This window comes from Ursus arctos, unplaced genomic scaffold (genome assembly GCF_023065955.2).
Source record: "Ursus arctos isolate Adak ecotype North America unplaced genomic scaffold, UrsArc2.0 scaffold_29, whole genome shotgun sequence".
Classification (NCBI taxonomy): Eukaryota; Metazoa; Chordata; class Mammalia; order Carnivora; family Ursidae; genus Ursus; species Ursus arctos.
The window spans coordinates 31,318,525-32,471,957 of record NW_026622974.1 but is presented as its reverse complement, the minus strand read 5'-3'; the positions used below and the strand labels follow the sequence as shown (position 1 = coordinate 32,471,957).

Here is a 1,153,433-nt window from a genome sequence, read left to right as displayed (position 1 = left end):
TCTCTAAATGGGTCAACGATAGGAAACAGGTTTCCTGTTGTCATTTGGAAGCAGCCCACAAGTCTGAATGCCATAGACATTTTACCTGCCAGATACCTAACTGCCAAAATTGTTTGCCCGGTCACCTCATGACGAGGATGGGAAACCTGTGTCAGGATTCAGTTTCTGATTTGTGATTGTGATGGTGTAATAATAAATACGTACTGGGCATGTCAAGTAGTACAGCGGGGGAAGCTGCAGCTGAAGGCATTCCCTCTGCCTGCCAATGTGGGGAGTAAAAATATCGTGTCGTCTCACTTCTGCTACCCAGACTAGTTGGTTAGGACGTGGCTAGGAGCAGATTGTTTAAGAGTGGTTTACCACTAAAGACAGGCAGGGAGAGAGGGGAGGGTGAGTCTGGTCTAGGATAACAGAGTCAATGCCAAATTACTGGTCTTTTTTGCCCCACTTATTGATCTCAGAGTCATCTTTGGAATCTGGCTTTGAATCCAGAGCCTAGAATCTGTATTTCAACCTACTGATGTTATTAGTACGTGGCATGACATGGATTGATATGAAGAAAAATACTATCCCAATTTAACAGTTTGCTAAATCAATAAGCTAAATCAAAGTAACATGAGAAATGTTCATCTATAATTGATCTCAGACAGATTCCATGGGGTTATTCCATCCATCCTGAAAGGTAGACCCTACATACGTGTGGTAGTTCATGAGAATGACACATAATGAGCCCCAAAGCAACAAGCAAAACAGCTACATGAAACACAGACAGTTGGCATCTGTTGACTTACAAGGGCTATAATACAACTGCTCTCATTTCAGGGAAGGGTCCCAAACAAAATAATTAAAAAAAAAACAAACAACAAAACCCCATTCTCCTACTGAACAACTACTGTCACCATCAATTATTTTAATGACAAAAGTAATACAGGTTTTCCCCCCAAAACTATTTTGCTGAGAGTAGCAACAAGAAAATGATTTAAAACCCTGGGCAAAAAAAGGCAGATATTTTTCCTTAATACTCACATTCTATTTTAATCTTTGGCAATGAGACCAGAAAGAAACTTTCAAAAAGGAGATTATCCATATATTCTTATGAGCTCAAATGAGTTTTACAGATACAATTAACATTTTAGGAAATCTAGGATAAAATCCTACTGATGTTCAGCACTGTTTCGCAGATTACAGATGCATCTGTACGGTTCATTAAATTCCCTCTTTAAAAAACAGAAAAAAACATAGAAAAACCCCCACCATGACTCTGTTCACAGATGTGGACCAATGCAACAGGAGACATCAACTTTGTAAGGCAATAAAGGAACAAGAGGGTGGCTACACAGAGAGATGCCCCATATTACAACACACACAGATTACTCTTTATCCCAGGGGAAAAAAAAAAGAACCTTCCTCTTCACTACAAAAGTGCTTCAAGCTAGAAGGACAAAAAAGCAAAACGAGAAAAACATTTCTTTTGGCAGCAGTATTAGAAAATTATATTCCAAAAGATGTTCACATTTTCTTTCATTTTACAAATGAAAGAAGGAGCATTTTGCCAAAACCCCAAAAACCTTTTAAAGGTTTTATAAATTCTATTGTAAATTCAGGTAAAGAGGCTGGTACAGAATAGTACCATCCAAGAGAACTACAACACGAGCCATAATGTAATTTAACGTTTTATAATGGCCACATTAAAAAAAATGTGAAATTCATTTTAATATTTAATTTGTCCCAATATATCCAAAATATTATCATTTAAAAATGCAATCAATATAAAAATTACTAATAAGATATTTTACATTCTTTCACCTTAAGTCTTCTAGTAGGCCAAGGTCCTTAGTCTATTAAAAATGCTGTCCCCTGGGCATCAGAAGCCTCAGGAGGTAAGACTGCACTGTAGTTTCTTGTTCTTATAACCACCAATCAGTTCACAGACATGAAAACATGCTTTGAGCACAACACACTGGGTTATATTCACAGGCTACAGATCTAGCTCATTCAGCTTAAGGATTATTTAATTACGAGTCTAGGCTCAAAACAATCTCCCTATGACTTAAATGAACTTTTTTGATGTCCTTTGAAGTGTAATGTCATTTTGGCCTAGTGTGAGTCTATTATATGTTGGTAAACTAAGGAAATGTGCATATGTAAACATGCAGTCTATCTAAAGATTTCCTTTCGATAACATTTTGTAGCAGAAGACCAAACATGACATTAATTCCCTACCAAATAACTAGAATTGATGAGCCTTAAAATAGCTTCAAAGAAAGAACCCTGCTAGAGCACAGAGGGGTTTCCAAAGTACATCTTCTCTGGGCTTCTCTGACAAGTTGAAAATTAGCACACAATAAGAACATACAATATATGCATTTAACTTTATTTTCTCCAAGTAGAAGAAAGTTTCACATGCTGTTCATACTTTTGGAAATTGCTTCAGAAGATTTTTCTACTCTAAATATAATTTCTCTTTAATAGTTAAATAAGTGTTAACCAATAAAAGGTTAAGTATAAAGAACTTTTAAAAATTAATTAAAAAACAAAACACAATAGGAAAAAAGGTAAGAGACATGAAGAAGAATTTCCAAATTCTTACTTAGGAATTACCATAAGAAAACATGTTCAACTTTTTAGTAATCAAACACGTGCAAAACGAAACCACAATGAGATACCATTTTACATTTTTCGGCTTGGCAAAAATTTGATTCTGAGGATCCCGAACATTGGACAGGATCTACAGTACTGCAAATTCTAGGATACCAGTAAAAGTGGAAGCTGGTACCATGACTTTGGAAAACAATTTGGCCTTATTTGATAATGTGCTTTATTGTAGGACGCAGCAATTCTACTCAAGGTATACAACCAGTCTTTGTTATGTGCACCAGAAGTCATATAAAAGAATGTTCATAGCAACACTGCCTTTTTCTATTTCAAAGAAAGTTGCAGTTCAATATCCAGGGACAAGAGAAGGGAAAGGCTGTGATACAGTCATACAACGAAGTAATACTTAGCAGTGAAAATAAACCAGGACACTTGTTACAAAATGATAGTGCCCAACTGCAATGAACATAAAGTGACAGAAGGATACAGTTTAATGCCATTTATTATTATTTAAAGTACATATAATAAAGGAGGTAAAATGATAAAGGAGAGAAAGGCTATGATCCACAGAGTTCAGAAAAGGGGCTCCCACTCTCAAACAGGGATGGGAGAGGGTCAGAGAAGAGCACACAGTGCCTCAAAGGAAAGGCAATGAGCTGGTGGCAGGCACACAGGGGTTTATTACTCTTTATATTTTAGTGTGTGTGTGTATATATATATGCGTATATATTCCATTGCATGAAATAATTTTAAAACCTGGAAGAAGATTACACATAACATTTCTTCGGATGATGAACGGAGCGCCACGAACTGACCTCAACTCTATCATTCATCACTCGGCAGTAACTGCTGCTCTTGAGTCTGTTTTTCTCCTCCTTTAGGGTGGAGACTATTGTCCTGCTCAGATAGTACCCATCGCATTCCAGGGGCTCAACACATGCTGACTGAAAGAATGACCAAACCAACCTGACCTGCATTTCTAGAAGAACTAGGAAAACTGAAAATCTGAGGTGTAAGTGGATGTGATTACCTGGCTCATTTGGTTTCACAATTTAGCACTTTTCCTTCAACTTACAGCCTGTTCTCTTTTATATCCTCCTTCGCCCTCCTTCTGTCTTGATTGTTTAAGGTCTGAAATAGTTCAATGATGAGATCAGCCTCAGACTCTGCTTTCAGAAATGTCTTCTCCTGCTTTCAGAGAGGGCTGCTTCAAAGGGGGGCCCTGCTATTTAAGGGTGGCAGCTACACTGTACTTGGTTTTTTGCACCCAATTAAGGGAACAAATCCACCAGCCCGTGGCTTCAGTGTACTCAGGAAACTACAGTCATCTATTGGAACCAACCAAGGGAATAAGAGATTTAATGTGTCCTTGGTCCTGGTCACTGCCTGAGAGGATTCTGTGATCACCTCCCAACACACATACACACAGGACCACATACATGTTTGTCTCCTCGAATGGTCAAATGATCCATCCGCATTTTTACAACTCATGTGCAGCACTGAGGTATGAGGTTCATCAACGGGAGTACAAGGATAACATCCCAACTAAACAGGAAGGTTTCAACCAAACACAGAACTAAAATTAGAAAAGGTATAAGAAATGGGAGGGAACAGACACTCCATTTTCAGAATATGTGTTTTCTGGAATTTATTTCTCTTTAATGCTGAATATAGAATCTGAGATTTCACTAGTGCCTTTAGAGACAAACGCACACACACTGAAATCTAAAAACAATAATTATGCAGATCAGAGTGGCCCTGACACCTAAGAAATGCTGTTAAAGTATTTCTAGAAAAAGCAAAACCCTATATAGCAAAATCAAATTAAAAAAAAAAAAAAAAAAGAAAGAGGCTTTGGTACCTTTCAAAAACAGAAGACAAAAACAAATTTAGTTCATTTTTAAATTCATGTAATACAAAAATAGCTAGGTGTTTGAAGGAATCTATAAAACAGAAACAAATCTAAAATATGTCAGAGTCAGAGAGAGAGAAAAAAATCTTCCTTTTCTCCTCTTTGATTTTAATAGAACACCAGAATTAGGAAAAATAAGTATTTCCCCAACTAAATTTTCTTTTGGTCTGCATATACCTAGCAGGATGGCACTATGTATTTTACCTAATTTTAAACTAGCATCGTTTTATTTTTAGCAGCAGATGTCCTTTGTCCCAATAAGCCTACTACAAGAATAAAAATTCTGAAACACCTTTGATATTACATCTACATCTGCAACTCCCACCTATTTCTTTCCTAGGTTTTTAAGACTCTGAATATTCAAATCTAAAGGCAGCTAGTTAAAGAAGGGAACAGGAAATCACTACACATTTGGAATTTAGCTGGTAAAACAGTACAAGGAAAGAGACGATATTCTCTGAACACGTGGTCCCAGAGAGCAATCCGTCAGTACTCTGCAGAGCCTGGCTACTGCAGCAAATGCTACACAGTGTGCTCCCACCTCCCTCCTAGCAAGTACAGGACCAGCCCGGGCTGGTCTCTCCTATTTCTACGCTGATTTAAAAATAATAATAATAATAATAATAACAATAATGAGGTGAGGGGAAGACGACGTGTGACCGGTAGCAATTCAGCAATACCATCCATCTAGTCTGTTTAAGAGAACCATTCTGGTCCTCCTATAACCACAGTACTGCAAAAGTTTTAGGACGAACAAAGCTGAGTAGCTGTCTTTGTTTAGCAAGTATCATGTTGATTCCACAACCCCAGAAATTAACTTGCAAGGCCTCAATCTTACCAAGTTGGTTCTTGGCGCTCATTGGCAAGAGCAGACTAAATGTAAGTTAGATCACTGTAGCATTAAGCTTTTAAAAACTGTTGTACCTGCAAAACTCTAAGTCTTATCAGAAGACACATTTACTCAAACACAATATCCAGTTCAAAAAAAAAAAAGTTTCCTGGATAGTCCCTGGGATTTATCAAATGGAATTTGACCTGGATCTTATTTAATGCCAACTAAGCAGTAATACCCATGATTTCACAACAGCTTTCCTTGGAGAGAAAATTGTGGCTCATGTATTTGTTCCAGTCAAGAACTCCGGCATGCTCTTCTTCTGGTTGTAGTCCTGGGCTGCAAATCTCAGGCTGGGATTTCAGCGGTAGCATTCGACAAGTCTGTTAGAGTGGTCCACATTTAGTTAGTTGGAGGGTGAGAGAACACACGGGACAGGGCTTTCATTCTTAGGTCCTTTCAAGTTTTTACATCCTGCTCAGAATCTGAATGACAGGTCTAGCATCAGGATGCTAAGAACAGCAGAATATTTTAGGCAACCCTCTAAAAATTTATCGTATTCAAGACTATTTATGTTTGGCAACTAAAAACCCTACAGACCGTGAGCAGGGACAAGGATGGAGAAAAGCAGCCTCTGCCCAAAGGAAGTCGACACGTTCAGCATCTGCTCCAAAGGGAGGAGAGAGTCTACATGCCAAGTACAATTCAGAGCTATTCTGACAGCCCCTTTCTCATCTACACTGCTCGGAAAGCTCACTGGTATCCATATATGGAATGAGAACATGCATCTACATTACTCTGAAGAATCTGGGACTGTACATTGGCCAGAAATAGGAGCAAGCACTTAAGAGGTCCCGTGAAAAGCAACCGAGGAAAAAAATGAAATTGTACCCCAATATTAGTATCTTTTAGTATGCCTGATCAAGGCTCACAAAATATATCTAACCAAGATCTTCCTTTCTCAAAAAAAAATATAATCCATTCACAAAATAGAATAAGCAGCTGTTAGGGAAGCTGCTTTTAAAAATATGTTACTTGTGCATAAATAAGTTGCTAGAGCTGAAAATCCCTTCAGATAGGAGTCAGATCATTTCCCTATAAATTTACTATCTAATTAGTACACCTCCTAAAATATACCTTTTAAGCTGTCTTTTACATTTAAATGAAACTTTTCCCTTGCAAGAGATGAGGAAGCCTGTATTTTCCAAAATACCCACTATTTTTATCCCTGTAACTTGGTTCTGATCACACATTGTTGCGACAGTGATTTTTGGAAACATCTGTAGGATTTTGGAGGATTTATGGAAATAAGAGTGTCCATTACCAAAGGAGGCTAGAACATCTTTTTCTATAGGTGCTATTACAAACCCCTGGAAGAGTGACAGTTGTGACTTTTGCAGCAAAGATCTTCAGCCCTTCATCAACCAGCATTGCTTTTTTTTCTTTCTGATCAAAAGATTCTAATAGCCTGGCAAACTAATTTCAGTAGACAATCCAGGCTGCTTAAAGAGAGACAGGTCTGAGCAAACTGGCATCAAACACAACCTAGGGCACATCCAACATTTTCTCTCCAGTGGTGCCACCCACTTTATCTTTCTGTCACGAAGGAAGCACACCTGTAACAGGTTAGAGTACCTCCAGGTGAATGAGGCAACGGCAGGCAATTCTGAAAATAAGAAAAAACCACCACAGTCCTGATTTGGTTTAAAGCAATCATGCAATCCCATTATACCCATGTCTTCCAAAAACACCTTTTCCATGGCAAGCAAAGTTACTGATGATGCACGTGGCTTTAGTCACAGTGATGCATTAGGTAAGCAGGTGTGTGCTGAGTACCAGGGGGCGCTCCAAAATGCATCTCCGTTATCTTCCACTTGTCTTCTCTAAGGTTCTGCCTATTTATTAAAAAAAGAAGAAAAGGTCAGTTGTTGCCTTGGGTTGTCAAGAAAATTCACCCCGGCAATGATATTTGAAATGTCAGGAATGGAAATGTTGGGAATCACAATAAATCACCCCCATGTGATTGATGACAGCAAATCCTAGATTTCAGGATCAGCACCGATTTCAATCATACCCACCCACCTGCCAAATATAAAAGGGGAAAGGAAGCCACGTGTTCCAATGACTGTTGAGTTCCTCTCAGAGGCACTGTTCCACTTGTACCTAGGTGAGTGGGATGTGTGTGGGTACTTCACTTGGGGCCTGTGGAGGGCAACCAGAGGTGAAGAACAGCACCAGTGTGGCCAAAACTCTTGGTAAATAAGCTGCTGCCCCAATTCCCCAAGGGCCACCTTTGGCCCTCCTCCTAGGACAGCTCCATGTTTCAGCCACTAAACAGACACCTGCCATAGCGGGGGCTTCTGAGACATGCTCAAGCTAGCTCTGGCTGGTCAGTGCCCAGGATTTACTGGCTGTTATGTATTTTGAATATCACCCCTGATGGGGAGGGATCCCAAAGCAGAAACCTCTACTCCAGGCCCAGCTTTGAGTCTAATTAAACAACAAACTTGATGGTTTTCTACCTGAAAATTATTATATCCTTTTCTCTTAGGTATGTACCATGGTGGGTTGGCTTCTACTGGCTCCAACCAGCCAAAGGAGGAAGTGGGCTCCCCTAGGGTTTCCATACTTTCAATTTCTTGAGAACAGTGAGAAATCTGTATTTTAAATATTAGCAACACATTTAAATTCTTTTCAAAGTTCTGTTCAGGACAGACGCATCCAGAGCCAATGTGGCCTATAGGCCACCATTTTGTGACCTCTTACCTTCCTCTGCCCTGTCCATTTTTGAGAACTGCCCGGAGTCTACCTTATACCTGGGCCTGTTGGGCTTGTGAATGTTCTGTTCCTACCATCCTTCTACTCTCTCCTCACTGTGTAAGAGCAATTACAGATGCTAATGGTGTTTCATATGTTCCTTGGCAGGCTTTCTAGCCCTATTGTTTATGTACGCATACTGCAAAGAGGGAGGGAAAGGAAGGAGAAAAGGGGGCTTCCAACTTTTAGTACATTGTGCCTGTGAATGCTCTGTCTAGACTGCTGAGTGTGGACTGAGTGTGTATTACTACCAAGGTAAAAAAATAAACAAGTAGGAAGGGGAGAGAAGCTGAATTGCTCTTAATCATATTTTCACTTCTCTCCTATGCAAACTGTGAGTTGCTATGAACCCTTAAGGCCCTGAATGATTCACAAGAGAGGGCTGCACAAACACTGCCCCGTGGACTTCCACTCTGGTTCCATGTGCTCCTGGTCACGTGACTGAGCTGGAATACGGTGGGGTTGCCCAGAGCCGTTAATGCCTTTGGAATGGTCCACTGAAATCAAGTAGTTGTCAATGGCATCAGAAGACCAACTTCAATATTGTGACCACAAGTCATGTAAAAATGCATATTTTATAGATTATAGGCTTCCTGGGAAATTTATGAGAGAATAAATATTTTTAAAGAGTAAAAAAATCAGCCTTCAGAGTCTCTAAGGAATCTACATCCTCAGGGAAAAATGAGAACAAAGACGGCAAGCACACAGTACTTTTTTTTTATAAGGTTTTTGCATAGATAATGATGTCCACTAGATTTATGCATCCTTTAGATTACTCCCACCCATGTTTTTTTTTCCAGGTCTTTGAAGATAAATCTGGATTGTTTAATATCTTTGGATGAAATATGTTACAAAAATACTACAATTTTCCTAACAAGTATTCCAATGTTCCATCTTTATAAAAATAGTTTTAAGAACCTTTAAATATTATATGTGTGGGTTTTGCACTGTTTAAAACATATGCATGGAAACCACCCACAACCATCTGTGGACTTAGTAATGTAAAAGCAAAGCAAGATTTCACATCAGCTCTGAACTGTGGGTGCTGGTGTGTAATTTATATTATTGATAGTCTCTGCTTTGCTCCCATAGGTGTTCCAGAAATGGTACAGATCCTGGGTAGCCGCAAAAGACCTATTGCTTACAGACATCAAAGTACCCAGTAATGTACTTTCATTTCAATGCAGTGTTAAAAATAGACACTTTAGAGTTCAGTCTCAATTTGAAATATAGTCAAAACCTCAACTGCTTTGTATATAAAGATTGCAAGAAAATACACCCAAAAGGTTAATACACTTATTATCTCTGGGTGGTGGAATAATAGGTGATTTTTATTTTCTACTCTACACTTTTGTATTTTCCTAAATGAACCTTTCCTAAATGAGGCTACTTTCCTAATCAGAATAAAATAGTATTTTTTAAAGGGAGAAATAATCAAAATATTACCTTATTTAATAAAGAAATGCTATTTTTTGTTTTGAAAGTGAATCTATATGCTTCACAAAGTTATAATTATATATATAACTTCTGGTCTAAATATTAGAAAAGCTTGAGCTTTTTACATTCCATCAAAGATCTATGACATAATAAAGTAGCTTCAAAAAACATTTTGATTTAATTTAGGAAGTGTAGTGTTTTTTTCAAGGTTGACCATTTATTATTACAGACCATCTCCCTTCCAATGTAAAGGAGTTAAATATGCTAAAAACCTTAAAGATATGGCTTTGATTCTGCTATTTCAAAAAATGTAAAGTAATATAAACTTGTACTTTAAAATAGAAAGCACTTACTATCTTAAATTCTTCTTGGAAGAAGGGGTATAGATTATCAATAAAATAAATGGTAGATAAAAATATACTCTAATATACAACAATTGAAAATTGGAGGACAAAAAATACCTGGGTTGCTTCGTGTGTTTTTATGCTCAGCAGTCCCTGACTGTGCATTTGAGCAAGAGAAAAAATTTAAAAATTTAGGAGACTACAGATGCATTCCTCTAACACCTTCAGTCTCAACCTGTAGAGACAATTCAAGAAAGATGAATTTTAAAACAAGAAAAGATTTACCTACCTTTGATGCCAACCGTGGTTTCAGGCCTAAGAATGAATAGACTGTGTTGCTTTCCTTTGCTTCAAAAAAACTGTCATAATCCTAGAAAAAAGAGGAAGAGAAAAGAAAAAAAAGCAAATAATTATCCGTATTTGGTGCTTTTGAAAAATTCTTTATGGAAACGAAAAAATCCACCATTACTCCATGCAGGCCAGGGAAGGGCTACATAAATCTACTGGATTTGCTCTGCTTGAGCATAAAAATTTCTCTGAGTATGACGATGGGTGTACCATGTTTTTAATGCAAGACCCGTGATAGGATTAAAATGTAAAACACTGACAACACAAGTGAAATCAAAACACGTTCCCTTTCCCTCTTGTGCCAAACTAACATTTATTTGTGTTAAATCACTCTGATCAAAGATTTTACTTCTTGTGCTTCAATATGAAAGGCTGACTGCCAATTCCATTCTTGATATTTTGTTATCTAGGGCTTTAAAAAAAATCACTGGGTAAACAGAGAGCCATAAAGGTCTCCATGTGTCAGTGCAAGTGCTTCTATTCTGCTTTTGAAGTTTTCCACATTCTTTCAGACTATGTCTTCAGAGAGAATAAAAAGATCAAATAAAACCTAGAGGAAACTATATCCTCTGTAACATTTATCTTTGCCTCAGACACAGAATCATTTTTCTCTTCCTACTTTCACAAGAGAAACCAACAAAGAATTCTGGTCAATGTGTTCATCAATTGTTCCTTTTCAAACGTTTGCATAGATATAATATATGGTTTCTAAGTTGATGTAAAGCAGTCTTAAAATTTGGTAGAAGTCATCCTTTGATAACTTTATCGAAGGATATATGTAAGCACACAATGATCAGAATCATCGTAGCCATTTGCTCTGCGCTAGGTGCCTTATAATCAGTACTTTGTTTAAACCCCACCATAGACCATCAGGTTGGAGACTGGCTCAGAGCAAAGAAATATTTTGTCCAAGTTTGACAGGCTATCCATGAAAGAGCTGAGATTTGGGGCCAATTCTCACTGACACTGAAATCAATGTGGTTTTGGACTCTGTGATTCTTCTTGGCCAAGAGGAAACAAGGGATGGGGTACCCTGTATATCAGAGTCACTGAGGCCTAATGAATCCACTGCTGAGCTGAGCCAATGGCATCACAAGTATTTTTGAAATCTGTCTAGGAATCTAAATGAGAGTCCATTACTTAGAGAATGGAGATTTGCTTCTTGCAAAGGATGCCTCAATGATGAAAAAATCTTTGAATTATTTCACTCTGTATAGAGACTCTCTTGTTCAAATGCTTTAGTAAGTTGAGTCTCATGTGGTTTTGAAGGTAGCTTGATTTTAATTCACAATCATCTCAGCCTCAGGCCTTCCACTTGGGCTCCTTCTGTAGATCTTCAGGTGGTCGCTCCCTCTGCAATTTAGGAGCAGGCCTACTACAGTGCACTGCCAAAGAGAGCCTTCCTTGACATGACAAGAAGGAGCAATCCATCTGAAAAGGGAGGCTCAGCAAAAAAACCTACTTCAAAAATGGCATTCTCAGCTGAAATCTGAAGGGGGAGAAGAGGTGACCAAGTGAAGGGGTGGGACAGGGGCATTCAGGACAGGGAACAGCACTGATGAAGAGTGAAGCTGGCAAATCTGACAGGGACAAGCACATGCTAGACTGTGTAAAACCAAGAAAAAGATTTTGAGTTTTATCTTAAGTACAAAAGGAAATCATGTATGGGTTCTGAGCAAGGGAGCAGAATGATTTACTTTCCTTTAAGAAAATAGCTAAGTTAGGGGCGCCTGGGTGGCTTGGTAGGTTAAGCATCTGACTCCTGATTTTGGCTCAGGTCATGATCTCAGGGTCCCGGGATTGAGCCCCACATTGCACTCCATGCTCAGCAGGGAGTCTGCTGGAGAGTCTCTCTCTTGCCCTCTGCCCCGCCCCCCACTCGCGTGCACACTCTCTAAATAAATGGATAAAATCTGTAAAGAAAAAAAAAAGAAAGACAATAGCTAAGTTAACTGTGTGGAGACTGGCTCAGAGACAGGCCAGCAAGAAGGAAAGCAGGGAGAAAAGTCAAAAGAGTATCGTGGTAATCCAGGTAAGATGGTGGCAGCCTGACTCCGACCAATGATAATGGAGACAGAGAAAAGTGGACAGACTGGAGATAGATTTTGGAGGAAGAATTGATCATATCAACTGTGGAACTGGGGGAGGGGGTTAGGGAGAATTAAGGCTTAAGGCAGCTCTGACCTTTGTGACTTGACAGGAAAGACCAGAGAAAAAGCAGATGTGAGAGAAAGGCTGAAGCTGTTTCAAAGTGTTCAGTCTGAGCAACGGTATGAGACATCCAAGTGAAGAAGATACCGACTGGGCAGCTGGAGGTTTCTAGGGACGCCAGGGTACCACAGACTGCAGAGAATTTTATGGAAAAGTTTACAATCTTTTATAAGAAAAACTATGTCACAAATAATACAGGTCTAACAGAACTTAGGCAAAATCCCATGAACTGAAAATGTTGTTACAAATGTTCTTTGTAACAAAGGTATTTTCAAATACTTGCGTACCATTTCACTGATCTGGGTTCAAGAAATAGTCCTGTTCAATGCGTACTTTCTCTGCCTTTAACATCACTACGGCTAGGAGGCTTCTTACCTGAATATTGAACTGGATTCTTCCACCAGTTTAAAAATTGTCACTTCAGGTAATTAACTCCTTTCAAAGCGACAAATATAAGATTTGGTAATTAACTTTAAAAGCAGAATAATTTAAAGCCAATAATTTTTAAAAGTGAATGTTAGAATAGTACCTGACAGGCACCAGGGTACCAGTATTTGTCAAGTGGATGAACGAGTTGTGTTTGCTAATTAATGACTGATGTGTCACGTTTTAGGAATCTCATGCTAGTAACATAATTTGAGTGAATCCCACTCTACTATGGATTCTTAAGAATTATGTAAAAAATTTACTTTCTGATATTTAAAAGTCTGATGAATCTCAAAGTGTAAAATGTTTTAAGTTATTTTTTTGTCATATTTAGGCAAAGAGTAGGTGGTTGATAAATTAAACTCTAGGATTTCTTATTAGTTAATACCTCCTTTTAGAGATAATAAATTAAATAGTATGATTGAAATAATTCAAGAGTAAAATAGTATTAGAAAATTTTAAATCACCTCCTATTAAGATGTAAGTTCTTAAGGCCTTAGGCATCCCCCGATAAAAGAGAAAGATCTGCTTTCTTATCAAATTCATTTCACTTCTCAGGCTTCTATTTTTAAAAATATATTAAGGTTTGTACTGCAAAAGTTAAAAGTATTGTATTTTTAAAACTCACTATAAAGCTTCAAAATAGGCTTGCTGAATTCCTTATAGTCAAAGACACTCTCTCCGAAGTGTCTGTAAATACCCATCTGCAAATTACACATTTCAGCACAACCGACCTCCTGTAACTATACAATATAATGATCAGTTAATATCACCTTTGGAGAAGGGTACAAATACACAAAGCATATTCAAGATAAAATTGCCCAGTTTCAGAAGCTGGTACATTTTTATTACACAAAAGACAAAAGATGAAAACTCACTTTGTTTCTAGTGCTATGAAAAGAGAAATTTCTGGACTATATATGTATCAACATAACTGAGCACTATTACTAATGAAACATCTAAATGCTTCAATATTAAGAAAAATAAAGCAAGCTAAACAGCTGTTAAAATGGGGGGAAAAAGCTTCTATCACCTATACTTCTGTTTGCGTTCAAGTGAAAACCAATGTCAGAAAATTTATAAGCTCATGATAAAATCTCCAACAGGTGACGTGCACAATAGCCTTATTCTTCCACAGAGCTCACTTAAGTACATTACCCATACACCACGATTAGACTATTATGGACTAGACAAGTGTTTGAGACAAAGACCTTAAAGTTCTTTGCCCTTTTAGTGCTCCCTAGGAGAACAGTGAGGAAAACCCACAGCAGCCACGCCGCTAAGCTGTACGGCTTCCCACGCTAAGTCAATGACAATTAAGTGACAGACCCATATTATTTCTACATGCCAAGGGCATATCCAAACAGAAGACGGTGGGGGATAAAAACAATACATGGCTTATAAGGAAATGGTGGCAGCAATCGGTTCTAATGGAGCCAAAGCAAATTTGGTTTACCCAAAAGAAGGAAAAAAAATTGTTTAAATTGTTTCAAAGACGACCAGCGTTACTGCTGCTGCAGCTGAAAATGGGCAGAGGCTCCTGCTTAAAATTTTTCAAGCCTGAGGGTAGCCTCTGAGCAGAATAACTTGATTTAGTGGTTAAGGACCATGAATGCTATGTTCTATTTCATAGAATCTTGATACAGAAGGAAAGAATAGTTGACAGTTCCAATCCTGGTAGGGTATGTAAGATGTATTTGTCTGAAACAGCTTCATTCAGCAATTTCTGTGCCAGACACCAAAAATATGGGTAAGCCCAAAGCCGAGGATTTTAAATTCCTAATGCATGCTTAACATTTCTGACCACGCTGGTAGAAGATGGCAGAGCAAGCAAATACATCTACCCAAGCACCAAATCACATTGAAGGGGAAAAAAATTTTGCATTAAACATAGGAAAAGGAACCAGCAATAACATTTTAAGAACTACCCAGAGGAGTTAAGTGAAGAGGCTAAAATTAATTAAGAGAATCTCTTGGATATTGACATTTATGTCATTCTCCTTTAAGCCACAGAGATTTAGTAGAATGGGATAATACACCCTCCTCTATGCACACACAACTTAACAGCGCTATAGAGATGAGCATTTATAGTTTATAACAAAATAAATATTAACTGTTTATTATATTTTGTAATAGTTATTACAGTCACAGAGGAGAATGTAACATGTAAGCTTTAGCAATGCTCTGTGTGTGTGTGAGAGAGAGAGAGACAGAGAGAATCAACACGGGGGAGAAATGAGAGAAGCTATTAAGAACGCAGATTCCTCTTCATCTTTCAAAGAAAAACATGCTGTCTAAAGTTTTAAATCAAGGAATATAGGCACAGAATGGTGATAACGAAGAAAACTACAGCGCAGACCCTCACAGGAGAGACTATCTCTTGGGAGCCCAGGGGAGGGCACATATAAAGCAGGGCAGAAGAAAAGCGACTTTTCACTTTTGACCCTCCTTTATTGTCTTAATATTGATGGTATTAACATGGCCTTAGTGTTTTAACAGGTTTGTTTTCCTTTCATTAACTCTAACTGCATAAGGCTCAGAAAGAGAAACATTTTAACTGAAAGAAAACCTCGAATGTGGACCCTATTTAAGATACACTGTTAAACATGCAACTGGGGCAGCCTGAACCTGTCTGGAGGAAGGTTTTCAATATTCACGGCACAAGCCATCATTTTCATGAAAGACACGTCCCAGGGATTCATCACTGTAGAATACTGCAGCAAACATCTCAGTGAGGCGAAAATGGGAGATTAAACATTTATAGACAGAAGAATAAAAACTACGGTTATATAAAAGAGATAAAACCGCAAAGAATATCTAATTAAATTGTTATGCTTCTGGGCGTACAGCTGATCAGCAAGCGATAAGGAGGAATTTCTATCACCCCTTCCCCATCACTTGACTTCTTCCTTTCCTAATATCTGTGAGGATGTCATATAAGATTATTTACAGTAAAACATCTGAAGAAGATTCTCCTTGATTAAGTTATCTTTTAGACAGGAGGCCTTGGAATACAGATCTTCAAATTCAAATGAAGTTTCTTAAGAAAATTCTACCTGTGGGATAGGTGAGCTTCTAATAGAGGTGGTTTTCCAAATAGATTTCATTGTAAAATTTAGTTCAGTGAGCTTCCCCTTGAGACATTTGACTTTGACTTTTATTAATAAAATGGGAATGCAAATGCTCAGAATTTTGACAAGGCGGGACCCAACAGAACAGGTTAGCTACCTGCTCAGCTGAAAACATCTGTGTAGCTATTCACCCATTCATACAACCAATTTTTGGTAAGTATGTTCTGGGTTCCTAGCATTATGCAGAAACGAAGATAAATGTGCCACAGAGCCTACTGAGGTGAACACAAGGAACCTCAAAAGGGAAAGACATGAAAAAAAAATTCTATGAGATAAAGGTCGTAATAGGAATGAGGCCCAGGTGTGCTGGGCCTAGGGGAGGGGCAGTGATAACCAGAGCCTTAGTTAGAGAAAGCTCAATAACAAGGCTCGTTTGAATTGAGTTCTGAGAGAGAAGTAGGGTGGAATTACAGAGGAGATAAGAATTACAGGATTTGGTAACCAAGGAAAATGAGTTTGGGGTAACTTTCAGGGCTTTGCCTTACTTATCATGTAGATGACATAGTCATTAAGCCTACGTAAATAACATCCGTATTTTAGAGACAGAGCACAATCTCCCGTGGATAACGAAAATTTTAAACTTTAGCTTTCCTTTTTTCTTTTCCTTATTGACTCCAACAATCAGAGTTCTGGTAACACAAAATTACTGCCAGTCAGTCTTCAACATCAGTCAAAATTCTATCACTACATTCTACCCCATCCTGCCAGAGGACATACTTCATTTTCACGGAGGAGACTTGGAAAACAGCTAATCCTGGGTTTCTCAAATGTGACCACTAAAGAACTCCAGGAGGTAGAGGAAACAATGGACCTTCTAGATGGCCCCTCCTCTGAGCTAAGCATGGTTTGATATTTGTAAATGGTTAGAAAATAAAACAAAGAAAACCAAACAAAAAAGAAGATGTAGCAGAGAATTGGTGGTCCGAAAAGACTATTTACTAGGTGGCCCAACCCCTGATCTAGAACACTGGAGGATATTTTGAGGCAGCCCCTATAAAAGTGAAATTTCTTTGAAGCCTTGTTTAATCTTAAAAATTCATATAAATCAGGCATCCCACCCCATAACATATCAGTGTTTCTTTTGCTATTATGAAATATATTTTGCAATTGTACTCAAAATCTTCAAGCCAAATGCTGCTGGCAGATAGGTGGTCTTTACTCTATGACTTTAGGCACCCCTGAGCCCTGAAAAATTCAACTTTGGTTTTACCAGCAACACATATAATAATCATCTTGTTTTAACTTTTACTAGTTTTCATTTCACCAAATGATTTCTTCTTCACCTTGAACCCAGATTCTGGGGCCACCAACAATAGCCCTTCATATCTTGGTAACAGTACATCCCCAAATACTTTTGTTATTTGATAGAAAACTGATAAGGAAAGAAAGAAAGGTGACTCTAAGGAAAAGAAAAAGAATGGAACAGCTTAAATGAGAATGTATTTTATAAAATAACATTCAATTTAATGCATTCTTCAAAACAGCTTGCCAGTTGCAAACTATTATTTCAAGTGACTGGAAACAAACTCATAGCGAGGGAATGATTAAGTTAATTATAATAATCCACCCAAGGGAATAAGATGCAACTTCTAAAAAATAAGCTTATAATGACATGGAAACTATTTTTGTTAGAGAACAAAGCAGGGTACAAAATGGTATATATAATATGATAAATTATGATCAAAATATAATATATAATTATATAACATATAATACATCATATTATATGAAACATATCATATTATATGATATATACAATATATCATATAATATCAAAAAATGTGATTTTAAAAATTTATAAATCAACTTGTAAGAAAAGAGAATGTGCATAGGCCAAATATTTGCAGTTGTATTTGAAAGGTAGTATTTACTGTTCCCTCTTTCTCATTCTCATTTTTCAAATATTCTCTACTTCCATATTCATTTTGGCGCTGGGGAAAAAAAGAAACAACAATAATAATGTTAGATAACCAATTCAGTATGAAAATCTCTTTAAATATCTCTAACAATTTCTTATGAGACTTCTGGCTGAAAATCATTTCTTGTATTTATGTGTGGATATATATACACATATATCTGGGTGCCCCCAGAATCTGGGTTCAAGATGAAGAACATATATATATATATATATATATATATATATATATATATATATATATGTTCAAATTCAATACATTCAAATTCAAATATATGGTTTTTTAAAAATAAAATCATATGTATGAATCAGGGATCTGAAAATTGATAATTAAGGGAGTTGGTTCTGCATGCTTCAAAAGATGCCCAAACACACTTAAAACGTATTATCCCAAGACAATCTTCTCAAAAGTCTTACATAAATACTGCACTTGGAAACAATACAACTACATACATTTAGGTGTTCTGTGGTGTGCTTCTGAGCCTCCACCAATGATTAGAAGACACTAATACATCTTGTCTCCTTTGATGGGAAAGAAAGAATAGGAGAGGAGAGGCCACAAGGAACCATTCCTCGTCATTCAGCCTTTCTGCACTTCCTTGAGATTAATCTAACCCATCTCTAGTCTATTTTCAGGCTCCAATTAACCAAGGTAATATGGGGAAAGGCAGTCAGAGTTGGTCCCCAAATCATTACTTAAACCAAACTAGCCAACAGCTTTAATATAAACTTATTTGATTAGCAGTAGACCCAATGCTTAGGTACAAATTTAACATTCTACAAGTATCACCTAAAAGGAATAACAGTAATTCAATGGTTTTAAAATATAAACAATCTTATAAGTTGCCCCATGGAAAATGATCAAAATGGTTATTTTTCTACAAAAATATTCTGTCATCTATCAGTGAGCTGTCCTCTCTTCTTTATATGACAGGACTTACGTGAGTAACTCCAGCCACACATTCTACCTCATCCCATCTCTTCTCACCGTTGTCCAATGAGCAATTCTGAGTATTGGCATCCTTAGCCAAACCTGCACCAACTTGTCTTGACTATCTAAATGGTCACTATCTCTTCCCTTTTGATGGTTAATCCACAAACTGGTTAATATGAACCCAGATAAATGAAATTTGGTTGCACTGCTATTTCTAACTACCATTTTTTTTTTAAATAAAAGAATTAATAAATTCAACAAAGTCAAAGGAACAAAAAAACAGCATATAAAGATCACTTGTTTCTCTGCAACCAAGAAAGGAATTTAAAAAGTAATTCTATTTATAACACCAAAAGAGTAAAACACTTAGGTATAAACCTAACTAAGGAGGTTAAAGACTGTACGTTAAAAACTACAAAACATTGCTGAAAGAAATGAACGGAGACACAAATCAATGGAAAGACATCCCATGTTCATGGATTGGAAGACCATCTAAAGCTATCTAAAGATTCAACATAATCCCTATCAAAATCCCAAGAACATTTTTTGCAAAAATAGGAAAAAAAAATACTAAATTTACATGGAATCTCAAGGCAACCTGAACAGCCCAAAATAAGTTTGAAAAAGAAGGATAAAGTTGGAGGACTCACATTTCCTTATTTCAAAACATGTTACAAAGCTACAGTAATCAAAACAGTGTGGTACTGGCATAAAGATAGATACATGGAGGGACGCCTGGGTGGCTCAGTTGGTTAAACGTCTGTCTTTGGCTCAGGTTATGATCCCAGGGTCATGGGATTGAGCTCCGCATTGGGCTCTCCCTCTTCCTGCCACTCTGCCTACTTGTGATCCTATTCTCTGTCAAATAAATAAATAAAATCTTAAAAAAAGAAAAATTTAGACACATGGACCCCATAACTGAATAGAGTCCAAAAAAAAAACCTCTCATATATATGATCAAATGATCTTCAACAAAGGTTCCCCAAGACCACTCAATGGTGAAAGGACAGTTTCTTCAACACATAGTACTAGGAAAACTAGATATCCACATGTAAATGAATGAAGTTGAACCCTTCTACCATATACAACAACTAACAAAAATGAATTAAAGGCTAAATAAAAAACCCAAAGCTATAAAACTGCTAGAAGAAAACATAGGGGGGGAAAGCTTCATGACACTGTATTTGGCAAGTAATGATTTTTTGGATATGACTCCAAAAGCACAGTCAAAAAGCAAAAACAGACAAATGGGACTATATCAAATTTTAAAAACTTAGTTCATCAAAGAATAAATCAACAGAGTGAAAGGCAACCTAAGAGTAGGAGAAAATATTTGCAAATTAGATATCTGATTAGGGGTTAATATCCAGAATATACAAAGAACTCTTAAAGCTCAACAACAAAAAATCAAATAACCTGATTTAAAAATGGGCAAAGGACTTGAACAGACATTTCTTTAAAAATGATATACAAATGGACAATAGGTGCATGAACTGCTCAACGTCACTAATCATCAGAGAAATGCACATCAAAATCACAATGAGATACCACCTCGCACCTATTAGGATGGCTGCTCTCAAGACAAGATAAAACCAAAAAAAAGAAAGAAAAAGAAAGAAGGAAGGAAAGAAAGAAAGAAAGAAAGAAAGAAAGAAAGAAAGAAAGAAAGAAAATAACAAGTATTGGTGGGGATATGGAAAAGTTGGAATCCTTGCATACTGTTGATGGGACTGTAAAATGGCACAACTGCTATGGAAAACAGTATGATGATGCTTCAAAAAATTAAAAATAGAACTACCATATAATGCAGCAATTCCACTTCTATGATATACCCAAAACAATTGAAAGTGGAATCTCAAAGAGATATTTGCAAACCCATGTTCAAAACAGTACCATTCACAACAGTCAAGAGGTGGAAGAACCCAATCCATCAATGAATGTACAATGGAACACAATGGAAGCCTTAAAAAGAAATGAAATCTTGTCACATGCTTCAATGCTATAAGCTAAATGTTAGTATCCCCCCAAAATTCATATGTTGAAATCCTGATGCCCAAATACCTTTAGGAGACGATCAGGCCATGAGGGTAGAGCCCTCAAGGATAGGATTAATGCCCTTATATAAGAGCTCCCTGTCCCCTTTCACCATATAAGGACACTTCCGGAAGTTGGCTGTCTGCAATCCAGAAGAGCGTCTTCATCAGAACTCAACCATGCTGTCATCCTGATCTTAGACTTCCAGCTTCCAGAACTGTGAGAAATAAATTTCTGTTGTTTGCAAAATACCCAGTCTGTGGCATTTTGTTACAGCAGCCTTGATGGACTAAGACACACAACAACATGGATGAACCTTGAGGATATTATGCTAAGTGAAATAAGCTAGTCACAAAAGGACATTGTACGATTTCACTTCCATGAGGTATCTAACATAGTCAAATTCATAGGTAGAAAGCAGAATGACTGTTATCAAGGTTGGGGGGAGGGGACAAATGGGAGTTGTTTAATGGGTATAGAGTTTCAGTTCTGCAAGATGAAAAAGTTCTGGATATCTGTTTTACAACAATGAATATACTTAACACTACTAAACTGTACACTTAAAAGTAAGATAGTAACTTTTACAACGTATGTTTTTATCAAACATTTTTTAAATAAAAAGTAAAATAAAATAAAAATATATTTTAAAAAATCCAAACTCCACCCCCCCCCCCCCGAATAGGGAGGGAGAAAAGAAATGAAAAGGGAGTAAATACTTTCGTTTAGTGCATATGTAAGTATTTTCATTTCTGGTGCACTCCACACATGCCAGTTCCACAGAGAGAGAACAAAATTTAAAACTTGAACATGGGGACCCTAAGCTTTCCAAAATCCAAATCAGACACTATAAAACCCATCAGGAAAGCCTAGGAATGGGGATGTTTACCTTTAGGTTACTCATTTCCAGAGAAGAATCTTGCTCATGGGAGGGATACTCCCAGAAAATAGCAAGAACAACAGGTCTGTGTAATTTGGGTTCTTGACTACAAACAACTGAAATGAACATTAGCAACTGAATAGGAAAGGAATTTGTGGCAGTAGAGTGGGAAGCTCTGAATCCACATTAAAGCTGGAGAACCAGTTTATAAGACAAATTTCTATGTCTGGGTAGCCAAGAATACTCCCAGGCCACACCCCAGGATCAGCCCCATTAGGACACCCGCCATGGCTATTCCTGACCCCAAGACCCCTGTCCAGCTGATCTGGTGTTGCTGCATTATCCCCTCAATGTTCAAATTCTGGGGTGAGAAGAACTGACTGGAGATGCCAAGGAGCTTAAATTCAGTGGGGAATTCTTTCCAACAGGCAGATTATTCAAATACTAAAGGGCAGAGAGAAGGAAATTGTCTACACTGATTACCAAGTAGCTTAGCAGCTGTTTATGTCTCCCATGGCTAGCTCACCCAGTTTAAAATAAAGGAGTAAGTTTCCAGCCAATTCCTGGAAACAGGAGAATCTTCATGCTTACTGGATCCTGTCACTTGCAGTGTGGCAGGTTTCCACAAGTTATCCAACCAGATAAGACCACTCGTAAACAATCACTAGGTAAAGCAAGGTGCACAGGAGCAGGTAGGATGAATGAGACCATGGTTAGTTGCCCTCTAATGCTTTTGCTTTTGTCAAAGTCGAATTTACTTGACCGTGATAAGAGCAGACACTGTCTTCAAAACTCCTGCTAGCACAGACTGTAAAGACAGTGTGTGTACCAGTGCTGCTGTCACCAACCCCACAGGACCAACACTGCTCAAGCAGAGAGGATGCCATTTATCCAGCACAGTTTAATCAGTGTGTAAGCCTCTAGCCAGCTCCCAGTCTATCAACAAATTTCCATACACTCTGTAGGGCAAAGACACACAGAGATTTAGCAAGTCATAAAGAAGTGAAAGCAAGGGTAAGGAATTAACTTTATTTCACATTACATCCTTTTATTCATTCAATACATTCATTCAAATGAATGTCTTTTCCTCCTTTATCCTGAAAAATCAACAAAACAAGAATTTTTTTTAAAAAACCAGAAACACCATTAAAAAACAAAACAAAACTAGGAGACATCTACAGCTCTGAACCACAACGTATGCAGGAAGTGAGGAGAGAAATGGTGAGGGAAATCAGAGAGCAGAGGACGGTCAAACCTCAGTGTCTGAACAAGCTGCGGGGCCCCCCAGGAAACGTCAGGAACTGGAGGCATCAGCTATTGTGAAGGTGGGGTGAGTGGGCAAAGGCAGAAAACAGGGAGACTGTCTGAAAATCTGCCTAAGCAGCAATTAGACCCCGGTGCCTCACTTTCCCCCAAGGAACTAGAAGGTACCCTGTTAATAAATATGGCTTCTGGGAAGCAACGAACTTAAAAACAGCAGCACGGAAGAGACAGTGAGCATGAAAACAGAGATATAAAGGGAAACTGCATGGCAGAGACTGAGACCCTCCAGGCCTCTCACCGTACAGGTCCAGAACTCTGGTAGCCAGGCTGATATCCCCAGAGCAAGAGACTGAAGGGCCATTCTCTGGAAAAATTAAATCATCATCTGAGGAAAGACCTGTAGATTTGATTATCAATATCTACAACAAGAATGTAACAGGCTACCCAGTCAAGCCACAGAGAAGTCTGGTGGGAAACAAGCCCACATGCATATATAAGCACAAACACAGCTTCTAATTAGCTTTCTAGTGCCTCACCTCTTAAACAAAAGGATCACCAGACATGTGAGGAAAGCCCACCACACTTGAGAGAAAAGACCAAAATAAGCAAAGTGACAAAAAAGGGAATTAGTAGAACAGGGACAATACTGGTAAGAGAAGAAAACCTCAAAGAAATCATATTTAATATCTCCACTGAGCTAAGATCTTGTACTCATCTCACAAAAGCACATTATTAAAAAGAAAAAATCTGAACATAAGAAAGAGGAAAAAAAAGATGACATAAAAATTCAATGAAAAAATTCAAAGGTAAGTTAAAGAAATCTCCCAGAAAGTAGAACACAAAGTAGGACAATATGAAAGAAAAAGAAAAAGATAAGAATATTAGAAAATCAGTGTAAGAAGTTCACTATCTAAATTAATATGTATTCCAGATAAAGAGAATGGGGGGGAAAGCAGGGACAAATTTTTCAAGGAAAATAATATAAAAACATATTTAATAATTATGTAATTCTTGGACAATAGGGACCTACTGAGCACTTAGCACAGTGAATGAAAAATAGATTACATTACGGTAATCCACCAAAAAATTTTAGGATACAAATATAAGTTAAGAGATATTAAAAACCTGCAAAGAAGAAACTGGCAAAAACATACAAAGATCAAGGAAAATGGCATTAGACTTCGCCACATCATTAGAAACCAGATGATAATGAAGCAAAACCAACAAAAGTACTTTCCAACCTAGAATTCTACACCCAGACGAATTACCACTCAACTACAAGACCAGAACAAAGGAATTCTCATACCTGGGAAGTCTGAGGGACAGAAAGCTGCTCGATTTGTGTTTTAAGTCTTCTAGCACTATTTGACTAATAGTTTTGCTTTGTTTTGAACTGTGGAGTTTATACACAGTTTCAACGATATCTCATTTTGGTTTGCAGACACAAGAGTACATTTTCTAGGCTCTGTAATCATGAATGGGATACACCTTCAGTTACCACATACTTCCCCTAATAAAATATGAGATCACAATGTAAAAAATTCCCCCAAAACAGTAAGCTTTATTCTTAAAAAGTACTTTACAGTCATCAATATCCTGTGAAGTCAGTCAGATAGTATCATCCTTTGCTTAAAGATGAGAAAATTGAGGCTTTAAGGGAAAGATGACTTTCCAAGGTGTCAAAGCCAACATGAGGTCGTAGGAGAACTCAAATCTACATCTAGTGCCCTGCGCAGGATTCTCCTCTGACGTGAATGCAAGAACTCCAGGCGCAATCTTTATGGCTTTACATTTCAACATTTCCCTCTCTCTTATGCACATGCAAACTGTTTCCTCCCAAGGTATCAAAAGAACTGTCATCCCTTTTCGCCACTCCAATCCAACACAGCTATTTATTTCTCCTGAAGCACCTCAGCACTATAGCCCCTTCCCCTTCTCCAGGCCGTAAAGAACTGTAGTACAGGTCCCAAAATAAACACTTACTTATACACTTAGACTATGACAAAGGGCAAATCCTAGCTACTCATTAGAAAGAAGTTTCTTGATTTTTTTTTCTTAACCCAGTGAGAAGGAAAATAGGTCATTAAAGAAAAGTGACTTCATCTTCTCATACGCTACATACAGGAGGAAGGCACCTAATCTATTTCGGAAGTTCATAATGATCCATCTGGCTCATTAGCATAAAAAACAAACTCTGGTTTATAAACAGCTATTAGTAATTTTTTATCCTATAGAGGGATAAAGATTCAAGAATAACTATCTTTTCCACTCTTCTCCCCAAAATGTATTAATCAAAAAATCTGCTTTAAAATTTAGAACACAATAAACACACACACACTGCCCTCCCCTTCCCACCACTTTCCTCAAACAGAGAGACAAGAAGACAGACGTGTACAGACTCACATTCACACATCGTCTGTGTCCTTGGACTCATACACCCTCTGTCAGACTGTGAACCTGAATGGCACCAGGTGAAGCGGTCACAGTCCTCACTGAAGAAACCCAACTTCACTCTAGGTAACTGTGCTTTGAATCACCCAAAGAAATAGTGTGGCAACAATCTGGCTACTTACTCCACAGTATCGGTCACCATTAAATATCTGAGGTGGCAGAGGGTTGCCCTGAGCAGGCTTCTTTTCTGGGGGGATGTTTTTGTACATCCATTGTCTCTGTTCTTCTGACATTGTGATATCCACCTCCTCAAACTCTATCTTGTTGGCTTCCAGAAATCTAACCACATCCTGCTGCTTCTTCTTTATCTAAAGATGGAAGACAAACAAATAAGGAGAAATGCTCATCTGAAACAATATGTAGATATTTCCAAATTGAATTAGATTTGATTTCTCATTGTCAGAGGTCACTGATGCAAAAAAAATAAAAAGGCAATTTTCGTAGGCACCATGCACCATCCACTCTCTGGATATCCCACAGAAATCTACACAAATCCTGACAACGATGATTTCTTCACCTTCCCACACTCCCCAAAACTCTGGGGCACAAGCTGGAAGGATCAGATTATGTATGAGGTGAGGGACTCAGGTCTCAGTAGGCCATAACCATTCTCCCTCCCACTTACAGAAGTTGACATTTACAGTCATGAAAGCTCCCTTTGCCAAAACCACTTTATAGCCCATCCGAGATGGCAACATTTCATTGATTCCCGGGAGCAGCAACATTTTTATCCCCCTCAGCAGTCTCTTTCAGATATTCCACAGCTGTAGCCACTGTCATGAAAGCATCCCTTCATCATTCACAAGAGAAAAATGTTCTCTGCTTCTAAGGTGAGAGTAAACAAGCATCATCTTACTTTGAACTCCATTTCTTAACCCTTTTTTGTTCCTCTCATCTTCATGTTTCCCTCTTCAGTCACTAGGGGTCAGATGTGCTCTTGAAGAGCGGCAAACACATCTGTAGGTTTTCAAAATCTTATCAATCTTCTTATTTAAGGGTACATATTAAGTAATTCAGACAGGGTGACAATATTCACTATCTTAAACACAGCATGTAAAACATGATTCAACAAGCTTGCTTTTTCTAAACGATTCTGGCAAATGTACATAGAGAACAAACTTAAGCGGTGAAGTAATTTTCTAATGGCCAAAGAAAAGAATCCCTTTTGAGAGGTCAAGACATCAGAAAGACCTCTCATCTAAAAAATAAAATGCTTGAGGAACAAACTTTCACATACTGATTGCCCCTACCAGTTTCCTCCAGTTTCCCCCCCAAAAGCCTCAGTGACGTGTTTCTGAGATGGGAATCTGTTGTATGTCATGAGCACAGAGATTCTGATCACTGGGTTGAAGTCTATGAATGACTAACAAGATGGCACAGTTAGTATGGACAGAAATACAAAGCTAGCCAAATAGGACATCTTTACACTCGGTAGTATCAGAAAACAAGAAAACTACCGTATGGTAGTTTGATGCATTATCTCAGTTTCTTGAATTAAGCTAGTTCTCATTTCTGAAAAAGTTAACATTTTCCCCTCACTGGTACACAATTTCAGAAATGTAGTTATATTATTCTGAAACTTTGGCTTGCAAAAAAAGGTATTATTCATCCTACTTAATTTCTCTTTGTAACTATATAAGGCAGAAAAACTAGGTTGATGCTGAGGTCAAAAGTGGTCACCTATTTTGATCAAGGTCTTCGTATGTGTTCTTGGTAAGACGATCATGTCATTCTCCTATTTATTTAGTGGGTCCCCATTGCCCTTGGAAGAACACACACACATTTCTTAGCATAGCACAATGTCCTTCATGATCCAGTTCCTTTGACTATGAAAGCAATGTATTTGCATTTTTAAAAGTCTAGAAATTGTAAAAACAAGCAAACAAGAAGTTACCTACAATCATCTCAAAATTTAATTGGAGGAAAGGGTTTGGATTTAACGTCCATATGCAGAGCTTTACATATCCAAGACATTTCAAATGTTCATGAGAGTGATCAAAAATGAAACTGACTCACAGTCAAACCTGAGTTTTCCATATAATGTATATACACATAATATCCACCCCACCTCTACATCTTCCCCAAATGTGAGTGCCTAGACACTCATATACTCTCAATACTAGGAAAGAGCAAAGACATGTACACAGTTTCTTTACTTCCCAGCCCCCTAACCCCCGCCCCCCCCCCCCCCAGCATTTATTGCTGGACTATAATCCCCTACAGCTCAACTGGTCATTCCTTTCATAGGATCACACTCAACCAAAACAGCTGCATCTTGCCCCTTTCACTCAAAAATATACCCTGTGTACTGTCCTGTCATTAAAAAATTTTCAAAAGCATGAATTTTAATATCTGCTTAGCAATTCATCATGCACGTGTTTTTAGCTAACCACTACTCAATTATTGGTATTTATAATACTTGGAAATTTCACCACCAGAAGTATCATGTAGTGAACATCTTTATTTAGAAATCTTTGACTGTAACTCTCTACACTATTTTAGGACAAAGCCCTATGAATGAAACTCAGATCAAAGGGTAGAGACGTTTTTCAGGCTCCTAACGGACCCACGCTAAGCTGCTTTTCAAAAAGTCCACATCAATTTAAGTTCCCGTTAGCGATGTATGAAAGTGTCCATGTCTCAACACGCCTCCCTCCTTACAGCCACTATTTGAAAGATGTATCACAGAATATTAAAATTCAAATGATGTGAATGATGGATGTGTTAACTAACTGTGGTAATCATTTCACAATACACACATATATCAAATCATTGTGTTGTGTACCTTACACTTATGCAATATTATATGTCAATGGTATCTCAGTAAAACTGAGGGAGATGGAAAGGAACAAATTAGTTGCTGTTTAAATAAAAATTCAAATGCATCATTACACATTAACAATGCTGAAGAAGCAAAGGATAGTTACTAACAAAGGTGATAACTGAGTAGTATAAGGAGTAAAATGTAAATAATTATATCTCTAGTTTAACAGAGGAAAGCAGAGAGGCAGGATCAGGTTTGTGTTTCAAAAAGATCACTTTAATACTGAACAACTTAAAAAAAGAGTAGTTCTGTATGTACTGTTAACACTGCTCTGAAAAGATCTCCAAGGTACATTAGTAAGTGGGGGGGGGGGGGGTGAACAGAACTGTGCATAGACTAGGAACATTTTTTAAAAATAGAGAAAATAAAGGAACGCATTTGTATTTGCTTGTATTTATGTTAAAAAAAAAAAAAAACGAACTCCTGAAAGTTACATAAAAAACTGACAGAAATAGCTGTCTAGGGGCTGGGGGAGTGGGTACCAGGCGACAGGGACAAAGTAAGAGCAAGAGTCTTCACTCTCCGCATGTGTGAACTTGAAAGGTTTTTCAACAGTGTGAATATGTCAATATTCAAAAGATTAAATAGAAGAAAGTTATGATGGGAAAGAGCGCTTCACACGGAAGGGAACAGTAGTATACGGCTCTAGAGAGGTGCTGTTTTCTATAAATCAGGTTTTCCAACAGGACCTGAAGCCCCAGGAGTTGTTACTCACTGGCCTCCATGTTTACTCAAACTTTTAAGAAAAGCCAGATGATTAAAAAGAAATTTTTCTTAAGAAAGAGCTAAGGCCACAGAAAATTAATACTACAGCAAATCATTCAAATACGCAAAGGGCAGAAATTTAACCCGGAGCAGGAAGTTTTCAAGTGGCTCTCTGTGGCATTAGCATCAGGAAGGAAGATGAGTCACGAGGGGCCACCACCGGCTATTTTTAAGATCTGCTGGGGTGCACGCAGCCTGCAACTGTGGGAGCCCTGGCTTACGTGGAAGGGGGACAGGCCAGCTCGGCGGCAGGGACTTGGGAGAAGAGACGGCTTGCAGGGTAACAGAAGGATTCCCATGCGGCGACAGGAAGCTGTCGAGGGCACTGCATGTGCCGGAGTTCAAATAACAACCTACACCGTCACTTCCTTGACACAAAGAGCTTTCTCCTCCCCACAGTTCAACTATCCCAAAACAAAATGTACCCTACAATCAATACCAAAAGAGATGTGAGGAACAAGTGGAAGAGAAGTACACTGTGGGGCAATAGTGGGACTGCAGTCAGGGTCTTCACCCATGTCAATTCAGCCATGATGGAGGACCTATAACTCAGGTGGTTTTTTTGTTTTTGTTTTTTTAACACACTCAGAAGCCATGGCAGATAATGCTGGTTTTTTACCCAGTAGCCAATCTCCCTCCCTTTCTTAATAACATAAGGCTGGTTCTGTTTGGAAAAGCCACATGCTCCGCTACAAAACCCTGTTTTACCCAGACTCCTCTGGAGCCAGGGGTCATCACATGACACGGTTCCGGCCAATGAGAGAGAAGGCAGACGTTCTCCGGAAGGCTCCACTTAATGACTAAAAACACGAAGCCCCTTATGTCCTTCTCCCTCCTCTCTTGAAGAAACGCAGAAGTGGTGCCTGGAGGTACAGAAACCATTTTGCAACTGTGAAAACAAACACCATATGCTAAGGATGGTCAAGCAGAAAGACAGGAGCTTGGGTACAGCTGCCACACCAGTCTTGTGCAGCCCGCTCTAAACCTTTCTGTATTAGACAAATTAACCCTTAATTGCTTAAGCCACTTGATCGAGTTTTTCTATAGCTTTACCTGAAGAAACTTCTTAACTGCTACTTAAAATGTCTTCAGAAATACTGTAGTATGATGGATTGAAAATAAAAGCTATTACTGCATAGCAGAGTCTAGAAATTAAAAGCTGTAAGACATAAATTCAAGTGAAATGAATATTTGTCACTGAATAAACAGATGAATTTTCATTCTTTTCTTCATAAAACGACCAAAAAAAAAAAAAAAAAAAAGTTGTTGGACCCAAAACAGGAAGATATCTACAAAAGCATGAGAGTTGGATTTTATTATTCAAACATACACCATTATCCAAACCAATTAAAAGGAACAGATACTCCAAAATCTCTTAGGCTAGATCATGGGAAGGCAAACTATGGCCCACAGACTAAATCGAGCTCATAAGTTTTTATATTGCCCATGGTCAAAAATGGGATATTTTTAAATGGGGTTGGAAAAAAAAATAGTATTTCATGACATGTAAAAAATCACATGAAATACAAATTTCAGCGTCTGTGAATAAAGTTGTATTGGAAGACAGCTCCACCCACTCATTTCCATACCGTCCAGGGCGGCGCTGAGAGCTGCAACAGAGGCACGGGATTCCCAAACCTGAAGAAAAAGTCTGTCCCTCACAAAGTTTGCCAGCCAGCCCTGAGCTAGACCAAAGATCTCCACTGGGGGCTCAAAGTTCAATTTCTTAATGAGGCCCTCCCTGACAAGCAGGTTTTGCATTTTTCCAGCACCCCACCCCCCAACTCCCTGCTTCCCTTCAAGGCTTCATCTGTCACCCAGCACTTAGCACCTGACATACTGTACGTTTTCCGTATTTATTTCTCTATCTCCCCCAATAGAATATAAATTCCACAGGGCCAGGGATTCTGTCTCCTGTTTTGTTCACTGCTGTGTCCCCAGGGCCTCGAAGCGTGTCTGGCATGTGGCACTCACTACACAGTTGTTAACGAATAGACAGGATCTTCACACACGGAAGGGCCAGCGTGACAGAAAGCCTTCGTCCTGACTCTCCGCGGTGTTGGTTGTCTCGTCATTTAGAATGATCTACCATGAAGAGTCCTCTCTAACCACCTTAGCTGAAGTTCTGCTGTCTAAATTTATTAAAATTTGATTTATTTATCTGTGTACTTGACTTCATGCTCATCTCTCTCCACAATGTCGGTTCTGTAAGCGCAGAGACTGGCAATGCACGAGGCCGTCAGTATATATTAACTGAATGGATGATTAAAGAATTATCACTCCAGCCCTGAACATCAAAGATTTCCAGGTGCTGTTCTAGAGATCAAACTGAGTTGGTAATTTAATTTAGGAACAAATGTAACTGAAGTTTAGCCAAAAAGGAACGTAGATCAAATGCCAGTATTTCTCCATGAATGCTAAAGCCGTATGATTTTAAAAAGCAGTGTGTGTAGGACGCTACATGTAACTGTAATTGTCTAAATAATTCAGAACAATCTGTAGACCCTGAATGTGAAAAAGGCTTTGCTTCTAACATTGCCAATGATACTGAAGAAGAAAGTTGTACGGGACTATATGTTTAACTAAATGCTATTGTCAGTTAATTTTTAAAACTCCAAGTGCATAATGTAGTATTTTGTTTGGCCCAAATGTTTTAATTAAATTGTTGATATATCTGCAAACTGATGGCCACTGAGAATGAAGCAAATATACCACTATTTCCCTGACTCTGCTTCCAACCGCTACCATGGGATTCTATCACCCCCATCCACTTCCCCCAATATTTCCAGAAGCTCTGAAACAAGCTTTTTAAGGGGCCCTGCATCAATAAATGGTCTCTGTTTCCCCTCAAAATTCATATGTTGAAACCTAACCCCCAAGGTGATGGTATTACAAGGTGGGGGGTCTATGGAAGGTCATTAGTTTAGGAGGACAGTACCCTCAAGACTGGGATTAGTGTCCTTATGAAATAGACCCAAGAATATCCCTGCCCTTTTCCACCACGTGAGGACACAGCCAGGAATCTGCAGTCTGCAACCAGCAGAGGGCTTCTGCCACAATTCAACCACGTTGGCACCCTAATCTTGAACGCCCAGCCTTCAGAACTGTAAGAAATAAATTTATACTGTTTATAAGCTACCCAGTCCATTTTGTTATGACAGCCCAAACAAAGGCAATGAACGTCTAGCCTTTCAACTCCAAATCCCTGCAGGACAGACCTGGCCCCGCTGAGGACCCCAAAGCCTGCACCCAGGCCCCGGTGAGCCCCCCCGCCCCCCCCCCAGGCACCCAGGCTATCAACTGTCTGGGCTGGTGCTGCGGAATTGGCTGACCTGGCATGGACACTCACTGACCCATGAAAATCCTAGTGAAGAAGTCTGTAGCTCTTTCACTGGCAACCTCCTGGCTCCAGGAGTCCCTCCGATTGGGTCAGAGGACAGGCTAAATAAATTACATTGTACTTGAGTCAGATTTACCCCTACTCTGTGGCACTTTTAAGTAAACTTGCACTCCTCCACTCTCTCTTCTCCTCAGAGTAGGTCTTTCCCAGAAGACTGACAGTTAATTCAGGTAACTAAGTAGCCCCTGCTAGAATCCTTCCATAGGCTTCTAGACATGTCTAGCCATGTTTGAATTCTAGGGTATACACAGCTGAAGCTGCACCTTGGGACCTTGGGAGTCACTAGCAAATAAAGAGAAATAATCAATTTGAAGAAGATAGTTGTTTTTTTTAATTGAGATTTAATGTGCATAATTGTGGGAAAGCAAGTTTAAAGACAAATGAAGTACAGATAGAAGAGTGAACAAGGAAAACTGGAGGGTGGAAGGGGAGTGTGTATTTTTGAGTTAGACTTTCCAGAGTTTAATACTGGCCCTGTCAGTTGGGTAGCCTTGGAGAAATTACAAAGCTTCTCTCTCAGCATTAGTTGCCAAATCTGTGAAATGGACCCAATTTTTTTTCATAGACTTATGAGAGGATTAAATACAAAAAGAGCTATGCAACACAAGGTACTTGCTCAGTTGTTTCCTTCATTCAAACACACGAGCATTCCCTTCTTTGCCCTAGATGGGGCCCTCTGCAAAAAAATATTAAGTGACTTCTGGGTACTTTCAAAGGCTTTAGGTATTCAATGTAACAGTTCTTTATTTCACTTACTTTCACACTTCAAATACACAGTTTTCTTTTTTCTGACTTGAGGTAGATATAGGACTGATCAGGACCTTTTATGTATCTCCCACAGAAAAAGTCAAAGGTAGAAGAAAGAAAACAGAAAGTAAAAATGTTCCTATAACTTGACAAAACTTACAATGGAGGGGATGGCCTGAACTAAGGACAGGGAAACGGCCCTAAGACAACTCCTGGCCACCACGAAGGGAGGAAAGGACTCGTGATCTTTCCCTTGTCAAAGACCCTAGGAACTTCCCAGCAACTGAGCAGAGCATCTCAAAAATTTCATGGCCAATTCTTTAACACCTCACTTTTGAACCACTAGGCATTATACTGTCATAAAGAGGATGCAGATGGCAGAAAGTATGGGGCAGACGCTAGACCAGTTGCCCCTCCTCTGCGACGGCTGAAAAACCAAAGTTCCAGTTTGCCCAGGCACCCTTGCAGTTGGGCGGCCCTGTGACCCAGCTCTGGTCCCGGAGGTGTGAGCCCACGTCTGCTGAGCGGAGCTTCTAGACGAGGCTTTGCTCTCCTGATCAAGCACATGGAAGCAAATACTAGGCCCTTTGTCCCTGCCCTTTGTCCTCCTGTCTGCCTGGAACCTCAGTGTGAGGGCTAGAGGTGGGAGGCAGCTTTTCCACCCTGAGCCTGTAAGCACCAGGAAAAGGCCAAGAGAGTCCTAGAAACACAGGCCCCGAACAAATCAGCCTGCAGACTTTCGGAGAGACCAAAACTTCTGTTCTTTTAAGCTCATGTTCGCCAGGTTCTCCCTTAGGGGCAGGTGAACACTCCCCAATATGGTTCCTTGTTGGGGAGTGGGGCAGGGGGGAGAAAAAACCCCAGCAAGCCATCTGCTAACTGTCAACGTACTAGCACTGCTTAACTAAACATGAGGTTACACGTAAAGTACTGTATGCCCGGTGTCTACTGCAGGTTATCTGACTAGAAAGCAAATACCAGGTTACCAAGTCAAAGATAACAATGAGAAAGGCTGTCTAGCAAGAGATTGAAACTTGAGTTTTAAGGAATCAGAGTGTCAGAAACAGATGGATTATGAAATACAGGACAATTTTTGAAACAGCCAATATTATATGGTATAAATTAAAGCAATAACATTTTAATGATGGAAAAAATTGTGCTTTTTCATCTGTGTATTATTAGCACAGTCCCTGCTACTTGACAGGCACTCAATATGTTTATAAACATTACTGAGTTTGAATAAATACTTCTAACATTTTCTTTTGAATCGGTCCACATTTTTGGTCCTGTTTTCTTCATCTGCATTGGGTTTTTTTTCCATTTTTGTAAGTCATCTGCAATTTAATAATTTTTTATTTTAAAAAACCCCTATGATCTCATCATCCTGAAGCAAGTATTTTTTATACTATCTTCCAAGGATACAAGATTTAGAAACATATTTATATAGTTGCCATAACATACACGTTTGGGGTAGGATATTTCAGTTGTATTACAAATATATTTTGTTTTTATAATCTTCAGAGTTATCTTATTGCATGCATAAATTCTGTTAAGTACTTAGTCTAATGTTTAGAACATTATCCTACCATTAGAAAGTTAAGTATGTTCCAAGGTTTTTTTGTAATTAAAAAAGAAAACTGCTCCAAATGTGCTGACTTTTTTTATGATGACAAGTGTATCAGTAGTAAGCTACTTAACATACTAACATACACCAGACTCTCTCTCACACATACAGACACACACCCTCTTCTTTTTTTTTTTTAAGATTTTATTTATTTATTTGACAGAGAGAGACACAGCGAGAGAGGGAACACAAGCAAGGGGAGCGGGAGAGGGAGAAGCAGGCTTCCTGCCGAGCAGGGAGCCCCATGTGGGGCTCGATCCCAGGACCCTGGGATCATGACCTGAGCCGAAGACAGACGCGAAACGACGGAGCCACCCAGGCGCCCCCACCCTCTTCTTTCTTGACTCATCCATTCAAGGTAAATATGATACTTCATCAAGTAACTATTTTACAGAATGGATTTTAGGAAATGTTTGATATTATTATTTTGTTATTGAAAACAGTGCTTGTCATCTATTAAAACAGTATGAAAACCTAGAAATAGAACTTCCTAATTAAAAGTCTTTCAAATAGAAAATTTCCCAGAGTTTGCAAAATTTTCAGGGTAAAAATGTAAAATCCTTCAATTGGTTTTCAGAAACAACTCACTGACATCAGGCAAGACAGTATAGTTTTAACTATCAAAATCCAACAGCTTTCGCATGACTAATGAACGGGACCCGAAAAGCGATCACCGCCGCGCTCTAATTCCAGCGTTGCTCACCCTCCAGCGGCAGCTCCGGCCTCGGGGAGGCACCTTTTCAACAACGGCACCTGTTAATGCCCACCTGATCACGGTGGTATTGACTGTGAGCTCACACGGTTCCTGCTGAGAAAAACTGTTTCTGATGAGAGAAACGTTTTTTTATCATTAAAAAATAAGATCAACAATACTGTGTGAACTGTACCCCATGACTTTTATTGCTATTCTGTGGACATTTTATGATGCATATCTTTTATTAGTATAGTAGTGTATACACAGCATTTATTTAAAACATATACATATTGCAGATAGGTGCTCAAGGAATTTTTAAAATTATTTTTAGGGTATGTGATCAAAAAAACTCCAGAGAGACGACTGCACTAAGAAAGCCGTGGGGACCAGAGGAAACACGCACGTGCATGCACACAAGATGATAACGTGTAAGTCTTTATGATGCTTGAGTCTAAATAACTTCCAAGCCAGAAGGCAAATCTCTGCTCCAAACATGAGAAACATTAAATTCTATTATTCTAATTTTTCAGTGCCTTTTTCTTATGCTACGTTTTAAAAGTAAGTTTGCAAATTCCTATCTTGCAAAACCAGCAAAAATGGAGGGAATAAAATCCCACCATATTTTCTAAAAGTATGGCTTAAATCTTGATACCCTTTGCCTAGAAGCATTCTAGCATGCCTGGGAGTGGAGCATTACCACCAGACTAATGAAGAAATCCTAAAAATCGAATCTGAGCTTCACAGTAAACATAGTAGCATATTATACTGCTAATATCTTTTCTGTGGGTTAACATAAATGACACATGGTACTAAATCTAGAGTCAGAAAAGACAGGAGTATTAGCATACACTTATAGCACTTGAATCTGGCAAAATAGAGACATCTTAACGTCTGGGCAATATCCTTTACAATCTGTTTTCTCTTCATATTAGTACTTTTGCCCTTGAAGACATCACATACTTCCACAACTTGAATTATCACCTCTATGAAAATGTATCTAAAATTTGCATTTCAAAATTGGTCCCTTTCAAAAGGGTCAATCCCACGTTCCAAAGCCTTTTAGGAAATGTATGCTTAACTGTCCCCACATCACCTCCAACTTGACGGCTAAAACAAAACAACAAAAGCAATGCTGTCACAAACTCAACCCACCAATCCACCTCCTTCCCCTAACTTGCCCTCCTTCCCTGTTTTTATTAACAAAACACAACTTTGTTGATGACTCAGTATGACAAGAGAACTGCCTACAAGTCCAAAACTGAACACTGCTACAAAAATAACCTACCTAAATGAAAACCACACGCTCTGTGATTAAACAAAACGAAGGGAGCCTCTCCACGCTCGGTTTGGTAGCACTAAAAACACGGACAGTGTGAAGAATAAGGAAGGTGGGGAGTTAAGTCTGGCGCCGGCAAGCTCGGCTCTGAGATCTGGGAGGGGCCCTGATTCATCTGCATTTTGTTCACGATGGTTAGGACGCTGTGACAATGACGCCAAGGGCAGTGGCCCGATCCTCATTTGGGCCACTTTGCTCTGAGTCATGTTCTAGTCCTGGGCAGGCAGAAAGGGAAGGATCGGTATCACCCCAGACGAGTTCCTTACTCTATCAAAGCCTCCGTTTCCCTGTCTGTGAAATGCAGATCATAATTCAGCTCAGAGGGCAGCAGTGAAAATTAAATGACGTAATGCTCGCAGAGTAGTACCTGGTCCACTGAAGAGACTCAATGCACGCTTTAGTTACTGTTACTGTAATTTTTATTTTATTTTATTTTTTTAAAGATTTTATTTATTCGACAGAGAGAAAGAGAGCACAAGCAGGGGGAGTGGCAGGCGAGGAAGAGGGAGAAACAGGCTCCCCACTGAGCAGGGAGCCCAATGTGGGGCTCGATCCCAAGACCCTGGGATCATGATCTGAGCCAGAGGCACATGCTTAAACGACTGAGCCACCCAAGTGCCCCTTAATAATTTTTATTCTAAGGCCATGAACCTCATCTTCTATTCTGTTCTTTAGCAAGCGTATTCTGCTGGTCACTGGGGATACCTGGACCCAGTACAACTCCACAGTCACCTGGCTTCTCTTTCTCTATTCATTCCTTGATTCACTCATTTGTTCATTCCGCCAGGACATTTTGAAGGTCTGGCAGGTGTCAGGCACTGAAGCAGGCATAGGGGTAAACACTTGCCTCTGCCTTACTACATACAGCTCATTTCCCAAGTGAGCTGTGAGTTACGGGGAGTCAATATTCAAGCCCTGATAGTGCCCAAACTTTAACATTTGACTTAAACGCAGGGTCCACTCTTTGGGATTGTACATTTCACTGAGAATGGGTTTCCTTTAAATACGAACATAACACTTTCTCACTAGTAGCACGTGCTCTCTGAGGGTTTATCTTCCACCCAGGCTCCTGCTCACACACGCTCCCATCCTTGCCCGGGCAGCAGGCTGAAGCAGCCTAGAGGGAGGAGCGGAGCAGACCTCCGTCCAGGGCCCTGGGGAGAGCAGAATGGAGCTCAAGAAACAGGTGCTAGTCATTGCCGTGTGTTCACAAGAATAACCTTTTGACTTTCCCGTCTCTGCTGCATACGGGAACTAAGAAAAGGAATGCGAAAGTTAAAACTAGAAAGTGGAATAGGGAGAACAAGAGATTTCAGTCAAGGAAAGAGGAATTAACCAACGTCCCCACGCTATGCCCTAGGACTTAAAGTCAGGAGTGGCGTATTTAACACTGAGAGCCAATGTCAACTAAAATACCTTTTTTATTCTGAGTCACAGTTGTTTCCCTTTTGGAATTACAGATTAAGATTAAGAAGGTTTATATGTAATTAAATCCAATCACTTCATCTAGTTCCCTAACTGAATCTTAGGTAGGTGTCAGAGTTTATGGTCTATTGTTCTTGAGTTTAAAGAAATAATTCAGAACAGATCAGAGAGACGTTGCTACTGCCCCGCCACTGGCAGAACAACTCCTCCCATGACCTCAGATCTAACCACCATTAATGAAAACATTACCTTTATGTATTTCCTGACTTGGGAACAAGTATTTTCAGAATCGCTGAGTCAACTCCTTTCACATTCCAGATCATAGGTTAGTGAGACATTATTTGCTTCTAATGCTTGGCATAATTTTAAAAGATAACTGAGATAATACCAGAACTGAAATAAAATTAAAAAGATAAAGGAGTCTCTAAAGTCTGCCACCTCAAGTTAGTAACTTTATTTTTCAAAACCACGCTTACATGTTTAATCCCACATAATTCCTTGTTCATGGTAAAAACTAAGCCAGTGTCTCTCCCAGCAGTCCCCTCTCTTCACAACTGCTCCATCAGGAGCTCCAACAGCCAGCTCTTTCTCCAGTTTCCTAGTAACCATGAGGTCATCTCCTTCTTTCTTTCCTTCAGCAGCCAAGTCCTGAAACTTCTACCCCTCCTACCTTGCCCATTTCTCCCCATTTCTAAAGTCCCTATTCTGCTGCTGGCCATACCTCCCAGAAATTTACTGTCCTACCCTCTCCCTTCTAAGGGCAGACAAGAATGTTCTTCTCAAGCACAGATCACTACCTTTTCAGAATTTTACTATTCCTCAATTTTACAATTGATTCTTAATAAACACTGTAGAAAGACAGCTACACGATCTCATGTTCTTAGTTTTCCGGCATCCTGGAATCCTGACGTACACTGGATCACACATACAGCCAATCCAGCCAGAGCGCCTCAGCTGTTGAGAATTGAATGTAGCCTAAAACCTCTTCTTTCCTCTCAACAAAACACGCCATCATCTCTTTCCTCTAAAGTGCGCAAATTTACCTTGCTTGGTAACACTTCTACACACAGCTGAGTCCAAACACCTTGGTTACAACTTTATTTTCTACCTTCTCAGACATTTTATACTTTTGTAGAGCTACACAATATTAGTACAAATTAATGTCATTTAGGGTTCTAGATGTGTGTGGCACATCTCCCGAGAGAATTTTCCAGACAGTATATTCAAATGTCATTCAACATGTCTCTGGGGCTTGACACAAAGAAGAGCTTCTAGGGGGAAGAATGGGTGCTTAAGATTTACTCACGTATGGGGCGCCTGGGTGGCTCAGTCGGTTAAGTGTCTGCCTTCAGCTCAGGTCATGATCTCAGGGTCCTGGGCTCGAGCCCCGCATCAGGTTCCCTGCTCAGCAGGGAGTCTGCTTCTCCCTCCCCCAGCTCCTCCCCACCTTGGGCTCTATCTCTCTCAAATAATACAATATTTTTTCAAAAAATTACTCATATATCAGAAAATTCAGAAGATCTTAGTAATGATACCAAGACCCACTTACCTGTCCAACCCAGAAATCTGAACTTCATCTTTGACTCTCCCTGATGATGCAATTAATCATCATTCTGCTTTTAAAATTTTTCTTGAACCTATCCGTGTTTCTCCATTTTCACTCCCATTAGCCCATGCCAAGCCACTGTCTCTCATCTACAGTTCCCTGTGTCTTCTTCTAACCAGATTTCCCCAAGCTGCTTTTCACAGAGAAGCTAAAATGATTTTTTTATTAAAGCATAAACCTAATGGCTTCATATCTTTGTTTAAAAACCTCTCAGTAACTTCTCATCATCCTTGAGATGAAAGAAAAAACTCCCACAAGGCCCAGCTCTCCAGCCTCATGCCCCTCCCCCACCTCCCTGCAGCAAGGGCTCTCCACCCACAGGTACACGTGGATCTCCTAGAAGGCTGATCAAAACAGACTTTGGAAAGGACGTCAACCCCACATTCTCACTCAGTAAGGCTTGGGTGGGGCTCAAGAATTGGCATTATATATCCATAGAATTGGGTATTACTTGGCCACAAAAATGAATGAAGTACTGATACATGCCACAACATGGACGAACCTTGAAAACATGCTCAGTGAAAGAAACTAGTCATAAAGGACCATATACTATATGATTCCCTTTATATAAAATGTCCAGAATAGGCCAACCTATAGACAACAGTGGGTGCCTAGTGCTGGAGTGAGGAGGACGGGGGCTGTGGAGGAATGGCTCAGGTGTGTGGGATTGGCATCTGAGGTCCCAACTTCTTCATGCCATCTCCCACCTCTCCTTTCCCTACGTTTACTTCCTCCCCACAGCGACCGAACCTTGCTTCCCTCACCAGGAATGCCCTCTGGCCTTCTCAACATTTAAGTCCTACTCTTCCTACAAGGCCCAACTTAGAGCCCACTGCTCACAGCCTCATCCCATGTCCAGAATGTCCTCCACTTCCTCCAAACTTGCAGAGAACATGCTACTCAAATTCGTTTTGTGTCTAAGAGCTAATGGGTTTTGTCTAGTCAAATAGACTAGGATTTTAGAGAGAATTTTAAATTCTGGAGGGCAGGGAACAAACGCTATACCTCTTTGACTTTAAAGGACCTTGCATACTACGTCAGCAAATGATGAAGTTGCAGAAACAATGGATGTGACATTGCCGATGCCTGGACCACGATACTGAAATCAGTCATTTGTCCTACAGTTATTCAATAGCCTGCCAATCTAGTCTTTTGACAAAATGGTAAAACTGAGACACAGAGAGGTCAGTTAAGTAACTTACCCTAAATAATTCACTATGTAAGCAGCACAAGTCAGGGCTGGAACCCAGATTTCCCAACGAGCAGCCCACCACCCACTTCTCCGTTCTGCTAAATGACTGACATTCAGGAGCTGGGAAACCAAGAACTCTTGTCCCATTATATCATTTCGAGTGAAGTGACAAAGCCTTAAGCTCCACATATTATTTCAAGCAATTAGTTTTAAAATATTAGCAAGGAAACAGCTAATATTCAAGAATTAAGCATGCCAAGAAACACAACACAATCAGGAGCCAGAGGTACAAAAACAGAAGGGAGAACAAACACCCATGAACACTTCAGATACTGAAATTATCAGGTACAAATTATAAAATAAGTAATTTAGTAAATCCAGTGAAAGACAAGGGGCAGATGGAATCTCAGCACACTGACGCTCTCCAAAGCTTCTAGAGAAGACACAAGCACAGGCCTGTGGCCACTGACTAAGCAGTCAGCCGCCATAACCTCACATCAATGCTATCCAGGGTCCAACAAGACTCCATGTTACAAGTAGAGGCTCTGATCTCGGGGTCATGAGTTCAAGCCCCATGCTGGGTATGCTTAAAAGAAAAGAGAGAGAGAGAGAGAAGCCTAAAGTTTTTATTATTATAGCATTAAAAAAAAAAAACCAAACTCATAAAATACTCTGTGAACTTGCTATAAAAGTTTCTAAATGTTTACCTTCAATTGCAGCGCTAATATCAGCAACACAGTTTGGTCCACAAGTCATACTCTGAGTAGCCCTACTCCAAGACTGACCTTTGTAGAACCTGACTGGGTTTTACTTAAATGTTTCCTCCCACCTAAAACCTTCCCCATACTATCCACACTTCCTATACAAGTTCTGTTTATTCTTCACGGCTTCGCCCCAAATCCACACTGCACTCAACTGTGTATGCCTACCCAGGGTTCTCAACTGGGAACAATTCTGTCTCCCCATCGAGGACATTTGTTCATGTCTGTAGACATTCTTGGTTCTCACAACCAGGTGGTACTACTGGCATTTAGGGGACAGTGGCCAGCTGGCATTTAGGGGGCAGTGGCCAGAGACGCTGCTAAACATCCCACGATGTCCACAACAAAGTCAACAGCACCAGGGTTGAGGAAGCCTGACTTCCCCAACCACTGCCTTCCCAGATCACCTCCTTCACCAAACTCCCATTATACTCCTAGTCACTGCCAACCCAGCACAGAATGACACACAGCCTGGCAGGGTGTCGTAACAGTTGCATGGATCCGCCCCGTTCCCCATCTCAACGATAAGTTCCTCTGAAGGATGAAGACCGTGAGAGGGCATCACATCTGCGTCCCCAACGGGACTCAGCAGGGTAGCTTCGGAGGAGCTGCTCACCACGTACCTGTCAGCTCATAGGTCTCCTTCCCCACCTGCTTGATGCAAAGTACACAGCTCTCACTAATCTCTCCATCAACACATGTATTAAACTACCTTTCGTTTGCATTTAAAAAAACTTGTTTACATTAAAAAAACAAAACAAAACAAAAAAACCAGGAGCACCTGATTGGTTCAGTCAATACAGCACGCGACTCTTGCTCTCAGGGTCATGAGTTCAAGCCCCACATTGCGCATAGAGCTTACTTAAAAAATTAACTAATTAATTAATGTAATTAGATTAAAAAACAACAACAACTTGTATTACTTGGCAATGTGAGGCCATAAAAAACATTAGCAAATGGAATGAAAGATGTAGTTGGTTTGATTTTACTGTTTTTACATTTTCTGTCAAGACTACATGTTTACTTCCTTAAAGAAAAAAGTCAAGTATAAAATGTGAATTTAGGATGCCACTATTTTACAAGACTATCTATGAGAGTTATACACAATTGCTCATACACGTGCCTCCTGCTAATTAGAGGATACTTTGCAGAAGAGCTGGTCTAGCAAAACTTGCTGTGATAGTCAAAATCCTCTGTAGTAAGGAGGAAATCCTGCTGAGGACAGTATTTTCCACAGGCAAGAATTACCGGCCTTCAGCCGAAGGCCATGCCCTTATCAAGGGCTGGAGATGCTACTCTGTGCACAGCATGTTTTTGAATATGTTGCTCCCATTTCTGCATCAGTTAACCCTCAGTTGTGTGGAAAGTGATCCTAAGAGATGATCTGGAAACTACTTCTACTTATATTTGGAAAGTAATTTGAGGGACACCAAATCATTTTCACAATGACATTTTATAAGGTATCACATAAACAGTTCACATTTCCTTTGTAGACACAAACTGACACCTCTAAGAGAAGGTCTGGATACTCCCTTTTTTTTTTTTTTTAGATTTTATTTATTCTTTTGTCAGAGAGAGAGAGAGAGAGCAAGAGCATAAGCAGGGGGAGCGGCAGGCAGAGGGAGAAGCAGGCTCCCCATGGGGCAAGGAGTCCAACGTGGGACTCGATCCCAGCACCCTGGGATCATGACCTGAGCCGAAGGCAGATGCTTAACTGACTGAGCCCCCCAGGCACCCCTGAAAGTTGGATGCTCTTACCTGCATTCTATGGACCCAGCCTGTCTTGGATTGGACATGTCATCGGCTTAATCTTCCCTCTTTGGGCCACTGAGCAAAGCCACGTGCCTTATCTGCTAAAAACCCCAATTATCTAGCTTCAGCTAGATACTAGATACTTGGTTCTGTTTGCATCTCACACAACTGCCACTGGGAGCTTTCACAGCTTTCTCAAAACTCCACAGGTACTCACCCTTTCTACAGATGACCCTAACTCCTGCATTTCAGATAAAACGAAGTCTTGAAGAGTACCTCCGAATTCTGGTGTTTCCACCTCAAATTTCTCTATTATCTTCAGCCATATAATTTTCCACTCCATTTCGACTCAAGAGAGTAAGTGGAGAAATTAACAAAGGAGAGAGAGAGAGAATGCACAGAGAGCCAGCACAAAGAAAATTAAAGTCTCTTTAAAAGGTCAAGGAGTCATTGTTTACTCCTAGGTTTTTATGAGACCATTGGAGACCTTGTGCTAGGCTCCTAGGAACTACAGGAACACAGGTGACAAAACAAGGCCTCTAATTTGATGCAGTGCCTGTCTAATGGGGGTGGGGAGAGATAGGGCTTGCCAAGCATGAACTGCCATATGAAACTGGCAGTCGCAGGGGGTGCCTCCGGAGCCGGGCAGCACTCTGTGGGGAAGGGGGGGGGGTGGCTATGAAGGTCGGTGACGTGTAAGCAAAGAACAAAAGCACAGACAGTATCAGAAATATAAAAGGAAGGAATATAAATCAAACAGCTCCTAGGTTGATGGGGGAAAGGAGCCTACAGGTAGGTATCACACCTGCAGGTAGAGAGAAAGGAAGATGGAGGGCAAAAGAGGAGTCGCAACACGGGGACAGAGGTAGGAGCAAATAAGTTATACTCTCCTGGAATTAGAGATTCTGGTTTTCTGTGTGACTGAAGCTCGTCCCTTTAAACACAAATTTATTTTGAATTTATTTTAAACTAATGTTAGTTTAGAAATTTTTCCAAAATGCACCCCACATCAAAGCAAAACAGCCAAACCTGATTTAATCTGTTCTGGACGAAGAATCATCAGTATAATGCATTTCTGAACTTTGATGTGGTGCACTGACATTCTCAGAGTCCACTTATGTGTAAAAGTCGGCTGTTTTACTCTACACCCACTAGAGCCGGAAACTCTGCTTCTGGAATTCTCTCGTTCTGCCCCCAGGAGGCAGCTGGCACATCTCAGAGCTTCCCTTTCTGGCTCCCTGTGGAGCTGAAGACTGCTGTGGCCCACGTCACTCAGCTGTCTGAGGTGAGGCTCTGAAGGGCAGCCCCCCAGCCCCCCAGCCCAGCCCCCAGCATGTGGAACAACCAACTGCCTCTCAGAGGCCCCTCTGCTTCCTTCCAGGTCTTTCCACATAGGGATTCTAGAATTCTGATATCTGCATAAGAGAAGTAATATTATAATAAAATTACTTCTAATAACATAGATTCTTCATGTCACTTATTTAAGAAGCAGTAAAATACAGGTATCCCCGCTTTTTGAAAGTTCACAGTAAGTCACTTCACTTTTATGAAAGGCCTACATTAGCGCCTATTTTCACTAACTGAAAAAAATCCAAAGAGGATTTTCACCTTTATGAAAAAGGCAAAAAACGAAAATACTATTCTGTGTTTGGCAGTGAGCACCCCAGCAGCGAGAGTGGCACCCCAAGCTCCTTCCCCAGAACTACACTCAGCAGCTCAGCACCAAGCTGCCATAGCTTTGAGCCGTGTCTATGAGCATCTGTGTTTTATCTCTATTTATTTTATGCATCTGTTAGCAAGATGTGTCTTAAGGTATCAAAAAAGCCTAAGAGGGGTTATATTCTTGGGTTTGGGAACACTCAAAACTGTTTTCATATAAATGAGTGGTAACTGATTCTTTGCTTGATGCCATTTCGGCTTACGAAAAGTTTCACAGGAATGCTCTACTTTTGGATAGAAGGGGAAACCTGTAAATCACGTCCCTCACAGCCCTTTATGTTTTCCAGAGCAGACTTCCCTGTCTGTGCTCCATGCCGGTCCCACTCCGGCATGGTCTTGAACTCTTGATAAGCTTGGTATTTTTGACAGGGAAGCCACAGAAACAATATTTCTTTTTCATTCATTCAGCAAACGCTACACGCCAAGTTCTTTAATAGGAAATGTGGAGGTATAGAAAGATGAATGCAACAGCCCTGACCTCAAAGAACTTACAACTTGTAGTTCAAACAACCTGGGCACAAAATAATTATAACCAAGGGTGGGATGTGTTGAGGCCCCAGGAAAGCAGTTCCATAGGCTGCACCATGTTGAGCTGGAGAAGCAGAGTCCTCCCAGTTTGGAGGGAGGAGGAGTAAGGGAGGGCCGTGGGGAAGACTTCCCTGGGAAACGGTACAGGCTTCAAAGAAGGGAGGGGAATCTGGTTACAATGCAGGGTGAGCACAGGCAGAGGGGATGTGAGGAGAAAAGGCACAGAAGGTAGAAGGTAAAAAAGCCTGGTGTATTTATATAGTAGTCAAAGGAACAGAAAGAGAAAATGCTGCAAAGGTAGGTCAGAATCAGGTCACAGAGGGCCCCAAATGCCAGGCCAGAAAGTTAGGCCTTGAAGCGGTAGCCGTTGGGAGCCAATAAGGTTTTTCTAAGCTCTCTGAACCTAACAGACTTAATCTTGTTAAAAGGATGAAGCCTTTTTCTCCCCTTTAATGGAAAAGGAATTCAAAAAGTGAATTATTAATCATCTCATCCCTGTTAATTATCTCTTAAAACCAAGCTTGCTGTTAAAACAGCACTGTGGAACTAACCAGAGAGCCTCCATGCGTCTTGCTCTCCGAGTACAGGAACTACAGATCGGTGGAAAAGGAGTCATCTAGTCTCACACAAAGGGCAGCACAGATTTACAAACCAAGTTCATTTTTTTGACAAAAAAGAACAGGGAGGGTGACATGTATTCCAGTTCACAAGCTCATACAAAATATTCTGGGGGAAAAAAGTAAACTCTTAAGTTTCCACTGGACATTTTTATTTAAATGAAATTTTTTAGAATCTTAAAAACAGCCACCTTCCCAACTCAAGAGGATGCTATTTTTCTCTCTAGCTCTGATATGACTTTCTTTGTCCTCATCCAAATAAACACGCCCGCCTGTGAGACTTACCTACAAGACAGGTCATTTTAGCATTACATTCCATAGGACTCTGTGTTACCCTCTGTTTTCCATGTTCACCTTTTCTCCTCAGATTAGGAGTTATGTGGGAGGGGAAAGGATCATGCCATGTACCCATTCTGCATCCTGAATATGGCTAAACACTGTGTAATAAAAGGTACTCGTAAATATACGAGAACAGATTAATAAAAGGTACTCGTAAATATAGGAGAACAGATTAACCCAATCAATTTCCAAAGTAGATATCCCTAAGGACTCAATTCTGTGTTATTCATATTGGTTCAGATGTAGAACAGAAGAAAAAACTTAAAAACCCAAAGCTAGAGGAGCTCTTCAAAAGAAGGATCTAAACTAGTTCTTAAAAAGCATCAACATTCTTAGTTGTTAGAGAGGTGCAAATCAGAACCACGCCGAGATACCACTACACACGCACTAAAATGGCTGTCATCGAAAAGACGGACAGTAACAAGTGCTGGTGGAGACGCAGAGAAGCTGGCACCCTCACACCTCGCCAACAGGAATAAAAAACAGAACAGCCGCTTTTGGAAAACAGCCTGGCAATTCCTCACAAAGTCAAACACAGAGATACCATACAAACCACCAATTCTTCTCCTAGGTCTATATCCCAGAGAACTGAAAACATACGATCACACCAATGTTCACAGCAGCGTTATTCAAAATAGACCCAAAGTGGGAACAGTCCAAATGTCCATCAACTGATGAATGAATAAACAAAACGTGGTATATTGATGCAATGGAATATTATTCAGCCATAAGAAGAAATGAAGTACTGATATATACTACGACATACGTGGACTCTGAAAGCATCATGCTAAGTAAGCCAGACACAAAAGGCAACATAACGTGGGATTCCATTTATGTGAAAAGTCCAGAATAAGCAAATCTAGAGACAGAAAGGAGATCAGTGGTTGCCAGGCATTGGGGGCAGGAGGGAATGGAGGGTCACTGTTAATGGACATAAGCTTTTGGGGTGAGGAAAGGTTCTGGAATTAGTGGTAATAACATAGGGAATATACGAAGACCCACTGAAAGGTACAATTGAAAAGGGTGATTTTTATGGTATGTGAATTATATCTCAATTAAAAACAACAATAACAGCCTGATGAGAAACCTGAAGTCCAGAGAAGCTAAGTTTCTTGTCTAAAAAGAGAAAGCTAATTTAAATGGCAGCAAAAGGGTGGGGGGAGGGCACCTGGCGGGCTCAGTTGGTAGACCATGTGACTCTTTATCTCGGGGTTGTGAGTTCAAACCCCATGATGGGCACAGAGTTAACAAAAAAGAAAAAAAAATGTCATCACCAGAACCAGACTCAGTCTCCCAGCTCCCAGTGCAATATTCTAGGTCCACCATGCACTGTTCTAGAAATACCAGGACAAGCAGTGTAGACTTAACTAGTAATTTAACAGCTCACACCTCAGCAGAAGAGAAAGATGAATCAAATGATCTCTTCAGTTCCTGCCAGTTTTAAAGCAATCTGAGTCTTCTCTCTGTGAGCGTCTCCTCTCTGCTACTACAGATGAGAGCAGGACTTCTCGACCAGGAGCGATTTTGCCCGCTAGGGGACATTCGGGAATATCCGGAGACATTTTTCATCGTCGCAACTGCACCCAGTGAGTAGAGACCAGGCACGGTGCTTGGTGTCTGCGATGCACAGAACAACCCCACAATGAAGAAGGACCCACACCAAAATGACAACGGTGACGCTGGTGATACAACCTGGCTGAGGGTATGATCAAGCTTATTTTTAAGCTTTTCCAGGAAGTTTTGTCCTAGAGTATAATGACTTCAAGTAGCAGTTCAGAGATTAGAGCGACCGAGAGGCCAGCACCAAGCACAGACAGGAAACAGACACTTTTTACTTCCCGTAATAATTAGGTTCCACAGAGTCATTCAAATGCCCACCGGAGTCAGGTAGTTAACATTAAGGAATGAAGCCAACAAGCACCAAATAACCATTTAGGACTACTATTTCCATCTTTCCACAAAAAAAAAAAACTTTCACTGGCTTCCATTCTTCATAACACATATAGAACTCTCTCAATATGATCTTGTGGTTTCCCACTTTTGATAAACATACATGCCAAGAAACACTTCGTACTATGGGGAAAAGAACAGCACACGCTCAGTAACAAACGGCTCCGAGTTGGGAGGACAGAGGGAATGGTAGGGGTGTGGAGACCCCCAAGGGCACATGCCCCTATGAAGGGGCCACCACTGATCAACTCTGACACAGCCACAGCATGACGGAGTAAGGCACGGGGGCCGAGATCTTCAGATGTCTCAAGAAGAGCAGGAATTTGAGATTGTACGTGTGTGAGAAAGACATCTCCCTCAAATGCAAATCTTTGCTCAAAAACATTTTAAAACACTGTGTTAACTCAGAAAAGAAGGGGTCCTAGCCTCTACAACTAGACTGTGACCTCTAGCCGACGCGGACCCTAATACACAATGTCAGGTTCGGGTCTTCCTACAGATGTGTTCCATCTCACTCAGGACCTACTGTCTGACTAGAACAATAATTTTTTTCCTTCATTAAATCTGAATAGCTTATTTAGAGTTGAAAATTCACAAAGTCCAGAGAATTATTATAGACTTAAATGTAAATGAAATTCATAATATTATTAACGGCTGCCCTGTCATTAAGTTCCAACAACTTTACAAACGGAGATACCGAGATCCAGAGGAGTTAAAAGACTTGCTACGCCACCTTGCCACTGAGGGCGCTGGAGCCATAATCTGAACCCAGGTCCTCTACTCCTAAAGCTCACCTTCTTTCCACTTATCATCTTGTTTGTATCACACAAATTTCTTCTACCAACCATACTGACGAGGCCCTCTCAGTAAATCACATGTAAAGAGTCTGATCATAGAGAGGAGATGGCCGACAGTAGGGAAGGCACAGAAATTACAATTACTAAACCAGGCAGATGAGGTGTATGAATGCCCTCCTGCTCCTGCGGCCCCTCCTGCCTTCCCGGGCATGTTGATGCCTCTTTCCCTCGACACACAGTGGAAGTCTGCGCTCCCACAGGCCTTCCCTCCCCTACAACCACTAACAGGCCTGCTCTGGCCTCCCACTTTCCATCCACCCTTGCACTGAACTCGCACAGTGGGCTGCAATATACTGATAAACTCTTTCCACCCAAAAGGACTCATTATTTACAGGGTAGAAAACAGGGAATGATGCGCCTGTGGAGAAAATGTCTCCCAAGAACAGAGGATCCCAGATGGAAAGAATGAGAGCACACACTTCCACCACCACCACCCCCACCACCATTTGTCCCAGTAGATCTCACGTGGCCCAAAAGGTCCCAAGAGATTAAATATCTCTGCCCTGGACCTTATCCTGGCCAACTTTCCTTCTCCCATATTACCCTATTACTTTCCTATCCCATCCTGCTGTCTCCAGAGAATTGCACTTGAGGTAAATCATACATCTGGTTTCAGGACATTCAGCAAAACATTCAACAGTGTCTTCAAAGACTATGTATTCCAATTTCTCTTTAACTTCTGACTCCTTCCTCTGGGACACGGCCATTAGGAAAATGGATGACACCGATCTAGCGTCTGTACCTTCTGGATTCTATGACAAGGCAAGTTAATTGAAATTTCTAAGCTTCAGTTTCCTACTCTGCTAGAGAGAGTAAAGGGAATGAACATAAATGGCCACCATGCCACGTTCCTTTGAGGAGGACGTACCCAAGAGTCCACCTATTCCAGTGTCTTTCTCCCCTTCTGTTTCTACCAACTTCTCCCACAAAGCCCCCAACCTCTTTTACCACCATCCGCCTGCCCTTCTGCCACCTAGGAAAGCTCCCCACAAATGTTTTGCAAGCATCAAAATTCACTATTCAGTTTCACAGTCACAAGAATCACTTTCTTCACTCACCTTCATTAAACAGAGAGTTCCTGGCCCTTCTCTACCACCCTCCCCTTGGATGTGGGGTGAGATGTTTGCAGAGGATACTGTCCATCCATCAATTCAACTTGATGTCTCATATTTCTTTTCCAATTTACTCACAGACTCAAAATACTCTACATTCAGTTATGCAAATCTGAGGGCTGGCAAATACGTGACATAAGCCCTGGTCCTCCCTCCTCTGGTGCCAGATCAGACATCAACGGTCAATCACACTGTTTGTTTCCCAGCTGATCCCAGAAAAAGCTCCAAAACCCCTCTTCCAGCTTCACCATCTATCAGTCAGACCTGTCATTTGGGATGAAATCTACTTGCTAAGTATAGGAAGCCTTAAATCAAACCAGGACTCTAAATTCATGTACTAGGTACAGCAAAGAACAGTGACCAATTACGTCAGAGTAAGCACTCTGTAGGTAATGAATAAATATGGTTTAGTGTCTCATGCATGGCATGCTGTGTACCTATAAAATGTTCAAAAATTACAGAACTCGAATTAAGTGATTTTTGGGGGGGAATAACCTCAAATTGTAATGTTCTTATTAATTATTCAATTCAAATTTCAAATTTCAGTAAAGAAAAAAACCTCTTTCTACTTAAATTTACTAAAAACTCTAAAATTACACCAGCATCCATCCTAGGCTTAGTAAGTACATAATTTGGCTTATATACAGTACATAATTTTTTTGACGATTAAAGATCTTACATGACCCAAGGTTATAATTTTTTAATTGTTTTATTAGCGCTGTTACCCCTATGCTGCTGTCGATGGAGATATAAGAGGGATAAGAGATAACATGCACTGAGTACTTACTATGCACCTGGCACCTGCTAAATACCTCCTACGGAGGACTTACTCATCCAGGGCTCGATGCAGTCATATCCAGAAAGTACTGTTCCAATCCCAGTTTTACAAATGAAGAGTCTGAGGTTCCTTGCCTGAAGCCATGTCCTTCATCAAGGGCAGAGCTAGGATTTGGACAGCCTCTGCCCTGACCATGAGACGACACTGCCTTCCAATGATCGATAATCCGTGGATGGGGCAGAAGTAGGTGCTTGGCTTGAATATAAGCTAACACCAGAATTAAATAAGTCAGCAAACGTTCAACCCAAACAATTACTTTGGCTAGTAAGTAGTTTATTTATCATAAAATGTCAGTGCGACCCAAAACTCCTGTCAATAGAGGACCCAGGCTTATGGAAGTGGCCAATTCCCATTCAAAGAACTATCCTAATGAACATAATTACTAAAGCAGAGAACTAGTAAGCTTCAAATCACATGGGAATGTCACGAATGAAGAAGATACTCCCACTCCTTGTGTAACACCAAAAGGAAAACAAACGAACTCAAGCTATGTTGGTTGTGCTGCCTTGGGTTTGCAATATAGGACTGGTATGCAGTACTAGCTACTGACCTTAACTAAACTTGCATTTACCAGATACCACTGACTGACCATCAAGCACGGCACTTAATTGGGTCTCTTCTTCTCAGCCCTCTACTCCCAAATCCACTAGGCCCAAGCTGACAAAAAGCCAGTTCCAGATCCGAGCCATCACCGGGAGGAAATGGAAAACACATCCTGAGGTACCTAAAACCCTTTGCCCTCAGTCATGGCCAGCATTCCATTTCCGGCTTCAGGAGTTCTGAAGCGATGCTGGCAGAGAGCCTACAAAGGTCCCACAACGAGGCAGACACACCCTTATGCGCACCACGCCCTGCCCTTTCACTTTCAGGGGTCAGTTCCAGGAAACCCCCTTTGGGGTTTTTCCAGGTACGGAGCCAGCCCAAGAGTTCAGTCCCTTCAGGACTGAACAAGCTGTCAATGGTAACAGAGGGAACCAGATCCAGGGGACCAACCACACTGCTCTAGCCTCCGGGGGCTGGCTAGCCTAAAAGCACCTGGGTTTGTTGGGAGGGGGCCCCCTAGCGGCCAACACCTAGTTCAGCTTTCAGTCCTACAGCCAACTGTCGCGAGCCCAGAAGGTGCTTTTCCTAGGTTGGTTTCTTTTTGAGAGTTCAGGGAAAAAAAAAAAAAAAATCAAACATAAAAGAAATATCAACACTTTTAGTTACCGTAGTTCAGTTCCTGAGGAATTAGGCAGATCACCTCAGGTAAGCCTATTTTCAAAAGAGGCCAGACAGAAGGGAAGCGGCACTGCCTCAAACTACATTGCTGGGTTGCGGCTGCTTGTAGGCTTCTGGTCTCCAAACCCTACCTCTCCCGCCCCGCAACCACCCCATACCGATCACTACTGGTCTCAAGGGTCACTCAACAGAAAGGCTCAACGACATGTTTTCTTTTTTTTTAAGATTTTATTTATTTGACAGAGAATGAGAGAATGTCAAGTAGACTCCCTGCTGAATGCAGAGCTCAAACTCAGGGCCCTGAGATCATGACCTGAGTGGAAGTCAAGAGTCCCCCACTTAACCAACTGAGCCACCCAAGCGCCCCTCAATGACATGTTTTTAAACTATGACTAGAAAAAGACCCCCAAAAAACAAGTGTACATAGTCAGAAGTGGAAAATCTTCCTCAAATATTAATAAGCATTTGCCATTTCATTGGGAAAAAAAAGTTGTTTTCACTAAATTTCTAATTTGGAAAGCTAAGGTCCTTTTTCACATAATGAATAGACAGTGTAACAAAGGCTAATCACAGAAAAATAATTAATATAAGAATGTAATTTGAATCAGAATAACTTCTGTTGCTAGCAAACTCAGCAGCTATGGGACATCCGCTAAAGCAGTTCTACTGAAAATTTGCTGAAACCTGAAAGGGGTCTCCTTTTGAGGTTAGAGTATGGAGGGTAACTTTTAAAAAAACTGACAGCAATTACAGTAATAATTTCTTGATCCCATTTTTTAAATTTGCATTTGAAAATAAAGTATTTTAAACTTTCACATATAATGATCAGTAAGTCACACTAATTTTTGTTTTTAAAAGTGAAACATTCATTAAGAATCTAGACTTTTTTCTATCCTGTCAACCACGTCTAACTTTACTGGAAAAATAAAACCACAATTCATTTCAGAATTTTTTTGTAAATTAAATACGAAGGAGCGCCTGGGTGGCTCAGTCAGTTAAGTGTTCAGGTCATGATCTTGGGATCCTGGGATCAAGCCCTGCATTGGGCTCCCTGTTCAGCAGGGAGTCTGCTTCTCTCTTCTCCTGCCCCTCCCCCTGCTTGTTCTCTCTCTCTCAAATAAATAAATAAAATCTTAAATAAATTAAATCATGAAAAAAAATCTAAAGAAATATTATTTAATTTGGTATCTCGCATTGCTTCTTACTAAACTTTTTTCACTACATTTGTTTTCCTTTTCTGTTTTGACCAAAAAATTGAAAAACACAGAAAAAACAAGACTCAGTCTTAAATTCCTGCAATATGGAAACTACATTATATTCCATGTGATAAATTCTTGTCAAAATTTCATTTTTTCAAATAGAAATGTTTATTAAAAGTATCCAAATACGAATGGGTAAAAAGCCCCTAATTTTGTAAGAGTCCATGTCCTTGATTCTAAGTTTAGAATATTATTGTAGAATGGGAAAGCATCAAATTTGGGAAATAGCAAAATGAACTAGAAAAACTGAGGTCAGGTCTTCAGTTGGGATATTGCTAAATCTCCCTTCCTAGCAAAAGACCTTACACTTTGACTACAATTCCATATCCAGCTGCTAATTTAAAGATTCAAGAAATGGGACTACAGTCTTTCCAGTTAAAGGGGGAAATTCTATTAATTAGTGTTTCTATTTCAACCCTCATAGTCCATGTTGTTAAGAGTTGAATTGTGCACCCCCCAAAACGCTGAAATCCTAACCCCTGGTACCTATGAATGTGACTTTATTCGGAAACAGGATCTCTGCAGATGATCAATTAAGATGAAGTCATTAGGGTGGGCTCTAGTCAATAGGCCTGGGTCCTTATAACACGGAGAAATCCGGACACCGTGGAGGACACACACAAGGAGAGCACCATGTGACATGAAGGCAGAGAGCAAAACGATGTATCTACTTGCCAAGGAACGTCAAAGGGTGTCAGCAAACCAGCGGAAGCTAGGAGAGAGGCCCGGAACACAGCCTCCCTCACAGCCCTAAGAAGGAGGCAGCCCTGCCAACAGCTTGATGTAGCTTCCAGAACCGTGCGACAAACTTCGGTTAAGCCCCCGATTTCGGTGCTTTGTTAACGGCAGCCCTTCAGAAATTAAGGCACTGGCCTTCCCTTGCAATCACATCCCTGCTCACACCCCCAGCTTCGGCCGCCTCTCCTGGTCACTCGTCACATGCTCTCACTCCCAGCCTCACTCCACACCCTCACCTGCCGATGCCCCTCGACACCATTCCTCATCAAGGGTACCTCTGGCACTTTGCAAGGGCAGTTCTTGTGGGGGCTGTCAGCATCGCTGGTCCTCGCATCCCCCCAGGGTGTCACGGGGCCCACAGAGGAGAACTGCTCTGGAAACTTTAGAGCTACCTGCCCGCTGGAGTTTGACTCAGGAGCCCATCCTCCACTGCGTCCGATCTCATCAGGGCACTTAACTTCAGCTTCCTCGTCTGTAAAATGGGACTACAGAACCCCCTTGCCCCCGCGCTCAGAAGATTCAGTGAGTTAAAGGGGCTAACGAGGGGCGCCTGGGTGGCTCAGTCAGTTAAGCGTCAGCTCAGGTCACGATCTCGGCGTCCTGGGGTGGAGCCCTGCATCGGGCTGCGCTCAACACCGCGTCTGCCGGTCCTGCTCCCTCGCCCTCTGCCCTCCCCCTGCTCGCGGGCTCTAGCGCAGCCTGTGCACTCTCTCTCTCAAATAAATAAATAAAATCTTTATAAATAAATACATAAATAGGCTCACGACGCAGGCTTACCCTCAGCAGCTTCCTCTGGCACTAGAATCATTAGGAATTACGGCCCAGTCTTAGTCTGTTCTACATGGTCATATCCTGACTTTTCTGCCTTGGACTCCTTGCCGGGGCCTCCTCACAAGTGAAGCTTCACTGAATACACCCTGTGGAGATGTAACCCCTTCCCGGGTTACTACATGTGCAAAGCAGGTATGTCATGCAAACCAGCAGGGTGTGCTTTCTACAGTCGCAGGGATCCCGGCAACTCTGAGCACAGTCTCCACGAGCTCCCCGGCTACTCTTACCTGCACTGGAAAATACAGCAGCAGCCCTGGGTAAAGCTGTTTTCCAACTTTGCTTCCCATGTCTTTGCATCGTTTCCTCCCAGGGATGGTCCCTCTCCAATATCCAAGGATATACTGTTCATTTCACCCTGCTCCACGGAAACACTGCCCAAGGTCACATCAGCCCTTCCTTCTCTTTGTGTAAACGGTTTGTAACCCAAGTCTTTGAGCTGTAGAGTTAGTGCTGATTTGTGCCCTAAGGCCAGCATTGAAATCTTTCTCCTGACTCTCACCAACACCTAGCACCTAGCAGCACCTAACAGAGCCTGGCACTTAGGTTTTCAATGACTGACGAATGCAACAGTCAATCGATGCATGAATGAATGCATTGCTGAATGAACACAGGAATGAATACATTCAGGAGTCCGGAGACCTGGTGTCCATTTAACCCTTCTTTAGCTCTGCAGTGACTGACATAAATGACCTCTGGGTAAGCCACTTAATCTCTGCGCCCAAATTTCCTTCTCTGCGATTTTCGGTGGTTGGACGTCACAAGAAAACTGCTTTAGGTTTTCTTCCAGCTCAACGGAGCCCAGAAACTTTAACAAAGAGTGAAAGACTGTATTTCTTTTTTTGAGATATTTTACTCAAGGCAAGCACAGGGGTAAAGATTTTTCTAAAATCTTGTACCAGGGGTCCCTCCCTGCCAGAGAGTCCCTTGTTACCTGGGGACAAAAGGCTCCAGGCAGCAGGCAAGCTGCAGATACAAGACATCTCTGAGATGCTGAGTTCTACAGTTTGTTATCACGGGCTTCTTGCAGGAACTGAAAGTCTACCCCATCCTCAAATGAGGTCCACAGGGTCAGCCGCCGCCTGCCCTCTTCTACCCAAAGCTCCTCCCTTTCCAGCCTGAACAAGGTGGGCTCTGCACTCTCTCCCAGGCTCCAAATCTAACTCAATTCCTCTCCCTGCCATCTGCCTAAGGCTCCCACATGCATATTTTATGATTTCTGGCACATTTCCTCCTTATCTGACATCCTGCAATGTATCCCTCTGCCCCTGTATTATTTCTATCTCCGATAATATGTTCTGAAAGAGGCAAGTGTCCTTGGGCTGTACTTTATTACTGGTGGCTTTAGCTCTCCTATCTTATCTCCCCACCTGGTCCCCACCTAAATTCCTTGAGGGCAGAGACCACATCCTCTACTCTCTTCCAGTTCCCCACATGAACAAGGACAGACCTGGGCAAGCAGCAGACCCTTAGAAAATACTTGCTGAATGATTAAATAATGAATGAATGAAATAATTAACAGATTTCAATGTTTTTAAATTGAAAAGTCATATTAATATATTTCCAGAATAAAGTTACCAAGACACCCGCTTTCGGGGATACAACCAGAATAAATTAAATTTTAAAATGGCCCTTTTGGAATACACTATTTTCTGAGGACTGAAATAAATGTCCTTCACTGCAATATGAATGAGAGCAACATTATCACCTGCATAAGAAATCTGCTTTTTAGGTATCCACAGCATAATAATGTGGCATGTCCTTTATTTCCTAGTAAAAGCAGATTTCACCTGGAGCTGGGATGGATAAAAGGGCAACCATCCATCCCTTGGTGTTAATTATTTCAAATATCACTGTTACATGTTGAAGCTGGAAAATTCAGGGAAGTCAGACAAAATACGAAGATTTTCTCTAAATAGATTGTTTAACTCTGCTGCTGCTTGGGGCAGAGCACCTTTTTTGGAAATACCAGGGACTGACTCAGCAAAGTCAATTTCCAGTTACATTCCTTCCTAGTGGTTTAATAAAGTTTAGCCAGAATCAAACTGACTTGGAAATCAAATTATTTGTTCTCCCATGCACTTGCTAGTCACAGCCGGTCACCAAATACAACAGCACCAATGGTCAACACAACACTGCTGGAGGGAGAACATTATGGCTGTGCCATCAAAGCTTAACAGAACTTAATGCTACAAGCCCCATTAACCCCCCCAGGCCAACAGTTAACCTAAACAACTTCATTATCTCTTAGAAATCATTATTCTTGCGTATAAGCGTATACTTATCACCACCAAAAGTATCAACATTACATTATTACAGAAAAACTGTGTGTTAATATAAGAGATAATATTGGAATCAGAGGGACTTACTGACTGAGGATTGTCGGAGACCTAAAAAAGTTAGGTCCATTAAAATAGATAATTACTATTTATGGGCTGTACATATGTGATAACAAATTACGTCTTCCAGCTCAAATCAAACCATGTCAGAACACAAACTACTACCAGGCAGGGCAGTGAGGGGACCTGAGACATCACAGTAAAACACCAAAGGACAAGAACAAACTCACTTTGAGGCTAATATGTATACATTTAAAGTAAAAAAAACGCTGTGACAAGGATTTATCCACATTTACCCAACTGATGAAATCAGAACAGGTTAAAGCTAGAATGTAATTCTGAGTTATACATCACAACCCTTCATTCTACAGAAGAGAAACTGAGGCAGAGATGGAGCTCCTTATCCAAGCTTACACCACTAGCCAGAGCCTGCATTAAAACTTAGGTCTCTTAAGTCTAGCTTCATGTGCAAAACACCTAACAGTAAATTTAAAAATTAAAAAAGGACATAGGCAGACAATAAATACTTGTTAATGGACTTGAGGAAACAGAGATGCACAATTCCAGAACTATCTTGATATATTACCTGCCGACAGGATAAGCCAGGTAATTACCTGAGGTTTTGACTTTGACTTGTCCAACATAACCCACGCTACTTAATGCTACCGATCAGCCCTTCCGTAAGCAATAAAATGCTACTGCAACAATCACCGAAGTATACAAGTTGGTGGTGAAACCAGCAGCTTTGTAGCATTCTTAGGAAGAAGTACATTTGAAAAAAATCTACCCACAAAACAATATGGGTTTCCTGACACATGAAGTGCAGTTCAAGAGAGAAATCGGTAAAAGACAGGTATGACTAAGCAACCACAAAGAACCAGAAATACCAAAACTATCAGGAGTATGGGGACCACCACATGCCTGCATAAAAAGATAAGGTGCAGTTTCCCATCTATTGTTCCTAATGAAAAAGGGGTCTTTTTGTACTAGGTGTTGATTACTTTTTGAAGAAAAAGTCTCCACGGTTTATAAGGATTTACAAACAATATTTTATTCCATTCTCCATCCCACCTGCTTCAGAAACAAATTTTGGGACAATCTGGTTGTTGATGGGCAGGCAACTGACCAGATCAAATTTACGCAATCAATGTAGCATTTTCGATGTATTTGATTATATACATCACCAAGGAACCTCTTAAATCTATAGCTTAACGCTTACTAAGGAATCTAAGTCTTAATAACCATGTAAAACATGACGTAAAACTCGGTGGGCTATCAAGTATACCACTGAATTTTTCCTTACAGTCTGACAACTAGCTATTTAACTTCTCTTCAAAAAAAAAAAAAAAAAAAAAAGAATATCGACCAAACAAAACAGCTTAAAATAATTAAAGAGACCACAATTTATACATCCTCAAGATGAAACTGACCACGGCACTACAAGGGTAAAGAAACCGAACACACCTTTACATAAAGATGGAAAAATATTCATAGCATCCTAGGCAGGGGGAAAAAAGACAAAACATAAAAGAAAATCCTGGCACGACAGGACAAACCTGGTTTACAGTTCTCTTTGCGCAGGTATAAAACTAAAGAAATGTACTGGGTGGTGAGGAAGGGAGGGTGGAGAGCAATTACTACTTAAACTTGCTTCATTCAGGAGCTAGGTAGCGAAGCAGCCTAGATGAAAGCTGGTTATACAAAATATAACCAGGCTGAATGTCCCAAATCGGGAAGAACTAACACCAAGGGAAGCGGGACCCCCGAAGCTCTCAGGCTACCCCTTCCCCAAATTCCCGAGCCACACTACTGGAGCTGGGGGCTTCCCGCAGACTCCATTTTCCCGCAGCGCTGTCTCGGTCTCAGACCGCGCAGAGTGGGCCTGTGGGTGAGCTGGGGTCTCCCACCCACCTTCGCTCCCCGCCCTTTTCATTGTTGTGCAAGTGTGATGGATCACCTGCCCGGCGCGGGCTCCCGCGTCCCGACGCGCCGCGCACCGGGGCGCGCAGGGACGAGCCGGGCGCGCCTACCGCAGGACCCGCGCCTGACGCCCGCGACCCCCGGAGACCCGACCCCGGCCCGCTGCCAGTCCCCGCAGTGCTCACCGCCACGAAACCCGAGGAGGAGGCAATGAACACGCGGATCACCATCCTCTCGCACGCCGGGACGGACCGTCTGCCCCCGCGGACTCGGGGCTGGCGGGGACGCGGAGGCAAAACTCGGGTAAGAGCCGCCGCCGCCGCCGCCGGGCAGAGCGATCGGGTCGGGGAAGATCGCGGGGACCTGACTCCCTCCCGCCGGTCCGCAGATAAAAGCCTAGAGCCTCCCGGCCGCTGGCCGAGGGAGGAGGGGGGAGGGGGGGAGGAGGCGGGAACAGGCTGCGGGGCGTGATGGGAGTTGTAGTTTCGTTCTCTCCCGGGAGTGCCTGGTGGACTGAGCTCTTTCCAGCCCCTCCTTACTGCGTGACAATCGCTTACACGCGCAGGTGGCTGGAGGGAGAGGCTGGGGAGACGCTGTGACAAGAGGTAGCGAGGATCCCGGCGAGACCGAGAAAAAGAAAGCTAGGCAAGAGGGTTTGGTTCAGAGTCCAAGCTTGGGTTCTGTGTTGTGGTTTCTGATTTGGAGCATCGCCACGCAGAAACAACGACAGACGGGATCGAGCCTCGGAGACCTGCGGTCTTGAGACCGCTAGCGCGCCGGGCAGGCCCTAACCTGCGGCCGGCGGGTGGGGCGGATGGGGCGGGTGGGGCGGGTGGGGCTCTCAGGAGGTGGCCGCGGTGCGGGCAGTGGAGCTGGGCGTTCTTCTGTTTTCCCAGTGGGTCTGGAGATTGCAGGAAGGTGATTCTTTGGTTAAATGAGACGTCTTCTTCTTCTGTAGACGCTGAAAATTAGGAGCCAGCTGAGAGCACAACCGATATTTTATTTTATTTTTTTTAGCAAAACTGTAATTGTAGTAGAAAAAATAAATACCAAGCGAAATTAGAATCCTTCTATCAACATTGGGCATCAGGACCCCACCCACCTCACCCCCTACTCAACACAATGGCTTCGCCTCTGTGCACCTAATATTTACAACTGAGCCAAATCTGTGCCTTTTTCAGACCCGATGCACATTCCAAGCTCAGTCTCCCAGGAGGATGCTGTTAAATAAAAAGCTTTTATGTAGTTTTTAATGGTTTAGGAATAGTTATTTAGCAAGTGGTTTCTGTTTCACAAAAGCCCAAGCCTCTCACGGTTTGGTGGAAATGAACCAGTTTTCTCTGCAGTTACTGTATTTACTTTCTGCCTTTCAGCAGGGGAGTTCAGCAGAGTTCTGGGAACAATGTTAATTAATAGTTCTAGAAAGAAAGAAATTAGATAATGAAGTCTCTAGCTCTTTGGTAAATTTCTTGCACAGATAGATACTAATCATTTTGAAGCATTTGCTTTTTAGAGCAATTTTTAATATTTCAAGTTTATAACCTTTTGTTATTATCTTACATCATTTTTGTAGTATTCCTTTCTAATTTAGTACATTAACAGAAGATCCGATCCTAATGGGACTTTATTTCTTCTTATAAACAATAACTAAATATAACTTTTGCTGGAATTAATATCTCTCTGCATATGCACTTTAATTTGGCTACCATACATGTGGAAATGAATATTTATAAAATTTAAAATAATTTCTTAAAAGTAGATACTACATTTCCTACATAACTGCCACGGTTAAAAGTCAACATTTTCTTAAGTTTGGAATTATTCAGCTGCGAGAATATGGTTAAACTCAACAAATAGAAACTCAGAGCCTATTCTCTGAAAGGTACGAAAGTGGATGAAAAGTTGTCATTTCCTCAGTCAGCAGAGCACCTATTGTCTGCAAAACAAAAAGGCAGGTACAGAAATAGCAACAGAACAAGACACACCGTACCAATAGATTGTTGTGTGGATATAAAGGAAAGGGTGGCTTTTTAGAAGAGACTTTGAAGGTGAGTAGAGTATCTGCTGGCAGATAGGGGGAATGCAGGGTGAGAATATGCAGAGTTTATGAGCTCAACAAGGAGCTGGTTGTGCTTCAGAAAGGGATATGAGGGGACTAATAGGACAATGGGGAAAATGTAGGTTTGGAATGAGCACAGCAGGAGACACTCACCAGTTGTCTGCCTAGCTCCTTGCTCTTTTGTGAAATCTGTTCCTCAGCTCTGATCTAAGAGGTTGTAGGGGTGGTGCCCCAAAGCCCTGTTCATAAAGCAAGACTCAGAGCTCAGTTAGCCACAGCTCGTTGGTCTAGGGGTGAACACCTGACCCAAGCGCAGCCAGGCAACATCCCTACCCTAAGGATTTGGACTTAGCACTGGGAAAGAGAGAGCTTAAACTTTAACTTGTGTCATGGAAGCTGGGAGCTTTCAGAATCTATGTTTCAACATGAGAACCAGAGAAGCTGAAGAAGCTAGTCAGTAGGAAGAGAACAACAAAGCAGACATATTTTGTCTCCTGTGGTGGAGATGAGTTTTAGGGAATCCTGATAATGTTTTTGTCCAGAGGTCCTAATACTATGACCTATGTAGCAAATTGTGTGTTTTATGAATAAAGTCTTATTGGAACACATTTCTTTTCATTATTGTCTATGACAGAGAGACAGAAGCCATATGGCCTGCAAAACCTATTACATTTACTATTTGGCCCTTTATAGAAAAAGTTTGCCAGTCCTTGTTTATGGCTCAACCTGTTACTACATCCCTACTTTTAAGGACTACATAATATCCCTGTATCCGTGTCATAAATTCCTCATCTTAAGCCACCTCAAATAGGTTTCTGTTTGTGCAATCACTGAGAAGTTTAAACTGAATTTGTAAGCATTCAGAGGAAGAAAAGGATATGATCAGAGCTATACTTTTAAGATCATTCTGGTAATAGTTCTTTTTATTCCATGCTGGTGAAAAAGTTTATCTCTAGAACTTGTATGCAGGAAAAAGTGCTAGCAGTCCAGGGAAACACAACAGCTAGTGTGGAGTTGAGACCCAGAATTAGCAAACAACACGCTAGAGTGAGTGAGAGTAGAAAGCAATCTGGGCTATAGACTAGAGGTCCAGGATCAACACCACAGGGTATCACACCACAGGGAGGATTAGGTGCCCATCTGACAAAGTCTGCAGAAAAAGCAGGCAGCCAAGACTTAAAGATAGGACTCAGAAAACTGAGTAGGTCAATAGGCTTTAGGAAAGTTGCTCCTCCATTACCTAAGACTTGAGCCCCTTTATAAATCATGATAGACCATCTGGCTAGCGTGTGTTTTTTCTTTGCTTTACTGAGATGTAACTGATGTATAATGTTGAGTAAATTACCTATTTCAGCCACTCTCCCCCAGCCACCTCCTTTCTGGTAACCATTAGTTTGTTCACAGTAGTTAAGGGTCTGTTTCTTGGCTTATCTCTCTCTCTCTTTTTTCTCCCCTTGCTCATTTGTTTTGTTTCTTAAATTCCACACAGGAGTGGAATCATATGGTATTTGTCTTTCTCTTATTTCACTCTCTAGTTCCATCTACGTTGTTACAAATGGCAGGATTTCACTCTTTTATGGCTGAATAATATTCCATTGTATGTATACACCACATCTTCTTTATCCATTCTTCTATTGATGGACACTTGGGCCGCTTCCATAGTTTGGCTACTGTAAATAATAGTGCTATAAACATAGGGGTGCACATGCCTTTGAATTAGTGTTTTTGTGTTTTGGGGGTAAAGATCCAGTAGCTCGATTACTGGATCATATGGTAGTTCTACTTTTAACATTTTGAGGTATCTCCAGACTATTTTCCACAGTGGCTGCACGAGTTTTCATTCCCACCAACAGTGCGAGACAGTTCCTTTTTCTCCACATCCTCGCCACCATGTGTTATTTCCTGTGTTTTGGATTTTCGCCATTCTGACAGGTGTGAGTGAGCCACTATGATTTTGAAATATAATGGGAAAAATAAAATGTTGAAATATTTGCAACAGTTGGAAAATATTAAAATACCTATGATTTCTGTTGGTAACAAAATCACAGATGTTTGCTGCTATTACAGTGGCTTGTTGCCTACATTCATAATTGAAGGAATTAGTAAATTTGTAAAAAGACGTATCTATTTATTTTAGAGAGAGAGAGGGCACTCAGGCACGGGGTGGGGGTGGAGGGGGCAGAGGGAGAGGGAGAAAGAATCTCAAGCAGACTCCCCACTGAGTGCAGAGCCCAACACTGACACTGAGGTCGGGACCTGAGCTGAAATCAAGAGTCAGATGCCTGATTGAGCCACCCCGGTGCCCCAGAATTAGTAAATTTCTGTTAGAGTTTAATGAAAATATAAATATGTTAATTTTTTTCTCAATCAAGTTCATGAACTCCCTAAATTCTATCCCTAAGTTTCTTGGGTAGGGTGGAAGGGTATGTATCCAAGAGCCCTAGCTTAAGAAACCGTAGTGTCTGACTGTATCCAAATACGTGAAAGCCTATGAATTTGCCTAAAAAGAAAGTATAGAAAGAAACAAGAAGAAGCCATGAAGAGTCCCTTGGAGAACGCTTCCTTTTAAAAATTGGAAAGAGAACGAAGAATTAAAAGGAATGGAGAAGCCATCAGAAAATACAAAGCCAAAGGAGTGGTGTGTCACCGAGCGCACAAGACAGGTTCTAAGCTTTAGGAAGCAGGGAACAGCAAGAACATTACTCGGCCTGGGAGTCAAGAAAGGTAATAAAAATGGAGGCTGGGAGTTTGTTCGTCGGGCAGGCTGTGTTCACGTTCCAGCTTTGCCACTTAATTTCTTGGACAAACTGTCACCTCTCTCAGCCTCCGTTTTCACGTCTATAAAGTGAATATCAATAATGACTCCATTCACGATTGTTATGAGTGTTAATTTTGCTTAGGATATTCTCCAAACTATGCCTGAGGGTATCTGTTTGAAGGGTGTCCCCGCCCCACCTGGCTGCAGATGCTTGGCCCCTAGCTGTGTCCTCCCCTCAGTGGGACCTATTGCAGCTTGAAAGCAGTTTATGACACGTATGACCAGGCTTGAAGACCCTCGTCGGTCCCCTCTCAGGAACGCACGGTTGGAAAATCGAAAGACTAAGGCAACTAGCAGTAGGAACGTAAAGGAGGATGCTGCGAGGGGGGTGGGCTGGGGTTGTGAAGCCAGTTAAGGAATGAGGGAACTGAAATGAAGAAGAGGAAGTCGGTCTGTGAGGGGACAGTGGAGCCGCTGTGGAGTGAAAAGGGGAAACGCCAAGAGCCTGGCCGCTTCCTGCTTCCAGTCTCAGTTGCCATGAGTCCAGGTGGGCCTCACTTCCTGCCTTGGGTTGCTGTTTAATCACCTCCATCTTTTATCTTGGGCTCGTTTAGCGGGGGGTCTTTTCCTGACACCTCTAAAATCCTGACCGGAATGTCCCTGTGAAGGGCGGGTCGTAAATCGTGTCTACGGGGGTCAAGCCGGTGACAGAACGAGAGTGGGGAGGAAGGTCCAGGGGCACAGGCTGCACCACGCGGACTGTAGCAAACGGGACAGCACGACTCAGAAACTTTGGGTTTTCATCTGAAATATTCTTGATATTTCAATGTCAACTTAATTTTTTAAAAACTGAGTCAACTAAGCCCAAACCTCTGCAAGTCCTGTGCGATCCTGTGGTTCTCCCAGTTTCTCCCTCCAGTGTGAATACAGCTCTGAGCCCGGGGTTTGGAGCCCAATAAATCCACAAGAAGCACTAGGCGTTATTATAATGATGGTTTGTTATCACTGCTGACCTTTGTGAGAGCATTTCCAGCAGAGGAGGAGGCATTAGCCTGGCGGCAGTGGCTTGAGGACAGAGGAGGCCCTAGAAGCAACTGGATGGTCTTTTCTAATTGGAAGCTGGGGAGGGATGAGAGGGGATGAGAGGGGATGAGAAGCAAGGCCGGAACTTGAAGGGGAGTCAGGGAGCATAAACATTCTTCAGGAAGGTTTATCTACCGATTAAATAAAGAGTTCTTTAAAAAAGTCAGGAGTTTCGACTGTCCAGATTTTATTTTTAGAATGGAATTGAATCTGATTGATAATTCTGTCCTGTCAGGGCTGCTCTGTTTTTAACAGCACTTAATCCAATACTCTCTGGCTCCCCACGGATTTCACTAAAGCACTTTAGTCACCACCCCATGCCCGTCACAAATCCCTGCCCTGCTCCAGGCCGAGGCTCTTCTGAAAGCTGAGCTGGCATATTTGGCTGTTAATGGGCGACAGATTTGTGGGACAGGAGGTTATAAGCCAGAGGGCAGGGGTAGGTCAGAGAGGTTAAGGAACCGACCTCGGAGCCAGACGTGAAGAATCAATGTCACAGCTGCATGAACCTTCCGTAGGCGAGTCACCTAACTTGGGATACCTCACCTTCCTCACTGTTGGGGGCGTGATGGAGGAGATGCATGTAAGGTGCTTTTTTACACAGTGCCTTGGGCATGGTTAGGACTCAGTAAGTATTAGCTATTACTGATCATGTAAAGTAAATCACAGAATGCCCTTCTTTTGCATAAAGAATATGAATTTCATAAATACTTCTTTTTTTAAAGATTTTATTTATTTACTTAAGAGAGAAAGTGTAAGTGGGGGAGGCGGGAGGAGCCAAGGGAGAGGGACAAGCAGACACTGTGCTGAGTACGAACCCGATGTGGGGCTTGATCTCATGACCCTGAGATGGTGACCTGAGCTGTATCAAGAGTCTGACACTCAACCAACTGAGCCACCCAGGTGCCCCTAAGTTTCACAAATATTTCCTTTTTATGTCTGTGAGTTTGACTTTCTAAATAACAAAGATCTGGTTTGTATGAGCCTCTTTGTACAGTGCCGCGTTCAGTTAAAGTTACTTAACAAAATCTTTTTGATGTTAGTGACGTTTAGAGGAGGCCATACTTAAGATAAAAGGAATGCTGGTGAAATGAAGCAGTAATGAAGTCAAGTAATGGGAGCTTGAATTCCAGAAGAGAATTCATCCACTGCTTTTATGTTGCTTCATCAGGCTCATTCTGTCTCTTTTTAATAAAATAAAATCTTAGTTAACAGGAACACACTAACTAGTCCCTGAATTGGATGGAACTTTGAGCATTCATGTTTAAGGAATGAAGGAAAATCATAAAGTAAGGAATACGCCTTGAAACCAATATTTAGGACATATTCTTGAATCTTTACATATTCCACCTACCCCATAGAGTTCCATATCCTGTGTGACAGGAGAAGACATGTTCATCTCGTCAATGACTTGATTCCCCTAGAACTGGATAAACGTATGGGAAGAAACGTGAATGGCATAAGCCACCATCTTGGAACCGTAACGAGGAGGCTTTGAGATGGGCCGGTCACCACAGCAGGAACTGAAAACCTTGTGTGCAGTTGATTTCTTTCGGCTGTATTCGCTCAGTATGTGCCGGATGCTGTGCTAGGTGCTGGGAGTTCAGCGGTAAATCCAACACAGTCCCTTCCCTCGCGGAGGTTATCGAGAATCCGGAGGCTGAAAGATGAACAAGAATATACTTGAAGGAAATGACAGCACGACATTTGTGTTGCTTTTTTTGTTTTCTTAATCTTGAAGGACTCTCCTAATCAACAATTTTTGGAGAGAGATATCTGTACAATTCTCCCCCCACTCCAAGATTACATTCCAGGTATGATATCACCATAACAAAATAAAGATTAAAAGTTGATATTACTTAGATAGTTGTAGGCAACACAAGGTAAGAGAACTTCTGGTACTCTACAATATTTTGGTTGTTAGTTCACTGCCTTTATAAATGATTACCATATCATAATAAACAAAAATTTACATTTAGGTTATTGTTGAATTCTGAAATTATTTTGATTCCTCATAAATATATTGCTAATGAGTTTTCAATTCACTATAATTTCTTATTATGCTAGGCATAAAGGCCATTTAGAATAATTGCAACAGAGGAAGTATAAGAAAATGTTTATATATAGCTACAATTAAAGAAAATGGAAAAGCGAGGTTAAACAAAGTGCTATTATGGTTGTAAAGCAATTATTTTTACTATTTGTTTCCTGTGCTTTTGAAGGGCTTGCTGAATGGAAATTATGAACATTTGCTCTTCGTACATTTTAATGCCTTGAGCCATAATGATTTCAAAAAGAACAATGCGGTCTTTACCTTTACATTTCTTGACTCTTTCCTTAAAAGTAAAACCAAAGGGTGAGAAAAAATATATAGAACACTTAACATTAGGTTGCCACTTCTTTTCCTCAGTTCTTTGCATCCATCCCTATCCAGTTCCTTCAGGAGCAAATTTAATTGTGGCTATCACTCTACTTCGGTCTCAACTGTAGTAAGAGCCTGCAGGTCTCAATACAATCTTTCCAGAGGGAAGGCATTTTTGCATTAAGCGGAATTCCATTTAACACTGATGTCAGGATGCGAGACTTCCTTACGAATTCAACTCACTGTACTCAGAAGCCATACTACGTTTATGACAAAATGAAGCACTTAATAATGCAATTCTACTCCTCCCTTGCTCCCTGGTTGTAAACCGCACATATTTGAAAAATTCATTAAATTTTTTTGCTCCAAGAACAATGTAATGGAAAGTCTTATTTTACTTTAACCACAGTTTACATTTGCCCCAAACATACAGCTTTTTAAAAGCCCAATCCATTTAGTTCAACTTATTTGTTGAACACCCGCTCTCTATGAGTAACTTATTAAACTTTGTCTCTTCGGCAATTTGCATTTTTTAAAAATTTAATAATTATTAAGAAATCACCTCTCAAAACCAGAAAAATATTCACATGTCCTCATAATTCCTGGGAAGATTATAACTGACAGCTGTTCAACAGGAGGCTTATTAAGCAATTTTAATTCCGTCGATACCATGCCATTTATCAAGGTCCTCCTAGGCACTAGGCACTCGACTGGATGCTGAGAACAGAAAGATTCCTAAAACAGAGAGCATGTGTTGGGGGTGGGGTGAAATGTTTTTGCACAAACTGAAGTCCTGGGTAGAAGCACAAAGGTCAGTGAGTGGTTGTGTGAGAACAATGCAGACACGTGGAATTGGCTTTTTGAAAGGAATCTTTGTAGTGTGATCTAAAGCTTACTTGCAATGTGTATCATTGTTGTTCCTGTTTTAGATAGTAGAGTAATATTTTAGGTAATTAAAATCTCATCAGTGTCTATTTTCCTGTGATTTGCTACATTTTACCCTTTTTCCTGGGTGAAGAGTAACAACTGGGTACTTGGAGTCAAGGTTGAAGGTGGAAGATGCTGGAGAAAACACCTCTGCCATCCTGAGTAGAAGCTTGGGAGCCTGAAACAGAGATGGGCCCCCTGTGTCTAAAATCTACTTCTGTCCCCATTTCAGGTGACATATATGCAGCTGAATGCTTGGCTAAACCTGACAAATTTTCCGGAGCCTTAGTGACATTTAATTATTTCACATAACAAGAAGAGTACGGGGAGGTGAACCTAGATTTATTGTAGCAGTCCAACAATGTCCTCAACTTTCCACCTTCCATTTCGCCATCCTTAGCATAATGACATTCTTCCTTGGGCTTGTGGCTTCGTGGTTGCCAAGGGGCTGCCGCAGCTGCAAGTATAGAATCTTCATTCCATCATCAAGTAGTAAGAAAGAAGGCAAGCAGAAAATATGCTTTCCTCTTATCACAGAGGAAAAGCTTTCCCAGAAGTCCCCGAGCGGACTTCTCCTTCGGCCTCATTGGTCAGAACTCGGTCCCATAGTCACCTGCAAAGGAAGCTAGGAAAATGTGTATCAGTAAGGAGAGTGTGAGAGCCAAGATGGGTTTCGGTCTGTTATCATTCATCCAGTGGGAGTAGGATGCAGGGCGGGCATATTACTAACCCAGATTACTCAGGTTCTGCTAGCAAGGAAGACAATGGGGGGGGGGGGTGAGTGCAACAAACAGTGACAACTATAGTCATGTGCTTAGTGGGACCTTGAGTAAATTATTTAGCATCCGTGCCTCAGTTTCCACATCAGTAAAATGGAGATAATAGTAAAACCTAATTCCTAGCCTTGGGGTGAGGATTAGATGACATAATCCACGCCAAGTGTTTAAAGAAGTGCCGGAACATGGTAAGCACCCATAAATATTGGTTACTAACAAAAAGAGGCACTGTATTTTCCCAAGTGCTTGATTTAGAACCAAATTCCTCAAATTCCCTGGATAGCACCGTGTGCAGAAGATATAGAACTGGAGAACATGGACATTTCAACCCTCCAAGGAGAGTTCTTCCCACAAGACCTCTATCCGTGGTATAGTTTGGGCCCTTTCTCTACTTTTCCCTCATTCTCTTCCTTTGTTCCCTTCCCTTCTCTCCCTTTCCCCCCTTTTCCTCACATCTCCTCTTCCATCCCTTCTTCCCACACATGTTCCTTTTCCGTCTCATGATCCCCCCACCCAGGAAATGATCACTGCCTCACCCTCAGCCTGACTTCAAGGCTAAAAAGAATGCTGACCCGCACAGAGGACTCTTCTGAGTCCTGCCGCAGTTCTCCTCCGAGGACTAATAGGTGATAACATTCGGAGGTTAATTTATCCTGCTGTGTAAAGCACAAGTAGCTCACGGGCCGGTGATAGTCGTGCACCCGGCCTGGGTGGGCTCGATGCAAACCACACTTCACTGCGTGTGTTTCTTTTTTCCATATCACACTCCTAAAGGCCAGAAGAAAATCGTCTTAGGAACAGGCAAAACCGTTTTAATGTAACCAAATTGGTCTACCCACCTTTTTCTAAAAGAGTAGGGCAGAAATAGGACAAATAACTTAAGAAGTGAACTTTGAAAGAATAGATTTGCAAAAGAATTACCCAGCAAGAAAAAAATACTTGTTTCTCATTTCAGAACCAAAAACAAAAACAAAAAAGAGAACCTGATTCCTATGAGATTGATGAGTATAATACAGGAGAAAAAAAGAAAACTAGATAAATGTGGGTGTTATGAGCTCAGGAGATGAGTAGAGGGGAAAGTCAGCATGAAGCTATTTAAAGCTATTCTGAGAAATCAGAAACATTCATTTTTGAAAATGGAAGTTCCAGCTTCAGTGTGCGATAGGGTCTTTCTTCAACTGAGTAAGAGGACTTCCGAATATAGGTAAAACCCTGTGTTTCTTTGTTTTTTTAATTGCCTTTAAATTAGCACAAGAGGGAGATGGTTCCATTTGTGCCTTCTAGAGAAGGGAGAGGGAACAGATGCAGAAGTTAAAACCAAAGTGTGTTCGAGCCACTCCCTTTCCTCGCGCCTCACTCCCTAGCTCTCCATCCAAACAGGAGGAAGCCCTGGTGCCTGCAGCTAGATCTGTGGGGAATCAGCAGCGCTCCTGTTTACCCTCTTCGGCACCAAAGGCAAGTGGACTGAGGGGATGCATCTTCTGGAAGTCTGCTGTATCTGGCATTCCCTGCCTCCACCCAGCTGGAAAGCCTTATTAGCAGAGGTCAAAACCTCAGATGCCAATGAGAACCAGAAAGATATAAACAAAGGCAAAAAGGGCCATAAGTAAGATCATATAAGTTCAACTGCTTGTTTTGGACTCCATGGCAACAACAGTAGCGTAGGACTGCTGAATAAGGTTCGCGGTAATATCAAAAGAATGAGGAAGATACGGACTGGACTTCTATGATTTCTCCAGGATGTGTGTTCATATTGTGAAGGAAGGGAAAAAACAAGGCGCAGAACAGTGAATATCATTTACTTTCTTTTAAGAAGTAGAGGAAATTACAGACACAGACATAAAATATCAAAGCAACAGAAATAAAATAATCGGTTATAGAAAGAGGCCAGGCGGTGGGGAGGAAAAGAGGCAGGGTGGAGGGGGTATGGATGAACATAGTTGATTTCGCTATGTTTTTATATAATTTTGAATTTGAGCCATATAAATGCTCGAACATGTTTTACCTGTTCAAAAATAAAATTAAATGACAAAGAAAAATAAAATTAAATCAAATAGAAACTAACTGTATATCGTATGGGTGACATACACAGAAAATTCATTCAAGTGACCTTGGAACACAGTACTCTTGCTGTCCATCTTTAACTGGATATATTCTAAGGACAAATAAAAAATTCCCCTCCAAAAAATATCTAAATTCACCACGTAATTTTCTAGTATTTCTACTTTAAATCCACTATATATATATATATATATATATATATATATATATATATATATAGTAGACTATGGCAAGTAGGTAAATATGTTAGGATATTAGGAACTGAGTTCCTAACTGAATATGTTAGGATATTACAAAAACCATGTAATATTCCATTTGAATTGGAAATACCAATGTGAACCCATGATTTAAATAAATATACTTCCCAGTTTTAGCTACTGAAACAGTTTAGAATCAATGACACTCCAATGGCAAAGAGCTCACCAAGTACAGAAATCTTGGTTTTTAAATACTATTCTCAATAAAAGTTTCCAGGACTCCTTGGAGAAATGGCTGATTCTGGATCTGAGGCATGGAAAATACAAGGTGAGTCCAGGACATTTTCTTGTGCCAAAAAAGCAGGGAAGTGCCCAAAGAATGATGGGGACATCTTAAAGGTCACAGGAGCCAGCCAGCTTGCAAGAGCTCCCTCTGTCCAAATTTGAGGCAATCTGAGCACCCAAAATGACTGCAGCTGATCATAAAAGTTGAACAAATATAAAGCCGCAAGTCTGTTGAACTGTTCAAAGAAGAGGAAAAAACTACTTTGCCACCACTGAAAGCAACTTGCAGCAATTCCTTATTCTGAAAGTTGGCAATAAGAGAGATACTTAACCCTGCCTTTTTAAAGGAATGATAATTCACCTCAAGAGGTAAAGAAAAGCTCTTGTTTACAAAGGTATGCCTGCAAATAAATGAAGAAGAAATGATAATTTAGAAAATCACCATTTTGCAACCACCAGTTAGATAATATATACAATGAAATAAGTATCAATGATGTAAGGGCGCCTGGGTGGCTCAGTCAGTTAAGCATCTGCCTTCAGCAAAGGTCATTGTCTCAGGGTCCTGGGATCAAACCCCATGTTGGACTCCCTGCTCAGCATAGAAGGATAAAATCTTAAAAAAAAAAAAAAAAAGAGTATCAGTGATCTTTATGGGTTAAGTACAAGGATGTTGTGGAACAGGTTATCCATACCTCGTAAAACAGATTTTCAAGGAATTCCCACACCTTTGCAATGATAGTGTTGTAGGAAAGATGTTAGGGTTTGAAGCCCACAGCCTAGAAAGAATTCTTCACACATCTTTGTTGCAGAGAGGTGGGTGGTTTTATTAAAGCCTGGGGACAGGAACCATGGACAGAAGGAGCTGCACTGGGGTCATGAGGAGTGGCCCATTATATACTGTCAAGTTGGGAGGGGCTTAGGGATAGCATAAGTCTCTAAGGAATTTTGGAAGCAAGGTTTCCAGGACCTTGAGGGGGCTAGATATTATTGGGAAAAGGTCGTTTATTACTGTCTAATATGTCATGAGACCTTTCAGATGTGTATCAGTGGGTCATATGCTTGGGGGATGATTGCAACACGTATCTTGGGGCGGGGGGGGGGGGGGAGATAAAGGAAATTTCCAAAGGAATTTTTAGATGTGTTAAAGTTGACTTACAGGATCCTGGGGGTCGGGCTAAGATTGCCTCTTACCCTTAGCAAAGTATTAGCACCAAGGCAGCTGGGTTCTTAGAGGAATGTCACTCTTCCTGTTTTAAGGACTTGTGAATGGACTGTAAGTAGTAAGGAAATTTAATGTTTCTTTTGCCTTTGTTTCCCACATCAGAAGGACCTGTGGACTGTTAGTTTAGCCAAGAGATAGTATTTGGTATCACTGTTGTTGGACCACCTGGCATTCTGTGTCTCCTGACTGAAGTGATAGGAAGTGCAAGTCACCTATGAAGTACTTGGGCCAATAATGTTTAACCCAATTCCAATCCAACCTTTAGACCCAACTTCTAGTTTACAGGAAAAATGGGGGAGGTGAGTTACATTAACACCGCGAGGAAAACAATCAGACAAATCCAGAGTATGGGTTATTCTACCAAACTTTGGTCTGGACTCCTCTTAAAGTCAATGTCATGAAACAAAACAAACATACCAAAGTTCAAGGGACTCTCTTTGTTTACCTTGCTTAACCAAATACAATAAGTAAAACTTGACTGGATCTTGGTTCCAAAGAAACAAAAACCCAAACAAACAAAACTATAAATGCTTTTGGAGGGAAGGAAATTTTAATCTGGACTGACTGTTAAACTAGGATATAAATAGGGAGCTAGTGTTAATTTTTTTAGGTACGGACATGATTTGTGGTTATGCAAGAAAATGTCTCTGTTCTTAGGAGATGCAGGACTAAATATTTACGGGTGAAATCTTGAGATGTCCACTACTTAATTTCAAAACTTCAAATAGGTGGCATAAAGATAGAGAAAGACACGGAAGAATCAAATATGGTAAAATTTTAATAACTGTTGAATCAAGGGTTTTGATATTTTTCATAATCACAAGTTGGCCGAGGGGTGCCCAGCTGGCTCATTCAGTGGAGCATGCGACTCTTGATCTCAGGGTTTTAAGTTTGTGCCCCAGTTGGGTGTAGAGATTACTTAAAAATAAAATCTTTTAAAAAAGAAGTTGGCTGAAAATTCAAATATGAATTAAATAGGGTAAGAGAAAATATCCGGCACTTAGTAAATAGGTACTCCGTGCATTTGCACTGAGCACAGCTCCCCAAAGTGACGGGAACAGCATGAGAGAGGTGGACAGGACCATGGAGGTCATCTGTGCGCCCCTCTTTTGTAATCATAGGAAGATGAGGTCTGGTCTCTGAACACAGTGGTTGGTGCAGAGTCAGGACTAGCCTCCTTGAGGCTACGTGCTTTTTCCCAGTAGGAGAATGTGCTCTGGAATCAGGAAGACAGGCATGCAAACACCCGTGTGGTCTCAGGTGAGGCACTGAACAGTGCTGCAGTGTATCTTCTCCCTCCACCCTCCTAGCAGGGTAATGAGCCATCTTTCACACAGTCACCGTGGGGATGTATGAGAAAAATATGCATGGAGAGCCTAGAGCAGAACTGCCTCATAGCCGAGAATCCCAGTAAATGCTGGTTCTTATTGCTCCTGCCCTCAGCTCCTCCCCACCCTCTAGTTTTCTGCTGCGCCCAGCTTTTCCTGCAGTTGCTCCCTTCAGCAGCCATCTCGTTTGGGCTCGCAGGAGAAAGGCTGGGTGCAGGATCATAGGCGAATGAGCTCCTGCTTCTCCCTGTGGGTGTTCCAGCCCCGCCATCCGATGTGAGCCGTGCTGTGTCACTGTGCTGAGGAAAGTCCTTCACAGCCGTTCAGGGCCTCCTGCCTCCCCAGCAGGACAAAAGAAGGTGGCTTCAGCCCACATTCTTACAAAATAAAACCTTGAAGACATCAGGGGTGGTTTAAAGCAGATTTTTTTTAAAGAAAAAATACAAAATATTAATAAAAATGTAAATCCAGACATCATTTGACATTTAGATCGGTACCGCGTATCGTGTGCTAGGACTCCTACCCAGGAGGGGCTGGCAGTGCCTGCAGGACAAGTAATCGTCACGGTGGAGTGTTCCAGAACATCAGGCGCTGCATAGGTGGTCTGTAGGAGCGAGCCCACTCATCCTCCGAGCAAGCCTTCGCGGGAGCTGTTCCTCCCCTCTTACGTACGATGCCCAGCCCCGAGAGACGAAGGCATTTGTCTCTTACGCGGCAGAGCGCAGTGGCATCTGGGTCCCATTCTAAAGTCTGCGCCTTTATTAGCCCCTAAGGTGCACCGGGCTGCGGCGTTACCCGCGCGATGTGGCCTCACGGAGGTCACTCGGTAAGAAGGCTCCGTTCAGCTGGACTCTGATGTTTTTCCAACCACATCGGCCAAGCAGTACAGTCAAGGTGTGAACTCATGATACAGTCGCTGACCGGCTGAAACCCAAGCTCTATCTGAGCCCCTGGCTTTTACCCAGCAGCGTGCGATCCCCGCCGTGGGGTTTCCAAACTTCAAGCAATCATGGGGTCTCGTGGGCTCCCAAGCAGAAGGATGGTCCCTAACCAGTGCCAGAGCGCCTGAGTGCTGTGCTTTAGGCCCCTGTCCTCGCAGATGTTGAGGACGAGTCCTCTGGGCTGCCTCCGCACTGCCCACATCCATAAAAGACTATTAAGGAGAGAGAACAATATTAATTAATGACTGCATGTAAGTGATGAATCACTGAATTCCACTCCAGAAACCAATATTGCGCTGTGTGTTAACTAGAATATAAATGTAAAAATTAATTAAAAAATAATAAGTAAAATTTTAAAAAGAAGGAGAATCTCTGGTTGTTAGGGATAAAGAAAGGTGTCAAGGGGGCCATGGCATTTTACAACATTTTTGAGCCCTAAATATTATGTGTCAGGGGAAAAAGAAATAAAATTCCTGTCTTGCCCACCTTATCTCTTGCCATCCCTACATAAGCATTCTAGATTCCAGCCAGGCTAAATCATTTGTTCTACCCATAATGTCCTCTACCATTTTTTACCTCCAACTTGGCTCTTTGTACTTGAATCACTTCCTTTTAAGCCACCATCTCCAATTGGCTAAATCTAAATGACCTCCCAAGACTCATGGCAGGGGTCACCTTCTCCAGAGTGCTTTGTATTTGGGAACCCTTAATGGACTTTCTTTTTTTTTTTTTTTTTTAAGATTTTATTTATTTACTTGACGGAGAGAGACAGGCAGCACGAGAGGGAACACAAGCAGGGGGAGTGGGAGAGGAAGAAGCAGGCTCCCAGCAGAGCAGGGAGCTCAATGAGTGGGGCTCGATCCCAGGACCCTGGGATCATGACCTGAGCAGAAGGCAGACGCTTAACGACTGAGCCACCCAGGTGTCCCTCTAATGGACTTTCATAGCAGCATGTGTCTCTCTTTGTCCTTGATGGTATGGGGTGGTTATTAGCAAGGCTTCTGGAGCCAGAACATCTGGCTGTGAATCCTGGCTCCCACATCTATCAGCTAAATTACCTTTACTTGTTAAGAGGACTGAATTCATCCCCACAAGGTACTTAGAATAGTGTCAGGTTATAGAAAGCACCAAGAAGATTCTATTACTATTAGTGCCACCAGCAGCATAGTATAGCATATGTCATTCTGGATTGTAATTCTTTGTCTGTTGGATACCATGACAAGATCTTCTTGAGCACAAGGACTCTGTGTCATACAGCTTGGTATCTTCTACTCTTCATACATGTCTTAGCTCATAGTAGCATTTAATACATACTTGCTGGCATTGGGGGTGGATGGGTAGAGAAGTGAAATGAATATGGACAGATCCACAGGATAAGACCAGAGAACAGCACTTGGCATGGTCTAAGGCATAGCCTTGTGTCAAGTGATGAAGGTCGTATGGAGGTCATCTAAGGCAAGGAAGCATAGACCTATGAATCCTGATGTTAGAGGGATTATTCAGATGGGTTTTTAGATCAGCAAGGCTGGAATCAGGAAGTACAGGGATATCCTGGGAAAACAGGAAATCCAGGGACGTGATGCTTGCGTCAGACGGGATATGATGCTTGGCAAGAGTTGGAAGATGTTGCTGCAAAGGAGGAGAGGAAGTATGGCACTGAGAAGAGGAGAGATTGCCTCTCTCCTGTTCTCCGTTCCCAGTTTATCCTTTATGTTGAAAACGTAAGCTTTGTTGGTTAGTTGCTTATTCAAAATCCTTCCCTGACTTCACCAGCTCGTAGTTCGTATGTGTGAACCTGAGTGTATGTTTTTGTTAGCACGCAGATAGCTTCATGTTTTGACCCTACTGATCTCTTCCATTCCCCCATCTCTGCCCTTCTCCACTCTATGCTATCTCAGTCCTCCTTGCCTTGGAATGGTGTTCTATATAAGTATTTGCTATGTGACCTTGGACAAGTCACTTCATTTTTCTGGACTTTTCATTTTCTGATATAACATGGAAAGGTAGAACTGTAATCTCTACAGTGGTATTTTTAAAGCTTCAAGTCAAAACTCATTAATGGATCAAGAAACTAATGAGCCAAACATTAAAATACGAAATAGGGGGCGCCTGGGTAGCGCAATCGTTAAGCGTTGCCTTCGGATCAGGGCGTGATCCCGGCGTTCTGGGATCGAGTCCCACATCGGGCTCCTCTGCTGGGAGCCTGCTTCTTCCTCTCCCACTCCCCCTGCTGTGTTCCCTCTCTCGCTGGCTGTCTCTCTGTCAAATAAATAAATAAAATCTTAAAAAAAATACGAAATAGAACAAAAAACAAACAGCAATATGAAATAAAATAGAATATATATTAGATAGAATGTGTGCATGTGTGTACGTATATACTGGGTCATGTGTATATATATTTCTTACTATGGATCGTGGTCAAGAAAGATTGAAAGCATTTCTCTTTAGATCTTTCTGGCTTTAAAATTTAAGATGTGTAGAAAGTTCCAACTTTTCTTTGCAACTTTGAGGGTGGAAATGAGCAGGAAAAAAAATTTGTTTTTAAGGAAAAATTACTCATGCTAACAGCCAGCAACTTCAGGTTGTGCTGAGAAGGCAGTTATCCCAATGTTTCTTCAATTCAAGAAATTATTCATGATAGTGCAATGTCAGGTACCGGCTTTCTGGAGTAACACAGTATCTAGCTCAGAATTTGTCCTTGAGGGGTGGGAGTGGGGGGAAGCCCTCTGGGGCCTTCGGAGTCAGGCTTTCCTTTGGCTGCAGTTCCACGTTGAACACAGCGTATGTGCCAAAGGATGAGAGGGAGAAGGAAGAGCCAAAAGGAGGAGGAAGAGGAAGAGGAGAAGAAGTTAGTACTTCCTTCTCCCAAATCATTGGGCAGTTACGCAGTGTTTCCCTCTCTGATGCATGAAAGGCCACCATTGCCAATCGAGCGCAGTGTGTTAAGCACGATTCCTTCTAAAGATTCGGAGCGGATTGCACCCTAATAAGGTAACATGAGAGTGAGCTCCACTGGAATTTTGTTAAGATCCTGAGTCTGAGTCACAGGAAACACGAGTTCAAATCCCAGCTCTGAAGTTCAAGGTCTAGGTCAGCTTCCAATGAGAGTTTTTTGAGCACCTACTAACTTAACCTCCTAAGTCCGTTTTTCCTTTTCTAACGCAAAGATGATTAATTAGAACTTCTCTGAGTTTCCTCTCATATACACAACTCAAGTGAGTGGATCTCACTGTGATGCCTTTATAAACTTTTTACTTTTTTCTCCCAATAACCTCAAGATAGAGTTATTTTTATTCCTAGTTTTGGGATGTGGTGTGGAGAGTTAAGTGACAGGTCCCAGGTCATGTGCCTAGAAACCACCTATGGTCTCTGCCTCCGAAGCCTTTTATATACTAGTGGTTTTTAAACCTTGGTCCCTCTTAGGCCCGCTTGAGGGCAGTGGCCTTGGCCTCACCCAGGCTTACGGACTCATAAGAAGGTGGATAGCTTCCCAGGTGATTCTGGGAAGCACAGCATGAAACGAAGATGTAAAAGAGCTTAGGACCGCCCCCCGCCCCCAAAAAAGTATGCCACACTTGAGCCAGGATGAGCTGATGAGATGACTTTCCTGAGTGACCCCAGCAGCACCTAACATTCACAGCTCGCTTTCTAGAAAGCAGCCGGGCACTGGGCCAGGTTCCTTCTGTGAACTCGGGTTGAATTGCAGTCACATTATGAAGAGAGTACGATCCACACTTAAAAGGGAGAAGTCTGGCTTGAGGAACGTGATGTGGTCACATAGTTAGTAAGTGGCAGAGCCATAGACCAGGCGACGTGGCTCCACCGTGCCCACCGGGGACAACCGCACCGGCCTGTATGTCAGGGCAGTAAAAGAGGGTGAAGCAGCTCGGGAGAAGCAGGAAGTGTGAAGACCGGACAAAGAGCAGGAAACGAACTGAGGAGGAAGCTGAAGATACCGACTACAAATATTCTGTGTTGTAGTGTTTTCCGTCATTAGCCTTAGGGAGAGAGAGGAACCAGACACATTATATGGTGTCTATTATAAAGCAAAATGAGGACAATGACACCTACGTTTTCCATTTCTGGTTAAAAAATGTGGCTTTGTCATCAAGGAAAGAGTCAGGACTTAGAGCATGAAGATAGGGGCGAGAATCTGCTCTGTGTCCACCTGGGAACAGCCCAGACTTTGATGGAGCTTCTGCCGTTCAGTAGGTAGTGAGCTGGACACCTTCACCTTGACCTCTCACGTTGGCTCTCTGGGTTTCTTTATCTGCAAAAGGGGTATAACAATACCTACTTGATAGAGTTGCTGAAAGTAGCAAATCATAGTAAATATTTGGCCCTCCCTTGTGAACCATAAAACAGGTGACGTATGTCCACGGACATTATTATCCGCATGCAGTTTTTCATGATCATGTGCTTGCCAGGTACCCACTGTTCACCCCGCATTGCCTAGACATGGGTAAAAAACCCTAAGTCATGGGTAGCACGACCATGGAGACCAAAAGCGGACCAGCCAGAGACCGTCGACGCTTGTTTTGTGCATAGCTCTCGTCAGTCGAGTAGGTGCCTTCTTGATATTGCAGATGAAAACTGCAGGCTAAGGAGGTCAAATAAACTCCCCGACCTCTATGTCTTTCAAAAGGCAGAACGAAAAGCAGGAAAGCAGTCCTTTTGGTGCCACCAGTGCTGGCTCCAGATGAATGGGACTTTTTTTTTTTTTTTTTTTTTATAAAATACAGAAGGTAGAGGAGAGTCCCATCTATTATTACTGCTGATGAGTGATTATCTGACAGGCAGGCGTTCCAAAGTTCATCCCCTGTTTGTCGCATTTACATGGAGCCATGTCTCTAAGTACAAATGCTCTCAGGCATTGAGGAAGAATAGAACTCCTTCTCTACATTATTTTTCCTCCAACTCCCCCAGAAACTATAGGTTATAATACAGTATACTATAAACTGAAATAAAATGTTCAAAAATTAGTCTGTTTCACTCAAGTGAAGTCGCTCTTTTCTTCCCTAGGTTACAGATTGTTTTCATTTCTGATTCTGAAAAGGACAGGCTGGTTGATTTTTTATTAGCCATGGTCTAAACAGACTGCTGTTTGCCTTTGGGGTTAACAGGGCCCCCCACATATCTCCATACCTGCCCCTTGGGTAATGAAAGTCCCAGTAAGACTCAGGTAATAATAATTCCAGCAAGACTGGCCTTCCTCGGGAGGACACTGAGGTCCCCTTGGACAAAGCCACTGACAGCAGGGTCAGCAGTGGGATGTCCTCGTCGGCCGCCCCCAGGCCCTGAGATGGCCAGGAAGGACGCAGACGCACGTGAGTGGGAGTGGCCTGTGCCGGCTGAAGTCATAGAATCGATTCGCAGTTCCAGCTTGATGAGTGCACAGTTTTGGTTCCGTGGATTTTGTGGACTGCTAGAGGATTTCTGTAGCAAATATTTAACATTGAGCAAGTTGGGCTTCTCTGAAACCAAGTAGGTTTTTGAGCTGTCTCTTCCTGCTTTCAGTTGATGTGAGCTCAGGAAATGGGAATTGATTTTATCCTAGGTAGAACTTAATTAGAGAGGACGTTTTGTTTCTGCAACATCCCAAGCTTCATTTCAAAGTCAAATCGAAATTATTTTTGAATTACGCCGTGGTTTGGATTACTTAGACATTCCAAGCATGTGTTTTAGCAGCACTGTATCAGAGAGTAGGTTGCAGTTTGAAATCGGTTAAATTTTTTTCACTCACTTAATATCAATCCTTGATAATAATGTGGAAGTCCCAGACAAGGTGGGGTTAGGGGAACAAAACGAACATGGGGAATGCTGGCAGAAATCATTATAGGCCACAACTGGGAGAATGGGGTTTGTACACATACCTGTTCTCTTCTGTGGATGGTGAAGTTATGAAAAACCCAGCACCCAACCTTGCTTAACATCATGCACTTGCTTATAGCTGATATTTGGGGAACAATTCTCATGCCAGATCCCCCCCCTTTTTTTTTTTAAGATTTTATTTATTTGTGTGTGTGAGAGAGAGAGAGAGAGAGAGCATGAGTGGGGGGAGGGGCAGAGAGAGCAATGTATGTGAAATGAAAAACATGCCTGACTGAGGAAAGTGAGCTCAACGAGTTAAGTGACAATCCAGGGTTAGATAACTAATTAACAGCAATCTGGGACTTGTAGCCTCCGTCTAATTTGTAGTTCACTTTCCCACTTTGCTTCTTTGGAATCTTTCAATACTATTTTTAAAAAAAGAAAGAAAGAAAGAAAGGTAATATCGTGCCTTCCTTTGCTCCTGAATAAGAATGTCAGCAAAATGTCTCGCCGTCTTTGAACAAGGAAGTGTAAAGTCAATGTATGGAAAGGCAGACATCATCTCAGGAGACATATCTCCAAAACCTGTAACAGGTTGCATAATGACATTTCTAAAATTCTCTAATTTGACACTGGAAGTGTGCCTTCCATGTGCATAGATGTAATAATAATTCCATTTGCTAGGTTACACGAGAAACGAGACTTGAATAGCTTGCCTTCTTTGGTCAGATAAATGGACGAGAAGATTCTAGCCAGGCTCTTTTAACTATGTGTCCACAGGCATATCTGCTGCATTAGTGGATAATAAGACTGTCCTTATAATAAAGGCAGCCAGGCTGAAACATGGCTGATTGCGTGTTTTGGAATCCTGAAACTAACGGAAATATACTTATGTGACTGCTTGGATCAATGTGGCCATTAGATCAACTGCGTGAGAATGAACCCTTAATAATTGCCATAGAAAAAAGGGTTGTGCCAACTCATTTGGTTCCTGTTGACTTAACCGTGCGGTAGGCCCGGGAATGGATGAAAACGTGTATGGAAACGTGAGGAATGAAAGAAGGAGACTCCTGTACTTGGGAAAGCTGTCTGTCAGTGGGGGGAGGGCAAGGGGTGCTACAGGTGGAACCCAGAACCTGGAAAGGCAGGGCACATTCTTGAATCAAAGCCAGTATCGGTATGGCCATTCCTTCTCAACTAGTCAAACTGGTCTGGATGTGTCTAAGCAATGTCCTTGGTAGGCAAACAGATTTTGCAAATAGTACGTGGTTTCTGCCCTTTATATACATTTTCCCCCTATAAAACCTCCTTACTGTCGGCACGCCAGCCTCAAATACGCGTCACAATGTCCAATGTCATGAATGGAAAAGGAACTCAGCACACAAGGGGAAATCCTATTGCTTGCCAGTAAGAAGGCACCTCTCCTACCACCCATGAATGTATATTTTAGTGTAAATGATCAACTTGACTCTGCACCCTCCCTGTTCCCAGCCTGATAAGAAGCAGATTGTTAGGTCCGTGGAGTGCCACACCCTCAGTCTCCCCAGCAATTTTGCAGGCGTAGATCGGTCTCCGAGCACAGGACCCTGCACTGCAGCATTCCCTGGGGGCAGTGTACCCAGACCTTGCTAGACATCAGATGGTCACCTAGGCAACTTAAAATAAATGGGTATTTTTCAAGAGTATCCCATATCTAATTTGGGATATTGAAGAGAAGGCGAGTGGGGCTGGGGGGAGAACATCTGGAGTTTCAACAAGCACTCCAGGGAGCTCTGATCTACAGATCTCTGATCTGAGATAGGAAGCCAGGTTCCTAGGTTGAATTTGGGGCTGGGGGAGAGATTTTGTAGGTCGTGGACAGAATTTTCCCACTGAATATGCTCGGTTATGCTGAGACAGTCTTGGAATCTTTACAAAGCCATTGTCATAGTGCCCCGCGTTACTATGTTAGTGGCCTTGGTTTGAATTGTAATCTTTTCGGAGGAGGTTCCGGATCCTATTAAGTCAGAGCTTCTTGATCAGTTACCATGGGCCAAGACCTTTGGGCAACAAAATGGGTTAAACATGTTTCTATCTATACGAACCTAACACTGAAACTAGACTGGGGAGAATAAGCCTGTCGTCCATGAAAAATCAGATGATAATCTGGGGACTACAAGAGTAAGAGGTACGGAAGGGATGAGTCTGGTACACCTTCGTCCAGGTGATGTTGGTAACCGTCCTCCAAGGAGGCCATGGGAAGCCCTTCCCAGTCTCCTCTTACTTCTCTTGTGATGGTGAAACACCCAAGGTTGCGGTGCGTCTGTGCTGAGTACGGCTGTCCCGGGAGGGTTAGGGTCAGGCGGCAGAGAAGCACCTCCCAGTCTCCGAGGGAAGAACTGAGAAAGGCTGGAATAAGGCGGTCGATCTGTGCGGTAAGTTCTCCAGAGGACTGTGGATTTAAAGAAGGGAGGGAAATGATGATAATGAAGATAAGAGGAGATAAGAAGAGCCAGGAATTCTGCCTCCTGCCAGGTACATGGGGAGCCCAGCATGTGCTTTTCGTCCAGCTGGACCTTCTGAGCCTAATATTCCAGTGCTCTGCGCTCCATCTCTGGATGTGTCCACCAGACTGCAGGCTTTCTCCTCTAAGCACGCTCTCTTGCAAGGCTAGAGTTCCCCTGTTGTGGTTCGGGAGCTACAGGGAATCAGCTGGGGGTAGGGAGCTCCACACTGCAGAAAATTTTAAGACCAGCTGAACCAAAGAGCATCAACGGAGATCACATTGACTGTGGGTGCAATCAAGGCCTTCGCGTGTCAGGGTGTGTCGTGAACCAAGGTTGTTTACGTTCTTATGAAAGAGTGCTGGGGGAAAAGATGGTTGGGGTTCTGGCAGTAAAGTCAGCCGTGAAGTCCCTTTTAAACGTCCGAAGAATTCTAAAAATGTACTGTAGGTGGGTGTCTCCTTTATCCTGATAGAGAAGCCAAGTGTGTTTTCCTTTGAAACAACTAGAAAAAAAAATATGGTTATCTAAAAACTGGAGGCCAAAGTGGAGTTCTGAAAATAATGAACATCCAAAGCCAAAATAGTTTTCTTTAAAAAAAAAAAAAAAAGATGCAGTAGCGGGTAACAATGGCATTACTCATACGATGTGTACTACTGGCAGAACTTTCCATCCAGATTTAATTGTGTAAATAAACGACAAAAATCGTTAATTTATATAAACTCATCAAGGAAATTGTCCTGAGTTTAAATGACAAAAAGTATGGTATTTAGTAAAAAGGAGGAAGGTGGGTTTCTGATCTCTAAAAAGCCAAATACCCAATTTCCTTGACACTGTAACCTGTGACATTTTAACCAAAAAGCAAATGGTTTCTAAAGGGTCTGCCAGCCAGCCAGGCGCTAAGGGTCAGACGGTTTTTCTGTGACGCGCCCGCTTGCGCTCCAGTTATAACTGTGCAGTAGAACTCCGCGTGGTGGGAAAGATGCAGTGTAACCAGAACTGTGAGAGCAGAAACTTCTGAACTCTTCCAGCAGGAGTAGCTAATGCCTGACACGAAACAAAGTTTTCAGAGGCCTGTGAATACGAATGTAGCCGCAGAGGTGTATATGATGAGGAAGAGTTGGGGAAAACAAAATAGATGTCCCGCCCCTAACACGTAAACATTCTGTGTAAGGATCCTCCTGAGACTTCAGGCCGACCCAGAGACGTAAGCAGGCAGACTCGTCTTTCCTTCAGCAGAAAGGACGCTTTGCAATCCCCACCTGGGATCAGTAGGACGCCAGGTGGGGGGTTAGTGAGCTTCCTGCAGCCAGCTGCTCTCCCTGACCATCTCTCACCTCTGGAAAGGCCCTTTCTAGCTCCCAGCCTCAGTTTCCCAATTTGCAATGTTAGGTATGGAAGACTAATAGCACTCTAAAATTTCATTACATTGGTATTTCTTTTAAATGAGTAGCCTCTGGCTTCTTCCACTGGGGGTTAATATGATTAAGTCGGTAATCTAATGTCCAGGAGAACTAACCAAAGTAAACATTTTCCACCATGATTCTGTATTTCCAGATGAAATTTGCTTCCTAGTGACCAACTCTACCGTAATGCTTTCAGACACTGTTTTCATTTCCTGATTCGCTCAGCAGGAATGATTCTCTTTTGAATGTGTTTAAACAAACGGACTGTAATAACTACACATGTTCCAAGTTTTCTTCACAAAACTTGCATTTTTGGCTCTCATGTGCGGAATACTGCACCGACAGTCAGTAGATAGTAACAATGCTCGTTCAGCTGCTTGAAATCCTGTGCCATGCATTTCATATTGGCACTCAACATCTGAATTGGGGTACTCATTGAACTAATTTCCCACATCTTAAGATTGACTGAATATTATAGCTTTACCACAACATTGAAAATTCAAGGTGGTTTGTGAAGAAAGTTATGATTTTAATACTTCTCTGAAGAATTCCTCATGCTACTTCAAGGACAGAGAGTAGGAAATTAAACTGTAAAAGGAGATTGGAACAAGATTATGAAGGTATTCATTCATAGGATTAGTTCAACAATTTGTGTTTTCTCACAATTCTGCGGGTTGCCTGCCTGACTGTGCTGCTGACGTCTCCTGGCATCATTCAAGGCGCTGCACCTGTGGCAGATTGGCTGGGGGGGTCAGTGGGGGGGGGTGCTGTCCGCCATGGCACGTTGATCTTACCTCACGTAGGCTCTCCATAGAGCCACCTTGAGCTTTCTTACAGTGTGGGGGTCTCAAGGCAGAGTTCTCAGAGAGACCCTCCCCAGAGCGTGAGGAGAGAGCTAGGAAACCTTTTATTTTATTTTTTTTTTTAATAATACATTTTATTTTATTTTATTTATTTTTTTTAAATGATTTTTTATTATATTATGTTAGTCACCATACAGTACATCCCCGGTTTCCGATGTAAGGCTCGATGATTCATTAGTTGTGTATAACACCCAGTGCACCATGCAATACGTGCCCTCCTTACTACCCATCACCGGTCTATCCCATTCCCCCACCCCCCTCCCCTCTGAAGTCCTCAGTTTGTTTCTCATAGTCCATAGTCTCTCATGTTTCATTCCCCCTTCTGATTACCCCCCCTTTCTTTATCCCTTTCTTCCCCTACCGATCATCCTAGTTCTTATGTTCCATAGATGAGAGAAATCATATGATAGTTGTCTTTCTCTGCTTGACTTATTTCACTTAGCATTATCTCCTCCAGTGCTGTCCATGTTGTAGCAAATGTTGAGAACTCATTCTTTCTGATAGCTGAGTAATATTCCATTGTATATATGGACCACAACTTCTTAATCCAGTCATCTGTTGAAGGGCATCTCGGCTCCTTCCACGATTTAACTATTGTGGACATTGCTGCTATGAACATTGGGGTGCATATGGCCCTTCTCTTCACTACGTCTGTATCTTTGGGGTAAATACCCAGTAGTGCAATGGCTGGATCATAGGGTAGCTCAATTTTTAACTTTTTAAGGGACCTCCACACTGTTTTCCAGAGTGGCTGTACCAACTTGCATTCCCACCAACAATGTAGGAGGGATCCCCTTTCTCCACATCCTCTCCAACAATTGTTGTTTCTTGCCTTGTCTATTTTTGCCATTCTAACTGGCGTAAGGTGGTATCTCAGTGTGGTTTTGATTTGAATTTCCTTGATGGCTAATGATTTTGAACATTTTTTCATGTGTCTGTTAGCCATTTGTATGTCTTCATTGGAAAAGTGTCTGTTCATATCTTCTGCCCATTTTTTGATTTGTTTATTTGTTTCTCGTGTATTGAGTTTGAGAAGTTCTTTGTAGATCTTGGATACCAGTCCTTTATCTGTAGTGTCATTTGCAAATATATTCTCCCATTCCGTGGGCTGCCTCTTAGTTTTTCTGACTGTTTCCTTGGCTGTGCAGAAACTTTTAATCTTGATGAAGTCCCATAAATTCATTTTATCTTTTGTTTCTCTTGCCTTTGGGGATGTGTCATGAAAAAGGTTGCTTTGGCCGATGTCGTAGAGGTTGTTGCCTATGTTCTCCTCTAGAATTTTGATGGATTCCTGTCTCACATCGAGGTCTTTCATCCATTTGGAGTTTATTTTTGTGTATGGTGTGAGATAGTGGTCAAGTTTCATTCTCTTGCATGTAGCTGTCCAATTTTCCCAGCACCATTTATTGAAGAGACTGTCTTTTTCCCACCGGATGTTTTTTCCTGCTTTATCAAATATTAGTTGCCCAAAGAGCCGAGGGTCCATTTCTGGGCTCTCTATTCTGTTCCATTGGTCTATGTGTCTGTTTTTGTGCCAGTACCATGCTGTCTTTGTGATCACAGCTTTGTAGTACAGCTCGAAATCTGGCATTGTGATGCCCCCAGCTTTGTTTTTCCTTTTCAACAGTTCCTTGGAGATTCGGGGCCTTTTCTGTTTCCATACAAATTTAAGGACTGTTTGTTCCAGTTCTTTGAAAAATGTCCTTGGTATTTTGATCGGGATAGCATTGAAAGTGTAGATTGCTCTGGGTAGCATGGACATTTTAACTATGTTAATTCTTCCGATCCATGAGCATGGAATATCTTTCCATCTTTTTATGTCTTCCTCAATGTCTTTTAAGAGTGATTTATAGTTTCTAGAATATAGGTCCTTTACGTCTCTGGTTAAGTTAATTCCAAGGTAACGTATGGTTTTTGGTGCTATTGTAAATGGGATGGATTCCCTAATTTCTCTTTCTTCGGTCTCGTTATTCGTGTATAGAAATGCAACTGATTTCTGAGCATTTATTTTGTATCCTGCCACGTTACTGAATTGCTCTATAACTTCTAATAGTTTGGGAGTGGCTTCTTTTGGGTTTTCCATATAGAGTATCATGTCATCTGCAAAGAGAGACATTTTGACTTCTTCTTTGCCAATTTGAATACCTTTGATCCCTTTTTGTCGTCTGATTGCTGTTGCAAGGACTTCTAGGGAAACCTTTTAAACAGAAGCTATAGGACCTGTCACTTGGGCACATTTTATTGGTCAAAACAAGTCACAAAGCCAGCCCGGATTCAAGAGAACAGAAAACAGATTCCACCTCTTGAGAGAAGTGGCAAAGCCACGTTGCAAAAAGCTTGTGAGATGGGACATATTGGTGCAAGCCGGTTTTGCAAACCCTTTACTACCCCCCCCCCAACTAAATCAATGCGCATCCCTTCCACGTGCAAAGTGTAGACCACACCCCCGCGGCTCCTCCCGTGGTCTGGGATTTAGTCCTCTCCCCCAGGTGCAGATGCGGAGGGGTGGGTTCCCTGTGCCCTCGTGTGCAGCTGCTCAGACGTGCTTCTCTCCGACTGGAAACTTGTGAACAGAAAGGCAAGTTTCTGCTCCCCACACACCCAACACACAATGACGACACGAGGACAGGAAAACTGCGACAGACAAATGATGGTCTGTGGAGCACCTGGGATCGTAAAGGGAGCGGAGGGTGAGCGCGGGCCGAGTGGGGAGTTCCTGACTGCCGTCGGAAGACGGGTAGGAGCCCGCGCAGCCACCTGGTGAGGGAGAACCATGGAACCACCCCCATTTCCTGAGCATTTTCTATGCCAGGCGCTGTTCGGAGCATTCTCCACACACGTTCTCATCGAACCTTCATCACTAACTGGAGAAGAAAGGAATCCATTTGGCGATTGAGAAAAACCCAGGCTCAGACGCGGTAAGTGAACTAACTCTCTAAGCCCCGTGGCTAACGTGGCTGGAGGTGGGAGGATTGAAGGTCACTTTGAACTTTCTAGCTTGGATATTAATGGGGACAGGGAATGCAGAACAAGTGATAGGAAGTGGGAAAGTTGAATTAATCTTTGGACGTGTGGATTTTGAGGAGCCTGCACGATATCTCCGGGGAAGAGCTAAGGGCTGGAAATACACACTCAGGAGCGATTGGCCCCCTTTAGAGATTTTTCCACCTCTGAATTAGCAAACCTTCAACACGAGCCTGAATTACAATGTTTCCATCATAAAACTGCATTTCTTACTTGTTTCTCCTTCACTTAAATAAGAGGTGTGGAAGAGAAGGCAACTTGGGGATGCAGTTTGGGGATGAAACTGGCAAAATCCAACACGTACCCCATTCGAGCTCGTCAGGTTAGAAGTGGCTTCGCCGCCGGCGGCATTTCTCGCACACCATGCCGTGGGGCATGGGTAGGTGGGATGGCTCAGGGCTGCTTTTCTGCCAGTTGTGATACAATTCTCATCACAGTTCCCTTGCACTTGCACAAGAAAGCTCTATTTCTAGTGAGAGATGGATTTAGAATATTCATTTCTCTCTGCTGGGGAGCATATATTCTTTGTATACTCCACATTTGAGGAAAATTCGAGTTTTGGTCAATGTAGAGTCTCATTTCCTTGTAGAGGATAGTTCTTGTGTTTTAGTCTACGCCTGGTTTATTTGTAAATCAATTGCAGTTGAAAACATGAATGTATCAATTGCTGAGACATTGCCTAATTATAAATTTAATAAGGGGCGCCTGGGTGGCTCTGTTGGTTAAGCGCCTGACTTTTTTTTTTTTTTTTAAGATTTTATTTATGTATTTGACAGAGATAGAGACAGCCAGCGAGAGAGGGAACACAAGCAGGGGGAGTGGGAGAGGAAGAAGCAGGCTCATAGCAGAGGAGCCTGATGTGGGGCTCGATCCCAGAACGCCGGGATCACGCCCTGAGCCGAAGGCAGACGCTTAATGACTGCGCCACCCAGGCGCCCCAAGCGCCTGACTCTTGATCTCACCTCAGGGCTTGATCTCAGGGTTGTGAGTTCAACCCCCACGCTGGGCTCCACGTGGAGCCTACTTAAAAAAAAAAATTAATAGGAACAATGATCTGTGAAGTATTAAAAATCAGGGCCATTGCAGTACTTCAGATATTTCTTGGTGCCCTCAAGGGGAATTGTACTAGCATTCTAGAGCACTTCACATGGACGTAGACATAAAGAACAGTTGCGTAATATTGCAACTTGATTTAGAATCATCCTTTTAAAAAATGACAAAAATAACTCATGTCACTGTTAGGTCCATTTTAATATTTAGCTGGCTACCAGGTTATATAACCCTTTGGTGTATACTAGGCAAGAACACAGATGGTCCAGTAACCATAGCAACAACACTTTGGCTTGTTTTCTGCCTGTCAGCCTTTTTCAACATCATATTCCTTTTAAAGCAGAAGCTGTCTCTTACTATCACGCTCACTTCCTCTGACTCTCTCTCCTTCTCTCTCCCTCTCCCATTTCTTCCTCCTTTACCCCTCTCTTTTTGCACTCTCTTCTGACCACTCACTCTTGCCAAACTGAAAAAGAACAAAAAAGTTTGATATAACTACTTCCTGTTCATTCAATCTCTAAATTATTCAACCTTAAATACGAGTCTGAATTACAATGTTTCTATCATAAACTGCATTTCTTGTCTCTCTTTTACTTAAATAGGAGGTATGGAAGGGAATGCAATGATACAGCTATGAGTTAGCCAAATAAGGCCGTTTTTAATTCTTTGAGTTTAGGCAAGATCACGGAGGCCCGAGTAGGTAAGCATGCACCCTTAAGGACCGTTGGAAGCAGATTCTGATACCTCTTTAGGTAAATGTAACTTCCAGTCACCCTCACATTAAAAATCTTGCTTGATTCTATCCCAAGGGCCTCATTCTTAGGCACGTTAATTAAAAACCCGGTGCCTGTATTCCAATTTTCCCTCTGTAACATTGCTAAGCAGGATATCTGACAAATACACTTTGAGTTTCTGCACCTCAAAAATCAGATCTTCTGTAGGATTATTTCAGGGTTCTGAACTTCCCTGAAACAGCTCTGGGCAGAAATTACATTTCATGTCTCTCTCTCTTTTTTTTTAATGTTACCCCCTCAGGGAGGTCTTCCTGAACTTCAGCTATTTTCCTAGTCCTTGTACACTTCTTCATTTGTGATTTATATTTATTTGCTTGATTGGTGGTTTATTGTCCATCTCTCACAATAGATCCTAAACTCTATGAGAGCAGAGACCATTTTTGAAATGTTTAACATTGTATTCCCAGTATTTTATACAGGATTTGGTTCCTTGTAGGTATTAAATAAATCATTTTCAAATGAATTAATGTTTCCTTTGGATAAACTCCCTTAGATTTGGTTGCAGAACAAAACCAAACCTGTTTTTCCAATTTGAAGAGTTGGTATTGGTCTGTTTCCCCTTTTACTTTGGCTGCTAGGAAGCTCAGGTTAATGTTCAATCATGATAGCTTTGTTTGCTAATGAGCTAAGCATATTTGCTTTCTTTTGAATGGCTTATATTTTCTATTATAGTTTTATTATTTTTAGGTTTTTATTATGAGCACCTCAAATACTTTTTTTTAAAGATTTTATTTATTTGAGAGAGTGAGCACGAGAGAGAGCAAGAGAGAGAGAGCACGTGCGTGCACAAGCCACGGGGGAGAAGTGGAGGGAGAAGCAGACTCCCTGCTGAGCAAGGACCCCCCCCCACCTCCACTTGGGGCTCAAACCCAAGACCCTGGGGCCATGACCCCAGCCAAAGGCAGACACTTAGCCACCCAGGCACCCTGTCAAATACTTCTTGAAAGCAAGAACCATATAGTAATAACAGATAAAGTAAATATACTTCATAATAAAATGATTTTTCAAGAATCTCCTAGAGAGAATGATGTGTACTATGAATGGTTAGCTCTATTAAATAATGACATGAACAATAACCAAAGAAACTTTATTTTAAAGATTTATTTATTTTAAAGTGGGGGAGAGACAGAAGGAGAGGTTGAGAGAGAATCTCAAGCAGACTCTCTACTGAACATGGAGCCCAACGCAGGGCTCGATCTCATGACCCGGAGCCAAAATCAAGAGTCCGAGGCTTAACTGAGTGAGCCACCCAGGTGCCCCTAACCAAAGAAACTTTAAATAGTAGAAGATCGAAAAGGACTTTTTACTGTTTAGTCCTGTTACAAGCTATCAGGTGAAAATATGCAAACATTATATGTAAATCTTGTTATATTTATTGGCAAAATAGCTGAACTTTTAAAAGGTAAAATCTACTTGAAATGCTGAAACATTATTACATTATTGATATATTTATATATATTTTATATGTATACTTTCAAAAATGTATGGATATGTGTATGTCCTTGCAGACCCACTTAAAACTCTTTCCCTCTGTGGCCTATAAGATTCCCTGCTGCCTTTTTATAGAGAAACAAAACCTGTCTTTTAAAAAAAAAAAAAATCCTAATTCACAGGTTTTACCACCTTAGGTAACTGGTGTTGACAGGTGATGCTGGTTTACAGATTCGGGGCATGAAATCCTTCAGCTGACACTGAGATTTGTTTACCGCTGGGCGAGGGGGAGGAGTGGGAGCTTTAGGAGGGACTCCTGAGATGCTTTTACGAATCTGTGGCCGGAAGAGGAAGCTGGGGTGAGGGAGCAAATCAACGACATCAGTGTCACCTGGGAAGATGGTACGATGAGAGAGGGTTTATTAATAGAAAGGACAATGTGGGAAATTGTCACGCTTAGAAAATAAATGATTAGCGAGGATTTATACACAGAAAGGACAAGTATGAAAATGTCACACTCAGAAAATAAATGATTAGTGGCAAGAGAAACTGGGAACCCACTTCATATGAAAGAAGGAAGTACTTTTCCCAGCAGTAAAGACAGTATCTACTTCTGTGCCTGACGGGGCAGGAAGGAAAACAAGGACGATCGGGTTGGTTTCTCCCTGACCCCCCGCAAGTGGTTAGAGAGTAGAGGGACGGTTAATTGGGGTAATGCAGGTTTTGAACCAGCGCAGGAATGGAGGGTCCACTGGCTTCCTCTGTCCCTGTTCCTGATAGGGGACAAACGGAGACCGATTTGCCTCCTGCCCACTGTTACTTTTCCTCTATTCATAGCTAGAGACAGTGTCTGTCACCCCAGCATCCATCTTGCACCTCGGAAAACACTTAGTTGCCAAGCCCCCATTTTCTCGACCCTCATATCATTTCTTTCTATGATTCCATGCTCAGTGCTGGGCTACCAATAAGGTGCATTGCTTTTCAGGAGTTTGAGGGAGTTAGGTAATCACACCCATATTCCCTGTGGGTTCTGGACCAATTGTAAAAGGAAAACAAACAAGCCCTGTGTATGGTGGTGGGTTTTTTTGCTATTCCCCCTTCCTAATAGCACCCAACCTCCATTGACAGAGTGTCCTCTCCTCCACTGTGGGAGGTTTCCATGGGACAACTGATAAAGTGCCTGCCGGGCCCTGGCCAACTGAATCCATCCCAGAGTTGCCTATCTGGGTTGCACTAGTCTTTTGATCTCACAACAGAAGCTGCTATAAACATTATCGCTCAGGTCTCCTGATGTTTGCGTGAAGAGAACGGATCTGCTGGGTCATAGGGTGGGTACAAGTTATTGCCAAAGCGTTTTCCAAAGTGGTGCTTCTCATCTGCACTCCCACAAGCAGCAGCTGACAGTTCTCACTGCACTCTGGTGATACTAACACTTGACACTTTCCAAACTTTAAAGTCTCCCCACTTGTTTTGACCAGAACAATGTATCACTGTGGTTTTAATTTGCAACTATCTGATATTGAATGAGGTCGAACACTTTCTAATTTTTTATAACAACTTCATTGACCTGGAATTCACATACCTTACAATTCACTCACTTAAAGGGTACAATTCAAAACTTTTTAGTTCATTGACAGAGTTGTACAACCATCACCACAAGCTATTTTATTTTTTTAAAGATTTTATTCATTTGACCGAGAGAGACAGCGAGAGAGGGAACACAAGCGGGGGGAGTGGGAGAGGGAGAAGCAGGCTTCCCGCTGAGCAGGGAATCTCGCCCTGGGATCTCACCCTGGGCCGAAGGCAGATGCTTAACGACCGAGCTACCCAGGTGTCCACTAACAGTCCTTTCCCATTTCCCTCCCAATCCATCAGCCCTGGTAAAGTTTCGTCCCTGTTGATTCACCTACTCTGCACGTTTCCCAGTAAGTGAAATCCTGTACCATCTGGTTCTTCGTGAGCGGCTTCCTCCACTTTAGCATAATGCTTTTAAGGTTCGTGCACAGTGTAGGGCGTACCATTATCAGTCCTTCGTTCCTTTTGATTGCCAAGTAATAGTCCCTTGTATCGATAGACACATTTTATTTATCCATTCATCCGTTGAACATTGTATAGAAATACAACATACAAGTTGTTTCCACTTTGAACCTTGTGTACACAGTTTTATGTGGATATATATTTTCATTCCTCTTGCATATACACCTGGGAGTGGAATTGCTGGGTCATATGGTTTACGTTTAACCTCTTGAGGAACTGCCAGTGGTTGCGGTTCCATAGCGGCCGCAAAATTTGCGTTCCCGCCAGTAGCGTATGAGGGTTCCAGTTTCCCCATATCTTCACCAGTCATCCCAGCGGATGCCAAGTGGTATCTCAGTTTAGTTTTGATTTCCATTTCCCTGATAGCTAGTGATGTTGAACGTCTTTTCATGTGCTTTCAGACCATTTGTGTATGCCTCTTCTTTGGAGAAATGTCTATTCAGATCACTTGCCTAAAATTGGTTTAACTGTCTTTTTATTATTGAGTAGTAAGAGTTTGTTACGTGTTCTATAAGTAAGTCCCTTATCAGATATAGAATTAGCAAAAATCTTCTACCATTTGTTAGGTTGTCTTTTCACTTCCTTCATGGTGTCTTTTGAAACACAAAACTTTTCAAGTTTGATGATGTCCATTTTATCATTTTTTTCCTTTAGTTGCTTGTGCTTTTGGTATCATGTCTGAGAAACCATTGATTGGCTAGTTCAAGGTCATGAAGATTTCTGTCTGTACTTTCTTCTCGAGTTTTATAATTTTAGCTCTCACACTTAGATTGATCCATTTTGTGTTAAATTTTGTAAATAGTGTAAGGTATGGGTCCAACTTCATTGTTTTGCATGTGGATATCCAGTTGTCCCAACACCATTTCTTAAAAAGACTATTCATTCCCCATTTAATTGTTTTGGCATCCTTGTTGAAAATCAGTTGACCCTAAATGTGAGGGTTAGAAGTAAACTCGATTCTAATGATCTCTGTCTTCTCTTATGCCAGTACCACGTTTTCTTGATTTCTGCAGCACCATAGTAAATGCTGTAATTGAGAAATATGAGCCTTCCAAATCTGTTCTTTTTCAAGATTGTTTTGGCTATTCTGGGTTCCTGGGATTTCCATGAGAATTTTAGGTTCATCTTGTTGATTTCTGCAAAGAAGCTAGCTTTGATTTTAATAGGATTGCATTATTTGTGTAGATCAGTTTGGGGAGTATTGCAGTCTTTACAGTACTAAGTCATCCAATCTGTGAACGCTAAATGTCTTTGCATTTATTTTAGGTCTTCTTTAATTTCTTTCAACAATATGTTATACTTTTCAGAGTATAAGTTTTGTACTTCTGTTAAATTTATTAAGTATTTTATGCTTTTTGATGCTATTGTAAATGAAATTGTTTTCTTAATTTCACTTATGGTTTGTTCATTGCTACTGTATAGAAACACGATTGGTGGATATAGGTATTGTGTCCTGCAACTAGCTGAACTCATTTATTAGTTTGAACAGTTTTTTAATAGAATCCTTAGGATTTTCTATGTACAAGAAAGATGATGTCATCTGCAAGTAGAGATAATTTTACTTCTTCTTTTCCAACCTTGATGCCTTTATTTATTTTTCTTGCCCAGATACCCTGGCCAAAACAACCAGTGCAACATTGAATAGAAATGGCAAGAGTGACATCTTTATCTCATTCCTGATCTTAAGGGGAACGCATCTAGTGTTTCGTCACTAAGTGTGATGGAAGTTGTGAGTTTTCATAGACACCCTTAATCAGATTGAGGACTTCCCTTCCAGTTCTAGTTTATTGAGTGTTTTTATCATGAAGGATGTTGAATTTTGTTAAATGCTTTTTTCTGAGTCTATTTTGATGATCATATGGTTTTTGTCCCTTATCCTACTGTATGGTACGTTACATTAATTGATTTTGGATGTTAAGCTTGATCATTTTAAAATATGCTCACAGGCCATTTGTGTTCTTGTGTTAAACACTGTTCATATTGTTTGGCCTTTTCTACTGGATTGCTCATCTTTTTCTCACTGATTTATAATAATTTTTATATAGCCTAAATATCTTTATCAGTTATATGCATAGCAAATATGTTCTCCATATTTGTGGTTTGTCTCATAAAAGCCTCTCATTATGAGGTCTTTTGATGAACTCTAGTTCCCTAACATCAATGTTATAAAAATTTTAAATCTTTATGGTTAGTACTTTCGGGGACCTAAGAAGTCTTTCTCTGTGGTAAGCGTGTTCTCCTTAATTGTCTTGCCATTCACGGTTGGATCTCTATTCCACATGGAGTTGACTATTTTTAAGGTGTGAGGTAGGATCTGATGTCTTATTTTCCCATATGAATATCCAGTTGTTTTGGACACAATTAATGCATCACATTCACCTTGCCCAGAGTCCTCCGCTGATTGCTCTCGGTGAGCTCCTGATGGCTCTCTGGCTGCCGGAGCTGTTGCCTCGTCTGCCAGTTGTCTCTGTCTTCCCCATAGAGAGTGCCAGTGGCAGTGCTGCCCCCATCGTGTCTGTTGCTGTGGGAGTACCAGTGGATCCGGCACCCTGGCCCAACCCGAATGGGCTCATAGAGTCTCTGGCTCCTCCTGCCCCTGCCCCCCTCTAGATAAAATCCAATGCTCCAAGGCATGAGATCTTGGCATGAGTGTCCCAGAAGTGGCCCAAAGGGACCAAGTGATACAGCCTGGAATTGTGGTGGGGTTAATGCTTTCTGAGACAGACTTCGACCAGCGAGGAATAGAAGATAAGTGAAAACGAGCAGATTAATTCTCCTCTCATCCTTCTTCTGAGAGACTGTTGTGAAGTGTGATGCTTCTGAACAGCCTGTCTTAAAATGTCCGGCACGACTGAGCATTGAGCAACCAGCTGTGTCTCTTTGTTTTTTGTTTTCGTTTTTTAAGATTTTATTTATTTATCTGACAGAGAGAGACAGCCAGCGAGAGAGGGAACACAAGCAGGGGGAGTGGGAGAGGAAGAAGCAGGCTCCCAGCGGAGGAGCCTGATGTGGGGCTCGATCCCAGCACCCTGGGATCACGCCCTGAGCCGAAGGCAGAGGCTTAACGATGTGCCCCCCAGGCGCCCCCCAGCTGTGTCTCTTTGTGAAGCTCAGAAATGTATTTGTTTGGCGCTCCTTCCCAGCCTCACTGTCCTTCACTTTTTCTGCCCTGGGATGAACTCTGCCGGTAAAGAAATAGCCCTTAAGCTTTGCTGCAGACTCTAGTTTCTAAAAAACCAGACGAAGATAATTACCTTTGTTTTTCCTTTACTCACTTTTGTGCGATGCTTATTAGAGCATAAACGAAGTTTCCCTACCTGTCGGTCTCACAAGTATGTGTTCTGTTCCACTGATCGATTTGTGTCGCTTTGCCATCGCCACCCAGTTTTTAAAAGCTATGATTATAGTTTATCGTATATCATCAAAGCTTATTCATCTTCGGGTGATTTGGGCTCATGATACAAATTTAATACTTACCTGCATTCAGGTCATGATGAGCGGAAGAGTTTGTATAAAGTTAGAATAACATTTTCTTTAGGTGTTTGGTAGAATTTGCCTGAAAACTTTATGGGGCTTAGAATTTTTTTCTGGGAAAAATTTCGAATGACTGTTTCAATTTCTTTAATGGTTAGAGATTATTTCTTACGTGCTTGTACTTGAGGCAGTTTTGGTTAAGTTACATTTTTCAGGTTCAATAAGCTATATTTTTCAAGTGTATTGATTAAAAGTTCACAGTTTCGTTTAATCTTCTTTTCAGTATCTGCAGAATTTGGTATTGTTTCCTTTTTCATTCTTAGTTGTGTTTACTTTGAATCCTCTCCTTTTTCCTTGATTAAACTTGAGAGAAGTTTGTTAATTTCATTTGCATTTTCAAAGAACCAACTTTTGACATTCTCACTCCTGTCGATTGTATATTTTTCTGTTTTAGTAATATCTTATAATTATTTTCTTGATTCCTTTTTTAGTTGATTTTTGGAGTTTATTCTGCAATTTATATTTTAAACCTCTAAAGTTTGATTCTTAGCTCATTAATTAGAGCTTTTATTCTTTCTCATTTGCAATCATGTAATGCTATAGATTTACCTCTAAGAAATGCCTTTGCTGCATCTCACAATTTTGATTATATTTTCCTTATTATTTAAATCCAAATGTTTCCTAATTTCCACTAAAATATTCAGTTAAGCAGTACTTCTTTATATGTATGTTTATATTTTTTTATTAAAGTCTAATTCAATTGCATCAGAGATTGTTGTTGTATGACACCAAGCCTTTGAACCTGATTAAGGCTAGTTTTATGGCTTAAAACATAGTCTGTTTTCATAAATATTTCTCAAGTGTTTAAAAAGACTGTACAACCTTGGGCCAATGAACATATGGAGAACATTGCAACGAGCAGTAACTGTCCACGTTTATTAGCTCAGGCTTGCAAATTTTGTTCAGATTTCCCATGGTCTCATTAATTTTTGCTTGCTTTCTGTGTTACAAGCTTAGAATGTCATATCATCCTGGTAAAGTAGGACTTTTATCTTCGTGTAATGAATCTTATTACCTCTAACAGTGGGTTTTGCTTGAAAGCATATGTTGTGTGCTATTGCTACAGCTAGACCGACTTTGTTTGGTTAGTGTTTTCCTGGTATAGCCTTTTTCAGTTTGACTTTCAACCTTTCTATGTCCTTATGTTTCAAATGTGCATTTTATAAACAATAAATAGCTGAATTAAAAAAAAATCCAGTCTGGGGCGCCTGGGTGGCACAGCGGTTAAGCGTCTGCCTTCGGCTCAGGGCGTGATCCCGGCGTTCTGGGATCGAGCCCCACATCAGGCTCCTCCGCTATGAGCCTGCTTCGTCCTCTCCCACTCCCCCTGCTTGTGTTCCCTCTCTCACTGGCTGTCTCTATCTCTGTCAAATAAATAAATAAAATCTTTAAAAAAAAAAAATCCAGTCTGACAATCTTTGTTTTCTAACAGGAGATGTGAGAACTTTAAAAATACTTTTGCTTGACTATTCATATACTTGGGTTTGTTTTTTTTTTTTACTATTTTATTTCATGCTTGTTATTTTTCTGTTTTTATCTTTTGTTTCCTCCTTCTCTTCTTTTTTCTTCCTTTTTCTTATTCTATTTCCTTCCCGCTTCTTTTTTGGAAATGTTATACATTCAATATCTATTTTTAAAATTATTACTCTTGCCATTTAACATGCATATTTAAAGTCTAAAATAACCTGTATATTTATTATTCCTCCTGGAATGATTTAGCTGCCCTCACCCACTTATCATATGCTACATGTTTAGTATTTTGGCTTTGTTCTGCTTATCTTTCACGAATTAGACATTATTGTTATTAACCTACATTTACACTAATGCCTTTGCTCACCATTCCTTCTTACCTCTTACACAATCCATTTAAGATCACTTTCTGTCTGGATTATATCTTCTAGTATTTCTTAAAATGAGAAACTGTTGGTGCTAACTCTCAGGTTCATTATTACATAAATAATGCCTTTATTTCACTCTCATTCTTGAAAGAAAATTATAAATCTATATTGATATACTTTAAAAGAGACATAGTAATACACCACGTATGTGAATACAAAGATTTAGAACATAAAGATATTAATTTTACTCCATATTCAACACAATTCCCAATTCTACCAAGTTTTGTGTTGTTTTGTTGTATTTTATGGACTTTAATAAACTGATCCTAAAATGAAGGATTAATTAGAATCCTTCCAATGAAATGGAAGAGTAAAAGGCAAAGAATAGCCAAGTCATTCTTGAAGAAAAACTATGAAATGGAGCCTCTTCTACATACTAAGGCTTATGAAGATATAATTAAGATGGTATGGCATTAACAAAACAGAAAAAAGAGAACAATGGAAAGAACAGAGTCCAGGGGTGCCTGGGTGGCTCAGTCGTTAAGCATCTGCCTTCGGCCCAGGGCCTGATCCCCTCCCTGCTCCGCTGGGAGCCTGCTTCTTCCTCTCCCACTCCCCCTGTTTGTGTTCCCTCTCTCTCTAGCTGTCTCTCTCTCTGTCAAATAAATACATAAAATCTTAAAAAAAAAAAAAAAAAAAGAGTCCAGAAACAGAGCCAAGGACATATAGTAACTTGATATTCAACTTTGCAGATCAGTGGGGGAAGAGAAGCCATTCAGTAATTCAGTAAATGCTGCTTTGATAATGGATATCTATCTGTGGAAAATGAAACTGGATTCCTACCTCACACCATACCCCAAAATCTGCAGAAAATGGAGGAAAGACCAAATGTACAAAGCAAAACTGTCAAACTTTTAGAATAAAATTGAGAATATTTTTGTGCTTTCAGGGCTGGGAAAGATTGTGTTATCAAGAAAAATTCAGGGGCACCTGGGTCAGTTAAGCCTCTGCCTTCAGCTCAGGGCATGATCTCAGGGTCCTGGGATGGAGCCCCCCCACCCCACCCCGCAACGGGCTCTCTGCTCAGCGGGGAGCCTGCTTCTCCTCCCTCTGCCTGTCTCTCTACTTGTGCTGTCTCTGTCAAATAAATAAATAAAATCTTTAAAAAAAATTTGCTTAAGAAAAAGAAATTCAAACCTTTAGGGAAAAGGCTACGAATCAATTAGACCACATTAACGTTTAAAATGTCCACGCACCTGAAGACATTGTTTTAAAAAGTGAGGGAAGACAAGCCACTATCTAGAGAGATAGGTACTACATAACCAACTGTATAAATTTAGAAGCATTCAAAATAATATTGTTTTATTTAATGATACCAATATATGTAGTATCATTTTAAACATACATATATGAACGATAAACAACAATTCTGAATATTAATTACTTCTTGGAGGTGAAGGACTGGCAAATGATCAGGAAGGTTAATGACAGAGTTTAAATTTTATTTGCAGTGTTTGATTTCTTAGGTTGGGTGATGTGTACATATGCAGATTTCGTTATAAAATTCTCCCTGTAAGTTATCTGAAATATTTGATTAAAAAAAAAAAGCCAGTTTCTCTAAAAGGAAGAAAAGAAGGTAGGAAGAAGGGAAGGCAGGAAGAAAAAAGAAGAAAGAGGAAGGCAGTATTAAATATAAGGAGGTTTTAAAAATACTGCTTTCTGAATGATTTGAAAGTCTTACTGAGAGCAGGTTTTAACAACCTCTTGTAGTAATCTTTAAGGATTGGAGTTTGAAGCACATTTGACAATAGCCATCTGAATCAGAATCTTAAGGAACCTGGCTTAAAAGTTTAATTCATAGGCCCAAGATCTCAAGAGATTTGAGTTCAAGTAGGACTCAGGAACTTGAACGTTCGTCAAACTCCCTAAGTGTTTTCATACCATTTAAAGTATGTCTGTATGGGTAAATTTATTTGGTTTATTTCAGCCACACATCAGTTCAAAAAATGTCTTATTTGCCTATGTACTTTATGTGAGTACGAATATATGTATATATGAGTTATAGGTTGCCTAAATTAATGAATGGTCTCAGCTCAGAGATAATTTGACCAAGAGATTAGCTAGCTTGGTGGATATCCCATAAAAGCTTTTAACCATTTTTGCACTATGAACCCTTTGACAGTCTGGTAAAGTTGTGGGTCCCTTTTCAGAAGAGTGCATTTCAATGAATAAAATAAATTGTGTAAGATTATAAAAGAAACCCATTACATTGAAATAAAGTTACAAATTATTAACGTGAATGAATTTGTGGCACGATAGAGCCTGCTGCTTTATTAGGCATTGAATAGTAAGATATATGTACCACAGACATAATAACTCGTAACTTGAAAGTAGTGGCATCAAAGTCACAAATGATGCTCATACTATTATGGTTTGTTGCCTAGTGCTCACAGTTAAAGGAAATGCTAAGTTCCAGTTAGAAGTTTGTGAAAATATGGGGCGCCTGGGTGGCTCAGTTGGTTAAGTGCCTGCCTTTGGCTCAGGTCATGATCCCAGGGTCCTGGGATCGAGTCCAGCTTGGGAATCCTTGCTTCTCCCTCTGCTTGCTCTGCCTGCCGCTCCCCCTGATTGTGCTCTCTCTCTCTCTCTCTCTCTGACAAGTAAATAAATAGAATATTAAAAAAAGAAAAAGTTTGTGAAAATGGTAACAGTCTATAGGTCGGGGTCAGGACTACGATGAGGTGAGCGAAGCAATCACACTTGGCTGCAGAACTTAAGGAGCACCAAAGCCCTCAGCTGTCAAGATACATTAAAGCAATATTTTAAAAATTCAAAATAAAGGCCAAAAAATCATGATGAACAAAATACCAAGATTGTTGAATAGAGAGGCCAGTATAGATGCTCTGAATTCTACCCACAGATCCAAAGGATTCTACCCAAGAACTGCCTCCCCAGGTTAAGAATTCCTGCATTTTAGGCAGTATTCTCACTTTTTCTACTTTTCTACCACTTTTCAATATTGTTTGGAGAATCCATCAAAATCTTCCAAATCTCACTTTTGCATCAATAATCTTTACATGTGACAATGAATACCAATCAGTTTTTCTGTTTATATGCTACCTAAATTCCTTGTAATAAAATTATGTTTCAAAATCTAAAAAGTCTGTCTTGATTCTTTGGCAGTGGTGACAAGGACAAAAAACAAACAAACAAAACAAAAAAACAAAAAAGAAACAAAAGTAATTTTGACATGGTTTCTATTTTTAATCTGATAAAGGCAAATCATTTAAAAAATAATTCTGATTATTTCTCTTACAGTGTGAGATTTTCTACTATAAAAATAAATAAGCCGGTGGTGGTGTCTGTCTAAGGCGCAAGGAGAAATGTCCAGGAGAGTGTGCTAACAGGTTAGGGACACTTCTCCCCATCACTGCCTTGTAGAAACCCCAACAGAGAGAGAACACTGGCGCTGATGTGCTTTCGTTCTTTATTAGGAAACACGCTCTTTTGAGAGTTATTCTTAAACAGAACACACGTTTCCATGAATAGAACATGTTTCTTCTATGCTAGAAGAACAACAACAGCAACATACACTATAAAATGCTATAATTCTTGTATTTCTGGAGGACTTTGATTTATTTTATTTTCAATTTGTTCTTCCATTTGTCGCCACCAGTACTGAGGCTCCACCTAGGGCCCTTTTCTATAATTACATTCCTGTTCATTAAAACTAATCTCTCTTATGACGGTAATATGGAAAAGAGTTATGCAAATAAGGAAGAGGGGTTGAGTCTTTGTTTTATTCCAGAATGTGTCTAACGCATACAGATTATATTTGGTCACTCCTAGGAACGGATCGCTAAGGCAGTGAATCACCACGGGCTGCTGGCCGGGCGGGACGTGGTGAACACCCCCTCTCTGGCCTTGGAACGTTGCCCTCCAGGAATGCAGCGGGCTAACCTTTGTAACAGGTGACCAGCCCAAGCGGGGGCGGTCAAGTGGGGAAACAATAACCTCGGGCATCATAGGGCCAGCCAGCTAGGAGAGGTGGGAGAGGCTTAAGTCAGATGAAGGCAGAGAAAGATCAACGAATTTGGTTTTGAAGTTACAAAAAACACCTAAAACCATCTCCTCCACCTTTTATATTTCCATTAGTTGGGTTTTCAGCATTTTCCTGCTAGTCCAATGGGCGATTTGTTTTTTGATTCGCTCTCCCTCCAGCAGTGAGTAATCCAGAGTGGTTCGAGCTAGCACCCCAGAGTGTTTTGACTCACACCTGCCATCTGTCTGCTTAGTCACTGTGCAACCAGCCCTCCCCTAAGTGATGATTTCTATTTGATATAAGAACTGGCAGGCGACAGTGGTTGTGTTAGGAGATTGCTGGATTCCCAGTTTTCTTTATTCTTGTGATGATAGCAGCATAGCGCATTAATGTTTCAGATATTCATTTGGCTTTTTCTGGGAACTACCATATGTTCCTAAAGATACTTAGTGTGGGGAGAGTGGTAAAAATGGAGGGGGAAAGGGGATTATTTTTGAAAATGTTATTTTAAAATTGCAGACATATAGACCATTACCACTCAGCACAGGGCAAAGCAGAAATCTCCCAATTTATTCATATGCAGAGCTAATATAAATACAGCCCTCGATTTCAGCCAAATTACCCCGATTTTCTGCATGTTCCCACTGATAGTCTCACTCTGGAGAGTTTGGTGTAAATTCTCTATGAAGGAAGATAGAACTATAAAGAGTGAGTTCTGTCTTTATACTAAAGTCATTGGAACCAGGCATACAGAGCAGAAATTATCTTTAAAGTGACCATTGTAGGCATACAGCCAGGCTATTTAGGCAAACAAGTCCACGTTAGAATCATAACACAACCAGAAGCACAGTTACTTAGCTGAACACCTGTTAGACGGTAACCAAAAATTCATCTTGAGCTATTTCCGTATATGCAAAGAATATGTGATTTACGTATGTACCGTATCAATAAGAGAGAAAGCAAGCATGCCCACCGCTCAGCGTCAGAATGAAAACTGTAACCCTGAGTAACATCACCATCCTTCTCAACTTAATCCACCCCTTGCTTCCTAGGTAACCATTATGTTGAATTATGGGTTATCATTTCTTTATTTTTCTTTGTAGTTTAAAAACTATCCCTAAATAGCATATTTGTTCAGTTTTGCATGTGCTTTTGAATTTTATGTTAACGGAACTGCAACCTATGTATTCTTGTCACTTTCTTTTTCATCAGCATTATGTTTCTTTCATGTAGGTGCATAGAAACTATAGCCCGTTTGTCTTCACTGCTATGTATCAAGTATTCCATTATATGTGTCTACCATGACTCACTTACCCAGCCCCTTGTTGCTGATCCTTTAGGTTGGTTCCAATTTTTTACTGGTAAAACAGTGCTGTGATGAACATTTCAGTACCTGCACCCTCTTGCACAGGCATGAGAGTTTCTTTAGACTAGGGTAGGCATCTGTGGTTGAATTGCTGGGTATGAGGCAGATGCAACTTCAACTTTACTAGATAATGTCAAATTGTTCTCAAAGGGAGTTTAACAAATTCACTCTCTTATTAGCAGTGTGTAAGGGTCCCTGTTGTCCCTCATCTTCACAAACACGTTGATTGCTCAGGCTTTAAAATTTTTGCCAATATTTTGGGCGTAAAAAAGCGTTTCAGCCTTTTTGTGATTATGAGCGAAATTGGACATTTTATATGTTTACTAGTCGTTGGTTTTCTGTAAAATGGGCATCTGCTTTTTCTGCCCATTTTTCTATTAGTTTGTGGGTTTTTTGGGAGTGTTTTTATATATAAAGAAAGAGAATACTAATACTTCATTCTGATAATCTGTGTTGGAAAAATATTCGCCTAAATTGTGTATTGTCTTTTCACATTTTTAAAATAGCATCTTTCAATAAATGGTAGTTCTCCTTTTAATAGACTTATTTAAGGTCAAGACTAATAATAGACTTATATTTAGCTTTTATCTTACAGATTCTGCTTTTTTGGTCTCGAATCCTTTTTGTAACACAAGTTTGCAAAGATAATCTATATTTTCTTCAGAAAGTTAAAAATGTTATGTATATTTAATCCATCAGGAATTTATTCTTCAGTTGTGATGTGGGTCCAAAAAGAAAAAGATTGTCCCGGCATTATTAAGGTGTCCATTCTTCCCACACTACTCTAAAATTACAGCTCTGCCTTCCTTCCTGTATGTGAGGATCCGCCTCTGAGGTTCCAATTTTTGTTTTATTGCTCTATTTGTCTATTTCTGCACCAGTAACACACTAGTGAAGCTTTAAATAATCCTGGAAATCTGGTGGGCCAATTCTCTCCATCCCCATGTGCACATCTTTTCTCCAGTAGTGTATTGACTATTCTTCTTCCTCCTTGGCTATTCTTGCTCTCTTGCTCTTCTGTATAACTTTTGCCATTAGCTTGTCAGATTCCCCAAAAACAATTCAATAAACTTTTTGCAGATTTACTTTCTTTCCTCATCATTTTTCTATAGCATAGGCTGAGTCTGCACAAATTACTGTTAAGCCATCTCGAGGGAATGCTGAGAGATTAAGGAACGCGTCAACTCAGTAGCATCCGTCCTAAAACATTGAATTAGTGAGATTTCATTTTGTTGAGAAAACATGGAACGTCATAACATATAGGAAGCCAGCCAAGATCAATGAATGGAGATATGTACTCTATTTCAGCTAGGTCGTTTTTGAATCAGGCCTATCTTGGGAGAATCTAAGCTTTCAATAAAATCGGTGAACAAGTATTTATTCATAAGCAATTATAACGTACCCAGCCTAGTTCTAGATACTATAGAAAACATATAAATGGAGTAAAATGTGATTTAGGTCTTCTAAGGGTTTATAACTTATTGTGGAAACAACTGATAAAAAATAAAATTCCAAACTTTAGTTCTGACTATGAGGTATAACAGAGTAAGTTCAGAGAAAGGAGAGACCAGTGCGGATTGAAGTAATTAGGATAAATTTTGTGCTAAGTAAGTAGGATTTTTTAAAAATAAGGAAAGGAAGAACAACTTTGGGCACATAGTAGACATGCAATAAATATTTGTAAAATGAGTGACATCAAGGATTATTTGGCCAAATTGGCACAGAAGGTGTAAACGGGAAAGTCCGTTTGATAGGTTAGATAGAGGGCAGAGTGAATGGAGGAGACACTGAACCACAAGGTAGTGGATTAATCCAGTTTTAAGGCAATAAAGTTCTGAAAAACACATCTGGGCAAAGTGAAGAGAACATAACTTGGCAAATTAAGAAATATTTATCAAATAATCAATGAAATTAGTGACCTATTAGGTCACTAAAAAGGAATTATTAAGATAATTACTATCTAGTAAGAAAGGGAAGAGTCAAAGATTACCTCAAATTTTCTCACCTAAGATCCATAAGTGTGATTAAACTGCTGATTTCCTCGCCCCTCCTCCACACATTAAGAAGTTAGAAATATATTTTTTAAAGATTTTATTTATTTATTTGACAGAGAGAACACAAGCAGGGGGAGAGGCAGAGGGAGAAACAGACTCCCCACTGATCAGGGAGCCTGGTGCAGGGCTCGATCCCAGGACTCTGGGATCATGACCCAAGCCCAAGGCAGACACTTAACCGAATAAGCCACCCAGATGCCCCTAGAAAGACTTTCTAGAGGGTTTGAGGGGACTGATGATACTTTTGTTCTGGACATACTGAGTTTGGAACCATAAGAAATTATAAGCAATTTGAAGCATGAGATGAGAACATAGTTGAGATGTCATCTAAGTTTTTAAAAACTGAAATTATAGTGGGATCTCTCAGCCTGAGAATTTAAATAGGGCTCTGTTTGGATGGGGCACTTCGAAATGTACCCCGAGATTGGTAGAGGCTGCTGCTCAATTCCAGAGTTTTATTGGATGAATTCAGTATGATTCCAAGCCTCGAATATGTGAGCACCAGCAATCAGCCAGATACTGTTCCTCAGAAGTTCCTGCTGTTGTGGAATCCAGAATCCGGTGGGCGCTGAGATGCTCTCGGGAAGGGACTCGTTCAGAGAGAGGGGTGTTGAACACAAGGTCTGGAGCCCTCAGCCCCACTGTTCTTCCACCTTCTCACCCCAAAACTCACCATGGCATACCGTTCGTCTCGCTTAATACTAACAAGAGGAATTTAGTCCTGAGGAAACGTGCAAGTTCTGAGAAGCAGTTATACCAGGATCTATCCAGAAAGAGCTAGAGCAGAAAAAAATCACTAGCAATGATGAACTGGATGTCACTGCAGAAAGTTAAAGCAGGGGGCGCCTGGGTGGCACAGCGGTTAAGCGTCTGCCTTCGGCTCAGGGCGTGATCCCGGCGTTATGGGATCGAGCCCCACATCGGGCTCCTCCACTGGGAGCCTGCTTCTTCCTCTCCCACTCCCCCTGCTTGTGTTCCCTCTCTCGCTGGCTGTCTCTATCTCTGTCGGATAAATAAATAAAATCTTTAAAAAAAAAAAAAAAAGAAAGTTAAAGCAGGAAGAAGGGAATAGAGTGGAGGGGACTATTTCATGAGCACAAGATGTCCCCTAGAGGTTCCATAATCAGTTGGGAGAAATTTAGAGGGGGAAAGGAGAGAGTTTTGGCTTTCTCAAATTTGTCTGTACCAATGAATCTCACACAATTAGAGACAGTACCATACCCCCAGAGTATTTGTAAATGTGTGTAGGCATTTTTGCTTATCACAATGACTCTGGGGCCCCACAGGCAGTTAGTGTGTTGGGACCAGGGGTGGCAAGCTCATGCAACGCTCAGAACAATCTCACACAAGGAATTCTTTTTCTGCCCCAACTGCGAATAAATAGTGCCTTTACTGAGAAATCATACATTGTAACGATACCAAATATGATAAACTGTGAGATTATATTCGAACTCCCTTTGTTCCACAATATTTAAGATATTTGGTAAATGATGAAACATCAACTACATTTAATGAGCATTCATTTTTTAATGAAACAACATGACACAAGTAGTAAAAGACGTAATTTGTGAACTCAAGGAAAATACAAACTAATGTTGAATTCAAAAAATGTAATATGGAGTAAAATACAGTGCCGTTTTATATTCTTAAAGTTTCTTCTGCCACAAGTAATGGTCATTGTAGGAGGCCTAATTATTATCGTATTCATGTTTTAAATAGAGAATTTTCTCTTTTCCAAATCCCAAGAGAATGAAGATTATGAGAAAATTCAGTGAATGAGGGTTTAAAGAAATTTATCATCTGTGTTCTCTAATTCCAGGGAAAATAACATATAAATTGTTCCAAGAATAGAGTTTTCTTTCCTTTGTGGAAGGGAAAAAGAAAGAGCAATTATCTGAACTGAATGTATTCCTCCCTTCCTAAGTAGGTTTAATATTATATCCTCCTGTTGTTGAAAATCCATTTCTTCCTTGTTCTCCTGCCAAGGAAAACTCCATTTCATTAATCTAAATGGGAATTTTCCAAATAAAAAGGGAGAAAAAGCTTATCCAGAAAAAGAGGAAGACGCTAAGCCAGAAGCGGCAGGACATACTCCAGGAGAGCATTACGGGTCACATATCAAAGAGAGTCTACCTCCACCCGCACGAACTGCTGGGACACCACAATTTCCTCTCTATTATAATTATGAAAGTGGAAAGCATATTCTAGCCCTTCATACATAATGTATCATTCTATCACCCATCTTGAATATTAAAAGGATTCACTTCTGTGAAACTTGTGTATTTTTTGAGAATCCTTAGAAGTGAAAATAGAGTATACATTTAATTTTAAGTTAAATAACATACATTGGAATGTTCTCCTTTTTGAAAAAATTTGGAAAACAGGGCAGAAGAAAAGGTGTTCTGAAAAGAACACTAATTTGGGATCCAGAAAGCTCGGGATCAAATCCCAGCCTTACAGCTTGCCGTGCAATTGGGCAGGTTTCTCAGTTGGGAATACCTCATCGGCAGGTCCCAACACACCTCATCGGCAGCCTCAGAGTTTCACCTTTTCTAATAAAGCGTCATGGCAGAATTCGTAAAAAACAGAATTTGCAAACACAAAAGTGAAAATTAATATTGGATTTAAAAATCTAAAAAGCTGAGGGGCGCCTGGCTGGTTCAGTCAGAGGGGCGTGTGACTCGACCTCGGGGTCTGAGTTCGAGCCCGACATTGGGTGTAGAGATTACTTAAAAACACAATCTTTAAAAAAAATCTAAAAATTGAATAAAATACAGTACAGTTTTATACTCTCAAGGTTTCTCCTTCAGGTCATTGTCTTTCTCAATTCTATTTATACACTGAACAGTCCCTGCTTGAGCTCATCTCTCTCTGATATGCAGCGACCAGAAACCAGTGGGCACAGCCTAGAAATCTCTTTAGTCAGATCCGTAGGTGTGTCAGATGTACTTTCTAGTGTCCCAGGTACCACAGGGGAGGGTAGTAAAAATTGTTTCACTAATACCTCACATGGGTCACCCTGTTTTTCAGCGTGCCATAGCAGTTTACTTACTGTTGTTCCAGGCTTTACTCATCAGCTGCTCCACATTTTTCCAGCCTCCGCTAACACTTTTCTTGCTACTATTCCTGTCTTTGCTAACAGCCTTGGTCCACAGCTTTCCCAGCCTCCACTTGCTGCTGCTGTCACACATTTCAGATACTTGCTCTGGCAACACCCCGCTAACAGATACAAATTTTTATATCGGTTAATTTTTGCTTATAACAAGCCACCCTACAACATAGTCCTTTAATAGCATATTAGTTATTAGCTCACAAGTCTAGATTAGTAATTTTGGCTGGATATATCCAGATGTTCATGTCTGGATGGTCTCTCCCAGCTTCACTCATGAGTCTACATTCACCTGGCATGTCCTTGGGAGCTGGTTGTCTACGAATGGCCTCACTCACATATATGGTGGGTGAACGGTAGGTCTCCAACACAGAACGAGCTAGCCTGGGCTTTTTCACATGGTTTCTGAGTTCCAACAGCAGCAAGAGAAAGTTAGTTTCAATGTGTAATCACTTTTCAAGTCTCTGTGTCACATTTGCTATTTTCTCATTGGACAAGTAAGTCACTTTGGCCACGGCAAAAGTCAGTGGTCAACGTGGGACTTCTTTTCCGGTGTAAGGGAGGAAATTTTAAAAACAATCTATAACAGGTAGTTATAACCTGAGCTTGGTTTTAAAGGTTATCTAGTATATTACAGATAGTCAAGTGGGAAGGAAATTCACTGCAAGAAGAGGGAAAATTACATTGAAAGCCAGGGAAGAATAAATATCATAACGTTACTCTTCTGAAAATACGTGTTTCTACCCTTCCTTCATTTGGCCACCATTCACCCTTGCATATTTCAAGCTTCAAAAAGAGAACCTAGACAATTTTTTAATTTAAAATTTGAATTCCCATCCCAAATTTGCTCACCCCAATAGAAGCAACCTTAAAACTCACGAAGAAAGCAGTAAAAGAATGCAATTCATGTTGTTGAACCAACTTGCCTATCAAACTTCAATTTGTCACCATTTTCTAAATATGATAACATGTCAGCTCACTAACAACAAGTAATGAGTCATTAATATTTCTTCCATTCAAAGTCAAGTCAAATTAGGAGTGGCGGTGGGCAGGGTATGAAAACAATAAGCACACTAGCGGAATTCTTTGAGAAAATAGACTGTTGGCTATGATGGATTTTATAGCTTTAACCAGGTGGGAGGGATGACTGAATAAAGTTTATGACTAAGTAAAGTTTACTAGCGATGGTCAGTTTTATGCAGAAAATGATTTAGCCAGCTATGATCATTGACCTATTGTTTCACACACCCTACTGTGTGCTCAAGGGACATTCTACAACTCTCCATGTCCTTATGTTCTGAATTGAAAGAAACATCTGCACTGAGATACATTTCACCTGTAGCGGCAGGAGTCAGAATATTTTGCTACCACATCTCTTTTATGCCACTGCCAAAGCGTCTGTTTTTTAACATTTTACCTCTGTGATCTAGATGTTGGAAATTGTTGCTCAGAGCACTTGTAACCCAAATTTATGTCTTGACTCCCTCGTGACCTATGGGATATAGTGAGAGTTTTCAGATGAATGTCATACATTTGGAAATCAGTGAATTACTAAGCTTTTACATCTGGAGTCTTGCAAAATTACTAATTTTTTTGGCAAAGGTGTGGGGAGATTAATCTTAGAGTATTAGAGTTGAACTGGAGATTGGAAATGTGGTTCAGCCTTTCATTTTGGCACTGCCCAGAGGACTAAGGACATTATCCAAAACTATACAGCCAGTTAATTGCAGAATTGAGAGCTTAACCCAGACTATCCGTCTTGGTCTAGTGCTGTTTCTACCACATCATGCTGCCTCTGATCAAAATTAAATTTGTGGTACACGTAAATCACATTTCATAAATATTTCAAGAAAAATTACTTAGCCATTGATATGAGACCAAGTGATGGGTGCTTAAGATAGAAGTGAATAGAACATAGTACCTGCCATTATCTAGCTTACAGCCTGGTTAAAATAGTCACAGAGCTGATGATTATGACATCGTGTAACTGTTTGCTCCTGCCTTCATTCATTCGGCAAATATTTCATAAGCTCCTAATGTTATCTCATTACTTTTCTAGGCACTGGGAAAGTGTCAGTGGATCGGAAAAAAAATTCCTGTTTCCGTGGAACTTATAAGCATTCATTTAAAAATGTATTTCTTTTTAAAAAATAAATATAAATATAAAATGTTCTAAATCTAAAACACTAAAATAGATATAAAATGGAATATTAAATAAATATTGTATAACTAAACATGCATATAAATAATACAGCATAGAGCAAAGGAAATTTTCTAGTTTATATATATATACATATACATATAAACATATATTTTTAATCTAAATGGCTATATATATATGCACGTGTGTGTGTGTGTGTGTGTGTGTATATATATATATATATATATATATATATTTTTTTTTTTTTTTTTTTAAAGAGAGAGCATGAGCAGGTTGGGTGGGGTAGGGGCAGAGGAGGAAGGAGAGAAAATCCCAAGCTAAGTGTGGAGTCCGATACAGTGCTCCATCTCACGACCCGAGATTCTGACCTGAGCTGAAATCAAGAGTCTTGACATTTAACCAACTGAGCCACCCAGACTCCCCCAGGAGATGTGAATTTTAATTTTGATTTTTAAAACTGACTTTAGCAAAGTTGCATAACTTTCCTAGGTCCCAGGAAACAAGGGGACTAGACTAATTCCATACTATCTAATATGGTAGCCACATGCCAGACCCTGGAATCCGCCAATCCTTTGGGAAACCCTGGTTCCTTTCAGCGGGGCATGACATTAGCGACCAAGGTCTGGGCACTAGGTGTACTTGCGGTTACTGGAAAGTTCTGTTTCCAGGCTTCTTCACAGGACAGAGCTCCTCCTGTTTCTTTTCCTCCAGCGTACCTGTCTTCTGTTTACCTCAGTTATCCCTAGCTGCTTCTGCAGCTTTCAGCTTAGTTGCCTTCCTTTGACATCTGTGATACACTGTTACACTCTGCCAATCAACCCGCATCCCTGATTTGCCCTTCTTTTACAGATCCAAATAGATTCATGTTCACTTATTTCTTTTCTTGTTTCATTCTGTGCTCTGGAAATGGACTCAATCTACCTTTTTGTATGTGTGTGAGTGTATGGTGGATTGTGATTTTTATTTTACACTTTTTTTAAAAAAAGATTTTATTTATTTATTTGAGAGAAAGAGCATGAGCTGGGAGGCGGCTCGATCCCAGGACCCTGAGATCATGACCTGAGCCGAAGGCACACGCTTAACCCACTGAGCCACCCAGGAGCCCCTTATTTTACACTTTCATTTTAATAGTTCTTCATCAAATTGGTCTACCACTTAGAGTACAGTATTCTTCCAGCAGCTTCCTTAGTCCTTTTCTCCTGGTACAACTTTCTGCACTAATTCTTTTATTTTCTTTTAATTTGAACTTTGTTCATTATATCATTCATTTGTATGTGTGTCCTGACTATGCTTGGTATTCCGGATAATAAGATGAAGGAGGCAGGCATCCCTTGCAGTGGTAATTCTAATTAAAGTCTATGCCACCAAAATATTGTTTTTACGTGGTGATAGGTACACGGTCATTCGTTATAGTAATATCTCTATTTTTGCATATGTTTGAACAGTTTTACAATAATGAGTTAAATTGAAATACACCCGAAGTGCCTAGAGTGCATCTTATATGTTCACCTCGGTTTGTTATCAGACTCGTTCGCTGAGCAACAGCTGTCTCACCACTAGTCAGAAGGTCAATTAGGGACATTGCTTCTGTCATGAAAAACTTATGTAGAGTTTTCATTTTTTAAAGTAAACGTATCACTATATTTAGTTAAAAGATTCTGTGGTTTAAATACCTTCAAATAAATTGCTTCCTCTGTTCCAAAGGGATTCTATAAATCACTTTTATACTATGTATTTATGCAACTGTGGAAGACCGGTCCTGCCAGCAGGATGTAGTACTGTTCTTATGTGTGCAAAACCCTAACCCATTGCCTATTTCACCCGGTCGACCCTTCCGTGTATAGATGACCTGGGCCCAAACTGCCAACGCAGTCTGTCCATCTCTGGAGCTGAGCTGTCTGCAGGAGCTAGCAGTGGGCTCTACACACACCCTCTCACCTGTCATTCGCTTCCCAGGACGATGTCACCTCCTCCCTTGCATATATCACTCATTCAAGTGAAACTTGTTCGATGCACATAGCAAAACAATGTGTCGATGTGTTTAAATTAGTTTCCTCTCTTAGGAGATTCTCATTTAGGTTACTAATTTGCAACATAAATGTTTTCTTTCTTGATGATTCCAAGAAAAACAAGACCCCAGTCAGATCTGAAAGATCACAAGTCCTAAAACACGGAGGTTCAAAACAATCAACTGTAATATACATAATAGTTTTTCCATTCCAGCCTGATTAATTCCAAATTCCCCGCAATCAGGGTAACTTTTCTCCTGGACACATTCTGGGAAAAGTTTTGCATGCCAAATGAGACATATAACTGAATAATTGTCTCCTGAAATTTTTAAATTTACTTAGAAAAAAGGCATTCTCTGGACATCTAATGTTTGAGGGCTGAAGCAAGGTTGTGTCCTAGCAAGCTTATCTGCTACTGATTACAATGCTCTTTCCTCCAGCGCGCATTTAGTCCAAATGTAAATATTCCCGACATAATTACTCTTGGAAGACTATTGCATGGTAATGGTTTTGACAATCTGGGAACATTCCCAGTGGAACAGCTCCAGTTTTCTCATTTATCTATTAATAGTTCCACACGTTTTTTTCATGTACAGATGTTCTTTGAAAACCTATGCTAGATGCTTTTTGTTGCTCAAGAGAATTTAAATCTTCAGTATTTTGATAATCTGGATAATTCAATATCTTCTCCGTAATCACAAATTTTAATTTTTCTTGTGAATCACTAAAATAATCATGACTTTAACAGTCAAAAAAATTACAGGTAGGAATTAATTTTAATAAAAATTAAAACATGACCCACAGTTATAATTCTCTATTTCTTCTTTCACCAATCATCTTCTTTATCATCAGTTAGTTTTGAAATGATCTGTAAGGTATTATAAAAATATTAATTGCAGATACTCTTTATAGCTGTCATTTTTTATATCAAAGTTTGTTGAAATGTATATATCCTTCTTCTTGAACACCCAGGAGTCTATAATCATGCATGTGGTTAGGGAAGAAATAAAAATTGACAATTGTTATTTTGTATATTTTCCACATAAGCAGAAATACATGAATTATTATAAAGTAAATATGTTACTTTCAGTTTTCAAAAGTACTTTATCTTTTTCTAATCATAAAAGTTAAACATGTTCATGACAGATAAATCAGAACATACGTTCAAAAAATAGGTTAAAAAATTATTGTAGTTGCACTATCCAAAGACAAAGGTAATATTTTTGCACATTTATCATACTTTTGTATGGAAGTTTATTTCTTTAGAAAAAATTATATTTCCTCTCATCATTATAAATCTTATGAACAGTTTAAATGCTTTCCAAAGTTTAATCATATACTGTAATATATTTAATCACATTACTATTTATGGTATGTTCAATTTTCTTTTATAAATGAATTTGTGATAATTGTGTACACATTACAATTTATATATTTAGGAATTTTTCAAGGAGAGTAATTTTAAAAGTGAAATTACTACGTTAAGAAATAGTCATTTTGAGACTTTTTATCTATTGCTAACAGAAAGGTTTAAATCAGTTTATACTCCTGCCCTGTATGAGTATGCCTTTTAAAATTATTATTATTCAAGTATAATCAGCATACAGAGTTCTATTAGTTTCAGGTGTACAGTGTAATGATTCGACCAGTCTATACATTTCTCGGTGCTCATCAAGATACGTGGACTCTTAATTCCTTTTGTCTATTTCTCCCATCCCCTACCCTCTCCCCCCTAGCAACCACCAGCTTGGTCCCTCTATTTATGAGTCCGGTTTTTTTGTTTGTCTCTTTTTTTTATTTGTTCATTTGTCTTGTTTACTTTATTTGTTCATTTGTTTTGTTTCTTAAATTCCACATATGAGTGAAATCATATGGCATTTGTCTTTCTCTGACTTATTTTACTTAGTATTATATCCTCTAGGTCCATCTATGTTGTTGCAAACAGCAAGAGTTCATTCTTTTTTTTATAGATTCCATTATGTGAAAAGCAACATCTTCTTTATCCATTCATCTATGGATGGACACAGTTGCTTCCATATCTTGGCTATTGTAAGTAATGCCGCAATAAACATAGAGACGCATTTGTCTTTTTGAATTACTATTTTCATTTTCTTTGGGTAAAAACCCAGTAATGGAATTACTGAAACATATGGTAATTATATTTTTAATTTTTTGAGAAACCTCTGTAGTGTTTTCCATGGTGGCTGCAACAATTTGCATTCCCACCAACAGGGCACAAGGGCTCCTTTTTCTCCACATCCTTGCCAGCACTTGTTATTTCCTGTGTTTTTGATTTTAGCCATTATGACAGGTATGAGGCAGGTATCTCATTGTGTTTTTAATTTGCATTTCCCTGATGATGAGTGATGTTGAGCATCTTTTTATGTATCTTTTGGCCATCTGTATGTCTTCTTTGGAAGAATGTCTACTTAGGTCCTTTGCCATTTTTTAATTGGATTATTTGGGGGATTTTGGCATTGACTTGTATAAATTCTTTATATATCTTGGATCTTAACCCTTTATCAGAAACATCATTTGCTAATTTTTTCTCCCATTCGGTAGGTTGCCTTGGTTTATTTGTGGTCTCCTTCACTGTGCAAAAGCTTTTTATTCTGGTGCAGCCCCAGTAGTTTAACTTTGCTTTTGTTTCCCTTGCCACAGGAGGTATATTTAGAAAAATGTTTCTATGGACAGTGTCAAAAAAATTACTGCCTATGTTTTCTTTTAGGAATTTCATGGTTTCAGGTTTAATTATTTAGGTTTCTAATCCATGTGAGTTTATTTTTATGGACGGTGTAAGATAGTGATTTAGTTTTATTCATATGCATGCCGCTGTCCAATTTCCCCAACACCATTTGTTGAAAAGACTGTCTTTTTCCCATTGTATATTTTTGCCTCCTTTGTCATGGGTTAATTGATCATAAAAGCATGGGTTTATTTCTGGCCTCTCTATTCTGTTCCATCGATCTATGTATTGATTTTTGTGCCACTACCATGCTGTTTTAGTTACCGTGGATTTGTAGTGTATCTTGAAATCTGGGATTGTGATACCTCCAACTTCGTTCTGAGCATGGCTTTTTTGTTATCTCCTTACAGGCATTCAATATTTTTATTTTTGAAATACGAAATAAGTGGAAAAATGAAAATGGAAGTTACCTGGATCTAATTATTTTAAAGGCTTCTAATGATGTTAGACTTTTCACATTTGTTAACATATATTAATTTCTCTTTAGGCAATTATCTATTCATATCCTTTGTTTTTTGTGCTTAGTAGAGACCTTTTCCCCCTATTTTTAATCTTAGGAAGTTTCCTCTTTAAAGAAGTTTGAACATTTACTTTAATTTTATGCTTGCTTTTTGTATTTTGAATTTTTAATTTAATTCTTAAATTCATTTGGTATGTATTTAATGAAATGGTATAAAGTCCCAATTACAAATAAAGATCTCCAAGCCCACGACTTTTCCCAGAAACATTTAATGAGTAATTCTTTTTTTTTTTCTCTTTGACTTGGCACATTCACTTTATCATATATTTTAATTTTGTGTTTGTACCATTTTAATGTCTGGACATTTTATATCTCTCCTCATAATTATTATTTTTCATTTTTAAAAACTCACTTTGTGTGTTTATTCATCTAAAAAATTTAAGATCATTTTGAATAACTTAAAGAAATGGTTTTTGAAATGTCAGTGAGCCTAAAATTCAATTTGGGGTGATTCAACACCTTTAAATTATTCAGCTTTCTTTTCCAGGGACATGGTATATTTTTAGTTTTCTCCTTATAGGTCACAGAATGTGACTACTGTGAATGAAATATCTTGTCTTTTACATTATCTAGCCAGATATTGGCAGATATATAATGAAAATATCTGTAATAGTCATACTTGTCTATATAATAATATCTATCTTATTGTCTACCTTGATATTACCAGTAATATAATAATAATATAATAATACCTACATTCATTAGCCTTGGGGTTTACTAAGCAATTATCTTATTTAACTTTCAAAACAATCTGAGGAAGTGGGCATTATGGTTTCCATTTTACAGACAAGGAAAGTAAAACAGAGAGTTGAGTAACTTGCCTCAAATTGCAACTTCTCAACAACAAAGCCAAGTCTCTCTGACCTCTGACTTGATAGTCTGTGCTCTTAACCACACGACTTTATAATATGAAAGCTATTAAATTTTATATTTTTCCCTTATATTCCAACTGACTGAATTTCAGGATTTAGAGAAAAGTACATTTGAATTACAAATTTCAAGTCAGCGTTCTTTATTCCCTGTTGCAGACTCCTCAATAAATCCTCTATTGAATTTCAAAGAATACTCCAGAAACAAGAACTCTCAAATGACTGTCAGTAGAATGTCAAAAGAAGATTAGAAAGGCTCTATTAATATTTTTGCATATATTATGTCCTAAGCACAAACTTTGCAATTTAAAAATTATGTCTCCCTCCCACCCTGGAATTTCTTATGTAAAAAGGCTTCTGGACACTTCTAGAAACTCCTATTTATTTTTTTTATACATTAGAAAACCATTATAATGATATAGTATTAATACAACTACTGTAGTTACAACAGGAAAAATAAGAGGGAGAGAGAGGTCATTTCCTCTCCAAAGTCCATTGAGAATTGTATTCATGAGCTGGAGTCTCTCAGCACAGTTCAACTGACTACCTAACTAAAATGACCATTAAGAAATGGATGATAACATACCAAATAATAGCTTGTGAACAACTATAGTATTTCTTCAGGATGGAAGAAGACTAAAAATGGGACCAGACCATATAATTTTCTCAGAAAGCTGGGTATTATCAAAGATACTTAGTAGAAGAAGAAAGAAAATGGCTCAGTCTTACGAGATTAAGTCACCCAGGTTCTTTGGTATTCTGATGGCTTTGGTTTCTGTCCATCATGGCTGCAAGCATCACCCTTCTCGTTTTGTCTGAATTAACCACACCATATGTGACAAGTTCTTCTTGCAGTAGAACTCAACAGCCTGCATGGCCCTGACTCCTTGACCAAGTAAGAACAGCATAAGATCATGTCTGATTTGTTGGGACACGATCAGCAAGTGTGCAATCAGGAAGCAACAGCTTCAGGTAGAGTATGTCCTAATGGGAAAGGTCTCATTTGTGATCTCTGCGGTGGTCAGATTTATACCTGCTTGCAATAAATACAAGAGGGAAAATGGATATGCATGCTCCTCCTCATACGGAAAAATCTAGATAAACAGGATCACAGTGGGGCAAAATCCAGGAGTGGCTCTGTAAACTCCATGGCTGGTCAAACTTTCCATTCTAGTGTATATTCAGAATTTATTCCTTTCTGAAAGTGGTGCCAGCTTCCTCTCTTTAATCCCAAATTTTGCTTCTTCCAATTACCAGTGACTTTAAAGTCCAGCCTTCCTTCTTGGCCTCTTTGATTCTCTCTTCTTCAGCTAAATATTGTTTTAAATTTTTTATTTGTATGTTTAATGTTTTCCAGCAAATCCACGGTTGTGACATTTTCTTAACAATTTTTTTCTACTATAGAAATAATGAAGATAGGAAACTTGGAAAATGTAGGATTGTAGAATCCAACCCCCACCGTTGTCCATAATTCTTAACATTCAAAAACAACCACTATTAACATTTTAATGTAACATTTTACATTTTCCAATTACTTCCATTTAAAAATTTGTTTTTATTAAAGCAATATCAAAACTTAGAAGTCCTTTAAATTATACAGATTTGTCTGTGTGAGACTCCTAGGCCTTCCTCCCACTTCCTATGCCACGTCTCACTCCCCAGACATAATCGTTTTCATCGGATAATCACGCCCATTGAATATTTTTAAGGGACCTTTGTTTGTTCATTTGTTTGTGGTGGTTATTCTTTAAAGGATACATTTTGCTTGTATTTCTTGACTTACTGATTTTAGACAGTATTCATCAACTCGTGAAAGATGAGGAAAGTAGGACACTTCCACCTCTGTTCTTCCCAATTTTTGTTATACTTCTTAAATTGTTGACGTTTATGTTCATATTGTCTCATTGTTTTCATTTTAAAAAGTAGCTCTTCTATTCTGTCTTTATACATTGAGTTTGGAAATGTAAACCCAGGGGAGAGACAGAGAAAGAGAGGGAAAGGGGAGCGGGGAGGAACCAATGGTGTCAGCTGATGATATCCCTATGCTTAACAGACTTTTGCAAATGTTGCCTCTGAACTTGGAATTTTTCTGGACCTCCTCTATAAAGGAGTTTTGGGGCTATAGTGTTTCACTCCTGTATGTGTTCCTTCAGTCTGATCCTGTTTAGGGTTTTGTTTGATTGTTTGTTTGTTGGGCGTTTTTCCATTTTTTTAAAATTTAAATTAAGTTAATTAACATATAATGTATTATTGGTTTCAGAGCTGGAAGTCAGTGATTCATCGGTCTTATATACCACCTAGTGCTCATTACATCACCTGCCCTCCTTAATGTCCATCACCCAGTAACTCCATCCCCCTACCTTTCTTCCTTCCAGCAACCCTCAGTTTGTTTCCTATGATTAAGAGTCTTTTATGGTTTGTCTTCCTCTCTGGTTTCATCTTGTTTTATTTTTTTCCTCTCTTCCCCAATGATTCTCTATTTTGTTTCTTAAATTCCATATATAAGTGAGATCATATGATAATTGTCTTTCTCTGATTGACTTATTTTGCTTAGCATAATACCCTCTAGTTCCATCCACATTGTTGCAAATGGCAAGATTTCATTTTTTGATGGCTGAGTAATATTCCATTGTATATATATATACCACATCTTCTTTATCTAGTCATCTGTTGATGGGCATCTGGTCTCTTTCCATAGTTTGGCTATTGCAGACATTGTTGCTATAAACATTGGGGTGCAGGGGCCCCTTTGGATCACTACATTTGTATCTTTGAGGTAAATACCCAGTAGGACAATTGCTGGGTCATAGGGTAGCTCTATTTTCAACTATTTGAGGAAACTCCATACTGTTTTCCAGAGTAGCTGTACCAGCTTGCATTCCCACCAACAGTGTAAGAGGGTTCCCCGTGCTCCGCACCCTTGCCAACACATGTTGTTTCCTGACTTGTTAATTTTAGCCATTCTGACTGGTGTAAGGTGGTATCTCATTGTGGTTTTGATTTGCATTTCCCTGATGATGCGTGATGTGGAACATTTCTTCATGTGTCTGTTGGCCATTTGTATGTCTTCTTTGGAGAAATGTCTGTTCATGTCTTCTGCCCATTTCTTGATTGGATTATTTGTTCTTTGGGTGTTGAGTTTGATAAGTTCTTTATAGATTTTGGATACTAGCCCTTTATCTGATATGTCATTTGCAAATATCTTCTCCCATTCCCTCGGTTGTCTTTTGGTTTTGTTGACTGTTTCCTTTGTTGTGCAAAAGCTTTTTATCTTGATGAAGTTCCAGTAGTTCATTTTTGCCTTTGTTTCCCTTGCCTTTGGAAATGTGTCTAGCAATAGGTTGCTGTGGCCAAGGTCACAGAGGTTGCTGCCTCTGTTCTCCTCTAGGATTTTGATGGATTTCTGTCTCACCTTTAGGTCTTTCATCCATTTTGAGTCTATTTTTCTGTAATGTATAAAGAAATGATCCAGTTTCATTCTTCTGCATGTGGCTGTCCAATTTTCCCAACACCATTTGTTGAAGAGACTGTCTTTTTTACATTGGATATTCTTTTCTGCTTTGTCGAAGATTGGTTGACCACAGTGTTGAGGGTCCATTTCTGGGTTCTCTCTTCTGTTCCATTGATCTATGTGTCTGTTTTTGTGCTAGTACCATACTGTCTTGATGATTACAGCTTTGTAATACAGCTTGAAGTCTGGCATTGTGATGCCACCAGTTTTGGTTTTCTTTTTCAACATTCCTTTGGCTATTTGGGGTCTCTCTTGTTCCATACAAATTTTAGGATTATTTGTTTCAGCTCTGTGGAAAAAGTTGGTGGTATTTTGTTAGGGATTGCATTGAATATGTAGATTGCTCTAGATAGCATAGACATTTTCACAATATTCGTTCTTCCAATCCATGAGGATGGAACATTTTTCCATTTCTTTGTGTTTTCCTCAATTTCTTTTATGAGTGTTCTATGGTTTTCTAAGTACATATCCTTTGCCTCTTTGGTTAGTTATCTCATGGTTTTGTTCCAATTGTAAATGGGTATGACTCCTTAATTTCTCTTTCTTTTGTATCATTGTTTGTGTATAGAAATGCAACTGATTTCTGTGCATTGATTTTATATCCTGCCACATTGCTGAATTCCTGTATGAGTTCTAGCAATTTTGGGTTGGAGTCTTTTGTGTTTTCCACATAGAGTATCATATCATCTCCAAAGAGTGAGAGTTTGACTTCTTCCTTGCTGATTCGGATGACTTTTATTTCTTTTTGTTGTCTGATTGCTGAGGCGAGGACTTCTAGTAGTATGTCGAACAGCAGTGGTGATAGTGGACATCCCTGCAGTGTTCCTGACCTTAGGAACAAAGTTCTCAGCTTTCCCCATTGAGAGTGATATTTGCTGTGGGCTTTTCATAGATGGCTATTATGATATTGAGGTATGTTCCCTCTATCCTTACACTGTGAAGAGTTTTAATCAAGAAAGTATGCTGTACTTTGTCAGATGCTTTTTCTGCATTTGTTGAGAGGATCAGATGGTTCTTGTCCTTTCTTTTGATTGATTGATTTGTGGATGTTGAACCACACTTGCAGCCCAGGAATAAATCCCACTTGGTTGTGGTGAATAATCTTTTTAATGTATTGTTGGATCCTATTGGCTACTATTTTGGTGAGAATTTTTGCATGCATGTTCATCAGGGATTTTGGTCTGTAATTCTCCTTTTTGGCGGGGGTCTTTGATTTTGAGATCAAGGTAATGCTGGCCACATAGAGTTTGGAAGTGTTCCTTCCGTTTCTATTTTTTGAAACATCTTCAGAAGAAGAGCTATTAATTCTTCTTTAAATGTTGATAGAATTCTCCTGGGAAGCCATCTGGCCCTGGACTCTAGTTTATTGGGAGATTTTTGATTATTGCTTCAATTTCCTTGCTGGTTATGGGTCTGTTCAGGTCTTCTATTTCTTCCTGGTTCAGTTTTGGTAGTTTATATGTCTCTAGGAATGCATCCATTTCTTCTAGGTTGCCTGATTTGTTGGCATATTTGCTCATAATATGTTCTTATAAGTGTTTGTATTTCTTTGGTGTTGGTTGTGATCTCTCCTCTTTCATTCATGATTTTATTTATTTGGGTCCTTTCTCTTTGCTTTTGGGTAAGTCTGGCCAGGGGTTTATCAATCTTATTAATTCTTTCAGAGAACAATCTCCTAATTTCTTTGATCTGTTCTACTGTTCTTTTGGTTTCTATTTCATTGATTTCTGCTCTAATCTTTATTATTTCTCTTCTCCTGCTGGGTTAGGCTTTATTTGCTGTTTTTTCTCCAGCTCTTTTAGGTGTATGGTTATGTTGTGTGTTTGAAACTTTTCTTGTTTCTTGAGAAAGACATGTATTGCTGTATACTTTCTTCTTTGTCCTGTAAGCTTTTTATCACTTCTACTATTTTGAATGACATCCTGGCTGGATAAAGTATTCTTGGCTGCATATTTTTCTCATTTAGCACCCTGAATATATCATGCCAGTCCTTTCTGGCTTGCCAGGTCTCTGTGGATACGTCTGCTGACAATCTAATGTTTCTTCCCTTCTAGGTTACAGACATCTTGTCCCAAGCTGCTTTCAGGGTTTTCTCTATATCTCTGAGATTTGCAAATTTCACTATTATATTTTGGGGTGTTTACCTATTTTTAGTGAGTTGAGGGGGGTTCTCTGTGCCTCCTGGACTTGGATGCCTATTTCCTTCCCCAGATTAGGGAAGTTCTCTGCTATAATTTGCTCCAATATACCTTCTGCCCCTTTCTCTCTCTCCTCTTCTTCTGGGATCCCAATTATTCTAATACTGTTTCACTTTATCGTATTACTTACCTCTCGAATTCTCCCTTCATGATCCAGTAGTTGTTTCTCTCTTTTTTTCTCAGCTTCTTTATTCTCTATCATTTTGTCTTCTATATCACTAATTCTCTCTTCTGCTTCATTTATCCTAGCAGTTAGAACCTCCATTTTTTATTGCATCTCATTAATAGCCTTTTTGATTTTGGCTTGGTTAGATTTTACTTCTTTTATTTCTCCAGGAAGGGATTCTCTAGAATCTAAGAATTCTCATAGATTCTCTTCTATGCTTTTTTCAAGCCTAGGTAGTATCTTTATAATCATTATTCTGAACTCTTATTCTGACATCTTACTTAGTCCATACTGATTAGGTCCCTGGCAGTCAGTACTCCTCTTGTTCTCTTTTTGAGGTAACTTTTTCCATCTTGTCATTCTGTCCAGAGAAGAATAGATGAACGAGAGAACAAACTACTAAAATGGCAACAATGATCCCAGAGAAATGTGCAGTAAACAAATCAGAGAGACTGGAAACTGAAAAAAAAAATAAAAAAATAAAAGAAAGAAATAGAATATAATCAGACAGGTGAACAGAATAGAGCAATACACTGGATCCTGTGTGTATTTGGGTCTGTTTATTAGGAAACTAGATCCCAAAATTGTAAAGAAAGAAAAACTTATATATGTACAAAAATAAAATTAAATACAATGAAAGGATAGAATGTAACTATAAAAATGAAAATTAAAAGTTGAGAAAAAACAAAAGAGAAACAACAACAACAAAGAAAGAGATATAAACAGACAGGTGAACAGAACAGAGCAATAAACCATATTCTGTGTGTATTTTGGCCAGTTTATTAGAAGAAACCACACCTCAAAATTGTAAAGAAAGGAAAACTTATATATACAAAAAAAAAAATTAAATACATTGAAAAGATAGAATGTAACTGTAAAGATGAAAATTAAAAAACCCTTTAATGAAACAAAACAAAAACTAAAACAAAAAGGAAGAAAAAAGAAAAAAAATATGATCAGACAGGTGAATAGAACAGAGCCCTACACTAGATTTTGGGTGTATTTTGGTTTGTTAGAAGAAACTGCATCCCAAAATTGTAAAGAAAGAATAACTTATATATATACAAAACCAAAATTAAATAAAATGAAGAGATAGAATGTAACTGCAAAAATGAAAATTAAAAAACATTTTTAAAAAGAGTTGATAAAATGGTTGAAAAAGGAAAGAGAAAAAAATAAGAACAAATTAAAGTTGAGAGACTAAAGAATCATGGGGGAAAAGCCATGAATTCTATGTGCTGTATTCCCCTAGCACTGGAGTTTTGCAGTTCTCATTGGTCGGTAAACTTGGTCTTGGCTGGGGGCTCTGCTGATCTCCTGCTTTGATTCTTAAGTGTGTTTGCCCCTGGCGGAGTTGTACCACCCTTGTGACGGGGCCAGGCTAAGTAATCTGCTCCGGTTTGTTCTCTGTGGTTTTTGTTCACTGTAGGCTTTCTGCGCAGCTTTTAGAGGATAACAGCGAAAATGGCGGCCTCCCAATCTCTGGCCCCAGAGCCAAAAGCTAAGTGCGCCCTCAGAGAAAAGCAGTCAGTCACTTCTGTCTCCCTGGTCTGTGTCTGCACTCTGTACTCACCTGGCCTCCAACCCAGGATTTCCATCCCTGGCACATGACCCCATTTCCAGTCTCCGAACCCTGCAGACTCCTGAGGTGTGCTCCTCTGCCACTCCTCCCAGGGGAGGAAGGGGGGTCTCCCCAGTTCTGCTTGTTGGGCCCCTGGTCCTAGAGCAATCGCCCAACCATGCTGCGGTTCATAGTTTACGGCAACCCCGAGCTGAGGGCCCACACCTGGGCTCCATGATTGCAGCCGGCTTCCCCACTCTGATGCCTGGAAATTCTGCCACACTTAGGCATCCCCAGTCTTCCTGTGACCCTGAGGATCCTGAGACCACACTGTCCCAGCTAGGGTTCTGCCCCTGCTTAGCCACCTGAGTGATGTCCCTCACTGGAGCAGACTTCTAGAAGTTCCAATTTTGTGTTCTATCACTTGCTGGTAGCCGGTTGATGGAGGCTCCCTTCCCCTGCAGTTTATCTTCCTATATATCGCCTTGGATTCACTTCTCCACACCTCCTACCTTGCAGAAAGTGTTTGTTTTTCTATTTGTAAAGTTGCAGCTATTCTTTTCTTAGATCTTCAGTTGAGTTCACAGGTGTTCAGAATGATTTGATAGCTATCTAGCTGAATTCTGGGACCAGATGAAACTAAGGTCTCCTATTCCTCCACCATCTTGGATTTCTTCTCCTGTTTAGGTTTTGTCTTCCAGGATTTCTTCAAACTTGTGGTCAGTTGCTCTCTCCATTCTATAACCCCCTCCTTTAATGGTACGTTCTTAATCTTTAAAAAAATTTTTTTTAAATTTATTTAATGGCCCTTCTATTATTTTACTGAGACTTTGAGAGGCTGGGGTTAGATGGGTATGTGCAATCCACCACTTAGCAACACTAGGCGTAATTTCTCCCATAGACCCATCGCTTGGTTTCAGCCATCTTATTATGAACCTGTTGTCTTACTGATAGGATTAATCAATTTAGATCTTAATGAAAATTAAGCCATGGGATTGCATCAGTATTTATTCAGATGCCAGGGGCCCAGAGCTCCCTCTTCCTCTTTGTCTCTATCTTCTGCTCTATGCCCTGCATCTTCTCATCATTTCTTCTGTTAGATCCATTCTTGCCCTAACCACCTAATTATGTGATTCCCATAAACCCACTCTGCAAAAACCAAAGGGAAATTGAGGAGTAATTATGTCCCACTCCTACTCAAAATTGCTTTCACTTTTTTTAAAATTATTTTTTTAGTTACTTCTCTGTGCTGGGCCCTATTCTAGGTGCTAGGCATACAGCAGAGAATGAAACAAAGATGAACTCCCACCCTTGTGGTGATTATATTCTAGAAGGCTGGGATATGTTATATCCTGTAGAATTATAGTCATGGGCTCCACACAAACTGGCAAACATTAGAAGGATAAAGTGTGTAATGCTGCCAACTTAAACATATCATCAAAACTCCTGGCTGTCTTTCTAACAAATTACTAGCTAGTTAGAATCACTTTGGTCTACAGATAAGTGGATTTTTAGTAATGATAATAATCACATAAAGGAACAAATAAATATTATAATTCAATTCTTAACATTTGAAAACAACATCAGCATCCTATAATAGGGGAATGGTTAAATAAATTACAACATACCTGTAAAGTGGAAATATGAGACTATCAAAATGGTATTAATGAAGACTTTTTAAGATAGATGACAAAATTGTTACTATTAAGCAAAAAATCATAATATAAAATTATATATATAATTTGATTCTATATCTTAATTGGGCCGCCTCAGCTCAGTGGGTTATTAATAAAAATAGTATCACTTTTTTTCCCCCATCACTGCTTTCATCTATGCTCTATTGAATTCCTGATTAACATCTTGGACAGATTCCATAAGATTCTGGTTACTTTCAGGTTTTGAAGTGTAGTCCAGTTTGAAAACTTCAGTCTCATTTCTGATTCAATCTCTTTCTTTCCTCCATGTAGTAGAAGCCAGGACTCTGAACACAACAGAAATAGGGGAGGTGGTGCAACTGGCTATGGTGGAGGGATAGAGATGGCATCCACCTTCTTACATGAATGGTCCCCAGGTCAAGGTGAGGAGGCATCACTGGCCTCACTCTGGTTCAGCATGAGGCCAATGCCCCAGAGGATGAGATGGTTTCCAAGCTCATGAAGTGTACCACCCTTAGGAAAATGCTCAGCTTTATCCAGCTCCCTTTAGTTATGGGGAAGAGAGGGGCAAATTAGACTTCCCTCAGTCTGACCAGGAGTTCCCCCTTGCAGCTTCCCCTCTGGGTTGTACATCGACCACCCAGCAACCTCCTAGGCAGCCCTGTGCTCTGTTGCCTCTCCTGTGACTCGTCACTGCTTTATATGGAATCATGAAACCTGGACATTCTTGCCATGGCCTTTAAGGTCACAAAGAACCAGACTGGGGCCAGGAGCCCTCATCTTCTTCTCAGCTCTATTGTATTCTTAAATGTTATTTGCAGTGGTTTTTTGACTCCTATTTTTAGGCATTTCTAGAGTAGGAATGGACGTAATGTCTTACGGATGCCCCCATGAACAATGGAAAACTTTCCTAAGTACCATCTCAAATGCTTTACTCCAATGACAGCACAAAGTTACAAAGGAGCTGCAACAAAGGAGCAGACACAAGTCAGGAATCTAGATGCTAGTCTCCTTCTTTATGGCACCTTATGGATCTCTATGAATTCTTCTCTTGGAGTTCCTCCCATCACCCTCACTCACTAGGCCATTCCTTTAGTAAGATGAAGAGAAGAGTTATCTAGGGGTGTGGTTGATGGTAGTAGGTTGGTTCTACACTTTTTAATAAGCCTAGGTAGATTTCAAGTTATAATTATTTATGGCTTTTAAGAGAATGACCTCAGCTTTAGACAGTAGCCACAATTCTAGGGCGACAGGAAAAATTCCATGCAAGATTCAATTTGGCAGGAAGTAGGGAGGGAGAGACTAGACACACTTTCAAATTTAGGAATTTTTCACTTCATTATTTGTATTGTTGAATTTGTATTATCTGAAGAATCTTAATTCATTCAACTGTTATGATTTTCCCAAATATCTTGGATTGTGTCATATTGTTAGAGTCTACCTGGCTTCTGTTCCCATTTATTAATTTTGGTGTTATAAACTAGATCAAAACACATGAAATTGATACCCTGTTCTCCCTACCTTGCCACCTGATCCAGATACCATGACCTTGACCCCACTTCTTTCCTGTCACTAAGAGCAGGCAATTGGTCACTGTGCCCCTGATGAGAAGAAGTAGAGTTCAGTGATGTCAAACAGGCCAAGTGGGATCATGCTTCCTGCTGTCTGATTTCTTACCTGAGTCTACACAGCCAGGTCCCTTGCTCTTGTCTTGGGATCCAATATAGTGAATCACTAGACCACAGCCTAGACTTGCCAAAGGTCCCTTGTTGCCTCTGAGTGATCAGAAAGGACATCCGGTGCATCAGCTTCTCTAAACTCTACTGGCAGGATGTGACCCATCACTAGTTCCTGCCTATGTCAGTTCACTAAGATTTCTTTCACCAACAATAACGACAGCCATAAATAGAAATATTTTAAAACTTATGGTAAAACACACATAAATATGCCAATATTAACTGTTTTAACCATTTTTAAGCATACATTTCAGTGGTATTAAGTATATTCCAAGTGTTGTATAACCATCACTACTCTCCATTTCCAGAATGTTTTCATCATCCCAAATAAAATTTCCGTATCCATTAGACAATAACTTCCATTCCCTCCTCTCTCCAGTTCCTGGTTACCTCTACTTTCTGTGTCTAGGAGTCTGCTTATCCTAGATATTTTATATAATATTAATGTTTTTCCCAAGGCTTACTCACCTCTGGATACACTGACCGTTGTGTGTCCAGACTTCTGAAGCAGGAAAATAAGAGAGGTTATAGCCAACTTAAGAAAAATGTACAAATGCATGTTTCCCTTCCTCCCCCAGAAAGAGAGGCAGGATCTTGGCTGTGACTGCTGAGACAACTGTAGACACAATTGTAGACGACTGAGTGTCCTAGGAGTACTAACTTCATGATTTTTGCTATTTGTTTGTGTTGACTGATCATTTTTTAATAGAAAGGAACTTCACATCACTAGAAAGTCAGTGTTATTTACAAATGGATGAAACTATGAAAATCGATAGAATTTAAACATTTTACATTTTAGTTAGAAACTATTGCATGCAACTTACATGCAAAAAGCCAGTTCTCATTGTAAAAAAAAATGATTAACAAGTATTAGCAAGGTGCTAAAGACTACCAAGAGACTGAGATGTTTTCTGAATTCAAAAAAATTGAAGCCAGTTACTTAATACTATGTCGATAGACCACTGAAGTGATTTCCCATACCGCTAGTGTTAAGTGATCAACATTTTGGGCAGCAGCACTCTGTAAATGTTTTACAGTTTTTATCATGTTTCCCTGGTGCTATGTAAGCCCTCCACACTTTATTCAGCCTAATAAAAATGCTTTATAAGCAGGTAGGGAAAAGGAACTTCAAATAATATCTTTTATAATTTCTTTTCCTTGGGAATCGTTTCTAAAATTATTTTCCTATTGACTTAATCACCAAGAAAAAATTTTCAGGTGCTGAGATCAAAGAAGATTATTTGAACTTACCAAGGCATAAAAGGTTAAAAAAAAAAAGAAAGAAAGAAAAGGCATGTTAATTCCTCTTTAATAATTCAAGATTTCAGTGATCTGAAAGTATTGGGGGGGAAAAATCACCTGAGTAATAAAGCATGCATCATTTGAATGGATTAAAGTTCAAATCACTGCAAAGCAGCTTATTTTTCGTCCATCACCATGGATACGAAAGGACAGCTGAAGTGCAGGCATCTGACATCACAAGCATGCCCAAACAGGCCCAGGAGGAGAGCTGCTGCAATGCCAGCACCACAAAGGACAGAAGAAAAGCAGTGAAGGGAGGGGAGAGAGAGGCAGAGGGAGAGGGTCATTGTTAAGGCGAGGAATCCAAAGTTCAGTTGGGAGGATTAAATGCGGGGAGGCGCAAGGCCATCTGAGAAGCTTGGAGACCAGCCCTTGTTTACACCGACCTTTTAATACCTTCTTAGCCAGAAATAGAACCAGAGGGGATAGAGAGAAGGTAGAACCGATAATTCGCTACTGTAACGGCAGTTTCGATAATTTATTTTATGTTCTTATGTTTAGGCATTCATTTAACTAATGTTCTGAAGCTTTGAGCGCCTGGCTCACTTAACATTCAAAACCGATCCCCCGAGTGACCGAAGACTCCAAATAACAGCTTGAAAGACACTGGAACCCGTACCCACAGGACAATAGAAAGTGGTAAATATGGAAAAAAATGGCTATTTTTGGTATGAAGTCCTTTTTCATAAACAGACACTTTTTTTTTACTTTATTTTAAATTTTTCATTAACTTAAAATTGTGTTTCCTATCAAAAGGTGGTGCATCTAGTCCAGGTTGTTGTGTAGCATTCAAAGACCCGGACTCAGGAGCGCTGGGTACCAGTGTGCTGGGAAAAGGTTTTCACAACCAGTTCTCCGGGGAAAGCCCTGATCTGTAGCATTTGCTGATGTCCGTGGTGTAAAATTTTCACCATGGCTGATTTCCAGCCACCAACATGATGTCAACTGGCTTGCAAACTTTCTGAAGATGTAATAATCGGCCCTTGTGAGCCAGGGCCAGCTGGCTCTAGCGTATCAGTGACTGGGTTCTGGGCCAGCTCTGCCACCAGCTTGTGGGGAGATTTTGAGCACCTCCCTGGGCCTCAGTTTCTCAATCAGTTGAAAGGGTTGGAGCTGGGCTTAAACTTGAGTTGTTAAAAGTCTGCAAGAGTTTGCCCTGGTGATTGAGAGAGGATTCTCGGGGGCTGCTTTTAGAAAAGGGTGTTTGAGAGACGCCATGCTGTTAGGATTCTAGCTCCTCACATGCACTTCAACTCTGCAGGCCCATCCTGACTCTAGCACACGCGATTTTAGACTTCTATGTCCGGTACTGTTCGAAGAGAAGCTTTGAATACTAAGGAAGAAAAAAACCAGAAAGCTACTTGAATAATTGATCTCAAAGACCTCCTTCCATTTTTGAAAATTAATGGTTCTATGAAACTTAAAATGGTAGTCAAACACCAACATACGATGTCTGTGGATTGTACTGGACTTTCTTTCTTGGTTAAATCTTAAACTAAATAGTGGTTGAAAGAGTCAACCATGCCTGAGTGGAATTATGTACATGAAATCATAGACTTTTTAAAATATGAAGGATCTTAGAGATGACTTCCTCCAAGCGTTTTCAAACATGCCCAAAGTGTTCATCAGAACCCCCTCAGAAAATGCCTCTGTGTGTGTGTACACAAACAGGTTGTGTAAACACACTGTAATCCACTCGTGGCCCCTTCACTCCCCACTGCCATGCCCCTTTTGATGGTGAAGCAGCCCATCCTATGCTTCCTATGAAACCATATTCCTGTTTTTAAAATATTGGGTTTCCACACAAGATTTCTTTAGAAGAAAGGGTTCTGCTGGCGGAGGTGGTGGAAGGGGGAGTAAAGACAACTGAGTAATGCCATTCACTTTGTTTAACAAACCAGAAACCAAGCTTTAAAGAAAACAAAGACCTTGTCACTATCCCACAACCAGTAACAGGCAGAGTCAGGTCTGGAATTCAGGTTTCTGAATTCAGGTTTCCAGATCAGTATTTCCCTTTTCAGAAGCTGGCTACCTGGCAACACTACTTCCCATTATATGTCTCTGGGTAAATAACCTAATCCTATGTTGTCCCAATAGGGTAGTCACAATCCAAATGTGACTATTGAAGTACACGAAATGTGGCTAGTCTGAATTGAGATGTGTTGTAACCGCAAAATACATACTGAGCGTCAAATTCTTAGCACAAAACAACAGTGTGAAATAGCTCATTAATAATTTAAAAATATTGATTATATGCTAAAATAATACTTTGGATATATTATGTTAAATAAAATATATGGTAAGTATAATTTCATTTTTTAAAACTTAATGGGACTACTAGACAATTTAAAATTAAATATGTGGCTCACGCTGTGTTTCTATTAGGCAAATCTAATCTAACCTAAGGGTCCGTTTCCATCCCCGTTAAAAGTGGAAAATATCTGCCTTTCCTATTTTTCAGGGTTGTTTTATTTTTTTGTTTTTATTAAAAAAATGTTATTTTAGTAATCTCTACACCCAACATAGGGCTCGAACTCACTACCCCAAGGTCAAGAGTCACACACTCTTCTGACTGAGCCAGCCAGGCACCCCTTTCAGGGTTGTTTTAAAATCGAATGAAGTAATCTTTGTGAGAGTGCTATGCAAAATGCTACTCAAACGTAAGATCATATTCTGAAGCATTTTAATGCTTGCTTGGTCACCTATTGTGTTAATTGCTCCCTGGAAAGCAGTAAACGTGTTGTGGAGCTTTTTCTTTGTTGTTGTTTCTATGTTTTGGGGGAAAGGAGGTGTTGGAGGAGGTCGATAATAGTGGAGGCTGCAAACATTTTCATGAACACATTCGTTCAGTCTTATTTATATTCTGTATGTGTGCTGAGCCCATCTACTCATTAGCCTCAGTGCAGAGCCATATAGATTGGAGATGTTACTTACATGCAGTGAGAATCTCAGTTTGAGCGATTGACCTCAGAATCCTCCCGAAAAGGAGCTTTTCCAAGGGGAAGAGTCAAGCCAGGGACAGTTTAAGTATGTAGACCTAGGAACAGCAAAAGACGTATTAGAATAGAGCCAACCGCCTGTGCTGTATTAACACTGATAGAAGCAGGGATATCAACAAGGAACTTCTTCCTCGCCAACTCCCACCTTCCACCTTTTCCTAATGCCTTCGACTGGCAGAACCTAACAATGAACCAACTAGCAAAAGGTCTGGGAAATGGAGTTTGTTGAGTCCTAGCCCCAGCACTATGTAACAGAATATAGAAAGGCAGGTTCAGATCTGAGAAACAATAGGTGTACTTCCGGCATTATTCCAGTTCAACTTTGGCACTGACATAGTGGTGGTACTCAGTGAATCAGTGACGGCCACCAGCGGAAACTGTTGGGTTCTGGAAAGAAATGGGATAGACTGTTGCATGATTGAGCAGTGGTCTTGCTGTCTTTCCTAGCAAGGACTACCAGTGAAGGTCTGTGTGTTTGTAAGTATGAGACACTCTCTGGGAGGTCCCAGAAATTACTGTGCGAAAGTCTTTTGACAGTGTAAGTACTATAAATCAGAAGGGGTCAAAAGATAACAATATATGGTTGATATTATCTATATTTACAGCCTGGGGAACTTATAATTACATATGTTTTTCTTAAATGAATTTTAAATTAAGCATGCCAGACTGGTTTACAAACCCGTTTGAATAAAATTGTCATCATCATGTATGGGGACTTTTTTTTGGTTTTGTCTGACATTCCTTTTTCTAGTAACAACATTCTGGTTTTCATTTGGAGAAACATTTCTCTCAGCTCTTCTGGAAGAACATGAAAATTCAGGAGATTTGATCATACCCTTCTACTTCCCCTACCCCAAGCAACCCCTTGGCCACAGTAATGAGGTCATGTTCGGGTATGAGCAATCAGAATGAATACCAGGATTTCTGTTGGACCAATCAGAAAAGAGGTGTTCTTTTCTCCATGGGGTTGTTAGGTGAATAGTGTGTAAGTTTGGAGCTTAGATGTTAATACCTGGCTTTTCCTACAGCCTGCCTGATATAAAACCAACAAGTATAAAGATAAAGAGATAAAGAGAATATAATAAAGAGAAAGAGAGAAAATAATTTTTTTTCAAAGAGAAAACAATTTTAATGACATTGAATGTGTGGATCTAACTGTATTTGGAGATAGGTCTAATTCTAGATTTTTCTATTGTATAGGTGAATGCTCTATTTTAAAATGAAGTCATTGAAAAAGCTGAGATAACACTCAGTGTTAATACAGTGAAAAACACCTTTCTTAAGCTGATTATTGGTGGCAATATACAGAATATATTCTTTTGTGGTTGACTTCTTTTGCTCAACGTATCTTTGAAATTCATCATGTTGATCAGTAGTTAATTTTATTGATGCCCAGCATTACGTTGTAAGAATATACATTTTTGTTTTTTGTCTTTTAAAGTTTTTATTTAAATTCCAGTTAGTTAACATACAGTGTAATACTAGTTTCAGGAGTACAATGTAGCGATTCAACACTTCCATACAACACCCAGTGCTCATCACAAGTGCATTCCTTTATCCTCATCGCCTATTTCACCCATTCCCCCACCCACTTCCCTCCTGGTAATCATCATTTTGTCCTCCATAGTTGAGTCTGTTTCTTGGGTTTGTCTCTCTCTCTTTTCCCCTATGATCATTTGTTTTGTTTCTTAAATTCCACATATGAGTGAAAAAACAAACACATTTAACAGGACCTAAAGACATAATCACTTGTATATATATAAAAAAAGGAAAAACCCAAAACTTAAAATCATGTCTAGTAATCACTGTTCAATATTCAGTCTTAGAAATGTTTTAGGTATCAAAAGATTAATCATTAAATTGATGTACTATCAATCCAAGTTTTTAAGTTTCCTAAGGATTTTGGAAATTATGTTTAAACTGAACTACTATAAAAACATAATTACTGTTACAAAACAGTAGTTGAAATTATGATTCAATTTAGTTGATCACAAAGGGATATACATTTTAAAAATCTATGCTCATGTTGGTGGATATTTGGGTTGTTTCCTATTTTGTCTAATGTGAATAAAGCTGCTATAAACACTGTTGATTAAGTATTTTTGGATATATGCTTTTGTTTCTCCTTTTTTACCTTGGAGTAAAATTACTAGGACATGTTAGAGATGTGTGCTTAACTACATAAGAAACACCATCTTCATTTTCACCTGGACGTCCCATAGATATCTCAAACACAGTCCCCAAATTACTCATTACTGTCCTTTATCTCACACTTGCATTCTGTACTCAACTGTCTTGGTGAAGGGTGCCAGGTGTCTCTTCACTACTATTGTATACTTATTGTAAATGAAAAATATAGTCACTGATTTTAATAGAATTTCCTATGGATTATTTTCAGTTAAGAACAGGCAATTGTCTACTAAAAAAATTGTATTGACATTCTCCCTTTCAAATCTAACAATGTGAATACAGATAGAATTATGGTTTCATTCAATGCTATTTCTACTGCTTTGGAAATAGCATTTAGTCTGTAGGTCAATTTATTTAAAGATGTAGTTGTGGAGTAATGAAATCTGAAAACATGTATTAAAAACTAGCTTAAACCAACTTTTGGCTTAATGCTTTTTATGCAAAACAAAAGTAAAAGATCCCCATGTTCAAATAAATTCCATGAAGTTGAGAAACTATCAATGATTTACTCACCAATTATGAAAGCAGAAAAATACTAGTAAACATCTCAATGGTTTTCTTTCTCCACTAACAAAATAATTAACTTGTAAATTTCATAGAGCGATCAAAAAAGATTTATCCTTTAACTAAACAAAGCAATAATCAAAGGGTATCAGCTTTCTGTACTGCAAAGGCAAATAATAACAATCAAATAGACTAAATTTGTTTCTGGAAGATCAAATCACTGTGTCTCCAATTTTACTGTTATTTACATCTGGCTCAAGTTTCCTAAGCCATTCAATTTCTTTAAACACCTAGCATATTAGATGCTGTTTAAAAGTTAGTATTACATGCTGACAATCTATTTACCTGTAATTTCTTTTTTTTTAAGATTTTATTTATTTGAGAGAGGGCGCACACACATGCATGCCCAAGCAAAGGTGGGGGGAGGGGCAGAGGGAGAGGGAGAAGCAGACTCCCTGCTAAGCATGGGGGTTGGATCCCAGGACCCTGAAATGGTGGCCTGAGCTGAAGGTAGACAGACGCTTAAACTGATTGAGCCACCTAGGTGCCCCTACTTGTAATTTCTTAAGTTTAAAGTTTTCTAGCAATATGGACACTTGAAGCTGGATTTAAAAATTTTAAATTTTTTAATTTTTATTTTTCAAGAGTGTCTTATTTTTTTATAAAGATTTTATTTATTTGAGAGTGAGACAGAGTGAGAGAGGGTGCAAGCGAGAGGGAGGAGCAGGCTCCCTGCTAAGCAGGGCTCGATCCCAGGACCCCAGGATCGTGACCTGAGCCGAAGCCAGATGCTTAACCGACTGAGCCACTCAGGCGCCCCTAAATTTTTTATTATCACCTATCTAGGTAAAATACATAAAATTGCGACAGTGCTTTTTTTCTTTGGGAATGGTATTAAATGGACAACTAAACTTTAGCTAAGGATAATTATACTGGTGTGCTTTCCAAGACATGATTATTTATAGTACGCTCCTTTTAAAATGTAGTCAGTGTAATTCCTGGATTGTCTGCAGTTGGAAAGTCTACCTATTAATTTTATGAAACTTCTGACATATTGTTCAAACTTCTTAGTTTCTTCACATGGAAAATGGGAGTAATTCTATTGGTAAGCACTTCTAGGAAGATTTTGATTAATATCTGTATCATCACATGGCATTTATCAAAGCAATCAAAATCTTGCAAAAAAGGAGCAGTTAGCAATATAATTAATCTGGAGATACTGCAATACTGTGTAAGGCCCAAATATTAAAAATAAAACTCCAAAGTGCTTAATGATCATTAATATAATTCCTTTCATAAATACAATCTGTAAAAACAATAAAAAGCCTGAGTTCTGTTAAATATAATTTCAAGTGACATATGTAAAAATATACTTTTGTTGGCTTTTTTTCTGAAAGCAGAAAAAAATTAAGAATTATCTCATCTTTTGGGATAACTTTTTAAAAAATTAGTTCAGTAAGCTGGTTTTTACTCTGGAGATTTATAAATCCTTTGGGTCTTTATTCAAGGTCAAATAAATTGAGTCACTGTCACTCCAAATATGATAGAGTGAATAAAACTGCACATTGTAAACATCTTGAAAATGTGTTACATACAATTAGACAATTTTTTGGAGACTCCTAACCTTTTAAATACTTTCTTGCTTTCTAGCAACTCAATTAACCTGTAGGTGAAACACATTAAAGGCATTCAATTTGAAGACTTGAATTTAGCTGACCTAGGCTTGATTCTTGCCCCTGCCACTTACTACTTTAGTATCTCCTGGTAGATTCTTTTCTGTCTCTGAATCTGTTTCCTCAGGTGTAACAATGAATAACAATACCTGTCTAGAATCAGGAATGAAGATGGAATGAGATTCTATTACCTAGCACATTGCTAGCAGAATGAATGTTAGTTTCATTCTCAGCTGTCCTTGAGTGCTAGCAACCTTCATTTGACTCCTTGGGGGAGAGACGTGTTTTTTAACCTAGATATAGCATGTTTCTTCACCCTTTATAGTTATTTCCTTTAAAAGTACTCCACTAATGCGTTTATTAAACTACATAATATTAACTCTAACGGAGTCAGTAATAACCAGTGAGCTATTTTAACGAAGAGTATTAGCGGATTTAAACTGACGAAATGTTATTTAAGTGCACTTTAGGTATTACTCATCTTTATTTTTCACTACCAGACGATTCGTATCTTCTACTTTGTATACAGAAAATTGCATTTAATTACAGTATTGTTGAGGTGGGTTAGTCTGTAACTTCAAGTAAAATATATTGACAGGATAAAATGAAAGCTTTGAAATAGTGCAAAGTTGGGAAAACGAGGTCAGGCAAGAAACAGAATTACCATAATTCATGGTGAGAAGATTGATTACAATGCATTTGCCTTCAAGATTTAGATTCTCTGCAGAATGGAGGTAAAGCCCAGTTTTCAAGAAATTGTCAATGGCGGAAAAAGCGGGGTGCGGTATTAAGCCATCTTGATAATCAGAAGGTTCAGGATGGCTTAAAATAGCCTTCACCAAAGGAAGGATTTTCTTTTTACTTTCCCTGCCTCCCGCAATTAATGCCGTTTAATGCACTGTCAATTTTTTAAAGGGGAAATGCCATACTGCAGTTCTCAATAGGTTACTGACATACGCCACAGACGTTTACTCTTTTTTTTTTTCAAGCTGTGCAAATGTCTCAACCGTCATTCCACCTCTAACCCTTTCCAAAACCTAAAAAATCACTTTCAAGCAAACTACAAAGGCCAGGACCTCGAGGAAGGAGACAGTACACTAACTCCACCTCCTCCTGAAAATAACCAATTTCGGCGCTAAGACCGAGAAGTAACTAGCTATTTGTTTATAGTTACCTTCCAATTTAAAATCAATCGATTTCCAAAAAGGATTCAAAACAATTTTCAATGTTTTCAATCACGCACTTGCCAGTTTCTATAATTCATTACACCAACCCCCTTCCCCTCCGCCCACACCCTAACCGCACCCCCCAGGGCCCTCAACGCTCTGCGGGCGCGCTTCTCTCAGCACTGCCTAAAAGGCGCTCGCGCGCGGGGCTGAGCTTGGGCGCGAACCACTTGCCTACTCTCGGTCGCCGCTACAGCTGAAGCGGTCAACCAATGGCTGCCTTCTCCCGTACTCATTGTCCCGCCTTCCAGTTCCACAGAACCCAATAGGAATGGTCGTCTGGTGCCAGAGACCAATGGCAGATTGGGGGGGCGGGCATCATTGGCTGCAGTCGTGCCGCAGTGCAGTATGGTCCTCCATCTCCGTTACCCTGGTGCCGAAGTAGCCGCGTCGCCACCGCCAGGGAGCTGCGGTCCCCGCCCCTACCCTGGCCGTGTGTTCAAATTTCCCGCACCCCGGCAACCTCGGCGCCCGCCCCGCAATCTTCGCAGCAACCAGGCACCCACTCTTCGGCGGCTAGACGCCGAGGCCTCGGTGGGAAGTTTGGTCCGCGGAGAGAAGGCAAGGAGGCGGGACGCCGCGTCGGATCTGAGGAGGGGCCGGGGCGGGTTGGGGGTGGGCTTTGGTGTGGGGGTGGAGACTGGAGTGCTGGGGTTGCGAAGTGAGGCTGGGACCGGAGCGTGGGGGGCTGGCTCTTCGTGGATGGAGGCATGCGAGTGGAGTTGTTAAAGCGGGGGAGGATGAGAGGATTAGGGGTAGGGAGGGTTTGGGGACGCGGGGAGAACAAAGTCGTGGGAAAATAAGTGAAGAGCTCGGCAGCGGGGAAAGTACTGGGAGGAGGGGAGGTAGAGCTACAGGTGGGGGATTGGGAAGTTAGGAGGAGACGGAGTTGTAGAAGGTTGCTTATTGGAATCTGGAAGAGGAGGAAGGGAGCTCATTGCAGGAGGATCTAGAGAAGGGGTTAGGAATGATTAGGAAACCCTAAAGGCCTGTGGAGACTGAAGATGGGAGAGGAGGGACAGAGCCAAGAAGGGGAAGGAGACTGTGAAGCTTTCGGTATCTCTGGGAGAATAAATAATTGGAGATTAAAGACATTGTGGTTAGAGTGGAAAGGCCCATTTGTCCTGGCTGTGAAATTTTTGCATGTTCTTCAAGGATGGGATGAGAGGAAAGATGTTTGGCAAAAGATGCGCCTTCTTGGCATAGATGAGTCGGAGTGCTCTGGTCGATGTTCTTCGTTGGCAGGACCAAAGGATATAGTGTTTCACAGTGGTGAAGATCATGGGCCAGGTTCATCTGAGTTTAAACCCCTCTCATTCACTTTGTGACCTTGGACAAATTACTGACATCATTAGTAACAAATTATTGGCTAGTAACAAATTAGTAGGGGCATATATATCTTTTCCATTTGGAAATGGGAATAGTAGATACTGTTGTGAGGATTAATTTATTGAGATGTTCGTACCTATACTTAGGTAAATGAAAAAAATTGGGTGGTTCTGTTAAAGTGGATTTGTTCTTGGAATTTGGTTTGTGTCAGCAATTCGATGGGCTGCAATTACTGGGGATTTTCTTAATCTTCTGCTTCTTGGATCCTACTCTTAAAGTCTGAGGAATGTTTTGGCCCCTCTCCCTAGGAAAGTACACTTGGGCACAGACATGTTTATGCTGGTCCTTTACCTTCAGTTTAAGAACTTGGATTAAATGTATCTTTGGGATCAAAAGTCATAATTTAAATGATTTTTATGTATTTATCCTTTTTGGCAGGAGGAGGGTTCTACATGCAATTTTGAAAAAGGGTATAGTTCTGGAGATCTTTATTATTTTAATTCGTATTTTTTCAAGTTATGTTTCCACATTTGAATTTTATATTATTATTCTGTTTCACTTTGGGCTCTTGTTCCTTGTTGACTTGTATGTTTATCCAAATGCACAAAAAGAAATAACAGTTTTTGATTTTCTGAATTGACAAAGCATCATTTTAAATATCAAAAAGTAGTTGGTGATTTTGGAAAAGAGATCTTTCTTTTTTTGTCAGCGTCACATCTTTTCTGTCGTGCAGTCATGGAATAACATAAGACACAGAAGAAGTCCATTCGAAGATGCTCCTCTTGGGGCACCTGGGTGACTCAGTCTGTTAAGCTTCTGATTGATTTCGGCTCAGCTCATGATCTCCAGGTGGGGAGATTGAGGCCTGCATTGGGCTCCAGGCTGGGCATGGAGCCTGCTTGATTCTCTCTCTCCCTCTGCCTCCCTCTCCTTTCTCCTTCCCGCCAAAAAAGAAGATTGCGCTCTCTCACCTGGTTCTTCTCCTGCCTGTTATCATTGATCTTCTTTGCGGGATGCTCCTCCGCCTCTGCTCACCATCTCATTATTGCATTTCCTCATAATTTAGTCTTCGGCCTCTCTTTACTCTGTGCTCTTTTCTCGGCTGAGTTCATCCTCAGGCTTCTGGTTGTCTTGGCTTCCACCATCTATATTTTATTAATGCACAATCACTTTTTATCTCTGTCCTGGAACTCTTGAATTAGCTCTAAATTCATATAGCTAATTTTTGGTTTTTCCACATAGATTTCCCACAGGCATCCTAAACTCAGTGTGTCTGATACGAAACCATCACATTTCCCCACCAAACCTGTCCTATTGAATGGTACCATATTTACCCAATTCTGTAAGCCTGAAACTTTGGAATTCAGTCTCTGAATTTGGAAGAATTTGGAATTCTTCTCTGTTCTTATAGTCCACATATAATCTGTCATCAAGTCCAGTTTGTTTTACTTGATAAACATTTCTTAATTCTGTACTCTACATCTCTAGGTGCCCTCTGTTAGTTCAAAGCACTATCATTTAGCACCTGATTTCAGGACCAGCTGGTCTTCTGCATTTAGCCTTATTGGCCCTCCAATTTTTGGGCTGGAGATTGATCTTAGTAAATGTCAGATCTTATCATTTTAATCCTACTGAAGATCCTTTTTTTCTAACCACCTTCTTTGTATGATATAAAGATCCTTCTTGTAATAGTCTCTTCCGCTTGATCCAGTCTCATTTACCATTTTGTCACTACCCCCCCAGCCAATGCAGTCATTCTAAGCATTGTCTAAAAGAAATATAATGTGAACCATACATATAATTTAAAACATTTTTCCAATAGTCACAGGAAAATACAAACAGGAGAAATTAATTTTAATAGTATATCTTATTTAACCCAGTACATCCAAAATAATATTTTAACATGATGAATATTTAAAAATATTGAGATAGTTTATGTTCGTTTTTTATGTACTAAGTTGTCAAAATCCCATGTGTATTTTACACTTACCACGTATCTCAATTCTGACTAACTACATTTCACGTGCTCAGTAGCCACTGTGTTTGGATAGCACAATTGTATACTATTTGCAGTTTGACGACATGCCTCACTTATCTCATGCCTTTTACTTTTGCACATGCTGCTTCCTCTTACTGAAATAGGGTCTTCTGTCACGAACTGCGTTCTTTTACTAACCTCATCTACCATTACTCCCCCCCCCCCACCAAAAAAATCAACCCCAAAACACACATACTTGTGTTTAACCTCTGGTAATACCTAAAGACTTAATTTACGCATTATATCCTCTGGAAGTCTTCCCAAATTCCCTCTGTCCTCTAAATCTTAGCTTTAAGTTTACCTAGCCTACTTTACTTTTTTTGTCATTAGTACTTATACTCTTGCATTATATTTTTCTTCTTGCGTTGGAGTTTCTTAATTGTAAGGTGTCAGTTGTACCTTTCTTATGTTTTGTATCTCCATTCATAGTTTGGTGGCTGACATAGGTGTTCAGTAAATGCCTTATGCATGCATGTATGAATGAATATTCTGTGATGTTTTCATTTGACTAGACTTTGGGAATGCATATTGTAGTTAAGATGCTTTAATTTGACCCACTGTTTCAAAATGCTGTTTAAATGAAGCTGATTATGCCTTAAATTTTAAGTCTAGCGTATATTGTGATCTGACCTAAAGTCCAGGAAACCATACTTAAAATCTAAACATAGTTTGATTTTAAAGCAAGAGTAGGTGTTGTGTAAATAAAGATAGGATAAAGAAATGCTTAGGAATATCCTGGAACTTATGGGTAGAAGAGTGGAAAAATGACTTGGTTTTATCTGTTTCTAATAATTTTTTCTCCTTTATAGGAGAGAAGCAGTTGCAGTTTTAAATGCAACAAAATTGTTTTTACCTTTGTCTCATCTTCAGTTATTTATATTCCTTTTTGAGGAGAGAGATCTCCTTATTTATACCTTTCTGTCTTAGTTTATTTTTATTTTACTCATCTAGTTGTTGTGTGAGCTCTTGCTGGGAGTAGAGGTAGCCATGCAACAATGTTTTATACGAAGAAGCTGAACATAGGGAAATGACAGGATATGAACAATTCTTCGATTTTATATAGTTTTTTCCCTTAAAACTAAGAACCTTTCTTAAAGTCATATAAATCAGGTAATCATTATGCTATTCCATATATGGTAAGCTTTCTAGCTTAGACCTACTTTTGATTCATTTGAAACTGAATATAAAGGAGGCATTCTGGTGCTGAAGGGGGTTATGGTCATCTTTTTTCTGACTTGTTATGTGTGACCTATACTATTTGGGATTTTTTTAGAAAGCAGTTTATTTTTGGATGAAAATTGAGTGTTAGATTTGCTAGTTTTCTTGCATTGCCACAGTAGCACTTCTGGCCATTTTTAGAAAATAAACTATTCTTAGGAACTGAAATTGGGCAAGACTTGTAGGTTTTGTGGGGTTTTTTTGTTTGTTTTTGTTTTTTGTTTTTTGTTTTTTTTGCTTTTATCCAGCTACCCTTGTACAGATAGGGGAGACAGATGAACAACTGTTAGTAGGTTTATTCTCCATCACAAAGAATTAAATTAGCTGGAGAACTGTACATGAAGTATAAATCTTCAGTATTCTATTTATCTAGTAACTTTTTTCTTTTAAGAGAAAAATAATATTTATTCGTTTAGTAATATTGTGACTAGCTTATACTAGTCAAATGGAAAGTATTGTTGTAAGTACAGGTGAATTTTATTTTGTCTGAAGCCCTATTAGGTCATCTCAGTTATTTAAAATCAACTGAGTTAGAATATTCCAACTTCACTGTGGTAATGGCTCTGAGCAGACTTTTTTGATTAGCTAACTTTCTTCCCTTCTTAGGAATTTTAGAGATTTAAGTCTTAGTTATTTAAAAGAGGGAAAATTTAACATTTCCTTTAAAACAAAAAGACAAATTTTATAGAATGAAATTATTAACGTTCCATTTGGAATAGCTTGATAGAATAATTATTCATTCCATAACAAATTAGTGAATGGTGTTGTCCACGGTGAACTAGATGGACAAGATTTCTGTTCTTATGGGTCTTCTATTTAGTAGGAAGAGAAAGATAAATGTAAGATTATTTCTAATAGTAACAAGGTCTATGAAGAAAATAGTGATTAAGATAGAGTGACTGGGCTTATTTTAATAGAAATGTCAGCAGAGCCATCTTTGAGAAGGTGACATTTATGTTGAGGACAGGATGAAGAGAAGGAGCCACCTTTTAAAGTTCTAAGAAGGGTCTTTTAGGTAAAGGATGCAGCAAGTACAAAGTCTGTGAGTTGGCGACAAGCTTGGCATGTTGGAGGCATGAACATGCCTCCGCTTTGGCTGAAAAAGTATGTGAGTGGCATGAGATAAGGATGGAGAAGTAGGCAGAGGGGCCAGATCTTGTATAAGTTTCCAGGTCTGGTTGAGGAATATGATGGCTGTAAGAAGCCATTGAAAAATATTAAGCAGGAGAGCAATGCTGTCTGATTTGAGTCAAGTATACTGCTTCCTCTGTGGAAGCAAGGATGAAAGCAGGATATCATTTAGGAGACTACTGCAGAAGTTCAAGTGAAAAAAGATGGTGGCTAGGACTAGGGCAGTAGCAGTGGGAATGATAAAAAAGAAAATTAATGTGGAATGTATTTTGGGAGATAAAACCATCTGGTTTCACAGATGGTTAGGGTGTGGGATGTGAGGTTAAGAAGGAATCCAGGATGATCCTTAGATTTGTGACATGAGTAATTTAGTAGATGGAAGTGCCATTTAATGAAATTAGAAAAATAGGAAAGAGTAGGGGTAGAAAGAGGACAAATTATGATTTTGGTTTTGGACATATAAGTTTGAAATGATTTTTAGATACCCAGGTGGAGTTGTCACATTTGAAGGTGGATATGTGAATTTGGAAGTCAGAGTAAATTAAGTCTAGATGAGATCACCTGTGGAGTGGGTATAAATGAAGAAAAGAGAGCCAATATGTGGTGTCTTGGGTATTCCAACATTTAGAGATAAGGAAGAGGAGGCAGATTCAACAAAGTAGAGATAACATTCTAGATTACTCTTCAAAAGAGATTTATTGGAAAATTAGAATAGAGCAACTGGGTCATAGATGTATTAGGACATGGAGTCAAGCAACAGCTTTATTAGAGCGTCTTTGTTGGTAGGAATGATCCTGTACAGAGTACAGTAGCAGGGGCGCAGTCCTGAGATGGAGAGAAGATATGGGAAAGGAGACAGAGAGATACGGAGATATGGTGAAGGGCTAAGCTCTGAAAAGGAGCAGAAATGCTTCTTCATTTTAGTGTCAGGAAGGCAATAATATGGGATAGAAGCAAATGGAGATGACTTCAAAGATGAGGTAGTTCTCATCTGATTGTTGACACTGAAATATCTAATGGGTTACAAGAGAAAACTTGTACAGGCTTACCTTGTTTAATTGCACTTTGATTTATTGTGCTTTGCAGAAACTGCTTTTTTTTTTTTTTAATTTGAAGATTGGTGGCAACGCTGCATTGAGCAAGTCTATCGATGCCATTTTTTCTAGTAGCATTTGTTCACTTTTTGTCTGTGTCATTTTCTAAATTCTCATTTCAGACTTTTTCGTTATAGTATTTGTTATGGTGATCTCTGATTAGTTATCTTTGATGTTACTATTGTAATTGTTTTGGGGTGGCATGAACTGCACCCATATAAGACAGTGGAGTTAATTGATAAATGTGTTCATTCTGACTGTTCCACCAACAAGCTATTCCCCCATCTCTCTCCTTGTCCTTGGGCCTTTCTATTCCCTGAGATATGACAAGATTGAAATTAGACCAATTAATAACCCTATGATGGCTCGTAAGTGTTCAAGTGAAAGTCAGACATCTCTCACTTTACATCAAAAGCTAGAAATGATTTAAGCTTAATGAGGAAGGCATGTTGAAAGCCAAGATAGGCCAAAAGGTAGTCCTGTGCATCAAACAGCCAAGTTGCAAGTGCAAAGGAAAAGTTCTTTAAGGAAATTAAAAGTGCTACTGAAATGAACACATACAGTAAGATAACAAAGTGAAACAGCCTTATTGCTGATATGGAGAACGTTTTGGTGGTCTGGGTAGAAGATCAAACCAGCCACAGTAGTCTCGTAAGCCAAAGCCTATTCCAGAGTAAAGCCCAAACTTTCAATTCAATGAAGGCTGAGAGAGGTGAGGAAGCTGCAAAAGAAAACTTGGAAGCTGCAAGAAGTTGTTTCATGAGGCTTAAGGACAGAAACCTTCTGTGTAACATCAGAGTACAAAATGAAGCAGTAAGTGCTGATATAGAAGCTACAGCAAGTTATCCAGAAGATCAAACTCAGATAATAAAGATGGTTGCTTCTCCAAACAACAGATGTTCAGTGTAGACACAACAGCCTTCTATTGGAAGAAGATGCCATCTAGGGCTTTCGTAGCTACAAAGGAGAAGTCAGTGCTTGTCGCCAAAGCTTCAAAGGTCAGGCTGACTATCTTGTGAGGGGCTAATGCAGCTGGTGACTTTAAGTTGAACCAGTGTTCATTTACCATTCCAAAAATTCTAGAGCCCTTAAGCATTATGCTAAATCTACTCTGCCTGTGCTCTATAAATGCAACAACAAAGCCTGGATGACAGCACATCTGTTTACAACATGGTTTACTGAATATTTTAAGCCCTCTGTTGAGAACTGCGCAGGGGAAAAAACATTCCTTTCAAAATATTACTGCTCGTTGACCACACACCAGGTCACCCAAAAGCTGATGGAGATTCATGTTATCATGCCTGCCAACACAGCATCCATTCTGCAGCTCATAGATCGAGGAGTAATTTTGACTTTCAGGTTTTCTTATTTAAGAAATACATTTTGTAAGACTGTAGCTGCCATAGGTAATGGTTCCTCTGATGGATCTGTACAAAGTAAATTGAAAACCTTCTGGGAAAGATTCACCATTCTAGATGCCATTAAGAACATTTGTGATTTGTGGAAATAGGTCAACATATTAATATTAATGACAGTTTGGAAGAAGTTGATTCCAACCCTCGCAGGATGACTTTGAGGGGTTAAAGACTTCAGTGGGGGAAGTAACCACAAATGTGGTGGAAATAGCAAGAGAACTAGAAGTACAGCCTGAAGATGTGACTGCATTACTGCAGTCTCGTGATCAAACTTGAACAGAAGAGGAGTTGTTTCTTATGGATGCCCAAAGAAAGTGGTTTCTTGAGATGGAATCTCCTCCTGGTAAAGATGCTGTGAAGATTGTTGAAGTGACAGAAAGGATTTAGAATATTATAGAAACTTAGTTGATAAAGCAGTGGCAAGGTTTTAGAGGATTGACCCCAATTCTGAGAGTTGTTCTGTGAGTAAAATGCTTTCAAGCAGCTTTGCATGCTACAGGAAATCATTCATGAAAGGAAGAGTCAATGAATGAGACAAACTTTATTGTCGTATTTTAAGAAATAGCCACAGCCACCCAGCTTTCAGCAACCATCACCCTGATCGGTCAGCAGCCATCAACACTGTGGCAAGGCTCCACCAGCAAAAAGATTACGACTCACTGAAAGCTCAGATGGTGATTAACATTTCTTAAGCAATGAAGCATTTTGAAATTAAGGTATGTACATTTTTTAAAGACAGTACTCTTGCACAGTTAGTAGACTACAGTATAAACATTCATATGCATTGGGAAGCCAGAAAATTCATTTGACTATTTTTATTGTAGTCTTTGCTTTATTGCAGTATTAACTTTATCATGGTGGTCTGGAACTAAACCTGCAATATCTCTGAGGTGTGCCTGTGGTCCATTTCAAGGCTTAGTACCTTAACTCTGTCACCTTAAGTAAATTGTAATCTTGAGGAAGTCAGTTTGTTTTCCTGGGTGTTAGTTTCCTTACTCTATTCAAAGAAAAAAGTGATTCCCCGGGGGGTTCCTTCCAGTGCAGAGTTGGTATGTAATCTTATTAAGCTATACTACTTATTTTTATTTGTTTATACTTTTTTAAATGAAGTCCAATTGACACACGTTACCTTAGTTTTAAGCATACAGCATAGGGATTTAACAGCTCTATAGGTTATGCTGTGCTTACTGTAAGTGAGGTTACTGTCTGTCGCTGCCAGTTCACCAATTTACATTTCTGCCACAAGTGTGTGAAGGTTCCCTTTTCTCCATATCCTCTCCAGTATTAGTAATTTATTCTTTTTTTGGTACTAGCCGTTCTGAATGGTGTGAGGTGATACCTATTGTGGTTTTGATTTGTGATCTGATGATTAGTGAGGTTAGGCATCTTTTCTTTTGTCTGTTGGCCATCTGTATGTCTTCTTTGGAAAAATGTCTATTCAGGTTCTCTGCCTACTTTTTAATTGGATTGTTTGTTTTTTGGTGTTGAGTTGGATAAGTTCTTTATATATTTTGGATGTTAACCACTTAACAGATGTGCTGGGTTGCCTTTTTTGTTTATGGTTTCCTTTGCTGTGCAAAAGTTTGAATTTTGGTGGAGTCCCAATAGTTTAGTTTTGCCAAAATCAAGAGTCCCAGATGCTTAACCAACCGAGCCATCCAGGTGCCTCAGGTGGTTCTATTTTTAACTTTTCGAGGAACTTCCATACTGTTTTCCACAGTGGCTGTACCAGTTTGCATTCCCATCAGCAGTGCAAGAGGGTTCTCCTTTCTCCACAACCTCACCAACACCTGTTGTTTCTTGGGTTTTTGATTTTTGCCATTCTGACAGGTGTGAGGTGATATCTCTTTGTAGTTTTGATTTACATTTCCCTATCAGTGATATCGAGAATCTTTTCATGTGTCTGCCGGCCATCTATATGTCTTTGGGAAAATGCCAAGAATATGTTTTCTTTAAATGTTTGGTAGAGTTCACCTGTGAATTAATCTGATCCTAGATTTTTGTTTGTTGGGAGTTTTTTGATTACCAATTCAATTTTTTACTAGTAATCCTTTGTTTAGATTTGTTATTTCTTCATGATTCAATTTTAGAAGGATTGTATTTTTTTTGGAAATTATCCATTTCTTCTAAGCTATCCAATTTGTTGGCATATAATTTTTCATAATACTTTATTATAATTCTTTGTATATCATTTGTTCTTTTTCTGATTTTGTTTGTGTGTTCTCTCTTTTTTTCTTGGTGAGTCTAGCTAAAGGTTTATCGATTTTCTTTGTTTATCTTGTCAAAGAACCAGCTCTTGGTTTCATTGATATTTTTTCTTTTCTTTTTTTTAGTCTTTATTTCACTTATTTTCACTCTGATCTTTATTATTTCTTTCCTTCTTGTTTATTTGAAATTTTGCTTGTTGCTTGTGTCCCAAGGATTTTAGACTGCTGTGTTTTCATTTTCATTTGTCTCCAGGTATTGTTTTATTTCCTCTTTGATTTCTTTATTGACTCATTGGTTGTTTAGCATTTATTTATACTTTCTTTTTAAGATTTATTTATGCTAGAGAGAGAGAGAGTAGGGGGAAACGCAAGGGGAGAGAATCTTCAGGCAGACTCCCCAATGAGTGGGGAGCCCAGATGCAGGGCTCGTGAGATCATGACCCGAGCCAAAATCAAGAGTTAGACGCATACTGACTGAACCACGCAGGCGCCCCAGTACTTTATAAAAAAATTAATATTTGTTGTTTTAGTAGTTGTCTTATTTCGTCCTTATTTCTTCCTGTTTCTTTTAATCTAGTATTTCTTGTCTTTTGTTTCTAACTTGTTACTTTTTGTTTGTTTGCTTATGTGAACTGTTTTTCTGGCAGTACTATTAGCCAGGCTACAGTGTTTCCACAAGGTCTAAGTACTAATTTTTTAAAAGTGAATTTTCACGTTTTTAAGTGTCTATTCTTTGGGAAAGCTTAGATCATTGAGTGCTATATTTTCTAAGGAATATTTGTTTTCATGAAGAATTCTAACATACTGCGGGATGTTACAAGTTTATGTAGGTTAGAAATACCCACCTTAGTTCAGAATAGATCCTAAATCAGAAACTGAACAAAGATACGAAATTGTCTAGTATTTTAGGGGTTACTCTTGTATTTTTTGTCACTATTAAAGTTTTTTTTTCATATAATTAACAGGTAATATTTTTAGGGAATATATAAATGATATGTACATAATATATTATTTCTTTTTCTTAATTGTCTCTGTTTGATGGAAGAGCCAGACCCTGCCCTAAAACAACTCACAGTGTATTCTTGCTCAGATTGCTTTCCTCATTGTCTATAATGGCATCTGTACTGTCAGTAATTTTTGTTGACTGAATTGGTGCATGAATTGAATAGTAGTTTCTATTCCCAAAGTAGGACTTTGGGAAAGTGATTGCTTATATCAAGTTGTCTTAAAAGGGTGAGAATAACTGTTTGAAATACTGGTTTTAAAATATATTTGTTATTAAAGATGTAGATTTGTGTTTTTCTCCTCTCTTCTTGAAGACCACATTAAAAGTATATTAAAGCAACAGAATGAACCTATGACTTTGAAGGGATATTAGGGTACTCTCAGTAGATAAGACATCACAGCACATTTCTGAAAGAGGAAAAGAGTAATGATAGATGAAACACATTGAAACAGAGAAAACTGTGTCTGAAAATATTCAAGAGAGAACTACAGCAAAGAAAGATTTAGGTGTATCCAAAAGAATCTTGGAGGATCTTAGAATTTGAAAAGTCAGAGAGAAAGGATAATTGAAAATGGGAAGGAAGAATAGTTGAAAAACTTTGTAACAGTTATGCCTCCTTTCCTACCCAGTCCCATACACAGTGACTCAGTGTAATAGTCCCTGCCCTTCACCACTCCCTTTCTTTCCCATCAAAAGATACAGAAGTAATTTCTTCAGGAAATCAAAATAAGGACAACCTTAAAAGAGAAATAGAGTTGCCATGGTGGATATTTGTATCTGGAGATTATCCCTCCTAATTCTAGCTTTTAGGGAGTCCCCTGGAAAATGGCTGATTCTCTGCTATTCCTAAAGCGAAGTGTACCTGTCAGGAAGCCCTATTCATAAGTACCTGTTTTCCATTTATTCTTTTCTTTTTCTCTTTTATATATCAATGGAGAACTGAAAATTACCTTCAAAGAAATAAAACCATATATAGATGAAAAGCCAGTGGTAAAGAGAAAAACTCTCACCAGGTGAGAGTTCCTGGATCAGTAGAGACTTTAAAGCAAATAAAATGTCTATTTAATATTCTCAGAGAAATGAATATATATTGCCTGAGTAAAGCAAGAACAGGAGAATTTTTTTTAAAAAAGTCAGAACAAGAAAGAATTCTTGGAAATTAAGGTGTTTGCACAGAGTAAACAAAAGCACAACAACCCTGGATAGTTATAAGATAAATTGGGTGAAAATAGAAAGAGCAGTCTGTTACTTAGATGGTAGAGGTCTCAAAAAGAATAAACAGGAAAGTCAGTTATCAGAAAAGTAACATAAAAACATTTCTAGTGCTTAAAGATACTTGTTTCAATATTAAAAGAAAGAGGAAAATAACGGGGCAACACAATCAGTGAAAAAAGACACCTACACATGTCGTGGGATTGCAGTATAAGAGGAGGGAAAATCCTAAAAATTCCTAGGGACGAAAAGCAAAAGATAACCTGTAAGGGAATGCGAATCAGATGAGCGTAACTAGATGAGCATCAGACGTAAACTCCGTAATGGCAGGGATTTGTGTGGTGGTTGTTTTCATTATGGTTACATGGTGAGAGCTCAAAAGAAATACATGTTGGTTAAAAGAAAGAGTGTAACATCTTTCAAGAACCTCTGAGGGTTTAGAAGACAGTGGAATAGTGTCTTTAAAGTTCTGAGAAAAATAACTTAGAATGCAGAACTTATGAAAACTACCAAATTGGAGGGCAAAATAAAGACATTCTGGGGCATACAAGGACACAGAACATTTATCTCAACCTATTTACCCTTTCTGTAGACGTTATTTGAGGATATGGGCTAGTAAAATGATGACCAAAACTAATAAATATGATGACATGAGCTATTAGAAATGGTGGATTAACTCAGAACTACTATAAAAATGATTCAGAATGACAGTGGTACCACAGGTCTACAGAATAATTGGTTTAAATTAGAATCAGAAATGATTGTTCTCCAAGAAAAATGTTTTTAAGAGAAGGAATGGAATGCATTTCAGGCTGTAGATAGAATGACTGGCAAGCTAGGTAAATATTAGTGATATAAGAAGGTTCTTTTTTCTTTTCAATAAGAAAAAAGGACAAGAAAAGAAAAAAGGACAATTAGGAATTCAAAGAAAAAATGTTCCATAACTAACAAGTCGTTGTATGTTGCAACCATTTAAAATGAGTCACAAGTTAAATCCTCAATTTCATAGTCTTTTTTTATAATAATTTTTTGTTATGTTATGTTAGTCATCATACAGTATATCCTTAGTTTCTGATGTAGTGTTCCATGATTCATTAGTTGCGTATAACACCCAGTGCACCATGCAATATGTGCCCTCCTTAATACCCATCACCGGTCTATCCCAATCCCCCACCCCCCTCCCCTCTGAAGCCCTCAGTTTGTTTCCCAGAGTCCACAGTCTCTCATGGTTCATTCCCCCTTCTGCTTACTCCCCCTTCATTCTTCCCTTCCTTCTCCTACCAATCTTCCTATTTCTTATGTTCCATAAATGAGTGAAACCATATGATAGTTGTCTTTCTCTGCTTGACTTATTTCACTTAGCATAATCTCCTCCAGTCCCATCCATGTTGCTGCAAATGTTGTGTAATTGTTCTTTCTGATAGCTGAGTAATATTCCATTGTATAAATGGACCATATCTTCTTAATCCAGTCATCTGTTGAAGGGCATCTCGGCTCCTTCCACACTTTAGCTATTGTGGACAATGCTGCTATGAACATTGGGGTGCATGTGGCCCTTCTCTTCACTACGTCTGTATCTTTGGGGTAAATATCCAGTAGTGCAATGGCTGGATCGTAGAGTAGCTCAATTTTTAAGTTTTTAAGGGACCTCCACACTGTTTTCCAGAGTGGCTGTACCAACTTGCATTCCCACCAACAATGTAGGAGGGATCCCCTTTCTCCACATCCTCTCCAACAATTGTTGTTTCCTGCCTTGTTTTGCCATTCTAACTGGCGTAAGGTGGTATCTCAATGTGGTTTTGATTTGAATTTCCCTGATGGCTAATGATTTTGAACATTTTTTCATGTGTCTGTTAGCCATTTGTATGTCTTCATTGGAAAAGTGTCTGTTCATATCTTCTGCCCTTTTTTTGATTTGATTATTTGTTTCTCATGTATTGAGTTTGAGAAGTTCCTTGTAGATCTTGGATACCAGTCTTTTATCTGTAGTGTCATTTGCAAATATCTTCTCCCATTCCGTGGACTGCCTCTTAGTTTTTTTTGACTGTTTCCTTGGCTGTGCAGAAGCTTTTTATCTTGATGAAGTCCCACAAGTTCATTTTATCTTTTGTTTCTCTTGCCTTTGGAGATGTGTCATGAAAAAAGTTGCTGTGGCCGATGTCAAAGACGTTGCAGCCTATGTTCTCTATGATTTTGATGGATTCCTGTCTCACATCGAGATCTTTCATCCATTTGGAGTTTATCTTTGTGTATGGTGTGAGAGAGTGGTCAAGTTTCATTCTTTTACATATAGCTGTCCAATTTTTCCGAGCACCGTTTATTGAAGAGACTGTCTTTTTTCCACTGGATGTTTTTTCCGGCTTTGTCAAAGATTAGTTGCCCAAAGAGCCGAGGGTCCATTTCTGGGTTCTCTATTCTGTTCCATTGGTCTATGTCTGTTTTTGTGCCAGTACCGTGCTGTCTTTGTGATCACAGCTTTGTAGTACAGCTCAAAATCCGGCATTGTGATGCCCCCAGCTTTGTTTTTCCTTTTCAACAATTCCTTGATGATTCGGGGCTTTTCTGGTTCCACACAAATTTAAGGGCTGTTTGTTCCAGTTCTTCGAAAAATGTCATTGGTATTTTGATCGGGATGGCATTGAAAGTGTAGATTTCTCTGGGCAGCATAGACATTTTAACTATGTTTATCTTCCAATCCATGAGCATGGAATATTTTTCCCTCTTTTTGTGTCTTCTTCAATGTCTTTCAAGAGTGATTTGTAGTTTCTAGCATATAGATCCTTTACCTCTCTGGTTAAGTTAATTCCGAGATAACATATGATTTTTGGTGCTATTGTAAATGGAATAGATTCCCTAATTTCTTTTTCTTCAGTCTCATTGTTCGTGTATAGAAATGCAACTGATTTCTGAGCATTGATTTTGTATCCCGCCACGTTACGGAATTGCTCTATAAGTTCTAGTAGTTTGGGGGTGGAATCTTTTGGGTTTTCCATATAGAGTATCATGTCATCTGTGAAGAGAGACAGTTTGACTTCTTTGCTGATTTGGATACCTTTTATCCCTTTTTGTTGTCTGATTGCTGTTGCAAGGACTTCTAGTACTATGTTGAATAATAGTGGCGAGAGTGGACATCCTTGTCGTGTTCCTGATCTTAAGGAAAAGGCATTCAGCTTTTCCCCATTGAGAATGATATTCGCTATAGGCTTTTCATAGATGGCTTTTATGAAATTGAGGAATGTACCCTCTATCCCTACACTCTGAAGAAAGGATGCTGTATTTTGTCAGATGCTTTTTCTGCATCAATTGAGAGGATTTTCCTTTTTGATGGGGCCTTTGCCTGGTTTGGGGATCAAGGTAATACTGGCCTCATAGAATGAGTTTGGTAGTTTTCCTTCTGTTTCTATTTTTGGAAACAGCTTCAGGAGAATAGGTATTACTTCTTCTTTGAATGTTTGGTAGAATTCCCCGGGGAATCCGTCAGGCCCTGGATTCTTGTTCTTGGGGAGGTTTTTGATCACTGCTTCAATCTCTTCATAATTAATCGGTCTGTTTAGATAATCAGTTTCTTCCTGTTTCAGTCTTGGTAGTTTATAGGTTTCCAGGAAGGCATCCATTTCTTCTAGGTTGTTTAATTTATTGGCATAAAGCTGTTGATAAAAGTTTCTAATGATCCTTCCTATTTCATTGGTGTTGGTTGTGATCTCTCCCCTTTCATTCATAATTTTATTTATTTGGGTCCTTTCTCTATTCTTTTAAATAAGTCTGGCCAGTGGCTTATCAATCTTATTTATTCTTTCAAAGAACCAGCTTCTAGTTCTGTTGATCTGCTCTACTGTGTTCCTGGTTTCTAATTCATTGATCTCTGCTCTAATCTTGATCAGCTGCTTTCTCGTGCATGGGTTAGGCCTGTTCTTCTGTTCCAGCTCCAGCTTCTTGAGGTGAGAATATAAAAACTGCATTTTAGATTTTTCTATTCTTTTGAGTGAGGCTTGGATGGCTATGTTTTTTCCCCCTTAGGACTGCCTTTGCAGCTTTGGAGTGATGTGGTTTCCTTCTCATTGGTTTCCAAAAATTGCTTAATCTCCATTTTAATTCCCTGGTTTACCCAATCATTCTTGAGCAGGATGGTTCTTAGTTCCAAGTGTTTGAGTTTCTTCCAAATTTTTCCTTGGGATTGAGTTCCAGTTTCAAAGCATTGTGGTCTGAGAATATGCAGGGAGTAATCTCAGTCTTTTGGTATCGGTTGAGACCTGTTTTGTCACCCAGTATGTGGTCTATTCGGGAGAAAGTTCCATGTGCATTCAAAAAGAATGAGTATTCTGTTGTTCTGGGGTGTAGTGTTCTGTATATATCTATAGGTCCATTGGTCCAGTATGTCATTCAAAGCTCTTGTTTCTTTGTTGATTTTCTACTTAGGTGATCTGTTTATTGCTGATAGTGGAGTGTTGAGGTCCCCTACTATTAACGTCTTTTTATCTATGTGTCTCTTTATTGTGGTTAAGAGTTGGTTTGTGTATCTAGGTGCTCCCCTGTTGGGGGCATAGATATTTCTAATTGTCATATCCACTTGTTGGATACATCCTTTAAGAATAATATAGTATCCTTCTGTATCTCTAACAACAGTCTTTAGTTTAAAATCTAATCTGTCTGATATGAGAATTGCTACCTCAGCTTTCTTTTGAGGTCCATTGGCATGGAAAATGGTTCTCCATCCCTTCACTTTCAGTCTGGATGTATCTTTAGGTTCAAGACGAGTCTCTTGTAGACAGCAAATGGATGGGTCATGTCTTTTTATCCAATCTGCAACCCTGTGGCGTTTTATGGGAGCATTTAGGCCATTCACATCGAGAGTGATTATTGAGAGAGATGATTTTAATGATGTCATGTTGCTTGTGAAGTCTTTGTTTCTATAGAATGTAAATTTCTGTTCTGTATCACTCTTGGGCCTTTTTACTTTTATAGAACCCCCCCCTTAATATCTCATGTAGGGCTGGTTTGGTGGTTACAAATTCGGTCAGTTTCTGCTGATCCTGGAAGGTCCTTGTCTCTCCATCAATTCTGAATGACAGCCTTGCTGGATAAAGGATCCTTGACTGCATTTTCTTCTCAGATAGAGCTTTGAAAATACCATGCCAACCCTTCCTATCCTGCCAGGTCTCTGTAGACAGGTCTGACGTTATTCTGATGTTTTTACCTCTGTAGGTAAAGATTTTCGTCCCCTTTGCCGCTCTCAATATTGTATCCTTGGATCTAATATTAGCGAATGCACTATGACGTGACTTGGTGTAGGTTTGCCGTGATTGACCTTGGGAGGGGTTCTCTCTGCCTCTTGGACACGAATGCTTGTTTCCTTTGCCAGATTAGGGAAGTTCTCAGCTACAATTTGTTCAAATATCTCTTCTAGACCTCTCTTTCTCCACCCCCTCAGGGATGCCGATGATTCTGACATTGGAACGTTTCACTGAGTCAGTAATCTCCCTTATTCTACATTCTTGAGATTCGATTTTTTTTTTTTTTGAGCCAAGTTTCTGTTTTAACTTTCTCTTCTTCCATCCCATCCTCTAATTCACTAATTAGTTTTTCTGCCTCATTTACCCTGGCCGTCAGAGCATCTAGTTTAGACTGCAGTTGATTCATAGTATTTTTAATTTCTGCCAGATTCGCTCTCATTTCTGCCCTTAGAGATTCTATATTCTTGTTAATATTTTCATTAATATTTTTTTCAAGCCTACAACATCTTGACCATTGTTACTCTGAACTCCATTTCTGAGAATTTGGTTATATCCATATCCATCATTTCTGTGGCAGAGGCCACAGTCTCTGTCTCCTTTCTTTGCTGAGGGTTTCTCCTCCTCCTCATTCCGATGAGGAGAGGTTGCGGGGTTGCCCAGAGCCCAAATTATTGACCACGACCCAGGCAGTGTGCACTTGTTTTATAGGGACCTTAGGGATGTGGGCTTCTTGATTTTTCAGCCTGCCGTCTGGAGGAGGGGCCTGCTGCTCCCATACTCAGGCAACTCTGTTTGGGTAGAGGTTCCGTGTCCCCTGCGTGGGGGGATGGGGATGGGCACACTGTGAGCCGGTATTTCCAGGCTTTTGTTCTCTGGCAGCTTTCCCTGGCGGTTTGCTGTGACTCTTCTGAGAGTCAGAGCAGCAGTGGCCGAATCCTAGCCTCTGTGTCAGAACGGATAGATCGCAGTCCGCTCTCTACTGAGCTCTCTTGGCCACTTTAACTGTTTCTGTCGGTGCTGCCAAAAACCCCGCAGGGTCCGGGGTTGTGTGCACCACAGTCGCTCTCCCAGCCCTCGCTTCCAGGGCCCGCACGTCTCTGTCCTTTGTGCTTCTAACACCACCAGCTGCCCCGGTTCCACGCGCGCTCCCGAGCTCCCTGTTTCAGTGTGGTGCGCACTCCAGAGCGCCGGTTTTCAGTCTGGTTGCGCACCCGCTCCCAAGCTCTTGGTTTCAGTCTAGTTTGAGTGCTCAATTGGGAGCTCCGGTTTTCAGTCCGGTCGAACGCGCGTTCCTGGGCTCACTATCTCAGTCTGCTTTCTTGAGGGTGCCGGTCTGCGAGTCCGGCCTGCTCCCCAGTACAGGTGGCTACTGCTTCCAGGTGCCTGATTGCGGTGGTTCCCTCCCCCTTGCATTCATCCTTGATATCTGTGCACGGATTCACGGCTCCCCGCTTTGTACCTCAATACTCAGCGCTGGAGATGTTCATTTGTAGGGATCCGGATGTATCTTCTTGCGTCTCAGGCTGATTTTGTGGGTGTTCAGGATGGTCTGGTAGATATCCAGCTCGAGTCAGGGGACCAGCTGAAAAAGGGGTCCCCTACTCCTCCGCCATCTTTTCCTCTCTCTCATCTTTCATAGTCTTAAATTGCTAATTCAAGAAATACCATAAGAGTGAAAGTATAAGCCACTAAACTAGCTATCCCAGGGAGAAGTACTTGAATAAGGGAGCAGTGGATGTTTCCTCTTTTTTTTTTTCTTTTTTTAAATAAACTATATGCATATATTTGTGGCAGGGGTGGGGAAGAATGAGTGCTAGTGCATACGAGATGAATGGCAGGTAATGTTTTGTGGGGTCTATCTTTTGCAGTGAAAAGTTAGGTGGCAACTCCGATTAAGATGGAACTGGTCATAGGGAGCTATTTCTGCTATATGCATATAAACAAATAATCCTTATTTATACCATATGATCAGCTTTTAATTATATTGTAATTAAAACTAAGTCTTTGACAAGGACTATCAGTCAATTTACTGAGCATCTTGTATGTTTGAATTGTAAATGTTGATTTTTACTGAGTGCTTATTGTGTCATAGTTATTGAATTATCCTATTTAACTGTCACAACAATTCTCTAAGGAAGTTACTATTATTATTCTCTTTAAAAATGAGATCATTGAGATTCAGTGAGCCAAACATCATTATGTATCATTTTTAAAAATTAAAATTCGATAGTATTAAAAATTATACTTCAGTCACATTTGCCACATTTCAGGGGCTCAGTAGCTGTATGTGGCCAGCTACCATACCAGATAGCACAGATTATAAAACATTTCCATTCTTGCTGAAAGTTTTTTTGGACATTAAGTGTTTTTTCATTAAGTGTTTAGTTTGTCCTTTTACTTTTTAAAAATATGAAACATTATATATACAAATTTGTAATCTTTTTTGATAGATGGTAATATACATGCTTTGTCCATATTCCTTTTCTTAATATATTGTGGAGATCACTCCAGACTGCAGAAAATACACAGAGGTAGTGCTCATTCCTTTAGTAGCTTTATAGTATGTTGCCAGTTCCTTTTTGATGGTCCTTCTGATTGTTTTAGTCCTCCAGCACTGTAATACTGCTGCAGTGAACAGTAGTAGTGTTGCCTGGTATGTACGTCTTTTGCTGTATAGTACTAGAACGACTATACTTGAATTACTAATTTTGTCAATGGGATTTTGTTTTTTTCTGAATATTAAAAATAATTATTCCAATTAAAAAGGTAATCCAATTTTATTTTATTAGAAAATAAAAATACATAGAGAAGAAAATCATCTAAAATTCATGTTGCACAGACACTATTTTGTTGTATATGTATCTCATGGTTTATAAAATTTTTTCAGTTTCTGAGGGAAGAATATTCAGTATTTTCAGTATTTTTTTCAATGAATATGTATAGCTGAGATCATATTGTATTCACTAGCTTGAAGTTCCTCTTTACTGTAGTTCTATAAACATTTCCTCTGGTAACACAAACCTTTTATAAGTGTTTCTAACAACAGCATGATGTTATGCTGTATTGATTTTTACAATATTCTTAATTATTCTGCAATTGTTAGACATTTACATTGCCTCTGTTTTTAAAAAAAATTGTACTGTAGGGGCACCTGGGTGGCACAGTTGGTTACCTGCACTCTCTCTCTCTTTCTCAAATAAATCTTTTAAAAAAAAATGTACTGTATAAACATTGGTACATAACTTTCCCCCCATTTTTAGGATTATTTTCTTATTATTTAGGAATGGAATTATTGGATCAAAGGTTAAAGTGCAATTAAAGTTTTAATACATCTTGCCAACATTTTTTCCGAAAATCCTGTGGATCTTTTCTTGATAGGCATTCTAGCAGCATTGAGTGTTGTTTTGAAAAAATCTTTGATAATTGGTAAGTTTAAAAATTGTGTCTGAAGGGGCACCTGTGTGGCTCAGTCAGTTAAGCGTCTGTCTGCCTTTGGCTCGGGTCATAATCCCAGGGTTCTGGGATCAAGCCCCACGTCGGGCTCCCTGCTCAGCAGGAAGCCTGCTTCTCCTTCTCCCTCTCCCTCTGCCTGCTGCTCCCCCTGCTTGTGCTCTCTCTCTCTTTCTGCCAAATTAAAAAAAAAGTGGTATCTGAAGTTGAATATTTTTATGTGCCTATCATTTGTATTGTCAGCTGTGGGTCTTAACATGTATTTGCCCATTTAACTTTTGATCTCATATTTTTCTTATGAGGTGGTATGAGTTATATATGTTAAGGATGGTAACCATTTTTGTGTCATATTGCAGATGTTTTTCATCAGGTGTTTTAATTTGATTAATTTTTTACATACTTTAGTTTTACACTTTGATGTAGTTAGGTTTCTGTTGTTGTTCCTATTAGCAGGCTGGCCTTAACCACCCCCTGCCTCCCCAGAAAAGAAAAAAATGGTGATTTGATCATTATACATCTGTCAAAAATCAGCATTTGTCTTTATTATAAATCTTAAGATTCAGGGGAGTCAAAGTCAGTTAATTTTTATTGAAAAACAGTTATATGTCAGGCATTTTACATGTTCTCTGTCCAAGCTACAACATTCTTTTCCCCACATACGATAAACAACAGTGTGTGAAAATATAGGTAAATTGAATTACAGCTTCTTTTAAAAATTATAAGCAGTGTATTATTTGCTTTTAGTATCTTTCATTGTAATTAACCGTAAAACCTATTTAACAAAATATAATGAGTTTCCTTTCCCCTTCCTTAATTGTAGGGGCAAAAAGTGTATCTTCTCATTGCTAATGTGCTAATCTCTACTACAGATACCTAGAGAAAACAAAGTGCAGACGTGAATATTATCACCAGGATCTGAAGATTCTAAACATTGCTCTTCAGGCTTGTCATGGAGTTTTCTGGAGAAAGGAATCTGTGAAATTATGTGAATAGAGACTATTTTCAAAACCATGGGGGAAAGAGAAAGAAGTCCAGATAATGATCAAGAAAGTAAGGCAGGCAAACACCATTACTCTTATCGCTCATCTGATTTGGGAAGTACGCCACAGTCTTCTGGCCGGTCATCGCTGGTCAATTCTTCTTCGCCTACGAGTATTAAGGGAAACAATCCTAAAAGACAAATTTCAGATAGCCAAGTGCATCATCAAGGTAAGCATTCTCTAAGAGTCCAGGGGACCTAGAAGACTCATTTTGAGTGTTTAGGAAAGTTGTACGAATGAAACTTCTATTACTGTGTATATATTGATATGTGCATGGAAATGGGCTGATCGACGTTTTGAATAAGATGTATTTTTGTATATGTAGTTATATATATTTAGTTGTTGTATATATAGTGTTATATATAGTTGTTGCCTATGGTGCTGTGTATTATCCTTTGTTATAATCAAAATCATACTATATACAGAAGAAGGAACCATTAATAAGCCTTCTCATTTTGTTCTCTTCTTCCTAAATAAGTGTTTGTCTTGGTGTTTCTGAGGTACTGTAAAGGCAAAAAAAAAAAAAAAAAAATCACAAAATCTTTATACCTTTTTAAATCTTAACCTCTAAAAAGCAGCAAAAGACATTGCTATAAATTAGTTAAGGGGCATTTTTATGGAGAGAGTAAAATTACTTCCTCTAGGTTACACCGTGCTTACTGCAAAAGTTCAAATTAAATCTAGAAATGGAATTTGGGACTTGGGACTTCCACTGTTTTCTATAAAACTGTGTTATAGTGGAAACAAGATTAATCATTAGAAATAATTTATCTTATTAAAATGTTCCTAGTTTGAAACTACATATTAATATATATTTGACAAGGCAGTGTTCTAGAAATCTCTTCATCTTAATAAATTTCTGGTCAAAAGACGCCAGATGTACTTTAGTAACAAAATATCTAAGGACAACCATAGAAAAATACACCATAGAAAATTAGGCTAAGGTAAATGAGGTAGTTATAGTATACATTAATGAATGCAGCACAATTATAACAGCACTAGCTTAGAATGATTATAGAGTTTGGATTGCAAGGCAGAGAGGGGTCAAATTGGAAGCCGAAAAGGAAAACAGGGGTCAGGTCATGAGACACCTTGAAACCTATAATAATATATTGGCTCTCCTTTTCCGTGGGGAAATAGTTAGCTACTGAACAGATCTAAGCCAGGGTATAATTAAATTTGCCTTTATAAATTTTTACTTTGAAAAGTAATATTTGCTTTTAAAAATTGTGGAAACCCTCTCGTGGACCTCTGATCTAACTTCCCAGGAATGTCCATTCTTATAACAATTGGGTGCTTTTTCTTTTTCTTTTGCTTGTACAGTGCTGTAGGTTTTTGGTCTTTTCCTCTAAATCTGTCTCAGTGTGAGCCTCTTGTTTTGATTTTGTGGTATTAAACTTTTGCTGTCTAATTAAGAACAAACGGACTGTAGGGTTGAACCTTAGAAAATGCCTATTTATTCCTAAGAAATAACTTACATATTTGGGGAATTATTGGTGCTATTGGTAGGAATACTTTAATTTTTCACCACTTCCCCAGAAGCAATTTAGGAGGCCACCTAATTAAGGAGTCAGAAATTCTTAAACCTTACCTTATTTAAGAAGATAATTGAGAAAAAGCTTTGAAAAACCGTTCCAACATCACCCAGAAAATTTCAGTTATTATCTTCAGTCTGACTTGTACTATTTTCTGCTTTGTATTGTCTTCTGAATTAAAATCTGTGGTAATTTGTCTACCTTAGATCAATCAACAGGACCACACCTATTACAGTTAAACACCTTAGTGTTAAACACTGAATTAGTTTCTTTTTAAGCTGGCAACCACGAGTGTACGGTAAACTAAGGACAGAGCAAATGTGATTAAAACAGTATCTTAAACACTTGAATTTGTGGATTTGCATGTTTGATAGCATATTCTTCCTTTCTCTTTTTAATTTTCAGCATATCTAATTATTTTTAAAAATAAAATTGTTGCTTTATCAAAAGTTATGTGCATAATGATAAAATGTGATAGTTTAAGTTAAACATGTTTATATATTACCTGTTATATATTTATTATATTTCATGTTTTATCGATAGTATAAACATCTTAAGTCTTTTATAGATGCATAATACATCTTTACATGTTTTTTAAAGGGGTCATATTTTAAAAAAAGCATTTTCTCACCCTCTTTTCATAGTGACTTAACAGGGGTAGAAGAAGAGTGATAACACATGACAGTCATCTTTTCTCTTATTAGCACCGTATTTCATCTTGATGGTTTTAAAAATGAAAATAAAGTAAGCTAGGAAATATTTTTGAGTTCAGGTTAAATGTACTTCGTATGATCAGTTTTTAGTCATGCTAACAGAACATGCTAAAACTAAATGTTAAGATTATTAGGATGTGAAAAAGTTGGTTTTGGAAGCCCTTCCTGTCTGACTGAACATTTGAAGTAAGGTATTAGTGGAAAATTCTATCCTGATTCTTATATAGGTCTTAACTTTTCAAATAAAATAAGTTTCTATTTGTATGAAATCTTGTTTGCTGAGAAATATAATTTTATAATCATTTTTATGTATAAAGTTTTTGTCATTCCAAGAATTGAGTCCATATTCCATAAAAGTATATGGATACCAAAACTGTTAACTCAGTATGTGGGGAAGGAAAGAAAATCGAAATGATGGATGCCCCAATTTAAAATTGGAGCAGTGCTGTCCGGGGGAAATACAATGCAAGTCACAAGCACAGGCCACACATGTAATTTCATATTGTCTGATAACCACATTAAAAAAGAGAAACAGGTATAATTAATTTTAATAGTATATTTTATTTAATCCAAAATGTCCAAAATATTTTTATTTTAAAATGTAGTTAATATAAAACACTGTGTTTGAAACATTATGCATTTTTTTTAACTGTTTGAAATTCAGTATGTATTTCAGTTATGGCATACATATCTCACTTCGGACTATCCACATTTCAAATCTCTCAAGCCACATGTGGCTAGTGACTACTACGATATTTGAGGGTGTAGTTCAAAGTTGTAGGCTTTTCCCCATTTCTTATTATTACCACTTCCTTTTGTGTGTTCAAACAGTTATAGAACTGAAATCCAAAACATTGGAGTCTTCCATTTTTTTTAGATGAAATTTTGTAATGTAAATTGTAAATATTACTTGTTACTCTTTACTTGTTTACATAATGGAATCAAGGTATCCATGGCTGGAGAGAGGGTAGGGAAAGGTTGAATTTTCTGGTTTTTCTTTTTTTTTTTCCCTTCTGGAATGCATTTCCTCCATGGAAAAAATGCAGTCACCTTGGAGATTAAAGTTCATTATTCTCAACTGTGGCAGACTTCCAGATGTCTCTTTTTAAAGGGCAGGGGCTTTGTATATTGGGGCCTAAGTTTAATGAACTTTTAGTAAAACTAATGACATTCCAAATTTTTGTGAAATGTTATTTAATATGTACAGTTTAAAGATTTCATATGCCTGTATTTTTTAGGGTGTAGGTTTTTTTTTCATCTTGTTCTCAAATTATGTCAAATGTTTTTGATTTGAACCTCACACAAAAGAAAGCCCCCAAGCAAGCATTTAAAATCACGTCTGTACTGCTAAAAGTGTTTTTCATTTTCAATCACTGATAAGTGGGATTAAGTTCTTATTACTGACAGAGAATATTTGTGGAGAACTTCCTGTTTTACATTCATTCTTTGTTTAATCCTCACAACAACCTAATTATGTTTGGTGGTGTTATCCTCATTCTATGGGTGGGGAAAATAGACCTGGAAAGGTTTAGCTAAATTGCCCAAGGAGTTAGTAAGTGGTCAAAGTCCCAAACCCAAGTCTTCTTGCTGTACAGTGTGGTGTTGTCTTGTTTCACCAAATAAAGAAAAAGAGTTCTAATTAATTTAGAGAAAACATGTATTTCCACGTTCTAAATTATAATCCCAAATATCTTGGCATAAATTACTTGACTATCACAGTATTTTGTCCAGTGTTTATTAAGCCCCATGCTAATGCTGATGATGCTTGTGTTCGAATTCTGGCTGGCCATCTTATCTATAAAGTTAAAGATGGTAAAGCCTGATGCTGCCATTTTTTAAAGCAATGTAAAATAATTTCCTGTAAACCATTGGGATATCATTTGGTACCAGTCAGAATATTCTTGACCTTCCTTAAAAGAGATTCTGAACCTTTCTTAATAAAAACATATTAAGACCTCTAAGTAAAACCTGGTACTTTAATATGGTAAGATCATTTTTTAAGGAACAAAATAACTAAAGAATGTTATAGATCCACTTGTGTTAGAATGAAAAGATAATATTACATTGGTATAGCTTTTCCTTTACATTATTACTGTTTCTTTTTTAGCCCCTAGGAAGCCAAGCCCTAAGGGTCCACCAAACAGAAAGGGAGTCCGAGTGGGATTTCGCTCCCAGAGCCTCAATAGGGAGCCACTTCGGAAAGATACTGATCTTGTTACAAAACGGGTTCTTTCTGCAAGACTGCTAAAAATCAATGAATTGCAGAATGAAGTAACTGAACTCCAGGTCAAGTTAGCTGAGCTGCTAAAAGAAAATAAGGCTTTGAAAAGGCTTCAATACAGACAGGAGAAAGCCCTGCATAAGTTTGAAGATACAGAAAATGAAATCTCGCAACTTATTGCTCGTCATAACAATGAGATTACAGCACTCAAAGAACGCTTAAGAAAATCTCAAGAGAAAGAACGGGCAACTGAGAAAAGGGTGAAAGATACAGAAGGTGAACTATTTAGGACAAAATTTTCCTTACAGAAACTGAAAAAGATCTCTGAAGCTAGACACCTACCTGAGCGAGATGATTTGGCAAAGAAACTAGTTTCAGCAGAGTTAAAATTGGATGACACCGAGAGAAGAATTAAGGTAAAACTTACACAGCTTCTAATTGTGCTTTGTGTTGTTTTTCATTGGGTGTTTAATGTGCTCTGTTAAGACTGCTTATTGCAGTTCAGCATATGCTTGAAAATGAAAACTATTTTTTTTAATATTTAAAACTATCTGAGTACGAGATTAAGAAAAAATTAAGATTGTATATTTAAGAGCAAGATAGAAAAAAATTACACATTAATGGGCCACCTGTTGATGAATGAGTGTTTAATTCCATGAATCTTAGTCATTTTGGGGAAATACATTATTTGATTATCTGTTTCTCTAAAATTGAAAATGATACACTAATAGCTGTAGTGTATAAAACTGACATTTGGGGCCATTGTGTGAGAAATGCCACATGAAAAATACTTTATTTTTATTTCTTTGAACATTTGTAAAAGACATTTTTGGGGGCAGGGCTTACCCTTATTCCCCCAGATAGAAACTAATATGAGAGGTAGGTGGAAGAATATTGAGTTGCTAGTCTGAGAATACAGCAGAGCTTTTAAAAAGATATTTTTCTTGGAATGAGTTGAAAAAAGAGTACTACCCCATGACTGTTACACAAAGAATTTGTATTAGATGCTACCTCGTACGTGTGTGTGTGTCTATGTGTGTATGTATATATGTATGTATATATACATACATATATACATACACATAATAAAATTGCATAGAACTAAATACATATGCAACATATATATATATATGAATATATGTGTGTGTATATATGTATATCAAACAGAAGCCCTGAGTCAGGGCTTATGAAAATCGATGAGTAGTTAGGAAGGCAAAGCTAGAGAAAAAGTATGGGAATAATGCCCGCTGTGAGAGCTCTCTGAACAAGTGCAACTCAGAACTACAAATAAATTAACTTTCTGCAATGTATTAATTAGGTGTTTTTAATACATGGTATGTTACAGTGCATCTTTGTATAGGATACCATGTTTAGTATACCACTGCTAAGCCCAGGGGCAGTGGCTTACTAATACTGTGTAAATCAGTGGTTAGAAAAAGTACCTAACTTATTCTATACAATTAGCAATCATTATCTTCTGTTTCAGTGCACAGAAGATACCCTATTGTGTAGGCTTCATCAGTGATCAACCCAAACTGCCTAGCAAACATATGGAAACTTTTTTTTTTAATGCTGCTTTTTTTTTTTTAAGATTTTATTTGTTTATTCAGCTGAGATAGTGAGAGAGGGAACACAAGCATGGGGAGTTGGAGAGGGAAAAGCAGGCTCCCCGCTGAGCAGGGAGCCCGATGTGGGGCTCCATCCCAGGACCCTGAGATCATGACCTGAGCGGAAGGCAGATGCTTAATGACTGAGCCACCCATATGCCCCAGAAACTTTTTTTTTTAAAGGGCCACTTACCTTGAGGTAGGGTGGGGGTAGGGTCTGAAAGCAATTAACTGTCACAAGAAACGACAAACATTTTAATTATTTTTAAAGGGGAGTATAAAATGTGCCATATCTTGGATTTTAAAATTGGGAACCAAGAGCACAGAATGCTAATAATGATTAAAAAAACAAAAAACAAAACCTCTGTGTATGTATAAAACTAGAGAGAACATGGTGTCGCAATGAAGACACACACACATAAATACTGTGGTTCTCTCTTATAGCCAGTTATGAAGGAGGTTTATGGAGTGTGGGGGGACGAAGAGAAAGAAGGAAGAGAGGAAAAACAGAAGTCTTTGGATTCTGAGTAGTAGATGGAGGTTAATTATGTAGCTGTCCACTTGGGAGCATGAAAATCAGTCATCTGTAGTGATGACTTTGAAATAGTTGTTAACTGTATAGTGTCCTCAATTCTTTTTTATTCTTACTGGATGTAAAAAAATGTTTTTAACTTTTTATTTTAATTATACGTTGATATACAGTTGTATAAAAAGTATATGTGAAGATCCCATATATGCTTCATCCAGTTTCTGCAGTGGTAATATACTGCATAACTACAATGTAATATTACAACCAGGAAATTGATTTTGATACAGTGATACAATCCTTCAACCGTACTCAGGTTTCACTAGTTTTACATGCATTCATTTGTGTTTGCATGTATGTATATGTTTAGTTCTATGCAGTTTTATCACATGTGTAGATTTATGTGACCACCACCAGAGTCAAGATGCAGAACAGTTCTATCACAAGGATCCTGTGTTACCAGCTTTATGGGCACAGCTGCCATCTTGCCTTCTCTCTCTAGTGGCATCCACTAATCTGTTCACTATTTCTATAATTTTGTCATTTTAAGAATGTTATATAAGTGGAGTCACGTAGTGTTTAACCTTGAGATGAATAGATTTCATTTTTTTCCCTTGAGCTCCATCCAAGTTGTATATATCAATAGGCGTGTTCCTTTTTTATCCCCGAGTAGTATTGCATGGTATGGATGTATCACAGAGTGTTATGATACATCCCACTGGAGGACATCAGGGTTGTTTCCAGTTTTTAGCTATTAACTAATAATGCTGCTCTGATCATTCATATACAGTTTTTTGTGTGAACACAAATTTTCATTTTTCTGGGATATATGCCTGAAAGTACACTTGATGGGTTGTATGATAAATGCATTTTGGGTTTTGTAAGAAACACCGTTCTCTTTTTAGAGTGCCAGTGCTCTTTTACATTTCTGTCGGCAATGTATAATTGATCCAATTTCTCCACATCCTTGCCAGCTTTTGGTGTTACCACTCTTTTATATTATAGCCATTCTGATAGGTGTTTAGTGCTATCTCGTGGTTTTAGCTCGTATCATTCCTGTGGTTAATGATGTGCATCTTTTGTGGGCTTATTTGCCATCTGTAGGTTCTATTCATATTGTTCATGTTTTTTGCCTATTTTCTAATTGGCTTGTTTGTGCAGTTACTGATTTTTTTTAAGTTCTTTATATATTCTAGTTACAAGTCCTTTGTCAGATATGTGGTTTGCAAATATTTTCTCCCAGTCTGTAGCTTGTCTTTTCATCTTCTTCACAGGGTCAGAGTTAAAGTTTTAAATGTTGATGTAATCTAGTTTATCAGATTTTTCTTTTATGGATTGTGCTTTGGTATAAAGTCTAAGAATTCTTTGCCTATTTCTATCACCCTTTGCCTGTAGCCCCCGAGATTTTCTACTGTGTTTTTATCCAAAGGTCTTATGGTTTTCTGTTTTACTTTCAAGTCCATTTTGAGTTAATTTTTGTATAAGATGTGAGGTTTAGGTTAAGGTGTTTTTTTTTGTTTTTTGGTTTTTTTGCCTGTGGTACCCAGTTACTCTAGTAACCATTTGTTGAAAAGGTACCCTTCTTCTGTTGAATTCAGCACCTTTTTCAAAAATTAGTTGGGCATATTTTTATTGGTCTATTTCTGGATTCTTTAGTCTGTTCTATGAGTCTGTCCCTCTGCCAATACCCCACATTCTTCATTATAGGCAACATAGTAATCCTTAACATCAGGTAGAGTGATTTCTTTCATGTTATGCTTAATTTTTAAAAGTTTGGCTATTTTAACTATTCTGGTCCTCTGCTTTTCCATATAAACTTTAGGATACGCTTGTCTTTGTCTACAAACACCTTCCTGGGGTTTTAATGGGAAATGCATTAAACATGGATCAATTTGTGGAGAGTTGTGTTGAACCTTCCTACTCTCGAGCACAGTATATTCTTCCATTTATTTGGGTCATCTTTGATTTCTTCCATCATCATTTTGTCATTCTCAGAATATAGATCCATATAGGTTTTGTTAGATTATACCTAAATATTTTATTTTCTTTAGAGCAGTTGTGAATAGTCTCAGTTCTTTCTGGATGAGAAAAGTATGTTTGAACTTTTATTTTCAAATTTCAAAGCTAATTTTGTTGTAATAATTATTTTCACAAGGGGTTATGAATGTTTTATGCACATGAAGGAATAGCTTGGTTTTGAAAGTTTACTCTCGAATCTTAGGAGTGTTGAGTTAATTAGCTATAAGCCTCAGAGTTTGGTTGGGAGATCTAAACTACTTCATTTCTGTTGTGTTTGAAGTTATATTGGAATTGACATTTAATATGTTATTATGAACCTCCTCTCAAATCAATCTCATTTCAGCTGTCACGCCATATACTAGCTCTCTTCTGAATGCAGGAGCCTCAGCAACCCACCCGAGGGTAATTCTGTACTTTCTAGCTTACTTTTTCATACTTCCTAAAGCCTTTGGCCCATTATGTCTAATTATATCTTTCATAATCTCAGTAATTAACCCAGAATTTGAAATATTTACTATTGAGTTTCTTAATTCAGTGTGAAATTTAGCTTTTGTTTTTGTGCCTCATTAATTTACTCAGTTTTATTACTTTATCCAACACTAAGTTAATCTTTTTTCTTCAAACTCAGTAGGTTATAGTCACTACCATTAATTAGGTAAAGAAGAAATCTAGAAGCTCAATTGTGGTGTTTCATTTTGCACATTAACTAACCCCGGGAAAGTCCTGAGTATCCCTTGAAATTGCAGTGAAATATTAGTAGTGCTGTCTTTAAGTTCTGTGCTACTCTTTGCCAAGAATGGTGTTTTTTGTTTCACTTGGTGTAGCTTTTTCTTTTAAGAGCCTGTCCTTAAGCTGAAACTTGTGGCAGGCAGCTTTGTTTGTTTATAGATTGTCTCATTCCAGGAAGGATTTCAGGCCACAATCTCACTCCCTTTCAGAGTTATATTTTCTTCTTAGGGGAGGGGACAAAAAGCAGTTTTCAAGGTTACCTGTAAATAATTTAGCTGTGGAAAAACTTCTGTCTGAATATCATCCTTGGTGTTGGGTGCAGGCTTATTTTGCTAGTTGATGGAACCGAGAGAATGCACAGAGTCTCAGTGATTTAAGAGCACCGTAGTTAAGAAGTCGATACATGATTCGAGAGAAAAACAGCCAAAGGTATGCATGGAGGAAACCACCCATGACTGCTGTTTTTCCCTTGTGTATGTGGTCTGCCCCATCCTGGACCAGACACCAGGGATAAAAAACTGCTTGATGTGGTTAAACTTGTTGAATTCTGTACAAAGGGGTAGGCAGCTAAATCAGACTACATATTTCTTTACTTAAGGTTGGCTTTATGGGCACCTGGGTGGCTCAGTCGTTAAGCATCTGCCTTCGGCTCAGGGAGGGATCCCGGCGTTCTGGGATCGAGCCCCACATCAGGCTTCTCTGCTGAGAGCCGGCTTCTTCCTCTCCCACTCCCCCTGCTTGTGTTCCCTCTCTCGCTGGCTGTCTCTATCTCTATCAAATAAATAAATAAAATCTTTAGAAAAAAAAAGTTGGCTTTATACCATTATTTTGACTTTTACTTCAATAAATTTATTGAATAGAGTTTTGTCATAGTAGCAGCCCCATTTTAATATATTTATTTACTTTAATATTAATAGTTATATAAAGAAGCTGCAAAAAATGTAGAGGTGTGCCAACTTTTATAGCAAAAAAAACTTTTATAGTTATATAATGCAGTGATTCCCAAAGTTTGTGGTCTTAAGACCTGTTTATATGTTTAAAAATTATTGCAGACCCCCCGCCCTTCCCCAGAAGCTTTTGTTTATGTGGGATATCTATTGATATTTACCATATCAGAAATTAAAACTGAGAACATTTAAAAATATTTCTTAATTTTCCTAAAAATAATAACTCACTATATGTTATAAAATTTTTTCATGAAAAATATTCTATTTTCTAAACTAAAAATAAATTGGGAGAAGAGTGACATTGTTTTATATATTTGCAAATTTCTTCAGTATCAGGCTTAGTAGAGGACAGCTGGGTACTTATAGCTGCTTCTGCATTCAATCTGTTGCAATATGTTGTTACGGTTGATAAATATTTTAAAAATACAGCCTCACACAGATGTCTATAGGAATTAGAAAATGGAAGAATATTTTAATAGCCTTTTCAGATAACTAGATATGCCTCTTTGATACTGCATCAAAACTTAGTAAGTGGTGCTTCTTTCTTAAAGGTTTGTTGCAATGCGGAATCTGAAGCTATAAATCATTGAACTTTTTGTACTCTGTCAGATCACTTTTATACTTCTTCATTGTATTAGGCAGATCTTCTGGATGTTGACACTTTTCTTTATATAATATCATGTATAGCCTTTGGAAAATTCCACTATATATTCATGACAATGAGTGAAAATAGCAAATAATACTACATTATAAAAGTGTTCTGAACTTTCAGACTCCTGAAAGTGTCTAAGGGACCTTTAGGTGACCCCTGCACACCACCCTTTGAGAATCATTGATTTAACATAAGCAGTTCTGGGGCACCTGGGTAGCTCAGTTGGTTAAGCATCCAACTCTTGCTTTTGGCTTAGGTCATGATCTCAGGGTTGTGAGATAGAGCCCCACACCGTGTGCTTAAGCAGGGAGTCTGCTTGAGATTCTCTCTCTCCGTCTGCACACCCCACACTCGCTCACACTCTCTCTCTAATATATAAATAAATCTTCAAAAAAAAAAAAGACAGTTCTTTATTAGCAACTTCATTAGTGACTCCCCCCAAATGCAGTTTCTTTCTTTTCTTCTTCTTTTTTCTTAAAAGATTTTATTTATTTATTTGAGAGAGAGAGTGAGAGAGCAGGGGGAACAGCAAAGGGAGAGGGAGATTCCAGAACCCTGGAGGCAGAAGCTTAACTGACTGAGCTACCCAGACGCCCCTTAAAATGCAGTTTCTTTTAATGACTGCCAAACTGCACCATTGCTACTAGGTCTGTGACTGGCCTCCAATAGGGGCTGAAGGTAAAGGCACCAATTCTGTCCAACCCCTCATAAGAAAGACTTAGAGTTGGGGGTTGCATTCCTGATGTAAGGATGCAGTATCATATTAGTCATAGATAAGACCAATAAAATAGCATGAATTATAACTATCTTAAGAATCCTTAATCATTAAATGAGAAATTGTCTACTAAGTTTTGGAAAAGATCATACATATAATACAATATACATATCATTAAAAGGACTGTAGGGTACACATTTAATACATTAAAAAATCCAACTCTATTTTAACATTGAATTGGCATAGAGTAAATTACCTTATTAGAAAACATAAACTATATTAACAAGGCTTTCTCTCCCTTCTTAAAAATTTGTGAAGGTTTTGGGGAATGTTTGAGTAGGCTGAGTACCATACAGTTGTGGAAGAAAGTTTCACAGCTTTTTCTTTTGATAGGTTTTCCTGTAAGAGACTGGCGTTCAAATTCCCTTGACTCTAGAGCTGCCCTCAAGTAGTATTTGTTTCTTGGTGATAAAAACAATATTGTCCTCCACTGTAAACCATTTTCAGAAGTAAGAATTGATTCATTATTATCTTCTCTTACCCGTCCTAATTTACTTAGGACCAAAATTGAACTATCTAATATTAGGCCCTTTCCTGCACCTCCCCCTGCCATACCGTACTCTAGTGGCTAGGTATCTGCTCTAAGCATTTTTCTGCCCTTTCACTCTTCAGAAACTCAAATCCAGAAGGCCTGCCTTTGCCTCACTTACCTGTTCTGTATTACTTCTAAAAAATGAAGCTAATTAGGAGAGATGGAAGGCAAACCAAGAGGTCAGTTTTGTTCTTGTCCTACTCTGGCTTTGTGCAGCTCTCTTAACCAAGAGGTTTCAGTTGCTTCATTGAGGAATGAAATGGAATGATTCTGAGGCGCCTTTGGTTTCTGAAACCTGAGGAATATAAATCTATTTTTAAATCTTTTATGTGCCAGAAGTGTTTTTAGCATGGTAAACCATATTCACTCCCCCCAAAATTAAGTCCTTATTATATCTATTACTGAATATTGGTGGAATGAAAGATTTCTAATATTGAAAAAAAAAGGAACTATTTATAAAAAAATAGCATTTATTGAGAGCCTACTAAGTTTTCATTGTATAATAATTCAAGGGATTGGCTAGATATCATTGTAGATTTTTTTTACCGATTTTGGTGGGAGAAGATTTACAATGAAATTATGAGATCTATGATTGAAGGGTAAAGTTTAAAAACATTCCAGAGAATAAATTTTACAGAGTCCTTTGAAACTACCCATTTAAAACAATTGTTAATATTTAAAATAATTTTTCTGTTGAAAAGTAATACAAGCATTACAAAAGGTCTAAAAATTCAAATAATACAAAGTATACAATGAAACATCAGTATCCCTTCTATGCTATCCTTGTAGACCCCTTCCCATGAAATAATCACTATTAAAAAATCATCTCAACATGTGCAAATTCATATATGTATATCCTCTTTTAGTTCTCTAACTGCAAATGGGAGTGTGCCGTGTACACTGCTTAAGTATGTTTTTTTTTTTTACTGAAACATTTTGGTACTCTTTACATATTATTATGCATGTACACGTAATATATGTGTGTATAAACACAGTGTATATAAAATCTGCCTCATTCTGTTTTTAATTTTCCAGATACATTGAGATATAACTGACATACAAAACTGTATAGGTGTACAATCTAATGGTTTGCATTTGCTGTGAAGTAATTACCACAATAAGTTTCGTAAGCATCCATCAGCTTTTATAGATTAAGTAAAAAGAGAAAACAGAAAAGAAAAAACCTATTTTTTACCCGTGATTCTCTTAGGATTCACTCTTTTAACAACTTTCATGTATATCATACAGTGTGTTAACTGTAGTCACCAAGTTATATATTACGTATCTAGTATTTATTTATCATATAACTGGAAGTTTTTACCTTTTGACTGTCTTTCGCCAATTCTCCCTCCCCCTCATTTCCCTCCTAGTAACCACAAATGTGATCTCCTTTTCTAGGATTTTTTAAAAATTAAATATTCCCTATGTAATTGAGAATATACAGTGTATCTTTGTGACTTATTTTACTAAGCATAATGCCTTCAAGGTCCATTCATACTGTTCCAAATGGAAGAATTTTCTCATTTTTTATAGCTGATAACATTCCATTGTATACATATTTATACATCACAACAGCTTTATCCATTCATCCATTGATGTTTTCATGTTTTGGCTATTACAGATAATACTGCTATGAACATGGGGGTGCACATATTTTTTAGAGCTAGTGTTTTTCTTTCTTTTGGATGTATTCTCAAAAGTGGAATTGTTAGATCATAGAGTCATTGTAATTTCAGTTGTTTGAGGATCCTCCATACTGTTTTCCAAAGTGGCTGTACCAGCATACAGTCTCACCAACCATGTGTAAGGGCCCTTTTATTCACATATCCTTACTAGCATTTGTTATCTCTTGTCTTGTTGATGATGGCTATTCTATGAGATAATATCTCATTGTGGTTTTGATTTGTATTTCCCTAATGACCGGTCATGTTGAGCATCTTTCTTGTTGGCCTTATCTTCTTTGGAAAATGTCTATTCAGGTTTTTGACCCTTTTTTTTTTTTTTGCTGTTGAGTTGTAGGATTTCTATGTATTTTGTTTTTTTTTTTTATAATGATTTTTTATTATATTATGTTAGTCACCATACAGTACATCCCCGGTTTTCGATGTAAGGCTCGATGATTCATTAGTTGTGTATAACACCCAGTGCACCATGCAATATGTGCCCTCCTTACTACCCATCACCGGTCTATCCCATTCCCCCACCCCCCTCCCCTCTGTAGCCCTCAGTTTGTTTCTCATAGTCCATAGTCTCTCATGTTTCATTCCCCCTTCTGATTACCCCCCCCTTCTTTATCCCTTTCTTCCCCTACTGATCATTCTAGTTCTTATGTTCCATAGATGAGAGAAATCATATGATAGTTGTCTTTCTCTGCTTGACTTATTTCACTAAGCATTATCTCCTCCAGTGCCGTCCATGTTGTAGCAAATGTTGAGAACTCATTCTTTCTGATTGCTGAGTAATGAAAACATATGGTATTTGTCCTTTTCTGATTTATTTCGCTTAGCATAATATCCTCTAGTTCCATCCACATTGTTGCAAATGGCAAGATTTCATTCCTTTTGATGGCTGAGTAATATTCCACTGTGCGCATGTCTGTGTGTGTGTGTATACCACATCCTCTTTATCCATTCATCTGTCAGTGGACATCTGGATTCTTTTCATATTTTGGCTGTTGTGGATATTGCTGCTATAAACAATGGGGTGCATGTGCCCTTTTGAATCACTATTTTTGTATCTTTTGGATAAATATCTAGTAGTGCAGTTGCTGTGTTGTAGGGTACTTCTATTTTTAACTTTTTGAGGAACCTCCATACTGTTTTCCAGAGTGGCTGCACCAGTTTGCATTCCCAGCAGTGTAAGAGGGTTCTCTTTTGTCAAGAGGATTATTCTGAATTGTCACAGTTCATAGATCTCCATTTCTTTATGATTAATTATTAGAGCTTTATTGGCTTCCTTTAGTGGTATCCTATTTGATTTCTTGTGATCTTTGATACTTACATTGGTATTGCACATTTGAGTAAGTAGTCTCTTCTAGACTTTGCAGGTTCACTTTGGCAGAGATGGTTCTTCATCAGTTATCTTGGCTTGGGTTTCTGCTGGTAATGTCCTTGGACAGGTGGGGTCTGCTGTTACAGTCTGTTTTGGGGGGAGGCAACTGGTTGCACTCTGAGGTCAGGGGTGGTGGGACATGCCACTGAGAACAGCTGGCAGGACTGCTGGCTTGATTCCCTGCCCAAGTGAGGTTGTAGGATGGTCTCTGCTATTGCCTAGACCCTTTAATCAGGCTTATTAGACAGGGCCTGAGTATTATTCTCAGCAGTAGGTGGGGCAGCAGGACAGGACCCAGCACCTGCACAGCTCATTGTTTGGGGACCCAAGTAAAGCAAGAGTGTGCATCAAATATCCGGTTCTGGTGAAGCCACTGGTTTTGCTGTCCAGATAAGAAAAGTCACAGGCTGTGCTTTCTATTCAAGTGTTACTGTAAGCACGGCTGTTGGATGGGTTACACAGTTTCCCATGTGGTGCCCTGGTCAGGCAGCTGAAGGCTGTTATTCAGCAATAGGTGAGGCAATGAATTATTTCCCTGTCAAGGCACAGCAGGAGAAGGAGAAGCAGCTCCAAGGCCACTAATGCTCTTTGTTTATGGTCTTGACTCAACCTGACCTGTGCCCCAAGTTCCCTGGATGAACAGGGCCACTAGCTTTGTCTACAGGTCATCAGCTCTGCTTGCCCACCTCTCAGCTTGAGAGTTACTCAGTTATTATGCAGTCTCCAGCTGTTCTTGCCAGCTCTTTCTGTCAGATGGGACTGTGAGCCATGTTCTGCAGTGAGGGGGCTATGACTCAGTCTCCTACTTAGGCAGGATTAGGGGGGCCCTTTCTAGACAACTCCTAAATTTTCTACAACGGGCTTTCTGGTCTCAAGAGGCTGGGAGCCACAGTCTGCAACAGATTAGGGCTGTGACTCAGCCCTGCTGGTCTTGGAAGACCAAACCCGAGGGCTGGGGATCCCCTCATTTGGGGATCCAGTGTAGGCAGACCTGCACCACTGAGTTTCCTAGTCAGACTCCACCCCAGACTTGATCTGCAGATGAGCAGGGCCGCGGCTTGGGTATTACTGCTTGGGCTCTGCAGATAGGAATTTGGTCTGCCAAGATCTGAGTGCTGGTTGTTAGAAGCCTCTCTCCACTTCTGTCACAGTCAGATTCCCAGTGCTTGAGTCCTGCAGTTTCCTGTGATCCTCGTAAAATGAAACCAGAGTAAGGGCTCCCACAAAGTAACCGACAGTTCTGCAGGAGCTGGATGTTCCTCTGGGCTCTCTCTTCCCACCGAAGGAACTAGAGGTGTGGTGTTGTGGCAGCCTGGGGGAAGGGCAGTGGGATCAGAGTGTAGCTGTTCCTTCTGATGCAGTCTGTCTTGGTCTCTGGTGCAGGGGGTTGCTTCAGCTTCACTCCTGTGTTCTAGGGTTGTCTCAGTGGTGTCTTGTCCATGAGTAGTTAATTGTTCTTAGAAGGGGGAATGATGTCAGGAATGATGTATGTCATCATTTTGGTGACATCACTTTCTCCTGCCTCATTCTTTTTGAAGGTGATATACTATTCTATTGTATATATATCATAATATATTGAACCTCTTCCCTTACTAACATTTATATTAGGAACTTGCTTCGTTGTAGTATAAATATACATAATGGCAGTGAACTTAAGTCTTCGCATGCATATGTAAGTATACTAATGGAAAATTCCTGGAAATGGAAATCAGTAAAGCATTTTCAGATCAGTTTTGGTTATTTGTTGATATAAGGAATCTAAAGAATGCTACTGAATAATAGTTTTTCTTGTAGTAATAAAGTTAAATTCTTTTAAAGATTTTATTCTTTATTATAAAAGTTAAATATTATAATAAATATAAAATATTCTTAAAGTTAAATTCTTTTATTTTAAGGAATAAAATCTTTAAAATAAAAGAATTTAACTTTATTACTACAAGAAAAACTATGATTAAATTGGCTTTCCTGTGATTAATATCACTCAAAAAGATTTTAGAATACATGCATTTTTATGAAGGCATCTTTAATATGGAAACAGTGATGACTTTTGCTAACTTGTCAAAAATTATTGGCTCAGAATTTAAGACCAAATTAAAAAATTATTTAGTTTATATTTAGTTATGCTGTTACCTAATAACTACTTCCGAAGATCCTGAGTTCCTCATGAAACAGAATTTTATACATGCACACAGATACTCAACCTAGGTTCAAATTCTGGTTCTCTACTGGTCTAGTTTTATGATATCCAATACCACTTAGATTATCCGAACTCCCGTTTTCAGTCTATAAAATCTTGCAGGTGGTGATAAACAGTGTTAGAGATAAAGTTAATGATGATTCTATCTCAGTGCCTGGTACTTATTAGGCACCTAATGTATAACTGAAAAACAAAGTGCTCTCAAAGTACATTATTTAAAAGTAAATACATCACAGCATAGTAGTATTCCAGACTTTGGAAGGACCATAGAAATTGTTTTTGCATTGGTTTTCAAGTGAGCTCAGTGTACCTCAATGATTCTGTTGTTTTCCAAAAATATTTAAAAACTACCGATTTCATCCATTGGCTTTTCAAATTTTAGCATTTCTTTACAGGCAGCCAGATAAAGGTTGAATTACTCTGTGTGGTGACTGGTGAGTTAGGCTGCAGAAACTCAGTAGCCCAGCAATCTGATGCAGCCCTGAAACACCTTGTCAGGGAACTCTCTAGTCCAACTCAAGCATTTAACAATTGAGGAAGCTGGGATAGAGAGATGTTATTTTTCTTCTTCCAGGTCGCACAGAATCACACAGGTCACTAGAACCACATGTCTGTAACTAGAACTGCAGTCTGCTGTCTCCCATTCTGTTGCTCTTTTTATTCTATTACCATTTTAGTAAAATCCTTGTAATTTTATCACATTTTTAAAAGCTGAGTAATATCTTATTGTAATAGTACATTTGAGTTTTCATAATTTTATGGTAGCATGAATTAAAATATTAAAATTAAATTTGGCTGTTTATCAGTATCTTCTGATAAGATGATGCACACACTGGAAAAGAAACAAATTGTTTTTTCAAAATCAGTCATATCATGCTGATTCTTTATATGCAGTTTGTTGAGCAGGAACCACTTCTGAAATCTGTTTTATTTTTGGTACTAGCCATGCTAAATACTATGGAGTAAAATCTAGTTATATGTTTGAAGACAAACTCAAGAGTGAGCAAAGGTTTGTGAACACTTTAAAAGAAAACAGCAGAGTTTTCATTAGGAGTAATAAGAGCAAAGCCCCACTGGTTGTAATACTCAGAGAAAGTATAACTATTAGATTCCAAGTCCGCTTCTATCTTGTCCTGCTCAAAGCAGAAGAAATAATAAGAGATAGATAACTTATTTAAATGAGCTCAGTCTCCACATTCAAATGAATTATCCCCAGAGGACTGAAGAACCTTATGAATGTGATTTCAGAGCCTTTGTTAGTATACACTGGGGAGTTAGGAAGACTAGGGACAGGTAAGAAAAGTGAGAAAAAGGAAGTACCAGTATTTTCAAAGGTAGGCAGAGGTAAATGTTAGACATTATTAATCAGTAAACTTAATGCCAGTCTCTACCAAATTTTCAAATGATTTGGAACGTATCTCTCACTTAGAACTACCCTTACTCTTTTCCTTATAAGACTGCAAGATTGGTACATCAAAGTATACTATACCTATTAATTTTTCTCTATACAAAGAATAGATACAGTATATGCTAGTAGATATAGTATCTTCACATATAGTAGATACAGTATAGTAGATATGGGAAATCTTTCTTGTTTGTGTTTTAATGGAGAAATGTGGACTGGTTGAAAATCTCAGAAAGCTTTACAGTTGGATCGGTAACTGAACCCAGAGGGTGCAAATAAATAAACAGCTATCAGTTTGGAGAGAACGTTTATAGGTAGGTGCTTTGGGGTGCCATCTTAGGCCCTGGCCCTTTGTCAGCATATTTATCAGTGAATTTGACTGGGCTCCTAAAGGGCAAGAACAAGTCTTATTTCATTTTGTATTTGTAACATTTGACATTCTATCTGGCTAGAATTAATGTTTTTTAAAGGAATGAGTGGGTAGATGCATCAGTGAAAGAAAGTGGCATTCATGACAGGGTCAGAAATAGGGACAGCTAAGTTGATGGATGACAAGATTAAGATCTCTCTGGGCTCCAAATCTGGCCCCAAACAAGCAAGATAAAATGTAATCTGGTTAACTGTTGAGTCCTCAGTTTTTTATGGGTACCATCTGGGTAGACCTGATTTATTTCAAGTTTTAAAAAAAGCACAGTGTTTTAGTTGTTGAACCTATGGTCATATAGCTGCTTAGAAAGTTAACAGAAGGAAAAAAAAAAAACAGTTAACCAATTATCCTGGTGCCCAGGCCCTAGGAATTAATAACAACTAATTTTACCAGCCAGATCATATCTGAAAACAGGTACCAAATTTTAAGTAATAAACTGACATGCAGAGAGCAAGCAGAGAACCAGGGGGTGAAGAAATAGGAATATAAGAAACAGTGGAAGAACCGTGGAACCATGAATAAGATTCAAATTAAGGGGAAACATAATTATTTCAGTATTTAAAGAGCTGTTTTGTTGGAAAAGGAGAAATAGATAGGCTCTTGGATGTTCCTGAAGGCAGTGCAAACCTAACGGATATTTCTTGGAGCAGATTTCTGCTTATTCATAAGGAAGATCTTCGAAATAATTGGAATCGTCCAATGACAGTGAAATCAGACCCTTTGAATTACTGAACTTTCTGCCACCAGTACTATTTGTACAGAGGCTGAATGATCACCTACTAGCACTGTTGTAAAAAAAAACAAAAAAACCCAAAAAACTATTCCTGTAAATTGGGCTATAGTTCTTGTTTACTCAAGGGTCTAAATCTGAAGGACTGAGTTACAATAACTCAGCAGAGATAAAAACAACAGACATTTATAGACCTCTGTAAACAAAGGCATTGTTATGTAAGTGTATATTGCTTTACTAAAAAGCAGTAAGTGGAGGTAAGATTAGATTTGGGTTTGCTTAGTTGGTACAGCCACTCTGGAAAACCGTGTGGAGGTCCCTTAAAAAGTTAAAAATTGAGCTACCCTATGATCCAGCCATTGCACTACTGGGTGTTTACCCCAAAGATACAGACGTAGTGAAGAGAAGGGCCATATGCACCCCAATGTTCATAGCAGCAATGTCCACAATAGCTAAATCGTGGAAGGAGCCGAGATGCCCTGCAACAGATGACTGGATTAAGAAGTTGTGGTCCATATATACAATGGAATATTACTCAGCAATCAGAAAGAATGAGTTCTCAACATTTGCTACAACATGGACGGCACTGGAGGAGATAATGCTTAGTGAAATAAGTCAAGCAGAGAAAGACAACTATCATATGATTTCTCTCATCTATGGAACATAAGAACTAGAATGATCAGTAGGGGAAGAAAGGGATAAAGAAAGGGGGGGTAATCAGAAGGGGGAATGAAACATGAGAGACTATGGACTATGAGAAACAAACTGAGGGCTACAGAGGGGAGGGGGGTGGGGGAATGGGATAGGCTGGTGATGGGTAGTAAGGAGGGCACATATTGCATGGTGCACTGGGTGTTATACACAACTAATGAATCATCAAGCCTTACATCGAAAACCGGGGATGTACTGTATGGTGACTAACATAATATAATAAAAAATCATTATTAAAAAAAAAAAAAAAGATTTGGGTTTGCTTGCAAAAGTTGCTAAATTATATAAACCTTTATTTCTTTTAAAGAGTTACAATTCTGTGATGTTTCCTTTTGGTGAAATATCAGTTAAGTATTTAAATTTTTGTTCAAAGACATTTTGAAATTGACAGTAAAGTAGGTGGAAAATACCTGTAGTCCTTCCAGCAAAAGATAATCACTATTTACATTTTTCAATTCCATATCTTTAATTTCTAAAAGCACTTTTTTTTCTTATGAAATATTTTGAACATACAGAAAAGGGACTATTTAAAACAGTCATCTAAAGAATCATATACTTAAAAGATGTTACTTTAAGCCTTCCCTGTACACTTCTCTCCAAAACATCCCTTTTTCTGCTTTCTCTCCTCAGAAGTAATTATTTTTCTGAAGGTGATAGATATATCTCCTTCCTATTTTATTTTCATTGAGGCATATTTTTAGAAATTGTCCTTTTATTTTTGTATAAGTAGCACATATGCATTATAAAAAAACGAGAAAAATAACTAAAAAACATTCTTACACTCAGATATCACCAATTTTAGCATTTTAGTGTATACCCTGGATCTTTTCTGTGTGTACATATTATGCATATTATATGTGAAGAAATTTACTTCTATTACTAGCTTGCTAGGAATTTTTTAAAAATCATGGATAATAGAATTTTATTAAATGTTCAAATGCTTTTCTTCTATTGAAATGATTATTTTTTCTCATTTAATTAACAGAAAATTACATTTATATGTTGTTATTAAACTACTCTTATCCTTTGTTTTCTTGGTATAAATGGTATTTAGTTGTGATATATTTTTTGTACAGTGCTCTATTCCTTTGGCTAATATATGTTTGGGATTTTTACAGCAGTATTCACAGACAAGAATGGCTTATGGTTTATTTTTCAGGCTGTCCTTATCCAGTTTTGGTATCAAGATTATAAAAATTCTCAAAGAATGACTAATTCAAATTAGTGTTTTCATTTTCTTTGGATAAGTAGTAGAATTACTGAATCAAATGATATTTCTATTTTTAATTTTTTGAGGAAACTACATACTGTTTTCTACAGTGATTGCACCAATTTACATTCCCACCAACAGTGCACGAGGGTTTCTTTTCTTCTACATCCATGCCAGCATTTGTTATTTCTTGATTTTTTGATTCTAGCCATTCTGACAGGTGTAAGATGATATTTCATTGTGGTTTTGGTTTGTATTTCCCTTATGATGAAGAATGTTGAGGATCTTTTCATGGGTCTGTTGGCCATCTTTATATCTTCTGGGAAAAATGTTTGGGTTCTCTGCCCATTTTAATCAGATTATTTGTTTTTGTGCTGTTGAATTTTTATGTATTTTGGATATTAACCCCTCATCAGATATATTACTTGCAAATATCTTCTCCCTTTACTAGGTAACCCTTTCATTTTGTTGGTTTCCTTCTCTGTGTAAAAGCTTTTTATTTTAGTGTAGTCACAATAGTCTATTTTTGCTTTTGTTTCCTTTGCCTGAGAGACATCTAGAAGACGTTGCAACAGCCTCTGTCAAAGAGATAATACTACCTATGTTATCTTCTGGGAGTTTTATGGTTTCAAGTCTCACATTTAAGTCTTTAATCCATTATGAGTTTATTTTTATGTATGGTATAAGAAAACGGTCCAGTTTTCCCAACACTATTTATTGACAGACTGTCTTTTCCCCATTCTACGCTCTTCCCTCCTTTATTGTAGGTTAATTGGCCATGTTTTAAGTGTGGGTTTATTTCTAGGCTCTATCCTGTTCCATTGATCCATGTGTCTGCTTTTGTGGTAGTACCATACTGTTTTGATTACTACATTTTGTAGCATTTCTTAAAACAGATTGTGATATCCAAATTATTTTGGATAGAATGGCCATTTTAACAGTATTAATTTTTTCAATCCATGAGCATAGAATACCTTTCCATTTGTTTGTGTCATCTTCATTTTATAGGTGTTTCATAGTTTTCAAAGTACTGGTCTTTCACTTCCCTGGCTAAATTTATGCTCAAGTATTTTTTTATTTTTTTGGTGTACAATTGTAAAGGAAATTGTTTTCTTAATTTCTCTTACTGCTACTTTATTAGTGTATAGAAACATGACCAATTTCTGTGAATTTTGCAATCTGCAACTTTACTGAATGAATTTATAAATTATAATGGTTTCTTAAAATGATTTCTTTAGTGGTTTTCTGTGTATAGTATTATGTCGTCATTATAGTTTAACTTTTTTCTTACCAATCCAGATGCCTTTTATTTCTTTATATTTGATTCCTGTGGCTAGAACCTCTAGTACTATGTCGAATAAAAGTGGTGAGAGTGGACATCCTTGTTTTGTTCCTGTTCTTAGAAGAAAAGCTCTCATTTTTTCACCATGGAGTATGATGTTAGCTGTGGGTTTATATGGTCTTTATTAAGTTGAGGTGTGTTCCCTCTAAACTCATTTTGTAGAGAGTTTTTATCATAAATAGATGTTGACTTTTGTCAAATGTTTTTTCTACATATTGAGATGATCATATGATTTTTATGCTTGGTTTTGTTGATGTGTATCACATTGATTGATTTGCAAATATTGAACGATCCTTGCATTCCTGGAATAAACTTCACTTGTTTGTGGTGAATGATTCTTTTAATGTATTATTAAGTTAGGTTTGCTAATATTTTATTGAGGATTATTGAGGATTCATTGATGTATTTGGAAGCTTTCTCTCCTCTTAGTTTTTGGATTAGTTTGAGGAGAATAGGTATTAACTCTTCTTTAAACGTTTGGTAGAATTCACCTGTGACTCCATCTGGTCCTGGACTTTTGTTTGTTGGGAGTTTTTTGATTACTGGTTCAGTTTTATTACTGGTAATCAGTGTATTCAGATTTTCTTCCTGATTCAGTTTTGGAAGATTGTATGTTTCTAGGAATTTATCCATTTCTTTTAGGTTGGCCAGTTTGTTGGCATTTTCACACTATTATAATCCCTTGTATTTCTGTGGTGTTGGTTTTACTTCTCTTTCACTTCTGCCTTATTTGGGTCTTCTGTCTTTTTTTTTTTTTTTTTTTTTTTTTACTTATTAAGTCTGGTGAAAGGTTTATCAATTTTTTAATCTTTTCAAAGAACCAGTTCTTGGTTTCACAGATCTTTTCTGTTTTGTTTTGTTTTAGTTAGTCTCTGTTTCATTTATTTCTACTCAAATCTTTATTTTTCCTTCCCTCCTCTACCTTTGGGTTTTATGCGTTTTCTGGTTCCTTTAGGTGTAAGGCTAGATTGTTTCCTTGAGATTTTTCTTGTTTCTTGAGGTAGGTCTTTATTGCTATAAATTTCCCTCTTACATCTGGTTTTGCTGCATGCCAGAGATTTTGGAACATTATATTTTCACTTTTGTTCGTCTGCATGTATTTTTTTTTAATTTTCTCTTTGACTTTTTGATTGACCCATTGGATGTTTAGTAACATATTATTTATACTCCATGTGTTTGTGCGTTTTCCATTTTTTTTCCCTTAATGTCTAGTTTCATACTGTTGTGGTCAGAAAAGTATGCATGGTATGATTTCAGTCTTGTTAAATTTATTTAGGCATTGTTTTGTGGCCTAACATGTGGTCTGTCCTTAGGTATGTTTCATTTGAACTCGAAAATAATGTGTACTCTGTTGTTTTGTATGGAATGTTTTTTGTTATATATGTTACATCCATCTGGTCTGATGTGTCATTCAGAGAGATTATTTACTTCTTGACTTTTTGCCTGGATGATCCCTTCATTGATGTAAGTGGGGTAATAAAATCACCTACTTTTATTGTATTATTACCAACTTCTCCCATAATGTCTTAATATTTCCTTCATATATTTATAATTTTTTATATCCTCTTGTTGGATTGACCCCTTTATTATTATGTAATGCCATTCTTTGTGTCTTATTACAGTCTAAGTCCTATTTTGTCTGATAGAAGTATTGCTACCCCAGCTTTTCTTTTGCTTCTATTTGTATGAGGTATCTTTTTCAATGCTTTCACTTTCAGTCTGTATGTGTCTTTAGGTGTGAAACAAGTCTCTTGTAGACAGCATATAGATGGGTTTTGGTTTTTTATCACCACCCTCCTGCCTCCATAACTTTTGAGTGGAGCATTTAGACTATTTACATTTAAAGTCGTCATTGATAGTTATGTGCATTTTGCCATTTTATTAAATCTTTTCTGGTTGTTTTATTTTTTTAGTTCTTCTCTGTTCTTTTCTTGTTTTGTTCCTTTTTGTTGTGATTGATGGCTTTCTGTAGGGTTATGCTTGGCTTTATTTTTTTTTAATGTATCTATTATAGGTTTTAGATTTGTGATTGCTATGAGGTTCATTTATAAGATCCTAAGTATGCAGAAGTCTCTATTAAGTTGATAGCCCCTTAAGTTTGGACACATTCTAAAAGAAATCTTTTTTTTTACATTTCATCCATTTGTCATATTTTATATCTTTTAATTTATAACTTTTTATTTTACTTGTGATGTGGATTTTTCTTTTCCACTTAAAGAAGTCCCTTTAACATTTCCTGTAAGGCCAATTTAGTGGTGATAAACTCCTTTCTTTAACTTTTGTTTGTCAGAAAAACTCTCTCTCTCCTTCCATTCTGAATGATAACCTTGCTTGGTTGTAGGTATTTCCCTTTTAGCACTCTGAATATATCATGCCACTCCCTTCTGGCCTTCAGTGTTTCTGTTGAAAAATCAGCTGATAGCCTTATGGGCTTTCCCTTCTATGTAACTTGTTTCTCTCTTGCTGCTTTTAAAATTCTCTCTTTAATCTTTAACATTTAATTTTTATGTCTCTTGGTATGAACCTCCTTAGGGTTATCTCGTTTGGAACTCTCTTTTCTCCTGAACATGGAAGTCTGTTTCCTTCATCAAGTTAGGGAAGTTTTGAGCTAGTATTTCTTCAAGTAAATTTTCTGCCTTTTTCACTGTTCTCTTTCTGGGACCCCTGTAATGCGAATGTTTGTTTGCTTGATGTTGTCCATGAGATCATTTAAGCTATCCTCATTTTTTAATGCATTTGTCTTTTTGCTCTTCAGCTTTGGTGCTTTCTGTTACCCTGTCTTTAAGACTGCTGTTCCTTTCTTCTGCATCAGCTAATCTGTTGATTCCATCTAGTGTATTTTTCATTTTTGTTATGTATTCTTCAACTCTGATTGGTTCTCTTTTTTTCATTTTATTTATTTTTAAATTTTAAAAATTCAATTAATTATAGTGTATTAGCTTCAGAGGTAGAGTTCAGTGATTCATCAGTCTTATATAATACCCAGTGCTCATTACACCACATACCCTCTTCAGTGTTCTTCATCCATATCAGCCCCTGCCCTCCAGCAACCCTCAGTTTGCTTCCTATGATTAAGAGTCTTATGGTTTCTCTCCATCTCTGATTTCCCTTCCCCTATGATCCTCTGGATTTTTCTTTCTTAAATTCCACATATGACTGAGATCTATATGATGATTGTCTTTCTCTGATTACCTTATTTCGCTTAGCATAATACCCTCTAGTTCCATGCACATTGTTGTAAACGGTAAGATTTTTTTGATGGCTGAGTAGTATTCCATTGTATATATATACACCACATCTTCTTTATCCATACATCTTTCAGTATCTTCAATATCTTTCAAATATCTTCTCCCATTCTGTCGGTTGTCTTTTGGTTTTGTCAGTTGTTTCCTTTGTTGTGCAAAAGCTTTTTATCTTAATGAAATCCCAATAGTTCATTTTTGCTTTCATTTCCCTTGCCTTTGGAGACATGTCTAGCAAGAAATTGCTGTGGCCGAGGTCAAGATTGCCACCTGTGTTCTCCTCTAGGACTTTGATAGATTCCTGTCTCACATTTAGGTCTTTCATCCATTTTGAGTTTATCTTTGTGTATGGTGTAAGGAAATGGTCCAGTTTCATTCTTCTGCATGTGGCTGTCCAATTTTCCCAACACCATTTGTTGAAGAGACTCTCTTTTTTCCATTGGATATTCTTTTCTGCTTTGGTGAAGATTAGTTGACCACAGAGTTGAGGGTCCATTTCTGGGTTCTCTGTTCTGTTCCATTGATCTATGTGTCTGTTTTTGTGCCAGTACCATGCTGTCTTGGTGATTATGTAATATAGTTTGAAGTCTGGAATTGTGATGCCACCAGCTTTGGTTTTCTTTTTCAATATTCCTTTGGCTATTTGGGGTCTTTTCTGGTTCCATACAAATTTTAGGATTATTTGTTCCAGCTCTGTGGAGAAAGTTGGTGGTATTTTGATAGGGATTGCATCGAATGTGTAGATTGCTCTAGGTAACATAGATATTTTAACAATATTTGTTCTTCCGGTCCATGAGCATGGAACATTTTTCCATTTCTTTGTGTATTCCTCAATTTCTTTTTTGAGTGTTCTATGGTTTTCTGAGTACAGATCCTTTGCCTCTTTGGTTAGGTTTATTTCTAGGAATCTCATGGTTTTTGGTGCAATTGTAAATGAGATTGTCTCCTTAATTTCTCTTTCTTCTGTCTCATTGTTAGTGTATACAAACGCAACTGACTTCTGTACATTGATTTTATATCCTGCCACATTGCTGAATTCCTGTATGACTTCTAGCAATTTTGGGTGGAGATTTTTGGGTTTTCCACATAGAGTATCATATCATCTGCAAAGAGTGAGAGTTTGACTTCTTCCTTGCTGATTCAGATGCCTTTTCTTTCTTTCTTTCTTTCTTTCTTTCTTTCTTTCTTTCTTTCTTTCTTTCTTTTCTCTTTCTTTCTCTCTCTCTCTTTCTTTCTTACTTACTTACTTACTTACTTACTGTTGAAGCAAGGACTTCTAGGACTATTTTGAACAACAGTTGTGATCGTGGACATCCCTGCCATGTTCCTGACCTTAGGGGAAAAGTTCTCAGTTTTCCCTCGAGAATGACATTTGCTGTGGGCTTTTTGTATATGGCTTTTATAATAGGGATATGGTTTTATCCCTACACTCTGAAGAGTTTTTATCAAGAAAGGATGCTGCACTTTGTCAAATGCTTTTTCTGCATCTGTTGAGAGGATCAGATGGTTCTTGTCCTTTCTTTGATTTATGTAGTGTATCACATTGATTGATTTGCGGGTGTTGAACCACCCTTGCAGCCCAGGAATAAATTGCACTTGGTCGTGGTGAATAATCCTTTTAATGTATGGTTGGATCCTATTGGTTAGTATTTTAGTGAGAATTTTTGCATGCATGTTCATCAGGGATATTGGTCTGTAATTCTCCTTTTTGGCGGGGTCTTTGCTTTTGGAATCAAGGTAATGCTGGCCTCATAGAAAGAGTTTGGAATTGTTCCTTCCATTTCTGTTTTTTGAAACAGCTTCAGAAAAAGAGTTATTCTTCTTAAATATTTGGTAGAAGTCTCCTGGGAAGTCATCTAGCCCTGGACTCTTGTTTGTTGGGAGATTTTGATTATTGCTTCAATTTCCTTGCTGATTATGGGTCTGTTCGGGTTGTCTGTTTCTTCCTGTTTCAGTTTTGGTAACTTATATGTCTCTAGAAATGCATCCGTTTCTTCCAGGTTGCCTAATTTGTTGGCATATTTCTTATAATTGTTTGTATTTCTTTGGTGTTGGTTGTGATCTCTCCTCTTTCATTCATGATTTTATGAATTTGGGTTCTTTCTCTTTGCTTTTGGATAAGTCTGGCCAGGGGTTTATCAATCTTACTAATTTTTTCAAAGAACCGGTTCCTGATGTCATAGCTCTGTTTTGTTCTTTTGGTTTCTATTTCATTGATTTCTGCTCTGATTTTTATTAATTCTCTTCTCCTAAACGTAAAGGTTTAGGCTTTATTTGCTGTTCTTTCTCCAGCTCCTTTAAGTGTAAGGTTAGCTTGTGTATTTGAGACCTTTCTTCTTTCTTGAGAAAGGCTTGTATTGCTATATACATCCCTCTTAGGACCTCCTTTGCTACATCCCAAAGGTTTTGGACAGTTGTGTTTTCATTTTCATTTGTTTCCAGGAATTTTTTAAATTCTTCTTTAATTTCCTGGTTGACCCATTCATTCTTTAGTAGGATGCTCTTTAGCCTCCATATATTTGAGCTTTTCCCAAATTTCCTCTTGTGATTGAGTTCAAGTTTTGAAGCATCGTGGTCTGAAAGTATGCAGGGAATGATACCAATGTTTTGGTACTGGTTGAGACCCGATTTGTGATTTAGTATGTTATCTGTTCTGGAGAATGTTCCATATGCACTCAAGAAGAATGTGAATTCTGTTGCTTTAGGATGGAATGCTCTGAATTTATCTGTGAAGTCCATCTGGTCCAGCGTGTCTTTCAAAGCCCTTGTTTCCTTGTTGGTCTTCTGCTTAGATGATCTGCAGTAAGTGGGGTGTTAAAGTCCCCTACTGTTATTGTATTATTATCAGTGTTTTTGTTTAATTTTGTTATTAATTGGTTCATATAATTGACTGCTCCCATGTTAAGGGCATAAATATTTACAATCGTTAGATCTTCTTGGTGGATAGACCCTTTAATTATGATATAGTAGCCTTCCTCATATTTTATTACAGCTTTTGGTTTAAAATCTAATTTGTCTGATATAAGGGTGACCACCTCTACCTTTCTTTTGAGGTCCATTAGCATGATAAATGGTTTTCCACCCCCTCACTTTGTGTCTGGAGGTGTCTTTGGGTCTAAATGAGTCTCTTGCAGACAGCATATCGATGGGTCCTGCTGCTTTATCCAGTCTGATACCCTGTGTCTTTTGATTGGAGCATTTAGCCCATTTACATTCAGAGTAACTACTGAAAGATATGAATTTAGTGCCATTGTATTACCTGTAAAGTCACTGTTTCTGTATATTGTCTCTATTCCTTTCTGGTCTATGTTACTATTTGGGCTCATTCTTTGCTTACAGGATCCCTTTTAATATTTCTTGCAGGGCTGGTTTAGTGATCACAAATTCTTTTAGTTTCTGTTTGTCCTGGAAGCTTTTTATCTCTTCTTCTATTTTGAATGCCACCTTTGTTGGATAAAGTATTCTTGGCTATGTATTTTTCTCATTTAGCACCCTGAATATATCATGCCAGTCCTTTCTGCCTACCAGGTTTGTGTGAGTAGGTGTGCTGCCAGGTCTAATATTTCTACCCTTGTAGGTTATGGACCTCTTGTCCTGATCTGCTTTCAGGATTTTCTCTTTATCTCTGAGATTTGCAAGTTTCACTATTACATGTCAAGGTGTTGACCTATTTTTATTGATTTTGAGGGGGTTTCTCTGTGCCTCCTGGACTTGAACGCCTGCTTCTTTCCCCAGATTAGTGAAGTTCTCCACTATAAATTGCTCCAGTATACTTTCTGCATCCCCTTCCTCTGGGGTCCCAATTAGTCTAATATTGTTTTGCTTTATGGTATCAGTCATCTCTCAAATTCTCCCCTTGTGATCCAGTAGTTGTTTCTGTCTTTTTCTCAGCTTCTTTATTCTCCATCATTTTGTCTTCTTTATCACTTATCCTAGCAGTTAGTGTCACCATTTTTTATTGTATTTCATTTATATTCCTTTTATATATATATATTAATTTGATTAGATTTTAGTTCTTTTATTTCTCCAGAAAGGGATTGTCTAGTGTCTCCTGTGCTTTTTTCAAGCCCAGGTAGTGTCTTTGTAATCATTATTCTGAACTCTAATTCTGACATCTTATTTATATCCATACCGATTAGGTCCCTGGCAGTCAATACTGCCTCTTGTTTGCTTTTCTGAGGTGAGTTTTTTCATCTTGTCACTCTCTCCAGATAATAGATGAATGAGAGTACTAAAATGGCAACAATGGCCCCAGAGAAATATACACTAAGCATATCAGAAGAGATCTGAAACTGAAAAAAAAAAATTAAGAAAAAAGAGAATATAATCAGACAGGTGAACAGAATAGAGCAATACACTGGATTTTTTGGTCTGTTTGTTAGAAAACTAGAGCCCAAAATTGTAAAGAAAGAAATGTACAAAACTAAAATTAAATACAATGAAAGGATAGAATGTAGCTGTAAAAATGAAAATTAAAAGACAAAAAAAAACAGAAAAAGAAAAAATATAGGGGCACCTGGGTGGCTCAGTTGGTTAAGTGTCTGCCTTTGGTTCAGGGTTCTGGCATCTAGCCCCGCATCCAGCTCTGTGCTCAGCCGGGAGTCTGCTTCTCACTCTGTGTGGTCCCTCTTTCTCTTTCTCAAATAAACAAAATCTTTTAAATAAATAAATAATAGAAAGAATATAAAACAGATGGGTGTACAGAACAAAGCAATACATTATATCATGGGTATATGTATTACAGTTTTTGTGTTAGAAGAAACTTCATCCCATAATCATAAAAAAAAGAATCTTATACAAAAATGAAATTAAATACAATGAAAGGATAGAATGTAACTGTAAAGATGAAAATTAAAATAGACTTTTAAAAAAATATAATCAGGTGAAGAGAAGAGAGCAATAAGCTAGATTCTGGGTGTATTTTGGTCTGTTTGTTAGAAGAAACTGCATCCCAGAATTATAAAGTAAAACATACATATATACAAAAATAAAATTAAATACAAGGAAGGGATAGAATGTAACTGTAGAAATAAAAATTAAGAAAGACTTTAAAAACGTTGATAAAATAAGCAATTGTTTGAAAAGGAAAAAGAAAAAAATTAAAATGGAAAGACTAAAGAATCATGAGAATAAAAGCATGAATTCTATATACTTTTTTCCCCTAGCACTGGAGTTTTGCAGTTCCGTGCGATAGGTGAACTTGGTCTTAGCCGGATGTTCTTGCTGATCTTCTGTGGGGAGGGGCCTGTTGCACTGATTCTCGGGTGTCTTTGCCCAGGCCGAATTGCACCACCCTTTCCAGGGACCAGGCTAAATAAGTGGTTTCGGTTTGCTCTATGTGACTTTTGTTCCCTGAAGGCTTTCCATGCTGCTTATGAGGATGAAGATGGCGGCCTCCCAGTCTCCAGCCCTGGAGCTGAAGGGTCACTCCCCAACTCCTCAGCTTCTTTATTCTCCATCCTCTGTGCACCCTCGGAAAAGCAGTCAGTCACTCCTGTCTCCTGGTCTCCATCCACACTCTGTGCTCACCCAGCCTGTGACCAAGCATTTCTCTCTCAGGCATGTGACCCCACTGAGTCTCCAAACCCTGCAGAGTATTGCAGCATGCACCCGCCCGGCCAGGGAGGCAGGGGCTCTGCCAAGTTCTGCTGCTTGCTGGGTCCTTGCTCAGGGAGCGGCCACCTGACCTGCCGTTCATGGTTTACGGCAACACTGAGCTGAAAGCGCACTCCTGGGCTTGCTGATTGTAGCCAGCTTCCCCACTCCAGTTCCTGGGTCTCTGCCACACTCAGACACCCCATTCTTTCTGTGACCCCAGGGGTCCAGAGACCACACTGTCCCACCTAGGATTCTGCCCCACTTCACCACCGAGGCACCTTTCAGGCAGAGAGGTCCCTCACCAGAGCAGACTTCTGGAAGTTCTGATTTTGTGCTCCGCGGCTGTATCGCTCTCTGCTGGCTGGCGGAGGCTCCCTCCCCGGCAGTTCATCTTGCACTACGTCGCCTCAGATTCGTTTCCCCGCACATCCTGTGGTGCAACAAGTGGCCACTTTTCTATTTGTAAAGTTTCGGCTTTGCTTTTCTTAGATCTCTGGTTGAATTCGTAGGTGTTCAGAATGATTTGGTAGCTACCTGGCTGAACTCCCGGGACCAGACGAAACTAAGGTCTCCTACTCCTCTGCCGTCTTAGACCAGAACCAACTCTGACTGGTTCTTATTTATATTTTTTATCTTTTTATTGAAGTTCTCACTGAGCCTTCCACTCTTCGGTGTGAGCATCTTTATGATTATTACTTTGAATTATTGATTAGCTAAATTTATCTGTTTCAGTTAGTCTTTTGAGGTTTTTGTCTTGTTCTTTTCTAGAATTTGTTGCATATTTCTCTGTCTCTTCATTTCCTTGACTTTCTGTGAATTAGGCAGAACAGCTACTTCTCCTAAACTTGAAGGAGTGGTCTTGTATATGGTCCTCTCCTGTGTAGACTGTGTGTTCCTGGGGTTTAGGTTAGCTGACTGAAGCTGTGTCTGGCATGGGCTGTGGTTCCCAGGGCACTCCATGCTGGGCCTGCCGTGTTGGGACGGTTAGAGCTGACGTGGGTCGGGGCCGGGTCAGTCCTGGGTCTCTTCATGTAGAGGACACCCTGGCAGAACAGCTGAAGCTTAGTGGGTGCCAATTAAAACTTTAAAAATACCACCTTATAGAAAATATTTTTTCATATATACTCTCCTCCACCTCTCTGTATTATTTGAAAGTAGATCTTGAATATCTTGTTTTACTCATAAATATTTCATCTTGTATCTAAAATATAGACTTTAAAAACACAATGCCATTAACTGATACCAAGAATAACATCTAAAAAATTAACAACTTTTTAGTGTTTTCAAATATCTAGTTAGTGGTACCAATTGTTCTTTGAGCTACTGAAAGCCCTTAAGCCATCCCTAGGGACCGGAAGGGTCTACATATGTAACAGTACTGAGAAAATCAGGGGCCTTCAAATAAAATGCATATGAGAAAAAAATTATACAATTAAAAAAAAAAGCTGATGGACTGGAAAGAAAAGATGTGGTGGCAGAGTGGAGGGAGGTGTGTGCTTAGCACTTAATGCTTTGGCTGTGCCCATTTTCCACTAGGGGATCCTTGAGTTGGGGGATGTTTCCTAGAGCTTCATGGATGATCTCTTGTCAGAATCCTGGGCAGGATTTCCTGCTCTAGCAGGAAATGGTATTCCCTCAGTTCTCTTTGCTTCCTTCCCTTTCCTTTCCCTCCCCTTAGTCACTGTGGTCTCTCCTCAGAGAGAGAGAGTCCCTCCAACTGCCGCACATGTGGCCGGACAGATCCCCACTTAACACCTTTACCCTCCACCTCCTCTGCCACCTGTACCGTCACCCCTGGCTCCACAGCCTTCTCTGATGTCCAGTCCACCCACTTTCAGGTGCAGAGATGGGTGGTTCTCTCAGGTGTCCTGGTGTGCGTGCAGAAGTGCTTTTGTTTAATTATGGATGTTTGCTTTATGGATCTGATTAGTTGTAAACTGAAAGGTGGGGAAAAAAGGAATGACTCATGCCACCATGATGTTGATGTCACCTAAAAGAAAATATTTTAAACTTTTTCGCAGGCTTTATGGAAAACGTTTGAAGACCATGGAAATGACTATTATTTTTATCTAGAAATGTTTTACAGGGTAATCTCTGCACCTTGAATAGTGCTGTATAATTTTATGCAGCTGTCTTGTTATATATTTGCCCGAACTGTGATTCCCAAAGCCAGTGTTTCTCATCACATCCTTTGGCTGAATTCGCAACCAACCTAAATGACTATTCATGTATGCTTCAGGCAAATGCTTAAGAATTTATTTACAAAACATTGTGAAAAGCAAAATAAGGAATAATAGGCTAAGTACCTTACTAAATTGTTGGTAGATTTGTTTTCCAGTTTATTTTATGTTCATGAACACTAAGCCCAGCCTGATTTGTAGGTCTCGTATGATACTACTAAAAATTTTCAATGCTAAGTGCAATGTTTTACTCTTCAGTTATTTTCAAGTACTATTTTTTATATGTTTATATACACATCATAGGAACTATCCAAAAACCTTGAGCTGAGTACTAACAGTTTCCAACGGCAGTTGCTTGCTGAAAGGAAAAGGGCATATGAGGCTCATGATGAAAATAAAGTCCTTCAAAAGGAGCTACAACAACTGTATCACAAATTAAAAGTATGTATTTATTTAATGGATAATATATATAAAATATATTGAACACTTAGCATTTTAAAGCACTCACATTAGTAAGTTGGGACAATACAAGTTACAAAGTTCTATTCTCTTTGGTACTTTTAAAGAAATTTTTTAAAATATAATCACGATGACAAATGCCCAAAGTGAAACACTGAATCCTAATAGAATTGATATAACTGAAATAAGTTACGAAACCCTGAAAGGAATTATGGGACCTAGAGTTTTTCTCTGTTGCGTGGTTGAGGGTTATCTTAGGATTATTTTAAAAGTTGTTTCAAATAATGCCCTTCATTTTCACAGTGTTGAGAGGGAGCATTCACATTATTTAATTTTGTTAAAGGTGTTCTTAATTCCATCCAGAGGTCGTTGCTGGGTGGAAATTTTGTGCAAAATTGAATGTTCATGCATTGTCTGACAAATTCTCAGAAAGAACCATAGCCTCAAAATGCCAAAGAACACTGTGTTTTTAAAAAGTCCGATTTTTAACTTGTCAATAACTCAAAAGCCATGTTTAAAAGATGCTAACGAAATTTTTTTGGTCTCTGTTGCCAAGCTTGAAAGACAGTTTAAGACACTACTAGCTCTATTTGGTAAGAGTGGGTAGAAAATGAATTTTGTCTTATTTACTCTAATTTTTTTGTTTGCCAGTACATATTGCATATTTTAGGGAGAATCATTGCCCAAACCTAGATGTTCTGGAGACATTCCTTTCTATAGTTCAGTAGTTAGGAAGGGAAACTGAACTAAGTATAGTATATTCCAGTTTGGTAAGGAAAATACCAGTTGACAAGGTGAGAATTTTTGTTTTATTTTAAACTGATACTCTACATCCTTAATTGTATTGGGTTTCTTTTCAGGAAAAGGAGAGAGAACTGGATATAAAAAACATATATTCTAATCGTCTGCCAAAGTCTTCTCCAAAGAAAGAAAAAGAACTTAGATCAAGAAAAAATGGTATAGTAGCTATTATTATTGAAAAACATTGTAGCTGTCACTTATTAATAATAAAATCAAATAACTCTAAAGTAGAGGAAGGGGAAAGAACTTCATTGAAGTAAATTTAAATCTCCTTATAGTTAATTTTCAGAAATCCTGCCAACTTTCTTAGTTTTTCCTAAGGTTTAATTTTTTTCTTATAATTTATTTATTTTTGAAACTTTTATGAAAATAAGTAAGAAGACTCCAAACTGGTGCTTGGTTATATTTTAATGAACCTTTATTTATGTATCATTTAGCTTTAACAGTTACATATTTTACTAATCTTATTTCATCTATGTTTTTTTTAGTGTATTTTAAGTAAATCCCAGCTGTCATTTCATTTCACTCATAAATACTTTGGTGGTATTATGCATATTTTTACCTTTTTTTTTTTAAACAAAAGTATAAATTTTCCTCTTCTGAATTTCAGAAAGTTAAAAACAAACTTTGTAAAAGCTTAGTAGGGTTTACCTGTCTAAATTGTCCTCAAATGACATAATTGCCAATAAATCCTAGAAACAAAAATACTGAGTTGTCACAGAGCTGAGCAAACCCTGCGTTAGCTCATGTACATGGTGAGCACATACCAGTTCAGTTCCATAGATCTGAGCACTGTTCAACATGGTGGGAAAAATTCTTGTGTAATTCTCACGGTAGCTGCATGCCAGAGTGATTTTACAGACCAGTGTACAAAGGGAGTACAAACCTGTGATGACTTCGAGCTAGAAGAATTTCCTGTAACACCACAAACGGTTATGTGTTTTGAAAACAGATGGGAAGAACCTGAACGTCTTACTTTGGTGAGTCAAGCAACATGATGAGGTACTAAATTCTAGGTTTGAAGTTATTCCTAAAAACACAATATCAAACATTTTAAAAGCAATGAAACTAGTACTGTATCTGTAAATATGCAAGTAGCCTTCTAAAGGGAATGTTTATTAAATTCCTTTAGATTGACTCTGGAAGATCATTGGATCTTCCAGATCCTTCAGGAAGGTTAGTTGTACCTTCTGGGTTGGAAAGAGAGGTTTTTCTCCCCCCCCCCCCTTTTTTTTTTTTTGAGAGAGAGAGAGAGAATCTTAAGCAGGCTCCACACTCAGTGCAGAGCCCAAAGCAGGGCTCGATCTCTCGATCCTGAATTCATGACCTGTGCTGAAATCAAGAATCAGACGTTTAACCGACTGAAGCCACCCAGGTGCCCCAGAGATAGGTTTCTTACCTTTTATGTACCCAGATAATCTCTAAAACCCTCCTTGCTTTTACACATAATAGCAAATTTTACTAGTTTTTGAATAATTTTTTAGGATTTGTCTACATATTTTTTTGGCCTCCTATTATGTGAGAATTTTACAGATTAGCTGAATGCTGAGCAAAGTATTGCAGTGAAATCTGACTTTAGACCATTCAAATCAGAGTGAAATTCAGGGGAGTTGGTATTGGGCCTTCATTTAAAAGGACTTATAAATAGAATACCAGAATGTTCTTTTCTCTAAGAGGGTTGTATATTTTGTATTTATAGTTTAAATTCCAAAGAAAACAATACACCAGGGATCCAGCACATTTCATATATTCCTGCATTTTTGTGCCTTATTGGTTTCCCAGTGACCCTGAGATTTTTTCTTGTGGTATAAAACAGAAAGGATGGTCTGATTTGGTTCCTGGGTAGCCATATTTGCTAAGTGTCTTTCTTCCTACATTTTCACTATCATTGAAACTAAATCATGTTGTCTTTTTGAAAAGGGTAAAGTGTGGAATAGCAAAGTCATGCTTAACTTTAAAAGGACTAAAAAAAAATGGTCTTTGTACAATTCAGCATGAGGAGCAGCAACCTGGTGCAGTGACACGAGTATAGCCTTGGAGTTAGCACTGCCTTTTTAATGACTTTAGTGACTTCCTGGAGCCTGGATTTCCTAATCTATAAAACGAGGATGGGCTACCCGTCAGGTTGTGGTAATAACTAATCACAAAGTTTATAAAGCTCTTAAGCCTGATCCTGCCGCTTTAATGGGTCTCAGGAAAAGGGAGCATTGTTAAAGTGCAAGCTCATTTGCTGTTAAAAAGAGACCCAGAACACAGTGGCTCAAGTAGGATGCAAGTTTTCTTTCTTTTCTAATAGATTGAAGGTCGGTGGGTAGTCCATTATAGGTAGACAGCTTTGTTCCTTGGTCCTCATCCTCTGTCTCACTGTTCTTGCGTCTTAAAGAGTGTTGGCTTCCTCTGTGTGGTTGAACTGGCTCACCACTTTTGTGAGGAGGAGGAACAAGGAAGTGGAGGCTAGGCACCTTTTATTTTTATAAATGTGATCAGAAGCTGCATACATCCCTTCACTCAAATCCCTTTGGTCCTGTTTAAGTGCAAGGGAGACTAGCAAAGCAGCCTTATGCCCTGCTAAAACCCAAGGGATTCTGTAAAAAAAGGAAGAAGAGGAAAATTAATACTAGGGGACAATCCTCTGCTGTAATAATAGGTATTTTACTTTTATTCAGAAAAATTACACATGTGAAAGGGACCATAAAAAAAAAAACCAAGTAATTTTAAGTTTACATTTTTATTTGATTTAAATATTATAAAATTTACTGGAGGCTTTGGACATAGTAAGTATAAACTCGAAAGATTCAGTGTGGCTGTTACTCCCTGTATGCTAGTTCAGCAGCACCTTCTCACAGGCCTCCATAGCTGGCTAACTAACCTTCCCGGTTAACTGAATTACCGCATTTTGTTGTGAAACGTACAAAGCAAGGGTACTTCTGAAACATGTCTCTTCAGAATTTTATGTAGGGTATTGGCTTTAATTCCATGATATTGGTTCTGATATATATTATACTTTCTAAAAAAAATTTTAACTAAAGTAAATAATCTTGTGCGCTTTTAAAGCATCTTTTAAAGGGTGCTAACTTGTGACTTCCTGCTTTATTAAATTAAAATTTGCTTTAATTTCTAACTTAGTTGGTGTCATACTTAATGAGAGATGACTCTATGATATTTAAATAGGTTTTTCCCCGTTTGACATGTGAACTTGCATTTTTAAAAAAAATACGTAATAGGACCTGGAATTGCAAGAGAGAGGTAAACATGAAGAAGCAGAGATTCTACACCCAATCGTGAAAAGAGAAGAAAAATTTGTTAAGGATCAAGGACTCCATGTTGTAAATCAGGAGGTTGAGAAGCTGGAGGATGGTAAGAAAGAATTTGTTTAATCAAGTGATGAATTAGCATCCTTTGGGAAAGAAAGGGTTAACATCCCCTGATATTTTCCAGCTGAACAGTGAATAGGTTATACAGAATAAGAAAAGGCTGATACAGTGGTAGGGAATGGTCTATTAGGAAATCACAAACATTTGAATAAATTTACTAAGGAAAGAAGCATAACTGTTAAGTTGCTGTTTGGGGTTAGGAAATAAGGACAAGTTACCTTCAGAAAAGTCAGAGGAAGTAGAATTCAGATAAAAGAGGAAATTTTTCAGTTAACTCTTCATCAAACTTTGGTTAACATACACGTAAAGACAATGCACTCTATTGGCTTGACCTTGCGACTCTAGTCTGTAGACTAGCCCAAACACTAAAATCAAGGAATTGTGAGATCCTGAATATATTCCTGTAAGTTTTCTTTCATTTTAGTATGAAAGTAAATCTTTAACATTTCAACCAATAGTGTGGAAGTTTAGTGAACCAACTCACGTCGTTTCAGTATCTGAAACTGAAGTTCAGGGATAAATTCATTTCCAGCTGGATAAAATGTCTGAAAAGTATGGGCAAGAGGGATCCCTGACTCTAGTCCTCTGCATATATTTCATTAGTTTTATAGAAGTTTCTTGCAGAGAAATCCTTTTTTCTGTTTAAAGTTAATGGAATATAAAATTATGACCTAATTGTTGCTTAAATTAGTGAGTGAATATTTGTGTGTGTGTACTTAAAACGATGTAACAGTTGAAATAGAAGATATATTACTATTGGCTAAGGCACAAAGGGAGGTGCTTTCACATTATTAAAACATAGAATAGAAAGGTATTATGTATTGTATCTAGGTACCAGGAAAAGGAATAAAATAACAGAAGACTGGCCCCTTCTTTTCCATTCCATCTTTATGGATTTTTCCCCCCTGGAGTTTATATGGAATAATGATCTCAAATATCAGTGAGAATGTATGCCATTTACTAAAGTTACTGAGAGTAAGTTGTGTATCTCATGCCCATACCTGAAGATATTTTTCCAAAATAATTTTCTTACACCATTCAGGTATAGTTTTCAACTTCAGAAAATTTAACTTTGATACAACACATTTCTCTAATCTGCTGTCCATATTACAGTTTTATTAGTTGGCATAGTATTGTCATATTATAGCATTTTCTTCTCTCCAGGATATGACGAATTGCATTTAGTTCTATCTCTTTAAATATTTTAATATTTTGTGAGGTTAACATTTTTGATGAATGAAGACCCATTTTTTAAAAATAGAATGTTCCTCATTTGAGGTTTATCTGAAGTGTTCTCTTAATTAGAGTCAACTTAATGTATCTTTAGTCAGAATACCAAATAAGTATGTTGTGTCCTTCTCAGGGTATGACATCCAGAGGTTCAATTTAAGTTTATTTTAAACTTCATCCATCCATCACCCTCCATTCAGTGTACAGCACTATATTAGGTATAAAAAATAGAGAACCTTCTTCCTTACCTCTACACTGAAGAACAAAATTTTTTCTCTAAATGTGAATTTTAAGTGTAACACACAGTATATTCTTTCTGAATTCCAGAATATCAAGTGTAGCAGTGAAATTTATGGTGTTCATTCTCCCTGTACGGATAACTAAATTAGATAGACTGTTTTGTAAAAGATGAGAATTGAGTTTTCCTACTTAAAAATATTGACTGCTGTAAAATCCCATTTTTAAAATTTGGTTTCATACAGAGTGGGAAAGAGAAGAACTTGCCAAAAAGCAAAAAGACAAGATATCTTTGCTGGAGAGAGAAGAAAAGCCTGCATTGGAAACTGGAAGATACCAAATGGAAATGTACCAAATTCAAAATATTGACAGATTGGAAGAAGAGGAGGAAGAAAGGCTGAAGAGAGAAATGCTACTTGCTAAACTGAATGAAATCAACAGAGAACTCCAAGATTCTCGGAATATAAAATGCCCTCCTCTGCCTTTGCTACCTGATTTGGAATCAAAACTACATTCCCCAGAGAGAAGCCCCAAAACATACATGTTCTCTGAATCCTCAGAGGGAGTATTTAATGGGCATCATCTGCAAGACATCAGCCTTTTCACTACAAAAGGAGATGGTCCGAATCCAGGACATATTAGAAGCCCAGCCTCCCCCAATGAGCTTGCATTTGGCAGCTATGTGCCTTCATTTGCGAAAACATCAGGGAAGTCAAATCCATTTAGCCAAAAGAGTGGCCTTTTGGACGTGCAAAGAAACAGTATAGAGAAGCTTGGTAAAGACAGTGTAGATTTAATTACAAGACGAGAGAAAAAAGCTAATCTGATGGAACAGCTATTTGGTGCCAGTGGCAGCAGCACCATTTCCTCTAAAAGCAGTGACCCAAATTCTCTGGCTGCCAGCAAAGGGGACTTTGACCCTCTAAATTTTCTCCCTGGGGAGAAGAGCAGCAGGGATAGAGAGCATGATGAAGAGGATGACTTTTTCCTCAGCGAAGGAAGAAGTTTTAATCCAAATAGACACCGATTAAAACATGCAAACAGTAAACCAGCAGTGAAAGCAGTGGAATCTGTAGAAGATGAAATTGAAGAAGTAGCCCTGAGATGACTGACTCCACTATACATTTTTCCAATTGTAAATATTAAAATATTTTAATACAATATTTATTATAAACCTTTAGAATTTTTAATATTAAAAAGTCCTTATTAAGGAATGATTTTTAGTTGACAAATACAGTGTAAATGAAAGTAGATCATATCACACCACGTAGCTAGTTTGCCAGGAATGAAGGAGACTCTTTTGAATGAAACCCAAAGTAGATATGTATCTTACTTGCTTTGGCTTTTTATTTACAAATAGGTTTTACCTCTTAATCAGCTCTAAAGGAAGTTTTACTCCATTGGAGTTCATGTTTATTTCCTATTTTTATCCGTTTATTTATTTACTTATTTTTGGTCCTGTCCTCACTGAGCTAAATATAGTCTTGTTGAGTGGAGATTAAAGGTGGGAAGCTCTGGGCTGGGAAGCGTAGCTCCCAGATGGCGGAGCACTGGTGCTACTTAGGAGCCTTGTCCTCTGTGGACAGGACAGGGGCTCCTTTCTTACATAGCATAGTTGAGCTACTCTGAAGTGGAAGCAGTGACGACATAGGGATTTCCCACTTCAGAGGTACATGAAATCGCTTACCGACAACTGTGCTAACATATTAGGTTGAATTCAGAAGACATTTGTCTGTTTGCATGGATAATTCCCCTGTCGTGGGTCCTGGAGGCTTGGGTACACTGTAATAATCAGTAATTTTTTTCTTCCTTCTCCTATACTCTGTATTTCAATGACTGGGTATGAGATTTCATATGCAAATACATGAAATTTCTTTAATTTCATCCTGATATAGAAAGATTTTTCAACTCAATTATGTTTCCAGAGTAATCTAACTTGGAAATTTTAATATATACTTTTAAGGTTTGAGCTTACTGTCAAAACCAATGATAATGATAGTGTAATACTGTTGGGCTTATAGGACTAATTTTAAAGCAACCTTTGGTTAAAAATGTTTTAGAGATGGGGCTTCTGCCTGGTGTTGGTCTCCTGTTTGTAGCTTACTTCAGCTACAAAGGAGTTGATGACCTTGGGTTGTGTGGAGTACGACTGGTCTTTAAGAAGTGGTAATATGCCACCAACCAAGGAGAAAACACTGTTAAAATGAAGAGTGGTGGGAACTGTGTGTCAGGGAAAGCATTAAAAAATGTAGATTGACATTTATTCTAAAGTGAGTCTCTCCCCCCGCCCCCGAATTTAGCATATATACTGATGAGGGGACCCGAGTTACTGTTTTATCTTGAGTTCTTATGAATGCTTATTATTGAATGTAAGTTCATAACTATTTGGCAAGACTTACCTGGGTAGGTCTCTAATGAAAAGATATGCTCATATCTATCATCTTTTAAATTGTGTTACTGTCATTTATTGGGAACTGAATCTCCCAAAAGTGCTAAACTACATTAAAAAGTTGTTTTAGCAAAGAGATTTTTATGTCTGATATAAATAAGCTTTTAGTATGTTGCAAATCATTCTAATATATGTAAACCACAATACTGTAATGCAGTTCTTGATAAAAATATTATGTAATGTTAATTTTGTTCATAGCTGCTAATTTTTCTGCCAAAAGTATTCTACTTTTTAGGTTGTTTTAAGAGGCTTTTTAAAAGCCTTTCAGTAAAGTTTTATATTCAGGTCATTTAATTACTCTCTTGCTTTTTTTCTACATAATGTTTTCTAGTCTCTTTCACTAGATATAATACAATTATTAAAATTAAACCTAAAATTAAGTTATAGACTTAGAAGCATTATGGTGTTAGGCATTAAAATTGAGATTAAAATGTACAGAACAGGTTTTTCTCTATGAATAAACCTCACAGAGTAAATCATTTTTTTCCCTAAATGTCAAGTTAAAATTGTTATTTGTACTCAGAACTCTTAACTAATAAAAACTAAAAACACACTATGGCTCTTTGTTTGAATGATAATTTAGGTTATTTAGGAAATTCATGGTAGAAACAGGACCTACATAGTTAATTTTTATTTCATTATTCTTTTTTTTTTTTCCTGTCCAGTACTTTTAATTGAAGTAGATGACTTTGCCTTAAATCAGGTTAGACAGTATGCTAGTCTTATCAGATAATTATAGTTTTAATTAATCCTTTCACCCTTAATAGCTATCCTAATGGCATATATTGCTCATAATATAAAAGAGGTGGGGGTAAGGAGAATTAAATTGAATCATAAAATAAACTTATTTAGTGGCCGATTCACTGTTTTTCTGATCCTCCTCTCCTTCTCCTGTCAGACATACTCACCTTCTGGGATCCCTGGGTGGGTGTTAGTTGGATACAGCATGCAGATCTGCCTGATGAAAAAGGGAAGGGAAATGTGTGTTACAGTGACAATGTGGGGTTTTAGGATTAAAAAAGGAACTGTAAATTGTCAAGAAAAGATCTGCCTTTAAAGCTTTTTCCTTTCTACACAACAAATGCCCCTTTCACATTAAAGTTGCCTTTTATATCATTTGAAAGCGCTTTTTAGTAAAGAGCATATAGTCACTCATTAACTGGGTGCCCGCCCTGCATGTAGTCGGTGCCAGGAGAGTCGGATAGACCCTGCCCCTTGCCCTCACAGTGAATGCAGAGCACAGTAAGCCAGACTGCACACATTTCCATCCCTGCCCTCCCACCCACTCTCTCAATGTCCTTGAGTTTGCCAAGCTGTTACTGCTCTTGTTTCATACTTTTTAAGGCAGTTATGAGGGCTGAATGAAATACGTAAGTTAATGCTTGGCAGGGTGCCTGGCACATTATAAGTGGTCCGTAAACATTAGCTGTTCTCATAGCTGATTGAGATTCTTTTAGGGTATAATTGAAAAATAGACCATAGGTATGTACATATATGGATGCTACACGTTGCACAAGATAACAAGCAAAAAACCCTCCAAATTATCATAAAACATCTACACTAAATATATTGTGTCCCTTAGGTCTGCACTTAGAACTTTCTCTGCTTTACTCAGCATTAACTGTAGTAAGCCTCGCAGCAAAAATGAAATATAAAACACAGGACTTTATGATTGCATAGTGTGATAATTTGTACCCCAGCTCTCTTACAATGTGTGTATCTTTGGATAAGCTACAAAATCTCTCTGCACCTCCTTCTCCCCGTCTATTAGATGGGGCTACTGATGGTACCTAGCTCATGGTGACTGCATATATTAAATGCGTTGATACGTGAAAAACAATTGTAAAGGCTCAGATATTTGCTGTTGATGTTTTGGAAAGGTAATGGAGAAACAGGGAAGAGGAGTGATATTTGTTGAATGCCGGGCATGGCAGTTGGTGTTTTTATGCACGTGCTTTAGCTCCTCATAAAATTTTTTCTGAAGTAGATGCTGTTACCCCCATTTTACAGTTGGGGCTAGTAGACTGTAATATGAAAGTGATGGATACAGGTAATACAGACTACATTCAGTAGTCTCAATTTAAGAAGTCCAAAGAAATAAAATGTTTTAGAAAAGAATTTTGCATTAGTACTCTTTAAGGGCTAAGTGACAGAAACCCAAGTCAAACCATCTTAAACAAAATGAGGAAATTATCTTTGGCTTGAATATGGAAAGCTCAGGAAAGTGTGGTTTGATCTGGAGGTTCAAGTAATAGTGCTTACTCTGTCTCCCTTTTAGCTTGGCTCCCTTCCGCTGGCACCCACTTCCAGAAGAAAAGCTTTCCTATAGCTCTGGCAAAAGTCTAGTTGGCTAGTTTATCTTATATGCCCACCTACAGGGCGGGTGGCATTGTATAGAGGGATGAAACTCTACTATCCCTTTTCATGGAATAATCACAATTTCTATGGCTAGTGGAGGCGTTTTTCCCTGGTGAAGAAATTTTAGACCTAAAAAATCCATTTACTTCAGAGTTACTGTGGGTTTGGTTCTAAAACACAATGAGGTGAGTCAAAAAAAAAATTTTTTTTTTTTGTTTTTCAGTGCATATAAAAGTTAGGTTTACACTATAGTCTGTTGTGTGCGATGGCATTATGCGTAAAAGCAACATGCGTACCTTAATTTAAAAATATTGCTAAGGGGCACCTGGGTGGCTCAGTCAGTTAAGTGGCTGCCTTCTGCTCAGGTCCTGATCCTGGGATTGAATCCCACATCAGGCTCGCTGCTCAGCAGGGAGCATGCTTCTCCCTCTCCCTCTGCCTGCTGGCTCTCTCTGTCAAATAAATAAATAAATAAAATCTTTTAAATAAAATAAAATATTGCTTAAAAAATGCTCACCATCATCTGAGCTTCCAGCAAGTTGTAATTTTTTTGCTGGCGGAGGTCTTGCCTCAATGTTAATGGCTGCTGACTGATCAGGGTGATGGCTGCTGAAGGTGGGGGTGGCTGTAAGATAAGACAATGAAGTTTGCCAAATCGCTTGACCCTTCCTTTCACGAATGGCTTCTCTGTAGCATGTGATGCTGTTTGACAGCATTTTACACACGGAACTTCTTTCCAAATTAGAGGCAATCTTTTCAAACTCTGCCACTGCTTTATCAAGTATATGTGATCTTCTAAATGCTTTGTTGTCATTTCAACAATCTTCACAGCATCTTCAGGAGTAGATTTCCATCCCAAGAAAACCCTCCTTTGCTTACCCATAAGCAGCAGCTCTTCATCCATTCAAGTTTGAATCACAGGATTGCAGTAATGCAGTCACATCTTCAGGCGCCGCTCCTAGTTCTCTTGCTATTTCCACCACATCTTCACACTTCCTCCACTGAAGTCTTGAACCCCTCAAAGTCATCTCTGAGGGTTGGAATCAACTTCTTCCAAACTCCTGTTCATGTTGATATTTTGAACTCTTCCCATGAGTCCCAAATGTTCTTAATGGCGTCTAGAATGGTGAATCCTTTCCAGAAGGTTTTCGATTTACTTTGCCCAGATTCGTTAGAGGAATCATTACCTGTGGCAGCTACAGTCTTACAAAATGTATTTCCTAAATAAGATTTGAGTGTCAAAATGACTCCTTGATCCATGGCTACAGAATGGATGCTGTGTTAGCAGGCGTGAGAGCAACACGAAGCTCACTGTTCCTCATCGGAGTTCCTGGGTGACTTAATGTGTCGTCAGAAGTAATAATTTGAAAGGAATCTTTTCTGAGCACTAGCTCTCAACAGTGGGCTTAAAATATTCAGTAAACCCTGTTGTAAACAGATGTGCTGTCGTCCAGGCTTTGTTGCTCCATTTACAGAGCACAGGCAGAGGAGATTTAGCATAAAGCTTAAGGACCCTAGGATTTTCAGAATGGTAAATGAGCATTGGCTTCAACTTCAAGTCACCAGTTTCACTGGCCTCTAACAAAAGAGTCGGCCTGTTCTTTGAAGCTTTGAAGACAGACGCTGACTTCTTTCTAGCTATGAATGTTCTGGATGGCATCTTCCAATATAAGGCTGTTTCATTTACATTGAAAATCTGTTTAGCGTAGCCTCCATTAATGATCTTAGCTAGATCTCCTGGAAAACTTGCTGTAACTTCTGCGTCAGCACTTGCTGCTTCACCTTGCAGTTTTATGTTATGGAGATGGCTTCTGTCCTTAAACTTCACGAACCAATATCTGCTAGCTTCAGACTTTTCTTCTGCAGCTTTATCACCGCTCTCAGCCTTCACAGAACTGAAGAGAGTTAGGGCCCTGCTTTGGATTAGGCTCTGGCTGAAGGGAATGTTACGGCTGGTTTGATTTTCTATCCAGACCCCTAAAACCTTCCCAATATCAGCAATAAGGCTGTTTCACTTTCTTATTATTCATGTGTTCAGTGCAGTCGAATTTTTAATTTCCTTCAAGAACTTTTCCTTCGCATTCACAGCTTGGCTGTTTGGCACAAGAAGCCTGGCTTTTGGTCTATGTCAGCTTTCAACATGCCTTCCTCACTAAGCATAATTATTTCTAGCTTTTGATTTAATGTGAGAGACATGTTTCCTTTCACTTGAACACTTAGAGACTATTGTAGGACTATTAATTGGCCTAATTTCAGTATTTTTGTGTCTTAAGGAATAAGGACGCCCAAGGGGAGGGACAAAGGCAGGGAATGACCAGTCAGTGGAGCAGTCAGAACACACAACAGTTATCGATTAAATTTGCCATCTTGTATGGGAGCAGTTGGTGTCCCAAAACAATTACAATAGTAACATCAAAGATCACGTAGATATTTTTGTATGGTGGCAGATGGTAGCTACACTTGCTGGGAGCACAGCGTAACATACAGACTTTTTCAATCACTATGTTGTACACTTGAAATTTATGTAACATCATGTGCCAGCTATACTTCGATAAAAAAAAATCACTGATTAAAGATGACCATACAAATAAAATGAAAAAGGTCAAAATATTAACAAGAATCATTAAAATGTGACACAGAAGTGAAGTGAGCCAATACTGTTGGAAAAAATGACACCAACTTGTTCAATGCAGGGTTTCAACAAACCTTCAAATGATAAAAAATGCAATTATTTTTTTTAAAAATGTAATATTTGTGAAGTGCAATAAAGTAAAGCACAATAAAATGAGGTATGCCTGTATTTTCCAATGAAAAATGTTTAAATTAATGGCTCTTAGGAAAAAACATTGAAAGGCTCTTAATGGAACAAGCATTAGTTACTCAAAACACCTTATTCCTAGGAGCGAGCTATTTTTGTGATGTCATTATAACCATGGGGTTGCACTATGACGTTCATTTTGTTACTGAAGGGTGGGCTGTTCCGTCAGCATGTCAGATAAGTATGCAAGACATTTAAACTACACTTTGGAATTCACAGAAAAGTTCCAGATAAATGTTTTTTCATACTAAATGCTATATCTGTGAAATATATTCATATATAAATGAACATATTGTCTCTCAATCTAGAATAAAACAAAACTTAGAAATGAGTAGCCAGGATAGGGTAGAAAGAATACTGGCTTTTCAGGCAGGAGTTGGATTGGAGTTTACCACTTACTAATTACAACTTTGGTCAAATAATTTAATTTTTCGTAAGGTTCCTCGGATGTGAAATGGGACTGATCATATTTTACAGTTATTGTGAGGATTAAATGAGATGATGTTTTCTTGAGAGAAGAGAATAGGTAAATAGGCATGTCAGTAGAGGGAGAGTATTACCTAGTCAGCTTTTTCTTTTGTTTCTGTATCAGCACCCCAAACTTTTTTTTTTTTTAAACAACAGAAGCTTGTCAGTGTGGTATTTTAAAAACTAAATGTGTTATTTTTCCTATAATCTGCCACCTTTGAAGTCATCTTGTCTTTATGGACCCTTGCAGAAGTAGCAGTCTCCCACAAAAGGCACTTTGCTGCTTCCATGAGCAGGCAGCCTGTGGGAGAAGCAGTCTTACACACATAGTTTTGCTTCTCCAGCTGTTTCCATGGAGGAGTAACAGAAATCCGGAGCCCATACGCTGGTCTGAAGGCAGAGCATTAGAATTCAGGAAGAAGCCGCCCTGCTACTGTAGCGGGGGGAGGCCGTGAAGAGCATGGCCAAAGGCACTGCCTTTCTTCTCTCTTTAACTAACTTGAATATCAAATTTCAGAATTTTTGTCCCAGTTAATATGGATCCTGGTAAGGCCTACTTTTCACACTATCTGTAATAGGATCACAGACTTTAGTTTTTTCACCCTGTTAAAAACCTGAGAGTTACCATACATAGGCAATCATGGGTACTGAAAACTTCTGGGTACACCTAGAAACAAGGGTTTATTGCAGCTTTTTCCCTTCTACATGAACTTCCCTCCAAATCTTAAATTTAGCTTTAATGTTTGTTTCTAATGTCCGTGACATCCATAAAGTTTACGCTCCTAAGCACTTACAGAAAAGCTCAGTCAAGTAATCACAAATCTCTATGTTCTGTGTCCAGAATATTTTTCAGTAGAGAAACAGAATCAGTAGAACCAAAGAACATATGCTAGGAAAATCTGTTAATGTTATCACCTCAAACATTATCACTGGGGTCCAGAATCAAGGGGGCCCATAACTCTGAAGTCTAGTTTTAAATAAACAAATTTGCTTTATACGTTAGGCAGTAATTCTCAAAGTATTCCTCTCCCCAACCCCCAAGCCTCACCAGTGTCCCCTGGGAACTTGTTAGAAATGCCAGTTCTCAGCATCCATCCCAGACCTCCTAAATCAGAAATCCTGGAGGTGAGGCAGTCTGTATCTGTACAAGTCTTCTAGGAATTCTGTTGCAACTCAAGTTTGAAAGCCAGTGCTCCAAGCTAACACTAGTAGGTGGTGGTTGGAGGCATTTCTATTTAGACTGGCTACCTGCAGGGTCTTGCAAATTGAAATTTAGCACAGCTTGGGATCACGGTGTGCACGTACAGTATACAAACTCACCTTTGCCCCCTCACACTGTACTTTCTGGACTAGAAACAAACCACTGTCTTTTTTATGGCTACGACAGTTATGGTCTGTAACTGTCAGTTCTCTGTGGTTAATACACCAGAAGAATTAAACTACTGAGGAAAGAAGAAAGCCACTGGAACAACCAGGACCAAAACGATTGGGTGGTTCATATGTCATTTCTCTATCATAGTCTCTAATCCCCAAGCTTCCAGAAAAGCCTTCACAATGTCCTACAGTACTGCCTGAAGAACTAATCAATGTGGTTTAAATTTGACATTCTTTGTAGAGCATGCATTTTGGCACAGCAAGAAGTTTATTAAATTTAAAAGTTTAGCTTTTTTAAAATTTGAGAAAAATTGTGCGTGTGTGTGTGTGTGTGTGTACTTAATGGTCCAGGCAAATAGTTTCTGTGCTTGAGGTTTAATAAATACTGAAATTATCTAAATGAAATTAGCCTATATAGACAAGGAATATGTTAAATAAAAGAAAAATTAGAAGTATTCGAATTTCTCGTGTGTCCACTTTTTGCATCGGTGAAGACAGATGTATATAAAAAAGAATTTTGATATACATCCTAGAGGTAGTGCTTGACTTATAGATGAAGTAGGTCATGTTTTCATGAGTTTGGATTTTATATGCTATGTAAAATCTCCATCTGTCTTTCTCTGGCTTCCTTGATTTAGATGGCTCTTACCAAAAAACCCCACCTCATCAAGGACAGACCTGATGCTGTATAATCTGTTATAAACAGATAAATATATAAACAGATAAAGATGGTGTAAAGTATTGGACCATGTAAAATTGTGGTGGTGGTGGTGGTGGTGGTGGTGAGGTAGGAGGAGTGGTGGTTAAAGGAAGTGTGGGGGTAATGAAATTAGCTATATTCCCAAAAGTGTACTCAGGAGAAATGTATTTTTCCAGGGCTTAGGTCCCATAAAATGCATTGCCACTAGAAAATGTAGTGGGGTTGCAAGTTTTAAATATATTCTTAAAGCTGTGATTATCCCAATGTAATTTTGGTCCTGGACTAGCAGTCTCTTAGAGAAATCAATATGTTGGTTCTGACACCCCCACAGCAATCATGATTTTACCAATTTATTTGTGAAATCATAATTTTACCAATTTCACTTCTACTCTATTGATAAACATGTTCCAAGTAAAAAGTTCTCCTTTAGTTATGAAATTCCTCCCTTACGCTCCTTTGCCAGTTCTCATTTTCAGCTGTGACTTAATTTCTGTTTCTGTATTTAAGTATTTTTTTGATTAACTGCAAAGTTTGATAGAGCCAGCAGCATAATTAAATCGGTGTATATTGTCAGTTGGGTCTTTCCTGAGCTGCTGAAAGGTTGCTAGGATACTCTCTTAAAGATACAATTCTCCTGATTAATTGCAAAACCTGGATTGCCCAAGTAACATTTTTATTAATTCATAAAAATACAGGTCAGGATTGCATCTAAATTTATAGCAAGATGAGCGCTATATATCTCTGGATGCTTTTAGCTTTACAGAAATGTGTTTAGGTACAGTTACAAAGAATGTGCTTTGAATAACAATGTAGTGGATGAGAATTAGTCACTTTTATTTAAGGGAGAGTCTTCCTTTGTGTTGCACAATATATGTTTGGAGCTGAAAGAATTCTGAATTTTAAATTGCCACTAGGAAATACATCTCCATGGTGTCTATAATACTGCAGAAATTCTATTGTAGTTATTATGATTATTATTATTGATGTATTCAGTTCCAAAATTTCATATAAAGTATGATCATTGTTTCCAGCTGACTTAATAAAATCAAGAAACTTACAAAGAAAAACAACTTCATTTACAATAGTTTGATGTGATATGGCTAGTTGTCTCAAAGGTTAAGGATGAGCAAATGTCTTTAAATGGTTGGCATTCTTCCAACAATTGTTTTATAGCTAATAAGTCTGAAAATAACTGAAACTACTCAACTGTCAATCACCTAGTTTATTTATTCATTCATCTAAAAAGAATTCATGGACTTTCTATTATATACAATGCACTTTACTAGAACTCAAAGTGGATTTTTAGATGACATGAGGTTTTCATTTTGGAAGAGCAACTTCTATACTAATATGGAAGATAGATTACACCATTCAAGAATTGCAGATAAGAAATAAGAGAGAATGTAAATAACCAGAAAACAATGAACAAAATGGCAATAAGTACATACCTATTAGTAATTACTTTAAATGGTCTAAATGTTCCACACTAAAGATAGAATGGAGGAAGGGATAAGAAACAACACCCAACTATGCTGTGTATAAGAGACTCACTTTAGACTTAAAGACACATACAGACTAAAAGTGAAAGGGTGGAAAAAGATATTCCACACAAATGGAAGCAAAAACAAAAACCAGGATAGCAATACTTAGACAAAATAGAATTTAAAACAAAGACTATAATAAGAGATGAAGAAGGGCATTACATAGTGATAAAGAAATCAATCCAACAAGAGGATACAACAACTGTAAATATCTAGGTACCCAACACTGGAGTACCTAAATACATAAAGCAAGTATTAACAGACATAAAGAGAGAGAATGACAGCAATACAATAATAGGAGGGGACTTTAACATCCCACTTACATCAATAGATAAATTGTCCAGGCAGGAAATAAACAAACAATGTCTTTGAAAGACACATTAAACCAGATGGACACAAAAGAGGTAGAACATTCCATCAAAAACAGCAAAATACACATTCTTTCAAGTGCATGTGGAACATTCTCCAGGATAGATTACATGTTAGGCCACAAAACAAGACTCCATAACTGAGAAGATTGAAATCATATCATACATTCTTTCCAATCACAATATGAAACTAGAAGTCAGTTACAAGAGCAAAAAAAACCCCACAAACAAGTGGCGGCTACACAACATGCTAGTGAACAGCCAATGAAGGAATCAGAGAGGAAATTAAAAAAATACATGGAAACAAATGAAAATGAAAACACAATGTTCCAAAATCTTTGGGATGCAGTAAAAGCAGTTCTAAGATGGAAATATATAGCAATAAAGGTCTACCTCAAGAAACAAGAAAAATCTCAAACAATCTAACCTTACACCTAAAGGAACTAGAAAAAGAAGAACAAACAAAGCCTAAAGCTAATAGAGGAAAAGATATTCATAAAGATCAGAGCAGAAATAAATGAAATGAGACTAAAAAAAAAAAAGAAAAAAATCAAGGAAAGGAAGAGCCTTTTTTTCTTTAAAGATAAAATTGATAAACCTTTAGCCAGACTCATCAAGAAAAATAAGAGAGGACCCAAATAAAATCAGAAATGAAAGAGGAGAAGTAACAAAACTGACACCACCGAAATACAAAGGATTCTGAGACTACTACAAAAAATTATATGCCAGCAAACTGGACAACCTAAAAGAAATGGATAAATCCCTAGAAATACAATCTTCCAAAACTGAATCAGGAAGAAATAGAAAATCGGAGCAGACCAATTACAAATAACAAAATTGAATCAGTAATCAAAAAACTCCCAAGAAACAAAAGCCCAGGACCAGATGGATTCACAGGTAAATTAGACCAAATATTCTCCTCAAACTAATCCAAAAAATAAAAGGAAAGAAAGCTTCCAAATACATCAATGAATCCTCAATAAAATATTAGCAAACATAATTTAATAATACATTAAAAGGATCATTCATCACAAACAAGTGGAATTTATTCCAGGAATACAAAGATGGTTTAATATTCCAATCAATGTGATACATTGCATCAATAAAACAAAGGATAAAAATCATATGATCATCTCAATAGACATGGAAAAAGCATTTGACAAAATTCAACATCTGTTCATGATAAAAACTTTCAACAAAGTTAGTTTAGTGGAAACATATGTCAACATTATAAGATCACATATGAAAAACCCAAGCTAACATCATACTCAATGGGGAAAAACTAAGAGCCTTTCCTCTAATATCAGAAACAAGTCTAGGATGTCCACTCACTACTATCATTCAACGTAACACTGGAAATCCTTGCCACAGCAATTGGACAAAAAGAAATAATAGGCATCAATGTTGCTAAGGAAGAAGTTAAACTGTCACTATTTGCAGAAGACATGATACCATACATGGAAAACTCTAAAGACTCTACCAAAAAACTATTAAAAGTTATAAATGAATTCAGTAAAGTTGCAGGATACAAAATTAATACCCAGAAATCAATAGTGAAAGATTTGCACTCTGAAAACTATAGAACATTGATGAAAGAAATTGAAGATGACCCAAACAAATGGAAAGACAGTCCATCCTTATGTACTGAAACAACTACTATTGTTAAAATGTCCATACTGCCTAAAGCAATCTAAAGATTCAATGCAATCCCTATCAAAATACCAACAGTACTTTGCACAGAACTAGAATAATCCTAAAATTTGTGTGGAACCCCAAAAGACTCCAGCAGCCAAAGCAATCTTGAGAAAGAACAACAAAACTGGAGGTATCTCAATTCTAGATTTTAAGATTTATTATAAAGCTGTAGTAATCAAAATAGTATGGTACTGGCACAAAAATAGACACATAGACCAACAGAATAGAAAGCTCAGAAATAAGCCCACATGTATACAGTTGATTAATCTATGACAAAGGGGGGAAGAATATAAAATGAGGAAAAGACAGTCTCTTTACTAAATGATGCTAAGAAAATTGGAAAGTTACATGCAAGAGAATGAAACTGGACCACTTTTTTGCACCACACACAAAAGGATTGGAGACCTGAAACCATAAAACTCCTAAAAGAGAACATAGGCAGTAATTTCTTTGACATTGGACATAGCAATATTTTTTTAGATATATCTCCTTAGGCAAGGGAAACAAGCAAAAATAAACTATTGGAACTGCACCAAAATGAAAAGTTTTTGCACAGTGAAGCAAACTATCAACAAAACTAAAAGACAACCTACTGAATGGGAGAAGATATTTGCAAATGATGTATTTGATAAGGAATTAATACTCCAAATATATAAATAACTTACACAACTGAACACCAAAAAAAGCAAATAATCTGGTTAAGATTGTTTTTCCAAAAGAAGGCATACAATCAATGGACACATGAAAAGATGCTCATCATTAATCACTGGAGAAAAACAAATCAAAACCACAATGAGGTATCATCTTAAACCTGTTAGAATGGTAAAATAAAAAAAGACAAGAAATCACAAGTGTTGGCAAAAATCTTGAGAAAAAGACTCCACATACATGGGAATGTAAATTGGTGCAGCCACTGTGAAAAACAGTATGGAGGTTTCTCAAAATTTTTAAATAGAAATACCATATGATCCAGGAATTCCACCATTGAGTAAACAAAAACAATCAGTAAGATATATGCAACCCTGTGTTCACTGCGGTATCATTTCCAATAGCCAAGATGTGGAAGCAACCCAAGTGTCTATCAATAGATAAATGCATAAAGAAGATGTGATATATATATAAACAAATAAATAATGGACTATTAACTATAAAAAAGAATGAAATCCTGCCATTTGTGACAACGGGAATATGCTAAGTGAAATGTCATAGAAAGACAGATACTAAAGGATTTCATTTATATGTGGAACCTAAAAAGCAAGTAAACAAACCAAAAGCAGAAACAGACACATAAAAACAGACAACGAACTAGTGGTTGCCAGAGGAAGGGGGGTGGGGAATCTGCAAAATGGGTGAAGGGAAGTGGGAGTACAGGCTTCCAGTTATGGAATGAGTAAGTCACAGGGATGGAAGGTAGAGCATAGGGAATAGAGTCAATAGTATTTTAACAGTCTTGTGTGGTGACGGTGAGTATAGCATAGCATAGCCTACAAGCTTGTTGAATCATGATGTACACCTGAAACTAACCTAACAGTGTCAACTACACTTCAATTAAAAAAAAAAAATGAAAAAGTGATGTTACCAAATGGTAAGGTAGGTTCCTCCTGACTTTGCTCCTTCTCATAAGACCAAGTAACAACTACTCATGGACCAGACACCATTGAGACCATCCTAGAAGACAAGAGTGAGGCTGAAGCACCGCCCCCCCAACCCCAAAGAAACGAAGACAGACTGCATTAGAAAGGTAAGAGGAACGGCTGCTCTTCCCCCAGGCTGCACAGCACCATGACTACAGATCCTCCAGTGGGAAGAGAGAGCCCAGTAAGTACATCCAGGACCCCCAGCATTATGGATCATTTTGTGGGAGCCCCTACACTGGTTTTGCCCCACGGAGATTGCAGGGTCATCTGCGGGGCTCAACCACTGAAAATCAATTGTTGTGAAGAAGTGTTGAGGGGCTTCTTTTTTTTTTTTTTTTTTTTTTTTTTTTGAGGGGCTTCTAGTTACCACCACTCAAGATCTTGATAGAGTTCCTACCAGCACAGCCCAACTAGTAATCCCAACTAGCAGTTCTGCTTATCTGCTGACCAAGTCAGGGGAGGGGGCAGTCTGGCCAGGGAACACAGTGGGGTGCAAGTCTGCCTAATTTGGGTGCCCACCAACAAGGATTTGTGCCAGTCCTGTAGCCTGGTCTTCCCACAAGCAGCAGAGGTACTGAGTCATAACCATACCTGCTGTGGATTTGGCTCTGAGTGCTCCCTACCAGAAAGCCTCTTCAGGAAAATTTAGGAGTTGCTGGAGTGGGCCTTCCTAGTCCTCCCAGGTAAGGAGGCATTATGTAACCCTACTTGCTGCACCTGGACAGGGAAATAATTCATAGCCCCACCGATTGGCAATATGTGGATACGGCCTTCAGCTCACCTGACCAGGGAAACTTACCAGACTACATGGGAAGCTCTGTAACCCATCCAAAAGCCGTGCTTACAGTAACACTTGAATAGAAAGCACAGCCTGTGACTTTCCTTGTCTGCAGAGTAAGACCAATGGCTTCACCAGAACAGGATATTTGATGCACACTCTTGCTTTATTTGGGTCCCCAGACAATGAGCTGTATAGGCCCTGGGTCCTGTCCTGCTGCCCCGCCTACTGCTGAGTATAATACTCAGGCCTGACTGTCTAGTGAGCCTGATCAGAGAGTTAGGCAATAGCAGAGACCACCCTACAACCTCACTTGGGTGGGGAATCAAGCCAGCAGTCCTGGCAGCTGTTCTCAGCCAGTGGCATGTCCCACCATCCCTGACCTCAGAGAGCAAACAGCTGCCTTGCCCCAAATTAGACGCTAATAGCAGACCCCACCTGTCCAAGGACATTACCAGCAGACATGTCCAGAAACCCAAACCAAGCTGACTATAGAAGAACTGTCTCTACCAACATGAACCTATAAGTCTGGAAGAGGAGTCCACTTACCCAAATGCAGAGATACGCACAGCATAGAAATCAAGGATCATGAAATATCAGGAAATATAACACCACAAAAGGAAACATAAAGTTCTAATAACTGATCCTAATGAAGTGAAGATCTACGGACTGTGACAAAGAATTCAGAATAATCCTCTTAAAGAAGTTAAGTGAACTACAAGAGCACACAGAAAACTGAACATAAATTAAGAAAACAATGTATAAATAATATGAGAAGTTCGACAAAGAAATAAAAAACATTAAAAAAAAACCCAGAATTCCTAGAGTTGTAAAATACAATAACTGACCTGAAGAATTCAATACAGAGCTTCAAAGGCAGACTTGACCATACAGAAGAAAGAATCAGGGACCTAGAAGATAGGACTTTTAAAATTACCCAGTCAGAGGAGTAAAAAGAAAAAAAGAATGAAAAAAAAAATGAAGAATGCCGATGGGAATTGTAGGACACAATAAAACTCAAAGAATTAAAAGTAGAACTATCATATGATTCAGTAATTCCACTTCTGGGAATATATTAGGAGGAAACAACACTAACTTGAAGTGCTATCTGCACCCCCATGTTTACAGCAGCATTATTTACAATAACCAAGATATGGAAATAACCTAAGTGTTCATTGTCAGATAAGGAAACTGTGGTACATATATACACAATGGAATATTATTCTGCCATAAAAATGAGGAAATCTTGCCATTTGTGAAAATGGACCTTAAAGTCATTATGTTAAGTGAAATAAGTCAAAGAAAGGCAAACCCTGTACGGTTTTCCTCATTTATGTCTGGAATCTAAAAAAGTAAGTTATAGAAACTTATAGAAGAAGTGGTGGGATGGGTGGAAGAGATAAGAAAGTTGGTGAAAAGGTACAAACTTCCAGTTATAAGTAAGAACTTGGGTGTAATAGACATAATAGACATAACACTGCTATATGATATGTAGGAAAATTAAAAGAGTAAATCCCAAGAGTTCTTATTATGAGAAAAACCAATTTTTCTTCTTCTTAAGGTATCTTTATGAGATAATGAATGCTCACTAAACTTACGGCAGTAATTAATTTACAATATGTGTGAGTTAAACTGTTACGCCGTATACCTTAATTTATACAGTGATGTATGTCAATTATATCTCAATAAAACTAGAAAAAATGAAAGAGTCAATGAGAATACATTATAGATGAATTGTATAGTTATTCAGGAGAGGGAATTAGTAAGTGCTTGGTTATCAACTAGATATGGGAGAGCAGGGAACAGGAGGAGGCTGAGGAGGTGCCAGTGGTACAGACTTCTCTATGATTAGAGCAGATTTGGGAGGTAGGAGATGAGATGAATAGCTCCTTTGTTAGCCTGTTGAGTTTGTTGTGGGACGTCCATTAGGACATGTCGAGCCAACACAAGGAGGATCTACACCAGAGATACTGACTCAGGGCTCAGTCACACATGTATGGAATTTGTAGCCATGGGTCTGCACAGGGTTACTCAGTGTGTTAAAAAAAAAAAAGTGTGATTGGAAATAAATCAATAATAGCAGAAGATGATCATGTCAGTGTCCCTGAAGGTCATGCCTCACTTATAATTCTGAGTTTCATATATACCTGAAATATACCTGAAATACACACCTGAGCTACCTGAAATATAAATACCTGAAATTCTTTCTCCGTTCTTTCTTCCCTTCAAATCCTTCAAAGTAAGAAATACGTCTTTTAAAAAAAAAATGAGAGGCTCTCAGTTTTTAAACATTTTAAAGAAGAAGAAATAAGTTCATCGAGGAAACAGACAATACAGATAAGCAAAAGAACACAAAATTAACCTCTAGTTCTACCACTCATTTGAAAAACCAATTTGTGTGTGTGTGTGTGTGTGTGTGTGTGTGTGTGTGTGTGTGTCTATTTTGGGACTTTCTCTTGTTCTAATAACCTGCCTTTTCCCACGCCAGAACCCACTGTTACATCTTTTAAAAAAAAAATTACACATTTTGCCTAGATAGTACATTTCATGGTTCAAAGATCAAATGACAATAAATGGTACTTAATAAATTCTTATTCCTTTCCTTGTCCCGAACCAGTTACACATGCACACATGAGAATCCTTCCAGAATTTATGTCTATTTATGACAATGCAAGCAATATGAATTTTTACTCTTCCTCTTTTGTAAATGAAAGGTATACACTATTTTGTACCCTGATTTATTTTCCATTAGTATATATCTTGGCAATTATGATGGTTTTACATGTGAACTTGGCTACCTATAATACCCAGTTACTTAATCAAACACCATTCAAGAGGAGAACACCACATGAAGATGCAGATATATACTGAAATGAAAGCTGCAAGTTAAGGAATGGGAAGGATTCCTGGAAAACACTAGAAGCTAAGAGAAGAGCATGGAACAGATCATTTCTAGGGTCTTCAGAGGGAATGTGGTGCTGCCAACAGCTTGGTTTCGGACTTTCTCCTGCAGAACAGTGGAAGAATCAATCTCTGTTGTTTTAAAGCCACCTGGTATTTGTTATAGCAGCCCTGAAAAACTAATACGATGATCTTTCCATATCATTACATAGGAATTACTTTAAAAAATAGCCTCATGTTATCCAAAATTAATTTACCAGTCCTCTATTGATGGACATTTGGATTGCTTCCAATCTTTGCTATTACAATGCTTTGTTGAATGGCTTTGTACATCGATTTCACATATATCTAAGTATATCTATAGAACAAATTCCCAGCAGTGGAATTGATGGGGCAGAAGGTATACCATTTGTTATTTTGACAGATACTACAATATTATCCTCTATGGTTTTAACCAATTTATACACGCATAAGCAATACAAGTGCCTGTTTTGCCCTTCTGATAGATATCTCAATACAGTTTTCATTTGTGATTTCCCTTACTAAGTGTGGGACTGTGTTTAAGAGCCATTTACATTTCTGAACTGCCTGTTCACATTCTTTTCCCATTTTTCTGTTAGGTTATTAATCTTTATTTCTAGGATTTATTTCTACATTGGAGAGATTAGCCTTTTATCTGTCATATGACTTGGAAACACTTCCCCCCAATTTGTCACTGTCTCTTGATTTTGCTTATTGTATGTGTGTGTGTAGTTTTTTTTTTTTTTGCTTATTGTTTTTCTTTTCACCATGCATAACTTATTTTTATGCAAAATTTATCATTTATTTTTAATCACTATAGGGTTATAAAAAGAATTCTCCTTTATTTTAATCTAAAAATTCTTTTAGTTCCATTTCTGTAGAATTTATACTTCTATATACTGTGAGATAGTTTCAACTTAATTTTTTCCAAATGGTATCCAATTGTCCTTACACTATTTGTTAAAAGTCCATCTTTAAACTTTGGTTTGAAATTCCATCTTTATCCCACATGAAATTATGTATTACATGTATACTAATTATATACATTTGGACCTATTTCTGAAATTTCTATTATGTTCCTTTGGTTGACCATTTATGGGCTAATATTACAGTTTTAATCTTTGAAACTATAAAATAAACATATCTAGTGGCACTAGACCTTTTAATTCATCACTCATCTCAGATTTTCTGGAGTTTTTCTTGATATTGTTTTTTGCCTTATAAACTTTAGAATCATTTTGTCTAGTTTTTTAAAAAAAGTTTTTGTTTCTTTTTAAAGATTTTATTTGACAGAGAGAGAGTGAGCGCACAAGTGAGCATAAGCAGGGGGAGTGGGAGAACCAAGCTCCACGCTGAGCAAGGGGCCCGATTGGGAGCTCAATCCCAGCACCTGCGATCATGACCTGAGCCGAAGGCAGACACTTAACCCACTGAGCCACCCAGGTGCCCCAAGTTTTGGTGTTTTAGAATAAATTGATACATTTATAGTATTTGGCTGACATCTAAGAATGTGTTTCCCTTTGTTCAGTTCTTTTGTATCCTTCAGTAATGTTCTAAAGTGTTATTGTTTCTGTACAGTCTTACACATTTTTTGTTAAATTCATCCCTAGGTTTTTAAGCTTTGTGTTGCGATTGTAAATACCAAGTTTACTTTCATATTTTTTTTCTGATTACTGTTTGTATATGTGAAGCTATTTTTTCAGTTTTCCATTGGATAGCTTTAGCTGTTCATTTATATTTCTCCTGTCTCTACTTTCTTTTCTTGGTTGATTGCACTGACTCTTTCCTCCAGTACAGTATAATATATAATAGTAGTGACAGTGGTCATGATTGTTTTATATATAATTTTTGGTGGGGATGCTTCTATTGTTTTCCCTTTTAAGCATGATGCTGACTTTGGGCTGAGATAGACTTGTCATATTAAGTAAATAATCATCTTTTCCAATTTTACTTAGGTATTTATAATCAAAAGTAGTTATTCAATTGTTTTCCAAATGTTTTGGTGTCAATAAAATTAAATAATTGTCTTCTTAGGTCTAAGAATGTGGTTGAATTATATCAGTAGAATACGTTTCTATTTCTCCTTGCAGGTTCTGTAATTTTTGCTTTATAAAATTTGCAGAAGTATTATTTGGTATGTGAAAGATTCATCATTATTTACCTACTGAATTGTGGTCATTAGGTTTAAGAAAGTCCTTATTTTTATGCACAATCTATTGCTTTTTGGTTTGACTCCCCCCCCCTTTTTTTTCCTTTATTTAGATCCTGACCCTATTTTTATTTTGGCAGGTGTTTGCCTGGTATTTATTTTAAAACCTTCTGAGTCTTCTGTTTTAGATATGTCTCTTGTATAAAGCATAAAATTGGGTTTTATTTTGTGATCCAGTCTGGAAATCTTTCTTTCAATACATACATTTATTTTATTGACATTCAGATAAGCTTGATCTTTATTCCATTGTATTATTTTATGTACCCTGTTCTAGCAATTTTTAAAATGTCTTTGACTGAGTGGTTAGTTTTCTTTGCACATGCATATTGCCTATGTGTATTTTTTTCTGATATTAAGAAAGGTTTAAGATTTTGTTTTTTCTAGTACCTAATACCCTTAGTTGTCTACTACTTTAGACAGTATTTTTTTTAAAAGATTTTATTTATTTATTCGACAGAGATAGAGACAGCCAGTGAGAGAGGGAACACAAGCAGGGGGAGTGGGAGAGGAAGAAGCAGGCTCATAGTGGAGGAGCCTGATGTGGGGCTCGATCCCAGAACGCTGGGATCACGCCCTGAGCCGAAGGCAGACACTTAACCACTGTGCCACCCAGGTGCCCCTAGACAGTATGTATTAATTCCCTATCCTGCAGCATTAAAAATTAGCACATTTCTATCCTCTGACCCTTCTTCTCTAACAACAGGTTTTAGTTGATAATATTACTTCTTACTCTTTATATTGTTAAATATCATTATATTTCTCCTTCTTGGATTGTCAGCTTTAAATGATATCTTTTAACTCTAAATTATTATAGATGAAGCAATTAATATACTTACTATAGCTCCTATTTTTTTCTCCTTTTTCTTCCCAAGTTTTATTGGTTTTTATGATCCTCATAATATCAGGACATAAAACATTTTTACTCTGTTCTGATAGCCTATTATGCATTTACTTTATTCTTAATTCTGTAGTTAAATGTATTCAGCACTCATAGGCATCTTTTTGTGGTGATGTTTCTAAGCATCACTCAGTTACCCGAAGTTCATTCCACCACAGTGGGGTTCTCACTGTCATCTGATTGGTGACTTGGGTTCCAGATACCATCCCAACATGAGCTTTCCAGACCATGCTTGACTTACCTTGAGTTCCTGCAAGAGGGAAAGGTGAGCTAAGAGCTTACGTACAAGGAGTTTATTTGAGAAGTAATACTAGGACTTAGGAGTGAGAGACCAGGGAGACTGAAACAGGGAAAGGAGGGAAATCCAATTCGTAGGTACATTATTGGGTTGATGATCGTTAATGGGAGAGTGGTCTTTGATCCCATAAGGATATTTGGAGGACTATACTAAATGTGTTATAGCATTGTCTCCTTAAGGGACAAAGGAAGAACTATTTCTCCATTGATTCCCATCGCCATTGGTTGAGGGCCTTAACTTCCTCTACTTCCTGGTTTAGAATCCATGAATGCTGAGTATGCCTCACCCTTGAGATACACTGCTATATGCACAAAATAGTTTGAAACCTAAGTGGAAACATAATTTAACTTTCTGAAACTGACTTTATCTCTTTGACTAGAAAGTTAGGATTATTTAATTTTTTAATCTATTTTAAATTTTATTTTATTGTTGATTTGTATTGTTAATTTCCCGTTTTATTTTTACAGTCAGAGAATATGGCAGGTAGAATTGTCACTTTTGTGAGCAAGGGCAAGTGGGGGAGGGGCAGAGGGAGAGAGAAAGAATTCCAAGCAGGCTCCACACTCAGTGTGGAGCCCGATATGGGGCTCAACTTCATAACACTGAGATCATGACCTGCCCTGAAATCAAGAGTCAGATACTTAACCAACTGAGCCACCTAGGCACCCCAGAACTGTCACTATTTTATTTTATTGAGATTCTATTTGAGACTTAATATATGATCAAATCTTGTGGATTTTTTCCATGAATATGTGAAAAGAAGGGCGATTCTCTCTGTACAGGACAAATTTCAGTGTATCTTTTCATTAAAGCTCTTATTATTTGTTCAAATTCTCTATATCTTATTCTAGTCTTTGTCCCTTTGTTAAGAATTGAAAGAGAGTGTTTAAGTGTCCCTTTTGGAATGTGGTTTTGTCAATTTCTTCTTATGTATTGCTTTAATGTATTCTCATTAAAGTTAATGGCCTCCATTTTGGAGGCTTGGAGGGTGTCATTACCCACAGCTCTCTCCTTTCCAGTTTATAAACGACTGAAAAAGATACTCAGAAATCAGATTGGGATGAAATATTAGCTCCATTGCGTGCTAAACTGCATTGGAGGATTAAGCTTGGATTTCTAGCGAAATTGACTTTCTACAATTCACTCACTGTATTTAGTTATACATGGGTAGCTAGGATGGGAAAAGGCAGTGGCCCCAGACTTTCTAAGTAGTGGCGGTAGAGACAATAATGAGGTTGGAAGAGCATCCTAGGAAGTGTATCATGAAGTCGTGTCTGAATAGCAAGTACACTGTTTTACTGTCCATTCTAGTGACTTGAGTGGGGAGGACTAAATTTCTCTGAAGTCACACATTAATGGTACCATTCTATGTTCCAGGGAGGTTTCCACATGGAACTCACTTCAAGTAGGTGACTCTAAGAGAGCATGCCAAAGAGAGGAGCCCATGAATGCACAATGATCCTTTCCTGATTTCACTGATCCCATAAATGGTCATGCCTGTGGAAGGAACATAAGAGAGCTAAAGGGGATGTACTTCTGGAGGCTTGGGACTTAATTCTGAGAGTTGGGAGAGTTTTTATTTCAAGGGAGGCAGGCACTCAGAGGAGGAGAAAATGGTTTCTCTCCCCTTTGACATTAGCGTGCAATTTTTTGCATCATTAAATGAAAATCTCCTTTATCTCTAGCTAACTTCTTTTAACTTAAATTTTATTTTGGTATTGATATCTAGACCTCCTACTTTGCTTTGGTTTGAATTTCTCATTATATCTTTGTCTGTTGCTTGGTTTATTTTTTGCTTTCCATATAATGTTGTTTTTCATAGGTTGCTTATAAAGAGCATAGAGTTTAGGATTTTTTTTAAAAAAAGCCAATATAGTGTTTTAGCTTTTTACACTTATAGTTGTCACTACTGGGTTTTGTTTTACATTTGTCATTTAATAATAGGATTTCTTGATTTTTTTCTTTATTAGGTTTTTGTCTTTCTGTTAATTTGAAAGCTACTAATCTTAATACTTTTATGTTCCCTTAAAAGTAAATATGTATGTATTCACTCTTTCATTTATTTCCTAAATTTTTCTATCAGTGTCAAGAATAAATCTAAATCTGTTGACTCCCTTCAGTGTAGAATATAAAAATTAGTATATTTTTTCATTCTTCCTTTTCCACCCCTTAGTATTTTGTTGAAACATTATAAGCTTTTAAATTAATTGCCATTTTACTTTATCTTCCCTTTCAAGACTTTTGCCTAATATGAATATTAAGTTTAATAACCATATTAACAATTACTTAGACATTAACAATTTTATTGGTTTTACTGCTTGCTGACTTTTCTTTTATATCCTGCCTTTGCTTTTCAAATTTTGATTTTTTTTTTTTTTTGGTGTCTCAAATATTTCTTTAGTAGGTTACTATAAAGTACTATGTCACTTCAAGCATAGATACAAAAACTGTATTTTTCCCCTCAAACTGAAGTAAACTACCATTCCCCAAATAATGACCATCTTTCTGAATTTGGGAAATACAAGCATAAACAAAATGAAGCATGCTTCCTCATTGCAAGCATCCCAGAATCTACCCTGTATAATTACATATTATGAGTCTTTAAGAGGCGCATGCAGCATTTCGTAGACTTGATACCACTCTAATTCTCTGGGTGAATATATTACAGAGAAGAACTATTATTCTAATTCAAATGTCCTCCCCTCAGTAATGTCTTTGCCCCGATTTTACTTCATTACTGAAATGACACATCAACAGGACATGTTTACTGTAGGTCTTTTTTGCCCTTTAATCTTTTGTGGTACTCTGTATCAGACAAGAGCTCACTGCATAAAACAGAAACTACTCTAGATACTTTGAACAGAAAGGATTTAATATCAGGAACAAGGTGCTTATGAAATCAGAACTGGAGGAGCAGGCTCTAGATGGGGCTTCTGCAACTGACTCCCAGAACGTTCCGGACTGGCCCACCCAGGGCTCCGCTTCCTCTGCGGTCATCGGGAGACACCCTGACTTCAAGGATGCCTAAACGCAGCTCCAATTCAGAGAATTAGAAGCCAGGATCAGAAAGCTACCATCGCCACAATGGCTGGGACTGGAGCCCAGGGTCTGCTTCCTGCTGCCCCTGCAGCCGCTAGAGACTGTGTACTCCACAGTCTTGGTTGCCAGCAGAAAAAATGCCCCAACTTGAAGAAAGAAAGCCTTCGCCCCACTGCATCCAGAGCCCTGAGTGTGAACAGGTATGGGGGTGGTCATTTGTAACTTTCTAGTTCTGGAACCCAGAAAAATCATGGTTTCCTGATCGGTGGAATCTTGGACTGCTGGCTGGACTAGTCTGATGGAGATCAAATGTCTCCAGTGATTGACACTGTGACAGGTAAGACTGCAGAAACAGTCCTCGGGATTTATCTTCTTTCTCTTTATCGGAAGACCAGTAAGCAATTCTGTTGGCCATGAATATTCAGGACCAATGCTCACTTTGGTAAACAATCCCATTGACTCCTGCCAGTCTTCTTTCCTTGTCCTATCTCATAGCACTTTAAACCTGTTCCCCAAACTGTTCCTGTTGTTCCGGTCGCCTAAACAATGCTCAAATCCAGGGAAAACCGAAATGAAATTTGCAAGAATAATTGCCCCGTTGTTTAAAACAAACATTCGAATGACTGTACAATCCAATGACCGTTATGTTCCTGCAGAGTGTTTTCATACATAGGGGTCAAGTTCCTTTACCTAAGGGGTATAGTACCCAAGCCCTGTCTCCCTGACCTAGCACAAAGCAGAATCCTATTATCTTGACCAGTTTTTTTTTTTTCAACCAAAAGACCCATCGGCATACTCCTGAACATCCTATATGAGCTAAATATTTCATCACCCCTAAAATCCATGAGAAAATTCTGTTTTCTAGCCAAAAATTCTTACCAATGGGGCGCCTGGGTGGCACAGTGGTTAAGCGTCTGCCTTCAGCTCAGGGCGTGATCCCGGAGTTCTGGGATCGAGCCCCACATCGGGCTCCTCCGCTATGAGCCTGCTTCTTCCTCTCCCACTCCCCTTGCTTGTGTTCCCTCTCTCGCTGGCTCTCTCTATCTCTGTCGAATAAATAAATAAAATCTTAAAAAAAAAAAAAAATTCTTACCAAGACAGTGAACATTTTAAGATACCATCTCCAGAAAGATCTTAGAGGAGAGAGACCAAGAGGAAATACTTCTGATCTCCTACTGGTGTTGGTTATTTTATCAGCTTGCCTTGTTGACATATGCCACGGGACCAAAGGGAGAGTGGATAAATGACATAAAGCATAGAGAATTGGCTCACAGGGAGGGAGTCAAGGGTTGTTAGCTAGCAGAATACAGTCAAGCCCTATCATTTAATTTCTCCCTAGCAGCAAGATGGGGATAATAATAACTTGTCCTGCCTACCTTGTGGGGTTGCTGTCCATGCTAAACGTGTCTATGTCCAAGTACTAACAAGCATACAGAGCAACATGATAATAATTAACAGGACAAATGGAGCTGGTTTGTGAAAGTGAGAACACTCAGTGGTTATGGGGTCATTAGGAACTCAACAGCGTCCTCCCCAGGGCCACAGGCTTTGGCCTCAGGCAGAGTTTAGTGCATAATACAGTTTAGTCCATAAACCCACCATTTCTGTTCAGCTGTCAAGGCACTGAAAGTAAATGCTCTGACCTTCCTTTGTACCCAGGCTGTGTCTGTGTTGCCCAGGCTGAAAACTTTCTCACTTGACCATCCAGAAGCTCCTGTGAGCAGCAGGCTCTTCAAGAGCCATTTGCCCTGAAGAGGGGCCTTGGTTCCAGAAGAGAATTCTGAAACACAGAACGAGTCCCACTGCATGCTGAGACAGGGCCGTCACACCCGAGAGCGCTGCGATTCATGCCCAGCCAGTTACGAGGCCATGCTGCGGTGCGGAAAAACGCTGAGAAGTACGTCTCCGGCGCCTTCTTTGAAATAGCTTCTTGGCTAATCAGAGTAAATCAGAGGAGGAGGGATTTTTTTGTGTGTTAACCTTCTGCCCTGGAGATTTAGAAGAATCTCTACTTTCCTGGATCTGTCTTTTCCCAAGAACCTTTCAGAAGAGAAATCTAAATGAACATTTAAACCCTTTTAACTCTAGCCTGTGAAGCTCAAAATGCATGGTGGGAGGCCTGTGTGCGAGTCGATGCTGTGGTGTAACGAGCCGACTGCTTCCAGCAGCTCTTGCGCACCTGCTGCACCTTTAGCTCTGGTGGTAGTTCGAGGAACCCGCTAAGAATGACTCTGTGCCATAGTTCTCAGCTTTCTTCAGACTATGTGTCACATCGAATTCAGATGGTGCAGTGTTATCCCCTTGCTGTACTAACCGCAGCTGTCTCGGCGGAAACGTGCCAGTTCACCCCCGGATTGTCCCAAAAGGTGGGGAACAGCTTTGCTATGGCTGATGTACCATCTTAGCAGATTTTTATTTCCATTAATAACCTAATATCTTCTCAAGTGTCTTAATATTCCAATTGATCGGTAGAAAAAAAGGATATTTGAAAATTAATTTTCCTACTAATCCTACCCATGTTCCATGAAGTTTTTTTCTTGCTCTGTTATAATAATCACCCTGCTGACCTCACAAGGTTGATGTGAGGCTCAGATGAAGTATTATATTTGCATACGCAGCGTCAGCTGGCATGCATGCCACAGGCATGTGTGCTAAGGGCCAACCTAACCTGTGATCTTTCTTGCCCGACGAAGCTGGCCCTGACTCTGAAAGAAGAGCCTTAAAAACATTCACGGTGCTCTATATGCATAGTTTTGGGAACAAAACAAAATATTTTAAACTTCATTCTCAACTATCTCATTATGACAATGACTCTGCTGCACTACCTTATATCTGGGATTAACATTCAACTGTGCTTATTGACTTTTTGTGTCTCTAAGGCAGGTATTAGTCTTTAAGACTCACCCCACTCCTAATAGTAATAAGAATACAATAATAATAATACCCAGGATTTCTTGTAACATTATCAAGCAATTTGTGAATAATTCTCTATATATCATGCAAAATGGAGAGAGAAAAGAAATGTGAGAGTAAACCACAAATCGGATTGACAAATAAAAATCCACAAGTGTTCCATATCTTTTTCTTTTAACTTTCATGTGTTTCAGCCAAACTATACTGCCTTCCTCTTCTAAATCAGCTGATGCTGCTGTTTTGCCAATATACAGGTTTTCGTAGTTGGCCCTGGGCAAAGTGCTGACAAAGCCTCTTCAGCACTCAATTCTACACATTCTTCCCTCAGTGTAGCACATTTTTCCCAAGACAGCTACCTGGATCCCTTTCTGAATTTCCCATCTCAGAATCCAGGATGTCCAACCCTCAATTCAGAAGCCATTGCCTTTCAAGAAACTCTCCATAAGGATGGTGACAATAGTTCACAACGAGCAGAAACAACTGGGGTTCAAGGAAGATCTGTTTGCTCTACCAGTCGAAAACTTATGTGGGAAGCTACCCATGATACTTATGAGGAGGGCCAGCCTGCACTCTTTTTATAATCTTGAATCCATTTTGTGAATTACAATTAAGTAACACTTTGGCAAAATGTAAGCTGAATTAAACCTTGATATTGAATGTACCTCCCATGGACTTCCTTTAGAGGGCACTATTGATTCTCTGAAACCATGGAAACCTTTCTTCATGTTTCCTTGGTAAAGTTGGCCAATTTTGAAATCATATTGGGTTTCAATATGATTTTCATCTAGAATATTAGGACCATACTCATTACCAAATCTATTTTGTAAATATATTGTCGATGTATAGAATATTTCAGAAACTAAACCAGAATGCTGGTTGTTAGGACAAGTCATCAGTACAACACATGTAGCTCTATATTTGGAAACTTCAACTGGTTTATTTGCTTTTGAAAATTCTTTAAGTGGGAATTTCCATTTAGAAAGACAAATTAGCACCTCTTTGGAAATTAATGTCCCATTATAGAAATAGATAATTATTTACATATTTTTGGAAGAAACCATGTACTTTCATTCAGACATCCATTAAGGTCTGGAGATACTCCACTAAAATTTCTTCTTCATGTTTCTTATGTTTCATAGACTCTGCCAATTCAAAGAATTTTGATAAAGTCCCTAGGAGAGAACTCCTTTCTTTGTTCTCTGAAGTTAACAGAAATAGTAATTTATAAGCTGGCTCACTGCAGTTTTTATCTAATTTCAAAATAATGGAAAACCTAAAATATTTCAAAGCTCAGGAACATAATTTTTTAGATATAAATACATTCTTGCCACCATCTACCAGGGTTTGCTTAGCTTTCATATCATAAGATACCATTTCAGCACATGTGCCTTGTATAATAACGTCTTACTAAACTACAATATTCTAGGATAGTAGCGGATAGTAGTCTCACAGGTATTTTATAAACTAACAAATGAAGAAGCCATGTATGTACAAAGATAAGAGGAAAAGCTGATGGATTTTCATCATTTAATGAATTAAGTATAAATGATCAGACCAGCCTGTAAGACTCTTCACAGAACAGTCCCAGTTTATCTTCCTACCTCAGCTTCGTTTACCAGTAACCTAAGCTCCCAGCAAATGGCAGCACCCACTATTATCTGGATGTTTGTGCTTCCCCATCTTCTTCCCTTTACTCATCCAGAGTCTTCCGCTTGGAATGCATTTTCCTTCCTAACTGTCCTCTCCAAACCTAATAAACATCCAATCCAAACTTTAAGTGGCATTTTGAATACCACTAACTCAACTGAGTCCTCTTCAGAAGGGATCTACCATCTTGTGAATTTCCATGGCTAGTTAGGTGTAATATGTTTGCGGAATTTATCAATTTTGTTTTGTATTTAAGTGGCTTAGGTGTTTATCTCATCACTCCTTCTGAACTGCAAATTTTTTAGTTTGTTTTGGGATCTGTATCAAGTGTAGTGCCCAGCACGCGGTAACAGCTCTCTACGTATTCTTTCAATTGGGTTAAACAGAGACATTAATGCCATTTGCTTAATGAGGGGGCATGGAAGGCAGAATTTGGTCAGTGTGGGATCAGAGAGGTAAGGATAAATGCCAGAGATATTAAAGGTGAAGTAAAAGGCCTTAACAACGGATTGAATGTAGAATGCACTCTGTCACTCTGACAAACTCCTTACTCTTTCCTAAAAACAGTTCAAGACTTATCTCTTTCTGAAGCTCTACAAACTCCTAGATTTAGATGCTTACTCCTCTACTCCTCTCACATGCCTCCACTATGGCTTTCAGCTGTTGATTCACGGACTGTCTTCCCACTAGCCTTTATTAGCCTCCTTGAGGGGAAGGACTGAATTCTTTTAACGTTTGTATTCTCGGCATTTATCCCAGTGTGTGGCATGTGGCAGGTGCATGATAAATTTTGATCAAATAAATTGATGAAAAGGAGGAGAAAATTTCAGGGAGGAAGGACGTGATGAACAGGGAAGTTGTGGCCCATCAATGACATCTGGATTCATTTATAGAAAAGTGACTCAGACGGTAGATTCGGTAGTGTGGTTAAGGCAGAAGCAAGTTGACCAAGTTGAGGCAATGAAGATAGACTGTATTTTCAGTAACTGTGGTAGGGAAGCTAAGGTGGCTTGGCAGAGTAGCAGGTTTGGGGAAGCTCCGATTTTTAAATTTAAATTTAATTTAAATTTAATTTTTTATTATTTTGGATAACGAAAAATGAGCATAAGTGACCCAATAAAAAGGGAGCTGTTACTAATTAAAAAAAAAAGGATAAAGTAACAGGGAAAACCTCCATAGGAAGGAGGAAGAGATAGACTCGAAGGCACATGGTGAAGGAGGCTTTGTGATGATCTAACCAATATCTAGTACCCTTTCTTACAGTAACTACCCTTAATTTCAACTATGTCTTTCCAAGTCCAAGCCCACCAGATGACTAACTCCAGGAAGCTCTATTCCTATCGTATTTTATGTGAAAGGCACAGAACACAGTTCCAGAATAGAAATCCGTATGAATCGTGCAATTGGACAATGCTGCTTGGATACTCCAAATTCTATGTGCATTGGAGAAACATTCAACTCCACCCTATTTCTAGAAACAGAGTTATGGGGTTCAAGCTTAAAATAACACGAACTTATCACCCTACCTTAGTTATGGGTTTAGGGAAGGCATTTCATCCAATTTAGACCAATGAGATATGAGAGGGATTTCCCCCCCACCCCAGACTTTTGAAAATGAAGCTTCTCTGCTCTTCTGAGTGAAGTTCTAGAACTAATTCTTGTTCTCTGCTTGAATGTGCAAAATGAAGCATGTGGCCCTGGAACTGCTGCAGCCACTTGTGAACCCAAGGAGCCCTAACCTTAAAGTGAATTTGATATCAGCAAGGGCAGAGAACAGAGCACAGAACTCGGTTCCTCATGGCACTGCTGAGCTGCTGAAGTCTGCCCTCCCTCTGGACTTTGCTACAAGAACGTGTAATTCCTCTTTATTGTTTTAAGCCAGTAGAGATACAAAAGAAGCTATGATAGCCTAAGAAAAAGAATACAGACTCCTCTTCCTCTGAGACCAGGGGGTGGAGATATAGAGAAATGATAGAGAAATGTGAAGTTTTTTTGGTGAACATCTGTTTGTGTGTTTTCTATGAGCTAGACAATACATTTAAGACTCTATGCTCTTGATGCCACATATCCTCACAAGAGTTTCATGAGAACCATCAACATCATTTTATTTTTATTTTATTTTGTTGTCATCAATAAGAAATTTACTTGTTTAAAAAAAATCCAAATGCTGGCATTGTCCAGAAAAATTTAACAGGTTTATTTATAATTGCTATAAAAATATGGAAGTCTCCATGAATTGGCATGTTATCCTTGCACAGGGGCCATGCTAATCTTCTCTGTATTGTTCCAGCTTCAGCATACGTGCTGCCAAAACAAGCACCACCATCATTTTATATGAACAAACCGAGGCTGTAAGAAATTAAGTGATTGAATGGGTCACTTGGCAGTACGTAGCAGAAGTCACAGTTGAGTAGCATGTGAGTCTAGGTAAAGAGGCTTCCAGATCCCCTAGCCCTAAGGCTGGGTTGCAGCAATTTTCCGAGGAAACCAGGGAACATGCACAGGCAGAGAGCATGTTGAGTGGGGTATAGCAGTGCCCGAGGGGTGCAGAAAAAAGCAAGAAGTCAGTTTGAGATAAATGAAAAAATTACCGAGGAAGAAAGCAGCTCTGGCAATATCAAATCTGTGTTTCACAGATTATCTTGAACAGCATTGCAAGGAAAACTTGTAAACTGCCCCTTGATGGTGGCTCAATCTATCTTCGTATCAAAAATATTGAACGGAGGAAGACTTGAGCGTCATCAAATTGAGTTAAACTTCCTCACCTTGTAGGTATGGAGGGAAGACAGAATGTTATAATAATAATGACGAGAGTCTCTGAAATTCACAGATGACCAATTCTCCCAGGAGCTTGGCTCCCCTATCCGTGATTTTTCTGGAAGCCACATTCAGAATAAATGAGCCAGACATCGATGGCATTTACAGGGATAAACAGAAGAGATCCAACCCATTACTCCATTTATAGACTCTAAGCTTGTCAGTGATACGTAAACACTAATTGATACTAGCTACGTCATTCTTTTACTACATTTTCTTCCTTTCAGGAAAACCCCCTCTTAGTTTTTGCTTCCACTTTTTGCCTTTGTATTCTTTTTACTGAGCCTGATGGTGGGAAATGCACTAAAACTCCAGTGTAGAAAATGCAGGGTTGAATCCTCCTCAGCCACTGACTATGCCTGTAGGAGGGTGCTTGTCCTGCTTATCTGAGCTGGGGTAAATGAGTGGGAGGGGGTGACCAATGAAATGCCATACCATAAAGTCCTCCGTGAAAAAGCAGATATGGGACACCTGAGACGGTAAGACGATTTCTAGTCCTTGCTCTCAGAGATGGTTTTCAGAGATGGGTAAAGATAGAGAAGGCTTGCTTATCAATAGGGGAAGGAAAAAAAATGGAATATAAACCCTAAGTATAGGTAATATATTGCTGGACAGATTTAAGATTTGAAATGAGTTTGATAAACTTGGATATAGAGTAAAACAAATGAGATATGGCTTATTAAGGATGAATAGAAAGGCTGGAAGCTGAATCAGAGATTGTTATAGTTGCAGAGATCTTGCTTTGGATTCAAAGCATTAATAGAATGAATTCAAATTGGAGAAGATGGGCTTTAATAGTTGCTGATGTAGAAATTCTCTGAAACAGTTCACGTTGGTACAAACTAGGGCTTTGCTGGAGAGACACTGAAGGAGCAAACAAGTCCATTGGATGCCGGCTGCCCGATCACACTTGGAACATGGCCGTACTCTGGATGACCCATCCTAAAAGGGATGCCAACAACTCAGGACCGGGAGGAGTCAGGAAATCACAAAGAAAGGTTGAAAAAACTAGGGAGGTTATACTGAAGAAAAGAGAATTGACGAAAAAGGGGGAGCAGTCTTTAAATAGCCAAGGAATGAATTATCTAGTGAGTTAACGTGTGGCTGAATTAAATGATCTCGGAGGCACTTCAGCTCCACGATTTAATGAGTTATGATCTTTCAAACTACATCTAGTTCATGCAGAGAAAACCACTACTAATCTGGTCTAAATAGCCTTTCGGTGTTTTCTGTGCATATTTACATATATTATTTATTCATATTCTACATATCTTTTCTTAATCAAATAAGGACTATTCTGTGTATGCTGATTATAATTGATTTTTTTCACTTAACATATAGGAAACACTTTTCTCTGTCATTTTGTGATCTGACTTTTAGAGATTATGCGGTGTTTATGTCCCTCAATCATGCAACCATGCCCCTATTTTTAGACCCTTGCATTATATTCAATTATTTAATAGTATAAGTGACCATGTAATAAACCTTCATACCTTCTCTTCAGCAAAACCAGACTCATCTTTAAGGAGAAATGGTTTCATGACTACATCAAACAAACCAAAAATCAAGCCAAATAAGAGAAAATAACTTACTCTTGACATTCTAAGAGCATCTAATTTTCCTTATAATTTTACTTTGCCTGGAAACATTTTGAAGCAGGAATTCTGGCTTTTAAATGTTCTATGCAGCAGGGAACACACTATTCATTTGATATGTTTTTTTCCCATTTATAAAATTGTCCCCTTCATGTTAAAATTGCCTCAGGATATAAGTACAAAATATAAAACATTTAATTAAAATATATAAAGCAGAACACTAGTATGGTAGCATAATCAATGTTAATGACAATATGAAAATATAATAGTCACTTTTGAAGACGGAGAAAACTCTAGGTTAGTTTTTAAAATATAGGATATGAAGTATTTCAAATTACAGTTCAACATAATAAGTTAGAGTACCACACATGACCACATTAGATACAAATTGCATTATTTTAAAATAATGCTGTTTACTTTCCCTATTTATTTCATTTCACAATTCTGAGATAAGTGCACTGGAAGCAAAACACTTGATTCAAGAGAGTTTTTGGCCTCGAGATCAAAAAGCAGATGTGGATAGGTATGGGCACATTTGAAAAGGTTTCCCTTTGCAAATAATGATTGTTTTTGTGAATTCAAGCCCTTTTATTTTTGTGCTATATGATTTAGTTAGAGAAGTGCTTGTGGAAAATATTTTATTTTCAAATAAAGCCCTTTACCACAGAACTCACTTTGTAGACATAAGCCCAAAGTTGGGTCCAATCTGTTTTTTCCAAAGATTTTTTTTTAAATTTTAAGATAGGCAACCCTTATAAAAATCTCTAAAGATGATTATGTGAGCTATGACTCAAGATCGCAAAAATCTCCAGGAATAAAACCTCTTCTCATTATCTGAGAAGGCTTCTTTGGCTAAGTTTTCACTGAAGGAAACAGGCTGGCAAGGAAAGGGATCTCAAGTAAAACAAAAAGCCACCTGAGAGAGCTTGAAAGGGAACCGTTCTAAGGCTTTGAAGCGGCTTCACCTAAATCACATCGTCACTTTCTGTGGGGTCATTTAATCTTTGTTAGAACCTGCATTGTTTGAAACTATGTGGCCCAGAATAAGTCTTCAACATGCTCTGCCTCTGGTGGAGAGGGGCAGTCACTATGTCACCATGGAAATCAGACTTTTAGTCCTTGTCCTCTGAGATGGCCTGTATTTGTTGTAATTTTCCAAGTGAGAAGCTATCCTTGCCAATAACATTCTCCAGGGACCTGGCATCATGAGATTGGCCCAGAGACTTCTGTGGAGTTTGTTAAGCTGAGGATGAAGACATGACACTGACCCTGTTCTCATTTTTTAGAGCCTAGTCACTAGGTTAGCCTGAATTGACGGTGGCTAAGAAGAGGGTGTTGGGGACATAGATTGCTTTGTAGCTTATAAGATTTTGGCAAAGAAAGAAGACACAGAAACGAGAGGGGGAATTTTTTAAAAAGGCAAAACTGTGTCACCTCAGTGTGTAGTAAAGACTTAACCTTACCCAAAGGGAGGTCAGGCTTTTACTCTTAGTCCCTCTGGGAGGTGATCTCTAAACCCTTGAAATGTCATCTCTGACATGAGTGTCTGAGAATTTTGGGCCACACCGACAGCCTATCAGTGTCATGTAGGGTGGGGACTTTGGGTCATGTGTCATCAAGGAGACCTCCAGAGGGGCTAGATATGGAGGTCAGCAATGTGGATGACCAATCAGATCTATGTAACTGAGCCCCAATAGAAATGCTGCACATCAAGCCTTAGGCGAGTTATCCTGATTGGCAATACTTTGTGCATATTGCTTCACATTTTTACTGGAAGAGTTAATGCTGTCCACACTCCACCGAGAGAGAACAATAAGAAGCTCTAAGTTTAGAACTCTCCTGGACTCTGCCTGGTGCATGTCTTCCCTTGGTTTAATCTGTCCTGGTGCATTGTAATAAACCTTAACAATGAGTATAATGACTATGATTTGGTGAGTTCTATGAGTCCTTTTAGCAAATTATTGAAATGGAGGGTGGTCAGTTATACACCCCAAACTTGCACTTTATATCAGAAGTGAGGGGTGCCTGGGTAGCGCAGTCGTTAAGCATCTGCCTTCGGCTCAGGGCGTGATCCCGGCATTCCGGGATCAAGCCCCACATCGGGCTCCTCTGCTGGGAGCCTGCTTCTTCCTCTCCCACTCCCCTGCTGTGTTCCCTCTCGCTGGCTGTCGCTCTGTCACATAAATAAATAAAATCTTAAAAAAAAAAAAAAAGAAGTGAGGGTGGTTTTGTGGACTGCTTTCTAACGTTGCCCTCAGCAGCAACCCAGCTTCCTCCATTCTTCCTCATAACGACCCATCTATGAGCTATGTCACCTCTTCCTCCTTATCTCCTCTTGGGCCCTCACCCCACGACTCTATAACCCAGCATGTCCAACACTATATAAGATTACCCCACCAAAAATTCCTCCTTAACCTTCCACTATCCCCTCCCTAGGAGAAGTCATCCATTCCAGCCTTGCTGCTCCCACACTGGCTTCTCCCATACATGAATATACTGTCCTTATTCAGGCTGTTTCACTTGCCTTGTTTCCTTCCCCTTATCTCATCCAAATCCTACCTGTGTAAACATTAAAGAGAGAGTAAGATCATTTCAATAGATGCAGAAAAAGCATTTGACAAAGTACAACATCCATTCATGATTAAAAAAAACAACCCTCCACAAAGTGGGTTTAGAGGAACATGCCTCAACATAATAAAGGCCATATATGAAAGACCCACAGTTAACATCATACTCAATGGGGAAAAAACTGAGAGCTTTTCCTCTAAGGTCAGGAACAAGGCAAGGATGTCCACTCTCACCACTTTCACTTAACATAGTACTGGAAGTCCTAGCCACCGCAATCAGACAACAACAACAACAAAAATAAAAGGCGCCCAAGTTGGTAAGGAAGAAATAATTTGCAGATCACATAATACTGTATATAGAAAACCCTAAAGACTCCACCAAAAAACTACTAGGACTGATAAATGAATTCAGTAAATTTGCAGAATACAAAATCAACATAAGGAATCTGTTGCATTTCTATATACTAATAATGAAGCAACAGAAAGAATTTTAATTTTAGTTTTTAGTTTTTTAGCAGAAAGAACTTTAAAAGAAATTCCATTTATAATTATGCCAGAAATAATAAAAAACCTAGGAATAAACTTAGCCAAAGAGGTGAAAGACGTGTACTATGAAAACTATAAAACACTGATGGAAGAAATTTAAGATGACACAAAGAAACGGAAAGACATTCCCTGCTCATGAATTTGAAGAAAAAATATTGTTCAAATGTCTGTACTATCTAAAGCAATCTACAGATTTACTACAATCCCTATTAAAATACTGACAGCATTTTTCACAGAACTCGAACAAACAATCCTAACATTTGTATGGAACCACAAAAGACCCCAAATAGCCAAAGCAATCTTCAAAAAAAAATTGGAAGTATTAAATTCCAGACTTCAAGTTATATTACAAAGTAGCAGAAATCAAAATAGTATGGTACTGGCGCAAAAATAGATGCATAGATTAATGCAACAGAATAGAAAACCCAGAAGTAAACCCACAATTGTATGGTCAATTAATCTTTGAAAAGGAGGCAAGACTATGCAATGGGAAAAAGACAGTTTCTTCAACAAATGGTGTTGGGAACACTGGACAGCTACATGTGAAAGAATGAAACTGGACCACATTCTTACACCACACAAAAACAAACTCAAAATGGATTAAGGCCTTAAATGTGAGACCTGAAACCATAAAACCCTAGAAAAGAACACAGGCAGTATTTCTTTGACATCACCTGTAACAGCATTTTTCTAGATATGTCTCCTGAGGCAAGGAGAGCAAAAGCAAAAATAAACTATTGGGACTACATCAAAATAAAAAAGCTTCTTCATAGTGAAGGAAATAATCAACAAAACTAAAAGACAACCTATGGAATGGGAGAAGATATTTGCAAATGACATCTCTGATAGGGGGCTCATATCCAAAATATATAAAGAACTTATACAACTCAATACCAAAGAACCAAATAATTCAATTGAAGAATGGGCAGAAGACATGAACAGACATTTCTCCAAAAACAAAACAAAACAAAACAAAAAAAAAAAACACCCAGATGGCCAACAGACACATGAAAACATGGTCAACATCATTCATCATCAGGGGAATACAAATCAAAATCATCATGAGATATCACTTCACACTTGTCAGGATGGCTAAAATAAAAAACACTAGAAACAACAAGTGTTGGTGAGGATGTGGAGGAAAAGGAACCTTCATGTACTGTTAGTGGGAATGCAAAGTGGTGCAGCCACTGAAGGAAACAGTAGGGAGGTGCCTCAAAAAGTTAAAAAGAAGTACCTGCCATCTAGTAATTGCATTACTGGGTATTTACCCAAAGAATACAAAAACACTAATTCAAAGGGATACGTGCACCCCAATAAACAAAGAGATACATGCACCCCAATGTTTATTGCAGCACTGTTTACAGCTGCCAAATTATGGAAGCAGCCCAAGTGTCCATTGATAGATGAATGGATAAAGATGTGGGGTGTGTGTATGAAATGTAATATTATTCAGCCATAAAAATACTTTTCATAAAAATACTATTCAGCCATAAAAAAGACTGACATCTTGCCAGTTGCAAGGACATGGATAGAGCTGGAGAGTATAATGCTAAGCCAAATAAGTCAGTCAGAGAAAGACAAATGCCTTATGTTGTCACTCATATGTGGAATTTAAGAAACAAAACAAATGAGCAAAGGTTAAAAGAAAAAGAGAGAGAGAGAGAGACAAACCAAGAAACAGATTCTTCACTATAGAGAACAAACTGATATTAGCAGAAGGGAGGTGGGGGGAGATGGGTGAAACAGGTGATGGGGATTAAAGAGTGCGCTTATCATGATGAGCACTGCGTGATGTACAGAATTGTTGATTCGCTACATTATACAACTGAAACTAATGTAACACTGCGTTAAACATACTGAAATTAAAAACTTAAAAATAATTTAAAAGAGAGAGGGAAAAACTTCAATGTCTTAGAAATTTTACTTGAAATAAATTCAAGATCAGTTATAAACTGGTAGGATCCAGGGAGAGATAATAGTCTATAGTGGAAGGTAATAGAATAGAAACACCACCAGGTATCACCAGAATCCAAGCCACAAAAGTGTTTTGTCTATTTTTCAGAATGGGCAAAATTTGCTGATTTTTTATACCATTAGGGATTCTCATTATCCAAATGACAAATGTTATGATTAATCTTATTCTCATGAACAGTGTTTTCCTCATACCTAGAGAGCTGGAGAGCAGTTATGGAGCGTTGGTAACTTCATCTGTTCTAGGTTAGTGGTATTTCTGGACTTGAGGTCTCTTTGATTACAGAAGTACAAATTGATTGAAACATAATTTGTATCCCTCTCGATTTCCTAAAAGTATTTTTTTCTTTTTATGAAGTTTTAAATAAAGTAAAAATACACTTATGATTCAATAATAGCCAAACATAAAAATATACAAACTGTCTAGAACCATCACGGGTTTTGAGTTGCTGATGGGACCACCATATTTCTTTGGCTACTTGCCATAATATGCACAGCCCTATGCCTAGCTCTCAGGTGGGGCTGGTGACATCAGATTGGTCATTTGTAGTCGAGAGGATACACCATCACTCTGAGCTATACACTATTGCAAACCATCCTATAATGGTTTTATGATTTATATATAAATACATAATATAATTTATATAATAATTATAATGATAGAGTTACAAAATGGATAGTCACTTAGAGGCCTCTTTGAAGCAATTTCATGTCAGGCTTGCTTCCAGGGTTCTAATTCCTTAATACATCATCTTGTACCATAATCGTACTTCCTTGTTCATAAACAAAGGATCTTTATACTATTTTTTAAAGATCTTATTTTCACCTCTGTAGTGAAAGTTTTTAAAATGTCATTTCTTGACCTTAGTCAGATGTTTACACATTTTCTTTGCTGCCCTTTCATCTCAGTATAGACAAGAGATACCTTAAAAAAATGTATTTTACTTCTCATTGGTAGCCCACCCCCATATTTAGGAAAACCCCAGTTCTTTATCACTGGGGAAGATGATTTAACACAGCATACAGCTTTTCTATCTCTTTTCACTGCAGAGCTGCTCCAAAGTTCACATGTCCTTAGGCAACTGTCAGGTTTATCAGATAATGTATGAACAGCTGTCAGGTTTTTGCTAAGCTTACCACTGCCTCAAATACAGTTCAACTCCTACTCTCTCTCAAGGGGCTCTTTCTATCATATTTCTTTTTTCCTCCATCAGCATCAGCTTCCCTCTTCATTTCTCTGCACCTGCTCAGCCTCTTCCATACCTTTGACATGTTTTTCCCACCCAGAATGATACCTTTTTCCTGCCCCATCTCCAAAATCTAGCAGGTCTTCGAAGCAAGCCCCAGTAATTTCCTCCATTAGGAAGGACCCTCTGCTAAAACTCCTAAAATTTTAATTTCTCACCTCTCTGGCCTCCAAATGAACTTATATTTATATACTCATAAAATGTTTGGTCAGAAGGGACTTTGGAGGCCTTTCAATTCAACCTTCTCCAAATACAGTAATGTGTCCCAGCCCGCGACTGAATTGGGAAGGGAAGCAGGCTGCTCCCCCAGACTGCAGGTGTGACTTTGGACAGATGTCTGGTTAGGATTTCTCTCTCACAGTGAGCTGTTCCGTAACCTCGACTTGTCCTCTCTAGCAAAATCAAATACAATGAAGCCACAATTTATTCAGGGGTTTGTTTTTCAAGTAAGCAAACAAGGTGAGTTCAGTATATTACCCTTGGAAATCCCAGTCATCAACTAGAAATTATAGTAAATATGGTTTCATGTATATAGTCCCTTCTTTTAGAACATCCATCATGGCCATTTTCTCCATTTTTGGAACAGACTTCTATTTCTTTTGCTGATCTGCAGATGTAGTTGCTGACTTGCAGTTAAAGGCCATTTATATATAAAACACATGTTTGTTTGTTTTTTTAACTCTACAATCATATTAACATAGAGGGATGCTCACAAGATAAGAGGCATCAGGGAACAGAGACCAGTTGAGATAACATAGGTATATATTCTCTCCAGGATACATTTACTCTCCCTCGTAAAAGATCGGGCTCACAGATTTAATAGTAATTCACAGCTCGCCCCAATTACTTGTGTTACTTTTGTTATTTTGATGGATGATTTCCACTGCCTCCCACTGTTCCCCAGTGGTTTGCTCTTTTACCAGTCAACTCTGATGTTGATGTTGCAAACGTTCTAGATTTTCTAAGGAAGAGCATAGTCTCAGACTGAGGTATGTCGAGTTGAGGTGAGAGTGGGACAACCAAGCAGATACTGTCCAGGAGTCAGGCAACTAAAGGGTTAGTGCTGAAGTTTCAACAAGAAATCAGAACAGAAAAATTTGGGGTCACTCTCAGGAACGTGACAGTCTTGGCCTACAATTAGATTATATTCATTCTAGGGGCAGGGGCTTCTCCATATATATCTCTGAAGCCTCATATCATGAAAGCAGCTTAGCAAGAACTAAACAAATACTTGTTGAATTACAATTGAATCCAGGTTCTAGTGAGCACAGAATAAAAAAGCAATTAACTTAGGAAAAGAAGGGAGAGAGGGGTTTGAGCATGTTACATTTTTTTTTTAAAGATTTTATTTATTTATGTGACAGAGAGACAGCCAGCGAGAGAGGGAACACAGCAGGGGGAGTGGGAGAGGAAGAAGCAGGCTCATAGCGGAAGAGCCTGATGTGGAGCTCGATCCCATAACGCCGGGATCACGCCCTGAGCCGAAGGCAGACGCCCATCGACTGCGCCACCCAGGCGCCCCAAGCATGTTACATTTTTATGAACAACAGAATCACCTTCCAGTTCATCCCACCTCTAAATAGGCATGCATGACCACACACGCACGCACTGCTCACACAACCCTTGAAAAACTAGGCTATGCAGAATTCCTTTGGTGCAGGGGGAGAATTGGTAAGTGAGGGACAAATAAAGAGGGCTTCTAGCTCCCCACTTCACCTCCAGCAGAGCAACTCTGTTTCAAATATATTATTTATATTGAGCCTCCTAAAGACTTTCTCTGACAAAAGGATTTGGAAGATGATGGAGAACAAGAAGAACAAAGAGGAGGAGGGGAAGAGGTCACAACCACTGCTTTAGCCCACAGTAGAAGACCAATAGGAAAAAGATATCTGGGTACACGAGGTCACAAGTCTGGGACTACCCAAACCATCATTCTCAGTGTTAACTTTATCTGCCTCTTGCTCCCACTATGCTCAGTGACAATCTTTTTTTTTTTAATTTTTATTTATTTTATTTATTTTATTATTTATTGTTGAACTGATAGTATGCACCGGGGGCACCATTACAAAAGAGAAAGAAACAGGATAGCTCTGTCAAGCCTAGTTTTTGTACTTGTGAATAACAAAATGTGGTTTTTCTATTTCCATGGTCTGTTAATGGCGAAGTCTTGATGGTCTTCAGAATGCACCTAATCTATGGCTCCTGTTCAGTGAAAATTTCACTCTCCTTTGCAGAGGAGAATATATACATGGCAGTTGGGGTGGGTGGTTAGAAGCAAAAATAGAAGTTTGAGCTCAGATGAGTGGAGCCAGGACCTGGGTCATGGCTGAAGGATGGCCAGGGGACCCATCCAGCAGGAGTAGAGAGTAGCAGATAAAGTTGAAAGGTGGGTGGGCAACAGATGGGGAGCTCCTGAATGCCCAATAAAACAATTTGGACTTTATTCTCTGGGCAATGAGAATTGTGTGGTTTTTTTTTTTTTTCTTTTTAAAGGAGTAATCAGAACAGAGCATTTAGAAGATTAATCTTGATGGAGGTGGGTGGATGAATAGACTTATGCGGTGTTTCTGGTTTTCCTATCTCTACAATAGGGATAATACCGACATAGGCACGCAGCAAGAGCTGATGTGGAGCTATTGTTGCCTTTACTACTCCAGAGGCTGCATGGCTGAAAGGCATATGTATAGTCTCTGGCCTTAGATGGTCTGGGTTCAAATCCAGCTCTACTTGTAAATTCTGTGACCTCAGACAATTTAATGTAAAACAGGGATGATAAGAAGAGTACCTAGCTCATAGGGCTATTTTGAGGATTAAAGTTAATAAACATGAAGGGCTTCCTAAGTACAATGCTATTGCCCAAGTGAGAGGTATAATTTGGATATTGCCAGAGGGAATGGAAAGGAACAATTAAATGTGAGCAAGATTACTTAGCTAGAATGTGATGACAACTCTTTGTATGTGACAGACAAGGGAGAGTAAAGATAGCAGTGACATTCTTTCTTAATGACCTTAATGCCATTAACAGGAATAGAGACAGTGGGACAATCAGCAGACCTAGAGGACAGTTCAGGGATTTGTTCCGGGGTATACTGAGGGTGCTGACAAGATATCCACATGAAGCTATCTAGCAGGTAGTCCGCGTTCTAAGACGGGAGCTGAAGTTCAAGGCAAGAGCTGGATACACAGGATGGAGGTATTTATGTGAATTATGACACTTACTGAGATTACTAAGAAGAGAGTGAAGAAAAAAAGATGACAGAAGATAGAAATTTGGGAAGCCTAGAAAAATCCCTTTTATGGCTAGTTCTTAACGTATAAAATGTTGTCTTCCCAATATATTACAAGAATGGGGAGGAAGCTATGTCTTATGGTATTTAGGAACTCTTCAAGTTACAAAATACTGGTTCATTTTAAATAATTCACGAATATAGGAAAGTGCGAGAGTTGGAATAGTAATCATCCCAAACCCCACTATTAACATTTAGGTATATTTCCTTCCTTCCAAATAACTGTATATTCTATCTCAATGGGAATTATGCTATTTAAAAAGTTTTGTATTCTATTTTTTTCTTATAGAAATTATATGATCCTTCCATGAGAATTTTCTAATGCCATTAAATTTTCTTAAAAGTATTATAATGACTAGCTGCACAGTACTTATATACACATTCCTTAAAACTGAATAATCAAACTTGTGGTCAAAGGGCCATAATCATTTCTATTTGAATTTCAGAGGGAAGAATAATAGCTAGAACTTCTTATAACTCCTCCCATCTCTCAAGGCTAGGCTACAGCTCCCTCATTCTAAGAAAATGTAACTACTGTAGGAAACAGTAAAACTGGAATTAACAAGAACAGCTGTCAACAAAACCAAGTGTGTTTATCATTCACACTGAGTAATTGCCAGTTGGAATTTTCTTTCTAGAAACAAGTATAATCCCAGTAGTGTTTGAAAGTCACATCAAAAACTCTGAGAAATGTGCAGTCTTGCTCTTTGGCCAGAAGGACTCTACCATAGTCCACATTTGTAGTAAAGACTTAATCTCAGTAGGTGTTGTCAGCCTGGTCAGGCACATAAGATAACTTCACACACAATTTTTAGCAGTAGTGGATGGAAAAACATGTGAACTTTGCAAGCTAAACAGACTATTTGAGAGGAAGAAATTGGTAAAGTGTTCCCCTAAGCTCATAAATTTTAGTTATCTGCAAAGGTATAATATATCAAGTTTTCCCATTAAGTCTCTCTATCAAAACGATTTTCATTTGTTTATTCACCAGAAAGCAGAAGGCGAAATTAAAATTTTGTTGGCTTCTGATAATAAAACATAAAGGCCAAACTATAGAAGGATATGTAAATTCCCTTTGACTCTTGCCTCACCTGTTCAGCGGCAATGTAAATCTCTTAGCCAGCACGTGGAATGTGTATTCTATTATTTGTCTTCAGTAGATGCTATGAAATTACTCAGGTAGTACACAAGGCAGGCTTGTCTAAAGAAGGAAAGAGAAAATTCAAAACATATTCGAATGCAAGGAAAACACCTCTTTTTTTTTTTTTTCCTTTATCCATGTTGTCCAGGATGCATGTAGCTTGTTTGGTGCAGAAGAAAGGCAGACTGTTTCAAAGAATGGGTATACTAATGGTTGTGGTGGAAGCATGAATTTGGTTCACAATCAAGGATTTTTTTTTTTTTAGAGTAATGTATTCTCTGTTGAAACTCCTATAAAATTACAAGATTTTAGAAAGACATATGAGTAAAAAAAACCTTAAGACAAAACTTTACTTCAAAGGAGACTAACATCTTCTCGTGTTCTTCCTTTTTGCCATGGAAGAACATGCTTAGGTTAGCTGTTGGTTCGAGGAGTATGAGAAACTTTGGAGCACATCTGGGCCTAACCCTATGTCAATCTGTGTAGTGCACAGTGAGAAATTAGTGCTTATTGTTTTATGCAATTGAAATTTTGTGCTTGTTTGTTACGCAATGTTACTGTGATAATAGCTGACTGATAAACACATATTTATATACTATTATTTTAAGCTCTTTAAATTCATTCAGTTACTTAATCCTCAAAACAACCTTATAAGTACTAGTATCATCACCATTTTATAGTTCAGGAAATTGAGAAAGACGCTTGGTCCCAGAGTCTGAGCTCTTACACACTACTTCTTGTTGCAAACTGCTTATGCTTTCATTCACCCACTTTTGAAAATTCTCACTCACCTAAAGTTAACTTTCCCCCTAACTTAGCAGGTGCTAAACTTACCTATTTCTCAGATCCTTTGCATCAGTGTTTTCCAAACTTACTGTACGTGTACTTTCTAAAAGAATTTTTAAACTATTAAATTGAATCATATGAAACTTATTTTTTAGGTGAAAAATGGTAAAATATTGGCAATCTCATCTGGTTTAACCTATACCTTCACACATTTTTAAACATCTAAATTTTTTCATTCTAAATTGTTACAGACAGTAATTTTAACAAGACTGAAAATGTTGAATTTTATTTTATTTTTTATTTTTAAAAGATTTATTTATTTATTTAAGAGAGAGAAAGAGAGAGAGTGTGTGAATGGGGGGAGGGGCAGAGGGAAAGAAGACAAACAGACTCCCCTCTGAGTGGGGAGCCTGATGTGGGGCTTAATCCTAGTACCCTAAAATCATGACCTGAGCTAATATCAACAGTTGCTCAACCAACTGAGCCACCAGGCACCCCTGAAATATTGACTTTTAAAATAAAAATGTATCACAGTGTTAATATATCAAATGGAATTTAAATAGCATAATAAATTTTTTTTATTGACATAAAATTCATATAACTTTTAAATCATTTTAAATTGTACAGGTCTGGGGCACCTGGATGGCTCAGTAGGTTAAGCATCTGCCTTCGGCTCAGGTCATGATCCCAGGGTCCTGGGATTGAGCCTCACACAGGGTTCCCTGCTGGGAGCCTGCTTCTCCTTCTCCCTGCTTGTGCTCTCACTCTCTCTCTGTCAAATAGATAAATAAAATCTTTAAAAAAAATAAGCTGTACAGTTCTACAAACAACTATACACCAACAAACTGGACGACCTAGAAGAAATGGAAAAATTCTTAGAAACATACAACCTATCAAGATTGAATTAGGAAGAAATAGAACATCTGAATAGATTGATTACCAGTAAGAAGATTGAACCAGTAATAAAAAATCTGCCAACAAAGGAAAGCCCAGGGACACATGACTTCACATGTGATTTTTACCAACATTTAAAGAAGAATTAACACCAATCCTTCTCAAACTCTTCCAAAAAATTGAAGAGGAGGAAATAGCCCCAAACTCATTTTATGAGTCCAGCATTATCCTGATACCAAAGCCAGATAAGGACATTACCAAAAAAGAAAATTACAGGCCAATATTCTTGATTAATATAGATGCATAAATATTCAACATAACACTAGCAAACTGAATTCAGCAGCATATGAAAAGGATCATTCACCATGATCAAATAGGATTTATCCTTGGGCTGCAGGGATGGTTCAACATACACAAATCAATCAATGTGACTGTAATAGAATGAAAGAAAAAGAATCATATGATCATCTCAATGATGCAGAAAAAGCATTTGATCAACAATTATTTATGATAAAAATACTAGGCATTGGGGAAACATATCTCAACATAATAAAGGTCATATATGATAAGACCACAGCTAATATCAAGCTCAATGGTAAAGGGTTGAAAGTTTTTCTTCTAAGATCAGGAACAATTAAGGGTGCCCACTCTCACCACTCTTATTCAACATAGTATTAGAAGTCCTAGCTAGAACAGTCAGATAAGAAAAAGAAATAAAAGCATCAAAATTAGAAAGGAAAAAGTAAAAGTATCTTTATTTGCGGATGACATGATTTTATATGCAGAAAATCCTAAAAACTCCACCAAAGAACTGTTAGAATGAATAAGCAAATTCACTAATGCTGCAAGATACAAAGTTAACATACAAAAACTAGCAGCATACACTCAATTTCCTGAAAAAAAAAATTGATCTCATTTATAATAGCATCAAAAATACTAAAATAATTAGGAATAAATTTAGCCAAGGAGGTGAAAAATCTCTACTTTGAAAACTACAGGACATTGATGAAAGAAATTAAAAAAGGCACAAGTAAATGGAAAGATATCCCATGTTCATGCATTGGAAGAATATTGTTAAAATGTCCATACTGCTCAAATCCATCTATCAATTTAATATAATCCTTATCAATATTCCAACAGCATTTTTTTTTACAAAAATAGGAAAAACAACCTTAAAATTTATATGGAACTGCAAAAGACCTTAAATAGCAAAAACACTCCTTAGAAAAAAAGAACAGGGGCACCTGGGTGGCACAGTGGTTAAGCGTCTGCCTTTGGCTCAGGGCGTGATCCTGGTGTTATGGGATCGAGCCCCACATCAGGCTCTTCCTCTATGAGCCTGCTTCTTCCTCTCCCACTCCCCCTGCTTGTGTTCCCTCTCTCGCTGGCTGTCTCTCTCTCTGTCGAATAAATAAATAAAATCTTTAAAAAAAAAAAAAAGAAAAAAAGAACAAATCACAAGGCATCATATTTCCTGATTTCCAACTACCCTATAAAGCTACAGTAACAAAACAGTATGGAACATAAATACAAATAGATCAATGGAGCAGAATTGAGAGCCCAAAAATAAGCCCACACATAAACAGTCAGTATTTGACAAGGGAGCCACGAATATTCAATGGAGAAAAGGTAGTCCCTTCAATAAATAGAGCTGGGAAAATTAGATATTGATATGTGAAATAATGAAACTTGATCCCTATCTTATCACTCAGAAAAATGAACTCAAAATTGTTTCAAGACTTAAATGCAAGACCTGAAACCATGAAACTCCTAAAAGAAAACCTAGAGAAAAAGCTTCTTGATATGGGTCTTGGTAATGATTTTTTGGAAATCACACCTAAAACATGAGTTACAAAATAAAAAAGAAACAAGTGGGACTACATCATACTAATAAGAAACCATTAATGAATTGAAAAGACAGTCCACAGAATGGGAAAAAAATATTTGCAAACTATATATCTGATAAAGAATTAATATCTAAAATATATAAAGAACAACCTGATAGCAAAAAAGCAAATAATCCTATTAAAAATGGGCAAAGGACCAGAATAGACATTTTTCCAAGAAGATATATGAACAGCCAACAGGTAGATGAAAAGATGCTCAACATCACTAGTCATTGGGAAATGCAAATAACTACCAACTAACAATGAGATAGTACCTTATGCCTATTAGAACAACCATTATCAAAAAGACAAAGGATAATAAATGTTGGCATGTAAGTGAAGAAAAGAGAATACTTGTGCACTGTTGATGGGACTGTAAATTAGTACAGCCACAATGGAAAACAGTATGTAGATTCCTCAAAAAATGTAAACCACGATATGGCCCAGCAATTCTGCCTCTGGCAACATATCAAAGGAAAGAAAGACAACACTAACTCAAAATAAATCTGTACCCCCATATCCACAGCAGCATTATTTACAATAATCAAGACATGTAAACAACCTAAGGATAGATAAAGAAGTTGAGACAGACAGACAGACAGACAGATGTACACTGGAATATTATTCAGCCGTAAAAAACGATTCTACCATTTGTGACAATATGGATGGACTTCACAGGCATTATGTGAGGTTAAATAAGTCAGAGAAATACTGTATGATCTCACTTATGTGTGGAATCCTAAAACAATAACAACAACAACAACCACCTAATAGAGAAAGAGACAAGATTTCTGGTTACCAGAGGCAGGGGTACGGGTAGGGAGAATTGGTGAAAGGTGGTCAAAAGGTACAAACTTTCAGTTATACAATAAGTAAGTACTAGGGATGGAATGTACAACATGACAACTATAGCTAACACTATGTATGATATAAAGGAAAGGTGTTAAGAGAGTAAATCCCAACAGTTCTCATCACAAGGAGAATTGTTTTTCTTTTCTTTTTTATTGTGTCTCTATGAGATAATGGATGTTAACTAAAGCTATTGTGGTAATAATTTCACAATACATGTAAACCAAACCATCATGCTATACACCTTAAAGTTATATAGTGATGTATGTAAATTATTTCTTTAAAAAACTGGAAAAAAGTATACAGTTCACCAGCTTTTAGCTCCTTCGTGATGTTAGCATCCATCACCTCCATCTAATTCCAGAACATTTTCATAGCACCCAAAAGAAACCTGCTAGCCAGTTATGAGTTGCTATTCTCTGGCTGCTTTCAAAAGTTACTCTGCTATGAAGTTTTATCAATTTGATTGTAATGTTTCTTGGTGAAGTCTACTTTATGTTCACTCTACTTGTACCTTTTTGGGCTTCATTGATCTTGATATTCATTTCCCTTTCCAGTTTAGGAAGATTTCTGTATTTTTCCTTAAAAATCTTTTATTGATTAATCGGAATACTCTCTCTCTCTGAATATATATACAATCGACCCTTGAACAACACAGGTTTGAACTGTGTGGATCCACTTATATGTGGAGTTTTTATTTTTTTAATATAGTGCAGTTCTATAAATGTATTTTGTCTTATGATTTTAACATTTTTTTGTCTAGCTTACTTTATTGTAAGAATACAATATATATAATACATATAACATACAAAATATTTGTTAATCAACTGTTTATGTTATTAGTAAGACTTCCAGTCAGTAGTAGACTATTTTGTTTTGGAGGTGGTGGTAAAAGGCTATAGATTTTTGACTGCACAAGTGGTATGTGCCCCTAACCTCCACATTGTTCAAGGGTCAACTGTACATTAAGTTAAATAATTCACTATATACTCTTGCTATTGAAAAATTTCTTCTGGATTAAATTATAATTATTATAATTCATCATTGATTTATCTAAATAGAGAGGGGGTTCAAGATGGCAGCATAGGAAGATCCTGAATTTATTTCATACCAGGGACACAACAAATTTTCAATTACATCTGGAAAAATTTCCTCTAAAAAAGACCTGGAAATTAGATGAACATAGCCTCCATAACAAAGGATAAAAAAGTAACATCAAAACAGGCAGGAAAGGCACAAAGAAAACAAAACAAAACCCAAACCTGCTCCAGGTGCAGCGGATCCACAACTGGGAGGGATCTAAAAAATACAGCAATTTTCCCTGAGAAGTGAGGAGTCTGTGCTCCATATCAGCCACCCGAGCCCCTAAATCCTGCAGAGGAGAGATGAGACCCCAAATGCCTGGCTTTGAAAACCAATGAGATTATTTCCAGGAAAATCACAGAACTGTAAGGAATGGAGAATCTGTTTTTAAAGGGCTTGCACGTAGATTCATTTGCCCTGGAACCCAGCACAAAAACACCGGTTACAAAAGCACTTAGACCACAGGGGAAGGATATCCGCTTACTAATCTTAAAGCATCTGCTGAAGAGGCAGGAACTTGTTGGGACTCTTTTCTGGGACAGAGACTGGTGGTTACCAGTTTTCTGATCTCATTCTAACTTGCTACTGCTGGTGGGTTTCATTTCAGAACTCTCTAACTTGTTAGCACCAGAGGGTGCACCTCACTGAGGACCCTGCCTATCCCAGTGCTGCAGCTGCATACCACAGTTATGGCATCACCATAGCAGGTGGGCATGTGCAGCTCACAGAGAGGATGCCCCTTGCATGCTTGCTCTGAGGGCCAGCAGGGAAAGCACTTATGAACTCCATGAGACATCTTCTATAAAAGGCCACTTCTTCAACACTGGGACAAATAGCTGATTTGCCTAACACAGAGAAACAAACACAGAGAGCCAGGCAAAATGAGAACAGAGGAATATGCTTCAAATGAAAGAACAAGATAAAGACCTTGATGAAACAGATATAAGCAATCTACCTAATAAAGAGTTCAGAGTGAGGTCATAAAGATGCTCACTGAACTCAGGAGAATAAATGAACATAGCAAGGATTTTAATAAAGAGGTGGAAAATACAAAAAAGTACCAAATAGAAGTTATAGAGTTGAAGAATACAGTAACTGAACTGGAAAATAAAACAAAACAAAACACTACAGGGATTCAACAGTGGACTGGATGAATCAGAAGAATGGATCAGGGAGCTGGAAGACAAAACAATGGAATTCACCCAGAGCAGCAAAAGGAAAAAAAAAAAGAAGTTAAAAACTAAAGATATTTAAAGGACCTTTCAAACAACATCAAGTGGAATAACATTCACATTGTAGAGGTCTCAAGAGGAGAAGAGAGGGGAAAAAAGGGCCTCAAAACTTATTTGAAGTAACAATGACTGAAAAATTTCACAATGTGGTGAAGGAAACAGGTGTCAGGTCTATACCAAGATCCATACCAAGACACATTATAATTAACATGGTAAAAGTTAAAAAGAATCTTAAAAGCAGCAAGAGAAAAACAACTTGTTATATACACAGGAAACCTATAAGTCTATCAGCTGATTTTTCATCAGAAACGTTGCAGGCCAGAAGAAAGTGGCACAACATATTCAATGATCTGAAAAGAAAATGCCAACCAAGAATTCTCTACCTGGCAAGATTATCACTGAGAATTGAAAAGAGTAATAGCTTTCCAGATAAGCAAAAACTAAAGGATTTCATCACCACTAAACCAGACTTACAAGAAATATTAAAGGAACTTTTTAAAGCTGCAAATAAATGTAATTAATTAATAATAAAACTACATTTGAGGAGAGGTGGAAGGTGATGTAACAGGAGGATCCTGAGCTCACCTCATCCTACAAACACACTGAGGCAACAACAACATCTATTAAAATAACTCTAAAAACAACTTGAAGACTGGCAGAACAGGTTTTCCACAGCTAGTCATAGAGAGAAAGCCACATTGAAAAGACCACAAATAGAAAGGACATCACAAGCACAGAGGAGTGAGGGTATCACACTCTACACTGGGCACCCCTGGCCTTGGGGACTCACACTGGGAAGATGACTCCCCATAATGTCTGGCTTTGAACATCAATCAATTCTGGGAGAGCCACGAAGTAATGGAAAACTCAGTCCTGACCCGTAAAGAACCAGTATGCTAAACAACTTTGCCCAAAACATAGCACAGAAGTAACAGTTTAAGAAGTGCTTGGGGGTAAATGTGAAGGATATTTATTGATTAATCTTAGAACATGTGCTGGAGGGGCAGGGATCTGCAGATTTCTCCAGGAACAAAAGTGCTGCTAAGTATCATTTTTCCTGCCCTCCCACAGTCTAGATTGTTGGATGCTTGCCAAAACCAGTTCTAACACACTCCACTTACTTTGCTACCACTGTGTGCCCCACACTGGCATTGCCTTGCAGAACCACCCCCACCCAACTTGCCTATGTCCACAGGAATCACTTCCAAGCAAGTCCTGCCCCACCACAACTGACAGGCAGTCCCAGACAGGACTGGTACCACTCCAAAGTGACTCCTGCCTTGCAGAATGGAGGAGATAATGCCACGAAATAGACACACCCACGTGTCCTGCAGCCAGGCCTCTTATCTGGCTATGTTGGGAGCAAGCCCTGCCCTTTACTGCACCTGCACCTGTGGCACAGGCTAATTGAAGACAGGAAGGTTGAGTTCTAATCCTACTCACCAGTGAGCCCACAATAGATGCAACTGGGCCTTGCCATACCATGGGAAGCACCACATGCCCAGTGCACCCAAGGCAGGCAAAGCAGGTCATTGAAGCCAGCTGCGCTGAAAGCTAACCTCATCCACCAGTGTGCCCATAGCAAATATGACAGCCATAACAGAGGGATGCACACAGCTCACATTGGGGACACCTCTGGAGCACCTGGTTCTGGTGATGGGGTGGGAGGGGGGGTGAATTATGCTATAGGGCACCACAGGACCTCTTCTACACAATGCCACTACTTTCAAGACCAGGAGATGTAGACGACATACCCAATACATAGAAACAAGCACAAATAATTAGACAAAATGAGGAGACAGAGGAATATGTCCCAAATGAAAGAATAAGACAAAATCACAGAAAAAGAGCTAAGTGAAATGCAGATAAACAATATGCCTGATAAGTAGTTCAAAGTAATGATCATAAAGATACTCACTAGACTTAAGAGTGGATAAACTCAGTGAGAATGTCAACAAAGAGACAGAAAATATAAAAAAGAACCAGTCAAAGCTGAAGACCACAATAATTGAAATGAAAACTACACTGGAGGAAATCAACAGCAGATTAGATTGCAGAATGAATCAGTGATCTATAAGACAGAGTGATAGAAAGCAACCAGGATGAAGAGCAAAAAAGAAAAAAGAATAATAAATGAGAATAGGTTAAGGGAACTCTGTGACATTATCAAGTGCAATAACATTTGCATTGTAGGGATCACAGAAGGAAAAGAGAGAGAAAAGGGGACAGAAAACTTATTTGAAGAACGAATAGCTAAAAACTTCCTTATTCTGGGGAAGAAAACAGATATCCATGTCTAGGACACACAGAGATTTCCAAACAAGATCAACCTAAAGAGATCCACACCACGATACATAATAATTAAAATGACAAAATTAATGATAGAATCTTAAAAACATCAGGAGCAAAAGAAAATAGTTACATACAAGGAAAACCCCATAAAGCTGTCAGTTGATTTTTCAGCAGACACTTTAAAGGCCAGAGGGAGAGGCAAAATATAGTCAAACTGCAAAAGGGAAAAAAAAATCTACAACCAAGAATATTCTACCCAGCAAGTTTATCATTAAGGATTGAAGGAAAGATAAAGAATTTCCCAGACAAGTAAAAGTTAATGGAGTTCATCACTAAACCAGCATTACCAGAAATGTTGAAGAAAAGGCTGTAAGTGCAAAGACCATAACTAGAAGAACATTATAAAAGGAAAAAAATTCACAGGTAAAAGCAAATATATAATAAAGGTAGATTAGTCGCTTATAAAGCCAGCATGGAATTTAAACACAAAAGTAGTAAAATCAATTATATCTACAAAAATTAGTCAAGAAATACACAAAATAAAAAGATGTAAAATATATAAAATGTGGACAGTAAAAATTTAGTTATTTTAGAATGTATTTGAAATTAAGCAACCATCAACTTAATAAAGACTGCTTTAAACATAGGATATTATATATGAATACAATGGTAACCACAAATCAAAAACCTATAATAGATACACAAAAAATAAAGAGAAAGAAATCCAAACATAAGAATAGAGAAAGCCATTAAAGTACAAGGGAAGAGAGCAAGACAAGAAAAAAGGAACAGAGAAGAAATACAAAAACAACCCAAAAACAATTTTAAAAATGTCAACAAGTACGTACCTATCAATAATTACTTTAAATGTAAATGATCTAAATACTCCAATCAAAAGACATAGGGTGACTGAATGGATAAAAAAACAAGACCCATCTATATGCTCCCAACAAGAGACTCACATTAGACCTAAAAGACATCTATACACTGAAAGTGAAAAGATGGAAAATATTCCACACAAAGGGAAGAAAGCAAAACAAACAAACAAAAAAAGCTGGGATAGCAATACTTAAACAAAATAGACATTACAACAAAGACTGTAATAAGAGGCAAAGAAGGGCACTGCATAATGATAAAGGGATTAATCCAACAAGAGGATATAATAACTGTAAATATCTATGCACCCAACATAGGAACACCTAAATATATAAAAAAATATTTACAGATGTTACGGGAGAAACTGACAGTAATAAAATAAAGTGGTGGACTTTAACACCCCACTTACATCAATGGATAGATCATGAAGACAGAAATTCAGCAAGGAAACAGTTTTTTTTTAATGTTTTTTAAATTATATTATGTTAGTCACCATACAGTACATCCCTGCTTTCTGATGCAAAGTTCGATGATTCATTAGTTGCGTATAACACCCAGTGCACCATGCAATACGTGCCCTCCTTACTACCCATTTCTTTGAATAACACATTAGACCAGATGGACCTAAAAGTTATATATAGAATATCCCATCCCAAAATAGCAGAATATACATTCAAGTGCATATGAACATTCTTCAGGATAGAACACACATTAAGTCACAAAACAAGTCTCAATAAATTTAAGATAACTGAAATTATATCAATCTTCTTTTCCAATCACAATGGTATGAAACTATAAATCAATTACAAGAAAAAAACTGGGAAAAGTACAAATACATGGAGATAAAAAACGTGTCACTAAACAGCTATTGAGTCATAAGAGAAATCACAGGAGAAATCAAAATACTCCTAGAGACAAAGGAAAACAGAAATTAAAAATATCAAAATCTATGAGAGGCAACAAAAGTGATTCTAAGAGGAAAGTTCATAGCAATACAAACTTACCTCAAGAAACAAGAAAAATCTCAAAGAAACCATTTAACTTTACATCTAAAGGAATTAGAAAAAGAAGAAATGAAGCCTATAATTAGTAGAAAGAATAAAAATTGGACTGGAAATAAATAAAATGGAAACTAAAAAGATAATAGAAAAGATCAATAAAACTAAGAGCTGGTTTTTCAAAAAGATAAAATTGACAAACTTTTAGCTAGTCTCACCAAGAAAAAAAGAGAGATGGCTCAAATAAATAGAGAAATGAAAGAGGAGACATTACAACTGATACAGAAATACAACAGATCATAAAATAATACTATGAAAAATTATATAACAACAAACTGGAAACCAAGAATAAATGGATAAATTCCTAGAGACTTACAAACTCCCAAAGCTGAGTCAGGAAGAAATAGAAAATCTGAATAGATCAATTATGGGTACATTACTCCTAGATTAGTAGGAGATTGAATCAGTAATCAAAAGTCTCCCAACAAGAAAAATTCTACAACCAGACAGCTTCACAGTGAATTGTACCAAACATTCAAAGAAGATTCAATACCCATCCTTTTCAAACTCTTCCAAATAATTGAGGAGCAGGGAACACTTCCATACTCACTTTATGAGGCCAGCATTACTTTGATACCAAAATCAGATGGGACAGGATGGGATGGGATGGGATGGGGAGGAGACAGGAGAGGAGGGAAATTACAAGCCAATATCCTTGATGAAAATAAATGCAAAAATATTCAACAAAATGTTAGAAAACTGAATTAAACAGTACATTAAAAGGATCATACACCATAATCAAATGGAATTGATTCCAGGAATGAAAGGATGATTCAATATCTTCTGCAAATTACTCAATGTGATACATGACATTAATAAAATAAAGAATAAAAATTATGTGATTATCTCAATAGATGCAGAAAAAGAATTTGACAAATTCAACATCTATTTAGTATAAAAAAATGTCAACACAATGGACATAGAGGAAACGTACCACAAAATTATAAAGGCCATATATAATAAACCCACAGTTAACATCATACTCAATGTGAAAACAATGAAAACTTTTCCTCTAAGATCAGGAATGAGACAAGGATGCTCACTCTCACTACTTTTATTGAACATAGTATTGGAAATCCTAGCCATAGCAATAAGGTAAGAAAAAGAAATAAGCAGCATCCAAATCAGAAAGGAGAAAATAAAACTGTCACATTTGCAAATGACATATTATATACAGAAAACCTAAAGTCTCGACCAAAAACCTGTTAGAATAAATTAATTCAGTGAAGTTGCAGGATACAAAATCAATATACAGAATTTTGTGGTGTTTGTATACAATAATAACAAACTATCTTAAAGAGAAATTAAGAAAACAATTCCATTTACAACTGCATTAGACAGAATAAATTACCTATCCAAATATTTAACCAAGGAGTTAAAAGACCTTTACTCTAAAAATTATAAGACACTGACAAAAGAAATTGAAGACACAAAGGAATGGAAAGATATTTCATGCTCATGAATTAGAAAAATTAATACTGTTAAAATGACCATACTACCCAAAGCAATCTACAGATTAATCACAATCCTATCAAAATTCCAATGGTATTTTTCACAGAACTAGAACAAATAATTCTAAAATTTGTGAAGAACCACAGAAGACCCCAAATATCCAAAACAATTCTAAGAAGAAAGCTGGAGATATCATGCCCCCAGGTTTCACACTACACTACAAATCTATAGCAAACAAAATAGTTTGGTATTGGCATAAAACAGACACACAGACCAAAGGAACAGAATTGAGAGCCCAGAAATAAACCCACATATGTACAATTTATAACAAAGGAGCCAATAATAGACAATGGAGAAAGAAGAGTCTTTTCAATAAGTGGTGGTGGGAAAACTGGACAGCCACATGCAAAAGAATAAAAGTAGACCACTATCTTACAGCGTACACAAAAATTAATGCAAAATAAAGACTTGAATGTAAGACTTGAAGCCATAAAATTCCTAGAAGAAAACACAGGTGGTAAGCTCTTTGACATTGACCTTAGCAATGTATTTGTGTGTCTGACCCCAAAGCCAGGCAAAACAAAAGAAAAAATTTAAAAATTGGACTACATCAAACTTAAAGACTTCTGCATAGTGAAGGAAGCTATCATCACAACAAAAATACTGTATGCTGAATAGGACAAAATATTTGCAAATCCTATATCTGGTAAGTGATTAATATCCAAAATATGTAAAGAACTCCTACAACTCAACAATAAAATAACAAACCATATGATTAAAGACTGGGCAGAGGATCTGAATAGACACTTTTCCAAAGACAGAGAGGTGACCAATAGACACATAAAAAGATGTGCAACATCACTATTAGGGAAATGCAAATCAAAACCACAAAAATATATCACCTCACAACTGTTAGAATGGTTATTATAAAAAGAAAAAACAAGAAATAAAGGGCACCTGGCTGGCTCAGTTGGGAGAGCATGTGACTATTGATCTTAGGGTTGTAAGTTTGAGCTCCATGTTGGGTGTAGAGATTACTTAAAAATAAAATCTTAAAAAAAAAAAAGAAATAAGAAGTGCTGGAGATAATGTGGAGAAAAGGGAACCCTCATACCATTGATGGCAATATAAATTGGTGCTGCCACTATGGAAAAACAGTATGGAGATTCCTTAAAAAATTAAGAATAGATCTCCCATATAATGCAGCCACTCCACTATTGGGTATTTATCTGAAGAATACAAAAACACTATTTTGAAAAGATATATTGCAGCATTATTTACAACAACCAAGATATGGATACAACCTAAGTGTTCATTGATGGATGAATCAACAAAGAGGATGTGGTGTGTGCGCGCACACACACACACACACACACACAAAGGAATACTACTCAGCCATAGAGAAGAATGAAATCTTGCCATTTGTGACAACATGGATGGATCTTAAGGGTATAGTGCAAGGTAAAATAAGTCATATGGAGAAAGAAAAATACTGTATGATTTCATTCATATGTGGCATCTAAAAAAAGAGAGAAATGAACAAACAAAACAGTGCAAAAACAAACTCACAGATACAGAAAATAGATTATTGGTACCAGACAGGAAGGGGCTGGGTTCTGTGAAATAGGTGAAGCAATCAATTGTACAGTAATGAATGGTAACTAGACTTTTGGTGATGATCAATTTGTAGTATACATAGATATTGAATTATAATGGTGTATACCTGAAACTTTAAAAATGTTACATACCTATTTTATCCCCATAAAATTTAATACCTAAATATATTAAGTATTTGATAATTATAATCATATTTCTGCAAACACATCTGAGATACATGGCATTTTCCTTTCTACTCAGTAGAAAGTTATCCAAATCTATTTTTGGATAACTCACTTATTGCTCAGATGAGACAGTACTCAGATTGATAAAATCTTGGTCACATAAATAAGTAAACAGAATATAAAGAATCTAATTATAGCAATGTCACTCAATTTTTAAAATTCCATCTGAATTCGATGCCAAAAATGCATAGTAATATAATATCATTTTACTTAAAATTGTAATAACTGGGTATCTTCTACTTATTGGTATGCTACCTCTTCCACTCTACTTTCTGTCAGTAGGCTAACCTGTATAGATTACATCAACATGCTTTCTTGCTTCCAGTTGAATTTGACCAATGAAGGTCCCTTCACAGAAGATGATAGGAAGAAAAGGATATTTATTCTCCTAGTGCCTTCCCTACAAAATCATATCTCCTTTCAAGGTGACCTTTTCTGCATTAACTATCTCCTTCTGGGTTATGGCAAACTCTCCCTCTTTTTATCCCTTCAGAACCAAAGACGGTAACAACCTTCCTGTTACTATCCCTAGGGTATTGCACTACCTCTGGGGTTTCCCTGAATCCTGATCACATGTATCAATAGTCCATTTATTTAACCTTCCTTGAACTATTTCCCTAATACACATGTTTCTTGCCATGTGATTATGGGTGGTTGCCATGATGCATTCAGTCCATAAGCGAGCAATACAATTACGTTCTCCTTAGGTTTATTGAGAGATAAGAATTACATACTACCTAGGTTTTTTTCCAAAGCTTTATTTTAAAGAAAGAGAGACAGCATGCCTCTGTGTGAGCAGGGGGAGGGGCAGAGGGAGAGACTCTCAAGCAGACTCTGCACTGAGTGCAGAGCCAGACTTGGGGCTCAATCCTGCTACCCTGAGATCATGACATGAACAAAAACCGAGTTGGCTGCTCAACTGACTGAGCCACCCAGGCACCCATATGCCACCTAACTTTTAAAAGGACTTGTTAGACCTGTACTGTCCCATATAGTAACCACTAGTCACATTTGGCTAAATTTAAATTAATTGAAATTAAAAAAAAACTTAAAATGCAATTCCTCAGTCACATAAACCATATTTCAAGTGCTCAATATTCAAATATTGTTAATTGGTTCAGCATTGAACAGTGTAGATATAGAACATTTCCATCATTGCAGAAAGTGATGTATTAGACAATTGTTGAATGGGGACTATGAAATTAAAAATCTATACCGGGATGGCATTTACAGTTTTTAAAAATATTCCCTTATTAACTGAATTATTTTTCTTGTATTTACTGATCTATAAAATCATTCAATTCAAAAACTATTTTCTTTTCTTTTTCTTTTCTTTTTTTTTTTTTTAGAGAGAGCAAGCGGGGGGCAGGGAGAGGCAGAGAGAGCGAGAGAATCTTAAGCAGGGTCTGGGGTGCCCACACAGAGCCCATTGCAGGGCTCAGTCTCATGACCCTGAGATCATGACCTGAGCCAAAATCAAGAGTTGGATGCTCAACTGACTGAGCTACCCAGGCACCTCCAACAAATATTTTTAAAAATAAAACTTTTCCAAAAAGTAATATACATCAATGTAGACCAAGAAATACTGGGCATGGAACCTGATGTCAGAATTGGATGAGACTTTGGGAGTCTTTTGAAGGAGTGTGCCTGTAGAAGTGATATAAACTTTTGTAGCCTGAATAGACTGGTCGATTTGTCTGCAGCTAGGGCCTGTAACAGTTGCTCTCATCCCTGTTCTCCAACTAAGAAAGCAGGGACTATCTTCCCATACCTTGAATCTACAATGAACTTGTGATTTGTTTTTGACAAATTGAATACAACAGAAGTGATAGTCTGGGATTTCTATGCCCAGGACTTCAAAAGTTGTGTAGCTTCTGTTTTCAATCACGGGGAAGACCAGAGGCCATCTAAAGAGAGTTCATGTGGAGAAAAAAAGGCCCTGGAGTATAAGAGTCTATGAAGGGAGGGAGAGAGGGTAAGAGAGAGAGAGAGGCCCAGCTAGCCCCCAGCCATTTCAGTCAAGCAGCTTAGAAATCAGCCGTGTGAGTGAAGCTATTATGGATTCTCCAGCCAATAAGACACGTTGCAGAACTGAGTTTCCCCTTCTGAGTACTATTTGAATTTCTGAACAACAGAATTAAATGAGTGCTTTAAGTCAGTAAGTATTGGAGTGGTTTCTTACCCAGGACTGTTGAGTCTCTATTTTTTGCATGTATTTGACAAGTATTTAATTGTCATTTCCTGTGTTTTATGGATGGAATGTTTGTGTCCCCCAAAGTTCATATGTTGAAGCCCTAATCCCTCAGCGTGGCTGTATTTGGATACAGGGCCTCTAAGGATGTAACTAAGGTTAAATGGGGTGATATAAGTAGGTCCTAATTCAACAGGATTAGTGTCACCATAAGAGAAACACCTAAGAACTCTCTTTCCACGTGAACACAAAAGAAATGCCATGTGAGGATGAAGCAAGAAGGTGGTCATGTGCAAGCCTGGAAGAGACTCCTCCCTAGGACCCAAATCAACCAGAGCCTTGACCTTGAACTTCCTAGGCTACAGACTGTGAGAAATAAATTTTAAGCTACCCAGTCTATGGCATTTTTAATGGCAGCCCAAGCAGACTAAGACACCACATTTGCCACTGACTTCGCTGACTGGTACACTAGACTTCATGCATTCTCCAGGCCATGGCACAGATTACAGAACAATTTACTGGAAAACTGAGTGGTTAGCTAGGGGTAGTAGCATCAACTACTTCTCCTAACTATCACCTGAGAAAACAAGGAGTCAGTTGGCCCTAAACCTCTTGATCCTAGGACACTTTGCTTTATCAGGAGTCATACTCTGTATGCTGTCTTTGACAGGCAAGTGTTAGTTGTGTTGAGCCTGAAAAAGGTAAGGGAGAGAATGGATTATTGCCCGCCATCTTTCAGACTTAACCCATTGTCAGAATGACAGCTCTCTTCACTGCACGTGAATTTCACAAGTGGGAACTATAAAGTGGAGGTTTACCAAAACCATTCAAGGTGACTTTAATACAACTACTGATAATAATATTTGGGTAAAATATGAAAATACCCAGGACAAATGCTAGACTGGATAGTATGCTGAGACTATAATCCAGTATTTTGCCAGGTAAACTGGGACTTTCAATTTCTCAGTTTCTGGTAAATATACCTTGAAGCTGTATCGAGACTTGAACAATTGACAGTTAACACCGGTTAGGCTTTTTTATAGAGTCATCTTGTTTATGGAGCTGGATTTGGAAAAAACCTGGCAAAAACAACATCATAAAACCGGAGATTCCCAAATTTTTTTCCTTCCTCCGTGAACAAAGACCTATTTTAGACCAATTTCAATATTCTAGGTTGACTTAAAGGGCCTTAAAAAGGTGTGACAGATGGCTCTAAAGACAGACACTTGGAAATTATTACATATGGATTGCTTAGTAATTTCATTTCATGGTTGAAAATTATGAACTTTATGATTACACATTTGACAGTATTAAAATATCAACATCTGAGTGGAAGAAATTAACAACACAGATTTCTGCTATAGGGTCATCTTTTGAAGAGAGTTGATGATGCAAGTAAACATGCACATTTTAATTTTTTTTTTCTTGACACCATGCAAAATATGCAACTGGAGACACAGGCCAAGATGCAGGTTAATAGCACAAATCACCGAGCTCATTCTCACTATTGAGAATCATAAGCATGCAGAGAGAACGTACTCCTTAGCTGATTGGAATTTCCCAGCATGCTTTTCACAGTTAAATATTCCAATTCCATGATAAATGGATTAAAACGAAAAGATCATTTCATAAGTTTGTCCCTGGGATGAAATAAGGCATCTAGGCCTTTAATATTTCTTACTGATTATCTTTTTCTTTCTCTCTGGCAATGTTTTATATGTTAAATGGTCTTTTTGGTTTGATGAGAGGTTTTTCTACACTGAGAGGATGCAGCATGATTGGATTCGAGAAGAGGAGAGGCTAATTCTTTGACAAAGTAGGGGAAAGATAGTGTGAGAGTAGGAGAGGAGCACCTGCAAGGGGGGAGCTCATAGGCAGATGGAGTTTAGGAAAGAGTTGGTATGGACGGAGAAGATCTGGATCCTTGAAAGCTCTCACTCCTGGTCTCACAGCACCAGTTTGCATGAACTCTGATGTACACCTATCACAGTTTGAAGAGTGCTGCTTTTGTCTTATATTTGATATCAAACCTTTTAATCGGTTATCCATAATGGGTTAATATGCGCTAGACTGGCAATAGCCTGTTAAGTTGATGTACTCCTTTACCCAGGAAGCCAAGAGTATTCCGTGTGGTTCCTGTTTTTGTCACTTTAAACTGGGTAAGAACTCAAATCTACACATTTTACTCCATCTCTCTGTGCTTTACTACATGCTTAAATGGTTTAAGATTTATTAAATCCAGGTGTTTTATTCCTCAGTAATTACCAGAACTTACCTGATTCAATTATGCTGATTTTTATTTTTCAAGAATTACTTTTTAAAAATTCCCTTTCCCAATTAATGCAGTGAATCTGTGGCTTTCTTGATCTAAAAATATTTTAAGAAATTTTATGATCTTATGAAAGATCATTTGAAAGGGTTTCCTGAGGGTTTTTTTTCTTCTTTCTTTCTTTTACTGAAACAAAGCTTAATAACAAAGAATGGTATTTATAGATTAATATTTGGGTCAAATTCTAAAACGCATTTCTAGCAATGAGTTCCACACTTTCTTGTGAATACAAAACAATCTGCTTTTGTTTTTCTGGGACTCAAAGTGGATAACACAGTGATGTAACTCCTTATTAAAAACATTATTGCCACTCCATATTAAAAACATTTTTGCTTAAATAATTAGCATTTTTGCTGATCCATAAAAAAACCACATGAGACAGAAAAAAAATGTTTTTCCCAGATGGTCCTTTTTGCATTAATATTACTAACCCGGACATCAAAAACAAACAATAAGGTGTTGAAATATGTAATTTTGGCCAAAATATCAGAGCCTTGAACTTTCACAGGCTTCTCAATTTTAAGAGGACAGCTGAGCGCTCACATGAAGTCAGCCTGGCTATGACTCTTAATTCTCTTGTGTTTCCCTGTTGTATATAGTCATTGTGTAAATAACTTCCTTCTTTTAGAAATGGAAGAATGATTATAACCATTCCTGAACTTGGGAAAGACATTTATTTACCTGCCGTAAAAGGATGGAAAAAAACCAACCTGTTTTAATATTTATAGTGAAATTGGTTATTTTTGTTTGCTTGATGTCAATTTATCTTTTGTGTAGTAAAATACCCATATTTTTCTTGGGAAACTACTCCCTTTCTATTCTATCCACATGAGACTGAAAGCTCCAGGCCTAGGCCTCTGATCCAGGTTGGCCCATCTGTGAATCAAATTCTTCTAGCTACTGTGATTGGTTCAGGGAAGGCATGTGCTTCAAAATCGTTCAGTGAAATTAAATCTGGGTGGGGATTTTTATAGAACTATGTATGGGTAAAAGAAAAAAAAAACAACAACATTATCTTGACTAGGAACTGCTGGAGTTACCGTTTGGAGATAACACCTAAAAGGAAAGTAGAGCTGAAATATGGCAGGGGGCAGGGGAAAGAGGGTACTGCAGGGAGAAAGAGCAGACTTGGTCTTGGGTATTTTAGTTAAACAAGCCAAAATTTTACTCTTTGCTTAAGTCAGTATAAGTTGAGTTTTTCTGTCACTTGCCCCTGAATGAGTTATAAGACAAAACCTATCTGGATGTGATCATGTTCAGAATGGAACAGTTTATCATGCGTGAGGCCCTCCTATGTGCCTGACGCTCCGCTGGTCCCTGGGACCTGCGTGGATCACTAAGACAGGGTTTCTCTATAAAAGGATGTTGCTCCAAACGCTTGACCTTATTTCTACCCTCCCAGTGACAGTTATGGAATCTACTGTTTTCTAAGCAAAATATCCTTTTATAAAGATTTTTGCACATAAGAGGAAAAGATAGGAGGAGAGAAATCCTGATTGGTAATGTTACGAAAAGGCAAATATATTCCTTAACTCCTTGAAAAATAGCTAGCACTTCACTAAAATTTTCTCTTTGGACACAAAGAAAAAGAGGGGCCATTATTATTTAAATCACAGCCTCAGGCAACAGTCCTTGAAGGGAGAGGAGCATCTAGGGTCAAAGACTGTTAACAGAACAACCCAGCTGAGGTTGTAGTTACACATTCATTCTGATGGAATATCAGATAATCAAAAAAACTAGATTACACTGCTAGGCACTTGACTACACATAGAGTTTAGTGTGCACACACACACACACACACACACACACGAAGGGATAAGTGTTTTAGATTATTGCTGGCTTGTACGTGAAGAGGTTCAGCTGTTTAAGATTTCTCTTGCCTGTTTCAGTAAGATCCCTTTACCTACCAAACATACATATACATACGCACACCCCATACCAATGAAAAAGAATGGTTATCCTCATGCTCTATTTAAAATAAATTTTATATTTTAAAGTCCCCCCAAACCACTGTAAAGCATGACTCAAACATTTTTAATAAAACAGGCCATTTTTTCCTTTTCTGGAAGAAAGGGAACAGCAGAGATTGCCAGTAATGAATAGTACTCAATGGGTTCATGCACACAGAAGTATGTGTAGTGTAGTGGGGTGAGAATAATATCATTTAGAGAATTATGCTGAGTAGAGTTCTCATTGCTCCAAGTCAGACGGCATCAAGATCTGTGTCCATCTATGAGAAGTGGTCTTGTGACTGACTTTCTTTGTTCTCCCTACCACTCAACCCTTCCAGTGGGTATCCTGCACTCCCTCACTCCCTGACAGAAAGTCAAGTGGACAGGGAAGTCCATTGTATTTACTATTATTGCCTCTGTTCTATGCAAAGCTCCTGGGGGAAGAAACGAGAGATACCCCTTCTTCTGCAGACTCTGCCATGGGTGTCCCACCACAGACATGACCTGAACTTCAAGTCCTTTAGAAATCAGCTATTTCTAATCACGCCCTCAGCCATCTCTACTCAGGACACACTCACAGTGCCGGGGCAGAGGGAGGGGAGGGTACTGGTACAGAGGTTCTTATATCCGTCATGCACTGAGTTCAGAATTAGTGTTCCACTCAGCTGATTATGGCCATGGCATTGAACCACGGTCACCATGCAAACTCTCCTCCCTCATAGCCAGCTGTATCTTGAGATTTGGTTATCCTTGCTGGCCATCAGACCTCCCTCGGGGCTTTTGAGGCCCATCAGGCCATTTGACAACTTTGAACCTGAGAGCAAAGGAGTCCGAGCAGAACACTGACAGACTTAGGGTGTGCTGGGACCCCATCTACCCACAGAACCAGAGCTTGACCCCACAAAGACCCAGTTATCTCTTCCTCTTAGTACTTGGGAGGCTACTTCCTTTACATTTATATCATACAGAGGCTATTCTGAGATTTTTTGCACCCCAAAAGGAAGCATTTTCATCACTAGAGACAGAAAACTTCCAACAATTTATAAAGTAACCTGTTTCCAGTTTAAGAGAAAATAGTACAATATAGGTATTGTACATTTTTAAAAGAATCAGAATCAAATACATTTAATATTGAAACTATGATGAATGCAGGTTTTAGACAATTAAGAAACAACCTCAACGGTTCCTGAGATCCATCATAATGTAAGCATGAGAGGCCCAATTAACAGAGCATTACAATTAATAGAAACCTGAATCCAAGATCATTTGTTCTATTTATCATCTATTCACATGCACTTCTCAGGATCTTAAGAATTTTAGAATAGCCATAACCTTTGCCTCTGGGAACCTCTAATATTAAATTGAAAGAATGCCGTTGTCATGAGCACCACAGTGTAAACCTGACACTGCTCACCATTAACATTTTCCCTGATAATGTTTGAATTCCCTGCCTCTTTCATTGTGGATACTGGGACGGGGGGGGGGGGGGGAGGGCGCATTAGAGCAGAAAAGAACAAGTTGGGGAATGCACAAGCATGGAACTGAAATTTACGACCCAGATTCAGGTAACAATGACTTTGGCTAGAGCAGTGGTTTTCACAGGGTTGTGATTAGGTGTCTCAGACTCTTAGACTTCCCACTGGCACAGAAGAAATGGGCATCAAGTGGATGGGCTGTGATCTTCTAAGACAGTATTATTCGTGTTTTAAATTTCTTGCTGGACATCCTCATGATCTGGCACCTTCTTCTTTAGTTAGAGCTGTATTAGCATTATCTACCAGGAAGCTATCAACTTAGGATCAGTTTTTTAGGTGACCTTGAATATGTTTCCTTTTATCTATAAGGATTTCTATAATGAGTTAAGCCATGGGGACTTTGTAACCAGACTGGTGGATTCAAATCCCTCCCCTGCTGTTTACTTGCTCTATGACCTTGGGTAAGGTAAATAACCTCTTTGTGCCTTAGCTTTCGCATCAGTAATGAAGTTAATAGAATTTCCCTCATAAGCTTACTTTGAGGATTAAACACACTAATATAGGTATTGCCAAGTTTCTTCTATAAAGAGCCAGATAATCGAGAGCTTAGGGTTTGCAGGACATATAATTTCTGTCGCGATTACTCAAGTATGCCATTGTAGAGTGAAAACAGTCCGAGAGAGTACACGAAGGATTTGGTGTGGTTACTGTCTAATAAAACTTGATTTATGGAAACGGGCAGTGGGATTATTGGCTTGTGGGACATAGTTTGCCATCCTCTGGAATACTTGTTTACCAATACTTGGCTTGGTGCATGATAAGAACTCAGTAAATATTAGCTTCTTAAAACTGTTATCCTCTTCCCCCTCATCATTATATGAATACCCTCATTCCACAAAGGATTAAGAATCTTATTATGGCTAATTTTAGAGTGTAGCTCTAAGAGTGTTGTGTGGGGTCTGCTCTCATGTATATGCATTTCCTAACTCAGGGTCTCTACCCTTCCACTAACGTCCTTCTAATGATAGAGGACAGTCCACTCCCATCCCATTGTTCTTAAGCTGGCAATAACTCTAAAAGTAGAACATGTCTTTCAAGTGTCAGATTTCACCTTAAAAATTCATATGATTTTTGCATTTTACTCCATAGTATATTTGTGTTTCCTTTAAAACAAAAAATGGTGATTTAAATCATTTATCATTGAGTAAAATTGACCATGTTTACCAAGTGACTTCTGGTTTTTTATGACATGTACATTTATACCAGTTTGAGAAACATGGTCTACGATGACAGGAATTTAGAATGTGAGGTAGTTAATCCTCCTATGGGATTAATAGCCTTGGCATTCTATGAGGCTGTTAGATCTTACTGAACACAAAGAAAAAGATTAAAGTTAGGGAACACGGACACCAAAGAATTCACAGAAAATTTTAGAGAACTCCATTTATTGCCTCCTAGCTGGTAGGTGACAAGGTACATGTCTTGGCTCCCACAGCTCTGGCTTCACTTATGACACACAGAGACCCACACATGCCCACCAGGCCATGACTGATAGAAATTGCCTGGGGTTGATCTGAGAAATAAAGTCATGAAAAGCAAAATAAACAGAGTAATTTGTGTGTAAGAAATCATTAATTTGAAGCATATCTAATTTTTAATATTTGACCATTTTTGGAGTGTAGAAATAACAATTTCTAGGGCGACCTAATATTTCCCCCAAAACTTATTAACCAACAATGTGCATAGTACTGTTTAAGTGAAATAGTGCCACCATAAATCATAAGAATAACACTTTCAGACTCTTTAAAAAGTACACTCAGAATGAAGAATGTAGAAATAGAAAGTAAAAGTTAGTGGATAATACCAAAAACAATCGGAACATTTATTCTTAGTAGCCTAAGGGGTTGCATTGTGATCATGGCTCATAGTCAGAATCCTTTCAGACAATTCTGAGAAGCAATCCTGTGGGTGCTTGTTGATCCAGCAGGTGTTAAGAATAAAACATCAGGACCAGAAGAATAAGCCTTGAGCATTGTATGAAAACACTTGGAAAGATGAAGTCCCCTGTGCTCTTTATGGCCATAAGCAAAGTGCACTTATTTAACCATTTTATCAGTGCGAGATGGAAAGAAAGCAGATGTTGTTTTACTCCTCCTCTGTTTTCATCAACTGCCAGACAATACTCTGCAGTCATATGATGAATTTCTCTTAGTATCACCATTTCCCTTGGTAGGCAGCTTAGTGCCCATGGCAGATTTTTCAGACTCCTATTTTTAAACCAAGATGTATTCTTTACTAACACTCATTTAAACCCCAGTGTTTAGCTCAAATCTAAAGTCTTATGCAGGGGTGGAACCACCCAGAGACAGAGAGTAACCAAGCTCAACAACATCAATGATCTATGAAGAGCACAAGCATGATACACGCTTTGAACTTTGCAAGTTATGTTTCGAGTCAAGACTTTTGTCATGAGTCAGCCCTACCTACTTTTTTAGATTTTAAATTCCTAGATCTGGGTCTGGATTGTGAGGGAAAGAGAAACGGAAGGTCAGATGTATGTATTTGGGTAATTGAGGAAAACAGAATTTTTCTAAGCACACACGAGCATTTCTGTACTCAGTTGGGCACAGCCTTGAATTTCAGATTTGCTGCCTTCATTCTTTTAAATTATATGACTTGAAGCTTCAACTGAGTAGGCAGAGAAAAACAAAACAAAACAACCAAACCAACTTCAGAAGAATATATGAGCAATAAACAAAGGTTTTTCTAATGGAAACTTAACTGTCAAGGTAACAAATAGCTTGGCTTCCCCTGACATCAGAAATTTGATCCAAATGGAAAACACTTTCTAACTTAAAATTTTAAACATACACAGAAATTGAGAATAGTAAACAAACTATCCAGATTCAACAATTTTCAAAAATTTTCCGACCCTGCTTTATCTTTCTTATTGAAGTATTTTAAAGAAAATCACAGTCCCATGTCGTTCTACTCCCATGTATACTTTAGTATGCATCTCTTAAAAATTAAAGATAGTTGTTTCATAACTAAAATGCCACTTCAAAATTTTAAATGACAACTTAGCTATTAAAAAACAAGACTTGTATTTACTGTTCATTTATACTTTGCTACATTGCAAAAATCAATATAAGAAAAAATGATAAAACCATAAAGAAAATAAAAGTAAGATAACAAAGTGAAGCCAGGAATAAAAGTATTGTACATCTAGGTATATGGAAAGTCTTATCCTAACCCTAAATTCAACCCCTGCTTCACAGGGGCCAGCAGGAAGAAAATCGTGGCAATCACCATTCTTCTGGAGAATATAGCTTTTCCTGTCTCTAAGGTTTGTGAGGAATGTTTCCTCGATATCTTCATGAAGAAGGCAATATGAGATTTATTAGACAATATACTTTACAAAATCCCCACAATAAATACAAAAGAAGTTCTGTGCTGCTCCTTATTAGAATGATCTCATTGCAAGCTAATGCATAAGGCTGAAGTCCAGGTGAGTAGAAGTCATCCAACGAGCGACCAGAGCAATGCGTCATGTCCATCTGGTGGCCACCATCCCGAGATGCAGCATAAAACTCATTTATTTCAAATAAGCTTTTAATCTCCTTCGGATTCCCATCATCCCAGTTCCCCCATTAATAATATAGCCCTAATTTTAAAAACTCAAATCCAGCTGTTACTACTTTTAAGTGCTGTTTTCCATAGCAAGTCAATGTGACACCAAATGTGTCTTCCACATTCATTCATTAAGTGTGATTTGACCCAGCCACTGGATATTTTTTCCTCCTGTTACTTAGGGGGTTTGCAAATGCCAAAAGCCATCAATCTATGAAGCAAATCAATGTGAACAGCTTTCAGGGGGAAGAGCTAACCCTGTAGCGATCTGCAATTTTTTTGAAATAGCAGCTGAGCTCATCCATGGATCTAATGACTAATATATCCATGCACTAAAGGATCTGTCTCCCTTCAGTTAAAAAAAAAAATTCTCTTACTTGAGGCTAGGTTCAGGGTTTCCAAGGTGTAGGAACAACTTGAGGCTGGGGGCGGTGGTCCTGTTCGGTCAGCCATAGGGACCAGGCAGCTCCCAGAGTCCTCGGCAGCTCTCTCTCACCTGCATGCTGCTGCATTGATCCCCCATAAGCGCTCTGGCTTCTCAACATCCTACTATCTAGCATCAATAGCTCCTTGGAGGGTGCAAAATGCAATTTCTTTGTGTCCTTAGTGTATGTGACATAGTTCATCATGCTTTTCAAGATTTCCTCCTGGCTTCTGCTAACAGCCTTTGCTTGCTTCCTACAGTTCTGTTCACCTGCAGCTAAATAAACCTGTTGGATGTTGCCATCTCTCAGGAATCCAACCAGAAAACAGGCGGAGATCATATATGTAGGTGAGCCAACATCAGGGAACAAAGAGAAAAACCATCTCTATAAATAGGAAGGAAATTTGAGTGCACAAAATATTTTCTTATCAAACTAAAAAAAAAAAACAACAAAAATATTTTGGGATATTTAAACATAACCACAATGGTAAAATATGTCCTGCTCCCACATTGCTTATTTTCCTGGGCATAACATTCCTATTTTAAAATTGTAGGAACAGATCCAAGAAACAAACGTCTTTGAAAATTCCATTTTTATGGAAGCATCACTGTATACATTTAAGCTTTTTTTTCCTGCTGAAAATTATTGCAAACAGCATGAAAAATGTCAACGCGGGAAACAGAATAAAAGTAATAGATGGTCTTTAAAAAACAGAGGGATAAAAATGTTCCTGAAATACTATGCTCAAGTGACTAATGTTAATATTTAAGTAAAATTATTCACTATAGGCAGGAAAATAAATAAGATGCCTATGGAGTAATATATAAAATAACAGTAGCAGGGAAAATGAAGTTAGAAAAGTCAGTAATATTTCTAGATGATTTTAGGAAGTTGGCAGAGAGAATATCTAACAGTAGAATAAATTTTGTTAATATTGTCCAGGAACTGAAATTTTGTTTCTTTTTCCCAACCAAAAATAATCATTAAGTGTTTTGTTGTTGTTGGCCTGAAATATCCAGGTTATTATCTCTTTCCTGTGTCACTTTGCAGAAATCTTAATTCCTATTCTCTTACTCTCTCTCCCACATATATCCATCCAAACTTATATTTAGATTGCTATTTGTGATTACCGGTATTTTAAGTTTCCTAAATGCAGTCCTTTATTTGGAGTCTTTATCATGAAAAAGTCTCAATGCGGAATCCTACTTTCCTATTTTCCCTTAGACATTTGCTTCCCTAAATTCCGAAACAGTAAGTACTTCACACACGCCTCACCGTTACTCCCTTTTAATTGAAGGCTCCTCGTTAATATGTGTTCAGAACCCAGGGAGTTATAGTACCATACAATCAAGGAATTCACAATTAAATTACAACAAAATTTGAGGCCGGCGTGCAGATACTTGCCCAGAGGCGGTGACATTCAAGCTCCCTGTTAAAGAACAGGAGGAATCCAGGTATAGAGAACAGAGGAGCTATTCCAAATAGAAAGGATGATACGTAAACCACTCAGTTGCAGAGGGGAATTTGGACACTAGAGAGACGCCTGGCAGAGAGGGGTCGAAGAAAATTTTCTTTGCTTATAATCGATGGTTGTAAATGCCATACTGCTGATAAAGTCCAGTGCAAGCTCTGGAAGGTGTTGTATTTGACACACCCTCTTTAGATCCGCTTGGGGAAAACAGGGTCACTCACCCACCTAATGCACCCAAAACCACACGGAAGAAATAGGCCCCAGAGATCAGGGCATGAGAAGCCACTCCAGGGAAGCTCTAGGCATGATTAAAATGTTTGGTAATGAAACGTTGCACACTACTGTAGCTGCTGCATGGCACTGACTGCCTAACTCGCCCAGTGCAGAGCGCGCTTCTGGAAGTCATCAGCATTTCCATCCACCATGGCGGAGTCTTATTCATCCTAATTAAGGGCTTCCAATTCTTAATTGCCTAAATCTCTCTAGGGAAGTCTCAATATACAAATCACAGATTGATTTGTTTATGGTGGGACAAAATGACTGTGCTTTCCCTTTAGTTTTAGATTTTCTTTTAAATACCTATAAGAATCTATGATCGGGGTCAGACATTATATCAAATAGTAGCATATTACAGGGGGAGAAATTCTTAATAACCCACTCCATGCTTGTAGGTGCATGGTACCAAGTTTTGCAATCAGACTCCAAGATTGGAATGAAGGGAGGAATAAGGATTAGAGAAAAGCCTTTAAGGGTTTAAAAATTCTACTTTGGAGTAATAAATGAGTGTGAATATTCACTCTATCTTAAAAATTAGGCCCCAAATCCTACATATATTTTTGGGGCTTTCTCAAGGTATAATTGACAACATCATGTAAATTTGAAGTGTATAATGTAAGGATTTGATACATGCATATATTGTAAAATGTTCACCACAATAAGATTAGTCACATAAATTGCCTCATGTAATTACCGTTTTCTTGTCATTGCTATGGTGAGAATATTAAAGCTCTATTCTCATAGCAACTTTCAAATATACAATACAGTATATATTGTTAGCTATAGTCGGCATGCTGTACATTAGATCTCTAGACTTACTTATCTTACAACTGAAAGTCTGTACCCTTCGGCCAACATCTCTCTGTTCCCTCCTGCCCTTCAGCCTCTGGCAACCACCATCTACTCTGTTTCTGTGAGTTCGATGTTTTTAGATTCCACATATAAGTGAGATCATATAGTATTTCTTCTCTGATTTATTTCACTTAGCATAATGCCCTCAAGGTACATCTGTGTTACCACCAAGGGCATTTTCATCTTCTCTATAAATATTCCATTTTATTCATATGTACATGAATTTTAAATATAACTCACATTCCATACATACATATCTCACATTTTCTTTATCCATTCATCTACTGATGGATACTTAGGTTGTTTCCATGTCTTAGCGATTGTGAATAATGCTGCTATGAACATGAAGGTATAGGTATCTCTTCCAGCTGGGGATTTCATTTCCTTCTGGTACATACCCAGTAGTGTGATTATTGGATCATATTATAGTTCTATTTTTAATTTTTTGAGGGGCCTCTATATTGTTTTCCACAGTGGCTGCACCAGTTTGCATTCCCACCAACAGTGCACAAGGGTTCCCTTTTCTCCACGCCCTCCCCAGCATTTGTTATCTTTTATTTTTTAAAGACTTATTGGAGAGAGACAGAAAGAGACAGAGAGAAAGACACACACACACACACACACACACACACACACACACACACACACACACAAAGACTCCCCACTGAGCACGGAGTCCTATGCTGGGCTTAATCCCAGGACCCTGAGATCATGATGTGAGCAGAAACCAAGGGTTGGCCACTCAACCGACTGAGTCACCCAGGTGCCCCTCTTATCTTTTTGATAATTGTTTTTACAACAGGTGTTAGTGATATCTCATTATGCTTTTGATTTATTTCCCCCGATGATTAGTAATGTCAAGTACCTTTTTCTATACTTTTTGGCCATTCGTATGTCTTCTTTGGAAAAATGTCTTTTCAAGTCCTCTGCCAATTTTTGAATTGGATTGTCTGAGGTTTATTTGCTATTGGGTGTTAGAAGTTGCTCGCATAGGGCACGTATTGCAATGAGCACTTGGTGTTATATGCAAACAATGAAGCATACAACACTACATCAAAAACTAATGAAGTACTGTATGGTAACTAACATAATAAAAAAAAAAGTTCCTCATATACTGTTATTAACCCCATCAGGTATATGGTTTTGCCAGTATTTTCTCCCATTCCACAGATTGCCTTTTTGTTTTGTTGACTCTTTTGTTGTGCAGAAACCTGTGTGTGTTAGTTTGCTGCAGTCTTACTTTTTGATTGTTGCTTTTGTTGTCTGTGCTTTTGGTGTCATATTCAAAAAAATCATTGCCAACACTGATGTTAAAGAGCATTTTCCCTAGGTTTTCTTCTAGGAGTTTTATGGGTTCGGATCTTACATTTAAGTCCTTAATCCATTTTGAATTAATTTTTAATAGTTGTGTAAGATAGGGGTCCAGTTTTATTCTTTGCATGTGGATATTCAGTTTTCCCAGTACCATTTATTTAAGAGACTGTCTTTTCCCTATTGAGTATTTTCAGCTTATCAAATATTATTTAACCATATATACACGGATTTATTTCTGGGCTCTCTATTCCGTTCCACTAGCATATGTGTCTGAATGCCATTACCATACCGTTTTGATTACTATAGCTTTGTAATATAGTTTGAAATCAAGACGTGTGATGCCTCCAGCTTTGTTCTTTCTCGAGATTTCTTTGGCTATTCAGGATCATTTGTGATTCCATACAAATTTTAGGATTTTTCCCTCTATTTCTGTGAAAAATGCCATTGGAATTTTTATAGGAATTTCACTGGATCTATAGATCACTTTGGGTAAATGGACATTTTAATATTAACTCTTCTAATCCATGATGATGGGTATCTTTTTTTTTTTTTTTTTGCATTTTTGTCAATCTAATGTCTTACAGTTTGGGTGTATAGATCTTTCATTTCCTTGGTTAAATTTATTCCTAAGTATTTTATTCTTTTACATTTTCCTACAAATGGGCTCTTTTGCTCATTTTTTCCAGATAGTTGTTAGTATAGAAATGCAACTGATTTTTATATGTTGATTTTGTAGTTGTCGGTATAGAAATGCAACTGATTTTTATATGTTGATTTTGTGTCCTAAAACTTTACTGAATTCATCTATTAGGTCTAATGGTTTTTTTGTGGACTCTTTAGGATTTTCTACGTACAAAACCACGTCATCAGCAGAGACAATTTTAATTTTTCCTTTCTGATTTGGTTGCCTTTTATTTCTTTTTCTTGCCTAACTGTGCTGGTTAGGACTTACAGTATTATGTTGAATAGGCATGATGGGCACATTTATCTTATTCCTGACCTTAGAGGGAAACATTTAACCTTTCACCTTTGAGTATGTTAGTTGTAAGCTCATCATAATGGCCTTTATTATGTTGAGATTTGTTCCTTCTATACCCAGTTTGTTGAGTGTTTTCATCATGAAAGGATGTTGAATTTTATAAAATGCTTTTTCTGCATCTGTTGAGATGATTATACGATTTTTGTCCTTAATTTTGTTAATCTGCTATATCACACTTACTGATTTGCATATGTTGAATCATCCTTGCATCTCAAGGATAAATCTCACTCGATCATGATGTATGATCTTTTAATGTGCTGCTCAATTTGGTTTCCTAATATTTTGTTGAAAATTTTGCATTGATATTCATCAGGGATATTGACCTATGGTTTTCTTTTCTCTTAGTATCCTTATCTGGCTTTGGTATCAGGGTAACACTGTCCTCATAAAATAAATTTGGGAGTGTTTCCTGCTCTTCGATTTTTGGAAGTTTGAGAATAACTGGCATTAATTCTTTAAAGGTTTGATAAGATTCAGCTATGAAGGCATCTGTCCTTAACTTTCCTTTGTTGGGAGGTTTTTGATTACTGAGTCAATCTCCTTACCTATTATTGGTCTATTCAAATTTTCTATTTCTTCATGATTCGGACTTGGCAGGTTTATGTTTCTAGAAATTTATTTCTTCTAGTTTGTCTGATTTGCAGGCATATAATTTTTCAGGGTAGTCTCTTTTTACCCTCTGTATTTCTGTGGTTATCAGTTGCAATGTCTCCTTCCTTTATAATTTCATTTGAATCTTGTTCTCTTAAGTCTAATTAAAGATTTATCAATTTTGTTTCTTTTAAAAAATCAACTCTTAGGTTATTGATCTTTATTGTTTTTCTATTCTCTATTTCTTCTCTGATCTTTGTTATCTTCTTCCTTCTGCTACCTTAGATTTTTCTTGTTTTTCTAATTCCTTGAGGTGTAAAGTTAGGTTGTATATTTGAGATACTCAGTTTTTTCTTAATGTAGGCTTTTATCACTATAAACTTCCCTCCACATTGCACTTGCTACACCCTATAAGTTTTGGCATGTTGTGTTTCCATTTTTGTTTTAATATGTGTTGATTTCCCTTTTTATTTAATCTTTGACCAAATGGTTGTTCAGGAGTGAGTTTAATTTCCACAAAGTTGTCAAATTTTCCCCCGTTTTTGATTTCTAGCTTCACACCATCATGGCTGACATTATACCAAGTATCTTTTCCAATTTTTAAAAATTTGCTGAGACTTGTTTTGTGACCAAATATATGATCTATCCTAGAGAATGTTCTGTGTGCTTAAGAAGAATATATATTCTGCTGCTATTTGATGGAATGTTCTATATATGTCTTTTAGGTCCATTTGTTTTATAGCGTTGTTCAAGTTTGTTGTTTTCTTATTGATTTTCTGTCTGAATGATCTATTCACTGTTGAAAGTGAAGTATTAAAGTCCCTACTATGACTGTATTGTTGTCTATTATTCCTTTCAAATCATTCGTATTTACTCAATATATTTATGAGCTCTGATGTTTGGTATATATATACATATATATGTATATATATTTACATATATATACATGTATGTAAATATATATGTATATATATTTACAATTGTTATATCTTTTTGATGATTAATACCTTTATCATTATATAATAACCTTCTTTGTCTCTTGTTACAGGTTTTAACTGAAAGTCTTTTGTTATCTGACTTAAGTATGGCTACCCTGCTCCTTTTTGGTTTCCATTTGCATGGAATAGATTTTTCTATCCATTTACTTTGAGCCTGTGTGTGTCCTTTAGGCTGAAGTGAGTCTGTTGTAGGCAGCATATAGTTGGGTCTTTTTATTTATTTTTTAATCCATTCATCAACCCCACACCATTTGATTGAAGAATTTTACCCATATAAATTAATTATTGATAGATAAGGACTTACTACTGCCATCTTGTTAATTGTTTTCTGGCTATTTCATAGTTCTATTCCTTTCTTCCATGCTTGTTGTATTCCTTCATGAAATGATGCTTTTTCTATAGTAGTATACTTTGACTCCCTTCTTTTTATTTTGTGTGTATTTACTATAGATTTTTGTTTTGTGATTACCCTTCAGCTCACTTAAGACATCTTAAACTGATAACAATTTAACTTCGATCACACACAAAAACTCTTCTATTCCCCACATTTTATGTTCTTGATGTCACACTTTACATCTTTTTGTATTATGTATCCATTAACAAATAATTGTAGCTCTATCTGTTCTTAATACTTTTGCGCTTAAACCTCCATACTAAAGTGGTTAACACACCGCTATGTAACATTAGAGTAATCTGAATCTATATACTTGTCTTTGCCAGTGTTTTTGAAATTTATATATTTTTTTACATTACTAGTTAGTGTCCTTTTGTTTCAACTTGAAGAACTTTCAGCATTTCTTAGGCAGGTTTAGAGGTGATGAATTCCCTTAGCCCTTGTTTGTTTGCAAAGTCTTTATCTCACCTTTTTTTCTGAAGGACAACTTTGCTGGGTAGAGTATTCTTGGTTACCAAGTTCTTTCTTTCAACACTTTGAATATATCATCCTACTCTCTCCTGGCCTACAAAGGCTCAGCTGAGAAATCTGATGATAGACTTATGGGGGGGGGGTCCCCTTATATGGGGTAATTTTGTTTTCTCTTGCTGCTTCTTAAATTCTCTTAATTTTAAACAGTTTTATTATAATGTGTCTTAGAGAAGATCATTTTGGTTTGAAACTTTGGGATGACTTAACAACTTCATGAACTTGGATGTCCAAATCTCTCCTCAGGTTTATGAAGTTCTTAGCCATTTCTTTACAGAAGCTCTCTTTCTCCCACTCTTCTTCTGGACTCCAGTGAGATGTAGATTGTTTTTTTTTTTAGTGGTGCTCTATAAGACCTGTAGGCTTTCTTCATTCCTTTTCATTCTTTTTTCTTCTTTGACTAGATAATTTCAAATGACTTATCCTTGAGTTCAGTGGTTCTTTCTTCTGCTTAATCTAGTAGTCTGCTGCTGAGGCTTTCTTCCGAATACTTGGGTTTAGTTGCTGTATTCTTCAGCTCCAAAATTTATTTGGTTCTGTTCTCTTTGTTGAATTTCCCATTTTGTTCTCGTATTATTTTCCTAATATCGTTAAGTTGTTTGTGTTTCTCTTGTAGCTCTCTGAGCACCTTTAGAACAATTATTTTGAATTCTTTGTTGGGAAATCCCTGTATCTCCATTTCTTTGAGGTTTACTGTATTCCTTTGGTGGCGTCATTTTTACCTGGTTCTTCATGATCCTAGTAGCCTTGTATAGGTGTCTGTGTATTTGAAAAAGCAGTCACCTCTCTTAGACTTTCTGGACTACCTTTGGTAAGAAATGACTTTTATCCATGGGTAGTGGCATGTTAGAGCATTCTGTGACCCTGGGTCTAGTGATGCAGACCACCAAGTGCTGGGGTATATTGTGGCACCAGATCAGTGGGGGATGGAGGGTATGGAGATGAGGCTTTTGAGGTCCACAACAACTACATGGTCCTTGATGAGCATTTTAGTGGTGGGGGCTGTCCACAGAGCATGAAAGGGCTGTTGGGATACTCAGCAGTGCCTCCAGGTCCAATGGCTAGGGATGAAGGCAAGCAGAAGTAGTACCTTGAGCTGGTGGTATGCGCATCCTTGGCAGGGAGGCCAGGTACATGTGCCTGTGTAGTGGTAGGGGCTAATAGAAAACACATGTAGTGGTGGAGGCCAGGGCAGGTAGCAAGGGTCAGAGTCAACTATAAGCACACTAGTAGCTGTGGTGATACTGGTTGTTGGCATATACAACTGTGACTCCACAGTCTTCCTTAGGTCTGCACATTGCAGGAGGCCAGTGACAGTTGTTAGGACGGTGGCCTGCAAATGCATAGCTGGTGGGGCTAGACATGAGTGCGCACACAGTAGCGGAGGTCAGCTGCAGAGGAGTAGGGTAATGTCTTGCATTCACAAAGGCACAGAGGCCTGGGCTTCTGTGTGGTTCCCAGGATCTGGTGAGAGCAGGGATAAGGAGGGAGCAGGGTGGACTCACGTAGCTGGTGTCAGCAAACGCAAATACTTGTGCAGTAAAAGCTGGTAAAATCTGCAGGGGCCAATGGCAGCTTTGCTGACTGTTGGTTTCTTCAGTGGCAAAAGTTGCTGAGGTCATTTGCAGAGCAGGTCACTGGGAAACTCAGTCACTCCCACTGTGTGGTTAATACTGGTAGCCTTTGCTTTTATTTGTTCCTAGCTGTCTCTGTAAGTCCAGCTTTGATGATCTCTGGTTGGAATGAAACTGAAGTGGAACCTTCAGGTAGTATCCTGAAAAGCTGGGGAAACTGGTTGTTCACCATGTTCTTCCTTTCCATGCAAGGGGAACTCTTTCTAGCTAGGGAGTTTTTCTTGGTGCTCAGCAATGCTGGCTTGGTGGATGGGATGTTGCAGGCAAAATAAAGCTAATCTTCCCTTTGTGTGCTGTAATTTTCAAGTTTTTTTTTCCTACTGTGTTGCTGAAGTTTCTTTCTTTTTACTTTTTCATTTTTTTTAGATTTTTTTATTTATTTGAGAGTGAGCAAGCAAGTGAGAGAGCACGAGTTGGAGGAGGGGAGGGAAGAGGGAAAAGGAGACTCCCACTGAGCAGGGAGCCTGACCTGGGGCTCCATCCTGGAATCATGACCTGAGCCAAGGGCAGACACTTAACCAACTGAGCCACACAGGCACCCCAGCCAAAGTTTCTTAAGTGGACTCCAGAGCTCCAGAGCTCTCCCAAAGCTGGTTTTACTCAGGAATAGCTTTTTAATTGTTGATCTTTCTTGGAGGGATGGAGCCTGGGATCTCCTATCCTGCCATCTTGGGTGACATCACTCTGAACTTGGTCATTTCTTCCTCTCAGGAAGAACAGAGTTCTTCCATGTAGAATCTGACACCTGGAAGCCTATGTATTCTTTTCAGTGGCTTCAGAGTATTGTGAGTATCCTGAAAGATCTCTTTTTCTAAGGGATACTTCCTAGGTTCTCATGGGCACAACAGTATCTTCCTTAAGACCAGAACTACAATTCCCAACTGCTTTACCAACAATAATTATCTCCATTCTGGCATAGCTTGAAGTCTATAAGATTATTTGTCTTACAGGAAAACTTTATCAGTTTTCTGCCATTTTTTTTTTTTTTTTTTTAGGTAGCCAATATCAAGGACATTTGCCTTCAGAGTTAAAATTAGTAGCAAGACATAGGCTATTTTCAATTCTGGACACAATTCCAAAAAACATAGGAATTGGGAATGATTCTCTTGAGAAGGAATTTCTAAGTATTGCAGGGGTCACTGGACATCAGCTACATAGCCTGGTACTTATTTCTGGTTGAAGTAGTAAGAAATTATATACCAGCTCTTCTTAAACTTGGCCTAGCAAGGGCCTCACATCTATAAATTATTATTTTGGGTAGCAGTTCTTTTAAAAAAAGATTGGCTCTAAGGCATTCAGTAATGATAACTAATGTCATCAGAGATGGGTAAAGAGGATCAATACACAACACTGAACTGTTATGTAGGAAACTGCAGGCTAACTTCAGTCATAGTATGCCATATTTTAGTACTAGATGTGTTTGAGCTGCATGCAATTATTATATGATTCAGTCATCCTTTATTCATTTTTTTTGCTCTCTTTTAATGGTCATTGATGAAAACATAATGAACACAGAGCTCCTAGCAATAAATGTATCTTGGGGAACTCAGCTTCTTGGCTTCTGCCTTGGCTTACCATCTAAAATTCCTGTGACTCAGATGGTCTCCCACTAACACTGGTTTTCAGCTGCCTGATTCTATTGTATGATCAAGACACTGGATGTGTCCAGATCCCAGGGGACTTTCTCTGTCCTAGACATTCTGATCTAATCACTATGAAAAACATCCAATGTAGTAAATGCCACTTTAATTATAAGCTTGCTCCAACAGGATTAGAATCAAAATAAGCATGCTTAAGACAAAAAGTAGATCTGAAAGGCAAAATTAGTAATTGAGCTTCTGAGACCAAAGTCCATTTTTATTTCATGATGATTTTCTTTTCTAATTATTGTTTTAATATTCTCATTTCCACCATAAACCTATACCACTATCCAATCCCATACATTATGTATCAAGTAATTCAATTCTCTTCTTACTTGCCTTTTATTTACCTTTCTGGGATCACTTTAGGTTTACTGACTCTATCTCCACTTCAGGGCACCCCAGGTTTTAAAGAAATTTTATTTTATTTTGTTTTGAGAGAGAGAGCGAGAACAAGCCAAGGGGGAGGGAAGGAGCAGAGGGAGAAGGAGAGAGAGAATCTTAAGCAGGCTCCATGCCCAGCATGGAGCCCTACATGGGGCTCAATCTCACACCCCTAAGATCATGACCTGAGCTGAAATCAAGAGTTGGCCACTTACCCAACTGAGCCAGCCACGTGCCCCAAGGGCACCCTAGGTTTTAGACACAGGTGCTAAGCATTGCAGAGAAGCCCTAACAGTAGAGGTTAGTAAGTAGTTATAAACAGTGGCTTTAGAGTTACACTTAGTTTCAAATTCTGACTCCAGTACTTAGTAGTAGTGTAACTTGTATATAGTATTTGACTCTTTAAGCTTCTATTTCCTAAAATTCCATTTCCTAAGTCACAAAATAGGAAGAAATCATACTTATTTCACAAGGTGATTTTAAGAATAAATAAGCTAATACAGGTTATGCTCTTGGCAAAGGGCAAATGTTGTGATGTCACCTGACAAATGCTATTTATGGATATGTGTAGAGGCATGCTCATCAGATCCACGTGCAAATCTGGAATCAGCAGGACTTGAATTCAAATCCAGATCTGACTCCTGGGAATTGCAAGACCCTGGTCAAGTTGTTTAATTTCTCTTTGCCTCTTTGCAAGGTGGATAAAAACACCCATCTCATAGGCATCATTTCTTGGTTCTATGTTGATTTGTCTAAAATATCAGTGTCAGGCTGTATTTGTACATCTAGAAGATTACCACCATACATCTTTCTTTGAAATACCTGGATAATGAGAAAGAAACATGACCATCATCTTGTAAAGGTTTCCAGGGGCCATTACTCTTGTATCCCCATGGCTGTACTATCACCTTCTTTTCAAATCATTCAGTAACAGACCTTTTACTTCAGGTAAGGTGTAGGGTTCTCTGTGATTAGAATAGGTAGAGTTATGAGCAAGTTTTCTCTGCTTTGTATTCATTCTACAGATGCAGATTACAGTAGGAAGGCAACCAGTGTCGCCTGGTCTAGGTTGAGTCTGATAACAGATTCGAGAAACTACAGCGGCCTATTGTTGATAATGTTGAAGAACCAGATAATTCAGATATTCTAAAAGTAGGATTCCTTTTTCTAGGAAGAGATAAAAATACTACTTAGGAACCAGCTACATTCTAACAGGCTATAGAGAAGAAGGCAAGTAAGCTATTTATTTTACCATTAGCAAAGGGCCTTGTATTACTGTCTCTGACTATTTGCTGTTCCTCTCTGGGAGGTGACAATACTTTGCTACTTCCATTAACATCAGGTTTCATTTAGCTCAATTTGGCCAATGAAACATGAGCACTATGATGCTTCCCAACAGAAGCTTTAAGACCCACTGGTAATTCCTTGCTCTTAAGAATTCCTTCAAAGAATCCTAATGATTCCCTTATGTGGGCCAGAAGTCTGTGATGGTTACTGGACTTAACCGGCCTCTTCTAGTCAATACTGCGAAGATGAGCACAGTATGTCTAGCATTTCACTTTAGAATGTAGAAACACACGATTTTCAAGTTTGGTTTTCAGTCAACACCAACATATACACACGTGTACATGTACACACACATACGCCTCATATACATTTATTTTTTCTAGACTGTTGAGTAAATTCCCCTGCCTTTTGTTATCTTCTGTGAGATAATTTAACTTCTTAATGCAGTTGGAAAATGTGGTGCAAATGATACAGTAGTAAATGAAAGAACTTCATCAACTTCTAATTAGAAATTGAATCACTATGTGGATAGCATAATAAAATAGCCCGCTTTTGGTAATCTACGACAAAAATTGGTTCGTGGAAGATTTTACTGAAAGGATAAGATTTAAAAACTCTAATTAAATTTATTTTAAGATATATCTCCCCAGCTGCCGGACAAGCATTGCCCAATAGAACTTTCTATAATGACAGAAGAATGCTATATTTGTGCTGTCCAGCATGGCATCCACTAGCCACATGTGGCTGCAGAGCACTTGAAATGTGTTAGTGCAACTGAGGAGCTGAACTTTATTTAATTTATACTTAAATTTAAATAACCACAAATGGTTAATAGCTACTGAATCAGATGACGCACTTTAGATCTTACATTGGAAGAGTATCTTTTCCTAATAATTGAAGCCCTCTTTCATGTTACTATATTTTGCACCAAGAAAGTTTATGTGTGTATGTGTATGTATATGTACACATCTGTATCTTTCTAGTTATCTCCCTATGCAAGTAAAAGACGCCCTCAGCCTTTTATATTCAGGCAGTCATATCATTGCAGATTCAAGAAAATATTGCCTGTTCTGTTTCAGACTTATATGGGTACTCTCAAATAAAGATCTAATCAGCTTTATGGAGCCAATCCTACAATAAAGATTTTCCCCAGAGTCCCAATATGAAAGCAGATAGTCCCACATCTTAGAATCATAGGTCAAAGACATTCTTATTTGGGCCATCCATTGATCTAGAAAGAAACACTCCCAAATTATCCTGACAACTTCCAATACTATACTTCCCAATCTCTATACTTTAGCTTTTCATTTTCATACTGAAAATTAGATTCCCAATTTCCTCAAAAAACAAAATTTTAGTTGCCCCAGTCACTGAATTGAAACTGTAGTTTCATCTCATTATACAATTAAATAAGAGGTCTGTGCCCCAATTTTCAAAGGAGTCACCTCACTGCAAAGGTATAATATTCTGGGGTCTACTGTAATTGTTAAGACCATGGGATTTAGAAAATAGTAATTCTTGGTTGTGAGGATATAATTATTTGTGAAGGCTGGAGGCTCATGTATTATTAGGGACACTTGCACACTGACTCTTTTTACTTTCTGTGGCTTTGCCTTCCTGGTGGACTCTCCTAGGGGTTAGAGGCAGAGAAATCCTTGCCAAGACAGGCCATGTTGGTCACTGCTCTGGAGAGGTTCTTTATCCTTGGCTAATTAACTAAGACATTTAATCTATTCTTAATGAGGGTGTGGTGTGTGTTCTTTTCCTCTCAATTATAAAGCACCAGAAAGACCTGGCTCTACTTCTTAGTGACACTATGAGAATTAATTCATCTATAGGACTTAGCATAGAAACTAATATCATGCTCTCAATAATTGACTATTGATGTTGTTTTGTTTTTACTGAGTTCTAAAATTGAATGTAACTTCATTCAAAAAAAAAACAACAAAAAAGTCTAAGAAGCATAAGATCTTTTAGAATAAAACAAAAAGTATGCAATAGAAAGAGAAAAAGCTACCCCAAGCATATTGACACCAACAGTATCCCCAAATATGAGGTTTTATAGTTTTCTGTCAAAAAACAAAATATGATTAAATTACCAAGTTAAATCAGGGTCCCTTCTGCAGACAAGCTAGGCATGACCAGGCTTGACTTTTATCCATCTGAGAAAAGGAAATTAATGAGAGAATATAAAGAAGGAAAGTTGAGGCACTGAGGTTTTCATATGTTGTTTGTAGTTGCTCATGTGGCAGACCCTGGAATTTCTCTCAGATTTTGTCTTGAGTTTCTTGCAGCCCAGCTAGGGTGTACTCATAAACCTCTAAGGTACTTGCCCCACGAGCAATGGGTCCGATGGGAAGCTCCCAGTTTGGTCTCAGGAATTCTCTCTGAAGACCAGAGGTAGAGGAAAGTGCTAGTCATCAAGTCTTCTCAAATACAGAAGTCATGCCACCAGCAGGATTAGCCTCAAATACATAGGGTTACATATTTGAGTCAGATTTTCTTAACTTGGAAACTAAGCTGGACAGTATTGAAATTGTATTAACTTTTTCAAACACTAACCTGGAAAAGATATCCAAAGTGGCTGACCAGCATTAGGACCTGGTTTAAGCAATGAAGAATTCAAATTTATTACAATAATATTGAAATATGGGAACAGATATTTTATAATGTTTAATGTAAACTATCAATCTTATATTGCATATATCTAATGTAAAGTACAAATCAAGATTATTTATTTCTCGGGGTAGCTGGTTCAGTCGGTGGAGTATGCAACTCTTGACCCCAGAGTCATGAGTTTGAACACCATGTTGGGCATAGACTTGACTTTAAAAAAAGATTATTTTGGGGGTGCTGTATGGCTCAGTCAGTTATGTGTCTGCCTCTCAATTTCAGCCCAGATCATGAGCTCAGGGTCATGAGATCCAGCCCCACCTTTGGCTCCCTACTCAGCAGGGAGTCTTTTTGAGATTCTCTCCCTCTCCCCCTCCCCTCTCTCTCAAATAAATAAAAGAATCTTTTAAAAATTTAAAAAATAAGAGAAAATAAAAAAGACTATTTCTCAAAATATAAATGGAGCAGAAATCAGAACATGGATTTATCAGAAATAGGTTACATATTTGTTGTATCTTTATTTCCCAGGGGAAAAAAAATGTAAAACCATGCAGCTAAAACATCAACTTGATTGCTTAATGATGGTTAATATTTAAGAATTTGCTCTGGGGGAAATAAAGTGGAAATTTAAATAGTGTTGCAACTTGTCATTACTGCGGGATTTCACTGTCTATTTCCAAATGAGAACACAAGTGAAAGATGGGAAACCTGCTCGGACTATATTATATTCAGTCAACCCTTTCCTTCATTGATTCCATAGACACATGCTGCTTTAACTGCATAGATAGCTTTACTGTTAAGCTGTTAGTCTTTACATTTTTCCTATTTAGCAAATATTCCTATAGCTCTTGGATGCAAAATGTCTACATGTGCATAGGGACACAAAGACATATTTACCAAGAACAGCAGCAATTTATTCCAAGATGCAGAGTCACCCCCTCTAAGAAAACATTGACTTTCCTCATTGCTGATAATGTACACCCTTCTCCCCTTGCCAGATGATATACTGGTCCAGCCCTCTATTTCTGAACCCCAGCAAAGGGTCTACAATCTTGTGAGATGAGTCTAATTATGTTTTAGGTCATATTCAAGTGCTAGAAATAAACAAAAATAAGAGCTCACCCATAGTAACAATAGTAATCATCAGAGCAGCCATTTAAATTAACGCTTTTAATCAAGCAACCAAAACATCATAATGCAAAAGTAGAATAGAATTTAAATTTAAATCAGCATTCTACCCCATACAAAACAGGAGGGTGGGAGTGAAATTGACAAAGATACTTTTACTTTACCCATGTAAACATCAGACTGTTTTTCTCCCTAGGCTTGCTTTTCTTTCTTTGGCATGACAGTTCTGATTCTTCAGCCTCCCCATGAAGAAGAGAAAAATTCCCTTGAAGCTGAACTAAATTCATCAGCAAATGAAATTACATTCATTTGATAAAATGCTAAATGGAAAAAGGCAGGTTTATTTTAAGCCGTCAACAGGCTGCTGTAGTTAATCAGGCACGGTGCAGAAGACAGGAGTTTGGTTGCTAAGAAAATGGTTGGCGTGTTTCCACGAGATCCATGTGATGTGAAATGCATCTGCTCGTTTTAACAGTGAAATAGAAAAAAATAAACACTTCAGGGTATATTTGGTGAGTCACTGTGGAACACAAAATAACGTATGTGTTGTCAGTTTATTTTATACAACCTTATTATGATGTTAGCCTTTTCTTATAATTCAAAAAATTTCAATTTAATAGTGATATTTTATTAGGAAGTTAATATTTATTGTAGAGAAATTGGAAAATAAAACATCTGCTATATCACACACAAATACAAACACCAATATCTAATGCCTCGTACATGCATAATAGGGGCTTGATATTTATTTGCTAAATGGATATATATTTTATTTTCAAATATGGGATCCTACTGTATATACCTTTACAACCTGCTTTTTGCTCATTAAAATATTTAACACAAATATTTTTTATGTTATTAAATATTCTTTTTTTTTAGTGAGTGAGAGAGAGAAAGGGCACTAGTGGGGGGGGCGGTAGGAGGGAGAGAGAGAGAGAGAATCTTAAGCAGGCTTCCCACTGAGCGTGGAGCACAACATGGAGCTTGATCTCATGACCATGAGATCATGACCTGAGCCAATATCAACAGTCAGATGCTTAACCAACTGAAACACCCAGGTGCCCCTATGTTATTAAGACCTTTGCTACTTAGACACTACTTGCTGTCAGCACGCAGGCGTAATGTGAGAGAGAAGAGCCAAAGACGGCAAAGACATTCTTGGCATCCCCCCGCACATAATAATGGTCCTCAGAGTGAAGTAACTAACCATGGACATCAACGTCCATATCATCTTCAAGATGGCTACTTGAAGGCCGAAGAGGACAGGCCAAAAGAACAGTATTCAACTAAAATGCGGAAAAATCTATTGGTTAAGAAAGCTACTGATTAGTTGGTCCAGAAGGCTGAGAAGTTCAAAGGAGAAAAATGAGAAGCAGAGAAACATAATTGATATCTTCGGAGAACCCACTTAAATCCATTGACTTCAATAAGGACAAAATGGAAAATGGGAACATTCAAGGCAAAAACAATAATAGAGGGAAAACAGAAGATTCTTGAAGATTCAGTAAAATCATCAGCTGGCTGACCAAGAACTAGCCTGCTGTGAAAAAAGAACTTGACTATCAGCAGGAATATTGGAGAATTCCAGTATTGTGCTAGCTCACCATCACAGGCTGTACCAGGGAGCGGAGGACAAATTCTCCCAGACACAGAGCTCTTCTGTCAAAATGTGCCTCCTCTGAGCCCACTATCAAAGAGAGTGACTGTGCTGACCAGAGAGAAAGCATGTTCTACAGATTTGTTGCAAAATTTAAACATGTGGCCAAGTCAGTTCAGTGGCAGTTTAAAACACTGTAGTTAAATATGATACAGAACTACAACAAAAAATCCTAAAATTTTAACGGAACCACAGAAGACCTTGAATAGCCCAAGCAATCTTGAGAAAGCACAAAGCTGGAACTATCATACTCCCTGATTTCAAACTATAATACAAAGCTATAGTAATTGAAACAGTATGGTACTGGCACAAAAACAGACACATAAATCAAGAGAACAGGATAGAGAGCCCAGAAATAAAATCATGCTTATATGATCAATCTACAACAAAGGAGGCAAAAATACACAGTGGGGAAGAGAGTCTCTTCAACAAATGGTGTTGGGAAAACTTGACAGTTACATGCAAAAGAATGAAACCGGACTGCTTTCTTATACCACATACAAAAATAAACCCAAAATGATTAAAGACTTAATATAAGTCCTGAAAACATAAAACTACTAGAAGAAAACATAGGCAATAAGTATTTTAACACTGGTCTTAGCAATATTTTTTTTTATATGTCTCCTCAGGCAAGGACAACAAAAGTAAAAATAAACAAATGAGACTACGTTAAACTAAAAAGCTTTTGCAAAACAAAGGAAATCATCACAAAATGAAAAGGCAATCTACTAAATGGGAGAAGATATCCACAAATGATAGATCTGATAAAGGTCGACATCCAAAATATATAAGTAACTCATCCAATCCAACACCAAATAAACAAGCCAATTAAAAAGTGGGCAGAGGACCTGAATAGACATTTTTCCAAAGAAAACATGCAGATGGGCAACAAGCACATGGAAAGATGCCCCACGTTACTAACCGTCAGGGAAATACAAGTCAAAACCATAATGAGATATCACCTCACACCAGTCAGAAAGGCTATCATCAAAAAAAAAGAAGAAATAGCAAGTGTTGGTGAAGATGTGAAGAAAAAGGAACCCTCTGCACTGTTGGTGGAAGTGTATATTGGTGCAGCCACTATGGAAAACAGTGTGGAGGTTCTTCCAAAAATTAAAAATCAAACTACAATCAGTAATTCCACTGCTGGGTACTTATCTGAAGAAAATGAAAACACTAATTAAAAAAGATATGTGCACACCTATGTTCACTGCAGCATTATTTACAGTAAACAAGATATGGAAACAACCTAAATGACCCTTGATAAATAAATGGATAAAGAAGATGTATATATACGTATGATGGAATATTACAAAGCTCTAAAAAATTAAAATCTTTTGTGACAACATGGATAGCCCTAGAGAGTATTACGCTAGGTGACTAAGAGAAAGATAAATACTACATGAGTTCACTTATACGTGGAATTTAAAAGCAAAACAAAACAGAAACAGACTCATAAATACAGAGAAAAATGGATGGTTGCCGGAAAGTAGGTGGGTGGGGGCAAGATGAAATAGGTGAAGGGGATGAAGCAGCAGTCTTCCAGTTATAAATAAATAAACAAGATAAAGAGATGTAATGCACAGCATAGGGACTATAGTCCGTAATATTGAAACAACTTGCAAAGTTTTTAAAATCTACTTTTAATGAACCCTATTTTTTCATTTGAGTATATTTGACACACAGTTACGTTAGTCTCAGGTGTACAACTTAGCGATTTGGCAAGTTTATACATCATGCTGTGTCTACCACAAGCATAGTTTTGTTCTGTCCCATGTAACAACTTCATATGACAGATGGTGACGAGACTTACTGTGGTGTCCACTTTGTAATGCATATAAATATCAAATCACTATGTATGCACCTGAAACTAAATCAATATTGTATGTCAATTATTCTTCAATGAAAGTGTTTTTAAATCTTAAAATATAAAGTATTGTATTTGAACGGTGAATTAAGCGGTAGAGATAAATAGATCTAGATATATAACATAGCTCAAACAAAATAGAAGTTCATTCCTTATTCAGCTAACTGTCTGAGGTGGGGTTCCTTGTTGGTGGATGGTTCTCCACACTCCACAGTCAGGGACCTAAGTTCATTTTGTCTCTTTTCCACCAATGCTTCACCTGCCTCCAATCAATGGGGGGAAAAATGAGAGCATAGAGGGAGCACACCTGCTTCTTTAAAGCCTCCTCTCAAAAGGGTATTCATCACTAGACATCAGTCATGTGATGTAACTGCAGGGAGGCTGTCATACGTGGTCCAACTGTGTGTCCAAGATAAGGAACTGTGTTGGTGGGGAGAAGAGGGAAGAGCTAGCATAGTTCGCACTTGTTTAAATTGAGTCTTATTTTGACTACTTGAGTTCTCATTGCACTCTAGTAGTGTTGTAAATGAGCGAAAAATAAAATTCATGTCTAAATGAATAAAGGTTGACTTTAAAATGGTGACATAAAAACAAGTAGAGTTTCTGGGTCAAATGACATACAAAATTCTAACGTTTTTCATTAAATATCATCAAATTGACCTTGAGAAGTTGTTCAATTTATGGTCTCACCTCCACCCCATCCCCTACAGCATTGATAACACTGCACACAGTACTAACATATTGAACCTTTTTAAAATGGAAGGATTCAAACAAAAGAGAAAAGTTGAGTGAGTGATGTAAAAAAAAGAAAAATCACCAGAGGTAATCACCACTCATCTTTTGTAGACTGTCTTTTCATACAACTCTCTATACAGACATATTCCACAGACGATACTACACTTGCTTTTTTTAAAAATTGCGAACATCACTCTTCTCTTATGTTCTCTCTTCTCTCTTTTTTTTTTCTATTTCTTTAGCTCTTCCCTGCCTTACCCCTCCTCCTTTTCTTGCTCCTTCCCTCCATTCCAGGCTCTCATCCCTTCCTATTGATAGCTACCACTGAATTACTTTACTCAGCCCTGACCTGAGGAAGTACGATAACATGGTAATTGAAAACATGGACCCTACAGCCACACTGCCTGGATCTGAATTCCACCTTGTCCATGTACTTGCTGGTATGACCTCTCTGGGTCTCAGTTTTCTTATCTCTAAAATGAGGTAATTATAGTACCTACCTCATTAAGTACTATTAATTCCTGTGCAGATTAAATAAGTTAGCACATAGAATGTGTCTTGGAACAGCACCTGGTACAGAGTAAGTGCTATATGTGTTTGCTCTTATTAATCTATATGTTATGAATATTTTCTCCTACCTATTGTTTGTCTTTTGGCTTTATTTATGGTACTGTTTTCCATACAGACTTTGAAATGTTTTTATGCAGTAAAATACATCTAGCCTTTCCTTTATGTCTTTTGTATTTCCAAACGTGTCCTATGAGGTCTAAATCCTTATTTTCTTTTATGTCGCCCATGTCACATATATGTTTGTCTAATTTATGCTTTTTTTCAGTTGAGAGTGGAGTTTTTGGTAATTGTTTTGCTGATGCAGTTATCAGTCTTTTTCCTTAATTTTTCTAATTTTCTGCATTGTTTTTGCTTAGAAAAGCCTTTGCCATCCATTTACAGTTCATTTATGGAGAACTGATACAGGTAGAGAGATCTTTTTTTTTTCTAAACTGTTTGCTAGCTATCCCAACACCATATATTTTTCTCTGTTCTGATTAAAGAGATCCACTGAGGATTGGTACCTCCTACATTGGAGCTCACCTTGACTGAAGCCCTTCTTTTGTTATAGAGCCAGGTAAGAGAAAGAGGTCTGTGTGTAGTCAACTCTTAAGTACCATCCTCTCTATATGCAACTTAGGAGACCAATGAAATAAAAAACCAGGCTGAAAAAAAAAAAAAAAAAAGAAAAAAGAAACAAAGCCGGGGCTCCTCACACTACTTTTCACTGGGCTCTGCTCGGAAATGCCAGCTAACATTAACTTTATATAAGTCAGCTTGGAAGAACTTTTTTTTAAAAAAGGTATATAGGGGTGCCTGGGTGGCACAGCGGTTAAGCGTCTGCCTTCAGCTCAGAGCGTGATCCCGGCGTTATGGGATAGAGCCCCACATCAGGCTCCTCTGCTATGAGCCTGCTTCTTCCTCTCCCACTCCCCCTGCTTGTGTTCCCTCTCTCGCTGGCTGTCTCTATCTCTGTCAAATAAATAAATAAAATCTTTTTTAAAAAAAGGTATATAAATATTTTACAAAGCTAACTATAAGTGACTCTTGAAATTTCCACATTAGGCTCTTTAATGATTATAAGTGATGGAAAGCTGAAGAGTGTATTTGAAAAAAAATGAAGTCCACATGTTATTTCTCTGAACAAGGATCTCCGATCTGATTTCATAGAATAAGAATCAGAAGACAAAAGGAATTAAAGGAAGTTTGGCAGAGGTAAGTTACCCAGAGTAGACAAAGATTTTTGAGTCAGGAATTTAGATTTAGCGAATTAACTGTTCACAAAACATTTTTCTTTTTTTCCACAAATGGTTTTCTTATCCTGGAGGGCTTAAGCCTAAGCATTCTATGAATGAGGAACTCAAAGAATCTCCGATGCCATCATGTCTTTTTTTTAATCCAAAAAACCTTGTTAACAAAGCTACAGACCTTGCGGTTTCATACCTAATTCTTAAAAAAGAATTATGGCACAGCGATGGTCTATGCCAATGTTCCTCAGATTATCTGGTAAAGAACCCAACTTTTTCCCCCCAATCTGTAAAGGAACATTTTTGAAAATATGATAAAAATCAATTACTAGAAAAATTAAGCGAAAATGAAAAAAATACATACAAACATAGAAGCTGAATTTTTTATTAGGTTTAACAGATTAAACTTACTATGTCAAATTGTTATGAAAGCGTCTAAAATAGCAGGAAGATTGGTAGGAGAAGAAACTAAAGCTAACTTTAATTTCTGTCCTTATTTCATTGCAGACTAGTAACAAGTTAGATTTGTATAGGTCCATGTATCACTGGCCTGTTCCCATTTCTGGCCCCTAAACTAATTCATTTTTCAAAACCAAAGGCTCCTACATCCGAGATGGGTAAAGAGGATCAACACACAACACTGAACTGTTATGTAGGAAACTGCAGCAAATGCTAGGAACCCTTCATCTCTCTGATCTGGTTAAAGTTCTCAAAACATGTCCTTTGGCCTACTACTTAGTTTTAAACTGGTAAGTCATGACACATTTGGAATCTCATTCTGTAAGTAATGTTCAAATCCTAAAAATGCTGGTTGTTAGCATATTTGCTTCCCAAATGTAATTTATTCAGTGTTTGTTTTCCATACTTAAGGATTTTTATTTTAAATCAATGCCTATGAATTTAGTGCCATGTGGAAGGATGCTCCCAAGAGCACAGAGCTTCATATTCTGGTTTTACTCCAAATAAGGATTCTCCAGAAACCAGGGTTCCCTACATTGGAACTGTTGGCATCTCTTTCAGGCAGTGTCTCTGCCTCTGACATTGAGAGGTCCCTTTGCATCCAAATAGGAACATTCATAAGTTTTATGGATGTCCTTTCCTGTACTTCTACAAATCCTCTTAACCCTCCGAGCATCCCGTATTTTGCTTGTGATATATAACATTCAGTGTGGTTAGACTGGGAGTGGGTACTAGTAATCTCAAGTGTGGTGTCGAACTATAGGGAAATCCATTTCATGACTGTCCTTGCTTTCTGAAAAATGTGAATTTAATTTCCCAGAGTAAAAAACAAAAACACACATTAGTTTTTATGCAGTTTACTTAGTGGCATGATAGCTCCATTTTACTGTTTATATCAGGTAGTAATTTTCTTTAGCAGTACTGCTTCATGCAACAAAATATTGGTCTTTAGAATACCTTTATACCTTTCTAGATATGAGAAAAACATTAAACCATTTATTCACCTTCCAGAGTATAGTTCTTTTAGTCACCTTTGATCAGAACGTGTTTAGAAAAAGTCAATTTATGGTGAATAGAGTGGGCACAAGAAATAAGCAAAATTTTAGTGTCAATTTCCCTGTGAAATGTCATTGCATGCTGTTAATTTTACCACAATCTATCTTAGCTCATTGACCTTACTGACAACTCTATCTTAGCATTAACACAGTGGCTGACCTCTTTTTGTTGTTGTTGTTAATTGCCATCTTCTTTCACTCCTTAAATTTGTTATATTATCATTTTAAGAAAGAAAAATCTGCTAATGTAAAGATTCACATTTACCAGACACTACTTTGAAAGTATTTATACACCAATCAAACTATATATTATTCATGGTTATACATATTAATTAACTATAAATGAGGATAATTTATAAACAGAGATAATTTCTAGCTCTATTCTAGGTAAATTTTAATCATCCCCCAGAAAGATGAAGTCCATTAATAGTCTTAAGAGTCTGTCTGAATCTTCTTCAGATACAGAAAAGGCTTTCCCAGTTTGAAACAAGGGATTGAATATCCAGAAACCAGGCACTTCCCCCCAAGGATGGGGAGAGAGGGTGAGAAGACCATGGTGATGGCAATTACAGATCCCAGAGCTAACAGTTACTAAAATTTGGAAAGGTTTAAAACATACCAGACTTCATGTCCAATCATTGGATATCCTCCTCTTTTCCAGGACTCAAACTATCACTTCTATTCTGGATCCTATCTCTTCTTCCTCTTGGACCTTATTCCATTTATCCTGGACATGTGGATACATAAAGATCAAGCCTAGGGAGCTTCATTCACCACATTCTTATATCTTATTCATTCAAAGGTAAGGATGCTTCTAAATCATATCTAACTAATCCACACATCTTTAATATGTGGAATTTCAAATGAAAACCAACTTCTAACATTCATTATTCTAATTATCAAAACCTCTGGTGTTAGAAGTAAAAGAGAGCTAAGGCACCTGTAGCTGCCTCTAAAGTTTGGCATTTTGATTAAATGCTACCAATAACCACTGTGGGAGTCTGTATTTCCAGTTGCCATAACTGTCTGCCTCAGATGAAAACAACCTAAAACACATATTTGCACACATAATGTCTACTGAAGGATTTTAAAGTAAATTACAGACCACCTAAAAATGTCTTTTTAAAAAGTCAAACTGCTTGAAACAGAAAACTATATTTAGAATGCCCTCTTTATCTCCTATTCATTTTTTTAAGATTTTTAAAAATTTCTTAATTTATTTATTTATTCGACAGAGCTAGAAACAGTCAGCAAGAGAGGGAACACAAGCAGGGGGAGTGGGAGAGGAAGAAGCAGACTCATAGTGGAGGAGCCTGATGTGGGGCTCGATCCCACAGCGCCGGGATCACACCCTGAGCTGAAGGCAGACCCTTAACCTCTGTGCCACCCAGGCGCCCCTATCTCCTCTTCATTCTTAACCCAGAGCTATCCAGCTCCCCATCCTCACCCATTATACTAAAACTCTTCCTTCCAAGGTTGTTTATGACCTAGAGCTAAATCCAATGTGCTAGGTCCTAGCACAGTTCCTGAAATACAGTTTTAAAGCATCAATAGTCAGTTCTATAATTTTAGGAGTTAAACATGTCTCAATCCTATTTTTTCCCTTGCCATATACTCTGAATTCTTTAATTACACTTCTGAAAAAACCGTGATTCAAGCATGAGACAGGAGAGTCAGGAGAAGTAATTAAGTGGAATAGGACATATTTGTTATTCAGTAAATGAATTCTCACCTCCAATGAAATGGTAAAATAAAATTTAAAGAGTCAGTTTATTTCATTAAGTACCTAAGCTCCCCTGAAAATGCTCGGCCTGGCAACTGAAATATGTAATATCTGAATGATATTTTTGATAATCATAATGATATAATGATAACTAAATGCCTTTGAAAAAGCATAGCTAGTAAAGATTCTCTCATGGACAAGTTAGGTCCCACATTTTCCTAACACAATTAGTAGTCTACTAGTTGCTGATAACAAGACTCTTTTTTGTACTAAATATACATTTCCCTGTATATATCACTTTTAACCTTTCTTCAAAGACTCCAGACTAAGTAAAAGAATTAGAAGTAGATGAAATGTTCACAAGGGCATTTTTAGGCATGCAATTGTTATATTATAATATATCCTGTTCTGAAGCTGCCTGAATCTTAATTCAATACAAACAGGAAATGCATGTTTTCCACTCAGTGTATTTGAGTGCTTTCCCTCTCACAGAATGGAATGTTGGGTGTGCCTTTATTTTCACTGAAGTGGGTAATATACATGTGCATAATATGTGGGAGATGCCACTAGTAATAACTGAAAATTTAGCTTGAGAAAAGATTCAATTGCAGAAAAATAAGAACAGATTAAAAGTGGGTTTGGAGAAGGGCCAAATCATGAGTAGAAACATGTTAAAAAAAAATCCTTCTCCTATTTTTTTCTGACACTAAGAATTTTGAGAGTTCCTGATTACCTCTGAAACAGCCCCATCATTCCCAAAGAAAGCTGCAAGAAGCTGAAAGGATAGCCATATGAGTAAAAGTCATCCTTTAGAAGGAAGAAACATTCAAGTTCTATTTCAACTGATGCTTAGGGTGGACCTGATAAGTTCCAGATATAATGCTTGGTGTTTTCTCAAAGAGTAACATGCTACTGGGTACTGTTATGTAGTTTACTTGTATTCAAAATATAACCTCATTTTCTCAAGAGAGAAAATGTGTAAATGTGGATATATTTGTCTTTTTCTTTTAATTATATATATGTATTTTATAATTATGTATATTTATGTAACATATATGTATGCCTATAAATATACATGTATATATTCATTTAACAATTCCAATGATTCATCCATCATTTTAATGAACAAGTAAATGCTCCTGCAGAGATTATACCTGAGATAGACTTAGTATAGATGAGACCCTCTCCCTTGGCTACTTAGTTGCCAAATACCTCTCATAGTTGATCGTCTCATTCTGAACAAGGTAATTCTGTTGTTTAAGGAAAAGCCTTTTGTTGTGTAACATGACCTCCAAACAGCAGCCAAATTTCCCTCATATTCTTTACCAAAGAATTAATAATTGAGTTTTGGGAAGATGGCGGAGTGGAAGGATCCTGAGCTCAGCTTTTCCCACAGACACATGGAGATAATAGCTACATCTACACAAAGAACTCTAAAAAGGACGTGAAGACTGGCAGAATAGACCTTCCACAGCTAATCACAGAGAGAAGGCTATATTGAAAAGAGTAGGAGGGGCAGAGATATGATTGGGAACCAAATCCCCAGTAGACTAGCCACATATGGGAAAAATATTATAAACACAGAGAAGTAAGAGGATCAGAGCCCACACCAGGTGTCCCTGGCACTGGGAAGATGAGTCCTCATAACATTTGGCTTTGAAAACCAGGACTTAACTCCTAGAGCTTTAAAAATCAGCAGGCTTAATTCTGGGAGAGCTGGAGAATTATAGGAAACTGAGTCCCTGTCCTTAAAGAACTTGCATACTAAATAACTCACTGGAGACACATCACAAAGCAATAGTTTGAAAAGCACTTGGGGTATACATGGAAGATTTACTGACTAATCTTCAAATTAGCTGGAGCACAGGGATTGGCAGGAGATTTCTACAGGAACAAAAGTGCTAGCAGATGTCATTTCTCTTCCCCTTCTCCAGCCTAGATAGATGGTGGCTTGTGAGAGTCAGTGCTAACATTCTCCATCTATTTTGCTCTAATATATTAGCCCAACCACAGCATTCCCTAGACCTGCCCCATCCAACCTGGCTGCCTCAGCAGGCATACTCCCAAAGCAGGTCCTATACCACCACACCTGGTAGGCAGCCCTAACTGGGACCAGTATCACTCCAAAATGACTCTTGCCCTGAGAAAGGGGGAGATAAGGCCACACACTATTGCACCCATAGTTCCTGCAGCTAAGCTCCTTAGCTGGCTGCACAGGGAGCATGCCCAGCCTGCCCTTTGGTGTACCTGCAGCTATGGCAGAGAGACTAATTGCAGACAGCTAGGTTGACAGCCAGCCCCACCCACAACCTGAGCCTGTGGCCACTTTAGACAGACCTCTCAACAGTACAGGGAGCAAACCCTGCTTGTGTACCCACAGCAGGCCAAGTGGGTCATTGCAACCAGTTGGGCTGAAGGCAATCATGGCTCAGTCACAATAGGAGTGCAAGCAATCCACATAGGGAAAACCCCTAGAGTACCTGGTTCTGGTGGTGGTGGTGGGGGGGGGTTATGCCATAAGGCACCACAGCACCTCTTCTACACAATGCCATGAGTTTCAAGATCAGAAGATGTACCTGACATACTTAATATATAGAAACACAGAGCATTAGACAAAATGAGGATACAGGAGAATATGTCCCAAATGAATAAACAAGACAAAAATCACAGAAAAAGAGTCAAATGAAACATAGATAAACAATATGCCTGATAAAGAGTTCAAAGTGAAGGTCATAAAGGTCACTTAACTTGAGCAAAGAGTGGATAATTTCTATGAGAACTTAAACAAAGAGATAGAAAATATAAAAAAGAAGCAGTTAGAGTGGAAGAATTCAATAATTGAAATAAAAAACAATACTGTAGAGGAAATCAGCAACAGATAAAAGAATAGAGAAGAATGGGTCAGCAAACTAGAAGACAGAGTGATAGCAACAAAGCTGAACAGCAAAAAGAAAAAAGAATTAAAAAAACATGAGAATAGATTAAGGGAACTCTGTGACATCACTAAATGCAGTGACATTCATATTATAGGAATCCCAGAAGAAAAGAAGAGGGCAGAAAACATTTTTGAAGAAATAATAGTTGAAAACTTCCCTAATCTGAGGAAGGACATAGACATTCAGGTCCAGGAATCACAAAGAACTCCTAATAAGATGAATCTAAGGAGGTCCATATCAAGGCACATAATAATTAAAATGGCAAAAAGTAATGACAAAGAGAATTTTAAAAGCCCCAGGGGAAAAGAAAACAGTTACATATAAGGGAAACCCACAGCTATCAGCTGATTTTTTCATCACAAACTTTGCAGGTTGGAAGGGAGTGGCATGATACAGCCAAAGTGATGAAAGGAAAAGACCTAAACCAAAAATACTTTACTCTGCAAGGCCCGCATTCAGCGAGGTTTTTATTCAGAAGGAGATATAAAGAGCTTCCTAGACAAACAAAAGTTAAAGGAGTTCATCATCACTAAAAATGGACTTCTTTAAATGGAAAGAAAAGCCATTCAATCACCTTATGTCTTTTGATTAGACCATTTAGTCTATTTACATTTAGAGTAATTATTGATAGAGATGTACTTATTGCCATTTTGAGGTTTTCTGGTTGCTTTTATAATTCTTCCATGTTTCTTTCTTCTTAAGGGACCATCAACTTAATATAGACTACTAGGATGCTGTACATGAACCGTATAGTAACCACAAACCAAACCCTATAATAAATACACAAAAAATAATGAGAAAGAAAGCGAAGCACAGCAGCAAAGGAAGTCATCATTTACAAGGAAAGAGCATGAGAAGAAGAATGAGAATTGAATGAACCAAAAACAAGACCCATCTATATGCTGCCTACTAGAGACTTGCTTCAGACCTAAAGACACAGACTGAAAGTGATGTGATGCCAAAACATATACCATGCCAACTGGAAGTAACCAAAACAAGCAAACAAACAAGCCAGGATAGCAATACTTGTACCAGACAAAATAGACTTTAAAACAGACTATAGCAAGAGGCAAAGAAGGGTACTATATAATGATAAAGGAGTCAATCCAACAAGTGAATATAACAATTGTAAATATCTATGCGCCCAACATAGGAACAGTTGAAGGGAGAAAGTGACAGTAATATGTTAATAATATGGGACATTAACACCCACTTACATCACTGGATAGATCATCCAGACAATAAATCAACAGGGAAACAGTTATTTGAACCACACATTAGACCAGATGGACATAACAGATATATACAGAACATTCCATCCCCAAACAGCAGAAAACACTTTTCTTTTAAGTGCACACAGAACATTTTTCAGGATAAATCACATGTTAGGCCACAAAATAAATCTCAATATATATATTTAAGAAGACTAAAATCTTATCAAGCATCTTTTTTTGACAACAGTATAAACCTAGAAATCAATTCAAGAAAAAAAAAAAAGAAAAAACACAAATGTGTGAGGGCCAAATAACATGCTACTGAACAACTAATGAGTCAATAAAGAAATCCAAGAGAAACTTTTTAAAAATACATGGAAATAAATGAAAATGAAAACATAATGGTCTAAAAATTTTGGGATGCAGCCAAACCAGCTTTATGAGGGAAGTTTATAGCAATACAGGTCTTCCTCAAGAAAAATATCAAATAATCTAAGCTTACACCTAAAGGAGCTAGAAAACTAAGAATAAAAACCAAAGCTAGTAGAAGGAAATATGATTAGAACAGAAATAAATAAAATAGAGACTAAAAAAAAAAAAAACCAACAGAAAAGATCAATGAAATCAACCAGTTCTTTGAAAAGATAAGCAAAATCAAAAAATCTTGAGCCAAAGTCATCAAGAACTCAAAATCAGAAGTGAAGGAGGAGAAATAACAACACCACAGAAATATAAAGAATTATAAGAAAATATTATGAGAAATTATATGTTAACAAATTGGACAACTAGAAGAAATAGATAAATTCCTGAGAACAATCTTCCAAAGCTGAATCAGAAGAAATAGAAAATGGGAACAGACCAATAACTACTAATGAAACTGAATTAGTAATAAAAAAAACCCAACAAACAAAAGTTCCAGAATCAGATGGAATCACAGGTGAATCCTACCAAACTTTTAAAGAAGAGTTAATGCCGATTCTTTTCAAACTATTCTAAAAAATCAAAGAAGGAAAACTTTCAAATTCACTACAGGCCAGCATTACCCTGATAACAAAATCAGACAAAGACACTACCAAAAAAGAAAACTATAGGGCAATATCCCTGATGAATATAGATGCAAAGATACTCCACAAAATATTAGCAAACCAAATTCAACAATACATTTAAAGAACCACTCACCACAATCAAGTGGGATTTATTACAGGGATACAAGGGTGGTTCAATATTTGCAAATCAATCAAGGCAATACATCACATTAACAAGAGGAAGGATAAAAACCATATGATCACCCCAACAAATGCAGAAAAAGCATCTGACAAAATGCAACATCTGTTCATGATAAAAATTCTCAATAAAGTGGTTTAGAGGGAACATACTTCAACAAAATAAAGGTCATGTATGACAAACCCACAGCTGATATCATGCTCAATGGTGAAAACCAGGAAGCTTTTCCTTTAAGATCAGAAAAAAGACAAAGATGTCCACTCTCTTCACTTTCATTTAACATAGTACTGACGTCCTCCCTGCAGCAATCAGAGAAGAAAAAGAAATAAAAGGCATTCAAATTGGTAAGGAAGAAGTAAAACTGTCACTATTTGCAGATTTCTGTGTTTAGAAAACCCTAAAGACTCAATCAAAAACTATTAGAATAAATGAATTCAGTCAAGTTACAGAATAAAAAATTAATACACACCAACATTTGCATTTCTATACACCAATAATGAAGTAGTAGAAAGATAAATTCAGGAAACAATCCCATTTACAATTATAGAATAAATAAGAATAAAATACCTAGGAATAAATGTAACCAAAGAGGTAAAAGACCTGTACTCTAAAAATTATGGACAGTGATGAAAGAATTGAAGATTAACACAAATGGAAAGATATTCAGGGTTCACAGATTGGAAGACTATTCTTAAAATGTCCATGCTACTCAAAGGTATCTACAGATTAGTGCAATACCTATCAAAATACCAACATTTTTCACAGAACTAGAACAAATGGTCCTAAAATTTGTATGGAACCATGGAAGACCTCAAATTGTCAAAGCAGTCTCAAAAAAGAACAAAGCTGGAGGTATCACAGTCCCAGATTTCAAACTATACTACAAAACTGTAGTAATCAAAACAGTATGGTATTGGCACAAAAATAGCACATAGATCAATAGAACAGAATAGAGAGCCCAGAAATAAATCCAAGCTTATATGGTCAATTAATCTATAACCGAGGAGGAAAGAATACACAATGAAGATAAGACCATCTTTTTAATAAATGGCACTGGGAAAACTGGACAGCTACGTACAAAAGAATGAAACTGGACTACTTTCTTATACCATACACAAAGCAAATTCAAAATGCATTAAAGACCTAAATGTGAGACCTGAAACCATAAAACTCCTCAAATATAGGCAGTAACCTCTTGAACTTAGAAGTTAGCAACATATTTATGGCTATATCTCCTCAGACAAGGGAAACAAAAGCCAAAGTAAACTATGGGAACTACACCAAAACAAAACAAAACAAAACAAAAACCAACTTTTGGACAGCAAAGGACACCATAACAAAAAGGCAACCTAGTGAATGGGAGAAGATATTTGCAAATGATCTATCTGATTAGGGGTTAATATTCAAAATATATAAAGAATTCTACAACACGACACTAATAATAATAACAACGATAATAATAATGTGGTTAAAATTGGGCGGAGGACCTAAATAGATCTTTTGTTCAAAGACTGCATACTGATGGCCAACAGACACATGAGAAGATGTTCAGCATCACTTAACCATCAGGAAATTGCAAATCAAAATCACGATGAGGTATCACCTAACACTAGTTAGAATGGCTGGAATCAAAAAGACAAGAAATGAGTGTCAGTGAGCATGTGGAGAAAAGGGAACCCTTGTGCACTGTTGGTGAGAATGCAAACTGGTACAGCCACTGTGGAAAACAGTATGGAGATTCCTCAAAAAATAGTATAGAAATACTACATGATCCAGTCATACCACTACTGGGTATGTCCCCAAAGAAAATGAAAATACGAAATTGAAAAAGCATTTGCACCATTGTTTATCGCAGCATTATTTACAATAGCCAAAATATGGAAACAAACCAAGTGTCCATTGATAGATAAATGCACAAAGAAGATGTGGTACATATACAATGGTAAGAATGATCTTGCCATTTGGGACAAGGATGGGTCTAGAGGGTATAATGCTAAGTGAGACAAGTTAGACAGAAGGACAAATATCGTATGATTTCACTTATATGAGGAATCTAAAGAACAAAACAAAGGAAGAAACAAACAAACAAAAACCAGACTCTTAAAAACAGAGAACTGGTGGTTGCCAGAGGTGAGGTGGATGGAGGAATGGGCAAATAAATTAATTAATTAAATTAAATAAAGGAGATTATGAAGTACAACCTTCCAATTATAAAATAAATAAGTCAGGTAGATGAAGAGTACAGCATGGGGAATACAGTCAGTAATATTGTAATAACATTGTATGGTGACAGATGGTGACTACACTTATAGTGAATGTTGAGGGGAAAAGAAAGAGTAATTCATTCTAGTTCTGGAATAGAACTGCCTGTGTTCAAGTAGGTTGGGTTCTAAGTGCGAGAACATTTTGAAGTCAGAACCTGATATCGATACAAAATGTTTCTCCGCTGAACTTTTTTCAGTTGAATTCTCCCAAAAAACATGTATTAACAAGTGTTTATTAAGTGTTTCCTCCACCGCCCCCCTGTCCCCAGCCAAAGTAACAGCCTTCCGTTTTCTTTGGAGAACTGTGCCACCCTGACTCCAACCTCACAGGTCCAGTGAGGGCTTAACAGGTCAGGGTCTCCTTCGTCCCTGATCATGAGGGAAATCATGTGACTCAGGATGACACATTAACCTGGTCATAGTGATATAGGCATGAGACCCAAACAAGGCCCCTCAGTGTCCTTCCCCAGAAGTTTTCTGCTGGAATTAAGAGGAAAGAGCCTTTTGTACCTCTGTGATTAAGTTCCACAAAAATGCTACTTCAAGTATTAGCAGGCCATGTCCCCTCCCAGGTAAAGCCGTCTGAAAACATAAAACTAATCCCTAGGGACAGAGGTAGGACGATAGAGTCCTGCCAGCATCCTTGCCCCTGCACCCTGTCATCTCAGAGGCCCAATCCTGCCTGAGGCTTGTTTTGTTTTTCATTCTTTGATTCTTTCAGAATCTAATTATTCTCTCTTTTGCCCCTCAATAACTTCGTTTCTTCCGCTGATGATGCAGTATTTTCTGAGTCACAGTTGAGGACAGCATCATTTGTAGGTTAAATAACTCGCTACATTCCCCAAACTAGAAAATGAAAGAACTAACCGGCTATGAGAACCAGGCATGTCTGAGGTACATCAAAGTTCAGAAGGTTGAGAATTCGTGGTCTGCAATTTCAAGGGGTGGGATGGATCCTATTATTTTCTCAAGTAAGAGAAACTCCTCTCCTATACGCAGGGGCAGAAAGTCATTTGGGATTTTTTTTTTTGAAAAGTCAGTAAAATGGTACCGACTCCATGATGTAAATGAATACCAATGAAAGCTTTTCCTGGGAGGGCGAGGGTAAGACCAACTTTGAAGTCCATGAAGGCCCAGCTTTGTAGAACCCTGGGAACCTATAAAAGGAGCCAAATGCTTCCTGGAAAGAAAGAAATTGAGACCCAGTACTTCCTCTTCGAGATTGAAATTTCGGACAGCTTATTGGACTAGACTGGAATGGCTCTAACCAAGACCCTGGTGAGTGAAGAACAGCAGGGCCCTTCTGTTGCTTAATAGGGAGCAATTTCAACCCCTCCGAATGTGACTATTCAGATGTATTCACTCAGCATTCCCTCACTGAGACTGGAGGAAAACTCAGGTCCATCCATAAGCAGCACAGATCAGTACCTGAAGGAAGGGCCATTTATACTGCCTTACGTGCCTCCCTTAGGATCTGAAATGCCACCCACTGAAATCATTTCTCCTGGACCTCTCACTTTTGGGGAGCTGCCCAAGTGCTCAGGTCAGTATAAGGAGCCTAATGACAACAATGGACAACAGCACTTGAGTCGTTCTGTGTGTCAGGTCCTATGTTGAGAGTTTGACATTCACGTATATTATAACCTTAACTAAAACAGCAGCCCTATCGCTCCATCACCCTCACTCCCTTAACCATGCTTTAGGTTTCTTCACGGCATGCCCTGCTGCTGAATTACATATTTGTTTTGTTTTTTATTTCCTGACTCCCTGTATTGGAAAAACCAATCTTTCCTTCCTATGTCTCCTTTAGTTTTACACAGAACACCTCACTTCTGACAATTCTGATCACCACATGTGTGGGGGTTTTTCCCCACCAAGCAATTTTCCATGGCAGCAGCTGGGCTCCTGCAATGTAACTCAATGCTGATACTATCTGCCTGGAGATAGCATCAGGTCCCTCAAGTTCAGGGCTCAGTCCCACGAGGCTGTCTCCACCTCAGATGCCAGTGGCAACAAGTAGGTCCCCTAGTTGCCCACAACTTCTGACTTGGCTACAAATTACAGGTCCCTATCTCCTCCCTTGGATTCGATTATTTTCTAGAGCAGCTCACAGAGCCCAGGGAGCACTTACATTTACAAGTCTATTTATAAGGCTATGATAAAGGATGCAGAGGAACATCCAGATGGAAGAGCTGCGTAGGGCAAGGTATGTGGGAAGAAGCACACCGCTCTTCCAGCACATCCACGTGTTCACCTCTCTGGAAGTTCTACAGACATCCTTTTGGGGTTTCATGGAGGCTTCATTATATTGGCATGATTGATGAAATAATTTGCCGTTGGAGATTGAATGCAATCTGCAGCCCCCCTCTCCTTCCCAGAGGTGGGGTGGAGGAAGAGGGAGGGAAGAGTAAAAGTACTAATCTCCTAATCACATGGTTGGCTCTACTGGCAACCCACCCCCATCCTTGGGTGCTTTCTAAAAGTTACCTTGTTAAAATATCAAAAGGTACCTTTATCATGCTTAGGACATTCCGAGGGTTTTAGGGGCTCCGTACCAGAAACAGGTGAAGACCAAATATATGTTTATTATTAATCATAACATCATACTGCCAAACTAAACTGTGAGCTATATGAGGACAGAACTCTGTGTCATTAACCTGTACCTGGATTGCTGGCAGACCATCGGTTTTCAGCTAAAGTCTGAATGAATGATAGTACTGTGTGATTTCATCCTAAGCACCTTATGGGACAAAGGTTGAATTGAGAGATTTGAAAGAGAACTTCCTTCAGCTGCCTCCATTTTGACCTCGAACTTTCTGGTTGGGTTCTTTCCAGCTTGTCTCTCGGTTCAAGGGAAAGAACCTGAGAACAAAGCATCCCCTGATGGGAACTGAAACGATCCCCTCAAGCAATAAGGACTGCCCTGAGCCAGCAAGACTCTGCCCGCCCATGACTGACTCTAAGACAATGATCGATTTGACCTTCACTGCCCACCTGCTTGTGCCCACCCACTTCTGCCCCATGTTCTCGTTTTATAAACCTGGAAGTATTTTCGGTACTTTGGAGACAGTCTTTGAGACGCTAGTCTGCTGTCTTCCCGGTGTTGCCCACACTGAAATAAATTCCTTTCTTGTTTCATCACCACTCATCTCTCTGCCTTTAGATTTTGTCAGCAGGGAATGGCCATTCCTGGTCTGTTAGGGACCCCTGGAGCCAGCCGCTCTTGCACCCCTGTGCCCTGGCTACAGGTTAAGTAAGTTGCACAAGACGACCATGCTAGCAAGTAATAGGATGGAGACCTGAATTCAGCTGTGTGTGACTCCACAGCCCTCGCTTTGAGGCGCCAAATTATACTGGTTCCCAATACACACAAGTAGCGGCTGCAGTGCCCTAAAACATTTATCAAGTAAATAGCAGGAAACAAGAGGGAGGACTTGGCCCAATTTGCATCTCTGGCCGGGGTTTGGCTTGTCACCAGTATCAGCTAAACCAAAAACGGTTTGAAGTTAAATCTGGGTTCCACACCTGAGTCTCCCACTCCCCACCCAGTGACCTCAAGTCCACCCAACTTCTCACCACCTCAGTTTCTTCATTTGCTATGTCCTGTTGTTGCAAGATTTAAATGAAATAATGGCAAAGAATTTAGAACAATTGCTGACTCCTGATAAATTCAAAATAAACAGTAACAGTGATCCCGAGGAGAGAGATTAGTTATAACACAAGGACACAACGAGGCTTTCCTCTGCCTCCAGCCTGCTCTAGGCTGGCTTCTAGCCAGGATTGTTGGTCAGCCATTTGTTGATACTGTTAGCTAGGATGCAACAGGATATCACTCAAATCAGAGGGCTGAAAGCTATCAGAGGAGGGAGGAGCGGAAGGGACAAAAGCCAGAAAAGAATGTGTTTTGTTTTGCAGAACCAGCAGTTCCCCCCACCCAGCCCCGTGTTCCCCCATCCCCCACCCCACAGAAGAAGTCCAGCTAGGTGTTTCACCTGACACCCCTTAGGTGAGCCAGCCTGAGCTGGTTTGGAGCTGAGATCTGGTGCAGAAGCCCCATCCTCCCACAGTTGTCCTGAAGTTACCTCTCACCTTTTTTAATACCCAGATCTTCTGGGGTGGGGTTTTCTTCCATTTTTTGAACATGCAGTGTATGCACTAGCATGTTGACATACTAGGCATACACAACTGAACAGAAGTGCTTGGAATATGTATAAGTTCCTTAATATATGTGCAAGCTCGCTGCCCCCACCCTCTAATACACTGAATAACAGCTTCCTGGGCTAACCCCACAGGGAGATGGTGCTTTAAGAGCTCTCTCCCTGTCTCCTTATTTGTAACCATAAAAGTTCTTTGCTTTCAACACTTCCTTGGCTTGTGCTCAATTGAATGCACCCCAAGCGGTGAACCCCTCAAGTTCAGTTAGCAACCACAGTGCGCTTCTATTTCCAAACACTTCTTGCTCCCTGCCAATGTTCCTACGTGTGCAGTGGGATCCCAAATGCGAATGCCTGAAAGGGCGTTGCTTGTGTTGAAGAATTCAATCACAACTACCGAGAGGAAGGATGCTCACCTGGCAATGGATTGCTGGGCCTGTGCACCTTCCTTTTAGAAGGAGCACAAGCCCTCTGCTCTGCAAATGTGAAGGGGATTAAAACATATTTTCCACATTATCTGGCAATACATTCAAGGCTTGAGATATGTTGAAATAACTTACTAGACCCAAGATGAAGTCACTCTTGCCCAGGGTGCTACATCAACAAACTGAAACCTATGTGCCCTTAAAAGTGCTCCTCTTGACCAGAAACGCAGTGTATCCAGTCAGCCAATCCCCAACCACCTAGCCATCTCTGGGCTTTCTCACCCAAACAAAGTTGACTGTGTGGCCTTGGCCAATCTGATATCTTCTACTTTTCTCTTCCTTGTTGTTATCCTATAAAAGCTCCCCAGCCTCTCCCCCATTTCACAGTTCTCTGAAAAGTCACTGTTTACTTTAGGAAGCGTTAAATAAAGTTCGTATCACCTAAATTATGCTATTTTTGTTGTTGTCATTAACATACTTAGGGTTATTTGCTCAGGGCTATCACTATGAGCTGAGAGAAGCACTGATCTCTGACAATTGGTTGGGTAGGTGTTTATTGCTGTCTTTGTATATTTTTGCCAAGACAGATGACCATTGGCATGGCTATTTTCTCTAGTTATGTATCTGCTCTAGTTTTAAATCAAAGACTTTTTAATTTTACGAAATATTACATAATACTATCCTTTTCCCAAAGCAACTGCCCACTGACAGAGGAGATATATTATGAGAAACAGTTATAGTGACTTAACTAAGACTTAAAAATGAATGGGAGTTGAAGGACTCCCATTGACATTTAGCACATACAAATGGAAGATGGTAGCACCATTGTGTGTGTGACATCTTAACTGTTCAGTGAACAGCCATCTAGAAAGCTGAGAATCCCTTGCAGTATCATCCTAGCCTCAGAGACCTACATCTTATAGCTCGGGAACCAATGCCTAAAGAAATTTAGCTGAGAATTTGAAAAAGAAAATACCACAAAGTTAATTTGAACTTTATTTCTTTGAGTGGTCTATAATTCTACTGATGACTTGCTGAATTAAAAAAAAAAAGATAGGTTTACTGTAAATCGGCTTTTGTTTTGAAACAGGAAAAACATGTATTTCTAGTTGCTTTGGAATCTGATTTTTAACTACGGTACACTGATCTAAGTCTTGGCAGGATGCTAGACATAATTTGAAACCATGAAGGTATAAACCCAAGGGAACAATGTGTGTAATGCTTGAATTATGTTCAAACTGATCGGGGGGATGGCTAGGGGTATTTCTTTATTAAAATTATTGAACAGGAAAGTGCCTTCAACCATAATAAAAAAGGCAATTCACAATTACTGTTCTACTTTTCCTCCACTTTCCAATCTTATTTTAGTGCGCAAGCAGTTTGTAGCAAAACCTGCTTTCGCATCTCCTGAGTTTTATATATTTTTATAGAAAAGAAATGCCACCATGAAACAAGTTGCTCTAAATTTAAATGAATTAGTCTCATTTCTGGCCTCCCTACTTCCATTAATATTAAAGGGAGTTTCAGATTTGCATAGAATGAAGAGTGAATTCTCTTTTATCGTCAAATAATCAAGCAGGTGACATTGTTACTATTTTAAACATTCTGGGGATGAAATGTATATGTTACATTATAAAAGTAAAGCCTTTTTTTAAGGCAAATCAGTATTTTAAAAGTGGAATCAAATAAAATGTATGTATTTTAACCATTTTAGATTAATTTACCTGTTGGACTATCTAAAGTTGAATTTCTTAATATAAGAAATATAGCTACTTAAAAACCCCCACAATTTTGGAACTTATATACCTAAGAATCCTGGAATATAGGCACACACAAAAAAATGACAATTTTTCATGGATTTGGGTGAAAATGTTACTACTTTTTTCTCTTAGTATTTTGCTTTTCAATTCCAGATTTTTGTTTTGAGAATTAAAATAAAAAGTTAAGGTCCACAGGAAAAAATGTCACAAATGAACAAGTAAAATGATGTGTGAAAACACTTCATAAATTAAGTGTACTGGACCCACACCCATCAATAATTTAATTGAAAACCTATTTCACAAATAGCTGCTATCAATAGCTTATTTCTTCATTTACTCATCCAACAATTATTTATTGAGTAATAGGGACTCTGATATGTGCTAAGGATTCAACTCTGCACAAGGCAATAGGGAAGACATACATTTCAGGTTCTGGAGTCTGGGTTTGAATCCTAGCTTTGTCCTTTGAGTATGGTGTACCCTTGGACAAATAATATGACCTTTCCATGCTTTGCTTTCTCATTCAGTGAAATGGGGATATTAATGGTACTTAACTTATTGAGATGTTTTGAGGACTAAAATATGTAATTATTCTAAAACTCTTAATATAGAAAGTGCTTGAAATGGTGGCTTGTAACCTTGGCTGTGTATTAAAATCACCCAGAGAGCTTTTTAAAAATATCAATGTGCTATATTCAGCATTACAGCTCTGCGAAGTTAGAACAGTGATTTGAGCTCTGACAGCTGACTGGGAGTGTCATAATGAAGACATTCAAGTCTGGCTTCTCCCAACCTCCTCAAGAAGAGCCCCATATAGGCTGGAACCTTGCAGAAGGATTTTGAGTAGTCATAACTTTCCCCATATCAATACAATATGCACAAATATCCTAAAAGAATAGAAAAGAACCATTTTTGTTAGATTGAGTCACAATTTCTAATGAAGAGTCAAAGAAACCGAGTTGTTCTTTATCTTGCCATCAATGATAGCTTGATCCAAGTGGACACTATTTCATTGCATATTCCAACTGAGGAGAAATTTACCAAGGATTCAGTGAACATTTGTGTGGATGATGTGGTCTGTAACCAAGTTCAGCATGCTACCATGGCAAACATCACTAATGCTGATGCAAACCCCCTATTTTGGCACCAAGAAACTTTCTCAGGTCCTCCCTGAAAGAGGAGATTTTGCACGCAACATGCCATGTGCTCTGGATGATGCCACTGATGCCTGGGGGACAGAAATAGAATGTGAGGGAATTAGGAATGCAAACTGTGCAACACTGAAAAGCCACAGGTTCAGAAGCACAAGTGTCCCCAGAATCCAAGGCAAGGCTGGTGAGCTTAGAAGGAAATGGCTGCATCTTGAGCTCTGAATAAAGCCTCGGTGGTTGGTATTTAATTTCCTAGCGCCCTTGGATCAGGGACCACCAGGCATCAACCACCAGAGGTGTGGAAAAGAATGGTATGATTGTCTTTCTCTATTTCCAGATATGTGGTGAGGCATCGAATTAGTTTTCTATGGCTGCTGCATCAAATTACCACAAGCTTGGTGGCTTAAAACAACACTATTTTCTTAAAGTTCTAGAAGCCAGAAGTCAGAAAATGGGTCTAATGGGCTAAAATCATGGTATTGGCATGGCCACATTCTATCTAGAAGCTCTAGAAGAGAATCCACTGCCTTGCCTTTCCGGCTCCTAGAAACTGCTTACTCTCCTGGGCTTGTGACCCTCTTCCATCTTCCAAGCCAGGAATTGCATCACGCTGACCCTTACCTCCACTGTCATGTCTATTTCTCTGACTCTTCTGCCTCCCTCTATCTCTTTTAAGGGCCTTCGTGTTTACACTGGGCCTACCCAGACAATCCAGGATAATTCTCCATCAAAAAATCCTTAACTTTATCACATCTGCCAAGTCCCTTCTGCTATGTAAGGTAAGATACTCACAGGTTCTGGGATTCAGATCTGGACATTTTTGGGGAGCCATTATTCTGTCTACCACAGACATCATGGGACAAAACACTGAACTGTAAAGGTCAAAGAAGTTAACTTTCAACAATGCAGGGAGTATAGGGGTGACTGGAACCTTCCCCTTCCTCTTCTTTGCTACATGTTGACTATGGCATGTCTAGAAAGCACAGCAGTTGAAAAAACTGTTATCCTGGAAATACCAAGAGACATATAGCTTGGTGATTTATAGAAGAAAATCTCTTAGCTTAAAATATTTGTTTTTTTAAATCATTCAGAATTTAAATTCTGTAAAAGTGTCACTCTGCACCGTGCAAGCAAGAACAAAGTCCAACGTGTAGGTTAGAACCTTCTTTTATCCTTTTGCTTAGTCTTGCAGAAACTCTAATTGAAAAAAGTTCCCTGACACCTGTTAGGTTTCTGAACCTAAACTGTATTTCAAAATAATCCTCACCTGAGAGTAGACATTTCCTTGCCTGTGTCTGCCAGCACACGGGAAGTGACCTAGACAGATGACAAAGATTCCCAACCCTTCTACCACTTTTAAATCTGTTTTAGAAATCCTTAATAAGACAGTGCTGGCTTACTTTAACAGTTGTGAGCCTTCTTTATGAATGAATGATTCCTTTGTGGATTGTCCTTTGAACCAGGTAAATACTACCCTTCAAGAGCCTATTTTCAAACATCAGGTTTGAAATACTTCTGTTTTGCTTTTTAAATGAATTTTTCTCTACTGAGCCATGGCAGTCATGGCAGAATAGCAATCTGAACTAGCTATTCTGAATAACTATTTGAATAGCTTCAGGACTAATGTGCTTTTTCTAATGTCTTCAGGAGAGCAGTGAATTTTACTCCCTGCATGTGGTATGCTATTGTGTGTTGCGAAGGCCCGGATTAAGATGCCTGGTTCTCACACTATACAGTGATAGCTACCTGCACACTGGAATACATTGGGTGTAGGGCAGAAAATGGCTAATGAAACTGGGAGATGTTGTCAAACTTGTGAAACAAAGAGAAAACTAAATTAAAAAAAAAAATCTCCACCTACTTCTTGTTCATTTGCCTCCCACTGCCCCCACCCCCACATCATGTAACTGAGCCTGATAGAAGTAGCTGTCCTCCCTGGATCTCCAGGTCTTCCTCCGCACCATCAGGAAGCATCCTCCAACCGTCTAAGGCCTGTGAATCTGGGTGCATGACCCTCCTCCTTCTGGTCTAGGAAGCCATTTATTTTTATCATTTCTTTGAGGCTCTGAGTTTACCTTGAAAAGTCCAGAACTTGGGCCATCCTTTCCCAGAGCCACCATTGGCATCTGTCCTTGGAGAAACAAGTCTTGTCAAGTCCTTGCCTCAAGAGTCAGCCCTTCCCCCCATCTCTGAGCTTGTTCTACACTCTGACTTCCCACACCCAGGCTCCTAGCCAAGCTTACTCAACAGGAACACAAAACTTACGTTTTCCAACTTAGAATTCAAGTTGCGTTTCTTTACTGAAATTTAAAGTTTGATTTTGTCTGCTTTCTTGGAAATACAACCCTGTCCTGGTTGGAAAAAATGTCTTCTCTGATTTAGAAGAACATTTAAAAAATTAATAGAAACCAATGAGACAGATGATGTGCTGTGCTGTCAAACATTTGTTGTTAGAAGCCTTGGAACCTGGAGCTTGCTGCTACTTCTTTTTCTGCTTTCTCTTCTCAAACACCCAGCCCAGAGAAGTTAAGCATGTGCACACGCACCCGCCCGTGTGTCTGGTGCAACAAAATGGAGGTGGTGTTTAATGGAGCAGTATTCCAATGAATGACTGAAATCTTGATGTCTTGTTCCCTGGGGTACAATTCCCACACAGACAATGTGTCTGACTGGAAGGAATAAGTCAGGATTCAGGCCTCTGTGTGATGCTCAGTGTCATATTATCCTGCTGCTGCTAAGGAGGAAAGCACCCGCTCAGGACATGTGGCCTTCTGGGCTACCAGATCTGTAGGGTCTTTGCCCAACCATAGCTGCAGAAAGGCACAGTGCTTGGAAAGCTGATTGCATTCTTTGATTTTAATAGAGGGCTTTATCTGACACCAGGAATCAAATAGGACAGAAATGTCATCCAATCTATTTGACAGCCTCTGTTTTTCAAAAGGCTTGTAAACTATCTTTTTAGTAATAAATCTTTTAGAAGGCATTGACAATAACCATGCCCGCATGGTTAAAAATCCCAGGGCAAAAGTGAGCTGCTGACCAGCTGTTAACAGACGAGAAAAGATCAGAGAGTAAATAGATGCTATAATAAAACTTAACGGATCGCTGTTAAAACTACTCAACCTCAGCTTGAACCTGTCTTTAATTCCTAATGTAACTATATCAAATATTTATAATCATATTCTTGCTCTAATTATTTCTTTTCCCCTTACTCCCTCTTTCCCTAATAGGAATCAGTTCAGTTCTGTGACCAAAATTTAAAATCTGAGGTACTGTGTGTGATTAGTGAATAAAAAGAATACATTTAAGGTCCAGGAAAATGTAATGACATGCCACTTTTGAAATCACTGCATAGGATTTCAAAACAAAATTCAGGCCCTCCAGGAAAATGGGTACCATTATAAAGCTATATTATTATAACAAATAAAATGCCATATATTTTTTTTAAGGACAATCATTTCTATTAATATGATTTTTATCCAATTTAAAGGTCAAAGTCAATATTAGGGTAGAAAACTGGAAGAGAAGACAAACATTTCTGGAACATTTACATTCTGACCACCAGGAAGAAAACTAGATCTAAAACAATGATTTCTAGAAAAATAAAATTAATTCAAGGTTCTTGGGGAAAAAATTATTTAATGGTGGTTCTGTGTGGAAGTCATTATTGCATCTTTGAATAAAAATATGGGTTTTCTTTAAGGCCTGTTAGAAGAAGGTGAGTTATTAGAGGAAAAAAGTAAAAATATTGCTAAGATAGTAATACAGAATTATCCTATGTCAGGTGATGGGATTCATTTCCCAGTTAGGAGTGGTGCTTTACATTCATTAGCCTCTATGTTCAACAGTTGTTTTGTGTCACTCTGTTCCTCATTTGCTTATTTTTATGCTGCTAGAATGAGTGAATCTCCCTGATTATTTAGCACCAACCAGGGCTATTCATTTGTAGAGGAATAGTTTTCTAAGTGCAGACCCACTAAAAGACACTTTTGTGCATACATGCACTGAGGGTATGCATTTGGGTAATTAAAAAAAAATTATTTATCTCAATTGGAAGTTGGGTGAGGAAAGAGTAAGAATAATATAAGCACTTGAATAATTCTCAAGGATTTAAGTAGTTCAGAAGAGAGACCATGAGGTCCCTTAACTGTGGTGATAGAATTCAGTGTGCTGGAAAAAGTCAGTAAAATACTGTGTGGCTTGGGACACAGCACCAACAGTGCTATAATAGTCCATAAAGTTATTTAAAAAATAATAATGTTTTACGCTCCTTACTTTAAAAAGATTTTTTTCTCAATTATGTTATCATTGCAGTATAAAAAAATTCACATGTCCATTTTACAAGGTTCAAGATCATCTGCCTTCTGTCAAACGTATTTCTCTGGCCTTAGTAACTTGCAAAATGCCAGCAATGGTTTTTACATGGCTTCAGCCATAGGTGATCAGAATCACAGCTTATGAGGTCAGAACTTGGACCTCAGAATGCACAGTACTGTGTGGTTGTAATAGTTCTTCAACCCAAATTGTGTTCTCCTGTCCATTCTACAACTCCTTTCCAAATTCTTCTGTCATTCTTCTAACTTTTCACAAGATCAGGGATTCCATTGTAAATACATGCTCTGAACAAACCACACAAAGGCAAACTCATCAGTAGTTCTAAAAGTAGTGTCAGGAAAAACAGCTGGGACTCTAAGGGAATAAAAAGCCCTGCTTCTCAGCCTGGTACTGGAGCCTCTTCTTCAAGCTAGATCAACATGGTAGGAGAGCTCGCTGCCTATCTAGGTCATGTCGCCTTGAATTAAGATGTCATTACCATTCTGGCAGTCTACCCCTTACCAAGGATAAACAGGTGGGTGCAGTTGGCAGTAACTCATCCCTTTTTCTGACTCAGAAAGAACCTGGCACACTCCCCACAATGGCTGGCAATTCCCAGAAGCCCCAGTCATCAGATAATTGCTTGATTGTGACTGGATTAGTCCTGGGGGCTAAAAGTGCCTGATAAGAAAAGGGATATAGAAATTAGAACAAATTAGTCTCCTGTTTATATTTGGCATTTTGGTAGAAATAAAACTGGGATCACATTAGAATTTTAATGAAGAGTTTTTTCACCTGAGTCTTAATTAGAATATCGAGTTCTACTCTCCCATCACCTCTTTCTTTTGCCATACAGCTCTTACCTAGAAATTGGTGCTTATTCACTGTGTGGCGAGGACAATACATGCTCACAAAAGCGGGCCTTCGAGTTAAACCTGCTGGACCGGGAAAACAAGCAATTATCTGAAAAATTCTGACCCCTAATCTTTTGTGTCTTGCACTGCTCAGATAACTCAGGTGAAGACGGGGTCTTCTCCTAAATTGTCTCAGAATTGCTTCAAATTCCTTCTTTGCCAGTGGAAATTTTGTTGTATTGTGCTTTTTCAGCTAAAAGGTGTTTCCAACAAGAATGAGGCTAGACAGACATCATCCTTGTGTCAATACAGTGGGCATGGGTTTTCTGAGAGATCAGTGTAATTGCACATGTCTCTCTTCACTGATCATTGTTGTCAACACCCCAGAATGCTGATCTGGGGGCTAAAGGCTAGTACAGCCTGAGCCCCATGCAACATCGTTATGGAGGAAAAGAGCCTGGAGAGAAGAGCACAGAACCTGGGGTCAGCTAGACCTGGGCTCCCATCCTGGCCCTTCCACTTGCTTCCTGTGTAATCCCCCCAGCTTTCGTTCCTGGTTGGAGAGAGGACAAGCTTGATACGATTGTTGTGACAACCAGACAAGATGGCCTATATTAAGCAGCTACCAGTACCTGGGAAATACAAGCAGTTAATATCTCATTTCCCTTCTTAACCACATAGGAAAGATGGCTATACATTCTCGGTTTCCTGTTTTGTCAGTGTAATTATTAACAGCGCCCCCAAGTGTCCCAGTTAGGATGATAAATTACATAGTAACTCTACACCAAAGTAAATGGGTTTTGATCACATCCCTCTGTCTTTGTCAGGGAACTTTAGTGACAAAGAACGAAACCCACTTTAGTCAGCTTAAGCAAGGAGGGGAATTCATGGGTAAGGTACAGAGGTAGTTCACCAAACAGCTAGACTTCACAGGGGACCTCAACTCAGAAACTGAAGTCCCAGCTTTTCTCTCTCCAGAGCTGCCTGTTCTCTCGATTGCTTCTTCTTACACATCTGGTTTTGTCTTTTCTCTTTGGCACACTGGCTTTCCCTGCTTTAGCATGCACGTGGCTACCATCATCTCTAGCTTTATATCATCTTCAACTCACAATGACTAAAGTCAGATCTTGAACTTTGACTTTCATATTCCTGAATACAAGGATTCCTGGCTTTTTTCATATACACAAACACATTCTGAATGCATTGCTTTGGGTCTAGTATCTGCGTATGGCTAAGTCAGCTGTGACTGCGGAGGAAAGAGTGTGTCACATGGTTGGCTCCCCTATTTAACAGGTCTCTGCGAGCATTCTCTCTGCGAAGGGAGCCTGGGAAGTTTCTCTAACAAGGGGTGAGGGATAGAGAATTAATGGTTGATAGAGGAAAAGTTGACCTCTTTAGTAACTCCATCCCTTACATATATTATTCTGACATCCCACTGAGGCACCTCCCTGCTGTTGCTCAACGGAAATTATTTCTATGCTCTCAGAATTCAATCAAACTTATGCTTCTGGGGTCTCATTACTTTAAGCATTTTCTCTGGGCTGGTGAATCTAAGCTAATAAATTCATCTGTCCTCAAGTCCTCATATTTGGCAGGGAATATAAATGTTCCCTCACCACTACTAGTCAACAGGTTTTCATTTTCCCAGAGGCTTCCTAGGGACGAGGTACCCTCAACTAGGGCAACTCAAACTTTTCCAACAAAGGAGCCCATGAGGATTCACTGAAAGAATTCATATGCTTAGATTCATATGCTCGGATTGTGGCATAAAGCAAACATGAAATTTCTCACATTTTAGCTTTTAAACTCAGTTCAAATTTGCATTTTATAAAATATCAGTGTTTGTTTTGCTAAAACTTTTTCCTTCATAATTTGGTATGAAATCACTGTTCTTAAACAACATACCGTGATTCCCCTGTAACTATCTCCAAGCACACTGCCACATACCTGCCAAGCTATGCACAACCTGGTTAGACAAATGTGGATTCAGTTCAGTGAAAGGGAAATATAATAGTGGAAATCTAGGCCTCAGGATAAGTGAGTGCAAGATCCATTTTGGACTAGAGGACCTTTTTTCCTCTCTCAAATAATGCAACATTTGAACATCTATGTGTAGAACTGAGTCTGAATGGTATTCATCCTTTGTCCCACTTTCTAGAGATAGAACTGGGTTCTAATCCTAGCTCTACCTGGGTTCTTTTCCCAACTCTCCAATTAGCTGTGGGATCTTGAGCAAATTACTAGACTGCTCTTTATCCCAGTTTCCCTACTTCTATGTAAGAAAGGTTAAGAAAGGACTACTGTGAGTATTGAGTGAAAAACCAAATGTCAACTATCTGGTATGGTGTCTGGCACATATTCTTTCTGTTTTTTTTTTTTTCCTATCATCCTTATGCACGTAGATTGCTTGCTCTCTCTCCCCTTTCCCATTAACTCACAACCCTTTGTTACTCATGTGAGTATACTTGTCTCTTTTGTTAAAGTATCATATTCTGGAGACTTAGGAGAAAAAAAAAAACAGGCAGAGCTAAAAATCAGGCTGGGATTCCTGCAGATCTGAGGTTTGCCACTTGTTCCCTCTGTCCAAATGTAAAGGAAATGTTTCTTGTACTGTCACTCACATCCACCCTTTCTTTCCTCTTCTACTTTCACATACCATATGGAACCCAGAAATGAAAGGTTACCAAAGAAAGCTGGCACAAGAAATTTTAGAATTTAAGGCTTTAAAGGAGAAGTATCTGAAAGGGCCATCTACTCCTGGGGATGCCACAGATGACTTAGAGAAAGCACCAGATCCCCTTTGGGGATCTCTCTGGGCTCCTCTCTCCCATTTTATGCCTAGTTTCTACCTTTCTACCCAGCTCGTGGTCCAGTATCTCTCCCATCAATCCTCGCATGCCCAGCTTTGACTCTTGGAAGCTCAGGCTGGTTTTTGCTTGTCCAGAAGGCAGGATGAGGGCCGAAGTGGATTTTGCCTTCCTGTTAAATTCTTTCTGAATGAGTTCTCAGAGAACAATATCACGTGGACTCAAAACTTGGGGCCCAGAAAAGGAAGAAGGCTTTTCCATAATCTGATAGATTTCCCCAGTACTTGGCTAAAGACCTCAAGCCTATCCTTGTAAACAGGGACAGCGTGTCAACTCTCTGCTACTCACTCACCTTCCTTCTCTGCCCCTACACAACTGTACGAGGTGGAATCACAAGGTAAGAGAGTTGCAAGGAGAACCACAACCAGTAAAGGGCCTGATATGAGTAAATGCTGGGATTGTCTCAGTTTAAGGAGAACCAGGTATTTGTAAGTCAGCTTTTGTCATAAAAATCCTGAATGAACTACTTTGCGGCTCAGTGGCTTACAATAAGAAGCGTTTATTCTCACACTCATGCATCTGGGAATCAGCTGCAGTTTGCGGATCTTGGCTGCAGGCTGTGGACTGGGCTCAAGGCTGATCTACACGTGTTGATTCTGAAGCTGAGGCTGAAGAGGCAGTTGCTATTGGAAGCATCTCATAGTTGATCACAGGGGCTCAAGAGCTGAGCTGAACTGAGCAAGCACATTTAAAGACTCTACTTGAGCCACAGCCTCCAACATTTCATTGACCAAAGCAAGTCATACAGCCAAGCCTCAAATCAGTGGGGCTAAGGAATTACACTCTACCCCAAGGAGAGGGAATCTAACCGATAATCCATTCTGTGACATCAGGTTCAGCCAGGTGAGGTTCCCACCACCAATTCATTGAACCCCAGCAGCTTAGAGCTGGAGAAGTTAATTGTCATCTAGCACAAACTCCCTTCCCCAATACAGGGATATCCTCCATAGCATTTCTGAGAGGTGGCAGCGGAGACCCAGTTTAATATGTCACTCAGTCTAAAACTTTATCTTTGAGAAAGCATTTATAAAGTTCTCATGTTGGAAAACTCTTAAACTACACATAAATCTGCTTCCTTTCATTCATATATCTTGGTTCTAGATCCTGGAGTCTACACAAAGTATGCAGTCCCTTGTCTAAATGTTACGCCTTTAATAAGCATATGCTTAACTGGGCTGTGGCTCCCATAGGTGGCCTAAGGCTCAAATGATCAAATCCTGGCTCTAGCATTTATGGCTGTCTATAATGTGTCTCAATTTCATTCATCTATAAAATGGGTAATAAGATCTATACAATACTATTAGGCTTGAGCAAGGTAATGCCTATGGTAAGTACTGGATAAATACTGGCTATTAGAGGCCTGAAGAAAATAATGGTTGCCTCACATTGTCTTCAGATTAAACATCCTGTATTCTTTCTACTGTGTTGTATGCATGTTTCCTTCTCCTCATCCTCTTGTTTAACACTATCTGTCAGCTGTGATCTCAACAGGGACAAGGGACAGCATCCACATTCCCCCTCACTAGCAGGATGGCCGGCTTCTTAGTGTAGCCCAAGGTGGTATCAGGCATTTTGCAGTCCCAGCATGTTGTTAATTCACCTCAGGATGCATCCTCCCACTCTCACTTAGCTGTGTCCAAATGTACTTTTTTTCTTTTTCTTTTTTTAAGATTTATTTGACAGAGAGAGAGAGTGCACAAGCAGGGGGAGGAACAGGCAGAGGGAGAGGGAGAAGCAGGCTCCCCGCTGAGCAGAGAGCCTGGCGCAGGGCTCAATCCCAGGACCCTGGGATCATGACCTGAGCCAAAGTCAGATGCTTAACTGACTGAGCCACCCAGGCGCCCCTACACTCTTATCTAGTAGTCTTCTTGATACTCTATTTCTGCAGGAAGGTTTTCTTAAAATTTAATGCATGGCTTTATACATATCCTGATTAAATTTTTCTTCTATGATTATTTCATGTTTTTAAGATATTTTTGAATCTTGAATTTGTTATACTTGTCCCAGTTTTTTTCCCTTAACCTCTATAATTTTTTTTACACCAAATTGTTAACTACAGGTACTATATCCTACAGGAGATCTGCAGAATGTATTCATGTCGTATAACTTTATACCCACTGAATAACAACTCACCACGTCCTCCCTTCCCCCTATCTCTTGGCAAACACCACTGTTTTCTGTTTCTTTCTTTTTTTTTTTTTATTTATTCGACAGAGAGAGACAGCCAGCGAGAGAGGGAACACAAGCAAGGGGAGTGGGAGAGGAACAAGCAGGCTCATAGCCGAAGAGCCTGATGTGGGACTCGATCCCGTAACACCAGGATCACGCCCTGAGCCGCAGGCAGACGATTAACCGCTGTGCCACCCAGGCGCCCCCTGTTTTCTGTTTCTATTAGTTTGACTATTTTAGATACTTCATATAAGTGGAATCATGCAGTATTTGAGCTTCTGTGACCAACTTATTTCACTTAACAATGTCTTTCAGGTGCATCCATGTTGTTGCAAATGATAGGATTTCCTTCTTTTTAAAGGCTGAATAATATATTTCATTGTACGTATCTACCACGTTTTCTTTATCCATTTGTCTGTCAGTGGACCCTTGTGTTGTTTTCATGTTTTGTGCATAATGAACACGGAGTACAGATACATCTTCTAGATCCTGATTTCGATTCTTTTGAATATATATCCAGTGGGATTACTGGATTATATGGTAGTTCTATTTTTAATTTTTTGAAGTTTTACCTCTGTAATTTTGATCAATGTACTTCTATGATTTTAAATCACTAATAAATATGTTGAACGGGGGTCTGGGTTCTTTAATTCAATTGTCAACAACATATTAAGCATATACTAAATTCCAGGCTACTTGCAAGGTAGTAGGGCTATGGCGGGGTGAGAAAAACAGCCATGGTCCCCACTCTCATGGGGCTTACAGTTTAGTGGAGAAAACAGACATAGACTATACAGGTGTGTGTGTGTGTGTGTGTGTGTGTGTGTATGTATGTTGTGTATGTATAAATTCACACATATATTTATATATAATATAATATATATTTATATATTATATATTTATTATATATTATTTATATATTTATGTATAATATATAAAATATATATTATATATATATATAATATATATTATAAGAGGGAAAATAGAGGGTGTGAAGCCCCACATTTGACCTGGTGTGAGGATTCAAGACTGTTCCCTGAGCAGGTGCTGTTTGAGCTGGGAATCATCAAGGTGAAGAGAGGAGGGCACTGTAGGCAAAGGGCTAGTGATGGATCCTGCATGGTCAAGAGATGAGAGAAAGCAGTAGTGCTAGAGCACAGACCCAAGGGAATGGCATGAGGCAAGGGCCAACCTAGAAGCTGGGTCTTTACTGAGGGAGCATTACAAAGCTTTGAATGTTTCAAAGCAGGGAAAGAGCACAGTAAGATCTTTATTCTTAAAAGATCACTCGATGGAGAAAGGTTTAGAGAAGGCAAGAGTGTTTGTGGGGAGATCATTCAGGAGGCTATTGTAGTAACTCAGGCAAGAGATGAAAACTGTTTGGACTAGGAACCCAGCAGTGGAGATGGAGAGAAACGATGGATTCAAGAGGTACTTAGGAATAAAATAGACAGTCCTTATCGATAGCTTGGATATGAGGAGTAAGGAGAAGAAGTATAAAATATGGCCCTTAGCTTTTCATTTTTATAACTACATGAGTAGTGGTGCCCTTGATTACGACAGGGAGTGCTGGAGGTACAGAAGTTTTGGGAAGTGAATATGATTGATTTCAGACATGTAGTGTTTGGGTACCACTGAAACAATCAAATAGAGATGTTGAAACTAGAAACAGCAAACATGTCATGTATTTCATGTCAGGTGCTCTTCAAAACACTTTATATACATATGAATTAATTTATTCTTTATAATAATCCTATTTGGTGGGTACTGATATTAATCTCATTTTATAGTAGAGGTAGCAGAGGCACAGAGAGGTTAAGTAATCTTCCCAGAGTCATTCAGTGAGGAGAGAGTTTAATAAATAAGTTTGGATCTAAGATGGTCTGAACTGAAATTATAAATTTGAGAATCATTAGAAAGCCATAGATATGGAGGAAATTGCTCCAGAAAAATCACATGGAATAAAAAGTGCTAAATGTTAAGATAGCAAAACTATCCATGATCTTTAAATAAGGCCAAGAGGATGGCTGCACATTCTTTCAATGCATCCTGAGTCACTGTTTATGGACTACTCATGGATTATTTAATTTTCTAGGAAAGCATACCATTGCTTAACTCTGGTTCTTTTTACTATTAATTAAGGGCTTACTCTGTGAAGTTCCATTTACTTGTGTATTTGTGGCCGTAGATAAAATGTGACTCTGTTACAACTTTGCTTAACTTCTGAGAATCACCCTATGAAAGAAGTGGGTCTTGAACATCTTCAACAGTTTTTGGGACAATCATTTTACTAGCTACAAATCCACCCACTATACCTGAGCCCGTGTTTCTTCTTCTCGTCATTTATTCATTCTTTAAGAAGTATTACTAGAGAAGTACTTAGTACAAGGCATTGTGTAAAGCTCAGACCTTGGGAAAGAGAATTGAAATATGAAAGTGATAGCTTTGAGGTGTTTATGGTCTACGGGAGGAAAACAGACAAATCAACAGGAAACCATAATATGAAAAACGCTACACAAGAACAACGCTACAAGGAAGGATGCTATGAAGTGAATGAGAAGTCTTACAATGACCCTTAAACGTAGGGGACTTTGCCAGGTAGAAGCGAGAAGCATGAAAGCAATAACAAACCAAAGTGGCCCAGAGCAAAAGAACATGTCGTATTATATTTTGGTGGCATTCACACACCCTTTGCTTTGGCAGTCTGCACTGTGCCAGTTTAGATTTTTTTTTGAGAATAACTTAACCTAGAAACCCAAGCTGGCTCTCAGGCTTACTGCCTTCCTTCCCAAAGGCTCACAAATGGTTCATGGCCACAGAATCTGCTGATATGTGACTCCTCATCTAGAATTTGGAGGGACGTTATATTCATCGCGATTGCTACAACTGCCCTTTTTATTGCTTTGGGCATAACATCCATATGGGATTTTTGAGTCAAGAACTAAAGTTTGCCTTTATTGAAAAGACTCTAACAACTGTAAAAACAGAGAAGTAAAAAATAGTTACATGGATTCATTTTTTTGAGGAGGTGGCTTTGAAACTCATGCATAAAATTGACAAAACAGCTATCCAAAAGTAGGTCTTCAAAAACAACGTTCCTTAGTGGTCCCATGTGTCCAGTGGAGCAGTCCTTTTCCATGCCCTGGAAATAGCACTAGAAGGCTGTTACTACACAGTGGGTGCTGTGCTAGTTCCCTTCACTTGATCATTCTTAATCCTTACAAAAACCTGGAGGACTGTGCTTTCCATTTACAGAAGAGCAAAGGGGCTTTCAAAAAGAGCAGAGGTCATGGAACTGGGGTTTAACCCAGACCTCCAAACTTAAAGTGCACAAATGTAAAAGCAATTAGACATCAGGTACTATTTCCTGCTCAGGCTTCCTGGCTCCACTGGCAGATTACTATGAACCCATGTCCTTCTTGTACACTTGGGATTGCCCGCCACATTCCGAGAGTGTCCTAGACCTCCAGGCCTTTTCATTATTTTCTGGTCCTGGTCCAGGGGCTTTACTCTTGGAATTTCCTGTTAACTCCTCAGAAAATCTTATCTAATTTCTTCATTATAAGAAGACATCTAGGTAGACTATGTCAATTAGTTAAAAACCAAGCACATATTTAGGGGCTAGAAATAGGAGTTCAACCTACAGAAGCCAGATCAGAGAGCTTCCAAAAAGATTAAGTAGCACCTTCCTTGCCTCCGGGAAAAACCCGGTGTTTTACATATATGCAGTTCATTTTGTGTCCACAAATATTTGTGAAATTTATATCATGTGCCAAGCATTGCTCTGTGCCAGAAGTCACCTGGAATGCTAAAATATAAAAGGTATAGTCCCTATCCAAAGGAAATAATGTTTTCATTGACTAAGGGAGATCAAATATGTACAAGATACCATTGAATGAGGGTCTGAGGACTCTTTGTGGGAGTTTAAACTGGGATAGCCTATTTGGAGGACAATTATGCAGTATCTTCTGACATTTTATAAATGTACACTCTTTGACACAGGAATTTCACATCTATAAGTTCATCCACAGAAGTGCTCACATACATATGCAAAGGCATATTTGAATGTACATGGCAGGTTTGTTTTTAACAATAAATGTTAGAAAATAAATGGCCATCTAAGTATTGCATTGAAAAAGGACAAATGATATTTTTATGTACTGACATGTGCTGTCCAAATATCATCTTCACATGTAATTCCCAAAACAATGCAGGGTATGATTTCATTTATGAAAAACATTACCTCCTATTATGTGTGAGTGCCTGTACACACATGCGCATGTGTATAGAAATGCCAAGAGAAAGCTCTGGGTGGATACACAACAAATTATTGATAGGACTTCCTTCTGGAGACAGGAAGGGGATAGAGAATTGGGGTAAAGATGCTCTTCCACTTTTTGCTATACATAGTTCTATGTAATTTAAATTGCTTTTTATTACCTTCGATATTCATTTAAAATGGCTTGAAAGTTGCGCCATGAGGAAAGCAGAGCACGCTGCGGGAATTCAGAAAGGTAATGGATTCCTTCTGGCCTAGGGAAATCATAGAGGATGAAGACATACAGTTAGAGTTAGGCCCCAACGGATCAGATAGGTTTTAAAGCCTAAGTATTTCAGATGAGGAAATGAGAATGAAAAGAAAGCAGGCTGTGCCTTCTACAAGGAGCATTTTGACAGCAACTAGGAGATGGCCTGGGTGCCCAGGGGTTCTGAAGGACTGAACTGAAGCTTTAGCAACTCTGAGAAAATTCCATAACCTTTAATTTAGCTCTTTTATGTGTTTGTCCATTGTTCGTATTGTCCTAGGTGTTTGATGAGTATTTGTGGACCAAGTCAATTAAATTATCATTAATTATTTAATGCATACTGTCACGTGCAGACCTCCACTTATTAAACTCCACTATGACTGCCTCCCTTAGGTGCTCAGTCTTTTGGGAATAAGTAAAACGTCTTTTCTTTTTGCTAGAGCTAGTGCTCAAAACAAAACAGACAATTCAAAAATTTTGTTGAATAGATGAATATGCCAATAGATAATCAAGTGCAAGATAAAATAATATTACGTAAAGAAATGACAAGGCGGTTGGTGCTCAACTACAGACAACTGTGAACGGCAGACCAAGGAACTTGAGCTTATTCTGAGGACAGGGGGAAACCACTAAAATTTTTGTCCAAGTAATGGTATAATCAGAGCTGGCTGAAGGATGGAAGGGAAGAACAACAGTTAAACTCTTCAAATAGCCAAGATAGGAGAGGGTGAACGTATGAAACTCCCCAAATCAGATCAGACCTGATTCAGTTGGCAGAAAAAGCATCACAGTGAGAACAGATAGAGGACACACAATTAACATTTTTATTACCATCTGTATACCATGGAGAACAGTTCAGCATTTTCTTTAGGGGAAAGTGAGAGGGAATAGGAGAGTACCATCAAATGGGAAGCAGCGAAATTAAATATAGGACTACGCAGCAAAAGGCAAAGATCACCCTATTCCCTATTTTCCAGGATGTCCATGCACAAAAGACAACTGATCTGTAGGACTGCCTGCTCACACTTACTACTTAGCAAGGACAGTGGTTCAAGAAAACTATGAAATGGTGAAAGACCTTTGTCATTTTAAGAAATATAAGAAAGCAAGAAATAGGAGCAGCCTTTGTTATTCTAACAAGCAATGTTATAGGTATAAAGAGAAATAGAGAATTTAGAAAGCTAAGTAGAAGTCTGAGTTACTGAAGCATAAAGGTCCTAGGGGCCTGTTGCAGCTTTCTTGACTACATGTTGCAGAAAGAAAATAAATAAAATTGATGTCAGAGGAAATATTTACTGTTTTGACTGCAGAGAACATGAAGAATTGGAAGCTCTTTATACTAATAAACTCCAGGGACCACTTTCTGCTGTCAGATTCCAGTGGCAGCATTTGGCAAAGTGATGCATGAAGCTCTGGTGGCAAACTCTCCAGTCACCCGAAGAGAAATCGTGGGGTATCCAGGGAGGAAGGAGAAGGTCCATTGGTGGACCTTTGACAGAACAACAATTTTCTCCTCAAAACAAGAAAATAAACTTAAAAAAAATTTTTTTTAATGCAAGTGACTTTAGAAGTAGCTGAATTCATGTCTGATTTCCTCAGAGTCCAGGTACAAAACAGGAAAGTTTTTTCCTTTTATCTCTGAAAAGACACATTACTTACATTCTGTTTAGCTTGAAGTGGAAAACTGGGTAAGTATAAATATAAAATAATGAGATAGATTTTTCAAGCAAAGGCTAAAATCTGCACAACTGGTATTTAGTTGAGCAGCTAGATGAGCTCCTCCTTTGGAACGCTCAGTCTACCTCCCCACAGTCATTCCGACGAGGGGGCCACTACCCAGACCAGGAAGGGAATTTCTCTCGGGGAGCTGACTCTAGAGTCAGCTTACCAAAAATGCCCGAAAAGCAGCCCTGTAGCTTTACAGTCCCACTCTATATTAACCCCTGTAAGTTTCAATACGGTTTTCCTGGTGAAGCTCTGATCCTGTTTTTGTAGGGCAAAAAGGGCAAGGAAGGGAAGAAGTGCTCATTATTCAAGAAAATAAGTGCTAAAGTGTGAAACCTTGGGACAAAAGTGAAAAGCAAAACGACATGTTTAAAAGGAACCCACTGGGGCCTTTACGTGATTCCTCATAGCACGACAAATTTAGAGGAGAAACAGCAGCCAGCCAGCCAGTCTCCATAGAGCAGGCTTCTACTTTTGTAACTGTGCAGAAAACAACAGTTAACATAGCAGATCTGAAACTTCTATCCTTAGAAAGGCACGCTTGCAAGGCTGGCCCTCGGCTGGCATCTGACAATTTGAATTTGGGATGTGTTTCCTTAACTGGTAAGGGTGGTTTAGTGTAGCTAAATTGACTGTACTAACAATGGCATTTATCCTGAACATTGACTTACTTTCTGGGAGTCTGGAATTTCGGTATGAGCTAGGCAAAGAGTGCCTACCTGACCAGGGTACGATAAAAACATTGAGCATTAAATCTCTAATGAACTTCTCTAGTAGGCATTTCATGTGTTTTTACATCTTGTTGCTGGATTAATTATGTCCTGTGTGTCTCTACTGGGAGAGAACTCTTGAAATCACAACCACAACCTGGCTTCCTCCAGACTTTGCCCATGTGCTTTCTTCCTTTTGCTGATTTTGTTTTGTATCCTTGTGCTAGAATAAATCATAGCTATGAGACAACCATATGCTGAGTCCATTCTGTTATTTAGCCAATCACCAAACCTACGAGTGGTCTGTGGGGGCCCCCTGCTCCATCTTTACCGTACTCTATACTTATGATCAGGTTGCCCATTTAAGTTTTTATTTAGTGCCATTTTCAGGAGCCGATTTAATGGGGCTTTCTGGAAATTGAGCATCAGGGTGATTTCTAAATAGAAAAAATAAGATAACGAAGGAGATAATACAGTTTGTCCAGATCCCATTGACTTTTGGAGTTTCATATATGAGGTTTTCATTGTCTTTGTGTTGTATTTAGTATTAGTTAATATTACTACAGTTGCTGTTTAGTGTGTGTTTTTTATAATGTCATACTAAACTCATATGAGGAATCCATACAGGGATGCCTGGGTGACTCAGCAAGTTAAGCATGTGACTCTTGATTTCGGCTCAGGTCATGGTCTCAGGGTCATGGGACTGAGGTCCTTGTCTGGCTCCACACTGGGCATGGAGCCTGCTTGGGATTCTCTCTCTCCCTCTTCCTCCGCTCCTCCCCCACACCACACACGTGCACAAGTGCTCTTTCTCTCTACCAAAAAAAACAAACAAAAAACAACAAAAAAACCCAATCTGATTAAAAAATGGGCAGAGGATCTGAATAGACATTTTTCCAAAGAAGACATACAGGTGGCCAATAAACACATGAAAAGATGCTCCCATCAAAAATCATTAGAAAAATGCAAATCAAAACCACAATAAGATATTACCTCACACCAATCATAATGGCTATTATCAAAAAGACAAGAAATAACAAGTGCTGGTAAGCACCTCCGTGCTCATTGCAGCCTTATTTACAATAGCCAACACATGGAAAAAATTTAAGTTTCCATCAATGGATGAGGAATAAAGAAAATGTGTGTGTGTGTGTGTGTGTGTGTGTGTGTGTGTGTGTGTATACATACATATATATATATTTATGTGTGTGTGTGTGTATATATATTTATGTATATACACACCCATATATTTTTAGCACACAGTTGAAACCTACTACTCAGAAAAAAAGACTTCTTTCAAATTACTACTGCTCATTGACAACCCATCAGGTCACCCAGGAACCCTGATAATGTACAGTGAGATTCATGTTGTTTTCATGCCTGCTAACACAGCATCCATTCTGTAGCCATGGATCAAGGAGTAATTTTGACACTCAAATCCTATTTAGGAAATACATTTTGTAAGATTGTAGCTGCCACAGGTAATGATTCCTCTGATGGATCTGGGCAAAGCAAGTTGAAAACTTTCTGGAAAGGATTCACCATTCTAGATGCTTAAGAGCATTTGTGATTCATGGGAAGAAGTCAAAATATCAACATTAACAGGAGTTTGGAAGATGCTGATTCCAACCCTCATGGATGACTTTGAGGGTCTCAAGACTTTAGTGGAGGAAGTAACTGCAGATGTGATGGAAATAGCAAAATACAAAAAACTAGAATTAGAAGTGGAACTTGAAGATGTGACTGAATTCCTACAATCTCATGATCAAACTTGAAGGGATGAGAAGCTGTTGCTCATGGACAAGCAAGAAAGTGGCTTCTTGAAATGGAATCTCCTCCTGGTAAAGATGCTGTGGAGATTGTTGAAATGATAAAGGGTTTTAATAATACATAAACTTAATAAATCAGTGGTAGTGCTTGAGAGAACTGACTCTAATTTTGAAAGAAGTCATACTGGGGGTAAAATGCTATCAAACAGCATCACATCCTACAGAGAAATTGTTCATGAAAGGAAGAATCAATTGATGCAGCAAATTTCATTGTCTTATTTTAAGACATTGCCACAGCCACCCCCACCTTCAGCAACCACCCCCTGATCAGTCAGCAGCCACCAATATTGAGGCGAGATCCTCCACCAGCAAAAATTTATGACTTGCTGAAAACTCAGATGATGTTTAGCATTTTTTAGCAATAAATGATTTTTTAAATTAAGGTATATACGTTTTTCAGACATAATGCCACTGCAACCTTAATAGACTATAGCATAGTATAAACATAACTTTTATCTGCAATGAGAAACCAATTTATATGACTTGTTTTACTGTGATAGTCACTTTATTGCAGTGGTCTGGAACCAAACCCACACTATCTCTAAAGTATGCCTCTAATGATTGAGATTAAATGAGATCCTCGGGGTGGGTAGGTCCTAATCCAATATTCTGGTATCCTCATAAGAAAAGATTAGGACATAGCCACAGAGAGAGGGACACGCACATGAGGACAAAGCAAGAAGGCAAACATCTGCCAGACAGGAGAGGCCCCAGAAACCAAACCTGTTAATATCTTGATCATGAATTCTACCCTCCAGAATTGTGCGAAAATAAATTTCTTTTGTTCAAGTAACACAATCTGTTGTATTTTGTTACGGCAGCCCTAGCAAACTAATAAAGAGTAAAAAAGAGAATATCATGGTGGTACCTAGAACAGGATATATGAGTCAAAAAATTTCTTCTTCTTCTTCTTTTTTCCTAAAGAAAGGCAGACTGCCACATGCAGTGCCTCATTTGGATGTGTCTGGAATCTTGGAAGCTCGCCTACCCTACCTTCTTCTACAAATGGGCCTTGAGAGCTTGCTTAGAGGTTCTAGCAGGCAAGTGCAGTTACTCGTATACTCTTGACCAAAGAATGGTCTTCCTTTATTGGGGAAGGTTGTCCTCTTTGACCAAGTGCACGGCTTTGGGAGGGATGCACATGGAGACGTGAGAGAGGAAGGGGATACTTGCCTAGCTAGCCAGATGAGCTCAATCCACCCTGGCAATCAACGGGGTGACAGATGTTGCGGCCAGATCACCCTTACATCCCATTTGTTATTACATTTATGGAAGAGCTTTAAGCACACTTCTATGCTGAGAGAAAATGTGTTCAAATTTAAGCGACCACCTGCTTAAGATTCTCTCTCTCTCTGCCCCTCCTTCCCCTAAGGGAGGGAGGGAGGGAGGGAGGGAGGGAGGGAGGAAGGAAGGAAGGAAGGAAGGAAGGAAGGAAGGAAAAAGGAGGAAAGAAAAAAAAACAGATCAAAGAAACCAAGAACTGATTCTTAGGTAAGGTAAACAAAATTAATAAACATTTAGCCAGACTCATCAAGAAAAAGAGAGAAGACCAAAATAAAATTAGAAATAAAGAGAAGTAACAATCAACACCACACACAAAGGACTATACAAGACTACTACAAAAAATTATATGTGAAAAAGTTGGACAACTTAGAAGAAATTGATAAATTCCTAGAAACATACAATCTTCCAAAACTGAATCAGGAAGAAATAGAAAATCTGAAGAGACCATTTACTAGTAACAAAATTGAATTGGCAATCAAAACACCCCATCAGACAAAGCTCAAGAATAGTTAGATTCACAGATGAATTCTACCAAACATTTAAAGAAGAGTTAACATGAAGGAAGGAAGGAAGGAAGGAAGCAAGGAAGGAAAGAGAGAAAGAAAGAAAGAAAGAAAGAAAGAAAGAAAGAAAGAAAGAAAGAAAGAAAATACCTATTTTCCAAACTATTCCAAACAATAGAGAAAGGAAAGCTTTCAAAGACATTTTACAAAATCTGCATTACCTTATACAAAACCAGATAGACATGACAAAAAAAAAAAAAAGAAAAAAGAAAAAAAGAAAAACTATGGGCCAATACCCCTGATGAACACAAATGCAAAAATTCTCAGTGAAATATTACCCAACTGTGTTCAACAATATATTGAAAGAATTATCCAGCACAATCAACTGGGATTTATTCCAGTAATGCAAGGATGGTTTCATACTCACAAAACAATCAACATGATACACCACATTAACAAAATGAAGGATAAAAATCATATGATCATCTCAATAGATACAAATAAAAAGCATCTGACAAAATTCAACATCTGTTCAGTATAAAAAACTATCAACTGAGTGGTTTTAGAGGGAACATAATTCAACATATTAAAGGCCATATATGACAAACGTACAGCTAAGATCATACTCAATGGTGAAAAACTGAAAGCTTTTCCTCTAAGATCAGAAAGGAAAAAAAAAAAAAGACAAGAATGTCCTCTCTTACTTTCTTTTGGCCTAGCCACAGCAATTAGGCGAGAAATAAAAGGCATTCAGATTGGTAAGAAAGAAGTTAAACTGTCACTATTTGCAGAGGACATGATATTATACATAGAAAACTCTAAAGACTCTACAAACAATTAGAATAAATGATTTCAGTAAAGTTACAGGATACAAAATATACAGAAATCCACAATAGCAAGTAGTTTCTGCCCACTAATAGCAAACTACCAGAAAGAGAAATTAAGAAAAAATTCCATTTATAATTGCGCCAAGAATAAAATACCTAGGAATAAATTTAACCAAGGAGGTGAAAGACCTGTACACTGAAAACTATAAAACACTGATGAAGGAAATTGAAGACAACACAAACAAATGGATAGTCCATGCACGTGGATTGAAAGAATTAATATTGTTAAAATGTCCATACTACTCAAAGCAATCTACAGATTCAGTGCAATCCCTATCAAAATACCAACAGTATTTTTCACAGAACTAGAACAAAATAATCCTAAAATTTCTCCGGAATCACAGAAGATCTTGAATAGCCAAACCAATCTTGAGAAATAAAAAACAAAGTTGGAGGTATCACAACCCCACATTTCAAGATATGCTACAAAACTATAGTAATCAAAATAGTATGGTATGGACAGAAAAATAGACACACAGATCAACAGAATGGGAGAGAAAGTACAGAAATAAACCCAGAATTATATGGTCAATTAATCTATTACAAAAGAGGCAAGAATATACAATGAGGAAAAGACCGTCTCCATCAATAAGTGGTGTTGGGAAATCTAGGCAGCTACATGCAAATGAATGAAACTGGACTACTTTCTTATACCACATACTAAGATAAGCTCAAAATATATTAAAAACCTGACACCATTATACTCCTAGAAAACATAGGCAGTGATCTCTCTGATATTGGCCTCAGCAACATTTTCTAGATAGGTCTCCTCAGGCAAGGGAAACAAGTAAAAATAAATTATAGGGACTACATCAAAATAAAAGCTTTTGCACAGTAAAGGAAACAATCAACAAAACAAAAAGGCAACCTACTGAATGGGAAAAGGTATTTGCAAATGACATATCTGATAAGGGGTTAGTATCCAAAATATATAAAGAACTGATACAACTCAACACCAAAAATCCCAAGCAATTGATTAATAAATGGTCAAAAGACCTGAATGGACATTTTTCAAAGACATACAGATGGCCAACAGATAAATGAAAAGATGCTTAACATCACTAATCATCAAGGAAATATAAATCGAAACTAACATGAGATATCATCTTACACCTGTCAAAATGGCTAGCATGAAAAAGATAAGAAATAACAAGTGTCAGGAAGGACATGGAGAAAAAGAAACTCTCACACACTGTTAGTGGGAATGCAAATTTGTAAAGCCACTGTAGAAATCAGTGTGGAGGTTCCTCAAAAAGTTAAAAATAGAAATACTATGTGATCCAGTAATTCCACTACTGGGTATTTACCCAAAGAAAATGAAAACACTAATTTGAAGATTACATGTAGCCCTATGTTTATTACATTATCTATATTATTATTTACAATAGCCAAAATATGGAAGCAACCTAAGTGTCCATTGATGAATGAAGATGTTGTGTATATACGCAATGGAATATTACTCAGCCATAAAGAAGAATGAAATCTTGCCATTTGTGACAACATAGATGGACCTAGAGGGTATTATGCTAAGTGAAATAAGTCCAACAAAGACAAACACCATGTGATTTCACTTATATGTGGAATCTGAAAAAGCAAAACAAATGAGCAAAGAAAAAAAGCAGAAACAGACCCATCAATACAGAGAACAAAATGGTTGTTGCGAGAGGGGAGGGTGATGATGGGATGGACATAAAGGGGAGGGGGGAGGTATAAGCTTCCAATCACAGAATGAATCAGTCATGGGGAGAAAGGGTACAGCAGAGGGAATTGGTCAATGGTATTGTAATAGTGTTCTCTAGTGACAGATGGTAACTACACTTGTGGTGAGCATATCATAACATACAGTTGTTGAGTCACCATATTGTAAGACCTGAAACTAATGTAACATTGTGTCAAGTATATTTCATTAAAATATTAATTAAAAATTTAAAAATAAATGGGCCACAAGAGAATCCAACCACAGTAAACTTAGTTCAGATCCACTGACCGAAATCATCACTTTCAAAGTAAGAATCCAAATACGTGTAGAACATTAGGACATTGCAAAAGTCAATTATTTTTGCTGTGGCTTCTATGAAATGTAAGCTTCAAATTATGTAACTGTTTTAAATTGGCTTTATTTTGTTTGTTTTGCTTTTAAATATGCAAAGCATGACACAAACAGTTTGCATACCTTCAGCATAAGAACCCATACTTCCAAACTCCTATGTATATTCTATTCACATGAAGAATTTTATTATTTTTCCTTTATGTTAATATATATGTAATAGTCTTATAGTACACACGAAAATAATTTATATTAATTTAATGCAAAATAAAATACTTATATATTAAGAGTTAAGAGCTACAGTAATTTATAGAATCAAAGCATAACCAAATTTACTCAGCATAAACTTAGTTATACAACAAAGTCAATTCAATTAGGTAAACTCTCCACAACATGCCTAAGAAATAATATAAAACAGAAAATCTCAAGCTGTTGTATTTATTAGATTCTTCATTGTGGCAGGGGGAAGGGCTGGGAGAGAGATGGAAAACTAAATTGAAAGATGCTAAATATTTTTATTAATATCTATTGCTCATATGTACTTTATGTCACAAAGTAGTTTAAATTTTATTAAACAAGCTGTAGAAATGGAGGATAAATGCTTTCTGCTCTACAAGGAAGTTTTTCTGATATAGGAATCCCCAAATGGGGATTCTACTGGGCAGCTGAACATACTCAAGATCAGTTTTTACAATATCTGTCAGGAGTCTCATTCAGATCTTCAATAGTTTCTTTTTTCACATATTGTTCTTTGAATTGGTTTTAACTGGAGGTCAGGAAGTAGGAGGAATATCTTACAGAAAGGTCTCTCTGCACAAACGTAAATACAGTCCAAGGGAAATGTGGAGATAATTTGCTATTGCTACAGTTTATAACTTTATCCTCCCCTCCATTTCTTTGTCATGTACATACAAGAGTCATTTTCACTAGTGTTCAGGAGCCTGTGTGTCAGCCTCCAGACCACCCTCAACATCTTCCCCTAATATTTTCCTCCATGCTCCACTATGATCAAGAAAACCACACCCTCCCTTAATTTTTTGCTTTATCCTTCCAAGTTTCACTTTTTGTTATGCTTTTCATCATCAGTATTAACTCTGAACAGACCATGAACATTTTGTGTTTCAAAGCTCTCTCAGATCTGAGCTCACCTCCAATTTGAAGTTGGTTGAAGCAAAAAGAGCCTCCACACCTGATCAGCTTGGGGGAAAGGAGTAAACACTGTCCTACAAGAGAAAAGTCCCACGTTCTAGTCTCAGCCATCTCTATTTTATTTACAAGACCTCAGGCAAGTCACTCCACGACTGGAGACCTGGGTCTTGCCAACAGTAATTTCTGTCAATCTAACAGAGTGGTTTAAGGACTAAACATTTACTTACAATAACTGCTATTTCTAATATTTGTTAATGGCTAACAAATTTTTGACACTTTTCTAAAAAATTCTAACTTCCCTTGGCTATGATATTTTTTCCAATACTTGGTATTCTTTCATTGTAAAAGCTAGGAGTTATTTTCTTTGGATGGTCGATACCTACTATTTGGCAATTCCTACATTTTCCAATAATATTAATGAATGAGAAAATAAACTAAATGAAAATAATGTGTGTGACAACAATGTTCCAATATTAAATAAGCTATATAAATACAAGGTGTTTTTTTTTTCCATTCATTCATTAAATAAAGAATTCTGGAGTGTTTGTTCTATGCCAGGCACTAGACTAGCACTTGTTCTAGCACTTGTTCCATGCTAGACAAAGACAGTGGGAAAAGCCTCTTGTAGAAAGTACAACTCTTAACACCAGAGAGCTTTTACTGAGTACCTACCAAAGAGTTACTATAACCGGATAGTAAAGCATGAAGGGAGAGTAAAACATCAGAGAAGTTCGAAACAATTTTACTTTTTGTTGTATTTCTGATTAGACCTCTCAGAAAGTCATCCTAAATTTAGTAAAGAATATTTAATATATTTTAATTATAATTTAATATTTAATGAATCGTATCAAGTATGTTCTTTGACCATATTAGTATGAAATTAGAAATAAATTACAATAAGAAAACTGAAAAAACCATAAAAACAAAGATAAACAACATGACACTGAACAACCAATGGATCAAAGAAATCAAAGGAGAAATAAAAAATACCTAAGGACAAAATCTATAGGATGCAGAAAAAGTGGTTCTAAGAGGGAAGTTCATAGCAATACATGCCTACCTCAAGAAAACAGAAAATCCTAAATGATGTAACTTTTGATCTAAAGGAACTAGAAAAAAAAAAGAATAAAACCCAAAGTTAACACAAAAAGGGAAATAATAAGATCAGGGAAGAAATAAGTGAAATGGAGTCTAAAAAAACAATAGAAAAGATCAATGAAACTAAAAGCTGGTTCTTTAAATAGATAAAATCTAACCAAGAAAAAAGAAGGCTCAAATAAAGAAAATCAGAAATGAAAGAAGAAATTAGAACTGATCCCACAGAAATGCAAAGGATGATAAGAGACTACTACGAACAATTTTACATCAAGATATTGAACAACCTACAAGAAATGGATAAATCCCTAGAAACATACAATCTTCCAAGACTGAATCAGGTAGCAGTATAAGCCTGAATAGACTGATTACTTGTAAAGAGGATTCAAACAATAATAAAAAAACTTCCCAAAAAACAAAAGTCTAGGACCAGATATCTTCACTGGTGAATGCTTCCAAATATTCAAAGAAAATTAAATGCTTCTCAACTCTTCCAAAAAACTGAAGAGGAGGTAATGGTTCCAAATATATGTTAAGAGGTCAACATTACCCTGATTCTGAAACCAAACAAGAACACCACACCACACACACACATACACACAGACACACACACACACACACCAGGCCAATATCCTTGATTAACATAGATGCAAAAATCCTCAACAAAATATTAGCAAAGAAAATTCAAAAATATATTAAAAGGATTATGATCAAGTAGATTTATTCTAGGGATATAAGTATGATTCAACGTTCTCAAATCAATCAACATGATACACCACATATCTCCTCTGGGAGAAAGGACACTGAGGCCCCACCTTAAAGATACAGCACAACAAACAGCCCATGGAGACACAGCTTAGAAGCAGTAGTTTGAAAAACGCCTGGAGCATATGGGAAGGAGAGTTATTTACTAATCTCAGAGGTTGCCGAGAGACTTCTCCAGAAACAAAAGAGCTGGCAGTCACCTTTCCCTCCCCTGCACCCTATAATAAACACATGGCCACCTGCAGGAACCAGCACAGCCCCAGCATTCATTACCTAACTTGCTTACACCATATCCCCCACCCCACATCTGTCTCAGTCCCAGTGTTGCAGGTGCCCTCCTTCAGAAGACCTGCACAAACCTTGCCAACACATCTCCCACCCGCAGTTTTACAGAGCCTTGGTCTGGCAGTGGTGGTTGGTCACCTCCCACAGAGGACCTATGCACATTGTTAAAACTGTGTGCCCCCCCCCATGTTTGCTTTGCAGAGAAGCCTGGCCACCCTAGTCTTGGCAGCAGCTGCATGTCCCCTGTGCATGTCTCAGAAGCAACTGCATGTCCCCCCTTCCTGTGGAAGAAGACTCACACCACCTTGTTAAAAGTGCATATCCTGTCCACTACTTTCAAGAGCAAGCAAGGTAGCTGACTTTCCTAACACAGAGAAACAGGCACAGAGAGTTAGACAAAATAAGGAAACAGGAATATGTCCCAAATGAAAGGACAGGACAAAATCACAGCAACAGACCTAAGTGAAACAGATAAAAGTAATATGCCTGGTAGAGAATTTAAAGTAATGACTGGGGTGCCTGGGTGTCTCAGTTGGTTAAGCCTCTGCCTTTAGCTCAGGTCATGATCCCAGGGTTCTGGGATCAAGCTCTACATCGGGCTCCCTGCTCAGCAGAGAGTCTGCTTCTCTGTCTCCCACTGCCCCTCCCCCTGCTTACGCATGCTCTCTCTCCAATAAATAAAATCTTTTAAAAAATAAAGTAATGATCATACTCATTGGACTTGAGAAATGAGTGGAGGACATCCCTTAACAAAGAGATAAAGAACCAATCAGAGATGAAGAACCCAATAACTGGAATTAAAGATACACTAGATGGAATAAATAGCAGGATAAAAGAAGCAGAAGAATAAATCAGTGACCCAAAGGACAGAGTAATGGAAAGTAATCATGTTGAGCAGGTGAGAGGGGGAAAAAAAGAGATTATGCAAAATGAGAGCAGACTCAGGGAACTAGGTGACTCCATCAAATGTAATAATATTTGCATTACAGGGATCTCAGAAGAGACAAAAGGGGGAAGAAGTTTTATTTAAAGAAATAATAGCTGAAAACTTCCTGAAGTTGAGTAAGGAAACAGAAATTCAGATCTAGGAAGCACAGAAATCCCCCATCGCAATTAAGTGAAGGAGGTCCTTACCAAGACACATAACAATCAAAATGGCAAAAAGTAGCAATAAAGAAAAAATTTTTTGAAGCAGCAAGAGAAAAGAACAGTTACATACAGGGTAACCTCATATGGCTATCAGTGGATTTTCAGCAGAAGTTTTGCAGGCCAGAAGGAAATGGCATGATATAAAGAAATGAAAGGCAAAAATCTGCAGCCAAGAATGCTCTATCCAGCAAGGCTATCATCCAGAACAAAAGGAGAGAGAGTTTCTCAACAAACAGAAGTTAAAGGAGTTTGTGACCACTAAACCAGCCTTACAAGAAATGTTAAAGAGGACTCTTTGAGTGGGAAGGAAAGACCATAAGTGAGAGTAAGGTAAGCAGGAAGCAAAAGGTGGCAAAAATAAGTATATCTGTAAAATTCAGTCAAAGGATTAACAAAATAAAAGGACGTAAAGTATGATACCATATACCCAAAACGTGGGGGCTCGGGGAGGGGAGTAAAGAATGGGTTCAAACTTAAGCAACCATCAACTTAGTACAGACTGCTATATGCAGAAGATGTTCTATACAAATCTAATAGTAACCATAAATCAGAAATCACTTATAGATATGCAAAAAATAAGAGGGAATCCAAGTATATCACTAAAGAAATCCAACTTATGGTGAGAGAAGAGAACAAGGGTAGAAAGGAACACAAGATGCACAAAAATAAACACAAATAACAAAATGGCAATAAATACCTACCTATCAATAATTACTTTGAATGTAAATGGACTAAATGCTCCAATCAAGACATAGGGTGATGGAATGGATTTTAAAAAACAGAACTTATCTATACGCTGCTTACAAGAGACTCACTTGAGACCTAAAGACAACATGCAGATTGAAAGTGAGGGGATGGGAAAAAAAAAAAAAGAGAGAAAGAAAGTGAGGGGATAGAGCAACACTTATTATGCAAACGGATGTGTAAAAGAGCTGGGGTAGCAATACTTCCATCAGACAAAATCAACTTGAAAACAAAGACTGTAAGAAGAGACAAAGAAGAACACTATAATCATTAAGAGGACAATCCAAAAAGAAGACATAACAATTGTAAATATTTATGTATCTAACATGGGAGAGCCCAAATATATAAAGCATTAATAAAAAATACAAAGGAACTAATTGATAGTAATACAATAACAGTAGGGGACTTTAACACCCCACTTACATCAATGGACAGATCATCTAAACAGAAAATCAGCAAAGAAACAGTGGCTTTGCATGACACGCTGGACCAGATGGATTTAATACATATATTCAGAACATTCCACCCTAAAACAGCAAATTACACATTCTTTTTGAGTGCACTTAGAACATTCTCCAGAAAAGATCATATTAGGTTACAAGTTTCAATAATTAAAAAAAAAATCAAAGTTATACCGTGGATCTTTTCTGACTGCAACACAGTGAAACTAGAAACCAACCACAAGAAAAAATCTGGAAAAAGCACAAATACATGGAGGTTAAATAACATGCTACTCAATAAGGAATGGGTCATCTAAGAAATCAAAGAAGAAATAAAAAAAATACGTGAAGACAAATGAAAATACGATGATCCAAAATCTTTGGGAAGCAGCAAAAGTGATTGTAAGAGGCAAGTTTATAGCAATACAAGCCTACCTCATGAAGAAAAATCTCAAATAAAGAACCTAATTTTATACCTAAAGGAGGTAGAAAGAAAAGAACAAAACCCCAAATCCAGCAGAAGAAAGGAAATAAGACTAGACTAAAAAAAAAAGAAATAGAGATTTAAAAAATAATAGATCAATGAAACCAGGAGTTGGTTCTTTGAAAAGATCAACAAAATTGATAAAAACTGAAGCCAGATTCATCTCTAAAAAAAAAAACAAACACACCTCAAAATCAGAAATGAAAGACAAGATATAACAACCAATGCCACAGAAACAAAAAATTTTAAGAGAATATTATGAAAAATTATGCCAATAAATGGGACAACCTAGAAGAAATGGATAATTCCTAGAAACATATACCCTACAAAACTGTAGCAGGAAAAAATAGAAAATTTGAACAGATCAATTACCAGCAATGAAAATTGAAATGAAATCAGTAATAAAAAAAACTCCCAACAAACCAAAGTCCAGACCCGATGGCTTCATAGGTGAATTCTACCAAACGTTTAAAGAAGAGTTAATACCTGTTATTCTCAAACTTTTGCAAAAAATAGATGAGGAAGGAAAACTTCCAAATTCATTCTATGAGGCCAGCATTACCCTGATTCCAAAACCAGATAAAGACACAACAAAAAAAGTGAACTACAGTCCAATACCTCTAATGAACAGAGATGCAAATTCCTCAACAAAATATTAGCAAACTGAATCCAACAATATATTAAAAAAAAATCATTCACCACACTCGAATGGGATTTATTCCTGGGATGCAAGAGTGGCTCCATATTCACAAATCAATCAACATGATATATCACATTAATAACGGGAAAGATAAAAACCATATGATCATTTCAATAGATGCAGAAAAAGCTTTGACAAAGTACAACATCCATTCATGATAAAAACCCTCAACAAAATAAGTTTAGAGGGAACATATCATGACATAACAAAGGCCTTATCATATTCAATGAGGGCATCATATTCAGTGGGGGAAAACTGAGCTTTTCCCCTAAGGTCAGGAACAAGACAAAGATATCCATTCTTCCCACTTTTATTCAACATAGTACTAAAGTCCTAGCCACAGCAATCAGATCACAAAAAGAAATAAAAGCCATCCAAATTGGTAAGGAAGAAGTAAAACTTACACTATTTGCAGATGACATAATACTATACACAGAAAACCCTAAAGACTGTACCAAGACTAATAGAACTGATAAATGAATTCAGTAAAGTCACATACAAAAATCAATGTATAGGAATCCATTGCATAGCTATACACTAATAATGAAGCAGCAGAAAGAAAACAATCCCATTTACAATTGTACTCAAAATAATAAAGTACCTAGGAATAAATTTAACAAAAGAGGTGAAAGACCTGTACTCAAAGCTATAAAACACTGATGAAAGAAATTGAAGGTGACACAAACACATGGGAAGACATTTCATGCCCATGGCTTGGAAGAATTAATATTGTTAAAATATCTATAGAACTCAAAGCAATCTACACATTTAATGCAATCTCTATCAAAATACCAACAGCATTTTTTTACAGAACTGGAACAACAATCCTAAAATTTGTATGGAACCACAAAAGATGACAAATAGCCAAAGCAATCTTGAAAAAGAGAAATAAAATTGGAGGTATCACAATTCCAGACTCCAAGTTATATTGCAAGCCCATAGCAGTCCAAACAATATGGTACTGTACAAAAATAGACACATGGATCACTAGAACAGAATAGAAAGCCAAGAATTAAACCCGTAATTATAAGGGCAATTAATCTTCAAGAAAGGAATTAAGAATCAAGAATATACAATGGGAAAAAGTCTCTTCAACAAATGGTGTTGGGCACACTGGACAGCTACATGAGAAAGAATGAAACTGCACCACTTTCTTACACCATACACAAAAATAAACCCCCAATGGATTAAGGACCTAAATGTGAGACCTGAAACCACGGATCCTAGAAGAGAACACAAGCAGTAATTTCTCTGATATCAGTTGTAGCAACGTCTAGAAAGAAGCAAGAGAAACAAAACCAAAAATAAACTATTGGGACTACATCAGAATAAAAAGCTTCTGCACAACAAAGGAAACAACCAACAAAACTAAAAGGCAACGTATAGAATGGGAAAAGATATTTGCAAATGACATATCAGATAGTTAGTGTAGACAGGTTAGTATCCTAAATAGGTAAAGAACTTATGGAACTCAACACCAAAACCCCAAATAATCTAATTTTAAAAATGGTCAGAAGACAAGAACATTTTTCTGAAGAAGACACCCAGATTGCCAACAGACACATGTAAAGATGGTTAACCTCAGCCATCATCAGGAAAATGCAAATCAAAACCACAATGGGGTATAACTTCACACCTGTCAGAATGGCAAAAATATAAAACTCCAGAAACAAGTGTTAGTGAGGATGTGGAAAAAAAGGAACTCTCATAAATTATTGGTTAGAATGCACACTGATGCAGCACTGTGGAAGACAGTATGGAGGTTTCTCAAAAAATTAAAAATAAAATTATGCTATGATCAGTAATCACACTACTGAGTATTTACCCAAAGCAAATGGAAACACTGACTGAAAGGGATACATGCACCCCTATCTTTATTGTAGCTTTATTTACAATAACCAAGTTATGGTAGCAGCCTGTGTCTACCAACAGACGAACTGATAAAGAAGATGTGAGATATATATATATATATATATATATGTAATGGAATATTATTCAGTCATAAAAAGAATAAAATCTTGCCATTGGCAACAACACGGATGGATCTAGAGAGTATAATTCCAAGTGAAATAAACCATTCAGAGAAAGACAAATACCATATGATTTTACTCCTATATAGAATTTGAGAAACCAAATGAATAAAGAAAAAAAAGAGAGAGAGAGAGACAAACCCAAAACAGACTCAACTATAAAGAACAAATAGATGGTTAGTAGAAGGGGGGAGTCAGGGGTGGGATGGGTGAATTAGATGAAGAAGTTTAAGAGAACACCTATCTTGATGAGCACTGAGAAATATTTCGAATTGTTGAGTCACTATATTGTATACCAAAACTAATATCAATACTGTATGTTAACTACATTGGAATTAAAATTAAAAAAAAAAAAGGAAGACCAAAGCTGAAAGTATCACACTCTGATTTCAGATTATACTAAAACTATAGTAAACAAAACAGTATGGTACTGGGACATAAACAGACAAATAGATCAATGACACAGAATGGAGAGTCCAGAAATAAGCCCACACGTATAGTCAATTAATTACCGACAAAGTAGCCAAGAATATACCATGGAGCAAGGACAGTCTCTTGGATGAATAGTGTTGGGAAAACTGGTCAGCCTCTTGCAAAAGAATGAAATCGGACCACTATCTTATACACAAAAATTAATTCAAAAATGGATTAAAGACTTGAATGTGAGACCCAAAAATATTAAATCTCTAGAAGAAAACATAGGCAGTAAGCTCCTCGACATTGATCTTAAAAGTGATTTTTAAAAATCTGATTCTAAAGGCAAGCTAAATGAAAACAAAAATAAACATTAGGGACCGTATCAAACTAAAAAGCTTCTGCACAACAAAGGAAACCATCATCAAAATAAATAGGCTATCTCCCGAATGGGAGAAGATATTCACAAATCATATATCCAAGGGGTTAATATCCAAGACATAAAGAACTTATACAACAACAACAAAAAAACCCAAACAACCCAATTAAAAAATGGATGAAGGATCTGATAGCCTTTTTCCCCCCAAAGAAGACATTTAGATGGTCAAAAGGCATATGAAAAAATGTTCAACATGACTGATTAGGGAAATGCAAATCAGAACTACAATAAGGTCACTTCACACCTATTAGAAGGGCTATTATCAAAAAGTAAGAAATCATAAAGTGTTAGAGAGGATGTGAAGAAAAGGGAACCCTTGTACACTGTTGATGAGATTGTAAATTGGTACAGCCACTATGGAAAATAGTATGGAATTTTCTCAAAAAAAGAATAGAACTACCATATGATATAGCTCTTCCACCATTGGGTATTTATCTGAAGAATATGAAAACACTAACTCAAAATGACATATGAACACCTATGTTCATTACAGCATTATTTACAATAGCCAATATATCAAGAAAACCTAAATATCCACCAAGGAATGAATGGATAAAGATCTGGTATATATACACAACGGAGTACTTCCTCAGCCATAAGAATGAAATCTTGCCATTTACAACAGGGATAGACCCTGAGAGCATTGTGCTAAGTGGAATAAATCAGAAGGAGAAAGATAAATCCTGTATGATTTCACTCATATGCAGAATCTAAAAACAAAATAAATGAACAAACAAAACAGTACAAAAACAAACTTACAGATACAGAGAACAGATTGGTAGTTACCAGAGGGAACCGGCTTGGGTGGGTGAAAGGCGTCAACTGTAGGGAGATGAATGGTAACTAGACTTCTGGGAGTGATCACTTTGTAATGAATACAGATGTTGAATTAAAATGCTCTACATCTGAAACATAAAAAATTGTACTTAATACTGGGTCTTGTTCTGAAAGGCATATCAAATTGATTTAAATATCGCTACTGCCCTCAAGGAGCTTAAATTTAGTTAAAGCAGTAAGACATGAGTACAAATATTCAATCATAATTGCGGAAGACATATAGGGAAGGAGTTAATTTATGCACTGCCAAATATTTAGAGAGAAATCGTTGTTATTGTAAATGGAACATAATGACAGCCCCACAAGGTGTTAAATTGCCTATAGAGCCTTGAAATAATTAACAAAATATCTCCAGTGGAAAATCAGTCATTTCCTAGTTATTACTCAAGCCTTCCCCACTTAGATTCTATGCATAATTTCAGAAGCTTTTGTGTAGTAACAATGATTCATCTTGTATTTTATGTAGTCTTTTCTGGAATTATTGTTTGTATCTCTAAATATAGTCCACACAGGCTCAGATTTTCAATGCAATATTAATGTTGTATGTGCATAGAAATGTTCTCATTTACCTGCCTTTGCTGTTCTGATTCTAGTGCTTTAAAAGCATTTGAAGCTGAGTCGTTTGTTTCTCTCATAGTGTGAGATGGGCTTATAGCTCATATATAGTGGAGGTGTAATAGCTAAACAGTTTTTATTTTAGCCTGGAGGATCATAGATCTGCCCCCTGGGATTTATGCCATCATTTCAAACCCCAAGCTAAGAAAAATGTATTGTCAGACTTGCTTTACCATTCTTTCAAATGAAAGTTTAATCAACTTGACATTTACAGTAAGGAGTGTCTTGGTGACAGCATTTATGGAGCTACAGAAATCTCTACCTAAAAGTAAATATGAAAATATGGTATAAAGGAGGATGGTTGAGTGTCAAATCAAGACTCCAAGTCGAAAAACACTCTTTCAGTGATGAGATACAGCTTGAGAGGACGTGGTCTCATGTTTTAGAGGCTATGCTTTTCCCTTCCGCATTTACAGGTTTTAAGGGAAAAAGAGTTCCTTAGCCAAATAAGTTTGGGAAACACCACAGTCCAACAAAGGAAAAAAAATGTTCAGAATTTCTCAGAACTTTTAGTATGTGAATATACTTAATTGTAGACTTAAAATGGTTAGAATGGGTAAACTTTATGTGGTTTTTTTTTTTACAGTTAAAAAACCATGTGATTTTTCAATATAGTACTTTATTAAACCAGCTAAATGTAAAGATTAAATATTCAAGCAATTTCATTTTTTAACTTATTTCTCTCTACAAAAAAAATTACTGGTAAAGAAATCTGTTCACTAGAATGGAAATTTAAAGGTTTCAAGATAGTCTCCTTAATTAAGGTAGCAACAGTATAAATATTTGGGGTTATGGTGAAACTTTCTTAAATTGTATGGCTTTTATAAATAAAAGGCATTTTTAAAATTTCAAATTAGGAAATTTCCCTAAATATACATATCCAATCACTATAGAATCAAAATACAATCACTAAGAAGTTGTGTATGTCTAAATTAACCTTTATTACCATGAGCTGAGAAATTTATTCCTAAATTTTAACCTTTGGGACTCTAAGGTCTACCATTACTATTATAATTTCCTATAAACTTCAGGCTAGTCTTACGGAAACATTTATCATTTTTAAAGAAGACAATGTGCCTTGGGTTGGGGGAAATATGCCTCTATACTTCTTTCTTTCCTAGCTCTGTCCTAGAGCACTGTCTGACTTTTCTGTTCTGTATGTGTAGTATTTTATTAAAAGCACAATTCCTTTGGAAATTTGAAGGAATGTGTGAAGGAAATACAGACCCCACACAGTACTTAATAATCATGCTTAGCTGAATTAGAAAAACAAGATACATATAGCAACACAAAACCCCTTCTCACATCTAGAGCACTTGCTGCCCACTCCCCTTTTATGCAACACTGGGCAGGTGTTCCCAGGATATAGATATGGGGCTTACAATGAATAAATGACAACAAACACATTAATATTCCTGCCACATAACCAAATCCACCTTGTGTGAAATAAGACTATTCTCTGCGTACAAATGGAGTGGTAAATGTCCTCAGTGAGGTGGTAATTGAAGAGGCAGCTATAAGAAATTCCAGGTGAGAATTACAGGCATACTTGCCTTTTGTCTTCCTTACAGCCCCAGAACAGAGTTTTAGGAATTAAAGAAGGATTAAAGAAGGAAGCCTGGGGAACTGTTACAGGGTCAGTATTTCAGGAAAAAGGGGGTATTCTAAGGCAAAATGACCCAAGATGAGCCCAGGACAAAAGAATGGCCCAATTTAAAGGAATTGAAATCATTCCTGGAGAGAACAAAAATGGCTTTCTTCATGAAAGTGTCTCTCATGAGCTTCAAGGTAATTAGAACTCTCCACAGCACTGAAAAGGTTAGATGATCACGGTCTAGGTCTCACCCAATTCATACTTTCCCATGTAAACCTGGAGGACATGGAGACTGAAGGCTGGTGGGGAGGCTGCCTGGAGATATGCAAGTCCCTTATGGGGGGAATGTGAAGGAGAGAGGGAGCACTGATGTCAGCCTCATGCCCCACCCCAGTGTTTTTCAAATGTGGAAGATGCCATACAGAGACTTGATCAGCATAATGCAGAGAAGGAGTCCATGCACAAGGCAGGAAAAGGAGACTAGCCCCAACTGCAGGCTAGGATAGAACAAGAGTAATTACTGTGAGAACTTTTGGAGAATTCTGAAAACTTCCAACGCTCCAACGTTCATTGTTTTTGTGCCCCCCTCTGTTTCAGACAGTGTTAGGAGCAAAACCCTAAAAAAAAGAATATGTGATCTTTTAACTCTGGGTCAAAAAAGAAAGCAAAGGAGACTGTATCTTAATTACATATACAGTCTCGAGAGTGAGAGCAGCTAGAGAGAAGGGAGAGAATCAACCACATCCCTGAGATCTGGGATTCATGAGAGGCCATGGGAAGGCCTGCTTGGGATGGAGCAGTGGACCCAGGAGTTTTATCCAAAAGAGATTCCATATTGGCTCTCTCCAGATGACTGATTCAAATTAACATCCTTAGTTTTTCAATTGAATGCTATAAGGAGACTACAATTGAACCATTTCTACTAGACATCCAGGTGTTACAGTATAAATTGGTATGAACTATAAGACAAAAAGGAAAATCATCTTTCCAAGTGCCAGTGTAAGGCAAAAACAATAGGAAATCCTAAGTCTAGTTACTAAATTTTATTTGTACATTTTTTCTCTAATAGTGAATCATCTGAATGAAGAGTTGTACCTTTAGAGAAATTTTAAGATACCCATTTGATTCTAGTAAACACCATTAAATGTGTCATCTTGATTCACAATTTTAGAGAATCCACCCTGCTTTCTTTTCTCCCATGTACCTCTATTTCCATACCAGTACTGACACAATGTTAAATGTCATCATCGTTCTCTTCTATTTATACAAGTTAAACATTATTCTGCTTCATGGGTTCCTACGGAGGCATCTTTTTATATTAGTTTCCACTTTGTATTATTGAGCAGTCTGACTCCATGGACAGTTCCAGAGCACATCATGCTTCTTCTTGCTGCAGGTTCAGGCCATTTCTACACCAACTGCCAAATACCTGGAAGTGGTTCTTAAACCTTTCCATGCACAAAAATCACCTGGGATTTTGTTGAAATGCTTGTTGAAATGCTTGTTGAAATGCTGACTCCTGCTTTTGCATTTTAAAACTAGTTTGCCCAGTGATTCAATCACAGATGATCCTCAGATCCAATTTTAACAGGCGCTGCTTTACTTTTCCCTTTTCTGCCTCCCTAACAGAGCCTATCTACATGGATTTTTTCCCTCTGACTCTAGAATGGTATGTTGACCTCTGATTTAGCCCTGAATAGTTTATCCTTTTGCACTATTTCATGTGGTTCTCCTATCTCAGTTCTAAACTCTACTGAACACTCCTGGGAGGAACCCCATGGTATAGTAATGTACACCGATAATATTGCCTGGGAAGTTTATGCAACAAAGAGCCCTTGATGGCAGAAGGATGGAGTTATTTATAGCCTTGAAGAGGACTGGAGAAAGAGGCCAGGGGAGAAAGCAAAAACTTTCAACAAAGGAAGCCCAGCTTGGGTGCAGGGGTGCAGCCTCCTCCCTCAGTGCCACTACAGGTGTGGGACCATAGAAGCAATGTATAAGCGGTGTGGGGCCCCACAGAGCCCGGGCTCCTGACTAACTCTATCCTCTTTACTTGCTATGTTACCTGTAGACTTTAGAGTACCCAACTAGAAAAGGACATTTTACTATGTGATCTCTAAAATCCCTTCTAATACTATAGAGTCTGAGAATTTACTCCTATCTAGGAAAAGTACCAGAAAGATTGGTATTACACTAAGGAAGTACTTTCTGGCTGCGAAAGTTGTCAATTCCTTTGTTCTCAGCTCTCTTTTCCTAATTTCAATTTATTTGTGCATTAATTATTTTTCTACATATTTTCTCCACTGGTTTTAGTTTCTTGAGAGGCAATGCCAATTGATGTTATACGTAATTATTCCGAGACTCTGTAGCACACGGATATTCTTTCCTGCCACTTCTTGTGAGAAGTGTCTTCTTTGAAGATTTTTGCATCTGATAATCTTCCTGAGACATTGTTTTATTATCCTTTTTTGCCAATATCGGTAAAACCATTTTCCACTTCATCTCACAATTTCTTTTCCATTGCTCTGTAAAATGTGCATTTCATAATATAGCCACGTTACATAAGTCTCCAGGCTCCTTCCAACCCTAAGAGAATGTGTATAGTTTTATAAATAAGGTTTTTATAAAGTAGATTCCTATTATTAGTCTAGTTGATAGGTATCATTTAAGTATCTTTAATTTTATAATACAAATGATTATGGGAAAGAATTACTTTTCAAATTTTCCTTGTGATTTCTGCTATAAGTATTTAAGAATTGTTTCTCTTTTCTCTTTTTTGTAACAATATATTTTAAATGTTTAATTTTGCTTGATGCTAAATAGTATCACTTTTTATTAAGGCAAAACAAAAGTTAAAGTCAAATTTAAAAGGAAATATATTAATTACAATTCCCTCAATTTACCACAGAAGTTTTCACTCCTGCATGTTGTTGACGCGAATATTTTAACAAAATTATATTCATAACATATGCCATCTTGTAATCTTGTTAATATATCAAATACTATCTCAATCATAATTTTTAATGATTACATAATGTTTCATTGAGTTAGTGTGACATAGTTCCCTTTTTGCACATTTAGGTTTGTTAACCTATTATTTTTTGAAACTGCTATCATTTATCTTCATGCAAATAGCTTTTCACTACTTTAAGACAGTATCTTCAGGAATAGGATAGCTAAGTCAAAAGATAGGAACACTGGAGTTTCCTGATAAAAATTATCATATTACTTTCCAAAATGGGTTGTATAAATTTGCATTCCCACCCTCAGTATAAGTGTACTAGTTAAACACATTATTCTTTTTTTTTTAATTTTTTTTAAAAGATTTTATTTATTTGACAGAGATGGAGACAGCCAGCGAGAGAGGGAACACAAGCAGGGGGAGTGGGAGAGGAAGAAGCAGGCTCCCAGCGGAGGAGCCTGATGTGGGGCTCGATCCCATAACACCAGGATCACGCCCTGAGCTGAAGGCAGCTGCTTAATGACTGTGCCACCCAGGCGCCCCTAAACACAACATTATTCTAAGCAGCTATTCATTTTTTAAAAGACTGTGGTCAAATACGTGTAATATAAAAAAAAATGGTTGAAAGGGTAAATTTTAAGTGTACAACTAAAGTACTAAGTGGTATTAAGTACATTCATAATACTGTACAACCATCACCACTATCCATTTCCAGAACTTTTAAAAAAATCATCCTACATAGCAACTCTGTACCTGTTAAACAATTTCTCATTCTTCCCTCCTCCCAGTCCCTGGTAACTTGTATTCTACTTTCTGTGTCTATGAGACCTAATCTAGGTACCTCATTTAAGTGGAATCATGCCATATTTGTTCTTTCATGTTTGGCTTATTTCACTCAGCAAAATGTTTAAGGTTCATCCCTATTGTAGCTTGTATCAGAATTTCATACCTTTTCAAGGCTACATAATATTCCATTGTAGTTACATACCACATTGTGTTTATTCCTCCATCTGTCAAGCATTTGGGTTGCTTCCACCTTTTGGCTATTGGGAATAATGCTGCTTTGAACACTGGTGTACAGTGCTAAGTTCTTAACTTTCAATTCTTTTGAATATATATAGAGAAGTAGAATTGAGGGATTATACAGTAATTTTATGCTTCACTTTTGAGGGCTGCTCTTCTCTTAATGTTTAAAAAAAGTAATGTTTTACTTGGTATTTTATTTTTTTATAAGATTGAGTGTTTTCTTCACCTATATTGCTTTACATTGCATCTTCTAGGAATTATAATTCATAGCCTCTGTCCATTTATTGATTATTTACCCCTCTGTTTTTCTGAAACTGAGTGAGCTCTATGGTGGGCATCTGCTCCTTTGGCCTGCAGAGTCCTTTCTCTTTCATACCTGGATTTTCCTCTGGGAACTACCCTTCTTCTGCAGGCTATACTGGTGGGGCATCCCAGATGTCCCTCATTCTCTGGCCAATTATATGGCCCCTGCAATTTGAATTTTAAGAATGAAACAAAAATAGAAAATGATGAAAGCTATGTTAGGAGTCTCACGGCTTCTGAGAAGATTGCTCAGCCTTTAGAGTTTCTGTTACCCATATTTACACACTTCCCCTGTTTTCCAGCTTAGTTTTACAAGCTGCATCATAAAACTTAATTCCAATTTTTAAAAATAAAGTTGTTAACCAGAATTGGTTTCTATTGTTTATAACTTGACTGTATAGTCCTTAGTCAAATTTTATGAAAATTTTTGCCAGTTCATTTATTCCTTCTAAATTTTAGTTTTGCTAATTATTTTATACTTAGTTTTATTATTTTTACTGTTCAGAAGATTTCAATTTTGTGGAATTTTGTAGTATTAAGTTTTTAGATCTTTTTATATGACCTTTTCCCAATGCCTTCAAATCTAAAATACTAGCTGCCCTCTGTCAGTCAATAATATAATCAAAATAGAAAGTGAAGAGATTAATCTGAATCGTTCTAATGTATGCCCACTTTCTATTATTTCTAGAGGTTACTTTTTGCACATTTCCTAATAGCAAGTGACTTTAGTTGTTTGTTGTTGTTGTTGTTGTTTTGTTTTGTTTTATAGTTCCAACTATCCAGGCTCTCAATGTGTTTGACTTTAGGGTGAAATAGCTATTTTCCTCTTTTGGAGGAATCCATTCCAAAGCTCTTAAGATAGTGATATTCACGTGTGTGTGTGTGTGTATTCTATTTTGGGAAGGCATGAAGTAGTGGAAGCATGTTCATAGCTGTTCTTTCTCTTCCTAGTCTTATTGCCTTTTTTTTCCCCCCCTAGTACAGCAAAGATGAGAATCATGTAGGAGGCAAGAGAGTGGCTCTGGATTATAATCTGGGAGATGGAAGCAACAGTGAGTGCTGGAAGAGTGTCCTAATCAAGAGCAAGAGCCACATGGGAGAAGGTAGAATAAGATAGCATCAACTAAGGGTAAATGACAAAAATAATGGAGGCTCATTCCTGGCTCATGCTAAGGATTTAACCTCAGAGTCTAAAACAGATGTCATAATAGTAATATAAAATTTTCTTATCACATGAAATCTACACAGAAGCTAAATATCTCTAGCAGGTAAGCAGAGTGGCTGTTGAAGTCAAGCCTATCTGATCTCCTTATCCTGCAACGATCCCTACGATACCCTTGGGACTCCAGGTTTCTACAGGACGTGATTTGAAAATGACTGGTTTAAAGGAAAAGAGGTATCATACATCATGACAATTTGTGCCCAGGAGAAAATGGCTGACAGTAGCTTTAATAATACCTCTCTCTCTCAAGGAGTTTTCATTGGAATAGGGATCAAAGGCACTGAGCCTCGATAGAGGAATTTCATAAATCAGAGTGAGTGGAAGAACTGGCAGGGGAGAGAGGTGGTGGCAGGCATGGAACCAATTCAACTGTTTTAAAATCATGAATGTGTCCTGTCACCTACTCCCTAAAGTGCTGGCCACAGACAATTTATTGTGAGTCATCATCATCAGAAGCCCTCAGTGTACTCTTCACACAAATTGATACCAGTTCTACCAAACAGGCTACCTCACATATATACCTAATAATAAATAGACATTTGAATCGATGCCCAAGAAAGACTGGGAGAGGAGAATAAACTTTGAATACAATCATGGCAAATTAGAAGAGTTGAAGATTTTCTCCAAGTCAATCAAACTAGGCTAACATATTTAAAGGGAAAATGGCAAGTGGTGATTATTTAGCGTCTGAGAGCCTGACAGAGGGTTTTGTTTGTACTCTCAGCCAAAGAACTGAATGTTCTATAATGTCACTGAAGAATGAAATGTCATCTGGTGGAATTAATGGCTGATAAATTTAGAGCAAGTCGAAGAAACTATTGCTTTGTACCACATTTAGCCAACCTGTGATACCCACTGCCATAGGAGGTTATAGAGTTGGGTGCCGTCATTGGATTTAAAGCAGAATGAATAACTTCATGATTAATAAATGCCAGTTCCAGCTCTTCATGCCAAGATAAAAGGGGTGATCAAAATATATATTTGAGAGCTCAGGCCAATTGCTGCAGGGGTCAGAGGCAGGGATCTTTCCCTTGTAAACACAGATATGCAACTAGCTGTACTGAAACCAGGAAGCATTTTACCTCTCTGCTCTAAGTAGGTTTTGCCCCAGCCCCCCAAAAGCAGAGTTCTAGGTGCTTGCCCAGGAGAAGGGCTGCTATAGACTTAAGTATTTAAGATGGTCAGTGCAATGCCCGTACTGAGTTTCTGCAGCCCATGAGATACAACCAACAAGCAAACACAAGTCAAGACTTTTTCTCTTGCCACCCTTATTTACCTACTTCACCAGCCTCAAACTGGAGTTCCACCCTACAGACCAAAATAAATTTGTGGGTCTCCCCTTCTCCATGAGCTGAGTACCTGTTTCCTGCTAGTCCATTCTGTGCTCTTATCTTCAACAAATGAAGAGTCTCTATTTTTGAGCATCTGCTCATGGTTTCTATGCATCCTCCCACCCTGATAATCTGGGTTGGATCAGGAAGAAAGCTGAAGAATCCCTGAACACTTTCTTTTACACAGGTGTTCAAAAACAAAAGTCAAAAAATCCAAGTAGGTAATGTGTGTGCAGCACCCTAAGGACAAGAATATTAACTTCCTGAAATAGAATCAACATTTAACTTTTATTATATTAGAAGTACACTACAAAATCTAAACAGATAATGGTATTTTGGGTTATAGATGAAATTCAAAACAAAAAAATTTAAAAATTTCTAATTCTAATTCTTTAGAATTTTAGAATTCTAAAACTAACTTTTTTTCTAAGTAAGATGTATTAAGTCTTGCATTTCTCTTTGAAATGGACAGTCCAGAATTTGGCCTTAAATCCCTTAATTGGGAACAATATTTAGTTTTATTCCATTGCATAATGGAGAACAGATGTACCCAAATGTAGTTACTTCCAAACATAGTTTGGTTTTATATTTAGAGTGACTACTCTCCAGACATTTAAAGAAATCTAATTTTCCAACACCATCATATTTAGCATTCAGTATATGATCCTGCTATATGATTTTATTTGATAACTCTTCATTCATTCTATCAGTATTAATTGTGAGAGACAAAGTGAACAACTTTAATCTTCAAAACGCTTGAAGGAGAGAATCCTGTTTGGAATTGGATCTTCAACTCTATAACTGGGTAATTCTTATAATGTCCAATTCTGAAAACCAATTTTAAAGTATACTTATTGCTTGCCAAAGAAACAGTTTTCCTAAAATTAAGATAATCAAAACATGTATTTTAAAATTTATAAGTTCTTTTACATTTGTATTGATAGATAACCTTTCATGGTAGCATTACTTATTTGATTCAAAATAGGACTCCACTGAAATTTCTATTGTTTTTCTCAGTTCATTAAAATTTGCATTATACATTGTCTTTGTATGGTTTGTTCATAATTTTTTAAATTGCATTCTTTTGACAAAGACATACTTTGCATATTGTAAACATGTAAGAGAAGCCTTTTAAGTTTTTATTTGAATTTCAGTTAGTTAACATACAGTGTACTATTAGTTTCAGGTATACAACATAGTGATTCAGCACTTCCATTCAATACCCAGTGCTCATCACAAGTACACTCCTTAATCCCCATTACCTATTTAACCCATTCCCCCATCTTCATTCTGGTAATCATCAGTTTGTTCTCTATATTTAAGAGTCTGTTTCTTGGTTTGCCTCTTTTTTTCCCTTCGCCCCTTTATTTTGTTTCTTAAATTCCACGTGAGTGAAATCATATGGTATTTGTCTTTCTGACGTATTTCACTTAGCATAATACTCTCTAACAGGAAAGATTTCATTCTTTTTTATGGCTGAGTAATATTCCTCTGCGTGTGTGTGTGTGTGTGTGTGTGTGTGTGTGTGTGTGTGTGTACACCTCATCTTTATCCATTCATCAGTCTATGGACACTTGGACTGTTTCACTGATTTGGCTATTGTAGATAATACTGCTATAAAACATTGGGAAGCATGGATCCCTTTGAATTGGTATTTTTATATTCTTTGGGTAAATACCTAGTAGTGCAAATACCTAGTAGTGCAATTGCTGGGTCATAGGGTAGTTCTATTTTTAACTTTTTGAGGAATCTCCATACTATTTTCCACAAGGACTACACCAGTTTGCGTTCCCACCAACAGTGCAGGAGGGTTCCCCTTTCTCCACATCCTCACCAATTTCTCGTGTTGTTGATTTTAGCCATTCTAACCCATGTGAGGTGATAGCTCATTGTAGTTTTGATTTGCATTTCCCTGATGATCAGTGATGTTGAGCATCTCTTCATGTGTCTGTTGGCCATCTGTATGTCTTCTTTGGAAAAATGTCTATTCAGGTCTTCAGCCCATTTTTAACTGGATTATTTGTTTTTTGGGCATTGAGTTTGATAAGTTATTTTTAGATTTTGGATATTAACCCTTCATCAGTTATGTCATTTGCAAATATCTTCTCACATTCTGAAAGTTGCCTTTTAGTTTTTTTGATTGTTTCCTTCACTGTGCAGAAGATTTTTTTTTTATAAAGTCCCGATAGTTTATTTTTGCTTTTGTTTCTCTTGCTTCAGGAGACATATCTAGAAAGAGGCTGTTATGGTTGATATCAAAGAGGTTACTGCCTGTGTTCTCCTCTAGGATTTTTATGATTTCAAGTCTCACATTTAGATCTTTAATCCATTTTGATTTTTTATAAACAAGAGTTGTCTTTAATTCAACAAAGAACTCTGCTCTCTCCTACTTTAATTATATTGCCTTCCAAGTCTCTATCTCATTTTCTGCTTTTGCTAGTGACACAGGACATAAAACATTTCTTACCTCCAGAAAAACAGTAGCACAATTACAAGAAAAATGAGAATGGACACTTACCCTCAGTGTCAGCCTCATAAAATAAAAAGTAACTGCAAAAAAACTGGAAAGTGCTCCAGAATAAAGAGAATGCCAATTACACAGCTTCAGCCAAACACTGCCTTACAGTGCTGAGACCTAGTGTTGCTAGAACATCTGAATATTTCCAAAAAGAGCAGATGCCTAGATTTTCCCCTAAGTTTTAAATATAGCTGACTAATTACATTTTTTTTAAAGATTTTATTTATTTGACAGAGATAGAGATAGCCAGCGAGAGAGGGAACACAAGCAGGGGGAGTGGGAGAGGAAGAAGCAGGCTCATAGCAGAGGAGCCTGACGTGGGGCTCGATCCCATAATGCCGGGATCATGCCCTGAGCCAAAGGCAGACGCTTAACCGCTGTGCCACCCAGGCGCCCCTAATTACATTTTTAAAAATATAATTCATATCACTACACACTTAAAAGAAGGGCTATCACTCAAAAGATAGACAGTAACAAGTGTTGGTAAGGATGTGGAGAAACTGGAACCCTCATAACATTGATGGTCAGAATATAAAATAGTACAATTCCTTGGAAAACTGTATAGCTGTTTCTTTAAAAATTAAAGTTAACATATGACTTAGTAATCCTACTCCTAGGAATTTAGCCAACAAATAAAATCATAGTCCACACAAAGGCAGTTTGCAAGAGTTTATATCAGCATTATTCATAATAGCCCCAAACTGAGAACTCAAACGTCCATCAACTAGTGAATTAATAATGTAATGGAATATTACTCAACCATAAAAAGGAATTATCTACTAATATATACTATAGCATGAATGAAATGCAAATCAGTATGCTAAGTGGAAGAAGCCAGATGCAAAAGACCACATTTTTTTATGTCTTCATTTATATGAAATGTCCAGAATAGGAAAATCTCTGCATACAGAAGATAGATCAGTAATTGTCTAGGGCTTCAGGGATTAGGGGAGCTGGAGAAAAATGGGGAATGACTGATAATGGGTAGGTGATTTCTTTGGGGGATGATAAAGACATTCTAAAATTGATTGTGCTGATTACTCAACAACTGTGTATATAATGAAAACCATTGAATTCTAAGCTTTGAATGGGTGAATAGTGTGGTAAGTGAATCATAGCAATGAAATTATTTTCTTAGAAAGCAAGAAAATGGGAAGCAGAGTTTTAGAACAGGAAAGAAGACAAAGCAGAAAAAAGTGGGAAACAGCAGAAGTGAGACACCAAAGCTGGGCATTATATATTGTGCCCTGGTGAGCAGAAGGCAAAGTCTAGCACTGGTGGAATAAATGGCTGATGGGCTCACCCCTGAGTCCACCCAGAGATGAATGCTTGATTAATGTTGAAAGTTAATGCTTGATGGCATCAATAAGGAGAAGGAGCAGCATCAACACTGGCGACCACCATGACTAACCAGCACCTCGCCCGGCTTTCTGAATCATAGAGAGGGTGGAAACCCCAATGATTATGAAAATTAAATGTCCCATCATTTATGTGAGTGGGATCTCAGTGTAGATTAAATATGATTTAGAGGAACGCTGCAATAAAGCTGGCTGAAAAGGCATTGTGATTATCTCATTGATATTCATTCTCTTCCTCACCCTTTGTGTATAGCATGGAGCTTGGCAGAGACTGATTCCCAAGGACAAGCCCTGATCAGTCTGAGTCAGCATAAACCCATCTCCTTCGCCACAGTACAGACCTACCTTATATAAAATGTTCTGCTTTGTGCTAGAATAGTATATATAGTTTTTAAAAAGTCAAACCATTTTCAGACAATTCCTTTTACCTACATGAGGCTTTTCCTTTTTATCCTAAAACACACTAAAAATAAAATAATATACATAATATTTTCAAGATTATGGTTCAGGAGAAGACATGCTCATCAATGTACTCAACACATTTTTCTAGTCAGACAATATCATATGGATCTAATTTGAATTGCGTGCAATGTTTAGATAAACCCCAAACAATTGACTTTGCTTATGTATGCCAAATGAAGGGGATAAAGGGTTTGCAGCTTCAACATCTCTTAGTCTGTTGTGAACATGCACTATTTCCATGTGTTTCAAAGCATTCTTTTGCTTAGTTTTAACTTTATCCTAAAAGTGTTTTTCTAGGATATAACTTTTAAGTGCTTTTGGAGTGCAAGATCAACTGAGTCCCAAAAGATTGGACAATTGGAGAAAATGGTAAAGGATAAACACTTATTACACCCTATTTTATGTATAAATTTAGTATTTACTTTCAAATTACTGGATTTTTAAAAATTATGTGAAGTTACGTGCCTTGTTCAGTTGTTATTGGGAATTGGGATAAAATGCATCACAACTTTTCTTTTAAAATTAATGGAAATTGGTTTTCCACTTAATGACTTTTCACTTAATGTCAGGGGTTTCAGGAAGGAATCAGTCATAAACGAGGGACAGGTGTAAGTGTTTCCAGTAACGAAGACGGTCTGAGCATGACATTTCTTTGGCTATAAAATGTGGTTCAGTGTTTTCACTGAGTTTCACTGGGAATAGTTCAGGAAACTCATCTGATGGTTAGAGAAGGGACTGGCTCTTCCTATCTGAATGTGGATAGTGAAATGTGTAGCTCTGAAAGTAGCTGGCAGCCATTTTGTGACTGTGTCAGGGAGACAGCTTTGGATTGAAGCGGACATCATGAAAGGCAGAGTGAAGAGACAAATAATCTACGGCTTTAAGGATATAATTTATATGCTGACTCAAACGAAACAAAGTCACCATATTTCTGGAGTTTTTATCTATGTCTCTTTAAGGCAAACTGATCTGAGTTTTCTATAAATTACAACAGAAAGTGTCACAAATTTGGTCTTCCCTTTCCAGAAGTATGGCAGACTACATATGCAGAGAAATCCCTTCAGAAACAAGAAAAATAATACAAAGTAATATATTTTTAAAAATCTGTCTCAGAGCACAGCTGAGCTGAGCTGGAAGTTAAGAAATAGAAACAGAGGAGACAAACAATGAGCAAATGTGAGGCCATGAGGATTAGGTGAGCGCTGGAGCTGGCCTCATCCCTGAGGGTATCTGCTCATTCTAATAGCCTCATCGAACTTTTTAATTGGCCATGTGTTTGGTGGAACAGAAGCCAAAACGAGGATCCAGAGCAGAGTGGAAGGTGGGATCAGAGATACTAGCATCAAATCAAAACCACTTGGAGAGCAACAAAAGCAAAATCAGAAAACAAATGCAACCTACAGAAGGAAAGATGTTTGTCTCAACCTTTTCTCTGGATAGAGGAGAAATAAAGAAAAAAAGTCCCCTTTGAGATTTCTTAGCCACAAGTCATATTTACATGGGTTTGCCCTGAAACTTATACTGTCTGGAAACAAACCGAAAATTTAGTTTAAAGGGATCAAGGTTGTAACTTCAGATGCTACATTTATGGAGAAATGCACTTTAAATGCAGGCCTCAAAGAATTCCCCCAGATAGAAATCCATAACAGGAAATAGCATAAAAAATTGACACATGAGGTTAAGAGATTAACACATCAGGAAATAAGCAACCAAAGTCAGCAACATAACAACAGAAGCAGCTGTACATTAATAAAAATACTAAGCTTCAAGACTTTTTTTTTTTTAAGATTTTATTTATTTATTCGACAGAGATAGAGACAGCCAGTGAGAGAGGGAACACAAGCAGGGGGAGTGGGAGAGGAAGAAGCAGGCTCATAGCGGAAGAGCCTGATGTGGGGCTCGATCCCATAACGCCGGGATCACGCCCTGAGCGTGAAGGCAGCTGCTTAACGACTGTGCCACCCAGGCACCCCTAAGCTTCAAGACTTCTGAAATGTAGCCAGAAGTTTGTTTTTTGTTTTTTTTTTTATTTGTCAGAGAGAGAGAGAGCACAAGTAGGGGGAGCAGCAGACAGAGGGAGAAGCAGGTTCCCCACTGAGCAGGGAGCCAGATGCAGGACTCAGATGCAGGCTTCTGGGATCCGGACCTGAGCTGAAGGCAGATGCTTAACTGGCTGAGCCACTAAGGTGTCCTTGTAGCTACAAGTTTTTAGAGGGAAATTTAAAGCCTAAAATGCTTAAATTATTAGGAGGGAAAAAAAAGCAAAACTCAAAGTCAATTGCGTACGCATTCAAGACATTAGAAAATGAGCAAAATAAACCCAGAAAACATAGAAGGACTAAATTAAGAATGGAAAAGTAGGAAGTAAAAAAAGATAGGAGAGGATTGACAAAACCAAGTGTTTTTTTGAGGAAAAAAAGAAAGGCAAAAAAACTAATGAAGCCGACAAACCTCAAGTAAGATTGGTTAGGGAAACAAAAGGGCACAAAATATTAGCAATTGAAAAGGGCATAACTAAAAAGGTAGCAGAGATGGAAATAAAATATAAATAACTCTAATACAATAGAAAAATCAGGTGAAATTAATAAAATACTTTTAAAAGTCACCAAAACTGACTCAAGATTGTTCTGGAAATAAAAATCAGAATGATTACTAGTTCAGAATTTTCTCTCAAAGAAAATAACAAGACTGGGTGATTTTATAGGAGAGTTCAACAAAATATTCAAAACAGAGATAACTCCAAACCTAAACTTCAAATTAATAAAAGGAAGACTTGCCAATTTCTAATTTATTTTGTTATCAAAAAATAAAATAAAAGAAGAGGGGGAAAAAGGCCAATCTTTTATTAATGCAGGAGCAAAAAAAGTTTCTAAAAAAAAAGTGCAAATTTAGCAATGCATAAAAAGATAATCTGTCATCACTGAGTTGGCTATATTCTAGGAAAACAAGTTGATTTAATGTTAGAATATCTGTTAAGTAATGTATTACATTAACATATAAAAGAAAATTTATGTAATTTCAATAAATGAAGAATAAGCAGTTAATAACCTTTAATAATCATTTTTGATACAAATTTTTAGTGGGTAAGGCATGAAAAGGAATTTCTTTAACCTGAACACAGTGTATATAGAAAAGTTATAGCAAACATTATTATCACTGGTGAACCATTATAGTTATTCCCAATATAATTATTTTTATTCAACTTTGGACTAAATTTCATAGTTCAGGCACTAGGGGGAAAAAAAAAGAAAAAATCGCTAAAGATTGGAAAAAAAGTCAGTTTTCATTACTCAGAGATAAAATTGTTAGTATGGAAAACCCAAAGGAATCTACCCAAAGTATTATAATTAATCATAGATTTTAGCCAAGTTACCAGTTATAAGATCAATAACCAAAAGCCAGTGGCATTTTTGTATACCAGCAACAAACTGCTAGAACACTGAAAACTTGAGAACACACTATTCATAATAGCAAAACATGTTTACACTACCCAGGTAAAGATTCTAAGTATGCAAACAAAACACACACACACACACACACACACACACACACACACACAACCCAAACAAACGAAAATCCATGTTTTTTCCATTTCTTGAATCAAGCAAAACCTAAACTATGATTTTATTGGGGTTATAGAAGGGAGTGGAGGTGAAGCCTTAGACTGTCAACCCATCTTTTTTTTTTTTTTTTTTTTTAGCTCCACCTTCCGTCAGACACCAGAATTACTAGGGTCTTTGCAGATTCTGCGATGCGAATTAGCGTGCTTTTCAACTTCTCCACTGATGGTCTAGCTTTCTTGGATCTGCTGCAGCAGTTACCACACACCCAACAACCACCCAGGTTTCACTGCCTTCTCCTTTTTCTACCACTGTTAGTGTTGTTTGAGAGAGCTTCTGCAGGAACACGGAGGTGAGTGTGTGTGTTGAGTTCATGGTGGCTTGTCTGTTTGATGGGGGTTTTTTGGGTTTTTGTGTTGTTTTTAGTTTTTTTTTTTTTTTTTTTTTTTTTTTTTTAACCAAAGGGCCACTCTAACTTTCTATAAGCACATCCCTGTGGGAAATAGGAATTCAGCTGGAAATCAGACCAATCAGGTATTTACCTGGCAAGGCAGGAAAGAACATGCTGTTTTTGCAGAAAGGCAGGCTGTTACCAGAAACCCTAACCGTGAACAGCAATTACCTTAACTGGTTTGGCCAACACGCCAAATGCATTGAAACCTAGATTGAGAGTATTACTTGTGACGGAGTTGGGGTCAAATCTAACAAATGGGCAATAGGGGGTCCAAGGTGTTGCTCTTTGGGGCCTGGTTAAATGTGGCCTTCCCCTCAGGGGCGGGGTGAGAGAATCCAAGGCTGTACCAACTCCCTTAAAAGCACAAGATTGACTGGTACTTTTGTACTTTTGCGATGCTTTTGTGAGGTGTGCAAATAAGGCATGACAGTGCTTTCTTTGCCCCTTTCCTTTCTCCCCTACCTGGAGAAAAGGTACGATGCAATGACATATCTTTTAGATGCCCCCCCCCTTTGCAAATTATGTTGAATATGCACTGTTTGCTACGGCTTTTCTTTCTTAGGTTTTCATATTACACATGTACCTCGAGGGTGATTGCTCACAATTGACACAGTTTCAGAAATACTTTTTAATGATGATTTTAAAAGATAAGTTATAAGAACTTTACTAATTTAGGCTGTGGATCCTTATCTATAGCTGAACAAAATTACACTGTAATTTCCTTCAAAACTTGTAATGCAGCACAGAATCAAACCTTTCCTTTCATCTTCAGATCGTCTGCCTAGTTTCCAAATCCCTTGAGATCAATCTAATCCTCCAAGATTTTCTTCCCTTTAACTCCTTCCTTGTCGGGATCTCAAATCATGAACCTTTCTCTCAGACTCTGTCAGTGAGAGTCCTGCAACAAACCTTGGACAATATTTTAAATGTTAATTGATCCAACAACCATTATCTAGGTCTAGGAGGTTAGGATTTTGTTTCTAAATTTATCACAAGGTAAAATATAAAAATATTAATATATATCATTGTTCCCAGTTCTTGATAACCTGAGTACTGAAATATTATTTAAAAAAAGAATAAAATAAATAGGAAAGGGAGAGAGAAGAATGAATTATATAAAAGAATATAAAGCGATTCTTCTAGAGGAAAATGTAGACAGACTTTTTCAAGAAGCTCCTGTCCAAATAAGTGATGTAAAAAAAAAAAAATCGTGAACCATATAAACCAGACTAAATGAAAAGACTTAATAGTAAAAAAAAAATAAAAATAAAAGGCAGGCATTATTATCTCAGTCGGAGAGATGGGACGTGGAAAGTTTATTCCATAGAAATCATTACTTTAATTATGCTTAATAAAAGAGCCTTTTTAATGTTCATTAAAAAAATATCATGCTGCTGTATTTATACCTTTAAAAAACATCTGCTTGGCATTTTTTTATTGAGCTTGCACTTGTTTCAAACATTATACTCTCCCTGAAGCCTTTTCCAACTTCCAAAACAAAATTAATTACTCCCCCCCTTAAGGTCTCATAGGACTTTGAACTGAATTTTCTTGTAGGACTTACAGTTAACATTTTGGGTATTGTTCTTCCCCTCCTAGGCTGCCGTGAGTTTCTCTAGGGAAAATACTGTGACTGTTAACCTCACTGCAAAGGTATGTAATATGAATAGAAGACGGTTTTCTTTATCCTTTACTATTGGCTTTTTAATGTGAATATTTAACTGGACATTTAACTTCTGTAGTTTATGTCTACTCACCCTCATTTAAAAGTACATTTATCATCTCTTTCATTTAATTAAGATACAATCTCTTACTCAAGTTCCAATTATATTGCACCAAGAGCCATAAAAATAAAATGGCAATGGTAGTTATTTTCATTTGGTGATCTTCCTCATAAAGAGAAGTCTTTATTGTATATTACTGTAACAAAGCTCAATGTTCCAGTAGGATAACGAAACAAGGCACCTGTACCTTACTGTAAGTTCCTTCCCCATGGGGCTTAGCCAAGGACAACGGCCTGTTTCATTGACCAGTTTTCTAAATGTGAAGTATATCTGGTCGGAAAGCATAGGAGAAAAATCTATGCCAAACTTTCAAGACACGGTTGACTTTCTTGCACCTCAAAAATTGTCTAAATGGGAGGAATAAGAATAATGTTTTTTAATTGCATTTCATGAGACAGAGAGAGAGAGAAGTAAATGACAATGACATTTAAGTCTATTAATAAAGTGTTACGCTATGGATCTTAAGGTTTCTTGTCTGGTTCTGGTTTCAATACCTCTGTTATTAACTATATGCTTTATCCGTGACGGTCTACTCTTTTTTAGACAAAAAAATATAAAGGTGTAGGACTAGATGACAGCCAACATTCTTTCCAATACTTCTGCAGCACTACTACCTTGTAACAAAGCCTTTTCTATTTGTGTAATCAAAGCACTTTGGATGGGGTTCAATCCCTACCCACCCCATATAAAATTCCAGACTACACCAAAGTAGTGTTATAGGGAAGCTCTAGCGTGTGTGTGTGTGTGTGTGTGTGTGTGTATAATCACGCTCTATGCCCACAGGGTTGGAAACACAGCTATGTCTCATGATATAAAGCAGCTTTGAGCTGGTGATAGGTTAACGTTAAAAGGATTAAGGCTTGCTTTGACATGGGCTGACATTCAAAAATTAGATTTAATGTTAACAGCTGGAATGCTCAAGAAAATAAAGAGTAAGTAAGGGAGAGACAAATGGAGTTAAATTAGAGCAAGTGGGTGTTAAAGGCATGATGGAATTATTTTCAACTCAGTTTAGAAAGGTTTCATTGAATAGCTAAAAAAGGTAGAGTTGGCATAAATTCTCAACTATGATTACAAAATATAGAAAAAAAATGCCTTAGGTGGAAATTTTCATCTTTCAAGGTAAGTATTGTGCCACTGGAAACTTTTTTTTTTAAGAGAAATGACTAATCTTGGAGCTTTTTTAGCACTTTTCAGCTTCACAGCACTTGAAAAACATGCTAATACTTAAAAAAAATCAAGAAGACCTGTTAAGTCTCAGGAGGCAGATTTATTTTCCTCTCATCATACTTGCCAGAAAATTAACTTACCAGGTCTGAGCAGCAGAGGTTAAGGTTGATTAAAAAGTTTTTGATGGCTGACGGGGTGCACCTTGAGGTATATTCGGTGAGCTGTAAGTAGTTGATAAGAACCAGGATGTAAGTATCTCCAAAGTGTCCACTAATTCTTTTCCACCTGCATCTCTGCACTCTGTGGACCCCCTACATTAGAGTCACAATGGGGTTTTGGAGTTGGGGATAGGGCTTATTGAAAATGCAAATTTCTGGCCCCCACTCCACACCTACTGAAATAGCAACTGGGGTGATGCATAGGAACAATGACCCTAAGTGGTTCTCATGTTTAACAAAGTGAGAAGCACTAACCTGTTTCTTGACCATTCTCAATGTTCTCTAGAGTAGATCACTCATTTTTATGGAAAAAAAAAAAAACACTTGTCCTACACTTGGTTGGATGATAGGTATTGCCAGAGTTTGAGGTCTTCACTCTAGAAGGTCTACTAAGTGACAAACATAAAAGCAAAGAGGCTCCCATGTTCATTCTGCTTGAAATGTCTCCAATACCCCCTCACTGTGTAGCCCTGCTAAATTCCTTTCTTTTTATTCTCAAGACTCGACTGCCGTATCTTCACCTCCTAACCCCCTAAATTGGGGTTATATTCTCCTTTGGGCCAGTAGTTGTACTATTAAATTTACAAGCTGTAGAAGTGCTATTACGTCATTACTGAAACTGTCTCCCCTGTAAGCCTGCTTACATGATAGCAAAGAGAATTTCTTTTTTTATCTCCACTTCCTCGCAGAGTACCTGGCACAGAGTAAATGCTCAATAATTCTTCTGTGCTCATAGGGTTCACATAGTTTGGGGAGGCAATTGAACTAAGAATATGAATTATGGAGAAATATGAAATTAAAGCACAATAGAATAGTCACTGAAAGTTACAGAGACCTACATTGCCTATAGCAGACACTTCCCTGCGTGCATTGGCAAATTCTTCCTTCTGTGGTAAAGGGTGAACCTGGACAGCTCAAGAACTATAGCAGATAGAAGCTTGATTTCCTTTTCTTTAGTAGTTGATTTCTTGGTCCAGGCAGTTAAATATCTGCTAGTTAACTCCATGATTTTAATGATGTTTAAACTTTCAGAAATTACTGTCTTAAAGTCTCTGATAAGTACAAAGATTGTGAGTTTCCATAATAATCCTTTGATGCACATGAGCTGTGTGCAAACATAAGCATATGTTTTCTAGAATGGGAAGACTCTAATATTTTTAATTCCAGACTCTAAGCCCCCTAGTTTTACATAGTCCTCTACCTATAGGATTTATAATCTATAGTTTATATTTTATACTAGTATTTGTCATTAAAAATTCTGCTAAATCATATTTCAGTGACTTTAAGATGCACATTTCTCCCCACATTTCACATGGCAGATATCAGGATTTCAAAACTGATGGTGTCTTATTTTTAATAAAATACAGTAGCTTTATTCTTATCATTAGTAACCCTAAGCAACAAAGGATCTCGAACACTACATCTAAAGCTTGCCAAATATATAGCAAAATATATCTCTTACAAAGCATTTGCTTGTAAGAGAAATGAAGGAAAAAAATCAACAAATTTTGTATCTTTTAAGAATGTAGGAAACATAACAATTTCGTAAGTGATTCTATGAAACAGAGCACAAAGTTTAATGTATGTTTTTCTTTTCCCTTATTACCTGAGGCTATGACTTTGTGAATTCAAAAATTAAAGAATACTGGAAATTTTTTCCAAATTAAATACATGGACAACTTTTCTTTGGGCCCATGTTAGAAGTACTTGAAAGAGACAGGTATCCCTAGAACTAGGAAGTGAGGTGAACTTCAGTAGTTAAACTAGTTAAAATTAACACATAGTGGATGCAAGAAGTCATGTGTAGAAGTCACAAATCCTAAGAAACAGTTTAACTCATCCTGTCTGGAAAACTATGGCAATAGAGAAGTTCAATCAAAGTGACCAGAGAGTAATCACAGAGAGGAAGGACCAGAGCAAAGATGGCCAAAACCAAAGGTTTCCGTAACTAGATACCATCTAAGGAGGGGAGATTGCAAGGATTCTAGAAAAGGAAAGGCCCAAAGGCAAAAATTTGGTGAGTTTCTTGCTCATGGAATAGATACTGTGACTCTGGCAGACCCAAATATTTTATTTTTATTTTTTAAAGATTTTACTTATTTATTTGACAGAGAGAAAGACAGCCAGAGAGAGAGGGAACACAAGCAGGGGGAGTGGGAGAGGAAGAAGCAGGCTCCCAGTGGAGGAGCACGCTGTGGGGCTCGATCCCATAATGCCGGCATCACGTCCTGAGCCAAAGGCAGATGCCCAACGATTGAGCCACCCACGTGCCCCAACCCAAATATTTTAATCCTGAAAATGTTATCCCTTTTGTGGGACTGGGGTAATTCACAAGGCTTTACCATAGCCTACAGACTTCACTGTGCTCTGATTTTATTCTTACCAAGAATATTCATATCATTACCACATTAAAAAAAATCAATAAACATTCTATCAATTTAATAATGGGTTTTCAGGCAAAAATAATGTACATATCAATGTTAGTTCAATGCATCTGATTTAAGGAACATCAAAATGTGAAATAGACAACTAGAATGAGACAGATGTGGTGGGCAGAGATTGCCACCTGCTTTGTTCAACATCCAATTTTCCCTTTCTGCTTCGTAGCAAAAATAGTAACTCAGGACAGCAGTGCATGCCTGCATTTAAAGATTAAAATTTTGAGACTCTCTTGCACCAGTTACAATCATAAATTCTAGCAAATGTGATGTAAGTGAAATCCAGTGAAGATTTGTTTCCCTTCCTCCTTTGCTTTCCTTCCTCTGTCTTGTGTTCCCCTGGAATATGGAAGTAATAGCTGGAGTTTTAGCATCTTGGGCTTTCACTTTTGAAGATGGGAACTACATAACTGAAAATGATGGAACAGAGAGATAAGAGAGTAGGTCCGTAATGAAACTTATAGGCCATACCGGCACTGGACTGGGTATCTGCAGATTTCTTTACTATGAGAGAAACATAAATTTCTATCTTGTTAAAACTACTGTATTTGGTAGTTATCTGCTCTATGCAGCCAAACCTATCCTAGTTGGTGTATGTGATGACTCTACTTTCCTGGTACCTAATATTAAGAAGGGGTATCTAGGAAAGTGGACATATGTATTACAGTTACTAGAAAGAAATATCTCTAATAGAAGAAGCAATTGTTCTGTGGTTTGTGCATTAGTTTCTTTTACTGTTTCTGTTATTGTGTATCAGTTCCTGAGAGGCTCATTAGTTCTCGAGTGCACTGAAAAAATGGTTTAGGGAGCTCTGTCAAACTGAGGGTAACCTACAAGGTCTTGCCTAATTGGTTAACTGTCCTCTCTTTCCCTTTCATCTTTGTATTATCAAATTCTCTAAACCTGTATAGCTGCTCCTATTATATTCATACGTAGAATTACATATACTGTGTTCACTATGTAAAATTCTGTACTTCAAGAATAAAACAGGTAACTTATTTTTCATTATATGAAGGCAAAAACTTACAGAACTCTACGATAAGCCATCTACTGCTTAAAACAGTACCTGGCACACAATTGCACATCAGTTTATGCTGTATAACAAACCATATTAAAACTCAGTGGTTTTCAGAAACAAGTATTTATTTCTCCTTTCTGCACTGTTGGGTTGGCTGGGTTTCAGCTGATTTGGGCTGGGCTTATGTTCTGAGCTGCAGGTTTGTTCTAGGCCTGGTCCATGTGTCTCTTCTTGGCTCAAACACACTTCTGAACTATTTTTACTAACAACACTTCTGACACCACACGTCTGGGTTTTTCCCACACCAACAACCATTTCTCCAACTCCCTAACTGGGTGTCCTACAATTCAATTCAATTCTGATTCTAATTACCTGGAATTCGCACAGACCCCCTAGGTTAAGCGTTCAGTCCCACAAAAGACTGTCCCTTACCAGACACCAGTGAAAAGCTTCCAGTTGCCACCTGTACAGAACAAAGACCAAACACGTATTTATTACACTTAACTAAAGAACATCTTTCTCATCACAAAGTCAGAAGTAAAGGCCCCTGTCAAACCTTCGTCTACATCACATCTACTAGTGTCACATTCACTGAAGCAAGTCATCTGGCTCACCCCAAAGTCAACAGGCAGGAAGTACAGTACTCCGCCTACCTGAGCCCATGCCAAGAGTATAGATGTGCGATACTACTCCGGGGGTGTGTGTGTGTGTGTGTGTGTGTGTGTGTGTGTGAAGAATTGAGCACAATTATTCAACCCACCACACTTCTCAATAAAAACCTGGTAGAAATAAGAGAATATGGTGGAAATTATAGTTGAAATGTATGGTAGCAGTCCAACTGAATCAGAGATTGCAAATGTCAGATAAATACCAGGAAAGGAGTACAAAAATTCTGAGAACTGTTAAATGTAGAGGTAATCGGGGGCAGTGCCATGTTTGGATATTTATGGTTTATTAACCAGGACCCAGCAGGAATGGTGAGGTGAGCAAATGAAGGCAAAGGAGACATTTGAAAGTAAACAGGATACTACAATGGAAAGTATACTGCCATTTCAAGACAGTAATTAAGAACTGATCTGTTGGTTCCAAATGGATCTGGGCTAGCTACCATCTTAATCCTCTCCTATCAAAACTTTGTCACTTCTTACTGAGAAATATTTTTCTCTATAGAAACACACCTCTGATTTTATGATACTCAAAAACTTGATTCACTTTATGGAAATTCATTTTGACAGAATGTATTACTTTGCTTTGAAATAGTATAGTAATGAACCAGATAGAAAACTGAGTCTCCCCAAGTGGTTAAGTAACATCTAAAGAATGATTTAGGCACTAGGAGATCTAAGAATAATCACCACTTGCAGAGAGGAAATATAGCAATGTAATGGAGAACACAGACACTGGAGACATTTATCTTGGATTCACATCCCAGCCCAATCATCTTTATAAAAAGGGAGTGAATACCTAGTTCATAAGCTGTTAATGAGAATTTGATATATTACATAGAAAGTGATTAGAAATGATAAGCACTTAATACATATTAGCTATTATTATAGGCCGATGTTTCCATCTTCTCAGCCTTTGGTAGACCAGAAGGAGAAGGTAACTCAAAAATTAATGTTGCATATAGGTTGGAATGCTTCTCTAGTGGAGAGATGAGCTTTGACAAAGACATATATATAAGCTTTGACATACATATATATACACACACACACACACACACACACCATATATAACTATACACACATGTATCTGTACATGTATATCTAGAAATATTTTCAAAATATAAATACACACTTCTTAAATTCTTCTGGCTTTCTCTTTTGGGGAGAAACATTCCAAAGATAAATAACCTGGCAAGATTTATAAAAAGTAACTTAGAAAATAATTCTTTGTGTCTCTTGATCAGGCACATTTAAAAATGGATATTGATGAAATGATATGAAAACAAGTAAATAAAACAGTGAGAGCATCAGCATAACTTTTTTTTAACTGTTATTTTTTTATAAGATAGTTTATAGGTTACTTCTTCTAAGAAGCCTTTCCAGACTTCCTAAATAAACTTCATTCTCCCTCATAATTCCTATAAAATTTGGTTGTGTACTCATTCAAGCCCTGTTAGTATTAATATTTTAGAAATATATATATCCCATTAGATTATGAGTTCTGGGACACAGGTCATCTATATAATAATTGTTATAAGTGATATTTACATTTTCTTATATAACTTAAAAACAGCCCCTACATGCATTTGTCATTTTTTTCTTTCTCACAAAAGCCCTGTAATAGCTTTGCATTCTTGTCAGTACCACATATTCATACTCAGCATATAAAAGATTTTCAATATTATTTGGGGTTTAATTAAAATTAAAACTGGATTGTGGAAGTTAAATTAAAATGTTGACAATTCCCTGAATTTTTATTTCCTCTAAAGCAATTAAGAGAGGAAAGAAGATTTTGAATGCTTTCACTTTATTTGTTTGCAACCAAAATATCCCTTGGATAAAAAATTAAGTATTCATTTGATAATTAAAACTGCATAGAATGGCAAAATCTGAACAAAGCGGTGAATAGTGTGTGTGTGTATGTATGTGGTCAGAATATCTCTTCTTTTTCCTGCTCTTTTCTGATTGCTTCAGTCTTGGTCTGCACTGTATAAACTCCACATCCAGTGCATACATTATGCGAGAAAGAGTTAAACCAGCCTTCAAGCAAATGAGTCTGTTGGTAATCCAGGACCAAGTCAGTTTTCCCCATTCAGTAATTTTTCCTTTAGAAGACACAGCTTCCTATAACCCTTTGGGGTTCATTTAAATTCTGACATTTCTCTATTGGAAAATGAACTGAAGCCATCAACTCACATTTCACTTCACAGATACCCTTCAATCACTATTAACTATGGCTGAATTATAATCTCATAAGATAACTATCCCACATGACAAAAGCTTTCTCACCCATATCCACTCAAAGTCATCTGGTTTTTCTGCCAAGACTTTGCTATTTTCATGAGCAATTTAAAAGTCACTTACAGCTCAGAAAATAGTTCACCTCTTACTTAATTCTTTTTTTTTTTTTAAAGATTTTATTTATTTATTCGATAGAGATAGAGACAGCCAGCGAGAGAGGGAACACAAGCAGGGGGAGTGGGAGAGGAAGAAGGGGGCTCACAGCGGAAGTGGGGCTCGATCCCAGAACGCCGGGATCACGCCCTGAGCCGAAGGCAGATGCTTAATCGCTGTTCCACCCAGGCGCCCTTACCTCTTACTTAATTCTTGAAGTCAGCTGTGAGTAGATTCTATGCTATGTCAAAAATCATTTCTTATTTTCACTGGACTCAAATTGCCAAAGCTTTCCTGGAACATAAAGACCATTCAAAATGAAATGGAATAGGAGGGAGGCAGATATTCAGAACTAAATTTTCCCTCCTTACTAAAAACAAAATTTGAGAAGAGTCCTAGAAGCGAAATATTATTAGAATAAGAGGTATGACCTCTGGAAAAAGAATAAAAGCAGAATAGAGTTGAGTACCAGAAAGGGAAGCAATGAATTAAGAAATGATTAATGGAATTTGCATATAGAGTACATGCAAGAAAAAGAAAAATGAAATTCCATTTGTAATTCAGACTTTTTTTCCTTTGGATATTGAGGATATATTAAATAAAAGTAAAACTCTGCCAACAATAGTGACTACATTCCCATAGGCCCGTGATGGGCCAAATCCCAGGTTAGGGCATGAGGATAATAACGAACAGGACACAGTCTTGCTCACAGCCTGTTGGTGGAGACAAATGTGCATGCTACATAATACTATATAAATTAGAATGACAAAAATGCTCAAATTGAGGAAATAGAAATATTTTTTAAAGTGCTACGGGAGCATAAAAGTGGGAATATTTAATTCAAATTAGGGAAGATTAGAAAAATCATCATGTAGGAGTTAAAGTTTCAGTTGGCCTTTGAAATGAGTAGAAATTCATTTGGTAGGAAAAGGGGGGAAAGCATGTGCACATTTAGGAAGTAGCAAGTGGTCCCACATGACTGAATGTGAAACCAAGAGAAGAGATGGGAGAGGATACCAAAACGTAGACTGAGACTCTATTGAACCAGCAAAAGTTTTCATACAGTCATATCTGTGCTCTAGAAAGGCCACGTCTAGTAGCATTATGAAGAAATTATTAGAAGAGAAAGACACTAATAAAGAGATTGAAGCCACTGTAATATTCTAGAATCTAATAGTGACATTGGGATAAAGGAGGCAACGACTTCAAAAGACATGAGAACATATTTCAATGGGGTTTAATAATTCCTGAGCTATAGAAGGTAAAGAGGAAAAAGAAAGTGAAGCTAGGAATCTATTTTATACTTTTATAGAGCTTTAATGGACAATGAAGTAGCTGTTGGATACATTAACTGGGAATTTAAAAATAGGAAGAAAAGAACGCCTTGAAAAGAGGGGCACAGCATACTAGCCGAAGCAATCTACAGATTTAATGCAATCTCCATCAAGATACCAATGTCATTTTTCACAAAACTAAAACAAATACTAAAATTTGCATGGAACCACAAAAGACCCCAAACAGTCAAGAGCAATCTTAAGAAGAATAAAACTAGAGGTATCACAATTTCAGATTTCAAACTATACTACAAAGCTATAGTAATTCATATAACATGGTACTGGCACAAACATAGACATATAGATCAATAGAATAGAGTGCCCAGGAATAAACTTATATTTTAGGGTCAATTAAATCTATGACAATGGAGGTAAGAATATACAATGGGGGAAAGACATTCTCTTCAACAAATGGTGTTGGGAAAAATTAGACAGCTACATGCAAAAGAATGAAACTAAACCACTTTCTTACACCATCCACAAAATTAACTGAAAATGGACTAAACACCCAAATAAGATCTGAAACTATAAAACTCTTAAAAGAAAATATAGGCAGTAATCTCATAAACATGGGCTTTAGCAATATTTTTCTGGATCGGTCTCCTAAGGCAAAGGAAATGGGAGCAAAAATAAACTATTGGGACTACATCAATTAAGAAGATTTGCACAGCAAAGGAAACCATCAGCAAAACAAAATGGTAAACAATGGGTGGCGGGGGGGGGGGGGGAGAAGATATTTGCAAATGATATATCTAATAAGGGGTTAATATCCAAAATATAGAAAGAACTCCTACAACTCAACACCAAAAAAACCCCCTAAAAATCTGATTAAGAAATGTGAAGATCTGAATAGGCATTGTTCCAAAGATGACATACAGATGGCCAACAGTCACATGAAAGATGCTCAACATTATTAATCATCAGGGAAATGCAAATTAAAACCACAAGGAGATACTAGTTATTCTGACTGGTGTGAGGTGGTATCAAAAAGACAAAAAATAACACATGTTGGCAAAGACATAGAGAAAAGGGAACCCTTCTACACTGTTGGTGGGAATGTAAATTTGTGCAGCCATTATAGAAAACAGTATGGAGGTCCCTCAAAAAGTTAAAAATTATTAGATGATCAGTAATTCCACTGCTGGGTATTTACTAAAGAAAACAAAAACACTAATTTGAAAAGATAAGCACCTGTATGTTTATTGCAGCATTATTTATAATAGCCAAGATATGGAAACAACCTAAGTGTCCACCGATAGATGAATGGATAAGGAAGATGTGGTATACATCAACTTAATATAGATTGCCATAAACCTAAGATGTTATATATGAAACTCATGGTAACCACAAACCCAAACCTTTAATACACAAAAAATAAAGCCAAACATAACACTACAGAAATTCAGTCACAAAGAGCAAGAAACAGAAAAACCACAAGAACAAGTAGAAAACAGTGAAAATGGCAAAAAGTACATACCTATCAATACTTACTTTAAATGTAAATGGTCTCAGTGCTTCAATCAAAAGACATGGGGGAGCAGGAAGAATGGGTTAAAAAAAAGAAAAAGACCCACTTATAGTCTGTTTGCAAAAGACTCACTTCAGACCTAAAGACGCGTACAGACTTAAAGTGAAGGGATGGAAATATATTTACCATGCAAATGGAAGCAAAAAAAAAAAAAAAAAAAAAAAGCCAAGTAGCAATAGTTAATCAGACAAAATAGACTTTAAAACAAAGACCAACAAGAAAAAAAAAGGGCATTACATAATGATAAAGGGATTACTCAACAAGAGGATATAACAATTGTAAATATCTACACACCCAACATTGGAGCACCTAAATACATAAAGCAAATATTAACGGACATAAAGAGAAAAATTTATGTTAATACAATAGCAGTAGGGGACTTTAACATCCCACTTACACCACTGAATAGACCACCCAGGCAGAAAAATCAATAAGGAAAGAGTGTTTTTGAATTATACATTAGACCAGATGGACATAATAAATATATCCAACAAAAACAACAGAATACACATTCTTTTCAATTACACATGGAACACTCCAGAATACATCACATGTTAAGCTGCTAAAGAAGTCTCAATACATTTATGGAGACTGGAATTATACTATGCATCTTTTCTTACCACAACAGTATGAAACTAGAAATTGATTACGAGAAAACTCACAAACATGTGGAGGCTAAACAATACTTAACACCCAGTAGATCAATGAGAAATAAAAAAAAAAATACATGGAAACAAATGAAAATGAAAACACAATAGTTCAAAATCTTTGCGATGCAGCCAAAGCAGTTCTAAAGAAGAAAATATATAGTGATACAGGTCTACTTCAAAACAAGAAAAAGCTGAAATAAACAATCTAACCTTACACCTAAAGAAGTAGTGAAGAAAGCCCAAGGTGACTAAAGGAATTAATAAAGATTAGAGCAGAAATAAATGACAGAGACTAAAAAGAGAGAGAGAAAGAGACAGAGTGAAACCAAAATCTGGTTCTTTGAGAAGAAAAAAAAAAATTGACAAACCTTTAGCCAGACTCATCAAGAAAAAGAGAGAAGACCCAAATAAATAAAATCAGAAACAAAAAAGGAGTAACAACTGATACCACAGAAATACAAAAGATGAGAATACTAAGAAAAATTGTATGGCAACAAATTGGACAAACTAGAAGAAGTAGATAAATTCCCAGAAACCTATAATCTTCCAAAACTGAATCAGAAAGAAATACAAAATCTGAGCAGACCAACTACTAGTAATAAAATTGAAACTGTAATAAAAAACTACCAAAAAATAAAAGTCTAGAACCAGATGGATTCACAGCTGAATTCTACCAAATATTTAAAGAGTTAATATCTGTTCTCCTCAAACTGTTCTGGGGTGATGAGGAAAGCCTCCAAATACATCCTCTGAGGCCAGAATTACCTGGGTACCAAAAATAGATAAAGGCACCATGAAAAAAAAAAAACAAACTACAGGCCAATATCCCTGATGAACATAGATGCAAAGATACTCAACAAAATATTAACAAACCACATTCAGTGATATATTAGAAGGATCACTAACCACAATTAAGTGGAATTTATTCTGAGGATGCAAAGAGAATTCAGTATTCACAAATCGATGTGATACACATCAACAAAACAAAGGATCAAAATTATATGATCATCTCAATAGATGCAGAAAAAGCATTTGGCAAAATTCAATATCAGTTCTTGATAAAAACTCCCAAAGTAGTTTTAGAAGAAATATACCTCGACATAAAAAAGGCTGTGTATAAAAAAAAAAACCCACCGCTAAGATCATGCTCAATGGCAGAAAACCGAGAGCTTTTCCTCTAAGATCAGAAACAAGACAAAGATGTCTACTCTCACCATTTTTACTCAACATAGTACTGGAAGTCCTAGCCACAATAATCAGACAAGAAGAAATAAAAAGCATCCATATTGATAAAGAAATTAAACTGTCACTATTTGCAGATGACCTATTATACATAGAAAACACCAAAGACTCTACCAGAAAACCATTAGATGTGATAAATGAATTCAGTAAAGTTGCAGGATATAAAATACCCAGAAATCAGTAGTGTTTCTGTACAATAAGGAAGTAGCAGAAAGAAAAATTAGGGGAAAAAATTCAGTTTACAGTTGCACCAAGAAGAATAAAATAATCAGAATAAATTTAACCAAGGAGGTGAAAGACCTGTAACATGAAAGAAATTGAAGATGACACAAACAAATGGAAAGATATTCCACGCTCATGGGTTGGAAGAATTAATATTGTTAAGATGCCCATACTTCCCAAAACAATCTAAAGATTCAATGTAATCCCTATCAAAATACCAAAGCAATTTTCACAGAACTAGAACAAATAAATCCTAAAATTTGTATGGAACCACAAAAGACCTCAAATAGTCAAAGCAATCTTATAAAGAACAAGCTAGAAGTAACACAGTTCCAGATTTCAAGATATCCTAAAAAGCTATATAATCAAAACAGTATGTAACTGGCACAAAAACAGACACATGGATCATCAGAACAGAATAGAGAGCCCAGGAATAAGCCCATGCTTATATAGTCAATTAATCTACAACAAAGGAGGCAAGAATATACAGTAGGGAAAAGATGGTCTCTTCAACAAATGGTGTTGGGAAAATTGGACAGCTACATGCAAAAGAACGAAACTGAACCACTTTATAATACCATCCACAAAAATAAATTCAAACTGGATTGAAGACGTAAATGTGAGACCTGAGTCCACAAAAATCCTAGAAAAGAACATAGACAGCAATTTCTCCAACATCAGCCATTGCAACATTTTTCTAGATAGGTCTCCTAAGGCAAGTGAAACAGAGGTAAAATTAAATTACTGGAACTACATCAAAATAAAAAGCTTCTGCACAGTAAATAAAATGAAAAGTCAACCTACTGAGGGGGAGAAGATATTTGCAAATGATACATACAATAAGGGATTAATATTCAAAATGTATAAAGAACTCATACAATTCAACATGACAAAAGCAAACAATCCAATTTTAAAATGGGAAGACCTGACATTTTCTGAAGAAGATATACAGATGGCCAATAGTCACATGAAAAGATGCTCAACATCACTAATCATCAGGGAAATGCAAACCAAAACTACAATAAGATATCACCTTGCACCTGTCAGAATGGCTAAAATAAAAAAAGACCAGAAATAGAAAGTGTTGGTGAGGATGTGGAGAAAAGGAACTTCATGCACTCTTGGTGGGAAGGTAAACTGGTGCTACCACTGTGGAAAACCATATGGAGTTTCCTCAAAAAATTAAAAATAGTAATACCACACGATCCAGTAATTCCACTACTGGGCATTTACTCAAAACAAAAACACTCGTTCAAAAACATTTATGCACCCCTATGTTTCTTGCAGCATTATTTACAATAGCCAAGGTATAGAAGTGACCTATCAATAGACAAATGGATAAGATGTGAGATGTGAGATATATATATCTATATCTAACATATAGATATATATATAATAGAATATTACAGAGCCTCACACACACAAAAAAAGAATGAGATCATGTCATTCAAGACAACATGGTTGTCTTAGGGTGTTACGCTAAGAGAAATAAGTCAGATAAAGACAAATACCACATGATTTCCCTTGTTTTTGGAACCTAAAAAAATGAATGAATAAAGAAAATGTAGAATCAGGCCCATAAAAACAAAGAACAAACTGATGGTGGCCAGAGGGGAGGGACGTGGGGAGATGGGCAAACTGGGTAAAAGGGAGTGGGGAAATACAGGTTTCCGTTACGGAGTAAGTCACAGATAAAAAGGCACAGCATAGGGAATATGGTCAATGATATGGTGAAAGATGGTAGGTACACTTCTGGTGAACACAACATAACATACAGAGAAGCTGAATCACTATATTGTACACCAGTAACTAATATAACATTGTATGTCAACTATGCTCCAAAAAAAGCAAAATAAACGTGGCATATCTATATATACAATGGAAAATTACTCAGCCATTAAAAAGAAAAGAACTGGTATTTGTGATAACATGGATGAACCCAGAGGATATTACCTTAAGTGAAGTGAGACAGAAAAAGACAAATACCATACGGCTTCACTTATATGTGCAATCTAATAAGCAAATGAACAAAAAAACAGAAGTTGATTCATAAATACAGAGAACTGGTGGTTGGCAGAGGGAAAGGGGATGGGAAGATGGACAAAATAGGTGAAGGAGATTAAGAAGTACAAATTCCAGTTATAAAATAAGTCTGAAACAGGGATGGAAATTGTACCATAGGGAATATGGTTAATAATATTGTAACAACGTTATATGGTACTTGCCATAGTGACATTTTGTAATGTTTATGTTCTCTGAAAGGGAGTTATATACCCAGCCTCCTCCAAAAGCACTGTAAGACCTAAGAAAAAGGCTGACAAGTCCAGCTGGACAAGAAATCGTTTATTAAGGGGACTTACAAACTGAAGTGGGTGTTGGGCAGAGAGGAGATGGAATATGTGCTGGTTGACCACCTAGGAGGAAATGCTTGAGAATCATAGTCCTGTCTCCAGAGGGGAGCAAAACATTATGCCCTACGGGTATGGTTAAAGAGAGGAGAGGGGGTGATGGTACTGAAGAAAGTTTCGGGTCACAGAGTGGTCATCACAGCGGATTTGTCCAAGATGGAATTATTTTGTTTCACACAGCGCATAATCATTGGATATCTATGTTGTACACCTAAAATAGTGTATGTCAACTATATCTCAATTTTAGAAAAGAGGGGCACAGTAGATGGGGCTGACTTGTACTTATATGGCATCACTGACATGAAGTTGAAAATGTGGCATCATTGACATGAAGGCAACAGTTGAAATTATAGGAATGGTCCTGACATGTTAGAAACATCTTTAAAAATTTCATGGAAACCCTTTATATTAATTAACAGATTGCTGCAATAGACTTAATTTAACTGATTTAAATTACTTATTATCATTAACTTCAGAGTCACTGGGATGTAAGATGTAATGGGTAGGTGTGTTCTGCTTTACCAGCATAGAGTACAGGAAACTTATAGTGTTCAAAATAGGGACCTAGCTCCTCCCCATCCTCCTTATGACCTGAATGCCTATTTTCCCTCCTTATGGAGTTCTAGGAAATCTGTCCTTCATGGAAAAAAAAATTAAAACATCTCATTTAATCTACCAGAGGCCACCTTCTCTGCCACATTGAGTCCTTCTAGAAGGTAGTACTTCTCACCCAGGGCACGCCTCCACCACGTGAGGGAAGCTCCCTCAGGGGCCTACCAACCTAAATAACCAAGCTGAAGCCTCAGGGCCTCTCACCTACCCAGGCCCTTTCTATGGTCCTGGGAGGCGGCCCTGGAGATTCTGTATTTGGAATTTTGTATTCTTTTATCTTAAAGAAGGAACCTAACATTGTATAAATTCAAGTCCAACAACACCCTGTATCGGCCTTCACCCACACCCCCACTGCTGCTCTGAGGGCAGCTTCGTCATGTTGGGGAAGAAAGAAGCAGCCTCCCGCCACTCAGTCTGGTTTTTGGTTGTGCCACACCATGGCAGCCCCGGGCTTCTCAGCTGCATCTCTAATGACACCGGTGGAATTTAATGGTGAACGAATGCAGGACACACACACTGGCCTCATCTAAGACGGTTAGGTCGTTCCATACAATCCACAATACGATGCTGTGTCTGCTCTGTATAGAGCCCGGCACCAGCTCCCGTTTTCTCTTCCCAGCGGGTTCCTCTCAGAGGCCTCTGCTGTTCTTACTGCCAAATGGTCTTCGTCTAGACCACCTCAGGAATCAGACACGTTGTAGTGACTTTGAAACTCAAAGTGTCAGGGTCTCTTTCCTATTCCTCCCAAAAGGCTCCTTGGCCTCTATGCAGATTTGACCAACTCTTTTCCCCTCAGAAACCTTCAAGCATAATTGTTTTGAAGGGCAGACAGCCAGAAGCCATCTGCCTTCAGAGCTAAGGTTCCAAGTCTTAGCAGCCTAAGGGGGAAAATTGTCTCCATCTACCTTTCCCTCACAAAAATCGATGCCCATTTATGCCAGTAGAATGAAATGGGCCATTAAAAGGTCTTTTTCTCCCCAGAACAAAGAAAGGCAGCTTCCCTAACATCTTTCTAGCTGTAAGTACATATGTGTTACAACCTTTAAGTACACTGGTCTCATTCTCTCTTTCTCTCTCTCTCACACACATACACACACACACACACACACACACACACACACACACACTCCCTTCCTCCCTCCCTCCCTGCACTTTAAAATTCTGCCTCACTGAATTCTTTTCAAAATGACTACCTGGATATAAGTAAATTTAATCAGAAGCTTCGCCCAGTACAAACTAGGGCTACCCACTACCAAGGGCGAGCCTATACAATCCTGGGACTTGTAAGATTCCTTTGAGCTCACAAGATACTGCCTTGATTTCATCAAACACACATTAGAAATCTCTGGCTTTAAGTACCCTGGACACAATCCTTTTGTTGCTGCTATAGATGGAAACGAATTTTAATGAGAACCTGAACTGAACATGACCACCTGCATTTAACCCTTAGGAGAAACGCAAGGCATTTTCAGGATTTACCCTTATAGCAGAAAGGATAAAGGCCTCGCATTAACTTGTCTTCTAATACAATTAACTTAAAGGATGTAAGAGGTCATATTTCATTGAAAACTGATTTTTTCACTCTTGATTTTTCTGGAAAAAGTCCAGAATCTTACTATATTTAAAAAAAAAATGTTTCCAGGGGCAATTTTATCTTCTCTTTCTAAACCTTTAAAAAGTCATATGGGAATGGACTTCATGAGCTATTTTTAAAAGTTCGGGATAAGCAAACTCTTAAATAAGATATTGAAAAGAAACAGTAAAAATATCAAGAAATTTAAAAAATGAGTTGTTAGGGGGAGACTAACTCTAGAAATTATTTAACATGTTTAAAGTTAAAATAAAGCAGTGTGGCACTAACAAAAGAGTATCATTAATACATATGAGCTATTGTTTCCAATGATAATATTATAGGGACTCCCCATAGCACCCCCGCCAAACATAGCATTAATAACTTGGGGCCTCTGAACCTCTCTGGTCAGAATTCTGTTTAGAGGGTTGCATGTGTGTTTTTATACGAGAGTATATGTTGAATGACCAGTCCTCACCCAGTTCTTCAGCCTACTGTCTATAGGCTATTCTTTCTGCTAGTCCATACATCCCCTAGTGTGAGATTATTTTGCAATTCTCCTGGGGAATTTTTTTTTTTTTAAAGACCCTCTTTTGCTTCTATACCAGTTCCTCAGCTCTGTTATCTCATGACTGATCTGTTTGCTTCTGCTTTATAGAACACAAACCTCTTGCTCCTCTAGCCTACAGGTCAGGTCCTCCTGGATTCCCAGGGTTTCTGTGTATTTTAAAATACATACTGTCATTTCAATGGGATTTGGGGTGAAGGTGAGGCTTTTACCACTGAAATGTGAATTCATTCAGTCTACTTTCTTGAAGAACTCTTATGTTAGTCAAATTACCCGCCCCGCTGCCACCCCGCCCGCCCCCCACACAATGAGTTTTTCTTTGCTATTCTGTTTTTCTCTGGATAACTTTTGACATTTTATATCTAATTCTTTAATTAGCTTTCTTGGTCCCAAATGCCTATCGTCCCAGTATTATTTATAAGATTATTTGCATTTCTTTTTTTTGAAGGAAACTCATATGCATTTTTATCTTAAACACATGTCTAAAATACAGTAATTGAAAAGGAATTTGCAGATACATGTGTTTGTTTGAAAAAGGAATTTTATGTATAGATCGCTATGTATTATATGTTATATATACTTGTATGTGGATAGAAATTTATGGAAGGCTATAAATCAAACTGTTAATTGGAGCGTGGAAATGGGAGGAAATCAGAGATAAGGAAGGAATTTCCCCAGGGAAAAGCTCCAGATCGGAGACCATGGGAAATAATAGGCTGTTTTTTCTCTAGGTAGTTGGCAGAAGGAAAGGCTAGGACCAGCCGACTCCAGCATTTGCTCAAAAATAAGAACCACAACTACAAGTGCACATCTTCACAAAATGAATATTACTACAAAACAATGGCTAACATGCATTAAACTCTTACTATACGTCAGGCACTCTTCTAAGAGCTTCATATGTACTGATTCATTTAATCCCCGTAACTCTAGGAGATTAATGCTATTCTTATCACAATTTTAGAGAGACAGAAACCGAGGCACAGAGCGGTTAGGTCAATCTTCCAAAGTCACACAGCTGTACATGGTAGAGCCAAGATTTGACCCCGATTGATCTGGTATGAGAGCCTACCCTTAACCTGTGCTCCATTGTATAGCCTAAAAGATCATCTCCCCAGTCTACAGCCTGTCTCCTACCCTTCTCATAACTGCCATCACTCCAGAAAGCAGAATCTGTATTCCAGTCATGGAAATGGGAAGCCTCACTTTGCAGGGGAAAAAGAAAATCACCCTGAACATAAATATTATCTAAACATTCATCTAAAAGTATAATCTAGAAATGCAGTTACCAAATATTTGAGAAAAACCTACAACAGAGAAAGCATGAACTCCAACAAGAAGAATTAACTCCCAAGGATTAACATAGTGAATACTAAAATATGTATAATTCGTATTTTCAGAGAGATACAGGAGATTGTGTTCACAAGATCTACATATAAGTCAGTTCTTGGAAATTAAAAACATGGTTACCAAAATTAAAACCTGATTAACTATATAGCAGAATGAACAAAACAAAAGATCCAATTAGTGAATAGAAAGACTAAGGCATGCTCTCAAAACGCTATGTAAATGCAAGGGCATAAAAACATAAGGAAAAACATTGAGATAGAGTCAGAAGTTCTGTGATAGGCAGAACAGTGATCGCACAAAGATGTCCACATCCCCGGAACCTGTGAATACGTACTTTACATAGCAAAAGGGACTTTGCAAATGTGATTTAATTAAATGAAAGGTTTTGAGATGAGATTATCCTGGATTATCCCCGTGGGCCCAGTGTCATCGCAAGGATCCTTAGAAGTAAAAGAACAAGAAAGGAGAGTCAGAGGCTTAAAACAACACAAATTATTTTACAGTTCTGTAGTTCATGACACTAAAATGGGGCTCACAGAGCTTAAAAAAAAAAATCAAGGAATCAGGAGAACTACATTCCTTTCTGGAAGATTCTCTAGAGGAAAATCCATTTCTCTGCCCTTTCCAGCTTCCAGAGGCCCCCCACATTCCTTGGCTCTTGGCCTCTTTTCATCTTTAAAGCCAACAACAGTGGGTGGAGTTCTCAGATCCTAGTACACTGACTTCCTCTTCAGCTCCCTCTTCCCCATTTAGAAAGCTTGGGCCCACCCCAATAATCCAAAATAATCTCATTATAAGGTCAGCTGATTAGTAAGCTTAAATCCATCTGATAACAATTCTTTTTTGCCACATAACATATTCATAGGTTCTGGAGATTAGAACATGGACCTCCTTGGGGGGCCACTTTTCTGCATACTCAAGCCCCACTCCCAACTTCAAGCGCCTCTTACCTTTACAATGTAGGTCATTTCAGCCATGCCAAACATCTACCTTTAAGCGTTCACATTCTAATAGACCCTTGGAAGGCAGGAGTAGGGAGGGGGTGGTGTAGATTAGTGTTAAGGAGACATACTTACATGTCCTGTCTAGTGCATCATTCAAGGTTATTTCAGTCTTTTATGGTCTTCGAGCTAGCTATTCAATTCTTTAAGTTGTAGAAAACTATCAGAAAAACTGATAGTGATGCAAAAGAGTCTTATTTCTAGAAATGCAAATTCCGTCTAGAGGAATGCAATTGATTGTTGCCTTAGGGATACTGACCAATTTTGCCAGTTTGCACCCATTTGTCAATTCTTAGCATAACTATGTATTTGCTTTCTCTTTGGATTTTCCTTTGAATCAGATATAGTATTTTATGAATTCTCTTATTACATAAAATTCGACATTTTCAGTTGACTCCAGAGTTCTAAAACAGCTACATCAGACAGATTCTACCAGTGCAATTGTTGTCTAGGTAGGGAAATATTCTTTGTGCTTCCCAGTCTGCCATCTTCCCAGAATCCTCTGCATTGTTTTTAGTGATTACATTTTGCTGGTACATTTTTGTCTATTTCACCATTTTCTGTGTTTCCATGGCACATTGTTCCAAGCGAACTCCTTTTAAACAGGGTCATATTTTCCCCTCCAATCTAAGCATAGAGGAATTTAACCCCAAATATATTATTATGTTTGGGCTTATTCCTGTAATCTTTTTTTATATTTTCTATGTAATATTCTCTCTTCCTTTTTTGTTGTTTGTTTGTTTCTTCTCCCCTATGTTTTGTTAAGCAGTTGGAATTTTTTCATTTCATTCATTCTTTAATGGAGGAGCACATTTTCTGTAAAGAGCCAGGTAATAGATAGATACTTTTGTGAACCATATGGCGTCACAACTAAACTCTGTTGTAATGTGAAAACAGCCATAGACAATACATAAATGAACATAGCTATATACCAGAACTATTTTTTAAAAATCAGGAAGTGGGCCACATTTGGCCTATGGGCTTCGGTTTTGAACCCTTGATCTAGTGTTTTCTGAGTTATAGAAACTATTTGAGAGCCATCTAGTGAGTAGACGTCCTCCGATTTTCCTCTGTCACCTCCTAATACACTATTAGATCTGTATTGGTCTGTCTCAATCTTTTTCTCATCTTTTAGATCTGTTACCTCTCCAGGGAATTTTGTTAATGATAGTAATGCACGGACACAGTAACAACTCAAATAGTACAGGAACACCCTCAATCTCCAATCAGATCAGTTCCCATCTACAGATCCTCTCTCCTATATGAACTTTTAAAAAATTTTCCTAGTCACTAACTCAATGCTAAATATGTTTGTACCTCTATTTCTTGTCTTGCTAATATGAGACAGAGGCTTAGTCCATTTTTATCCTTGTTTTTATTACAATTCTTTCATCTCTTTCCCAAATTTCATGTCTGTGACATTCTCTTTGGTCTGCTAATGGTCATCATAATCCAATCAACTTTGATAATATTTCTTCATTCCACACTTTGTAACATAGAATATGAACACCTATCCCTTCTTTCCACTTCCCTCACTCTCATCTCTAAACTTCAAAAGTTAGGTATACTATAGGTTTGTTTTTCTTTTACCTGGTTAAGACAGTTAAATTTATATTTCATCCTGAAACTCAACCAAGCCTTCCAATGCTTCAATTCATAGGTTGACTCTAAGGGGTGAAAATCCACAAAGATGTACACATGTGTGTGTGTGTGTGTGTGTGTGTGTGTGTGTGTATTATGTAATGCCAAGCCAAGCATGGTGATGGTATTATCTTTCAATATTATGACTCCGAAACCAATTGTAATAGTGATCTTAAAATCAAATAAATCGATTTTTTATATTAATTGATTAAAATGAAGGCTTATTTTTCTTTTTTTTTTTTTAATATTCAGACTATGGCTTTCTTATTCACCTTTTCCATTATATCTCTTTATCACATCATGCTTTTTTCCTACTTTCCATTACACCATATATTCTCATGAGTCCCTCGTCCTTTTCCTGAGGACATCCCTCCTGAGGATCTAGCCACGCGTCTTCCTGCTCCACTTCGTACTGCTTGCTCTTTCGGCCTGATGTGTACCTGTTTTCCTCACTGCTCTTTGGGATGGAGGTTTCTGTTCTCTGAGCACCATGTTGTTTTCCTCTCGTTTACTTTGCCCTTACTATTAGCGGAGCACATCATCCAGGCAATTACATTTTAACTACTACAGTTCTCTCGTGTTCTCTGGTAGCTCTTTTTCCTAACAACCTTTTATATATTTTTCATTGCACTATACCCCATGAGAGTATCAATTACAATTTTTCTTTCAAGTTCTGTGTCCTTCAATTTTTTTTCTGCTTCTTCTAGGGTCAGTTGGCACGTTGACTTGTTTATTCATAGGAGTCCTCCCTTTACTTCGTTTCTCCTCCTCAATTATCTCATGATCTTTTGTTGTTCCTTCGCATCTCTGAATGAGAAATGGATTATTTTTAGCTCGTGTGGGTTCTCCGTCCCCGGATGGCACAGGTGATTGCAGGGCTTATATAACTGGGTGCAGCCTATCCAGTGGGAGGCTTCACTTTAGGGCACCTGGGTGAGGAGCCGGCAGGCGAGCCGGAGTTCCCCGTTACTAAAATAAGAAAAGCTTTTCTCTCGTAGCAGCAGTCTTTAGTGTTTCTGCTTCCCGAACAGGGCTGCCTTTTTCCTTTAGTTTGGCTACATTTCTTGCTCATCTATACCTTCCCCAGGAACATGCTCCCAGCAAGTACATTACTTTCTTTGGACTGTATCTTGGACATTCTAGGCTCAGGTTAGTGCTGCTTTTCTAATTGCTAGGGCTACTGTTCTAATTATTGGCCTCCTTGTTGCACTAGCACTCAGTTTAGTTCTTGGTATTTGCTCACTCTATTTTTGGAGTATCAGTGGATCTGGTCTTTGTGTTTTTTTCATGCACATGTTTTGTGTTTCCTCGATTCTTGTCCATTCAAACCCACTGATCTCCTTCTTTGGGGTGTACCCTCCAATTTCTAGTCTGCGGATGGTGACTTTTCTTGCTTACCAGTGTTGATAGCACTATGCCTACACAGATCCTGCGAATTGAAGGCATTGGTGTATATTTAGGTACAGCTTAGTCCCCCAATTTGTTCATTCTACTTGAGGTCATTTAGGCTAGTTATTTGCTGGGATAGTTTTAATCTCTTGCTTCAAGCCACAATATCGTTAGCCTGCCCTAAAAATGTTACGCTGACTTTTTAAGTATATACCTTAAATTATATTTTAATCAATTAACACAGGAATTTCTTGCTGTAAAAATTCAACTAATACTGGTAATACAAAGTCCTCCTTGACCTCCCATTCCCATCCTAGAGATAATTACTTACCAACTTTCGGTGTTTGCTTGCAAAACTTTTTCTATATATTTATAAAGCTAATAAGAGCATCTAGAAATAGTTCTAAAATGTTAATTTTGTTTTGCAATTGTTTTATTTAATGATATATCTTAGAGCTTTACCTATGATCAATAAATAGGTATCTACCTCATTCCTTTTAATTCTACATAGTTTGGACTACAGTTTAACCTTAAGTAATTAGTTTTGCTATTACAGTGCTGCAACAGACAGCCCTATACACTCCTACTTAAACATATGGGTATTTAACTGGTCAAGAACGGACATTGCTGGTTTTAAGGGTATGCATACCGGGGGAAATTTTATTTTAATTAAATAATCCATTTAAAAAATAAACTACTAATAGAGAATATTAAAAAATAGATGAAGTAGAGATTACAAGTGGTTAAACTAAGAAGTGGGGCTGCATTTATAAAGAGTAAATTTATTCTGAGAATCCAAGCATTTCATTATTTTCCTCTATATTTAGAAAAAATGATTTGACATACTAAAAAGAAAGAAAATCTCCACAAAGGATTTTTATATCTACAGGAAAAGTATCTTTGAGGGAGAAAAGATTATATTATCATAGATGTAAAAGTCTTTCAGGAGGATACATGAATGTGCTATCTTTTTATGTAGTTTAAAAATATATAAAATACCATACGTGTTTTGGGGAACTATACATAATACTGTATAAAGAGACCAGAACAATGGTTATCTCCCAGGAGGAAAGAGGAGAATAAAGGAAGAATATAGAGGAGCTGCAATGTATAATGTTTAATTTCTCAAGGTGGTAAGTTTATGGGTTTTCCTTTACACTTTTTGTGGTCAAACTAAATACAGGTAGGTCAAGAATTAGATTTATTCTACTTAATTCCAACTTGGGAAGATGGACAATCCTATTCACAGAGAAAAGAGAACATGGTTACCAAAATACAGAAGTCTGTAACTCTGGTGCCAAGAAACACGCATCCAGCTAGAAAATAACCAATGAAAGAGGAGCACTCAGGTGTAGAGAAAAAGCTTGACAAGAAACCATTATAGGCAATCTTCATGAAGCCCATTATAAGTCAGTAGATGGTCCCTATTGAGCAGGCTATCATACTTTCCAGAAACTTTAGTGTCTGAACCTTTATATTTATACATGGCTATTGTTATATGTGAAACTAATAAGCCAACATCAAAGCCCATGATGCCCAACTGTTATATTCTAAGAACAAAGATATCCTTAAAATGAGGCTGAATATCTTAGTTTTCCTTTGCAGCACTTTGGGTCCTCTTAGACTCCCATTCAGCAATTGCTGTTTCTTCAACATTACAGCCTTCAACCTACTGAACTCCTGATATCCGTAGGGCCCCCCTCTTTTTATTAACCTTTAGCAAAGACCCACAGTGGTAGAAGAGGGTCTTTTTCTTAACAGAAAAAAAAAATTCCACTTCCTGCCCAATGAGCTTAATCTATCAGGCAGTTCTTGAAAGAGGAAGTGACTAGAACAGTATTAACACAAATTCCCAAGAGCTCAAGGCCTCCCCAGAGAAGAGGCTGACACAACTTCTGGACGGCTCTCCGACATAAATTTCTCAGCCATAGAATATTTTAGAGAATTTTACATGACACACAAGAGAACCACATCTCCCTCACATTTGACCTCAAGATTCATGTTGTGACATATTATATATACTTTCCTATTATGTGTACTAGAAATGAAAAATCTCAAAATGGAAATTTGGGCACTTGCCGGTCTTACAAAAACAGAAAACAAAACTGTGGCTGGGTTCTGGTATTGAACTGAGTGATAAAGACGTCGCCTCTTAGGAGCTTCAGAGGAGAGATGGTATTTTTAGGTGAGGGACTTTTAAGACCCAGCAAATCCTAAGAAGACTGGGCACCCAAATTCCCAATCTTAATATTTTAGGAGTGTAATTTTAAGATTAAAATATAAGTCCACAAACATGTAGCTAAGAACATGAACTCCTAAGATGAGCCAAGAAAAAAAAAATTACTGATGTTTGACTTAGTTAGCTCTTCTTTCTGACAGGAGATTGAAGCCGCCTGTGAGATTTCTTTGACTCTGACTCATTAATTCATTTAGACATTGCCAACAGAGCAAGCTACAACAAAGCAGATCTATTCTAACAAGCTCACTCCTGGCTGTTCTAATAAAGAAAAATAATTGAATTGCTGATTTTGATTTTTTTTAAAGGTACTCAGCATTTGAGTATTTGGCTTCACACACCAAATAACAGAAATATTTATTACATCATTTCCCCACAGAATTAAGTGTAGGTACCCACCCTTTAGTCCAGTGTTGTACTGAAAGATCTTCCTCGCGTTCAGTTTATGCTAACTGCACTTTCCAGTTAAAACCTCAGGCCCTTACGTGGAGCCAGCGCCGGTTCTGCGCGCGCGGATCTGCAGGACTAAGCGACTACACTGACGTTAAGCGCATCTAGTCAGCGCGTTTCTCAGGAGGCTTCCTGGGCGGCGACCGCAGTCCTGGTTTCATTCCACCCGAGCACGGTTTACACGCACGCGCGCGAGCGCACACACACACACACACCTGAACCAACGCTTAAAAAAACAGGAGATTCCACATAAAAAGTCAGACTGGCAATTCCCTTGAAAATGTGTAAGAACTAGCAACAGGGAGTCCCGTCCCAAGGCGGCCGGGCTGAGTAGCCGCAGCCCCCCCTCCCGCAGTCTGCGCACATGGCCTTCACCAAGCCCGCCTCGTTTGTGGTCCCGGCCTGACCTCGAACACCTGAGCACGGGACCATGAAGGCAGACAGTACTGCAGAAAACAGAATTAAAGGACTTACTCATGCCACCGTTGGCACGAAGATGGTCTTCATCTTTGTACAAGCTCGCGCGCACCCTCTCCATGGAGACGGCGGGCTGTGTACCCGCACTGAACAGCAGCTCCGCGCAGCCGCTTTCCTGTAGCGTGGAGGTGTCTCCCAGCTCGTCAAGGGTGCAGGGGAGGAGGTGCTCATGACAATTGTACCAACGACCTACAACTTTGGCTATGATCTCATTTGAGCCTCACAATAAGGTCAGAAGGTATTTTACAGATTCAGAAGTCAAATTAGGCAGTAAGGCAACATACTCGATGTTAAACAATTACTGAGTGGTAGGACCACCATTCAAAGCCAGATCTTGTGACCTCCCCCCAAAATCTGTTTTATCAGTTTTACCATAGTTTCTTAGACCTATTCCCCTGTGTATACAAAATAAAAAAGTATTAATCATTCGACTCTCAGAGGTATGCACTAAATTAATGATATTTGTATAATGTTTGTGATTCTATGGGGGAATATTGGCTAATACAAATATTTCAAGCTTAAAAATGTAGAACTTTAAACACAACCTTTTTACCAACCTCCCATGAGCAGTTATCCTTCCGCATATTAGTGGCAGCAGCTGAAACAAATCCAATTAACAGTGGCTCAAACACATTAGAAATGTACTTTACATGTAGTCTAGGAAGAAGTCTACTGCTGGTATTACCGTTGCGAGTAATCAGGTCCTAAGCTTTTTACTTGTTCCACCGCCCTAGAGTGATGCTCTCATCCCCCGCCCTGGTAAAAGATGGCTTGCCACCAGTTTTCCAACCCAGGCACAGGATGGAGAGGGCGGAAGAAAAGTGTACCCTTCCCTTGAAAAGTAGGTTCCAGAGGTTGCACACATTATTTGCACTCAAACCTCATTAATAAGAACTTAAGCCGTATAGCCACACCTAGATGTAAGGGAGTCTAGGAAACATAGTCATTCGCTAGGGGGCCACGTATCTGGCTAAAATAGGTATATGGTAGGAGGAGGAAACCAATACTGTGAGACAGCCACCTATCTTGGGGACATCCTTAAAAACTTAAGGTACTACAGCAAACCATACTTCTCCCTGAAGTGAGCACACCTATTTCTTACAACCTGACTTGGCCTGTCCTTCCAGTTTTGTTTCACTGTTAAAAAGTCCTGAGCCTATTGAAAAGTCCTCCCTAGGTTAGATCTTATATTCACATTTAACTGCAAATTTCATCCCAACTCCGGGAATTTTCCTGCACTCTTCTCACCTGGGAATTACTATTCCCCTATGTTTCAACAAGTGTCAGTCTTCCTCCAGATTAATTCAAAATGCCAATTTCTGATTACCTGCTGTGTGGAGGTAGGATAATAATCTTACATGGTATGTGTGTAAATGTATATTCAATGGTATACTATTTTGACTAGAAAAAGGAAAGACTGTTCATGTTTACATTTCTTAGTTAGCATCAGGTGTATGGAGACATTTAACAAGTAGCAATCAGTGATAGCAATGCTCCCCACATTTTAACAGAATCTTTGGGCATCCTTTAGACAAGCAAAATTGCAACAATTATCAACAATACTCATTTTGCAAATTTATCTGTAGAATCAACGCAGTCCTAATCAAAATCTCAGCAGGCTTTTTGTAGTTACTGACAAGCTGATTCTAAAATTCATATGGAAATGCAAAGGGCCCATAACAGCCAGGACAACCTGAAAAAGAGCAAAGTTGGAGGACAACCACTACCTTATTTCAAGTGTCATCATCAAGCTACAGTAATCAAGGCACTGTGGTGTCAAAAACAGACAAATAAGTTACTGGAACTGAATAGAGAATCCAGAAATAGGCCCGTACATACATGGACAACTGCTTTCGATAAGAGTGTAAAGGCAATTGCGTGTGGGAAAAAAATGGTCTTTTCAATACATGATGATAAAATAATTGAATATAAACTTCCATCAATAGTTCACATCATATACAAAAATTAACTCAAAATGGATCATGGACCTGGATGACCAAAATGATAAATCAAAGAATGGATTGATAGACTTTGTCAAAATTGAAAACTTCAAAAGACATTGTTAAGAGAATGAAGAGACAAGCCACACAGAAGATATTTGGAAATTATTTATCTGGTAAACACTTGTATCTGGAATATAAAAAGAATTCTCAATTCGTTAAAAAAATAACCCAATTTAAGATGGGGGTGAGTATGCAAACGATTTAAACAGACAAATCACCAAAACAGTGAATAAGCATGTGAAAAAATGCTCACCACCATCAGTCATTAGAGAAGTGCAAACTAAGACCACAATGTGATACCATTACAAATTGATCCGAATGGTTAGAATCTAGAAGACTGACCATGCCGAGGGTTAGCAAGGACGTGGAGCAATTGCCGGTAAAAACGTAAGTGGTACAACGATTTCGGAAATCGTTGGGCGATTTCTTACCAAGTTAAGCATACACCTACCACATGATCCAGCCAGTTGACTCCTGACTATTTTTTCCCAAAAGAAATAAAAGCAGATGTTCATACAAAACTTGTACATGAATGTGCGTAGCCGATTTGTAAAACCCCAAAGCACAAACAACTCAAATGTCCATGGACGGATGAGCAGCTAAACAAATTGTAGCATATCCATAAAATGGAAAACTATTCAGCAATAAAAAATAAGCTATTGAGAGATGCAAAAACTTTAATCGATTTCAAAATAATTATGCACAGTAAAAGAAGCCAGACAAGAAGAATACATACTATGAATCCATTTATATAAAACTCTAGAAAATGCAAAATAAATCATAGTGACTGAAATTAGGTCAGTGGTTGCCTCGAGTGAAGTTGCAGGGGGCCTACCACAAAGGGACAGAAGGAAGTAGGGGTTTTTTTGGTTTTTGGGTTTTTTTTTGTACTTTTGGTGTACACTCAGTACTTCCATACATCGCCCTGTGCTCATCACAAGTTCACTCATTAATCCCCATCACCCATCCCTCCCACCCTCTCCCCTGCGGTAACCATCAGTATGTTCTCTATAGTTAAGAGTCTGTTTCTTGGTTTGCCTTTTTTTTTTTTTTTCCCCATCTGCTCATCTGTTTTGTTTCTTAAATTCCAGGGGAAGGTTTTGAGTGGTGGGAATGTTCTGTATCTGAGAGTATCATACCATGTGTCAAAACTCACAGAACTGGATAAAATAATAAATGAATTGCTAGGCCTTTTGTGTGTACATTAAAACAAAACCAATTTTTATTTGAAAATAATCTAAAATACTCATGAATTTTCCACACTTTCCTTGATGCTGGCCTGTAACACAATACCAAAGTATAATGCAGGAAAGGCAAAATTCAAGAGTTCAAATAAGAGAAAGAGAGAGAGCCAAATGCAAAGATAATCTTACTTGTTTCGAAGAAAATTTCTAACACTTAGAAGAATGAGTGCACTGCTTAACCCAGGCAATTCCTCAATATGATTTCTTCCAACAATACTTGTGATAAGCATTAAACATCCGAGAATTAAATGCAAGAACCGGGGTACGAATGTACATATTCCCCATGCAAGATGAGAAGCCTCACCTGGACACACCCAATCTGTTTCCTCAGAAATAATGGTCCATGCCAGAAGACAAATGGATGAGCAAGTTCTAGCTTAATAGAATAGTTTTGAAACCTTTGCAAGTTCTCCTTATGATGAAATACCAATAAAATGCAAGTTCTCCTTATGATGAAATACCAATAAAATAGATAAAAGTGATGGATAGGTACATATCTGGTTAAGTTTAAATTTTCACATTTTAGTAGAAAATGTATATTATTGCTTACATTTGAGTTACCATCTGGGCTCTAGATTTCAGAAAGAACTGGTTCATTTCAGTTATTTACAAAACATTCCCTGAAAACAGCTTATGTCAAGCACTATGATAGATGATAGAGATACATCAGTGAGCAAGAGAGATTCACACCTTCATGCAGTTTACTTCTGGCATAGTTTAGAATCCCTTCCAGAAAACACAGCCACAGTGATATCAGCCTTGAAAAATGTCAAAACAAAAATAACCAATTACTAATCTTCATCCCTATCCCTCCCTCCCTCCTCTCTACACATACACACACACCTATGGGTTATATCCCAATAAACCCATTGTAAGTTGAAAATTCACTTAATACACCTAAACTATCCAACATCATTGTGTAGCCTAGCCTACCTAAACACACTCAGAACACTTATGCTGGCCTAGAGTTGGGCCAAGTCATGTAACACAAAGCCTATTTTATAATTGTTGAATATCTCATGTAATTTATTGAATACGATACTGAAAGTGAAAAACAGAGTGGTTCTAAGTCTATTGGTCGTTTACCCTCCTGACCACAGGGCTGACTGTGAGCTGTGGCTCGCTGCCCCTACCCAGCAACAGGAGGAATTACGAACTGCATATTGCTAGGCCAGGGAAAAAAAAAAAAGAAAGAAAAGAAATCAAAATTCCAAGTATGGTTTCTAATGAATGCGCATCACTTTCACACCATTGTAAAATCAAAAACTTGTAAGTTGAACCACTGTAAGTCGTGGACCATCTGTATATTTATACATATTTTAGTGTTGCCAGATAAAATATAGAACTTCTAATTTGAATTTCAGCTAAATTATGCATAAAATTTTAATATAAGTATGTCTCAAATATTGCATGGGACATACTTACAAAAAGAACTTACAAACTAAAATAAAATTTTAATTTATTATTTAGCTGCAATGCAAATTTAACTGAACTTCCTGGTCGTTGTTTTGGACTAATTCTGGCACTCCTGATTTATATATAGATATATCTATCTAATCTATATCTATATATATATGGGTTACCAGATATCTTTATCTATAGAAAGATATAAATATACATATCTATATGATGTATGTCATGTCTATTTTTAAGCAGCTTAACTTCTTGCAAAAACTTCCAAGATGATTATGTGAAAATTATTATCCTAGGTAATTAAACATAATGATCAGTGATTTTAAATTATTTGGTATAAACCAATTAAGTACTGTAGGCCAATTACCAAAAATGATTATTTTATTTAAATTAAACCATTACGATTGGAAATAGTGGGCTATCAGACCAGTTTTGTCTGAGGCCACTGATAGTTCAATTATAAAACATTAGCATGTATCACAGAGGGGTTCATGCAAAAACGGGATAAAAAAAAATCACTAAGCTACTGGGGAAACAGAGGAAAGAAAAACATTAGTTTTACCCCACTAAAATTAACATCTTTCATGCTAAGAGGGGATTCTAGGAAATGACTGCAGAGGGGATTCTAGGAAATGATTGTGGCTACCCACCTGTCTACTCCCAGCTCCAGGCATCAGGCCAATTTCTGACCTGTTACTCTGACCAATGCAGAGCTGGGTGTTAGCATGGCTTTGGGCTCTGAGGACATCCAGGGAGAGACCCAAAGTGAAGCTTTCCTCTGGAGCTGGGCAAGAATGAGAGACCTGCATCAGACTGCCCAGGACAAGGATTAGAAAGAAGTTTTGGAAAAAGCTTGTCCCCCAGGGATCTTCTTACCATGGGGAAAGATCATTCTATGCCCCCACATTAAGGGGTCAGATTCCCCCCACTAAATAAGCCAACCAGATTCCCCCCACTAAATAAGCTGAATGGCTGTGCCAGGTCCTACCATTCCAGAGGATGGAGGTGAGAAGAGATTGGGATCCTGGTGGCTTCTTTTGGTAGCTGACCTGGACACTGGCAACCTGCCAACCTTTGCACTGCCAGCCTGTGCAGGCCTACCAGCACCCATCACTCCCCATACTGCCACAAGTTGGGGTAACCAGCCCAGAACAAGTCAGTGATGTAAAAACCCAGCTAAAAGGCCCAGCAGCCAGAGAGAGGAAGCTCAGTCTGGACAAATGCAACTTTCATGGTGAAAAAGAACTGCTATAGGAGAAAGATGAAGAAAAAGGTGTTCAGGAAGATTCAGATGAAGCATACTGCATACATATGAACACACATTTTTCTGGATCTAAAACAAGCTATAATTTCCCTATGAAACAATTCAGCACATGAATTAAAGATGATTGAAATAGTTCAAAGCAGAGCATGTGAAATTAGGAAAGGGCAGGTAAGACAATCTGAGGATAGATTTATAACATCTAGTAGGAATTCCTGGAAGATAAGTTATTGGATTAATAGAAAAAAAAATCTTGAGCTGAAGAAAAATAGGAATCTGCAAACTGAAAGACATTGCTGAGTATTAGGCAGGAGTGGTGAGAAAAGGACATGTATCTGGGTATAGTCAGGTGAATTCCTGATACCCTCCCCCCAAAAACTGTAAGAATTTCCAAGCATAAAAAGTTACCCACATGAAAAATGATAGTACAGAAAACAGGTAACAGATTGTTACTGTTAGAATAGAACAGACATAATGGAAAAGTAGAATATTCACATTAACAAGGGAGGAAATAGCATAAGTAGTGAGTTGATCAAACCAGCAAAAGGAAAAAAAGAAAACATTGTTTAAAGAAAAACGTAGACATAAAGGATAAAATGAAATATATTATTACATTAAATATCAATGGACTGCTTTCTTCCATTAGAAGTCAGAGCTTGTCATATTGGTTAAAATACAAAACCCAACCGCAAACAACTTAAAGCAATACAGAAAGGTTAAAGATAAAGGGATACACAAAAATATCAAACTAATGCAAATGAAAGTTAAGAGTAAGGATATTAACATCAGATAAGGTTGATTTGCCATATGGTAAAATTTGCATTTTTGAAATGAATTTTAACAATAAATTGGGAAAAAATTGAAGGAAGGAGCAAGACTAGGTAGAGGAAAAGATACTAAGGAACCATAACTTCGGGTTAATTTTGGCCCGTATGAAATTAAAATGGAGAACATTTGTTTTAAAATTTTGTGCTTCAAGGAAATAAGCAAAATCAAATAGTATTTAATGTGGTGTGGTCCTCAGCAGCTTTAACATCACCCGAGAAATTGTTGAAATTAGATTTTAGGGCCCCACTCTGGACTCATAAAAACTCTGGCCTCCAGGGGATTCTGATGACATTGAAGTTAAATACTCATCAAGATCATTAAGCTGCTTTTCTTTTCTTTCTTTTTTTTTTTTTTTGAAGATTTTTTGGTTTATTTGAGTGAGAGAGCACAAGCAGGGGGAGGCAGACAGAGGGAGAGGGAGAAGCAGACACCCCACTGAGCAGGGAGACCTATTCGGGGCTCAACCCCAAGACCCAGGGATCATGACCCGAGCCAAAGGCAGACGCTGAACAACTGAGTCACCCAGGCGCCCCTTAAGTTGCTTTCTAGGACAATTAACTTTTAAGACCAAAAATGTTTAATATTTAATTATGTAACACCCTGTAACATCAGTTCAAAACTTCAGTGAAAGTCAGGCTCACATAATTTGTCAGCTAAAAAATACAAGCAAAAATTATTGGAAATGTAAGGAGAATTGATAAGACTACCATTAGATACACTTAAATAGAGGTCTTCCAGAATTGAATACACCTACTAGACAAGTCAGTAATTTTATCTGATATATGTAGAACCTTAAATCCCTTTTAGTAGAGACTATATATTTTCTCCCATAGGTTCATGAAACATTTACAAAATCAATCATGTATTTGGCCAAAGAGAAAAGCTTCACAATGAAGTTTCAAAACACATAGAAAAAAATATTTTCAAGCTATCTTCCTTGACCACACCCCAATAAAGTTAAATTATAAAAGCTTCAAACCAAAATAAAGCAGATAAAGGATAAATAAATCCAAAAGTCAAAAAAAATTAAGACCAATAAAGTAGATAAACTCTATGAACTTGATTAAAGGAGAGAGTGCACATGGTAAGCACACACAAGAGGGTTCTTGGAAAAATACGCAGGATTAAAAATGAGAAGGAGACAAACCACAGATACAGTCATGATTAAAAGAATTATAAGAGATTACTGCTTACAAGTCGATGGCTACAAATTTGAAAACACAGAGGAAGTGAATGATTTCCTAACAAAATATAAGTTACTTAAATTGCCAATCACTGCAGAAGATGTCAGGCTGGTGATTAAGAATTTATCGTGGAAAAAGGCCCAAAGACCATATGGGTTTAATCTTTAAATAAAAGAGGATTCCGATGTTTAAACATTTCCAGGCCATGGAAAGGGGTGGTGGGGGGGGGGGGATCCTAATTAATTTTATGAAGTCAGATTAATTTTAATTCCAAAGCCTGATGATTTTTTAAGAAATGCTAGACTTATCTCACTTAAAATTGCAGCTACAAACATTTTGACTAAAATATTAGCAAATAAAATGCAACTTGCTTCTGTCTTAGGTCCAGGCTCCCTGGATAGATTCTGACGTAGAAATATGCCTGCCAAAGGTGTTTTGGCAGGTGCTCTCAAAAACAACACCTTTAAGGAAGTGAGAGGCGCAGCCCAGGTAAGGAGAGAAGTTGAACGGCAATTTGGTTACAACAGTGGCTCCAGCCTCACCCACAGAGAGCTCTGCACCAGTCGTGAAGACAGACTGCTCCCAGGGAGACTCAGCTGCGAGCCATCAGCAACCCCAACACTCCTGACAGCTGGGGGGGAAGTGCCTTCCGTTGACAGTGGAACCTGAGCAGCAACCACAGCGTCCATTCAACTCAGGGAACTGGAGTTTCAAAGGCTACTGTATGAACAAGTAGAGTGTATTCCTGATTCCAAGTGTGGTTGGATATCAGAAAAGCTGTCATCATTATTCTTCGCATCAACAAACTTTTAAAAAATGTATTAAGATCACATAATTATTAGATGCCGAAAAGGCATTTGGTAATTTTGTTAATTCATCAGCCATTTAGGACACGTCTAGTTTTACATATCGCAAATAAGTGAACATATCATCTTCAGATTTATGTGCGTGGAATCTTTTTCTTTCTTGGCTCTCCCTCTACATCTCCACCCACATCAACCCCAGTACAGTAAGCAGAAAATAACTATAATATACAGGCTCTGAGTAGATACAGATTTAAATTTGTCCCAGATTTGTTTCAGGAACAAGCATCCTTGCACTATCAGGTTCGCTTTTTACATAAGCATGTGTTGGAGAATTTTTAATTTAATTAAAAATGTCTATCTCCAGAGCCACTCTCTAGCTGAGCATTGAGCACGCCACCGGTATTCCCTGGAGATAATCAACTCTGCCAGGATATAAATAAAAATAAGTAAAAGCTAGAGAAATCTTCAACGTGTGACCATATGTCCAAACAGAAAGCACACATCTTAGTGGAACTATAGGTGTAAAAGTAAATTATCACCTAGTTGTCAGAGAAGTAATCAGATCCATTTAGAAATTCCGGGCCAATCCACCTTTATTAATGACGAATATTCCCCCAGCAAACACCCCTTCCTCTGCTCATAGAGATTAAAAAGTGCAGAGTCTTAAATATGAAAAAAAGTTACAGAATCTAGGTCTCTTGCAGATATACAATACACATCAAAAATTCATCTGGATGCTTACCTTTGCAGATTTCATCTGGTGGCTTTACAAATGGAAAATCTCATTCACTGGAAGGGCTTCCAAGACTGAAAAGCACATCTGGCTCCAAAGATTGCTAGACCCATAGCTTGTCACCTATAGAATTCACTAACTCTGGAGACTTACCCACTCTAGGCACAGCTCAGACGCACATTCTCTGAAGAGGAAACGGGGCTCTGGCTTTGTATTTGGCTCCCTCATATCTGTTTGCACACGCTCCAGCCCAGGTGTGGATTCTTAGCACCACCAGTTGCAAATTAGGGAGCAGAACTCCTTTCACCTGTTTCCCAGGCACAAACCAAAGAATTTCTAGAGGCTGCTTGCTCCCAGAATAAGTTTTCTAGCTTGGACTCCAACTAAACATTCTTTTTTTTTTTTTTTAAGATTTTATTTATTTATTTGACAGAGATAGAGGCAGCCAGCGAGAGAGGGAACACAAGCAGGGGGAGTGGGAGAGGAAGAAGCAGGCTCATAGCAGAGGAGCCTGATGTGGGGCTCGATCCCATAACGCCGGGATCACGCCCTGAGCGGAAGGCAGACGCTTAACCGCTGTGCCACCCAGGCGCCCCTCCAACTAAACATTCTATGGTCTGTCCAGGGTGAAGTTTATTTTCTCTTTATGGACAGAGCTTCACGGAAATCCTAATGACAATAGAAGTTTTCTTGATAAATATTGAATCAGGGCCCAATTGAATTTCAAGTTTAATGTCTGCAAGCTAAGTCATCCTAATAGATTGATCTGAAAATAGATGTGAGATGCCCAGTGTGATCTTAGTACTTCAAGTCTGGTGACTAACACTCCTGGATAGTGGCTGAAGGAGCGCCACTAAGGTTTTCTTCTACCGTTTTCCTTTTTTTCAATGTTGTTAATTCTAACTAATCCCCCTTCAAATCAGCACATTCTATTTTATATATGTAAAGCTAAAGTCATATGTGTTGGGAAATTTTTAGCACATTGCTGATAACTCGATCCTTTTCCTAGTATTGATACTACATGAAATAGAAAAAAAGAAAAGACCTAACAGAGTCTAAAATATTTAATATTGGGATAAATTTTTCTTTAAAGAAATTCTAAAAATCAAGAAGAAAAACAGGTCTTCCTTTTTTTATTTGGTTGTTTGCTTGTTTTTACATAAAAGAAAGAAAGTAGATGGGAACCACTTATTTCAAGCAGTTGAGGTCATCATCCTATTGGACACAGAGGACTGGATGGGATGAGTCCTTTGGACCCTTTCCCAGCTCTTTATTACATGGCTCATGTGACAAAAGATACTTCTTCACATATTATTCTTCCACTGACAGTGAGAACATTTGTGAAAAAATGTAAATAATTCTAAAGTGCAACAGATCTCCAATTCTTTATAAGAAACAGATTTTTTTTTGGACTTGAAATAATTAATTTCATATTTTCCATCCATGTTGGTGCTACTTTCCCAAGCCTTTATTTCCTTTGATTTTAATTCCCCACAAATTCTTTGCTGGAAAACTGCAATTACATTTAGCTACAGAGAGGTAGTTAGATGGTGCACGCATAAATTTTAGGTTTTAATGATTCTTTCAGCCCTTTGTTAAATCAGAGTAATACGTCTCTATTCAACTGGTATAAAACCAAGGTCAATTTAGTTAAGTTGTAATGTTAAAACAACCCAAAGCACATTATATTGAATACTTTTTGCTAACAACATGATTACCTTGTCTTTATTTTACTCCTTAAAACAAACAAACACAAACCAACAAAACAAAACAAAACCACCCCACCGAACGTTGCCAATCAGAATAACGTTGTGGCCATTGAATTAAGGTAGAAGAATCTGGATGGAAGTTTAGCAATAGTGATTGGCAAGCTTCTCAGAGGCAATTTGGTACAAAGAGAATAATTGCCACGTGGTCTGGCTTCCATCTGCAGTCCTGCCCCAGGAGGGATTCTGTGGCCATACCTGCACAACCATGGTGAACCAGGGAGTGAGATCATATCACCAGTCCTGATCACTCAAAACTTAACCAATGGTTGTGTTTCATTTCTTGGCTCAAACTGACTACTTTTCTTCACCTGTGCAGATGTTTGCCCATGTTCTTTTCATTCAACACTCAACCTTTCACCTACCCTACACACACAGAGGATTTCTTCTCCTCGGCAGCACTGGAATTTGTATACAGGAGGAACTTAGGCACAGTACTCTGCGTGAACCGGGAATGGAGAGAAGCAAACGCTCTGTTTTACTTAGTTGTATATTAACTAAAGGGGGGTTTGTGGGAATGCTTAAGATGACGGTGGAGGGTGCTGAAATAAGAGAGACCTTACCCAGGGGCGCCTGGGTGGCACAGCGGTTGGGCGTCTGCCTTCGGCTCAGGGCGTGATCCCAGCGTTATGGGATCGAGCCCCACATTGGGCTCCTCCGCTATGAGCCTGCTTCTTCCTCTCCCACTCCCCCTGCTTGTGTTCCCTCTCTCGCTGGCTGTCTCTATCTCTATCGAATAAATAAATAAAATCTTTAAAAAAAAAAAAAAGACCTTACCCAGACAATAGCTGAGTGAGAAATCAAGATTCCCGGGGCGCCTGGGTGGCACAGCGGTTAAGCGTCTGCCTTCGGCTCAGGGCGTGATCCCGGCGTTATGGGATCGAGCCCCACATCAGGCTCCTCCGCTATGAGCCTGCTTCTTCCTCTCCCACTCCCCCTGCTTGTGTTCCCTCTCTCGCTGGCTGTCTCTATCTCTATCGAATAAATAAATAAAATCTTAAAAAAAAAAAAAAGAAATCAAGATTCCAGGAGAGAATCATGTCACACTTTGAAGTGAGACCACTAGGGTAGAACATAACTAAAGTCTTGGGCAAAGGAAAAAGGAATGTATGGAGTATGGTTGATGGGAACCACAGGGTTCCATTAAATACCTTTGAATAAGGCACATCTTTTTGCCAAATATTGATCGCCCATTAATGCTACAGCTGGGTACCGCCAGGGATGATCCATAATTAAGGAGTCCTAAGCCTCAGTTGTGAGAAATACAGATACCTGAGTTTCTCTGTAACATTTTCCTGAGGATCTGCCATGAAACGAATGTGCTACAGGGCCCTCCCGCCACTCCTAGTTATGACGTACAAACCTTTGTAGGGCTTCCAAGGTGCCTACCTCAAGTCGTGTTGCTTAATTGGCAACACAATAGAAAGCTTCCAAGGGAAGAGAGGCATGAAGAGAAAATATGCCCTTTTTGTGTCCCTTTTTGTATGGTTTTCCTTTAGGGTGACAACTCCACTATAAAGATGCTGAGATTTTGCTGCTTTCCTTTCACTTTGGAAGATTTCTCTTGCAATGTGTTCACACAGTCGCGGCCTGGAAAGTGTGTCATGTATTCTTACCTGCTTTTCCCTATCTTCTAAGAGGCACGGATATAGGGGACCATGTCTTTGGACTGAAAATCAGAAGAACTAATGACGAGTCCTAGTTCTATTAATTTTTAAATTTGTAACTTCAAACAAGTCGCTTTACAATGCTAAGCTCCATTTATAAAATGGGAGAGTTACTAATTCTCTAGTTTTTCAACTTTTTTTTAAGTACAAGAATCCTTATTTGCAAGTAGAATTTTATTCAAAAACCCTAACAAACAAAACAGATCGAAGTAGAATCGCTGAATTTGACGTGGGGAGACAGTGGGTGGTATGTGGAACCCTATCCACTTCTGCTGTTGGCCCCTCTGAGTCACTTAGCTCAGGAGACTGAAAACCCGTTTCAAAAGCACAAATCTCGATGAGCCTTTCCAGATCCCTCCACTCGGATGCAGAGCATCTGGCTCAACTTCAATTAGTGTGTACAATGTCAGAGAAAGGAAAGTCAGGAAGTAAAAACCTTGAAAAATATGAAAAAGAAAAACAGTTTTTCCTAACAGCAGAAAACAGACTTCAGATCTCTGTAGGAGTGTTTGTTAAATAGGCTTAATTTCCACTGTTACATCTCCTGATCGCTGTCTAGGTTCGGATCCGTGCAGCTACCTTTAGAGCGGAGAGTCTGCCTCAATGCTGAATGCAAGGATACCCTCTCCCTGAAGACTTGGGCTTGCCCCGATGCCCAAGCTCTCCGCAGTGGAGGAGAGACCCATACAAATGAACTTAGCCTCACCCCCACCTGGCATTCCATCTCGCAACACCAGAAACTGTTATCCAGAATCGAGTGACCTAACTCTGGGATGTCCCTGTGTTTCCACAGGTCCTCTCTATGGCCAGCCAAATAAAGGGCCAGGAACAATATAAGAGAGCTCTGGTACAAAGAAAATAACTTAAAAGATAATAATTACTCTCATTTCTTGAGTATTAACTGTATGCCAGGTATTATGCCAAGAGCTTTATTACTATGCACGTAATAGCAACAATCCTGCAAGGCAGGTTTTATTATCCCCTCCTCACAGGTGAAAAAACTGAGACTCAAGAGTTTTTAAAGACACAAGTGCAATATCCAGCACACCACAATGAGCCCGAGCACCTGCAGTCTCCTTTCCCTGCCCCTGGACACCAACCTGCTTAGCTAAGACCCGGATCCTGACAGTCCCTTACAGCTCTGGATGACTGGTCTCCTGGTCTCTTTCTTGGTGCAGCTAACAAGTTGGTCACAGGGAGACCATCAACCAAATACAGGCCGTTTATTCATAAAATGATCCAACATTTAAAATATCACTAGCTGTTTAGAAAATACTTTAGATCACTGACTATGACGGAAGGTAATTTACATTATGGAAGCAATCATTTCATCACTGCAATTAGCCAAATGATTACCTATTCTGCTAATTATCTTTTAATTATGTAATTAAAAAATTAAACATTATATTATTCCAGCCAATGCTAAATTCTTTTTTATAATTTCCCAATGAAAAGTATAATTTACTGTATGGTACAATATAATTTCCTACAGGAATTAAGTTTCATTTTATTTTAATTACAGGGTAACTCTTCTCCTAACTACCATGACCTGTACATAACCAATGAGAGCACTTGGCCTTTCAGGAAAACGTAGTTCGAAAAGGCTATAACAAAGGCAGTCAGTTAGGTTTTTTCAGATGTATTAAGAAAGTGCTGACTTTCCATACAAAAAGATGATACCATCGACCGAACCGTGTTTCTCAATTAGCCGCACACTGGAGCTCTCTGTGGAGCTAAAACAACGATAACAACAACAAAAACCACCTCATGCCCAGAGGTCACACCCAGGGACTCTGATTTAATTGGCCTGAGTTGGCACGCACCATGTTTTTATAATCTCTCCAGGTGATGCCGATGTGCAGCGAGGGCTGGGAACCACGAGAAAGTAACGTGAGCCCGTGCTCCCTGCAGCGGTATTTTTGTTTGTTGGGAGTGGGAGCAGGAGGCGCTCACTGGTAAACAGTCAAGAACCGTTATGTTGGGCATGTGGAAGCAGTAGGGCAGGGTTTCAAGGATGAATGCAAAAGAGCTGGACAACCGATCTGACTGACGGTTTATAACCTGGAGAGCTAGAGGTTTGCGGCGATAGAAAGGCGAGACACAGGCTACAGGCCAAGATTCTAAATAGTCACACTCAGCTGCCAAATACTCCAGCATCATTTTCCAGTCTTGCAAAATGGCCAGATAATTTGTCTGCTGTGGGACTACGCACCTTGGATCCAAAAGTAAAAGCTACCTGAGTTAATGGACTCCTTATAAAATTCTTGGCCAAAGGAAACCGATGAGTAGATTCAGCAGCCGTAGTTCAGAAAACTGTGATTCCACTCAATTCATTTCAGTATGCAAATACATACTTCACACCTGCCAGGCCCTGGCTATGATGATTCCATGATGACAAAGTTGAATGACAGGTAGTTTCTGCCCCAGGGGGCTCACAATCTGGTGGTATCCTATACTTTCCGACATTGCCTGGAAAAAGGATGGAGGAGACTTGACTACCTTGGGTTCAATCCTGAGACAGACAAGCATGGTTAGGAGGCTATCTTCAGTCACCAAAGATGTTTCTTTTCTTTCTTTTCTTTTCTTTCTGGGTTTTTTTTTTTTTTTTTTTTTGAGAGAGAACATATGTGGTGCATGAGTGGTGGGGGCATAGGGATAGGGAGAGAGAGAATCTCAAGCAGACTCTGTGCTCAGCACGGTACTCCATGTGGGGCTTTAGCTCATGATCCTGAGATCATGACCTGGGCCAAAATCAAGAGTTGGGTGCTTAACCGACTGAGCCACCCAGGCGCCCCCAAAGATGTTTCTATGAGGGAAGCTCAATGATCACAGTATTCCATATGCTGAACAGTTAAGGTAACCAACCAAAGCAGCCCCAAAAGCATGTGTGTAGGAAACCTGAGCACAGAGCTCAAAAGGAGGCACACATGAGTTTGTTCTTTTTTAAAACAGCTTTTTGAGGCATAGTCGACACGCAATCAACCGCACATACTTGAAATGTACAATTTGGTTAGTGTGATACTCCTGAGAAACCATCACCACATTTAAGATAATAAACATATCCATCGGGACACCTGAGTGGCTCAGTCGGTTAAGCGCCTGCCTTCAGCTCAGGTCATGATCTCAGAGTCCCGGGATGGGTTCCCACATCAGGCTCCTTGCTAAGCAGGGGAGCCTGCTTCTCCCTTTGCCTGCCACTCCCCCTGCTTCTGTGTGCTCTCTCTTTCTGGCAAATAAATAAATAAAATCTTCCAAAAAAAAAAAATCAAAAACAAACAACCATATCCATCATCCCCCAAAGCTTCCTCTTACACCTTTGTAATCCCTTCCTTTACCCCCTCTCTATTCTGAAGCAACCACTTATTTGATTTCTATCACTATAGATGAGTTTGTATTTTTTAGAACTTCATGTAAATTGACTGATTCAGTATGTACTCTTTTTTGTCTAGGTTATCAATCAGCATAATTATTTTGAGTTTCACTAATGTTGATGGGTTGAAGAGTTCATTTCTTTTTATTGCAGAATAGCACTTCCTTGTCTGTGTAGATCACGATTTATTTATTTATTCACCTGTCGATGGGTACTTGGGATACTACAAACAAAGCCACGATGAACATTCATGTTCGCATCTTTGTATGGACATATGCTTTCTTTGGCCTTGGATAAATAAGAGGAAAAATGACCAGGTCTGTGGTAGATGGAGATTTAACTTTTTAAAAGACTGACACACTATTTTCTAAAAATGGTTATATACTTTTTTATGCTCCCAACTGTTCAGGAGAGTTCCAGTTTTTCTACACACTTGCCAACACTGGGGATGGTCAACCTTTTTAATTTTAGCCATCTTCACAGGTGTGCAGTGGCATCTCTCTGTGGTTTTAATGTGTGTTTCCCTAAGAACCAACGATGTTGAATGTCTTTTCGTTTGCTTAGTAGCTATCACCAATCTTCTTTGGTGAAACATCTATTCAAATCTTTCACCATTCTTCATTAGTTGTTTTCTTATTATTGAGTTTTAAGAGTTCCACATATATATTCTGGACACACATCCTTTATCAGGAATATGATTTACAAATATTTTCTCCCAGCTTGTGGATTATCTCTTTATTTATTTTTTTAAAAGATTTTATGTATTTATTTGACAGAGAGACAGAGAGCCAGCGAGAGAGGGAACACAAGCAGGGGGAGTGGGAGAGGAAGAAGCAGGCTCCTAGGGGAGGAACCCAATGCGGGGCTTGATCCCAGGACTCCAGGATCACGCCCTGAGCCGAAAGCAGACGCTTAACAACTGAGCCACCCAGGAGCCCCTATCTCTTTATTTTCTTAGTGGTGTCTTTTGAAAAGCAAACATTTTTAATTTTGATGAAGTCTAATTTACCAACATTTTATTTTATGGATCATAATTTTGGTGTCATACCACAGTTTTGATTACTGCAGCATTAAAATAAGTCTTGTCATCAGGTAGTATTGGCCCTCTACCTTTGTTCTTTTTAAATTGTTTTGGCAATTTCTAGATCCTTTACTTTGATATGAAATCCTATTCTTTTTTACATAGATGTTTAGTGTTATAAATTTTCCCTTTACATATTGCTTTAAAGATACTCCACAAATTTTGATATGTTGTGTTTTCATTTTCATTCAGTTCAAAACTGTCATGTTCTTTTTGATTTCTTCAACCTATGGGTTGTTGATACCAGAAAAATAGCTGCAGATTTTTCACACATCTTTCTGTTATTGATTTCTAATTTAATTCCATTGTAATCAGAAAACATATTTTATGTGACCTGCATACTTTTCAACTTATTGAGACATTTTTATTACTCAGAATATGGTCCACTTTGGTAAATGTTCGGTGTAAAACTTGAAAAGACTATATATTCCGCTTTTGTTGGATGCAGTGATCTATAAATTTCCCTGTATATATTTTATTGTCCATTTATTATTAGGTTTTGAGGCCAGTTAAAAAACTAATCAAGATTTTTTTGCCATCTTTTTTAGAAAAATGTGATACAATGATTTACAAGAAATATATATTTGGTCATTCAGATGATATTTGGTCAGTCCCAAGGGCAGGGGCTAGTTGCCAGGAGACCATGTGATTATCAGATTGGAACTTTTCATCCCACTCCCTAATTTCTGGAGAGGAGAGATGTATTGGAGGGTGAATCAGCCAATGGTCAGTGACTTAGTCAATCACGACTATGTAATGAGGCCTCCATAAAAACCAAAGAGGATGGTTTTTTTAATCTTTTTTTTTTTTTTTCCTTTTTAGGCAGCTTCCATGCATGGGGAACCAGAACACTTCAACGTGCCATCAGGCCGGGCCTCAAGCTCCTCGAGGACAGAGGCCCCTTTTACTAGGGGTTCTCACCTCATGTATCTTTATCTGGCTGTTGATTCATATCTTTCAGTCTGTCCTTTAATAAACTGATAAATGTAAGTATTTCCCTGAGTTCTGTGAGCCACTCGCACAAACTACTCGAACCTAAGGAGGAGGTCATCGAGGTAACAGCCTGGGGTTTGCGACTGGCATGCACAGCATAATGGGTGCAGTCTTATAGGACTGAATTCTTAACCTGTGGAATCTGATGCCATCTCCAGGTAGACAGTGTCAGAATTTAGCTGAATTCTTGGACACTCTGCTGGTGTCTGAGAATTGCTTGGTGTTGAGGGGAAAACTCCACTACCGCATTAGAATCGGGTCTAGGAACCTAAAAAAAAAAAAAAAAGAATTTCTACGTTGTGGACTCAAGACCCACAGCAGTGTACGTGCAGAATAATGCATATTCTTATCCACCATTCTATGCATCTCCCATATTTAAGTATGAAAAAAGGTTAGACATATCTTCAGTGAAAAAAGTTAGGTAACAGTTTTTAAAAATTTTATTTCATATTTAATTTTTTTTTTAATTTCCTTGGGGCACCTGGGTGGCTCAGTCGGTTAAGCAGACTCTTGATTTTGGCTCAGGTCATGATCTCAGCATCATGGGATCGAGCCCCTCGTTGCACTCTTAGCTCAGTGTGGACGTTTGCTTATCCCTCTCCCGCCCCCTCTGCTCCTCGCCCTGCTGTAGCAGGCTCTCTCTCTCTCTCTCAAATAAATAAATAAAATCTTAAAAAAATTTTTTCCTCTTGCACAAAAAAGAGTGGAAGAATACATTCCAAACTATGTTGCATTTATCTCTAGGTGATACAATTGTGGGTGATTCTAATTTTCTTCTTTGTGATTTTTTCTCTTTCTTTTTTTAACAAAGAGCATATATCTTACAATCAGAGAAAAATTTCAAAGTATTTTAAAGAAAAAGTCCGATGTCACATGAATATGGGTTCATTAATTTTGAAGTTATTTTGAAATCATTCCTAACCTTATTCCTCATACAATTCAAAAAAGATTACAAATGTTGGAAGACGGTCAACTTCATCCCAAAACACAAATTCGTAATCAGAAAAGGCAGGATTTATGCAAACTCTTCTTGGCTCTCAGGTGTGGTGATTTTCAAAGCTGGAATCAGAAACTACCACAAGGAGGAAGCACGTTAAAAGACACGTCTCCTGTAATGCTAGAGTATCCCCCACACATTCCACCTCAGGACTGACAGTCCCTTTAGCGCTCCGGCCCAACTGTGCCTAAGATAGAAAGACTGGAGTTAGTCTTGCCAATATCACCCTACTCTTTTCCTTTCCTTTCCCTAAACTCAGGAACTGCTCCAGATCACCCTGTCACCACTACTGGCTCCAAACTGCTCTCCCTAATTCGCACCCCATTTAACTCTGCTTAGCTCTCTTTGGATTGCCAATATGAACTCAAACCCTTTTGTTTGTGATCCAACACTTCATTAAGAAGTAGTTTTCAGTAACTGCCCCTTGGTTCCAGAAACTAATCCCTGGTCAAATGGTATCGGGTCCCACATCCAACTCCAAGCCCCACTGCAGTTTCTACGCCAAAGCCCATCCTAAGCCTGCCTCATCGCCCAGATGTGTCAGAAATCTAGCCCAACACATCTCCATGACTGAGAACTCACTATCTCCAAAGGCATCCCTTCCTCTTTAGACAGAGATGCTTATTAGAAAATTAGTTGGGATGTGGAGTTCAGATCTGTCTCCAAGTGGCTTCTACCCAGTCGTCCCACTTCTTCATTTTGGGCCCAAGAAAATCTAGTTCCTCTTCCACATGACAATGATCCAAGAATGTGAAGAACCCTACTGGGTTTTCTCTTCTAATACTGTAGATATTTTAAAGCACTCTTTATAAGATGTAATTTTAAGATTTTTCCACCTTCCTGCTCCCTTCCCTAGCACCTGATCCATTGGTCTATAGTAGGGGTAGTCAACTCAAGCATTTTTGGGAGCTTGTCTGAAAATGTAAATAAGTGAACTTAGGGCTAGAGAGTACAGCCCTGCTCTAAAGTGGGCAGCCATGACTTGGCTCTACGAGATTATTGTAAGGAGATAGGTGGGCTCCGATTTGCCAGATCTCACCAGTTTTTAAGGGAACCTGAAAATCAAGATCATATGAAATTTCTTAATTTTTAAAATATTAACAATGCTTCACTTTTTTTAGCTACCACCCTCCCAATCCCTACTGTTCCCTGTCTCCCAGGACCAAACAAAGATCTGGCCTGTGGCCACCAGTTTGAGACTTCTAATCTACTGGCCTTTGTCAAGGGAGGTAGCCAGAACAAACTCAAGACCTTAGGGATGGTCTGAGCAATACAGAGTAGAGCTATTCTAGACCAGTGGTTCTCAACCCAGGTGGAGAAGGGTGGTGCCTTAGAATCCCAACTAAAAGGCTTATTGGAACCTCGGGAAGAAGGGGTTCTGCCATGTGTATTTTGAACAATACCCCCGGGTGATTTTATGTCTCCTGCTTCTAGTTAAAAACATTATCCTACTTTTTGTTTTCAATCCTATTCACTTTTTCTCAAATATGGCTGCGCACTGGAATCACCTCGGGATTTCTACTGATGCCTAGGCCCCACCACCCACCCCCCAAACCCAAGATTTTGACTTAATTGGTATGGAGCCGAAGGAGTGATAAAAATTCCCCAACGGATTATCATGTGCAGGAAAGTTTGAGAACCACTGTTGTAGACACTATTCTCCAATTAAATCAGTCTAAATCAGCTTACTTCTTTTTTGCAGCTACTTCATGCTGTTGACTTATTTTAACTGAATTATCAACTAGTTCCTTTAAGTTTTTTCTTTCTATGATAAATTGCTAAGTCACATTTTCCCATCATACACTTTACTACTGAAATTCTAATCCTTTTAAAATTTTGTTTTATTAGATAGAACCTATGGCTGTAGTCATTCAAGATTTTCTCACCTCCTAATTTTTTTATGTAATATGTTTTTTATTCCTCTCAGCTTCTCGTAGTTCAAACATTTAAGGAGGTGTTTTTTATCTAAGACATTAATTGAAATGCTAAATACAGTGGAGAGTCTTGCTTCTCTCTTCTAGGGTCCTCTCTCCAGGCTGACATTGGGCATTAATCAGTGCATTTGGATGTACTCATTCAAACAGTTTCAGTTTGCCTAATTTTACTTTTATCCAGACCACATTTATCCATTTTTCATAAGGGATTTGTGGAAAATGAGCCCTCTTCCTGACTTTTGTTTTCTTCTTTTAAAATTTAAATTCAATTAACATATAATGTATTATTTGTTTCAGAGGTACAGGTCTGCGATTCATCAGTCTTATATAATAACCAGTGTTCATTACAACACATACCCTCCCCAATGTCCATCATCCAGTTACCCCATCCCTCCACTCCTCTCCCCTCCAGCAACCCTCAGTTTGTTTTCTATGATTAAGAGTCTCTTATGGTTTGTCTCCTTTCCTGGTTTCATTTTGTTTCATTCTTCCCCTCTCTTTTCCTACAATCCTCTGCCTTGTTTCTTAAATTCCACATATCAGTGAGATCATATGATAATTGTCTTTCTCTGATTGACTTATTTCGCTTAGCATAATACCCTCTAGTTCCATCCATCTTCCTGACTTTTTAATAGTTCCTTGTTGGTCTTGTTTACAGGTTACTTCTCCTCTGCTCATCGCTCAACAATGTTGGACTTCTTGATGGTTCCACTGGGATCCCTGCTTTTCTAATGTACATGCTTTTCCAGTATATTTTCAACCACTAGTTCTACACATGGCTGGCTGGTCCCATCTTCCTCCTAAGCTTCAGACATAACTGTTGCTAGAAATCTCCAAATAGATAACCTACAAGTTCCTCACATCAACATGTTCAGAACTGGTTCATCATCTCTCCAATGCCCAAACGTGATTCTCTTCTTAATTTTCCCATATCAGCTATTGATAACATGATTTATCTAGGTACCATACCAGAAATCTATGAATTATTCTTGACTTATCATACTTTTGCATCATTAAATCAAACATCCCTAAAGTGTGTCTGTCTCACATCCTATATTTCTCACATCTGTTCCTCTTTTTAACCCATACCATCACTACCCTAGTTCAGGCACTAACCTCTTCTTGATTGGATTCTACCAATGTCACCTAAGCCAGGCTCCTGGGTTCTTATTTTTACTTACATCATTGCCAAAGAGGCTCATCTAATTTGCAAATGTGACGATTTTACTCCAGCAAATAAAACACTTCAGTATTTCTCTTTTGCTTCTATAATAAAGTTCGAGTTCATCAACTCGGCAAAAATTCCTTCTCTGAACATGGCCTCAACCTCCATCACCTGCCATTTCTCACTTTGCACTTTATAACAATATCACATTGAGTTCTATTCTCCCACTAAACATACTACCTTGTGCTCTGTACCACTGCTGAAACAGATCTGTTTGGAATATCTTACTTCACCAAGGACCTAATTCCCACTCATTCTTTAGTATTCAACTTGCACTTTGTCTTCTTTAAGGTTAGTAAACTCCCCACTCAGAGATCTCTCATCATTCTAAACACACCCCTCTCATAACAAGTACAACTTTATTTGGAATTATTCCTTTATAGATGTGTCTCCTCTACCCAACAATTATTCATAGTCACATTCCCAGTGCCTGGCATATAATAAATACTCTAGAAATGATGGTTGAATTTTCAGGAACACCGGGTGTTCAACGTGAACAGCATTTCTCTGATCTATATATCCAGTAAACCTGACCCCTCCCCCACCCCAACTGTTTCATTAGACAGTTCTCAGCAAACTCAAGTCCTAGTTCCCATGCTTCCTTACCAAGAGCAGGGATTAGCAAATTTTTTCTATAAAGGGACACATAGTAAATATAGCAAATTTTACACTTAGTAAAAATAGGCTTTTGCAAGTCCTATGGTCTCTGTTGCAAATTCTCAAAAAAAAATGCTCTTAGAGCACAAAAGTAGTCATAAACAAAGGGGCATAGCTTTGTTGCAATAAAACTTCATTGACAAAAATAAGCAATGGGCTGGATTTGGACTGTGGGTCATCGTATGCCCACTCCTGACCTAAGCTTCCAAACCAACTCTTTAAAATCCAACATCTCCTTCCACAGGAGGCCTGCCTACCACCACACTACTAGGGAACTCAGAAATTCCTGCACATTTTCTGAGTACTCACCACCACCATTTGTTGGACTGCTGAAAATAGCTTTTGCCATCATTGCCAATAAGGTTGTGGGACAAAGACATTCTTGTGTGGGGTTGAGGAACATACACTTTGATTCATAAATAGAGGTCACTGAGGATGAAGTGATCACCTTCATGCAGAATCCAAGCCAATACAAGATCACAGACTGCTTCTAGAACAGACAGAATGACATGAAGGATGAAAATTACATGCAGGTCCTGGCTAATGGTCTGGAAAACAAGCTCTGTAAAGACCTGGAGCAACTGAAGAAGATTCAGGTGCCACTCCTGGGGCCTTCATGCCCAAGGCCAACACACGAAGACCACTCTGGCAGTGGCCACATCACAGGTGTGATCCATAAGTCCACACACACACACAAAAAAGGTCTATGGGCCTTGTCTATTAGTCAATAGTTTATACACCTTTTAAAAATCCAACATCAAGTCACTGGCATTGATTATGAAAAATTTCCCTTCTACTTTTTAAAAATAGAGACAGTACTTATGCATCTCCAGTAAAGTGGCATTTCTACCATTCTTCAGAGTTCTACTTTTCAGATCGGATCAACAATGTAATTTGCACATTTTTCACAAAACGTTGGCATGCAGTTTATTAGAACTAAGAGACTAAAGTAACTAAGTTCTTCCACCTTGGGCTTCCCTTTCTTTTGCTAATGTGTCTCTCCTTTCTCCAGTAAGGAGACAGAAGTAAAACTGAGCTTTAATAGCATGGTTTTTTTCTATTTCAACAATAGATCACTGCTGCCTTGATGCCACCCAATGGGCCTACTGCCTCTTAGTTCCTTTTTTTAAAGCAAACTTTAAAAGTTATACTTATTGCTTCCCACAGTTTTGCAAACCTTAACTCATTTTGATCTCCAGGTTTTTGCTAGCTCTATGTACTTGCTCTTGGTTGTGTACCCTTTTTTCATGTAACACTCTTATTTTATAGAAAGATGGAATCTCTTTACTGCAGTGGGACAGCAGACTATAGAGAATTACAACCTAGAAATAGGGTTTTCAGGTACAGGGAAAAGTATTTAGTGGTGGCAAATGAAGAAGGAACCCAGTTCGCCAGAATTTGGTATCTATAGAATATTCCATGAAGGCGGGGTTTATTGTTTTGTTCTATTTTTGTTCACTATTATATTCCCAGGTCCTAGAACAGTGCCTGACACTCAATAAATATTTGTCAAATTAATGAAAATAATTATCCATGGAAAGAGCAACATTCAGGTGAAAGATAAGCCATGGTATTTCAAACCATCTAATAGGGATCCTAACAGGTAGGAAGGATTTTGCAGGATTTGGGACAGGTGACTTGAGCAGACAGTACCAAGCAAGTCTGCTGGCCAGTAGCAGGGCTTCCACACTGTCAAAGCATTCAGGATAGAAACACAGACTGTGGGAAAGAGGAGTCCTAAAAAGCAAGGAAGGGTTCTCACAAGCATGCTGTACCTGGCAGTTTACTCACAATGGGCTTCAAGCCCAGAGGTAGTAGCAAACCCAGTTTTTACATGTGGGCCATGTCACTGGGATAGCAAATCTGTCTTGAGGCAGATTTCTAGATAATCAAAAGCTCCTTAAATTCTTTCTGTCTGGCCTGGCTCCTGATTCTAACTTAAAAATTTGAAATAGAATTTCCTAAAAATCTATTACTCAGGATTTCTCTTTAGAATCAAAAGCAGAAGGGGCGCCTGGGTGGCACAGCGGTTGAGCGTCTGCCTTCGGCTCAGGGCGTGATCCCGGCGTTCTGGGATCGAACCCCACATCAGGCTCCTCCGCTATGAGCCTGCTTCTTCCTCTCCCATTCCCCCTGCTTGTGTTCCCTCTCTCGCTGGCTGTCTCTATCTCTGTCGAATAAATGAATAGAATCTTTAAAAAAAAAAAAAAAAGAATCAAAAGCAGAAGTAAAAGCTCTTTGAGAACTTTTCCTGGAATCCCCATCTGCACCTGAACAGAGCACACATATAGTATGTGCCAAACTGGATTCAAAGATGTAGCTAGCAGCTAGCATATCTAACACCCCTGTAGAGTAACCCACAGCCAGTGAAATTTTGGAAGCCTGGGGAGCAGGCAAAGTGGGACCTGATGATTCTTTGAAGTGAAATTCTAACATCTGTATTTCTTAAGTTTTCCATTTGCTAAGTGATTTCTTTTCAGTGAGAGTAGATAGAATATAAATACAAAAAATAAGGAAAGAGTTTTAACAGGCAAAATAACTAGTCAGGTATCATATTGTCTTGCAATTGCCCAAGACCATTTCTTGAGTTCGTTTCTAACTCAATGACTGCTAGGAGCCAATAAAAATTTGTTAGAAGGCTGAATAAACAAATGAATAAAATAGCTAGTCAATTAAAATCATTTCTCCTTATTTTATTTCAATTTATTTGTGTCAGAGTTGGTGATTAATGTAACTCAAGGTCTTTACTGAAAGGTGTCTTGGTGCTCATTTCAGTCAAGGGCATAATCAGTGGTGGGGTCCCTTCCCAAGGTACAGCAGAATGCTGCTAAAAGAGATTAGGGTTAGTGTGATGTTCCATCAACTTACAAAGTTATTTTTCTCTATTATATTTTTAAAAGGCTTTGAGCAAGACTCTTAAGAAAGCTCTTAAAAAATAATATACCATGTATCAAGCATTAATAGTTGAGGAATTTTCAGTGTAGAAAAATAATGAAAAGACAAAATAACAAACATCTACTATAAATTGTATAATGCTTTTAAATCTATAACTTTTTAATCAAAATGTATACAGATATTTGTAAAAAAGTAATTGCACATATGTAAGAGATATACCATGGTTAAGACTATAGACTCTGAAATTCGAGGGCCTGGGTTTGACTACTGTCCATCTGCTAGCTTTGTGATCTTAAGCAATTTATTTAACATCTCTGAGGCCGAGTTTCCTCATCTACAAAATAGAAGTAGCCACTCTATCAACTTCATAGCACTTTTGTGAAGATTTTTTCTATCTATCTATCTATCTATCTATCATCTATCTATCTATCTATCTATCTATCTATCTATCTACTTATTGATAAGTAGGCTCCAAATCCAGCATGGAGCCCAATGCAGGGCTCAAACTCACAACCCTGAAATAAAGACCTGAGCTGAGATCAAGAGTTGGATGCTTAACCAGGTCAGCCACCCAGGTGCCCCGCATTTTTGTGAAGATTAAATGAGAAAATGTATACAATGGGCTTGGCACAGTGCAGGATATTAAGCACAATAACCATTAATTAATGTTATTTTTTCAGTTACAGACATACTTGATGTAAATACTGATTCACATTTTCTTGGGGTAATTCAATGGCTTCTCAGGCATCTGAAGCCCAAGTTCAGAAAATACTGCAATAAAACAGGAGCTGCAACATGAGAAGCCTTTAGAAAAAATAATAGAGCTGTCTTGTTCCTGAAGGAGCTCGAGCTTGGCACTTGGAAGACTCTAGAAGAGCATTCTCTCCTCAGGAGATGTGGCTGACAAGTGGAGCAGCCCCTGGAAGGGCCTGTCACCAGGAGCAAAGAGCAAACACCATGAACTGGATTCATTCTTGGGAGCTGGACACTTCTGCTGACGAGAGCTCTGTCAAGACATTTGGTAGTGCTCTGTCCCACCAATGAGGGTGGCTTACAGAAGGATGATGATGAAGGATGATGAGTCCAAAGATTTGGCGTTTTCTGACCTATCTTCCCACCATGGCCTCTCACTTGCAAAGAAGAGCATCAGCTCTGATTCTCCATGCAACATCCAATGGAGGCGTTAAAACCTGTGCTTTGTCAATATACCCTCTTTGAGGAGGGTCGATAATCATTTCCCACCAAGAATGTTGAAGGCCAGAAATTGGACAAACAAAGCAGTTTAGAGGTTTGATCTAGAATCTGGTCTTTAGGCTTCTAGGGGATTATTCAAATATTTGATCTAGGATGGATGTGAGAGTTTCATTTTCAAAAGCTCAGTGAAAATAGTAATGATGATACCACTGCTCATTCCCATTTACATGCACCCACTGCATCACTTTTATTATAATAACACATTAGCAATAACTAATGAGAACAGCTTAGATGATATTAAATAATATAATTTTTTCATCAAGAATGGGAACAAGATTACTCAGTTCAAATCCCTGTCTACCATCATATAGCTTTTCTCGGAGGCTCAATTTTGTCATCTGAAAATGAAGCAGTAGAAGCTGAGGTTCTCAAGGTCATTTCCAGCTCTAACGTTCTCTGACTACACCACACTAGGATAAGGTCACAGGTATGAAAGGCCAAGACTTGCCATCCCTGTTTCTCCTTTTATGCCTCTGGAATCTGTTCTACTTCACCTTGTTGTGTTTCTTCTATGCCTCAACTAACAGCGCCCAACACCAAGGCTTCTCCCGCTCTCCATATTGGTAATTTACTAAGGATTTTAGACAAAACTCCATTCCTAAACCATTACACACTTTGATAGCTTGGAACCCCTCAGACTTCACTTAGCACAGTTACTTTAAAACTGGCTATGCACACTTTCATAGTCCTGCCCTTGCAATGCTTGAGAGTTTTCCTACAACAATATTAGCCCATAGGCAACCATTTCCTTTCTTCTTCCCAAAAAGGTTTGTCTTATTTTTAACAAATGACCGCTTTCAGGGCTAATTATACCTTATCTATTTCCAACTTTATTTTTTTTTTCTCTGAATTCCTTAATAAGAAAACATTTCTTAAACACTTCTTTAGATTTGGGGACCACTTGCCTAGTCCTTTCACTTCTTTTCTTCTAGATTCAGTACTATTTTTCCCAAATAAAGATACTAGTAAGTATAGGAATCAATTATATGAATTATTTTATATATTATTGTTTATATTAAATATATGTCTATTTTCAAACATCACAAACTGAACTTGGGGCTTTTTTGGGCACACAAATATCACTATCACATGGCAAGGTAGAAATTATGACTGGAAACATAAGAATGGAAGTATATTGTGTGTTCCCTTCCCCCCCAAACAACACTACATATCAAAATCACACAATAATTCTGACCTTAGAAGGGGTATCATAGTTTTCCTAAAAGATCAGAATGATCGTCACTTACAAGTGGATTAGATATGTTTATGTTGGAACCAGAGATTATAGTTAGGACAAATGGATTGAAGTTAAAGTCATATTTATTTAAAGTATAAGTAATATCTTCATTAACTCTTATATGGAAGCTGTTTTATAGGCTCTTCAAACATAAGGGATTGGGATTGGATTTGATGACTTTCCACTTTGAGGTTCTTTCATTCTACTCCAGAATGATTTGAAGGAGGTGATGAATTCTGCTTGTGTTCAGTGAATTGTTTAATAGCTTGATTTTAAAGTGTAACATAAATAGGCTTTCTGATCTAAGAGTCTAAGCCTCAAGGAAATAAGAATGTATTTAAATGAATTCTTAAACCAAATAACAAGTAGGTATTTAGTCTATGTGATTTCATCTTAATATTTTTTGTCAACATAAACACACAGCTTGATACTTAAAGTAAATATGGTTTTGTTCACACGTTGTTTGAGAAATTGAAAATGGGGTAAGGTTTAGCTTCAGATCTGAATTTGTCTAAGGTACATTACTCAGCAACACAAAGACCTGATTTAAGTGCCTAGAGCTGTTCACAGGTGGGCTGGAAAGACCAGTTCTTGATAGTTTCTTATTTCAAAAACTGTGCTATAAAAACTCAGCTTCTTGGATATACATTCTCTAAACAACAGAGAGCTTTAAACAGAATTCCTCAGTTAACCTATTCCATTTTGAGGTCCTGTTCTATGAAAGTGACTGTACCCCCTAGGCACTAAAATAATAGACCGAACTTACTAATTATGTAAACAACACAAATCTTAAAATAGAAGCTAAATACACAAAAATTGCATAAAAATTAAGATACCAAGAATCAATATTCCCATCACTTCCTCCACGAAGCTCAAGTGATCACCAAAAGCCTACGGGGAATTTCTGGCATTTAATTTTTTTGACCTCCCAAAACAGCAGTTTCACACAGCTTAACCTGATATGAAATCGGAATACAAGTAGCAGGTGAATAATTTAAACTAGATCCTCAGAGTACATTTTTCCAGGAGAAGAAAATCATCATAGGATTGGACACAGCTTCTAGACACAACACAATCTTTTCAGATCAAGACCAAAAGGGGGAAAAATAGAGGTTGAAAGAAACAGTAGTTTGAGGATCACCTGGGAAGAAGATGAATCAGCCAAGTGAGCAGACCTGAGCCCCAACAGCAAGTTGCTCTGATGTAGGCAATGATCCCATGATGCAGCTTGCTAAGAGGAGGTGGGACAAACCCTAAATGCAATATTCCGACAACTGATGGCCAAAGGCTTTTCAAAATCTGAAAGAACCATGAGCAAGAGAAATAAAAGGTCTTTCTGAGGCTATTAAATCAAAGCAAAGTGATGATCATTGAGGTTAGTAGGAACGCTATTTAACTTACATGTCACTTTTATTATTACTTTGACTCTTAAGCTAACATAACTTTATTGTAAGGTTTTTGTAAGAATTAAATGAAATCATGTACTTATAGGACCTTGCACTCAATCACTGTTGTAAAGTGTCAGTTCACTTTGCACTCTCTCCTGGCTTCTCAGGGTTTGATCACAGATCTTAAGTGAGGGAGGAGTCTTTATACAGCCTAGAGTGATAACTTTAATAGCCACTAGCAGGTCTGTGTCAAAGGGTGCCATTCAAATGTAAACACTGTAACACTCTTCTTTACAATACCATGGAAATATTTACGTTTGCTCCCCTCCTTCCTCAACCAGCATAAATTCTCAACAACAGTAACTTGGCTTCCACCCAGCACTGATCTAAACTGGTCTGATGAATGTCACCAATGACCTCCTCGGTTTCAAATTCAATGTAAACTTTGGAGTGTTGTGCAACATTGACTTCTTCTTGGTGCCCTCTCTTCCCTCCGTCTCCTGCTGCTTCTTTTTCCGGCTGATTTCTATTTACCTCCTTCCATCTTCCTTTCTTCTGGCTTCCCTTTTAAACGCCAGTGCTCCCCAAAGCTCTTAGTTCATTTTCATGAGTTTCTCCGTGGTTTTCTCCAAACTCACAACTTCCACTACTATCTATACACATTCCTATCACCAGCATCACCATTCAGGTTGTCTGCTCCAACCTCTGACCTGTAAATACAACTGCCAAATGAGTAGATCCACTTGAGTGTCCTAAAGACACCTCAAATTAAACATGGCTCTTAACTCCCCAACCCTGTGTTCCCATGGCACTCTGCTGATGACCTACCTTTGCATTTACCACACTGTGTTGTTGGGGTTTAAAGAATACATTATTATTATTATTTTATTGAAGACAGGGACTGTTTCTTGTTCAAATCAGAATTCCTGCATCAAAGCACTGGCACGTAGTAGGCATACAGTAAATATGAGTAAGCAAGTACAAGTCTTGTTACTCTGCTGCCTTTAACCTGACACAGAGCATCTCCACGCTGCATTGAGTGTTGTTTTTTTTTTTTCCTTGACTCCTTGGCAGGTCTGGGTTATGTTTTGGTTACCGGATTGCTTTGTTTTCAAGTTCCTGATTGTTGCTGGGTGATTTCCTTGGAACTTTCTCCTGGTTGCTATGTTTCACATACTCTGAGACTTCCATTTGTAGCTATATGGTCACATTTTTCATCAGCCTCTTGAATGGAACAGGGTCTCAGAGAAGTTCAATTTCAAAGACACACATTTTTGTGGGCTCTAACAGGTAGAGAAGGAGTTCAGAAGGAGGCTCCTTATCTCTGCCCAGAGTCACACTTCATGTCATATTTCACCATCTGCTTCCTCAAAAAGGATTTTGCTTTCTCACTGTTCGACACCAGTGTGAATGTATATTCCAGTGGTAAAGAATCTATAAACTTAAAAAATAAAGAGGTTTGTTAACTTCAAAATAAAAGTTCTTCTAGCTTTTGTGGGATAAAGTCTTTTTGTTTTTTTCTTCTGAACTTTAAAACAGATATTCTGTAACTGACCTTTTGTTTGTTTGCCTGTTTTTAATGGAAGCCTTCTACTGAAATCAGAATTGGGGACAGACATCTAGATTATTTGCCTTTTACAAACATGTTATAGTAAACCTCCTTTATTTGGAAAGGTTGGGAACTATGATATTCTGATTAATTGAATACTCCAGTTAATCAACCCAAAAATATTTCTAAATGCTTTCTCAACCCTGTTCTAGGCATCAAGAGAAAATCAGAAGAGTTTTAAAATACAATTTGGGGTGAAAAGTCTAAGACACATAAAATAATTTGTGAACAACTTAAGACAACAGTAGCAAACTACTACAGATAAATCCTTAAATAGGCTCTTGAAAAGGGCAAAAATACTACTATATCCCACTGGTCAATTTATTCTCCCATTCTCCAAAATGAGTATTCAAGATTTCTTCACTCTCCTCAAAAAATTTGGATTCAATGCTGTGGCTGCCGTTCCTGTTACCCCTAACTTCACTACACTCCTTCACCTTCACTCCTTCCACCTTCCCTGCTCTCATGGTCCCTTCTCACTTTTCAAGGCTAGCAACATTGCATCTCTTTCTTCGATGCTCTTCTGCCTCCTTCCTCATGTTTGTTTAAATTTAGATGTAATTCACATACCATAAAATTCACTATTTTAAAGCATAAAATTCAATCGTTGTTAGTATATTTACAAAGTCGTATAAGCATCACTGCTAATTCCAGAACTTTTCCATCACCCCAAAAAGACATCTTATTCCCCTCAGCAATCATTCTTCATTCCTCTTTCCTTCAGCTCCTGGCAACCACTAATTTACTCTATGTCTCTAGGATTTGCCTATTATGGAAATATAAATGGAAACATGCAATATATAGCCTTCTGTGTCTGGTTTCTTTCACTTAGTTCATCCCTGTGGTAGCATGTATCAATACTTCAGTGTTCTTCCCTGTGGTGCCATGTATCAGTACTTCATGATCTTTATGGCTGAAAAATATTCCATTGTATGGATATACCACACATTGTTTATCCATTGATAACAGTTTATGGATATTTGGGATGTTTTCAACTTTTGGCTACGATGAATAATACTGTTATGAACATTCAGGTACAAGTTTTTGTATGAACGTGTGTTTTTAGAGCCAGGGGTAAAATCATATTGTAATACTATATTTAACCTTTTCGGGAACTGCAAACAGTTTCCAAAGTGGCTGGGCCATTTTACTTTCCCACCAGCAGAGTAAGAGGATTCCAATTTCTCCAAATCCTCACTAATGCTTGTTCTTTTCTTTTTTTATTTCTATAGCCATCCTAATGGCTGTGAAGTAGTATCCCACTGTGGTTTTGATTTGCATTTTCCTAGGGACTAATGATGTTGAGTATCTTTTCATATGCCTTTTGGCCATTCATATATCTACTTTGGAGAAATGTCCACTCAAATCTTTTGCCCCTTTCTAATTATTGTTGAATTAAAAATTTTTTATATATTCTGGATACTAGATCCTTGTCAGATTTGTGATAAAATATTTTCTCCCATAATGTGGGTTGGGTTTTCACTTTTCTGGATGTGTATGTGCTTTGATGCAAAGAAGTTTCTAATTTTTTTTTAAAGATCTTATTTTTTTTAAAAAGATTTTATTTATTTATTTGACAGAGAGATAGCCAGCGAGAGAGGGAACACAAGCAGGGGGAGTGGGAGAGGAAGAAGCAGGCTCCCAGTAGAGCAGCCCAATGTGGGACTCGATCCCAGAACGCCGGGATCACGCCCTGAGCCGAAGGCAGACGCTTAACGACTGCACTACCCAGGCGCCCCTAAAGATCTTATTTTTAAGTAATCTCTCCACCCAGGGTGGCGCTTGAACTTAACAACCCTGAGTTCAAGAGCTGCATGCTCTACCGACTGAGCCATCCAGGCACCCCAAAGTTTTTAATTTTGATGAAGTCCAATGTAGCTATTTTATCTTTGGTTGTTTGTGGTTTTGGTGTTGTCTAAGAAGCCATTGCCTAGTCAAAGGTCATAAAGATTTACACATATGTTCTCCTCTAAGAGTTTTATAGTTTCAGATATTACATTTAGGTCTTTGATTCCTTTTGAATTAATTTTTGCATATTGTATGAGAAAGGGGTCCAGATTCATTCATTTGCATGTGGATATCAAACTGTCCCAGCATTATTTGTTGAAAAGACTATTTCTTCCCCCATTTGAATGGTTTTGGCGCCCTTGTCCAAAATCAATTGACAACAGATGTATGAGTTAATTTCTGGACTCTGATTCTATGCCATGACCTATAGATTTATGCTTATGCCAGTACCACATTGCTTTGATTTTTCTGAAGTAAGGTTTGAAATCAGGAAGTGTGAGTCCTCTAACTTTGTTCTTCTTATTTAAGATTATTTTGACTACTTGAGGTTCCTTGCAATTCCATATGAATTTTAGGATTAGCTTCTCCATTTCTGTTTAAAAAAAAGACAGTTGAAATTTTTATTGGGATTGCATTGTATCTGTGGGTTAATTTGAGTGGTATTGCCATCTTAACAATAGTAAGTCTTCTAATCCAAGAGCACTGGGTGTCTTTCCATTTATTTAGGCATTCTTTAATTTCTTTCAGCAATGTCAATTTTTAGTGTACAAATCTTGTGCCTCTTTGGCTAAATTTATTCCAAAGTATTTTATTCTTGTTCATACTTTGATAAGTGAAATAATTTTCTTAATTTCATTTTTGGATTACTTAATCTAATGTATAGAGCACAACTCACTTTTGTATATTGATCTTGTATCCTGCAAACTTGTTGAACTTAACTATAATATAGAGGTATTTTTATTTCTTTCACTCCACTTGGATTCTCCCCTTCCCCTCCCATTGAACAGAAGTCATAAAAGCAGACATTCTTTGCTTGTTCCTGATTTTAGGGGGAAAGCTTTCAGCCTTTTTCAATTAAGTATGATATCAGCTATGGGTTTTTCATAGATATTTATTACTTTGAGGATATTCCCTTCTGCCCCTACTTTATTGAATATTTTTATCAGAAATGCTTTTTCTGCTTCTATTGAAATGATCATGTTGAGGGGTTTTTTTTCCCCTTTATTCTATAATATGGTATATTTCATTGATTCATTTTTTTTATGTTGAAACAACTTTGGATTCCTGGAACAAATCCCACTTGATCATTTTATGTAATTCTTTCAATACATTGCTGGATTTGGTTTACTAGTATTTTGTTGAAGATTCACAAGGGATATTGGTCTGTAGTTTTCTTTTCATGTGTTGTCCTTATCTGGCTTTTGTATCAGGGTAATAGTGGCTTCACAGAATGAGTTAGGAAGTGTTCCTTTTCTCCTATTTTTTGGAAGAGTTTTTGAAGGATTTGTGCTAATTTTTCTATAAATACTTTGTAGAATTCACCAATGGAGCCAAATGGTCCCAGGCTTTTCTTCGATACAAGGTTTTTGATTACTTATTCAACCTTCTTGCTTATTATAGATCAATGTATATTTTCTATTTCTTCTTGGGTCAGTGTAGGCAATTTGTATCTTCATAAGAATTTGTCCATTTTATCTAGGCAATCAAATTTGTTTACATATAATTATTTATAGTATTTCAAGCTTTTTTATTTCTGTAAGGTTGCTAACAATGTCCTCTATTTCATTCCTAATTTTAGTAATTAAATCTTCTCTCTTTATCTTGGTCAGTCTAGTTAAATATGTCAGTTTTATTGATCTCTTCAAAGAACTAACTTTTAGTTTCCCTGATTTCCTGTATCATGTTTCTCTTCTCTATTTTGTTTATTTCAATTCTAGTCTTTATCACTTCCACCCTTCTTCTTTCTTTGAGTTTGATTTGCTCTTCTTTTTCTTACATCTTAAGATAGAAGTTTAGATTGTTGATCTAAAATATTCCTTCTTATTCTCAGAGCTTACAGCTATAAATTTTCCTCTGATTACTTTTTTTTTTCTGTTTCCCATAAGTTTTGGTATGTTATGCTTTTACTTTCATTCATCTCCAAATATGTTCTAAATTCCCTTGTGACTTCTTGGAATCATTGGTTCTTCGGATGTGTATTATTTAATTCCCACATTTGGGTAAATTTTCAAAATTTCCTTTTGTTTTTTTATTTCCAAATTCCCTCAATTGTAGTTGAAAGAACATATTTTGTATGATTTCAATTCTTTTAAATTTTTTGAAATGTGTTTAACATAATGGCGTAACATAATGGTCTATCCTGGTAAACATTCCATGCACACTTGAGAAGAATATATATTCTGCTGTTGTTGGGTTGTTTTCTATAGATGTTAGGTCTAGTTGGTTTATAATGCTGTTCAAATTTATTTCTTTGTTGATCTTCTATTTCCCTATTCATATGGCAGGTGAGATATCAAAGTCTTCAAGTATTATTGTTGCATTGACTATTTCTCTGTTCAATTTTGTCAGTTTTTGCTTCATACATATTAAGCCTCTGCTAGGTACATAGATGTTTATATTTGTTGTATCTTCCTAGCATATTAACCTTATATCACTATAAAATGTTCACCTTTCTAGTATTATAAATTATAAAACTAATTTTTATTTTTAAGTCTATTTTGGCTAGTATTAGTATAGCCACTACAACTCTCTTTTGGTTACAAGTATCTCATTTCTATCCTTTAACTTTTAACATGCTTTTGTCTTTAGATCCTAAGTGACTCTCAGGCACATACTGCTGGGTCATTGGGGTCTTTTTAATTTGTTTTTTTGTTCTTAAATCTATCTGCCAATCTGTCTTTTAGCTCAAGAATTTAATCCATTTATGTTTAATGTAATTATTGATAAGCTAGGATTTTCTATCTATAGACATCCATTAGGTCTACAGATAAATTTTATTCTATTCTTTTATTTTGCTGTTTGTTTTATATGTGTTTTGTGTCTTTTGCATTCTTCAATTTCTCAATTACTGCCTTACTTTGTGTTAAATACTTTCTAGTGTTCTATTTTAATTCCCTTATAGAATTTATCTTTTACCATATATCTCAGTTATTTTCTTATTGGTTTCCTTGGGGATTACCATTAATATCTTAAGGCCAGCTAATCAACAACCTTAATTCCATCCATAACCTTAATTCCTCTTTACCATGTAACAATTTATTCACAGTTTCCAGAGATTAGGATGTGGAAATTTTGAGGAAACCATTATTCTGCCTACTATAGGCACCTAAAAGTCAGTATTTGCAAACCTTTTCATTAAATGTTGCCCACAAATACACACATACACACTAATAGATTCCACAAAATAAACAAGGAAATGAAAAACTCCTGGTACTCTCCCAGTGCTTCCATATCTCAGTGCCTGGCTGAATCATTTGTTATTGTGTAAACTAGACTTAGGCATTATCTTTCACAACTTCCTTTCTCTCACTCTTCAAATCCCATTCATTATCAAATCTTAGTTGACTTACCTCCCCCCAGATTTTCTGTGTTTCTGCATTTCTACTTCCATCATCCTAATCTAAATAATTTTTACTAATCTTTTCCTCATTATTATGTCCTAAGAAGCCTTTTTAGACATTTTTTCTTAATTGCCCTATCCACAAAATATAAACACCACAAATACACTGTATAGTTGCGATTTATATACAAAAAGAGTAAGTATATTGAATAAAGAAGTTTTTTTATTCACTATAGGATTAAGAATAGCTAAATGAAATTTTGAAGTTAAAAGGTAAATTAGAAAGCTAACAACATTTAACTTAACCTTAAAACTGTATTTGCTGTGTAACTCTTTTCTAATGGATAAAAAAAATTATTAGCTATTTATTACAAACCAGGTAGTCTGACTGATGATTTTGAATAAAGTATGTCATTTAACCTTTTTTCTACAAGTTTTAATTTTTATCAAAGTTGTACATGTACATTGTTTTAAATGTTAAATGAAGCTTACTGTGGAAAATAGCAATCCTCTACTTTTATCCCTTCCCTTCCCAATTTACACTAGGTAAATTTTAATATAATTTATATGCTTATGTAAGTTGCAATGTACCAAATATATGCATAAATGCAAATGAGAAATTTATATAAATACATACTAATAATAGACATGTAGTCAAGTTTTTCTTAAAACAATCAACAAATTGTATTTTTCAGGGGCACCTGGGTGTCTCAATTGGTTAAGTGTCTGCTTTTGGCTCAGGTCATGATCCTACAGTCCTGGGATCCAGCCTGCTGTCCCACTTTCTGCTCAGTGGGGAGCCTGCTTCTCCCTCTCCCTCTGCCCCTACCCCTGCTCGTTCTCTCCCTCTCTCTCAAATAAATAAATAAAATTGTATTTTCCAGCAATAGTTATTAAAAACTGAATTAATTTTTTTAAATTAATTTCTTAAAGTTATTTTAGTTTTGACTTTGACTTTTGCCTGATATTAGAATATAAAATTCAATTAGCTGCTAGATACCAATTCAGATATTGTTGACATGTTTCTTTTCAACATTTGATAAGATGAATGATGAGTTGATTAACTTCTGTCAAATTAAATAACAAAATTTAAACTGCTTTCATTTAATTCTCAAAGCCCAACTCATACACAAAAGCATTAAGATCAAACATAAACAACATCTAAGGTAGTCAAAAGTAGCCCATCCCCATACTCAGACCATCTCTTGTAATATGAATTCAAGATCAAATAATCCTGCAAGAGAAAGTCCTAATTATAGCCATCTATTCCGTTGTTATGTAGCACTGATTTTGCATACATTTTGTGTATCATCCAAAAATCCAATGCCAATGTTGCTCATGTGATACCTCAAAACAACACTAAAACCCAATGAGAGATATTAAATACAGAGGAATAAGATTTTATCAACCAGAGTTGAGTTTGAGGGTCACAAACTATAATAATAATGATAGCTAAGATTTTTTTGACCCCAATGAACCAATTTTTCCCTGTTGGGGGTGATATCACCCCTATTAAGAGCTCATGGTTAGGGAACCTGGGTGGCTTGATTGGTTGAGCATCCAGCTCTTGGTTTTGGCTCAGGTCATGATCTCAGGGTTGTGGTATCGAGCCCTGTGTCAGGTTCCCATGCTCAGTGGGGAGTCTGCTTGGGATTCTCTCTCTTCCTCTGTCCCTACTCCCACTCACAGGCATACACCTTTCTCTCTCTAAAATAAATAAATAAGTCTTTAAAAAAAAAAAAAAAGAGTCCATGGTCTAAACAATCAGGATTTATCACTTGTATTCTTAAAATAATCTCCTAATAGCCCTCAATACCTCCTTCTTACCTCTCTGATCTATTCTTTACAAAGCTGTAAGAATGATTTTCCAAAACAAACTTTAATCACCCCACCTCCTCCAATGCTTTCAGCAGCTCTCCAAATAAAGCAAAAAGACCTAACAATGCATACAAATTATGCATGATCTGGTCCTAGTTCACATCATCTCATATAATAACCTCCAACCCTCTCTCCACACCAGCAACACTGCCCTTTATTTCACTGAACCACCCTCTTGCCACAGAGACTTTGTACATGCTGTTCTGCCTGAAGACTCTTCTCTGCCTTCTTTGCTTATTTAAAGGCTATTTCTTGAGACTTTTGCTTAATCATTCCTTCCTCAAGGGATCATTTTCTGTTATTCCCAATTTTATCAAATCTGCCTTTAATAAACTGTAACACTACCACTCCTTCCCTTCAGTGACACTCATCACAATTATAATTTCATTTGTTCCTTAAAAATCACTGTCCCTAAGTTTTAGGTCTATTTTCACCAGTATCTCCCCAGTACCTAGCATAAATCTGGCACATACTAAGTGCTCAATAGTTTATTGAACAAATGCATAATTGATGAGTTAATTGTGTTTTAAAGAACTCAAAAGGTTAAGTAGTTTGAACAAGTAAAAAAAAAAAATCATTGAGACCCATACCATAATTGTCAGCAAAGACTTGATGAGGCAAAAGTAAAACTATAATAGCAAGTATAAACTATAAAAATAAGCAATATGACTCTAGACCTTGAGTTTTCTATTAAATTGTATTCCAGAAATCTTATTTTAAGGTCCAATTAAACAAATTGTGTTTGACTAAGAGTTGCCATATTGTGACCTTAGAATACTATCAAATATGGTAAATGCTAAAACTGTTCCAAATATAATAACTCTTTGATACTTCATATCACATCCTGGGAACCTGCAGTGCCTTAGGGACATTGTTGCAAACCACAATTATCACAGAGCAACTCAGCAGTCACAGACAACACGAGCTTGCTTTCAGCAATCTGTCAAAAATGCTGCACCAGTATTCTGCCTCCCAGCCTTCTGCTGTGTCTGGGCTGACGACAATACCCTGGCATACAAGCAGGCAGGGAGAAGTAGATCTTATAAGCCTTAGGGTGTGAAGGCAGCTACTAACCTCTATCCACAGAAAATGGCCTTCATGCCACTTATGGCACAAGTGTTTAATACTGTTGATGCTGATGACAGCATTAATATAGTCAATAGTATAACAGGTTTTAGTCAGAAATTTGGGACTTGGTCCTATCCCCAACATTAACCAGTTGCATGACCTTGGAAAATGCTTTTGACCTCATTAGACCTTTGTAGAACATTAAACCAGATGAGAGGTTGAAACATTTTCACTACTAAACTCTCCTGCTAATAATTCTTAACCATGGACCTTGTGTTTCAAAATATTATGTCTAGCAAAAGTCACTTGGTGAGCAACAATTGTTTCATTTTTTTGTTTTGTTAAAAATTCTGACAAATCTCTAAGGGGGATTAGGAATGGTGGCCACACAGATGGAGGAAGCTGTGGGAGGCAGAGGGCAGTGTAGGTGATTGGGCCAGAAGGAGATGTCAGTTTCATCAGGTAATTAAGCACCAATTTGATGTCCTGTTTTTATAGAACAAAGACCTATAAATCTGAGCACATTATGGCGGGGGAGGGGGGAAGCCCAGCAAAAGTAGGATTTTGTCAAGGCATTTTGAAATATTGAAAATAGCTCACAACATCTCATTATTACCTTTGTAATTATTCAAAGATCTTAGACTGGACACACCATACAAGATGATCCCTGAAGTCTCTAGAAAAAGTGCACTCCAAAATGAATTTCTATTTAAACCAACTTTGGCATCACTGACTTCTGTATTCAAGTTAGGGAATTTTTTTGGAGGGGGGCAGTAACCCTTGTACATATAAAATTACATGTAAGAAGACAAAAAAATTAAAGTATATAATTCAAGGGAAAATATATTTTTCTTGCAAGTACGCACTTCATAAATATTTTCTATCGATGTTTTAAATTCATGTATATTATGCATTCTCAGTGGGGCACTGTTGCACCAAACAGAACAAAAATTGTTCCTTGGAGAGTGTTAGGAAAAAACTTAGTATTACAATGGAATGCAGCTCTCTAAAGTGCAACTCTACCTAATAAAATATTATTCCTTAGTATTTCATTCCTTTTGTTGAGTTTTGGGTTTTTAGGGGTATCACATGAGCAGCATTGACTTTGGATTCATGGAAGGTACCAAATGTATGCCAGGTCAGTTCTACAAAACTATGGCTAATAGAAGGCTGTAAATCGAGGACTTTCTCTTGCTCAATTGTTTGATCTCAAAGTCACATTTCCAGAGGTGGCCTGCATACAGGTATGGGCTGCTGTTGGCCTGGTGATGTTTCTCCTCACTCTTTCAGGTGTATGGTGGAGTTTGAAAATTAAATAAAAATAGTTCATATTTTACTGCTTAACTTGATAAAAATTATTTGATATGTTATCAGTCATGTCAAGTGCTAAAAAGAAAACGATAACTGCATAATTTAACAACTAAATTAAAAGTTACATTTTCACATCAAATGAAAGCCTAAAGTTTAGATTACTAAAAATAATGAATCATTTTAAATTTTTCAATAGTTTTACTTTCGCTGGAAAATAACACTTCTGAGTGATTTCTGAAAAAAATTCAGCTACATTGCTATCATTATTATATATTTATATGTATTGCTAGGAATTGACCCTTCTCTGGAATTTAGTTTCTTTGGCTTTTTTTTTTTTTTTTTTACATTTAATAGCTCTCTCTTTTAAAATATGAGTCTCTAAGGGGCGCCTGGGTGGCACAGCGGTTAAGCGTCTGCCTTCGGCTCAGGGCGTGATCCCAGCGTTCTGGGATCGAGCCCCACATCAGGCTCCTCTGCTATGAGCCTGCTTCTTCCTCTCCCACTCCCCCTGCTTGTTTCCCTCTCTCGCTGGCTGTCTCTATCTCTGTCAAATAAATAAAATCAAATCTTAAAAAAAAAAATATGAGTCTCTAAATTTACGTAATTTTTTTTTTCCATTTAAGGATGGAAGTGATTGTCACACTTCCTATATCCTAACTGGAACAGAATGCCATTTGTTTTAATTTTGCCATTTTGATAAAGGGAAAAATCAAGAGTATACAGGGATTTTTATATGTTTGATTTAAACCTTTAAGGAAGGAGGGGCATGTCAGCATCTGAAATGAAGATTACTTCTCCAGTCTAAAGACATTGACACACTAGGTTATATATTCTGAAAGGGGTCTCAGTACAGGGAAGTAGCCAAAATGAAATTCTTAGAAATGGGCTGCGATGCTGGGGGCAATGCTAATTCTTACATTGGGACATGAGCTCTTCAAATCCTTCCTAAGTCAAGTCAATTGATCCTCACCTTGTAACAAAATTTTCTCATGGTTTCCTTATAGGGTGAAAAGCAAACATGAAGCCTCATTAGAGTCTTTTCTCTTTGGTCCAGCAAGAGATGTTAGTCAAAATAGTGTAAAACACTAAACTAGATTCAAGATCTAGACGTGGGTTCTAGTAAATGAAAGAGATGGGCAGGACTTAAGGTGTTTTTCCCTCAGCCAGAAAGTGAGTCTATTCTGTGTGTGAAGAAACAAGTGTGCACGTATATTTGGGAGGCTAAAGAGAGGCACTGTGGCTGAGATGCTAGTGTACTAGTTTTCTATGCCTGCTCTAACAAATGATCATAAACAGTGCCTTAAGACAACAAACATTTATTGTCTTACAGTTCCATAGGCCAGAAGTCCAACGTGTCTCCCTGGGTTAAGATTAAGGTGTTGGCTGGGCTGTATTCTTTTCTGGAGGCTCAAGGGGAGAATCTGTTCTCCTGCCTTTTCCAGCATCTAAAGGCCATCTGCATTCCTTAGCTTATGGTCCCCTTTCTTCTCCAAACTCGGAAGTGGTGGGTTGAGTCCTCTTCACATGGAACTTCTCTGACACTCCTTCTGTGGTCACGCTTGCCTTCTGACCATAGCCAGGAAACGTTCTCTCCTTTTAAGAATCCATGTGATTATACTGGGCCCACCTGGATAGTTGAGGATAATCTCCCCATCTCAAGGTCCTCACTGCAAAGTCATTTTTCCATCTTTACATATTCACAGGAATATCCTGGGAATTAGGATGCGGATATCTTTGTGGGACAGTTTATTCTGCCTGCCATAGCTAGTTAAACCTCCATATCTATTTTCCTCTTCTTCAAAAGTAGAACCTCCATGTTATTTACTGAAAGCAGGGAACATCACTGCTCAGAAGGAAGACCATGTTTCCCAGCTTCCTTTAATATGCTTGATGTGACTAAATTCTACCATGGGATATAAGTGGAAGTGCTATATGCAGCTTCTGGAAGTTGCCTTAAAGAAAGAGAACATTTCTTTCTCTTTCTCTTTTATCCTTCCTGCCGGCCAAATCATACACATGAGGAATAAAGCTGGATCAGTCATCTTGGAAGATGACACAGAAGCTGCATAATGAGGATGACAGAATAATGAGATTGGAGACTGCATCCCAGTTGGTCATGGAGCTGCCATATAAACCCTGTGATTTTATTATTTTTTCTTTTTTTAAAGATTTATTTATTTGAGAGAGAGAGAGAGAGAGCGAGCACGGGTAGGGGGAGAGGGAGAGGGAGAGAGAGAATCCCAAGCAGACTCCAGGCCAGAGCTGGAGCCTGATGTGGGACTTGATCCCACAACCCTGAGATCATGACCTGAGCCAAAACCAAGAGTCCGGCACTCAACTGACTGAGCCACCCAGGTGCTGCTCAACCCTGTGATTTTAATGTGAAGGAGAAAATTAACATCTATCTTCCTAACGTCTGTTACTAGGGGATTTTGATGCTCAAATGCATTCCTATCAAATATATAGGGTGCAATGATGTTGACCATCCAAATTATAGAAAACAGGACAAATAGATAAGGAATGAGAAATGGGGACTTGGGATTTCTCCAGGGTTTGGCCAGCTAAAGAAAGAGAAGTCATGGATATGGCCATAGAAAACAAGACAAGAACAAAAAAAACAAAACAAAACAAAACAAACAAACAAAAACCCTCAAGAAGAAGGTATAACCAATGTGATGCAATGGAGCTATAAGGTTCAAACATAACAGCCTTTCCCACTGGGAGAGCCTCTGTTCATAGTTTTCCCCTGTAAACTTTGAAAGAGTCAAATTTTAATTTTAAAAGTTAAAACCTTATCAGTTTTCCCTAGGGGGAGAAAAAGGACCCCAAAATCTCAGTGGCTTAAAATAACAAAGGCTTATTTCTCATTTACCTACATGCTCAATGCAGGCCAGCAGGGAGCACTGCTCATTTCAATAATTCAGGGATCCAGGCTGAGAGAAGCTCATCTTAATGTCTGCTCCTTTGTTCATGACAGCAGGAAAAAGAGAGAGTATGGTGAATCATACACTGACTTTAAAAAATGGTGCTCAGCATAGCACACTATTCACAGTTGCCAGGAGGTAAAAGCAACCCAAATGTCCAAAGGCGGATGAATGAACAGACAAAATGTAGGATACTCACACAATGGAATATTATTCAGCCTTAACAAGGAAGAAAATCCTGTCACATGCTATAACATGGATGAACCTGAGGATATTATGCTAAGTAAAAGAGGCAGTCCAGAACGACAAATACTGTGATTGATTCCATTTATACGAGGTACCTACAGTAGTGAAATTTATACAGAAAGTACAATGGTGGTCACGGGGTGGGGGGGAGGGGAGGTAAAAAGACAAATTGTTTAATGGGTACAGAGTTTCAGTTTTGCAAAATGAAAACGTTCTGGGTTTTGTAAGTACATTCATATGAATATGCTGAACGCTATAGAATAGTACACTTAAAAGTGGTTACGACGGTAAATTTTATGTTATGTGGTTTTTACTACAGTAAAAAAAAATGGTGCTCGGGAAAGACAAACATCACTTATGTTCACATTTAATCAGCCAGAGTAAGTTACGTAGCTAGACTTAACATTAAAAGGTGGGAGGAGGAGGATAATCCCATTAGACGTAAAGCCGACACATTCGATGAACAGTGCTATTACCCTAGTCTTCTCTTCCGGGCATGAAATATTTCTTTCACCCTCCTTCCTGCAAACAAAATGCATTTACTCAATTCCTTTTGAGCGAAGAGAACTTGAAAGTCCCAGTGATGACATCAAGATCAAAGCCCAGGATCCTTGGGTGATGCATGGCCGTCTTCATATCAGAGACTACACCAGATCCACGTGCATCTCCTCTTGATCCAGAACCTGCCCCTCCCTGTGCTGCAGCAGCATCAGCATGACTTTAATAAATGCTTTAATAAACTAATCCTTTAATAAAAATAGGAAGAATGGGAAACACGTGGCAGTCACCGGCCAATTACATTCTGATATTAGACTGAGCAGAAGTTTTATGCCTCCTACCCCAAAGGTGAGGAATTTCCCTGAATAGGCTTCATGTAGGTTTCCTAGGAAGGGCGCCCCTCTGTATTTATCTCCATGGTCATTGATTTTCCCTTTGGGAGGCTCCTCCTTTTCCATTTTTCTTCTTGACCTTGTCTGAAGTAGGCAGTGAAGAATATATTTGCCTTAGAGACTGAACAGTTTTCTCAGCATACTTCTTATTCAAGGGCCCAAGGGTCATTTTAGGTCTCAAACAGCCACAGTGGCATTTAATCCAGGTTGGTGACTCTTTTAGCAGTGAAACCATCTTCCAAACTTAAACTTGTTTGACATCTTACCTACTCCCATGTTTCCTTCCTAGACATATGACTTTGTCATATTTCTGTGCTCTCTTGTCCCAACACCTGTCTCCCTCCTCCTCTCCCTCTCTGTCTCTCTGTCTCCACCTCTGTCTCTACCCCTTTCTTTCTCTCTTTCTCTCCTTCCCTTCCTCCTTCCTTCCCTTCCTAATTGTAGGTTCCTTGAGCCTAGCAGTGAGAACACCTTTCCCCCGAACAATTTTATGTTATTTTGAGCCATTTGGTCCAATTGAAAAGAATTTCAGGCCATGCTCAGTGATACGATTCTTGTTACAAAGCTGAGTTTTAATAGTCCCTTGTGGCTCAAAGTATCAATTTTATCCTTTACTGTTTGGGTTGAGAAGCAGTTGCATTTGAATCCCTGAATTTGTAGCCTCTCTAGTCTCTTCTATTTACCATTGCAAACTGACTGATTCTTCTCCAAACGTATCTCTTTCTTGTAATATTGTGATAGCAGCCAATTAAATGATAATATTAATGTTTTCAATCTCTTCCCTAAAGTTAGGTATGCCTTTTACCTTCCAATTTACTGCAGGCAACACTTTTTCCAAATGTTTCAGAAAATCCACCAGAAAATCCATTCCTCCAGTCTTCAGCAATAGTTTATTATGATTCTCTCTGACCAGCTGTTAAGCCAATGCCACATATTTTAGGGTTTATTTTATTATTAAAACAGCATCCCAAGCTCTTAGGTTCTAAATTCTATGTCATTTCGGAATAAGACAGATAATCCTGTGATGACAAATTTCCCCCAAATATCAATAGATTAAATAAAAGGTTTATTTTCACTTGTGTACCATATCCATTGGAGGGGACTTCAAAGGGTTCTGTTCACAGTGGTCACTCAGGGACACACACAGTCTGCATCTCAACATCTGCTTCCATAATCACAGATTCAAAAGGAAGAAGGGGTGCCCCTTAAAGCTGGAAATATTTTGTAAACAACACTAGTAGAAGCTCTATAGCTCTGAGTTCAGATGCAGGGAACAGAACTTATTGTATCTAATTTAAGGAGGAAGAGATACATTCAAGGAGTCAATGGCTTAAGGACAGCTTTGAAGACTAAAGAAACACACTCCACCCTTCACTTTCAGAAAACTCACAAAGTCACACCCCAGAACCAGGTCATCAAAGGAGCTCTGTTTCTTCTGAAGTCAGGACTCCACTGGTGTCAAGACTGCATGAGAATAAAAGTACTTTCTCAATCAGGAAGCCACCATTGCTCCCAGTTCCAGACCATACCACACCTTCTACAGTCTATGTCTACAGAGTGGATGCAGGGAGTCCTGCCTAGCAAAACCCACAGAGCCGGTGCTTGGGATCTCTGCTGATATTGTTGCAGGAAAACAGAAAGCAGCAGACACAGCAGACCTAGCCTAGTGTGGCCTCCTCCTAATCTCCGCTTTCCAAATCTCATGCTAGTGCATCTACTTGGCCAAATCCAAATCACACCCAGAACCCGAGCTGCAGTGGGCTCTGAGATGTGGTTTTCAGATTCTAGCATCTACAGCACAGGGAGGCATACTACAACAAAGATGGAGCTGAGCAACAAGCCAGCATAGCCACCCCTTAACCCATGGCAGCAGGCCACAGGGGAGGGTGGCACATTCTACAGCAACAATAAAACTTGTTTATAATGCTTATCCCTGCCTATGTTAAAGTCATTTTAAGAGGTTTACACTAAACATTCATAAGCAGGCCCTTGGGCATTCAGGAAAAGTTAAAATTTTTCTGTGTTCTATTTTATAATCTATGTGGGAATATAATATACTTTCTTTATTTTCTGTATTAATAAACATTTATTTATTTTTATTTAGTTTATTTTTTTAATTTAAATTCAATTAATTAACATATAATGTATTATTTGTTTCAGGGGTACAGGTCTGTGATTCCTCAGTTTTACATAATACCCAGTGCTCATTACAACACTAATATACTTTCCTCAAACGAAATATGTTAAGTATTATGCTGCAGGCACATGTGCATTCCTATAGTTTATTGTCTCCACTTTTCACACCAATTCTATGAGGTAGTGTATTAGTTAAGGATTATATTCAGCTGCACGTCACAGGCACCCACCTACCATGGTTTGATCAAGCAGGTGCTTATTTTCCATGCATAAAAAGTAGTGGAGTGGTACAATCCAGGGCCAGCACAGAGACCCACATCCCTGTCTTTCTCTTTCATCCTTGATTTGTGCCTCTCATCCTCTTGGACGTAAGATAAATGTTCTACTTCTAGCCATTATTATCAACTTCTGGGATGGAAGAAGGGGAAGAGCAAAGGGGTAGAAGGCAGCTGTGGGACTGGGTCCGCCCCTGCCTTGTTATAGGTGGTGTTGACACAATGACCTTGTGACATCTGCACACATCTCATTCACCAAAACAGTGTCAGGTAGCAACCTATCTCTGCTGGGGAAGTGGAGAACTGAAGTTTTTGTTTTGCTTTGGCCAGGCCTATCGCCAAGAATCAGAAGTCTGTCAGTGAGAGCGAAGACTAGTGTGAGTATTGGGTTGGTGACTAGCAGTGTCTGCCTTGGATCAACATCATCATTGTCATTTTACAGCAACAAAAAAAGCAGATTTCATGGGGCGCCTGGGTGGCTCAGTCGTTAAGCGTCTGCCTTCGGCTCAGAGCGTGATCCCGGCGTTGTGGGATCGAGCCCCACATCAGGCTCCTCTGCTGGGAGCCTGCTTCTTCCTCTCCCACTCCCCCTGCCTGTGTTCCCTCTCTCGCTGGCTATCTCTCTCTCTGCCAAATAAATAAATAAAATCTTTAAAAAAAAAAAAAAAAGCAGATTTCAAAGAGGTTAAGTCATGGGATTGCAGTTCAATGACTTGGGATTTGAGTTCAAGCCTCATGGCTCCAAAGTCAGGGCTTTTTGATGAGCATTTACTTAAAAAATAGTTAAAACTTCAGAAAAGTTTTGACATATCCTATATATAAAGAGGTAAACTGGATTATTTGGAAGGAAAAATTTTTTAAAAATTTGTTAAAGGTTCCAACAACCAGAAGTGGGAGTAGGAATAAGAAAGGGGGAAAGGATGAGATTTTCTGTGGGAATAACACAATTCCACGCTTCAAAAAAAGCAACAATAACAACTCGGTGTATAAACAGCCTTAAAGAGCATGGCACTTTTCAGGCTACTTTTCCACTGCTGGGTAAAAATGTATTGCCTTGAGAGCGATGACCATTATTAACCAAGTTAACCTGAAAAATCTTCACCAATTGCCATACAGTGTTTTCCAGAATGATTCATTTGACTTTCATCTCCCTAAGCCTGGATTTTGGTTGTTTTCACTGAGGAAAGTAAATGGTTCGATCTGCCCTGAAAGGCAGGACCCCCGTGCATAGTGACAGGAATGGGGCTATTGGATGTTTCTTGCAAGATCCCAAGGATCCTGAGGTTTGAAGAAATGAAGAAGACATGAGAAATAGGTAGCCAAGCTCCCAGCTTAGAAGGCAGGGTGCGGTCCTGTCTGAGATGCACTGCCAATGGCAGGATCTAGAAGAATGCATAACTCCGTCTGGGAGACCTGCAACAGCCCCTAACTAGCTTCTAGCACTTTGCAGCTTGTGGCTTTTCCCCTAAGGGGATGAGTGGTGTCCCTACTTTGCTGCATCCTCACCATAAAGCTTCAGGAGTCCCTTCCCTTAACTTTCACCTCCTTGAACACGGCTGGCTCTTAGCACCAGACATGCTACCAAACCAGCAGAAACGGATGGCTGAACAAATGTAGCCCGATCCCTGGTTCTAGCTACTGAGCATGGCTAATTCATCCCCAAATAGTCCTTTGGGAGCTACAAAGAGCAAATTAATTATACTCCAATGAGTGTAAGCAGCAGCAGCAAGAAGAAGGAGAGGTAAATAACGCAGAGATTGAACCTGAAAAAGACTGGGGGTGGGAAAACTGTGGAGAACATACATAGGGTAAAGAATCAGCACACAGATTAAATCTGATTCAAAGCTGGGAAAAACGACAAGTTGGTTCCTGTTAGAAGATCACAGAATGTCTTGGCCCCCCTGCTGTTAATGCAATTACAAGGTATGCTTGTACAATCACTGCAATAATAAAACACTGAAAGTGTGTGGTTTGTGGAGCTTTGGGCAGGTTAGGTTCCCTTTGAGGATGTGGGGCCAGGGAATTTAATCTTGTCAGGGACTCAAGGAGCTGCCTAGAGCACTGCCAGGCAAGATGGGAGGCGGTACTATTCTAGGGATCTCCAAGTGCACAGTTTTTAATGACCCTTCAGGCCTTGCAAGTAGAGAAGAGGAGGAAGAAGAATGCAAAGGAAGCATGTAATGCCAAGCAAAGCTGGAACTGAGGGGAGATGGAGCACGAGCACAAGGTGAGGTCCATGGAAGGAAAGCTTCACCCACAGAATTATGCTCCTTCTCTGGAAGTGTGTTGAGTAGGCAGGCAGCAAGCTTTTACATCATTCCAATCTAAGTACTGGCATTCGGCAAATGGTTGTGGAGAACTAAGGCCTAGCCTAAAATTCTCAAATTCTAGTATAAGAATTGTAGGAGAGAGGCGCCTGGGTGGCACAGTCAGTTACCTGTCCGGCTCTTGTTTTGGCTCAGGTCATGATCTCAGGGTCGGGAGATCAGCCCCATGTCGGGCTCCGCACTCAATGCAGAGTTGGCTTGAGATTCTCTCTCCCTCTCCCCCTGCCCCTCCGAGTTGTGCACGCCACTCTCACTCTCTCGTAAATACATACATACATAAAAGAATCATAGGAGATACTTGTTTGAAGTGCAGACTCGCAGGTCCAGTCATTAAAAATTTGGCTTCAGTAAGTAGGTCCAGTCATTAAAAATTTGGCTTCAGTAAGTTGGGCCTAGGGCCTGGGAACCTGCATCAGGCAGCTGCTGTGATTTGGGGCTGGTGGCTCTCAGACCCGGTTACTTTGTAAAAACTAAACACGGTCTCTTCAAAAGTTAGCATCCAGCAAACTAGAGATTTGACTAATAAAAATACGAACAAAATACAGGATTCCTTTGCCACCTCTTGTCAGTTGTTTTTGATGTTCTGTTACACTCCCGAATTCACTCACCCCTGGAATTCTTTGGCCAATTTGCTGAAGAACAATTTATTCCAGAATTAGAGTTATTGGAAGCAACAGTATACAGATTCTAGATACTAATTCTCCAGCAAATTGCCATTAAATAAAGCAAAACTCTGCCTGTGCCTGCCTGAAAGAGGGAAGAAGGAACAGATCGAGAGGGAGATGATCATTTCCCTTCAAAACTTCCTTTCAAGATTTGAAGATTAAGCACCCTTCTTCAGAGGAAGAAATTGCTGGAACCCCCCAGATTCATTAGGACTGTGAAGTAGCTTTAAAGTCTTTTCACCAATACGTACAGTAAAAATACATTTCAAGTCACAACCTAGAACACTCACACATGGCTGCACACACGCGCGCAAGCACAGGCAACCATGGAAGTACGTGTGTGGTGTGTGTCTGTGTGGGAATGTACGAAAAATGGAAACATTTTAGAAAACACTACTTACCTTTGCCATGTGAAATGCACCTTGACATTTTCCATGCTCTGCCCTTTCTTTTCTTCTCCCTTCTCTCTCTTTCTCTTCCTTAATGATAGTCACGATACCACCAATGGATTTGCCCTGCTGTTTTGAAAAATGCTGAGGTAGGTAATAAGAGTCCAAGAGTCCAGCTGTTTTGAGTAGGAAAGAAGGGAAGAGGAATTGGAACTGGAATTGGAAAAGAGGTCTGTTTGCTAATCTTTCTTTCTTTCACAGGCAGTAACTCCCTTCATTTGTCCATTGTCTATCTTGGCTAAGACAGTCTCCACATCTTGTAGACAAGACTTTACTGGCTCACAGGTTGATGTTTCGAAGCAAGTGAAACACTCAGCAGAACATATTGATATACAAATGAGTCTTTTCTACTTACCAGGTTGACCTTGCCTCCTCACTGTCTTGTATGAGGCGTGCTCATTTCTGCTCAGTCAGGTGTCTTTATCTCCTAACCTGGCATTCTAGCTACCCACTAAACCATTCTCTTTGCCTACTCCTCTTTCCTCCACAGGTCCGTGCTTATTTTCTCAGGCCTTAAAGCTACTGAAGTTACAGGGAGAACCCTCATTCTGGAGTGTTCTGCTCAGGCAGGTGCAATCCACTTCAAAGGAAAGAGAATTGATGTTGTTACTCATTTCAAAACTAATCTGTTATTTTCGTCACTTGAAAATGAACTAAGAGGCTCAAATGACTCAAGGTTCCCACAATCAATTTTCTTTATCCAACTAGCAAGTTTCATTTTCTTTTTTTTTTTTTTTTTTTTTTTTTTTAAGATTTTATTTATTATTTATGTGACAGAGAGACAGCCAGCGAGAGAGGGAACACAGCAGGGGGAGTGGGAGAGGAAGAAGCAGGCTCCCAGCGGAGGAGCCCGATGTGGGACTCGATCCCGGATCGCCAGGATCACGCCCTGAGCCGAAGGCAGACGCTTTAACGACTGCGCTACCCAGGCGCCCCAGCAAGTTTCATTTTCATTGCAACTATTTTATTATGTGCAGTAAAAACATTCACAATTTTGTTTGCTGTTGACTGTTTAGCCTTGAAAAATATAAACTGAAGAAGCCAAATTGTGAGCTGCTTACCATCACAGGGGGAAGAAAAAAATTTTCAACCCAGATTACAAGTGCTACCCAGCATCCTTCGCACACATATCTTATTAAAAATGTCTTCACTGGCGTTTTTTTTTTTTTTAACCACCAAAAATTTTGCAAATGAATTCTTTTCCGGGACAACTCCATTATAAATATTATTTTTATGGTAAAATTATTAACCTCAAAGTTTTTATCCAATTCTCAAGCAAAGAACTGGTTTTATCCAAGTTATTTTGAGTATATTGTGATCCACTGAATGCCTGAAAGCAATAAATCTATCAAAGACAAATCTGTCAAAAACATCAGCTTGAAAAAGATCTCATACTAGGGCAATATGAGCATAAAAAAAATAGTAATAATGGCAATAGGGTTGAAGCACATCAAATATATAAAAATCCATGAGTTCCTAAAGATATTACAAAAAGGAAGTCATTGACCACTTCAGGAGTTTGCTAGGATGTCAATTCATTACTTTGAAAATTAATAATGAAAAAAGCCAAGCATTAAAATTAACTACTTGATGACATTATTTAATGCATATTTGCAGCCTCTGCATGACCAAAATGGATTTAACCATGTTTGTGGTGTAAGACTTCAATATATTTTCCTATGATGTGAACTTTTGCCTTCTAATATGATTATGAAACTAAGCTTGCCTAATTTTGCTTTTCCTATAATTTCTTAAGAATGAAATTATTCAATATGGTCTTTTGTACTTGACTTCTTTCATGTGGCATCTTGTTTTTGGCATTCGTTCATGTAGGGATATTTTGTTCCTTTTTATTGCTCAGTATTGTTCTATTGTAAATGGTTACCACAGTTTGCTTACGCATTCACTAGTGCTTTTCCTGTTATCAGCTGATATGATCATATTGGTTTTTTACTTTATTCTATTAATATAATGAATTACATTGGTTAGTTTTCAGATGTTAAACCAACTTTGAATTCCTAGGATAAACCTCACTGGTCATGATGTGTTACCCTTTTAAATGTTGTTGGGTTTGATTTACTAAAATTTTGCTCAAGATTTTTGTGTCTATGTTTATAAAGGATATTGGTCCATAGCTCTCTTTTCCTTTGAGATTTTACACTGGTTTTGTTATCAGGGTAAAACTGATCTTATAAAATAAATTCAGAAGTGTCTCTGCAATGTCAGCTTAATGCCTTGCAGAACTCTGAGAAACATTAAATTATGTATATGTTAAATGTATTTATTTAAATATATGTTTCAAATATAAAATAATCTGTTCTGACCTTGTTCATTCTTTTTCTAATTTCCATAACAAACATATCCTATTCATCTTCAAGCCTAGTTTGAAGTTGGCTGAATTAGTGAGTGATTTGTAATCACAGATTTTAGGAAACTAAAGCTAAGTAACTTTAGAGATTATTGTCACTAGATATCTAGAAGGGGAAACTGAGACCCTTAGAAATTGCCACACTCTCCCAGAACAGGATATCTTCTCACTCTTAAAGGTCTCCATGACCTAATATTCATTACAAGCCTTTACATGGTAGGAAACGTATCAGGTGCCTGCTGTGCATATACTTACACTATAAAGTTGGTATGTCCAATCTTACTCTTTTTCCTGACTATAAAGGCCCACACTGTTCCTACTGACAGGATCCAAACAGGGAGCAGCAAAACAATGAAACTCCAGGACCGTGTGGCTTGGCGGTTACTAGTTGAACTGGGCATGCTCAGTCACCAGGCAGATTTTTTTCGGTGAAGTGGAAACTACAACAGCGCTTACCGTGTGCGCTGAGGTGGGCGTGCCCTCGTGGAATTTAGAATGTTGCCGCAGCCAATGGGGCCTCGCGGCCGGCTGCCGGGGCTCCTCATTGGAGGAGCGGGGAGGCGAGCGAGTAGAGGGCCCCTGGAGGGAGCCGCGGAGGTGCAGGTCGGAGAGGCCGGGCTACGCCGTGCCCTGCGCGTGAGCAGCTGCAGCGGCGGCATCCAGCGGCGGCGTCTGCAGTTCCAGCCCGTTGCTTTACTTTTTAGCTGCACGAACGTAGTCATTATGCCGAAGAGAAAGGTAAGTCTTACCAAAAAAGATTTCAAAGGCCTTCAAATTGTGCTTATAGCAGATCTTGTCATTGCGGTGGATTGCGCGGAATGCGCTTGGTAGTAACTAGGGGTTTGCGGCGAATCTCTTGGCTTCTCCACGCTTGTTTTCAGATGCCTGTTGCGGACATTCCTCCTTCCCTCTCTCCCTCCCTCTGTCCTCATCGATTTCTGACTGTTACTTTCTCTCCAGCGGCGCGGCTTCCCTTCTTTTTGAACTCATGCTAGCTGGAATGGTTTCCACCTCGAACAACAAGAAGCAAAAGAGCTTTCCATTCCCCCTTCCAGGAGGGGAGTTTCCTCTTTGAAACTGCCGGGTTGTGATTAGTGTGGAGGGAAAGCAGTGACTGGGGGAAAAACAAGTCCATGCCGAGGAGATAAAAAAAATAAATAAGTCGGGCAGATGTTGGGGTTATTCCCAGGTGGGCCTAGTCCACGGCTGGGCGCGCCGCGTTGGCTCTGAGGCCAAGGGAAGGGAAAGCCATGTTTAAAATAGCACTCACCCCCTGCTCGCCTCCGCTGCAGACCCGTATGTACCAACTCCCGTGTCAATCAGGGCTGGGGACGGCGCAGGCGGGGCCCGGCGGCCGAGACCTGCTGGCAGTTCGCGGCGGGAGCGGCGGAGTTCGCCACGCGCAGGACGGGACAGCGCCGGTGGCGCCCACTGTGGCGGCCAAGGGCAGGGGCCACCGGGTCCACACCGGCGACCCAAGCCCACACTCAGTCGGGAAAGGCGGGGTGCGCGTGCTCCCGCGTCCGTCGGTACTCACAGGGAACTGGGCACATTTTCGTCTCAGCTTCAGCTCCTTGAGGACTATTACGTCCCCTTCCGCGCGGGCCCGGGACACGAAGTATCTCGCTCCGCGGTGCATGTTTCCCCCCGGAGTCCGACCGCGACTGGTAGTTGTCCCGGGGAGGGAGAGTGGGGAAGGTTTTTCTCCACACTGAGAAAACCGGTGTGTGGCGGCTGTAACTAAGAAAATGCTTTGCACCCTCCCACTGCCTGCCAGGAATGTAAACCAGTGAGTGTCTTAAATTTGAGTCAAAATTACAAATAATATCCTGCTTTGTCAGTTAAAGACTACGGCCTGATTTGTGTCCCTGAATGCATTATTTTAAAATATTGAAGTTTTAAAAATACGGAAGCTTTTGCCTTATCTGCCATTACTAAGAATTTGATGGTAACTTGTCTCCTCCACTTTTTAAAAAATACAACAAAAGTTTGTTGTTGTTTTTTTTAATCTTAGGGTTTATTGTGCACATACTGTGTGCTTCACACTGTGGGAAGAGTTTGACTTGTATTATTTCATTTACTCCTCAGCACACCTTCAGAGGCGTTAACGCCATTGAACTAGGGTTTAAAGACCTGAGTCACCCAGCGTTTCACCAACCAATAGCTAGTACCAAAGATGGAGTGGTGGGTGGGTCAAGACGAATGTAGGAAATGCAAAGAGATTAGGAACCTGAGAAGATGGATGGCATATTAAAAGTAGTAATAGTTGAGATTCATTATTTAAATTTGTTTATGATATTGCTTTCCAGGCCTGTTTTACTAGAACGAAGGTATTTAAAATGATGGCACCATTTTCACCATTTATCTGAGGTTTAATGACTAGGTTGGGAATTCTAGTAGAGTCAAAAGAATCAATCATCAAGAGATGAGTTATAGAGTGAATTCGTGCCATCCCTTTTCCTGAGAATTATTAACAAATTTAAATGAACAGTAAGTTAGGTGTGCACAAACCCATTATTACAATAGACCCTGATCTGCGGGAGTCCTTGTTGTTGTTGAAGGGCCAGAGTTGGTGAAACCATTACTCTTACTTGCTCTCATTGTCCACCTCTCTTAAGGAAACAGAAGGGAAGAAAAGAACAGTACTGGCTTTTGGTTATTGTTGTATTTCTCCGGAAGGCAGGGAGTTCCTGTGAAGAAGCTAGCCAGGCATCCTGGGACTAGGGGCAGGCCTGCGTCCAAGCACCTGAATGTCATCCCTCAGGACATCAGCGTGTTCCTCAGAGATGGAAAACCTGTCCTTGATTAATAGGAAAGCTCTTCATTTATACCTGGAGCCTAAAGTTGATACCTGGACAGAAGCAGCCACAAATTTAACGTAGTTACCACGGCCATCCCATCTATCAATCACACCTTAGAGCTGCCTCATGGAATCCTGGAGGTCACTGGAGCTTACATTGGAAACCCCTGTCATTAGGTAAAGCCTGCCTAGATGCAAAGAAAAGAACTGAAGGCGAACTGTGCCTAGCACTCGAGAGCTATAAAGCTAGGGTACCTGCTAAGGCATTTACATTCTCTGCGTTATTTTTCTTGACTAAAGGACTGCCTGTTCTACGTTAAAATAATTTTTTTTAAGTGCCATCTTGGCCCGTTTTTTTCAACTTTTTCCAGAAATCAAGAGAAGTTATTTAATGAACCCCTGTTTGCCTAAACAGGTTCTGCAGAGTAAGAGCTGGAATCCTAGCACTGCTTTAGTGTCATGGGGATGCATAGTTTGCTCTCATGGAGCTTATGTTTAATTCGCTGAAGGTGTTAAGAGTAGCAGGCACAAAGCACTTGAATCAACATTAAGACTGTATGTGTGTGTTCCAGAATATACAGTTTAGGTATAGATTCTAAACGCAATAGGACTGATAGGGAAAGAAAGTTGAATTTGGGCTGATCTTGCAAGTGTAGCTAGGACTCGAATATATACAGAGAAAAACAGTCATTTTCTTTTGTCAGGCATTTGAATGCCTCTTCTGATTCTATCTTAATATAAGCAGGCCTCAGTTATACAACTTAAAGGCCATAATATCCACATTAATATAAAATGTTCTTTTATTTCTTAATCATATCTTTGTTTTATCTATATCTTTGCATATGATAGTTATATTAAACCAATTTTTTTTTTATAACTGTGGTAGAATTTTTTGAAGCAATATGCACTCAACAGTAAGGAGTTCCTTAGTTAGCATTAGATCTCTGAGTTTGCTAAGTGGTGGCTCACCCACCACTTTTTAGTAGTGAGTGGAATAGCAGGGAAAATGATAATATGCATGAATGGAGGTGGTGGTGAGATCATGAGTGACTGAGTTCTAGGCTGTTCTGGTCAGACATCCATGAATGCCTGCCGTGGTCACGTTATGATGTGATGATATGATATTCTACAAAGAGGAATCAGCCAGCGAGGCCTAGAGTCATGGTCCTGGCATGATTAGTAACAGCAAACATTTTCACGTCTTTTTCTTTTTTTTTCCCCGTACCTCATCACTGGAGCTATTGGAAATGTCTAGTGTATCACATCAGAAATTCTTCAGTGAGGCAATTTTCCATGAATTTGGGGTATAAACATTAGTATCTCTTTACACTCAAAGGCTTAAGGAAGAAAAGGCTGTCTGCCTCTAGCTTTGAAATTTGATATTAGGTTTTATCTCTTTTCTTAAAGTGAAGAGGCCCAATAATGTTGGGTTTGGCACAAGGGATGCTTAACAATATTCAAGGTTTCTGATTAATGTTTCAAAAGAATATCACATGTCATAACACCAGAGACAGACTCTGTAAATGAAAATACAGATGGATGTGACTGCATAAAAATGAATATTTCAGTATGACAAAAACCCATTGTTAACACAATCTAAAAATTTATGAAAAACTGGGAAAAGGTATTTGTATCACGTATCACTGAAAAAAGTTTGCTATTTTAAAAAGACAAAAGTTTCCCATGTCCTTATGGAAAAGATGTGTATCCTTATAAGGAAATAGCAGACTCAAATAGAGGAAATGTTCAGTTTTGCTAGAGATCAAAGAAATGTATACTATTAAGAATAGGGAGATGTGATTTTTTTAAAGCCAATCTGGTAAAAAGGACTGTAAGTATCCTGCCAAGTGCTGGATGACACTGACAGTCTAGCAATTATCAAGCAGTGCGGATGGGAGTCTAATTTCCCTTAAAAAAAAAAAAAAAAAAAGGCCATATTTGAGGTATGATCTACTTACTATAATGTCCATTCATCTATTCAAAGTATGCAAATCAGTAATTTTAAATAAATTTATAGAGTTGTATAGCATTACTATAATCCAGTTTGAACCATTTCCATCACAATGAAAAGGTTTCTCAAGTTGTTTGCGTCGAGTCTCTGCTCCCACCCCAGTTCCAGGCAACCACTAATCTACTGACTCTATAGACTTGCCTTTTCTGGAAATTTTATATAAAAGAAATCAAACAATACGCAGCCTTTTGTGTTTGGTTTCTTTCAGCATAATGTTTTTGAGGTTCATACGTGTTGTATCATGAATCAGTACTTCCTTCTTTGCTGTTCCCAAAGATACTCCATTGATTATCATTTCACAAATGGATGGACATTTGGATTGTTCTGGTTTTCAGTTATTATGAATAACGATACCGTGAATATTGATATGTAAGTCTCTGATGGGCATATTTTCATTTCTCTTGGGAAGTTCCCTAACCACAGAACTGGTGGGTGGTATGAAAGTCTGTTTCTAACATTTTAAGAAACCTTCAAATTGTTTTCCAAAGTGATTGTACATACCATCAATGGATGAGGGTTCCAGGGTTCTACATCCTGGTATTGTCACTTTTTATGCTTACAGCTATTCTAATAAATTTAATTTACATTTCCATAATAACTAATGATGATGAGCATCTTTTCATGGACTTACCAGCATAATCTATCTCTTAGGTGAAATGTCTATTCAGATATTTTGCCCATTCTTTAATTGGGTTGTTTGTCTTATTGAGTTGTTAGTGTTCTTTAAGTGTTCTAAATACAAGTCCTTTATTAGCTGTATGGTTTATAGATCCTTTCTCCCAGTCTGTGACTTTTTAAAATAATTTGTCTTAATGATGCCTTTTGAAAAACAGAAGTTTTTTTTACTTTTCATAAAAATCCACTTGGTGTCATGTCTAATAAATCTTTGCCTAATCCAGAATCACAAATATTTTCTCCTAGAAGTTTTATAGTTTTCACTCTTATATTTAGGTCTGTGATCCACTTTGAGTTAATATTGTATCTAGTGTGAGATAAGGGTTTAAAGTCACTGTCCCGTTGGTTTTGTTTTTTGTTTTTGCATGTTGATAGCCAGTTTTCCCAACACCAATTGTTGAAAAGACCCTCCTTTTCTCACTAAATTGCTTAGGTACCTTTGTGAAAAACCAGTTCATCATAAATGTAAAGGTTTCTTTGTGGGTTCTTAGTTATATTCCATTGTCTATAAGTCTGCCCTTATGTCAGTACCACATTATCATGATTATTATGGTTTTATAGTAAGATCTGAATTCTGGTTGTATCACTCTTCTCCTTTGTTCTTTTTCAAAACTGCTTTGTCTACTACATTCTTTGCACTTCCATATAAATTTTGGAATCAGCTTATAAACTTCTGCAAAAATACCTCCCATGATTTTAATAGGGATTGAATTGAAGCTGTCAATCAATTTAGGATGAATAGCCTTCTTATCCATATTGAGTTTTCCAGTATGACTATGAAAGGACCTAAGTACATGTAGTATGCCATCCATAAATGCTTGCTGAGTTTAATTGAGTTAATATTGATATGGTACCTATGTTTGAGTAAAGGCTGCAAAATGACAGGCTTGTACATTTTATTCATTGATTCATTTATTTCATGTTAAATAAACATTTATTGAGCATCACCTTTATGCAGAGTACCATCCTGTTGGGAAAATAAGTGAATTGTGTTTTTTCCCAACCCTTTTTGAAGTGAATAAGTAGATGCCCTCATTTTTAAGGATCTTTTAATCTGATAGGGCAGGTAATATACATATGTAAGTACTTATAATTCATGGCAAGAAATGATAATGAGCCACAAGAAAGGCTATGAGAATTCGAAGGTTTGGCCAGACCACATGTCCAAAGAAAAAAACACTGACAAGAAGTTGTTTGGTTAAAAGGGTTGGAGGTTATAGCTTTTTTCTTTTTTTTTTTAAATCTCAGGAGATCAGTGCTAGTTTGTTATTAAAGGTGCTCTGTCACTGGATTTTCTGTGAAGTCTTGCTTTCTTTGAAGTATGAGGAAGTTAAAGTCAAGGCCTGTTTGCAGTTGAGATTACATTGTGTGCGATAATAGCCCTCCCTCATTAGTAAAGATTAAGTGACTTCGTGGCCTTTATGCCTTTCTTTTTAACCACTCTCTTGTATTTTTTTTTTTAAAGATTTTACTTATTTGACAGAGACAGCCAGCGAGAGAGGGAACACAAGCAGGGGGAGTGGGAGAGGAAGAAGCAGGCTCCTAGCAGAAGAGCCTGATGTGGGGCTTGATCCCATAACGCCGGGATCTCGCCCTGAGCCAAAGGCAGATGCTTAATGGCTGCACCACCCAGGCGCCCCAACCACCCTCTTGTATTTAAAGGTGGTTGTCTGACAAGCACCATGTTTCTAAATTAGCACACCTTATTTGATTACCTAATTTAGAATTAACTTTGTAATCTTCCTAATTTGACTTGAGCATGAGATATTTGATGGTTGTGGTGTTTCTAACATCCCACGCCCCTAGCACAGGTGGTAGAACTATTCGTTGAACACGCGCACGAGTGAATCATTTTCGAGGGAAGCAACTAGTAGCTTTAATTACTTCATAACTTGGTGAGGAGGTAGCCTGGTATGGTTCTGACGTGTACTGTTTACTAACTCTATGATTTAGGGAACATTGCTTAACTTCGGCCTAAACTTCCAAGTTCCTAATTCTCTAAGACTCCCATTTTCTTGTCTGTAAAACAGGGATACAGGTATGTTCTACCCCATTGGGTTGTCGGTGGAATTAAATGAGATGGTGAACGCAAAGTACTTAGCATAGCACCTGGCGTGTGTAAAACAGTCAGTGGGTGTTCATTATTGGAACGATGATATTTTCAGTTATTCAGAGAACTACAGTGCAATAGCAGGCTTATTTGATAAACACCATGCTTCCATTTCGTAGAAGGACAAACGGCACACGCAGTGGATAGGGAGTGGGTAGTTTTCACCCTGCATGTTTAATTAACTGCCGTTCTAGAAGTAGGTGTTCAACAACTGAATAACAAATGTAGTGTTTTTGAAGGAACATAAGCTTTAACACGGTGCATTTTTACAAGGTTGTTTTTTTCTCAAAGAAAAAATATGTTTAAAAATATCTCCATATAACATTAAAATTCCCTTGGCAAATCAGTTATCAAACGATCCTCTTTTCCTGTATTTTCTACCTAAAACACCGCTTTTGTTTACACCGAAGTTAAATATATTCCACTTTCCTGCAGGGTACAATTTGGAAATGGTGACTAAAATAAACACCATTTTAGCTGTCTGCTTTCACAGTACCTAGTATGTTGAAATATGATGTTAGTCTCCTGAGTAATTTAAAAATCAGTGTTGAAGATAACAAACCAAATCAAAATGTTGAATTCCTTTTTCACTGGCTGCTTATTTTTTGCCCATTTCACTGTCTTAGAAGAGTTCAGTCACATCAAGCATTGGTTCCTGGTCAAGATATTTATTGAGTCCATTATTATTTTATCTTGTGGACACATCCAGAAATAGGGCCATTTAGACGTGCCAAAGGCGAATGCATAGTTGATCACACATAAAGTAAATGATACACATATTCAGAAGCAGGGAAAAAGGAAAAACCGTTTTGAATTTCAAAATTGGTTGCAAAATTTAATACTTTAAGGGAAACATATCGGTAACGACACATAAATATATTTATTACTATTAAAATTTAAATAGCTACTGTTTATCGAATGCCTGGATGTACCAAACCTTAGCTATTATATGCTTTATATTCATTAGGCATCTTATTTTAAACCAAAGTATGTGAAGCTATTAGAAACAAGCACATATGGGAAGTATTATGGTGTAATTTCGTATTATTTCATGTTGTTCTCACAACAGTTATATGGAGCTATTCTCATCTCGCACATATGATAATGACGGCCATGATAAGCAACATTTAGATGGCTTCCTGTAATTCAGGCCCTGTTCTGAGCACTTTGCATTAATGAATGGAATGCTCCTGACCACCCAGTAAGGTATATGCACTCTTCCAACTGCCGTCTTACAGAAGGCCCCAGTGATAAGAAATGGCGCAGCTGGGACTGCAGTCCTGGCAGTCTGGCCCCAGAGCCTGTGCTGTTAACTGCCAAGCCCCACGGCCTTTCTCATACACATGAGAGAATATTAGGATTTAGTAAGATGGAGGAATTCCCCCCAGGTCACACAGCAAGAAGGTAATAGAACCAGGAATTCTAAGCCAGCCTCTTCAACCCAAGAATTTTGCTCTTAACTATTATACCACAATACTTCCCATAAATGTTTATTTCTGAGAACCTCGTGTATTTTTACTTAAACTAAGGTGCCCAGTGAATGAAACAAGGGGGAATCAAGAGTTCTATAAATACGCGAGCAACCATTTGGTTAAATGTTGTCTTTATTAAGACCTAGGCTGATGCCATTTTTTCCAAGTTACCCAACAAGTCATCATTATCTGTGATCATGCCCTAAGGTGGGTCTCAGGGTCCAGGCCTCTGGTTCTGGGAGAGGCACATTGCCATGAAGCCTTCTGGGTATTTCAGTTAACTAATGGACCATAGGGTCATATACAAGATGTGCATATGCCCAATGTCCTCACCCAAGTATTGGTATCTTTGAGTATCGAGAGTCTAAGAATCAATATTTTCTCCAGTTACCATAAACTGCTGGATTTACTATTTCCAAGATATATTGTCTTCATTAATTTGTTCTATATAGAATAATAGGGATACTCCCTTGTGATCAGAAACACATAAGTATGTGGCATAGTACACAATATATTGAGACACTGTAATGTAAGTATTATGTTACTATTACTAAGGCATTGGATTTCAAAAATGAGCAGGTGCTTTTGTTTTTGGAACTCTTTGAATAAGAATAAAAGCTTTATAATTTGGAAAATCTTTTGGACCTAGGACTGAATGGATTTTTATTTCAGGTTCTGGATTACCAAGATTAATGTTTAATTACGAAAGTTATTTTTAAGACGTTTACTGTAAGGTGATATTATTTTAAAATTATATTTTGATTATTGTGACCCCATGCAAAGGTAAATACGAAGTCTACCCTGAGAGGTGTTGGGTTTCTTATTTCTTTTTCTTTTCTCTCTTCCTCTTTTTTTTCTTTTCGGGTATAAGCTGTGTTTTTTTTACAATACTGCACAGAATTAGTTAAATTCTACTTTGTGGGAAGTCATGAGTATTAAGCATAGTGTATGTAGGAGATAAACACCAAAGATTTGAGGTGATCAAAATGTGAAGCTTTGAAGACTCGTTCTGAAGTTCTGTATGTGTTCCGTAGAATACAGTTTTTAAAACTATATTCTTTCTACTTCTCGTTGCTTTCTTTTACCTTTTCTCTTAATTACAATTTTTAATTTTATTATCCCCCTTTTTGTGGTCACATGTCAATCACATCAGACCTAACTGATTATCAGTTTTACAAAAATACAAGGAACATCATAACTGTGTTTACCATTTGCTAGTAATTAATTCATATCTGGGCAAATAGGGAAACAAAGTAGCCATCAGGAAAGATCCCTGGAATAAAAGTTGGAAAACGTGGATCTAGTGGACTCTACCACTCTTTACCAGGGGAAAATCACCTGACCTCTTTGAACTTTTATTCTTTGTAAAATGGGAATGTTAAGGTTGCCCACGTATACTCCCGTGCTATTGAGAGGATCGAATACAACAACAATGTAAATGTCATTGGAAACTGTCAAGGGCTATAAAAACTGATAGAAGTGATTTGGTGTTTTGTCTTTAGTTTTAATAGTGAGATGAAAATACTTTTATCTGTGTATGTGACCATTCGGAAACCCAGACTGGCACATTTTGTGCATCTCAACATACAGCATTTTTAATGGGAAATTGTCTATTTTCATTCCAAGAGGCTCACCAATGAAGGGGGATAGGAAACATTCCACTACATTTTATGTGCTCTTTGGCTCGATCTACAGATTAAAATATTTCCCAATCTGGAAACCTTTTGCTCTTCTACAATCCTAGATCTGCACCCAATTTTGAAATTCAGAAAACTAACACATACCACTCTGAGAGGTGTAATGCTCAAGGGAGTGAAATCTGAGCCAGCCTACCTGAGTCTGAATCCCAGGTCTCCACTTACCAGCAAGATTACCAACTGGGTAATCTTGAGCAAGTTACCTAACTAACCTCTCTGGTCTCAATTTCTCATTTATAAAATGGACATGATGCTACCTTACCAACTTCACAGGATTGTCGTGAGGATTAAAACATTTAGTTCATTGCCTTGCATGGAAGTGCAATGGATATCGTTTATTATTTATTATTATTATTATTATTATTATTATTATTATTATTCAGGGTCCCTTGTTTTGTCCTTTTCCAAAACCCCAGTACCTATAGGCATCCCTATAATATACATAGTGACACTTCCGTAGTGTGGTTAATACGTACAGGAGCAGCTAAGTCAGTCAGGAAAATGCGATCTTAGGCCCATCATCTTTCAGTTGTACTCATGAAGAAACGCAGGCAGAGGGAAGGGAGATGGGAGCCAGACTGGAATTCAGGCTTCTGACTTCAGTCAGGTGCTTTTCCATCTGTACAAAACCACTCACATGAAAAACGTAACTCAGGTGGAAGAGGCGATTCAGACCAAAGAGATGTGTGAAATGTTTAAGGTTGTTTATTTCATATTAAAGATATGCTTCCATTATTGCATTATATATATTTATGCTAATAAAATTTCACTGAACATCCTAGAACACGGCTTTTTCTTTATTTTCTGTTATCTTTTATACCTGAATACCCTGAAAGTATCTCTCAGAAAAAAGGTAGTTGCTATTTATTTCCGTTCATCCAGTCTTCTACAGCCAGGTTTTTAACTCAATTACTTTTATCTCTAACAACAAAATAACATTTTGGGAAGACATGCTAGCCTGGCATGACCTCAGTAAATGAATTTAGGTTTATAGAAGTTGATGAAATTAATAGACATAAGGAAGGAGGTGGCAGAGAAATTTAACATTAGTTTATTATCCCTCTTAATGTGATTCATTTCTAAGTATTGGGTTTTTAAAGATTATTTTAAAAAGTAATGCAGTATTGGCAGATCCCAAACATAGAGCTACAGAATGAATGAAAAACAACCATGCTAATGTTAAGTAATGATCCTTGTGGCTTAAATAAAAATTTTAGTGTCTATTTCATGTGTCATAGGAATATTTGTATTTAAGAGAACTACCTCTTCTTTGAAAAACCTCAAGAACTTTATGGGCAGTGCCCCCATTTGGGGGGGAAATTAACATTGTGTTAAATAGTTGAGTTACATATTCATTTTAGCAGAACAACAAGAGAGTTAGTTATATGAACATTTCTCTGGGTGGGTTATTTGGATCTTTTCTCCCAGAATTTTCTCTGCTAACCAGCTCACTCTTAGACTGCTTCTTTTCTCCAGCCTTGGTTTGTAACAGAAAATGTAAATTAATTTTTAAAGAAATTTTAAGTAATAAGAAGTTTAAAAAAATATTGGCCAGCAAGTTAGAGAAGAATCACCTCAAAGTAATACATTACCCAGGTTAAAAGAAGTAATTATTGGTTTATTTGCATTGTTACATCCGTTCCCAGCTTTCCCACATTGGCATGGACAACCCAGGAGTTGAGACTGGATTTGTTCTGGAAAACGGTTGCTTGAATTTCATACACACTTTAGGCTTTCAAGTAATTCACTTAACTTATAAAGCAATATCCCTTGTCACTTACAATCTTAGAAGAAAATCACTAAGAGCTGACACTTACCAATAAAAACTTTTTGGAAGTTTAATATAAGGCCCCGCCCTTGTTGCTGAGAATCCTGAGCCCTCCCCTTTCTCATCTTGTGTGGCTTAGAACGATGGCACAAGCCAGGTGCTAGCCTTGCACGTCCCAGCTGTGGGCAGCACCGTCAGTATCTCTCTGCACTTATAAATCCACAGGCTCATGCCATTTGAACTGTTCCCAAGCAACTGTTGAAGGGTATAAGGATTTTCCCATCTTCTCTGATATCTTCCTGAATTTGGAGGGAGAGAATCTGGCCTATCACCACCGCCACCCTAGTGCCCCTCAATCCAGTGATAACTGCTATTTATTGGAAGAGAAAGCAGCTCAGTAATTGGGTAGTTTTTCCTGATGGTTCCTTATGGATCATCTGTGGAATAAAAATTCCAAGTTTCTTTTCTTGGTTTCCTGATAAGGACGGCTGGTTCTGCAATTGTGTCCCCTTAGTGCATTTTTGCATCCTCGTTGCAGGGCTCAGGCATGTCTTCGTAGGCAAAGAATGGGGATGGTACAGTTGGTCAGCTGCTGAAGGAACCCGTCCTCCGCCTGTCAGCTCTCCTCCTGCGCTAGCCCAAGGAGCGTTCTGCATCCATGGGGTTGTGCTCTTGGCTTCCCACCTTGCCCACTCCAGGGCCTTCCTATGAACCCAGTTGAAGCAATTATGAATGTATGTCTTGAAGAGAAAAGAAAGAGGCAGTATATAAACCAGATTTATAAGTCATTTAAGAAGTGCAGAAAGTGCTATGGATAAATCTAGTCCTGGAATTTGTGTTAGGGCACTGTTCCATTAACTAGACTTAATGGAACAAGTTTGCTTCTAGTCTTTTTTTCCCTCAATATTGCTAACATTTTTATTTGGAAAAAATTTAAATACAGAAAAATCCAGAAAATAGTATAATAATATAATATTCATTTACCCAGCTCTCAAAATTCACAAATTATAAGCAAAATAAAATGTTACATTAAAGTTGAAATTTCCTTAGAAACATCCTCTTCGTTCCCTTCCCTTATCAACCTCCCTAGAGGTAACCATTATCAAGAATTTGTTGTGTATCCTTCCAGTCCATGATTTTATACTTTTATGATGTATGTGTCATATGTAAATCCTTAATACGGATTTGTGCATGTTTTAAAATTTGTAAAAGTGGAATCATACACATATATTATTCTATTTTTCTCCGTCACTTGACATTATAATGGATGAGTATAATTTGTTTAGGTATATTGTGATTACTAATGTATTTGGACTTTTTCTAAGGACTTATCTTGTAGTTTTTATTTATTATTTGTTCTTTTCTTTCCTTACTTTTTTTGTTAGAATTTGCTTTATTCTACCCCTCCTGATTTGGGAAGTTTATAGATCCTGTTCCTTATGGTAAAAATTTTAAGGGCTATCTTTTAAATTTTATTTTAACAAAGTCTAAAATGATTCAGTGTCTGTATCATCCTCCAGACCCTAGCATGCTTTAACTTCTCATCTATCCATCCTGCTTCCATTTTTTGTGGTTATTATGGTCTAGAATTATGCTGTCCAGTATGGTAGCCCCTAGCTACATGAGGCAATTAAGCACTCTTTAAAAAAAGAATGAGCTGAATTTTTAAAATTTCTACTTAAATCAATTTAAATTCAAAAACTTGTATTAGATTAAGTTACTGAAAAAATTTAAACATGTTTGGAACGACCTGGATGTGTGAGACTACTATAAATTTTATGAACTCTAAATATAGATCAGGTACTCTGGTGAAAACCTAGCATTTGAGTGGAAATGTGCTTATATTAAGTATAAAGTACATGCTGCATTTTGAAGATTTAGTATTAGAAAGCTTTGTAAAATACCTCATTAATAATTTGTAAATTGATAACACATTGAAATGATACAATTTTAGATAGATTCAGTTAAATAAAATATTAAAATTAATTTCATCTATTTTTTCTTTTTTAATGTGGCTATTAGAAAATATGGAATTACATGTTATATTTCTATAGGACAGCACTGGTCTAGGATTTCTATTGATACTTTTTTAAACACAGAAAAAATAGGTATTATTATCTACAAGTAATAATAGTTAATTAGATTTACCAGACATTACTTCATATATACTTTGCTTCCATCTGAATTCATTTTTTTTTAAAGATTTTATTTATTTATTTGACAGAGAGACAGCCAGTGAGAGAGGGAACACAGCAGGGGAGTGGGAGAGGAAGAAGCAGGCTCCTAGCGGAGGAGCCTGATGTGGGGCTCGATCCCGGAACGCCGGGATCACGCCCTGAGCCGAAGGCAGACGCTCAATGACTGCGCCACCCAGGCGCCCCTGAATTCATTTTTCTAATTGCTAAATTTGATCTACTAATAACAGGTCCTTATTGAAAGGGAGGCTCTGTTGATGGTAAACTCTCTTAAGTCTTTGTATTCTGAGATATCTTTATTTTTCCTTCATTCTTAAGTGATAGCTGGGTATAAGGTTCTAGGTTGACAGTTATCCTCAACTATTTGAACATTACTCCATATGTCTTACATTTTTAGTTGCTGGTGAGAATTCTTCGTAGATAATCTATCTTTTAATTCTAATAATTTCTAAGATTTTTTCTCACTTTACTGTAGTTTTACTACAGCATGTTTCATTGTATTTATTTGTTTTGTTTCCAGTTTGTTCCTTGGTGTAAGTTTTCAATCTGGAGACTCATGACTTTAATTTGGGAAAATTCTCAGCCACCATGTCTTTGCCTTCCTACCAGTCCCCAGAATGTCTGTTAGGTATATGTGCAACTTCTCAGTTAACCACCGCGTCTGCTAACCTCTCTTGCATAGTGTTCATTCCTTTGTTGCTCTTTTTTGCACTCTGTGCTAATTCCTCAACAGTCTGTGGCAATTTATTATATTTTCTGTCCCTGGTCTAGAGCTTTATGTTTCGAGGGTCTTTTCTTTTTTATTTCAATGAGCCTACTTTCATTTTCAGAATTTGTAATTCAAAAAAGTTCAACTACCTGTTGATTTTTGCCAAAGTTCAGGCCTTCTTGGCTGATTCTCTGTCTCCATCGGTCACCAGGTGTTCAGTGGTCCACCTTCCTGCTGACTTGCCCTCAGATCAGCTCTCAGTGGTACCCCAAACTTCTAGAATCCCTGCTGTGCCTTCCATCCGGCTAGCATGTATGTCTCCCACCCCCGTGCTGGCTCTCAGTTCACTACCCTTGCCACTCGGATGCTAAAGTAGCCTCCAATATGTGAATGAGACCTTTTTGTTTGACTATGGTTCTCTACCCTCTTGACCATTCTGGATTCAAACTTGATTAGCACAAGCCTCCCCTGTCCTAGGAAGTGAGACGAGAACCTTTCTGCCTTGGAATTCCTCAAATCCCATCTAACTCACCTCTTCCTTCCCATCAGCCCACTAGAAGGTTGAAGTACGTCTGAGATCATCAGTGTACACCCCCAATTCCCATTTCCCCCTTTGTCTTTTTTCCTCGCAATCCCTTGGGACAAAAACTTTGGGCTTCTGTTTCAGTCCCTTCATACCGTACCCTCCTTCCTGTTTCCAGCCTCATGGCTAAGAGTTAAAGGTGTATAGGGTGTGTGATAAGACAGTCTGAAATGGTAATTCCTTCTGAAATTACTCCATGTTACTCTGTTCAACAAAAACAGATGACAAGGTTACTGGGAATCTGGATGTGCTCACCTTTAAGGTTCTGTTGAATGTAATTTGACATTTGATAATTTAAAGACTCAATAAGATACATATTTCGTTGCATAACATCTGTATAAAAACTTACCATCTATGAAATGCTCTAACATCTCACTTGGCCTTAAGCGTGATGCTTGAGAGTCCAATGTCATTATCATCTGTCATTCAAGGATGAAGAGACTGAACCACTGATAATTCACTGGCGCAGACCACAGCAGCTCCTAGGTCGAGAGCCAGCATTCAAGCCCGTGTCCTGACTTGCACTCATGCTACAGTACCATACAGATCCCAGGGTAAAGATTATTTGGCTTGTTTCTGACTAAATTTGTTACATGCTTGTTAATAGGAAGCACTTGAGGAGAGATTACCAAAGAAACCATCTTTGCCTTGAGTTGAAGCTCTTCACATTTCCAGGCTTCTATTCATTCAGCTGAAGTCATTAACAGCTTCAGTTATACCTGTTTTGTGTGTGTGTGGCATCTTTCCAGGTTTCTTTTTTTCTTTTTTCTTTTTTTTTTTTTTTTTCAGTAATTTGCATCTGACACGTCAGTGTTTAGAAAGTGATCTCCCAGTTGTATTGCTATCATTAATGCACTGCAGCCTGGAAAGAGCCCAGCACTTCTTGACAACAGAGGGTCTCGTTTGTGGCCAGAAGGGTCAAGTTTGTAGCATGGAATTGAGCAAAGCCAAATGGTTCACGTATGGACTGCCTTCATATGCTAACACTTTGTAAGATTTTGCTGTCTCCAACTTGGCCGGCTGATACAGCAAAATCTGTGAATTAGAAATTCCTGTGCAAGAGAGTGGGGAACAGAAAAGAGCACCTCTGTTTCCCTTCATGATAGAGAGGGTTTCAGGAAAGAGGGGAAAATGGTTGGTTCATTTGGGAAACAAGAATTCCATGAGAAGCGCCTGGATGGCTCAGTGGGTTAAGCATCTGACTCTTGGTTTCTGCTCAGATCATAATCTTGGGGTCGTGAGATCAAGTCCTGCGCCGGGCTCCCGCCGGGCTCTCTCCTCAGTGGGGAGTCTGCTTGTCTCCGTCTCCCTCTGCCCCTCCGCCCACTCGTGCTCTCCCTCTCTCTCCAATAAATAAATCTTTAAAAAGAAAGAAAGAAGGAGGGAGTGAGGGAGGAAGCAAGATAGATGCATGTGCAAGGTTCTGGAGAGAGGTGAACTGACAGACTGTGGGTAACAGGCAGCCCTCAGGGAGAACTGGAGGTTTACTAGGTCGTCTGCCTTGAAGAAAAGCTTTTGACTTTCTAAAAGACTTCATCTACTTCTGATCTGTGTTTTACATGTTATTTTATAATCTCAGTTTTTTTAACTTAGCATTATTTTATGTGGACTTTCTATGTATTCACATAGCCTATTTTTAATCCCATTACATTAAGAATTACATAGTTTACTTAAATGTTTCTCTCTTATTTACTGATCACATGAGTTGTTTCCACTTACTCCATATTAAAAACAGTACCACTAAAACGGTATTTTTACAGTCTTTCTTTGAGTCCTGGTTCCAAAACTGGAGTTAGTGCATCATCATATGATTAGTCCTGTTATGTCTTTGTCAGAGTGCCAGTTTGCTCTGATATTTCTGATATTTCTTTGAAAATATCATATTAATTTACAGTGTCACCAGGCCCATCAAACAGTGGGTTTTATGATCTTTTAAAAATTTTTTCCCCATTTTATCAGAATAGGCATTACCGCGTAGGTGTTTCATTTTGCTCAAGCCAAACACTACAGCAAATGTCAGTTTGCTATTTGTATTTTTTCTCTTGGAAACTCTATTCATATCTTCTGCCCACCTGTCATAGAGATTGGGTAATCACCTTCCACCTTTATATGGTTTTAAAATGTGTGAAATAGTTTAATTTTCTAATTAGTTTCATCATTTCCATCTTATTTACTGCCTGTAGCCAATAAAAATATATTGGGATCTGCACCGTGTCACCCGAATCTAAGGATATTTTTCCCACAGTTGTGTGCACTGTTGTGCTCCCATAAAGGAGTCAGGTTTGGGCTGTCACCATAGTGGGCAGGTGCAGCCCCGGGGGTGGATCAAAATCAGGAAACAAGTCAGCTGGGGTGGCAGGGCGTTGGGCTGTCCGGCCCCGGCTGGGAGTTCGCTAGAGATGCCGCAGTTGATAATGGAAGGGTAATAATCCATGACACATTTGTCAGGTCTTATCAAGATGTGGGCTAGAAATCAAAGCGAGGCGAGTGTGGGACAAAACGACGCTCCTGTGCTCAGGCTGAGCTTTCTTACCATCGTGCCCTCATCTCAGAGAAACAAAGTGACTGGAACGTGGGCTGGAGTCCTGGCCCTGCCGCCTCTGGCTCCCGGGTCCCTGTTCATTAACTAGTGGTGGAATCATCAAAAATGAATGCAAATGGCTCAGGGTGAGTGCACAATAAAAACAGGGGTTCCTATCAGTTCTTGCACCACTCCTGTTTTAAAATTAGAGCAGGTATGCAGACAAATGCTGTGTGTGTGTGTGTGTGTGTGTGTGTGTGGGTGTGTGTGTGTGTGTGTGTGTGTGTGTAAAGCGTATCCTCTTAGAAACGTACCTTTTCTCCACAAAATACCTGTTGACATATGTGGTCCTGTAAATTGAAATAGCTATTTTTTTTTTCAAATCTGCCTCGAATGTGTGCTTTCTCTCTTAAATACAATTCACTGAAATATTTTCTTTCTAGTCTCCGGAGAATACAGATGGCAAGGATGGATCCAAAGGAACTAAACAGGAGGTAAGTGTATCTTCCACATCCTGTATTTAGTTATTTTAACTGGAATTTTTTAATAGTGTTAGGATTGTCTACGTCTGAGTGAATGCAGTGTTGAATAAGATTGTTGAGACTACATAACCCAGAGATCCAGGTGTCACTGTGGAGTGTATCTGGGCCTCGGTAAATTTCAGTCGGGTACACTGATGCGGCATTTCCACTTACTCTGTTGTTTGTGTTTCTACCTGTCGGTCCTGCTGTCTGTTAAAGTGGATACTGAGAATTCCTTCTGGGCAAAGAGTGAGATAATAGGTAAATTCATCAAGGAGAACAAAGGCTGCCTTTCACAGCAAGGACATGAAAGACTGTTGACTTAATAAATTCTCTGCTCCACTGAGTGAATTATAAATTTCTTTTTTTAGTTCTGAATATTTGCCTAAAAGGAGTCGTCTCTAAAGTAAAAAACTGTGAAAAGACACAAAATGTCAAAATATTAAAGTTTTTTTTTTAATCAGGAGAATTCTTAGGGCTGAGGATAATTAATTAGGTAACAATTCAAAGAAGCTCTATATTAAAGTACAGAAACCTCCAAAAAGCTAAGAAATCGAGAGAGATGGTTGCCTTTACCCACCGTGGTCATATCATGAACTTCAAAAAGGAGTTGGATGAAAAAGTAGCAGATTAGATGCTAACTCTGATGACAGCCATTCACTTTGGCACAGAGCTTTACAGTGTGTAGAAAAACTGCAGCTCTTCCCCTTGAACTTATGAACTAAAAGGGGTCATGTGAGAGACAGCAACAGTATCTGGTTACAGATTCTCTGATTGGGTGATTCCATAGTGTGGTTTAAAAATTCAGAGGAGTTTGTCATGATAGCAGAACCCCTCCACAAAATTTGTACAAGGAAATTTGTTCTGCCAAATGGAAAATCTTTAACAGAATCTATAACTAAATTAATTTAAAAGCAAAACACACAAAACTGCCTGTAACCTAGGCCCCACCATCCATTTACCCAGCATTCAGTGTCTAACAAAGTTTGGGAGCTGAAGTTTACAGTCCCATGTCAAGTTACTAAACAAACACTAGAATCAACCAAAAAATGATAAATGCATGAATTTTCTTGAAAATGGCAAAATGTAATTTGTAGGACAGTTGGCTAAGTGTAACAAATCTTAATGTAATTTTTAGATTTGGACACAAAATGCGTTTGGATTTTTCTTTAGGAACTGCTATTTAAATTGATCTGTCAGTCAGAAAACCTAGAAACCATTACACACAATAGATCTTGGATAGTGTAAACAGTCTTTCCGATCCGTCTGCACAGAGCAGTCAAGCTGGTTAGAATATATGTAAGAAATTCTTATACATATTATTTTAGCCTCAGAATTGTAATTATTTGTGTTATTTATATATTTTATGTTATTATTTTTAGTATTTTACTTTATGTTATTATATGTATTCTATTATTGCTAAACAAAAATCATTCCTAGAAAAAAACTCTTTCCCTGTCATTTAAGCCAAGACCAGATTAAAACTTATGATTTGCCTTCAGGACATCAACACAATTGTGTGAAAAGTGAAAAGGTCAGTCAGTTAGCTGGTGGGTTAAGGTAAGAACTGTCAGACAGTATATTGATTGATTTTTTTCCCCACTGAATTGACTGAATTTTCTAGTTATGTCATTGCATATGCATAGGCTTGACCATAGGGAATAGATATCAGTTACAAAGAGGGATCCTCTTTTGAAAATCCTCTTCCACGGCCATGATATTTGAAGGGCATGGTGCAAAGTATAGTTTTTGGACAATAAGAGACCACAACAATATGTTAATATTGTTATATATTGTTATATATGTTATATATATAATATATATATTATATATATATAATAATATGCAACTTACAAAGCCTTTCGCATTCATTATTTTATCTGATCATTGCAACAGCCCCGAAGTGAGGGCAGAGCACATTCATTCCTCAGCAGAAATGTTTTGTGCACCTGTAATGTGCCAGGCACTGTCGTAGGCTCTGCAGATTCCACAGTGAGCAAAAGAAGCCAAAATCCCTTCCTTCATGGAACTTCCATTTTAGTGGAAAGAGAAGGAGAGTAAAATAAAAGTCACTGGATATTTGCTATGAAGAAAAATAAAGCCAGGAAAGGTAATAATGAACATCAGAGAAATGCTATTCATTTTATTATTTTTTAAGATTTTATTTATTTATTTGAGAGAGAGAGAGCACAAGTGGGGGGAGAGGCAGAGGGAGAAGCAGACTCCCCGCTGAGCTGGGAGCCCAACATGAGGCTTGATCCCAGGACCTGGAGATCATGACCTGAGCTGAAGGTAGACAAAGGCAGACACTTAACCATCTGAGCCACCCAGGCGCCCCAGAAATGCTATTTTTGATAACAGGCAGATATTATTATTTCCAGCTTTACTAGAGGAAACAAGGTCCTGAGAAAAATACATTATTTTTCACAGATGTTACAACTTGTGTATTGCAGAACCAGGAAAGATATCTGAGTCTCCTGATTCAAAATCCTCTATCCTCATGCCACTTTTGTGGTAATCATAAATCTGGTTATCCTGTGCCTTTTCTCTGTCCTCTCCATTCCCCAGCCAAGGCACTGATATCCATCTTTCCCCACTTCCCAGTTTTGCAAAGAGGTAATTTCTATTTGGCTCCTCATTTGTCTTTGGAAATTAAAAGCAACTTGACTTCTGGCTTTTGTTTGCGAGTACACATGGTTCCTGACTTGTGATGGTTTGACTTATAATTTTTTGGCTTCACTGTGGTGCAAAAGCGATACTCATTCAGTAGAAGCCATGCTTTCGGTTTGCTGTTTTCCCAGGCTAGCTCTGTCTGTGGAATGATACTCCGCTGTGGCGCTGGGCAGTGGCTGTGAGCCGCAGCTCCCGGCCAGCCCAGTGATCACGAGGGTAAACAGCCGATACGTGTACAACCCTTCTGTACCTAGACAACCATTTCTGTTTTTCACTTTCAGTATAGTATTCAATAAATTACATGGATATTCAACACTTTATTATAAAACAGGCTTTGTGTTAGATGACCTTGGCCAACTGTAGGCTAATACACGTGTTCTGGGCACACTGACGGGAGGCTAGGCTCAGCCATGATGTTTGGGAGGTTGGGCATATTAAATGCATTCTCAGCTTGGGATATTTTCAACTTACGATGGGATTATGAGGATGGAGCTCCATTGGAAGTTGAGGAAGATCTGTACATGGTCAGGCTTAGGAGCATTAAGAAATCTTATAAAACTAAACATACTTCCAGATCCCATTGGAATGGCCCATATATTTCAAGTAGTATTCAGCGAAGTCCAGTGATTCTACTTGAACCCAGCTACCCGGTGAACTTTGTCATAGTGAAATTAGACTTCCATGTTCTTTTGCACCAGGATGCTAAAGTAAAAGACTCTGTCTTTCAGAGTAGCCTTCACCAGAATTTACTCCAACCCAGGGAATGATCAGTTAATCAAATGCTCATTGAAAAATTTCATTGTGCCCAGCCCCTACACAACACAGTGACAAACCCTCCCATTTCTTGTCTCTGTTAATTCTTGGTGACGTGTCATTCTGAAAGCCTTCCTCCTCTGAGAACCACTCTTTTGGCCACTTGTCCCAAGGATTCACAGTCAACAAATTGAGAAAAATTCTTATTGTCTTTTTTTTTTTTTTCATACTGGTCCTGCCCAACGGTCCGAGTCTCAAATGAATACTTAAAATTCTAGTGCTTTAAGGAGGAAAAAATGGCAGTCTCGTCCATTTTATATCTAATAAAACAGCCCGATCATTTATAGATTTTAAGACTGTGCAAGCTGATGGAGCTTTCCAGGAAGGTGAACACACTCGCATGCATAACTGTGCTTCTGCCTGTGAGTGAAAGGTTCGTCTCAGCCTCCACTGTTAGCAGGGAAAAAGAAAATCTCTTATGATGGTTACTGGAAAGGAAAATTTAAGAGAAGTCCTTTTTTTATAGTAAAAGAAAGAAGAGCTGGTAAATTTTAGACAGAAAGTCATAAAATGATTTTACAGTAAAAGATGTGCTTTTTAGAGACGGTTGGTTTAGACAGCCTGGAGAGGCAGACCTTGTTTTTGCATTAATTTCCTAGGCTTTTTATTTTGAAACTCTTGTCCTGGGCCTTTGAATTATAAAAAGATAGGGAGTCCTTTGGATCAGAACAGCTTTTGGGCCCTGAAGAATAGTGCTTGCTTGGGGTTGGAGTACATCTGGAAATCCCAGAGGGCTCTCTGACGTCTGCCTCTTCGGTGTGCTCAGGGGTTCACATAGAGAGGAAAGGAGCGACAGCACCAGAGCTGGGAAATTCTTCGTGTGCTTTGGCCTCGCTTCAATGAGATTTTACTCCCGACCACTACTTGGGGGATAGGAAGGCAGTTATAAGCAGTAGTTAATATATTTGGCCTCTTTTCAGATCCCAGCCTGGACAGTAACTGAGCAGTGGCCTCAGCACGGCTCCCCTCAAGTTCACACTACGACACATGTCTGGTGCTTACCTGTTCCCTTCACCTCGGTGTTTATTGGGGACCCCTGCTAGGCACTGGAGCTACAGAACTGCAGCAGAAGAGGGTCTCGTGCAGTAGGGGTACAGACATGAGACGGAGGAGGTGAACAGTGAGGGAAGGCCGATGTGGTACACATACGTTGACACCAACTGAGGAGGATTTCAGATAAGATCCATGCACCCCTCTTGAGCATAGAGGCTGCCATTTTATCTCCCAGAGTGTCTCTTTCTGAACACTCTCCTGCCAGCTCTGCTTCACCTGGGAGATGGTGGGCTGGTTCTTGAGGCCAGACAGAAGTCACAGCTGAGCTCTCTTTGGTAATTAGTGGATGCTCCGAGAGCGTTTTGAAGAAGCATGAGTTACTTCTGCCTGGTTTAATTGCTGATGTTGTCTTTTCTTTGGTGATACTCAGTTCGTTGCAACTAACCATCCTAAGAAAGGCATCGCGGGATTTGGGTTCTGGTTCCCTGTGACTCCTGGGTGCACTGTCATGAATGTGCCCGTGCTGATCCTAGCAGTCACCGTGGTGTTTTTACTGTGGCGAATCTGATACAGGCGTTCCTCCCATACTGAGCATCGAGCTGGCCATCCTCTTCCTCGGTGCAGTGAATACATCACGGCCACGGCTTCACCGGCACCGTCTCCTGGTCTCTGCACATTCTGCTAGCTGGCCTTAAGTCCAGCTCTGATTTCTTTCCTTGAGACCCCAGGGTTAAAATTATTCATGGAGGCTCTGGCCCTTCATTTCCTTCTGTAGTTTAAAGAAAGATGAGTTTAGCTTCCTCCGGCTATTTTCAGGAAGAAAGTTCTTAGATGTGAAGATGGCAAGAAATATTTCTTCCAGTTTGGCCTGACCAGCTGACCTATGCTGACCTAAGCACAGCTTCAAGAATTCCATAATTCCTTGCAGTTGTGGCACGGGTTCCTACTGACCATTTTTGCTGACCCCCTTGAGACAATTATTTGAAACATTTAAGCTCTCGTAATGAGGCAGCGTCTGCATAAGGCAGCAAGAATTAGGGGAAAAATCGGGTTCATTTTTTCAGCACATTCCTTTTGAGAATCTACTATATGTTAGGTGTTCTGCCAGAGACAGAGCAGTGAGTACAACAGACAAAAGGATGGAGTATTTATTTCTGGAACACTTTTAGGGAAAGGCGGTTGTACTTTCAGAATGGGAGATCCCTTGGGGAGCCATCTTTTACTGATGGTAAGTAGAATATCAGTTCTGCATGCTTCTTTCTGAAATGCCTACAACAGTTTGGCTATTTTAAATTTTCTTTGCAGTCTCATTTGCTTAATTTGCACCGTCCTTGAAGAGAAAAAGATTTCCTGAAAAATACCAATCTCAACCCAGTTTTTCTAAATTTTCTAAACTTCCAAATTAAAAGAAGAGATGAGTGAATTTTGGGGGCACCTGGGTGACTCATTTGGTTAAGCATCTGCCTTCCACTCAGGTCATGATCCCAGGGTCTTGGGATGGAGCCCCACTTCTGCTCAGCCAGGAGTCTGCTGCTCCCTCTGCCCCTGACCCTCCCCCCTGCTCGTGCTCTCGCTCACTCTCTGTCTCTCTCTCAAATGAATAAATTTTAAAAAAATCTTTATTAAAAAAAGACTAATGGGCTTTTTACTCTAAATATTTAATTTAGCATACACGTTTAGCAGATAAATAAATATAAATACCTGTTACAAGTAAAAGGAAGCCTTTCTTGTTAACTGCTTAAGATTTGTCATCATTCTCCTTTCTAACATAGTGACACATCAGGGAACTCCTTCTTCTTTTTGTTTCTACACAATTACATACATCTTTTTTTGTATTAATGTACAAGTTTTTGTTCTATTTGTAAGGAACAAGAGTCAGACTGAAACCAGTTCTTAAATAGCTCCTCAATGCTCCTGTTGTTCGTTTTATCACAAAAGTACATTATGGGTCAGAACCTAAATTCATCTTCCTTTCTTTTTCTTACACCCTTAATTAGGAGAGGCCATTCCTTTGAACAGTGCGTATACATGTCTTTAGAAAGCTTCCTCTTGAGTGTTATGGTACCCAGGGCACTTGAAATATGCCTTCCTGTGCTCACCTGGAGACGGTGATGGGGGCCATACCATTATACTCTTTCAGCAAAGTCAGATACCAGGAGTGAATTTTTAAAAACCAACTTGGTCGGGTATAATAAGAATACATAATTTTTTTCATTTCCTTTGTAGCCCACCAGACGGTCTGCCAGATTGTCAGCGGTAAGTACTTTAGAACCCCCTTGTCGCTAGTTCTTGTGAGTCCATGTCCCCCCCCCATTCAGGACAAAGCAGCAGAAGGAAGATTAAGGTGTTGTTTCCCTTGAGTTTTTTTATTTCCTTTTTGGAAATTACCTGGGTCAGAATTTTTAGCAAATGTGATCAGTGTTGCCAAGCAATTCACTTGATCAGATAGGTCAGTGAAAAGTCACACAGCCAACCCCATTACCAAGAATGTAAAGCCCAGAAGTTGTCGGATATGGGTAGATGTCTGCAGCAAAAGAAGCACAGTAAGCCAAGTCCTACCTTCAGATTCCACATATGATGTGCTAAAGTGGACAAGAATTCGGAGTCTCCGCGGTGCAAGCTTCCATCAGAATGTGCTGAAAGCTATCGGAATCCATGTGCTGTAGCCTCATTTCAGAACCAGAGAATCTTTGGGAAAGGAATGATTCCACTTTGCCACTCAGAGTCTCCCTCTGTGGTTGAGGCCTGGGGAAAAGACAGGGGTTAAGATCATTAGGTCCAAGCCTTGCCATGAATGCGTTCCAGCCCTTGTCACCGTGCTGTGCTCCTTGCTGCCCTGCCGATGCCCAGCCCTCATTCTGCCAAGACAGGTGGTCGCCTGGCGCTCTGGTGGAGGAATTTGGTTAAAATAGCTGCAGCCCATGCTGGGCACTGAGATGTAGGGAGAAAGGCATTGGAGTCTTGGCCACCAAGAGCTGCTCGCTACTTTGGCCCTCCGGGAAGCGCGGGTTTCATCCTCGGCCAGCACCTGTGGCTGGCACAGAGCAGGGACTCAATGCAGAAATGGCTCTTAGGGCACTGACGAGTTCAGAAGTATAGGCGTGTGTGGGCTGGGTGAGGCAGTGTTTCACGAGAACCCCAACCTAAGGAAGCGCCATCCGAGCCACCGGAAGGATTAAGAGCCGGGACATGTATGTGTACACAGTTAAACTAAGCCCCCTCAAGGTGGTGTGATCTGTCCAATATTAACTTCCACCATGGTTCAGTAGTTATATTTTAACTTCTGTAGGCTTAACTCTAGATAATACTACAAGCCGCTGTAGTCCGTGGGTCTCTAGCCCATTATGGGAATAGACCTCATAAATCAAATAAAAGCCAAAATTTAAAACCAGGCTTTTCCTGAGCACCATGAACCAGCAGTATAAGCACCTTCCACTGAGCTCATTGCCCGTCTGCTGACACAGAGCGTCCTCAGTGGCCAGTGGGACCACGGGCTACAGAACCTCATCCTCTCCTGCCCATTCAACACACTTGAATGCTGAATCGGGGAGAGGTCTCTCACAGAAAATATAAAAGAAAATGATTTGCTGTAAATTGTGAAAACAAATATATGTTAATACCACATATCAAAGCCTGAAAAAAAATTTTTTTAAATCCTGAGAATTTAGGAGCTCTGCAAGCTGCTGTATTTGGGAAACAGACTACAGATTTAGGGTGCTCAGATTAATAAAAACATCCCTTACTTCTCAAGCCCAGTTTGTTTGTTTTTTAATTCGGAAAGTCATGTCTAACAGCCAGTCTTCTGGAATTGCACTATCTACGATTTTCCTTTATGTCGTGACGAACAGGGCTATATTCAATGTGAACCTGAACCACCCAGAGGCATTGGGGAGGAACGCGTATTTTTCTCCAGAGGGGGAGACCCTGGACAGTGTTTTCTGCTTAAAAACCATACTCCCCGGGGCGCCTGGGTGGCTCAGTCGTTAAGCGTCTGCCTTCGGCTCAGGGCGTGATCCCGGCGTTCTGGGATCGAGCCCCACATCAGGCTCCTCCGCTGGGAGCCTGCTTCGTCCTCTCCCACTCCCCCTGCTTGTGTTCCCTCTCTCGCTGGCTGTCTCTATCTCTGTCAAATAAATAAATAAAATCTTTAAAAAACAAAAACAAAAAACATACTCCCTAGTGCTCCGAGAGAAGTACACTTATTTTTTTCTAGCCTGATGAGAGAAATATTTGCCCTGAAATAGCTATAGAAAATCAGAGGCTTAACCCCGGTATCTTCCCCAGTGTCCCCATGCCCCTCCCCCCAGTCTAGAAGCCCTGGAAAGCAGGAGAGGGCTGAAGCCTGGTGTGGAGGGAACCTTGGCCACAGGGCAGGCACCACTCATGGCAATGGGGAAGAGAGCCACAGGAATCAAGAGAATAGTCTCTTCGTGGACTCTTTGGCTAAGTTTAAGAAAAATCTTAAACTTTGGAAACTAACAGTGGACATTTTATTATTATAATCATGATCTTAATAAAGAGCTCTAGGGGCAAGTGAGCCCAGTCAGTGTCTGGGTGGGTGAGAGATTCTTCTCTCACCTTGAGCTGGCATTGGAGAGGATGAAAGTAGGAAGAAGCCTGGCTACAGAACTGGAAATCGACATCAGAGGTGGAAGGATGTGGAAATGATTTTGAAATACTTCACAGGCAGCAGTCTTCATTACCGGATGGGCTTTGCCTGCGATTGTGCTGTGATTTCTAGACTGTTGGGAAGGCTAGTATGACCGAATTCATTGAGTCATTTGGCCGAGGGCCTGAGTCATTCCTCTTGCTGCTGTGCTGTGATCAAAGGAAGTACAGAGACATCAGAGACGGACGCTTAAGCCTGTTCCTGGAGAGCTACTCTGGACTGGGGAATAATGAGTCGGCTTTTAAATCTCACCTGCTGTTCACTTGAGAACTCAGGATGAAAATAGTTATGAAATGCACAGATCTTTATGCTGTTACCTGATGCTGAAAATAGAACGAAATATTTTTAAATGAACAGAATCATAGTCAAAAAATGGACTGTTGGTTTTTGCAGTCTTGCTGCGTTCCTTTTGGTCCTGAGGGTTGTCTTTTTCAGTATTTGTATAATTTAATTTATCTTTGCAGAAACCTGCTCCACCCAAACCTGAACCTAAACCAAGAAAAACATCTGCTAAGGTAAGAGGTGCTCCCTCCCCCACGTTGGCTTTTTGAACAATGAATAAATTAGGATTCCATATCTAAAACTCATCCAAGGAAAGATCACATTTATGGATTCAGGCTAAACGTATGACTAGAAAATTGTCGCCATTGTTAACAGTCTTTCTCAAAAGACATAAAGCACGGTTTTATGCTTTACCTGGAGTGTGTTTCCCATTCGGTCAATAAAGGCGAAGGAAGTCAGAGCGTGTTGCTCCGAGAAGCCTCACGTCCAAGAGGGCTTTGGTAGCAGCATGCAGCTCACATGGTGGCTGGGAAGGCATGAGGCTGGGCCCTGGCAGCACAGCGGCCAGCAGCTCCAGGGGTTGGGGGAGGGGATCTGACTTCCTGTAACTGGTCTTGGGCTAGGCTGATGACTCGTCATACAATAATTAATACTGGCAAACAATTAACATCAGCAAACATTTATGTGGCTCTTCTATGCTAGACCCTGTTCTAATTGCTTTTCTTATGAAGCCCTCACATCAGTCCTACTGAGGTAGGTACACACATCCGGTTTTGAAAAAGAGGAGACAAGCACAGAATTATTAAGAAACGTATCCCAAATAGTTTTTCTGTGCTCTGCCCTTCAGAGCGTTGTTGTGAATTGTTTGAAAATGGGGGGCACCTGGGTGGCTCAGTCGGTTAAGCGTCTGCCTCTGTCTCAGGTTATGACCGAGCCCCACCTGGGCTTCCCTGCTCAGCGAGGAGCCTGCTTCTCCTTCTGCCCCTCCCCCTGTTCGTGCGCGCGTGCGCTCTCTCTCTGGCTCGGTTTCCCTCGCGCGCGTGCGCACTCTCAAATAAATAAATAAAATCTTCATTAAAAAAAACTACGTGTATTTGTGGCATGAGTAGATGATTCTGGCGCAGAACTCACTTCTGTGGCTTCGTCTTAAAAACAAGAACTTCTCTTCACACGGGGCTTCATTTTCAAGCATTTTCTCAGCCTTCTGGTCCCTCGAGCCCCACGGCCCGACGTGAGGAGTTTCTCTTGCTGGTTTCTGCCCTGGCTTCCGCCTCGTCCTTCAGTCCCCACTGCTGCTGCTCTCCGCGGCAGAACCACTTCTCTGTAGCGAGAGAGGAGGCCCACGGAGCAAATACACGAGGAGAACCCCCCTCTTTTCCCCAGAAGAGAACGTCAGTGGACAGTCTGAGCAGCCCGTTAGCATTTTCATAGAGCCCCGGTGTAACTCACTTGAAGCCCCGCGGAATCGGTTCCCTCCCCCCCCTCCGTGGGCCGTGGCTCCGCTTCACCCTGGGTTTGCACGAGGCCGACGGGTTTTCACTGACCGCACACCCTGGCTAACATGCTTTGTTTCCCTGTGCTTTGACCCTCTGTTAGAAAGAACCGGGAACAAAGGTTAACAAAGGTGCTAAAGGGAAGAAGGAGGAAAAGCAAGAAGCTGGAAAGGAAGGTACTGCACCATCTGAAAATGGTGAAACTAAAGCTGAAGAGGTACTTTCCATGAATACCTCCCACTGATTGACTCAGTGTCTTAAAGGAAACTGCTCAACGCTTCAGCCGGTGATAGCACGTTCATAATGTCTCTCTTTATTGCCCGTAATGTTATTGCAGATCCTCATCTCTCGCTCAACTGTTAATGTCTCAGCCTCCAGAGGTGCCCCACCCAGCACACTGTCAGTAAAGGGGCAGATCGAAACAGTGAGAGTTAAGGGTACAGTAGAAAATTCTGCATGTTTGCAGTGACTAGAAGCACATAGTAGTGTGGTGTTTTGTATAAGAGCAGTGGGAGCTTGCAGGTAAAGCTTCTGCGGCCGTTTGAAAAGCAGAAAGCAATCAATGCCGCAGAGCGTTTGCGTACTGTATTCCCGCCTTGTCTGTTCTACACCCAGAGCTGAAATAGGTTTTGCACTAGAGCTGCTAAAAAACAGATGTTCAAAGCGTGTGTGTGTTGGTTGGGTAGACTTTTCCTTGGCTTCTAGTAGCTTTAATAGTAACTGTGTCTCTTTTTTTCCCTTTCTTTTTCACAGGCACAGAAAACTGAATCTGTAGATAACAAGGGAGAATGAATTGTCGTGAAAAATTGGGGTTGATTTTATGTACCTCTCGGGGCAACTTTTAAAAGCTATTTTTACCAAGTATTTTGTAAATGCTAATTTTTTAGGATTCTACTAGTTGGCATACAAAAATATATAAGGATGGACGTTTTATCTTCTCATAGTCGTGCTTTTTGGAAATTTCCATCATCCTCAAGTGAAATAAATACCAGTTTGATATTGGAAGCTGTGTGTAAGATTGATTCAGCATTCCATGCGCTTGCTTTAAAAATCGAGTCCTGTGCATACTGTGGTGTTTTTTCTGTGCGTATTTAAATTTTTCACGCAGTTTTTCTAGAGCAATAATCAGTGGTGCTTTTGTACCTAGGTTTTATGTGATTTTAATGAAACGTGGATAGTTGTGGCCACCTGCTGACTATTTGTGGTTTAAAATAAAAGGTTTTCTTGCCTGCAAAATACCTGCCTCTTTAGTGTCTTTACTAAACTTGGGCAGTGTTTCACTTTGTTGTTGCAGAAGATGTGAAGAATAGTTACAGTTTGTGCCATAACGGTATCTCTAATAAGTCAAACAGGATTATTTCTTAATTGTTGGGCCTTTAAAAATGTTATTATTTTAATAAAGCCATCTATGAGTGCTAGCGTGGAAGAATTACATCTAAAACACTTGCCAGAAGTGGTCAGCAATGGTCACCATATAATAAACTTAACAAAACACTACTTTTTAAAAGGTCTTAACAAACAGAATAGAGTTCTGTTAAACCAGAGCTGGTGAAAAACCATCAACGAGGGCTGAACCTTGAAAATCTGTCACTTTTGGGACGCCTGGGTGGCTCAGTCATTAAGCGCCTGCATTCGGCACAGGTCATGATCTCAGGATCCTAGGATCAAGCCCCACAGTGGGCTCCCTGCTAGGCGGGGAGCCTGCTTCTCCCTCTTCCTCTGCTGCTCCCCCTGCTTGTGCATGCGCACGTGCTCTCTCTCTCTGTCAAATAAAATTTAAAAAAAAAGAAAAAAATCTGTCACTTTCAAAATACACTAAATCACATTTTACTAAAATACTTTCGCATTTGTTGAGGACTTCATCACTTTGAAACTCTTTACCCAGCATGACCACATTTTAGCCTTGCATCAACCGAAGAAAGGAGGGGGCACAGGTAATGGTAGAGCTCCTTTCTAGGCTAAGAAATAGGGACTTGGATATATATGCCTTCAGGAATGAGCAAAACCAGGATTCGAACCTGGTCTTTTGAATTTTAAACATAGCCTGTCTTGGTCTGTTTGGCTGCTGTAACAAAATACTACATGTTGTCTTATAAACAAGAGAAACTTATTTCTCACTGTTGTGGACACTGGAAGTCTAAGCTCAAGGTGTCAGCATGGTTAGGTGAGGGCTGGCTTCCAGGTTGCAGACTTCTCATTATGTCCTCCCTTAGCAGAAGGGGCTAGGGAGCTCTCTGGAATCTCTTTCCTAAGAGTAGTAATCCCATTCATGAGGGCTCCACCCTCTTGGAAGCACCTCCCAAAGGCCCCACTTCCTAATACCATCGTCTCTGGGGGTAGGATTTCAACATAGGAACTTGGGGGGATCACAGGCGTTCAGACCATACCGGGGTCCTCTTTCTGGAAGGACATAGGAGTGCCAGGGACAGAGGAATTACTTTGTCAATGTAATTTTTTTATTTCTTTGCGTTCCTGAGAAGTTTGGAGACTGCATGAGCACCCCAGGAAAGCTGAATTCTAGGGAGTCCTCTTAGATGAAGACTTGAATCTTTTAAGATGGAAAGTAGCACCTGCACTGTTTAGGACTCTCTTGCAGCAAGCCCTTTGTTCCTCGGGGCCTTAGCCTATAGTGGAGGGCTCAGAACTTGTGTAATTGTCCCAAGTCTGTTGTGAATCAACTGCCTTTACCAGCCATATTATGTACAGACTAGTCTTATTCATAGTTGTTTTTGGCTTCTCATTACAAAATGCACCTTAATTCGTGTTGGACATGCTGAACACCACTTTTACCCAAAGGAAAATAGCTGTACCCTGTGAATGCTGTATGAAAATATTTTCAGTGTGCAGTCAGTACACAGTTGAACTATATTGCTGGCTTGCTTCCAGTTCACAAATGCAGTATAAACTTCACAGGTCTACTTTTTAAACAATGACAAAAGTGCTACAAGTTATATTTTTAAAATAGACATAACAATAGTACATAAAGAGAGAGGTCAAAGTCCTCCTTTCTCCCACTCTTGTGTCCTAGAGGGAACACCGCACACCGTTTTCTCTCTCTCTCTCTCTCTCTCTCTGTATATATATATATACACACACACATATATATATGAACATACATGCACACACACATATGCACATGTAATTTTTAAAGGAGAGAGTATTATATACATTCTATTTTGAACTTATTCAACCAATAAATTATAGTTGGAGATAAAGATTATTTCTAATACTGCAGTGCTGCCAATGATACTGCAATAAACATTCTTAGGCACAAAGCTTTTGCCTACTTAGATATTTCTACTCAACTAAATAATTTCCTAGAAGTGGAATGTCTGGATCAAAAGAAGTGTACATTTGACATTTTGATTATTGCCAAAAAGTTGTACCCATCCACTTCCATCAACAGCATATAAATGCCATCTTCTTACCTTTGCCAGCAGTCTTATTTTGGTCAGCCTAGTAAATGAAAAATAATGTCTCACTGCTTTAATTTTAGATTTATTACCAGTAAAATTGAACTTTTCATATATTTAGTGGTCATTTGAATTTCTTCTGTGAGTTATGAGGTTTTACTACTTTTCTGTAGGGAATCAGTATGTTTTAATAATTCGTGAAAAAATATCATTATTCACAATGACCACTGAAGCTATTTTATTCCAATACACAAAGATCAGGGATTCTTAAGTCATTAGTATGTGTCTACTAAAGTTTATGGGTATTGGGGCACCTGGGTGGCTCAGTTGGTTAAGCATCCAGCTCTTAATCTCAGCTCAGGTCTTGATCTCGAGGTCATGAGTTCAAGCCCCGCATTTTTAAAAAATAAATAGTTTATGGGCATTATCATTACCATATTAACAAAGTGAGGGAATACTGTAGAGCAGACAACTACCAAAATAACATAAGAGCCCAAGTTTGGTTCCCCATAATTTGACCTGATGGATACACTGCCTGCAAACAGATGGAAATTTTGGTCATACCCATGACTGCCATGTTGCTTACCCCAGCAGTGAACTTATACATGTTATAAAGTGGCCTCCTTCTCCAAAACACCTGTCTGCTAATCTGATGGAAAAATCATAACCCTATGAATCTACGATGACTGAGTCATTGGCATCCCCTCTAGTTAAGCAATGCGCTGCTTGTATAATCATACATGCTAGTCCTAATATTCTCCCTGGAGTTGGCCCCATGGATTGTGGTGGGATAAGAGCGGGCTCGGAGACAAGTGGCCCTGAAATTCCCATTTTTAAGTCATGTGAAAAGATAATCTGAAAGTCAAGTCCAACACTAGATGAACTGTCCCATAAAATCTTGAATGTACATTTACATAATTAAGGAATTTCAAACAAAGGCTTTTTTTCCTGTCCCCAAATTTTAGGGGACTTCACTCTTGGCTCGAGGTACAAGCACTACCCTTTTGCCAACCCAGCAGGCATAGGGAAGTCATCTCCACTTTTAGCTGTCACATATGCTAACATGTCTTCGGAATGCTTTTCACTTAATCATGAGTTCCAAAATTTTATTATTATTTTCTATTTATTATTTTATTCAGAATGTTGATTTAAATCTCCCAGAAAAATTTTAATGATTAAGATAATAGTTATAACTTACTTAATGCCCTGTGATAAGTACTTTATGTAAATTAATTTGGGAGAAAACTTATGAATTCTGTATTTTAATGTTCTCATCCCCTAGTGAAATGAACCCAATTTTCCAGTGCCAAATAGAGCTCAGGCTAATTTAAAACTGCAAAGGAAACTTTGTGGTTATCTCTCCTACACGGGAGAAGAGAAAGTCTTTGAAATCCAAGTTTTAAAATGATATTTATATATAAACTTCATGACTTTGAATTAAGCAATGGTTTATTAGGTATGACACCAAAAGTACAAGCAACCAAGTAAAAAAATCAGCATCACAAAAATTTTAAGAAAGAAAAAAGCCAAAAACATCAGGAAACAATCCTGATGTCCATTAATTGATGAGTGCATAAACAAAATATAGTAAGTATATCCATACAATGGAAAATTAGTCAAGAAAAGGAATGAAGTACTGATATGCTACCACATGGATGAAACACCATGCTAAGAGAAAGAAGGCAGTCACCCAAAACCACTGATTATAGGATGTCATATATATGCAATGTCCCAAATGGGCAAATCCATAGTGGTAGAAAGTAGATGCGTGGTTATCAGGCACTGGAGGGAGGAGAAAGTGGGGAATGGCTGCCAATGGGTACAGAGTTTTCTGTTTTGGAGTGATGACAATGTTCTGGAATAGTAGTAATGGTTGCACAACCTTGAAAATATACTAAAACCCACAGACGTGTACACTTAAAAACTGACGTTTGCAAGGCTACTGTAAGCACAGGACTTAGAATCAGGAGGTCTGGTTTTAAATCTCAGCACTCTCTCTCACTAATTGTGTGAAACCCGACAGGTCATTTAACTTCTGCCTCTCAGTTTCTCATCCTCAAAATAGAATTAATATCTGTCTGACAAAGCTGTTAGGATCAAATGAGACGGTCACTGTGAAATCACTTAGCGCAGTGCCTAAAATACAGTAGGTTTTCCGTAGATGCCAACTGAACTGAAATTGGGTGAATACAAAGGAGCCGAGTAGGCATAGATGAGTGTATATCATGTATGTTCGTTGTAGGCAGTCAGCCTCCAGTCAGTCTCCTTTGAATAGTGCAAAAGGAAGAATCGTGTTCCACTTAGAAGGCAATATAGTGTAATGGTAAAACTTATGAACTCTGAAATCAGACTGCCTGGGTTCAGATCCTCGTTGTTACTTACTGGCCGTGTGACCACGGGCAGATTACTCAGTCTCTCTATACTCAGTAGATCTTAGAGTTCTCACCTGTAAACAGAAATAAAAATAGCACCTACTGTCTAGGGTGTTATATGTTAATGGTACAAAGTAAGTGTTCAGGAAGTATTATATTTGGTCGAAACATGAAGCAGATGAGATGTTAGGTCCTGGAAGAAGGGATCATTGTCTCATTCTCCTTTGCGACATATAGTAGAGGCCTAATGGATGTGGTCTTCCAGAGACAGGGAAGAACCAAGTTCAGGGTTGTTACCATTGCTATGTCCATCTCCAAATTAAGCTAATTGGATGGTCTAACTCAAATATACAAAACACAATTCGGGCCAGTCTTCCTTGAAATTAACATAAAAATTAAACCATCTTTATTTCACTTAGTTTGTATTTAAGCTAACGCCTTTTAAAACACCAATACCATAACTTAAAGAACATTTTTCTGTTGGTTGTGGTATTATTCTTATAACAATGCCTATTTAAGCTGTATACTCACATACTTTTAATTTAGACCCAACTTCACTTTTCTAGAAAAATACACTACAATAGGTAATGCCTTTATTTCCAGATCACAAAGCACTTAACAATTAAACAGGGAATACTCGCTTAGAGGTAAATACACCTGGACCTAGGTTAATGGGTCTTGTTGAGTTCCTTGAAGCCAAATCATCAACTCTGAAGATGGGAAGAATACCTGAGGTCATCTAGCTCCTCTCCGATGTGGCTTGATTCCCCTTTATAACAGAACCAACAAAGAGTTCCTCAGACTTACATCTGGTCATAAAAGAGTTATCCCTCAAACATCTCCAAGACTTAGTACTTTCTCATTGTTGAGCCAAGAATCATCTCCTTGTACATTTCACCAGGTCCAGGGACACACAGAACTAATTAATTCTTCACCCAGCAATCCCTCAAACATCTGAAAACACCCCTGCCTCAGAAACACCTCGGTCTCTCTCACACATCCTTAGGGATTATGGTCAGAGGACATAGACCTTTTTTAAAAATATAATGCATTTAAATTAGTCTCATAAATTCAGATAGTTGAGAAATGCAAGCAGAAAATTTTCAAAACAATGACATTAGGTTGAACTATATGAAATGCCTATCTTCTCCTGTCCTACAGACCTTCAAAAACAGTGATTCCATATGGTTCAACCTATACTTTTCCTCAGTTTTTCCCCCTTTTGGAAGCTTGATTAATGAGTTCATCCTGATGTCTAATAAGAATGTTTACAGGGCAAAGAGCACTTTGGGACTGCACCAAATAGTGTCTTCCAGATTTATCCATTCATCAAAAATACATTCAACATCTAAATGCTGGGCATTTTGCGAGGCACTAGGGATTCAGTGGTGAGAAGGTCAGTGTCCCTACTCTTAAGGAGCTTAGAATCTAGTGGAAACCAACATTAATTACTTAGTAACACATATAAATGTGTATTTACAAGAGCCATTACAAAGTTCTAATCTCCTCATGGTAAACCCTTCATGTAGTTCCTCTAATGGACTCCATTTTGAGAAAGATGTTAGCCGCAAACAATCCCGCAAGAAACTAGGCCAACTTATTGAATAGCATCTTTAAAGTATTAATTCACCTGGTTGCTATAAAGTGCCTGTGAAAAATAACAATTTGGGCTTGGCATAATGAATATTTAGTTGTTCTTCCAGGAAATAATTGGTCCTGAGTACTTCTCATGGCTCTTCCACTGATGTCTTTTTGACTCAAAGACCCCAGTCACACAAATCACTGGGGGAATTTGAATGCCTCTACAGGTGAGACAGATTTTTGAAGGAATAGAGGATGGGAGGAGAGTGGCCTCAGAGCGGGGAATCACAGAACTGGATTGGCCTTTGTGGGCATCTGATGTAGCTTTCCTCTTAGAGCCAAGTCTCCTTTGAATTCTAAAAATATTGCTTTTTTTTTTCTGCACAGTTTTTGAGGTCTTTTAATAGTAGGCTCTAAATCAGAGTAAGGGGATTTTAAAAATATATGTTTACTTTCTGTGATGGAATTCAATTTAAGAAATTGGTGATGAATGGGGCACCTGTTGGCTCAGTTAAGTGTCCAACTCTTGATTTCAGCTCAGGTCACGATCTTAGGGTCATGAGATCAAACCCCACATCGAGCTCTGCACTGAACATGGAGTCTGCTTAAGATTCTCTCCCACACCCCTCTCTTTCCCCCTCTAAAAAAAACTAAAGAAATTTTACAAAAGGAATTGGTAATTCATGATACGCTTAAAAACTGGTTTACTGAGCACATACAGAGTCCCAGGAGCTGCACTGACCTAGCAACCATCACGCAACTACCGTGTTCTGAGAACGTTGCTACAGAAGTACTAACAAACCCAAAAAGAGATGTGAATTTTGGCTTTGCTCTTAGAGATAAAACAGGCCTTGGCTATATGCATTTCTGCTGGTTTTTTTTTTTTTTCCTCTAAGAAGTTGAATACTGGTTCATCAAAACTGAGCTTCAGTAAAATCCTCCATTAATCAACAACTGTTGAATGTCTACAATGTGTCCCATGGTGGATCGCAACAAAAGGAAACTGTACTGACCTTTCCTGTCACAGTGCGCTGCTTTTCCCATGCATTCTCATAGCACCTTTCCTGATTTATATTCCATACTTATTTTATTTGTCTGCTACTGTAAAATGATGTTTCCTTGTCTATTTCCTCAAGTAGAACTTGAGCATCTGGAGGCAGGGAGTTTTTCATCCTTATTCTCCAAAGCACCTAACTGGTGCTCAGTACATAGTAGATACTTAATGAATGTTTATTGAAATGTTTAGGTGAACTAAATTAAACGTCCAAACTGCTCTCTGCACTTTCAAAGTACTACTGACCTCAAAGGAAGGCAAAACTATGGCACATAAAAGAGGAAAAGACTCTAGCATGCAATATTAAGGGTTAAACATGTTCAGTTCAGAACTATCTTGAGCAGCCGTGGGAAGGTTCAATGGTGGGAAAAGCAGAGGGCTCTTGACTTCTTAAGGAGTCCTGGATGAGCCAGAGAGGAGCAGAAGGACCTGTCAGACAAGGGAACAGCCTTGAAGAAGGCTAGAGTCAAATATATCTGGAGTAGGTTCATCTCCCAAAACTATGTTTCGGATACCTGAATAAATTGATTAGCCATTGCCTGCTCCCTTTCTTCTGTAAAATGATTGGGTTAGATTTGATTAATAGCTTATAAAGCCATTTTTAAAGCAGTAAGATACCAATAATTCTCTCTTGATAGTGGTGGGGGAAACTGCAGGGGGTGTATGACTCACCCTCTTGGCCATCACCTCATCCCTTGGGGCAGCTCCTAATGTTCATTGACTGAGCCCATGGAACACTATTTGAAGACTATCGAACCAGGGGATCTCCTAAGGCCTGGGTGACCAGATGACTCCTCCTCCCAACCGGCAACGTGCCCAGTTTGTGCAGAAAGACAGGGATACATGATGACTGGAGTAGAAGGTTGATGGTGGGAAGCAGAGAGAACTGAGACTAGGAACATAAATCACTCAGCACTGTGCCTAGCACACAGTAACAACTCAGGAAATGTGGTGTAAATGTATGGGGGAATGTGATATTGTAGGCTAGGAATGTGAGGTCTGCATGGTCACAGAAGCACTGAATGGCAGTCACCAGTGTTTGGACCTGATTCGGCAAGAAACACGGAGCCACCCTGGATTCTTCCACAGAGATGAGACGGGATGAGCACAGTGTCCAAGGAAGAGGAGTCTGGCAATTCACTGGGCTCCTCAATCACCCCAAATTTTCCCTTTAATTGGAATATAGTCTGGACAATGCATTTTACAGAATTATTGTTCATTTTTTAAGGTGTAAAATGGTATTATAGTTATTCTTAGGAAATAGATTCTGAAGTGTTTTAGGGATGAAGGGTTGTGATAACTGCAACGTTTTCAAATAATTCAGATGCATACACACATATGTATACATATATCCATCTACGTAGATACAACAAACATGGCAAAATATTAATTGTCAGATCTAGTGGTCGGTATACAGGAACTCCTTGTACTATTTTTTTCTGTATGCTTGCATATTTTCATAATAAAAAGTTGGAAAAGAAGTGGGGAAACAGTGTTTTTCTTTGATCTTCTTACAGAAGAAAGAGAACAATTAATAATGATAATCAATAACGATACTCATACCCATTAGGAGAGTACTTACTCTGTGATGGATTGTAAAGTAAAAAGACTGGCCTGACCCAAAGCTCCTGAGAAGTAACCTTTAAATTCTTGGAATTTCCCAAGTGATAGAAGTGTTTTTGTTTTTCCTGGTGGGCCCCGTGGGCCATGGGTATCAGTCCAAACTGGGGTGGGAAGGGTGAGGTAAAAAGACTAGAGACTGATGGGCAGTCAATCAATCAATCAACCATGCCTATGTAATAAAGCCCCAATAAACACTGGCCAGCAAAGCTCTGGTTAACACCCCAGCTTGGCAGTGCTCCCTGTGTATGACCACACATCTATACCAGAAGGGTAAGACATCCTGAGGAAAATGGAAGCTTTGCCTTTGTCTCCGCCCTATGTGTCTTTTCCTATGGCCTGTTCTAATTTGTATCCTTGCCCTTCATAAATCATAACCATGAGTGTAACACACTTTCAGTGAGTTCTGTGAATCCTTCCAATTTTATCACATTATCAGCCCCGGGAGTGGTTTTGAGAATTCCACAAACTTGCAGTTGGTCTCAGAAGAGAGGACAGTCTTGGGAATCGTACCCTTAGACTTTGCAGCGTGGCCAACACCAAGCTCCGACGTTCTCCTTAGTACTTTTGCATGCGTATTTAATACTCATAACCGAAACATTAATGAATTGCAGTAGGACCTACGATTTGGCCGATTTCACAGAAAAGGACACCTAGGGACAGATAACTAAATTGCCCGAGATTATACAGTGAGTACATGCTGGAACCGGGATTTAAACCCTGGCAGGCCGTGCCAGGGCTAGTGCATCTTGTGGATAAGGAAACAAGTCTCCATCAGGAATACGAGTGAAAGGAATTCCAGAGTACATAGGTCCAGGGAGCAATGTCGGTTGAGTCCTGTGTCCTCGTTCTCTAACTGCAGAAATGTAAAATAATAATAATGGACCTTCAGAATGAACACCCTGAGGCACAGCAAGACACTGCCCCGAAAGAAAGATTCAGTGATGTGTAATACTACACACTTTGTTTTCTAAGGCCATTAAGTGGACTAATTAATTTTATAAAGAAGTCCAAGAGTCCTAACAGAATGGGCTTTCTCATAAACTTTCCCCTTACCCAAGCAGCAAGACCTCCACATTCTCTGACCATTCTAGTTAATAGGAGGCCTGCTGTAAAATTTCAGTGGCATGGAAAAAATGCTTTAAAAGAGAGAGCAGTCCCACACCTCTCTCCACTAATTGATAGTTGACAATAATCCAAATCTAAATGACATGTGCTTCAGAATTCAAAAATAGGAATGGCAAAAATTTCAATACCCTAAAGAAATTATATGAGGAAAGATCTGTCTAACAAGTGAAGCTCCTATATTCTTCTTTTGCAAAATTCAAAATGTCCAATAGGAAAGGTCTAATTTTAACAAGCCACAAATTCCAAGAATTTGCAAGCACTTTGGTAATTTTGTAAATCGACTAGCTGAATATGCGTTAAATTTTAATCAAATTGTTACAAAAGCTTCCAAATGGTACTATATAGGTGCAAGCAAAAAGTGTGAATGACTCTCTGCAGTAGTCACCAAAGTCGGGCATTTGCTCTTTGAATATGTGCATTGATGTGTGAACAATGCCCTTACACAGGTTGCGAGGATGCTATTCTTCTCTTGCCACCCCCAAAAAGCCTGGAGGTAAGCAATTCACTAGTGGGGGGAAAAAATTAGGCAATGCCAAGAGTACATAAAAACAAGAGAGATCCAAGAGATTAAACCTCTGGAGCTGCTTTATTCTGCTAACTGAAGCCTAATGGCCAAACGAATCTCTTAAGAGGTTTTAGTTTGTGCCCCTCTATGGAATTCCTTAAGTGGCTTATATTTCATCTAAAACAGAAAACCCACAACTCCAAACAATGTATCTTGAGATTATGCTTTGCTCTGATCTCAACTATAATCATTTTCTGATTTTTTCTATCATTAAAAAAATTTGATTCTAAAATACAATTACGCACTGTCCTAAAACATTACGTAGGAAAGAAAAAAAAAGAAAGAAAGAAAGAAAGAAATCACACATCACCATAAGGAAACAGGAAATGGTGTTTACATGTAGTCTCACGTATAAAATAAAATAATCAAAGTGCCTATAGCATAGGGATGTTGTGAAGATTAAGTGAATTAATATTGTTAAAGGGCTTAGGACACTACCTGGCACATAGTAAGCTATATAAGTTTGTTTAATATGATTTTTTACCACAAGCAAAAGAAACTTTTCAGACACAAAGAGAATAAAGTGAGTGAACATCAGAAACCTGGCTTCGTCCTCCTTAAAAGTAATTAAGTACCATGAGGCTGTTCTGGAGGCAGAGAGAATTGAGGTACAGTGGGAGAAATGTGTTTCCAGCAAGTCTTAGCTAAGTGTGTTATTCCTTGGTTTATTTTCATTATATGAGTTTTTAGATTCTGCATACTTTGAAGTTTGCCTCAAGGGAAAAAGTTGAATTGGGACTCTTTGTGACTAGAATCTTTGGCCTGGAAGGTTGGCACCTTCAACTGTTTCTCATGCCAAGCCTTTGAGATTCTGTTCCCGTTCCAAAAGCTGACAGGAGCTTCCTTGCAAGTTTTTCTAAAAGAAATGAATGAGACTAAACTCCAACAGATTTCTGCCTTTATGGACCCTTAACTAGCCTAATTAGCTTGGTGAATTAACAGTACGAAGGCCAGAATGCAGAGTGCAGCAGGCCCCAGCGCTGGGGGTGGAGACATAGGAGGCCCCACAGATGACGAAGCGAGACCAGTCCTATGGCCAGTGGGGGCCACTCAAGAAAGGCCGCCGTGGGGAGACTGCAGAAAAGCTGCTGCCGTCTTTTGGCTGACTGCACAGGAACATGGATTTTGAACTATGAGCCATGCAAACTTCTATCCAGAAAAAGATTTTGTAATGCCAAACCTAGTGAGCCTAAGATCTTACATCATTTCTACTTTGGGCTTGAAAAAAAGAAGGACGATTTAAGGTGGTTCTGAGTAGCTCTGTTCCAGCCCCAAAGGGAGGGAGAAATGACGGACAATGGAAAGTATCATTAAGCAGTGACAGAAGGGACCCAGGTCAAATCCAAAGGAGAACTTCCAGGCCTTCTCAGCACAGCTGTACTAGACCCGGTCAGAGGCACCCACTTTGTATAACAAATATTTGTTAACATCCCCTTTATTATACTGAACTAATGTCTATAGATAATATACCTATCGGCATAATTTTTAAAACCCACCATTCTTCCACAATGTAGAAGAATTTAAAAGAAATCTATAATAGACTATTTCTATATGTAAATGTTTGACCATGACTTAACAAGAAGACATAATGAAGTAGATAGCTGCACAACAGAAGTTTAGGTATAAGAAAAATCACACGTATTTGGTGAATGAGCGACACAGTGCCCTTATCCTGGAAACTCTGAAACCGGGGTTAACTGCATTTCTAGTGCGCCTGCAATCGGTGGGCGCAGCGGCTGCACTTGCGCTCGAGGCTCGAATGCGCTGAGGACGCTGCAGCTGGTCGTAGGGGTTTCTGAAATGCTGCCCAACCCTTGTTCAAGTTCCAAACGAGGCACGACGGTCACAAGTGTGCAGAAGGTATTCAGAATATTCAGCGTGTAGAGGCGCGTGGGAGCCTCAGTCAGCTAAGCCTGGGACTCTGGATTTCCGCTCAGGTCATGATCTCAGGGTCATGAGATTGAGCCCCACGTGGGACTCTGTGCTGGGTGTGGAGCCTGCTTGGGATTCTCTCTCTCCCTCTGCCCCTACCCACCACCACCACCCTCTCTTAAAAAAGACAGAAACCAAAAACACAAAAAACTTATGACCAGGACTTTTTTTTTTTAAATCTACGTGAATGTCCAGTGAGGACATGAGAAAGTTGTGAGAGATGTAGGCCAATGCTATGCTGTGTGGCACCGTTCCCACGCTGCAGGATGTCCAGCATCCCTGGTCTCTGCCCAGGAAATGCCAGTGATTTCCTCCAGACCCATCTCAACACCTCCCGGCTTCTGGTCATTGTGACAACTAATGATGACTCCACGAAAAACCCGAATGCCCTCTGAGGGCATGGGATGGCCTCCGTTAAGAAAAACCGGTCTAGAACCTTAGTAACCTCTCGGTAAAGTCAGGATGGAAACGAACCTGGGTGTGAGGTCAGGTCCTAAGAGGTGGGGCCTCTGTTCCTGTTTGGGGGCCTGAGGGTATGGAGGGTACAAATAAGCTTCCTTCTCTATGTTTCTCCATTCCAACTTTTTAATTTTAGTGTACTTTATTTTTTTTAATCAAATGCTTTAGAAGTCAAGTAGTACCTAACAGTTGACCTGCTACACACTTCTCCAGCAGGCCCTTTCCCCAAAGGCATATGCTTTCAGGTATTTCCTCTGCTATTATGCATCCATAATTCTAAATAATGTGTTTTTCTCTCCCTAGGGATTGATGTTTTATATCATAATATTATTAAATTTATATATAATTATAACATTATAATTATATATAATTTTACATATATATAATTATACAATTAAATATAAGTATGTATCATATAATCTATATAATATAATAATATATTATTAAAATCATTTATAATCATAAATGTTATCTATTGGATTTCAAGTAGGGAATATAAACTTTCATGGCCTATGTACAGCATATATTAAAATTAAGCTACTTTCATATAGTGTTTTAAAATTTACAAGTGAGGGGCGCCTTTGTGGTACAGCGGTTAAGCGTCTGCCTTCGGCTCAGGGCGTGATCCCGGCATTATGGGATCGAGCCCCACATCAGGCTCCTCCCCTGGGAGCCTGCTTCTTCCTCTCCCACTCCCCCTGCTTGTGTTCCCTCTCTCTATCTCTGTCGAATAAATAAATAAAATCTTAAAAAAATAAAATAAAATAAAATAAAATTTACAAGTGAGTTTGCACACACATCATTTCATGTGCTCCTCACAGAAGTTGGTTTTTTTTTTTAAGGTTGTGTTTATTTATTTATTTCAGAGAAAGTGTGTGAGTAGGGGGTGGGGGGGTGTAGGGGAGGGAGAGAGGGTGAGGGAGAGAATCTCAAGCAGGCTTCAAGCTGAGGGCACAGCCCCATGTGGGGTTCAATCTCACGACCCTGAGATCATGACCTGAGCCAAAATCAAGAGCCGGGCATTTAACCCACTGAGCCACCCAGGTGCCCCCATCCTCACAGAAGTTTTGATTGGGATGCTGTTAGTGTCGCTCTCATTTACAAGATGGGAAATTGGAAGACAGATAAGTGACATATCCAAGATCTTGACTATAACCCAGAGCCCAGAATGTTTGCTCTTAATAGACTGCTGTGTTCCACCTTGCTTCAACAGCTTATCTGTCTATGGAATGATTCTGCTTAGATTCCCTTCTGACAGAAACTCCTTCAAGGCCCTGTTCCAATGGCACCTTCTTCCTGAAACTTGACTGACCCTCCCCAGGCAGATTTTTTGTCTGTGTGTCCTCCAGCACTTTGTCCATGCCTCCATTATAGCACTCATCACAGTGAATCATAAGTTGTCCTTCTCACACTGCCTGAAGTTGGATCCTGACCTCATCAAAGCCCTGGACGGCTCCTACTTCCCCTGTTTGTCCCCAGAGCTGGCAGGTTGTCAGGCACATGGAAGGCGCTGGCTATCCAGGAATGTGAAGAGGCGTCTTTGTGCTGGGACCTGTGCTAAGTGCTGAGGATACACAGGTGACCAGAACATAACACATTCCCTGGCTTCCAAGCCTCAGTTTAGTAAACAGTGAATACTTGGGTGCTGCTTTCTGGAATGATAGAGGAGAAATGATTTCAATAGGATAGCCACCCAGAGACTGAAGTCCTCTCAGATGTGGCTTGCTTCGCACCTTAAAATTTATAAAAGATTAGCCAAAACAGACTGCAAGAGATACGCAGGGAGGACGAACTAGATTCATGAGGTAATGAAGATCCTGAGAGAGGAACACAGTTAACAAAAGAGGAGGTCAGTAAGGGTATGTTCTTACAAGAACAAAGATGAAAAATGATTTTTAGTGAACAAAAGTGATTTATAAGTAAGGCCAACAGGAGAAGTTTTTATTAATTGAGATGGGAAATTATAAATGTGTGGATTGATATTTTATCTGGAAGAATTTTGAATAGCTTTAACAATAGAGAAAATATCTCCAGCTTTCTAGGTGGTCAAGGAGAAAGGAGGAGAGGAACAATTTAAAGAGATAAGACTTCAGTGCCAATATGATAAGAGAGAAGGAGTAAGATTTAGCAATAAATTAGTAATGGATATGAAATTGAAGGGAGTTTATAAAGTTATCAAATCAAATGGTATTGAGAAATTATGAAGGAAAGAGAGGAGGCTCTGCAGGGGGTAAGTTTTTCATCATCCAGGTGCCTAAAAAGTGATGGCAATGAACACCTAGTAGAAATTACAACAGGTTCTAACTTTCAATGCTATCCCGATCAAAATACCGAGGACATTTTTCAAAGAACTGGAACAAATAGTCCTTAAATTTGTATGGAACCAGAAAAGGCCCCGAATCTCCAAGGAACTGTTGAAAAGGAAAAACAAAGCTGGGGGCATCACAATGCCAGATTTCGAGCTGTACTACAAAGCTGTGATCATAAAGACAGCATGGTACTGGCACAAAAACAGACACATAGACCAATGGAACAGAATAGAGAGCCCAGAAATGGACCCTCGGCTCTTTGGGCAACTAATCTTTGATAAAGCAGGAAAAAACATCCGGTGGGAAAAAGACAGTCTCTTCAATAAATGGTGCTGGGAAAATTGGACAGCTGCATGCAAAAGAATGAAACTTGACCACTATCTCACACCATACACAAAAATAAACTCCAAATGGATGAGAGACCTCGATGTGAGACAGGAATCCATCAAAATTCTAGAGGAGAACATAGGCAGCAACCTCTACGACATTGGCCAAAGCGACCTTTTTCATGACACATCCCCAAAGGCAAGAGAAACAAAAGATAAAATGAATTATGGTACTTCGTCAAGATTAAAAGTTTCTGCACAGCCAAGGAAACAGTCAGAAAAACTAAGAGGCAGCCCACGGAATGGGAGAATATATTTGCAAATGACACTACAGATAAAGGACTGGTATCCAAGATCTACAAAGAATTTCTCAAACTCAATACACGAGAAACAAATAAACAAATCAAAAAATGGGCAGAAGATATGAACAGACACTTTTCCAATGAAGACATACAAATGGCTAACAGACACATGAAAAAATGTTCAAAATCATTAGCCATCAAGGAAATTCAAATCAAAACCACACTGAGATACCACCTTACGCCAGTTAGAATGGCAAAAATAGACAAGGCAAGAAACAACAATTGTTGGAGAGGATGTGGAGAAAGGGGATCCCTCCTACATTGTTGGTGGGAATGCAAGTTGGTACAGCCACTCTGGAAAACAGTGTGGAGGTCCCTTAAAAAGTTAAAAATTGAGCTACCCTATGATCCAGCCATTGCACTACTGGGTATTTGCCCCAAAGATACAGACGTAGTGAAGAGAAGGGTCATATGCACCCCAATGTTCATAGCAGCAATGTCCACAATAGCTAAATCGTGGAAGGAGCCGAGATGCCCTTCAACAGATGACTGGATTAAGAAGTTGTGGTCCATATATACAATGGAATATTACTCAGCTATCAGAAAGAACGAGTTCTCAACATTTGCTACAACATGGACAGCACTGGAGGAGATAATGCTAAGTGAAATAAGTCAAGTAGAGAAAGACAACTATCATATGATTTCTCTCATCTATGGAACATAAGAACTAGAATGATCAGTAGGGGAAGAAAGGGATAAAGAAAGGGGGGGTAATCAGAAGGGGGAATGAAGCATGACAGACTATGGACTATGAGAAACAAACTGAGGGCTACAGAGGGGAGGGGGGTGGGGGAATGGGATAGGCCGGTGATGGGTAGTAAGGAGGGCACGTATTGCATGGTGCACTGGGTGTTATACACAACTAATGAATCATCGAGCCTTACATCGGAAACCGGGGATGTACTGTGTGGTGACTAACATAATATAATAAAAAATCATTAAAAAAAAAAGGAGCATATAAGATATGTAGATATTTCTTATATATTATTACCTATAATGTGATATTATCTATATAAAATTGCTTTAAAATGGAAGATTATAATAAAATATAATTAATAGTGTGGATTACCTTTAGAGTGATAAGTAGGGAGAAGGGATAAAAATATAGAACCTATGCAAAGATCATTAAATCAGTAATACTACAGTTAAAAAAAAAAAAGAAAGAAATTACAACAGGTTCTATATATTACACAGGTTATATCCATAAATGCTATCAAAAGTTATTTGCGTTGACAATCATGCATTTCTTTTCTTTTTCAGCCTAAGAAGGAAAATACCCTCATCAACTTCGGTAAATAACCACAGTTGTAAAAAAGGTATGTGGGGAGTACTATGTTAGCCTAATACTCTTACTCAAAGAAAGAGTTGACTATTTGTAAAGAATAATAATAATAGGCAAAATGATAGATACATACATGTGGTAGGCCTTGACACAAACTTGTCTTAATACTCTGCAAAGAAGTGTTAGTGAGAAAACTAAAGCAACTTTCCTTTGGTCACATAGCTCATTGGGGGCGCCTGGATGGCTCAGCCAATTAAGCGGGTCTGCCTTCGCTCAGGTCAAGATCCCAGTGCCCTGGGATCGAGCCCCTGCTCTACCCCTGCTCAGCACGGAGGCTGCTTCTCCCTCTGCCTTTCCCTCTGCCGCTCCCCCTGCTTGTGCACTCTCTGTCAAGTAAATAAATAGACATTAGAAAAAAAAAAAAAAACCCAACTCAATAGATCTGCTGAGCCAGGCACTGTGTTAAGCATTTTATATATATTATGACCTCTGATCTTCATAATAAATCTAAGGAGAAACTATTACTCCTATTTCATGGATGAAGAAACAGGAACTTAGGAATAATTCTTGCCCAAAGTTGCTAATAAAAGTGTTAGGAAGACTCTCATTAAAGCCCACCTGGTCGCTCTCTTCTATGTGGCACCCAGCAATTCCTCTTCGACAGTATGAGGCGTATCAGTTCTGCAAGGGTATCAGTGTAAAAATGAATTCTAAGTTCCAGAAAGAGCTAGTTAAATAAACCCTCTTTGGTCAAAAAATTATAATCATCATCATCATCACTGATGACAAACACCTGCCATTCTCAAACAGCAGCCACTCAATTTTCATTAATGATACTGAGTTGTGTAAATTCCTCTCACACGGCAGGTTAATGGCTACTTCAGATTCAAAATAGGGGCTCAGTAGAAGGAACAGCAAAAGAAGCTAATTCTTGTGGCTTGATGCAAAGCATGTATTAAAAAGGTAATTTATAAGAAAGGCAGACTGAATGAATTTCAGGTTGAAATAATGAGTGTGAAATTAGGCTTTTAAATCTTAAAGGAAGCTTCAGAGTGACCAAGTGTAATTTCCCTTTGTTGCACATTTTCTTCTTTTATATTAGCCTTTGTTTTAGAATAGCCAGTTATTTATCTTTAGCTGGCTTCTGTAACTAAATAGATTGATTTAAAAGGAGAGAGTTTTAATAAAATACCCCTGCTCCTGATGCATTTGTCTCTCCCTCCACGACATCCTCACGGAGTCCAAGAGCTAGAGAGTAACTTGGGGTTATGCCCTTTCGGGACCAGGTGAAATGGCAATTATCAGTGTGATGGGGTCAGCAGAGGGCCAAATAGCTTTTCCTGAATTAGCATGTGAAAGGAATGTGGGCAAATTAACTGTGTCTGACTAAACTCCACTTTATTTGCTGCTGGTGACATGTTGCTAGAGCCAGATTCATCCCTAAACATGGAACACTTTGGGAATCCTGTAAGAGTTCATTTCACGTTCTTGGTCATTACTCTGCCTATTAATAAAACTCACAGGTATCTAGTACTGATGTATACAGGGCTTTAGTGCTTTACACCTATTATTTCATTCTTACGATAACCCTATGAGATATTGATTCCATCAGGATTCACTCCAAAAAAAAAAAAAAAAAAAAGAGGAACCACTCTAAGTATTTCAAGCAAGGTGGGGTTTAATACAGGGAGTTAGGTGTTTAGAAAATTGTTAGGTGGGCGGGAGGACTAGGCTCTAGACAGGACCGCCGGAAGTAATTTCCAGAGAAATACAGAACTGGCCTAACTAGGAGAGCACTTACCGTCACAGTCACCGAAGCCAGGACATTTACAAACCGTGTCCCAGAACAGGAATCCAAATTCAAAAAGCTGCTACCGCTGCCACAGCTTTTGACACCCAGGCAGCTGGAAGAAGAATATTGGAGCACTGCTGCCGAGGGAGCCTCACGCCTCCGGGATTTTTCATGCCAGCAGTAAAATGGCCAAGTGGGAGGAGAGGATGGCCTCCTCGTGTCTGCTTTCCAAATTTCGAATAAATCCATCTAAATGGATGGGACCTAAATCACAGCCAAACCCCTAGCTGCGAAGGAGTTTGAGAAATGCAGAATTTTAGCTTTTCAACCTCTGAAAGAGAGAAAGGACCCAAGGACAGAGGCAGAACATAAACAAGGTAATCCGCAGTATTAGTCCAGGTGGGGACTGTATCACCATCCTCGTGCCCCTTTGAATAAATAAGGAAACTGAGGAACGGAGAATTAAGCCGATGGCCTCAGGTGACACCAAGGCAGTCTGCTCCAGAGCCTGTGCTCCTAACCACGGGGCCTCTACCGTCTCCTTACAGTCACGTTGTGGTCCTTTGTGCACATAGGCTAAATGAAAGTTCCAGCAACACTGCTCACCAAAGTGAAACTTTTTCAGTGATAAAAAAAATTCCGACAAGGCTAATCAGGAAAAAACCAACGCTATAGTGAGTGGACTGTTGGCTTCTACCTTAATCATGCTAAACCAAATCCACTTAATCAGAGGATTCAGCAAAACTCTGGAACTGTGCTTTTTCAGAATGTCTGACTTTTGATCTAGGTACTATTAGATGCTATTGAAATGGTGTTTCAGCCCGTAGAACCAGACGAATCCCCATTCATCACTAAATTCAAACCAAAATCTCAGAAGTCACCACTACAACGTGACAAGGAACTCTTCCAGAGACAATGGAACCAGACCTCCAGAGAACAACAGAAAACAGCGTGTATCCCCCAGCCCAGAGCTGGTGCGGCTGACACATTGCAGGTGTTTACCAAGCCCATTTTAACCTCCTCTTGGGCCCCTTTATAGTTAGGCTGGGGCATGTAAGTTCTGGCCAATGGAAGTTGGGAAGTAATGATGTACATTATTGCGGGTCTGGCCACCCCTTCTGTGATGACTGGTCCATGTGTCGATGATGGTGGGGTCACAAGATAGAAGGAGCTTGAGCTCCTCCTGAATGACTGTATTTGTAGGGGAGAATCCAAAAGGGCATTACTCTCTGGATAGCCTCAATTTCATGGCATTTTACCTACCTTCTCATCAACTTCATACTCTCCTTTCGAAAGTTCATTCAAGTATTTCCATTCCCTTTGCCTTGCTTCTGCTTCTCAGACCAGAGCAGCAAAGCTGTACACAGTGTTGGAAAAGAAAAAAAAAAAAAGAAGAAGAAGAAGCTAAAATGGAATCAGAAGAAAAGGGCTCTACCTGAAATCGCTAGACCTTTGAAGTCCTTTGGGAGTGTCACCCCTGGAAAAAGTAGCCTCTTCCACGTGCTGAAATCAGATCCCTGGGATGAGATCTCCTCCTGGGATGGAAGCAAGCAGCATGGGAGGACAGTAAGGAGAGAGGACTTGTGCTCACTTTTCTGGGGACCATTGGTGATCACAGCTCAGGACGACCTGGTGAGGGTCCCTTTGTGTGCACCAAAAACATATGAATAGGCAAAACTAGATTCCACACCCCCTCAGAAGAAAACCCTAATGCTCCTTAAAAGCACCATTTATATACACTAGCAAATGCATTCATCGTAGATCACTTTTAGCTGTTCGTTAAACCAAATTCCCTGGGGATATTTTATGTCAATGCTTTGGAAATTAGTCCTTGTTACTTTATGTAATTGAAAACAATAAAGCTAAGTGCTCGTTATACTCTTCTGTAATTTGAAACAGCAACTCCTAACCTCAGGTCCTATCTCTAGGCCCCTCAATGGCCTCAGAGGTAATGATGGGGATCTGTGCATTATTTTCATTATATCAGAAAACCTTACAGGAATGGGACACTTAACTTAAAGCTGTGTGAACTAAATGTCAAGTTTCTATTTTTTCGACTGAGACTATATCAGCTTAGTGTAATAATTGATCATCTCAGAGGACAATTGATAGTTGAACATCTCATGCTATCTTGTCATGCTGAATAGCAGTCATTTAATGTCTTTGATTAATATAAACCCAATGAGACTTTCATAAAGAGCAACCTTAAAGAAATAGGCTCCATGTAGGAAAAATTATTAGCAGTTTAAGAATCTAGCCAAAATGTGGAAACAACCCAATGCCCACTAACGGATGAGTGGATTAGTAAAATATAGTATAGCCATACAATGGAATATTATTCAGCAATAAAAAAATGAAATACTGATACATGGATGAACCTCAAAAAAATGCTTAGTGAAAGAAACCAGTCACAAGAGACCATTTATTATATGATTCCATTTAAATGAAAAGTTCATCAATGCAAATCAGTAGAAACAGAAAGTGGATTCATGTCCTACTTTCCATGTTCTCTTATTTCTACATCTGCTCTTTTATTATATGTATCGCAAATAATGCTGAAAGCTTTCCAAAAGAAGTATTTTTCCATCATAATCATTCTGAAGTGTACAGTTCAGTAGTGTATTCACATTATATATTCACATTATAATCTTGCAAAACTTAAACTCTATACCCATTGAATAACAACTCCCATTTCTCCCTCCCTCTAGGCCCCGGTAATCACCATTCCACCTTCTGTTTCTGTGAACTTGACCGCTTTAGATACTTAGATACCTCATATAAGTGGAAGCATGCAATATTTTCTTTTTGTCACTGGTTTATTTCACTCAGTGTCATGACCTCAAAGTTCAGCCATATTGTAGCATATTGCAGAATGTACTTCCTTTGTAAAGCTGAATAATATTCCACTGTATGTATATGTTACATTTGTTTTGTCCATTCATCCATTAATAGGCACTGAGGTTGCTTCCGCTTCTTGGCTGTTGGGAATAAAGTTGCTGTAAACATGGATGTACAGATATCTCTTTGAGATGTCCCTTTCAGTTCTTTTGGATATAGAGTCAGAAGTAGAATTGCTGGATCATAGGGTAGTTCTATTTTTAATTTCGAGGAACCACCATGCTGTGTTCCACATGATCACCCCATTATACAATCTCACCAGCAGTGCACAAGAGAGTCCAGATTCCCACTGGCTCCCCAACACTTGTTATTTTGTCTTTTTGATGGTAGCCATCCTAATGGGCGTGAGGTGTGACCTCCTCGTGGTTTTGATTTGCATTTCTTTCATGATTAGTGATGTTGAACACCTTCTCATATGCTGCTGGTCATTTGTATATCATTTTTAGAAAAATGACTAGTCAAGTCCATTGCCCATTTTTTGATCAGGTTGTTTTTTTGTTGTTGAGGTGTAGTTCTTTGTATATTCTGGATATTAACCCTTTATCAGATATATGATTTGTAAATCATTTCTCCCATTGCATAGGTTGCCTTTTCACTCTGGTGATGTGCCCTTTGATGCACAGAAGTTTTTAAGTTTAATGCAGTCCCATTTGTCTATTTTTGCTTTTGTTGCCTCCGCTTTTCATGTCCTATCCAAGAAATCATTGCCAAATCCAATGTCACAAAGTTTCCCCTGTTTTTTTCTAGGAGTTGTATAGTTTGGGGCATTATGTGTAAGCCTTTTATCTATTTTGCATTAATTTTCGTATATGGAATAAGATAAAGGTTTAACTTCATACTTTTGAATGTGGATATCCGGTTTTCCCAGCAGCATTTGTTGAAGAGACTGTCATTTTCCCATTGAACGGTCTTGGGATCCTTGTCAAAGATCATTTATTTGACCATATACACATGGTTTTACTTCTGGGCTTTTTATTCTATTTTTCTTGTCTGTAAATGTCTGCCTTTATGACAGTACTACTCCATTTTGATTTCTATAGTTTTGTGATATGTTTTGAAATCACGAAGTATGAGGCCTCCACCTATGATTTTCTTTTTCAAGATTGTTTTGGCTATTTGGAGACCTTTGAAACTCCACATACATTTTAGAATGATTTTTTTCTATTTCTGAAAAAAATGCCATTGGGATTTTGATAGAAACTGCATTGAATCTATAAATTGCTTTGGACGGTATTGACATCTTAATAATATTAAGTCTTCCAATCCATGAACACAGGATATCTTTCCATTTTTTTTTCTCTTTTTAACATTTCTTTCAGCAGGATATTGTAGTTTTCAGTGTAAAAGTCTTTTTTTCACCTCCTTCAGTAGGCCTATTCCTAAGCAATTTATTCTTTTTGATGCTATTATGAATGGAATTGTTATTTAAATTCCCTTTCAGATTTTTCATTATTAGTGTATAGAAATGCAACTGATTTTTGTGTGTTGATTTTGTGTCCTGAAACTTTATTGAATTTGTTTATTTTTAGCAGTTTTTTGTAGAATCTTCAGGGTTTTCTACATCTAAGATTAAATCGTGTGCAGAGATAATCTTATTCTTTTCTGATTTGGATGCAATAAACAATTTTTTAAATAGAACAAATGTGTTTCCTGTGTTACTGAGATATAATTGACATGTAACAATGTATTCATTTTAGGTATACAACATAATGATTTGATATATGTATATTTTGCAAAATGATTCCCACAATGAGTTTAGTTGGCAGCCATCATCTCACATAGTTCCAATCGTTTTTCTTGTGAGAGAACTTTTAAGATTTACTCTCTTAGTGACTTTCAAATATGCAATATTGTATTAACTATAGTCATCACACTTATAAGTCATCACATCTTATAACTAGAGGTTTGTACCTTTTGACCCCCCTTTCCCATTTCCCCCACGGCCCCACCTCTAGCAAGCGCCAATCTATTCTCTGTATCTGAGTTTAGTTTTCTGAGATTTTACATACAAGTGAGATCATATAGTATTTGCCTTTATGTGTCTAACTTATTTCACTTAGCGTAATGCCCTCAAAGTCCACCCGTGTTGTTGCAAATGGCAGGATTCCCTTCTTTTTATGGCTGAATAATATTTAATTGTGGATTTACACCACATTTTCTTTATCCATTCAACCATCAGTGAACACTTAGGTTATTTCCATGCCTTGGCTATTGTAAATAATGCTGCCATGAACATGTGGATGCAGATAGCTTTTCAAGATAATGATTTCATTTCCTTCAGTCATATACCCAGAAGTTGAATTGTTGAATCATATGGTAGTTCTATTTATAACTTTTTGAGGAACCTTAATACTGTTTTCCATAGTAGCTACACCAATTTGCATTCTCACCAACTGTGCACAAAGTTCCCTTTTCTCTAGATCCTCACCTGAACTTATTATCTCTTGTCTTTTGATAATAGCCTTTCCAACAGGTGTGAGGTGACATCTCATTGTGGTTTTGATTTGCATTTTCCTGATGATTAGTGACGATCAGTACCTTTTCATATGCTTATTGGTCATTTGTATAGAAGTTGTCCTATTGGAAACATGTCCGATTTCTTTATTTGGAAAAGTATCTATTCAGTTCTTCTGACCAAAATAAATTTTATATACCACCTTTTACTATCAAAAGTGTTTTCCACATCATTAAAAAATATTTGTAAAAATGATTTTTAATTGTTCCATGAGTCTATCATCTAAGTATGCCATAATTTATATGACCACTCTTCATTGTTCTATTGTTGGACATTTAGGTTGTTTTAAATTTGTATTATAAGGAGCAATGTTCCAAAGTATATCTTTATGTATAGTTCTTTGGTCACACTTAACACTTTTTTTCTTTTATGATAGATTTCTAGAAGTGACACTACTGAGTTAAAGCTTGTGAATATTAAGACTTTTGACGCATTTTTCTAATTCGGGCAAGCATAACTTTAAAAAAATTAATTTAATATACAACATTTGTGATACATTATATCTATCTTTTGAAAATTTACATTATATCTTACATTTTTAGATGGCATGAAATGCATCATATATACACATAGCTTCAAATACACAAATATATGAATTATATTTTTTATCACATTGAGCTCTTTTGTTCCTTCCCAAGTCCTTCCCCTCCTTGTTGGGACGCTGCGCAGCCAGTACTGAAGAGTGAGTTCTGGGGGGCCGGGGTAGCATAGCCTGTTTGAGAATATCTGAAGTAGGAAGCAACTATGGGGCCAGTTTTAGACAAAGTTTCTGGGGACAGAGAGCAAGGCTGAGAGTCATTTTTCTGAGGAGATATAGAGCAAGTCTGAAAGGCCTAATCTACATTGCACAGTGCAGACCTAGTACAGACCTGTGGTCTAAATGAGGCTGGTATCACGGGGCGGGGGGCAATTGGAAAGGTGGGAAATTTAGGACTGTCACAGTGATTTAGTGGGCAGGGGAGGGAAATGTTAGAGACATTGGCTGGCTTGAGACTATTTCCTAAAGCAATTTTCCGGCCCCCAATGTCAGTACCTCTCCCACTGACCCTCTAGTCTACTTTTCTGTTGATACATCTTAGGCTCCAACGGTTACTCTATATTAAGGACCATAGAAACGTGGAAACTCACATTCAGTGAATTCAGCGAATGAATAACTTCAAAGTCCCTAAATATGGACCACTGAATGTTGGGTACCTTTTTAAAATGTACTCTCCAATGATGAAGACTTGAGAATAAAAGGACAAAATTTATATTTATTTAAAAGCTATTATACACCACAAACTTTATGTACTAGTTTCTTATGGCTACTGCAACAAATTACCACAAACTGAGTGGCTTAAAGCAGAAATTTATTCTCTCACACTTCTTGAGGCCAGACGTCTGAAATCAAGGTGCCAGCATTTAGAGGGGTTGCATTCCCTCAAAGGCTCTAGGGAATAATTCATTCCCTGCCTCTTCCAGCTTTTGATACCTGTAGATATTCCTTGACTTATGGTGACTTCCCACCAATCTCCACCTGCAACAACCTTCTCTTTTGTCTATCTTATGTCTTGCTATCTCACTCTTAAAAGGACATTTGACATTGGATTTAGGGCCCAGGTGACCAAGCTAAGATGATTTCTCATGTCAAGATCCTTAACTTTTTTTTTTTAAAGATTTTATTTATTTATTTGACAGAGATAGAGACAGCCAGCAAGAGAGGGAACACAAGCAGGGGCAGTGGGAGAGGAAGAAGCAGGCTTCCGACGGAGGAGTCTGATGTGGGGCTCGATCCCAGAACACTGGGATCACGCCCTGAGCCGAAGGCAGACGCTTAATGACTGAGCCACCCAGGCGCCCCAAGATCCTTAACTTAGTTAAATATCCAAGACCCTTTTTCAAATAAGTTAACATTCACACAAACCAGGGATTAGGACATGAATATCTTTATTGGGGGAACCACCATCCAGCCCACTGCACTTTCCTTCCAGAATCCTACGTTTTAAAGCAATTGTATGATGGGCATCCTATTTCTTGTTTACAAGTGAAGACATTGAAATTTAGAAAGAGTAAATGTTTGACCAAAGCATCCTGGCACTTCATGAGCTAAGATTCACCCCGAGGCTCCATGATGCCTGGATCCAGTGCTGATAGGCTCTGCCCCATGCTTGGTCAGTTACATGGCACTGTCCTCAGTAATGGAAAAGTCAACCTCAGACAACACTGTTCACAGATGGCCTTGTACACTCCACTAGTCTTGACCTAAAAGAAATAAAAGTTCTTTTTGCTAAAAGAACATTCAGTCTAATAGAAGAAAAAATACAGTCAAGCTATTACAGGTGTTCTTTTCACAATCAATTCCGAATAGGTATCAATGTAACCTAAATTTAGATATTCATGCAATGTTCCAAAAGTGCCTTTTTCCATTTTCTTAGCACCTGAAAAAAAAATACGTTTCTCTAACTCAGTCCAATCTATTCTCTCAACATTTGTTGCGTACCTACTATAATTTATGGTATAACCTCCCTTGAAATCCCTCTTGGACATTTTATTTTAGACTAAAAATACATGTGAACTCACACACACATACAAAAAGGCATAAAGATATTCTAGCATTCACTACATCCTGGGTTATTTTTTAACTTAATTTATTGAATATTAATTTTTTGTTACCTTTGCTTAAATTTAGGATATTTTAAATAGTTTTAAGATTTTACATAACTGCAAGTGGTTATTTCTTTAAAATTTTTTTTTAAATAAAGATTTTTTTTTTTTTTTACAATTCAGATTTAGGAGTGGTTTGAAACAGAGCCAAGGAGTGCACATTCAGTCAGGCCCATCAGAGCAATTGTAAAATAATGAGAATATCATGCTGCTTTTCAAAGACAGTTTATCCTTCTACCAAGAATGAGTTTTCAACAGGTATATATTAAGATATCTCAACTGTGATACATTTTACATAATCAAAAAAGTTGATAGTTTAGAATCATAGCACCTTGTAGGGAAGGGATAGATTTCCTGATAATTTTGTATGTTTAAGGAAATAATGTATTTAATGAACTCACACACAAATAACATCTGTTATTACTGATTGGGGAAATTTAATGGAAATGCAAAAGATTGAAATGACATTAATTTGGCTACACTGGAGAGCATCCACAGAAACTCCTTAGATGCTTTAAAATGTAAATGGTACCCATCAGGGGACATAGCCTCACTTCACATAATGGGTTTTCAGATAAACAAGTGGGGGAAATTTGCACGAATTCTGTAGGGGCATAATTAAAAATAATTAGAAAAACCCACATATTTTATGAATTAACTTCAAGAAAACAGAAAGGGATGGATTTTGCATTTTCAGAAAATGGTAAGCATGGAACACAGTTTTGGGATCTGAAGTCCCCAACGATACAAGCTTCCTTCCTTGTGTACCCGCCAATTCACTTAAAGAAAGAAGAAAGAAGAAGAAGAAGAAAAGGAATAATAATTAAAAAAAAAAAAGAAGAACACACAAAAAGGATTGTCTCTGGGGAGGAGAAGGCATGAGTTTAATGACTTAGTCCTTGGCAACCATCAATAAGTATGTTTGTTAAAGGCAACCAAAGAGTATAATATATATACTGCAAATCCCGGAAAATACTAGAGTGATTAGATAGATGTAGATAGATAGATGATAGCTAGCTAGCTAGCTAGATAGATACCTTACTGTGAAATAGAAAAGTAAATAGAATGATAATCACTTTTGCTACAATAACAAACAATGCTCAAATCTCAATGGAACTACAAATACTTATTTCTCACTCACATTACATGAAGGCTATAGGTCTACAGGGCTTATGCTGAGCTTGGCTGGGTTCTACATATCTTCTCATTCTGGGTTTCAGGTAATACTCATAGTAGAGAGCAGAAGCTGAGGGACAGAGCCAAATTACACAAGGATATTACAATTTTCTGCTGGGACACAGCATACTTCTCATCTGCTCACATCCATTGGCCAAGCAAGTCCAAAGTCAGTACAGTGAGGAAATATGTTGCATTAAAAGGAAATATGGCAAAAGTGGAGAGGAATAAAAAATTGTGAACAAATAAAATAGTTTGTCACACATAAGATGTAGAGAACAGCAAAATAACATGACCAAATATATTTATTGTAAAGAAATATTATGACTATTAAACATTTATGCAATTCAAACAGGAAACTCCTCCAGTCAGTGGTGGCCCCAAGTTTTATGGGGTCTTAAACCTATGCAATTTTTGTGACCTTCTTTAGAAAAATATGATCAAATACTACTACAAAATTAAGGGACTTGAAGTTTAAGCTTAATTATCTTCAAGGTAAGTTCAATATTTTTTTTTTTTTTTTTTTTTTTTTTTTAGAGAGAGAGAGAGTGCAAGCAGAGGCTAGGTGGCGGGAGGGGCAGAAAGAGAGGAGAGGGAGAGAATCTTAAGCAAGCTCCATGCACAGCATGGAACCCCACACAGGGCTCAGTCTCACGACCCTGAGATCATAACATGAGACAAAATCAAAAGTCCAACCCTTGGCCACTGAGCTACCCAGGCACCCCAAGGTAAATTCAATTTTGTCTTCAGTTTATATAATATTAAAAAAAACTTAATTTCATTCACCAATAAAATTGTAGCAAAGATAAATATCCTCCAAAACTTGTATTAGCACAGTTTTTTTTTAAGCTGGAATTCTTTTTTAACCTTTTTTTACATTTTTATTAATTTATTTTTTAGTAATCTCTACACCCAACATGGGTCTTGGGGATCAAGAGTCAGATGTTCGACTGAGTCAGCCAGGCTCCCCTAGCACAGTTCTTTAAAAATAAAATACCATAATTTTTAATAGACAAATAACGTTTATTCATTTGGACCTAAGAACACAATACAATAATCTTCTGTCCTCCTGAGGCTACCTAGGGCATAGACTAAAAGGAAGGTGGGAATTCTCTGAATGTCCTCCTCTGAAGAAACCCATCTATTCAGTTTTATTTATTCAAAGAATCCCAATTGGCTGCCATTGTTAAATATATTATGACCATCTCATTGTACTATTTTAATGAGTGTGTTAATTTTATTAAAAAATTTTGCCCCCCCCCAGGAGATAGCTGATGTGTAGAGGCAAGATTGTTACTGAGAATTAATTAACACATATTTTTTTTCAGTTAAACAACTTATTTCTTATAAATTTTTTATTTATTTCTTCTAATTTATTTCTTATAAATTTATTTATGAGCAATTTGTTTCTTATAAATCTTCCACATCCTAGGTATTGTTGCGAATAATGGGGGAAATTACAGATGGTATGGTTTTCAAACCTGGTGGGCTAAAACTAAGTGATAAGAAGAGTGTAGGGTTAGAATATGTTGGGTGTACAGTGGTAGGCCCAGATCCAGTCAGTAGGTTAAGGTAAGGAGAAGCTGAAAGGTGGACGCCGGAAAGTCTTTCGTCATTCTACTCTTCACCTGGTGTGGTAGGCACGATAATGGCCTCCCAAGAAATCTACTCCCTGTTCCCCAAAACCTGTGAGCAGGTTACATTATATGACAATAGTACTTTGCAGATATGATTAAGGTTACAGACCTCGAGATGGGGCAATTACCCTGGAATATCTAGATGAGACCCATCTAATCACACAGATCCTTAAAAGCGGGGACGCTTCTCCAGCGGTGGTCAGAGAAAGAGATGTGGTGCCAAAAGAGTCAGCGATCATTGTGAGAAAGACTCCACCTGCTACGCTAGCCTCCAAAAGCAGACACAGCCCTGCTGACCCATTGATGTTAATCTGGTAAGACCCTCACTGGACTTCCGACCTACAGAACTGTAAGATAATAAATCCGTGTTGCCTTAATCCGCTAAGTTTGTGGCAATTTGTTACTGCAACAATAAAAAACTAATACACCTGGCCAAGCAGGGAAGTGAGCCGCCTGATGACACAAGCAGATGGCATCCTAAGTCCCCGGTGTGAAAGCTCTAGGAAGACCAGTTTCCTGCCGCTCAGCACCAAGTCCCGGTCTTTGACCCTCACTGGAGTTCTAGGCTCTCCCACGTACATACACTGCCCCTCTGCGTGGCCCAAAGGAATTATCTCCAACCCAGAAATCCTAGTTCTTCTCTTCCAGTTTTTCGGTGTGTTTCTGAAGTAACATTTCGAAAACGTTCAGTTTGATTATTCTGCATGAGGTAAAGCAGGGAAATACATGTGGGCAGTTCCACGGGTCACGTTCTCCGGTGCGATCAAGCTGTTTGCGGTGGATCAGGGAAATGATTTTGGAAGTACATTCATCTTCTACTGGCTCAGTGTTTGACAGCTTGGTTTGTTCCTATTGCTGAAACAGAGAGCATATAACGTGAAGTTCTTCTGTGGTCCTTGAAATATGGACATATTCGAACCGTTAAACTGCATTCTGATTAAACCCACTTACACATTGTTGCAACAAATATGTGTCCGTATTTTTGTTCTCAGCTGGACCTTCTGCTCTGCAAAACAATATCTGTCTAGCTCCAAAGGGGATACTCAGGAAGAAACCATAAGAGGAACCTCTAATTAAAAACAAAGGCAAAAAGTGAGTCATTTGGGAAAGTTGGAAAAAGATATAGAATATACGCGAAAACAAGGGATGGACTGATTCCAAGACATTGTTTAAAACAGTTTGAATGGAAATGGTCATTGACTGGAGGTGAGAAACAGTCACACACAAGCTATTATGAATGGTTTTCTTTGCACATAAAATAGGCAGGAAAATGAAATCAAGCAGTAGTGAAGCCATGATAAATAGATGGACGAAATCTACTGAGGAGGAATAGAAGTCCTCCTAGAGGAAGATACTGTGAAAGAATAAAGCCATTTGCCAAATAATGGAGCAGAATGATGAGCTTTGTGTTAATTGCTATTATAAAGGTGTTGCATAATATTTTAATATGCTTTAATACATATTCTTTTCAACATCAAAGATTTAATATTGAGAAGAATGTTTACCATCCTCACAGAGCTCGATTTCTGGATTTCAGCTGTGCATCACTGAACGAACAGAATGTAATATTAATGGAGCATTACGTTGCCCAGAATACTGACTACTCATAATATACAGTCATTAAAAAGAAGCACCAGTTTACTGACACTATTTAAATACTAGAGATTGGCAAAAGAAAAGGATATTTGTGTTCCTAAACTAGAGAGATTTATTCGTGCCAACTTTCTTTCCAACATAATCCAAGTAGAAGCAACAAGAGTATATTATGTATTCCCCTTGAGAGACAGCTAAGTGTTACAAAGAGCACCGGACTTGGTGCCAGGACCCCTGGGTTCCAGTCCCCATTCCTCTGCTTCTGGCACTGACAATGCTAGGAGGCCTCCCAGAGCCTATCCTCTACCTGAAAAACAGGGATAATGTTACCTATTTTTGTCTGATTCACAAAATGAGGTAACACGATATACTACAATATGACTTACATAAATATGTATCGTATATAAATCATTGAAATGCCAATTTAGCAGCACAAATATCTATTGTAACAACTTTGGGTTGAATTTTGTCAACTTAATCTACCGATAGTTTGAAGAGCGGGTTCTTGTTCTTTTCATGAATTTAGGCCGTGTGTGTTTGCAATGATGTTCTTTGCATGTGAATATTTGGAAAACGGATGTTGCCTTCTCCACTGTTTTGCCCAGAGCTAGCCTTTTACCTTCGTTTTCTGAGTTCTCTTGCAATTGCTTTTCACAGCCTCATTGTGTCTTCACTGAAGTGTCAGAACAAATGTTTAATTCACTGATTTATTGACCAGCAAATATTAATCACTTATTATGTACATAGCACTATACAAGGCGTTATTCAATGAAACGAACAGTTTGATTTTTTCCCCCTCTTCTAAACTGACTAGCTCTTTGTCTGAATTAATCAAATCAACCAGTAGGTTTTTGGCTTCCTGTAGACACAGCTTAAATGTCACTTTCTATCTTGAAACTGCTATTTTGAGTATTGGTGATATGTAGGTGGAAAACACTTTACTATTTAGAAATAGAGTACTATACAGGAAGGCTTATTAGACAGTTATTTTCCCTTTGTAGTTTTTATTTCGTTTAACTTTTTATTATGGAAAATTTTAAACATGTGTATAAGCATAAAGGGTAAAATAAAAATTCCCATATACCTAACCTAGCTTCACAATTGCAAATTCGTGGTAAATATTGCTTCATCTGTACCCCCACCCACTTCTCCCGTATCCCATATTATTTTGGTCTTTTCTACAGCCTAGATTTTACTGAGTGCCTCCTGTCGTATAATTTAATATGCTTTTCAGTCTTATGTGTTTCCTGAATATTAGTATAGAACTGTGCTGTTCAATGTAATACCCACGTGTAGCTTTTTTTTTTTAAATAAACTTTTTTAAAGAATAGTTTGATTTACGGAAAAATGTGAAGATTGTACAGAGAGTTCACACCCGGTTTCCCCTATTATTAATATCTTTATTTATTTTTAAATTTAAATTTAAATTATTTTAAAATTCCAGTATAGTTAGCATACACTGTTATATTAGTTTCAGGTAAACAATATAGTGATTCAACAATTCTACACAGTACTCAGTTATCATCATGGTAAGTGCATTCTTTAATCCCCGTCACCTGTTTCACCTACCCCCCCATTATTAATATCTTACATGAAGATGATTCATTTATTATAATTAATAAACAAATATGGATATGCCATTATTAACTAATATCCATACTTTACTTAGGTGTTCTTAGTTCTTACCTGACGTTCGTTTCCTGTTCCACAATCTCCTCCAAGATACTATATTGCATTTAGTTGTCATATCTCCTTAGACTCCTCTTGGCTATGACAATTTCTCAGAGTTTCCTTGTTTTTGATGACCTTTACAGTTTCGAGGCGTATTGGTGCATTATTTTGTAGAATGTCCCCCACTTGGGATTTGTTTGATGTCTTTCTCAAGATTGATCTAGGATTAAGGACTTTGGAGGGGAAGACAACACAGGTAAAGTGTCATTTTCATCCGATCATATCAAAGGTACATACTATACCGATGATTTATCGCTACTGATGTTAACCTCGATCACCTGGCTGAGGTCGTATTTGTCAGGCTTCTTCAATATAGAGCAACTCTTTTTCTCCTCTTTCCACAGAACTCCCTTTGGAAGGACAGCTCTATCTGAAACCCATGTTCATGAAATAGGGAATTATGTTGCATCTCCTGTAGGTGGTATAGTACATAAATTATTTTGAATTCTTCTGCATGGGAGATTTTTCTCTACTCCTTTATTTATTATTTATTTATTCAATCATTTATATTGGTATGATTCATGCATATTTATTTTATATTTTGGATACAATCCTATAGTGCTTTATTTTGTTGCTCAAATTGTTCCAGGTTTGGCCATTAGGAGCTCTTTCCCTTGGCTCCTGTGTCCCTTTGTCATACCCCATCATTGCGAGTGTGTGTGTGTTGTTTTGTAAATACTCCCGTACTTTCTGGCATATAAGATACCCCAGGTTCATCATGCATGTTCCCTGCCCTCGTCCTAGAATCAGCCATTTCTCCAAGGAACCCTGGTTTCTTCCATTAGAGAATGGTATTAGAAAGCAAGATCTGGGCACTAAGTTTAAGAAAATATTTTTAAATCATTCTTTTACTGTCATTTTGTCTATCTCAAAAATTAAAAGAAATAAATAAATTTTAAAAATTTAAATTATTTTTGTTATAGTTTGTCGTAAAATTTTGATTTTTTATAGTTTTAATTTTCAAGTCATTTTCAGTCTAAGATTTCTGTCTATATTGAACAGTAAGTCCTCTATTTCAAGCAAGTAATTTATACATATATTTTGTTTTTTATATCTTCCTAATTAAATCTAGAGTCTGAAATTTTGAATTTTTCTCTATTTTGCCAATTCAGTCAGTTCAAGTAGCTATTTGGTTTTAAGAGATGTTAAGTGTCCGTGATTTTTTTTTTGAGTGAATTGACTAAATATTTTTATCTCTTATATGGTAGCTAGAGAAAGCGAATGAAATGCCAATGTCTTAAGGAAAGATTATGTTTAGTTCTGTGGAAATCATATATTAAAAATTCATTAAGATGAATCCCTTTAGTGAGGACTTTCTGAATGGTTAGGTAAACTAGTCACTAAAAATTTCATTGTAAAATTTACGAAGTGTTTTTTAAAAAAATAAACAATCAAAAAAATTTGATCTACTACTAGAAAAATAAAACATCCAAAAAAAATTCTTGATTTGAGTATAGTTGACACACGTCACATTCGTTTCAGGTGTACAACATAACGATTCGACTTCTCTATACATTATGCTGTGCTCACCACAAGTGCAGCTACCATGTGTCACCATAAAATATTAGAAGAATAAAACATTTTCAAGGATTGTCATTTCTATACAAAATATTTAATTACATTTTTTCATATATTGGTTGAAGTTATCTTCATAGAATTCGTTTTTTTTAAGATTTTATTTATTTATTTGAGAGAGAGAGGAGAAGCAAGGGGAGTGGGAGAGGGAGAAGCAGTCTCCCTGCTGAGCAGGAAGGATGATGTAGGACTCGATCCCAGAACCTGAGCCAAAGGTAGAGCTTAACCAACTGAGCTACTCAGGCGCCCCCCATTTTTTAAAAATAGGGTTATGAAAGTTATCCATTGGGATTCCAAAGCCAGGCAAACCTAGCAAAACAACTTACCAACTATCAGGCAAGTCGATCTTTCTGTGTTGCTTCCTTCTCTTAAAATCAGTTATTAAGATAAATTGGCTTGGAGCACCTGGGTGGCTCAGTTGTTTAAGTGACCGATTCTCAATTTCAGCTCAGGTCATGATCTCAGAGACATGAGATCGAGCCCCACATCCAGCTCTGTGCTGAGTGTGCAGCCTGCTTAAGATTCTCTCTCTGCCCCTCCCCCCACTTGTGCTCACTCTCTCTCACTCTGAAAAAGATAAATAAAAAATAATTCTAAAAAACTCTCTCTCTCCCTGTCCCTATGACCCCCCAACTCGCACAAGCTCACTCTCTCTCTCTCAAGAAAAGATAAATTGGCTCACATGTATATAGAACTTAATATGTACACCACGTGTATGTATAAAATATATGCATCTCTATATATTGACATGTATGTGTAATATATGTATACACACAAAAAATATCTAGAGCCCAGCCCTTCTAAATGTTTAATAATAGTTGTACCTTTCTTATCTTTAATAGTATTTTATTTTCTTTCTACATACTTTAATATTACATTTCTTTAGTAATAGTCAATAACTTAAACATTTTGTTAATTCAGACTGACCTCACCATCCAGTCCAAATTAGTGGAATTTTGCTATAGTTAATATGTTTTCTCTGAATCAATGCTGTAATGGGAATATTTTGATATATATTAATGAGTTTTTCTCCTTTGCATTTCTTAATGTGTGACCTTTGCTCATTCTGCCCAAGGCATTAGGATTATATTATAGCTGGAATGCAAAAATAAAGAAGGTTTTAATAATCAGCTTTTAATATCCAAAGCAGGGGTTTTGAGTTTGCAGCAAGAAAATAACCCTGAAATCTGGTCTTTATCAAAAGACTATGCATATTCTGATTTTACTAAAATAAAAAGTTGAACGCACACACACACACACCCCCCAAAAAAAGACTGTGCAATTTTCTAAAAATTTTTAGCTCCATATTGAGTTTATCTGTGGAAGTTACCAAGAACCCAGGATAGACAGAATTCAAGATAAGACCTGAGGGAGGACCCTGTAATTTGGGAAGATCATGGAGACGGGAAGGAGTGGTCTGGTTATCTCTTTTGGCTAAGGGAGATTTGCAGCAAACAGAACAGAAGAGAGACAGGGGTAGAAAGTAAGACCCAGGCAGAAGCCCTTCCAAAATGGGTAGTACCTTAAATATGCTGGAGAATCCTGAAGGCAGAGGGCCTTTGCTTCGCTCCCTCTGTAGAACCTTGGGAGAAGATGTGGCATGAATGCCCAGCAATCACATTTGGTAGAAAGAATTTGTCTGGTCCGAAGAGTCTGATCTCCTGGCTCTCCTGGTCTGTGTGCCATGAGCAGAAGATTCAGAAATGCCTGTGTGCCCTGGTGGGGACAGCAAAGATCTAGAATAACCCAGTAGACTAACAAGATCCAGGGGCAAGGCAAAGAGGGAAACAGTCCAGTGGTGGGTGCCCCTACAATGGTCCACAGGGCACATGGGATTGTGAGCAATCAGCAGTCACAACTTCAGGGACCAGATCGAGCACTCAACTATAGAGACCAGTGAGGGTCCACTGAGGTCACCATCTGAGTCCAAAGCTCCTTCTCGTCACTATTCTCCCCACCAGCACCCCCCTCACATGATGTCATAATAGTATCTTAGAGTTGAGTAAGGGGAAGTAGAGAAAATCTCATATAATAAGCATTTGCCCAAAAGGGACTGGCATGCCCAAAAAAGACTGATTAAACCAGCATAAATTCAGTTAAAGTGGCCTTAAATTTAAAACATACCATGTAGTAGGTGAGAAACAGTAAATCAGTTATGAGAAAAATAGTTATTAAATTTGCAGCCCCATTACACATAGAAAAGGCTTTGAAATGATGAATACCTTCCCTTCCCTGGCTGCTATGAGGATCAGACGGGTCAGCTGATCAGAAGCCCCTCTGGAAAGTGAGAGCACTCACTGAAGGCAATGATAATGGCGATTGTGCACGCGGCCCCAAGCATGCAAGAATTAGGACCAAAGAGTCGGTACATCTCAGCTCTGGGCCAGGAGGCAAGGACATTGACAGGAAGACGAGTTCAAGCCAATTACGTGGTAATTAGACCAGAAGTCCAGGGCTGCAGATTTAGCTGAGAAGTTGTGGAAGGGGAGCCAAGTGGCAGCAGAGGACCAGGTCTGAATACAACCTCCCTGCATGGGGAAGCAACATGGAGGCACATTCTTCAGGAATGACACAGGGCCTAGGGCTACCTGATGTATTCCGTACTTAAACTTATGATGAATAACACTGAATATCTAACAGCAGATTCACTAAAGATACACAACAGAGGGTGGCTCCTAGTCCCACGGGTAGAGCCTTGATTTAAAATTAAGAATCACTGGAGGGTGCCTGGGTGGCAAAGTTGGTTAAGCTTCTGACTATATTACAGCTGGTAATAGAATCTCAAAGGAAAAAAAGAAAGAATGCAGGACAGGGTAATAGATTCAGGGATTTCGATGGACTATATGTTAATTTGTTCATATTTACGGCACCTAGTTGGCGCCACTGTCTTTGACAGGTAATGAAGAGGTCCTTGCTAACAATCCCGTAGGAACAGATAAGTCAATAGACCTTTAAAACAATGCACAATGGGGGAGATAAGGGAGCATGGAGGAAGAACAGAGGGAAAATGACATTTTTTCGTTTAAACGATCCAGTGTGGTACCTAGCTGATCAGATAGCTCCGAGCATATTTATTGAGGGCCACCATGTGCCAGGTTGTACTAGCAGACATACAAGTGAGGGTGGGATGCCGATAGAGCTTCCTGAAAACACTCTATCTATGTTGAGACTTGAAGGAGTAGGCAGTAGCTAAGTGAGCAAGTGTGTGAAGGTGCTCCAGGCCAGGGAACAGCATTCTTCACGAGGTCAAAGAAACTCCGGAACAGAAGAACATGCTGGGAAAACTACGAATGATTCAGTGTGACCTGAGAACAGGTGGGAGGAGTGGAGGGGAATACGGCAGGAGAGGGGAGCTGAGGCCAGATGGTGACGCAGACCAAGGGAGCAGGGGGAGGAGGATGGATGCGTGAGCTACTCGTCGAGTACAAGTGACAGGGCTTGGGGACCGAGTGGACTTAGGGCAGATGAAGAGCAGGTCAGAACTAGTCCAGTTTTCTGGCTTGAGCAGCTAGTGATGCCGTTTCCCTGAGGAAGCTGTCCCAGAGACACAGTGAGCAGGTGTGCGGGGTGAAGGCACAAGGAGTTCGGCTGGGACGAGCCGAATTTGAGGCTCCCGTGAGAAATCCAGATGGAGCCCTGGAGAAGCAGTTGGCTGTTGGGCTCTGGGCTTCTAAAATGATATCTGGACTGGAAATGCAAAGCAGCATAATTCAAGATGCCGAACTCTCGAAACATGATGATCGTGCTCTTCTCCTTTCTTCAGTAGAGCTGTGTAAATGATTTTTCTTTTTCAAACTTCATGATAAAAACAAAGTCTTGAAATATATTTGAAGTATGAATCAAGAATATTATTTCTAATATTAAAAAAGTACTTGGTAGGGGCACCTGGGTGGCACAGCGGTTAAGCGCCTGCCTTTGGCTCAGGGCGTGATCCCGGCGTTCTGGGATCGAGCCCCGCATCAGGCTCCTCTGCTATGAGCCTGCTTCTTCCTCTCCCACTCCCCCTGCTTGTGTTCCCTCTCTCGCTGGCTGTCACTATCTCTGTCAAATAAATAAATAAAATCTTTAAAAAAAAAAAAAGTACTTAGTAATTTAGAAAGAAATCAGTTTGCTAATTTAAAATGTTGGGGGGGCTTTGTGTGAAATGTTTTCTAATGAAATTATAAAATGTATGCTTAACTTTACATATCATTCTTTTCATTTTAGTCTCACAATTGAAATACTTTAATTTTTATAATTTCTCATTATTGTTATTAGAGTCTGGATATAGTTTTTTAAAGCCACAGATCTATTTTTAATCATTTCTTACAGAATTCCATTCATTTGTGAGGTCATTTCTGTTTCAAATGGATTTTAAATTTTAATTTTTTCATTGAGGTGTAATTGACATATAAAACATTGTGTGAGTTTAAGGAGTATATGAAATCATTTCTGTACTGTGTACCTTTATCCAAACCCACATGAGCACTAAAATTTTTATAGTATTTCATTGTCAATAAATTTGGAAAATACTAGCATGGTGCCACGTTGATGGTGTGGCTGGGGCCTAATTTATAGCTTTGTAGTAACTTTGACTTAAACCCAGCAAACCGCCATACACTCAAAATGTCTTTGATTTGGAAATGCTAATCATTGTCCTTCTCTCAGCAGAACTAGTTGGGTTGAAGAGAGGGCTCCAAGCCTTGAGCCCCAACGAACCACAAGCCCGGTGTGATCGCTGCCTTTGTCCAAAGCTGGTGCTGCTTGACTGTGTGCCTAGCATCTGTTAGGTCAAACTCTTACTTCTTTAACATGCTCAGCCTTCACCGTGGATTTTTTGCTGTATGCAAATGGAATAGTTGGAACTACACAGAGAGCTGCCTTATGTAAAAAGACAATTGCCTTTCCATGTACGAGTTTCTGGTTTATAATGTTACAAAACTTCCAAGGGAATTGTGACATAAACTTTGCATTTGAAATCTGTTTACCACCCAAAGTCCACCCAAAGTTATTGTCTACCATATGTACTCATAGCTTGGCAAAGTCCCAGAGGATGAAAACTCTCTACCAAGGCCAGTGTGTTCATCACTTGGGAAAGGTGAGTTTGGGAAATATTAGTATAGAAGTGGTATGAAATAGGCATGAAAATACTATTGGGAGTTTCCATTTAATTCCAGATGCCAGCGAAAATTTGAAATTGTTAAACATTGTACAACTGGCAAAACTTAACTTGTAGATCCGCCAGGCATATTCATACAACTCTCTCTAAACCAGGAGAAGGTCCCGAAAGAAAGAGAAGTGGAGGTTAACGGCATATGGAAAGTGTGGCTTACTTATCAGAAAAGAGATATTATGTTTTGCTTCCTTACATTAGCTGGGGACAACTGATTTTTTTCTGACTTCAAATTATTTATTAAAAATAGAGAGTTGAGGGGCGCCTGGGTGGCACAGCGGTTGGGCGTCTGCCTTTGGCTCAGGGCGTGATCCCGGCGGCGTTATGGGATCGAGCCCCACATCAGGCTCCTCCGCTATGAGCCTGCTTCTTCCTCTCCCACTCCCCCTGCTTGTGTTCCCTCTCTCGCTGGCTGTCTCTATCTCTGTCGAATAAATAAATAAAATCCTTAAAAAAAAAAATAGAGAGAGTTGAGAAGAGATACAGAAATCTATCAAAATACATCTGTGGAAATAATAATAAAACATCTGCAAAACTGTAGTCATACAGAGATGGTACACGTTCAACATCACACAGCAATTATTGGGCTTTTCCTAGGAATGTACTAGATACTGAGAAAAAAATAAATAAATAAAATAGAAGACATGGCCCATATGTGTCCACATCAACATTGTTTTTGCAGTTAAGACAATTGTTTAAATCTGACTTCCCTGATGCATTTAATCAGATATATTTGCATGTAAACAGTTAATGTGAAACGGAACTTTGAAATCACCCATTTGAGTCAACGTTGACCAACAGACTGTTTAAATAATGTTCTCTAATGAAAGTTTTTAGCTTGAATTACCCAATGTGGTATCTAGCTGATCAAATATCTCCTTAAGGTCTATTTCCTGAAGGCCTACCACGTGGTAGGTTGTAGTAGAGGGTACAGAGGAATGTGAATCACCATCTCCACCTCGGAGACCGTACAGCCCAGCAAGATAATAACAATACACACATAAACAACAGTCCTTTATCCTTCAGGAAGGGCATGATGAGGACCAACGATACACTGAAGAGAGAGTGAGTGTCATGGAAGTTGAGAAGAAGGAAAGATGTTTATGGGTTTGAGAATCTGGAGAGAATTCTGAGAGAAAAGGTTCAGGCTCTAGACTTAAGATTCTCATTATTTAGTGAAAGATAATTCTACAGTGACCAAAATGTTATCTCTTACATGAGCCCTCAAACATGTTTGTGCTGTGAATCTCTTTTATGAGATTGGGTATGTCATGCTGTTTATTTTTTAATGATTTTCATCCCTAAATTCTTTCAGTTACCAATTAAAACCCAACAACCACAACAAAAACAAAATTATTTGCATGACTATGTATCTCCAGATAATGTATTTATATAAATTCATAGCTATAAAAATGAGTGGACTAAGAAAACAAAGAGCCCTGTAATTGAATATGAAATTTTATAACTCTTCACAATAATGCTACTACTTAAATCTGAGGGGGGAATTGTAACCAGATTGTTTTGCAAGAATACATCAATTTACTGTCAGGTTTTCTTCAAATTCACAAGACCTCATTTCTCACCTAGGAATTATTATGAGCCAGAATTACTATTCACACAAACAAAATAACCACACTTTTCAATTTTCAAAAGAAGTTTTCTTTTTCTAACCTAGGAAGACCCAATGGCTCAGATTTTCCCCTGTTCTAGTCAAGTATTAATTTCTGGTCAAAGATTCTGTCATAAAGGCTGAATCTGGGGGAGGATTAGCCCACGGTTAAAAAAAAAAGAAGCAGCTATATAAAGGAGATGATAGTGTAATTTTCAGAAGAATATTTATAGCTGTGGGTACTAATTTATTCTTTTAAACTGGCTCTGTATTTTGAATTGGTCTAAAATAGACCAACCCTACTAAATTTATACTGGATGATTGTTCAGCTGTTACATATGTGCAGAGACGTGGTATAGCGTAGTGGTTAAATGCCCAGACCCTGCAGCCTGACTCGTCTGAGTTCAAATCCCAAACCTGCCTCATTCTTGCTACATTACCCTGGGCAGTTCGCTTAAACTCTCTATCATTTTCTTAACTGTAAGACAGGAATAATAATAGGATCTGTCTCAAAGATAAATTGGTACATAGAAAACAATTAAAATTGCGCCTAGCAAAGAGCAAGCACGAAGCGTTAACCGTTAATATTATTCTGTTTTCACATTTTGATAACACTACAGGTGTGCTGCTTCTTTACTCTTCTGTCTAAAGCACATTTTCTGGGGCACCTGGGTGGTTCAGTCAGTTAAGCACCTGCCTTGGGCTCAGGTCATGGTCCTAGAATCCTGGCATCCCTCTCCCGCTCAGCAGGGAGTCTACTTCTCCCTCTCCCTTTCCCTCTGTGCACTTTCTCTCTCTCTCTCTCTCAGTCTCTCACTTTCAAATAAATAAATGAAATCTTTTTAAAAATTTCAGAAAAAATAAAACATCTTTTCTTTATTCTCCTCCTTCTTCTCCCCTTTCATCCTTAGACTATCTTTCACTTCACAGCCATTTTCCATTGCCCAATGCAATGTCTTCGCATGTTGCCTGTACTTACTTAAGTGCAAAGAAAATTTTCATTTAATGTTTGCATATTTCATTGAAAGCTTAGTAGTAACAAATGGATGGAGGAGGGAGATAGGATAAATAAGAAGTGTCCTTGTTTTTCTTATTCATTATTCTTTCTTTTAAAAGATTGGTTGATTGATTGATTGATTTTAAGGTTTATTTATTTGAGAGAGAGAGAGAGAGGATGTGAGCAGGGAGAGGGGCAGAGAGAGAGAGAGAGAGAGAGAGACAATCTCCAACAGAAGCCCCATTGAACACACAGCCTGATGTGGGGCTTGATCTCATGACCCTGAGTTCATGACCTGAGCTGAAATCAAGAGTCAGATGCTTAACTGGCTAAGCCACCTTATTTATTATTCTTAATTAAAGCCTTGCTGGCTACAATATCCTCCCATATGAATGTTTTAACCATTAATGATCAAAGCCATACATAGCAACTACAAATAAATGTTACAGTTGTTACAATATGCTATATTTTAGAACCTAAGAATATATACTACTCTCAACTCCCAGAATCTTTTCCTATTTTTGGAAACCACACCTCGATTTACATCTGGAGATCTATGTCTTCCCAACTCTCTGCCTTCTTCATGATAATTTCAGTGAAGATGTTCAGTCAAGGTGTGGCCTTGTAAACTCTAATTCTGCGAATCTGGGTCCTGAGCACAAGGATGAGTGCAGATTCAGTCCATTGAGCTTTCTGAGGACACTGTCCACTGGTCCTTTGTACCTAGATCTCTGCAACTGCTCTACGTCTGCCTTCCCCGGGCTGCTCGTCAGCTTTCCCTTTGATTCTGTGAGCTAACCGATATTCTTCCAACAAATTTCTTTTCTGTTTAATTAGGCGGGGTTTGTTTTCATTGCTCACAATCAAATTCTAGTACTGTTGGACTTGGACTTCCAAGTTCCACTTTAGCTATGGTTTGTGGGTACAAACCAAACTGGCAGAAAAAGAAATAACTAGTAAAAGGGGTGTGTGTGTGTGAGAGAGAGAGAGAGAGAGAAAGAGAGAGAACGAGAGAGAGAGAGACAGTGAGAAAGAAAGAGAGGGAGGGAGAGAAATCTCGTAAGCACATAACTGCACAAGAAAAAATAGACTTTGTGCTACAATATATTCAAAGGGAAAACAAGCCAACCATGATTTTACCATGGAAATTTGTGTGTGTCTTAAGATGGTCTGGAATTTTAATGACTCAAGTGAGAGCTTTCCTTTCATATTAAAAGTTGCCATAACTCTTTTATAAAAACATATGCAATGTTACAGGTTTCTCTCTATAGTATACATTTTTAAATTTAGGTTCTTTGTTAACTGACCTGACGTATATTTCCCTTACAATTTAATATTTGAACTGGTTTATTTATGTAGGTCATAGTAAAACAATAAAACAAATCAAATTCATAAGTTAGAGAAAATAATATGTAATTATAGCTTCATTTATTCACATTTCTTATCGTAAGCTACAAAATACATTTTATGACTACATAGACGCACGCAAAATTCTGTGTAAATCCTGTTAATGATTTTACTACGAACCGTAGCCGTTCTTTGATTTTAAACTGCACTTAATAGGTTAAACTGGAAAGAAACTTCATGAAAGGTGTTCATTTAAAAAAGTATTTATGAAAAGGCCTTAAGAATTAAACTATAAGAACAATCATCTATGTTCTCTCTGAAAAATAATTATTTTTGGAAGAGTATGACACAAAGGTCTTAAATAATATTCGGGGATTGTTTCCATCTCTCCCTTAGATTATGAGGTTTTTAAATGTGTAATCTATTTAACTCTTTCTTTGGTGAATGTGTTTTGCAAGCTGAATGTTATATCAAGCACTGGAAATAATTTCAAGGTAGTATTTATAATGGTAGCAAAAAAATACCTTAAAAAATTTACCAAGAAGTCTTTACAACGTTCATAGTACACATTTTTATAGTACCTGTACACGTATTCTAAGGAGTTTTGTTGTTAGAGAGCGCGGGGGGAGCAGGCAGAGGGGGAGAGAGAGAGAGAGAATCTTAAGCAGGCCACGTGCTCAGCACAGAGCCAATGCAGGGCTCGGTCTCACGACCCTGAGATCACGACCTGAGTGGAAATCAGGAGTTGGACGTTTAACCGACTGAGCCACCCAGGCGCCCCTCTATGGAATTTTCTAATAGCTAATATCTCTCTCTATGCTTGGCATACTCTTGAATTTTTAAAAAAATTCATACAGAAGCAACACTGATTTTTATTTCTTCCTCAATACAGGAACTTGGTACACAATATTTACAACGAAGAAGCAGAAAGATAAAAGAGACAGGAAGCTGGTACCATCTGCCTACCCTTACCCAAGGCTGCTCTCATTCCCTTTCACACCCCGACCTGCGTAGAACAAGGCCGAAGCACTGGTCTTCAGCAAGGGTTGACCCTGAGCTAATATGTGCGTTGTCTTCAGCAAACGTTCTCTCATAAGACTTAGTATAATGGTCTTTCATGAGTCAGCAAAATCTGTAAGAAGACAGTCCTGGTTTCCTCTAATTCTGGGTATTTTAATTTGAGGAAACTGCTAGGAATGTGCGTGTGCGTGTGTGTGTATGTGTGTATGTGTTCCCTTTAGTTACCTGTTCGGTATTGCTCTTCTGTGCTAGTTTTCAAGAGGGGGAACTTTAAAAAAAACAAAAACAAAAAATTACCTTTGTATTGCTTGTGAGATAGAATTTTTTATGTTCAAATACAAAGTACATTTTAAGATTTGGAAAATATACACCAAAGTCTTAATCCATGGTTACACTGAGAGGAGAATGTTTCTAGGGTGGGAGGAGCAATGGCCAGGGAGGGGAGAAAAAGAAAAGAGATTTTTATTTTTAACTCAAGATTTTTATGTAACTATATTGTTTCAATTTGTATAATAATCATACATTACCCTTAAAATTAAAAATTAATTTGAAAACTTTTAAAAAATATTATTATTATATACTATAACAAAGCCCTATAAAAACTGGAAAAATGTGTTTTTCATTCACTGTTATAGCTTTTAACGTTTGACTTTAACATTTAAAAAAATTTTTTTTTCACTTGCGTATAGTTAACACAATGTTATATTAGTTTTGGGGGTTGATTTTTAATTTTGATTAAGCCTTTTACAATCTTTCCTGTAGATAAATAATATAGTAGTAGTATTACCATTAATAATGGTAATAGCAATAGCTTCAAGGGCATGTGCTAAGAGCTTCACATGCATTGCTTATTTCATTCTTACAAAACTCTATCAGTAGAGGCAGAGCTAAGTTTGATAGGGCTGGAAGTTTACATGATTTGGGGAAGGATGGATCTTTAAGAAAATAATCCAAAATTACCATGGCCCTTTACTGGGCCTTAGAAAAGGATCTGGGCAGTTCCAGCTAAGTTTCATAGGCTTCCTAATAAATCCATCTCTACTCATCAGTCACATACTAGTTTCATTATACATACAAGAAACTGAAGCCTAGAGATAACTCACCTAAAATTATATACCTAGCAAATGGCCCAGTAAGCTAATAGCAATATTTTATTATTTTGGTAGAATGATCCATATCCCAATAGTCTCTGACCTATAAAGTATTTCCAATGGAGAGTTGGAAAGAGAACTCAACTCCTGCCCAGCTCTCGTTACTACAGATCTCTGCTTCCGTTAATGATTTACTCAGTAAGAAGAGTAGAGGAAAAGAGGGGGGAACTGGAGGAAAGGAGGGAAGATGGGGAATGGAACGAGAGGGACTAAAGGTTGTGCCATTGAGGAAAGACAAGGTTAGTGAAGAACAAGCAGTGTCCAAACCCATGAGTACGTGCTTTAAAGACTGTCTATAGGCTACGTCAGGCTTGCTGAAAAGGGCAAGAGGAGGCGTGAGTCAAGGGTTCTGAAGGTCTGAAGCAACAAGGGTGTTCTTGCTTGAGATACGTTCATGATGACGTACATGGGTAGGACAGAAAGGGAGATGGCCACGTTAGCTAATAGCATTACCATTATCAGCCTAAGGACAGAAAAGTAAAAAGGAGCCCCAAAAGAGTGTTGTTTGAGGACTTTAAGCAGACGAGAGTTGAAATAGCTGATACGGTGTTTATCTCCACGAGAAGCAGGAAGATTCACACTTGGAGAAGTTCCCAAATGGTGGAAGGAAGATATGTTGAACGAGTTCCAATCTAATTTGAGGAGTTGCATATTTTCAATCCAACACTAAGGTTGGGGTGATCCTTTAGGGCTAGTGAATCGGAGGCAGCCTTGAAAGAGCTGCCAGGGGAGGCTGTGCCCTCTAATTGCTATTCCTCCTTTGCTCTTTCACAAGGCCTTGCACGCACTGTGCCTGTAGCAGAAGAGGTACTCAAGAAAAGAGTCTGAACGAATCAATCAATAAGTGAAGCTCACCAGAAAGTGTAACTTTGAGCTGCCAAAAAAGTGAACTTCCTTAGGACCCCCAATCTTCCCTTCCGTCTGTCCTCCTATTTCCACTTCCTTTTAGCAAGTCCGTTCCCTCTAGGAAGTCACTGCACATGGGGGGAGTCCCTAAGTAAACTCAAAGTGGTAGTTTTTCTCTCCAGGTCTATAACTCCATAGGAGTGGGAAGCCCAAAGGCAAAGAAGTCTTCTGAAATAACCCGATTCATGGGTATGTATGAATGCATAGCTATGATATACACTATATTCCCAGAGAATCTGTGCTACTATAAAGTTCTTGGTCATCATCCTAAACAGGGTCCTCAGTATTTTCTGGCAATCCTACTAGATCTTTCATGTTTGCCACAAGCTCCTTCTCATTCCCACAGCAATCAATCACCAAGTCTTGGCAATGCTCCCTCCTAAATACCTCTCCAATCCATTTGCTTTCATACATTCCCAGGGTTCCTCCAGGGTTCTGACCACCATCCCTCCATTACTGATTACAGCACCAAAGTCCCAATGAGCTTGCCTACCTTTCCTGCTGTTCCTCTTCTTTCTGCATTCCAGTAATCATCTTGGACTTCTCTTGACTTCTAAAACATATCACATTCTCTTCCTCCACCACTTTCCACACGTCCTCCTATTCCCTGAAACACTTTTTCTCTCTATTCTCTATTTAGACAGTATCTCCTTATGCTGCAGGTTCCCAACTAAATACCTCTTTTCTAGCGAGTCATTCCCAGATGTGTAGGCCTGGTTAGGTTCCCTTCCTGTATGTTCTATCATAATAGTCAATTCGATTTATTGCATTTATTTGTGTAATGTATCTTTCCTACTACTCTGTAAATTCCTTGAGGGAAGGGAGAGTGTTGTCTTCATTCCTGTGCTCTCAGCTCCCGAGTTCCACCCCAGGAATCCACAATCCTCCAAGGTCTCTGTTTTCCTTCCTGCTTTTCTCTTTGCCAAAGCCCCCAGAACCTTTATCTAGTCTGGGAGAGGTTGAGAAACCTTCTCTTCTTACACCGCTTTCTTCCACATAGTTTGTCTTTGCCAAGGCCAAACCTTTTAAAACTCCAAAGCAAAGAATCAATGCTTGTGTTCTCTGTATTCTGCTGTTTCGTCCCTCTGCCAAGATAATAGCAGATGGAATGGCAGACAAGTACGGGCTACAGGAATATGTATGTGGGGGAAGGAAGAGCAACCAAATATTATCTCAACTGTCAGTCCACCTCACATTCATAGCCAGGGATGATGACATCTGTCCTCCGTGACTTCTGGATCCAGTCCCACACCGCTTAGATTCTCCCTCCGGGACTAAAGGTCTTATTCTCTCGGAAGCTAGGAGCTTTGCCGGCTGACAGCCATCAGCTCTCAGCTTTCTCTGGGAATTTCCCTCAGCCACAGAGAGCCTCCTTTCCTAGAGTAGGGCCCCTTCCCTTAGGCATCTCATATTCAGTGTAAAGGCAGGCCCCTTTCCCTAACTCAGTCCCAGGACCTGGCTAAAGTCTTATTGTGAGTACATTACAGCCCAACTTCTTGCGCCCCTCCTGCCTCCTTCTCTTCCCCTGGAAGTGTCAGTCCCAAGAACAGTCCAGTATATTTTGTGCACACAGATCTCTATCTCGGGATCTCCTTCCTGGGAGCCTTGTACTGCAACAGCCTACTTTAGACTCCTTCTGTCTGTGATTATATATATATTTTTATCTATCTCCCAGTTCCAGAACATAAAAATTGGGTGGGGGGGAGCTTCCAGGTCACTTAGAGTCTTCCCTCAAACAAATCACATGGAAAAAGAATTAAAGTTTATTTCTGTTAACTTTAAATTTTGGATACAGTCAATAGGGTATTGTTGCAAGGAGAGGGAAAAGATAAGGGAGAAAAAAATTTTGCACATTTATCTCTTTCTAGATTGCATTGGAAAGGATTTTATATATGTGTGTGTATGTGTGTATATATATATATATAGAGAGAGAGAGAGAGAGAGAGAACTTGTAGAATTAAAAATAAGAAAGAAATGTAAATGAAAGTTGCTGGTAATTTTTAAAACATGAATTATAAAATTTTATAAAATTCTCTGAAAGCCAAAATAACTTAAGTCATCCTGAAGAGTGGAGCTGATGTTTGTTATATAAACTATGAAATACCATTTGCCAAGCCTTTTAGTGTTAATTGCTTTTCACTGGAAAACTGAGGAAAATCAAGTGAAGAGAAGGTAAGATTAAAAGAGACAACATTCATTGTGTTTTTTTATGCAAAGAAACGATAATATTACTTTTTCCTGAGAGTTAGAAGACCTTAGAAGTCATACAGTCTCAAGTCCTGGCCAGTGCAAGAATATCTTCTGTGAGTTATTTTACTTTTGCTTAGAACACATAACTATATTTCTAATATTAATTTTATATTTTCTCATTTTGAAGTTCAATTAATAATCTTTCCTAAATATCAACTTGAGGTCCTGTGCACTACATTGCTTTTTATCACTCTTTGATTGTCTTAATATTAGTGCATTTATCTTTTATTTAATTTGGCCCCTGGAAACTATTACATTTAGTTAGCAACGAGTGTCTAAAGGAGATACACTGATTTACTGTGGTTTGCCCTCAAACTTAGGCTACACTTAACCCACGTTCATGATAGTTCAGAGGTTTTCCCTCTTTGCTGAACAACTACAAAACAGAGGTGGACAGTGTCCGAGTACGGTAGTATAATAACTCTCCTGAGCATTGCCTCATTATGGATGGATTATGCTGCCAAGAAGACATCTGTAATTTGTTTCCCTGTGTGTGAGTGTATGGGTATAAGGAACAAGAACTCAAATGGCCCCCTTGCCATGTAGTTTATTATTATTTTTTGCCTCTTTATGAACACTAGAACAATTCTATTCGGAGCATAGAAATTAAACCAAAGTACTAATAATAGCCACTCTTTATAAGTGCTTCCTATGTTCTAGGCACCATGCTGAGTGTTTTACATACATTTGGCCCATTTAAGCCTCATAACCTTATGAGGTAGGTATTTAAAACCCACATGTTATAAATAAAAACCTGAGGCTCAGAGAGGTTTAAGTAATTTGCCTAAATTAACATAGCTGGAAAGTTATCATAAGTCATATCTGATTTTTTTTAGCCAGTCTTCCAAAACTCTAAGGATTTTCACTTCAGGTCTTGACTGACTAACTTCACCAGAACAACCTCTTTGCCCTTAACTCTCCCTCTAAGTTTGAGTAACTCAATTCCATAGCTTCACCTCCTCTACACATAAGAATGTTCCACACTCCTTCTCGCTGGCAGCTATTTTCCCTTCACCCAGCATCTCTCACTACTCAGCATTTTATCTCTTCATTATCTCCTAGACCTTGCTAACTGGATGAATAAAATCACAGGAGGAAAAGATAAAGCATCTCGTCTTTCTCTCTTAAGCCTTCCTTCTCTTCAACTTCCTTGTTGGTGAGTGTTCAAGTTCTCCAGTTTCCCCAAGCAGACCCAGCGCTAAAAATAACCCACTCTGGGTGGTAGTACGGATGGCATTTCCTGGGGAATGAGGGCCCCAGTAAGAACAACTGGTGCAGCGAGTGTGGGGTCACCCTGTACCTCTCCCCTGCACCCGCTGCCACCATGCTCAGGCTTCCGCAGGAATTCGTTCACACTCACTCTTAGACAGATCAGATCAGATCAAAAGGAACTGGTGTGTTTCCTCTTCTCAGATGAGAGTGGCATAACTTATCATGGTTTCAAGGACATAAAATGAGTATAATTGTTGAGGTAGAAATATAATTCAAGCCTGTCAACCGTACCATTGTTCCAACTAAGCAAAGAGGCTTGATGAGAAGTAAGTGTTAATTGTGGTGCTAATGTTTCACAAAACATAATTAAACTCATTGCAAATTGTTGGAGGAAAATTGTTTCTTGTACAAACATAATATTTTGTGTTTGCAGAATACATGAGAACTTAATGTAGGATAAAGTTCTAAAGGAAGATTACATTAAAAAGAAAAAAAAAGACTCCCTGCCAGGACAAAAATAGAAATGATATTATAAAAAGAAAATATATATAAATCCATAGTCTCCTCAGTAATCTGTTATGAAATAATTTTAGCTTAATCATTTTTATTATAATAGTAATGCCTGTTAACTTCTAAAAATTCTACCTGATATTAAAGAAGAAAGTAAAAATTACACAAATCCCCCACACTGAGAAAAACAAATTTTGTGACAATCCTTTCTGCGTACACACCTAGGCCTGAGCCCATCAGCTCATTTCCCTAGCCACGGGGAATCAGAAATGCAGCCAGTTAGGATAAATGAGATGTGAGAAGAAACTTGCTGAAAGGTTTTTTTGCTCACTCTAAAGAATAGGTCATGAGAAGAAATTGGCTCTTTTTATCCTAGTCATTGTCAAGTGTAGATGTCACTTCTAGAAAAAACTGCTATGGCCCTCTTGATACCAGCTTCGGGAAGAAGCCAATTCAAAAAACTGGGCAAAGATGAGAGAATCACAGAGAAATGATTTGGATAAAGACACGGAGTTAAGTCATTCTCAAAGGCCACCCTGCCTCAGGACTTCTAGGCATGTGAGCCCATAAGTTCCCTTCTTGTTAAAGCCCGTATGATTTGGATCTCTTGGTACTTCAAGCCGAATGCATCCTCACTAACACGGGTATTTTTTGCCCAAAGAAAAAGTTTTTTATATAGGGTCAATCGTGCATTTTCTTAATATTCTGGTTACTGACTTGCTTTTCACGATATCCCCAACATATACGTTATATACATGCTCCCCTAAACTTCATCTTTTAAAAATTTTATAATTTTTTAGCTTTTAAGATTAATGCAATGTTTTTATATATCATGTGAGGTAATGGTCCAATGTTACTTTTTTTCAAATGAATAGCTAATTATGCAGTTTCTAATATGAAAATAAAATGTATTCATTTACTAAACCATTCTCTCCCTTTCAAAGTGAAATCCTACCATTATCCTACATTAAGTTCTCATGGATTCTGCAATTTTTGATTTGGTCTATGAAAATCTATTAGTCTAACCTTCTGCTAATACCCAACCATTTTGATCATGCTGACTTTATAACATTTTAATATCTGGCAAGGAATTTTATTATTATTTTTCATATTCATACATTTCTTAGCTTCTTTTGGACATTTATTCTTCCATATAAAAGGTAAGATAATTCAATTTTTTAAAAAGAAGAGATTTAAATTGGAATTTGATTAAGTGTATATAACAACATGGGCAGAATTGACAATTTATGAAATTAAGTCCTCTCTTGCAAGAATGGCACATATGTTTCCATATGTTCAGCTTTGGATGAGCTCTTCAATAAGACTTTGTGGTTCTCTTCCTATAGGCCTGTACTTTTCTGATTAAATTTATTTTCAAAATATTTTAAAGCTTTTGTATTATTGTCTGTGGATTATTTCTTACATTTCTAATGCTGATTATTTCTAGTATAGAACCATACTATTGCTTTTGAAATAAGTATCACATACATAGGGATGTGAGCAAATTCCCTCATAACAGTTTTAAACTGGAGCCTCTTAGGCTAATGTCTAAATGACATTTGCTCTTGGTTTTTGTATAAGTAGTATTTATTATGTTTAGGTAGTTTCCTTTTATTCCTATTTTGATTGCAGTTTTAGTAGAAATGGCTGGTGAATTTAACCAAATGACTTTTCAGCATCTATTAATATGGTTTTAAACTGAAATAATGATGTAATAAATTATGTTATTAAAAATGTTCCTGATGTGAAACTATCTTTGCATTTTGGCAATAAATTATTCTGGGTCACTACTGATACATACTGGACTTTATTTGCTAATATTTTTATTAATTTTGTATCTATATTCTTAAGTGAAATTGGGCCATTACTTTCTTTTTCTTTTATTATTGGCTAGCTTTAGTATGAACATAATGCCAACATCATAAAATATATTTATAAGCTTAACATCATTTTCTATGATTTGGAATAGTTTAAATAACATTGGAATTATTTATTCCTTAACAATTTTAAATGTGTAAATGCACTTATAGTTTATTTGCATAATAAAAGAGCCCCACAGTCAACTCTTGATTATGCTTAAGAATACATACCTCTTAAGAGTATCATACGTGGTTAAGGTAGAAAAGAAAACGGATATGTCAAATTGAGGTGAACAAAAATTTTATTTTCATATTAGAAAATATTTTCATATTAGAAATTGCATAATTAGCTATTCATTTGAAAAAAAATTAAGGTAACTTACCTCCCTATCTCTTACTCCATGATAATGGCTCAAAGTGAGTACTTTTACATTCTCCTTCAAGAAAGAAAATTTCTTACCTTTTATTTCTCTTATCCTGCCCTTACCTGTTCTCCTTAAAAAAAAAAAAAAAAAGTTTTGTCCAAAGTGACTCTGGGACTCTTCATTTATATATACCCACAGATTTTGCTTAATTAAACCCTTCTCTTTCTTCTGTTCCTTGCTGTATTGACTAAAACATGGCTTTTTCTTGACAAAAGTTTCTGAAAACTCTTGAAAGAAGAGGCTGTTCATGTTTTCATGCCCTCTGTGTCTCTGCGACAAGTTTTAGGGTAGACAACCTTCCCACACCACAGAATTGCCAATCTTGAACCCTGCTGTAGTTAACGCCACTCTCTTCATGGTCATTACCTTATGATATCACTGCATCAGCTGAGGTATGTCACATTAGCTCACAATCTTTTTTTTTTTTTAAGATTTTATTTATTTATTTGAGAGAGAGAGAGAGAGAGCACAAGCAGGAGGAGTGGCAGAGGGAGAGGAAGAAGTAGGCTCCCCACAGAGCAGGGAGCCCAACATGGGGCTCAGTCCCAGGACCCTGGTATCATGACCTGAGGTGAAGTCAGGCACTTAACCGACTAAGCCGCCCAGCCACCCCCACAATCTTATTTTATTTGTTTCTCCTCAGCATCTTGAGAATACACGGTGTTCACATTAGTGATTCACCAAATCCCCATCCTGCAATTCCTTAATCTTTTTTCCATCTACAGTGCTCATCTCCTTATTCCTCAACGCCCACTTCGTAGCTCCATAAACTCTGCCATTATAACAGCGTACACTTATAGAACACTTTATACCAAGCACAATTCTAAAAGCTTTATGTACATTAACTCATTCAGTCATCACAAAAATCCTTCAGCGTTGTTTAAAATGTCGTATGAGCGACTAAGGCACAGAAAAAAAAAATGTGACTAACTTGCCTAGTGCTCTGTAGCTAGTAAGGGGCAGAGCTGCTATTGAGCAGACAACATGCTCCTAACCACTGTATTATACTACTGTCTCTGCAAGCATAACCTCCTGCCTTTTACTATTTCTACACCAACAGTCCCGCTAAACTTTCCCTTTAACCCCATTAAAACATACAGTTTCTTTTTTTTTTTTTTAAGATTTTATTTATTTATTCGACAGAGATAGAGACAGCCAGCGAGAGAGCAAACACAAGCAGGGGGAGTGGGAGAGGAAGAAGCAGGCTCATAGCGGAGGAGCCTGATGTGGGGCTCGATCCCATAACGCTGGGATCACGCCCTGAGCCTAAGGCAGACGCTTAACCGCTGTGCCACCCAGGCGCCCCAAAACATACAGTTTCTTGTAGAGTCTTTGGCTCTATCAGACTCCCTGACTTCACTTTCTTCCTGTTTGGATTTAACACTACTGTCAATCCCTTCGGCTATACTTTCCCGGGCCTCTTTAATTATTTAGAGATATCCTCCTTGTACTATAACTTATTTTCCAAGCCCTACTATAGGCGTAGTTATTTGTTTTTTCTGTTCTTTCTCTCGGGCTGGCAATCAGAGCTATAACAAACGGCAAACTCGTGCTGACTGACTTTTCTGCAAATGCATCACCAAAGACCGAGCTGGGCACTTGCCTACCGCTGCTCTGCGTCCCTTCCCTTCTCTCTACCTGGCTGCATTTCCCATTCTCAATAGTAACAGTCCCCTCAACTGCTCAGTAATTTTATTTCCCTCAATCTTACCACTCACCTTCTCGGCAGATGACTTAATTTCTAATGTCACAAGAATGTAGTGTCCATCATAAACTCCTTTAAATTCCCCTTTTCAGCCTCCAAATTTTTCTGTATTTTTGTCCCTTCCTAAACTTTCCTACATGTGTCAGAGGAAGAAGTGGTCCCATTTCTCTCCAAACCTCTTAATTTATGATCTTGAATCCATCCTCTTCTGCCTCCTTTGAATTGTATGCCCATTAGCATTGACTTTCAGATTTGTGTTTTGGTCAGAATCGTCTATACTATACTGCAAAAACAAAAATCCCCAAATCAAATGGTGTAATTAAAAAAATGTTTTTGTTTATTCCTTCCACCAAAACTATTGCGGAGCTAAGCAACTCTCCAGGGCAATTCTTTGATGTGGTGACTCATGAATTTAGGCAGCTATGATCATGTGGTTCCCCACACCAACATGAGGCCCCATTGGTTCCCATGGCAGTGAGAGACACTGGAAAATAACACAGGGGCTTTTCACTGCCTCAGCTCACAAGTAACACATTGAATTTTGCTCAGAATTTATTCACCTAAACTACTCATATGACCTTGCCTAACAGCAAGGGAGCTGGAAATGGAGTTTTCCTTGAAAACTGCAAATACGAAACAGATTTGAGGGCCATGTAGAATTGTTTCTTCCATCTTTGCATCATTCATCCCTCATTTTGCTGAATCTTATAGAGAAAAAGAGCCTTTTGTGTCTGCAATTTATAAATAACTCTAACTTGTAGTGTATTATAATTATTTGTATGATTTCTTGACTTTTCATCTAGACAATGAGATCATTGAGGGAATCATCATATTTTATTGATCCATATACTCAGCACCTTACATTAGTAAGTATATGTACTTACACATATTAGTAATATGTGCCGGGCACACGGAAGACTTTCAGTAAATGTTTAGTGAATAAATGGCTAAATAAATCCATGAGTAGTAAAATTTCTGAAAATTGAGAATGGAGGGTGTATGTTGCAATTTTTGAGGTATTATTTATGTTAGGGTTCTGTTTTAATTTTTTAAAAAGAAAACAAATAATTATTTATTTAAAAATTGGTTGGTAGCACAAGTAGCATGAAATAAAGAATTACTAATAATAGCAGGATGCCTGGGTGGTTCAGTCGGTTAAGTGTCTGCCTTCGGCTCAGGTCATGATCCCAGGGTCCTGGGATCCAGTCCTGCCTAGGACTCCTCACTGAACAAGGAGCCCACTTCTCCCTTTCCTGCCACTTCCTCTGCTTGTGCTCTGTCTCTCTTGCTTACTCTTTAAGTAAAATATTTTTTTAAAAAAGAATTACTAATAGCATTATAATATATTATTTATGCAACATTAAATAAACATAACATGACACAAAATACATACTAAGCCAACTATCCATTTAAAGGAGTTTAAAGTGTATCTCAATATTTATGATACAATGCCTTGTGATAAAGGCTGGGGTACCCTGGCATGTTTCCCATGACTGGTGACAATGTTTATAACAGCAGTAATCTAGAAGTGAATTTTGCTTATATATGAGGTATAGATGTTATAAATGAACATGAAATGAAAATATTAGTGCTGGAACAGAATTGACTAATTGAAAATAATAATAACAAAGCTAACCAATGTTTAAGGAAAGGTCTTCTTAAATATGCTGGGGAAGCTGTAATTATTAGTCAGAGCTCTTTAAATTTAAATTTGAAATAGATGATAAGGCTTGGGCTACAAATAAAACTAAAATATTAGGATATAATTTCAACCATTAATTTTGAGTATTTCCATAATGCTTATTCAGTTGATTATCACATTCAAGCAGTCGGCTTGAAGTGTAGGACAAAAATTATCATCCTCTGAATCTTTTGTTGTTGTTGTACAATCGGAGCACATAAACAAGAGGGTCCGGGCCACATACGACTGTTCTATTCATTCGTTTATCGTAATCCATACACCACATAGAAGTCAGCCAGTGTGGGCCTTGCTTTTGTTAGAAAATGCTTTTTAAAAACTAGGATTCTTTCACATATTAAGTTCATCACCAGTCCCCAAAATGGAGACTATTGATATTGATTATTAAGCTTGACATAGATAGGTAGATAGATAGATAGATAGATGGATAGTTAGGTGTCTTGAGATATACGTATATATTGGTTGGTCCACACTCTAAGACTGGCTAGGTGTAGCTGAGGAGGACCCAGGCAGGAGGCAATCAGGAGGCATAACTATGCATGCAAACCTTCAGCAAAGGTTTTCCCTGAAATGGGAATCAGAAACCAAAAGGAGTCAAGGTGAGCTCGGTTGAACACAGGTACAGGGCAAATCCAGAAGCTGGAACCAAGGATCAAAGGCAGGTTGGGCCCCAACAGAGTTATTGAAAAGAGAGAGAGAGAGAAAAAAAGAGCAAGCAAGGGGAGTCTAGGTAACCAAGGTGGTGAGCAAAAGCATGTACCAAGAGAGAATCAAGGAGAGGCCAGAGTAGTTAGCTAGAAATGAATTAATGCCAGAAGGAATGGTCAAAGAGCAAGAGGGCCTGTTCAGAATTCTGCTGGACATCTGCTTCAGCTTTTGTTTGTTCTTAATCTGCCCATCCTGGGGTTTTTGATCCCAGGCCTGAAAGGCATGAAGAATGACTTCTGGCATTTCAACTCTTACAAACATTTTCTTTCTCTCCAAGAAAAAGAGCAAAGGTCTTAACATTTCAAAATCCAAAGGTAAAAGCATGCAACTGAGAATTTTTTCTAACACTGAGGACTTCTTTAAAATTCATAGAAGCCTATTTCCTCTATATGTTGTTTCAAATTTCATCCTGCAAGAGGAATATACGTATATATTCCTCTCTATATATTCCTTTTTAAAATTTATTTATTTATATACAAATTATATATATAATATATATGTGTATTCTATATATGTATCCCCTCAGGAAGATAGTAACCAAATTACTCATTAATCATCTGTATGCTCTATTCCATCTTAACTGATTTATTCATCTCCTACTAAATGGGAACAAATAGAAAGTACTCAAGTCAACTTTTTTTTTATTTTGTTTATCTTATGATAGATTATGAAGGAAAAAAAAGAATGACTTGTTGATCTCAGATGAGCTTCACTGACCTTAAGAATCAATCAGTCCTGTGGCCTTTTCCTTTTTTCTTGTTCTTTTCTTCTTTTCTTCCACCTTTCTTCCTTCCCTTCCTTCCATTATGTTAAAGAAATGAAGAAATAGGGAACGTCTAGACATCACAGCTTAAAGCCCATGAGAGGCCTAATGCAATGAGAGCCATTGAGAGTTTTTGAAAAAGGGTGAAGTTTCTTGTTTTGTTTTATTTTTGATGAACTCTAGCTGCATAGAATCAGGTTAAATAATAATCCTTGCTTCATGTGATAGTCTCATCATTGGTCTATGCATGCCCCCTTTTACTTTATTCATACTAATTTATTCATAACGATATTATTATATGTTATTAATGTCATTAATTCCTAAACAAACCCATTACCCTGCCAATGTAAAAATATATAATTATGGTGCATTAAGAAAAGAACATATAAATCTACACAACTAATGGTCATAGCTTGCAGCTACTGTCACCAAGGCAAGATTAAATTTCAGATTTGTTTCCAGGAGGAAACTGAGGTCAACAATTCTTCCATGGAACTTTCCCTCCTTAGACAGCAAGAAAAGCACGCCCCGGGTAAAGTCTGTGAATGCCTGGAGAGAAATGGGCACCATCTCTTCTCTTGTTTGAGGCTCACAAACGGAAGTCACAGTGATAATCTACCTTCATTGGGGAGCTACTCTGTGGCAGGCTCTCGGTTTATTTTTTTTAAGATTTGATTTATTCATTTGACACAGAGAGAGGCAGCCAGTGAGAGAGGGAACACAAGCAGGGGGAGTGGGAGAGGAAGAAGCAGGCTGGGAGCGGAGCAGGGAGCCCGATGCGGGGCTCAATCCGAACTCTGGGATCACGCCCTGAGCCGAAGGCAGACACTTAATGACTGAGCCACCCAGGCGCCCCCAGGCTCTTGTTTTAATATTCACAATAGGATCCTGACAATTAGGAACCTATTCTATAGGCATTCCTATCAGCATGGTTTAAGACAAACAGAGGCTAGGAGAGGTTTAAAAGTTTGGCAAATGTAGGAATGCTAGTGAATAGTAGAATCACAAGTTAAACCTGGCTCTTGCTGCAAAATTGTAATTCGCACTCTGGGCAAGTTATACATTTCCTCTGAGCTTCAATTTCTTTAACCGTTAAGAAAAATAGAGATACATTGTTACTAATCGAACACAGATCCTGGCACACAATTTCAAGTTGTCCAGAGACGAAAGCTTTGAAGTGAGCGTAAAGATAACAAAGTCATTGGACTGCCTCTTCAGGACTAGGGAGAACAGTATATTCTAACAAATTTCCTTTCTCAGAAAGAACTACTTTTGTAAGAAACGTTAAGAGAGAGTGGTTAAAAGCACGAAGCCTCCATTTCCTCACCCATAAAGGGGAGAGGGTAATATCTGGCTTATAGGGTTGTTGTGAAGAATAAATGAGATGATACAAAGGAAGTGTCAGAGCTTGCAAATAGTAATCATTCAAAACGTTATAAATTATTAATATTATTATTGTTATCATCATCATCATGAAAAAGCTATACATCAATCTTGGATTGTAATTACTAGAGGTAATAATGCTGCTCACAGATTGAAAAATATAAAACTCCTAACTAGTTGTAAGTTATTCTTAAAAACAATAGTTTTCATATCCCTAATTTCTTGAAGAATTTTGCATTATAGGATCCACCTTTCTAAGCAAAGGCCACACCAGACGGATACTGATTCTCAAAGACTTGTGCTCAAGATGCTTATTCTGAAAACATGTTGGCCACTCTGGGGGGCTTCAGCACGTGTTTGAAGGAGTAGGGATTTGTGGAGGCTGAGCATGGCACCCAAGGATACCATAGTTGGCTCCCCTTTCGCTCTTAGCCATCATCGAACTGGACAAAATCAGAGAGCCCAAGGGCCTACATCTTTGATCGGTGCATAATTTTGGCCATAGAGCCGTTTCATCTAATAAGGACTTTTTTTTTATTAAAGCAAATTAAATAGAAAAAATAAGCAAAAGATTTGGTTGTACATATCAAGAATCAATTTCGGCTCTGTTTTTATAATTTAGACTAGGTGAATATACCCAAAAGAGAAATGTGAAATACAACATGAGATATATTCCTGATCTTTCCAGTGTTGTGGACCTACACATGTAAATCAGATACTTGCTGAATCAAATGACGTATTATTCAGAATTATATGATCATGGAGTGAAAAATCTAGGTCCTATTGCACATGCAGAGCTAATAGCAGAATTTCATGGCTTTAATGAATAAGCAAAAGCGAGATATTTTACTATCTCCATCAAACATTCAAAAGATCATACTGCTACTGAGATTATTTATTATGATGATGATGCTTTTTATAAAGATCAAGTATGAGTAACCCCCCCAAAAAAACTTAAGCTGTTTCTAAGGGCATAACATTTAGAAACAACATATGGTTCCTGTAGTCAAGAATAGGTTCCTTAAATTAGCCAAAGACATTCACAGAGAAATGAGTTGGAGGAAATAGGATCATGGGCAAGAGGGAAAAAAATTGTCATCTCTCTTCCTTCAGCTCTTCATCTTCCTTGCCTGGCTGAATGTGGTTTTGTTTGATACCCAATTTTAGCTGCAAAAATTAAACAGGTGTTGTTGGTCTCATAAGGAAAGGTCTTTTAAAACACTCACCTTTTGTTTCATTACTATTATAAATGTTATTGTAACAAAGTACACCAGATCATAGAATGTAAATATTACATTCATCATTTAATAAGCATGCATCGGATGCCTTCTCTGTGCCCAGGGCTAGGCCCTGAAGGACAGCACCTGTTCTCCTCACTATTAACAACTAGTTGCAGGCAAGAAGACAGACCTCACCTGGCTCCTTCCACTCTTGAGTTCTCTAATCTTTTCAGGATACAGAGAATCATATTACGTACCTGCTGAAAAACCCTTCAGTATTTCCCGTGTCTGTAGAATAAAATTCAGACTGATTACTTTGTTTTATACAGTCCTGCACGATCATGCTTCTTCCTCTTAAATTTCAGCTCTTGCTGGTATCACTCACTGGCCTTCTTTCAGCCTCTCACATTTGCCTTGCTTCTTCCCATCTCAGAGTTTTACACATGTCTCTCCTCCATCTGGAACATTCACACACACACACACACACACACACACACACACACACACACCATAGCCAGCTCCCTCTCATTCTTCAGATTTCAACTTACATATCACCTCCTGGAGAGACTTACCCTGAAACCCACAGGTAAAATAAGTCACTTCACCTGCTTTCTTTTATTCCTTATTATTTCCTTCATTGTACTTACTGTGATTTGTAATCATATCATTTACTTGTTCATTTTTTATATATGTTTCTTCTATTATACATGTATTTTTTAAAAGCTTTATTTTTTAGAGCAGTTTTAAGTTCACAGAAAAATTGGGAGGCAGGTATAGAATTTCCCATATGCCGTCTGCCCCCACACATGCACAGCCTCTCCCATTACCAACATTCTCCACCACAGTGGTACATTTTTACAATTGATGAGCCTACATTGACACATCATCACTCAAAGTCCATAGTTTACACTGGGGTTCACTCTTGTTCATTTATCATGGTATGCTTCTCCCACCAGATCATATATCCCAGGAGGGCGATGACAATAAGCAGGGAAATATCTGGCCCTTAGTATGTGTTCAGTAAATTTTGTTGAAGAATGATTATTGAATAAATGACTAATTTATGAAGGAAATAATTGCAGTGTAACATTTTCACAAGCATATGACAGTTTAACATTAATTCTAGGTGTATATTTTAGGAGAGGCTTGACCAGAGTGGAATGGAATTTGCGGTAAGATCTCTCAGTAGAAGTGAAATAATCTATCTCAGTAGGTTGTATGCTTCCAGGAGAATTCTTTTCACTGAGTTCAATGAAATGAAAGGAAAAAGGAAGATCCTTTGTGACCACAATTCCACTCCTTCAGAATGTACAAAGTATACAGTTGGCCTTGGCTCTGGGCATGGAGCTTCCCGCAGGCAGGGCTTATTTTATGTGAGGAGGGAATTGAAATTTTCCTTAAGCGACTCAAGTAATATAGTTGACTGGGACCTAGAACTCAGATCTCCTTCTAGTTCTTTCCTGTCCCACTCCCACCAAGAATCCTGAGACTAGCAAATCATAGACAGTTCACACATTTATCTATGGTTTCTCTCATACTTATCATCTCAACCTAAAATGATTTTTAGGTATTTGTAACAGGGTGTCGTATATATAATCAGGAAGAAGGGGGTGAGGTTTTTGCTTCTAAATTGTACATGGCTGTTGTTGTTATTTTAAACAATCAGAACTGTATTCATTTCCATCAGTAAGATCACCTGCTTTAAAATCTTGGTGTCACTGGGGAGAATTGAATATGTTAACTTCAGACCCAATTCTGGACGACACATCCCTTTCTCTAGCATGTTGGTAAAAGTTATAGAAGTTGAGGCCTCTTCGTACTTATCTTAAAGTCCTTTCATTTCAACTAGACCATTATTTTACAGAACTAACACACTTAAAAACGACACACACTCACGCATTATTTGTCCTACGTGCCAACAAAGTTCTTTTGTTTGTCCTGGTCAGAAATTTCCCAGTAAGGACATTTTAATTCTAATTCCTGGAAGTAAGTAGGTAAAAAAAAAACAAAACAAAAACAAGCAAGCAAGCAAACAAACAAAAAACAGTTAACTAAGGCACTTGCCTTACACAACGTTGAATTAGGCCATATGAAAACTTCTTTTACATAAACCTCTTCATAACGTTGCATTTAGTTATTTCCAAGCCAATGCAGCTCCCCTTTGATTTTAAAGGCATTGTAGGCATGAATTTACGATTTTTCCCTTTGGAGAACTTGACAAAATTGGGTTGCTTTACTACTTATTTAAATGTCATTATAGCAGTGGTTAGAAATTCCAAAAACAGCTCTCTTGAAGTATTTGAAGTTTGACATCTGCTTTTGTAGAAGTTGATTCACTCTGCTTTTAACTAGTTTTCATGTGAGGAATTTAGGGCTCATTCTCTTCACAAACCTAATAATTGTCTAGGCATAATACTTCTCTGTATGTATCACATAACCGATGGGAGATAGCATTCGTTTAACAAATATGTATTAAGAGTCCACTATGTGACAACTATAATGGCAGGCAGCGAAGGGTCAGAACCAGCTAAGAAGGGAAAACAGACATGAACACATAATTTCAATACAGAGCTAGCTACAAGGCTATAAGGGAAGGTTGTACAAGGTTATGGGGTTGCACAAACCTCCAGTTAAGGGAAGTCAGGGAGGTTTTCCAGAGATGATGTTTAAGCTAGGTTTGGAAGTAAAAGTAAGAATTTTTCTGGTGGATTTGGCTTGGAGGGTGGTTAGGAAAAAAATTGGGAAGATTGGACAATGCATGAAGAAGAATCATTAAAATAAATGCACAGGGGCATGAAACAATACAGAGCACAAGCTCAGCTTGGATGAGCCAACGAGTCTGAGAGGTAGAGTAGTTAGTTAGGCAACAAACAGTTATTGGGTGATTACTAAGCGCCAGGTACCCTGCTTGCTTTTGGGGGGTGTAGAAGTGAGTAAAACAGACCCTCAGAGAGATTACAGGCTAGACCAGAAGACAGATACTAAACAAATTATTTCAAGTGTGTCATGTTCTTCAGAGAACAAACACAGGATGCTAAGAGAGGATACTACTCAGTCTGAAAGGATAATAATTTTGAAATACCAACAAACGTTCATCTCCCTCGTGTTTGCCCATTCTTGCCTTCTTCCATAAATGCCTCTTTTTCCTTTTTCTATTCCCAAACCCAATTTAGATAGCTAGTCTTATTTCCTAAGAACACTTGACAATAAGGAGGGAAGAAAGAATTTCTGTGGCTTTTCCCAGCTTGCCATCATTGGTATAATAATTGAAACATACAAGTGGATGATTGACCTAAAGAGGCAAAAGGTGTAAAGTGAATAAAGGGTAGTGTCAAGCATGGAACTATGAGAAGTGCACTAAGGAAAATGCAAACGAGTTGACAGAAAAGTAAGAGTGAATACAGAGAGTAAGAGAAAGAGAAGGTGAGTTAGATGGAGAATGTAGGCAAGTTCTCAGCTCAATATATGTAAATAATGTAAATTTTGGCTCTCTTTTAACTGTTCCATAGTCAAAATGGCTCTCCCTTAACAGTTCCTCAGTCACTCCTTCTCTATTGCCAAAAGTAGCTTATTCCTTTTGCCAGTTCTCTATGTACATTTCAGAAACTCCTTGTTTCCTCTTTGTTCCACATCCACGCCTTGAGGCAACCTTTCTCTTACCCCTATTCCTGTGGCTATTGTGATTTACTCAACAAACTTTACTATGAACAAAGGAGAGTCACTGAATGGTCTATTTTTCCCCACTCCTTTTTTTCCTACTAAAAATTTTTGTTAGTTTTATTGAAGTACAGTTTATATAAATAAGATTAACCAAGTTTAAATGTGTACTTCAACGAGTTTGGACAATTGGATACAGTAGTATAAACACAACACAATCATGATATGGTTTCCATGATTTCCATCACCATGAAAAGTCACTGCATGCTCTCTTTGCAGTTAATTCCTGATCCTCACCCTCTGGAAAATGTTGATCACTTTGAATTTCATGTGATGGAATAATATAATATGTAGGGTTTTTTTGTAACTTGTCTTACCGGCCATAATGCCTTTTAGAATCATCAACATTGTTGTGTGTATTAGAAATTTGTACCTCTTTACAGTTAGTAGTAGTCCATAATATGGATATACCACTATCTGCTTATTCATTCACAAGTTGATGATATTTTGATTATTTCCAACTTGAGGCTTTTATGAATAAAGTTTCTATAAATACTCCTGTACAAGTCTTTATGAAGATATGTGTTCATTTCTCTTGGGTAGATCTCTAGAAATGAAACTACCGAGTCATATGGATGTTTAATAAAAGTTGTAAAAGTGGATTCCCAAATGGGAACAAGGGGAAAAGCACGTAGTCTTCCACCATGAAGTATTATGTAGCCACAGGCTTGTTTTGTTTTGTTTTGTTTGTAGTCACTCATTATCAGATTGAGGAAATTTCCTGTAATTCCTAATTTTCTGGAAATTTTCATAATGACTGGCTATTTAATTTTGTCAAATGCTTTTGTCTTCATATATTAAGAAGGTCATATCATTTTTCTTTTTTGTTTCTTAATATGGTGAATTACATTGATTGATTTTCCATTGTTGAACCATCCTTGAATTCCCAAGAAAAACTATACTTGGTCCTTACGCATTGTCTTTCTTTTTTTTCCTGTATTTGATTTGCTAATATTATGATGAGGATTTTTGCACCTATGTTCTTGAGAGATATTGGTCTGTATTTTTCCCTCTTGTTATGTCTTTGTCACATTTTGTTCTAGGGTAATGCCAGCTTTATAATATGAGTTGGGAAGCATTCCCGCCTCTCTTTTTTTTTTTGGAAGAGTTTGTATTATCTCACTTTAAAATACTTGATATAATATGCCAGTGAAGTCACTGGGGCCTGGAGTCCTCTTTATGTACAGATATTTAACTATAAATTCATTTTCTTTGATAAACATGGCTATTCCAGTTATTTCTTCTTGAGTAAACTTTGATATTTTGTGTCTTTCAAGAAATTTGTCCATTTCATCTAAGTTAAAATTGTTCATAAATATTTAGTCTACTTTTAATATAGGTAGAATTTGTTATGATGTCGATTTTCATAGTTCTGATACTGTAAGTTGGTCTTTTCTCTTCTCTTCTTGATCAGCCTGGCTAGAGGTTAATCAATTTTATTCCTTTTTCAAAAATCAGTTTTTGGTTTGACTTTTAAAATTATTTTTCTGTTTTCTATTTTATTAATTTATGCTATTAACTTTATTGTTTAGTTTCTTCTATTTCCTTTGCTCTTTGTTTGCTAGTTTCTTAAGGTAAAAGCTTAGATCTTTGATTTAAGAACTTTCCTCATTTCTGATATTAACATGTAATGCTATAAATTTATCAGTTTTATAAATGCTACTTTTGTTGTGTCCCACAAATCTTGATATGCTGTGTGATCACTTTCATTCAGTTCAAAATATTTACTGATTTTGTTTATGACTTTCCCTTTGATATTTATAAATATGTTACATAACTTCCAGTATTTGAGAGTATTCCAGATATCTTTCTGTTATTAGTTTTAAGCTTAATTCCATTGTGGTTAGAGACCATATTTTGTATTATTTCAATTCTTTTAAATTTACTGAGGTTTTTCTGGTAACCTAAAAAATGCTCTATCTTGGTGGATGTTCTATGTGTGCTTGAAAAGAATACATGTTCTGCTCTTTTTAGGTGGACTACTCTGTAAATGTCAATTAAAACAAGTTGGTTACTAGTGTTATCCAGGTCTTCTATATACTCAATGATTCACTCTCTAATTTTTCTATTAATCACTGAGAAAAGAGTTTTGAAATATCTAAATATAGTTATACTTTTGTCTATTTCTTTTTTTTTTAAGATTTATTTATTTGAGAGAGAGAGAGAGAGTGCATGAGCAAGGGGAGTGGGAGAGGGTGTGGGAAAGAGAATCTCAAGCAGACTCCCACTAAGTGTGGAGCCCAATGTGGGGCTCAATCCCAGGACCCTGAGATCATGACCTGAGCGGAAATCAAGAGTCAGACACTCAACTGACTGAGCCACCCCTTACTTTTGTTTTATATCTCCTTCCAGTTCTACTACATTTTGCTTTATGCATTTTGAAGCTATTATTAGATGCATACACATTATGTTGTCTTTGTAGTTAACTGGCTCCTTATCATTATGTAATGTCTCTTTTTCTTATTATGAATTGTTTGTTATTAATATGGTGAATTCAGCTTTCTTTTGATTAATTTTTTCATAGTAAATGTTCTTCCGTTCTTTTGATTTTTTTTTTATCCTTCTACTTTTAATGTACCTAGGCCTTTATATTTAAAGTGGGTTTCCTGTAAATAGCATTTAGTCAGGTCTTGCTTTTTAATCTAATCAGACAATCTCTGTCTTTCAACTTGTGTGATTAGTTAGATCTGCATTTTCCAGTAAGATAGCTACTAGCCACATATGCCTTTGGAGAACTTGAAATATGGCTGGTCTGAATTAAGATGTATTATAAGTGTAAAATACCCATGGCATTTTACTAAACAGAATATAAAATATCTCATTAATAATTTTTATGTTGTCTATGTCAAAATACTAATATTTTGCATAGATTCTGTTATATATATTACTAAAATTAACTTCATCTGTTTCTTTTTATTTTTTTAAACTGGCTACCAGAAAACTTTAAATTACATACCTTGCTCCCATTATTTCTATTGGGAAAAACTGGCTTACACCATTTTCATTCAACGTAATTGCTAATATGATTTAATTAAATTCTACCATCCTACTGATTGTGTTCTGTTACTTTTCCCCCTTTTTCTTCTCTTTTTCTGCTTGCTTTTTTTTTTAAGATTTTATTTATTTATTCGACAGAGATAGAGACAGCCAGCGAGAGAGGGAACACAAGCAGGGGGAGTGGGAGAGGAAGAAGCAGGCTCATAGCAGAGGAGCCTGATGTGGGGCTCGATCCCATAACGCCGGGATCACGTCCTGAGCCAAAGGTAGACGCTTAACCGCTGTGCCACCCAGGCGCCCCTTCTGCTTGCTTTTGAATTAATTTACTGCTTCATTTTTCTCCATTGCTGGCTTGTTACTTATAATTTTTAAATATTTTAGTGTTTTACCTAGGGTTTACAATGTATGTTTTTGATTTACGACAGGCTACCTTTAAATCATATTTTACTTCTTTTCATATAAGAATCTTATACCAACATACTTCCAATAACTTCCTCCCTTCCTTTATGTTATTTTTGTCATACATTACACCTTTATATATACTATAAACTCACAATACATTGCTTCTATTTTTTGCTTTAAAAGTCTATTGTTTCTTAAAGCAATTTAAAATGGGTAATGCCTTTCATATTAACCTTCATTTTAACTATTGCTGGAACTCCTCATTTCTTTACATAGCTCTAGGTTTCTGCATGATATTTTCCTTCTGCATGAAGAATTTCCTTTAACATTTCTTTTATCACAAGTCCGTTGGTAATAATTTCATTCAACTTTCATTTTTATGAAAAAATTCTTTATTTTGCTTTTATATTTTTTAAAGATTTTATTTATTTATTTTGAGAGAGAGAGAGAGGAGCATAAGCAGGGGGAGTGGGAGAGGGAGAAGCAGGCTCCCCACTGAGCAGGGAGCCTGATGTGGGGCTCGATCCCAGGACCCTTTGCTTCTATATTTGAAAGATATGTTTTCTGGGTAAAATATCCCAGGTTGACAGTTCTTTTCTTCAATACTTTATAAATGTCACTTCATTGTTCTGGCTTGCATAGTTTCTGATGTAAAATCTGCTTTAATTATCAGCTCTATTCCTTCGTGTGTGTGGGGGGGGGGGGTTTCTCTTGATACCCTCAAAGTTGTTTCTTTGTTTTTAGTTTTACACACTTTGAACATGATATATGTAGGGGTTCAGTTTTTTGTATATGTTGGGGATTTTTTTGTATACGCTGAGGTTTTTTTGTATTGTTTTGTTTTGTTTTATCTTCTTTATGTTTGTCTTCTTTAACTAATTTTGGCCATTATTTTCTCCAAATCATATTTTGTCCCACTTTTTAAAAAGGTTTTATTTAGGGGCGCCTGGGTGGCACAGCGGTTAAGCGTCTGCCTTCGGCTCAGGGTGTGATCCCGGTGTTGTGGGATCAAGCCCCACATCAGGCTCCTCTGCTATGAGCCTGCTTCTTCCTCTCCCACTCCCCCTGCTGTGTTCCCTCTCTCACTGGCTGTCTCTATCTCTGTCGAATGAATAAATAAATAAAATCTTTAAAAAAAATAAATAAAAAGATTTTACTTATTTATTTGAGAGAGAGAGAAAGAGAGAGCTCCAGCAGAGGTAGTGACAGAGGGAGTGGGAGAAGTAGGCTTCCTTGCTGAGCAGGTAGCCAGAGGTGGGGCTAGACCCCAGGACCCTGGGATTATGACCAGAGCTGAAGGCGATGTTTAACTAGCTAAACCACCCTGGTGCCCCATATGTTGTCCCATCACCCCTCTCTCCTCCTACATGTATGTTAAACCATTTTTATATTGCCCCACAGTTCTTGGATGCTCTGTTATGCTTTTCCCACTCTGTTTTTTCTTTGTGTTTTAGTGTGCATAATTTTTAATCAGTTATTTTCAAGTTCACCAATTATTTTTTGTATCAAGTCAATTGAGGAGCACATTGAAGGCATCTATTTCTGTTGCTTCAGAGTTTTTTTTTATTTCTAGCATTTTATTAGACTCTTTCTTGTAGTTTTCACCTCTCTGCTAAAATTTCTTATGTGCTCATGTATTTGCCTACCCTTTCAAGTAGAACCTTTAACATTTTAATAATAGTTATTTTAAATTCACTACATGATTTCCAACCTCTGGTCATCTCTGGTTCTGATTCTGTTAATTGCTTTAACAATGGGTTGCCTTTTCTTAGGTTTTATGTGTCAGATAATTTTTACTGAATACTAGACATTATACGTTGAACAGTAGAAATTGAAGTAGATACCATTTATATTTGGAGATAGGCACACCTCTTCTACTAGACCATGAGTTTTGGGTGTTGATTCAACCTAGTCAGAAGTTGAACTGCTTTTAGTTTTGTTGTCTCTGTGATTACGGTTCTCTACCAGTGTCAGTGTCCTCTAGGCTTACTTTGTGGTTCGGGTTGGGGACTCTGAGCTGAATGTTTTCTTTTTCTTTTTTCAATGATCGTGATATGCCCTCAGCTTTCAGCCTTCCCTGTGCAATTATGACACATTGGACATCTTTCTCCACAATCTTGCCTCCTCCCCAGTGACAGCCTGTTATTAATTGTTATTCAATGCTTGCTATCTGGGGAGGGGGCAGGAAGTTTCTTTGTTGTTCTGGTCCAGTTAAGTCTTAGTTATACTCTGTATGCCCCCACCTTTGTGATGGGACTTTCTCATGATCCTATCCTTCCTCCCTATGACAGCCAAACTGTGCCTTGTATCCTTAGTGGGTCTTGTTTAGGACTTTCCAGATTTCCCCTCCCCCCCCCAGCAAAACACCCCCCCCCCCAGTAATAGGAGAACTTTAACGGTATTGATTGATAAAGGATCTGTGTCTAGGACTATTTCCTGCCTCTGTATCATAAGGAGAGGGTATTTTTCTTTTACCCATCCACTAGCCGCAGTGGTACTGCAAATGTGTCTCAGGAGTATCAAGGTTTACTGCTTCTACCTCCGAGACCTGAGGTTCTTATTTCACAGAGGTAAAGGATCCAGGAAAATTTCATGCCTTTCCCACTCAATCCCCTTCAGTGATTCTGCACCCCTGAAGGAAGCTTTTTCTGGTTTCTTGTCCTGCCCATTGCCTCTTTTTTTTTGTGAGCTCCCAATGGAAACCCATGGAAAAGGATTTGCAGTTTGGTGCAGACTCGTCTTGTGTTTGTGGCTCTCAAGTATCTATACTCTCATGCTAGCCCAAACTTAGCCTTTTTACCAATCTCTTTAATTTTTAGCTCAATTCTTCTTACATGTTTTTATGGTGTGTATCATCTCTTTTTCCCGTATTATATCACAGATGAGCCAATTCCCACATTCTCTCTCTCTCTCTCTCTCTCTCTCTGGAAAGGTCTGTCTGTTTTTTGTTTCAGAGCTCGTGGGTGCCTGGTAATCTTAGTTCTCTGATGGAGTCAAGAAAATTTATGAGTTTGTAACTCATCGTTACAAATTTGTTCTCATTGCTATGACAAAAAACAGTATTCTTTCTAGCTTTCTATGTCTGAAGAAAAAAGCAATTTTCTTCATTATTAGAAGATTTTTTTCTGGGTATTTTTTTTTTTATTTTGGTTTCATTTATTTAATGAAGTTCCTCCATTATCTTCTGGTCTCCATATTTTCTCATAAGAAATCTGCTTACACTTTTATCTGTATTCTTCTGAACATAATGTGTTCTTTATCTCTGGATGCTTTTCAGATTTCATTTTAATCACTGATTTTTAGTAATTTGATTATGTGTCTTGATGTGCTTTTCTTCATATTTATGCTCATTAAGGTTTCTGAATCTGTGGGGATATAATTGTCACCAGTTTTGGAGAAAGTGTGGCTATTATTTTCTAAAATATTTTTTTTCTGTTTTACCCTCCCCTTCTGGTATTCCAAAAAAACATACATTATTAGACTATTTGATATTGTCCCATAGCTCATTAATCTTATTTTTATTTTAAAAATGATTTCTCTTGGGGCACCTGGGTATCTCAGTCAATTTAAGCATCTGACTCTTGATTTCAGCACAGGTCATGATCTCAGGGTCATGAGATCAAGCCCCAAGTCAGACTCTGCACCAGGTGTGGGGCCTGCTTAAGAGGCTTTCTCTCCCTCTGCCCCCCCTCTAAAAAATAAATTAAATAAATAAAATAATTTCTCTTTATTTAATTCTGGATAGTTTCTATTGCTGCATCTTCAAGTTCACTAATCTTTTTTCTACAGTGTGTAATATGCTATTAATCTCATTCAGTTACTTTTCATTTCGGATCATGTCTGTTTCATCTAAAAACTTCACTTGTTTTTTAATACCTTCCATTTCTCTCATTCTCATGTTCATGTTTTCCTCTACGTTCTTGAACATGAAATATTTTTACAATACCTATTTTAACATCCTTGTCAGTCAATTCTATTATCTCATCTCCGGGTCCGTATCTATTGATTGATTTTTTCCTCCTGGGTATAAGTTGCATTTTTCTGCTTTTTTGCATGCTTGGAAACATTTGATTGAATACTAACATTATTAATTTTTACATTGTTATTAAACACTGGATGTCGTTGTATTCATTTAAGTATTGTTGGGTTTTGTGGCTTGGAATCAGTTTGATTCTTTTGTGGTTAGCTTTTAAACTTTTAAAGTCGGGTTAAGATGCTAATAGTCCAAGCAACATACAGCAAGAACATGGATTCTTGGTAGTAGATACTGGCATGATATGTTATATCCAAGAAGTGATAGATATAATAAATATTTAGAGTGCTAGGATCTAGTGACTGATTGAATCTGGGAAAGTCAAATGAGATAATGAACACAAACTCATTTCCAAACATCCATTTGAACAGTTATTAAATAACTATTGTGTACCCAGTACTATAGTAGGTTAACAGACTACATATATAAACAAGACATAGTACCTGGACTAAGAGAGTTAGCAGACTTATAATTTAAAACAATGCAGGGACTGACATGATAGAAGTACAAACAACATACTATTTTGCATACATAATGGAACAATAACAGTTGAGGGGAGTCAAAGAAGCCCTTAAAGAAGAGATCATATTTGAGATAGCTCTTGAAAGGTAAATGGGAGCTCTTCGAACAGATAAGGAGGAAAAGGACATTGCAGGCAAAGAATAATAAAGCATAGTGATTTCCAGTAACAAAGATAGTTTCACTGTGAATGAAGTCTAGAATATGTTGGATACTCAAGATATATAAATATCAAAATGTAATATTATAAAAGCAAGATATTATTATTGCATCTCTAAGGATTGTTTTTCTACATATGTACATACACGTGAAATGTGTGAATAAGTTTTGGTGATACCATGTGTCTGTTGTTCTCCTCTCAAGACTCTATTTAATCCCCCCAGAAAATAAACCTCCAGTCAGTCGCTGTGTAGTCGGGGGTTAGTCACCTGCAGTGCAGAGTGGTGGAGGTGTCTGGGGGTGTAGCTGCTTCTTAAACAGACTTTCAACCAAGCCTGTTATTGCCTGACATTTACCTTCTCTACCAGCGGTGCCAGACACCAATTCCTGAGCCTTGGGGTGGGGGTGGGGACAGGATTCTGCGTTGTAAATCAGGCTGCTTCTTGGCTTTTCCCCACTGCAGTTTCAGCTTTCCTGAGTCAAAGTCAGTTGCCATTCATCTTTCTTCCTTCCAGCTTCCTATATTCTGATGATATTGTTTTACTCTGGTTCTCTTTGTCCTTGTGGGTTTATACTTTATTTTTAAAAATCCATTTACTATCACTACAGTGGTCTTCAGAAGGGACCTGAAAAATGCATGTGTGTAATACTTCCTTTTTAACTGGAAGTCCTTTAGTTCATTCTTTTTAAATATATATGTCTTTGTATTTTATAATGTACATAATATATTTGTACAAGAGTACATATAATTTATAAATAAATAAATACCTTCTTTCACATTGCTCAACTTAAATCATTTTTTCTTCTTACAGATAATGCTATATGATCCTAAAGGTTTGGAGATCACCAGTTTCCTGGCCTCTAAATGATGGAGTCCTCCAGACTCAGAGCTTGGCATTTTTCTTTTTGTGTCTGTATTCCCCCAGGTGATCTCACCTAGCCCTAGTGTTGATGACTCTAAAATACATACATTTAGCCTGGATGTCTGCATTCTGCATTCTGTTCCAGATATCCAGATTCTCACTTGACATCTTCACCTTGATGTCTAATAGGTATCTCCGAATTAGCATCTAAATCAGAATTGTTGATTTCCAAACACCACACCTTCCATACTCTGCACCTTGTCCAGGCCACCCCAGTTACTCAGTCAAAAATTTTTATTGAATATCTATGTGATTTCAAAGCCTGAGAATTCAACAATGAACCAAAATGAAGACTGCTGTCATGCAGCTTACATTCTTGGGGCAGGGGAGCGGGAGACCACAAAAAATTTAAAAGTAAATAGATATCTTGTGTTTATTTGTATCTATATTTACCTAGGTTGAGTGCTATTGAGAAAAATAAGAGGAATGGATGGGGGTGGGGGTGGTGTGTTTTGTTATCTCTCCTTTCCAGCTTTCAAAATTTTGTCATTAGTATCTCCTCTTTCATTATGTTTGTCTTTGTGAGTCTATGGGTTTAAAATACATTCATTAACTGCCACTTAGTGGAGTTGGAGGAGAGTGCTGAATGAAATGCATGTGTTCAATCTTCCATCTTCACCTAGAAGTTGAAGGGTGTTAAGGGAATATCTTTATGAGAAGATGATATTCAAGCAAAAACCCGAAAGAAGTGAGGAAGTAAGCCATGTAGATATCTAAAAGAAGAGCAGTCCAGATGGAGGGAGCTGCAAGCGAGAAAGGTCCTAAAGTAGGAGTGTGCTTAATGTGTTCAAGGAACAGCAAGGAGTCGTGTTGCTGAAGTAGAGTTGAGAGGTGGGATAGAAAGGGAAGATGGTCAGGAAACAAGATTAGAGAGGTGGCAAGGGACCAGATCATTTATTGGAGGCCATGGTAAGGATTTTGATTTTTATGCACAATGAAATGAAAAGGCCTTGGAAGATTTTAAGAGACATTATTAAAATTACGTCTTAAATAAATCACTCTGGCTGCTGCATAATATCTTGTAGGCAGAGGGAAGCAGAAGCAGAAAACCAGTTAAGAGTCTTTAGGCAAGAGATGATGATGACCTGAGCTAGAGTGGTAGCAACAGAGGTGGTGAGAAGTGGTAGGATTCTGGATATGATTTGAAGTTAGAACCAGCAGAATGTTACTGATGGATTGTACAACGGAAGTGTCAGGCATATTCCAAGGTTTTTGACTTAAACAAAATTATGGTGTTACTGAAATGATGATGGTTGTAGGTGGAACAGATATGGGAGGGGTGCGGGGAGGCAGGAACTCAGTTAGACATTAAATTTGAGATAACTGCTAAACAACTAAATGGTGATGTCAAATGATCACTGGATATATGAGTCTGGGGTTTCAGGGAGCAATCAGGTGGAAGATACTAATTGGGGTTTATCAGAGTAACAACAATATTGAAAGCCCCCAGACTTGATTAGATCAACAAGGGAGTGAGTTTAGATAGAAGAGTTCCAATGAGTGAAATCTGGGAGGTTCCAACAGTTACCGATTGGGAAGATGATGAGGAACCTGCTGAGAAGACTGAGGAAAGAGTGACTAGTGAAAAAGCAGAACCAAAAGAGCATGGTGCTTGGAGGAAAAATAAGTGTCTCAAGGAGAAGGGAGTGGCTGACTCTCTTAAATGCAGCTGACAAAGTGAGTAAGATTAAAGTCTGAGAAACATCATTACGTTAACAAAGTGAAGGTCACCGATGACTTTGACAAGATTATTTCTGTGGAATGGAGGGAGTGAAAGCTTATTTAGAGTGCTGCAGATGCTGACTGATGACTCAGGAAAGATAGGAATTATCTATTGGAGCAATGCTCACAATTAGGTAAGAAAGACAGGATGCAGAGTTTGGATGGAGATGGTGATCTTAGGTAGGAGACCAGACATTTCATTCATTACAATGAGAAGTAAGGCAGAAGGCTCAGTTTGCTGTGGATTGGCAGATGTAACCAGAAGTATGGAAGTCCAATTTTTATTGAAATAGAAAGTAAGGTCATTATCAGCTGAGGAAACAGAGAACAGAGAGGTATTGGAGATCAAAAGAGAGAAAAGAATATGTACAATAATTATCTAGGAGAGTAAGAAGGTGAATTAGCTAGGAAATTATAGTAGGATTGCATAGTAGAGGAAAGGCCCACTTAAAATTTGAGGTCGTGAAGAGAGATCAGTTAGCTTCTCTATCCATGTTTCATTGCTCAGATGCGTAGGAAGAGTCAATGGAGATTTAGATTTGACCAGGTTTGGGGTTTGGCAAGGCAGATGTGATGGAGAGGTGCAAGGGAGCTGAAGGTGTGTCAATGTGGTGAGCCATCTCAGCAAATGCACTCTCAATCAGTTGGTTGCTCTACTTGAAGACCTAAGAATCCATTTTGATTCCTCCCTTTTTCATTCCCCACAACAATTCCATCAACAGACCCTACTGTTATTTCCAACATATGTTGGAATCTATCACCTTTTCGCAATCTCCATGGCCACTGCCTTGGCCTAGCCACTTGACTCCTCTTTTTGCCAGTGTCTTGCCTGTCTAACTAGTCTCCTTGCCTCAGCTCTTACTGCCAACTTATTACCAAGCAACCCATCCTCGGCACAACAGCCAGAGTCAGCTTCCTTCACTCCAGCCTTTAATGGCTTCCCACTGGACTTCTGTTTTAATTCGAATGATTGCCACGAAGGTCCTGGTTCCTCTGCCCACTTGCCCAACCTCCTCTAGCACTGCTTTCTCTGATGACTGTTCTACCCCAGCCACACTGGCCTCATTTTTGGTTCTCAAACATGCAAACTCTTTTTGTTTCAAACTGATGAAATTCTTTCTCCTCCCGGGAATGTTCTTCCTCTGACTTTCTAATTGGTCACTTTTACTTGTATTTCAAGTTTCAGATCAAATTGTAATGTCCTCAAAGAAAACTTCCCTGAGCTTAGTATTTAAAGTACTCTTACCCAGGGTGCCTGAGTGGTACCGTGGGTTAAGCATCCAACTTTTGGTTTAGGCTCAGGTCTTATCTCAGGGTTGTGAGATCCAGCACCACCCCGGGCTCCATGCTCAGCACAGAGTCTGCTTGAGATTCTCTCTCCTGCTGCCCCTCCCACCCATGATCACTTTCTCTCTCTCTCAAATAAATACTTTTTAAAAAAATAATAAAGTACTCTTACCCACGTACTCTGCATCATATCACTTCATTTGTTTTATTTTTTAAGATTTATTTATTTATTTGAGAGAGAGAGAGAGAGAGCGTGTGTGTGAGCAGGGAGAGGGTCAGAGGGAGAGGGAAAGAATCTCAAGCAGACTCCACGCTGAGCAGGCAGCCTATGCAGGGCTTGATCTCATGACCCCAAGACCATTACCTGAGCTGAAACCAAGAGTTGGCGCTTAACCCACTGAGCCACCCAGGCACCCCTCACTTCATTTGTTTTAAGCTTTACACAATCCAAAGTTATCTTTATATATCTGTTCACCTATATACCCCAACTAGAATGAGGGCAGGGACTTTTGTCTCTTTCATTCTCCTCTCTAGTTTTAGAGCAGTGGATCTCAAATTTATTTGTCTCAGGAAATTTGCACTCTTAGAAATCTTTCAGGAGCCAAAAGAACTTTTGTATATGTGAGTTATATCTATTGTTAATCTACTATTAGAAATTAAAACTGAGAAATTTTAAAAATACTTAAGTATTCTCTTTATTTTAAAACAGTAATAATAAATCTGTTATATGTTAACACAAATTACATTTTTATGAAAAGTAATTCTATTTTCTAAAACAAAAAAAGTAGTGACAAGAATGGTATTCTTCTTTATTTTTGCAAATATCTTTAATGTCTTGTCTAATAAAAGACTTCTGGATTCTTATATCTGTTCCTGCATTCCATCTGTTGTGATATGTTGTGTTGATTAAAATCTGTCCTCGTACTGACACGTAGTTGGAAAGGGAAGAATATTTTGTAGGCCTTTCAGACATTTGTGCACATTTTCTTTGATACTAAACTAAAACTCAACAAGTGGTAGTTCCTTAAAGGCTGATTGCAACATGGCATCTGAAACCATATAAATTAACTTTTTCAATGTGCATTAAAATTGATTGGCCTATTTTAAAATTTGAATGGATTGTCTACCTGTGCATGGTTTTGTAACTTTATGCATTGGTCATTTGATCATTTATTCAGATTCTTCAAATATTGACCATGTTATTATATAATATTAAAAAATCACACTTGTTCTGATCTCATCAGAAAAGTCTTTAAGTATTGGGAAGCCATCAAGCTCATGGTGGCGGATAATTCTCCAAAACTCTAATTTTCACTTGGAAGCTTTCATTTTTTTTTTTTATCAATATCAACTATTGCTTCTTTTGAAATGAAATACTCACTTTTTTCATTTTTGAGAAAATATTTGCCAAATATCCACGTCTGATAGTCACAGTTTGTCAGCCAGTTGTATACATCCTTTCCATGTATAATGATATTCTGTGAAAAAAATTGATACAGTTCTTTTGGCAAAAGTGCTTTTCTTCAAGATGACCATGGTACTTCAGTACACATACTTTCCATTTTATCACAAAATATTAAAAAGTCATATCCAAGGATTAGATTTAATAAAATTAATAATTTTATTGCCTCAGCAAGGAGATTCTTAATAAAAAAAACTGGTGTGTTTTTTTTGTTTTTTGTTGTTTCATAATGAATGCGTGTCAGTGAAGAACACAATGACTGTTGGTACAGATTGGTGCTACTGTCTGGATTTATCCTAAGAAACCAGAGGTTTCACCCTCTAGAATTGCTTTTGCACAATCAGTGCAAATGTCAACAGAGTTGAAAAGCAAAATAACATCTTAAAATTGTTATGAATATAATTCTTATCTTACAGACCTCCTGAAAGGGTCTCAGGATGATAGGGATCCACAGATCATCCTAGAATATATGATAGCCTGCCACGTGGTAGGCAGTCAGTAAAAATTTTGTAATATAAATATAAATACAAAAAAATTTTGTAATATAAATATAAAAAAATATGAATGTAATATAAATATAAATATAAACTGGATTACTCTACTCCTTAAGTCTACTGTTATTGATTCAACAATTCTTTATTCTAAAAATGAGTATTCTAAAAATAATAATAAATAATAAAGATTTACCATTTTGTTTGAGGCATTTTACAAAAGAAAAAATAAGGAATCATTTAATGAAAAGTACATATCAATATCCATCTTTAGAGCTGGTAGACGTTTAACTTTATACACAGATGAAGTTAAACAGATCTTGTCTTGAGGAGTTTATAAACACTACAGACATAAAGGACATAAGCTGATATGGAACATGCACATTAAACTAGTTAATAATGCCAAATTTGTAGAGGGATAATTACATTTTAGATGAGATATCATTAATGTGTTAATTCTTTAGGGAGAAAATTTTAAATTCTACTAAATGACATTAAAGAAGATCTAAGTAAATGGATATCTAGCCTGTGTATATATGTGGTGTGACTTAACAGTATAAAAATGTCAACTATCCTTGAATTATTCTGCAATTTCAAACTAAAGGTCAGTTGTAATAGACAGGTGAAGGGAATTGACATAAGTTATAGGTAAAGGATTGATAACTATGCTATAGAGGAAGCTCCTGGAAGCAATCAGATTGAAAAATCCTAGAAAGATGGGAAAATATGTGAATAAAAAACAAGTATATTATCTCAGTAAGCAAAGAAGAAAATCAACAATGAGATACTACATTATGATCATCAGATAGGGAAACATTGCCCAGTCCTATAATGCTGAGTGCTGCTGGGGAAACAGCAACTCCTCCATACTTGGTCACTGCCATTCTGGAGAACAACCTGGCAAAGTAATTGCATATGTACCAATTGTGTTTGATTATCCAATCATACTTCTAAAGAAAAAGGGAGAGAGAGAAACCTTATAATAAGAAGCATGTAAGAGAATACGTTTTCCACAACACTGTGGAGGCAGGCAATTGGAAACAACCTCGTTGACCACCACTAGAGGAAGAAGGCTGTGGAGGAACGCTACTGAATACGACACAGCAGTTAAAAACAACATCACCCTTAAAATCATACTACTTGGTGAAAATGTAAGAAAATGAATGAGATCTATTTGCATAAATTTTAAAATGCACACACACACACAAAACCACACTACTTATTTCCAAAGATACGTTTAAACTTAAGAATATCCATTACAGGGGCACCTGGGTGGCTCGGTCTGTAAGCGTCTGCCTTTGGCTCAGGATATGATCCCAGGGTCCTGGGATCAAGCCCCACATCAGTCTCCTCCACTGGGAGCCTGCTTCTTCCTCTCCCATTCCCCCTGCCTGTGTTCCCTCTCTCACTGGCTGTCTCTCTCTCTCCATCAAATAAATAAATAAAATCTTAAAAAAATATATCCATTACACACATTAGAGCAGTTACCTCTTGGGGAGAGGAGAATGGGAGTGGGGAATGTGATAATGGGAGGAAATCCATTTAAAATTGCTTTTTTGCAGGGGCGCCTGGGTGACTCCATTGGTTAAGCACCCGCCTTCAGCTCAGGTCATGATCCCAGGGGACCCAGCCCCATCAGGCTCTCTGCTCAGCTGGAAGCCTGCTTCTGCCTGCCACTCTGCCTGCCACTCTGCCCGCTTGTGCATGTGTGCTCGCTCTCTCTCTCTCTGTCAAATAAATAAAATCTATTTAAGAAATTGCTTTTTTGCCTTGCTCAGATTAACGATGATACTGCGCCATGAACAAAAGAGATTAACTCAACCTCTGCATCTATCACACCCTCCTCTAAAACAACCAACAATATGAACTACATATGTTAGGGTAGTAACAGATTCATGTAGTCTGCATATTTGGACAAGGATAATTAGAAAAATTTGCTATCTACCTATGTTTTGATTATTCAAGGGAATTAGCCAGAGAACTACAGAATTCTTGAGAGCCGAGAGAAGATCTCAATAGTTTAGCTTGTCTAGTTCCCTGATTGCAAGTATATCTGTTCCCTGACCATACCAGATTGATTTGTGTCTATTTTTCTTTGGAAAAACCACCGACAAAGAAGACTCCACATCTTCTTTCTATAGTTTGTTTTAATATTTAACAAACACCCTGTCAGTAAATTCTGTCTTATGTCTGTACTGTATTTTCACAGTTCCTTTCAAGTCAATGGATAAAAGTTGGTCTACATTTTTCTTATGATAATGCCTCATGTATTAGGAGGCAGTTATTGTCTCCAGACTAATTAATTCCAACTCCTTCTACCTGTTCTCTTGGGTCTTATTTATTCACCACTTTAATCATATTATTAAACTACTCTGAACTTCCCCACTTCACAGCATCCTCAAGGTGAAGAGACATAAACTGGATTCAATACTAACTCCACAATGGCCCAATGGGTGCCTAATTGAGAGAGAAATTATTTTCGACTATTGCTACTGTGAGTCCTTAAATATAATAACTAGTGCCTGGGAAATCTCATCAACCATTTTCTTTATGCATTTCAATTATAACAATCCCTTATATGTATAAATGTTATTGTTAAAAAGAACTGTCTTACTTGATCTTCCAACAACTCAATAATGACAGAAAGGATCTCATCCTTCTCATTGCATAGATGAGTCATGTAAAGTGCAAAGAGGTTAAGGTAACTTGCTTGAGGTCACTGAGCTAATAGGTGCTGGTGGGAGGACTTTTGATTCTCCATATGTAGAAAGCATGTTTCCTTTCAAACATGTAAAGAGCTTGAGTGGGAGACAGTATAGGGTAAGAGAAGGTACATTAATTTGTTGCCAGAGGACTTGGAGTCACATGCTAGCTCTGCCACTGGCAGCCATGTAACCAAACAGGGATAGTAGAGTTGACGTAAACATTATGGTGAAGGTGTAATGAGCTCTATAAACTTTGCTTTTCAGATGTTCTTTGTTCTGATGATTTGAATACATATGCCTTTAGAAAGTTATCCCAAAATAATTTTCCTTTGCATCTCTGCTCTCCCATCACCAGTGTATTCTTCTTGAAAATATGTTTCTCTTTGTTGTTATTAGTTGTTTGGTTTTCTTTCTCTTCCACCAGGAGCAACATTCCCTTGCTCCTCTTGTTCTTAAGATAGTTACTCACAACTTTAGGAAATGATGAAACACATTTGGTCTGACACTTTTGTTCTTCCTTAGATTTATAAATCAGTCTCCAAATATTTAACAGACTCTGAACAAAAACATAAGAAGTGCTAGATACTTGTGCTCCTGTACATGTGTGGCTTCTGAGGCAGAAGATGGAGTGAATGATCACAGGAATTGGGGAAGAAATGTTTTAATATCAGTCTAACTTTTGCAAGTCTAATGACTTTTTAAACCTTTAAAAGCTAGTATTGGTGAGCAAAATTTCAGAATGTGTCAGTGATTCACTATTGCAATACTTTATTTTATTGAACCTAATTATAATACTTGTACACAAAATTCTCCCACCTGAACTGTCACAAAGTTACAAATTATAAACAATGTGTAGACTTCATCTTTTGCTTTACATCTGTAAGTGTCCAATTAACAGTCCTCTTCTAGAAAATACCACCTTTTCATCCACGTAATTAAATTGGTCCAGGGCTTCTGCCCGTGTTTCTAGAGTTTCCTCAGACTCAATGATTCCTGGCTTATTGTTTGGTTGTTCAGTGCTTCCTTAGATTACATAAACCAATTTAATTCTCCTTTTGTCTTAATATGGTAAAATTGATATCTTCTTCGCAATCCAACCATAATCTGCTACAACTACAGTTTACATGGTTAAGATGGTGTCTGTCAGATGGGATGCTGAGCTGAGTAGGCCAAGTGGGAAAGTGTAGAGTAGGAGTAAGGGGCCTCCTGAAGGTGACATTAAGCTAGCAACAAAGAAAAAATCATGGGAAGCATGCAAGAACTTTACCTAGTGAGTATCAGAGAATCCATGGTCAAGATGTCAGCAACATAGTATTGAAAGAACAAACAAGTGAACTGTCTAGTAACTATATCTGCTTTTATACATACCGTGAGATGTTATTATACAGTTGCCTTTGATCATGTTGTAACTCTTTAAGTCTTTAGTTTTCCTTCAAGTCTTTAAACCTTTCAATGTGCTGCCATAGATGTAAAATCCAAAAGGAACATAGAAGATCTGAGAACTCAGACTGATATACAAAATACCAAAGAAAGATGTTGAAATATACCACATTTTCTCAATTCTAGTTTTCTCTCTTCACACTTTATGCACCTAGAATTGCGTTATATTTTACAGTGATATTTTTTTAGAACCCTGTCAGCCATCAGGGAAAAAGAAAAAAAGGACACTGTCATTGTCTACACATGTGCAAACCTGTATTTAGAAGGAATCTGTTCAATTTTGTTATTTGCTATTGATTTTTTTTTTTTTTTTTTGCTGTTGAATTTTAAGTTAAACGGGGATCTTGTTTATGTGAAGTGAAAACCTTTAACTAAATCATTGAACAACTATCTGTCAAAAGCTCCCAGCTGGCTTAAGAAAAGTAATTTTTAATTTACAAAAAAACCTAAGATTTTACCCAAACAGAAAGTGCAGGAAAAACACTGATATTCCTCGATGTGCCTAGAAATTCTATCAAGGGATGTCTGTGTGGCTCATTGTGTCAAGCGTCTGCCTTTGGCTCAGGTCATGATCCCAGCATCCTGGGATGGAGTCCTGCATTGATTTCCCCACTTAGCAGGGAGCCTGCTTCTCCCTCTCCCTGCCACTCCCCCTGCTTGTGCTCTCTCTCTCTCTCTCTCTGACAAATAAATAAAATCTTAAAAAAAAAAAAAAAGAAATTCTATCAAGCCTTAAGATGTTAAAGAGGTCAAGGTTTGAGCAGTGGGTCACCATGGTATTACCCATAATTGAAAATACCTACCATAATGCAGACTTCTTAGATGTCAGACATGCAGAAAATTTACTCTTAAATGCTGATTTGCTGCTGAAAGGAAAAAAAAATCTAATTATATGGATAAAAGATATTGGCAAGTTAAAAAATTATCTTTATTTAATATAGTTTTTTCCCCTTGAAAGCTACTGTAAAATGGATGAGGTGTCTCAAAATTGCTGGCAACTTATAATTGAGGGATTCATGTATTTTTTTCTGTGCTTCTAACAGATTGCTAGTTGTGACTTGAGTATCTGTTTTTCAAATACATGGTTCTAAAAAAAAATGTGGTTGAATTAAATATACCCAGGTCCAGTTGAATTGCTTAACAAATAATTTTATTCTCTTTATCCTCTAAAACTTCCAGGAGATGATTAGTTAATACACATTGTAGATTGGTAGTTCTGCAAGTTTCTGCTATCATATTTTAAAATTATCTTTTTTAGAAAAAGTTATAAGTTTTTATGAGAGGTTTCCACCAGGAAGTCTATTGAAAATAATTGGTGATCATTAAATGAATTCCATTGCCACTTTTTAAAAACTGTCATAGAAGGTTGCCTGGTTGGCTCAGTCAGTAGAACATGTGACTCTTGATCTTGGGGTTGTGCATTCAAGCCCCATGTTGGGCATAAAGATTACTTAAAAAAAAAACTGTCATAGAGATTGGAAATTAATTTTGATTTAAACAAGAAGAAATCTCCAACTTTAAAATATTTGAATATCCTGGCTCTGAAAAAATTGAAAATTGTATGCTTTGAAGCTAGTGACATTGAGATGACAAGATAATTAGTAAGGCAAACAGTAAACATAGCCAAGCATTAGTGGTCATTTTATACCCTTGTTTTTCTTCCTGTATCAATTAGCTCAAATTAGCAATATTTAGGTGATCTTTAGCTAGGAGTTGCAACAGTATTGGGATATTTTATTTTATAATCTCTTATTTAATAGAATTCCATAGCCTATCTAGAATATGTGTTCTATGTCAACAACACATAGCTTTCTTAGATCTTTCATATTGTTGTTTTACAAATAATTGTGTCATGTTAAAGTCAGTATGAACTTCTGTAAATCAAAATTTCATTACGTAAAGATGTTTAATTTTTAAAAAGTAACTGAATACCTTTGTTTACCAAGACCTTTAGTAAAAAGCAGTGTGGAGTATTGTAGCTTGATACTAACAGATCAGATTCAGTTCCTTTGATCTGCCTAAGTTTCCACAGGGATGGATCTTAAAATAGTCCCCATATCATGCTAAGATATTGCAACTTGTCACTTTTGCCACCTGTGCCACCAACTGCCCACCATGTTCAACGGAAGCCACATGCAAGCACAACCAGACTTCATCATCTTTATAGTTATTATGATCCATAAATACAGAGAATGCATTAAAAGCATTTCCTACAATCATATAGTACTTTTGAGATTACAGTTGCTGGTATTAAATTTAGCTTTTTTTTTGAACACTGACATTTTATATCAATATCGCATAGATAAATGATAGTTTCCTTTTACAGAGAAAAAATTCTTCACCCAACACAATCAATACAATAGACAAACTTAAATAATGATTTAAAGTAATAACTTCAGAAATAACATATATAAAGGATGAACTTTCATTTTTTAAAAAGATGGCAGTTTTAGAAATCATATTTATTAATTTATAAAATTACAAAATTTTATAAAATTTATAAAATTATAAAATATGTACTTCTTACCAAAACAAAAGAGAGAGAGAGAGAGAGAGACTGGTAGAAAAATTTGGAATCTCTAGCTCTTTTAATTGTATTGGATAATTGGCAAATAAGATATATTTTCAAGTATTAATAATGTAGTAAAATGCTTCAGAGATGAAGGAAAGCACCTCCCTCTTGAAACATATTTTATTTTGGTATATTATTTACTCTTATGAGTGAACTGCTTTTTTGATATATATTGCTTAATTCTGGAGTTGAAATCAACATAAGAAACTGCCAAAGGGAAAACTGAGTATAAGTTGAGTCTGAGACATGGCATGAAAAGCAAGGAATGTGAATGGATGGTGAAATGTTTTTTTGAAGGATGACTTCATTGCTATTATTATTTTTACCAAAGAAACACCCCTAGGCATCAAAAATGAAGCTAAAGGGAGCTTTAGATCAAAAGATGGTGCTTAATAAACCCACTCAAAAATAAGGAGGTGGAGTTCTCTTATGAACATAAGTTGTTTTGGGGTTCTAGTTTGTTAGGAATTACATAGAAATAATAACACTTCCCCTATATAAATTGATTGATTACAGAATGATTAAAATGACTGGCCTATATTCTGAGATCTAGTATTGCTTAACTGGACAGAGAAAAGTAGCAAAGACATGGTTTATTGTGAGAAAGAATAATGTGATTTTAAAAAATCATTCAAATCTTGATATATAATGCAATTAATATTATCAAACTTGCTTTATGATTTAGCATACACATTGGTAACTAATACCTTATTTCACTTGAAAAGTTAACCATGTGGATAAGCAACTTTTTCTTTCTTTTTCTCTTAATGAATGTTTCCTAGGAATATCTTTACAGCCTTAAACAAAAGTTTCACCTGAATATGTATTTATTTATATGGTTTTAACATGACAGAAAAAATAAAAACCAAATATAAAGCTTTTGCATTTTTAAGGCACCAGAAGAGCTGATTATCTTGGTGTTAAACTACCAGCTATAATTTGGGTTGTGGCAGGATATCATTGGGTCAAAAAGTCCACTCTGAGGCCTGAGTGATCTAGATTTTTAATTCATTCTCAGAGGATAATTTTATGGGGGTGTCATTCTATAGTACTTTGACAATGGGTCTGGTTGTTCTGTTGCTCCACTCTGCAATGGGACTAGATGAAGAACTCATCATTTAAAAACTCTCTTCAAGTATAAATAAAATTATGGAGTCTATGTATAGAAAATATAAACACATACACAAATATTTGCATACAATTTTAAAATGTTCATAGATTTCAAAGCTGCTGCTATCTATCAGGTCTCAGGTTAAGAAACTAGTTTGCAATGGCACAAATGCCATGAACTTGCCATGAACACAGCCTTTTCCCTGCCGATGAAGTCTATATAACTTCCATAATGTGATATTTTCACCTGCCAGTAGGTATAATGCTTTCTGGAAGATCGAACAGCAAAGGAGAGGAGTTTTGTCTGCCAGTAGTATCCCCAGAAGGGTACACACCAGCACACAAAAGGAAAGAACAAGCCCTAAATATTAGATAGCTGGTCATCACTAATAGCCCCAAAGAAGTCAAACCTAAATTTGTCTAATGTTCAAATTTTAGCTCTTGATTTTATGGTAGATTTGGTAGACAAATGTATGCTTTACATAAATAATTATAGAAGAATTTATGTTTTTCCTCTTTTAAATGGTTAAAAAAAATGTCTTTATGACTTTCCAGCCAATCATGGTGGAAAAACAAAATGGACACAAAAGAAAATAGGGCTGGTTTCCAACCTTTTTTGCAAAGAACAGTGCAGTGGCAAAGAAGAATTAGGCACAGTGGTTAAATCTTTTGCTTGGGTTTTTTGTGTTTTTTTTCCCACAATTAGGGAATGCATTCATCATACAAAGTCTTACTGTCAAATTGATCCCAATAGCTTACACTGAAGACCTTTTATGAAGCTGATGGGTAAAAATTATATGACTCAAGTACTGAGATGAATACAACAATGAAAAGCATTTTTCCCTCTTGGGGAAAAGTCACATTTTTTTTAGAGTGTCAAAGTTTTAAAATATTACTAAAAAAATAAGCATAACATACAGGAGATAAGTTAGGCAAATTTGGGTGAGATAAATATTTTATAAATGGAAGAATGTACTTCTGCTTCCAGCCAAGATGGAATAGCAGGGACTGGATTTGAAGAAAAAGAGCCAGCATCAGAACCAGACATGACAGGTATGTTGGAATTATCAGACCAGGAATTTTAAACAATGATGAGTAATATGCTAAGGGCTCCAACAGATAAACAGAATGCAAGAACAGATAGACAATGTGAGCAGAGAGATAGGAATTCCATTCTAAGAACCAAAAGGAAATGCTAGAGATCTTTTAAAAAATACTGTAGGGGCACCTGGGTAGTGGAGTCAGTTAAGCAGCCTAATCTTGGTTTCAGCTCAGGTCATGATCTCAGGGTCATGAGATCAAATCCCACAGAGGGGTCTGCACTCAGTACAGAGTCTGCATGACTCACTCTCCCTCTCTCCTCCCCCTCCCCCACTCTCTTTCAAAGAAATAAGTAAATTAAAAAAAAAAATACCTGTAACAAATAAAGAATGTCTTTGATGGACTTACCAATACACTGGATGTAGTTGAGAAAAGAATCTCTGAGCTTGATGATATATTCATAGAAATCTCAAAAACTGAAAAGCAAAGAGAATAAAGACTGAGGAAAAATGTAATAGAATATCCAAGCACTATAGGACAACCACAAAAGGTGTGACTATGTATAATGGGAATACCAAAAGAAGAAGAAAGACAGAATGAAATAGAAGAAATATTTGAAACAATAATGGTTGAGAATTTTTCCCAAATTAACGTCAGACACCAATCCACAAATCCAGGAATCTAGGAGAACACCAAGAAGGATAAAATCCAAAAACCTTACACCTAAGCGTATCGTCGTCAAACTACAGAAAATCAAAGATAAAGAAAAAATCCTGCAAGAAGCCAGAGATATAAGACACATTACCTACAGGAAAAAAGATAATAATTGTATACAACTTCTCCTCAGAAACTATGCAAGTAAGAAGAGAGTAGAGTGAAATACTTAAAGTACTAACAACAACAACAACAACAACAAAAATCGACCTGGAATTCTGTAACCCATGAAATTATCCTTCAAAAGTGAAGGAGAAATAAAGACTTCCTCAGACTAATTGATATTGAATGAATTTGTTGTCAGTAAACTTGAGTTGCAATAAATGTTTAAAAAGATGTTCTTTAGAGAGAAAGAAAATAATATAGGTTAGAAACAAATCTACATAAAGAAAAGAAGAGCACTGAGGAAGGAATAAATGAAGATAAAATAAAAACTCATTTTTCTTATTCCTAATTAATCTAATAGGTAATGGTTTGTTCAAAATAACAATATGCATAACATATATGCATATACATGCTTATGTATGCTTATATACAAGTGAAATATATGATAGCAATGATGCAAGGAACAGGAAGGAAGAATTAAGATTATTTTGTTATTATAAGGTACTCACGTTACCCATGAAGTGGAAAAGTCTTTTGAAAGTGGACTTGGATTACTTGTAAATGTACATTGCAAACTCCAGGGCAACCACTGAGGAAAGTAAAAAAAGATATATAATTGATATGCTATGAAAGGAGAGAAAATGGTACCATATAAAATGTTCAATTAAAACCATAAAAGGCAGAAAGAGTGGAAGAGAAAAATAGGAACAACAACAACAACAAGAAAAACAAGGACAACAAATAGAAGACAGTAACAAATATCATAGATATTAATCCAAATGTATCAATAATCATTTTAAATGTCAATGGTCTAAATGCATCAATTAAAAGGTAGAGATTGTTAGAGTGGATCAAGAAGCAAGAGAGAACTATAAGCAGTCCACTAAACACACTATAAATATAAAGACACATATAGATTAAAAGTTAATGGATGGAGAAATATATACAGTGTGAACACTAATCAAAAGAGAACAGGAATAGCTATATTAATTCCAAACAGAACAGACATCAAAGCAAAGAAAGTTATCAGAGATAAAGATGGGTCACTACATAATGACAAAGGGGTTAATTCCAAGAAGGCATAACAGTCTTTAATTTAAACCTAACAACAGAGTGTCAAACTGCATGAGGCAAAACTGATAGAACTGAGAAGAAAATAGATGAATCCACAATCATCGTTGGAGACTTCAATACCCCTCTATCAGAAATTAACATATCCAGCAGGCAGAAAATCAGAAAAATACAGGTGAACTCGACAACACCAAAAATCAACTGGATATAATTGAGAGCTATAGACTATTTCATCCAACAATAGAATATACTTTCTTCTCAAGCTCACATGGAATATTCACCAAGATAGACCACATTCTGGGCCATAAAACACATCTTAATTTAAAACAATGAAATCAAACAATGTCTGCTCTCAGACCACAATGAAATTAAACTAGAAATCAAGAATAGAAAGGTAACTGGGAAGTCCCAAAATATGTGAAGATTAAACAACACACTTCTAACCAACAGAGGGATCAAAGAAGAAATATCAAGAGAAATTTTTAAATATTTCTAATTAAATGAAAATGAAAGCACAATTTATCAAAACTTGTGAGATGCAGTGAAAACAGTGTTTAGGAGGAAATTCATAGCATTGAATGCATATATTTTTAAAAAGATAAAAAGTTAAAATCAATAATTTAAACTTACATGGAGGAAACTAGAAAAAGATAAGCAAATTAAAGTAAGCAGAAGAGAAGAAATAATAATCAGAGCAGGGTGCTCACTTTGGCAGCACATATACTTTAAAAATGGGAATGATACAGAGAAGATTAGCATGGTCCTTGTGCGAGGTTGGCATGGAAGATTCTGAAGTATTCCATATTTCACCATATTATACACCTGAAACTAATATAACACTGTATGTTAACGATACTGGAATTAAAATTTAAAAATTGTCAGAAATTACAAAAAAACCCACAAAAAAACACAACAACAACAACAACAAAAACCCACAAAGAATTAGAGCAGAAATCAAAACAGGAGAAAACAGGAAATCAATGGAGGAAAAGCAACAAGACCAAAGCTAGATCCTTGAAAAGATGAATGAAATAAATAAGCTTCTAGCCAGACTAAAAAAGAAAACCAGTGACAAGAAACAAATTATTAATATCACAAATGAAAGAAGGGACATCAGTACAGATCCTACCGACATTAAAAGGATAATAAAGGGGGGGCCTGGGTAGCTCAGTAGGTTAAGTGTTCAACTCTTGATTTCAGCTCAGATCATGATCTCAAGGTCGAGATCAAGCCCTGCAGCAGGCTCTGTGCTCAACAGGGAGTCTGCTTGAGATTCTTTCTCCTTCTCTCTCTGCCCCTCCCCCTGAAGGCTCTCTTTCTGTCTCTGTCTCTCTCAAATAAATAAACAAATAAATCTTTTAAAAAAGGATGATACAGAAATACTATGAAGAACTCTATGCCCACAAATTTGACAAATAAGATGAAATGGGCCAGTTCTTTGAAAGACACAATTTTCCTAAACACACACAAGAAGAAATAAAAAATCTGACTAGGTCTGTATCTATCTGGTAAAGAAATTGAATCCATAATTAATAACCTTCCAAAACAGAAAACACCAGGCCCACTGGGTTCACTGGTGAATCTATCAAACATTTAAGGAAGAAATTATAACAATTCTTTACAATCTCTTTCAGAGAATAGAAGCAGAGAGACTACCTTATCACTCATACCTGCATACCAAAACCAGACAAAGACATTAAAGAAAATAAAACTATAGACCAATATGTCTTATGAACATAGATGCAAAGATCTTCAACAAAATATTATTTCCTATATACCACCAATGAACAAGTGGAACTTGAGATTAAAAATAAGGGGCGCCTGGGTGGCTCAGTCGTTAAGCGTCTGCCTTCGGCTCAGGGCGTGATCCCGGCATTCTGGGATCAAGCCCCACATTGGCTCCTCCACTGGAAGCCTGCTTCTTCCTCTCCCACTCCCCCTGCTTGTGTTCCCTCTCTCGCTGGCTGTCTCTATCTCTGTCAAATAAACAAATAAAATCTTTAAAAAATAAATAAATAAATAGATAAAATACCATTTCCATGGTACATGAAATATGTAGGTATAAATCTAACAAAATATGTACAAAATCTGTATGAGGAAAACTACCAAACTGATGAAGAAAATCAAAGAATAACTAAAGAAATGGAGAGATATTCCATGTTCATGGATAGAAGGATTCAATATTGTCAAGATGTCTTTTCTTCCCAACTTGATCTATAAATGTGATGCAATTCCTATTGAAATCCCAGCAATTATCTTGTTCAAACTGATTCTAAAGATTATATACAGAGGCAAAATATCCAGAATAGCCAGCACAATATTGAGGAACAAGAACAAAGTTAGAGAATTGAAACTACTGACCTTCAATACTTATTAAGTCACAGTAATCAAGACAGTGTGGTATTGGTGAAAGAATAGACAATGAACCAAAATAGGAAGTCCAGATGAATCTAGACACAGACCTTACAACCTTCACAAAAATAAACTCAAAGTGGATCACAGACCTAAATACAAAATGCAAAACTATAAGACTCCTAGAAGATAACACACAAGAAATCTAGATGACCCAGTACGACAATGACTTTTTAGATTCAACACCAAAGTCACGATCCATAAAAGAAATAATTGATAAGATGGACTTCATTACAATTAAAAACTGCTCTGTGAAAAACAATGTCAAGAGAATGAAAAGACAAGCCTTGGGCTAGGAGAAAATATTTAATATACATCTGATAAAAGATTGTTACCCAAAATATACAAAGAACTCTTAAAACGTAATAAGAAAACAAATAATCCAACTTTAAAAATGGGCCAAAGACCTTAATAGACACCTCACCAAAGAAGATATACAGATAGCAAATAGCCATATGAAAAGATGCTCAACATCATACGTCATCAAGGAAATGTGAATTAAACCAACAATGAGATATACTACACATCTATTAGTACTTAAGGCGAAAATTCAAAACACTGACACAGCAAATGCTGGTGAGGATGTGGGAAAACAGAAAGTCTCATTCATTGCTGACAGAAATGCAAAATGGTACAGTTTGAAGGTTTCTTACAAACTATACATACTCTTACTGTATGACCTGAAGAAGTTGAAAACTTACATCCACACAAAAATCTGCACATAAATGTTTATAGCAGCTTTATCCATGATTGTCAAAACAACCAAGACGTCCTTTAGTAGGTGAATGGCTAAATAAACTGGTACATCCAGATAATGGAATATTATTCAGTGCTATAAAGAAATGAACTATTGGGGCGCCTGGGTGGCATAGTCGTTAAGTGTCAGACTCTTGATTTTGGCTCAGGTCATGATCTCAGGCTCATGAGATCAAGCCCCGAATCAGGCTCCCAGCTCAGCATGGAGTCGGCTTCAGACTCTCTTCCTGTCCCTCTGCCCCTCCCCGCTGCACTCCCTCGCTCTAAAGTAAATAAATACATCTTAAAAATTAAAAAAAAAAATTAACTATTAAGCCATGAAAAGATATACAGGAAATTTAAGTGAGTGTTACTAAGTGAAATAAGCCAGTCTGAAAAGGTTATGTACTGTATGATTTCAACTATGTGACATTCTAGAAAGGCAAAATTATGGAGAGAGTAAAAAGGTCAGTGGTTGATAAGAGTTGGGGGCGTTTGGGTTAGGGGTGCATGGGCAGAACACAGAGGATTTTTAGGATGGTGAAAATACTTCATATACCATAATGATGGATATATGTCATTATACATTTGTCTGAACCTATAGAATACATGACGCCAAGATTGGACCCTGATATAAACTATGGACTTTGGATGACTATGATGGGTCTATATGGGTTCATCAATTGTAAGAAATGTACTATTCCAAGAGGGGTGGATGTTGATAATGAGAAAGACTATGCATAATGAGGGTAGAGGCTATGAGTGAAATCTCTGTACCTTCCTCTTAATTTTGCTGTGAACCTAAAACTGCTCTTAAAAAGTCTTTAAAAGGGGCACCTGGGTGGCTCAGCTGATAACCGTCTGCCTTCGGCTCAGGTCATGATCCCAGGGTCCTGGGATAGAGCCCTGAGGCTGGCTCCCTGCTCAGTGGGAAGCCTACTTCTCCCCCTCCTACTCCCCCTGCTGGTGTTCCCTCTCTTGCTGTGTCTCTCTCTGTCCAATAAACAAATAAAATCTTTAAAAAAAAAAAAGAAAGAAAGAAAGAAAGAAAGAAATGTCTTAAAAAAAACAAAACTATATCAGACTATGTAAAATCCTAAGTGTATCCCAGCTTCTGGTATGATAAGTATAGTGAAAAAATGTAGATGATTGTTGAAGCAATTATTAGCATTCGTTGACCATTTTTGGTGTCACATTTAATCAGCTATTAATTAAAATGACTCATCTAACTGGCTATTAAGTGGTGGCATTATATTCCTTTTGCTTACAGGTGATGGAAATCAAATGTGATCTATAATAAGCAAGTGGGAAATTTATAATATGGTTATAGGATTTTCTCACCCAACCCAAGGATGGGAACTTGGTATCAAGTAGAACAAGGGATTTGGGCAACATCTGACCTAGCACCTTCCACATGGAGGAAAATTTAGTAAGTACAAGCATTATCAAGCAACTGCTTAGTTCATAAAAGAGAGGTGCTTTGATTGTTCAGATGGACCATTCTGGTTTTGGATCACATCAGAGATTTTTTTCCTGTCAGTAATTATAACAATAATTATATAAAAACTGGCACTTTATCATGTAGTATCACATTTAATTCTTACAACAACACTGAAAGGTGGGTGCTATGACTTCCATGTTACAGATGTAGAGGATACAACTTAAAAAAGTTAAATGATTTATATGTGGGTAAGAAGCTGGAGAGTAACAGCGTTAAGGTTTAAATTCTTTCTGGATCCAAAATCAATGTTGATTTTATTCCATAGTGTCATGAAACAATAATGTAGGTAAATTTCAGTTTGGAAATTCTGAAAGAAATAGTGATTCTCTGTATCTGTTGTCAATTATGTGCATCTTACACCTTGCTCAAGTTTGAGAGACCTGGGATTGTTAAATTAAAGAAATAAACACTCAAGTTGCCTGGCTGGCTCAATCAGGAGAGCATGCAACTCTTGATCTTGGGATCGCGAGTTCAAGCCTCACCTTGGGGGTAGAGATTACTTGAAAATAAAGAAAAAAACAAACTTTAAAAAAGGAAATATACACTTGTGGACACTGGATATAGGCAACTTGGAGTTAGCCAGTCTCGATGTATAAATCTTCTCACAAAGATTTTTAAATCTCTTTAAATACATCCTGAAAGGAGAATTTAGAATAAACTTTGCAAATGCCTAACAGACTGGGATTTGGTCTTGTGAAGAGGGAGATATTAGAAAATGCCATTCTTAGTCAAGCTAGTATAGCATAGCCAGCATTCTGCTCTTGAGAGTAATGTCAGGAGACATAAGCATACTAGGCCCTGTAATGTTACCTGCAAAAAATTAAGAGGTCTTCTGAAATATCCCTTAAATTCTTAATGGATTTGACTTTTATGTATTGAGAACTTTAATTTTAAATCTTTTGAACCAATAATATTACTTCGTCTTCTCTTGGAAATAGCAAATACAAGTATGGGGTACAGTAAGATTTTATGGGTCCTAAATCTCTCCTCTTTCAAGCTTTAAGAAGTGCTCACCGGATACAACATTACTTGTGTGGTATTCTTGCCAAAACTTTAATCTAATCATGAGGAAACAATCAGGGAAATTCAAATTGAGAAACATTCTGCAAAATAATTTGCCTGGACTCTTAAAAAACGATCAATGACAAGAAAAATGAAAAAGGCTGTCTGACTGTTCCATATTAAGGGAGAGTAGAGAGTTAAGCCAAATAAATGCAATGTGAGCTGATTGGACTTGGATCAAAACAAGAATAGAAGGAAGGAAGGAAGGAAGGAAGGAAGGAAGGAAGGAAGGAAGGAAGGAAGGGCAGGCAAGCTGTAAAGGACTTTATTGGGGCAACTGGAGAAATTTGGATCTAGATTATATATTAGATAATATTAATGTTAAATTTCCTAACTGTGATAATATATGGTGATGCTGTAGGAGTTAACCTTTCCCTTGGGAAATACATTATGAAGCATCCCTAATAACAACAATAAGAACAACTTGCTGGTCTCTGGAATTCTAGATTTTGATGAATCAGTTTGTGTTCATCCTACCCATTTTCATCCTGACTTTATCAGTTTTCAAAGTATTAATATTTTTTGTCCATTTTCTGGCAGACAACTTTCCACATCTTTATGTCTTTTTAATTACCTTTCTCTAAATGATTTCTTGCTTTATGGCCTTATGTTTTCCCTGAGGTATGGTGACTAGAACCAAAAAATATTTCTAATGTCGATATACAGTACCACACGATAATGCTTTATATTTCTGGCATGCTTGCTTGTGGCACTTTGCATTCGTTTTTGGTACAAAAACTTTTTAGGACAATGTTTTACAAGGAGTAATGTAAAATGACTATAGATCCTTTGTCTAGCAGTTCATCTTGGGATCCTGCCATTTGATATCATTGGCTTCGTCCTTTTTTTCCCAGAAAAGCTTACTGACAGCTGAAAATTAGTAAATTTTAATGTGTATTCGTGTGCCCCATTGTGTTGTAAAACCTGAAACTTGCCTGGCTCTGGTATTGACTCTGGGGACATCAGCCATCAGTTTCTGTTCTTCAGAAACTTACTAAATTTTTCCCTTGCTACTGTTCAAATCCTCTTTACTAAATATTGCCTACCTATAGGTCAAATAAAATACTGATATTATGTATACATATGTCTTTATGTGTTCTGTACATACCTACTCACACATCTAAGTGTGGTTTTGGTAGAAGAGGAGTAATAAATAAAAGCATGCATTCAAGTAAGAGTGTAGGCTGAAATGTAGTGAAAAGAACATGGGCTTTAGAACAAGACTATTGTCCCTTGATTCTTGGTTCTGATCTATACTGCCTTTTGACCACAGTTGAAACGTGGGAACCGTCTGGGTGTCTATGGCCTTCCAGGCTGTTTTTAAAGAGGATGCCTTATGAAAGTGGGTTTTCAGTCAATATTAGGCCTCCCTTTCTTCTACTTGAAAAAGTATAAAAGTAGTAATAACTAACGTTTTCCAAGGTCTTATGATGTACTTAGGCCATTCATGAAGAGGGTTGCACACATTAATAACACGAGGCAGGAGGTTAACTGGCTGAGAGTAGGGGCTCTAGAACTAGCCTTCCTTGGTTCAAATCCTGACTCTACCAGTAACTAGCTTTATGATTCAGGAGGAGTTACTTCACCATTCTATGCCTCAGTTCCCTCATCTTTAAAGTGGGGAGAAAATAACGGTATTTTCCTTACTGGGGCCTTGTAGGGATTAAATGAGATAATATTTGTTAAACACTTAGAGCAGTGTCTGACATATAATAAGTACTTAAGGTATGTTAGCTTTTATGATAAAGTGTTATTATCTCACTCAATCCTCTTAGTAGCCTGGTGAGTTAGATAAAATTACTATTCATATTATTTGTGGGAAACTGATCATAAGTGAGGTGAAATAACTTGACCTAGCACACTCAGTAAAAAACAGAATTAGGACTTGATTCATGTCTATTATTAACTACTCAAATTTCTCCTTAATTCTCTCCAAGCTAATCTCTTATGGGGATTGTTTAAATAGTCTGATATAGGAACTTGTCAAAAAGCTTTCTGAAAGTTTAAATATAGATTTTCTCTCTAAATCTCCTTAGTCATGCTTATTTAACCCCTCAAACAACTCTAGTGAAACCAACAAACATCATTTCTTGTGCAGAAGTCATGTTGACTCATCCATGCTAAATTATTCTCTTCTGGCTATTCAGCTATCCAACCCTTTCACCAATACCTTGGAAAAATTGCAAGGTGACTGAAATTTGAAAAGGAGGGTGTGAATTTGGACAAATCATTTCACCTCCTTGAAATGGGATTTGGACTAGATAAGCTGCAGGCTCCTTTCCAGCTCTAAAGTTCTATGATCCCACCTGTGGAATCATCATGATTATGGATGTAATGACTGAGACCCTCTTTTCCACTTGCTATAGGGGCCCTGCTGAGGCACCATTCCATTGATTTGATATTCTACTTACATGTATGTTTGTTTTTCTTCTGATTCTTTAGGGTACAAGATAAAAGAGACAAAAGATAAGTAAGGAAAATGTACAAAAAAGACATATTAAAGTTAAGTAACAAAGGGAATTTCAGAGGGGGAAAGAAGGATTTGATATCATTCGCTTTAAATTAGTCTTCCTTTTTTGGCCATTATTTTTATATTCTGTGCCCTTCCTTTATTGACCATATCATTCTGTCATTTCATATTCAAGTAATACTATAACAGAAGTTCCGAAAAGGCAGAGCTGATATCCAAACTTGCAGGACATTCTGGTGTTTCTTTTAAATACAACACATATTTTGTTTCCTTCCCTTCAATGGGAAAACTGTCAATGGTTCCATGTGCCCGTGCTAGTCCTGTAAAACTAGGCAACCCGGGGTCATTGTTAGGAACTCCCTACTATACCTCCAGAAATAACCATAGTTTGTTTATCTAATAAACACATTCCAAGAAAAAAAACCACTGAGTTTATTAAATGTCTGTTGTATATCCTGAATTGAGCATATACTGGGGATAAAGAAATCCAAAGTTCAGAGACTTTCCTAAAAAATCTTAGTGAGTCAAAAATGCTATAAAACTATAATATGCCTGAAAGCTGTGCTACGAGAGACAGACAGAAGACGTTCTGGAAGCACAGAGGATGAACACCTGCTGTTTGTTTGCTAGGAGAGGCACACAGAGTTTCACAAAGAAGCAGTAGATAATTGGGTGGTAACTTGAAAACTTCATGAGAATTGGTCTGTTTTTGAAATGAAGGCTCCAGAAAGAGGGACCAGCATGTGCAAAAAATGAAAGAAAGGCATATTTGGAAAACTAAATCCATATAAGAGGAGTTTGGAATGCTTGTGGTCCAGTGGGTAAAGTTGACCGTGGAGAGGTTGAGGCAGGCAGATTATGAGGAATTTCACACGTCATACTAAGGATTGTCTAGGAGTTCATAAAATATAATTGATGGGTTTTAAGCAGTTGAATGATATGATCTGATTTGTTAACAGTCTGCATCTCCCATCAAAAGAGAACATCTTAGAAAGGATCCCAATGGCTTGTTCAGCTAATCAATTTCCAGGGCTTAATACGGTGTCTAAAATATGGTAGATTCTCTATAAATGTCTATAAGGTACTAAGTAAATGAATAGATCAATTAATGAAACAACTAAGCTAGTTAGAATTTACTTCTGGACTACATATCAAACTATTTACAGGGGTAATGATGCGATTTACTTTAAAACATAAAACTTTAAAGAAAGAAAGGGGGTGGTTAGGTAGATAGATAAAATAAGGTTGTCTGGGGGTACCTGGGTGGCTCAGTCAGTTAAGTGTCTGACTTTAAATTTTGGCTCAGGTCATGATCTCGGGGTCATGAGATCCTGAGCATCAGGTCCTGAGCATCAGGCTCAGTGCTGGGCGTGGAGACTGCTTAAGATTCTTTTTCTTCCTCACCTTCTGCCCCTCCCTCTTATGCACTCTCTCTCTCTCTCTAAAAAAAAAAAAAAAAATTAAAAAATAGTGGCACCTGGGTGGCTCAGTCCATTAAGTGTCCAACTCTTGATTGCAGCTCAGGTCATGATCTCGGGGTCTTGGGATTGAGCTGCATATCAGGCTCCACGCTGACTGGGGAGTCTGCTTGAGGATTCTCTCTCCCTCTCCCTCTGCTCCTCCCCCCACCTCCCACTTGTGCGTGTGCTCTCTCTCAAATAAATAAATACACCTTTTTAAAAACCACATATGAATAAATTATTATAAGATTGTCCAAATGTAAATAACCATGAATACTGGGAATCTAGTACCCAGGGGACCAGATTTCTATTTTCTTTACTCTTTTGAATGTTTGATATTTTTCCATGATAAAGAAGTTTTAAAAAATTGTTCTTGAGTTAAGGCAACTTGATTTCTAGACTTCAAATGTGAATGGGTTGAAGCATAAATATTTCAGTTAAAAAGAACTAAGCTTTTAAAGAATGATATTTGTAACTTAAAAAAAAGAAAAGCCTTAAATACTGTAAAATTTTTTGGAGTTTTGATGTAATTCTTGACTCTAGGTTTGTAAGTTTTCAAACTAATTATGGCTAGAGAACTTAACTCAAACCTCTTCATAACTAATATTATAAAACTGAAACTAATCTGTTAGAAATTCAGTTAATATTTTTAATATGGAAATCACACCCTTATTCCAAAAAGTGTTGTAAAAGAAATGCTTTCACATTAATCTATATCACACTGAATTGATTTCACCAAATTTTATGTTGTTAATTTTGCAGTTGCTAAAACTAACTTGATGGAATTTATTCCTGCTAGTATTTGTAAATATATACATTTAGTCCTAAAAGCATTTGGGTTAAAACACAGAAAAATATAGTTTACATGTATACATGTATCATTGTTTCTATTTCAAGAATGTGAACTCATTACAGTTAAATTTGAATGGTATGTATAGTCACTGATTCCTATCTCTTGCAGTCCATTTAATAAATTGAGATATTGCTGCTGAGTAAAATCAGGTTTTAATAATTGACAATTTCTGGAGACTGGCTAGCCTATCACTGAAAACTTCTTCCTTCCAGATGCAGCTACTTCACATTAACTGTCGTTATCTACAATCAGCCTCTAGTGAACTGGGCATCTCCATGTGCTATACTAAAGTACACAGTAATGAGGGTCAAACTGCAGGCCCATGTTTAAATGATGGTTCTTCAGCTGATGCACAGAGAAAAAGTACGCATGCTACAAAGAGGATACCATAGAAGTAGGAATGGCATATGGAGACAAGGGACAGATATTAAAGGTTGACTTTTGGTCCTTATATCAATTCATATAGTTTCGCCCAAGAAAAAGAAACAGCTTCACAGAAATGGTACAGGTCACCACAAGTTGTGATATAAGTTCTTACTTATTTTTAACACTTACAAAATATGTTGCTATCAAAATAGTCTCAGTGATGAAAAGGAAAAAAATAAGAAGCCACATGAGAAACTGGCTGACTGAAAGGTAAAATGACCTTTGTAATTATTATCCGAATAGAAGAATACTAGGTTAATACGCATTGGGGAAAAATATCTTACTATTGTGCCATGGAAATTTGCCATTGTGAGTTCATCAAAGATTCCTTTAAAAAAATTTTTTTAGGCATGATGCGACCTGGCTCTGCAAATAAAGTAAGTTTCCCATACTAAGTATGTCAAAGAGTTTAAGCAATAGTGATCACAGAGTAGTTTGAGAATATAAATTCTCTTCAGCCACTATTAGATTGGGAAACTTTACAAATGAGAGTCTGAAAGATGCATTAATTACTCAAAGCATAATTTCTAAAAAATCAGTAATTCCTCTAACTCAGCAAAATCTAAAATCTAATAAGGTCACATTTATTTTGACTTTGGCAAAAATGCTGAAATAAAAATTTATTAATACAAAAATACAAATATATACTTCACAAACAGAAAATACATGCTGCTTAGCACCTGAATTCTTTTCTTATGGAAAAGTAGAGGAAGGCTTTTTTTCTTCCTTTTCACACCAGTGTGTAAATTATTTCTCTAGTCTTTTGTGTAAATAATCAGGAGAGCTGAAAATAAGAGATCTTGAAGATTTTAATGTGTGACAGTCTCAACTATAAGAAGCAAAGGTTAGATCCTCTTTATATTTTTAGAGCTCTTAGGATATATGCACATTAATTACATATCTTAATTCTTATGTTTGGTTTACCATTGGAAACTGAAATTTCAGAGATGGAAGAGAAAGAAAACTTTATAGAGACACTGAAAAAACTGAAAATGTGGGGATATCAGGGAAAGATGGAAATCTTATACACTTACCAAAAAACCCAAAACACTTTTATCTAAATTGGCTTCATTCTCAATTTTGAGTTGGATCTAACTTTCATATACATCTTACTCTCATAGTTGAGTCTCAAGTCAGACTTGTGGACATTCTGTCAGTCAGACCTTACTCTTTAAAACAACCATTCACCTTCTTTACCAATAGTGTCTACTTTGTGTCCTTGATTCTGAGTATTTTTATTATGTAGAGATTCCTAACTAACTTGTCATATATATCGCCTCCCTTTTTTTCCATGAATAAAATAATTTTTCTTCTTTGGGGTTTTCAAAGTTTATGAATTCAGGCATATGTAAAGGCAAGCGACTACTTAACTCTTGTCCTCAAATCCCATCTTTAAATCATACTGATAATAGTAGGCTTCACCCAAAACACCACCACTAGCAACTTGCAAAGCCTCTGAATCTCTTCCCCAATCTACCTTCTCTTTTCCACTGTTCTGTGTTCAGTCCAGCCCACTCATGATCCATCAGACATCTGCATGTGATAGAACATGCCTACAGACTTCTCCTTTAAGTTTCCTCCCATCTGGAACAGCTTTTTCTACTTCATCCACTGTGCTGCTCCAAATCTTGTGGGAATATGTTCTAAAATTGCTTTTCTTCTTTAATCTTTGTAATTGTACTGTTAACTCATGAATTGATGTTAAAAATATAAATAAGTCCATGAAGCTATGTATTTTTTGTGCACACTAAGACTTAAATATAAACAAAAAATCTAAGCAACTAGGATTATTATTTTGGAGGGAAAAAAGTTGAGTGGTGAATTACTAATAACATTCAAATAAGTAAGGAATTATGCGATTGTTGGTAACCAGCTAATCTTTGTTACAGATTAAAAAGGAATTGCGCTCTAACATAAGTAAAAAGGTTTTCCAGCGAGATATAAGGGAGACAATACAATTTGTTAAGTAATGGGTTGGCTTACTAAAGCTGGTTATCTTTATACTTTCTGTAGAAGCCAAAGAGTGTATCTGCTCGTATGTTTCAAATTTGATATACATTCAAGCTTTGTGAAGGAAGAAGAATGTCTGTGTAGAAAGTCAAACAGACATGGACAGAAACATACAATATTGGGGAGCAAACCAGAAGGAGGAGTCGGGTATGTTAAAAAAGGCTCTTTTGATAGTTGTATTTTGTTGTTAGGGCAGAGGAGTATTTTTTTAAAAGGTATTTTTTTGAAGAGGAGTGCTTTCTACTTTTCCATTCTACACTTTATAGGATAAAGTTTTTGCTATAAAAATAAAAAGAATAATATCAAAATAAAAACAAGACTTAATATATAGTTTTAAAAGTTGTATTTGCAGAGGTTTTTTTTTTTTGGAGTTATGTATTATTTCATCATCCTAGTGGAGAGAAACCAAATTTCATAAATGTAGTCAGGTCTTTTAATTTATAAATATTATCCCATCTTGATCCAGGAAGGACTTAAATGGCAGCATTTGATTATTTCATTCGAATAATAGCTTATCAGGACCAAGACAAACTTTTTGTTAAGTGTTAACCTTGTTTCATGTGATGCCAAGTGAAAAGAAGTGAATTTTACAGAAACTTCTACATTTCAAGAAAAGTTTGTAATTCTCCTAAAGAGACTGTGTTATATAAAAATATTTGTTGTTAGCTTTTCAAATCTTTACTGTTTTTGTTAGCCTTCTTATATAAAAGGCATGGAAACCTTTTCAAATTGACATTTTACTTTTGAAGTCTATGAAAAAGTTAAAATAATCAAACAAAAAGGGGTGTAGATGGAATCTGAGCTATCCTTATATGCAAAAGAGTTAACACAGAAAAGAACTACAAGTGCCATGGCTTTGGGAACTAAAATATAGGTTTCAAGGTAAGACTGTCTTTCTACTCGGTATGTACAGACTTTCTGCATACATACACACAATAAATCACTTAATATAAACCTTGCAGTTAATTGATGATGCCAGAATCCAGAACTGTTTCATGTTTAAAGAAATTAAAACATTATAAGGGAGTATCTTATTTGTTACATTTGAAGGACTTAGAAAAATTCAATTTAACATCTATTGTTAAAAAACAAATAGTTTATTTGGTTGAAGAGAAGTTTTAATTTTTAGCCAGTAACCTCCATTTTCTTATAGCAGACTGATAGTAATAAATTAATTCAAAGGCAAGGTTACAACTATCTTCAAATTAGGTCTTTGAAAAAGAAACTCTAAACATTGTCAAAGGTTAGTCAAAATGACAAGAGCATCATATTCAGAAAACTTAGAAGGGAAATTTTCCTTAAAAAATTTTTAGCAGCTACATATTGGTAGCAACTTTGGAAAAGTTTTCGTGGCTTCTAAATGAAAAGCATACATGAGATAGTCATACTAGTTTTCCATGTTTACATAACACTCACAAGACATATATGGAAAACTTTATCCAGAGTAATTTTGTATTCCATGTCATAATTTGGTTTATTTTCCTTTGCAAGGATAAAACATCTATTAGTAAGAATCAGACTAATACAAATATTTCAAAACCACAAGGTTATTACTATAATTTTTAGTTCCTAAAATCTGTTGATATGAAGAACATCATAAAATAAAATATCACAATTATTTGAAGAACATAAGACTTTTTTAAAAGTTAAAATAGAAAGCATCAGTCATAGACATAAAGAGAAATGCAAAAAGGCATATTAAATGTCTGCCTTTCAAACCTAAGTATCTAGAAGCAAGCTACTTACCAATAATAGATAGAATGGAATTAATGTCTTTAAAAATGCAAATATTTTCAGGATTTGAAGGATAGCCATTTCAATAAATAACAGTACTCTGATAACCAGGCTGCAATAGGACAAGTCATGGTAACTTCTCTTTTTTATTCCATTAAGATTGTTTAAAAGGCAATGTTTACATCCTATCATTCCAAAGAGGTTTAAGCTTTTTTTTTTGTTTTTCTTTTTTTTTTTTTTTTTGCAGGCTTTTTTTTCTTCTTCCTTACATGTAGGATGATTTCTGGATATTTAGTATAGGGCATCACACCGGTGCAGTCTTGCAGTGCAACCCAAGGCAGTTGCAGCAAGTATTTCTCACTAGTAATGTCAGGAGCTAGGAGGAAACAAGGCTTGAGGAAACAATCTAGAAATCCATAATACAGCTTGTTGGTCCTTTACCCACAAATAACCTTTTTAGACCATATACATAAAATGCAGTTTATTATCTAAAATTTTAAAGGAGAATCTTTTGTTAAATGTTAACAAAGAACGACTATCCTAATTCCTTTTAAAATGCAATCCTTAAAAAAAATCAACTATTAAGTCTTTTTGAAAAGTGCTTAAATCATCTGGAGATAAATATCACTTGGTGTCCTTGTTTTCTAACAAATGGCTTTTTCCATTGTTTCCATTAATTTCACCCATATTCGTTTTTTAAAAAACAAGGCCCTTACCCTCATCAGCAAAACACAGATGTATGATTTAGCATATAAAACCGGTAATTACATACTAATTTACTTAAGATTAATTTTTTCTCTTTTCGTCAGTTTCAAGAAGTCTTCCCGTGATTAACTGTAAACAAGAATGGTTTACACCTCAAATTAGAAGCCATTAATTAGCATGACGAAGTCAACTGTAAGATACACAGATAATTTAAATTATTTAATCACTAATCACCTTGGCTAAACTGTAGTATACTCTTTCAATATCCTTCGGTGGGTTATTGATCTGTCAGTAAATTATCTCCAGATCAGTTAGAGATAAATATTAGCCTTCTTTCCTTTCTCTCAGGTTTACATTATTCCTTCTTGTAAACACTTAGAAAAGCTTTAAGGTTCTTTAATCCCAAATCCCTAATTAGCCATCACTAGCCTTTTTGTAACCAGGAAAAAGAGTATCTGAAGTACAGATCAGGAGTTCGCTTTGCCCGTACAACAATAAAAAACATTTTTAAATGTAAAATGCTTAAGGCAATGGCAATAATAAAAGATATATGCAGAGGTGGCTTCAGCAAATAACGGGCTTGCAAACGCCGAGTGCTTAACAAAAAGAGCCGTACCTCTATTGCAATATACGGCACTCCAATAAATTACACAACACTTTGCATAGGCTGCAGAAATAACGCAGGACAAGACTTACACAGATGCCAATCCGCAGCATTTATACACATGCACATGGCAAGAGACAGAAACCAAACACTATCATTCAACTCGGGCCGGGTAGCGCGATCCCGAGTTTGCCCGGCGCGAGAGGGCTCTCTGCGTGTGTGTCTGTGTGCGCGCGTGAGAGTGAGACCCATCCTCGGGGCATTTCCCCTCTTTGGGCAGTTTTGCTTCATTTGTTTCCCATTTCTGCTACATAGAAACTAACTTCCATCTCAGCCCCAGCCAGCGCCGCTGAATAGAGCCTGTGCTGCGGCTTCGTGTGCGTCAGATCCCTCCGCGGAGCCGTCCCCGGCCCCCTCCCTCCCGCGGTCGGCCTCCACAGAGAAAGCGCCTTTCAGCCAACCGGCGGCTCTGGCTCCGACATCTTCTCCGACTAGAAATAAATAAATAAATCGCACCTTTGGCCGGGGAGAAGGGGGCAGGGGTCTCGCCACACTGGGTGTGGGGGCGCTGGGGCGCGGGGCCGAAGGCACTCCTTTTTTGCGCCGGGGGGCGGGGGCGCGGGCCGAGGACGGGGCCAAGCCCGGGCCGCGAAGGCGGTGGACTCCTTTCTGCGGCGGAGGGATCCGCGGCGGAGGCGGCGGCGGCCGTAGCCGCTGCCTGAGAGTTGTTGTTTCCTCCTCCTCCTCCTCCGCCTCCGCCGCCGTTGCTTGAATGGTGGAGCCGAGGCTGGGCTCGTGAACACACAGTGACAGCTATAGGGCAGGCGGCGGCACCATCCCCGCTTCCCCTCGGCGGCGGGGTGTCCCGCCGGCGGCCCTGAAGTGACCCATAAACATGTCTTGTGAGAGGAAAGGCCTCTCGGAGCTGCGATCGGGTAAGTCGGGGGGCTGCTGGGGCCGCTGGCACCGGGCGATTCCGCCCGCGGTCCCCCGCCCCCCGCAGCCCGGCCGCTAAGCCTGTGTGTTTCCCCGTCCCCCTCTCCCGCGCAGAGCTCTACTTCCTCATCGCCCGGTTCCTGGAAGATGGACCCTGTCAGCAGGCGGCTCAGGTACGGCGGCGCGCGGCGCGGGCCGAGCCGGCGCTCGCAGCTCGCGGGCGTGGGGGAGGGCGGCGGCGGCGGCGGCGGCGGGGCTGCGGCCCGGGGCGCGGGGCTCAGCTCTCCCCGCTTTGTTGTTGCAGGTGCTGATCCGCGAGGTGGCCGAGAAGGAGGTAAGGGCGGCGGCGGCCCGGCGCGTCTCGCCGCCGCGCGGCCGCCCCTGGGCCGCGCCGCCGCTACCGCCGCCGCTGGGGCGCGGGGCGCGGGGCTCGGGGTCCCCGCCGGGGCGCGGGGCGGGCGGGGGAGGGGAGCGGGCGGGCCGGGGCTGGGGGCCGGGCTCATGGGGCGTCCTGTCCCCACAGCTGCTGCCCCGCCGCACCGACTGGACCGGGAAGGAGCATCCCAGGACCTACCAGAATCTGGTGAGACATTCACGTCGCGGAGCAAAGAAACTTTTCCCCGAGTCGAATAAAAATTGAATTTCCCGCAATTTTTTACAGAGACAAAAACTTGGCCCCAGAACGTGAAAGCTCCAAAGGCCCCGGGGAGGGTTGGGAGGCCGGCGCGGGGGCTTCAGGGGGCAGTGGTCGGGGGGACCCGCACCCCGAGGCCGCAGGGGCTGCCGACAATTTATTTGTGATATTTTGTTAATGTGCTAGAAATAAAGATACGTCATGAGTGTTGTGCAGTGCAAGGCCGGAGGAGGAGGGGCCGGCGCGCGCGTCCGTGCGGGCGCGGGGGCGCGCGCGAGGCGGCGGCAGCGGGAGCGGCGCGAGGAAGGAGGGCGCGCTTGCTCGCTCGCTCGCTCGCTCTGCACGCGCGGTCGGCTCGGCTTTCTCCTGCCCCACACAATAGCTGGTGACTAACTGCTCCGAAGTGGCATTAGCATTTCACAAGCAGGCTATTCAGCCGCAGCGGAACCGTAGCAAGGCGTTATTTTTTTTTTCCTCTCTCGATTCTTTTGCTTTCCTTAAATTCAGAGCCACATTTTTTGTTTGAGGGGTTCAGATGTATGATGATAGTTGGCCAGAGGCTCATCTTGCTTTTACCAAAACACACTCGCAGAAGTGCAAAAGCCTGTAACACTCTAAAAGCCAGAAGTTTAACAGGCTTTTTCTAATTTTGCTAATTCTCGTGTTATGCTGCTTCTTCAGTTAAGAGCTATTACTGGAGGCCACTGAAAAGTTTTGATTTTTACCCTTATATTTATTGTGGTACGGAACCTGGCAAGTAGAAGTTTTTCAGTTTATATTGGGATATATTTTGTATAATAGCTTGATAAATACCCGTTTCTTCATTTTGTGGGTTTTCAAAGCGAGTATGTTTAGTAATTTCTAAAAATTGTCTTCTGAAAGGGGACCTATTAAGTATTGTGACTGGAAAAGTAACGTATTTGTATTCGGTAGTTATATTTTCCATATTCTTGTCTCCCAAACTGATTAAGGTTGTTTGTATGAATGTGTGTGTGTTGGGCAGTTAGAGCGGTCACACGCCCATGGGCAGGGGAATGGGGGGGGGGGCGCTTAATCTGTGCATTGCAACTGATTCGAAACTGATGTTTTGAGGTAGTTATAACGAGTGATGTTACTTCATGAAGGCTTGAGATGATTAGGAAGTTTCAGCTACTTTAGAATTTAATGTCTTCTGTGAGGTGAAGGCATGACATGATTTTGATGGTTTTTGTTTCATTTGGATATAGAACATCTAACTTTTGGATCTGAAGCTCTTATGATTAATATCGTTTGCTATGTGCTCACAGATGTTGAAATAAGGAAAACATAGGTTTAGGAAATTTAATGGAAACTTAACAGTGTATATATTTACAATTTTGTTAGTTTTCAAGTAGTAATTGAGGCCAATTTCATTTAATATTCTGCTACAATGAATGGAGTTTGAAACAAACTCTAAGATTCAGTACCTGCAATACTTTAATTTGGGGGGGTGTTAATATTTGACAGAATCCTAAGTGGATCCATGTCTTCCTTATTTGAAAAAATTGTAGAGATTATAATAATGCAGTTTTTAAGAATTCGGCAGATTTTATAAAACTTTTTTGCATTTCTTTTTACAAAACTTATCATCGCATCTCGTAAAAACCCTCAAACCCCAGTCACTGAAGATTGCTGTTTTCTTACCTTGGAAACTCTTAGTAATAATGTATTTTTAAAATGAAGCAGCTGATGGTGTCTTGCCAAATTATGGGAATGTCTGATGCTTGTAGGAATATCATTTTGTTTTCTCTAGTAAGAACAGGGGTACCAATGCTCATTTTTAATTTTGGGGGGAGAGTTTCTCATCTCTCAGATATTAATAAAATGAATTTATATTCCCTGTCTTTTTATCAGACTTAGGGCAATAAGTAGTGTCTTCATTAGTGTTGTTATGTTTTCAGAATCCACCTATTTTGCATGAAAGTGGATTTTCTTGCTTGTAGTGTTTTCACCTTTTTCCAGAAGAGTCATGTTGGTGTACTCATGAGACAGTTAAGAATCCTCATTAAAATTTAGAGTTCTCTGGTTGATGTTCTCTTTTTATTCATTTAGCATATTAGTCAATCTATATCTACTGGATATAAGACGCCTTTTGGAGTACTTTTATATCCATCAACTATATATCTAGGTGTGTGGGTATTTGGTTTAACTTTATTTGACTTTTTGAGAATCAGCTCTAAAACATTTTGGAACACTAGGTATCTGAGCACATTTTCGTTTAATAGTAGGATCTTAAAATTTTATGTGTAGGTAAGCACATGCAAAATCTCTTGTATAGTGTTCTCTGTTGTCTTAATTGATTCTTATGACTTAAAAAAATTTAAGTTGCCTTCGGTTGAATTTGAATTTACTTGACATTGGTTTTAAGCTTGTTTTGATGAGTTAAACGAAAATAATAACTATTGTTTGTGGTTTCTGTAGTGTCTTCCTATACCTGGAAATTTGTTGCTACATTAACTGATAAATTGAGTAATATTTTAAATGGAAGAGTTTATATGTCGGATTCACATTTCTAGAAGACCTCAAATTACAGCTATTCAGGATTGTGTATAATATTGGTACTTGGGAGGTTAAAAACAAGCATAGATCAGCATCTGTACTCAGCCTACAAATAAAATCACAGTGATTGAGTTTTGACCAAGAGGAAAGTAGAGTTTTAAGAGTAGTTTTAAAGGTTTACAGATTAAAAAAAAAAGATGTGCTTTTTTCAAGTGTGATTGATAAAGTTATTGTAAAACATGATTGTATAAGATTTAAAACATTTGTAACTGTGAATAGAATTTGATAGGAAGTTGAATAGTTTTTTTGTCTTAGGGTGTATGTTTAATCAGATTTTATATTTTTAAATATAGGTTGATTTTAAAGCAAGAGGGCATATTATAAGCTTTCATCAGAATTCTAATTTTTTAAATGGAGCCATGCATTGTTGACAAACTTTTTAAAGAACAGGAAAACTCAACTAATTTTTGGACCAAAGAGAAAGCTTTGTCATTTATTTCTCTTTGAATAGTGAAATTAGTTGGTTTGTTAAGTTTTGCTGTCTAGTTGTCACCTTAATTAGTGGTGATTGCATGCTTATGAGGCAGAATTTTTAAACATTTTTACCAAATTTGAGATTCTGATTACATTTCTTGCTTACAGGGCTTTTTAAAAATTTTTTTAAACTAGGTTCATGTTTTGCTAATCTGTTAAAATGATGTAATTCTTACTTTAATTTTTGTACTGGTATTTGCTTTTCTTAAAATCATTCCACTTACTAGAAATCTTTCTATTCAAGTGAAAGGATTGGGAGTCAGGAGATAGGGATTGTGATTTTTAGCCCTGCCAACAGTCAGCCTGCAGGTTACCTCAAGCAAAGCATGGAATTTCTCTGGGCCCCAGTTACCTCGTTTGTAAAAGAAGTGAATTGAAATTTTTCTAATCTGAAAATCTGATTTTGAACTAGAAATAGTGATAAATTGTCTCTAAAAACTCTTTCATTTTGTTGTTCATTATCCAAAACACAAAAAAGTAGATATGGAGAAAACACTCAGATTAGAAAATTATATAAATGCTTTTTATAGTGCTATTCTTAGGCTGTAATATCATATCTTCTTAGATGAATATTTTTGAGATACCATATTGTAGACTACCTCTTTATTCTGTAATTAGTATGTTTCTCTCCATGGTTTAAGTACTGGTTTTCATAAATTATTGCTGGTCTTAAATTCAAAGAATAAGAACCATGAATAGGATATACTTAAGTATATATCTTAAATGTGCATGTATTTAGAGTATGCTGATTAATGTGAAAGTTAGGGGACAAGTTTTAGGAAAAAAATATGTTTTTGAATGAGGTATTGCTGCCCTATATTAAAGATAATATGGTGCATTTAAAACCTAGCCTATATAATTTGTGGGGGGGGTGACAAATAATGAAGTGAATGCGCATAGTACAGTTACCATTTCCTTTTTTAATAGAGTATCAGTAAAATGGTAAGCACAGCTTGGTAGTCTCTAGGACAGGGCTTTAATATTTCACAATCCTTATAATGAACAATACAACATTACGTGTTAAGGAAATGCTACATGCTGAAGGGCTGAAATGGGCAAAACTTCATCCTTTCTTACCCATGCAGTTGTTCTGTTGGTATATGTAACATTTTTTTGAGAAGTTTGAGGCATTTACAAGATTTTTAAATGGAATAAGTACCTGTTAAATTCTTTATACTTCTGAATAATTGTAAAGTGGCTTGAACATAACATCAGCTACACACTGGTATTTTACATGACTGTTATGAGGCAGACAGTACTGCAGGAGTCTGCTCCCCAGTCTGTAAAATGGGCTAATGATAGTCCCTATTTTGTAGGATTCTGTGAGTGATACCTGGCACAAATGAAGCACTATGTAAGGGTTTGTGCTTGCTATTAACAGAACTTTAGTCATGGTAGTAAAGTTTCCAGTTGTAGCTTTATTAATGCATGAAAGTTTAAGAAAAAACAGTTTTATTCCAGAAACAAGTGTGCATAATTTTCTGAACATAGCAGCTCCAGTGTAAAAAAGAGTGATTTAAACCTTCAGAAGATACCGTTAGTATAATTACATTGTAGATTCAAGGATGAAATAATTAAGCCTAAGATACAAAGAAAAAAGTAAAATAAATATGAAAAATAAATAATTTTTAAAGCATTGTGAATAGAATTCTAGAAAAATTTTGGTCGGTCTTAAAAGTGATTCTCTGCCTGTTTTTGTGGCCTAATTAACATTAAGAAATGTTTGGGTGGTTAAAATATCCAAAATTGATTAGAGAATATATGAAGCTTTTGTATCTTTTGGTAATCAGATGACATTTAGGAATATGTGAAGGGAACTTGGCTGTTGCTTCTGTCTCCTGTTCAGAGATTTGTATAATTTTAAACTCATGATAGTTTGTATTTTTGAAATTGTCAGATGTTTTGCCTTGTCAATCTGGCTTAAAGATGTATGTTTTAAACAGCTTAATACAGACTTTTTGAATTAATCTTTAAGTGAGCACTAGGTTAAATAAATCCTGTGAATGCCAGTTTTTTAATCCACTCAAAATTTCTTTTTCAGACCACAAGTTTTGTTTTTGTTTTTATCTAGAAAGTCCCCTGTAGTCTATTGGAGTCATTTTTCTTTTTCCCAAATTTTGTAGTTATCATGTCACTACAGAATTTTATCAAACAAAATTGCATCCTAGACAACTTGCTCTGGACAAGTAATACTAGACAGGTTCATTTTATTACATAAGTTTTTGAATTCACAGAAAAGTATCTGCAATACTAAGTGAAGTGGAAGTTAACAGAGTACTAAGTGTATTCATTTTAATGAACTTTAATTGAATTCAAGAAAGGCATTAAAATGAGAGTATTTTTTGTTTTTTTTTCTTTCTGAGTGTATTTTTCTTTTAAGATACTTAAGTTGCTTTTGTAATTACATCTTAAAGTAATAAAGGCTATTATATAATAGGAACCAAATTTAAAATTTTAGAAATAAATTTAAAAGGTGTAAAGATCAATTTTTATTTTGTTTGTGAGAAGACGTTATACATAAAGTTATGAGTAATTTGTGAAAATTAATAATTTTGGAATGAATAAATATATGTTACTGAGCATATGGAATATAGAAAATTGTTAAGTATTTTATAATAGATTGGAAAAAGTGATAATACTTCTTTTCTCTATGGAATTTGAGAATTCAGTGTGCTAAAAAATCAAAGTTATGGTACAGTAGAGTGAAATATGTAAGTGAGAACCTTTGGTCACTACAGAGAAGGCAGTCATCAGGTGTGAAGCAGGTCCACCTTTATTTGCCTTGCGTACAGGGAAGCAGCCAGGGGTTTGAGCTCGGGGACTACAGATAAGGAAAAGGATGGTTGGTTGGAGGAGAATTTTTTGATACTAAGAAAATGTAGTTAGCAACATGATCTAATGCACCGTCCGCTTAAACTAAAACTAAATTGTAAAGGGAATGAGACTTATAATGTAAAGCTTAGGTAATTTGCGGTAGCATGGATAATGGCAGCCTACTGCCAAGGAAGCACATAAAGAATCCGTGTATTCTAGACTCCAGATGGCCTATGGTCATGGCGGCATGACCCATTTGGTCTCTATCAGAGATAGAGAACAGGCACATAGCCTGTTGGCAGAGGTTATAACAAGAAATATTGACCTTGTGTCATTTGGTTGTGGTTTAGATTTGGGGTGAGGAAATACTAAATTCTAAGCAACTTGGAGAAATACGCATTTTTTAAAACAACTTTGCTGCCACATTGTATGTGTGGTGTTAGTTATTTCGAGTGCAGTGTTTGAAACCGAAACATTACTAAAAATGAAACTGGTCGTTCTCTTAAGAGTATTTATATTGGCATTTTAAGAATAAACAGTTTAAGAATTTTCCATCTTTAAATTGATAGACAATAATTTTGCCAACAGAATGCATATTTGAATTTTATATTTTAGTAAATAATGTTTTAAAGAGGATTTTTTATTGCACAAATTTTGCTTAGAAAATATGTGATTTAAAAACAAAACTTCAGTGTGCTTTTAAAAAAAGTTAAATTTTGTCATTTTGTAGTGTTTTAAATTAATTTTTATAGAGCATCTTTTGTGGTTTGTGGAAACCTAAATTCTGGATAAAGTGGTTTTTTTTTTTTAAAGATTTTATTTATTTGAGATAGAGACTGAGCAAGAGAGCACGAGCAGGGGGAGGGGCAGAGGGAGAAGCAGGTCCTTAGCCAAGCAGGGAGCCCGATGCCAGGCTCCATCGTAGGGTCCTGGGATCATGACCCCAGCTGAAGACAGACCCATATCTCATTGAGCCCACGTGCCCCTATGTCTTTTGGGATTTTTTTTGGCAAAATACAGTTGCGTTGTGATGAATAAAATCTGAAAGAACACTGTATATTTTGACTCAGTTGTGAATAGATGACAGTCTTTCAAGCATGTTTATTGACAATTAAGAGTAAATAGACCACCAACATTAATTTTGACACTTAATAAGATTCTATATTAATTTTATTATACTTCAGGTTACAAAGAAATTGTAGGCATGTAAGAGTCCTTCTGAAAATAGTTACCCAGATTAGAGGTTTTTGAGTTGAAAAATGGTTATGTAGGTCCTATTAAGTTTGTAATTATAAGACCTGTGTGACAGCGGGGCAAGGACTAAAGTTTTGAGAAAGAAATTGTAATGAAAATAACAGTAACCCTGGAATCAGGAGACCTGGACTTGAATACTAATTTCTCTTACTTTCTAAATGTATGACTTCAGAGAAACTGTAACCTTTGGACTTCAGTTTTCTTTACCTGTGAAATGGGGAAAATACTTAACCTTATTTGCTTGTGAAGATAAATTTTGAGAATACTTGGCACAAAGTAAGTATTCCGTAATTTCTCTATGTGGAAAGCTATTACAGTTTTTAAAAAATGGTCAGAAAATATAAACTTGCTTTTAAAGATTATGGGTATAATTTAATGTATACTTTGTAATAATGATAACAGATTTATAATTACAGGTTTAAAGTTTTGAGAATTTGAGATCTGGTCTTAAAAATAGGCTTAGAAATGACTAATAGCAAATAGGGTTTTTTAAATTTGTGATTTTGTTATATGTTAGGATAGTTGTAAAAATAAGTACTATATTCCATTAAGGTGACTATTTAGAACTCAGAACTATAGTGGAGAGCAGAAATAACTAGCCTTTCAGATCTGAAAAAATTTGAGAAAACAGATGTGAAAAACTGATATTTTTAGAACCAGTCAGGTGTTCAGGACATAGTAATGCCAGATATTTGGTGTATCTTATTTTCTTAGGGACTTCTTAATTATATGCTAAAAGAAGGACTGGCATTTCTAGAGCACACAGGTAAGTGAAGTAGTTTAATGAATTACATTGCTCTAACCTCATTTTGGAAAGTTCCTTAAAAAGATTTCCAAAATGTTTTTTCCCTGTGTAGGTCTAGAAAGATTTTCAACATGAAAGAGCAACATGTATTGTGTAATATGGAGGATAATTAAAGTGACAGCCAACTCTTATGTCACCTACTATGAGTACCCACCAAGGTGGTGACTTAGCAGTCTCAGTCTTGTAGATGAGGACATTGAGTAGTAAAGTAAATGTTTTCCCTGCACTCAGCAAGTTTAAACCTAGACTGTTTGACTTGAAATCACTCAGTCAAACTACTGACCTTTTCTTGAAAAATTGAGTAGAGTTCTTAATGACAGTATGTCTGGTGGAATGCAGTGGCTTCCAGATTTTTTATATTTTCTTCCCACTGATAAAATTTACCTTTTAACGATAATTTCCATTGACAATGGCAAAATTTTCTTGGCTGGGAAGAACCACTGTTTATGTGAAGTAGCATAGCAAGCAGAAGCAGATTGTTTTAACTAAAAATGCAAGAAAGTAAACTACTCAGAGAGCTCAGTCTTTTCTTGTTCCTTCCTTCCTATGGTTCACATTTTCAGAAGAGGTTCCTGTTGTTCAAATTGTAATTGATAATTTTAGAAATGTTTTGTGTCAACCTGAGAAAGGAGTGATACAGGTTTATGATTTGGGCCAAGATGGACAAGGCATGAACAGAGTTGCGTCTTCCACACAATTTTGTTATCCCTGCTACTGGAAACATTGATAGAACCAAGAATTATTTAGATCAGGGGTGGTAAACTATGATTCTGCAGGTAAATCATATAGGAAATCTGTTTTTTAAGTCCCCAAAGCTAAAGTTACTACATTTTTAAGAGTTGGTAAAATATATATATATATGTGTGTGTACAACAGATAGTTGTCTTCAAAGCCTAAAATATTTACTGTTTGACCTTTCATAGAAAATGTCTGCTGACTTCTGCTATAGATATCATAACATATTTACAAAGAGATACCTTTAATTCAGGTTCTAATTCAGTTAACCCAAGACCGTTGTTACCATATCAAGTGATTCTCAAATGGCATTGGAGGTGGGGGTGGGAATATGAGAAATTTGGGAAAGCTCTGACTAACCCCCTGATGTAGGAATGAATCTCCATGGGATGGCATCAGAGTTTGCAGCCATAAAACAGGCTCTTGTATCTTAAGTGGGAGAGAAGATGAAATGTTTATGAAAATTTTAAAAATGGAGCACAGCTGATAAATATGCATTATTATTTTTTAAGAACAGTAATCATAAATTTTATGGTATTAATCCTTTGGTTTAATTTGTTTATACTTGCTTCTAACTTTAAGAGTTTAAAATTTTAATCTTAGAGATACTGAGAAAAGTAGGGTTCATCACATTGATTTCCTTTAGCCATTGTGGGAGAGAATACTTAGGGTTGTCACCTTATTATTATAGTTTTATCTTCTATCCTTAGCTGTTTACCTGTGGGTATCCTTTACCTATAGGAATAGTTTGCTTAGTAGTAAAAATGAACTTTAGAATGTTTCTTTTTCTGGCTCAGTTTAATGTCTGTGTTGAAAACTATTCAAAATGTCTCTTTTTAGCTTACTTCAGTATTGGAATACATATATATATATATATATATATATATGGCAATAGGTTCTATGGGCGGTGTATATGAGGGCTGGAGTTAGACTGTCTTGATTTGACTCTTATCTTCATCATCCACTAAATGTGTGTGATCTTCGGAACCTTGTTTTACCTTACTGTACAATAATTTCTTTATTAATGGAAATGTTCAAATCTCTTAGGGTTGTTAATGAGCTGAACTTTTATATGTATAATTTACTACACTTACCACAAGGCTTAGCATTTAGAATGCAATCAAATACGTGTATTGTTAAGATTTATCACCGTTAACTTTATAATTTGATCATACTTTTTATGTGTTGAATATCTTAAGAAATTTAAAGCAGCACTGGTCATGGAAAGTAATCAGTATATTAGAATCGAGGATGTTGTTTTGTTTTTCCCAAATAATAGTGTACAAACAGTTACTGAGAATCCAAATATAGATGTTTTGGATAATGGATTTTATTACAATATCACTTCTGATTTCCCTTTTAGTTTTCATTTCCTTTTAGTTATTTATTAGTATAGGTAAAGTAAAAGTCCATTCAAACTATAAGTCTTAAGTTAATATTAAAGATATGGTGTTCTTACTACTTTGGAAATTAAAACCATATATGGGTAGCCATAAATGAACCATTTTGATTTTTTGGAACCATTTTAATTTCTTAAAATTTTTGTCTTTAAATTTTATTGACCGTAGTGACCTGGATTAATATTCATTAAGAATAATGTTTTAAAAAGGTAGCAGAAGAAAGTTTTCATTGATTTTTTTTTTTTAAGTGTGTATTGGGTGGATGGGTGGGTGGGTAGGTTGGTATATGTGTATGAATGTGTGTATGTGATGCAGCTAGGACCAAAAAAAAGACGTGGTTCTTATTCTCTTCTAGTTAATGGTGAAGTTGAGAAGAAAAGCATTAAATTATTAAACTTTTAAATGTATAATCATAAACTGGTACATGTTAAGGAAAAGTCACCAAGAGCATGCAGCCAAGATAATACACTTAGACTGTAAAATAAAGGGAAACAAAGGAGGTTACCTTGGAGGGAAGATCTGAAGCACATAAAAGAGTTGTTTGGGCAAGGAAATGTGGGGAGATGTAAAGAGTGTGCCACATGGGAAAAGCCTGCAGGAGAGAGTACAGGTAAAGAACCTGAAGGAAGGCCAGTATGTCTAAATGTGGAAAGTGAGGGCTGGAGTGTATAGGGTTGGGAATGTGCCATATGGAGCAAAGAAGTATGAGTGGACCATACATGCCTTTCAGGATTTGTAGATCATGTTAAGGAGTTGGATGGCCAAAGAGCAAGGAAAGTCTCTGAAGTGTGGGTTTACTTGTGGGTCTTTAAGTATGGGTTACTTGACCAGATAAAGGTTTTAGAAAGGGCGTTATGATTGCAATGTAAAGAATAAATTTGGAATAGAAGAGATTATAGAATAGAATGAGGTAGGAGGCATGAGTGGATGTGAGAAAGACGGGAGTTTATTGCAAAGATGATTTGAAACTGGGTCATTATGGAGATATAGAGGTAGATGAGTTTAAGAATAGGAAGGGAAAATCATTTGAACTTGGTGACTACTTGGATGTTGAGAATGAGGAGGAAGGGAGGAATAGGCAGTGTAAAAAATGTGACTTCTTAGTTTGAGGCTGGATGGATGGTGTTGTCGTTTGTCAAGGTAGGAAACGTTTTGGGAGAGGGGGTGTTGACATTAAGGATCTTGAGTTCATTTTTGCATATGTTGAGTTGAGGGGGTTTTGGGACTCCAAAAAGAGATATCTTAAGGAAGTTTGATATGCAAGTGTAGACTATAGAAACAAATTTGGGAATCATTGCTATAATAATTTTTCAAGGAGAAAGTATTGAGTGAGAAGAAATAGGGTGTGGAACTGGACTCTGGGATCCTGGACCTTAAGAACTTTACCATTTAATGGCTAGATAGAATAGGAGAAGCCAGTAGTTATTGCATATTGTCATGTGTTCACTTATCTAATAAACACTTAACTACAAGTACTACATTAGGTATTAGGTAGACAGGTAAACAAGATCTAATCCCATGTCTTCTAATGTAGGTCATGGATAAGTAAATTGGCAATTTTAGGTTACTGCAGGGGTCTTAGGAACCTCCAAAACAGGGCAAGACTATTTAAGACCTGTACGAATGCTTTTGTGGGGCTAGAGGATCGATTCCCACTGAGCTCTAGATATCAAAATATTTAAGAACAATTAATATGATAAAAGTACTACAAAGTGCTGATGAGTTAGTAAAAGAACGTTTTGGGAAGGAGTATAATGTGCTATGGAAACACAAAGATAGAGTGTCCAAAAAGAAGGGGCAGAGGTGTTGTAATAGGTCATGGAGGGCAGTGAGGTATAGACTGAGACATGAAGGAGAATGAGATGGGGAGGTGGATGGGTAAGAAAAGATTTCCAGCAGAGGGATCAGCTTGTATAAAGTCTCAAAAGCCAGAAAGCCTGAGGATTTTAAGAACTGAAAGTATCTCTTCTAACTTTAAAGTGAAAGTCGAGTTTGAAAAATATACTAAATCACCAAGGAAAGACTAAGTCTGAAAAAGTGGATTCATAATATTTTATGAATTTTTCAATAAGGATTCTTCAGTAAGGGTTTTCAGGTTCACTAGCTGAAATGTGTTTTTGCAAAAAGGCTCCTTTTTTTGGTAAAGATTTTATTTATTTGACAGACAGTGAGCGAGCACAAGCAGGGGGAGCAGCAGAGGGGGAGAGAGAGAGAGAAGCAGGCTTTCTGCTCAGCAGGGAGCCCGATGCGGGCTTCTTTCCAGGACCCTGGGATCATGACCTGAGCCAAAGGCAGATGTTTAACCTACTGAGCCACCCAGGCGCCCCTGCAAAAAGACTCTAAAACAGGATAATCATCAAACTTAAGTTAATAAGTAATGAAATTTATGGTTAAAGTAAAATTTTTGAGAGGAATTTAGATCAATGTAAAGAAATCACATTAGAATAATTATATACAACTTAGAACTGGAAGGGACCCTATAAATATTGTAGACGTTTCCTTTAAATTTTATTTTTAAGTATATTATTTTAGGGAAGATTAAGGTATAAATATAATTTTAAAAATTTCTATTTTGGTATATTCTAAATGGTTTTTTGCTTAGCTAATCATACTAGTGTTTGAAAGAGTATGTTTTGAGTCAAGATGATGATGATATTAGGGGAAAAGGGAATCCATAGCTTAACAAGTTTGGGAAATTACATTAAACAAAATCAAATAGATTTATCTCAGGATTTTTCAGAGGCACATAATATTGTATATATATGATTTGTATTAGAACCTCTTTGCTAAAGTATTCATTCCACTAATACTATCTACTATATGCCACGCTCTGCATTATTTTAAATTATTAGTGTGGCAGTATGGCTCCATGTTGTCTCCATGACAGGAATATATTATGATAAAAAGTAAGATTGATTTCTCTTAATTGGCTTCCACTTAGAAGGATGAATATTAGCAAACTTTTTAAAAATACCTTTTATGTTCTTCTATCTGTAGAGTATAAAAGATACTGCAAGATGGAATGAAATGATTTAATCCTTCACTTCCCTCCTCAAATCAATCTTATAAGGAATTCATCCTAAAATTGTCATTACTATGTGAACTTGAGTAGCAGTTCTCAAACACTTTGCCTCAGAACCCATTTATATTAATAAAAATTACTGAATTTTGTTTGTTTGCATGGATTATAATCTGTTCGTATTTTTAAAAATTAAAACAAATTTTAAAATAATTTATTTATTTAAATACTATTAAACTCATTTCATGTAATATAAGTAACACTTTTTGTAGCAGTTATTTTCCAAAACAAATTTATGAAGAGTGACATTGTTTTACATTTTGGGGAACGTTTAATGTCTGGCTAAAAAAGAAAAATTCTTATATCTGCTGCCTTATTCAGTCTTTTGTGATATCACATGTCATGTGGCCCCCTGAAAAATCCACCATACACTCATGAAGGAGTAAAAAAGCAAAATAACATTTTAGTATTAGTCATGATTTTTACCTCAGGAACCTCCAGGAGTTCCCAAAACTCACTTTGAGAACAGTTAAACTATAATATTTAGGTAGTACATTGAGAAATTTTTTATAACTTGATAACTATAAAACAAAATATTTTTTTCCTCTAATTCTCTTTAGATTATTTGGAAAGACTTTCAGGATGGATAATAAAAATATTAGAATTTTCTATCTTGTTTTCAAATGCTAGCATAAATTAAGTGGTGTTTTGAAGTTGTTCCAAAAGTGCCCAAACTTTTTGTAGTAGGTAGATTTTACAGTTAAACTTGTTTAAATTAACAGTTGGAATTTGGCCTTTCTCGCTAAGGTTTTTTGTGAATAGATTATAAAAGTCTTCATAGAGGCTGTAAGTGTTTTTAAATTTTGTGATGAGAACATGAACATTAAGGTTTTTTTCTTAATCATAATTATTCTGGAGATATTCTTAAAATGTGAAAGATCCAAAATATTCATTATATTTTATAGTTGGATGACTTTGAAGTTTTTGAAAATTAAAATGTTAAGCAACATAATCATTTTAGGTTATAATGCTATATATTTTTTCTTCAATATTTGCATTGACTAGAATCTGCTAATTTATAGCTTGGCTATATTTAGTTACATTAATTCTTTAGCAGTTTTTCTCCTCAATGAATTAAATGATGGTTGGGACAACTGTTTTATTCTGTGAGTCAAGTGGTTGCACAGAATAAGCATGAACTTTTACCAAGTAAAATGAAATGTCGACTAGCCAGAACAAATTACTGTATTTTTTAAAGTATATTTTATTTACTATAAAAAACTATATCACCTTATTTAGCAAGTATTTTATATGTCTTTCATATAATAGGTGAAGTATTACAGACACTTAGCGCCTGATCACTTGCTGCAAATATGTCATCGGCTAGGACCTCTTCTTGAACAAGAAATTCCACAAAGCGTTCCTGGAGTACAGACTTTATTAGGAGCTGGAAGACAGTCCTTGCTACGCACAAATAAAAGTATGAAAAATTTCTAATAGGATTTAGACATTCTTTTTTTTGTGTGTGTCCTACTTTTGGGTCCATAAAAATATGTGTGTTTAATAGGCTGCAAGCATGTTGTGTGGAAAGGATCTGCTCTGGCTGCATTGCATTGTGGAAGACCACCCGAGTCACCAATTAACTATGGTAGCCCACCCAGCATTGGTGAGTTGTTTGAGTTCATTAACAAGTTGATATCCTCTTGGTAAAGAGCTTTTGAAAATAAAAATGTTTTAGTTATTTAAAGAGAATTTCATATTCTGTGCATGAGCATTCAAAGAGGAAAAGCTATCAGATTTTTTTTTACTGTGTCCGTAATCTTAGTAGTGAAGAAGTCGTAATGTGTAATTATGGATCGTGCATATTGTACCTAATGTAGGCTAGCTCATTGATATATTACTTTTACAAAAAATTGTCTCCTAAAATATATGAGATTGATTTTTGTGGGCGACTGTATGTATTACAGATTAGTTATAAACAAAAATAGTTTGGTTATTTTTTTTTTAAAGCATAGGGCGTTTTTTTGCCTTTAACATTTCAGAGGAGAACTGATGCAGATAGGACTTCCTCTTGAAATGCCTCATAGATTCATTCCTTTATCTCTCCTACTACCAGGCCCTTGTCTTACCTGGATTACTGTACCATCTTCTAAACTAATCTTGCTTTCAGTGTCTTCTCACTGTTTCCCTTCCAGGTCACACTTCCAACACTGTAATAGTAATCTTATTTAATTCTACCTTTGCTACGTTGTTCTTCTGCTCAGGTAAAAAGAGGTTATTTTAATGGTGTCATACTTCCTCTTGCACCAGTCTAAACTTTTAATTTTCAGAGACTTTCATATTTTAGTCATAGCCTCTTCTCCCACCCCCACTCTTTTGCCTGTCTAGAAGGATTGTTAGTCTCCTTCGTACACCCATCCAGATCCTACTTATTTCTCCTTTTTTCTGGATAGTTATTATACTGATCATCAACATTACAGTTTTGCCTTTTGCTTAGTATAGTATACCTTTTCTCATTGTTTTACTTTTAACCTTTTTTTTGTCCTTTTACTTTCTATATCTCTTAAAAATAGTGTAGAAGGGCATTTTTTTTGTCCTATATGTATAATTATTGGTAGATGTGGGTTTAAATCTCCTAACTGTTGCTTGGAAAGTGATCTCTCTTGCTGGTTTTCTTTAGTTTGTCTGTGATATGTCTTGGTGTTGGTAGGTTGTTTTTTTTTTAATTGATCTTGTTTGAGATCCATTGGGTTTATTGAATCTGTAATGTCTTTTACTGGCATTGGAAAATTCTCAGCCATTATCTTTTAAACTATCATCTTTGCTCCATTGTCTCCCCGTTGGGACTCCAGTTGAACAGATGTTAGACTTTCTTACTTAATCTTCTTTATCACCTTCTCTTTTATGATTTGCATCTTTTTGTCTCTGTGATGTATTCTGGTTTATTTTCTCTGACCTTTCCAAAGGTATCCTATGTAGTATTTGTATGGCAAGCAATCATGGATGATATTTTTTTCAGCAAATGAATGTCTTGGTTACATAGTAGTATCTATAGGTAATGTATATAAAGAACTACTATTAAAATAAGAAAGGATTTGAGACACTAAAGTATATTTTATGTTTGCACTTAGAAAATTATACTGGGGGCAGAATAGTTTAAAGAAGGGGAAGGTAAGATATTACAGGAGCTTCACCTACAGGGAGAAGTTCATCCTCTTGAAAAACTGCAGATCTGTATAATAAGGGGAATGTGTTATATTATTCTTTCAACACATTGTCCAGTACAATGTGGTAGCCACGAAAGTACAAGAATGATTGACAGTAAGTAACCTCTCTTAATTTTTGCTATCTGAGTAATTACTGTGTGCTAGGCATTTTCCATTTATTTTCTCTTTTAAAACCTTAAACTTAAGAGGAGCTATTCTTATTTATAGAGAAGGAAATTGAGGCATTGAGAAAGGTTCAGTATCTTGACCGGGGTTACAAATTTAGTACGTCCTTAGACCAGACTGACTCTGTTTTGCTATGCCTTATTTTCAGTAAGCTAAACTTTCAATAGTAGCATTTGGCTACTCAGAAAAATTGATATTAAATCATAATGGTCAGATTGGTAAGTATCGCTGACATGGATATAGGGAATATGGCAAAAATACCTTGAGTTTTATGTCACAGCAGAGAAATGCAACTGGTGTATTTAGGTAACAGAATTAATTACCAAGTAGGTCATTTTTGTACCTTTTTGAAAGACTTAATTTCAGTTTTAGAGTTTAAGATAAAAGTTTTTTTCTTCCATTTGTATTTTCAGGAAAATATTAGTTCTTTATATTTAAAAAAAATAAATGTATTAGAATGCCAGTTTTACCTGCTTTTTTGTATTTGCATATAATTTTTTTTTAAGTCACTAAAAGCTGGACTAATCAAAACAACTGTGTTATAGTCATAGCTTAGTGTCATGTCTTGTCAGTTCCCCTTGGTGACAGTCTTGAATGTTTTGTCATTGCTACAAAATTGGGAATAGGGTGGTAATGGAAGGAAAAATTCATCAGCTTTTTGTCTGCACGGTGATACATTGTATCATTTCAAGTACCACAGAATATGGGTTAGAAGATTTAAAAAAAAAATCTTTTGTTGATTCCTCTTTGCTATTTTCTCTCTGGTTACCTTTAAAGATTTTCTTTGCTCTTTCCTTGGTCTCTGTAGTACTACCAACTATCAATGGATGTAAGAAAGAAAAAAAAAAACCTTAACATTTTAGCTTTTCGTAAACTACAGATTTAAATGTTTATATTATAGATTCAGATATTTAAATTTTGACACATTTGAGGTCAGGTTTTTTTAAAATAAACTTTTAATTTTGGAATAGATTATTTACTGAAAGCTGCACAGACAATTCACAGTTCCTTTATACCCTTTATGCAGTTTTTCCTATTGTTATAATCTTATGTTATCTGGTACATTTCTCAAAACTACAGAACCCACATTGGCACATTATTATTAACTAAACACCAGACCTTTTTTGTATCTCACCAAATTTTCCCACTAATTACCTTTTTTTTGTTCCGGGATCCAATTCAGATTACTGTACTGCTTTTAGGGTTTATTTATTTTTTAAGTTGAACTTCCTGTTCTAAACTCAGAGGATCATTTAAGATGAGTGGGGTGATAAATTAGATTTTCCTTTCTTAGACTATATGCAAACTGTTGTACTTCTCAATTTGAGTATCTCACATTTGTCTGAAACTTTAAAATGTGTAAAATAGAACTTCTGACCCTCTGAAACTTGTTATTCCAAGCCTGGAAGTTAGACTTCTTAATTCATTTCTTACATTCATTTAGTAAATAAGGCATATGTATTCTATTCTAGTTTCTTGAATCTATTTTTCATTACCACTGCAACAGCCACATTTTAGGCCTTGGTATTTCTTGCCTGGAGTGCTAACATCATTCATTCACTTACTAAGTAAATATAGAATCTCTCTGCATTGTATCTGGAACTGGGCTAAGATCTGGAGTTGCAGGATAAACAAGAACATGACCTCTGCTCTCCTGGAATTTATAGACTACCTAATCCCTTGTCTCTGTTCCTCTATTCCTGTACCCTAGGATTTAGCTCTAAATCAGGGTGTTATAACTTCAGCACTATTTACATTTTGGGCCAGATAATTCCTTGTTGTGGGTTACTGTCCTGTGCATTGTAGGGTGTTTTATCAGCATTCTTGCCTGTACCCAGTAAATGTTAGTAACACTCTTCACCTCCTGCCCCCGTAATTGTGACAACCAAAAAATGTCTCCAGACATTCCCAAATGTCCCTGGGGCAAAATATCCTCCAGTTGAGAACTCTGAAAGTTCTAAAATGCCTATGTGATCATGTCATGCCTCCTTTCTCTCACTGACTTTAAATAGTCTTAACTGTGTAATGTGGCTCACAAAATTGACCTTTTCCCGTCTTTCCCACCTTTTCCTCACCTGTACCTGTGCTCTAGTTTTGTACTACTCTTTGGCAGTTTTTAACAGTCAGCTAAACTCTTTTATCTGTTTGTCTCTGTACATGTTCTATTTCTTTCCGCCATGTCTCTTTTTCGTCTGTTCTTTAAAACAGAATTTTTAAGATTTCAATGTCTGCTTATACTTACTCTCTTACAGCTTTTGTCCCATAGTTGTGTCTATTTATTTACTTTTCCTTTTCTACTATTTTTTTTTCCTTATCACTGTTAGGGTCTGGAGGATAGAGATTATGTTTCATTGCTCTCCATAGACCCAACTCCTCAGCATTAGTAAATATTAAATGAAGAGGCAGTTGGTAATTGATGAACTGGAGTGGGACAAGAAAAGTTTAGAAATCCGTAGGGAGTAAAAAATGGAATAGGTGGTTGGAAAAAGAGAGAGACTTGGTCCAAGGGTGGCTTTAAATTAAGGCAAAACCCCAGAAACTCTGTGTGTGTGTGTGTGTGTGTGTGTGTGTGTGTGTGTGTGTGTGTGTGTAAAGAGTTTATTAGTTTATTGGAGAGAGAGAGAGAGCACACACACTAGCTGGGGGAAGGGCAGAGGGAGAGGAAGAAGCAAACTCTCTGCTAAGGGGCTTGATCCCAGGACCCTGAGATCATGACTTGAGCCAAAGGCAGACATTCAACTGACTGAGCCACCCACGCGTCACCACCCCCACCCCCCGCTGCCGCTGAAACTGGTTTTTAAGAAATTAAGGTTTATTCATGAATTGGGTTGTCAGTTCATTACACTCAGGATGTTAAAACTTGTACCTGTATAATTTAAGAACCAAGCCTTGAGCTTATCTCAGTGCATTCTTATCCTGTTTTATTTTGTTGTCTGCTTATAAATCCTGACTGTTTTGTATCTCCTAGTCCTTGATGTAAACTGTGAAAATTGCATTGGAATTCATTCTCAGGGCAGGAGAACGAAAATGGTCAAATGCTTTCCAGTCCTCTAGAACCTCTTTTTATGGGGGGGAGGGGGGGAGAAAGATCCCACCAATCTGTTATCACCAGATTCTAACAGATTTTCTGTGGAAGAGAACTAGGCATATTTACTTTCAAAAAAATTAATAATCTCAGGTATTATCCTTTCTCCAACCTCCTTACCCACATTATGCCTTTTTTTCAGATATAATTTACTCCGTATTTGCCTATGATAAACAACCCTACTTCAGTAGTAAATGACATGGGTGAAGAGACTTAGGTACATTAAAGCTGTTTTTAGGGGCACCTGGGGTGGCTCAGTTGGTTAAGTGTCTGCCTTCGGCTCAGGTCATAATCCCAGCGTCCTGGGATCGAGCCGCACATTGGCTCTCTGCTCAGCGGGAGCCTGCTTCTCCCTCTCCCTGCTGCTGCTCCTGCTTGTATACTCTCTCTCTCTCTCACTGTGTAAAAAAGTTGTTTTTAAAGATAAATTTGGAGATGAGTTTAATGCATGTTTATCTTGTGGAAAAGGTTATAATATATTAAATTAAAGCAATCTTTGCTAATTGCCTATTTGTATTTTTCTTATATTTACCATATTAACATCATAAACTTTTTATCTCTAGGTTTTCCATATCTCATCTTGTTTGTTGTTGTGCCTGTGTAGTTCATATCTTTGTTTTACTTGTTTCTTCTGTCATTTTACTTGTTTCTGTGGCAAGGTTGCAGTTTTGGTGGGGGGCGATAAGGAGTACTAGGGAACCTGTTTCTTAAAAATGTGTGAGTGTTAAGGAAACAGCTTTGCCTTGAAAAATAGCCTTACTACACAAGCATCCAGTTAACACTAATAAGCTTATGCATGAAAAGAAGTCTTAGATTTCGTCTACATTTATAGTTTCCTCTGAGAAAACTAGTTTGAACAAAGGCAGCAAAGATTCATTTAAAATTAGATTATAAATCTTGAGTCTGCTTTAGTCTAGATGTGTGGCCTTAGGCAAATTTTTAAATTTTTTAGCCTCTCAGCTTCCTCATTTGTAAAATCGAGATAATACCTACCATATTTGGTAATTTGGACACTTAAATAAGATAGTAAAGTGAGGCACAAAAGTAGATTGCAATAAATTTTACTTTCTGCCTTTCCTGTGATTCTCATTTAATGAATTATTTTGCTAACACATCTTGAGTACTTTTTTGAAAAGGAGGTTCTTACCTCTTTTTATTTTCACTGCTATGTTTTGCCACGTTCCAATATTTGACTTATTCTGCAGTTGGTAATTTCTTAACATATTTGGCACTGGAGTGAGATCTGGAAGTTACGGAGCTAATTTTTTCCTCATATGACTGTATTTCTTACATAAGTATTAGAAATATTGTAATTATTATAAATGTATAAGATTTAACATATATAACTTAATGTTTACACATAATTCAGTAAATTATAAGATTATAATAATCTGTGATTTCTGTTCATTTATCCTTTGCCTAATATTCTGTTAAGTCTTGTGCCTTTTTTGCCCTCGCTCAATCCATACTTTAGGCAGTTGTTCATCACTTATTTAAATTCATTCATTTTGACCTATTACTTTCTCAGTAACCATTTTTTTCTTTCAGAACTCATCTTCTACAATTTACTTCTATGTTTCTAGTCTTAATAGTTTTATAATTTGTGTTGTTTAATCGTTTCTGACTTAGCTATATTTTGAGGTTTTTATTTTTTGGTCTTGGCGTCTATATTTTAATCTGTCCCCTGAACGATCTTTATTTATCTTTGGTTTTTTTCTATGATACTGTTAGGGCCTGGAGGATAGAGATTATATTTCTTTTATTTTTTTTTTAAATTATTGACATATAATGTATTATTTGTTTCAGGGGTACAGGTCTGTGATTCATCAGTCTTACACAACACATAGCGCTCACCACAACACATACCCTCCCCAATGCCCACCTCTTAGCTACCCCATCCCCCCACCCCCAACCCTCCAGCAACCCTCAGTTTGTTTCGTGAGATTAAAAGTTTCTTATGGTTTGTCTCCCTCTCTGGTTTCATCTTGTTTCATATTTTCCTCTCTTCCGCTATGATCCTCTGCCTTGTTTCTTAAATTCCACATATGAGTGAGATCATATGATAATTGTCTTTCTCTGATTGACTTATTTCGCTTAGCATAATACCCTCTAGTCCCATATATGGCATAGCAAATGGCAAGATTTCATTTTTTGATGGCTGCATAATATTCCATGATGTGTGTGTGTGTGTGTGTGTGTGTGTGTGTGTGTGTGTACACACAAACCACAACTTCTTTATCCATTTATCTGTCGATGGATTATATTTGATTGCTCTTTATGGACCCAGTTCCTCAGCATTAGTAAATATAAATGGAGAGGCAGTAGGTAATTGATGTAATTAATGATTGGGGTGGGACAAGAAAAGTTCAGAATGATATATTTCCATTTAGCAGAGGCTTTTGTTTTTTTAATTCTCTTCTGCTTACTACTATCCTTCCCCCAGCCTCCCTATTTCTTTTTTTTGCCTTCTAAGAATAGGTAGCTATGAGAGACTCCTAAAATGTATTACATTTTTTTTTTGTTTTAAGGGAAATAAAGCTAATGTTCATTATGCCAAAGTACCAAATATATAAAACAGACATTATTATTTATATTTTTTCTTTTGCTTAAATTTCTTTTCGAATTTGTGATTGACCAAAAAAAGGGAAACACTTTGAAGAATGACAGTTTACTTAGGTGAGTTCAAATTGTTGCTCTTGTAGCTGTATTTTATTTTCTTTTGTAAATAATGAGAGGAAGTTTCTTCTTAAGGTCATAGTTGTGATGAGAAGTATCAGCTGTGCCCCCTGCTCTCCTGTTGTGATGTGTCTGGCAAGCAGTTGCAGTAGTAATTAGGAAGCACGAGCCATTCATTACCCCTTTTAGTTTGTGTCCCCTATTTTCCCAGATTGCTAATTGGGTTTGATGTTGAATTTCATATCTATATAGGCGAAGGAAATTATCTTATTTTCTTCATAAAGTCTCTGACTTTTTATTTTGAATTTCTTCAGGGAACCTTTGAAGTTAAGGATTGAACGTCTTCCTAGCTGTCTTGAAACTGGGAAGTCCATGATCAGGCTGAGTAGATACTTATATAAACAGAGTAGCAATTTGTTCCACTCCTTAAGGAAGATGGGAAAAAATGATCTCCCACAAAAGTCTTTAAAAAAAATGAAAGAAAACCTGTGTTCAGTAAGATTTACTTTTATAACATGAAGATTTGATTGTTTAAGGACAGTCAATATAAACGTTAGTATATATATATAATACCTTTGAGTTTACAAAACTTTTTGTCTTGTTTGCTTTTCATAGCAACACTGCAACACACCCCCACTTTATTGAAGAAACTAAACCTTAAGAGGTAGTGACCAACTCAGTTATCCCTGGTTATTTTTTTCTGATCTTATCCATTTAACTTTATGTCACATTTATTTAGCACCTTTTTGCTATCTCTGTGAAATTCTTAATGCGTTAGTCTTGTACCACCTGTGTCTATTTATTGATTTAGATATAAGAGCCTTGGAAGTATGCTTCAGAGTTGTGAACTTTATAAAGAATAAAACATGGTATATTCTTTAAAGTTTATCTCTTACCAGATAAATAATTTGAGAGAAAATCATTCAGTTCCTTGAGAAAGTCTTAAGAATCTTGTTGGCAAAGTGATTTGAATTTTTTTCAAAAATGAAATTTTTTTTTTGAAACCTTTGATTTCTTTTGCAAAATCAGTTTTGCTTTTAGTCATATCCCTTCTGAGCTGTTCTCATTGTAGTAAAGAGATAAACTGCAGTGGTTTATCCCAAAGCAAATCTTACACTATTCCCAGTTCTTTCTCCTTAAAAACCTTCAACTTACTGTTTTGGGGAAATAGTCCAAAATGCCTGGCTGTAGCTTAGAAAGCACTCTGCAGTCCACCGCCTACCTTCCCATCTCTTCCCTCTGCGCTGGCCCCTCCGTGCTCTGTGTGCTAGCCATACCTGGCTTCCTTATGTAGCTTGAGTACTGTGTTCTTTCCAGCCTCAGACTGTTGCACATGCTCTTTCCTCAATCTAGAATATGCTCCCTTCCCACCAACATTCTTTGGCTGTTCCCATTTTTCAGGTCTTACTTTAAATGTGCGTTTTTCAGAAAAGCCTGATCCAATCCCTCCTTCCCCTGCCATATATTTAGGACTCTCTGCTATATATTTCAAGATTTTTCTGAACCCTTTTTTTGCTGACACTTCTTATTGTAAGTCCTTGTTTATGTCTGTCTTCCCTGCTAGACTGCAGTCTCCATGAGGGTAAGTACTGTGTCTTTTTTTTTTTTCTTTGTTACATCCCTTAGTTCATACCTGGCCCATGCAGGTGCTGTATTAATGTTTGTTAATTTAAAATTGAATGATTAAAGTGTTTGGCATACAACTACGTAATTGTTAAAGAATGACCCTTTTTTTTTAATTACTATAAAAACATTTTTAAAATATTTAAAACTGATAATATTGTACCATAGTATTATTTTCTGACTGAAGTGGTATCAGACTAGTTTCCAAGAAAGAAAAGAGGAAGAATAATACAAATCAAGTAATTTTACAATTCTAGTAAATTACAGTCCTAGTAATTGTAATGTCTGTGTTTTGGGGTTTGTTTTGTTTGTGCTTGTTACATACTTGGTTCATGAGATTTTTTTGCTTTAACTCTTGGAATCATCTCTTTACTTTCTGTATTTCATTTCAGTATTTGAGTTTTCCTTTTTAGATCTTATCTTTGTGGTATCTGCTAAATCTTAAAAACATAATGTCTTTCATATAGGAGGTACAACTAAGCACCAGATTGACTATGTAGAGATTTGGAGGGTAGCTACTGTGCGTTCTAATTATTTTAGTTACAATGGTAAAATAAAGAGAGAGGCTCTCATGGGTGCTGTGTTGCCCAGGTGATTATTTCCCTTTTCTGTTCTCTCTTTCCTTCCCTCTTTTTTTGTGGACAAAACCTGTTCACCGGATTATCCTTCTAATGTTGCAACCCCCCTGCTACTTTAAAGTTGGGAATTTTGTTCATTATAGTAATGGTGATTTGTCTTGCTCTTGTGTTAGGTTGTTTTCTAGTTATTGGTGCAAGATGACATACAGACCAGATGATAGTGTAGAAGTAAACTGGTCTGTGTTGAATTATTTCCCATAGTATCTCTGTCCCTCAAATTATGAATATTTGGTTGTTAATTCCTACTCATGTCTATGTTTGTAACCTCAGGAGAATTATTGCAGCAAGCTTTTCAATTGTGGCTCTATAGTGAGTTCAATGTTAAAAATTCCTTCTTATGCGATGCCTTCCCAAATAAAATTGAACCTACACAATCTGTGATATATTTCTCTTTTATTTTAAAAATTTAATGGGCTAGATTTTAGAAGCAAAACTTTAAAAAAATTGATGGCGTTTTGTATTATTTTATGGGTTTTGAATCAAACCAGATGTGAATTCTTTGTAGCTTATCATTCAGTCCATTGTCAAATTGGCAATGGTTATTGTCTGTTTTATAGTATACAATTCTGACACTTCAATATACTTAGTCTTGAAGGTTTTTTTTTTTATGATTAAATAAATTTAAATTCCTCGCATCTTTATCCCTGGGCCTGTTTTTCTCAGTCTTTGACTTTCAGTTAATCTCTTTAGACAGTTTAGATTTTTCGTATTGCTCTTTTGAATTCCTTCAGGTAGACTGAGCTATACTTCATTTAATTAAGAAATTAAGCAGAATGAATAAATGCTCAATAGAGAAAACAGAGAACAGCTCAAAAATCAGTCAGTCTCTCTGGTTATCTGCTATTAATACTTCAGCGTATTTCCTGTCTTTTTTTCTGATATCTGTCTATCTAGTAAGAGTGTGCTCTTTGGGATCAGACTGCCTGAATTCAACCCTTGAGCTTCACCTCTGGGAAAGCTACATTTTGTCTTTCAGTTTCCTTACTGGTAGGAATATCCCCTTATGGGGATAACAGTAGTACCTACCTTAAAAGATGGGTGAAATTAAATGAGAACATATGTAAAGTCCTGACGCATACTGAAGGACTCAAAATTATTTTCCAAACCTGCTACACATCATAATAGTGTTCAGTAGTCATTTTTCTCACCGAATTAAGTATTGTGTTGTATTTTGACATTTACCTACATTGTTATTTGAAGCAGGTAAGATTTTTTCAGTCATTAGATTCTTGAAGTCCTTCTAGTAAAACCCTCTCTAGTTATAAGCCTTGGTGTCTTTTTCCTCTTCATAGGTATTTTTTCAAGGTATTTGATTCCTGGCTTTAGCATAACTTCTCTTTTAGAGATGTATATGGCTATTTTTTGTGACCCCATAGTCATACTTTCTTTTCATTAGAACATTTTTGTGGTTCTTTAAAATGAATAAAATTTTATATAATTTTATGCCTTATCAAATACCTTACATTTATCTAATGGAAAATTTGAAATCACCAATACCACATGTTGGCAACTTTTTGGGCTTGCAATGAACTTGGAAGGTCATTTCTGTAGAAATTGTCCTCTGAGTGCCTGGTCGTGAATGTAGCATTATTTTGTTGGGAAAACTAATTATCGTCTAGCAATAAAGCAGTTCGGAATTTGTTTTCATGTGGTCTTGCTTACATGTTTATTACCAGTTTTGTAGTTTACTCAAGTTTAGTTTTATAGGTTTCCAAACTCTTGTTTTATAGTTTGAGTTACTAATTTTACATTTAGAAAGCCTTTATTAACACAGATCATGGAAATTAAAATGAAATCTAGGTACTGATTATCCAGAATTCACTCTTTTCTACTTTAATTTAGGAATTGTTTATGTGGTTATTAATTATGAATTATAACTACTTCTGCATTTTATTGACAGAAACTCTGGGAGCTTTTCAAGTGTGTTTTTGTTAACAGAATTACAGAATAGAATTAATCATAATATAGGATAAAATGAATTTAACAAAAATCAGTTAAAATAATCTTAATAAATATTCTGATGTTTTTTATCTGAGTACCCCTTTTTCTGTATAAGAAAAGAGCCCAAGTTATACTGAGACACCTGCTGAGTTACATTGTCTTTGCTTCTTCATCTACTTTTTCTGTTGTCAAAATGTATTCTTTGGGTTTTAGAATCTGTAGCCACATGCTTCTCCTTGCTTTCATTAGCAGGGCTCTACTTTCATGAGCTGGCAGAAGTTGCAAGCACTAGTTCTGAGGCCTTCCAGGTTAGAGTATTAAGGGAAGACAGCTTTCCTTCACTGGAGTAGACATTGTATAGCAAGTTTTACTGTTCTTTGTTTAAAAATAAATAAATAAATAACCTCTGCATTTTTGTTAATTCATAGTAATTTGAATTTTTTTTCCAACTCATCTTTTTTAGCAATAGTTAATTTTGATCTTGGATAATTCATTGCGATTGCACCACATATTCTTGTCCATTTTACGAAGTACTTAGCAGAAGGAGAAAAAATTCTAAACATTTTGGAGGGAAGTGATAATATTTCTGCTTCAGGCTTTTTTTGTTTGTAAGAGATTTTGTCATGCATTTTTTCCAGTGTCCTCAAAATTATACCTACTGAGGTTATTGCAGATGCTCTTTCCTGGCAGCTACCCATTTTTTCCTTATAAAACTTGGTTTAAGTAGTACAGATTTGTATACGGATTTCCCGTGAAGTTGGTTCAGATGGTTCAGATTTGTATAGTGAGGAAAACTAAGGTAACTTTGGTTATACTTATTTTTTTCTAAGATCATCTGTATTGAAAACTTGGTCCAAGCTATAGGAAGAAAGCATCATGTTCCTAGATAGAAAGATGTTGGGTATTTATGAGTGAATGAAATTAATCTTACATTGTCAACAAATCTATTTTTTTAACTTCTCAGTGATCTTCAAATTAGATAATAATCAAGACTAAGACATTTAAAAATGGATGCATAATGATGAAGAATAGCCAGATAAATATTAAAACATCATTAGTTACAAAATTAAAATTTTGGCACTGGCATTTAGATAGACATGAGGTCAGTGATCTAGCACAGAAAAAAATGTTAGGTAATTTAATCACAATTTAATGGGATAGAGAAGAATTAGTAAATGAAAAGTTTGGAATAAATGGTTACTTGGGGGAGAAAAAATATCTTTAGAGATTCACCCCAATATATACTAAAACTCCAGATAAACTAAGGAGGTGAGAACTTTAACCACAGAGAAGTAAAAGAAAATGTATGCGGATATTTATTGTACAGTTGGCTGGTTAGGAGGACTCTTTACATATTAAATCAGTAGAAGAAGTTATTTTAAAAAGGAAAAAATAATTGAAAAAATTGACTGAAATTCATGAAATTGTAAGATGTCAAAGAGAATTGCATTAATATGAAAGTCAAGTATATTGCGGAAAATATTTCTAAAAATATAACTAGGGGCACCTGGGTGGCTCAGTCGGTTAAGTGTCGGTCTCCAGCTCAGGTCATGGTCTCAGGATCCTGGGATTGAGTCCCACATCGGGCTCCCTGCTCAGCGGGGAGTCTGCCTCTCTCTCTGCCCCTCCCGGCATGGGCTCTCTGCTCGCAGGCTCTCTCTCTAGTAAATAAATCTTAAAAAAAGAACTATAACTAGAGAAATTAAAGTTGAGAGAAAGAAACTTGCTTAAAGTCCCCACAGTATCAGGTTTGAACACAGGTCTGTCAAACTTAGAGGCTAACTCTTATTTCATTAAGGAATACAGCATAGCTATTAAAATGCTGTTTATGAGGGAAATCTTTGTAAAGTTTTAAAAGTGACTGATAGAATTACAGATTTTTCTTCTTTCATTTATGTTATTTTCTACACTGAGTACACATTAGTGTTATGATTAGAAAAAAATCAATTCTTGAAAAATAAGTATAAACTGGGGAAAAGTGAGTTGGGGGATTTGATTTATCGTCCTTATACCTAGAGGAGTAATGGATATGAATCCACTGGTTAGATATGTATGTAGTTATATCTAACATTAAGAAATTGTGACCCTTTATTTATTTTCACCTTTTTTTTTTTTTTTAAGATTTTATTTGAGAGAATGCACGTGCATGCACGCAAGAGGGGGAGGAGCAGAGGGAGAGGGACAAGCACACTCCATGCTGAGCACTGGTTTGCTCCTCAACCTGGAGATCATGACCTGAGCCAAAATCAGGAGTCAGTCACTTAACTGAGGCACCCAGGCACCCCTCTTCAAATTTTAAAGAGACTGATATATTTCAAATGGATAACAGTGATTTCTGGAATGTTTATTTTATTTACTGTTCTATTTACTAGGAAATTGAGTAAAATATTTTTCTCTTTTCCTTCAGATTAAATCTATTTAGCAGAGCAGTTGAAATATTGAAATAGCAGAACTATTTAGGGGGGTTCTGGATATGTAATCTGTTCGATACATCCTCCATTTTTGTTTTATTCCTTAAACCTAATTGTTTTATTATATGTGTAATTTATTTGTTAAATTCACCAAATACGCACTGATCACCTACTGAGTGCCAGTCATCATTGTCAGCTTTAAGGTAATATAAGGACAAAAAAAGAGAAAATCTGGTACATATGGAGCTTATTATGTAAGTTGGAGGGGGTGGGCAGGAAATAAACAGTGAACATATGAGCCAATAAATGTCTAGCATCAGTTGATAAGTGATGGAAAAAGAACAAATATAGAGTTAAATAAAGGGGGACCAGGAGTTATAGATGGTGGTAAGGAGTAAGTTGCAGTTTTCAATGAACTAATCAGGTTAGACTTCATTGAGAAGTGACAGAAATCTGAGGAAAGACTTGGAGAATGTCAAAGTCAAGGAATTAGCTATATGTAGAGAGAGTATTCTAGCCAAAGGGAACAGCCAGTGCAGAGACCTGACATTAGGAGCGTTCCTCCTGTGTTGGGAGAATGGGGGGAGATTAGAGTAGCTGGAACAGACTGAGTAGAGGGTCTCAAGTAGCAAGTCAGAGAGGTGATGAGAGACAAGATTATGCATGGCCTTGGTAGGCTTGATGGGTAAGGAATTTGGTATTTATTCTTAATGAAATGAAAATCGTTGTAGTTTTGAGTACAGGAGTGATGTTATAAGGCAACCAGTTAGGTTGCTTTTGAAATTCACTACAGTTCTACTAGCAGAGGTGACATTTTAACTGGCCTTAGAGAGTAAGAAAGAATTTGCCAAGTGAAGGAGGGTAGAAATTTGCTTTGGCAGACTTGATTTAAGAATATTTCTCATCACCATACTTAGGAAAATAAATGTACTTTCAAACCAAGTCCTATGTGCTCCTTGATTTAAGGTTAAAACTATAATAATGTCACATAAGGAACTTATTCCTTTGTGACCCCTTAGATCTGTTTAACCATGCTCATTTTAAAAATTGATGTTCTAGTTTAATAAAATTTAAGGAGTTTCTATAATCCAAGAGACATTTCCTTTTTTACTCAAAAATCCAATTAGTCTATTAACAGTTTCTTTAGAAAGTGAATAATTGCCATTTGCCTTCCTGCCATAAAACTATAGATTAAATTGAACCATCTTGTGTATCTTATTAACTAAGATTCATTTATATACTTTGTTATTTAAAAGGTTCTACACTCAGTTGTGGGAAAGATGAATAAGAATTTTTTTCTTTAGGGTATTTAAGCTCTGGTAAGGGAGATAGACATTCTGCAAATGGTATAGTAAAAGAAAGTGTGATTCATTTAATCGGAGTCCTAGAACCTCCTTCTCTCTACCTTTGTAAAAATTCTCTACCTATTTGATCTGTTTGGGCCTACAAATTTCAGCCTCCTCAGGTTAACTTCAGCGTTTGAACCATACTTATATTTTCTTCTCTAACTCTATCAAGTTTGTCCAGCAAGTTATTGCCTGCAGATTCTAAATTCTATTCTCTGTAGGTTCTCTTTTAGTTATTGTTACTCAGGTTTGTAATTTGTCTGAAATCAAGGGCTTGGCTAGGATGCAGTCATAGTATAGATATTCAGTAGTTAATTGGTAGCCAAGCATAACAAAAGGTAGTATAGAATTATAGTTTTAACTATAAATATATTTCAAATAATGTTTCTGGAAAGTTTGATTTGAAAAGTTGACTATAAAGTAGCTTTTTGAAAGGCGTATTCTTTTTTTTTTTTTTTTTTCAGTTGACTCCTAAAATAAAAATTAAGATTTAAACCCGGGTTTAAAAAGATTCAGGGGGGAAAAAAAAAAACTATGTAAGAGAACAGCAACATTTTCTTTCTCTTAAGTATTTTTTGCCTGGAAGAAACTTCATCAGCTCTGATTTTTAAATGGTCTTTATAACAAATTTATTTTTAAAAATTCTGACATATATGCATGTACTCGATCATTAAAATAATAGTTTTGATATTGTAGTTATTTCTAGTAATCATATTTTTATACCTGAACAGTATTAAATGTCTTAAAAAATTTGTTATTTTGAAAATTTTGTAAATTTCGGTTGGAGGGAATTACTACATCTTCGTAACACTGTCAACATTTGTGTTATTTGTCATCACTTAATTTCTTACAGAATAGACAGGTGAGTCTGAGATACCACGGATCCTTAGTGTTTGGATAAGATCATTAATGTTTGGATAAGTTCTCCTTTGGCAAGACAGTTGATGTCTATGGATTTGTGTGATTCTTGCTCTAAATCAGTCTGGAACCAAAGCACTAGAGGATGTCTTTTACCAGGCTATCTCTGTGCATAAAGAAAAATGTATCACGTTTGTTAGAAACTTGGTAAATCACTGTTACTGTGTAACCAGCTTAAGCCTAAATATGCTAATTTACAACTCAAAGCTTATCTCAGATATCCCCAGATGTTAGAAATAAATTGTAGCATAGAATTTATGTGCTAACAGCAAAGAGGTATATTCTATTATAATATAAACTAACTGATGTAGTAAAAGAACATGTAAATGTAATGCAATTATTCCTCGAAATGTAATGCATTTTTCTACATTTCACAAGTCCCCAAGTTTTTGTTTTTGTTTTTGTTTTTGCTTTTAAATGTAGTGTGAGCCAAACACTTATTGTACATGAATAAAATAATAAATACTGAGATTTTTTTATGTTACACCAAGGTACTTGTATTTCATCAACTTTAGGACATAATTGCTGGGCTTTAAATCTAGATTAAGTAGTATTTTGTATGTATATTTAAATTTTATTCGGGACTAAATTCAAGAGAGAAGCTGTAGTGCTTACCATGCAAAGTAGATGGCAGTCACAGTCAGAAAAAAAGCCTTATGTTAAAAGGATTTTTTAAAGGTATATTCAGAAGAATCTATAAGTGAATAATGAGCCTGCAGATCAGTCAGCATATATTTATTGAGCACCTTCTTTGTCTATAATTATCAGAAGAGAAAATACGTACAGTGGTAATTCAGATAGAGGAGAACATTTTGGGCTGAAGTCAGCACATCAGGCTCTGGACAGAAGATAAATTTCAGTCATATCTTGAAAGATGGTTAAAATGGATGAGTTGACAAAAAGCTAATAGGTTCTAGAGAAGGAATCATTATACAGGTGTTTGGCAAGATCCCCAGTTTAATTATTTTTTAAAATAATACAGTGAATTATTCCTCTCTCTTCATTTGTGCTAAGTTTTCTTGAAACATCCTTTGGGATGTCAAGAATTGCTGTTGATGAAAAGTAGGAATTGCTGGATCTAGTTTTAACTGCTTTTGTCAGAAAATGTATCTCATAGGGGCATTTTAAAGAAATAATATATAAAATTTTTTGTTTTTTTTGGAGTACTAGCCAGAGAGTAAAGAAGTCTAAATTTTAATCCTAGCTTCATGTTTTATGTACTTTGTGACTTCAACAGTCATATAAACTGACTTTGCTTATTTGTAAAATTAGGGTAATAGTGCCTGACTTAATTCCAGTAAAAGAGCCATGTACATTAGAAAACATCTTTATTTTTACCAACAAATGAGAAGTTGGAATATGTGAATTCTTAAAAGATGATAATTAAGAAAATTAATTTCTGAATTATACTCATTTCCCCCCTTTCTCTTGGTAGCGGATACTTTGTTTTCACGGAAGCTGAATGGGAAATATAGGCTTGAACGACTTGTTCCAACGGCAGTATATCAGCACATGAAAATGCATAAACGAATTCTTGGACACTTGTCATCTGTGTACTGTGTAACTTTTGATCGAACTGGCAGACGGATATTTACTGTAAGTAATTTTTGAAATATTATCCTAATTCATATATGGCATTGAAGAAACATTGCTTATAGTTGAACTTGAAATAGAACTTTTATTTTTTTCTGCTAATGAAAAACTGGATATTCAGGTAATTTAGCTTACTGTGATAAAAGAGTTTACTTGAAGTTGGACTTGATCCAAGTTTGGAAAGTTCGTAAAGGACATGTTGTAATACAGGCACAGCTGTATGATGGTGCTACATTATGGATAAGTGTAATTCCCAGCATTATATCAAATATGCAGTTTAACATTTTATAGAAATATCCTATAATAATTTAAATTCTATGTGCGGGGCTTTTCGAAAGTGTGTTAAGCAAATTAGAGGAGATTATTAAATGTATCTTTTTATATTATCCTTAGCACCTCATTCTTCAGTATATCTGATGTGTTTAAAGAGGCTCTTTGGGTTTATTTGCTGTTGTTTCTTTTGACTTGTTAAGTGGAGAAAAGCAGAACTTTTCAGCCTTAACTGAGAAAATTACTTTTGGAAATAATTGTGTTTATTTTTAGTTGTATTAACTATTACATCCACTAATGTAGTAGTTACTACAGTGTTCTTGTACTTGACAATACTTCTACCCTGTGAGCTGAAGGTATGCATTCATTCACAAAGTCTTTAATTTTCTTTGAAGTAAGAAACTGGAAAATGGAAGTTAAAATGGAAATTCCTATCTCTGTCTTTGGAGAGCAGCTGCAAATTTTACACAGTTGGGTACAATTACAGATTCCTCTTTTAAGTAAATATGCTTGTAAACTGAGATTTATTTATATCTACTTCTCTACCCGTGTACCCAGTCACCTGTAAAACAGCTTAAACAGCAGGATGTGGGAAAGGATTTCCATACATATCTTTTCCCTGGCTCTAATCCACTCAGGCATTTGCAGATCATTTTTTAGATTAGTGTTCTCCTCTTTCACCTTCTCCTTTATCTCCATTATTCTCTATGCAGCAAAATAAAAGTGAAATTTTCTGACAGGTCATGAAGGTATCAGGCTATCTATATATTTGGTAAAGTGCTTGATATATCTATAACAGTAATTTGTTTTCAAATTGTAATGAAAAATTACATTTAGCTTTTTCAAGCTCAGTATACCAATATTTAAATTTAGTTCTGAAAACAAAGTAAATTTGGTATTTGTAATGTTTAAAACAATTTTTCAAAAATAGTAATAAACTGAAATAACAAGAAAAAAGCATTAACATTGTGTTTGTACTTCATTTTGGTGAGTATAAAGTTACGTCATTGCACTGAGGTTATAAAAATATATAACTTACTTAATTTTTGATGTTAGTACAGTATCTTGTGGGGATTCTTTCTTTAAAAATGACAGGATGGGGGGCACCTGGGTAGCTCAGTCATTAAGCTCAGGGCGTGATCCCAGGATTCTGGGATCAAGCCCTGCATTGGGCTCCCTGCTCCATTGGGAGCCTGCTTTTTCCTCTCCCACTCCCCCTGCTTGTGTTCCCTCTCTCGCTGGCTATCTCTCTGTCAAATAAATAAATAAAATCTTTTAAAAAAATAATAAAAAATAAATGACAGGATGGTAAGTATTTGTTTCTTTTACTTCATGAAGCATTATGTGTGTTTTGATTGAATTAGATAATCTCCTTGAATTTTTTTGAGGGGAAATGCAGTTATGTGCTGTTGTTATCTCCTGAGTTTAGTAGAGTGATAGGTAAGGAGTTGGAAGAGCAGCACTTTGAAACGGGGTAGCAAACTATTCCTGTGGGTCAAAGCCAGCCTTCCACCTGTTTTTGTAAATAAAATTTTATTCAGACAAAGGCATGCTTAGTTGTTTATGTATTGCCCATGGTTGCTTTTGCGCTACCAAATGGCACAGTTGAATAATTATGACAGAAACTGGCACATGTGAGTATTTACAACTGCAGAGTCTAAGATAATTATTGGCCCTGTACAGAAAAAAAATCTGCATGCAGCCCCTGTGCTAGACATTTACTTTCTACTTTTAGGAGCATTTGATTTCAGGAGAAGGAATGACATATGAAGAAGCTGTTTTCTGAAAATTTTTCTTTAGTTGAAGACACGTGCTTAAAGGGAAGAAAATTATCTCCGTATTATTTTATATGGGTCTTACAAGAGTCTAAAATTGTTGACGTTTTATGTATGTGATAAAATTTGCTAATTGGGCCAAACTCATTGTCTTATTTGTAATTTTTTACTGCTGATTTGCAGTTGTAGACTCCAGAATGTTACCATGTGATAAGAAATATGTAGATATGAAAAGTAGTGTTACTTAAAATTTCCTTGTATTTTTATGGTTATCTCAAGTGGCAATAGGATACCTGTGTGTTCACTGTTCGTATTAACTTCATAAAGTGAGATGGCTGCTGAGTGTACCCTCATTCCACTGGAAACACACTACCCACTGACTAATGTTTTGAAAATCAGTCTTGAAAACTGATGGGATAAAGCTTTAGGATAGTAGATCATGATTGACTAATGAGCAATTCCTGTGAGAGAACACACTATTGTTATTTATTGGAATAACAGTTCAGTAATCAACCAGTTTTTCCTTTTTATGTATTTGGTATCTTACGTGTAGATATATTTGCAAGTTTTTGTTCAAGGGACAGATTCTCTTGAGTCCTTTCTGAGTAGATGTAGCTAGAGGCAGTATAGATAGCATTGTGTGTAAGAGCATCAGCTTTGACATTAGGTGGCTCTTAGTTCAGCTCACACCTTTATCACTTCCTAGCGTTGCAGTTTGGAAACATTACCTCTCCACTTTAATCTCCAGTTTTCTCGTCCCAAAAAAAATGGGGGGGGGTAATAATAGTACCAACCCCATAAGATTTTTGTATGATTACATGAATGAAATAATGCATGTAATTAGAATAGATCAAGATACAGTAAGCAGTCATTAAGTTTTACCTCCTGCTGTTTCTTTTAGATAGATTTAAATAAATTTTATCCATTTTGTTTCTTAATCAACTAAAATCTTATTTACAAATTCTATACCAGATCCAAAATGAAATCATTGTAATTGATAAGTGAAATTCTATATTAGGACAATTCACAAATATTTTGTACTAGAATATTTTAATGAATTTTTCCCAGTAGAATAATGAGAAGAACCCAGAGAGGGAGATAGCATAATTACTGAGTCAGACTTGCTTCCTAATTCGCTTTTAGTTTTTAATTTTTTTTTGCTTGGGTTTAGAATCACTGCTTCAAATAATATTCACCAAAGAAAAGTAGAGTTAATGAATTCTCTCAGGAGGAAGCCATTCACTCATAATACAGAAAAGTATGTTGAGAGCCATATAAAAAGTTCCCCGCCCTTTTTTAGAGATTTATTTATTTATTTGAAGGAGAGTAAGTGGAGGGAGGGGCAGAGGGAGAGCGAGAATTTCATGCAGACTACCCACTGAGCATGGAGCCTGACACAGCTTTCAATCCCTGCTATCATGACCAGAGTAGAAATCAAGAGTCAGATGCCCAACCGACTGAGCCACCCAGGTGACACCCCCCCTTTACAGGAAAAAAAAATGTATCTCTCTTTTCAAATTAAGGCAAAAGAACATGTAGTATTTCCATAAATGCTCTAAGTTATAACTAGTCACTCTTCTAGACACTTAGGATCTAGAAATGAAAGACAAAGTATCTGTCCCTGGAGAATTCACAGATTGTCAGCAGACTATCGTGATACAATTGATAAGAAGCTTGAATGAGGCTATATAAGATACTCAAGTATCATAGGAGAAGTATCTAATTCAGTGTGTTGTAGGAGATGGTAGATGGTAAGGGAAACTTAACTAGAAATGACACCTCAGCTGAGTTTAGCTGGATGTTGCAGAGTTGGGAAAAGGCATTTGTAACATGAAATTGTGTATTGTTGGATATGGCAAAGAATAAATATGGAATATCATTAAACAAGAGCTAGATATATTAGTGGGGGACAAAATCATAAAGATCCTTTTGGCAATGTATGAAGGGGAGTGGGTTTCTTTCTTGAAGGCAGTGGAGAGAAAATGACAGATTTAGACAGAAGAGTGAGTATAATTTATCTTTTTAACAATCCCTCTGACATTATTGTTAAGGATGGATTGAAACTAAGTCTATATATGGAGGAATTGGTGAAAAGGTTCTGTCAGTGATCCATGAAAGAAATCATCATGGCTTGAACAGAGTCACAGTGAAAGTAGGGATGGAATTAATAGATTAAAAATAAAATCTCTAGGATGTAAGAGTTTCATTTGAATATAGGGAAGAATTGAGAGGGAAAGAGTATGGGATCACATGTTTTTAACTTGTGTGACTGGTTAGAAAGTCCTGTCATTTACTGTGGTAGGGATTTAAGTAGAGAAATTTGTGATGGTGGACATGTTAAATTTGAGATAGTTATTTTTATAGCCAAATAGAAACATTCAAGAGACATTGGAAGCTCAGGAAAAAAATTAAGGCTAGAAGATTTAGCTTGGGAATCACTGAATGTGGATATTGATTATATTACCTCATATGTTAAAACAGGTATTATTAACTATTAAAACAGGTGAAAAAAGATTTAGCTTGGGAATCACTGAATGTGGATATTGATTATATTACCTCATATGTTAAAACAGGTATTATTAACTATTAAAACAGGTGAAAAAAAGGCCATAATTGAGACTGAGAGCTGCTTAAGAGGCCAGAGAAAAATAAAAGAAGTGGTGTCTTAAAAGACAAAGGATTAGTATTTTATAAAAGATAAAAACCGAAAGTAAATGAGAACTGAAAGGCATTTTTTGAGCTTGTGAAGGCCATTAATGACATTGACAAAAAACTATTCTATTTTAATATTAGGGATAGGAGATTACAGTGCATTGAGGAGGGATTGGGAATTGAAAAATGGAAGAGACGTAATGCAGACTACTCTTTCAAAAAGCCTGACAATTTTTTTAAAAAGGCTGTTTTCTGGAAGTAGGGTACTATCACTGAACTTCATACTTCTGTTATATTGTATCTTCCTTTTATGTTGCAGTGAATTTTAGATGTCTCTCTTTTAAGTTGTGAACTTTTTAATAACAAAGACTTTTTTCTTGAACCTTTTAGGTCTGTGATGCCTCCGAATATCGAGTGCATTCATTAGGGGTAGAACAAATGATAAATGAATCAACCAGTCAATTAGAGAGATAAAAATGAATAATGTTCTCTTTTGCAAGAAACTTAGAATCTATTAGGGGAGATATATACATATGTCTATAAGACAAATTCCCTTCTCCTTGTATGCTTCTTTTACGCTGGTCTTTTTCTGTACTTCAAACTTGCAAAGCCCATTTATGGCTTTGGAGCCTTTGTAGTAGCTATTGCCTTTGCATGGAATTATCTTTTCCAAAATATTCCCCTGGCTGATTGCTTTATTAGCAGTCATCTGTTGAAGCACTGCTTTCTTAGAGATTTTTCCTGACTAACTTCCCTCCCCATATTCCACCATTGTTCATCCCGTTTAAACACTTTACTGTATTTTTCTTATAATATGTATCACTGTCTGAAATTACTATTTTTAAAATTTGGGTTTTGTGAGAGATGGTGCTGGGGCAGTGAGAGCCAGACAGGCACCGGGTGACTGTTTGCCTCACTGAGGAAAGTAATTAAACATGGACAGAGGGGCTCCTAAGAAGCTGAGAGGCAAAAGGTCATCATAAGCATTCTTCATGCAAACCCGCTGGGAGGAGCACAAGAAGAAGCACCCAGATGCTTCAATCAGCTACCCAGAGTTTTCTAAGAAGTGCTCAGGGAGGTAGAAGATCATGTCTGCCAAGCAGAAAGAAAAATTAGAAGATATGGCAAAGGTTAGATAGGGCTCATTATGAAAGAGAAATGAAAACTTATATCCCTCCTAAAGGGGAAACAAAAAAGTTCAAGGATCTCAGTGCATCCAAGAGGCCTCCTTCAGACTTTTTTTCTGTTTTGTTCTGAGTATCACCCCCAAATCAAAGGAGAACATCCCGGCCTATCCATTGGTGATGTTGCAAAGAAACTGGGAGAGACATAGAACAACACTGCTGCAGATGACAAGCTGCCTTACAAAAAAAGACCGTTAAGCTGAAGGAAAAATACAAAGGGGATATTGCTGTGTACTGAACTAAAGGAAAGCCTGATGCGGGGGGTGGAGGGGTGGGAAGCAGCCTTCAAGGCTGAGAGAGAAAAAAAAAAGGAGTCATCAAGGCTGAGAAAAGCAAGAAAAAGAAGGAAGATGAAAAGGATGAGGAGGAGTAGAGCAGGTTTTTTTTTTCTTATCTGTTAAGCATTCAACATTCCTGTACCCAACTCATTCCTTTTAAGAAAAAAATTGAAAATTGAAATGTATGCTGTGTAAAATTTGTTTTTAAACTGTTGGTTGTCTTTTTTTGGTATAGTTTATAACTACCAAACGTATGGCGCTGTCCTGGTGGTATTTTCAGTAGCCACTGACTTTGCCTTGTACAGTATGAGAGTTGTAAATTGGCATGGAAATTTAAAGCAGGTTCTTACTGGCGCACAGCAGAAACTAGTTTTGTATGGGGATGGTAGTTTTGTCATCTTCAGTTGTCTCCAGTGCAGGAAATAATTGTTTTATTAATAGAATATCTTTTTGTAATTGCAAAAAGAAAAAAAGTACAGCTGTATTGTTGACATTGTAAATGCTTCTAAGTAAATATAATATTTTTAATTAAAAAAGGTAAGATAGAATAGGGGTTTTGTTCTATCTTCTTAGTAAGTTCCATTAGGATAGACAGGGACCCAAGAATCTATACCGATTAAGTAAATGAATAAGTGAGAAAGGAGGAAAACTCTTCTTTACTGTTGAAAGTCAACCAATAATTGTAGAAAGAATGATGATTTGGCAACCATCATAGTGGTGGTTGGTTCATTTGTATATCATCAATGGAGGCTAAGACTGGTGGAGAATCTTGGTTTGAAGATCTTGGCCTAATCTTGCAATAGGTTCCCACAAAATATTAATTGAAAGGGGGAAATTGTAACTTTATAGGGGCGATACCTTGGAAACAAATGATAAAATTAACTTCACTAGTGGTGAGATGAGTTGACATTTTGTGGACTCTCAAGTGGTGCACTGAAAAATATGTGTGGTGGGATTCCTACCAAGACAGTATGACCTAGGTGTGGTCATAAAGAAATGGTAAACAGACTGCGGCTTGGGATCATCCTACAGAATTAAAGGTCTGTATTCTTTATAAATTTCTGAGGACACAAAATTGAAAGCCTGAGGAAATATTCCAGATTGAAGGAGACTGAAGAGACAATTTAACTAAAATATGACACGTGTTGCTATATGGGATCCTGAGCCAAAAAGGAAAAGGAAACATTGTCAAGGTAGTTGACAAAATTTGAATGTGGTCTGTGGATTGGGTAGCAGTTGTATCAATATGGATTTCCCAGTTTATGTAGATGATGTCCTTTTTGGGGGGAGGAGTACACAATGGGATATTTAGAAGTGATGGGGCATCAGGTCTGCAGCCTGCTCTTAAATGGTACAGAAAAAAATTAATGGTAATGGGTGTGTGGGTGTGTGTGTGTGTTACATGGAGAGAAAGGAAGGGAAGAAAGGTGGTGATGGGATAAATGTAGTGAATTGTTAATAGCTGAACAATCTGGGTCATGGAGATATGGAAGACATTAGTACTCTTCTTGAAATTCTGTAAGTTTGAAATTAAAAATTATTTTTAAAAGTGCGTGAGAAGGGGGCGCCTAGGTGGCTCAGTTGGTTAAGCATCTGCCTACCTGTTGGGTCCTGCATTAGGCTCCCTGGGAGCCTGCTTCTCACTCCGCCTGCCGCTCTCCCTGCTTGTGCGTGTACACACTCGTGCTCTCACTCTCTGTCAAATAAATAAAAATCTTTAAAAAGTGCATGAGAGGTATAGTGAGTATTCAGTAAGTTTGGTGGTAATGAAAAGGAGAGCCAAGAGTATAGTAATTTATAGGAGGATAAATTTGTGAAAACTGTGGGTCAGGGGGAAGGAGCTAGAACAGTAGACTTGATATGCAAAGGTCTTTAAGGAGGATAGGTGAAAATAAGTAGATGAAGATGGGATGTATAAAGAGCAGTTTATTTTGGCCTATTTAGAAACATAGTTAATTAGGTTCACAATGAACAGATTCTACTTTTCATTGTGAAATATTTTATCTGGTAAGAGTCTTGGTTAGGGAACAGAAGTGGGTCCTAGAGGTATTTGATAAACTCTGGTAGCAGGAAAAGAGTGATGAATAGGGACTAGTTAGCCTTAGCCTCCCAAATAAATAGAGTGTTCATAAATTTGCAGTGTTGCGGATTTAGTACGCGTATCTTTTTTTTTCCATAATAGTTCTTGGTCTCCTGGGAGCAGGATCAGAGCAAGTGATAATTACTTTGATACAGGTTAGTCATTGGTGGTTTAGGTGGGTAAGAGTGAGAAAATTAGGCGTGTGTTGAAATGATTGACACTGAAGGTTAGGGTAATTTGTAAGGAAAATGAAACAGAGGTCTGATAGATTGGTAAGAAAGAAAATCAATGGCCGGTTTCTGAAAAAAAAAAAAAATTGAACTAAATTTAAATTATAAACACATTTTAGCTGCTTGAAGAACAAGCCGCTTTTTAGCATGAATAAGAAAATGACACATACATGATGTTTTCAACATTTAATTCTGTTTGTTCTAAAGACATCAAGAGTGAAATCTGACTCAAATCTGTGTAGTAGTAGCAAGAAAATTAGAATTCTCCTGGTTGATTTCTGCCAAGGAATGCCAGATTCTCCAAGATATTGTAGGTTTAAATATCACAAAATTTCATTTTTTATTTCAAAGTAGTAGTCTTTGGTTGGTGTGCACAATTGATGCTTCTCTTTTAGCAGGGGAAGGTTTAATTATCTACTTTTTCCTTTTAAGGTCATCTGTAGAGAACTAACCTGCTGTACTGTTTCCAAATGTATGCAGTTTTCTGCTTGCAGAAGTCAACCATTCTTTGGCATTTACTGTTCCATTCTGTAAAGTACTTTCTTCATCATTGAATAGTTCACATAGTTGTCACGTCTAATCATCTAGCTTTTATTTTAAATAAGCAAATACATAATTACAAAAATAAGTAATTCAATTAAGCCTTTAAAATTTGCCTTCCAGAAATTAAATTTGGGGAGTGTAGATTTTAGGTTCTGCTTTAGTTTCTGCATAGAATTTAAGTGATTGAAAGCCCTGTTACTGAAGTTGTTTCATAAAGTTTTCATAACATTAGGTAGAACATTTTTTTCTAGATTTTAAGGAGAATTTTAATACTTAAGTCCAGAACGAAGTAGAAAGCCATGTCATAGAGATCTGTGGAATTTTTCTTTACCAGAATACCAAAGTCAAATGTGTACCAGACATTGTCTAGGCTTTATTGATGGAAATATCCATATTTGTTTTGGTTTATCTATATTTTACCTCTTAAATTTTTTATTTTGATGAAACTTTGAAGTTTCCAAGAGGGATTCACAAAATAGGGTTTGTTGTACTAGTTTTAAAAAAAATTAGGAATTAACCTACACTGTAAGAGATCCTGTTGCCTGCTGAAAGGAAAGGGCTTTGCTGCTACTATCTCCATAGTCTACTTAATACTTAAAAGTTTAAGAGAGAGAGAGAGACTGAGAGACAAAGAAAGAAGAAAACAGTGATTCTTAAGTGTAATGTCTGATTCCATTTTCTTCCTCTGTCCTAAGTGACAGAGCACATTGATTATTTTAAAGGCACACGGTTTTATTGTATGTGTGGCTTCTTTAGGTGCGGAGTGGAATAAACAAATTTGTAGGGTACTTCAAGCTAAATTCTTATGTTTAGGCAAATCTAAGTTTTGTTGAAGTCCCACTCTTTCTTACCAGGCCTTTTCATAAATAATACCTACACTGCTGTTTTTTCAGAATAAAGATAAGGCAATTGTTTTTGATTCTTTGGCTTTATCCCTGCATTGACAGTGATGTCTTCACATAAAAAAAAAAAAAAGTCACTGAAAATTTGGTGTCACATTTTATTTGGGGATTTAAGTAAGCTAAAGCTGCACATTCTTGTCATTGTGATTTTTTTTTTTTCAGATTTCTTTAAGGCAAGTTTGACATAGACAAATGATAACATAATAATGAGCACACTTTCACAATAATTATGACAATTTTGCATTATTGAAGAGTGAAACTAGTAATACACTGCTGTCTTGTGTTTGCTTGGCATTAAACACTAGTTTAAGTTTGATTTAAAAATGAATCCAAAAAAGCATTTTCAATTTTGCACCTAGCTCATAGATTTCTTCAAATTTAATTGTGGCTAGAAATAAAATAGTAACCAAATCTTGTCTGCTTAAAATTCTTCAGTAGCTACCCTGGGTTAAATCCAAACTCCTTAACAAGTATCTAAAACCCTCTGTTACCTTCCTCAGATAGAACCTTTCCAGCTTAATTTCTTGTTATTTCCACTTAAACTTTGTACTCCCAGCTTTTCTCACTTTGCCAGTCCCTAGTCCTAAGAGCAATATTTAGATGTTATTGAAGAGAAATGACTCCTCTGTTTTCCCCCTAGGCATTGGAGCTTTCTGAAAAAAACTTGTCAGTTGAGGTTTTTCTAAAATCATGCTATCTAATTTTAGCAGAACTTTCACTTTTGCTCACAGATTTTCCCTTTTTTCTTGTTGCTCTTATCCTGCTTTATTTCCAAACTTCATTCACTTTTTTTGGCTCCTTTCTTTTGTTTCCCTCTTCTCCCATTTTAGGAAATAATGCTCAGATATTTGTTTTATCACCAAGGTTAGGAATCATCTAATTTCTTTCCTGTTTACTTTAAAATTGTTATTTCTATCATGCCTCTTTCTCCTTCATACATCTTAGAAGCCTATGTATTCTTCCTAGCCAAGATCAACCCCCATGGTCTGTGTTGTTCATCTTTTCCCTTTCACCATTTACATAACATTGGTTTTATTTTAGTGTCCATAACACTTTTAACATCTTGATTGAAAGACTATAATGTCCTACTCTTTGGTTTATTATTGACCTTACTTACATTTGAGGTAGGCTTGAAAAAGAAAGTGTGTCTGTTCCGATTCGGCTGTACTTTTTTTTTTTTTTTAAGAATTATTTCATCAGTTTTTAATTTATCCTTCCACATTCAATTTAAACACATGTATAGTGCTCTAAAAACGTTTACCCAGTAAATTTAATTTTTCTTGTGGAGTCCTTTTTGGTTTATTATTTATAGTGTATTTATATTTCTGATAGTCATTTTAAAAGAACTTAGTTGAATCTGTCAGATTATCTTTGGTTTCACATTCCCATAAAAATAAATTAGTGATCACAAGTATTGATGCATGAAGTAGAAATTGTCTAAGGATGCTTTAGAGTTCCGTTTGAAATTCTGCCAGGAGCACGGGGGAGTAGGAGTGAGGATGGGGACAACATACTACTTTATAGGTCACGGAAGAGAATAGTGAAGAGAGATTTCCCTAAAACATCAAAGATTTTTCTCCTGCAGTTGAATGGAAGAAAAGAAAGGTCAGTTTGAATAATACACACTTGGGGAAAATGTGCATAGTATTATTTTAGCAGTTGTCTAAATAGAGAAAAATTATAAAATATTTAACTGTATTAAATTGGTGAGATTACTAAGTAATAAAGTCAATACAAATACAATGGGACTTCTTGTTAGATTTTACTTGGTGAAAAGTCACTGAACGCTGATGTTAGATCACAGGTTGCTATACTCTTCATTAAAAGCTGGCATTTCAGTCAAAAAGATGTTTGGTTTTTGTTTTTTCCTGTTTGTTAACGTGAAAAATAAGTGAAACACCTCCTGTGGTAGAATATAAAGCAAATTCTTGTTCAAATACATAAGGCCAGTGACGGGTATTAAGGAGGGCACATATTGCATGGAGCACTGGGTGTTATAAGCAAATAATGAATCATGGAATACTACATCAAAAACTAAGGATGTACTGGATGGTGATTAACGTAACATAATAAAAAATTATTAAATACATAAGAACAAAATGAAATCTATTAGTGTTGTGAAGCATAATGAGATGTCATGATTTTACTTTTTCATATATTCTACTAGTATTTGCATACTTAAAATTTTATTTTTGTTGGGACGCCTGGGTGGCACAGCAGTTAAGCGTCTGCCTTCGGCTCAGGGCGTGATCCCGGCGTTATGGGATCGAGCCCCACATCAGGCTCCTCCGCTAGGAGCCTGCTTCTTCCTCTCCCACTCCCCCTGCTTGTGTTCCCTCTCTCGCTGGCTGCCTCTATCTCTGTCGAATAAATAAATAAAATCTTTTAAAAATTTTATTTTTGTTGTGAATTTTATAAGCTTTATTTATTTATTTATTTTCTTAAGTAACCTCTGTCCCCAGCTTGGTGCTCACACTCACAACCCCGAGATCAAGAGTTGTATGCTCTACTGCCTGAACCAGCCAGGCACCCCTATTTTTGTTGTGAATTTAGATCAGAGCCAAATATTGCCTTAATTTTTAGAAGATAAACAATATGAATAAATTGACTTAATTTGTGGAATTTAAGCAGTTGAATACATGAATTTAATAAATAAATGCTTTAACTCCTTTTTTTTAATTCAACAAATGTCTAACGCAATTTCCATGTGCCAAATGGTAGGCAGACCAGCTTTCTGGAAGTCATGGTCTATTACAGTTCCTTCTTTACTTTCCACAGATAGCCAAGATATACTCTTCATCCCTTTAATTCCCCAAACAGCTGTTGTATCCATCTCTTTTGATCTTTCTCTTCTGTAATAATCTCAGTTTTATCACTCAATTCTCTCCTACCTGTAGTATTTTAACAACTTTCAGATGACCTCTGACTTTCTATCCTAATTCACACTGACGCCGACGGGATCTTTGGAAAACATAAATCTGATCCTGATACTGATCTTAATCTTAAGTGATCCCCATTATAAAACATTATTTCTTAGTATACCATAAAAGGTCCTTCATAGTCTTTCCCTAACTTCATCCTCATGCCTTTACTTCACACTGTTAGCATACAGACTACTTGCAGTTCTCACATTCACATTTTCATGCCTTTGATCAAACTTTTCTCTCTAGTTGCCATATGGATGTTTTTGTTCTTTTTAAAATAGTAAGACTATTGCTAAAGTAAGATAAGAATACTACCACCAACAAAAGCAGTGGTAATAGTCCATAGCTCTTATCGTATGCCAGGCACTCCATCCTCACACATTTTGTTTTTGCAACAATCTTATGAGATAGGTATAGAAAAGAAATCTGAGGCATAGGATACCTGTAACTTGCCCAACGTTAAACATGTAGAAAGTGGTCATGACAGGTCGTGAACTGAGACATTTGATACTGCACTCTATGCTCGAAAAAACTACACTGCATTGTGTCTTCATGCAGAAGACTGTCCAGGCATTACTGCTTCTGGATTCTTTTCCAGATCCAGATCCTGTTTCTTCATTTCTCAGGACAAACACATTACTCCCTGGTTTGGATCTCTTCTGATTAACAGTATAGCACTTCAGACATGTTATTGCATTTATACTCTTCTGCCTTGCTTCCTGAGGACAGGAATACTGTGTCTTTGCATCTCATCTTTGTATCTCTAGTGTTTTTCACATATTTAACCTCAAGGCAAATGAATAAATGAGTGCATGAATCACTGAATTTTAAAGGTGGAAGGAACCTTAGGGATCATCTAATTTAACTACCTTGTTTTATAGATAAAAAGCCTGACCAGCTTTTTGAATGTGATAAGAATACCAGATTTTAATGTAGGTAATTTACCAAAGTTAGATAAAAAGTCTGACCAGCTTCAAATGAATGTGATAAGAATACCAGATTTTAGTGTAGATAATTTACCAAAGTTAAGTTTTGTCACTAGTCTTTAGTGGTTGATAGCCCACTTAATTTGCTTCAAAGCTCAGTCAGAAGAACGTGAGTTATTTGAGAGTATTCTAGGTAGTGTTGGCAGAATCTGGTTTAGGATACGCATGTTCCGTTAGTACCGTGTGATCATTTATATGTCATATCATCAGTATGAAGGCAATAACACATCTGTGTCATTCGCTGTTGTGGATCTTCTAACCACTTTCTAATGTCAGATATAAGAGTTTTTTGTTTTGTTTTTAAGATTTAGGTTGGAAGGTTGTAACATGCCACCTTTGAAACATATTGATAAGTTTGACTCTGGGAAATGGATATATGAGGCTAGTGACACTGTTCTCTACTTTTTGTGTATTTAAAACCTTTCAAATAATGAACAATAAGAGGAAATAGGAAGAGGTTGGTAAAAGAGTATAAATTTACAACTGTAAAGTGAATAAGGAAAATTAGAAAAGGAAAAAATAGAGCCTAGAAGTTCTAATCTCTTTATGTGAAATTGAAGTGTTTATTTGTAAATATAGGTATTCATAGAAAACCTTTGTATCTTTTACAATTTCTTTCTGAGCTTATGCTACTATAGCAGAGTAAACATGTAATTTAGGTATTTTTATTGACTTCATGCAGATAAAATTAATTTAAAAAAAATGGTTTTGGTGATTTTATATGTAATGTATTTAGCTGAAGATCACTGATGGGAAATTCGTATATATATTGTTTTTAGCCTAGGAGAAAAAGCCCCAAATTAACTTACTTTCATTTCCGTGTAACATAATAACATTGACAGGATTAGTCACTATTTTATGTTACTTTTGTTCTATTGTAATTCTGCTTTGTTACTTCAGAAGTTCAAATTCTTTCACAAGATTCTGGATAGAGGTTACCATGGCTGCTGGGTAGGGGATCATAGGTAAACATTATTGTTAACATGCTACTTCTGTTAGATTGGTGGGCACAAAGGCATTTTTTATAAGTGAATAATTTAATAAAAATAGCCTTGTATAGAGGAAAATTCCTGAAATAAGTATTTTACACTTTAGTATTTAAAAATGTAATTGTTGGGAAGTGGACATTACAGATAGTTTCTTATCTCTGTTCAGAATTTGAAAATATATAGTTAATTCCATTAATGCACATTTTTATTTTAAGGGTTCTGATGACTGTCTTGTGAAAATCTGGGCAACAGATGATGGGAGATTATTAGCTACTTTAAGAGGACATGCTGCTGAAATATCAGACATGGCTGTAAACTATGAGAATACTATGATAGCAGCTGGAAGTTGTGATAAAATGATCCGAGTCTGGTGTCTTCGAACGTGTGCACCTTTGGCTGTTCTTCAGGGCCACAGTGCATCTATAACATCACTACAGGTAATTGTTTTAATCCCTGTAAAATCCTTTTGATTATAATTTAAATTTTAAGTCACTTTTATAATCCCTTGTATAAAGCTACCTAAAATGAAGAAAGGAATATTTCTTTTTTCTTTATAAACACATGGACTTTAAAAAACATCGTAGTCCTGACCTTCATTAATTCTGGATGTTTTCTAACTCTGTTTTTGTAGTTGCTGTTGATATGGTAAAAAGTGGGTTTTTTTTTTAGATTATGTCACTCTTCTTATAAAGATATTTTTTCTTCATTTGTTTTTCAGTTCTCACCATTGTGCAGTGGCTCAAAGAGATATCTGTCTTCTACTGGGGCAGATGGCACTATTTGTTTTTGGCTGTGGGATGCTGGAACCCTTAAAATAAAGTCAGTTGCTCTTTTATTTCATAGAATAATTTGTTTAATTTAATGGTTAAAATTGCAGTAGTATAAAGTAGTCAATAGTAGGAAATTTATTCTCCTCGAGTAAGTAACAAAAATGCGTTCACTGACCTCTTTGATTTTCATGTTCCACCCCCCCTTTATTTTTTTCATGCTTCAAAGAAAGTTTCTTATGTTAACATGTTTGGGGTTTGTTTTTTTTTTCTCTTTTTGTTAGCCGTAGCTGTTTCCTTCAGAACGTACTTGTTTTATTGCCACTCCTTTCTGTATGTGGCATAGTTTCATCTCAATAGCTCCTTCCAGTGTTGAGAACATAATCTTAAGAGTCCCTAAGGCTGTTCTTTAGAAGAATTGCAGTTATTTCTGTCGTTGAATCTACAAATTTTAGATTTTATTGTAGATCTTGGGAAACTTAGGAAAACCAATTAATTACATTTTCACTAAACTACATCAAGGTAGATAGATGCATCCTTCCCTCATCCCATAATAGCATCTTGCATTTCTACTTTCTCTTGTATTAATATCTTGGTTTATTAAAACAAGTTGGCTATTAAAACAAGTATTATTTTTCGATTAAGGACAATGAGGCAAAAAAGGTTAAACAACTTTTCCATAGTTAAAACAGTTTTTAAAAATTGGCCAGGCCAGCATTAGAACAGCACTTCCCTGCCTGTTGGTCCCATGCTGTCTATGCCATGCCACCTCTCAAGTGGGTATAGTAGGGAGAGGAAGTGCTGCGTTTTGCCCCATAGACAGTCAGTGAATGGGGAAGTAGTGCACCCAATGGTTCTGCAGTGTCGAAATGGTCATCTCTGTGTTCTCATGGTAGAACATCATTCAGATTAGAAGGTATATCTCAGTAATTCTATCTGACTTCTATTTATAAATTATCAACCCAAGTTGAATAATTTGTGAATGTCTTTATTATTTTAAAACAGTAGCATTTACATAAGGTTTGTGAATATTAACATTCCTGGAGAGTGCCTTTTATGGCAGGGCATTAGTAGGTCCTGGCAGCTAGAGTAACATGATAAAACAAACTACTTCATTTGAAAAAAGGATTCTGATCAAAGAGGTGGTTCTTCGGAGAAAGCAAATTGATTTCATTTTAGTTGCATTCTTAATACTTAAAATAGTAAAGATTTTCTGTAGACATTTAGATAAAAGTTTAAATATTTTACTGATGTGTATGGATAACAGCAATAGTTAATTGTTGTCTTCGAGTATTTTTTTTTTTTTTACCTCTTAATGGACCAGATTGGGATACCATTGTCTTTTCATGTTTTGTTTTTGTAGAGAAGAAAACCTTACGTAAGTCTTCAGATTAGCATAGGAACAAATATGTTTTTACAAAATTAAATTTTCACTTTGTGCTTCTTGAGGATTACATTGCTAAGTACAATAATATTTATCTGAATTCTTGAGAAGTGAGGTATTCCATATAAATGATTTTTTTCAGAACCTTTACATAGATTCACCCAATAACCAACTACCCTAACCATATTTTTCACATAAATGTGTTTTTTAATGTAGATGTAAGTAGAGAAATGTATATAATTTTCTGCTGGTTTTTTTCCTTAACATTTTCTCATAGGTATTTATAATAATTTTAATAGCTGCATTATGTTCCACTGAGTTGTTATTCCATACTTTGCTTCGTGATTTTCCTATTTTTGGACATAAAAGTTTTTTCTGGTTATTTAGAGATAGTATTCTTTCTATTTTTTACTATAATTGTCCCTTAAAAGCTTTTAATCTGAAGTCATAAAGGAGTAATTTTTTCTTAGTTATAGGCTTTGGGACACCTATTTTCCTTTCCATTTTTACTCATGGCTGATAGCTGTCAAAAATTTTGGCAGGATGTAGATTGTTACTGTCTTAGGGGTTTTAATTACTGATCAGAGGCAGAAATTGTATTGAGCTGTAATGCTTTTGTGTAATCTGATGAGGAGGTGCCTTCAGGAACCCAATCTGCATTAATTGAGAAAATCAGTTCTATTAGTAAATGAAACCTATTTTGGAAACCCACATCTCTTGATAAATTTGCTTCTATACAATGTTTATGTATACGGTAACAACTCCCACTAATAATTAGGTGCTGCTTCATAGGTGAGAAATAGGAGTGGCTGGGTGACTTGGAAGCTGGCTGAAGAGATCTCTGATTGGAGAAAGCTGTCCAAGCATATTTAGATTAGATGTGAGGGGAGAATGGGAATCCTAAAATATACAGATGATAATAATGATTACAAAATTTTATTAAGCACTTAGTCTGCTAAGCTTACGCTAAGCACTTTACATTTGTCATCTCGTTAATCTTTATGACAACCGTATGAAGAAGGTATACAAATATTATCTTTAGGACAGATGGGAGAGAAAACTGAGGTGGATACTGGAAGTATACTGTTAGAACCCCCTCTCAACCACTGTACCAAACTAAAAGCAGTTATTCATTGATGGACTATCTAGGACTGGTTGAAGTGAATTAAAATACTAACAATACTAATATTTATTGAGTGTGCTGGGCACAGTACTAAGCACTCTGTGTGGATTAAATTTATTTATCTCAGTAAGTCTTAAGATTATGGTTTCTTTTTACTGCCATTTTACAGATGAGGAGACTGAGGTACAGAAATGTTAACTTGCCTAAGGTCATTCACCTGATAAATGGCAGATTTGGAAATTGAACTCAGAGAGTCTGAATCCAAGGCCTTATCTTAAAATATTTCCTCAAATGTGAATTTAAAAATAAATTATTTGTACCTGTATATCTGTTTTTTCCCTTTAGAAATATTAAAGTCCATTTAAAATGGCAATCTATATGATTGTTTGCATATTCTGATTATAAGTTCAGGCCAAATGATGCTTAACCCTTAGATGAATGATTGTGCCAAGAATTAACAAAAATGTAGAGCCTAGGATACATAAGATTAAAGTAGTGCATTTAGTTGCCTTTACAATTTCAGATTAATTTACTTAAATTACAGTTACTTTAATTTTACTCTGAATAATTGTTTAGGTTGTAAGAATGTTTTAATAACTTTCTATTTCTCCAGACTATCTATTTACACTCAGTTATGTCAGATCCTGTGACTAAGAAAAATTGTTATGTCATGTTAAAAAATTTATATGGGTTCTTGGGTGGTTTAGTCAGTTAAGTGACCAACTCTTGGTTTCAGCTCAGGTTGTGATCTCAGGGACCTGAGATCGAGTTCCGCCTTAGGCTCCATAGCTGGGACACTCTCTCTCTCTCTCTCTCTCCCCCCCTCCCTCTCCCTCTGCCCTGTCCTGTGAGAGTGTACGTGCTCTCTCTCGCTCTCTCTCAAATAAATAAATCTTTAAAAAAACATATTTATACACTTATTAATTACGAGAATTTTTAATAAGTACTTTTTGTTGTGTTCTGTATCAGTGAAAAAGATTGTTCTTGTTCTAAATATATAACTGATTATAAATATTTTGTACTTTTTTTCCTTATATGATCACAAAACTGAAACCACTCTATATTCAGTTGCTGCAGATTGTAGAAATTATGCAGTGCACTTTGGTTGAGGCTGTAATTGTTTTTTGAATTTTCTCCCCTGATAAACTGAGAAAAACTAGGTCAAAATGTATGTTAAGTAGGGCTTTAAATAAAATCACTGTATGTGGAGCATTACAAATATATTGTATGTTTATTGGAGCTGGTATGGTGTAAAATCTGTAATTTTTCTTTTATTTAGTATCATTGATTGTAACATTTAATGTCAGTAGTGTAAATAGAAGACATCTGTAACACATTTATACAATTAATGTAAATATTTTTGAGTGTAGGTGACTTTTCTGTAGATGATTATTTTGAATGAGCATTATAGTTGACATAAGATTGAAACAGTCTTCAGATTTTCATTAGGGTGAGTGTGAGATTCTTTCTGGGTCTTAAAAGGCATATTTCATCACATCAGACGATTAACAGAGGGAAATGTTTAATTAACAGTATCTAGTACTGAAAAAGTTTATTACCTAAACCTGATGGTATAATATGCCACAAGAGGCAGCACCTATTTTGCTAGTGTGTTCATGTTTATAAATGACTTACTTTCTAATGTATTTGTGCATTGCTATTGTACTGTATGAAAAACTGAAAACTTGTTAAATTTGATTAGAAGTAAATGTAACAACTGCATGTCCAGTATGACAGTGGCTTTGAGAATGTTTCATGTGTGGATCACAAAATCTATAGAGTTGCCATAAGATCTGCTGATCACAACACATAATGATTTCCAGCTTGTTTTTAGGAAGAGAGCCATCTGTTGCTTCTTTAATTTTGTCTTTCTGTGATTATTTTTTGGAACAGCTCATTTTTGGTCTTGCTGATCCTTTTGTGGATATTTTTAATTGTTTATTTTTTGTGTTCTAGTCCGAGACCTGCTAAATTTACAGAGCGCCCTCGGCCTGGAGTTCAAATGATCTGTTCTTCTTTTAGCGCTGGTAAGATTTTTTTCTCCCTAATTTTCCACTTAAAGTTGTACATGGGAAAGCTTTTAGTGGAACACATAAAATTTTGGGAAAATATTTGCTGTTGTAATACAGATTTATTCACATACGTATACCAAGGGATGGTCATAAATTAATATAGAAATGTTCGAACTAGGGGCGCCTGGGTGGCTCAGTCGTTAAGCGTCTGCCTTCGGCTCAGGTCATGATCCCAGGGTCCTGGAATCGAGCCCCTTGTCAGGCTCCCGGCTCAGCGGGAAGCCTGCTTCTCTCTCTCCCACTCCTCCTTCTTGTGTTCCCTCCCTTGCTGTGTCTCTCTCTGTCAAATAAATAAATAAAATCTTTTTTAAAAAGGAAAAAAAAATATTTGAACTTTACTAGAGTTATTTTATGTATTCACATGACTAAGAATTTTCTTTGAGACCGTAATGCTCTGGTAGGAGAGAAGAAGAGTTTCAGAATTGACTCTTTTAAAGAATAGATCCTTGAATAGTTACCTCATTGGAAGAAAGGTATTTTAGATATGTTTTATGTTTTCATGGAGTTTGAAAGTATTCTGTAGCTAAGTAAAAATTGATTGCTATTTGTAAATCTTTATTAATTACTTTGCTCCAAATTCTTCTTTCCTTTTTAAAAGGTAGCTATATAGCAGTAGTGATACTCCAGTTATGTTTTGAGTTTATGCAGTAACATTTTGAATGGATATGTCTTTTTAAGGAAATTATAATTTGAATATTTGAAATGAACTGATGAGAAAATGAAACTAAACATCAATAGATTTAATACCTAATTTTCCTAATACCAGTTCCTTCCATATTTACCTCCAGTTTTACTAATCTTCTCAATTCATAGTTGTGGATAGCAGTTGTACCTCAACAGGTGATTACAAACTAATGACATAAGTCTTTTTTTGCCATATTAATATCCAAACATTTTTAATTTCTAACTTCTAGATTTCTACTGCTACTGCCATGAAGACAGTTTTCCTTTTGGTAATAACACAGTTATAGGCACTATCCATGATTTGAGAGTACTCTGTAAGCAGTTATATACAGCACTGTTTTCAACATTGTGGGAGAGTATTGATTCCAAGGAAAGAGGGTAAATTGTATATATAAATAACTAATGTAAAGTAAAATGTATGTGCTACAAGACAAAATCTTAATAAGAGTTCAGAGGATAGGCTCATTGGATTGCAGAGTTGCAAAGACAACCTACTGAAGAAACTGGGCTCTAAAAGTTTGATAGGATTTTAACAGGTAGGACATGTGGCAAGAGAAGGACATAAGCAGAGTTAAAAGACATGTTTCTAGGGAGGGTGACTGCTAATTTTAACATGAAATTATGTAATCACTTAGCGAAGTCATTTGTAGTAGAAATCTTTACTCCTGTTTTGAAAAATTGAAAAATTCATCTTAGTTAAAGCTGTGTTTGTAAACTTATAAGTTCATAAAGTTCAGGTTTAAATGTATTATATACTTAGAATCAATATGAATAGTTTTAGAATAAAATGTTAATCATGAGTGTGTATCATGGTAATGTTGCTTGCATTTTACTTAATTTTCAGAGATTTTGAAATTACGTTTTACTCATAAATGTTCACTGTTATTCCGCAGGTGGAATGTTTCTGGCCACAGGAAGCACAGATCATATTATTCGGGTTTATTTTTTTGGATCAGGTCAGCCAGAGAAAATATCAGAATTGGAGTTTCATACTGTAAGTGCTGGTAAAAAGAATTAGATTGGAACAATTTAAATGAGTCTAATAGTTATATTGAGGATTCTCTTTTTTATCTGCTTGTACATAGGACAAAGTTGACAGTATCCAGTTTTCCAACACTAGCAACAGGTAAAATAATTATTTTTGTTTGTAAATTTAATTCCAATTTAACATTTTCAAATAAAGTCATTTCTTGTAGTCAGATTTTAATTAGAATTATATAAAAGCTAGCTACCTAATATGAAGGTGTTAACGAGTTATACTAAACTGACTATAGCCTGAGCACATCTTTGTTTTCTTTGTATTAATGTTAGTTTATTTGGCCACTTTTAATAAAAGGGATTTTTATCCACCTTTATATTTTCTGTACTTGTCAAAGTGTAGGGAAGCTTTTAAGAGTTTTGGAATGTATGATAATGTAATATTTGAGGCAGAACTATGTATTGATGATAGGCTTAAATGATGTATAAATTTTCCCAGGTTCTTATTTTAAAATGAAAGAAAGATATTTATAAGCACCTTGAGTAAAAGAAGTCAAGTTCTTCAGTTGAGAGGAAAATCAGTATTTTTCCATTGAAAAATATTGATTCTGTTTGTAAGGTAGTAAATAGTGGCCTTGAATCGCTGTTGAGTGTTATTTTGAGACCTAGTCACCTAGCCAAACACATTAGAATGTATGTGTATAAAATTTTAAAATCCATAAAGTTGCAGAAGTTCTTAGTTTTACAGAGAATATCTGACAGAGTAATCTCTATTGTATTAGAATGCTATGTAAGTAAAGATGAATGCTCTCTTTCAGTGTTTTGAAAAACATCTCTGGGAAAACACATTTTGGTTAAATGCATGTGGTTTTTTGGGGGGGTTGGGCTTCCTTTAACATAGGTTTGTAAGTGGCAGTCGTGATGGGACAGCGCGTATTTGGCAATTTAAACGAAGAGAATGGAAGAGCATTTTGTTGGATATGGCTACTCGTCCAGCAGGGTAAGAGATCAAGTTTGAAATAGTGTGAAGATAAAGGTAGATAATTTAATGTATGCTGTATTGTAGGTTGATGTGACTCTCAGCCTATAAATCATGTCATAATCCATGTTAAAATGATTACTTTTCTATAATAATTAGTGCTATTGGAGATGGAAAGGATATTTCTGAAATTATTTTTTGCCAAAAATATGAGAAGATCTGCATTAATGATGTTTTTCAGTTCAGTTTGTTAAGGAGATGATAGTACTGTAGGAATACTTTTAAGTTTTGCTGGTGTTCTTCAGAAAGTAGGACGTACTATGTTGTTCATATGTCAAAGGGAGATGATGTAGTATGTCACTGAGGGATGATATGGTATATCTAATGGTTTTTTCCAGCCATGAGAAATTATATTTCACCTTACAACTGTTATTTTGGTTTTAGTTTCTAATCAGTTAACTCTATTTGTATTTTTGTGTAGTAGTCTCGGATGGAAGAGCAAAGCAGTTAGCAGGGCATGACAAAAGCAGTAAAAGATGGAGAGTGAATAGCATGGCACAGAACTCTTGGATCCAGATAGAGTTAATTGATAACACGCCTAAGATCATCTATTACTAAGGGCTTAGGAGTGCTGAAATCCTGGATTTGCTGACTCAGTGCAGTGACTTTTGCCCTCATTCTTTGTTGGTTCAAACTATCCTTAATTACCATTAAATGATAGTTATCCATGTATGAATATAAGTACAATTTATAAGAAAACCACATTTAGGTTTTTGTCATACTACTATTTTAATAAATAATATCAGTGTAAACAAATACTGCCTCCATCACTTTCAGCCAAAACCTTCAAGGAATAGAAGATAAAATCACAAAAATGAAAGTAACTATGGTAGCTTGGGATCGACATGACAATACAGTTATAACTGCAGTTAATAACATGACTCTGAAAGTTTGGAATTCTTACACCGGTCAACTAATTCATGTCCTGATGGTGAGAAAAAAAGACTCATTTTTATTTGGTATAATGAAGCTAATTATAGAATGGACTATTTTTTATTGAGAAAGTCTTTCATAAAAAGTTAGCTAAAAAATCTTGCTAGATGGATAACAGGTCTTTGTGGGAGATCAGAAATAATTTAAAATGTAGTTAAACTAGTTTGGCTTGGAAATCTAGATCCTTGCTGTTATTTAGTATGTAGGGCTACATCAATATTATTCTCAGGTTTCACCAAATGATAGCAAAGCCTTGGTTGGTGGTATTAGCTCAGCTTCATTATTATCCATTGATAAATTTGAAGATTTTTGCCACTTTAATATGTCTTAGAATTCAAATTTTAGAAATGTTGCCATATTGATGTTTGATTGATGTTTCCTTTTTTCAAATTTATAATTCTTTGCCACTTCAAAAATATTTCAGGGTCATGAAGATGAGGTGTTTGTCCTTGAGCCACACCCATTCGATCCAAGAGTTCTCTTTTCTGCTGGTCACGATGGAAACGTGATAGTGTGGGATCTGGCAAGAGGAGTCAAAATTCGATCTTATTTCAATATGGTAATTATCAGTCTCTTCATTTTATAACTGTTGAAGATTTGAGGACTGCTTACAGGTACTCTGCATATCACAAAGGAAATCCGTTTAGGAGTTTATTTAGACATTATTTTGCCTTTAAGTTTCAAGAAAGAGTTCTGTATTGTACACTTATTTAGATGTTAAATTTGAAAGAAAATTGTGCATATTACAATACAGTTATATTGCTGATAATTAATCTGGTTTTTAAAATAGTTTTAACAGTGGTACTTTGAGAAACTCACAAGTATGAAGATAGAATATAGATAGGAAAAACTTTAGAAAACCATGTGAAGAAATTCTTAATATTTATATTGTGTTATTGTACTTCAAAAGTCCTCTTGTACAACAGAATTTGATTTCCAGTACACCCATTTTTATTTATTTATTTTTAAAGTTTTATTTATTTAAGTAATCTTTACAGCCATGTGGGTCTCAAACTCATGACCCCGAGATCAAGAGTCTCATATTCTTCCAACTGAGCCAGCCAGACACCCCCACTCCTAATACACCCATTTTATTTTATTTTTTCATTTAAAAAATTTTTTTTAAAGATTTTATTTGTTTATTTGACAGAGAGACAGCGAGAGAGGGAACACAAGCAGGGGGAGTGGGAGAGGGAGAAGCCGGCTTCCTGCTGAGCAGAGAGCCCGATGTGGGGCTCATTCCCAGGACCCTGGGATCATGACCTGAGCTGAAGGCAGATGTTTAACGACTGAGCCACCCAGGCGCTCCTACACCCATTTTAAAATTAAAGGCATCTTTGTCTTTTATCAAATTATAGTATGTTAGATATTCTTTGTGTTCAAGTACTTTCCCTCTCTACATTTTTCTTCTTATATAGATTTTTAGTATATTTTGTTGAGTATTGGAATTGCAGTGGTTAAATATCACATACAGCTTACTATGCAGTGTTACCATGTTTCTGTAACCACTATATGAAGCATAAAGTTTTCCTCAAATACTGCTGTTTATCCAGTCATATATTTTTTAATTTATTTCCTATATAACAGGGATACCTTTCAACAAAATAAAAAAAGAAAAACTTGTATTTCTATTTCAGCATCTTTAGATTTTTTTTAAAAAATCAATTGCAGAAACCTCTAGTAATGAATTATGAAGCAGTACAATTAACAGTGTGTGTGTAGTCAGTTATTTTGCCAAAGAAAAATTTCAGAAGTGTCATTTGTGAAATAGAGGTTTATGAAAAAATTTCATTAAAGTGATAATATATTTGATTGATAATCATAGTAAAGTTACTTCTTCAAAGTAAGAAGTAATTAATAAGACCAGTTAGAGGGAGGAGTAAGAAGATAGAATTTTCATCATCGAAGGAATTAAGTTGGCTGTCTTTATGGATGCTTTAGTATACAAAGATATGTCAAATTCTTATTTTTTAAAAAAAAGATGTAATTATTTGGAGTACATTTTTTAGTGACAGATGGATTTCCTTAGTGATATGTGTATAGAGGAGATTTTTTTAAAAGCAAATACTTAAATATGCTGGTAAAGAATTCTTTCTTTTTCAATGCTTGTGTTTCTGGTTTGCTCCCTTTTGGGACATCTATGTTAAAAAAATATTATTTCTCAGTTTGTCTTTATTGTTTTCAAAAGAAAACAGTTTGTGGCCTATACATATATTAGTGACTTTTTTTTTTTTAGTAATTTCATATTTTTAAAAGGCATTGGTGTGTTAGTAGAGTGGAGGGAAAGTTTTCTCTCGTACTTGAATACTGCTTTCACCTTTAAGCTACAAAGGTGAATTTTTCCTCATCAGGTAAGTTGATCACACTAATTTTCCACCTTAGTTATAGAAATTGGAATACATTGAGAATGAAGTGATTTGCTCTTAGACAGTCACAAATTCGTGATACCCCAGGAATAGAAGTCAGCCATATTATATGTATGTTCTTTGAAATTAGCTAAGGGATTAGTTACATTACTGCCTTAAAAATTGTTTTAATAAGAGTTTTAGGTAAAGATATTTTTCCTGTTCCAAGAAAAAGAGAAAAGCCTCTGAGGGCAGAAGAAACAACTTTATGTAATAAGTAGAATTGGATGGTATCCATAGAATAGACTAAAATGGATTAAAAATATATCCTGCATTTTAAAAAACCAGCAAATGAACTATACTTTATCTAATTAAAATAAGGGTCCTCCTTTTAATTTTTTGCAAGATTTTTAATGACTTCCAAAATACTTCTGCGTGTTACCTCATTTGGGTCTCATGAAAACTTTGTAATATAATCTGGGTAGATTTTATTATTGCTGGTTTTATGAATGGAGAAACTATACAGAAATGAATTGCTTTGCCCAGGTTTACCTAGGTCACACAGCTATTATGGGGGACTCGGGGTTTAAACGCATATTTTTTTGGTCCATTGTTACTGTGTTCCTACTGCTAACTCTAGTTAATGGTTGGCCATTGTACAGCTAACTTCCAACTCTACCTAGTTAGTGGTATGTCACCAGGAGAAAAATGTTTTTATAATGGTTTTAATTCTGAGTAGATCTTTTGATCTGATAATTTAGCTTGATGATTTTTTTCTGTTTCTAATTTATAAGTTATCTAAGTGCCCTGCTTTTTGCTCTTTGCTTTTTTGTTCATTTCATTGTTTTATCTGTGGACAGATGGAAGATAAAGCATCCAGCATTGCTGTTAAGAAAATAAAAACAGTTTGATGGGGGAGTAGAAGCTTGTGTTCACTGTCTACTCTCCTGAATGTTGAATTTTGGTCTTAGTAGTTAAAGCTATTTGGCTCTGTGTAGCAAACCAGTAATTTTTTGAGTTACTAAAATACCATAGAAGTTGAAGAAGTACAAATTCAAACCTTGATAGTAAATTGTACTAGTAGTCAATAAGTTCAGCTTAGTAAATATTTTTTGAATGCTCTGTAGAGGGACTAGTTATAGTGCCTTGGAAGATTTAAGGATAAATAACTAGTGGAATATTCCCTGTTTAGACTAGAAATGGTAAAAGTTTAGATGAAGTAGTATTAAGACTAAGTAATATTTCATATGAGTTTTAAAATCAAAGCTTATAATGTGAATAAATAAATTCCTCACTAAACAAACTTACAGCCAGAAAGTAGGCATGTAAACTGCCTTTAAAATAACAAAAATTTGATACATAAATTCTTTAAAATATACTTGTTATCAAGTGTATTTTGAGAATACTGCTTTACTATTGGTTTTTCTTTTTATAATTAAATTTTCCACTTGAAATTCATAATACCTTTGCAAGAAGTAAGAAAATCATGTAACTAATAATTATTTTGTGTTAATCAGCATATTACTGTACCATTCTTACCTATTACAAAAATAAATTAAATTTTAGAAATTGTCAAACATTCTATATCATCAAAAAGCTCTTTCACAGGTAAAAAGTTAAATTTTATAAATGCCCATGTTTGATATATAATTTTTAAAATAAATTTTAATTAAAAATTATTGATATATTTAATAAAGTTAAAATATGATACATTGATATATTAATATTGTACTGGTACTCATCATTCTGGTAAATATTCAAATTCTTTTTTTCCTGTATCAAACCTTGACTTATACTTTTAAAAATCTGACACTTTATTTTAGGAGCACCTAAATATGTAAACAAGGTTTGTGATTAAGAATTGCAATAAAGATTTAATTCCTTCTTTGCTTATATAATCCCCTAATTTATTTCATTTCAAAATCTAATAAATCTATTCTCAACTTGCTAGTAGTATCATCTAGAAAAAGTGATGGAGTTACTTTGCTTATCTTTACTGCTATATTTCCTCTTAATAGAGGATCTGAATGATAAAAGCAGTTGAGGGGGTGGGTGTTGGGTTTGCTTTTGTTATATACAAGAACTATATTATATGACAAGTGAAATGATACAACACAGAGCATAAAGTGGAATAGAGAATATATGTTCCTTGCACCCTCCCCACCATTGTTTCATCTTTAAAAATAAAACAATCTTAAACTTTTAATAGCATTTGCTGGAAAAATGTATAAGGTAGAAACCTTGAACCTTTCTTTTTTTTTTTTTTTTTTTTTATGAACCAGAGAATGAAACTAAAGAGAATATTGTAGAGAAAATTATAAGATAACTTTATTATTTTTAAAACATATTTATAAATTCTAGCCCTTAAGCTTTACTTATCAACATTCCTGTAAAAACTATGTCATTTATTTATGTTATAGCTGAAAAGTCCTTATATAACTTAAATATTCAAGATAAAAGTATATTTAGATATTTTGTTGAAACTAGTATATATTAAGAATATTCCAGACTATTCAAATACAGTTTAACAAGCCTACTACAGCTTTGTATTGATGAGAGTTGTTCTAAACGCTAGTTTAAAGGCTCTGAAACTTCAATGAAATGTTAAAAGTCAGATAAATTATTCCCAGAAATAATTTGAAAATGTATGCAAACTCTCTGAACTGAATTTGAAGGATTTTGTAATATTCGAATTCCCTGAAAGAGGTAGGCAAGTTTGAGAATTTAAATATAACCATAAATGTTCCTAAATGCAAAGTTATTTTATAGCCCTTTTTCCCTTAAATTAACACAGGATAGGTAAGTTTTAACTATAAGTTTGAATGAATAAAAAGTTAATTTTGAAAAGAGACTTTTAAATTTCTTAGTTACTAGGCCATTTGATATTAGATAGTATGTAAAAGATGTTTGGAGTGGGATTTGTAGACCCCATATTAGTTGCTTTCCTCATGTTTCTGGCGCTTTTGCTTTACCTTTCCTGTTCCGTTTCTTTTCTTTGTATCTGTTTTTCTGGCTATGTTTATAACTCCCTCTCTTTCCATCTTTCTGTTTCTGTCATGTTACTCAAAGCTGTAGTTTGTTGCCCCTTGTCTGGTTTTGATTTTAATTGAAGAGTACAATGTCTCCTAGAAAGCAATTTTACTGAATTTGAGTTTTGCTTTACTTTTGTTGTTTCATGAATAAATTCTAAATAACAATTTTTATTTATTTAATTAAAATTTTCCTTATTTTTATAATTAACCTTTCTTTTACTTGAGATTTTTAAAAAATGTTCCAGTGTCCACTAATCCAGAACAATATATTTCTCCTTGCAACGTTCCAAACAAGCAGAGGCTGCCAATCCACCACTCAGAATTTTTGCACATGCATACTTCTGACAATATGTTCTCAGTGTGACCTCTAATTTAGTTTTAGACAATTGTAGCTGCATATATCTAGGAAAGGCAGAAAGAGAAGCTCAAAATAGGTAATCTCATATCATGTTCTCTTGTGAATCAAGATTTCAAGATAAATCTTTCTCTCTTTCTCTCCTTCTCTTCTCTTCTTCCTTTTTTGCTTTCATCCTTCCATCTCTTTCATTACCTATCTCATCATCTAACAAGATGCCATATATCTGCACTCTATGTTAAAAGGATTATTTGGTGCTTCCAGTCCTTGTTTCATCCTCTCTGGGTAAGGAATTACCTTCAATCTTCTGAGTATGAACTGTAGTTATTGTCACTTTCTTTCAGATTTCTGGGGTTCTTTAGATTCTGTCTCTTTCTCATCTTTGGTATCAAAAACATATCTTAAAATTTGTTGCCATGAATGTGAGTTTGTCTCTGTATCTTGTCATCCTGTATTATATTTAGTGAATTACTTTATGTAATTCTTTGACATGGTCTATGAGTTACTATCACAAGGGTGTTTGAGGTTTAATAGTTATACAGGGAAGAAGTTTGTACAATTCTACAGAATGTAAACATTTTTTTTTTTACAGGTGAAAGACACTTCGATTAACAAATATTTGGGTGTTTGTTTTGTGCATAAGGACAAACATGGGGACCACAAGGAAGAGTAAGGGATGATCCTTGTTTTTAGCCAGCAGTGTTAGCATGGCATATGATAATAGATAATTGCTATATCTGAAGATGGAGAGATCTTCTTCAGGGTGGATGGTCAGAAAAAGTTTTGTCGAGGAGGAAGAACTAAAGTTGTGTCTTGAAAAATAAAAACTGAGTAAGGAAGGAAGCTACCTAATTTTATAAATAAGAGGAATATTGTAAATAAGAAAGTAAGAAATGTTAAGATGTGTGCAGAGTAATTTAGAATGTTTATCTGGAATAGATTTTGAAAAGTGGGTGATAAGATGAAAAGCATAATTTGAGGTGGATTGTTGATGGCCTCGTTATCTTGTTAGTGTAAAGAATAGTTAACATAGTGGGATTTTTGGTAAATTATATTTATATTTTAGAAACAAGGGAATAAATTTGATTGCCAGCAGTAGAAGTTCAGGTACAAACTTGAATAGGTTGGGGAATAACTACTTTTATCAGTGAAATCACAATGAAAATTTATAGGGGTTAGGTGGTAGGAAATTTGTGAAAGAAAAATATATGTGTATAGGACTTGGTATTTTGTGACTGATAGAAGGATTAGGGCTGGATAATAACAGAAGATTTAATAATGGAGATTAAAATGATTAATGTGTGAATAGTATTATATTAAAATAACAGAAATATGAATGATGTGAAGAAAAATTGATTTTTTAAATTCATCTTTATGTGTTCATTGTGATGTAGTGTTGGACGACCTGTGCAGAAATGGCCAGGCAACACTTGGAGATAGAATACTTAGAGGGGCTAGGAGTGGAAAGAGATGTTGAAGTCTTCCATGTAGAGTGCTGTTCACCTCATGGAGATAGAGCAGTATGGAGGGCTTAAAACTAAGCTTTTACAAGTAGTCATATTTAGCAAATACGAGATCAAATCGCTAGAGAATATGTTAGAAAGGTCCCATGCTAGTACCATGTCAGAGAACAAAGGAGGAGAATAGGTAAAAGGAGGACTAATTAATAATATTGCAGCCCTCAGTGAGATTAGAATATGGGTAAACAGAATGCCGTTAACTTTGAAGATGAGTTATTTATTTTGATAATAAATGTTCTTTTGATGAAAATTAGAGCTGATTCTTTAAAATCACTTTTATGTATTCATTGGCTCTATCAAGCCAGTTACAGCAGTTTCCTTTTTTACACAAATTTACTTGTCTTGGCACTACTTAAATTGCTATCTTTAATTCATATGTAATAATGTTAACTATAAATTAAAAAGAGTCTTCAGTATTAATGGAAGCATTCATTTACTAATGGTCTTTTAAAGTAATTTGATGACACCCACACTATGAGAGTGTGGATAACTTCCCTTAAGATATATTTTCGTTTACACTGTAACTGTCATAATGATTAAAAAGTGGCGAAAGCATAATTTAGTTATATGTATGACAGTGTCTGTCTTCAGTATCTAGTGTGCTTTCTTAATTAAGTTTATTTCTCCCCAGGTAGATAAACTTTAAAAGTTATTTATACATAAGGATTTTGTAAGGATGATTCTTAGCATAAATTCCATTTCCCAGCTGTTTTATTAGTCTTGGGATATGAATCTATATCACAGAATCATTAGGGTACTTAAAAGATTTCATAATTTTGGGTACCTGGGTGGCTAAGTCGGTTAATCACCTACCTTCAGCTCAGGGTACTGGGAACGAGTCCCACACCCACATCGGGCTCTCTGCTCAGCAGGGAGTCTGCTTCTCCCTCTCCCTCTGTGCTTTCCTTCAAATAAAATCTTTAAAAAACTAAAAAGTAAAAGGTTCATAATTTTGAATTATGGAGTATATTCTAGGTAAGATGCCACCTTCCAAACAGTGGTATATTTTTATTTTTTTAAGATTTTATTAGAGAGTGCGTGGTGTGCCTGTGCTAGTCGGGGGAGGGGCAGAGAGAGAGAGAGTGAGAGCCTCAGACTCCCTGCAGAGCGCAGAGCCCGAGGTGGGGCTCAATTTCAGGACCCTGAGACCAGGACCTGAGCCAAAACCAAAAGTTGTATGCTTAACGAACTGAGCCACCCAGGTGCCCCAGTCTTATTCATTTTTAAAAATATACCACTGTTGGGGCGCCTGGGTAGCTAAGCACTGCCTTCCACTCAGGTCATGATCCCAGGGTCCTGAGATCAGGCCTGCATTGGGCTCCTTGCTCAGTGGGGAGTCTGCTTCTCCCTCTGCCCCACCACCCCCCACCCTGGTCATTCTCTCTCTCTCTCTCTCTCAAATAAAATCTTTAAAAAAAAAAAAAAAAAGTGAGACCAAAAAATTGACCCTGGTCATAGACATGGACTAATTCCTTAACAGGATGATTGTGCTTAAGATAGCCCATGTTCCTGATTTGTGTTGAGTTTCTCTGGGACTACATACTCTCTTATTCACCTGTATGTATGATCCTCATGATTGATGTAATTTAGACCCTGTCATTTTAGTGTGCTTTCTAGTACTTTTAGCATGCATTCTAGTACTTTTAGCATACCTTATTTCCAGATTTGTCTAATTCTTCCAAAAAGTCTTCTTGAATATCAAATGTTAGAATTTTAGAACTAGGTAGGAGGCATCTGATGATCATTTAAATTATCTCTGTCATTTCACAGAGAGAGTAGGTGATTTGCCCATTACCAGAAAAGTCTCTTGGGTCTTAGGCCTCATTTAGTTATTCATCTTTAATTATTCATCTTTCTACTTCACAGAAATTACATTAGAAGTTTGGTTAGTATTCTGCCTTGAAAAAGGTACTAGCATACTTGATTAAATATGATGTTATCATCAAAGCTCTTAACTCCTAAGTTTCTGTATTTTTTCAAATTCATTATAAACCTCTAAATTAATAAGACTGTACTACTCATTTCTTGGAAATATTTCTAGAATTCTTTAGTCAGTATGAGAGTTTTCCTATTGAGGAATTATTATTTTAATTCGTCTAATCCATTCATCTCTTGCTTTAAAAATAAAAATAACTTCTGTATCATAATTGCTGAATAGATTTCTTAACTCCTATTCTGTTTTGAAATTTTTGCACTTATTGGTAAATACCACGGCCTGGATTTTCTCAGCTTTCCTTATTGTGATTTAATGTGTATGAATTTTATTGTGTGGTCTGTATTTACATATGTCCCAAATGTTTCTTAAACATGATTGATTTTATGAGAGGTAGTTTATCTAAAATTCACTTGGAAAATTTGTCATTATTATTGTTTCTTTTTTTTAATTTTCTACAGCATACATTAAATACTGGCATAAGTTATATACAATATTAAATTTTATGTTGATTTATTCTTGGGTTAAGCTGTACATTTAATTTTATGATAGGCCCATATAACTTTAATATGGATAGAGAAGAGATTTCATCCTTCTGGGTTTTTTCTTTTTTTTAAGATTTCATTTATTCGACAGACAGTGAGAGAGCTGGAGGAGGAGCTGAGGGAGAGGGACAAGCAGACTCCATGCCGAGGGTGGAGCCGGACTCATGGCTCGATCTTAGGACCCTGAGATCATGACCTGAGCCAAAACCAAGAGTGGGACACTTAAAAGACTGAGCCACCCAGGCCCCCTTCCATCCTTTCGGTTTTTTAATATAAGCTTCATTGTTTTCTAGTTATACATGAATATTCAAATAGTGCCTTCGTTATTAAATTTTTTTCTTTGGGAATTCTTCTATATACTTTAAGCCTGATTTAAGAAGGTGAAATCATTTTTAGAGAGACATACTTAACTGTTGGGGTGCCTGGGTGGCTCAGTCGTTAAGCGTCTACCTTCGGCTCAGGGAGTGATCCCAGAGTCCTGGGATCGAGCCCCACATCAGGCTCCTCCGCTGGGAGCCTACTTCTTCCTCTCCCACTCCCCCTGCCTGTGTTCCCTCTCTCGCTGGCTGTCTCTTTCTCTCTCTAAGTAAATAAATAAAATCTTTAAAAAAAAAAAAAAAAGAAAGAAAGACTTAACTGTCTTTTTTGGTTGACTTGCTTTAATCACAGCATAATTATAAAAACAGTTACAGTATATATAGTTATATAGGGGAAGTAAAATATTTTCCTTCTTCGTATCAGCTGGAAAGGCCAGCCTGCATTTTGTGGTTATGTTTATTATCGGAGGAGCCATTACTAAAGATAAATCTGACATTTTAATTAATAAGATTATAGACAGCTTTTCTGATTGATTCATGAGTAGATTCTTTCAGTGCCTCCTTTAATGAATAATGGTTAAACCAAGTTAAGTGCTTTTACTTTTTTCTGATGTTGTGGAAATAAACTTTTATTTTGTCTATATAAAAGTCGCTTCAAAATTACACGAATGCCTTATACCAGGGAAATTGATGCCATATTCAAATGTCATGTGTTATATCGGAAACACAGTGATCTTCAATAGGATTGATATTTTTTCTTTGCTTTGTTAGAGTTTTGTAAGTTCCACATCTCCAAAGTATTCTTTTAGACATCTAACTGCAAATTTGGCAACATTGGTAGATAGCATAGAAATAGGGTTGATTAATCCTCATATAACCTGCCCCACACAAAAAAGGAAACAGTGTAGAGCAAGGTTGCTTAAACAACATGTGAAGGATACCATGCTTGTGAACATCTATCAAATATCCTTTGTCATTGCTGTGTTAGACTTCTTTCAGATCTCTTCCTCCGTTCTGTGTACTTAGAATTGTAAACATAGTAGTATTACATTTCTGGAAGCATTTATTAGAGTAGATTTATAAGTTGTTGCTTTTTTGTTTTTCATCTTTTGTGAAATTTTGTGAAATTTTGAATTGAGATAAATAAAAACAGCACATAACCAAGGCGATTTGAATTCTTGTCTTGAATTTTTGATGTAAAGTTCTATCTAGAGATAAAACTTTTTTCAAGTGGAGACTTATTAATAACAGTTCATGTAACTTTTTATTTTGCCTAGAAAACATTGAAAAAGAGACCTGAATCCTGACATTTCTGCATTTGTAGTCTCTCATTTTTGGCAAATACTGAGATATATATATTTATTAATGCTCATATGCTGATTTGGAGAAATAGTTCTGTTCTTTCTCATTTTTGAATAGTTTTAAACTAGACTTGGAATCAGTTCCCTTAGTCTGTCTTTTCCTCCAACTTTCTTCACAACCAAGAAATGATCCTGTTTCACTTATGATTCTTTTTCTTGCTTGTATGGTAAATCTTTAAGTGTATTAGTCATTAGATAAGTTTACCGATTTTCTTTCATACGATTAATTTTAAGGAAAGTTATTCTTCTTTCTTTTCCATTATTATCACTATCCAGAATACATTAATAAACACCAGTGTACTCTTTCCTTCTTTTCAACAAGCTAAAGAGAAACTAGTTTTCTTTTTGAGTCAATCCCATTTGTGATAATACATTAACTTCTTAGGCAGAGCCCTTTCTTTTAGAGTGATATTTCTCTTTTGACCAAAACACAAACTTTCCTTGAGAAATCAACTATTCTTCTAAATTTTAATTTCATTTCCATATTTGGTGAACTGCACATCCCTCCCTATGCCATATTTTTTAACACTAAAGAAAGAAAATTACCACTTCTCTCTTTTCTAAGTATTTCCTGGAATATTGGGATATTGCTAGTAAAATTCAATTGTTCTAGATCAGTGGATACCGGAACAGAGAGGAGGTATTTCTTACCTGATAATGTGTGTGTGTTCCGATTCTGCTAATCCAGAAATCCAATCGCATTTGTTGAAAATCATCCTTAGTTGTTATTTGTTAGGGAGTCAACTCCCTATTTTAGTTGTTTTCTGAAATTCAGTCCCTAGATGTGCTTTAGATAGGCTAGAACTTTTACCTCTTTCAGAACACTGCTAAAGAAGTTTCAACTGGAACATAGTCTGAAGAAGCACTGAGAGCAAAAAAAATTCAGAGTGGTGATTGGCCACCTCTGTTTGATTGACAGGTTGCAGGGAGAAACCCATTCGTTCTGGATTAATGGAACTGGAAAACAGAAAACAATTATCAGGTAAAAAAAACCTTTTCTTTAACCTTTGAAATTCACCATTTAAAAGATGAGTCAGACCATCAAGGGAATTTATTACCAAAAAGAAAAAAATTTAGTGTCTTGTGAGCAATGATCTCTGGCTACTACTTCCAAGAGTTAACAAAAAAAATCGCTACAGTTACGACACATTGTCAGCCTTTGCTGAAAGGGCTTGATTAAATGCAGAAAAGATGGAATGTAAGGTGCAATTACATTGTAAATGTGGCTTAAAGACATGAAGCAGAATTCTATGGGTGGGGGAAATTGATGTCTTATTTCCTGAATTGTGTCTGGTCTGTGTGTGCATAAAGAGAACACTTTGTTTTTCAAGGCTATTAATCTGGCACTTTTCATGAATATTCACAAATTTTGTTACTGTACTCTGTTATACTTAATCTTCATTGGGATGTATATACTTCTACATCTCTTTTATCATAAAATATTAGTAACAGTAGTGACCAGTTCTTTATATTTTAATGGCAACTTTCTGATTGTTGGTTAAATATATTTCAGATTGAAGGCCAAGGACATGGTGCAGTGTTTGACTGCAAATGCTCTCCTGATGGTCAGCATTTTGCATGCACAGACTCTCATGGACATCTTCTAATTTTTGGCTTTGGCTCCAGCAGTAAATACGACAAGGTAGCGTATGATGATTCTTTGTCTTTTTTTTTTTTCCCCTGGTTTTTTTGTTTTAAATCCATGGATGGTTAGGGGTTGTATTTCTTCAGGGGTGGGTGAGCATCGTTTATGCTTTTAGTCTCAAGCTTGAAGAATCAATCATATTTTAAGTATTTTAGAGACTTAAGTTTTAGAGAGGAGGGTGAACACAGCAGTTGTTAAATTCCTATTCTCTGTAATAGACATTAGATAATAATTAGATCTTATTTAATCATCTTTACATTTCAGAAGGAATAACTTTATATACCTTGCTAGAGCAATCTAGATTTTAATTCCAGTGCCAGGTGTGGGAGAGGTTGTCCATAGAGAGGCTCTGAAATTATGTAAAATGTTTTATTTATATGGATAAAGTGCATTTAGCTGGGGTATAAATCTGTGGCTTTCATGAGGTTCTAAAAAATATATGGCCTACTGATGGTAGCTAATATTTTTAAATTCTAAAGAGCTTATTTTAGTGACTAAAAGACCTAAAAATTGAATAGTTCATAGTTTAAGAAATTCCAAATAAACCAATAAAATTTTGAAGTTACAGATGTGTCAGGCATGAGTTCATATTAAGAATTTTGTGTTATTTCAAAAACTTCAGAGAAAATGCTTATCGGCTCTTGGAAAATCATGCCATGTTGATTTTTATGTTAATATATAAGTCAATATTTACTGTATTCTTAAGGGTTTTCTTAAATTGTATAAGTGATTTTCATTAGAGTTTAATTCAAAGAATAAATTCATTGAGTGATTTCCCTTTGCAAAATGCTAAAACAGGTAATTACTATGTTTAATAGTTTAAAAAATAAGATAATGCATGGTAGCTCTGTGAAAGTAGTAGTACTGCTGAATGATTTATGCCAAGATTTGATTTTACCATTTAATTTGAAATTATACAACTTTAATTATCATGATAGTGTTTTATGTATACAATCTTTTCCTTGTTGCAGAGAAAATTCAAAGCAGCTGCTTTTCTGATCATAAAATTTAATGTAGGAGTATAGTAAAGACTTACTTACCATTAACTGAAGAAAATAATATTCTTTTGTATTGATGCTTAATACCATGATTTACATTAAGACATTGCCTTCCATTAGAAGTTTATAATGATAAATTTTTATTTTTCCAATCTTTTATGGACCTTTCTTTTTACAGATAGCAGATCAGATGTTCTTTCATAGTGATTATCGGCCCCTTATTCGTGATGCCAACAACTTTGTCTTAGATGAACAGACTCAGCAAGCACCTCATCTCATGCCTCCCCCTTTTTTGGTTGATGTTGATGGTAATCCTCATCCATCAAGATATCAGAGATTAGTTCCTGGTCGTGAAAATTGCAGGGAGGAGCAACTCATCCCTCAGATGGGAGTAACTTCCTCAGGTATATGCTCATTTTCCTAGACAACCAAATTTTCCATTTCTAATGTCTTATAAAATTGCTGATTGGATAAAGCTTTGTTATTGTTTTGAACAAATGAAAAGTAAAATTATTTTTAAAAATTTCTCTGAAGTCCTTTAAACAATGCTGAAGTACGTACTATAAGATAATTAAAAAACATCGGAGAGTTAAAGCAATAATCTTGGTCATTTATTTATTTATCCTCTCTGGGACACCTGCTAAACTGGTATTCAGTAGTGAATTAGATCAGACACAATCCTTTTTCTCATGGGATAAGATTAATAAACACAGTTATAAACAGTTAAAACTTGTGATAAATGTTATTAAACGGAATAATAGTATGATGTGAAAGTGAGTAAGACTAGATAGCCTATTCATATTGAAGATTGTTTTAAGAAGTGATCAACTTTTAAAAATTTTAAATAAGATAGGAATGAAAGTGTTGAGAGCTGTTCTAGTGAAGTAATGAAGGATGAAAGTCAAATTAGTTGAAGAATTAAAAGGAAGTTGAAATAGAGACAAGGTCTGCAGACCTTCCCTTTTGACAGAGATGTAGTGCTGATTTATTAAGTAAAAGTGATAGAAACCATTAGAAGGTTAAACCAGTTTTGTAGTTTATGAATCTTTGTTATATTTTAGACTAGAAAAATTCATTAAGGGGCGCCTGGGTGGTTCAGTCGATTAAGCATCCAACTCTTGGTTTCACCTCAGGTCATGATCTCACAGTCAAGTGATGGAGCCCCGAGTCTGGCTCCGCCCTCAGTGCGGAGTCTGCTTCAGATTCTTTCTCCTTCTCCCTCTGCCTGTCCCTGCTTGTGCTCTCATTCTCTCTCTCTCTCTCTAATAAGTAAATAAATAGATCTTTTTAAAAAGAGAAAAATTTATGAAATCATTTTAAGTTCCGAACACTGTTATAATGGTCAAAATGTCTAAGTAGATGTGAAGGAGACATAAGGGATGTAATATATAGTGAGTAACTTTTAAATAATGAATTTAGATTCTGTAAGCTCTGCAGAAAAACCAGTCTCACTGCATTACAGAGGACCCATCTCTTATTTTCCTTTAAGGATTGGGCATGAAATTGCAATGAAGATGAACATATTGGATAGGAAGTGCTGCTCTTGAAGGTGGCCATGCCCACTCAGGATGGAGGGTGAAGGGAAGCATTAGAAGAATAGTTTCTGCTGCTACTTACAGAGAGTAGTACAGTCCAGCAGACCTGAATGTCTGGAGTATGAAACTAAAATGTCTCATACATGGACATAGCATGAACTCGATCTAAGAATAGGTAGTATTCAAGAAGTCTAGGCAGGTATTCAGATTAGAGAAGTCTCAATTATTAAGTGAAGTCTTGATCATAGGACTGAAATTAAGATAAATGTCTTCAGACTCTTGGGGAATTGGCAAGAATCGGATCTTGCCCAGGTCTCAAAATAGGTACCTAGGCTAGGATTTCAGGCACAGGGAAATAGGGAAAGGACTCGTTCGTTAAAATATCAGTGCTACTTAATTATTGTGGCTATTACCTTTTTCCTCCTTTTAACCATTTGTATAGGACTTTTATAAATAATATCTCATTTAATCCTTATGGTATCCTTATTCTATAAGTTGAGAAAATGAAAATTTAACAACATATGTCTTGTTTTAAGTTAAAGTGTATAGAACCACAGGGACTCAGAGTATGCAGCTCTTAGTCCATTGTTCTTTCTTCCGTACTAAGCTGCCCTTGTTGTAAAAAAGTGTATCTTATCTTGAAAATGAATTAGACACCAGTTATTATTAGTACAGGACCACAAGAGAACCCATAGCAATAATTATAGCTTCAAAGTGAGTCATAGAATTTGTAAGTGTTCTAGGTCACAGAATTCAGGGTAAAACATCATGTCTTTCATTATTTTTGAATTAACCAAGTACAACATAGGACAGAAGAAAGATACTTTTTGAAAAAATCTTTAGAATCGTTTGTAACTATTTTTGTAAATCTAGATCTATGATAAAATTTGTTTTGGGAAATCTCTTAGAATTAGGTAAAAATAGATGATGGGTATTGTAATGGTAAATGGGCTTGAACGAAATTTTGTTATATTTACACTGTGAAATGTATATTTGAGTAATACACTTTAGGTATGCTTCTTCAGTTACAACTGGAGCTATATCAGATTACTCCTTGATGTTCAAATGAGAGATGTTTTCCCAGCATCATAACAGGAAAGAAGCATCCACAGGCATTTTAACTTTTACTCTACTTTACCACTTTTTAGGTTTATGACCTTGGAGAACTTACTTTATCCTATTGAATTTTAGTTTTCTCTTATAAAATGAAATAACATTATGTGATTAATACATGTAATTTTCCCTTTCCTTATATCTTCCTTGCTATATTAATACTTTGTTTCAGAATGCGCTTTGTATCTTCTCTTCCCAGCCCACTCTAAAAGTCTGATCTCATCACATCATTTCTTATGTACCCACACACCTGCTATTAATTGCTCCCTTCTGTTATGGCAGTGCTTTCATGTATCTACTAACACACATTTTTTTAATTCATTCAGCAGGATTGAACATTTTTATATGCCTACCGTCGTGCTTGATTTAGAATTAGAATATTAAATAGGCAATCCATGCTTTTGCAGAACTAACTAGCAGGCTTCCTTTTTATATTGGGCTGAGTACTAAGACATATATATTGTTTGAGGAAATGAAAGAGGATAGCAGCTAATTCTTTCACAGGTAGTCTGGAAAGATTTCACAGAGGAAATATCAGAGAGATGCCGTTTTAGCTGGTGCTTGAAGGATAAGTTAGTGTTTATCACGTTTATACTTGAATTGGGAATATTGTGGTTAAAAGCTCCAAAGCATTAAGGTGTTTATCCTGTTAGAGCAGAAGAGTCAAGTAGTCCAGTATGACTGGTACAGGTGAAAGTTGATGCTTGAAAATTAGGGTGGGTTAAAACATACCAAGTTACTCCCTACCTCAGAGGCTTTGTTCCAACTCTTGCTTTTTATCTGGAGTGTTCTTTTTCTTGTTCCTCACACGGATGACTAATTCTTCTTTTTCTTCTAGTCTTAGCTCAAATGCTGCCTTCTCAAAGGGGCTTCTTTGACTTTTCTGACTCACCTGATAAGCAATTCTCATCTCTCTTCCCCATTTTCTCTTTCTGTCATCATCTTTAACATTTTTCACAGTCTGCATTTATATAAGGGTTTATTGTTCAGTTTTCCTATTACAGTGTTAGCTTCTTGAAGTCAAGGACCTTGATGTCCTATTCACCACTGCATCCTTACTTCCTTGGTATATAGTTCCTAACACATAATAGACACTCAAGAATTTGCTGAATAAATGAAGCAGTAAAGGTTTTTTGTTCCGTTTTGTTTTGTTTGAGAAAGTGGGTAATCAGATTTGCCTTTTTTAAAAGAAACTGATCTAAGATGAAATTCCACTTTTGCCATTTACTAGATATGTGACATTGAGTAGTTATTTTGGTTTTCTCATCTGTAAGTGGAGTTAATAATACGTATCTAATTGCATTATTGTGCGGATAATATGAGTGCCTGAATCATAAACACTTGGTAAACCTTATCATCCTTGTCATTGTTTTATAATAAATTAGGATTGAGTTAGTATATTCCTGGTTGTATGTATATGTATGTGTATTTTACTGCCATCATTTCAAGTTAATCATTTTAGATCTAAGGTCTTGTACTCAAGCAAAATTTATGCTTAATTCTGGACTCACAGTAAGCTTAATTAGTAAAATGGTTTGACTAGTTGACTAAAGTGTCCTTAACATTTTGTGTGGTATTATATAGGACTGAACCAAGTTTTAAGTCAGCAAGCAAACCAGGAGATCAGCCCATTGGACAGCATGATTCAAAGACTACAACAGGAGCAAGACCTGAGACGTTCTAGTGAAGCCGGTATGAGTAATACCAGCCGTTTAAGTAGAGGTAAGCAGGAACTGCTTTTAGTGAAATATTTAAAAAATCATAATAGTTTAAACTGCGAACAGTAAAGAACTGATTAAACGAATTGTGGCACATCCATAGAATGAAATATTAGGCTGCCAGAATGATCAGGTTTTTAAAAATATGTAATGCCTAAGAAAATGTTCATAATGTAAGATTTCAGACTGTAGATAATGAGTCTTTAAATATGTATATTCTTCCAGATTTCCTATAGTAAACATGTAGAACCTGAAAAAAACTTTAAATCTATTCAATAACGTATGGAATACACTCCACATTCTCAAATATCTCACTGCCCTATTGTCACATATTATTTTCAGAGAGAAGTTAAAGCAGATTTATGAACCATAAATATTCTTGGGTTTGTCTATTTTTGCTTCTTAATAGTTTTCCTAAAATACAAAGCATTTTTTAAAAATTAATGATTTTACATGTTAAATCCGTCAATAGTTATGGTTCATTAGTTTATCTAATTAACTGAATAGCCATGTTTTGTTTTCATTAAACTTTTGCCTGTGGTTTTTGGTTCCTGATTTGATCATTTAATTATTTGCCAAATATGAATTTTCATGTGGAAGGTAATAAAGACTTTGTTTTCTGCTATAAGCATAATGTTTCTAAGTAGAACTTACTGTATTAATTTTTCACTTAGGCTCTGTAAGTTCTACCTCAGAGGTTCATTCACCACCAAATGTAGGACTAAGGCGTAGTGGACAAATTGAAGGTGTACGGCAAATGCACAGCAATGCACCAAGAAGTGAAATAGCCACAGAGCGGGATCTGGTAGCTTGGAGTCGAAGGGTGGTGGTACCTGAGCTATCAGCCGGTGTAGCCAGGTAAGGGGAGTTGTGAAGTTTTATGTACCACCGTTGTTTATGTTTATTTTGAATTACAGCCTTCAAAGTACCTTCAAGTTGTAATTTATTTTAAATTTATATGAAGAGCTAGTATTTTAAACTAGTCATGGTTCTGGAAGATAATTAAATTTTGGTCATGTCCTTTTCTATAATTAATGTAAAAGATACGGGGAGAATGTGTTAAGGTGAGTAGCATATTTAAATCTTAGTTTGTCTTATTTAACTGCATCTTAAAACACATTTCATGAAGTTTGTTATAATTTTTTATAGATTTTACTAACTATTCACACCATATTCACATACTTCGGAGTGAAAATATATGGCATTATTTGTTGGTAATACATTATATAAACATTTTTATATATTAAAATGATTCTTTAATGATTTTTTTATATTCAACTGTATACATTTATAAATTAAATATTGATATAATTCTGTTCTCAAGGCCTATGTTGTAAAGGAACTTTATATCCAGTTCCTTTTGATTCCTTGTGATTTAGTAATGTAAATATTCATGAATGTGGTCCATATGAATCCAGCTAATACTGATCCTTGAACAACATGGGAATTGGGATGTTGACCCCCTGCATAATTGAAATTTTGCATATAATTTTTTACTACCCAAAAACTCAACTACTGATAAGCTTCCTCTTAATTGGAAGCCTTGATAACAAACAGTCAGCTAGCACATATGTATGTTATATGTATTATATACTGTATTCTTACAATAAAGTAAGCTTGAGAAAGGAAAATGTTATTAAGAAAATCAGAAGGAAGAGAAAATACATTTACACTACTCTGTGTAAAAAATCCACATGTAAGTGGACCCACATAGTTCTAACCCATTCAAGGGTCAACTCTACATAGTATAATACTATGCTATAATAAAAACCATGAAGATCAAAATGTAAATTTGATTTTAAGATTTTTCTAGTTCTTAAACTCAAAAGATAGTAATTATATAATTTAAAAAACACTAAACATGAATGTTTATATAGGTTATGCTTTTTGATTGAACAATGCTTCAAATTTGTGTTAGGATTTAACATTAATTATACAAGTAAAGTATAAATTTGAACAATAACTTTATGTGATAACAAGTATACCCATATATCCTTAATAAAAATGAACTCTTACAGTGTATTTTTAGTTGGATTTTTGTCCATTTTTTAATTTTAATGTTAAGGTTTGAAGGGGGTGTAGTAAGTAACACCCATCTTAAGAGTTCTAAAGGAAGTGAACATACAAAAGAATGAGATATGAAATCACAATGTTACTTTTTGTTATTGAGACAACGGTGAAGGATGTGGCTTTAATCTGCATGAAAGTGTGTTTCTAGTTCTGAACCCCAAATAAAAGGTAGCACTGGATCACAATATTTCTTCCCATCTGAGGTAGTGGGGTTTGGGTCTTTAAAATGCAGAGCAAAATGTATACATTGTAAATAAGGGCATAGGACTGGCCCATACTAAGCTGGTTTTTCCATCCAGAGCACACCAATTAATTAGTTCACTTCTTCCCTGGAAAAGAATGAGTAAGGAGGTTAAGAGAGGCAAGGAGTGGGTTACTAGTTGGTGATGAAGGTCCCTGTACATGGAAGGAAATAGGAGGAGGGGGGAAGATTCGTTTCTCTCTATATGTTCTTTACCTTTTTATCCCTTTTTCATTGAGCCAGTGGTCAAGCAGGGCTTCATGACTTCAAAGGATTTTTGACCTTCCCGGAGTTTTGCCCCTGATACTTAGTACTTTGAGAATCTTCCTGGGCTATGTCCCCCTCATAGATAGTTTGCAGTTTGCCCCTAGAAGGCTCTTAAGTGGGTCAGACCTGTTACATTAATTAAAATTAAATCCAGTCACATTGGTTGGATTCCAACGAAAGGCTGTTACCTAGAATATATAAAGAACTCTCGAAACTCAACAGTAGGGGTGCCTGCGTGGTTCAGTCAGTTAAGTGCCTGCCTGCGGCTCAGGTCATGATCCCAAGGTCCTGCGATTGAGCGCCACATTGAGCTCCCTGCTCACCAGGGAACCTGCTTCTCCTCCTCTCTCCCCCTGCTTGTGCTCTTTCTCTGTCAGATAAATATATAAAATCTATTAAAAAAAAGAAAGGAAAGAAAAAACTCAACAGTAAACTAAAAAATCCGCTCAGACAATGGGCAGAAGACACAGGCATGTCATCAAAGAGGATATGCAGATGGGATATAAGTACATGAAAAGATACTTGACATCATTAGCCATTATTGAAATACAAATAAAATCACAGGGAAATAATCTCTATATACCTGTCAGAATGACAAAAATATAGTAACATCACCCAGTGCGCCAAGGAAGGTGTGGAGAAACTGCATCACTCATGCATTACTGATGGGAATGTAAAATATTGTGGCCACTCTGGAAAACAGTTTGCCACTTTTTTTAAAACCTAAATGTATGACTACTATATTATTCAGTGATTCCACTCTTGGGCATTTATCCCAAAGAAGTGATAACTTATGTTCACACAAAAACCTGTACATCAGTGTATAGCAGCTTTATTTGTAATAGCCAAGAACTAGAAACAACCCAGATGTCCTCAGTGAGTACATGGTTAAACAGATTCCACACCATGGAATACTACTCTGTAACAAAAAGGAACAACCTATTGATAGAAAAGATTGAATGAATCTTGAGGAAATTATGCTGAGTGAGAAACCAGTCTCAAAGGTTTACATAATTTATGGACTATTATTAAAATACCTGTAAAGGTAGAGAACAGATTAGTGATTGTTAGACCTTGTAGAGAGGAAGGGTTGAGGGAGAAGAGAGAAAGGTGTGGGTATGATTATGAAAAGTACACCATAAGGGATCTTTGTGGTGATGGAAATGTTCTGTATCTTATCTGGGGTAATGGATACACAAACCAGCACATTGATAAACTTGAATAGAACTAAATACACATGCACCCACTAGTAGAAGTAAAACTGGGTTCTTAATAGTGCTGGTGCTTTTTATCAGTGTCAGCATCCAGGTTGTGATACTGTACTGTAGTTTTGCAAGATGCTACAATTAGGGGAAACTGCGTAAAGGAGACAAGGAATTTCTATATTCTTTCTTAAAACTCTATGTGAATCTACAGTTATTCCAGTAAAAAGTTTAATTAAAAAAGAATAAATAATTAAGGTGAAACAAAAAATTAAATCAAGGCCATTCTTTTCACTAGATTTAAATTTACTCATTTTATTTTCCATTCAGAATTATTACCAGCTGCATTAGAGATTCTGCAATTAAGTGAAATGACATTAATATACTCTAATAATAAAATATCAACATTGTAGTGTTCTTCCAAGTTTGAATATGAAATCTCCAGGGAAAAATTAAAGTTCCAAAATTAAATACCCCTGCAGGTCAAAAACTTTGAAGTTGTAAGGAATTAAAAATAAATTTTCTTGCCCTTGTAAGTTCAGTTTCCATGAAATTAAAGTTCACAGTTAATGTTCCTCAACTTTTTCTGTTGCTTACTTTCAGCTCAGTGCCTGGAATGAATGGAAGACCTGCTTTTCATTGGAGAGAATATAGTTCTTTCAGGGCTTTAGGAGTATATTAATTCAACCTCAAAGTTCTCTTGTGCCTCTTTTTTTTAAGATTGTAGCTATCCATATGGCATAAGAGATTATCACAGCCCTACACTGGCATAATTTAAAAAAAGATAATAAATCCAATTTCTCACCCTTGGAGCAGTTACCTTAGGAATAACCATGTTCCCAGTACTGAATATTTGATTTGCCAGAGACCATAAACAGAAACAGTAGTATCAAATTCAAGTAGACTCTTTCCAGTATTCCAGTCATTTAATGCCAAATGTCCAGAGTTAACAATCTGTGCGTTTAAAGTCAGAAATCTTTATCACATGCCTCTGTCTGAAAAGAAAACATCAGGAGTAACATTCCCTCTCTGACACTGAACATGCCTTTCAGAGTGAAATCAGTTGTAAAAATTCTAAATTAACATGTATGGCTTTTAATTCTCTTTCAGTAGGCAGGAAGAATGGAGAACTGCAAAGGGAGAAGAAGAAATAAAAACTTATAGATCAGAAGAAAAAAGAAAACACCTTACTATTCCAAAAGAAAATAAAATACCCACCGTTGCAAAGGTACGTAGTAATTACTTTTATGTTTAATACTATGCTTCATAAATATAGTGACTACTTTAAGCCCCTTTGTAGTTAAAAATGTTAACATTGTAAAAATAATTAATGAAATAAAGTTGATATAGTTAATTCTTGATTATCTCTTTAGGTTATCTGTTACCACTTTAAATTTTTTATTTTACTGCCTTCTAGTATACCTTTTTCCCAAATGCCAACTGTTACATGCCCATTAAATGTAATAAATTATATCGTAAGCCTAAGCAAGATCTTTTTTTTTTTTTTTTTTAGCTCTGCCATTGGTTGCACACTCTAAAACAGTTTTTTTTGGTTTTGTTTTTTGTCCTATTTTTTCTTTTTTTCTGTTTTGCACCTGTTACTGTAGGTAAGTCAGCTATGCTATTATAAATAATAGTTCTTATTTTCCCCATTAAAAGAAGGAAGTTGTTTGTATTAGTTTGCCTTGTTGGTTTCTCTGTCGTCCTACTCTGGAGAAACTTTTAGATCCAATGGATTTCAGTTGGTTTATGCCCTAATCTGGGAAAGATGTGCATTTATCTCCTTGAGTGTCAAGGAATCACAATTATCCATTCTTCCATTCTTTTTCTTTCTCAAACCACCTTCGTTTGAAAGCTAAGAATTGAGGTAAACTAGAACGTCTTTTCATTTGCAAGTAACCATCTAAGCACCTAATTAAACAAAAAATAACTGGTCTCATGACCCTGCTTTGTTCTCCTTTCTCTTTCTATTTGGGTCCTTAAACCTGTATATTAGTGTCCTTTTCTAGAACTCTTTGATTTTGTGACTCTTCTTTTTAAAGGACTCAGGTAGTCCTTTGCTATTTTATATTTTCGTTTATTAAGGGTATCATACCCTGGGATCAGTAGGACCCCACAAAGGTTCCCATTTATAATCTGAGGTAATCTTTCGTTTCCGGGGAGGGTGTTTGTTGGTGGTGTTTGATTGGTTGGTTGGGTGGTTTCTCATGGTGGCTGAGAAGCATACCCTTTGCCAGAATCTAAGGATGTGGCGATATAAACTCATAGGATGGTGAGAGTTTGTATTGCTACCACTTTTTTGGATGGAATATGGTAATATCTATTAAAATTAAAAGAGTACACTTACTTTTAATCCAATAGTGGTACTTTTCTTCAAAGTATTTTCTTATAGAAAAGTACTGATGTGAATGTATGTATATATATGTGTGTCTGTACACTCACATATTTATATTTATAGTTGTAGCAACAACTAGAATGACTTTAGTGTCCATTGGTGGAAGAGAGGTAGGCTGTCATGCTATGTATTTACCCAAGGAATATTATGCAGCTTTTTAACTAAATGAGTTAGAATTCCATTGCCTTAGAGAAATGTTCATGATATATTTTAAGTGAAGAAAACAAGTAGAACAGTAATGTTTATGACCTTATTTTTTGTTTTTCAAATTCTATGAAAATAAAGAAAGGTTTGAAAACAAACCTATGGGTGTACAAATTATGAGATGGCCATCTTTCATCTCAGAGTTCCAATGATTTTTTCTTCTAAAAATAAAAGATACTGCGTAGGTAGGAAGTATAAATACAAAAATTGCTGAGAAAACAGTTATAATAATAGTAGTAATATGATTTTTAGTGGCAGGTTTGGTTCCAAAATTACAGTGGCTTAAATAAATGGTTATAATATTTATCTCTGATAGAAAAGCCTCAGTCAGTTGGTCCAGACCCAGTATGATGGTGTTGGTGTTGAGAACTGAAGCTCTTTCATTTTTCTGATTCTCTTGGGTGTGAATTTGAATTCCTGCCTCAAGATATCAGCTTTCTCATTTAAGGTTGAAGGATGGAGGATCAAGTCAATAAGGAAAGTGCAGAGGGCACATACGCTCTATTGAGGAACATTCCTTGAAGTTGCTCTGCAACATTGTGCCAAATATCCCATTGGGCAGAATTTTAGTCATATGAAATTCTGACAAAGAAAATTTTTGTGTGTGTGCAAAAAGAGAACAGTTGTTGGTTGACAGCCAGCTTTCCCTTCCACCATATTATTTATGAAAGCTTTAAAAACATTAATGTCTTTGACATGGAATTTATCCTCAAGAAATATGAAATTGAGAAAGCTTTACAAAATGGAACAAATAGCAATTTTTAATTAAATGCATTTGAATTGTAGGTAAATATATTTATGTTAGATGAAAGAAACAGGTGTACATTACATTCTTCACATATTACTCAAAATTTATGAAATTTATGATTGTAGTTGAACAGTATATCCTTTTTATACCTTTACGTATTTCCCAAAATTTCTACAAAATTAGAAAGCCCTTCAGTGATCCTTTTAGAGAAAATCCAGGTAAAGTGAATCTTATATCCTTGTATGTGGAAATGTCTTGTAAGTGGAAATGTCTTTTGTTTCGCTTGGCTGTTACTAGCAGCTGTTCAGACAAGAGTAGGGCTGAAGTGAGGGCAGGGTTCTTGTGACAATACCGGTTGTGGAGAAGGAACCGGAGAGTGGAGGTGGGTGGAGGAACAGGGAATGGTTGAACTCAGATTGCAGTATTATATAGGTCTTGAAGTGCACATCCAGAATCTGTGCAAAGCAAGGAGTGCAAAGCAAGACCTAGATTTTTGCTCTTTTCTCTCTCCTCCTTAATGCAATATTAGCACCCTAACACTTGTGAAGCCAAACCATGATGGAACAAAACCACACTGTAGATGGATTTACATGACTTACATAGGGAAACTAATGGAATGCACAGTACAGATATTTGAAATAGCATATTCTTAGAGCTAGGAGGGGATATTGGAAATATAAGAAAAAGCCGTTCTGGAGAGGCTCCTACTAGATAAATTGGGATGAAACACATCATTATTGAAATAGAGAACTCAGTGGATGACTTGACTAGAAGAATGAAAAATGAGTTACTAAGCTGGAATGTCAAGTTGAAGAACTCTCCCAGAATGTATCAACAAGGGATGAAATGATGGAAAGAAAAGGGAAATCTAAAAAGCAAACATATGTATTTATGTAATGTGTATGTGGATATATGTAGAAAGAACACACAATATTAGAAGTAGTGGTATAGTCAGTATTTAATGAGTCTTTGAAGAAGAGAAAATACAGAGGAAGGAAAGGGTTGAAAAAATAATGAACCAGAATTTTCCTAAAATTAACCTCTGGCTCGTGTGCCAAAGAGGATAAATAGGAAAAGATATCATGTGTCAAACAGGATAAATAAGGAAAAAATAATATAGAATTTAAAATTTTAAAAAACCTCAACTAAGTACATTATAATAAGATTTGAAAGCAATTAAAACAATATTCTAAAAGTTTCTGGAGAGAAAAAATCACCCACAAACGAACATAACTTGACTAATGTTACACTTCTTATTTGCTGTTAACAAATGAATTCCATTGAGCACCCATAGCCAGAAGGAGATTTATGAACACATCTTTGAGGAATCAGCACCTATATTAAGAAAATTGGTTATAATCTCCACACAGTAGCATTTATGCCTATTTCTGGTCAGAATGGTACATGCTAGAAATAAGTGCTAATGTGCATTGGTTCAAGGGATGTAAAGTCTACCCGTAAAGGTGACAGTGCCAGTGGAACCATGCTGTATGTAGTTATGGACATCTTGCCACCAACTCATCCAACCAACAAACACTTGTGCCTGTTCCTCCATGATGTCCACAAAATTGAGTGGTATTGGTGCTGTGCCTATGGGCCAAGTGGTGACGAGTATTCTCAGACGGGGCATGGTGGTCACCTTTGCTCCAGTTACCATTACAATTATAGTAAAGTCTGTTGAAACGTGTGCACCATGAAGCTTTGAGTGAAGCTCTTCTGGGGCTAATGTGGCTTTCATGTCAAGAGCATATTTATAGAAGATGCTTGCCATGACAGTGTAGCTGCTGACAGCAAAAACAAGCCACCAGTGGAAGCAGCTGGCTTCGCAGCTCAGGTTATCCAGTATCTTGAGTCATCCAGGCCAAATCAGTGCTGGCTATACACCTGTACTGAATTGTCACACAGCTTCACATTGCTTGCAAGTTTGCTAGGCCAAAGAAGAAGATTGATTGCTGTTCTGGGAGGAAGATGATAGATGGCCCTGAATTCTTGAAATCTGTCGATGCTGCCATAGTTGATATAGTTCCTGGCAGGCCCATGTGTGTTGAGAGCTTCTCTGACTGTCCTCGTCGGAGCCATTTGGCTCTTTGTGACATAAGACAGTTACCATGGGTGTAAACAAAGCAGTGGACAAAAAGGCTGCTGGAGCTGCCAAGGTCACCAAGTCTGCCCAGAAAGCTCAGAAGGCTAAATGAATATTATCCATAATACCTGCCACCCTGTCTTAATCGGTGGTAGAAGAGTGATCTCAGAACTATTTGTCTCAATCCACCATTTAATTAGGAAACCGTTTAGTGATAATGGCATCATAAAACCTTGAAGGAAAGAACCATTTGGTTTGTGTGAGTGTGTAGCAATTTTAAGATAATTAGTTTTTAAATCAGTATTTTTTAGGGGCACCTGGGTGATGCAATCGGTTAAGTGTCTTACTCTTCCTTTTGGCTCAGGTCATGATCTCAGGGTGATGAGATTGAGCCCCAAGTTGGGCCCCATGCTCAGTGCAGTCTGCTTGAGATCCTCTCTCTCTCGCTTGTGCTCTCCCTCTAAAATAAATAAATCTTCAAAATAATAAATAAGTGAATCAATCAGTCAGTACTTTTTAATGTAAACAACTTGGCCAGAAATCGGTCACAGAATTTTGAGACCCATTAAAACAAAGTTTAATGAGAAGGAAAAAACAAAAGTGAGGATATAGTTATAGATCTGAAGTTATTTTCTGTCACTTGGAAGATTTTCTTCTTGTGTGATGTGTATTGATAATATATTGTATATATAAATCTGATGTCAGTCTTTTTTTGAAAGTAATCTTTATTCTTTTTTTATATAGACACAAGTTTGGTTTTTTTTTTTTTCCAGGTGTGAATTCTTGTGTTTGTTGAGTTTGTTCATTTCTGTTACCATGTTGGACTTTATCAATTTTTTTGATGATTGTTAATTGTGTTCTCATTTGCTATATTCATTCTGTAGCAAAAGACAGATAGCCAACTGGTGTCCTAGCCTCATAGTGGCAGGGTAGTTTTGTGACCACCATTTTGGATTCCGTTTTGCCTCTGCCTGTTACATATGGCCTCACAGCTCATGGTCCTCTCTCATATCCGTTCTATATGTTAGTGTGGGTATAGGAGAATTTGTTAGTCTGGTATTATGAATCCTTTAGTCTATATCACTTAATCAGAAAAAAAAATTTTTTTATAACTTATTAAACCAGCAAGTGAATTTCAACATATCACAAAGCTGTGATTTAACTTAATGTAATGTTAAAATATTTGAATTGGTACCAGGGTCCACTTACATGAGTATCTTCAATATGAATGGATTTTTTTATAATTAAAAAATATACAACTTACAAAGTAAAAAGCATGCTCGTTAATCCTACTTTAAATAAATTTAATTTACTTTTCCAGAATCATGCTCACGAACATTTCCTGGATCTTGGAGAATCCAAACGGCAGCAGGCAAATCAACACAATTACCGTACAAGATCTGCTTTGGAGGAGACTCCTAGACCTTCAGAAGAGATAGAAAATGGCACTAGTTCTTCAGATGTAAGATCTCAGCACATTTATAAATTTGTTTCCAGTTTAACTTTTTTTTTTTAGTATGACTATTATTCTTTGTATTCATTGATGAATTTATGGATGTAACTCAAAGATGGTATTTCTGGGTCTTAAAATGATAGTGATAGCTTCCATTTACTGAAGACCTGTTTTGTATGTTCCAGGCATGGCACACATATTCATAATGTCAAATTCACAAAACAAATGCATATGAATTGATTATTCCTATTTTACGTGTGAGGAATCTGAGGTTCAAAGATGTTTAGATTACCTATGTACCTAACTATGAAATGGTAGAGCAGGAATTAAACCCAGGGTCCTTTTACTCTAAAACCAAGCTTTGAAAATAGTACCATGAAGCTATAGTCTATAACTATAATAACTAATTAATAGACCTTTGGTAATTTTGGTTAGTTTTTGATCTCTGTACCAGTTTATGACTTTTCAATTTATTTTAAATTTTCCTTACAGTTACTCCCATAAATATCATTGTACCTGCTACATTACATATTCTTTCAACAAAGGCAATCAATTTGCAATCACAGCTTAATCTTATTAAATGCTTAACAACATCTTCGTTCCTCCCCCCGCCCCCCCGTCACACCCTCCCCCAGTTACGTCAAAGACTCTGATCTTATTGACTATTATATATACATTTACGAAGCAATGTTAGACATATATGCGAATTCTCTGAGTATATTTTCTATAGACATGGCAACAAAATTGAGAGTATGCTAACCACAACTGAAAAGTTATTCTCCAGTGACTTTTAGGTCATAGGATGATCAGGTGAAAATGATATTTCCAATCTGGTAAAAAGACCAGATATACTAATAACATAAATTTGATACATGACCGTTTAGATATACACATAAAACATAAAATATATGTGAGCTAGTTATTTCTCTCTATAAAATGTTTCTTTAGTTTTGAAAGATTTAGTATGATTCTTTTAATAATATGTTCCTATAAAATACTTTAAATATGATTCAGCTTATTAGAACCTTATGTATTTCCAGTTACATCTGTTACGTAAAAAGTTCACTAAATCCTTCATTTGTCTTCAAAACTAATTTGCTTATATTTTAACATCCTTTTAGAGCAATTAAATAAATTTCTAGAGGAGTACATTGAGAACGGAATATTATCTTGGGTACTTTATATTAATTAATGGAAAGAATCCTGGGTTTTTTTTGGTTCAAATATTTTGTACTTCTGTATAGTACCTTTTAATTTTGTACTAAGAATATAGAAATACAGGGGCGCCTGGGTGGCATAGCAGTTAAGCGTCTGCCTTCGGCTCAGGGCGTGATCCCGGCGTTGTGGGATCAAGCCCCACATCAGGCTCCTCCGCTATGAGCCTGCTTCTTCCTCTCCCACTCCCCCTGCTTGTGTTCCCTCTCTCGCTGGCTGTCTCTATCTCTGTCGAATAAATAAATAAAATCTTTAAAAAAAAAAAAAAAGAATATAGAAGTACATTTCTTTTCTCTCCCTTTAAAGAAGTAGTATATACAGTAAGGATGGGAATAATCAGATCATCTGTTTACATTCTTTTTTTCAGTTATACTGGGCAGAGATTAAATTTGCTAAATAAAATTTACTGTTGGATTTTGATCTTTTCATATTTGCTTAGTTTTCAAAACTTTGTGGAATAGCTGTGTAATACACATTCTTCATTATTAAAACATCAAAAAGAAAACTTTTCTCCCAAGATATGCTATTTTATTTAATTAATAAAGGAATACATTCCATTATCATTTTGAAAAATTCTGTGAATGTGCCCAGCAAGTAATAACACTGAACCATTCTTGTGAAGAGTAGTCTAAACTTTGGAGTAGCTTAGTTGTTCATTAATTGTTCTGTCCAGGGTAAATTTCTTAACCTTTTTAAGCTTTAATTTCTTTTGTTTAAATAACTGCTCCCTATCACCAGTAGTGTTTTGTCTAGATCAAATGGGATGATATATACATATGCTTAGAATAGTGTCTGTAATATAGTAAAAGCTTAATTAATTTGAGCTGTTATTTTTATTGGAGTATAAAATTTTATTTGAGCAAGGGAGAAATTGAATAAAATATTATGACCCCAAAAAACAATTTTTATAAAGAAAATGGCTTCACTGCACTGTCCTATATTGAGCAGAGAATATTTACTAAAGAGAAACAGTGTTTGACTAGTTTTTAATCCTCTACCACTGTTTAATACCAAAGTTGAAACACTCTTTTTTTGTGTGTAGTAAAGCTAATTTTAATAATAATGATAAATAAAATGTAAACTCCTAATTTAAGCGTCTCAATATGTTAATAATCTGAAAGATTGCTCTGAATCCAATATTAATAGGTATTATTTCATTGGATACATTTTTTGTTGGATACATTTAATAATTTTGTTGTATTAAAATATAAGATCTATGTTTTACAACCAGTTAAAATCAGGTTTTAATTGTAAATATCCTAGTGTGATTGGTACTATTAGATATCACTGATATTTTCTAGTAATCCTAGAATGTTATTTTGTAAAATTACACAATAAAACATGTGTTAAATATTTCTTAGGAAGGTGAAGTTGTTGCTGTCAGTGGTGGAACCTCTGAAGAGGAAGAGAGAGCATGGCACAGTGATGGTAGTTCTAGGTAATTCAATGAATTTCTATTTCTCCACATTGTAATATAAAATCTTCAGAAAGCTAAAAATTCTTTTTTTCAGCAACACATTTCAAAATCTCTTTGGGTTTAAAGTTGGTTCTTCTTCAGAGATCTTTTTGTAGTTGTCCAAATTTTAGGAGTTTTTCTTTCTGACTTATTTGTTATAATAAAAAAAAATGTTGGTTATTGCAACTAGATCTACAAAATAATGCTTTTAGCCTTCTTAGTTGATATTTTATTGTCTGAATACTATTATTTGTAATACTGCACCACAAATTAATTTCATTACTGGTTTTGAGATATATATAAGCATTAAATTATGAAAGTAATGAGATCTTGTAGAATTAACTATTTTACATAGTGTTAATTTGTTGAATGATAAGTTATCTCTTCCAGCAATGAGAATAAGCTTTCCTCTTTCTGTTATTCCTACCCCATTTGACCATGTAAGTGAGGATTCCTTTATCTCCTGTATGTATACTAGAGATCCACATTGTTACAATGCTGATGATCTTTTTTGACCTTGTGTAAGGTCTTAGTAGCATTCCCAAGCCTTTGGGAATGGTGATTATATTTAGCACCTTACACTTATTGCCCGTCAGCAGTAGCTCTTAAAATTGCCAAAGAAACCAAAAGGTGGAGGTTATAAGAATTCTTTATATCACTGTTTGAATCAAGGGCTTTCTTATTCCCACAGTAGTGACTCGCAGTAATGATATGCACATACCCATAGTTGTGTCTGGTAGTTTTCCATATTTGAAACAGGGCAGTAAAAGAACAACTCACTTTCTTTTTGCTCAGTAATGGAAGTAGAATATCTCAAACCCTGAGACAACATAGAGGTTCTTATATGGAAAGAGCATTAGTGGCTTCAGCAGATGAGGGCAGTTATAAAGATGGGTTCTGCAGTTTGTAGTTAGATCTGTGCTAGCATCAGAAGATTTTCTGTAAGTGCTGGATACTCCAGAGAGTAGCAGCTGTGAGTATTTAGCAGGTGCCATTTATAGTGACCATGGCTGGAGTATGTATAAATAAATGCTTATAAGTTGAGGACAGCTTATTCTTGGATAGATGTTTGCTCTGTTGATGCATTCCCATGCATCCAGTGTAATGTCTGAAAATATTTTTTAAGTTCTTTAAAATGATTTTCAAGTTAAAATGAAGTCATGAAATCATACTGGAAAGCACCTTAATTAATTGATTCTTACCTATGATGATAATTCTTGGGGAGATATTTGTAGATACCTAGTAAAAACATTCAGGACAGGGGTAAGAGGTGTTGTTAGTAGAATAAAACTCCAGAAAAATCTGTCCTTTCAGTGTTAATCTTTATGGAGGAGTAAGGTCATACATCACTAAATATAGGAGAACTAATTATTGATTTTAACATAGTATAACTTAGATTTCTTTAAAGCATTTATATTTTAAAATTGTACAGAATCAAGTAATATTCTCATGTACTAAAATTAGAACAGAAGATAGCATAACTGGATTCATTATTTTGCAGCATCATCAGTTCAGTAAAACTTAGGTCTTTCAAAGGTAAACTGAAAAGAAATGCAAACATGGTTGGTAGTGATACATAAAATACGAAGGCCTGTATTTTTCAGAATCATGTCATTCTTTGAAGTGTTGGATGTACCTAATGCATATATAGATATTGAATAAAATTTGCAAGCAGTTTTCCTCCCGGGCCAGAACACTTCTGGTAGTCCCCACCCCCCCTATTTAATATCCAGCTATCATGAAGGCAGCAGCACTCTACCATTGGAGATCCCATGGTCAAGAGCTCCCATCTCCTCTCAAAAAAGTAATCCCTGTGTCTCTTCATCAATATTGATATTTCTTGTAGTATCCCAGACTATCTTTGTACTGTTCCTGGAACTGAGGAAAGTGACCCTTTGCTCATTTTTGTATGCCCCACACGATATTTTGAACATATGCAGCACTCAGAAATTAATATTTTTGTTAAAATCTTCATAAGGCACTTAAATTCATTGTTCCAATTAAAGCTGTAGACTTATTTATCTTAGAAAAATTTTTTGAGATATTTAAGTTAAGCCTACAGAATTTTAAGAAACTGTTTAGAAGACGATGAGTTGAAAGTTAGGGAAATATTTTTAGTTTATTTAGTGTGTATTCATTCTTTATTGTGATATCTCTTTACATTTTTATAAAACAAAGTCTCACAGTATATCTAGCATATATATTTTTTAAATCCCTTTTTGCCTTCTAGTGACTACTCGAGTGATTATTCTGACTGGACAGCAGATGCAGGAATTAATCTGCAACCACCAAAGAAAATTCCTAAGCATAAAACCAAGAAAGCAGAAAGCAGTTCAGATGAAGAAGAAGAATCTGAAAAACAGAAGCAAAAACAGATTAAAAAAGAAAGGAAAAAAGTAAATGAAGAAAAAGATGGACAAATATCACCAAAGAAAAAGAAGCCCAAAGAAAGGAAACAAAAGGTTGATTTTGTTTTAATACAAATTGTTTTTTATGAAAACAAAAGCACCCATTTTAAAAGTGCTGTTGATGCACATAAACATTGTTGAGGTGTACCAGCAAGTAGTATTGGAAAAAACTCAGAAGTACACAGTAGTAGAATATACTATAATAAAACATTTAATTTACTCAAATTTTCAGTGTTTAGCACGTGAAGATATTCACGTATAGAATTATATTCTAAATATTGAGCATTTAATCGTATAATATGAGCAGATTTATTTTTTTGGTTATCTGGTGGATTTATTCATTTGTGTATATAAAGAACAACATTACAAAACATACAGTTTTATTCATCTTTTAATTGCCTTTATTTTTAACGATCCTTATTAATTGTTATTGCTTGAAAAGAACCAAAAAGCAGAGTGTGCATCACCTGGAATAATAATGGCAGAACTTGTCATAGTTGACCACTAGACAAATATGAATCTGAAGTAGTAGGACACTGCTGTTAACAAGCTTTCATTAATTTACAGAGCATGTGAGCCATAATTAGACGGACCTTATGTCAGTAATAGTATTGGTTTGATTCCTTCTTTAGACTGTGGATAATTTGAGACAGATCAGAGAACATAAGAAATAAATGTTATGGAAGTAAGATCTGTCAGCTCTTATGGAAATGGGATTCTTTTAAAAAATAAGAGCTATTTCACTTTTGCTCTAAAGTAAATGAAATACAAGGGACGTGTTTTCTATTCCCTAAAAAACTATAAATGGGAAGTATATTTGGTTAAATAAACACAAGGAAGATTTTTTTTTAACCTGTTTCATTTTTAGAATTAAATATAAGTTGTCAAATGTGGAAGTAAATACTGGGGAGACTAAGAAGGTCTTTATCTCCAGAGAGCTTTGAGAAATTTAAGAATACATCTGTTTTAAATGTTTATTTTATCTGCTTCACTTGAGCCCTTATTTGTTTCAGCTTTATAATTATGAATTACTTTAATTTGGATTCCACAGCCTACTATTCTTGTTACCACCTTTGCTTTTGTCTGGGGAAGATTTACCAAAGAGAATATCATACATATGCCCATATTTTTCTCTTCTGTGTTTTCAGTGATGATAAAAGTAGGTTAACCCATTATTTATGTGGTACACAGATTGGTTAAAAAAAAACTGATTTAGCCCTGTATCTAGCTAATTATTTTTTTTCTTATCTCAAGACATTTTTGAGCTTTACAGTGTTTAAATCCCTGTGAGAACATAGGTTTTTTTTTGTCCCAAGAGTGCAGTTTACTTCACCTAATTCCTCTTGATTTGATAGTTACGCACAAACTAAACACCTTGGGCTTCTTCATGCAAGGCCACATTTGGATCCACTGTTACTGTTTGGCATATTTTAATTTCACTATTTTGCTTGAAGTATTATAATAGGATCTGTGTGCCACTAAATTTTTGTGGGACAAACTTTAAATATCATGAAGTGTAAGGATATTACAGACTATTCCCTTTAGTTTGGTTTTTGTTCACATGGTTTGGTATTAGTCTACCAATGGCTTTAAGAGTAGATAGAATTGTTCTCATTCCTTAGTCTTCTTGTTATCCCAAATAAACACAATATTTCCCTTCTTACACATGGAATTGTAAAGCTGGAAAGTAACTGAAAGATCATTAAGTAATTAATACTTACTGCATGTATGAAAAGATGAAGATATTTTCCATCTGGCTAATTGTATTCAAATTAAGCAAAAAAACAGTAAGGCAGATACAAAAAAAAGCTTATTTAAAAATAGAATTCTCCAGGGGTGCCTAGGTGGCTTAGTCTGGTTAAGTATCCAGCTCTTGATTTCAGCTCAGGTCATGATCTCAGGATAATGAGATTGAGCCCTATGTCAGGCTCTGTGCTGAGCGGGCGTGGATCCTGCTTAAGATTCTCCCTCTCTCTTCACCCCCTCACTCATGCTCTGTCTCTTAAAAAAAAAAAAAAAAAAAAATTCTCCAGAGATGCAGTAAAGTTATCTCAGATGTATCTGACATATGTCCTTCACGCTGTTAGGAACTCTGGAAACCAGATCAATAAATTTTTTATTAAGTGCTTACAGTTTATAAAGCAATACAGTGGATAAAAGAAGTGTAAGACATAGTGCTTACTCTCAAAACAATGTGTGACTAACAAGTTGCTTGAATCCCCCAAGATAAAAATAGAGTATCACATTATCGAATATGTTTAATTGCCAGATTAATTTTAAAGATGTAATTCAGAAATCAAATGAGGACATCTTAGAGTTTCAGGTAAGGCTCCCAGAATATGTAAAATGTGAGGTGGACCTAGAAGAATTTCCATGGATAGAAAGGAAAGAAATCAGTTATCCGTATCTCCAAAATTAAAAAAATTTCAAATTATGAGGCTGAAATTTTGAGGAATATTCAGTGCATTTTGTCGCCCAAGTGGTTTTAAGTACCATGTGATAGAAATCTACTTAAACCAGAAATTCTAGGTTTCCCAAGAATTACTGGGGGAATAAGATGTAACATACTGATTCTTGACTATGCCGTACCATAGTCTTAGAGTTACAAATATGATCATTCCTATTTAATAGCTAACTTATCTGGTTTCATTTAAGAGTTGTTAGCTATTTTGGTCCATTTAGATATTTTCCTTATGGGAAGAAATCTTTGGTGCAATTTATAGCCCATATTGAGGCTGGAATTAACCATTTTCAGACTTTTCCTACCTTTTTTTAGTAAGTCAGAGGAAACCTTTTTCAAACACACTTTAACTCATGACCTCAATGTATAAAACTGAAAATCTGTGGCTCTAACTCTGTCATGTGACAGTGGTGCTCAGTAATGGATAAATTAACTTTTCAAATATCCTCTGACTTGGTCCCTGAGAATAACGCATACAAAATTTATTTTCTAAGTTTTCCCCTCTGCCCTTCTCCAGCCCTCCTCTTCTCACACTGACATTTTTTTTCAGTAGTTTACACCAAAACTGTGGTGTTATCCTTAGTCTTTTTCTCTCATATTCTACATCCAATCCATCAGGGGATTTTTGTGGTTCTGTCTTCTAAATACATTCAGTACTTGAGTGTTTGTTGTTTGTTTGTTTGTTTTGCCACTTCTGTCACACGCGTGTGAGCCACCATAAGCTCTCCTTTGTATTACTGCATTAGCCTTCCATCTGTCTTCCTGCTTCCACCCTTTCACCCTAGGTTCTGTTCACTAAAGTAGGGATCAACAAACTTTTTCTGGGACCCACTACCGTGCTGTTGTAGCCTGAGAGTAGCCATAGACAATACATAAATTAATGGATATGGCTGTGTTCCAATAAAATCTGATTTGTAAAAGTAGAAGCAGCTGGACTTGAACCCTGGGCCATAATTTGCAAATCCCTGCTCTGATGCATCCAGAGTGAGCCTTTTAAAAATCAGATTCTATTTACTCTTTTGACTAAATTCTCTAGTGGATCTATCTCACATATAGTAAATGCCAAACTCCTTTATCCCTCCCTTACTCTTCAAAGATAGAGTGCTCCTGATATGTTTGAATGAGAAACAAGTTGTGTTTAGTAGGAAGAAGAGGAAAATGAATATTGAGTAACAGCTGTTAGCAGTGTTCTCTGATATCCCATTATGATGTTCATTTGTTCTTTTTTTTTTTTTTTTTTAAGATTTTGTTATTTGACAGAGAGACAGTGGGAGAGGGAACACAAGCAGGGGGAGTGGGAGAGGGAGAAGCAGGTCTCCCACTGAGCAGGGAGCCCAATGCGGGGCTCGATCCCAGAACCCTGGGATCACGACCTGAGCTCAACGACTGAGCCCCCCAGGCACCCCGTGACGTTATTTCTTTTAGTGAACTTGTGTTAAGTCACAATGATAACTACCTTTTTTTTTAAAAGACACAAGAGAATAAAATTTAGAAGTTTTAACGTACAAACACTAAACGAAAACATTTTTAGTCAATTACATGAAGTTTCTCTACTTATGAATAACATTAGGTTTCAAGGGCTCTTAGAAAGTACATTTTTCCTAAGTCTAAGGTAATATCCAGACAGTAATAGCCACTTGCGGGCAAAGTTAAAAAAGCTTTTTTTCAGAGTTCTGTTTTTATATTTAGCCACAGAAGTTAGAGTAAGGGACCTGGGAGCACCTGGCTGGCTGTCAGTAGAGCATGCCACTCTTGATCTCAGGGTCATGAGTTCAAGCCCCATATCGGGTGTAGAGTTCTCTTAAAAAAAAAAAAAAAAACCGGTAAGGGACCTGGCTTGATGACATTTTGTTTGGGGGAAAAAAAAAATCTGATGAAATATTTTTTTTCTAGAAATTAATTATGACCCAAGTGTGAAATGGCTACTTCAAAAAGAGGAGAAAATATTCCTGGGCTTTGTATAAATATAATGCCCACCCCACTGAAACAGTTAGCCTTCTGTGTTTTCCACTACTCAGCCCATATGAAAATATCTTATTTAGTTCTTACTAACACACCATGACTATGATTTTAAAAAAAGAAAAATCTTGAATATGGCTTGGTTTGTTACAAATACTGATAAAACTGGTAGGATTTTGAGAGGGAGGTTACACAGAGCTTATACTTTGGGATTTATGGGATTATCTTGTTCACCTAGTCTTTGTTCTGAATGTTGTCTGTAAGGTTTTGGTTTATCTAGTTCTTTTTTTCTGCAGTGATTTGTAGAGATTGAATAACTATACTGCCACTGCTGCCATCTTCCCAAAATAAGGTTTTTAATTTTTTTTAAATTTCTTTAAAAGATTTTATTTATTTGAGAAAGAGGGAGAATGAGAGGGAGAAGCAAACTCTCTGCTGAGCAGGGAGCCTGATTGCGGGGCTTGATCTCGGGACCCTGAGATCATGACCTGAGCGAGTGGCAGATGCTTAACTGACTAAGCCACCCAGGCGCCCCAAAATAAGGGTTTTTAGGGGCGCCTGGGTGACGCAGTCGTTAAGCATCTGCCTTCGGCTCAGGGCGTGATCCCAGCGTTCTGGGATCAAGCCCCACATTAGGCTCCTCTGCTAGGAGCCTGCTTCTTCCTCTCCCACTCCCCCTGCTTGTGTTCCCTCTCTTGCTGGCTGTCTCTCTCTGTCAAATAAATAAATAAAATCTTTAAAAAATAAATAAATAAGGGTTTTTAATACTTAGTATATATTTTTGTTCAAAGATCTCCTTCCCCTTTTATTTAATCACCTTTATAGTTATTTTATTTTTTAAAGATTTATTTATTTATTTATTTATTTGAGAGAGCAGGAAAGTGGGGAGGGGCAGAGAGAGAAAGAGTCTTAAGCAGACTCCACGCTGAGCGTGGAGCCTGACATGGGCCTCAATCTCAGGACCCTGAAATCACGACCTGAGCCGAAACCAAGAGTCAGATGCTTAACCAGCTTCACCACCCACATACCCCTATAGGTATTTTAACAGATGGAGAGATGATTGCTTTTGTGATAATATTACTTTATAATGTTCTAAACTCTTAGAGATTGGCTGTAGGAGAACTAACGGAAAATGGTTTGACATTAGAAGAATGGTTACCTTCAACATGGATTACAGATACTATTCCCCGAAGATGTCCATTTGTGCCACAGATGGGTGATGAGGTACTTTTAAACTTTTAAGAACAGTCTTTGTTTCTTTGAAGTGTCTTTAAGCTTTTTTAAATAGCTCTTGAAACTGTAGAAAATAGTTTCATAAAGTATCTCATTTTAGATGTTTGTAGCTGTGTATGGAAAAGGTATAATTAGGAGGAAAGCTCTTTTGAGGCCACTTGCCACTAAATATTGCAATAAATAGCAAAACTAAATATTATAAGAGAATGAAAATTCTATTAGCATTTTAAAAGCTGGTATTTTTTCTTTTAATAAGTGGATTCTATTGCCAATTTTCTTTTTCTTTCTAAAAATATACTTTTCTTAGCTTAAAGCTCAAATACATAACATGTTGAAGGAAAAATGCAATTCAGCGTTTTTTAAAATTTTATTTGATAAGTTTTCCTTTAAATACAATGTTTATAATTTGTTAGATCTTTTAAAAATTTATTAGAATCAAAAATATTTCATTTTTAGGAAAGTATCTTTGTTCATCATTTTGGACTGTGTACTTATGAATTTGAAATGAAAATGTAAGATCTTAGATCAAAATTTCCCAGTCCAGTGTTCATGTCTTCTTATTTTATGCATAAGTGTTAAGCAGAGTCATCTGGTATCCAGTAGATTGGCAGTAATAAATTAGGAAGTACATTATATGAGCTTCTTTAGCAAACAGCACTTATTAGCAATAGAAAGTGGCAAGTGACAGTTGCCAGTAAAAAAAAGGAAACAAAAACATTTTAATGCAAAAGTAACTCTGAAGAGCAGTCTGAAAAAAATTCATTTAGGCACCCTACTTAAGACTTGAAGAGCACAGAACATTTCTACATTGTTGTAATTTAGTACAATGATAGAGCCTAACAGGTCCTTGAGCATCAAGAAAATGCTTAATTAAATTATATTTAATATGTTATTTCAGGATAACTAGAAAGTGTGTAAATCCTTATTGAATAATTTTCTTTAAAAATGTTTAAGTTGTCTTTTTAATTGTTCGTGCTTAAACAGGTAAATTCTCATTATTCAGCATTATTTCTTTGCGTGAAATTTCAAACAACTGGAACAATAGTGATATTAATGAATAGAATAAAAGTATGTAGAATAATGGATATCCCAGAATGTTCCTAAGAACTTAATAGCATTAAAAAATTTTAATAACATTTTTTAACAAGCTCCACTGTTTTTTTGTAGTGGGAAGAATACCTGGTATCAGACTACTGTGTCAAACGCCAGTAGATACCAGGATGGTAGTCAAGTGTCATTTAAATCTGACCTTCATAAAATGAGGATAAATATATGTCTTGCTCTCTTTATAATGATAAAATATATATATATAAATACATTTTTCATTTCAAAGTTTACTGCATATGTACAAACCACTTGCTACCAAAATACATGAATAACAAATTGATCACGACTCCTAGTTACAACTTAATAGGTCAACTTGTTTTGAATCCAAAAATAAAACAGTGAAACAAAAAAACTGCTCATTTTATCCTCTTAGTGTATAACCAAAATAATGTTATTTAGAACACTTTAAGTGGCAGTAGGACAACTTAAGGAAAAGAAGAAAAAAATATCAAAATATTAGAATTTCTTTTGAAAGGATATTAAATTCTCTCTTTGCAGTTTTAGCTGAGACGTTGCATCTTGGGTTTAAAGGAAACATTTGAGGTTTAAAATTGTGACTTTATTTACTTTTTAGGTTTATTACTTCCGACAGGGACATGAAGCTTATGTTGAAATGGCCCGGAAAAATAAGATTTATAGTATCAATCCCAAAAAACAGCCATGGCATAAAATGGAACTACGGGTATGGTGTTTATTACTTAAAAGGTGCAGTTTTAGATAATGTAGAAAGTTGTATTGAATGTTACTCTTTTCACTGTAAGAAACTGTTTCATGAAGATGGGTTTTCTAATTGGAGCCATCCTAGAGAGTAAGAGGTATTTAATTTTCAAAGAAACACAAGATTGAATTTAGGTATTCCGATAGTTTATAAGCACGAAGTGTAATTATAGTGAAAACACTGATGTCTAGGGTAAACTTCATATTTGTAAATAAGTATTTCTAGATTTAACAGCCAGAGTTCAAAATTATGTAGAGGTCTTTGGAACTATATTGGAAAATTTGTATTTCAATAAATTTTTCCCTTTTTAAAAAAATTTTTATTGAGATATAATTTGTTGACTATAAAGTACACAAATTCTTCACAAAGGCCCACAAATTTTTGCATGCACAGAATTACCACCACCTAGATCAAGATTGAAATGGAGAAATGTTTTGATGATGTTTATCAGTTTATTTTGTGATTTATTTTGTGAAGATGGTTTATTTTCTGTATCTTAGGAACAAGAACTGATGAAAATAGTTGGCATAAAGTATGAAGTGGGATTGCCTACCCTTTGCTGCCTTAAACTTGCTTTTCTAGATCCTGATACTGGTAAACTGACTGGCGGATCATTTACCATGAAGTAAGGACTACTGAAAGAGGCAGTGGTTTCTTAGTATTGTAGATTGTTTTTCAAGATTCAGATACATTTTAACTTCTTTTAGATATTTTAAGGTATGTGAGCTAATCAATTTGTTTCTATTTGTAATTAGATACCACGATATGCCTGATGTTATAGATTTTCTCGTCTTGAGACAACAGTTTGATGACGCAAAATATAGGCGGTGGAACATAGGTAGGTAATTTATTTAGAAGACATACATGTTTGTTATTTTTAACATAATAAGTGATTTACTATTTTTAATGATTCAGAAAAAAGATAATCAGAAATCTTCTTGCCATTTGTGGGAATATTAATAACAAAATACGAAGATACAGTGTCAGGTATTTAAAATATAGTTGACCCTTGAACAACTCAAGGATTAGGAGTGCTGACCCCCTGCATAGTCGAAATCTGTGTATGACTTTTAATTCCTCAAAGAGTTAACTCCTAATAGCCTACTTTTGACCAGAAGCCTTACTGTGATGACATACACAATTAACATGTGTTTTGTATAAGTATTCTTACAATAAAGTAAGGTAGACAAAAGAAAATATTATTAAGAAATCATAAGGAAGAAAAAATGCATTTGTAGTATTATATCAGGAAAAAAAATCCGTGTATAAGTGGACCTACACAGTTCAAACCTATATTGTTCAAGGGTCAGTTCTTCTCCCGATCTCGTTGATGCTGAAATTCTAAACATTTTCTCTCTTAGATTTGGTAACTCTTATAAGATTCTTTATAGCTATTCCTTTAGCTGTTTTATGTGTTGAATTAAATTTTCATTTAAAAATGTAATAGAATTCACACTTGAAGAAAAGACATCTTCCAATTCAAAATGTTTAATAATTTGGACTGGGACCAAAACTAAACTGGCATTTTTCTTTTATTGGTTTAATCTGTTATAATCTTTAAACTTAATGTTATAACCAAGACTCAGAGAAACTTTAAAATTCTTAAAAGTTTCCAGGCATTTAAGATGCATTAATTTATTTTCATATGGATGTGCAATTCATTAGAGTTTTGGGTTTTTTTTTTTAATTTTCAGACAGGGCCACTCTTTGTCATCTTGGAGTGGGATGTGGTACATATATGGCATATTTGGTTTGAAAAAGCACATCAATTGATAGGCCAGTCCATCTCTCCTCCAGTGCCATTAGAAGGCATTGGCATGGTGATATGTCTTGTTTGGTCTTGGTAAGCTTAGAAATTTACATGTGTGCTCTAAAAAAATTTAGAGAAATGCAAGTTATCAAAATTAGAGACATGAGAGTTATCAGAAAGAATTTACATTCCATATAAATTCCATTACACCATTTTTCTGGAAGCTTTGAAAGATGTGTTCTATCAAATAAAGGAATAAACCAAGGAAGGAAAAGACATGGAATCCCTCCAGGAGACGGGAAATCCAGAATAGGAAAGAACCAAAATGAATTCCCAGTAATAGTCAATAGAAGTCTCAGGATAGCATCTGTCTAGCAAGTCTGTAAAACAACCAGTTCAGAAGATGACGTCCTCCAAGAGCAAAGTCTTCAGGAAAGAAAGAAAATGGAACTGATGAATTAACCTAACCTATCTGACTTTGTTGGAAATTATGTTGAAGAATGTTCTATAGTTTAAGCTGTTAGAGCACGTAGGAAGACTTAATTGTAAATTCAGAGAAAACCAATCACAAAAAAAGTGAAGCAGTTATTATAAAAATTCTAGAAGGAAATTGTGTACTATCTGGCTCTGTAGCAAACGATATTTACAGTTACGATAAAAACGATATAGATTAAATAAAATATACATAATTACAGTTATATGGAGAGGTCAGTACTTAATGTCTAAAATTGATGAGTCAAGAATAGTTCTGTACTCATTATTTAGAAATCTTAGATTTAAGAAGAAATAGTTATAAGAGTTAAAGATTTTTTTTTTTTTTGGTTTTGATTATAAGCCTTGGGTACACTTGTTTTTTAAATTATTTACATGTGTTACTGAAAAATTTTATTTTTTTAAAGACATGCATCTGCCAATAAATTGCAGAACAAATATTAGCAGTCAGAATCTGGGAATATTCCAGAAATGAGCTGATAACAACCTAAGGAAATAAATATGGCAAGCATTAGACATATCAAAGAGATATTTCAAATGGTAGATGTGCATTGGAATTTTCTCATGTGGATTGTAGCTTTTTTTTTCCTCCCTAAATTTATAGATTAATAATGTCTTCTAAGGAAATATGCATCTACTTACTGATAGCCATTTAAAATGTTTAAAGCTTACTCTAATGGTGTACTCTATTCCCTGCTTAATTTCGTTATCTTTCTGTAGTATTGTTCATTGTGGTTAGACATATATTATCCAGTTCTTCTCTTTAGCATAATGTCATTAGTGTATGTAGGATCTTAAAAAGTAGCTCTTTGAAACTCATCATTATGTTTAAGGTTGTAGTAGTGTCAAGAATGCTGTTTATTATATGGTAGCTTCTCACTAAGTTCAGTGTCACTAATACGTATCTGAAGAGCAATTAGAGACTCTATCTGGTAATAGATCATGTTTCCCTCTTAACATTGGCTGTGTGAATGCTTTGAATCTAAATTTGGGCACCAATGCATACCCATTCAAAGTAAAATATAACTTGACAACATGCAGTTGTGTTCTATTAACTTATTCCTGGCTCCCAACTTCCCTTTTTGTCATTACATTTTATCTTATTTTTTAAATTTTCAATTCATTTTATGCTATATGTTTCTATAAACTTTTGAATCTTTTTTGGTAAAAAATAAGAATATAAACAAATACTTTTCTCTTTATGGGTTTGAAAATGAAACCTATTCAGATGAGTTCTAAAATAACTAATTTGTTCGAAATCACACAGATAAGTTATTTGAACTCAAGGCTTTCAGACCCTAAAAAACCGCTCCATACTGTGAAGGCCAAGGAAGAGGAAAGAGTGGCAGAAAGGAAGAGAGTGATTTACAGTGTTCATATGACACAGAGGGAAGCTAAGAAGATAGTTTATTAGGGTCTTTGGGGAAAGTAGCTCTAGTGGCAGGATAGTAGCTGAATGCAGTTGGGTAAGGAAAGGAACATAAGGAGTGCTATCTATTTTACAAAGATTAGTTGTTTTTGTTACTTTCTTGTTTTTATAGAAAAGAGAAAGTGAGTGTATAAATGAGTGTTATAACATCAGGGTGATTGACATGAAGGAAGGCAGGTTGAATGTTTTCTTTTTATTGTTTTTAGGCTAGAGTTTTGATTGGAAGAACTTGTCTCTAGAGAGCAAGAAATTAAAGATAGACTATAAATACTTGTTGGGCAGAAATTAACTAAACCATGCTTTTATTTGAATGAAGAGTTTGGGCATAATCCTAAAGATGAATTTAAATTCTAGATTGGTAACAATGTTTAACCTAAGAGTGAATTTCTCCTACCCTAATAAAATGTAAGAAATGGTACTGGAAACTGGTAAGTCCCATTGGTGTGTTTATTAAATAACTTTTTTCCTCAATATTGCAGATTTTATTTATTTATTTATTTTGGAGTATGTAGGTCACTTTTTGTATGTTTCCTGAAATTATACAGATAGCTTAAGTATCTTAAAGATATACTTTGGGAGAAAAGAGTAACAACAGCAGCAGTACATTTCAGAGTAATGAGATGGCTTTTATTCTTGTCTAGGTGACCGTTTCAGATCAGTCATAGATGATGCTTGGTGGTTTGGAACAATTGAAAGCCAGGAACCTCTTCAGCCTGAGTACCCTGATAGTTTGTTTCAGTGCTATAATGTTTGGTAAGAGAGTGTTTGTTGTATGTTAGTTCACCTTGAGTCACTTTATTTATTTATTTATTTATTCATTCATTCATTCATTCATTTATTTTGGGGGGGGAGGCGTAGGGGGAGAGGGAGAGAGAGAATCTTAAGCAGGCCCCAGGCCCAGTGTGGAGTCCGGCACAGGGCTCAGTCTCACAACCCTGAGATGACCTGAGCCAAAATCAAGAGTCGGATATTTAACGGACTGAGCCACCCAGGCACCCCCATCTTGAGTTACTTTTAATGTTTTCCCCATCTATTAATAAAGTGACAAAGACACTTCTTTTAAACACTTGAAGCAGTTGTTTTTATAATGTAATTTTATGAAACTTATAACACAATATTTAGATTTTTTAACATAGGGATTTTCCTTCCTTTAAGCTGGGACAATGGAGATACAGAAAAGATGAGTCCTTGGGATATGGAGCTTATTCCTAATAATGGTAAGTATATGTTAGGCTTTTTGTATTACAAAATTAATTTCTTAAATAAGAAATCTGATTTGCTGACTTGCTACTGCATAAGGTTGTTATGAAGAGCATATAGAAAATATTCAGCAGTTACTTACTGCACGCCTGTTTGGATTGGTGGTAGGTAAGGCATAGAAGTGAATAAGACATAATCTTTGTCCACTTGGAATTTATAGTGTAAAAGGGGAGATTGAAATTAGTTAACAGCAAAATATGAAAATGTTTTGCTAATTATTGGTCACTCGTAAAAGGTGAGCACTTGGGAGCAAAGATTTTTTTTGTAACTTCAGAACACTTAAAAATAAAACATAATATTAAGAGTTCAGCCTTTTGAATGTGACGTAGATTCATACGCTATCACTGCCATCTTCTACGTCATCTTGGCAAGTTCTTTAAGACTCGAAACTTCAGATTTTTAGGACTTCAACCTTTGAAATTCTGTAAACTAATACCCTACAGAGCTTCTGTGAAGATTAAATGACATCATGTGCGTAAAGGGCTTATTATAGAGCCTGACACATGTAAGGGCCTCCATGAGTAGGTAGTTTACTACTAATAATAACTGTCTTCTTGCATATGGCCTGATATGATACATTGCGGCAATAAGTAGACGTCTTCCAGGAACTGAGAAAAGGCCAGTATGGCTGAAGCCTGCAGATTGTATTTTCCTTCTACCCCAGTGTCCATTTTTGTTTCTATGTTTTGAAAAGTACAGCCCACACAATTGCATATGCGTAAAAGGATTTAAAAGGATATATATCCCAGAATATTAATGATTATTTATAAAGGATGGAGCTGTAAGGACGTCCACAAATTATCTTTTACATTATTCTATATTTTTTTCTCCCACAATATATCACTTTTCCTGTCAGGTAAGAATAAAGACTTTAAAAAACAAAAAGGAAAAAGATCTTGTGACGTAATAGAAATAATCATTTATAATGGAGTTGTTCATTAGTTATTGTATTCTAAAAAGTCAGAGATAACTTGAAAAAGCTAAATCCAATCAGGTAAACCTTAGAAATGAGGAAAAGGACATGCTGATATTTTCTAAGACTAGTTCTTCCTAGAAATTATCAATTTGAAAATTTAATACCAGTAACATATTTTTCATCTCACTGCTAGATTAGAGTTGTTTGAAACTATAAAATATCTTTTTTTCAAGATTTTATTTATTTATTTGTCAGAGAGAGAGAGAGCACAAGAAGGGGTAGCAGCAGGCAGAGGGAGAAGCGGGCTCCCTGCTGAGCAAGGAGCCCTATGTGGGACTTGATCCCAGGACCCTGGGATCATGAATTGAGCCGAAGGCAGATGCTTAACTGACTGAGCCACCCTGGCATCCCAAAACTATAAAATATCTTGAACAACTTGTAATGATGTTACGTGGCTTATCTTTTTATTCTCTTTCTCTTCTTTTTGTAAGTTTGAGGTTACAGTCACGTTGGACTACTATATATGAGAGAAAAGAACCTAGTCAATGTTGTATTGCTTGGGGTATTTCTTGAAATGAATTAGTGGCATTAATATACTGTTTGTTTCCTGCCTAAATATATCCATTTGTGAGGGGGGTAATTTTTGTTTTTGTTCTGTCTGGGTACACTATACATGTGCATCAGTGGAGTTTAATTACATTGTGTGAGGAGGAAGAATTTTGTGTACAAATAGTAGCATATTTTTCAGTGTTTCTCTGATGAAGCCTAGTTCAAAGGAAATGTTACTTGGCAGATTTGTAGGTTTTATTGTCACCACCACCACCTCCTAATGTACGCAGAAAGCATACCTTTATAATTTAAAAGCAACAAGCATATGAATCATCTGTTAGTATTCATAATTCTCTCTGTTTCTAGGTTAAAAAAAGTTAAGACTTTGAAGTATTTGTGAAAAACACCGCTTTAGTTCGGTTTCACCTTGTGTATGTTTTATTAACATAAATATGGAGATTATATCATGAAATGATTCAGGAAACTTGCAAATTAAGCATCGTTTTATTGAAATACTTTGTCCTTTACCTGAAACTGATAGTAGAGCAAGTTGTCAGGTATAATTTTGGAGAAGTAATTATATGCTCATCTAGAGAATTATTTATAAAATTAGTGTTTTAAAAAATAAGTTTTACTGACCCTTGAAACATACTTTCCTTTAATGAAAACACGGAATATACCTACCAGATCTTTACAGAATTATACTTTAGGGTTTTTTTGACAATGTCAACTCTGCTTTCTAAAGGTAACCTAAATATTTGCAAAAATCACATTTTCACTAAATTTGCTTTTCTGTGTATTTCAGCTGTATTTCCTGAGGAACTAGGTACTAGTGTTCCTTTAACTGATGTTGAATGCAGATCATTGATCTATAAACCTCTTGATGGAGAATGGGGTTCCAATCCCAGGGATGAAGAATGTGAAAGAATTGTTGCAGGAATAAACCAGTTGATGACACTAGGTAAATAATAATAGTAACACAGGAATATAGAAAAACTGGCAGAAAGGAAAGGAAAAATGTTAATAAAAAATTTTTTTCACAGTATCATGTCAGTTGTTTTTTTTTTGTTGTTTTTTTTTTTTTTTTTTTTAAGATTTTATTTATTTATTTGACAGAGATAGAGACAGCCAGCGAGAGAGGGAACACAAACAGGGGGAGTGGGAGAGGAAGAAGCAGGCTCATAGCGGAGGAGCCCGATGTGGGACTTGATCCCAGAACGCTGGGATCACGCCCTGAGCTGAAGGCAGACGCTTAACTGCTGTGCCACCCAGGCGCCCCCCATGTCAGTTGTTTTTAAATATTTTCAAGTGGAATTTCTTTTTTTTAAATGAGAACTTACATAGGACTTAGGTGTCTAGAACAGTTAAAAATGGGGTTGCTCAAGCTGAATTTTAGAGTAGTGAGGGCCTCCAGAAATGCCAGGGGTACTTGTGAAAAATCTGGATGCTCCAGAACCCGATTTGAAATTCTTCAACGTAAGTAAGCTGACATGATGTGAATTGGGAGAGGAGGGTTGAAAGGTGAACCACAACTATATGGATTGCTGTACCAGTTCTCCCCTTAACTTCATGAATATATAAACAAGAGAATACTTATAAGGGGAAGGAAAAGAATAGTGAACTGCTTTAAAAACTCTCATTTAAAAAAAAAAAAAAACAAGGACCGCAAAATTTTTGGTTATCTGAATTCTGGGCTTCCAAAACAACTATAAACTAGTGTGGTGGTTTATAGCAAACTGCCCTGTCAGTAAGGAATCAAGCTTCAAAGAGGAGAAAATTATCATGAGTTAGAGGTGAAGACACTGGAGACACATATTGGATAATATTTTCATCTGAAATCTTTTTTTAATATGGCAACACTTTATTTAAAGAGTGTCATAAATATGATCTTAAATAATTTTAGTAGTATTTTAGCACAGGACGTTGTCTTATACTGTACGTGAATGAGCAAAAAAATAGAGTGATCTTTGCCAGGTTTTAGATTTTTACCAGTTTACTGTGTCCATTTGGGTCAGTGACATTGAGTCAAAGACTTCTGGATCTTTTTCTTCCTCTGAGTGCTTGTGTAATATTTCACAGCATTAAGTTGTTAAGGTGATAAGTTTTGAGAAAGTCAGGTTACATTTGAATGGACTCTGTTATTACAGTGTTAATGACAGAATGACTGTCAAAAACCTACAGATTCAGGAATGGCCAGGTTTTAAGTATAGAAATGTATGTGTACTTAATAGGTCAGATTTATATACTGTCTGTCATTTCTTCTAAGGGATCTGAATAATAAGTATCCCTAGAATTTTGTAGTGTAAATGTAGATGTAATAAGCAGTGAGACTGTATTAAGCTAGTTAAACTGTATTTACTATGAAAAGACAGTGGCAGTCTAATGGTTATGTGGATCAGAATTTGTCTTAATTCAAACAGAATTGTCTGTAAAGTATTTTAAACAATAAAAAACATAAACTAATTTTTTTATTCTAGATATTGCTTCAGCATTTGTGGCCCCTGTGGATCTACAAGCCTATCCCATGTATTGCACTGTAGTGGCATATCCAACGGATTTAAGTACAATTAAACAAAGACTGGAAAACAGGTTTTACAGGTTAGAACTCATTTGCTGTAGCCACTATCAAAAGAAAACTAAATGATCCTTGAGTGTTTCTCAAACTTTAGTGTGCATATAAATCACTTGGGGATTTTTTTTTTTTTTTAAATGCAGTCTCTGGTTCAGTAATTTTAGTAGGACCTGCGGGTTCTGCATTTCTAACAAGTTCCCTGGGATGGTAATGCTACTGTAGGTGTATAGACTTGGAACATAATTCATAGATACAGTTTTTTCTAGTTGCTAATACAAGTTGATGTTCACTGTTTTCACACTGTAATTTATAAAGCAAGCCAGAGTATTTCGTTTTCTCCTAGAAATCACATTGAAATATATTTTCATGGATTTTTTTTTCATTGAACAGTATTAAAAAGTTGCGTATTTTTTCTCATTTTGCTAATATTTAGCTTATAAGTACTTGAAATTGGGAATTCAGGCTGTTTTTCATAGTTGTAGGTTAGCTTGAAATACAGAGTTAAAAAAGACCTGATTTCAATTAATTTGCATCATCTGGTTAACAATTTCAGTAAACATTGAGTTCTAATCTTGGATGGGCATTGTAGTTTTATTGCCTGGAATGTCTTTACAGAAAAGTGAATTTAAAGTCTAGCTTTCACATAATGAAATCATACTTTAGTTTTCATGACTTTTGCTTAGAAGACTAACAACATTTTGTTTATTTATTTATTTATTTATTTGAGAGCGAGAACGAGAGTGGTGGGTGTAGTGGAGCGGGGGAGAGAATCTTAAGCAGACTCTGCACCCAGTGTGGAGCCTGACTTGGGGCTCCATCTCACAACCCTGAGATCATGACCTAAGCTGAAATCTAGAGTCAGACACTTAACCACCTGAGCCACCCGGGCACCCTACAACATTTTAATTTAAATGATCGCATTAAAAAAAAATTGTGGCCAGTTTTGTATTACTGCAATTCTTTATATTATTCATTTTAACTTAGGGAAACTTTTATTTGTACTTTGTATTTTTTAATATATAATGTGCTTTTGGTGTTTTTTTTTTACTTAAATTATAATTCTAATTTGGTACTTTGTGTATCTGGCACTGAAAACACCACTTATTGTTCCTTAATTTACTAAAGCAGGGTTTCTCAACAAAAGAATTGCTGATATTTGGGGCTGGAAAATTCTTCATTGTGAGGAGCTATCCTTGCCTCTACCCTTGAGATGCCAATAGCAGCCCTTAGTTGTAAAAAGGAAAAATGTTTTTAAACATTGCCAAATATGAGGTAGCATCTCTCACCCAGAATCATTGAGAACCACTGAAATGAAGAAAACTAAAATGTTAAATTTCAGGTTCTAAAGATTTTTCTGATCTTAGTTAGGTGTTTCTGCTGTTCCTTTACTGATATTTGTCAAAAGCGTAGAGATGAGGAGGAAATCACTATGATATATGCCTCCCAGCCATCTTACCTTCATAGTACATTTCTTCATATCTTTCTCAACACCACATGTTAAAAGTTTAAGAGAAAATGGAGAAGAAATTTTTAGCTGCATCCTTCCTTTTTCCGTACACCCCTAAATCGCTAAGCCTTAGGAAGTGGACTTAGTGCTTCAGAGATGGAACAAGATAGGGGAGAAAAACAGGGAGATAGAGTTGTTACTATACAGTAATCGTTGGACTACAACTACAAAGATAAGCTTGTGACATCTCCCACTATTGTTGTAAATATACTTTCTCATAGAAATACTACTCAACATGGTAACTGCTAAGGTATACTATATTTCAGGGTACATTACAGCTTAAATAGGCTTTTTTGGCATTAGTTTAGTAGCCAATATAAGAAAAACCTGAGAATACAATCCTTACAATTAGAAACTCCCTATTCTTGAACCTGAAAATATAGACCCAAATTGTGTTCTTATTTAATTTTAAAATTATGCCTTCATGTGCTTTTTCACTGTTTCAACCTTTTTTGTTTCTCCTTTACTCATTGGCTTCAGATTTCTTAGAGTTGATGGTTTTCCTCTGTGATACTTCTGGTTCTGTCTCTTGTTAAACTACTACTAATCAGTTTGCCCTGCTTGGCATTAATCTAAAGCCTTATTTTACAGTTTTCTGTAGAGTGCTCTGAAGATGCCTGTGATTCTGTTATTAGAATAAATAAACCTTGTGTGTATGCTTTTGTATCCATAATTGTATATGTTTTTTAAATTATAATTGTATTTCTGTTCACACATCAATATCAGTAATATTTTCTGAGTATTTTCTTCCCTGTTACTTTAAGTGGGACTGACCACATATTGGATGATACTCTAGAAGTTGTCTTTGGATTTTTCTTTACTTTCAGAAAGAAGAGAAGGCACTGTTAATAATCTAGTGTGTGTCATCTGGTGCAAGATTTTCTATGCAAATACACAATTAATGTTGCTCCTCTTATATTTCCCCTAACACAAATAAGGTTATATATCTCCTTAAATTTTTAAGTTGTGAGTTTTGTAGTTGGATAAGACTATAATTGAAAACTTAGAATGCCTTGCTTTTAAATTGTGCACAAATACTTTTAAATATAATGAGGTTAAGACTTTTGTGTTTTGTTTGTTTAAGGCGAGTTTCTTCCCTGATGTGGGAAGTTCGATACATAGAACATAATACACGAACATTTAATGAGCCTGGAAGCCCTATTGTGAAATCTGCTAAGTTTGTGACTGATCTTCTTCTACATTTTATAAAGTGAGTTGTTTTTCCACACTTAATTAAAGTCAATATTTTAAGATGTAAAAGGTAAAAATGTGAAATGCAATTATTTATATATATGTCACATGCTGTGCTGTAAACTAGTTCCATTCAGAATAGAAAGCATATAATGTCTGTCTAAACATTATGAAAGTTGTGTTACAGTTATGTTCTACAGTTAACATTTAAAAAATGGATCCTTCTCTAAGTCCAGCTGTTGGACAATAATAATGAGGGTAAGCTTGTATAGAATATGTAATGTTTTACCTAAAATAGTTCTTCTAAGTCAAATAATAATTACAGGTAGGAGATATCACTATCTGTAATTAACAGTTAAGGAAACAGTTTTAGAGGTTTACATGTTTAATTTTCATAGTACATGAGTGTCTTCGATCTAAGAATTTGTCATCTTAACATTATATTGCCCCTGACAAGTTTATAAAACAGTATTTAAGTAGTCCAACCAGAAACTAAATTTAACTTTCAAGATTCTTATTAAAAGTCACGTTTACTTCCTCATTCATTGATTTCATACCAAGAATGATAACTATAGCTATTTAAGGGAGAGCAACACTTTTACTTTTTTTTTTTTTTTTAAGATTTTATTTATTTATTCGACAGAGATAGAGACAGCCAGCGAGAGAGGGAACACAAGCAGGGGGAGTGGGAGAGGAAGAAGCAGGCTCATAGCGGAGGAGCCTGATGTGGGGCTCGATCCCATAACGCCAGGATCACGCCCTGAGCTGAAGGCAGGCGCTTAACCGCTGTGCCACCCAGGCGCCCCAACACTTTTACTTTTTACCTTAGGAATTTCATATAGCCGTAGAATGAATTGAGCCTTCTAATCTAAACTGAAACCACAGGAATGACTTCTGTTTTGTATAAAATACTACTTTTGAGTTCATATTAAGGTTATTTATATTGGATAATTTTTTCTGGTAAAAAGAGAATCTATTTTATAATTTAATTTTAAATACTCAGCTGGTGTCAACTTTCGTTTTCACATGCTGGGATTATTGAGGCTCTTTAAAAAAGATATCTCCAGCTTCATCTCATTACTCAGAATAATCATAGGGGCTCCTTTTGTGGTGTTAGGGGTTTTTCTGGTAAGGAATATAGGTAATGTCAATATAAGAAAACACCAAAGAAAATTAGTATGGTAAATGTTATATCCTACCCTCTACCTTACTCTCTAAAGAAACCTGTTGCCTTCCAAATGGTTTGGGGGCTATTTTTACTATACTTGTGTTCCCCTCCAACCCTGTAAAATTGGTAATTAAGAATTAGTTATTCTTGGAAGATTGTTTATTAACTTAATTATAATGGCTTATAATATTTTAACTATAAGGTTTATAGTGTATAATTTTATATTATATGTATTTGTATGTTTCTCTTTCCAAAGAGACAGGAATTAATGGAATCGCATGATATGTAAATTCACGTTAGTGCTATAATTTAGATGAAACAATTATTTTTATATTTGGAATAGTCTGTATTTTATTTGGAATAAAAATGTATTTCTTTCAAATGTTATTTTGAAATACCTTATTAGAATAGATTACTATTTAAAGCATTTATGTTGTATATATCTAAAAATAAATCCCTGGCATTTCTTAGAGGTACATAATTTGTTTATACATTTTTAGCTGACAGTAATTTTCAAATGTTAGGTATATCTTGAAATTTTGATTATTCTATTTTTTAATTGGGTTATTTAGTCAAATTTCAAGCAATAGGGTATATAATGAGGTGGTGTGAGAGATACTTGAGATAGAGAGGAATGTATATTTACCCTCTTAACACGATTTCATAGATGAATTTTAAGTAACTATAATATACGGAAAAGCTAACAAGAAAGTCTGTATGAAAGTTTAGATGAGGATCACTTCCAGCTTATGACAGTGGAGTTTTAGGTACAGGGGAGAAATGTTTTAGGGTGTTATGGACAAGGTAGATATTGATTTAGGAGAAGTTAGATGAAAGGAAAGCCATTCTAGGGATAAGGAGTGGCATGAGGTAGGAAAGTAAAAGGTTATTAAGGGAATTAAGCACTTTAAATCAGGTGAGGTAGAGAATACATGAGCAGACATAATAGGGATGCAATGCTATGAACATGAGTTTGAGCCAGATCGTGGAGGGCTTTGAATGCATTTCTAATCTTAACTGATAGGGAAGAGACAAAAAACATAAAAAGCAGATTGATTGCTACATCTAACCAACTAAGAGGTGATGAGGGTTTAATTTATGGAAATGAGAAAGAGGCAGAGGCCAAGAAAGTTTGAAGGTAGAATCACAGAACTTGGCCAGTGATTGGGTTAATAAGGAGGCAAAAGAAGAAATAGTGAAAACCCATGCATTACTGTGAGAATAGTAATGCTGTTGAAAATAGGAGGAGGGGGAAGAGTGTCTGGGAAGTGAAAATAAGGTTTAGACATGTGAAATTTTAGATGATGGTAGGAATCTCAGGAGAAGAGTCCAACCAAATTACAGGAATTTGGAATTCATTTACACAGATAAACTGCAGATATATAAGATTATGAGGGCAAAAGCTGTAGTGACAAGGGAAGATGACTAAAGGACAAAATTTTAGGAAATGACTAAACATTTAAGAATGAAAAAAAGGAATTAGAAGACAGTACATATAATAGCTTTCCTTTGTGTACTGAGGAATGAAAGAAGGTGTCCCCCACACAGCAGTGATCTGAGCAAAGACTGGGAGGTGAGAATTGGGTTTCATGTAAAGAAATAGCCAAATTGGAAGCTCCAGGTAAGGTGGAGAGGCAGGGGCAGGTGGGTGGGTATAGAGTTTTGGAGTCAACCAATGAAGAAAGCCTTCAGCTTCAAGCTTTATCTTAAAATCTGGTTTTGGTAACAGATTTTAAAGGGGGAAAAAAAAATCTCATGACTCTACTCTTGTATACTAACATTGCCTTGTTGTTTAGGGATCAGACTTGTTACAACTTAATTCCACTGTACAATTCAATGAAGAAGAAAGTTTTGTCTGACTCTGAGGTATTTCATATTTCATATTTCATCATTCAGACTGTGTTCTTTTTCTGTATATAAAAAAGAAATTTACACATAGTAGTTTTCAGATAAATGGTATTATGAAAATTATTTTTGGCTAATGCTGTAGTTTCAAAAAAGTGGTCCAGAATTTTCTTGTTACAATTACTAAAAACATTGTGGGGGGACTTTCTAATGAATCAGTAAAATGTTCCAGCATATACATTATGGGTTTTCCAAAGTGTAAAGGTAATATTTGGCATATAAACAGCTGTGATAGACACTGTTAATTCTAAAGAGTATAAAATGAAATCTGGAATGTTTAATGAATCTGATAAATTCTTACTTCAAAGGAAGAAGAGAAAGATGCTGATGTGCCAGGAACTTCTACCCGAAAAAGAAAGGTAAGACACTTTTTATTTTAGCAGAAGTACTTTATATGAATTAAAATGTATTAAAAGCATTGTTTTTAACTCTTAGTATTTTTAGAGACATATTAAGTATTACTTCCAAATCAGTTTCCATCACAAAATACATGGTTTTCAGAACTAGGTGAATGATATTTTCTATTATTTGAGTTACTGTATATTACCGAATTATATGAGACTGCATTGAAAGTACAGATTTTACTGTATAAATATTATTTTATTAATATATTTGAAAATTTTCATTTAGGACCATCAACCTAGAAGAAGATTACGTAACAGAGCTCAATCTTACGATATTCAAGCATGGAAGAAACAATGTCAAGAATTGTTAAATCTCATATTTCAATGTGAAGATTCTGAGCCTTTCCGCCAGCCAGTAGATCTCCTTGAATATCCAGTAAGTATTTTTGGAAATATTTTCTCTATATCTCACACATGACAATTAGCCATTTAAGTTGTTATTTCTTATGATTATCATTTATTTCTTCATTATTAAATACATGTTGTCATCTATTTGGTTGTATGAAGCATCTAAGTTGAGTAGTGTGGTATTTAAAACAGAAAGAACCCCAAACTAAGACTCCACAAAGAATTGGGTTATGATTCCAGCTCTTACCTAAAGTTGTACAACTTTGAGTAAGTCATTTTTTTTTTCTCATCTAAATTTTTTTTTACAATTTTCTTTCCCACACTAACTCTAAGAATTTATTATGGCAGTTATTTAGGAAGCAAGAATAATAGTACCTACCTAACCTTCCCAACAGGGTTATGGATGGAATGAGAATACATTAAAATAGCCTTTAAACTATAGCAGTATATACAAATGCCAGGTAGCATTATTATATTTATAGAATTCATGGTAGGAAGATTGAGTAAACCTGATCTGAATATTTATTTTTGCATGCAGTCTTAGCTATCTAAATATAGCTTAAAGTGTTTTTTTATTCCTTTATTCAGTCATTAAAGGTTGTACAGTTTAGATAACATTCATGGTTTCAAATGAAAATAAAAATGAAATATTTTATAAGAGATCATGATGCAGATGTGGTATCCTCTAATCTCGTTATCTTTTTTATGTATGTTTTATAACGTGAATGATGAAAATAGAGAAATTTCATCAATAGATATATATCATAAAATGCCCTTTTTGTCATTTAAAAATCAAGAAATGTGGAATCTTGAATATAAAAGATAAGTTTTTAATTCCAGCAGTGTGATAAACTGGGCTAATTTGAACCCTATGCTCCAAAAAACTCATAGAAGAACTGAGCTAATGCTGCAGTACTCTGGTTTTCAATTCTCTTTGTTTTTGGAACCTGTGGATTTCTCTTTTGTTTCTGGTGAACACAGCTATGTATTTTAGAAAAGTTGTAGTTTATTTAGTGCTTGCAGATGTTTGTATTCTTAGACTTTCCCACAGAAAAGAAGAGCTAGATAAAAGCTTTAATGTTTAGATTCTAGAGGCACAAGAATAACGCTATGTAGAGACAGAAAAAGCCATATGAGCCAAGGTGAGGAGGGAAATTGGAACTGAGATCAGGACTATTGAAAGATTTCACCCTCAGTGAAAACAATAGTATAATTCTCTCCATGAGGAAAAGTGTCTGTCTGGTGCTCTGTCAGGAGAGGAGTCTCCCTAAGCTCTCACTTTGCAAGGATTTAGAGCCCAAATTTACGCTACCCTTGTGTGTAGAAAGAAATTCATCAGAGGGAGGAAAAACCAATCCCTAACCACAGATTAATTAATGATAAAAAAAAAAAATCGCAAACTGTATGAGGGAGCGATCCATCATATATACAACAAAAGCAACAAATGGAAATATTAGCACCCTCTCCCCCAAAACTTGACATGCTAGATTATTTCTGAAATACTATACTTCATCAGATCTAAAACCAATGACTTATTTAATGCACCACTAAGAAAGAAAAATGAAATGCTGCCAACTAAACTTGGATTTGTTATTTTGGTTTAAGAGATAAATGGAGAGATAAGAAACATAAGGAAAAAAAGACCTTACTCGAGGGGCGAAAGGAGTGAGGCAGGTATTTTTAAAACTTTAAACTAAATAGAATTTCTGAAAATGAAATGTAAAATCATTGAAATTAAGCTCTCGGAAAGATTAGGAGATAACGGTAGGTAGATGAAAAAATTCAGTGAGAGAGAGGGGAGACAGAATGGGAGAGGGGCAATCTTTGAGAAATTAATGGCTGCGTACATTTTCTGGGGTTGATAAACATTTGACAAAACATGACTCCTGACCAGGATGTATATGAAAAAAAATCTTTACCTGGAATAATAGCGAAAAATCAAGAAAATGTTGAACTGAGGCTCAGATTAAGCAGCTCTCCAAGATACATAGCTAGTTGTTGGCAAAGTGAGAATAAGAGCCCATATTTTCTATATCTGGTGCACCAGAGCTATATGCAGTATTTATTAGAGAATATTATATAAGACTGTAGTCTCTCTTAAGTATTCAAAGTAATGAGAGCAGTATTTAGAGCTTCTCTTTCCACCAGCCAAAAGTATTAGCAGAAAGTAGAAGAAACAAGAAAAAAATTATAATTTGATCACTTGTTTCTTATAGTACTCCTTGATGGAGGGAGGTGTGAAGATTTAGGACCATTTACTGTTTTTTATTACTGTCACCGAGGAGAAGAGAAAACTGGATTTATTACTTTTTATATTTCAGAATTAACTATGAGTTAACTGTCAGCCTAACTCTAGCAGAATATTTAAAGCAGTCATATTCTTAATACTTCAGCTTTTGTATTGAATTTAATCAAATACTTAAGGCAAGATTTTTAAAATTAAATTTTGTATGTAAGTTAGCTTGCTAAATAGTCTGTCCCATTCATTTATTCAACAGAGATGTATTGCGTGGTTACCCTATATATATACTCTATTGAGTAATGGAAACCCAAGATACAAACCAAGAAAAATGAAGTGTTTTACCATAAATATATTTAACATTTCCCTAAAATCTGCAAAGTTTGTAAAGACAGTATGTCCTAATATTCAATATCCAAGTAATTACAGTGTCTGTTAAAGTGGTTAGTTTCTCTTAAGAGGTTAGAGAGGTTGAACACTGTTCAGATGATGTTACCATTGCATAAAACAATTTCATAACTTCTTCAGCTTACCCACACACAGCTATCTTAGGAGTCAAGGTTTCAGGGACATCTGGGCGGCTCAGTTGGTTAAGTGTCTGCCGTTGGCCCAGGTCATGATCCCAGGGTCCTGGGATTGAGTCCCACATCAGGCTCCTTGCTCAGTACGAAACCCACTTCTCCCTCTGCCTACCTCTCTCCCCCTGCTTGTGCTCTCTCTCTCTCTCTCTGACAAATAAATAATAAAATCTTAAAAAAAAAAAAAAGTCAAGGCTTCAAATACTTTTTTTTTTTTTTTAAGGCCATTCATATGATTTCATTACACAGGAAAATCTGAAATCACAATTTTCACTTTGGATATGTTCTTTTCTATTTCACTATCTTTTTTAAGTTTTTATTTTTATTGTAGTTAGTTAAAATACAGTGTGATATTAGTTTCAGTTGTGCAGTGTAGTGATTCAACACTTCCGTATATCATTCTGTGCTCATCATGACAAGTGCACTCCTTAATTCCTTCTGGTAACCATTAGTTCTCTATAATTAAAAGTCTGTTTCTCACTTTGTCTCTCTTTTTCTTATTTTTTTCCTGTTGCTTGTTTTGTTTCTGAAATTCTACACATGAGTGAAATCCTATAGTATTTGTTTTTCTCTGACTGATTTATTCGGCTTAACTTATACTCTCTAGCTCCATGCATGTAATTGCAAATGGCAAGATTTCGTTCTTTTTTATGGATGAATAAATAGTCCGTTGTGTGTGTGTGTATACATATCTTGAAAAATGTTGTTATGGCTGATATCAAAGAGATTACTGCCTGTGTTCTTTTCTAGGATTTTTATGGTTTCAGGTCTCACATTTAGGTCATTAATCCATTTTGAATTTAATTTTTTGTGTGACACCAGTATATTTTGATAATTTTGTATATATTATAAATACCTGAGCAACACTTTGAAAAATTATGACAGAGAGTTAGGTATCATCATAAACACAATGCGTGAATCAAATGGAATCTGTTCAAGTGACCCACAGGAAGATCGGGGGAAAAATAAAAAAACAACAGAACAAACAGAAAACAATAAAAGTGACAAATGTAATTGAGATCATACAGTGTGCTTTATAGCCACAGTGGAATCAAACCAGAAATAAAAGTAACAGGAAAATCTCTAATCTCTTGATTGATAACTAAATAAATATGCTTCTGAATAATCTTTAAGATCAAAGAAGTCTTAACGGGAAATAAAACACATTGAACTAATAAACGAAAATATAACATCAAAATTTGTGGGATGAAGCTAAACCAATGCAGGGAAGTTTACAGCACTAAATAGTACATCAGAAGAGAAAAAGTCTCAAATCAGTAACACATGCTCTCTCCTCAAGAACCTAGAAAAATAAAAATAAAATGAACCTACAGTGAGGAGAAGACAGGAAATATAAAAAGCAGAAATGAATAAAACTGAAAACAGAAAAACAGTAGAAAAAATCCATAAAACCAAGAGCTGGTTCTTTCAAAAGATCTATGAGAATGATAAACCTCTTTACAAAGCTAAAAAGAAAAAAAGACACAAATTGCTAATATCAGGAATGCAATAGAGGATCATTACAGACCCTATAGATATCAAAAGGATAATAAAGGAATACTGTAGGCAACTCTGCACATACAGATTTGACATCTTAGATGAAATGGACCAATTCTCAAAGTACAAGCTATCACAGCTCACCCAGTATGAGATCATTTGAATAGCCCTATAACCAGTCAGGAAATATAATTTGTAATTAAAAGCTTTCAAAAAAGAAACCTCTTAATTCCAGATGTCCTCACTGGATAATTCTACCAAATGTTTAAAGAATTAACACAAATTCTACATAGTCTCTTCCATAAGATAGATAAGAGACTACTTTTCCACTCATTCTGTGAAACCAGGATAATATCAATATTATCCTGATATTAAAAATAGGCCAAAAAAGTACAAAAGAAGAAAATGCAAACATTCTTAATAAAATAGCAAATAGAATTCAACAATATATAGAAATGATTTTATACCATGACCAATAAGGTTTTTATCCAGGGATGTAACGCTCATTCAGTATTCAAAAATCAGTGTAATTCATCATATTAAAAGAGAAAAATTACATGATCATATCAATTAATGCATTTGAAAAAGCATTTGACAAAATGCAGTACCCATTTGTTCTAAGAATGTACATGTTGGATATGTTATTATAGGGTACAGTCAACATTGCCACAGGAGGAAATGAGTATGGGGCTTAAAAGGAAATTTTTTTTGGTCCCAGGTCCCAGAGATGTTGTCACTGAATGCCAGTTAGAGCCACAAAGGAAGCAGCAGGTTTTGGTCCAGTGGCAGAAGACAGAAGTAAGGGAGATGTTTAAGCCAGAGCCTTTATTGGGGTTTCTGTGAGAAAGGCAAAAGAGAGAGCAGCGTAAACGCTTTAGGACTGGCTAGTTTGAATAATTCCAGTGGGCTTTGGCGAATAGGGGTGGTCTCTAGTTGTCTGGTTCCTGGCCTTAGGACAATTCAAGGCAGAGGAAATACTGGCTTGGTTTGTTGGAATTAGATAAGGAGATGGTTGGTTTACATATGAAAGATGTGTTCTCAGTGCAGCCCTTTTTGCTATCTGTAAGAATTGGTTGGCCCTGAGAGGGGCAGTCTCTCCTCAGGTCTGTAAGGAACCCAAAATGTCAGAGCATCAGGAATACAGAAAATAAGAAAATATGCTTAATATAATTAGCCCTATGATGAATGGATGCCAGATACACAAATATTTAATGTAAGAAAATAACACCATTAATGATAAGAAAAAAGAGGGCATGAAAAAAATAAAAATTATTAGGAAAAAAGGAGCCTTAATGAGGAAAATAGGGATTATTAAAAGATATAGGACTTGTACTCATCACAGAAATTGTATGTGAATCCCTGTGCTGAGTAGTAATACTTTGTGGTAGTTATGTTAATAATACCACCTGTTTTTCTTCTCTTAGGACTACAGAGACATCATTGACACTCCAATGGATTTTGCTACTGTTAGAGAAACTTTAGAGGCTGGGAATTATGAGTCACCAATGGAATTATGTAAAGATGTCAGACTTATTTTTAGCAATTCAAAAGCCTATACACCAAGCAAAAGATCAAGGGTATATAATTAAATTGTTTTTGTTTATGTTTAAATTAAATGAAATCAGAAAAGTAGGTTAAGTAACTAAATGTTGCTTTAATTAAAATTTAGAGCAAAGTTGACTTTCTGTTATGTTCTTAAAGGTATCCTAGTGGAAAAAAGAATTCACATCTTTCTATTTCTTTCCTTCTATAAAATAACAATGATGTCACTAATGTTTAGGAATGGTTTTCTTGAACACATATCACATACATATTTTCCTGGTATATATTAGGGTTATGTGGGCTTAACTTTTCCAGTTGTTTTTTGCATTAATGGAAGGAAATTTTTGTGCATGATTTATAAAAATGAGTGATGTTATAGATATCATTTACCTCTCTTTGGGCAGACAAGGTGATATATGGAAATGAAATGAAAAGAACAGATGCTAATCCTAAGTAGCAATGGAGAACAGGTTCAGAACCTCCGGGATAGTTTCAGTGTGATAGAGTTGACAGGAATTTTGTCTACATGAGCCATCTGAATTGATATTAGGGCTTTTCTTTAAGAATCTGAAATCTTGAGGGGTGCCTGGCTGGCTCTGTTGATCAGGCATACAGCTCTTCATCTCAGGGTTGTAAGTTTGAGCCCTCTGTTGGGTGTAGAGGTTACTTAAAAATAAAATCTTCTAAAAAAAGAATCTGAAACCTTGAAATATTTCTAATCTAATATAAAAATAGTTTAATTGTAAAAATGCTTTAGTTTTGTTCTTCATCCAAAGAGATTGGGAAAAAGTAATGTTTAAATTGTTAAAACTTTTTGCTAGAAAAATACTCAAGGTATATGTTAATATTTACTGAACAAGCATTTTCCTTTGAGGAAGGATTAAACACTTTTTTTCTTATCACAGATTTACAGCATGAGTTTGCGCCTATCTGCCTTCTTTGAAGAACACATTAGTTCAGTTTTATCAGATTATAAATCTGCTCTTCGTTTTCATAAAAGAAATACAATAACCAAAAGGAGGAAGAAAAGAAACAGAAGCAGCTCTGTTTCCAGTAGTGCTGCATCAAGGTATTTGATTTATTTTAAAAAAGCATCAACTGATCTATAACTTTGTCATCTAAATGATAGAACTCGGTGTTTTTTAATACTTCCTTTACTATTCCCTATATTGCAGAATGATATATTTGACATGCAAGTTCCTAAGATGTGGAGGATTTTTAATCTTTTAACTAAAGCTATACTAGTGTAAGTGCTTAAATTCAAACTGCTAAATCTATACAGTAAAACAGCATTTTTAGGATAGTGATGGCATCATGCTTTCTGTCATATAACTGTAGCATTTATGGCAATCCTTCACTAAATATTCACTTTCAAAGGCTCACAACCATATGAAATCCACTACAAATCTCATATTTTAACATATTTCATAATAGTACAAATATTGAATCCAACAGTATAAAACTATTTTATTCGTCTACATAAAGCTATAAGGATGACTAATGATATTATTTTATTTACAGCCCTGAAAGGAAAAAAAGGACGTTAAAACCCCAGCTAAAGTCAGATACCTCTACCTCTCCATTCTCTACACCTACACGAACAATACCACCACGGCATAGTGCCACTCAGATAAACGGTAAAGCAGAATCCAGTTCTGTAGTTCGAACCAGAAGCAACCGAGTGGGTGTAGATCCAGTTACCACTGAGCAACCATCTACTTCCTCAGCAGCAAAGACTTTAATTTCAAAAGCTAATACATCTGCAATGCCAGGGAAAACAAGTAAGAATCAGTTGCAGTTTCTAAATTGAAGTATATATAATTTTTAAATTTAAGCTTTTATTTTGCCAAATGAGATATCCTGGGTTTTAGTAAATTCCAGCAGACAGTATTAGTTTTGCTCTCTCTATCATTTTTGCTCTTTTTTGTTTGTTTTTGTTTCTAATAAGAAAAAATTGAGGCTTAGGAATATCAGTGTAGAATAATGCTTAAAAATGGCAACTCTGATCCAAATTGCCTGAATTTAAATCCTGGTACCCAGACTTGGTAACAGTTTGCCAAGGTTTGCCTTCATAATCTTGAAGCAACTGGACAGCCTCAAAAAGGTCTGAACTGTTAAGAGTTTATTTGTGTATTCCTTTTTCCTGTTTGAAAGTAAATATCCTAAAGAAGCATTTAGCAACTCCTAGGTTTTATCCTTTTGGCTAATTCAAGCAATTCAGGTTAGAAGTAATCCCAACCTCCTTGCTTGTTTTTAGCTTAAATAACTCTTAGCTTTTAATATTGTGTGTGTGTGTATTTTAGTTCTAGAGAATTCTGTGAAACATTCCAAAACCTTGAATACTCTTTCAAGCCCTGGTCAATCCAGTATCAGTCATGGAACTAGGAATAATTCTGCAAAAGAAAACATGGAAAAGGAAAAGCCAGTCAAACGTAAAGTGAAATCATCTGTCCTCTCAAAAACATCCACTGTTACAAAGTCAACACCTATCACTGATCAAGGTAAGGTGTTATTTATTATCTTCCCAGATGCATAGTAGGTATTTCTTAAAAATGATGCTTTTTGTCAGAGGTAGCATTTATACCCACTTTTTATTAGGTTGCCCATTTAAAAGTCACACATTCTGTACTAGTTGATACATTCAGTGAGACATCTCTTGATTTGCAGCTTTGTGCCCAAAGCAAACTGTATTGTCATTAAACTTTAGATTAAAAGCCATGAAAAACTTGCTATATGGAAATCAAAACAAATTCTAGAATCAAAGGTTTTTAATGATGTAAATTACATAGTTCCTGACTTCATTATTACAACACCTTAAAAAGTGTATTCGGGGCGCCTGGGTGGCTCAATCCATTGAGCATCTGCCTTTGGCTCGGATTATGATTCCAGGATCCTGGGATCGAGTCCTGCATCAGGCTCCCTGCGCAGTGGGGAGACTGCTTCTCCCTCTACCCCTCCCCCCCGCTCATGATCTCTCTCTCTCTCTCACACACACACTCTCTCAAATACATAAATAAAATCTTTTTTTAAAAAGTGTATTCATGAAGTTTAAATTAAATTGAATTTAATTAACCCAATGTAGCAGTCTTTACTTTTCTAGAAAAATTAAATTCTTTTTTTTTTTTTAAAGATTTTATTTATTTATTTGACAGAGATAGAGACACCCAGCGAGAGAGGGAACACAAGTAGGGGGAGTGGGAGAGGAAGAAGCAGGCTCCTAGTGGAGGAGCCTGATGTGGGGCTTGATCCCAGAATGCCGGGATCATGCCCTGAGCCGAAGGCAGATGCTAAACAACTGCGCCACCCAGGCGCCCCTAGAAAAATTGAATTCTTACATCATAAAATTCATCACACTGCCCTTCACTAAATAATAACTCATTAGGGTTGTCTACAGCCCAGCCTCTATTCTATCACAACATTTAACCCTTTAGAGTTAAGCTTCCAGATTCTTTCATCTGCAGATTTTCATTGTAAAGTCTTTATGCCTGAAAAAAGGAGAAAGTAACTGATACGATGTACCCTGTGACATGTTAGAACAATTATGGCTTGTTGGCAATAAGCAGCTCAAGAATAAGCATTTCATATCATGACTTCCAAAGTATGCCTAAACAATTTCCTCTTCAATGTTCTCCTCAGCAACCTCTCAGAATTTAATTTTTCTACTGAAACGTTCTCTTTTTGATGAATGGTGATCTTCCCCCTACATAAACTTAAAATCAGGGAGTCATCTGGCCTTCTCTTCCAGATCTACTTCACAGTCATTAGTTCTTGTTATTTCTGCTTCCTTAATATCTCTAAAATCCATTCCTCCTCTCACTTCTGTGTTCTTAATTCAGGCCTACATAATTTGTCATCTGGACTGTTGTCCTGGTTTCCTAACTGGTCTTACTGTCTTGGTTCTGAGCTCTTCCTTACCTGGTCCATCTTCCACATTGTGCAAAAGTGATCTTTCTGATCATTTATCTCTAGTACATGTTGTCTGCATGCCCTCCCCCCACACACACACTTCAAACCCTTCCCTGCTTTCAAATCATATGTGGAATCAGTTTTAATGTTTTTGCTGTTATATAAGACTCTTCATTACTTGGCTGCTGCCTAACATTCAGGCTTTCTTTACTTTCTTTCTCCTTTTTATGTGCCAGCTGTCCTACAGCTTGGAAGTCCCTGAATTTTCACTGCCCTTTTCTTCCTTTGGAATGTCTTTTTTTTCCTCCCAATTTAATGGTTTCCTGTTACCTTTCAAGTCTCACTTTGAAGTAGCATCAACTCCAGGAAGCTTCTTGGGTTCTTTAGACCAAATCAAGCATTTCATCTTTTATGTTCCCAGAACACCCTGTTCATTGCTTTTTGTGGCACTTAGAGTATTCTTCTTTACATGTGTCTATATCCAGTAGAATCTGAACTCTTGTGTTTAATTATTTTTTCTAATCACCTATACTTAGTATATAGTGGACAATAAGTGTTTGAATAAAGAAGCAAATGTGCTCACTTGAGAAACACATGTACTGAATAAGGAAGCAAATGACTTGTATATATGAGTGTTTTGTATTTCTATATTTGCTTCCTTTCTGAACTGAATTAAAAGTTTTGTATAGTTTATTGGCCTTGCTTTTGTCACTTTGAACCCTACATAGATCAAATGTATATAGTGAATTGGTTCTAACATTATGGTAGGGAGGTCCCGTAACCAATCTGATTTACAAGTTTTGAGTATCACAAATATGTAAGAGTTACCAGTACAGTATAGAAATACAATAAGCTAATAAGTTATTAACAGTGACTTATTACATAACTATTGACACCTGTATTAACTATTAGAATCAAGAGACAGTGCTGTCCAATGGAAATACAATATAAACCATGACATCTACATGGTTTAAGTTTTCTAGTAGCTACTACATGCAATAATAACAGGTGAAATTACCAATTTTAATAATTTATTTACTCCATTATATCAAAAATATCATCTCAACATGTAATCAATATTTTAAAATGTACAGTGCTTCAGTATTCACATTTAAATTTAATTAAAAAGTCAGTTCCTCAATTGCATAGCTATGTTTCAGGTGCTCAAGAGCTACATGTTTAGTAACTACCTTAGTGAACATCACAGATCCACACAGAGAGCTGCATTTGTTCTTAACCTTTTTAGTATGTGTATTGCTTTGTAATGTTGATGAAACCTGTAGTTATTTCCCCCAAAAAGGAGTAAATCATGCTTTAGAATTTCTATAGTGAGTACATGGACTGGATATTTAGATTCCTTGTCAGTAGTCTTAATGTAAAACAAGATCTATAGAACCCTCAGACAGGTTAAGTGTAATTGTGTATTAGAAAATATTTAATTACTTTATTCACACACACACATTTCTCCCTGTTTCCCTTTCTTTCATTATGGCAGAAAACCATTAAAGAAAATTATTTGTACTCTGGGGGTCAGGAAATGAGGGTTTTGCCTTTTCCCTCTGTCTCTGACCTCTTGTGACCTTGATTTTTTTTCTTGATATTTACAAAGTATAATTCAAACCTATGACCAAAATATACCATTATGAAGAAGCATTCTCTTTAAAAGCAGTTTTCATCTCTTTATGGATTTCCTCTAGAATATTGCATTGCAGATCACCATCGCAACCAAACAAAAGAATCTCAGAACTTTGAAGGAAAAAGTTAGTGATAATACATGTTTATCACCTTTTTCCTTCATCTGATGGGATAATAGCATTTTTCTTTTTTTTAAGATTTTACTTATTTGACAGAGAGAGACACAGCGAGAGAGGGAACACAAGCAGGGGGAGTGGGAGAGGGAGAAGCAGACTCCCCACTGAGCAGGGAACCCAATGCAGGGCTCGATCCCAGGACCCTGGGATCATGACCTGAGCCGAAGGCAGACGTTTAACGACTGAGCCACCCAGGCGCCCCCTAATAGCATTTTTTTTTAACACAGAAGGGCAGTTCATCATGATCTCTAGATCCTGCAGATTTAGAGTCTGACGTCTAGAATTTTCTGATTTTTTTTATAAAGCATAATGACCTCTATCGTGGAATTTGTTACAATTATAATGGTGGCATGCATAATAGATTTGATTGATAGATGGAGTCAGTACTGCTTATGATAATAAATCATTTGCCAATCAATACATAAGGATATAGGACTGTTTCAAAGAGCTTGAGAAGAAAACTGCTGTTTAGTTGTTTATTTCATCCTTTTTAAACAGCTCTGAGAACATAGTAACTTATTTCTACTCTTGTAGTTAGGATAGATGAAGAATATCAAAGCCATGGTAGTTTTTCTGGAGAATAACTGATGTAAATTATTGCAGTAGATGTACTCTGAAACCTTGTGTGTGGTAGGATTAGGAGAGGAGAGCCTTTTTACTTCTGAGGGACATAGAAAATATTTAGACTGTAAACTCTTCTGTGATACTAGAGAGGGTATGATGATTACATCCAAAAAGGGATCAAATAAGAGTCAGAATCATTCCAGTCTTGATAGTCCCTTTTTATTCCATCCCTGGTAGGAAAAAGTGATTAGAGGTAAGTAGAAGGGGATGATATGCTTATGTATTCAGAATACCAAGTTAAAATGTCCTGGATTTTATATACTTGGATCATTTTCCATACTTGAGCTGCTTAAAGGTAGGAATACAGAAAACTTTTTAATGAGGTAAACAATGAAATTCTTTGAGGTTGCTAAGCTCCTTACAAGTATATAGGGTCATTTTGTGTAATGGAAGCAATGCTTTTATATTAGAACATGTAGTGAAGGTAATAGTGGCGTAAGAAATCTTGGCTAACCCCAGCGCATCATAAGTTACAGTATTAACAGGTTATTTATTTGTTCTGAGTTTCTTCCCTCGTGAAGTCATTAATGATTTCATTGAGGATCTTTCCTCCTCTGTGAGTTTTAAGTAGAAAATAATATCACTAAACTATTAGCCTTTGTTGGTTATTTTTCTCATTTTAGTAAAAACAAAAATTAGAATCGTGTTGTTACATAAGTATAGCAGTGTCCTTAATGACTAGTTTGAGGGTCAAATAAAAAAAGCAATTTCATATATTAAGTGTGCTGTTGTTCCTTTTTAGCAGATTGTAAGAACAATGCCCTCGTACCAGGAAGCATTCAAGTAAATGGCCATGGAGGGCAGCCATCCAAACTTGTGAAGAGAGGACCTGGAAGGAAGCCTAAGGTAGAAGTTAATACCAATAGTGGTGAAGTTATACACAAGAAAAGGGGTAGAAAGCCCAAAAAGCTACAGTATGCAAAGCCAGAAAATTCAGAGCAAAATAATGTGCATTCAATCAGAGATGAAGTAGTTCCTTCTTCAACATGCAGTTTTCTTTCTGAAACTAATACTATAAAAGAGGATTTGTTACAGAAAAAAAGTCGTGGAGGCAGAAAACCGAAAAGGAAGATGAAGACACAAAAACTAGATTCAGATCTCATAGTTCCTACAAGTGTTAAAATGCTAAGGAGAAGTAACCGAAAAAAGACAGATGATCCTATGGATGAGGAAGAAGAGTTTGAGGAACTTAAAGGCTCTGAACCCCACATGAGAACTAGAAACCAAGGTCGAAGGACAGCTTTCTATAACGAGGATGATTCCGAAGAGGAGCAAAGGCAGCTGTTGTTCGAAGACACCTCTTTGACTTTTGGAACTTCTAGTAGAGGACGAGTCCGAAAGTTGACTGAAAAAGCAAAAGCTAATTTAATTGGTTGGTAACTTGTACCAAAATATTTTACTTCAAAATCATAAAGCAGGTACAGTTAAGGAACACGTAGAACTAAGGCTTCTGCTTCCTTGCTGCTATGGTGGATTAGGGAATGTTATGATTTGATTTGCAAAAAAACAAACAAACTTACAAGACACTTCACTTCTTTAAATGAATATATATATATATATAAATATATACATATATATTTTAAATGTTTGCTATTTATTGCCCTTAGATAGGTTATGCATTTCAACATTCATTTCATTCACTGTTTGAAACAAAAGAAATTGAGGACCTATAATGAATTCCCAGTTTATTTCTGGAAAAGACAGTTCTGCTACACTCTTAAGGAGCATAATATTCCTAGTGATAGAGCATTTCATGTTAAAATGAATTATTTTTGACCAAGCCAGGTACATTTCTATTGATACAGAAGTCCTGCCCCTAGGAAGACAGATGTTACCAGAGTAGCAGTAAATTAAGAAGTGTGTTTCCTCTAAAGATAAATATAAAATTCCCACCATTTGATATCCTAAAAAGTTTAATTTTAATTATAGAATGTTCATCTACAAAGAATCTAGACAAGGCTTTTGCTGTATTCCATTTCTGCCAAACGTAAGAGAAAATGTACTGATGAAAAGGAAACATATCCACATTGGAAAACATTTGACTGTCTAATTTTTCAGACCTTGATTCTTATATCAATCACTCAATCTCTGTTTATTGTGCCAAAGACTGAGAATCAGTGCAGTGGAAAGCCTGTTTTTGACTGTCAGGACAGCATACACTTTTCAATATTGGAAAGGCTATATATTATTCTAAAGAGCACGTTATTAAAAAGAGTTATGCTGAGATGTATCTTTTTTTGGTACTTAATAGTAGAAAATAATGCACTGGTGGGTCCTTTGACAGAGATGTTTTAGAGAAAATGTTTAAGTGGTTAAAGGATTCAAGGAAAATACAGGAAAAAGGTATGGGATTTGATGTTTACTTGTTGATCTGGATTAATGTCGTTTCTAAACTTTAGACATATCTAATAGGCTAAAATGACTTACAAAGAAATGTGTCTGTGTGTGTATGTGTATATATTGATAAATGGGTATAATTACATATATATATACAAACACATACTTATATACTATTACCCAGGTATAAATTCTTTTTTCAGGATTTTTTAGATAGTGGTAGAATAAAAATAATTTTAAAATGTCATACTTTATAGTTTAATTTTAAGGGGAAGATTGGTTATTTTCAATTATTAAAGGTTAAAATAGGCCAAATCACTTTTTATGCAATCATGTTTTATACAGTGGTCTCATTGCACATTGTGTTTTTTCTGCACTTTTTATGGTATCCTTATCACGCTGGTATGTCAATATACACCCTAAAGAAAAATTCCATTTAATGATTGTGCCTTGTATTCTATTATTTTTTGCATCGTTAGTAAAATTAAGTTGTCTATTGTAAATGATAACTATATGACTTAGGAGAATGTATTGCTATATGTACTGCTATGGAAAAGGAAAGCAGTTATTTATTTGTTTATGGTACAGTTAGTTATTTTATACCTTAAAAACCAACATAAATACCATTTCTATTGTTTAAAAATTATTGTCCATTTTTTAAAAGGTTTAAAGAATGTAGTATTTTCTGAGGACTGGTATGGTACAAAAATGTAACCAAAATTTTCAGATACTACATTTTTAAAAAGTGAGGATGGGAGAATATGTATCAGCATGACCCTGATGTAGAAAAATAAAGTCTTTAATTGAACCTTGGCAAAATACATTACATAATTATTTCCTTACTTATTTCTGATAGGGATAAATGTTAGCCGTCATTTAATTGTATTGAAGAACAATGGAAAGTGATGCATTTGGGCTTTTTAGATCATTTGTAACTAAATTTGTACAGAAATCCTCCTGTGAAATTAAGTAAACCATTTTCCAGATCTTAACTGGATTGCTGTGATTTTGCAGTTGAGAAATAATTTCAAATTTTTCAGGTTTTTTGTATATTTATTTTTTTCTAACAAATATATTTAACTATATAATTAAAATTCAGTAGTTAAAACTCTTCATAATGCAGAAATGGATGGCTTGGTTGTATAGTAAAATGAGTCTTTCAGTTACACCATTATTGAGAATAATGTGTATGTTTGAGATTTAAGTCATTAAAGTAATGTGTTGCTTTTGAAGGCAATCTATTTGAAACATGTAATTTCCTGATGTTATCTGCATTGTGTTGGAAAAAAATAATAGACTATAACTCCATTTTTGTAAAAATGATGTGTACAGTTTTAAGGTGTGTACAGAAAAAGGAAGAGCGTACACAGTCTTAGGGTGGAATATACTTCTAGTACAATGTACGGATTAGTTCTAACTCTTGAGCAAAGAAATGAGTATTTACCATCTTACCTGCAACAAGTAAATGTACTGTTCCTGTTCTAAAGACACTGTATATTTATGACCGTATTTGGACATCATTAGACACTGGTTTCTTAGTAAAGCAAAAACGACTTGGATTCAGATTCTTTGTAATTGAAACACTTAAAAATGTATTAGTAATACCAGATATATTTAGATTTTATATTTTTATAATTTAGCTTCTATACATTACAGAAGTTGAATTGAGAAATTTAAGTCGTCATCATATTTTTGTTCTGTTTGACCAAATATCAAAAATATTGGAAAAATATCCTCTTTGAGACAATGACACCATGTATGTACTCTTTGTAGGCCAAAAGGAAATGTTGGCAGTTATCTTAGGTGAGCAATAAAAACCTCAAGTTAATTGAAAGTTTCAGAAATATAACTTGTTACATACATGGAAAATATAAATCAATTTATATATTTTTAAGTACCTAACCCTAATATCCTCTCCCTCCACCCCAACAGTCTCCAGTCCCAATCAAATCTTACAAAGTTATAAAATGTTGCAAATGAGCGGTTTAAACATTCAATTTAATTACAGCCTCACAACTCTGGGCAATAGATACATACCTTCTTAAAATTTTTATCCTTTGCAATCTGCTATTATGTCATTAGACTGTTTTCTGCATAAATTTATGTACTAAAGATTTGTTGGTCTTGTTTCCATTGTTTTTATTACTGGCACAGCTTCACCACAAATTCGAAGACTATTAACGTTATTATGAAAGTATCTCCCTCCTTAAATTAAATTAAATTAAAATAATTGTGAGCTTGAACATGTCACATCTGAGATATGAGTTTGGCTGAATTTAGTATCACTTGGAAGTGAATTGCCTAAGATAGACTGGTCTGCAAAACGATCTTCATGCAGCAGTGTGTTAACATCTAGAACTGCTCCTTATCTGCAGTGTAGTATATTAATCAGACATTTTAACAAATGTATTCAAATAACATTTTGCTTATGTGATAGTCACAATTTACATGTTTTAAAATCTGACTTATAAATTAGTTCCTCTGGTTAATAGTATTTAATTCTAGCATTCCATTTTATCCATACATACCTATGTATCTCTCACATGACAACTGGAAGCAATTTTGATTTTGTTTTCTATTCAATGAAAACAAATTGTTATTCTGAATGTTTTTGTTCATCTGAAATTTATTTTTGAGTCGGTTGAAAGGACCAAGATACTTGAGAGTTTAAAGGGCTATAAGCATTCTCCTTATATGCAGGAAATATGTGATTTTAAAAGTCATAAAAGGGGAAGTACTTTTATGTTCTGTCAATTACCCCCATACTAACAAAGTATTTTTTACATAACAGGTTCTGATGCGATTTAGTTATATTTAGGTGAGAATTTATTTTCCTATTAAAATTAGAAAAATACACCATTTCCTTACTTTCCTCCTTGCACTTGCCCTCAGTTCCCCAAATTTCCACGTGATTTGAACTAAATACTGCATTTACTAAGAAACTACTTATATTCTTAATTACACTGAGCTAAGCACTACAAATGACGTTTTGTACTATGTACAGTAACCAAGAAGAGGTCAAGTTGAGTCAGAAGACTGTAAGTACCACTCTGACGCTCCAGACGTAAATCTTGTACACACTGCAGTGAAACAGAAAATATTATGAGCTATAAATATATATGATTTTTAGTTTTGATAGCTCTGTGTTGAAGTACTTTTTTAATGCAGATAAAATCATCAGGAAATTAACCTTTATATGGCACAAACCAAATACGTAATAGTGGGTGGCTATGAGTTTCTACATTTAAGGAGCTAAGAGAGTAGGTTTGAGATGATACAGTACACACGATATGATGCAGAGAGGCACACACACGCTCATTACTTTTAAGATTGTGTGTGATGATTAATCACAATGGTAAACTATAAATTGAGGCAAAATACAAAGTTACATTTTTGGACCATATTAAAACTGCAAGAAGATGAGGTCTTTATTAAAGATCTTTTAGAAAACTGTTAAATCCTGTCACACGATATTTAGACATGTAGAATGTAGCTCAATTTTTTAAAAGTAACTGACCTAGAGGGTTAAAGTTGAAACTGACACATTTTCAAATTAAAATTATACTTATTTTGTACAGAAAACAATGTTAAACACAAGCAAATCTGTTGTATGTAATAAGTAACACAGAGTTTAAAGACAAATTATTTAGCTTTATTGAGGTTTTTGTTTTTTTCCTCCCAGAAACCTGGAGTACCATGTTATAAACGGCAGTCTCACACCAGAATAGCAGTGCCCTTTCTTTTTGTACATATTGATTGGACCTTTCTTTACTGTTATGTGGACACTTTCTATGTTAGTTTTGATGCATAATTCTTTGAATCCTTTTATACAAACTAGAATGTATGTGTAAGAATTCCTGTCCCTGCAATGTAGTAACTACAAACTTATTTTTAAATAAATAGAAAACTTGTTTTTCTAAGCTATTTTGTAGAGCCTCCTGATTTATTTGCTTTTCTTTTTTCTTTTTTTTTTCTTTTGGGTAACATAAGCACTCAGTACATCATTTCAACAGGCACTGTACCAAAGAATCTATTATGTAATTGCCCTATTTAGCAAAATGTTAAAATCACTAGCCAGTTAACGGATTGTGAGTATCCTAATTCCAAAATAATCAAAGGTTGAAAATAAGTCACTTGCCTTCCTTTTTTTTTTTTTTTAAGGTTTTGTTTATTTGAGAGAGAGCATGTGCACATGCAAGCCTTAGTGAGCAAAGGGAGGAGTAGAGGGAGAGAGAATTTCAAGGAGACTCCGTGCTGAGTGGAGCCCGACTTGAGACTTGATCTCACCACCCTGAGATCATGACCTGAGCTGAAACCAAGAGTCTGTCACTTAACCGACAGCCATGCAGGCACCCCAAGTCACTTGGCCTTTTAATGTGTACATTTAATAAAACAATTTCATTAATTTATTATGTGCAAGTTACTATACTGGGTGATAAATACATTCAGATATTTCTAAGAGATAATTCAAAGGAACAGTTTGTGTATTTTTTTCAAAATGTGAAATAAAATGTCTACAAAAAGGAATGTCGAAAAATTTCACTTGTTAAGCAGTTACACAAAATAAGATTTGTGAAAGCATTGCTGTTTTCCTAGAAGTTTGTTCAGATTGGCATACATTGTTGACTTCCTAAAAATTCTAATTTTAATATAAAAATGCATAAGGCTATAATAAATGACAGTTCAGATTAAGCAGATAACAGGATGATTTGTGATTTTGTCCCTAAGAAATTTTTTTTAAATGACTATATAAAATAAATTTCTAAGTTGAGGAAAGTAGGTAAACATTCCTGGAGTACCTTTTTTTTATTTCCTCTCTCTAAACTAAGCTGATAATAATACCTAGCATGTACTTAGAAGAACCAGTCAAGAAAAATTTCATTTTCAGCAACCACTTTTTACTGGTTTCTCTTTTGTAATAACATCAACTTTTTCTTCGAGCCTATTTCCCTATTATTTAAGGACAGTAAGATTAAAAACCAAAGCACAAGACTTCTATCCCTTGCAATATATACCTTGTAATCTTTTTGCACTAAACATGTTTACTGTATGTTGATTGCTCTTGGGTTTTGTTTTGTTTTTTAAGATTTTATTTATTTATTTATTTGACAGAGAGCCAGCCAGCGAGAGAGGGAACACAAGCAGGGGGAGTGGGATAGGAAGAAGCAGGCTTCCCGCTGAGCGGGGAGCCCCATGCACTGGGAGCTCCAGCTCAATAGGACGACCCTAGGATCAGGCCCTGAGCAGACGCTTAATGACTGAGTCACCCAGGCGCCCCATGCTCTTGGGTTTGTTTGGGAAAAGAGCAGTAGAAAGGATTTGATGAAATAATTTTCTGCCTAGTCAGCTAGGCATGGTAGCAGCAGTGTAATGCAATGAACTAAGCTTAGAGTTGAGTCCTCTCTTACAGCTTCACTTTCTTCATCTGTAAAGTTTTAAAAAAAATAGATAATCTGCAACATCCAATTCATTTCAAATAGTCATTGATTGTTTCTCATTTGTATACTGTCCCCTGTACTTGTGGTTCAATCTTGATTTTCTCTTTTATGTTTAACTTTCAGGCAAGCCGTTATCTTTTGGCCATAACCTGATTATAGCAAGTGCAAGATCTTCTGAACCCTTAGAAAAAGAAGTTTTGAGTTGCAATATTTGTTTACACTAATAAAAAGTACTAAAGTTTGTGATTTTCCCAGGGCCCTCTGGGAAGACTCAAAGATAGTTTCTGTATAAAACACATCTTGAAATTTTTATTTTAGGATTCAATTTTGGGAAAGCAAAATCAAAAGTTTTCAGAGGAGATTTAATCACTTCATTAAGACAGGATCATGGGGGCCTGAGAATTGATAGTTGAGTTTCCCCCTTAATAAAAGTGAAATAAAGTATTTTTTTAAAAAACATAGAAAACAGAACAATTTCAAGGAAACTTACATCTTTCACAAGTGGGAAACTTCTTTAATTTTTGTCTTTGTTTTAATAATCAAGGACATTATAAAGTCAAAACAAAGCCAAGCAAATTATTCAGAAGAGATAGGGGAAATCTAAGTAGGTTATACAGAAGTTGAAGAGCAATTTAGTCTTCTTTTGAGCTCTTTAAGAGCAATATATTATTTTAATGGAGAACACCAAATTCTAGTTTGGTAGTGACATAGTCCTTAACAGTAAAGTTTTCACACCCTCTACCCGCCCCTTCCTTTTCTTGTGAATAAGTGCATCAAAAACTGAGGGAGTTTGCCAATTTTTTTAGTACATTTTGTAAGTTTCTTTTCAGACTCTTCTAGATCTTCAAGTTTCTCATATTTGGGAACAAATAGACACCTCAGGAAAAACACTGTCCTTGAAAAACAAACTCATTCTGTTATCTTGATACTTAATTGTATTTTTCTGTCAGTATTCCTGGTCTCAGCTACATGTGTTAATTACAAATTTTAAGCAGTGTAACTATTTCACTGAGAAAACTCAAAGGAAAGAAATTGAAAACTGTCATATAGAAGCATTTTTGCAGACTAGCAAAGCTCATGAATACACATAACTTTGAAACCTTAAAGTTGCAAAAATGAACATGTCCGTTAAATACATAACCCAAAAATAGCCATCCATAGTATATAAATACAAGAAGCAAATGTAAATAAAATTACACTGAGTGAGCAGTATTTCAGTATTGAATCTTAAATAGGTATCCAATGATTACCCATTAATTAACTCAACATTAGTCCAAAGTTTTAAGTTACCTGAGGATCTTGGAAGTTATATTCAAGCTGACATACTATGAAATATAATTACTATTATACAAACATTTGTCAGAATCATGATTCAATTTGAAGACATTTTATATTTTTTATTCTTAATATTACATAAGCAATGTTAGTTTATCTAGTAGCAGACCAGCACTAGAAATTTAAGGGCTTCAGATTAACTTGTCTCTTAAGCAAGCCCGATCGTCATTTTAAAAATAAAATGTATTCTTGGATTATACTCCATACTTATATGGAAAAGACAGCCATTATTTAAATTTTGAAATAATTTTAATAACCAAAATTATTAAATCAGCTTTATTTACCCAAAGATTCACCTTAATTATATGAACTGGGGCTCTTAAAATGTTTGTGAGCTACTTGTTTTTATAAGAAAGATTGTTTCTAATGTCTCTTACAAATACTAGAAAAAACCTGGGTGGGGAGGATGTGGTTTCCAATTCCATATTATAATATTTTAAATGCCCAGTTGTCAACAAAAAATTGAGGCATGTGAAGAAGATGGTATGGCTATTCACAGGAAGGTAGTAAGATCTCTGGATTAGATACAAAACCATGTTTTACAGACCAATATGATAACTTTGTAGTTTTTCCAGTAAACAGAAATTATTTTTAACTCCACTGGATAAAATCTACAAGTTAACATGTAACTTTACTTGATTTGGGTGGGACCAAAATTTTTAAAATTTTAAATTTTTAACCAAAATCTTAAACGTCATTGGAAAGGACTTCATAGACTCAGCTAAATCACTACACCCACACTTATGAAACGGATAATTTCTTCAAGCTTTGTGCTGTTTTCATGATACAAGGACAACCCTATTAAACCTGTATAGCTCATATTTATCCAAAGAAATAATAAACATATATGCCACTTTGCTCTAGATAGAGCCCTACCCTAAAGACTCCGAGGTCCCAGTTCTGTTTTTTCATGAGTCATTAAAATTCGCTAATCCCCATGGTGACCTATTTCCTCTTTGAGTCAGCCTTCCTCACTTATTAAGACCACTTAAAAGATTGTCTTGGAATGTATTTCTCTGTCATTACTATTATGAAACCAAGGAATGCTAACTAAACTCACAGTAGAGTAGCCATTTTATAAAATAGAGTGACATTATTCCATCAGTTATCAAACTACAATTAATAAATAAGCTTGCTATATAAAACTTGGAGCAAATTAAGTTCTTCTCTCCCTTTTCAGACATGCCACTGAATGAACAAATTCTAGCTTTTTTCTAACCATTCTGACCATCTCTTTTGTGACTTTTTTCACTTAAATACAGAATATTCTATCTTAGCTGTCTTTGCAAACTACATGTACTCAAGTGCCAAATTCATACTGATAGTATGATCGTTAATGCACTAATTAAACACTATATGCCAAGCACAGTTCTACATTCTTTACATATAGTAGCTCTTTTACTTGTTTTGTTAAGATTGTGTTTTTAAGTAATCTCTACACCCAACGTGGGGCTCTTAATTTACAACCCCAAGATCAAGAGTCGCATGCTCTACCAACCGAGCCAGCCAGACGCCCCCATTTCATAGCTCTTTTAGAATGGAGAATAGTTTTATGAGTTAGATACAATGATTATTCCCATGTTACATTAAGGAAATTAAAAAGCACAGGAATTAAGTAACTTGCTCTCTACTCAAAAATGAGTTGACTGGGTTAATGGCACTATATATGATTTATAATATTGGCTCTAAAGGCAATTCTTTCTAAGATTGGGTCTTATTGCAAAAGGCCATTATACAGGCCACCAAAAGGGCCTGCTTGTAATACCCATAATCATGTTCTGATATCTTGCATTTAAAAAAACCACCAATCTGTCATGGATCACATTAATTTTAATTGAATCCCCAACAGTGTATTTCTAGACATATGTTGGTCCAAGTCCTCTAAGAAGTACACGCCAAGATGGGATTAAAACTGGAAGGATTTAAGTAAAGGAAATGCCTGTGAAAGAAAATTGGGAGGGAGCTAGGAAAAGCTGAGCTCCATCAGAGGCAATGTAAGTGTGACCCCAAATGAAGGAGAGAGGAAAGTATCTTTGACTGCTGTGTAGTCTAAGGAAGACTCAGCAGGACCAGTGGGGAGTCCTTGAACCAACGCTGACCACCAGAAGAGTCCCCCATCTCCCAGGTAAGTGTGCATCTGCTTCAGTATCCCTTCATGCCCAATAGCGGCAGGAAGCAGCCTCAGGAAGTTGAATCCATGGCACAGATGCAGCGATGGCGCTCAGAGTGTAGTTTTCATGTAGAAACACGGAGCATTGTACAAAGCCCCTGGTCTTTAAAGCTCCCTACGGACGGAGTTCTTAAGGCACATTCTCACGGCCACTACAATGTGCTTGAGAGCTGAAGAGCTTTTGACTTTATTTTAGTCATAAGGTCAGTGTAACATTTTTGCTTAATTATTGCCATCACTTACAAACTCTTGATGTATTACATTGTTAGGAATGCAGACTCACAGTCCTTGAATAATTTTCTCAGGTAATCTCAGTTGTTCATAACTTAATTCATGATGTGCAACCCAGTACCCAATGATCCATGTGATGTGGTCAGAAGTTCCTACAGGAAGCATGATAACAATTCTGTCTATAATGCCTAAGACATAAAAACTATAACTTACTATTAATTAGTATCAAAATTTATTCAGCTTATTAAGCCAAATGTCATAATTACCTAATAAAGGGGTTATTCCATCATTACATATGGGCAATGGATGATTCACTGGAAATCTTGAGAGCAATTCTATACATGCGTATTTCACAGAAAGCTTTGAAATTGTTTAGGAGTGTTGCCTTTAATTTTTTACATGATGCAGGTCTTCAACCAGGAGACTTGCAGAAATGGAATTTAGGCAAGACAGCCTCATACACACTAGACATAATACAGAAATGTCAGATTGTAACTGCATAAACAGACCTTTGCAGCCTGACAATTTTTTTTTTGGTCATACAGTTTGAATGCCTACCAATAGCCCTGGTGTACAAAAGCTAGACATTCTATTTTAGAAACATGAAAGCATTGTATAAATAATTTTAATGTGCTGGATATTGTGATACCAAAACTCAGGTGATGGCTCATCTTCAAAATTAAGATTCATTTCAGTCAAGACTTTAAAGAAGTTACCCTCTGGGTTAAAAGTTTTATAATTCTTGTCAGCTGAGGGGCGAGTTAAGAGACACCCTTTTTCTTGGGGTTTGAGAAAATTTTTCAATGTTCTTTTACAAGTTATTAATCACCCAGGAGCTAGCTAATAAATGTATTAATTTATTGATCCCTAGTTAAAGCAAGTTTCTTTTAATTTAGAGGAATTGTGGGCACCTGGCTGGCTCGGTTGGTTAAGCATCAGACTCTTGGTTTTGGCTCAGGTCCTAATCTCAGGGATCAGAGATGGGTTCCATGCTCATCAGGGAGTCTGCTGCTCTCTTCTTCTTTTGCCCCTCCCCCTCAAATAAATCTTAATTTAGAGGAATGATTAAAATGGTCTATATTACAAATGAAATTTTATTTTGGAATACTGCTTATTACTCAAGTATTTTGGCATAGTGTAATATTGCAAAGATTACAAATATTGATTCTACGCTCTGTCGTCTTATGCTTACTAAGGAGCAGCTAGAAAGTGTCAAAAGATTGAGAGTATCTCATCTGCTCATTCCTATTTGCTTCTCCCCATTTTACTTACTATTTTACTTAATATCAGCATTTTTCCAAGAAATCTAATAAATACCCAATTTTAAGTCCTTTGACAGAAATAGTTGATATATTGCTAAAGAAAAAAAGAGGAGTTTCACTTTAAATATGTGTTAATTAGTTTGTCCTCATCAATTTTTGGCATAAACTCTGTTTTATTTTTTTCCATACTTCACTAATGTATAATTGACAAATAAAAGTTGTATACATTTAAGGTATATAATGTGATGCTTTGATATATACAGTTTTCTTTAACGAATTCTCTTTAACAGAGTTAAAGCCTGAGTGCTCTCTAATATCTTTTTCCTTCATTTTTGGTGGCATATTCTTTATCTCTTTATATGACAATAATCTTATAATGTTTTCAAAATTTATTCATGTTTTTACACAAGGTATAATTCATTTATTTTCGCTGACGTATAACACTTACTGTGTGAACATATAACGATCTACTCAGTCTGTTGCCAGTAGGTGTGGTGGTTCTTTCTAGCTTTTTGCTATTATGGACATCATTGCCTGTGTTTGCTTTTGTCCCACAACAGCTCATCCCCCGTGCTGTCTCTGGGCAGTGTGTGTGTGTGTGTGTTTATGTTTAGTAAATCCAATTCTGAGCATACGACTTTTTTACTTGAAAATCCTTCATCCTGGTGGCTTGGCATAACCACCTGGAACAGTATTTCAGATCGGCCTGGAATGATATCAAGATAACTACGGTCAACTGAAGCCATTCCTTTCGAGGATACACATCAAAATAGCCGTGTGGCCCAGGGAGTTTGCTACTTCTCTTTCTTTTTGTCACCAGAACCTGAAACCGCCATAGAAACGTAAAGATGGATGGAAGTTAAGATGGACACACTAGTGCTTCAGCAAGACTTGACTTTCAACTGAGCACATTTTTCTCTTCCTCATTCTTAAAACCTCCTCCTCCCCTCCACTTGTTTTTCTGCAGAATCCTTTGTTCCAGGAACTTGGTTAAGATACTGATATTTCGCTGACCTCAATGTGCACTTAGTAAGGAGACTTGGATGGCCGGCTCGAGTGCTAGTCGTGAGACCACCTTGAAAGACCTGATGAACGTGGCTGGCAGCACTTCCCAGGTTCCTGTTGAAACAGCCCAGGGCCTATATTTTCCAATAAAACCCTTCAACCTTTTACCCTGCGCGGGTCTGCAGTTTTGAAGGCATTAGCCTGTTGCAGCCTCCTTGGCCTGGCAAACTAATAAAACTATTGTTCCTCTTTACCCCCAAACTCTGTCTTCATGTCATCTTTTGGTTCTAGATCAAGAGGTTGGGTTTAGACCATGACCCTATCCTGTCCCTCCCTACTGTGTACTCTGGCACTGCAGATACCAGATGTGGGAATGTAAAAATGAATCTCTCTACACCACAGTTTTCTAGGAAGAATTACACACACACACACACACCCTCCTCTGGGAGGCTGGCCCAGAAAAAGCTGCCATGGTGAAAAAAGCCCGGGAAGAGTCAAATGTCCCTGGTCTTCAACAACGGTTCTGCCATTTATGAACTGTCAAGTCACTTAACTTCCTGAGTCTCTTTGCACAGCAACAACAAACAGGCATTATGATTCCCGAATGGTATAGAAGATCAAATAAAACCTCCATTTATTTCACAACACCTTCTATGTCCCAGTCACTACACTAGGTCCAGACATGAAACACATGGCCCTTGTCCTAAAAGAGCTCACCGGGCTGGAGAGTGGTTCTCGGAGGCGCATGGGAATCACCTGGAAGGTGATTTTTAAAAATATGAACACCTGAGTTCCCTGCATCCTGGTCATGTGACATTGGACACCTTTCTTAAGCTCCCAGTCTATACCCCACCTGTAGGTTGGAGATAACAGAAGCTACTTCGTAGGGTAGTTGTAAGTATTACATAATTCGTAACACCTGCTTCATCGTGTGCCTGGTGCAGAGTACTGGGTGATCACTGCTGCAAGTGGGCTGGGAAGAGTCAGTGACTCCATAGCTAGAGTAGTGATGTTTGCTACAATGGAGACGTGCGGGTGCTCTGAAGCCCCAGTGTAGGAGCATCTAACTCAGCTGGGATGCCATCTCTGAAGGTATAATGTCAGAGCCCAGTTTTTAACTCAAAGACGAGTAAATTAGCCAGACAAGCCCAGGGGGCAATTGGGATGCGGAATATCCATGAGAAGGGAGTTGTTCAATTCTCCTGGAGCATACAAGGAGGGATGAGACTGGGGAAAGCACGAGGCCAGATCCTGAGGGGCCTTTGAAAGCACGCGGAGGGGGTTGGCCTCTGTGCTGCTGGCCATCAGAAGCCACCAAAAGGGTTTAAACTAGGAAGCACGCGATCAGAGTTGAGTTTAAGTTAGGTCACTGAGTCCTGGTGTGGATTTGAGGGGATCAGATTTTGAAACTGGAGTGGGGTGATCAGTGGGACCGGGGACCTAGTGTCAGGCTGTTGTAATAGGAACAGTGTAGGAGCCCGAAGGGGGTGGGGTTGGGCAAAATCTACAGCTCCGGGCGGTATAAGTAGGTTGAGGGATGCGGAGGACACAAAAGCCATCCTGCCGCTTGGCACTAACAGTGGGCAAAGGAGGGCAGGGCCGAGACCTAGCACGGCGGCTCAGGGCACGAGATGGAGCTCTGAGCGGACAACGGTAGATTCCGTCTGAACTGGCCGCAGGCGCGCGGGCGCGGAAGGTCGGCTTCGAGCCTCCGGCGGCTGCGCCTTAGCCCCGCTAACGCCCCCAGCGGAGTGCGCGCGGCCGTTCCCTGCGCAGCGCGCGCCCGCGGCCATTTCCGCGCCGCGCGGCCGGGGGAGCGCGGGCTTCGTCCCCGCTGTCCCCGCCGGCGCCCCACCCCGAGGCGAGGAGCTGGTGCCCGGACCTGACCGCACGGGGCGGAGGTTGGGGGTCCCCCGGGGGCGGCCCGTATCCCGGCTTCCTCAGGGAGCGGACCGAGAGCCCGGGCGAGAGCGCGGGCCGCGCGAGGAGCCTCCTGTCCCGGGCTCCCGGAGCAGGATTGAGGAGGAACCGGGACGATGGCGGCTCCCTCTCCGGCGTCATTTCAGGTATTTTGGGGTGAGGAAGAAGGAGGCGTTTTTGGGGGGCCTGGGGGAGGACAGGTGTTCAGCTTTCCTCCTTCAAGTTTGCTTTGTCGTCTGCCCCTTTATCTCTCTCTTTTTTAATTCCTGTTTTCTTCCTTTGTTACATCCCACTGCTCAATTTCTTCATTGATTTTGTGGCTTTTAAGCAACCTGGGTCTACATCTGTATATTTTTAATTCTTCCAACAGCAACTACGAACTCTACCGGAAATAGATTTTTTGGTCAAATGTTACCCAGGGTAACGACTTTCCATAAAAGTCTACTCTGGCGATTCTGTTCGGATGCTGATTCCTGAGCTAAGTTCAAGGACGTGCATTCCTGAATGCCCAAGACTGTGGTAGATACCGTGATAGACTTTCAGTATATTCTTGATAATCCATCCCGTTTTTATGCAGGGAGAAACCAGTATCCTCTTTGTCGTCGTGCGCTGGAAGTTTGAGCGGCTGTGCAGGGCTGTCTCTGCAAGGGAGAGCCGCAGCCTCTGAATCCTGCACAGAGCTTTTTAAAATTTATGTATGTATGTATGTATGCATGTGTGTATTTAGCAAGGGCAGATGCCTCAAAGCGTGGGAAAGGAGTACGAAGGGGTGGCTAATATCTTTTTTTAAATGTTTTTTTATTATATTATGTTAGTCACCATACAGTACATCCCCGGTTTCCGATGTAAAGTTCGATGATTCATTAGTTGTGTATAACACCCAGTGCACCATGCAATACGTGCCCTCCTTACTACCCATCACCGGTCTATCCCATTCCCCACCCCCCTCCCCTCTGAAGCCCTCAGTTTGTTTCTCATAGTCCATAGTCTCTCATGCTTCATTCCCCCTTCTGATTATCCCCCCTTTCTTTATCCCTTTCTTCCCCTACCGATCTTAAGGGGTGGCTAATATCTTGAAGCAGGCTCGCGCTTTCCCCCAGGTGGGCACAGAGGGAGTCAGTCACGGGATAAGGGAGGAGCAGGCTGTCTGGGGTAGCAGTTGCCAGGTGCAGAAAGGGGGAACTGAGGGTCACATTCTTTCATAGCTCCTAACTTATGCCCTGCCCCTGGGGATCCTGGGATCGTGCTCCAGCCGGGCCATTGCGTTCAGTAGCCCAAGAACAGGTACGCTGCTGACGCTTTAGCTGCTTCCACAGTCACTCCTTAGGGCTTACTATATATTTTCTAAGAATAACTCCACACTCTTCTCATTCTTCCTGTGACCTGATCACACCCCCACTCCCCAAGCATGCCCTCAACCTTGCACTCTCATCCAAGAGCAGCTTGTTTCCCTCCACTGTAATCTGTTTCCTCAGATAAACGGCAAGGCTTGGGCATAAGGCTTGGGCATCTGGCTTAGTCCTGGCTTTCAGACTCTGAATGTGTCTGTCTATCCTTTGTGACCCACCTAAGCCTTTTCATTCTTTTTTTCCCATCCTTTTCTTATATTCTTATCAGAAACAGCATACTGTAATGGAAAGATGCCATTTAAAAAAATTTTTATTTATTTGTTTTAGAGTGGGGAGAGGGAGAGAGAGAATATCAAGCAGATTCCCCACTGAGCGTGGAGACCTCTCCGAGCAGGATCCAACCACCCAGAGATCATGACCTGAGCAGAAATTAAGACCCGGTTGCTTAACTGACTGAGCCACCCAGGTGCTGCGGAAAGATGGCATTTTTAACAACCATATTATGAAAAATAGCAAACATAGAATAACATCAAACATCTAATCACTATTTACATTTCCAAAAATCTCCTTCTGTAAATATTTTTTAGTTTGAATCAGAACCCAAATGAGCTCCACACATTGTAATTGGTTAATATATTTTAAGTAATCCATACGTTCTCCCTCCATCTGGACTTCATCTCAGCCTCTGTATCTTTTTATTGTTACTGGAGTAAGTTTTTTTTTTAAGATCTTATTTATTTTTTTAAAAGATTTTATTTATTTGAGAGAGAGAGAGAGCTTATGCGTGCACATGAATCGGGGGGCGGGGGAGGAGCAGAGGGGGAGGGAAAAGCAGACTCCAAGACTCTAACACTCTGAACTCAGAACCCCATGTGGGACGGATCCCACAACCCTGAGATCATGACCTGAGCCAAAATCAAGAGTCAGATGCTTAACCACCTGAGCCACCCAGGTGCCCCTTAAGATTTTATTTAAAAAAAAAAAAAAAAAAAAAAAGATTTTTAGGTAACTCTACACCCACCGTCGGACTCAAACTCACAACCCTGAGATCAAGAGTTGCACGCTCCACCTACTGAGCCAGCCAGACACCCGGAGTTAATTGTTTTTTAAAACCCTTCTCCTACATAGTGAAATATGGGACTCACCGGTGATGTTCAGATTTAGAGTTGTGGAATTCTTGTGCATTTTTCATGCACTTAAGGCCAACATTTTTGCTTGGAATAATAAAAGAAGGGCTTACAAATACAAGTCTCTGGGTGGCTCAGTCGGTTAAGCGTCTGCCTTTGGCTCAGGTCATGATCTCAGGGTCCTGGGATCGAGCCCTGCATGGGGCTCCCTGCTCTCAGCGGGGAGCTGGCTTCTCCTTCTCCCTCTGCCCCTCCCTCCCTCTCTCTCTGTGTCAGATAAATAAAATGTTAAAAAAATAAAAACAAATACAGGTCTCTTAAATTATGCTTCCATTGAGAGGGATCTTTGATGTACTTTATAAAACATCCACACACTGTTACACATGTACCTAGAATGGGTTTGCTGAGAGAAGATAGGTTAAAATCTTTCTAATTCAGGGAAAGAGAAGGATGTGCTGACCTTCAGGCCAATCTGTTATTTGCTTGCTTTCCCTTCTTAAACTAGTAATTTTCCTCCTCCTCAATATATTCTTTTCCCTCTTATTTCATATTTTCTCTCTGGTTCCAAGACTGGCCTTTCATGTTATTACTCTTTATAGTTTTCTACCGATGCTGTGATGCCAAAGACGACGCGTCAAAGATGCTGTAGAAGAGGTTTGGGATTAAGGCGAAGGTGGCCCCAGAGTAGTCCTCTGTTGCCCTTCAACTCCAGGATTGCATGCAAATCAAGAAACAAACATGATGCTGGGAAAGAAGTCGAAAGGCAGGAGAGAAACCCGTAGGCTACTGCTGGTGAAGAGTCAGCTGATGATGGTATAAAAAATTATTGCACATTGATTTTCTACATGTCTAAAACCAGCAGTTCTTTTGGTGGGTGTACACACTGCAGCGATAATGTAGGTCCTACATTACACTGACTGACAGGTGCCATCTCGGTTACCAGAATGAGAAGAGCTCAACTCAGCAGAAAAGCCCAGTGTTATTAGGCTATCTCAATTTTTTGTTCTGTGCCAATTTCTAACCTTTTCATTGTTTTACTGTTTTTTAAAGATTTATTTATTTTAGAGAGAGAGAGTGCGTGAACAGGGGGAGGGGGTGAGGGAGAGGGAGAGAGAGAATCCTAAGCAGGCTCCGTGGCTAGCGTGGAGCCGGAGGCCGGCTGAATCTCACGACCCTGAGGTCATGGAGCCGAAATCAGAAGTCTGACATTTAACTGAGCCACCCAGGCTCCCCTCTAACCTTTCATTGTTTTAATATAGGAACTATGGATTAAATGGGTTTCAGGAATGTCAGTCTCCCGCCCCCTTAAGAAAGTATCTTCTAATCCTAGTGAAGGAAGCTTCTCTTGCAGTCTAAGACTTCTGTTTAACTATTTTTACTGCCTATATGAAGTGAGCTTTCATCAGGGCTCACAAATGTAAGACATCTGTTAAGCGAACCCAAGTTTTCTGGGAAATTGGGTGCTTGAATCAGGGGAAATATGTTATGCTATTTATCATTTATTTTAAATTGAGTAGTAGCTGGGAAGAAATCTAATGACCTGGTAATGCTTATATGCTTTCAATCCAAAAAATAAAAATGCAAAAACTAAAAATTAGTAACCTACCTAGTTTGGTAGTAATAATTGGAAAAATATCTAATGCTTCACGTGCAGATATTGCCAAAGGAATTTTCACATTGAAGGTGAATAAACATTGTTTTGTCCTTTTTGCCTGATAATACTACATAGAGAAGCATCTTGGAAGACTTATTACTGTGGAGATTGTGGCAAATAGTGTACTGTTGGTTTTGCAGCTCTGTCTTTTGCAGGCAACCAGTTCAGTGTTTTGTTTCAGGGCTGTGGCAACAATTCTGCTGAGTCTTCAAGGGAAAAAAAAAGTTGTGCTGTATTGTAATTCTTTTATTTTCTTTCATCCTTAAAAAAATTCTGTCCTTCAGAGAGACCTTGACATATTATTTAAGATAATATTTTGGGGATTGCAGGGCAGAAAATAATGATTAATCAGCTCAGTGGCTTTTGGCAAATGACGGATATAAACAACATGTGCACATTTTATCATTTATGTTGAAAAGTAAATTCCGGGAGTAGAAACCTCCTAACACATTGATATAATCATCCTTCTGTAGATATTTGAAAACAAAATGAAACTAATCCAAGGTCAGTATGCATTCTCTTTTTGTAGTGGAAGCTCTGTAATCAAATCTTCCCTCCTTTTTCATGCGGGGCAGGAGAGGGTGGCATAGTAAGTTATAATGCTACATCTGTTTATCCTGATTAGTAGACTACTTCTCAACAATATTTGAGTTATTTGACTACTTAAAAGTTGTAGTTAGCTTTAAGAACAAACAGGAAATCCTCTTTGAATCTATTAAAAACTAGCTTAAAAAAATAAAAACTAGCTTGAGCACTGAGGGGCAAATGGGGATCAGACAATTTTGAAGAAAAGTAAGGTGACTTAATAACCTTAGTGACAAAGTATGATTTCTGAAAAATATTTTTTAGCTTTATCTCACGGAAAATGAAACATAACTATAAGGATAATGGAAAAGTGATCTTAGTTTATTCCTTGTTCAATTCATTCATTCATTCATTCATTCATTCATTCATTTTCCATTCATCTGTTCATTCATTCATTCATTCATTCCATTCATCCATTTGTCAGAGAGAGAGATTACAAGCAGGGAGAGCCGCAGGTAGAGGGAGAGGCAGAAGCAGACTCCCCCCTGAGCAAGGAGCCTGATGTCGGACTCCACCCCAGGACCCCAGGATCATGACCTGAGCCGAAGAAGACACTTAACCGACTGAGCCACCCAGGCATACCGTTCACTTTATTTCATCTGTGATTTCCCTATATAGTTGGAAAAGAAACCATATTCAGAAAAAAAGAATATCCAGCCTTCCATATACCTGATGGTAGTTAAATATTAACTACTATGCTGAAATACAGCATACATAAAATCTTACTTCCAGCAATTTATTCATGGATATTGTACTTATCCTTTGGGGAAAAAGAAATACCCGGGTTATTCATGCTATTTCAGATAGGTACCACATAGGTCATGTCAGTGAGGGCTGAGGTAGAGGATGTGGTAAGGTTTTTGGCTTCCCCAAATCTGGATTTTACCCTGAGCCTCCATTAGTTTGTTTGCAGTTTTGTGAATTCTTGGGACATCAGAGAACTGTAGCAAAATATTATAAAATCACATATCAATGCTAAATATTGGTATGTAGGACTTTAGAATTCTTTTTACTATCAGATGACCAATTTTGACCCTTTACAAGGGGAAAAACTCCAAAGTATTCTGGAGGTTACTGATTGCCCCATAAGGTGTATTTATGTGCTCCTTGAAGTTTTTTCTTTTCTTTTTTTTTTTTTTTTAAGATTTTATTTATTTATTCATTCGACAGAGATAGAGACAGCCAGTGAGAGAGGGAACACAAGCAGGGGGAGTGGGAGAGGAAGAAGCAGGCTCATAGCGGAGGAGCCTGATGTGGGGCTCGATCCCATAACGCCGGGATCACGCCCTGAGCCGAAGGCAGACGCTTAACCGCTGTGCCACCCAGGCGCCCCTCCTTGAAGTTTTTTTCTAAACAATAAATTTTATCTGATTTATATTCCTTTTATTTATTTTTTAATGATTTTATTTATTAGAGAGACAGAGCAAGAGTGGGGTGAGGAGCAAAGGGAGAGGGAGAAGCAGGCTTCCCGCTGAGCAGGAAGGACGTGGGGCTCAATCCCAGATCATGACCTGAGCCTAAGGCAGATGCTTAACCAGCTGAGCCACCCAGGCACCCCATGATTTATATTCTTTTTAAACATGTATAAAATGAGAAAAAGATCCTTTGTAGAAAAAGGAAATTGGCTGTAAGGAAAAATAAAATTATTGTAGAAATGCAGAAAGATGCCATATAACTAGATTATACTTTTCTGATTAAAGATTATATTCTTGTTATAAAATAATCTGAAGTTCTGACACCTTATTTCACGAAAGAAAATTTACTGGTCATGGGGCGCCTGGGTAGCTCAGTCGTTAAGCATCTGCCTTTGGCTCAGGTCATGATCCCAGGGTCCTGGATAGAGCCCCACGTTGGCTCCTCCGCTGGGAGCCTGCTTCCTCCTCTCCCACTCCCCCTGCTTATGTTCCCTTTCTCGCTCTCTCTTGTCAAATAAATAAATAAAATCTTAAAAAAAAAAGAAGAAAAAAAATCTACAAGTCATGATATGGAATGTGTGTGTGTTTATGTACTTTATTTAATACTCTTGTTTCATGGGAGAGATCTATTTTTTCTTACTTTTGTACAGGTCAACTCAGTGTGGTTGTATAAAAGACCAGTCTCTCTCCCTGATGATAGCTAGACATTATGTAACAAGCAGCATCATTTGCTATATATTAATATGCATAATGCCACTTGTTATTTTAAACATTTTATTTGTTTTTAATGCTTTCTGATTTTTGGAATGGTTTTAGATGGTCATACCAGAGAATGAAAGATAATGCGTATAAGATGAAAGATGATGCATATAAAACATTGGTTATTAAAGACAAGGTAGTATACATTTATGTGAGTAAATCTGCTTTCAGATTTTGCCTTTCAGTCCTAATCTGATTCCTGGCTTGCACATACCCTTTCTAAAATATATTTTGATTTTATACAAAATAAAGGAAGTTAAGAAAGGCCTTTTCTCATCATCTAGAAGATTTACCAGGTTTCTGATAGTCTACTTAATACTTATTAAATCCATGTTATTCCTACATAAATATTTTAAAGACCAGGGAGCTAAAAGTAAGAATAATTAGTTCCTATTTAAAAAAGAGGTGGCAGCGGCGCCTGGCTGTACAGCTGGTTAAGTGACCAACTCTTGGTTTAGGCTCAGGTCGTGATCTCAGGGTGGTGGATCGAGCCCCGAGTCGGGCTCATGCTCAGGGTGGAGTCTGCTTGGGATTCTCTTCCTCTCCTTCTGGCCCTCCTGCTTGTGCTGTTTCTCGCTAAAATAAATAAATAAATCTTTAAAAAAAATAAAAAAGAGGAGGCAGATTCATTTTCTTTAAACTAGTGTTGGGCAAAGGAGTAATCCCTTTCTTTGATGATTTGTATATCTACATATCTAGCTCTATACATACACATAAATGCTAATATAATTTTCAGATAATAGTGGAAATCCGTGAATTTAAAAGCATCAAGACCACTTGAGAATGAAAAGTGGTCTAAAAATAATGATTTGCAAAGGGATATCATTGACCACAGGCATCTAGTAAACAGAATATTTAATGCGTACTACAAACGTAAGAGGATTATCCAAAGTCCATGTCAAACCTTGAAAGTAAGAATAATTTATTTTTGACATTTTTGTGCTGATTTGATTGATTTTTCTATACATAAGAATGAGAAAAACTGTAAGAAATAATTAGGTAACTTGATATTTATTCCAACACTAGTCCCACATTATTTTAGGCGTGACTGGAAAGGGGGATATCTTTTGGAAAGAGTATGAAAAAAGAAATATACTGTCGGTAACATACCTTATTTTTCATCACTATTAAGACTTGATAAACAGTTTAAAACACATAATCCACTTTTTTCCAAATCAGTCATGAAAGCCTCTTCATCTGTGCTAATTCATCCGAGTTCTCAGTGGCAAAGACTAAAAGACATCTGGCCTTATTTGTGACATGGCTGACTCAATTAAGGGCACTTATGTGCAAGCTTTTGGGCTGTTTATCCTGACTTTCTATGACATGGAAAATAGTTTGTAATGCGAGACAGAGTAGGAAGGGGAGAAGAGTATTCAGAATTTATTTTTTTAAACAAAATTTTGCTGATTTCTCTTATTTTTTTATTAATTTCAAGCATTTTGATTTTAGCCTTTGCCCCTTTTTCATAAACGATGTTGCAAGTGTAGCATTACGGCTACACTGCATTCCATATTCCTGACCATGATTTTAAAAATTCTTTAGATTTACATGTTTCTTTCTAGTCTTCATACTCACTTAGCTATAGGTACATTGCATTTATCTACAAGTGTTAAAAAACTTGGATAATGGTTCTGATAAGTCGTAGAAGTACAGCCTCCATTTTTGCCTCTGGAAGTGATATTACTCCTGTCATGCCACTGCTGTCTTTCGAGTTCATTATTCTCTCAACTCCCACGTTCCTTTTCTGAACAGTCTAGTTCACACATAGAAAAGGTAGTTGAGTGGGCTGTGTGGATACTGCTGGAGTTTCTCTTATTCCTGCCTTCAGGGCTACTGGGGTGGGGTAAGTGGTTGGAATCTGTACAAATCTCGGACCTGCGGATATTCTGAGAGTTATTCAGTGGTGTGGTTGTTGCAGTGTTATGTTTCCAGAGTTATTCCCAAATAATATGAAAAATCATTAGTTAATATGTGTCTAACATTTACATAAAACATTTTTTAAAAGATTTTATTTATTTTTTTGACAGAGGGAGAGTGCACAAGCAAGGGGAGCAGCAGGCAGGGGGAGAGGGAGAAGCAGGCTCCCCATTGAGCAGGAAGCCCTAAATGGGGCTCGATCCCAGGACCCTGGGATCATGACCTGAGCTGAAGGCTGATGCTTAACTGACTGAGCCACCCAGGCATCCCTACATAGAACATTTCTAATGTGTTGAATTTAATATTAGCGAATTCTCTGTTATTCAAATGGAGTACTAAACAACTGAATACTTTAAATGAATGTAATGTTTAAGAGTAGTAACATCTTGGAATACTGTGAAATCTCATTCCTACAGAATGAAACCAATATAGTCATTCCTCGGATATATGCTGACTTCTGTGGTTTGCAAACACATTTTTTAAAGGTTTCTGCTGCATATTTATATTGGTTTCTTTGCAGAGACACATCAGCTTCTAATCACTGCATCTTCATCATTTTAGAAGGAGGTACAATGACAATGAAAAAGAAATCTGTGCTTACCTTACAGGTTCTGAGCTAGTGAAACATTTGATATGTTAAAAATAATTTTGTATTTTATTTGACATTCAACATTGAGTTAATTATACCTTACCCCCACTCCAATATAGAATATAATATCTTAGACTTTCCATGATTCATTTAGCATAAACTAAGAAAAATTTTCTTTTGATATTATTTGCTTACTTGGGCTAGAGTTGATATATTTGAATTGTGCTAATTCTTTTTAAATGGAATTACAATAAATATTACTGATTCAATAAAAGGTAAAAGCATAAAAACCTTTTGTATGAGTTACAAATGCATTATTGCTATCAGGTACAAACATGATTTTCTTAAATAGCTTTGAAAATAAAATCGATGCTAATGGAAACAAATTCAATGTAAGCATCTGTTTATTAAAAGTTCTAAGTTAACTGAATTTGTTAGATGCAGTTTTATAGCGGTTGCAGTCGGAATTTCAAAAGCAACTTTCCCTGAGCAGTGTGTTATGTTCTATTGGTGAGGAACGTGTGGCACAAGTGATAATGACTCAATTGTGCTCAGTGGTCAAGGGCAGACATACCTACTTAGAGCTGATCTGAAGCTTAAAATCAATATAGGTTCCGAAATAATTTAAGAGACTAGTTTAGACAACAAAATATTTGTTGCATAGCCACAAACTTAAGAAGTTTGCTCTTAAGAAGTTCATAGTCTCGTATAGAGACAGAGGAAACATTATTATTATGTACTTAATGTGATCAGTGTAAAGCTGATGTATATATGAACTACTGGAACTATTAATCTGTTTTTAACTCTTTGCCCAAAATTGTTTGCAGAAGGGAAGCAGAAGCTAAGTGATAGAATCTTTATATTTAAAAAAATAGACACACACATACCCCACCGCCATCAGATGGAAGTAACATGGTATTTGGAGGATTTTTTTTTTTTTTAAATTTAGGGATCACTAACTTGTTATAGGATCATTTAGCTTAGCCCTTTCTCCTGCCACCTGGGCTTTTCATCCTTGAGTGTGGAAACTAAGGGTGGAAACTGTTTGGAGGTGGGATTGGTGATCGTCCACAAGAAAGGTGGATAACTGGGAGTAATTGTTGGTTGGGATATTGAAGCCAGAGCTCCAGAAGAGTTGCAGAAACAGAAATAGCCTCCTGAGAAACAGGTTATAAAAGAATATTATTCTTTTAATAAAACAGCACAAGTCATTCCTCTTGAAAAATATCTATAACCTTATCCTGAGAACAGTGTTTGACTTGGATTAGTCACTGTGAATTCTAGGCTTTTAAACAAAACTGAACATGTTAAAATAATTTAGGCCACATTAGATGATGAGTAGAAGCTGTCTGGCTGTAAATAAAATATGCATAGAAAATAATAAATGTTATTTTAGTTAAACTATATAGTGGGTTTTTTGGGGAACGAGTAGTAAAGCATTTGCCTCCCATATAATTTTGTAATGTAGATAATAATATATTAACTCCCATATTTGACCTCATAGTTCATGTTTTTATATTTTTAGGTCAGTGAGAAAATTCCTCGCTATCAAGTTCTCATCAACAAGTCAGACGGAATTAGGATATCCTCGACCTACATTCCTGAGGAGGACATAACAATAATTATGGGATATGAAGTACAGCGTCTTAAGTTACAAACTATTTTTCCAGGTCTTGTTTATTTACGTTGAACTAAAATTAACTGTCCATTAAGAACACTGATACTTAAAAATAAGGTATACTGCTACTATAAAAAAATGTAATCTTTACCATGTAACTGAATAGAATCCTAAATTTTATCAGTAATATTAAGAAAATTTATTTAATAGTATTTCCTTTTACAATGGTGCTTGGAGTGTAGTTGGTCTGTTTCAGATATTCAAATGGGAATTTTTTTTTTTCTTTCAGAAAACAGCAATTATAATTTGCTGCTTTCTCGAAAGATTTTTTTAAAAGGGGGTTCAGAAGAAAGAAATCTCGTCAGGGTTAGTGGCTTATTCTAGCAGGCTTTTGGCACAGGTCCCCTGACTCATTTTGAGACTCCAGTATATGCCATGTGTCAGAAATTAAACTGCCACCAATGACAACTAAATGTGATACCCTTAGTCTGAGCACATGAGATGTCATACAGAAACCAGTCCAATCTTTGATTTCTTTTCTCTTAGCAACTCTACAGAATTGCAGGACTGCCCAATTTACAGACTTTTTTTTTTTTTTAAAACACCATCTTTAAAAATTCCTGTAAATTCTAAGAAGTGTTTGGTAACTTAAAATTTGTTTTTAGGTATTTCATGCTAAGCTGAAAACTTTCTTTACCAAATATGAAACCAAAATATAATGAAGTTACAGCTAAGAAAAATCTACCCACATAATTAAATTTTTATTAAGTAATTTTTTTCTTGATGTTCAGCCCCGATATACTTTTCTATCCAACTGGATAAATAAAAGCTACAATATATTTAGCTCTTTTTTTTGGAAATAAAAAAATATCCTAAACTGGTTTTGTGATAATATTTTTAATATAACTATTTAAAAATCCATCTTAATGGAAGACTTGGAAGAGCCAACTTTTAGTTTAGCTGGGTTGACAGTAATCAAAGAACGTAGTTGCTATCATGGCTGCTATTTATTGACTGCCAGCTATGGTGTGGTAGGCATTATTCTTGGGGTCTTGTATTTATCAACTTTAATCCTTATAGTAACACTGCAAGGGAGGTATTTAGCCTCATTTTACTGGTGAGGAAAGAGAAGCTTAAAGAGATCAAGGTGCCTTGCTTGCTAAGTTTACACATCTGGTAAATTTGCTCAGCAGATATTTGAGAACCTACTCTTTGTTGTCCCTGACACTAAGCGGGGTCTTAGCATGCAGCTGTGAACAAGATACGATCTTCATTCTAAAGGAGCTTACATTTTAGTAGTAAAGTCCGGATTTGAACACAGGGTGTCGGATCCTAAAACTTTACTTCTTAGCTTTCATATTCCCTCCTGCCAAGGACACACTACAGAGGAGATGGATAAAACTGTTCCAGTGCCACTTTAAAAAGTGGGTGGGGATGTAAACTACATATTGGAGTGTGCTGTAGGAAAGAAATACTGGTTTAGGAGCATGGAGCTAGGTCAGAGGAAAAACCCTAGGACCCATCGCTCTGTGGTGGGGAACGGGAAGCCTATCCTATGTAACAGCTTTGGTTTATGATCACCCGCAGATAATGTACGGGGCACCAGCAATGCCATGTACTTGCTGCTACATCTCAAATAGCCTTAAGGATCAGTATTATCTCAGTGTAAACCCCTGGACTGTTCAGCATAGTAGCCATTAACTACTTTCAAGTACTTAAAATGTGGCCAGTACAATCAAGGAACTGAATTTTAAATTTTTAAAACTTTTAATTTGAAAACTGCTACCTGAAATTGCTACTTGATGCAGAGTTATTAGCTCTTTTAAGCATGTTTGGAACAACTTGCATATATGAGTCTAGTTTTTCAACTACATTGTAGGAAATAAATACAGATTAAGTATTTCTGATGAAAATTTAGCATCTGAATTAGGATTTGTTATGATACAAAATGTACAGATTTTGAAAACTTAGTATAAAAAATATAAATATCCATTAATTATTTTTAAAATATTGATTACATGCTGAAATGATATTATGTGGGACACATTAGATTAAATAAAATATTATTAAACTTAGTTTCAACTGCTTTTTTATTTTCTATTTTACTTTTTTTTTAATTTGTCTCCTAGGTAATTTTAAATGACATATATGGCTTGCATTTATTTGTATTGGAGAGTGCTGGTATAATCAAAGGAGCTTGGTGAAGAGGATCTGGTCCATATATTTTATTTGTGGCATCAAAATATTTTCCTAGTATACCTCACTACCCTTTATCAAAAGTTATGTATTCCTCGTCATTCTTTCTATTAATGCTAAGAATCATGCTAATAAGACTGCCAATATTTATTCCTGTAGTAGAAATATAAAAATTTCTTACACATCACTTACACTGTCAGTATATAATTGTGCACGTGTAACACATTTATTTTCAGAGTATTTCCCATAGTAAATTTTTAAAAATAGAACATAAATTTAGGTATCTGTAGGACTGTATTCAAAGACTGACAGATTTCGGGGAGAAATAATATAATATACAATATATATTTTCAGGACAAAAGCAAACATAAAAAGTATAAAAATAAAATGATACAAACACAATATATTTTAGTTGGAATTTCAGAGGTTTTTTCTTTTCTTCTCTTTCCCCTTAACTTCAAAAGTTATAAATACTTTTGAAGCAGCATGTATTGTTGCACTTTTGATTTTCTGTTGTACAGTTAGTGAACTGGAGAGTCTTGATGACTGGAGATCATCTATCTGGCCTTCCCATTCTTTTGTTTCTTCTTCTTTGATTAATAAAGGTTTTCCTAGAGTTTGGCCAACAAGGTTACAGACTTCTTGAGCTTTGCGCCATGCGTTCTCAACAGCAACAAGACAGGCTTTTCGTCTTAGGAATTAAATGCAGAGATTATTAATATGACATTCAACAAACTCTAACACTGAATAGTTTTAATTAATTGGTAATTTAGTTAAAGATGTACTTAACTTACCGAAGATTCTCAACAGAACCTGGAGTATGATAGAACTGGGGTTGGCTGATGACAACAGAGCTATCTAACTTTTCAATAAGAAAGTTACAAATATTTTGCATTTTTCCAAATTCAGTAAATGTAATGCAGACCTGTAAATGAAATGACACATGAAATTATTTTCATGGCTGATGCATTCTTTCAAAATAGTCTCTAAATGTGAGTAAAAAAAGTAAAGCCAGGTAACAATGAGGTCATTTTATAATATGTGACAGATAAGCCTACTTGATCCTTACAACTAAATCATTTTATTACATTTTATTAAACTTTTTTAAAGTAGTGTCTCTACTTAATTTTTGAACATGAAATACAGTTATAATGACTAATGATCTTTTTGTCTGTTAATTCTAACATCTATATTGGTTCTGGTGGGTTTGATTTTTTCCCTTATTGTGAGCTTTATTTCCATGCTATTTTGCATGCCAAGTAATCTTTGTAAATTAACTTTACGGGAGGTATTGGATATCCTTGTATTTCTATAAATATTCTTTATTTTTCTAGAACTCAGCTAACTAACCTGGAAACTGATCTATTTAGGTTTACTTTTAAGATTTGTTAGGTGGGATTAGAGTAATGTTCTATCTGGCGCTAATTATTACCCCCTAATGAAGTAGGATGCTTCTGTATACTCTACCACATGCCCTATGAATCAAGATTTTCTAGTCTCGCTGGTGCTGTACCCCAGCCCTGTATGAACCCCAAACACTGTCCCCTCTAATTTTGGGGGTGATTCTTTTTCTAGCCTCAGGTCACTTCTGCACATGCATGTGCTGATGAGTATTCTGCTGAGTACTTGAGAGGGTGAAGGGGGGTGTCCCCTCTGTAGTTCTCTGAAGACATCTCTTTGTGTAGCCCTCTACTCTCCTACAAACTCTAGCTGTCTTGTTTGGGCTCTCAATTCCATTTCCTCAATACAAGTAGTTTGCCAGGCTCTGCATGGTTTCCCTTCCGTGTGAAGCTGCCTGCACACTCTTAAGACAGTGATCTAGGACACGGTAGGACTTTTTTTTTTTTTTTTGGTAAAGATTTTATTTATTTGAGAGAGAGAATGACTTGGGGGCGGGGCAGAGGAGGAAGGAGAAACAGGCACCCCATTGAGCAGGGAGCCCAATGCTGCATGCTGCACAGGGCTCAATCCCAGATCATGACCTGAGGTAAAGGCAGATGCTTAACCGACTGAGCCACCCAAGCACCCCAACATGGTAGGACTTTTCGTTTCTTTTTTCTCAGGGGATCACTGTGTTTCACTTCCTTATGTCCACTCTTTTGAAAACCACTGTTTCATATGCTTTGTCCATTTTTTGGTTTCAGGTGGGAAGGTAAATCCGGTCCATGTTATTCTGCCTTAGCCAGAGCAGAAGTCTTTTCTGTCTTTTGAAGAGAAGTCTTATGGTGTTTTTTTGTCTCCCCCCTTTTATTTAAAATACTGTATGGTATTGTCAAAATATCAATCCGTTAGTCAAAAATCAACTTCTCCAGCCTTACCCAGGTTGCTAGTTTTTAATCTCTGGATAGTTGAAAAATTGCATTTCCTTCCTGGTTGAAAATCAAAGCTCCAAAATGCCTGTAGCTGCCTTTAATAATATATACAGGGGGCACCTGGGTGGCTCAGTCGGTTGAGCATCTGACTTTTTGGCTCAGGTCATGATCTCAGGGTTGTGAGATTGAGCCCCTTGTCAGGCTCTGTGCTCAGCAGGGAGTCTGCTTGAAGATTCTCTCCTTCTGCCCCTTCCCCCACTTGTGCTCTCTCTTTCTCGCTCTTGAATAATCTTTAAAAATGAATGAAAAATACAGGGATGCCTGGGTGGCTCAGTTGGTTAAGCATGCAACTCAATTTCAGCTCAGGTCATGATATTAGGGTCGTGAGATTAAGATTCTCTCTCTCCCTCTGCCCTTCCCCACTGCCTGTGTCCTCAATCTCTCTTAAAAAAAAAAGAAAAGATAATATCATACTTTTCTGCATTTGCATAGTCTATGGAAATGATCCTGTCTTTTGTTGCTATATTTAATCTGTAACAGTGTCACAGAGGCACTGTACATACATTTCATTACATGCGATGAAATATGGCAAGGTTTACAGTGCCTCTGTGGAAGTTGGAAGGTAATTAAATTTGAGAGTTAAAAGGGTTTCTCTGCATGCAGACTGAGAGTTAAAAGGGTTTCTCTGCATGCAGATTGATTGAGCATATCAGGTTCCAAATGTCAACAAAAGCAATTTTTTGCTATATAAATGCCCTTGAATTAAATTTTATTTTTTAAAGATTTATTTATTTATTTATTTTAGAGAGAGAGAGAGAGGGTGAATAAGCGTGGGGAGGGGCAGGAGAGGGAGACAGAAACTTTAGCAGACTCCTTGATGAGCTCGGAGCCTGACGCAGGGCTTGATCTCAAAAACCTGAGATAAGGACCTGAGCGGAAACCATGAGTCGAATGCTTAACTGACTGTGCCACATAGGAGCCCCGAAATAAATTTTATTTTAAAAAAGTATACCAATTTCTACTCTGGTAGCTTAAAACAAAAATGTTCATAAATATACTCGCTTTGCTATGAGACATGCTGAATCTTTTGTATGCATCCTTGGTATTCTTTGCTATTAAAAAAAAAAGTATATGGCAGGAAGGACAATGAAAATTCCTAAGCAATTTGCAGAAAAGATACTAGTTCTTTCTTCAAATTCCCTTCCACCCCTAATTATCTGAGGCAAATCTAGTCCCACAGAATCAGGTTTAACATGTGGTACTTACTTGCTCTATAAAGCTGTCTGTTGAGATCAGCTCCAGAGCTGCTCAAACAAGATTTTCTCTGCCCTTCATCCCTCTTATCACCACCATGACTTAAAAAGTTAGCAGATGAGCTTTTAGAAGTACGTCTACATTGGTAAACAGACTTTCAGCTCTTTGTCTTTGTCCCAAACCATGGACGAACTATAGTTTAGGAATGGGTGGGTTAAATGATTAACAAGAAGTAAATTTGGCAGAAAAAACCTGTATTCTGCTTTTTCTAACAGTTTAAGAACTGTTTTAAGCTTCCAATGCCCTGAACGGCTTTTAAATTCAGCAATGTGGTATACAATCAATACATAGCTAGGTAGAAATCCAAGTTAATGAGGCAGAATCACTTTACTGAAGAATAGAGATGTTGCATCACAATATTTAAAAAAAGGTATTCAGGATAAAAAACTTTCAATCTCTCTCATATATTGAAAATAAAAAAAATTTAAGATAAATTCATATATCATATTCAGAATCCTCATTATATGTTTCATCACGGTAAAATGATGTGATTACAAATGTATACATACATATATATATATTTTACACACAACCTTGTACTAGCTATATTAAATTACAAAACAGACTGATACATAAATGCTTCCTATCTCTTTGGTCAAGAAGAATCATTAGTTTAGAAATTTTAGTACTAAAAAAGAAACAACTCCAAAATAGGTATGTTTTTTCTTTTTTTTTTTTTTTAAGTAAACTCTACCCCTAACATGGAGCTCGACTTCATGACCCCAAGATCAAAAGTCTCTTGACTCTTGCTCTGCTGACTGAGCCAGCCAGATACCCCCCAAAGAGGTGAGATTTTAAGTGCTTTTAATGAATTTGTCTCCTACTGGATAAATTAAATCTCAGTTTATTAAAAATCTCTGCAAATGAGACTTCTGAATTATTGCTAATCTCAATTACCATAAAGAAATAGGCCAAAAGCCTCTTTAAAAATACTTACAGTTCTAATTTCCAAAAAAGGCAAGTGGATAACACTGAACAAACTACATGTAAGTAGGCTAGACACCTTTCAATCCTAAGCAAGATTCTAGAACAGATTATTTTAAAAATTAGTTTGTAAGAAATTAGAAAGAACAAAAGGTTTCTATGAGAAGGAAAGAAGATAGGGCCTTTTGATTCACTTTGTTCCGTTGCCACAGGCCTCAAGTACTTTGTGTATTTTTTCTTTTTCGTATTGCCATAACCTGTTCTTGTTTTCCCTCTTTAAATCCCCCCCCTACCGCTTTCTTGGTCCTGTCTCTGAAGAAAAGAATACAAGTCTTTCTCATTTTAATGGTCCTCCAAGAAGGCATCTGGGAATAACAAAATAAGGACACAGAAATTTAAGATTAAAATTTTATAAGGTTTTCTAAGTACTAAGTTTCTTGATGAGATATTAAGTAGAAAACTCATCTGACTTTTAACTTCGCTTTTATTCCTGAGACTGAAGTTCACCAACTCTATGTTTTTCTTCTAAACTCTATCTTCTGAACCACTGCCAAATTATTTCTTTCCAAAGGCCAATCTATTGAGCATGTAGACTTGAGGATATTAAGAATAAGTCATGATGTACTAAATTTGACTTCCTAGCTGCAAGTTACCAGAGAAATACTATAGCTATAAAGGATTTATATTTTACTTATTTAGACAAGACTTAGGATATACTGACATATACTCTTCATGGCAACATTGTTGTTTAGTGTCATAGTGATTAATGCTACTTAATATTTTTATTAATTACACAGATGGGTACCCAGATGATCAGATCAGCAGGTGAAAGAAAGCTGGCAGGATGGACTATAAACCCTGCTTGATAAAATCAAGATCCAAAAAGATCCTAACAGGCTGGAAATACAGGTCAAATCTAGTGGATAAAATTTTACAGAGGTAAATTTAAACTCATACTTCATTTTGAATTAGCAATAACAAAGTATAAAACAGGAGAAGTACGATTTAAAGCAGCGTGTGAGAAAGACAGTTCAATTAATTTTAATTACTAATTATGACTGTGAGCTCAAAAGAAGGTAACAAGGTGATGTGAGTGTTAGAAGTTCAGTCTTGAACATTCCAGGATAAAGGAGATAACCATCTTTCTCTACTATGGACTGGCTAAATCACAATTAGGACACTATAGCTTAGGTGCTTTAGATGGAAATTGGTTAGCTCAATAGTTTGTCTTACTATAAGAAATGACTAAAGAAACTGGGGATTCTTACCCCTGGAGAAGAAAAAAGTAGCATCAGTGTGATACTGAACTTCAAGTATCTACCTGAAGGAAAACGTATTAGCCTTTTGTTCTTAGAGAAGTACCTAATGGATGAATACTACTAGTAAGTCAATTCTGGCTGAATGTTACAAAATTTTGTATTGATTAGCTGTCTGAAAATGGAATAAGCTTTTTATATTCATGCACTTAAATAATTTCTAACTTTCACTATTACCTTTAAAATAAAGAAGCAGCAGGGTAGGTGGGAGTTTAGATAAAGAATCTCTAAAGTGCCTTTCAGGATGAAAATTTTAGTTATTACGTAATGTTCTGCCATCTGATCTTTATATATTTAACTGTCCATGAGAATATTGGTACATGTTAGACATTATTTTGTACCTTGGGACCCCTGGTCTCCACTGACTGCTGATGCTGACCGAAGAGCAATCATGTATTGGATTGCAGGACATAAGAATTCTGGCTACCAGGGAACCCTACACGAAATATCATCAGGTTCTCTGAAGAAACTGAGTACAAGACATTAAGAAGTATAGCAGAAAGAAGAGGAGTGTTTAGCCAAATCCTCATTTAGTCATGTTCTTATAGCAAAACAAGAAGCTCTAATGCATTTTCTGTAACTGCACAGTGAATCCCTAAAACAACTCAGTCTGAAAAATACGCCAGTTTTCCACGAAGCCCCTCTGTGTATTTGCTGGGACCATTCTTTTTCCTCCTTGCTTCCTGGTGTTACCCTCACAATAAACCCCATTAACTTAAGATAATCTGAGCCAATGTACGTTCACTATAGCCTGAAGTCCTGACGGATAATAACTACTGGAGGAGTTCCAGAATAAATCCTGGCTTTTGATCTCCATAATATGGAATCTTACTAGTCTGTTCATCCTGTTGTTGTTGTTGTTGTTGTTGTTGTTTTTGGATATCCAGTCTCTATTGTGAATATCAACCAAAGAGTCCCAAACTGAAAAACCTACTTTAAGAAAACAATTGATATGAGAGAGTGATATCACAGTGTATATCATAAAAATCATTAAAAATTATATTAAAACTTTTCACATCTGCAAAGTTTCATAACTCCCCCTTTTTTTTTATAACTCCCTTTTTAAAAAATTGAAGTACGGTTGGCACACAATGTTACATTAGTTTCAGGTGTACAATACAGTGATTCAACAAATCTATACCTTTTTTTTTTTTTTTTAAAGATTTTAAGTAATCTCTACACCCAACATGGGCTCGAAATTAACAACCCCAAGATGGAGAGTCACATGCTCCACCAACCAAGCCAGCCAAGTGCCCCAACAAGTCTATACTTTGTGCTGTGAAGTGTGGCTACCATCTGTCACCGTACAACACTACTACAATATTATTGACTGTATTCCCTACGTTGTATCTTTCATTTCTGTGACTTACTCATTCCATAACTGGAAGCTTGTATCTCCCATTCCCCTTCACCCATTTTGCCCATCCCAAGGCCCCATTCATCCTGTTTTGAAAGATACTTTTCAGTCCTAACTACTATAAATTTTGCCATGTGGATCCCTAAAATCATCATAAGCAATTTTAAAATTCCTTGAGATAGTTCAATTAATTGATAATTTTAAGTGGAGAAATCACAAAACTATTAAATTAAGTACTGGAGCAACGTTTGTAGAAATTACTATCTCAAAGAGGTAAGAAGCCAGGATTCTAATTTCCATTCTAATTCTTGTAATAGTCTTTGAGAAGTTTGAGGACAAGTTATCTGAGATTAAAGTCACATCTTTAAAATTAGAAAAATAATCTATTATCTGCCTGAAGGTAGGACAGATGATTCCTTGAGATATTTCCCACCTCTAAAAATAAAGATTATCTGACTAGATAAATAAGAGTCCACTCTAACTCCATTCTTGTTTGCTTCCTGTGACAAGAAGGCAGTATGGACCCAGCACGTATCCCAAGATGTTTGGAAGCTGAAACAAACAGCAGTCCTATAACCTAACCACAATTATAACATACTCTGATTTTATAAAATCCTGATCATAAAATCTTTAAAGATAAGTAAAAAGTATAGGCAGTTGTAGGAACTAAATGTTATCATTGAGTGTACAAAAAATATTTTGTTCTTTTTAATTTGGGCAAAGGTTGAGTGCTTTTTCCTTTTTTATTTTTAAAATTATTTAAAGATTTTTTTTATTTTTAAAAATTTTATTTATTTATTTGAGAGAGAGAGACAGAGCACAAGCTGGGGGAGAGGTGGGGAGGGACAAGCAGACTCCCTGGTAAGCAGGGAGCCCAACATGGGGCTTGGGGCTCCATCCCAGGACCCTGAGATCATGACCTGAGCTGAAATCAGACCCTTAACCGACTGAGCCACCTAGGCACCCCTTAAAGATTTTATGTTTAAGTAATCTCTACACCCAACGTGGGGCCTGAACTCACAACCCCAAGATCAAGAGTTGAAAGCTCTACTGACTAAGCCAGCCAGGTGCTCCAAGTGGTTTTTATTTTTAAAGACTTATTTATTTTTTATGGAGAGAGAGAGTGTACATGCACATGTGGGGAGAGGGGCAGAAGGAGAGAGAGGATCTCGGACTCCCTAGTGAACACGGAGCCCACCACCCACCACGGGGCTCATCTCATGACTCTTGAGTTCAAGACCTGAGCCAAAATCAAGAGTCAGATGCTTAACCAACTGAGCCACACGGGTGCCCACAAGTGGTTTTTATTTTTAAATAAAATTTAACTTACCACAACACAGTAAAATTGCATCATAAAAGAAAAGAATGTTGAAAATTGTTTCAATCCTTACGTTAGGACTTTATTAATCTCCTTTTTATGTGAGAAGAAATTTCTCTCCTATAGTGTTTCCTGCTCACAAAATAATAACTTCACTAAAATTTTATTAGGTGGCAATTAACTGCCACTTCCTCCTTGCTATTTTTATTCTCTTTCAAAACAATTTCTCTCAAATAAATCTCATTAAAATTTATTTTAGAAGCTCACACGGGGCACCTGGCTGGCTCAGTGGGAAGAACATGATACTCTTGATCTTGAGATCATGAGTTCAAGCCCCATGTGGGTGTAGAGATTACTAAAAAAATATCAGTAAGCAAAAAACCTCACAGATATTAACACCAAAGATGATTTTGAGAAAAATAATCTTTTATCAATACCATGAGAAGCATTTCTCCTGTACATTTCAAGAATAAAAATAAATGCAAATTGTCCCCACAAAGTCATGCTGTTTCCGATTATTTGTTTTAAGTACATACCTCTGCTTCCATGTGATAAGCATTTTCCACTCTTCTAAAATCCTTTGTCAGCGTTACATTTTCTGCCTGAAGCAGAAAGTACAAGAGTATGATTACTAAAGGTTTGGCTACTAAATGCAGTGACTCTAAAACATCAGGTAGAAACCTGAACTTTTTAAATCAGAATGACAGAGTAAGCTGCAAGAACTGGTTTGCCTGATGTTTAAGACTTTCCTAAAAGTTACATAAAATAAATTCAAAGTCTGCAAATATCTGCTGAAAATTTCATCATAATTGTCACTCCATTTGTAGTAATTTTTACATTAGCTTATACAAAAGTATGAACTTAGAGTGGTATACATATGAGGAATTATTTGTACATAAAGCATTTTGAAAGTTACAGGAGTGTCTGCTGATCATGCTAAATAAACCTAAATTTGTTTCACCGTAGATATATTCCTGGTAATGTTTGGCTGGTGGGCTCCCACACAAAATATGAGATTTTCTGCTTATCTATAGGGTAATGGTTCCTAAGCAGAAGGCAATTTTGATCCCCAGGGAAATATGTTAATGTCTGGAGACATACTCGATTGTTAAAATGGGCTAGGGGACTACACTACTGTGATGTACTAAGTAGACAGTGTGAATAAATGCTCCTGTTTACCAGGAACTGAGGAAGTTCCTGAGACATGGGACTATCAGTTGCAAAACTGGGACAGTCCCAGGTAAATCAGGACAAGTTGGTTACCTGATGGATAGGGGCCAGGAATATAGCTAAATATTCTACAATACACAGGACAGCTCCCCATAACAAAGAATTATGTAGTTCAGGATGTTAAAAATAGTGCTGAGATTGGGAAATCCTGCCATATTGGGTACAAGCTAAAAAATACTAAAATATACCGGCCTAATCCATTATGTTTTCCTAATTAAGCTCCTGGGAAGCTATTTTATAACCAAATATAAAGGGCAGATTTTAAGACACAAAATGGTCAGTATAACTACTTAAGTGTGTGAAGGCAGCAAGGTGACATTCTCAATAGGTTTAAAAAACCATGCTATGGCAGGAGTAAACTTAAAAAGGATAAACATGAATAAAACCATAAAACTTCACAGAAGAAAAAGCTTGACCAGGACACAATATTGTAAAATCAGCAATTCTCCTGAAATTAATATATAAACAATGCAAAATATGAACAGTCATTTTATTTGGACTGCAGAATTTTATACTGTCTGGATTTTCTGATTGTATCCCCATGGTGTCATTTAACATGGCCCTTGCAGACAGGAAATCTTTTTTAGTAGAAAAGTAATGAAGGGAGAAGTTGCCCTACAAATGTTTTACAAAGATATAATGATTTAAATAATGGGGTACTAATGTAGGAACATAACCAGGATGAAAAGAACTAATATTCTGAAACTGATCCAAGAATGTCTGGATTGTAACACTTCAAACCAGTAGGCACAAGAAACAATATGGAATCCTCATGTCATACATTCTGCCCCTACTTTCTCTAAGTAGCAACTATGTGGTTCAAGGGTAAATCCTGGTCTAAACCATTGAGGATTATCACACCTAACTTGCTTCAAGATTAGGTTAAAAATGGGCAGAAATCCAAATCTAAGCTAATTAGTATATGCCATTTCTCTGGCCACAAAGACAAATTTAGGTTGTCCATTTACAGTGAGCTATAGGAATATTTGTTTTTATGTGGTTGAAAGAAGTAACTATTGTCTTTCTTGTTATGGTACAGAATGTGGTGTAAGGCTTGGGAATGTTGCAGCCATTTTGGTGTCATGCAGGAAGCTGCAGGAAAGCCAGAAGAACTGCATCAAAATAGAGCCTTGACCTGAAGCGCATATTACCCATTTAAGGTTATGTAAAGCAATACTTTCAATTTTTTTATTAAAAATATTTTTTTAATACTTTTTAAAGACAATTTGAGTTAGGTTCTTGCACAAGCAGTTAACGGATAAGACTTCAGTACATGATTTCAGCACAGCAACTTACCCATTTAGGAGACAATAAAACCTTTGTCCTTACACCAAAATAAATTCCAACACATCAAATATTTAATGTAGTATAAAGGGTCCCTAAAGGTTCCAGGAAATATTAGTTAATGGTTTTATAACCTTAAGCTTTGGAAGGACCCAATAAGTGTTACACCAAAGGCAAGAAACATACAGAAAAGATTAATGAATTTGACTAAATAAAACTTAAACATTTTGAATGTTCAATACTGTAAAAAAGTTACATGGCAAATATGAAATTGGGAACATTTTTACAGTACATGAAAGACAGAATTAGTGATAATCTTAATTTTAATGTTTAAAGCTACAGGTATCACAATCCCAGATATCAAGATATACTACAAAGCAGCAGTAATCAAAACAGTAAATACTGGCACAAAAATAGACACACAGTCAATGGGATGGAAGAGAGAGCTCAGAAATAATCCCACACTTGTATGGCCTATGACAATTAATCTGCAACAAAGGATGCAAGAATATACAGTGGGAAAAAGGCAGTGTCTTCAACAAACAGTGCTGGGGAACTGGACAGCTATATGCAAAAGAATGAAACCGGACCACTTTTTCACACCATACATAAAAATAAACTCAAAATGGACTAAAGACCTAAATATAAGACCTGAAACCATAAAACTGCCAGAAGAAAACAAAGGCAATAATTTCTTTGACATTAGCCATAGAAACATTTTTCTAGATATGTCTCCTTTGGCAAGGGAAACAAAAGCAAATTAAACTATTGGTTCTACACCAAAATCAAAAGCACAGGGAAGGAAACCATCAACAAAACAAAAAGGCAATCTACGAATGGGAGAAGATAATCTGCAAATGATATATCCCATAAGGGGTTAATATCTAGAACAGATAAAGAATTCCAGAAACGGACCCTGAGACAAGGATGTGAGTACAAGCAGTTAATTTTTAAGATGACCTCAAGAAACACTACAGGGGAATGGGAAGTGAAAGGGAAGGAAAAGCAAGCCATTAAAGTATGCATTGTCAAGCAGTCACCACTGTGGGCAACTGGAACTTATTCCTACAGAGAAACTCTGGGAACCTGGGCAGAACACATGCCTCAGTTATCCTGCCCAAGGGGTAAGGTCTCTTTCCGCTCACTGCCCTCAGTTGTGAGGTGAAGGCTCGAGAGCTTGAGAGAGGTTGTTAATTCTCTGGCACTCCTGGCTGGCCCACTTGTAGGTGGAGCCAGGAAAAACTGCATGGGGGAAAAACTGGCAAGTAATTCACAAGTGTCAGCAGATGGAAGTTGGGCCTGTATGTACACAAATGTGAAGTGCCAAGGGATACAAGTGTGGGGTATCAATAGCATCTGCTACATCCCCTACTTAAAACTCAATCACCCACTGCCAAGACAGGAAAGCAGCAAGATACCACAGTGGTTAAGAGCAAGAGCTTTGAGGTCAAAATTTTTGACTGGAGTCTAAACTCTGCTACTTCCTAGCTGTGTGACCTTGGACGTAGAAGCTACCTGCCAATAATCACTCTGATCCTGAGTGTTCTCATCTATAAACAGCAACTGAAATGCCAGTCTCATGTGGTGGGAATGAGTATCAAATGAGATAACATTTGTAAGGTCTGGCACTACTTAAGCAGTTTTTTGTTTTTTTGTTTTTTTTAATCACCAATAATATCCCAACTCCTCAATATAGCAAACAAGTCCTTCCTCCATATTCTGTCCACAGCTTTCTTCTTCGGTCTTATCTCGATTCTCCTCCCTTTCCCCCAGATAGCCCTGTGTCCTAGCCATAATGAACTGCATGTAGTGCTCTGAACACACTCATTGCTGCATTCTAGTGTGGAACTGGAACGCCTTCCTTTCAGTCACTGTTCAATATCTGACACAAGAGTCACTTCCATTATGACATCTTTCTGGAATTCCTCAAGTAAAATGAACATTATTTCCTTTCTTACTCTACTGTATCATCTCATGTACGTTTTCTTCACAATACTTAATATATATTAGTCTTTTCCTATCATAAGACTCCTTCAGCACAGTGCCTACGTTTTACTCATTCTCTATTTTTGGTGCCCAGCAACATGCATCTGTTACACATTTATCGAAAAAAAGAATACAATTATGAGTAGGCAAATATTGGAGCTTACAACCTATGGAGGGAACATACAAACCAGAAAGCAAAATAATTACATATCATATTAAGTGCTATTTTAAAATGAACAGTGATAGAAATGCTTAAAAAATGTTTGATGGTTGAATAAGTAAATATTGCTTAGAACTTATTTTTCCATGAAAACACTAAAAATGAGGGTATGCCTTCACATGTGAAACTATACATGATCATAAAATAATCTATAATATGGTCGATCTATAATATAGTTGAATAGTTTATTTAGTGCTTCATTTTTTTCTTTTAGTCATTCAAAAACCATTTTTTGGGTGTATATCATATGATGTATATAAAGCATAATCCATGAATGCAAAGCAAGTGATACAAAATGGTCCGAGCTCTGGAGAGGTTTAGAATATGAAGGAGACACCAGTAAAGCAACAATTAAAATATAGAATGGTAAGTTTTATTACAAGTGGGGAATGGAGTGTGGTATGGCAAAGACTAGTGTTAGAAAAGGAATGCCAAGGAGGTGAGCTTGGCTGGTTATTAAAGAAAAAAATGGGAGTCACCTAGTCAAGGAGGGGAGAGAGATGACAGAAGATGATAGAAAATTAGACTCCATCTATTAAGCAAAGGAATCTGGAATATGAGGAGATTTTAAGTAGGGGAGTGATGTTTATAAACCCCAAACTCCAAAGTCTAAAATGAATAAAGACTTTGTGAAAACTCATTATAATTCATCCTGAAAAGTAATATAAATGATTTTTTGCATTATCTACAAAACAAATTATCTACATGACTGCTTTCTTATATTAGCAGAGATAATTGGGAGATTACTGACCTTCTATGTCTTGCCTTGAACACTGAACCCTAATGCAATTACTAAGTTAGATGTAGTAATTTATTGCTTTCCATGTTAGAAATTAAAGCGATGTGGGCTTGGTATACATTTTATGTAAATAACTTAAGAATCAGTTATATTATGCAAACAGGACTGCAGCAGCAGCAACAGTTTTTGAGGAATTTTTCCATATTAAACCATTTAATTCACATTGTTTATAATTAGTATTCGAATTCTTTTAAACTGTAAAATCATTGAGACATCTTTTCCAAATGACTTTTTAAATAATTCTACGTTTGTAAATGCAGTACAAATATATTTTTTCCTTAAAATAAAGATTTGTTTTTTGGGCCTGTGTCATGTCTAACAATAGACAAGGAAGCACTTTTATGAACTTGGTGTTACCCTGGATAAAACACAACTCTGGCCTTCTGAGTCCTACGGTGTAAAATGAGGGAACTGAGATAGCTGACCCATTCTGTCACTTCTAATTTTCCTGTATTCTAATTATCTGGAGCCAACTCTGGTTGGAACAAATGTAGATTTTAGTTTCAGGAAGACAAGAGTTCAAATGCTGTCTTGGCTGAAGTTTAGAGTATTATTTAACTTCTCTAAATCTAAATGGGGTATTAAAATCTTCCTAACAGAGCTGTTGTTCAGATTAAATAAAGCTGGTTCATTTTTTTCTTCTTAGAAGTAGAGTTGAGGTAAGATTTATTTAGTGTTCTCTGGTAAGTAGGGGTATTTCATTTATGTGTCATCTACAATATACTGCCTTAATTGTTTTGAAAGTTAAAACTAAAATAATTGCAGAATTTTTTTTTGCTTTTATTAACAAAGTTTTGTTTTGCATTAATGCAAAATTGCGTTATATGGATGCGATTTTCCTCCCCACGTTACTGTTTGCGAAAAATACTGAAGAACCACTCCACGCGAAGCTTAACGTGGTTGGGAGAGAGCAGGCCTGGCTTTTCACTTGCTAATTGCATGGTGCAGAATCAAAACAAAGAATGATTTACATCTAAGGTGTCAAGTCTAACAGTTCATCATATCAAGGTTAAAAACAAAATTACTGCGGCGAATATCGCCAAATAATAAACTACTCGATTTGCATTCTTGTACTTCATAAGCCACTGAGGCCAATAACTACTTTGTGGGCCGAAGTTTCACTCGGCCAGGTTCTGGCGCTCTGTAATACCAACGAGACAAATGTGCCCCAGACACTCAAGACCCTCCCCACCTCCGCTTGGCTCCAGGGGCCCTCGGGGCCCTAACCTCTGCCTCCGGTTTTTGCGGTCCGGCCTGAGGCCTCCACTACAAAGCTCTCACCTGCAGGCCCTGCTGCTGGAGGCTCTGCGTGATGTAGTCCAGGCGGCGGCAAACGCTCTTCTTGGCCTCAGCCGCCGCCTCCTTGGTGCTGCTCACTAACACCGCCACCTGCGCCCTGTCAGGGATCGCGGACACCTCCGCGGTGCCGCTTACGTGCACCTCGCGGGTCGGAGTTTGGGTCTGTGCTGAGGAGAGGGGGCGGCGGAGGCCGGGCTGCGACTCACCGCCCGAGACCACATTGTTCTCCCGGCCCCGGTCAGCCCAGGGAACCAGTTCCACGAACACCCGCGACTGAGGGGCCTGTTGCAACGACATCGTGATGGTAACTGTGTTTCCATAGCAACGCAGAGCCTACGGCGGCCGAAGCAGCCAAAGCGCTCCAGGGCTTCCTCGTGCGCGGCGCAAAGGATTCCGGGATGGGCTTGAGGTCCCAGAGTTTCTTGAGGGCGCGAGCTGTGAGTAGGATTTTGCCGTACCTTCTTTACAAGGTGTTGGCTGGGCACGTCGTTATAGTTTTTAGCGTGTTTACCTTACGGTTTTCAAAGTCTTAGTGAGTTTTCTCTGCGGCCTCCCTTTTAGAGAGCTCCGCCTTTCCACGCCCACCGCCCGCGTCTGACCCCCTGACTGGCATACCTCCGGGATCGCTCCGGAGAGGCCAGGCTGGCGAAGTGGGATTGCTTTATGTTTCTGTGAGGCCGGTCTGCGATTGTCCCCAGCCTTGTCTAGTTTGACTTTACCGGTCCTCTTGGATCACAGTTCTTTGAGGCTCCACAGCGCCGTGGTACGCGAGAGATTCCTGTTGGCATGAAGGGCTTTCTGCCAGTTTGTTCTTGGGAGTTTATATAATTTCTCGAGTTTCAGTTTCATTGTCTCTAAAGTCATATGGATAATATATTTCACATTTGCAGTATGGTTTTAAGTGCTTGCCGTATGCGAAGCAAAGAAAAAAGAATGGATAGCCAATAGTAATAATAGATCTAACATAATTTTCGGCTCTTGAATTTTCTCTAAAATCTCTAGAACGGTTCTGTCTTTTAATATGGACAGGAGAGACTCCACAGGTATCAAAGCACATTGAACACGAACATTGTTGGTCCAGTACAACTTAGATCTTATCTGTATCCCTTTCTTGAGAGAACACAAACTTCAACCCATTGATCCCCATTAAGGGGGGATTTCTTCTTAACACTAAGTATATAAAAGATATTTTTACATAGATAGTACCTCTTCTATCCCATGAGGAAAAAAAAAAAAAACCTTTAAAAACAACTAATTAAAAAAAGAACCACCAATCACTTGAAAGGAGACTCGAAAAGCCAACTGACAATCGTCATGAAGTTTCTTCTCTATCATTTTTCTCTTATTTTTGATTAGAAAAAATTCAACTAAATCAGATGGTACCCCCTTCACTCTCTCCTTTGGTTCATATCTGGGTTAAAGTAATTTTGCATCTATTTTGATGTTTATTGTTACCTAAAACCTATTATGTGATACTATTTTAATTTAAAAACTTTTCCTCCCTAAGTTTTTTTATAATTTGAGACCCCCAAAATAATGTTTCTTGAATTTGATGGAAAATCCTTTTTCCTTAATGATAAATGTGGAGCACTATAATCTCCAAAATGAATTATTGAATGAATGAATGTCATTAGTACAAAGCAACAAGGGTTTTAAGTGCATATAAGTATTTAGGATATGATAAAAATAGATTTAAAATAAATGGGAAAATAAGTAAATGGTACAAGGATCATTGATTCGCTATATGAAAAAAGGATTGATCTGTATCTCACATCATACATTGAAAGTAAAATTCAGACGAGATTAAAAAGAATTGGAAGAAGATGAAGGTGCACATAGATATACTGGAAAACAGAAGAACTTTCTTTTTTTTAAATATCTACCTACTATCTATCTATCTATCTATCTATCTATCTATCTATCTATCATCTATCTATCTATCATCTTTCTATCATCCATCCATCCATCCATCCATCATATATCTATACCTACTTACCTATTATCTATATATCAATTATCCATCCATCTTATCTACCTATCAATTATCTATTATCTACCCATCCATTCTTTTATCTATCTATGATCTATCCATCCACCCATATCTATTTATCATCTATCATTCATCTATCATCTTTATCTGTCTAATTCTGTGTGGACTAGAAAAATGGAAGAACTTTCTAAGAACAGTTTCAAATTTGCAACCATAAGGAAAGGTTTGAAAAATTTTACTACACTAAAAAATTTCGGTATATAAAACAAAACAGAAAGGTGGGGGGGGGGCAAAATAAGTTGGGAGAAATATTTGTAACACTTATTTTGTATAAAAGGCTAATAATGTTTAGAGAGCTCTTACTGGAAGAAAATAAAAGAAAAATGGATAATGAACACAGGCAAACTGAATTAGTTAGCTAGGCCTGTTGTAACAACATACCACAGACTAGGTAGGTGGCTTAACAGAAATTTATTTTCTCACAGTTTTGAAGGCTAAAAGTCCAGGATCAAGATGTCCACAGTTTTAATGTCTCCTGAGGCCTCTCTCTTTAATTTGCAGATACCCTTCTCACTGTGTCTTTCCATGGCCTTTCTTACGTTGGCAGGCATCCCTGGGGTTTCTTCCTCTTCTTGCAAGAGCACCAGTCCTAGTGATTGGAGCTCCATGCTTGTAACCTAATTTAACCTCAATTTCTTCTTTAAAGGCTCTTCTCTAAATACAGTCACACTGGGGGGATTAGTACTTCAACATATGAATGAGAAGGGGGAGACACATAATTCATATAACACAAACCAATAAAGCAGAAATACTATAGTCTGTATCATGAGGGAAAAATGAAAAATGTTTATTTTCACCAGTAGTTAAAGAAATGTAAATTTAACTATAGTGAACTAACTTTTTTTGGACCAATCATCTTGGCAAATAATAAAGGCAATGGGAATAAAGATGGAATAGAAAAAAGAGTAATTCTGAAAGAAGAATGAAATTGTTCTTGGTGATAGAACTATACAGTAAATAAGAGAGAAGGATAAGCCAAAGATGACTGTGAGGTTTTCAGCCAGGATAACTGGGAGAATAAGTGAATAAAATGGAGTTTATTTGTTTAGCTTATAATGACCTGGTTCTCCCTCAGGGTGAAGGCAAAGCTTCTAGCAACCATTTTTAATAAGATGACTCTCTCCACAGTTTGTTTGGATCTGGAATAGGCACCTTATTCAAGCTGAGCCAGTTAGAGGTGTTTTTTGGCTTTGTTTATTTGGTTTGGTTTTTAGCATTGGAATTTATATTTACACTAAATTTAAAAAATTAAGTCTCTCAGATGGTGGGCCATGATATGCGTTCTTTTTTCTTTTATTTAAATTCAATTAACCAACTTATAGTGCATCATTTGTTTCAGATGTAGTGTTTTTGGAGAAATGTCTGTTCATGTCTTCTGCCCATTTCTTGACTAGATTATTTGTTTTTTGGATGTTGAGTTTGGTAAGTTCTTTATAGATCTTGGATGCTAGCCCTTAACCTATATGTCATTTGCAAATATCTTCTCCCATTCTGTCAGTTGTTTTTTGGTTTTGCTGACTGTTTCCTCTGCTGTGCAAAAGCTTCTTATCTTGATGAAGTCCTGATAGTCATTTTTGCCTTTGTTTCCCTTGGCTTTGGAGGTGTGTCTAGCAAAAAGTTGTTGCGGCCAAGGTCAAAGAGGTTGCTGCCTGTGTTCTCCTCTAGGATTTTGATGGGTTCCTGTCTCACATATAGGTCTTTCATCCATTTGGAGTTTGTCTTTGTGTATGGTGTAAGAAAATGGGCTGCAAGCGTGGTTCACCATTTGCAAATCAACATGATACATCACATTAATAAAAGAAAGGCAAGAACCATAAGATCCTCTCGATGCAGAAAAAGCACTTGATAAAATACAGGATCCTTTCTTGATTAAAACTCTCTACAGTGTAGGGATAAAGGGAACATACCTCAATATTATAAAAGCCATCTACAAAAAGCTCACAGTGAATATCATTCTCAAGGATGAAAACCTGAGCTTTTCCCCTAAGGTCGCCATGTCAGGAACACGACAGGGATGCCCACTCTCACCACTCCTAGCCTCTGCAGTCAGACAACAAAAGGAAATAAAAGGCATTCAGATTGGCAAAGAAGAAGTCAAACTCTCACTCTTTGCAGGTGACATGATACTTTATGTGGAAAACCCAAAAGAATCCGCCCCAAAATTGCTAGAACTCATACAGGAATTCAGCAATGTGTGAGGATATATAAAATCAATGCACAGAAATCAGTGGCATTTCTATACACTAACTGAGACAGAAGAAAAAGAAATTAAGAAATCAATCCCTTTTACAATTGCACCAAAAACCATAAAATACCTAGGAATAAGCCTAACCAAAGAGGTAAAGGATCTGTACTCTAGAAACTACAGAACACTTACGAAAGAAATTGAGGAAGACACAAAGAAATGGAAAAACATTACATGCTCATGAATTGGAAGAATAAACATTGTTAAAATGTCTATGATACCCAGAGCAATCAACACATTCAATTCAATCCCTATCAAAATACCATCAACATTTTTCATGGAGCTGGAACAAATAATCCTAAAATTTGTGTGGAACCAGAAAAGACCCCAAATAGCCAGAGGAATGTTAAAAAAGAAAACCAAAGCTGGTGGCATCACAGTGTCGGACTTCAGGCTATCTTACAAAGCTGTAATCATTAAGACAGTATGATACTGGCACAAAAACAGAAACATGGATCAATGGAACAGAATAGAGAACCCAGAAATGGACTCTCAACTCTATGGTCAAGTAATCGTCAACAAAACAGGAAAGAATATCCAATGGAAAAAAGACAGTCTCTTCAATAAATGGTGCTGGGAAAATTGGACTGCCACATGTAGAAGCATGACATGCAGTCTTACATACATATAAAACCTTGAGAGATATAAATTGACCATTTTCCACATACTATTTCTAGTAGAGAAGCAGAAAATGACAGTGTATAGAGAAAGGGAGAGAAAATGAGAGAGAAAGAGATGAAATCATACACTCAGAAATAGAGGAGGTGGAGAAGAGTTTAGATACAATTCCAATCTCTGTTTCTAGAATTTTCCTTAGGTCTGGTTTCATTCCTGCCCTGGAATTCTGTAAAATATTCCTGTATCCTTGACATAAAATCTACCCCACTTTTTTTTTTCAGAAGTAGATTTTGATGTTATCTTAAAGTTGAAAATATTTACTGATAGTAGTGGATAAGGGAGAAGAATTCAAAGTTGATTTGTATAGTTTTTAGCCTTTAGTAAGTTACTGAGCTCCACACAAAGTGGATCATTAGGTAAAATGTTGCTCTCCATTGTCATTCAAGGACACAGTGAGTAATGCTGTCATGCAGTTGTTTTCCGTTTCTGACTGGAACTTGCCTAATTGAGCCTGCCTATCCACAAATCTAAACATAAGGGCTGAGGCTTTTTCCTCCTCCTTTAACTATTCTTGTAAGAACCCGCAACATAACCACTGGTATGAGGTGACAGTGTATTCTAGTGCAACCTTGGTGTGTGGAATGGGGGTCTGGAATACCCCCTCATGAAGCATGCTTATGCTTTCTGGCGCTGCTCATAGTTGGCGTAGCAGATGTACTATTTTCACCTTTTGTTAGATTTCTGCCTGTATGATTTGGAGTGTCTAACAGGACCCAGCTTATGATGGCAGTTCCAAACATCTAAAAATCCAAAGTGTCAGAAGAGAATGGACCAATATATTCCCAATGCTAAGGGAAAAAAATCAATTAACTCAGAAGTGTGTGTTAAACTGTTCGTCAAGAATGAAGGAAAATAGAGATATTTTCAGACATAAAAAAACTTAAAGGAGTTTACTACCTATAGACTCTTAACTAAAATATCATAGAATATGCCTCTCTGTTATTACTAAGTCCAAAAGGAAAGCATGGCATGGAAGAAACAATAATAATTATAGAAATTGATAACATATGTCAAAAAAATTTAATTATTGGAAATGATTTCTTGTTTGTGTGTGGGTTGTTAAACAAAAATTGAAACTAAAAAAAATATTCTAGACAATTATAACAAGAGAGGAGGAGAGACATTCATGGCATCTGGTTAAAGCATCTGAAGGTCCTTGGCTTGTTCAAAAAGAGACCGGTGGATACTGAATTATATTATACTTTGTTGTAATGCTAGGTAATTAATTACTTATGGAAAATATATAAGTAAATGAAGAGATCAGAGGAGGCAGAAAAGTAGAGGTAGGAGGAAGCTTAAGATAGCACAATGTTACAAACCACAGGATGTAAAAAGGGAAAGGTGATTAATAATGCCAAATGATACAGACAGGTAAAAAAAATTGAGGTATAGATATCTATTGAATATAATATTTAGAATATTATTAGTGACCTAAGAATTGATTCACTGGGAACTGGTTGACAAAGTGTTAAGGGATGAGTGAATGACTAGAAAAAGTAAAGACAGATAAGTATTCAATACTATCTGAAAGTTTTTTTTTCCTTTTTTCTTTCTTTCTTTCTCTTTCTCTTTCTTTTCTTTTTTCTTTTCTTTTCTTTTCTTTTCTTTTCTTTTCTTTTCTTTTCTTTTCTTTCTTTTTCTAGTAGAAAAGTAATTGGATTCAGGCTTTCCAGAAATGAAGGTAATATATACTACCTTATCTTATAAATACCCTAGACACTGGAAATGGTTCTTCTCTTTTTCTCATTATTTCCAGGTTTGTTTTTTGCTTTCTTACAAGTTAAAGATGTTTAACTTCTGGTACCTTAAATAATACAGATAGAAACAGCATAGTGGGCACAGGATATGCTGTCTCCATGGGGACTTTTGACAGTCAGCTTTATTTACCTTTCCTCGGCTCATCTGACACAGACTTCCAGAGTCTAATAAGTATCTCTTTATCTTCAAAGTTACAAATCAGTACAGAAAAAGTGTTCTCAAGTACATCTCTACTCTCTGAGGGTAAAGTCTTAAAATAGTTATAAAACAAAGTTTATTTTTCTTAAAAGTAATTATTCCTGGCCTTAGTTTTCAGAGGAAATTTAAGTTCTTTGTGTAAAATAAAGACTTTAGAAATCCATTATTGAGTATTGAAATGAACATCTATCCTTATTTCAATGAAAGCATAGAAATAAGCCACTTAGCGGTATATAAAATGAAAAATAGAGTTTAGTTCAAAGACTTTGGATTTACCATAGTAAACACAATGTTTGAATAGTATGGTTACTTTAAAAATGACAGACAGTCACTCCCAGGGGAGAAATAATTTGTTGCAAGTTTGAAAGCAAATGCATTATTTAAGATGTCATTTTATAAAAAGGAAATAATGCCTTTGATATTCAAAGCACTGAAAAAGAATTTAACATACTTTGCTAGAAACCAGAGATATATTTAATGGTTAAAAAAGGTAGGGTTTTAAGAAAAAAAGACATTACCTTGTTTTTTTCTTCCGTCACAGAAAGGAGATTAGATATTTGAGGCAACTTGGGTAGAATTCAAGGAAAAAGCATATACAAATCAGATGATATAAGGTAAAATTAATAAAGCTAAATATATACAGATTGTTAAATGATAATTGAGGCAAGTCATGCTTAACATAACTGCACTTTTGAAAAAACTATAGTCATGTACATTAAATCCCAGTACTTATTAATCTTATAAACATGACTGCATGTTAAAATTAGAATACATTGTTGGTGGGAATGTAAATTGGTACAGCCATTATGGAATTTCCTCAAAAAATTAAAAATAGAACTACCATTTGATACAGCAATCCCATTTCTCCACTGTCATTGCTCTACCCTACCACTTATCTACCACACTACAGAGAACCGAAGACTAATAATCTTGCTCTTAATGCAAATGACATGACTTCACAGTCACAAATTAGGAATAGAAGACAGGCTCAACTGTTTTATTTCCAGTATAAGAGAGATGGGCTTTAGATTAACTATTCAAAAGCAAAGCCATCATTTTTAGGAGATGTTTCAGCCTTTAACTTGCTGTTCCTATCAATTTATTTAGTAGTTGACTTACTAGGTGGCTTATAATACATTAACAGTTTGCAATGTTTTATTCTTGGAAGATTTAATAAGTAATTATATTTATTAAAATTAAATGTTCCATCTCAACATGGATCAACCTAGAGGGTATTATGCTAAATGACATAAGTCAGACAGAAAAAGACAAATACCTATTTCACTTATTTGTGGAACCTAAAAAACAAAACAAACAAAAAGCAGAAACAGACCTATAAATAGAGGATAAACTGATGATAGCCAGAGGGGAGGGGAGTAGGGGGTTGGGCGAAATGGGTGAAGGGGAGTGGGAGATACAGGCTTCCAGTTATGGAATGAATAAGTCACAGATACAAAAGGCACAGTGTAGGGAATATAGTCAATGGCATTGTAATACCATTGTATGGTGACAGATGGTAACTACACGTGCGGTGAATATACCACAACGTTTAAACATGTCCAATCACTATGTTGTACACCTGAAACTAATGTTAACATTGTATACTTCCATGTAAAAAAAAGAAAAGAAAAGAAATGGATCTGAGACCTTAACAAAAATTATTCTATAGTTGTTAGAATATTTTTAAGGCCAAAGTGGGTATTAGGTGATACAATGCCTGATTGTAATGATTACAGCCTAGCTTTATATCAGAATTGTTTGCTTTTAAAAACTGGTATAAAATCTGTGTGTGTGTGTGTGTGTAAAGAGGCTAGAAAAACAAAGTTTTGAGAGAGGAATAGAGGGACAAGGTCCTGGTTCCAGGACCCTGAGATCACTACATGAGCCAAAGGCAGACACCTAACAACTAACTGAGCCACCAGGCACCCTGGGATTCATAATACTTAAAAAAAAATTTAACCTCTGTATTATATAGAAGCTTGAGTGAGTGGATGCAGACACATTTCTGGCACAGAACAAGGAATGAATGAATGATGGCTGTTTTGGTATTTATTGTCTCCACGCAGTGCCTGGTATGTTTACAAACTTATTCCTTTGAAATAACTGTGAAAACGTGCAGTTTCCAACCCAATAGTTTAGAAAACCCAGGTTCTCAGGCCATTTAAATGGATTAAGCCTTCAAGATCATTTTCATTTTTCTCTTAAAAGTGAGTTGAAATATCAAAGATCTTCCAAGTCAAGTCTCCTCTGAAAGCCTTTTTTGTTACCACACACACTGGTGAACATTGTTCAGTTGCATGGCAGGGGCATGGTGCAAAGGAGTTCCTTACTCTGATTGTACCTGTATTCATCCTGGTTAGGGAGTCCCCATAGGGAGTAAAATTCAGGTCCTTTGGCTGCCTAATTGTGATTTGAGGCTATAAGACTTGAAATTTTGCCACATCCTTCCCCTCCCCACTTTATGAGCTATTGGTAATTGGTTATGGAGTACGAAACTTCTCCCTGTAATTGCATGGCATAAACCAAGATTTCTACATTCTCTGTCATCCATAGGGGCAGCCCCTCAGTGATTTGGAAGTTTCAGCTCCGCAGTGATGAGGAAGCTTCACTCTATTGACTAGAATGTTAGACCAGTGATTTTCAAACTTCGGTGTGCATCAGAATCACCTGGAGGGCTTATTGAAACATGATTGTTTGTCCTTGTCCCCTGAATTTCTAATTCATTAGCTCTGGATGGGGCCTGAAAATTCGCTTTTCTAACAAGTTCCCAGGATATAATAATATTGCTGGTCTAGATACCTCAAAATATTCCTGTAACTGTTGATGCTAAAAAGTATTTAAAAATTTAAATTGTGACAAAATTTTAAATTGTGTACTCTCTTCATAAGGAATTTGCCACTCAAGAATCCTTTTATAGGGGCATCTGGGTGGCTCAGTCAGTTAAGCGCATCTGACTTGGGCTCAGGTCATGATCTCCGGGCCTGGGATCAAGCTCAGTGGGGAGTCTGCTTGTCCCTCTATTCCTCTCTTCTGCTCCCTCCACTCATGCTCTTTCTCTCTCTTTCTCTCAGATAGATAAATGAAATCTTTAAAAGTAAGAATCTTTTTATAAACCAATATCATATCAGATATGGCTGACACACAAAACTGTATAAAAGTTATTGATAGGGACTTAACACTGAATTTCCTCGCAAACCAAAGCATTCATTTATATGCTGACTGCTTTTTATTTTGTAATTATAAAAGTTAAACAGAAGTGCATCTAGGTGAAGTACAAAGATAGGTAAAATTAGATTTAACAATTGGAAACCATTTTTTTTTAATTCAAAAAACTTCTATTTGTATTTTTTTCAACTTTATTGAAGAATGAGTGACAGTTGTATTTATTTAGGTTGTACAACATGATTTTTAAAAGGTATACAATGTGATGATTTACTATACATATACATTGTGAAATGATGACCACAAACAAGTTAATTAACACGTTTATTACCTCACATAGTTACCTGAAACAGGTTTTCAAGAAGTATAATGCAGTTTTACTCTGAGGAACATATGTTTAGAGAAATCAAAATAGATGATGACCTAATTTGAAAGGACAGCAATAACATTGCTGAAACTTACATTCTTTGCTGGACACTGATAATGAGACTTGTAAACATATTTACTCCTAAGGAGTCAGTGTGTTCAAGAGGTAGGTGAGGTGATACTAGTAACCAACAGGTATTGTTTATTATATGCCAGGCATTGTGCCACATGCTTCCCATACATTAGCTCTTTTAATCCTCACACAACTATATGAAATAGATAGTAATATCCTTTTTATGTTAAAGATGGGAAGACCAAAGCTCAGAAAGGTTAAGTGACGTGCCACAGTCATTTACATATGTAGGATCTGGGTGAAGGTCTCACAAGTTTAAGCTTTTCGTCAGTATTGTATATAGATTTTAGTGCAGGGCAAAATTGAGAAGTCACAGATGTGAGCCCTCTCTATTGTCATCTTTTAAGAACCTTTGCTCCTTCAGAGAACTCACTCATACCCTTCAAGTACATAGCTTTTTTGTGATTTCTACTCATTTATCTCTATCAAGGGAGTTCATGTTTCATTTGCATGTGAGAACACTCACTGTAATGTGTGAACTCTGGCCTTTTAATCTTGTCTTTGTTAATTAAAGTCTCTGTTTCCTATTGAAGAAATTTTAGGCACTAGGAAGCAGGAGACCTTTTTTCAAACAAATAAAAATTCTTATCTGAAATCATATTATTCCTGAGGTTAGGTCTATAAGCTGAGCTGCTTGTGTTGTATTAGGATTCTTTGGAGCCTGGGAGAGAAACTGGGATTCCTGGGCCTGTTTCATTTCCTCTTCTGACTCTGCTCTTCTTCTGGCTCAAGTTCTATGAACTTGGCCAAGTCACCCACCCTACTTAAATTTCAGATTCCTTCTGTGCCTTTAATCTACGCATGTTTAGCTTCCATACTTTGATATCTCTATAGCATGATCTCTATCAGCACAGTATTTAAAAATCAAAGGGGCCAGTGCTTCCAATCGTTGGACTTATTTTAAAAAGCAAAGAAACAGTGTTAAGAACTAGAGTTGCATTTCATGCATCTTATGCATGCCTCTAATTTACTTTAGAGCCTAACTTATGTTTACTTCTTATTATAGGGAGGTAGTTTTGGTAAGAACTATTCTGTTCTGGCTTTTGCTTTTTTCCTTACCAGGCGTTCTATGGGCACTACTCTTGAAATGCTTGATGTGACTCAAGTTGACAAGTGCTTATTTTCCCTGAGAAAACTGTGAAAGTTGAAGGTCACTAAAGTTCTCTAAATTGGCTGAAAAATAAGTCTTATTGGTAAATGGACTTAGGGTTTTCATATGACCTGAATTTGAATGATGCCTTAAAAAATTGTTTATGTAGTTGTTTTCAAGGCTTTTTACTTTGAGGTTGGTGGCAACACCCAAATAACAAGAGTTGTGTTATTCTGGAAACAACCCCCCCCCCTTTTTTCCTGCTGAGTTTCATTAACATAGACGAGAAGTACCAGGAGCCTGCTTGACTTTATTAGCTATTTATTCTCATGGCCCTGGAAGAATAAAGGCACCAGGGAGAATTTTTGCTTTAGTTTCTTTCAGTATTTCAGTAATCAGCCCCTCAGGTAATTTTTTGGTGCCTTGGCTACTACAAATTGTCATCTTTGTATTCTGGGGTTATAAAAATTATCATATTTATGTTTTCTCTTTGGAGCTGACTCTTGGTTTGGAACATAGTTCTCTGTTTTGGATGCATTAAACCTGAAGAATATTGTTTATTTGATATCATCTATTGCTCTGCTTTTTAATCCTTTTTCTGTATTAGAATCATCTGGTGATTTAAAAAAAAAAGCATGGGCTCAATTTCTAAAGAGTCTGATTTAATTGATTCGGTACTTTAAAAAAGACTACCCAGGAAATTCAGATTTGCAGCCAGGTTGAGAGGCACTTATTGTCCAGATGTATTTTCTGCTTAGCTGCCCAGCCCTTTATTAGCTTTCCATCTCTGAATTTCAGTTCTCTGCCCCTTGGTACCCTGAACAGGATGGCATCAAAGCAGAATTTCCTCAGCCCAGTCCTCTAAGTTCAGCCCTCCAAATTAACTTTAGGAAGCTCAGATCAAATATGCAAAACAGAATTAGAGGAATGATTCAGGTTATTTAGTTAATAATCCTTTTAGCTCTAGGAAACCAGAGGAGCCTTATGTGGCTTTAGGCCTAATTTGGTTTAAATTGACTTGGTAATTGAACTTGATTTAACAGCGATTTGTATCGGTACTTTTACCTTAGGAAACCAGGCTGAAAATTGATCTGTTACATATATGTGTTCCTGTGTATGTCATTGTCTGAGCAAGAAGTGCTATATATCACTCTAGTTGGATTTTGTCCAGTTTTTATGTGGCCTATTGCTATTTGTGAAAGAATTATTTTATTTATATTCTTTTGTAACTTTGCTGATCAATTTTTACAGTTCTATATAATGAAGGAGAACGTGGTCATTGTTCAGAATCTACTCCTATATGTTCATTGTCATACTTATGTCTCTATACAAATGAAATTATTTGAAGATCTGGAAGGTGAGTAGGTGGGAAAATTGTTATTATTTTTCATTTACTCTTTTTTTTTTTAAATGATCAGTACAATCTTGATTAGACTTTTTTTTAAATGATTAGACTTTTTTTATTAGACTTTTTTTTATTAGACTTTTTTTAAATGATCAGTACAATCTTGATTAGACTTTTTCTTCTGAATATTTTTACTTTGAAAGAGGAAGCTCCCACCTTCTCTGCCATCCATAATTATTGCTAAAGAAGTTAAGAAACCATCCAGTGATTGAACAATTAAGATCTTAATAGTTATTACTTAGATGCTGAAGAACTGATTGAATCTATTAATATTCCTAGATTTCATATTAAGAATAATTAATATTCTATCAAAAATTATTGACACAGAATTTAGTTTGTGGAAGGGCTTTTTCCTTATTGAATAAAAGACCTAGAGAGACTTATGTATCTTTTCCAGTCTCCTTTTTCAGGCAACTGATTATTTGAACCATGTTATTTAGCATTTAAATTTCTATTTTTGATATTCTTTTATTATAAAAGCTAATGCACACTTAGACAATTCGGCAAGGTACAAATAAGGAAATGAAAACACCCATAACCCATCATGGTTGATCCTTTCTTAATAACGTTTGGAAACAAAAGTTAGTTCCTGACCTGATAGCTATTTCAGAGTTTATTATCTTGAAAGTTATAGATTCTTCCTTTTATGTGTCATTCCTATTCCAATTTTGATCTTTTTTTCCTGAGGCTAAAAACTTAATTTTCTCCTAAAACACTTTAAATACTTTGAAAGAAGAATACAGAGCACTCATGTACCTTCTATGTGAAATGAAGCAAATCCACTTAATATTTGCTCCTAATATTCCATTTACTGGACAAATGTTAACATCAATGGATTTTTCCAGTTTCTCTAAAACTCATTTAAATTTGTATTATTAGGATTGGACACAAGTCTGTGAATCAGCAGTATTCTGATTATTTGTGTCTTTTCCCTGACCCCACAGATCTTTCCAAATTCAGCTGAAAATTCATCCCCTTTAAGATTCTTTTCTTAGCTGATGCCCTCATCAGGTCTAATACATTTATCTTTGTGAAGATGTTTTGGTGACCCACAGGGTCAGGGAGTATGTCTTTGCAATTTTCAATTGTATGACCTCTGTCCTATATCCTTTAGCTCTCTAAAATTCAGTCTGTTTTATATTGATTTATTCTTGTAAATGACTCTGTGTCCTTTAGCCCTTTTGTTTTCTATGAATGACATGTAAGCTCATTTTAGGGTCATGGGAAGAAGGGGGGCAAGTCAACTTTCTGTTTTAGTATTTTTCCTTGTGTCGCTTCCCTAACTCCTAATGACCTAGTATGGATTATATTTATAGTTATTCGTTAAAGTTGAAAGAGTCTTATAAAGATTGATTTGGAAAAGTCCCTTAGAGATTGCTCTCGTATGGATGGATCCCTGGGGATGATTTCTCCCATTTGTTGTGCTGCTTGCTTTTCTTTTTGTGCTTTTCCTTGTTTGCCAGCAGCTTCATCTTTCATAGAAATTATCTTCTGTGTGCTGTGTCACTTTGAGGAAGTTTTCTCGTTGCCAATTATAATATACTACAGGGTTAACCTGTTCTAGACCATTAGTTTCTGTCCTTGGGTGAGTTGTATGAGAATTCAGTCTCAACATCTGCATGCAATGCAGGCCAGGTGCTCTATTTCATACAGAAGACTAGTTTGGCCCAGGCCTGGGGTATACTGCCCATATTTGTGGGGGTCCTTACATTGATGGGAGGTATTCTCCTGGCCAGACCTCTCTTTCCAGGTTCAGTGCCAACTGTTACATATGCATTGGGTCTGGCATCTTTATTTCTGCCATTCCTGTTACCTCTGTGGAATCTGGACTTCAGCTCCCAAGCATTATTATTGGTTCTCTTTGCGTATAGCACTTGAACGTTTCTCTAACTTGCTTTAAGCTCAGCCAGTGTATATATTCCCTAACATGTAACCTAGCATTAGTAAGCATTTGGAAAGAGAGGGATGCTTCCTCCTATAGCTTAACCTACCGTCTGGACAGAAAGTCTTAATTATACATCAGTGTTAATCTCATTCCTTGTGGCAGACATTGTTTCTTCCCACCATCCATTTGTCCCTTGAATCTTGCTAATTTTGTTCACAGTGATCTATGCTAAACTAAATACTCTTTTCCCCAGCTTTCTTTGTGGCTAGAAATGGGCAAATGACATAGTTCTGGCCATGAGATTAATAACAATAATATGGGGATGGATGCATCTGGTGCTTTCTTTTTTTTTCCACTTTGTTCTAGGCTTGACATTGATTTATTGTCTGGAACAATAACAACCATTTTATGACCATGAAATAACAAGCATGAGGACAAAGGTCAATGTCCTAAGGATGGGGAATGGAAAGCTGGAAAGAACCTTAGTAATTGATGACACTTTTGAGAAATAGAATCAAAGGCAACATATTCCTTCTTGTGAAGATGAACTTTTATTTGTTTAAGCCATGGTTAATTGATATTGTGGTTTTTTGTTTTTGTTTGTTATTGTCGTTTTAGTTATTTGTGGATGAGTACATTCTTGATATATTTCTCTAATAGTTGGGATGCTGGTATTAAATAGTCAAATAGTAGTGGAGAGACTCCTACTGACAGCTTTCCACACTGTATTGTATTATGGTCTTTTGAATAGTAATTGACTAATCACATGTATTAAAAAAGAATTGTTAGAATTTATAGAAAAATAAATACAAATTTGCCTACATGTTTATGTTATTAAAATTGGCACATTAAATGAAAATTCTGGGGGTGCCTGGGTTGCTCAGTTGGTTAAGCATTTGCCGTTGGCTCAGGTCATGGTTTCAGGGTCCTGGGGCATCAGGCTCCTTGCTCAGCGGGGAGTCTGCTTCTACTTCTCCCTCTGCCCCCTTCCCCCCTACTCTTGCTCTCTCTCTCTTTCATAAATAAAATCTTAAAAAAGAATAAATTAAAATTCTATTTAAAATTATGACTTGTGATTTCAGGATAAATTTTTGTAAGAAATATTGTTGAATTTTGTTGCTTTAAAAAATAGAACTGTGAAAATCAAACAAGAAACAAAACGACAAAATGAATAGAACTATGCTTTGTTTCTGTTTTATTGTTAAATATTTTAATCTCCAGCTTTTGTATTTCATTATGATAAACTATATATAAGAAATAGTGTAAGTGTGATCAGAATAGGAAGTTTAAGAAATTAATAGGAAAGGAATTATTAATAATTGCTCAATGACCAAACTTTAATAAGTCCTATTGCAAATAGATAGGGGATAGAACAATAGGTATTTAATTTTTATGTGAGAAATGTGGGTTGTTCTACAATTTCCAGAAAGTTCTCTTGCTTTTCCTTAATGTATATTCCTCCTTTTGTATTGTGCAATGACAAGACATTACATGAGATGGCAGTAGGAGATTATAAATGTTCCCTCTCAGAGTGACACAATCCGACAAATCAGCCAGCCAAGTATAATAAACACGATTATATAATAGCTATTTTGGATTGCTAGATTTCTCACATATATTATTTTCCTTGACTAGTCCCCTTTTTAATGGAAAGAAGAAAGCTTCTAATTTTGATTTCACATACATTTTTAAAGGAATCACACACAATATTATATTTCAGTTCATTTTTCTCTCTCTAAAAACTAAAATTTTGCTTAATTTTGTGTAGCTATGGCTTAAAAGAGTATATCAAGATTTCTTAGAATACTTTAGCATCTTAAAAAATATAAATTTTTTATTACCCACCGCAATCTTCATTAAAAGGGTATATTTCTAAGAATTAACCATTTCCTTATTGTTTTTTTTCCCCCAAAGATTATTGGACTGTACTATTTTTTAGAATATATTGTTATTGTAAATCTTAGAAAATTAATCTGAGGTGAACTAGGTTTTCTAGGATGTGGTTAGATATGAGAGATTGTCAATAAGCTTTATGTCCTTTGTTGCTTCCAAAAGGAATGAACATATTGCTTTGTACCTCTGCATTGAGAAGCCCACACATGAAGATGACATAATGACTGTGTCTTGATAAAGAGTGAAAAAAAAATTGGAGGGGAATTTTCTAATATTAAGTTTATACTTATCTTTTCTGAAGTAACTTCTGTATTCTTTAACATTAGTCCATAAGTACCAGGAGACCATCTAAACGTTCAAATGTGGACAGTTATGCACATCTGTCAGCTAAGTTGGGAATGGAGACATCAAATATATTTGTACAGAATCTTTATATGGATTTGTTCTTATCCCCAGAGAACTGAGATCCATAATCCAATGAATAAGTTACCATGGGAGAAACACCTTATTGATGACCAATATGACCTTGTTCAATTATTACTTTTTACTTTAAGGAAACTGCATTTTAGTTTGCCCATAGTACCTTTCTAGAATTCTAAGGAGCATGACATTTATTCTAAAAACATAAACACTAAAAATTTGGGATTTGGTGTTTTTTTTTTTTTAATTAATTTTCTTGGGGTAAGGGGGCATAGCTTTTGTTTTATGACTTCATGTATCTCAAACCCAATATTATGTTGATCCAAAAATTCAGTGAAATATATATAAATTTATAGGCATATTATAAACTAAAAATATTTTAATATAATTGGAAAAACTTTTAATAGACTTTATTTTTCTTGGAGTAGTTTTAGTTTCACAGCAAAATTGAGCAGAAAGTACAGAGTTTCTATCACTCCCTGTCCTAAAACACACAGCCTCCCCCACTATCAGTATCCCGTACCACAGTAGTATATTCGTTAGAATTGATGAACCTGTATTGACTCATTGCAGTCACCCAAAGTCCATAGTTTACATCAGGGTTCACTCTTGGTGATGTGTGGCTTTTGTTCTTCTTCTATGGATTTTGACAAAAGTATAACATATTATAACATGTATCCATCATATATCCATTATAGATCATACAGAGTAGTTTCACTGTCCTAAAAATCATCTATGCTCTATTCATCCTACCCTCCTTCCCAACCTCTGGCAACCCCTGATCTTTTCACTGTCTTCATAGTTTTGCCTTTTCCAGAATGTTATATAGTTGGAATTATACAGTATGTAGCCCTCCCAGATTGGCTTCTCTCACTTAGTAATATGCATTTAAGTTTTCTCCATGTCTTTTCGTGGCTTGATAGCTCATTTCTTTTTAGCAATGAATAATATTTCATTGTCTTGATGTACCACGGTTTGTTTTTCCATTCACCTGTTGAAGGACATCTTGGTTGCTTTCAAGTTTGGACAATTATAAATAAAGCTGCTGTAAACATCCATGTGCAGGTTTTCATATAGACATAAGTTTTTAACTCTTTCGGGTAAATACCAAGGAGTGTGATTGCTAGATCATATAGTAAGAGGATGTTTAATTTTTAAAAAATTACCAAACTGTCTTTCAAAAAGGCTGTACAATTTTACATTCTTACCACCAGTGAATAAACAGAGTCCCTGTTGCTTGGCATCCTCGAGAGAATTTTGTTTTGTCAGTGTTCTGTTTTTTTACCATTCTAATAGGTATGTTGTGGTCAACCTGAACTTTGATACTCGCAAATTGCTAGATCTTAGAACATGTCAAGAAGTTAGTATTACAAGCCATAATTTAAGGTGAAATTGTAGGGTATGATTGCTATTATTTTTTAAAAAGATTTTATTTATTTATTTGAGAGAGAGAGACAGCCAGCGAGAGAGGGAACACGAGCAGGGGGAGTGGGAGAGGTAGAAGCAGGCTCCCAGAGGAAGAGCCTGACGTGGGGCTCGATCCCAGAACTCCGGGATCACGCCCTGAGCCGAAGGCAGATGCTTAACGACTGAGCCACCCAGGTGCCCCTATGGTTGCTATTATTATTTTAAATTTGAATTATGACATTTTATGTTTATTTCTTTCTGATCACTTACACCTTATTAGTAACCAATTAAAAATATAATACAGAGTTTACTTTTACTCTTATCCATTACATGTTGTTTATTACTTCAAGTGTATATTTTTTATCTTTTATTTTCCTAATCATTTAATGTTTCTTTAGTATTTCATAGTGTTACAACAAAAATTTATTTTTAATTTAATAGTATTATGTTAATATTTTCCTAGATTCTGTTAAAGAGTTAGCAATAAAATATTCTTGATAAGAGTTTTTTTAAATTTTATTTTATTTTATTTTTTTAAAGATTTTATTTATTTATTCGACAGAGATAGAGACAGCCAGCGAGAGAGGGAACACAGGCAGGGGGAGTGGGAGAGGAAGAAGCAGGCTCATAGCGGAGGAGCCTGATGTGGGGCCCGATCCCGTAAGGCCAGGATCACGCCCTGAGCCGAAGGCAGACGCTTAACCGCTGTGCCACCCAGGCGCCCCTAAATTTTATTTTTTAAAAGAAATTGCATTATTTCTACTTCTGGTCCTAGCTCCATAGTTTTTATATTCAGACCCCTGTTTTTTATATTCAGCATACCCACTATATACTAATCCTTACCCACACAGCCTCAGTGAGCAACATGGTTCCACTCACAGTTCCCCAACAAGCTTCCACAATGACTTTCCTTCGGTATCATCTATAGTTTTTATCTGGGCCTCTTTTCATAATGAGGGAATCTATCATCTGCTGCCCGTTACTTTAGGATCTTAAACTGTTTCCCCAAATTCTGAAGTAACTCTTTGATATATAGACAGCTATCTGTAGGACTCAGTGTCTTAGTTAAGATAGTAAATAGTAGTTGGTAAACACTGGGCAGCTCTGGAGTTCCTATTCAGTTCTGACTAGTGACTAGAACCTTTTAGCAAGGTTCACAGTTGATGTAAAAACTGTCATTGTGAGGTGGCAGTGTAGTGGGATTATGTGTGTGCCTTCCCAGGAAGTTGTCCCATCTACTAATTGTTCAATTGAGAGAATTCTCATAGACACAAAAACTTCTTTCCTACTTTGGCATACCTTCTTTCCTGGGCCACAGAGACATCGTTGTCATGAAGTTCAGTCTCAGGGAAGGTGAATGACCCCTCATCTCAGCCCTGATACCCTTCCTTTTGTATAAAGTTGGCCAAAAAATAATGAGAACAAAAATATCGAAGCTGAGACCTGATGGAAACTGTAAAAAACACATGTAACTCCATACGTCAGTGGGGACCCAGGGGAAAAAAGAGAGGAAGAAGACAATTATGTTTTACTCTACAATGTAGAGAAAGAAATATAATATGAATCAAATTATTTAAAGAAAGAGTCTATGATCTTATAAAGCTGTCTTCAGTGTAATCGTTGCTGTTGTATATGGGGAGAGATGATCTTAGAAGTTTTCTGGCTATTAGAAGTTCTAATGATGATGACAGATGGCTAAAAGTTTTTTAGCAACTGAAATCCAGTTCTCATTATGCTAATAATCTAATCTACCTTACAAGGTAGGGTATTTCCATTTTATAGAGGAGGAAACTGAGATTCAGAAGGTAAGTAACATGTCCAGGATCACGTACATGCAGGGTCCAATGGAGGACCTGAAATCTGAATCATTCCTGCTACTCTAGGAATCAGATTTTGCTCAAAGAATGTTAGGGAACACATCAGGTCCTGAGTGAGTTAACATTTTTAATATCTTCAGTGTTTGTTGAAAGTTATTCCTCTGTCTTTTTTGTTTTCTTCTTCTAAGGATGAATGAGTAATGTGGCCAAAGGAGCAGAAGTGATTTTTCTAGGCATCTGACTGGCCATGTAATGTCCTTTGGGATAAATTCAGAAGTATGTTCCTTAAAAAGTGAGTTACTAATCTAAATCTATTATATGCTCTAGAGTGATTCTGGAGTCCTTTTGTGGGGTCAAGATAGGACATTCAAACTCAAAGTTAATGATAGGTCTTTCTAACTATAAATAAATACAATCATTTTCCAGACATTAAAAATAGTATGAATGAGCTCTAGTTATCTCTACTTAAAAAACTTTCTGACACTCACCAGCTCTGTGACCTAGGGCAAATGATTTAATGACTCTAACCTTCAGTTTTCTGGTCTAATAATAGCATGGGGATTGGATAAATTAATCCAAGTAAAAGCACTCAGTGTGGTCCCTACCACGGAGTAAGTAAATATTAACTCAGATTATTATATTATTCCAAGATAAAGCCAAAATGGCCTACTTTCAGAGAACACAACCAGAGGTATATTTCATAGGTGCATATTTAAAAAGTAGCTTTTAGGGCACACCTTGAACTTCAAACAATGACAAGAGTACCAAAATAAGAATGGGGATATCCAGTTTAAAATGTGTTAGTGTAGGTGCTGGAGCTAATGTGAAAGCACTTGGTCTTTTGTGCTCTCTATAATAGATAATACTGTTGCAAAATGGCAGCACTTCAGTGAGAGAACAATTTCATACAAAATCAAATGAGCTGTATGGTGGACTTGGGCATTAGGTTTAGTATTAAATAGTAAACTGGCCCATGATCAGTTGGCATTTTAATCCCACAGGTGCTCTAGGCCCTTCAACATCAAAGTCCAGTTACATTCCCATTATTGTTGATACAGAATGTTCAGACTCATGGGGTTCCTGCCTTGTCAGTCAGAAAGTGCTAAAGGAACAGCATGATCTTCATGCTGAGCTCAGTATGAGTAAATCACTGATACTCAACCGTTTCAGCAAACTAATTATGCTTTCATTTTTCTAGTCTTAAAAAGAACAGTTTCTCAAAAAAAAAAGAGAACAATTTCTCATACAACTGTGAAAAATCTAAAAATCAGTTTTTCAAGGTTTGAAACTCAAGATCAGCCAATGCTATCAACCTTGAAAATATGTGAAATGATGAATTTGGCATTTCTACAGTTTGCCTGGGAAGTGGGTAATATTAGGATGCCCTGTCTGAAAAGGGCAGTGATAGTTTATGGTTTTGAGAAATGGCACATTGGGTGATAAATGCCAAGTCCTCGATATGGATCTTGATGTGTGGAAAGTTCTTTAGGCTTTTGGTACTGTGAAGAATTGGGGATACCTCTGCTTCCTTAATTTCCTACTAAGGAAATTTCAATTTTCCTATGAGAGGGAACCAAGTTAGCAGTAACTTTGGTAACCATTTTATTGGGATCACAGGAGCCCTTTCTGGGGACATTGGTCCTTAGAAGATAGTTTCTGGTTACTTTGTTATTCTTACCCCCCGTGGGGTCATTACTTTGAGTTTTACCAAAGGAAAAGCCAGTGTAATCAATAGACTTTAATTAAATTCAACTGTCATATTTGGGTACCTGGCCTTGGAGGACGAGGTGTTTCAGGCACAGATAGAAGCCTAAAGAAAAAATTTGGAGATTTGAAAGAACATTCTGTATTTGGGCAATGGCAAATTAGGTTCTGGAGCCTTGGAGGGAGGCCAGAAAAGAGGAAAGATACTTTTTAATCTCTAGAATAAAAGTGTCTGTCAAGCAGAAGTCACTTCCAACCCAGAGGCCTTCTAGGCAGTGTGCACTTTTGCTGTTCTTTTTTCTTCACAGTTTCTTATCAGTTCTTTGCAGTTGGTAACTGAATTACAGTGGTTAGCTCTGCCTTTGAGTGACAGCCTTGGCATGGCTGGAGCCATGTAAATCACGCCCACACTTGCCTTCCTGTTCCTATATCTTTCTTTTCTTTTCTTTTTTTAAATTTAAAGATTTATTTTTATTTATTTTGGGGGAGGGGGTGTGGTAGAGGGGGAAGGTGAGAGTCTTAAGCAGACTCCATGCAGAGTATGGAGCCTGATGTGGGGCTTGATCTCACCACCCTGAAATCACAACCTGAGCTGAAACCAAGAATCGGATGCTTAACCAACTGTGCCACCCGGGTGCCCCTATATCTTTCTTTTACTCTCTTATCTGAGACTCTCTTGACTGAATCCCACTTTTCTTTTTTTTTTTTTTTTTAAGATTTTATTTATTTGAGAGAGAGAGAGAGATCACAAGCCAGGGGGGAGGGTTAGAGGGAGAAGGAGACTCCTTGCAGGGCAGGGAGCCCGATGTGGGGCTCAATCCCAGGACCCTGGGATCATGACCTGAGCCAAAGGCAGAGGCTTAACCAACTGAACCACCCAGGTGCCGCTGAATCCCACTTTTGTTCCTCAGATGGTTTGATTTCTTCTGGCTTGGCTCCTAATGCCGTTCTCTTTGTTCACTAATTTTTAATTGGATGGAATCTTTATCCCTGGCTTTCAGTCTTGTCTGGACGAGATTCTGTCCCTACTCTACCTGTACCCCCCACAGTGTTCTAGCCATATTCTTTCAGGCAGAACTAACTCCTCACATAGCTTGCTATTGACTTCAACTCCCTGTATCCTGCCTTGCAGTATAATTTCTCCCTTTCCCTTTCCATCTCTTTTTTTCAAGATTGCTTTGGCTACTTGATGTCTTATGTGGTTCCATACTAATCTTAGGGTTGGTTTTCTATTTCTGTGAAAATGCCTTTGGAATTTTGATAGAATTGTATTGAATTTGTAGTTTTGGGTAGTATGGACATATTAACAATATTAATTCTTACAGTCTTGTTAACCTCATGGTTTGTGCTAGTATGTGTGGTTTGGCCCAACACACTAAATCATCCTGGTAGCCATCTACAATGATACCTAGATCCTCTAAAAAGCCCTCTCTCAGCCTCCCAGTTTCAGCCAGTAACGTTCAAAATGTCATTTTTATGCTCCCTTATGAACAGTTGCCTCATTGCATTGCAATCATTTGCATACACAGCCACAACTGGGCTCTTGAGGCAGTAGTCACACACATCCTGGCCATCATTGGCCATCAGTAACCATTAATTATTTGAATTGTCATATATGCTGATTTTTATTATCTGAGAAGGCTCCTGCATATCTTCCATGATCAGTTTTTGCTGCTCAGGGAATATGAATCAATATAAACATTAGTATAAGGTATATTTGATAGAGTGAATCTGTTGGGAATCCTAGACACAGTATATGTTAGCCATATGTAATTGGTATCTAACTTTTTTTTATAATAATTTTTTTATTATATTATGTTAGTCACCATACAGTACATCCCTGGTTTTTGATGTAAAGTTCCATGATTCATTAGTTGCGTATAACACCCAGTGCATCATGCAATATGTACTCTCCTTACTACCCATCACCAACCTATCCCATTCTGCCACCCCCTTCCCTCTGAAGCCCTCAGTTTGTTTCTCATAGTCCATAGTCTCTCATGCTTCATTCCCCCTTCTGATTATCCCCCCTTTCTTTATCCCTTTCTTCTCCTACTGATCTTCCTACTTCTTATGTTCCATAGATGAGTGAAACTATATGATAATTGTCTTTCTCTGCTTGACTTATTTCACTTAGCATTATCTCCTCCAGTGCTGTCCATGTTGCAGCAAATGTTGAGAAACCATTCTTTTTATAGCTGAGTAATATTCCATTGACTATATGGACCACATCTTCTTAATCCAGTCATCTGTTGAAGGGCATCTCGGCTCCTTCCACAATTTAGCTATTGTGGACAATGCTGCTATGAACATAGGGGTGCATATGGCCCTTCTCCTTACTACGTCTGTACCTTTGGGGTAAATGCCCAGGAATGCAATTGTTGGATCATAGGGTAGCTCTATTTTTAACTTTTTAAGGGACCTCCACACTGTTTTCCAGAGTGGCTGTACCAACTTGCATTCCCACCAACAATGTAGGAGGGATCCCCTTTTTCCACATCCTCTCCAACAATTGTTGTTTCTTGCTTTGTCAATTTTTGCCATTCTAACTGGCGTAAGGTGGTATCTCAATGTGGTTTTGATTTGAATTTCCCTGATGGCTAGTGATTTTGAACATTTTTTCATGTGTCTGTTAGCCATTTGTATGTCTTCATTGGAAAAGTGTCTGTTCATATCTTCTGCCCATTTTATGATTTGTTTATTTGTTTGTTGTGTATTGAGTTTTAGAAGTTCTTTGTAGATCTTGGATACCAGTCTTTTATCTGTAGTGTCATTTGCAAATATCTTCTCCCATTCCATGGGCTGCCTCTTAGTTTTTTTGACTGTTTCCTCGGCAGTGCAGAAGCTTTTTATCTTGATGAAGTCCCACAAGTTCATTTTTTCTTTTGTTTCTCTTGCCTTTGAAGATGTGTCATGAAAAAGGTTGCTGTGGCCAATGTCATAGAGGTTGCTGCCTATGCTCGCCTCTAGGATTTTGATGGATTCCTGTCTCACATCGAGGTCTTTCATCCATTTGGAGTTTATCTTTGTGTATGGTGTGAGAGAGTAGCCAAGTTTCATCCTTTTGCATGTAGCTGTCCAATTTTCCCAGCACCATTTATTGAAGAGACTGTCTTTTTTCCACTGGATGTTTTTTCCTGCTTTATCAAAGATTAGTTGCCCAAAGAGCTGAGGGTCCTTTTCTGGGTTCTCTATTCTGTTCCATTGGTCTATGTGTCTGTTTTTGTGCCAGTACCATGGTGTCTTTGTGATTACAGCTTTGTAGTACAGCTTGAAATCCGGCATTGTATGCCTCCGGCTTTGTTTTTCCTTTTCAACACTTCCTTGGCAATTCTTGGCCTTTTCTGGTTCCATACAAATTTAAGGGCTGTTTGTTCCAGTTCTTTGAAAATGTCATTGGTATTTTGATTGGGATAGCATTGAAAGTGTAGATTGCTCTGGGTAGCATAGACATTTTAACTATGTTAATTCTTCCGATCCATGAGCATGGAATATTTTCCCATCTTTTTGTGTCTTCTTCAATGTCTTTCAAGAGTGATTTGTAGTTTCTAGAATATAGATCCTTTATGCCTCTGATTAAGTTAATTCCGAGATAACATATGATTTTTGGTGCTATTGTAAATGGAATGGATTCTCTAATTTCTCCTTCTTCAGTCTCATTGTGCGTGTGTAGAAATGCAGCTGATTTCTGAGCACTGATTTTGTATCCCGCCACGTTACTGAATTGCTCTATAACTTTTAGTAGTTTGGGGGTGGAGTCTTTTGGTTTTTCCGTACAGAGTATCACGTCATCTGCGAAGAGACAGTTTGACTTCTTCTTTGCCGATTTGAATACTTTTTATCCCTTTTTGTTGTCTGATTGCTGTTGCAAGGACTTCTAGTACTATGTTGAATGATAGTGGCGAGAGTGGGCATCCTTGTCGTGTCCCTGATCTTAAGGGAAAGGCTTCCAGCTTTTCCGCACTGAGAATGATATTTGCTGTAGGCTTTTCATAGATGGTTTTTATGAGATTGAGGAATGTACCCTCTATCCCTACACTCTGAAGGGTTTTAATCAGGAGAGGGTGGTGTATTTTGTCTAATGCTTTTTCTGCATCTATTGAGAGGATCATATGATTCTTGACTTTTTTCTTGTTGATATAATCTATCACACTGATAGATTTGCGAATGTTGAACTACCCTTGCATCCCAGGGATGAATCCCACTTGGTCATGATGGATAATCCTTTTAATGTACTGTTGGATCCTCTTAGCTAGGATCTTGTTGAGAATTTTGGCGTCCATATTCATCAGGAATATCGGTCTGTAATTCTCCTTTTTGATGGGGTCTTTGCCTGGTTTGGGGATCAAGGTAATATTGGCCTCATAGAATGAGTTTGGTAGATTTCCTTCTGTTTCTATTTTTTGAAATAGCTTTAGGAGAATAGGTATTATTTCTTCTTTGAATGTTTGGTAGAATTCCCCGGGGAATCCATCAGGCCCTGGAGTTTTGTTTTTTGGAAGGTTTTAATCACTGCTTCAATCTCTTCATAATTAATTGGTCTGTTTAAAAAATCAAATTCTTCCTGTTTCAGTCTTGGTAGTTTATAGGTTTCCAGGAAGGCCTCCATCTCTTCCAGGTTGCTTAATTTATTGGCATAAAGCTGTTGATAAAAGTTTCTAATGATCCTTCCTATTTCATTGGTATTGGTTGTGACCTCTCCCTTTTCATTCATAATTTTATTAATTTGGGTCCTTTCACTATTCTTTTGGATAAGTCTTGCCAGTGGCTTATCTATTTTATTTACTCTTTCAAAGAACCAGCTTCTAGTTCTGTTGATCTGCTCTACTGTGCTCCTGGTTTCTAATTCATTGATCTCTGCTCTAATCTTGATCAACTGCTTTCTCGTGCATGGATTAGGCCTGTTCTTCTATTGCTGTTCCAGCTTCTTGAGGTGAGAATATAAAAACTGCATTTTAGATTTTTCTATTCTTTTGAGTGAGGCTTGGATGGCTATGTATTTTCCCCTTAGGACTGCCTTTGCAGTGTCCTACAGATTTTGGACCATTGTGTTTTCATTCTCGTTGGTCTCCATAAATTGTTTAAATTGATTTTTGATTTCCTGGTTTATTGAATCATTCTTGAGCAGGATGGTTCTTAGTTTCCAAGTGTTTGAGTTTCTTCCAAATTTTTCCTTGTGATTGAGTTCCAATTTCAAAGCATTGTGGTCTGAGAATACGCAGGGAATAATTTCAGTCTTTTGGTATCGCTTGAGACCTGTTTTGTGACCCAGAACATGATCTATTCTGGAGAATGTTCCATGTGCATTAGAATAGAATGAGTATTCTGTTGTTCTGGGGTGTAGTGTTCTATAAATATCTATGAGGTCCATCTGGTCTGGTATGGCATTCAAAGCTCTTGTTTCTTTGTTGATTTTCTGCTTAGGTGATCTGCTATTGCTGATAGTGGAGGTTTGAGGTCCCCTGCTATTAAAGTATTTTTATCTATATGTCTCTTTATTCTGGTTAAGAGTTGGCTTGTGTATCTTGCTGCTCCCCTGTTGGGGGCATAGATATTTCTAATTGTCATATCCACTTGTTGGATACATCCTTTAAGAATAATATAGTGCCCTTCTGTATCTCTAACTATAGTCTTTAGTTAAAAACCAGTCTGTCTGATATGAGAATTGCTACCCCAGCTTTCTTCTGAGGTCCATTGGCATGAAAGATGGTTTTCCATCCCTTTAGCTTCAGTCTAGATGTATCTTTAGGTTCAAAGTGAGTCTCTTGTAGACAGCAAATGGATGCGTCATGTCTTTTTATCCAATCTGCAACCCTGTGGCGTTTTATGGGAGCATATAGGCCATTCACGTTGAGAGTGTTTATTGAGAGATATGTTTTTAATGATGTCATGTTGCCTGTATAGTCTTTGTTTCTATAGATTGTAACTTTCTGTTCTGTATCACTCTTGGGGCCTTTTTACTTTTATAGAACCCCCCTTAATATCTCCTGTAGGGCTGGTTTCGTGGTTACGAAATTGGTCAGTGACTGGCGATTTTGGAAGGTCCTTATCTCTCCATCGATTCTGAATGACAGCCTTGCTGGATAAAGGATCCTTGGCTGCATGTTTTTCTCTGAAAGAGCTTTAAAAATGCCCCTGCCCAACCCTCTCTCTCATTCCAGGTCTGTGTAGACAGGTCTGACATAATTCTGATACCTTTGCCTTGGTACATGAGAAATTTCTTTGCACTGGCCGCTTTCAATACTGTATCCTTGGATCTAATATTTGCGATTTGCACTATGACGTGACATGGCGTAAGTTTGTCGTGGTTGAGTTTGGGAGGGGTCCTCTCTGCCTCTTGGACATGAATGCTTGTTTCCTTTGCTAGATTAGGGAAGTTTTCAGCTACAATTTGTTCAAATATCTCTTCTAGACCTCTGTTTTTCTCCACCCCCTCGGGGATGCCGATGATTCTGACATTGGAACGTTTCATTGAGTCAGTAATCTCCCATAACCTACATTCTTGAGATTGGATTTTTTCGAGCCAAGTTTCTGTTTTAGCTTTCTCTTCTAAAAACCCATCCTCCAATTCGCTGATTCATTTTTCTGCCTCATTCACCCTCGCCGTCAGAGCATCTAGTTTTGACTGCATTTGATTCATAGCATTTTTAATTTCTGCCAGATTCGCTCTCATTTCCGCCCTTAGAGATTCTATATTCTCGTTAATATTTTTGTCAAGGCTACATATCATCTTGACCATTGTAACTCTGAACTCCATTTCTGATAATTTGGTTATATCCATATCCATTAGTTCTGTGGCAGAGGCCACAGACTCATTGTCTTTTCTTTTCTGGGGGGGGATTTCTCCTTCTTGTCATTCTGATGAGGAGAGGTTGCGGGGTTGTCCAGAGCCCAAATTATTGACCAGGACCCATGCAGTTTGCACTTGTTTTATAGGGATCTTAGGGATGTAGGCTTCTTGATTTTTCAGCCTGCCTTCTGCGGGAGGGGCCTGCCACGCTGATACTCAGGCAACCCTGTTTGGGTAGATTCTCCATGTCCCCTGGGAGGGGGGATGGGGATGGGCACTCTCTGAGCCGGTATTTCCAGGCTTTTGTTCTCTGGCGGCTTTCCCTGGCGGTTTGCTGTGCCTCTTCTGATAGTCAGAGCAGCAGTGGCCGAATCCCAGCCTCTGTCTCAGAACAGAGATCTCAGTCTGCTCTTCATTGAGCTCTTATGGCCACTTTAACTATGTTTCTGTTGGTGCTGCTAAGCCCTGCAGTGTCCCGGGATGTGCGCCCCCCAGCTGGTGTCCCAGCCCTCACTTCCAGGTCCGGCACATCTCTGTCCTTTGTGTTTCTAACACCGCCAACTGCCAGCCACCCCCGAGCACTCCAGAGCTCTGTTTCAGTGTGGTTTGCGGGCACTCCGGAGCTCTGGTTTTCAGACTGGTTGCGTGCGTTCCCTGGCTCACGGTCTCAGTCTGCTGTTTTCCGGGTGCCGTCCACGAGCCCCGCCCGCTCTCCCATGCAGGTGGCTACCGCTTCCCGGCGCCCGAACGTGGTGGCTCCCTCCCCCTTCCGTTTATCTTCCAATATCTGTGCACGGATTCATGGCTCCCCGCTTCGTACCTCAATACTCAGCGCTGGAGATGTTCATTTGTAGAGATCCAGTTGTATCTTCCTGCATCTCAGGCTGATTCCTTGGATGTTCAGGCTGGTCTGGTACCTATCCAGCTCGACTCCGGGGACCAGCTGAAAAAGGGGACCCGTACTCCTCCGCCATCTTACTCCTCCCCCTCAATTGGTGTCTAACTTGTTGCTTATTTTAAACATCTGTTTTCTGTTCTTCCTTTATTATTTTGAAAAGTAGAGCATGAATCTCTATGTAAAATTAAAATATATATCTTCTTGGTTTAGGTTACATGAATGGAATAGGAATTTTCTGTCTATATACTATGACCATCTTTCAGTTCTCAAGTAACAAATATGACAAAGATTCTCTAGAACAGTGGGCTTCAAACTTGTTGATTTGCATATACGTTTGTAAAAAAAAAATTAAGCATATATCCCAATACATATACATTAATTTCTTTGATATTTTAATTTAGTTTATGGTACTTATATAGATATTACTATGTTAAAGGCACCGAACATAATTTCTTTTAATTATGATATGTTAGAGACCATACAATACATCATTAGTTTTTGATGTAGTGTTCCATGATGAGCATAAATTTTAACTATTTTTCTATAAATTTTAACTAATTTTTCTTCATAACAACCCTATGAAATAGGTACTGTTATTATCACCACTTTCTGTAGGAAAACTGAGACATAGGGAGATTAAATAAATTGTCCATGTTAGTAGTAAGTAGCAGAATTTGGCAGTCTGGTTCAATGTTCATGCTGTTAATCCACTATTCTACCTTTATAATAAATAAAAATAACTGAATTAAATAATGCTAACATATTTCATGCATTACAAAAACCACATAAAAATTTGAAATAAAGCAAAGGTGAACAAAACAGTATTTTAAAATGTCAGGTTAATTGTAAGGGTTGCATGTTATCAATGGCTAGTTATCACAATGAAGAACATATGCACAAGAATGTCCATAATTGAGTAATTGTGAATATAAAAATATAAATTAAATTGTTGTTTTGATAATTTTGAATTTTTGACCAACTCTTTGATCTAATATGATCATCTTTGTTTTTATCTCATAGTATAAACAATGAGGAACAAATACCAGGAATAGAACTTTCCATGCTGCCATTTTCTTGGTTCACTTATGGGTTTGCATCATTAGCATTATCTTTAACATATGATGTCTTTGTCAGAATATTTTAAAGTAATTTTTTGTTCTTGTGAAGGTTAGTGTAGAAAAACTTGACAATATAATCTGCAAACCCTCCTAATTGGTCTCTTGTAAACTGCTATAAGGTGTAACCTGCTGAAATCAGAGAATTAATGCATGAGGACACTACCATTCATTCTTCTGTGCCTAGATTATTTACTCTTTCTCCAAGATGTTTTGCTCACTGTATGAGATGTGGGGTCTCTGATATACTTACTGAGCTAGGATGCAGTGATAATTTGTATATTAAATATAGACTCTTACTTTATTTTTTATTTTTAGAAAAAAATAAATAGATACAGAAATTCTAGTACTTTTCTTTACATATCTCCAAAGAATTGTCTTGTACTTCTCTTGGGTGTATGCACACCTCCTCTTAGTTAGAAACCCTTGAAATGCAACTGAAGAAGTCACCTGAGTGTAAGGACTCAAATATGAAGTCTCCTGAACATTATTCAAATATAAATAGAATACAAATATGAATACTATTACTGCTCAGAGAGGCAATGGAGGCCTTGTAAACATGAAATGCAATTGAGTTGCAGCAGAAATTTGGCCTACGAATAAAAATAGGTATTGTTAATCTACTAAAAAAGTGACAAAAATTTAGGTTGCACTAGTTCTTTCTGTTAAAATAGTTCTTTAAAAGTTTTTTTGTGTTAGCCAGTTGCTTTACAGTTATGTTTAATCCTTAATTTATATCTTTTGGTTGAGGCCTTTAGGCACATTGTGGAGTTAACAAAATGGGACACACCCCATTGTTTCTATCTTTACACTGCTGAGCTGGGATCTGCTACTTGATTCTATGCATTAATGAGCCATGAAATATTATTCTTCTGCTAATTTAACTCAGGGAGGCCATTGGGGATTTGTTTGAACAATTGAGAGAGGGAAGGAGTGCTTGGCTTACAAATTAGCTCACTGAAATACTCAGATTTTTCTTTGGAAAAAAAAAATCTAATAGTCAAGAAAGTTGTGTGACAAAAAAACTACTTCACAGTTTAGAAAAATAATTTTCAGATAACTATGATATTGTTTAGCCACTATTTAGAAACTTAAAGAAGACATCAGGTTTTATAAAATAAAATGCTAATTTCTCTGTAAATTGCATAGTCTTTAGAATTTTCCCTTTCCAAGTAATCTGAGCCATGAAATCCCACTTTAGTAGTTTGATGTCTTTCACTGACCTAAGACTTTATTTTACCTTTTGTAGTTCAGGAAATTTAACTTAAAGCAACTAATTGGTCTGTCATTATCCAAATGTAAACATTTTCATACATGTTTGGATAAAACAACAATGAAAATATTAAATTTAAATTTAAATATAAGTAGATCAATAATTTTAAGAAAAACTCTACCTTGAATCTGAAGTGTTATTATATCCTCTATAACGCAAAGATATTTTTGATAGATGTTGGTCAATGCAGAATGAGTGGCATAATTGAATGAAGGAAATTCACAAATTATAGTGTTTTTGTAAAATGTATTCATCCTCTGCTTTCACTAAATTAAAATTTTTCATTTCCAAGCAAAGAGCAAATGGCACAAATATTTTTGAACATATAGTTTATGACTGTTTCCTTCATCCTCACATATTCTTTTTACACAGAAATTACTTTTATTATGTTAGAATATTACTTAATGAGCTAGCAATTATTCATGTGAAGGAGAGTTCAGAAAACAGATTTATGACTGTATTAGCCTTGTCCTTGATTAGAGATTTATGAATTATACAAAAAATATTATTGCCTAGAGTAGGTTACTCTAGAAGTAGTAGTAGAGAAGGTCTAAGAGGCTGTGAACTTGGAAGATCTTGCTGTTTGGCTGTTCCAGTTGGACCACAGGACTTAGGTACAAAGATGAACATGTTTTCTCTGTTGAATTTAAAGCTTTACAACAGTTGGCTTGCTCTTTCCTGCATGCATCAGTTCAAAGGCTTTGTTAATTTGGTCAAAAGACAGATTATGAGTCACAAATTCATCAACTTTTATCTTTTTGGACATTTAACTTTGGACATACAACTTTGACATATAACAGACACCAACTTTGGGACATTTTCCACAGTTTTCCATCCTCCAAAGGCAGTGCCTTTCCATGTGTGATCTGTTACCAGCTGAAATGGGCGAGTGGCAATTTCTAGCAGCTGCTCTGACTGTGACGCTGACACCCCAGACTTTGTGGCAGGCCTGCAGCGCTGCTCTCATGACTTTCACGTTACCAATACACTTGAAGGAATAGTCCACTCCCCCCTCACTCATTTCAGTGAGCACTTCCTGGATGGGTGTACAGAAGTCCTGCGGTTAATATGTTCAGAGGCTCCAACTCCTTGGCTCTTGCAAATTTATCTTAATTGATGTTCACACCAATGATCCGGGATGCATCAGCCACCTTATAGCCAATGATAGCCGCCAGTCCAACTCCTCCTAGGCCAAAGATGGTACAAGTAGAGCCAGGCTTCACTTTGGCAGTGTTTACAGCACAGCACCATAACCAGTTGAAATGCCACAACCCAGAAGGCAGACTTTATCCAAAGGTGCTAAAGGATCAATTTTAGCAACAGAGATGTCAGCCACAATGTATATTCAGAAAACATGCTGGTTCCCATGTAACGTAAAATTGTCTTTCCTTTGCAAGTAAATCTGCTAGTGCATCTCTCATTAATCCTTTCCCTGAGTAACTCTTATTTTCTGGCAAAGGTTTGTTTTAGGGTTTAGAAAAATTTTTATTCTCCACACCATGGGATGTAAAGTGGGATGACAGTATCACCTGCCTTTAGCTTAGTAACTGCTTCACCAACACTTTCCACAATTCCAGCACCTTCATGTTCCAGGCTCACTGGCAAACTCCCTTCAGGATCAACCCCACTCAGGGTACGGGCATCGGTGTAGCAAACTGCAGTGGCAATAATGTTAATTCGAACTTCATGAGCCTTTGGGGGTGCCACCACTACCTCCTCTATAGAGAGAGGCTTTCCTGCCTCCCAGGCAACTTCAGCCTTGCACTTGATAACCTGGTTGACCATAGCCTCTGACTCAGTCAGTGATGGGGGACATCCGGGGTGGGACCCCATCCTCACATATTTTTAAAAGTAATTCATGTTTGTGAAAAATCAAATAACATAATAATGAAAAATTGCTGTCTTCTGACTTTCTAAATACTCTGTGAACTTTCCCAGAGGCGACCGTTTTTATTTCTTTTGGTGGTTTCTTCTAGTATTTTCCTCCAAATTATTCTATTTATTTCCCATCAAGGTAGGTCTTTCTGAATTGGTATCTTACATTCTTTACCCACACTTTACTTTCCTGCCTGACTATTCTTCTGATGTAATAATATGATAATTTGGGGGGCCAGTCAGTATTCAGTTTTTACTTTATTATGACTGTGAAAATACTATTTACTACAAAGCCAAGTAGTAGTCTGTGACTGTTTCTTTCTCGTAAAAGTTTTCTCTTCATTGATAACAATTACCTTTTTTTTTTTTTTGCATTAGTTTTCAGCATACCTACAATCAGTTTTTAAGGGCTCTATCTAACCCTCATGAGTATTTATTTCCAAGTGTTCAGCATTTCAAATAGTTTATCAATTTCATGAACTTTTAGACTTCCCTCTGAGATCCTTCCATTTTACTTTTTCTATCTGTATCAATTGTTCCTTTGGCCTGATGAATTACTGTCATCCTAGGATCTCCTTTTGTAGCTCTATCCTGTGTTGGCTCTACTGTTTGCTAGATTCTGTGTCTTTATCTTTTTTTTTTCCTTTTATTTCATCTTTCTCTGAGGTACATCTCCCATGGCTTCCTAAATTTTATTTTATATTATTTTATTTTATTTCTTTATTATGTTCAGTTAGCCAGCTTTCTACATTTTAAAATTTATTGTGTATCCAAAATTTCATTTACATTTTCTCCTCGCACTTGATTGATACTTTGGTGGATGTAAATGGTAAGTATTCATCCCTTCTGATGGCTGAGTAATATTCCATTGTGGTATAAACCATATTTTCTTTATCCGTTCATCTGTTGATTCATCATCTTGGCTCTTTCCACAGTTTGGCTATTGGGGACATTGTCGCTATGAACATTGGGGTGCAGGTGCCCCTTTGGATCACTACATTTGTATCTTTGGGGTAAATACCCAGTAGTGCAATTGCTGGGTCATAGGGTAGCTCTATTTTTAACATGTTGAGGAACCTCCATATTGTTTTCCGGAGTGGCTATACCAGCTTGCATTCCCACCCACAGTGTAAGAGGGTTCCCCTTTTTCCATATCCTCACCAAATCTGTCATTTTCTGACTTGTTAATTTTACCCATTCTAACAAGTGTGAGGTAGTATCCTGTTGTGGTTTTGATTTGTATTTCCCTGATGCCAGTTGATGTGGAGCATTTTTTCATGTGTCTGTTGGCCATTTGTACGTCTTCTTGGAGAAATATCTGTTCATGTCTTCTGCCCAATTCTTGATTGGATTATTTGTTCTTTGGGTGTTGAGTTTGATAAATTCTTTATAGATTTTGGATACTAGCCCTTTTTCTGATATGTCATTTGCAAATATCTTCTCCTGCATGAAAAGCCATAAGATACCTAGAACAAATCAAACCATTGAGACAAAGGTTCTGTACTCAGAAAACTATAGAACACTCATGAAAGAAATTGAGTGTCAGTTGTCTTTTGGTTTTGTTGACTGCTTCCTTTGCTGTACAAAACTTTTTATCTTGATGAAGTCCCAATAGTTCATTTTTGCCTTTGTTTCCCTTGGCTTTGGAGACGTGTCTAGCAAGAAATTGCTATGGCCAACGTCACAGAGGTTGCTGCTTGTGTTCTTCTCTAGGATTTTGATGGGTTCCTGTCTCACATTTAGGGCTTTAATCCATTTGGAGTCTGTTTTTGTATATGGTGTAAGGAAATGGTTGTTTCTTTCTTCTGCATGTGGCTATCCTATTTTCCCAGAATCATTTATTGAAGAGACTGCCTTTTTTCCATTGGATATTCTTTCCTGCTTTGTTGAAGATTAGTTGACCATAGAGTTGAGAGTCCATTTCTGGGTTCTCTATTCTGTTTCATTGATATATGTGTCTCTTTTTGTGCCAGTACCATACTGTCTTGATGATTACAGCTTTGTAATACAGCTTGAAGTCTGGAATTGTGATGCCACCAGCTTTGGTTTTCTTTTTCAATATTCCTTTGGCTATTTGGGGTCTTTTCTGGTTCCATACAAATTTTAGGATTATTTGTTCCAGCTCTGTGAAAAATGCTGATGGTATTTTGATAGGGATTGAATTGAATGTTTTGATTGCTTTGGGTAACATAGTCATTTTAACAGTATTTTTTCTTCTAATCCAGGAGCATAGAATGTTTTTCCATTTCTTTATGTCTTCCTCAATTTCTTTCATGAGTGTTCTCTAGTTTTCTGAGTACAGACCCTTTGCCTCAATGGTTAGGTTTATTCCTAGGTATGTTATGGTTTTGGTGCAGTTGTAAATGGGATTGATTCCTTAATTTTTCTTTCTTCGGTCTCATTGTTAGTGTATAGAAATGTAACTGATTTCTGTGCATTGCTTTTATATTGTGCCACATTGCTAAATTCCTGTATGAGTTCTAGCAATTTTGGGGTGGAGTCTCTTTGGTTTTCCACATGAAGTATCATGTCGTCTGCAAAGAGTGAGAGTTTTGCTTCTTCTTTGCCAATTCAGATGCCTTTTATTTCTTTTTGTGGTCTGATTGCTGATTGCTGAGGCTAGGACTTCTAGTACTATGTTGAACAACAGTGGTGATTGTGGACATTCCTGGTGTGTTTCTGACTGAGAAAAGAAAAGAAAGTGAGAGCTTTTCCCCATTGAGAATGATATTTGCTGTGGGCTTTTTGAATATGGTTTTTATGATATTGGGGTATGTTCCCTCTATCCCCACACTGTGAAGAGTTTTAATCCAGAAAGAGTGTTGTACTTCGTCAAATGCTTTTTCTGCGTCAATTGAGAGAATCATATAGTTCTTGTCTTTTCTTTTATTAATGTAGTGTATCATGTTGATTGACTTGTGGATGTTGAGCCACCCTTGCAATCCAGGAATAAATCCCATTTGGTTGTGGTGAATAATCCTTTTAGGGTACTGTCGGATCCTATTGGTTAGTATCTCAATGAGAATTTTTGCATCCATTGTCATCAGGGATATTGGTCTGTAATTTTCCTTTTTGGTGGGGTCATTGTCTGGTTTTGGGATCAAAGTAATGCTGGCCTCATAGAAAGCATTGGGAAGTTTTCCTTCCATTTCTATTTTTTGAAACTGCTTCAGAAAAATAAGTATTAGTTCTTCTTTAAATGTTTGGTAGAATTCCCCCGGGAAGCCATCTGGCTCTGGACTCCTGTTTTTTGGGAGATTTTTGGTTACTGCTTCAGTTTCCTTGCTGGTTATGGGTCTGTTCAGGTTTTCTATTTCTTCCTGGTTCAATTTTAGTAGTTTATTGTCTCTAGAATGCATCCATTTCTTCCAGATCGCCTAGTTTGTTGGCGTGTAGTTGCTCATAATATGTTCTTTTAGTTGTTTGTATTTCTTTAGTGTTGACTGTGATCTCTCCTCTTTCATTCATGGTTTTATTTGGGTCCTTTCTCTTTTCTTTTGGATAAGTCTGGCCAGGGGTTTATCAATCTTATTAATTCTTTCAAAGAACCAGCTTCTAGCTCATTGATCTGTTCTACTCTTCTTTTGGTTTCTAGTTCATTGATTTCTGCTCTAATTATTATTAATTCTCTTCTCCTGCTGGGTTTAGGCTTTATTTGCTGTTCTTTCTCCAGCTACTTTAGGTATAAGGTTAGTTTGTGTATTTGAGACCTTTCTTCTTTTTTGAGAAAGGCTTGTATTGCTATACACATCCCTTTTAGGACCTCCTTTGCTACATCCCAAAGGTTTTGGACAGTTGTATTTTCCTTTTCATTTGTTTCCAGGAATTTTTAAATTCTTCTTTAATTTCCTGGTTGACCCATTCATTCTTTAGTAGCATGCTCTTTAGCCTCCATGTATTAGAGTTTTCTCCAAATTTCCTCTTATGATTGAGTTCAAGTTTTAAAGCATTGTGGTCTGAAAGTATGCAGGGAATGATACCAGTGTTTTGGTACTGGTTGAGACCTGATTTTGACTTAGTATGTGATCTGTTTTGGAGAATGTTCCATGTGCACTCAAGAAGAATGTGAATTCTGTTGCTTTAGGATGGAATGCTCTGAATTTATCTGTGAAGTCCATCTGGTCCAGGGTGTCATTCAAAGCCCTTGTTTCCTTGTTGGTCTTCTGCTTGGATGATCTGCAGTAAGTGGGGTGTTAAAGTCCCCTACTGTTATTGTATTATTATCAATGTTTTTGTTTAATTTTGGTTTTAGTTGATTTATATAATTGGCTGCTCTTTGTCTCCTGATTTGAACGCCTGCTTCCTTCTCCAGATTAGGGAAGTTCTCCACTATAAATTGCTCCTGTATACTTTCTGCTGCCCCTTCTTCTGGGGTCCCAATTATTCTAATATTGTTTTGCTTTATGGTATCACTTACCTCTTGAACTCTCCCCTTATGATCCAGTAGTTGTTTCTCTCTTTCTCAACTTCTTTATTCTCTGTCATTTTGTCTTCAATAGCACTAATTCTGTCTTCTGTCTCTTTTATCCTAGCAGTTAAAGCCTCTATTTTTGATTGTATGTCCTTAATAGCCCTTTTTTTTGGTTTTGACTTGATTAGATTTTAGTTCCTTTATATTGCCAGAAAGGGATTCTCTAGTGTCTTCTATGCTTTTTTCCCAAACCAAGGTAATATCTTTATAATCGTTATTCTGAACTCTAGTTTCAACATCTCACTTATGTCTGTACTGATTGAGTCCCTGGCAGTAAATACTGTCTCTTGTTCTGTTTTTGTGGTACGTTTTTCCATCTTGTCATTCTGTCCAGAGAAGAATAGATGAATGAGAAAACAAAATACTAAAATGGCAACAACAACCCTTGAGAAATATACACTGAACAAATCAGAAGAGACCTGAAACAATAACAACAGCAACAAATACAAAAATATAATCAGAGAGGTGAACAGAACAATACACTGGATCCTGTGTGTATTTTGGTCCGCTTGTTAGAAAACTAGATCCCAAATTGTAAAGAAAGAAAAATTTATATATGTACAAAATTAAATTAAATATAATGAATAGATAGTATGTAACTGTAAAAATGAAAATTAAAAGACACACAAAAAGAGAAGGAATATAAACATACAGGTGAACAGAACAGAGCAATACACTATATCATGAGTGTATTTTGGTCAGTTTATTAGAAGAAAATACATCCCAAAAGTGTAAAGAAAATAAACTTTATATATATATATATATACAAAAAAAAATAAATTCATCGAGAATAATTTAAGTGTAAAGACGAAAATCTAAAAAAGATTTTAACAAAAAAAAAAAAAGAAAAAAGAAGAATATGATCAGTCAGGTGAAGAACAGAGCCATACACTAGATTCTGGGTGTATTTTGGTCTGTTTTTTAGAAGAAACTGTGTCCCAAAAGTGTAAAGAAAGAAAAGCTTATATATACACAAAAATAAAATTAAGTATGATGAAAAGATAGAGTGTAAGTGTAAAAATGAAGATTAAGAGTTAAAATAAGAGTTGATAAAAGAAGAAATTGGTTGAAAAAAGAGAGAAAAAAATTAAAATTGAGAGACTAAGGAATCATGGGGAAAAACCCATTAATTCTATATACTATTTTTCCCTAGCACTGGAGTTTTGCAGTTCTCTATGATCAGTAATCTTGATCTTAGCCAGATGTTCTTGCTGATCTTCTGGGGGGAGGGGCTTGTTGTACTGATTCTCCCATGTCTTTGCCCTGGACAGAATTGCACCACCCTTGCCAGGGGAACAGGCTATGTAAGCTGCTCCAGATTGCTCTATGTGTCTTTTGTTCCCTGAAGGCTTTCCATGCCACTTTAGAGGATGAGAATGAAAATGGTGACCTCCTAGTCTCCAGCTACAGAGCAGAAAGCTCAGAGCCCCACTCCTCAGTGGGCCCTCAGGAAAAAGCAGTCAGTCACTTCTCTCTCCCTGGTCTCTGCACTCTATGCTCACCCAGCCTGTGATCCAGGGTTTCTATCTCAGGCACACAAACCTATTTGGAGTCTCCAAACCCTGCAAACTCCTGTTGTGCACATCCGCTCTGCTCCTCCTGGGAGAGAAAGGGAGGATCTTGTCACAGTTCTGTCCTTTGCTGGGCCCCTGCTCATAGAGCGGTTGACCGGCTATCTGGTTGTCCGGGGTTTATGGCAACCCAGAGATGTAAGTCCACTCCTGGGCTCGCTGATTGCAGCTGGCTTCTGCTCTCCAATGCCTGGGAACTCTGCCACACTCAGGCACCCCTGGTCTTCCTGTGATCCTGGGGTTTCTGAGACCACACTGTCCCACCTAGGAATCTGCCCCGCTTCACCACCTGAGTGCCTTTTAGGCAGGAACATCCCTCATTGGAGCAGGATTCTTAAAGTTCTGATTTTGTGCTCTGCTACTTATCACTTTATGGAGGCTCCCTCCCCCCACGGTTTGCCTTCCCATATATCACCTCAGATTCACTTCTCTGACCTCCTACCTTGCAGAAGGTGGTCACTTTTCTATTTGTAGAGTTGAGCTATTCTTTTCTTAGATCTCCAGTTGAGGCCCCAGGAATGATTTGATAACTATCTAGCTGAATTCCTGGGACCAGGTGAAACTAAGATGTTGCACTTCTCCACCATCTTGGACTATCTCACCGTGTACATTTCTTTATACAATTCACTTTTGATGAATTTCTCCCCTCCACTTGTTTCTGTTCCATCTTTATGTAACTCCTATTATTCAGATGTTAGATCTGATAGAATAATCCTCTAAGTCTCTTTTCTCAATTATTTTCCAATCCTTTGTCTCATTTTAATTTTTTTTTTTTTTAGAGATTTCATTTAGTGTGTCTTCTAGATTTTTAATTGCATTTGACTTGCCCCAGTCTATAGCCTTTTTGGTTCAAATATTCCAGAGAAGTAACTTTACTATCCTAACCAGGGTAGAGTTGTGTTGGCAGTGAGAATGGAGTGGGTGTTTGCCTGGTTAAGTAAGATGGTGGAGGGGACGTTATTTATTACTCAACCAGTGTTGTATTTAGCCTGTTTGTTACTTCTACCTTCTGATAATTCTGAAATATGAAGTATCTCCAAGTCCTTAATAACTCAAGAGTTCTAAAGATGAAGTCACCTTAGTTTTCATCGACAGCCTTTTCGGCAGAGACTTTAGATCAAAGCTTCTCCTTCCCTTTTTGGGTAAATTGTCATTCTCCATGTGCTTTCCATGTGCAATATATTTCTTAAAATATCTCATCTACTGTTGAATCTCCTGCTGTTCTTTTTTTCCTCATGGTATTTGCCCTTTTTATTCCTTTGCTGTCTTTTTTGGTGGTATCTCAGAAGGCAGGGACAAGTACTATGTGGTCATTCCATCTGTTTAATTAGATTTTGAGTCTTTTCAAAAGCTCTGAAGTGTCCCCCTCTCATTATTAGTTATTAGAACCAAAGTTAGTGCCATTTTTAGGTTATAAGCTCTCCTCAGAGGACTCACCCAGAAGGTTCTCTATCTTGTTTTTAAATTCTTCCCTCACTGTTTGGTACTATATATACAGCACAATCTCAAGCTCTTTCAATATGGGGATACACTTTCCAGTTACGCAAGATATGTTTATTAAGAACTCCCTAACTGGTGTGCTGGGGCATACTGGTATGCCACAAACATGTAAGACATTGATCCTCTGAGTCTTTGGGAAGCCAGGTTGGTTCTGGGCCTGTGACCTCATGCATTCCATTCATTTCAGTATACTGTACAAACAATATCATTTTTTATATGAGGTATGGCATGGAAAAAGTTGGCAGCATTGCTATAAAGCAATATGGCTGATATTTCCATTTTAAGATTTGACATTTTAATGTGTTCAGTCTATTTTTACAGGATATGGGATTTATTCTTTGGTTAAAGCATTAATAGAAGTGAAAAAAAGTCAATATTAATAGAAAATAGTATATTTTTAAGTGGATTTTTTGAGGGTGGGTAACTAGATGAATTTAGCTTTGATTTACTCTATAATCTTTTATTTACTAGTATTGGAAACTCACTCCAGGTAAAGGACTTATTTTAAGGAATCAGGCCATGGCATATATCCACAAGCAGGTAGTATTTCCAGGCTGTAAGGACTGGATCCAGGAACTGAAAAGGGGGAAACTCAGATTGACTTTGGTTCTTCCAGACCACAGTCTCCTGCCTCTGCTCTTCTTTGTGTATCAATTCTAACTTTTCTTTCCTAGTCCTAGTAAGTGCCCAATGGAGACTGACAACCATCTTTAAGTCTCATATTCAAACTCCCAGTAGAGAAATTGATTGGCCTAGCTTAAATGAGTTTTCAAACGATGGCAGTAGTTTCTCTGGAGAAAATACTCAACCCAAAGTCCAATAATATGGTCACAGCTTGGGTAGTTTACCCTTTACCATGGAAAAAGTGAGGTTTTTATAGAGGACATAAGATTGGGCAGATGCTCCAAACATGGCCACTTTAAACATGGAAGCAATTATCTTTTGCTTCATGAAACATAGAATATTTTATTACCACAAGTTTCTCACCAGAGAAGTCTTGGGAAATTGTGGTGGAAGTCACACATTATTTTCATAATATCAGAACTGGACAGTCTTTACTTTTTAGAAACTTTTTGTTGTTGTTGTTGAGAGGAGAACATATTAAAGACACCTCTTTCAGAATATGTGTGAAACAGCTTTTGGTTAAATTTAAAGATGGGTATATAGCTAGGAAACTGATTATCTTTGTGTGGCTTTACAAGGCTCTGAAGGCATTGGGCTGGAGAGATTGTGGAGGAATGAGATGAGAGTCAGGGGAGCCATTAATCACAATCATTCATAACAAAAATAATGATGGATGGAAATAAGGCAGGTAAGTGGGGAGTGGAAGAGAGGGGACTAAAATGATCACTTAGAGGCAGATTGGTAATAAATAGTATTTATTGGTTTGGGCAGTAAGGAAAATGTAGGAAGTAAGAAGATGCCATGCTTTTGACTTGGTTAGAAGAGTGAGTAGTGGTGCCATTTGCTGAGATAGAGAAGGTGGGGGTGTAGGTTTTGGAGAAAACAAACTTAGTTTTGGACCTGTTCTGTTGTAGATTTCTGAAGAGAATCTAGGTGCAAGAACCAACTATGTATTTAGGTATATGTGTTTATAGCTAAGGAAAACATTTCTATCAGGAATAATGTAGAATTAGAATCAGAGTTATATGTATTTTTATTTATTTTTTTGAAAGTTTTTTGAAAGTTTTTAATTTAAATTCCAGTTAGTTAACATACAGTGTATTTTTCTTTCTAAGAATAATTTTTATTGTAGACCTCTCTTGCTCCCTCTTTATATGTAGAATATTTGGAATACCTTATTTCCTAAGTGAGTCTTTCCTTTAAAAAGTGGTTGGTTATAGATTTAAGCAGTGGCATCTGGCAACCACATTATTATTTTCACAAAACTTTTTATTGGTGTATAGTATATACGGAGAAAATTTTCAGTGGATTTTCACAAAGTAGCACACCTATATATCTAGCACTCAGATCAAGAAACAGAATATTTTTTTATAATAATATTTTTTTATTATGTTAGTCACCATACAGTACATCCCTGTTTTTTGATGTAAAGTTCGATGATTCATTACTTGTGTATAACACCCAGTGCACTCTGCAATACGTGCCCTCCTTACTACCCATCACCAGCCTATCCCCACCCCCTTCCCCTCTGAAGCCCTCAGTTTGTTTCTCAGAGTCCATAGTCTCTCATGCTTCATTCCCCCTTCTGATTACCCCCCTTTTCTTTTTTTTTTTTTTACCCCCCTTTTCTTTATCCCTTTCTTCTCCTACCGATCTTCCTAGTTCTTATGTTCCATAGATGAGAGAAACCATATGATAATTGTCTTTCTCTGCTTGACTTATTTCACTTAGCGTTATCTCCTCCAGTGCCGTCCATGTTGCAGCAAATGTTGAGAACTCGTTCTTTCTGATAGCTGAGTAATATTCCATTGTATATATGGGCCACAGCTTCTTAATCCAGTCATCTGTTGAAGGGCATCTTGGCTCCTTCCACGATTTAGCTATTGTGGACAATGCTGCTATGAACATTGGGGTGCATATGGCCCTTCTCTTCACTACGTCAAGAAACAGAATATTTTTATCCCCCCAGAAGATCCTGCCTACCTACTTCCAGGTATGACAGCTCCCTCAAGAGTAACCACCATCCAAGATTAGTTTGGCTTGTTTTTAATTTTAAAGAAGTATACTCATGCAATATGTGCCCACTGGTATCTGGCTTCTTTTGCCAAACCTGATGTTTTTGAGAGTCATCCATGTTATTGCATGTAGTTGCAGTTGTTCTTTCCCATGGCTGTATAATATTCCATGTTGTGACTGTATTCAATTTATTTATTCATTTCACAACTGATAGACATTTGTGTGAAGCAGCATTATGTATAGGGAGATAGATGGAGTTGAAGCTAAAATTGTTGAGTGAAAGATGGTAAATGATTGGTTGGCTCTGAGTATCTTCAGAAACATCAGAGAAAGAGAATGGGCTTCTGCAAGCAAATAGGGTGATAGATCATCCAGGACATTAAAGAAAAGGTGACCAAGAATAATTTGAAACCTGGGAACACTGGTTACAGTTGTTTTCATTTCTGAAATAAATGCCAAGGGATGACCTAAGCAGAATCTACCAATAGATCTTCTCTGTCTCTAAAGAGTAAATGAGCAAAAAAGAACATGTGAAGAAGCTTTTTTGTTCTCTTAGCATTTAGGACTCAATATTTCCCATGATGATATAAATAAATTCATTTTGAAAAATTATTTAAGAGTGCCTGGGTGGTGCAGTCATTTGCATGTTCGACTCTTGGTTTTGGCTCTAGTCATGAGCTCAGGATCGTGGGATCAAGCCCCTCATCTGGCTCTGTGTTCAGCATGCAGTCTGCTTGAGATTCTCTCTTTCCTCCCCCTGCTCATGCATGTGCACGCTCTCTCTCTCTCTCTCTCAAATAAATAAATATTGAAAATTATTTTTAAAAAGCCATCTGCTAAGTCTGATAATGGAGGTCAGCAGGCCTAAGACAATGATGGTTTGGGATGTAAATAACTTTGGATATCTCTTCACTGTCGTGGTTATAAAATCATATTACTTAAGTGCTTCAATTTTATTTTAAACTCTATAACAGTAAACTATAAAAAGATGGGTATAAACTATAAACTATAATGGGTAACTGTGGATTATGAAGTTGCGAAAGACTTGAATGTTTCTCATATGTGTAAAGATGTAAGGAGTTAAGGTCATCTTCTTTGGAGAGGGAAATAACACACACAACCCAAACCCAAACCCTAGAAAGGGTATCCCTCTCTTTATCAACCATGTCTTCTATAGGTACTCCTGTCTATATTTACTGATAGACGCCCTATATTAATACATGTTTGCCTGAGTTCTTGAACCATTCCTTTCTAGGGCAAGAAATATAGCCACAGTTCCAGTTTACCATCTGGTTGGGCCTGAAAGGAAAATCTTGTGGCCCAGTGGAAATGTTTCCACTGTGCCGGGAATGATCCTGGTGGTTTCTGGGGCTTTTGAGTCTCACATTCCTGACCATCTTCCCTCTTGGCATAGTGCTTGTAGGACTGCACTAACACTCTAGTTCAACATTACAGTATATAAGCTTTGCCTGAGAATTTGGTAGTCTGTCTAGCTCTTTCCTAACCCACACAATGGTCAGCATCATACTGAGAATGGGCAAATAGCCTGGATCCCTGAAGTTACTGTCTACTGATTAAGACTACTGGAGGGCTGGGAATAGAGTGGGGTGAGTGAGATGCAAAATTTAAGGAGATGTCAAAACCACAGATATCAAGATGAGTAGTATTTTAATCCAATATTTAAGTAACCTGAATAATCTGAATAATCGAAGTTAACATTTAAACATTCACAATGAACAAAATATCAAAATTTCAAATTCAGGATCTGTATAACTGATTTTTATCATTTGATTAGGCTCCAATAGAGCTTGGCTGGGCACTGGTTCAGTGGTGTCTGGATTTCCCTTCCTGTGAGGTTTCATCTGTTAGACTAAACTCTGCCTGCTTGGAGACAAGAAGTATTGTCCTAAAGATCCTTTTTTTTTTTTTTAATGATTTTTTATTATATTATGTTAGTCACCATACAGTACATCCCCGGTTTCCGATGTAAGGCTCGATGACTCATTAGTTGCGTATAACACCCAGTGCACCATGCAATACGTGCCCTCCTTACTACCCATCACCGGTCTATCCCATTCCCCCACCCCCCTCCCCTCTGAAGTCCTCAGTTTGTTTCTCATAGTCCATAGTCTCTCATGTTTCATTCCCCCTTCTGATTACCCCCCATTTCTTTATCCCTTTCTTCCCCTACCGATCATCCTAGTTCTTATGTTCCATAGATGAGAGAAATCATATGATAGTTGTCTTTCTCTGCTTGACTTATTTCACTTAGCATTATCTCCTCCAGTGCTGTCCATGTTGTAGCAAATGTTGAGAACTCGTTCTTTCTGATAGCTGAGTAATATTCCATCGTATATATGGACCACAACTTCTTAATCCAGTCATCTGTTGAAGGGCATCTCGGCTCCTTCCACAATTTAGCTATTGTGGACAATGCTGCTATGAACATTGGGGTGCATATGGCCCTTCTCTTCACTACGTCTGTATCTTTGGGGTAAATACCCAGTAGTGCAATGGCTGGGTCATAGGGTAGCTCAATTTTTAACTTTTTAAGGGACCTCCACACTGTTTTCCAGAGTGGCTGTACCAACTTGCATTCCCACCAACAATGTAGGAGGGATCCCCTTTCTCCACATCCTCTCCAACAATTGTTGTTTCTTGCCTTGTCTATTTTTGCCATTCTAACTGGCGTAAGGTGGTATCTCAGTGTGGTTTTGATTTGAATTTCCTTGATGGCTAATGATTTTGAACATTTTTTCATGTGTCTGTTAGCCATTTGTATGTCTTCATTGGAAAAGTGTCTGTTCATATCTTCTGCCCATTTTTTGATTTGTTTATTTGTTTCTCGTGTATTGAGTTTGAGAAGTTCTTTGTAGATCTTGGATACCAGTCCTTTATCTGTAGTGTCATTTGCAAATATCTTCTCCCATTCCGTGGGCTGCCTCTTAGTTTTTCTGACTGTTTCCTTGGATGTGCAGAAACTTTTAATCTTGATGAAGTCCCATAAGTTCATTTTATCTTTTGTTTCTCTTGCCTTTGGGGATGTGTCATGAAAAAGGTTGCTTTGGCCGATGTCATAGAGGTTGTTGCCTATGTTCTCCTCTAGAATTTTGATGGATTCCTGTCTCACATCGAGGTCTTTCATCCATTTGGAGTTTATTTTTGTGTATGGTCCTAAAGATCCTTTTTGGGGAACTATTTTCTGATTCAAAAATACTAGTTGAGCATCTCATATCTGCAAATCATGATGCTGTGTTATATAAGAGGCTAAGAAAAATCTGTAACCCATGAACCCTGCCCTGAAATTGCTTATAGTGTAGTGGAAGAGGTAAGACATGTAGACAGGATATAGTCTTACACACCATGTGAAAGGTATAGAAGCAGTGCTATAGTTCAGAGGCTGGAGAGAACACTTTTTTTTTTAAATAAAGAATTTTTACTTTTTAAAGTAATCTCTACACCCAATGGAGATGCATTTTGATGGGTTACCCTGGGGCAAAGGTGGAAGAGGAGAGCACATGCTCTCCACCTATGGCTCTTTTTCTGTGAGTCCCCAGGTCTTGGAAGCCACAGGACAGGATGTTGTACTCCCAGGCTTCTAATGTATAAGCACTTAATCACCGTCCTTGCCTCCAGCTCATGTGTCTGTCATTCCCCCTCAAGGACTTGGGACTCTGCCTTGGGCTTTCCTTCCACTGCTCATATCTAGCTTCTATCTAACATAGCTACCAAATAAGACAAATAGTAAATATAAGTTATTATTTTAAAGATCAGTTAAATCATGTGTTATGTCTCAACAGTCTAAATAACTATTGATAAGAATAGTACAAAACATGATGATGGAACTCAGAATTAGTCCAAAATCCGTTTGGCGTCTCTCTGGCAGTCCCTAGGTATCTGGGGGTTGGAGAGGTAGAGGCACAGCATTATAAGCCCCTAAGGTCTCAGTATAAAAACTAGAATTTTTTATTCCGTTCTTTGTTTGTACTTTCATTCCATTAGCCATATAGATATTTCTTTGTTTTAATGCTGGCTAATAGATTCTGACTAAAGCTAGGGACTGTAAACCTCTAATTAGCAAGCTTAGTGAAAAAGCTTTTTCTGATAAAATGCTTATTTGCTCAAATGCTTCATTTTAAGTGGTACAGCAATTAGAATCTCCTTGATAAAAAAAAGGCTGAGAATATTCTTTAAAACATTACATTGAAAATAAATCCAAACCCAGTTTTAGGAAAGAAACTAGTCAGATTTAAATCTGTGCTTTACCTTTTAACTCTACTATTCTTTTTCTGTAACCATAAAAAAATAATACCTTTCTATATCATTCCTCAAAATTTCTTGTAACAAACTCCCCAAATTTAACACTATAGTCTCAGTAAGACTTTTATCAATATCTAAACTCTACTAATTAATTTATGTGAAATAGTGTTCAAACTTGGGTTGTAGCCCAGCTGTGTTTTAAAAATGTCTTGTTTAAAAGCAACATTATCAGACTCTGTTGGCCTCTCAATCTCTTGGTTAAAGAATAAGAAAATCACTGACTTTTGCAAGACTTTTTGGTTTTAAATTTAGTGTTATATTTTTGTTTCTGTGAATGTTCTGAATATTCCAGGTGCCAGCATGTCTGGAACAAGAACCTTCTCCCTGGTTGTGGGTTCTTTTCAGTGGAAGTGAACTCTCCTGAGTACCCTTAGAGACAAACTTAGTCAATGAAAGGGGAATTTATACTGAGATCACCTCATAGGCCAGTAATACAGAGAAATCAGCCATAGAAGGATTTTCGTTTCTCAACTAGCTATTGGGAAGATAGTTTCACACTTAGGAAAGAACCTTTATTATCAGTTTAATTAAACAATGACATCTTTTACTATTCTATTCTCTCATACATTTTCCATTTCCTCTACTTCTAAAGAAAGAAAACTCCACGGAATTTATGAAGAAATAATTTTTCATATGGGTGATTTTATTCCAAATATGGAAAAGAAAAATTGGACATGAAAACAACATTGCCCATCCTAAAGTATCTATACAATTCCCATTGGCAGGTTACCAGGCCCCAGGGAGAACTCTAAATATTTCTCTTTTGCCAGATGGCATGATATTGAGTTCTGTCTGTGAAGGGTGAAGGAAGAGCACAGGAGTAGAAGGTGTGTTTCTCTGGCCGGGCTTCTGAAGGGCAAATGGGTTCTCTAGTGCCGAGCAGCATGGATGGCTTCTCCTGGCCTGGTTCTTGCAGCACGGACAGTTGTATAGCTCCTTCAGTACCAGTAGCTTCTCTAATACCCATTGCCTTCAGCACGAGCAGCTTTTTCAGTGCCAGGCTCTTGCAGCCTGGGCAGCCTCTCTAGAACATGGGTTCTTAAACATGCAGCTTTTCTGGTGTTTGGCTTCCGCAGTTTGGATGGTTTCTCCACTGCCTGGCTCCCATAGTCCCCTGCTTCCTCTATATCTGGCTCCTGTAACATGTTGGTTAGCAGCACCCAGTGGCCAGCAACTTCCCTTGGTAGTTTTCAGTGACTTCTCAGTAAAATGCCACCAGCAGGACACCTCTCCTTGAATGGCTTCTCCTGGCACTCTCTTGGGAAACTTTGCAGTAGAAATAGAACCTTACTGTAGATAGTTTTCCCAGAGGGTGGACTTTCAGCAAGTTCTTTAATATCCAGTGAAGTCAGAATTATGTATTTTGCAACAAGGTCTGGATTTTAGTTTTGGTGCAGGGTTAAGGGGTGCTGCTTATCTCAGCCCCAGGGATAGTGGCTGATACTTATATCTGCTATTCCTGTATTCTGTAGAGTTATCTTTACTTATCATTAGCCAATTCCTTATTAACTCAGTCCTCTCTTACAATTAATAATTCCCTATATTAAGCTTTCCCTGATGAAATTACTGAATGGATTCTATCTTTTGATGGATTCTGCTGGATACATTTACTAAGATGCGTTTTGGCGTTGATCATTCTGTGTTAGTTTTTCCAGAGACATGATGTGCTTTTGCAGTTTGTAGATTCAAGTGTTATTTTATTTCTGTAAAGTTCTTTTGAATGGTACTTTTAATATTTTCCATCCCCTTTATTTCCATTCTCTCAGGAATATTAATTATATGTATGTTGGATTTCCTTTGCCTTCTACAGCCATCATTTTCCTTCTGTTCTTTAATCATTTTCCCTTCAGCTGTTTCTTCTTTTTTTAAAAATAATTTTCAGTCCTACTCTCCATGTGCCCGTCTTCCCTCTCCCTTTCTTTCTTTCTTTCTTTCTTTCTTTCTTTCTTTCTTTATTTCTTTATTTCTTTCTCTCTCTCTTTCTCTCTCTCTCTCTCTGACTTTTGTGGTCTTAATTTATGGAATGGCTTTATTTTTCTTTCTGATTTCTTTTGTGCATTTGCAAACTTATCTTTAATTCTCTTGTTTCACTATCTTCCTTGACCTTGCATAATTCTGTTTTGAAGTCTTGCTTTATAGAGACATTTGTTTTACTAAGTGTTTTATATCCATGGTTTATATTTAATTACGTTTTGCATCTATCCCATGGCAACATTAATATGAATATCCTTTATCTGTCATTTGTATTTTGTGCTCCTTTTCTCCATTTTCTAGTAATATATTCATATAAATCTTGTGCTGGCTCTTATTTAGTTGTTACACATCTTTAGAGGAATTGAATTTCCCCCAGACCAGGAAGTTCTACTTAATTTCCTTATAAAACAAGCTTAAGTGCATATGACTTCTACTAATATTTATATCACTTCAGCCAACAGAGCCAAGTAACTTCAGATGTGCTCACATTACAGAGGAGATTTCTTCCACTTTGCCTCATCATGATACTGCTTGTCTAAACTTGTGATTCCTCAGTCATCCCCCTCTCTCTTGTTCCTCTGGGTGTGCCACTAACTGAATTACTAAGATTTTTCAACTTTATCTGAGATTTGCAGACAAAGTCCTTTTTTGAAAGTTTCCCACATTCCAGTTTACCTTTTGCTGAACTTAGCAGCCCTTTTCTCATTTCGTATTTGGAGATGGAGTTTGCATTTCTATTTCCTGTTCTCTTTTGGAGTGACTTCCAGTGACTAACAGGTCTGTCTTCATGCTGATGTTTTAATACTGAAGATTTGTTGGGATTTAAAACTAAGAACTTTACAAAGACAACCCAAAATCTTGCAGTGATTACACTTAGACTCTGGAATGAGTGCTGAGCATTAATTTAAGCTCATTTTGATGTGCATTAACTTAGCAAATACATTCAGTTGTGATGTTTCAGTTCATCCTGGATACATGTGCCCAAGGAATAGTCTCTGTTCTGGTCTGTTGTCCATATCTTGTGTTGTCTTAGTTATTCTGATATCTTTTGTGTGCTCCATAATAGTTTGCTCTGTGATGCTTGCACTGGGTTTTGTTTTTTCATTTAGATTCCTTACTATTTGCTGTCAGCCCACAGACTATGATTCTGTCAGTAATTTCAAAGTTCATGCTTTTTTTTTTTTTATGGTCTGAAAATTTTAGGCAGCTTAATTCCCTGTTAATGTAAAAAAAGATTTTATGGCTTTCTTGGCCCTTCAGTTTTCACTGTAGCCCAGGTTCTCTTTGTCTTGATTCTTCCTTCTCTTACTGGTGGCTGCATTTTTTGTGTTCTACCAAGATCTGCATTCTCTGCTACAATTAGGCTCCAGGAGACGTATCAATGGGAAGATTGTTTAAATCCCTCCTGGTTGAAATAGTCACTTCCTGTTTGGTGTGTATGTATGTGATCCTCCAAATTGTAGCAAGAAGATGGACCCCAAACCTTATTGTCCCCTTCTGCAGATTCAACAGATGCTCAGGGAAAAGTAGAGATTTTCATATTTAACTATTTCCTGGTGAATATCATATAGATTATATTGTCTCTTTCAGGTATCAACTGCACTGTAACAGAATCATTCTGGTGAAGGTTCTCAATACCAGAATGACTCTAGAGATTGGAATTTTAGATTTTTAGCAGGTTAGTCGTGGAAGTATTTAGAGAAGGGCGGGAGTTTGTGTGTCGTTTTATTAAACGGGTAGGTAGTCAGCCTCATCCACTTGTAAGTAGGTGGAACCAAGGTTCAAGGGCTGGGCTTTTCTTCCTTATTTTGATAAGTGTGAATGGACTGCGGGGAATATTCCATAAGAGAAGGAACAAAATATAGTACTGATCTTGGCCATGAAATAGAATCCCAGCTATTCCCCCTTGGTATTGAGGTATCATTAAAGCGTGGCTTAAGTGTTTTGGGGAAGATACTAAACCTCACTAGAGGCCAAGAGCTCTCAAGAACATGGAAGGTGATGCTCGAACACAAGCATTTCTGAATTGGGGATGAAGTTTCCTGACTCCTTTCGTTTCTTCTGATAAAGATTCTATCCCTATCAAATAATATAAAATATGGAGTTGTAGGGGTAGGAGTTGTGTGGGCAGGACTTAGGAAAATTGGGAAGTATTATTTTATGAGAAGTGATTTCTTTTTTTTTTAGGTTGGCTCCAAGCCCAGCATGGAGCCCAATGTGGAGCTCAAATTCACGACTGTGAGATCAAGACCTGAGCCAAGATTAAAAGTCAGATACTCAGGGGCACCTGGGTGGCTCAGTCGTTAAGTGTCTGCCTTCGGCTCAGGGTGTGATCCCAGCGTTCTGGGATCGAGCCCCGCATCGTGCTCCTCCGCTTGGAGCCTGCGTCTGACTCTCCCACTCCCCCTGCTTGTGTTCCCTCTCTCGCTGGCTGTGTCTCTCTCTGTCAAATAAATAAGTAAAATCTTAAAAAAAAAAAAAAAAAGTCAGATACTCAACTGACTGAACCACCCAGGTGCCCTGAGAAGTGATTTCTTGATGTACACCTATGTTGTGGTCAAAAAATACATACTTTGAGATTGACTGGTGATGTTATTGCCTGCCGTATGAGGCCACAGTAGCATCAGGAGGACAATAACATCTCTTAGGACATCATCATCTCAGTAACCACAGCGGCCACAACTACTACGGGAAGAGATCTAGTGTGGTTGATGGTATGTACTATCTAAAGGAGGCTGGAAGAAGCCCCTATAAATGATAGAATTATGAATTTTTCCCTTCGTGTTTAAAATTTTTCTACAATAAATCAGTAGTATTTGTGCAAGTACTACTAGTAATAAAAGTAATAAAAAGTTATTTGGAGTTAAAAGAGCCTCAATCCAAAAAAATAGCTTTGAGGTAGAATTTCATACTTTCTGACTTCCCCTTCTTCCTTCCATAAATCACAGTGCTTAACCGACTACCTTTTCCTTTTATAGATAAGGACAGAGTTCATGAGTATGACAGGCAGAACAATATACTGTCCTAAAAAATATTTTTTTATCCTTGACCCCTCAGGGACACTGCATTACACAATGCTAAGGGTTAGGGTTAGGGTTTTTCAGGTGAATGATGCCCCGTGGAGTTGAAATGTAGAGCTGCTATTCCTTCTATTATATTTATTTACTTCTAAACTGACTTATTTATGTTGTTGAGAATAAGAAGAAGCCCTAGAGGATATTCTAGATTGCTTCATAATTTAATGTGTTAAGTCAGTTTCTCAAAAAGATGTATTAACTTTGACACTTGACCTACTGTGTAGAGCATTTTACTTCTCTGAGCCATTTTCCAAATCTTGAAAAACGTCAGGGTCGTTTACTTGGTATCTTACAAACCAAGACTCTGGGCATTAAGCTAGGGAAGATTCATTAACATAATTAATTTTAAATTATTTAAGATTGTTGATACGTGTGGTAGGCTGTAATGTCTTCTAGGTCCTGAGTTAAATCTTTTAAACTGAAATTTTTGGTTAGATAGCTTACATATCTTTGCACAGAGCAGGTATTTATTTCAAGTACTCTCATGTTATATTTTTTCAGTTCAAGTCCATGACGTTTTGAGAGTGAAAATATATATGACTTCCTTATCAGAAAGCCATGACCTGTTCCAAGTGTGGGTCTTACTGCTTGTAATTTCTTTGGGTTCTGTGTTGACTTTATTATATATAAAATGAGCATAATAATATCTGCTTATATTAGCTTTCTATGGCTGTCATCACAAATTACCACAAACTTAACAGCTTAAAAACAAATTTATTATCTCACAGTTTTATGGGTCAGAAATCTGCATGGCCTCAGGGGCGAAAATCAAGATGAGAGCAGGGCTTCATTCTATACTGGTGGCTCTAGGACAGAATCTATTTCTTTATCTTTTCCAGCTTCTAGAGGCTGCTCACATTTATTGACTTTTGGCCTCATCCTTCACCTTCAAAGCTAGTACTGTAGCATCTCTCTGACCTTATTTTTTATTATATCTTTCTCTGACCCTCACTCTTCTGCTTCCCTCTTCCTCTTTTATGGAACTTTGTGATTATACTGGGCCCAAATGGATAATCTGGGATAATCTTTCTATGTTAAAGCTAGGCGATTTTCGACTTTACTTCCCTCTGCAACCTTAGATCCCCTTTGCCCTGTAGTCTAACATATTCACAAGTTCTGAGGATTAGAATGAGGACGTTTTGGGAGGCCATTATTCTGCCTAGCCACGCTATGCCCACTTTACTTGGTAGTTAAGAGAATAAGATATAAAAGCAAATTAACATTATGAATTACTATAATATAAAGTTCTATTTAAAATATTGGATGGATAAAATATTTGTATGTGTTTCACATTGAAATAAACTTAAAAAGTCATCCCCATCAACATTTGATGTTACCAGTTTTTTGTTTTAATATTAGCTAGTCGGTAGTTATCTTGTGATTTTGATTTGCATTTTCTTAAGACTAGTAAGAGTGAATGCCTGTTTATGTGTTCACTGGCTATTTTTATATCATATTGTAAAAGGTCAACTAAAACATTTTATCCATTTTTAAAAAGCTCCATTCTGTCTGCACTGAGTTGTATGAATGTGCTGTGCATTTGTGTTATGGCAACTTACCTAAATTGGAACTACATCCTGCCAGGATTCCCTGTCCGTAGTTCTGATTAGTGGAGGCCACAAGAGGAAATTTGCAAGGAATCTGGGACACAAATGTGAAGAAACAGCCATCTTCTTTTTATTTGTCGAAAGTTGGAGCAAAACAGGTAGCACATTTCTACTTATTTGCTCGTTACCTTGCCGACCTGAGACAGCAGCCGACTTGTAGCTCCTTTTGTCCAGCCAGGCTTCTCTTTACCTGACCCTGAATCCTAGGCCAGGAGCATGTTTGTCTCCTGTTTCTGGTTGAATTCTGTTCCTCCAAAAGATATGTTGGAGTCCTAATCTTCAATACCTCAGTATGTGGCCTTACTTGGAGATAGGGTCTTTACAGAGGTAATCAAACTAAAGTGAGGCCATTAGGGTGGGTGATAATCCAATACAACTGGTGTTTTTATAAAAAAGGAGGGTTTGGACACAAAGACAGACATGTACGCTGCAGGGACAACACCTGTAGGTAGGCACATGAAAGAAGAGATTAGAGTGGTTCAGCAGAAGCCAATGGACATCAAAGATTGCCAGCAAACCACAGAAGCTAAGATCTGAGAAGCAGAGAACACATTCTTTCTCAGCCCTCAGAAGAGGCCAACCTGCTGGCACGTTGATCTCTGACTTCTAGCTTCTAGAACTAAGACAATAAGTTTCTTTTCTAAGCCACCCAGTTTTTAGTACTTTGTTATGGTACTTTGTTATGGCAGCTCTAGCAAACTAATCCATCTCCTAATCACTGAAATTAGAAACTTGAAAGTGGTGAGAGATTTACAAGGTTTCCAGTTTGTCCTTGGGGTTTCTAACCCAAGCATGCAGATTCCTTTGTCCTTACTTCCTTCATTTCACATCTGACTTTACTGCCCAACTGTTTTATCTGCTGATCTCATGTATGGGGTGTAGAGGCAACAGATTCACAGAAAGTCTCCCATAATTTTTTGAGGTCAGTTCATATAATAAAAATTTCTCTCTTTTCCTGCATGTGTGCACACATGCACATGTACACACACACACACACACACACACACACACACGTGGTTCTGTTTCTTTGATCAAGGCTTGATTAACATAGAATTCTTCATATACTTATCATAGCAGTACTTAGTCAGGTATATATTTTGGGAAGATTTTCTCCTCAGTCTGTGATTGTGTTTTCATTTTCATAATGGTGTTTCCGAATAACAACATTTCTTAATTCTGATGAAGTGGAATTTATTAATGTTTTAAATTTATAGTTAGTGATTTTTGGGGGCTCTGGTCTAAGAAATCTTTCTTTACTCCAAAGTCATGAAGTACTCTCCCACTTTTTTTGAGCATGGTGTGAGGTAGTGGTCAGAATTCTTTATTTTTTTCCCCCTTGTAAAGATTCAGTTGTTCCAGTACCATTTATTAAAATGACCTTTCTTTCTTCACTGAGTTCCCTTAGTATCTTTGTTGAAAATCAGTTGACCATTTTCAGGTGGGCTTATGGCTGGACTCAATTTCATTCCATTGATTTACTTGTCTATTCTTAGACCAAGATCACATTGTAAGGACTACTATAGCTTTATAGTAAACCTTGAAATCAGGATGTGTAAATCTCCCATCTTTGTTCTTTTTCAAAACTGCTTTGACTATTCTAGATTCTTTTAATTTACATATAAATTTAAAATGAGCTTGTCAGTTTCTTTAAAAAAGTCTTCCTGGGACTTTGATTGGGATTGAATTGGATATGTAGCTCAATTTAGGAAAGTATTGATATCTTAATAATGTTGAGTTTTCCAATTTATGAACATGGCATATATCTCCATTTATTTAGGCCTTCCTTAAATTCTCTCAGGAAATATTTAGTTTTCAATGTAGAGGTTTCATCCATTTTTCATTAAATTTATTCTTAAGGATTTTAAAACTATTATCAATAGTATTTTTAAATGTTTTCTAATTGCTTGTTGCTAGTATATATAAATACAATTTACTTTTGTATACTGACCTTGAATCCAGCAATCTTGCTAAATTCACTTGTTAGATCTAATTTAAAAAAATAGGTTCCGGGATAAAATCCAAAACACTGACAACACTAAATACTGGCAAGGATGTGGAGCAACAGATAATCTCATTCGTTGCTGGTGGAAAGACAAAATGGTACAGCCTCTTTAGAAGATAGTTTGACGTTTCTTTACAAAGCTAAATGTAGGCTTACCATATGATCCAGAAACCATGCTTCTAGGTATTTACTCCCAAACCTGCACATGAATGTTTTTAGCAGCTTTATTCAGAATCACCAAAAACTGAAAAGCAACCAAGATGCATTCCAATAGATTATTGGGTGGACAAACTTTGACATATCCTACAATAGAATATTATTTAGCAGTACAGGAAAGGAGCTATCAAGCTGTGAAAAGACATGGATAAATGCATATTGCTAAGTAAAAGAAGTCAATCCAAATAGGCTATATGTTCTGTGATTACAGCTATGTGCATTCTGGAAAAAGCAAAACTATGGAGACAGTAAAAAGATTAGTGGTTGCCAGGGGTTCATGGGAGGGAACGCTGAATAAGTAGAGCACATTTTCAGGGTGACAAAATTATTATTTTTTAAACTATTTTTTAAAAGATTTTATTTATTTGAGAGAGAAAGAGAACAAGTGCGGGGTAGGGCAGAAGGAGAGGGAGAAGCAGGCTCCCCACTGAGCAGGGAGCCCAACGTGGGGCTTGATCCCAGGACTCTGGGATCATGACCTGAGCCGAAGACAGGTGCTTAACCGACTGAGCCATCCAGGTGCCCCCAGTGGTAAAATTATTTTAAATTATATTGCATTGGTGGATACACAACAGTATGTATTTGTCAAACACAAAGGGTGAACCCTAATGTAAACTATGGACTTTAGTTAATAACAGTGTATCAGTATCAGTTCAAAAATTATAACAAACGGGCCACAAAATGCAAGAAGTTAATAATAGGGGAAACTATAGGTGAAAGTGTAAGGGGGCAGATGGGAATTTTTTATACTTTCTGTTCAATTTTTCTATAAACCTAAAACTGCTCTGAAAAATAAAGTCTATTAAAAATAGATTTCTATTAAAAAAAATGAATAAATGGAGCTGCCATATAGAAGTTTAAAATCTGGTCAGGGAACTCTCCTCTTGCCCTTCTCCCAAGATTTACCTAACAACTGCTGTACCGGTTTCACAGAGCTCTTGTGCAGGCAAAGGACCTTCTCCACTTACTGGTCATGAACTTGGCAAGCCCACAGACATCTCCAAACTTCAGTTTTCTTGCCAGCACAATAGGAATAATCGCAGCATCTAGGTCATAGGGTTGCTGTGCCACTTGAATGCTGGCATGCAAATAATATAATGAGTGTCAGGGATGCCTGGGCCGCTGATTCGGTTAAAGCCTTTGCCTTCAGCTCAGGTCATGATCTTAGGGTCCTGGGATCGAGCCCTGCATTGGGCACCCTGCTCAGCAGGGAGTCTGCTTCTCCCTCACCCTTTGCCCCTTCCTCTGCTTGAGCTCACGTGAGTGCACGTGCGTGTGCGCTCTCTCAGATAAATAAATAGGTAAAGAAATAAAATCTTAAAAAATAGATTTCTTAGGATTTTGAAATCTCTGTGCAGTCATATCTTTGAATAAGCAGTTTTACATTTTCCTTTTCAATTTATGTCTCTGTCTTTCTCAAACGCATTCTGTCTTTTTAAACTGTTTCCCATATACTATGAAATAGAAGTTGTAAAAGCATATACTTTTTTCCCGATCTTAGGAGAGAATTGTTCAACATTTTCTCTTTTACTATGGTAATGGGAATTACATTGATTAGGTATTCCCATGGCATAAACGTCATTTAGTCATGTTTTATTATCCTTTCTATATATTGCTGGATTTAATTTGCTGTTACTTTGTTGAGGATTTCTATGTCTATGTTCTTACGTGTTTTTTCTTTTCTTTCTCTCTCTCTCTTTTTTTTTTTAGTTTTTTACTTAAATTCCAGTTAGTTAACATACAGTGTAATATTAGTTTCGGGTGTACAATTTAGTGATTCAGCACTTGCATAGGATACCCATTGCTCATCACAACAAGTGTTCTTCTTAATCCCCATCTCCTGTTGGACCCCATCCCACCCACTGTCCCTCTGGTAACCATCAGTTTGTTCTCTGTAGTTAAGAGTCTGTTTCTTGGTATGCCTCTCTCCTTTTTTCCTTATGATTGTTGGTTTTGTTTCTTAAATCCTGCATATGTGTGAAATCATTATGGTATTTGTCTTTCTCTGACTGACTTATTTCGCTTAGCATAATACCATGTATCTCCATCGAAATCATTGCAAATGGCAAGATTTCATTCTTTTTTATGGCTGAGTAATATTCCATTGTATGTATATACCACATCTTCTTTATCCATTCATCAATTGATGGACATTTGGGCTCTTTCCATAATTTGGATATTGTTGATAATTCTGCTATAAATGTCAGGGTGCATATATCCATTTGAATTAGTATTTTTGTATTCTTTGGGTAAATACCTAGTGGTACAATTGCTGGATCATAGGGTAGTTCTATTTTTAACTTTTTGAGGAAACTCCATACTGTTTTCCAGAGTGGCTGAACCAGTTTGCATTCCCACCAACAGTGTAAGAGGGTTCCCCTTTCTCCATGTCCTCGCCAACACCTGTTGTTTCTTGTGTTGTTAATTTTATTCTGCCCCCTTTTTAACTGGATTATTTGTTTTTTGGGTGTTGAGTTTTATAAGTTCTTTATATATTTTGGATACTAACTCTTTATCATATGTGTCATTTGCAGTTATCTTCTTCCATTCCATATGTTGTGTTTTAGTTTTATTGTTTCCTGTTCTCAAGCATTTTAATCTGTAAGCTCCCCCCCTCCCCCAATGTAATGTTCTTGTCCAGTTTTGGATTTAGGATTATTCTAATCTCATAAAAGAAGTTGGGAAGTATTTCCTTTGTCTAGGTTATTTGAAAAAAATTGTATAATATTGGTTTTATTTCTTCTTAATGTTTGATAGAATTTACCAATGAAGCAATTCGGGACTGAAGTTTTCTTTATGGGAAATAATTACAAATTTGAATAGCTTATGTGGTTATTTGGATTTTGTTTTTTTTGTGGTAGTTTGGTATGCTGTATTTTTTTAAAAGGATTTTCGTCTAGTTTCTTGTAAGTTTTTGTATCCGTTGGCATGAAATTGCTCATAATATTTATTTATTATCCTTTTAATGTCCGTGGCTTTAATTATTAAGTCTCTTCTTTCACTCCTTATAGGTGCAGCTATCATCCTGATGGATGTGGTACAGCTTATGGAAGCTTTGCGCATTGGTAAGTGGCTGTTTTTATATAAGTAGTTATTTTAATATGGACCAAACTTGCTTTAAGTAAATATATCTCAGTCCTTGTCTAAATCAAAAGTGAGATGTTCAATAAAAGTGAGAGTTGCATCTTTGGCAAATATTAGGGAACTAACCTGGATTCAATAAGTATGGAGGCCATGCAGTACAGACCTTAGCAAGGCTATAGCTACAAGTGGCAGGGGGTGGAGGGTGTTTCATTAAATTCTGACCACAGTAACAGTAATAGAGTCCCAGACCTATGATGTACAGCTGTTGCAGCTCAATCTTGAATTATACAGGCTCTGGCTTTTGCAGTATATTTGGGCCAAGTGGGACCCCAGAGGCTTAGGGACAATGTGCAGCTCATGCAGTGGGGAAGAGAGTTTCTCCCCTTTTAATATATAAGATTTTCAGGTATTAAGACCTAGGAAAATTATTTGATGCTTCTTCTACAAAAGTTTACCGGCCAGGACTTAAAACTATAGCTAAGTTTTGTGAGTGGCTCAGAGCATTGATATGTGTGTTTCCAGCAGCCTGCGGTATGCAGAGAAGACAAGTGACTTCAGGTGTATTCTCTTTGTGTTGTTTTCAAGTGCATTCTGGTCCAAGGGAGGATCATGTAGACAGACTGACTGCTCATGTTGTGTGTGCCTTGTCCACAGGCTTGTCAGGGATATTCCTCTCATCACGTGGCCTCAGTTGGCTCTGGGTTTAATTATGTAAGCACTGTCCCGTGACTTTGGAATTTCACAAAAATGGTGGCTTCATCCCTAAGTGTAGCATTTAATTATAAACAAATAAGCAACATCAAGGTTTCTGGTTCTTATGAAGATGATGAATGAGCCAGGGTGGTTAGCTTGCTCCCCCTAAATCAACCTTGGAGAAACTGCAGAACCAAGAGATAAAAATGGATTCGAGGAACTAACAACAACAGTCCATGAAGAAATCCTTGGGAGACTGAAGTCTGTGTTCATCCACTTTGTATATAAAAGATAGTTGGCTGCAGCCCAGGGTGGAGGGTGGCAGTAAGAGGGTTTGCTGGAGGAGCACAATGGATAAGACAAACAACAGAAATCTGTGGAGGGTGCTCATGCAGCCTAAACAGATGTGGGTAGATAGGCCTAAGCAGTTTTGTAGCGAGACAGAGGCTAGTGCAGAAGGGTCATAGGGGAAATGGAAATGAAGAGGTTTTGAATGTGCAAGAAAGTCACCTCAGATAAGACCCAGTGACTAGGGCTAACATGACTGTAAATTCTTAAATTTTGCAAAAACACAGTAATAACATGAATGCTGGATCTTTGAGAAATAGGTGAATTTTCTCTCCAGATAGAGTAAACATAGTGTCATTATTAGTATGAGAATTAAATGAAAAGATGCAACTAAAGTGCTTAGCCCAGAGCTAGGACAATAAATAGTTACTCAATAGTGCTCAATAAATGGTTACTATTTAAAATTATTTTAAAGATAAATTTAAGGTGTAAGATATTCCTTGAGTGGCCAGTTGAAGTCATTTGATTAAAACCTCTGTCTTGCCCCTCTTTTTCTTCAGTATGACTATCAAAAGAAAAGGTCTTATAAGGCAAGAAGAAATATATATCTATGAAAAGCATGTATTCTTATATAGAAATCTGTGAACCTATACCTAGAAGTACCCAAGAAATCCTTTTGAGGAGTGGATGTAAATGATATTGGAGAGTATTAGAGACTGCTCGGGCAAATGAATATGTGTGATGTATTCTTGAAATAGATCACAGAAATTGCACAGAGACAAGAGATAAAGAAGGCAGGGCTTTCCCTTATCTAGAAATCTATTAGTTGGCTTATTCAATTAAAATCAGATACTATTTCAGACTATTCATTTTTAATAGGTATAAGAGTGATAAAGTGAATTCCTTTGCTCGTCCTAGTTCTGGCTGGGAAGGAGCTATTAGTTGATGACATGGAAGTGATTGAAACTTGGAATAAAGCAACTATTTGTTATGCCAATTCAAAAAAACCTACAGTAAATTAGTGTGTGATAAAACAAATACCCATATACTTATCACCGGGATTTAATAATTACTGACATTTTGCCTAGGAATCAGTTCTTTCTCTGGTTTTCTAATACTGTCAAATGCCAATATGAAAAATACTACGTTAGTTATAACAGTTCGATAAGTCAAAAATCATGGGATAGAGCCATTTATCAGGATAGTACTGCCTCCTGATTTTATATTATGCGTCATGTTCATTTTTGCAATTCTGCTGCGTCTTGTGGGTGCATTCCCTTTAAGTTTTTCATGAGCAGTCGTCATATCTGTGATTTTCCCCTTTGAAACAAGTGGGTGGCCATTTACTCAGTGGAATGTGTTATTTCTTAATAAAAAGAAGAGATCATCAGTGAAATACTTTGGATATGAGGATACTGTACAGAGAAAAGGGAAGAAATCAATAATCTGATTTTTACTGATATGGAAAGTAATGATCAGGAATACCTATATATATCCAATACAAAGGTAGAGTGACTTCTATTTCAAAATAAATCTTGAATTTGTAAATAAAATAGTACTTCACCTTTATATAATGTTACTAATGCTATTCCTTTCAAGAGCTCAAATTTTTTTCAAATTTATTTCTCCATTTATTTTCATCACAAATCTGATGTAGATAAGAAGGGGTAGATATAATTTAATGGCTAACATTCTAAAGAGAAAATACATCTTTTGGAAATTTTATTTGAAAGTTGAGAAAATATGTTTTATTTTCCCTTGCCAGAAATTGTGAAGACTATAAAACATATCAAAACATATATAGTATATAAGTATCCCTTTTTGCTTGAAAATTTATATTATTGATGCTTATAACCCAGAGACTAGAAAAATGAAACACATAAAAATACTATATGCTTTTTTTTATGACTATAGATGGGTGTCATTTGTCACTATACTTCTGAAAGCTATGAATTTGTCTATAGCAAATCCTGAAAGAATGAAATCAGCTTAAGTATATGCCTTGGTAAAAGTAGTATAGAGAGAAGAATTTTAGCAGGCTTGATGAGGTCCTGTTAGATACAAGTAAGAAAGATCATTAACACTGCTTAAGAAAATACTCTAATAATTTTCTGATAATTCAAACCCTGTGCATGGAATGCTCATTGAAATGTTTGAAATCATATTTTTCATTGAAGAATATATACTCAAGTATTATTAGGTCTACTCTATGCTTATAGAGATTAAAGATAATTTTACTTACCTACTTATATTTCTAGTATTTTTTTGTCGATTTTTTATGTGTTGGTCAATAAAGATTCGTTAGTCTTGGTGAAGCAAATTATGGGGATAATTTTGTCTTAGGAGAATTAGTCTGGATGTTCTCTGTTGATAGGGGACAAGACTTGGGGAAGAGTGGCAGAAGAGACTGGTTATTCTTGATTCCTCCCACCCCTTCTCTCTCAGGGATTTTTCCTTCACTCTCCAGCAGGAGAACATTGGGACTTTTAGAGGGGTGCATGGCCATCCATTTCCCAGTTTTCCTTTCATTTAACTGTGGCTATGTGATATGTTCTAGCCTAGGGTTTGTGAGGGAAAATGATATGTCATACTTCCAAAGACATGACCTTAAAGGAAGGGGCTATACTGTTTGTCCCCCCTACTTCTATCCTGCTGCTATGTGAGAGAGAAATGATCTATCTTTTCAAAGGTACATTAACTCAGGTTTCTATTTCATGCAGCTAAACCTATATCCTAATTAACTTAAAATTTATTATGTGCATATGGAGTACTGCATATAACAAAAACTTAAATAGGTGAATTTGTTTCATGGTTTCAAGGATATAGAGACATTGCACCGCGTAAAAAAGATGGCTTTTTTTTTTTTTTAATGGTGTAGCAAAATAGTGGCAAGTATACCTCTGATATCTGGAGTAGCAGCTTATGGGCCAAGTGAGCCAATAACTCTCTAGGGGGAAATGGCGGGAAAAATTCAATGTCTGTTGACCGTTCCTTACCTCTTTCAGAAGGCGCTACAACAGAGAGGAGAACTCAGGTTAGAACTAGCTAGTTTGCCAGTAGAAATGCAAAGGAACATAACTCTGCTGAGAGACTTTGTGCCTGAGGCGATCTCAGATGACTGGGGGTTTTGTAATTTGGGGCTTTGCCCAGCTGAAAAAGTCAACTGATTCTGTAATTCAAATTCAAGCAATTATAAAACTGTCAGTTTAAGCAAAAGATAAAGAATAGGGCTCAAACCTTTTCAAGCATCACTGTCAGACTATGGGAACCTTTCTAGCCAAGGAGATGAGCTGAAGGGCATTGCCTTGCCCCTTAAGTCTCAATCGGCTTCCAATGGCTGCTGGTTGTGCCAGAGAGTGTTGTAGGCATAGCACAGAGATAGTAAATAAAATGTCAGTCCTCAAGCCTTGCAACCGTCTGTGGTTGCGTTTGGCTGTGTTTATCCCTGGAAAACTAAAAAACTAGAAGCCTAGTGAGTTTTTGAGGGAATGTTACTGCCAAATACTCCAAATGCCCGGGCTGCAGAAGCTTGTGATTTTTTTGACCTCTAAAGCAACATTGAAATCTGCAAACTTACACTGGTTAGAAATAGATTGTGAAAGCTGTGCTCACTTCAGATGTATCTAAGGAGGATAATGGACAGGAAAGAAACCCCTAGAGAGCAAAACCAGAGGCCTGTGAGGAAAATGGACAAGTAGACAGCAGAACTGATGGCTTCTAGGTTGGCTAACTGAGAACCTTATGAGCTCTTGGAATTTTTACAGTGTAGGAACATTATTTTTTCAAATTTAAGATTAATTTTTAATTTAAGTATACATATCACATAAAAGTTTTATGTCATAAAAATATGCCCCATATTCAATAATTTTAAAGATACACAGTTACTTATATACACTTTTAATCTGGTTTATCTATTATCATGAACCCTTTTGGTCCTTGAACTTGCCTTTGTTTCCTGTCCTAAGGCTTGGTGCAGATATAGCTACCCTATTGGGGAGAGGCAAGAAGTCAAGGATACTAGAGCAATCAGTCCCAGTTATCAATGAGTCTGAGAGGCATTCAGCACCATGACTGTTATTCAAATGTAAATAAGCAACTAATCTATATGAGTGACCTTCATGAGGTTTTTGTACATAAAATGTATTTTATATCACTAAAGATATTTGATAATTAGATAGCTTTTATTGTGGTTATGCTGTATCTCCCCTATGATTTGGTATATTGGATAAGAAACTACCCCACCTCCTTTTATTTTTTTTGGAGGGGGTAGCAAATGGCTAGACCATATCTGGACTTGCAACAAAGGAGTGCATATCATTGAAAACAATTGGATTTTGAGCTGATGCAATAACTGGATACAGCCTTGAGGTGGTAGTCCTTTGAGGTCTGGGTCAGAATATTGTATATATTGGAGGAAGAGTGCCACTCAGGTGTTTTTAAGAGAGCTTCTGCAGCAAGGAGTGCAGTCAGCTGTGGTGCCTTTGAGATCTGTGAAAGCGTTCAAGCCGAGTATACACTCTCCCTGACTCTGGGCAACTATAACCAATGATTGAGCATGGTGGAGTTTCTAAGTGCCGGCCATTGCTGCCCAACATGAGACTCATGCAGAGGGCAACTTTTGCTTTTTAGCTCCCTGTTGGGCTGGTTGAGTGTTTTATTTTATTTTTTTTAAATTTTTTATTTTTTTTGAGTGGTACCAGAGTCTGGATTCTTTTTACTCAAACCTCCTTTCTTCCTTTCCTTTTATAGGTATCAGGCCTCTATTGGATACTGGAAGCTTTTCTGCTTATTCCCACTCCCTCTTGTCTTTATCTTTCATGGGCATCCCCACCTAGTACATCTCTTGCACTTCTGTGACTTGACCACTGCTTCCTGAAGGTTCAGAATGGACACAGGCATACGTGCAAATGCTTCATTGTAGAGCCAAGTGATATGCTAGTATCACATTTCTTTGTCTGTGGAATTTGAGTTACTACCCCTGTGCCACTCAATGGAAAATGTTTCTGTTCAAATAGATTCTCCTTTCTACACTTTACCAAATGTCTTTGTTTTATCCTCAAGTTTTTCCAAACTCCCAACCATATTATCTATTTTATTTATTCTCATTTTTCCCTGAATCATTCCACTCCTACCCTGGCTCCAGTCTTTACTAGGTTTCTCTAAAATAGCTATGTGGTGTCAGCCTGGAATTTCCCTTCACTACTCTCTTGGGGTGGGAATCATTATCTGGGGAGGGGGAGCCCTAGACCTTCTTTCTTCTTTGTTTTGATGGAGTACTTTTCTATTCCCTTAAAATACATTTTTATTCCTAGGAAAGTTTCACTTAAGGTAAAATTCTGAGTTCCTGCATGTTCAAAAATGTTTTTATTATGAATTATGAGTGATTATTATGTTGGCTATTGAAGTCTGGGATAAAAAAATCATTTTGTCTGGGAATTTTGAAGGCCTTGTACCAGAACACATCCTATGTTCTTTAAAAGGTTTTATTTATTTATTTGAGAGAGAGCAAGTGCAAGTGTGGGGAGGGGCAGAGGGAGAGGGAGAGAGACAAGCTCAAGCAGACTCCCCTCTGAGCCCGATGCAGGGCTCCATCTCATGATCTGGAGAACATGACCTGAGCCAAAACCCAGAGTGGGATGCTTAACTGATGGAGCCACCCAGGTGCCCCTCTACCCGTCCTATGTTCTGATGATTCTCTGTGATTCCCATTCCCTTGCAGATAAGCTCTCTTTTCTCCTTGGTAGCTTTTTTTTTTTTTTTTTTTTTTTTTTAAATCCTCAGAGGTAGGACATTTTACTAGGACATTTCTAAGTCCTGGGCACAGAATGAGTCCTTTCAGTCTGAAGACCAGATCCATCTTTAAAGAAATTATCTATTAGCACTTCTGCGATAATTTCCCCTCTTCTTTCTTTTTTATATGTCCTTCTGAAATTCTTACTGGGATGTCTTGGAATAATCCTTTGCATCTCTTATCTTTTCTCTCATGTTTCAGTTTCCTTGTATTGTAATCTGGGAGATTTCTTTAGATTTATTGTCTAACTTTTCTATTGAATTTTATTTGACAATCAAATTTTAATTTCTAAAAGTTGTTGCTGTTGTTATCTGGTACTGTCTTGTACATACTGTCTTGTGGTTATTTTATCAATACAGTATCTTTTTAAGAAGTTAATTATTTGGGGTGCCTGGGTGGCTCAGTTGGTTAAGCATCCAACTCTTGGTTTCAGCTCAGGTCATGGTCTTGGGGGTGGTGAGATTGAGCCCCACATCGGGCTCTGTGCTCAGCATGAGTTGGCTTGGGATTCTCTCTCTCTCTTCCTCTGCCCCTCTCCCATTCATGCTCGCTCTCTCTCTCTCTCTCTCTCTCAAATAAATAAATAAAACCTTAAAAAAATAAGTTAATCATTTGAGGGGAAATATACATTCAAAATAGTATTTTTGTGATTTATATATTATAAATATATAACAGAATGAATACCCATGTACCTCTCACCCCAGTAAGAAAGGAAGCAGCAGCACCACAGAGGCTCCTGTGTTCTCTTTGTCATATTTCCCCTCGCCATCCAGAGATCGCTCCTACACTGCAGGTTGTATTAATCATTCCTTTGGTTTTAAAAATAGTTCTATCATCTAAGTATGTATTCCTAAACACCAGTTATTTAGTTTTGCCTATTTTTGAACTTTATAGATGGATTCATACTGCATGCCTCTTTGTGCATTTTCGTTTGATTTTTGAAATTGCTTATTCACTGATAGCTTCCACTCTGTTCTTTGCGGTTGGCAGCTTGTATCTTTAAAAAAAAAAGCATTATCATTTTAATTACTTGAGAGAGAGAGAGACAGAGAGAAAATGAGTGGGGACAAGCAGACTTCCCCTGAACCAGAAGACTGACATTAGGTTCAATCCCAGAAGCCTGAGATCATGACTTGAGCTGAAGTCAGATGCTTAGTCAACTGAGCCACCCGTGTCCATAAATGTGTGTTCTTAGCCTCTCATATTAAACTAGAAGCCTAGATGAGATACTGTTTGAAGTACGTGAATCATGCTATTTTATTAATTCATACTTGGTCTTATTAGTCTATATATATGTATATATAATATATATTATACTATATGTGTATATATGAAATATGAAAGTAACAATTTAAAAATATTTTGTAATTCAAAATCTGAACTAAGTTTTTTGAGGAGCTGGTGGGATGTGATGGGCGTTGGGATCAGCCAAATCTGGGTTAAAATCCCTACTCCACCACCTTTTATTTTTTATTTTAATTTTTAAAGTTTTTATTTATTTATTTTTTTAGTAATCTCTACACCCAATATGGGGCTTGAACTCATGACCTCAAGATCGAGAGTCGCACGCTCTTTTGACTGAGCTGATAGGCACCCCTCCACCATCTTTTATTTTATTTTTATTTTTTAATAATATTTTTTATTATGTCATGTTAGTCACCATACAGTACATCCCTAGTTTTTGATGTAAAGTTCCATGATTCATTACTTGTGTACAACACCCAGTGCACATGCAATACGTGATCTCCTTAACACCACCTTTTAGATAAGAGATATTGGGTACATCACTTAGCGCCTAAATTCCCCAATATGGCCCCTCTGTAAATGGGTTTAAAAATACCCACCCCAAAATATTATTTGATGATTAAATAAGGTAGAATATATGAAGGATTTAACTTAGTGCTCAGCACCATAGTAAATACTTAATAAATATAGTTTCTGTTCCTCCCTCTTCTTAAAGAAAAATGAAACTTTTTCTGTCCTAATAAATCTTATAAGTAGGTCTAGTTTTATGACCTGTGCAGTCACACAGGGCCCTATACTCAGAAGGGCCCAGTGCTTGGTTTAATGCTCTATTGTCACTGTCTTGAAATTGTTAATAATTTTATCTTTGAGATTGTGTTATGTAAGTGAAGTCCAGTGGGACAATAGAGCGTGCATTGCACAGAGGTGGTACATTTAACATGTGTGTCCACCTTACCTTGCCACTCCATTGACGTAATGGAACTAACATGCTCCACGAACACAGAATTACAGTGAATGAATGATGTGTGGGAGTTCAGTGACACTCAGACAAGTACAAGGTTAAGTTTTATGCCTCTGACCAAGTAGGGGTGCTGGCAGCCCTGAGACACCACACTTTTTTGGAAGCAGCATCTGCTTTGAATGTGGAAGAAAGGCAGTGGCATTCTGAGAAACACAAATGACCATGGAACACTGTGTTGGCTCTCTGTTAGCCAATTATGCTAGAAATGATAGTAAAGAAAAGGAAAGGTCGGGTAACCCATAGTTCCTTTTCCTTTTAGGCCTTCCTTACTTAATACTAAGCCAAAGGTAGAAAGTTTTGGTAGAATGTACTGGTACCAAAAAATGAAATAAGAACAGTTAAGTTAGTTTTATGTAATATTTCCACTCTTCTGCTAAGAATGAACTATATCAATTGTGTAATTTCAATGATTCTGCATATCATTACATGGTCTTGTATTTAAAAACTGTTATTGCATAAGGTAAATGTAAATGGTAGGAGTCGGACTAATAATTTAAAATTTTAATTTTTTAAAAACTTAGAATGGCATTAAGTAGGAAATAAGAAACACCATAACAAGTTAAGAGAGAGACCATGGAAGAAAGGGAAAAACTGTACATTTTAATAACTTCAGTAGTCCCCCTCCTCAGTATTTTGAACAAGAGACTCCATGCTTTTGTTTTACACTAGGCCTCACAAAATATGTAGCTAACTCTGCTCATAAGAACTTTTACTGTATTTCAAAGCCTGTACTTTATCAACACAATCTGGAAAATGATAGCCAATAAGTTGTATTTCCAATTTTCTTTAATGAAAGATGCAGGCAATATCATAGGACACAATCTAGTATTGCTTTTAGGTGATTGTTTTTGCTGAATTGGTGAGTTCAGGCCAAATAACCTTGCTTAAATAGGTAAAGTGGAAAAGGAAGAGATAGTAAATCTTTATATTTCGTGGTTTTAGGAGAAGAAATTAAAGAACAAGAGTGTGTAGACAAGATGCCAAATATGAATGCCTTTTAGGGTTATTTTACTCTTTTATGAAAGGTTTGTGTGCGAGTGTCAGTAGAAGATTCTAGAATTCAGCATCACCCAAGGCTCCTACCAGTCCTGCTAGGCTGATAGATATTTAGTGTCTGGAGACTGACCAGAGAAACAGAATAGAATTGAATGTTTTTTTTTTTTTAATCCGTGAGAAAAAATTCACATAAAATTCATCATCTAATTAAAGACAAAGGACCAAAGAATAATTGATGGCACTAGTGAGTCAAATCCGTATTTGTAATTTTAAAAATAGGGGGCGCCTGGGTGGCTCAGTCGTTAAACGTCTGCCTTCGGCTCAGGGAGTGATCCCGGCGTTATGGGATCGAGCCCCACATCGGGCTCCTCCGATGGGAGCCTGCTTCTTCCTCTCCCACTCCCCCTGCTTGTGTTCCCTCTCTCGCTGGCTGTCTCTCTCTCTGTCAAATAAATAAATAAAAATAGAACTTGTTATAATTTAGAATAAGTTTTACAGAAAATATGCTGTAAAAGGGGATAGCAACGAAGATGAAAGCCATTGACAAGAGAAAAGGAAGAAAGATTAAGGATCCTATAAGCAAGACTGAAGGGAAGTTTTGTGGAAGAGTTTCAGGGAAGTTTTTCTTGCGTTACTTACTTCTCAAGAGAGTATAAGGTTGATGGATGGTTTCAGAACTTCAGCCATAATGCTCAATTGTGTGTTACTTGTTTCACTTTAGAAAGGCATACAAATGTCACAGCAATCTCTGTGGCTTGACTGCCTTGAAATAGGTAGCTACCTGTAGGTGGCAGTGCTCGCATATTTGCTCAGACCAGAGTTGTTGAAAGAAAGTTAATTATTGAGAATTCAGGATCTAAAGAAAAGAAAACCAGTTTTGTTTAAAATGCATACCTGCACAAGCACACAGAAGCACTTCTTTATTCAGACATCAGTGCTTTGAATATGTAAGGTTGACATATGGATAAATTCAGAGCCTACAGGAAAAGTTAAGACAAAGTCTAACACATAAAAAAGCAAGCAAGAAGGGAAAATATTGCCTTTTTTAGATACCACCACTTCCCTTTTGTTTTTTCTTCTTATTGACAATTGTCATATATTATAATAGAATATTATTTTCTTAATCTTAATCTTCACTCAGAGTCTGGAGTTCTTGGAGGGATCTTTGTTCTATGAGAGACTGAAGGCATTTTCTTGCTGGTCGGACTGCTTTAATATGAATGTATATGACATGTGATCAGTAAGCAAGAAACAAGGTGCTCAAGGTTAAAGGCTTCAGGCTTTTTAATTGTTGAATTAATACTTTATCTTCCTAGGTCCCTTTAAAAAACCTTTTAAATTATGGAAGTAAACTCCTTCTCTTAGCTTGTTTTCCACAGGTAAAAACTGAAATTTCAAAAGAAGGAATGAACAAGGTGTGTACATCTTGAATTGGTAGTTGTATAAAATAAAAGATAATTTATTATGAATAGATTTTGATTGCTGATGATCATTACTTTTTTCCCCCAAATGCTTGTGGGCAGTCTTTTATTATTTCATAATAGTAGTAATAATAATAACAAACACAATTTATGGTACTTACTATGTGCCAGGAACTACTGGACTTTATATGTATGTATCCATATAATACTTATGATTAACCCTATAAAGTACTTACAATTATTCTCCTTTTACACACAAAGAAAATGAACCACAGAGGTGTTAAAAAATATGCTAAGGCACACATCTAATAAGTGCTTAATGCAGAATCGAACTCAAGTTATCTGGTACCACTACACTGTGCTGCTTTCTGAACTTTTATCTGTGATTTTATAATTTGGAATCAATTTCTTAAATGCAATGAAGTGATGTTGTCATATGATGATACTGTATTTGGATTTAAGTCTTTGTATTTTGATTATAATGCACATTTTGAAAATTAGGAATAAGAGGGGCATCTGGGTGGCTCAGTTAAGTTTCTGCCTTCAGCTCAGGTGATGACTTGGGTCCTGGGATCGAGCCCTGCATTGGGCTCCTTGCTCAGTGGGGAGTCTGTTTCTCCCTCTCCCTCTGCCCCTCCCCCCTGCTTGTGCTCACTCTCTGTCTCTCTTTCAAATAAATAAATGAAATCTTAAAAAAAAAAGAAAATTAGGAATGAGAGTAAAAATATTTTGTTTAAAAATTTGTGAAGATATGGAAAATTTATTATGTACTATCTGGGTTTTGAGAGAAATTTTAGGTCTCCTTATTGGTTGTTATACTGGAAATGGAAATGATAGCTATTCCTGTAGTGGCTGAGTTTGACTGCATTCAAGTGCCAGGCAGGAAGATCTGCCTCTTGCTTCTCTATATATAGAATAGGGGTTTACATAATTTTATGTGATTGATACCAGTCAGCAAAGGAGAGTCTGAAGATAGCACTTGCAGACATGTTAGAGCCTAACAATACTTTTTAAAAAAAGATTTATTAATTTATTAGAGAGAGAGAGTAAGAGCTGGAGCGGGGGCAGAAAGAGAGGGAGAGAATCTCAAGCAGACTCCCTGAAGAATGTGGAGCCTGATGTGGGGCTTGATTTCATGACCCCGAGATCATGACCTCAGCTGAAATCAAGAGTTGGGTGCTTAACTGACTGAGCCACCCAGGCACCCCAAACCTGACAATACTTTTGAGAGAAGGTTGCCTATTATAAACCTGCCAAAAATACAAACTAATACAGGAATCAAGAATGGAAAAGATGTAGAACTTCAATAAGTATTTGTTGATTTGATGTTATTTAGTTCCAAATTATTTAAAGATTATTGTTCTTGTGGCACTTTGCTTATCTCTTCGTATGTTCTTCTTATTATTAGCCAGTGTCCTCTGCTTTCTTCATGCATTTGTGAAAACCATATTTTTGTATATTAGTGATGCATTTTTAGGAAGAGAAGATGATGGGATGGTACTGAATAAATGGCCTTTTCATTGCAGTTACAGCATATGTATTCAAGCATAAATAACCAGAAATCTCCAAACCATGGCAGTGTATAATTTATAATATTCAGATCAATAGGAAATTCTGTGACTAAAGAATAAGGGTAATTCTCAATGGTCATAATACTGTATCCTGTATGATTAGAAATGAGTCTTGCAGCTAATTAAGAATTAAGTTATTAAGCAAATTTCTCCACCAACAAAAAGTACAAATAAAAGAGACCCATTTTTATCTACCAAACGGGCAATAAAAATGGATTTTATTCAGTGATAGATGGTGTAGGGGAATGGGTGTCATATACTCTTGAAGGGGAGTCAACTGATATAATTTTTATAGAAGGCAATTTAGCTACATATATATATATATCTGAAGTCTTAAAATGTTTGTACTTTTTGACACAGTAATCCCAGTTATAAGAATTTATATTGAGATAATATTTGATGCATGTATATAAGGATAATTATCTAAATATTGTTTATAAAAACCCCAAATTGAAAAACAACCTTTGTGTCCAATAATGATAATTTATTATTAAACTACGGTACTGCCTAAAACAACAACAAAAAATTCAGGAAAATATTTAATGACTTGGAAAGTTGTTTACAATGTATTTTAAGCAAAAAAGATTGTAAAACTATATATCACAATTATATTTTTTGTGGGAAAAAACTATAGAGTAAAATAACAGAAGAGAATATGTGTCAAATGGGTAGCTGGATTTGCCTCTGTATGGTGGGCTTATGGGTGATTTTACTTTCTTCCTTATTTTTTTTTTTAAGATTTTATTTATTTATTTGAGAGAGAGAGAGGGAGCGCATGCACTACTGGGGAGGAGGGATAAAGGGTGAGGGAAAGAATCTCCAGCAGACTCCCTGCTGAACATGGAGCCTGATGTGAGACCCGATCCTATGATCCTGAGATCATGACCTGAGCCAAAATCAAGAGTCAGATGCTTACCTGACTGAGCCATGTAGGTGCCCCTTTCTTTATAGGTTTTTTAATTTTCAAAGTTCTACAGTGAACATATATTGTATTTGTAGTGAAATACATTAATAGTTATATTTTTCCCAGAGAAAAGAAATATAACACTTTATTGTTATTACTGTAAACACTAGATAATCAATTGTTATATCAACATACTTTGAAATAGCCTTTTACAAATAAATAGGCCAACTTCCTTTTTTAGATAATAAAGTAGCATATATTCAGACCTACTTTCCCATTGAGAACAACTAGAAATGCTAGATAAATCACAAACATATTTTGGGAGAATGTTTGTTTGAAAGCACTGGAGAGCTAAAAGTCAATAGGAGTTGAAGGCCAAGATCTCCAAGAGAAAGAAGTGCATTGAGATTAATCCAATATTCTGCAGTGCTTGTCCTTTGCAGGGTTTACTAATTTGGAAGCAGCAGTTGAGAGGTTGAGAAACTGAGCAGAAAATTATGATTAAAAGACTAAGAATCTAAGCAGGGCCCTCAGTTATTTCTGTTCACTGGGGAGATAAAAACTTAAATTCAGTGCACATTAAAGAGCAGGGGACTTTATTAACCATGCAAGCTGTATTTGAGAAGCCTGAAGGGCTATATTTCTAAGAGTAATGGCCAACTGGACAGAACCATCATAAGGGCTGAAACTCAGCTTTGAAATAGATTAATTATGATTGAATTAAGGTAACCAGCCTCCATTCCTTCTGATAGAAGTTTAACTGAATACTTTTTGGAAGTACATGACATTTTAAATCTTAATTTGTTCCTTCAAAATATCCCTTCAAAATGCTTGTTAGTAAATAAAACCTTATTAAACATACTAAAGACCAGGTTCAAAAAATGAAAAGCCAGAAGAAAAAAAAAAAAGAAAAGAAAAACCGAGAGAGTAAAACAGACCAAACAAACACATAGGTAATCCAGGTATTGGATGAATCACACATGGACTTAACAATAAGTGTGATTAATATGTTCAAAATATAAATGGTGAGATAGGGAATTTGAATTAAAAAATAGGAAAAAATTGTAAAATGAAAAATAAAATAATAAATTTAATTTTCCATAGGGGAATTTAACAACAAATTAGACACAGTTGAAAAATTAGTGAATTGGAGGATGAGTCAGCAGGAAATATTCAGATTGAAGCACGGAAAGAAAACATAGAAACAACACAGAAAATATATAAGACATAGTTAAAAGGTCTAATGTGTTGTAATTGGAGTCTCAGAAAGTGGTGAGGCAAGAGCAAAAACAGTATTTGATGAGAAATTGACTATTTTTTCATCCAAAGTATAAGACTTCAATCTATAGATTCAAGAAGCATCACAAATCCCAAGCACTATAAATACAAAGAAAACTACACCTAGTTGCATTATAATAAAACTGCTCATAAGCAAATGCAGAACGAAAAATCTAAAAGCAGCCAGGAATAAAAAAGGGAAAATTACCTTCAAAGGAGCAGCAACTCTGATAGCTGACTTCTCTACAGAAATGATCAAAGCAATGAAAGCAATGAAAAAGTACATAACGTTCTGAAAGAAAAATATCTTTCAACCTAACATTCTTTAACCCAGTGAAAATATCCTTCAAATATTTTAAAGGATTAAAATAAAGACATTTGAGGTAAACCAAAAAACAAAACCCAAAAGATGGAAAAAACTTGTTTCCAGCAGATCTGCGCTAAAAGAAATAACAGATAGTAGAAGGAAAATAATTTGGGACACACACATGGTAATTCAGGTAGGAATTAAAAGCAGCGTAAAGGGTAAATATAAAGGTAAATCTAAGTGAATATTGACTATACCATAATAATGTTGTGTGAGTTTTAAAGTGTATGTAGATTTAAGGTACATAACAATAAGTAATATAAAAGAAAGGAGATTTTTGCATTGTCCAGGAATTAGTAGAGATATTCATTAGTTGAAGATGTGGAAAGTAGTCTCTAGGGTAACCAGTAATAGAAAGTAGAGAAATCTAAAAAGTAAAAAGTTAATAAAGGGGAAAATGAAATAATAATAAAAAAATGAGTAATTCAAAAGAAGGCAGGAAAGGAGAGAAAACATATAGAGCAATTACAATAAGAAACAAGTAATAAGGTGATAAGTTTAAACCTAGATGTATTAGTAATCATATTAAATATAAATAGACTCAATTTTTCATCTGAAGAGCAATGATTGTCAGACTCAGAAAAAAAAAACACTCAACTATCTGCTGCTTTAAGAGACTGAACTTAAATGTAAGGGCACAGAAAGTTTGAATGTGAAATGATGGTATAATATATGCAATGTGAAACTACGAAAGTTAATATCAGACAAGGTAGACTTTGTAATAAGGAGTATTAGTAAGAATAAAAATGGATGTTTTCAAATAATAAAATAATGAATAAAATAGGAAGATTAAGCACTTATAAATTTGTATGTTCCTAAAATAATATGGCATCAAAGACAATAAAACAAAAATGACGGAACTAATAGAACTAATACAAATTATGGAAAATTTAAATTATCAGTAATGAATAAAATATACAGATAAAAAATCAGTAAGGCTATAATAATTTCAATTAAATGATTAATACACTTGGGGTACCTGGGTGGCTCAGCTGATTGGGCGTCTGCCTTCAGCTTAGGTCATGATTCCAGGGTCCTGGGATTGAGCCCCATGTTGGGCTTCCTGCTCAGTAGCGAACCTGCTTCTCCCTCTCCCTCTGCCGCGCTCTTTCTTTAAGTAAATAAATTTTAAAAATCTTTTTAAAAAACCGATTAATACACTTGACCTAAATGACATATATGGAGCACTATGCCAGCTACAACCAAATGCACATTTTTTACAATTAAACATGGATCATTTATGAAAATTGACCATATGTTGAAATATAAATTATATTTAAACAAATTCAATAGGAGATGGGACTAGGATAAGTTTAAATGCCATGAAGTTTGCTGTTCTTACTGAGATTCAAATATTTTTCTTGAATAAGTGCTCTCCAGGTTACTGTACCCTTTGGCTAAGTTCCAGAGTTCTGAAAAATTGGTTCTGACAGGTTTTTTCACCACTTTTATGAAGGGGCAGCATTTTGGAGTTCTCTCCACCATTTTTACTGATATTCTCAAGCATTATTACCCATAGGAAAGAATAGATTTCAATGAGATTATAAAATGTATTGACTACATAATGATGATATGAAAATACATCAAATTTGTGGGGGTGTAAGAAAATTTGAGCTTAGAAGAAATGTATGGTCTTACATTCATATATTAGAAAAAGAGAGGCAGAAAAACAATGAACTAAATATTTATCTCAATAAGTTAGAAAATCAAACTTAAATAAGATTGAAGGAATGAAAAGATAGGGGAAGAAATTTACTTAATATAAAAAACTGAACAATAAAATAAATCTAAATTTTGTTTCTTGTAAAGATAAATGTAATTGACAAACTATTAGCATTTATAAATAATATTTTAAAAGTTACAAATGACCACTATTAGGAATGAAAATGGGGGTGGCACTATTTTTAATATAGTTATTAAAAAGTTTGATAAGAGACACCAAAAACACATGAAACAAAAGAAAAAATAGATAAATGTACTTCATAATTAAGAATTTTGGTGCATCAAAGGCTATAAAATCAAGAAAGTGAAAAGACAACCTACAAAATGGGAGAAAATATTCACAAATCATGTACCTGATAAGAGTTTAATATTCAGAATATATAAAGAACTACTAAAACAACCCAATTCAAAAATTGATTAAAGTACTTAAATAGACATTTCTCCAAAGAAGATATACAAATGGAAATAAGCAAATGAAAAGATGTTCAGTGCATTAGTCATTAGGGAAATTACCTAGTGTCCATCAAGAGACAAATGGATAAACAATGTGGTATATGCATAAATAGATTATTACTCAGCTATAAAAATGAATGAAGTTCTGATACATGCTACAACATGGATGGACCATACAAATATTGTGCTTAGTGAAATAAACCAGGCACAGAAGGATAAATATTGTATCAGCCCACTGATGCAAGGTACCTAGAATAGGAGAATTGAAGTTGAACAAAGGTTACCAGGCGTTCAGGGGAGGAAGGGACAGAGAGTTATTATTTAATAGGTACAGAGTTTCACTTTGGGATGATGAAAAAGTCTTGGGTATAGAGAGTGGGGATGGTTATACAACATTATGAATGTATTTAATGCCACTAAATTGTACACTTACAAATAGTTAAAATGATAAATATTATGTCATATATACCTTACCATAATAAAAAGTTATTATGAGGGTATTAGGGCAACTTTATGCCAATACATTTGAAAAAACAGATGAAATGCACAAATTCTGGAAGAAAACACCCCACAACTTACCAAATCTGACACAGAAAGAAAAATAAAATCTATTAAAAATTAAGTGTATTAGGGTTTTTCCTGGGAAGATTGTGAAATAGGAGAACCCTAAGGGCACCTCATCTCTTATAACATTCATATCAGTGTAGACAACCCAGAAAATGACCCGAAGACTGGCAGGAAAAAGTCCGTAACTAAATGTAGAGAAGAGGCCATACCAAAGAGAATAGGAAGGACAGAGAGGCAGTGGGAAGCTAACCGGACTCACAGACCGTCCATGGGAGGGAGGCACTTACAGGTGTAGGGAGAAGAGAGAAATAAACTATCACACCGGGGAGCCTGACCAGGGAAGATGAATCCTCATAACATATGGTTTTGAAAACTAGAGGGGCTGAATTTTGTGAGTTCTTAAAACCAGCGGGGCTTAAAACCTGGAATTTAAAAAATCTGCAGGCTTGGCTCTGGGACAGCTGGAAGGGCAAGAGGAAACTGCATCCCCATCCTTAAAGAGAAAGCACGATGAATAACCCACAGAGATAGAGGCAGCAGTTTGAAAAATGCCTGAGGCATAGTGGATAGAGGGTTGTTTACTCATTTCACAGCATGTCCTGGAGGGACAGAGATCCTTATGGACAACTCCAGGAGCAAAGGAGCTGGTAGGTACCATTTCTCTCCCCAACCCCCAGTGTAAACACATAGCCACCTGTAGGAACCAGTGTGGCCGTGACACTTGCTAACTAACTTGCTAACATGATGCATCCTAACCACCTCCCACTTTGGCGGATCTGCCTCCTCCAGCCCGGCCTGCCAAAGCCCCAGTGCTGCTGGTCCCCAATACCAGAAAACCCACGCAAATCTTGCCAATACTGAACTTCCCACCCACACATGCTTTGCAGATCTGCCCCCTCCAATATGCTCTTGGCTGGAGCCCATCCAAAGTGTTGTCACAGGACAGGCAATGTGCAAGCAGCCACAACAGGACCAGTACTACTCCAAAGTAATTCCTGCACTGGGAAGAAGGAAAAATAAACACACACTCCAGTAAGACTGTGGGCTGGGGCAGATAGCTGGTCTGACTGCAGGCTCTGCCAACCAATGAAAGCTTCCCAGGCGACAACACAGGGAAAGCACCCTGCGGTTTGGTGCTATTGCATTTCTGACAAGTACCTGGTCTGAATCAACTCAAGCCCTGAGTAGCCCTAGACTGGCCCACTAACACTACCAGGAACAAAAACTGCCCAAAACAGGCAAAGAGAGCAACTGCAGATGTTTAAACTGAAGAAAAAAGTGGGAAGCCTTTAGAGCAGGGCACATGCAACACACATAGGAGACACCCCTGAAGTACCAGGTTCTGGTGAATAGGGACACTGCACTGTAGGGCACTGTAGGACCTCTTTTTCATAACGCCACTACTTTCAACAGTAGGAGATATAGCTGATCTTCCTAACACACAGAAACAGACACAGAAAATTAGACAAAATGAGGAGACTGAGAAATATGTCCTAAATGAAAGAACAGGACAAAAATCACAGCAAGAGACCTAAGTAAAATGGAGATAAGTAATACACTGGATAGAGAACTTAAAGTAATGAACATAAAGACACTAACTGTACTTGAGGAAGGAGTGGAGGATATCGGTGAGACCCTTAACAAAGACATAAAAAGAACCAATCAAAGGTGAATACCACAAATGAAATTAAAACATACATAAGATAGAATAAATAGCAGGCTAGAGAAAGCAGAAGAACAAATCAATGACCTGGAGGACAGGGTAATGAAAGTAATCAAGCTGAGTAGGTGACAGCAAAAAAAAAAAAAAAAAAAAGCAAAATGAGAATAGACTTAGGGAACTAAGTGACACCATCAAGCTTAATAACATTCACATTTTAGAGGTCCCAGAAGGAGAAGAGAGAAGGAAGGGGACAGAAAATCTATCTGAAGAAATAATAGCTTAAAAACTCTTGAATCTGGGGAAGGAAATGGATATTGAGATCCAGGAGACATAGAGATCCCCAATAAAATCAACTCAAGGAGGTCCATACCAAGACACATAGTAATTAAAATGTTAAAAAGTAGTGATAGGAATTTTAAAACCAGCAAGAGAAAAGAAAACAGTTACATACAAGGGAAACCCATAAGGCTGTTGGCTGATTTTTCAGCAGAAATTTTTGCAGGCCAGAAGGCAGTGTCATGATATAATCAAAGGCTGAAAGGAAAAAATCTGCAGCCAAGAATACTCTATCCAGCAAGTCTACCATCCGGAAGAGAAGGAAAGATAAACAGTTTCCCAGACAAAAGTTAAAGGAATCATTGACCAGTAAACCAAACCTATAACAAATGTTACATGGGACTGTTTGAGTAGAAAGGGAAGACCATAAGTAAGAGTAAGAAAAGTGCCTGGGTGGCTCAGTTGGTTGAGCATCTGTCTTCAGCTCAGGTCACGATCTTGGGGTCCTGGGATTGAGTCGTGCATTGGGCTTCTTGCTCAGCAGGGAGTTTGCTTCTCCCTCTTCCTATTCCCCTCCCCCCCCCCTGCTTATGCTCTCTCTCTCTCTCTCAAATAAATAAAATCTTCAAAAAAAAGAAAAATAGGAAGTACAAAAACAGTAAAAATAAGTATATCTGTAAAAATCAGTCAAGGGGCTCACAAAAAAAGAATGTAAAGTATGACACCATATACCTAAAATGTGGGATGGGAAGGTGAAGCAAAGAATGGGTACAAACTTAAGTGACCAATAACTTAATATAGACTGCTATATACAGAACATGTTATATACAAACCTAATGATAACCACAAATAAAATACCAGTAATAGCTATGCAGAAAATAGAGAAAGGAATCCAAGTATATCACTAAAGAAAGCCAACTAATTGTGAGAGAAGGGAGCAAGGGGAGAAAAGAACAGAAAAGAACTACAAAAACAACCATAAAATAAGTACCCAAAGGCAACAAATATCAATAATTACTTTGACTAGGGCACTGGGTGGCTCAGTTGGTTAAGCCTCTGCCTTTGGTCCGGGTCATGATCCCAGGGTCCTGGAATCTAGTCCCACATCAGGCTCCCTGCTCAGCAAGGAGTCTGCTTCTCCCTCTGCCCCTCCCCCCTGCTTGTGATCTCTGTCTCTCTCTCTCTCTTATGCTCTCTCTCTCAAATAAATAAGTGAAATCTTAAAAAAAAATTACAAATGACAATGAGAACACAACAGTCAAAAGTCTTTGGAATGCAACAAAAGTGGTTCTAAAATGGAAGTTTATAGCAACATAGGCCTACCTCAAGAAGCAAGAAAAATCTCAAATAAACAACCTAACCTTACACCTAAAGGAGCTAGTAAAAGAAGAACAAACAAAACCCAAACCTAGCAAAAGGAAGGAAGTAATAAAGATTAGATGAGAAATAAATGAAATAGACAAAAACACAATAGACCAGATCAGTGTAACCAAGGGCTTGTTCTTTGAAAACAAAATTATTAAGTCTCTAGCCAGACTCATAAAAAAAAAATAGAGGACTCAAAGTCAGAAATGAAAGAGGAGAAATAACAACCAACACTACGGAAACACAAAGCATTGTAAGGGAGTAGTATGAAAAATTATATAGCAACAAATTGGATATCCTAGAAAACTGGATAAATTCCTAGAAACAGATAACCCCCCAAAATTGAATCAGGAAGAAATAGAAAATTTGAACAGACCAATTATGTGCAATGAAAGTGAGTCAGTAAAAACAAAAACAAAAACAAAACAAGACAAAACAAAATTCCTAACAAAGAGAAGTTTAGGACCAGATGACTTCCCAGGTGATTTCTACCAAACATTTAAAGAAGAGTTGAAGAGTTAATATCTTCTCCAACTATTCCAAAAAATAGAAGAGGAATGCTATGAGGCCAGCATTACCCTGGTGCCATTACCCAGATAAAAACACTACAGGAGCACCTGGCTGGCTTAATCAGTGGAGCATGAGACTCTTGATCTCAGGGTAGTAGGTTTGAGCCCCACTTTGAGTGTAGGGATGACCTAAAAAAAAAAAAAATCTTTAAAAAATTACAAAACAGCGAACTGCAGGGCAATATCTTTGATGAACATAGATGCAAAAATCCTCAACAAACTACTAGTAAATGGAATCCGCCAATACATTAAAAAAAATCATTCACCACAACAAAGTGGGATTTATTCCCAGGATGCAGGGATGGTTCAGTGTTCACAAAACAGTCAACATGGTACATCACATCAACAGAGAAAGGATAAAAACCATATCATCATGTCAGTAGATGCAGAAAAAGGATTTGACAAAGTACAACATCCATTCATGATAAAAACCCTCAACAAAGTCAGGTTAGCAGGAACCTACCTTAATATAATAAAGTTCTCATATGGAAGACCCACAGCTAATATCATTCCTAAATGGTGAAAAAATGAGAGCTTTTCCCCTAGAGTCAGGAAAAAGACAAGGAAGTCCACTCTCACCACTTTTATTCAACATAATATTGGAAGTCCTAGCCACAGAAATCAGACAAGAAAAAGGAATAAAAGTCATCTAATTTGGTAAGAAAGAGGCAAAACTTACACTATTTGCAAATGACAGATAGAAAACCCTAAAGATTCCACCAAAAAACTACTAGAACTGATAAATGAATTCAGTAAGGTTGCAGGATACAAAATCAGTGTACAGAAGCCTGTAGCATTTCTATACCTAATAACAAAGCAGCAGAAAAAGAAATTAAGAAAACAATCCCATTACAATTGCACCCAAACCAGCAAAATACCTAGGAATAAACTTAATCAAGGAGGTAAAAGACCTGTACTCTGAAAATTATAAAACACTGATGAAAGAAATTGAAGACAACACAAACAAATTCCATGCTCCTGGATTGGAACAACAAATATTGTTGAAATGTCCATATTACCCAAAGTGATCTGTGGATTTAATGCATTCCCTATCAAAATTCCAGCAACATTTTTCACAGAACTGGAACAAACAATCCTAAAATTTGTATCGATCTACAAAAGACCCTGAATAGCCAAAGCAATCTTGAAAAAGAAAAACAAAGCTGGAGGTATCACAATTCCAGATTTCAAGTTACATTACAAAGCTGTAGTAATCAAAATAGTATGGTATTGGCACAAAAATAGACACATAAATCAATGGAACAGGATAGTAAGTCCAGAAAGAAATCTGCAAATATATGGTCAATGAATCTTTGACAAAAGAGTCAAGAACATGAAGTGGGAAAAGACAGTCTCTTCAACAAATGGTTTTGAGAAAACCGGACAGTTACATGCAAAAGAAGGGAACCCTCTTACACTGTTGGTGGGACTGCAAACTGGTGCAGCTACTCTGGAAAACAGAATGGAAGTTCCTCAACAGATTAAAATAGATTAAACAGATTAAAATAGATTAAACAGATTAAAAATAGAACCACCCTATGATCTGGTAATCATACTACTGGGAGAATTTGAGATAGATAGATAGATAGATAGATAGATATATATATATATATATATCACTTCAGCCATGAAAAGGATGAAATCTTCCATTTGCAACAACATAGATGGATCTAGAGAGTATAACATTACATGAAATAAGTCAGAGAAATACAAATACCATATGATTTCACTCATATGTGGAATTTAAGAAATAAAACAAATGAACAAAGGAGAAAAAGAGAGAGAAACCAAAGAACAGACTCTTGAGTCTGGAGAACGAACACATGGTTACCATAAGGGAGGTGTGTAGGGTGATGAGTGAAATAGGTGAAGGGGATTGAGAATATACTTATGTTGATGTGCACTGAGTAATATATAGAATTGTTCAATCACTATATTATAGACTTGAAACAAATATAATACTCTATGTTAATTATACTGGAATTAAAAAAAAATAAGTTAAAAATTAGACCCATAATTAGAAAACTTCCCACTTTTCAAAGAAAACTGTATGCTCAGATTGTTTTACAATCAATTTATAAACATTTAAAGCACAACTAACCCAATCTTACATAAATTCCAAGTGATATAAAAGAAAAGGGTGGGGCGCCTGGGTGGCTCAGTCGTTAAGCATCTGCCTTTGGCTCAAGGCATGAACCCAGTGTTCTGGGATCGAGCCTGGCATCGGGCTCCCTGCTCTGCTGGGAGCCTGCTTCTTCCTCTCCCACTCCCCTGCTTGTGTTCCCTCTCTCGCTGGCTGTCTCTCTCTCTGTCAAATAAATAAATAAAATCTTAAAAAAGAAAAGAAAAGAAAAGAAAAGGGAACACTTCCTAATTTATTTTGTGAGGCTGGCATAACCTTGATACCAAACCCTGACAAGGACATTCCAAGGAAGAAAAATTACAAGCTAATGTCTCCCATGAGCACAAGTGTAAAAATCCTAAAGAAAATATTATCCACTTGAATGCAGCAATCTATAAGAAGGATAACTATAATAATTAAGTACAAGTTATTAGATGTAGGCAAAACTGGTTTAACATCTAAAATCCATCACTATAATTCAGTCAATCAGTATAGTTCATCACATTAACAGAATAAAGGAGAGAAACTTAATAAAACAATGGAAAGCATTGGATAAAATTCATAAGCTAGGAATAGAAGGCAACTTTGTTAACAGAATATTTACAACAAACCTAATGCAAATATTACACCTTATCATGAAATATTGAAAGCACCCTCCACACCGCCCTGCAAGATTGGGTGAATTTTACTTTTACCACTTATATTCAACATTATAAGTCAATGTACTATAACAAGAAAAAGTAGAAGTTAAAAAGGTTTCAAAAAGAGGAAATCAAACTTTTATCATTCACAGATTACATATTTGTTTAAATAGAAATATCAATGTAAATAACATAAATTATTTAAACTAATAGGTGATTTAGCCAGGTCACTGGATACAAAATCTGTATAAAAATGAAATTTTGTTTTTATATAGAGTTGACCCTTGAACAACATGGGTTTGAGCTGCATGGGCCCACTTATAGATGGTTTATAGTATAGTACTGTAAATGTATTTTCTCTTCCTTATGATTTTCTTAATAACATTTTCTTTTCTCTGGCTTACTTTATTGTAAGAACACAGTATATAAGGCGCGTGGGTGGCTCAGTCATTTTAAGTGTCTGCCTTTGGCTCAAGTCATGATCCTGGGGTCCTGGGATAGAGTCCTGTGTGAGGCTCCCTGCTCGTCGGGGAGTCTGCTTCTGCTTCTCCCTCTCCCTCTGCTGCTCCTCCTCCTTGTGCTCTCTCTTTCTCTTTCTCTCTCTCTCTCTCTCTCTCTCTCTGTCAAATAAATAAAAAATCTTAAAAAACTAAATAAAAAATGTTTAGAAAAAAAAGAACACAGTATTTAATACACATAGAATACAAAATATGTGTTAATCGACTGTTTATGTTATTGGTAAGGCTTCCAGTCAACAGCATGCTATTAGTAGTTAAGTTTTGGGGAGTCAAAAATTATGGACAGATTTCTAAGTATGCAGGGATAGCACCCCTAACCCTCATGTTGTAAGGGTCCACTGTACTAGCAACAAAAAATTAAGAAACAAAATTAAGTAAGGCATGTCATTTGGAATAGCATCAAAAGACATAAAATACCCAGGAATAAATCAATGAAGAATGTAAGACTTGTACACAAAAAGCTACAGAGTATTTTGAGTGAGGTTAAAGAGAATTTAAATTGATGGAGGAAGATACTATATGGCTTAGATGAGTCATTGCTTTAAAGATGTCACTTTTCTCAAATTGATATATTGCATTTAGAGATTCAATGTAATTCCTGGAGGTATTTTACAGAATTGGCAAACTGTTTCTAAAACGTGTGTGGAGATCAAACTTTTAAGAATAGCCAAGAAAATCTTGAAAGAAGACCTAATTTGATGGGCTTGCCTATCAGAAATGAAGACTTATTGTAAAGGTATCGTACTTCAGACAATGTGGTCTTGATACAAATCTAGATAAATAGATTAATGCAACAGATTAGAAAATCTAGATACAAGTCTGTACATATAATACATTTGATTTGTAAAGTGATAGGAAAGGAAAAGTCTATTCATCAAACAGTTGCAAGGCCAATTGTTTTTCATATGGAAAAAAATGAAGCTTGGCCTTTGTCTTCTACCATATTAAATATTAGTTTCTGATGACTATAGCTGTAAATGTGAAAGGGCAATAAAAATTTTTTTAGAGGAAAACTTGGGAGAATATCTTCATGAATTTGGGTAGGCTATATTTTCTTAAACATAACAGAAAGCACTAGCCATAAAGGAAAAACTATTGCATTAAAATTGAGAACTTTATGTTTCACACAGAGTTGTGAACAATATTTTTAACATGTATATTAGTTTGCTATAACAAAATACTACGGACTGGGTGACTTAAAAGAACAGAAATTTAGTTGACTTACAGTTCTGGAGACTAAAAGTCCAAGATCGAGGTGCCAGCAAGATTGATTTCTCCTGAGGTTTCTGTATCTTTCACTTGCAGGTGGCCAACTTCTTGCTGTCTTTCATATGGCCTTTTCTCTGTATACAAGCATCCTTGGTGTCTCTTCCTCTTATTAAAAGAACACCAGTCATACTGGATTAGAGCCCCACCCTAATGATCTAATTTAACCTGATTACCTCTTCAAAGGCACTATCTCCAATACAGTCACATTCTAAGGTACTGGGTTTAGGGCTTCAATATATGAATTTTAGGGAACATAATTAAAGTATATAACATATATCTAGCAAAGGACTTGTCTCCATTCTGTAATAGGAACAAACTCTTTCAAGCCAATGCAAGACAAAAAACTCAATAGAAAAATATGTAAAAACCTTTAACAGTACAAAAAAAAAAAGGAAATTTGAAGGCTAATTAACATATGAAGAGGTGCTCAATGTTATTACTCATCAGTAAAATAGAAACTTAAATTACAACAAGAAATCCTATACCCTACTTTAACGGATAGATTTATGCACTGAAAATACCAAGAGTTGGCCAAGATGATGATTAAGTGGAAATCTCATATACTGTTGGTAATAGAATGAATTGATAAGAGAGTGAATTTTAGAAGACTGTTTGACGGCATTTACTAAGGTTGACCATGAGTATATCCAAAGACTCTGCAATTCTCCTCTTAGGTATATACCCAATGGACACACATACATATGTGCACCTAACGATATGCACAGTTTTCATAGTGGCACTATGAACCAGTTCATAATGAAAGAATATAAGTGCCCATCAACAGTGTAATAGATACTTAGGGTAAATTTATTTAGGTAAATTTAGACTAGGGATTCTATATAGCAATGAAAATGAATGAACCATAATTACACGATAGCATGGATAAATCTCAGAATCAGAAAACTTATTGAAAGAAATTAAAATAATTCTTCTGTATAATTCTGTTTGAAGTTCCAAAACTAATCCATGGTCTTAGAAGTCAGGATAATGACGAACTCTGAGGAAGTGAATGTATTGATACCTAAGTTCTGGGAGACATGAGCAGTGCTTCAGAGTGCTAATGATACTCCATTACTTGAACTGAGTGATGGTTACATGGGGTGTACTTTGCGAAAATTCATTATACTGTCCATGTGATTTCTGTGTACTGCAACCAAATGGCTTATTAGAAATACATAAACTTACTGAAAACCAGGAAACATTAATATACATATTGACATGTGGTGGTGGGAAGGCATGCTTGTGGGCAGGAGCCCTTAATTTTGCCTCTCAAATTGTATCATCCAAGTCCCTCCTCTTCTACGTATCTTCAGATTGTTCTGATAGAAGCTCTATTATTCTCATACTCTAACTTTAAATTTTGCTTCCTTCTTGTAGGATTGCTTTAGGGAAGCTGATAATTAACCTGTTGCCAGTTAGAAGGATGTTAAATACTAGTATGTAGTATATTAAAAACATGAAATGTAATTGTTTGCAAAGAAGAACAAAATAATTTAAAAAGCATAAGTTGTATGGGGCATTTAATAAACTTGTGCAGGTGGCAAAATTTTTTGAGCCCAGATTTTTACTAGTATATAAACTGCATGTTGACAATTTGTATATTCTTTTTTTTTTTTAAGATTTTATTTATTTGACAGAGAGAGACAGCCAGCGAGAGAGGGAACACAAGCAGGGGGAGTGGGAGAGGAAGAAGCAGGCTCCTAGCGGAGGAGCCTGATGTGGGACTCGATCCCAAAACGCTGGGATCACGCCCTGAGCCGAAGGCAGACGCTTAACGACTGCGCCACCCAGGCGCCCCTGTATATTCTTTAATGTTACTCAAGACCTGTGTTTTGTCTTAGGGAATTCCCGTGTGTGGCTTCATGTCTTTACTTTTTCTTTTATATAAGCACACTTCTGTGAAAACTAGAAAGTTAACAGAGGAGACAGAACTTATTTACATTTTGTAGGTCTAGTGGAAAAGGCATTTTATGTTATGGACCAATGCTAAATGCCAAATGTTCACTGTAGCTAGACTCGGATGTATTACATTTCTCAGGAGAAAAGAGGGAGACTGGAAATAGGATGTGAGGTGTAGTACTTCGTGTTTTTTTCTTCATTAGCTTGTTTAATCTTCCTACACAGCCTACAAAAAAGATATTCCTATCTCTAATTTCCAGGCAAAAATCTTGAGGCTCAGAGAATCTGAGTAATTTCCCAAGATTGCACAGCTAGTAAATGGATGTGAGATATAATCCCTGTACGTCTGGCTCGAAGCTCATGGTTTTTTTTTTTTTCTTTTTTAAAGATTTTATTTATTTATTTGACAGAGAGAGAGACAGCCAGCGAGAGAGGGAACAGAAGCAGGGGGAGTGGGAGAGGAAGAAGCAGGCTCATAGCAGAGGAGCCTGATGCGAGGCTTGATCCCAGGACTCCGGGATCACGCCCTGAGCCAAAGGCAGACGCTTAATGACTGAGCCACCCAGGCACCCCTTGAAGCTCATGTTTTAACCATGCTGCCACATAGTTTCTTTGAGATTATATGCCATTTAATTTTTTTTCACTTTATTATTCACCATCCATCCATCTATCCCTCCATTCATCCATCCACTGTGTATATGTTGAATGAAAATTGAGTAAATGATACTAATTTAATATAAAAATCTGATAAGCCATTCAGATTATAGTAACACAAACTGGACTATTTACAAAGGCATTAGTTATGTTAGAGGCATGTAGTTCTCTTAGCATCATCATATACAGATTTCTTTTTCTTTCTTTCTTTCTTTCTTTCTTTCTTTCTTTCTTTCTTTCTTTTTTTACCATGAATTACTGTATCTCATGAATTGCTGTAATTCTACTCTTTGCTTTTTTGTGTCTGTATTGAATCCCCATGTAGATTGCTGTTGAACTGAGAGGTGATTCAATGAAGATACAAGCTACTTGTATGCCTATAGGTGTATTAAAAATTGTGTCACATTTTCCTGAAGCTGTTTCAGGTAAATGTGTGTTTAATCATAAAATATCAATATAATGATTCTTTTGGAGATTGTAGGGAATTCTTGCACTTGTGTGACCAGAGAAACAAAATGTATTTATGCTGCTGGGATTTTGATTTTAGATGGACTGTTTTTCTCACCTATCTTGTATTAAAACTTCTACAAATAGTATATTCACAAAAGGCAAAAGAATCACAAGTGTAATTATATTTACTTGAGTAAATATCCTGAAAGTCCATTACATCGATGGACAATAGATTAATTATATATTCTATTACTTTACCATCATTTGATTATAATGCTATGGTCTTGGATTATCTATTGGCACGGAGGTCAACATGTTAAACCTCTACTTTTTGCAGTGGAAAGAGACTACTTAGATCTACTACCTGAAAAGCAAGTTCTTTCTTAGTTATTGAGTTAAGAAAACACTAGTATAAAATATAAGTATATTAAAACATGAATAGGAAATAAGAGTCAAATTATTATTCAAAACTTTGCTCTTAAAATTATTTTTGAAATGCCCATATAGAATTTCCTGCTAAGCCAATTAATCCACACAAAACTTAATTTCAGTTTATCTAGTTTTTAACTTACTGAACTCTACTTCTGAAGAGTCTAAATTCAGTATATTCTGGAGAAGAGCTGAGAATTAGTATGAGAAGTAAATCTTCCTGGGTAGTTTTGATGAATATGCAGGTCTGGGATCCACTGGTATATTCCGTATGATATTGAGAACGATACTTAATTAGGAATGTTAATTTTGCTGATGAGCCCTGCAGAGCTCTGTAATGGGCGTCTGTAATGGGCACTGCTTACCTGCTTTTGTTCTCTCTCAGCATTAGACAGTGGCTGCAGTAGTTAGTCTGGGTGCCCTTGAAACCAGGAAATTCTTCTTGGGGTGGGGGTTAATGGTCTTATTAGGACTTTTTGACTTGGGAGCAATTTCTTGGGTCATAGGACTTTTACAATACAAGGACAACAGGGGATGAGGCAAACTTGCTGTTGAGATGGCTAATGAAAACATGGGATGATAGCCACTTCTCAATAAACTAGAAATGCCCAAGTTGTCCTGGCAGGTGTCCAGGTAAGAAGAAAGAGCCTAAGGGAAGTGAGCATGCTGGAAATATTGTATTATGTAAAGCAGCAAATGGGCTATTTGTAATCAGTAATTGAGTACGGCAGGGATACCAAGACAGCTCCGTGTCAGATAAAGAACTCTGTCAGCTTTGGTCTGAGGACTGCCTGAAGGCCTAGCTTAGATGCAGACCAGTTCAGGAAGCTTCCATTCAAACTTCCCTCAGATTTGCACTGAGATTGACAGCTCTTCTAGCCATACTTGATGCCTCCACTCCTATTTTCACTCATACAAGTCTTTCCTCTAATAATGCACTAGATTTTAGTAGTTAGGAATCAATTAAAAAACTAAACTTGGGGGCCTGCATACAAATAACTTTACACCTGCCCAGCTATCTGATTAGTCAACTCTTACAATAACTGGAGGGAATCTGGGGAACAAGGTCTCTGTCAATTAGATATTTCAATTTTATTGCCAGAGCCACCCTGTAGAAAGGTAATTGGAAGTTTCTGATAATTTGCATAGTTTTAGTTAAAATATGAATGCAAGAGTTCCCCCTTAGCTGTGGGAGATATGTTCTAAGGCCCCCAGTGGATGCCTGAAAACAGGGATAGTATTAAACCCTATATGTAGTTTTCCTACACATACCTACCTATGCTAAAGTTAATTATAAATTAGGCACAGTGTGAGATTAACGACAATATCTAATAATAAAATAGAACAATTACAAAAATATGCTATAATAAAAGTTGTATGAATGTGGTCTCTTGCTGTCTCTCAAAATACCTTATCTTACTGTACTCACCCTTCCTTTCGAAGTGATGTGAGATGACAAAATACCTATGTGATGAGGTGAAATGAGGTGAATGACATAGACATTGTGACATAGTTTTAGGCTACTAGTCACCTTCTGGCTGTCAGAAGGAGAATCATCTGCTTCTGGATAGTGGTTGAAAGTAGATAATTGAAAATGTTGAAAGGGGAACTGTAGAAAGCAAACCATGAATAAGAGGGGACTACTGTAAGTTAGATTTCAAAAAGTTCAAAATATTTTCTGTAATGATCGATACATGTCATTATACATTTGTCCAAACCCATAGAATGTACAATGCTAGGTGTACCCTAATGTAAATTATGGAGTTTGGGTGATAATGAAGTATCGTGGTAGGTTCATCAGTTGTAGCAAATGTACTACTGTGGTAGAAGATGCCCATAAGGGGGGAGCTCTGCATGAGTGGGGGCAAAGGTTTCTGAGAAGTTTCTGTATTGTCCTCTCAATTTTGCTGCAAACCTTAAACTACTCTAAAAAATATAGTAAAAAGAGAAAAGAAAAGAAAAAAAACCCCTCAAGATATTATATTTTCCTCTAGCTTTTAATTTGCTGGAGATATAATCTTTCTAAATATTTTTCTAATGGTGTAATTTTCCAGGTAGATTCTTGTTTTCCTTAGTGTTACCCTCATCTGAGAAAATATTTACGGAACTAGCTGAATCCATGAAACCTAGGTGTTAGCTTTCACTCCATGTGACTATATGGCTTTCAAATATATAATACACTTTTAAAGGAGATTCTGCAGCTTAATCTTGAAATTTTTTACACTTCCAAATGCTTAGGACAGCAAATGAAAGGTAGTTTTATGATCATCCTAAATTTGGCTTCACTCCATGGCATCTATGTATAATAAAACCTTCATTTTTTTTCTCTTCTGAATGAATAGAGGAATTCAGTTTTTCATAAGCTATCTTCTTTTATATGCCTATATTAGTGAAATATAGTTTAACTTATTTACCTCTACTGTCACTGATTTTTCAAAGTTGTATTATAGACATTAATTTCCCTTCTCAGTCATCTGCCTTTAAAATATTTGTTCTTAGCTCTTTTACAATATCACCACGTATTTGTAATATACAAAAAATATATATACTTATACACACATGTATCTCACTTCTGGAAATATATATCACTGTAAGTATTATTTCAGTAGAGGACAAAATAGGCCCAAGTTATCTAAGATGTAAATGAGTTATTTTTTAATCTTGCCTCTATTTTCTGATTATGAAGAAAACAATGATTTTGTGATTTCCAAATACTGTCTGACATTTTAACTCCCCAAATTCACCTCACACATCTCTCCTTTTTTATTTCTTCTAAGTGAATTTATAAGGCCATTTATATTTGTCCTCTCTCTCCACTTTTTACTTACGTAGCCCCTTCTTATTTGTATCAACTTAATTGCCACATGCCAATCACATTTTGAATTTGCCCAGCTTGGAACCTGTATTGTTTGAGAAATTGCTGGAAACCCCTGTCCAGGTGAGTAGACAGTGCTCACTCAATACCATCCTGTCTTAAGCTCATAGTCTGCAGTCAAATTTCATTACACAGGAGAAAGCTCAGATACCTACTCCAATAGACTTCAGGTGGAGAGTTTGATTGAAAGCTGCAGAACAGCCTTGCTATTGAATTGCCATTTTGGGGAAAGTCCTCTCTCATTTGTCCTCAACAACTTTCCACAAGATTGATCATAGTCCAAATCACTCTGTTTTCTCTATTAATTTGGTCACTTTCAGAAGCCCATTTGAATGTCTGTGGCCTTATAGTGAAAAGTTCCTATGTTTTGGCATTTGTGGTCTGAGATGAAGAAGTATACTTTATTGCCAATGAAATTGGGCGGCGTGGCATAAAGGTGGGTGGGGCTCAGAGTTAGTAATTCCTTGCTGTGACCTTGGGAAACTTACATAATCTCTCTGATGTTCAGTTCCATTTGTAAAATGGGCATAACAACAATATCCACTCTCCACAATTGTTGGGAGAGTTAAACAGAATTGTGTCTGTAAAGTATTGAGCCAGGACCAGGCTCCTCCTCTCTCTTTCCTTCCTCTCAGGAGAACTCATCATCATATATATGTTCCATACATGTATATTTGTAGTATGATGTTGTATATTAAATGCTCACATGGCTCCTACTCTGAGTGATACATTCTAATGTGTTTCATTTTGATTGTATTCCCTTCTCTAATTCACTCCAACAGCCATCCTCCTTACCACCTACCACCTGCCTAGAATTGGATATATGCTGACTTGTGGTTATAGACTTCTTGAAATCACTGCTTCTGCCATTCATTTGCCCCTCATTCTTCCAGCTCCTTTTTCACTTATCCTGTCATGGGTAGAAACCAGAGATGGATTTACTGTTAACCTACTAAAGCTTAAGTTTCAGGCCCCTCACTGGAAAGGACACCTTTGAAGGTTCTAAAAAGGGATCCTCCTAATGCTTCCATATGGTTTTATGTTTTGGTAAAATTTGCAAAGTAAGACACTTTTACCACAATCAGTTAAAACTGTTCTCTTTTTCCATCCCATTTCCCCCTCCATCTCATTTCTTCTCTCATCAGGTAGATTTTGGGTTATGGTGGATATTTTTGAGAACTGGATAAGGGGAAAAGAGATGGGTCATTATTTAGTCTGGAGTTAGCAGGCTATATATGATTCTCAGTCACTTGTATTTATAGTTAAGCTACTGTTATATCTTCTTGTGTAGGAATGGCTTCCAGGAAAACCTCTACTTCATACAGGTTCATGGCCAAAGTGGACATGAATGTGTTCTCTGATGTCATTGTTATGAAGCTAGGAAAAAAAACTTTGTAAATCTGTTAACAAAATAAATTTCTATCAACTTTTGTAGAAAAAGAGACCAAATTATTTTATTTTCTCTAGAAAATAGTAGTCACAATTGTCATAAAATGTGATCAAAGAACAGGAAACCAAAATGTGGAAAATGTATAGTATCAATTAATAAAGATTCTAGATTATATTCCTAGATTTAAAAATTTTTGTGTTGTGTATCATTTCTTAATTTTAAAAGTTGTGATTTATTTTCTCATTTTTAGTAAGCATTCACTTGCATATCTGATTTTATATTTGTAATATGATATTATTTTTCATGGAGATAACCTCTCAAGTTTATATGCACTGTGATCCCCATGAAACCTGGGTCTACTCCTGGGGCAACAAGTAGCAAGGCAAGAGGTGACTGGCTGAGGAGTTGGGGTGGGAATGGATATAATTGCTTGTATCATGAATGAAAAATTTGCTAGAACTGCCAATGAAAGCAGCTCCTACAGAGTCAGTGGTAATTAACTGGGCTGGAACTGAAGATTGGGGCTTGTTCTTACAGTAGATAAGTGTTTTCGTCTCACAGAAATTTAGCAATTTATATAATCCAACTTAGTAGTCTTTTTCTTTATGACTCCTCGGTTTTGAGTCTTGCCTAGGCAGACCTTGTCCACCAGAAAACTATAAAAAATTATTCTATATTTTCTTCTAGCACTTTTATATTTTTTTACCAGGATTTAGCTCTTTAATTTATCTTCTGTTTGGTGTGAGATGCAGATGTTTACTATATTTTCTCCTCAAATATACCAACACTCTTTATTCAATAATATGTTTTTTTCTCAAAGTGAGGAACTTTTAAAGTGAATTTATTATTCCTTCTAAATATTTGATACAGTGGTTTATAATAAATTCTTTAAAATTTTTTTTTTAGAGAGAGAGAGAGAGAAGTGGGGGAGGAGTAGAGAGAGGGAGAGAGAGAATCCATGTCCAGTGTGGAGCCCGAGGCAGGGCTTGATCTCACAACCCTGAGATCATGACCTGAACCAAAATCAAGAGTCGGAGGCTTAACTGACTGAGCTACCCAGATGCCCCTAGTTTATAATAAGTTCTGTTGGTTAACAAGAGTTTAGATGATTGTAAGTTTCTGTAATATGTTGAATTAAAAAAAATCTGTTGGCAATATGGAGTGGGTAGTAATTTGAGAGAAATTGGTATAAATTTAAAGAGAAGAAAATATTTCACTTTTCTGTAAACACTTCAAATACTGAAAGTTAACTTTTTATTGAGAAGCTGTTGATTTGCTTTTGATCAAACTTTTCTCCCCTTTTCTTTGCTTCCTTTTCTGGATGGTGGTAAATGGACAAAGGGAAATTTTTGTCCTTTTAGATGTGTGTGTGTGACAATCTGCTTCTTTTGGCTCCTTTTTCTAGTCTCAAGAAAAGTTAGTGGTTCAGTCTGAGTCCAAGTTCAGAGAAGACCAATGTCTCAGCTCAGTCAGGCAGGAGGAATTCCCTCTTATTCAAAGGAAGGTTCAGCCTTTTTTTTCTATTTAGGTCTTTAACCTATTGGATAAGCCCCACCCATATTAGAGAGGGTAATCGGCTGTACTCAGTCTAACAATTCAGATGTTAATCTCATCTGGGAACATTTTCACAGACACACCCAGAATAATGTTTGATTGAATGATTGGGTACTCTAAGGCCTAGTCAGATTGACACATAAAATTAACCATCATACTTAGTGTAGGAAATGATGACTGGAACTATAACTTAGTAGTTCCCTGATTATTATCCTAGTTTTTGGCTAAAGATACAATGTAAAATTTCTCACCTTTTGAGATTTTTTAAAAAAAGATTTCTATTACTTAAAAACACATATCTGAAACAGATATGCTAGGTTTGGTTCTCTTTTGGTATTTATTTATCTTGTAATATTTCATGTATTATTCTGAGATGAGCATTTTTAAGATGTCTAAATTATTTAATAAATATATTTAGAGAGTCAAGTTTTTATGACATGAATTATAATAATGATATTCTATTTTTCTTGAAATTAACTTTCCAAGGGGAGATGAGAAGATGCAATATTGTAGACTATTTCTAGTATTCTTAAAAAGACTCTTTGACATGTGATTTTTTAAAAAAAATATAGTTGACACACAATGTTACATTAGTTTCAGGTGTGCAACTTATTGATTTGACAAGTTTATACATTGTGTTATGTTCACATATGAATTTTTAATTTGATTCTAGTAATTAAAACTTTAATTTTACATGTTTTACAAAAATATATAATTACACTGGACTAGAACCTTCTCTAAATTTCATATGGTGATAAAAATATATTATTTCACCTCATTTACTTTTCAGTGAGGCTCAAAATCTTTTATAAATGTTGGTACTTACTATACTTTAGTGATGAAAATTTTATCAAATATTTCCATTTTGCAAATATTAATTAGCACCAGAGGGAATTCAGGGTACAAATCCAATGTACTGATCACAGCTAGTGTTAGGCTTAGTCACATGCGGTCACCTCCAAGGTGTATTTTGAAGAATGCTGACAAAAATCCCTCTAGTCTGAAAGCCTGTTGTTAGGAGAGTGAAGGGAGAATCATCTACTAAGTAGAAATTGATCTTGGTTAACAAGAGTCTTTCTGGGGCAAAAATTCCCTTTGAGAGTTGTAAGTATATTACTTCCTTTTAAATGCCAACTTAATCGGAATAATAAGTCATATTGGTGACTGGGAGTTTCCGTTAATAATTAGGAGGGAGGAAAATAAGCCGGAGAATAAACAGGACTTTAAATTTCTTTCACTAAGAACAAATTGTCAGTGACCAAGGAATGCTGGGACATCCTACTCAAATCCTAGTTGTACACTCTTTTCATTGTAACATGTCCTCTCATGTAACTATATAAGTTTCAATTAAGCTTTATGGATCTCCTGTTGGAACAAGTAAAAGAACAGATATCTTGGTACAGTTAAACATTTCCCTTGCATATGCAGCACTGATTTCCCCTGATGTTCTCACATCTTACTTACAACTCCCTTTGAAGCTGCTTTGGAAACTCAATGTTATAAGCATCCTACCAGTATTTTCTCAGACACCTCTCTTATGGGTCTGCAGGAAAGATTTTACATCTTGGCATTTAGCATAATTAGCTGAGAGTGGTCATCTACATGCAGAGCCAAGGAGACAAATCCCCTTTTGTTGGCAGTTTCATGCAAATCCCACATCTTTTTTTTCAGAGTTCTTTCTGCGTTACCAGCCTTGTTGCATGTGCACCCTGTCTCCCTGTCTTCAATATTGGGCATTTTGGGTAGTGTAGTTCAGTCATGTACACACTCTCCTTCAAACTTCAAGGATCAAACAGTCTCTGCTGTTACAGTTCAGGGGACAGCAAACGTCAAGCTGTGTTGTCTCTAGGAGACTTAGAAGCTCTACACTGCTGCCCACTCTCTGAAATGCCCCCTCTCCTGACTTGCCAGCCTTCAGTTACATACTTCTGTTGTCCCAATATGACTCTGAGAGATTTGCTACTTATTGGTGTTCCTTTTGTTCTTAAAATAAAAAATTGCTGCAAAGCAATGAAGCCAAAACAAGTGATCAAATGGATTTAGTAAAAAATGAGACTATCCTCTTTTTTCAAACATTGAAATTGTTGCCTAGTTTTTTGTTTTTGAAACTGTGGATTTGGCATCCTGTATGCACAGCTGTGTCAATTGGAGATGTCAAGAGAAATCTGATGTCTCAGATGAACATCAAGTATTGTGTTGTGTGTAGCCAAATTGTCCCTCAGATCATTCAAATTTGGTTATGGTTGAAATGAGACTAAAAATATTCTTTCAGGTTTTATGGTTTCCCATTTCTAACATGAATACGAACACTTTGAACAATTTTGTGCTTCTGTGTTTCTGGTTCTTTTGTTTTCTATTTATCATATTTCTAGGAATGACAGCAAGCACAAAAGGAAGAAATTGACAAGGTAAATTTTTAAATCCTCCGCCCCTACCCTAAGCCTCTAACTTAGAACCCTCAAAGCTGAAATTTTGTCTTCCTTGTTAAAAAAAGTTTTTAGTTACAAAATAGTATGTATAGATTGTGTTCAGAATAATCTCCAGTACAAAGCAGCATGGGTATCATAAATATTCATTAAAAAATTTCCATTGACATCTATTGAGTGCCTACTATGTGTTGTGACATTCTCTAACCATTTTGCCATTGGAACAGTAGCAACTTCTTCAATATCCTTAGTGCTGAAGCCATACTTAACGACTTTAATAGAGTTGGTGTATCATAACAAAGATAAGAAACAGCTCTTGGGAGTACAAGGCCTCTCTTAGATAATGCTGTTTTTACTTGTTTGGTGCTATCTAGATAGTCAGCTAACCAGCAAAAGTACCAGAATCAGGAATTGATGTCTAGAATCTATAACTATAATGAACCCTATGAGATTTATTGACTATGTAATTTAGAGTCTGTAATTCCAAAGTGGAAGATAATAGGGCATCAGGATCGATCAAGAAATAATGACTTCATTCCTTACTCTTCAGTTGCAGAATATGCCACTAGCATGAACTCATTTTAAAGAACAACTTGAAGATTAAAAGACAGGATTCCATTCACGGTAAATAGTTTGAGAGTTTTAAATTATTCTTATTAAAAGAGGTCAAAGACAGAATTCTTCTAGAAATCATGATATAAATTGTCCTTGTAATTTGTAGATAATATTCAAAAGATAAGACCTATTGCTGTATGACTGAAAATAGAAAAAAACCTAGTAGTATCATATGAAATCCTGGCTGCTTTTCCTATGAACTCTGTGATCTTGGGGAGTTATTCACCCCTCTGGTATCAGTTTCCTCACGTATATAACAGATTTTTATTGGTGGTGATGATGATAATCCAATCTGGATGGGTTCTACTATTTGCTAGCCCTTTGAACTTTGGAAATTGATAGAATCACTCTGCTTTAGTTTTCTCATTTTTCTGGCTCAGAGTAAGTACTCAACAAAAGTTAACTGTTATTAGATGGTGGTTTTTAATATAATGGACCCTACAAAGAAGGGTGATGGGGAACAATTATTTGTTGAGTATGTGCTTCTTGCTGTATCTAGAATAGGTGCTGCTTCAGCCAGGGTTTCTTGGTTGCTAATAACAAAAACCACTGTAGCTAGTCTTGTTAAAAGGGTTTATTAAATTATATTGGTTTATGAAGTGATATTAGTTGAAATCACATTGCTGGATCGTCTGAGGGAGATCCTATTGGTCTTACTGCAAGGTACAGGCCCCAGGTCATTCTGTCAACACTGGGCATACTGAGTAGGAGGGGCATCTAACTAGGGAGGAAGCCTGGGTCACATGTCTGTATCCTATGTTTAAGAAGGATTAGGATTCTTGCCTTCTACTCTCAGGAGGAGAGGCCATAAGGCTGGAAATCTCCCAGACTTTGGAAGGGTATTCAAAAAGTGCTGGATAGTTGGAAAGCATGGTAATAAACACTACAAGACCTTTACATAAATTATCTATTTTAATCTTCACAATTACCTGGTGAAATTTCAGTACAATTGCCCCTTTCCAGACAATGTAAGAGAGACTGAGGTATATAGTAGGGCCTTTTCAAAGCTCTCAGCTAGTAAATAACAGATCTGGAACATAAGCCTAGGCTATCTGTCTTGAATCCTCATACTTTTTCTTTAACATTATCTTGCTTCTTCAGAATGGTTGGGGATGATGCATTCTACCTTGGCACCTTTAATCAGTAACCAAACAAAGTAAATTAAAACATCAGTTTTTAAACAAAGAGGATTGATATCCAATAGGACTTTCCTTTAGAAAAGCAGTTTGAGTATAGTCCAAGCCAAGTAAATTCTTATTTTTTAATGACTAATTGATCTAAAATAATCTCAGAACTTAATATTACTAATTGGAGCATGTTGATCCTTCAGGCATAGTTTTAATGTATTTTGGATGATGGAAGTTTTGATATAAAAAAGACCTGCTAGTTTACAGACTCTGGATGAGGGTGTGAGCAAGATTACTGAGTGCATGTGGTAGCTTTAAAAACTATAGTCTTTCATATTTCTTTGTGCTTCCAGAAGCACTTTTTATTGTATTTATTTATTTATTTAAAGATTTATTTATTTATTTGACAGAGAGAGACAGCCAGAGAGAGAGGGAACACAAGCAGGGGGAGTGGGAGAGGAAGAAGCAGGCTCCTAGCGGAGGAGCCTGATGTGGGGCTCGATCCCAGAACGCCGGGATCACACCCTAAGCCGAAGGCAGATGCTTAACGACTGCGCCACCCAGGCGCCCCTAGAAGCACTTTTTAAATACTTAAAGAATCTGCTCATTAGTTCCCTTTTCTAAGTATTCAGTAAAATCTAGAGAACTATGGAACTGACTCAAACTCCTTCAATAAGTGACCTAGGATGCTGCAAGAGCATCAGTTGATTTGGTCGCTATTTAACTGCCTGAAGTGTTTCCAAAAGGATTTAATTAAAGGATTGGAATATCTGTCATTCTTATTGGTTAATCAATGTATTTTGGAGGAAGCTAGGAAAATTTCAATGGGTATCACCCTTAGAGACAGAAAGCCTTGATTCAACCCCCCTGTCCAACCACACACTAACAGTGTGACTGTGGATGAAAATTTGCCCTCTAGCAGCTTCAGATTTCTAATTTAGAAAAGGATAAGTGATAGTTTATTTCTCTATTTCACAGGGATTGTTGTGGACATTTTAAAAATTAAAAAAAATTATTTATTTGTTTTAGAGAGGGAAAGAGAGAGAGAGAGCTGGGGGAGGAGCAGAGGGGGAGAAAGAAGGACAGGCAGACTCCCTGCTGAGCACAGAGCCCAACAAAGGGCTCCATCTCACAACCCTGAGATTATGACCTGAACTGAAACCAAGAGTCCGACGGACACTTAACCGACTGAGCCACCCAGGCGCCCCTGTTGTGGGTATTATAAGAAAAAGAGAAAGGGGTGCCTGGGTGGCTCAGTTGGTTCAGCATCTGACTCTTGATTTCGGTTCAGGTGTTGATCCCAGAGTCATGATTTCAGGTCCCATGTTGGGCTCTGTGCTGGGCACAGAGCCAACTTAAAAGAAAAAAAGTTGAGATCTTACATTAGAAAGTGCTTTTAAAGTACCAAACTACTGTGCAAATCAGAAGTTTTTAAGGCCTGAATGTTGAATGGTGAGTAGCACCAAGTGGCATTTAGAAAGGAGGAAATACAATCTTTTATTTGTTGTGTTTCCTCTCACCCAGTTTCTAAGGTGCCGCTATTAAGATAACCAGAAGCTGTCCAAATCCATGACATGGTGGCCCAAGATATGTGGAGTGAATGTTTCATTTTTTGCTTGTCTAATTAGAGGAAAACACCTGTTCCAAACCAAATAGAGCACAATCTTTGACAATTTGTCCTTTTATTTGTTGTTGTTGTTGTTGTTGTTGTTGTTGTTGTTGTTGTTGAGAGGGGTGGAATTTGGCTTTTAACATTTCCTTCAGGGGCAATTCCAAATTGGGAATGAGAAAGTGAAGACTAAGTTCTAGAAGGAAGGTGCCAAAAATGAAATTACTAAAAAAATGGGGGGAAAGTATTTTTCTATTTATAATAAACAAGTAACATTTTTAAAACTTTATCTTGAGCTAGGTACTCCCCTCAGACCTTATCTAATTTCTGCAACATCTTTCTAAGGAAGGTATTATTCCTGTTCACAGAAGAGGAAACTGAGGCGAATACACTTTAAATCATTTGCCCGAGATTATGTAGTAAGCGGTGGAGCTGTGATACAAACTGAGGCTCTCTCAACCGCTCTGGTAGTTGCAAATAAATATATGATCACCATCTGCCAAGCTAAGAAGAGATGGTTATGCAATGTTTTGCCAAAAACTTAAGATTTTGCATAGAAGTTTTGGTAGCTGATTCTAGTTATTCCTGGATATCTTATTTGCAGATCTATATCAGAGTTTTGGTACCAGATAAGACTCAGAATAAAAAAAATATATAGACAGCAGTAGGCTGAGATGAGAAACATGTTCATAGAAGAAGCAGTCTTTGCACATTTGGTCTTTGACAAGGCAGTTTTATTTTAACAATTACTTATTGAACAGGCATCACAAAAATATCTCTTTTCCTCCCAACAGTATTTAGCGAACTTGGGAGGGAGTCTTTTAAGAATGGTTATGTCATATCTGCATCATTGTACGTAGTTTCTCTACATTTTTGGAGACCAGAGTAAAAGGATTAGTCTACAAAGCTGGAAAACAAAGAAGAATTTGATTTAGATACACCACCTATGACTAAAGAACCTGGCAGGAAACCCATGCAGCCCCAGCTCTGTGAACCACTGACTAAAGTGAAGATGAGCTTACGTCAGGTGTTACACCACATGGCATCTTGCAGTGGCCTAAGAGACTTTGACTTGAAGCCTGAGTAAGAAACACTGAATTGTTTGAACTATGCCATGATGGACAGCAAAAGGACCTTTATCTGAAAAACTGCGATAGTGGAGTGCCACTGCAATAAATGGGAAGCCCTTATGCTGTAAAAATTCCCTTAGCATTCTCAAGAGACAGAACACTACAGCTCAGAGGAAAGAAAAAAACACACTAATGGGGTTTCCTTTTCCCCTCTTAGGTCAGCATCACTCCTGATATAGTCATGACTTTTGAACCATTAATTTTCCTTAGGGAATCGCTGTATGTTTGCTTCTCTCTGCTTTTGCTCACGTACATTTTTTTTCCCCTTGAAGAAACTAGAAAGGGATATTTCATGTTATTTCTTGATAGCATTTATGAAAAGACTTTCAGTAGTGTTCAACTATCTGGGAAGCATTTTACCAGGTGATTCGTATTAAGTAGGAGCATTTGCTGGTAAGTTATGTATTTAAAATGTTCGAGAACAGGATCAAATGACTGGCTGAGCTGTCTCTGATCTGAAGTATAGGAAAACATCCATTTCATATTCCTTTTCTTGCCAGTGATATCTAGTTGAATTACCACGCTATTTTTCTTGTCTTCACCAAAATAGTTAGAAAAAGTAATCTACACACAGTCTGTCCTTTCTTCATTTCCCATTTCCTCAGATTCTGGTGTCAAGCTCTGCTACTGTATAGAAATTTCCCTTTAAGAGATTGAATTGCTAAATGATTTTTTTCTTTGGCTTCATCCTCCTCCATCACCTTGTAGTATTTCACAATATTGACATCCTTTTCCACTTTGAAAGAGTTACCTCTTGCTTCTGTTTTCATACATGTTCATATTTCTCCTACCCCATTACTTCTCCTTTCTTACTGGAGGAAAATCTCCAGATTATTGTATCTGTGACAATTCAAGGAAAGGTGGGAAGATGAGAATCTAAACATGTCCTGGTGCTTTCTTGGACCCTTCAGACTTTAGGAGAAGTCCCATAGAGTTAATGGAGGCTCTCCAAGAACTCCTGCCCTGTTGAGCCTTTGCGGCTATAGCTTAGATTAGCTTCTTCCCCACCTTGACTGTTGATAAGATTGCTAAGAACTTTCCCAGGCTCTGGAGGTGGCAGGAACAACTCATCTCTAGTTCTGGAAAGTCTTAGGAACAGTTTACCTTCTGATAGCATCCTTGATATAGTCTGAATGCCTCACAGGCATGGGCTGATCTCCATCTCAGAATTGTTCTTTCACACAAGGTAGTGGAAGACAGTGTTAATAAAAGCAGCCTCTCTTATTTTTTTAAGACCTGGAAGGGAATTTTAGTTACTTGTTCACCTGCATGTTTCTGAGGGAATTATGAGGAAGAGTGAATTTATATAATCAGGAAGAATATAGGAAATGCTATACACTATATTGACAACATAATCTTGAAACCATTGCTTATAGGAATGGACAAAAGTTTGGAAAACTGTATTTTTAGTAGGCAGGAAGTTTCGTAGAAATATCACGTTCAGCCTGTTACTTACTTCAGTGTAAGGCTGGCTATATAATTACAGATGCAAGGCACATGATATGCAACAACGACTTTTCTTCTTGTGTAACCATGAATTTGTTGTAAAGCAATGTGCTGTTGTCTAATCCAGTCATGACAGTGCTATGCTTTGCCATAAAGTCGGTCTCCCATACTCCTTTTTAGTTAGAAGGGTTCACTTGACCCAATTCTACCCAGTGCCACATAAAAGGAATTCTGCTGTGGGGTTGGAGACAGAATTTTTTTCTCCCTGTTAAAAAGGAGAGACATCAGATTTGGCTACCAGTTTGTACCTGCCTGTGAATGTGGTCGTGATGCTTGGACTTGTGAGACTATTAGACAATAAACACTAAACATGCTAACATGCCAATGATGGTTGATAGGAAGGATGGAAAAAGTCCGAGTCTTGAGGTTATTGTTGAACTTCCAGACCCACCCTTGCCTATCTATATCTAAACTTCTCATTAAGCAAAAAAAAAAAAAAAAACAAAAAACTGTCCTACTTGTTCTTCCTACTGTCAGTCGATTATTCATTTATTTTAAGAAGTGTTTCTTCTGGGCATAAGAGGTGGCCTTTTCTTGGTCATGATCATCAATAATGTGTTCTTATAAAAATATTCATTTGGGTTTCCTTGAATATATACTGCTTTGTAATCTTTTGAAATATGTTCTCCTAAATTCTTAGTCAATTTTCTTTAATATTTTATAGCAATTTAGTTGTTCATCACAAATTTATATAAGAATAATAAAGATCTCATAGGTACATAGCAACTATTGGGGTTAGAGCACGTGAAGGCTATATCTGCCTATTAATAAATAATAGTATTATATTTGTTAAAATTTGTTCCAGAGTACCCTGATGTAGTAGGAAAAGAGTACATGTATTTTCTCTTGATCTGGCTGTTATGTATGTTTTTCCCTGTTGGAAACAAAAAGTAAAGGTGGGGTATTTCATATGGCTTATTGATGCAAGACCTTAATTTTTTATTGAATAAAAAGTCAAAACGATGCATTTCCATGTCTTTCTACATGCACTCCATTTTGTCTTCCTTTTATCTACTTTCAGTTATAACCATTGAACTTTATAGAACTTACAAGGAAACTTTGTTTTCTTGTTTTCTAGACTCTATTAATAGAATGAAACCATGATGTATTTTTAAATATTATTCCTATTAAAATAGTATGTACTTATTTATAATCATTAAAATAGTATGTACTTATTTATAATCATAGAAAAGTAGAAACCAGAAAATATACATAATTTGTTATTTTGCCTCACATAGAAGATCATCAGTATTCTGTTGTACTTTTACCCAGTTTTTATTCTTTGCATTATGTACATATACATATATAATATTTTTATTATTATTAAACTGGGCCTATGAAAGAGCCCTTACACTTACAATTTTAAAACATTTTCTTACACAGTATGAAAATTCTTTGAATTCATATTTTTAAAAAATTATCTCTGTGTTGTTTAATTTAATACAGTAAAATACACTTATTTTGTTGGGTGGTTCTATGAATTTTTATGAATGCATAGCATCATGTGTCTACCCTTTCCATTAGAGCCGGTAATATATTATAATTATTTTTTAGTCTCATCTGATAGTTCCAGCATCTGTGTCATATCTTAGTCAGGTTATATTGATTACTTTGTCTCTTGACAGTGTGCTAGGTTTTTGTTTTGTTTTGTTTTGTTTTTCCCCCTTGCTTATTGTATGTCTCTTAATTTACTGCTGAAAGGCAGATGTCCTATGTAGAATAGTAGAGACTGAAGTGAATAGTTTTTGTACCTGGTTACAGGTGCTCCTGTCTCTCTAGTAGGCTTTCAGTGTGGTTTTTTTTGGTGAGCGTGGGGGGGGGGGCACTTGAATTCAAACTCTGAGATCAAGACCTGAGCTGAGATCAAGTGTTGGACACTTAACTGACTAGGCCACCCAGGCGCCCCTGGAGGTTTTGAGTCAATCTAGTCAGGAGTTGAACTGGGTTTAGGATGGACTCTGGGAAACAAACTGAGGGCTTCAGAAGGGAGGGGGGTGGTGGAATGGGATAGGCTGGTGATGGGTAGTAAGGAGGGCACGTATTGCATGGTGCACTGGGTGTTATACACAACTAATGAATCATGGAACTTTACATCAAAAACCAGGGATGTACTGTATGGTGACTAACATAATATAATAAAAAAAAAAAAAGGATTTTTTGTTCCTGTCATTGCTCTCAGTTTTCCATGGAATCAGCTTCTTTCCATGTTAACCTTGTTTTTCCAGGGGCTGGTCTTCCAGAGTATTATTTTAAATGTCTGTCCCATATTCAGTTTTATGTTTACCCTTTACATTGTGCCACAGAGAGGGCCTCTCTCCATGCTCTGGCCCTTCTCCTAGCAATATATCTTTGTTACTAGTTGCTTTATGCTTATTAGTCTGGTGAGGGGATGTGACATCATGATTTTTAGTCATGTATTCTATTGTTGGAAATGTTGATTATTTTTATTCTATTTTAATATCTTAGTACTTATTATTTTAATGCTTTGATATTGTGAAGAACCTCTGTATCCTATTTTAAAATTTTGGTTATCTAAGCCAGTTTGTACTTGGAGGTGTTTCTATTTTGCTGGATTTAATTTTGTTGTTTCATTTTGTCTTTTGCTCTTTATAAGTTGATAGTATGATAGTTGTTAATTCATAATGTGTGTATTCACTGGCATAATAGTTCTTGTCAATATTTAAGCTCTCAGTCCTCCTTAATTTTAGAAGAGCTGCCACTTTTAGTGATTATGGCCATACTACTACTTCTGATTTTGTGCTAATAATATTTTGTTCACCTTCTGTGACACTAGTTCTTAGGTTTGTATCAATCCTAAACTGCTGATTCAAGTGGAAGAATAAAAAAGGCTAGTTACATTTAAGAGTTAAGACCATCATTTACATTATCTATCTATCTTGTAAAGCCATGTAGATTTTTTTCATTGTTGCTATAACGGGAAAACGTTGATAAAGATAGCCAGAAGCATGAGCAAACTATTTGCCTGTTTACTGGAAAAAAAATGCTCTATCACCGTATGTCTCTTGTGAGGTTGCTGTCACTATGGAGTATCTTCACTTCAGACTCCTTCACTGCCAAGGGCCCTGTTGTTTCCTCTTCTAACTTACCCCATATACATCATGGGTGTGATAGAGGAATTCAAAAGAGATCAGGCCATGTCTCATCTGTACCTCTTTCATTTCTCTGTAAATTGTCTCTGATGCACAAACATGGAAATGTTAGGGAATTCTGAAGGAATATATTTTTCCATCATTTTAGTAATAATATTAGGACAAACATTGAGACCAAATTATTCACACTCTCTATTCCACAACATTTCGGGTTTAAGTTTACATGGTATACATCTTAAAGGTGAGGCTTTGCAGTGAGGAGGACAGTATGCTAAGTTTTACATGACTGATGGAAGGGAGCAAGAGCATAGGTGAAATTCTTTTAAAGATCTGGGAAGTAAGAGAAAGAGTGGAGGACTTTTATCATGTATGGATTGTTATCATGTAAATGTGAAAGCAGTTGTGATTCTTGGTGGCCCATTCTTAACACAGTGGTTCCTCCTATATTGTGTATTTATAGAATGTACCTCCTAGCATCCAGCCTTACCCTTTGATTTTTGTTACTTACTTGAAGTGCCGAGAGTTCTCTCTACCTGGTTCTTCATTTTCATATAGGTAAGAGGTTCCCCTTGCTAGAGTGGCTTCACATTTTATAGATATGTTTGAAAAGAGCTCGATGTCTCCTTTCCCTCATACTCTTCTGAAAGCATTATAAAAATTTCAGATGATGATCTACATTTATTTTTTTTAAAGATTTCATTTATTTGAGATAGGGAGAGCATGAGTGATGGGGAGGGGCAGAGGGAGAAGCGGATCCCCTGCTGAGCAGGGAGCCTAATACAGGGCTCCATCTCAGGACCTGAGCCGAAGGCAGACTTAACTGACTGAGCCACCCAGGCACCCCTAGATCTCTTAATATATTGCTTACTTGTTTGCTCCTCACACAAAGCACAAAGGTGCATGTTAAATTTCAAAATCTTCTTATTGGTAATGCTACAATCACATTGTGCTCAACACACTACTTGGAGCTTCTTTTGAATTTTATACATAAGGCTTCTGACACCCCAATATCCTCAAATTATAGCTCTATATTATTCAATATAAGAATATACATTCTTATTGTAACATGCCTACTATTGAATAATAAGCATGAATATCTTTGAGTTCATATTCTTGTTATGTCTGAAGGATGAGAGGAAGGTTTGGATACTTCTCAAGTAGTTTATCACAGAAGAGTTTAAAAATGGCTGGGTTCACTTGAAGATGCCTGTCAACAGCAAGATGACCCAGTGGGGCAGCAAGGGAATATGCTGAGCAGGAGGCAGACTTGCACTGCTTGTTTTGTTCCATCCTGTCCTTAGGGGGCCTGTACTCTCTTCTCTGCTCTTTACAATAAATAGCATTTAGGCTTTAAAAAAAAAAAAAAGAAAAAAAGGAATGGGTGGGTTCTTATTAGAGATACCTGTCTTGGAGATACATAATTGTAGTAACCACCCTAGTTAGTACATCTCTAACATTTTTGACCATAAACTGTGGAAGAAAGGTATCTAACCTTGTGATCTGGTGTACCTACGAGTTCACACGCACGCACACACACACACACACACACACACACACGCAACAAAGTTTTTATCAAATAATAATACTATTATATGTAATACTTTCCAATATTGTCATGTTATTTTCTATAGATATAGATAAGAATATGTATTTCTTTAAAATAAGCTGGTCAAACAGAGTAAATTGCTTTTATCCACAATGGGTTGTGATGCACAGTTTGGAAAACACTGGAATAGCCTCCTCATAGTTCATGCCCCAGACTTTTTAGAGTCATAAAATTTTATCTGTTAATGTGTGGATTTGTTTTTCTGGAGATAAGGTCCTTAGGTTTTATCAAGTTTTCAAAATGTCTATGGCCCCTGATATAAAGATACATAAAGACAAGCTCATGAGGCCTAGCCTCTCAACTCTCGTTTCTCTCCCATTTTTTACTGTGATTACTTTTCCTCTTATTTTTATTCTGCTCCCTTAGCTTCATTAAGATCATATCCATCCCAAGAGTTCCTCATGGATAAGGGAATCATATATGCTGTTTTTTCACCTATATGATGAGAGCAATAATAAAAGTAATAACCGTGTATTTAAAATCTATTCTTTGTTAAGAATTGTGTTGAAAACTTTAAATATTTTATCTTAAATTCACATGGTAAATGCTGCAAGGTAACTCTTCTTGTTTTTTTTTTTATAATAATTTTTTATTATATTATGTTAGTCACCATACAGTACATCCCTAGTTTTTTATGTAAAGTTCCGTGATTCATTACTTGTGTATAACGCCCAGTGCACCATGCAATACGTGCCCTCCTTACTACCCATCACCGGCCTAGGTAACTCTCCTCATCCACATTTTCCTATGTAAAAGTTGAGACTGAGATAGGGGAAGTAATTTGCCCAAAGTCTCACAGGGTAGAGGATTCTAAAACAGATTCATGAGATTCTAAGCAAACATACTGCTTACTTCCAAGTGTCTGGCTTACTGGGAGACTGTTATCATTATAGGGGTGTATTTTTCAGTTGACTCAGGAATTGAGGTTGTAAACACGTTACTTTAGCTATGCATGGGCTAGTATACAAGGTGGGAGCATGAGGCTTAGTCTAGGGAGTGTAACCGCTGAAAATGTCCCCAATTGCTGAGTTCCCCTGAAGAACTGCTCATTTTAATAGGCTCAGTCTCAACACTTCTGAGTCTGTTTCTTTTCTTTTCTTTTTTTTTTTTTTTAAAGATTTTATTTATTTATTTGACAGAGATAGAGACAGCCAGCGAGAGAGGGAACACAAGCAGAGGGAGTGGGAGAGAAAGAAGCAGGCTCATAGCGGAAGAGCCTGATGTGGGGCTCGATCCCATAACGCCGGGATCACACCCTGAGTCGAAGGCAGACGCTTAACCGCTGTGCCACCCAGGCGCCCCTCTGAGTCTGGTTTCTGAAAGTAACTCTTTTGGATCCATAGACTCCTAGAGCCAGTTTCTCATATCTGTGAACAGAGCTGCTGTCAGAAGAAAGGAAATGACCTTCCAGATTGTCTCTGGCACCTGCTCTTACTCTATAGCAGATTTTCCTTCAAACAATTATAGACAAATGATTCTATAGAATGATTAATATTGTCAAGAGATTTATAAAAGAGAAGTTGTAGGAATTGCAGTAAGATAGCATAATTCATTGCCCTTTCGTCATGTGATTTCAGAACAATCTCTGATGCTTTTGAGTGCTTCCTCTGTGCCACGGACTCTCCTAAGGTGAATTAGTTCTTTCATCAGAATTATTTGCATGTACAGATGGGGAAACTAAGGCAAAGGGACCTTAAGAAATTTGCCCAAGGATGCACAGCTGATAAGGGGTGCAGCCAAGATCACAGAGCCTGTGCTCTAACCTGTAACGTGTACAACCTCTTAGTAGTATGTCTTGTGAAAGAATTCACCCATGAGATCATAAGAGGTCTTAAGCTGGCATAGATTTAGGTTCAGTGCCACGATAGTCAAATTCAAGCTATTTAGTTATGAAAGATACAGTAGCTTATAATCAGTCCCCAGGGGTAACTAGTTCTTGAAATAGGCTGAGAATCAACATCATAGCAGAAATATCTCCAGTGAAGAAAGTAGATTTGCTGTTGCCTTTTTGAGGTCTCTCACTGAGAAAGACCTACTGACAGATTTTTAATGTTTGCTCAGTTGAAGGCGGGGGGCTAGTTCACTTACACTAGTTCGGTGTCAGTGAGCCTCCACAAGCAAAAGCACCTAGAAAAAAGGCTGCATTTTTATTAACTGTTGGAGCAAAGGCTATACAGGTTTTATTTTTCAAAGCTTCCACTTCTCATAGAATTTCTAACTCAGCTTTCAAATCAGAAGAGGAAAAAAAAAGCAAGCTAGGAGGGAGAAGTAATTCAAAAAAAAAAAAAAAGACAGAGCAGCAGATTTTTTAGAACTTCAGATAAAAAATTTGTTTCAGGGAAAACTTTCAGAGGAAATAGGGAAAAAAATCTCCTCTTTAGAACAAAATAAGAAGTAGTTTAAAATGCAATTTCAAAGAACTATCAAAGTTTTAAAGGTACCACAGAAATGAATTTTCAATTCCATTTTCAAATTAGTCAGGTATCTACTTTTATGTGAGGTTGTATTTTTTTTGAAACTAAGACGGTCCTTAATGCTATTTACTCCAGTCTTTTATTATTTTTCCTAAATTGTTCAGAATACCAAGAGACTACTGATTTGATGATGAATTATCACAGTCAGAGAGGCTCCCCTCCAACTAGAGAAAAGGCTATCAAGAATAATGGATTATAATTGTGGAAACTGGTATTTTCTTCTGTAAGCAGAATTCATACTCCTCCTCAGTGTGTGAAAACCCATTTTGTTACTCAGTATATCTCTTAATCCCCAAACAGTGATGATGGCATTTTGATTGCTCTATAGGAAGATTATATATGCTGATTACCCACTATCACCAGCACACATTCTTTTTTTTTTTTTTTGGTAAGATTACTAGGTTTGTGTTATTTTGTCCTTTTACTTTTGTCACCTGTAGCTGAAAGTCGATCTGGTGTCTGGAAGAGATCGCAACTGTCTTTCATCTGGAGAGCCAATGTGTGAATGGCCCCTGATGACATTCTTCTAACCATCTCTCTGTGATGCCTGGGAAGTGCTTTGGAATTAGAGTATACAGGGCAATTATTCCAAAAGGTGTGGACTGGCTGCATACCCAAGAGGGGGTGAGGTGGTGCTGAAGAGGCTCTGTGCTTCAAACTAATGTTTGGGTTGGTTTTAGTCCCAATGATTACATGTCCTAGTGATTTTCGAAAAAAAAAAAATTGGGGGGTGGGGAATAGAATAACAGTGGAGGTAGCATTAAATTCAAATGGTTTCACAGTTTTAGTAGTCTATCTTGATAAAATCAGGAATATTTCCATAATAAGATATATTTTGTAAAGTCAGTGGCTATGTGCAAACATCACATAACCCTGTAGAATACATGTTGGGCTTGTGGGGTGGTGTTTACTGGCAGGACACCCAAGGAGACAGGAGAGAGTATTGTGTTCTTGGGCAGTGCCCAGAGATCTGGCAGGGCTGGATGTCAGATTCCAGTGGGAAGGGATTCTAACTCTTGGGCTGGGGAACGTTTTAGCTGCATGATTATGGAATCATTCGTTGTCTACTGATTGATCGATAGCTGGGGTAGAATCCTGAAAGATTGTAGGGAATTCATGGCTCTCACCCTAATCTGCTAGTTTAGCATTCATGGTTAGGAGGGTCCCCGATGTTCCCCTGATGTAATATGGGAGTTGGGGTCAAGCTTTGCAGTTGTGCCTGTATGACATTGTGTTTTTTTTTTTTTAAGATTTTATTTATTTATTTGACAGAGAGAGACAGCCTCGAGAGAGGGAACACAAGTAGGGGGAGTGGGAGAGGAAGAAGCAGGCTCCTAGCGGAGGAGCCTGATGTGGGGCTTGATCCCAGAACGCTGGGATCATGCCCTCAGCCGAAGGCAGATGCTTAACGACTGCGCCACCCAGGCGCCCCTGCCTGTATGACATTGTAAGCTAGTAGCATATTCATTACCTCAGCTTCCAAGGATGAAGAAGGGGATTATCATACTCACTGTGGTGTGATCAGGGGACTGTGCTCGTAGCTTTGAAGTTGACCAGGACTGGTTTCCATAGCTTTGCTCAGGGCTGAGTTCCAAGGAGCTTCATAGAGGGATAGCACTTTTTTGGAAGGCCAACGGGGAAGGGATCAGTCTCCCATGAATTAACCCTTACTTCTTATAGAACTTCAAAGATAGAGAAAAACTTAGGATGTTTGAACAAAAAGATGAAGTTATCTAAAAGGGGTAAGATATTAGAATGGCTTTAGAATTCTACTAGAAGCGTTCAAAGTTGGAATCACTGAAGTCTCTTTCTCCCCACAACTCCCACCATTTACAAAAATCCTGAGATGAGTTTTAATCATTCACAGGCCATAGAATTTGGGAAGAAGTTACAAACCAAGGTTTGTGTTACCCATTTCATCTCCTGCTCAGTGGTGCACTTCTCTTCTTTTTCTCACTCTTCCTCTCTAAGTTTATTATTTTCTCTGTGTCTTGTTCTCATCTGTTCTTTTCTGTTTTCTCTCTGCTTCTTCCAGTCTCTGTACATTTATTGCTGGTTTTCATACTAGTTACACAGAGTAACAAAATGAAATTACTTTTCTTTGTAAAGCTGAGGCATTCTTCTACTTGAGAGTGTGCTATCGAGATTGTTTTGGTAACTTATCAGTATTGAATTTTTGGAGACTCTACGTATGCCTTGTCATCACTGTTCCCACTGTGTCTCTCTCTTTTTTTTAAGTAAGTATTTTTATATTCTCTTAGGTAATTCTAACTCATTCAGATTTAAAAAAATTATCTTTTTACATTGCCTTTTGCTTTTCTAACAACTGCAGTTGGCTGCCCATTAGGTTAAGTTAGTTTAGAGAGAAGACAAATGGCTTGGGTTTGTTGTTGGTAATTAATGAGACAATGAGTGAACATAAGCAATGGCTGTAGTTCCCCTTTGTAGAAGGTGAGTAATGGTGAGCAGTTCAAGTCCTGTGGTAGTCACAGGTGCTTATATCAGCAAGAAGATGCTACACTCAGAGCACTAGGATGCAGTGAAACTGTGCAAACTGAGTCTATCTAATCAGATGATGTCTGGTTATTTAAGCAGTTGAATCCTGTTAGAAGAAATTGCTGGTTGCCTCTGAACCGTTCCATTGTGATATTTACTGAAATGTGGTGGTGAAATAGTGACAGACTTTTTTCTTTTTTATTACTTATCCATCACAATTCCTTGTGCCTTGAACCCAAGAAAATGTAATAATATTGATTGTGGGAGAACTTAGACTAAGCTCACTCTGAGGAAATACATTTTCCTCTCTCCCTCTGATGCCCTTCAGGCAAGTGACAGTGGGAATATCTCATGCATGGCAAAAGCTGGTGTCTGCCAGGGGAATTAGTCAGCATATCCTAGATTTATTTCCAGTCTCAGTGTCCTATGAATGTAAAATGAGAGAAGCCTTTGCACAATCAACACACTTTAGTGCTGGGGTGACTGAGATCTTTACTCTGCCCGGGGTAGGAATGACCTGAATGCACTGGAAGAAGGTCCATGTTATTTCGAGAGCAATCCTCCAAGTCTCTGACTTGGCTAAGATTCCATCCAACTAAACTCAACTAAAACATCAGTAGAATGCACTTAATGAAAATGTCTTCCTTGAGATTTCTCTGCTCTAAACATTGTTCATCAGAAAATGAATATGACAGATGGCAGACATGAAACTAGCCCTAGCTGCCTCTGAGCTTTACACAATGTTTGATTTTTAACAGAATTACAGGCTCAAAGAATGTTAAAATATCACCTTTGATTTAAAAATGTGACGGAGTGGCATGCCTACTATATTCTAGGCCTACGCTAAACCCTCAACATGATGGTTCTTCTTTCTTATGTTAGATCCTCTGTAATACAATTTCATATTCCGAAGAGTACCCTAGGACACAAAATAAGTCAGTGGAGTGTTAAAATGGAGGGAGGGGGGATGGGTAAAGATGCTTTTGGATTTTGTTTCCTCAGACTAAGCAATTCTCTAGTAGGGGCACACATTGTCACTAAGAGGAGAAGCTAAAGGTCTGAAATGATTTTTAACTGGAGAGGGTAATGAAAAACAATGAAGCCAGTTTGAGGCATAAAAAAATCTATGTTATCTAGATATTAGCCTGACTATCTGATAAGCAGTTGAACAGTGGATTTCCTGGGCACCAAGGGACAACTACAAGAGCAAAGGTGAGGTAAATAGAGGCAAGTGGTATTGATTGAGCAACTGTTTAAGTGCTTCTTCTTATTTAATCTGCCTAAGAAAACTATGTGTACTATTACCCAATTTTTAAAAAAGATTTTATTTATTTATTTGAGAGAGCGAGAGAGAGAGCGCGTGCATGAGCAGGGGGAGGGGCAGAGGAAGAGGAAGAAGCAGATTCCCCACTGAGCACAGAGCCCAATAAGAGGTTTTATCCCGGAACCCTGAGATCATGACCTCTTGCCAAAGGCAGACACTTACCTGACTGAGCCACCCAGGCACCCCTAATTGTTAAAAAATGATCATTTCTGAGTGTTCCTACGAGCATTAAATGAGACATGAAAAACACTGTGAGCAGTTCCTGGCATAAAGCAAGAACTCAGTGTAGGAAATAGTTATTAAGTGAAGCAGCATGTTCTGGGCTGGGGGAGGGGGTGTAGTAGCGGGAAGATGAAGAAAGAAAAGGAAAGAAAAGACCAAATTGCATTATGAGGCTGGAGAGAAAGTTAGGGAGAGAATTCTGTTTGACTCTACTGTAGCTTATACCTAGCAAAATCCTTAGGAAAAGAAGGTAAGAATTAAGCCTTTCCTTTTTTCATTTGTCTGTCCCTCTTTAACCCAAGTGTCAGGTCTTGGTACAGCCCGCTGGCTTTCCAGAACATGTCAATGATCTATCCGGATCCCTCTCTCCTCAGCTATCCTCAGTTCATGTTTTAAGTCTACCGTTCCTAACCCCCCAAATACTCTTGCCCTTGCTCCATTCTTTTAGTAGTAAGCTTGCCTCTGTTAATTTGAGACATGAATTTTTAAGTTATTTTATTTGTGAATAAAGGTTATTGTGTGTTTTCTTTTAAGGAATACATTTACATTTTAGAAGATGACTTATGGAGGCTAAGCCTTAAATCAAAGAAGCGACCTTATGATTAGTGTTTTCGCTTCTATGCCAGGATGGTGTTAGAGACAAACAGCCTCTCCCCGTAATTTTCAGATTAAGTGTCCTGTCTTCTGGGACCCCTCCCCCTCTACACCTTTCAACAGGTGAAATGTCAAATGCACTTAAAGGCAGTCTGGTTCATTTCTGAGGTGGTCTGACTTGGATGTTTGGGAGGGGCAAATCAGAGAAATTCTAGTGTTTAACATTCATTAATTTCTTCACGTTTTTCATAGATTGTGCTCTCTCTCCAGTTGTTCTGTAGCTTTCTTAGGGAAGGAACTGAATTAGCTAACTGTCACTGCTTTAGGGGAATGAATTTATAATAGGTTGTATTTTGGTGAACTTTTATAACTGGATGAATTATTTTTTATCCCCCAAAGGCTCTCTTTATTAAATGGCCACTAGACACATCCATAATACTAATACCTTTTTGAATTAGTCTTTTTGGATGAGTGCTTTCCCTGTGGCTCAGGACTTTGGATTTATCTCCCTATAGTGTTCAGCTATAAAATAAAGTCTGGGTAAGTTTTTGCAATGCTTTAGTTTTACATTAGTGTACTTAAGTCATATTCTTAGCTGGGGTTTAAGGAGTTATACTAAATAAATTGAAAATACGTACACCATTAAACACTTTCTGATTTACGTAGCTTCATGCTTTGAAGTTTCCCAGAATTCTTGTCATCTTACCTGGTGAACAGAAGTATTGGTCTGGTCTAAAATATGCTTATTTATTGTCTGACTTGGACAAATGGAAAGAGATTTCATTCCTTTCCATATCTTTTGTTCCTGCCCACTGTACGGCTATTTAAAAGTTATCTCCTCATCTACTCTATCCAGAATTAAAACTGAGAATATCACTTCTGTTTTTATCTACAAAATGTGTGACAAACTAAAATTACATCCTTACAGTCATTAAAATATTTTTGACTAACCCATTAGAAATTTATAAATAAGGTGTCAATTTTTATCAAATGTATTTTCTCTGAAAGCAAAGCAGCTCCTTGTACTTGACCTGATAGAGAGCTACCCAGAAAGAATTTTCTTAAAGACGAAGTCTATGATTTCTAGCAGGTATCTTCTAAACCTCATGGAGGAACAAGCAATCCAGAAAATGGTACTGGGAACTGCTTTGCTTTATTCTGAGATTTTCTAAGAGTTCGTACACAGATCTGGCATAGGAGAACTCTGTTTTCCCTAGATTTAGAATAGTTACTAGCAGCTTCTGTAACGAAAATCATCTTAACAACAGTGGACCACGGTGGCATTTTCCTGAAGGCCGAAATGAAATATATAAATGAGTTCTCGATCATATTTTGCATAGTTAGGTGAATTTCCTTCTCCTTATATTGACTGAGAAGTCTTTTCTTAGGCAATTTTCAAGTTATGATTTTATTATCGCTTCCTTCAGAGAGAGCTAGCTCAACTTTGCTATTCTCCACCCAGCACCTTTGTAATTGGGTAAAGCTGCACTTCTACTCTGACAACCACAGTATGTAAGGCTTGAGGATAAAATACATTGGAGGAATGATGAAGCTACCTCCAAACTTTCTTAAGCAGCTAATACTGACCAGAGCTTAAAGAACTATTTTTAGAATCTGTTAAAAGAAACCAATCAAAATCCTTTTTTTGATATTAAAATCAGAAAAAGGGAAAGAAAGTGTTGCAGAGTTGAATCTGTGCAATAGAAGCAATGACTAGAACACATACACATTTTACTTAGATGACAAACACATTTTTCAACCTTTAATGAGTTTGTTATTCTGACAAAAATACAGTTTAAACTGCTTTTTTTTTTTTTTTTTTTTTTTTACTTTTTGTACCTCTCAATTTAGCTCCTGGTGACTTGATTGGAACTTAGGTCCCCAAGGGCTGCTGGCCAGAATTTTCAAGATAGCCATCAGCAAGAACATTCATCAACTCTTTGCTTTGGTACACATTTTGGATGTTGTTAAGTAATATCAAGGAAAGGGATAGCAACATCCTACCTCTTCCCAGTACATCCACTCTAGGAGCATGACTGACACATATACTGCCCTTCACATCTATACTACATGGACATATTTCTACCAGGAGATTATCAGCCAGGAAACGTTTGTTTTCCACATATAGCACTCTAGGCTCTCTCAGTGCAATTCCCAGATCTGACTTACAGTTTTACATGGTAAAAAGTAAAAAAAATACGAAAAACTAGAACAGTCTTAACCTCACTGGTGTATTATAATTGTAAATGCTTATGATAGTGTAATTAGCCAATTATCTCTCCTTAAGTACTTGTATGGGTCTGAAATTGCTAAGCCTTTCACATATTTAACTTCGTTTAATACTTATGACACGATGCGAGTGTTTTTACATGCATGGATGGAATTGGAACATTCAGAGATGTTAACTTGCCTGAGATCACGTAGAAGGTAAACTAGCAGGGCAATATTTTTCTGACTGTAAAGTTTGTGCTTCACCCCAGTTTATTCCCGCAACTTTCACATCAGGGCTCCAGCTGCCCCAGCAAAACCCCCACCCCCAGCTGCTGTCCTTGAGGGTGAGAGACCTGAGGGGTTTAGTAGTGGCAGTATGTTGGTTGGGAAGCTTGGCTCTAACCCGATATGAGTATTGGTTCCCTAACCAGTGCCATTGTAGTTGCTTCTTATAACCTGTTTATTTTCCTGCTTTCGTACTCATGCATATGCAAGATTGATGTCATTGTTAAGGTTGGAGAAAAAAACCCTCGGATTTCTGAATTTCTCATTGCCCTCTAACTACTTCCCCTGCGGCACTTCTTCCTGCTCTTTCTCTCCAAAATTTGTATCCATTCTACTTCATCCATTACAACTATCACATTTATGGTATATTCATTCCACCAAAGAGTTAAGAGGGAGCTCCTTGAATCAATTGATTTTAAGTTGTAGCTGTCTGATATCTCATACCTATTAGGGATACTTATTAAACAAAGTTAATTTCTGCATAATGTAAATTCAGCCAAAATGGGGGTGACAGTTTGGGACTGAGCACTCAGCATTCTGCATATTATGGACTCTAGGGACAGGTAGGGGAAATAAATCTTAGGAGACCCGGGTAAATCATCGAGCAGTAGGTGACACTCATAGATGGAGAACTGATGAGATTGGACACTCCCTTAGGTCTTTAGAAGGGTTCAGAGCAGTTTTAGCCCTGTCTGATTTTCCTCTTTCCCTCCAACAACTAATCTCTGAAATACTTCTGAGAGTACGTGAAGTATTGACAATTTACAGTCATTAGAGTTATTAACGTAAGCCTGATTGCATTGCAGCACAAAACCAGTCATGCCCATTTTAAAGAACTGGTTTGATTTACCTTCCTGGAAGACCTCTCTGATGGTAGCTCCATACCCTCTCCCAGGATGCTCATGCTTCATGTCTTACAGCGTATACAAAATAGCTATTTGCTTGGAATCTCGAGTCAGAGAGGAAATAACGCCCCAAGGTCATCATGAAATCCACGCTTAGCTACGGGGAAATCATAGAAGCATTTTGGTAGAGTTATAAGATCATGCATGGGCTTTGAAGACAGCCAGAACTGGGTTTAATCCCTATTTGCCACTTACTAGGCAATGTATGATCCTGAACACATTTCTTAAATTTGTTTTTCTCTTTTATGGAGATAATAATATACTACTGTTAGGAAGGAGTGTGAGAGTTTAAATACCACGATAAATGTTAATTCCCCTTCAGTCTGTTTATACCCAGGGCTGTGGGGCTGTTCAGAATTGGCTTTTGCATATACTGGAACTGCTTATACATTCATTCATTCACTCATTCACTTAATCACTCATTCATTCATTTGTTCATTTAGAAAAATGTTTGAGTACTGAGTGCCAGGTAGAGACTTAATTAGGAGCCTTAATGGAATCCATGGCTAGTTCTCTTTCAGCATTGCTTCTTATTCGCTGGCATTTTCTCTGTATTTCCTGTATAGTAAATAACTAGCTGATCTGGCATTGAGCTTGAATGTTCTCTGTAAGATAGTTTTTCTTTCCTGTGGAAAGCAAATCCTGTTTTCAGGCTTATTGATGAGATAATAAATAAGGGAGGCCCTTCCTTAACTAAGAAAGAAATGTTTGCATGTGTTCTCTTCCTCACCAGAAACTTTAGAGCAGAATTTTCCTGTCTTGTAAGCACATGCTAATTACTCATCTAATTTACTTTCGTGGATGTATTTTGGGGAGAGGCAGGAGACTTTGACAATGAAGACCCCAGGTCATGATCCCCTGCTCTGTTCTTCCACAATCCTGGATTGATTTTCTAGTTGCCGAGAGCCATTTTTTTTTTTTTAAGATTTTATTTATTTATTTGAGATAGAGAGTGAGAGAGAGAGCATGAGTCAGGGCAGGGGAGAGGGAGAAGCAGGCTCCCTGCTGAGCAAGGAGCCCAATGTGGGGCTTGATCGCAGAATCCTGGGATCATGACCTGAGCCTAAGGCAGATGCTTAACTGACTGAGCCACCCAGGCACCCCAAGGTTCATTTTCTTAATGGAATAAACCGAGACTCAGAGAAGTTAGTTGACTTGAAGTGTGAAACTATAGGGTCAGGGTAGAATCAGATTAGCAGTATCTATTAGGCTGAAAGTTGGGAACTACTCCTTGTGTTTTAAGCATAATTTTTTTTAAGGTTTTTTATTTATTTATTTTGACAGAGAGAGAGACAGTCAGTGAGAGAGGGAACACAAGCAGGGGGAGTGGGAGAAGAAGAAGCAGGGCTCCCAGCGTAGGAGCCTGATGTGGGGCTCGATCCCAGAATGCTGGGATCACGCCCCAAGCCGAAGGCAGCTGCTTAACGACTGAGCCACCCAGGCGCCCCTAAGCATAATTAGGTCAGAACTGTTTTGGTAATTACTTCCAGGATGCATGCATATTTATATTTAGATCACAAATGATTATCTAGAAAACTCCATAATATGCATCACTAGAGAACACTCTTCATTCCCCATCCTGCACCATCCCCTGAAAAACATACAGCCCAGACCTGTGGATAAAGAAATCTTTTACATTAAGAAAATAACTGCTGACAGTTTATCATCCAGGCTGATTACACAACTGGATAATACAATAAGTAATTGAAAGGCTGGAGGAATTAAGTGGTTGGGGGTGGGGAAGGCATCTATAATTACTGGGAGGAAAAGGTAGCTCACAGCAAAGTGGGTTTCCTAAAGCTGCTAGGGGGTATCTCCATGCTTGTGGCTACAGATCAACAATTAATCAGAATTTATCTTTGATGTAAGAAACAGTATGAACAAAGGCAGAATTGCCTTGTAGAGCTCTGAGGCTGCAAACTGAGATTCTCAGGGTTCATTCACCTCAGCAATTATTTGTTGAGCACCTACTTTTCCCTAGCCAATACTAAGTCCTGGTGGTACAAAAATAATTGGACACAAATTCTCTCCTAGAAGAATTCACAATGGTACGTTAGGAAAGAGGTCAAGATAGATAAGCATTGGATTAGGACAAATTCTCAAAGTGAATTACGTAGAAGGTATTGAAGAAACAGTAGATTCTGTGCTCAACTTTTCTCCATTGGTAGAGATCTTGAATGAAACAATTTGAACTAAAATAAAAAAACCTGTGTTGTGGTTGTCCAGGGGTAAAAGTGGGGAAGGATAGTCTAGCCAGAGGAAGGAGCATGTGCAGAATGTTATGAGAGATTATGTGCAGGAAATAGCAAGTAGTTGAGCCTAGTGGAACTCAAGGGTACTTGGGGGGTTTGGTAGGTGCAGGGTGAGGCTGGAGGATAAGGCTCTAAAACAGGCACATAGTTTCAGGATCCTTATTTAAAAGTGAGCAGAGCTTTTGCATTACTCAAATAGAGAACGTTCATTAACAAACAACTTGTGATTTCATATTTTTTCCCTAAGCAAAATAATTTGAAAGTACAGATATTACACTAATTGTGTTTAGCTTCAAGAGATCTTTTCCTGTCTGCTTTACATTCATTTTAATTGAATCCAATTATAATTTGTGGTACAACCTCAAAGAATTTTGAAGAATGTTTAACTAGGAGGACAGAAATAAAAGTAAGAAAAACTTTCTACTGACCTGGACTTATAGTCTGGAGGAATAGGCAAAAGTAAACTCTAATCCAAGGAAGGCTGGGAAAAGTGCCATTTAAAAGTGCTAATAGATCACACAGCAGAAGGCAGGACTAACCTGCAGTATGAGTGGGGATGAATGTGCTTTTGGAGGACATGAGGTCAGAGTTTTGAAACATGAGAAGGTTTTCAAGAGGTATATAGGTGATAGAATAGGAGAAATCATCTGGGCTAAGAGATACTCATGAACAAGGCAAGCATAAATGTGGAAACATACAGTGTCAGTTTAGAAATGTGGAGTGGTGTTGTGGGGCTGGATAGTAAGTAGGTGTTGGCGTTGTGGGAGATAAGTGAGAGATTTGAAGAGCCATATATTCTATTGTATAGTTCATTCATCCAGCTCATTCATTGTTTTAAAAATACTTACTGAGTTCCCAGGTTGTTTGCAGCATTCCAAACTTAGATGCGAAGAAGACAAGAAAGACCTACTCCCTGCCCTCTAAAAGCAGTAACAGTGGGAAGACACAGACAGTTTCTGAGCAGGAGAGGGACACCATATAATCCCTTCAGCTGCTCCTCCTAGTTGAAGTCGTCCATGGTCCTCTCCTGATGACGTCTGTCAACATTTTTGTCTATTGCAATATCATGAAGATGCTCCTTCCAACACAGTGTAGGTATGTACTCTCTCAGCTTCTTGTCTTCCTCATGGGTTACCATGTCTTTATCAAGGCCTTTAAAACCCCACGTAGACTGCCTTCTACCTCTGATCTCTATGCCCATCTCCTAATACTCTCCCTGCATACTGAACTCTACTGAATTGGCTTCCTTGCTGTTCTCCAAACGTAACCAACATGTTCTTACATCAAGATAACTTTCCTTTCTGAAATTCTGTTCCCTGTATGCATTTGGCTTTCTCTTATACTTCCTTTAATGTTCTGCTTAAACATTACCTTCTCGGGGCACCTGGGTGGCGCAATTGGTTAAGTATCTGCCTTCAGCTCTGGTCATGATCTCAGGGTCCTGGGATCAAGCCTGCGATGTTGGGCTCCCTGTTCAGCGGGGAGTCTGCTTCTCCCTCTTCCTCTGCCCCACTCCCCCACCCCTGCTCGTGCATGCATTGTCTGTCTGTCTCTCAAATGAATAAATAAAATCCTTTTTTAAAAAACAACATTACCTTCTCGAAGAGGCCTTCCTAGACTACCTGTCTAAAGTAGTAGCCACCAACCATCCTTGTCTATCCCCTTGTTTTATATTTCTTCAAGGCATTTATCTTATGATATTATCTTATGCTTGTATTTGTTAATTGGTCTGTCACCTTCAAGAGAATTAAGCTTCTTGAGGCTAGGGACCTTGGCTTCTTGATCCCAATCTTACCCCCTGTATGTAGAACACTCTCTACATTGTACAGGTTTGAAGTGTAGTCAGTAAGTGAAGTAAACTTTCTGCAGGGTTAGTACTTAAAAAGAATAACATAGTTGAGATACCCTTCAAGGAGGAATAGGGTTGAAGGAGAACTTTAAAGGAGATTTGCAGGGAAACTGCATGATGGAAGATCATATATTATAAGTGATTCGTCTGCAAGTTTCCTGGAGGAACATAATGGGAGTGAGGTGAAGAAAAAAGGTGAGGAGTTAGTTTAGGACATACTTCTGAACTGATTTCCTCAGCACAATGATGGGCTGCCAGTGTCTTAGCATTTTGCTGAGACACTGATCCCTTCAGTCTTTGGTGTAGCTGGCTTGGGCCTGGGTGATAGGTCACCTCCAGCCACAGACAGCCTCTCCTGTTTACCCAGTGAGCCACACAAACATCATTTGCTACATGTACCATGATGTAGAAGAACCTGAGAAGTTGTGGAGTAAAGAGTAGGAACTTTGCCTTTAGGTCTTACAGGGGGAAAACAATTTAGGAAACGTGGTGAAGCTGTCAAAAATGTACATACCCAGATCTTTGGTGGAAATAAAAAGGACTCATTAGTCCAGTCCTGTCTCTGTATCTTCCTTTCTCCCTCCTTCCCTTCCTTCATGGATTTTTGATTGAATGTTTGCTATCTGCCACTTTCTGCACTTGTTGCTGGTGGTATACATCCTCAGGTCACAGCTAAGTCCTCGTCTCCTTTAGGAGTCTTCTTTGAACTAGCCAGACTGGGTTCAGGACCTGCTTGCTCACGCTCTCACCACCTCATCTCTTGCCATATCTGCGTATACATAGTAGTATCTCCCACATTGTGTTGAAATGAAATGGTCAGTTAATGTGCCTGCTTCCTCCGTTTGTCCATAGCATCCCCCAGGGCTGGTGCTATGCCTCATTTATCTTTATAGCCTAATCATCTACCTTGGATCCTGGCACAAAGTACAAGCTCAGTAAATAGTTGTTGAGCTGAAACGGTTCTAAGGGGATAAGAGAGTTTTTGCTGTGAAGTCGCCTGCTGGCTAATTGGAGAGACAGGGGTGTATACATAAATAATTGTGCCGCAATGTGATGAGAGCTGTAACAATTATATAAAAAAGTACAGCTGGAGTCCAGTGGTGGACTAGACTAGTTAGCACTGATGGAAGCAGTGGAGCAGTCACTGTGCCTTTTCCCTGGTGATTTCGAGCAGAATTTATATTTAAATCATTTAGGAAAGGAAGAATATTGACTGCAGTGACGTTAGATTGTTGGTAAAGTTATAAAGCTCATAGAATCCCTCTGATAGGAAGTTGCTACATTAATAGTGAAATAGTAACCTCAAACCAAGAGTTGGCAAGCCTGGTTCTCACGGGGCACATTGCTGAATTAATTGATACCTATAACATTTCCCTGTTGTGAAGAAAGGGGTTTTATAGAGGTTGGCTCCTTTAATATTCCTTTTACGTATCCTGCAAAGGGTATTTTTCTAAGTAGTAAAAGTCAGAATAACTAAATAAGGTAGGTGATGGGGTTTAATAACAATTAAAATGAGCAAGCTCTTTACCTCCCTTGTGGTTAGGGATGTTAATTGTTGTGTATTCTCTTTGTTGAAACTACTGCAGTTGTTATGAGTGCTTCATAATAACTTCAGCTGCTCTGTCTTCACACCAGGCATATTGATTTATCTGAGCTGACACAAAACTTGATGGAAGGTGTTCACAGAATATATTGTGGAGGCATCTTGGTTTGATGAAAACACATGAATTTGGAAGTTGGATCTATGTTAGAATCTCATCTTTGCCTCGAATAAGCTGGGTCGTCTTGTGCAGTGTCATAAAGTCTCCTAGGCTTGTTTCCTTTACTGCAGTCATGGTACTTGCAACATTTAATATGCAGGGATGTTTTGAAAATGAAACGAGATAACATATGAGGGACTAACAGAATTTCTAGGAAAGAATATGTTAGCTTAATAAATGTGCATTTATTTTTTTTCTTATAGCTAAGACTTTTCTACTCAGAATTCTCCTAAATATTTCAAGCTTCTTTTACATTTTGCACTTAAGAATCTATTGCCTTTATGCTCAACACCCCTTGTTTCTTTAATAATAATACTCTAAGATCTAATGGTAATACTATGAAAACTCATGTACATACCATGTCAAATATGTACCCAGTAAGTGATGGACCTCAACAATTTCATTTCATTCTTAGTTATTCGGTCCATTCTATAGATGAAGAAAATGAGGTATAGAGTAGCTAGGTAATTTGTCCAAGGTAAAACCATCAAACTTCAGGTCAACATTCAGATCCTCAGAATTCAACTTAAAAGCTGTGTTCCTAACAGCTGCCTCCTAATGTAATATTCACTTCCTGTCTCTTTTCCCACCATGTTAATCTATATTCATTAGATAAAGGGAATTATGTAGAGCAAAAAGAATCCATTTTCCATCGTCATAATAGCTTGAGGCTAGAGTCAAAGAGCAGGATCAGAAAGGAAAGGACATCACTGCTGGGAGGCCAGTGGTTTTAGTGTCCAATGGAGGTGACAGGGTCATGGGAAATCTCAACCAGGCGTGGGATCGTGATGTTCACTTTAACCTCAAAGCTCCTTCACAGTAAAGTCACTGGGCTGGTGATTGGCCACAGATTCTGGGTATTAAGCCTCTGGCAGCTCACTGAGTACTGGAATCATTGCTTTCTTGTCAAATTAAATCACTGAGTCTGGGTATGACAATACCCGTGTTAGGTTATCTGTACCTAAGGGGGATTCTGGGATGCAGAGTAGAGGGCTGTTCTCTGTTTGCCTAGTCATTTGGCTAAGGCTTTGAGCCCAGGGACTGTTCTGGACAAATTAGGCTTTACATACTGGAATGTTTTATTCAAATGCTGTTTTTTTCTCAATTAAAAAAGGAATCAGCGTTCAGAGAGTAGAAACTATTATCCATGACCCTTTACACCAGTGAGGCATCAGGAAATCTACTGGGCACTCTGTGGGGTTGTGGTACCCGTTACCTTCCAACCCATGTAACACAGTCAATTTAGATGATTGTCCTCAGGCGCCTGTGTTCTTGAGGATCCCTACGTTACGGACTTAGGCCTCAGTGGCACACAGAGTAAAGGGCATTCAGGCACACTGCCTTCAGCTTCAACTCAGAAAATTTTCCCCTTCATTGATGTGTGATTAGACGTTATTCATGTTTTCAGGCTGTGGCTTGAATTTTGAATCTGTACAGCATGAATGAGTACATTATATACATTTGAAGTTAAGGACCTTTGAATTGACTGCATGGAAATTTATGCAAAATAGACAAACCAACAAACTACTGATTTTTTTACTCCATTTTACTTCTACCATCCTAAACCCCACTCCCTAATCTCTCCTCTCAGCAGGAAGGCTTGCTTATGAATAGGACTGGGATCCCTAGAGCCTGTAGCATTTGTACCTACTATTAGAAAAATTTTGAATTGGATGAAATTGAAACTGGGTTTTTGTTTTTTTTAACATCATTTTGCCCCCCTGTATTATGTTCTCCTCGCAAAAGGGTAACCATGTGCTAGGACTTAGCACAATTCTAAGAGAGAAGAGTATAATATCCATTTATAGGTGAAAAACTAGGACTTTGGAAATAGTAAAGGACTGACCAAAGTCACATAGGTAGTAAGAGATGAAGCCAGGAATTTGACAAATTGCAACATCCATTCATGATAAAAATCTTCAACAGGTAGGTTTAGAGGAAATATACCTCAACGTAATAAAGGCCTTATATGAAAACCCAGAGCTAACATCATACTCAGTGGTAAAAAACTAAGTTCAGGAATAAGACAAGGATGTCCCCTCTCACGACTTTTATTCAGCATAATACTGGAAGTCCTAGCCACGGAAATCAGACAAGATAAAGGAATAAAAGGCATCCAAATGGGTAAGGAAGAAGTAAAACTTTCACTATTTGCAGATGACATGATACTTTATATAGAAAACACTAAAGACTGCACCACAAAACTACTAGAACTGGTAAATGAATTCAGTAAAGTTGCAGGATACAAAATCGTCGTACAGAAATCTGTTGCATTTCTGTACACTAATAATGAAGCAGCAGAAAGAGAAATTAAGAAAACAATCCCATTTACAATTGCATCAAAAAGAGTAAAATATCTAGGAATAAACTTAACCAAAGAGGTGAAAGACCTGTACTCTGAAAACTATAAAACATTGATGAAAGAAACTGAAGACGACAAACACATTCCGTGCTTGTGGATTAGAAGAACAAATATTGTTAAAATGTCCGTATTACCCAAAGCAAACTGCAGATTTAATGCAATCCCTATCAAAATACCAGTGGCATTTTTCACAGAACTAGCACAAACAATCCTAGAATTTGTGTGGAACCACAAAAGACCCTGAATAGCCAGAGCAATCTTGAAAAAGAAAAAGAAAAAGCTGGAGGTATCATAATTCCAGATGTCAAGTTATACTGCAAAGCTGTGATAATCAAAATAGTATGGTACTGGCACAAAAATAGACATGTAGGTCAATGGAGCAGGATAGAAAGCCTAGAAACAAGTCCACAATTATATGGTCAGTGGATCTTTGACAAAAGAGGCAAGAATATGCAATGGGAAAAAGACAGTCTCTTCAACAAATGGTTTTGAGAAAACTGGACAGTTACATGCAAAAGAATGAAACTGGACCACTTTCTTACACCATACACAAACATAAATTCAGAATGGATTAGGGACCTAAATGTGAGACCGGAAACAAAAATCCTAGCGGACAGCACAGGCAGTAATTTCTCTGACGTCAGTCATTAGCAACATTTTTCTAGACCTGTTTCCTGAGGCAATGTGCCAGATAAGGTAAATTTGTCAATGGTCAGCATGGGTGCTTCCTTCTCTGGCTACATGTCCTCCTCATCAGTCAAATAGTGTTTAAAGGGAAGCATTTCTGAATTGTTTTCACTCATCATTAAATGACAGCATGATCACATCCTCCTCCTGGCTCTAGGCTTCCTACTCCTGAACGGTTTGTGAATAAAAACACAATGACATGGAAACATTTCCCAGAAACTGCATTTCCAACTTTGTTATTAATCGTCAAATTTAAGATAGAAGTACTAAAGTGAAGACACAGAAAAATAAGGTAGGCACTTTGAGTGGAGTGAGATCAGTTTGTTTAATATAACTAGCATTTCTATAAGCTGTATTTCATGCGTTTGCATTTTTGCTGACAATAATTCATAATAAAAAAAAATCCTAAGAGAATAAGAAAATATTCTCAGAGTATAAGAAAATATGTATCCAGAGTAAGGTACACTTTAAAATGAGAGAAAATTGATTTGATTGAATCTGTTGGATTTTCTGTACTGGGATTTTGTTTATGCTGAGTCAGGACTTGATTTCTTTTTTTGGATCATACATAATTTGAATCATCATAATGAAGGATATCATAGTTGTATATATAAATAGCAAGCTTAGCAATCAAAAACCAAGTTATAAGGAGCCCAGAGGGATCAGTTGCTGTATGTTCTCCACACTAGGTGACTGGAGCAGGGGGGAGTTTAAATTTTGAAAGGATCTCGGTATTAATCAGACTGATTTTTGTTGTTGTTGTTGTTGTTGTTGTTTGGTACTAGAGGACAAAGATGTCTTTAATGTCAATCTGTGGTAACAAAGGTCTGGTTTAATCACCTATACTTAAGATCACTTGCATTGAAATGTATTAGATCTAGGAAAAATATATCTGATTTTCTCTATAGAAAAAGTGTGTGAAAGTAGAAGTATTCTTCAAGCATATTAATTTGGTGACTGTTTATGTTTCTAAGATCAAATTTTGGAACAGATCGTGAAACAGTTGTGATTTCAATTTTTGTTTTTAGCCTCAGAAATGCAGTTAGAAATGCAAAGAAAAACCACACGTTGGGCAGGTCCACCTAAATAAAGCAGATCAGAGAGGGTGTTTAGTGTGAAATGGACAAGAAGGGAAATCCCAAGCCCCTCCCTGAATTGTGGGAACAGAAATACTTCTGCCTTTCAAAATCCTCAAAGTGAAATTACCAGAGCCTCCGTTTCTTCTCTTCTGGCGTTTCTTGCTTTTGTTTAATTCTGTCCTCTTATCACATAGAGTTGCAATAAGAATCAAATTTAAAAATCTGCATGTGGAAGGTCTTTGAAGGTTATAAAACACCAACAACTGCATGTATATTACAGAAAAACTGAATTTAAAATAGAACTTCTCAAAAAAAAAATAGAACTCACTCTGAGAATTCTCATAGCAATTTTAAAGAGGGCTTTGTAGTTCTTTAAACTTTTCCAGTTTCACTTTTATTTTTCAGTGCTGAGTATTTGGACTGAGTGCAGTTAGTAATTACTAACTTTCTTCTTCTTCTTCTCCTTCTTCTTCTTCTTCTTCTTCTTCTTCTTCTTCTTCTTCTTCTTCTTCTTCTTCTTCTTCTTCTTCTAATTACTAACTTTTGAGTAAGGTATCTCAGAAGATAACCAAATAGATCACAGGTGGGAAGCTGATTTTTTGGACTCTCCTGCAAGCTCTTATCAGTTGAATGCTGTGATGTAGCTGAATCCTGCCTGAGGCCCTGTGATTAATTAGTAACATCTGCAAATGGGTTGGAAGGGATGTAAATTGTGGCATACAGGTCTTGTGATCGTTCTCCCTAGATTAATTAATGGAAAAGGAATCTCAGATTCGGGGAAATATTGAAAATTAGAGTGTACCCTATATTGTAACTCAGCAGGTTATATTTTCCTGTGTTCATTACTATAGGGTTAAACCCTGTTCCTAACAAACTTGCCTCCTTCTCAACTCACTTCCTGATCTACTTAGTGTAATACAATGTAGCCACTGCTTCTAGAACACATGAGCACATCTGAAATTGAGTTCCTGGCACTTTTATGCAGAATTATCTCAACGTAACTTTATTTAGCAGTTAGGAAAGAAATATACTATATATTAGGTCAGAAATTTCCCAAGGAAAACGTAGTTGTTTAGGTCAACAAAATCTGAATCTGCCCTATCAGTCCTGTGCCTGAAGGATAATAGTACATCTTCGTACACACGGCACTGTGTGTACGAACTCCAGTCTGTTCAGTCCTCTAGGAAACACCACTGATGATGGTGCTCACACCTCCTATCTTCCGCCAAAGAGCTTTTCTTCCTTTCACCCCTGTGTTGCCTTCTTTTCTGTTTGTGGCACGACTTGTCAGCTTTCTTCTGTTCTCTCTCTTCCTCCCTCTCCACCTCCCCCTAGGGTCTATGGTGATTCCTTTGCCCAGTCAATCTTTGTACAACTCTTCTCTTTCATGTCTTTTAACCTTTTTCACGAGGGTACAGTTCCCTCCACCCCCAGTTTCTGCAAAATTACTTACTGCAAAGGGTAAATCATAAAGTAATTACTCCATTAATGCAGCTTTTACGGGAAAAATGTACTTTAAAGTAATTTAGTCAGTTTTACTCCTTAATGGGGAAGCTTTCAGTCAGTCAACTGCTGTTTCACATTTCTTTGTCCCAAACTGCAAATTAGTTTTTTAATTGTTCATGGAATGCAAATAAAGTAACAATCCTTTCCTACCAGATGTGATGGATCGGCATGAGGGCACAATCATTTTCCTAACCAATATTTTCATCAAGAACCTGTTCAGACTCTTGGAATGACTTCCTACTTGCAGCTTAATGAACTGTGAAACACTGCCACGGGCAGGTTTGTGTCCTTAAGTGCTCTCAGAGGCCTGGGGACTGGGATGCTAGGAGTATTACAAAGAACTTTAAGTTGTGTCTTGATCTTGTATTGAAAGGCAAAAACTGTATTTACATTCTGTTACTGGGGGCTTCGAGGAGATTTACATATTTGAATAAGAATCAGGATGGTTGTGCTAAGTCCCTATAGGATAGCACTTTGTCAGACTGTTTCTATTCAAGACTCCCAGTGTCTTGGGTTCAGCAGAAACAGCCCTGTAGAAATTGAACCAAATGGAGTTTGAAAACAGCTTCCTTTTTTTCTTTTCCTTTCTTCTCTTACCCCGCAGCAATGTAGGTGCTGCTCAAAATATAAAAAAATAAAAATATCATAAAGAAATGAAAAACTGAAAAATCATGGAGCATTACTTTGTATCCTGTCTTTTGTTGGAATAAACAGCAGGAGGTTATACCGTATAAGGGAATAATAACTGTACTGTAAGACTGGAGTCTGGAATTTCTTTTTCAATGTGTGACTTTCCTTGTTCCTCATCTAGGAACGTGTTTCCCATGTGTAAAACGAGGGGGATTCAGAAAATTATCTCTGAGGTACTCATCAGTCCTAAAATGATGAGTCTACGAAAGCTAACAGAATGGAATTCTTGTGATGATGCTTCCTCAGAAGGAACCAGATTGTATTTGTTCTACTTCTTAGTCTTTCTACTCCTGTCCTTTCCCTTTCTCTTCCTCTATCTTTTGAAAATTGACCTGCTATTTTGTTGACAAACCTTGGGCATCCAGTCACTTTTTAATTGATATCCATTTCAGAGACTGTAGTACAGAGAGGGACCCTCTGGCTTTCCATCTATGCTGAATCCATTGTGCCTGATGTCAGTGTGGTTTGGTTTACTGATTATCCATTGCTTCTGGAAACTTTCTCCTTATGCATCTTTCCTGTTACTAACATATCTTGTTTCTCCTCCTGTATATAGCTGCCTCTCCTTACAGTTGTAGTATAAGTATACATGTGATACTTAATGAATGTTGTCTCACCTACAGGTTATTTGTATACTTGCTGGGCTGACTTATAAGGTTGTACATGGCAGGGTCTGTATCTAAAATTGCTTCATGTTCCCTCAGTCTGCCTGTTATAATGCAAAACAATACAATTTTATCTGTTATATTCCATTTCTTCTTTTGCTTATGGATACCATTGTTTTTCCTTTACAAAGCAAAACTAAAGTAAACTAACTTGCTGGAGGTATGTCTGGTTCATGTTTTAAATAAAATTTAGATTATTTGCCAGATCTATTTTTTCTTTTGTTACTCATGAATTTAAAAATATATATATATTTAAGACTTTACTTCTCCCCTCTTGTTTTCCTTATATTTCTATTTTTTAGGATTTTGTTTTCCCATGAATTGAATATTTAGTTGGTTTATTTTCATGCTTTCTTTGTTAAACAGTGAAGGCATAAGGCCCAGTACATACTTTGAGCTCAGTTTGGTTATTACAATTTGCTTCATGGGTCTGTTGATTGTAATTAAAGTAGCAGGTCATTTCGATGTCATTTATCCCTTATTAAATGACTTTTTTTTCTGCTTTAGGGTCCCACCCAGGTTACCACATTACATTTATTTGTTTTGTCTTCTTAGGCTCCTCTTGGCTGTGACAGTTTCTTAGACTTGCTTTATTCTGGGTGACATTAGCTATTTTCAGGAGTACTAGTCAGGTGTATTGTAGGACGTCCCTTTGTTGGAATTGTTCTGAACTTTTCCTCCTAATTAGCTGGTTGTGGGTTTTCAGGAGGAAGATCACAAAGGTAAAGTGTCATTTTCATTTCATTATATCAAGGTCGCATACCGTCAACATGATTTATGACCGTTGATGTGGACCTTGATCACCTGGCTGAAATAGTGGTTTTTAGGTTTCTCTACTTTAAACTTACTCTTTTCTCTCCCTTTCCATACTGTACTCTTTTCAAGGAAGTTATTACAGGCAGCCTACAGTTAAGGAGCCAGGAGTTTTGCTTCCCCTCCCATAAGGTGAAGTTATCCATATAAATTTATTTAGAATTCTTCTGCAAGGGAGATTTGTCTTTCCTCCATTTAATTTAACCATTTATTTATATCAGTGTGGACTCAGGATATTTATTATATACTTGGGCTGTAATCCAAAACTACTTAATTTTGTTATTCAAGTTATTCCACTTTGGCCACTAGAATCTCTTTCAGTTGGTTCTTGTGTCTGTTTGACATACCCCTATCGTTATGGTTTGCCTTTTTTGGGAATACTCCATAGAAACTTACTTTCTGTCACTGTAAGAGCTTACCTTGTATATTTCCTGCTCCAGTCCTAGAATCAGCCATTTCTCTAGTTCCTTTTACTGAAAAATGGTATTAGAAACCAAGATCTGGGACTTAGGTATTCTTTTTTTTTTTTTTTTTAAGTTTTTATTTATTTATTGACTTCAGAGACAGCGAGTTTGCAAGCACCTGAGCAGTGGGAGGAGCAGAGGGAGAGGGACAATCAGACTCTGTGCTGAGTGTGAAAGCCTGATGCAGGGCTCCATCTCAAGACCATAACACCATGACCTGAGCCCAAATCAAGAGTCAGACATTCAACTGACTGAGCCACCCAGGCACCCCTGGGCCTTAGGTATTCTTGTTGCCACTAGAATACCATTGCTTCTAGGCCCCCACAGCTGACAGAGTATATACATGTATGTGTATATACTAACCTACATATACAGACACACATATTTCTCTATGTAACCAGTAAAATACAAGTTCTTATTGATGTCTCCAACTCTAATACATTAGTACATGGATCATTATAGCCTCTTCCCCTTACCTGTCTATGAATTTCCACTCCAGTAGTGAGAAATCTGGCTCCCACCCACTGCCATCCACTTACCTAATTATTCAATTCAGTGTACGTGTATGCAGCGTCAGAATTGTTAATCTGTACATCCAGGAGAACAACTTTATCAATTAGAGTACAATGCTTATGTGCAGTTCCTTTTGACTTTAGTTTTACAGATTCCATTCATTTCCAGATGTACTCAGGTCAGTACCTTTTTCCTCACCCCTTTCAGTGAGGTTGCTTTATACATTTGTAATAAGTACAGTTAGGTTTTTTTGTTGCATTCTGCATTCCATATGAATTATTCCTACTGAAAGAAGGATGTTGAAGTTTCCAAATATAATAGCAGACTTATTTCTCCTTGCAGTTCCACATTTGTATTTCCTCTCTATATATTTTTCCCAAGCTCAATATTTATTTTATGTAGTCCTGTTAGTTGAGGAATTTTAATTTTACAATTGATGGAAATGGCTCATTTTCAAAGCAAACTTGCAAATTTGTCAGGAGGAAGAATATTGTTTCTTATTGATAAAATGGGAAACTGAGGCATCTAGAAGCTAGAGTTATTTAAAGAGTCTATGCATGTATAGATGTAAGTTTGATTAATCTATCTCCATTTTACCAGGTTCAATAACAATAACTGCCTCTGTTTCTGAACTGATTGATCTGACTTTACCCTAAGTTAGAAATTTTAATTAGTATTAGCATAATGAAGTTTGTGGGGGTACTTGTCATTCTGAAATTAATGTTCTGTCATTTAGCACAAGAATATTTGAAACATTTTAGCATGATGGGAAAATGAAAATTTTTATTTTAATTCAGAATCACCTTTCCTAGTTTTGAAGAAAATTTGTGAAGTCAAAACATTATTGAATTGAAGTGGAATTAATAAGTGGTATTTGTGGGGCACCTGAGTGGCTCAGTCAGTTAAGTGGCCGACTTTGATATCTGCTCAGGTCACGATCTCAGGATCAGGAGATGGAGTACCACCTCTGGCTCAATGCTGAGCATGGAACCTGCTTAAGGTTCTCTCTCTCTCTCTCTCTCTCTCTCTCTCTCTCCCTCTGCCCCTCCCCTTCCTGCACCTCATGAGGGTTGCACACGCTCTCTCTCAAAAAAAAAAAAAATCTTTAAAAAAAGTGGTATTTGACTTATTTTTATAGTGCGTAGTGGTTTGCCAAGAATAATGAGAACATTTATGACTAATGGAAGATTTAGTGTTTGTGTCAGATTGGGATTGAAGTACTAACACTGAATAACTGTCTTTTTGTAAACTCATGCCTTGATAACAAGGCATATTTTTGAAAGTGCACGACTGATTATGGAATTTTGTGTAAGAGTAGTTCATTAAAGAAAAATAAAGCAACTTTAATGAGTATGAGTTAAAGAAAATGACACAGTAAAAGCTCTGATGAGCTATAAAAGATTATGTTGGATCACAAAAACTTCATTTCCCCTCCTAAATCCCATTCATGCTGTTTGAGAATCATTAAAGTATGTAGTAATATGCTTATATTCTTTAAAAATTATATCTATTCAAGAATACTTACCTTTTGGGTAGAAAGAGATCAAGGTTATGCTAAATAAAATATTACATGAGCTGCCTATGTGAAAAATTGCCTAAGGTAAATGTTAAATACATTTATTTGTCCATCTACCTTGGGTCTCATTTAGCACCAGTGGATGGTGTTTAACTGGATGAAGTTTTCTAAAAAATCCTCAGAAAGATCCTAAAAAATTGGACTAAAGCATTAAAGAGGTTTTAAATTAGGGTATTAGGGTTATTTGCCAAAAAAACATAGACTCATGTCTCTTACCCATAAGAACAAGATAGTGAAAGGACATATATACTTTCCATAGAGAATAGTTAAAGGTAAAAGATATAGTTGTTGGTGATAGAGAGGAGAGCAATAGCACCAACAATTATTGAGTGTCTGTTGTATTCCAGGTTCTTAAAAAATAATAGCAGCTAATAATAGTTAAGCAGTCATTATATTAAATTATTTGTGTGGATTATTTCATTTATATAAATATAAAATTTATAGCCATAGCTATAAAGGAAGTACTCTTATTATCTCCAATCTATGTATGGGAAAAATGATTTCTTACAAAGTTAAGTAACTTTATTGGATTTAAAATGCAGACATCTGACTTCAGTGCTCTTAACCACTGTGTCAGTTCACATGGATAGCTTATTTATTTCTCAAAAAACACTTGTAGGCTGTATTTTTACATTTTTAGGATTAGAAAATAGGGACTCAGAGTTTGAAAAACTTACCAAGGACCACGTGACTAGTAAGGATGTCATTAGATTTTAAACCTCGATCTAAACTTAAAGAAAATTGATTAAAATGGTGGGGAAATATGTTTATTTAGAAGCAAAGACTAAGGCATATTTTAGGGAGGAGAAACCTATGTAAAATTGTCACACAGAAGAGGTTTTTTTGGGGTTTGTTTTATATTTTTTGTTTGTTTTTTTAGTATATATCTTAATATTTCAAGATAGTGGCAAGTAGAGAATGATGTGGGAAGTGTTTTCAGATTTCTTATTTTCTGTATCAGTACACTTTGTTTTTGTTTTTGGTTTTTCTTCTTTAGATTCCACATTAAGTGAGATCATACAGTATCTGTCTTTCTCTTTCTGATTTATGTTACTTAGCATAATGCCTCAAGGTCTACCCATGTTTAAGCAAATGGCAAAGTTTTATTCTTTTTTATGGCTGAGTAATATTCCACTGTAGTAAATTTCTTTTTTTAATACTTAGAGAAAGAATTTCAAGTTATATGTTGACGTAAATATTGATGTAGTTATACTGTCGTAATATTGATTATTTCTTTATGTTTCAAGAAATTCCAACAAAGTCAAATATTTAAAGGAATTTTCAAACAAGTGAATATTCCATTCCTATTTGTGTTTTTTCTGAGGACAGGAGATTTTCTTTTCTTTTCTTTCTTTCTTTTTTTCTTAGAGAGAGAGAGGTGGGGAGAGGGACAGAGGGAGAATCTTAAGCAGGGTCCATGCCCAGCACATGAGCCCAATGTGGGGCTTGATCTCATGACCTGAGCTGAAATCGAATAGGAATGCTTAACTGACTGAGCCACCCAGGTGTACCCCAGGAGAAAATTCTCTAAGTGAAAATGCAGAAGGCATATTTTTGGGCTTGATAGGATGAAAACAAAGCCAACAATGGACGAGGCTAAGTCTCTGAGACAGGGTTTAGTGTGCAGGGAATTTATTGAAAAGTGCTTTTGGAAAAATGTCTATTTGGGTCCTCTGCCCATTTTTTTTTTCAATTTTTTGGTATTGTATAAGTTCTTTATATATATTTTGCATATTAACCCCTTAGTCATGCACTGTTGGTGGGAATGTAAGTTGGTACAGTCACTATGTAAAACAATTTGAAGTTCCCTCAAAAAATTAAAAATAGAAATACCATAAGATTCAATAATTTCACTATTGGATATTTACCCAAAGAAAATGAAAATGCTAATTCAAAAAGATATATGTATTCTTATGTTTATTGCAGTGTTTTTTACAATAGCCAAGATGTGGAAGCAACCTAAGTGTCCATCAATAGATGAATGGATAAGGAAGATGTGATACACACACACACACACACACACACACACACAGAGAGAGAGAGAGAGAGAGAGCGAGCCAGCCTTACAATGGAATATTATGCAGCCATGCAAAAGGATCAGATCTTGCTATTTGTGACAATGTGGATGGAACTAGAGGGTATTATGCTAAGTGGAATAAGTCACATTGAGAAAGACAATACCACATATTTCACTCATATGTGGAATCTAAGAAAACGAAACAAATTAATAAGCAAAGAAAAGTAGAAACAGCTCTATAAATACAGAGAACAAACTGATGGTTGCCAGTGGGAAGGGGGGTAGGGGAATGGGCAAAATAGGTGAAGGAGTGTGGGAGATACAAGCTTCCAGTTAAAGAATGAATAAGACAGGACTAAAAGTCACAGCATAGGGAACGTAGTCAATGATATTGTAATAGTATTGTATGGTGGCAGATGGGAGCTACACTTGTGGTGAGCATAGCATAATGTTGAAACTTATTAAAACACTATATTGTACATCCAAAATAACATTGTGTGTCAATTATACTAAAAATTTATAAAAAAGAAAAGTGCTCTTGGTAAGTAGGGAGATTAAAAAGGACTTTGCATGAGAAGTTGAGCTGCAATGGAAGCCGAACGGCCCTTCAGAATAGTTTTCAGTAGGGCCAGGATAGTTAGTCCTTCTTACTCCTATATCTTTCATCGAGTGTGGGTATCCTGAAATGGACACTGGTCAAGGCAGCTCTGTGCAGGTGAGGCATTCCTTGGCGAAGGCTATTTACTAGTAGCGCTCTGGCAGCTGGACAATAAGTCATCCATTGAAGATTGTCTGGTAGCACATCACCATGTCCTCCATACAAAGTTCCTCATGTCTGGTCATGTTCAAATAGAGTCTTAATGATCATTCACTAAGCTGAAGAAGACATGCCTGTTTTTGGGACAGTAATTGGTGTCCTTTAAGCCTCCTTCCAACTCTGTTTTCCTATGAGCCAATAAAAATAGACATGACTTGACTTAGTGTAATTTAATTTAGCCTCAATAACTTTTTTTTTTTTTTTAGATTTTACTTATTTATTCGACAGAGATAGAGACAGCCAGCGAGAGAGGGAACACAAGCAGGGGGAGTGGGAGAGGAAGAAGCAGGCTCATAGCAGAAGAGCCTGATGTGGGGCTCGATCCCAGATCACCAGGATCACGCCCTGAGCCGAAGGCAGATGCTTAACTGCTATGCCACCCAGGCGCCCCTAGCCTCAATAACTTCTGAATGGAAATCAAACTCAATGAGACTGATAGAAATTTGACACATTCAAATAAGAAAAAAATCTTCTGTCAAACTTATAAATTACTTTATACCCTTTTAACACCAGGTAATAAGTAAGACAAGATTAAAGAAGACCACATGTTAATGAAATTACTAAACATTGAGAAGACCACTGAAACATTAAGAAGGGACTTACATTTTGGCAGAATCTCTCAGAATATACCATATTAAAATTTTCACCATGCAGTGAATATGTCTTGTAGTAAAAAAGAAAAAAATTAAAAACTAAACATGCATGTTTACCTTCATGAATGTACCAGTTAATACTATTTCTCAAAGTAAAGATGGGGACAAATTTGCAATTGAAAGTCTTCTATTGAAGATGAAAGACATACCATTCTTGTACTTCATAAGAAGATAGGTAGAGGATAAATGTTGCCAGTGTAAGACAAAGAAAGTCCCATATACTTATTTTTTTTTAAACCTCCTAACATAGTGAGAGAAAGGCTTATATTGAAATGACTGTTATAAATTCTTAATAGGAATATTGGCAAAAAACCTTAAAAGATAAGATTTTTTAAAATTGATGATAACATTTCTTATTATGATGGGGACACCACCAAGTACTTGGCTTGAAGCTTTGCAGTTTGATATCAGAAGCAGATTGTTGGGAGAGAGTCCTAGGTGGTGGAGGAGTAGGAGACCTTAGTTTCATCTAGTTCCAGGAATTCAGCTACATAGCTATCAAATCATTCTGAATACCTGTGAACTCAACCAGAGATCTAAAGGAATAGTTGCAGCTCTACAAATAGAAAAGCGATCACTTTCTGCAAGGTAGGAGGTGTGGAGAAGTGAGTCCCAATACATGGGAAGATAAACTGGGGGTGGAGGGAGGAAGTCTCCGTCAGCCAGCACTGGAAAGTGAAGTAGCAGTGGACAGCAAAATCAGAACTTTTAGAATTCTGCTCCAGTGAGGGACGTCCCTGCCTAAAAGGACTCAGGCGGCAAAATGGGGCGGAATCCTAGGTGGGACAGTGTGGTCTTAGGATCCCCATGGTAACAAGAAGACCAGGGGGCCTGAGGGCAGCAGAGTTCCCAAACATCAGAATGGGGAAGCCTGCTGCAATGAGCAAGCCCACGAGTGGGCTATTAGCTCAGGGTTGCCATATACCACCAACTGTCCTGTGGTTGGGTGACCAGGGGCCCAGCAAGTGGCAGAACCCTGGCATGATCCCCCCTTCCTCCCCTGGGGGGAGTGGCGCAGGTGCACGCTGTAGGAGTTTGCAGGGATTGGAGACTTGAAACAGGACTGTGTACCTGAAATAAAAACACTGGGTCAAAGGCTGGGTGAGCACAGCGTGCAGCTAGAAACAAGGGAGACAGGAGTAATTGACTGCTTTTCCCTGAGGGCACACTGAGGAGTAGGGCTCTGAGCTCTCAGCTCTGGGGCTGGAGACTTTTCATTCTTATCTGCTAAAGCATCTGGGAAAGACTTCAGGGAGCAAAAGACATAGAGCAATCTGGAATAGCTTACTTAACATGGCCCCCTGGCAAGGTGGGGATGCAATTCTGCATGGGGCAAAGACTTGGGAGAATCAGCACAGCAGGCCCCTCCCCCAGAAGATCATCAAGAACATCCAACTAAGACCAAGTTTACCGGTCATAGAGAACTACAAAACTCCAGCACTAGGGGAAAATAGTATGTAGAATTTATGTTTTTTTCCTAGGATACTTCACTCTTTCAATTTTAATTTTTTCCTCTTTCCTTTTTCAACCAATTTCTTATTTTATCAACTCTTTTTTAAATCTTTTTAAATTTTCACTTTTACACTTACATTCCATCCTTTCATTGCATTTAATTTTATTTTTATATATATGTATATATATACATATATATGTATATATATAAATATATATACATATATTTATATATATGTATATATATATATATGCCCCTAATATATATATATATACCCCTAATATATATATATATATATATATATATATATATATATATATATATATATATTCTTCTTTCTTTACAATTTTGGTATGCAGTTTCTTCTAACAAACAGACCAAAATACACCCAGAATCTAGTGTATTGCTCTGTTCTGTTCACCTGTTTATATTCCTTCTTTTTTTTGCCTTTTAATTTTAATTTTTTACAGTTACACTCTATCCTTTCAATGTATTTTATTTTTGTACGTATTTAAGTTTTTCTTTCTTTCTTTCTTTCTTTCTTTCTTTCTTTCTTATTTTTTTACAATTTAGGATCTAGTTTTCTAACAAACAGACCAAAATACACACAGGATCCAGGTTATTACTCTGTTTTGTTCACCTGTCTGATTATATTCTCTTTGTTTTTGTTTTTTAAATTTTTATTTACTTTTTTCTTCAGTTTCAGATCTTTTCTTATTTCTTTAGTGTATATTTCTCTGGGGTTGTTGTTGCCATTTTAGTATTTTGTTTTCTCATTCATCTATTATGTGGACAGAATGACAAGATGGAAAAATGTACCTCAAAAAAGAGAACAAGAGACAGTATTTACTGCCAGCGATCTAATTAGTATGGACATAAGTAAGATGTTGGAACTAGAGTTTAGAATAATGCTTAAAAAGATACTAGCTGGGCTTGAAAAAAGCATAGAAGACACTAGAGAATCCCTTTCTGGAGATATAAAGGAACTAAAAGTAATCAAGTCAAATTCAAAAAGGCTATTAAGGAGTTGGAATAAAAAATGGAGGCTCTAAATGTTAGGATAAATGAGGCAGAAGATAGAATTAGTGATATAGAAGACAAAATGATAGAGAATAAAGAAGCCGAGAAAAAGAGAGAGAAACAACTACTAGATCACCAGGGGAGAATTTAAGAGATGAGTGATACCATAAAGTGAAACAATATTAGAATAATTGGGGCCCCGGAAGAAGGGAGGGCAGAAGGTATACTGGAGCAATTTATAGTGGAGAACTTCCCTAATCTGGGGAAGGAAGCAGGCATTCAAGTCCAGGAGGCCCAGAACCCCCCTCAAAATCAATAAGAATAGGTCAACATCTTGACATGTAACAATGAAACCTGCAAATCTCAGAGATAAAGAGAAAATCCTGAAAGCAGATCAGGACAAGAGGTCTGTAACCTACAAGAGTAGAAACACTAGACCTGGCAGCAGACCTACCCACAGAAGCCTGGCAGGCCAGAAAGGACTGGCATGATATATTCAGGGTGCTAAATGAGAAAAATATGCAGCCAAGAATACTTTATCCAGCAAGATGGCATTCAAAATAGAAGGAGAGATGAAAAGCTTCCAGGACAAACAGAAACTAAAAGAATTTGTGATCACTAAACCAGCTCTGCAAGAAATATTAAAAGGATCCTGAAAGCGAAAAATGAGCCCAATAGTAACACAGACCAGAAAGGAACAGAGACAATATACAGAAACAGTGACTTTACAGGTAATACAATGGCACTAAATTCATATCTTTCAATAGTTACTCTAAAAGGGCTAAATGCTCCAATCAAAAGACACAGGGTATCAGATTGGATGAAACAGCAAGACCCATCGATATGCTGTCTGCAAGAGACTCCTTTTAGACCCAAAGACACCTCCAGACACAAAGTGAGGGGTGGAAAACCATTTATCATGCTAATGGACATCAAAAGAAAGCTGGTGTGGTCATCCTTATATCAGACAAATTAGATTTTCAACCAAAAACTGTAATAAAAGATGAGGAAGGATACTATATCATAATTAAAGGGTCTATCCACCAAGAAGATCTAGCGATTGTAAGTATTTATGCCCCTAACATGGGAGCAGCCAATTATATAAATCAACTAAAACCAAAATTAAACAAAAACATTGATAATAATACAATAACAGTAGGTGACTTTAACACCCCACTTACTGCAGATCATCTAAGCAGAAGACCAACAAGGAAACAAGGGCTTTGAATGACACACTGGACCGGATGGACTTCACAGATAAATTCAGAGCATTCCATCCTAAAGCAACAGAATTCACATTCTTCTTGAGTGCAATGGAATATTCTCCAGAATAGATCACATACTAAGTCACAAATCAGGTCTCAACCAGTACCAAAACACTGGTATCATTCCCTGCATACTTTCAGACCACAGTGCTTTAAAACTTGAACTCAATCATAAGAGGAAATTTGGAAAAAGCTCAAATACATGGAGGCTAAAGAGCATGCTACTAAAGAATGAATGCGTCAACCAGGAAATTAAAGAAGAATTTAAAAATTCCTGGAAACAAATGAAAAGGAAAACACAACTGTCCAAAACCTTTGGGATGTAGCAAAGGAGGTCCTAAGAGGGATGTGTATAGCAATACAAGCCTTTCTCAAGAAAGAAGAAAGGTCTCAAATACACAAACTAACCTTACACCTAAAGTAGCTGGAGAAAGAATAGGAAATAAAGCCTAAACCTAGCAGGAGAAGAGAATTAATAATTATTTCAGCGGAAATCAATTAAATAGAAACCAAAAGAACAGAACAGATCAATGAAACTAGGAGCTGGTTCTTTGAAAGAATTAATAAGATTGATAAACACCTGGCCAGACTTATCCAAAAGAAAAGAGAAAGGACCCACATAAAACCATGAATGAAAGAGGAGAGATCACAGTCAACACTAAAGAAATACAAACAACTAAAAGAACATATTATGAGCAACTATATGCCAACAAATTAGGCAATCTGGCAAAAAAATGGATGCATTCCTAGAGACCTATAAATTACCAGAACTGAAAGAGGATGAAATAGAAAACCTGAACAGATCCATAACCAGCAAGGAAACTGAAGCAGTAATCAAAAATCTCCCAAAAAACAGGAGTCCACAGCCAGATGGCTTCCCAGGCGAATTCTAGCAATCATTTAAAGAAGAATTAAAACCTATTCTTCTGTAGCTATTTCAAAAAGTAGAAATGGAAGGAAAACTTCCCAACTCTTTCTATGAGGCAAGCATTACCTTGATCTCAAAACCAGACAAAGACCCCATCAAAAAGGAGAATTACAGACCAATATCCCTGATGAATATGAATGCAAAAATTCTCACCCAGATACTAACCAGTAGGATTCAAGAATACATTAAAAGGATCATTCACCATGACCAAGTGGGATTTATTTCTGAGCTTAACATCTGCAAATCAATCACTGTGATACACTACATGATCCTCTCAATAGATGCTGAAAAAGCATTTGACAAAGTACAGCATCATTTCTTGATTAAAAGTCTTCACAGTGTAGGGATAGCGGGAACATAACTCTATATCATAAAAGCCATTTATGAAAAGCCCACAGCTAATATCATTATCAATGGGGAATAACTAAGAGCTTTTCCCCTGAGGTCAGGAATGTGGGAGGGATGTCCACTATCACCACTGTTGTTAAACATAGTAGTAGAAGTGCTAACCTCAGCAATCAGACAACGAAAAGAAATAATAGGCATCCGGATCGGCAAAGGAGAAGTCAAACTCTCACTCTTCACAGATAACATGGTACTCTATGTGGAAAACCCAAAAGACTTTACCCCAAAACTGCTAGAACTCATACAGAAATTCAGCCATGTGGCAGGATTTAAAATCAATGCATAGAAATCAGTTGCATTTCTATACACTAACAATGAGACAGAAGAAAGAGAAATTAAGGAATCAATCCCATTTACAATTGCACCCAAAACCATAAGATACCTAGCAATAAACCTAATCATTGAGGCAAAGGATCTGTACCCAGAAAAGTATAGAACAATCATGAAAGAATTGAGGAAGACACAAAGAAATGGAAAAACATTCCATGCTCATGGATTGGAAGAACAAACATTGTTAAAATGTCTATGCTATCCAGAGGAATCTGTACATTCAATGCAATCCCTATCAAAATACCATCAACTTTTCTCACAAATCTGAAACAAATAATCCTAAAATTTGTACGGAACCAGAAAAGATCCCAAATAGCCAAAGGAATATTGAAAAAGAAACCAGAGCTGGTGGCATCAGAATTCCAGATTGTAAGCTGTATTACAAAGCTGTAATCATCAAGACAGTATGATTCTGGCACCAAACAGGCACATAGATCAATGGAACAGAATAGTGAACCCAGAAATAGACCCTCAATGCTATGGTCCACCAATCATCAGCAAATCAGGAAAGAATATTCAGTGGAAAAAAGACAGTCTGTTCAACAAATGGTGTTGGGAAAATTGGACAACCACATGCAGATGAATGAAACTGGACCATTTCCTTATACCATACACAAAAATAGACTCAAATGGAAGAAAGACCTAAATTGAGACAGGGATCCATCAAAATCCTAGAGGAGAACACAGGCAGCAACCTCTGTGACCTCGGCTGCAGCAACTTCTTGCTAGACATGGCTCCAAAGGCAAGGGAAACAAAGGCAAAAATGAACTATTGGGACTTCTCAAGATGAAAAGCTTTTGCACCTCAAAGGAAGCAGTCGACAAAACCAAAAGACAACTGACAGAATGGAAGAAGATATTTGCAAATGTCTTATCAAATAAATGGCTTGTATCCAAAATCTATAAAGAATTTTTCAAACTTAACACCCAAAGAACAAATAATCCAACCAAGAAATGGACAGAAGACATGAACAGATATTTCTCCAAAGAAGACGTACAAATGTCCAACAGACACATGAGAAAATGCTCCACATCACTTGGCATCAGGGAAATACAAATCAAAACCACAATAGGATACTACCCCACACTTGTTAGAATGGGTAAAATGAGCAAGTCAGGAAATGACAGATGTTGGTGAGGATGCAGAAGAAAGGGAGCCCTCTTACACTGTTGGTGAGAAACAAGCTGGTGCTGCCATTCTGGAAAACAGTATGGATGTTCCTCAAGAAGTTGAAAGTAGAGCTGTCCTACGACCCAGCAATTGCACTATTGGGTATTTATCCCAAAGATACAAATGTAGTGATCCAAAGGGGCACCTGCACCCCAATGTTCATAGCAGCAATGTCCACAATAGCCAAACTATGGAAAGAGCTGAGATGTCCATTGACAGATGAATGGATAAGGAAGATGTGGTGTGTGTGTATACATACATACACACACACACACACACACACACACACACACACACACACACACACGGAAATACTCAGCCATCAAAAATGAAATCTTGCCATTTGCAACGACATGGTTGAAACTAGAGAGTATTATGCTAAGCACAATAAGTCAATCAGAGAAAGACAGTCATCAAATGATCTCACCCATATGTGCAACTTAAGAAACAATACAGGGGATCATAGCAGAAGAGAGGAAAAAAAAACTGGACAAAATCTGAGAGGGAGACAAAGTATAAGAAACTCTTAATCATAGGAAACAAACTGAGGGTTGCTGGAGGTTAGGGAGGTGGGGGGATGGGGTAACTGGGTGATGGACATTAAGGAGCGCACGTGATTTAGTGAACACTGGGTATTATATAAGCCTAATGAATCACTGACCTCTACCTCTGAAACTAATAATATATTACATGTTAATTAATTGAATTTAAATAAAAAAATACAAACAAAAAAAGAAGCAGATTGCTCTGCACACTTAGGAATTTATTTACTTTTAACTGATTCAATCATCCATTAATATTCTCCATCATTCTCATTGGGGGCCGTAGGAAAGACTTTAAACTTCTGCCTCTTTCTCACCACAGACAAGTTTATCTGTAGGATTTTAGGCTAAAGAAGCAGGCTTAATAAGGATATTAGCAGGATATTAGCTAATTTTAAGTGCTTCAACAGTGGAGAGAATGGTGTTTTCTGAAAACTTCATACCCACTGTTAGTAGGTCTTCATTTAATGACTACTCCTCTCAGGAATAGACTATCTCAGCAAGTGGAAGGATTCCAAAGTTGCAAAACTCCCTCATAGAGTTTAGTACATGTATTTTGATTTGTCCTAAATCTCTCAATTGAAGACACCAAAGCATGTTTGAATTTTTTTGGTCCAAAATATAAGAAGTGAAGGCTATTTATTCATTTCTGTCTCTTTTCTCTTCAATGCATTGCTCTCCAAATGTGTAAGTATTTTCTTTCCTAGCCTACTTCTTTGTGTTCAGCCATGGTCATCCCCTTTTTGTTCTCCTATCTCAGCAGTCGCTGAAATAGTTCTGTGCACTTATTTTCAAAATTATTAGAGCATAATTGTAATATATGCACACTTAAAAGAACTTCAAAAATATAGGAAATCTTTTAAATTCTACTAATCAGAGTTACCCATGCAATATTTTTCAGTCTCTTTATTTTTCTCAAAATGCAAATGAGTTTGTATGGTAAATACTATTTGAAAGACTGTTTTTTTAAACACTTGCTGGGTATTTTTAGCATTTTCCAAGTCATTAAATTTTATTGACTAGATCATAACTTTTCCACTATTGAATGTAGCATAATTTATTTAATCAATCCCCTACATTTGGATGTTGAAGCTGCTTAAAGTTTTTCCAGCATTATAAATAATACTGAGATATGTATTCTTATAACTTTGTGTACCTCACTGATTATTTCTTAGAATGCAGAGGAATGCAAAAATATTTAACGAAGGTTTTTGATAGACCTGGTTAAAATCCCCCCCTTCAAAGTTTACATGCATTTATACTCTGTTGTGCTTTATATTAAATGCCCATTTCTTGGATTTCTTGATTTTGAACAGTGACTTCTATCATTCTTTTCAATTGCTAACTTAATAATCAAATATGACATCTTGTTTTTTAATTCATTGTTCTTTAATACTGTGGTGATTTAGCATGTTTTTAAGATCATAGACAAATTTTTATTGAGATAGCTCATCTCTTTATAATTAATTTCTAAAAGTTCCAATAAGGGCTTATTATTTCAACTTTGGATTCTAATATATTTTGGTGCATGCAAGGTCTATTTTGTATTGTCTTACCTATTCTCTTTAGTCCAATCCCAATACTCTTTCTCTTTGTAGGATTATACCTTTTATTTCTTTATAATGCTTTGTAGCTTTGTACAATAATTGGACTTTCATGTAAACTTGAGCCAAGGGGCTGGTACTGGGAGGCTGACGTCCCAGGAAGGCTAGAGACTTAAAATACCCACATCTGTATCTTCAGGAAGTACTAATTTTGCATATTTTCCTTTGAGGAAGAATGATTGTCGATAAGTTAAATAGAATGAAAACGACTGGTTTAGGCCAAATTATCAAGAAAATACCTTGGTTCTTACTGGTCCATATTGGTGCCCATATAACTTAAAGATAATGAGTTAATATTTTCAAAGGATATAAACATTTTAAAAGCTTTGAATGTATGTTATCAAATTGATCTCCACAAAATTGGTATTAAATTATAATTTCACCATCAGAGTGTTCATTTAAGTTCGGATTCTGAATGTATAAAAATGGGATAGTAATAGTACACATTTTATAGGGTTTTATAAGCCCTAATAATCCATGTTAAACACTTAACTTGATACAACATGAGTGATTAATAAATGCTAGCCATTTTGAGTAATGTTTTAAAAATCAGGATAAAATCTTAAAGAGCTTTAATACAAAAAATGAATAAAAATCAGAGCACACCTAATGGAAACAGGAGGAAGAATTAGGAAGCTTGGCTATTTGGTCTGACTCTTGGCCCCATTGTTACCGTAATGTAGCTCTTATTACTTCTATGAAATCATTAGTTTCTGAAAAACATAGCAAGAAAACCATTAAATTAAGAGACCAGTAGAACCAATGAGGGCAACTCAGTTTGTGAAATGAGGTTTAATGAGTGAGGTAGGGTATTTCCTCCCAGATGACAGGAACCAGAGGTATCAGTTTTCTATTTATAAAATTTGATTATTCAAATTAGAACTATGATTTGATTCCTACTCAGAGGATGACTTGTCAGAGAATTATATTTCTTTTTTTTAAGGAAATTTGTAACTTTTATGTGTCACTCAGTCATTCATTTATGTGTTTTTCATTCATTCATTCATGAATGTATACATGCATGCATTCATTCAAATTTATTGAGCGTATAACCAGTGTTGACCCTTGCTCTCAAGACACTTCCTGGCTAGTGACCTGACTTTCCTTGAATGACAGGAGTGTTAGGGATAGCTAGCAGGGCAGCTCTTGGTTTTTATTTAGGGAGGGTTTTTATGGTGATCATGTTTTCATTTATTCCCCACTAATTGATTAAATATTTTTTGTCACCTAATATAAGTACTAGTCACTGATAGTCACTGTGCTAAGTGTTGTGATTATAGCAATGAACAGCATGGTCCACACACTTAGGAGATTTAGACAAGAAAATCAACTACAGTGTTAAAATAGAGGTTTTATGGGGCGTTTGGGAATACAAAGGAGGCAACTAACTCAATTTAAGGAGGGGATAAGATGGTGAGGAAACTTTTTCAAGAGGAGGTGACATTTGAAATAAGTATTACAAGATGAGTAGGATCTGGCCAAGCATTTTGAGGGGAAAAGAAATTGAAGGTAAAGGCAAAAGAATGTGGTATGCATGGCAAGGTGAGAGAACATGGACTATACTAGCTCATATCTGGTTCTGCAATCTGGAGCAATGACACCTAAGGAGAGACTTCCTGGGAAATCCTAAGGAGGAAGTTTCAAAACTTAAAAGAAACTGTAAGAAGCCTCCTTTTTTCTCCTTCTGGATGAGTAGGAAGATGCATTTAGCCTCCATTGCCATTGGAAGTCATCATGCAACTTCAGGGGAACCAGTCTTAGGATGAATCTTATACTTGATAGAGCTTAAGTTCTTTATCTTATCACCGAAGCACTTTATCAACCTAACTCTAAAGCCCATTTCACTGTGGGGCTTTTCTTCAGTGAGCCTGTTCATTTCCTTGTTTTATATTCTGAAAACATCTTACTTTTGGCTGGAGGAAGTGTCAGGGTGATGTAATGGTCAAATAGTTATCCGGAAAGGGAGGCAGAAATTGTATCATGACGACTTTGTATACCATTCTGAGGAGTTTGAATTAGAAGTTGAAAGCACTGGGGAGCTACTTATTGGGGAATTGTAAGTAAAAGGAGTGCAGCCTTTGGTCTAGACCTTGAAGGAAGAATACAAGAGAGATGTTTTCGTAACTGCTCATAAATTTCAAGACCAGAAGTGGCCCTTTCCAGTATAATCTAGAAGAAGCCTTGGACTGATCACTTGTGGAATTTAGTTCAGGATTTAGTTCAGTTTTAGTCAGAAGAATACTTTCCCCAGGTTTTGTGTGTGTGTGTGTGTGGGAAGGCAGACATTCCATTTGTTTAGTTATGCCTGGTTCCTTATATCTCAAAGAAAAGAAAACAAATAGAATGGTTCAAGTTAACTTGGAGAACTTCAGCCCTGTGGAGCAAGCACTGACTATGCCTGTACTCAGGTGACAGTTCACCATTTCACGACATCTGTTGTGCATCAATAGCTACATGTTGTTCTTGTGTTAGGTATTTTTCTTTTTCTTTTTTCTTCTTTTCTTTCTTTCTTTTTTTTTTTTTTATGACTGTATCAACTCCTAGATCAAGTATTTTCAAAATAGGGCCCCTAGATTACCTGGTTCAGATCACTTGAGGTGCTTGGATGTTTAACAAACTTCTCAGAAAATCTTTTGGTACAGTGTGTAATGTCCCAGAGATGCCGAGTATGTACTTATAGATTCATGGGGGATTAAAATTAGTAATCTCTGGGTTTCAGATACTTCTGCCAGGAGTCCAAGTGTATGAATTTTAAGAAGAAAGAGGAGAGTCAGTGTTAAATTTTTTTCCCCAAGTAATGTGTGTCCATTTTCATGTATTTTATTCTAGAAAGGCCCAAGGGCTACATTTTTCTAAATTATTTGAAGTTAATGGTAAAATATAGAATTTGACTTTTATTTTTAAAATTATCACTTCCTTGGACTTATTTTATAACACCATATACAAGGAGTAGATAATAGGTGGCTCAATATTATATTTATTTTAGGTATTGGCAGTAAGGGAGAGAGCAAAGATCTGGTGAACTGGATCTTCAGGTCTGATATCATAATTTTTCTTTGGTTTGATTTGTTGCTTTAAGTTAGAGAAGTTTCACAACATCTGTTGCATTTCCTATTCTACAAATAGATATAACATCTATTGTCACCTGAGAAGGTGTAACAAAGGAATTTTATCATGCAAGAATATACTTTGAGATCCTGTGAAGAGAGGTTTAATTAGTGGAGATATTACTTGGGTTTGGTCTTTGAAAACTGCGGGATATTAGAAACGGTTCAGTTCTATACATGCTGTATATATGGGATATTTTATTCTACAAAATTTCTGATAAGGCACAGAAATCTTCAGATATTAATGAAAGTTTTTACATCTAAAAATGCACGTTTTACTTAACCTCTGATATCTCTGAAATGTCATTTATCTAGATCTCTTGAAATGTAAATATTTTGAGCAAAGTTTACCAACTTCTTAAAAAAATCAAAGACTTAATTTTAAAACTGAAGCATATTCTATTCTATTCTATTCTATTCTATTCTATTCCATTCCATTCTATTCTATTAGGGATAAATAGGATATTTTGAATATTTAAGCATGATGAAAGCTTCCCAAAACTTTTTTTTTCCTTTTTGTGCCTTCTATGTCTGCTTTTCTCTGAATTCTTCTTGTTTTCTGTAATTGAAATTGTGTTTTACCTCAAAACTCCCTATCTAGTCACTTGATTCTGTTTTCTATCAGCTACAATCTCTCTTCATTATTTCTCTTCTTTCTGTGCTGTGACAATATTTTTCTTCTTTGCTCCAATCAAGTCTAGGCGCATTTTTAGCCCCCCCCCCCATCATTTTCATCTTTCCCTCCCATCCAAGAGCATTTCTATCACCTCACATTATATTAAAGTACATGTTTACTGAATTTTGAGAGATCTCACGCATAGGGACCATTACAGACCTTGGGTAACCTGTGGAATTTTTCTGGATAATTATTTCTACGAGTTTAATGTTTAGTTAAACAACTAATTGTTTGTGATTTTGTCAATAAACTATTAATTCTGGCCAGTTTGTTAGAATCACTGAGTAATCAGAAAAACCATGGTCCAAACTATTGTATAAGTAGGCTAGCATATGTGTGGTTCACAGTAGTAAATCTTCAGTCTTCTTTCTCTGTGGCATTATCTCTGTTATGTTTGTATCAAATTCAACTCAACTCAATAAATATTTGAGCACCTGCCACCTGCTCAGATACATGTTTGTGTGTGTGTGTGTGTGTGTGTGTGTGTGTGTGTAGTATTGTGCCTATGCATGAGGAGCTGACCAGTGGAATTAGGTACATAGCCATGAGGAAGCAACAAAGATTGTATCTGCTATCCACTCTTCTCTTATTTCTTCAGTTTTCAAAGATGAAACTCACTATCTCCATTGAATTAAACCTTTTTTCCTAGGATCTCAAAGTATATTACTGTATGATAAGATCCATTTGAACTCTATCCACTATCGCAGTGTTTATTCATTGAGTTGGTGAATTTTTTTAATATCATAAGCAATACTCTCAAGTTATTTAGATATACTCTTTTACATGATAATTTATACAATTTTCATAAATAAAAGCCTTGTTCTCAAGATAACAGCTCCAATTATTGAGCATTTATAAGTATCACAGTTTTTTTATTGAGATCTTATTTGTTAAGCACCTTCTATGTGCCAAGCACGGAAGATAGAAGAATGGAGATGTCCTACCCCTGAGGAGTTTATATTCTGATTGGGGAAACTAGCTAGATGACAACAACAACAAATAATGAAATATTATGATAATTGGTATTAAAGGTAATGGGATAGTGAATAACATAGGATGGACACTTTAAATAGAATGGCAAGGGAAGGCATGTATAATGAGATGCTGTATTTAAGAGATACTTCAGGGAGCACCTCGGTGGCTCAGTTAAGTGTCTGCCTTCAGCTCAGGTCATGATCTCAGGGTCCTGAGATTGAGCCCCACATCGGGCTCTCTGCTCATTGGGGAGCCTGCTTCTGCCTGCCACTCTGCCTGCTTGTACGTGCTCATGCGTGGTCTCTCTGTCTCTGTCAAATAAATAAAATCTTTTTAAAAAATTGCTTATTTGCCTTTCGCTCTGCCTGTTGCCTCCCCACCCCCCCGCTTGTGTTCTCTCTCTCTCTCTCTGTATCGAATAAATAAATTAAATCTTTAAAAAAAAGAGACACTTTAGGAATAAAAAAGGAAATGTTCATGTGGAGGGCTGGTGGAAGGGATTACAGTCCTGGAGAAGAACATTTCCCATGACTCTGCAATGGGGAAGGACTTGGTAGGTGTGAAGAATGACAAGAAGATGGTGACTGAATGAGGGGCAGACTTGTAAGAGGTGACTTTGGTGAGTGAGGAGGAAATGAATTATGCTGGACTATGCTCGCCATTAAAAGTCTAGTTTCTTCCTTAAGGAGCACCAAGAAGAGCTCATTAAAGAATTTTTAAAGGGGAAGGATGCGATTTGATTAAAGTGTTTAAAATGAATACACTGGAGAATGGATTGGAGGTAAAAAAGTGTAGATGTAGGGAGGTCAGGTTTTTGCATCGGTAAGACAATGGTGGCTTTAATGAAGGGGGTCATGGAGAAGAATGAGAGAAGTGGAAAGGCTTGGGGTATGTCCAGAGGAAGACAAATAGGACCTTGTGATCAAGTGGAGAAGCGATGAGAAAAATGAGAAATCAAGGATCACATCAATTATTTTATATTCACAATCACCTTATGAGGTAGGTGTTATTATCCACACCTTGCAGATAAGAAAATTGAGTCATTGAGAAGAGAAAAACTCTGCCCAAGGTCATACATTTAGTAAGTGAGGCATGAGTATTGAACCCCGGCAGACAATTGTACAGCACATGCCAAACACCATAACAATATTGAAAAACAGGTGTTATATCTTTCCAAGTGTGATACTTGATTTTATGCTTTCCACTTCAAAATATCCCCATTTATATTGAATTTGAGACCTAGAATAGCTCCAAAGTGTACCACGTTTCTTTCATTAAGTTAGAAACAACTGTTTAATAAATCAGCTGGCTTAAGTGATATATTTAAAAATCTAACTTCCAGAATATTTTATGGAGTCTATACAGATTTAGCCTAATACATACTTAGTATTTTTCAAGTATAGTAAGATACTGAAGTTCTTGCTGAATCACCAATGAGATGCTGTGTTTGGTTTAGGAGTATTTTATTCTTAACTTTTACTGTGTTCTAAGACTTTGAAAATTGGTAATCAATTGGTTTAGCCTTTGTGAATACAGTTTAATCTTACTATCACAGTCCCTTGGGTATCCTCACCTCCTTAGAGGTCAGGAATAAGTGGGAAATGCTTCAATTTTGTATTTTCAAGAAAGCAATAATTTTTTTTTAATGAAAGCAAATAGGATAGACTCTCTTCCCAGAACAGAAGAAACTCACATTTTGGCGTGGGGGAGACGGGGATGAGGAGGAGAGATCTCTCCAATCACCCCACTCCCCAGACTACCTGCTTGTCTTTGTAAGAACGTGGTTTCATCAGGACTTGGTTGACAAGAAAACAACGACTTCCACTGAGGGTAGTACGTAGTGAAAAAGAAATCTGCTTATGAGTCAGTGAATTTCGATTATACATTACATAACGTCCTCTATTTCTTTGTAATTTGAAATCTATATTACAATCTGAGACCAGATGTTTATAGCACTAAATGATCTGATTAAAGTATATGTGTTTAATTGAATAAAAGCATTAGGAGATGAGCAAGGAGGCTGGTTCTTCTCTAAGGAGGCCAGATGGATTTTATTTTTAAAAGTAGAGAGAAAATTTAAGAATAGAAAATTTGTATACTTTGTTTCTAGCAGTGACAGTATCAAGCAAACATCACAATTTCAAGGGCATTATATGGGAAAATGTTATGATTCTATTTTCTTTCTAGACACTAGGTATCTCCTTATTGTTCCATGTTTTCTTCCATTTTATTTTTAAAGTAAAACTCTGGAAACTTTTCCTGATTAATTTAAAATGATAAGCAAATAATTTCAGTGGGATAAAGCACATACTTTTCCTGTAAAATAGGTTATATTTATTGGGAAATTTATGCCACAATTTCATATTTAAAAGTTTTTAAATTCAAGACACCCTACAGCCTTTCTTTTATTCGATTTGCTTATTTAGAAGTAAGGTCTCTAATAGTGAACAACTGAATGCACAATCCTGGAGAAATGTATTTACAAAGATTTTTTTGAATCCAAGTGCTAATATGGCTTCTCAAACATAAATCTCTATTTAATTTAGTGACATATTAGTCTAACCAAACCATTTATTGTTTGCTTCACTGAATGGATAAAATAATAAATAAATGCTTCACACACATAATCATAAAATTTAGCGACTACTTTAATACATTTAGTATTATTGATTTTTCTTTGTAGGATTTTATTCCTAATCTTTTCTGATAGCCAAAGTTTATTTAATGAGACTGGCTGGTAGAGGTAAGATTTATCTATTTGTCTGATATTTGTTTTTCAGTATTTGAATCCTAATCCATCCTGTTTCTCATATTTCTTTTCTAGATTTAGATTATAAAATTATGTATCTTTTTTAATGTTACACATAATAGAAAGTAATTAAATCTTCAAAAGTAGTAGGACTTCTCAGTCAACTATGCAAACACGCATTAGTTGACAGTTATTTACAATGCCAATTGCATTCTATGATGCTATAATTGACTTGTTAGTAGAGTTTATGTTTTGAGTTGTTTTTCTTCCGGTACTAATATAGCCACAATGTAGGACTGCCAGTGAGGATGGGATTATATTTGTAGAATGGAACAGTTCCACTGCTCATGACCCATGACTTTGCCCTTTTCATAGTACAACAATATGATATGAGCGGTTATTACTTAATATTTTAAAAACATTTTTGGAAGGCATGAGGAGCTAAGATGGTGATAATATACAGCATCCTATAGATGGTGATAATATACAACATTGTAAGAAGTCTACAGAATATAAAGACAATGCTAATCCAGAGCTTGTGATTTAAGGATGTATGACTGGGTACAAGATACTACTACTACCTGTTTCACTAATAAAAATAGCAAGAACTATCTCTTTAGAGCTCAAAACTGTCATTGAAAGTTGCTACCTACTTAAAAGATCATAATATACCAACAGAGAAGTAGAAAATACAATTGGTGGTTAGCACGGACTTTGTGAAGCTGGTAGTAGGTAAGTATTCATAAGGACTACATGTAGTAGGTCAATTGGGATGGATATTTTTATTTTATAGCAAAGAAGTAAGGGACAATTTAGTGAGTAAATATTGTTAATTGTGCTGGGGACAACAGATGGGCTTGTAAGTGAAATTTCAGGACAAACAACATGAAGTAAAACAAATGCAATATTTTTGTGCACATAAGTCTTTTTAATACTCCTCCTTTCCTCAAAATAGAGACTTAGACACAGATTGAGACCTTTTAAGTTCTTCAAATGTAGACAATCATAGATGAAAAACTGTACAACCTCCTTCAGAAATTAGTTGAGGCTCTACTTAACGTGCTTTTTAACTTTGTAACCTCCCCAATGCTCCCTATACCCCTTCCAGCTTTGCTTTTTTCTATAGTAGTATATACTATACTATATGGTCTAGGACTTCTCTGTAGTATTATAAATATAATCACCATTTGACATACCAAATGCCTTTAGTGATTTGTGATTTGTGTAGTCTGTCTCTCTTCCCTAAGGTGTTAACTCCATAGAGGCTAGGGATTTTTGTTTCTTTTTTCATCATTGTATATCCAGTGCCTAGAACAGAGCTTGGCATGTAGCAGGTGCTAAATATATATATTTGTTGGGTAAATAAATACTTGGCTGATTGAATGAATACATGAAAAAAATAATCCTATATTCCAAAAGAAAGGCAATCCGGCAGATGAAGTAATTAAAGATAATTCTAAACTTTCTGTTCCTCTAAGAACTCAGAAGAGGGTTTAATTTGTTACCTGCAGCTGCGTATTTTTAAATCCCTTTTCTTCTCCTATCTCTCCCACACCTCACCAGCTGTGCTGAGCTTCTCCTCCGTTAACCCCCACTCTCAATTGTTTCCTCAAAGCTTTCCTGCAATGCCCACCTACATGGGCTTTTCTCTTTTCCTCTTTTTCATGGTGCATCACATCCAAACCAATGGTGGCCAGGGATTCCTTGTTCTCACCCCTCTGCTGTGGAAGTGGCAGTGGTCTTAAGAGCATCTGGACACTCCATGCCCCACCACTTCTCTTCCTTCCTGTTGGGCCACCCTATAGAAATGCTGAAGACATGCTTAGGGCATCAGTAAATCAGGGGCAAAAATGTGCTTATTTTGGAAATACTAATTTCCTCTTTGAAAAAAGTATAAAAAAAGACTGAATGAGAGGGCTTAGCTTTCATTAACAATAACAACTATTAGAGAAAACTGAGTTTTACAGGAGCTTAATGAAGACTGTCAACTGCATCAGAGATGGAAGACACATTTCCTACTCAATTATTAAATTGGCATAATCATATCAGGCACCCAGTTTTCAGCTTGATATCTCCCAGTATAACATAGCAACGTACTTGCAAATTTGATTTGAAATTACACAGCACCAATTAAATCATCTTTTGCAATAGACATCTACACAATCTACACAATCATCTTTTGCAATACCAATTAGAATCAACCTTCCTACCTTCTTGTTCCACCTGGTTTTGGCATCTTTTAGGTAAGAAGAAGAGAGAAGATAGTTTGGTTATTCCCTCAGCATCCCCCCTTCCACCTCACAAGAACTAGTGTAACTCGTAGAAATATTTTTTATAGTTAAAGATACTATTTAATGTTTCCTTGACTTTCTTTTTAAAGATTAATTTTATTCTCTAACTTGGTATTGGATTGAATGTGTGCAATGGTATAAATATAACTTTGGTGACACCTATTCCTTTGGACTATCAAAAAACATCTGAATCTTATCAACTTAAAAGTAACTTATTTATGGAAAGTTGAATAGAATTAGCAGCTGGGTTGTTCTCATTTTTCTTCTGACAGTATTCAGGGATGAAATGATAGGACATGGAATGAGGTCTGGCTGAGTGTTAGTGAGTACAGGTGTACATGTCTTTTGCATGTAAGCAAAGAATGGCTCTGCCATAGGGTTTGCAGTAGATTTCAGTGCCCATCCAGATCTCTTTACCAGAGAGGTGGACTTATTTCCCACCTGGTATTTGAGTGGTTTTCAGCTAAGCCTAGTGCCCTTTTTTTTCCAGGTGGAAAACTGTGGATCCATTCATGCTCCTTCTGGGATCAGATGAAGGCTAGACTTCAGCTGAAACCATGTCTTTATCTTCTTCCTCTGTTCCATCCTCATTTCCTTAAAAAAAAAAAAAAATCTCTTGCACAAGTATTGCTGTCTGAATCTCTGTTTCTAGGGAATCTAACCCAAGGTAGGATTCGAGGGAGTAGCAATTCTCTGACTTTTCCCACTCTATCCCTTCTTACCTCATTGCTCCAAGGAACAGATCACTCTGGGGACAATTGAGAAAATTTCCTGTCTTTAGGCCCTACTGCCTTTATGAAACCCATAAGAGGTAGAAACACATTCCATAAATTTTACTTTATATTTTGGTCTGGTTTCAGGACGACTCAATCACTTTCTGTAGAACTCTTGATCTCTGTTTTCAGTCAATTAGAACAATTTTTCTATTCTAACTTCCTCCTTCTAAATTTTTCATCAGTAATTTCTAGATGTTTATATTGGGGATATGGAGCATTAGAAATATCCCTTCGGACTGGACCAATCCAATTCAACCCAAAGGCAAGTTAGTGCAAACACCTATATCTGAGATATCCATGTATATGCCTCCTGCTGGAAAAGAGAAATGAACACAGAGTGATTCCATCCTTTTTTTCCAAATCCTGAGCAAATGAATCGTATTGGCAGACCACTAACTGCACTTAGAATACTAAGGACAGGGGAGTTGGAGAAATGCCGTTTCTAGGCTTCCATCCTTTGAGATACAGAGTAGAGCCTAGAAGAGAATGGGAAGGAAGTGACAAGGAGGGAGAAGGGAAGAGAGGAATGCTACTTGCCAAAAGAACACAAATATTCAGTAAAACATTCCTCTCCACTCTGGGAAGTATATCTAACTAAAAATGAAACCATTAGCTTCTAGGAACTGGAAAGAGGGAAGAGGTTGGTATATTAAGTATGCCTGATTTAAGTTGGCATTAATATTTGATATCAGCTCTCTGGCTTAGACAATGAAAATATTGATATATAAATAAAAACAAGCCCAAAGCTTGTTTAAGTCACAAGACTGATTTTTCATAAAGTAAAGAGAAATTGTACAATTTTAGAAAATATTGTTAGGTTTACTTAGATTAAAAAAGATAACAGGCATTAAAAATAATTAGAGACATAGATGGCTCTGAGACTGATTTTGAATTTCATCATAGGGAGAATTTTGTGATGAGAAAAACGAATTTAGTTGTCAGAGCCATATTGTTGAATGTGAATGGAGTTCAGGTAAGATTTTCAGAAAATATGAATTCTGAAAACAAAACAATAAAACAGAGGTAGAAACATAAAACAGGAAATTTCTTATGAATGAAATATGAGCATATTTTTAATTTGACATAAGAATTAGTAAAAACTGAAAATTAAAGCTTCCTTCTTCCATTTCACTAAATGTTCATTTAGGAATAATTAATTACTCTATGTATACTCTTTTAATGATATCACCCAAAATGCAGGCCTTTGCATGGCACCCTTTTATATCAGTTCCAAATTCATTTGGACTCTTTAGTCTCTGTAAGCCTTGCATGTTCAGTTATGTAGGTGCATATTTCAAAGTCCAGAACACTGGACATAGTTGCTCTCAACGTGAGCCTTAAGTTGCTTATTTTAATCCACACAGACTTTCCCTTAGTGGGGCAATATGATCCTCTACTCTATTGATCTTGTCTTATCTACTCAAGGATCTATTTCCAAAAGGGTCTTTCTTATTTCTAGGGATCAAGCATCTCTGGGTTTGTCTGAAAGTCTCTCCCCTCTGCAGGGACTCTCTCTTTCTCTTCAGTATCTGTTCCTCTGTCCCTTTGGTTTCTTAAACTCCTCTCCTCTGTGCCATATTTTGGATTTCACCTCTTCTCCTCATTGGCCTTCAGGCTGGTTTTTTGGTCATCTTTTAATTTTTTTTTATAATTCTCGATATGACTGAACAGGGCTTGAGATATAAACAAATGAAAGGGGGGGGATAAAGAAAATGACCATTTCTCATCTTCCCTAGGCTCAAACATCAGTAAGAAAATTAAAATTAGAACTTTTACACTGGTAAGAGTGAAAAAAAAAAAGTTTTCATGGGTTGAAAATCCTACCTAAGAGAATTCAGGATTTAGGAGAATCCCTGCTGAGTCAGACTTAGGTTTCTCACTCCCAAGTGTAGACAGAGGTCCTGCAAATTTGACAGACCTAGAAAAGATGGAAGGAAGCATTGTGTGAATGAAGGCTGGTAGAGTTTTAACTTGCAAAGAATGAAATTTCTGGCACCCCATCCTTCCCATATTCTATTTGCTCTGTGTGTGTGTGTGTGTGTGTGTGTGTGTGTGTGTGTGTGTGTATTTTGAGGCACAACTGAAACTAAAATAAAGGTTTGGGAATTTGAGAGCAGTGGAGACTTGCAAATAAAGCACTCTAGAGTAGATATGACATGATGGTATATTCAGAACTACACTTTATGCAAATACTGAGGGTGCTGTTCACATTGTCTTTCATGTGGGTAGCTCACAGAATTCCATTAATTCAGAATAATGGCAGGGCAGCAGAATTAACTGAAGGGCCAGGGAGAATAATTGAGTAGAGTGGCCTAGCTAGTCATGGGGCCAACAGATTAATCCATGAGCCAAGATGGCAAAGGCCTATAAGGAGAGTATCCATACTTGAGGGCCTTTAATGGAACAAGAGATGACATACTGAACTACACTGTTACTAGACTGGAAAGTGCTTGGTACAAGGATGACCATGTGTACTGAGGAGGACAAGATTCCACCCCCTGTGTTTACCCCAACCTTGGCCCATCCTATATGCTTCAGGACTATTCACAAATGTAACTTAAAAGCAACTTTGGGAAGGAGTTGGGTGAGCAGATACCTGATTGAGACTACTGCTATCTGATGCATTTAGAGGCCCTACCTAGAAATTAAATCTTGTATTGAAAAATTAAAAATTAAAGAAAGTTATAATTTTTGCATTTTGGTGACTGAAATTTATAGCATTATTTTGCCTGTCCTGGTTGGGTGCGAGTAAGTGCTATGCCATGAAAAGTCATGGAGTAGGAGAAAAAGTCCTGCATGGCAACTCTCTTTTCAGTCTAACATGATTTTTTGAACTTTTTAAACTAAGACATATTTAGGACAAAATACAGCAGCAAGACAAAATAGGAAAGAAATGATTTTTTACTCATTCCTTAATACTTACAAACTGACAAAAAGTCAGCAATCATCTTCTTTCTGGTAGGAACTACTTTGTGAAGAGAGAAGGGCCAACAACAGAATTTAAAATTAATATGCAATCTATCATGGAGATGAAAGTCTTGGTCTTCTTGCACTGGGAAGCACAAATAATAGTGTATCTATAATATCTACATTAAAATTCTTAGAAATACAAATAGAAAAATTAGCATAATTGTTGTGGGATATAAAAACATTAATAAGTTGATTTGTAGTAAACTCATAAGAAATTTGATAACAAATAAATCTAACTATTTTATACTATACACCAAAGTTACTTTCTGAGGGATGAAAGATTTAATATGAGATAAAAACAAGGGAAAGAGAAGGAAATATGAATGAATACATGTCTAATATTGGGGTTGGAAAAGCATTTCTAAGCATAAAACAATGGAAAATATAAAGAAAAAGCAATAGATGGAAATATATAACATATAGAATACATGTATTTGATAGAAACTGTATTTATAAATAATTTGAAAAACAGCCATTTCTAATATATAATCTGCTCCTATGACTTAGTTATATTAAAAATCCCAGTAGAAGAATAAGTAAATGAAAGAGAACATTGGTATAAGAATTTTAACATTAGTAGTAATAATAGATAAATTAATAAAATAGTATGCTGTATTTGGCAAATTAAATCATCAAGATTTAAAACAATGATAGTGTTAGCAAATGCACATTGCCATGGAGAACCTTCTTCCATTGTTATTGGGTGTATGATTTGGGACAAATATATTGTTCATAGGGACTGTGTCCCTACTAACCAGTGCAGTGCCTGGCATTATCCGTGCTTAATATGAATTTGTTGAGTAAATAAACTTTTAGAGCATCTCTTTGGCAAAAAGTATAAAGAGCCTTGAAATTTCATAGGACTTTCTATTAATTCCAATTTTAGGAGTGCATCTTGATGAAGAAAGAATTTTTATTGTTGGAATAATTAATTTTTCTTAAACAGAACGTAGGGAGCAAGCAAAAGACAAAGATTGTAATTCACAGTGAATTCACACCGTTTGGTAAAGTTACAGAATAAAACTAGTGATGTTGTAGACAGTGAGTTAGTTAATCATTATTGTGCTGTGTGTGTATTACAACTTAGGGAAGTAAATTCAATTGCCTACAGCAATATATCCTAATAAATATGATTTACTTTAACAAACATAGTGAGTAAATTCAATTTCTTACAACAAACATGTAAAACCAGATTTGTGGTATTCATAGCTTCAAGGACAATTTTTATATTCCATAGGTGATGACAAAGAATCATTGTACTTAAAAGCAGACTATTAAAGAAAATCTTTTTGTCCTTCTCAACAAACCATCCAGACAAACTCAATTTTGTGATGACAAGGTACAGAACACGTATAGATCTAATGGAAACAGGACCTTCAACCCAAGCTACTAATGTTCTTTTCTTGGCACGTTCACGGTATCTGATTTATAAAATTCTTCAACCTTCTTTCCACTGACGCCAAAGTGGATTGCCTAGCCCGATATGTTGTACTCTCAAATGCATGCTCTAATGACCTGTATAACCTATGGTTTGAAATGAAGTTGTAAATAAGGCAGAATTAAATATGAAATTATGATTTTATCTAAGGCATAAATTAAGATGTATGTACAAAGATATTCATCATAGCATTCTTTGTAATAGTATAATGGAAAATAATTTAAAACACTAAAATAGAAAAATGGTTGAATGAAATATGATACACCCATGATAGAATGCTCTGAGGGCTTTAAGATGGTGTTTATAAAATACTGAAAGCGATGAGGACATGCTATGATATAATGTGAAGTGAATAAAACAGTATATAAAATTGCATATGCCATGATCTCAGTTTTGTTGTATATAGATGAAAAACAGGATGCTGATAACGCATTAGGTTACGAGGAGTGATTATCTCATGGGCAATGTAAATATGGAGGATCTTTGCTTTCTTTTACTTTTTGCATATTCCAAAATGTCACAATGAGAGTTTAGTTTTTTTAGAATCATAACTTTATTAATGTTCTTTAAATCTTCACAATAATGAGTTTATCTTAAATGTCTAAATTAGGACAGAACATGAAAAAAAGATGTGAAAATAGGAGCTCTAATAAGTATGAACAATGATTTTTTTATTAAAATTGAAAATAGGATTCAAGAAAGGGTATTTATTAATAACAGTTACTACACTTATATCTCAAAAATAAAGAGATGTCTGATATTGACATAAAAGATCATTTATGTATTTATATAACAATCTTCTCCATTTTGCCTTCCAAAAATCAGATTATTTCTACCTAAGGCACTATATTGACTTTAAGTCACTCACCCTCTGATAAAATAGTTGAACTGTAGCTAAGCTGCATAAGCTTTCTAAGATAAAGATTCATACTAAGTATTCATATAGGTATGAATTTATAAAATGAGGAGGGTAGCATTTACATCAACAGGCCATATTTTTATATGCATAAAATGTGCAAGTCACTGAATTGTGGGTTAGGATAAAAAAAACGCAGCTTGCCTCTAGAAAATAAGAGTCTAGGTGGGAAGACATCCTCAGTAGCAGAATGAAGCACATATCCTAGCAGAGATGTTACAGAAACAATACATTTCATATACGGGGGCCTTAAATTAAAAAAAAATTATTTTCTATTTATGTTTTTATTTGAATATAATTAACATACAGTATTATATTAGTTTCAGGTATATGATGATTTATATTTCTATACATTTCTCAGTGCTCATTTTAATAAGGTTACTCTTGATGCCCTCTATTTCACCCTTCCCCCAACCCACCTCCTTTTGACAACCACAAGTTTGTTCTCTGTATTTGAGTGTTTTTTTGTCTTTTCTTTCTTTGTTCTTTGTTTTGTTTCTTAAATACCACATATGAGTTAAATCATGTAGTATTTATCTTCCTCTGACTGACTTATTTCACTTAGCATAATACTCTCTAGCTCCATGATGCTGCAAATGGCAAGATTTCATTCTTTTTGATGGCTGAGTAATATTCCATCACATATATACCACATCTTCTCTATTCATTCATCTGTCGATGGACATCTCAGCTCTTTCCCTAATTTGGCTATTGTTGATAGTGCTGCTAGAAACACTGGAGTGCATGTACTCCTTCAAATCAGCATTTTTGTATCCTTTGGATAAATACCTAGTAGTGCAATTGCTGGGTCATAGGGCAGCTCTATTTTTAACGTTTTGAGGAATATGTTTGCCAGAGCGGCTGCACCAGCTTGCATTCCCACCAACAGTGTAGGAGGTTTCTCCTTTTTACTCATCCTCGCCAACATCTGTTGTTTCCTGAGTTTTTAATTTTAACCATTATGACAGGTGTGTGGTGGTATCTCATTGTATTTTTGATTTGTATTTCCTTGGTGGTGAATGATGTTGAGCATTTTTCATGTGTCTGTTAGCCATTTGTATGTCTTCTTTGGAGAAATGTCTGTTCATGTCTTTTGCCCATTTAACTGGATTATTTATTTTTTGGGTGTTGATTTTGATGAGTTCTTTATAGATTCTGGAGCCTAGCCCTTTATCCAATATGTCATTTGCAAATATCTTCTCCCATTTCATTGATTGCCTTTTAGTCTTGTTAATTGTTTCCTTTGCTGTGCAGGAGATTTTTATCTTGATGAGATCTCAATACTTCGTTTTTGCTTTTGTTTCCCTTGTCTCTGGAGATGTACCTAGTAAGAAGTTGCTGTGGCTGAGGTCAAAGAGATTGCTGCCTGTGTTCTTCCCTAGGATTTTTGATGGTTTTCTGTCTTACATTTAAGTCTTTCATCAATTTATTTTGAATTTATTTTTGTGTGTGGTGTAAGAAAGTGGTCCAGTTTCATTCTTTTGCATGTGGCTATCCAGTTTTCCCAACCCATTTGTTGAAGAGATGTTTTTTTTTTTTTTTTTTGCCCTCCATTGGATGTTCATTCTTCTTTTGTTGAAGATTAGTTGGCCATATATTTGTGGGCCCATTTCTGGGTTCTCTGTTCTGTTCCATTGATGTAAACGTGTCTGTTTTTTTTTTTTTTTTTTTTTTTTTTTTTTTACCAGTACTATACTGTCTTGATGATTACAGTTTTGTAATGGAGATTGAAGTCTTGGATTGTGATGCCTCCTGCTTTGCCTTTCTTTTTCAACATTACTTTGGCTATTTGGGGTCTTTTCTGGTTCTATACAAATTTCAGGATTGTTTATTATAGCTCTGTGAAAAATGCTGGTGTTATTTTGATTGAGATTGCATTGACTATGTAGATTACTTTAGGTAGCATAGACATTTTAACAATATTTGATCTTCCAATCCATGAACATAGAATGTTTTTCCATTTCTTTGTGTGTTCTTCAGTTTCTTTCATAAGTGTTCCATAGCTCTCAGCATACAGATCTTTTATCTCTTTGGTTAGGTTTATTCCTAAGTATCTTATGATTTTTGGTGCAATTGTAAATGGGATCAATTCCTTGATTTCTCTTTCTGCTGCTTCATTTTTGGTGTATATGAATGTATACATTGATTTTATATTCTGTGATTTTGCTGAATTTATATATCAGTTCTAGCATTTTTTGTTGGAGTCTTTTGGGTTTTTTACGTAGAGTAGCATGTCGTCTGTGAAGAGTGAAAGTTTGACTTCTTCTTTACTGATTTGGATGCCTTTTATTTCTTTTTGTTGTCTCATTGCTGAAGCTAGGACTTCCAGTACTGTGTTTAACAGCAGTGGTGAGAGTGGACATCCCTGTTGTATTCCTGACCGTAGGGGAAAAGCTCTCAGTTTTTCCCCATTGAGAATGGTATTAGTTGTGGGTCTTTCCTATATAGCCTTTATGATATTTAGGTATGTTCCCTCTATCCCTACATGGTGGAGGGTTTTTATCAAGAAAGGATGCTATATTTTGTCAAATGCTTTTTCTGCATCTATTGAGAAGATCATATAATTCCTATCCTTCTTTTTATTAATATGGTGTATCATGTTGATTGATTTGTGGGTATTGAACCACTCCTGTAGCCCCGGAATAAATCCCACTTGATTGTGGTAAATAATCCTTTTAATGTACTGTTGGATTTGATTACCTAGTATCTTGTTGAGAATTTTTGCATTCATGTTCATCAGGGATATTGGTCTGTGATTCTCCTTTGTAGTGGGGTCTTTGGCTTTGGAATCAAAGTAATGCTTGCCTCATAGAATAAGTTTGAAACTTTCCTTCCCTTCCTATTTTTTGAAAAAGCTTTAGAAGAATAGGTATTAATTCTTTAAATATTTGGTAGAATTCCTCTGGGAAGCCATCTGGCTCTTGGACTCTTGTTTGTTGGGAGGTTTTTGATCACTGATTCCATTTCTTTGCTGATTATGGGTCTGTTCAGGTTTTCTGTTTCTTCCTGTTTCAGTTTTGGTAGTTTATATGTTTCTAGGAATTTATCCATTTCTTCAAGATTGCCTAATTTGTTGGCATATAATTGCTCACAATACTCTTTTATGATTGTTTGTATTTCTGCGATGTTGATTATGATCTCTCCTCTTTCATTTATGATTTTATTTATTTGGGTCTTTTCTCTTTCCTTTGGGATAAGTCTGGATAGGGGGTTTATCAATTTTGTTAATTGTTTCAAAGAACCAGCTCCTACTTTCATTGATCTGTTATATGTTTTTTTTTTTATTTCTATAATATTTATTTCTGCTGTTATCTCAATTGTTTCCCTTCTGTTCATTTTAGGCTTTATCTGCTGTTTTTTTCAAGCTCCTTTAGGTATAAGGTTAGGTTGTGTATTTGTGACTTTTCTAGCTTCTTGAGGTAGGCCTGTATTCAATATACTTCCCTCTTGTGACTGCCTTTCCTGCATTGTTGGGAGTTTTTTGATTAGTGATTCAATTTCATTGCTGGTAATTGGTCTGTTCAAATTTCTATTTCTTCCTGATTCAGTTTTGGGAGGTTATATGTTTCTAGAAATTTATCTATTTCTTCTAGGTTGTCCAATTTGTTGGCATATACATTTTTACAATCCTTTGTATTTTGATGGTGTCAGTTTTTGCTTCTCTTTCATTTCTGGGATTATTTGTTTGAGTCTTCTCTCTGTTTTTCTTGATGAGCCTGGTTAAAGGTTTATCAATTTGTTTATCTTTTCAAGGAAGCAGCTCTTGGTTTCATCAATCTTTTCTAGTGTTTTTAAAGTCTCTATTTCATTTATTTTCCTTTTAGAACTGCTTTTGCTGCATCCCAAAGGTTTTGGACTATTGTGTTTTAATTTTTATTTGTCTCTATGAATTTTTTAATTTCCTCTTTGATTTCTTAGTTGACCATTTATTGCTTAGTAGCATGTTATTTAACCTCCATGTATTTGTGTACTTTCCAGATTTTTCCTTATGGGTGATATCTTGTTTCATGCTGTTGTAGGCAGAAAAGTTGCATTGCATGATTTCAGTCTTAAATCTACTGAGACTTGTTTTGTGGCCTAATATATGATCTGTTCTGGAGAATGTTCCATGTGCACTTGAAATGAATGTGTATTCAGGTGTTTTAGGATGGAATATTCTGGATATTTCTGTTAAATCTGTCTGGTCCAGAGTGTCATTCAAAGCCACTATTTCCTTGTTGATTTTCTGTTTGGAAGGTATATCCACTGATGTAAGTGGGGTGTTAAAGTACCCTACTATTTTTGAATTATTATTGATTATTTCCTTCATGTTTGTTATTAGCTGCTTTATGTATTTGGGTGCTCCCATGTTGAGTGCATAAATATTTACAATTGTTCTATCTTCTTGTTGGATTGTTCCCTTTATGATTATATAGTGTCCTTCTTTATTTCTTGTTACAATCTTTTTTTAAAAATCTACTTTATCCAATATAAGTTATGCTACCCTGGCTTTCTTTTCACTTAAATTTGCATGATAAATGCTTTTCCATCCCTTTGCTTTCAATCTGCAAGTGTCTGTAAGCCTGAAATGAGTATCTTGTAGGCTGCAATAGATGAATCTTGCTTTTTTAATCTGTTCTGTTACCTCATATGTTTTGACTGGGTCATTTAGTCCATTTATATTCAAAATAATTATTGATAGGTATGTATTTATTGCCATTTTGTTACTTGTTTTATGTTTATTTTCGTAGTTCTTCTCTGTTTCTTTCTTCTCTTGCTCTCTTCTCTCACAATTTGATGGCTTTCTTTAGTGATATACTTGGATTCTTTTCTCTTTATTATTTGCATGACAAATAACATTTTTTTTTGATTTGTGATTACCATTAGGTTTGCATGTATTATCTTATGCATATAGCAGTCTATATTAAGTTAATGGTCACTTAAGTTTGAACCCATTCTAAAAGGATTAAACTTTTACTCCTTCCTCCCCACATTTTTGGCGTATGGTGTTATACTTTATATCCTTTTATTCTGTAAATTAGTTGACTGATTTTTATATATAATCATAGTGCTTTTGTGCTTTCTACTTTTCTCACTCATGCTTATGGTCTTTCCTTTCCCCTCAGTGTCTCCTTTAACATTTCTTGCAGGGCTGGTTTAGTGGTCATGAATTCCTTTAATGTTTGTTAACTGGGAAACTCTCTCTTCTTCAATTCTGAATAATAACTATGCTGTATAGATTATTCTTGGTTGGAGGTTTTTTTGTTTTTTGTTTTCCCCCCAGCACTTTGACTATATCATGCCGCTTTCTTTTTGGCCTGTGAAGTTTCTGCTGAAAAATCTGCTGATAGACTTTTGGGGTTTCACTTGTATGCAACTGTTTTCTTTTTTCTTGCTGCTTTTAAAATTCTTTATCAGTACTGTTTGCTGTTTTAATTATTATGTGTCTTGATGTCACCTCCTTGGGTTGATTTTGTGGTGGGCTCTCTGTCCAATTTGGGTGTTGCTATGATAGTCTAGTGTGAGAGAATAAAGGCCTGAAGAAGCAGAGTATACAGAAGAGAAAAGAAAAAATACAGAGTTATAAGATACACATGATGTACTCTGTGGGAGGAGAAGTAAGAAAAGAAACAGGAGAAAGAGGTTTGGGGCCACTAGAACCAAAGAAGGCAAGAATCTCACTAAGGAGTCTAAGTTTAATATTGTCAAATGCTTGTAGTAAAGCAGGATAGGAAAAGAGTCAATGTCCTGAGATTTGGCAGTGCTACTACTTGTGATTTTTAAGAAAGTTTCAGGGAAGTGGTGTAGATAGAAGGTTTACTGGGGTTAAATGAACAATGAAGGATGGTGGAATTGAAGGAGAATTACTTCTATGAGTATTCACAGGAATGAAAAGGAAAAAGGTAGAAGGAGAGAGTTGAGAAACAATTTATTTAGAATTGGAGAACCTTTAGCATATATATAGATGAAGAAAGAAGCCAACAGGGAAGAAGCTGAGTGAAGCTGATGAAAAGAGAGAATTTGTGAGGCAAGTTCTGGAAGTCAAATGAGGTCAAAATAACAGACTGAAAGTCCAGCTTAGAAAGGAATAACCTCATTTATCTTAAGACAAAAGGGGAAGAATAGATAATTGATAAAAGTCTAAAGACTTTTTTGGTAAAAAGAGAAGAAGATTAAGAGGTCTTACAGCAGAGAGCCTCTGTTATCTAAGTGCAGTTACTATTACAGGCTGAGTAAAGGGAACAGTATTGGAAAAACTAAGGAATAGTTGCCTTAGGGATCAGTTAGAAATAGTTGGGAATTTACCAGGGAAAAAATTAATGAAAGAGGAGAGGAAATACTTCAAAAATTAAGGCAGAGTTTGAAAATTGTGAACAGAAAGTATATCTGGTAATGTTTCTAGATCTTACCCATAGCAGCCTTTAACAGAGTCCTTGTCATCATCCTGAAACATAAAATGCCAAGTACACTAACAACCGTTTACCAGGAGTCTATGGGTCTTTAGCTTATACATGGCTTCCAAAGCATCTTTTTTATTTTATTTGTTTATCTCTAGTTTTGAATGTCATGCCAGTCTTTGTGCCAGGCGTTTTTATTGGTTGGGCTTCCAACTGCATTCAGGCTAACATTGTGGAAATCTGTAGTTTGTCAGGGAGATTGGGAAAACCTTCCCCCATGAAACTGATCTTTCTTTTCTAAAGTCAAAATTACCTCTCTTCCTGGTGCAGCCATACTTTCAACAGGTTTTTCCATTCATTATCCAAAAGAGAAGCTGAAAATTGCCACACAAAGGACATTACAATGTAAACTATCACTTAAAACTTTCCCTGTTTTTTTCTGAATTTCATGTTACATTTTATTTTTCAAACTCTTGTTCTTGTGGGAAACAGAAGTATTGCTGATTGCTTCATTATTTTGTGTGGTGCCATTACAGATGATATGTAGTCCCTCTAATCTGACTGCTAGTCCTGTTTCTCATAGATCCTAATATGTCATTCAAGATTGGGGACATGAATTTTGCCTCTTACTTTAACCACAGATCTTCTTGACCTCGCAAAGACAAATTCCTTGTAGTTTCCAAAACCAAAATTCTATTTTATAGAGATATTAGTCTCTCTGTCTGTGATAATATTCTCTACACTTTCTGCAAGGAAAATTTTTATGCATCATTCAAAACATGGTTCAGGAATCTTCTCTGTACCTTCTTTCTGATTTCTAACCTCTACCCACCCTAATCAAAGTTGATTTTTCTTTTCTTTGAACCAGTACTGATTATTTTGTATGCCCTAGGTTAGCACTTCCTGAACTTCACTGTAATTATTCATTTAATATTTGGATCCTCAATAGGCAGCAAGGTCTTTGAAAGCAAAGATGGTGTTTTACACATCTTTGGATCTCTAATGTTTAACATTTAGTGAATACTCTATTAGTGTGTCTTTTATCTGAGTGAATACTGAATGCTGTAGCATTCCATTAAGCATGTTCTGCAGAAAACAGGTCCTTCAAGATATTCCATGAAAAAAAAAATTGTGGTCTCAAATAAGTTTGTGAGGTATCGAATACTCCCTTTAGGGATTAGTATGTTAAAGATTCTAAGAAATCTTACAGAAAAATCCTTAACTTTACTTAACCAAGTATTTCCCAAACTTTTTGATCAGGTATGATAGCATCCCAGAGAACCAGAGCAGGGATAGTGAACATTTTCTATAAAGGGCCAGATAGTGAGTATTTTAGCCTTGCAGACATGCAGTCTCTGTTGCAACCATGTAACTGTTCTTATAGCAGAGTTGTTTGGGAAAAGCAGCTACAGACAATCCATAAACAAGTGAGCATGGATGTATTCCAATAAACCAGGATTTAGTTTAGGGGTTGTAGATTGCCCGCATCTGAGTTAGAGGTTTTTTTTTTTTTTTAATTTTTTTTTTTTTTTAAGATTTTTTAATTTATTTATGTGACAGAGAGACAGCCAGCGAGAGAGGGAACACAAGCAGGGGGAGCGGGAGAGGAAGAAGCAGGCTCCCAGCGGAGGAGCCTGATGTGGGACTCGATCCCGGAACGCCGGAATCACGCCCTGAGCCGAAGGCAGACGCTTAACGACTGCGCTACCCAGGCGCCCCTAGAGTTTTAAGAACACACATTGGAGAGTACCACGTTAGTTCTGATGCACATAAAAAGCAAAGTCATTCTTAACCAATTTTAAAATTTCTTAACTTAAAAAATAACATTTGAGAGTTACGAAAAGTTCTTCCACTTAACAGTACCATTCTTCAACCAGCACCTATTTTCGCAGCTTGCCCTGCATATTCCTACAAAATTATGTTCTCCAGCCAGGTAAGAGCTTATCAAGGCTAAGCATAAGTCATATTTCCAGTGAAATTAATTTCCTCAGGACTTTTCCCCTGGGAGCTATGTTACTGTCTTTTCTAAGATGAAAATTAAAAATCTTTATGAATAAACTAGGGCTAATGTTCTAAACAGATCCCAGGATGCTTTCTTCCTTCTAAATAACACATATATGATATCAGAGGAATTTTTTAGAGATAAGGCCTTAGGCAAGGGCTTCACATATTGCAGTGATTTCAATTTCTGGTAAAGCAAGATGAAAAGAAATCCTAGTGCAGAAAAAGATTTTGGGTAGATGGAGCAATTTTGTCAAAGCAGAGCACATAGTACTGCGTCTACAGTGATTAAGCATTGACCCAGCCAGGAGGAAGGAAGGTCTCCAGTTAGAGCACATATCAAATTAACTTGCCCAAACTAAAATGAGTAGTCCAGTTGTATTTACTGATTTGTTCTCCTAATTGCCAGCTAAATCACTTTTCTTTTTTTCTTGGTTACATACTCTTAAAATATTTCTGGCCCGTTATTCAGGAGCAGGGTAAATTATTATTTAGTTGAGGTCTATATCCTTAGTGTATTTAACCTGTAAATCAGTAGTATAAATCAATACCTCTACTTCTTTAAATACTTTTTCAGCTCTCCTGTGAATCTTTTCATTTAATCTACATTTTGTTACACTGAGACTCCCCAAATTAAATGTATTATTCTAAGGTTATACAAAGACAAGCCATTATTTAATGGGCTTATGATATCTTATTTGTTTATTTGGGTTCTAAATAGCTATGGCCTTTGCTTCTTTTTCCTCTCTCACTGCAAATTTATCTAATTTGATGTCCCAAACCATCTCTGAATCTCTTATGATTGATTTTTTTTTTAAGATTTTATTTATTTATTTGACAGAGAGAGAGACAGCCAACGAGAGAGGAAACACAGGCGGGGGGAGTGGGAAAGGAAGAAGCAGGCTCCCAGCGGAGGAACCTGATGTGGGGCTTGATCCCAGGACTCTGAGATCACGCCCTGAGCCAAAGACAGACGCTTAATGACTGAGCCACCCACGTGCCCCTCTTATGATTGATTTAAAGCAGGTCTGTCCCTGCTTTAAAAATTAGTATATATGTTGCTGAAGGGGAACTCAGAAATACTGTGTTTCCACATTTTGTGATCCTATCTAATATTTGTTTTTAAACAGTTATTTTCTGTCCGCAATTCTACTTCTTCTCAGGGCTTACCTGTTTCTTCCCATTGGCATGTCCTTCTTCTGATTACACCATTAACTCCCTTCTTGGGACCTACCTGTGGGCAGAGGTGGGTTATATAGATAAACTCTAAGCCCACTCATGACCATCAGGATGAAGGCAAGAACACAGAATGAGAAACAGTCTGAACCGTCCTTGCAGTGCAGTGATATCACCCCTTGTGAAAAAGTGATTATACCTATGTCTCAGATGCGGACTAATCATATTTTTCTTCTTCCTTTTATGAGTGTTGAGAGTTCAAAACTTTTCACTTCAGCAGTCTGCCACTTCCTCATGGGGATGGCAGTAGAAGGCTTAACTTTTATAGGAAGTCAGGAAAGAGGAGTGATTTCCGTCCAATGGCAAACTGTGTTTCTTTCTGGGTATTTTGCCTTGGCACCTCAGTGATTCCCTAATTGTCTTCTGTAGTATTTGTATTGAAATCAGGTGTTAGACCTGTGTTCCAACAGCTTCTCCACTTCATATTTATCGAAGGCAGCACTACAGAGTAGTGAGAGCACCCTAAATAGGTCAACAATGTGGGGCCAGGTACTTAATTTTCTGAGTTTCAGTTTTTTGTTTGTAACACCATCTCTAACTTTCTGTCTGTGACTCTAGGACAGTTGCTCCCCTTACTTCATGTTCTGCCTTCTTGGTAAATGTGATATTTGCCCCATTTTTCCCCCACTTTAGACTCAACCAAATGCTTTTTATCGTCATGACTTAGTTTATGGTTTTCATTGCTGTTTTTATAAAATATTATACTGACATGGGACATCATTAAGATAGTGACATAGGTTATTCCTGACTTCAGCTCCCCTCACAAGATGATCAGTTAGTAACTACCCATAGACATGACACCACTGTGAAAATCCCGGAACAGGGATGAGGCTGAAACACCCCCTTAGACTACGGGGACTGAGAAGGACCGTGTTAAGAAGGTTAAGAGGAGTATCTTCATCTTGACCACATTGCTCCTCCTCCAGCTCAACATAGCATTGAACCAAGAGTGCCCCCTGGGCCTGTGGCTTCTCTAATGGGAAAAAGAGAGCCCAAGGTAGAGATAAAAACTTCCTCAGCACTGCATTACGCTTACTAGGAGGCACACTCAGATGTCATCTCATGAGGATCGCTGGGGGAATCTGCCAAGCTTGACCATTGAGTATCATTTAGAAACAGAGAAGTGGGGTGCTCATTACAGCAAACAGCAGTCAGATCTTGGTGAACTGCATTTCTGTTTGCAGTGGCACCCAAGCAGAGATCTCAGTCATCCGCTCTGACCATCTGCAGAGCCAAGCTGGTAGCCCTGGCTAGCTAGGGAGCTCACCTGGCAATTCTGCCTGATTTGGATCCCCAGCAAATAGGCTATACTAGTTATGGAACCCATTTTATAGCCTTGCCTGACAGGGGAGCAAATTTGTAGTCCTGCCCAATTGCTGAGCATAGCCTTCAGTCTTGTTCCTCTGAGAAAACTGGCCATAGATGACTGGCAGCTGTGGAGAACATGCCATAGTCCACCTGGGCAGAGAGCCAAGCCAGCAGCCCTGCCCAGCTGATGAGCATAGCCTCTGGCCTTGTGTAACCAGGGAGCCAGAACAGTGAAACTGAGCAGCCTTAGAGCTCAGTCTATAGTTTGCTAGCCATGGAGTACAGCCTGCAAACACACCTAGCAGCAGAGCCCAGCCTATGGCCCTGCTCAATTGCTAAACACATCTGTGGCCAGGCCCAGGCAGGAAGCCCAGTGAGTGATCCTGCCTAACTGAGGGGCATAGCCTGCAGCCCCACCTAACCAAGGAGCCTGGATAGCAACCCAGCCCAATCACAGAGGCTAGCCTCCAGCTCCACTCTGCAAGGTACAGTTGGAAACCACCTGGCCAGAGCTCCCTAACCAGTGACCTCACCCCAAAACAGAGTACAACCAACAGCCTATAAAATTGCAAAGCCCAGTGTATATAGTCTTGCCCACCTTCAGGGCCTAGTCTGCAGCCGCACTTGAATATGGAGTCTAGCCAGTGGCACCATCTGGTCAGGGAGCACAAGCCTGAGACCACACTTGACCAGGAGCAATTAAGGAGTACAGCCTGTAGCCCTGCCTACATACACATTTGACTGTATAAAACTCAGTGATAAAGGTAAATATATAGTCAGATTCATATTCTCTAAAATTGTAATGGTGGATGTAGATCACTTATAACTCTAGTTTAAAAGTTAAAAAACAAATGCATTAAAAATAATTATAAAATAACTATAAGAATGTATTATTAGATACCCAATATAAAATATAAATTGTAACATTAATAAAATGTGTGTGGAAGTAAAAGTATAAATGAAAATATAAATGAAAAAGAAGACATTACAACCACAGAAATACAAAGCATCATAAGAAACTAGTATGAACAATTATATGCCAGCAAATTGGATAAACTAGAAGAAATGCATTAATTCGTAGAAACAAAACTACCAATACTGAATCATGAAGAAATAAAAATCGAAATAGACCAATAACAAATAAGGAGATTGAATCAGTAATCAAAAATCTCCCAACAAAGAACAGCCCAGGATCTGATGAATTTGCTGGCGAATTCTACCAAATGTTTATAGAAGAATTATTCCCAGTCCTTCTTAAGTTATTCCAAAAAATGGAAGAGGAGGGAGCACTCCCAAACTCATTTTATGAGGCCTGCATTATACTGATATCAAGGCCTGAAAAGGAAACTACAAGAAAAAGAAACTACTCCAGTATCCCTGATGAATATAGATGTAAAAATTCTCAACAAAATACTACAGAACATTTTAAGGATCATATATCACAATCAAATGAGATTCATACCTGGTATGCAAGAATGGTTGGTTCAACACATGCAAATTAATAAATGTGATATATCACACTAATAGAATGAAGGATAAAAATCATGTGATCATCTCAATAGAGGCAGAAAAAGCATTTAACAAAATGCAATATCCTTTCATGATAAAACAAATCTCAACAAATTGGGTATAGAGTGAATGTCCCTCAACATAATAAAGACCATATATTATAAGCCCACAGCTAAAATCATATTCAATGGGGAAACTTTCAAAGCTCTTCCTTCAGAAACAGGAGCAACACAAGGGTGCCCACTCTCATTACTTCTCTTCAGCATAGTACTAGAAGTCCTACCCAGGGGGCGCCTGGGTGGCACAGCGGTTAAGCGCCTGCCTTTGGCTCAGGGCGTGATCCCGGCGTTCTGGGATCGAGCCCCACATCAGGCTCTTCAGCTATGAGCCTGCTTCTTCCTCTCCCACTCCCCCTGCTTGTGTTCCCTCTCTCGCTGGCTGTCTCTATCTCTGTCAAATAAATAAATAAAATCTTTAAAAAAAAAAAAAAAAAAAAAAGAAGTCCTACCCAGATAAATCAGGCAAGAAAAAGAAATAAAAGGCATCCAAACAATAAAGGAAGAAGTAAAATTATCTTTGTTTGCAGATGACATGATCCTATATACAGCAAACCCTAAAGACACCACCAAAAAACTGGTAGAACTAATACATTCACAATAAAGTTGCAGGATATGAAATCTATATACAAAATTCAATTGCATTTCTGTACACTAACAACAAACTATCTGAAAAAGAAATAAATGCCATTCACAATAGTATCAAAAACGATAAAATACTTAGGAGTAAATTTAACCAAGAAGGTGAAAGTTCTGTGGACTGAAAAACATAAGACTGATGAAGAAAATTAAAGAAGACACAAATAAATGGAAAGGTATCTTGTGTTCATGGATCTGAGAAATTACTATTATTAACATGTCCATACTACCCAATGCCATCTTTAAATTCAAAACAATCCCCATAAAAATTCCAATGGTAGTTTTGAAATTTAAAAAAAAATCCTAAATTTCGTGTGCAACCACAAATGACTCTGAATAGCCAAAGAAAATTTGAGAAAGAACAAAGCTGGAGGTATTATATGTCCTCATACCAAACTATACTATAAAGCTATAGTAATCAAAACAGTATGGTATTAGAATAAAAACAGACACATAGACCAATAGAACAGAATCGAGAGCTGAGAAATAAACCCCTGCATATATAGTCAACTAATATTTGACAAAGGAACCAGAATACTCAATTGAGGAAGGATCATCTCTTCAACAAGTGCTGTTAGGATAATTGGATAGCCACATGCAGAAAAATGAACTTGGACCCTTAGCTTATACCACTCACGAAGTTATCCTGAGGTGGATAAAGACTTAACATAAGAGTTGAGCCATGAAATTCCAGAAGAAAACATAGGGGAAAAACTCCTTGATAGCAGTCTTGGCAATGATTTTTTGGATATGACACCAAAAGCACAAGCTACAGAAGCAAAAATTAATAAGTGGTACCGTATCAAACTACAAAGCTTCTGCACAGCAAAAGCAATAATTAACACAATGAAAAGACAACCTGAGGAATGGGAGAAAATGTTTGCAACTCATATCTGATAAGGGATTAGTATAAAAATATATAAGGAACTCATGCAACTCAATAACAAAAACACAAATAATCCTATTATGAATGGGCAAAGGACCCAAATAGGCATTTTGCCAAACAAGATGTGCAAATGGCCAATAGGTACCGAAAAGGGTGCTCAGCATAAATAATCACCAGGGAAATGAATAAAACCCAAAACGAGGTATCATTTCACACCTGTTGGAATGGCTAATACAAAAAAGGTAAGAAATAACCTGCTGTTCAGGATGCAGAGAAGAGGAAACATTTGCATACTGTTTATAGGGGTGTAAATTGGTATAGCCACTATGGAAAATAGTATGGAGGTTCCTCAAAAAATTAAAAATGGAATTATCATATGATCCAGCAATCCCACTTCTGGGCAAATATCTGAAGGAAAGGAAATAACTATCCAAAGAAATGTCTCACTCCCATGTTCATTGCAGCATTATTTATAATAGTCAAGACATGGAAAATTGTCTGCCAGCAGATGACAGGATAAAGAAAATGTGAAATACATACGTATATAAAAAATAATATTCAACCACACAAAAGCAAATCCTGCCATTTGTGACAACATGGATGAAATTTGAGAACATTATGCTATGTGATATAAGTTAGACAAAGACAAATATACTGTGTGATCTCACTCGTATGTGGGATCTAAAAAAACCCCGAGATATACAAACAGAGTAGATTGGTGGCCAGGGGTGGGGACATGGGGGAAATGGGTGAATGTGGTCAAAGGGTAAAAAATTCCAGTTATAAGATGAGTAAGTTCTGGGGATTTAATTACAACATGGTGATTATAATACTGTTATATATACTTCAGAGTTGTTAAGGTAGTAGATGGTAAGGATTTTCACCACAAAGAGAAAGGGTAACTGAGTAATGAATATGCTAACTAACCTTATTGTGGTAATTAGTTTGCAATATATATAACTCATCACCCTGTACACCTTTAATTTACATGTCAGTTATATCTCAGTAGAGCTGGGGGAAAAAAAAGAAACCCTCTTCCTGCCCACCCCCACATAAGAATTGATCTCTTGGGACGTATTCTTGGATTACTATTCTAACTGAGGCCTTCCTATGAGGAAATATTAAAGTTCAAAATTATCACAAAGAAAAAAAATGAAACAGAAAAGTAAAGAACCAGACTACATTAGATACAAATCAAAATATGAAACTGATTTTAAAATTTTCTGGCTCCAGTGCCCCCATACCAGGGATGTTTTGGAAACTTAGATCAGAAACTGTAAGAGGCCAGGATGCTGAACAGCATTTTATCCAAATAGTCAAGAATAAAAAGTCTGAATGTTTTGAAAAATATAATTTTGAACTGCGATAAATTTAGCATACAGAAATAGAATGAAATATGGCCACCTAGCTCCCAAGAGGTGAAAAATATTTTTTATGCCAGTAGCAAATACCTTGAAATAAAATTAGGATACAACTAAGAAAGCAAGAGAAAGTAGATATTGGGAAATATCTAGCAGACTCTGCCATACCTACAAAAATAACTTGATTTACTGCTAATTTTAAGATGTAGGATGAAAATGTTAATATAATGGTGATTCCCAACTAGAGATACTGTTGGCTGTAATGATCAATTATTGGGTGTCTAAATGGGAGTAATGAAATGCATAGTGTATTTCCACTAATTATAATGAAGATTATTTTGATTGTCTTTACTGTGTTTTCAGTTTGTGATGAAGAGAACTTCTAGCTATAAGACGAAAAAGTCTCTTAAGTTGGGTGTCTTGCACAGAAGACACCAGATTTCCCCACTGTAAATTTTGTTTGATAGAGAAAGGAATCCAGTAACCTTAGCTCATAAACATTTATTTCTTGATTTCTTCATTGTTTCTTGTATTTGTTCCCCAAGCTTTGATTTTGTGAGTAGTTTGTTATGACATTAGTGAATGATATTTAATATGGAAACATCCATCAGGAGAATGTTACCCTTCTGTGGAACCAAGAAAAATCTCACCCTAAAGCAAAACTCTTTGAGAATATACCGTTTGCAGCTCTATTCCTACATGACAGAACCTAAAAATATAGGCTGCAAAGCATAGGAAACAAAGATTTACCTCCATGCAAATATCTTATATGCATTTATTTACATAAATTTAAACTTTCCACTTACTTAAAATAGAATGAAAGGTGGGAAAGCAAAACCCCTGGCTCCCCATTTCCCTTTAAATGTACTCTGATTTTAATCAGAATCAGTAATAGAGTATGATATTTCCCATATAACAGTAGTAACATATTCTGTGATAAATTTGGGGAAATACTATTAGTCTAAAGTTTATTTGTAGGCTCTACATATCATTTACACACAAAAAAAACTTATAATTACAAACAGCTATTTAAACATGGAAGGGATATATTAATTTATGAGAAATAGATAAAAATGTAATTTGGTGTTGTATTCTATCATTAATTCTCCAGGTTTTTATTTAGTTACTACTGTGTGTGTGTGAAGCTCTATGCTAAGTTTGATTTGAGAAATAATGAAATAAATATAGAGACAGCTCTTCAAATTGACCACAGTTTAATTAGGAATTAGAACAGGTGGAATGGGGATAGATGAGCAAAATCCAGTTTGAGTCTACACTGTAAGTACATACAGCCCTATCTGACAAACTGGTGGGTGTTCTCAAAGTCTATTTTAATAGGAACCATGGGGCTTTTTGGAAATGAGCTAATTTTATGAGGAAAAGAGACTAACCTAGTAATGAGGCCTTAGTCGTCCAGTGGGAGAAGGCAGTTTCAAATGTGACATAGATTAGTCTCTGGCTCAGACTACTATGTATTCATGTTCATAGATAAGCCATATATAGACATCAGATTTGGTGTTCCTTAGGTAAGGTGTTGGAACCTCAGAACTAATTTGGTGGCTCCATATCTGAGTATAATACAACATTGGGCTTAAAGAATTCTCTCTGTTGGACATGAAATATCAGGCAGTGCCTGGACACGGAATCTCAAGAGGATTCAGATGGTATTGAGTGGAGAACAGAATAGCAGTGGTGGTACAAAGAAGGAAAATCATATGTGAGGGCCAACAAGGAGATGTCACATTGTCGGTGACTAGATTTTGTTACCCCAGGTTACTCAGAAACAATTAGTGGCAGGGTGGTGGTGGTGGTGGTGGTCATATGTGAAACTCTTTTGGGGTCAAGTGCCTGTTCACAGAAAATTGTAATAAATATACTAAAAGAGTCATGTGTAGAATGCTATGAAAGATTCAATGAACAGAGAAAGTACTAAGAGGGGCAATGAAAACCTCATGAAGAAGATGGCATTAGAATAGGTCCTGAGTGAATATAGAATTTGGATATTTGGAGATGGAAGTACTTCAGGTATGGAGAGGAAAAATCAGGGAGTTTGGTTCTAGTGTGAAAGAGGAGAGGTGGGAGAAAATGCTAAGGAGTTTACAGGGTGAGAGTTTATAAAAGGAAGGAATTGTTAATATGATCAAATGTTCCATGAAGAAGAGGAAAGGACTAAAAAGAGAATATTAGGTTTGTTATCAACAAGAGAAAGGAGAACTGGTGAGCACTGAAAATTGAAGATTGGATGATAAAAAAGCATGGCAATGGATTTTTGAATAAAAGTCTAGTGTCTTTTACTTATCCAATCAATCCAAATAGTTATTTCTAGAATTTCATGGCAGGAACAGACATAGTATGTCTTAGTGACAACTGTAGATCAGGGCAAAGACTTAGACTTTGATACTAAAGTGCTTCCCTTCTTTAAATGCAGTGGTGCATTAGATTCTTGTCATTCAGTAATCCTTTTCCTACTGTACCCTGACAGTGAGATCAATTTTTAGTGTTCACTGTGTAGTATCCATCTTTACAGTAAAGATGACCTTGTAAATTCAATTTAATGCTATTTTAAAGAGAGCCACTAGAGGGCATCACTTTATTTAAGTAAAGAGTTATAACTTAAAAATACTGTCCTATCAACTTGAAATAATACTTTCTGAAGAGGACCTAATCTAGTATAAAGGAAACTTGGTTACACTTACAAGATTCAAATTCTAATCCCAGTTCTTTCACTATCTTGCCTGCCTTTGAATTTAGTTTTCCAGTGTCTTCGATCCCTCTTGGATTACAAATATGCTATTCCCCACCCCGCAAGATAAGAATTCCATAAAATAGTACACATACTTAATTTTTTTAATTGATTATTTGTTTTGTTCCAAAAAATAAGTGACTTATCCTTCCTCCTTTTCTTCCAACAATAAGTGTATATGTATATGTGTGTATAAACTTTGGGGGGGAAAGATGAGGTGTTTATAAACGCAATACAATGTAGTATCTTGCTAACATGGAACTTTCCTCCTGCGCATAAATGATTGATTTGGCTGTCTTTCTGTAAAAGTTATATCACTTTAAGCCCTCATTCTAGTGATTTCAGTATTCCATTCCTCCCAACTAATATGCAGCCAACCCTGGTATACAGTTGACCAAGGACAAATGAGCATTAAGAATATGAATCTAAAAAATCTAAAGACAACTTTTTCATGCTTCTGATAGAGATAAAAGCTTCTCTATTAATTTTTGACACTGAAATTGAAATATTATCTTATTAATTTAGGTGGAATGCAGAGAGAATAGAATGCTTGGTCATTTATTTTTAAATCTCTTAGCTCTATTGTCTTTTGCCTGTCCTTGGACTTTTCCAATGACGAAAAATAGGCCCATGGTCAGGTCCAGCAATGAGCTCTGACTGAGGGCTGGAGTAGGAGAATGCTGGAATGATAACCAAGATCCTGCAGTCACCTTTCTTGGATAATGTGATCTCCTGTAGTCTGCCGAACTGTTCCTCAGGCCACAATAAGGAACTCTCAGGCCTCCTTCGTATGTAAGATTCTATCATGTGTTTGCATCTAGTATATGTGGCAGTACACCACCCAGGCCCCCTGCTGCAGATGGAAAAAAGTATACATTTCAGATTTGAAAAATAGAGAGTAGCATTAGGTTTGCCAGATCCAACTTGGTTTTCTTATAGGCAGTTTTGAAGTAACTCGATTATCTGAGCATACCTAACTTGTTCAAATAGAAAACTAGTATAATTTCAGTGAATTTGACTATTGAGCTTCCTGTTTTCATTCATTTCCTTTTAAAATAACTTTGTTGTTAAAATACATACTATTTTATATTGACAGTTATATTTTTGTGTTTTAATCTGGGGCTTTTACTTACCAACCAGGTCAGCTGAAATTCAGAGATAGGTTGGTTCTAATTTTCTGTATTCTAAAATGTTTTATTCATCAACCACATTTCAGTTCTTGTAAATGTGATTTTTAAAGCAAGGTTCTATGTGGGGATAGGCTTTACTAGAGGTCAGATAGGGGTTTTCTCAGGTCAGAACATATCACCTTTACTTGATGATGACAATTTTAAAAGTTTCTCTCAAAACTCTGGTCAACTCTTCCGAGCTTCAGCATCAATTAAAACTCTCAATTTGTCTCACTTTTAGTTCAGTTGTGGATTCTATTAATACCTTGCTTGAGTCTGAATAATAAGACAGATATATTTAATACTGAGAAGTTAGCATTGAACTCCTTTTATGTTCATGTCTAAAAAAACCTTAGATTCTTTCATGATTGTCTATCAGGCATCCAGCCTCATGCTAGGACCATTTTTGGATCAAAGTAGATATCGGTCTAAGTTTAGTCGTGTAGAAATTTTAATTCATAGTCACATTCATCATCTTTAGCCTTGAGTATCTGATCAGGCTCGACATGGTTTCATTGCTGTTTTCCGTTCTACCTGGTAGGGCATTATTTTAAAACGTTTGACACTTTTTAAAATACTCAATTTTTTTTTTTATGCAGGAACTTTGTAAAATGAATGTTCTCATCTAGCATGTAATTATGTAAATAGTATAACACTTAAGTGACTGTTTAATAACACAAAAGCAACATACTGTTATGTATTCCTCCTACCTTACAGTTAGAGTGTAACTATTTATGTTTAAGGTGAAGAGCAGCACTTACTTTTATGCATAAGCAGCCCCATAATGGATCATAGAAGAGGAGTTATTCCACTATAACAGTTCTCATCAGTGCATGGCTCCTTTCTAAACCTGCAGCCCAATTCACAGATCAACATGCCAATTAAGCTTCAAAGAAAATGGGGAGTTGGTCTAATTTCTCCGTTTCCTAATGTTTTAACTAATTTTGAGAGATCCATTGATATTAGCAGAACCTAAAAGCATTTGCAACTGTTACCTCTTCTTCCTTTCCCTCTCTCTATGGCTTCATAATCTATTTGATTAACTGATTTTATACTATGCTTTGTGTATATATAACTTTAACAAAGTTGCACATGCCTGAAAGAGAAAGCAAATTATTTTCATTATGGCCAGATAGAATGTGATAACCAAATAAATACATTTTAATGAACACCAGTCATTTCCTTAATAAAACAAACTCCCCCTAATATTGTCTGTAATGTCAAGAAAAGACTTGGAAGACAGTAACTGCTCACAGATTTCTCTTCTTTCAACTGTCCTGTACTTTATCTTGAATTTATGTATGTAGTCAACTCTTGGTTGTCTATGACTGGGCTCTAATGAGAAGAATGAAAGACGGGATGCATCCCCATGCCCTTGTTTTCTTTTTAAAATTTTATTTAAAATCAATTACTTAACATATAGTGTATTATTAGTTTCAGAGGTAGAGTTTAGTGATTCATCAGTTGCATGTAACCCCTAGTGCTTATTATATCAAGTGCCCTCCTTAATGCCCATCAGCCAGTTTCCCCATCTCCCCATCCACCTCCCCTCCAGCAACTCTCAGTTTGTTTCCTATAGGTAAGAGTTTCTTATAGTTTGTCTCCCTCTCTGATTTTGTCTTATTTTATTTTTCCTTCCCTTCCCTATTTTCATCTGTTTTGTTTCTTAAATTTCACATAGGAGTGAAATCTTATGGTATTTGTCTTTCCCTGACTGGCTTATTTCACTTAGCATAGTACCCTCTAGTTCCATGCACGTCATTGCAAATGGCAAGATTTCATTTTTTGATAGCTGAATAATATTCCATTGTGTGTGTGTGTGTATATATATATATATGCCACATCATTTTTTTTGTAATTTTTATTTTATTAGTCACCATACAGTACATCCCCAGTTTTTGATGTAGTGTTCCATGATTCATTATTTGCCTATAACACCCAGTGCACCATGCAATGTGTGCCCTCCTTAATACCCATTACTGGCCTATCCCAATCCCCCACCCCCCTCCCCTCTGAAGCCCTCAGTTTGTTTCCCAGAGTCCACAGTCTCTTATGCTAAGTGAAATAAGTCAAGCAGAGAAAAACAATTGTCATATGGTTTCACTCATTTATGGAACATAAACAGAAGGGGGAATGAACTATGCCACATCTTCTTAATCCATTCATCTGTCGATGGACATCTGGGCTCTTTCCATATTTTGACTATTGTGGACATTGCTGCTATAAATATTTGGGTGCACGTGCCCCTTCGAATCACTATGTTTCTATCCTTTGGATAAATACCTAGTAGTGCGATTGCTGGGTCATAGGGAAGCTCTATTTTTAGCTTTTTGAGGAACCTCCATTCTGTTTTCCAGAGTGTCCCATGCCCTTGTTTTCTAACTCTGGCTACCACTGATTACCCACTAAGGTAGGTCATGGACCACTGACAACAAGGAATATCAGTAGGAAGAGGGATAAGGAAATTACAAATGCTTCAGTGTCTATGGGTGCATCCTTGCTTGCCATGAGCTGGCTGGAACTACAGGTAGTGAGTTACTACTTGCTCTGATATGCAAGCATGATCTGAATGATGATATCCCAGAGATGCATTAGAAATGATTTCTTTACTGGTTGTGATGTTGAACTATTAGATGTAGATAAGGACGTATTTCTACAACTAGTTATATTTTTCAAGATACTTCTGCATAATTTCCTTATTTGATTTCACAACAATGTGGGGGAGGTCTGTACAGTAAGGGTTATAATTTATTTTTGTCTATGAAGATTCCGAGGATCAGACATGTTAAGTGACATGCTCAAGGCCAATAGTAGGTGATGAAAATGACACTGGTGTCCTGATCTTCTGATACTGTTGCTACTACATCTCTCAGCTGCTATTTATTATGTTTTCCTTGTGTCAGGATATATGCTTTAGAAATGTAATCTCAATGAATCCTTTCAACAGCCCTTTTAGGGAGGTATTGTTTCATTTTACAGAATCCAGTGCTCTCGCCAACAGTTCCCTTCCAAAGCTAAAAATTGATAAAGCAACAGTACAAATGTTGTCTTAGATTATCATTGCCTTTTCATTGCTTTTTAAATGTTGAGTTGATAACTCTAACTCCCTTATTCTACTTTGAGATAAATTCAGTTTCTCATTTAAAAAAAATTACAGGCTTTTGTGTTCATTTCTATTTCCTTCATAATAACAGGTGTTAAAATTCACGTTGTATACAGCCCTTATTTTGCTCTAAATCAGGGCAAGAAAGGCCCGTAGACAATTTTCTGTACCACAAAATGTCATACCGATAAATTGTAGACCCCAGAAGGCACTCGTAACATGCTGTCCTCTCAACAAAGACAGAAGTTACTGGAGTTAGAGATAGAGAAGAAATATATTGGTTATGTGCCAAAGGATATATTTACAGTATAATGGTTTGTAGGTCTCAGTGAAATACTTAAAAGAGAAAAAAGACATGAAAAATTTACTTTCTTATTTACTTCTACAGTAGGCTGTTAAGTGACAAAATACCTCCCAACAGCAAAATGGCTAGTTTTCTCTACATGGGTGAAGGGCCTGTGCATTCAACTGCAGCTCCATAAGAGACTGATTTTGAGCCAAATTGCAGCCCCCCCCCCAACCCCTACTGAAAAATAAAAATCCAGAAAATATATTCTCCAAAATATGGGACCTACATTAGACACAATAGCAAGAACACTTAGATTCTGAGTTACAGTAACAGATAAAAGTGAATTTGGTCATTGATACCAACCAAGTAACCTAGATTCTTAAAATTCCAAAGCTGTTTTAAGGCTGGATGTGCTATGATGATTCATTGTGTGGTAATAATGCATAGAGTTTTCCCTGTTCTTCTAGTGACTGTATGATTTCCATTTTTGAAATGAATAAAATTGTCCCTATTAATCACAGTCAAGAAACATATGTTTTGAATAAACACCAAATTCTCTAAAATTGGTGAATTAATCATTATCTAACTTTCTGATTCTAGAAAACTATATTTTTAGTTAAGTTCAATAAACTTTATGCCTTGATGCAGAGGGGTTAAACATGAAAAGATTTATGGAAATTGGATTTTTGGCTGTGAATGGAAGAATGACTAGTATTCAAATATTCTGGAAGTCAACCCTGGTTTAATCTATTAAGAACCCTTAAATAACTAAAGACACATAATTTAAGAAATTGAAGAAATAATCATTTTTCTTTTAAAAAATTTTTTGAGAGAGAGAGACAGAGGGAGAGAATCTCACAACCCCGAGATCATGACCTGAGCTGAAATCAAGAGTTGAATGCTTAACCGACTGAGCCACCCAGACACCCCAGAAATATTATTTTTTCATAACTAACTTCTATAAGTAGAAGTATAATAAGAAGACTTCATGTGTTTGTTGACTATTCATCCTCAGCTTGAGGTTTTAGAGCCATTCTATCCTTAATTGTGACATGCTCTTCACTGGCAACATTGTTGGAGAAGCAGAAGTAGTCAGGAGACTCTGGTGCAGATTAAAGTAAATAGACATATTTTTTTCTGTCTTACATGGAAAGGAATAATAGCTGGACTCAGTTATATTTTATTGAAAAAAATTTCATAAAAAGTCAGATAATTAGGGACCTCTTTTTTTTCTATTTTCTAAGTATTTCCACAGTTACATTAATCTAACCTCTGCCCTCCTCTGTACTCCAGTTTGTATTTTTTAAGTCCACTAGCCAAAATATCAACAAATTAAAGTTCTTCTCTCATCTTCCTTATTTGGAAAATATCATCATCTGATAACTATCCTGAAATAGAAATTGATAAACACTATTTTTTGAACCCCAAATGATCAAGATTACTATGGCATAGTCCCCAACTTTTAAGAAACTCAAAAACCCATATATAATGTATACGCATGTACCCATATACACTATAGGAAAAATTATGCTCAGTATCAAATAGAAGAACAAAGAAAGTATAATGGAAATGCAAGAAAAAGATTTGTTTGAACTAATGGATATGAGAATAAGCATTTGAACCAAATATTGAGGAAGGGAGAGGGATTAGGAGGGAGAGGAACTTTTCTAGTTGAGATAATAGCTTAATGAAAGCCACACAGTAAAGTGTAGACTGAAGGAATGGCAAGAGTATGGTGTGTGTGTGTGTCCATTGTGTGTCTAGTAGCAAATAGTTGTTAAGAAAATTGAGTCCACGTTGTAGAAGGCTTTGAATTCCAGGTTGAGAAAATTGTATTTTATTTTGTATTTAGTGGAAAACCATGTAAAAATTTTGAAAAGGGATCTATAAGCCATTGTTTTAAGGATATAACTGGTGACAGCGGAACACAGGATGAATCAGAAGGGGAGAAATTAGAAATGTAAAGACAAACTGCATAGTTGTTACTATAGTTCAGATGAGAGCGATAATGGGAGCTTCAGCAGGAAGGATAAAAATGGAATGCAGATAGAGTTTATGAGAGGAAAAACAAAGGAGGTGAGAGCCTCAGTCTTCAAGAGGATGCCGATGGCATTAGCATTATAGGAAGGTACAGAGAGGGTGGTGTGTGGATGCATGTGATGAAGAAGGTACAGTGAGAGTAGAAACAAAAAATGGACAACTTCTGCAAATCTTTGGGTACAGTGATCTATCTTCAGGTGTATGGTAATCCTTTTAGGGGAAACTATTTCTACTGCCATAATCAGCAGCATTAAAAGAAATGGTTTGATGGTGATTCAAAAGACTGTGGTGGTTTTATTTTTGTTTTGCCATTGATGTTTGAGCTGTTGAGTTTAGATGAAAATCTGGGTAGATGAACTTTATAGTGAACTATATCGTAGGAATGTTAGGAGATAGTAAAAGCCACAAGGGAAGAATATTTCTGACCCAAACCTTATAATCATAATCTTAAATGTTTTGTTTAGTGTTCTGTACTTGCTGACTGCATGGTCTATGATTGTTTTTATTCCCATGGTATCCAGAGTATTAAAAAATAGCAGGAGAGTAAAGCAGAGTATGACTGCATGGAAAGGAAAAAAAGAAAGCATATTTCGTTTAATGCTGATTGTATACATCTCCAGGATTTTATTTTTCTTTGTGCTAGCATACTTAGAAGGCAGATGGTCAAATGGTAGTTGTGAGAAATGAAATGATAAATTACATATATATACAAATTTAAATAAGTAAATTATATATATAAATATATAAGTAATAGTAAATTATAAAAATATATAAATTATATATATAAAGTATAAATATATAAGTAAATATTTAATTATATATAGATATATAAATACAAATAAACTTGCTTGGTATCTTTTGAATATTACCACATTAGTGAAATAGGCACACACATCAAAATCGAGAAGTCAAGCCCATATCAAATTAAAATATCTTCATTAAAGTCAACGAAGTAGTTATATTCTAGTAATTATTAATTGAAGGGACCATTCAAATGTGGATTTTTAGATCTTTTCATTTTCCTCCATATTTCAAGTGTCTGTTTATTCAAATATTCCACTGTCTTACCTCAGCCTTCAAATAAACTTGAAAGGAAAAAAAACAAAACAAAAGCAGTCCATTTTGTTATTTTTCTGCGGATTACTCAGTAGAAACAACTGCAGCTTTAGGCTAACTGAGTTTTTCTTTTTCTTCTTGTGTCTTTGGTTTTTATTAGCGCTTGTGGCCCCATAGATAAAAGCATGGGGACTGACTTCTACCTGAGCGCTTAACAAGTAACTAAACGTGTTACTCCTCCATCAGTACTTACCATTAGTTTTAATTTTAATGTAAGTAGATTAAAATTATTTTCTGACCCTATTAGGACAAATACTCTCTAAGTTCTTTATCTAGGGACCGCAAATAAACATCAAATGTCTAGGGTATTCAGTACCCTTCCCTATTACCACAAATGTTTCAGAATCATCACTCCCTTTACTTTGACAATAGGTTAATATATTTACAGTTTTAATAAAATCCAGACGGAAGAAGCAGTCAAATCAGTACCAGTCTCCCTGTCCTGTCTGGTGAAGGGAATTTTTTTTTTCTTTTTTTTTGTCCTGTGAAGAGTATGGGGGTATTTAAGTAGCACATCCTACAAATACATTTGCAAATCTAACCGATAAACCTTTCCTTTATTATATTGTCAGGTAGAGGAGGGCAATTCGCACTGGTGCTTTGTGTAGAGGAAAATGAGGACTAACCTTTAGTAGTTCTGAACTCCTCAATTCCAAGTCCTAGCAGGACTCATTGCATTCTTTCTGGAGATGTGCACTTGGGAAGCCACCTGGGTATAATTTTCATGCAGATTTCAGGTGGAAGAGCCATTCACTAATCATTTGCCTGACATAACTGCTTATAATTATGTAAGTAAACATGGTAAGTGGTATTTCTGTTTGCCCCCTGTATGTTTTATTAGCAAAAACCATTATAACATAATCAAAGTTTCTGATTATATACTCTAAGAACTTCATTAGTGTTCAGGACACTGCAATTCCAATTCTATTGAATTTGGGAAATCTTTCTAATTCTTTCAGCAGCATTGTTTTGTTTTTGGATTAAATAGAAGTGTATATTTAATTTTTCATTTTTGATTGTAAGTGAAAAAACAAAACAAAACAAAGTCTTCAGTAGTTTTTGACATGAACTAAACAGATCCAGAAGTGGGAGTTAGCATTAGAATCAGGGTGCCACTTCCTGCATGTATTTATAAGAAGCAATATTCTGTTGAAAGAGAAAAGATTTTACAGGTAACATCAAAGGATGACATCAGGTTGAAATCTGCAATAACATTGCTAGATAATGAAAGCAGAAGTTTAGTTTTTGGAATGTAAAGAAATCTATATGTGGATTTCTTCTGGGAATGGTATAACATTTGACATATGAAGACTCCAGTATCTTATGATCAGTGAATAATGGATTTGAGCTTGTCAGCATGTCCCCTATCTGGAAGAGGTCATGGAAATGCAAAGTTGAGTTTCTGAAAGTGGAGGAGGAATGTTATACAGAGTAGAATGAGTGAGTATTTTTTAGCATTGGTTTTGTACAGCAAGAGAAGTGTATAACTTTTGTAAGCACTTGGCAATTCCTATGCTGGGATTGACTAAACAAACTTATGGCTGAATAAAAATGAGGGTTTGATAGAAGGATGAAAAAAAACAGAACTGCCCCCAGACTAATTATTTACAAAGAGCAAAAATTCAGTCCTTCCTGGAATTTTTTAATATCTCTTCCTATGAGTAAGAATACACATTAGCTTTTTTAAGTTGGCAACTAAAATTTGGCACCTAAATCTAAAGCTGGCAACTTAAAATATATGAACAAATCTTTGACAATCCATCAAATATTAATAATATATATAATACATGCCATATTTGGACATAAATAATTAAAAAAATTTAAATGCCAAGGCTGATGATTAAAATGAGAGATCATTCTGATATTTGAATAAAATAATTATATCAAAAATTCAAATCAAATTTATAAAGAAAGGTGCCAGTTCCTGTCTATAAACTCATATCTAAAAATGGTGGGGCCAAGAAGGGAGTGGCATGATATATTCAAAGTACTGAAAGGGAAAAATCTGCAGCCAAGAATACCTGATAGCCACCAAGGCCATTACCCAGAATAGAAAAGATAAAGGAATTTCTCAGACAAAAACTAAAGGAGTTCATGACCACTTAATCAGCTTTATAAAAAATATTAAGGGGGACTCTCTGAGTGTAAAGAAGACCATAAGTGATAGTATGAAAATTAAAAAAACACAAAAACAGTAAAAGTAAGTATTTCCATAAAAATCAGTAATGGGATTCATAAAATAAAAGGATGTAAGGTATGACACCATATACCTAAAATGTGGGAGGGAGAGGAGTAAAGAATGGGTTTAAACTTAAGTGGCCAGCAACTAAATATAGACTGCTATATGCAGAAGATGTTATAAGCAAACCTAATGGTCACCACAAACCAAAAACCACTAATTAATATGCAAAGAATAAAGAGAAAGGAATACAAGTATGTCACTAAAGAAAGCCAACAAACCATGAAAGAGAGCAAGAGAAGAAAGGATCAGAGAGAATCTATAGAGACAGCTACAAAATAAGTAACAAAATGACAATAGATACATATCTTATCAATAATTACTTTAAATGTAAATGGACTAAATGCTCCAATCAAAAGACAGGGTGACAGAGTGAATAAGAAAACAAGACCCATCTCTATGCTGCCTCCAAGGGACTCATTTCAGACCTAAAGACACATGCACATTGAAAGTGAGGGGATAAAGATATTTATCATGCAAATGGATGCCAAAAGAGAGCCAAGGTAGCAATAATTATATTGGACAAAGTAGACTTTATTTTTATTTATTTACTGATTTTTAAACATTTATTTATTTATTTTATGAGAGAGAGAGAGAGAGAACAGGAGCGGGGGAAGGGGCAGAGGGAATGGGAGAGAGAGGCAGGAAAGCAGACTCCTGCCTTAGTGTGAACCCTGATGTGGAGCTTGATCCCAGAATCCTGAGATCATGACTTGAGCTGAAACCAAGAGTTGGAGGCTTAACAGACTGAGCCACCCACCCACATGTCCCCCAAAAAACTTTAAAACAAAGACTATAACAAGAGACAAAAAGGACACAATCCAACAAGAGGTTATAATGATCATAAATATTTATATGCCCAAAATGGGAGCACCCAAATACATAAAGTGGTTAATAACAAAGATAAAAGAAATAATCAATAGTAATTCAATACTAGTAGGGTACTTTAACACCCCACTTACATTGGTGGCCAGATCATCCAAACAGAAAATCAACAAGGAAATTGTGGTTTTGAATGATGCACTGGACCAGATGGATTTAGCAGACATATTCAGAGCATTCCATCCTAAAACAGCAGAATACACATTCTTTTCAAGTGCACATGGAACATTTTCCTGACTAGATCACATATTAGGCCACAAAAGAAGTCTAACAAATTCAAAAAGATAGAAATCATATCATGCATCTTTTCTGACCACAATGCTATGAAACTAGAAATCAACCACAAGAAAAAGTCTGGAAAGACCACAAATACATGTAAGTTCAATAACATGCTACTAAACAATGAATGGGTCAACCAGGAAATCTAAGAAGAAATAAAAAGTTATGTGGAAACAAATGAAAATGAAAATACAACAATCCAAAGTCTTTGGGAGGCAACAAAAGTGGTTCTAAGAGGGCAGTTCATAGCAACACAGGCCTACCTCAAGAACCAAGAAAAATCTCAAACAACCTAACCTTACACCTAAGGGAAAAAGAAGAACAAATAAAACCCAAGCCCAAAAAGGAAGGAAATAATAAAGATTAGAGCAGAAATAAATGATATAGATACCAAAAACCAAAAACCAAAAAACCTGACAGAACAGATCAAAACCAGGAGCTGGTTCTTTGAAAAGATCAACAAAATTGATAAACTTCTAGTAAGACTCATTACAAAAGAAGAGAGATGACCCCAATAAACAAGATTATTAAGGAAATAGGAGAAATAACAATAAACACCACAGAAATACAAACATTTTTAACAGAATATTATGAAAACCTATATGCCCTATATGCCAGCAAATTGGACAACTTAAAAGAAATGGATAAATTCCTAGAAACATGTGACCTACAAAACTGAATCAGGAAGAAATAGAAAATTTGAACAGACCAATTACTAGCAATGAAATTGAATCATTAATCAAAAAACTCCCCCAAAACAAAAGTCCGGGATCAGACAGCATCACAGGTGATTTCTACCAAACACTGAAAGAAGAGTTAAGACCCAGTCTTCTTCTTCTTTTTTTTTTTTTTTTTAAAGATTTTATTTATTTATTTGACAGAGATAGAGACAGCCAGCGGGAGAGGGAACACAAGCAGGGGAAGTGGGAGAGGAAGAAGGAGGCTCCCAGCGGAAGAGCCTGATGTGGGGCTTGATCCCAGATCGCCGGGATCACGCCCTGAGCCGAAGGCAGACACTTAACGACTGCGCTACCCAGGCGCTCCAAGACCCAGTCTTCTGCAACTTCTCCAGAAAATACAAAAGGAAGGAAAATTTCCAAATTCATTCTATGAAACCAATATTACCCTGATACCAAAACCAGATAAAGACACCACAAAAAAAGAGAACTATAGGCCAATATCTCTCATGAATATAGATGCAAAAATCCACGACAAGATATTAGCAAACCAAATCCAACAATACATAAAAAATCATACACTACAATCAGGTGGGATTTATTGCTGGGTTGCAAGGGTGGTTCAATATTTGCAAATCAATCAACATGATACATCACATTAATAAAAGAAAGGATAAAAGCCATATGATCATTTCAATAGATGTAGAAAAAGCATTTGACAAAGTACAACATCCACTCATGATAAAAACCCTCAACAAAGTAGGTCTAGAGGGACCATACTTCAACATAACAAAGTCCTTGTATGAAAAATCCACAGCCAACATCATACCCAATGGTGAAAAATTGAGAAAATTTCCCCTAAGGTCAGGAACAAGACAAGGATGTCTCCTCTCACGACTTTTTTTTTTTTATAATGATTTTTTATTATATTATGTTAGTCACCATACAGTACATCCCCGGTTTTCGATGTAAGGCTCGATGATTCATTAGTTGTGTATAACACCCAGTGCATCATGCAATATGTGCCCTCCTTACTACCCATCACCTGCCTATCCCATTCCCCCACCCCCCTCCCCTCTGTAGCCCTCAGTTTGTTTCTCATAGTCCATAGTCTCTCATGTTTCATTCCCCCTTCTGATTACCCCCCCTTTCTTTATCCCTTTCTTCCCCTACTGATCATTCTAGTTCTTATGTTCCATAGATGAGAGAAATCATATGATAGTTGTCTTTCTCTGCTTGACTTATTTCACTTAGCATTATCTCCTCCAGTGCCGTCCATGTTGTAGCAAATGTTGAGAACTCGTTCTTTCTGATAGCTGAGTAATATTCCATTGTATATATGGACCACAACTTCTTAATCCAGTCATCTGTTGAAGGGCATCTCAGCTCCTTCCACGATTTAGCTATTGTGGACAATGCTGCTATGAACATTGGGGTGCATATGGCCCTTCTCTTCACTACGTCTGTAGTGCAATGGCTGGATCATAGGGTAGCTCAATTTTTAACTTTTTAAGGGACCTCCACACTGTTTTCCAGAGTGGCTGTACCAACTTGCATTCCCACCAACAATGTAGGAGGGATCCCCTTTCTCCACATCCTCTCCAACAATTGTTTCTTGCCTTGTCTATTTTTGCCATTCTAACTGGCGTAAGGTGGTATCTCAGTCTGGTTTCGACTTTTATTCAGCATAATACTGGAAGTCCTAGCCACAGAAATCAGACAAGAGAAAGGAATAAAAGTCATCTAATTTGGTAAAAAAGAGGCAAAACTTAAACTATTTGCAGATGACATGATACTGTATATAGAAAACCTGAATACTGCACCAAAAAACTACTAGAACTGATAAATGAATTCAGTAAGGTTGCAGGATACAAAATCAATGTACAAAAATCTGTTGCATTCCTATACACTGTCAATGAAGCAGCAGAAAGTGAAATTAAGAAAGCAATCCCATTTACAATTGCACCAACACCAGCAAAACACCTAGGAATAAACTTAACCAAAGAGATGAAAGACCTGTACTCTGAAAACTATAAAACACTGATGAAAGAAACTCAAACCTACAAAAAGAAATGGAAAGACATGCCTTGCTCATGGATTGGAAGAAAAAATACTGTTAAAATGTCTATATTGTCCAAAGCAGTTTACAGATTTAATGCAATCCCTATCAAAGTACCAATGACATTTTTCACAGAACTAGAACAAATAATCCTAAAGTTTGTATGGATCTGCAGAAGACCTTGAATAGCCAAAGCAATCTTGAAAAACAAAGCTGGAGGTATCACAATTCCAGTTTTCAAGTTATACTGCAAAGCAGTAGTAATTAAACAGTATGGTACTGGCATAAAAATAGACACATAGATCAGTGGAATAGAACAAAAACCCAGAAATAGGCCCATAATTATATGGTCAATTTATCTTCAACAAAGGAGGAATGAATACACAATGAGAAAAAGTCTCTCCAATAAATGGTGCTGGGAAAACTGGACAGATACATGGAAAAGAATGAAATTGAACCACGCTCTTTCACCATACACAAAAATATACTAAAAATGGATTAAAGACCTAAATGTGAGACAGGAAACCTTTGAACTATTTGAAGAGAGCACTGTCAGTGATCTCTGACATTGGCCATAGCAACATTTTTCTAGATATATCTTTTGAGGCAAGGGGGGAAAAAGCCAAAATAAACTATTGGGACTACATCAAAACAAAAAGTTTCAGCATAGCAAAGGAAACTATCAAGAAAACTAAAAGACAACCTACTGAATGGGAGAAGATATTTGCAAATGATGTATTTGATTAAGGGTTAATATCCAAAATATATAGAGAATTTATACAACTCAACATAAAAAACCCCAAGTAATCCAATAAAGATTGGGCAGAAGACATGAACAGATATTTCTACAAAGAAGACATACACATGGCCAACAAACACATGAAAAGATGCTCAGCATCAGTCATTATCAGGGAAATGCAAACCAGAACTACAATGAGCTATCACCTCATGCCTATCTGAATGGTTAAAATAAAAAACCTAAGAAACCACAAGTGTTAGAGGGGATGTGGAGAAAAAGAAACCCCTGTGCACTGTTGGTGGGAATGCACACTGTTGCAGCCACTTTGGAAGACAGTATGGAGGTTCCTCAAAAAATTAAAAATAGAACTGCCCTATGATCTAGTAATTGCACTACTGAGTATTTATCCCCAAAATACAAAAATACTGATTCAAGTGGGTGCATGCACCCTTAGGTTTGTTGCAGCAAAATTCAGAATAGCCAAACTATGAAGCAGCCTAAGTGTCCATCAATAGATGAATGGATAAAGATGTGAGATACACACACACACACACACAGACACACACACACACACACACACACACACATGCACACACAAAATGAACTATTATTCAGCCATAAAAAAGAATGAAATCTTGCCATTTGCAACAACATGGATAGAGCTAGAGAGTATAATGTTTAGTGAAATGAGACAGAGAAAGACAAATACCATATAATTTCACTCATGTAGAATTTAAGAAACAAAACAGGTGAACATGGGGGAAAAAAGAGAGAGAGGCAAACCGTTAAACAGACCCCCCTTTTGATTTGTGGAATCAATTGCTCCTTCTTTAGTATTTCCACTCATACATTCTGGCCTGTATTCTAGTATTAATATAGATACTTGTCTGTCCCTGCCACAGATGTATGTTCCAAGGTAGGAACTTGGCCCCAATTTTTATCACTTATTCCTGGTAGCAACTAGCATATGTTGTATACATGATAAACACTAGATAACTATTTGTTGGAGGAATAAACATAAAGGGACATTACACAATTAATCAACTGAATAAAATGACATTGAAATCATATGAGGTTCTGATTGGAAGTGATTCTCTTGTCATTCTGCTCATGAAATGATATTTAGTATGCCAGTATGTATAGATGGTGCTATGCTGACTTGCTGAATCTAATTATCAATTCCATTTTAATTTTGTGAGATGCATCCAAAGTATATCTTAACCCATAATTGGAATTAAATTATCATAACATTTTATTAAGAAGCATGTCAAACTCACATCTCAGTTTAAATGAGAGAGCTTCATGATCATGCAAGTGGACTTGGCTCAGAGCTCTCCTAAATCTTTGTAGGACAATGCACAGAAGAGGGCATTCCAGTAGTGGTGTAGGACAATTCGAAAATGTGAAAGTTTTCATTTTTAATTAATTGCATGTGTCTTTTGACAGGTGGACATATATAATGCTGAGGTTTTGAGGAACCCAAATGTAAGAATAATCTGAAAAGGAAAAAGTAATTTAATTTAGATTTTTTTTCCACCTAAATAGTCCTCCATTTATCAACATTAATGTATTCTCTGTCATCCCTATTTACCGATAGTAGAGTTCCAGAAGATAGAATATAAATTATTTCTGTAAATCCACTGACTTTTACCTTCAGGTCTCTGATGACATAAAGCCATCTATTCTCAGTGATGCCTCTCCATCAGCAAAACTGTACATCATCTGAAATTATACCTCATCATTTTGAGTTATGCTTCACCATTTGGGGCTATGCTACTTCTACAATGGTAAACTCTGGAACATAGTGATAGCTCTAATTTATCAAGTGGATACTATATTGGAGACCCTGACCTAAATACACATATGCACTCATGGATTCTTCTTTTTTTTTTTTTTTAAAGATTTTATTTATTTATTCCACAGAGATAGAGACAGCCAGCGAGAGAGGGAACACAAGCAGGGGGAGTGGGAGAGGAAGAAGCAGGCTCACAGCGGAGGAGCCTGATGTGGGGCTCGATCCCAGAAGGCCGGGATCATGCCCTGAGACGAAGGCAGACGCTTAACCGCTGTGCTACACAAGCGCCCCATCACTCATGGATTCTTAAAAACAATTCTATTTTCCCCAGTCCCACAGTTAGTGAGGCAGAGCTAGGATTTGGCCCCTGAATGTCTGGCTTCAGGACATGTGTCTATTGCCTGTCAATAAAATATCCTCATTTGATTTAAATTTGCCTTACTACCACTTCTCCCAGCTCTTTGCTTTTCTTGCTTGTAGCCTTCAGTATGTCATCGAGCAACTTGATTCCTTTTTCTTTCTAATCCTTTCCCATTCTGTTTCACCCAGCATGGATTCAATGGTCATCCAATGCAACTGTGCACTTGGCTATTACCCAGAAATTTCTGCCCCAGACCTTTTATCCCCTACCCCCTGCCCCAAATATAAGCAACCAATCAATCACTTCATCAGTTCTCCTTCTTAGGATCCAACAGTGGTCACAAGATTATGTTGAGTAAATGCATTAAAAATTCAAGCTCTCTAGTCCTCTCTAGGTTCTTGCTATTGCTTAGTAAACTGTTAATTCAGTCCCTTGACTATTCTCTATTACCTCCCTTAGGGCAAATACACCTAAACTTTTCCATATTTGTTAAGTCCTTAATGTCTTCAAGACCTGTCTCACATATGGCAGATAAACTTAATTCTTATTTTATTGGAAATTTGTGTATACTTACCTTTCTCAGCCTCACAATTTTTCTATTTAATTTCTCACCTTTTTTTTTTTTTTTTTTTTTTAAGAAAGGGAGAGAGATAGAGGGAAAGTGAGAATCCCAAGCAGGCTCCACATCCAGTATGGAGCCCAACGTGGGGCTTATTCTCACAACCCTGAGATCATGACCTGAGCCAAAATTAAGAGTCTGATGCTCAACAGACTGAGCCACCCATGTGCCCTTTAATATCCCTTTTTATCCCCAGTCTTGGAAGAAGAAAGATTCTTCCATTTTAAGGTTGACTGCTTTACCTGTACTTTTGGTCTGTTCCCATATAGGCTCTTCTAGAAAGTTGTTTATCAATTATGCTCTCCCGATTTTTCATCTTCTAACTGTCTGTTCTTACTAATTTTACCCTCTCATTTGAGTAATCTTTACTCTAGGGACAAAACCGAGTAGAACACTTCTACACTTTGATCCTCTACATTTCAATTTACCTGTCTCATCTCTAGCCCTTGTTTCTCTAACAGTTTCTTGAAAGAGTAATTTACTTTCACTGCCTTTTCTTAATATCATTCCTATGGATACTATGCCATGAAGCCTAGGCATTCACTTCATATCCTCTTTTCTCATCCTGATCCCTGTTCAGTCTTCTAAAAGTGGAAGTCTTGGTCCTTGGTTGTAGAAAGCGCTAACTCATCCTATTGCCCCAGATGTGTGGGAGCAGAGAGACTAGAAAATAAGAACAGTAAGCAATCCTAAAGAAAAGACCATGAGAGGAATCTCTCAAATGTAGGCTGTTTACAAAGAAGTAAGAACTTTTAACATTTCTAAAACCTTTCTACTAGCACTGAGGACCACCTGTATCTTGGTCTTGACACTAAGTGATGAAGAAAATGAGGCCTTGAACTCCCTCTTTAGATAGGAGAGTGCCACTGGTTTTAGGGTTGTTCTGAAGCTAACCAGTCCCAGGCAATAATGGATCATTTGCCCAGGAATCCATCTGACTGCCTGATGGCTGACTTGAAATTATACCAGTTTCCAGGATTTCTACTGGCTAGGCTCATATATCTGAAACAGTATGGACAAGCAGTCCATCTGAAATTCCAAAGGGTATAGGTGTGGGTAAAAAGACTGGTGAAGGCCATACTTCATTATCTTTATGTGTGTCGTCCTTGTACAGGGGGCGTGCTAATTTTCTATGTATTGTTCCAATTTTAGTATATCTATTGCCAAAGTGAGCACATAATTTGTTATCTTTAATTTTATGTATTTATTAAAGCTCTCATTTTTCTTTGCATCCCTTGCCTCTTTTGGGACAACTCCAAGGTATAACTAATCCTTTGAGTTCTTGCAAATAGGCTGAAGATGGGTTAAATCCTACATGAGGTTAAATTCACCTCATATAACAAACATCCATGCATTACTTTTAGAATTATTTTTAAAAACCCAGAAATTTACCATTTTGGGGAAAAAAAAATGAATCCTTCCAGATTCTTTCATACCTGCCTTGATCTTGAGATCTAAGAAGGAATGTAATGGGCTTCATGGCTTATACAATTGGGCACACTGACATAAGAAGAAAAGAAAACTTTAAGATGTATCATAGGAGCTGCTTCTACTTACAGCAGATGAGCCAGCATGGCTCATGGGAAATCATTTTGTAATTTCGTAAAGTGCAGCTTCCTTCATAGTAAGAGCATTAGCACATCTTTAAATGAAAGATGCTAAATCTCGCAAACGTCTATAGCCTTTACCTAAATTGGTGCCTATTATCCAGCCCGTGGATATTCTGTAATGTATCAAGTGGATTGTCACAACATCTGTTATAAAATGTGATAAAAATTTCAGTGAGCTGTCCAATCTTTTCGAAATCTGAAGAACTTTATTGCTAAAACTAATATGTTGACATTTGGTGAGCTGATAATCAAGACATCGGCCTTCACTCAAAACTTCGGAATCATTACTTCTCACTAAATAACTTTTCAATAGAAAAAATAAGTTCTATCAAAAATATAATTTTTAAAAATGGAGCCTTTGTAAATAAAAGTACACCAAAACACAGATTAGACAACTGCTATTCAAACTAAAAATATACCACCACCGAAACTGTTATACCAGATATATACTGGTAATTAATTTGATAAACATATTTTCGAATAACTCTTCTATTTTCTAACATGCAAGTCTTACCATCATTTCGTAAAAACAAAAGCCATTACCTTAACTGAACGCAATCACTCGCCTCACTGTTATATTAAAATATGACTCTTGTTCTCAGAATTGCTTTGCGGTTATTAGTATGCAGTAACTGGCTTAAACTGTATAAAATTAATTCAGAGATAAGAAAGTATCTTGAATTGAGTGTGGCTTTGGCATTAATATCACCTTCACTCTGCTTCCAACTTGGTATGTGCCTTCAGAACATTCATTTTATGAATTCAACTTCATTATTTACCTAAAAAATTTCATTTTTCATGAATTTACATTACTTATCTGCAAAATAGAGGGACTGAATTAGATATTCTCTAAGTTGCCTTCCCCCTGGAGTATAAAAACAATTATTAAATAGAATATATTTTTATTATCAGTTTGCAGAAAAGGAAACTGAGGTACATAAAATTTCAAGTGCCCCTTGTGATATCATTGCATGTTCAGTATGGAATAGCTTTTTTACAAAGTAGGGAGGCTAAAGAGAATTGCTTCAGTACAATTTCAAGTGTCAACAATGATTTAAGAGAAGTGGTTTCAGGCATTATTTCCCTTTATTACTGAGTGAAAGTTCTTCAAATGCTTATTGAGATGACCTAAGAATCAGGAGAGAAAATAGTGAATCACTGATGAAGAAGAAAATAATCTTAAAGAGAATCCTAATAAACCAACATTTGTCATTCTTTCTTCATTTATCTTCTCAGTCTGAATGAACATTAGCTGCTTCTTTAGTGTGACTGATGCAGCTTTGAGATGGCATTCTTCTCTAACTGAGCATGCTGAATGAAATTCAAGTCCTTATGAGGAAACAGGATTATCGACATTTACAGCTTCCCTCTCCCTCTACTATGCTTTGATCAATATGTAGCTAATATGAATTAATATTTTAGTATGGTAAGATAGAGCAAATCAGGAATCTCCACTGGTTTGGTCACTCTATTCTCTTTAGATTATCATTATTCAGCTTAAACATCACAGAGAAAAAAATTGAGGGCCATCCTGGATTCTGGTAAATTGTTTTCTCATCTGCATTTGTTCGTGCTTTCCTTTTATCTTCTCTTTGGGTTTCCTTTGCAGCCCTTTTGTCACCCTACCAGTTTTCCTGAGCTCTTTAACATAAAGCGATCTACTGAAGTAATTCGTATCAAGTTTTTTAACACCTTCAATATGTACAATTTCTATTGGTCAAAAATAAATAAATAAAATGTAATAAGCAAATGAAAGAAAGCAAGAATGTTTGAACAGGAGGCTGAGGGTGGTCAGCTCAATAAAATTACATGGTCTTGCAATATTTCTAGGCAAGAAACAATATTTAGACCCAGTACGCATTGACTGTAGAGGTGGTTCAGTCTCCGGGAGGTAGAGCCCTGCAACATTATGAAGTATATACTATAATGATTCCCCCAGTTCTTCCCAAAAGGTTCATACAGTTATTTACTCAGATGATTATACAGTGAGGAAAGGAGAATACCCAGACATTTCTAGGGCTGTTGAACATAGGAGACCTGAAATGTCACCATGACTCCTCTTTTAGGGAGGTGACAAGGTAAGGGGGGCTAGGCAGTAAATAGGGTCCTTAACTATATCTAGTTTACAGTGGGTCCTTTGGGTCTGTGGCCTCACTCTGGTCATTACCCCATACCTGAATGCTTAACTAGGATTGACATATTTGGCAGTTGAAGAAAACCTTACACTGAGTCCACCTGGGGTTGGTGGTGGTCAAGCCATCATATTAAGTAAGGCCACGTGGAAACCTCGGATACTGTCCCCCACCACTTGGCCAAAGTCAAGTATTGAAAAAAAAATCACAAACTGCTGTATCTAGCCAAGATGCAGCAACAAGGACCAATTTAAAGAACTAAAAGAACTGAAAAAAACTAAAAAGCTAAATGAAATATATGAAACAATAGTCGGCTATGAGGGAAGGAAGGACCGTGGTTCCCAAAAGAAGGGAAACAAATGTGGCAAATGCTACAATCACCCCAGCTTTCTGCCCGGATAGGGTTTCCAGGCTGCTGTGCGGAGGTGGAGAACCAGGTGGAGTCCAACTGTCTTTTTGAGTTGAGGAGACAAAGATGGAAGTTAAGGGAAGCCCATGGTAACTAGAATTCTCAGGTGCAAATACTGGAGAGTGGAGAGCATTGCAGAGAGAGAGCTCCAGTGATTCACAGATGGCATCCCGCAAGTCTTCAGCGTAAGAGGAAACTATCTGAGGCTGGGAAAAGAACTACCCCAAAGCAGCAGTATACAGAGATCACAAAACCTGGGAAGAGATTGTGTTCCCACAAGCCAGAGTAGAAAACTTTGTACCTCATGGTGCATAGGGTGGAATATTCAGAAGAACGTTGCCTAAGTAGCGATGAAAAATTAATCCTAGACTAAATACTGCTCTGCACCCGCCTCAGAACACTTTACAGGCAAGTCTCAAGAAGATCAAATTCTTTCCAAGTAACTTAATTGCCTTACAGAACAAAGCTGTAGAATCTATCATCTATCTATCTATCTATCTATCTATCTATCTATCTATCTATCTATCATCTATCCATCCATCCATCCATGCATCCGTCATCTATCATCTATCTCTATATCTTTAGCACATATTGTTTTTAATGATTTAATATGCATCCTTTCCTTAGACTTAAGCTTTGCATTTCAAAGAGAAGGCTGCCTCTAATTGTAGATTATCTGGAAATGAGACATCTTGAAGAGCTGTTCATGCTAAGAGGCCCTGCACTCACACCACATGGAACTTTGGTTATTAAACTTGATAATACACATCTGTGACTCCATATCAGATTTATTGAATCAGAATCTTCTGATATTAAAAAATTTAAGCTAAGATGATTTTAATGATTAGCTTTCTTTTTTTAAATTATATTTTTTTAAATTTTATTTAAATTCAATTAATTAACATATAGTATATTATTAGTTTCAGAGGTAGAGCTCAGTGATTCATCAGTTGCATATAACACTCAGTACTCATTACATCACATGCCTTCCTTAATACCCATCACCCAGTTGCCCCATCCCTATGATTAGCTTTCTTTGAGAACTATTGATACTCCTATCTGTGCATTTTACCCGTCATAATGGACACAGTTTAGAAAAGAGTCCTAATTTTCAGACATCCTTTTTTTGCCTATTGTGGGATTACTCTAGGATGTGCAAGCACTGGGAGCCTTTGCTCATTAATTAACAGAGACCACTCATTAATTGACTTATTCATTCAGTATACATTTATTGAACATATTGGGCAAGGCCTTGTGCTGTACTATGAGGATATGAAGATGAGTAAAATTGATGCCTGATTTTGAAGAGCTCACAGTTTAATGGGAAATAACATATAGATATAGTTATCAGTTCTATAATACAGCTATGTATAAAGGACATCAGTTGAAACCTGAAATCTATTTTTATTTTTTAAACTTATCTTTAAAATTTGGAATACTTTTTTTTTTTTTTAAGATTTTATTTATTTATTTGAGAGAGAGAGAGACAGCCAGCAAGAGAGGAAACACAAGCAGGGGGAGTAGGAGAGGAAGAAGCAGGCTCCCAGCAGAGGAGCCTGATGTGGGGCTCAATCCCAGAATGCCGGGATCACGCCCTGAGCTGAAGGCAGATGCTTAACGACTGAGCCACCCAGGCGCCCCTAAAATTTGGAATACTTCTAAAAAAAAGTTTAAGTTCATTAAGCTGAAAAGAGACGGAGATTTTTCTTTCATATTCAGCATAGTTTATAAAGCAATACTTCAATTTATTTTTATACTTTTCATGTTGTTGTGAGTAGTTCTATATAAACCCACGAAATAGGGGCGCCTGGGTGGTGCAGTCGTTAAGTGTCTGTCTTCAGCTCAGGGTGTGATCCCAGCATTCTGGGATCGAGCCCCACATCAGGCTCCTCCGCTAGGAGCCTGCTTCTTCCTCTCCCACTCCCCCTGCTTGTGTTCCCTCTCTTGCTGGTTGTCTCTCTCTGTCAAATTAATAAATAAAATCTTTAAAAAAAAAATAAACCCACGAAATATGTTTGAGTAGTGTTGCTGGAACTATAATGTAATGAAGTTTCATGTTTTCCCCCAAATATGGCCAGAGTGGATATGTTCCAGATTGAATTATTCCATAAATAATAGCCAGAATCTTAGATAAAGATTGGCTTCCAAATATTAAAAATTGTGAATAATTTTGATTAAATGTAACATATTTGGCAGATTTTGTATGAGCTGGCCATGCTTTTCAAATAGGTACATAACTCCCCTTTATTTTATTTTTTAATTTTTTTCATAACTCCCCTTAAACACAAGATTTCATAGACAAAAAGTTCCACATTATATAAATGACTCCAAAGCATTTGGCTGAGTCATCTAGAGAATGGGAATTCAGCTTTTTCAGATTCCATCTTTACCTAAGGTATGTGGACCATGTCATTATCTCCTAGCCAGAGCAGTCTTTTGGTATTAATAAGCACTGTGAGCAGTCAGAACAGATCAGAATATTCATTGTTTTGTTGGAAATCACCTAATTCATGTTAATTTTCAATGGAGGTTACATTGTTTACCAATCTGAAAAAAAAAAAAGAACTGTCAGAGATTTTGATATGACACTTTAGAGGTAGCTCTTTTCCAAACAATAGAGATAAATTATAAATGAAAGGAATGAAAACTTTGAAGATGAAAAGATTGGCCTGAAATTGTCATGAGCAAATGTCACCAAGTGACCCAACCCTGTTTAAATTCAATTTCTAATTATTTAAGCTTTTATTATATGTATTTTATTTTACTGTGTGTGGGTACTTAAGAAAAATTAACTTAATCAGGACCAAAGAGGGAGATCATTATGTGCTGTGACAATCTGTTTGACTCTAAAACCCAGAGTTAAGGAGAGTTTTCCTTATGAGTAAGTTTTATGGACTGCTGTGGGAAATAAATTAAAAAAAAAAAAAAGAATGCCTTACTTTCATCAGCATGAATTATTCTCCTTCAACACTAAATACACAACATATTACAGTCAAAAGTCAACGATTAAGGAGATATCATTTAACTGGTGACTTACTATTTTTCAAAGTAATTGTTTTCAACTGACTTTTCTCTCTCTCTCTGAAATGATCTCCTCCTGACTTTTGGCTGTCATCTGCATGATTTTCAGATATCATATTAAATGTCACCTCTTCAGAGAGACCTTCCTTAACCTCCTGTTGAAAGGGGGAAAAAAAAAGAAAGGAAGAAATCAAGACCCAAGGAACATACCAATTCATAAGTAGAGAATTAACTGATTTTGTTGTACAAAAATAACCCTAGTGTGTACAGATAGACAGCAAGTGGCTACAAAGCGATAATGGGTTTTCAGCTCTTTCTATATGACAAAAACTTGTTCTCATACATTATCTCCATTAACCACAGTTGTTATACATTATCCTAATTTTAGTAAACAGTTGGTAGGTAGTCGTGTAAGTATTTACACTGTTAGTGTACATTGTAAGCTGTCCTGATGTTCTGTTCTATGTAATTCTCTAGCAGTACCTTCTGTGGTTGCCTTTGACGTGTATCTTGGCGTTTTCGTGGTCACATCCGTCTACATTCCTCAGTGAGGTTAGGTTCTGTTTCCCGCATATAGCTAAATTAACCACCCAGCTGTTCTCATATGACTTCATTTTAATGGTCTTCATAGCACTTTTTGTTTTCTGATGTATTTTTAGTTTCTTTGGTGTGTTTGTCTATCTTTCAATATTAGACTATAACCTCCAGTGACAATCAGTGGATGCGTGAATATTTTTGTGAGTCTATGTTGGAGTCATAAATTCTAAATTAAATATAGAGGCAACAATGCATATAGGAATTTAGATATATTTAAATTTTTTCTTGTTATATATGTAATAACTATATATTTGTATAACTAAATATTTGTCAGTAGCAAGCAAATGCAAATAGCCTTTCAAATGCTAATTAATAAATGGATAATTTTGATATTACTCCCTGAAATTTAAGACTTGTGAATTTAAGACTTGTGAAACTCCTAACATGTTTGTTAGGTGTAAATGTATTTTCATTTACCAGCAGCTGTAAACACGATAATAGGCTTTTCTGTAGTTATTACAAACAGCAATTACTTGGGTGTGCAAGTTAAGCACGAAAGTGCAATGGCAGCATTTGCTGATCGCTTTTCCCTCCTTTATATGAGAGTTGGTCTTGGGTACATAATTGACGTTCATTTAAATTCATCTAGATTCAAAAACAATAATCTACGAGGAAACCAAGGTATAATGTTGAGTTTATTTTGCTTTTGGTAGAGCAGAATTGGGAAAATAAAAGAATAAGTGAGGAGTCTTTAGATTTCTGGCTTTTTAGTTATGAGGTTATTTTAGACCACTTTGCCTCTTTCATTTTTTCTTCCCAGTGCGGACTGAAGATTTTTCTGTCTGTTTTTGAGTTCTGTGTTATCTGTGTTGCTGCTGAGGAGGATTTAACTGGCTAAGGTGCAGCCCTCGTGTTGCTCCAGTTGTGCTTTTCCATGTCCTTTTCCAGTCTGAATACTGAATTACCAGTAAATTGGGCCTTTAGGAAGAAATTAAGTGCATGTGTGGAAAATTTGCAATTTGGGAAATTCTTGTCTTCTCTTCTCATATGTGAAATATATGGAGAAATCAGGCTTTGTATGGGCCTTTCAAAAACAACAAGAAAAGCAATATCAACATAAGTTATAAGATAGTTCAAGTTTATTTTCCACACTGATAACACACCGTAGGCATGAAGGAGATTCCTGTGTATTAGTAGTAGTACTTAATTCACTTTTCCATTTAAATGCACTTGGTTTTATAGCTTTATTAATCATTATGGAGACCTAGCTATCTCCCATTCTATTCTTTATCTACATTTGTATATGTATATATATAATACACATAAATATATTATGTGTATATATGTACACATATGATATTGGGTATATGCATACACATATATGCAACATTGGGCAAACATTTTCAGATAGTTATTTTTCAGGTTTTTTTATTTGTGTGAGTGGGCAGGCAGAAGTATAGATAAATATTGAGTTCAGTGGGTATTATTTTTAGGGCTTGAAAAATTAATGATCTTTATGTTTATCCACACTTTTGTCTTCCCTCCTTATGCAAATCGAATCATTATCTGAAAAAGAACTACCTGAATATATATATATATATATATATATATATATATATATATATATATATATGAGAATTTTTCAGGAGTGAAAGTTCTAATGTCAACAGATTGTTTACCTTTTTTTGCCTCTAAAAAGTTAACAAAATTATAGGAAGAAGAGAGGGACTCTGAATGGATTTTGTTTGTATGTTTAGGCTGTAGCTGCCTGCCTCAGGACTGGAAATGAAGAGCAACTCCACTTTCTCAGAGATTCTGGGGGTTATCCATTGTGAGGTTTTCAAAATATTGAGGATTCAAAAAATTATCTAAAACCTTGACATACTAATATAGCATGCATTTTGAAGGAAAGGGGGTCTAAACTGTAAAAGGAAAAAAATTGTCAAAAACCTGTTATGTTTTCACTGTTTGAGGTAAAGAAACTAGCTTTTACAAATACCTTGTTATCACTACTACGTAATTACTCGCTTATACAAATAATTACCTTTGTTTCTATTCATTTTGAAAAATTTTATTTTTTAAATTTAAGCAATCTGAGAGGACAAACTAAGGAACAACTCAAAATAGTGATAAATTTGGGGTTTGCTAAAGTGCACAGAACCTTCAGAGTGTCAGAGAAAGAGTAAGGAAAACAGAAAACAAGAAAGGAGAAAGCAAAGACAAAGGGACAGTGCAGGAGAGAGAAAGAGGGAAGAGGGAGAGGCAGAAAGAGAGAGAGACAGAGGGAAAGATGTTCTCACCAAGAGAAGTATGAGAAGGACTGACGTATTCTTTCTTCTCAGGATTCTGAAGCAGTAGCATCAATAAGAATTTCCTGTGTTTGCATGCAGAGTGTCAGAAGCGAGCTGTCGCTGTCAGATTTTTATGTTTATTGGAGCAGAACAAAGGAATTTAGGGATTGGCCTATTATATTAGAATCTCCAGTTACTCTATTAAGACAAGCGGTAACCTTTAAAGGAAACTTGTGATCATTTAGAAGCTGACATTTGATTTCCCTGTGTCTCCACTATAATTTTCTGCCTCTAAAAAAAGCAGTAAACAGTGTTCAACTTAAGGTTAGGGCACAGAAATATGTCTGCCCCATTAAAATAAAAACTGCAGCTCAAAAGTTGGCAGGCGGTACTGTTAGTTGCAGAGAAATTTACTGGGAAAAGATTGAAACTGCTTTGTGAATAGAAGATCGAGGAAAGCAATATCAACAGAAATAAAATCTACCGTGGTCATAATGTTCTTAATTGACAAATTAAATCAGGTTAAATCCCTGTGGGACTTTGGTCCAAGTCAGTATGTTGGATAGTCATGTCGAGGACCACCTTCTCCATTGGTATTTTTCTTTAATACTACTTTTCAACTGTCAGTACTTCAGTGTTTGGCCATATTTGAGTGTTCTCGTCAGATATGAATGTTGTTGGCTCCGTTCCTGTTTCCCTCTCTCTCATCTCTCAAGGCCCTCTCTATTTCCACTTAGACACTGATGACCCCTGACTTTGTAACTGAAGCCAATCCCTGACCCGGGCTCTGGATCCCTTCCCGTCCTGCCTCCTTGTTTTAAAAATTTCTTTTTACCCTACTTCTGCCTACTGCTGTATCTGATGTCTTCTTCCTAGCACACTTTCTTTCAACCAGTCGACTATACTATATTTGTACTTCCTACTCCCTCTTCAATGACTACCTTGTATTTTGACAGCTACCAGGCCTGCTGGGTGTGACACCAGAGCAGGTACGATGCTGCCCAGCACTTGGGGTATGATGATCTGTGGTGGCTGAAATTCTTAATACTTTTACCTTTGAATGGGTGCTTTGTAAGTCTGATGAGATAGTGGATCATGCTTGGGACAATTGATTATCCTTTGGGGGCTTGGAGCTTCACCGCTTGTGTGAGCTTGACTCCCAGTCTTTCTGTCTCCCTGGGAGATATTGTCATCAGCTGGCTCCACCACCCTGCACAGGGACAACTGTCACTCTGCCCCAGGGGGCAATCAGATTGGTTGTGGGGGAGGGGAGGGGCTTCATCTGTTGCCCTCCACCCCTAGTGGTCACTTGGCCATGAGCACAGGGAGGAGTGGGGGTAAGGTGGCAGCTGTTCTCCCCCTGCAGGCAGCACCGCTGATGAGTTGGGGTGAGGATGGGGTGACATGGTAGGGGCATCTAGGTACATAGCTCATCCGTGCATGGAGAATGCATTTCCTTGGGGGTCCCTGGTCCAACATGTGTTGGGGCATGGAAAGGAGATGGACTTCACTGCCCTGGTCTGCTTCCATATTCATTTTGCACTGAGCCCTGCAAATTATGTAGCCAGCCCTGACTGGTAGCTGTTCTCTCTAATGTCACTGCAAAGCTCAGTGGATGCTCACCAGGGCTTATTCTCCCTAACTTCTCTGGTGTTGGCCACCTTGACCAGGATAACTCCTTTCTCTTCAACCCCTCTCTTCTTTCCCCTTCAGTTACCACCACATGTCCTTCGTTTTCCTCTTATCTTTTCTTGTCAATCCGCTTTGCAGGATTCTCTTCCTTAGCTCTTGTTCACTGTTAGTGCTTTGGGAGGGAGCGGTTAGGGAGGGGTAGGTTGGAGGTTTCTGCCTTCTCATTCACACATCCCTTGTAGCTTTCATTCCGCTGTGTGCTGACTGCCCTGCCTATTCACATCTTCCCCTCAGACCTGAGCTTCAGCCCCGGCTATACCTGTGTCTAGTCACCGAATCTGACTTCCGAGCTTCCACACGTTCTTCTCAGCTAGCTGAAAAGTTCATCTTTGCTAGTAACAGCTGCTTATTTAGCACCTCCTAAAAGTTAGTATTGTTGTTTATAACTTTGTTTCTGGGACTCCCGATTTTGCTTCAAGGTAAGGATTATCATATACATTTTACAGATGTAACAGCAGGCTCAGAGAGCTTTTTTTTTTTGAATTTATTATGATATGTTAGTGGCCATAGAGTACATCATTAGTTTTTGATGTAGTGTTCCATGATTCATTGTTCGCATATAACACCCAGTGTTCCATGCTGTATGTGCCCTCCTTAATAGCCATCACCTGGCTAGCCCATCCCCCCACCCACCTCCCCTCTGAAACCCTCAGATTGAGTCTAAGGAACCATCCTGAGGTCACACAACTGTTACATTAGTCAAATTAATGAGCTATTTTGTTACCTCTTCTAGGTAAAAATAATAATAAGCATTGGTTATGTGCCAGACACTGTGTTCTAATGGCTCTACGTATATTAACTCACTTTATCAACAATCATATGGGATAGATACTATTATGTAGAGCTGGTGAAACTGAGGCACAGAAGGGCTTAGTAAGTGAGGTCACCCCGTCAGTAGGCGGAAGAGAGTCAGGATTTCAACTAAACAAGTCAGCCCCCGAACTCTAGTCTGTGGCCATCACACGCGCTGTCATCTGTCACTATCCAACTCTGAGGAGTTTGGAAGGTGGCCTCTCCATATCTCACACATTCTGCATTTTAAACAGTGGTCATAATGTACTCTTACCACTGTCTTCACTGGGAAGACATCTGGGAGAATGCCAAAAGTATGAAATTTCTCTAGATGAAACATACCAGATGATAATCTTAAACATAATTTTAAAACCTTGTTTAGCTTTCTGTAGTTCATTTCTCCTACAGTCTGATCACATAGTCCTAAGTTAATTCTTTTGAAGTTTGAATTAGCCATGGTTATATGGGAATAATAAAATACTTAAAATGCTGAGATAAGTAACATTTAAAAATGTATAATTAATTCATTTATAAAATATTAACTGAATGTCTGCTATGTACCAGGTATAGTACTAGTCTTTGGGGAGACCATAGTGAACAAGACATACTTTCTATCCATACAGGTTTCAGTCTCACAGGAGAGACAGGAAAACACTGAGGCCCTAACTCCACCGAGCACACGGGGAGCAGGATCTATAGAAATCCTTAGGCAGGAGGAAATCAACCTGTCTGGTGAGGCCAGGAACATAAACAACCTCAAAGTCTGTCCGCAGTAGACTTGACTTTAAATCCTAGCTGCATACTAACTATTTAACCTCTCGATGCTTCCCTTTCCTCATCTACGAAATGGGTTTTTGCCTCATTGCCCTGTAAAAGGGATTAAATGAGCTGAGCTAAACTATTTAGTGTGTACAGCATAGTAAGCAGTCACTAAACGTTAACCAATATGACTACTATTATAATAGCTGTCATTAGAGCTGAGGCTGAGCTTACGAAAAGGCAAAAGTGTCTCTTATTAAGCAGCACATTATCCTAAACTGCTCCCACCACCCAAAGGCTTCGATCAAGTCAGAACTCACAGCACTCAGGGACAGGCTAAAGGAGCATTGGAGCCTACTGAGTAGCGTTGGGCCTCTGTCGAAGCAGAAGACAGAGGAGTGAGTTTGTTGCTGAGAGAAAATCACTTAATAACTGGAACAGGTCCTTTGCCTGCTTTAGTGATGGTCCCGAGGATGTGCCCAAATCACTCTACAGATACGTGGCTGCTCTTTTGGGGGGCTGGCTGCCTGCATAATTGCTGATCTGAGCACTTTGACTCTTTGGTGTTGAATGTTTTTGGAGGACGACTTTGAAATTAGTCTCCTGGAGATGCTGCGTCTACTTCTCCTGTTCATCACACTCACATGGGACAGCCACTTCAAACTGCAGATGTGCATTTTATGTGTTTTAGAACGCAGAGTCTTTTCCTTTTAGTGTACCTGACATAATCCCTCAAACTTCTGGTCATCATCTTAGTTCCTCCTCCCTCTGCAATCCGCACGTCGAATCCAATATACATTAATCTCAAATCTGTCTGTCTATCACTTGTTAAAAATAAGAAGTTTAATTGCCTTTGTTGAAAATAAGGGAAGAGACTGACCACCTCCCCCCCCCTTAGAGCATTTATTTTAGAAAACTTGTAAATTATTTCTGTCTCTTTGAAACGTATGTACGTCTTTTTAACAGATAGTCTCTTCACAGATTTATGACCCAGGAATGTCTTTCTCAAAGATTTGGGAACCATGTCTTTGAAATGTAAAAATCAAAGGAGCTAGTGCCCCTGTCTCCCAGTGTCTGGGGGAGAGTAGGAGTCTAACTTGGCAGTGCCTCACTGCAAGTTGCAAAGCTCTCTCCTTCCTGACGATATGAGAAGTTTCTTTTTCCTGTGGATAAAGCCAATTAGCAACCATGTATGGCCACCCTGGTTACCAGGTGAATGTAGGATGAACTGTGTGTGACAAACGGTGCTGTTGAGGCTTCTTACTTGAGAACTAGTCACTGCTAATGTTGAGAACACGTATGGAATAGGTTATGTCTGCTCAGCTCCCTAAAAGGGTGAGGTTGCGTTCCATCTGCCCTCTCTTAGCAGGTTGCCTGTGGTGTGCAGCACAGTCTGGCTTAATGCTTATTCAGTAACAGAAGTGTTTTCTTTCTTTCCTGTCTTCATGGAGAGATTTTCCTGGGTTGGGAGAAGATTTCATTTTTAATTACATTTCTCTATTTACCTATCTCTTTCTCTCTGTCTTTCCATTTCTGTCATATCACCTTATTTGTCATATTTATCTGCCTACTGTGTTTCTGTACTTGCTTATATTCTTGATTCCTCCATACGGTCAGCCGTATGGACTTTAAAAAATGGAGCTCAGAAGCGCCTGGGTGGTGCAGTTGGTTGAGTGCTCGACTGTTGGTTTAGGCTCAGGTCCTGATCTCAGGGTGGTGAGATCCAGCACTGAGTTGGGCTCTGCACTGAGCACAGAATCTGATGAGGCTCTCTCCCTCCTCCTCTGCCCCTCCCCTCTGAGTGCACATACACTCTCTATCTAAAATAAATAAATAAATCTTAAAGAAAAATGGAGCTCAGGATATGTCATTCTTCTTGCTAAAATCCTTCAATGGCTCCCATTGTGGCTCAGATGAAATCCAAAGTCCTATAAGCCCTTAGTGATGGCTCTTTTCCAGTTTACCCGCCGCAGCTCCTGTCCCCTCCACAGAGAGGCCATTCTTCACCCAATCTGAGCAGGTTGCTCTTATTACTTATAACATTATTTCCTTTTTATCATCAGAGGACTTATCACGATTCACAACAATGTATTTATTTGCTTGGTGTGTGTTTGTCACACAAAGACAGGGACTGTGCATCCCCACCCCCATCATTGTAAACCCAGTGCCACCAAGGCATTTGAAACATGGCATAATCCCACAGCTGTTAAATATGTGGACCGCCACTGAAGTTCACTTCAAAGAGAAGTATCTCTGTATTTTCCCTTTTTCCCGTTTGTGCTTTCTCCCGTCGGAGGGCTGGACTGACACCGAATAGATGGATTTGGAACATTAAACTTGCCAGGGAGTGTAACAGTGTCAGTGCTTAAAAGCCTATGAATCCCAGTTGAGTGCTTTCTGTTTTGTTTTTTTTTTTCTTTTTTACTAGCACTCTGTTAGTTAAATTATAAATCTAAAGGGCGAGGTCTGCAGCACTGCCATACTTGGTGGCATGCTGGGGAGACTAGGAGCTCCATAGGAATGAAAAGAGCTCTCCTCCATCTGTTAGCCCCTCGGGATGCTTTTCTGCTTGCATTAAAAGTCAGTATGGTACTGAACAGAATGAAGGGTTGGAAGGGGTGGCAGGCCTCCCACTTCAGTAAGAAAGATGGTGGTGCTGGGTTTTGCTGTGGGTGTGGTTGAAGAAGGTGCTGAACTACAACAGCTCAATGAGGACAGTGTGGGTCACTGATGCACATTTTACTGCAGAAGTGCAAGAAAGAGTGATTTTAATAAAACAGAGGCCAAGTTTGTAAAGCATGTAACCTTGCAAACAAGATTACTAGTACGTAAGTAGGTTTGCGAGTCTTTGGTAAGTGTTTTCTATTTTGTGTTATTTATTTTTCACTCTAGTGGCTTCAAAAAATCGGTTGCTGGTTTTATTTCTCAAATGCCCTTACCAAACACATTGGTGAGCCCTAATAGTATTATTGATGACAGTGGAGGATCTTGCTGCAGTTTTATTAATGAGGTACAGAATGCCTTAAATAAGACGATTTAAATAGAGACACCCTCTACCTCCTCCCTGTACCCCAAAGACTGAGTAGGGAGGATGCTGGGAGCAAATAAGATTGTCCCCATGCACAGATCACAAGGTTGGTCCCCATTTGTGATTCGATATTTAGTTTTGATTAGTTAGAAGGCCAGAACTTTGGCTCTGACTCTAGGCAGTTTTTGCTTGTTCCAGATCGGCTGCAGAGCCTCAGACCCTCCTTGGACTGCAGTTCAGACCATTGCCATTCTGCTTCTGTGGAGGCTGCCAGGCCTACTGCCCTTTGTTCCGGAGCCCCCAGTCTCCGGGTCAATAATGCAAGGTGAGCCAAGTGTTTCTGGAATTACCTTCTCACTCACCTTTTCCATCTCTGAAAATGCAGTTGCAGCAGTTGTGGTCATTGACCCATGGAGTGAAAAGTATCAAATGCTATCAGTGGCTGCCTGTCTTCCTGCTTAGCTCCTCTCTGCAGACAGAAGAGATTCATGTCAGGTTCACCCATTGTTAAGAACAGAAAAGTCAGTGATTTCCCACGAGTTTCTTCAGAAAACTGAATTTTTTCCGAAGTCTGAATCCTTGGGTTTGAGTCCCTGCCTGCAGATCAAAGGAAGCAAGATTAGGGAACCAAGATTTAAACCACCAAGTCTCCTAATAAACTGTTCCTATCAATCCTTTGTTCGACCTCTGTCTGCCTAAGAATGGAAACATCCCCCCGGTTGCTTTTATTTGATTATTTTATTTTATTTTATTTCATTTTATTTTTACTTTATTTTTATACCCTGCTGCTTTTAAAACCATTTACACCATTTTTAAATCATAATTGTCAGGATTTCTGAATGTGTGCTGCATTAGAATTGTCTAGGGACTTTCAGGATACTTCCTGGCCTATCCCAGCCTACCGAGTTAGATTCTTGGGACGGAGGCCTAGGCATTTTCATTTCTAATAAGCTCTCACAAATATTCCTATACTCATGAATGAACCTTTGAAACTTCCTGAGGCACATGGCACGTGGTAGATGCCCCTACGGTAGCAACTGTTAAAATCTTAACCCATTGACATGAAAATTCATCAGAAATAGGATTAAAGTGACCATTGCCTTATTCAATGAATCATGCAGAGAATTTTTGCTTATGAGAATGCTCTCTCTAAACAAGATAGCCAACTCACTGTCTTGAAATGAATGATTTGGTAATAAGGGCAAGCAACACGTTCTTGTCACAGCTTTGTTGATTTCTGTAGATACTGAAGATATATATAAGTTCATGGTTAATGTTACCAAACAATGATATGATGTAATGTAGGGGTAGAGATTATTTGGTGGCAGAATTTATTTGTAATATTTTATATAATACTCCGGTCTTCTTTTTACAGAACCATTAAGGATTTAAGTCACTTAAATTGTTCAGTTATAATTTACTCCCTTCAAAGGAAGAAATTATATGTTGTGGAAGCTATTCACACTTGGATTTGGGGATCATAAAATGTGTTGGAGATATTTATCATGGTATGTGTGGGGGCTTCAACAACATCTTAATCACTTCGCATAGGAAGCATCAGCATATTTTAATAAAGTGGAAATAAGACCTGGTTTTTCCTCCTTGATGTGGATTATAAACACTGCGATGCTTATGCTGGTAGAAAGCAGAGCATGGTGACATTGTGGAGAGCAATCTTGGCGTTCCTGAAGTTTTAAGACATAGTGCTTTAAATCATTCCTGAGGGGAAGTTCCATCATTTGACATTTGCCATAATTGCTGAAATTTTCAAACTGCTGTTCATGGGGATCAGTTTGTTAACTGACTCGTGTTTGCTGAGCTATTATCAGTGCCCTATTCCTAGAGAAACTTCTTACCTTCTGAACCATCTCTTATTGGATCCTGGAAGATAAGTCCAAAAGGATCATAAGTAGTTTGTGAGTCACTCAGTGTAGCTGGGCTAAGGAACTTCTTACCTTCTTTCCTTGTATTAGTTAGAGTCAGAGGCTCTGGGCCCAGTGCTTGCCTGGTACCCCTTCACCGTGTGCTCTGAAACCAGCCGCACAGAGCTGGAGGGAGATTGTAGAGGACTTTCAGTCCATTCATTTATCCTCTGTCTGTCCCCTGCATGGAACTGATGCCTTCTTTCCTACTCACTTTCATATCCTTATACGCTGTCTTACACAGGACAGACTTCATGTGGGTTGTACAAACGAAGATAGCAAGTCTTACTTATGGATGCATGTTGTATAGGTTAAAGAAAAATCACATGGTACAAGAAAGTGACAAGAGCAGAACTTTGTTTTATTGGGGGTTCAAGACTGTTCTTTTTGCTTTGTCAGTGTGTAAACTAATGTGTACCTGGAAATGAGTGGAAGGTTCTCTCCAGAGAAGAAGAGAAAGAAAGAGAGAGAGAGAGAAAAAAAAAAAAACCCTAAAATGGTTAGAGTCATTTTCTGTTTGTTCCCAAGTAGGATGAATAGAAGAGACCCTTGCCTTATACATGAGGAAGACTTAGAACTTCTTTGTGAAAATAGCACATTATTAAACCTTTGTTTCCTGGATTAGTCCTCTACCCCCACCCAATAGTGTTTTAATCATTGGATTTAGTCTGTTTGAGGATTGATTAGTAGTGGATGAAAAGCAGAAAGCATCCATTCTGGGAAAGGGGGAAAGTGTACTGCAGAAGCACAAGGTTTGTATTTAAAGAGAAAAAAAAAAAAAAAAAAGAATAGAGAATGGCTGTACTTTTGCTTTAATCCAAAGCACTGAGCTGCATTGTAGAAAATTCTTATATAGATGTTTCTAACTCATTGCTTTATTTTAAATCCTACCATAAGAGGTCAGAATGACCACATTTCCCCCCCAAGGTTCACTGGAGTTTATTAGGGAGTGGAGAGGGAGGCCAGGAATCACCTGGCCACCCGCATTGCTGCTGACATGTGAAGATCCTGCCTGGCTTGCTCTGGTCCTTTTGGACAGAGGCTGGTCATGCAGGCAGTAGCCTCGAGGGGAGCTGGTAGGAGTTAGGGGGTACCTTCAGGCAGTCCCCCTCAAAGGATGATCTGGTTGGTGAAGTTGCAGCTCAGCTCCTTGTATGGCAAAACACTTGAGGTCAGGATGAGCACCTCAGCAGGGATCAGGACACAGCAGCCTAGCATGGTGATGGCAGGCAGCAGCTTCCCATCCTTGAAGAGGCTCTCACTGTCCATGTGTGCTCGGGGGTTGTTGTGATTGGGGTCCTTGGGGGTACCCTCCACACCGGCCCAGCACCCCACAGTGCTCTCTCAGCCCACAGTGGTGTGAAAAACACATGTGTGCTCCTGCAGCATGGCTCCGTGGAGAACAGTGCTCTCTTGGAGCTGCACACCCTTGCCCACGGTCACCACCTCCCTAGTGGAGACACTGGGGCCCAGCACAGCTGAGGGGGCCGCCTTAGCTGTTGGGTGGATGTAAACATTTCCTCAGATTTGTGGACCCCCTCGGGTGTGCTTGGCCGGTCCTTCTGGGAGATGAGGTAGTACTGGCCCAGGCAGAGTCAAGAGGCATAGACGGCTGAGCCTGCAGACTTGATCTGGCTCCAGATACCATCAGTGTGGGGTGGCTAAATCTGGCCCTGCCTGGCCAGGGCCAAGAACACATCCTGTTCCAGGTGGATGGCGCCTGCCCTTGGCCACAGGCCTGAAGAAGTCCCCCAGTTGCTGGCGGATGACTCCTCCATCCTGCTGGTTACGTGGGAAGACATCCCCAAGGCGTCGCAGGGCTCCCAGGGAAAAGAGGTAGATGCCGCAGTTGACGAAGCCACTAACAAACATGCTGGGTCTCTCCACATAGTGTGGGACCTTGTACCTCGTATATCTGTGGATTCTCCACATTGTGGCCGTAGTGGAGGGATTGTGTCCCAGTAGCTGTGGTGCCAGGGAGTAAGAAAGGGTGAGGCTGGTGTCTGTTAGCATTCAACACAGCCCTCAAAGGGAAGTTGGAACAGACGTCAGCCTTGAGCACGAAGAAGGCCTCAGGGTGCCCCAGCCAGGATCTGGTCCCAGAAATGGTAGAGACCATCCCCTGTGCCCAGGGGTGCAGATTTCTGCAGGTACCTGACTGGAAGGTTAAACTCCTGCTGGGCAGCCTCCAGAAATTGGGTGAGGGGCTCATCAGGTGGGTAGAAGCCAATTAGCAGCATCTCCTGCACCCCAGGGACTTGGCCAGAGGCTTCAGTGTGGTGCTGTATCATAGGGACCCCTGCCACTGGAAATGGGTTTAGGCACCTCAAAGGACAGAGGCCTGAAGTGGGTCCCCTTTTGAGGGCCTCCAGTCAGGGTCACAGCTTTGAGCATGATGGCACTTCCTTCCTAACCCCAGCTCCCTTTATTTCAGCCCTGGTGCAAGCTACTTTACTTTTTTTTTTTTTTTTTTAAATAATGGAAGAGGCTTTGAGATTTTTAAAGTTTTTCTTTTCCAAAGAAACGGATACAGGAGAAACAATTTTGCTTATGTCACCTGAACTAGCATATATTTTTTTTTTTTTTTTTGCATCCACTGTGTTTACTCATTCACTCAACACTCGCTATATTCAGGGCCTATGTGCTGTGGGGATGTACTCAGGGAAAGAGCCATCATCCCTGTCTATGAAGGTTGCATCCTGGTGTTGAAAACACATGTTGGGAAAGGGAAGAACAGGATACCAGGAACCTCAAAACCAGTGGTCAGAGGTCCGGGGTCTGGGAGGGCTGCCCTCGGGGAGAAGAGTCATATTGTGTCTTTACTCCTTCCCTGGAGGGTCCAGGCAAGCCACGATGGTGGTCAGGACAGAATGGGCAGAAGGGATGGAGCCATGCTGATGGGCTTGAAAGATGTGTAGGAGGTCCCACCTGCCTTGGCACCGAGCGTGTGCTCGGGGGTGTCAAGAAGGCGCTCCCTGCAGCCGGTGAGGGTCAGGACTGCAGTGGTAATGTGTTTGGTGCTGAGCAGCTCTGAACTGCACACACCTGTATCCTCTTGCTGAATCGCCACTTAAATTTCAGTTGGATCCAGTTTGCCGTACTCTTGTCTTCTCTTGTTCTGCACGACCTCCCTGGGATCTCATCTGCTCACGCAATTTCAGTTACCAACAATGAACTAATGAATTCCAAGGCTAGGTTTTATTGAGAAAATTTAATATTGCCTAGTAGAGGCTAGCAGGTAATGCTTTATTTTGTAAGAATCATTGGCATGTGGTGAGTCAAAGGGAGAAATATCTGTTCAGATTATGACGATATTATCTAACAAAAACTCTGCTGATTTTTAACTTCTTTAATTTTTCAAAGGTTATGATTCTTATTACAAAAGCCATTATTCTTAGTTTTATATTTAATCAAAGACAAACATTAGATGAAGTGCAAAGTATACTTCAGTAGTTTTCAGAAACTATGAGAAACTATGATGGAAAAGATAGAATTCTTTCCTTCAAGTGATCAAAAATCATGTTTTGTTTTTACTTATCTTCACCTTGGAAGAATACAATTTTTATACATATATTTATATTTTTTTCTTTCTTCGTTTTTCTACAAAGTTACTCATCTTATATAAATGGATTCATTTGAATATTTATGTCACATGGATCCACTAGTTCAAGACAAAATGGTGCCATTCATATATATATTTGGCAAGGACCTGGCCAATTAGTATTAAAGGGTTGATAATTGGTGGAAATCTGTAACCGATGGCTGCTTAATGGACTACCATCCATGAAGAAATGAGTCTGTCTCATAACCATCTGTGTAGAAACCATTCACAAACTACCCTTAGCCAAGAGTTGACTACTGTGGCTTTATTTTAATGGTGATTTTTGAGGTATCTCTTGACTCCAATTCATCATTACCTCTCTTTATCTTATTTTGTTTGCCAAGTCTCTCAATATGTTAATCTCACAATGCAGATATTTAATAAATATTTTTAAATAAATTACTGATACTAAGAAAATGGTCCAGACTTTGAAAGTTCCAATTAAAGATGAGAGAACAACCTCTGCAATGGGGTATCCGAAGGTCTGTTAGTTAATACTGAATTTCTCCTTTTCTGAATTTAAACTTTTTTTCTAGAAGGGCACCCCCCCCCAAAAAAAAAAAACTCTTTTGAGGACTAGCTTCTTTTTGGATTATGTACGCATTTCTTTGTTTGCCTTGTCATGTTCACTAATATCAGTAGATACTTTTTATTGCTTATTGATTGCCAAGATTCTGTAAACCTCTTAAATTGGAAGGCACTAAGTAAATATAATTGAAATAGGATAAATCAAACTTGCTTTCTGGAACAGTCAGTCTCAAAGTCTAGAATGATCTGTGTTGTTGGGAGCACTGTCTTGCATGAGGGGTTATTTGTATTATCATAAGCCAGTTTATTTGTTTTTTAAAATCATAAACCAGTTTATAAGCTGAGCTCTTTACTATCCTGAAGGGCTTCCCTCAATCACATTGTATAAAATCACCACTGCTGTTGAGAGAAATTACAACTATTTGGGCTGAAACCTTTCCTTAGGTAGAATCCAGGAGGGCGATGAGAGGGGCCTAGGGCAGGCTAGGCTGAATTAGGGTAGTTACTTGGGATAGCTTCTCCTGGACTTGGAAGGGGGACTAAGGGACAGCTCTAATTTCAGGGAAAATTCAAAAGGAAAGTTTGCCTTTAAGGTCTTTTCAACTTTGTATTATCTCCTCTCTCTTAGAGTACTAGGTTTTCATTCTGATCTTTGCCACTCTGCCAAGCTTCCCTCTCCCTCAAACAGCTCTAACTTTGAACTCTACCTAGATCTGCTCATTTGGGAGAAGCTCAAATTAGCTCTGACTTGTTTTACCCCACTGTTTTTGGCCCTTATTTTCTCTGCTTCTCTCCTTCTTTTACCTTCTAAATAAAACTTCCAGCATGATATAGAGAGGAAATAATGCAGACTTGGAATTCAGACAGACCCTAAGTTGAAGTCTTGACTTTTTCCCTTTCATTAGCTGTTGTGGGCAAGTAATATCATGACCCATAGAATTACATGGGTGAAGTTGTGCTGATTATATATACTGGCAGTAGCTGGAAAAACTTATCAACTTAGCCCATTCCCAGAAGGGGCCTAATCTTACATGTAGTTACTTAGAAATACACAGAGAGTCCAGAAAAGTGCAAAAAATTCTTATGTGTCCTCCCAAGGTCACTTCTTAGAGCCAGCTTTACTTCTTGCAGGGCCTGGAAGCTCTCTTGTCTGTCAGCTTTTTCCTTTTCTTTGCTTCTTCCTACCTAAGTTCAGTTTCTCTGTGGCCAAAGCTCATCTAAGAATGTCCAGGTATCCAGAATATTTAAATGGAACATCCATAAAATAAACTGACTATTCTTTTACTAATATCAATCTCTCAAAGGATAATTTTGATACATTCTTATATATGAAGACTTTCTATCCTCCAGAAATAAGGATGGGAGAGACTGAAGGAATGAAGGAAACAAAACAGTACACTGATCGTTCCATTAAGCTGGGGGAGAATGGGGCCAGACCAATGTGTGAAAAGGCACAGAACCTGGTTCTGCCACATGTATAAAGCACCCACACTCAAGAGATAGTCTACAACAGATGAACAAAAAAACTCATCCGTTTTTTTCCATTTATATCATGTATTAACAGAATGCCTAATTAAACTGAATTTCTACTGAAGTATTAAAGTGTATATAGTGGGGAATGGAAGGGGCAGGCTCAAAGAAATCTTTAATCTGTACAGTTTGAAGCCACTGGGGGAGACATTTAAGTGTATTGAGTCCTACAACAGTGAATCATTATTATGTTTGTATAGGAAATTTCTATCTTTTATTATTAACTCTCAATTACCAGAAAAATAGGTGCCATTAATTTTGTTCTAAACTTTATTTAATTAGGATATTCATTTTTTTATTATGTTATGTTACTCACCATACAGTACTTCATTAGTTTTTGGTGTAGTGTTTCATGATTCATTGTTTGCGTATAACACCCAGTGCTCCTTGCAATACGTGCCCTCCTTAATGTCCATCACCAGGCTAACCCGTCCCCCCAACACCTTCCCCTCTGAAACCCTCAGTTTGTTTCCCAGAGTCTATAGTCCCTCATGGTTTGTCTCCCCCTCTGATTTCTCCCCCTTCATTTTTCCCTTCCTTTTCCTAATGTCCTCCATTCTATTCTTTATGTTCCACGTATAAATGAAACCATATGATAATTGTCTTTCTCTGCTTGACTTATTTAATTTAGCATAATCCCCTCCAGTTCCAGCCATGTCCATGCAAATGATGGGTTTTCATCCTTTCTGATGGCTGAGTAATATTCCGTTGTATATATGTACCACATCTTCTTTTTTTTAAAATAATTATTTTTTATTATGTTATGTTAGTCTGTACCACATCTTCTTATCCATTCATTTGTTGAAGGACATCTCAGCTCTTTCCACAGTTTGGCTATTGTGGACATTGCTGCTATGAACATTGGGGTACATGTGCCCCTTCTTTTCACTATATCTGTATCTTTGGGGTAAATACCCAGTAGTGCAATTGATGGGTCGTAGGGTAGCTCTATTTTTAACTTTTTGAGGAACCTCCACACTGTTTTCCAAAGTGGCTATACCAGCTTTCATTCTCACCAACAGTGTAAGAAGGTTCCCCTTTCTGGGATAAAGAAGGGGGGGGGTAATCAGAAGGGGGAATGAAGCATGAGAGACTATGGACTCTGAGAAACAAACTGAGGGCTTCAGAGGGGAGGGGGGTGGGGGAATGGGATAGACCGGTGATGGGTAGTAAGGAGGGCACGTATTGCATGGTGCACTGGGTGTTATACACAACTAATGAATCATCGAGCCTTACATCGGAAACCGGGGATGTACTGTATGGTGACTAACATAATATAATAAAAAATCATTAAAAAAAAAAAAAAAAAAAAAGAAGGTTCCCCTTTCTGCACATCCTCTCCAACATTTGGAGGAATAAGAAGCATTCTGTTCTGTTAATTTTTGCCATTCTAACTAGTGTAAGGTGGTATCTCAATGAGGTTTTGATTTGTATTTCCCTGATGGCTAATGATGTTGAACATTTTTTCATGTGTCTCTTAGCCATTTGTATGTCTTCTTTGGAGAAGTGTCTGTTCATGTCTTCTGCCCATTTTTTGACTTGATTATTTGTTTTTTGGGTGTTGAGTTTGAGAAGTTCTTTATAGATCTTGGATACGAGCCCTTTATCTGTAGTTTCATTTGCAGATATCTTTTCCCATCCCGTGGGTTGCCTCTTAGTTTTGTTGACTGTTTCCTTTCCTGTGTAGAAGCTTTTTATCTTGATGAAGTCCCAAAAGTTCATTTTTGCTTTTGTTTCCCTTGCCTTTGGAGATGTATCTTGAAAGAAGCTCCTGCGGCCGATGTCGAAGAGGGTACTGCCTATGTTCTCCTCTAGAGAACATAGATTCCTGTCTCACATTGAGGTCTTTCATCCATTTAGAGTTTATCTTTGTGTATGGTGTAAGAGAATGGTCCAGTTTTATTCTTCTATATGTAGCTGTCCAATTTTCCCAGCACCTTTTATTGAAGAGACTGTCTTTTTTCCATTGGATATTTTTTCCTGATTTTTCAAGGATTAGTTGACCATAGAGTCGAGGGTCCATTTCTGGAGTCTCTACTCTGTTGCATTGGTCTGTGTGTCTGTTTTTGTGCCAATACCGTGCTGTCTTGGTGATCACAGCTTTGTAATATAGCTTGAAGTCAGGCAACATGATGCCCCCAGCTTTGTTTTTCTTTTTCAACATTCCCTTGGCAATTCAGGGTCTGTTTTGGTTCCATTCACATTTTAGGATTGTTTGTTGCAGCTCTTTGAAAGATGCCAGTGGTATTTTAATAGGGATGGCATTGAAAGTGTAGATTGCTCTGGGCAGGGTAGACATTTTAACAATGTTTATTCTTCCAATCCATGAGCATGGAATGTTTTTCCATCTTTTTGTGTCTTCTTCAATTTCTTTCATACGTGTTCTCTGAGTTTCTAGAGTATAGATCCTTTACCTTTTTGGTTAGGTTTATTCCAAGGTATCTTATGGTTTTTGTTGTTACTGTAAGTAGAATCGATTCCTTAATTTCTCTTTCTACAATTACATTATTAGTGTATAGAAAAGCAACTGATTTCTGTGCATTGATTTTGTATCCTGCTGCATTACTGAGTTGCTGTATGAGTTCTAGTAATTGGGGGTGGAGTCTTTTGGGTTTTCCACATAAAGCATCATGTCATCTGTGAAGAGAGAGAGTTTGACTTCTTTGCCAATTTGAATACCTCATTTCTTTTTAATGTCTGATTGCTGATGCTAGTACTTCTAGCACTATGTTGAACAATAGTGGCGAGGGTGGGCATCCTTGTCGTGTTCCTGATCTTAAGGGAAAAGCTCTCAGCTTTTCCCCATTGATAATGATATATGCTGTGGGCTTTTCATAGATGGTTTCTATGAATTTGAGGAACGTTCCTTCTATCCCTACACTCTGAAGTGTTTTAATCAGGAATGGATGTTGTATTTTGTCAAATGCTTTTTCTGCATCAATTGAGAAGATCATATGTTTCTTGTCTCTTCTATTATTAATATGTTCTATCACATTGATTGATTTGCAAAGGTTGAACCACCCTTACATCCCAGGAATAAATCCCACCTGGTCATGATGGATAATCCTTTTAATGTACTGTTGGATCCTATTGGCTAGGGTCTTGTTGATAATTTTGGCATCCATGTTCATGAGGGATATTGGTCTGTAATCCTCCTTTTTGATGGGATCTTTGCCTGGTTTTGGGATCATGGTAATACTGGCCTCATAGAATGAGTTTGGTAGCTTTCCTTCTGTTTCTATTGTTTGAAACAGCTTCAGGAGAATAGGTATTATTTCTTCTTTGAATGTTTGGTAAAATTCCCCTGGGATTCCATCAGGCCCTGGACTCTTGTTTTTTGGGAGGTTTTTGATCACTGCTTCAATTTCATTACTGGTTATTATTGGTCTATTCAGATTGTCAATTTCTTCCTGTTTCAGTCTTGGTAGTTTATAGGTTTCCAGGAAGGTATCCATTTCTTCCAGATTGCTTAATTTATTGGCATATAGTTGTTGATAATAATTTCTAATAATTGTTTCTATTTCCTTGGTGTTATTTGTGATCTCTCCCCTTTCATTCATAATTTTATTAATTTGGGTCCTTTTTCTTTTCTTTTGGAGAATTCTGGCCAGTGGTTTATCAATCTTATTCATTCTTTCAAAGAATCAGCTTCTAGTTTGCTTGATATGCTCTACTATATTTCTGGTTTCTACTTCATTGATCTCTGCTCTAATCTTTATTATTTCTCTTCTCCTGCTTGGGTTAGGGTTTATTTGTTGTTCTTTCTCCAGTTCTTTAAGGTATAAAGTTAGCTTGTGTATTTAGGATTTTTCTATTTTTTTGCGTGAGGCTTGGATGGCTATGTATTTCCCCCTTAGGACCACCTTTGCAGTATCCCATAGGTTTTTGACCATCGTGTTTTCGTTCTCACTGGTTTCCATGAATTGTTTAAGTTCTTCCTTGATTTCCTGGTTTACCCAAACTTTCTTAAGCAGGATGGTCTTTAGCTTCCAAGTGTTTGAATTCCTTCAAAATTTTTCTTTTCTTTTTTTTTTTTTAAAGATTATTTATTTATTTATTCGACAGGATAGAGACAGCCAGCGAGAGAGGGAACACAAGCAGGGGGAGTGGGAGAGGAAGAAGCAGGCTCACAGCGGAGGAGCCTGATGTGGGGCTCTATCCCACAACGCCGGGATCACGCCCTGAGCCGAAGGCAGACGCTTAACCGCTGTGCCACCCAGGCGCCCCCCTTCAAAATTTTTCTTGTGATTGAGTTCCAGTTTCAAAGCATTGTAGTCTGAGAATATGCAGGGAATAATCTCAATCTTTTGGTATTGGTTGAGACCTGATTTGTGACCTAGTATATAGTCTATTCTGGAGAAAGTTCCATGTGCATTCGAGAAGAATGAGTATTCTGTTCTTTTAGGGTGGAATATTCTGTATATATCTAATGAAGTCCATCTGGTCCAGTGTTTCATTCAAAGTTCTTCTTTCTTTGTTGGACTTCTGCTTAGATGATCTGTCTATTGCTGAGAGTAGAGTGTTGAGGTCTCCTACTATTAAAATATTATTATCAATATGTTTCTTTATTTTGGTTAACAACTGGCTTATGTAGTTGGCTGCTCCCATGTTGGGGGCATAGATATTTACAATTGTTAGATCTTCTTGTTGGATAGATCCTTTAAGAATGATATAGTGTCCTTCTGTATCTCTTACTACAGTCTTTAGCTTACAATCTAATTTGTCTGATATAAGAATTGCTACCCTAGCTTGCTTTTGAGGTCCCTTGGCATGAAAAATAGTTCTCCATCTCCTCACTTTCAGTCTGGATGTATCTTTAGATTCAAATGATTCAAAATGAGTCTCTTGTAGACAGCATATGGATGGGTCCGGTCTTTGTATCCAATCTGCAACCCTATGCCATTTCACTATGCATGTTGGGAGTGATTATTGAAAGATATGATTTTACCCTCACATTGCCTGTGAAGTCCTTGTTTCTATAGATTGTCTCGGTAAATTTCTGGTCTATATTACTCTTGGGGTCTTTCTTCTTTTATGAATCCCCCCCCCCTTAATATTTCTTGCAGGGCTGGCTTGATGGTCACATATTCTTTCAGTTTCTGCCGGTCTTGGAAGCTCCTTGTCTCTCCATCCATTCTGAGTGACAGCCTTGCTGGATAAAGTATCCTTGGCTGCATGTTCTTCTCATTTAGTATCCTGAATCTGTCTTGCCAGCCCTTTCTGACTTGCCAGGTCTCTGTGGACAGGTCTGGTGTTATTCTGATGTTCCTCCCTCTGTATGTAAGAAATCCCTTCCCCCTAGTCACTTTCAAGATTGTTTCCTTGGATCTAAGATTTGCTAATTGTACTATTATATGTCAGGGTGTCGGTCTGTTCTCAGTGATCTTGGGGGGGGGGGTGTTCCTCTCTGCCTCTTGGACACAATTGCTTGTTTCCTTCCCCAGATTAGGGAATTTCTCAGCTACAATTTGCTCAAATATATCTTTTAAACCTCTCTCTCTCTCCACCCCCTCGGGGATCCCAATAATTCTGATATTGGAACGTTTCATGGTGTCATTACTCTCTCTCAGTCTGATCTCTTGGGCTTTAATCTCTTTTTCCAGGCCTCCTTGGTTTCCTTCTTTTCTGTCATCTTATCCTTTAACTCACTAATTCGTTCTTCTGCCTCATTTACCCTGGCAGTCAGAGTATCCAGTTTAGACTGCATTACATTCATAGCATTTTTAAGTTTGGCCTGATTAGATCTCATTTCTGCCCTTAGAGATTCTATATTGTCGCTAATATTTTTCTTGAGCCTATGTATCGACCTCGTAATTGTAACTCTGAAGTCTATTTCTGACATCTTGGTTATATTCATATCCATTAGGTCTGTGGCAGAAGCCACAGTCTCTGCTTCTTTTCTTTGTTGGTGGTTCCTCCTCTTAGTCATTCTTTTGCGGGGTGGTTGAGGGAATGTACAGAGTCCAAAGTATTAACCACGACCCAAGCAAGATGCACCTGTTTTATAGGGACCTTAGTGTTGTCGTCCTCTTGTTCTTCCAGTCTGTCTTCTGGGCCTGCCACACTGTTACTCAGGCAACCCTGCTTGGGCAGAGTTGCCCTGCCCCCTGTCGGGGTGGGGGGGTGGACTTGGTGAAAATCATATTTTGGGGGCCTTTGTTTTCTGGTGGCTTTCCCTGGTGGCTTTCCACGTCTCTTCTGAGAGTCAGGGCATAAGTGACCATATCCAAACCTCTGTCTCAGAACAGAGAAATCGCAGTCTGCTCTTCACTGAGCTCTCCAGGCCACGTCTCCATTTCTGTCTGTGCGGCTAAAAACTGCAGCTTCCCGGGTTGTGCACCCCACAGCAACACTCCCAGTGGTGGAACCCAGGGCCGGGCACATCTCTGCCCTTTGTGCTTTTGAAATTGTGCGCTGCCCCTGGTTTGTGCTCATGCACCTGCAGCTCCTAGATCCTGTCTGGGGGCTGCAGTAAAGTCCTTTCCCTGCCACCGGGCTACGAGTCTGTGTGTGGTTCCCAGTGCGAGTGGCTTTTGTGTTCCGGTGTTATATCACCTTCTCGTTGCCAGCTTATGGCGGCTCCCTCCCCCTTCTGTTTATCTTCCGATATCTGTGCAGAAACACGGCTCCCTGCTTCACATCTCAAGACCACTGGAGGTATTCTGTTTGTAGAGATCCAGATATATATTCTTACATCTCAGGCTGATTTCATGGGTGTTCAGAATGGTTTGGGAGATATCCAGCTAAATTCAGGGGACTGGTTGAAATAGGGTCCCCTACTCCTTTGCCATCTTTTCCCTCTCCCAGGATATTCAGTTTTATATGTGCTTAGCCTTTAAATTTTATAACTAATTTAGTATATTTTTCTTTGCAAGACTCAGGGCCAATTTTCTGAGCAGTATTTGTTGAGCGTCATGAATCTAGGATAATAAGATGAGGGCCTCTTTTATAAATTAATTATGTGTGGTCTGTACCATTTTTAAAAATAAAACGTTTCCATTCACTCTTAAATTTTTTTTATTTTTTCCTTTAAAAAAATGTTCAGTAACTTACCATTATACAATTAAGGAAATTATTTCTTGGACAGTTAGAGGAAGTAACAGATGATAAAGAGTGTAGTATGATAAAGGGGTATAAATCACCCCAGGATCATCAGAAAAGATTCAAAAAAACTTGCGAGGTATTATATCTATAGCTGTTCACCATAGTTCCCAACCACTGCTGTGAGGCCTTCGTCTCTTCTTTTTTTTCTTCCTAGTTTTATTGAGATATAACTGACATATAACATTGTACTAGTTTAAGGCATACAACATAATGATTTGATATATGTATACACTGCAAACTGATCACCACAATACGTTTAGGTAACATCTATCACCTCACACAGTTACAAATTTTTTGTGATGAGAACTTTTAAAATCTACTCCCTTAACAGTTTTCAAATGTACCATACAGTATTGTTAAATATAGTCACCATGCCATACATTACATCCTCAGAATTTATTTATTGATAACTGGAAGTTTATGTCTCTCTCTTCTCGAGTACGTGTGCTCTGCTTGCCTCCAACCTACCTTTATCTTGCCCCCAGAGACTAAAAGTTCCAAAAGAGGCATTCTTAACAAAGCAGCGTGTTTTATAATGATTGAGATTTCACTTAAATGTAGGGAATCTGTGCTTATTCCTTTACGTAGTAAAGGAAATGTGGCACGAACGCCCTAGTAATTTCTGGAACAACTGTTTGGGAGTTCTTTATGTTTCCCTAATGAGACGGGAAAACAAAATTTCTAGGTAAGAGATTATAAAATTGACAGGATCATAAAAATACAGGTAAGTATTACTCCTTAGGGTACTTAATAAAGAATAATAAAACCATAACATGCAGAGACTGTTATAGTGACATTTAGATATTTAGTGTGCATCAACTAAATAGCAAGCATCACGATAGATGCTCTATACAGAAAGGTGAGGAAATTGTTCCCATCTATGAGAAGCTCACTATCAAGCTAAAAGGAAGGCACTAAAAAGAAACAATTAGATTAAAATGTGGCACCTGTTCTAACAGTGACCTGGATAAAACGATGAAAGAATAGGTTTTAAAAGTGTTTTATAGTCAGGTGGTAGCTTAGTTATTGAGGATGCCTGGATCAATGCATATCTGCTACATAGGGGGCACAGCAAACAATATATGAGGCACTTCAGAGGAGTTCTGCATAGGAAATGATAGAGAAAGGTCAAAGATGTTCATATGCTGGCACTTGCAGGATCATTCATCAGACCATCCAATTATAAACACATTGGGCAGAGTGTGAGATGCTAAGGAACGATGCTAACTCTGATCTGAAGAGGTTTTGGGAGAGACAGAATCTGACAAATGAACCGGAGTTCAGCAGCATATATCCTTTAAGAAAACACTGAAGGGGAAATTCCACTAATGTATCTTGCAGCAAGAGTGGAAACTTCCTTCAGATTACAAACGCCATTCAACTGGATTTGGATCCCAGCTCTGCTCCTTATTTTCTCTGCAACTGGGTCGACTTCTCTGATCCTCAGTTTCCTTGCCTTTGTACACCACCCTCATAGAGCACATAGAGCTTTTGGTGGGGATTAATTCTTGCACAAATTTACTGGGCATTATGTTAAATGTTTTTCATATTTATCTAACACAATCTTCAATCACTTCAATATATTATATCCTCATTTGGCAGGAGAATAAATCAAAGTAGTTATCCCAAGAACACATGGCTATAAGTTGTAGAGCCCAGAATGGAATCCTGATCTTACTCCAAAATCTGAGCTGATATAAACTATGTTCTCATTTGACAGATGGTTAGCACACGAAGGCAGTCAAAAAACGTCATTTCTAGTTAGTTAATTAATCAACAATTTTTTAGTACTAACTTTATCCTAGGCATTCCATTCAAAGCCAAAGTAAAGAACTTATCAATAGAGATTTCATCAAGATAAAAAATGATATAATCTGCTATTTGTCAAGATAGGGAATGATAAACTCAAGATCAGACCTCATCTCCCATGGAAATAATGTGCTAATACTTAAAAATTTCACTGATGGTTATAGCCATCAAAAAGACAATTTAAGGAATAATTTTCAACTCTAAAATCTAAGTTATACAACATTACAGTATTTTATGGACATATAGCTATAAATATATGAACTAAAAGATAGAATTCTGAAGATAAATTTTAGAAAGAATATGAAGTCTATGTATATCGATTTATAACAACTTTTGTATCTATATCTATCTACCATTATATCAATCTGTCTTTATATATATATATACACACACACACACACATATATATATCACACCAAGATGATATCAGAATTATTATGCAGGAAAAATAGTTAGGCACTAAAAAGGAAGGCACTAAACATAATCTGATAAACATTTCAGATTTTAGATTCAGAATTTAAAAAAAAATAATGCTAAGTCAAATAAGTCAAGCAGAGAAAGACAATTATCATATGGTTTCACTCATTTATGGAACATAAGAAGTAGGAAGATCGGTAGGAGAAGAAAGGAAAGAAGAAAGGGGAGGTAAACAGAAGGGGGAATGAACCATGAGACACTATGGATTCTGAGAAACAAACTGAGGGCTTCAGAGGGTTGGGGGTGGGGGAATGGGATAGGCTGTTGATGGGTATTAAGGAGGGCACATATTGCATGGTGCACTGGGTGTTATATGCAACTAATGAATCATGGAACTTTACATAAAAAACCAGGGATGTACTGTATGGTGACTAACAGAATACAAAATTATTATAAAAAAAGAAGCAATTATAGAAACAAAAAATAAAATAAAATAATAGTGCTCATTAAGAACGACTTTGAGCGCTATAGGGAAAGGATAATTAGGAGTGGGTTAGTTGAATAATGATTGAAGGAGTAGTTTAACAAGCAAGTGCTGTACAAAATCACGAAGATGTAAAATTAGCCCTGGATAGGCAGGTAATTACAATCTGTTATTACTAGAACATGAAGAATAAGGCAGTATTATTGGGAAGTCACTTGGAGAGGTGGAGAGTCAGAGAGGCTATTGTGATTTTTTTGGAGATTTGCTCTGCTGGAATTTTTTTTATTGCATAGGTTTTTGCAGTAGCAAAAAGGGAGAGAAATAGATAGCAGTATGGCCACAGAAGCATCAGCTGATGCTTCTGTGGCCATGCTGCTGGGAATATACTGGGACAGTATAGACTGAAATGGGATGAATGTAGAAAAAGAGATCAGAAGACAATAAAAAAGAAGAAGATCAGATGAGCATTAGGTTTGTCTGTATGTCAAAAATTTTTGGTTAAGATCTTTGCTCCCTATTGAGGAAGGACTGATGATTAACACAAGCCTCACTCATGTTATGAATCTATGTATTTTAAATTATTTAAAATGTATTTGTATCTATATCTAATCTATACTTATCCATAAGTGTTTAATTGTAAATTTACACAATCTGTTTCTTTAGTCTTCATAAACATACAAGTTACATTTTATTTAAGTAATTAAACATGTGTTAAGCATCTAGTATATTTGAGGCTCTATATTAAGAGCTCAATCTACAAAGATGGATAAAACATTGATCCTGGCACTTTAAGTACAGGTGAGCAGTGAAGGAAGCAGGTGAATGCAAATGATTTTAATTGTAATTGCCCTTCTGGTTTCTAAAGCAAGTCATCTTATTTCTTACCTTTTTAGACCTTTCTGTCCTCATTCATGGCTTTCATGCCCTTAAGGTTTTAGGAATCCCAAACCCCATGAGAGAGATGCATTTCTTTACCCAACAGTTCTGCAGGACCGTACTGGGGAGGTGGTCCCCTGGTCTTTCATTTAAGAGAAGAGGATCAGACAAATAGCCCTGCCTTTAAACTTATTTAACACTCCCAAATAATAAGGACATGGGCTTTTGATAAAAATCTCTTATTATATTTACCATGAATTTCTTAAGCTCTACCTCAACATAAATTATACTGCATATTCTCAGGTTTATAATTATGTGGAATCTATTTGTAACTTGCTTAAATGAGACTAAAAAAGGGAATTGTGGATTCAAATCCTAGACTAAATAAATCTAGGCAAATATTTTTAACTTCTATTAATAATTTGCAATATAGCTAATAACATGCATCAATTTCAATTGGAGAATTGTAATAATAAACCAGTTAACAAAGTCAGCTGTTTAAGAATCAGACATATTAGTTTTCTCTGCCTCTTGATCCATTGCTTTTTAAAGCATTGGAAGATTCTATGATTATATTTAAAAATATGTTTTTTAACAAGGCAAATAAACACTGATATGCAGTTAAAATATGGATTGTGATCGTATTATTTAAACAGAAAACTGATAATTTTAGATTTTTCATCATAATGTTAAGAAATACTGTGTATATATTGAAAATATTTGTTAGTTTGAAAATCAAAGTAAAGCCATTTCAGAAGAAAACAATGTTGTATAATATGACTGGAAAAAAACCTTCTCTGGCAAAGGTTATATTTTTCCTATTCACAGAGGGAAACACTAACATGGTTCATCCCAAAGCTCACGACAAATTGATTTTTTTTATTGTGATAAAAGCCACATTACATGAAATCTGCCTCTTAACAATTTTTTAAGTATACAGTATGCAATAACAACTTAGGTAGAATACAGTGCATCTATTCTCAAGCTTTGCTGCAGAATTATATTAACATGGTAAACTTCCTGGTGAAGATACCCAATAGATCTATCCTTCAAAAAATATTCTATTTTATTTTAGAAAATATTCAAGGAAAACTTTATTCTCAAATTTTCCCAAAGCAACCACTTCTTCATTAGTAATTAACCTCTCCACATATAGCTCTTTTTTTTTTTTAAAGATTTTATTTATTTATTCGACAGAGATGGAGACAGCCAGCGAGAGAGGGAACACAAGCAGGGGGAGTGGGAGAGGAAGAAGCAGGCTCCCAGCAGAGGAGCCTGATGTGGGGCTCGATCCCACAATGCTGGGATCACGCCCTGAGCCGAAGGCAGATACTTAACCTCTGTGCCACCCAGGCGCCCCACATATAGCTGTTTTTAATTTCAACCAAAATAATAGTAGTTTACTTGAAATTTGTCCATAACAATTTAGCAACTGTCACAGCTAATTTTAATCATTTAAAAGCTTTCAGTCAAGTAACAGAAGAAGATGGCCATCATTGCAATGACATATGTCATAGAAAGAAAAGGGGACCCATCTTACCAACTAGGTTGTGTGTACCAATTGCAGATTTTTTTTCTTTTTACTATAATCAACTTCCAGATTAATCATGCTAAAATCCTAATTCTCTGTGCCACGTCTCTCCTCAAAATTATGCAAAGACTCTCCTTTGATTATTGGACATATCCAAATTCCTTTATGTGGCATTCAATACTTTCTGAAACCTAATTCCAACTTAGCTTTCCTGCCAAGCCTCACCACCTGGGGACAAAACATAACTGTTTGTTTGTAGTAGCCCATCACAGAAAGTGGGGATTGGAGGGAGTTGAAACTTAGTTCAAGATTCACACAGCAGGACAGGAGCGAGATGGGAAATAGAGCCTGCACCAGGGTTGCTTGGAGATGGGGCAGCCAGGCAGCCTCAGAAGATGCCCAGCCATCTCAGTTCTATTGCTGGAGTCAGGGTGGAAGGTCAACCAGGTAGGATCTCTGTAGGGAATCCAGTAGTCAGTAACAGAGACCACCGGGTAAGGGACAAGAAGTGGTTTATGCCAGTAGTTTGAGAACAATATCAGGTTCTAATCTACAGAAGAAATGGTGGAGAAGGTTGATGATCAGAAATAAAAAAAGGCAAGAGATGCTCCCAAAAGGGGTAAAGAAACAGGTACTAGGTTTTATCTGAAGGTGAAGTCCAGAATCTGACTGGTAGAGACAAAACAGCCGTAGTATAGGAGTCTAGTGGATTTGGGGTCTGGTTTTGAGGGTGACTTAATTTTAAGTCTCATCAGATGAAAGGATTGAGATTGTTGATGTACTTTTTACCTTAGTCAGAACTTGCTAAGGGACGAAGTTAGACTAAATTACTCAGGAAAGAAAGATCAGAAAACTTGGGAGTGGACAGGCAAAAACATCAGAGAAGAAGAAATGATAAGAAGCTGATGTTTCCAACCTTACCTCTCACTCCTCCAAAATGCCAACTGACTCTCCGAGTTAACGCTCTTTACACAGAATTATTATTTTCCCCATTCCTCCAGCCTTTGTGCATGGTACTTTACTTAAGTGAAATGTCTTTCCCTATCTGAATGTAATTCCACAAACATTTATGAAACAAATGCCTTATGTCAAGCACTGTTAGAGATGAAAAGAACAGAATCTGTTCTCAAAATGTTATCTAAATTTCAGGGGTTTCCAGTATTCCTCCTGAATCCTTACTGCTTACTCTGTCTGCTCACTTCCTTAACGATATGACTTGAGATATTTTGCATCTTGGGGTAAATGTTAATATTAAATTCAGAATGTATATTACCATTCCACCATCACTGGATTGCAATTTATTTAGGGTGTTAGGTATTATGTGTTAAAACTTTCCACCTAGCATTATAGGCAGAGTAAGACCTTAGTAAGTGCTTATTGATTTACTGGCTACTTTAGTCTTAAAGTTTGGTGGTTATAAATTTCACTTGTCATTAGGGCTTTTGCATTAGTTCATGTCAATATGCAATTTTGTCAGATATTTTAAAATCCTTTAATACTTTGAAATTTTAGAGAAGAGGGTTGAACTGTGAAAAGAGAAGCTCTGTGACAAACGATTCAACCTTCAAGATAATATTTATTTGTATCTTTAGAATTTATGTAGGGAATGTCTTAATTTTACAGTCTAATTGGCAAGAATTTGCTTCCAGGGCTTAACAAAACCTGTGGCTATGCAAAGCTGAAGAGAATTACCTAAAATCTTTGGATGTATAATTGAATAGCTCCATCTTAATACAATGTTAACTTGATTTTTTTTTGTTGTCTTGTTTTATTGCTTATAACGTTATTTATTGCCTGTAATGTTAAACTCAAACTTATGAGTTAGCGTATATTAAAAATTTAAACAATTATCTTAATTAGATATTAGAGCAGGGTTTGCAGTCACTAATGAATCATAACAAAATTTAAGAAAGAGAGACTCAGATAAACACCTCATTCAGTTATGGAGAAAATTATAATTGGGGAAATGTAATCCAAATAGAAGCTGGCTGTAAGGGATTCAATACATAATGCAAGAAGCAATTATCCTGCCCTTTTGAAAAATTATACCACTCTGGTTTTTTTCTCTTCAAATTTAGAATTTTTCCTTAATAATTAATCAACTTGAGAGTTGAGACTGGACATTTTTCGGTACTATTGAGTTTGGGTAGGGTACTCTCCTCAAGAATCAAATATGACTAGATTCTCAGAATATAATTCTTTATGGGCTTTTCATAGTGTGAAAACATTCTGGAAAAAACGTAGTTTGTATGATATAAGTTATTCCTATTAGTTGTTATCTACAAAATATTGGGTAAAACAAACTATATTCATTGAAATGATGCTCTTTCAATCCCTTCTAAAGCAGCTATATGGATTGCATCATACTATACTTTTCTGCAAACCACAGTAAGGGCCCAGGCATAGAACTCCTGAAGGTAATTCACTGCATCTGATTTTCACAAGGACTTAGTTAGAATGTCTATGTTTTGTATGTGTGTGTCTGTGATGGATCCTAGACCAACAGATACATAGGCACATTTTTCTTTTCAGATGATGCCTCATTAAAACAAACAAACAAACAAACAAACAAACAAACAAACAAACAAACTCATTTAGACTTTGTAAAGGAAAAACCCTCTTGTGTTTCTTCTCTACGATGCACACAGAACACTTCTGTGACTAGACATGTCTGTTTTCCACACCAGACTATTCTCTGATACCAGTGGGTGTGTTCTACAATTCAATTCAGTTCTGACACTAACCAGAGTTAGCACAGACCCCATAAGTTAAGAGCTCAGTCCCACAAGACTGTCCCTCATTGCAGATGTCAATTACAAGTCCAGATTGTCACTTGTGCTTCTGACTGACTGGCTGTAAATCAGGATTCCCATGAACCTCTCCTCCATTTCAGTAATTTGTAGGATGGCTCACAGAACTCAGGGAAACAATTTACTGGTTTAACATGAAGAATACAATGAAAGATAAAGATGAATAGCCAGATGAAGAGTTACACAGGGCAAGGTCTGGGAGGGTCCCGAGTGTTGGAGCTTCTGTCTTGATGGAGTTAAGGTGTACCACCCTCCCAGCATTTAGATGTGTTTACCAACCCCAAAGCCTGCACTTTTGGGATTTCAGGGGGATTTCATCTCATAGACATGATTTATTATTAACTTGATCTCAGTTGCTCTCCCTGTTCCTGAGGATGGGGGTGGGGTTGAAAGGTCCAAGCATCTAATCATGGCTTGGTCTTTCTGGTGACCAGCCCCATCCTGAAGCTACCCAGATTAGCCTCATTAGAAAAAAGGCTCCTATCACCCAGGACATTCCAAGGGATGTAGGAACTCCGTGTTAGGAGCCAGGACCAAAGACCAAATATTAGAATAAAAAATACCCCCAGTGCTCTTATCCTTTAGGAAATTACAAGAGTTTTAGGAGCTCTGTGCCAGGAATGGGATGAAGAAACCAATATATAGATTTTCTATTATTTCACAGACTTTCTTCCACGAAGAACACCGCCTCAGTTTGCTTTATTTGCTTATTTAGATCAGTATAGCTGCATATATGTTATAATAATTATTCTCGTTTTGAAATAATTTTTTTATGATTCTCCTTTGTTTCTTTTCCCCTTCTTTTTTCTACCTGTTTAACTGGCAGGTGAGTGGACGAGGGGACACATCTTTGCTTATTCTTTTGAGAGACTACATTTGTTGAGTACCTACCATATTCTGGATCATACTGTTGAACAACTGCCTTATACTCTGGTAAAAGAAACAACACAAACAGCTGAAGCACCTAAAGAATAGGAAGTGCCTGGGTGGCTCAGTCTTGGTTGAACCTCTGACTTTCCATTTCAGCACAGGTCAGGATCTCAGGGTTGTGGGATCAAGCCCCTCATCCAGCTCTGTGCTCAGTGGGGAGCTTCAGGATTCTCTCCCTGCCTCCCCCCCGCCCCTTCACCACATGCTCTCTCGCTCTCTCTCTCTAAATAAATAAATCTAAAAAAAAAATAGAATAGAAAGTGCTATAGTGTCACGATGACTTTAAAGCCTCTTGACTGACACCCTTCTCTGCAGTGACTAGTGAGTATACAACACTCCTTAGGGAAGAGTTAGGGCTGAAGAAATAGGATGTCAGTGAAGGTCTAATAATAATAGCGATAATATGGCAAGAACTATTTTTAAGTGCCTATTGTGTGCCAGGCCCTATAATAAGTACTTTCCATGTATTGTTCCATTCAAACCTTAAAACAGTTGTCAGGTCATCTTAACTATACTCATGCTCTTTCTCATGAGAAAAGCCAACTATACGATTAGAGTTAGGTCCTTTTCTTTCTCTCTTTTTTTTTTTCTTTTTCTTTCTTTCTCTTTCTTTCTTTCTTTCTTTCTTTCTTTCTTTCTTTCTTTCTTTCTTTCTTTTCTTCCTTCCTTCCTTCCTTCCTTCCTTCCTTCCTTCCTTCCTTCAAGATTTTATTTATTTATTTTAGAGAGAGAGAGAGAAAGCATGTGTGAGTGAGCAGAAGGAGGAGCAAAGGGGGAGGGAACAAGAATCTGAAGCAGACTCCTCACTGAGCATGGAGGCCCATGTGGGGCTTGATCCCCTGACCACGTGATCATGACCTGAGCCAAAAGCAAGAGTCTGGTGCTTAACCAACTGAGCCACCCAGATGCCATGAGTTAGGTCTTTTTCTGATTTTATTTGTGGAGATTATTTTGTTTGACTTCTTTCTGAGAACCTCCACTGAAATGACAATAGATCTGGAATTGATTCAACAGCAATAAAAGTAGGATGCTGTAGAAAATGCTGACAAGATTATTTTCTTCTGTTGAGTACTTTTCCAGATCCCAGAGGGAGATGCTACTTCAGTGAGAAGTCTTGAGTATGATGCGTCTTATTTTATATTTCTTTCCAACTGAGATAGGCTCAAGCCCTCAACTTTTCATTGAACTATTAAAGAAACTTCCCAATGATTTCTCTGAGACTTCTGCTGGTATTATTTAGCTTGCAGTCTGTTTTCTCACAGAACTATTTGAGAAAAACTTTTAAACACTTCTGAATATGATAACTTTCTTTCAGAGAACTTAATGCTCTTCTTACAGAATGAAAACGAAGCTCCTTAGAATGACATTTAAGGCTGTCATCCTGTACCCCCATCTATCTTTTTAGTCTTTTTATTCTTTCATTCATTCTACACTCTACCAACTCCTGGCTACTTTTCGATCCTAAGGAAATTTTGTGTTTGCTGCTGGGAGGGGTGCAGAATCCAGACTTTAGAGCCAGATACCCAAGTTTCAACTCCAGCTCTGTTTATTACCAGCTGTGTGACTTAAGGCAAATTACTTAGCTTCTCTGTACCTCAGTTTTTTTCTTTATAATGAGGATATTTGTAGTATCCATCTTATAGGGTTATGGTGAGAACTAAATGAATTTGTATATGTAAAGCACTTATGATTTGCATAGGGAGAGTGCTATGTAAATGTCATTTATTATTTTTTACCTCTGCTAATTCACAGTCATATTGGCCTGGAGCATCTCCCATTTCTAACCTCTCACAATTTGCACTTTAAGACACTACTCAGATGCTGTCTTCAGTATTAAGTCTTCCTAGACTCACTACCTATAATCCAGTAGTTTCCTATTTTACCTCCTTCCTGTTTATTCCTATGTCTTATTAGACTTGTACTTATATTATGCCATCCATCACATTGTGTTTATAAATCGTGTTTTCTTTCCCTCGGGGTCACTGTTGCTCCATGAGGGAAAAGACCAAAAGGCTCAGTATGTGGTATAATAGGGAGATCAATATCTGGATTCCTAGAAATCTAGGTTCAAATTAATTGAAGTGTGATGAAGGCCAGAGTACCTAATGCCTGCAAATCTTAGTTTACTCACCTTTAAAATAGGTACATAGATGTAACTTTATATGATTATGTCAATATTATCCGCATTGTGATATTAGCTCTAGTCCCCTTGATCTTTCAACAAATTTTATAGCCATTTCTTTATTTTTCTCGTATATTTATATGTAAACAAATATGGAAGTTTAGAGAGATTGGGTAAAAATGAAACAATAAGGATTTCCTCGATAACGAGAAATATTAACATAATATACTTTCCCCTAAACACTTGAAATCATGTAGTTTCTCTGAGAACGTTTTATGCCTTTCTTTGTTTATATGATATAACCTTTCTCTTTGCCTAGTAAAACCATCAGTTATAAACTGGGAATCATTTTCCCCACATGTCTCCTCAAAGCAAAACTCTTCATGAACCAACTTTTCAGATGAGCAATTGTGGATTATTTTAAATCCTGAAGGTTTTGAAATTTCATGATTTAATAATTTGGAGGCCTTCTTTTGGGAATTAATTTTCTTAAAGCCTACTCAATATAATATTTTTCTTTATGCCACTTTCTGTAAAGGCTGTTCTCAGAAAATCAGTTAAGATTTCTGCTCAGTGCAAATGTCTATGAACAGAGCTCAAACATTCTTTATGTTCTTTAATCAAGTATCCTTCAGCTGGAGCCAGAGAGAGCTAGCTTGTAATATTGCTTGCATCTTTTAAGTAAGAAAATTAGAGGATGAGAAAATTTTAGATGTATTGAAGAAAGAAATATATAGCAACTTCATGTCTTTATGCCTGCTAATATCTACTCAATAGGTTGAAGTTTTTTCCTCAGCTTTAGACTGCATTTTTTCCCCTCAAATATTCTTCTCCACCTCCATATATTATGAAATTAATTCATTGGGGAACTATAAACTAATATAGCATTTTGGGGTATGTTTTTCTATTTCAACCATTGTTTTCCCAGTTTAAAAACTTTGACAGCTTTGACAAACTGCCTTTATAACTAACAAAATGGGGGGCGCCTGGGTAACTCATTTGGTTAAGCATCCAACTCTTAGTTTCAGCTCAGGTCATGACCTCAGGGTCCTGGGATCCAGTCCTGCATCAGCTCCCCACTCAGCAGGGAGTTTACTTGAAGATCTCTCTCCCTCCTCCTCTGCTCTTCTCCCCACTCGCACTCACTCTTTCTCTAGTATAAATAATCTTTAAAAAAACAGAAATAACAAAATGGAAGAGCAATGTAAATAAATATGTTTATTGCTGTTGCATTAGTCAAGGTTCTCCAGAGAAACAGAATCAAAATGATACCTATACCTCTTTCTTGCTTTTCTCTGCCTCTCTCTCTCTCTCTCTGTAAGCAGATTTATTATAGGAATTAGCTCACATGATTTTGGAGGTTGAGAAGTCCCATAATCTGCCAGCTGCAAGCTGGATAACTAAGAAAGCTGGTAATGTAATTCATTTCAAGTCTAAAGGCCTGAGGACCGGAGGAACTGATGTTTGAGGGCCAGAGAAGATGGACGTCATAGCCAAAGCAAAGAGCAGATTTGCCCTTCCTTTGCCTTTTTGTTCAATCCAGACCCTTTCATTTAAACTAACTGAAAATGAACTATGAAATGACAAATATATATAATCTATGGTAATATAAAGCATAGTTATTATATACACTTTACTCCAAATGATATACCATGAAGTTCTGCTATTAATTCCTAATTAATATGAGTTGAAATTATTGAAAACTTTCAGTCAAATGTTTGTTTTACCTTTTTCTTTTAAAATTACCAGTTTTTACTTCCATGATTTTTTAGAGTTCAATTTTAAAGCAATTTATTATCACTTATCTGTTGTATCTGTTTACGATTAAGTTGGCTGTACCTGAATGACTTAGAGTGGCTGGAGCAAGATAGAAGATTTTTTCTCTCTCATGTAAAAGAAGTCTGGAAGAAAGCAATTCAGTAGTATCTGGTGACTTTTGATTTTCATCAGAAATACAAGTTTTTATGTCATGCTCTTCATTCTCAGTGTCTGGCTTCCATGCTTCAGATTTCCTTGTGGGCTGAGATGGCTTTGCAGGCTCTAGTCCTCACATCCATATCTCAAGCAGCAGACAATTAAAAAACAGAACATTGCCACTCTGAATTAAACTAGGGTTTTATAATTAAGGGAGAATGGAATAATGGATATTGAGTGGGAACCAACAGGATTTGTATCCCTCCACGTAATCAATTATTATAACTGAAAGCTTATTTCTGTATTCGTGTAATGCTGTGGCTTTGTGCAATGTCTGTGTGTTTTTCACTCAATTGCCATCGTGTTTTGTCTCTGAAGTGTGGGGATTTTTAACTGATTTGCTTTTTGGTGACAAAAGTAACATCCTAATTAAATTGGTGTTGGAAAGAATCCTTCATTATGCAGAAATGTAGATACTGTAATAGTTTCTATTTGAAACTTAAATATCTTCCTCAGCTGATATATTATTGTAAATCATCTCATGCTTGATAATTGTAAAGACTGTGTAGTAGTGATAGTGAGGAAACAAATACAAGCTAACTATGTCATATTTTTATTTATTTGATATCATATGTCATTTACTATTTGTCAGGTAGTGTTTTTAATTCCTTTGCAAGTTTTAACTCATTTAACTTTTCCACTCTCATTCTCTCAAGAGTATATGGTAGGGTTTCCCAGAAACCACAGGACTTGTGAGCCATCTCTCTGATGGCTAAAGGAATGTGTGCTTATTATTCTTGCACTTTATACATTTCTCAGTTTTACATTTTTAAATAAATATAAATAGATATAATATACATAAGCAATAGGTTTTTGAGGTCCTCAATAATATTTGAAAGTGAAAAAGGGTCCTGAGACCAAAAAAAGAAAAAAAAATCACTGCTAGAATACTTGAATACATTAAAAATTATGGTTAACATACTATAATCCATCCATCAATCAATATTAAAAAAAACTTTTAACTATGTTTAGAGTACGCTAAGGTGGAAACTAAGAAATAGAATTTATAGTTCTGTTGAGGTAACCAAATGTGTGTGTGTGTGAGTGTGTGTATGAATCAATGAGCTATTGGCATAATACTAAGAAACCACACCAAAACTAGTGGCTTAAAGCAATATGCACTTATTATCACACACAAGTCCATAGATTGACTGGCATGTTCTGCTGGTCTTGGCTGGACTCACTCATGTATTGCAGTCAGCTGTGTATTGATTGCACTGTTGGGACTGGGAGTGATTCAGGTAGGATGAAGGGAGATGCAACCCTCCTGCACATGTCTTATCCTGTAAAAGAGTAGCCCAGATGTGGTTTCATGTTTATAATAGAGATGCAAGAATGGAAATGCTAGGGCAAAGCTAGGAGATATACTCAAGGGTTTTCTAAGTCTCTGCTTGGTATTATGTCTTGCTAATTTAGTTTCTGGCCACAGTTGGTCACATGAACAATCTCAGGGTCAAGGGCTGAAACAAAACACCCTACACAATGACAGAGATAGAATTGGGACCATAAGTACAAACAGTGTACCACCATATATGTATATCAGAAAATATAATTTAAAGTTATATTTGCACTCTCTGAAGTGCTCCCCTAGGCCCTGGGGAACAGAGGACACTGCATGCAGGGCACTAAAGGACCTCTTCTTCATAAGGCTATTATTAAGAGCAAGAGAAGTAGCTGACTTTCCTAATACACAAAGCAGACAGAGTTAGAAAAAAAATGAGGAGATACAGAAATATGTCCCAAATGAAAGAACAGGGCCAAACCACAGGAAGAGACCTAAGTGAAATGGACATAAGTAATATGCCTGATAGAGAATTTAAAGTAATGATCATAAAGACTTGAGAAAAGAGTGGAGGACATCAGTGAAACTCTCAACACAGAGATAAAAAAGAACCAATTGGAGATCAAGAACACAATAAATGGAATAAAAAATGCACTTGATGGAATAAAAACAAGCTAGATGAAGCAGAGGAACTAATTAATGACCTAGAGACAGAGTAATGGAAAGTAACCAAGCTGAGCAAAGGAAAGGAAAGAAAATTATGCAAATTGAGAATAGTCTCAGGGAACTCAGTGATTCCATCAAGCATAATAACATTTGCATTGTAGGGCTCTCAGAAGAAGAAGAGAGAGAAAAGGGCACAGAAAATTTATTTGAAGAAATAATAGCTGAAAACTTCTTGATCTTCCAAAGAAGGCAGATATCCAGATACAGGAGGCACAGAGATCTCCCCCAAAATTCAACCAAGGAGGACTACATCAAGATGCATAGTAATTAAAATGGTGAAAAGTAGCAATAAAAAACAAATTTTAAAATCAGCAAGAGAAGAGAAGACAGTTACACACAAGAGAAACCCCAAAAGGCTATCTACAGATTTTTCAGCAGAAATTTTCAGTCCAGAAAGGGGGTGGAATGACATATTCAAAGTACTAAAAGGGAAAAATCTGCAGCCAAGAATACTCTATCCAGCAGGGCTGTCATTCAGAATAGGAGAGAGAAAGAGTTTCTCAGACAAACAAAAACTAAGGGAGTTCATGACCGCTAAACCAGCCCTACAAGAAATATTAAGGCGGGGGGGGGGGGCGCTCTTTGAGTGGAAAGAAAAGAAGACAAGTGATAGTATGAAAAGTAAAAGAACACAAATGCAGTAAAAGTAAGTATTTCCATAAAAATCAGTCTAGGGATTAATAAAATAAGAGGACGCAAAATTTTACACCATATACCTAAAACGTGGGAGGAAGAGGAGTAAAGAATGGGTTCAAACTTAAGTGACAATCAAGTTAACATAGACTGCTTTATGCAGAAGATGTTATAAACAAACTTAATGGTAACCACAAATCAAAAACTAGTAATAGATATGCAAAGAATAAAGAGAAAGGAATCCAAGTATATCACTGAGGAAAGCCAACAAGCCATGAAAGAGAGCAAGAGAAGAAAGGATCAGAGAAAATCTGCAGAAACAACCATAAAACAAGTAACAAAATGGCAATAAATACGTATCTATCAATAATTATTTTGAATGTAAATGAATGAAATGCTCCAATCAAAAGACACTGGATGAGTGACAGAGTAGATAAAAAAAACCCAAGACCCATCTATATGCTGCCTACAAGAGACCCATTTCAGACTGAAAGACACCTGCAGATTGAAAGTGAGGGGATGGAGAAACATCATGCAAATGGATGCCAAAAGAAAGCTGAGGTAGTAACACTTATATTGAACAAAATAGACTTTGAAACAAAGACTGTGGGGCACCTGGGTGGCTCAGATGGTTAAGCATCTGCCTTCGGCTCAGGTCATGATCTCCAGGTCCTGGGATGGGGCCCCACGTTGGGCTCCCTGCTCAGCGGGGAGTCTGCTTCTCCCTCTCCCTCTGCGTCTCCCCTCTTCTCATGCTCTTTCTCTCTCTCAAATGAATAAATAAAATATTTTAAAAAAATAAAGATTGTAAGAAGATACAAAGAAGGACACTATATAATCATAAGAGGAACAAGAAGATAAATTGTAAACATTTATGCACCCAAAATGAGAGCACCCAAATACATTAAAAAGTTAATAACAAACATAAAAGAAATAATCAATAGTAATACAGTAGTAGCAGGGGACTTTAACACCCCACTACATTGATGGATAGATTATCTAAAACAGAAAATCAATAAGGAAAAGTGGCTTTGAATGACACACTGGACCAGATGAATTTAACAGACATATTCAGAACATTCCATCCTAAACAGCAGAATACATATTCTCTTCAAGTACACATGGATCATTTTCCAGACTAGATCACTTATTGGCCCACAAAACAAGTCTCAACAAATTCAAACAGAGTGAAGTCATACTACACATCTTTTCTGACCACAGTGCTATAAAACTAGAAATCAACCACAAGAAAAAAATCTGGAAAGAGCACAAATACATGGAGATTAAACAATATGCTACTAAACAATGAATGGGTCTCCCAAGAAATCCAAGAAGAGATAAAGAATTACGCGGAAACAAATGAAAATGAAAACAGAATGGTCCAAAATCTTTGAGATGCAGCAAAAATAGTTTTAAGAGAAAAGCTTATATCAACACAGACCTACCTCCAAGGAGCAAGAAAAATCTCAATCTAACGTTACACCTAAAGAGGCTAGAAAAGAACAAACACAATGCAAACCCAGCAAAAGAAAGGAAATGATAAAGATTAGAGCAGAAATAAATTATATAGAAACCAAAAAAAGAAAAAAGTCAGTAAAACTAGGAGCTGGTTCTTTGAGAAGATCAGTAAAATTAATACACCTCTAGCCAGATTCATCCAGAGAGAGAGAGAGAGAGAGAGGGAAGCAAAATAAACAAAATCACTAAGAAAAGAGGAGAAATAACACCACCACAGAAATACAAACAATTGTAATAGAATATTATGAAAACCTATATGCCAACAAATTGGACAACTTAAAGAAAATGGATAAATTCCTAGAAACATAAAACCTAGCAATACTAAAGCAGGAAGGAATAAAAAAATTTGAACAGATCAATTACCAGGAATGAAATTGAATCCATAATCAAAAAACTCCCAAAAAATAAAAGTCCAGGGCCAGATGGCTTCAGAGGCGAATTCTACCAAACTTTTACAGAAGATGGGGATTAAGGAAGGCACTTGTGATGAGCACTGTATGTTGTATGGAAGTGTTGAATCAATAAATTGTACACCTGAAACTAATATTACCCTGTATGTTAACTAACCTGAATTTAAATAAAAAATTAAAAAAATAAAGAAAAATTAATACCTATACTTCTCAAACTATTCCAAAAAACAGAAGAGGAAGGAAAATTTCCAAATTTATTCTGAGGCCAATATCACCCTGATAACAAAACCTGGTAAAGACACTACAAAAAGAAAAAAAAAAGAAAAAAAAAGGAAAAAATTAAAAAAAGAAAAAAAGAAAAAAAAAGAAATAAGAACTACAGGCCAATACCTCTCATGAATATAGATGCAAAAATCCTCAATAAAATACTAGCAAACCAATTCTGACAATACGTTAAAAAAAAGCACTCACCATGATCAAGTGGAATTTATTCCCAGGATACAAGGGTGGTTCAATATTTGCAAAACAATCAACATGATACATCACATCAGTAGGAGAAAGGATAAAAACCACATAGTTATTTCAATAGATGCAGAAAAAGCATTGACAGAGTAGAATATTCATTCATAAAAACCCTCTTCAGTGTCGATCTAGAGGGAATATACCTCAACGTAATGAAGGCCTTATATGAAAAACCCACAACCAACATCATACCCAATGGTGAAAAACTGAGAGTTTTTCCCCTAAGATTAGGAATGAGACAAGGATGTCCCCTCTCACAACTTTTATTCAGCATTATACTGGAAGTCCTAGCCACAGAAATCAGACAAGAAAAAGGAATAAAAGGCATCCAGGTCGGTAAGGAAGAAGTAAAACTTCCACTATTTGCAGACGACATGATACTGGATACAGAAAACCCTGCACTCTAAAAACTGCTAGAACTGATAAATGAATTCAGTTAAGTCACAGGATGCAAAACCAGTGTACAAAAATCTGTTGCATTTCTATACACTAATAATGAAGCAACAGAAAGTGAAATTAAGAAAATAATTCCCTTTACAGTTGCACCAAAAACAATAAAATACCTAGGAATAAACTTAAACTAAGGGGTGAAAGAACTGTATTCTGAGAACTATAAAACACTGATGAAAGAAATTCAAACCTACAAAAACAAAAGGAAAGACATGCCTTGCTCATGGATTGGAAGAACAAATATTGTTAAAATGTCCATGCTACCCAAAACAATCTACAGATATAATGCAATTCCCATCAAAATACCTATGGCATTGTTTACAGAACTAGAAAAAATAATCTCAAAATTTGTATAGCTCTGCAGAAGACCTTGAATAGCTAAAGCAATCTTGAAAAAGAAAAAGCTGGAATTATCACAATTCCAGATTGCAAGTTATAGTACAAAGTGGTAGTAATGAAAACAGCATGTTACTGGCATAAAAGTAGACATATAGAATATATGTATGTATGTACATATACATATAGAATAGAAAAGAAAACCCAGATATAAACCCACAACTATATGGTCAATTAATCTTTGACAAAGAAGGAATGAATATACAATGGGAAAAGAGAATATACAATGTCTTCAATAAATGGTGCTGAGAAAATTGGACAGGTTCATGGAAAAGAATAAAACTGGACCACTTTCTAACCACATGGTTACCAGAGGGGAGGTGGGCGGAGGGACAGGTGAAATAGGTGATGGGGATTAAAGAGTACACTTATCATGATGAAAAAGAATAATGTTATATTTGTTATGTATGTATTTATTTATTTATTTTTAAAAGATTTTATTTATTTATTTGACACAGAGAGAGAGACAGCCAGCGAGAGAGGGAACACAAGCAGGGGGAGTGGGAGAGGAAGAAGCAGGCTACCAGCAGAGGAGCCCGAGGCGGGGCTCGATCCCAGGTCCCCGGGATCACGCCCTGAGCCGAAGGCAGACGCCCAATGACTGAGCCACCCAGGTGCCCCTTATGTATTTATTTTTAAAGAAAAGTATGACACTGTAATAATAGGAGAGATATAGTACATGATATCAAGTTTTGATTTCTTTATTCCACAAATTCATACATTAATCACCCTTAAAATGGGAAATGGGTGATAATGCTAAGTGAAATAAGTCAAGCAGAGAAAGACAATTATCATATGATGTCTCTCATCTATGGAATATAAGAACTAGGAGGATTGGTAGGGGAAGAAAGGGATAAAGAAAGGGGGGGTAATCAGTATTGCATGGTGCACTGGGTGTTATACACAACTAATGAATCATCAAACTTTACATCGGAAACCGGGGATGTACTGTATGGTGACTAGCATAATATAATAAAAAAAATTAAAAAAAAAATGGGAAATGGGCACATGTTGTATGATCAACTTATGATAGCATTTTTTATTTTTATAAAATTCTTTTCACCTTTAAAATTCCCTTCTCTTTAAAAAGCTTGAATTTTGGGGGCACCTGGGGGGCTCAGTCAATTGTGTCTGCCTTTGGATCAGGTCATGATCCCAGGAGCCTGGCTTTGAGCCCCTCATCAGGCTAAGCAGGGAGCCTCCTTCTCCCTCTCCCTCTGCCGCTCCCCCTGCTTGTGCTCTCTCTCTCAAATAAAGAAATAAGTAAAATATTTTTTAAAAAAGATTGAATTTTTAAAAAGAAATATAATATCCACTTTCACTATGGTGAGGTCTGAGGAAGAATTATTAATACAGTAGCATTATCAGAAATAATTTATAGAATCTCATGACTCAATATTGTGAGATAATTTTGCTGTAAAAGAAATGTAAACAAAGCATTGCTTTTCTATTTTTTTAATTTTTTTATAATAATTTTTTATTATGTTATGTTGGTCACCATACAGTACATCCCTAGTTTTTGATGTAGTGTTCCATGATTCATTACTTGCGTATATCACCCAGTGCACCATGCAATATGTGCCCTCCTTAATACCCATCACCAGCCTATCCCAATCCCCCACCCCCTCCCCTCTGAAGCCCTCAGTTTGTTTCCCAGAGTCCATAGTCTCTCATGGTTCATTCCCCCTTCTGTTTACCCCCCCTTCATTCTTCCCTTTCTTCTCTGACTGATCTTCCTATTTCTTATGTTCGATAAATGAATGAAACCATATGATAATTGTCTTTCTCTGCTTGACTTATTTCACTTAGCATTATCTCCTCCAGTCCCGTCCATGTTGCTGCAAATGTTGTGAAATCATTCTTTCTGATGGCTGAGTAATATTCCATTGTATATATGGACCACATCTTCTTAATCCAGTCATCTGTTGAGGGGCATCTCAGCTCCTTCCACAATTTAGCTATTGTGGACAATGCTGCTGTGAACATGTGGGTGCATATGGCCCTTCTCTTCACTATGTCTGTATCTTTGGGGTAAATACCCAGTAGTGCAATTGCTGGATCATAGGGTAACTCAATTTTTAAGTTTTTAAGGGACCTCCACACTGTTTTCCAAAGTGACTGTACCAACATGCATTCCCACCAACAGTGTAAGAGGGATCCCCTTTCTCCATATCCTCTCCCAACATTTGTTGTTTCTTGCCTTGTCAATTTTTGCCATTCTAACTGGCGTAAGGTGGTATCTCAATGTGGTTTTGATTTGAATTTCCCTGATGGCTAATGATTTTGAGCATTTTTTCATGTATCTGTTAGACATTTGTATGTCTTCATTGGAAAAGTGTCTGTCCATATCTTCTGCCCATTTTTTTTTTTTAAAGATTTTATTTATTTATTTGATAGAGCGACAGCCAGCGAGAGAGGGAACACAGCAGGGGGAGTGGGAGAGGAAGAAGCAGGCTCCTAGCGGAGGAGCCTGATGTGGGGCTCGATCCCAGAACGCCGGGATCACGTCCTGAGCCGAAGACAGACGCTTAAAGACTGCGCCACCCAGGCGCCCCTCTGCCCATTTTTTGATTTGATTATTTGTTTCCTGTGTATTGAGTTTGAGAAGTTCTTTGTAGATCTTGGATACTAATCTTTTAACTGTAGTGTCATTTGCAGATATCTTCTCCCATTCCGTGGGCTGCCTCTTAGTTTTTTTTGACTGTTTCCTTGGCTGTGCAGAAGCTTTTTATCTTGATGAAGTCCCACAAGTTCATTTTTTCTTTTGTTTCTCTTGCCTTTGGAAATGTGTCATGAAAAAGGTTGCTGTGGCCAATGTCAAAGAGGTTGCAGCCTATGCTCTCCTCTATGATTTTGATGGATTCCTGTCTCACATCAATGTCTTTCATCCATTTGGAGTTTATCTTTGTGTATGGTGTGAGAGAGTGGTCAAGTTTCATCCTTTTGCATGTAGCTGTCCAATTTTCCCAGCACCATTTATTGAAGAGACTGTCTTTTTTCCACTGGATGTTTTTTCCGGCTTCGTCCCTTAAATTTGTATGGAACCAGAAAAGGCCCTGAATCGCCAAGGAATTGTTGAAAAGGAAAAACAAAGCTAGGGGCATCACGTTGCTGGATTTCAAGCTATACAACAAAGCTGTGATCACAAAGACAGCATGGTACAAAGCAGACACGTAGACCAATGGAACAGAATAGAGAATCAGAAATGGACCCTTGGCTCTTTGGGCAACTAATCTTTGACAAAGCATTGCTTTTCTAGATGGTAATCCAATAGGTGTCCCTTTTTACTGGTGGTCGGTTGGTTGCTTCATTAAACTCTACCCTTCTCTATCCTTGAGTCCTGTGTTTCTAGACTGGTATCTAGACTTAGACTTGTTCTTCAGTTTCTGGGGATTTTCACGCTAACTCATCTCCAATACCTTTGTCCATTTTTGAGAATCCTGAATGTAATCTCAAATTTTCATTTCATACTCATATCTTCTACACTCTCATTGGCACTTCTTCTAAATTTATACTTTTTACTCTATGTCTTCTCCTCATCATTTTCTGTACTAAGAGAAAGTCAGGATCATATTAATTATTTTTGCTATATTTGATGTTGGGGAAGGCCATGCCAAATTCTAAAATGCTGTTTCTTCATTTCTCCTGTAGGTTTTTGGGGTGTTGTTTGTATTTCATGTGTGATTTTGGAATGAAGCTACCCTAAGTCCCTCCTGGTGCTTAGAAAATGGGATCAGTTGAAGGTTTATAGGTCATACTATGTTAGCAACTGAAATAGGTTATTCTTCGCAGAATGGACTTTCATTAATAAAAGATAGCTGGGAAGGGCAATGAATTAATACCTAATGGTGGAATAAGAAATTATTTGGAACCAAGTATGAATTTTTTCTTATTCATAATAAAAACAACTACCATTTGTTGACTACCAGGTACCAAACTACATCATCTCATTCAATTTTCACATCAATCATTTAGGGATTATCTCTATTTCACACATACAGACATGAAGGTTGAGGTCGAATTACCCACTTAAGGTCACAGTGCTAATAAAAGGCAGCATTCGGGGCTTTTAGAGATTGCAAGGTGATTTCAACGCTTCTACTTTAAGGGGAGCCTTTCTTGTAACCCTCAAGAGCTCGCAGGACAAACTGAGTATTGGACTTTGAGAAAGAGATGCTGTGCATGATCTTTCACATTAGAGTCTTTCTTTCTTTCCTTAAGTCTGATTTTCCTCCCGTCTACAAAGTTCAGATGCTTCAGCCTCTTGTCCTTCCTGTGCTGGCTACTCTTGCCTTTAGAGTCAAGTTCTTTTCCTTTTGTAAGTTTCCCTGCCTTTCTCATCACCTTGCCTTCTCCTTTCCTTCTGTTCCTCTTTTTATCCCCTCACTTTATCTCTACTCTAGGGAATTTTCGTTTGCATTTACATTATCCTATCACAAAGTAATATCTTTTTATTTATCTCTAGAGCTAAATATTAAGGAATCAATCTTAGTTTTGATGCATTGGGCAAAATTATGATTTGACTCTAGGCGAACCACTTCATACAGAGTAAAGAATCCTTTTGTAATGTAAGAAATCAGCACCTAGTTTTGGGGTTTCAAAACATTAAGATTTCCTTTAGTCATCTGTTTGACGGGAATAAAAAATGACCTTAAAATGTAAGTTTTGGGTTTTTGTTTTGTTTTACATTAATGGTTATAGTGCTAGTCCACACTCAGCATGCTTTAAACCAAATTCATTCCCCCCCTCGCCCCCGCCGACATCCTTTCTTCATCCTGTATAGATGGCATCACTAGCTTCATATTTGCTTAGATTAAAAGCATTATTGTCACTTTTCCTCTCTTTTCTTTTTCTCTCCCATTAGCGCTACCCTGTCTTAGTTCAACATTATTACTTCTTTCTTTAACTATAATTATAGTTACCTAACTGGACTCCCTGTCTCAAATGCTTCTCCCCCTCCCTCCCAAAATACCCTCCATAGCTATGTTTTTAGAAGTGCCTGGCTGAAACATATCACTCCCTTGCAGATAACCTTCAGTAGTTCACTATTGCCTACAGAAAAATTAAAATCTAAACTTGGTGGTGACTTACCAGGCTTTTTCTCACCATGCCCCAGTCTGTCTTCCCAGTTTCAGCTTCCCTTTTATCCCTCATTCACCATTTGCTCTTGCTTACATTTACCTTTTCTATAATCCCAGGAAACACATTTATTTCTCCCACTCTCCATCACTCAGCTACCTGTAATACCCCAGGATACCCATAAGCACAAAAAAGCGTAGAGAACTAATGAGATCAGAAGTGAGAAGCTCCATAGGGAGGACCTTAAACCAGAATAGTGATCAGCAGTACCTTCCTTATGTAACGCTTGTAAATAAAATTGGAAGCTCCAAGGAGTGAGATAAGCTAAGATTCCTTACTCTAAACAGCATCCCATGTGTTTGAGCCTGAGAAATTTGCCAGCCCTGGCCAGCTGTTTCTCTCTGTGGTCGAAGATCCACTCTTGCACCCACCGCCAGTCCCCATCGTGGTTACTCCCACCATGGCTACCATGGCTACCACTGGAAGTCCTGCTTTAAGCCAGAGATAAGTTCCTTTTTCCCCACTCTCCTTCCTCCCTACCTTGTGGCTGGGCTCCACCTTCCACATCAGAACTCACAGATACCTCTACTCACCAGGATTGAGCCCAAGTTTTTTAAGCTCGCAAAGGACATTTGGTTTAATAAGATACTTAAATAAATTCCCTGTAACTTGAAACTTCTCTTTGTTAAAAGTTATCCTTCACTTACGCCTTTAATGCTAACTCCTTATCGCTTTGCCTTCCACTGCCTCTGCCTGAAACTAGAGCCCTATCTTTGGCAAAGTAATTGCAGGAACGGAAGGGAGCACTGAAACATCTCCCTGCTCTCCTCCCAAGCAGCCTCTCTGTCTAGATAATTGAACTTGCTGAATGATATGGATGAAATTGTGTATAAGACCCTATTGCAACAATAGTGCTTTAGATGCTTGTCAAACCTAGGCATGTTCTTCTTATTCCTTTTTGCTGACTTCTGCTTTTATATTCATTTTGGTAATTTGAGTGGAAATGTGTTTAGGGATGCTTATGACTCCTGAATATCAGATCTTTCCTTATTTGCAGACATGATATACAATTAAAAATGCCATTGCTTTTTTTCTGTACACCTCCAAAACAAACTAGTTATCTAAATTTTTTTTTTTTAAAGTGAGAACATGCTATTTTCACTCACAGGGAGAGATGCAAAAGTCTGTACTAGTGAATATTCTAGTTCAAGTCTTACCTTCAGTTTTTGAAGGTTTTCTTTTTTTTTTTTTAAGATTTTTATTTATTTATTTGACAGAGATAGAGACAGCCAGCGAGAGAGGGAACACAAGCAGGGAGAGTGGGAGAGGAAGAAGCAGGCCCACAGCGGAGGAGCCTGACGTGGGGCTCGATCCCATAACGCGGGGATCACGCCCTGAGCCGAAGGCAGACGCTTAACCGTTGTGCCACCCAGGCGCCCCTGAAGGTTTTCTTCATTGTCAAGGTAGTTATTCTTGTTTTGAGTCCCCAAAGCCATTTCCACATCATTCTTTAATGGCAATTTTACTATTTTATTATAAATTTTTATTCTTCTGGATCTGGGCTTTAAAGGCAGAGGTCATGGTAACATCATTTGCCCTAGGGTCTAGCACACTATTGGATAGAGCTAATGCAGCAAACAACGGTTGTAACTTATTTATCTTCACATCCATGAAGCCATGCACAGAGTTCCTTACAAGTTGGTGGTCTTTAAGAATTGTGAATGGAATTGATGAATCAAAGCCTTTTAAATAAAAGTTTTTATGGGGCTTAGATAATAATGAATGCCATGAAACTGCACTAGCAATCACTGCCTTGTTTTTAGCCATAGGCTGCGTACTTTACATACAATCCAACTTTAATCCAAACCTCATTAACACTATTCCTCAAGTATGATGGGTCCTTCTTTTACAGTTGAAAACTAAGGCTTGGGAGAGTTAAATAACTCCCCTAAGTCATCAACTATCAGAAAGAATAGGCCTTCATCCCAGCACTACATGAACTCAAAACTTATATTCTTTTTTTTTTTTTTTTTAAGATTAATGTATTTCAGAAAGAGAGAGAGCATGCACGCGTATGCACATGTGAGTGGGGGGAAGGGCAGAGAGAGTATCTTCAAGCAGACTCCCTGCTGGGTGCAGAGTGGCTCCAGCTCTGTCTCTTGACCCTGAGATCTTGACCTGAGTGGATATCAAGAGTTGGTTGCTTAACCTACTGAGCCAATCAGGCACCCCTCAAAGCTCATATTCTTAATTCAAGGGTTACATTGAATACGTTGCTTCTCAATATATTTTATGAATGAAAAATGCCAATTTAAGTTTTAAATTATTAGCCTAATATATTGACAGTTTGAGTATTTAAACGACAGCGCTAACTCAGGAGGGTTCTTCTTGGCACAGAGATCCACTTTTCTAAATCTCTGTTCTCCTTTCCCCATCCCTATCTTCTTAATCTAGGTTTAAGTAGATATAGTCTTTTTCTTACCAAAGTTATGGCAAGGCTGTGTAGTATCTATTCAAGATTCTATAATTTCCTGAGTATTACACTTTATGTTTTCATAGGTAGGAAAAACAATGCTTGTTTCTAAAAATTCAAAGGAATATATTTATTGGTTCTTTACTGGTCCAGCATACAGACGATCATAGCTTACTTACCGTTTTTTCTATTCAATCCATTATTCGGATATTTAGATAAGTTTCAGTGGTATAAATCAATGTTGAAAATAACATCCTTACATATAATTTTTGCATCTAATTATTTTCTTGGAAGTGAAATTACTTACAAAATACAAACTCTTATTAACAGTTCTCCATAGATATTTTGATGTTGCTTTCAAGAAAGGGTATACATATTACATATTTCCACTCACATCAGCAGTTGGTAAAGGCATGGGTTTTACTCTTCTACTACTACTACTACTACTTCTACTTTTACTATTTTATGAGGTTTGCTACTTTGATAGGCAACAGATGACATTTAGGTTACTTTATTCCTATAAAAGCAAAACAATTATTCATATGTTTAATGCCATATATATATATTTTTTTTCTTTTAAGCTGTCATTTCATGTCTTTGTCACATTTTCCTTAGGAGCTTTAATGTCTTTTATATTGATCTGTAAGTGTTCTTTATATTTTAAAATACTATTCCAGGGGTACCTGCGTGGCTCAGTTGGTTAAGTGACCGCCTTTGGCTCAGGTCAAGATCTCAGTGTCCTGGGATCCAGCCCTGGGATGGCTCCCTGCTCAGCGAGGACTCTGCTTCTCTCTCTCCCTCTGCCCCTCCTCCCTGCTCATGCTAGCTCTCTCTCTCAAATAAATAAATAAAATCTTAAAAATAAATAAATAAACAAACAAACAAATAAATAAATAAATAGAATGCTATTCCTGGGGCACCTGGGTGGCTCAGTTGGTTGAGTGGCCGACTCTTGGTTTCAGCTCAGGTTCTGATCTCAGGGTTGTGGGATCCAGTCATGATCTGCCTGTCCCTCTCCCTCCTCCCTGCCCATCACCCCACTCATGCTCTCTCACTCTCTTTCTAAAATAATATCTAAAAAATGATACTCCTTTGTTGTATCTGGTGTATTCTCTTGGTTCTTTTCCTCAAGTCTCCAGGTGATTACAGTGTGAGCCATTTCCACTATCTGGAATTCTTCCCTCCAGTTTTCCTCTACCTTAGATTTTGCTTCTATTAATTTTGTTTCTTGCCTTCCCCTAGTCTATAAGCTCAGCATATTTATTTCATGTTTATAGCATAGATAGAAATAGGACATACTTTCATCACTTTTAAGCAAACATAACCTCAATTTTTTGTTCATAACATTTCACACAAGACCATGCTTTAATTCAGATTATACTTCTTGTGGACTTATGTTATTTCAGTGAATGGACAGAAAAGGAACTCATGTTTACTTTCTGCTATAACACCAAAAGTTACACTCTGTTTAACATTATTTTATTTAGATTTCACAAAAATATAATGAATTAGACATTACTATTCCCTTTTTTTTCAGATGTAAACACTGAGGCTCAGACTGTTAAATAACTTCCTGAGGGTCATATACTTTACAGAGGCCCACAGGACTCCCAAAGAAGGTACTGATTGTCTTTATTATAGTGACTCTTTATATTATAAATGAACAAAATGCCAACTTTCTAATTGTGTAGAAGAAGATTGTTCAAAGTATATTTAAATTGCTTCAGAAATACATTTTTCTTTTTTTTTGAGCATCAAAGTACATTTTTCCATATAATGATGTTAATACAAATATTTTATAAATTAAATTAAGTTACCCAAGAAATTTAAAATATTGTAGCTTCAGGTGTTTGCTATATTCAGAAATATTAAGATTAATTTACTTGGAAATACTCTGAATTCCACTTACCCCAACTGAGTGGCTGTAATCTCCTTGTCTAAATCAGTGAGCTCTCCCTCTGCCCCATGACTGAGTAGGAAGCCCTGTCATAACAGTGGTTCAAATGTAAGGAAGCCAAGCATATCTTTGGGGGAGGATTAAATTCAAATTCTATCTCTTAAGCTAATACAAAATAGTTGTAAAGTCTGGGAAAATGCTTAATGGAATATGTCAGATGCTCTTTGAGCTATATTCAATTTTTACTTAATTAGATGGCCTGGTTTTACATTCCCCAGTAAATGGGAAGATGTTTCCTTGGGCTTTTCTCAACAACGTTTATTCTCTGGATTCGCTAAGAGTGAAGCCTTCAGGGATTTAATTTTTCTCCATCTCTGAACCCATCCCATGGAAAGGGCATTGAAAATAATCTATGGTATTCCTTAAACTCATTAGAGTCTTTTGAAACTATTTTCAATCACTTTGAGGCAGAGAACAATTGTACAAACTTGAAGAATATTGCTCTATCAATAAAAATATATCATTATAGTCCTATTTAGAAATAATCCTCTTTACTAAAATCTGATGCAGAATTCCTATGGATAAAGTAGAATTTCAGGTAAGATAAGATTGGTTTTAGTTAAGTTATTTGGAGTTTTAATAGCTCTTAATCCTAGGCACGCAGATACACAAACATTTTCTAATTTTCTATAAGGAAGCTTGTTTAGCTGTTTTGTCTACTATTCTTGAAGGTTGCTATGTTTCCCTAGAAAACTAAAAAAAAGAAACGAATGAGATCCTAGTTTTAGAAATACATTTGATTTTTATTGGGTTATTCTGTAACATAAGTTTGTTTATTCCATATGTTTTAATATTTATTCTCTCCTTTAATACTGAAGTACAAGGTTATGTGAAAATATTTAAGTGGTTTACAGTATTTCTCTTTTCTCCTTAATACATACAAATGATACCATATCTTAGCATCCATGTAAATGATGGTTATAACTTATAAAATGTTTTACAATTAAAGTCTCTCCAAGAACAAAATAGAACACCCCATTAGATTTTATGCAAACATAGAGTGAAGCTAATAAAGTTCACAGACTGGGTCTGGATAAATGCCCATAAAACCATGGCAATTAATTATGGTTCAAATGCTTGTGTTGCTGGTGGCAAATTTACCTCATTCTAATCTTAACTTCTTTTCTTAATCCACACATGCCCGTCATATGTCAGAAACATTTTGACCTTCTGCATAATTAAGACCTAGGAGAATTTAAAGCTTTGGGTTATATCTGAAAAGCTATATCAAATTGCTCACCTGGGCAGGTTCCTGCATCCATTTTTGTTCCCAAAATCTATTTCCCACACAGGAGATAGAATGAACTTTGCAAGTATAAGTTGGACCAAAGCCCCTCGCTCCTCAAAGTTCTTCCAAGAGATTGCAGTTAGACTATAATGACACCTTTTTGCCATGGCCTTTTGAGCCACGTATGATTCAATTCCTTCCCATAGCCCAGCCTTCTTTTCCAACCACCCCTTCTGATTCACTCTTCTCCAGACACATTGACATTCTGGCTCTTCTGCCAAATAGATCAAACTTCAGTCCATTCCTGGCCCTTTACGCTTGCTGATGGACCTGCTTTTGGATCTATGGATAGCTCACTCCTTTTCTTCATTTGAGGTTCTGCTCCAGTATTACAGCCTTCAGTATGTTTTTCCTGACAACTCTACTGAAAACAGCCCTTGCTTCTCCATCATACCTTTCCCTTTCCCCTGATTTATTATTCTTCCTAGCGTTAGTTACTCCCAGAAGCTATAGTATTATTGATTTGTTGCTTGCTTATTGTTAGCTTCTTTCACTAGAATGTAAGCAACTTGAGACAGGATCTTGGTAACCACTGTATGTCCAGAGCCTAGAACAATGTATGGCACAGACTGGGTACTCAGAAGGTATCTGGTGAATGGATGAATCACTCAATTTGAAATAAAATGAGCCACATTTCACTCTCCTGAACCCTAATTTGGTATTCTGGACCCAATTTCTTATCACTCCTTTAAAATTCTCTCTCTCCCAAATTATACCTTCTATGTGCTCTTTTTCAATCTCTACCTCCTTATGATAAACTTCTTTTTCATTATCAGCTTCAATTATAAGCCTGTCTCCAGAACTTACTTTTTAAATGATATATTTCTAAAACTCTTGTTTTCTCAACTTTATTTTTTTAAATTTTTTTCTATTGGCTTATTATTTTTATTTCAAAATAATTCAACTTCACAGAAATGTTGCAAGGTTAGTACAAAGAACACCAATACACCCTTTACATGGGTTCACTAATTGCTTTATCATTCTTTCTATATTGAAAGCTAGACATAATTTTTTTCTAAACTATTTGAGAATAAACTGGGGACCTGATGTTCCTTTACCCCTAAAGTGTTCAGTTTGTATTTCTAAAGAAGATGGAAATTCTCTTACATAACCGTAGTACAGTTATCAAAATCAAGAAATAACATTGATAAAATATTTTTATGTAATCTACAGACCTTATTCTCATTTTGGCAATTGTTCCAATAATGTGATAGGTGGACAGATAAATACATAGATCTTTCTTTTGGTCCACAATCTACTCAAGATTGCATGATGTATTTAGTTGTTATGAACCTGCTAATTTTATAATTAAGCATGCCATGTACCCATGTTCTTGGATGACTATACGTAACAACTATAAAATAAGAAATGCCATGTTGAATCATACGCATTGTCTGTCTAGTTCATTTTGCTGGGACTTAAGGAAGATGATTTTAAGAGTATGAATATTATCTTTAATATAAGTTTTTAATCTGCACTGAAGTTTTAGATACATGTGGTTCAAAGAGTCAAATAATTCCACAGGATTCTTAAGAAATAATAGCAGCCCCTACCCCAACTTTATCTTCTCCATTTCTCCTTTCTCAGAAACAAATATGTTAAACTATTTTATCTGATTCTTTTGGTATTTACCTTCATATATCTAAATAACATGCTTTTATTACTATTTAAAAAGTGGGATTATACATAATCTATTGTTTTCTTGGTATGGAAGACACTGTAGCATACAAGAGAACACACCCCTATATCTGACTTTCCAACATAGTCATATTGTAATTTTGGTTAGGTGAATATTTGGAGTTTATATTATTTATATAATTATATTATCTGTAATATTATATTGTTATAAATGCTATTGATAGCTGATGTCATATGATGACTTTTCCTTTCCTATCCAAATTTGCTTTCTTTGGACTTAATTTTTATCTTGCTTTTTGTTTGTTTATTTTTGTATGTCTATATCACTAATTCAAGGCCAAGTTCCTCCTGTTGTCTAAGTATCTTTTTAGTGTATTCAGATATATTAGGTCTTTTATCAATTCGTCTTCTTGACAAAAATCTTTCCTGGAGCCCCCTGACCTTATCTGATCTAGACCTACAGTTGCTCCTCTCTACCTGGGAACCATTGTCATTCAGGCATCTCTACCCTCATTCTGAGCATTCTCATACCTTTTCTCCTTTGTTGTACCCCCCACTTCCTATACTCCATGTCTTTTTCTTTTTCACCCTGTTTCCTGATATTGTCAGTTTTTGAACTTTTTGGCAGTTCTAATGTTTAGATTGAATAATGTCTTTGCTGTTTCTACTGCTGCCTTTTGACTCAGCTTTCCTGGCTCTCATTTTCAAAGACAAGAGATATGACACACGCTACAGCATGGATGAACTTTGAGGACATCACACTGGGTGTTATATGCAAACAATGAATCATGGAACACCACATCAAAAACCAAGCATGTACTGTATGGTGACTTTAAAGTAGAGATAGTATCAATAATTACCTCAGGGCTATTGTGAAAATTTATTGTGGACATTTCTTTATTCTTATAATACTCAACTGCTCAACAAATGCTCAACAGCATTTGGTATACTACATTTTTCTTGAAATACTTTCTTCCCTTAACTTTGACTATAAACTACTCTCCTGATTTTCTGTTTATTCATCCCTGCCTCTCTATTTTTGTCCAAATTCTCACGTTAGTATGTCCCAAAGCTAACTTGGGCTCTATTTTGATTTTTTTCTCCCTTTTCCTTCCCCTCCTCATGTCTCCCTTCTTTTCCTTCCACTCCCCTTTCTCTTCTCTGTAGTTTGTCAGTCGTTGGTAATTTAAACCATTTTCGTCCTTTAAATAACTTCTGTTTCCCAATATGCTCCAAATGTTTTATCTCCTTTTTTGACTTCAGATTAATAAATCCTGCTGACTTGATATATATGATCTATCTATCTATCTATCTATCTATCTATCTATCTATCTATCTATCTGCTTAGATGTATACATCACTTTATTTGTTCAAAATTAGATGTGTATCTTCCTTTATTTGCTTAGAACAGTTTTGATTCTCCCCCTCCCCCACCCCATTTTTTCCCTCTATTCTCTATTAGTGAATGATATCATCATGCTTTCAGTTGCTCCATTCAAAAATCTAGGTTTTACTTTTGATACCCATCTGCTTTTCATTACCCACACCCAATTGACAAGCAAGATTTGCATACCTCAAAATTATATCTTCAATCATCCATCCCCTTTTCTTCATCTCTTGCCATAGCACTGGAGAGAGTCTTCAAACCAGTCCCTTTATGTCCGTTATTGAAGCAACTTCCAAATCTACTTTCCATATGCAACCAGAGTGTAAACTTTTAATCATGTTACTCTCTTGCTTAAAAACATTTCAGCAGTTACAAGGTCAATAATACCAACTTTCTTACCATGGCCTACCAGATCCTCCACAACCTGGCCTTTCTTAATCCCTGTCTTTCTTACCCATTTCCTCCTGGCTCGTCATGCTCCAGTCTCTTTTATCTCCTTTCTTTTCTCAGACAAACCAGACTATTACTTCTCTTTCAGACTAGTTTTACTTGCTCTTCCCTTTGCCTGAGATACTACTTTTTCCAGCCCTTCATATGGCTGGGGCCTATTCATCCTCATTTTAGCCTAAATTTCACCTTCTCAAAAGGTCTTTTAACCTACCCTGCATCTGCTATTTTCAGATTTTTCTATTATATCTCCCAACTTATTTCCTTTGTTACAATTGCACAGTCTGAACTTTGCTTATTTATTACTGGTTACCTTGTTCGTTGTCCATATTCTCTATAATCCTCACATCCATGGGGATAGAAATCGTATCTTTTTTGTTCACTACTGTGTCCCTGATGCTTAGAACATTGCCTAGATCATTCATTCAACTAATGAGTGAATGAAATGAAATAATATATATAATGTACTTGGTATTGTGTTGGCAAATGGAAAGTGCTCAGTAAATGTTAACTTTTGTTATTGAAAATCTTATTCTTTTTGTACCTATGACTTCAGTGTTATAACCTGGGGGTTGAGGAATGTGTATGAGTAGGGAGGAGAGAGAGAGGGAGATCAAGAGAGAGAGGAGATATTGCTGCTTCCACTTACTGCATAAAACAGTCAATTCAATTTCCTTCTCTCTTTGAAATAAGCGTAATAGAGAGATGCTTTTAGCAGCTGTCTTAGGAGGAGGGGAACTACCTGGCCATGTCATAGTCTTCAGTTGTGGTAAATGTGGGTCAAGGGATAAGTATTTATGCATTAATTCACACATTTATTCAGTTTTGTTGAGTAACTATTACGGGTCTCGTGTCTACTTTGGCTCTTTGAAAAGTAAAAATGACTCAATTCATCCACCCTTCCAAGGTCATGTTAGAGTGACTTAGTAAATCATAAACTTCAGAACACTAGATGAATAATGGGCACAGTCCACACACAATACTACAGACAGTAAATGCAAGGAGGGAACATTCGTTTCTCAGGAATAACATCTGGCATGAGACTTGAAGAATAGGTATAGGGGAAAGGTTCCTGTGATGACCCTTTCAGATAACTCGGTGGATGTTTCAGGGAAACTTCTCCCCCAATGTGTTCTTTTTTCCTGTGTTCCCCTTTTTGGGGTGATCATGGAACCTATCATCCAAGTGTGAAATCACATATCTACTCCTAGACAATGGCCAGACTGGGTTGACTCAATGTCCGTTTAGTAATTCCCTTTCTTTCTATTTCTGTTATTACTGCCTTTTTTTCTGGCACTCGTTCCTTCAGTCCACCCTCCACTTGGCTGTCACAGTAATCAGTTCTAAAACAGAGTCTTGATACATCACTGTACTACTTAAAATTCTTCAGCAACCATTGATTTCCTTTGTGTGTGTGTGTGTGTGTGTGTGTGTGAGAGAGAGAGAGAGGTTTAGTTTGATGTCAGTTTGTGTTTGTGTGATACTACTTCCTGTGACAGTAGGTCTTTTTATGCTTTCTTTCTCATTGCTCTCTTCCTATGGCATCTTTGTTTTTCATGCCTGTGTTTTTAGTGCCTACCAAATTCCATGGTGCGCACCAAGTCTCCTTAGAAAAACCTTTGTGTTCCACTCGACGAATGCTGCTCTCAATCCTAATCTCTCTCATACATTATGCTGTTTTGTGATCTTTATAGGTCCTAGCATCTTGGGAGCTATTTCTTATTAATGTTTAATTAAATAAGCTGGACTGGCGCGGTGCAATTATGAAATAGTATTCATTTCCTCCCTCCCAAATCCTGAAACACTGTAGGCTCTTTCTGCTTCATGCAGGGAGATTCCTCAGACAAATCTCATGGATTTCCCCATCTCATGCATTAGAATAGTCTCATTTTTAGTTGTCAAAAATCCCAGTGATATCTCAATTTAAATTTCAATTGTCCAGTTCAAAAATTCTCCCCATTTCCTCAGTTCAGATCTGAACTTGGCTCAAAAATGTGCACTTGAAGGAGGTAGGATTAAGATGAGGGCCTGTTCTCTTGCCATCTCTCCTTACTTCGCTCTTACACTTTCCTTCCCTTCTCAGTACACTGCTTTGGCTCTATTAGGACTACAGTTGGGACCATTGTCATTCTTTCTTCTACACTGGTTCCCAGAGTTACCCCATAGAACTAAACATCAGTTACCCACAGTTGTAGCTGGCTGGCCCATACTTTCATGACTGCCTTCTTTTCCCCGTCATCTTTCCTCACTTTTCTTTCTTTCTTCTATTTTTTTAAAAGATTTATTTACTTATTTGACAAAGAGTGAGACAGTGAGGGAGGGAACACAAACAGGGGGAGTGGGAGAGGGAGAAGCAGGCTTCCTGCTGAGCAAGGAGCCCAATGCGGGGCTTGATCCCAGGACCCTGGGATCATGACCTAAGCCGAAGGCAGACACTTAATGACTGAGCCACCCAGACACCTCTTTCCTCACTTTTCTGCCAGTGTTCTCTGTACATTGACAATAAGCTACTTCCTCAAATATTTGTCTCAGGATCTTCCTCTAGGGCAAAGGTTAATTCACCTTTTCTGTAAAAGGCCAAATAGTAAATATTTCAGGCTTTGTGGATCATGTCATCTCTGTATCAACCACTCAACTCTGCCACTGGAAGCCCCGGAGCAGCCATAAATAACATGTGAACAAGTGAATGTGCCTGTGGCAAAAATTGTCAGAGAAGTGATAAAACCACTTACTATAATGGTGAATTTGTCCTTTCCTTTCTGTAAGTCTATCAAATTTTGTTGTATATATGTTATTTTATTGGGCTAGTTGAAGTTTAGAACTGTAATATCTTCTTGTTGAACTGAACCTCTTATCATAATGTGGTGCCCCTATCTATTTCTAATGATGCTTTCTGTCTTGAAATCTGTATTAGCTAGTAAATAGTGACCCCAGCTTTATTGTGCTTTGTATTGGCCTGATATATAAAAGATAATTTCCCATCCTTTTACATTCAGCTTTTCTGTATCCTTATGTATTATGCATGTGTTTTGGACTAAATGTTTATGTTGCCCCAAATTCATATGTTGAAACTCTAACCCTCAATGTGATGGTATGAGACTTTGGGAGTAATTAGGTTGTAAATGAGATCATTAGGATGAGGCCTCTATGAATGGCATTAACGTCTTTGTAAGAGGAAGAGAGACTAGAGTTCTCGCTCTCTCTCTCTACTGTATGAGGATACGTCAGGAAAGCAGCTATCTGCAAGCCTAGAAGACAGACTTCACCAAGAACCAAATCTGACAGCACCTTGATCTTAGACTCAGCCTCTAGAACTGTGAGATGTAAATGTCTGCTGTATATACCACCCAGCTATGATACTCTGTTACAGCATCCTTAGCTAAGACAGTGTGCCTCTTATACACTGCATGTAATTGAGTGAAAAAAAGTTTGATATTCTCTGTAGCTTACGTGGCAAGAGTTGTTAGAATTTATTTTGATTACTGGAATATTTGCACATGTTTCTATCTTATTTTGTGATACTCATTTTATTCTACTTTTTAACGTTTCTTTTTTTTCTTGCCTTTTTAATCTTTTGATAGGCTACCTTCGTTTTCTTATTCATGTTTCCTGTTCTGTTGCGTAACTGTACATATTTCTCTTTCTAAAGAGTTATTTTTGAAATATTATCAAACATATTTGAGTCTAAATATTATATCAAAATCCCTCTCCCAAAGACATATACACCCTGGAATACATAGACTCCAGTAATCCTATCCTGACTTACGTGGTATTACTATCCATTATTTGTTCTTTTTTAGTCCACTAATTAGATATTGTTTTCCTTTTATTTCTTAATTCAGACAGTGTTTATTGAAAACTATCTACATTCGCCAATCATTGTGTTCATCCTTTCCTCTTGCATCTGTTACTTCTTTTTGCTTTCATTTCTTTCTACCTAGAGTACATTTTGGTAGGTCGTTATTGTAGACTGTTGATAGTAAACAGTCTCAGTTTTTGACTACGATATTTTAAAAAATAGTTTCACAGGTTCACAGTTCTAGGTCAGTTGCTTCTTTTGACATTCCAGTGATATCATTCCACTGTCTTCTGATCCTGGGAAAGTAATTTAATCTCCCTAAAACTTAATTTCTGTGATTCAATTAAAAAATAATCCAAAAGTAACCAGGGGTATTCATTCTGGGTCCCCTGGCCAAATTGCTTACTGAGATCCAGGTCTTCCTTCCTGTCAGTGGGAGCAGCTACTCTGGGGACTTTTCATGATAGGAGAGACTGAGATATTTCAGACCTCAAGATTTCTAGGGCCTGGGAGCTAGCTTCCAGACAACTGTTATGAACTGCTCGTATCCCAAACCAGACTGCACCTAAAACACAGTCTGATTATTTCCCCCTGACCCAACTGCTATATCATACATACCCTGTTAAAGGTAAAGAGTATGGAATCACACCAAGAGTTCAGAAGAGTATCCTGCTTGACAAGCCTTACTATAAGATAATGAGCATTCGGAACCCATGCTTTCTTTGTGCTGACTCTGGTCTTTTACATTTCTCCCTTTCCCCAGTAAAGCTTACTGCTTACCAAATGCTATGTGGTCTTGCACAACTTATTTGAAGCCCTAGTACATGATAAGTGGTCTACTGGCACAACAGATTCCTAATCTATATCATGATAGTACTGATGCCATTTAGTTGATATTAAACTTAAATGGCATGATACATGTAAAGTACTTGGTACATAGAAATAGCTCAATAGTTGTTGGGTGATACATTTTTGTTATAAAAAACATGAAGGACCCTTTTATTGACTCTTCTTTAAAATATTTCTCCTTTAATCATATATGGATGTTCTATCAAAGGTGAATTTTTTTCTCCCCATATATTCATATGTTGCCTAGTAACAATCACTAGCGTCTTAGAATAAAAAATAAAATCAACAATAGTTTCTACACAATAGAGTCTGCTAACACTTGGATGAAAACACTTGCTTAAGAATTAATCTCTACTATTAATTATGAAATGCTTTAACAAACACAAAAAGTGTAATAATTGTTTATTGTTTTTCATTTGAGAGAGTGCATCCACATCATGGGAGCAGAAAGAATCTGAAATTAATTAGCAATTGATCATGACAGCATGTCACCCTATACAATTTATACAACACCTGCCTTGATTATTTTTGAATCCATGAAGGAGAACAAGCATAGCAAACTGGCATTTGACAAACAAGCAACCTAATTAAAAGGCTATCAGGGACAGCAAATGGAACAAAAACTAATCAGAAAAATACTGTTTGCTAAAAGTTGACAGACAGATTATTACCACACAGCAAAAATACTGGTGCATAAAATAACTTTATCTTTCAAACAATTATTGTAGGTATGGCTTTTGGTGGAGGGCTCAGTTCAGAAAATTTACCTATTCTTCTTAGTTGCTTGCAGGTATATATGGAACTCTGAGAAACAAACTGAGGGCTTCAGAGGGGAGGGGGGTGGGGGAATGGGGGAGGCTAGTGATGGCTAGTAAGGAGGGCACGTATTGCATGGTGCACTGGGTGTTATATGCAACTAATGAATCATTGAACCTTACATCAAAAACCAGGGATGTACTGTATGGTGACTAACATAATATAATAAAAAATATTATTATTAAAAAAAAGGTATATATGGAAGTCCAGATGTCATTGCTGTCTCTAGTAAATTTACAGGGTATCGGGGAGGCATGAGAGAGTATTAAGCAATGAACTTTAAGATGTTAAAGGAATGACAGGGTTGTTCAAGAAAACTTTTATAGTATTGATGGTCCTTAAGTTGCCTTGTAAAAAAAGTATAGGAAAGATAAACGACATAGATGGTGACTGTATATCAGAGTCATTGTGCATTTTTGTGATAGGTGTCTGAGATTTGTGTGGGGTTGGGGGTGGCTTTCTCTGCCCCACCCCCATCCCCACACAAATATCAGACAATATCTATGAGGCATTTCAAAGCTTCCAGGATATACTTTTTTAATTTTTAATTCCAGTATAGTTAACATTACAGTGTTATACTAGTTTCAGATGTACAATATCATGATTCAACAATTCTATATATTACTCAGTTACTCATCAAGATAATTGTACTCTTTTTTTTTCATAATAATATTTTTATTATGTTATTCACCATACAGTACATCCCTGGTTTTTGATGTAAAGTTCGATGATTCATTAGTTGCGTATAACACCCAGTGCACCATGCAATACGTGCCCTCCTTACTACGCATCACCAGCCTGTCCCATTCCCCCACCCCCTCCCCTCTGAAGCTAAGTGTACTCTTAATTGCCATCAGCTATTTTACCCATTCGCCCTCCACCTCCCCTCTGGTAACCACCTTTTTGTTCTCTGTAGTTGAGTCTGTTTCTTGGCTTGTATCTCTCCCCCCCACTTTTTCATTTGTTTTGTTTCTTAAATTACACATATGAGTGAAATCATATGATATGTCTTTCTCTGACTGACTTACTTCATCTAGCATAATACTCCCTAGCTCCATCCATATCATTACAGATGGCAAGATTTCATTCTTTTTTTGTGGCTGAATAATATTCCATTGTATATATATGCCACATCTTCCTTATTCATTCATCAGTTAATGGACACTGGGGCTACTTCCACAATTTGACTATTGTAAATAATGCTGCAATAAACATAGGGGTGCATATATCATTTCAGATGTTTTCATATTCTTTGAGTAAATACTCAGTAGTGCGATTACTGGATCATAGGGTAGTTCTATTTTTTATTTTTTTGAGGAACCTCCATACTGTCTTCCATAATGGTTGCACCAGTTTGCATTCCCACCAACAGTGCTGAACGGTTCTTATTTCTCCACATCCTCACCAACGCTCCTTTGTTCTTGAGTTTTTTATTTTAACTCCATTCTGCAGGTGTGAGGTGATATCTCATTGTGGCTTTGACTTGCATTTTCCTGATGATGAGCGATGTTGAGCATCTTTTCATGTGTCTTTTGGCCATTTCTATATCTTTGGAGTAATATCTGTTCATGTCTTTTGCCTATTTTTAATTGGATTATCTGGCTTTGTTTGTGTGTTGAGTTGTATAAATTCTTCTTATAGTTTGAATAATAACCCTTTATTGGATATGTCATTTGCAAATATCTTCTCTCATTCAGTAGGTTGTCTTTTCATTTTGTTGATAGTTTCCTTTGCTGTAAAGGAACTTTTATTTTGATGTAGTCCAAATAGTTCACTTTTGCTTTTGTGTTTTTTGCAGGAGACATATCTAGAAAAATGTTGCTATGGTCGATGTCAGAGACATTACTACTTGTGCTCTCTTCTAGGATTTTTTTGGTTTCAGGTCTCTCATTTAAGTCCTTAATCCATTTGAATTCCTTTTGTTTATGATGTAGGAAAGTGGTCCAGTTTCATTGTTTTGCAGGTAGCTAGCTGTCCAGTTTTCATATTACAACACCATTTGTTGAAGAGACTGTCATTTTCCCATTGTATATTCTTTCTTCTTTTGAAGATTAATTGATCATGATATCAAGGGTTTGTTTCTGGGCTTTCTATTCTGTTCCACGGATCTATGTGTCTGTTTTTGTGCCAATAGCATGCTGTTCTACTTACTACAACTCTGTAGTATAAATTAAAATCTGGAATGTGGTATCTCCAACTTTGCTTTCCTTTTTCAACATGACTTTAGCTATTCGGGATCTTTTGAGGTTCCATACAAATTTATAATTGTTCTAGCTCTGTGAAAAATGCTATTGGTACTGTGACAGGGATTGGATTTGTAGATTGTTTTCAGTAGTATGAACATTTTAACAAGAGTTTTCCTCCAATCCATGAGCATGGAATACTTTTCCATTTGTTTGTGTCATCTTCAATTTCTTTCATCAACATTTTAGATAGATAGATTTATTTGTTTGTTTGTTTGTTTGTTTATTTATTTATCAGAGAGAGAGTGAGTGCACAAGCAAGGGAAGTGGCAGGCAGAGGGAGAGGCAGGCTCCCCACTGAGCAAGGGAGCCCGACACGGAACTCCATCCCAGGGCCCTGGGATCATGACCTGAGCTGAAGGCAAACACTTAACCAACTGAGGCACCCAGGCATCCCCTTTCATCAACATTTTATAGTTCTCAGAATATAGGCCTTTCACCTTCTTGGTTAAGTTTCTTCCTAGGTATTGTGTTATTTTGGTGCAATTGTAAATGGCATTGTTTTCTTGATTTCAATTTCTGCTGCTTCATTATTAGCATATAGAAATGTGATATTTTGATTTTGTATTGCTTCCAGGTTATTTTAGTTTTTCCTATTGATAAAGCTCTTAATTCTAGTTCTTTGCCCTAGGACTTCTAAAGAATTTTTGGTAAACTAGGGTGAAACTTTAAGTTTATATTGTTTAGTGGGTGAAGACAAAGCCAATTATTCCATAATATTCAGTATATTTATGCAATCCTGGAAGTTTATATTCTGTTTAGTTTCTTGGACAACTTCTTTCTTATTTTGAGCAGTGTTCCAAGTGCAGCATTAATTCTTATTTACATCTCCCAGTACATCTTGGTTCAAACAAAACCTTGAGTGGAGTTCAGAAATTAAGCCTCAGAAAAAATGAGGACATCAAAAGAGAGCTTAATGTGTTATATTGGCAATAGAACAAACCAATAAAGAATAGATGTGTTGCTTGGCATTCATGGTATGATTTTGTTAATAATAAAGAAATGCATATTTGCCTTTGTCTTTTATATCAAAATGAATTATTTCCTGAAAGAGAATTCTTAGTAACTGATATCTAGCCTATGTTTGAACAAGTCCATTGATGGCAAAATCACCCCCTCTTGTAGGGGTTCATTCATTTTTGTAGAAAAAATATTGTAAAAAGTGGCTACGAAAGAGGGTAAGTATGTACGTAAATGTAAACAGCAGTATGAGATGATAGGGCAGAGGAACAGGCAAACTGTTACATTTTTCTAAAAGCATGAAAGTGCAGAATTCATAACTATAGACTTGGGAGTTCAATTTTAATCTTAAATAAAAATCTAAAAAATATTATTACAGAGATTCACTGGTATGAAATTAAATGTAAGATTCTAAACTTGGATCCAAATAATATCTTCACAAATAAATCTAGGAAGCGATTTGGCAGTATACATATGATGGGGACATTTTCTAGTTGAAATTGAGAGTAAGTTCAGTATGAATTAACAGAATGGTTTGTCTGACAGAAAAGATAAAGCCATTCTTGCTTTTAAAATTTTCTTTCAAGAGATAATTCTCCTTGTTAGAGAAGACAGAAACAAAACAGAATCTCTATTTTCTTTATTATTTATCAAAATTTCATCACTGACTTCAAGAAGTCCCTGTATCATTTTTTCTCTGTTTGCTTTATTGCTAAACACAGATACCTTAGGCTACATTAAAAGAAACGTAGTATCTAGAAAGGGGACATGATGTTATCTGCTCTTACAGTGTAATGTTCAGATCACAGTTGGAGTATGGCATTCAATTTTGGAAACCAGATTACAAAAGCTACATGAGCAAACTGTAAATATTTCACAGAATGGTCAAGAAGATGGAAGAACTTAAAATCCTGCTCTACAAAATATGGTGGGAGGCATATACATATTATATATAGTTACATATTATATGTAATATATATTGCGTATTATAGGCAATTATGTATTATATGTAATACATATTTTATATATATACATGTGTATATATATGTGTGTATGTATATATATGTGTATATATATAAAATATATGTGTGTATATATATACATATATGTGTGTGTGTATATATATGTGTGTATGTATATATATGTGTGTGTATATATATATATATATAATATATATATTAGTACTCAGCCATAAAAAAGAATGCAATATTGCCATTTGCAATGACATGGATGGAGCTAGAGAGTATTATGCTAAGTGAAATAAAGCAGAGAAAGACAAATACCATATGATTTCACTCCTATGTGGAATTTAAGAAACAAAACAAACGAGCAAAGGGGAAGAGAGAGAGAGAGAGAGAGAGAGAGAGGGAAGCAAACCAAGAAAGAGACTCTTAGGTATAGGGAGCAAACTGATGGGTGGGGGAATGGGTGATATTGGTGAAGGGATTCAGGAGGGCATTTGTGATGAGCACCAGGTGGTGTGTGCAATCACTATGTTGTACATCTGAAACTAATATTACACTGTATTTTAACCAACTGGGATTAAATAAAAGTTAAGTAAACTTAAAAAAGGATAAAAGTATGGTCAGAAGTGATGAGTAGTTATGTCTCTTCCAACCTAGAAATTACGTAGATGGCAAACAACTTTATATTTGTTGTTTTTTTAATTGGACTATTACTGTCCAGCTAATTGGACTACTCTCTTTAGTAATTCACATAATTTATTCTAGGAGAGCTAGCTTTCTAAATAGGATAATCCCCTGAAGTATTGCTTTGGGATATAGCAACCTTAATTTAATGATCCAAACTAATACTGGGGTAATGTTTGCTAAAGCAAAAAGAGAAAAGCAGTTGTACTCTGGCCAATTAATAGTTCATGTTTGAGGCTATTATGAATTTGAGGCCATAGTTGGTGACATTTAATATTTCTATATCAGTGGTTCTCAACCAGGGGTGATTTTGCACCCCAGGAGGCATTTGGCAATGTCTGGAGGTATCTTTGGTTGTCTTGACTGGAGGGGAGCTATTGACATCTGGGGGGTAGAGGCCAGGGGTGCTACAAAGCATCATTACAATACATAGGATGGTTTCCCACAACAGAGAATTAACTGACTGAAAAGTCAGTGCCAAAATGGAGAAATTCTGGTTTATGTAAGAGGTTCTTCCCTTTGCCCTCAGTTTACATTTCTTTATCCACAAATTCTCTTTTGATCGGTCATTTTAAAAATGTCTATATTTATTTATTTATCCTGACAGGGAACACAAGTTTTCTGGATCAGAAAATAGATAAATTACTTCTCACATCTCATCTTAGTGCCAGTTCCCCAGGCCCCACTTCTCCACACAGTGACATAATTAAGACCTGATGTCCTTGCACAGGCACCACAGGAGAGGAACCCCAAAATTATGAATCTTATATTTTATGTAGAGTGGCTGGCACATCTGCTTGACCTCCCCTCAGAAGATACAGAAAGACTTTTGCTCTAGAATTTAAACAATTCCTCTCTGGAGAGAGGATGGGAAGATCTTATTTTATACCATTGAAGTCATGTAAATGGCTTCAAGGAAAGTTAAGAGGTCTCTCCAGTGGTCTCTATTTTAGGGTCTCTATTCAGTTACTCTTTAACAAAGGTTGCTAGGTATCTTTGCTCAGAAAGTTCTAATCATGGAGCAACATGAGAATATTCATGGAGCATTGAACCCTGACATTATCCAGGAATTTTTTCCTTTTCTTGCCATCCCTCATGTAATTATCCCCCCACCATGTTTCATTAGTGGGGGTAGCATTACCTTGACCTACTTTCTCATGATTTTTAGAGCATCTTGTGATGCTTAAATGAAGCTATGAGCTTTTGAATTTTCTTAACAGACAAAACCGCTCCAAACTAAGATTTAATAGAAATCTGTGTGGCTTACTTCATTTGATCTATCATGAAGTGTAGTGATTTTCATAGATTATGGTTTACTGCACTTTGGGCAATAGATACATTCATGAAAATTCAATTTTGTAAATTGAATAATATAGCTATTTGAAAGAAGCACTATGTTTAATGGAAACCTATGATGAATCTTTTTATGAAGTGGTCTCCAATGTGAATAATAAGTCCTCATTGTTATCCTTTTATTTTTTTGTGTGTAAGTTGGAATAAATTTTAAATGTAAAGTGTGCATATATCATAATAGTGGTGAGAGTAGAGTTTTTATGGGAATATCATAGAATTTTTAAACCAACAGAAAGAAATTACAACTTTAGAAAAGGAAAAGGATAAGAGAACATTATCTTTAGCAAGGTCGGTTGAATTTTCTTTCAAGCTTCATTATTAATCTAAATATTGAAGTTCTGGTCCAGAATCAATGAGTGAAAACTATTTAGCCAAAATTGAAAGTTTAAAAAAATTGTGAACATTTAAACTGAGTGATGTCTTGGGAATCACAAGGTACATAACGGAGAAGCAGACATGTACTTACGTATAGAAGGGACTAAATAAACATTAACTAAACTGAATTAGGAAAAAGTATTTAGACAGTTTTTCAGAGTTCTTACTGGTATGCCCACTTATCTCTGTTTTTTGTCAGTTGTCTAATTTCCATGTTGACCTACCTTAAACTTCTCTCACAAGAGCACTTGGAAACAAATTCAAAGAGACTTGTTTCTGAATTACTTTCCATTTGTCTGTTTCTTGGATGCTCTTAATTTTGTATGCTGAAAATAGTTCTATATCCTGTAATAATTTTAATTGATTTAGAACTTAGAATATTTTTTTTTTAAAGATTTTATTTATTTATTCAACAGAGATAGAGACCGCCAGCGAGAGAGGGAACACAAGCAGGGGGAGTGGGGGAGGAAGAAGCAGGCTCATAGCGGAAGAGCCTGATGTGGGTCTTGATCCCAGAACGCCGGGATCACGCCCTGAGCTGAAGGCAGACGCTTAACCGCTGTGCCACCCAGGCGCCCCTAGAACTTAGAATATTTATAATTAAAACAAAAGCTCTCCAACTTTGGGCAACTGTGCTACTCCTTTGAAGAGGACCTCATTGCCCTACATGTCATTTTCCCCATCTTGCCTCCTTTGCTACCCTATCTGTTTTGGAGCTTCTACCCCTTAGCTACAGTCCTCAGTGTGTTCTGAAGGGCCCACAGTATGTGGAGATTTATTTAAGACAGTCTCTTTGCAAGTTATTTGAATTGTTTTGGAAAAAATCTAAAATACATACCTTTTAAAAATGCAAACCTTATTCTGTTTTGTTCCTTATATTAGAGGAATATTTATTGCTATATGAAAGGATTCCTCTCTTAGCTATAAGCAAATAGCTGTGAGGTTAATTCTTTATTAAAGTATCCTAGGCAGAGAAAATTGTGTCTACCAGAGAACTGTTTGCCTTTTTGGAACTTTAAGAAGTTTCTGATATTTCTCTCTCTCTCTTTTTTAAAGATTTTATTTATTTATTATTTGAGAGAGAGAGAGAACATGAGTGGGGGAAGAGGGAGTGGGAAGAGCAGACTCCCCACTGAGCAGGGAGCCCAACGCAATGTGGAGCTTGATCCCAAGACCCTGAGATCATGACCTGAGCCTGAGGCAGCCTCTCCAGTGCCCCTATTTTTCTCTTCCTTGACATTCACCCACTTATCTCTTTCCAAACACATATGCCCATAGGCACAATTTTTAGTGTTCCCAGGCACCTTGCATGCATTACCTCATTTAATTACCATTACAACCCAGTAGAATAGATATTCTTATCTCAGGAAGAAACATTACAGAGACATTACCAGCTGGTCACAGACATTGCTTACCCAGAACTGGGAAGTTTAGGAATGGGGCCAAAGAACCTAGGGTAGTATCTTGGTCACTGTCAGTGCTGGGTGTCTTCCCGGTGCAGACCTCAAAGGGGCAGAGTGGCACATGGAGGCAGCTGCAGTGGTGAGATCCATGGTGGGGAGTGGGAATTAAAAAACACCCTCTGCATAAACCAAGACTGGTATAGATGTAAAAGAAACCAATATACAATGAGTAACTTAGAGGAGAGAAGAATGAGGTGGATATGTATATGGGAAGTAATCCTTTCAGTGTTTTACATTCCAAAATCTAAGGGGTGAGTCGGTTACTATGTTTTAGCAAATAAAGGATGTTTGATACATGAATTGCACTGTTGGTTCTCTGTGCCTAGTAAACTGGAGAAAGGTACTAAATTCGAGTTTTCCTTGAACACAAGGAAAGTCTCTCAAAATCAAAGAGATTAAGGTGCCTCGTTCATGTATTCATTGTCAGTCAACAATATTTATGCACACTAAATATGTGCCAGGAAGTGTCCTAAGAACTGGAGATGCAGAAGTGAATACAGCTATTAAGGTTCCTTGACAGCATCCTGGGGCTGACATTTGAGTGTGTGTGTGGGGGGGGGGGGTGAGGGGGGTGCAGGGGAAGGCGGCAACAAACAAATGCATAGCTAAATAAGAACAATAATCAGAGAATAAGAACTGCAGAAAATTAACATCAGGTCATGTCACAGAGAATGACCCAGTGGCTACTATCTATTGGCAGGTTGAGAAAGGCCTCTCTGGAAATGGAATTTATTCTAAGATGTGAAGGGACAAGGAGATAGCCATGCAAAAATGGGGGTTGAAGTAGGGAATGGGAGGCCCTTAGTTTAGGGAATCTACACAGAGAGAACAGGCTTGTTGAGTTTGGAAACCTAGGGTGAGGATGTGGTGGCAGGAGATGAGTCATGGAGGGAGGAAGGACCAGCTCTTACAGAGCTTGGTGAACCACAGTAAGTGGTTAGGATTTTATTCCAATGGCAATGAGAAACCTCTGGAGTCTTGCAGGTAGGTCACTAAAAAGTTGTGATTTTTCCCATTCTCCTTATCTATAAGATAAGGTAATAAAATAATCTATCTCATATATTCTGTTTTTGTGAAAAATAATCTATCATATACTAAATGCTGAATAAATGTATGTTTAATAATGGTAATGACCAAGAAAAATACCATAAGAGCTGTAGAATTGTTATCTTTGAGATTTAGAGAATAGTAAAAATGCCAACTACTTTTTACTAAGTGTCTACTGTGTGTTTATACTAATTTAATCTGCACTTCAACTTTCGGCAGAGGAAACTAACTTTTAAAGAAGTTAAGAAACTTACTCAAGGTCACAGCTAGTAAGGATAGAGCAAGAATTTCAATTTCGTGGTTGGTCTTTATGACTCTGAAGTGAATGCTCTTTCCTCTATGCCATGCTGCCACATGGAAAATGTGTGCCCTGTATTCTCTTGATGGTCTGTGGTTTTAGCAGATGATCCCTTATCAAAGGCCTTCTGGCTTTTATTGAGCCCCTATTTTATAGAGCAGTTTGTCACATAAACAATAAATCACAAAATGGTCTGCAGTAATTTGTTCTGGGCTTCACCATATTTGACTAAATTATCATATAAAGTAATATTTATAATTCTGTCCTCCACATCTTTTCATTTTATATGTAAGCATTGAGAGAACTATCAAAGAAATGGCAACTGACAGATGAGAAAGTAGTGCTGAAGGCACTGTTTAAATTCAAGATGTTATTATAATTGTTATTATTAAATGGGTTACTGGGAGATGAATGCAGTAATAAAAAGAACATTTCTCCAGCTACCTAAACTGATCCATTCTGCATGAAGGAGGACTTTCATAAGGCTGATTGAACGAAGGGCTGATTGAATGAAGGACTTCATGGTAGGGAATTGAAACAAGCCTGGAACACGAAGGCTGTGTACTTACGTTTCATGGATTGGAAAAGCCAATAGAGACAATGATGGTCCTGCTCCGTTACTTGTGGTGCGGGTGAATGAGCTTCTTCCACTGCTTGGAGCTCATATCCACTTTTACCTCCACCATTGCCTCTTTGTGGATCTGTGAGAGCCCCTGATAATACTACGCTTTGATTTGTCAGTATTGGGAAGGCTACCAAAATTCTGTTGTCTTCAGAGATGGAGAAATACTGACAAACAGAGTAAGGCAGATGTCTATAGTTAATATGGAAAAAATTAAAGGTTTGCCCTCATCTGCTCCTGCTTCTCTAACATTAAATTAGTTATAATAAGCTGCTTTACTAAGAATACTGCTATTTCTTTCTGTTCGAATTATATCTTTTCAGTGAAACAATTGACATTAGTTAATATGACTATTTATAGTAAACCTTATTCTAAAACTGTGAAGCCTTTTAATCATCCAGCAGGTACAATGGATATTATACATATTTAATCTATATGCATTAATGTTTCTCTCCTTTCCTCTTCATATCCATCTTACTCATTTACTTTCTGGTTTGGGTTTTCCTTTTTTCTTTTTTTCTTTTTCTTTCTTTTTTTTTTTTTTCCCACACAGGGGAATTCTATACAATATTTATTTTATTTTTAATTTTTTTAATGTTCAGTTAGCCACTATATAGTACATCATTAGTTTTTGATGTAGTGTTCAGTGATTCATTAGTTGTGTATAACACCCAGTGCTCATCACAACATGTACCCTCCTTAATACCCATCACCCTGTTACCCCATCCCCCCACCCACTCCCCTCTGAAACCCACAGTTTGTTTACTGGAGTCCATAGTCCCTCATGGTTCGTCTCCCTCTCTGATTCTCCCCCTTCGAATTTCCCTCCCTTCCCCTATGGTCCTCCATGCTATTGCTTATGTTCCACATAGGAGTGAAACCATATGATAATTGTCTTTCTCTGCTTGACTTACTTCACTTAGCATAATCCCCTCCAGTTCCATCCATGTCAATGCAAATGGTGGGTTTTCCCTTCTGATGGCTGAATAATATTCCATTGTATATATGAAGACCACATCTCCTTTACCCATTCATCTGTTGAAGGGCATCTCAGCTCCCTCTACATTTTGGCTATTGTGGACATTGCTGCTATGAACATTGGGGTGCATGTGCCCCTTCTTTTCACTACGTCTGTATCTTTGGGGTAAATACCTAGTACTGCAATTGCTGGGTCATAGGGTAGCTCTATTTTTAGCATGTTGAGGAACCTCCATACTGTTTTCCAGAGTGGCTGTACCAGCTTGCATTCCACCAACAGTGTAAGAGGGTTCCCTTTTCTCCACATCCTCTCCAACATTTGTTGTCTCCTGTTTTGTTAATTTTTGCCATTCTAAGTGGTGTAAGGTGGTTTTGATTTTATGGTTTTGATTTGTATTTGCCTGATGCCTAGTGATGTTGAGCATTTTTTCATGTGTCTGTTCACCATTTGTATGTCTTCTTTGGAGAAGTGTCTGTTCATGTCTTCTGCCCATTTTTTGACTTGATTATTTATTTTTTGGGTGTTGAGTTTGAGAAGTTCTTTATAGATCTTAGATACCAGCCCTTTATCTGTAGTGTCATTTGCAAATATCTTTTCCCATCCCGTGGGTTGCCTCTTAGTTTTGTTGACTGTTTCCTTTCCTGTGCAGAAGCTTTTTATCTTCATCAAGTCCCAAAAGTTCATTTTTGCTTTTGTTTCCCTTGCCTTTGGAGATGTGTCTTGAAAGAAGTTCCTGCGGCCGATGTCGAAGAGGGTACTGCCTATGTTCTCCTCTAGGATTTTGATGGATTCCTGTCTCACATTGAGGTCTTCCATCCATTTAGAGTTTATCTTTGTGTATGGTATAAGAGAATGGTCCAGTTTTATTCTTCTATATGTAGCTGTCCAATTTTCCCAGCACCATTTATTGAAGAGACTGTCTTTTTTCCATTGGATATTTTTTCCTGATTTGTCAAAGATTAGTTGACCATAGAGTCGAGGGTCCATTTCTGGAGTCTCTATTCTGTTCCATTGGTCTGTGTGTCTGTTTTTGTGCCAATACCATGCTGTCTTGGTGATCACAGCTTTGTAATATAGCTTGAAGTCAGGCAACATGATGCCCCCAGCTTTGTTTTTCTTTTTCAGCATTCCGTTGGCTATTCAGGGTCTTTTTTGGTTCCATTCACATTTTAGGATTGTTTGTTGCAGCTCTTTGAAAAATGCCAGTGGTATTTTAATAGGGATGGCATTGAAAGTGTAGATTGCTCTGGGCAGGGTAGACATTTTAACAATGTTTATTCTTCCAATCCATGAGCATGGAATGTTTTTCCATCTTTTTGTGTCTTCTTCAATTTCTTTCATACGTGTTCTGAGTATCTAGAGTATAGATCCTTTACTTCTTTGGTTAGGTTTATTCCAAGGTATCTTATGGTGCTATTGTAAATGGAATCAATTCCTTAATTCTCTTTCTACAATTACATTGTTGGTGTATAGAAAAGCAACTGATTTCTGTGCATTGATTTTGTATCCTGCCACATTACTGAATTGCTGTATGAGTGCTAGTAATTTGGGGGTGGAGGCTTTTGGGTTTTCCACATACAGTATCATGCCATCTGTGAAGAGAAAGAGTTTGACTTCTTCTTTGTTGATTTGAATACCTTTTATTTCTTTTTGTTGTCTGATTGCTGATATTATGACTTTTAGCACTATGTTGAACAATAGTGGCGAAAGTGGGCATCCTTGTCACGTTCCTGATCTTAAGGGAAAAGCTCTCAGCTTTTCCCCATTGATAATGGTATTTGCTGTGGGCTTTTCCTAGATGGTTTTTATGAATTTGAGGAATGTTCCCTCTATCCCTATACTCAAGTGTTTTAATCAGGAACGGATGTTGTATTTTGTCAAATGCCTTTTCTGCATCAATTGAGAGGATCATATGGTTCTTGTCTTTTCTTTTATAAATGTGCCCTATTATGTTGATTTGTGAATGTTGAACCACCCTTGTATCCCAGGAATAAATCCCACTTGGTCGTTGCGAATAATCCTTTTAATGTACTGTTGGAGTCTATTGGCTAGGATCTTGTTGAGTATTTTGTCATCGCTGTTCATCAGGGACATTGGTCTGTAATTCTTTTTGATGGGGTCTTTGCCTGGTTTGGGTATCAAGGTAATGCTGGCCTCATAGAATATTTTGGACGTTATCCTTCTGTTTCTATTTTTTGAAACAGCTTTAGGAGAATAGGTATTATTTCTTCTTTAATTGTTTGGTAGAATTCCCCTGGGAAGCTATCTGGCTCTGGACTTTTGTTTTTTGGAAGGTTTTTGATTACTGCTTTAATTTCAGTATTGAGTTCAGTACTGGTTATTGGTCTATTTAGATTGTATTTCTTCCTGTTTCAGTCTTAGTACTTTATAAGTTTCCAGGAAAGCATCCATTTCTTCCAGGTTGCTCAATTTGTTGGCGTATAGTTGCTGGTAATAATTTCTAATAATTGTTTCTATTTCCTTGGTGTTAGTCGTGATCTCTCCCCTTTCGTTCATGATTTTATTAATTTGGGTCCTTTTTCTTTTCTTTTGGAGAAGTCTGGCCAGTGTTTAATCAATCTTATTCATTCTTTCAAAGAACCAGCTTCTAGTTTCCTTGATCTGCTTTACTGTAATTCTGATTTCTAATTCATTGATCTCTGCTCTAATCTTTATTATTTTTCTTCTCCTGCTTGGTTTAGGTTTTATTTGCTTTTCTTTCTCCAGCTCCTTTAGGTGTAAGGTTAGCTTGTGCATTTAGGTTTTTTCTAATTTTCTAAGAGAGGCTTGGATGGCTATGTATTTCCCCCTTAGGACCGCCTTTGCAGTATCCCATAGGTTTTGTACTCAAGTGCTTTCATTCTCATTAGTTTCCATGAGTTGTTTAATTTCTTCTTTAATTTCCTGGTTGACCCAATCATTCTTTAGCAGGTACCTCTTTAACTTCCAAGTGTTTGAATTCCTTCCAAATTTTTTCTTGTGATTGAATTTCAGTTTCAAGGCATTGTGGTCTGATAATATGCAGGAAATAATCTCAATCTTTTGGTATTGGCTGAGACCTGATTTGTGACCCAGTATGTGGTCTATTTTGGAGAATGTTCCATGTGCATTCGAGAAGAATGAGTATTCTGTTGTTTTAGGGTGGAATGTTCTGTATATATCTACAAAGTCTGTTTGGTCCTATGTGTCATTCAGAGTTCTTATTTTTTTTGTTGATCTTCTGCTTAGATGATCTGTCCAATGCTGAGATTGGAGTGTTAAAATCTAATACTACTAATGTATTATTGTCGATATGATTCTTTATTTTGGTTGATAACTGGCTTATATAGTTGGCTGCTCCCATGTTGGGGCCATAGATATTTACAACTGTTAGATTTTCTTGGTAGATCGACCCTTAAGTATGATATAGTGTCCCTCTGCATCTCTTAATACAGTCTTTGGTTTCAATTCTACTTTGTCTGATATTAGAATTGCTACGCTAGCTTTCTTTTGAGGTTTGTTGGCATGAGAAATGGTTCTCCATCACCTCACTTTCAGTCTGAGGTGTCTTTAGGTTCAAAATGAGTCTTTTGTAAACAGCATATGGATGGGTCCTGTCTTTGTATCCAGTCTGCAACCCTGTGCCAACATAGGGTTGTTGTCCCTTGTTCTTCCAACCTATCTTCTGAGGGAGGGGCCTGCTGCATTGTTTCTCAGGCAACCTTGCTTCCGCGGAGTTGCGCTGCCCCTGTCTGGGGCCTGGGCTCCATGGAAACCGGTTTTTTGAGCTTTTGTTCTCTGGCAGCTTTCCACAGCTTTTCTGAGTGTCAGAGCAAAAAAAAAAAAAAAGATGTCTGCACCCAGACCTCTGTCCCAGAGCAGAGAAATCACAGTCTGCTCTTCTCTGAACCTTCCAGAACACACAGTCTCTGTCTCTGTAAGTGGAGCTGAAAACCGCAGCCTTCCCGTGAGTGGTGTGCGCCCCCAGCAACCTTCTCAATGGTGAACCCAGGAGCCCTGCTTGTCTCTGTCCTTTGTGATTCTAAAACCACCAGCGGTCTAGGTTCACGTGTGTGCCCGCAGCTCCTGGATCCTGTTTGAGCGCTGTTATAAAGCCCTTCCTGGCTGCTATCACTCTGCGTGTTACCGCGGGTCCCCAACGCAGGATGCTTTCGCTCTCCGGTGTTATATCACTTTCCAGGGGCCAGCTTATAGCGGCTTCTGCATATCTTCCGATGTCTGCCCACAGATTCATGACTCCTCCCTTCCTACCTCAGGACAGGTGGTGCTTTTCTGCTCATAGAGATTCAGATGTATATTCTTACACCTCAGGCTGATTTCTTGGGTGTTCAGAATTGTTTGGTAGATATCCGGCTTAATTCAGGGTACTGGTTGAAACAGTCCCCTACTTCTCTGCCATCTTGCCCCTGGGGTTTGGATTTAGAACATTTTAGGTATTTTAGTTTTTAGGTTTTATTATTATTATTTTTTAATGCTTTCTATATAACAAACACTATTCTAGGGTTTTCAGTGAACAATGAGAAAAAAAGATCCCGGCCTCTGTGGGGTGGAGGCCCACTCTAGCACAGTGATGGACAATAAACCATAAACATAAGAAATAACTAAATTATGTATTCTGCTAGAATATGATGGTTGTTACTGGAAAAAAAAGGGCGGGAGAGTGACGACTTGAAGGAGGTGAAGATAAGCCATTGGGTATATTTAGATAGATAACTTTTTTTGTTGTTCAAAATGATTATACACTAATGTTTAAGGTAAAAAGAAAAAGTTAATTTTGTCTACACCATAGAAAATGGATGAATTCATATGACTGTGAAGAATTTTTTAAAACTGACTACAGGAGGCTGTTTTTTTCTCTTTGCAAACTGCATGCCATATTTAAATTTGTTATCATAATCAGATGTCGCTAGAAGGGGTGCCATCTCCTCCAGTAAAGGGTGAGCAGGTTGTATCGATATCCCCCTTTTGTTCTGAGCAGTGTGCAATAACCTTTAATTAAAACAGCTAAAACAAAAATTCGTCATACTTTGATGGGAGAAACCGGAACCTAGAATCACGTTTCTTCAGAGCATAATGAGTCCTTAGAGATTATTGTCAAACCCCTTATGTCACAGCTGGGTATTCTGGCCCCAGCCCAGTGGTTGATTTGACCACTAGAGTTGATCTGACACTTCTGACCTATAGAAACAGTGACAGGATTCCACAGGGAGCCCAGGCAATCTGTCTCCACTCTGCCATACTACCTTGTAATACTATGTAGGAAGTACTTAGGAAGACATAAATATGGTGTTTTCAATTTTTCATTGAAAACATGCCTGGAAGACATGCCCTGAAGAGCTCTTTGGTCGTTAGTGGGCAGGGCTCTCAGAAAGAGCTGCAGGGAAGTCTAACATCTTATTTTTTATTTATTTATTTATTTTTTTTTTTTTTTAAAGATTTTATTTATTTATTTGACAGAGATAGAGACAGCCAGCGAGAGAGGGAACACAAGCAGGGGGAGTGGGAGAGGAAGAAGCAGGCTCATAGCGGAGGAGCCTGATGTGGGGCTCGATCCCAGAACGCCGGGATCACGCCCTGAGCCGAAGGCAGACGCTTAACCACTGTGGCACCCAGGCGCCCCAACATCTTATTTTTTAATACACAACTTCTTGAAAGAATGAGAATGATATACCCCCTCACTAGAGACTGAAAATGAGCAAACCCTTTCAACCTTTAGAGAGTTCCAAAGAGATCTAGCAAGATAATAAATGAGTTTGTAGCTCTTATAAAAGCTCTCAGATTGAGGTCACTCAATGTCAGAACCCTTTCTCTCTGAGGCTCTTACCCAGAGAACTAGACCCCTGCTCCACAAAATCTGATCTCTGGAGCAGCAACAGCAATATCACCTGGAAGCTTGTTGCAGTACTCCGTCTCAGGCCTCATTCACACCTACCGAATAGGAATCTATATTTTAAAAAGACCCCCAGGTGAGATAGGTGGAAAGTAAGACTGAGATGCACTGGCCTACAAACTTCTGCTAGAAGTGGTCCTGACCAGGACAGAGCAGCCCCCTGCTTTGAACTTGACATTTGAATCTTGAATAATGCCTGTTAGGAGAACCTCATCCGTATTCTGTCAAAACTAATTCTATGTTAATAAATATGAGACCAGTTAGACTAATTCCTCTGTCCAATGCTCAAATTTGGTAGGGCCCTTTGGCTAGCTCCTGAATGTGTCCCCTTAGAGGGAGCAGTGGATGAGGATTCAAATGGGGCAAGGGAGGATGGTGCCAGTTCATCGAGACATCTTGCACTGTGGTCTTTGCCCTCTTTCCTGTGGGAAGCCCTAATGTTTCCATCTCCTTTCTTTCTTCACTAGAGAAACTTTCTTTTTAAGTTGGCATTCAGCTTTTCATCCTGTCACATATTTGTGTAACATAATTGGAAAGATGAGGGGATATCGTACCCTAGAAGACCTTGTTTGAGGACAAAAAAATATTTGGAATATTCTCCTGTTTGCGTCAACAAGTTATTCTTCTGTATTCTGTTCCTCTCTAACCTACATTGGCTTTGACTTCTCAACCATTTCTGTTTCAGCCTTTTGGAGATCCAAATCTAGACCATGTTCACCTAATCATTACTACTGTGGCCTTGCAGAGAGCAACCCTGCCTGTTCTACATTACCTGACTTCGCTTGTCAGCCATTATTCTTCTGGCTTTGGGCTAAGTGACAGGTCTCAGAATTTCACCACACAGTTTCCCATTCTTTGTCTCATTTGCTAGACACAATCCTATGAAGTAAGCATCACTATTGTCTCCCTTTTATAGACTAGGAAACCGAATCTCAAGAGAAAAAGTAAAGGGTTTTCTCAAGGTGACAGTCTTGGAGCTTATTGCTAAGTTTGACACATCCTGATGATGGATAACTCTAAAGAGAGTAAAAATTCAGCATTTAACCTCATTTTGAATTTTTAAGATATATCATTTTGATGCTGAACCGGGCCCTTGGGCTCTCTAAACAATAGAATTGGTAAGAGCAGGCCAATTGTGAGTTCTAGGCAAGGCTTTATCAGGGCTTATGCTTAAGCACAATGGAGGCAGCACAAAGGAGAGAATCCTCAGGCTGACTCCCCAAGGAGAGGTCAGGAAGAGTGCTTTAAAGAAACTTAGGTTGGGAAAAGGGTGACATCTAAGCATATAGAGGTGGGGATTTATTAGCACTTATGCACTTAAAGGTTATGCTTCTTCATGTGTTGCATGTCTAATTCGTATGTTCAATCTCCATCCCAGGCTTGGTTTTTAGTATTATAATGAGGGAGAAAGTTGGTGAAAGTCAGTACTGGAGTCCGTCTTGGCACAGACTGGTCCGGTTTTTGTCAGTCATTGTAGAAAGCGTCCTCCCTCCACATTCCTGCAAGATACGCTTCTAAAGGGCGCAGACTTAGCTCTCCTGGAATCTGCCTTTGGTGGTTAGGGTTGAGAGGACCTGACTCCAGGCCCTGCTCTGTCTCAATTTTAGACAGATTTTTCTGAGAAACCATAGCTAACATTGTAGAATCCAAACCTGTGCCAGGGACTGTTCTAATGCTTTATATATATTAATTTATTCTGCACAAGTTTTTATTAGAGAAGCCCTATTAAATAACCATTTTACAGATAAGTGGACTGAAGCACAGAAAGGTAAAGAAACCTAGGAATTACCAGAGTTGGGATACGAGCCCAGGCAATCTGTCTCCACTGTACTAAACTGTCTTGTAATACTATGTAGGAAGTACTTAGGAAGACACAAATGCGGTGTTTTCAATTATTCATAAAGCGCTAAAGGAGGTGAAAGTTTTGTAAAGGGCAGAAAGCTTGGTTTCAGAATGGTCAGATGCAATAATACCTTATGTTTATACAGAGCTTTTCTCCAAAGAGATCAGTAATTCACTTCATATCCCTGCCAACCTCCTGACCTAAGGCCATTTTTGTTAATAAGGAGAAGATTAAAGGAGTCAAGAGAAAAAAAAATCATTCCTCTTTTTAAATGATCAAATGAAGTGGTGATTGCAGCTGAACACTCAGCTAAAAACTCTACCAGTCAAATGTGAGCCAGCCTGAGATTAGGAGGGTTTAAAGCTCTCAAGCCAATCTGTGGGAGGTGGATCAAGGTCCATGCTGTATCAGAGCTGATTGTAGATGGGTGTTTAATGAGCAAATGGTCTGTCTTCCTGAAACAGGTAAAAACAGCTTTGAAATGTAAATTGACATTACTTACCTCTCCGAGGCTCAGCCTTCTTTGTGACTGTGTCCTTCATATTCAAATGTGCCAGGAAGAGGAAGGGTCTGGGAGCAGCTGGAAGATTCCAGAGCTCTGTGAGGTGAGCTTATGCCTTGAGCTGCAATAGAATCAACACAAACCTGACAGCTCAGCTCATCCCGTTCGTTTAGACATGCGCAGGAAGAGCACCTTGGGGAAATGCACTGGATGCAGTCAGATGCACTCCTTCAGGTTTCGTACTTAGTAAACCATATTTAGGTGCTTAGAAAGTAAGCCAAGGAGGAGAATTTCTGGTATGTTCTCCAGTAACGATAGAAAAGCACCTCAGAAATTACCTGGGCAACAAGTAACCACTCAGCGTCCCCAATCCTGCTGCTGTTTTGCTTCAGCATCTGGGGACAGAGGCATTGTAGGGACCCAGGCAACATCCCGCAAGGAAAACTTCTCTAATTTTGCCTTGAGAGTCCTGTGTTTGCTCAGGGTTTGGAAAAGGAGAAAGGAATTGGTGCAGGTCATCTAAGGATGACCCCAGAGGCCTTCTGAGTTCCAGGCTGTGCTACTGAAGGATGTGCATTAGTTCTGATACGATTACTCAGGGGTCTTTTTTGTCCAGTGGCACTCAGTGCAGCTCTCAGTGAATTCTCTGAGGCTGAATGGAAGCCGAGAGGAAAGAAAGGGAGTAGGGAAGGAGCATGTGAACTCATAGGCCAGCCCTCCTTGGTGTCTCTTGGGATCCTCTGGTTCTGCTGATCCTCTCCAGAACTGGCACTTTAGGGTGCAAGGGGCCCAAGCAGGTCTTCAGATGATGCCCCTATGACATGCTCAGTGCCACCAAAGCTGTTTGAAGTGAGGTATTGGCAGCAAAAGGGCTTCATCCTCCATTTCTTAGAATACAAATGACTACCCAGAATGCTGCTGCTTCTTTGCACCATTACTATGGGGTCTGTATTTATAGAACACTCCGATTTTAAAGAAATCAGGAGGTAGAGCTGGTGTACACCTTAGTTGTAGGGGGTACCCAATGAAACATTTCTGGTCATTCCTAATCTACTGTTGCCCTTTTTTGGAGTCATACGGTTCCTCTTCTGAATCCTTATGAATGAGATAAAGCGACGATTCTTTATTTAACACCCTCGAAGATTTCTCCGTATTGGCTGTCATGAAGGCAAGTATAAGGTTCTTGTTCTTTGGATCTTGATGAGACTATGGGATATATACATATATACCACACAAAGTAGAAGGCATTTTGTTACCATTTGATATAAACATCTAAAATATAGCAAGACAACATACACGTGAATGTATCAACCTTCTATTCTAATTAAAGTAAAATTTCTATCAGAAATATAAAACACACTAAAACTGTACTGCCCACACAGAAGTAAATATTCAGTATGTGAAATAAAGCCAAAATCACCAAAGGTTCCTGGAAGATTGATAAAGATTTAAACATTTTCATTTATTCTTGGCTTTAAGATATCTCAAAATGACCCTTCAATTTCCAGTAAGAAAACAACTGAAAGAGGCATGCATACCTTTTTATATCACCAATATAAAATGTGTTTTCTTTAAGGTACTAGCAGTTGCAATATAAGAATCAAAACTCCGGACATCTTGCATTCTAGTGAGAGGCATTTTGGTGTAAAGCTTAAGGACCTGGATTGGACCACTTTGTAGCTATATGTTTTTGAATAAGTCATTTATAATTGCTAAACTGTTTCAACTCCTGGAGATGAAAAAAGAATGGATTCTAGGTTATCGTGGGTATATAAAGTATATAGACAGTATGGAGTATATAAAGCACTTAGCTGAGTGCCTGGTTCACGATAAATAATAAAGGTGTGCCTGGGTGGCTCAGCTGGTTAAGTGTCTGCCTTCAGCTCAGGTCATGATCTCAGGGTCCTGGGATCCAGCCCCATGTCAGTCTCCCTACTGAGCAGGGAGCCTGCTTTTCCCTCTCCCTCTGCCTGCCACTCCCCCTGCTTGTATTCTCTCTCTCTCTGTCAAATAAATAAAATCTTAAAAAAAAAAAAGTGTGCTATCATTGTCATTATCATTGATATATGTGAAGAATCTGAAAAGTTACAAACTTTTCACTCTGATTTGTGGTCCAGACTCAGATTGTGAATTTCACACAGGTACTAAATAATACAATTGAGTTTGGTATCACCACAGATTGGAGTACATTTATTTTCTTCTCTGAGCTTTGCCCATAAAATAGGTATTTGTGAAGAGCCGTCTTATTATTTGAGACTTCTTAGAATAGGTCAGAAGACATGATGGGGTTTAAATTGCCAGAAACTTGGGTAATGGAATTGCATCATTAGCAAACATTAAGTGTTCAGAGCAAAAAGGGAAGTAGGGAGTAGAGCTATTAATCAGGTGACTTCAGACAAATTATTCACTCTAGTTCGTAAGTGTCATTTCATCAAAGGAGCTAAGTCTATTTTTATAAGCAGTTTTCCAAAAAGCCATCAAGTAAGGTTATGGAATCTGTTTCTGTCCCTCAGAGGAGAAAACTTTCCTCCCCCTTCCCCTTTCTTCCAAAGTCTTGCCCTTACACAAGGACGATATATGCTCAGATTGGTCAGACACAGGGCCATGTTTTTCTTACTAAGGGAGTGTGGTGAATTGTCACCATATTAAAGGGTGAGGTACGACCCTGAGCAGGCAGTCCTTCTATCTCCTGTGGAGCCTAAAACAGGACCCAGCTTCTCAGGACCTCCAGGCTCCACCAGTCCTCTTAGTTTGCCTTCACTCCCTGCCCTTTATCCCAGGACCCCTACCTCTGCTACAGGAAGCTCTTCAAGTCCTTCTCATCCATATGGCAGTTTGTACTGGGCTATTTCCCAGACATAGACCAGACAACACATGCTGCACAGTGCTGGACGCTGGGGAAAATATGGTTTTTCCTGCTGTCTCTCTTCTTAATTTGTTGCTGCACTGATGTGCATATTTTATGTTGGATTTTCCTTAGATTGCAGCAGTAAAGACCCACCCTCACATTTGGGGGTGATGTACCCACAGACTCATTGGAGGGGTGGGGAAGAAATAAGAAACTTCATTGAGAGATTCCAATACAAGGTATGGTTTGCATCCAGCTTTCATTGGACTGTTGCTTTGACATATTTAATGGGCTTCACCAAGCTGTCAACGAAGCCGTGCTTTGTTCCCTACTTGGCCTCGTGTCTTTGTTTGGCTCTCTTTCCCAGTTGCTTTCAGGTATTAATAAATAGAACTGTCTCATATTTTAGGAGTTGAAAAGTCTAGTCTTGTCTAATATCAAAGTTTCACAATCTCATGCAGTCCGACTTCTCTCCCCCAGGTCCGGCTTGACTCAGGTTCCAAGCCGTGCAGTGGGATGAGGAGTGCAGTCTATCTTTTTCATTACCCCCTCTGATACTTTCCTCCTTCCCCCATTCCCTGTTTTTAGCCTTTTGGGGTAGGGGTGAATGAAGAAGGGATGAGAGATAAAGGAAGCAAAAGTGTTGTATATAACTGGGGTGCCTTAAAAAGTTTCTCTTGGTTGTTAAAATGCTCTCAATTGGGGCAGGTGTCCAAATACTGACTTTCTCTCGTGCAGTGTTTTTTGGGATTGCTATATTTGTAGATCTTTGTTCTAGATAATGTCCTCATTGCTTAAAACTTCTCTCCAGAGATCCATCCCACCAGACTGTTGGAATCATTTTAGGAATGCCTTCCTCTAGGTGTGCATTTTGTCAGACCCATATCTGGTCCATGGGAAACAAGCTGTTAGTGGAAGTGCCACTCACTCCTGTTCCCACACTAGCCATCTCTTCTCCCATCTTCAGGGGAAACTGCAGCCCTTCTTCTGACTGTCGAATTTTCTAGGTGACAGTCATAAGACTGCATACCCCAAACTCCAGCTCTCTGTGTGGTTCTCAAAAGCTACTTTCCTTAGCTTTAAATGTGGCAGATGGCCCCTTTCCCTCTGCTGTTGTGCAGTGAGACTCAAAAGTGAGTGATAGCCAAGGGTTTCAGAACTAGTTCTTGGTATGTTAACATGTCGTCCAGAAGTGATATTCACTGATTATTCTGTGGAAACTGAGAACATAGGAAAAGTCGAATTTAGCATCTTGTTACACTTATATATAGATACATGGCATGTGGTTACTCAATGAACATTTTATTTAAGTAATGCTCTTGAGCTTTTAAACCTGGAGATAGCCCAATCCTCCAGTACAACTGTGCAGTTATAACCATTATCTGATTCTTGAGAGATGGACACTCACTGGTTTTGTTATAAATCATGTAATAGATAATTAGAAATCAATAAGGGCAGCTGCTTTTTGTCAGTTGTTTAAAATGAGCGTGGAGTTTGAATAGTAGAGATTAACACACCTGTAGGTTAGGGTCTAAGTGGCATACTCTTTCCCAGCTACATAGTTGGAGTTTGAACTGCACATATGGCACGACTAATCAAAACATATGTTCTTTGCCTCTAGTGCTTCATTAATCGTTAGTTGTTGCAGGTGTTTGCACAAGGAAGGGTTCCTGGGGCTGTGTGAAAATATAGGTTCTGACGACCGTTTAATAAATTAACAGTTGAAAATATAAAAATTTACAAACTGAGAGCATAACTTATTAACTTTCACCACGTTTTTCCAGACCTTCCCTGGGCAGTAAAAAACAGTTTTTCAGGAACACTTGGGTGCCTGAGTTGGTTAAGTGGCTGACTCTTGGTTTTGGCTCAGGTCATGATCTCAGGGTCCTAGGATAGAGGCCTGTGTGTCAGGCTTCTCGTTCAGTGGAGAGTCTGCTTGCGGGTCCTCTGTCTCTCCTTTCCCTTTTGCTTCTCCCCCTGCTCACACTCTCTGTTTGAAAAATAAATAAATCTTTAAAAAAAGTAATTTATCAAACCTCTTTTCAAGAGGAATTGAAATCTTACTCCATGATGGTACCTGGCTAATCTAGTGAAAATTGTTTTAAAACAAATACATTTAGAAATGCACTAAGGGGATACTTGAGGAAGCATGGTATATCAGGATTAGTCTAGAAAATTCAAGGTGGGGCCTACTCTTTATTAACTAATTTTTTGTCTTTCAAGACGATATTCACTCTTAGAGGAGAAACATTTCACTTTACATTCTAATATTTCCGTACATTTTATTGGGTTTTTCCCTCAGGTCATGTCATAGAAGAATATTTAATAGGTTTTATGACTCCGGCCTTCTGGGTCCTCCCAAAATTGCAGAGTCACAAAGTAATCTGAAGCGTTTCTTTCTTATTTACCTATTTTAGGGAAAGACGGATAGAATACAAACTCTAGAGTTGGTTTATCTTAAAGAGTAAACATTGACTCCTTTTATTTTCTTCTTCTTGCTTAAAGTTTTGAAGCAGTCTCGCAATTATCAGGATTTGTTATTTTTCAGGAAAGCCAAAGGGTGTGAATGAAAGATTACACTGACTTCCCGAGGAAACTGTTTGTAAGATCTGGAGATGAGGGGAATTTCTAGAAATAAAAATGTTTGTATTGTTTCCCTTATTATGATTTTAGATATATAGAAACTCACTGGAGAGGTTGCCAATTCTTATCTTAATGGATTATAATGCTTTGTTGTTGGAGGTATGTATTCTTTCTTTATGTCTAAGAATCAAAGGATCCTTTGACCTAAGGGTCAAAACAATGAGGGTTGGTTTTTACACTGCAATGGATGCAGCAAGTAGTTTGGTATGATATATGTGACTTTCATTGGTGAAGAACAAAATTGAGTTACTGAAATATTGTATAATTTTAGGTAACAAAGAAAAAAAACCCAACAATGTCTCCTTAGACAGTTGCATGGGTGGCGTAAATGTCAGAATCAGGAGAATGGGAATGGGTTGATTCTCTATGATAATTGTAATCATTATACTGTGGGTAAAGTCTTATTGCTATTAGGACAGTTGGTTATTATAGAGACCTGTCTGGATATATTTCAGAAGAAATGTTTCCAAACTGATTTGGTTATACGTTTAGACCTGCCCCTAATTTGAGAGTTCACTTTGAGGTGACCTCTAGGGAAATGCCTACTCAGAGAGTTCTCCGGAGGTTGCTTTATGTCCCAGTTGGGACTTACGTTTGTATATGTCAATTGGCCCATGCACGAAAACAAGCACACGATGTTATTTTTCAAAGTAACAGTCTGTGCTATTGTTAATTTATTGCCTTTAGCTCCAGATTTACTCTTTAATATATGCTCTGTGATAATAGAGGCAATTCCTTTAGCCATCTCTCCTTTCACAGTAAGCATATTATTAACTTTTCCCAGTAAAGAGCTCTGGAGGGACATTGTAGGGAATGGGTTCTCCTGCTGTTTACTGCTGCGGCAAATGGAAGGAGGGGTGGGCAGTCTCTGTGGTGTGAGAGTGCAAACATGTGGTGGGGCTCTGCCCCGGCCATGGGCTCAGTATCCTCAGCCACCTTGCAGTCTTTGTCTGGTGATAACCTTTCTACACCCCTGTTGAAATGGGAACTGGTGTCCCAAAGCTTCTTGCCTGCACCAGTGTCCAAAAGCCTCCCAATTCCATTGGCTCCCAGATTCCCTTTGCAACCTAGAGGGCTCTCATCACTTTTGTGTGTCCACACCACTGGTGCTAATCACCTGTTCTTTGCCTCCATTCTGGAGGGTAACCTCTGCTTGCCCATGAGACTGCAGACCAGCTCCAGGCTGGACAAACAAGCAAACTTTTCTGCTCTCCTTTGGGCTGAAATATACCTTTTTCCATGAAGTCTGAAGCCCAGCCTTGGGAAGGGGACCCCCCCCACTTCCATGTTTGTTTTTTGGGTATTCTCCCTCAGCCCTAGTGTACCAAATAGAGTTTTCTTATATTTTATAGTCACTCTTTTATCATAGTTTAGTTTTTATATTAATCTTCCTCTGTTTAACCCATTCTGGGTTCCATCTCCTGATTGAATCAAATCTCACTTGTTCACATGGGCATAAAAAAAGTCACTTCTAGATAGTATCTGAATTGAAATGGGGACACTCTTATGGAAACCTGCTTAGTATACTGAGTGCAATGTCTATTTTGGGCTAGCAGATGTTTCATGTTGTAGTGATACTAGAGATGGTCTGTAGGTGGGTGCTCTGTGGTACCACCCTGCAGGGTTGATGTCTTCCTGGCTGTGTCTGGTAGAGAAGGCTAATGGAGTTTCAAAGGCAATACCTGGGACTATATGGCAAGTATGAGTGATAAGGAACAAGACAGGTACTCATTCAATAAATTTTTATAGAGTTCCTAGTATGTGCCAACTACTGTCCTAGATACTGAAGGTACAGCAGGGGGAAAATACAAAACAAAAATCCTTTCATTTGTTTTTACTTAGTTCTTTTCTCCACATTATCTTTGCCTGCTTGACACTTAAAGTTGGTGCTTCTCACTTTGAACTGGCTCTTCTTGTAATCAGTAGAATAAATCATTTCACATAACATGGTTACAGAGATACTTGAAGTCTGTGTATGTTGGGGGAGGGTGGAACTAATGGTTATTTGCCAATGGCCATTTAAAAGATAAATCTGAGTAAAAACATCTTAGTTTTGGCCAAACTTCTCAGAGTGATTTTACAGCCTTCAAATTAATAGCAGCAGGGTGAATGGAAAATTAAACCTAGGTGGTGTATGAAATTGGCTTTGAATTTCTCATTAATTAAGAATGCTCAGTGACCTAGTTGTTCTAATTACATTGGTTGGAGAATTTGATCATTAGTCAAATGAAAACACAGAGCTATACCATTCTCTTAAGAAACCCAAATGAAACTTGGTGTGGTTATGAAAGAATCAATGCTATGATTACCTCTTGCCCACAGGAGGCTCAGTGGGGCAGACCTTACTTCTTGGATTCTTGTAGTATTTTCTTTCAAGTATATTTATTCCATCCACTTGGAGCTCTGCTTTGTAAGATATGAGAGGGACTAAATCCATTGTCAGTGGTTTGATGAGAAGACAAATTTACCAGGGTCCTTTAGGATGGCTAATCGTTTATCTTACTTCCAGTCAACAATAACTTAGACTTGCTGGAGGGGTTCATTCACATGTTTTCACTAAAGATAATCATTACTTTTTTTTTTTTTTTAAAGGAAGAAACTGATGGGAGAACATCTTTAGATTCTTTTGTTTGTAATTCAAATGACCTAAAGTGGAGGGAAATTGATGTTTTAAACTTTTCATTTCTTTATGTTCACATCCCCTGTATGTTCACATTCTTTGGGCAGGTGTGAACTCACAACTACACTTTTATCCTATTTCTCTTCACTTTCCCCAAAATAGGAAGGAAGAGGGTGCCCAGTGGAGGAGGAAATCCTCTCTGGATACTATGATGTGATAGGAAACAGAGATGCAAAGTTCTTTTTTTCCCCACTGACCACAACTTAGTTTTTCTGTAGATAAAACTCAGCTGAAAAAATTACTTCTTTCTGAAGTTTATGAAGTTTAATGGTGCCTAATGCTTGGGGAAATACTTGCAACTCCTTAAATAAGGTGATGATTTTAAAAATCATGTTCAAGTTTTATGGTATATACATTAAAAGAACTGTTTCCTTGAACTGATCTTTTCATGTTTAATTTCATGATTAGAATTTAATTCAAAATCCCTATTTAAATGATACTACAGGGACAGCAAATTAAAATGTGTGTAGCATTTATTTTTAAAGATTTTATTTATTTATTTGACAGAGAGAGAGGGAGAGAGAGAGAGAGCACAAGTAGGGGGAGCAGCGGCAGAGGGAGAGGGAGAAGCAGACCCCCTGCTGAGCAGGGAGCCCTACATGGGGGTTGGATCCCAGGACCCAGAGATCATGACCTGAGCTGAAGGCAGACGCCTAACTGACTGAGCCACCCAGGAACCCTTGTGTGTAGCATTTAAATACATTATTTCATTGACATTATTTCAATAAAGTAGTTATAAGGGTCTTGAACTCTGGAATCATTTTATATTAAGAATTTGATTAATAAGCCTGATATGTTTTATTTCACTATAAATGTAACTTAAAAAAATCTAAGAATATTTTGAAAATAACTTTAAGCCTTTAATATATGCCTATTAGAACCACAATTGCTCATGGTAATACTATCTTCTGTTTATATTTTCCTTTTATTAGGCCCCAAGTGGAGACTTAGACATACTAGATAGGCTCAGTAAAGGGAAAGCTACTATTATCACGGTTTTCAAATGACGGTTTTAGTATGCAGAATCAGGAAGTGTACCATGCATGCATGCAGTTTTTCAGGGAATAGAGTAGGATAACCATGCCTTTGGAATAGCAGGCTTAAAGGATCAGGGTCAGAGGAACTCCTATTTTATTGAGGTAAGATAACATGGAGAAAAGGGGACTCTTTCTAGAGAACTTGATTCTAGTTTCAGCATTGCTACTAACCTACTATGTGAACCTGAGATAGTCAATTAACATCTCTGAGCCTTGGTTTCATCATTTTTTAAATGAAGGGATTTTAGGTGCCCTCAAAAATGCTTCCAGCCATCAAATATGATTCCATCTCTTTGGGGGATTTAGTTTTTGTGTCTGAGATTATTATTAGCCAGGTACAAACCAAGGGAAAGTCATGTTTAAGCAATTTGCTAGCCTCAGATTTTGTAAATTATTACATTTGACTATTCCAAGGCTCTGCAATTTTTATATATCGACATAGAAGACTTTCCTTCAGAGGTCTGACATTCAGAGAAGCAGCAAAACAATATAATCTGTTTCTCTAGGAATTGAGTAAGAAGATCTGGTGATTTGGACAGTTCATCTTGGCTTCTGGTAAAAAGCAGTCGTATCCAGGAGCTTTAAAAAAGCTGCTTTTAATAACTTTAAGTGGGAAGGAAATTTAATGGAAACAGCAATGAGAGGATGTCTTCTTGGGTCCAGTTCAATAAGCACATATTGAGCTTCTATTAAAGGTCTACAACCTCTTATTTTAAATTTGAAATCCAAAAAGCTCTAAAAATCCTGAATTCATTTAGTTGCAAAACATGACCTGAATGGATACAAGGCTATGTGCATTTTTTATTTATCCCATTTAATGTAAATACTCATTTCTCTCACTGAAGAAACTGTGATGTATTCAGCTTTGAAGTGCCACCCCAGAATCGGCTAGGAATATTCTGTAAGATGTGGCACCTGACCTCCAATACCATTCTAAGTGCTGAAAGTTTTGAATTCCAACTCATCTGGTTATACGGGTTTGGGTAAAGGGTCTTGGACATGTATGTGGCAAGGATGAAGGTGAGTGGAAGGGTGACTGGAGAGGAGCTGGGTGAAATGCAAAGGTAGATGAGTAGTATGAAGTCATTCTTCTCAAAAATTTCCCCCACACTTACCAACACAACATGGTATATTTTATAGAAGAGATATGGATACAATTTAAGGACACTTACAGAGGGAGCAATTATTTCCGCTGGGATTTCAGGGCATATCACAGAGGAGGGAACATTTGAAGAGGGTTCTGAAGGATGACTAGGCATTTCTCACAGACAAAGGCATTCTAACAGGAAAAAGCGGCAGGTACATCCATGGTGTATCGGGAGGCTTCTCTGGGGCTGAGTTACAGTAGCCATGGAGAGGATGTAATGGGGCTAAGTGTCCGAAAGTGTTGGGATTTTTATTCAGTACCTTGTATGCCATGCTAATAAACATCCATTGATCCCCATTTAGATTGCGTAGCCCCGGGCTGACCCTAAAGAGACAAGGGAGTAATTTTTTTTTTTTTTTTTTTTTAAGGCAAAGTGCTAGGGATGGCTTTAGCTTGATCCTGAAGTGGGGTAGTATAATGAAAAATAAGCCTTAAATACTCCTTTTAGTACTTTTCAGTCATTGGGTAAGGGCCATAGGGAATGGACCAGATGGGTCGTTGATGTGAATTTCCAGGCATTTCACCTGTTTCTGCCTGGGTTCTCCCAAAAGCAAGTGCAAGTGCTCGTTGAAGGGGAGGAGGTAGGTGAGGTGCACTAAAATGGTGACTAGAGATCCAAGGAGAGGGGTGGAGTGCCAATATTTTATGCCATTTGGTGACCGCTTATTGCATCTCAGACTTTACACTAAGTACTTCAAACAATCATCTCATTTAGTTCTCATAAAAATTGCATAAGATAGGTCATATTTTCCCTTTTACTGGTGAGAATTCTGAAGCTTGGAAGGTCACCTGGGCAGTATTGTTAGTGGAGTCTTGTGCTTAGAAACAAGCTCTTGTCAGTCCCCAGTTCCCTGGGCATAGCAGGATTCCCTAGATCCTCGCGGCTTCCCACCCACCCCCACTTGCGCTTGAGCAACTCTAAGAATCTGTTTTACGTACTGCTTCTTTGCAAACACTTTTCTCTGAAGAAATTGCTGCAAAGTCTAAAAAGTTTCCAAACTGCAGCAAATAATGGATGGTCAACACAAGTTTTTATGAGGATTGGAAAAGCACTCTCTCTTTCATTTTGTTTGGCTCCTGAATAAGGTTTTCATATTCCAATAGAACAGAATAGTCTCTCTTATTTTAATTTGACCCAATTAGGAATATTAAATCAGGACTGATGCTTACTTTGCTTATGGCTATGTTTGTTTTTTTTAAATTTGGAATTCCTTCAGAAATTTTTAAAAACCAAGTTATGTTTTCAGTAGTCAGGAAATGAAAGGAATTAGTTGATACATTTAATTCCTGAAAATTCTGAATTGTGTCTAGTCCATCTAGAATTAGATAAATCCTAATTCTGATCATTTTTTTAGTAAAAAATATCATTTCAAATAGTTCTAAGCAGGATAGTCAAAAGAGATGTCTCAAAGAAATTATGAGTACAATTAGGTTTTGGGAGGTAAATGTGTATATGTATTAAAGTTACTAAGAATATTTGTCTTTGTTTTCTCTTTCACACACAGATGTCAAGAAAGTCAATTTTGTTTATTCATTTATTTAACAAATATTTGTTGAGAATCTATTATATGCCAGGCAGCAAACAAAACAGTCCAGATTTCTCTTCTTATGAAATTTACAATCAAAAGAGAGAGAATAAGTTATTATCATTATGTCTTATTATTGTCATTGCAAACAGAAAACAAAACAAATTTTAAACTCTGAGAGTATGGAAAATTGGATTTGAAAGTATGGGGGAAAAAGTTGTTTCTCTAGAAATTAGTCATTTTATATTACATGTTTAGCTGCAAAGCAAATAAATCTCCTCAGAACTGAACTCAACAATATATATTGAATATCTACTATATGCCAAGCACTGCTAGCACTGTTAAAATGAAAGGCAGTAATTTCTTTGTTGGCTACAATGAGTATGGCAAACTAAAACCCTGTGAAAAATATATCCATGTGAATGATGATCTCTTTTAGTCTAATAACTACCAAAATGGAATTCATAGAGGAGCCGTCAAAATAGAACAAATACTCATAAACACCATAAATAGCACGATTAAGATTTTTTTACATTGATACTGAATGGGCTTTTTTTCTTAATTAGAAATACTTGGGGAAGAATGCTGACTTTTACTGACTTCTTTATTCATGTGCAGATACTCCTATTAGTTATTTCAGAAGCATTTTATTGTCTGTAGGAAACAAGTTAGCAGCATTGCAAGAGTTTCCACTTAAGTACTTTCAACCTTTTGCTCAGTTTCTTTCCATCCCATCCCTTCTCTTTGGTGAGAGGAGATGCTTTTCTGTCTTTTCATGTTGTGTTTTATCAGTTGTATCAATATTGATGAGCCAAGAAGAAATAAATGTTACTAAAAAATAAATCTGTTTCTGTGTGTTTCTCCCAGACTGCCTTCCATATTCATCACAGCATCTGCACGCTTGACTGGGAAAATCATGAGGTCCTGCCAAGTCGGTTGCACTAGCTCTACCATGACACTCTGAGGAGAAACTTGGGTTTCAAACCAGTGAATGGTAGGTACAAAGTATTTTCTCTACACATGTTCAACGGAAAGGAATATGGGCTTGAAATATATTCATAGACCTTATGCCATCTTTTCCTACCTCTCCAACAAAGAGTAGAGCTTCCATTTTCATTCACACTGCCATTCCCTTCCCTGTCCTGTCTACCTTGGGCTCCCTCTGCCTTCTCCATCATGTTATGCTGGACTCTCCTGGATTCTCTTGCAGCTTGGCACTGCCAATCCAAATATTGAATTTATATTCCCTTCACTTATTTAAAGCCAATCTCTTCTTGAAGGGCCAAATAAAATTTTAACTCTTCTTCTAAACTTTTCTGCCAGTTCTAGAGCTCATAGATCTCTAATCTCCATGAATATTTTAATGGCCAGAATCAGTGTTAACATTTTCTCCGAACTTTTTCATGTATGTTAGTTTAATTCTTCCAATTATTCAAGAGCAGGAACTATTTTTATTCTTTGGATGTATGTTTCACAGTGCTGAGCACTCCCTCTTCTGTTTTACATAATTCTGTATGAGTTCAGTCAACCACTGAAAAAAATTCCTTAACTACCTAGTTTGCAGTTGGGTGCTATATAAGGCACCAAAAATGCTATAAAACATAAAGAGGTTCCTGCATTCTAGGATTTTACAATCTAGACAAGGAAAGAAACATGAAAATATGTGTAACAAGAGTGACATCAAAGATGCATTATTCATTCACTTATTTGTTACTAAGTACTTTTCACTTGGTGAGAAATATAGTCACAGCCCCCGCAGTCATGGGGCTCATTGTCTATGTGTTGGGGAGTGTCAGAATGTCAGAAGGACTGCAGAGGACCCAAGGAGACAGAAAATTCCTTTCTCTCTCCTTTCTCTCTTCACTCACTCTCTCTTTCTTTGTGAATGATGAGAAAATCAAGAAGTAAGGAAAACAAGATGATAAGTTACTATGAAAGAGACTGAGTTCTATTTTGTCCAGCAAACTATGAGAGGCTCTTGCTGTGGAAATATCTTTTATCTGTAGGCAGATAAAAGATCGTGTGGTATCTGCTGCCTCCCAGAAAATCAGATGAACCGTCATCACCACCACCATCACCACCACTGTTAACTATCACCACCATCACCACCATCATCACCACCACCATCACCACCATCATCACCACCACCATCACCACCATCATCACCACCACCACCACCGCCATCATCACCACCACCATCACCACCATCAGCACCAACACCATCAGCACCACCACCATCACCACCACCACCATCACCACCACCACCACCACCACCACCACCACCACAACAAAGTGTCTTTAAAACTCAGCCTCTACATGAGAGACCTTAGAATATTGTATTGCTGAACTTGGAAGAACAAAGCTCTACATTCTTACAGAAGAAGAAAAGTTATCTCCATTCATTTACTTTCCATGTACTCTATTCCTAATAAAAATTGGCTTCTGCCTCCATCAATTTATAGAAATTGTTTTTCAAAATGTCAGTAATGGCCCAAGCAACATTTTCAGTACACATACTACTGGACTTCTCTGTTGAATTTGTGCTGATCTCTGTTGTCTTTATTTTTTAAAGATTCTATTCTATTCTATTTATTTATTTATTTATTTGTTTATTTGAGTGTGAGTGCAGGGAGGGGCAAAGAGAGAGGGAGAGAGAGAATCTCAAGCTCAGCACAGAGTCCTATGTGGGGCTCCATCTCATGACCCTAATATCATGACCTGAGCCGAAATCAAGAGTCTGATGCTTAACTGAGTGAACCACCCAGGTGCCCCTCTGTTGTCTTTAAACTATCAGTTTCAAAACTTGAATTCTGTCACACTGTAGTGTTCTGCCTTTCTTCTCTAGACTCTTAATCTTTTTGTGTCCTCCTGGGGTATATTTTTTATTTTCAGCCAATCTGTCCCCTCCATCTAGGGGACTTTCCTAGGCTGATCTCATCAGGCCTCATGGTTTTAAGTACTACCTATATGCTTATTGCGGACAACTCTTTCTTACGTCTAGATTCTTCACCCACCACCTTCAGCTGTATGTTTTATATGCCCTTGAAAGTCAGCACAACTCACACAGAGCTCTTAATTTCCCCCTGTAAAATGCTTCCTTTTCCAATTTTTATTTCAGTTGATGATAACACCATCAACCTAGTTCTTCTAACCAAACCAAAAAGTTAAGAGCAATTCTTGAGACTTCTTTCTCCCTCACCAGCCACATCCAATAAATCCCTAAGTATTTTTTGAATACATCACCCCCTCTCTGTTTCTATTGCCTCTGTTCTAGTTTGCTTGAACTCTTGTGGTCTTTCTAGGTGGTCTCTGGGCATTTGGCCTTTGTTTCCCATCAGTTCCATTTTCTAAACAGCTAATAGACTAAATAAACTCTTTAAACACAGATCTCATGCTCATTATCCTTGTTAAAGCCCTCAATATGATTTAATTGTCTACAGCATCAGTTTTCTTCCTGTGAAATAAAAAGCCCCCATCGGCCCCTATCTGCTTCTAATCGCATAATCTTTCCAACCAGCACCTGCCCTGTAGTGTGTAGCTGGATGTATGATTCCATACCTTTTTGTCTTTGCTTTGTCTGAAATTCTCTCACCCCTTCACCTACTTGCCTAACAGATTCCTGTTTGTCATGGCTACTAGGAGTTATCTTCAAATATTTTATGGTGGTGACCCTTTGGGGCTCTGAGGTAACTTAAAAGAATATAAAAAAAGGAGAGTGTTTTTAGGTAGAGTCTATGAGATTATAGTAGTCACAATATTCCACATGATATGCCCTACATGTCAGCAAAGTCTGGATTCCAATCTGATGTAGACAAAGGAACATTCACAAAAGTTTTATCAGAATGCTTCCTCCATTTTATCCCAATGGCTACCCTTCCCATTATCAGGAAAATTCATTTGGTGAAAATGGGCAGAAGGAGAGGATTTTTGTTCTTATCCTTTTGAGGGCATTGTCTTGTCCCTTTTTATCCCAAATAAACCATGGCCAAATTTTATGTTGTCCTATGCCAGACGTTTGAGTCCCAAATTACTTGAATTTTATATACTGGAAATGTATACTCTTGCTTTTCTATCCTCGCTATTGGTCACAGGAGCTAAGAATAAATAAATGCCTTCAATCCCCAAAAGATCAATTAGCTGAAAATGAAGGAAACATGGTGTCCCCCATTTAAGCCTATTCTTCTGTAAGATCCCTGGGCAGAGACTAGGGTATGGGTGATAGGTAAAATGCTTCTACTCAAATTATTAGAATTCTTCATGATTAATACTAGGTCTCAATATGATTCTTTATATTATACCACCATTCATTCTTAAAGATTCAGTTTATGAGTTCAGGCCTTTTAATGAAAGGAGAAATGTCATGGATGTCCAGGCGAAGTTTTGCTCATCAGTTCTCACCCCACCCAATATTTTGGAAAGGACTCCATCATTTCACTTAAAACATTGAATTACATGTCTTTAAATCTCTACTTCTTCTACTACCTGGGTTCTTTGATGGCAGGAACCACATCATATTTATTTTTATTGCCTCCAAATTTAGAATGGTGCCTAGTAGATACTTAATAAAATGTTAGCTTGTTGAATGAGGAAACAAATTGTTATTGGTTGCAATGAAGTTTAGGTTTTAAAGAATTCACTAATTCTTAACATCTACATCATAATCGATAAACTCTATTTTTGTCTGATAACACATTTCTTACTATCACATTGAGGCAAGAGTTCCTATATTTCAGCTATTCCCAGAGGTACTGGGGATAAGGACGTTAATCACCCACAGTGTTCCATGATGCTAATAACCTTGAAGAATTTGTATAGGCACATGTATTAAATATTGCATGGGCTAGGATGTTGCATCGTAATGACAGTGAACTGACGTGCAAGCATAGATAGCGTTGCCCTCAGAAAGTGAAACTGGTATTCAACACCTAATGAATTGGAACAGAAATATACAGGTTGGCTAAGGAGAGAGTAAATTTACTCCCAAAGGAGAGAAACATATTACTAAAACCTGACTGAAGATGTTATAGCTGAAGGAAGGCATTACCAAGCAATGAGGAGCTGAACTGAAATGGAAATGTGAAAATGGTGATCATGTCCCTTATCATGGTAGTGCTCTTCTCACCTCTTCATAGCAAGAGGGCCTTCGGTTGGGAGAAAACCTCTCAGGGCCAAGTGTCACGGATATCCCTCTTGTGGAGATGGCTGTTTTAGGCTGCCTTAGATGATGCCATCATAAGGAGAATATTGCAGGAAGAAGATATATTTCATGTATAGTAAATGGCATGAATGGAGAAGACAGGGCAACCAGTAGTCCAGCCTGGAAGGACCATGGTGGTGACAAGTAGGAAGCTGGTGCTACTGGTCAGGCAATAGACTGAGTGTGTGAGGAAGAATTAGACATTGTCCTAAGGTATTTGATTATTCATATTCAGGTTATAGGGGCCATTGACGATAATTAAGACAGAAATTAGAGTTAAGATATAAGACCAAACATATGGTTTTGTTCAAAATAAAATGAATAATGAATAACTAGGAAGCCTATTAGAGGTTTTTGCAGTATAGAGCAAAATATACAAGACAAATGATTAAGGCCTAAACTAAGCAATGGACAAGAAAGAGTGCTGAGTACATATTGCAAAAAAGAACATGAGACAAAAAACATAAAACACTTCTAGCATTGACAAATAGCAGCCAATTTTTCACACCACTCAACTGTCTCGACTTTACTTGGATCAATAGAACATGTGAATGATGTTGTCACAGAAGTCCTGAAGCACTACTTTTTAGAATTATTTTTTATATTGCAGTAAGTATACATCACACGAAGTTTACCATTTTAACCCTTTTCAAGTAGACAATGCAGTTGCATTAAATACATTGACAATGTTAAATAACCATCACCGCTATCCCTCTCTAGCACCTTTTCATCATTCCAAACTGACAGTCTGTATCCATCAAACGTTAACTCCCTGTGCCCTCTCCTCCCTGGTAATCTCTTCTCCTGGTAACCTCTCTTCTACTTTCTGGCTCTGTAAGTTCACCTGTTCTAAATACCTCATATAAGTAGAATCATACGACATTTGTCCTGTTGTGTGTGACTTATTTCACTTAGCATATTTTCAAGGTTCATTGTTTTTTTAACATGTATTATTCCTTTCTTTTTTTTTTCTTTTTCTTTTTTTAGGTTGAATAAATAGTTTAATAATTAATATATCAAGGAATGGAATCAGGTTAGCTGAAATCTGTTCTCAGTTCTCTCAGTAACTTTTTGTGTTAAAAATGATTTTTAACATGTATCATTCCTTTCTATGACTGAATAATATTCCATGGTATGCCTGTGTCACATTTTGTTTATTCATTCATCCGCTGATGAATTGTTTTTACATTTTAGCTATTGGGTTGTTTTTACGTTTTAGCTATTGTGAATAATGCTGCTACAAACACTAGCACACAAGTATCTGTTCAAGTTCCCATTTTCAGTTATTATGTATACCTACTTAGTTTATTTTTTTATAATAATATTTTTTATTATATTATGTTAGTCACCATACAGTACATCCCTGGTTTTTGATGTAAAGTTCCATGATTCATTAGTTGCGCATAACACCCAGTGCTCCATGCAATACGTGCCCTCCTTACTACCCATCACCAGCCTATCCCAATCCCTCACCCCCCTCCCCTCTGAAGCCCTCAGTTTGTTTCTCAGAGTCCATAGTCTCTCATGCTTCATTCCCCCTTCTGATTACTTAGAAGTTTAAAGCCTTCCTTCACAGTGGTAGGTGTAGGAATGAAATGCCACATGTCTACACTATGCCTTTGAGAGCTCTGAATTCCCATTACTGTCCCTACTACTCAAAAGAGGGTCAAAACATTGAATCAGTCATTATCGGAAGTGACAGTGCCTTGAATTTCAAGGAAAGGACACTTTGTTTCTCAAAGTTCGGGAGAACAGCTTTTTGTTCTTCACTCGATAGGATGTACATGTCCTCAGAGGTCCTTCATGCAAACACATGATATGGAATTTCTCCAGCAGCACACAAACATGGAAATACATAAAATGTTCTGGGTGGTGGAACTGAGTCCCTCAGTGTGAGAGCCTGGGGAGAATTAAATCACACCATTGAAATCCACTTTTTCTTGAAGACTCATCTCACCTTTGTTAACAGCATCTAAAGTTAATGCTGAATTTGACTCCCATGCGAACACAGCGCTGAGACAGAGAAGTGGTAAAACTGAATCTCAAACATTAGTATATTCTGAATCAAGGCATATATTTGTGTGTAATAGTAACGTATTTTGAGACCATACAGTTTGCCAGGAGCCTTTCTAAGTTTTTTACAAGTGTTGGGCACACAGTAGAAGCTAAGCATCTGTTTTTCAAATTGAATTGAGCTATTGTGTTAACATATAGGCAACAACTAGTAGCTGGCTTTGTGGCAGCTCTATAGACAGATGGAATTAGAATTATCTAGCAATCAGGACCTAGGCTGCACAGTCCAGTTCAGAAACCATTTAATCAAGATCCCTTTGGGCATGTAGAATCTGCCAAAAGGCAGCCCAGAGTAAGGTTGAAGTGAACCCAGACTCTGGTAGGTCCAGGTTTGTCTTTTTTAAAAGAATATCTTAAATATTAACAAGTTTATATGAAGCTAAGAAACAGAAAAAAACATTGAAGGTAAGGATATTTATCAAAAGTAGTTTCTCCGTGACAGACTCCCCTGGGGATAAAAACAGAAAGAATATTTTTAACTCTGTGTTTTTATGAGTCATTAGCAAAAAGACAATTTTAGTAACTCTCTTACCTGTTTCATTTATGCCTACTATCTGCTCAATGGGGAGTCACATTTATATCGTTTTCAGAGTTAAAGTTTAACCCCCAAAATCCCAAGGAGAAGTGGCACAGTGATTTGAATTTATATGAAGGTATAAATGTGTGGGTCTGGATGGGGGAGAGCAGAGGAAGTGGGCAGAGGAAGAGACAAGAGTCATTGAGTCCATGTAGGGAGAGCTGTGTTGGAAACACCTGGAAAGGATACTCCCAGGATACTGGTAATAAAAACATCTGACTTTTAAAATGGTTCGGGACTAACGCTAGGTGCATATTATTATTAATTTTCCTTGACATTAAAGATTTTTAAGGTAAGGCTTTGGGATTGAAACATGTTGGAAACTATTGAGAAAAGCAGGCTTTTTCTCATCCAGGCTTCCTCTTGCAGGGTGTCTGTGTGTGCTGCTTACAGAGTGTTGCTAGGCAAGGAAACAGAAGAGCAAATTCAAAATCTGGTTTTGCAAATTTGTCTCTAAAGGTTCAGGGGATTCGTTCAGACAGAATTTCATATAGAGTTCTTCCTGCCTTAAATCAGAAGACATTGGGGACTTTTTTTTTAAGTCCATGGGACTTAATATTGCTCCTTTTGCTGGAGCTCCGTTCCTTGGTTTCCCTGAGGAAACAAAAGAATCATTTATTGTCACAAAGAGTCACTGGTTTGGTGACTCCCTTTCCTATCACTGTATCATTCTCTTATTGTATATCCACCAGTTTGGTATGAGGAAGAAAGGTGGATCCTAGAAATTACTAACCTTGATCTTGGTTTGGTGTGGCTTTGAGAGCCAAAGGTTTTTGGGCACCCCTTACCTTACCTGGATGTAATATGCAAAGATGAGTGAAAAGGGAGCATGGATTGTTCAGACTTTCACAGGGAATGGTATTTTCTTTTATTCTGCTTCCCCAGCCAGGTTTTTATTTAAATTCCAGCTAGTTAAACTACAGGGCAACGTTAGTTTCAGAAGTAGAATTTAGTAATTCATCACAAGTGTTCTCTTAATACCTATCACCTATCCCCCTGCCCATCTTCCCTCCAGAAACCATCAGTTTATTCTCTATAGTTAAGAGTCTGTTTCTTGACCCTATGCTCCAGCAATTGCACTGCAAGGTGTTTTCCCAAAGGACACAAAAATACTGATTTGAAGGGATATATGCATCTGGTGTTTATAGCAGCGTTATCAACAATAGCCAAATTATGGAAAGAGCCCAAATGTCCATCAGCTGGTGAATGGATAAACAAGATGTGGTAAATACATAGAATAGAATATTACTCAGTCATCAAAAAGAATGAAATCTTGCCATTTACAGCAATGTGGATGGAGCTAGAGAATATTATGCTAAGTGAAATAAGTCAGTCAGAGAAAGACAAACACCATATTCTGGTTTTCTTTTTGAAATTATAATAATAAACCGTTCTTCAGTGCATTTGAATGTGTCCTACAGATATAACAGGGCACTGCTTTGCTCATTGTGGTTTGAAAAACTACACTTATTGATCTGTTGTCAAGCAAAACAGGAGCTCCTCGTACAAAAGCTCTGAGTTGTTTTTTGTTTGTTTATTTGTTTTGGAAATGAGGCATCATTTTGGTGGACTCCTTTCCACTCATCTGAATTTGTTACAAAGAAAGTAGAATATAGACAGAGGAATTAGGAACCTCCACACAAGGGTTTAACTCATTTACACCTTCACTAGACTGTTATTGATTGCTGAAATGTAGTTCTCTATATACTCAAAAATACATATAGCTTTCTAATTTTTTCGTGTTTGGGGGAAGCAAAATTCAAAGTATATTCGGAAGATAATTCAGAACATTATAATATTAAAGATAATTTGAACTTGTATCCAGGAGGTTCTTAGAAAAATAAAATTTGAGCTACAGCAAGATAAAGTATTAGCTGGACTTATAGGACAGACCATCACTTGGTTCTAGTAGAAGAGTTGAATGATCCAGAACTAATTTTAGATTCCACTAAAGAAATTAATCATTTTTATGAAAACTCTTGAAATGGATAAGAAGCAAAGCAGGAAATCTGGAGAAAATAGGACTAGTTGTTCATGTGTTTTCTTCTCTCAAAGCTGAAAAAACACGTTTGAAAATTTCATAAGCAACCCCAGTCCTGGTTTATTCTGAGCAGAATAAGCGGTATGTCTTTATTTCTCTGTTGAAAATTCTGCTATTAACTTGGATTAGACACCTACTTCAGAAATAATGATCATTCCTGTGTGCATTTATGCTTGAAAATGTTTAGCCAATTACAAATGAGCTGCCAGGGCATTAGAACTATTAATGTAATAAATTTGCTAAACAGCCTATCTCCAGTCCTGGAACAATGCCTAACACATATCTGCTATTCAATAAATATTTGTTGAGTGAATGAATAAATTAAATTGCCAGAATGAGGCAGCTCCATCTTTAGTGTATAAGTTTAATCTTCCTAATAATTAAAATAAGAACTTTCCTCAGGTTAGGGGGACTTCTGGGCATCTAGAAATTCATATAAGAACATTCAATGGGAGAGAGAAACCCATAGAAATATTGGTAGGATTGAAGGTTGGAGAGAGACACAAAGTCAGTTTTACCCTGGAGTTAGGGAATCTTTCTTTAAATTCTGTACAATCACAATGTGCACAGAGAACAGATTAAACAGAGGTTCCTAAACTTTGCTTGCTTCCAGTACTCTTGGTATCTTGATGATTTTTTTTATGATACTCCTAGGCCAAAAGAAAAGCCAACAGATTCATTTATTAAGTGGTTATGTCTAAACACTTAATAAGTGTTTAAGTCGTAACAACTTACTATCCATTTGAATAAATAATGCACATACATTGAAAAAAACCAATATTTTTATTTCATTCTGAAATAGCCACGATTACTTGCGGATAGAACGTGTGTGCCCATGAGGCACTTCACAATATCTCAGATCTTGGTATCAGTATCACCCTCATTTTCCTTTCCACACTACCTTTCATATAGTACCTGACTTTTATCACAGCAACCTCTGAAAACCCAGTTTCACAAAGATACGATGTATCAGACAGAACATAGTGATCTAATGTTAACATGGTTCCTGCAGCGTCTGGCAGATGTTAGGGATGACTACATTTTCCTCAAAATTTAAAATGTCCCACTGCACCTGTGAGTTCACTGCAGTGTCCCAGAGGGCAGCATTTAGAAACCATAGGGTTATAGAGATGAGATATGCATGATAATGATAATAATGTCAACTGCTGACTCACCGAAGAACACCAACATAAAACAAAACTACATTTATTTTTAACCTAGTAAGAGAGATCAATATTTTGTTGAAGTCTTAGTAACACTTCTGAGGGGGGAGGCGAAGGCAAAGATGTATATTTTGTTTTTTGAGTCTGTTTAAGACAGATCTTTCAGTGCAGCAGCAACCTGATTGGGATTTGACAAAGTTCTTGACATTATAATTTAAAATCAGTGGCCACAGTGAGACAAGGATTTCGTGAAAGTGTAAGTAGTCATGGTTTTTGGCTTAAAATAGCAGAAATTCATTCTTCTATAGTTCTTTTTTCTTCCCAGTTTTTATTTAAATTCAAGTTAGTTAACATATAGTGTGGTATTGGTTTCAGGAGTAGAATTCAGGGACTCATCACATATAACACCCAGTGCTCATCACAAGTGCCCTCATTGATGCCCATCATCCAGTTACCCCATAACCCCCACCTCCCCTCCAGCAACCCTCAATTTGTTCTTTATAGTTAAGAGTCTTTATGGTTTGCCTCTCTCTCTGTTTTTATCTTATCTTATTTTTCCTTCCCTTCTCCCATGTTTATCTGTTTTGTTTCTTAAATTCTACACAGGAGTGAAATCATATGGTATTTTTCTTTCTCTGACTGACTTACTTTGCTTAGCATAATACATTCTAGTTCCACATCATAGTAAATGGCAAGATTTCATTCTTTTTGATGGCTGAGTAATATTCCTTTGTATATATACTACATCTTCCTTATTCATTCATCAGTCGATGGACACTTGGGCTCTTTCCATAATTTGGCTATTGTAGATAATGCTGCTATAAACATTGGGGTGCATCTGTCCCCTTGAATTAGTATTTTTATATCCTTTGGGTAAATATCTAGTAGTGCAATTGCTGGGTCATAGGGTAGTTCTGTCTTTGACTTTTTGAGGAACCACCATACTGTTTTCTAGAGTGGCTGCACCAGTTTGCATTCTCACCAACAGTGCAAAAGGGTTTCCCTTTCTTCACATCCTCACCAACATCTGTTGTTTCCTGTGTTGCTAATTTTAGCCATTCTAATAGGTGTGAGGTGGTATCTCATTGTGGTTTTGATTTGTATTTCCCTGTTGATGAGTGATGTTGAGCATCTTTTCATGTGTCTGTTGGCCATCTGTGTGTCTTCTTTGGAATAATGTCTATTCATGTCTTCTGCCCATTTCCTTTAATAAGCCCAACTGAGTGGTCTATTTTCCCGAGAAGGGAGGCAATTAGAGATTGTCAAAAGTTTGGATATGTGGGTTTGGAGGAAGTTCCTGAAATTAAAAAAAAAAAATAGTTATTTGCACTTTCAGCTTCTTGGGTAAGAGTTTCTTGGAAGAGTAAGATCATGTTAATGCAGATATTAGACTGTGTGGCTTTAGTTCTTAATAAAAATGATAAAATTAACAGTAGTTATCAAGCCCTTTTCTTGCTAGCCATGGTTCTTAGCACTTTCCGTGCATTGTTTTAAAAAATATTCTCAATAATTTTATGAGGTAGAAATTATTATCCTCATTTTTACAAAAAAAGGATATAAAAGGAAGACGCCTATGGTCATGAAATGAGCACAAGATGGAGCGTAAGTCTTTTTGTCGTTTTCTCAAACAGCAAAAAGGCGTGGCAAGGATGATGAGAGTAATTCACAGGTTTGTACATTGAGCATTTATTTTCAAAGTGTTCTTTAAACATTCATATTACTCTTGCTATGGACCTTATAATGGTCTGTGGGCCTCCCTGACCATGCTGTAGAAACAGCTTATTGTAGCTTCCCTGTTTATTGATCCTGGTTGTTAGTGACCAACTGCCCTGGAGCTGACCTCATGCCTTACACTGCCACTGACTCTGGGAGAATTCCTGAAGTCAGTAGAGCCTTTGGACATGGGAGCATATCTCTGGGCAGCACAGCAGGTAGTGTGCAGAATCTCATACCTTATGGTATGTTGGTTGCTTAGTTATGGAACCATGTTGCAGATTGTGACTTCAACCTGAAAAGAGAAAACGCAGTGTTAAAGTGATCCTTGCTAGTTAAAAACATGTTTTACTTTAGATGGCAGTATTAGATAGTAAAAGAACAACAGATTTTGATACAAGAATTTTGGGATTGAGTTCAAGCTCTTCCATTTCCAAACCATGTTACCTTAAGGAACTTACTTAACGTCTCTGAACTTCAGGTGCTTCTTTAGTAAGTTATGGCGAATACGTACTTCACAGGGTTGTTGGGAAATTCTAGTAAGGTAATATTCAAGTGTATTAAAGAGGTTTTTAGCACAATGATATATTAGTTATTGTTATTATTATGTGGTTTAGTGAAATTATGTTACACATAGTCAATTACTAGATAGTCCTTTAACTCTATTTCATGCTACTTCATGCTAATATGTTTATTCCTTGAAGCACAGGTATTTATATGAATCATTCTCTAATGCTGGCCATGTTGTAATCTAACACTCTGGCAGGTCATCTACAATACACTAAACATTTCTAAGCACAAATGCACACTGGATTGATAATTGTTTCTTCAAGCTCTATTTTGAGTTAGAAATTCAATTTCCATGCAGGCTGTTAAATGCAAAGCTTATATTATACATGTCAGCTTAAACACATGGCCACAGACACACTCATACCATGACAGAATTGCCCACATTCAGTAATTCATCTTTAGAAAGCTTCCTCGCTCCAAGGGCAAAGCTCAGGGGGACTTTCACCAGACCAGATGTTTTCTGAGAGAGAGATGTACTCTTTGATACCCTTTTACTCCTTTGAGAGGTATAGCGCCCATTTACATCAAAATAAATTGTGTAAGTGAAGGAGAAAAGGAAGGAATACATGAAAAACAAATATATTTGGTTCTCCCACATTAGTAAACTCCACTGGATTTATTCGGCATTTTAAAAAAGTCAAGTTATCATTCCCATTTATCAAATCAAAACATAGTTCCTTAGTTTTTCCCATAGATTTTGACAATGAGGTGAAGACATAGAATATATAATTTACCAAATAAAGGTTGATTTCAGAGTTTATATTTCATTAAGTGTAAGAGGAAATCTAGTTTGCAATGTGACCCGGGTATTCCATTCAACACTAATTGTAACATTTATATGCCAGCTGTCAGGTGTGTCTTGGAATCAATAAAATAATAACAATGCCTTTGTATAAATTGATTTATTTTGTTTTTATGGAAAAAGAGCTTAACTAGAAGGATATGGGATTTTCCCATGAATTCAAAGATAGAAAGGTAGTGAGGGCATCATGACAGGAACTAGAACTGAAATTCACTGCAACCTAGGCAGATTTTCTTAGGATGTGCCTCTCACAGGTAATACACATGACCATTTCTAGGTATGTCTTATTGTCCTTTTCTTCCTAAAGAATGGTTTTCTGTACTCTACTTCTCTACTTACACATCTCTATCATGGCTTCCTCAGAGTGGAATCCTTTACCTAGGAGTCTGCATCATGTGACAAAGAACCAACCACACTTGACTGACCTTCCTGCTCTTTGGTCCAATTCCAAATACCTGGGAGAAAAACTCTCATTACCATAGCCCAGACTTTTCATTGTTAGCTCTTATGTAAACTACCCAATGGACTACAGCCATAGAACAGGGAACTGAAGTACAAACGTGACTCCAGGAGCAGATAATAGCAGCTCTCAGAAAAGGGAACTTGGTCAGGATAATCACCCCCAAATCACAATAGCATAAAAATATTTTTATCATAGAAACACTTTACTATTGTCGCAGAAATATTAGTGTGCAAAGATCCAGGTTCACAAAAATCTGGATTTAGTTTATGTTCTTAGTTTTTCTTAATGACCAAGTTTGTGAACGTTGTTTTAGCCAATCCTTTATAGTACTTGGTACAATTATTTAAAGGAATTCTATGGATGTGTCCTTTTTAAAAACATCCAATCAATCAGTATGCCTTTGTGGAGCATCCCTTTCTGGGTATACTATTTTATTTATATAATTTTCTATGGTACATTGGTATAACAGTCAACAAAGAATTGATTTACTTTAAATTATTCGAATAGATACTTTATAGAGTTTTATGTTTCCTAAGCCATGAGGTTCTGTTCATTTGGTCATAAATTTTTGGTTGTTGCTCCTTCCTTTAGTCTGTATCTGCTTATGTATAATCTATATACAGAATTATTGTCTTAATTCTAAAATAAACATAGGATGGAACGTGAAGTACCATGAGAACTGAAAGAAGGTGAATGTGACTGGAATCTAGTGACCAAGGGGAGAATGACACATGTGCATAAATACCAAGAAAGAACCAAGACAGATATCAAGAAAGCATTTTATGGATGTTGCGATTTTTGTTTCCAATGTGTGGATTTGCTATTTATGGTAGACCTCACTGAAGAGGTGCCACTTGCAAGGTGTCACTTTCAAGATGTTCCATGAATCCTTAATTTAGTAATGCTTTCTTGGAATGGAGAAAAATCTGTGCACAGTTGGACCCCCAGATCTTCTTTCCTTCCCGGAGACCAGATGACCCTCCTCCAAGTAAGAGGCTAGCCATTAATGTTCAGGGAAAACTGAACCTGCAGATCTCTGGACCTCTGTACGCAGGGTACAGAAACACATTGGTGTGACAAATTTTAAAAGAGAAATGTAAAAAAAATCCAAAAAAACAAAAAACCAGTGACAATGCAGGGAGGATTAGCAGACACTTAAGCAAAAGCAACTGTTATAATTGAAATCCTCAGAATGACCAGAGGTTGTGCATCCAGTACAAGCAAACAAAAAGCTAAAGTATGATGCTTGTATAAAGAAATAGAATCAGAAAAACTTCCTGTAAACTAAACTAAAATTATTTAGAAAAATCTAATACATGTTGAGGAAAATCCCTGGGAAAGTAGAATCAAAAGATAAAGAAATAGAAAATAGAAGAAAAGAGGTATGGGGCGCCTGGGTGGCTCAGTCGTTAAGCATCTGCCTTCGGCTCAAGGCATGATCCCGGAGTTCTGGGATCGAGCCCCACATCAGGCTCTTCCGCTGGGAGCCTGCTTCTTCCTCTCCCACTCCCTCTGGTTGTGTTCCCTCTCTTGCTGGCTGTCTCTCTCTCTGTCAAATAAATAAATAAAATCTTAAAAAAAAGAAAGAGGTATGAAAATTTGATGATCACTCTAAGAGTTTCAGCATTCAGCTTATAGATATTGCATAAAGAGAGAGCAGAGAAAGCAAACATTAAGAAATTGCTGAAGAAAGAGAACACAAAAATATTTCCAAAACTGAACTACAAAGGCCTTCAGGTGAAAAGAAACCAGCAAGAGCCCAGCAAAAAAGGATTCACATCAAAGTACATTTTTATGAACTTTCAGAAAAAGCAGTGGATTTCAAAACTTTCCAAAGAGAGTATTAAATTGGAAACAAAACAAAATAAATGAAACAAAACACATTTACCTACAGACTCTGAAATCAGAATGGCATTAGAGTTGTTGAAAGCAACACCAGAGTTAGGATATTATGGAAATATAACTTAAAATTTTAAAGGAACATAGTTCTCAACTTAAAATTACATAACTAAACAAACTATTATTCAAGTATTTATGTAGAATATTTTTCAAGAATACAAAAAAAATCATTCTTGATTTCTGTGCTCTTTTCCCCCAGCTCTATTCAGGTATGATTGACAAAAAATAATATATATTCAGGTTGTACCATGTGATTTTTTAAAAGATGTACAATGTGGTGATTTAATATACATATACATTAGTTACTGCAAAATAAGCTTCAGCAAAATGAGAGGAAACAAAAAGATAAATGAGAACATGGAACCCAGGGAAAGGAGGGCCAGTTCTTGAAGTGAGGTCTTTTCTCACATTCTGCCTGCCTACCTTTTCTTCTTCTTTCCTTCCTCTTTTTCTTTTTACTTTTTAGCTTGAAATTGGTACCACATTTTAAATTCTGTAACCTGGGGTCTGTAGATGTTTACAACTCTTAATGAGATAGCAATTTCTTTTGCCCAAAATAACTTTTGGCATCCTATGTTTAATGAGTCCTGTGGTTACTGACAGTGATAAAGAGATAATCCCAAGAGTAGTGTGGCTAGGGGGAGAAATGCAGGAGAGAATACATGAATTGATGAAGAGTGTAAGGAAAGCGAATTGAGAACTTCAGGAAGCAAAATGAAAATTAGAACAATATGTTTTCCCTTGGACAGATAGAAATGGTTTTAAAGCATGGTGGGAAAGTTTGAAGTCTTACCTGGCAAAGCATCCTCAAAGCTATCAAAATATTTTATGCTTTTATTAGAATTTCTTCATCTCTGCAGAACCATGAGTACAAATTAATTACAGATATACTGAAGAGCAGTTGAAGAAAATTTCTTGTAACAAACAACTTTACTGAATACCAGAGAAATAATTTAGAAGTAAATTGACAGTTATTTTGTCATATATTGCCACTCAAATCTATGGTTAGCTCATTTTTATATGTATGCATTGTTCTATAGTTCGTATTGAATGAAATAGTAAAGTAAATAAATTCTTTAGCACACTGTATCAGATATTATACTTTTATCAATAAGCTTTCCATTAGGGAAACATCACTTAGATGAAACCATTTATTCTATTTCACTGTATTTTTTTAAACCAGTACTTTGATGAAAAGGACAAAATGGGAGAAATTAATTGGTAGTACAAGAAACTGAAAGCAAAGGATCTGTGGACTAACTGTCCTCCCTATGATAATATTATATGTATTATTTGTCTCTACTGATATAATTCAGTACATGATAATTAATGTTAGTGATGTGTTTCTTAAATACACTTAAAAAGTTAAATGTTTGAATTTGTAATGCTGATATGGCTCTGCATAATGATGCCATGGTGGATGACCTCGTTAATGGGTGGAAGAAAACAGAGTTTATATCCCTTGTAAGTATGTTTATTTATTAATCAATAAGATTGATCAGATCTGCATTGAGGAATTGGATATCATCTATGAGATGTGTACTGTGTACCCATTTCTGCCCATCACTGTTGGAATTTGATGATCTATTAGAAAAGATCTGGGACTGTCTGAAAATAGTGAGGATTTACACCAAACCCAAAGGCCAGTTGCCAGATTATATGCCCCCAGTGGTGCTGCCTTACTCCAGGATCATGGTGGAGGATTTCTGAATGAAGATTCACAAAAATCTTATCAAAGAACTTAAATACACTCTGGTCGGGGGTCTGTCTGTGAAAACAATCCTCAAAATGTGGATAAATGAGGATAAAACAATCCTCCATATAGTAGAGGATGAGGATGTCATTCAGATTGTGCAGAAGTAAAGCCTTCCCCTCTGGCCATCTGTTGGGCCAACCATAGCAGCTTTCCCCATGACTAAGCACCCTGTCCCAAACCCCTTCCGGCTATGACAGCCAGTGGATCAAGATTCAGGGGAGGGAGATGGAGGCACCCAAATTGGAACTTTACTTATCTTAATTTGGTGTCACCTTGTGAATTCAACTGCATAAAGGACATGGTAGGCCAGCCAGCTCTGTGCAGTTCATGTGTCATTGTCAGCATTTCTTTAGGGATGGACTGAATGAGGATGGGTATGCACGGTAAGGCAGCTGCAGAAGGGGTTACTTGGGAGTGTGGTCTTTCTTAAGTGTGAAATTGATAAAAATGTGACTACAACATCTTATTTGATGTTTAGTCATGGGAAACCCTTCCAACTGCATGTGGCCTTCACTCTTCTCATGTGGCCCTTCACAGATGATACTGGAAAGAGGAAGGACATGATGTAAGTTAACTGATTATTCCTTGCAAGTCTAGCCCGCGTGGGAGATGGTGTCATATGGCAATCGAGTAAAGTACTCTGGTGAGAGGAAAGAAAGAAAGAAAGAAAGAAAGAAAGAAAGAAAGAAAGAAAGAAAGAAAGAAGGAAAGAAAACGTTAGACTTTTGAGAGATGATGATACCTGTGTCAGATTTTGCCTGCTCTAGTCACAGCTCCATGGAAGGGGCAGAGCCATGAATGAACTGGAAGAATTCTGAAGTCTTTTTACTCTCTTCCTTCCCCATCTGTCCAGGTATTCTTGTCTGTCTTTTCCTATCTTGTCTCTCAACTTTTTTTCTCTAGTTTAACAACTAAAGTATGTTCAGGTCTCTGTGTGATCTTTACATCACATTTAATGCTCGGTCTTCAGTTCAATAAGACTGCAAGGAAATTACATTTGCAGAATTGTGGATTTTGAGCCAAATTATACAGTGAGTGCCATTTCTTTTTTTTTTTTTAATATTTTATTTATTTATTTGAGAGGGAGAGAATGAGCACGAGCAGGGGCAGAGGCAGACAGGGAGAGAAAGGGAGAAGCAGACTCTCTGCTGAGCAGGGAGCCTGACACAGGCTCAATCCCAGGACCTGGAGACCATGACCTGAGCCAAAAGCAGACACTTAACCAACTGAGCCACCCAGGCACCCTGTGAGTGCCATTTCTTAAAGAAACAAAGCTTGAGAGATTTATGTGAGTAAATCTCTCTGAGCCAGCAGCTAAAGTTATTTGGAGTTCTCTGAAAAGTCTTGCTTCTTTTCCTTCTTCAGGGAAAAGGCTATTAAAGAGATTAATAAACAGTGGCGAATGTTATTCTATTCAGAAGATTTATTCAATTATACTTCATTTTTCTACTTTTTCCACCTGGCTGAGCTGGAAGTTTTTGTATTTACTTTTCTGAGTCCAAGTATGCAATGCAAAGAAGGCACACCTTCGTAGAAGAAAAGATGAGAAATACCTATATAGCATTTGTGAATATGGACACAAAGTTAAAACTGAACTGATACTTGTAGTTGTTCAAAATTCTGTGCGTTTTTGTGGTTATATTATTAAAGGGAATTTCATGCATTTTTTTTCTTTCACGGGTTGGTTTCATATATGGATCACTTATGTATGATGTAAGATGTGGCATGAGGTTGTATGTTGTGAACCTACCCACAAATGAAGAGATCAGCTCACTTGAATGTTGACTTTCCCATTGGCTATGTACTATTTCAAACATTTTTATTTTTGACTGCAGATAGTTTAGGTCTGCTATTTTCCTCTGCCTTTCAAATTCCTCAAAGTTGGCATCTCTCAGAAGTTCTTTTTCCAATTTTTCCTGATTGTATTCATTGCATTTGTTGCTAGTACAGAGTGTCATATTTCCATTGCTAATATGTCTTTCAAATGGTCAACTTTAGAGTTGGTTTAGATTGCAAAATATTTGAAATATAATTGATAAATTATGGGAGAAAAGAGGTACTAAATTTCAACTTTTTAGATTTACTAAAGGAAACACACAATAATTCCTATACCCCATTATCATTATACACTCAGTGAAAGAAATTATTGGAAAGAGAAAGTAAATATATAAGAGATTATAAGGGAAAGTTGGTGACAAAGATATAAAATGAACTTAACAAGGATTGACTTCGAACAAAGAATAAAAACAAATCTTATTCTTATAGAAGAGGAAGATATGAAAGAATAGTTGGACTTTGAGAAAAAATTTAAAGTGTGGAGGAACTGAGTTGAACAAGTTTATATTTATGGCTCTTATCCATTCATAATCACCCCCTCCTCTTCCCCCAGCCATCATTCTTATTCTACCAACCTGATTAGTTTCTTCATAGTATCTACTACTACCTGAAATTATTTTGTTCTGAGTATGTCTGTAGTTGTTAAATATTCATCAGCACCTACAGAAAGTGAACTCCCTGAGATTAGGACACTTGTCTGTTTTATTTATACTGCATACTTAGCATGTGCCTGGAATATAGTAGGTGCTCAATAAATATTTAAATGAGCAAGCATGGTCAATAAATCTTCACATGTAAACAAAAGAAGAGTATGTTAGGTGAATAAAAAGCTTTGGGACATAACACTGTAGTGAATATCTACCTAATATTCTTGGTATTAATTACAGCTACTATTTATTGAGTACCTATTATGTGTTATGAACTAGTCGAAGTAATTTGTATATACTGTCTAATATTGACAATCACCTTTGAAAAACTGTTACTATGCTCAGTTTAGAATGAGGAAATTGGAGCTTAGAAATATGTTTAAAGTTAGGAAGTTGGTAATTAGGGTAATTGGTAATTAGTGTGTCCATGTGTTGATTTTCATTCAGCTGGGGATAAGTAACAGATTTCGAACAGTACTTATGACTCAGTTTTTATAAAAAAAAAACTCATAAAGGATCTATTTGTATGGTAAAATAGTTTTCTCCACTTGTTTCAGATAGTCTATAAGTTGGAGTGGAGAAAACAATCTTCCCAGGATTTCAGATAAGCAAAGCAGGATTTTGTGAGGCACTCTGAGGACCAGGTGAGAAAGTCAAAAAGTCAAGTATCACTGCATACAGTTATAGTGACTGTTCTTGAGTCCAGACCAAGTAGAAAAACAAACCTAGGAATGGACCAATAGACTGGTACTACTTGAGAATATTTCAGTGGGAAGGAGTAATCAAGTGAGTTTAACTCATTGTTTCCTCACATCTCATCGACTTTCTAGCTTGTCTCCTATCCTTAATACCCTACTGAAACAATGCTTTCCATTATTTCTGTTATGACACAAAGAACATTTCCTCATAATTTCCTCTTTTCCCCATCATCTTCACATGGAATCTTTCCACAGCATTAAACCTTGTTGATTTTACACTTCCAAAAAGTCTTCTGTTGATTTATGTGATGGTGCATTTTATTGACTTGGTTCTTATTTTTGACTACTCACTTCACCCTAGCCTCTCTTTCTTGATCCACTCTTAAGATGTAAGCATTATGCAAAAGTTGATGTTTTTTTTCTGATTCTGTGCTCATTTTATGGGAGTTTTCTATTTTCAAGATCATACTGTGCCAGACGTGATCCCTCCAAAGTCCAAGTGCCACTAAACATCTCCTATGGATATCCTGCTAATAATTCAAAGTCAATACACCCAAACCCAAATCCATTTTTTTCTTGATTTTCATTCTCCCACATCCTAGTACCCTGGGTGGATGATTCCCAAGACAGTATTATACAGAAAGCTCAGAGTAACTCTTGGCTTTTCTCTCCTTCCTTATCCAATCTGTCATTGAGATTATTTGAGTCTTCCTTGAAGTATGTCTTTCATATGCACTTCTTGTTTTTGAAAACCACCTATTTTGTATTATTGCATAGTCTCCTAATTCATCTTGTTTCCAGAGTTCTCCCTCTGCAATCCATAAGTACGAGGCATCTTACGAATGTAAATTTTAAATACTTCCCATTGCTTACCAAGTAAAGCAAAAATTACTTAGCGTTGTATTCAAGACCTTAAACTAATTTTCTGTGCCTTCCTTTCCAGCCTCATTTCCCCCCATCCCCACTGCACCCTTTGTCCTAGACTCTCCTTTCAAACCTTTCAACAACCATTCTATAATTAGTCTTTAATATGCCCTGCATTTTTCGTCAGTAGAGATTTGCTCTTAAGTTTCCTTTCATTGTATTGCTCCTAGACTTACCCTGTGAAACATCACTACACATTATTCTAAACCTAGCTTAATTATTAGTTCTTCCATGAAGCCTCCCCACCCTTATTCTCATCAGTGACATCACCGCCCTATCCTAATATTCATGGTATTAATTACAGATACTATTGCCGTGGCATTTTGTTTATACATTTTATGACGCTTTTATTAGAGAGGTATTCAATTTAAAAGTGAAAAAGAAAGTAGGCTCAAGGATTAGACGTACTTGCTGTGTGGCCTCTAGCAAATCACTTAATCTCTCTCTTGGTTCCTTTATCTGTAAAAATAAAATTATTAACATCTACTTCATTAAGTAGGTAATGCATGCAAAACTCATAGAGGAGTGTCTAGGTCAGAGTAAGTGTTCAGCCAGTGGTGTTTATCATCATCATCATCGTCATCATCATCATCATCATCATCATCATCGTCACCATCATCACCAGTCGTTGTCATCACTGTTGTCTTTTGTGTTATAGTCATTTGAGTAGATGAGCATCTGAGTTTCCCCATAGAGCTCTGTGAGGCTAAAGAATATATATATTTTTTATTTTGTGTCCTAAACTATAGCACAGAGACAGGAGCCAAACATTTTAAAAAGTTTAATTGAAATAATAAAAGCAAGGATCTCAAAAAGAAGCTAATATGTAGTTTACCTAGGTGACATTTTTTTCTTTGAGTATAGTTGATACACAGTGTTCCATTAGTTTCAAATATAGAGCATAGTGATTCAACAACTCTATATGTTATGCTATGTTTACCACAAGTGTAGCTGCCATCTGTCACCATGCAATGCTATTATAATACCATTGACCATTTTCCCTATGCTGTACCTTTTGTTCCCATGAATTATTCAAATTCCAAAACTATGTGACTTTTTAATCCACGATGCTGATGACTTGGATGACTAGCAAAATGGGGTTATATTCCATTAGTAGAAGCTGAGAGGTGGTGGGCTTAATCTGGTTCAGAGATGTGATTGATTTCAAGGATAAACCATCTAGGGATTAGGAATTTGTATTTGATAAATACCTCCTACTGCCCTGTCCTTGCACTCCCCAAAAAACTTATAGATTTGAATGTGTAAAAGTTTTGGCTTCACTTGGTTAAAAACCATCCTATAAATATATTACAAAGTAACTTTCCCTTAAGGTATAAAATGTTGGATGTTTGTTTACTTTCGTTTTACAGATCCAAAATGGTATAAAAGCCAAACATAAATCTGCTATGGGTTGAGTCTGGGCATAGATAAATAGTGAAATGGGCTTGAATTAAAACATCTCAAAGGCAAGGATGCTGACAGCAATCATCTGGGACATGTGCTCCTATTACAGGGAGTATGATAATTATAAAAATGTCACTCATATTCTATATAACTTAGGATAGAGGCAAAAAAATCTTTCTTCTGTATCATTGTGACTTTTCTCTTCTGTTTTATATTTTATTGAAAAAATATCCTACTCTCTTTTGGAGACATCTGTTAAAAATGTGAGCACATTTTTCTAAAACAGATTTATAATATAGACATCTAATCTACTTTCCATGGAAATAACCCAGATTACATTAATGTGACATTGAAATGCCTCTCATCCTAACTTAAATAAGACAGTATAATCTATAAAATTCATAACAAAAGGAAAACTTGTTTCTTGAATTATGTGCCCCTAGAACTTCTTTTTGACATCTTATCCCAGGCATTAAATTTGTGAATATTTGAGTTGTACTATTGCCTATATCGTTTTTTATACAGTTTGTGACTCTATCAAAAGTCTTATTCATGAGATGATTGGTAATCCAAGTATGTTTTCAATATTTTTCTATTGTTATTAAAATTAATGATACTTAGCTTATCAAAGGCTATGCTTTATAAATGAACAGTCAGCTATCAATGAAAAAGACTAATAATAGTGAATTATAAATGGAAATCAATCTCAACATAAATTAATAAGCTGTAAGAAATTGATTTTTCATTTCTTCTGCTACTTCATTACACACATTAATGCCTTAAATGAAAACTTATTCCATGTTGCCTAAAATCTGATTATATCATTTGTCAAAACAGGTCATATTAAAAAAAAAATCCTTTGAGATCTTCACTAGTCTTGTCTTAATATCATTTTGGCCAGACATCACTTAAAATTTTTTCCTATATTTGTGTTCTGGCTTAATAATTCACTGTCTTTAGAACAATAGATAACTCAGCTCATATTTGACTAGTGTTTTCTTTCTTGTTTTTATTGAAGGTGGTCCCTGGGGGCAGCTGTAAAGTACCCCTAAGAGCTTATAAATAGGGACAATGAGATTGTCCTTTGAGAATTAAATTATAAAATCAATGGATGGTGTATCAGAGCAGAGATATGCAGTCATCTGAAAAAAATTAAGTTTACTGTCAGGGTCAGAGCAAGACTTAACTGAATACATAAATAAATCTAAAAGAAAAATAATAGTTAATGAGGATGTTATTCAGCAATAAAATCAGGAAAAGTTTACCCAGAGGAACAAATATTGGCTATGTCCTTTCTCAACACAGACAGAACATATTGGCCGGTGGCTTTATTGTGAAGATCAAAGCTTCAGGCCATTATTTGAATTATATAACTCACTTTTGTTGTAGTTCTTTTCTCACCAAAGACCTGGCGCATTAAATGTTGACTGTCCTTGAGGGTCTGCCTTTGGGAGAAAGAGCTGATTATGCTGATGTGAGTGTTTAAGAAAGTAGGGCATCCATATTTCTCTTTATATATTGGAATTCTAATTTTATACATCACTCACTGCCTATAAGGTAGAGGAAGTTTACTCCCTGAAAAATAGATTGATTCTCAATGTGCTGACATTTAGTGTTTTTTTCCCCCAGTTTTGCTGAGATACAATTGACATATAACATAATGTAAGTTTAATGTGTAAACAATGATTTGATATACATATATGTTGCAAAATGATTATCCAGTAAGGTTAGCTAACACCCATTGTGTGTGTGTGTTTGTGTGTGTGTGTGTGTGTGTGTGTGTGTGTGGTGAGAATTAAGATTTACTCTTAGCAACTTTCAAGTATACAATACAACATTGTTAAATGTAGTCACCAAGCTGTACATTAGATTTTCAGAAGTTATTCATCTTATAACCTGAAGCTTTGCACTCTTTGACCACTTTCATTTATTTCCCCCACTTCTACCCACCTGCCCTTGTCAACCAATTTATTCTCTATTTCAATGAGTTTGGTATTTTAGATTCCACATATAAATAAGGTCATATAGCATTTGTCCTGTTCTGATTTTATTTTCTTTGCATATATACACAGAAGTAAAATTGCTGAATCATATTTTTAATTTTTTGAGGAACTTCTATACTATTTTCCATAGTGGCTGTGCCACTTTTCATCCCTATCAATAGTGCACAAGTGTTCCCTTTTTTCCACATCCATACTGGCACTTATTGTCTCTTATCTATTTGATAATAGTCATCCTTAACAGGTGTGAGGTGATATCTCATCATGATTTTGATTTGTATTTTTTTGGTAATTAGTGATTTGAGCAACTGTTCATGTATGTGTTGGCCATTTTTAGGTCTTTGGAAAAATGTGTATTTAAAGGGAGGTTCAATATGGTGACTTATGAACTCACCTTCTCCACAGACACTAAATTTACACCTACATATAGAACAGTTCCTCCTGAAAAAAGAACTGAGGGCTGAATAAACAACTTCCATACAGCAAAGGTAGGAGGACCACACAGAGAATGGCAGTAGAGATAGAGACATGGCAATGACAGAAACTCCTAATGCTGCAAGCTACAGTGGGGAAGGGATGATATCGAGGGACTGGAGTTAGTGGGAGTTAAGAGGGTCTGCTGAGTGCCATTGTTTATGTTCCCTCTTGTTGTTCCCCCCTTGATAGTGCAGATGGGAGCAGTGTCTGGGCACCCTAGCCAGCCCACTGCCTCAGTGAACTCTGGGCTTCTCGCCCTACCAGCCCCAGATATCCCCCACAAGGAGGCACCACTAAATGGCCCCAGTGTGGCATATATCAGCACATCCCTGTACAGAGTCCACTATAGCTCCAGTCACCTCACCAAGGAGACACAGGCACAGAGGATCCTGGAACACTTCAGGCATGCATCCTCTTCAGCTCCAGTTAGTCCTTTTTATTATAAACATTAGGTTAAATTCCTTCAAATCCTATATATTTATATTTTTAAAATCTTTGTTAATAAAGTCCTCAAGCCTATAATCCTTTCCTTCTACAACACCATTCCCAATCTAAAAGCAATTAGAAACTTCTTTGAATGTATTATAGTGTAAATATGTATGTATTACTGAGATAACACCTCAGAAAAAGAACTAAATGAAACAGAGTTAAGCAACCTACCTAATAAAGTGTTGAAAATAGTGGTCATAAAGATGTTCACTTCAGAGAATAGTAGATATACTCAGTGAGAACTTCAAAAAAGATATAGAAAACATAAAAAAAGAACCAAGCAGAGTTGAAGAATGCAGTAACTGAAATGAAAACACACTAGAGAGAATCAAGAGCAGATTAGAAGATACAAAAGAATGGATTCACAATCTGGAAGACAGGATAATGGAAAGAATTCAACCTAAACAACAAAAAGAAAAAAAGAATTAAAAAAATAAGAATAAGTTAAAATTAGATGGGACAATGTCAAGCATACTTACATTTATATTATAGGGGGTCTCAGAAGGAGAAGATAGAGAAAAGGGGCAGAAAACTTATTTGAAGAAATAAGAGCTCACAACTTCCCTAACCTGAGGAAGGAAACAGACATCCAAATTCAGGAAGCACGGAGAGTCCCAAACAAGATGCACATATGGGGGACCCGCACCAAGACGCATAACAATTAAAATGTCAAAGATTAAATATAAAGAGAAAATCTTTAAAGTATCAAGAGAGAAACAACTAGTTATGTAAAAGGGAAACCTTATAAGGCTATCAACTGATTTTTCCAGCAGAAGCTTTGCAGTCCAGAAGAGAGTGGCATGATATATTCAAAGTGCTGAAAAGAAAAAACTTACAACCAAGAGCACTCTATCCAGTAAGGTTATCATTCAGAATTGAAGGAGAACTAAGGAGTTTCCCAGACAGACAAAGATAAAAAATAGTCATTATCACTAAGCCAGCCTTACAAGAAATGTTAAAGGGACTTCTTTAAGTGAAAGGAAAGGGCTATAATTAGAAGAAAAATTTGAAAGGAAAAAATTACATGAGTAAAAAGAGACAGTAAAGGTAGTAGATTAATCACTTATAAAACAAGTCTGAAGCTTAAAAGATGAATGTAGTTAAATCAATTATATCTAAAAAATTAAGAAACTCACAAACTAAAAGGATGTAAAATATGACATATACATAAAATATGGAAGTTGGAAGTAAAAATGTAGTTCTTTTAGAATGTATTCAAACTTAAGCCACCATCAACTTCATATAGAGTGCTATATATCTAGGATATTATATATGAACCTCTTGGTTACCACAAACCACAAACTTTTAACAGATGCATAAAAAATAAAGAGAAATAAATCAAAGCATAACACTAAATAAAGTCATCAATCACAAGGGAAAAGGGTAAGAAAAGAAGAAACAGAAGAACTACATAAACAACCAGAAAACAACAAAATAACAAGTACATACCCATCCATAATTACTTTTAAATCAAATGGTTTAAATGCTCCAATAAAAAGACACAGGATGACTGAATGGATAAAAAACAAGACCCATCTATATGCTGCCAACAAGAGATTCACTTCAGACTTGAAGAGACATGCAGACTAAAAGAGACTGCTCTCTCTAGCTGTCTGTCGCTATATCTGTCTCTCTCTCTTAAAAAATAAATAAAATCTTTTAAAAAGTAAAAAATAAAACAAAGTCTGTTGCAAGAGACAAAGAAGGGCATTATATAACAATAAAGGGATCAATCCAACAAGAAGATCTAACAATTTTAAATATCTATACACCCAACATAAGAGTGCTTAAATACATAAAGAATATGGTAACAGACATAAAGGGAGAAATTGACAGTAATACAATAATACAACCCACTTACATCAATGGATTGATCATGTAGACAAAAATCAGGCACATTAAACCTTATGGACTTAACAGATATATACAGAACATTCCATAGAAGAACAGAGAATATAGATTCTTTCCAAGCATACACGGAACATTCTCCAGATCAATCACATATTAGGCCACAAAACAAGTCTCAATACATTTAGGAAGGTTGAATTTACATCCAGTATCTTTTCTGACCATAATTGTATGAAATTAGAAATCAGTACAAGAAAAAAACTAGAAGAAACACAAACGTGGTAAAGGCTAAACAATGTGCTACTAACCAACCAGTGGGTCAACAAATAAGTCAAAAAGAAAATTAAAAAATACATAAAAAATACTGCCAACAAACAAAAGTCCAGGAGCAGATGACTTCATAGGTGAAGTCTACCAAAAATTTAAAGAATTAATACCTATTCTTTTCAAACTATTCCAAAAAACAGAAGAGGAAGGAGAGCTTCCAAATTCATTTTATAAGGTTGACATTACCTTGATACAAAAACCAAAGACACTACAAAAAAAGAAACCTACAGACCAACATCTCTGATGAGTATAGATGCAACAACAATCCTCAACTAAATATTAGAAAACTGAATTTAACAATATATTAAAAGGATCATTGACCATGATCAAGTGGAATTTATTCCAAGGGTGCAAGAATGGTTCAGTATCCACAAATCAATCAACATGATACATCACATTAACAAAATGAAGGATGAAAACCATATGATCATCTCAATAGATACAGAAAAAGCAGTTGACAAAATTCAGTGTCTGTTCATGATAAAACCTCTCAACAAAATGGGTTTTGTATGTGGGTACATATGTCAACATAATTAAGGCCATATATGAAAAACCCAAAGCTAACATTATGTTCAGTGGTGAAGAACTGAGAGCTTATCCACTAAGATCAGAAAAGAGAGAAGAACATTTACCACTTTTATTCATCATAGTACTAGAAGTTCTGGCCTCAGCAATCAGAGAAGAAAATAAAATAAAAGGCATCCAAACTGTATCCAAAGCAATCTACAAATTCAATGCAATCCCTATCAAAATGCCATTAATATTTTAATAGAACTAGAACAAATAATCCTAAAATTTGTATGGAACCAAAAAAGACCCCAATAATCAAAACAATCTGGAAAATGAAGAACAAAGCTGAAGGTATCACAGTCCCAAATTTCAAGGTATACTACAAAGCTATAGTAATCAAAACACATGGCCCTGGCACAAATGGAAAGAGAGCCCCAGAATATACCCCCATTTGTATAGTCGATCTGCGACAAATGAGGCAAAAATATAAAATGGGGGGAAAAACAGTTTCTTTAATTAATAGTGTTGGAAAACTGGATAGCTACATGCAGAAGACTGAAACTGGACCACTTTCATAGAGCATACACAAAAATAAACTCAAAATGGAGTAAAGAACTAAATGTGAGATATGAAACCATAAGACTCCTACAAGAAAACAGTCTGTAATCTCTTAGACATCAACCTTAGCAGCATTTTTCTAGATATGTCTCCTCAGGCAAGTGAAATAAAAGCAGAAATAAATTACTGGGATCCATGAAAATAAAAAAGGTTTTGCACAATGAAGGAAACCACCAACAAAATGAAAAACTGGAACCCACTGAATGAGAGAACATATTTGTAAATTATATGTCCAGTAAAGTGTTAATACCAAACTATATAAAGAATACATACAACTCAACACCAAAACCCCCACAAAGATTCCAACTTAATATGGGGAGAGGACCTGAATAGACGTTTTTCCAAAGATGACATACAGACACATGAAAAAAATGCTCAATATCAGTTATCATCAGGGAAAAGCAAATCAAAACCACAGTGAGTTTCTGCCTTACACCTAGTATCAAAAAGACAAGAAGTAACAAGTGTTGGTGAGGATGCAGAGAAAAGGGAATCCTTGTACACTGTTGGTGGCAATTGGTGCACTAATTGGTAAATTGATAAATTGTTGGTAAATTGATGCAACCACTGTGGAAAACAGTATGGAGTTCCCTCAAAAAATTAAAAATAGAAATACCATACAATCCAGTAATTCTACTGTGGGTGATTACCCAAAGAAAATGAAAACACTAATTCAAAATGATATATGCAACCCTATATTTATTGCAGTCTTCTTACAGTAGCCAAGTTATGGAAGTAACCTAAGTATTTATCGATAGATGAGTGAATAAAGAAGATGTGGTGTGTGGGTGCACACACGCACACACATGTACATGCACACTGGAATATTACTCAGCTATAAAAAATATTGAGATTTTGCCATTTATAACAACATGGATAGACCTAAAGGGTATTATGCTAGGTGAAATAAGTCAGACAGAGAAAGACAAACCTCATGATTTCACTCGTGTGCAATCTAAAAAACAAAACAAGCAAAGCAGAGACAGATCATAAATACAGAGAACAAACTGGTGCTTGCCAGAAGGGTTTGGGGGAATGGGTGAAATAGGTGAAGGGGACTAAGAGCTATAAACTTCCAGTTATAAAACATCCCAGGGATGAAAAGTACAACATAGGGAATGTAATCAATAATATTGTAATAATGTCATATGGTGACAGATGATAACTACTCTTATTATGAGCATAGCTTAATGTATAGAATTGTTGTATCACTATGTTGTTCCCCTAAAACTAATATAACTTTGTATGTGAACTATACTTCAATTTAAAAAAGAAAAAAAGAGAAATGTCTATTTAGATATTTTGCTCATTTTTAATTGGGTTCATTATTATTATTGTTGTTTTGGTATTGAGTTGTAGGAGATTTTTTATTTGTTGGATAGTAACTCTTTATTGAATATATTATTTAAAAGTATTTTCTCTCATTCCATAGATTGCCTTTTCATTTTTTTAATGGTTCTTTTGCTGTGCAGAAACTTATTATTAGTTTATATTATCCCACTTGTTTACTTGTGCTTTTGCTGTTTGTGCTTTTGGTGTCCTATCCAACAATTTATGGCCAAGAACATTATCAAGGAGATTTTCCCCTATTTTTTTCTATGAGTTTTATGGTTTCTGGTCTTATGCTTCAGTCTTTAATCCATTTTGAGTTAATTTTTGTGATTGGTGTAAGATAAGGGTATTGTTTACTTTTTGCGTGTAAATATCCAATTTTTCCAATACCACTTTTTGAAGAGACTGTCTTTCTCATTAAGTGCTCTTGGTTCCCTGATAAAAATTTAGTTGACTATAAATGTGTGGGTTTGTTTCTAGACTCTTGATTCTGTTCTATTGATCTATGTATCTATTTTTATGCCAATACTATACTGTTTTGATTAATATAGCTTTGTAGTATAATTTGGAATCAGGAAGTATGATAACTCTAGCTTTTTTTTTTCCTTCCAAGATTGTTTTGGCTATGGAAGTTCTTTTGTGGTTCCATACAAATTTTAGGACTTTTTTTATTTCTGTAAAAAATGTCATTGAAATTTTGATAGGGACTTCATTGAAGCTATAGATGGCTTTCAGTAATATGTCATTTAAACACTATTAATGATTCTGATCCCTGAGCAAAAGATATCTGTCCATTTATTTTTCAGTTTGCTTTTTCAGTTGCTTTCATCAATATCTTATAGTTTGCAGTGTATAGATTTTTTACCTTCTTCATTAAATTTATTCCTAAGTATTTTATTCTGTTTGATGCTACTGTAAATGGGAACGTTTTGATTTCTTTTTCAGATAGACCATTGTTAGTGTATAGATATGCAGCTGATTTTTGTGTGTCGATATTGTGTCCTGCAACTTTACTGAACTTGTTTATTAGTTCTGACAGGTTTTTGATAGAGTCTTTAGGGGTTTCACTATATAAGATCATATCATCTGCCTACAGAGACAGTTTTAATCCTTCCTTTCTGGTTTGGGAGCCTTTTATTTCTTTTTCGTGCTTAATTTCTCTGGCTAAGATTTTCATTACTATGTTTCATAGAAGTGCTAAGAGTGGACACCCTTTTCTTGTTCTTGATCTTAGAGGAATCTTTCATTATTGAGTATGATGTTGGCTTTGGTTGACATTTAGGTTTTAAGCTTATCTATCTGCTGGCAGAACTCATGGCTTGATGATTTTACCACCGTAAATTCAATTCTGAAAACTCTGAGATGAGAGAGAGAGAGAAAGAAGGTGGGAGAGAAGGAAGAGAACACTTTTTGCCTGTTGAGGCTCAATTTTACTATTTTCTTTGAAACTTCTCCACATAAAGCATAGTGGAACTTCTTGTTCTGGCTTGGGAAACATTACTCAAAATTTGATGTAAACTCTATGTCATATTGGAGTTTTGCTGTAATCAATTCTTTTATCTAAATGATAGATTAGTGCTTTATTCAAAGATGTAATAATGAGGTGGGCTATAATAGACTACTATAATGGTTTTAATTTTCACCTGGAAGTATTATATATATATATATATATATATATAGAGAGAGAGAGAGAGAGAGAAGTAATCAGTAAAAATGAAGAACCTCCATATATAAAAACTGTTAGAATAACAGCCTCTTACTTTTGGATAGTATTTTAGAGTTTGTAATTTCCAATTAATTCTCTCTTGATCCTTCTAATAACTGTGTGAAGCATGCAGGGAAGTACTATTATTTTCAATCTGTAGATTAGAAAATTGTGGCTCAGAGAGTTTAACTGACTAAAATCATGTGACTAAGAAACGCCAACCAGCACAAGCAGATATGCCTCCAAACACTAATCCAGTGTTTTTCCAATTATATTACTCTGTCTTGCATATAGAATTAAATAATTTTTTTAAACTCTAAAAGGTGAAGATTGAAAAAAAACTTGTTTTTCTAAAATGTCCCTATATTTGACTGAACTGTGATAAGAAGAAAATGGTGAATTATGATTAACCCATTCATAAAATTTTTATCATGCACCTGCCAGGCACTGAGCTAGGTATTAGAAGTTCAATGAAATACAAGGTAGGTAGGTTTCCTGGTTTCATAAAACCAACAGTTTTGAGGAAGACAGTCATTACACACATAATCAAAGAAATGACTATGTCAGTGTGACTGTGATAACAGATGGGAGCTTGTGAGACCTTCCCCTGGGAGTGATATTTCCTCTGAGGCCTGTTGGAGAGAAAGTTAGCCAGACACAAGACATGGGTGAGGCGGGAGTCTCTTTATCCAGAAACCATATCAAATTTAACTTAATCATCTTAAATAAAAACAGAGAAATTTAAGTTCTTACTACAACTTTTTGTCCACATTTGACATGAGAGAGATGGAGGGTGGGAGGAAGAAAAGAGATGGTGCTTCGAATGAGCTGATCCTTGATAATTAATTACCACGGCTTCTTGATTTTCATTATTATAGTTTAGCTGAAACTTTGAATAAAAAAAGCCCCACAAGGTTTGGGGATGTCTAATAGGATATTGTGTTGCAGGAAAAACAATTAGCTAGAGGTCCAAACTTAATTGTCTTAATAAGCCACTTAATCATTCATGACAGACAAGAGAAGCCACAAGGACCACAGTTCTAAGACCTTCAGTTTTAAGTATTCAAAAGCCCATTAGTAGAAAGTAGGGTATAAAATTATTTTATTCAGAGGTCTCAGTTATTATTAATCTCCATTTGTGGAGTTTGTTTGTATTAATCCTTCTCAGTAGTATGAGGAAAATTTGAAGGAGTCCCCATGCAGAGGTAATAATAAGCATCATCATGGCAAACCGAATGAACCAGAAATTACTTTGAAAAAAAAATTTTGGCCATGGGAGACTGAATAGCTTTCATTATAAGTAAAACAATAAATAGAGTTCAGACCTTGATTAACAGGAACCTTGGGGGAATGGATTTGTTTGGCCAATTATTAAAAATATTTAAAAATAAACTCACCTTTTAAAAGGAGATCATTTTATGCTTGTTTTTTTCTGATTATAATAATAAGTGCTAGTGCTACAAACTTGAAAAATGATTTTTTTTGTTTTATAGAAAACAATATCCAGTGATTAAGTTAAAGTAATTCAACAACCAGGTACCAATTACATTTTAATAGATTTCCTTCAAGTCCTTTAAGAATTTGTACACATAATTAAATATATGAAAAAATTGACACAGTACTGTGTATAACATTTCAAATTTTTGTCAGTTATATTATGAAGGTTCTCACATAACATTAAATATTTTTGAATTTTTAAGTTTTTATTTCTGTATACTATTTTAACGTGTAGGTGTGCCACACATTGTCTAACTAGTTCTTGTGCTAGATATCTTGGACGTACCTTTTGGGTTTTTTTTTGCATTCATAAAAATGCTTAAGTAAATAGCCTTGCTCAAGGGTCTGACTTTTTCTTTTTGCATAGATTCCTATAAAGGAATATTTAAAATGTATATTAATACTTATATTTAAAGAGTATGAATGTTTAAAATGTATTTATATGTATTATAAAATTGCATGCTCAGTATGTCTCATTTGGTTTTTTAAACAATTTGTACAAAATGTACATTCATTTGTTTTCATGCCTAATAATATTGTGAAAGTGCACATTTCACTACATCTTATAAACCTGGAAAACCACTCTTTAAATTATTGTACCAGTGATAATGGGAGACTAAGCTGATATGTGTGCATCCCTCCTCACCTAAAATCCTTAAACTTGCAGAAAATTTATTTGAAAGATAACCTATAGCAGTCTGGTGTAAAGAAAGAAAGCTAATAGCAGACAAGATATTTGTAGGAATTGCTGAAAATTAGAAGGCAGATGGCATTGGGATCTCAGGGAAACAAGAGAAAGAGAAACATAGACCAAAACAAATGGGAAAACTATTGCAAGAGAAGCAATTCCAGGGATATTTCAAGTTTAAAGTCAACACATACAAAGGCAAGTGCCGTCTCTGGTTGAGTTACCAACTTAAAAGATTGCTTGTGTGTTTGTACTCCCATCCCTTGGAGTTCTCTCTAAATGAATTAATGTGTCTGGAGACAGCGTATAGAGTGAATGTTTTGGTCTGAGAGAGAAGTAGAAATTAAAAGACATCTTGACACCAGGGAAACAGTTTAAATTGCTCTGCATGCCCACCCTGAGTAAAGGCCTCTTTGCTTTAGGTCATAGTTGTTATTCTATAGCTTACCTGTCTGCTTCCCCCATGCTTTTGAATAAGCATGCTCAGCTTACACAGAGACAGCATTAATCCCTTCATTTAGAGAGAGGCCTGTTGGACAGCTGGAATATTACAAGTGCAGAAGACAAGTTACCCATGCCAGCCAACATGGTCCTTCATTCATTAAGTATGCACCACCAACCAAGGAGCAGCAGATATTTGAGGAAAACTAATAGCATTTTCCTTTTACCATTGAATTGCCTTGTCACCTTTATAGAAAATCATTTGACCTTATTTCTCAACTCTTTTATGTTTCATTGATCTTTATGTCTACTCACCCACTAATACCAAACTAGCTTGATATCTGTGACCTGAAGTCATGTAGTGTAAGTGCTCTAACTTTGTCCTTCTTCTAAAACATTCATTGGCTAGTAATTATGCATTTACATACAAATTCTAAAAATCAGCTTGTTACTTTCTACAAAACAGCTGCACGGACATTTTATTGGGAATGCATCAAATTTATAAATCTAGTTGGGAAGAATTGACATATATTGAGTCTTTTAATCTATGAACATGGTGTATCTCTTCATTTATTGAAATCTTCTTTAATTTTTCTCAATAATGTTTTATAGTTTTCACTGTAGAAGTTTTGGCCTCCTTTGGATAAGTTTATTTCTAGGTATTTCATGATTTAGATGTTATTGCAAATGAAGCCGATTGCCATTTTTTTTTTTTTTTTACTGCTGGTGTAAAATAAATACAATTGATTTTTTTGTATATTAACATTATCTTCCAAATCTAACTTATTTATTTTAGTAATTATTTTTGCATAGGTTTTGGACTTGTGTACATCTACAATCATAGGGACTTAGGGACAGTATTATTTAACTGCTGTTTTCTTGTTATAGTTGTGTGGGACTTACAAATTCAAGCCCCATTATGCATCAAAGCTAGGTGATTTGGGGGCTCATCCCTAGGATGGCAACCATGAAAGTTGAGGTGCTAGATTGTGGACAAGTTCCCCTCAGCGAGATGCTGATGACTTATCTTTGTTGTTTGAGCAAGTCAGGGGTAGAAAATTAGGGAAATGCTCATTGGCTCTTCCAGGCTCTGGGAAGGCTTCCAGTCAGCATGTAGATGCATCCTAAACAGAAGCTGTATCTTCAGGCAGTAGCTTGTAAAGTATGCAGTCAAATTCCTTCCAGGGAAGGTCTGAAAATGGGTGTTTTTGTTTGCTATCTCTGTGCTGAGCCTTGGGGGTATATTCTGCTCAAGTCCTCACCCACCTGTTTAGTCCTGCTTCTTTGTTTGTTGTAGCCTTGTGCAACTCATGAACACAAGCCTTGTCGGTTTTCAGAACTGGGTAGTTTGAGGGCCCATCCCACCGGTGGTAGCCTTAAAAGTTGGAGCACTACAGGTGTGGTCCAGACCCTTTGCACCTCAGGGACAAGCTGAGAGTTGGGGGTTCTCTCCAGATTCTATGGCGCTATACTAAGGGTGGTTGTTGTTTCTTTTTTTTTTTTTTTTTAAGATTTTATTCATTTATTTGAGAGAGAGAGAGAGCGCAAGCAAGAGAGCAGCAGAGGGAGAGGGAGAATCAGACTCCTCACTGAGCAGGGGCCTGATGTGGGGCTCGATCTCAGGACCCTGGGATCATGACCTGAGCTGAAGGCAGCTGTTTAACCAACTGAGCCACCCAGGCGCCCCTAGTGTGAGGTTTTTGATGAGAGTGTTTCTCAGTCTTTCCTACCAGTTTTGATGTGGGTCTTTTCTGAGTCATCTGATTTATAGGAGTCACTCAGCTAGTTTCTGGATTTCTCTCAGAAGGCATTGCTCCATTTGTAGCAATATATTCAGTGCGTCTATGTGAGGAAGGAAATTCAGGAGCCTCCTGAGTTGCCATTCTGGTCCAGAGTAGCGCATTTCTTGTAGGGCAGGTCTGCTGGAGACATTTTTTTTCCTGAAAATGTCTTTATATTCTATCCCCAATGGACAGATATGTCACTATTTTTTCCCCTTATTTAATTCCTGCAGTGTCCCTAATACCTTCAGGGCAAAGCCACAAAGACAGGGAGGAAGGAGATTCTGGTTATTTCTCCAATTTGACTACCTTCCATTGTATACCTGTTTTTGTTTATTCTTTGGAATTCTTAAGTAGTTGTTTTGTATTTTGCCCAAAGTTTACGATTGTTAGTGTGAACCAGAGGGTTGGTCTGGACAGAAGTCACATTACCATACCAGACAGAAAATTCCATTCCTTAGTTTGTATATCTAGGCATAATAGCATAATAACTGTTGTATGCTTGCTACTTTTTAATATTTTTAAGTGAAATTTATTGTAAAAAGTGTTAATTGAATTGTATACTATGCAAAAGAGTGAAATAGTTGTTTATTGAAATGTAATTATCTCTAAGAAATATTGAACAACATAAACAAGTATAATTTGTTTCAAAACAAAAACAAAAATAGAGAATGTACATTTGCGTATGTTATACATTTTTAAATTTTAGAACAGTTTTAATGCCATATCTTCTCATTGTTCTCCTATTTCTATTTTTTTTCTTGAATATGCTAGCATATTGTTTTCTTCTACATGAAATTTAAAAGCACATTATTATGTGACCATTGTTCCATTCTTTATATAGTATTTTTATATGGTATTTATATAATATTTTTAAAAATATCATTGGATATTGTCACCATCTGGCTTAAGACTCTTCAATAATTAAAAAAAAGACTCTTCAATAATGTCCTATAAAGTTCATGATAATGACAATTATATATAATATTTTTAGAACTATTTTTAAGTGGTAAACTACACATCAGCATTTTATTTCATCTATTCCTCTAAACCGAAGTCACAGAAATGTTAAATACATATTTAGAGAAAATGACAGTCAGTATCTGAACTTTTAGCTACTGTATAGTGGAGTCTTCTCATTGCACACAGGAGAAATATAGCCTCAGTCAATGCAGTGGTTAGACAAGCAACCTCAAGTTCTTTTTTCATAAAATTAAATGTATATTTGGAGATTATTGCTTAAGTTTTCATCATTAAATAGTTTGGGAGCTGGCTTGTGTGAGAGGACTGTGAAGACACTGAACAAATGGAAAGTGGTTAGAGAGATACATGAAGGAGGGCATTGGGAGAAATACAACTTGCTTGCCAAATTTTTGAAATCAGCTAATTATCATTATCATTATTATTATTATTATTATTTCATTATTTTACTGGGAATGGCTTTGTACCATGAATATAAAAGCAGGACGTTTTCTTTCTTTTCTTCTTAACTGCCCTCAAGTTCTAGCATCTGGGACTCTCCCAAGTCTATAAGTATTATAACCCTGCTACTTTACGGGTAACTGCCTTTTTCAATCTACTCTTTGACCCTAAGCAATATTTCTTTCTTTTTCCTAAGCAATATTTCTAATAGGATTTTCACATTCTAAGATTTTACTTGAAACAAATTAGAAAGCTATACATTTGAGAGTTGAGGAGAGTCTCCACAGAACTAGTGTCCAGCTGACTCCTGGCACTTTTTTTTCTAGTGTAGATAATTTATTGAAGCTCTCTTTTCTCCATGAGCCCAATGTACGTTATTCTACATTCTAAATGTTCTGGTTTCATGTGATGACTCAGTTCTCCGTAAAGTCTATAAAACTCCATGTACCTCCTCATATGTATAAAAGAGGGAAAAGTTATTTTACTAACAACTATTTAGTATACTAACAACTATTAAGAGTGTACTTTTATGACTTTAAAATGCATTTGCAACTCAAGTCATTAACTTATATGGAGAATAATCTGTGTGAAGCTTTCTATTAAAGGGAAGATGTTATAATGTATAAAGAAATTTAAAAGAATTCTGTTTCACTGTTTAGGTAACAGAGCATGAAAGGTCTCTATCTCCAAAGTCCTACAATGTTATGGTTCTTTGACCTTTGGTTAATTAAATGACATTATTGTTAGCATTCAGCAATAATAGCCCCATGCCAATCACAAACTTCATGATAAGCATAAATAGAATCTATGACTGACTAAAACATATGTGGCCTCATATTGAAGAGGACAGTTAATGCCAAAGAAAAATGACAGATGTCCCTCAAAACTTGTGTTCAAATAATGGTAGATTCAAAGCCAGCTCAGCATTTCCCAGAGCCTGATATTTCATCACGGCTCTGTCAACACAGCTTGATCGATGTCTTCAAAGGAAAGGTAGAGGCAAACAGATGATTAACTTCAAGCATTTGTCATTGAGACCAAACTTGGAACAGTCCTAGGCAGTGTGATGGATGTCACGGAGAAACCTCTTTGTATCTGCCAGTCAAATGGAGTAACCATGAAAGTATTTAATGATACAGGAGAATCTTCATTTCTCACCTTCTACTTCCTTGAATTTTCCTGGACAATGTTAGTATTCTGCAGTGCCAAAATGATAGAGCCAGAAAAGGGAATTTAGGGACACAGAAGGAGAAAGGAAAGACCTCTATGTTTGAATTTTCCAGAGACCATTTTCTCTTCCTTTTTCATTTTGCAGAATAAAACACCTACATGTATATGTTTGGATAACATACATGGTGGGAAAACTAAGGATTTGCATTCAGGAGACATGGGTTTTGGGCCCCACTCTGCCACTCATTAGATGTGTGAACTTCAGCACGTTATCTACATGTTCCAAGTTTCATCGTTCTCGTCAATAAAATAGAAATAATAAAGCCTACTTCATAGGATTTCATGAGGATTAGTGTACATGCAAGTACCTGGTGCAGAGTAGGAAAGGCAGGCCTTATAAACATTTAAACAAAAAAACACATATAAATGTGTATTTGTGTACATATACATTTACATGAAAGGAAGGACGGGATTCTTGTATATCACTTTTTCTAGTGTAAGTCAAGCCAAAAAGAGGCTATTCTCAGTACTGTTTTTATTAGCAAAATTCAAAGAGTCAAACATAATAATTTTACATATGTATATACATATATATAATATGTATTATATTTGCATACACACATACATAGATGTGTATTTTTGGTAGTGTTTCTTCACTGTTATGCAAATGCTGCGTTAATTAGTACTCTAGCCAAAAGAGTGTCAAACTAATGGTCTTTGTTTTATTTAAGAAAGCATGCTGCTAAAAAAGAAAAAGAAAGAAAGCATGCTGCTGTACTGCCTAGACTTTGCCATCCTTTTGGGGTAATTAGTTGACTTTTAGAAATAGTATAATATAATAATGACATTTATAAACCATAGCTCTTAACAAATAATCTTCTGTTCCATTAGTGACTAAAAATATTACTTGATATATGCTTGGCAAGATGACTAGTTTCTTTTTTTGATAATTTCATGTATGTTTGAGAATAATTTTACTTCTAAGATGCTAATTTGCTTCTAAATGATTAAATGCTTTTCTGTAGGACCACCCCAGATGGAGAGGATGATTCCTTTAGCAGAGATGCTGGACTATGTAAGAGTCATTTAATCCAGGAGGCTTGGGTTTCCTATCTCATCCCTAGGGAGCTGTGTGCTACTAGATGATAGGAAGCACAGTCTTTGCCTGTGGGTGTGGAAAATTAATCCTTTAACCCTGGAATTAGCTGACTACAATGCTTAGTGGGTCATGGGTAAAAGAGAAAGGGAAAAGGAGAATGAAAATATAGGAAAGAAGAGGAATGTGCCTGTAGCCATACAGTCCTGCACACACTGTGAAAGGCAGGAAGAAAATGAACACAAAGGTACAAACAGTGGGTAATAAGAACAAGCATTGATGTTTGAAATATACTGTTAGAATATGAAGCTTTCTTAACATACCACCTACTCTTCTCACAGCTCTTGTTTTCTTTTGAGAAACACATTATATTTAAAGGAAAATTATGTCTTGGAGATCTTCAAGCACAATAACTCATCAGACCTCACTTCTCAGATGGGACTTGGGCGCAGGGCATCCTGGGGAATTTGGTTGGATGTATAAATAGTGTATCACTTCCTTGCAGGCTGTAGTGTAGGGAATCGTGGAAGTGATGTGGAGGGAGCCTCTGTTAAAGAAGGAACTGTGGCCATGCAGAGTCTCCATCAGACACTTCTTGTGATGTGGCCATGCAGATGAGATGATTTCAGATGTGAAGGCACTGGACAGAAAGGTGAGAGACCTTATGAAAGTAGAAATGCAAAGCCAAGTGTGGAGTGTAGAGCCTGAAGGTATAGGACATTCCTTCAGACTCTACACTCCATACCCACTAAAGGAACGTAGCCTAAGTGGCTGTTCTGGTTGGGACAGTGGCCATAAGGTGCCACAACTGTGCCTGTACAAACTTGAAAGTTGTCCTGTCTTTGTCCCTGTTCCTGTGATGCCCCATCCTTTCTGGGAACAAAGCAGGGAGAAACTGGCTTTTCCTTTCAGGCATATTGTGCAGAATTGATAATTTCATTTAGCTCTCTTTCCCCGTGGCTTGTAGGCTGCACCTATGCTGAGGGTTTTATCCTGGGACACACATTTGATCTAGAGCTGAATGAGGGACAAAGATCAGTGTTGTTTGACTGCATTCATGGATAAGAGAATTCCTTGCATTTTAAATATTCATGTTTTATAGCTCAAACTCCCATTTGTGGATTACTTCTTGAAGTCAATTATCTTAAATAGTTTAGTACATCTTAGGGCTTAGTATAAAATGGCAATATATTTTCTAACAATTTTATCTTTCTTAATTTCATACAAATGCTTAGATTTCTGATTTTTGGCAAAGTTAGCTTGAATATTTTGTGAGATGTGGAGTTAAGGAAGCTTACATCTGAAATTAGTGGTTTGAAGAGTCAGAGCTTTCAGCTTTTGACTCAATTTCACATAAGTTTCTAAGAGATGGTGTTGGGGCATCGCCCACACCTGTGGCATTCGGTGACACTTGTGTACTTTACCACCTTCCTAGGATAGTTTGAATATATTAAGACCTATAACTAAAATGCTTGGCAAAATATTTTTATTATAAAGATTAGGTTGAATTCCTTCAAACCATATATATTTATATAGAAAAAGTCTTTGTTTAATAAACCACTCAAGCCTATAGTTCTTTCTTTCCTTCTGTAACATCATTCCCACTCGAAAAGCAATTAGAAACCTCTTTGAATGTATTATAGTCTATAAATATGTATGTATGTATATCTTTTACTTAATGTAGGTGCTTATGTATATAGAAGATATTAAAACAGGGCTTTTCTTTTCCTGTGAGCTGAAGCCCCAAAGCAAAATACTGATATTCAAGCGCAAACTTTGTATTGACAGCTGTCAGTTGGCCCGGTGGATTTGCACTGGCAGAAAGACAAACACACCTGTTGGGTCAATCAAATAAGATTTCCTTTTCCAAATAATATAGAGGAAGGTTGGTGCAGTCAGCAATAGTCCTCAGGACATCTATGGAGGTGCCAGCTTCTAGATGATAGCAGGGTAGATATTTGTGGATATCAATGTCTGGGTCAGCAAGAACCCATAAGAACCTCAGGAAACACAACTGCCAAGCCCACTCCTCAAGTTAGCATTATACATATGCAGATGAGGCTGGGGCATGTCTACAGGTGATGCCTAAAGTAGTCTGGATATGTGTTGAGAGGACCACCTCTTCTGAGCGAGGTGTGTTTATCTCAATCTCAGGATTATACAAGGTGACTGCTGAATAAAACAGAGAGCAGAACACTCATACATGAACACATCTCTCATTTATCACTCTTGTCCACCCCAAGCTGAGTAATCCTGGTCCAGGTAAGCTCCTAAACCTGACGCTGCAGACGAGGATTCAGGTTGGTTTATCCAGAGCTCTCTGGAAGTTTTGTTAGCAGAGTCTTAGACCAGCCACGGAGCTTATTCTTTAAACACTAATCAGGCCATACTGAGTTCTTCTACTCCTTCTCTAACTTGATGGCTTAGTCTTAAATTTCACTAGTTATTTTCTTCAGGTGTCTGGATATTTTTTGTGGGAACGATTCAGAATCCTGTGCCTCAGTAGCACTGGACACTATCTAACACCTTCCTGTTGTGTCTCCATCCCTTCACTACCCAAGGAAGTTGATCCAGCTAAGACAGGCCAGTCCTAGCCACTGTGGGCTGGCACAGGGAGCAGGCGGAGGCAGTCCTGTCAGTCCCCTCAGAATTAAAGTGAAATGAAGAAGTGCAGTGCAGACCATTTTTAAAATAAACTGGGTGACAGCCATCCCAGTAGTCATCACTTTTTTACTTAAATTCATCATTCGGTTGGTGTTGGCAGTTAAAACATTGATTACCTAAATACTGAATGTAGAAATGCCTTCCTATCTTAGGTGGACAACTTGTTGAGCAAATATTCAGGAATTGAAAGTACTTTTGGATAAATTGGAGACCTAAACTTAAAAAAAAAAATTCCTAGTGGTATAGAATTAAAACTATGCAAGTGGTCTGACTGATGCCGTCTAGATATTTTTACAATTTTAGCTGAAACTGTGGTCTGTGTTTTTTAGTATAGCGTCTCAGTGGGACAATAATAGCGCTTATTTCCAGGGCAGTTTTCAGGCATGAGTGTTGGCTTGCATTTTCAACATTACTCCTATCTCTGTGCATTCTCACGGTTTGCTGATGTGGTCCTTGGACTCATCTCCCTTCCAAAGTACTTTCCTTCCACTTTTCAACCTCTGAGTATCTCACATGGGTTGATTGTACATTATCCATAACAGGCAGTTTCGAGAATTATTTGTACTCTTCCGCTGAAGTGAATCAGGCTACAAGGCGTGTGGAGAAAGGGGGGGGGGGAATGAGACAGGTTGGCGTGCACAGCTCTTTCTTTGTATGAATTTCATTTTAGACACTCAACATAAACACTAAATGGGTCAAAGGCTGTTAAAATTTGAGATTTCCAGCTCTTTCAATATCTTCTGATATTTTTGATATTGAAAGAGCAACTGAAGGGCAGTTATTCACATGATTTTTTCTCTTCTTTTTAGCAATGACAATTTTGCAGAGCTGGCCACAGGCAAAATGAAAAGGGGAGGAAACTTCCTTTATTAGGCTTCTGGGCTTTGCCAGTGCATACTGTGTGATTTTGAGCAGTTGCATAAATTCTCAGTCTCAGGTTTTCTCATCTATAAAGAAAATGTGATATTGCTTCCTTCTCAGGATTACCAATTCACTGGATAGTTTGTGACCTTCTGCTCTGTGCTGTATTCTAGGGATGGAGCAATGAATAAGAGATAAAGGTCCTGGTCTCCAGATGCTTACATTCCAGTGAGAAGACATAAGATCTAAATAAAGAAGTAAAATGTATAGTTCATCAGATGGTGATAAGCCCTCGAGAGAAAAATTATTTGAGAAGGAGGGAGTGAGGTGGGGCACCATTGTTCAGTGTCAAATACCCATATCAGAGATGCCTTCTCTGATAATGTGATCAAGAGATATTTGAGCAGGCATTGAGGATATAAGGAAGCAAGCCATGGAGGAAGTCCTTAGAAGTGTCTTCTTCCTGGATCCCACACCCCCTACAAAGGCACTTTTGTCCATGGGTGATGCCAAATTGTTGTTGTTGTTGAGTGGGATTTAAGTTTGGGATGTCTGTTTTGGCCATCTTGCTGTCACTTCTTTGCACCCTATTTTCTAAAATTCAGTCATTTTGTAGTGTCATCATGGAGACTGAGCAATCCTACAATCCTGTCTATAAGCTGGAGACTCAGGAAAGCCAGTGGTATAATGCAGTTCAAGTCTGAAGTTCTGAGAACCAGGGAAGCCAATGGTGTATATCTCATTCTACAGGCAAGAGAAGTGCGGATAAATTGTCTCTGTTCAACAAATGAAGCAGGAAAAAAAGGTTTATCCATTTGAGTATCAGAAGGCAGAGTCTGAATATGAATACAAGTGTGGATAAGTGATTGGATTTGGTGATGGAGATGTGAAGTAATAGTTTTTTTCATTTTTTTTATTTTTAAATTTACATACACTAAAATTCACTCCTGTGTCATGCAGTTCTAAGGCTTTAACAAATGAATAAGTTTTGTGTCTGTCATTACCATCCTGATGCACTAAAAAATTCTGTTGTACTGCCCCTTTGTAGTTACCCCTTCACCCCCCTGTAATCCCTGGCAACCACTGATCAGTTCTCCATTCCTATGGTATTGTCTTTTCCAAGATGTCATAAAAATGGAATCATATGCTTTGTAGCCTTTTGGGTCCAACTCTTTACACTTAGAAAAATGCATGGGAAACTCATCCATGCTTGCAGAGTATATATTGTTCCTTTTCATTGCTGAGTAGTATTTCATTATATGAGTGTACCACAGTTTGTTTATGCTTCACTGGCCAAAGGACATCTAGTTTGTTCCACTTCTTATCAATTACAAATAAAGTTGCTATAAATAGCTGTATGCAGATTATTGTGTGTTCTTTTGGATAAATACCTAGGCATGGGATTACTGGGCCTTCTGATAGGTGTATATTTAACCTATTAGGAAACTGCCAGATTGTTTTCCAAAGTAAAACCAAAATGTAAGAGCAATTCAGCTACTTCATATCCTCACAGCACTTGATATTGTCGAAAATTTTTTAGTCATTATAATAGGTATGCAAGGATTTCTCATTCTGTTTTAATTTATATTTCACTAATGTTTAATGATGGTAAGCATCTTTTAAAATGCTTATTTGCTATCTGTGTATCTTCTCTGGTGAAGTGTCTGTTTAGCTTTTTGCTCATTTAAAAAAATGGGTTCTGGTTGAATTTTAAAAGTTCTTCATATATTTTAGATACAAGTCCTTTGTTAGAAATATGATTTGAAAATATTTTCTCTGGTCTGTGGCTTGTCTTCATTCTTCTAACAGAATCTTCACAAAAAAGTTTTTAATTTTGATACAGTCCAATTTATTAATTCATTTTTCTGCATGGGTTTGCTTTTGGTGCTACACCTAAGAAATCTTTGTCTAACCTAATATCAAAATACTTTTTTCCTGTATCTTCTTCTAGAAGTTTTTTGTTTCATGTTTTCATTAGATCTATGATTTATTTTGTGTTAATTTCCTTTGTGAGGTCCTTTCTTCCTTCCTTCCTTCCTTCCTTCCTTCCTTCCTTCCTTCCTTCCTTCCTTCCTTCCCCTTTCCCTCTGCCCCTCCCATTTGTGCACACACGTTCTTTCTCTATCTAGAATAAATAAATCTTTAAAAAAAACAAAGAAAAGACTCTCCTTTTTCCACTGTTTTTGTACCTTTATAAAAAATGAATTATAAAAATAATAATAATCACATTTGTGTGGGCCTTGTTTTCTGATTGCTTTTATTTTCTTGGTAAAATAAGCAAAATCACCACCTGAAAATTAATAAGGTAGAAGAACTGTTGGAGTTTGACAGTAAAGAAAAAAGATGTAAAATTAATATATTAATTCAACAAATTATAAGTATGCCTACTATGTACCAGGCACTATTTTATTTCTGTGCATACATTGGTAAGCAAAACAGACAAATCTTCCGCCCTCATAGAATTCTCATTTTAGTGTGTTGAAATATACATGCAGGAAAATGAGTGATTAAAGTAAAAGAAAATGTAAGTAGAATTCCAGTCAACCCTAAAGGCCCACTTGGGGATAAATTTAATTGAGAGCAGTTAGCAAAGTATCTATTCTCCTGATTTATTCAGTTGCTCATATGCCAGTACAGACTATAGACTGGTCAGAGATTGATGTGACTGGGTTAGGAATTTCACCAAGAGGATATGATAGAGAGAGAATGTGGCAAGGGGATTGAGAGTGTATGTGGAAGACTAATTATGATGAATGATCTTGGAATCTCAGCCAGATAAGGAGGAGTGGAGAATATGAGACAAGTAAAAGCAGTGAAAAAAAGGATAAAGTTAATGGGTTGGAAGTTATGGTAGATCAAGGGATTGTTGAGAAGAGAGCAAGGAGTGGGATGGAAAGACAGAAGGTAGTGGTCAGTGAATAAGTTCCTATAAATTGAGATTATGGATGGTGAGAGATCTAGTTACTGTTAATGACAGGGGATGATGTGTTATTTGCTGAGATAGAGTAGGAGGTAAGATATTAAGCCAGGTATTATAATCTAGGAATGAAGTGAGATTGGATGCCCTGGACATCTGTAGATGACTGCACCTAAGTGGGGTAGATTAGTTTCATTTTGCTTCTGTAAAGAATTACCACTTACAGCTCTGGAAGTCAGAATTCCAAAATCACTTTCACTACACTAATGTTACAGTGTCAAGGCTGGTTCCTTTTGGAGGTTTTAAGCAAAAAAAACCTATTTCCTGGTCTTTTAAGCCTATGGTGGCTTCCTTCATTCCTTGGCTTGTGTCGCCTTCCATCTTTAAAACACATCACTCAACTCTGCCTATGTTGTCCTACCACCTTCTCCTCATCTTTTGTCAAATCTCTCCCTGCATTCCTCTTAAACGGACATTTACTATATTTAGGGTGTACTTGACCTGGATAATCCGGGATGCTCTCCCCATATCAAGATCCTTGACTTAATCACATCTTTGCCATATAAGGTAACATTCACAGGTATAGGAATTAAGACTGGGTTATTTTGGGAGAGCAGTATTCAGCCCACTACATGATGGTATAGACTGATGGAATGAACTTCAAAGGAGCCTGGAGGTTTAGTAGGAAAGAAATTTAATGGTCTATAAGCAGCAATGAGGAGTAAGGAGGACACTCAATTCTATCTCATTAAGGGCAAGGAGAGAAATCAGGCTCCACTTAAGAGAGACTGAGGAGAAGCAGTAATATAAGGGAATAGTCAAATTTCCACTGGAGCAAAAGGGTGGAGGGAACTTTCAGAAAGATAGATTGAAGATAGAGAAGATTTTGCTGATAACCTACCTTGAGCTCCAGGAATAAGGGAAGTGTTTGAGGACAGGGAAGGTGTGAGATTGTATCTGATTTATAGATATGCTCCACTTTCTGAGGTTATAAAATGTTATTGAAAAATCTGAGATCAATCTAACCTATTTTTCCCTTATTGGTCACTTAGTGTTTTTGAATGTTTTTTTCTTCCGTATCTTTAAAGTACAATAGTAACTCTACTAGATATGAGTTGGTGTTGACTGCTCTAAGTTATACTTCACAAGCGCTTGGTGTGCTGTTCAATATGGTATTTTTTCCAGAAGAAAAAATTCTTTACATTGCACTTTAAATTTTTAATTTTTTCAATTGTTATGTTTTCCTTCTTTAGGTATTTCAATTATACCTAGTATTTCTTTGCATGTCTTCTATATCTTTCACTTGAAAAACATTTGTATCTTTATTTCTATTTCATTATAGTCACTTTTTTCCTCTTCTTTCTTTTGTTTCTCCTACTTTGCTTTGTATTTACATATTCTTGTATTTCTTCAAATTTAGTCTTTATTTCTATTTTTTTCATTTTCTTTTTATTTATTCATGAGTTCTGTTAGCCATTTAAAATGTATACCCTCCTTCGGGTGCCTGGGTGGCTCAGTCAGTTAAGCATCTGCCTTCAGCTTAGGTCATGATCTCAGGGTCCTGGGACTGAGCTCCATGTTGGGTTCCCTGCTCAGTGGCAAGTATGCTTCTCCCTCACCCTCTGCCCCTGCTGCCCTCTTCCCCACTCCTGCTTTGTGCATGTGTTTGCTCTCTCTCTCTCTCAAATAAATAAATAAAATCTTTAAAAAAATGTATACCCTCCTGTTGTTTAGTTATTTTATCTGAGATGTTCTAATTTTGACTATGCTGTTCTTTGAGCTTTGATAATTTTCTTAATTTCTTTTATCCCTTTTTGAAATAATATGCTACTTTCATTTTCTTTGTAGTCATATTTTCTTAGCATTTTTTCATTGTCTGCTGGAACGTCATTTAGATTAGTTTAATCTTCAGTTTTAAAATATCTTTTATATTATAAAGATACTGTAATTTTGTTTGTTTGATTGTAATTTTGTTCGTTTCACATGTTTAAATGAGATAGCATTTCCTGGATTGTTAGAAGGATGTTTCTATATGGGAGGTATGGCTTGGCCATGGTAGCTCTTGTCCCTTGTAGCTCAAGAGCTTTCCTGTCTACCTAATCTATCTTATCTCTCTGTCTATCTGTCTATCATCTATCTATCTATTTATCTATCTATCTATCTATCTATCTATCATCTGTCTATCATCATCTATTTACATGTTTTAGCCACTTATACATCTTTCAAGGCTTAGCCTGATATGATTCAGGTAGGTTTCCTGTCTATTTCTGTGTTGATAGCTCTACCAGCCTTGCTTTTCATGGTGATCTCACTGTTAAACATTCTTCTTTGCTATTAAAGTACTCTATGCTCTGTTGGTCTCTTCTGCCACACAGTATCTGAGCTTTACCTCTCCCTGGGATCCCAGTGTGATTTCCATTTCTGTAGTTTTATCTCACAGTGGATCTTTCCTTCTACAAGCGAAGGTTCATTGGATATTTTTGCATTCCACTAGCGGTTTGGTCTCTTCTGCATTATTAGGATTTCTTGTTACTCCATTAGTGGTGTCCTGGAAGTCTTTGCTCATTAACTTCTTATTTGAAGCCTAGAAAGGTTTCTTCAAAGTTTATTAGTTGTTCTCAAATTTACTCACATAGGGTCCCATTCAGTCTGTGGTCCTCTCCTTATGGGGTTAAGTATTTATTGGTGGTTACTGTGTCTTGTGGCTTATAACATCTTTCCATTTTTTTTTTCTCTTTCCCATTGTATAGCTGTTGGAGCTAGAACACACAATCTGTGTTGTTATTGGTATTTTGGCTTCACCCGAATACTCGGGGGAATTCCTTATTTCCTAGTTTTATTGAAAATATCATTGGCCATTTTAATTTTCTTCGAGTGCCTTAATGGTTCTTTCAGTATTTTTTTGTATGAGGGGATTTGAGATTATAAAAAATTTACTACGGCTTTCGGTTTACCGTCTGCCTTCGGCTCATGTCATGATCTCAGGATCCTGGGCTCGAGCCATGTATCAGGCTCCCTGCTCAGTGGGGAGTCTGTTTCTCCCTCTCCCTCTGCAGCTCCCCCTGCTTAGATTCTCTGTCTCACACTCTCCCTCTCTAAAATAAATAAATAATTTTAAAAACACACTTGAAAAAAATTTGCTACGCTCTTTTCACTCTCTCCATATTGCCTCTAGAAGCCTGTCTTTGCTCTTTTTTTCTTTTAATCTTGAAGGATATCTTTGATTGCACTGTTATGAAATTTCATATTGGCAAACCTCTGAATGAGTCTATTTTTGTACTTTCACTAGGTACTTTCTGGACTCTCTCAAACTGGGCACTCATGTCTTTCTGTACTTTGAAAATCTCTTGAGTAATTTTTTTGGTTTGTTTTTTGTTTTATTGCATTTATTTATTTTTTATAATAATTTTTTATTACGCTATGTTAGTCACCATATAGTATATCCTCAGTTTTTGATGTAATGTTCCATGATTCATTATTTGCGTATAACACCCAGTGCACCATGCAGTATGTGCCCTCCTTAATACCCATCACCAGCCTATCCCAATCCCGCACTCCTCTCCCCTCTGAAGCCCTCAGTTTGTTTCCCAGAGTCCACAATCTCATGGTTCATTCCCCCTTCTGTTTAACCCCCCTTCGTTCTTCCTTTCCTTCTCCTACCAATCTTCCTATTTCTTATGTTCCATAATTGAGTGAAACCATATAATAATTATCTTTCTCTGCTTGACGTATTTCACTTAGCATAATCTCCTCCAGTCCCATCCATGTTGCTGCAAATGTTGTGAAATCATTCTTTCTGATGGCTGAATAATACTCCATTGTATATATGGACCACATCTTCTTAATCCAGTCATCTGTTGAAGGGCATCTCGGCTCCTTCCACAATTTAGCTGTTGTGGACAATGCTGCTATGAACATTGGGGTGCATATGGCCCTTCTCTTCACTACGTCTCTGTCTCTGGGGTAAATACCCAGTAGTGCAATTGCTGGATCATAGGGTAGCTCAAATTTTAAGTTTTTAAGGGACCTCCACACTGTTTTCCAAAGTGACTGTACCAACTTGCATTCCCACCAAGAGTGTAAGAGGGATCCCCTTTCTCCACATCCTCTCCAACATTTGTTGTTTCCTGCCTTGTCAATTTTTGCCATTCTAACTGGCGTAAGGTGGTATCTCAATGTGGCTTTTTTTTTTAAAAAGATTTTATTTATTTATTTGACAGAGATAGAGACAGCCAGTGAGAGAGAGAACACAAGCAGGGGGAGTGGGAGACGAAGAAGCAGCCTCATAGCAGAAGAGCCTGATGTGGGGCTTGATCCCATAACGCCGGGATCACGCCCTGAGCCAAAGGCAGACGCTTAACCGCTGTGCCACCCAGGCGCCCCCTCAATGTGGTTTTGATTTGAATTTCCCTGATGGCTAATGATTTTGAGCATTTTTTCATGTATCTGTTAGACATTTGTATGTCTTCATTGGAAAAGTGTCTGTTCATATCTTCTGCCCATTTTATGATTTGTTTATTTGTTTCTGGTGTATTGAGTTTGAGAAGTTCTTTGTAGATCTTGGATACTAATCTTTTATCTGTAGTGTCATTTGCAGATATCTTCTCCCATTCCGTGGGCTGCCTCTTAGTTTTTTTGACTGTTTCCTTGGCTGTGCAGAAGCTTTTTATCTTGATGAAGTCCCACAAGTTCATTTTTTCTTTTGTTTCTCTTGCCTTTGGAAATGTGTCATGAAAAAAGTTGCTGTGGCCAATGTCAAAGAGGTTGCAGCCTACGCTCTCCTCTATGATTTTGATGGATTCCTGTCTCACATCAATGTCTTTCATCCATTTGGAGCTTATCTTTGTGTATGGTGTGAGACAGTGGTCAAGTTTCATTCTTTTGCATGTAGCTGTCCAATTTTCCCAGCACCATTTATTGAAGAGACTGTCTTTTTTCCACTGGATGTTTTTTCCAGCTTTGTCAAAGATTAGTTGCCCAAAGAGCCGAGGGTCCATTTCTGGGTTCTCTATTCTGCTCCATTGGTCTATGTGTCTGTTTTTGTGCCAGTACCATGCTGTCTTTGTGACCACAGCTTTGTAGTATAGTTTGAAATCTGGCAACGTGATGCCCCCAGCTTTGTTTTTCCTTTTCAACAATTCCTTGGCGATTCGGGGCCTTTTCTGGTTCCACACAAATTTAAGGGCTATTTGTTCTAGTTCTTTGAAAAATGTCATTGGTATTTTGATCGGGATGGTATTGAAAGTGTAGATTGCTCTGGGTAGCATAAACATTTTAACTATGTTTATTCTTCCAATCCATGAGCATGGAATATTTTTCCATCTTTTTGTGTTTTCTTCAATGTCTTTCAAGAGTGATTTATAGTTTCTAGAATACAGATCCTTTATGTCTCTGGTTAAGTTAATTCCGAGGTAACGTATGGTTTTTGGGGCTATTGTAAATGGGATGGATTCCCTAATTTCTCTTTCTTCAGTCTCATTGTTCGTGTATAGAAATGCAACTGATTTCTGAGCATTGATTTTGTATCCCGCCACATTACTGAATTGCTCTATAAGTTCTAGTAGTTTGGGGGTGGAATCTTTTGGGTTTTCCATATAGAGTATCATGTCATCTGCGAAGAGAGACAGTTTGACTTCTTCTTTGCCAATTTGAATACCTTGTGTCCCTTTTTATTGTCTGATTGCTGTTGCAGGGACTTCTAGTACTATGTTGAATAATAATGGCGAGAGTGGGCATCCTTGTCATGTTCCTGATCTTAAGGGAAAGGCTTCCAGGTTTTCCCCACTGAGAATGATATTTGCTGTAGGCTTTTCATAGATGGTTTTTATGAAATTGAGGAATGTACCCTCTATCCCTACACTCTGAAGGGTTTTAATCAGGAAAGGATGCTGTATTTTGTCAAATGCTTTTTCTGCATCAATTGAGAGGATCATATGGTTCTTGACTCTTTTCTTGTTGATATGATCTATCACACTGATTGATTTACAAATGTTGAACCACCCTTGCATCCCAGGGATGAATCCTACTTGGTCATGACGGATAATCCTTTTAATGTACTGTTGGATCCTATTAGCTAAGATCTTGTTGAGAATTTTGGCATCCATATTCATCAGGGATATCGGTCTGTAATTCTCCTTTTTGATGGGGTCTTTGCCTGGTTTGGGGATCAAGGTAATACTGGCCTCATAGAATGAGTTTGGTAGTTTTCCTTCTTTTTCTATTTTTTGAAACAGCTTCAGGAGAATAGGTATTACTTCTTTTTTGAATGTTTGTTAGAATTCCCCGGGGAATCCGTCAGGCCCTGGACTCTTGTTTTTGGGGAGATTTTTGATCACTGCTTCAATCTCTTCATAATTAATCGGTCTGTTTAAATAATCAATTTCTTCCTGTTTCGGTCTTGGTAGTTTATAGGTTTCCAGGAAGGCATCCATTTCTTCAGGTTGTTTAATTTATTGGCATAAAGTTGTTGATAAAAGTTTCTAATGATCCTTCCTATTTCATTGGTGTTGGTTATGATCTCTCCCCTTTCATTCATAATTTTATTAATTTGGGTCCTTTCTCTATTCTTTTGAATATGTCTGGCCAGTGGCTTATCTATCTTATTTATTCTTTCAAAGAACCAGCTTCTAGTTCTGTTGATGTGCTCTACTGTGTTCCTGGTTCCTCAAGAAGCTGGAGCTGGAACAGAAGAACAGGCCTAACCCACGCACGAGAAGACTGTTGATCAAGATTAGAGCAGAGATCAATGAATTAGGAACCAGGATCACAGTAGAGCAGATCTCTTGGGTAACTTAATTGACTTTCCCCCCCTCTATTTTTCTCAGTTCTTTCTTTCTGGAATATCTATTATTTGGATATTGAGTCTAATGAAGTTCTTCTACTATGTTTTACTTTATTCTCCTATTTTCCATTTTCTTGTCTTTTTGGCATACTTACTAGGAAATTATTTCAATTCCTTCTTCCAAACTGCCCACTGAGTTTTTAGTGTCTACGTTTCTTTTTGGAAACCTGAGAGCTATTACTTTTTGTCTTCTGAGTGTTTATGTATATTTATAAATATAGCATACTGTACTGGCTGATGGATGCAATAACTTATTTCTCTCAGGATATTAATGTTAGTGAAGATTTATTACTTTTTTAAAAATTTTCTTCTCCTTATGTAGTTATTTTTTTCTTTTAATCCACAATGCTTCTTTCCTGTTTTGCTTGGTTTGTCTTTGATTTTATAGGCTTTCTTAAAATGTCTGGTAATTCTTGGTTGAAAGCTCACATTTAAAAGTAGAGCAAGTTAAAAGTTGATGGGAAGTTCCGAGTGTATGAATGGGGCTTATCAATTTTGAACTTTATTGTGGGATATTTTTTTGAGAAATGCTTGATGTCTGTATCTTAGATTATTTCTCCTGAACTGTTCAGAGTGCCCAAAGATTTTGTCCATTTATCTGCCTGGTGATATATACGTAGCTGTTTTAGGGGCAGAGTGAAAAAAATGGAATGGAGCTTTCTACATAAATATATACATTTTTACTTAATTCTTCTGTATGTGTGGACTCTCCTGGGGCAGGAGACTTTGGTACTATCTCAAAAAATATATACCCTCTAGGCATGTATTGCATGGTGCACTGGGTGTTATACACAATTAATGAATCATGGAACTTTACATCAAAAACTAGGGATGTACTGTATGGTGACTAACATAATATAATAAAAAATATATATATACCCTCTAAAATGCAAATAAAAACATAATGGGATCACTTCATACCCACAAGGATGGCTAAATGCAAAAGACAGATAACAAGTTTTTGTGAGGATGTGAAATTAGAAATCTTATACATTGCTGGTGGAGATGTAAATAGTGCAACCGCTTTTGAAAACAGTCTGCCAGTTCCTTAAAAGAGTAAACATACAATTGCCATATGTCACAGACATTCCACTCCTAGGTATATACGCAAGGGAAATAAAAACCTATGCCTGCCAAAAAACTTATACACAAATGTTCATAGTAATTGTATTCATGATATATAGAAAAGTGAAAACAACCCAAATGTCCATCAGTGGAAAAACAGGTAAACAAAATGTGATACATATGTACAATGGAGAACTGTTTGACAATACAATGGAATGAAGTACTGCCACATGCTTCAACATAGATGACCTTAAAACCATTAGACCAAGTGAATGAAGCTTTATAAAAGGGCACATATTGGATTAATCAATTTATACTAAATGTCTATATCTATATATTAGATAAATCCATAGAGATAAAGTTTTAATTAATCTTAATTAATTGATTAGATTTTAATTAATTTAACATCTAATGTATTTTAATTAATTTGATTAGTGATTTCTTAGAGCTGGAAAGAAGGAGGATTGGAGGATGATAGCTAATGGGTATGGAGTTTCTTTTTGGGGTAATGAGAATGTTCTAAAATTGATTGTGATGATAGTTGCACAACTCTGAATATATTATAAACCATTGAATTACACTTTAAATGGGTACATTTTATGATATGTGAATTATATCTCAGTAAAGCTGTCAAAAAATACTTGTAGTTCTCTGCTAGTGTAAGAGAGAAACAGTAACCTACAGACTTTGAAACAGAGAAGGAGATCTTAGTCTTAATGCTATTTAGGCAAGTTTTCAACAAATTCTTATGCTTTCAGTGTTCATTTAATCAATTTCCAAAAATATTACTCTGCCAATTCCTTAGGCATTTAGGTCTCTATGTTTAAATGAGATTGCTTCTTAGAACTTTTTATACTGTGATTCTAAGATTCACCTTTCTCCATGTGCTAAGTTAAGTTACCATTTTTCCATTTGCCTTCCAGCTTTTAAAATAGTTGCTGTTTTCTTTTCTCATTCTGTTTTAGTGGGTTTATATCCTTTTTAAAAAATGTTTTTTTATTATATTATGTTAGTCACCATACAGTACATCCCTGGTTTCTGATGCAAAGTTCGATGATTCATTACTTGCGTATAACACCCAGTGCACCATGCAATACGTGCCCTCCCCACTACCCATCACCAGCCTATCCCATTCCCCTACCCCCCTCCCCTCTGAAGCCCTCAGTTTGTTTCTCAGAGTCCATAGTTTCTCATGCTTCATTCCCCTTTCTGATTACCCCCCTTTCTTTATCCCTTTCTTCTCCTATCTTCCTAGTTCTTATGTTCCATAGATGAGAGAAACCATATGATAATTGTCTTTCTCTGCTTGACTTATTTCACTTAGCATTATCTCCTCCAGTGCCGTCCATGTTGCAGCAAATGTTGAGAAATCGTTCTTTTTGATAGCTGAGTAATATTCCATCATATATATGGACCACAACTTAATCCAGTCATCTGTTGAAGGGCATCTCGGCTCCTTCCACGATTTAGCTATTGTGGAGAAAGCTGCTAGTGGGTTTATATCTTAATAGACTTTCATTGAAATTTTTTTTTAACAGCTGATAATCAATTTATTAAAAAAGTTGATTTAAACATCTGCAATGGTCACTTCATCCTTGACTTCTGGCTCAATACTGATGGACGTAATCTGTTTAACAATCTCAGAAGGACTGTGCAAATCAATGAGTCGCTTGTGGAGCCTCATCTGAAAACGATCCCAAGTCTTAGAACCTTCACCACCAAGATTTTTCTTGTAGTGATTTTCAGAGTCTTGGTAGGCATCTGAACTGGTCCTTTTGCTTTGAAATTCTTCTCCTTTGTGCCTCTGATCAGGCCAGCATATACCTTCTCCAATGATTTTACACTGGCACTGGTTAGAGTAATTCTAATTCGGTGCATTGCCACCTCTGGTTCCACGAGTGTCTTCCCAGTGTCTTTAAAAGCCACGGTTACAGCATGGTTTCCTGACCGACTTGTTCCTCCTCGCAAGAGCGAACAGCACAGCGGTGAGTTGGGAGCAGGGGCTGGGCTCCCAGGGTTACTCTGGATCTATGTCTTCCTCAAAAAGCTTAAGAGACTTGTTGAAGTTTTAATCAAGTTTTAGGAGGAAGCAAAAATAATGCAAGTGTTTATTCAGGAAACTTTATCTGGAAATCGCCAGGCTATATTTGTTTACTTTGTAAAATTCATATCAGAAGGAAGTTTAAATTCTTAAGATCCAACTGCTTTTAATTCTGGAAATATTCTGGTATATGTTCAATTGTCATGAGTGGCATTGGTAGTTTACAAGTAATTGGTTAGGCAAGATGGCTTAGTGGGATTTTTTTTTAAGTTACTTTTTCCTCCTTTCTCCTGAGTAATGACTTAACAATTATACCAGAACTGAGTTACAATTGGATATATTCCAACAAGATGTTATTTGGGGGTTAACATAAAAATACATAAATTATTAGCTAATTTGCTGAGTTGTTTAATTCGCTAAAATTATTAGCTAATTTAAGTGAGAACACTTAAACATGTCTTTTTAATTAACTTGAAAAATCCTAGCAAGCTATATTACTGCACATAAACTTAGATACTGAATAATTAGCTTTTGATTTTAAGTTCTCTTTTCCTCTGGTTAGCACTTTTAACTGTGTCATAATTTCTACTTTGAAATGCACTATGTGTGTACAGCTCCTTCCACTTATATTTGAAAAGATTGTGAATGCAATTTTTAGGACTTTCTTTTTACATTCTCAGGTTTAGGAGCTTTCCTGTCCTAAATTTGTGAGACACAATGGAGTGGAAAACTAAGATACGTATCCAAATCATGTTTCTATTTTCTATGCCTCTCTTTTGTGGCTATTACATTTCAAAATATTTTTTCCTTCATTCACCACTTATGCAGTTTTCTCTATTCTTTATATTTATGGACACCTCTGTATTGCATCTGTGTATTTTCTATCAGTTTATAATTCATATAGGTCTTTAACGTATTGCCTCATTTTAGAATCAAAGATAGAACAGACCATTTTGTAGTAGCTAAAATTCTGAATTACCTTCCTCAAAATCTATTATATAATGCAAAAAAAAAAAGAAGCTCAAATAGTTAAACAAAAAGTGAATTTGAGACAGACATATCAAGTGGAAACACTCATGCAAGCTTTTGTAGTTTTTTTTTAAGGAAGGATCAGAGTAGTTTCATTGAGTTGAGAGAAGATTATTATTGACATGTCTAAGATAAATGGTAAGGTTAAGGATAAGTGATTATTTGTATGTAAGGGACAGAGTTGACAATGGTTCTTTTTTTACTTACTGTAATACATAATACAAAATACAAGAACAGAGCTCTCTATAGAATGGCTTTTATGTACTTAGAAGAAACAATGAGAGTCACTTCAATGTATTACAAAAATCATATTTTGAGTTCACTGCCATTTGGTTGTTATTGAGACAAATTTTTCATTTGCATTTTTAAAAAGTTGAATGTTTTCTCAATAATCATTGTTTGCAGTTATTTATTATTTCTATAGGGCTGTGTATGTACATGATCTGTACATCTGTACATGTCTGTATCATGGAGAAATAATTATCCTGAACAAATGAAGCCCATGCCCAGAAGAGCCTAAAATTTAGTTTTAGGTATATTAGGATAAATCAAATTTCATGGTCCAGTATATAACTTAATCTCTGCATGGTCCAGAAAGAAAACTGCTTTTATAAGAGCAATATCAAGTATTTAATCAGGTGCTTTGTGGAGGAAATCTTCCTGAACAGTAGGGATGAGGGTACCAAGTGGAGTTGTTATCTCACCTCTGTAATAAACTTACTTTTATAAACCAGCATTTTGAGTCCTAGACTTGTAAAAAACATTTGTAGTGGTTATAGCTGCTTTGTGAAAAGATGGATATTAACAACAACATATCTAAAATGCCTCTTTATTGAACTCCTTAATTAAAATCAGAACTCTTTAAAAATATTTATTATTCTCATTATTGTTATTGTTATTGTTTATAGCCCACATACATATGATCTTACCTTATTATTATGGATACTTGGCCAAATTCACCACAACAGTGTAATAATGATCTGGAATTTTTATAAGTTTCTGTATTTCTCCAATTAACCTCATGAGCAATTTGAATCTATCAATGAATGATGCATTATTTGTTGAGTGTCCATCTTATGTGTGTAACATTCTACTTGGTTTTATAGAAAGAAAGAAACATCCAACTGAGATATATATAATTATATATTATATATATATAATCAAAACTGGTAAGAAATGTTAAACTATGTTGTTGTGATTCCAAAAGCTAAGAAATTTAGAGAAAGAAGAAATCATATCAGCATGTGAGGGAAAGGGTAAAGAAGGATTCAAGGAAGTTTTGGGAATTTGGATAGCTAGCACTGGAATAGGTAGAAGATCATAAAGAAAGATATTTCAGGTGGAGAAAAGAAATGCAGGAAGGACAGTGTGAGAAATTGACCACTGTGGGACACCAGGACAAAGAAAAATGGGTGAAAATAAAGTTGTTAATCCTATGTTTACTGGGACACCCAGATCACACAGAATAATCATGATATGAATGGATAGACACATTGCTAATGCCCCTGGGACTGCCACTGGCTCCTGCTTGCCCCTTTAGTGCCTTATGATGCCCTACGATGCCAACATCATTTGGAAGCTACCTCCCTGGCTGTGCTGTTACTGCCACTGCCACTGAAGCTATTTCCTGATGATTATCTGGGTGTACTTGGGGCCAGTTAGCCTGTGGTAGGCTGAATAATTGCCCCTAAAGATATCCACATTTTAATCCTCAGAACCTGTGAATGGTTACCTTATACGGCAAGGTAATTTTGTAGATGTGATTATGTTGAGCACCTTGAGAAAGGGAGATCATATTAGATTTTCTGGGTGGGCCATACCTGCAATCACAAGGTTATAAAACAGAGGCAAAAGTAGATTTGATGATAGAAGAGCACAAGGCAATGTGATGATAGAAGCACCAATTGGTGTTATGTAGCCCTAGCTAAGCAATGCCGGCTGCCACAAGAAGCCAGAAGAGGCAAGGAGCAGATTCGGTCCTTAGCTTCTCAAAGAATCAAGGTACATACCTTGATTTTAGACCCAGGAAGCCATTTTAGACTTACGGCCTCCAGAATTGCAAGAGAATAAGTGTCAGTTGTTTAAGCCACAAACTTTGTGGTCTTTTGTTAAAGCAGTAACAGAAAACAAATGCACAGCTGAAGCTTCCCAACTTGGCCAAAATACATTTAAAGATAGGCATGGCATAAGTAATTGACTTAAGTAGATATCTCTGACATCTAGGAGATACCTGATGTCTGAAGATAATGAAAGAGTCTGGGGAATTACTGATACGGCTGTTGTAATCACTGCGATGATGACAGAGCACTCTGCAGCACTGCCCATGAGCTGAGAAGGTGGAAATGGGCCTGTGGGGCAGTGGTTATATAAAATGATGACCGCAAGTGTCGGAGAGTAGCAGACAATGGATTAAATGGTCTGTATGGGGAATATTGGCCTACTGAATTGGGGACAATGGAAGAAAGTAATCATCAGGGAAGAGAGCAGTGGGGTAATGCATTATTAGGTTTTAAGTTCTGTGCACTTAAAGAGAAGTAAAAACTCTAGGAAAAAAGAGTCATTTATCAAAAAAGGTGAAGGGATACCGACTCTCTGAGGGTGGAGGCTACTGGTAAGGATGAAAGGGAGAAAAACTGTGGAGAAAACCAGGGAAGAATATAATGAGTGAGAAAATGCAGACTGAGTTACGAGTGGCAAGATATTGGTGCTCATAGGAGAAAAATGAGAGGATAGGAGCATTAGGGTTAAGAAGAGTATGATGAGAGAGAATTATTTATGGACTGAGAGCAAAAAGGCCAATGTCCTGAGAGAGAATATAAAGTCGGGTGTAGGTTAGTCAGTAGTAAGACTCCCATGGACACACCTACACCCACAGGGTCCTGGCTTTGGTGGCTACGTGAGGTGCGGGTCTGTGTTCAGAAAGCTGTGTAGTTTCATGACGTGTGAAGGGTAAGTACGCTACTGAAACGGACATAGCTTCTAATGAGCTTCTTTAAAAAAACTTTCTCTTCACTTAGGTCTATAAAATTATGCTTAAGAATTTAATTTGCAACATCATTTGTTGTTTTCTCTATGTGTAAGCCTTCTTGTTATGATTTTGTTTATGATTGAAAAATACCGTGTAAACTGTCTTTTAATAATACATGCCTTATTGACTCACTCATAATAATAATTTTTTGCTGAAACTCAAATGTCCTAGTCGATGGAAAAATGTTAGCTTTAGCTTTCCCTCTACAGAAACTGTGACTCTGGACCCCAGTTATAAGTTAGGCCCTCAGGATGAAAATATGTAACTTTTTATTTATTTTATTTTATTTTATTATTTTTTATAGTAAGGATTTACTGTGTGTGCTCATAAGAGCAGCAGTTCTGGTATAGGAGTATGCCCCGCTGTGATGCAGTTCCACACTCATATTAAATCCAGGTACCCCCTAAAGTGTTTCAAGGCTTTCCCAGTCATACTTGTCAAAAGCAGAAAGCACATATATTTACCGTGCTATTAGCATTCCATCAAAGTGTAGATGTAAATGCCTAGAGCTCCCCTGCCTTGCATCAGTTACCTCTGCTTGGATCCATAATTTTAATAGCCCATAATCATTAGTAACTTGATTTCCAAATCATACATAATCTCCAAAAATATAAAACCACATAAAAAAACAATACTGTCAAATTTATTTCCATTCCTCCTCCAAGGTCACCATGTCTATAGATCTAAAAGCAAGAAGAGAAAAATGTGATAGAATTAATATAACAAATATAGTATAAATGTAAGTCTATTAATACAATTCAATGTTTAATAAATGTCTTTAATAAAAACATGTCTTTACTAAGTGGGGAAAATGTCCAGAAGAGCATGTTTTATGAGTTATTTAGAAAATATGGTAGTTAGGCTTGCCTAATGAATCTACGAGAAATCACTCAGTTGCTAAGGTGAGAAGTTTTATATTTGTTGGTTTTTTCTACGTATTTTGGCAACTCTTCTGAAAGTAGTACTCATTTTATTTGTTTTATGAGATGTTTCTACTATAAATTACTATCATCTTTATCTGTTTGTTAAAATAACCAAGTGTCTGTTTTAAGCCCACAGATTTATTGCTAAATTATAATTGTATCCCTGTGTCTCTTATACTTAAATCACATTATGTTTCTACATAATATTCCTCTGTCAATCCACATTAGAAGGCTCACTATTGTGTGAAATTTTAGGGTGATTATTATATCTGATATAATAATCCACAAAAGTGGAGTGTGAACTTCGATTCATTTCTATCATTTTACTAGAAGCTGTAGACAGACACCAAGCGCCATCACTCAACACCTAGACAATCATCTTACCCTATGTCAATAAGTTTGTCACACAAGATTAACTACTTGGTAGGTTTTTACTGTGAATGGCATATAATATTTTACTTGAATTTAGCCAAGTTAATACACTAGTTCCCATAAAACTTCTGGATTCCAAAGTAGTTGGGATGATAGGATAGAGTCTATTGACCTTGCTGTGGACTGAATTTTGTACTACCCACCCCCAACCAAATTCCTGAAGCCCTAATCCCCAATTGTCTGCCTTTGGAGATAGAGCCTTTTGGAGATAAGTAAGGTACAATGAAGTCATAAAGGTGAGATCCTAATCTGATAAGACCGATGGCGTTATAAGAGGAAAAGAGAGATCTCTCTCCATATCTGCATGCTCAGAGAAAAGGCTGTCTGAGTACTTTAGCAAGAAGGCAGCTGTCTGAAAATCAGGAAGAGAGTTCTCACCAGAAACTAAACCCTCCCAGATCATGATCTGGAACTTCCAGCCTTCAGAATTGTGAGAAATAAATTTTTGTTTTTTATGCCACCCAGCCCATGATAATTTTGTTTTGGTGGTTTTAACAGACTAATACGTGATTTATACCCAATAGTCCCAAGATTTTGCAGGGTAAACTTGGTGCTTTGTATCATCTAGTTGACACAGATTGAAATAAAATTGAGAATGAAAATGATCTTTCGATTTCGGAACTCTCAGCAATTTGGATTATTGATTTTATCACAGATTTTCATGTCTGAGTGATATTTAAGTAATGCATTTCAATAAATTGCTAGTTTATAATAGTACAAATGTGCAGAAATAATATTTGAAATATTTATCAACCTGTATGGCATGTGCATTAGTCAATTAAAATGGATGTCCAACCTATGAGAACAGAGAATAGCTGCTCTGTTAAGCTTATCCAGTGAGTGGCAGATCTGCCTACCCATACATCAGTAAGATTTTTAAATGAATGATAGTACCAACAATAGTTAAGGCAGTGTCTTCTGAGACAGTTCTTCAAAATAATTTTATAATTCTTTAACTTCTTTTGTAAATGGTTTGTGTGAAAACCTGGCTTATTTATAGAACATGGTGCAGCATAGGAGTTACAACCAAGGTAAGTTTGAGATTAGGTGCCTCTTGAAGAAATCTGTTTCATTATTATTAAGTTAAATGTTGGGGCGCCTGGGTGGCACAGCGGTTAAGCGTCTGCCTTCGGCTCAGGGCGTGATCCCGGCGTTCTGGGATCGAGCCCCACATCAGGCTCCTCCGCTATGAGCCTGCTTCTTCCTCTCCCACTCCCCCTGCTTGTGTTCCCTCTCTCGCTGGCTGTCTCTATCTCTGTCAAATAAATAAAATCTTAAAAATAAATAAATAAATAAATAAATGCTAAAACCCCTCTCCTATTATTGGCTACAAGCGTTATCTCTTAATTTTCTTTTTTGAATTACTTCGCTGTCTCTGGAATAGAGACTAATTGCTTTCCTAGGACTGAATTTTGACTCTGTTAATTGTAGTTATACTTCTTTTAAGAACTTTTACATAATAATATGTTTTTTTTTGTTAGATAAAGTTTAGGTCAGATGGTTCCACCACCTACAATACCCAGTTATGTTGAAATCCTGCAGCTTATGGGGAAGTGAGAATTGGAAAAGCTCATGGAAACCATCCTGTGCAAATCCCACCTCTCCCTGTGCACTTATTTTAAAGATAATAATTTTCTCTCTTTCTACATAATATCCTTAAGAAAGGTGATTGCTGCTCTGGACAATTTATTTTTTTTATTTTTTTTATTTTTTAAAGATTTTATTTATTTATTTGACAGAGATAGCCAGAGAGAGAGGGAACACAAGCAGGGGGAGTGGGAGAAGAAGCAGCAGCCTCATAGCGGAGGAGCCCGATGTGGGACTCGATCCCGGAACGCCGGGATCACACCCTGAGCCGAAGGCAGACGCTTAACGACTGTGCTACCCAGGCAGCCCCTGGACAATTTTATTTTGATTAAGTTCTAGTGGGTATAAATGAAACTAAATTTAAAAAAATCCAAAACATTAAAAGGATAGCAAACTCAGAATGTTAATTACCTCAGTAAAGGATTGAAAATAAATGAAATACTCTATCCTTAAAAAAAAGAAACAACTTACTGTTTAGTTCTGGGCTATTCATATGTTGCTTTACTCTGGTGAGAATCAGGATTTGGTGGGAACTGAGGCAAAACTACTTTGGCATGATTGTGCAACCACATCATAAGTGGCATCAATAACATTTGGCTCAGATCCATTTACTCTGATGCATTATGAGTGACTCAATTTAATTGAAAATCACCACCAGACATTGTTATTAGATAAAGTTATGAAGTGATTTGCTGTAGCAGCAGGAACTTATAGGTCTTGTGTGCAACATAAAATTTTAATGAAATGGGCATTTAAAGATTACCATTATAGTATATCATGTAGTCTGTGATTAAAACATTAAATTATTTTTACATAATAAACCAAGATAAATGCAAGGTCTGGGATTTTAAAATGACAACCAAAGAAAGCAAATGAGCTTAAATTTTATTAACAACATATTGTCACATAAAACAAACAAATATGTCTGGTAATGACTGTGTAGTACACACCATTGAACTAATTTATTTTTTCTGAGAAGCAGAAAATAAGGCAGTTATTTCGAAAAAGGGCATGATTTTTCCCTTCCATAGACTATGAGGTGCTTGAAGATTTGATGTCTACAAGAGATCCTAAGGTTGTATTTTGAAATATATTGAGCCAATGTGGTAGATTCCATATCTGTTCCACTTTAACTGGTTAGTTTCTAACCATTGTCATTTCGTTCTTCTGGCCAGTGGTTTGTTTAGTTGTGGGAGCAACTTGGTTCCACTAGAATGTAAGCTGTATGGGGGTAATGTTTTTGCCAGTTGTGTGCATTAATGTATTCCTACGACTTAGGACAGTGACAGGCCTATGATAAATACCCAATAAATAGTTATCGAAAAAAGAATGAGAAAGAGGAAAAAGAAAAAAAAGGAGGAAGGAAAGAAGGAAGGAAGGAAACAGGGAAGGAGGGAGGGAAAAAGGAAGGATGGAGAGAATAGATGGCAGAAGATTAAAGAAAAGGAGAAGAGGAGAGGAAAGAAAAGCAGAGAGTGACACAAAGGAAGAGGATTGCTTGGGTTCCTGGAATCAATAAATTGATCTTTCTCTGTCACTCTCCCTACTTGAGCAAAGATCGTTTTGCCCTGTTGTTTCCAGAAGCCATTCTAAAACCATGAAGACAACCAACCATAGGATGGAATTGATCTCATGTATGGTAGAGAGATGGGAAGAACATGAGTTCTTTCTTTTCTCCCAGTTTTACTGGGATATAATTGACACCCATCACCGCATAAGTTTAAGGTGTACAGCATAAATGATTTAAGTTACATGTATTGTGAAATAATTACTGCAATATGTTTAGTTAACATATAGATACAATAGAAAAAACAAAAAAAGAAAAAAGTTCATGCGTTGAGAACTCTTAAGATTTATTCTCTTACAACTTTCCTGTATATTACATAGCAGTGTTAGCTATAGTCATCATGTTTTACACTACATGCCTAATACTTATGTTATAACTGAACATTTGTACCTTTTGACCACATTCCTCCAATTACCCCTCCACCACTGCCTACCACCCCTGGTAACCACAAATCTGATCTCTCTCTCTCTCTCTCTCTCTTTTTTATTAGTTTGGTTTCTGGTTTTATTTTCCTTTAGATCCCACATATAAGTGAGATCATATCAGTATTTGTCTCTCTCTGACAGATTCCACATATAAGTGAGATCATACCAGTATTTGCTTCTCTCTGTTTTACTTATTTCACTTAGCGTAATACCTCCACTCTGATAACAGATGTTCATTTCCTGTGGCTGTGAGCCTGTTTCTGTTTTATCTTGTATGTTCATTTTTTTTTATTCTACATATTAGTGAGATCATGTGTTATTTGTCTTATTTCACTTGGCATAATATCCTCTAGGTCCACCCATGTTGTCTCAAATGGCAAAATTTCATTCTTTTTCATAGTTGTTGAATATACCATTGTGTATGTATACCACATCTTTATTTGTTCATCTGTTGATGAACACTTAGTTTGGGCATTTACGTCTTTAATCTATTTTGAGTTAAGTGTTATAAGTGGTGGAAGATAGGTGTTTAGTTTCATTCTTTTACATGTGAATATCCATTTTTTCCAATATCATTTATTGAAGAGATTGACTTTTCTCCATTAAGTAGTCTTGGCTCCCTTGTCAAATATTAGTTGGCACTATATGCGTGGGTTTATTTCTGGGCTCTCAGTTCTGCTCCATTGATGTATCTGTTGTTTTCGTGCCAATACCGTACTGTTTTAAGAACTAAAGCTTTGTAGTATAGCTTGAAATCAGAAAGTGTAATACTTCCCACTTTTTTTCTTTCATGTTTGCTTTGGCTATTTAGGGCATTTTGTGGTTCCATATAAATTTTAGGATTTTTTTTCCCTATTTCTGTTAAAAAGGGATTCATTGAATTTTTAGATAGCTTTTGGTAGTACTAACATTTTAACAATATTAATTCTTCTAATCTATAAACACAGGATACTTTTCCATTTTTTGTGTCTTCAATTTCTTTCATAGTTTTCTGGTTTTCCAAGTAGAGATCTTTCACCCTCTTTGTTAAGTTTATTCTTAAGTGTTTATTGTTTTTGATGCTGTTGTAAATGGGATTCTTTTATTTCTTTTTCAATAATTCATTGTTAGTACATAAAAATGCTACTGATTTTTGTTGTTAATTTTGTATCCTGCTACTCTACTGAATTTGTTGATTAGATCTAACAGTTTTTGTTCTTGTTTTTGTTTTTTGTTTTGGTTAAGTGTTTTGGGTTTTCTATATGCAAAATAATGTCATCTGCAAATAGAGACATTTTTACTTCTTTCTTTCCAATTCTGATACCTTTTATTTCTTTTTCTTGTCTGATTGCTCTGGTATGGACTTCCAGTACTATGTGGAATAGGAGTGGTAAGAATGAACACCCTTGTCTTGTTCTTTTCTTAGAGGAAAAGATTTCAACCTTTTACCTTTGGTATGATGTTAACTGTGGATTTATCATAAATGGCCTTTATTATGTTGAGGTACATCCATTCTATACCTAATTTGCTAAGAGTTTTCATCATGAATATATAGTGAATTCTGTCAAATGCATTTTAAGAAACATACAATGTACTGAATCAGGAAGAAATAGAAAGTCTGAATAGACCAATTAATAGTAAGGAGATTGAATCAGAATGAAGAAATGAAGAAAATCCCAGAACCACATGATGAATTTTAATAAACATTTAAGGAAGAATTAATGCCAGTCCCTCTCAAACCCTTTCAAAAATTGAAGAGGAAGAAACATTTTATGAATCAGCATCACCGTGATGTCAGAAAGGACATTACCAGAAAAACAAAAACAAAAAGCTACAGGCCAATATCCCTGATGGATATAGTTGCAAAAATTTTCAATCAAATACCAGCCAGCCAAATTCAGGAGGACATTAAAAGGATCATTCACCATGATCAAGTGGGATTTATACCAAGTGGGGTGGTGTAATATATGCAAATCAGTCATTACGATATGTCATGTTAATAGAAGGAAAGAAAAAAATGAAATGATCATCTCAGTAGAACCTGAGTTCTTGATGACAAAGTTGAGCATCTTAATTAATCAAGCCTGAAGGCAGTTCTTCCTCTCAACTTAATTATGATGCAGCAAAATGTTTTATTTTATCTGAGTTGAGTCAGAAGTTCCATTTTTGTGGCTGAACACTTCCTAACAGATAAAGTCTGGATTGGAGTCTGGGGACAGCAGACTCAGGTTTAGAACAAGTCATTTTACCTGTCAGAACCTGGCTTGTCATCTGTAATGAGGCTTGCTGTAATCAGTAATAATAGCAACAACAGTATTATTCCCTGACACTGTGTTCAAGCCCTGTGATCATGTTTTACATATACTAGATTCCCTAGCCTTATTAGGGAAGTATTACTGTTGCCAGCTTGCAGATGCAGAAGTTAAGTATATTTCACAGGGTACATAGTGATTAAGGGGGTTTGTATAGAATATTAATCCATGTCTGTTAGACTCTAGAGTTCAAGCTTTGTATCCCTAGACTGCATTTTCACAGGCCTCATTTTGATCTGATCTGAGAAAGCTCCTTTTTAAAATTCACATGCCATACCTAGAACAAAATACAACACAAGTCTTTAGTTACTCTTTACGTAATTTTCAATTCCCAACCTTTCCTAGCAATGCAAGTATATGCTTAATTACCCAAAATGTCTAGTTTTGTCATTGCCTATGGGTATTTGAATTAGAGAACAAAATGGTGTTTAAAATATATGTACAACATCATTGATTTGGAAAACATGATATAAAGAAGATGTCCAGAATGATAGCAGAAGGATAGATGAAGAAAACCTCAAAACCAAACACAGTGATATAGTGGTCACCTAGAAAATACATTTTTTAAGCTATCCAATTTCTATCTGCTACCTAAAAACTAAAAAGAATGCCAGGGTTAAAAATTGCTTTCCAAAGCAAAATATATGTTTAGTTTTTCTTAAAATTTAAATGTTGTTTCAATAGGTAATCACAGTAAACTAAGAATCAGATTTTGTATAGGTTAATTGCTTTTAGCACTCAGTATTTTTATCTTGCTTATCAGTGCTTTGAGTCTCATTCCCTGATATCCATGGATGAAAAATATGTTACTACATGCTAATATTAATGAAGAATCTCTTCCCAGTAAACATTCATACAAAAGTTCCCTTGAAACAATTTCTTATTCCAAAGAAGATATCATTTATACCTCTTGGGAAATCTTTGGAAAAAAGCCAAACTAATTCTGATGATAACCTCTGGGATCTTTACATTTTCACTATTATCACAGTTGTCCTTTTAATACTATTTCTCAGTTCTTCCAGGATCTGAAACTCATTGAATTTTGGCCTAATATTTTATCAAAAATCTAGGTGGGTAGTGCTAAAACTCTATTCATTTAGTCAAGTAACATTTATTGGTAACCTACCTGGCAATATGAAAGACATGGTAAGAAATAAAGAGATAAAGAAGGCACGGTTCCTGTGATAGGCACATGACAGGTATTGAAAATGCAACTGAGTCCTCTAAGAGTAGTAGATAAGAAGAGTGTTAAAGAAACCCAAAGAACACTTAAACCTACCTAGAGAAGTTGGAAAAACCTTACTTGAATAGATAATTCCTCAGCTGAGCCTTAAAAAATAAACAGAAATTTGGTGTGTAGCAAATAAAGTAGAATAAAGAACTGGCATCTGAGACAGATGAAACAGCTTGTGGGAAAGCATAAGAGAGGGGAAGGACAAATGAGAGTTTTCTAGAATGATGCATTATAATAAACTAAATCCTCATATCAGTCCTTCAAGTTTTCGTATTTATCTCATATTGTTGATAAAAGAACTAAGACTTGGAAAATTGAAGTCATTACCATTTGTTCAATTCTGTTTCTTACTCTTTAGTTCAAGTCTTTTTTTCCTTATGAACTTATATAAAATCTATCAGGGATCCAACTCTACCATAATTGTTCAGTAAATGTCTGTTGAATAAATACATGGATTAAGGGAACAAAGAGATTTCCCTTTATTTGTAATTTTAACAAAAATTTATGTAATTTAATATTGGCCCCAACAGATTAGAACTCATGTCAAAGCTTGTGAGAACAATTTTGAAAACAAACTTCTCTCAGGATTTCAAATAGGGGATTGGTTACAGAAGAGTTAAAGGGTCTAGGAGAGCAAAAGAAAAAGAAGGTGACCTGGAGGAGGAGAAGGGGAAGAGAAGAAAGAGGTAAAGGAGAAAGAGGAGGAGACAGGGAGGAGGAGGAAGGAATTGGAGAAGGGACAGAAGAGAGAAAATGAGGAGAAAGGGGGAAGAGAAGGAAGCAGGAGAAAAAAGCAAAAAGAAGGAGAAAGGGAGTGGTGGAGGAGGGGGAGGAAGTGGAGGAGGAGGAGAAATGCTCAGAAGATTAGAAACTGCCAATGAGTATCTTTTCATATGTTCATTTATCATTTGGGTTTACTTTTTGTAAATGCAAAATGCCATTCAAATGACTTGCCCATTTTTCTGTTGTGTTCCTGGTCTTTTTGTATTGATTTATGGAAGGATAGAAGTTCTTTATATATTCTTCATGCTAGCTTTTTCTTACTTATGAGTTTCAAATCCCTTTTCTCACTCCGTTGTTTAGCTCCTTTTTGGTGTCTTCTAATAAATAAAAGTTCTGATTTGAAGTAGAATTTATCAGTCTTTCCCTTTATGCTTAATGGTCTTTCTGTCTTGTTTGGAAAATTCTTCCCTCCCTGAGGTAATAAAAAAATTATTTTATATTTTATTCTTAAAGCTTTATTAGTTTACCTTTCACATTTTTGAAATTAATCCACCTATAATTAATTTTAATTTTAGTTGCAGAATATTGTGTCAGTGTCCATTCTGGAATATGGAAATCACTCCAGGTACTTCAGTAGAGCACTTATTTAGAGAGTTTATTAGAAAAATGTTGGAAGGACTGAAGGAGCACAAGAAGGAGGGGTGTCTCAGAGAAGCAAAGTGAGGACAATAATGTATCTCTGTATTTGTTTAAGTTTTAATTGCTGTGTCTCAGTAAAATTTTGTAATTTTTCCTGTGGAAGTGTACACATATTTGTTGTTTACTTTTATGCACTTTAAATTTTTGATGCAATTTTATTTTATTTTTTGATGAAATTTTAAATATCTCTTTAAAAATGTTTTTTTGATTTGTTACTGATATACAGAGATATAATAGATTTTAATATTTATTTTGTATACAGGGACCTTGCCACATGCTCCAATTAGTTCTAATTGTTTACTGAACTTTTAAGTTCTTCAAATGAAAACTTAAAGAAACATCTAAAGCTCTTTTACTTCAAATTGTTTACCCAACTCTTCAGCTCTTTTAATACTATTGATGCGATTTAAAAAATAAAAACAGCTTATCTTTTGTTATTTTTTATTGGTAGGGTTAATTTGAATGACCCTGTCTGCCTTAACTGGAAATGAAATTTCTGATTTTTATTTAAGTGCTTTCTTTTTTATGAATTATAAATGTTTAATGACTTAGTTTTATTCAGAAATTCCATTTCTATTCTAATTGGGGGGTGGTAGACAGCATGATCACTCTATTAACCTGCTCACGTTCTGTTTTTTTGTTCAGTAAAATAAAACGTTTTTAGTAGAGTATTACACCATCCTATTTTACTAGACTTTAACTTATTCTCTTTTATTCTGTTTCCGTCTGTTCCTAATCTCGTAATCTTCATGTTTTCAATCTACTCTCTTGAATTTAGAATATGCATTATATCTACTGAATACCAACAATTGAGACAGTCGTAAATATATTTTGAACTACCATGGAGCATAATAAATGTCACAGACATGTCCTTATCTATTGGTAGAAAAAGCCCAATAGGACTTTATATTGCTTCTACATCAACCTTTTATTCCTTCTGTTTCACTTACATTTAATACTGATACTTTTTTTATTACTTAGTTTTGACCTTTAGTTTATTTCCTGAGATATATCAGCAATCCAGCAAATGTCATTTCATCATGCATCTGAGATCTTTGCATTATCTTAAGAAATTGGATTTTTAGAAAGAGAAATGCCTTATCAAGAAATACATAAGAAAATTTCTTTTTGATTAATTTATATTAAAAAATATGGTACTTCATAAAGTACTAAAAAATGCAAATGCAGTTAACTTCCTATTACTTTTCAGCTATCCACAGCTAGCATTAAAAACACTTGTCAAAGCTACCCATTAATTGTCATGTTATAATAAATCCAGAAAGTAATTCTTAAGTTAGCAATGACTTCTTCTGACATATCCTTTCTTTGGCTTATTATTGATCCATTCTCATGTCAGACTTGCAATTGACGTTATGAGCGATGACGGACAAGCTGTGATCATTTACTGAAGCTTTTGAATTAAAAGTAATAACATCCTGTACAGAAAAAGAACACTTTTCATCTAAAGATTAAGATGTATTATAAAAAGCCCCTTGAATAATTCAGAGAAGAGTTTTTCTTGTTTGAAAGATTGTTTGATTGAATCATCTCCTAAAAGAAATAGTTTTGTATATAATATCACAAGTATGCAATATTGGATACCACTACCTCACAACCATCAATTATTTATTATGCATCTTTTAGTCCCTCAGTTCTATTGCCCAATGTACTTAACTTAATTTTTAATTGTCCAATAAAAGGCATCCCTTCTTGGAATTTCTGGGAAAATTCCAGTACTTAAAGTTCTGTCTTACTTATTAAAGACAGTAGAATCATTTTATTAATTTATTTACTACTTACTAAGTTACCAAATTATAGCACAATTTGCCTACTTATGATCGAAATTCCACCAGCTTTAGCTGAATTTTCAACACAAATGAACTGCAATTGGTTTGTTGTCATTGACATTGGCACCCAAATAATTTCAATGTCCAACACAGGGAAAAAGCTGGAATCATGAATGGATTGGCATGGCTGTAATTTCTTCCTAAATTTCCTCAAGGTACATACTTATGTAGATAAATATCTTTTCGTGAAGACACAATGGATCCTTTATCACTTCCATCTATAGTAATTGTGAGAAGATGGGAGTACCAATTTCCTACAGTGGTGATAATGGCATCTAAGAGTATTAGGTTGTTGAAAGAAACATCAAATATTTAAAGAAACATCAAAATATTTCTTCCCACTTCCAAGATTTGAGTTAATTTCAATAAACTTCAGTAGATGAACATATGAAATTAAAGATTTTGGTTAAGTTTAATTTATTAAACTATTTTATCTGGGTGTTCTATGATTATTTTAGAAGAGATTAATTTAATGTGGCTATTTATTATACTTCCTTAAATTTAGAGTGTGTTTCTACATCCTATATTAAAAATATATGGAATAATAATGGAGCATGTCTTCTCTGAGACTTATTGTAGGTACTGATATATATATCTCAAAAATGTGCAATTCACAATAGCATAATATCTTAATTCTTCTCTAGTAATGGAGGAAAACTGAATAGTTATTATACATAATTAACTATGTCAATGGTCTCAACCATGGGTGATTTTGTACCATCTAGGGCACAATTTAAAATGTCGGAAGACATTTTTGGTGTCCCAAGTAGAGGCGAAATGCTACTTAGAAACCAGAGTAGAAACCAGGAATGCTGCTGAACATTCAGGTATAGGACAGTCTGTGTCTACATGGAATTAGTGTTGAGGTTAAAAAATTCTGCTCCAGGTTCTTCAGCATTATGTTGAGCGGATTCAAGACCATGGAACTACTTAAAGCTGTTTATAAGCTCCGTTGCTGTAAGTAGAGGTTAATATATTGAACTAAGGAGACATCCAACAGGAGTATACTTTAATGAGTTCTGGATGTAGTATATGGCAGAGGGGCAGGAAGGATGTTTTCATCATCAGTGCCACAGCAGATGGTTCCCTCTCACTAGCCAAACATTCACAGATTTTTACTTAGAGATTCAAAGGGACAGAATGGTACTGAAATCTGGGTCTGTCTGGACCTAAGGCTATGTACTTTGGAACTTTTTGTTGCTATAGTCTATTCTTTTGAGTGTTTTCATTTAAGAGTGTTCCTTATGGTGACTGAATAGTTTTCCTGGTCCTTCTTGTGTCTCATAAAATAAAAGTACAATTCAAGTTTAGTAGTTGTTCTGTTAAACAGGTTTAATACCAAATCTTATGCTACACACACGTGGGAAGGAACATACTGAAAGTATTGGAATAGAAGTAAACATAACAATACTTTTTAAAGATAAAAATGTTAAAAATAGTTTCAAATAAGGAAATGGGAGAAAGATCATGTTATTTCCGCTACCTTTTCTAGGAATAATTGTGCTATAAATGGGGAAAGCACAAGAAGCTTCCAATTACTAACTCAAAATCAAGTCTGCCTTTCTGCTTTGAGCTGTGCTGACTTACACTCTGTATTTTTTCAGGGGGGTTTCCTATCTCTGAAATCTAATTTTCCCATTGGGAGAATCTTTAATCCCTATGCCGGGTCTGTCCAATACTGGAACCCTCTTGTTGTGATTATAGGTTTCTTTCCTGATTGGATATACATGCCAAAATCTTAGATACTGCTTGGATCTCTGCTTATTTGTTCTTATCCTTTTCTATTCTTTTAAGCTAATCTGGCACAAAACCAATTTTTATATTTACAGCCTCAGTAGCCTTTCTTTGGAACAACAGTCTTTAACACTTACTTTTCTGCTGTATATACATTATCGTGTGCACAAACACACACTTGTCATATCCATAATCTATATTGGATCTTTCGATAATGGATTATTTACTAAAATAAATCAGGTACTATGTCACAAAAAGCATCATGATAAACTCCCAAAAGTAGGACTTTCACAGCTATAGTCTCTGCTCACAATAATTCAGTTAGTTCAAAGAATGAACAAGTTAGAAAACATTAACCCCTTTAAAATTAAATTCCTGGATCAAAAATGGACTGAAAATTGAATTTCAAATTATATAGAAATTAATGAAAATATGAATAATTTTATGAATACCAATGTGACATAGCTAATGCTTGTATTTAGGCTAAAACAAATTAAGCTAATAAAAAATTAAGCTAATTTAGACTTTTAAAGCTTTAATTAAAAGACCAAAATTGAAAACAAATCAGTGATCACCTTAAGAAACTAGAAACACATTAAATGTAATGCAACTAAAACAAATTTGGAGAATAAAATCAGTAAAGATGAATGCTGAAGTTAATGGAATATAAAATGAAAGAGTGAAAATTATTGGCTAAACAATAAAAATAATAATTCTCCCAAGAGAGACAAAAAATGTGAATAGGCAATTCATAAGAGAATATATTATAGGGACACCTGGGTGGCTCAGTCACTTAAGTGTCTGCCTTCAGCTCCATTCATGATCCCAGGATTCTGGGATCAAGTCCCGCATTGAGGTCCTTGCTCAGTGGGGAGCCTGCCTCTCCCTCTGGCTGCTGCTCACCCTGCCTGTGCTCTTTCTCTCTCTGATAAATAAATGTATAAATAAATAAATAAAATCTTTAAAAAAAGATAGAATATATTATAAATGTAAATGTAAACCTCACCACTACTTAGGGAAATATGAATGCAAACAATGAGGTATTGTTTTTCAACCATTAGTTCAGCAAAATATTAGAAAGAAATTTATCATATTTTTTGTAAGATTGAAAGGAAAAAACTCTTAGACATTGTCAGTTGAATATAAATAGCTAGCAATGCTTGGTGCATCAGATAGGATTTTTTTCCAAATAAAAAATGATCATATCTTTTAACCCTCAGCTCCACTTTTAGGGATCCATATTACAGAAATGAATGCACCACTATGCAATCAGTACTGTCCTTAGATATGGGTGACAGCAGGCTCTGCTCCTGGCCCTGTTCTTCAGAGCTCTCAGTATGACTATGTTTCCGTATGGGCTGGAAAGTTGGAGTCAAGAAGTCATGTCATCCTGGAACCTGAGATCTCCTGCCTCCATGCAGGGTCACATTTCATATACTCAGGATTCTGAATTCTCTGTGAAATTACCCAAATAATTTTCCAGGTTCTGAATGTGCTTTTTTCCCCAGTTGTTTTCTCTCAGCACCCCACCCAAGGAGGGGGCCAACTGGAGGCTATTTGCAGGAGGAGAGTCTGTAAGAAGAGTGCAGATGGAATGGAAGTTAGGACTAGAGTGTCTGCATGTAAGAATACAAGGCCACTGTGATATAGGACTGTTCCAAGTGTGGAATGAAAAGTGGGGAAGGTAAGGGTAAATGGCCAGAGACCAAGACATCTGAGAATTGGAAATTTCAAGCTGGTTTTCCAGTTATTCTGAGTGTATATTTGTTAAAGTAAGAAGATAGAATGTAAGTTATTTAAAAGCTTGCTAGCTTGATTAATAAGTTTCAGTATTTTTTAAAAAGATTTTACTTATTTGTTTGACAGAGAGAAAGAGAGAGAGAGAGCACAAGCGGGGGGAGTGGCAGGCAGAGGGAGAGGGAGAAGCAGGCTCCCCGCTGAGCAGGAAGCCTGATGAGGGGCTTGATCTCAAGACCTTGATCTCAGGACCGTGAGACCATGACCCCAGCTGAAGGCAGACGCTTAACCAACTGAGCCACCCTGGCTCACCTAGTTTAAGTATTTAAATAGATGGTATGTGACCCTCCATTTGTACTCTTTCCTCAGTCCAACAAATGTTAGAGGAGGACCTGTATGCAATGATATAAATTTAAGAATATTTTCTGCAGCATTATTTTAATTAATAATGTAATTTGGCATTAAAGGAACAATGGTTAGATAAAACATGGAAGACATAAACTATAGGATCATTAAAAATAATTTTAAATTTATAAATATTGGCTTGGAAAATCACGTTAATTGACAAAAAAAAGTGTAGAGCCAATGATTAGTGTGATTGCACTGATATAAGAACAAAAATAAAAATAAGCCAACAAAATTTATATGTGCTTTGATAAGCGTAGAAGATAGTTTGAATGGTTTCATTCCAAACATAATTTCATACCAAACTTCCCAGGAAAATGGCATTGGGGTAAAATAGAAGTCTTAATTTTTTTATTACCTGATTCTGTATTTATTAAAATCTACAACAATTATGAATTCCTTCATAATTTTAAAAAATTCTTAAAAATCAAGCAAGAATGACATTATAGAAATTCAGTTTATTTTATTTTTTTTTAAAGATTTTATTTATTTATTTGACAGAGAGAGACAGCCAGCGAGAGAGGGAACACAGCAGGGGGAGTGGGAGAGGAAGAAGCAGGCTCATAGCAGAGGAGCCTGATGTGGGGCTCGATCCCGGTACGCCAGGATCACGCCCTGAGCCGAAGGCAGACGCTTTAACGACTGCGCTACCCAGGCGCCCCAGAAATTCAGTTTAAAGACATATTAGGAGTCTATGGGACTCAACCACTGGGAATATACCTGTGGTGGAGAAGCGGGGAGGGGCTTGCAACTATGAACACGAAGATCTTGGCAGACGAAGTTCATACCTGCAGTGCCCAAATAGTATTCCCAACCAGCAGCTTTGCTCATCTGCAGAACCAAGTCAGGGGAATACTCTGACCAGGAAACTGGGAAGAGTGTAGATCTGCCTGTTTTAGATCCTCAAATAAGGAGTTGTGCTGAACCTAGAGCCCTATTTGTCCATCCCAGGCAAGGAACTGAATCACAGCTCCACCTGCTGTGAAGAGTATCTTCTGGCTCCATCTGAACAGAAAGGCTGGTGGCAACTCCTGGAAGCAGTGCCGCCCAACAGTATTTGAGCAAAGAAACTGTCAGGCTGAGCTGATAGGTTGCAGAGGAAAGGCAGTGGTCCTGTTTAGTCATGGAACTTGGGGTGTGGGTTGGCTTAAGACAATAAACAAAGAGCTTTACCAGCATTAGAACTGCTTTTCCCACTGCCTGCAGGCAGGGAATCTAATTCATAGCCTTGCTCATCAGTGAGTACAGCCTTCAGCCTGTCTGACCAGGGAACCTAACCAGAACATATGAGAAACAGCACAGCCCTACGTATCGTGACACTTGATCAGAGAGCCCATGGCATCCCCCAACTGCCGAGCAAAACTGGAGGCCTCACATGACTAGCGAATTGAATGCACACTCTGGACTGATTTGGGTCCCCACACAATGAGCTGTGTAGGTCCTAGGCCCCATTCTACTGCCCTGCTAGGGCAGGGAAGCTAATCCATGACTTCATCTCCTACTGAATATCTTATCTAGTTCTGACCATCTAGTAATGGTGGTCATTACTGATCAGATAATCTAGGCAAATGCAAAACCTTTCCTAGAGCTTCACTTGGGTAGAAAACCAAGCCAGTAGTCCTACCCACCTTTTCTCAGCCAGTGTCACACCCCACCATCCCTGTCCTCATGGCTTGAACAGTTGGTCTCACCCTAAAATAGACCATAATAGCAGGCCCACCTTCCCATGGACATCACCAACAGACACATCCAAAAAACCCAAACTGAGCTGACTGATGAATTCTCTCTAAAAAAGTGAACTATAAAGTCTAGAAGAGGAGCTAGATCACTGAAACTCACAGATCCCAACATAAGGACTCAAGGTTTATAAAAGAAAAAAAAAATCACCACTAAAGGAAACTAATAAAGCTCCAGTAGATAACCCTAAAGAAATGGAGATCTATAAACCATCAAAGAATTCAGAGTAATCCTCTTAAGGAAGTCTAGCAAACTAAAACAAAACACAGACAACTAAATCAAAGTAGGAAAGTGATGCATGAACAAAAACAAGAAGCTCGGCGAGGAAATCTCAACCATCAAACAAGCAAACAAACACAGAAATCCTAGAGATTAAAAAAGTAGACTCAGCCAGAAGAAAGAACCAGCAAACTGGATGATAGGACATTGGAAATTACCCAGTCATAGGAGCAAATTTTTTTAAAAAAATGAAGGGGCATCTGGGTGCCTCAGTCAATTAACTGTCTGACTCTTGATTTCAGCTCAGATCATGATCTCAGGGTTGTGTTTAAGTTCTTTGTTGCTTAGTTCCTTGGTGTTTAGTTTTTTGAGCTACTGTTCATTCTATATATATACTCTCTGGTCGAATCTTGTCCATCCGCACTTCTTTTAAGTAATATCAATATGCTAATGTGTCCTAAATTTGGATCTCCAGCAACAAACCTTATAAGTGGTCAACTATGACATTTGACAGCTTCACTTGTTGTCAAAAACACCTGGCATTTAGGAACTTAAGATTAAAATTGCATTTATGGAGACATGGAATACGAGGAAGCTCTACTTCCCGTGTATCTTTTATAATGCAATAATATCATGTGATTTATCTTGATAAAAATTAAGTTTCACCAAATGTGATCTTTATTTTAGAAGAAAAACTTAAAAACAAAACCATTTTGATAGAATTTGAAATGCCTTTTCTTTAAGGACTGTTATAATCGAGTTTAAGATTTAGTTGAATGTCAACAGAAAAGTGAAAAACAGTCTACTGATATTATAGAATCAGCAACAATGGCAGGAAGCTTCAATCACAAAAACACAGTTCCTCTCATTATTGCAGCTTTAGAAATTATTACCGACATATCCATTTTTCTATATTACTTCAACATCTGGCTTGCAGGAAACATTATGATTTGTCTGTCTTGCCAGTAGACACAGCCCATCAGTAATTTAAAACTAGTGAAGGAGAAATTTTGAAATATCACAAGTCTTCCACTTTCAATAATGCCTCTCATAACTTCTAAAATCAAATTTCCATTTATGTTTTATTATATGAAATATAATGGGTTTATGTGGGATATTGTTATCCTGTTATAAAAATGTATTTTTATAATGTATAATCTATGGTTGAATTCAGATGTCATAGATCTCTGTGTTTCAAGTGACTTGGATTACATTCTTGGAATTAATTACATTTTTCTTTTTTTTTTTTTCAAAGATTTTATTTATTTATTTGACAGAGATAGAGACAGCCAGCGAAAGAGGGAACACAAGCAGGGCGAGTGGGAGAGGAAGAAGCAGGCTCATAGCAGAGAAGCCTGATGTGGGGCTCGATCCCAGAACGCTGGGATCACGCCCTGAGCCGAAGGCAGACGCTTAACCGCTGTGCCACCCAGGCGCCCCTAATTACATTTTTCTTAACTCAAGCCCTAATCTTTGAGTATGATTCCTCTTTGCAAGTTTTTGAAGACCAAACCTCCAAGGATGTTTTAATGTCTAAGATTCTACCAAATTATAGTTGAAGCCATGTCTGGCTTCCTTCACAATGACAGTGGGTTACTCTCTGCAGTTTTTTTCCTGTCTTCATTTTTCTTTCTGGAATCATTGCTGTGGTCTTATATTCATTTAGAGCTAAGGTAACCATTCACTCCCAGTTTGTCCTAGAAGTTTCTGTTTATACGTTCTATCTGGCATCCTGTTTAGTTAGTGCTTCTTTTTATTCTCAACAGTGTCCCAGTTTGGATGATAAAATAAATGGTTCCTATTGGAAGCTGGCTAGGTAAATATGAAATCCCTTGCCGAGTTCTCTTCTTTCCTTTTTTTTAAAATATTTTTTTATTATATTATGTTAGTCACCATACAGTACGTCCCTGGTTTTTGATGTAAAGTTCGATGATCATTAGTTGCGTATAACGCCCAGTGCATCATGCAATACGTGCCCTCCCTACCACCCATCACCAGCCTATCCCATTTCCTCACCCCCCTCCCCTCCGAAGCCCTCAGTTTGTTTCTCAGAGTGCATAGTCTCTCATGCTTCATTCCCCCTTTTGAATACCCCCCTTTCTTTATCTCTTTCTTCTCCTATCAATCTTCCTAGTTCTTATGTTCCATAGATGAGAGAAACCATATGATAATTGTCTTTCTCTGCTTGACTTATTTCACTTAGCATTATCTCCTCCAGTGCCGTCCATGTTGCAGCAAATGTTGACAACTCGTTCTTTCTGATAGCTGAGTAATATTCCATTGTATATATGGTCCACAACTTCTTAATCCAGTCATCTGTTGAAGGGCATCTTGGCTCCTTCCACGATTTAGCTATTGTGGACAATGCTGCTATGAACATTGGGGTGCATATGGCCCTTTTCTTCACTACGTCTGTATCTTTGGGGTAAATACCCAGTAGTGCAATGGCTGGATCATAGGGTAGCTCAATTTTTAACGTTACCTTGGAATTAACTTAACCAGAGACGTAAAGGATCTATATTCTAGAAACTACAAATCAGTCTTGAAAGACATTGAAGAAGACACAAAAAGATGGAAAAATATTCCATGCTCATGGATTGGAAGAATTAACATAGTTAAAATGTCCATGCTACCCAGAGCAATCTACACTTTCAATGCTATCCTGATCAAAATACCAACGACATTTTTCAAAGAACTGGAACAAATAGCCCTTAAATTTGTATGGTACCAGAAAAGGCCCCGAATCGCCAAGGAATTGTTGAAAAGGAAAAACAAAGCTGGGGGCATCACAATGCCAGATTTCAAGCTGTATTACAAAGCTGTGATCACAAAGACAGCATGGTACTGGCACAAAAACAGACATATAGACCAATGGAACAGAATAGAGAACCCAGAAATGGACCCTCGGCTCTTTGGGCAACTAATCTTTGACAAAGCTGGAAAAAACATCCAGTGGAAAAAAGACAGACTCTTCAATAAATGGTGCTGGGAAAATTGGACAGCTACATGCAAAAGAATGAAACTTGACCACTCTCTCACACCATGTACAAAGATAAACTCTAAATGGATGAAAGACCTCGATGTGAGACAGGAATCCATCAAAATCCTAGAGGAGAGCATAGGCAGCAACCTCTACATCGGCCACAGCAACTTTTTTCATGACACATCTTCAAAGGCAAGAGAAACAAAAGATAAAATGAACTTGTGGGACTTCATCAAGATAAAAAGCTTCTGCACAGCCAAGGAAACAGTCAAAAAAACTAAGAGGCAGCCCACGGAATGGGAGAATATATTTGCAAATGATACTACAGATAAAAGACTGGTATCCAAGATCTACAAAGAACTTCTCAAACTCAATACACGAGAAACAAATAAACAAATCATAAGATGGGCAGAAGATATGAACAGACACTTTTCCAATGAAGACATACAAATGGCTAACAGACACATGAAAAAATGTTCAAAATCATTAGCCATCAGGGAAATTCAAATCAAAACCACACTAAGATACCACCTTACGCCAGTTAGAATGGCAAAAATTGACAAGGCAAGAAACAACAATTGGTGGAGAGGATTTGGAGAAAGGGGATCCCTCCTACATTGTTGGTGGGAATGCAAGTTGGTACAGCCACTCTGGAAAACAGTGTGGAGGTCCCTTAACGAGTTCTCTTCTTTCCAATTGCACGTCTCTCATGTTGCCTTCTCTCAAAAGTACTGTTTTAAAATTTTTCATTTGTCCTTTCTCCTTGTCAGTGGCTTGGGGCCAGATCCACTAAAGCTGGGATTTCTCAGGCCTGAGAGTTGAATTGGAAAGTTCTCACCCACAACAGCCAGTGAAGTGAAAAACGAAGAAACTATAGCTAAAATTGTACAGGAAAGTTAAGATGAAGAAAGTCAACAGGAGAGTGTTTAAGAGATAAACCAAAATTCTAACAAGTTAGAGTCAACAGTCCAGAATTTGGTCCCAGAGATGAAAACATGCAAAACAGATGGGATTTCCATGGTTTTTGGCCAGAAGGAATGCTGTGTGTGAGCAGTCTTTTTAAATAACCCTGACTATGTGTCACTCAAGGCATCATTTTTACTGAAAAGACAAGAAGTGTTTGTGTGGTTATTGTCTTAAATGCATTCTGTCTCTGGTAATGCCACTGATTTTTTCAAAAGCCTACAGATTTTCTCTTCCCATAAAACTTTTTTTGTGGGCCACATTTTCCAAAGTCTTCTGCTGTATGTTGTTCAGTTGTAATTTAGTTTATCAACTTTGTTATTATAACATTGTTTAGTTTCCCTTGGGAAAAGAAAACAGAGTTATTGGAACTAGGAGTAAAAGGATTCTACCTTACAGAACTCACTCCCATTTTGATACTATAATTGTGGGTTGATGGAGATGATCATTTATCTAAGTCTAGTGACCTATTACTGCCTTCAACCCTCCATATTATCCTCATTATTTCCATGCTTTTCCTGAGGCACTCATTCAGGCTTTCTTCATTTTGGTCTCTTTACAATCATCCAGTACAAAGAGAACAACTTTTTGAAGCATTAGATATGACATATTCAGTTACAGATTTTAGATGGCCAGTTCTATTTTTAGCTCCTCTCATAAATAATGTAAATGCTAGAGCTTTCAAATGCAGTTTTCTCAAGCCCTACACCCCACCAAATAAACCCCCCTCTCCCAGACAATAAAAACTAATATCTGAGTTGTGAGATAATGGTAACTACAACTAAATTTCTTAGATTTAAAAGCATGTTTTCTTTTCTAAAATGTAAGTGCAAAATTGTGTGTAGAATATGAAAATTCAATAACTGGAGTGAGAAAAATCTTTACATAAACATATCCCATTGGCTCAATATAAAAACTTTCCAGCTCAAATTCTAAACCTGCATCCTACCAGATTTCAATTGATGATATGGTTCAGTAGAGCATGGTGAGCTCACTAACCAGTTTCCAAGATGTATTACATGTAGACTTTATGAAATTTAGAATTGCTGTTTATTTCCATATGACATTTCTGTAACCAACTTTTAACATAATTTTTATACAAAGATTAATTGAATAATAAATATAATTTCTCAGTTAATGGAAATAAAGACAAGAAAATCTAAATGTAGAATAGTTGATATCCTTGTTAACTGAAGATTGGTTACATTGTAACAAAATTGTGGAGTATTTTGGTGTTGTGTATACTTGCTATGTTTTTAAATTGGTTTGGAAACCAACAAGAGTAGAAAATATATTTTTGTCGCTGTGGAAACTGGGTATGGAGACTTGATAATTTGAAAACTTAATGGGCTTCTTTCATGGAAGTGACCCAATGCTACCCTGAAGACAAAGGCCTTATTTACTATTTATCAAACAAATAACTTGATCTCTTATTATTTATCTTCTAATACTGTATGTAGTAGTTAATATAGCAAGAACATATTTACTAATTAATATAGCAAATAAGGAATGAAGAAAAGATTAGATTTCTGTTTATCTACTCTACAGTGTTTTGACAAATGGCAATTTGGTTGACCTGGCAAAAGGAGGAAATCTATTTGATGTCCCAGTTGAAGAATCTGGTCAAGTGTCAAAGGAAAATGAACTTTAAATGGATTAAAGACTTAAACATGAGACATGAAAACATAAAACTCCTAGAAGAAAACATAGGGATAATCTTTAACAAAGGAAGCAAGCATACGCAATGGGAAAAAGACAGTGTCTTCAATAAATGGTGTTAGAAAAACTGGACAGCAACATGCAAAAGAATGAAACTGGACCACTTTCTTACACCATACACATAAATAAACTCAAAATGCTTTAAGGACATAAATATTTGACCTCAAACCATAAAAGTCCTAGAAGACAGCCCAGGCAGTAATTTCTCTGACATTGGCCATACCAACATTTTTCTAGATATATTTCCCGAGGCCAGGAAAACAAAAGCAAAAATAAATTACTGGGACTACATCAAAATAAAAACTTCTGCACCACAAAGAAAACATAAAACAGAATTAAAAGACAGTCTATGCAATGGGAGAAGATATTTGCAAGTGACATATCCAATAAAGAGTCTCCAAAATACATAAAGAACTTACACAACTAAACACCAACCCCCCCAAATAATCCACTTTAAAATGGGCAGAAGGCATGCGGTGTGTGTATATATGTATACACACACACACACATATATGTATAATGGAATATTACTCAGCCATAAAAGAGAATGAAATCTTGCCATTTGCAACAACAGGGATGGATCTAGAGAATATAAAACAAAGCAAAATAAGTCAGAGAAACACAAATACCATATGATTTCACTCATATGTGGAATTTAAGAAGCAAAACAAATAAACAAAGGAGAAAAAGACAAACCAAGAAACAGACTCTTAACTATAGAGAACAAACAGATGATCATGATCCTAGGGTCCTGGGATTGAGCCCCGTATCAGGCTTCCTACTCAGTCGGGAGTCTGCTTCTCTCTCCCTCTGCCCCTTCCCCTGCTTGTGCTCTCGCTCGCTCTCTCTCTCTCTCGCAACTAAATAAATAAAATCTTTTTTTAAAAAAGTAAAAAACAGAAAATGGGAAGAGGACTTGGATAGGCACTTCTCCAAAGAAGATGTACAAATGGCCAACCTGTATATGAAATGATTCTCATTATTAAATGTCAGGAAAATGCAGATCAAGGCCACAGTGAGATATCACCACACATCTGTTAGGATGGTTATTTTCAAAGAGCAAAATAAAAATAATTGATGATGTTGTGGAGAAACGAACCCTTGAGCAGGGCTCCAAGTGTAAAATGTAGCAGCCACTATGGAAAGCAGTATGGCAGTTCATCAAAAAATTAAAAATAGAGGTACCATATGATCTCCACCTCTGGGTTAATCTCCAAAATAATTAAAATCAGGATCTTAGAGAGGTATCTGCACTCCATGTTCCTTACAGGACTATTCACAATAGCCAAGATACAAAAACAACTCAAATGTCAATCGACAAGATGCATGAATAAAGAAAATGTGGTATATACATATACTGGAATTTATTCAGCCTTTAAAAAGAAGGAAATCCTACCATTTGCAATTACATTGATGGATGGCCCTGGAAGACATTATGCTAAGCAAATAAATCAGTCACAGAAGGGCAAATACTGCATGATTCCCCTTAAGGGAGGCATCTACAATGGTCAGACATATAGAAGTAAACAATACAGTGATAATTACTAGGGGATGGGGGAGAGGTATTGGGGAATTGTTCAATGGGTATAAAGTTACAGTTACACAAGATGGGTAGGTCCAGAGATCTGCTGGATAATAAAGTACCCATGGTTAACAGTAAGGTATTGTACACTTAAAATTTTAAAAGGATAGATATCATAGTAATTGTTCTTACCAAAAGAAAACAAAATGACACAAGGAAACTTGGAGTTGATGGATATGTTTATTACTTTTATTATGGTGATGGTAATATAAGCACATATCTATGCTCAAACCCACCAAATTGTATACATTAATTATATGCAATTTTTTGTTTGCCAAGTATACCTCAGTAAAGCTGGGGAATAAAAGGGTGAGGAATCAAATACTTGGAGAGAAAGTGTTATTTGCCTAGGTATGTGGTTTGATATATTGCATTTTTTGAAAAGTTGGTATACTTCCTCCCTAAGTGCTCAAATTTTAGTTTCAATGTAGCTACAGTGTTAAATGATATAAACATTCTCTTTTATACATGACTATAGGTAAAAATTATTGGCGATTATTATGAGGTTGAAAAAAATCTTCAAAAGTTATCTAGAACCTTTTAGAATTTCACTCTTCAGTTGAATAGAACATGCACCGTCTCAAACTGTCCCCTGAAGAGAAGATTCTCTCTCTTCCAATAACTCATGGCGTTAATGCAAAGTGCTCCTATCTAAACTTCTGCTGTATATTTTGCGGGATTATAATATAGACTGTGTTAACAAATCTTCAGAAGAATGTCCTTTTTGTTAATTATATACAGAGCAAAGTATTTAAGACAAATCATTCAGGAAGAACTTGATCAAAGGAAGTTGTGAATTTAGATTTCAGTTGCACCCGTTTGCTGAATACAACTAGAGGAGTAATTTTAACTGGTCATTAGTTTGGGTTGCTCAAAGTCTACTCTTCAATGAAATGATAAATCTTTAAAATTAATTCTTTCTCTTTTTCACCCACCACCTGTTCTCATGAAGTCCTATTTAATAGAAGCTGGATAAGGATAGTTATAAATACCAATTATCACATTAAGTTGTTAAATTTTCACTTCATGTAGAGAGATTTTGTTATTTTTGTTATAATATGCTTAGCTATAATTAAAATTAAAAATAATTTTCTCATCCTTTGGTAAAACCAGATGATTAAGTTGCAGCTCATTGACTAACTCGAAAACTTTTTAAAAAATACTATTATGAAATAGTATTAACTTCTAAGAAAATAATTAGGTCTATAAGTCTTGCAGAAAAGAGATCTTAGTATTTATAAACTAAAAATAATATTTACTGTAATACAGTCATTAGATCATATCAGAAGTCGGGTTCTTTGTGTTGAATAATGATTTACCTTCATTTAAATTTGATGATTAGTAAGTATGGAACACAATCATCAAAGTCAAGTTTTTAGATTCAAGGCCATATTCATATCTCTTTGATGAATATTTGCAACATGAAAATGATCAGCTAAGTGAGACTTTCACATATATTAATTTTGTCTTATACATATATGCTAGAAAAAAAGGAGGATATATCAGCCTCAATTTATACATCTTGCTTCTGAGAATTTATTGCATGAATTGTTAGCAAGATGAAGCTGATATCTGAATTTTATAAGCCAATGATTTTGTAGCAGAATTACAGGATGCTAATTAGAATTTGCACTCTGGATTTTAGAGTATCACTTTGAATTATGTGTTGTTAATACAAATTTTTCATCTCTATTAGATTATTAGCCTCTGTAACTTTATTTTAATAACATATAAATTGCACTGGTAGTGCATACATATGTTTATTGCTCTTGTGCAAATGCATGCTCATATTTTTTTATTAATTGAATCATTCTAGTTTTTTTAAAAGTCATGTAAGGAAATGCTTGGTCAAGTATAGAGAACACATTTAAAGACAGGAAGCAAAGAGTGGGAATAAGAAGAATTAAAAGTGTTTGCAGTGAGATACTTCAGGGATGGGAATGATGCTTTATAATACATCATCATAAAAGGATCCCAAAGAGGAAGCACATATTTAAAAATTGAATTTACAAATAACAATTCTCTTAAGATGATTGGGGCATATTCAGGCTGCATTTAGGATAAGCGCTTGATGGACAAAATTTTATGCCTGCAAGTTAGAATTCATATGGTCAGAGAAAAATCCAACCCAAATTTATGAGGTATTCACTCATGCTTGTCGTTACCACCTGTATTTCACAAGGCTGGCAGAGCAAAGTATCACGAGCTGGGTGGCCTAAAAGAACAGAAATTAATTTTCTCCCAATTCTGAAAGCTTAGCAGTCCAAAATCAAGGTGTCAGCAGAGTTGGTTCTTCTGAGGACTTTGAGGGAGAATCCATTACGTGCCTCTCTCTCAGCTTCTTGTGAGGGCTGGCAGTCTGGCATTCTTTGGCTTGTAGGTGAATCACTACAATCTCTGCCTCTGTCTCCACCTGGCATGCTCTCTGTCTTCATGCAAACGAACTCAACATGGCTGGGGAAAAAAATCATAAAATTCATGATTAACTATAAAGAGGTTCTTAGTGCTGCCCAGCAATCCTTCCCCAATCAATTCACTTTTCCACTTTTGTAGAGAATTAGTTTATACCTTCTCCTCTTTCATCAAATCTCCAACCCACTTCCACCTCCCCACTCTCAGTTAATAGCTTTATTTTACTGAGAAAACAAAATCAGGAAAGAAAAGAAATTTTACCTCCTACCACTAAAACATGCATTTACATACATTTTTGCTCCCAGACTTTGCCTTCAGTCTTTTCGATATGAATGAGCTATGTTCCATCTAAGGCTCATCCCTTCTCTGTGCACTGGTGCCCATCTGCTCCAACCTACATTGCTCCTACTGCTATCTCTTTTCTCCTCTCCTCTTTAATTTCCCCTACCCTTCCAGATCATTCCCAGTGAAATATTTACAAACCATACTGTCACTTAAAAATTCATATATCCTCTTTGATCTCATGTCTTAACCCCTGTGCTTATCTCATTTCTCAGATTCATTTAAATTGAAACCACTCCGCAGAGTTGTCCATACTTGTTGCCTCTACTTTTTCCCCTCCTGTTTTCTTTTGAACTTACTCTACTCAGAATGTCATCTCAACCATTCCATTGAAACTGCTCTTGTTGAGTTTATCCGTGACCTCCAAGTTACCAAAAATGGTAATCCTTTCTCAGGACTTTTCCTAGATTACCTGCCAGCAGCATATGACTGTCAGTCACAACTCCCTACTTGAAACTCTTTCTTCACTTGGATTCCAGGACATACACTGTCCTTGTTTGTCTTTTACCTCCTTGACTACTTTCTTATCTTCCTGAACTCTTAATGTTACAGTGCTTTTAACACCAATAATATGCTGATGACTCCAGTGTATTTATTTCTAATCTTGACCCCTTCCTTGAATATCAGTCAGGTTCGTGAAGTGCCTATTTGTCATTTCTGTGTGAACATTTAAAACTCAAACTCAAACTTAAATTGAAAAATAATACTTCTGATTGCATCCCCTTCCTCCTCTAAAATACACATTAGCTCTTCCTATTGTCTATCAGTGTCACCACATGACAACTTATATTTACCAGATGCCTTTACCAGAAACCTTGGTGTAATCTTTAACTCCCCTTTTTTTCTTGCATTCTTGAAAATCTTTTCTGCTCTACCTTCTATATATGTATCTGAAATCTCCCTTAGTCCGTGTCACCATTAACATTTGCCTGGATTATTGCAGTAGTTTCCAGTGGTGTCCTTGTCACCATGCCTGCAAAGGAGGGAATTTTTCAAAATCCATGTCAGGTAAAATTTTCCATCTGCTTCTTATTCACTTAGATTAAAATCTGAAGTCCTTATCGTGATATAAAAACTGTACCTGACGTAAAACCTTTCTTAACTCACTCCCACTGTGAAAAGGTCAATCGTGTCTCATCTCAGGGTCTATGGACTTTCTCTGTTTTCTGTTTGTACTATTCTTGCCCTGGATGTCTGTGTGGCTCATTCCCTCATATCCTTTGTAGCTCTCCTCCCATGTTTCCTTATCAAGAAGCATTCCCTTTGACCCCCTCAGTCCCTCTACCCTGGTTTAATTCTCTTTATATGACTTATTATTGACATATTCTCTATTAAGTTATTTGTTCTTGGGTTGTTTATTGTATACCTTCTACTTTTAGAAGGTAAACTTCACAAGAGTATGATCTTAGTCTGTTTTGTTCACTGCTGTATCCCCAAAAGCCTGGAATAGTGTCTGGCATATAACAAATGCTCAATAAGTATATGTTGAATTAATGAACATTGGTGCCTGGTTTGTCCTTTGAGACTAAGACACAGTACTTCTTACAGTGGTCTCAGGGACCTACATTGTTAACAAGGCCTTCTAATATGACAGTTATTGCTCTGGATTTTAAAAATAGTTATAATGTGGAGCAGAATCAAAATGATATAATAGGTATCAGAACTTAAAAAAGAGGAACTTTGAAATATATGCAGCAGTGGGATGTGTATTAATTCGATGGTTGAGGTTAATGAGTAAGTGAATTCTTAATTATTATAAGACTTATTAAAAATTTTATAGGAATTTTTTAAAAACTAATTTTATAGGAATTTTTAAAAATTAAAAATTTCATAGGAAATTAAAAGTAAGAAAATTTCATAGGAAACATTTTCTACACTTGTATTCCACTCAAAATGTCAAAGAAACTTGAGATGTATGTTGCTGAGTATTTATTGTCTTTAGACCAACATTCTTGGTCTTCTATAAATTTTCTTTTACTGTGGGAAAAACACTGAGTAAATTCACTGATTAAATATTTCAAAAGAAAATATCAAAATCTAATTTTTAAAAGTTATTTTAAATGAATTCTAAGTATTATATATGTTAGAAAATCATTTTGTCTGTATATTCTTGACCTATCTTTTTTTTTTTTAGATTTATTTATTTATTTTAGAGAGAGAGAGAAAGAGCAGGGGTTAGGGGCAGAGGGAGAGAGAGTCCTAAGCAAATTCCATGCGTAGTGTGGAGCCCAGTACAGGACTAGATCCCAGACCCTGAGATCACAACCTGAGCCGAAACCAAGACTGGGATGCTTAACTGACTGCACCACCCAGGTGCCCCCTGACATATCTTAAATTTTTTATGATTCTTCAGTGTGATTCTGACAATGTGGTGACATTGCTACATTTAAATATCTCTATTAAATATCTCTAAATCCTTAGAGATATTTGAAATAAAATAATATCCTTATTTTGCTCCATAGACAACACATAAAAAGAAAATAGAGGGGCGCCTGGGTAGCGCAGTCGTTAAGCGTCTGCCTCTGGCTCAGGGCGTGATCCCGGCGTTCCGGGATCGAGTCCCACGTCGGGCTCCTCTGCTGGGAGCCTGCTTCTTCCTCTCCCACTCCCCCTGCCTGTGTTCCCTCTCTCGCTGGCTGTCTCTATCTCTGTCAAATAAATAAATAAAATCTTTAAAAAAAAAAAAAAAAGAAAATAGAATCATTGTCCTAAATTAAGAAAGGTGAAACAAAGAGCCTGTATCAGGAGACCACTCTGAATCTAATGATCTGTTCCAGCAAGTAGTATGTTTTTCAGATTTTTCTGTTCCTAATGGCTCATCAGACAGTCTTTTGAAAAATGAATTTGAGTTGTAATATATAAACAATAGAACTTCCTGTCAGTCATGAAGACACTCTTCAGAGAGAAAGGAGGTCTAGTTTTATCTTTTCCTAGTAGTAACAGATGGCAGATGCATTTGGGTTTGTATTTTCCAGCCATAATTTCCAAAGCAAGAAGTCTTTATTAAGAATATATGAATAATATAGGAACGCCTGGGTGGCTCAGTCTGTTGAGCATCTGCCTTTGGCTCAGATCATGATCCTGGGGTCTTGGGATCAAGTCCCGCATTGGGCTCCCTGCTCAGCAGGGAGCCTGTTTCTCCCTCTGCCTGTGCTCTCTCAATCTCTCTCTCTCTCTTTGACAAATAAATAAATAAAATCTTAAAAAAAAGAATATATGAATAATATAATTTTAAAATAACCTTGGCCTCATATCTGAAAATAACATTGAAGTCATTACTTTTCTTGGAGCTGTGCTTATAAGAAAGGTGGTTTAAAAAATGGACCAGTGATTATCAGAATATTAGTAATTGGCAAATCTAGGCAAGAGAGTACTAAGTCATGGAGGAGGGCTCGAGAAATCTCAAACATTGCCTTCCTTTCCATCCTTGATAGGATTTGAATCATTATTTTTTAAAACAAATTTTATAATCATGTCTTTTCCTCTAATATATCCCTGTATGTGGTGATGGTAGTTCATAGTGGTTTGAGAGTCAAAGCTTGGGAATCGGAGACCTAGGTTTAATCTCTGCTCTACCAATTAGCCCATTAGGCCAAGTGGCCTGCAGAAAGTATCCCAACTCCTCACATTCAGTTAACACAAATAAAGGGTAGAATAATAACTGCATATATTGAGGTAGTAATGCCATGACACAAGATGGCTCCAGTTTCTCCTTCCTCCCAGGGAGACAAGTATTCAACAATACACAGACCAATTCCTTTTGTGAGTAGTACAGATACCAGTGAAGAGGCTCTTACACCCCATGTGAACACAAAACCAGTTACATCAAAGCCAGTAGGAAAATTCTTAGCAATCGATTTCCATAATCCCTGTCCTCAGTTCAGTGCAGTGTTACCATGAGACCACTCTCAGCTTCTGGCATCTCTCTGAAGACTGAAAGATGTACCAAACTTAGAGAATTTTCAGCGGGCTACTTGAGGGTCTGATTTTTATCTTGCCTAAATCTAAGTGCTGACAGGAAAGGGCAAATTGAGGGTCACTGAAAACAAAAGCAAAGGTTTGTATCAGCACATACATACTTGTGGTAGTCCTCCCCAACTTGGCATGGAACAAGTTGGAGAAAAACCCCAACTCATTGCTTCTCCCTGGGGAGGGAAAGAGTTAGATCATGTATCCAATATTCCAGCTTTTTGGGGAGCTGACTGAGGGACTGATTTCTGCCTCACCTATCTTGGAATGCTTTCGGAACCTGACATGACCTAGATGCTTAGAGGAGCCGATGAGAACAAAAGATACCTGGGTACTCTGCACTACTCCAGAGAACCATGTGCTAGCGGACAAAAGATGATATAGTTTGGTGGTCTCTTCTCCAGGGGGAAAGGGAACAGTGTGATGCATGCATCAAACATTCTAGCTTTGTGAGGGCTTCCTAAGGGACTGGTTTCTGTCTTGCCTGACATGCAGTACTGGTGGGATATGGCATACTCTAGAAATCTTCAGCCTACAGAGAACAAAAGAGAGCAAAACAGCTTGAGGCAGCTACAGAGAACCTGCAGTACCACAGACAGACACAGGTAGGAGCAAGAGGTTATAAACTCCTAGAGAAGAAAGGAAAAAGGGAGAAGGAAAGGGGAGGTGAGAGGAGGGGGAAAGTGAGGGAAGGAAGGAAGGAAGGAAGGAAGGAAGGAAGGAAGGAAGGAAGGAAGGAAGGAAGGAAAAAAAAAAGAAAGAAAGAAAGAAAGAAAGAAAGAAAGAAAGAAAGAAAGAAAGAAAGAAGAAAAGAGAGAGAGAGAGAGAGGGAAGGAGGGTGGGAGGAGGGAGGGAGGGAGGGAGGGAGGAGGGGAGGGAGGGAGGGAAAGAAAGTAACCAAATCCCTCTACAGAGGGATTTGAACTCTTTTTTTTCCTTAACAGGCAGTTATAGCTATGAACAGCCCAAAGGTGGTGTTTCACTGTGGTCCATCTTACATATTTTCTCATGGGAAGTCTTCTGCAATTCTTAACTTACTAAAAAAAATTTTTTTTAATTTTTAAATTTTTTCCAAGTTTTTATTTAAATTCCAGTTAGTTAACAGTGTAATATTAGTTTCAGGTGTAGAATTTAGTGATTCAAGACTTACATACAACAGCCAGTGCTCATCCCCACAAATGCCCTCCTCAATCCCCATCACCTGTTAAACCCATCTGTCCACCCATCTCCCCTCCAATAACCATCAGTTTGTTCTCCATAGTTATGAGTCTGTTTCTTGGTTTTCCTCTCTCTCCCCTCCCCCCGTCATCATTTGTTTTATGTCTTAAATTCCACATATGAATGAAATCATATGGTATTTATCTTTTTCTGACTTACTTTGCTTAGCATAATTTTCTCTAACTCCCTCCATGTTGTTGCAAATGGCAAGATTTCATTTTTTATAGAAAGCAAATAATATTCCATTGTATATTGTATTGTAAAGATGTATACCATATCTTTATCCATTCATCAGTTGATGGACATTTGGGCTCTTTCCATAATTTAGCTATTGTTGATAATGCCACTGTAAATATCAGGTGCATGTGCCTGTTCAAATTAGTATTTTTGTTTCCTTTGGGTAAATACCTAGTAGTGCAATTGCTGGATCATAGGGTAGTTCTATTTTCAACTCTTTATGGAACCCCTATACTGTTCTCCAGAGTGACTACACTAGTTTGCATTCCCACCAGTGTAAAAGGTTTCCCCTTTCTGTGCATCCTCACCAACATCTGTTGTTTCCTGCATTGTTAATTTTAGCCATTCTGACTGGTGTGAAGTAATACTTCCTCTTAGTTTTGATTTGTATTTCCCTGATGATCATTGCTGTTGATCATCTTCTTATGTGTCTGTTGGCCATCTGGATGTCTTCTTTGGAAAAATGTCTATTCATGTCTTCTGCCCATTTTTAAATTAGATTATTTGTTTTTTGGGTGTTGAATTTGATAAGTTTTTTGTAGATTGTGGATACTAACTCTTTATCAGATATGTCATTTGCAGGTATCTTCTCCCATTATGTAAATTGCCTTTAGTTTTGTTGATTGTTTCCTTCACTGTTCAGAAGCTTTTTATCTTGATGAAGTCCCAATAGTTCATTTTTGCTTTTGTTTCCCTTCCTACAGTGATGTGTCTAGTAAGAAGTTGCTATGGCATAGGTCAAAGAGGTTGCTGCCTGTGTTCTCCTCTAGGAGACGGTTTTATGGGTTCCTGACTCACATTTAGGTCTTTCATCCATTTTGAGTTTATTTTTGTGTATGATGTAAGAAGGTGCTCCAATTTCATTCTTCTGCAGGTGGCTATCCAGATTTCCCAACACTATTTGTTGAAGAGACTGTTTTGTTTTTTTTTCCCCATTAGATATTCTTTCCTGCTTTGTTGAAGATTAGTTGACCATATAGTTGTGGGTCCATTTCTAGGTTCTCTATTCTATTCCATTGATGTAAGTGTCTGTTTTTGTGCTGGTACCATACTGTCTTGATCATTAGATCAGAGTACAGATATATTACCTCTTTAGTTAGGTTTATTCTTAGGTATCTTATTATTTTTGGTGCAGTTGTAAATTGGATCAATTCCTTGATTTCTTTTTCTGCTGCTTCATTATTGGTCTATAGAAATGCATAAGATTTCTGCATGTTTATTTTGTATCCTGCAACTTTACTGAATTAGTGTATCAGTCTAGGAATTTTTTGGTAGAGTCTTTTGGGTTTTCTATATAGAGTATCATGTCATCTGCAAATAGTGAAAGATTGACTTCTTCCTTACCAGTTTGGATGCCTTTTATTTCTTTGTGTTGTCTGTTTGCTGTGGCTAGGACTTCCAGTACTAAATTAAATAACAGTGGTGAGAGTAGACATCCCTGTCTTATTCCTGACCATAGAGGAAAAACTCGTAGTTTTTCCCCATCGAGGATGATATTAGTTGTGAGTTTTTTGTTTATGGCCTTTGCTATGTTGAGGTATGCTCCATCTAACCCTACTTTGTTGAGGGTTTTTATCGTGAATGGAATTTGTACTTTGTCAAATGCTTTTTCTGCATCAGTGAAAGTATCGTATGGTTCTTATCAATTTCTGTGCTGGTTGTGGGTCTGTTCAAGTTTTCTATTTCTTCCTGTTTCAGTTTTGGTAGTTTGTATGTTTCTAGAGATTTATCCATTTCTTCGGGGTTGTCCAATTTGTTGGCATATAGGTTTTCATAATATTCTCGTAATTATTTGTATTTCTGTGGTATTGGTTGTTATTTCTTCTCCCTCATTTGTGATATTATTTATTTGGGTCCTTTACCTTTTCCTTTTGATAAGTCTGGCTTGGGCTTTATCAATTTTATTAATTTTTTCGAAGAACCAGCTCCTGGTTTCATTGATCTGTTCTATTGTTTTTTTAGTTTCTATATGATTTATT

The 1,153,433-nt window shown here is 37.2% G+C and overlaps 6 protein-coding genes, 2 long non-coding RNA genes, 2 other non-coding genes and 5 pseudogenes across 15 annotated transcripts; 7 read left to right on the top strand and 8 right to left on the bottom strand.

Moving 5' to 3' along the window:
* Window positions 1–2,353: 2,353 nt before the first annotated feature.
* Window positions 2,354–62,191, bottom strand: SH3BGRL2 (SH3 domain binding glutamate rich protein like 2). The gene is made up of 5 exons (XM_026507025.4): window positions 62,131–62,191; window positions 60,104–60,879; window positions 25,650–25,835; window positions 10,227–10,307; window positions 2,354–7,234 (listed from the first exon to the last, which is right to left on the bottom strand). The coding sequence occupies exons 2-5, from the start codon at window positions 60,146–60,148 to the stop codon at window positions 7,223–7,225; spliced, it is 324 nt and encodes a 107-aa protein (XP_026362810.1). The 5' UTR covers window positions 60,149–60,879; window positions 62,131–62,191; the 3' UTR covers window positions 2,354–7,222.
* A 77,930-nt stretch (window positions 62,192–140,121) lies between these two features.
* LCA5 (lebercilin LCA5) lies at window positions 140,122–205,608 on the top strand. The gene is made up of 8 exons (XM_026507027.4): window positions 140,122–140,346; window positions 161,986–162,325; window positions 166,512–167,041; window positions 196,809–196,946; window positions 197,825–197,921; window positions 198,603–198,745; window positions 200,990–201,122; window positions 202,852–205,608. Exons 2-8 carry the CDS (start codon window positions 162,127–162,129, stop codon window positions 203,712–203,714), a joined length of 2,103 nt encoding a protein of 700 aa, XP_026362812.1. The 5' UTR covers window positions 140,122–140,346; window positions 161,986–162,126; the 3' UTR covers window positions 203,715–205,608.
* Window positions 205,609–234,931: 29,323 nt separating this feature from the next.
* LOC113261368 (U6 spliceosomal RNA) lies at window positions 234,932–235,038 on the bottom strand. Its single transcript, XR_003318353.1, has one exon. It is a non-coding gene; the product is annotated as a U6 spliceosomal RNA (small nuclear RNA).
* Window positions 235,039–442,019: 206,981 nt separating this feature from the next.
* On the bottom strand, window positions 442,020–449,454 carry LOC130542014 (uncharacterized). The gene is made up of 2 exons (XR_008956228.1): window positions 448,410–449,454; window positions 442,020–445,902 (listed from the first exon to the last, which is right to left on the bottom strand). It is a non-coding gene; the product is annotated as an uncharacterized LOC130542014 (long non-coding RNA).
* HMGN3 (high mobility group nucleosomal binding domain 3) lies at window positions 448,635–479,375 on the top strand. 4 transcript variants are annotated; one of them, XM_044387101.3, is made up of 7 exons: window positions 448,635–448,892; window positions 467,139–467,189; window positions 473,922–473,951; window positions 476,829–476,879; window positions 478,243–478,356; window positions 478,477–478,563; window positions 478,893–479,375. In XM_044387101.3, the coding sequence occupies exons 1-7, from the start codon at window positions 448,650–448,652 to the stop codon at window positions 478,929–478,931; spliced, it is 615 nt and encodes a 204-aa protein (XP_044243036.1). In that variant the 5' UTR covers window positions 448,635–448,649; the 3' UTR covers window positions 478,932–479,375. The 4 variants fall into 4 exon arrangements, with proteins under 4 accessions (XP_044243036.1, XP_026362813.1, XP_026362814.1 ...); XM_026507029.4 differs by having other exon boundaries at window positions 448,650–448,892; window positions 478,477–478,576; XM_026507028.4 differs by lacking the exon at window positions 478,893–479,375 and having other exon boundaries at window positions 478,477–478,886.
* An 89,812-nt stretch (window positions 479,376–569,187) lies between these two features.
* On the top strand, window positions 569,188–569,297 carry LOC113261376 (U6 spliceosomal RNA). Its single transcript, XR_003318361.2, has one exon. It is a non-coding gene; the product is annotated as a U6 spliceosomal RNA (small nuclear RNA).
* A 15,831-nt stretch (window positions 569,298–585,128) lies between these two features.
* On the top strand, window positions 585,129–718,110 carry PHIP (pleckstrin homology domain interacting protein). Of its 3 annotated transcripts, none has more exons than XM_026507034.4 (40): window positions 585,129–585,395; window positions 585,511–585,569; window positions 585,701–585,730; window positions 585,920–585,979; window positions 600,438–600,588; window positions 600,676–600,774; window positions 618,574–618,734; window positions 633,760–633,981; window positions 634,263–634,363; window positions 638,775–638,845; window positions 640,468–640,568; window positions 640,660–640,700; window positions 641,454–641,552; window positions 642,369–642,522; window positions 642,949–643,083; window positions 655,446–655,574; window positions 656,754–656,979; window positions 660,808–660,945; window positions 661,616–661,799; window positions 665,835–665,949; window positions 671,473–671,613; window positions 674,181–674,257; window positions 676,506–676,737; window positions 682,208–682,327; window positions 684,018–684,125; window positions 684,662–684,786; window positions 684,917–684,999; window positions 688,474–688,585; window positions 688,988–689,049; window positions 691,363–691,518; window positions 693,035–693,155; window positions 695,721–695,846; window positions 698,792–698,861; window positions 699,209–699,259; window positions 699,531–699,680; window positions 705,391–705,543; window positions 706,414–706,577; window positions 707,030–707,289; window positions 707,812–708,009; window positions 712,592–718,110. In XM_026507034.4, the coding sequence occupies exons 1-40, from the start codon at window positions 585,356–585,358 to the stop codon at window positions 713,227–713,229; spliced, it is 5,463 nt and encodes a 1,820-aa protein (XP_026362819.1). In that variant the 5' UTR covers window positions 585,129–585,355; the 3' UTR covers window positions 713,230–718,110. The 3 variants fall into 3 exon arrangements, with proteins under 3 accessions (XP_026362819.1, XP_048075537.1, XP_026362818.1); XM_048219580.2 differs by having other exon boundaries at window positions 665,832–665,949; window positions 712,595–718,110; XM_026507033.4 differs by having other exon boundaries at window positions 665,832–665,949.
* LOC130542013 (high mobility group protein B1-like) lies at window positions 624,281–627,219 on the top strand (annotated as a pseudogene).
* Window positions 718,111–726,648: 8,538 nt separating the features above from the next.
* On the top strand, window positions 726,649–740,638 carry LOC113261335 (uncharacterized). The gene is made up of 5 exons (XM_057303948.1): window positions 726,649–726,680; window positions 727,307–727,693; window positions 728,125–728,242; window positions 730,623–730,836; window positions 738,471–740,638. Exons 1-4 carry the CDS (start codon window positions 726,649–726,651, stop codon window positions 730,803–730,805), a joined length of 720 nt encoding a protein of 239 aa, XP_057159931.1. The 3' UTR covers window positions 730,806–730,836; window positions 738,471–740,638.
* Window positions 735,277–756,607, bottom strand: IRAK1BP1 (interleukin 1 receptor associated kinase 1 binding protein 1). The gene is made up of 4 exons (XM_026507037.4): window positions 756,101–756,607; window positions 749,837–749,902; window positions 741,554–741,684; window positions 735,277–741,450 (listed from the first exon to the last, which is right to left on the bottom strand). Exons 1-4 carry the CDS (start codon window positions 756,413–756,415, stop codon window positions 741,180–741,182), a joined length of 783 nt encoding a protein of 260 aa, XP_026362822.1. The 5' UTR covers window positions 756,416–756,607; the 3' UTR covers window positions 735,277–741,179.
* Window positions 756,300–1,078,486, top strand: LOC130541992 (uncharacterized). Its single transcript, XR_008956174.1, has 4 exons — window positions 756,300–756,555; window positions 816,670–816,723; window positions 1,057,727–1,057,853; window positions 1,078,154–1,078,486. It is a non-coding gene; the product is annotated as an uncharacterized LOC130541992 (long non-coding RNA).
* LOC113261095 (alcohol dehydrogenase class-3-like) lies at window positions 789,052–790,234 on the bottom strand (annotated as a pseudogene).
* On the bottom strand, window positions 957,235–957,347 carry LOC113261381 (U6 spliceosomal RNA; annotated as a pseudogene).
* LOC123001479 (mannose-1-phosphate guanyltransferase alpha-like) lies at window positions 975,479–976,762 on the bottom strand (annotated as a pseudogene).
* A 35,452-nt stretch (window positions 1,078,487–1,113,938) lies between the features above and the next one.
* Window positions 1,113,939–1,116,178, bottom strand: LOC113261336 (40S ribosomal protein S20-like; annotated as a pseudogene).
* Between the last annotated feature and the right edge of the window lie 37,255 nt (window positions 1,116,179–1,153,433).

What these genes read in the sequence shown, in the direction of transcription:
- LCA5 (XM_026507027.4), top strand. Translation starts at nt 162,127, where the DNA reads ATGGGGGAAAGAGAAAGAAGTCCAGATAATGATCAAGAAAGTAAGGCA. An exon ending in ACACCGAGAGAAGAATTAAG is followed by an intron (nt 167,042 to 196,808) that starts GTAAAACTTACA and finishes TACACATCATAG; the next exon opens with GAACTATCCAAAAACCTTGA. An exon ending in AACTGTATCACAAATTAAAA is followed by an intron (nt 196,947 to 197,824) that starts GTATGTATTTAT and finishes GTTTCTTTTCAG; the next exon opens with GAAAAGGAGAGAGAACTGGA.
- SH3BGRL2 (XM_026507025.4), bottom strand. Translation starts at nt 60,148, where the DNA reads ATGGTGATCCGCGTGTTCATTGCCTCCTCCTCGGGTTTCGTGGCG. An exon ending in CCTCCTCGGGTTTCGTGGCG is followed by an intron (nt 25,836 to 60,103) that starts GTGAGCACTGCG and finishes TTCCATCTTTAG; the next exon opens with ATAAAGAAGAAGCAGCAGGA. An exon ending in ATGGTGACCGATACTGTGGA is followed by an intron (nt 10,308 to 25,649) that starts GTAAGTAGCCAG and finishes TCTTTTTTCTAG; the next exon opens with GATTATGACAGTTTTTTTGA.
- LOC113261335 (XM_057303948.1), top strand. Translation starts at nt 726,649, where the DNA reads ATGGAGACGTGCGGGTGCTCTGAAGCCCCAGT. An exon ending in GGGTGCTCTGAAGCCCCAGT is followed by an intron (nt 726,681 to 727,306) that starts GTAGGAGCATCT and finishes AACTGGCCGCAG; the next exon opens with GCGCGCGGGCGCGGAAGGTC. An exon ending in CAGAGCTTTTTAAAATTTAT is followed by an intron (nt 728,243 to 730,622) that starts GTATGTATGTAT and finishes TACTCTTTATAG; the next exon opens with TTTTCTACCGATGCTGTGAT.
- PHIP (XM_026507033.4), top strand. Translation starts at nt 585,356, where the DNA reads ATGTCTTGTGAGAGGAAAGGCCTCTCGGAGCTGCGATCGG. An exon ending in TTTTCCAACACTAGCAACAG is followed by an intron (nt 640,701 to 641,453) that starts GTAAAATAATTA and finishes CCTTTAACATAG; the next exon opens with GTTTGTAAGTGGCAGTCGTG. An exon ending in AAATACCCACCGTTGCAAAG is followed by an intron (nt 665,950 to 671,472) that starts GTACGTAGTAAT and finishes TTACTTTTCCAG; the next exon opens with AATCATGCTCACGAACATTT.
- IRAK1BP1 (XM_026507037.4), bottom strand. Translation starts at nt 756,415, where the DNA reads ATGTCGTTGCAACAGGCCCCTCAGTCGCGGGTGTTCGTGGAACTGGTT. An exon ending in CTTATCACATGGAAGCAGAG is followed by an intron (nt 741,685 to 749,836) that starts GTATGTACTTAA and finishes TTTCATTTACAG; the next exon opens with GTCTGCATTACATTTACTGA. An exon ending in GGTTCTGTTGAGAATCTTCG is followed by an intron (nt 741,451 to 741,553) that starts GTAAGTTAAGTA and finishes TTAATTCCTAAG; the next exon opens with ACGAAAAGCCTGTCTTGTTG.
- HMGN3 (XM_026507028.4), top strand. Translation starts at nt 448,650, where the DNA reads ATGTTGCCGCAGCCAATGGGGCCTCGCGGCCGGCTGCCGGGGCTCCTC. An exon ending in TCATTATGCCGAAGAGAAAG is followed by an intron (nt 448,893 to 467,138) that starts GTAAGTCTTACC and finishes TTTTCTTTCTAG; the next exon opens with TCTCCGGAGAATACAGATGG. An exon ending in CCAAAGGAACTAAACAGGAG is followed by an intron (nt 467,190 to 473,921) that starts GTAAGTGTATCT and finishes TTTCCTTTGTAG; the next exon opens with CCCACCAGACGGTCTGCCAG.